This window comes from Crocodylus siamensis, chromosome 4, assembly GCF_052110815.1.
Source record: "Crocodylus siamensis isolate JL-2025a chromosome 4, ASM5211081v1, whole genome shotgun sequence".
NCBI classification, from domain to species: Eukaryota; Metazoa; Chordata; order Crocodylia; family Crocodylidae; genus Crocodylus; species Crocodylus siamensis.
In genome coordinates, this window is record NC_143398.1 from 112715095 (window position 1) to 113797594 (window position 1082500).

At 43.9% G+C, this 1082500-nt stretch overlaps 10 protein-coding genes across 44 annotated transcripts in view; 6 read left to right on the forward strand and 4 right to left on the reverse strand.

Moving 5' to 3' along the window:
• B4GALNT3 (beta-1,4-N-acetyl-galactosaminyltransferase 3) overlaps positions 1–7142 on the forward strand; it is a 120843-nt gene extending 113701 nt beyond the window's left edge. The window contains exons 17-20 of one of the 5 annotated variants that reach the window (XM_090043398.1): positions 40–115; positions 787–940; positions 1380–1506; positions 2539–7142. In XM_090043398.1, coding sequence (XP_089899524.1) covers positions 40–115; positions 787–940; positions 1380–1506; positions 2539–2647 — 466 coding nt within the window. In that variant the 3' untranslated portion in view covers positions 2648–7142. Of the gene's footprint in view, positions 1–39; positions 941–1379; positions 1507–2538 lie in introns of those variants that run through there. The other 4 variants (XM_090043399.1, XR_016441861.1, XM_090043400.1 and 1 more) reach the window with 4 other exon arrangements.
• Positions 7143–12374: 5232 nt separating this feature from the next.
• NINJ2 (ninjurin 2) lies at positions 12375–92903 on the reverse strand. Its single transcript, XM_090041103.1, has 4 exons — positions 92640–92903; positions 19274–19505; positions 15684–15867; positions 12375–12923 (listed from the first exon to the last, which is right to left on the reverse strand). Exons 1-3 carry the CDS (start codon positions 92670–92672, stop codon positions 15701–15703), a joined length of 432 nt encoding a protein of 143 aa, XP_089897229.1. The 5' UTR covers positions 92673–92903; the 3' UTR covers positions 12375–12923; positions 15684–15700.
• A 52130-nt stretch (positions 92904–145033) lies between these two features.
• WNK1 (WNK lysine deficient protein kinase 1) lies at positions 145034–290534 on the forward strand. 9 transcript variants are annotated; one of them, XM_090043411.1, is made up of 32 exons: positions 145034–145858; positions 186495–186667; positions 196199–196419; positions 198378–198535; positions 233176–233264; positions 236402–236621; positions 236806–237142; positions 237993–238180; positions 240439–240696; positions 243001–244227; positions 247514–247591; positions 248976–249125; positions 250222–250695; positions 251752–252033; positions 252675–252763; positions 253394–253556; positions 254230–254346; positions 256576–256749; positions 257407–257452; positions 257607–257747; positions 258179–259626; positions 262594–262677; positions 268339–268425; positions 269304–269373; positions 274197–274270; positions 275173–275822; positions 277479–277681; positions 278436–278630; positions 279924–280016; positions 282576–282617; positions 286722–286909; positions 287570–290534. In XM_090043411.1, exons 1-32 carry the CDS (start codon positions 145166–145168, stop codon positions 287882–287884), a joined length of 8727 nt encoding a protein of 2908 aa, XP_089899537.1. In that variant the 5' UTR covers positions 145034–145165; the 3' UTR covers positions 287885–290534. The 9 variants fall into 9 exon arrangements, with proteins under 9 accessions (XP_089899537.1, XP_089899529.1, XP_089899532.1 ...); XM_090043403.1 differs by lacking the exon at positions 282576–282617 and having other exon boundaries at positions 279924–279995; XM_090043406.1 differs by lacking the exon at positions 282576–282617 and having other exon boundaries at positions 243001–244122; positions 279924–279995.
• Positions 290535–290835: 301 nt separating this feature from the next.
• RAD52 (RAD52 DNA repair protein) lies at positions 290836–319742 on the reverse strand. Of its 6 annotated transcripts, XR_016441865.1 has the most exons (13): positions 319669–319742; positions 310429–310516; positions 309237–309338; positions 307298–307391; positions 305100–305167; positions 304695–304813; positions 304516–304591; positions 296783–296976; positions 295713–295849; positions 294989–295069; positions 294128–294373; positions 293660–293800; positions 290836–293178 (listed from the first exon to the last, which is right to left on the reverse strand). XR_016441865.1 is itself a non-coding variant. In XM_090043414.1 (12 exons), the coding sequence occupies exons 2-12, from the start codon at positions 310513–310515 to the stop codon at positions 293739–293741; spliced, it is 1263 nt and encodes a 420-aa protein (XP_089899540.1). In that variant the 5' UTR covers position 310516; positions 319669–319742; the 3' UTR covers positions 290836–293738. The 6 variants fall into 6 exon arrangements, 2 of the variants coding, with proteins under 2 accessions (XP_089899540.1, XP_089899539.1); XM_090043414.1 differs by having other exon boundaries at positions 290836–293797; XM_090043413.1 differs by having other exon boundaries at positions 290836–293800.
• Positions 319743–319801: 59 nt separating this feature from the next.
• ERC1 (ELKS/RAB6-interacting/CAST family member 1) lies at positions 319802–797996 on the forward strand. Of its 15 annotated transcripts, none has more exons than XM_090043415.1 (21): positions 319802–319939; positions 344642–345473; positions 446883–447299; positions 466573–466647; positions 472131–472286; positions 473875–473958; positions 476713–476880; positions 491288–491455; positions 492000–492026; positions 518539–518676; positions 520494–520634; positions 522202–522342; positions 526233–526268; positions 532475–532668; positions 575865–576000; positions 602108–602239; positions 629119–629279; positions 692864–693008; positions 734292–734393; positions 757693–757881; positions 790931–797996. In XM_090043415.1, exons 2-21 carry the CDS (start codon positions 344805–344807, stop codon positions 791066–791068), a joined length of 3417 nt encoding a protein of 1138 aa, XP_089899541.1. In that variant the 5' UTR covers positions 319802–319939; positions 344642–344804; the 3' UTR covers positions 791069–797996. The 15 variants fall into 15 exon arrangements, with proteins under 15 accessions (XP_089899541.1, XP_089899551.1, XP_089899547.1 ...); XM_090043425.1 differs by lacking the exon at positions 790931–797996 and adding an exon at positions 736067–736132 and having other exon boundaries at positions 757693–757822; XM_090043421.1 differs by lacking the exon at positions 602108–602239.
• A 34713-nt stretch (positions 797997–832709) lies between these two features.
• Positions 832710–918401, forward strand: WNT5B (Wnt family member 5B). Of its 2 annotated transcripts, none has more exons than XM_090043434.1 (5): positions 832710–832844; positions 898642–898796; positions 898887–899134; positions 905077–905369; positions 914553–918401. In XM_090043434.1, the coding sequence occupies exons 1-5, from the start codon at positions 832839–832841 to the stop codon at positions 915009–915011; spliced, it is 1161 nt and encodes a 386-aa protein (XP_089899560.1). In that variant the 5' UTR covers positions 832710–832838; the 3' UTR covers positions 915012–918401. The 2 variants fall into 2 exon arrangements, with proteins under 2 accessions (XP_089899560.1, XP_089899559.1); XM_090043433.1 differs by lacking the exon at positions 832710–832844 and adding an exon at positions 889116–897936.
• Positions 873018–877189, reverse strand: FBXL14 (F-box and leucine rich repeat protein 14). The gene has a single exon (XM_090043432.1). The coding sequence runs from the start codon at positions 876547–876549 to the stop codon at positions 875347–875349; it is 1203 nt and encodes a 400-aa protein (XP_089899558.1). The 5' UTR covers positions 876550–877189; the 3' UTR covers positions 873018–875346.
• Positions 918402–925661: 7260 nt separating the features above from the next.
• ADIPOR2 (adiponectin receptor 2) lies at positions 925662–1001571 on the forward strand. 2 transcript variants are annotated; one of them, XM_090043435.1, is made up of 8 exons: positions 925662–925768; positions 967594–967838; positions 991206–991325; positions 992615–992786; positions 994671–994857; positions 996249–996436; positions 997640–997833; positions 998847–1001571. In XM_090043435.1, the coding sequence occupies exons 2-8, from the start codon at positions 967668–967670 to the stop codon at positions 998976–998978; spliced, it is 1164 nt and encodes a 387-aa protein (XP_089899561.1). In that variant the 5' UTR covers positions 925662–925768; positions 967594–967667; the 3' UTR covers positions 998979–1001571. The 2 variants fall into 2 exon arrangements, with proteins under 2 accessions (XP_089899561.1, XP_089899562.1); XM_090043436.1 differs by lacking the exon at positions 925662–925768 and adding an exon at positions 950838–950912.
• Positions 1001572–1018990: 17419 nt separating this feature from the next.
• Positions 1018991–1082500, reverse strand: part of CACNA2D4 (calcium voltage-gated channel auxiliary subunit alpha2delta 4) — a 182736-nt gene continuing 119226 nt past the window's right edge. The window contains exons 27-35 of the mRNA XM_090041104.1: positions 1047339–1047400; positions 1045892–1045906; positions 1042202–1042246; positions 1040215–1040277; positions 1031337–1031407; positions 1030408–1030483; positions 1029086–1029138; positions 1028056–1028111; positions 1018991–1019112 (exon numbers count right to left, since the gene is read on the reverse strand). Coding sequence (XP_089897230.1) covers positions 1018991–1019112; positions 1028056–1028111; positions 1029086–1029138; positions 1030408–1030483; positions 1031337–1031407; positions 1040215–1040277; positions 1042202–1042246; positions 1045892–1045906; positions 1047339–1047400 — 563 coding nt within the window. The remainder of the gene's footprint in view (positions 1019113–1028055; positions 1028112–1029085; positions 1029139–1030407; positions 1030484–1031336; positions 1031408–1040214; positions 1040278–1042201; positions 1042247–1045891; positions 1045907–1047338; positions 1047401–1082500) is intronic.
• Positions 1054100–1080863, forward strand: LRTM2 (leucine rich repeat transmembrane protein 2). Of its 2 annotated transcripts, XM_090043438.1 has the most exons (5): positions 1054100–1054328; positions 1066737–1066860; positions 1068346–1068505; positions 1073968–1074558; positions 1076836–1080863. In XM_090043438.1, exons 3-5 carry the CDS (start codon positions 1068439–1068441, stop codon positions 1077288–1077290), a joined length of 1113 nt encoding a protein of 370 aa, XP_089899564.1. In that variant the 5' UTR covers positions 1054100–1054328; positions 1066737–1066860; positions 1068346–1068438; the 3' UTR covers positions 1077291–1080863. The 2 variants fall into 2 exon arrangements, with proteins under 2 accessions (XP_089899564.1, XP_089899565.1); XM_090043439.1 differs by lacking the exon at positions 1066737–1066860.

Consider the following 1082500-nt stretch of genomic DNA (forward strand, 5'->3'; position numbering starts at 1 on the left):
GAGTGCCTAATGGACTCCCCCCAATCCCTTTCTTGCCAGCAGTTATCAGTACTTGAAGCTGACAGGGAATTTTGAACGCTCAGCAGGGCTCCAAGCTGGCATAGACCTTGTGAAGGTGAGTGCATGGCAGCTGGGGTGAATGGGGTGGCCAAGGGGCAGTAAGAGCTCTCATCCATGTCCAGATCAGTAGCTCCTTTTAAGCTGAAATTCTTGTCTTCCAGGGAGGTGATGGACCTCACAGAGAAACAGGCCAGCAAATTTTCTATTGACTCTGCCTCTGCAATGTACACCTCTGCTTTTCCTGTAGCACTCAAACTGTGGACCCAATTAGTCAGGACCTCTGGGTCCAGGGTGGTGATAGATATGGGCCTCAAGCTCACTGACTTGAGTCCCTCGATATGGGTCTGCCAGTGTAAAAGGAGTCTTGGCCTGGGTGAAAATTACACACCAAGGCAAGTTAAAATAGCCTGAGCATAAAAAAGGAGCAGACCCCAAGGATGCTGGGTGACTTCAAGTCAGCAATAGCCCTATCTGGGCTGTGGAATAGATCAGCACTGTGGACTTTGCGCATCACTGCACAGTACAGGGCTATGGACTGGCACTAAGTGGACAGTGATACCAATAGGTAGAAGCTGCAAAATCCAAAGGGTTTGCAGTTATCATGGGGTGATCAAGTTGCTGAGTGTCCATAAGAGGGAGGTTCCCCCTTTGGAGTCAGCAGTGGTCCCAGGTTAGTGCCAGTTAGCGTCAGGTCTATATGACAAACTTCTGTGCCATTGCTTCCAGGATCCACACAGTATCATTTTCCTCTGCGATCTCCACATCCACTTCCCAAGAGGGATCATCGACTCTATTCGGAAGCACTGCGTGGAGGGCAAGATGGCCTTTGCACCCATGGTCATGCGGCTGCATTGTGGTGCATCCCCACAGTGGCCTGATGGTAAGAAGGCAGGGTCTGTGGCACACTCCAGGAGAGTACCTTGGTGTTGGGTTTTGCTGTCCCTATGGGCACCAGAAAAACCTTGGGTGTCCTTTGAGTTTTGGATCAGGTCTGATCCCAGGAAGAGATGATTGCCTGGCAGTGGTTTGGCAGGCTAGGGTCCCTGCTTCATTCCTCTCCAACTGATATCCTTGTCTTCCAGGGAGGTGACAAACCCTATAGAGAGGGACAGGGGCCAAGCATGTTTTCTGTTCTCTATGCCACAGGATAGGGATCACCTTTGCTTTTTCTGTAGCACTTGAGCCATGGACCCAATTAATCAGGGTTTCTGAGTTCAGGAGGGTTGTGGCCATGCTCCTCATGCTCACAGACACAAGGGTGCCTTTTCATTCCTGGCTAGGATGCAAACATGCCTGATGCTTTATTGTTTTCTCCACAGGGTACTGGGAGGTGAATGGATTTGGTCTCTTGGGCATATACAAGTCTGACCTGGATAAGATTGGGGGCATGAACACCAAAGAGTTTCGGGATCGCTGGGGAGGAGAGGACTGGGAACTCCTGGACAGGTAGGGCATGATGTGCAGCCGGCTCAGGCCATGGGGTCAGGACAGTAGTCCCATTTGACCTGGATATGGCAGTGACCTGGGGAGGAGAGCAGTGGGAAACAGATGGCACAAAAGAACTCTGTAGTATTCCCAGCAAGGGGGTCATGTGCTCCTGAGCAGTCCCTTGGTGATCAGGCAAGAAGAGTTACTACAACTACACCATCCTGTCATAGTAACCAGTTCAGAAAAGCAGGGAGCTACCTCCAAACTCCTGGCACCTTACAGGCTCTTTCTTGGCATGCAACAGGCAGCCAACAAACATATACAGTTGTTCACAGTGGATTTACTTAACCCTGCTTCCTGTTACTTCACCACCATTGGGGTCTTGATCTCAGCGGAGGCCTTTAGCTTCTCACAAAATACATGTAAGAAATACCCAGTAGGTAACAGTGGGCAAGTCTACAGGAGACACTACATCACCGTAGTGCCAACGGGCACAAACCGTGATGCCGCAGCTATGTCACTGTAGCAACACGCTCCTTCACTATAGTGTATTGCTGTGGCAACATAGCAGCTAAAAATAACCATGCATCACCAGCCTGGCGCAGCACGGGCTGTTACTGCACCATCATTTAGTAGTTTCAAAAGGAAATACTAAATGATGTCGCAGTAACAAAAGCACCATAGGGGCACATGTAGATCTGCCTAATGAGGAGGAATGTCATACAAGGTCCGTGGGACAAAGTTAAGTGTTCCGGAAAGTTTGTGATGCAGGGCATCCCTTTAGGCCAGGCACCTCTGCTGGATGCTGTCCAGACCCTTGGACTTGTCTTGGCAGGTCTTTCCTTTCTTTTTCAGCCTTAGCACTCTCTTAGTGCAAACCCTAAATTACAGAGTGTAAATGGTACATATAGTGCTGCACAGGGGAGCTCCACACTTCATCTCCAGGCGCAGACACTCCTGCCACCCCTTGCCAACCCACTGCCAACCCTTCTTTCTGGCATGTAACTGAGCTAAGCTATACTTGAATGTCCTCCTCTCCCTTCTCCACAGGATTTTGCAGGCTGGCTTGGAAGTAGAACGACTCTCGCTGAGACATTTCTTCCACCGATTTCACTCTAAACGGGGCATGTGGAACCGACGCCAGTTGAAGACACCATAATGTTTGATTGGCCAAGTCTTGCATCCCAACATGCACTTTATCTAGGCCCAGAGCACACATTCTTCCCTTTCAAAGCCTCATACATGACTGCATTTACACAGGTTTGTGGAATAGGCCAGTCAGAGGAATGGGAACTTCTCTTGTGAGTCACCGAGGCTCAAACACAGGATCTGTGTTTGTGTTGGGGGAGCCTAAGACATGCAAAGTACTGATTATCCCTGACACTGAAAGTACCTCTAGACCCCAACTGATGGCACAATGGAAGAGATGCCACACTGCCTGGAGTACTTGTGGGGTTAAAAAAAAAAAAATGGAGAGAAAAAGGGAACAAATCTCAGTTACATGTAAAATGGATTATTTTCAATAATGCAGATGCTGCTTCTGATACTTGAAAAAAAATGACTGACTTCCATGTCTTTGGACAGGGGACCAAAGTAAGTTCTCTGAACTCCATTGTACCTCAATCCCCACATCCCAGCCTGGCAGAGACTACGTGATGAACAGCTGAAAAAAACTTGAAGCTGCCAGTGCTTAGTCCATTTCACCGTCTTTCACTTAAATCAATAGGAAAAACTATACTCAGGTTCAGCAAACCATAGGCTCCATACAGAATGTAAACAGTAGGCAGCATTTGCCTGTGATTGCCTGAAGTTAATGTTAAGAACCAACTGTGTCCTCTGCCTGAAACTGCTGGTGGGGACTTGGAGAGGCCAGGTAAGGCCACTTCTGTTGTAACTGAGAAGCCTTATCTACAGCTGTGGCCCTGGCAGACGAACAAGCTTGTCCCATTGACACCAGAGAACTCCTAACAGGGAAGAAATGGCAATATTTTATTAGTTGAAACAGTGTAATTTTATCAGTGAAAAGAGAAATTGTTCTGACCCTTTTGCTCTGCAGATAACAGCATCTGAGGGTTAATGTCATAAGTTTTGACTTTGCAGTCATGTTCTTTTGTAGCTATGACTTGTGCAGAGAGCAGGTTGGTGTGCCTTAGCAGAAGCACAAGAGCACCTAAGGATTCTGCACATATGGAAGGATGAAGGAAGCTTCATGTAGCTCTGGTACAATGGACCTGCAGCCTGGTGCTTGCTCTGGTGCAGGATTGTGCAAGTCTGTGAACTGCACTGCTAAAAGGATGGCAAGGGTCTATTGTTTCACTGGTAAAAGGACTATGGGTGGGGATGCTGCTCAAACACAATGGAGCCTTGCTTCAACTGAAGTCAATGGCAAGGCCATATTACACAGATTGCTGCTGGCCTCCTACACTGAGGGAAGAGAGCAGCCAGATGGAAAGATTGCTTCTGATTACCTGCAGTTTGTGGGAATCAGTTGACAGAGTAACAGATTTTTAGGACAAATTGCAGGGCTGAGTCGGTGCCTGAATTTTCTGCCTTTCATACAATGGTGATCAAGGTCAGGCATACATTGTGTGCTACCCTTAAGTTACAATTTCATTTGTCCTTAATGAACTCTGTGGCACTGAACAGACTCCCCTGCTGCCATTGTTGCAATCTCCAGCAGCAAACAGTAGACTGATCTTGGCGCACAGGATTTAGGCCTAGGTTGTCAGCTTGTTTTCTGAGCTGACCCCAGTCTCAACTCATTGCTTGACAGGAGCAAGGAAAAGTGTCAGGGGCTGAGCAGAGCACACCATGCAGAGTGGAGCAGTGTAGAGGAACATGCAAGGCTACTGCATTTCTTAATCTATTAAACCTTTATATGAATGTAGCCATTTGGGACTTGTGGAGATGAATCCTCCAGCCCATTCCAAATATCAGCCTCTTGTCAGAAATAAGGTCCTTTATTATATATGGAGGGTGGTGGCAGAGGAAAATAGATGTCTTGCTGTAGAGGTATGAGTTCAAGCCTTGCTCCATATTTGTACCCAAGGCCCTTCTCCAGTCAACCCAGCTGTCAACAGATACCTGGTCTTTTGAGCTGGGAAATTGAAAGTGGCTAACTGTGTCACTCCCTTTGACACTGCTGGCTACAGAAACTGGCAGGCCTTAACCCAACAGTGGGCAATTATTTGGGTTGGTGGGCCACTTAATGACTTTTGGTGACATGTCAAGAGCCATCCCTCCTCCTTTCCTTCCCCCTCCCATCCCCTCTCAGCTGTGACCAGTGCAGAAGCCTGAACCCACCCACAGCTTCAACACAACCCCACTATGGCTGGAGTCCACCTCCCTGCAGCTGTAGCATGTCCCCCCGCCCCTTTTTCTCCCCCTTTCCCACCCCAGTCTGGACCCAGCAGCTACCGGCTGCATCCACAGCTGCTCAGATGCAACCAGCAGCTTCCACGTCAGGGCTCTCGGTGTTGGGGGGGGCAGGGCATGCTACAGCTGTGCGTGGGTTCAGGCTTCTGTGCTGGCCACAGCCCACAGCTGTAGCATGCTCTGCCCCTCTCCCTCCCCTGTACCTAAAGCCCCAACCCAGAAGCTGCCAGCTGCATTTGGGTAGCTGTGGATGTGGCTGGCAGTTACCAGGTCCACACTTGGGGTGGAGCATGCTACAAATGCAAGTGGGTTCATGCTTCTGCTTCCCCATGAGTGGCAGGCCTGGCTGCCCAGCACCATGCAGCTCCCAGAACTGCCGCCTGCCCCAGGGCTGGATCCATTTACTTGGCAGGCACCTGCCTATGGGCCAGGTCCAATCAATTGGCAGGCTGAATCTGGCCTGTGGACCATATTTTGCCCACCCCTGTCTTAATCCAATAGGCCACTGAACTTCGGTGGACCTATGACAATTTCGTGTTTAGAAACTGTGAAAAAAAACATGGAAGTAAGTTTGTGGGCAGATGGGGCCAACAAATGAAACCTCCCTGTTTTCAGTAATGCAACCTAGGGGGAATTTGTACATGTAAAAGGTGCAGCTGGGTGTTTCTGCGTGGAACGTGCTGAGGTTTGCTGTCTGTTGTACCTCAGAACCTGTCCTGTCATGCAGCTTCCCCCAAGGGCTCAAGCCTATATGTTCATAGCATGACACACCTCTAGTTCTTGCATTTCCTCCCTCCAGTGGCAGGGGCTGCAGGCTCCCCAGCTGGTTTGTACTGCCTCTGTAAAGAAATTCCTGTTATATGGCAAATCGGCAACAGAGCTTCTATTCCTAGGAATAGAATACACTATAAATAGTGCTCAGTACTTGTCATAAAGTATCACTATTCCCATTTTATAGTTAGGGAGACTGAAGAGCAAAGAATTTCAGTGACAGCCCTGGGCTCTCAGAATGAGTTGGCAGCAGGGCTGAGTGTAGAAAGTAGGATGCAATTCCCCCTCCATTCATGTCAGTTGTAATATTCCCATTGACTTCAGCAGTGTCAGGATTTCACCGAAGGATTTCTTCTGCTGCCCAATCAAACATGCTCCTTTCTTCGTATCTTTCAAGCCAAATTAGAATTGACAAGACCTTTTACCTCCTCAGGGCTTGCTGATATATAGGAAATGAGCTGTAGTGTGTCAGACCAATTTCCAGAAGGCAGGCATCCACAGCACAGTTGTAGTGTACAGTGCATAGTCCTAATCTTAACTGGTCCACAGGCACTGCCATCATAAACATGACTAATACAAATTAGGACTAGTTGGCAGACTCAGTGGAAAACCATCAGGGAGAATTGTCCATGGAGTCTGATTAGCCTTGCAGCCTTGAAGGTGGTCACATGAGGTCAGGACTGAGTCTGCCAGAGGCTGTGGGTAAAGCCAGGCTGAAATTGGTGTGGAAAAGTGAAGGGTTTAATCCAAAGGGTGCATCCCCTCCTCCAAGACAACTTTTTTTGCCCCAGAAAAAAAAAAAAAAAAATCAAGAGTGAAGCAGGAATTGCTTAAGGCTCAGGCAGGTGTCTGGCTTTTCTACAGTGATGATAGGGTCAGGCATAGTCCTTTCCAGGCCACCAGGAATCCTGAATGGGGGACACTAAATCTGAGATCAATCACTGCTTTGAAACTATCTGGTTGCTGTGAAAGCAGCTAGTATTAGAGCCACTGCTGTGTGGAGTTCTCTGCTAGCATGCAGGAAGCAAGTCTCAGGAAATTACAGTGCCCCAAAGATGGCACAAAGGGCTATGGGGAACCTGGCTTTACCAAAGCAGGGAAGCTGGCTTCTCCCTTCAAAAGTCAATCATGTTTCCATTGTAGGAATTACCAGGAGGCACTGGACCCTTTTCACTCCCTGGGGGATTCTGCGACTGGTTCTTTTGCAGCCCAGCACACGGCCCAGGAGAGAACGGGTTCTGTCCGACTGTGATAATGTGACTGTTCTGTTGCTGTCTTTTTGTGCTTGTCTTGTATGAATGTGTTGTCTTCTCTCATTGCTTGTGAATGTCTGAAAGGTGGTGCAGCCACCAATGCCTTGTATTTAAGTTCTGTACTGTACCTCCGAATTCCATGCCTTACTGGGGCTTTGTGCCTTCAAGAGGATTCCCAGGCCACCCTCTGTTAGGACAGAGGGATCAACTGGCACCCCGCAGGGTTTATAAATACATTTTTTTCTTCCTACAAAAGCTCGCCTCCATCTGCGCATTCCTCAAACACCCGCCAGCCTCACACTGCAGCAACTGATAAGTCACATGTTTCTTCTTGTCTCATCCAAAAGAAGATGCTGTTAATGGAACAGAGATTACTGTCTGCCGCAGACAGCAGGAGGATGGCAATAACCAAGGCATAAGGTGGTAGTTGGGATCAGATTAACATCCCCCCATTCAAACAGTAGGCATAGCAGGTACTAATTTAGGGGGACACAGGATCTAGACATGCAACACATTAATATTGGTGAAACTTACACTGAGTTTGTACGCTGATTACTGTTGTAAGCCAAACCCGGGACCAGACAACCACAGGAAGCTGCTACAGTAAATGCTATGATGGCACCTAGCCACTAAGTGTCAAAAGCACCTGTAATAGCCTATTTGCATTGAGAAAACAGCTATCCTGAATTGAATGAACATACAACCCTTACAGGTTAACTTACATGGGTGTAATTTTGTTCCTCCTTGTTACCAAGGTAATACTACACTGGTTTTCAGTTAGTTACAATGATTTATCACCACATGTGTGCACCCACTCCTTGTTTATACCAGGGTTCTGCTAGTTTAAAGGTGTTGTGCGTCCAAGCCAATAGCCTGTTTTTTCTCTAGGCTTCTCTCATGGAGAATGGGATAGACCTAGAGACAGCATAGATTTCTTACCTCAAGCACCTAGAAGCATAGTAGAGAAGACAAAATGGATAATGAGGAGGATAGACCAATCTCTGTCTCAGCCAGCAGGCACCATCTCATAGAGAAAACTACAAGAAGGAACCCCAAGCTAAGCTCAGCATCTGACAGCTCATAAGCCATAGGTCAGCTCTTCTACAGCAATGGTTTATGGAAAAGTAAAAGCCTGTTTTGTTCTCTCTGGCCCTGTCACCTATGGGAGTATGAGCAGGATGGTACAGAGCCAAGACAATGTAAACAAAGGGAGATGATGACTAAGTTGGAAGATAAAATAAATCTGGAATGACCTCTCCAAGGTGCAAAAGCCTAGGCAGTATATATAGAGACACTGAATTGGCCTACATACCAGTGTACCCCCTCTCAGCCTTGCTAGTTTAATCCAAAGCAAAAGCGGGTGCCAGTACATTTGGAACGAGCTTGGCTGCCAGAACAAAGGAGATTATCCATCTGTCCATCTATTGGGGCTTCACTCCTAGATTGACTGCTGACCAGGGTTAAAGTGTCCAGTCTACCCTATCATGGAGTGGACTTCAGTTCCTCAAATGGTTTGATGGCTTTTGCCCTGCTAGGGGTAAGACTCATACCTCCTCTTAAGATGCTCTTCTGCCCAAAGCCATTGGTACCCTAGAGGTTGCCAGGTTATTTAACTGCTGCCCAGCACTCAACATTAACAGTCACAGATAGTACCATCTACTGGCAATTATGGCAGCAGGCAAACCTGACCTGACCTGTCACTAACGTTATTGTGTGTGTGTGTATACCACAGTCTGGAAACGATCCACATGTCTACTGCTAAGAAATACCCATTGCAGGCCTTTTGCTTAAGAGGAAAAATGCTTAGAGGAATCAGTAAGCAATATCTTATAGGTAGGGACCTAACAAAAATGTGGGTTTGCATTTTTTGCAGAAAATGTGAAACCAAGCATTTGCCATGAAAAACAACAGGTTCCATGATTTTAGCAGGCTTGCTAGAACCCCCTGACTTAACCAGCAAGCAAAGAAAAGGGCAGGAAGCCCTGCAATCTTGGAGCAGTGGGCACAGAGCTACTTTCAGAAGGCAGCAGAGAGGCTGCAAGCAGCTGCACTTAGATCCATGGATCGCTGGCCTGGCCTATGGCTGGCAGTGGGTGCATGCATGGCTTAGGACAGATAGTGGGGAAGGAGCTGGGGCTGCACTGCCCCCAACCGATTGCTTAGTGTCTGCCCCAACATGCAAGGTTGAGTTTGAATGCTTAGGTTGGTGATGGCCCAAAACTGCAGCTGAATTACCTCAATTAAGCCTGGGGAAACCATTAATCCACACTTAATAATGGCTTCCTTGGGTTTAATCAGGGTAATTAAGACATAGTTTTGAGCCATCTGCCAATCATTAGGGAGGGGCGGCACTGCTGGGGCCCCTTGGCCAAACAGGCATGGGGGGACCCCACTGCAATAAGTGCATGAAAATGGCAGCCAGTCCTGTGATTGCTCCATGAAATTGGCTGCCTGCCTCCTCAAGTTGGGAAGACCCCTAACTATAAGGCAAAGTGCTGCAAGGCTGGGAACACAATAAAATTGCTATATTTCCATTGCTTCTCTCATCAAAGTGTCTCCAAGCATAAATGGAGGTAGCCTCTTTGTACTCTTGTCAGGTAGATGTTTTTATCTCCATTTTGCTGGTACAGAAACTGGCCCAGAAGAGTCAAGGGTTTGAACTTAGACTCCTTTGAGTAAATGGGATTTTCACTTGCGAATTAACAAGAGCCAAAGCAATGGTTGGTTAAGGTTGTGGATATGGCCACAGACTGAACCATGAAATGCTGATTCATAGAAAGATTTAAAAGCAAAGGGCTTTCTCATGCATCTTTCCTTTATGTACTTCTCTGTGGTCTAACATGGATTAACAGTTCCTTCTGTGCATCAAATCCCAGCTGGCTTGTGGCACTTACCTGGCTTGTGAAGTGTATTCAGATTCTGCATATCTTTAAACACAAACAGCACAGTGACTTCCAAAGCCCTCGTGCTGCTCTTGATACAGGGAGATTCATAGAAAGATCAACAAGGGGAATGCGAGTCAAGTGTAGTGACAAAGCCAGCTCCCCAGCCGTATCACCAATATCATTTAGCCCTGTCTGCAGAACAATGCCAACATCTCTGATTTAACAAAAATTCATCACCAAACGTTTCTGGGAGATCTGGAATATCAAATATGCAAGTGACTGTCTCTGCTTATAAGTGAATAATAACACTTGTCAAAGCCAAGTCTCCTACAGGCTTAATTACTATGTCAGTATGTCATAGGAGCTCTTTCAAGGAGAATACATGAATATTTTTGTGTCCTTTTTATTCCTTTCTGTTTAGCTATGATGGGAACATTCAAATTCCAGTACTTGTAGGAATTTTCTTTTAATTATCAAATATTTCAGATTTCATCTGTATTGAAATCTGGCCCTGCTTTCCAAGTGAGAAATCAGTGAGAAAAATAAGCAGAAAAACATGTAATTATGTATGAAACCAACAGCCAATTTTTAAAAATCTAGTTTTTGTGTGACAACAGCAGTCCAAGAATTTGCCCTCCACAAAATAATCTGCTGTTTCAGAACAATCTGAAGAAACACGAAGTCAGATTATTGCTTTAAGCCAAAACCTCATTGCAATACAGTAGAGTTCCTAACAGCACTAATACGATGAAAATGTTTTCAAAAATATTCCTGTTACTGATAACACTTAAAATATCAGTGAAACAAAAGTTTAAAACCCAATTCACTCTTCAACATATAAAATATATATTATTATTGTAGTAGGTTTCCCTAACCCCTGCTGCTTAGAAATTAAGAGATCAGCATCAGGGGAGCTGCAGTGCAGTGTAGGCAACTAAGCAGGAGCAGCTGCAGAAAAGTAAGTAGCACAGCAGCAGATACAAAGAGCTGCAGAAAGTTATTCAGGGCAAGATGCCCTGCAGTAAGCCACAGGGGCTGTGCTTGGGCAAGCAGGTAGCTAAGGAACAAATGCAGGACAGCTGGTCAGACTGCAGTAGGAACAGGAGGCCTGGTGGGCTAAACAGGAACACCTAGGTCCATCAGAGGCTAGGAAATGGAGCCCAGTATACTTAACGCCTAGCTCCAGAGTTAGAGTTTTAGTCTGGCCCTGAGCTGCTGTAGAGGAAACTCCTTAGAGCCTAAGCTGCCCAGGTGTGGGGCACAGCCTAGGTATCAAGGGAAGCTGGAAGGAGCTAGTGGGCAGAAGATTGTAGGCTGATGGGACCTGGTGACTCAGGACACTGGTGGTTTGGAGGTAGGGTTGTCAACTCTGTTTGAATCTATTCTAGGAGGTTTTTGGATTGCTAACGTGACTGCATAGGTCAGTTACGGGGTTATGGTGTGTAGACTTCATCAGGAAGGCAAATGCGCATTACTGTTACATTTTAAAAATTCACTGGGTTACTGTATAAATTAGATTCAGCACAATATTTATTTTAATGAATGCCCTATTGCTTATCTCCTGGGTGATTCTGGGTATCTCCTGGAGACTTGTATCTAACTTCTTGAGGCTCCAGGGCAATCCTGGAGGATTGGTAACTCTATCTGGAGGCTTGGGAGAACTCTACAGACTGACACCTGGCTTGGGCAAAGAAGAGAAAAGCTTCTGGGCCTCAGCCTATGTCTGAGGCAGTGGACCTGGGCTGAGGGCTCGGTCACAAGAAAAGGGAAAAGCTGAAACCCCCAAAAGTGGCTGGGGATTGGCTTAAACGGGAAGCACCCCTACAAAAGCATATAGACCCCAGGACTGAGTTTGGGATGGAGAAGCCCAAGGACTATGTCAAAAAGCAAAGCATCAGAGAAGCTACTCCTGGCTCCCAGGGACTGCCTCCTCACTATTGATAGTGTCAAAGGTGTGACAGGGGTGAGACTGGAGGTGAGGGCAGGCATGGAGAGTGTGGCAAGTAGGTCAGACCCCAGGGGGCATCAGGTGCTGGGGGCAGACTTGCAAACTGGTACTGTTTTATAGTTGAATATATTACTTTTTGTACTTGCAGGGCAAACAGATCTATTTTGCTTGCCAGGTGTAGCCAGGTTCACTCTGTGTTTTGCCATCAGCATATTATCCCTAAAGCAGGGCTGTAGAGCTTGCCTGGCTCTGCAGGCTGGACCACATTCCAGTGGATGTTCTGGAGTGGCTAGACTGGGTGCCTTGTGTGACCTGGTCCTGCTCCAGCCACTCCAGGACTGTGCTGTGTGGCCCTGGAGCTGATGCTGTATTTGGCACGGGCCACAGAGTGTCATGTGGCTGCTCCAGGATGTGAGCTGGAGCAGGTGCTGTGTGTGGTGTGTAGGGCCATCTGGCAAGCCTTGCATGCTGCCTAAAGGCTGCTCCGAGATCCATGGTTGGCACTGGGGGGCCCGATCACATGGCTCCATGGGCCATATCTTTGATCCTCCTGCCCTAGAGCACTTCTCAGAGGCCTTTGCAGGGATGTTTGACCATAACTGAAAATGGAAGCAAGTAGAAGTTTCCAACGCTGCAGAAGAATTGTTTTCCAGACAAATAAAAATTAATATTAAAAACTATTTATTTGTCTAAAAACATACAAATATTATTGTTCATATCACCTATTGTAAAGCATGCACACACCTCTTGCTTCCCTCCTAATAAAAAATGCACCCTATGTTTAGGACATTTTGAGTGTCAATTCAGGGATTACATGTTAAACTTGGTGCACACAAGCCAGACAATTTACAGATACTAGGCTTACACGATAAATGATTGAACCTAGAATTCAGTCCTTTTTAGAAAATGAGCAGAATATTAAAAGCAGAGAACTAAAATGAGAGAGAGATGGCATGTGTCCTGTTCTTTGCATAGCCCTCTCCTGAAATATCTCCACAGTTTTCACTAGCTTTGAAACTCTAAGGATGTTTTCAGTCTTGCAAAGCTGTATGTGCATTGTAACAGGGCCTGCATAAAAATGACACGTGTTTAATAATTAAAATACTGGGGGAGTTTTCAGTCACCATTGATATGCAGGGTTCTGCTGAGGCCAGCATAAAATGGAAGATGGGATCCCTCCCTGTTCGTTGCCAGGCAAGCTTCCTGCAAGAAAAACAAAAGATGCAGAGTAAGAGCACGCAGGATTACTTGGCTCTGGAAGAGCTGCATAGACAATTCACAGCAACACCTCAAAGATCCCTTGATCTGCTCTGTGCATGTGTTTGCTTCTCTCAACCCAGCCCTCCCCACCTGGCATAAACGCATGCATTTCATAGTGTCATTCACAGGAGTCCATATGGGTGCACGTGCACCCTGTACGAAAAGGTGCTGTTGACACTGCTGGCAGCATCTGCGGGCACTCAGCGATCATCACTGGCCACCACCAACCCTGCTGGTGGTGTCTGCGGGTGGTCACCGACTACTGGTTGGCACTTGCCCCACCCCTGCTGCCACCAGTGCCAGTGGCATCTAAGGGAGCTCCCAAGTTACTGCCACCATGGTCCTGCCGCTGCCCTTATGTTCCTGCTGCTTCCACCATACTCCCACCACTGCTGTGCCCCCCCAGCTGCCAGAGGCACGTGTCGTTCATGGTGTCATTCCTTGTAGAAATCTCTTTAGTTTATCAACATGGGATTCAGTCCAAAAGACCTACAAGTCTTCTGACATCCAAAGCCAATATCATCTCATTGAGGTCTTGTGGTCTCATTTCAGCCCTCTGCTCTGAATCCAGAACTCCTGCCTCACTCTACACCCCATTCCATTTTTCTGTGGTCTTCCCCACTGGTCACTGGCCCAGCACCCTTGGTGAAGATCAGAGTCATACAACAGAGGCATATGTAGAACCTCAGTTGTATGAACCATTTGGGCTAGGGCCAGACATTCAAAAAGCCTGAGCCTGAATAGATTCGATCTTTGCAGTTTAGTCTAACTTGCAGAGATTGGATTGATTTGCAAGTGGGTAGACATCCGAATTAAGAAATGCTGGCATAGCTTGCGGTGGCTCAGGTGGGGAGCTAGAGCAGCCCTCCCTTCACTTCCATAATGCTCAGCTGTGGAGGAGTATGGCCAGGCTGCAGCAAGACACTATGATTAGGGAGGGGTTTAACCCCCACCCTGGTCTGCATAGTCTCCAGCTGGGGTGTGCCTGGAGGGGGATGGGAAAGCAGCCGTCACCAGGCTTCCCTCCACCCTTCATGGCTCAAGGGGTGGGGAGTGTTGCCAGACCCTGGCCACTGGCTAGCACTCTGAGGCAAAGGGAGGGGGCGAGAGAGTAGGGAGGACTGCTTGCATGCAGTGCATGCAAGTGTTGATGATACTGAGATTTTCAGTCTCCCTCTCCCTGCTTCTTCATATTGTCTGTAGCAAACTGACAGGCACTGCATTCTTTGCAAACCAGGTCACTTCTCACACCTTTCTCTGTCCCCTCTTGAACATTGACAGATTGCGGCCTTTGAAGCAAACCAGCAGGCAGCTTATCAAAACACTAAGCTTATCAACTCATCAAGAAAACAAAAGTCTCTCATTTGTTCAAGCTCTTCTTAAACAGCTTTTTCCAAGGCATTTGTAAGGAACAATGGAGGGATATTACCAGTGACATATTGATTAGTTCCAAAAAGCCCTAAGTGGACACCATTCTATCTGCCTTTGTTCCAGTTAAATTGGAGACATGGACACCTTTCAGCATTAGCTAGCGTGGGGGTAGCACGGCCAGATGCTGGCTGAGGTCCGTGACACTTGCGTCCCTGCTGTGGGAGAGGGGGGATCCCTGTTCTTGAACAGTGAGTAAGGGGAAGGTGGGGAAGGAGGAAGTCAGGCAGACACTGCTGTGCCTGCAGTCCCCCACCCCGTACTTAGCCAGCTGAGCTCTGGCTAGGGAGCACAGCCCAGTCCAGGGCTGAAAAGCATGGTGGGATGCTGGGGGACTCCTATTTAACTGGAACCAGGAAGGGGTCTGGGACAGAAGTTCCATAAACCAGTTTGACCCAAATCAGTTAAGTCTGATACTACATTCAATCAGGTTAATCTTAAACCAATTTCAGCCATTTTGAAACTGGGTTATATGCACTGAACTTGTGTTCTGTTACAGGTTTAAACCAATTCCTGATCACTTAAACTGGTTTATGTGTAACTTCTGTCCCTAGCCTTGGGGACTTGACTTGGTGGCCCTGGAGGCCCCTTCCAATCCTATGTTCCTGTTATCTCTTGCCCAGACTTAAGGAGTTATGCAATGTTCTAATTGGATTCAAGAACACAGCCATTTGAAAACCCAGACTCATTCATGTGATTCATCTAAAAATAAAGGTCAGGGGTCAGATTCTTACAAAGAGGGCTACTGTGTACCAGTGACCACTCTGACAAAGTACTTCTCCCACTGCTTTCCTATCTCCCACCAGATCCCATAGGTTCCCTGACCAGATCCCTCTTCCTGTTGACTGGTTCTTTGTAGCTTAGCCTGTCCCCAGGACCCACCACACCCTCCTTCCCACTGCCTGACTCCTATCCCATAGTCTCTATGAGTATCCACACTAGTATTTGCAATCTGTTGTAGACAGACTACTACTATTCATCACTTGAGGAATCCCACAAATGTGCATTTAGAGCATTCTTGGCTTAGACCAAATCAGAAAATTCCCTTTCCCAAGATGTCCCATTACAGAGCCTAGGCAGCCTCTCTCCACTAAATAATATGCACAGAAGGACTTTCTGTTTTGTATGTCTGCATGCGTGTTAGACTGGCTGCTCCACTGCCCCCACACCCTATTAGCTATGCAGCGATGATTTCCAAAACAACCTTGACTACAACAAGAGGGTACGCTCCCAAAGATGGGTAGCTGGGGAGATTTTATCCCTTCAATGCCTTACTCCATTGCTTTCCAGAATCAGTAAGGCCTCCTGAAATTCCTGGTAGGGTAGAGCCCAGTCTTCTGTACTCCAAAGGCTGTGATGAAGATGTTGAGGATGACTGTGATGAAGATCAGAGCTGTGGCAGTGTTGTTGAGCACATTCAGGCGCAGCTGCTTTGAAACATTATTCAGGTTCATCCGTGCTATGAGATGGGTACAAAGCAGAGAGAATCAAAGCCTTATGGCCCAAATGAACACTGACCTCCAACTGCTGAGTGCACACAGGTCCCTGCCTCTCATTTGCCCGAGGAGTTACTCTTTCAGAATTGAGAGAATGGTCGTATGAATTCTACAGAGGTTGTAGCTCCACTACAATCAACTAAGAGGTCAGAGCAGTGAGAACTAACTAAGGAAGGCCTGGTATTTCCAATGCGCTGAGTACTCACTCTTATTATCAAGCTACAAATTGGTGATTCTCAACCAGGGTGCTGTAGCATCCAGCTCAGAAAGCTGGAAAAAATTCTTCTTTGCAAGTTTTCAGGCACGAATACCCTTCATCAGGCTGAGGAAGCATTTGCAGTTTGTCTGTGCTCTTCCTGGATGAGATGAATAGTAAAGAAGCCAGAGGCTGGTCTGCATGCAAGAAAGCCAGTCAGTGACAATGTAAATAGGAGTCAATGGGTGAGAGACAGGTTGGAGTGGGGGGGAGAGAGGTAGTAACTGTCCAGGTGGCGAAGATATGTACTACACCCCACAACAGAACCATCAGCATTCCTGGATCTTACAGATGCACCTCCACAAATGTAATATATCTTATCCAATGCACCAAATGCCCTGATAGGAAGTTTGTAGGAGAGACCAAACAACAACTGTGCACCCAAATGAATGCACACTGGAAATCTATCAAAGACAAGAATACCCAGTTACCTGTGGGGGCACATTTCTCACAAGGAAACCATTCTCTCTCCAATCTCTCAGTTCTAATCCTCAAAGGGAATTTACAACACCTTTCACAGATCAGCCTATGAACTTTACTTTATCAGTCTACTGGATACAAAAAATCATGGACTGAAAATAGACATTGGATTTATGACACATTATAACCCGCCTAACATCTGACTCCACAGGTACCTTTCCACTATTTACCAACTGCAATCATTCCCCCCTCCTGCTCCCCCCACCCCACAACCTGTCTCTCACCCATTGATTCCTATTTATGTTGTCACAGACTGGCTTTTTTGCATGCATACCAGCCTCTGGTTTCTTTACTATTCATCCCATCCAGGAAGAGCACAGACAAACACAAATGCTTCCTTAGCCTGACAAAGGGTGTTTGTGCCTGAAAGCTTGCAAAGAATATTTTCCAGCTATTTGAGTTGGTTTAATAAAAGATATCAGATTTACCCAAAGAACCTTGTCTGCCTATGTCCTTAGACCAACATGACTGCAACCTAGACCAGGGGTGGGCAATCATTTTGGGCGGAGGGCCACTTACTGAGTTTTGGCAAGCCATCGAGGGCCGCATGACAGGCAGCCAGGGGCAGAAAAATATTAATTTTCTAAATTTTTAAGGGGCCCCGCGGGCCAGATAGAATGGCTTGGCAGGCCTTATCCAGCTTGTGGGCCACATTTTCCACACTCCTTACCTAGACCCTTGCAAAAGAAGAATTACATTATTATTTTTCCCTAGTCAAAAAATGAATGAAGTTGCCTTTTGAAATACTTTGCTGCTGAATTCAGAAAAGTGATGGAGGGGGCCTTGAGTCTCTAAAAATGTTGAGAGTCACTACCCAAAAGACAGACAGAGAGAGAGTTACTGCTGCTTACAGCATAGGCACACTTTATATCAATGTGGCTCACAATACCAAACAGGAGCTGGGCTTGTGTTTAAGAAGGGCTGATAAACACAGATCATTATATTTTCAGCTGAATGGAGGCTCCAGGCTGAGATCCAGACAGCTCTGGAGACTGTAGCCAGCTCTGCAAACCCCAAAGGCAAGATCAGAGTAGGCACAAACAGGACTGGAGAAAACTGAGGAGGGCAGGCAAGGGTAGAGACTGATCAGCCTGCACTCACTGATCTTGCCGTCATGACAGCAAAGAGGTGGTCAGGGCTGCAAAGGTCTGTGCTAAGAACAATTCAGAGAAAAGGCCTCAGGCAGCCTTCCACCAACAGTTCATTACAGCTGAAGAGTGTGTGTGCAGTGGGAGATTCACATGAGAGAGCAACTGATATGTCTCGTTGATAGGTTCCAGCAACTGGTGGGAGCCTTGGACAAGGTGGCTTGACAGCTGGTGTTGAAGGCGTGTAGCAGTTGCTGGATTCCCTATCTCCCCCTTCAAAGAGTACAACAGAGATGGTGCTGGGAAAAGAGGAAGGTGTGTGTGCTGGCAGAACAGGAACTTCCAAGCAAAGAGCCTTAGGCACATGGTTGGGAGAGATGTTAGTGAGAGGCCTCATACCCTGGAGGCTGACATTACCTGTTGTATGTACAGGCATACCTTGTTTTATTGCGCTTCGCAGATATTGCGTTTTTGACAAATTGAAGGTTTGTGGCAACCCTGCATCAAGCAAGTCTATTGGCGCCATTTTTCCAACAGCATTTGCTCACTTCGTGTCTCTGTGTCACATTTTGGTAATTCTCGCAATATTTCAAACTTTTTCATTATTATTATATTTGTTATGGTGATCTGTGATCAGTGATCTTTGTTGTTACTATTGTAATTGTTTTGGAGCACCACGAACCGCACCCATATAAGACGGCAAACTTAATCGATAAATGTTGTGTGTGTTCTGACCGCTCCACCGACCGGCCGTTCCCCCGTCTCTCTCCATCTCCTCGGGCCTCCCTATTCCCTGAGACACAACAATATTGAAATTAGGCCAATTAATAACCCTACAATGGCCTCTAAGTGTTCAAGTGAAAGGAAGAGTCGCACGTCTCTCACTTTAAATCAAAAGCTAGAAATGATTAAGCTTAGTGAGGAAGGCATGTTGAAAGCCGAGATAGGCCAAAAGCTAGGCCTCTTGTGCCAAACACTTAGCCAAGTTGTGAATGCAAAAAGATTATGACTCGCTGAAGGCTCAGATGATGGTTAGCATTTTTTAGCAATAAAGCATTTTTTAATTAAGGTATGTACATTGTTTTTTTAGACATAATGCTATTGCACACTTAATAGACTACAGTATAGTGTAAACATAACTTTTATATGCACTGGGAAACCAAAAAATTCGTGTGATTCGCTTTATTGCGATATTCGCTTTATTGCGGTGGTCTGGAACCGAACTCACAATATCTCCAAGGTATGCCTGTACAGCACATGTACAAGTGTGGGGGCAGTTAAACACAAGGGTGACACAACAGGGATACTGTGTGGGAATATGACAGAAATACAGTTCTCCTTGTTACAGAGATGCCTCTATTGCTCCTTTACACCCCTGTTTTTCACATTAAGTTCATAACTAAGTTCAGTTTAGCTAAGCATTGGGGAAGAAGAAATGCATCTGGTAGAATTTCTATTATGAAGAAAGAATGCTGCCCACTTCTCCTGTCATGACCCTGGTTTCAGCTGACAGCAAAAGCGAACACAGCTCGGAGTCTATCTTACCCATGATGATAAGGAGAATTCCAATCACCACTTGGAAGAACAGAGAGATGCTGATGAGAGCTGTCAGGGTAGCATAATATTGGAATGAAGGGCCCTGCTCCAGCACTGCTTTGAGCTGTGTAACGTTGGCCATGAACAGTGCCACATCCAGCATGCTCTCTGCCACGCTCTTCTTGGTTGCATAGTGGTTGATGTTGATTGGATTGTCCCTTCTTGAGCCAGGATTCCCCCCCTGAATAGAAAGGAGAATGGAATCAGTAGGGTTCCTAAAGAAACACACTGGGCTTTGCCTCACAGTGGGGGGATCCCCCAAAACAGCAGTGACTACGATACAGCCCACGGAGTTGTCATCTGGCTCTCCATGGGTCCAGAAAGTTTGTGGCTGTCTCTTTTCCTGCCAGCACATTTCCAGACCCCTAAGGAGCCCTGTGGGCCAGATGTGGTTCTACGTGCTGACTGGGTCCCTGGATCAGCCACACACCATTGCTTTATAAAGCTTTGGCAGGGGACGTTCAGTGAAACTGAAATCATTAAAAGGCAGCACTATATCACATAATCAATCTGTGGTACTCACTGACACAAAATCAAGAGCATGACAACTTTGGCTTAGAAAAAAATCGGATGCAGTGTTACAACAATGTGGACTAACAAAATTCAAGAGTTTTATTGTTAAATCCTTATTCTTCAGAAAAACCTGAAATTAATAGAGGATGAAGAAGAAGCATTCCCTGTCAACAAGATATTCCAGGAAAGCTAATTGCAAGTTTCTCATGCACCTTCTCTGCTTTTGGGTTGGCTACTGTCAGTGACTGACATTAGACTGGATGAACAATGGGTCTGACCCAGCATGATCATTCCAATGTTCCTATTGAAACAATTTCACCTTCCTCATCTAAAAGGTTAGTTGTTGTTTTTTTGAAATAGACACAGTGAGCCTGCAGGCATGCATGCATATCTCTAGGTGATAGCAGAGTCATTCAGCAACTGTATATACCCTCTGGTATACCGTTTAATAGATGAAGTGTAAGACATAGAGATGCTGGGAACTATAGGTGTTTGGACTAACAGTCCTGCAGTAGGCAAGACATCTGTGGGAGTGGAGCATATAGGGACTGTATAAAGGGAAGCTGTAACTTGCCATGCCTGTCTCATACTCCCCGTTTTGGTGTTTCTACCCACCCAAAGCTAACCATGGTCCTGCAGGCCGACAGTTTGTCCCCCAGCACTAGTCACCTAGACCACCACTGCTTCTCGCCTGCCATGTCTTTGATGGAAATTCTGATCTCGGGGGTTGCTGTTATTCCCAGCTCAGTGGTGTCTTACTAAGGTCACTTGTTAGCACAAGGATCTTGGGGGTTCCACCTCCTCTCCACCACACCTAGTGCCAAGCTGTTGTTACTTTGATGTAGCACAGCTGCTGTGTTGTTACCAGTTGTCGTCCTCATTCAGTCTTGTAGGTCTGTTGTCATCCTCTTGGCCATCTCCACAGCAGGGCTTCCTGGTCTTCACTTCATGTAAGTGCACTGACTCTGCTGAGACAGTGTGTGGGGGCAGCCCCACACGTGGAGGCTGCCACTAACTATCTTCCTCTGGTCCTCCACTCTGGCTGTAGCCTGCCCTTGGCTGCTGGGGACTTCCTTCCTGTCAGACAGGAGCACAGGGCTTTTATGGCTGCCTCACTGCCCCAGCTGGTGAATCGGCACTGGCACATGCTTACAAAGTGCTTCTATGCCAGCGCCAGCTTTTTTTTCTTGGTCCTGTGCCCAGGCTTCTGCTGGCTGTGGTGAGGGATGCCACAGTGTTGTGGGTAAGTCTTGCAGCGTGGTAATCCTGCCACTGCTGCCCTACCCCAGTTCCTTGGGGCTCTCACTGGTGCTGTTGGATCCCCGTATCTCAGGGGTTCCCTTGCCCCCAACACAGAAACATATCTACCTACTCCCATACCCCATCAGCTCCCTTGTCTCCCTGTCTTTTGTCAACCATGCTGACTGAGCCCCTTGACTGTGCTTTGGCCTGTGTGAAGGTTGCCTCAGGTTAGCACAAGAGAGAAGTAGTTGGTAGAGAAGAAACAGCGTTCTTTAATTAGTTCTTCACTGGGGAAACGATGACCTGGTAGCAAATCTAAAGTGAAGGGAACAATCCCTGTCATGAAGGAGGCAGATATATCAACAGGATACCATAACAAAATAACAAAGTTGAATTTAGCTCCAGTTCATAGTATACTGGGCCCCAACTCTGAAGATCTCAGGCTGTCCTCTCACCTGTAGCCCAAACCTTTATTAAGTTAGATAATCAACCTCTTTACCCCAAGCCAACAAATTAGCTATTGTGGAACCATCCCATTTTAAAGTTATTACTATTTATTATTTTAAAGTTATTTTTTCCAGCAGGATCTACTGCTCTTTAAATCCAGGGGAAAGAGCTGAAGTAACTGGTTCACAGTGTTGTTATTCCATTTATCTTAACAGGTAGGTACTATGGTTTCAATGTGGAATAGATCTCTATCAAATTGAGAATCCTATTTTGTAATATGTGCTGACCATGAGATTCAACTTGTCTGAGGGTAGCCTGCTTCACAGTGTCCCAGAGAGTGGCCCTACCTGAAGAAGATGTTTAATACCTCATTGCAGAGCTCCACTAAGAGCCACCATCAAGCAAGTGAAGGTTGTTGACTTCAATAGTCTTTCTGCTCTTCCCATACCACTATGGAACAATGGTTCCCTATATACAGAGCAGGAGCATAAACTAGGTCATCTAGGGCCCAGTGGGGCCCCAGCCCTGGGTGATGATTCAGAGCAGGTGCTGCCCTGAGTGGGAAGGGACTCAGGAGGTCTCAGATACTGTTGTCCAGAGGGGAGAGCAACTGCTTGGAGGCATCCTCTCCACCAAGGAAAGGAGGCAGTCAAGGGTTAAGTACAGACAGTCAAAAAGCCCGAGGCTGAACCAATTCAGTCTTTGCAGGTTAGTCTAAGCAGCATAGATTGAACTGATAAGCAAGTGAACAGACATTCTCTTTTGATTCTGGAAATGTAGCCACATGCTTACAGTGGCCCAGAGCAGAAGCCAGGGGGCACTAGAGCATGCCTCCCTGCTGGGCTGGAGCAGACTGCTTGGGCCAAGGCTAACCTACCCACCCTAGAAGGGGGAGCATGTTGCAGGGGAGGTGCAAAGCATCCTGGGGGGCTATGAGTTAACTTGAATCTGGAAGGGATCTGGGACAGAAGTTCGATAAACCAATTCAACCTAAATCAGTTAAGTCTGATGCTGCATCCATCCAGGTTTATCTTATACTGGTTTCAGCCATTTTGAAAGCCATATATGTGCACTGAATGTCTGTTGTGTTACAGATTTGAACCAGTTTCTGATCACTTTTACTGATTTATGTGTAATTTCTGTCCCTAGCCCAAAGGCTAAGCTGGGAGTGTGTCCTAGTGTCCCACAGCTAAAACAGATTACCCAGACCCAGATGCCTTAGAATGATATAGCAATATGGATCCATGTGCAATAGACTGGAGACTATACAAGGCCAGGTGGAAACAATTGTATATGGTTCCTTTTATGTGGCTTCCTTCTGTTTATTTTTTTTCTCTTCTGCCAGAGGAGGCAGCCCATTGTCCCAGTACAGTAACACTGAACATTTGTAGGTTCCTTTATGTAATGATGAGTTAAGGATGTGAGAACAATGAAGCTAAACAAACAAGACAGTGCTTCTAGCAAACAAAGTGACTGGCACAAGTAGGCTGAGCCATCTGTTCCCAGTCACTTAGACAGAGATAGAAAAGGAATTGGATTTGTTTGAATGAAATCATTTCCTTCTTGAAGCAGGTGCTGAAGCTGGTGCAGCAGCTTGAAGCTGGTGCAGTATTAAAACCTGCTGAGTTTTGTGTGCTTGGAGGAAAAGGGTGATGCAAGCAAATGGGCATCTTCTGCATGGGTGGAGAGCCATGCCAATTCTGGGTTGGTGAGTGGGGCTACACCTTCAGTGGGTGATCTCTCATTGGCTCTGAGTACTCGGAGTCACTGCCAAAAATCTGAAGGGTCCAATCAGTGATCCCTGTCCAAGGCCTATGACATGGGGTTTGGGAATTTTTTGAGCCTTATGTCAATGAAGGGAATTCACTGCAGTGCAATCAAACACCAAAATGATTCTCTGAAAGTAGGTATTGTTCCAGAAGTTGGACTGTTGGATATAATAACAAATAGCAACTACCAATATGGACCCTTCCCAGGGATGCATGAGCTACATTATCCTTCTTTTACAGACAGGGGAACTGAAACACACAGAAGTGTTTCTTTCGGTTGGCTAGCTTGTATAGTTTGATGACTAGCTTGTCATGTTGGAGCTAGAAACCAAGTTTTCTGACTTCCATTCCTGCGTTTTATTTGTTGACTATGACAACATTACATATTAAACAGTGCTCCCTCCACACTCCTTCCAAAACAACATTGTTAGCTTCTGTGCAAAATTGCCTGTGACCTCTGGGAACTGCCCTTTTGTGTAAATGTCACATTGGTGATCACATCATGGTGATACTTTTAAGTGAAGGACAGCATCGGTTGATTGGGTTTTTGCAAAATTTCATTAATGTCTTTAAACAAATAAACCTATTTTCAAGTCGAGATTTAGCGGATTCCATTAATTAAGTCATTAGAAACTAGTGTACTGAATTGTCCAGTTCCAATGACAGTATATGCTCACTGTGGCCACAGGAGGGCACACTGAAGAGCCTTTTTAGGTTGAGTCTTTTAAAAGAACTCCATTGCAAGGAGAGCTAGTAGAAAACTATCCACTGAAATAGTTTTTCAAAGGAAAATGCTTTCTGTTTTATTTTTGTTTTTACTAAACACTTTGTTTGCAAATAGTGTTTGCTTTCTGTAGAAAACCTTGGGGTTTTTTCATCAAAGTGCTTTGGCCAGTATGCTCAGGCTTTTGGTCTCAGCTCAAAAAGGACATAGAAAAAAATTAACAGAAAGATGAGACTTTTTCCTCCCTTTTTCTGACAAAAAATATTTTGTGATGGAATTTTTTTCAGGTCAGTCCTAACTGTATGTCTGTTTGATATGACCCTCTCCTTGGGGAAGGTGAACATGAAAGTCAGGAAGAAAATATGTGACTGAGAAGCCTCTGCTGGCAGAGGGGATGTGTGAGGAGATATTATATTATTGGCTATTCATTCCAAATGAGCCATTAGGGAATACCAAATAAAACAAAGTGAGAGAGACATGCGCACAGGCAACACACACTCTGGAAGGCATAGACACGCTGCATACAGCTTCAGCAGATAAACATCTGCATGGAGACAAACGCACACACAAACCAAGAGATGCAAGTATGCAGAGAGAATGCCGGGCACACATAGCGCTATTTAATATGTCTCCAGCATTTTCTGTCTGGCAACTTAAAATGATCTTGTGAACATTAATTGACCAAGTTTAAAAAAAAACAACCCAAAAAACCTCAGAGTCTTGCAAGGTGGGAAGAGTATCATAATGACTATTTTACAAATCTAACAACTGACGTAGAGACTAACAGCCACACAGTCAACCACTGCCTCTATTTTTAGTCCTGAGTTTAAGGCATTTGGGGTAAGGGGATGTGGATCAGAGTTACTGAGTACTAGCAGTTCCCAAACCCTTTATTTGGAACTAGGGGTGATTGTTTGAACGCTGGCCTGGCTGACATGCCTTCATATAAACAGTCAGTGACAACCCAGTAATCCAAACCAAAAACCTTTGCTTCAGATAACCAGTAAACCATGCATCCCTACTGAGGATATACTTGGCAGTGCACATATGCATGGATAGGTCAGATCACACTTGCATGGCCCAGATGCACAGGCTGAACTTATACAAGGGTGTGTGCACAAAGACAACAACAAGGTGGTTAATAACCAGACTAACTGTGAGCTCCTTGGGAGGGATTGTGTCTTTTTGTACATTGGCAGTGGTTAGCAGATAGTAGTAACAGTAGACCCTGTCAGGGAGGTTATTAGCCAAAGGTAAGCTGACCCTTCTTGGCCCACCTTTTCCTTGATGCCCTTGGGCATCTGTAGGCTATGGCAGCAGTGTTCCCCAGCTGGGGCAGGCCCCAGCACACCCATTCCTGCTTGCCAAACTCTGAAGTAGACCAGTCTGGGGCGCTTGAGAGCGGTCAGGTGGAGCAGTTCGCTGTTTACGTGGACCATCTGTCCTGCTCACTGAGACTCTTGTCCAGAGCCATATACGCTCATTGACTTCAGTACATGTTGGATTAGGCCCAAGATAACTTTATGCCCCCTAACCCTCTTGGACAAAGGCCTCAATTACAGGCTCTCTGAGACATTTTGGAGATCCCACGGAGAGTACAGGTGCAGCCCTGCCAAAGTGTCAGGGAGTATGCTAAGAACCCAAGCCCTTGGAGGAGACTTGAAACAAAAAGCAACTTTCCAGTGGGCTGACAGCAGCCTGAAGGGTTAGAGTCAGCTCTTCCTTAGAGACAGACAGCAAGGCCATGTGTCCAGCAGAGCCTCCCACTGAAATGCCATTCATTTTATTCCCCCCCAACCCAACCTGTGCTCCATCCATCTGTTTTATTTCCTCCCTGCATCCTATCTGACACAGAGATGGAAGCCTCTTTGGGCTTGTCTACGCTGAGGTGGTGGCAAGTCTAGCACGGAAGGGCATGACCCCACCCCACCCACCCACCTTTACAGGTGAGCCCCACACCCAGGAGCATGTCAGGAAGGCAGCTCTGGGCTCTTCCCTCTGCACCTGCTTTAGAGTCTTCAAATTCTGACATGTCTGAGAGTAGCTGCTGGGGACAAGACTAGTGCAGCCTCACTGGCAAACTCCCAGGTCTGTCAGCAAGCCCAGGTTGGGTGTGCGCAAGCCCCTCCGTGTTGGCACCTGCCACCACTGCAGCATGAGCTCCACAACATAGTTTTGCTGGCAGAGCTCTAAGTGTATGCATACCCACAAACCTCCAGTGCAGCTGAAGAAGGGATCCTGTTGTTGCAGGATCAACAACAGGATCCCTTCTTTCCACCAGCACAGCAGTGTCTCTTCAACAAATGATATCAGGCTCTTGCAGCTGCACGGGAGCTGCTAGAAAGCACTTGTGGGGGCACCTACACTTTCTGCCAGAAGCCATGGTCCCTTTAGCACCTGGTGACTCCCAGGCTCCAACCCAGGCCCCAGTGGCACAGCTGCTACAGCAGAGCCACGTGAAGTTGCCAGAAGCTATGCAGGTAGGGATGCAGTCTGGCAGGTCCCTTGTGGCGCCAGCAGGCTCGTAATTGTAACAGAAAGCCAGAGGGCTCCTGTTACTTGAGGACAAAAAAAGGAGCGGGTGGAGCTGGCTACAAGGAGAAGCAGTAGAAGCTAGGAGTGCTTATTACAAAGCTGGTTACTCTGCAATAATCCAGCAGCGCTTGGGAAGCACGCGCCCTGCTGCAGAAGTGAGCAGCAGCAAGCTGCACTGGAGGTTAGTCAGCAAGCCCACTCGGTAAGCACCTCTGGCAGCTCAGGGAGCCACATGACCAAATGGGGCATGGCTTCGAGCTATATGAACCCAGGGCCAGAGCCAGAATAGGCAGCCCAGCCCCAGAGGTGACTGAGGCAAGAGGTCCGGGGCAAGGGGAACACTGGAGCTCTCCGAGCATGCATGGGGGTTATCTTGAGGAAGGCAAACGGGGCACATATACACATGCAGCAAGTCTGCTCTGACGTGTTGGAAATCCAGCACACTGAAGCAGACTTGATTAATCAAACCTGCTAGAGCACATCATTGATGTGCCCAGCGCTGCATCAGGTACAGGAGTATAAGCGCACATCAACATTGAGAAAATGGCAGGCAGTGTGCTTTGAATTAAAACACATTTGATGCGCTTTAGTTCAAAGTGTGCCGCCGCCACTTACTAAGCGCTGAAGCATGCTGTGCCGCTTATACATCTGTATCCGACGCAGTGCTGGGCACTTTCAAGTGGTGCAGCTTGCTAATTAAAAGTGCCCAGCGCTGCGTCAGGAGCACATGTAAAAGTGCCCACAGAGTTGTTGCCTTACAGGAAAATATTGCCTAAGGCAAGAGGAAACCTAGTTATAAAGGCAGGTAGCTATTTTTTATGTTTGGACCCAGAGGGGGCTTAGTTTGTTTGCCAGAAACTGGGTTACAGTTTCAACTGGTGGGTTGGGAGTGGCTGGAAGGGAAGTGAATGGAAGGCACAGTAAGATGCCTGACCGGCACTAGCGGGGTTTAACCCACAATGGAGTGCCAGGAGTATGCCAGTGTCTAGAGTCCTGCAAGGGGCCTTGATTCAGGGCTCAGACTTGAGGGGAAGATCCAAGCCTAGAGAGAGAGAAAGAAAGGCTGAAGCCTTGCTGGGACGGGGGCTGGACAAGGCACAGGGAACTCGGTCCCTAGAGAGGGCAGAGCCAGGATCGGGGGGGTCCTGTGCATGAGAGGTACAGAGACCCAGAGCGAAGGACACCAGGGCCAGGGGCCAGGCAGAGTCAGAGCAGACTCAGTGCCTGAGGCCGGGCAGAAATAGCTCTAGAGGGGCAAGACCAGGGTCCAGATGGAGCCAGAGTATGTTCAGTGCCTGAGGCAGGGTGGAGACAGCCCTAGCGGGGTAAGATGAGAGTCAGTGGCCTAAAGCACAACCTGAGAGGACAAGATTCAGACTGGGACCCAGAAGTCAGGCCCGGCACAGTGGGTCTAGGCCAAGGGAGCCAGCAAAAGAAGAGGTTGAGGCTAGGAAGGCTAGGGCCCTGATGGGTGTAAAGGCTTGAGGTGGCCTGGTATCAGATTGGGGCCAAGTGCCCACTGAAGTCATTAAGGAGTAACTTCTGTGAGGCATGGTATAAGGGGTGGTTGGAGCGGTGTAATTAGCCCTGAAGGCTAACAGGGGCCTGGGAGAACTAGCTGGCATCTAGAGGAACTGGGGGTCACTCTAGGACAAGGGTGGGCAAAATGTGGCCCATGCGGCCCCTAAAAATTTAGAAAATTAATAGTTATCTGCCCCTGACTGCCTGTCATGTGGCCCTCGATGGCTTGCCAAAACTCAGTAAGTGGCCCTCCGCCTGAAATAATTGCCCACCTCTTCTCTAGGACCTATTAAGCAGCCTTCCTTCCAGTCAAACAATTGCATGAAAAGCGTGGCACCCTACAGCTGGAGCAGGGTAAGGTTTTCATGGCCACCAAGTGGGGTGCCACCCCCCCCCCAGGGGCACATTCATGGTTACAATAGTGTAGACAGGTGCCAAGGCTGGGAATGTCCCCTTTATATCACCACAGAGCCTAGCACACTGGAGCCTTACAGCTCCCGGGTGGTGCTGCGATATAAGCAACAAGCTACATTCTCATCCGTTGACATCAATGGAGTCTCCTTAATTTCCACCAGCTGAGAACGGGGCATGATGGTTCTAACTGTGTCCTACCGCACTGCAGATAGCCAGGAACAGGAGGCTGAAATGGAAATTTAACACCACATAAAGATGAAAGATTGGGAGTGAATATCTGGTTATGGCTTGCAGAAAGGAATGCTAGCTGGCTGGAACAGAGAAGAGCTGCCTGGGTGAGTCGTGAAGTAACACAGCTCCACCTGAACTCACGCTCCTCTGCTTGCCCTTGCCCTCCGGCTGACACTGCAATAAGATTCCACTTCCCAGCTGGCTGGGAGCGGGGTGAGCTCACAACTTGCAGATACCTGTGCCTCACACTGAGCATGTGTTCTGCCTCTTTCTCTCTCGCAGCTTGTCTTTTTTATCTTGGTATAAGTTGCTGATCCCCTCCCTTTCCCCACTTCTTGTCATTTTCCTTTCCTTTCCTCTCTCCCTCCCTTGTCCTACTGTTTTGTCATCACCTTCTATCTCTCACCCAGTACTGCACCCTTCCCACATTCTCTCTAACCCTTCCCCTTCCACTGAGTTCTGGCTTCCTGCTGTGTACTCCCTTGTATTGCCTTTCTGCAGCTGCACCTTCTCTCCTTTCTCACGCATAATGGCACTCTGCACTGCTACACAATAATATTCTTGGAGCCATTTTATCTCAGCTGCCTTTCATGGTATCCTGTGTTACAACAGGGCAACATAAATAATGTATCACTCAACTAACCATCCTGTCAAATATATAGCAAAACAGTTATATGTATTTATGATGCTGAATTGCAGCTATCCAGGAATCAACCAACAGGCAGCAGGGCTGAGCTGGATTTAGGAGAAAATTGTCTCTCCCTTATAATTGGATCCCAGGAAGTTGGGATGCTGTGGGGAGGAGGTTTGAGGGACAGTGGTGAGGAGAGTTCATTTCCATGATTCAGGAGGAACTAATAGAGTGGGTGTGAAAGAGCTGCTTGGCACCAACAACTGCAGTCTGCTAATGTGGGATCTTTGTTGGACAGAGGCAGCTGGGGGTGTATGTGGGGAGGTAAACACTTTGAATATGTGGAATTGGGAGGGAACTGAAAAGGATTAGCCAAAACAATTATATCCAAAGCCAGGATGTAGGAGCTGGAGTGTATTCAAGTCACTCCTATTTGGCACCCAGAGCAGATTTATCCCTGTGCTTAAGAAAGCAAGTGGGGACTAAAAACAGTTATCGAGCTTTACAAGAAAAATTAAAGGAAGGTTAGCACAGAAAATGAGTTTATAAAAAATGGAAGAGCAGCCGGGAGGCACAACAGTAACTACTTGCATTGTGCTTACAACGCTAAATATGTTAAGAGGAATAAATCCCCAAGCCTGGATGACTTGCACTGAAAAATATTAAGAAAAGCTGGGCCTGAGCAGCACAGATTGGAGCCAGATCCAAAGGCTGAGTGCATTCTCTTTGGAAACGCCAAATTGCAAAGTCCAGCTTTGAATCTGAACCTTTCCCATATCTCATGGTGTCTAGGTCTGCTGTACAGGGTCTGGGCTATTTTTGATATTGAGAGCATTCTGTGAGCTTCTGGCACCTATGTCACTAGAATAGTGAGGTACACTGAAACGTCCCATCAGACAGGATGTGGCCTTTTAGTCAGGACACCTGAGTTTAGTTTAATCTGTGTCACTTCTTTGCTGGACAGCCTTGAGTATATCAGCTCATCTCTCTGTACCTCAGTTTCCCTGTCAGTAAAAGAAAGTTAATGAAATTTGTCCCCTTTGTGAAGTTCTGAGATGACCACGTAGTACTAGAGAAATACTAAGTGTGTGTGTGTGTGATTATACACACACAGAGTTGAGCAAAGTCCTTGCCGCTGTAAGCTATTAAACACTGACAACAGCAGGAAGAACAGCTTTGCTGCTGACTCTGAAATGCATGAACATCTACTAGTATCCTGGACATGGGTTCTGGAAAGAGATTTTAGCAGTTGTAGAAGAGGGAGGCAAGAAGGTGTAGGTCTGAATGAGGGTTTTGGCAAAGGTAGCTAAGGCCACAAGTATGCACAAGCAGTGCTAGGGAGGGGAGGGAAGGGATGTTGTATATATACTATGAATCTGTTTTAATCGACAGTAATTTCAGATCAAGGTAAAATTCCACAGACAAAAATGGACAGTAGCATTGTGTCAGATGGATAGTAGCATTCAGTGCAAATCATTGTGTTACATTTACTGGAGGTACAGCGTACTGCTGTAGTTTACTACTCCAGCTCAGCCCTGCTGCCCATCAGTTGATTTCTGGGTAGCTTCAATTCAGCATCATAAATACACATAACTGTTTTACTAGCTATTTGACAGGATGGTTATTTGAGTGATACGTTATTTATGTTGCCTCATTGAAACACAGTCACCATGTGACTACTCTAGCACAAGAGGGGATGGGAGGGGGTTCTAGTGCTCTGTGAACCCTATGTCCACATGCTCTGCTGTTCAGCTTCACTCTCTTAGATTTCATAGATTTTTAGGGTCGGAAGGGACCTCAGTAGATCATCGAGTCCGACCCCCTGCTCTGGGCAGGAAAGCACTGGGTCAGATGACCCCAGCTAGGTGCTTGTCCAGTCTCCTCTTAAAGACCTCCAAGGTAGGGGAGAGCACCACCTCCCTTGGAAGCCCATTCCAGATTTTGGCAATCCTCAATGTAAGTAATTTTTTCCTAATGTCTAATCTAAATCTGCTCTCTGTCAGTTTAAGGCCATTGTTCCTAATAACCCCAAGGTGCATCCCTTACTTGCTGCCCCCTGCAATGAATTTGTAGGTGGCCACAAGATCCCTTCTCAGCCTTCTCTTGCAGAGGCTGAAGAGATTCAGGTCCCTCAATCTCTCCTCTTTGGATATTACCTGCAGGCCCCTAACCATACGAGTAGCCCTCCTATGGACCCTCTCAAGGTTATCCACATCCTTCTTGAAGTGCGGTGCCCAGAAGTGGGCGCAGTACTTCAGCTGCGGTCTTACCAATGCCATATAAAGGAGAAGTATCACCTCCTTAGACCGGCTCATGATGCACCTTCCAATGCATGAAAGAGTGCGGTTGGGTTTACTTATCACTTTGTTACACTGATGACGCATGTTCATTTTGGAGTCAACTATGACTCCGAGATCCCTTTCTGCTGCTGTGCTGCTTAGAAAGTCACCTCCCAGTCTGTAGGTGTGTTGGTGATTCTTTCTCCCTAGATGCAGAGCCTTGCACTTATCTTAGTTAAACTACATCCTATTCTGATCTGCCCACTTTTTCAATCCCTCCAAACCCTCCTGAATCCACTCCCTGACCTTCAGTGTGTTTATTTTGCCCCATAATTTGGTGTCGTCTGTGAATTTGGACAGAGTGCTTTTCACGCCTTCCTCCAAGTCACTGATGAAGATATTGAACAGCACTGATCCAAGTGTTGAACTCTGGGGAACGCATTTACCCACGTTTTTCCAGGTCGAAAATGACCTGTCCACCACCATCCGCTGGGTGCGCCCCATAAGCCAATTCTCCACCCACTTGACCGTGTAATAATCTACATCACAACTGCTTAATGTATTTGTAAGAATGGGATACAACACTGTATCAAAGGCCTTTTTAAAATGCAAGTAGATGACATCTACTTCAATTCCTGCAGCTGAGTGTCACAGGAGCACCGAGGTGTCCTGTGCCAGGTAGTGTAACTTGGGGTGGGGATGTGTCACAGGCGCACCAAGGTGTCCTGTGCTATGTAAGTAAAAGTAACAGAGCTGTCAATCAACAGGGCAGTGCAGCTGTGGGTTGCTATGGCAACCAGCTGGTCAGGTGACCGGAAGGGGCCAGGGCCTGGCCCTTTATAACAGTTCAGGCTGGGGCCTAGTAGTAGTTCCCCTCTGGCAGCCGCAGGAGCAGGAGCTCTGCGGCGGAGGCTCAGCAGCAGAGCTTACGCTGGCAGTTTGACCGCTGCAATGATGTGAGGGGAGGGAGAGAACCCCTGAGAAAGGTATTAGTGAGAGCCAGCATGGTGTGTGGTTTATGTCATGAGCCGGTGGGCTTTTGCTTATGTTGCAGCCGCTTGGCTCGTGTTTTGTTATGGTTAGAACCGGAGGACCGGGTGAGGCTGTAGGGGCGTGAGGAGGCCTCACGGGGGCTCCCCAGTAGCTTGGGGGTTCCCGGTGCCCAGCAGGGGCACAGTACGTAGTGCCACTATGGGCACTGCACGAGGAGTGCCAGAAAGGTGCTCGGGGCGCGGCACAGGCCCCAGAGTGGGGCAGTGGGCGCGAGAGGCGCGGCACAGGCCCCAGAGTGGGGCAGTGGGCGCGAGAGGCGCGGCACAGGCCCAGGAAGATTGGAGAGGGGCGCCAGGTGGGTGACAAGCCCGGGGCACCAGGGCAGGACGAGCCCCAGTGGCACCGGAGAGGGCACCGAAGGGCAGGGGACCCAAACAACGTCCAGAGAACAGCTGCGAGGCTTGGGGCATGCTAAAGGGGAGGTAGGAGGCACGCATAGCCCTTAAGGCAGGGGTGCGCAGAGGCACCCCATATGGAGTAGGGGTAGGAACACACGTACCGTTCACCCAGGGATAAAGGCAGCCTCCCATATAAACTTAATTGTCATCAAAGTCGTGGTGGGCGAGAAACCGAGAGTGCTGAATCACCTAGAGTGACGGTAGGGGGTGCTAGGGCCGCACCTAGGCCCCACTCCCTCACACTGAGCAATTTGTGACCTAGCCATAAAAAGAAACAAAGTTAGTCAGGCAGAATCTACCTGCTGTGAAGCCAAGCTGGTTGCCCTTCTGGACTCCCACAAATACGATCCTTACTAATTTTTTTTCAAAGGTTTTCCCAAGGATACAGGTGAGGCTAACCAACCTATAGTTACCTAGATCATCCTTTCTCCCCTTCTTGAAAATAGGGACCACCCTAGCCCTTTCCAGTTCTCTGGGACCCAGCCTGAGTGCCATGAGTGCTTAAACAACCTCGCCAGTGGTTCTATTATGATACTGGCGAAGTCTTTCAGCACCCTTGGTTGAAAATCATCAGGACCTGCTGACTTAAACATCCAGCCCCTCCAAATGCCCCATTCACTAGGTCAGTGGTAACTATTGGAGGATTGGAGTCCCTCTTGTGCCTGTCTTTGGTTCCTTTGGGAGATATGGTTTTATCTGTGTTCAGGAATACAGATGCAAAGAACTCATTTAGGAGCTCAGCATTGTCCCTCCTACTGTTACCAGTTGCCCTAATCTGTCCTGTAGGGGTCCTATGTTACCACGCACCTTCTTTTTGCTCCCTATGTACCTAAAGAAGGACTTTTTGCTGCCTTTAATTTTTGTTGCCAGCCTGAGTTCCGTTTCTGCTTTGGCCTTCCTATCTGATTCCCTGCACGCGCGAGCCAAGCAGGTGTACTCCTCTATGGTGGCTATCCCCTGCTTCCATAGTCTGTATGCCTCTTTTCCCCCCTAGGCTCTCCTGGATTTCCCTGTTCAGCCAAGAGGGTTTCTTGACTCTTTTGCCTTCCTTTATGTGCACTGGGATGGTCCCCTTTTGTGCCTGAAGGATCATTCCCTTAAGGAACGTCCACCTTCCTGGACTCCCATCTCACCAGTGTTCTTGCCCTTCACTGCCTTACGTACTAATCTCCTGAGCTCATTGAAGTTAGCCTTTCTTCTAGCACTTCTGCCCTACTAGTTATCTTTCTCATCTTTCATTTCTTCCAGAACTATGTTTCAAATGATAGGCTTTGGTCTCTGTTACTTAGGGGCCTCTCATTTCTTTAGTCTGTCACTGACATTTGCTGCATCTTTGTCCTTCTAAGTCTAATCTCAACCTCCTGTTCTCCGGGGCTCATGAACTTCCCCAAACGTACTGCTGACCTGTCCTTACCTCAGGCAGAAAGAACGGATTGTACCCTTCTGAATTTTGGCTTATTGCATCACAGCTTCCTCCTTCGACAGCAAAATAGTGTGTATCTTTGGCTTTCACAAGCCAGATGGACTGACTTAAGTGGTCAGTTTACTTTCTGATACAGCTTTGAACAATATATCTCTTAGAGATTTGATTTTTTTTGTTTTTGTTTTTGTCTGTTAGACTGCTAGGCTGGGTATTGAATATGGATGTAAATTAAATTCCAGGATGGTTCAATGGGCAGCTCATAATTAGCAGTGGACAAGGCAGGGAAGTCAGAAATGGGACATCTCTAAGGTCTTCACTGGGCTAACACTGTTCAATGTAATGTTTGACAATAGCAGCAGGAAAGCAGAAAATATCATTAGCCCAAGCAGCTACCTGGATAGTCTTTAGAGGGATTTTTAAACACAGTAGGGGAGGGGCCTAGCAACTGGCTGCTGCATTTTGACAGGAGAAAATTCAGTGATGCACAGCAATGGCTTTTCAAATTCAATTAGTCTTAAAGTCTTCCATTAAACCTGCTTGCTTCAGGGGCTGTCTGTTGCTTGAAAGTCTGCTGTGTCAATTAATGCTCCAACTGTCCTGTCAAGTTTGGAGCTGCTGACCCTTCTGTAACAGACTCTCCACTAAGTCCATGTGAGCACCTCTACACACTCAAGGGCATAACTGTACTATCCTTTTCAGCAGGCCTTGCTTGTTCATTACCTTTATGTTGCTTGGTGTGGGGGCCAGTTCCTTAGTTTAGCTGTTTTTGTTTATTGCCTGACTCAAGCTCCTGCTCCAGCTCTTGGGCTTCTTTGGGCAAGGTGCCCATCTCATTTAGTAACTTAATTTTAGCTCCTTTTTGTCAGGATGAAGAGGAAGAATGTATTTTGTGTTAAGGTTGTGGACTGGCTTGACAAATGTGGATTCAGCTTGGACTGTTGTAGAGTTGCTGTGTGGCCTTAGGCGAGTCTCTGCTCTTCAGCTCCTTATCTGCTGGGGTAATGCTACATTGTCAGGTCCATGCAGCTCCAGAGTCATTTCCCTGGGTAGGGAATTACTTTTTTGGGGGGCTAATAGGGGTTCTGGGCTATGTCAGTGCCTCATAGCACTATATTATTAAAGGGAATTGGCTCCTAATAGTTGTAGTGAACTCTTTGTAAGGCTTAATATTTTGCTTGAACACAGCACTTGACAAATGTAACTAGTATCTCTTTTTTACAGATGAATGGGGATCTAGGTTTTCTGTTTGGCATGGAGGAAAGCAGATAGTCTCCTTTAAAGGAGAAAAATGTGGGGACACAGCGGGTTTCCCCTTGCAGGCAGGCAGAGTTTGAGCCTGCAAGGGGCTGCTTGGGGCTGGGAAGTGCTGGAGGAGGGCAATCAGGCAGAGGGCGCCACATGCATGTGGCAGCCAGGCAGCATGGACTGCAGCTCCCACAACTCCCTGCAACTATGTCTATAGGGGAGTAGATTGAGGCCCCTATGATGAGGAAGGAAGTGAGGCAGGGCTGGGGCCTGTTGCCCAGTCACTGCAGTACATGGGGCTTGGGGCCCCATGTGCAGGATGGAGCCTGGGGCAGTAGGGCTGTGTAGAGCTTTGGTCCCTAATTCAAGTCAGCGGAGGTTCGACCTGATTCAGTGGCTGAATCTCCAAATCTGAATTGAATCAGAGGACCCTTTAATCTCTTTGAATAGAATCGGAACCATCCAAATCAATTTGGAAAGATTCAGAGATTTGGACATAGACACAGCTTTAACTGTTTTTTCTACGTACCTCTGGGTAGTAAGGGCTTGTGAATGCTGGACTGCTTGGAGTGTCCCACAGAAGCATGGGGGGCTCCCCAGCGCGCTTGGCAGCAGACCCGGAAGTGGACCAGAAGCGCTTCCAGGTCCACCAGGGAGCATGTGGGCCCCCCACCCCCAGAACCCTCCCGGCTTAGCATCTGGTGCCTTCTGGGTCTAAGGGGGCACCTGGGGTCCCCCTGCGGCTGACTGCCGAGGCAGGGAGGCATGGGAGGGCCCCCTAGCGCGCTCCCAGGCAGACCTGGAAGTGGACCAGAAATACTTCCGATCTACTTCCAGGTTCACCACCAAGCATGAGGAGGGCCCCCCCACGCTCCTGTGGGATGCTCCATGTGCCCCAGCAGCGCAGCAATCACAAGCCACATCTGCTACCTCAACATATGTAGAAAAATCTTTTAAAGCTGTGTCTTATGTCTGAATCGCTAATTCTGGGAATCAGCATCGAATCTTCAGATTCGGATTCAGCTGAATTGAATCAGGGACAGTTATCCAAATCAACTAATCGAATCACCGTTCCTGATTCAGGCCAAATCCAAATCAAATAGGGCCTGCTTTTCACACCCCTAAGGGGCACCTTGTCTGAGGGCAGCAGGGGACTGGCTCCGCAATGTTGCGTGCACTCCTAGGGAAGGGAGCATTGGGGGGGGGCACATGCCCCCCCGCCAGACATGTGCATGGGGCGGAGGCAGATGTGGGCTTCCCTGCTGCAGGCTCAGGGCTCCCCTCCCTGCTGCCCTACCCCAGGGCCTCTGCAGCCCAACCAACAGGGCCTTGTACACAAGAGCAAAACAGGGCCAGGAGGTTTGGTGCTGCTGCTGCCACTGGGAGCCCCGCACCAGCTGCACCCCCTGCCTGCCCAGAAGCCCTGGGGATGGTGGCATGGAGTTGTGCCCCCTGCTGCTACTGGGTGGGCAGGGCATACCTTGCCATGGTAGCATGGCTGGCATGCGGCTCCTCGCAGCAGTAGCACCAAGGCTCCCAGCTCTGCTCTGCTATTCCTCACTGGGTCCTGCCCACTGGGTCACAAATGCCCCAGTGGGAGGGCAGCAGGGTGGGGATCCCTGAGCCGTCAGCGGGGCAGCCCACATCTGCTCTGCCCCCTGCAGGCTCCACTGTGGCTGTGCCGCCCACAGGGAAGGAGGGAGTCGGGTAGACAGTCACCTCCTGCGGGCGGTGGGCGGCAGCTGGGGCTCAGGCACTGCTGGGTGGGGGTAGGGTGGCCAGCCCTGGCTGTGAACCCATAGCTCTGGCAGCTGGGGGGTCCCCTCTGGCAGGGTTAGGGCAGGGCAGGGAGCTGCAGGTCACAAGTAAGAGGCACCAGCTGGGCTGGGAGAGTGGGGGGATATTGGTTGAAAGTGAGGGGCACTAGTAGGGATGGGAGGATGGGGGCTGTGGGTTGGAAGTAAGGGGCAATGGCATGGGCAGGGTATCAGTTTGTCAGGGTTGCTCAGTGTCACAAAGCAGCAGTGGGGACAGCCACAGCTGGACCCACGTCCTGGTAAGTGAGGGCACAGGTAGAATTCTGGTATTCCATGATAAAAAACCCAAAATCAAATACCAGAATATCCAGGCAACCCTGACTTAACGCTATTTTGCTTAGCACTATTTTGCTATAATGCTCATTTTAAATTGATACCTGATTTCACTTAGCGCTTGGCAGGTTTTGTTATAATGCTCGTGGTTGCCATCTTGGGTCATTAAAAACAATTGCAGTCACCACCTTGGGTTGTCAAATACTTTCAGTTTAGCTTAACGCTCAGTTTTCTGGGAGCCAGTTAAGAGCGCTAAGTGGTGATTGCCTGTATAGGTGTTTAGAATTTATTTTATTATAATGATTGAGGCACTGGTAGATTTCCAAATTGCTTTAAAATTGTAAACATATCAATAAAACATTGTGTTCAATTGATAAATATAATGGTGTTTCATTTTAATTATGGAAAAAAGTGGGTTTGCTTTTTATAAGATAATTTGCTATATTTAAACAGAGAAAACCAGGATTCCTGCGGATGAGGCAAGTGAGAAGTAGAGAGGTTTCATCACCGATTGCAGGTCCCAGGCCATCACAGACTGAGACGCTGCTTGAAACAGAACCCCTTCACCCTGCCTCCAAGTTTCTTGCCATTGCTACTGTAGCCTCTTCAAGTAATGAAATGTAAGTCTGGCTTGTTTTTGTTTCTAATGTTTATTATTTTCTGCAAACACAGCATGAATTAGCTGATAGGTATTACTTCTCTCTTACTCTGGTGTGCATGTCCTGAAGTGTTGATGTGAAAAGCTTTTTAATCAAGTAGTGATGCCTTAGCTTAAATTCAATTTCTTCTTTTTTTATGCCAAAAGCAATTTCATGGGATCATATTGTTTCACTGCTGCAAAGTGGGTCAGTAGAAAACTGGGTTGTATCAAAGCAGGTATTTGGAACAAAACACAGGAAGTTGGTTTGCCCCTTGTGTGAAGACTTGTTTGGAGCTTTGTATTGACTTGTATGCTTCTTGGCAGCAAGTTTATACTTCCCTGAAGCCAATAGGAATTATGCAGGACCAGCCCCCATAATGCTCCAATGTTAGCTGAGTTCTGGGGGAAACTGCAGGCAGGGCCGGCCCACAGTTTTTTGGGGCCCCCTGCAATCTATAGTTTTGGGGCCCCCTGATGCGGAGAAGCCAGGGGCCCCCTGCGGCTGCAGGTTTCACAGGATAGGACAGGCCAGTCCTGACTGCAGGGAGGTAATTCAAATTCGGTCTGAGGTGCCCCAGCCAAGAGCGAGTTACGCTGCACAAGGCTAAGGTGGTGATAATGTTCAGATTTTAGCAGCCCCAGTTCAAACTTGGACTCCATTATGAATGTGGTCTATCATGCACTTAGTAAGAGGTGCATGATAGACCACATTCATAGCCCTGCCCTAAAGAACTTGGAGACTATGTGGACAGTGCTGGCAGGCTGGAGGAAAAACATTATTTATCTGTTTTAAGATGGGGAACTGAAGCACAAAGAGACTAGCCTAGGGTCTCCCAGGAAGTCAGTAGCAGAGCAAAGAATCATACCCCAAATTTGAACTGGGTTCTTCTGGAATATCCAGTTTTCCCTACTTGCCTTGGGCAAGGTAGACTTTCCCCTTTATAGGATAACTATGACTTGCCTTTGACCCTCATCCAGAGTTCAATCTTTTGAGTGCTAGTCCAGTGCCTTCAGCCCCTCCTCTTCAGTTTTCTCTTTTTTTAACCCCCTGTGCCTTTTTTTGAGCTAAGGCATTGCGATGATATTGTCACAACCAAAATACTGAGGCCTGCCCTGGAATCCAGGTGCTAAGTGAATCTATGCTTTTCTGAACCAACCTGGAAAATCCAAGTAGGGCTGCCATATCTCCTTCATCCAAACCCTCCCCAGAAACTGCACTGAAAGTTCCCTACTGTGAAACCCAAGTTACAATAGCCTCTGCATGATGCTTTTATGCTTCACAGACTAAGCTGCCCAGGTCTGTGCTCTGGAGCAACTTTTTGCATACTCTGACAGATTGCGCACCACCAAAATGCACAACCTGAAGTACCACCAGCAAACTTTTGTCATATAAAGTAATTATAAAACTATTAACGTGTTCCACTGGTGGTACCCGTGCCACAGATTGGGAACCGCTGCTCTGGAGGATAGCAGAAATGGGCAAGATGGAACGGAAAGTGACTTTTCATGCTGAAATTGTTCCCAACCCATCCAGACAAAGCAAGAACCCAAACTTCATCACCAAGGAGACCAGAGCTGTGCGGCTGGACTAGCTTTGCCTCCTGCCCAGGGAGTAAGCTCCTTCAGTAAAAAGGAACTGGTGTGTACCCAAGCAGGTCCCCGCCACTAGAGGGCTGTAGAGCACAGGGACCTAGTGACAAAACTTGTCCTTCATCTACTGCAATTAATGAGAAACTTCCAATGGCCTCATAACTTTCCTATCTGTATCTGCCTGTCCATGAGGAAAATATAAGCAAACTCAGATGTGTGGAACCCATGTAAGTTTGGTTAACTGTAGATTTCTAAATGGGAAAAGTTTTGATTTCCAAGGTTTAATGGTGACCTGTGAATAAATTATTTTAAAATTTGGTTTGTACCTTGCTTTAGGAAAGGAAATAAAAGCCATGAAGTTGGATGTAGGATAGTGTGTTTGTTTGTTTCCTGCATGTTTTTTCACATTAGAAATAACAAATCCTCCCCCTGGTTTTGCTCAGGAATTCTCGGAGCATGGGAGTCTGTAGCTCGGCTCATGTTTATGGTGCATGACATGGAAAACATGCCTAGACATGTAGGATATAAACTCTTTTCTCCTCCCCAGAAGCCAACTGTAGGAAACTGAGGGAGCCTAAATGAGACATTGTGCAAATGAGCATTGATGATAAGTGTCGGTTTATGTGTTGGTGTGTTGTCCGTTGTCGAGGGTACTGAATGGTGCTGTAAATCGGCTCCTAGATAAACTAGCTAGAAAAGGAAGGGAAAAGTTTTGCAGGGGCTAGCAGGCCTGCAGCTTTCACCCTGCTGCGCCTTAACACACAGTGTCACCCATGTCACGAGTTTTGCTTGTCTGCAGGTTGAGGTACAGTTTTGTAGTTTTGCTTTTTTGTACTTAGCAGGCTGCATCTTCTACAAATGTATCTAAAACAGAATGAGTACTAGTGGGAAGTGTGTGGCAGTACTCCTAAACTATGCTAGGGGATGCTGGGTTTTGTCCCTCTCTAGTGATTGATCCACAAGAAGTTTGAGTCTGCCTTTCCCAACTTCAGGTAGGTCACTGCAGTGGCATATGTGTACCTGTATAGTAGTTTAAACAAGCTAGCAGAGGTGCACAAAGCACCTCACAGCCTTATTCACCCTGCTAAGAAGTAGGCTAATCTTTTAGTTGCAGGAGTGGAAGCTCATGGTTTTTCAACTCTAGGTCCCAGGTTCAGATTGGACTGTCAGTGCAAGCAGGGTTGTGAAAGCAATCAATCCTATTGAGATCAAGATCACATTCTTAAAAATAAACATTTGTTTCCCATGTTTATGGGGAATGGGGAGAGAGGGTACCACCAAATTTAGATTTGATATTAGCCAACCAGCAAGTGGTGCCAGGTAGTAAATCTCCCATTAATGCTTTGAAAAAGATTATTGCATCATGATTATCCTATGCTATGGCTAATGTGCTAACAGTTCTTCCAGCACATTACCAGTTTAAGTATAAGGAAACATAAAAGGGGTCATTGTTATCTGAATAATATCCTAGTTCTGGAAGATGCAACTGAAGGTCTCTTGTGTAACATGGAAGCTATACTGAGCAGCCTGCACAACTAGGGGATGAGTCTGAGGGGAAAGAGTTCAATGAAACACATTCATTTTTATTTTTCAAGATGGCTGAAGTAACCTATTTAGAATACAAAACTGATAGTGTGAAAATTTACAATATTGCAAAAACCTAAAGCAGCTCTAGAACTAACCCCTGAGAGCCTACCTTTGATTAGTCATTTACTATGCGGTTCATCTTGTACTTGTCTGGTGTACCAAAATGAAACCTAGAACCCTGAATTAAATTGAATCCAGAAGGTTTAAAAAAAATCAGTCAAAGTTACCCGAAAGCCAGTACATTGTAATGTGATGCTTCTGTCTCCTGTTCCATTGCCTGAAGGCGTTGTCACTCAGTGTTCTGCCTGGGAGAGTTATGTAGGTATTTATTTCATATGCCCAAGTATTCTTCATCTTGTTCATGCAGGTGAAATGGGTTCTTACTAAATTTGTGGCTGGCTTGATGAAACGATCTCTGCACTCTTAAATGCTGTTTGCCAAATACCAACTGCCTGCCTCTGACTTGCTCTTCTGTCTTCAAGCCAAGCCCTCAGAGCCTCATAGGCTTGTCTGATCTCAACCTAACAAATGACTAGTTTAGGGCCATGCTGTACCTAGCCCTGGCTTTAGTGTGCGGGAGTCTTTCCCGTCCCACCCCTATCCTGGGATAGGGATTGGAGCCACAAGAGCTGCTCTTTTGCAAGGATCACAAGAACAGCTTCCTTGTGGGAGTTTTCAGGCGTGCCAATTGCACCCAAAAATGGGAGGTGTTAGGTATCACAGCTCTACATTCCCCTTCACTGCTGGACACCAATGAAGACGGCTGAACCTAAAAGCTGGGGGAAGGCTTGAGCCTCAGATACACTCTCTCTGAGGCTCTGCAGAGTAACACGAGCAGTCAGTAGATTATATCTTTTCTGAGAACCTGGCCCAGCCTAAATCTTATTCCTGCAGATATTGCACAGGTGTAAGCAAAAGCAGAACTTCATCCTGTTGCTTAAATTTTGGAAACACCTATTCATCTTGGTCTGAAAATAATGGTCCTATCCAGAATTCAAGCATGACTTTACCCCTAATCCAAGTCTGATGGAAGAAGGAATGCATCCCAGGTACCTCTATCGGGACATACCTCAGAGCTGAGAGATGGGACAGCAAGGAGAGAGGGGACAACCTGTCTAACAGGAACTTTTTAAAGTCTCTGAAAACTGGAAATGTATCTAGGTTTTGGTATTTCAAGTATGAGACGTACCCTGTGGACACCCAAACAGAAACAAATTAATGAATCCAGTCTCCTTGCAGCCTATTGAGAATATTCACAAAGCTGTAGCCCTATCTATTGCAACACCATACAGCATCAAACACATGCTGCGAGCAAGGTCATATGGTGGATATCAGCCTAGTTCTGAGACTGTCTGCAGAGGTCCTCTCTGATCACTCACACATGGCATGTAAGAAGCTTCCTCTGTTGTGTCATCTAGCCTGAAATTCATGTGACAGCAATAAGCAGACCCATGAGAACAGCAGCTGATGCACCTGCAATAATTATTGTTAATTTTGCAACAAAGGAATTGTTAATCTCTTCTAAACATCCAACTAAGAACTGTTTTCTTCAATGCACCTTATGAGGGCTGGAACTTCTGGCAGAACTAGTGGGAAATTCTTATCTATGGCAAGTTAGCTAGAAGGCTCTTTTAAGCAATGCTTTGGCAATGCAACAGGCTGTTAAATGGAAGTCTTATATGAATTCAAGTTTATCTAGCCATGCAGTAGGCACCTGAGCTTAGAAATATGCAATGTGATTCACTCTTCTGATTGTTCAAAGGCCAGTGTAAGCAGTGTTTAAGCAAATATCTTTTGAACACTGAATTGCTTGCTGCAAACTTAAATAAAAGACCCTATCAGACATGGGCCTGAGTTAGTGCCTGACCATACTCCCATTGATTTCCCCATTGCCTGACTTTCCAAAGGAACTGAGCCCCTGCAGCTTTTGACGAGTTTGCACAAATCCCAGTCAACTCAATTTTCCACAGTATTTGTAGAGCTGGAGACAAGATACTTCAGCTTGAGAAACTAATTAAGGAAGAGGCATTTAATTAGCTCAGAGGAATAAATTAATAAAGTAAAAAAAAAAAAACGGTAAATGAGGGCATATTCAAGAGGATGCAACCCCATTAAAGTAATTGAGGTTGTACCTGCTTTGACTCAGCTAGGTTTTGGGAACAGCTTATTTTAAAATGATTATTGCTTAAATCCCATTAAGGAGATTTCTGATCACTGGTTTCTGACAACGATGATGACAATATATTCTTTGGGTCTGGGGGAAGATTGCTCTGTCAGTGCACTATGCAGCTATAGAGAGAAATACACCAAGATCAAATTAGAATCCACATTCATCAGGTCACATATTAGAAACTGTTTGAAATTCAGAGTTTTACTAACAAAGTTTTACTGAAAAGTAAAAAAAAAAAGAACTGAGCTGGATGTCCAGGTTCTTGTTTAAGTTTGTGGCACAGTTATAAAATCATCCCTTTCACCTAGAAAATACAAAATGTTAAGTGATTGCAAGGAAATAAGTACAGTATGGTACAATGTCTTTTTCATAAGGTTGTTCTGCATCTACAATTACAAATTTCCTCCCCTAACAGTAAGTGCTGCCACTATATCTTTAAATGCCAGTACTCTTTTTCTCTCACACTTCAGGGTTTGGCAGGTGATTCAGTTTCCTTGCCTTTACATGATTGGATCTTTTTTAGAGGATGAGAGGTTTTCAGGGAGAGGTACACCTTCAGGGCCTTCTCTTTAGCAAAGAAGTCAGAAAAAAGAATTGTTAGGTTGATTCTCTTCTTCCACAGTTTATATCCCAATGTAACCCTATTGATGCCAGTGGGTTCATTCTTGACAAGAATTGGTGAACAGGAGATATGGTTTCAGGGTTGTGTTTAGGTATACTGGCATTTTAAATAAAAACAAGGAAATCTCTTGTTACATTATTCTAGTAAGAAGCTCTTTCAGATGAGGCATTTCTAGCAGCTTTGCTCCCTCTGCAAAGAATCCGTATTACTGAGGAACTGGGGAATAATTCTTCTGTTTACAGCAAGAGAACAGATTGCATTGCGTAGCTCTTTCTCCACTGTTCTAGAGGTTATAGCACCCAAGCCACCCACCACTTAGCATGTCAGCATGTTCTATAGATTTGGGAAGGTAGTACAGACTGGGTGTGTCTACACAAGATGCATTAATGCACATTAGCCTAATTAATTGCACAGTACAAGCGTGTGTCTACACTTGCATGCCCTTACTGCTCAGTAAAAATGGCTAATCGCAACTAGAGATTGGCTGCTGCCAAAGCCACCGGAGGTGTCTGCAGGCAGTCCACACTCACCATCCCACTTCCCTCCCCACTGCTGACACTACTGCTGGCAAGTGTGGCCAGTCCCTGCTTGCCCCTCGCTGCCAACTACAAATCATGCCCCCCTGAGTTCATGATGTCATCTTCATCGTCCCTGTCGGGGCATAGCCCCACCCATGTGTACATGCCCATGTCATCCACCCGGGACCCCAACTGGAGCCAGGAGGACATTGGGGACCTCGTGGAACTCTGGGGAAGTTTGCTCAGGGTGGCACACAAACGCCCACATTTATGAGGCCCTGTCAGGTGGGATGTGGGAGTGTGGGCCCTCCTGGTTGGTGCAGCAGTGCCACATAAAGATCAAGGTGTTGTGGGCACAGGAGGCAGCTGTGACTGACCATAATCGCAAGACCATGCCCTTTAGGCAGCAGCTGCCAAACGTTTTTGTGACCCAGGATCCAGGCCACAAACCTGTAATTTTCACTAGCAGGGGCAGCCTGCCCAAGCCCCTGCCCCGCCCTGACCACTCTGTTGACACATCACCAGAGGAGAGGCCCTTGGGTGCTCAATGCCCTGCCCTGCCCAGCTCTCCAGCTGCTATATCCACTAGCAGCTCAGGCAGCCTTGGTTGCCTTGGCCGCTGCATAGCCCCAGACCCCACCATGAGGAACGGCCAACCATCTCACTCCTGGCCATCAGCAGCATCAGCTCCTCCCCTGGGGGCACCCTGGCTGAGTACCAGCCAGACTCCATTGCTGATGGGGAGGCCTGAGCCGAGCTGCCAGCCACTCCAGCCCTGGCCACATAGTAAATCCTGCAGTGGGGGGAGAGCCCACCCAGCCCCTGCCCCATTCCCTGATTGGCCCACCTGCACTCCCCTGGCCCTAGTTTTCACCCCTACAGCATGCAGAGTGACAGGACACAGTTCAAAACTTCATTCAGCAGCCTGTCCCCCCACAGCTGGGCAGGCACAGGCCTCTTATACCCCAAGGAAGGTGTTGATGCCAGTGGCAATGTTCTCCTTCGTAGTGGGGGAGGGAGCAAGGACATGCAGTGCCACCACAGGTAGCCCTCCAGGTGGTGGTAGAGGTTGCAGGGTAGCCTGGGCTTGTCCCCTGTGCCATCATAGCTGGAGGAGAGGCCACAGGCCCCAGCAAGGATGCCAGGCCAGGGTCACTGCCACCCAGCACTGGAGCCCTGTGGATGCGTCGGCTGTGCCAGTGGCACATGCAGAATCAGACTCTCCTGCTTCAGTGGCTGAGGAGCAGGAGGCACACACTAAAGCTTGGTGGGGGAGGACAGGGCCCAGGAGAAGAGGTGGCATCAGGAGGATATCACTCAGAGGAGTGCCTGGGAGGATGCACAGGATAGGGTGCAGTGCAAGCACTGGGTCATGCTTGAGCAGTGACTCCAACTCCTTCAGGAGCAGAATGCCATCCGGTCTTTGGCAATGGAGGCCATGGATGATGACCGCTGGATCCTGGACCTCATCCCAGGCCAGGCCATTGCATGCATGCCCCCACTGCCTGGCCCCCTGCCCTGGCCCAGCAGGGCCCCTGGTACCTGCCCACTGCCCTGTAGCAGGCCCTTGTCTGGCCCCGGGAGGAGGTCCTGAGGTGCTTCCTGTCCTCAGGAGCTCCTGACCTGACCCCTACCCTGGATCTACCACCACCCACCTGGGCCTGACCCGGCCCCACTGCTAATCCTGGTGCCACGTGGCCAAAGACCCAGAGGTGCCATGAGTGGCATCACGAGGAAACACTAGCTCTGCTGGGCCTGGACTTGGGCAGCCAGAGTGGGAGCTGCCCGCCCTGCAGGAGCACCAGCTTCCATCACCCTAAGATGAGCCCACCGCAGTCACCGCAACCCCTGGACCTGCAGCAGAACAAGCTGAGGTCGGGGTGCTGGGTGCCTGCCCCCAGGCTTTGCCCCCTAGGTGCCTTCACCCCACAGCTCCCCACTCCGGGACACTAAAAGACTGAGACTGTTGTAAATAGTTTTTACATTGAGAAGAGAGTTTTTTATTGTTGGTGGATGGTGGAAGGGCTCTGTTTGTTGGGGAGGGAGGAAGGAAGGAGGGGGCTGCGTGTGTTGGGGAAGGAGGTAGGAGGGATGGGGGGTAGATGTTGAGAGGAATAAAAATGTCTTGTTTCAACATGTGCCTGGCATGAGAGTAGTGCTGGGGGTGGGCAGGGCAGGTGGGTGTGGGTGGAGAGGGATGGGCATATGTCAGCGTCCTGGCATTCCAGGTGAGACCAAAGCTGGCAAAGCAGGTCAGGGAAGGTGGCCTGGGTCCTGTGAAAGGCATCAACCCACTGCTCATTGTCCCAGTCCTGTTGCAACAGGCGCTGCCACCAGTGCTGGCTGGCACAGTGGGCCTAGAGGTAGTGGGGCTGGAGAGCTAGGAGGGCAATGGTGGACCCAGTGGTGGCCTCCTGGAGCTCCTCATCAGTGTGTCTGGTGGCAGCAGCTACACAGTGGCAGGGGCCCTGGGAGGGCATGCTGCAGGACAGCAGGCAGTAGCTGCCTGTCTGGGAGCCAGGCAGAGTGAAATGGCCATGGGCCAGGTAGCTGTGACTGCGGCAGGCCAGTAGGGCAACCAAGGCAGTCAGCAGGATCGAGGGACCCTGTTCCCCGCTGCCAGAGCCAGGGGCTGAGTTAGCAATAGCTCTGGAACACAAAGGGAGCATGAACAGAGCTGCCACATGCTGCCTCTGTGTGTGCCATGCTGCTCATCTGAGCACTGGAACTGGTTGCCCAGGTAGCACCAAGTGGGGCTATGTTTTAAAGATGACTGCCAAGAGCTGCCAGCCAGGTTTTGGCTTCAAACATGGCCATGTGCTATCAGCTGGGGCCAGAGGCTGGAGCTCCGCCACCACCCACCTCCCCGGTGGCCACAGGGCCACGTGACAGGGCTGGGGGGACCTGGCACTAAATTTAGTGCCAGGACCCTGCATGTGTAAACACCTCCCCAAAATCACTTACTGAGCATTAAGCTAATGCACAGTAAATCGAGTCACAACTAATTGCACATGTAGACATGCCCAGTGTCAGGGAAATAATAAAACCATGATCACTGTACTTCTCTAGTGTTACCCAGGGGAGGTAGAGACATCTCTAAACCTAATAAGATCAGTGGGAACGATGCACCAAAACACTAGGACAAAAGTTTCTGTGGTGCAATGGGTTTGGTACAAAACGGCATGACTGTCACAAATGTCAACTTCTCTGGATGCTCCAGAGACCAAGTACCAGGCTTCTCATTCTCAGACTCTGGGACTCATTTACTGCCCTTAAGAGAAAACAGAAAAGATTACTCCATATATCAGAGCCTGGGTGAAGAGATGCATACCTTATCATTGTCAGAAGAGTCTTTTAGCCAGTATGCTGGCCCCAGGGTTCAGTTTGATCAACCACTTTCCTAAGCCAAACCCACACTGTCATTTTGGATTTTTACTTTCATGGTGCAAAGAAAGACATATATATATATATATATATATATATATATATATATATATAAATATATTTACAAGAATAAACAGGGACACATCTAAAGAAACCTGTCTGATTAGTCAACCTGGGTGTTGACAGGAGATGGAAGGAAATCATTAAAGAAACTGCATCACAGATGTTGTAATTAGCTATGCAGTTGGCACCAAAAAAGGGAGGATTACATGGAGCCTGGGGAATGTAGAGATAATTTTACCTTTCCAAACAGAAGGGCACTAAGCTCTGCATCATTGCCTTGGAAGTAGGTCAAGAGGAAATGATCCTTCAATTCACATTTACCTCATAATTATTTCACAAACAGAAGACTGCACCATCCCCATGCAGGAGAAAGATGCCTCACCAAATAGCCTTTTGCAAGAGTTCCTCCACTTGCAAACACACCGTGTATATATTAACACCATTTCTGACATCAGTGCCAGTTGGCACTGCCTTCAACATGACCCTTTGTCAGTATTTTACCCTTAGCAATCATCCCCACCAAAGCTCAGCCTCTCTCTATGTCACCATTAGCAAGCCAAGTGCACTTGCTCAGCAAAGGTGTGGCCAAACCTCCTTCATCACCTTTCCTAGCGTGACTCAAGCTAAAAAGAAGATCACTACCATTCCCACAATCAAGACCAGTAATCTTTTACTGGCAGAAAAGGAGAAACATTTTGTACCTAGCAGAAACACAAGGATATATATGTTGAGAGGGACTTTTTTTCTTATATATGTGTTTGACTAACTTAAAGATGCTTAGTAGTTCACAAAGCCTTGCTAAGAGTGTTATCAAAGGAGCATAACAATAAATTCAGGCTGGACTAGATGACCTCATGAGGTCCTTTCCAGCCCTACTTTTCTATCATCCATACTAGGCATGGGAAAGAGGATGAAATGAGAGCTAAGTTTTATTGTGTGTAGAGAAATAGAGCTGTAATGTAGCTATTGACTCTTTCTTCTCAGCTTTTCAGTATTTGAGGTAAATGTTATGAAGCAGAAGAGCATACCTTTACATGACATTGAACAACATTCTTTTCTATATAAAAGACATATTTAAAAAATGTGTATAAATTGGCATTGAAAAATAACAAAGCCAACAATATAGTGAATGAACACACAGCTACAGCAGGTGTTCAACTACAGGAAAATGTTGACATTAAATTAAATATGGATGTTCCAACTTGGCAAAGCTGGTGTCATGTAAAAAAAAAGACTCTACAGAATACCACAATGCATTAATAACACATTTTTAATATGTAGCATTAAACTGTCATGTGTACTTTCTGCAAAAAGAGAGAGATTTGAAATAGAGATATTAGGGAGCTAGTTTTAAACCATCTCTACTATGACCAAAACATTTTAAATACGTCTACTGCCCTACAAATTCCAAGTGCACAGAGAATTCCTCCTATTCCCTATTTTCTGCTTTATCTGTACTGAGAATAATTAGCACATCTTCCAGTTCACTTCTCCCTTAAACTCAGTTCTCTGACACAACCTTCTTGCCCTTGTCTACTGCAAAAAAAGCTACATTTGGGCTTTACCAGAACTAGCAAACACTGCCTAAGTCTGGACTCCACTAGGATTTTACATCATAACCTGGCCCCAGAAGTAATTATTTTGCTCATAGTAGCAGTATAACTATGAATAGTTCTGGGATAAACTGGCCAGTTGCTGTTGAAAATCAGAACTGTCCTTTCCCTTCAGATATGGATGTCTGACCTGTACATACCACATCAATATTAACCAGGTCCTTCTCTCCTCTCTTTTCCACATGTCCTTGACTTTCTAATCCACTCATTTCCCCCTTGGCTGCCATTCCTGTTCATTTCCTGGTATAGTATTTTTCTCATGAGCCACAGAGCTATGATAGAACAAAAAGAGACATTTATGTCTTGTCTACCCATGGAGTTATTTCAAAATAATTATTCAGAAATAACTATGCCTGAATAATTCCAGATGTAGATATACTCTTACACCATTATCAGTGTATCTTGTTCTGGCATAAGCACTCTTATTCCAGTCTAAAAATATATGCAACTAGAGTTATGTAGGAATAGCTTTCCCCCCTTAAATTCACATCCTACTTTAATCTGAATTAACTTTTAAGTGAAGACATATCATTTTTCATTACTAGTCACTCTGTGGTCTCTGCTGAGTTTCAGAAGTTTTCTCTAATCATGCCAAAAACATCAAGAGTTTGCTTCACTGTATTCAACAAAGGCAAGCAATTGGCAGAAAGAAATGTATCAGCAAGACAGTAGGTAGCCACATCCATTCTTCATAGATATTTTGTGCAATTTTCTCCTCTGAACAAGATGTTCTGAACTGTAGATGTTCCAGATATGCCAAGTCATAGCCTTAATTTGTTTCCTAATAGAGCCCTTCATCCCACCCTCAACTCACTGGGAGAACCACAGGATTGGTCATCCTCACTAATGATGGACAGGCCTCCAAGGGGTGCAACACTGGCAAGTACATAGCATTCAGATACTTTCTCTGAACATTTTAGGTATATTCTAGCCATTGTTCCAGCAGGCATATCACCATGCACAATGAATATGGAATAATATTGCAAATTGAGCAGAGCTGGCCAATGCATGGATGAAAGACAAGAGTATGCCTAGAAACATTGGGTGCTTACACAAGTGCAGGCAGCCTGTGGGGGTGGCACTCTAACTCATGGCACTTTACATAAAGCATGAGTTAGAGCACCACTGAACCCAACAGACATTTGCTTGATGAATGTGTATGTTGTGGGGGGACAAGCCTGTTTGAATTGGCCCTGGCCAGCAGGAAAAGGTGCTCCAGCAGCCTCCCAGGGGGCTGCCAGACTGCCCCCTGCCCCCACTCCACCCACCAGCTGGTAACTGTCAGCAGCTCATGACAGGGGAGGAGCTCTGTTTCCATCCTGCCCTGTGCACGAGTGTCTTGATGGCAGCAGAGACTGCTGTGCCCAGAGCTGGGGTGCAGGGGGAAATGGAGTCCCCATTCCCCCACCTTGTAGATCCCAGCTGGGTTAGCATAGCCGTGCCCTTGTGACAGGGGGACTCTATTTCCACCCTCCCACATCCTCCACCTCAGTTCTGGGCATGGCAGCCACAAGGCTGCTGTTGTCAAGACCCTCAGGTGGGAGAAGGAATGGAGCCCCCTGTCATGCTGGCCTGGCCCAACTACCCCTGCTGGAGTCTTGGGGGGAGCCAAGCTGGGCCCATGAGATGTGGGGGCTCCATTTCCCGCCCCCCATGTGAGTGTCTTGACAGTGGCAGAGGCTACCGTGCCTGGAGCTGGGGCAAAGGGGGAAATAGAAAAATGCAGGTTAAATGAACATGGTTTGACACAGCTAAATTCAAGACTGAATATCTGAGAATAAAAATGTGGGTCATGTGTAGAGAATGTAGGAAACCATCTTGGAAAGGAGTGACCCTGCAGACAATTTAGTGGCCACAGTGGACAAGCAGCTGACTATGAACTCCCAGTGTGATGCTGCAAGGAGAATATTAACAGAATTCTTTGATTTATATGTCAGGGAGGAAGCAGGAGGTGCAAACTCTACAGAGACTTAATGAGAACAACTCTGAAACACTGCGTGCACTTCTGGGGCATGTGCAGACAAGCATGCACGTACACACGTCCTGCACATGCAGGCATTCCCCGTGCTACTAATTTGCAGCACTGGGGGAAAGGCTGGGAAAGCCTGGTGTCAAAAAATGCTGCACCTAAAGAAATGCAGGCAGCGCATGTGGCAGCAGTGTGTGCCACCCAAAACCAGAGCCAGGCTGGCCAGAGCCACATTCCAGCTGCTGGGCAGGCTCCCTGTTTCAGAATTGCCATGGCTGCAGCCTCCAGGATCCCAGGTAAGGCTTTGAGGGCCAGCCTCCTCTATCCCATCTGGGGCAATGTGCCATGCACCACAGTGCGTATGCACAATGTATTGTGCTACTGCTGTTTGTCCCTGGGGAAACCCATGTTCCTGCTTATGGGGACGTACCCCTGGTGCCCACCTTTGAACAGGAACTGTGAAACACTGGAGAGGTGCAGAAAACAGCCATAAAAATTATGATGGAAGGTCTAGAAAAATGTCTTGCAATTGGAAACTTAAGGAGACCAATCTACTTTGTTCATCACAAAAATTATCAAGATATGATTTGATTATGTCCTATAGGGACCATCAAAGACTAAAGAACCCTAAGTATTAGAGTGCTCTTTAACCTAGGAGAAAAAGGCATAATAAGAGCCAATAGCTGGAAACTAGAACCAAACCAAATTCTTATTATTAATTAGGCATGTACATTTTTTAAAAGGATGATTAACTACTAAACCACATTTAGCAAGGGAAGTGGTGAATTCGCTACTTCTTGAAGTTGCGTCAGTTGACTGGATGACTGAAATTCTAGAAGTTATCCTTTCTGGAAGTTATCCTTTAGTTAAAGACAAATATTTGGGCTCAGTATGAATGTTACTAGGCTACATTCCATTTCCCATGTTATGCACAAGGATAGGCTAAATGATCTCTTTTCTCCCTGTTCGGCACTGGTGAGGCTATATCTGGAGTACCGTGTCCAGTTTTGGGCTCCTCCACTGCAGAAAGGATGTATGCAAATTGAAGGGCAACAAAAATGGTCAGGGGCACATGATTTATGAAGAGAGGCTGAGGGAACTTGGCTTATTTAGTCTGGAGAAGAGAAGACTGGGTGGAAGGGCAGGTGTGGGATTTAATCCCATGATTCAACTACGTGAAGTGGGGGTTGAAAGAGGGTGGATCTAGACTGTTCTCAGTGGTGGCAGATGACAGAACAAGGAGCAATGGTCTCAAGGTCCAGCAAGGAAAATTTAGGTTAGATATTAGGAAAGACTTTCTCACTAGGAGGGTAGTAGAAGCACCCAGAGAGGTGGTGAAATCTCCATCCTTGGAGGTTTTAAGACCTGGCTAGACAAAGCCTTGACTGGGATGAACTATTTGGGGCTGGTCCTGCTTTGAGCAGTGGGTTGGACTAGATGACCTCCTGAGGTCTCTTCTAACCCTAATTTTCTATGATTCTATCTGATGGCTTCTTCTAGCCTTAAAGTCTATGTATCTTTACCTTCTCTTCTATATTCTTGAAAGGTATTGCTGTGTGCTGTAAAGGGGTAGTTGTGCACTGCATCTGAGAATTGGTCACATTTCAGTGGAGTGGAAGATCATCCGTTTTATATTTTGGGAGTGTAATTAGCTAATTAGGTAGTCATTAATTAAGTACTTAGTCTAGCTAACTAATGCAATATGTTACAATGTATTATACAATAGCATAATTTCAGGCTTTCTTTATAACCTTGTGTGGATTGGCCTTTAAAAACAGAGGTCAGAGTTTAAAGGATTTGAAAATCATGCTCACGCAGAGGCTGCACACACATGTTTGTTCATATGATCTAGGAGGATTCTCCTGGGGGGGGGTTTCCTGGTAGAAAAACTTACCCAAAGATCCCTGAATAGACATTTGAATGATGAGCTGCTGCACAGCTGAAGTATCTCTGTGCACACATCTCAGCATGCTCTGCAGGCTCCCCAATCTGCCTGGCAGTGAATGACAGCAGTGCGCAGGGCAACCCTGATTGTGCTGCTGGGAGACACAGCTTGCAAGGCAGTCTGGGTTAGCCAGTCTGGGGACTGTGAAGGGGCTCTCTTCTTGGCTGGAGCAGTAGATTCCAGCCCAAGTTATGTACTGTCCCACAGGACCTGTGCTATGGGCTGGGAGCAAGGCATTCTGGGAAGCTTGAGGACTGTACTGAGACTTCTCTCAGAAGGTACACATATAGAAGTCTGGTCTTCCAGGAAAAACTCTTCCAGGAACTATTTAACTCTGGTTGTTCCCATGGTTTGTTTTTTTTCTGGTACAACCATTTTTGCTCTGGGAGAAAAGTTCTGAATGCACACTCCTGGTTTTTACTGGAAGAGTAGTGACTCTCTCAGTAGAAACTGAATGTCTATATGTGGCCATAAAGGAGACTGGCATATGACAATGGTAAACATAAAATCTCTTCCTACGCTGAAGTTTTATAAAAGTCAGGGAAGCAGTATTGTCCCCATAGCTTCTTTCATTTCCCTCTGTTTGGTAGTAGAGCTTCTGCTTCTCTGGCCTCCACTCATGGCTGGCTACCCACTATTGAAACTGAAAGACAGCACACACATTTCCATATCTCCTCCATTCTCTCCCCAACCCTTTATTTTGCTTTCATAAGCAGCTGAAGATTGTATCTGAAAGGTTAGAGTCAGATAAGTCACAATGTTTGCCCCTCACCAGATACCTTTATCTGCTGGCACTGAAATTTTGTTCAGTTGATTTGCCTCAATTAACAAATCTCAAAGATGTAGAGACCAGTTCAAGAGGATGAAAGAAGACTCATTTTTCCTCAAATGAGTTAAATCCTTTCACAAAGGCTGTGGTGTAGTACCATTGCTACTGCCATCACATAGTAGTCCAGATGGTTTTGGAACTAGGCAATGAATCTTCCTGGTTTCCTACTGTAGCAATCTCAATCATTCTCTACAAGACAGCGCTCAAAAGTGCAGTTCTGGCCAGGTGATGGCCCCTGCTAATGGATTGCCTTGTGCATATTCTGCATTAGATTTAAAATCTCGAATTTACAAATAATCTCTAGCATTGAAAGGACATTTTGCATGTGTACCTGCTGTTTATTAGAACTGTTTTGAGGTTTGTCACTAGTTTGCAATTATCAAAATTCTTCTGATTGCTCATGTCCAGTGTGATACATCTGCAAACTTGTCAAATATTGTTTATATGTTGGGACATAACTGTCTGTAGAACCTGAAATGCATCTGGACAATATGCTGTTATTATCTCTGCGTAAGCATAGTATACCCTACCACATTGGTAGCATAGGTGGCAGAAGGCCGGGGTTAACTGGGCTCAGCCCCCACCAATATGGTGCAGCAGGTAGGGCCATAAGACAGCCCGACTACGGGCTTTGGGCAGCTGCAGCAGGGGTGGGGAGGGGGACGCACACAGCCAGGATCGCAGCCCAGCATGTGGATCACTGGCTGCCCAGCAAGGCAGGAAAGTACCAGTCAATTCTGTGAAGGGGAAGGGGCTTGGGGAGGAGGTGCCAGATCAAGGTTTCCACAGTGAGGGAGGGAGTGGGGCACAGGCCATGGCAGGGGCTGGGGTGAATGGGGCCCTGGCTGGGCTGGGTGGTGAGACAATCGGAGCTTGGGTGGTTTGTCCAGGGGCACAGGGCAGCTTCTGTCACTGTGTGCACCCCAGCAGAGACCTGGGGGGCACGTGCCTCCCCGATCTGTGCATGGGGCAGAGGCAGCTGCCACTGTGCACTGGGCTTTACGCCCCGCTCACTGCAGCTGCCCTAGGAGCAGTGCAAAGCCACATGCCTGCCACTGCTGGGCTGCACTGCACCCCCTGCCTGCCTGGCAGCAGAACGCACGTGGCATTGCAGGACTCTCGAGCCAGTGGGGCACAAAGCCGAGTGTTCAGTGGCAGCTGCCTCTGTCCCACACATAGAGCAGGGGGATACGTGCCCCCTGGGCCTCCGTTGGAGCTGCGCACAGTGGCAGGAGCCCCCCTGTGCCCCTGGATGAGCCGTCTGAGCTCCAACTGTCCCCCAATCTGGCCCAGTCAGGGCCCCATTCACCCCTGCCCCTGCCCCTACCTCTGCCCCATTCCCTCCCTCACCACCGGGGCCTCGATCAGCCACCTCCCCCCATGGCCCTTCCCTCACAGACTTACCTGCTTGGTTGGGTGGCGGGGGCATGTGCATGTGCATGCTTGTTCAACCGCCGAAATATTTTTTTTTTCCCCCCAACCTATGATGGGTAGTGTTCAGCTGCTGAAACATCTACAGGCTTGGAAATGTCACGAAGTGCCATTATGAGAGAGCAGGCTGGTATATTGGGTAGATCCCTCAAAAGCACAGCCCTAAGCTTTATCTTGGGTTAAAAGTTGTTTATAAACAGTTTGGCCTTTGGAGAACAGGTTGGATATTAATTTGCCTTTTTATCGTACCCAGGAATTGCATCAGTTCTGAATATTTATAGGTGGTAGATTTCCAGTTATATCACTGATGTGTTCTTCTAGCTCTGCCTATACTTGCTTTTGTCAATCATATGCCTTAACAACCATAATTGAGCTTCTCCTAGTGTAATTTTTTTTCTATTTTAGTCCATCAATCACCCTTAGACTGAAGTATATATCAACATGGATGTAAGAAATCACTGACTACTTTCTGTAGTCCCTTTGCATTCTAACGACTCTGAACAAGGGCCTACAGACAAATGGAACAGGTGTTCCATTTTTTTACCTGGACAATACTAGTTTTCATGCAGTGATCTTTCAGAAAACCTGAAATTTCCCATGCTTCATTCCTTAAATGAAAAGATTTCAATTTCTTGTGACTACAGAGTGTTTGCTCTGGAAAACTTGCTGCATAGACTAGAATTTGCTCTCTGCTTACCAGGAACAAACAGGCTAGTAGAACACATATTCAGTGTGATTAACAGTGATGGATTCCAGAGTCCAATAACTATAGTTACTATAGATAGCCAAATTTTGCCTGACATTTGGGGTTGAATGAGGAAACCTCCAGAGCTGAAAGTATTATGATCCTGTATAGTATGAGCTAAAGAACCAAACTCCCAAGTCAGCGGTGTGACAACAAACCCCTGTCTTCTGTGGGTCATGCACAAAGGAGGATGAATAATTCATTTGGTAACACAATCCAGCAGAGCTATAGATAGAACAGACGTTCCATTTGGTAACTGATTTTGAGATTTCAGTGTCTGTTTCTAATCCAGTACAGAATGAAATGGGAACATTTCAAAATCCTCTGTGAATGAATTGTTTTCACTTTCAACTTTGTATCAATTATAATAGAAAATAACAAATTCAAACTGAAGAGCTATTTAAAAATGAAAAATCCAAAATTTTCCTGCTGAAAATTGAAAACAGGATTTTTGCCATTGTCCAAACTTTTTTACATTTTTTTCTTAAATTAAATTTTAGTGAAATTTATTTAGACAGACTTGTATTTTCTGAAAGTAAATGATTCCATCATTACAGCTGAGCTTTTCCCCAAGCCCTACTAACCAATATGTTATTTTGCTCAAATTGCATATTAACAACACTTGTTCAGCATTTCATGATTGACTCATTCAGAATGCAAAGCTACTGAAAAAATATCCTTCCTGAGGAATATGCATATGTCACAACTGAGTCAGAAACTGGCAGTAGCAACAACAACACACATTTGAAAACAAGGACTTTTGTCTCTCTCAAAAGTAATTTTCATCTTTACAACATCTTGCTATAAGACTGTCCCCTTCTTTACTTTTAAAATTTGATCAGAGAACAAAAGAACTGCTCTGGGCCATTTATGTAATGAGCACAGGTTGCAAACATATTTGTTGTTGTCTTGCAGCAAAATAGAGATGACAATGGATAAAAGATGCTGAGGTACCATTGCTGTTTGTGAACAATGGCATAGAAGAACAATCAGGAAGTTTAAGCTGCTACCCAGCAACACATTTCAGGAGATATAGTTTGGTAGTTAGAACAGTTTTTCTTTGTGTTTCTAAATGCTTCTGGTTTATTTTATCTTGACAAAGTGTACCCATCAACAAACCTCTGGACATTTAGTTTTAAAAAATTCTGATGCATATGACTAATTAATAATATCATACTACATAAATGTGTAGTCCATAAAATAGTGGATAACTGCTCAGCAATCAACTCCCACTCAGTGAAAAGCTCAAGGAATTAGTACCTCATACTGTGAAGGTGGAACAGCTTGGGCCTTTGTGGACCATTTGAGACTGCAAGTGAGTTAATCAAGGGCTTTCCATCAGCAAGCCCCTGGCACCACCCAAAAGGGTTCAGACCTATGGATTTTTAACAAAACCACATCTGCTGATCTGAATTATCAGGGTGGTAGGTAAAATGAGAAGTGCCCTCATGTTTAAATAGGACATGAACTACACAGAACATTAAAGATCAGAGGGAACAAACACCTTAATATGTATCTAGAAATAAACAGGAAATCAGGGGAGCTATTTGGAACCAGGGACTTGTATACTCTTTACTATGTCTTACAGCAATTGTCCTCAACCTTGTTAGATTCAAGGTACCCCTCAGAAAATGTTACCTCTCTGTTTTGGGGGCTTTTTTTTGACTAATAGAGCAATTTGTCTGTTGCAAAGAACTCAAAGACCACAACAGGTCAGAATATTTTAAACTCTGTGGATTCCTATTTGAAATCTCTGAGTTTATCTTGTGAATTGTGTTTGCACACCTAATGTTATATGGCACCCTGTGGCACCCTTGAAAGATCTCAAGATACGCCAGAGATACGACAGAGAATCACTGTCTTAAAAGATTAAATGTGCAAGCAGTCTCTCCTTCTATACTGTCTGAAACTTTTGAGTAGTTTGCAAGTTCCCAGTGGAAGAACATACAACTGTAATCCATTTGGAAATTGCTGCCACATCTGAGAGAAATGGTTACAGCTCACTAGTCAATCAGAAATGGAAAATTAGTGTTTCTGGCCAAGCATTCTGCCTGAGAATGGTTGCTTTGGGAACAAGAGATAGAAACTGAAAAAAAAAAAACTATTAGCACACTCCAACGCACTTGGCTTCCATTCACTCCTTTATACACATGTCAGTCAGCTGATTCTACACCGAAGGCTTCAGTGCCATTCCTATTCCTATAATGTGCTGCAAGATGGAAGACTTGCTTTGCAGATCTCTTTATGAATGGAGTGTGTCTTAATAACTGAAAAAGATACCACAATGCCATCCTCACTAAATGCTTCCCATTCCTACCACTGCCTTTTTTTCTTTCTTTCCTGCAATTTTTTTTCCTGGACTGTGGACCTGAACTTTTAGCTAACTTTCTCTTCTCCATGTTATTACCACTTGGCCATGAGAAAGCAACAAACATGGAGCACCCCAATCTGAAAACAGAGAGATACTAATTGAGTATTCTCTACACATCCAAAGCGTTCCAGCTGAGCCCATACTATTTAACTACTTGCCTCCAGTGTCCTGATGTGGAAGATCAGTAAGAAGCATGATTGTGGGCCTTATTGTCAGCTAATTATTTATTTATTAGATTTGCCTAAGCTCTGTCCACACTCTGACCCTATGCATGCTGTGCATCTCCTCATGCACTATGCTCTGCCAACACTTCTGGCCTTGCCAAAGGATTTATCTCCTCTTACTCACACATCCACACCTTTTTAATGCTGCCCTAAATTCCTGGCTTACCTCCCCGATTTCAATACAATAAGCCACTAAGCCACTTCACATTCTTTCTCCAAATCTCTCTTAAAAAGTCACATTTCTGGAAGGCGCAGTATTTTTGAAAGAAATCAATCACCTGTAAGGCACCTTTAACAGCATACAGTTAAACCCCAGGGGAGTTTCCTTTATCTAGACACAGCCTAAGTTAGGGACACATTCAGCAAGAAACTGAGTATCATTCATTCCCACAAAAGCAATTAACCTTTCAATAAAGAACAGCAGGCATTCTTCACTTTGGAAGACCAGGTGCTTAGATTGTAAATTCTTGGGAGTAAGAATCTCATCTTCCTGTGCTAGTCCTCAAAGCACTCCATGCACAGCTGTGGTGCTGCTATCATGAAAATACTTAAGCTTAATTACTAACCAACCTCTGGGCTTTGCTGAGCAAAAAACATTACTAAAATAGAATTACTGCTGTGGGCCAGAAGAGAGTCAACAAGATTTAAGTACTGAAGTAGCTGAAAAAAAGTCAATATGGATACCTGATGTGGATTCATAACTCAGAGCTGCTATCAAGCCCCGCCAAGAGTAAAAGGGGTCAAAAAAATCAGAAGACTCCAAATGGTATTGAACGGATTTAATCACATTTTTCTTAGTAGTATTAGCCAAAAAGGGAAGCTCAAAGCAACATTTGCCAAAACTGTCCATGACAGGAAAGAGCATTTTGCAGCTTAAACTGCATTGCTGCTGCTGCCCCAGGCACAGAGCTTCCCAGCTGCACCTCTAGGCCAAGCAGCTGTGCACCTTAGGCAAAGTATCACCTTGCAGTCTCACAGGAGGGAGGCACTGACAAACTCCACTAGAAAGGACCAGGAAAATAAATCAGCAGCTCATAAGGACCCCAAGATACGGTAAGGTGGTCTTTATGTCTCTAAAGTTCCCATTTCAAACCCATTCTGGGACAGACACATGTATTTAGAGGGCAAAATTTTCTAAGATCAGCTGGAAATAACATTTGTTCCTCATCTTTGACCAATTCATGTTGAACTGAGTTTTCTGAACTCCCTGCAGCCATCTCCTCATTATGCAAGCAAAGTCACAGGCCTCAGATACAATGTTGGCCTATGTATAAACTGACCTTACAGTAAACTGCATGAACTGAAAAACAGGTCCCTGTCAGCTATATGTCTGAATCTCAGAGGTGAGATTTCGAGTCCAGGAGTTGTATACAAATGGCAGCTTCCTGACCTGCATAGCCTCTCACGGCATGGTCTCCACCTGTCACAGTAGAGTTATCGCCACGTGGCCATAAGAAAGTAGAGAACATGGAGCATCCCAATCTGACAAGAGAGATATTAATCTGAGTATTCTCTACACATCCAAAGCACCCCAGCCCAAACTATTTAACTACTTGTCTCCAGTGTCCTGAAGTGGAAGCTCAGTAGGAAGCATGATAAGCCATTCAGTACCAACAAAACTGAGGTGCCAGAATTAGGTAATAAATCTGGTGGTGAGGAAGGTAGCACTGACTCCTGCTCCTTTGAGGGGATGTTTGGTTTTCAGGTGGTTTCAGAATGAAGTAAATGACTGACCGTTTGAGGCACTGAATACCAGTCATGCCTCTGTTTTCAAACTATGAATGGGTTTGGCTGCAAGCACTGATGCAAATATCTGAGCTCGGAGGTAATAAATCCCAGTGACGCTCACATAAATAGAAACTTTTAAATCAGAAGTTTAAGAACAGAGAAGATGAAAGGATAATCTCCCTGTTGTTCCTCACTAGCCAGCCAGCTGAGAACCTGGAATATGACTTTGCAGGGATTATAAAGTGATGATTAAACTTCAAGTGGAGATTGCTTGCCTGTTCCTCAAATTCAGTTTCTTTTCCTTGTCTGTAAAGGAAAAAGCTTGCTAAATGAGCTATGGCAAAAGTTTATCAACAGAGAATGGTGGATGGTATATATAATAGTGCTTTGTCATGAATATATCAAAAATAATATGCTGGAATAACTGGTTATCCTTTGGCACAAGCAGTGAGCATGAGACTAGACATGGCACTGATACATTTGCTACTGAGATGACTAACTACAGAGAAAATACAGATCTGTACTTGTATAACTTGGAAGTTCTGCAAAGTGGATGGTAAGTCTAAAGGTTAAAAGCAAAAGGAACAAATGTTCTTTTTTGAAAACCTGTGTTAGGATCCAGAAGGAATTCAGCCACTTAAAGGAAAAAAATGCAGCTAAAGAGCTGTCATCAATATTGTATTGACCCTGGGTTTTCATAAACCACTGTGGAAAATTGTTTTGTATCTGTCTCATCTGGTAAAACCTCTGAGCAAGTTTTTACAACATGCTGAAACCACTCCTGCAGTGCCAGGATTCTTACTATGTAATTATGTTTCCATTAGGGGTGTGTGAAACGGGTCCTGTTCAATTTGGTTTCGGATTTGAACAGTGATTCAATTAGTTGCTTTGGATCACTGTCCCTGATTCAATTCGGCTGAATTCGAATCTGAAGATTCAATGCAGATTCGGAGAATCAGTGATTCGGCCATAGACGCAGCTTTAAATGTTTTTTCTACATACCTTGAGGTACCAGATGTGGCTTGTGAACACTGCGATGCTGGGGCAGATGGAGCATCCCACAGGAGTCTGGTGGGGCTCTCCACATGCTCGATGGCAAATCGATTCGGAGAGATTCAGAAAGATTCAGCGATTCGGACATAGACACAGCTTTAAATGTTTTTTCTACATACCTCTAGGTAGCAGGTGGCTCATGAATGCTGCGATGCTGGGGCGGGTAGAGCATACCATGGGAGCACAGGGGAGTCCCCAGCGTGCTCGGCACCACACCCAGAAGTGGACTGCAAGCACTTCTGGTCCACTTCTGGGTCTGCCAGGGAGTGTGCTGGGGGCCTCCCCGCACTCCCCCAGCTCAGCAATCGGCCACAGGGTCCCCCAAATACCTCCCCCAGACCCAAGAGGCACCAGTTGCCGAGCCAGGGGGAGACAGGGGGCCCCCAGTGTGCGGTGGACCTGGAAGTGGACCGGAAGTGCTTCTGGTCCACTTCCGAGTCTGCTGCTGAGCATGCTGGGGAGCCCCCTGTGCTCCTGTGGGACACTCCATGCACCCCAGCATCGCAGCACTCATGAGCCGCCTGGTACCTTGAGAGGTATAGAAAAAACATTTAAAGCTATCTCTATATCTGAATTGCCAAATCTTTCCGAATCAATTCAGAGAGATTAAAGGGTCTTCTCATTTGACTCGGATTCAGAGATTTGGCCACCGAATCGGGCCAAATCTCCGCTGAAGCTTTGCACAGCCCTAGTTTCTATCATAGATTTTTTCGATTGAATGAGCTATCAATTGTAGACCAATACTAGGGTCACAGAAACAACAAAAAACATATGAGGCTGAAGTTGATTCCTAATTCCCAGTTCCTGGTTCCTTATTCCTGGTTCCTGGTTTCTTTTTCAGACTTAATCTTTATACAATTAAAAGTTGTTAGCAATAAATTACATAAGGTAAAGAGTTGGGATTTCATCTAAAATGTATATTTACTCATTAAAATGTAAAATAATATCATGCATCAAGAACATAGTCCTGAAAACCCCCTAAAATTAGACTAGGATTATGGGGCAAAATCCTTTTCAGGTCACCCCAAACCATATGTCCCTGAAATCAGGGGACTCTCCTGAAGAAGCCTGAGCAGAATCCTGACTGACCCGAAGTTCAGCTTTTACAGTCCAGGCTGCCAACTCAGAGGCCCCAAAGCATGAATAAGAAGGTGGATTTGGGCTGGGATTACAAGTGAACATCCTTTTTGGGTTACCCCAGATCAAACATCTCCACCATTGGTAGACTCTCCCAGAGAAGCCTGGGCAGAGTCCTGCCTGACCCAAAGCTTGGTTTCTGCATGCCAGACAGGCCCCTGGGAAATAAAGAGCTGGGTTTGGGCCGGGATTATGGGTGGAAATCCTTTCTAGGGTCACCACAAAACACACGTCTCTGCTATCCAGGGACTCTACTGAAGAAGTTTGGGCAGAGTCCTGCCTAACCCAAAGCCCAGCTTTTGCATGTCAGGATGCCTATTCAGCCCCAGGCCTTTGTACTAAATACATAACCCTGAATAAGGAGCTGGGTTTGGGCTGGGATTATGGGTGCAAATCCTTTTTGGGTCACCTTAACCCATGTGTCTCTGCCATTGGGAGACTCTTGTGAAAAAGCCTGGGAACAGTGTTTCCCAAGATGAAGCTTGGTTTTCATGTGCCAGCCTGCCAACTAAAAGCCCCTGGACCTGCATGCTATTTACAGTGGTACAAATATGGAGCTGTTTTTAGGATGGGATTATGGGGCAAAACCTACTTCAGTCATGCCAAAACACATGTCACTGTCCCAAACACATGTCACCTTTCCTGAAGAGGTCTGGGCAGGTTCCTGCTTGACCTGAAGCTCATCTCTGAGTGCCAGCCACCCATCTGACACCTACCCTGTAAGGCCTGTAGATGTGGGTGGGATCAAGCAGCAACATGTGCTCATGATTGGGCGGGGGATCAGGAAGCAGCAAGTGTTGGGGGGATCGGGCAACACAGCACACATGAGGGATTGGGAAGCAGTTTGGATTGTAGGCTGGAATACCAGTGCACATGAGGAAGCAGGCAGGGGATCAGGCAGCAGCACACATTAGGATCGGGAAAGACTGGGCAGCAGCAGGGGTGGACAGAAGCATGTGATGGGGTTCAGGCCATAGTGCGAGTTGGGAATCAGGTGGGGAACCTGGTTGGGGAGTCAGTGGTGGGATGTGGATCAGGGACAGGTGACAGAGGTGCAGGCATGGGGGACAAGTGGCAGGAGAGCAAGGTGTAGGGGTCAGGCTGCTTGCCTCCCCTCCCCCCCACAATTGAGGACAGATTTAAAGCAACCCTCCAACAATTAGATTCTATACATGCAAAATTACAGCAAATTATAGACTTATAATATGTTACAATTTTCCACATATGGAATCTACCTGCTTGAGGTGGTCATCCTACATGCAAAGCCATCTCAGATTCAGGTAAATATGGTATTAATTGCAAAAATAAATTATCATTGTTGATGCATAATATTCCATCCAATAGTAGAACATAGAAGATAGATGAAAATAGACAAGAACTGAAAATAACAGTATTAGCACCAGTAGTAGTAGTAGTAGTGGGAATCTATCTGTCTCATAAAACATAGAATTATGCCAAGTGAGACATCAGTTTGTTGAACATAATCCTTGTTTGAAAGATAAAGTGAAGCAGGAGTGATCACTCAAGGGCTTGAATGCCTGGGCAGTGTATATGGAGACATTGAGCTGCCCACACATCAGAGCTCCCCTCTCAGTCTTAATCCAAAGGAAAGGCAGGTGCCAGTACATCTGGAACCAGCTTGGCTGCAGGAGCTGCTGGAGTAAAGGAGATCATCCATTTGTCTGTCTAGTGGGGCTCCACTCCTAGCCTGGCTGCCGACCAGGGTTAAAGAGCTCGGTTTACCCTGTCATGGAGCAGACTTTAGTTTCACAACTTTTTGGTGGCATTTCCTCTGCCAGGGGTAAGACTATTACCCACCCCCACCCCCCCAAGGTGCTCTTCTGCGCAAAGCCACTGGCACCCTAGATACTGCCAGGTTCTTTAACTGCTCCCCAGCCCTCAGTTATAACAGTCGCAGGTAGTTTCATCTTCTGTAAAGGCATTTGTACCCATTTGCACACAGCACCAGGAGCTTTTAAAAGCACCCAGCACTGTCGTGCATGCATTTGTATGCACAGCAAAATGTTTGTCAGCACTGAGAAAATGGCGGCAGCATGCTTTTGAAGTAAAACACATAGAAGGTGTTTTAGCTCAAAAGTGCACCAGCAATTAATTGAGTCTGGTCCAATGCTACCAATCTCCGGCATGTCACAGCTGATATGTGTATAGATGCCCTAAGTTACAGTAGCAGGCAAACCTGACCTGACCTGCATTAGCACTAGTACAGTGTTCTTAATTCCCTGAGAGTGAGGCTTTGTATGCATTTAACTTGGTGCATGTGTTCTTGCAGATGTCCTTATTGTTTCAGAGACATTCCTACAGCAACAACATGGCTTAGTATACTTTCCTTCCTAAGACCTGTGGAGCTTCTTCAGTTCCTGATGTATATCCATATCTAAAATTCAATCATAGTAATTCCAGCTCTCAGCCTCACCAGTATTGTACATTACCACAAATATTTTTTACTTGCAATGAGAAAACCCTTGTTTTAGTGAACTCTGAGAAATTTGTGACTATGTCTGAAGTTCTCTGTTAAATTAATCAGGACTGGTGACATGATTTAACTAGCAACGTTACATTTACTAAAATACAAGAGACCTTAATAAAGGATACAAGAAAGGGATTTGGGGGCCAAGGAAATAGGGTACTACCATCTCTGAGAAGCCAGCAATTGGCATTTGAGAAGGCATGGTTTGGTAATTTGATATAGAGCTAGATATTCATATAGTTTTCTTTCAACTTACTGAATGTCATCACAGCTTCAGCATAATTCTTACATGACCAACTAATGTAATGTCATGTATAGAAAACTCTGGTGGAAAAAAAACAAGGATCAAATGGAGCCTGAAAAGACTTCTTTGAGGGAGTCCCCCAGTAGTGGAGAAGTGCAGTTTGGGGTGACCTGAAAAGGATTTTGTCAGAAATCCCAGCCCAATCTTGCCCTTTAATTTATTTGGTGCTAACTGCATAGCATACAAGCCTGGTGGGTTCTCAGTTACCTGGTTGTCATGAGAAAGCCAAGCTTCAGGTAAGGTATCATCCCACTCAGACTCATTCATGAGAGTCCTCTTGTCAGGAAGATATGTGGTTTGCAGTGACCCAAAGGGGGTTTTGCCCTATAATCCTAGCCTAAAATAAACTCCTTATTTGGCATGATGTACTTAGCATGCAGCCATTGAGGGGTGGGTGTCAAGTGGTAGGCTGGCACTCAAAAACAAAGTTTTGGGTCAAGTAGGGACCTGCCCAGACTTCTTCCATAGAGTCCCCAGGTGGTGGAGAGATGTTTTTTGGGTAACCCAAAAGGATTTCCACCTGTAATCCCAGCCCAAACCCACTTCTTATTTAGGCCTGGGGCCCTGTCCATAGGGAGCCTGGCACACAAAAACCAAGCTTCAGATTGGGCAGGAACCTGTTCAGTTTTCCTCAGGAGAGCCCCCCAGTGGTGGAAACATGTGTTCTGGGTGACCTGAAAAGGATTTCCACTCATAATCCCAGCCCAAACCCATTTTCTTAATTGAGGCTGAGTATTTAGTACAAAGTCCTAATCAGAATCCATCAGTAGGCAGGCCTGGCAGCCAGGCTATGTACTTGATATATGATATTATTTTATATTTTAATTAGTAAATATACATTTCTGATTAAATCCTAACTCTTCAGCTTGGGTAATTCATCACTAACAGCCTTCAACCGTGTAAGGATTAGCTTTGAAAAAGGAACCAGGAACTGGGAATAAGAAGCCAACTTCAGCCTTGTAAACAGCCTTTGGTTCAGATAAACAGGCATTGCCACTTGCACTCACTTTACCTGCTTCTATAGTTGGGCTGTCTGTCTATGGATATGGCTTCAGATTTTCTGATGGCTTTGGGAAGCCTGTCGATCTATGAATCAAGCAAATAGGTAAGATGCAAAGAGACATGCTCAGATAAGGAAATCTTGCCTTTGGCATATCATATAATGAGATGGATACCAGGAAAACCTTTACAGTAGGAAATGGGTCTTGAAAATTGACCACAAAACCTTCCTTTAGATGACTGGACACAGAGCTGTAGAACCTCCTTTAACAGATGAGAGCCAGTAGTGAAAGTCTTTGGCTAGGGACAAACATTACACATAAATTGCTTTAAGTGATCAGAAACTGGTTTAAACCTGTAATAGAACAGATGTTCAGCATACATAAATCAGTTTGAAAATGGCTGAAACCAGTTTGAGATAAACCTGGTTGAATGTAGTATCAGACTTAACTGATTTGGGTCAAACCAGTTTATGCAATATCTGTCCCAGACCCTGGTTTAAATTAAATCAGACTCCCCCAGCATCCCAACGTGTTCTCTGGGCTGGGCGGGGGTCTCTACTCCACAGCAGGGCTGGCCCTTCCCCTCTGCTCCCTGGCTGCAGCTCCGGCAGAGACTACAGTCATCTGCCTGGCTTCCCCCTGCTCCCACTGCCCCCTGCCCCCACCACTCCTTGCTAAGCAGTGATCCCCCACCCACTCTGCCTTACACAGACACCCCTCAGCATTAGCTACCATACCACATGCTGGCTATGGTCCGTGCTGTGGGAGATCAGGTAAAGGGAGACAGGATAGGCTTAGGGCTCTTTGGAGCTAATCAATAAGTAGTTGGTAATGTCCCTCCTTTCTTGGAACAAGTTGTTTAAGAACAGCGTGAACTAATGAGAGATCCTTTTGTTTTGGTGATGGAGTGATAAATGCTATGGAAACCCCTGCTGGCTCCCTCACTGACCAATGAAGGGGGAACCCTTCCCTAATCAGAGCCTTCTGCCAGGGCCTGGCCATGCCTCATCAGCTCAGCAGTGTGGAAGGGAAGGGAGGACTGCTCTAGTGCCCCCCAGCTTCTAGCTTGAGCCACTGCAGGCATATGCCTGCATTTCCTCTGTACAGAGGGGATGCCTGTATGGTTACAAACTGATTCGTCTAGGCAGGTTAGACCAACCTGCAAACATTGAATCAATTCAGGCTCAGGCTTTTTGAATGTCTGTCCCTAGCCCATGAGGTCATCAGTGTATCATCTGGATATTCAATAAATATTTGCAACTCATGACCACAGAGAGGGTCCTTCAAAACTGTCTATAGCAATCTAGGCACCTGAATGCCATCCAGGAAATTAAGCACGTTTTACAAAGAAAGGACTGAGCAGTACCTCTTTCAGGTTTGTGCAAGCTCCTGGGTTCCTGAGTAAACCTTGATTCACATGTCTAAAATACATATGTGCATGAGTCTTCACTCTGTTGAATTTCTCTTGAAAATGTAAGTGTAGATTTCTTCTTTCTTTGTTGCTGTTTATTGTTTCATAGCAGAAATGAGCTCTGCTCCTTAAAGAGTACAGAGCAAAAAACTAATGGAAGCTACACAGTGTCTATACACATGCTTGCAGGTGTGTGTGGGGGGGGGGGGCGCATTTTAATGAGGTTCCTGGACAGGTGCTCTAATTAAAATGGTTCACTGTCACATGTATTAAACCCCTGCACATTTCATAATCGCTGTGGGATGCTTTATCTAAAGCTCATTCAACAAGGTTTATATTAAGCGACCCTGCTAGGTTTGCCAACCCTCCAGGATAGTCCTGGAGTCTCCTGGATGTAAATCTCCAGGAGACTGCCGAAAGTCACCCAGGAAATAAACGATAGGGGCATTCATAAAAATAAATATTAAATGTTGAATACGATTTATTAATAGTAATGTGCATTTGCCTTCCTGACAAAGTTTACACATCGTAATCCATAACTGATATATGCAAACATGCGGGCACATTCACATTGTGTGTCACAGGCATGCTGCCATTCCAGAAACCTCCCAGAATAGATTCAGAGTTGGCAATCCTGGGCACTTATACTAGTGACAGGGGTTTAGTCCTTAGGGTTTTATTCTAGGCCCCCTGAATTGAAACAGCGGGTTTTTAATTGAAAGCCACCATTTCAATTTTTCCATCGTGTTACAGTAAGGAGCCCAATCCTTTTTCTTTTTTCTTGGAGCCAGAGGTTGCCTGCAGCTGAGGGGTGAGCTGCCAGTGCCAACAGGCCAAGCAGCCCCTGAGCTGCAGGGGGCCCCAGTCCTTCCCTCTGCAGCAGTGGTGCCCCATGGGGCCTCCAAGGTGAGCTGCTAGCAAGCCAGGTGCTGCCCCAGCTCAGAGGCAGCACCCAGCCCAATCCGACTGTTTCCCAGCCCACCCAGGGAGCAGCACCAGTGGGCTTCCAGTGGGGGGGCTCAGGGAAGAGTTGGATCAGGCAGCACTTGGCCCACTAGCAGTCTGCCCAGCTAGCCCTGGGGGTCATCGCCACTGTGGAAAGAAGGACTGGGGTCCCCTGCAGCTTAGGAACCACTCAGCCCGCCGGCAGCCTCACTCCCCAGACTCAGGACAGGCTGGCAGACTCTGCTACAAAAAAGAAAAAGGGTCAGGTCCACCACCACTTCTGCCATCAGCAGGCTCCTGCAGCTGGCAGGATGGCTGGGGCCACTCAGGAATGAGCTGGCTTGCCCCTGGGCAGCATAGGAAGGCAGCAGAAGGGCAGCTGGGTTTGCTAGCAGCCAGAGAAGGCAGCGGGGATGTAGCTGGGGCACTGGAAGCCCAGGAGGGCTCAGGAAAGCATTGAATCAGGTCCCTATGAACTGGAGCAGCACCCAGCTAGCTGCTCAGGCTTCCAGTACCTCATGCACTGTCCCTGCTGCCTTCTCCCACCACCAGCAAACCCAGTTGCTTTCTCCCATCTTCCTGCACTGCCCTAGGGGCAAGCCAGTCCATTCCCGGGAGGCCCCAGGCATCCTGCCAGCTGCAGGAGCTCAGTGTAGACAGAAGTGGCAAGAGGCCCAATCCTTTTTTTCTGTGGAGCCTGCCCACCTCTCCCATTGCCAGGAGGTGAGCTGACAGCTGAACCATTTCAATTTGCAACAACAATGAAAACTCATTTTAAACCCCCAAAACATTTGCACATGTACAGTGTGATGCCATTAAGCCACACAAGTGACATTTTGGTCATGTATACATGGTAATGGTGTCATGTATACAAGTGCCCCCTAGCCTCCGTGGCCATTTTGAAATGTGCTGGGCTTAGCACATCTGATGGTGAGATGACGCTGAAGCATTCTAATTAGAATGCAAAGTAATTTGATTAATTGAATCTGCTCTGATGCGTTCTAATTAGAACATGAATGAGCATGTCTCTAGGCACCCTGAATGTTCTAGTCTATTAAAATGCTAAGCAAAAGTAAATGGAAGATAAGTGGCATCCTGCAGATTGAGAGCTAGTGAGTTACCTGGTTGACTTCAGGGTTCTGCTCTTTAGATAAGAAATCCCAGACCTTTCCATTAACACTACAGAATCCGAGTATAGTTACTCAACAAAACAATGAATACGTATAACACCAGCCCCTTCAGCATTTAGAATGCTTCAGATTTTAAAAAGATGGCTTCCTATAAGATGTGAAATTTTCTATCCTAGGGAACAAGGAGACCAAATGTACAACTTTCATTGCCTATATGCAGAAGCCTAGTGCTGAAAAACCTGAATATACGTAAGTGGTTATGGAGGTGTATGTGTGTTCAGATGGAGGCCCTGTTGTGGCTTGTTTAAGACCATGTGTCTACCAGTTCCAAAAGAAGCTAACTCTGCAAAAAACTACTAAGAGATTTTATTAAATGGTGTATTGAATCATTTTGGTTGCTTCTTTCTTGTATATTTTATACGTTTGTTCAGTGAAACTGGCAAGTCCAAGTTATTAGAAAGAAATAGGGATGTATCTGATTGTAAGCAGAGTTATGCTACCCTTGGTCACAGCTGAATGTCCTACCATCATAGTATGTTCAACCTAAAGACACGATTCTGATGAGATGTCATTGGTTTTAATGGTCTCTCTTCAGTCTTTTGTGATGCTGTATAGGTAGAGTTTTAGAAGAAGCCAAGATATTAATATCCTTTTTCCTGCTTTGATAGTTGAATTAAGTTTCTTAATCTAAAGTGGTTATTTTGCTAATTCCTTTTCAAGACTTCAGTAAATCATACTCCAAAAAGTAAGAGAAAATGGGCTGTGATCATCTAAAAGCAATTAAACTGTAAACAAAACTGATACTATAATCTGCACAGTTCTGACTTCTGTTCACTCTAGACTTCAGACCAATAACTCCATGCTATATCCTTAAACTCTGCCATGTCCAGGATGCAATAGAAAATAATTGCTTCTTATTGTGTAGCTTCTTTCATGCCAACTACGTATGGGAGTTTCAAAAGTGCCTCTGAATCGGGTGCACAAGTCACAAAGCTCTTGAGCTTTTCATCAGCTTTTGAGGTCCAAAACATAAGAAGTCAAGTCAGTATTACATGAAAGAAAAAAAACCACAGTGATGTAAGAAAGGATGCTCAAGAGAGAGCAAGAGATAAGGGGTAACAGTCAGAGGGGATTCTACATGGCATTTTATGAGCTGAGAGTAGCAGATGAATGGTAGAAGGTATAATTCATCCAATTTAAACTGCTTTCAATTCATTTAGGACAGGTCTGCACTAAAGAGTTTTGCTGGAATAGCTACGCCATTAGCAATGTGATAAAATCACAGCTAGCAAAACTTCCAGCTTATACCAGCAAAGGAGTCCTTCTGTCTGAATAATTTCTTTTGTTCAGGGACCTAGTTTAACTATCTTGGTAAAGGAACCCCCCCTTATTTAAACTGTGTTTCCACTGGCACCTTTGGTGGTAAAGTCTTTATGGAGTAAGTTAGTTCCCTGACTCATCTCTGTATTTGTAGGCTAGAACAAAGCCTTGGAAGGTTTTGCAAACAGATTGATATGTTGAACTCCATCTTGAAACAGCTGAGAATTCAGCAGAAGGGTTTTACGGATGGTCATGGATCTTTTTTTTTGTGAAAAGAACTGGAGATGCTTTCTTGGGGAAATCAGCTGAGTTGTAAAGTTTGGATCTAAATCTACCCTTCCCAAAAGTTTGTGAGGATGTAGAAGTAGGGTTTCAGCTTGGAGCCATCTCTGCATTCTAGCTTATAGCTTTCATGTGGCTACATGGATATAGCTTTCAAAAATAACTCCCAGAACTGATCCCAAAAAATGTACAATAATGGGTGCAAACAAGTACCCACAAGCCCAGCATATGAACGTGCACATTGAAATCTAGTAGTTGTATTCACAATCTAACATCTCTTTTGTAAAGAGAAAGAAGCCTTTTGTTTGTACATTTACCTGACTCTGTGTATATACACACATTTTACACGTACAGCTTAGGCCTCTGGTCTTATTAAAACTAAAATAAGAAAATAGCCCGTTATATCTTCTCAATCCTATTACAAGGAATGCTCATAAGGTCTTCCAACACCTACTTTTTTCTTGTCTTGTCCTGCCTCCTTTAACACAAGATGGTTAATAATAATAATAATAGTAATAATAATAGATGGATATGCGAACCTACCTTCTAAATTTGGGACTCTCTAAAAGATTCCCTGTGGTTCCATCTCTAGAACTGTCAAGTTTCTAACTCTTTTCTTCCAGAATTTACTATTAATTATTGCTTGTATGAGCCATTTATGATCCATACATGAAGTGCCTTCATCTGTGTAAAGCGGCATTACTACTGCTACCCCAGTGCTCTCAGTGTATGGTATTAGAACCTGATGTCCTGCCAGAAGTAACACCCTCGAAATCTTTCAACAGCTGTCTATGGTATCCTACACTCTTTCTGTGTTGTCCCTGGGAATTCAGTGTTCAAATTAGACAAATATTAGTCCCTTTCCTTTGGTGATGGGAAATGGAGTTAGGGCCCAGTGTTTTGGAGTTTCATCTGGGTTTTTTTTCATTGTCTTTCTGATTGGGTTTTTAAAAGTTTTAACTCCTGCACAAAGTGAGGTCAACTTGCTAACAGTCTTGTGAGTGGAGGAATTGGTTTTGCTAGTGATTTATGTACACTTTGCACTGATATGAATGATGACAGAAGGGGCAAGCTGGTGGAAAATCAAGCCCAATGTCTCGCTTATCTCTGGCTTCCAGAGAGGTTCAGCACTAGGGAAGTGATTCGGGAGGCAGCAGCTATGGCACCATATACCTAGAGATTGGGGAGATGTCAAGCAAACCCTTAGACAGGATTTTATTTTGAAGAGTTCCTCAGTGCGGATGTTGCTCTGCGGGATTTTTTGGATGTGCTGAGTCAGTGAGTATAACAAATGACTGCTTGCTCTGAAGCTGGGGGGAAGTTTGGGCTAAGGGAGCAAATACCTCTGGTCAAAAGGAATGTCAGTTACCCAACAAACTATAATTTAGAGAAGATGCAATTTCTTGCAATCTAGAAAGCAATTAAATTCAGCCTCAAATATAGCTTTTTGACTTCCTGGTGTGGGAGACAAAGGAAGCAGATAGGAACACTAAGAAATTGGCATGCACTTGCTATTGTATCTGGTATCTACTCAGTAGTGTATGTGTAAAGAAGGGACTCTTGGAGGTGAGTATATAAATGCCTCTGATTTCTGGTAGAGTTCAGAATATGAACCCAAATTTTTCAACTGAACCTAGTTCTTATAATGGGTTGAACAAAGTGGTTCAAATAACCCCTTGAATTTGAGATGGGTGGTGCATTAAGAGGGCAAAAAATGGGCAGGCAGGATGGTAGGAAAGCTGAACCTGGAGTATTCGGGGCAGTCTTGGCATTCTAGTATACTCCAGTGGTCTCAATCAATGACCCAGTTCCCAGTATTCTACAGTATATCTAGCTGCTTACACAAGTAATAGAAAATGGTAATAGGAAATATTGTTTGGTTATCCCAGCAGATTGTATCCTGGGAATTCAGTCTAGAAGTTTTCAGAGGTGGTGAGCTTATCTATCAAAGTAATACTGATATGGTGCCTTTCAGTGTTAGGTCATAACGCTCCTTATGGCTAAGGACAGACAGTCAAAAAGACGGAGCCTGAATTCATTCAATCTTTAAAGGTTAGTCTAACCTGCAAATCTTGAGCCAATTTGGAGGTGGATAGACATTCCTTTTTCATTCCAGAAATGCAGGCACATGCCTGCAGTGGCTCAGGCTAGAAACCAGGGGGCACTAGAGCAGCTGTCCCTTTGCTTCACAGTGCTGAGCTGCAGGGGGTAGGGGCGTGGTGACAGGACACTCTGATTAGCCCAGCAGGGAAGTGATAACAGTGTTTGTCACCCCATTAAGAAAACAACAGAGGGGCATTACCAGCTACCTGTTGATTCTGTGGTCTGCTAGTTAATACACAGATACCTCTCAGCAAGACAGAGGGGAGAGGGGAATTCCTGCTTAGCAGGGAGTGGGGAGGGGAAGAGGGAGGGGGAAGAGGGAGGGAGGGGAGAGAAGCAGCCTGCAAGTCTCTGCTGAGTTGCAGCCAGGGAGCAGAGAGGAGAGACCAGACCTGCTGTGGAGCAGAGAGCCAAATCAGCTAACTGTGATACTACATTCAACCAGGTTTATCAGAAACTGGTTTCAGCCATTTTTAAACTTGTTTATGTGCACTGAAGATCTGTTCTGTTACAGGTTTAAACCAGTTTCTGATCACTTAAATCGGTTTAGGTGTAATGTCTGTCCCTAGCCTATAAGTACATGTGTATGCACACACATGTGGTAAATTGGGGGGAAAAACTGAGAGAAGGTATCAGTGGCAGAGTTGGGAGTAGAGCCCAGGGTTCATACCTCTCATATACTTGTTTTAACTCCCAGAAGATATTCCATGCTATTTTGACCAGTCTGTATTTAGCATGCACATTTTTCTTTTAGCATGTCTCTGAGGCATTTAAGATGCTGAGAGGTCCAGGTATAATTATGCTGCACACATCAATAGCAGCCAGCCAGCCTGCATCCTGCTTACCCTTTGGCCAGTGACAAATTCTCATCAGACAGGGAGAAAATAGAACAGTGTACGAGACTAGAAAGGTAATTGCTCTCAGCACAACAATAAGGATGGCTGTATTTCTCTCAACTGCAGACCCACATGATGCACCTCTTTGCTTTTTTATTGTTGCCTGGGATGGAGACACCTTTTGCTGCAGCTGGCCTAGCCACTGAGTCAGCTGCTCCCATAGGAGAGATAATGTCACTGTTTACACATTGTGTGAATGAGGCAACAGGAAGTGCTTTAAATGTCCCTTTCAAATCAATGTTTGTCACACCCAGGCTGCAAACACCTGAATTCACCAACACGCTGGCACAGTTCCTAGCATTCAGGGGCTGCTTCTGTACTGAGAGATTGTAAACCAGTGGCCCATTGGACCGCTTAACTGCAGACCCCACAATGCCATTGTAGCTCAGTGGCTCTGCAGATCCGGCCTTAGGTAAAATGATGCCCTGCACAAACTTATATTTTGCCACCTCCTCCCTTCCTCCCCCTCCAAGTCCCTTTCCCCTCCAGAGTCTCCATCCTGCAGTAGTGCCACTGATTGGGGGGGCCAGGTGCTGCTGCTGTGTGGGAGTGTTTACACATGTTTTTACATGCTCCTAAACTTAATGCACATTAGCCTAATGCACATTAACATGATTTAGGCAAACATATACACATGTGTGCATGAAGGTGCATTAACGCGAGTGTGAACCAACTTAGGACTAAAGTCAGTCCCAAGTCAATGGACACACACCACATTAATGTGCATTAGTGAATCTACATGTTCGCTAATGCAACTTAGCTATTAGTGCATAAATTTATACCTGCTTTATGCAGGTATCAAATTTAGGCTCAAGAAGCCTAAAATTACCATTTTTAAGGTACATTAAGGATGTGCATGTGTAGATGCATGCTCTTAATGTGCCTGAAATTGGGCTAATGTGCCTTATATTGGGTGAATGGACCTTAAATGTGCATGTATAGAGACTCCCTGTGTGTGTGGCATCCCCCTGACCACGGTACCTTGAGTAGTCATCCATGTCACTTACCCCTAAGGCCAGTTCTGTTGCTCTGGATTAGGTTTAAAGGTTTACTGCCAGAGAAAACTCGAGGTCATGGGGAGGGAGGGTTGGTAATTGGTTATACAGCCATTTAGCTTTGCATTATGAGCTAAAAACTAATGTTGTAGCTGCTCTACTGAGACTATAGCTGAAGAGGACAGTTAGCACCAACTGTAATGTGTACACTGTTATCTTAATATCTTTACATAGAGATCTTCAAAGCCAGCAAGATCTAAACTCACTATGTGTGTGCCATGGATGAGCAGAGGTACAATTACAAGTACTGAATGAGCTTGGAGGCTAAACTAACCTCTAGCCTAGTCTTCACTCCACTGTTTTCTCTGTTTGAAAAATTGTGTGAATCTACACTGAAAGCTCCTTTGTGGCAGCAGTTATACTACCTTTCCCAAACAAAAGAAGGTTTCTTCTGTTGTGTGGCAGCCAGAAGAAGATACATGTAGAGTATCTCATTTTTTCTGCTGGTTTTAGATATCTCTTCAGCAGCAGGTTCCTTCTTAAGGTGCACTTTTCATTCGGCTGGAGATCTACTGCAATGGAGCTACACAGCATCACCAGAAGTGTGTGCAGCTTGGCAGTGCCAGCCACTGTCTGGTACTAAGATCCCTGGCTCATAGAAATAGTCTTTCATTCTCAGGCTGTGGCAACAAGTCGGGTAATGTGGGAAATTCTGAGAGTAGAAAATTTCAGCCTCTAGAACTAGTCAACATTTGGATCATACCTGCTTTTTTATTACTTACTAGTGTATTGCCCATCAAGAGTGATGGGGGGTGGGCGGGGACAGAGTGCTGCGGGCCACCACCCTGCGCTGCCACTGCCACCGCCACCGCCACCTCCCAGGAGCAGGGGTGGGGGGAAGTTTGCATGCGGCGGCCGCCAGCTACTGACCCACACTGCCACCGCTCTGTGTCTGGCTGTGTGCCACACCACCTGTTCCCTCCTCCCCCACCCCCGCTCTACGTCCGGCCTTGTGACACCCCCCACTTCCCACATTTGGCCATCTGTCTTTGGGTCTGTCTGTGTGGAGCACTCTGAGGCATTGTTTCAGTAAGCATTGTGATTGGCTGCTGAGACAGCCAATCAGAGTGCTCCAAGAGCATTCGGGACAGACAGATACACAGACAGATGGATGAAGCCCTTTATATATACAGAATTCTTTACATCTGCTGTCTTCTGGCTCTGCAAGTCTTCCCTCTGCTGAGAGAGTGGATATTTGTATTTGGTTGGGTTTAGGACCATCTTTCCTATCTGCCTAGGCCTCTCCCCACAACCCTGGGCTTTTTTCCTCAAACATTTTGTGGTATTCTGAGGTTTGTGGCCGCCTCTTAACTAAGGGTGTTAGCTTTTAATTTCAGGTGTGTCTAGATCTACTTTCCAGGCTTCAAAGAGAGCTCACCCTGTCTCAATTTTTTTTATAATTTGCCCCCCAGAATTAATTATTTTCTGGTCCTGTGGGCACTGCAGGTCTTTTGTTCCAGTAGGTTCCAGCCTTGAATCCTTTTCCAGGATTCAAAGAGATTGCACCCCACAGCATTATCTTTTTCATTCTTTATCCCTTGTACTCAGCTAAGGCCTAGTTTCTGTGACCTGCCTGCCTCATTTGAGGAGGGCTTCCATTGTTCTGCCCACCACCACTCTCTGGATATGAAGATGCCAGCACTTTTCACAAGCACTAAATCCACATTTGCAGTGTTTTTGAAAGGTTGAGCTGCTGAGCCAGCTGAACAGCAGACATCAGAGGAGGGACCTCATTCTGTGAGCGCTTCAGAATCCTTCATAGGTGGAGCCATCATAACAAAGCAAAGGCTGTTTGACAATGCTCATCCAGGAGACTGGAATTTTGTGCATCTCTCACTCAGTTTTTTTCATAACCACATGCTAAAAATAAGGGCTGATTAAGATATCATTGCAGCATCAGCTTCCAAGTATCTAGCACATAAAGATCAAGACAGTTCAAAGCCACTCATACTGAAGGAGGGGAGGAAAAGGGCAGTGGCAGATTAAGCTTTCTTTAAAGCATATTATTACGTGGTTAGATGTCTCTTTTCTATGCAGGGTTCCCAACGGGGTACAGTTCCTGGCAAACATGAGAAAGTTGCAGCTCATGTGCTTATAATTGTTTTGGTTTTCATTGCTAAATAATTCCAGTTGGAGAAGGGCCATGAGTCAATGTATTATGAGGGGAGGTGGTATGTCCATCCATCAATTACCCTTTGAGTATATCTAGACTGAATTCCCAGTGCTGAAATACGTTATATCTGTCCACTCCTACTTGCATGCGTCACACCTGTAAGCAGGTCCGTGAAACTCCTCAGGGGGTGCCCACTCCAATGCCTTCCCAGAGCCATGCTTGACTTGTCTGGCATGGCTGAGGGTGGTCACAATGGGTACACTCAGAGCAGCTTGACTGCCACATTTCTGTATGTGGCTTGTGCAAGCAGGATTGAGCAGGTGAGTGTGGTGTGCTTGAGAAAGGGTATGCTGTAGCCAGACCCTAAGTCTTTGCAATGTGTTCCCTTTTCATGGTTAAGCATGAACTTGGCCACAGTGACAGATACAAAACACCTCTCTGGGCCTACTTTTACTAGGTTTGGTTTCCTAGCTGACTGATAAAATCAAAGGTAGCAAAGGAGCAACGTAGTTGGTTTCATAGAGATATATCCTTTTAATATTTCAACATAAGCTTTTTGAGGTGACTACAGTGGGGATGGATACCAAGATGATTTACTCAAAAAACAGTTTGGGCAGCAGTACCAACAAATGCTGAGCCAGTATTCAAACAAGAGGGCACACTTTGTGGCAGTCTTTTAAGACAATCTTTCACTCTGTGTGGGAGTTAAAACACAGGACTGGGTGCAAAAAGACTTGTCTTGCAGTTCTGGTTTTGTCCCTAACTTCTGTCCCTAACTTCCTGTGTCTTGATTTACTCAGCTATAAAATAGAGAACAAAGACCTCCGATGTCATAAGGGAATTGTTTAGCTAACTCAACTGATGTGAGATAGATAGAAGGTGATATGGAAGTATAAAGTATTGCTGAACTATTGTCTTTGAAGAGAAATTTTTTTTTGATACATGGACACAATAGGCACAGAATGAAAGGTACAATTTTGGCTCCAGTCAAACTAATAGGATTAGTTATTCCTCTCAGATGACTAAAGTCTGTAGTGAGTCTGGGACTTTTCTTTAAAAAAAACCCACTGTTTTTCAGGGATGTGAACAGAAAGGCGGGAAAAAAACCCTCACAATTAAATGGCAGAAAACTCCAACACATCACCTCAAATACAGCTGATGGATTTCCCCAAAATTTCCAAAACGAATTGTCTTTTGGCCTGAGATATATGTATGAGAAACAACAGCCCAGAAGGTTATTTTGAGAAAGGTTGAACATGAGGGGGGAGTTTTTAACTGCTTGAATATAAGAGTTTCAGATAGAAATTCTTTCACAACCCTAATTATAGCATCACCCAACTGAATTATGACAGGGAATATGACTCTCCCAGTATACAAAAAGCTATAATTGCATTCAGTGACATGCACATCTCTTTTAGCATCCAGGAATCTATCCTTTTCCCAGACCATAATGGTTTTAAGGTTAGATTTCTGTATTTCAGTCAAACCTTTCTATTTCCGAATTCTAAACTAGTGGTATCCAAAGTGATACAGGAAGTAACTTCTGTGGGATACAGATAATTTGGGTGTCTCCTTTCTCCCCCAGATATTTTCATAAACATTTGACTGACTAGCCACACTTCTAAAGGTGGATCCAATGGATATCCCAGCCCTCACTTCTTTGTACCAGTAGATTCCTGCACTTGTGTGATAATGTCTCTGTTTGCTGATCAGGTTGTCCACTGCTGGCCCATTTTTTTCAGGTACATGATGTAATAGTAGTTACCTCTTCAGTAATTCTTTCTAAGGATCACAGCACATAACAACTAAAACTTATAAACATTTATAAACATGAACTGAGGCTCAGAACTTCCCTGTGACATGTTATCCCCATTTCACAGATATAGAAAAAAGCGCTGGCTGGTTGAAGCCAGAATTTCCAAACATGGCTGCATGAAGTTACAAATCTAAATTCACAGTGAGCCACCCAAATAAATTATCTGTTTTCTTCAGATGTTCTGAGTATCCTTACCCCCCACTGAAGATGGAGAGAGCAGCACATGAGTGTTCAGCTCCCCTGCCCTTCTGAAAATTGAGTCTTTTATTTAGAGTCCTAAAAGGCAATCTAGGGATATTACTGGATACCTTCCAGTTTGAAAATTCTGGCCTAAATTCACACAATGGGCCTAATTGTTTCATGGCATCTACAAGCATTAATAGCTCCGTAAGGTGAGGCTTTACCCATGTTGAGCCTTAGAACTGTGACTTAACTACCAGATTACCCTTCTGTCTCCTAGGACCAGTAGCTCCTGGGACATATTTAGCTGATTTTTCAGCTGGTGGGACTCAGCTTCAGAAGTAGAAAGAAGGGATTGAGTGGCTTGTTGTCCAACAAACTCCCTTAGGTATTCCTGGAGCCCCATGACTATGATATCTGTGCATCAAAGTTGAGACTTAGGATGGAAGACAAGCACCAACATGGAGACCCACAAAGAAAATTAACTTGATTTTCAGTTACACCAACAGTATAAAGGGTGTTAACATGTAAACAACTACTATAATAGGTATTGATATAACTGTGCTTCCTTTTTAGAGGAAAGAGCATATACATAGAAGAAGTGAAGTTGGGATAAGAGTTTGGTTTTCAGAAGAAGGACTTCAGAAGAAGACGAACCAATGTAGCCCAGTTCCTGCTGGTAGTTGAGGAAATGGTGAGAAAGCTTCAACTGGAGTGAGGAACTAAATGAGTATAGCATCTCAATTCTTAAGAACTAGAAGACCATGGCAGCTGATGAGTTATTCATTTCTTCTGGCATCTGAGGGGAGGCCGGAAAGGCTGATGGAGAACATGCAGTTCAGTTCTGTTCAGGGGACGATGTGGAAGCTGGTGTGATCTGTAGCCCAGTATCTTCTTTCATTTGCAAGGGCCATAAACCTACAAAGACTTCAGCTCTGCAGAAGGCTTTTATTACTCTTGTTTAGTTTATTTTTATTACCAGGTCACGATTCATCATAGTAGCCAGAAGGGCTATTGCACATTGCTGCAGCTGTGCTCAGGGTTTTCTTTTTACATTGAATAAGAACCGTGCTTCTGCCTCACCCAAACTGGCACTGAGTTGTGTGAGCTCACTGTGGCTGGATCAGATAGCTCTGTACGTAAGTCAGGTGGCAGGGGCTGCGTACCAGATTGGCAGTGAGCATGAAGAATCCCTTTGGGGACTACGCTGAGGATGGACAGTCCTGAGCAAGACTGCGTCTCGATTTGGAGAAACCCAGATTTGTTGCATGCCGGCCTCTATAGGGACTTCCCTTGAGGTGGGCACTATGCCCTTGGGCAATCCAAGAGAGCTTACCACCGTGTGCTGACCCCGAGTTGAATGGAATTTCACTGCCCGTGTAGATGTTAAGCAGAAATCCAAGGCTCATTTACTGCCTTTGTTTGGCATTCGGGCTCTCAGCCTTTTAATATCCCTCCCAGTGAGTAGGAGTTCACAGGCCACATGCTCTCTTCTGCCCGCTGTGTGAGGGAGGGGAGCTCCCAAACGGCCAACATTTGCCTCTTGTTTGCCCTCTGCCACGTGCTGAGGTGGAGTCTGAAATTAAACAATACAGAAGCAAAGGCCAGTGACCTATGAAAGCTGCCAAACAAGCCAGGATGGGCTGGAGAGGAGGGGTCAGGGCAGGGCCGGGAGGTGTTTTTGTCCCCATACATGTTTATTCTGCCTGTCAGCTGACCTTGTTTTCCTGAACTGCCCCTTGATCATGGTCTTGGTGCAGCTGTGCTGAGCCGCTACCTCTTTGTGCAGGAAAATGGTGCCACTCTATACAAAGAGCCTCAGCATCCCCGTTCCCCTCTGCAGGGACGGTACACAAGCACCCCCAGCCACAGAGCATCTGTGCTCACTTTCAAGCGCCTGCTACTTGATATGGCACCTCCAAGCTTTTCAGTCCTGCTCCCCATTTACCATCTCCCCCTCTAGCTTTCAAAGTGAAGAAAATCATTTCATTTTTAGAAACGCTTTCTTTCTCCCCATTCTCCTGTGGCTTTTCACACTATGTGCCTCCAAGCATTTCAGAGTCCCCTGGTCCCAGGAAGTGAGTTCTGACTGGTAAATCATGTATTTCCATTTCATTAATCTCATAGGCAGATTTTAGTGTTGATGCCCTGGGATCACTGCTGCCCACAAGCACTGCCTTTCTTCACCAGGGGATGTAAACCATTGTTGCCATCCCTCTGACACAAGGCTCTGGGAGATTCTTCTCCAGAAAGCTTCATGGCTGTCTTCTTTAGTACTTCAGATTGAAGATTCAGGGAGATGACTGTAAATCACCATTGTCTAGTTCTAGACCTCAGTTCATTGTTAAGGTCGTGAGACGGTCCAACCTGTTTGCTCCAGGTTTCAAGGTGGAACAGGAAATCCTGAGAGAGAGCAAATACAGTTTTTGCAGTGTTTTTGTCTGTCAGTGGGAGTAGAGGTTGTTAAGAATAGAATTTGTGGAGGTGGTTATTTGTAGACTGGCCGCGTTCTCAGGTTTGTATGGACATAATGGGAGCAAGATCAATTGGTGTGACAATGTAGAATAGGGACAGGTTCATCTTCTACTTTAGCGTCTCATCTTGTGCTCCATTTTGGTTAAAGCTGGTGAGAAACCTTGCACTAGTCAAGACTGAAAGGGTTCACATAAACTCCTTGGCACAGGGGCTGTCACTGAATGTGTTTGTACCATGCCTAGTGCAATGGGGCCCTGACCTGGTTACAGCCTCTGGGCAGGACTTCAACATAAATGTTTAATAGCTCTCAGGAAAAGTGTTTTAACAAAAGAGGGAGGATCTTCTGAGAGAGTCTGTCATCACAAAAATGTCAGACTGAAGGAAATGGACTTCAGTGGAATCACAGCATGGGTACCTGGAGGCACTCTGACACCGTGTTTGTAGGTGACCTTAGACTCTAAAACCTGTACAGATAGAAAGTAGTTTGCTCATAGTTGGGCCTTTCCACTGTGCCAAGATGCTGCTGCTTATGCAGTAGCCCTTTTTTATAGGCAGTTCAAAGGTTTGAATTCATTACTAGAATAATTTGAGTTCAAAAATCTACAGGATTGGTTTTTTCTGACAGTGCCTTCTTGCATCAGTGATTTATAACACTGGCAAGTGCCCTTCACAGAAACCAGAGAGGAAGTGTACTGTGCCATTTATAGTGAGTGGTTGATATCTTCTGTCAGCACTGGCCTTGCTCTGCAGGGGTTATACTAATTTTACAGCTAGGGGTGGCCATGGATTATTTGACCTGTTGTTTGGCAGCCCAGAAAAACTATAACCTATTATATTCATGCATTGTAGCATTCTTTTGACAAAACACTTTATAAGCTCACTCTCAAAGTCTACACCTTATCTATCACTTGAATTATTAACTGAAGCAGCGTTTTAACAGCCCACAGCAGTTTAAGACAGGAAGTCAAGAAGAATATTGTTACCCAGAAGAAAGTGCATAAACTGCAGACAATAGCATAATTGCCATAGTTGTACTTCAGCCAAAACAGCAGAGCAAACATGCTGAATAAGGTACTCCAGATGAGCAAATTAGAAAAACCCTGTAGACTACAGTAAAGGTGTGCTAACTTCCACTAGCTGAGGGTCCACTGTCTCTACCAAGGAGTGTTGTGGAATCCTTGATACCCACAAATAACCAGACGTCCAGTTGTTTTATCACTAAACATCACTTCCTTCAGTCCTGGGCATTTCCAAGGGTCCTCCAATTTAGCATATCAGAGATATTGTAATTATGGAAGAAACAGCTGAGATGGCTGCAGAGATACACAACAAATAACAGATAAGGCTCATGCAGCACTGTTGGCTTCCATGCAATGTCAGGTTACATAAGGCCTGTTTTTCTCTTGGGCTTAAAGCTGCTTCCTGCAGGACCCGATGTGCTGTGAGGGACCCCATTATGTGTGCCTCCAACTTTGGGCTCAGTAGATTTTAGAATAGTCCAGGGACTTCTCTAATCTCTACCAGTGGCAAATCTTCAGGAAACATAGTGCTGCCGCAACCATATACCCTTCCATTTAAGACACCTCCTTCAGTGAGACTAGGAAACTGGCATAGGAGCCTGATATTCCTGCCTTATAGCAGCCAAGACCTCTCCATCACCAGTGGCTTTATCTCTCGGCTGCCTAGACACAGTCAGCAATAATCTGCCTTTCCTGTTATACTCTGTCTCACAAGAGTTTATCATTGGTAAGACAGCTATGACACTTAGGCTGGATGTTGTTGCAAAAAAACACACATTCTAAAGTGGATGCATGATGATCAGTCTTTTCCCACAGATCTGATCTTGTACCCTAAGGATTATGTGTTTAAGGGCCTGAGCTCTTTTGCACTGAAAGTGGGAGCAGGCATGGCCATACTGATGTTATGCACATGCCTGTTCAAGGACATGCAAACTAAGAGATAAGAGATGAGGGCACACTTAACAGGGTACTGGTGGAGTGAAATAAAGAATCTGGTTCCTAGAGGGGAGCACAGTCTCTGAATATGGTGTGAATACTCATAGATGCTAGGGTTGGAAGGGACCTCGACAGATCATGAAATCCAACCCCCTGCCTGGGCAGGAAAGAGTGCTGGAGTCAGATGATACTGTATTTTTAGATGAGTGCCTGGGGATAGGAATTCTGGTATAGCTTTTATTAGAGTGCTGGAACTTTTTTTCTCATTGTTGTTCCCTGAAGTGAGACTGGGAGCCACTGGGACCAAATCAACTCTTAGTGCAGTGTTGGACAAGCTTTTTAATAGGTGTGCCACAAACTAACTCCACACCCTCTCCAAATGCCACTCTGATCCCCTTCCACTGCCCCATTGGTTGCTTTGCTTTCTGTTTCCTGCTCTGTGCTCCCTGCCCTATCTGCTGCTGTGCTGCCTGTCCCCTCCATGGTCTACCACATGCCGTATACAGAGGCTTCCTGTGTCACTTGGCCACCCCGTCCTAGTGGACAGACTCTAATTTCAGTGCTGCTACAACAGGGATTAATTTGACCCCTAGTCTCCATGTATTCTTTGCTTTCCACAATTCTTGCACTTTGTGGGTCTCCTTCACTGTTGATCCAGTGTTGTCACCATCCAGGAAAAGCAATTTGTGCTAGAAAGGTTTCCATTGTGCCACTCCCTGTCTAAGTCAGCACACTGGCCACACCAGGGAGGGGTAGGAGAAGGCATGTGTAGGAGTAAGGAGAAATATCACAGCAGGATTATGGAACAAAAAATCAAATTAGCACTGACTATCAAAATATCTCCTTCTCTAGTGAACACTCAAGCCTTCTAGCATTAGTGTGACAGGTCAACTGGGGAACAGCATGGATATAGCAAAGCAGGGCTAATTCCAGGTCCCTCCTGCCTGGGGAGGAGACAGTGGACCTTTCCCCTGTGCAGTAATACATTTCACTTCTCTATTTCTACTGACTCAGAAGAGCTTTGTTTTCACTGTGCATGTGCTGCCCAGCCCTTTACCTACTCTGTGACTATTTGCTGTCAGTTCTTATTCCTACATCTCACTGAGTGAGTGACATTCAGTAGTTAGAGCAAGAGTGGAGGGAATCAGGGTCATAACTCTGAGATTGCATTCCTGGCACTGCCACTCGCTACATCAGTTTGTTAGGTAAGTGACTTAACCTCTGTGATTGAGTTTGTCACACTGAAGAAATAAGGATAATTCGTCCTTGCCTAAGGATGTAATGAAGCTTAGTGAAGCATATAGAATCATCAGATGGAAGGGTCATTGTAAATGCAGAGTATCATTATTAAAGTTCAGTATTATAATCATTGCCAAAAACCCAAGTGACATTGTTGAAATCCTCTGGGACAAGAAAACTGCTTGGATTGTGACATTAGATTGTCACATTTCTAGGAAACTGCTGAATGGGGGTAAAGGTCCCTGCAGCACTAGAAAGCACAACTTGGCTGTTGCTGCAGGAGCAGACAAATATGCACTCAAGCAGGGAACTTGTAACCACGCCACAGTCTGAGGACATAAGTTAAAGCCACAAAAACAGAGAAATAAAAGTCTAACCCACTTGAAAGCAAACCCAATACATTCTGTCATCAAACACAGTGTGCAAGTGGGATGCAGGAGAGAGAATTTATAGTTGTACAAGGGACTTTCCATTAACTTTTTGGATGTTTGGGGAAAGTTCCAACCATTAGTTTTATAGCAAAATCTGTTAGTCTGTCTATCTAAAATTATATAACCCAGCTATGGTCAAACTAGCAATTTTGAGTAAACTATAAAGTGAGTTTAACACTTTCTTCGGGCTACAGGTTATTTAAAAAAACACTCCAATTTCCGCATATTCACCAGGAGCAACTGAACAGTTAAGAAAACAAATTTCAACCTTTGGTCTGCTCCCAAACTCTTCACTTTGGCTACTCATCCTTTGTTACTCAGAGCATGTGACCGATTATCCAAACTGCAAGGTAATATTTAGACGTGCACTGATACATTAGTCCATATTGGATTGGCACCAATAAAAGGCAAATTGACATTATCGGCAATCGGCTTTCTTTGGTCAGTATAACCAATAATGTCACTGATAAATGCTGCATGCAGGAGTGCAGCCACAGGACACGTGTGGCCAGGAATGCAGCCTGGCAGCATGGAGAGCAGTGTCCGGCCGGTAAGTCTATGGAAGGGAAGAGGCGTGGGGGAGGGAAGGGACATTGGGGGGGGAGATTGAGACCCCCATGGTGAGGGAGGGACTGGGACAAGGGCATCAGGCACTGCCCAGCTGGGCCAGGGTAGGGTGCAGGGTGGAGCTGTGGGCAGTTCATCTGGGGGCATGGGGGGGGGCTCCTGACATTGCATACACCCCTGGGCAAGGCAGGGGGGCATGTTCCCCCTGATTTGTGCGCAGAGTGAGGGCAGGCTGCAAACTGTGGGCTTGGGGCCAGGGGCCCCAGTGTGGGGTTGGGCTGGGGCTGCAGTCGGGGTGGGCGGTAGTACCACTGGGAGGGGGACCTACTAAGTGGACTGCAGCTGCCCCAAAATTCACCATAGCCACCACTCCCAGCACTGCCATCCCCACCCGCCCTGAGCACAGTCCTGGCCCAGCCCCCCTGCTGGGAAGAGGCTGGTGCAGCCCCTGCCCTAAGCCCGCAGCAGGCAGTCTGCCCTAGCCCCATGCACAAATCCAGGGGGCACATGCCCCCCATGCCTCCCCAAGGGGTGCACACAGTGGCAGGGACCTGCTCCCCCTCCACACCCCTGATGCCCCCTAGATGAGCTGCTCATGGCTCTGTCGTGCACCTGCCCCACCCCTGGCTGGGCAGTGCCTGCCCCTACCCCAGCCCCACTCCCTTCCTCTCCACAGGGGCCTCTATCTGCACCCCCCATGCCCCTTTCCTTCCCCATGGCCCTTCCCTCCATAGACTTACTGGCCAGAAGCTGCTCTCCAAGCTGCCAGGCTGCATATTGGCTATCAGATCAGTGTTGGCTGATATGGCTGGTTAATAATCAGCCATTGATATCGGCCAAAAAATTTTTTATCTGTGCACCCCTAGTAATATTTCTGCTTCCTTCTCTCAATGACAAACTTCCTAAGCAGAACAGCAAGCTAAAAAATGACAAATAATGAACATCAGATACCCTTCTTCAGAAATATCTTGGTTCACCTAAGAATATGAATAACATTTAATTCATGAACATCTTTTGAACCTAAACCCATTCACATAGGTATTCATGATAGCAAAAACAGTTCAGATGGATCAAACTCAATAGCCATTCAGAACTGGAATAGATTTTCATGGAAACTGTGATTTCTAGTTCACTCTAATTCATGTAACCTGTCTCTTCCAGCATATCCATTACTTTATTATCAGAAGCCAGTTCTGAGGCAGAATGTGTTCTTTTGGGGTTTGGGGTTCTGTTTTAATTCCACCCTGAATATCCCCAGTTATCTCAGAACAGAATTTACTTTACTGAATCAGATCAGTGCTCCAGTTAGTCTGGTTTCCTGGCAATAGCAAATGCTTTACAGAGGAAGATGGAACTGGTTTCTGTGGTATGGGGTGGGGAAAAGGGACTGAGTTCTAGCCTGTTTATGCATGTGCTTAGAAGTGAAAATTGAAAAATAAACTCCTCTGAAATACACTGGACAGAGGTTTGGGGGCAGGGGAGAGTGGGAGTGGGAAATAAGTTGTTGTTAGATAAGCAGTTGTCACACCTATGTTGGGACACTTGGCAGATACCCATTTTCTGCACCTGATCCATTCAACAGCACTTCATGAGCCAGAGGACACAATCTTCCTCATTCCCCTACACCACTGGTCAACTGATGCACAGGAGATTTGAAAGTTCCTCTCTTGGCTTGTGTAACTGTAAACATTAGTGCTGGTTATAACATTATCCGGACTCCTGTTTAATGCCAGCTATAATATTTGACTCTATGATCTTCTCCAGGGGAAAGTGAATTCCATAGCCTGTGTACATGCTGAGTGAAGACACATTTCCTTTTATTTGTTCTTTTAACTTTATTAAGTAAGCCCTTGTTCTCATGTTTTGGGACAAGCTTAAAAGATAGGGGACCAATCTCTCCTTATTAGACTCTTTGTATATTTTAAATACCTCTTTTAATTCTCCTTCAGTACAGACTTGAGGGTCAAATTTTTTTTAATTCTCTTGTCAGAGGTAGTCTTGAAACACAGTGAAATGTAACATGAAAATGCTATCAGGGAGGAGGTAGATATTTGCGCACACAATGCTTGCAAAATGGAGACATTTAAAGCACTAAAAATGTGCCTCAGCATTCCTGGTAGCCACCCTAATAGCATGCAGCAGTTCCTTTCAGGTAGAGGATTCACTTAGCAGAAGGATCCCTGGAGTTTTCCAGACTGTGGAGTGTCCACATCAGCAGAAGATTTTGAAGCTGCAGGATAGGCACCTATACTTTGTAAACCAGGCAGGAGCAGCCAGTGGACAGAGAGAACCAAAGGTTCTTTGAAAAGTTCCTTAAATTAAAGAGCACATTTGCTAACCTCCCCTTGCTCTTCTTTTTTTCTCTTTTGTCTCTCACTTCCCTTCTCTTGTTCTATGGCTGTTTCCCCCTGAAGACCCTCTTTTGCCTCAGCTGCATAATCTGTAACACTCTCTTTCTATTCCTGGTACCATTCAGGGCACGTCCTGGTAAAAATCATGCAGGATCCCATGTGCAGATCTAGGATTTTGAAGAAAGATGTGGTGCATCATCACATATAACACAACACATATTTTGCTCCAGGTAAAGAGGAACTAGAAGCTTCACTAATGTGTTAGAGGCCTAGGGCTATATTATTTAATTTAAGATTGAAGCAAAAATAAATATAACTTTATTGGAATGTTCACTAATTTGCTATATCATACATTTTGTATTAAAAGCACAATAAACTAGGTAAAATACACAAAACTGTCATTAGAATTAAATGTACATCTCTTTCAGATACATAAAATAAGATCAAGCCTTTTTTGAGCATTTTGACAGAGCATCCAATACTTCACCAGAAGTTACTTCCACACCTGAGTTAATGTTTACCTGAGTTAATGTTTCCACACCTGTGTTAAGTTTCTAACTCAAGTTAAAAACAGTCTGCAGGGCTGTGAAGTAGGAGCTACATTACTAGGAGCAGCTACAAGACAACTGAATTGCAGAAGAAAGAATAGCTTGATTATGGTAAGACCATTAAAAAAGTAGAGAGGCTGATTAACCCCCGTGGAATGAAGAGTTTAGAAGAATCAGGTAGATTATAATAAACCATGAGTCAAGTGTCTGCCTCAGTGCCACCTGAATAGAAACCTTGTTGCCACTTCCAGTTTGTTTTAAACTTTGGATGAACCAGGAATCAAAGGAGGGGTGCAACTGTACCACTGCATCCACCTGGATCCACCCCTGCAGGAGTGTATGAATATTTGTCTATATTTTGTAAACTCTAGTTTTGCTAACATCCCCCCGAGGTGCCATTAAGAGAATTTCAGGTAAACTGTCTCTCTTGTGGGTGTTTGCAGAGACCTGGCTAGCAACACACTGTATTTTACCTGGTTCAGAAATAAACATGTTAATTTTAATTTTTCTGACCCAAATAATCCCTGTCATCCATCACTCCCACACCACCACTTGGACAGAAAGCTGCCTTAATTGCCCTTTCATTCCCGCTATAGAAGGGTCCAAGGAGCAAAATTCAAATCTGAACACAGAGTTACTCCGGATCCACAAGTGTCTGAAGCTCAGAATTGTTTAATGAAGCAGGGCTTTGACTTGAGATTGTCTCTGGTTTATACTTCTTGTCTGTGTTTTCCCAGCATGGTTTATAGGAACATCTTCACCCCATTTTTCTTGATTTCAGAAAATGCTGCTCCTGTCTTTTTTCTGCTGGAATCAGACCTCCCTAGGAACATCCAGTTGCAGCAGCTGCCAGAGCTATCTTGCATGCTCCTTTCTTTGCTCATTTATTTTCTGAGGTCAGGTGTTCCAGGCCCTGCCCCTGTTTTCAGAATGGGAAGGGAGAAAAGGAGCAGAGGGAGCTTGTTCTTGAGGTTCCCCAGCTGGCGCTGGAGGTTGGGGTGGGTGGATTGGAGTCTCCTCTTTCCCCCCAGGCCCTGGAGGTTGGGGTGGGTGGATTGGAGCCCTAGCAGGGGCTGAAAAAATCCAACTGAATTCCCTCTGCTCCCTTTACCCCCTCCCATTCTAAAAACAGCTCAGAGGCTGGCAGGCAGACACAAATTACAGAAGATGCTAGGTTCTGAAACATCTTCATCTGAAGCCCCATGCAATGATTTTCACCCGATCAGCCATTTTTGAACCAGTCTGCATCCATGCATTTGTGTTTGGTCATAGCTATAGACTATTTTCTGTGGCCAGACTGGGCAAAAATTGTTACTTCTTTCTGTCCCTTTAAGTTCATTCAATGAGCTTTAGTTAAAGAGTCCCAGTGGCCTTTTTTAAACCTGCGGGGGCTTATACACATGATGCTGAAGTGATGCTAGAGTGTTCCAGTTAGAACACGTAGTAGACTTGATTAATTGAGTCTGCTCCAACACATTCTAATTAGAACACATCGGAGCACATGTATAGGCGCACCGGTGTGACCCTGTGACTCTGCCTGCATCAGGACACAGCCTCAGTCATTCATTCTGTGCTCTGCAGAGTCAGGGTTCCTAGTCCCCACTTCTTGTTACCAGACTTTGAAATAGTGGGAATTAGTGCTCTCTATTACAGCTCCATTGATTTCAATAACCAGAAGCTTTGCATTGCAAAGGTGAGTCAAAGAAGAAAAATCTGGACCCAGAAATAAACTTCCCCAAGTCTGGCTCCAGTCAACTCTGAGGATTTGTTTCAGGCCATTATCAAAAAGATGGAGGCCAGCTGAAAAATATGGATCCCAGTTCCAACTTCCCCATATCTGAAAGGGGCTAGGGGCTGTGCTTTGACCAGTCCTAAAAAAAAGGCCACTTGCAAAGAGAAGATCTGAATCTGGACTTCCTTAAATTTGGCATTTCTAATCTGGGGTTTTGATTTCATTCCATTTCTAATGCTTTCTCTTCCCAAACCCTTGAGTAGTTGCCCTTTCCTAGACCACATACCGAGCCTTAAGAAACACGCTCCTTAAAAACATAAACACTAAGAAAGGAACACAGAGGACTGAAAGAGCTTTATCAAGAAGTGTTGTTTCTCTGCAAACTCCTTGTAGGAAATCCTGGCACTCTCACTCTCTCTCACTGTTTGCTATATTTATTTCTCTTCCTCCTCCCAAGATTGGGAGCACTTTCTCTCAAACACAGAAGGGCTTTGTGAGATGGGGAGCGGCTCAAACTTTTCCAGCTTGTTAAATACGCACTGCCTCCTTCTCAGACTTGGACACTGACTGCCCCTGCTATTTCACTCTCCCCACAGAAGTAGTTCCCGCTAGTATGATCTTCCAACCATCTTACCCCCCCTTCCACAATAGGCAGCTAATAAGCCTGTTGATTACAGAGTCCACTCCCCACACTGCAAATTCGATTTTCTTCGCAGGAGAAACATTCATCGGTGAGGTTTTAAAATGAACAGAAGTGAGTGACAGGAGTGGTTGGCATTGCCCCCCCTCTTCCCTCCCACTTCCCCTTCCCTTTGGTATTTTCCCCAAGAGGGACTTACTTGAAGGTTGATGATTTCCCCTTCTGATGCCATCCTTTTGCTCAAAAGGTGTCTTCCTGGGCTCTCTGCAAACTGCACAGTAGCTCTGGACTCTGCAGTCCCAGGGAGTCTTTAATGCTTTCTTTGGATGGGAGAGTACAGCTGCTAGGAACAGACCTGCTATTCATCTGCCTGATGTGGGACGCCCGCCTTGGCATGAGGCATCTGCTTGGGGGCGAAGAAGGGGTGGCACGTAAAATTCTTATTGTCCTTCAGAGGCTGAATGGTCCATGAAACAAATATCTCTCTTCATTTGCTACGATAGTTCTTGTTCATTACATTTCTCTGCTACTTCTCTGGGTCCAGCTGAGCCCTGTGAGATCACCCAGGCTGTGATGAAGCCAGTGTACCATGGGGCTCATGGCACAGATTGTACAGGCTTTCACTGTAGTCCTGATCCACTCTGTAGCCTGTCCAGGACTACTGTATGAGGTTGGTTGGAAACCCTAATGGCTGAAAAGGTAAAGGCTGGAAAAGCATGTCCTTTTACCACTGCTCTACTAAAGCTGTCATTAAGGCTGAGGCAAAATTTAGTCACTTCTGACTTTCCAACCGAACAAACCCCAAACAAAACCTTTAGGGCTAGAATTTGCAATACCTGGTCTGAGCTGAGAAGTTAGAAGAGACCAAAAACAGCCTTACACAGAAATATGCGCAACCAAAATGAATATAGCATGAAAGTAATATGTGCAGGATCCTTTTACAAATGCTGGCTCCAGCTTCATTATCTCCAGATCTATGAAAAGAACAGACATCACTTACAGAAGAAGCTACTGATATACTGGTGTTTCCCAGCAGAATGTTGTCTCACAATAGTATTAGTGATTAGTAGTTTTATGGACAATAATACTAATGCTTAGTAGTTCTACGGCATCATTTAAAAGCAAAGTTGTCCAACCTCTGAGTGGCTGGGGGCTACACGCTGTGTGTGCCTCCCACACTCAGTCTCCCTCACCCCTGTCACACAGACCGCAGCCCCCTGGGCTCCCATGGGTCACCCTGTCCTGCCCCCAGGGGCAGGGCCAGGAAATGGAAGATGGCAGAAGGAGGGGGAACCCAGAGACCCCAGCGGCAGCAGTAGGAATGGTGGTTGGAGTGGCAGCTGGGCACAGCCCACAGGCGGGGTGTTAAACCCTTGCAGGCCAGCACAGCATCGAGTGGTCAACCACCATCATATCCTTGTGAAATAGGCATAATGATCCCATATTAAAGGTGGATAAGCTGAGGCACTACAGCATATGTTAACAGTTGGCTAAGGTTACACAGAATATCTGTTGTAGAGTCAGGAACAGAACACAGATCATTTGATTATCAGGCCTTTGACATACTTGAACAACTTTCTTCTCATGGCATAAATTGGGAAGCAGGAAAAATAGTTTCTGTAGGAAAGGATGGGAAAGGTAGACATCTTCCAAAGCTATTGTAACATATTCTTGGTTCACTTAAAAGATTACTGCTGTTTACATCAATCTAAAGAAGCGACAGGTCACTTAACAATCATTTGGAAAATCCATCTCATACACTTGTATCAGTGAAGTTAGTGACAGTTAACTTGTACTCTTGGAGGGAAGGTCTGGGGTTCACAGTGCAGGCTCCTGAATGCTAATCCATAACAGCAGACTGACATTGCAGCAGCTTCCCATTTGGCATTTTAAATTATATGTAAGAATCTTTTAAAATAAAATATACCATAGCAATTTGTTCTTTACCCAATTGAAACATTCTGACTGGAACCTCTTTCTATATGAATAAGAAATTTCCCTTCAGACATAACTGTTGCAAACACTAATACAGAGAATTACCTGTCCTAAGTTGCTTTTCTTAAAAAAGTCTGTAAAAGTAGGCCACAGCTCAGCTTATTTTATAAGCACAGTATATTAATAGGTAATATATACATATCCAGATATACCCTGTCTTTTCAGCCAAGTCATGAGTTCTGAGGACAGTTCATGTAATGCTTGTTCTTGTGAGCAGGTCTGTGAAAAAAGACCCATGAGTCCTTGCCACAGATTTGCTGTCCTCAGATATCCTCCTACCTGTTTCATGGTAGGCTCAAAATATAATTCTGTGGTATTAAGGGAGGAAGTATCTAACCATTTTTTGTAGAAGACAAATATCAGTACTAATTTCAGTCAAGACCGCAAGATATCTAACAATGCACCTTTTAGATCAATTTCTCGCAGTACTTATCTGAAATTTTTGCCATGCTCTCCAGAGAGATATCTCAAAGAGTAAAATTGTAGACCATGTACTCAGAACAGCTGAAGAAATCAAGCAAAACTTACAGTAACCCTTGTGTCCTTCCAGATACCTAAATCAAACCTGAGTTCCCAATACCCTCTCCCAAGATAGCATGAAAGAGTCTTTCTTCAGGAACATATTATTAGTAATGACTGTATGCAACCTCCCTCGGAGTGTCTGGAGCCAAACACATTAAAATAAAACAACTTCAAACAGCGAAATCTCTTTTAGAGATTATTTTTGTATCTCATATTAATAGCAAAGCTATGAATCTGAAAAAAGCAGACAGATCGCAAAATGGGTTTATTTCCATTTAATTTTCATAACTACTACGGGAGGAAGATGGAATGCCTCAAAGGGAAATTCCAGTGTAACAAAAAATATGCCTTGATTACTAAGAATAAATAGATGTCTCCAGTAATTATTAACTATCATACAAGAATCTGCCATCATCATGGTGTGAAAGAATAGCTTGGGACAGTATTTGCATGCTGGATCAGTTTATAAAAGGAATTATGCCATATAGTTGATGGCGATAGGAGTGACTGGCAGAAGTTTCTTTCCAGTTTCATGTTCCTAATTCAGCAGAAAACAAGAGAATTCTAAAGGCTGTTTTTTTCTGTGGCATACAGAAGGAGAGAGTAAATGTTATATACACCTGAGAACACAAAAGGGAGATGGGTGGCTAACGTATATCTGGAAAGCAAAGGGATGTCACAAGAATGACATGGGAGCTACGTGCCACTTGAGGGCCAAGTTGCATACAGCTCTTGTGGGAGAGGGTGAGAGGACACAAAAAGAATTTTCCTTGTGTTCCTCCCACCTCTCATAGGACCTCAGCTTCTGCTAAAGGGGTATGGAAGAAGGCAGAGCCAAGCCACTGTTGCCTCAGCACCAGATAAGAGAGATTGCTGACTGCAAGGAAGAATTAATGCACACTGTTTTAAGGGTGCTGCAGCAACTACAGTCCCTAAGAGCTCTGACATGCACCATGATACTCCAGGGGGAACCTTAGTTTTGTCCTCCTACTCAAAAGCAGATGAATCCTACCTTAACTCCCCCGCTACAAGAAAAAAATGCTTTTGAGAACCCCTTCCAATCTCTTCCAACCCCTTCCAACCTCTGCAGTCTAACCAGAAACTAAAAGAGGGTGATCATTCTAGGTGCTCAGAACAGATTCTAGGATGATCAGGAAAATAGTCTCCTTTTTTGAGAGGAGACTAGAATAGCTTGCCTTGTTTCACCTGGTGGAATGAAGGCTGGGAGGGGATATGATTGCTCTCTATATATACATCAGGGAAGTAAACACCAGGGAGAGAGAAGACCTATTTAAGCTGAAAGACAGTGTTTGCACAATAACAAATGAGTGTTTCTAACCATGAGAGTAGTACATTTCTGGAATGGCCCTCCAGTAGGCCTCCAGTAGGGGCAGGAAGCCCAGCCAGTTTTAAGATCAAGTTGGATCGATTTATGAAAGGGATTCTAGTTGCCTGCAATAGCAGTGGATTGGAGTCAATGGCACTAGAGATCCTTTCCAAGCATGTGTCTTATGTTCCTATGTTCCATTTGTGAACTTCCTGTGGGTCACGCTTCTGGCTTGATAGCCCATGTTGTAGGGTATATGATAGAAAGGTCAACATTTTTAAAGTGTCGTGACTGAGGAACCTAAGACCTTTTTGCAAAATTAACTTGGAGACTAAGGAACCTAATTCCTCCTGGCATTCAATGAGCTGTACATTTTCAAACATCTAAATCCTGTCTGGCAGGACTGGCTTGGCTTGCGATTGCAATAAGCCTACATAGAGCTGATTGCAGGGGCAGGCAATTATTTTGGGCAGAGGGCCGCTTACTGAGTTTTGGCAAGCCATCAAGGGCTGCATAACAGGCAGCCCAGGGCAGATAAATATTAATTTTCTAAATTTTTTAGGGTCCTGCGGGCGAGATAGAATGGCCTGGCAGGCTGCATCCCGCCCCTGGGCCGCATTTTGCCCGCCCCTGGCTTATTGTAACACTTAGTAATAATATTTTAGAGGCCCCTTCACAGTAGGGGAAAAAAAACCAATGATTTCATTAAGAGATCAAAACCAAAGCTTACCTGAAATTACGGAGTAAGAGGTATTTGAATTCAGTTCTGTTATTGCAAAAAGTCCAACTAGTCCATATTCCCTGAAATATACTGTATCAAAATATGGTCTGCCAGTGAAAAAGATAAAAAAAATATATCAAAAGAATACAGTGCCTCTGGCTGATCACATCCCAAGGGTAGGACAGCTGCATTCTACTCTCTCACTCAGGTGAATAATTTTAACAGACAAAATAACATTAGTTTGCATTCCCTACGCATCTTCCAGGAGCTGATTATTTTACAAATCAACCATTCAAAGACATTAAATACAGAACAGTTAATGGGCAGCACATATTGCAAGGCTCACCCTTCAAACTCCTTCAGTAGAGGCTCTCAACTCAGTTCACAAGCTGGCTAGATGGGAGAAGGAAAATATGAGCCATGTCCTCTGGTGGTATAAATCAGAGTAGGTCCAAATAAGCTTACTGAGCTATACCCATTTACATGAGTTTACAAGAAGAGGGAGAAATACCACTGAAGTTAGATGGAGGGCTCTGATTGTCCCTTGCATGCACTGTGTATAGTTACTCACACTCAAGAAGACAGACTGTAAAATACTAACACCGGTATGAGTTAGTGCAGGGGTGGGCAAAATGTGGTCTGGGGGCTGGATGTGGCCCACCAGGTCATTCTATCTGGCCCACGGGGCCCCTAAAAAATTTAGAAAATTAATATTAATCTACCCTGGGCTGCCTGTCATGCGGCCCTCGATGGCTTGCCGAAACTCAGTAAGTGGCCCTCTGCCCAAAATAATTGCCCGCCCCTGAGTTAGTGGATAATTTTGATTTGATGGCATTTTATGCCCTCTTTTACAGGTGAAAATGACCATGCAGCGTGCAAGGCAATGGAGAAATCCGTTCTGTGTGTTTAGATTGATAGTGGGAGTTTGGGGCCCAGTCTGTAATTACTGCGGGGATCTGGCGCAGAGTGAATTGCCTGTCCTTTAGAGAAAATCACTGCTTCCAAACAGAATGTCAGGATAGATCGGAGACAAGAAAGGGATTCTTTCTGCATCATTCAACTCTTTTAGATTTTGTGGTCAACCATAAACAAACAGACAGTGAGAATAAAGTAAGGATGGGTCAATCTTTGGGAAGTCAAAGGTCATCTCCCAATTAGCAGCTAAAGTCCATGTTCCTGAATGGCTCCTGAAAGTCCCAGGAAAACTTTGCAATCTTGTTTGTTTTAGTGTCTGACTGAAGGATTCAGAGAGGGGAGACTGTGATCATTCTGCAACACTTGATGATCGGTTCTTTGATGATACAAGCTTGTTTATCTTCCCTAGACAACCATTTGTCATGGGAAATGAGAATTAAGACAGTTGATTCCGCATCATCTCCACTCTAAGCTTTCATACCACAGTAATGTCAGAAGAGCATATCACTGAAGAAAGAGGAAGCATAATCAGAATACAGGCAAAATGTCTCCTGTATGGGTTATTTTAAGATATGAGCAAAGAACAGGCATCAGTCCTGATGCATGTAAGAGAAGGGCTCAGAAGCCAGAGCAAGACTGTGTATATTCTACGGCATCTACTCTCAACTCAGTTACCTAGCTGTAGCCTGAAAAATTCCAGGTCTCCACATGCACTGTTCCTTCTTGATCAGTATGGATTCCTACTTGGATTGAGATGGAATATTTGCATACTTAGTTCTGTAGTCTCCACAGGATACAGTCTCCACAAGCTACAGATGTACTGGAAACTGCCTTTGAAGGTTCTCATACAGCTTCCATTTGACAAATACCTTATGGAACATGACAACAGGTTCACTAGTCTATAGGTTCTACAGGCAACCAGTTGTGTGGCTATTGGTTCTCCAGTAGAGGCTGGTAGAAATCAAGGAGGCCAAATAAAGTATTCTAATGGACGACTGAAATTTTTGATTGGCAAAGAATAGATAAGGGCAAAGGAAAGGGTAACTGCAGTCTGCAAGATACAACCTCCTTTCTTAAGCTGACAATAAGGAAATCCAGGACAATTGAGACATTCATCCTGGCCACCCAGGACATGGCTCCCCCTCCCATCCCACCCTGCTCTCTCAAAAAGTTAGTTGGGGTGTAGTGTTGTGCCAAGCAGGCAGCAGTACCTGCTAGGCCTGTGCAAAGTGGCTAGTATTTGCTTCAGATTTGGATTTGGGCAATTCGGGGGACAGTGATTTGATTTGGTTATTCAAATCACTGTCCCAAATTGATTCAGCTGAATCTGATTCAGAGATTTGACAGCAGCCAAATCTCCAAATCAGCCGGGCCAGGCCCATCCCTTGCCCCTCTCCCAGCCCAGCAACAGCTGCCTCGCCCACCCCAGCTCCCAGCACTTGGGGGAGAAAAAGCGGCAGTGTTCACTGGGGCTTTTTTTTTAAGTACCAAGCTGGGGCAGCCATGGGAGGGCTCTGGGAGTGGGCATGGGATGAGGGGACTGGGGGAGATGGTGGGGGTCAGGAGGGCTGGCAGGGGTCCCCCCCATGATCCTCTCCCCCGTCTCCCAGCTCCTACTCCCCTGCCCATAGTACTTACCAGCTTGGAGTGGCTGCAGCTCCCTGCTGGAGGCACTGGGGACTGCCCGAATCATCAAGGCTCTCCAAATCTTTGCTGAAGATTCGGACAGCTTTGAATCGATTTGGACCTTTAAATTGGTCCCTTGATTCTCTTCGGATTCAGAGATTCGGCCACTGAATTGGGCTGAATCTCCTCCGAGTTGAATCACCACTCGAAGCTTCACATAGCCCTGGTACCTGCCTGCCCATCTACAAGGTGTCCTCCACTTCCCCAGCTCCTGGCCAGACTATGCTCTGCACCTCTGTGTTTCCAGGATGCCCACTGTAATTCTCAACAACCATCTGGAAACGCCCTCTGAAATCTAGGACTATCCCAGCTAAATTGGGACATATGGTCACCCTGCTCATTTTCCAAACAAATTGACATTATGGACTCTGACAGGACAAAGTCACCATGCTTTTGCATTAGAAAAGAAGAGAAGGTAAAAAGGCTGGAGAGAAAAGGTTTTCTTAGACTTGAATTAATAAGGCAAAGGCATAGTAAGTAGGGGTGTGCAAAGTGGCCCCTATTTGATTCAGATTTGGCCTGAATCAGGGACAGTAATTCAATTAATTGATTCGGATTACTGTCCCTGATTCAATTTGGCTGAATCCGAATCTGAAGATTCAATGCCGATTTGGAGAATCAGTGATTCGGACATAGAACCAACTTTAAAAGTTTTTTCTACATACCTCAAGGTACCAGCACAACTTGTGAACGCTGCAATGCTGGGGTGCATGGAGCATCCCACAGGAGTGGGGGGGAGGCCCTCCACATGCTCGGCAGCAAACCCAGAAGTGGACTGGAAGTACTTCTGGTCCACTTCCAGATTCTCGGGGGAGCATGCTGCCCCCCTACCCCGGCTCAGTGATTGGCGGCAGGGGGATCCCGGGTGCCCCTCCCCCCCCGACCCAGGAGGCACCAGTTGCTGAGTTGGGGGAGTGCAGTGGAGGGGGACCCAGTGCACCTCCCAGTGCACCTGGAAGTGGACCGGAAGTGCTTCTGGTCCACTTCTAGGTCTGCTGCTGAACACACTGGGGAGCCCCCTACACTCCTGTGGGACCCTCCATGCACACCAGCATTGCAGCATTCATGAGATGCCTGCTACCTAGAGCTATGCAGAAAAAACATTTAAAGTTGTATCTATGTCCGAATTGCTGAATCATTCTGAATGTCTCCAAATCAATTTGGAGGGTTCTGATTTGATTTGGAGAGATTAAAGCGTCCTCTGATTTTTTTTGAATCTGGAGATTTGGCCACCGAATTGGTCTGAATCTCTGAATCTCAAGATTTTTCTGTAGTTAGATATTTGATTATAGTCTCTTATTTACACATCTGCACCAAACCCTGGTACTTTATAGTTACTAGTGATGCAGCTATTAGACATTCATAAAAACCTCTTCAAACATTCAGAAGACCCTCTCCCTCAGTAGAGAGAGGTAGATAATTGTACTAGTCTGAAGTCAGGCAGAAGACAGGGCACAGATGCTCCTTATAGATTAAGTGAATCTGAGATGCATAAGCTTTTGTGAGCAAGAGTACGTTTCATCAGCTGCTTAGGATCTGATGGAATGGGCTCATGAAAGCTTATGCATCTCTGATTCAGTTATTCTGTATGATGCACCTCTACTCTGCCCTCTGCCTTCTTTCTCAGTGATAACTCTGAACCTAAAATGCATTGTCATAGCCATAGTGATAAATTCCTGTCCAGTATATCTGTGCTAAATTCACTGGATTTGTACTACTGGTATGTCTTTGGCCCTGGAAGTATTTCATAACCTGCAGAGATTAAAAACCATTGCCCTGTGTGAGGGCTGGAAACTAATCTCATGCAAGTCCCATTCAGATTCTCACTTTCTCTTCTTCCAGAAGCTCCCTCTGAATTTGTCCTTTGGGAAGTGAACAGGTTGATAACTTCCATGCCTTTCCATTTGAATTCTCTCATTCTGGTGTTGTCAAACACAACTTCTTCCCCCACCTTTGAATCTGTCCCTAGTGGCAGAGCCAGCTATACAAGAAACTTGCACAGCATGATCCAATTTTAGGGAATCCCATCTGCAAATAAGGCTTAGCTGGTTTAGCTGGCATAATTTTGAGTCAGGGTGGGTGCACCTACACGTGCTGTTTGAAGGTGCTTTAGTCTGATTTAAGGTGCATTAAGGCCACACATCTAAATGTGTGCACCCTTAATGCACCTTAAAAATGGTGATTTTAATCTGTTTGAGACTAAATTTGATACCTGTGAAAGCTGTTGTCCAGGAAAGAAGTTGGCTCTGCAGAGGCAAGAGGCAGAAGGTTTTTGTGAGTTTGCAACATTTGAAAGATAACATGCTCTGCTCCAAGGTCCCTGGCATTGCCCAGCCTCAGATTGGAGGGCAGCAGCATGCGGGCACCCAGGGAAAATGGTAAGCTGGCCAGGCAGGCCTAGATTGAAGTGGGTACCACCCAAGCCCCCCATCTCCACTTGCTTCCTGGGGGCCAACTGCAGGCTACCTGCTCCCCCGTCTGCTTTCCAGGGCAGGCCAGGCCAGGCCAAGCTGCTGGCAGCACCTGCTGCCACAGCCTCAGGCCCTGCTGACCCCTGCCTCTGCCCCTGCAAGCCCACCACTGTGCTCTGCTGCCACCCAGCCCCTGGCACCCACGCTTGGGGTGCACGGGGCTCCCAGACAATGGGGGCGAGAGGCTGGCCACAACCCCACCCTCACTGCAGAGGTCCTTTCCAGGGAGACACCCTGTGGCTGCCCCCACCATGCTGCCACTGCAACCCAAGTATGACCCCGCTGCACATGCTGTGGATGGTGCTGTCACAGGAGCACTGAGGTGTCCTGTGCCTTAGATAAGTAAGTAATAGAGCTACCAATCAACAGGGCAGTGCAGCTGCAGGTTGCTATGGCAGCCAGCTGGTCATGTGACCGGAAGGGGGCAGGGCTGGGCCCTTTATAACAGCTCAGGCCTGGGTCCAGGAGTAGTCCCTTCTGGCAGTTGCAGGAGCAAGAGCTGAGCTGAGCTGAGCTGAGCTGAGCTGAGCTGAGCTGAGCTGAGCTGAGCTGAGCTGAGCTGAGCTGAGCTGAGCTGAGCTGAGCTGAGCTGAGCTGAGCTGAGCTGAGCTGAGCTGGTGGTTGCAGCCTTACCTTGCTGACTGGCTGCAATGATGCTAGGGATGAGAACACCCTGAAGAGAGGTAGGGTTGGGAGCCCTAGAGGGGCTTGGAGTTTGCATTATGAGCGGGGAGGCTCTGTGTTGTTTATGTTGTAGCTAGGTGGCTCGGGTTTTGGTTATAGTTACACCGGAGGACCAGGTAAGGCTGTAGGGGCGTGAGGAGGCCTCACGGGGGGCGCCCCAGGAGCTCGGCGGTTCCCGGTGCCCAGTAGGGGCACAGTGCGCAGTGTCACTTTAGGCACAACATGAGGAGTGCTGGAAAGGTGCTCGGGGGTATGGGGTTATAGCCCCAGCCGCGAGGCGCGCCATAGGCCCCAGAAGGGGGCAGCGGGCGCGCGAGGCGCACCATAGGCCTGGGGTGCCAGAGAGAGCACAGGAGGGCAAGGGACCGAACAGCTGTGAGGCTTGGGGCGTGCTAAAGGGGAGGTTGGAGGCACGCGTAGCCCTTAAGGCAGGGGTGCGCAGAGGCACCCCATATGGAGTAGGGGTAGGAACACTCGTACTGTTCACCTGGGGATAAAGGCAGCCTCCCATATAAACTTAATTGTCATCAAAGTCTGGGCGGGCGAGAAACTGAGAGTGCTGAAACACATAGAGTGGCGGTAGGGGGCGCTAGGGAGTTCACGGCTGCTCCTAGGCCCCACTCCCTCACAGGTGCGCGATGGGCTGATTGTGCAGGTGAAGGGCTGCCCCAGCCACTATACCCTACTGCTGCTGATCCTGCTAGTGCCCCAGGCACAGCTGCACTCCTAGATTGGGACCCTGAGCTATGACAGCACAAAGGGCAAACCCAGCCTGCCCCACAATGTCTGCCGCCACATGGAGAGCTACCTGTCACAAATGCTACATGTTCCTGCCCTTGGCCACTGAGGAGATCATCGCCAGGACTGACAAGTTCCTCAGTGCCTGAGAGGCCTGTGCCCACCTAGCTGAGGGAACACGGCCTGCTCAGTAAGGTTCTGACCTGTGTCCTGCCTCCCTGGCATGCTGTGGCGGGAAACCCAGGGGCAGGGGAGTGGGGCCAGGTGAGACAAAGGGCAGGGGCCAGGGACTGGGCCTGGGAGGATCTGCCCTACAGTGCAGGACTGGCAGCTTGGCACAGGACTCCCTGTGCCAGGCAGCGTTCAGCTCCACCTGGTGTCTGCAGCTTGTGGTAGACCAGGGCTGGCACCTGGCCAGGGCCTCCCGCTGGGGAGGAGCTGGTGTTGCTGGCAGCCAGCGGTGGTGTGGCCAGCCACTCTTTGTGGCAGCTGTGGGGCAGGACTGGGCTGAGGCAGCCACTGGCCAGGGCTCCCCAGGCTTCCAGTGGGCTTAGCAGCTGGGGAAGGGTGCTGGGCAAGGTGCTGAAGGTCCATGGCCCCCTCCCCTGGTGACAAGTCACTGGAAATGTTAGGGTGGGGTGTGGGCATGGCTTCCCAGGGTGTCAAAATGTGGGTCAGCTCCTGCATCAAGGCATGATCCTGGGGGGACCACCAGGCTGGCGATTATGGCCAGTGACCCACACCATAGGGTGTTCGAGCATCCAGTGTGGGTGTTGAAATGCCCAACCTGGGCAAACTGCCTCAAGACATCCTCTCCACCCCACAATACCACATATGTGATATGGCTGGCTCAGCAAAGCACTTCATGTGTCAGTAAGTTTGATATCTTGAGAGTGATTATTACCTACCCGGGTCTGCTCTCTGGATGGCAGTGGCAGGGGCCAGGCCAGCTGAGAAGCAGCAGGAGCTGGGCTGGGAGTGATGGTGGCTGCTATATGTGTTCACCATTTAAGTGGGTGCCTAGGACTGATGATGTCCTAGTCACCTACGCCTTGTTAAACTACTTTTGCCCAGTGACATGCTGTATATGGGGCAGGGATGCTGTGCTTCACTGCAGCATTCTCTAGCATGGTTCTTTGATGATATATACATGCTTTCATTGACTACACAGTGAGTTTTGTATCAGCTCTGTGGGGAGATAGCTGCAAGAAGAAAGAATTCTATCAAAAATGGAAACATTAAGAAAGAAAGGGAATTCTTTAAGGAAAGAAAAAATGGAGTTAACTAGAGGTAATGGGGTGAATTTTAAAGGGATACTTTGGCTAAATATAAGCAAATGCTCCTGACAGTAACACCTTCTGGGCTTTGTTGTAATACTTCCCTAGGGAAGCAGAAGGCCTTCCAGAAGCAGAAATCTGGGAAATGTCTGATTTGATTTAAGAGAATGTTAGTAAATATACAGCAGTAACAGAGGGGGGTGGGACTGGAGACTCTAAGCTGTTATTTGTACATACTATGTTTTCTTGCATACAACACACCCTGGATTGGAATATGCACCTAGTTTTTGAAAGGCAGAATGAAGAAAGAAAGATATTTCCTTGTAGTGAGTAGCTGAGTAGCAGCAGCTAGGCAGCCAGCCCAGCTTTTTGCTCTGCTCCCTGTGGAGGTGTAACTTTAGGTTTCATCTAGTAGGTGGCAAAACCTGTTCTTACCATATTTCTCACATATCATACACATTTATATTTCCAGCAGCTTTTTTTTTTTAAGGAAAAAGGTGAGAGTTGTTTTCAAGAAGATATAGTACATTCATAAATTTCTTTGCTCTTTTACTATTAGATGCTAGGGCGAAGACAGAACTCTTAGGAATGAGTTCCAGCATGATAAACTATGATACACTGCTCCTCTGTGCTAGGATTTGTCTGTTTCAAAATAGTGAACTTATACGGATTTAATTTCTGGAGACTTCAAAAAGTTTTGGCAATGCATCTGAGAAACACCAGCCTTTTAAGACTATCTGTTCCAATTAAGCCACCATGTGTTAGAAAAGCTGTGGTTAAGATAGTGCAGAAAGCCAAGACAAAAAATAAAAGGAACAGCTATGTATATCATTTGAAAAGGCTTGATATGAAAGAAATAGTACTTCAAAATTGATCTAGAACTCAATGAAGTCAGCAAAAAGACATTCTTTGGCTTCCAGGGCATTAGGCTTGGGGCCCATAACAATGAAGTAACCAAATGCAAAATATGTGCTTAACCTGCTGACAAACTTCATTTTTTGTGCTGCAAATTGCAAATCAAACTTCTGCCTTATCTGTGTTGACAGGTACCTTGCATTTTGCAGTGCAAACATGAATCCTAATAAAATGGCTCTACTTTTATGCTATCACTTCCACAGCATTTGTAACATTGGTTGAAGAAATGTTATGAAGATCTTAGCAATTAAAGCTTTTTAGTTTAAGAGATGTGCCTTTCAGTGCTAACAACATGGATGCGCCTCTCATAGTAGTTCTCATAATATTTTGGGTTGCATAAACCTTTTAAGCTTGTATATAAAGTGCATCTCTACCCTGCCTTCTGCCTTCTTAAGTTTGTTGTGCTGCTGTGTGCACCACAATGATTCCATGGTATGAATTTTTTAAAAAAGCATCACTTTATGTCACTACAGCCACACTGTAACCTCTCTAACCACCTCAGAGGTATTGCAGAGTTATTGTTCATTTTTAATTTTTTGTCTTTTTCTCCATTTACATTTTTCCTTTCCCTCCTTCTGTTCTCACACTTTCCTCTTTTGCAAACTCTCTAGAAGTTCCCTATGCACCTCCAAAGATCTGTGTACCCAGGTTTGAGAAATATTGGTCTGTAATTGCTGATTTTTTTTAAATTGGGCAATGTGTATTTTCACTGTCCACTGGTTGGCCTTGGCTCTTGAGTATATTTACCACTCTTCAACATAATGGGCATGTCTATGCAATATGCTACGTCACTATAGTGACGAGCTATGTCACCTCAACTCGATACAGCAATGTAGTGTCAGCGGGCATGAACCATGCTGCTAATGCTACTGCATAATAAGTCGTTGCTACTGACAGTAGCATGGAAAAAAACCTGTGCAGCATCAGGACTGTGTAGTAATAACTGTGCAATCAGGTGCATATATAGATGCAGCCAGTGTTTTTGAAACATCAGGTATGCTATTGAGACACAGGAAGACTGCAAAGAACTACCAGAGATTAGAGAGGCTCACTCACTGAAATCAGCCCTTTTTGGCCCAGTGATCCCACTCTCTCACTAGTTTTGCACCTGCCTGACTGGACTTCCCTTAGCAAAATTGTTTCTGACTTACAGTCAGGGAGCTAAGGTCGCAAAACTTACTATATAAGTATTTTTATTACACTAGCATCCTATCAGAATTGGAGCCCTGTAGTGCTTTAAACATTGTGCATCCAGAAGAGAAGCTTAATGCCCATTGGACTAATTCTATCATGCATTAGCGCAGCTGGCAAAAACCATGCTAATGCACAGTAGATTAATCCAGTGAGTATTAAGCATCACACAAAAAGCATTAATCTGTGCTAATACTCAGTATCTTTAGTCCAATGGGCATTAAGGGTCATACACAAAGTGTTCATTTGCACTAATGTCCAGTAGTGCTGATTATGGCGCATTTAGTTGGAACCTGTTATTACAAATACTAAACTTAATGTGCTGTAATTATGGCACATTAATGAACATATAGACATGCCCACACAGAATCAGTCCCTGCCCTGAAAAGCTATCTATGAAACTGATGTGACTCAGAATATGTGACAATGACTGCAAATTCTGTACCAGTTTTTCGTTCCAGTTGCTCTTCTTTTGCATTGTCAATGTCAAAAAATGCCAGTTTCCAGGTTCAGGAGTATTATTGGCTTGGTTCATCTTTCATATGTGGGTAAATAGTCACAAAGTCACTACATTTTTATATCAGTCTGAGATCAGGATCTGTCTTTGGTGTCAAGGGGACTTGATTTGGAGGTCTGTAATATATTCCTATTATCAAGTGGAGGAGCTAGATCTGGACTTCTCCAGAGAACTGGAAGAGGCTGTATGCTCAGGGAACATGGTCATTATGGGTGACTTCAATTACTCACACACCTCATGGGAAAAGCACTCAGCTATATCTGAGTGGTCATGTAGCTTCCTCACTTGCATTGAAGGAGCTCTGTTTGACTCAAGAAGTGCACGGGCCAACCAGGGGAAAGGCACTCCTGTGTTTGGTTTTGGCCAAAAAGGATGATCGGGTGAGTAACCTGAGAATCAAGAGTAATCTAGGCCAGGGGTTGTTACCTGGGGGTATGCATACCCCTTGGGGTACTTTGAATGTTCCAAGGGGGTACATGGGGTGGGTGGGGATGGATCTCTGCCACCCCGCACTGTTGCTCACAGGAACAGGGCGGGGGTGAGGCAAGAGCAGGGCTGCACAGACTGCACTGTTGCCGCTTCGCTGCCCACCAGGTCCCTGCTCTGCATGTGGCTACTTTTCACCCCCCTCTCCCCCTGCACCGCATCCAGCCACTCACCGCCCCCCCCCCCCGGGGTACACCTCTTAAAAACGGAGCTGCAAGGGATACATTTATTTTAAAAGGTTGAAAACCCCTTATCTAGTTGACAGTGACTGTGAGATGATCACTTTCACTATCCATTGTAAGGCAGTGAAATCAGTAGGGTAGAAATCTTAATTTTAGGAAAGCTGACTTCTGTAAACTTAGGAGATTGGTGGATGAGGCCCGGCAGGGCCACGGTCTGTTGGGGAAGGGAGTCCAAGAAGAGTGGTCATTCGTCAAGGTTATGATCCTTGTAGCACAAAGGAGGTCCATTCGTAAAAAAAAGGTAGCAAAAGGGCTGGGAGACGCCCTCCCCTCCCTGCCCCCTGGCTCAATAGGGAGGTCACAGACCTCCTGAAAACAAAAAGAGAAGCCTATAAGAGATGGAAACTGGGATTTACCCTGAAGGAGTACACAGGAATGGGCCACACCTGTAGGGATTGGATTAGAAAAGCAAAGGCAGAAACTGAATACAAACTGGCAACAGAAATCAAAGACAACAAAAAATCCTTCTTTAGATACATAGGAAGCAGGGGAAAAAATAAGGGAAATGTAGGACCTCTGCTGAATGCAATGGGACAGCTGATAATCTATGCTCAAAAGAAAACTGGACTCCTAAATGAATACTTTGCATTAGTATTCCACCAGATTAAGGATATTAACTTGCCTGACAGAAAGCAAGATGGACAAGGTAGGAGTGATCACCCACCTATAATCAGTGAAGATTTTGTGAGGGAATACCTAGAGAGGTTGGATATCTATAAGTCAGCAGGACCTGATGAATTACAATCAAGAGTGCTGAAAGAACTGGCTGATGTCATTGCACAACTGATGGCAAAACTATTTGAGAACTCATGGTGCTTAGGTGAGGTCCCAGAAGACTGGAGGAGGGTCATAATGGCGCCTATCTTCAAGAAATGAAAGAAGAAGGACATAGAGAATTAAAGGCCAATCAGTCTGATCTCAATCCCTGGAAAAATCCTGGAAAAATTTATCAAAGAATCCATCAGTGATAGGCTAACAGAAGGCAATAATCTAAAAGACAGCCAACATGTCTTTGTTGTGGACAGGTCATGCCTGACCAACCTCACCTCCTACAGTCAGGTAACTCACCACCTGGATAAAGGAGATGAGGTCGACATCATATACTTGGATTTCAAAAAGGCCTTTAATTTGGTCTCCCATGATGTCCTTATGGTTAAATTGAGAAATTGCAGCCTCAACAACTTAACAGTCCAGTGGCTGGGAAACTGGCTCTGAGGTCAGACCCAGAGAGTGTTAATAGATGGAACCAAGTTGACAAGGCAAAAGGTGATCAATGGTGTCCCTCAAGGCTCAGTGCTCAGACCAGTGCTTTTTGACATTTTCATCAATGATTTGGATACGGATGTGGAAAGCATACTGGCAAAGTTTGTGGACGACACCAAGTTATGGGGGACTGCCATCATGCTGGAAGACAGACTGAGGATATAGGCTGACCTAGACAGGCTTGTAAAATGGGTGGATCTAAACCTGATGATGTTTAACACCAAGAAATGTAAAGTGCTCCATCTGGGGAAAAATAATCCACAACATACTTACAGGCTTAGTGGTGCTAGACTAACCAGCACCATAACTGAAAGAGACCTGGGGGTCATGATCAACAACAAAATGAACATGAGCCACCAGTGCGAGGCTATAGCTGGCAAAGCGAACAGCACTCTGGCATGCATTAGACAATGCATCACAAGCAAAACTAAGGATATCATCCTGCTGCTCTACTTGGCATTGGTGAGGCTGCAGTTGGAGTACAGCATCCGGTTCTGACTGCAATACTTCAAGAGGGATGTAGAGAAGCTAGAAACAGCCTAAAGGAGGGCCACGCGAATAATTAGAGGTCTGGAGAACAGATCATATGAGGAGAGGTTGAAGGACACGGGACTGTTCAGTCTAGAAAAAAAAAGACACTGTCGACTTTATACAGTTTCACAGAAGTTTTAGGGCTTGGAGGGACCTCGTGAGATCATTGGGTCCAGCTCCTCTGCTCTGGGATGAAAAGATTGCTGCAGTCAAATAACCCCAGCAAGGTGAGAATCCAGTCTCCTTTTGAAGATCTCCAGGGTAGGTGCCTGCACCACCCCACAGGTGGAGGACTTTACACTTCTCAGTGTTGAACAGCATCTGGTTTTGGTCCGCTCATCTAACTAATCAGTCTAGGTCTTCCTGGTTCATCAGGCTACCCTGATGTGCGACTGCACTTCCCCAAAGCTTAGTGTCATCGGTGAACTTTGCCAGTATGCTTTTCACCACCACCTCCAGATCATTGAACCAATGCTTTTCAACATCTTCATCAAGTATTGAACCCTGGGGGACCCCACTGGCTACCTTCCACCAAGTTGACACAGATATATTAGTACTCTCTGAGTCTGACTGCACAGCCAGTTTCCCACCCATTTGGCCGTTGAATTGTTCAGCCCATAGTTCCCTAGTTTACCTGGAGAACGTTTTGGGACACCAAGTCAAAGGCCTTCCTAAAGTCCAAGTAAATGATGTCAACCGCATTTCCCTTATCCAGGGGTGAGTAACTTGGTCGTAGAAGGAGATGAAATTAGTCAGACATGACCTACCTACGACAAAACCATGCTGCCTGTTGTTCAGAATTTTGCTTTCTACTAGTTAATCACATACGGACTCCTTGAGAAATTTTTCAAGGATTTTTCTTGGGATGGAGGTCAGGCTGACCAGCCTATAGTACCCTGGGTCCTCTCTCCTCCCCTTTTTCAATATGTGCACAACATTGGCCGCCGCCTTCACTGAGCCTGTAAGTATGTTGTGGATTATTTCTCCCCAGATGGAGCACTTTACATTTTTCAAGATGGCCACAACATTGGCCTTCTTCTAGTCTTCTGGAGCCTCTCCTGAGTGCCACAAATTCCTAAAGAGGTTTGCCAGTGGTCCTGCAATAGTTCATTTAGCACTCTCAGATGGAGTTCGTCCAGTCCTGCTGATTTATAGATATCCAGCCTCTCTAGCTCTTCTTTCACCAGCTCTACATTGACTGTTGGTAGGTGATCATCCTTACTGTGACTGTTTTTGTGTCATATTTGCATTCAGTAGGCTATCACTCTTAGACTGGTGGAATACAAATGCAAAGTACTCATTCAGGAGTTCAGTTTTGTCCTGGTGTCAGTGATCAGATGTCCAGATGCATTAAGCAGCGGTCCCATGTTTCCACTGGTTTTCCACCTGTTACCTATGTACCTATAGAAGGACTGCTTATTGTCCTTGATTTCAGTTGCTAACCTGAATTTTGTCACTGTCTTTGCTTTTCTAATCTGCACCCTACAGGTGTGGGCCAATCTTACACTGGATCATCAACCTACCCTGATGCATGGGTGCACTTCAACACAGCTTCGTGTCATCAGTGAACTTTGCCAATGTGCTTTTCACCCCCACATCCAGGATCATTGATGAAGATGTTGAAAAGCACTAGTTCAAATACTGAGCCCTGGGGGACCTCACTGGCTACCTTCCACCAGGTCAACATAGAGACGACTGTAGCAGGGTGTGGGGCCTGGGGCAAATCATTCTGTGCAGGATGTGGATGTGGCAGTGATGGTGGGAGGGTTTGGGGGAGGAGGGGTGAGTGGCTGGACACAAAGCTGGCCAGGCTCTTCACAGGGCCCCCCAAAACATGGGGCCTGGGGCAGTCTCCCCAATTTGCCCCCCCCCCCCCAGGGATGGCCCTGGACACAGATCTGTCTATTAGTACTCTTTGGTTCTGACCCCGCAGCCAGTTTCCCACCCATTTGACTGAATTGTTGAGCCCACAGTCCCCTAGTTTTACCTTGAGAGCCTCATGGGACACCAAGTCAAAGGCCTTCCTAAAGTCTAAATAATGATGTTGTCCTCATCTCCCTTATCCAGGTGGTGAGTAACCTGGTCGTAGAAGGAGATGAGGTTAGTCAGACATGACCTACCAGGGACAAAGCCATGCTGGCTATCATTCACCATTTTGCTTCTACTAGCTTATCCTTGAAATTTTTTTCCTGGGATTGAGGTCAAATTGATTGGCCTGTAGTTCCCCGGGCCTTCTCTCCTCCCCTTCTTGAAGATGGGCATAACATTGGCCCTCTTCCAGTCTTTTGGGACTTTTCCTGAGCCCCATGAATTCTCAAAGAGGTTTAACAGCAGTACTTCAATGACTTTGTGTAGTTCGTTCAGCACTCTTGGATGGAGTTTATCCGGTCCTGCTGATTTCTAGAAATCCAGCCTCTCTAGCTCTTCTTTCACCAGCTATACATTAAGTGTTGGTAGGTGATCATCCCTACTGTGACTCTTCTGTGTCACATTTGCATTCAGTAGGCTATAACTTTTAGACGGGTGGAATGCAAATCCGAAGTACTTGTTCAATTCAGTTTTGTCTTTGGTGTCAGTGATCAGATGTCCAGATGCATTGAGCAGTGATCCCGTGTTTCCACTGGCTTTCCGCCTGTTACCTACAAACCTACAGAAGGACTTCTTTATTGTCCTTGATTTAAGTTGCTAACCTGAATTTTGTCACCATCTTTGCTTTTCTAATCTGCCCCCTACAGGTATGGGCCAATCTTATGTAGTTCTCCTTGGGGCCTATTCCTAGCTTCCGTTGTTGGTAAGCCTCCCTTTTCTTTTTCAGAAGATGTGGAACTTCCCTATTGAGCCAAGATGGCCTCCCAGCCCCTATGCCACCTTTTTTGTATACAGGTATGGACAACTTCTGTGCACTGAGGATCATGTCCTTGAGGAATGACCATTTTTTCAACTACACTCTTTCCCTGACATCTATGATCCTGTAGGACATTACTCACTAAAGTCCTTAGCTTATTGAAGTCGGTATTTTTAAAGTCCAGAACTTGTACCTTACTGACAAATTTCCCAGCCCTACAATGGACTGTGAAAGTGACAGTATCATGGTCACTGTCACCCAGGTTACCCTCTATCATCAGATCACTCACCAGGTCGTCCCCCTTGGCAAAAACTAAATCTAGGAGTGCATTTCCTCTGGTTGGCATGTATACTTCCTCAGACAGGTAAAGCTCATCGATACAAGTGAGGAATCTATGTGTGCGATCAGATCTGGCCTAGAGTGCTTCCCCGGAGATGTCTGGGTAGTTAATATTGTCCATGATGACCATATCCCGTGCTCTTGCATCCTCTTCCAGTTCTCTGGAGAATTCTAGATCTAGCTCCTCATTTTAATTTGGAGGTCTGTAGTATATTCCTACAGTTAGGTACCTTTTGCATGCCCCTTCTCCCCAATATCTTGACCCAGAGGGTCTCAAGTTACCCTTCCTTTGTATAACAATTTCAACTTCCAAAGATGTATACTGCTCCTTTACATATAGAGCCACACCTCCACCCTTTTCCCCTGTGCAATCTGTCCTCTGTGGGGTATAGCCCTCTATAGCTACGGTCCAATCATGGATAGAGTCCCACAAGGTCTCTGTTATCCCTATGATATTATAGTCCCTTCTGGAAAGCAGGAGGGTCAGTTCCTCCTGTTTTTTCCCCATGCTCCTGGCATTTGTGCACAGGCATTTGAGCCCTTCACTGGAGGTCCTCGGTTTCCTATCACATTGAGGGAGCTCCATTCCCTCAGCTCATGCTGTAGTGTCTTTTCTGTCTTCTCCTGTTGTAATGGAGGTTTATTTGTTGGCCCCTGGACTTGCTGCACTCATTGTCCTCCCACCCCCTGGCAATCTTAGTTTAAAGCCCTGTCCAGGAGGTCCACCATCCTGGCTGAGAAAAGAGCCTTCCCCTTTGGTGTGAGTTGATTACCATCTCTTCCCAAAAGGCCTCTGACTCTGAAGTGCATGCTGTGGTCAAGGAAGCCAAAACCCTCTTGATAGCACCATTGCTGGAGTGTAGGCAATGCATAGGGGGGCATGTGCCCCCCCTGAGATTGGCCCTCACTGGCCAGGGCATGGGGGCACTGAGAGAAGCAGTGCCTGCCCCCCAAGAAGCGCCAGTGGCACTTCCAGTTTTGCCACTGGCGCTTCTGGCCAGTGATTGGCCGCCGGTGTCCCCCCAGACTCAGGAGCACCTATTGCCTTTGGATCACCTCTTTGATACATCCATCTCCCCTAGGTCCACAGCCTGCGACTAGGAGGATGGAGTAGAATACTACCTACGTCCCCAACCCCTTAAAACCAGCCCCTAGAGCCCTGTAGTCACTCATGACCAATGAGGATTGCTCTGAGCCATGTCACTGATGCCCACATGGATGAGGAACGTGGGGTAGTGGTTGGAGGGCCAGATGAGTTTAGGAATCCTCTCTGCCATGTCCCAGATATAGGTCTCTGGGAGGCAGCAGACCTCATGGGCCAGAGGGTCAGGGTGGCAGATCACTCCCTCTGTCCCTCACAGGAGGGATTCGCCCACCATGACCACCCAGTGTCTCTTCTTAAGGGTGGCAGCTAGCTGCCACCCTCATCCAGTTCTGGCATTTCTGATGATGTCTCTGTTGGTAGTGTGAGAGATGCATACCTGTTGCTCAATTCCAAGGGAGGAGTGCCCCTGGTACTGCATGTCTTGGGACCTGAGACAACAGGAACCTGATCTGACTTTGTGGCAGCCTTTAAATATATAAGGGGTGAACACCAGGGGTTAAGAGAACATCTGTTCACCAAGGCACCCCAGGGGAAGACTGGTAATAATGGTCATAAACAGATAAAAGATTGCTTCAGACAAGGAAGACATAAGTGTGAGAGAGAGAAGGAGCCACCGGGCTCCAAAGCACCTGGGCTAAACAAAGGCTCAGTGGCCCCAGGTCTGCAGCCCCAAGGAGCCCAGGTGCTTCAGGAGGGGAGGGGCAGAGAACTCCAACGCTGGTATAAAGAAGAGCCTGGGACAGGAAAGAGGGAGGAGCGCAGAACTGGAACAAGGAGGAGGAGGAGGAGCGAGCCAACACATACTTCAGGGAACTCTGAAAGTGATGTGGAGTGTTGGTAGGAGACTCTTGCAGAGAGTAAAAACTCCAGCGGGGACTTAGAGCCAAGTTTACTGGCCCTGCGGGGTGCAGAACTGTTTGTTTACCTGCCGGGAGCTGGCAGAGCCCGGGAGTGAGAGTGGTACTATAGTAGCCCTAATAGAGGGGCACTATAGACGTTCGTGGTACCATAATACATGTAAAAGTGGCACAAGCCAATAAGATGGACTCAAGGTGTTAAAAGAAATCGTGGCGACCTCCACAAGAGGCTCTGAGAGAGAGAGAGAGCCACCAAAGAGGGACTGACCACACGAAGGTCAATTTTGGTTTAGATCTTGGCTGCAAACAGCAGGAACAGTGTTGCAGGCCAAGAGAACCTTCTCTGTTTTCTTGTTTTCTTTTTGGTCTTTTGTTGGGAACCGAGGACACGTGGCAGGACCAACTGGATGGTCAAAACCTGGTGGAATGGGCAAGGGAGTAGGGGTGGTGGAGCCTTCAGGAATGCGGGACCCCGTGAGATGATGGTGAGACTACTAATTGGACTACACATGCAGGTAATGAACCAACTCTATTAACATCAAGTCACGGCAGGAGAAACATGGGCATGTAGATCATCAGTTAGAACCAATTGCATCCTACAGGTCTGCAAGTGACCTGAGAATAAGGAAAAACTTCTTTACAGTTTGTGTCCAGAGTCTGGAACAGAATCCCTCCAGAGGTGGCATAGTCAGCTTCCCCGGAGATCTTCAAAACAAGACTGGATGCACAGCTTGACCCTAGCAGTCTTTCCTGCCTTAGAGCAGGGGAGCTGGACCTGATGATCTTGTGATGTCCCTTCCAGCTCCTAACTTGTATGAATCTGTGAATCCCAGGAATACCGAGAGGCATCAGCAGGATTAGACTGATGTTGGATCAGTTAAGCCCTGCAAAGTGCTAAGCACTCAGTTCTCAGTCCAGCAAAGCACTTAAACCTGTGTACATAAGCAGCACCTTTAGCTTCAATGCAAGCCAGATGATCTCTTTGTAGGGTCAGAACTAAAATGTCCCTCACTTTGCATGATTAAGACCAGGTTGTCTGTAACTATATAAAATAATTTGTGCTCTAATCTATGACCTCATCATCAAGATATTTGTTTATTCTAGATGGGGTACCCCAACATGAGGAGTGTGAGAGCCAGTGACTAGCCTTTCTCAAAGTAAGGTTGTAGAGCTAAGGCATGAATTAATGGAAAATAACAACCTGAGGGCATCAACAGCAGTATTCATCTGTGTATCTCAAATCAGAAATGAACTTTCTGACTACAAGGGCAAGTAGTTGTTAAAGCACAGTGTTTCTTTAATTAGTCTTCTGGGATAAGAAATGTTTTGAACTGTTTCTTGTAGCCCTAGGAACCATGCAGGGAACAGCAGCCAACTAAGTACTATGGGGCCACATTTTTCTCATTAGATTCTAGTTCCTCCAAATTTGTCTTGATCTGGCTGAGGTCAGAAGACTTGGAGTAGGCCAAAAGTTTTGGAGTAGGCCAAATCCTGCTCTCCTCTGCACCTGTGATGCTCCATTAACGTTACTAAATGGGAAAAGAATTTGGTCCTCTGTGGGTGCCTCTACACATTCATTAATGCACAATGGTTACTGAGCATTTTAGTACTTGTATAATCAAGTGTTAAATAGGTGCACAGTAACTAGAGTTACTGCACAGTAGTGTCTTTTTAGTGATGCTACTGTGCAGTAGCCTAATAATACCGTGCAATAGTGTATTAGCACTGTCCATGCTGTGATGTGCTACTGAGCAGTATTATTAAGCTACTGCACAGGTAGCATCTTATGTAGACATGCCCTGTATCTCTGTATCCATCTTTCATGGAACCTGAGTGAACAGATGAAAAAAGCTGCTCAGCTGCTGCTGAGTCAGTACCTAGGACAACCGCAGCCATGGCCAGTGCGTGAGAAGTTGAATCAGGGACCTCCTGAGATAAAAGTATGAGCTGCTACAGCTTAAAGCTCACCAGGGGCTGAAGCTGACTCATATCCTCTGCACACTGGTGCAGCAAGGAACCTTGTAACATATATTTGCCACTGAGTTACATCAGCAGAGCTGTTCCTCTATGCATGCATTCTGAGTTGAACTGGAAAAAAATAGCTTACTCTTTTTCTGATGCACTACAAATCATCTATACGCTTCCCTTGACCTGCAGCCAGCAGATGACTGACCTGGCTATTTATGGACTTGTCAATCCATGCTGAAATCTAATGGAACTGGTACAGAGAAAGGAAAGCCTCTGCCCTGTCTGTTTGTAGTGGACCTGCAATAGCCCTCTTTTTTTATAATATACTTGAGTGTTATAAGACCTCAGGAAAAAGCTACTGCCACAGAAAGCTATACACACAAAACTCAGTAGGTGCCACTCTTACTTGTGAGCCAATATTGAACCAATCCCAGCTTGGAGTTTAAGAGAAACCATGTGTTAAAGGATGCCATCTTTCAGTTCAGAGGTAAAACTAAGGTCCCAAGTGTGGCAATTAAAAAAAATCCCATGTCACTTTTTGTAAGAGCAGGGATGTAATATATCCTATCATCCCAATTAAATTCTTGTTGGGTAATTAAATTCTGTCCATCTAAAATTCCATTCTAGCTTCATGGAATATGATGCTTTCCAATTTCTGGCCAAAACTGTTAAATAATAGTACGAACCCCTGCTTAAAATACTGCCTCCCATCCCAGAGGAGGTTAAATTTCAGTGGTGAGTAAAATGATTGTTGTATATATAGTTAGCAATCAGTTGCTTATTTTATTAGGTACTTGGAGGTCTTTGGACGAAAGATACCATATAAATGCCAGTCACTGGCAGGAGCACTTGCAGAACCTTTGAGTGGTGGGCAAAGCAGGAATTTTAGGAGTGCTGAGTATCCATGACTGGTGAGTCACTGGCCTAAAACTAGGTATCCTCAGAATGATCTTTATTCATACTTCTCCGCATTTTCTGTTATTTCTGTAGTTTTCAATTTTTTATTTTCATTCCAAATAAAATTAAAGGGATCTTTAAAATCAGTTGGGCAGGTATATTTCCCCTATACTACCCTGTCATCATGTCTCATCCCTAACTTGAAGGATTTACCTTGCTAGATAAGAAGAAGGCGGGGCAGGGTAGCACTTTAGGGTTCACAAGCAGTGAGGCTGCTCCAATGCACTGTAAGTCCGGCGCATTGGAGTAGATTCGATTAATCAAGTCTGCTGAAGAGGCAATTACTGCACTCTATCAGCCTCCTGCATCTTGTATATCAGTGTCCCCATCCTTCAACATGGTGGCAGGGACATTTTATCTAAAGCTCATTCAACGAGCCATTTTGAAGCACAGGGACGCTGACACATGAGGTGCTCTGGATGCCTTAGAGTGGTTCTTGGAGCTACTCTAATTTTACATTCTAGTTTTGAGTTTGTTGCCCAAGGAATAGCCAAACTACAGCTCACAAGCCATGTGTGGCTCTGGGCAGTTGATATGTGACTCCTGAAAAAAAGAGAAGCAATTAAATAAATACATTTTTCCCCACTGTCTGTTCAGTTATTAGTTTCTATTTTTTTCATTCTTACTTATTATTTATTCTAAAGGGTCATCTAACAGCAAATGAATAAATAGCCAGGGAGCGGTAAGTAGATCACTGGTTCTGGCTCATGTTCATAGCAAGACCTGTGGCTAGAAGGGTTAGAAAATTTAGCCACCCTCACCTTAGTCCATGACTGCTACTGAGTGAGTGTCATTCTTTGAAAGCTGCTAGGTTGACAGCAATGCATTCTCTTTTTATCCAGAGATCACTGATACTGCAAACCTAGGAATGAAAGCTTTCTTCACACTGTCTCTGATCAGATGTTTTAATATTGGGGAATGTCCATATTCCAGGCCTATTAAGTCCTTGAATACTCTGTAGCAAAGGTGCTGATCATGACAGTGTTGTTTGTGATACACCTCTGCGCTAGGACCTGGACCAAGATACCTCCCCACAAATTGTTTCACAGAGATGAATTCTGTTAAACATTAGCATGGTTGGTGCTCTAAAACAGGGGTCAGCAACCTTTTAGAGCAGCAGATCCAGCTGTTGCCACAGGTTGCCAGTCCCTTGTTGCTTTGATCCTTCCCCTGCTCTTTGCCCCATTCTGCTTACCAGGTCCCACTGAAAGCTATTCCAAATACTAGTGTGGAATGGCAAATTTGGCAGCAAAGGCACAGAACAAGAAGCCTGAACTAACCCCTTTAATGTGCCCCTTTTAAATCATCAATTAATGCAGCTCCTTCAAATCGGTGCCCACTGCATCTCCCACACTGAATCAGACCTTTTCAGGCTGGATCCAGCCTGTGGGCAATAGGTTACTGGCCACTGCTCTAAAATATTTGAGATTTAAATTAGTTTAGCTTAGATTAGATACAGAACTATAAAAGACAATTCAGAAAATTCAGTTTGTTTTGGAACAAACAGGGAATTTTTCTTAACACTATCTCTCTGCTAGAAAAAAATAGTTCCCAAAGGAAAAATGTTCTGTTTTTGTTTTCAATTGCCCACTAAAAATTATGAAGTTATTTTTGGATTGAAATGCCTGAACTTTGAACACCAACAAATATGATAATGGAGATATTTTATACAAACACTACATCTTATAAAAATGCTAAGTAAAACAGTGATTGCATTAGACATCTGTGATCCTTCCACAGAAGTAGTCACTCCCTGGGTATTGTAACAGCACAGGCAAGAAAGAAACACAGTTTTTGCTTGGCCAAATGCATAGGAGAAGGGTGGAAACTACCTGTAAGAGATGTTGAATGTCTAATCCAGCTAGCTTGGCAGGCCAGCCATTTTCTAGATCTGAGACGGGCAAAAAGAAAAAAAAATATAGGCATTTAAAGTAATTAAACTTTATCCTGGTCTTGCTTTATTTTTCTAAGTCAATATTAAAATTACTTTTGCAGACTCACTCCTGCACTTTTCTTTGACAACTGGGTTGGAAAATTCTTTGTCACTGCCCCAAGTAAAATGGCTTCCTGTAAAACTGAAATGTTATCCTAATTACCTGAAAATGTAGGTTAGCCTTCAGTGCATCCCTACCCTGGAAGCTTCAAACCCAGCTGCTTTGTCTCACCATTAAAAGCTGCTGGAACTATGCGCTATTCAGTATTGCTGGCTTATAGGATGGAGAGAGAGGGGAAAAGTGGATCACCAGCAACCAAGACAAGGAGGGGACAGTGATTACTTTTAGCTGGAAGCTGCAAAAAGGGACAGTTTCTCTCCCCCACTGCAGTCCTGAGGTGAGAGAAGCATTTTACCTTTCAGCACAAAGGAACCAGAGGTAGAGAGGATTGAAAAGAGTGAGAGATTTCCTATCCAAAAGAAAAAGGAGGGCATAATATCCTACCACTTAGTAGCCAGAAGGATCCTGCTTTCCATGGATACCTCCCTACCTGTGCAGCAGGGAACAAGTCATTTTTTCATAGGAGTGGACTTTGTGGAGCTAGAGAACTGGAGTGTAAAAATGGTTTGCTTTCTTGGAAGTGGAAAAGGAAGGAGATGCTCCCATCATCACTCAGGATTATGACCCTGGTTTATTGTTGTTGTTTATGTATGGATGGATATGTAAGTGTAACTGAGAGGCAAGAATTCTTGTGAGGGATATCTTTTATCACATCAACTGTATGGTTGGGATAGACAGACACAAGCTTTTGGGTATCACAATACTCTTCTCGGGCCTGTGTACTGAGGTGTACCATGCAGCTTTATCAGGCCCTAGCTTCATTGGGCCCTGGCCCCACACAGCTGAATGGGCTCTGGCCAGGTTAGCATTGTTCACCAGATCAGGACCACAGACTGTATCCAGCCTGCAGACCAAACTGGCACCATTCATCCAGGCAGTGAGGTGAAAAGGTTGGGCACCACTGTCCTGGACCATCGTGATAACCTCAATGCTACTAAAAGATGAATGTAACTGAGACACCCTGGGGCCTTCAACCATCCCTGATGCCAAATGATAGATTGATGGTGTACATAGTAGAAAATTTTAGAACTCTAGATATTAGAAAAGGAAAACAGGAACTTAAAAATAGCACTTTTTAAACACATAATTACATTTTACATTTACAAACATAAAAACCATTGAAGTGCAGCCTCTGGCAGGGTAGGGGTCACTTGTGCACAGACTGCACAGAGGGGTAGTAGTAATGTTGGCCTTTGACACAGGGAACAATATTAATCAAATGAGAAAAATGTAGAGTAGACAAGACTTCAGTTTTGAAAGTCCCATTGGAAAGATTCCCCTGTGGTAAGCTGTAAGGGACTGTACGTCAGGGGATACCACAGAAATGCGGAGAACACACTAAGATTGAAACTTCTTTCTCACAACCATGAACACTTTAAAAAAATGTTTCAAGCCTCGTTTATTGTGTTTAACTATGTTGTTTATCTATTTTAAATGTCTTCTTTGTATAAAAGTTTGATTCTCCTTTTACCTCTGTTGGTGTAAATAAATGCTGTTTCACTGGTGTAAAAATCATCAGAGTGCTAATCCTGTATTTTTTGCTTTTCCAGCAGCATAGGCATTTCCTACACCTCCCTCATCCCCCTCCCTTTTTCCAGTCATCTACTCTGTATATTATTTTAAGTACACCAATAACAATATTGATATAAGTACAGAACTGGCTGCTTAAAACAACAGAAACCCACCAGCCAATCTCCTCATTTGTTTGTGTGCTCTGCATGGAACCATTAGTACAATAGTTGACAACAGATAATGAAGAATCCCATAGGGAAGAATCCTGGAATACAGAACTGTTTATACAGCCTGATCCAAAGCCCAGTACAATCAATAGGAGTCTTTCATACTTGGAATTGCAAGGTTATGGGATGGTATCAGTTTTAAGAGAACGTATAATAAGCTAATTGGTCTTAACACATAAAAGGAATTTGCAGCTGGATGGTTATAATGTAGTATTTATTCCCAAAAAAATGTATATTTGGTAAAAGCAAGTTTGCTAAATAGATTTATGGAGGATTATAATACAGAAAGAAAAAAACAATACTTTCTCAGGATCAAATTCTTCTCATAGATATGCACAATATCGCTAACTGATTTTATCAGGAATTTCATATGCACACATGAGACGCAATTTGGCCCTTAAAATGAAAGAACAGCTATGATTAAAATGGCACCACAAGCTCTTTGTGAAATTCTCTGCATTTCAAAGGTTGTCTGAAGAATTACTAGACAATATAGTAAAAGAGATTCAGAAATGCATTTTGAATATTATTTGTCAGAAATAATATGCAGCCCAAATTACAGGGTGAATTTCTGTTGTTGGTTATACTTATGCAGTCTCTGACCTTAGTAGAAGTAGCATGGATTTAAATAAAGGTTGGGACACACAACATGTTAATATCTGTGTAATTTAAATCAGTTTTGTACAATGATGTAAGTTACACCAGTATCTAGAGAAGACAGAGGACTAGTTTTCCTAGGGCACTGATGTCAGGCTGAACCAGATCCAGCCTGGGGAGATGCTTCATCTGACCATCTGGGCTACCAGAGGGCTACTGTAAGTTGGGGGTGGGGCGTATCCAGGGGAGAGTGACGTACTGCAGAATCTTTAGCCAACATGATGATAGGCAGCAGGAATGTGAGTGAGTGTTGTGCAAATACAGCCCCATTTATTCTGCATTCTGCTTTCCCTATTGCCACTGGTCCTGCCACAGCCACCATAATCCTTGACAGACCTCACTATCACCACCCCCTCCCCACCCCCATCAGTCCTGTCACCCCACCATAGCCACAGGTGTCGCTGTCCACACCATTATCTGCACCAGTCCCACTGCCACTGCTGGCCCCAATATCAGGCCTGCGGCCATTGCCAACTTTTGCTGCAATCCAACCCAAAAGGAACTCCACAATCCAGATCCAGTCCAGAGTATGGGTTGAGTTTCATAACCTAGTCCCAGGGTATTTGCCACAATATGTGCTATTACCAAGCCTCACCAGCAGCTAATAGGGGAACAGATAATAGCCTGTTTACATTGTGCAAACTGCCACGCCAGGATAGAAGTGGACATACAACTCCTAATGTAAGTTATACCGGTGTAGTATTATTTTTGTTTTTTCCTAAAGCTGCTTGTGACAAGCTCATGTTCTACTTACTGCTGCACCAGCATCCAAGTGTCAAGTCTAAGGACAAGCTGGCTGGCATCAAGCAGCCAGAGGAAGCCTTGCCGGTTGGTCCGGTGCTTGGCTTAAAAGGCTCCAGGCTTAAAAGAAGCCCAGAAGTTGAACCAGGGGAGAGAGACATGGGAGTACTAGCAGCAGAGTCAAATGCTCTCGCTGTGGCTAGAAGGGATACGGCACATCTGTGCAGGGCCAGCATGCCCAGAGAGGCAGCACCTGCCTGTCTCACTGCTGAAGCATCCAGGGAAGACCTGGACATGCACTATATATCCAGCAGCAAGCTGGGTGCTTTCCCCAGGGCTGAGCACCCCAGGAAGATAGGGAAAGCCCAGATCACTACAGCAACCCCAGGAATTGAACCAGTCATCAGCCTGAGTGTTGCAGCTGATGGGCCAAGTGGCCCAGACCTGACACTGCTTTCCAGCACCTGCAACAACCCCCACAAGAGTATAGAGATCAGCTGGGGAGGGGGGGCAGCCCAGTGGCCACTACCAGACCCTGCCAAGGGGAGGACTCAGCACAGGACCCTGCAGCACCACACATCCAGATGGAGCATCTGCAGACCTAGAGCCTCCCAGCGGGGAATTGGCAGAGCCACGAGTGCCACATGGGTGTGGAAGAACACACCTCACAACGTCACAACAGTTGGTCAGGCAGAATCTGGTCTAAGACATATGCCCATCAAAGGGGCATCCAGGATGTGAGTCTACATGGTGGAAGGGTGCACCCAACATCAACAAACCCCATGTGCTGAGGGAAAACGCTTAGTGTGGTGGACACTGTTGCCCTGGCGACCGCATCACCTGAACTATTTTAGTTGAATTACTGTTGTGTTGTAATTTTCTAGCCTACAGGGCTGCAGCCAGACCTCTTGATATCACCCTCATTACCAGGCCTCAGCACAGGAGGAGTGGGCCCCATCATCACACTGGAACACCATCAAGGCCGATCTGTAGCACCTGATGGAAAAGGGTGGGGTGTAGTGGAGAAGGAGCCCCCCCCAGAAGACATGCCAGCAGAGTCACCTGTGGTCCCAGGGAGACCACTAAACGCCTCCAGAGGTAAAATCCCACTCTACAATAAGTTGTGGCAGGACAGTAGACCTCAGTATAACATAGCCATAAAGGCAAGGTATGCCATTGGTAGTGCGGTGGTTGTAAGCCTGTCGCACAACTCTATACTGGATCCAAGCTACACTGGTGTAGGGTTATTTAAGTTATGTGCCCACTCCATTTTTATACTAGTATAACAACAGATTACACTGGTATAAACATGTTGCACATCCAGGTGCTAAGAGCAGCATTTGACTCAAAGGACATATGTTAGTCTTTTGATAAAAGGGGATAGATTAGCTCATGAACAGCAGTCAAGGAAGTTCCAGAGTTAGTGACCGCTGTTAAAATAAGAGAAGCAGGTACAGTTGCTGTTCTTGGGTGACTGAAAATGAGAAGTTCTTTGGTAGGCTCTGTTTTCCTTTGTTTGGAAGTTCTGAGGGGAGAAAGGAGAGAAATCAGCTGTTTGAGTAACTGCTAATAAAGAATGGATAAGCTTGAGGCAGTTATAGTGGATATAAATTATTAAATCCTTTGAACAGCAAAAAGAGAACTTCCAATTGGAAGTATAAAAGTTACCATATCTACTCAAATATCAGACAGTTCCCACAGTCAACATCAGGAAAAGGCCCCTTGTTTTAAATTTGCATACAAGGAAATTTCATTAAGCACATTGTCTATTTTTAATTGCTCCTAAAAGCAACATATGTTCAATAATGGAAACCAGTTATGAAGTTGATTAAATGCAGCCAACACTGAGCATAACCCCCACGTTAGGATAAATTAGTGTAACTCCTCTAAATAAGATATATGGTAGTACACATTGAGTGCAGTCCCCCTCAGCACTGACTTTTTTCCATGCCATGGTGAGCTACTAATTGAATATATTTTGACTTTCTGTTCACTTCCACAGCTGAGCTGCACCTTTTTTTCTCATTCCCAATCATTCCTGTTTTTTTACCAGCCTTAAATATCTGGCAAACATGACCAAATGGGGCCCCAAACAGTTCACCCTGAATCCTTCTGTCTTCCTTCTCTCAGCCTGTCACATAGGAGTAGCATGACCTTGCCCCCCAGTGAGGTGAACCTGGACCAGGTTGCCTTGCACCTCATCTGTATATCAATTTTTGGAGGATTCCAGGACTCGTGACAAGAACACCCGGTTCCAGTCATGAGTGGGGGGCTAATTACCACATGGATCCTTTGTGTGTGCCTTGGTGGGGAAGGGTGTCTGGAGTACACACGCACTGAGCAGTGCTGAGCTCTGCAGTCATCATGGCTTGAAATGCTGTTGACTCTGCTGAGGTGCAGCCCAGTGAATTATATGCCTTTTGGCTTTGGACTAAGATCATGCATAGTTTGTACTATATACAAATAGGTAGAGAAGTGCTATTTAAAAGTGCATTTAGGGAGTACCTGTGCTAAATCTGGCAGCAATCTCAAAAAAGGTAAAATGCATCAATTCTGTATGAACTAAGTCTATGGGTACTATATGGAAATTACTACAGCTATGTTTATTTCAATGTCAGGTTTTTTTTTCAGATTTGATCATCACTTCCAAGTGCTAAGGGAGAGCATTAAGGATGGGGGGGTGGGGATAGGAGGAGAAGTTGATAAGACAGAAGGCAAAAGGGCCTACCTGATCCCCCATATTTATTTTCTCTGTTGTAGCAGTAGGAGAGGGATAAATTCAAGACAGACCTCCAATAATTAGATTCTATACCTGGAAAATTACGTCAATTTTCCATATATAGTACCTAATTGTTGGGAGGTTGTCTTATAATCAGTGTCATCTTATATTTGAGTAAATACAGTAATTCCTTGAAACCAGATGAACCAGGAAGAATGGCATCATCAGTGTTCTTAAGCAGAGGCGAAGAACTGAATTATCAGGTGTTTAGCAAAGATTAAGGAAAGTAAGAAAGATGCGACAACTGTGAAGTGGCAGAAAAGAACCTTGCATGGTGTCACTCAACTAAACAATAAAGGATGCCCTTGAAAAGGAAATATAAGCCAAAAATAAGCCAAAATGGAAAACAACCCAACCAGTGAACAAGAAATGGCTGAAAGGAAATCACCAAGAAAAAGTAAGAGGCAGGGGGTCCTACTGTTCAATGTACTGTGAACAGATTAGCCTGACATATGTATAAAGATCATAAAAAAGACCCTTCTGAGACCAGGACTCAGATCAAAGATATCATAGACATTCATCTCACTATTTTTATAGTATAAAAGTGGTCTGAATTGCCTTCTAGGATGGAAGGTGATTGGATAGTGATGAAAGTGGTGAATCTCTTATTGATATTTGATTTTTTGTAGAAGTAATATTTATTTCTTGGTAGTCTCCTGGTCACATGAATACTCATGTGCTTGTTAGCTGAAGCACTTTATTGTTCCATAGAGCAGAGTTTGTGATTTGCTGTTGTAGTGGAATTGTAGTCTGCAGTTTTTCCTTAACTGCTGTCGATGTAGAGCCATCATAGTACCTGAAAGACCCAGAAGTAGGATCCATAGGATCAGCACATCAGTAACTCTGAAAAAAGGTAGACGCACAATGTTATCAAATGTGAAATCCAGCTGGTGCCGTGAGGTCATTGCTTGGAAATCTGACAAACACTGTTGCTTCTGAGAGGCTGTTGATACATTAGGGAGAATTATAGTTGCTGCAACATGTTAATATCTCACAGTTCCTTATGAGCTGCAAACTCTTGTATGTAAATTTCCTCAAATAAAAACAGCAAGACAGTAAATGAAGAAGGAGAAGAGAAGAATGGGGCAGAATGGATGGAAATTTAGGATAGTCAGAGCCTCAGCTGGTAGAAATTAGCATAACTCCACTGAAGTCATTTTACATCAGCTGAGGTTTTGGCTCCATGCATCTCAAGCTGGACTAATCATCTGATTATTCAGTTGGAGCAGATAATATGGATAGGGGACAACAGAAAAGGAAATGGAATAGATATCAAAGTAAAGCTTTCAAGAAGCTGTAAGAGTTGTCAAAACCTTAGCAGCATCCCTAAAACTCATTGAAACTATGAGAAGTATTATCTGTCAGATGTCACTATCCCATGTGTGAAGAGAAAACTGGGAGAAGACCCTCCTTGCATTTGAGCTAAAAAAAAAAAAAAAGCAGGTCCCAAAAGGAAAAGACTAATGAGGAAGGTTGGAAAAAAGCACACTGCTAGCTAAAACAGACAGAGACAACCAGCACTTCCCTGCAGACTGAAGTGATACCACCTACCTGGTATCACTATCAACCATTTTTTCTTCAAAAGAAGCCTCTTTGTGGGAATCAGGAGGCACCGTTCTACTGGCTGAAGAACAAGTTTCAGTCCTGAGTCATTGTTCCTTATCTTTTGTCCACATGATAGTTTTCCTCTGTCTTAATTGTCTATGCTCCATCTCTCAGTTCCTCTGTTTCTGCTTTACCTTTTTTTTTAATGGGGAAACTGGAACTGAGTAAAGTGTTCCAGGGGAGGATGCACCCTGATTTATATTGTAGCACTATAGTATTTTCAGTGTTATTTTCCATCCCAGTCCTTGTGTGCCCTAATATTTTTGTTTGCATTTTGAATAACACAGTGTACTATGAATGACTTTCACTGAAATGTCTACAATCAATATGGCTGCAAGAAAAAAGATGCAGAATCAGAACTTGAAGATCACAGTGATCCACATTGCTGGAGGATGTCTGGAACATTTAGTTTATAGCACTGCCTTACCGTATTCTTTTGAACAAAGACTATTGAATAGTTTCCAGAATAGCTGGACATTTGGTATAAGTACTGAATGCCTTTTTCAAACATATGATGAAGCCCACTAGAAGTTATGGTGTTTCACACAAGAAGCAGTGGGTGAAATTATATTGTCTTTTTTTGGTAGGAAATCAAGTTGGATTATCATAATGGCCTTTCCTCCTTCTGGCCTTAAAAACTGTGAATCCTAGAATAAGTAGTCAGTAACACCATGTTTGCTATCACAAACACTAGAATGGAAAACACCACAGAAGTGCACTAACACCCAGAAATGATGGCACAGAGGAACCATGTGGTTTTAATAAGTCAAAAGAGGTAACAATGGAAATCAGAAGGAGATTAAAAATCTTGCTGTTAAAATCATAGAAAATCACCTTGGTCACTGGCAAAGGACATATTGGCTTAGACTGATTATAGCAATCAAAATCCATATAGGGTAAGTTAAGCTAAACAAGGTCTTATTAAAAGGCTGTTCAGACACACTCTGCTCTTGCCAGCTCAACTCAGCCCACATAGCGAGAGTGACCTTAGAGTCTTACAGTCACTTCCTGCGCTTCTCTCAAAGGGACAGGGCACCAGTTATCTAACTGTGCATGATCACAATACATAAGAGGTGCCTTCAGATAAATAATAACTGGAGACACCTGATGACAAGGCCCATCTAATGCATTCCCTGGCTTTGAACTATAACAAAGTAGACCAAGTCTGCTGTGGACCAAGTCCTAATATTCTTGAGACTAGGATGATGTAATGCTGGGAGGTGGGCTGACACTGAGGGGAAATACCCATCTGCCGGCCAGGACTGAAGTCCCTGGGAATGGGGCAGCAGACCTATTTGGTCTACAGAGCTCAGAGGAGTTCAGAGGAGGAAAAAAAAAAGGAGAGGAAACCCCAGCTCTGCACTAATTGACTGCGGCAGGTGTTCAATTAAGCTGGCCATAGCAATTAGTGGGGAGCAGAAAAAAAAATGCTCCATCACTGGAGCCGGGATCAAGGGTACCCAGAAGATAAATGGGGAAGGAGAGGAGGCCCAGAGGTCCTGACCTGTGGGCAGAGAGAGAGCGAAGATGCTCCCAGGATTTTGAGTTTTCTTTATTTTTCTTATCCTTTTTTTATCTGGCCACACCTTCCATCTGCATAAACAGCAGTCAGTTTTGGGTCAGGAAAACCACCATCCTCCCAAATTTAGTTGAATCATCAAAGTCATGGTAGGTGAGATAATGGAGAAGAATTCTGACCCAATTTTGCTGACTGACACCCGCCCTGGTGCAAGCAAGGCAAGTGGATGTCATCGGGATGCAGGGGCCTTTGTCCATATCCTGTAATATCCTAACAACTGTCACAACTAGACCTGACCTGGATGCAAACAGGTTTGTAGAGATGGGTAATGATATAAATTGCTACCTGCTGGCACACATTCTTGGCATGGCCATGGCCACCATTGAAGAAGTTGTACAAGTGCAGCAGAATTATGTGAGTGCTCACAAAAATATCCCTGAAACTGTAAAAGGCTTCCAGAAATTAGTTGGGATTCTCCAGCCATGATACAAATATTGCTCATTTACCTGTTTAATGCCCGTCACAGTAATGCCCCAGTATGTCAACCAGAAAGGCTACTCCTTCATTGTGATGCAAGACTGGGTGGCTCACCACTTCTTTGAAGTTTATAGCAGCTGGCTTGCCAACATGCAAGATGTTTGGATTTCTAAGGGCTCTGTCTTATACGAAAGGATGGTAAGGGACATTTTGACCACCCTAAACAAGAGAAAAACTGGGGTCTCTGCTTATATGGGAATCCTTGGTAACCCACTTGGATTACAATGTACACATTCTTGTTAATGAGCCCTTGCCTGAATTATCCCAGAATTGCTTTGGATAGCAGTCAAGTGCTGCCTGAATGCAACTCTGAGAGCCAAAGCTGAGACAGGAAGTCTTCCCTGTCCCTAATGTTATTTTGGTATATTTTATTTGGCTCAGTATTAGGAAAACAAGATAGAGGTTTTCAATAGGGAAGGGAGTAAGGAGGCAGGAAGGGCTAGTAAATATCACCAGCCAGAAACTCTTAGGATGTCAGAGTCCAGCAGTGCTGCAAGTGTCAACAGCTCAAATATGATACAGGAAGTCCTCTGCCAATACTTTGTTGCTGAAGCAACAAATGGTAAGGAAAATATGAATTAACATCCAGTACCAATGGGCTTGGTTCCATCTTGGGACCCTGTGCTCCAAAGGGTTGCAGCAGCAGAAAGTCTGCAGGTTCTAATTCAGGGACAACCTAGCACAGGGCTGGCCAGGGAAAGTCATGACCAGGCCCCCTAGTGGATATACTTATGCAGAATATCCCATTAGCAGCCTCTATGGCAGGGTCCTCTCCTGGTTGCTATCTCCCAAGAGAATATCTGGGGTTAATTTACCCTTTCTGAAAATCCCGCCCCCCTGCGCCAGCAGGTGTGAATCAGCCCAGTAGCTGCTGTGGGCAACAGATTGAGCAGTAAATTAGCTCATGTTAGTCATCTTCTTTCCAATTACATACAGTATAGTGCATGCTGGTTTCATCATCACGGGATGTGGGTGAGGGCATGGGAACAATTTTCTGACAGTGTAATCATCAATTCTTTGAAAAGATGTCTCTTGTTGATGCTCATCAGAACATTTAAAATAAAAAGCTGTTTTCCCTGGTAGAACAATGGCATCACCGATTTTATAACAAACGTTCAACAAACAAGAATCCAGTCCAGCACATAAACTGGGGCTCAGATGTGGGTGTAGGTGACACTTGTGGAGATGTTCTGTGTCCCAGCAATCAGAATTACATGTGATCTGTTTGAGCAAGTAGTGAAGGGTTCATTGCATATGAATAAGGCAGTCTGGAAGGTGTAAAAGAGAATAAAAGCAAAGTTGTTAGACAGGAAGGTACTTAACCAACACTGGTGGAGGAAATGCTAGGTTACTAGGTTCAGCTATGCTCTCAGCGTTCCTTTCTCATGCCATTGTGAACATTCTCAATGGTCTGACTAACAAACTGAGGCAAATTCATCGCCATTTGCCTGATAGGGATCTCTCATTTTTGTAGTGTCTTACATATTATTAACATTGTGGTGTTTAGTCATGATACTAATAAAAGACAGTGTAGAAGTAGGAAAAAAATAACAGTACAAATAAAAGCAGTTCTAAAGGTTTTGCTTCCTGTGTTCATCTGCAATCTTAGTGTGTAATCCTCCTCCTGTTTTTACCAATTCTCCATATCCTGACAACCATTTTTTGTTCTTCTCTTATTCAAATGCTACTCAGATGCCTTCCTTATCTCCCACTGTAGGAATATTTTATATTTTGGCATGTCTTTCTTCTTTCCAAAGACCTTAAGGTGCCCTGCATGGCAATTCATGGGATGTGGCCATTTGTGGCATGTGGAGACCTCTGCATGGCTACTAACACTTTCTTCCTCTATAGTTAGTTCAGCAGAGTACTGAAGTCATCAAGTTGTAATAGATTCTAAAGAAAAACATTAGGATTTCATTTGGATTCTGTCCAGTCCCAGTCTCTCAGATTTAGAACAAAGCTACCTGCTGGCCGCATCTGCATGAGATGCTGACTGCACAGTATCCAGATACTACTGTGCAGTAGCATCATGTGGCAACAGTGATGCAACGCTATTGCGCAGTAGTCACAAAAAAGATCCAATGTCTATATTTAATCCATGATTTTTTGTATCCAGGAGGTTGATGAAGTGAAGTTCATAGCCTCCTCTCTGAGAAGTGTTTTGTAAGTTTCCTTTGAGGATTAGAACTGACAGATCCAATCTCTCCATTCTAATCCTCAAAGGAAACTTACAAAACACTTCTCAGAGATGAGCCTATGCACTTCACTTCATCAACCTCCTGGATACAAAAAATCATAGACATTGGATTTATGATGCATTATAACCTGCTTGACTTCTGACTCCCCAGGTACCTTTCCACTATTTAACTGCTACATTCAATCCCCTTCTCCCCACCCACCCAGCCTGTCTCTCATCCACTGACTCCTCAGCTTACATCTTCACTGACTGCCTGTCTTGCATGCATACCAACCCATCCTCTGGCTTCTTCACTATTCATTCCATCCAAGAGCACACACCAACTGCAGAGACTTCCTCAGCCTGACGAAGGGTTTTTAAACCCGAAAGCTTGCTAAAAAAAAAAAAATCCAACTATTTAAGTCGGTCTAATAAAAGATATCAGATTCACTCAAAGAACCTGGTCTGGCTATATCCTAATGCCATTCACCTGTAGTGATGGGCTTGCTATTACTGTTAGTACCTGGGCCACATGGGGCAGTTTATACCATTTAGTGTAAAAAGTATGGATATGAACTTTTAATGGACTTCAGTTATATAGGTCTTTTATTTGGATTGTTTTAACTTAGTAGATTTTAAGTGGCCTTTTTGGTGTGTCATCCAAAGCATGTCAAGTATTGGGACATCTACTCCCTCCTTTTGGGAAACAATCCACAGCCAGATACATCTGCAAGAAAGCTCTTTCTGTCAGTCAGCCCACATTTTCCTTTCCGAAATTCATCCCAGTACTCCTAACACTACTTCCCTGCATCACAATAAGTAACTCCTTTCACCGAAGCAAGAAAGAAAATAGAAACTACAAAAGGAAACAAAGATACTGTTGATACACCTGATACTTTTGCAGGTCCTTCTTTTGCCATGTGTAAGGGAAGAAAAGAGAAAATAGTTACTAAAAGCTAACTGGTAGTAGAGGGAAGAAAATTAGGGAATCATGGACAATTTGTGTGATACAAAGAGGTTCTTTGGGGAGTGATATCATATATACTCCATTCAGATCCAGTCTTGCATGAATAGAGCAATTTTACAAGTGTTTGTATTTGGTAATAATAATAGCTAACTTTAAATAGATTGCATGTACTTTTCATATGGCGTACTTTATGATCCCACAAACAAGAATTTAAGAAGTTGTTAATTTGTTTCTTATGTGATGATTTGAAGTTAAAACTAATCATGAATGATGTAGTATTTTTTGTGTTGCATGTTGGTAAGAACAAAGAGGAGGGAGAATGTATCTGACCAGGGTTTCATTTTTAATTTTTGTGAGAAAAGCCAAAATTTGGCTGAGAAATTTTCAGTGCTGGCAAGAAATCTTCTGCAAAAGTTAAGTGCAGAATTTACACAACATCAGTCTGTTATGGTACTTCTGCCTCAGTTTATACCAAACCTAGCTGGTACTGCAAGATTATTTCTTGGAGCACTGCCAGTAGCATTCTTTTCTGGAGGCTATTCAGTACTGCTGCAGAGATTTATGTTGTAAATATATTCCCAACAACACATTTAAATGTAATTTAGCACTAATAAATTAGAGGCCTTAATGTATGTGTGTTTGTGTTTGCTGAAGATTTAACAATTTCACCTCAAAACTACAGCCATCACTATGATCTTGCATTGTAACATGGTAATCAGTCTTCGCAACTAATGTTTGGTTCAGGATTTTTAATATAGTACAAGAGTTTAAAAGTGCTTACACTTTCATGGCATACACTGCTGTTTGTTTTAGTCTCAGCACTTGGAATCATGTAATCACTCAAAGCCTGATCCTGCAAACACTTGCAGTAGTAAGCACTATTCCTGGAAGAAAGTATCTGCAGAATGGTTCCTGATAGTGATAATGCACTCTTGTATACCATGCTCCAGCCATACTTGTAAGGCTACTCAAGAAAAGAGGGAGTGCAGAGAGCCAGCTTCTTATGACTGGGAACTTCAGGCATGAGGAGTCAAAGCACCATCCGTGGTACAAGATACTTCAAAGAAGGTGGAGTCATGCTAGGAAAAATCACCCTGCAATAGTGACTTGTGCCACTCTAGGCGGTTGGACTGTTTTTGTCCTCCTCAAGGAGAGTGTTTTATGGCTATTGTTGCATTAAAGCATACCAGTCATCTTAGGCTGTTAGGTGTGCAAACACCTAAATATAATTCACAAGATAAACCTAGAATTTTCAAATAGGAATCAAATGTCAAAAACTTTCTGGAACCTGTTGTAATCTTTCTGAGTTCTTTGCAGCAGAGGAATTATTCCCCCCCGCCCCCATCACAAAATGGTGAAAGCTAAGAGCTGGCATTTTCTGAGGCCTGTCTTAAGTCTAATAAGGGGTGCCTTGAGTCTAAAAAGGCAGAGAATCATTGGCATAGTGTTTGCCCAGTTGTCCTGAGCAGCAGTTAATAGTTTATGGGAAGAAATAATTGAAGAGAGAGCAGAGGTAATTGCCAGAGAAGTGCTTCTGGAAAGCTTACATATTTTACAGGACATCATTTACAATATAAAGGAGAAGAAGGAAGAGAAAGAGGGTGAGGGAAGACAAGTAATAAGAAAAAAGAAAATTCCTGACAGTGGAGTTGTTAATGGCCTGAGGGGAAATCAAATAAGCAAAATCAAGAGGAGAGGAGGCTGGAAATGAAGGAACAGATGGATTGGAAAGAGGTTACGAGGCTTACAGACCAAATTCAGTGCTTAACATTGGAGCTGGTAAATGAGAAGATTACACTTTTGAAAATAAGGATCCTAACAGAACAGAAAAGAAACAGATGAAGGATAGAATGGACAGAACAGGAGAAATTGTTAATGGTGTGGAGTTGGAGTTGGAAATAGCTTCCCCCATTCAAAGAGAAAGCAGTTGAGATGGAGGAGATGAAGTGGGAAAAGGGCAAGAAAGAATATGAAATAAAGCAAAAAGTTAAAGCGTAGGTCTATAAGACTAAAAAGAAATTTCAGGAGCGTATCAGCATAACCCCCTAAAATGTGTCTTGGACTGCCTTTCCCACACCAGAAGAGAAGGCTGCCTAGCCTGGATCCACCAGTATAAATACAATAAGGCTGAAAAGACAAATACAAGTGTTAGCTATCACTCTCCCCACTGTCTCAAGAGAGTGACAGCCAGCAGAGCTCAGATTCATCCCACCTGCCAGCTAAAAAGCATGACAACTATCAGGGTTCAGCTGTTTTCAATGAATGTGACAAGAGATCTCTACATCAAGGAATGTAATATGGACACTATATACTTCACACCGAGTTATGTCAATAACTAGGGAATACAAGAAAGATCTTGTATTGACCTTGCACTGTTTCAACATTTATTTGCCCTGAAATAGTATCATACAAATGTTTTTTACAAAGTGCTGCAGTTGTGGGAGCATAACAATCATATCCTTCTCCTTCTCCTTGGCATTATTCTTGTCCTTGCCTGACATATAACACCACGCATACAGTTTTTTCCCTCATTTGCTCCAGGGATAATTTTTTGGGGGTGTTTAAAGATTTAAAAATGCAGTGTAGAAAGAGCATTAGCATATTTGTTAAAATTGTTACAGCATATTCCTTTGCATTTATTTTGCTTCAGAGTTAATGACTGTCTTCAGTGGAAATACTTCTGATTTACACAGTTGTGAGGGGAAAGCCAGGTCATATAAACTGATTGTGATGAGGCTGATGTATTAATATGTGGTCATTAAATTTTCCATGTGTGGTCTTTGGCCAGAGGATTGTTTTTATGGAAATGTTGAGATGAATTGGACGACTTGTTCCTGAGATAAGAACTTTAGAAAAAAAAAATACATGTTATTGAAAATATTTCTAAAGATTTTTTTTGTCACATCATATGTAAGAAATGGTTCAGCCTAGAAACTTCACATTTGTTTTATTCAAGAATCCTTGGTGAGACTTCATGCACAGCAGTTGCTTGGAGAGGACAGAATTTAGTTATGGAGTTATTCACTAGCAATTTGCTACGGTCCTAAAATTCTGTCAGAGGGTTGCCAAAAATGTTGAAGCCCTGTCAAGGCTGACATAATTCAGGTGCTATCCCAAGAGCCCAGTGAAGATTGGGAAGTGTGCCAAAGGTTTAGCGTTAATATGCAAACCTGCCTAGATTTCTCCTCCAGGGTTCTTCTTTCCCATGTGGATTTTTATGGCATTCAGGTCTCACAAGAACTCTGGTCGACATAATTCCCTGTGGAATTTTACTTACTTTGCAGAAGAAAGGAGAGCACTGTCAGTGAGTCAACTGCAGTTACTTGATTTTTTGCACCGCCATGGATGCAAATGAGAGCCGTCTGAGAGCTGCTCTAATCTATGCCAAGTGAAAGTGGGCCCTAAAACCACTGTGCAGAGGATTGTTTGCACCAGTATAGTTACACGATATAAATGCACCAGAGCCAAAACATCCTACTGCAAACAGCTGGCAGTAGAACAGCTTACCCTATAAACTGTCAGAATCATGGAAATTATGTCTGGAAGAGACCTCAGGAGGTCATGTAGTCCAATCTCCTGTGCACAGTGGGATCACCCTTGTTTAAACAATTCTAGACAAGCTGCACCGGTTTAAGTCCTTTTTAGTACTGGTGTATTATATTTACAATAAGGGTTTGCTTTGCGGCAAGAGTTGCCACTGTAGATCATCCATCAGCTGGAGAATATGGAGGTACATTATGGTCCAGCCTCTTTTTTCTCCCTGCTCAGACACCCACTCAGTTACACTGTCTGAAAGAATCACACAGACAACGGGGAAACTGATTCCCCCCCTCTGCAGGGGAGAGGAGGAAAATGACTGTACAAAGTTCTGCAAAATATGTGAACTGAACAGTTGTGTTAAGGATTTTACAAAGAGAGAAAGAATGATCCAAGAAGTTCACAGAACATTTATAATGCTGTCTTCAGTCACATGGTTACATATTGCTCTTTCTATTGTGCCCTTGTGTTATTAAAGGCATGATCCTATAAAGTGTCAAGTGCAAGCATGAGGGCCTGAGTCTTTTTTACTCCCACAGCCTTCAGTGGGAATTGAGAGCACCTTCCAGTTGCATAGCTGGGATAGATAACAGAAACAGACTTAGGCTTTCCTTTGGCCATATACTGTACTGCTAAAAAACCTTGGGCTGTTGTTTTTACTGTTCTCTAGGCCTTCTCCTGTTTTGACTGAAGTCAATGGTATCTTTCTCAAATGGATAAAGAAAGGAGCAGGACTGGGTCCTCGATCAGAAGCCGTTGATTTCCAGTAGCTGCAGTTGGAAAATGGCAAATAAGACAAGTTGAAAACTCATAGCAGCACAATACAAGTACAACATCATCTCTTTATGAAATTCTTTTCTTTATCATGCCTCTCTCATCCCTCCTTATTTTTCATCCCATGTCTACTTTAAACCAATGCCCCTGCCTTTGTGCTTGCCTTAGTTGTATCATGAATATGATACAACTGTGAAGTGCAAAGCTCACTCAAGCATGAGGCAAAAAAGAAGACAAAGACGACACCCCAGATATTCACTGTAGGCACAGAAAAATGCAGAGTAAAATGCTGATTCCAGCAAGCATGTGACCTTGTAACAAATGCTATCTAGGACACACGGACACACACACACACACACACACACACACACACACCGGCATGAGTGAGCACGAAGATAAAATATAATACCTGGAACAATCTTCAATTACTGCACAATGTGGGAGTGGCAATGTATTTGGCCCTAGTATCTACCATTATTGTTCAGTAGCTCTGAAGTAGAAAGTTACAACATAATTCAACTGCACTCAGATAAGATTTACACTGTTGTAATTTTTTTTAACTATCCTGTTTTCCTATGGTTTGACCTTTGTTTTCTTGGAAGGACCATGCTTTCTTATACATGATGATATATATACATAATAAATATTTTTAATTACATTTAAATCTCAAGTAGACAGAAATAGGATCAGCAAGAACTCCAGACTAAAAATGGTCACTAATATAAATTAAAATTATATCTTTGCCATTAAAAAACTTTGATTAGCCTCTGGTGCCCTATTGAACCAGGTCTCTGAAAGCAGTGTGCTTCCCCATGCCTGGGATATGCTTGCAAAGAACTTTGATCCGTTCTCCCTTGTTACAAGAGACAAGTTTGAGAGGGGAAAAAGAGAAGACAAAATTAAGCTTCTTTTTGTGTAGGTGAAATGAAGAGAGAGATGACAAAACCTTAAGCTTCAACTTGATCAGCAAGCACATGCTAAACAAGTGTAGAACAGGATAGAAAGTGGTAGTTCATGTATTCTCAAAAAAGCCCACACATTTCTTTAACCAAGAGAAACATTCTGACTGCAATCCCACTCCTCTGAAGCTTTTCAGTTCCAAATTAGTCCTAGTCTTGTCTCTGTCTGGAATTCAGAGCTTGTCTGCACCAGCCCTGTGCCACCTGTTGGAGCACACTGCTGAGACGTGTTCCTTGGCCCACCTACCCCAGGCCATCTTTTCCCTATGTCGCTACAGAATGTGTAGACCCAGAAGGCCAAAAGAGGTTATTTGAGAGGAGGGCTTTAGTTTTAAGCCCTGCCATACTCTTGCTCTTTGGCAGATCATCTGGACCAGAGAAGCTTATAAGGTTTGTGGCTGTCATCCTTCTGAAGGATATTTCTGCTTCTTCAAACTATGCACCCTATGAAAATATCTTGAGGACAGACCAGACTTCAGTAACTTTGTCAGGGCCCTTGAGGATTTCATTAAGGCCATCCACAGACACAGGAAACCTCTCAGAAATTCAAATTAATATTTATAAATGGAACAATCAGCCTTCTAAAACTTCTTAAAAGCACTAATACCTTATTCAGGACAAAGAAATATAAGAAAAGTGAAGAATGTAGGTAGCAATTAAACATGATGTTCTGAAAAAGTCAAACTTTCCAGAAAGTAAAATGCTTGTACTTCCCAGCTAACCTCAAACTGTAAGAAATAAATAAATAAAAGAAATACAGTGCAGAAAATTAGATATGAGAAATGTTAAGGGAGAAAGGGGCTGTTCTGAGGAAGTTGTGGTGGGAAGACTGGGCTAGTTACTGACTTTACTGTGGAACTGCTATCAAAACCTCACAATGAACAGTAAAACCTGGAGATGCTAAGCACTTTTCTTTGCAAAGCTTTTAAATCATGAAATAAAATCACATGCAGCTCAGCTATGGCATTGCCATTTGTACTGCATTAGATATTGCATAAGTGGGAAAAAATAATAACTGTTTGACATTAGGACTGTGTCACGTGGGCAAAACATGAATGCTAATGAAATCTGTGCTATACAAAAACAGAACAAGAAAAGGAGAAAAGGCTTCTGATTCAAGAGTTTTGGTCAACTCTAAAAAAATCACACTTCATTTAGAATTATTTTAAGTCCTATGTTACAAGAAACATTAAGATGAAATATAACCAAAAGAGATTAAAGGGGGAAAAAAATCTCCTGCTTTTATTATTTGCATGTGTCAGCTGTTTGGGCTTACTCAAAGACCACTATAGCCAATGGGAGTCTATTCATCCCATTTAGTTTCCCTAGTATAGTCTAACTTCCTCTTGTTTGTGTGGGAATTTGACACAACAACAGAAGAAGAAAACATTTTTGAAAAATAGGAAAAACGTATTGTTAAGCTACAAAAGCTGGCAAGGGAGCTCAAGGACTGCTGTAGTACCTGAAGCTATTTTTTTTTCTGATTATATTTTAATTTAATAGAGTCCCTTTACTATTGATGTGTTGCTGAGAGGGAATGAGTCATTCCTAAGATATGTGGATATGGTCTGTACTAAGGATTTGATCCTGTACCTTGAAGTCACTGAGAGTTTTACAATTGGACATAGTAGCCCAGAGTCACGGTAGTGCTATGGCTCTGTCATGCTGGCCCCATCCAGACAAAGGTCTTGCAAACTTGGTGAATTTAGCCACCAGTCCCTGTTTGGTGCAGGCAACAATTGTATAATGCCTGATGCCGAGAGTCTGCAGGGCCATAGTCATGATAAATATTGATTGAGAGAGAGCAATCCTTGGGGCCCTGGCAGCCAGGAGCAACTCAAGTCCACCCTTTGAGCTGTATAACCTGATTCCAGAAGAATTCAGAAAAGGTAGTGTTGAGACTCCTCTCCTTCCCCTCAAAGCCTGTACCAGGTAGAATGTGGCTACACCTGAGAATTAAGGAAGATCAACCCCTACCTAGTAGAAACTACTATAAATATTTAAGTCTATATCCTCTATCCAGGATCTCACACAGACAGAGGAGCCAGAATAAGCTGCAGGCTGGAAAATGTCATTGGATGCTCTGGGAAAGGGTCACATGAATAACCTCTGCTACCATATGCTGTCCTCTTAACATCTGGTCAATAGGCAGCAGTAGATACAGCCTTAGAGGAAGCGTGTTTGTGCCAGGGCTAGTGCAAGGTCATGGTCCTGTTAACACTGCTGCTGCAGGAGGGCGAACTCTGGTCACATCTGTTTTGTAACATGAAGTATGTCACTCAGTACTCTAAGAGGCATTTTCTGTCTTTCAAAGCTGTAATTGGTCTAACCTGTGGTGCTAGAGCAGAGCTTCCTATTCCCCAGTGCAGATCAGCCTTGAAAGGTAAATATTTAGACCCTTAATAAATCTACCCATATTCTGCACTTAATTTCTGTTAATGTTTAAAATGAGGGTCTGTGAATATTTTATGGTGATACTTTATGACATTTTGCAGCAACATTGAAAAGTAAATTCCCACTTAACCTAAATACAGTTGGACAGATTAAGACAACAGAAAACTGAACTACAGTGGAAGCAAAAACCCTGAAATGTAAAAATACCCACAGTAGCAGGGCATCTATTATGAAAGAAACACACTCACAAATAATAATAATAAAACCACCCACATAACACAGAAATGCGCAAATCATTCTGCATAGACTTTTCAGAGACAGAAAAGACAAAATCCAGAATTCCTATCTCCAGGTCAGATCCTAAAGCAGGGGCAGGCAATTATTTTCAGAGGGCCGCTTACTGAGTTTCGACAAGCCATCGAGGGCTGCATGACAGGTGGCCTAGGTAAGATTAAAATTAATTTTCTAAGTTTTTAGGGGCCCCGTGGGCCAGATAGAATGGCCTGGCGGGCTGCATCTGGCCCCCGTGCTGCATTTTGCCCACCCCTGTCCTAAAGCTTCTCACCAGACACATCTGGCACAGAGTGCTATTCATACCTCTCAGGAGCAGAAGTGCTAGTGCACAGAGTTAAGAATTTGGGCTCCACTGGAAATCACCATTCTCAGATCACTGCATTTGACTTTAAAGGGACTGCTCATGCGCTTAAGCGTTTGTAGGATCAGATCCTTGCGGGTGGCACCTAATTTGGGTAATGGTCAGCATTTCTGATGAGAGACAGCCCTAGGCCTCCTTGTGGTTAGACAGTGTAAGGCTTAAAATCCTTTGTAAAAGAGCTTTGCTTAATTAAGGATGGAAAAAATATTTAATTACTGTAGGTGAAATTCACTTGTGTGCAGAGAGCCTATACATGCCATACAAACACCACTTAAACCTTATGTTAAGACCCAGGGGCTTGATTTATCTTGGAGTTACTTCAATTGCATGAGCCTGGAGTTATTGGGAAAAGGCTGGGACAAATATGACTCCATGTCTCCTTCTCAGCACGGATCAGAATAATTGAGGTGTGGTTTGGGGGTCTGTATCAAGGGAAAAAAAGGGAGACATGCCTCCCAGGCCTCAGAGCTGTAGCAGAGCCATTTTGTAGCTGCTGATTGGGCTTAATAGCTGGGACAGTGTGCAGCCCAACTGGACCCAGCAGTGAGGAAAAAATGGAGAATCTGCATACGTGCCATAATGGCAGGGGGAGAACAGTGAGTTTGGTGACTGTCCCAGGTGCCGAAGTGCAGGGGAACCAACAAAAGCTGCCCAGCTGGGGTGGGGCGCAGGACAGAGGCACAAGCGGCTCGTTTGGGGGAACATGGGGACAGGAGGAGGGTGGCTCCCATCACTGTGTGCAGTCCCAGGCAAGCATGGCGGTGTGGGGGGTGTTTCCCCTGGATTTGTGTGTGGGGTGAGGGCAGGCTGCCGCTGTGAGCTTTGCCCTGGGGTCCAAACTTATTTGCTACGGCATTGTCTGCATAAAGTCTTCTATATCCCTGGCTGTCTTTCCCACAGGATCCCATGTATAACAATAACTTGGGAACTCCAACAGAGTGGTGTTCACTTCAGGGGTTGCAAATGGTCTGCTCTTCCCAAATTCTTCCCCACCTTTTGCCCAGTGGAGCTGCACTTATTCCATTGCAAAAGAAGGAACACTATACCTGGAGATTTTGGATTTGCCTTCACTGCATCCTTATCTTGAGGTATAACTTTAAGTTTTGCCTGTAGCCTGATTGCTACCCACACACACAGGGTATGCCTATAGAGCAAAATGAAGATATGACTGCAGTACAGGCAGGCTGGCATTCCAATGTTAACTTTACTCTAGCTAGCAATGTTAACAATACCAGTGAAGAACTGCAAGTACAGGCTGGCAAGTAGAGTATGCAACAAGGTCCCTTGAGAGATGTGGTTGCTACCCTATGTTCAAGCCTGTATTACTTCATTTCCACTGGCATTTCCTTCCCTTCTTATTCATGAGGGTACTCCCATTGACTATGATAGGCAGCTCTTATGAGTCAGAACAAAAGTGCTTAGTCGTGATATTAATACAAAAGAGGAAGATGATAAAAATATACCAAATGAATGTTCTGTATCACTGGTTCTGATGCCTTGGAAGTCCCTGATTTGTGTGAGAGTTCCCACCACCTTCTATTGCTGTTCCATTGCATACTCTTCGTTTTCAATAGAACAAGCCAGGTTGTGACTCAAACGGGGCAAGAATAATGATCTTAATGGCAAGATTTGCAAATGCTGGACTTTTTGGAGCTGCAAAATAATGTGGGGCACACATTTGCATAGCAGTCATTTGCACCTACAGTTTATATCACTTCTGTATCTCAGTAGTTGACTGTGTCCGCATGCCCAAGCAAGGAAAACTGAGACAAAAAATATTGTGAGTGTACCACGGCACCCATCGTGATTTGTACCCATGATTTTAAGGAAGCAAAATGGGGCTGAGATCTGGGTGAAAACAGATAGCTGAATGTTTAATTCGTAAACCAAAAATCTCTCATGGAAAGAGGTCACTCAAAACACCACTTTTAAGGGCCTCAGGGCTTTATCCTAAATGTCCAATGGTTGACTTACCTCAGAACTGAAAGCACCTACTTAAATGCTTTGTTGGGCTGGGGCCAGAGAGCAAAGGGCTTTTCAGGACTGAGCCCACAGATTAGATAAATTTACCTGTGTTACATGGGACTCCTCTTTATGAAACTGATTTTATAAACTGTTGCACCCTGTGCTATTAATGCTTAACTGTGGGCCTGACTGGGTTTGTGCAAATTAACAAAACATCACCAATAAGTTTCACTTTTCTTCCAGGTTGGTTTCAGCCAGCTTCACCACTCTCAGAGGCTCAGGCCCCACCTGAAGACTGCACTGCCATAGAACTACTCAGTGCCAGGGCAGGGATAGAAACTGAGGGCTGGTCCCCAGGACTGTGCTGCTCAGGGGTAGATCCAGGGGAATGCACTGGTGCACTTGCACCCTGCTTTGATTCCTGCTCCACCCAAAGTTTCAAGCCAACTGCCTGGCACTGGCAGCAGCATTTCTAGTTAGGCAGTACAGAGGGGAGTCAACTGACTCCATGGCTTATTATAATCTATCTTTCATTTCACTATGTTAATGGTCTGGATATTCCACCAATCAAGCTAGCCTTTGTTCTGCAAGTCCACTGTCTGTTAGCTACTCCAGGTAATGAAGCTCCTATGTCTCAGACATGCAGGTGGTTTTTAACTCATCTTCCAGTGACGTTATGTTTGTTTTTTGCTTCAATCCTACACTGAATAATGCAGCCCTCAGCCTCTAGGATATTGGTAAAGCTTCTAGATTTTGTTTTAAGTGTGGAAAAATAGGTGTTGCTTTCTACGTGATGATGCACCTCATCACTGCACCTTTCTTTTCAAAATTCTAGATCTGTCCATGGCTGTGCTAGCTGCACAAGCTGAAAACATAGAACAAGCAGATTTGGGATTAAATGAAAAAAACAACCCTTTTTGGGGTAGAGGGGGGTAAGGATGTCTTACGCCCCGCTCTGTCACTGGGATGAAGTTAGACAAGTTTTCCAATGCAAGACTTTCTTCCTCAGGTCTGATCACAAGGAGCCGGGCAGCGTCCTGTGTGCGAAAGCTCCTGGGATTTATCCTAAGAACGAAGCGGGCCCAATAAAACATAGTGCCCCGAGATACCCTTGCTTCTGCTGTCAGTCCTAGGCCGTCCGATGACAGCCTTGCTCTTGAACTACCTATTTTTTTCTTACGGGGTGTAGGTTGTACCCGTGTTGGTCTAAGGACATAGGCAGACCAGGTTCTTTGGGTAAATCTGGTATCTTTTATTAGACCAACTCAAACTATTTGAGCTGGTTTAATAAAAGATATCAGATTTACCCAGGGAACCTTGCACTACCTATTTTTTCTTGACATTCATAAAGAAACCCAAGACTATCCATCATTTCCTGCCCTTAGATTCTCTTTTTGGAAAGAACCTCTTCCAGCTTCTTTATCCTCTTGGATTTGCTCATGCCCAACCCGAATCAGGGACTTCTTCAAGTAGGTTTACAGCAAAAAGCAGAGATGGGACTTGCCACAACGGTGCGCTGTGCGAACTGGGCCCCGAGGGCTGTTGCCCGGCCTGCCCCCTCCCCCCCGCATTGTGCGAGAGCCTGGGCCCAGCACGAAGGCGCCGCCGAACTGCGACTCCCGCGCTGCCTTGCACCGGCGCGGTGCACCACGGGAGCCGTAGGCCGGCACTGGGCTCGGGCCGCGGCGGAGCCCAGCCGAGAAAACTCGATCTCCCGGCGAGCCCCGCGGCAGCGGCGCAGGCGCACAGCGGCGAGGGGCGGGTCGCGCGATAAGTGTGTGTCGGTTTCGGGCACCCGTCGCCATTTAGCGCCGAGGGCCGGCAGCAGCCGTAGCTCCTGGGCCCCTCCCCCACCCCGCCCATTGGCGCGCCCGTGAGGGGCCGGGCCGCGCCGCGCCGCACTGCCACTTCCTCGCGGGAGGCCGCGGCCGCCATGGCCGTGTGAGGCGGGCCGGTGTGGGGCCTGCTCCATGTCGGTCGCGCCGCCCGCCGCAGCATGGGCGCCCCCGCTGGGCCCGCGCTCGCCCCGCCGCGCCCCGCGCTAAGCAGCCCGCGGGACCCTCCCCTGTGGCAGCAGCCGCCGCGAGCAGGCGCGGCCTGAGCGCCCCCAGCGCCATGTCGGGGGGCGGCAGCGCGGGCCCCCGCCTGCTGGCGCCGCCGCCGCCGCCCAAGAACGGCTCCAGCTCGGACAGCTCCGTGGGCGAGCGGCTGGAGCAGGCGGGCCCCGGCGGCGGCGCGGGTCTGGGCGGCGGCGCGGGAGAGGAGTACCGGCGCCGCCGCCACACCATGGACAAGGACAGCCGCGGCGCGGTGGCCACCGAGCACCGCTTCTTCCGCCGCAGCGTCATCTGCGACTCCAATGCCACCGCCCTGGAGCTGCCCGGCCTGCAGCCGCCGCCGCCAGCACCCGCCCCGCTGCGCAGCGCCCCGCCGCTCGCCTCCCCGCCCGAGCCCGCCGCCCCGTCGCCCGCCCCGCCGCCGCCGCCCGCCGAGGAGCCGCCCGCCGCCAAGGACCCCGCCGCCGCCGCCCCGCTGCTGCCCAAGGAGGAGCAGGAGGAGGACGAGGCCCGGCTGCCCCCCAGCAGCAGCGCGGGCAGTGCCGCCGCCGCCGCTGCCAGCCGCGAGGCGCAGGAGGACCGCACCCGGCAGCAGGAGGACATCGAGGAGCTGGAGACCAAAGCCGTGGGCATCTCCCCCGACGGCCGCTTCCTCAAGTTCGACATTGAGATTGGAAGGGGCTCGTTCAAAACAGTCTACAAAGGGCTGGACACCGAGACCACGGTGGAAGTCGCGTGGTGTGAGCTGCAGGTAAAACATGACTCGCAGCTGGCAGCGCAGTGGGCTTGTCTTGCCCGCCCGCCCACTAGCTGCCGACAGGGATGCAGATGCAGCCTGTCCTGCCATGCTCACTCCCAGCCACTCCTTGAAAGGAGGGTGCAGCTGCTTCCCTGGGTCTGGCTGCCCCCTCTATTCCCAGGACTCGTTTCCCTTGAGAGACCAGCCTCAGAGAGGGGAACAGCGTTCAGTCTGTGGCAACACTTTTTTTTGTTTTTGTGGGTTGTTTTTTTTAAGGCTTTAAATCTTTGGGAGAATGGGAGGCAACCTGGAAGGCTTAACAAATTCTCTTAGTCTTGGGGAGGCATGGCCAGACTAGAGGGGGGCTCCTAACATGACTGTCTGCATGGATTGCAATCTAGTTCAAGTTTGAATCTGTTTAGGAGAGGGGATGTAACTTGGGAAGAAATGACTGGTGTACGTAAAAGCACGCACATGTGATGAAAGCATCTGCTAGAAGCTGCTATGAAATATCCTAGCAAAATTCAAATAAAGCACTGGTAAATGGCTGTCAAACTAGTTGGTGCAGTGCACTACTATTGTCTTGTAGCTCCAAGTAGGGTCTGTTGCTCTTGCTCAATAAAACAGCTAGTATAAAGCCTCCTATCCGTAGAGCTGTAAAAGATAAAATTCAACTTTTTCAGGTGACTGCCCAGTTAAACTGGTAACTTGCTGTACTTCACAGTTCTTGGATATGGCTTTGCTAAACTGCAGTCCCATGATGTCAGGATCAGCCTGAGCTTCTTGGCGAGTTAGAGCACGTATAACTGAATTAGAGGCAGGTTGCTGTGCAACAAGGTTAATGGGGAGGGAAGAGCTTGGAGTACCAGTTACAAACACCTGACATGTTGATATTCTTGGTAACTTGGAGATGGGAGTCTCTGTGCCGAAGAGTGCCTCCCTTTCAGAAATTAGAAGAGGCAAAAGGAAAAGCCCCAGTAGAAAGTAATCTCTTCTACTAGTGTCTGAGTAGCAAGCTCTGCAGTGCTTGCTGCTCGCAAATTGACTAGCTGTAGTGTGTCATGTGCCAAAACTTATTTATATTTTTTCTGTGAAGAGCAACTATTACTGTCAGACAAACTACTACAAGACTTCGCAGCTCTCATTTGCTTTCTGAAGTGTGCTGTGAATAAAGTTTCTTTTTAGTGTTCTGGCTAATGGCTAGTACCATCAGCACATACTGAGTTTCTCTTAACTTCACAAATCTCCTTCCGCTCTCACCACCAATTTCCCAACTTTATTATACCAATGGTGCCCTTGTCATTGTTCCAGGTTGCATTTAGTGATGTTGCCCAGTTACATTTTAGGATCTACTCAGACCTTCAGTGTTTGCTGTACTGAGAGTGGATTTTAGTCATCCCTCCAAATTAACTTTGATTTGAAATTCTTCTCAATGGTAGAAACTCTGATCTTGCCCTCTTGGATTTATTTTTCCCATTTGTTACTGTTGTTAGCTTTGAAGTAGTGGCTTCTGACTTCAGCAGAAGTTATGATAGGGTGCTGTTTTGAAGACTTTAAGGAACAAAGTAGCCTGCAGAAGTACCAGGTATCTGAAATATATTTCTCTATGGAATTAATTTAGGGACAGAGCATTGAATTTCAGAATTTGACTACAGTACTTCAAAACATAGCAGTTAATAATGGTGGTAGTAATCTTTATTATTATATAGTAATAATCACTTGCTTTGTGTGTGTGTGTGAACTACTATATATAATAATATAGAAGTAGAGATTACTGCTGTCACTAAATTCTGTGTTTTGAAGTATTGTAGCATTCAGCGTAATGTATTTCTGTCTTGGAGTTTTCCTTTGTATATAAAGGAAAACTTTCTGAGAGAGAAACACATTGAGCTAAATGCTGTCACCCAGCTGAATTTCAGGAATGTAATGTAGATTATATTACTCTATCTTTAAGTTTGTTCACTGGAAAAATGCAAGCCTTAGAACATGAATGGAGAATTGCCCTATAGCCATTAGAAATAAGCTCTTAATTTTGAAAAAAAAGGTATCTTTTTCATTTTACAACTTCTATATGTTGGCCCCTTGCTGCTTTTGGTTTTTATTAGAGTGGGATTTGGTAGTCAATGTTCCACCAGCTACATACTTATTTTGTTACTAATTGTAAGGATGTGCATGACTGATCTGTCACTTGCATTGAAATGTTCTTGTACTGGGTTTCCATCAGTAAAATACTACTGTATGGCCTTTTAGGGATGTATAATAAATATGATACTGGGCAACCAGTGTTGCAGTATGGTGACTTAGCAGGTTCTTTGCTGGCCTTGGTTGTATTAGTTTCTCCTGTGAGCATAAATGAGCTAGAATTCTTCTATAGTTGCCCTCTGTTACGACACATACTTCTAGTTTAGTTTGTTTTCCTTCTATGATATGGGATTTTTGAAAATATGTTAATTGGCTTTATGGTTGATACAAATGAGGAGGGGAAGGAATTAAAAGAACTATATCTTAACTTCATTTACAGAAAAAGCTTTGTTTAAATCTTTCACTTATACGTTATATTATAATGTATATAATTAATATTATTTCCTTTAGAGCTCTAACAGTACCAATGCTGTGTAAAGTGGGCTAAAGGGCACTGTAAGCATTGGAGAGCTGTAGAGCATGACTAACTGTCCTTTTCAGCTCAGGATTCTTGTAATCAGTTCTACCATAAATCATCTCTGCACATGATTAGACCTTACCTATATATATGTAAGCCATAGTCAGAAAACTAGTCAGGGGTGTTGGCATGAAATAAGCATTTAGCTTGGTTCTTATAAATGTTGACATTAGTCTTTTTCAATTTAGAAATGTGAGGAGAGGGGGTGAGCTGTGAGGCAAAAAGTGATGTACCTTCTTGAGACGTACCTAAAGCTCTCTAGATATTGTCACAGCCAACTGTCTTGGGTAGATCTTTAATATCAGAGAAGCTTGAAATACTTTCCTGAGAAAAGGCATATACTGTACTGCTAATCTTGTCCAGTTTGTCTGTAGTTCATAACTTGAACACTATAGACAATATTGCAGCAAGGCTTTCATAGGCCTTGTTCCAGGGTTTGGTGCCTTTTGCAGGAAAGTCTTAGAATGGGCTTACCAGTGGGTTAACCATGACTGTTTCTAATTGGATGACATGGCTATCTTTAACTGTCTTCTGGAAACTCGGTAAACAGGACAGATAACATCTACCAAAGCAACTAAATGTCTTGTCTTCCAAAAGCAATGGGGCACATAAGATGCATTTAGGTGAAAGAGATTGCTGTGGTTTCTGTCACCAGTTCTGCTCACTTTCTGAATGTGTGAGATGGTTATTACAGAAAAATAGTCTTCCTGGAGAGAGAGAGAGCCTGACCTATATGAAGAATTTGAAGATTTAACTCGAAAAAGGAAAGGCCCTTTCCAGTTAATGGAGAAAGGAGGACTGGTTGCAGAGACGGTGGTCAGTTGTTTGATGTTTAAGAGGTAGTCAAGCTCATATATGGGCAAATGCTGTGCCACTCATTTTCCCCTTTATTCTTTGGTTCTACTGATCTAAATAATAGTTACATGAATATACTGTATTGCTGATGTACCTGCGTGGCAAAAGTAGATTACGTGGCATCAGTGCAGTATTAGTCTGGTTAATGTGAATTTCCAATAGGGAGTAATCAGTCCTGTCCCTATTAGAGCAGTGTGAATGAGCATTCCAAAAGCAAAACTGGTAAAACAGTATCGTGCAATAGTGGCTCCTGTGAAAGGAAGCTGAAAATGGACTAGTTTAGCCATATTTTTTTTGTGTGTGTGTGTGCTAGTTTTGTTTATAACTTTTAAATTTTGCTTTATTCTGTCCTATGATGTAAAAACCAAGTTCTGGTTACAGGTTACACTGCGCTTGGGTTTACCATTGAATGCATCTAGCCCCTCTTCCTTAGCAGTAAGTGCCTTTTTGCTTTGTTAGCTGTGATATAAAAATGAGTAGGTACAAACTTAATAGCATCGGTGTTCACAGTTAAGCATGAGACTTTTCTCACATGCAGCTTAGCTCAGAAAAAATGAGAAAGCATCCGGTTCTTAGACTTCTACAGCAGGAAGTAGTGAGGTGCAAAATACTTTCATATACCAAAGCTACACTTGCCGAACGTTTTGGTTTTGATGAAACATGTTCAAGGAAACTTCTTATTGAGTGCAAAATGTACCCTTAATCTTTAAACAGGATATGAGGGCATCTCTGGGTATATTGGTGTTGCCCTTGGGTAATTGCTGATCATCCTGTCATGTTAGCTGTCTAACCTTAACTTTATTAATGTAGCTTTAACTTGGAAAATGAAGTCTGTAGACATAAGAACAGAAAACAATTTGAACATAAACATCTCTTCATCCTCATTACACTTAAATACTGGGTGACAGAAATTGAAATAACTCTTAATATCTTGCTTTCTGAGCAGGTTGAAATTGCGAGCATGTCAGGAACTGCGTGGTCAAGACTTAAAGCCAGAAAGGGTCCTGGTATCTGCTGACCATACAGTCAGTTTCAATGCCTGTCCAGGTTGCACATTTAGGGAAGCCTGACTTGAAAAGATGTTGTTAAAATGTAGGTCTGTGCATTTGAATTACAACATACCTATTTACTCTTTGTTTTTCTCTGGTTAGCTGGATCTGGAATAAGTTTTGAAATATTGATTAATTCCTGGTTGTGCCCCTTGTTGGAAAAGTGGAGGCTGTTGCTGTTCAAGATCTGGAAGCATAGTCAGAATTTTCTAGAGGAACATTTTTGTTGCTCTAAAACAGGGGAGCTATTCTGCAGCTATCGAGACTATCTAGAGTTATAATTAATAGGGATGCACTGATAAAGATTTTCTTGGCTGATACTGGTAGCAGATTATTCACTAGGCATATTGGCAGATACTGATCTGATAACAATTCACAGGAGCACAGCCAGGCAGCATGGAGAGCAGTGCCCTGCAGGTAAGTTGTTGGAGGGGAAGAGGTGGGGGGAGACATAGAGGCCCCAATGGTGAGGGACGGAGTAGGGCTGGCCTTGGGGAATGAATGGGACCCCAGGGGGGAGAGTAGACAAAGCTGTGGGCAGTTTGTCCAGGGGATCAGTGTCCCAGCACTTAAAAATGGCGGTGGGGGTGCTTGAATTAAAGCTCATTAAATGAGCTTTAGCTCAAGCACTGCTGCCACCATTTTAAAGAGCTGGGATGCTTTTAACTGGAGTGCAGCTGAGCAGGGCAAGGGAAGAGGTGGGCTGCCTGCTGCAGGTTTGGGGCTTTTCACCCTGCTGCCTTTGCCCCTGGAGCCAGTCATTAGCTGCACTGTCCCCTGCCCATCTGGTGGTGGTGGCAAGCTGTGCCTCCCACTGCTGGATGGGCAGGGGATGCGGTGTGGCCAGTGCATGAATCCCAGGGCCAAGGCTAGGATCTGGAACCAACTTCCAGGCGAAGTGGTGCTGGCTTGTACCCTGGGGGTCTTTTAAGAGGAGGCTAGACTAACACCTTGCCAGGGTCATTTGACCCCAGTACTTTTTCCCGCCATAGCAGGGGGTTGGACTTGGTGATCTGCTCAGGTCTCTTTCGACCCTACCAACTATGAAGGTAGCAGGGCGAAGAGCCTGCTGTGGGCAGCCTGCCTCTGCCCTAGTCCTGCTCAGCTCTCCTCCGGTTAAAAGCATTGCAGTGTTTAAAAATGGTGGTTGCAGCACTTGAGCTTAAGCTCATTTGATGCGTTTTAATTCAAGTGCCCCTACTGCCATTTTAAGTGCCTGTATACTGATTCCTTGGATGAGCTGCCCATGGCTCCATCCCACTTCCTGACTTGGGGTCCCATTCACTGCACTGCCCCTGCCCCATTCTCCCTCACCGTGGGGGCCTCAATCTGTCCCTTCCCCCTCCACAGACTTACCTGCAGGGTGCTGCTCTCCATGCTGCCTGGCTGCATTTCTCAGCTTGTGCGTGCATGCATGCATGTGGCTGCTTGCATGCACGTGGTATCTGGGGCCCCAGGCTGAAAGGCATATTGTATTTATTGGTGAACCGGCCAAAAAAAGCTGGCAGCCCATAATGTTAATCTTCCTTTTGTTGGTGCTGATCCAATATGGCAACAACGTTGGTGCAGCTTTAATAATTTAAATATTTTTTTGGAGGATGTTAAGTCTCAGGCTTAACTTTCTGTTAGTGACTGGGTTGAGATCATCTTACATCTGTTTGAAGGATTTTTGGTGCCACGTCTGGTAGAGCTGTCTATCGGACAAAACCCAAGACCAGATGGACCTTGAATCTGATCTGATGTAGCAGTTCCTATACCTACCTAATAGTATTCTGTATGAATGCATGTCAGAAATAAATCTTAATTTAATTGCCCTCTGAAATGGTGGTAGCCAGTAAAGGTTTTGCAGTTGTGTACAACTGAATATTGAAAATGTTGATAACTTCTTTTAATGGAGGTAATCTACCCTGTCATGTAAATATAAATATTACTTACTTGAGCTTATATGTGCATAACTAATAACTTTTTATGAATGCAGGTGGATAATACAAAGGTGCCTTGAAATGAAAAGTGTGGAACTCAAATTTCTGGTCTTCATTCTTGATCCATTTTTAATGTAGCATTTTATTTTTGACATTTGTAACTTCTTGAGCTTGAAACGGGGGAGGGGGGAGTCTGTAACCACAAATCCATACCCTGGATTGTATAACGTACCACTTCTGATTTTGAGACCTTAGTTGCATTAAGTTTCAACAGATTAGAATTTTTTTTTTTTTTTTTTAAAGATTCTTTCTACTGCTAATTGCATAAAGCAGTTGCCCTGGATAGCTTCTCCATTGCTTGTCCAAGTGGCATGGCAGAGCTAGTTATAGTACTGAATGACTTAAATTGCCTGTAGATGTGAGAACCCATTGAGTGATTGACTGAAGAGTATAGCAGCAGCTGCCTTGCCCTTGAGTGGGCTTTAATTGAAACCGTTAAGGATCTTGACAAATGGGACAGTGATGGCAAAGTAGTAGTCTTCAGAAACATGGAAAATAGTCAGGCTGCTAATTTGCACAATGAAACAAGCAAAAAAAGATGCTTTAAAGCAGAGTCTAACACAAGGGGCAAGGGGCCATGCAGGTCGCACTGTCTGGGGCCTGTGGGGCTTCCCAGGACCTTTGCTGCATGTAGCTCTTGCTGCCCTCACTGTGGGTGACCTCCCCTGCTATTGCCACTGCTGCAGTAGCTGGAGCCTTGAGAATAGTGGTGGAGCAGGAGCCTGTGGGCCACATGTTCAACTGGCAGCCAGCAAGGGATTAACGTGATGCATGTGTAGGGGTTCAGTACCTCTTAGGCAGAAGCATCTCTAGGGGCTTCATGCTTGCTATCCTTGTCCTTGCTTTCACTCCTTTTAAATAGTTTACAAAAAGACCTTCAACAGCAGTTACCACCTATGGCTGTAAGTTGGACCTATGCAATGTATACTCACATCTTTGAAGATGATAGTTTTCAAAACCATAAGCATTTTTAAGCAGGTTTCTTACTCTTATAAAGAGTAGTCCAAAGACATGATTAAAGCTTAGGTTCTAAGTGCCTTCTCTGTTTTTGAATCTTTAGGGTTTGCATTTTTCAACCTGTTAGCAGTCTTTTAGTGCTAGATACTTTTTAAAGATAAATTAATTCTAATGTAATGGCATAACTCCAGCACTTAGTGGTTTTTAAAAAAGCATGGCAAGACTTGCCATAAACTTATAAAGATTTAAGCTTATGGCTCTTTCTCATTCATACTCTGACAGTTTCTTTACTTTGTGTTTAAATGACATACAGAAACTAAAAAGGGGCTTTTCCTGATTTTTATTTTTTATTTTATTTTTTTTCATGACTAAGGCTGAGTGTCTGAATTCTAAGCAGTGACCTCTTGTGTAATGGCTTCATGGCTTTAACATCATTTTCTGGATGAAGCAATGATGTTGTATAACATCATGTGTCCATATGTTTGATATGCAATTCCTCTTCTGACAGGTCAAATATTGCTGCTTAAAACTGACACACTGATGCATTTGCAGTTGAGCATCAGGAATCCTTTATTGGGCAGGACTGACCTTCTCCTGAAGCTATCGGAGTGAATAGGATTTAACCTTTTTGGTTTTGTACTTGCACTGCTGATTTAGGAGCTGGTTGTAATCCTGACTGTTCTGTCTTAGCATCTGTTTCGTGTTCAGCTTGGAAAAGTAATCAGTGCTTCCTTTAGAAGGAAACAGTCTGTGCAGTCCCTAAGAAAGGGGACAGAACTTTTTAAAGTTATGATTGTTTAGTCTGGTTTCACTTCATATTTTAGATCTCAGGTGTCCCTTTGCATTGTTGTCTGTGTACTTAGCCAGAAAGTGGCAAAATTGCAAACTGTATAAATACTTTTATTGTTTGAAGCACATGTGTCTGTTTAAAATGTCTGTGTATTGCTAAGTGATGCATAGACAAAGGTGGCAGGAGGAAATTGTTGGGGGGGGGAGAGGGCACCCTCCGCTGCTTGTTAAGTGGTATTGCAAGTGCCTGATTCATACTATGGCTATCACCTGGGCAACAGCTGTGCAAGCATCTTCACTCTGTCCTATCAGTAGAACTAAAATGTGGTGGAAGAGCTGCCAAGAGATGTACCATGCACATGGAAACGTGCAATCTCAGCATACATCTGTACACTAATTTGATAGGAGTTTGATTTAGAGCTGTTGGACACTACTTCACTTAGGCCAGTGAGCCTTTATCAGACTAAAACTTCTGACAGCTATCAAACTAGGTATCTAGCTTCCTGCTGCAGGATAATTACTATTGACCAGGGTGGGAAAGTTAGGACTGCTTAAGCAACTGATTTAGGGGGAAGAGGTCCTGTCTTGTTCCTGCTTTTGTTAATGTGAGTTAAACTTGCAGCTTCTTAAATTCACTGTACTAGTGGCTGAAGACAGTGGGCTTCAATTATTCAGTATATGATGAGAAAGTGGACAAAAAATAGGGAAATTAGACTCCCTGCTAAGTTAATGTATTATTTTTCTCTCTGCCTCTCAAACATGCATAATAGTAGCATAGGAATATAGGTATTTATGTGCACTAGTACAGTTAAAATGGTCACGCTGATACTATTTGGAATACAAGACTGTAGATGAGACTCTGGTTTTGGGTATTGAGCAGTCTACTGAATTGTATCAGTGTTACATGACTCTTTCTCTGCTGGCCTCTGTCCATATTAGCCTGCTATTTTCTCATCTCCTGTCTTGGTGTAACCATGTGATTGTTTTTGTTATATTGACTCTTGCTGGCAAGCTGCTTATGACCCCAACACATGTATTTTGAACACTATGGAAACGCTTACTATTTCTATCCCGGTGAAGGTTAATAACATACAAATGATATCATCCAAAAATATTGCAGTTAAAGCAGTAAACCAGGTTGGCTTTTAAAAAAAAAAAAAAAAAAAAAAAAAATCTTAAAAATAATATAGGAAATGTTAGCCTAAAGCAACTCCTTTTTTTCTTCTTTTCTGTAGTATTGTCTTCTACACACCATAGCACTTGTACTTGTCTATGTTTTAGAGTGGTCCTTGGAGGGAACTTTCTAAATTAACTGGTTTAATGAGTTATGTGATTTACCACAGTTTTATGCTGTGCTAGAAATTGTTTAAACCAAACACTGAAGAAGTGGTTGATTTGGGTATTTTGGTAGTGTTCCCATTTCATCCCCTTCTTTTTTCTTCCTCCCCCTCACCCCCGCCACTTCCTCTTAGCTCATCTCACATTGCTTTTCAGTAGCATCTCTTATCTGACCTTTTTTTTTAATGGCCATTATGGGATGCATCAGATTTTTAGTATGGCTTTTGCAGTTTTTGGTTCTCAATGGGTAGGTCAAACAGTGCTACTTCTATTTTATTTTCTGGTGAAAAGAAATAGTGGCCAATATTGGGGTGAGATGTTTGGTTTTGGAGTGCAAATGCTTCTAGGACTTGCTTGCATCAAATTTTTGTTTCTTCAGCCATATCCTTAGAAGCTATGATGCTAGTGTAAAAAGGGGTCTGAGTGTCTGTTGACTTAAGTACCATGTTTATGTATATAATGTAGAATCAAAGCTCTTAAAACTGTGGCTGCTGCCTGAAAATTCATCCAAACACCATTACTGTCAATAATGGAACTGTAGCATACCTGGTGGGCCTATTACTTGACCTCCCCACTGCCTGCTCCCCTGCAGCAGTGGGGGGCAGGAATTGAAGATGACCACCCCCCCAGCAATTAGATTCTATACTTTGAAATTCATAACAAATTAAAAATATTTCCTTGTATACAGTATAATTATTGGGGGGTCACCTTAAATTCAGGGCTGTCTTGGATTGGAGTAAATATGGTAATAAATAGCTCTTTTCTGCAACTTGCACAAACCTGTGCAATTCATAGACTGCAGGGACTGGAACAGTAATGGAGTTCAGGACCCTTGACCTGAGCAAGGAGTTCTGAGGGTTGGTAAAGTGGGGGAGAAGCAAACCCTTGGTCCCAGATCTCATGACCTTAAACCTGAAGTAGATTGTGAAACTTAAATTATATTAGTGGATCACAGAACAAAATTCTGCTTATGATTTTTCTCCATGAAATTAACTGTATAATGTGCTTGTGTGTAAATTTGTAGAAGACTTATTCTAGAGGCTTGGGAGTTAACAGTTTAATTTGAATTTTGGGTGTAGTGACTTCCACTTGTTTTGTCTTAGCCACTTAATTTTGCCATACCTCAGTTTCCCAGTTTTATACAATTATCCTTTGGGGTCACTGTAGATTAAATGTCTTAAATTGTGAATGTGAGGAAATGGAAACTACACTCAACTTCTGAACTAGGTGCGGCAACAAGTTTTGTTTTTTTTTTAGTAGGGTTGCACCAATAGACATTTTGGGGGCCAATACTGATGGCCAGTTTTTAAGGAGGCATATCAGCTGCTATCAGTCTGGTTTTTTTTCTGATACTGCTGAGTCCAGCTGTTATGTTGAAAGGGGAGGGGGAGGGAAGGGGCATGGGGAGGTTGATCAGTGCCCCCTGCTGTGGGGGAGGGAGTGGGGCTGGGGTAGGTGCTGCCCAGTCAGGGCGGGACCCTGTGCCCCCAGCTGCTGCATGCCGTTCATCCAGCAGCTCCTGCTGCTGCTCCCGCCACTTACCTGGGAGGGCACAGGGTGGGGGGGAGGCCAGTATAAGTATTGATGTGTTCATCTGCCCCCTGCCTGTGCCCCTTCCCTCCCACTTCCATCACAACAGACTTATTAGCTGCATGCAACTCTCCACATTGCTGGGCTGTGCTCCTCGCTGCTGCTGTGCTGTGCTGTGGCTAGGCTCATGCATGAGCATTTATTGTCCACTTCAGGCCAATTTCCAATATAGCCAATTTTATTTATATTGGTGCCAATCTGATATCAGACTATCAGTGCACCTCCTAGTTTTTAGGCATTATTAATAAGAACATCTGGTCTCCTCCTTTTATCAAAGGCAAAATGTTAGCATATTGTGGAGCTGCATAGTTCATCTTTGGCTGAAGGTAAGACTTACTGGTTGTAGTAATCTATTAAGAGGCTTATTAGAATTGCAAGGAACAGGTCGATCCTGCAACAACATCCATGGGCTGACTTGTGCTTCTTGATTAGGGAACTGTGGAAAGCTTTCTACAAGAATTGAGTTCTTTGAAACCTTTAAAGGTGTCCAGGCAAAAGACCATATAAGTAGCTTGAGATTAAAGTCCTTCAGTTTAACTGCAAATGTAGGAATTTTCATCAACTTTTTGCTTAGGTGGGGAGACTCAGTGCACAAAATGAAACTGCTGCATTCCTGCTCCGCTCCCTCCAGCCCCCCAACATTTAGGACATAGGTGTCATGGAAGAGAGGTTCATGGCTCTTCAAGAATCGGTAGTTCAACACGAATGCCAAAGTGTTACTTGTCAAGTCTTCTACCTAGAATATCTGCAAGTCAGAGTTGCCCTGGGTTGTGCTGTTTTCATACTTCCAAAAATCTAAGTTTAACTTGGTTCCTGAGGCATTTTCCTGTTGAATCTTTTTAAATCCAGTGTTGCTTTTGTTCTGAGCTGCCTTGTGCTTACGGTAGGAAAGTGGACTGTGCACACTAGAACAGCTATTAATTGTGCTGCTGGTAAGCTTCTGTTGTACTTTTAACATCTTTACAAAAAAAAAAAAATTGTCTGGTATCTTTACCTAATGTCTTTTAGCTCTGTTATAAAGCAGTTGTGGCCTTTTTGTAAGAGAAGATGCAATTATTACAGTACTAGACTTCTGAAATGCCTTTCATCTTGATATTATTTCTGTATCTTTCCATCAGCCAGACTTCTGTTACCCATCTCTTTTAATCTTGTTGAATTCCTTTTTTTCTTTATGGAGGTGAAGATATTTCTTTATGGAGGTGGCTCTTCCGTTCTTGATCTGGTCTTGACAATGTCTCTTGCCATCTGTCAGAAGCATGGGAAAAGCTATAAGGGCAGTTTATAATTATAGTGCTGTCTTGCCAAAATCTGGTTGGCTGCTTTCTGCATGTGATCTGCAAAACATCTGTTAGAGCAGTGAATGGTGTCTCTACTAGTCCTGCATGCTTTGTGGAAAAAAAGGAATTCTACAGGTATACTATTCAAAAAAGAAGTGACTACATTTAAAAAGTTTAAAACCTATGAGTAAGAACACTAACATTTGTCTGGTTCCAAACTTCAGCTGGTAAAGCAGTCCAATAGATCAGGGATGGCCAACCTCTAGGATACATGCCACAAATGGGACAGCCAGCACAGCAGCAGATCGGGCAGGGAGCAGAGCAGTAGACTGGGCAGGGGCAAGGGGATCGGAGTGTTACTTTAGGAGAGTATGGGGCTAATCTGTGGCACGCTTGCTGAAATGGTTGCCCCCCACTGTAATAGCCAGTAATATCTGCAGGTGTCTTAAGAATCTGTTTCTCTTATCCTTTTGTCTTCTCCCTTCTCAAATCTCTTTCCAGGAAGGGAAAAATCCATGGACTACACTAGACTACAGCTGAAGGGGTGTCTCATTTCAAATATGCCTTCCGCTGCTTCTCAGATGACCAAAACATAAGTGACAGCTGAGTTTTTCCCTTTGTGTGTGGGGTCAAGGGCAGTCCAGCTCAGCAGTTTCCCTTTCCTCTTCCCTTCCTGAGGGTTCTTTTTTAATGTTTGGAAGTAGCTGTAGATTGTCATTATGAACAGTCATCCTCATGTCATCAAGACTGGATGGAAACATGTCAGTTGTTTCACATTGGAACTATTCAGTCCAACAGCTGTGAGCTTATCAGGTTGGTAACTCTGGTGTCACTTTCAAGGATTGTAGGCATTGCTTTAATAAAAGAAGAATGGGAGGAAATTGTTCCAGAACTATTCTGATGAAGCAGAACTTCAGCAGCTCTTGTTACTGGCAAGACTTGTCGAAACAGATTATTTTGAAGGAGGAGTGAGGTTGAACTTTTTTTGTAAGTGAATTCCTTTTTCTGTAGTCCTTCAGTAAATGTGCTTGTGAGCCTGAGATCCCAACCTCTGCCTCTGGATGATGGAGGATGAGGAGTCCATTGATGGCCATCTCAAGCAGCCACCGGGGTGGTTGTAGAGTTACCTTTAAACTTTTCATTGCCCCTTCAGCAGTACTCTTGCTTTTGGAGTGAGCTTTGCTGTTGTTATTCAATCTAGGTTAAATTGGTATCGGCTGATTACACTTTTTAAGCATATATAGATTCTTTCATCTAAACATAAATAAGCAGGACCCATATCAACAGTAATGATATTCTTAATGAGTTTACTTGCTTAACTGGCAAAATAAAAGTTAACCCCTGCCATTTATGTCAAGTTTTCTGCTGCCACCCAAGTATAAATGAGTCTTAATTTATTCCAGTAGCACTGGGGAAAGGGGATTGAAGTCTGCCAATAGCCATTGGCTATTTTGTTTCAAAATGTGATGTGTTGCATGCACTGTTGAGCGTAATGTGAAACAAAGTGCCATAAAAATTTAAGTACTGAGTAAAAGGTTGAAAAAAACCCTTTAATGGGAGAACAGGCTGGGTCATTAATTTTGTGGAATAGGTTTTTGTGGAGACAACTGTTGTGTATTAGTCATTTCTGACTAGTAGAGGCAGAAGTGATCAGAACTGGAAGCTGAATTCTTGCCTTTCTCAGATTAGTAACATGCTCATCCTAAATTGTTGGGGATCTAATCCTATTCCACTTGAATCAGTTAACTTTTTCCTAATTTGACTAAAAATGGTCTAAATTGTGACTTTTTGATTGGACCCAAAGGGGTGCTCAAAGATTTCTTGACCTACAGACTTTTAAGGTGATCCTTTTTTTTAAAGTGTGCAGTTATTAACCAGCTCCACTCCATTAAGTGTTTCAGCATTCACTGATCTGATTAAAATCAGTGACTGACCTTACAGTAACCATAGTTCAAGATAGCTTTCGATAAGGATTCTGCTTTCTGTGCACATGCACCTCATACAATAGACCAGATCCTTTGGTTGACAGTATATATATTGGGGCCACCAGATAACTGATACAACAATAGATGACTTGCAGGTCTTGAGTTATAGGCTAGTTTAGATATCTAACAAGAATTTAAAGGGACCAGAGCCATGATCCTGAGCTTTAACAGGTGAGCTTTTTGTGATGTGAGAGGACCAGAATGGGGTGCCAACATCCCCTTTTCTTTGGAATGAACTAAGATGCCATTTTAGTGCTTTGAGATCTAGGATAATCCACCTCTTTCTTGAGTAGTAACTTGTGAAAGGAGTCCCTGGAGAGAGAACAGAGGCATGAGTAAGATGTTATTGGAATGCTCTGCAGTTGGTTACCCATTGCTGCGATCTTTCTGATCCATTGGTCCACAGTGATCCTAGTCCAGGCTTCTGGAAGAGGAGAGCTTTCATAAAGGAGAGTAGGACTATCACAGGCCTGAAATCCATACCCGTCTTGCTCAAAAATCAGCTGCTGGAGTCAGTCTAACCTGCTAACTTGCAGTTTGGTGTCCATGGAGAGCAGAAGGGATGAAGATTTACTCCATGTTTTTAAGGCTCAACAGTGCCTGGGTACTTCTTACTCCTTCTATCATGGTTGGGGAAGTAACATGCCATTGTCTTAACTTCTGTATATGGTACCTTGGATTCAGTGACTAAAGGTTTGAATTGGTATGGCTGATCTACAAGGTAGAAATAAGATCTTGATGTTGTAATCTGTATGATAGCTTGGTACTAAATTTACTTTTTGCCCTGAAAGTGACAGATCAGAAAACAGGAGAGATTGTCAGTGGGTTTAATTGGTACTGCAGGTACTTTGCATAGTCTGTACCAGGCAGCCAGCTGGGATCTGTTTTTGCTTTTTCTTAAGTTGTACAGACAGTAGCCAATGTGTTGGCAATGTCCAAAATAACAAGAAACGGTGAGCCTGAGCCATGTCCTTTGTGTCTTGGAAGGCTTTTCTAGGTGTCCTATATAGAATATTTTTGGTGAGAAACTTCATCTTTGAGTCTGCCTGGAAAAAAAAAATGGCAGATGGAATCAAGATCAGAGATGTGCCTGTTATCTGGATAAAATTTTTTGCATGGTTTAAAAGCACCTCACTTTTTAAACCTTGGATCTAGTTTCAAGAGGTGGTGGTTGTTTTGTTTGTTTGTTTTTTTTAGGGGGGGAGGGGTAGAATAAATCTTAATGAAGACTATCCATTTTAAAAACCCAAATGAGCAAGCTAAAAGAGTTCTCTAAGTAGAGAGAACAAAGATACTATTTTGGTAGTGGCAAAATGAGATGCTTGATGTAGCAAGAAGGAATTTGAGAGATTATTGGGTCTTTTTTTTTTGTATATAGGAGTAGGAGGATGTCTTACCTGGGTATAGCCTCAGTGGACTCTGCTGGCCAGAAAGATTGCATCTAGTTTGGGGGAGGGAAGGCAAAACTCATAATTACATCTAACTTTAAACTGTCAAAATGATTAGAAGACTATAATTGCTGCTCACTTTGTGAAACTATCTTCTCCAATTTTTAGTCGGTATCAGTTCTGTTTTTCCTGAAAGGTATATAATGGCTCACTGAATCACCAAGCCTCAAAATCATTATATGTATGTTTTTTTTCCAGAGGAACTTGTACATCTGTTTACATAATGTCACCGCCACTAAGAAAAATTCACTTATCTCTTGCAGTCGGCATGCGTACAACTGTATGTAGCTTCTAACACCAGTCTGTTTGCAAATACAGGAAATAAAGTCTGTTCAGCATTATAAAAATCAGTGTGGCTTCTAACCAGGGCTTTGAAGATTAGTGTGCGTCTTTATTGTTTGGCTCAGAATTGAGGAAGCATTTTTATATGCCAGTTGATATTCTTGTTCAGTACAGTGCTGCATATGGTGAGTGTACTTCTACTCCAAATGACAAAATAGTTGCTCCTCACAAAATATTGCCGTTCACTAGGAGAGTGAGTCCAAAGTAGAGTGCTTTCTTCCTAGTTATGCCTGCTCACCTATTCAAGTTCAGAAATGTAAGAATTAAGGGAAGGCAAATTGGAAGAATGAATGTTCAATTTGCTGAAAGCATAGGACCTAGTAGTCTTAACTTTTTTGGGGGGAAAAAGGTGGTGATAATACCTTACACTGCCATTCCATTGTTAGATTCTGTGCTGCTTGGTTTCTGAGAGCCATTATTTTGAGAGGAGAATACCACCTATTCAGTCCCTAAGAAGCCTTACTAAGCGTGCAGAAATGAACCCTCCCAATGCACAGGAAGACTAGAAATTATGGCAGAAGGCCAGTTTGGCTTAACAGGTAACTCCTTCACAGAGCCAGAATGCAAAAAGGAAGCTTACAAGAAGTGGAAACTTGGACAAACTAATAAGGAGGGGAGTATAAGAGTATTGCTTGGGCCTGCAGGGATGAAATTGGGAAGGCCAAAGCATAGCTGCAGTTGCTGCTGGCAGGGGATATGAAGGGTTTCTATTAAGTAGGTCAGCAGCAAGAGGAAGATCAGGGAAAATGTGGGGTCTCTTACTGAATGGAGAAAGTTAACCTCATGACAGATGATGCAGAAAAGACTGATGTACTCAGTGCCTCTTACCTCAGTCTTTACAGGCAGGGTCAGCTTCCAGACTATTGCACCTGGCAGCACAGCTTGGGGAGGAGGTGAGCAGCTGACAGTGATGAAATAATAGGTTGAGGACTACTTAAAAATTTGGATATGTACAAGTCTATAGGACCAGATGCGACGCACCTGAGAATACAATTGCATCAGCTAACTCCATCAGCAGAGCCACTGGGCATTATCTTTGAGAACTTGTGGCAATTTGAGAGAGGTCCTGGACAGCTGGAAAAAGGGCAAATATATAATGTCTATCTTTTAAAAGGGAAGACGGAAGGTCTGGGAGAACTACATGCTGGTCTCTGAAAAAAATCATGGAGCAGGTCCTCAAGGAATCCATTTCTAGGCACTTGGAGCAGATGATCAGGAACCATCAGCATGGATTCACCGAGGGCAAGTCATGCCTGACAAGCCTGATTATCTTCTGTGACTAGATGACTGACTGGATGCAGGAAAATGAATGGATACCTAGATTTTTAGCAAGGTTTTTGATAGTCTCCCGCAACATTCTTGCAGGCACAGTGAGAAAGTCCACATTGGATGAAAGGACTGTAAAGTGGATCAAAAACTGGAAGGATCATTGGTTTCAATGGCTTGATGTCTAGTTGGCAGCTAGTATCAAGTGGATTGCCCCAGGGGTCAGTCCTGGGACCAGTTTCTGTTCAATGTATTCAACTTTCAGATAGTTGATGGGGTGGAGTGTCTCTGGCAAACTTGTGGATGACATCAAGCTGTGGTGAATAGTAGATACTCTAGTATCTAGGGTAGGTAGGGTCGGCTAGGGTTCAGAGAGACGGAGAAATTGGAGGACTGGACCAAAAGAAGTCTCATGAAGTTCTTTAGGGAGAAATGCCAGTCCTGCACTTAGGATGGAACAATCCCACGCACTTTACAGAAAAGGACGTGAGGATTACAGTGGAGTATGAGCCGACAGTGTACCCTTGTTTTGAAAAGGATTAACAGTATAGTGGGCTGCATTAGTAGGAATATTACAAGCAGATTGAGGGACATGATTCTTCCCCTCTAGTCAGCAGTGACTCTAGAAATCAGTAGTTAAATTTCAAAGATATATGAACCTTTTCCCCTCCCCCCAAACTCAGACATGCTCATTGTGGAGCAAATCTGTCACAGCAGTGCAGCCCTTGGTGGCAGTATGTTGGGCTGGGGCTGCGTGGTGGTGCTTTTGAGGCAGGGCTTCTTGTTTGTTTCTTTCCCTTGCCTCTGGTTGCTTGGGCATTTTGGAGTACTTGGAGCATTTTGGAGTTGCATGACTTGAATGAAGAAGGAGCAAGTCAGACCTGGGGAGAGAAGGTAAGGGTGGGGCAGGAAGAGGTGTAGCCGGGGAAAAAAAGTAGGGCAGGGACCAGATTCATAACTGGAGGGTGGAAGAGAAGGAAACAAATTGGGAATTGGGCAGAGACAGAATGCAATTGACTTGCTAAAAAGAATGGATCGTATTATAGGATGGAGGTTCTCTAGCTTGATATCTGAGATTGGGACTAATCAAGCAAACAGGCAAACTGGGAACATCTGAGGTAGAAAGGTGTGTGGGGTAAGATCTGGGTAGCAACAAAGGGTAGGGGGATGATACCTGATTCTTGCCACTTTCTTTGCCTTTGTGGGTGTGTGTGTGGTGTGTATAGGATGGCAGCCTGCTACTGCTAGTAGCTAGCTTAAATGGTAGTGGCTTGTGTACTGGCTTGAAAGATGGTTGGCCTGCATTCATGCTAATATTCTCCTACAGGATAGAGTTTTGTCTTGCTTTAAAAAAAAAAAAAAAAAGTAGCTTAAAGAACAGAGTTCAAAACTTCTTCAGCCATGCTCTAATGGAGTCCCTCAAGTTGGGGAATCAATGGAATAAAGGTTTTCTTTGCAACTGTGTGTACATTCAGTCTGTGTGTGCATTTATGATGGTCTTCAATTACCATATTTTCTTGCTTGTCAAGTCCTCCAAATAGCATGCACACCTTTGTGTTTTTGAGGAGGCAGAGTAGAGAGAAAAAAGGTGTGGTTTTATGGCTGTATAGAGCAGGAACAGAGCCTGATCTTCAGCTTGCTCACTCTCACTTTTCCTGCTCAGGCAAAGGCTGCAGTTAATGCTTTCATAGCTGAATTATCTGCAGTTTTTGGTTGCTTAACCTACAGTTTCAGCCTTTGGTGCTGATGAAGCTTGGCCTCTATGGTTGGATCTAGGGTTTTGAAAAGAGCTACAAACAGATTGCAGAGCTACAAAACAGCAGGGGAGAGACCAGGAGTAAGCTAATAGCCAAAGAAAGGATAGCTTGATTTTAATGCAACATGTTGATCATTAAAAAGGAAAGGGGGTTGTTAGCACCTAAGAAGTAAAGAGGAAATAGCAGAAATTGAGCATGTTTGAGTTGTGGAGTCGATTTTGATGTCATAGTAGGTAGGGTCGGAAGGGACCTGAGCAGATAATCAAGTCTGACCCCCTACCGTGGCAGGAAAGAGTACTGGGACTCCCCCAATGCCTGCTGGTCCCCTCCTGACTAGTTTGTAAATGACCACTAGATTCTCCCCTCAACCGTCTCTTGTGGAGGCTGAACAGGTTCAGGTCCCTTAGCCTCTCCGCATAGGGCAGACTTGTCTAACATGTGGCCTACAGACTTGTCTAACATGGCGATGCAGCCTGCCAAGGCGCTTTCTGTGGCCTGCGGTGCTGCGATGGGAAACCCCATGTCCCTCCGTCAGCAGCTTCCTAATGGCTGCTGAAGGGCTGGGGAAGGGACAAGTTTTCCACACGCACTGCGTTGGCGCAGCCTGGCCAGGTCCCTTGCGAGGCCAGACCCTTCCCTGGCTGGGGGCAGCACTGGCTGTGGCTGTTGAGTAGCCCTGCCTGCCCTGAAGAGCCGGTGCCTGCCTGGGCAGCCGCAGCTGGTGCCATGGGCTTGGGGCAAATGCAGGACGGAGCCTTCATGTAAGAACTTTGCTGCCGGGTGGCAGAGGAGCAGCTCCACTCACGGGCCCGGGACACGCCTGTCACTGGGGAGGACTCGTGTCCAGGAGTGCCCGTGCCCTGCACAGCTGGAGTGGCTCCACACAGGAAGCCAAGCAGTGGCCGCTGGCACTGTTGGCCTGCGCCTGCCTCCCCACCCGCCTGCTTCTAGCCAGCCCCGCTGCCCTGCCCTGCCTTGCCCTGCCTCAAAACAAGGCAGCGCCTGCTCCCCCGGGCGCTGCAGCTCTCCACATGCAAGGTCCCGAGTCCTGAGGGGGCCACTTCTCGTGCTTCTGAGGACAGGAGGTGGTGTGGGCACACAGCCACTGGGGTAGCGAGGTAGGCAGCAGCGGAGTGGAGGGCACCTTTCCCATACATCCCAGGGAGACGGTGGCTGGGAGGACAAGGAGGAGCCCAGACTGGGACTCCCATGCGTGGCAGCAGCTCTCCCTGCCCTGCTTCATGCCCAGCTGCAGCTGCGCCAGGCTGAGCTGCAGGTCTCTCGCAGCCTCTGGGATGCACTGGGGAGCCCCTGCTCCGTCCTCCCTACCCTCCCACCTGCCCCTTGCAGGGCAGTGAGCAGCGGAGGCTGCAAAGTGCTGCACAGGTGTCTCCTGTGGAGATGCATCCCTCCACCTTTTGATTAGTTTTCACTCTGGCTGATATCTTTTCCACATTTGATCTGTCGACTTGCATTATGCTTCTTTCATTATGCAGAAGTGTTTATTTTAGTCAAGTGTTTGGTATTATTTCATTGTTGCTTTTATATTGTTTTTATTTTGGATTTTAAACCATGTTTCCAGGCCCATTTCATTGACACCAATGAAGTTGCAGGAGGTGACAGAGGTCACGTGACATCACATCCTGATGTGATACCACTTCCTGTGAGGTCTTTGAATATGGCTTGCCAGCCCACTGGGTGATTTTAAAAAGTTCGTGATCTGGCCCCACATTCAAAAAAGTTGGACACCCCTGTCGTAGGGTCTCCCTGCTGCCCCCTGATCATGCGAGTGGCCCTCCTCTGGACCCTCTCCATGTTGTCCACATCCCTCTTGAAGTGCGGCACCTAGAACTGGATGCAGTAATCCAGCTGTGGCCTGACCAGTGCCACATAGAGGAGGGGTATCACCTCCTTGGACCTGCTCGAGATGCATCTGTGGATGCATGACCAGGTGCGGTTGGCCTTCCTGACCGTGTCCCCATACTGTCGGCCCATGTTCATCTTGGCACCAATGATGACTCCAAGATCCTTCTCTGACTTTGCGCCCACGAGAAGGGTGTTCCCCAGTCTGTAGGTATGGTGCTGGTTCTTCCTCCGCAGGTGCATCACCTTGCACTTGTCAGTGTTGGAAACCCATCCGGTTCTCATCTGCCCACCCCTGTAACCTGTTCAGGTTTGATTTGCAGCCTGTTCCTCCCTTCTAGTGTGATTTCCTCAGCGCTGTCTGAATAGAAGTGCTGCCGCCGCCAAGTGGTTAGCTGGAGCAGGAATGCTCCCCAGCATGAAGAGGAGCAGCCAAGACAGTGGCTGCCCCCCTCCCTCCCTCTGCCACTGCTTTGTTAAGAGGGCTGCCTTTTCTGTGGTCCTGCCCCTTTCCACTAATTGGTGATGAGGCAGAGGGCTCCTGGGTGTCCCTTGGCCAATCAGTGGCTGAGGGGGAGGGGACTCGCACCAAAAAATGGTGCCAGGCACCACAAATAGCCCACGACTCTTACATCACCTCTGCTGTTTTGAACATTTAAATTAAAATGGTTTTAACAACTTTTTTTGACCTTGCAGGAAGTGTACTTTTTAAAAAACAATTAAAATTTATTTTTAAGAGAAATATGTTGGATTTAGACCCTCTTGCTTTGAAGAAATGTATCTACTGACCATTAGTCTGTGAGAGCATTTTTTGGAGATCTCTTGGAAAAATATGGTGATGCTTTTATGGCATGGAGTACACTTGTATGGAAAGCTTTGGTAGTTTTATGATTAACTGAATGTGGGACTTTGTTTTGTTTTTTGAAAAATCATTGGCTTCTAGGTGTACTTCATGGTTGTTGGACTAGATTTATGATTTAAGTTCTTGTCAAGCTAGACTGTAGATTTGAAAATACTTTAATATAAAATAGGACCCTTTTTAGGGGAGTAGTTTGGTATTTGTCAGTTGCCAAATAGCAACATGTCCAGTAAAATTAAATTGCATCCAGCAACCCTGATTCTCTTTGGACAAGTTGAGCTGGCAGTTGTTGTTGTTGTTGTTGTTGTTGTTTTTTTGAGTAAATGGAGCCAGATCTAACAAACTGTACCAGAACTGCAAGGGATGACAGATTTCTTGTATTAATTGTCTGACAAACTTCTTTGAAGTCAGTTCACTCCCCTGGGATTGTTACACTGGATCAGACTCCTAGTTGCAGTTGAGTCTCCAGTGGTAGTCAGACTGGGATGCTTCAGGGAAAAGTGGAAGCATCTTGCCATCATACCTCTGCAGTGCTGGTCACTGCTATCATGCTCCCCCTTGTAAAATCCTGACCTTTTCTGATTTCCCCCCCCCCCCCTTTGGAGTATAATAAGGGGAAAAAAGAGTTCTCTACATACTTTCGGAAAAGGAAATGCAAGCAGCAGAAGTATTGTGCAGTCCTGTTGGTAGCATCCTACCTGTTTGTAGCATAAGACTTTAAAAACTAAAAAAAAAAAATTCCAGCCAAACTACCCCAAAAAACCCCAACCTTAGCAAGCTTGTAGGGATCCAAGTAAGCAAAATGCATGGCAAATCAGTATGGAGTAATGTACTTGCCACAGTTACTTTTGCTATAAAATGTGTCTAGAAATGTGCTGTTTTTTTGTTTCTTAGAACTTTTTAACTAAACCTAGCTTAAACATAATTGTGTTCTCTAGTGTAGGTAGAGCTTGGCAGAAAGCATTGGGTGAGCTGAAAAGGAGGAAGCTGTGTACAGGGTGTGATGACCCATTGAATGGAGGCCTTCTGGACCATGACAACCTTAAGGTTGGTTATAGTTTGAGTCTTTACAAAAAATCTCAAACTGTTCTTATTGAAGCTATTGAAATATGAAATGGCAGGAAACCAAGGACAGTGTGTGACTAAAACATTGTAATAAGAAACAGATTTTCCTGTGGGTAACTACGAAGTTGAAAATCACTGATTCATAGGTATTTTCAGCTTTTAACCTCTGAACTTTTTTTAGGTCGTATCTGTGTTTCTGCTTATGCAGGATTTTTTTCACAATAACGTTCTCTGGTTAAATACCAAATGACCCTAGTATTGACTGACAGAATTTGGATTTTATATTGGGGAAATACTTTCTGAACATCCAGCTTAATTTATTATCTTAATTTTGCCTACCTGTCCTCTTCAGATCACTTAAATCATTGCTCCTTTGTGTCTGTTCTTGTATCTACATGGGGCTTTGTCCTATGCAACCACTTCGGTTCTGCCACAAAATATATATACATCAGGACTCTGTGCATCTGTTTGATTTTTATTCAACACCTTTTTACCCAAAATGCTGTAACTTCCTTCAGGCTGTAGAAGGGGTTGTCCCTTTATTGGTTTACTGTAATCAGGAACTTTTTTTTTTTTTTGCCTGGCACTCTGAGCTTGTTTCAGGAGCTCATCTTCACTTCTTCAGTCTTTCTAACTCACTTGGACAAACCACAATCAGAGGAGGCATCAGAATCTTCAGAGCTGGATTGTGTATAATCTGTGAGGCCTGTGCCTATTGTTCTAATGTCAAGTGCCATATAACCCTGAAAATCTGTAACATGTTAAAGGTGGTTTCCCTCTTTCCCCTTAAAGAAATCAAGTTAAGACTAATTTTTGCTTCCCTTTTAAGATGATCTTATACCCTTGAGAGATTTATGGTATTTGCTTATTGCTTTTGTCTGGACCTGCTACTCATGCAGAGTGGAGGTCTAACGAGAAGTATTTTAGTTTAGATTAAAATACTTTGAGCCATTCAGTCTGTGCACACCTGTTATGACAAATAATAGAACACCATAGAAAGGTCCCACAGAGCTAACTTTTGCTCTGTGCTAAAATTGTTGGATGAAGGTATCTTGATTTTTATTTTAATTGTACAGATCAGATAAAGAAGCTAACTGTCTCACTATTTTTTAAGTAGTTTAACCGAGGTGCCTTATGAAGCCTTAAGGTAAAAAAAGTAGCATCTCGAAGTCTTCAACAGCACTTTTAATGCCCTGCCACGGTCCCATAAAGCCATGGGCAGCAGCAGCCTGCAAGGGGCTTTCTCAGCCTGCTGCAGCCACTGGTGCATGGCTGCCTTTGGGGCTGAGGCCGACTTCCCTGCCACAGCCACAGCCCAGTAAAGCCATGGGCAGCAGCAGTGGACAGGGGGCTTTCCTAGCTGCCTGCTGCCCCCCAGAGAATGAGTGAGTTACAGGCACGTTATTGGTTAACTGTTTAACCAATGATATCAGTGGAGTTTGAAGGGGTACTTAATTGGCATTTACATCCCTAGTTTTGGTCATGCCCTAGTACTGATTCTTTTTGGAAAGAAATTGTAACTACAGTTAACATTAGTTTTGAACACAACACTGATACCTCTTGGCAATTGTGTGTCATTGGGTACATCTCCAGGGAATTCAAACTGGTCCCTCGCAGATATGTGCTGTAAGACTGCAGTTATTAGTGGCAGGCATATTTTTGCATTGGAAGAGTAGGACTTCTCCAAAAGTCAAAATCTGGTATGATGAGAGAGTGTAGCTGGCACCTATGAAGAGAGTCATGTTTATTAGGCTTAACTGCTATGAAAAGCTTTGCTGTAATTTGGAAAGAATTCTTAGAATATTTTGGTAACTAAAAAATTAGTCCTTGCATACTTCTGCCCTGTTTCTTCTATCCCTCCCTCTTTCTTTTGTTTCTTTTTTTTCTTTTACCCCTTTATTCTTACTTATTGTAAAGCATATACATAGCTCATATATTTCTGATTTTTGTATCTCAGCTAATGTTTGTGTGTGCAGTTGCATGTGCACACGATCATTAAAAAGGAAAGGAGATGGCTCCAGCTCAGTTTTCCAATCTGCAGTTAACTAACAGGATAGAGGTCCTTGCTGACAAGCAAGGTGCTGCACATCCAGAAAAATAATCGGAAGCATAAAATGGGGGACAACTGACTGGAAGGCTGCACCTATGTAGAAGTATCTAGGCATATTGGTGGATCACAGACTCTCTCTGAGTTTTTCCAAGAAGATGTAGCCACACAAAGCAAATGTGGTTTTGGGATGCATCAGTAGAAGCATTGGGTCCAAGACATGGGATGTGATAGTGCCTCTACTTAGTACTGGTTAGGCCTCATCTAGAGTATTGTATGCACTTCTGGATTCCATCTTTTAAAAAGGACATGTGGAAGATGGGGTCTAGAGGCAGGCAACAAAAATAAAGGGCTTGGAAGGCCAATTTCAGTGAGGAGAGTTTGAAGGAAATGGCCATGTTCAGCTTGTGGAAAAGGGACTTGAGGGAACATGATAGCAATCTTCAGATATTTGAAGGGCTGCCATAAAGAAGGGAAACACCTTTTACTCTCTTGCTGCAGAGAGCAGGATGTGTATTGGTGCCTTGAGGTTGTAGCAAAGTATGTTTAGAGTAGATACCAAGAGAAACTTCTCTCTTAGAGCAATGAGGCAGTGCAATAGACTGCTTAGGGATGTTTTGGATTTGCCCTCAATGGAGGTCTTTGTGAAGAGTTTAGATGAGCATTGGTCAGGTATGATCTGGGATAGGCAACCTCTGGTACACGTGCCAATTAGTGGCGCGTGGAAATATTTTCCTGGGCATGCCAGGAAGCGTGTGAGGAAACTGTTTAAAAAAATAATAAAATTATTTTTAAGTTGCTGCTCTGGACTCTCTGGAGCAGCCACTGGTCTCAGTTTCCCTGGTGTGGCTCCTTTGGTCAGGCCCTTGCAGCTCCACCCTACTTATGCTATGCCCAGCATGAAGGGAGGCTGAGCTGGGTGCCTCCCAAACCTGATATCCTGCCCCAGCCAGGTGGCACTGCTCGTGGGCAGGATGGCTGGGGCCCATCCCCGCAGAGCTGCACAGACTGGGCCCCACCTTGAGTGCTGTTGGGTGCCCCCCTGCCCACCTGCCATGGCTTGAGTCTACAGGGCCCTGGGACAGCCCGTGCTTCCCACCTGGTCCCCGCTGTCTTCTAGCTGCCACCTTCCCAAGGGCCTGGCTGGGCCAGCCTGCCCGTGACACTTTCCTCTGGGCCTGCTTCTGCCTGTGCTGTCTGGACCCTACCCTGAGCACCTGGCCTCAGCTCTGGGTGCCCTGGTGCTGCCCTTGCCCAGGTGGGATGGGGCATCTGTCTGCCTGAGCCCCCCACCCCCCTTAGCCATGGGCCCAGGCTCCCCCTGCACTGGGTGTGTTGGGGAGGCCTGAGCACCCCAGTGTTGGTGACTGCTGCTGGGATGTTGCTGCTTCCCTCCACCAGACACTGCCCCAGACCAGCAGGCCTGAACTACAGCTGGTAGCAGTGGGAGATACGGGAGCGAGGGACAAACCCTCTTTCTCTTTCCTTTTTTCTTCCTTTCTCACTCTTTCTCTCCCCCTGTTTATCTCCTTTTCTTTTTTCTTTCTCTTTCCCTGTTTCCCCACCCTTCTCTCACCCTCTTACCTTTCTCCTCCACAACATGCTTAAGACAGAAGAATACACAACAACAAAGATAGTATATATGAAGTTTATTTATTGTCACTAGGTTTAGAACTTTTAGAAAACCCAGTATTTACTTTTTAAAAAAAGAAGCAACATTTATGGCCATCTTATTCCTCTTACTCCCTGGGATCTCTCTGCCGGTTGGTGCCAAGGGGCAGAATGCCTGTGAAAATGGCTGTGTGCATCATGGGTGAACCATGAAAAACCTGTTGTCTTTCACAATTTTAGATGGGGACCAAACTATATACAATACTAACTTCAAAGTACAACCATCCTAATACAGGTTTCCCTTTATTTATATGGTACATGTGTTCCTGGAGGATGGCGCATAAATTTGAATTCACATAAAGTGAATCCACTTTATAATATAACGAATAGGGATGGGTTCCCATGGTGGGGAGGGAGGGAGGGAGTGAGGCTGGGATTATCCCTGCTGGAGCTGTTGGCAGCTCCAGCAGGTAGAAAAATGGCAGGAACTGTGAGTGGGCATGGGGTAGGGGGCACAGCTCTTGCTGCTACACGTGCCCCAGGAGGGTTTCGGGCTCAGGGGCTGTGCCGGGTTTTTCCTCAGGGCAGTACGTGCCCCCAGATCTGCACACGGGACAACAGCAGGCTGCTGCTGGTGATGGCACCACTTGGTGGGCAGGTTGGGTGGGCTACAATGAATTTTGGGGTGGCAGCACCCCGCACCCATTGCCATTGCCACTGCCACCACCCACCCACTGCGCTGGGAAGAGCCCAGTGCTGTTGCTGGTCCCCACCTTGCTTGCAGGAATAAGGTGGTGGTGCTGGGAGGCAGCACTGCCACCCTAAAACTTGCTGTAAACCACCCCGCCCACCTGCTCACTGAGCACTAGGGCAAGCCCAAGCCCACAGCAGCCTGCTATTGTCCTTTGCTTGAATCCAGGTGCCCACGCCCCCACAGGAAGAGCTCGGCACAGCCCCCTAGCCTGCAGCCCTCCCGGGGGGCTCGTAGCAGCAAGAGCTGCACCTGTTTCTGCTGCTTCTCCCCACTTGCTCCAGTCCCTTTCACTGCCACCTCAGGAGCAATTGATGCTAGTTGCCTGTAGCTGTTGGCCTGTACCATGCCCCAAACCTCTCAGGGTTCTGCTTTTCCCCACTCACCCCAACTGCTGCAGCAGACCTGGGAGCAGCTGATACCACCTGCCTGCACCAAGGCACAGTGCAGGCCAGGGGCTGGTCTTAGTGGGGACAAGTGGAGCCCTGATCGCATAGGAGTGAATTTATCTTGCACATAGGGAATTTTTGGTAGAAAAAGGGTGATCACGTAAGAGCAAATTTGCATATATGAAACCTGCATAAATTGAGGGAAACCTGTAGATGAGAATTCTGTAACTTATTTTTCTTTGTAGCTTCTAAAGGATGTAAGGAACACTTCAGTCTTCAGTTCTTGCAAAAAATAATTCAGGGAATTGAAGGGGGGGAAAAAAGCCCAGGCTTCTAGTTCTGATACTATAAATACCTATGGATATCAAGTCCACTGCTCACTTCAGAGACTGCAGATGGCTCTAGTGCTATGCTTTTGTTCAGAGCTCTGCTTAGCAGCTCATTGAAACTGGCAATCTCGGTTTCATAATCCTGTGGGATTGTCCATCCTAATTTTAGCTTCAGTTTTGGGCTGCTACATGAGAAAATTGAATAGCAGAAGTCTCTGCAGTAATTAATTGCAGAGGAAGACCACCTACCAGAAAGGGCAGAGTCAAAATTATGATTCATAAAGGCGCTCTGCTTTCCCACCCACTGGATCTAGCACTGTGTTTTCCTGGTTACATCCACAGTCTCAGTGCCAGGGTATATACAGTATGGTTCTTGTGCTGCTATGGAAGGGTTAACTGCAGCAGTCTGTACAGCCACTGGAAAGAACCAGGTGGACCACTTTGTGTCCAAGTCACTTAACTTACTGTTTTAGTTACTTAGCAGCTCATAGTATAGTTTGGGTAGTTGGAATAATTTTCCTTTTGATTATCCTGAGATTTAGGTCCTTAGCCTCACAGATATGCGTAGTACCACTGGCACAGGTGGTACTATCTCTTCAAGAAAAGCAGAATAGATGTGTGGGAGGAAGCTGCCTCATCTGAAGTGTGAGCAGCCTCTTTCCTGAGAGGAAGGAAAGAGCAAATAACTTCCTGTCCTTTCTTCTGCTGTCCTAGGGTCTTCACAAAATGTCTCTTGTTAGTGGAAGCATATCTGCTGCAAAGGCTCTCTTGAAACCTAAACCTAGAATCCGATCTCACCAGTTTTTCTAGATGCAGTAACCTGCAGCACGTTTCCTGTGATCTGCAGGTTGCTGATCAACCACAAGTCATCCTTACAGCCTGTACAAATGATTAGCTTTGTCAGGACAGTTTTAGACCACCACAGCCGGGGCTTTACTTGTAAAAGAAATCCCAAAAGACGCAATGAGGGACTCAGTGCAGTTCTTCCTAGGACTTCTAGGTCTCATGCTTTTCCGGCCGATTATTTAATATTTTTGTCTACAAATACGGTTTATACAATGCTGAGAATGGAATAGAAATACTATTCAACAAGGAACAATCGGAAAAGGATAACTAGTCTCCTGTGCCTCCCCCCACACCACCACCCAAGGTGCTTCAGTTGTGTTGAGAGGTTAGACTGATTCCAAGAGGTGTTGTTCAGGGCCCCTCTACACAGTACAGGTATTGCATGATTACCTGGAGATCAGCTACATGTTCCAAGTAGCTGCTATCACATAGTAAAAATCTCCGGCCAGCTATAAAGTTGGACCTCCAAAAATGTGTACTAACTTTAAAGCTCAATAGCAACAAGTTATAGTTTGCATGTGTAGTAACATTTCCTCTGCTGCTGGGAGCCACATCAGCTGACGGGGTTCCCAACCACAGGGGTGCACCTTGTCCAGCAGAAAAAACCCTTGAGCCCTAGGGATGGCTACTGCAGTCACCAGCGTCCAGGGGTTTCATGCCCTTCTGCCCCGCCCCCAAAAACCAAAACCAAACAAAAAAAACCCTAGGGCAGCCATGATTGCCAGAGTCTGGAGGTTTCCCTACACCAAAGGGGTGGGGGGATTGCTTCTGCTGTGATCCTTCAGCCCTGAGGGTTTCTGTATACCTCTAGGGCAGGGGGATTGTCACAGCAGGAATCTTACCAGCCCAGGGGTGCCTGGAGTGCCCCTGTGGCTGGGAGCCTGCTTCTTGCAGGTGCAGGGGGAGCCCAGGATTGGGCTTCCTCTGCAAAAGCCGTAAGGCACAGTGTGATTATAATGCACCATCCCACAGTTGCATCTCCTGCCATGAATGCATTAGATCCCATCATGCCTTTATCTGTTTAAATAAAGCTCAGTTTTAGTCGAGTCTTAAACTTAGTCTTTAACACTCAAGTTTTAAATGACACAGGCTCTTCCAGTCTGTTGGAGATCTTGTTGAGTGGCCACTACAGCACCTGGTAGTCCAAACCCCACATTTCTCTTCTGGAACTCAAGACTGATTTGACTAGAGGCAAGGAAATCTCGACTCCAATGCTCACCATCAGACTTTCCTACTAACAATCCCCTCTAGATAGAAGAACATACAGGTACATGCTGTCAGAGGAAAATCTTATTACCAAGATAAATGATCTCTAAACTGATCAGTGAAAGTTTCATTTCTTCTGTTGGGCTCAGCCACCTAATTTGTGTACTTGAAGCGTCAAGGGTCTTCTGTAGTATATCACAGTTATAGGACTGAGAAATCTTTGTTGCTGGCTCTTCTTACTGGATTAGAGCAGTCATCAGCCTGCTTCCTGTTATCTTGCTACTCAAAGGAAGACAAACGAGAGGGCAGCTAATAATGCACTTGAGTCTACATCCAGCTCTACCAGTCTTGATCAACAGATTTCTCAGAGAACCGCCAGTTCCTCTCCTTTATGCTCAGTATTCAATTCTGAATAAGGGGAAGATTCGTCATCCAAAACCAGAGATGTTATGTCGGGTTGTATGAAGTTTGGTCTGTCAGCTTTTTGTTCAGAATTCAAACAATACTGTTACAGTCCAGAAAGTGGTATTTTGAGTTTGACTAAAGGGGTCATTTTGCAGGTTGGGCAGAAAGTAAATGGTTAACCCAATAAATGAGAGTTCCTAAGATTTTTGGTTGTTTTGCTTTATGAGACTCCAGCTTTAAATAGCTTCTATTTGGTTACTTCTCGCTATAGTGGTTTCTAGTTTTCCTCTGTCTGTTTTGGAGACAAGCCTTTCTTTTGCTTTAGTCTTCATGCACTGTTTTGTTTTTTTGATTGAATGATTGATCTTCCCCTCTACTAGAGAACTGTCTCCAATCTTGGCCTTGAATCTGGTTTGAGTGAAGCTAATAAGTCCACCTTGAGTCCTTTCTCAAATTTCTTGACACTTGTTCATCAGAACATCATTTTTGAATAGCTATTTACTACTTCAGGGAGGTTTTGCTACTCCATGCTGTGATAGTCTGTTTACCTCATTCAGTAATGCAAGAGTCGTTTTGAGACTTCACCTCAGCTTTTTTGGCTGAGTGACTGATGAAACCACATTGCATTGCCCTCCATTGTCTTCCTTGGATTCCATATTCACCCAAGGGAATCCTGATCTTAGACTCTCTAGCTATTTAAAAAAAAAAAAAAAAAAAAAAAAAAAAGACCCTGAACATGGTTAAGTGCTTCAGGGAACCTAATAGATTTTGTTGTCCATTTGGAGTGGGGCAAGGGAGAACTTATTGGTAGGTGCCTTTTTTTACCCACTGTATTAAGAAATGTTGAGCATTGCTGTAGCTTAGAATAAAATCCAAAGAGGTACTGGTTTTCTAAGCATCTTCCACTGGGGTTACAGATGCCTCTCCCTTGCTTAGTTGGCTTCTGAATGAGAAGAGATTTGCCAAATAGCCCCCTTTTGGGGGGGTATTATATTGGTATTATTGGTTTGTACTTTCAGTAATATTTTTCTTTAGGTTTGGTCTTTCTCTCCAGGAGTTTAAGTAGCTAGTCTATTTTTTGTTTTTGGTATTTTTTTTCTCCCAGAACTGCTTGTTAATGGGGCAGCATGACTTGTTGAAGAAGAGCTTATTAGCATGTGGTTTTGTTTTTTGTTTTTTTTTTTTTACTTGCCTTTGTGTTCACACTGTCCACTCATCTTTCCTTTGTCTTGGCTTGTTTCAAGATTCAAGGGCCAGGTACAGACATTATACCAATAAGAGTGTATGTGGTTGGAAACTAATCTATGCCTATAACGGAACAGAAATTTGGCGCGCACAGACTGGTGTTAAAATTAGTGGGACCTGGTGTAAGATTTGCTACCCTCACCAAAGGGTGAATGTGTCTCCTATTTAGGACTGATCTAAACTAGGCTGCTTACAGAAAACTGCGGAACCTAGATTGATTCTGCCTCGGGCTTTTTGAATGTCTGTACCTAGCACAGAGGAAGAACAAATTGAGGCAGTCCAGGAATAAATGTAGACATGGTGTCTTTCTATATAGACTGAGATCTGTCTGGCCTAGTTGATGGGGGGGAGCCTAGAGTTACCCCTCTAGTAGCCACAGCTTTGTACAGTTTCATAGTTTGAAACTAAAGGTGCACAAAATATGGCCTGTCAAGGGATTTTATCTGGCCTCTGGTGTGTCGCATGGGCACAAGAGATAGGTAGCCTGTACTACGGCATGTGAAGCTGGTCCCGCTGCTCCACAGCACTCAGCGGGGCTGGGGTGGTGTGGTGGCTGGACTTCAGTTGTGCCCAGGTAGCCACCCCCCACCTCTGCATGTGTACACATACACGTCCTCCCACCCTCTCCGTAGGGCAGGGGCATGCAGGGAGTGGATTGTGGTTCTGCCCCTAGCCCTATGCTGTTGCCGCCCTGCAACCCTGCCCCATGATCCCGGCTTAACCTGCCCATCTCGCTCTCAAACACTACTCCCCACCCACAGCCCCATCCCCCCCCATAGGGAGGTTTGAATTGTAAGACATGTCAGCATCTCCTCACTGCGCCCCCTGCCCCAAACAACTCACCAAAACTCCCTGTGTAGCCCCTGGGCCCAAATAATTGCCTATAAATACTAGTTTAAAATGTAAGATGGATTCATTGTCATGCAACTTTATGGTAGGTAGGTTTTTTGGTACATCTGCCCCATTCTGTCTTTAGCAAGTAAGTGTTGTTCCTTGCATATGTGCATACAGTACTTGATTTAAGGGTTTAAGCAACCCCCAGTCTCTGAAGATGGAACTGATGGCTGTTGCCATCCTGTAGATTAGTTTGACCATAAGTTGCAGTCTGGCATGCTGAGAACAACTGTTCCTACTTCTTAGTCTAGCAGTGTTCCTCCTAAGGCCTTTTTCAGTAAACATTCCTGCCTGACAGCTTGACTTGTCTTTTATTTACCATCTACTTGAATACTGAACTGGTCAGTTTCTGTGAACTGAAGATAGTACTAGCTTTTTTTTTTTTTCCTCCTTACTTTCCAGATAAAGTAGGGGAGACACCAAGCTGTTCTCCCCAAGGAAATGTACACAAATGTAAATATGCATAAATCTTGGAAACTTATTGTGGTGCTAAGTGCCTGTCTCATAGTTTCCCTGAGATGGGCAGGAAGATGGAGTTAGTTCTGGAAGCTTAAATGTCAAACTGTACTGAGGCAAATGCTTTCTATTAGACATGCAAGTCTGGTTAGTGATTGAGTCTCTGCCCTGCTCTGTTTCACTCTCCAGCTTGTGAAGTTGCACAGCACTTGGTCCTGGAAAGAATTACCTATATTCTGTGTAAATTTGAACAACTCTACTAGCTGTCATAAAAACTTGTCATGCATTGGGATCCCTAGCTGCTGTTCAGCTACTTTTAATTACATTTGAATAAACATAAGACATGAAATTAAATATCTGTGGAAGGAGCTGTCGGAGAGTAGGTTTTTTTTTGTTTTTTTTTGGGCCTACTTGGTTATTAGGCCTACATGGTTATTAAAGTATCCTTTTTTTTTTTTTTTTTTTTCCTGTGAGTCTTTCCCATATCAAACTGTGGAGTTGACATTAAAGAGTAGATGCAATTGTCCTCTGTCTTTGGGCCTCCATTTCTTGGTTCTTAGCTGCAGAGAGATGAATGGTTCTTGACGACAAGCTCAGTGGATTCTTTGTTCGTATGCTTGATAATCTAGTTCTGTGGACACTGCTGCATTTTCTTCCCTGTAGTGCTGAATTTTTTCAGGATGAGAACACTGCAGCCTGCAAAGCCTCTGTGCCATTGACAAACTCTATTTGAATTTGAGCTCTGCCTTGCAAGTGTCTCCCCTAGTGACCCCTCATTAACCTTGTCTGAAAAGCTTGGAAAGTGTTGGTTTTTTTTTTTTTCTTATCAACTCGAGAAATCTACACAGAAGAACAGTTGTCTCTGCAATGTAGCACTTTTTTCTTTTTTTTTTTCCCTCTGCATAATGGGCAAGAAGCAGCAATACCCTCCCCTCAATCTTTTAAATGTCCTTGGGAAGCTTTGCTACAGAGCCTTCTGTGGGAGAATGTTGGCACGGATGGTAAGCTTCCTTTTTAATAAGGTCTGGATTATTTATTACTAAAACACCTAGCTGCCCTTGTCATTAACCAAAATCACATGGCGCTAGGTGCTGTACAAAAGTAGTCCCCGCCTTTAAAGATTTAAGACCTGCCTGTCTGTCCTGTATAAAGGCTGCATGTGTTCATTTTGTAAGGCTTGCTTTCACTTGCTGCACCCCGTATCTGCAGGTGGATAGTACCAAGAGTGTTCTTCCTCTTTAGTGAAGTGTCACTTCTCATTTCTTATTTTTATCAGTGTCTAGTAGAAGTTATGGCTGTTTTCTGTGTCTGGTCCTTTTTTGGGGGCGGGAGAATGTTGCTTTTTGCTGCTTGGATAGTAGATCGGTGTACACAGGAGTAAGGCTTTCAGAAGAGAACCTTGCCATACTAGTTTCTCACTATTACAGTTTTCAGTATAGTGGAATGACCTTTGAATGCAGAAGAGAGAACAGCTCTTCTAAAGGGATTATCCCTGGGAAAATGCTGAACTATCAGATTCTCCCCTGCGGGGGGCCCCCCAAGTTCTTAAACATTAATTCTCAGCTGGAAACTGTTGTAATTCATCTCTCCTGGGGTGGGGGGGCAGGGGGCAGGTTAGCATACTGGAAGTCATCAGCTCTTTGGTAAGAAGTATGGTGTGGTGCAAGTAGATGGTTCATTGTCTACAAGTTAGGATAGGTTAACCATGCAGGATATCAAACAAGCAGTTTTATAGCAGGTATAGTATCTGTGCAGACCTGAATAAATTGGCCAAGTTTAGTATCTCCTGTTAAATTTCTCTTGCCAGAGACCTGCATTCAAGGACAGCATGTTGCTGTAGAGCAGGGGTTTGCAGTGTTTTTGGGCAGTGTCAAAAAACACCTGCAACCTCTACTTGTAAGATGTTGGCGTGCCAGAGGTGGATAGTGGAGGAGCCACGAGGCTGATCCTTGTTGTGGCAGTGCAGCTCCTGCCCCTTTCCCCACAATCCACCCCAAGGTGCGTATGCCAAGCAAAATGCCTTCACGTGCCACACTAGCATGGTTGCCTACCCCTGCTATAGATCTCCAACAGGTGGCTTTGTGGAAAGTAAATATTGCACAAGCGGCTGTTGCATTAACGTTGGATCTGGGGTGTGCGGGTAGTGTGGAAATCCTAGGTAAGAGCTGTGTAGGCTTCGGCTTCATTCAGAACTTGTTTGGTTGGCATTCCAAGCAGACAGAAACTTGCAGGAGTTTGGTCTGTCTGTGTTGGTAGTTTGGTTTGTCAGCCGGGGGTGCTCAGGAAGGCCCTAGCTGGTATGCATGGGCAGGCAGAGACTGAGTGCTGCCATCCACCACCCTGCACTGCTGCCTCCCAGGAGCAGGGCCAGGGCAGGACAAGGCAGCTGCTCCTGTTTGTGGGCTGCGCAGGTGCTACCTGGTTGGCCAGATGCACAGGGGGTGGGGGTGGGGGTGAGGAGCTTGCATGTGATGGCAGCTGCTGCTGCTGCTGCCACCATCCACCACCCCATGCTGCTGCTGCTCTGCATCTGGCCACGTGCGCTCCCCACCCCCCGGCTCTGCGTCCGGCTACCAGGAGTACACTTGTTAAAAAAGGTTGAAAACCTCTGAGGTAGAACATAAAAGGTTAGCAGCACTTTGTGCCAAAAGCTGAAAAATTCAGTGACAGTCTTTCCTTAGTGTATCATTGTACATAAGAGCAGCTTAATAGGGATTGAAAACTTTAATTCAGGAGTCTATGTATTGACTTCCTAAAAATAGGGAAGTGGAACACACTTGACTAAGTGCTTCCTGGATGAGAGCACATGCGCTGTTGTGTCAGTAGGCATATTTACGGATCTTGGTGCAGTAGCTTATCCATAGTGGTGTCTTTACATAAAGTCCTGTCGCTATTTGGAAAGGTGTAGAGTAATGTTGGTTGCATACAACTTACATAGGCAAGCAAAGTAAGAAAAAGAAGAGAGAATAGTGAGGTTGTGCCTGGGTTAAAGGCACCCAGGGTGGATCTTTCAAATGTTTTCCCAAGGTACAGCAGTTCTGATGCAAACAGCTGCCTCTAGCTGAAGAAATTACAATGGTAAATATATAGATACACAGAATCTGCCAAGAAGAAAATTGAATGGTACTGAGCTGAACAATTGTTTCAATTGCTGCCTGTTTCTGTTCCAGGCCCCTGGCACTGCAGAAGTCCAGGTCACGTGCTGGGTAGCCTTGCTTTTTGTTGTTCTGGCTTGTCAAAACAATTTAATGTAGGTGGAAAGGAATGAATGAAATGAACAGAGTGGGTTTGATGCATCTGTTTCAGTTTGTTCTAAAAGCACAGCCCTGTGACTGGGATAGGACACTTGAGTCCTTGGGAGCAGTTATCAATTCAGGAAGAACAATGCTTTCTGTTTTGTGGAAAACTAAAAATATACAGGCTATTGGATGCTTCTAGATTTTTTGGCTTCCTAAAATGGATTTAACTACTTGGCTATGTATGTAGGCAAGGCACACATTGGTTAAGACCAGTGGTTGTCAACCTTCTTAGCCTTAAGACTACTCTTCATAATTCTTTTGTGTTGCAGAGCTCCTCACAAAGGCTGTGTGCTGATTTATGGCTGGGACTTACTTGTGTGTTTTGTGTGTGTGGGTTTTTTTGTTTTCATTTTTCCTGCTACTGTAGTTGGGCTACCTCCCCAAATGACAACTTGAACTAACAAAGCCCCCTTCTGTCTATGTAACTAGAGCTACGGGGGTAGGGGGAAAGAAGGGGTGTCAGCATAGCTGCATTGGTTACTGCAGTGGGGGCCAACTTTTTTTGTCAGGCTTGCTACAAATTGGCCCCACACCCTCCTCAAGTGATTTTTTTTCTAATCCCCTTTCCCCTCCCCAGCTCTGATCTGCTTTCTGACCAATTTGCTGGTCCTCTTCTCTCCTGCTGGGTGCTACAGGTTGACCACCCCTGGGTCTGAGAAGATGATATCCTTAGTTGACAACTGTGCTTGCAAAACTCCACAGTAGAGCCCTGGTTGGAGTTGCAAAGAACATAGGGAAGTCCTTTTAAGCCTCCTAAGAAAGTTCAGACTGCAAGATCAAATTAACATTCAACTCAAAAGCTGATGCAAGTGCCTAAAACATGTTTGCTGCTTTTATACTTCTAGAGCGAAATTGGAAGAGCCATGCAGTCATTCTTGGCGATATTGAACATTATAGCAGATTTATACAAGTTAGCAAAAGATAAATGATAGTAAAATGACAAGCTACCTTTTTATGGCTTAAATTTTAGCACTTCATTTCTTGGTAGGTGATGAGACCAGGATTAAAAACCATGTGCAGTATCTGAATAGATCTTGAATGCTTTCCTTAAACTAGGTTATGGAGAGATGTTTGCTAAGTAGTCAGTTTTGAACTGCATGCACAACTCCAGTACTTAGTACTAGTTACTTTAAAAGTGGATTGAACTTCAGTTTTTACCAGGAACAGTCTTTGTGGTTTTTAAATTAGTGTTTCATCTGGGAATAGTTCAAAATCTTCCAAAACCTGAGGCTGATGTATGGACTTCTTGAAACCAATTAAAGATCTAAATGAATAGAGGATGGTTTAGAGCAGGAGTGCCTACAGAGCCCTGTCACTCAGCCCATGATGCTGCTTCTGGGTCTCAGATCAGCCCCACATGCTGCATGCAGCAGCTGTGCTAGACTGGCCCTACGTGTTGGATCTGAGGTCTTGGGCCCACAGACCAGCTCTGTGTACCAGATACAATATGCATTGCAGATAGCATGCTGCATATGGTGCCTGGAGCCAAAACAAGTGTACATGCTGCATGCAGTGCACAGGGCTGGTGCAGAGTGCATGTTGGATCTGGCATGCAGGGCTGCTCTTTGGGCCTGATCTAATGCGCATACCAGCTTTGTGCACCTCATCTGCCCTGCAGTGGGGTGGGTTTTATACCCCTCATGTAGAGAGATTAGTATGGCTGAGTAATATTGAAAAAACACTTTCTAGAAACGAAAAAGGAGGAATTATTGCCCTGGAAGACGGTGGGGATTTTTTGACAGTATAAAGATACAGGATTTATGAATACTACCTATTCTAGTTAAAAATAAAACCTGCAATTAAGTTAGCTAAACTTAGCTTTCACATGGTGTGAGAGAGCTTGTGAGAAATTGTTTTAATAACTAATGGTCTGTTCACACTATAAAAACGCTTTGTTTCTGAAAAATTTCTTTTCTCTTAACCTGTTTGGTATTGATCAGAACTATGCATGATGCTGATGAGTGAGGTAGTTGTTGTAGGATGACAGAAGCAACTCATTAATATACTGACGCTATTTCTCTCTTCCTCTTCTACCCCCAAGGATGTGCTGCTGACACTAGTAACAAGTGTTCAATCTGGATTATATTAGATCCCCAGCTGCTGTCAGATGATATAGCAGTAGTGTCCAGGAACACATTTTTAACAAATCTCCTAGCCAGAGAGATGCTACTACTTTTCAAATACAGACCTTGCTTTGTCTACCTCTGGGTGGGGCTGACTGAAGTGTGCTTAATGTTGGGCTGTGCTTCAGGCAACTTGGAAATTTAAACTAGGGCAGAATGCAGCGGGCATTGTCTACTAGGAGCATGAGAGCCTGGTGTTCCGACCTGGTTTGGCTGCCGATTGGTGTTTTGATCTGTAAAGCTTTAAATGGCTTGGGACCCTTCTGCTTTCATAGGATAGGATGGGGAGGCAATCTGTTGCTTGCAGATTGACTGGAAAATATGATAGGCTCTCCTAAATGTAAAAAGGAGGGAACTTGGAGTAGCATTTTAAGAACTGTAAGTTCTGGAATGAACACTTATTGCTACATTTAACCCTGCTGGGAAATTCTTTAGTCTGTTGACTTTGCAAGACAGCTATGCACAAGGGCTGTTGCATGGATGCCTTTTGGGCAGAGATCAGGTCTGTGAGGAGGAGGGGCGAGTCAGTCTTAGGAGGTGAGGGGAGGTTGTTGCTTGCTTTGGTTTGCCCTCCTCTTCCCATGACCAGGGCATCTATGAACACTGAATAGTCACTTTTATGAGTATATCCTGCCCCGAATAGTATATGCTCTTTAAAATAAGCCAGAGGTAGGGGTAGGAAGATGAAGACATAGCCAAGTGAGTTGCTCAGGGCCATATTGTAAATTAGTGGTGGAGTCGAGTGAAAGTTCTCTCCTAATTCCTAATCCAGTACTCCTATCTGGTGTCTCCCAACTACTATCATATCAATTCCTGAAAAATATTTTAATTCATATTTGTGCAGTATACCCAAACAGTTGATTGGAAGTAAGAGAATGTTTTAAAAGGACTGACCAGTTTTCAAGGCTAGCTGGGAATCTACAGTTCCAATCTAATACATTAGTCTGAAAAACTTGCTAGTAGCTTCTGGCAAAACCTGAAACTAATATGTTTAACCCTTTCTAGGGATCCAGAGTGCTGTATCATGTAGACAGCTCCAAGTTAGGGTGTATGTATAGTTTTTTTTTTTTTTTTTTGAACGTGCATACTGCTTTCAACATTAAATTAGCCACATGGACATCCATTAATCTAGATTTGGCACAACTAATCTTCAGTAGATAGATGCTGGAGTGCTATGAACACTTAAGCATACAGAATAAGCTGTGTCTGGTAAATAGCTTCTGCTTTTGCCACTGCCCGTATGTGATAGAGATCAAATCCTTCTTGTCTGCTGATTCTTCTTCTCTTTTTCTGCTTTTAGCAGTCTTATTTTTGCGTAATAAACACATTAAGTGTTCTTTTGCAGAGGAGAAACTAATCCCAATTCCCTTATCCTTGTACAAGTTTCAGTCAGGAGTTTGTTTCTGTAGCCAGAAGGAAGAGCAGAGTGAAGCAACTGGCCTCCAAGGTGCTATAAAGAGGCATAAGCTTTCATAAGCAAGACTAAACGGAATTCTAAGACATTTGTAGTGTGGGGGTTTTTTTGTTTTTGTTTTTTGTGAAGATTCCCAATTGCCTTAAAGCAGTTAAGATTCCTATTTCTCATGCAACAGCAGCTGTAAATCCTATTTTATTGGGAGAGTAATAGCTTTGAGTGAATAAGAAGAGTGACACTTTATAGAACAATCAGACTGTAGACTATCAATATGCAGTAAAAGCCTCACTGTATAGAATGTATCTGTATTTAAATAGTGCATGCTGTGACGGGGGCAAGCACCAAGCCCAGTTAGCCTTTGAAAGATGGTTGGGTACTCCCAAATTATTAAGCAAATCCATATGGGTGGACACATGCATCTTGCCTCTATTCTGATAACCTGATTGATAACTTTTTATTTGATATTTTTGGCATGTGGGCTTCCTCTTCTGTTAGTTAGTAACTTTCTTGTAGTTTTTAATGTGTGTAACTTTTTTTCCTTTTCTTCGCTAGGACCGGAAGCTGTCCAAATCGGAGCGGCAGAGGTTTAAAGAGGAAGCTGGGATGCTGAAAGGGCTCCAGCACCCTAATATTGTTCGGTTCTATGATTCCTGGGAGTCTACAGTGAAGGGAAAGAAATGTATTGTTCTTGTGACAGAACTCATGACATCTGGAACCCTGAAAACGTAAGTGAGCTCAGACTAGTGAGGTGTGTGATGATGCTAAGCATAACATCAGAGTATCGAAATGAAATGGAAACTGCTTGCCATATTGACGATATGGGTTAAGACTAATCTTACCACAAGATAAAACAGGGAGGAAACTTTATTGTGCCTGTACATGGGCACAATTGCCTCATAAGTGGGAGGTAGTTTGTGCCTCATTTTCACTGAGGAGCGAGTTACCTTGTGCCTACTTGAGGGTAAAGTGCACACAGGCAGTTATCAGTTCACTATGTAGCTGATGTGCTGTAAAGTCACTTTTCTTCCCTCATGGTAACTTGTTACTGTAGCCTTGCCAAAGAATCCTGTTGCTGGAAGTCAAGGGGCAATAAAGCTTTTAGTGTAAAAGTGAGCAGGGAGTATGCCTTTGGCACCAAAAAAGAGCAGTGGGACAGCCTTTAAGGAAGTGAGTTTGACAAATCATCATCAATCACTTCCTATGAAGCAAATGCAGAAAAACCTTTTAAATTTCAAGGGTAAGAGCACCATGCTTGTTCTGTTTTAAATCTTTTCTTGCTTCAGTCTTGCACTTAAATCCTAGATGTTAGTTTTGTTGCTTTGTCTCGCTAAACAGCAGCTGTTCACATATCAATGCTGCTTGTCCCACTAAAAATAAATAAATAAATAAAAGGCTGATTTCTCTCCTCCCTCTGCCTTTCAAATTGACAGATTTGCAATAAGTTGCTATTTTGAACAATGAAGTTGTTATGGAAAAATCTTGTGATGGATTTAATGTGTGGACAGGTCTCCAACCCTCAGTATCCCACATGAAAGCTGCAGCAACATTTTTAAACTGCGGTGCTGCTGGTGCTTTAACTATCTCCACTGGTGGAGACTACCCAACTGACCCTTGCTCCCATTGGTAGCTTGTGGGCAGCCCCATCAGCTGTTGCTACAATGGCAACAGCTGATCGGATAAGCTTGTAAATAAGCCTGTCTTGCTAGCTGACAAGTTCCCCCATAGGAGAAGGGAGCTGAGGAGGAGCCCCCCTATTTATTCCTTGGCTAAGAATGTACCTTTAATTCAGGTAGTGGGCTATGCATGTGTGCACACCCTATAATGATCTCTCTACCATAAACTTTTGTAGCACTCCAAAAATAACATGTCTAGTAGGTGTGTGCGAAATGGGCCATATTCGGTTCGGATTTGGCCTGAATTGGGGACAGTGATTTTGATTCATTGATTCAGATCACTGTCCCAGATTTTTTCCAATTACGCTGAATCCAATTCTGAAGATTTGATGCTGATTTGGAGAATCAGTGATTTGTCCATAGCCGTGACTTTTTAAATGTTTTTTTTTTTTTTCATACTTTAAGGTACCAGGTGTTGCTTGTGAATGCTGTGATGGTGGGGTGGATGGAGCACAGGGATGCCCCCCATGTGCTTGGCGACGAACCTGGAAGTGGACCAGAAGTACTTATGGTCCACTTCTGGGTCCACTGCCAAGCATACTGGGGGGGCCCCCCTGCACCTCCTCCTGGCTTGGCGATCAGCTGTGGGGGAACCCCAGGTGCACCCTAGATTTGGGAGGCACCAGTTGCTGAGCCGGAAGGGGGCCAGCGTGCTCCCTGGCAGACCTGGAAGTGGACCAAAAGTAGTTTTGATCTACTTCCAGGCCTGCTGCTGAGCTCACTGGGGACCCCACCATGCTCCTGTGGGGTGCTCCATCTGCTCCACCATCTTGGCATTCGCGAGGTGCCTGGTACTTTGACGTATGTAGAAAAAACATTTTTAAAGCTGTGTCTGCTGTCAGATCTTTCTGAATCAATTTGGAGGGTTCTGATTCAATTTGGAGAGATTAAAGGGTCTCCTGACTTAATTTGGATTCGGAGATTTGGCTGCCGAATCTCTGCCAAATCAAATCAACAACTGAAGCTTCACACAGCCCTAATATCTAGGGCCTTAGATAGGAAGGTGTTTTGTACAGTGCCTCATATATTCTGGTCCTGATCCTTGACTGGGGACTTTGTGGTGCCACCATTTTTATATATATAATTCTAGACACTTGCTTTACTTTCAGTAATGCCTTCGTGTCCTCCATTTTTAGCTCTTTGTACTGCTTCAGTTGAAGTGAGAAGCTCTTCAAGCAAGCTCTGTTCCTTGTATGTATTTATTTGTATTTTATGTATAAAAAATACATACAGGGAAGAGTACTTGCAGGAAGAGCTTCTCACTTCAACTGAAGTAGTATGAAGAGCTAAAAATGGAGGACATGACAGCATTACTTGAAGTAAGCAAGTGTCTAGAATTCCAGACTGTCATTTAGCAAAGTGAAATAGAATCAAACGCAAGCTGAAGTTGGCCCAAGGAAATCAACCACGAGAGCCCTCTAGTGCTGAGTAACACATGGAATGAATTGAATTGCCCTGGAATCCAGTACTTTGCAGCCTCCTGATGCAGCCAGGAGTTGAAATGTGGTCAATAAAGATCTAGTTATGACTAGAAATACTTCAGTTAGTATTTCTGGGCAAGAGGCTGATTAAAGAAGAAATTAATTTAAGTCTGGGCATTGCATTTTACCAAATAAATATGTAGCTGGTGGGAGCTGGAAATAAGTCCAGAAGCCAGACAGATAAAATAGTTAGACGAGAGTTTTGTGTGTCAAAGATGAGCAGTGTTTAACTTAATCAGAGAGAATATAGCACACAAGGCATTGGTTTGTTGCTTTTAGGATTTAAATCAAGCCCTAGGATTTGAGTCTTAAGTAATTTAGATGCCTGAATTTAAGCTAAAATGTAGTGGTATGAACAAGATTTCCATGCTCCTGTAGATAAGTGCTTGCCACTTTCAAAAGGAAGGGAAAACAGAGACGTAGAGAAATTAAATATGCTGAAGGAACTGTGTGCATGCTTTTATATGAATGTTACCTAGGTCATTCCATTTGGCTCAAAACTATGGGAATTGCACATCAGATTACCTCCAGTCTTTACTCCATATGACAGTGTCCAGTACCAGAATCTTCAGAGGGGCATAATCTAAGAAACTCTGTAGCAAACCCCATTTGGAAAACCTGTGTGCGGGAAGGTGTTTTCCCTGTAACTCTTTACTACAGGTCATTTTGTGCTTTTTGAAATATGAAGGTATATTTTAACTTCTATCACTAAGAATTATATACAACTTAATTAGAAGTTCCAAAGGCTTCTGACTGGGTTTTTTGTTTGAGACCGCAGTTTGGCTATCATGGATACAGCATTTCCCTTTCATCTACTTGTTGCCTTGAAATGTCATTGACTATTCTTTTGTTCCTGAGGCATGTCTGACTGTCGTTTTAATGTCTTTCAGTATTTTGTGCACTTCTTCCAGGTCTCTCTAAGTATACTGTCTGCTTTCCTGGAAATAATAAGCAGTGTATATTAGCATACCCAGAAATATGAAAAATGCATGTACTACCAATTACTGGCTTTTAATGTGTAATAGTTTAACCTGGAAGTCTCTGGCTTTTGAAGAACTGTTTGAAACTGCTTGAAAACCCTCAGATAAAATCTTGGTCTCACTATTGTATTTTCTAGAAGCAGAATTTTTTGGGCGAAATCTTTTATTGGACAACTGTGTAATTGGGTTAGTCAGACGAGCTTTAAAATTCAAAGTGTTTTTCTTCAGGTCTAAGGAAAGCAAGCACAGTGACTTTTTTTTTTATATTGTATTTGAGAATAATTTATCCATTGCCTAATGGAAAGACTTAGTCAATCCTTATTTAATTCAAATACAGCCTTAAAGTCTTGAGACTTTTTATTGAATTAATTACTTAGTGGTGATGATGCAAATTGATAGCTTCAGCAGCTTTTATTTAAGGAAACTTTTTTTTATTTATAATTGGCTACTTGACAGTCCTCCATCTAATCTTGCTTATCCTTAGCTGTATTTGGTAAACCTTTGTCTCCTGAGGGAGGCTTAAAGATCTTACAGTTTTGTGCTGCCACCTATGGGTGTAGTGTGTTCAATGCCTTCCACATATGAAACCCACTATGGACCTTTATCCTTTTCAGTGCATTTCCTCTGAGTATGGGAAAGTCTCCTTTTATTAGAGGAGAGTATTCAGGTCCTCACAACTTTTTCATACTAAGCAACTATCAGGTAGACAACAGCAACTTTTATATTGGAATCTTGTAGATCAGTGATTGTCAACTGGGGGTACACATACCCCTAGGAGTACTTAAAAAGGTCATAGGGAGTACAGGAGGGCTCCTGCCGCTGGACACACCGTGGCAGAGGCCCAGAGGACATGTGCCCCCCTGATATGTGCACTTGGTGGAGGCAGCTGCCACTGTGCCAAGCTTTGTGCACTGCTGCAGCTGCCCCAGGAGCGGTGCAATGCCATGTGCATCCCGCCACTGGGTGGGCAGGGGGTGCAGCACAGCCTGGTGGTGGCAGGCATATGGTGTCGCACCACTGCCAGGCCAGTTGCAGTGGCACACAAAGCCCAGTGCACAGCAGCAGCTGCCTCCACCCCACATGAAGACTGGGGAGGCATGTGTACCCCTGGGCCTCCGCCATGGTACGCAGAGCAGCAGGAGCCCCCCTGCACCCTTGGACAAGCTGCCTAGGCTCTGATTTTGTCCCATGACCTGGTCCAGCCGGAGCCCCGCTCACTCCAGCCGCTGCTCGTGCCCCACTCCCTCACTGCAGGGGTCTCGATCTGCCCACCCCCTCACAGCCATTTCCCCTTCCCCATGTAATCTAAGAACCTCCGTAGCAAACACTAGTGGGAATCTGTTTACTTGCGGAGGGGTGGATCGTGTGCACGTTGTGCATGCTAAGCCCCCCCCAGATAATTTTAATATAAAGGGGTATGTGAGCTGAAACTAAGACAGAAGGGGTACACTTGTTAAAAAAAGGTTGAAAACCCCTGTTGTAAATTATATTTTGCTACTTCTGTTAAGCACTCATTCTGCTAAGCAACCTGCCCACCTGAATCTTAATATGTATCAGAGTAATTTTTGGCAGCATTTAAAAGGCATAGTTTAGTCAGACTTGTTGGGGGGTTTTTTGTTGTGTTGTGTTGTTTTGTTTTGTTTTGCAAACAAAGTTCTATAAATCTCTGAAATGGAATGGAAGTTTAATGGCAAACATTGCAAGTATTCATCAGTTTTACAGTCTTATGGTTGTGCACAATAGAACGTGAAGAATCTGTTTACTGAGATGGAAAAATGCAAAAATGTAGAAAGCTGAAGTAGAGTTTTTGGCTTTAAGGTACTACTGCCAGTAGAGGACGCTTTCTTAACATGACTTAAAGCAAATACCTTCCTGAGCTGTAAAGCTGGAGCTGTTGCAGCACTTGTTCTCTCCTCTTCAAAGAAAGCTACAGTAATCAGTCTTCACCATTTCAAGGCATATTCCAAAAATTGTTTTAAAAAATAGTAATTCTGCACTTTCGCTGTTAGTTTGAGGTGATTTTGCTACTTTGGGGAGAGTAAACTCCATTTCTGCTGAGACTCACATTGAGCTGAGCAATGAATGAGGAAAATCCCATAGTACATATTCAGTTTTACTGAAAAATAATTTGCCTTAACTAGCAAAAGAAGTTGTGGGTTTTTTAGTTAGGTTTCTGTGTGTGCATGTGTTTTGCTGCTCTGTGCCATGAAAAGATCAATTATAGATTTTTGTGGTAGTTTATAATTTGAAGGATCTTGTGGTGCTTTTCAGGGTGTGTGGCGGGGGGGGTGAGGAGGGGGGTAGGGGCAAACTCTATAGTATTGGGTCTCAAAACTTAACTGAAGGAGAGGGTCCTCATTCTTTTTCCAATATGACCTCTCTCCAAGATGTTGTCCATACTCGCTTCTAAACAGTGGGTCAAAATTGTTTTCCTTTCTTTAGCCGTTCAGCTTTCACTCTAGTAATATTTCATGACCACTAATGATTATTAGAGTGGAATTGAATTGCTAATTTAAATGAGCAAGGTTAGGGGAAGGGGTGAGAGGACTTTTAGGTCCTTTTTATACATAAGAGGATCAAGCCATTTCCCCCTCCTCCCCCTGAAGAATTCAGTGTAAGGACATCTTAGGTATGCATAGTTTGGAAATCTGACTTCCTATTCTGATTGTGCTGCATTTATGGTTGTCTAAGGCTACATCATTTACTGTCAGGGTAGCAGCTTTCTGCTTCATGGTTATTTCTGAGAGAGTTTATAGTTGCTAGCTCTGCATTGTAATGGGATGTTTAGAATAACTTGCTGTTGGGCTCCTTTTTAAATGTTAGTGTGAGCTTTAAGAGTGACATTGTTTTGGAAAAATTATAGCACTGCCACAGGGATGCAGGATGATGGTCTGGGCCCAGGTCCTTAAGGAGTGAAGAGCTGGCAGTATACCAGCATATTTGAGAACCAAGAATGTAATTGGAGATTCCAAATGGAGAACTCAAGTGCCTCTACCATGTGACCCTTAAAACAGGCATGAGAGATGAAAGTGTGTTGTCAGTAGCAAATATCAAGTGGCATTGAAGCGAAAAAATGAGTGGTAGCTGATGTGAACCAGAGCCTTTTTTGTTCCGTCTCCTTCCTGGACTTGCTTTCACTCACTTTTGTCCTTATTTTCCTTCAGGTTTTTGCTCCGTTGCTGTAACTGGCTCCTGATTTTATTTTTGCCGAATTGTTTTGACCACAGGATTATTGCTAGCAGCATATTGTTGTTGTTTGTTGTTTGTTTTTGTTTTTGCTTTTTTTGTGTGTGTGTTTTTTTTAAAGACCTTACTATGATTTTCTAGTTCAAAGAAATGAGGGATTTAATGTCTCAGCTTTATGCTGGGCACTGGCCCAGATAATTTTGTAAAGACTGGCTCTCTTCACAAAGTGGATAGGCAGAAACCACAATTTACATATCTTTTGTATGAGATGGTACTCTCTGCCCAGGGTAGGAGTAATAAATAATACTAATACTCTAAGCTGGTTACAGGGTTTGACACCTCTCCTGTAGGTTCTATGCAACCTTCCTCCACATGTGTAAAGCACATCTCAATATTACTTTATCCAATATACACTCTTAACAGCATGTAGATTTAAAAAAAAACTAAACCAAAACCTTACTCTACCATCCTGGAGAGAGAATGGAAGACCAAGCAAATGCATAACAAAGACTAGGTGATGCTTATTGTGCTACTAGAAAGTAGAGATGCACCAATTTATATTGGATGCATGTTGGATCGGCACTGGTAACAGGAAATCTTAACGTTTATCGGCACTCGGTGTTTTTTGCCTGATTAATGTCACCAGCTGCGCGCATGCGCACAGCATTTTATTGCAGCATGCACATGGCCAGGAATGCAGCCTGACAGCTTGAAGAGCAGTGTCCTGCTGGTACATCTGTTGGTGGGGGAGGGCTGTTGGGGAGTGTAGGGCTCCAGAGGGAAAAGCAGCAGAGCAGAGTGCCCAGAGCATGAGTGGTGCTAGGGGAGGGTTTGGGGGGTATGTAGTCACCCCAAAATTCCGTATAGTCACCCCTTCCAGCACTGCCATTGCTTACCCTGCCCCTGCCTGTTCTGAGTGCAGCCCCAGCCCAGCTCAGCCTTCCCCATTGGGAAGAGGCTGGTGCAGCCCCTGGCTCTGAGTCTGCAGCAGATAGTCTGTCCTCACCCTTCACACACTTTTTTTTGTGGGGGGCGGGGCGGGGTTTACATGCCCCTGGGGCTTCCCTGAGGGTGTGTGCAATGGCAGGAAGCTGTGCCTCCCTTCACGCCCCCTGGACAAGTTACCCATGGCTCTGTCCTGTTCCCAGCTCTGGGGTCCTATTCACTGCCCTGGCTGGGCAGCCTCTGCCCCTGCCCCACTCCCCTCCCTCACTGTGGGGGCCTTGATCTGTCCCTTCTTTCCACACCCCCCTCCCAGAAGAATCTGTGTTTGGTAGAGTAGAAGTGGGCACTGTGCTAGTGCTCTTAGTTGCATCAGAGAGCCAGCCCACTGACAAGTGTAGAAAAAGGTTTCATCTCTGAATCTTGTATTTTGGACTTTTTTTTCTGACCATAAATTTCAAATAGCAATGAGGTAGAAAGAGAATTATTGACATCAGGCTTGCTGATTCAGCACGTGATGTGGCATTGGTTTACCTGGTTCCTCTACACAAATGCTTTTGTAGGGATAGAGGCCTCTTATTTTTCCATCTTCCACACTTGGTATGAGTGCCTATGGTATCTCCTTGAGTTCAAGTGATCGAACCCTGGCTTGCAGTTATCAAGTGATCGCTGAGAGGTTCTATTTGCTTTAAAAACTTTAATGACTAAAATAAAGATAAGCTTGAATTAAACCTTGCATCCCTGGTTGAGCCACTTGGATGAATTTGAGTATTGGAGTGATTGTTATTTTGGCTTTGCAGCTGTCGTCATTGCACTATGCCACAATACTCTTTTCAGAATAATTGATATTTTCTAACCTTTTTTTCTTTGCATACAGGAAAAGATATTGCATATAAGATAAAGAATGTAATCTCCTTCAGTGCTTAAAGATGAAAGATGACTGTTAAATGAGAATGTAGGACATTATGGAAGATGACAGGTTTTGAATCGGTAATTGTAGAGGAAGTTTTTTAGAATTAAGAACAATTTGTAACATAGCAAATCTCACTTTCAGGTCTGCATAAAGCTATGTTATAATGAATTGCTGAGAACTGTGGAGTTGGTATTCCATTTCTTTCCATAACTAATGAACAGTGTATCCTAGGTAACAGTAAATACATATGCCAGCCTGGCTTTCAGGACTATTAAGATGCCTTGGGGCCAGCTTGTTTTAAAGCCATATCCAAGCTTGTACTATACAGGTAGATCAAGCACGACATGAAGTGGAGACTTTAGTTTTGTTTTAATCAGTATTTTTTTTCACTTTCTTTAAAGCACTGCAGGCAGTTGATTAGCCTGGTGTTGGCTGGCAAGACCAGAGCAGGACAGTAGTCCAAAAACAGCATAAAACTTTGAGTCCTACCTATCACAGTCTACTCTTCTTTTTTTTTTTTTCTCTCTCTCCCTATGAAGAGGGCTTGAGAGAGTTGCTTTCTTTTGACTTGTGCATATTTAAAAAATCACTGCTTATTCTCATGGTATACATAGGGCTATGACACTGCCACCACTTCCCCCTCTGGAGACTGATATGCTGTAGTGGAACAGAAGCATGGAGTAGGACTTGGTCTCTCAAATGTAATAAACGGGCTGTAAGGAAATGGTAGTCAATTGGTATTACAGGTTTGATTGTCTATACTAGAGCTGGCCAGCCTGTGGCTTGGGTGGTACAAGTGGTATGTATAGCTCCTATGTGTGGCGCGCAGATCAGGGAAGGGAGTGGCAGCACGGTAACAGGGCAGAGGAGAGCATCAGATCAGGCAGGAAGCAGAAAACAGAGCAGAAAATTGGGGAGGAGAAAGGAATCAGTGGCACTCAGAGGGTTTGGGGCTAATTTGTAGTACACCTGCCAGAAAAGTTGATCCATGCTAATCTATATATACAATTTAGTTGCCAAAGCCTAATGTCTTCTGAAACAACATGCATGATCTTATTTTGCAACTTTTTTCCCTTCTCAGGTATTTGAAAAGGTTTAAAGTGATGAAAATTAAAGTACTAAGAAGCTGGTGCCGTCAGATACTAAAGGGCTTGCAGTTCCTGCACACTCGCACGCCCCCTATTATCCACAGAGACCTAAAATGTGACAACATCTTCATCACCGGCCCCACTGGATCAGTCAAGATAGGAGACCTAGGTCTGGCTACCTTGAAACGAGCTTCCTTTGCCAAGAGTGTGATAGGTAAGCTTTTATTGTTTTGGAGGCTGGCAAGTCCAGTCAATCTACTTGGAAACTTGACCCTTCTAGTAAAATAAAGTACGCATCATATATGTTGTCTGAGCCCCAAAAGTGCAGGTCTTGCTCCTGAATCATGGGCCTTGTTTTACAGGATTAACGGTTTTTATAGGATTGTGTTTGCTTCTAATATGGATATAATCTTTGGTATATTGATTTATTACCTTGCCCCTGAGGTTTTGGTTGAACTCTGTTGATAAAACCACTTTATCAGCTTCATACTAGGGAGTAAATGGAATTAAATTGGAAAATGAGTGGCCCATTTGTGTACTAGATGTATACAAAGGGTTTCGATAACAAATTTATCCTTTGTAACTATTGTACAGTGCTTCTGATGTTATAGCTTAGCACTTTTGGTCATGTATCAGAATCTGTTGGATTGTCACCTGTGACATTGTAAAGCCCCCCTATTTCATTTATGAGCTAATTTTGAGATTTGAGACACATTTTGGATCATCTTAAAGAATTGGTTTTATCAGCTCTGTTCCAACAGTCTGCTGAATACAGTGCAGGCTAATCATTGAACAAAAAAGAGAGCACTTTGCTCCATCTCAATACTACAACTTAATAACATGCAGCAAGCTAGTATTGCTCAAGCCCTGTACCTGCTTTCTCAAAGTTTTTTATTAGAGATAGCCTCTTGCAAATATCTTGCACATTGTCACTAAAATATTTCCTGCTTCCTAACCAGGTTAAAAACAATTATAGAAGTAAAAAAAAAAAAAAAAAAGTATGCAATGGAAATGTGTTTTATATTTCTTTAAACACATCCCCTTTTCCAGACTTCTAATTTGAAAATCATCCCAGTTTTCTTGCTCATAATTATAACCAGTTCACCAAATATTAACTTTTGGATTCTGAGGGAAGAAGAAGGATCAGTGTGGTTAGGCTGATTTGATCCATGGATTGGCTTAAATCTGGCTTGTTTGCAGGAAATAACTCTCGCACCTATAAGTAAAAGAATCTTGCACCTATAGCTTGAAGGAAACCTGATCGTACACTGCAGTTCCTTCATTCAGAGGGGCTGTTGTGATTGAGGCTTCAGGGGCAATGCATCTTCTGCAAATTTATTTAAATGGGACTTGTTAAATCTCACGCTCTGTCTGTAACTCAATCTCTCTGTATTTCTAAGTATTTTTTTGCCTGTAGGATATCCCTCACTATTTCCTGTATCTGCAGTAGGCCTTTAAATATACTGCAGGTGAGAAGGTAAGTATGTGAAGAAAAGGGCTCTGGTGAGTGGCCTTTGCAGAAAATTATATTTATTCATTCCTTACAAAGCTTTTTATCTGTAGTAACTGGGTTTTTCATTGCAAGGCCTTTTCTGAATAGCTGCACTTCAAAAACAAACAAAAAACAGCCTAACCTGTATGAAGTCTTATAGGTCAGAGACTAGCTACGGGCTCTTACCAGTACTACTTTTTTGCAGCAGAGGGCAGTTGGTTGTGTTGAAACACTTCAATATGCCTCCTTTCTAACAGGGAGGAAAGGTAAGTGTCTAACTCTCTCTCCCGAGGTACTAGGTTTGCAGCCTAAGGCTAGTCTTAAGTTTTTGGTTGGTTTTTTTTTTTTTCCCTTCAGTTGTTTCAACTTGATCTTTATCTCCTCAGCCAATTCTTTTAACTGAATTTTTCTGTTTTTGGCCCTTACATTTAGCAGTTTTCACAAAGCGGCAAAAGCATACTGCCACTCACCCTGTTTTCTCCTTATAAAGGCCTTGCAATGGGAGACTCATGGGACATATTGATGCAACAGACTGACTAAGGGTTTCCTCCCTCTTCTTTTTGCCTCCACTTTCTCTTCTCTCACAGGTCTGCCCATCCACTGCCTTCTGCGGTGAGTAACGCCAGCAGCCTCTACTCGCTTTGAGACATTTAGAGTCTGAATCGTTCTTTTAATTTAAGGTACCCCAGAGTTCATGGCTCCCGAGATGTATGAGGAGAAATACGATGAATCCGTTGATGTATATGCTTTTGGAATGTGTATGCTAGAGATGGCCACGTCTGAATATCCTTATTCTGAGTGCCAAAATGCTGCGCAGATCTACCGTCGAGTGACCAGTGTAAGTCTTCCCATACCCCTCTGCTGATTCTAAAGCTGTGCCACAGTTAACAGAGGATTACAAACTGGACGGCATCATACAATGCAAACGTGGGGGGGAAAAAGCAAGCTGACTCTTTTGAGGGGAATATGAAAGTCCGATTTAAGAAAATTTTACAAGTGCTTAAACAGTGCTCAAAGGAAAATTGCCAATGGAATTTAATGCAATATTAAAAATAAAATCTTTTATAGCTCATCTTTGTATTGCATTCTGGCAAAACCAGGTGATGAGGTATTGCTTCAGAGTAATATTCAAAGATTTAAGGATATTTTCTGAAAGAATAGAAATATGTTTTGGTCTTTGAAAGTTAATTTGCTCTTCTCTGAAATGAATGAACTTGGGGTACAGATGCTAGAACCTTCATGGTTTCACTGCCATTCCAGACTATAAATATTTATGAAGTCATTGTAGGTTAATAGTTTACGGCTTCCTATTTTGCTTTTGGCTACTGTGCTGTCAGGTGCACTTTCCATAGTTGTTGAGTGGAAATACCTTAGATAACAACAGCCAAGTAGGTTACTGGATGGAAGGTAGAGTGAAATAGAGTGTTTTAAAAAGGTGGTGGTATTCTGACCAGATGAGGGTGGGTAGGGGGTTTGAATTTCCCTATTATTCAGAAGGGGTGTGAACAGGCTAAGAAAACAGTCTTGGCATAAAAACAGGGTTTTAATGTTGAATAGTTTTTGTTGGGCTTTTAAATGCAACATTATGACCAACTTTGGTCCCCTCATGAAGGTGAGACCACTTCTGCCTTGAAGGGTGTTGTATAGATGTCCTCTGAGTGCTCAGATGAGATGAGGTGGAGGCAATATAAAGAAATACAGCTTTTCACATTATCAGCTGTTCTTGATGGGTATCTCTGGAGAAGACATTAGTTTAAAAAAACAAGGTTTTCTACTCGCATATTATACAACACAGAACTTCCTTCATCTCCAGGTGGAAGTCCAGAAAGTGCCCAGTGCATTCTCTCATTAAACTTTTTATTTGCACTAGCTTTTGATTTGTTGACAGATTAAGTAGCAGTGATATGGGCAGCTTTGGGCAAATACATCAGAACTTGGATCACTTGTAGGTTTGTTCTGCAGGAGGCAGCTGTATAGGACAGTTGAGAAGCTCCAACTTGGTGGAAAAAGCATCAACCATAGAATTAAAAGCCCCAGCTGAACAGCTGCATAGATGTGTCCTCAACTCAGCAACTGACCATGAATTAAGTGGGTTGCAGATAATAAACATATGACTGTTTTTGGTGAACCTGAATCCTAGTCTGTAGCTCATGATACTTCAATCTACAGGGCAGATAATGAGAACTGACTGAAATAGAGGGCAAAAATAATTTTTTTTTCCTGTAGGCTTCATAGAAGTGATGAACATAAGGAATTTGAATACTAGAAAGGGGATGGTTTGAACCAGACTTAGGATTCCTTTCAAGGGGAGCCTGGAGAGACACAGAAGCATGGTTAGGAGGAAGTAGTATATTTAGGTTGGAATTGTTAGCATAAGGGAAGAATTCTTGCTTGTCAGGAATACAAGTGCTGGTCTTATTTATTCTTTTTTCACTTATGGGCAAGATAAATCCTGGATCATCCTAGTTCTTCAGGTTTTTTTTCCAAGGGTTTTTGCCTTGAAAATCAAATCACTTTTGATTTCTGCTTTGTATGAGACTAACCATGGTTAATGGTGATCTCCAGCAGAAAAAGCAAATCAAGTGGAGGAGGACCTCCACAGCTTCAGTCTTGGGCCTTTTGAAGTAGTCGTCTGCTTTAACTATGAAGCCTCTGCGGCTTTAGACGGTACATTAATTGGTTTCAAGACCTGTGGTAAAGTTTGTCTCAAGGGGAAGAAACAAGAAGGGCAGAAACTCTCTTAAAATAATAAACCAAGGCAGTAGCTGATGTGAAGGGGATAAAGAGTTGGGCATAGTGGCGTGGGAACAGTCTTCATCAGGACTCTGATTTGAAAGAAATGAAACTCTAGAACTTCTGCTGGTTATAGGATCTTCTTTTCCGTGGCTTGTGAAATGCTTGAATAGTTTCAATTTCTCATTGCAAATTTAGCAAAAAGCTAGTATTTAGAGATCTGAAGAATTGCCTGAGAGATGCACACAGATACTTTCTCCTTCCAGTTTTTGTGATCAACTTCCTATTGTCTCTTGCCTGCTGGGGAGAAATGTCTAATACTGAATTAGACTGTCTTAGAAAATAAGGAATACTTACTGAAGTATGTTGGTTGCAGAATCTGATGTTAATCCTTTTCTTAGTCCAGCATACTAACAGCCACTTCCTTCTAAGAGGATTGAGTTTAAAAGTACCCTGTAACAAATGCAAATGATCTCTACTAAACCCTGGTTTTGAATTTTTATAATTTCTCCTGAAGGATTGCATAGCTGCTCAACCCTTGGGCTGCTAGTCTTTAAGAGGGTTTCCTGGGGACAACATAACAGCAAAAGTTTGTTCTTGGTTTTTAGTGTGTGTGTGTTTTATTTATTTATTTATTTATTTTTTCCTTTTTAGAATCATAGGAAATTAGGGTTGGATGGGACCTCAGGAGGTCATCTTGTCTAACCCCTACCCCCTGCTCAAAGTGGGACCATCCCCAATTAGATCACTCCAGCCAGGGCTTTGTCAAGCTGGGCCTTAAAAAACCTCCAAGGATGGAGGTTCCACCACCTCCCTAGTAAACTTGTTCTAGTGCTTCACTACCCTTCTAGTGAGAGTTCTTCTTAATATCCAACCTAAACTTCCCTTGTTGCAACTTGAGACCATTGCTCCTTTTTCTGTCATCCATCACCACAGAACAGTCTGGATCTATCCTCTTAGGAACCACCCTTCAGGTAGCTGAAGGTTGCTATCAAATCCTCCCTTAGTCTTCTCTTCTCCAAACTAGATAAGCCCAGTTCCCTCAGCCTCTCAAGTCAAGTGCCCCAGCCCCCTAATTTAGTTACTTTTTTTTGTTGCTCTCTGCTGGGTTCTCTCCAACTTGTCCACATTCTTTTTGTAGTTTGGGGAGGGGGGGAAACTGGTCACAGTACTCGAGATGTGGCGTCAAATGTGCAGAATAATTACTTCCCTTTAATCTGTTGGCAGTGCTCCTGCTCATGCATCCCAGTATGCTGTTAGCCTCCTTGGCACCAAGGGCGCACTGTTGACTTATAGTCATCTTATTGTCCACTGTCACCTACAGGTCCTTTTCTGCAGAGTTGCTGCTTAGCCAGTGGGCCCTCAGTCTGTACTGGTGCATGGGATTGTTCTTTCCTAAGTAGGAGTGCACCAAAAAGATTTTTCTTGGTTGATACTGATAGCCAATTATAAACCAGCCACATTGGCCAATACCAATCTGATAATTGACTTGCAGGAATGCATCTGGGCAGCATGGAAAGTGGCTCCCAGCAGATAAGTCTGTGGAAGGGATGGGGGATGGGGGAGGGGGGGCAGATTGAGGCCCCTATGGTGAGGGAGGGAGTGGAGCTGGTGGTGCTGCTCAGCCAGGGCAGTGCATGGGACGTAGGGCTGGGAGCAGGATGTCCTGGCACTTAAATGACAGCAGAGGCACTTGAACTAAAGCTCCTCAAATGACACCATTCTTAAGTGCAGGGATGCTTTTAGCAGAGCAGAGCTGAGCAGGGTGAGGGTAGATGTGGGCTGCCTGCTGTTCAGTACGCAACTTGCTGCCCCCACTTTTGGGTGGGCAGAGGATGCATGGCTGGTGTGGGACTCCCAGGGTAAAGACAGCAGAGCAGAGCCCCAAGCCTGCAGGGAGCAGCCTGCATCTACCCCATGCACAAATCTGGGGGAGCACATGGCCCCCAATGCCTCCCCTGGGTGGGTGCATGTAGCGGCGGGGAGCTGCCATTTCACAAGCTGCCCACAACTCCATCCCTCTGGTCAAGCTGCCCACAGCTCCATCCCTCTCCACTCACTGGCCCCAGGTTCCATACACTGTCCTGGCTAGGCAGCAGCCTCAGCCCCTGCCCCATTCCCTTCCTCACTGAGGGAGCCTTGATATGCCCTCCCATGTGTCCCCTGCCACAACCCTTCCCCTCCACAGACTTACCTGCAGGGAGCTGCTCTCCATGCTGGTGTGGCTGTGCACATGCATGCAGCGTCCAAGGGCCCCAGCCAGAAGCCACAATTAATTATATTTATTGGTGAACATTATTGGCTACACTGCCCAAAAAAAGCTGATAGTCAATAATGTAAGTTTCCCTTTCTTCGGTGCTGATCTGGTATGCAACTGATATATTCACGCACTTCTAGTTCTAAATTCAGGACTTTGCACTTGTCTTTGTTGAACCTTATGAGATTTCTTTTGGCCCAATCCTCCAATTTGTCTCAGTCACTCTGAATCCTATCCCTACCCTCTAGCATATCTATTTCACCCCCCCAGCTTGGTGTCATCTGCGAACTTGCTGAGGGTGCACATTGTGCCATCTTCCAGGTTGTTGCTGATGATATTGAAGAAAACTGGCCCCAGGACCAACCCCTGGGGGGGCACTCATTTGATACCAGCTGCCAATTAGACAGTGAGCTGTTGATTTACCACTCATTGAGCCTGACTATCCAGCCAGCTTTCTATCTACCTTGCAGTCCATTTATCCAACCCATACTTCCTCAGCTTGCTTGCAAGAATGCTGTGGGAGATGGTATCAAAAGCCTTGCTAAAGTCTAGTATATCCCATTCACTGCTTTCCCTGCATCCACAGAACCTGTTTTCTCTCATAGAAGACAATCAGGCTGGTCAGGCATTACTTGCTCTTGGTGAATCCATGTTGATTGTTCTTAATCACCTTCTCCTCCAAGTGCTTAGAAATAAATTCCTTGAGGACCTGCTCCATGATTTTTTTTTTTTTTTTTTTTTTTTTCCCCAGGGACTGAGGTGAAGTTGACCAGTTTGTAGTTCCCTGGATCCGCCTTCTTCCTTTTCTTTAAAGATGGGCATTATATTTGTCCTTTTCCAATTGTCTTGGACCTCAGAACCACTTAAAGGAAACCTCACTCCTCCTCAGATGTGTCTAGTAGCTTGATTGGCTCACTGCCAGTTGTATCTGGAAGGCTAATTGAGCTCTTGACTCCCCACTTGCAAGTTCAGGAGGGGCTAATTTGCCCTGTCATGGAGCCTGTCCAGACTGAGTTCCTTGAACTGTTTCACATAAGGAATGTAATTCAGGGAAAAGAGACCATCATAAATTCCTTCAGCATGTGGAAAATGTATCTGCTTGCATCTGACACCATTGCAGTAGTTGTACTAAAAAAATGAACTAGCCGCCCTCTTAAGGAATCCCTGCCCCCTGCTTTTTTGTTTCTTTAATAAACAATTCCGTATCATTTAGGTTTTATTGCTTTAACTGTACAAATACTGGTTATATTTTATGCAGGAGTTGTTTCCATGGATTTATTCTTCAGTATAGTTCCAAAAAGGGATTTTTAAATTTTCTTTGTAGACTTGACTACAAAACTTCACTACCAAGACTTGTCTGTGGATACCCAAATCTTGCAAGCCTAGATGCTTTGTATTGGCTTGCTATGAATTTGCCACCTTCTGTGGGGTGATTTGTGTTTTTACTTTCCCACTTGCATAAAGGGTCCTAAGAAAACTATTATGCAGACTCGTTGTAATCATAATGAAGGTGAATCTGATATGCAGACCTGCTAGTGCTTGTCCACTCAATATACTTCTCTGCACGTAAAGGCCTTCCTTGGCGTGGCAAGTTGCTTCAAGTTTTAGACATAGCATAATGCTGTTTGGAGGAGTTTTAGTACCTACAATCTTTGGTCAAGACAGTGCTGCTCAAGTGCGGAATCTGTTATGCTTTATATGCAAAGGAAGGAGGGGAGGAGGCTTGTTTTTTTGTTGTTGTTGTTTTGCCATGTTCCACATAAAGGGGGGGAAGTTCCCTGCTTATGTTAGAATTCTGGCTCATGATCTGAAGTATCCTAGAAAATACTTTTTGGTAAACTTATTCTCTAGCCTAACTTAGCAACTTCTTTAGGGTCCAAGCATTTTCTGCTGAGCTTTTTTTGAGGCCTTTTTGAGGGGTTACAGAAATCCCAATTGGTTCTACACTTGGAAAGCAACTGTTTTGTGGTCTTCCATTTTTGTTACTTTAGCTTTATTCAAGCCTAGCTCTTCAACTGATGTATTTGGATGTGTGTACACATGCAGACACAGTGCACTCGAGCCAGAAATTTTAGCCACCAGGCGTTAGTGTGGAACATGCTGCTATGTAGTTGGCATTCTTATGTACTTGTAAAAAGTTTTCAAATATTTTATTAGTAGTTTAAGTGAAGTACCCCTCAGATTTTACAACAATGTGTTTTTAAAAAAACAAAACAAAAAAACCCAGGGGGTTAAGCCTGGTGATTTATGTATGCAAATAATGGACATTCTTGCTGCTTGTTCTGCCTTGGGGAAGGGCATTTAACAGTCATGTGACCTATCTGTAAGGCATTTTGAAGCTTGTTTTATGATGCAGGTGGGGTATGACCATGAGATGCTTTACCTGAAGGAACATCTGATGCAGCAAGCTCTGTGATCTTCCTTTGTTCACATGGTTCTGTCTTGGAGAGTCCTCCTTTTAAAACAAAAAAACAAAAAAAAACCCAAAAAAACCAACAAATTTTTCAGTGCTGTTTCTGGAGAAATTGCATACATCTGACTTAAAAAGTGTGTATGGAGAGGGGAAGGGGGCAATGGACTCTGAAGAAGGGTCCAAGAAGCCTGCCTCATGGCTTCAGATCTTGCAAACATAAATCATTTTCACTTGATTTTGGATTGCTTTACAGAAGAAACCATGTGGAATGGTGCTGTTTGCCATGATAAAATCGTGGTAACTTTTGAGACCAGCACCATTTCCATTCTCTTGGATATAATTTATTATTGTTCCACCTTCAACAGTATTGTTGAGTTCTTTAACTTCTGCTTATACATCCTTAGACTACATTCCTTCTATCACAGAAGACTTCCAAACTATTTCAGTTCTTCTGATCTTACAGGTAATCTTGGTGCTTTTGTCTTTTGCCTTTGCCCTTCCATACTAGTCTCTTGCGATTGGGTCAGCACCTGGTTACTAATATCTACTGGTGAAAAACTTCATAAGGATTGTAACTTGAAGTAGTTTACATTTTATTGCTTAACTGTGGTCACCTACAATGATGCCAGCAGCAACTAGTAACTAATACTTTTTGCAGACATTTTATCTAAAAAAAAAAAAACCAAAACAAAAAACCCCAACCCAGCACTTTAAACTGTGCCCATTCCTATGCCAAGCCCAGTGCATGACCAGTAGAGACAGTACATTAGTTGGACCCCAGCTCAGCTGACATCTATATAGATTGGGTGCTGTAATGGGTTTTTTGGCCCTTCCATCTAATAGACGATTTGAATTGGCTTTGGATAAAAAAGTGCAAAAAACCTGGCTGAAGCACCTGATCTATGTAGATGCTGCAGAGCTGGGTCAAAGTAATGCGCTGCTGCTTCTAGTAAGGTGCATGGGGTATTTTTGTGTTTTTTAAATGTCTGCAAGCAGCCTCTGTGCAGTTGAACAGAGTTCCAAAATTGCAGTAATTAGACCTCCTTTTATATTCTTCAGGATTTATTTCTCACTTTCCTAAACTCTTACTTAAGATCCTCAATCTCCTTCAATTCTGATCTCTGCAGTCATAGATCCTGACACTGGCTTCAGGATGTGTACACTTAATTAAACCTATGCACATTTTAATTAAACCTTTTTATTAATGGGAATGATACAGACATTAACAGCATGAACATGAGCCTTCAATGTGATGCTGCTGGTAGTAAAGCGAGCAAAACGTTGGCTTGCATCCACAGATGCTTCTCAAGCAGATCCCAGGACATCATTCTCCCGTTGTAGTCAGCCTTGGTGAGGCCACAGCTGGAGTACCGCATCCAGTTTTGGGCCCCACAATTCAAAAAGGTTGTGGAGAAGCTTGAGAAGAGCCATGTGCATGATCAGAGGTCAGGAAAACAGACCTTATGATGAGAGGCTGAGAGCCATGGGGCTCTTTAGCCTGGAAAAGTGCAGGCTCAGGGGTGATCTGATGCCCACCTATAAGTTTCAGGGGTGACCACCAGGATCTGGGGAAATGTTTGTTCACCAGAGCACCCCAAAGGATGACAAGGTTGAACGGTTATAAACCCCTCTATGACCGTTTCAAGCTGGACATGAAGAAGAACTTCTTTACTGTCTGAGCCCCCAAGGTCTGGAATAGCCTGCCATTGGAGGTGGTTCAAGCACCTACACTGAATGCCTTCAAGAGTCATTTTAATGTTTATCTTGCTGGGATCCTATGACCCCAGCTGACTTCCTGCTCCTGGGGCAGGGGGCTGGACTCAATGATCTTCTGAGGTCCCTTCCAGCCCTAACATCTGTGAAATCTATGAAATAGTTACCTTGTTGATTGACTGCTGAGTTTCTTGTAGTCTTTTGGTTAAACCCCTCCCCCACAATTCACCCTGGAAACCCATGGCATATTCTAAGGGGATTTAATATCATGCTCTAGGCATGGTTCGTATGTCTCAGGCTTCAAAAGGAGAAATCGCCTGTTCCTCCATGTTTATTTTGTAGCATTAGTTCTGCTGAAGGTAAAGATATTTTTGTCTTGCATTGCTTCTGCATCTCCAGATGAGGTGGTGGGACCAGAATCTGCCTCCTCAGTCCCAATGGGCTTTCAGGTCTGTCAGCCTTAGCCTTATCCAGAGAGTAGTTTTGGCATTAGGGGCTGCAGTAGCTGGTTCTCTCGCATCTGTACCATCTAGTAACCATTTTACAAATCCTTGTGTCAGTTAACATAATGCTGCCTGCAAATGAAGCCTTATTTGCCAGGACTCTCTTTGGCACAAGCAGGCATTTACTGCCAAGTTTCAGAAATGCAGATGGTTAGGTGTTATAAAATTCAAGCTAAAGGATTTGAAGCTCCCTCCCACTCCTCCCCACCTCTCCACCTACCTCATTAGTCTCCAGGGTTCCTTGTAGTAGCAGCCATGAATGAATGTGCCAGGCAACTTCAGGCTATACCTAAAACAAATGATAAAGATTAGAAAGAACTAGATCTGTTTGAATGCCGGTTGTGTTCCATGGCCTGCTTGCACATAAGAATATCAGATTATCTGGCTTTATTGTCCAGATAATTGTTGACTGGGATTCCCTCTCTAAAACTTCCTGAAGATAAAATTAGCATTACTGAAGATCCTCTTGCAGTAAGACTATGCTATAATCTGCACTTGATTACTTTGGCTGCTTACCTTCTATGTTGTAGTTGTGATCTTCGTTGCTGCTGGCTGTGACAGGAATTTTCTGAGGAGGTCCAAAACCAAGGACTTACTATGTGAAGAACTAAGCCTTTTCTGACCTGCACAAAGAACTCCAAAGCCATACCTTATTCTCTAGAATACCAGTGCCAGAGGAGAGCAACTTTTACTGAGGATCTGATTCACTACAAATACTTCCATCTGCGTAAATAGGTAGACCCTAGTCAAAAGGCATGATAAGCCTACTGAGCACAGATGCACATCATTGACTGCTGTTTTCACACAGTGAGGATTGACGCTTGCTAAATAACTTTTGATGTGTATCCAAGTTGGGAATCTGTTCTCTAAGATTTCCAAGAGGTAGGGTAGGTTTTGTCTCTTTCACAGTACCTGGACATCCAGCTCTTCCAACAATATGATTCTAAGCTTTGTGGTTGGAGATAATTCAGTTCCACTTCTTTCCTCAGCCCCATCTGCCTTCCTTCCCTGGTTTAGTGTAGTTTTACAAGAAAGGTTCCTATTGCAGAAATCTGAGTATTAGTACTACTACTGAGTATTAGATCTGGGAGCTGTAGAGGAAGTTGGACCACAGTATGTGAGGGATAATTGTTTATTTCTGTTTCTTCATCTGCGATGACAGAGGTTAGTCTGAGATGTCCTGGATTTTAAAAAGGCTAAAATCTTACTATATTCAGAAGAAGTAGGGTAGCTTTTATTTGTCCTTTTGTTCCCTTCCTTGGTATGCTTCCTCTTCAACTATAGGATGTGTGTTTTTTATAGATAAGAGTTCACATAAGGCCCTAGAAATTCTTAAGATTTACTCTAAGACTCCCAACTATCTTGGCTGAAAAGGTCTTAAAGGAATTGTGTTTTACTGATCTTTACCAAATGTATGGCAGGGATGGCTGCCCATCTTTTGATCCTTGGGTGTTCAAGCCTTCCCTTTCTTGGGTCATAAGCTTGTCTAGGTCTGGTCAGAGATCAGGTTACAGACTTAGTGTACATTTAGCTCACATTTTATGCAACTAGAGTTTTTTAAAAATGTGTTTTTTGTTTTTGTTTTTAAAACACCCTCTGATAAAATAGTCATAGGAGCTGTCCTTGATTCCTCAAAAGCTACTACTTCTGTACTGCAAGACAGATTTGGAACAGTTCTGCAGAATGTAAACAGTAGAGCCAAGAGTTACTGTGGCTTTCAGGCTTGCCTTGCTAGACATGCTGTTGCAACTTAGTCAAGTATTGTACCTTTTCAAAAGGTGCGTGAACCCTCTGTGTGTGCCAAAAGATCGAGCTATACTTTCACTGATCACATTAATTTAAGATGTCCCAATCAGTGGCTGAGGTGCTCATCTCATAAGTCTAAAGCATTGTGGCATGCTACACACATGGAAACGTACTGCAACTGCAGGAATGTGCTAAATATGGAGCATATTTTCTCCTTAAAGAAAAGCCGCATGTAGCGTAGGTGCTGCCATGTACTGAACAGGCAGGCTGGGGCAAAATTCAGTCTGTAATATTGAGATGATAAATCTGTAGAATCTTTGTATTCACATGGAAGCCATTTCATCTCCTAGGAGAGAGACTTGGTAGTGGAGTCCTTCAGCTGGGCCTCTTATCTGAGTCCATGAATGGCAATTACAAGTAGCAGCAGCATTCATAAAACGTTTTGCAGGTGGGCCTCTGTGGCCGATCTCTTCAACACCTTTCAGAACAAGAACAGCCTAAAGTACAGGTGGATTTTGTGATGGATGAATTTCTTTTCTTCACAGTCAGGAGACTTGTCTTGTTTCCTCAATTCCAGGCATTATTGAAACACGAAGATGGTTGAGCCTCAAAGATATTCCTAGTGCTAACTCAACTAAGACAATGCTTGTATCTTAATGTGAAGCCTGTCTACACAGGTGTCAGCTGCTTCCACTGTTATATGGCTTGTCACAGAAGCAAGGCTATTTAGTTGATTTAAATCTCTATAACTTGCAGCATGGCTCATCGATATCTGAATTCACTTGAGAGTCTAGATGGGATAAGATTAAAATACACTTTATATAACAGGATGAAATCTGACAGCAACTTGTTACTAAATTAAAGATTCTCAATCTGTGCCTAATCCAGCCATCCATCTCTGACCCAGTCTGGAATTCAGCAGGTATTGCAACACCTTTTTTGCTTCTGGTTTTAGTTGTCTAGCCAGTGAGGATTCTACAACATAGCTTCCAGTAAATAAAGCACCATCTCTCTCAAGGCTCTATAACCACCAGTTCTCAGACGTAGGTCACCCATGGGATTTAAGCTTCATCTTTTCTTAGCTTTTTGTTTCTTGATCCTTGTATTGCCTTGTTTATCCACCTTTTGGAGAAAATTGTACTTTCATGACAGTAATACTAGCTAAAAAGAATTTCTGAAATACAGGCCATGATAGTCATTATATACATTTCACAAGGATAAGAGTTCTTTGAGGCTTCATCTTAATCATACCCAAAATCATTATAGATATTCATCTCAATCAAACAGTACTAGCTATTTTCCTAAAATACCCATGCCTAAAGATTAAGAGACTTGTATTATTTTGATAGTCTCAATGCTGTTCTCCAACAGTAGAACAAACCTATTCAAAGTGTATCTTTCTGTTTGAGAAATTTTAAATTCAAAGGGCCAGGGTGTTTCAGCTCAGGATGCCAAATGTTTTACGGTGTGTATAAACAGTGTTTTGGTACTCCCTTTGCTTGCAGATCTCCCGCTTTGAAAGCTGCTGCTCGTTCCACTACAGCACAAATTTAGTTCAGTAGCTTTTCTGAAATATGTTCCAATTATAAACCTCTATAAGGCTGCCACCTGGTTCTTACCAAAACTTTCTTAACATACTTTATTTGAAACGTCTTAATTTGACTGACTTGCTGAAATCTTCTCCAGTCCATGTTACAATAGCTCCAGAGCCTTGTCATACTGGTTGACAAATACTCAAGTCATCTATGATTTCTTGAAGAAAGGAAAACAGTCACCTGAACAATAATCGTTCTCTTAAATGTTTTGTGCACATTTTAACTTTTTCTGTTCATTAATGTTTGAACTTTTAAACCATCAGTTGCAGATAGAACTGAGGAAGGCGTTGCAGCCATTCCACTTTGTGCCTTTGTCTGGAACCAAGATGGTGTGCCAAGCACGTAGTCTGTCTCTGAACATTCAAGGGAATAGATTCTTCCCTCTGCCTCCTCCTTGCTCCCTCATCCATTCCAAGGCTTACGAGTAGGCCTTGTGCAACTAGATAAACTTTTTCCATGGTGTTTCTGGTAGTCACTAGGAGCCTTACTAGTCCACCAGATCTCTCACAAGTGTCAGTTAAAAAACATCTAACTGAGCAGTGTTCAGCAACTTGGCTGAAGAGGCAGTGTCTGGACAAGCATTGTAATATACACCTTTTGTATCTATCGGACTTACTCAGATACCACGTGCATCCTAGCTATCCAAAATTGGGGTGTCTTAAGCAGGAAACTGATCTATTTCCCCCCCCCCCCCAACTGGGGTAGAAGTTTAAAAATGGCTGTCACTTCTCTGGTGCCTTAATGAGCAGGAGGGGTTGAGTTCCTGTGTAAACCTTTGCAGCCAGTGGGTAAGGCTGAGCACGGTAGTTTGCATGTCAGCAGTTGAGCTGGCTTGGAGCAAGTGAGCTGCTGCATGCAGTATGTAACATGCAGGCTTGTTGTCTGGAAATAACACTTGATTCTTTACAGGAACTTTTTAGATAAAGAACTATTTACAGTAAAGAAGTAAGTCTTACTTTTAAGCCTTTGTACGGGTCTGAGGCTTAAACTTGTGGCTGTCCTGCCACAGGAAGAAGCTCCTGCTGGGATACCACACTTCCTGAACACTCATGTAGTTGGTTACAACTCTTGGAAAAATATTTTTCTTCATTCTGCCTTCCAAATGCAAGGTGCGTCTTATTTAGGAGGGTGGGGGTAGTATGTGGGAAAATGCAGCAATTGGAATGTAGGCAGCACCGTCTCCTAAATATGAAGGTGTCTGCAGGGTATTTAGAATGGGATTGACGTTTGTTTTCATGAAAAGTAGTTGAATCATCAGCTTTTTTTAATGCCCCGTCTCTTTCCTCTTGCTTGTTTTTAGGTCTCTTCAAGTTCAGTCTTGAGTCTTTCTCTTCTACTTTTTTCCTTTTCTTTTTAATTCTGCGAAGAGCTTTAAATTAGTAATAATAAACAAAAAAGATGCAACATCAAAAAGCCCCAATCTTATATGGCCCTGAAAGAATTATGGGTAGAAAGCACAAGATCAGAATTTCCTTAGACGTCAGCTTTTTCTGATGCACTTATAAAAATGACAAACTAGTTACTAGGTAGTCTTTTTAAAAAGTAAGCACAATCTCATAGACCAGGGGTCAGCAGTGTTTTTGGGCAGAGTGCCAAACATACACCCATGGCCTCGATCTGTAAGATGTTGGCATGCCAGGGGTGGATGGTGGGGGAGTTGCAAGGGTTCCAATCCTGGGAGCAGTGGAGCCCTGGCCCCTTTCCTGCTGTCTGTCCCAATGTATGTGGACCAAGCAAAATGCCTTTGAGTGTTAAATTCCAGCACCTGTTCTGGGGTTGCCTACCCCTGTCATGGACACATCCAAGAGCTCTTCAGAAGTTTAGAATAACCCTGGAAAAGTAAAAAGATCAGGCAAAATAACGTGGAAATAAAAATGAACTCCACAAATTGCATCTTAATATTTTCCCCATCCACCTAAAAAAAGCTTTAGATGTGTTGTATTCAACCAGCTTGGACACCAAACGACCTGTATGCTGTTCCTAGAGTAATAATATCAAACAATTTTTTTTCTTACATTTTTCAATCATTTTGCAATGTCAGAATTCTCAGAGCATTACTAATAGTGGTAGCAAATTCCTTTGTCAGGTATGAAGGGAAACTTTTTTATAGTTGCTTGTTTAAAGGCGGCACTGTTACTGGGCAGCATAGTGTAGGACTTGTGTTTTAAAATTGTATGCAGAGTTGGCTAAGCAGCCTTTGCTGTTGCATGTCCATTTTGTCTGGTCTGGGTTTACTGTTAGCCGGGGTCTTTTTATCTAAGTGGCTGTACGTGATGGCAAGGCTTTTGTAGTTCATAAAGGTCTCAAGACTGATTATGTAAGACTCAATTTTATAGATAGCCTCTTGAAATGATCAGCCATTACTAACTTGGAATGAAATGCATCTAGTTTTAAAAATATTTTGTGGTCATGTTCTAGGATTTGCTAATGAGCTTACAGATATGGAAGATCTAGTTTCTTCCATGTATTGATACAACATGATGTTGGAAAGGGGCAGCATTGAAATGGGCCATTATCCCAGTTAGTGAGGGGTAATATAGTTCCTTGACTTTTTACTAGCTGTTAAAGGAACTGGATCATTAGGTTAAAATGTTAAAGTGTATCTCTTGTTTTAGGCTTGGTAGCCTCCTCTGAATATAGCTTATACAAGTGAAATAAAGACTTTGTTTCTGCTGCACTCTTGGTGTAAAATTTAAACAAGCTGGTTAATTGAGTCAGCCACCCAAACCATGTTAATTACTTGGTGCAACAGTATTGAGTTAGGCTATTAAGTGTTTATGCACCTTAGTGTAAATAGATAAAATATGGACTGTTAGGCTAACCACTTATACCTGCTGACTATAAACTGTCTTCAAAACAGTTTTTTGAATGGTGACTTTTCTAGACAGCTGGCTGAGTGGAAGAAAAAAGTGACTGTTTGTCTCAAAGTATGATATGCAGCCAATAACCATGCAACTATGTCTTCATTTAGCTTTACTTCCTCTTTGGCAATACCTCACAGTTGAGGATGATTGTCTCCCATGACTGCCTTACCTGTGGGTCCAAACATGGCTGATGAGGCTGATCTAGGATCATTAGACTCTGTTGCAGCTCAGGGATGTTTCCCTGCAGGGTGGGTGGTTTTGGATTCTTGATTCTGTCTGCAACCAGCTGTTTCTACCGTTCCTGCTTGTCTGTCTCATGTTGTTGTCTTAAAGTTTCAAAATACTGAGATCCTTGCAACAGACTCTTCCTCCATTTGGGGTGGTCCTGGTTGATGGTCTCCTATGAATTGATGTTGACGTTGCATCTTTTAAGTTGGCCTTGAGGATGTCTTCTGAAGTGCTTTATATGCTCAAGAGGAGAGCAGAGGCCTTGACTTAGCTAAGAGAATAAACCTTGTTTTGGGAGTCTGGAGTAGGACATCCAGGTGACATGGTCAGCCTAGTAGTGTTGATGTTGGATAATCATCCCCTCGGTGTTCATGGTGTTTGCTTGCAAAAGGATGCTAATATTGGTGTGTCTTCACACTGGATTCAAAGGATCTTTTGCAGGCAGCATTTATGGTACTTCTGCAATGATTTGAAGGGTCTCTTGTAGGTTGTCCATGTTTCAGCTCTGTACAGTAAGGTGGTGATCATGACTGCTTGGTAAACCATGAGTTTGGTTTTGGATCTGATGATACACATTTGAGGTGTTGGATTCCTTTGTCAGTGTCAGCCTTCTGTGAGAGATGGCATCTGAGGTACAAGAAGTACTCTGGTGTTCATGGTGTCCATTATGCCATTGAATGTGTACGAAGGCTTCTGCAGGTACAAAAATAGATACTGACTTGCAGTTATTAGCATGCTTGAGTTGGGGTAAAAGAACTGATGCTTAAAGAAAGCAGCCTGTTACGCAGTTAAAGCAATAACTCAAGTTCTTGTGCTCTTGGGTCAGCTCCCCATATTGCTTTGAATGAGTAAAGAAGATGAAGACCTGAAGAAGGTGTGGGGAGGACCAACCAATAGTGAAAGGAGGCTTAGACTTGTAAAACAAATGATAACATTCTTAAAAGTGAGGTAAAAGAGAAGAAGTTCACAATCAGCTTTTTTTAAGTTGAGTCTGCTCTTGAAGAAACATCTCTAGAAGTGACCTTGTGAGAAATATGTTGACTCCATTTCAAAATTGTCCAGGCTACAAGTCAAAACTGTCTTATCAATGGCAGGTCTACAAACTGGGCTTGGAATCTAAGACTGCGTCCAGATGAGTGTGGACATACGGTATTAAATGCTGCAGACATGTATGTGGCACCACATACTGCATATTTAGCTGTTCTCTGTGCTGCAAAGTAGAAGTGCAGGAGGTTTTTAACTCTGGGAGATCCTAGGGCCAGAAACGCACGAGAACTAAAGCGGAGCGTTGCATGTGGGGACAGTGTGTACTGTCCAAAACTGGAGCCTGGCTGGCTGGAGCTACACTCAGAAGTAGGCCCCCAGGACCTCAGTTAAGGCTGCTGGGGCCAGCTGTGTTGGCTCCAGTTTCCCCTACCCCATCCAGGGTAACCTGCTGCACGCCAGAGGGTGCATGGCACAAGCATTCCATGGGGGCAAGCAGCAGGAAAACAACGTCCAAGCTCTTGTGGACTCGGCCTAAGAGTTGAGATGTATCGTAAGTTGGGAAGAATTCTTCACACGTATGTGATTAAAATGGACCTCTGTACAGAGGAATTCACACTTTTTTGGAATTAGATCCGACCTGAAATGACAAAGACAAGGAGGACAGAATTTGGATTGGATTTCATAAAATCAAAAGGGCTAATATACCACTCAAAACTTTTATCTGAAACTTTCAGTAATAAGGTTCCCCAACTTGTTTAGGCACCCAAATAATATCCAGAATGTTTGAACAGTGTATTTAGCTTCCTCTGAGCTGAATGTGAATTGGGGTGTTCAGTTTCTTTTAAAATCAGGCTATGTTTGATTAAGGAGCCTAACCTTGGATGCTTGTGTTCAGAGACTTTTGGTATCATTAATTCTTCATTCTGTACTCTTATCTGTACAGTAGGGCTGTGCGAAGCTTTGGTCCCTGATTTCAATTTGGCCTGATTTTTTTCAGTGCCTGAATCTCTGAATCCATATTGAATCAGAGGACCCTTCAATCTCTCTGAATTGAATTGGAACCCTCCAAATCAATTTGGTGATTCAGACATAGACACAGCTTTTAAATTTGTTTTTTCTGTGTACCTCGAGGTACCAAGCAGCTTGTGAATGCTGCCATGCTGAGGTGGATGGAGTGTACCACAGAAGCGCAGGAGGTTCCCCAGTGCATTCTGCAGAAGACCCAGAAGTGGACCAGAAGCACTTTTGGTCCACTTCCGGGTCTGTCAGAGAGAGTGCTGTGCCCCCCTCCCTCCCTCCCTCCCGGCCCACACGCACACTCTCCCCCGGCTCAGCAACTGGTGCCTCTTGGGTTTGGGGGGGCACCAGGAGTCCCCCTGCAGCCGATCGATGAGTTGGGAGGGGTGTGGGGGGGGCCTCTTGCGTGCTCCCTGGTGGACCCGGAAGTGGACCAGAAGTTCTTCCGTTCCACTTCCGGGTTCACTGCTGAGCACATGGGGGGGTCCCCCTGTGCTTCTGTGGGATGGTCCGCCTGCCCCAGCATCATAGTATTCATGAGCTGTGCCTGGTACCTTGAGGTATGTAGAAAAATATTTAAAGCTGTGCCTGTGTCCGAATCGCTGATTCTCTAAATCGGTGTAGAACCTTCAGAGTCAGCCAAATTGAATCGCTGTCCCTGAATTGGGCCGAATCCGAATTGAATTGGGCCCGCTTCACACACCCTTACTGTACAGGCTTCCTGGTTTTTCTTTGGGATTGAACTGTGTAACTGTGGGTAATAGTTGGTCCTGCATTTGAATTTACTTTTAGAAAAGAAAGCAGTAGCCAGTGGCTGTTCCAGTACTAATAGAAATAAGACTACGTTATTTCACGGAGTTGCCAAAATGAGCAAGCTGGGTGTTTGAAACATTTTCACATGGTCACCTCTGAGTGTAGCATTGTAGTCTTAAATTTTGCCTTATTTTCCATCTCGAGGGAAAACTACAGGTAGAGTGGTGAGTTCCCCAGAATTTCCAGGCTTGTGGAGGTGAACAGTAGCTTGGGGGAAGAGGGCAACCAAAAGCTTTGATACTGTAAGGATTCTCTAGAATGGTAGCACAGTTGTTACATGATAACCTCTGGTTTTTTTGAGAATTATTTCTAGGATTTAAGTACATGGGCAACTATATGCTAATATTAATTTTCAAAAACATAAGCTACTGAAATGCTTCCAATTGAGTATTTGGGAGGACTTTTCACCTGGATGGGTCTTTTCCCCTCCCATTTGGAGTGTAGGTTATAACCAGGGATCCTGGTTTTCTCTGTTTAAAAATCCCACATTCTCTGATTTTTTTTATTTTTATTTTTTTTTGTTCTGTTTTGTTTTGTGTTTTTTTTTAAAAAAAAAAATCCAAAATTCTCTGACTAAACCCCCAAAATTCTGTGTTTTTCTGCAGTTTAAAGTGAAACACCATGATATAAGTATTAGTTGAACACTATTTTATTGATATTTACAATTTTAGAGCAGTATAGAAGCCTACCAGTGCCTCAGTCATGATGATAAACTACTTTCTAAAGACCTGTATATTTTGGTATTTGATTTCGTGTGTTTTTTATCATGGAAAATCGGAGCTGAGCAGCCCTGATATGCCAGTACCCTGCCTCTCCCCCCCCCAGTGGAGGGGGCCCCCAGCTACCAGGGCTATGGGACCATCCTGTCTCCTCCTTGTTCCATAGGTGCCAGCTGCAGCTGGCCAGCAGTGCCCAGACCCCAGCTGCTACTGCAGCTGGAGCTGAGCACAGAACCCCACCCTTTTGTGAGAAGATGGCTTCTGGCTGCCCACTGTGGGGCTTGGGGTTCCCTGCCCTGCCCTGCTCTTCCCCTCCCCGCCATGGGCCTCCATAGGTCAGCCAGTGGGACCCAACACAAGAGGGCAGAGTGGGGTGAGGAGGCTCAGTAGTGCCGCCCTTGTGGCCAGGACCCCTGCGCTAGCTGCAGCTCCACGGTGATATGCCCCCTGCCTGCCTGTCAGCAGCTGGGAAGGGAGTAGGTGGTTGGGGGGGCAGCGTGGAAGTTGTGCCCTCATGCTATTGCTGGGTGGGCACGGGGTGCCTCGCCATGATGGCACAGCCAGTGCAGATTGCCCAGTAGTGGTGTCACCTGAGCTTCCCCACCCCACCCTGCCCTGCTCTGTGCTCCCACACTCTGCCCTGCTGCTGGGCTGCAGAGGCCCCCTGGGTGAGGGCAGCAGGGCAGAGTCCTGGGCCTGCAGTGGGCAGCCTGCATCCTCCCCCACCCTGTGCATAAATCAGGGCAGGGGTACATGTCTCCCCTTATCCCTCCAACGGATTGCCTCTGGCACTTAACCCTTTCCTGGGAGTACATGCAGCAGTGGGGAACCAGCCCCTCCAGATGAGCCCTGCTCTCGCAGCTGGGCCCTACAGCTGTACATTCTTGCCAGCACCCCTGGTTGCCCCTGCCCCACTCTTCCCTCACTGTGGGGGAGCCTCTGTGATGTTCCTTTAAAGGAAAAAAATTAGTGTTTTTCTGTGGCAAACAGAAAAAATTGGTTCCCTAGTTATAACTGTGGTCTTGCATGAAATCATTATCTCTAATCATAACTTTTAGAGACCCCAAAGAGTGTAAATTTGTCCTTTTAGTTTGGAGGGGAAACTATCCATAGTACATCAAAGTATGTTTTTAATGAGAAGTAAATTCTTTAGTTTTGTATTTTAAGCACATTTCTGGAAAAGTTAGGACGCTTGGAGTTGTTAACCTCTGAACTTTCAGTTGCATTAAAGAGCAAGACCCCAGAGGAAATCAGACAATTGTTTGAGAGGTGGTTACAGTGAAGCTTTTGAATTGCATGGGAGCCTTTCTTTGTCCTGAACACATTTGCTAAAAGCTGTTTGGGGAGGTTGCTGATCTAATCTGCTAGCCAACAGTCTGTAATAGAATTTTGGGCAGTTTGACTCCATTTGGTAAGCTGTATTTTTTTTTTTGGCACTTTCCTGTGGCTTTCTTGAAGATGCTTAAGCCATGTGTTTTTACTGTATAAACTAGTTCTTGAATATGACTTTCCTGTCAGGGTTGCAGCTGTGTGACAGACAGACAGACAATACAGTTTGGAGTCAAGTGTCACTGTCTCCAGAATTTTTTGGAGTATTTTACTCCTAGAATCATCGTAGAATCACAGGGCTGGAAGGGACCCTGAAGGATCATCGGGTCCAGCCCCCTGCATGATCAGGAAAGACATCTGGGATCAGGTGACCTCAGCCAGCTGACCATCTAGCCTTCTCTTGAAGACCTTTAGAGTGGATGATTACACCACACCTGGTGGGAGCTTGTTCCATAGTGTGGACACCCTAGTTGTAAAGAAGTTTTTCTTAATGTTCAGCCTGAAACCATCTTCCAGGAGTTTGTGGCTGTTGTTTCTAGCTTTCCTTCAGGGTGCCCTGGTGAACAGTTGTTCACTGAGCCCCTGATGTATGCCTCCGATATAGTGGTAAGCTGCAATCAGCTCCACTCTCAGCCTTTTCTTTAGGCTGAAGAGTCTGAGATCCCTCAGCCTCTCCTCGTATGGCTTGCCATGCAAGTCCCTGATCATGTGGGTGGCCCTTCTCTGGATTCTTTTGAGCTTTGGCACATCCTTGTTGAAGTGCAGCGCCCAGAACTGGACACAGTACTCCAGCTGCAGCCGCACCAATGTTGAGTAAAGCAGGAGAATCGCTTCTTTTGGATTTACTGGAGATGCATCGATTGCATGCCAGACTAGTGGCTACTGCATCACATTGCCGGCTCGTATTTGTGCTGGGGTCTGTCGTTACCTCCCAGATCACTTTCATCTGTAGTGCTGGTCAGCTTAGCGATGTCCAGCCTGTAGGTGTGGTGGGGGTGCTTCCTTCCCACTTCGCATGCACCACTTTGCTTTTCTCTGTGTTGAACCTCATCTGGTTCTGTTCTGCCCAACATACTAGCCTATCTAGATCTGCTTGTAGGTCTAGGTCACCGAAACCTTACTTTTCTTTAAATCAAGTCCTTAATTCTGTACATTTAAACACTGCGCTGAAACTAATGTCCATCAGTGTCTTCCTGTCCCCTTACTTTGAAACCGTTTTAAAAATTATTCTAAACAACTAGGGTTGTTTTTATGCACAGGCCTGCTTCAGTGAAGCAAAAGCAAAAAAGAGGCATTCAGTTTTTTGATGCCAAACAAGGTTAGATGTATATAAATACAGGGTTACACTGGTCTATTTTTATCCTTGGAATCCATGTAAGAGTGAACACTGGACACCAGTCCGTTTGTCCAAGGGAACAGTAGTTTTCTCTTCCAGACACACATACCGTGTGCACACTGTTGTCCTGTTCCTTCTGAAGAAAGTCCCTTTGGTTGTTCTGGTAATGAACTTTGTAGTGGAGCAAATATAGAAAACTATACCAAAGGCATTTCTGTGCTGTCTCTCAGCCAGGCACTCCCATCACTGTTGCAATATTTCTCTGTTTTGGATTGGGTATACGTTACATAGAACACTAGACAAGGACTCTGTCTTACAAGATGCTATTAGAGGGTACACTATGACTGGTTTGTCTCTATTCAGGTGTAAATGTGTCCTTAGTTGCAGAGAATTCAGATCCTGATTTTACTTGGAAAAATACCAAAAGACTTCTAAAAATTCTCTTTATACAAAGAGTATGTATTAAAGTTTTCCTTTAAAATGTGCAAGAAGGCCTGAAGCAGCTTCTCCTGAAAAAGGGTTTCCAGGACTTGTAGTGTGTTCACACTTTTTTACAATTTTTTTTTTTTTATTCCGCCAAGATGCACCATATTCTTAAGCTGTAGATGTTCCTCAGTTTTCTGATAAATGTATGTTGCTAAATGTTTGTTTAGTTAAGTGGAAGCTTCGAGGGACTTAACAGCTAGCCTAGTGTTTTAATATAACCTATTGCAATACAGCTGTCAATTAAATAACACTTCTGATTAGTCCAAATAGGATTTGTGTTTTTCTATATCAAATCTCAGCTCTTTAAATTTAATGAGGGTCACTCATTCAAGCAGCAGATACTCTCCTTATCTTGGAGTAAATTAGATATGTCACATGCACACACTTGTTTGGATAGCCTTGGATTTTAAAATGAGTCTTATGATGTCGTCTTCTATGACTTCAGTATGAGTAGGGAGAGGTAGTTAGCTGTGTTAATCTGAAGTCAGGCAGGAGGCAGGATAGAGATGCGCTTTGTAGTCTAAATCAGAGATGCATAAGCTTTCCTAAACTCACTTCAGTAAATATGTAGTAGTGACACCTTAAAATTAAGTGACTTTAGATATAATCTTAAATTTTTTTAACATTTATCTTTTTCTTTTGTTCACAAGAGAAATCAATATACTTTATCTAAAGAATGATATGCACAATTGTCTTGCAATGACTGTTTGCAACTAACTACCCTATTGACCCTGTGTGTTAATAATTAGTTGAGTCTTTGAAGGTTAAACAAGAAAGCAGAAAATGGAAGCGGGGTGGGGGGTAGAAATACTGCGTTAGTTTCCATGAGAGAACTATTTTATTGACATGGCTGTCTCTTGAGGCTGGAAGTTCTTCTGTTTCCATTGGTTTAAGGCAAAAGATTTTGCATCTTTCTGGTAGCATTGAAGACCTACTTTGTTTGGAGTAGAATGGATTAGTTTCTCTCTATGCATGAAGAAGGGCATTTGTGCCCAAAGCTTGCAAAGAACAAACGGATATCACATCTACCCCAAGAGCCATGTCTGCCTAGAGTACTAGATGCCATACTAGTGTGAAATTTAAAGTTAGAGAGACAATGAAGTGAACTTCCACCGGTAACAATTTGTGAATCGACATATAAATGCTACTTAGTTTTTGCTTTTTTTTTTTTTTTAACCCCTCCTTTCCCTTCTCTACCTTTTTTGTTCTCTTAATTTACACCTATTTACTTTCACACTGACATCCTGTCACGCTTTTTTAGCTTCTCTCATTCCTTGGAGACTCAGAGCAGCAGAGATTCCCTATGCCTAAAGAAGGGTGATTGCGCCTGAAAGCTTACAAAGAACTTTTTTTCTAACTATTCATTTGGTCTAATTGCATCTACCAAAAAAAAATCTTGCCTGCCTAAAGTTATAAATAGAACTTGCCGGAATGAAAATCAGTATTATACCATCTTTCATGTAGTCTCACTAATGGTCATGTTTGTCATATACTCCAGTTGTGTCTGTTGGGAAATGACGCAATTTGGAATGAGTGATAGTCTGCAGAGTATAGAAACGAATACCTGAAAAAACATAAGAAGCTCTTTCAGTGCAGCTTAATTTGGGTTTTAGGACTGGTATACTGAGCTGGGGATGCAGTCAAACACAAGGTGCATTGGCAAGGTTGTGTGTTTATGGAGATTGGGGGGGCATGTGGAAGAGTTCATAAAACTTTTGAGGCAGAGGCTGAAACACTGACTGTTCTGGTAAATTACAAATTTATGCAAGTTACTAGGAGAAGAAGAAAGGTCAGTCAGTTCTTTTTCTCTGCATGTTAATGTTACGGTTCAAATTTTTTTTTCTAATGGTGATTATTGGAGCTGGATTGGACCAGCATAAGGATAAAGGAGATTTGGAGACAGTCATTGCACATATGAACCTCTGTTTTAAAGCGTTTTCTGCCAGTATCCAGGAAAGAGCATAATGCAAAGGTCTGTTTCTGGAGAGCCCATCAGAGTTCTTTGGCTTATCTTTTTTTTCCTTGCTGATCTGTTGCACTTGTATCCTAAGAAATGGTTTAGTTTTATAGGTTCCTAGATTGGGCAGGTAACTAATAGCAAGTGTAGACTATGTAGTGTATCACAGGGTAAACTAATCTAATTGCCTTGCATAGAGTTGCCTTAGGGGGCCTTTTAGTTGGATGAGGGTTTAGTTGCATGTTTTTTCCATAGGTTCCATTTTAAATTCTTTAATAGTTATAGCAGCCCAGATCTGGCTTAAACTGGCATCTTAACAGCCAAACAAAAGGAAAAAAAATAATTACCTTGTTTGTGTAATTTGACTTTGCAGTCCAGAGGCTAATAGAATCAGTGACCAAGTCCAAATGTTATGTTTGAGAAGATTAAATGGTTACATTAAAATTCCTTTTGGGCCATGTACTTCATGTACTTGAGTAAAGTAGGCACTCTGGTTAGGTACGGGGTTGAGAAGTTGAAACAAATAAAATACGCTGTACAACTTGTACTGTGCCAGGAAAATTAAGCCAGAATTAAAGGAAATAAGCTTATTTAAACAAGAACAGAATCTCATTCCTTGTTTTGATTTCAGAAACAGGTATTGCATTAAGCTCTACCAAAGAAAAAATTTACGTTAGCATGACTTGTCATTGAGGCTGCTTACAGACGTGGGGAAAAAACAAACGGCACTTAACATTCAGGTCAGCATGCCACCCCCACACTGAGCTGAGCACATGCCCAGAAGAGGTATTGTATTAGTTTGACCCAGCTCGCCCAAACATCTGTATAGATCAGTGCTTCAGCAGGTCTTTTGGGTGCTTTTATCTAATAACTGATTGAATCGGCTTTAGGTAAAAATGCCAGAAAGACCTGCTGAAGTGCCTGATCTATACAGATGTTTGGGTGAGCCGGATCAAACTAAGGCAGTGCCTCTTCTAGTAAAGCACTGGTGTCTTTCACATCTGTCAGTGGCCTGAGTTATTCAGTTTCAAGTTGCAGGGTATTGTGACAGCAGGCTGTTTAAAAGTAGCTGATTATTCACTTTTTTTAGTGGCTCATTCATTTCAAGTATATTGTACATAAGCTAGTGTGATGCTACAGTTAGCAGAGCAAACAATATGCTGGCATGCATCGACTGATGCATCTCAAGCAAAACTAAGGAAGTTATTCTCCTGCTCTACTTGGCACTGGTGAGGCTGCAGCTGGGGTACTGTGTCGTTTTGGGCACCACACTTCAAGAAGGATTTGGAGAAGCTTGAGAGAGTCCAGAGGAGAGCCACTCATGATTACAGGCCCAAAGAGCAAGCCATTCAAGAAAAGGCTGACAGATGTGAGGCTGTTCAGTCAAGAAAAGAGACGACTTTGGGGGGATTTGGTGGCAACTTACAAGTATATCAGGGGCAAGGTGAACAACTATTTATCAAAGTGCCCCAGGTGAAAACCAGGAGCCACAGTGCTCAACTCCAGAAAAAGGTTAAAGACTGGACACGAGGAGAAAAACTTCTTCATGGTTTGTAAGACCAGACTCTGTAAGACTCCCAGCAGGTGTGGTGCAGGCACCTACCTGGGAAATCTTCAAAAGCAGACCAGATGCTCACCTTGCTGGGGTTATTTGACCCCAGCAGTCTTTCCTGCCCAGAGTATGGTGAATGGATTTGATGATCTCACAAAGTCCCTTCCAGCCGTAAACTTGTGTGAATCAGGCTGAGGGTCAAGTCAGTGCAACAATATAGTAAATAACGCTTTAAATTGGTTTTCCACTGATTTGTTCATAAAGTAAGCCATTTTAGTGAGCTATCTTAGAATGTGCTACTAGATCTAAATGCAGCAATGTACTTTGTATTTGCATGTATTTGTGGTGCTTTCAGTGAGTAAAGAGTACCAAGAAGAGTTTGATGTGAGGTGGGCTTAATAGCTTCTAAAGTAGTCATTCAGTTGCATGAGACTTACTTTTCACTGACTAATACTTACTTCAGGTCTTAATTTAGTGGTGGTCAGTGAACAACTGAGAATTTTTAAATTCTATCTAGTAGAATTACTGTTAATTTGATACAGTCTCAGGACTCTGAGGAATCTTCATTATAGCTGTTCCAAGATCTTAAACTATATGGATTAATGATGCTGCATTTTAGAATCTTAAGGAACTTGGATATTTATTAATTATCTGTTTCATAATGCCTATCTGAAATTGGGTAACAAATGTTTGAGTCTTGGGGAATGAAGAGAGAAGGGAGTAAAATATTGTGGTTAAATATAGGCATCTTGAGGATTCCAGGGCAATTTGGACAATTCCTTGTTATCTAATCATGTGGTCCCTGATCTTCAGGGAAAAGGAGTGACAGATGTGTTAATTGTTCAGGAAACAATAAATATAATACTCAGGAAAGGACCAGAGTTGCTTATTGAGCTAGAACCATGCTGTAATAGACCTGAGTATGTAGACAGAATGCTTATAGCTCCATGTCTGTTCTGAATAAATTAGTCCCAGTCAACTTTTGGTTTAGGTGTTACACAAAGTATTTAATCTTTTCCTTTCATTTCAGTAGTATTTGATGTTGTGGGAGTTTCGCCAAACTGTTTTGAACTTGGAACTGGCAGCAAAAGTGGGTGGAGAATGGGGAAGGTGGGACTATGCAAGTTAAGATCATTGTTTTGCCAAGCCCTGTTTGTATCCACAGTTGGGGGAAAGAGGAGGAGCAGTAGTACTTGTTGCTTAGCTTTTCCTTGCTATTCAGAGATTTGAGGCAGAGCAAGCAGATAAGTGTCTGGAGTTTTGCAGACTCATGTACAGAACTTGGGGAAGTACAAGTCTTGTCAATCAGGGAACAATGCTCCCTTCTAACTTCTATGTCTGTTTTCCTTCTGCGGTGCGTTAAATCTTCAGCTTAAACTCCCATATTGGAGTTTTCTTATACCTTTTTGTTTCTTTCTGATGCCTATCTTTCCTCCAATGGATATTACAAAGAGAGAGATTTGCCCTGTATTTGTCATAGTTAATTCCCACTGCTGCTGTTGCTCTCACAAGGACTGCGCTAAAGAGGTAAGTTAGAATTTCAAATGTACTCAATAGATGAACATAGGTTGAATAATGGATGTAGTTGTAGATGGGTCAAGACCCTTTACGGATGGAGTCTCCTGAACTTAGTCTGCATTTATGTAAACTGTTCAGTGTGTTAAACAGTTGAAAGCATTACTTTTTTTTAAAGAAGAATTAAGTTCCTTTTTTAAGTAGAGCAAGAATTTGGGAATGTCAAAAATTGAGTCTGAAAACGGAGGTTTTACTTCACTTTGTGCCTAGCATGGAGATGTGATTTGGCTCTGAGTAACAACTCTTGAGTGAGGGTTATGCAGTTGTCCAGCTGCTTTTATGCATTGAAGGTTATGGGACATACAACCTTTAAAACTAATCGTCAAGAATAGTTTTTATTGAAATAATAACTTAGCTAGCCATTCATTTTGCACAGATTATACTTTGCCTTTTTTAGTGGAATGTAGTAGAAGAATTCAGAGAGACTTGAATAGCATTTAGATCCAAACAAAGCAGCCCTCATATGAGACCTCTAGTTTACCTCTTTCTTAATTTGGTCAGACTCATTCAGCACTGAGCGCTTGTACATGCTCTTATGTAACTAGTGATATATTTTTAAAACAGTAAAGGAAGTTGCATACTTCCTGGATGTAAGTGTGGTGGTACAACTAATAAACAATAACTTGTGCTCTAGCGTAAAATTATGTGCAGAGATGCAACACACTGGTTTCAAATGGGCATTCGGCAAGGTGGATTTCATTTAAATTGAATCTTTTTAAAATCATTTTTTCTACAAGAAGTGCATTCTTGTTTTGATATCCTTTATTCATTTAACTTCTTGAAATTTTGCAGTTCTAGAGAAAAGTAAGGGCTTGATTGTGTGTACACAAACTTGCAGAGAGACAATAGGGCTGATGGGTAGGTTTTCAGGTCTGTTGTCTCATCTCCACGTACTGCTGTTAACAAGGATGTTATCTCTGAGAATGATAAATTCTTCCTATGGCTGAAGAATGGTGTTTGTGCCCAAAAGCTTGCAAAGAACAATTTTTCCAACTGTTTATGTAGATGTGATATTTTATTAGACGAACTAAAGAACCCTTGTCTGCCTATCATCTCTGGAGACGCAAATCCACAGTTTGAGAACTGAAGCTAAGCATCACAGAGATGCTTAATGGGATCTTCCAGACTGAGCACTGAGTCCCATTAGGTAGGGTGGTTTTCTTTAATCTTTACTAATCTATAGAGGAGCCTCTGGGGGAATCCCATAAGATTGGGCCCCTAATATAGTCCATGGCCTGATGTGACCTGTTTATAAAGCTTTTCCAAAAAGGTTACATGAATAAATTCTCTCAAACAGTATATAATTAGAAGTTATAATCCCTATTCCATGATGATATCTTTGAGCTTTAACATACCTTAATTTAAAACTGCCTTTATTTTTTTGAAAAGCATCTTAACAAAAAATTAAATAAAGCTTGATTTAAATAAAATATGATTTGATTTTTTTAAATCATTGGGGGGTTTTTTGTTTTTTGTTTTTTGTTTTTTTGTTTGTTTGTTTTTTGTTTTTAATCCACCCTAGCAGTGGATTAATTTTGTTGCACTCTTATTTGGGGACTTTTGAAAGAATGGGGGTCAGTCAGAGAGGCTATATTTGGTATATGTGATTTGTTCAACTGTTGTGAAAGACAGATTTGAAGTCTCCAGTTTGATATTTTTAAGTTTTTAAACAGCTCTTCAACACAGCATATAGATATTTATAAACATAAATGACTTCTGACTCATTAATATTCTACTATACCTCCAGCAACCTTCTGTTTACATACAGGCAGTCCTTGGACTTGCAACACAATTGGTTCCTGAAAACGGCATCTTAAGTCAAAACATTGTAACTCGGAACCAATTTTTTCCCCATACAAAACAATGTTATAAAGGGGGGACAAGTTCCTGAAACAAGGCCTGATACCCTATTTTCACCAAAAATAACTGAGAATTTTGTACTTGATTTTATAAATGAGTAACATAGCTGTTTATGATATAAATACATTAACTGTAGCTATCGTATTGATTTGGAAGGACTTCTTTGAGGTGACTTTGCTGGACTTTTTGAAGGGTTCTTGGCTGGAGTCTTCTCAGGAGTCTTGGCTTCAGGTTTTTCTGGAGCCTTGTCTGCTTTCTTAAAGTGTCCAAGGAAGTTTTGGACAGATATTCTCCAGGGAGATGGGCAACGCAGTGATATTGATTGCTGGTGCCGTGTCACGTCAGATCAAAGTGTTTGTAAAGTTGAAACTGACGTCAGAAAGTTGAAACGGGGTGTCAATTTATAAAAGTTGTAAGTGCAAAACTTTGCAACTCAAAACTTTGTAAGCTGAGGACTGCCTGTATTTTACTCTTCATTCACTTTCTGAGCTGTTCTGAGTAGCTGTTAGAACAGGTTAGACTAGGAGTTGGTAGTCTACAGCCCATGGGCTGGATTTGGCCTACACCAGTGTGGGGAGTCAGCAGAATGCAGCTTGGTTCAGTGCATCCCTCTTTTCTGCCCTGTGCAGTGCTGCTGACTCCCACTCCCCACTCCTTTGAAGTGTGGCCTACCTTACTTCTCTCCATGGCAGGTGCTGCTTACCATCACTACTGAATTCGGCCCTCCCCATTGCCATTGGATGGGTGTTAGCAGTGCGCAACTTCACAGTGCCTAAGCTATTGTGCCTGCTTAAGAGAGTTGCAGAGGGTGGGGGGGGGTGGTCTCCAGTGGTGGTTAGGTGACGTGGGGTGGCTTGCTTCTCTGAAAGGCTGCTGACCTTGGGGTTGCAATGTTTGGAGTGAATAGAATGTTGATTTTGTTTTGGCTGCTTCTTAAGATGAGGTAACTTCTAGTAACCAGGGACTAGCAGTATTTAAAGCGGAACAGTTAAAATGTTGATATCCTCCCAAAAAGACTTCTATATGCCTAGAGCGGATGTCAAGCATACATTGTTCTTCTTAAATCTGCTGTGTGCAAGGACGCTTTACTACAGCTAACAAAAGAACGATATACAAGTGTCGGTATGGGGCAGATCCAGGGGGGTGAAGCAGTGTGGTTGCACCCACTTCTGGACTGCTGTGGGAGCAGCAGCCAGGGAATTTTAAGTCCTTGAAGCAGGTAAGCATCCACCTCTCCCTCCCCTCCACTGCTCAGTGGCACCTCCCCACCCCTCCCTTTCTCCCTTCTCCTAGCTGTTGCTGCCACTGTCCCTGGCTGACCGGGGGGGCGGGGACTGCTCCATAGCCACTCCTTCCCTTCTCCAACCAACTGCTTGAGGAGTTGGGTTCAGCTGGGGATAATGGCAGTGGTGGGTGGGTTCTCTGGCAACCCAGGAGCAGACATGGAGTGGGGAATGCATGTGCCATTGCTGTCCCTGGCCAAGCCTGACTTCTCACAGAGCTGCTCTCTGCAGCTTTGGCTGGAGCAGGGCAGGAGGATCTGGGACAGCCCAAGTGGCTGGCAGGTCTCCCTTCATCCAGGGAGTAAGTAGAGATGTGCAAGGAAGGGAGAAGAAGGGAGGTTCTGCTGAGCAGAGAGAGGAAGGGAAGGGGTAGGGGAGGAAGAGGGGTGGAGTATTCTTACTGCCACTGAGAAGTGGAACTGGTAGCTTCTAAGAAATGCAGTTGGTTTTTCCCTTTTTTTTTCTTCACTGCTGTCTCCTGATGCTTCCTAGCAGGCATGGGGAAGGCTGAGAGGTAGGATCTGCCAAACACATGACACTCTACTGTATAGCATGACTTTTAGTAGCGAAGTATGTTCTGAGTGTCCTTTTCTGTCCCGTGTCGTTCCCCCGGGTAGGATTACTGGGAGATTGTGTGGTTATTCACAACTTGAATGAATTGGTCGGGGCATGCTGGTGTCTCCCTTTTTTGCTCTTCTTCTTGGCCTGAGCAAATAAGAGCAGGGAAGCTCTGGCTGTAGGATAAAAGTAGATCGCATTTTTGTTGCACTCTTATTTGGGGAGTTTAACAAAGATTTTAGTGTAGCTAAAGCAGTGCCCTGAAGAAAGCATCTGAACAGACTATGAGTATTGTATTTAATCCTTCCTGGAATGGGAGAACGGCAGTCTGGGGTCTTCTGGCTGTGGACCTTCTCTTCTTGCCTCTCTGTGCTTTTCAGATCTGATGCCACTGCAAGCATGATGCATGTGATGATGTATCATCAAATGAGGAAATTCTCCTGCTAGTTTCCTTGACCTTATAGTGTAGTCTGGTTTATATTCCTTTTTATAGTATGTATACAGTCTCAGATGAGACATTTCATTGCCACTGTTGTTGGTGCATAAACTGGAGTGGACTGTCGCCATGTTACAGCTCAGGTTTTATTTTACGAGTTCTTTGTGCTAGAACGTAATTTACCCCGTCTGTGAACTTGGTTACAAATCTACACCAGAGACTGTGTAGTCGAAGTAACCATCTTAGATGTGAATCTGAATGCCTGGTCTTAATTTAAGCTGGACCATAATTTAGCCTTGACAAGAGTTGACACTTAAGAAGTAATATGATCACAAACGGGGGGGAAAAAAAACGCACCAGGAATTTGAAGTAGAAGGTAAAGGTTAAAAATTAGCTGCCTTGAGTATCTCTTGCAGCATCGTATAGTGCTGCTTAATGTCCTGCTGGAAGACTTTGCATGCCAGGCTGTTGTATCAAATTCATTCTTACAAACATTGGTCTGTCTTATCGACAGAGGCATTGGCCTCTGAAAGTCTTATGTTCAAAAAAATTTTTAAAAGCATTAAGCTAATGTTTATTATGGGGCTGTACTCCAGGGCTTGCTTTTTTGTTGTAATGTATTGCATTTTTTCAGTTTTTGAATCTTAGTTGCAGGAGGCTGTAAGGAAGAATATAGCTTGGAGCAGGGGTGGGCAAAATATAGCCCATGGGCCAAATCGGGCCTGCCAACTGATTGGATTCAGCCTGTGAGGGAGCGCCTACCAATTGATTTAGATTTGGGCTGCAGCTGCCCCCGCAGTGCTCTGCATGGAGATGAGTCTGTGCTGCACTCCAACCCATACTGTGCTCCAGCCTGCACCACACGCCCCAACCACAGTGTACAGCTTCCAGCAGGGCTGCTTCTAGTGTAGCTGTTGCTCAGCTTTTCTTGCATCCAGTAGCAGCTCTGCCCTCCTGTTCCTGCTGCACCTCTTGAGTTGGGTGGCTCCTGCCCCAATGTGTGGGGCTCTGACTCTAGCTCCTGGCCATCCACCCACTCTGCCTTCCTGGTGCGAGCCACCAAGTAGATGGAAGGCAGCTGGAAGCTGGAGTCGGAGTCCCGTGTGCCAGGGCAAGAACATCCCAGCAGAAGCTTCCTGCTGGCCTAGAGCGGCACAGCAGGAGCAAGAGGAGGAGCTGCTGCTGGAGGTGTGGGGAACGAAGCAGCAGCTACACTGAGATCCTACCAGAAGCTGTGCGCTCTGACCAGGACTGGAGCAGCACGGGGCTGCCCTGGGTGGGGCTCAGCCCCATGCAAAGTGCTATGGGGATAGACATGGACTGCACCACCTGGGTGAGCTCTCCTGGAAAATAGACGGGCAACATTTAGAAGGTCAAAAAAAAAATCCTTCGTTTTGGAATCCGTGCTAAAAATACTCCCTCTCACTTTAAATGGTAGACTGTTGGCTTGAATGCTGTGGTTCAGGGCTCTCCACCTTTGCTTTCTTCCAGCAGCAATCAGCATGCCAGGGCAAGGTGGGGTGTGGGCAGCCACAGCATCACCAGAGGGGAAGTCCTGCCACTGGCCATGGTAGAGAAGCTTCCTGTGGTGGCAAACCTGTGGGTGGAAGCTTCACCACCATGGCTAGAGGCCTCTAGTTTTGGTCATGGTGGTAGTCCTAGCAGCAGTGTTGTGGCTTCCTGTGGCTGCAGTCAGTGCCTCAGCTGCCACAGTGTGTGCAGCCCCAGCAGCCCAAAGGTGACAGTCCTACCATAGACTGGCCAGAGACCCAGATCTAGCTGTGGTGGTGGGGCTTTCTGCAGCAAGAGCTAGGGCAAAAGTCTGCAGGCCAGATCTGGCCTGTGGACTATGTTTAACATGCCTGCCCTTGTTGCTATTAAACATGGGAGAGAAACAGTTAACTGGGACCCAAAATGTTGTAGGTTTGAAGTATGACTTCTGGCTCTGGTCCCTGCCAGCAACTTCAGTGTTGGCTCTTGCTTTTTCTCATTGTCTGTGTTGCAGGCTTAGATGCTTCAGTCATAGAGATACTGAAGGTGGCTGGCACCATAAATTAAAGATTTGCTTACTGAATTTCAGTTCAGTGTGGTTGGCTGCAAAATGAGATTTGAGATTACTGACCATGAATAAACAGGGATGGCTGCTGCCTTTTTCACTTGGTGTACTGCTGTCCTGGGCACCAAGTTGAAATGAAGACTGTATAAAGTGAAACTTATGCCAAAGACAGTTGATAATAGTACATAGTGAAGTTCAGCCCTTCATTGGCTGATTTTATTTTTTGGGGGTTTTTTTGGTGGGATTGGGTTTTTGGGGGGGTTTGGTTCTTCTTTGTTTGGGTTTTTTTTGTTTTTTGGGTTTTTTGTTGGGTATGTGTACGTGTAACAATTTCACAGCCTGCTAATGTTCATGGCCCCTATAGTCTATTGGTATGAGGAGAGTGCATCTTTGACAAGTGATCATACTTAGTTTCTCCTCAGCATTCTATAATATACTGAAAATGGATTGTCCTGTATTGCTGAAGAGCTATTTATATCACACAACAGGACCATTTTTCTGTATCAGCCTTCCTTGTATTTGGAAGGGCAAATGTACAGCAAAGTCTGAATATTCTGCACAGTGAACAAATGAAGTCACCCATCTGGTCAGACACCGTCTAAAAGACAGTTCTTTACTATGCCAAAATTGTTCTGCTTAACCATGTTGGACGCATTATAGGAAATGGCAGCATCTGTTTTAAGTCTGTTTTAGTTCAGCATATAGGAATGCATTATACAGATGCAGGGGCACATAATGCTTGCTTCCTTCTCTATTTTTATGTGCCTGTCTAGGCAACAAATCCTTTTTCTAGGAGTTAAAAGATGTTCTTGGAATAACAGGCTATATTCAGTTAACGTTCTGAAGGAATAGGAACATTGCTGTTTTTGAAAGATAAGTAAAGAATGACTGAATAGTGGGATCATGGGTCAAACTTCTTTGGAACTTGCACTAAGGGAAAATGTGTGTGGATATCTAGAGAACAGTGCGCTTTGGAATTGGATAGCTGAAACATTTACAGTAGTATAGTTGATATTATTTGGTTGGTTTAAAAAAAATAATAGTGGACACATGATGCCTCACCACTAAATTGGGCCAACTTAATTGAATCTGTTGGGGGGGGGGAAATTGCTTCTGAAAGACTTGGTGTAAGTTTTTAAACCAGTTAGTTTAAGCTGTTAAGAGTCCAACCTGACCTAGCTGTATTGCTAAAGGCAAACTGCTTCCTCCTGTACACAACACCAGTAGCAGACTTCAGTAATAGCTGCCTACTGTGTGAGCCACCCTGGGAGAGCTGCTATCCTCCCTCCTCTGGAAACTGGTGCAACTTGCATTAATATATGTAAAATTGATGTTTTCACTGGTATACGTATTTATCTGGCTGGGGCCCTTATGAATGTGCATTACTATATGGGGTTTTAAACTTAATCTCAAGTGTACCTGTTTGTGTATTCTCACTGCTGTGTTTTTTTTTTTATTTTAGGGAGTCAAGCCAGCCAGCTTCGATAAAGTAGCAATTCCTGAAGTGAAGGAGATAATTGAGGGATGCATTCGGCAAAACAAAGGTGAAAGGTATGGTCCTCTTTTTATAGTCTAGAAGCTTGTATTTCAGTACAGACCAAAGTTCTGGAATATCCTGTAAGGCTACAGATTTCCTGTAAGCTATCCTCTTTCGCTGTGAATATTCATGTACAAGACTGGCTTTGATTTCTGGATCTGCCTCATACTTATTGAAAGCATATTTATTGGAAGCGAGCATTTTAAGGACTCTAAGTGACAGTTCTATGAACTTTGCTCTTTTGGTAGGTTCCATTTTAGCACAGTTGTAAAGAAGGCTTTGCAAGGGCTGGCAGTGAAGATGTATGAAGGTACTAAGGATACAGGTCCTGTATATGAGCCAATACATGAGAATTTCCAAATAATATCTTTTGTGTAGTCAATAAAATGGTTAGGGAGTAATCTCTGTGGGTTCCTTGGATCACATACTCAAGTTTCTTCTTACTTTTTTGAGCTCTGATTCGACAGGACTGTTTTTTTTTTTTTCTGTATCTCTGGTGTTCTAGGCATTGCCCCCCTACTTCGTGTTGTCTCCCCCATGTTACCTACACTGAGTAGAACAATGACTTATGAACAATTTCCCCTATATTAGCACAATGCCTCTCAGCATTTAAGTGAAGCTGTTCCAATACTTAGTTCTCTGTTTTCCTTCAACTACTACTAGGAACACAATCTAGTTTCTGCTTAGGTTAGGTATTTTTTTTCCCCATGCGCTAGCCTTGCTGGGTTTTAATGTTTAATACTAAGTTTCTTCCATTAGGCCACTCTCTCTTTAGCCACACGCTGTTTGCTGAAGTGCTGTGCTCCTTGGAGCCCTTCTGTAGACCATCCTTTTTATTCCCCAGCCTCAAAAGGGTGTTGCTTACCCAGAGGCTGGTACTTCTGACTCATGAATCCCATTCTTACTTTGGTAGCTTTTTAAGCTACTCTAGTCCACTAGTCATCTGTACCATACTACTGTCATTGCCTTCAGGTTCACTTCCTGATTCTGATCAGATGATCTGTGGTGTTTGCCCCTTGTTCTCTGCCGACCATAATGTTGTGGCCCATGTTAGCTAAATTGATTCGCAGTTGTAGTCTGACTTGGTCAACTTTTGCACTGGAGAGCAGTGACTCTGCTTCACTGTACCTATAGTTTGACATCATTGTTTACGTTCTGCGGGGATCTAGTGCGGATATGCTTTGCACTGGTGTTTTCCAGGTGGCGGCAGCAGCAGTGACATGAACTGCAGATTCCAGTGTCGTCTTGACTCTGGAAATACCTTAATCCTTTCTATCTTTTCCTTACTCCACACCATCTTTTTGCTGTAACTTCCTCAGAAGAACCACCTCTTGAAGTAACTTCTTCCTCACCTTGTCTTCTGTTGTTTATGTTGCTTTCCCTGTGCTGCATGGTCTTTTCATATGTGCATCTTTGACGTTTGTGTGTGGTGTCCTGTCCTTGCATATCCTTGTTACATTTTCGGACTACATCAGCCTTGTTCTTCTGCATGGATCATTTTGCTCTCCTAACTTAAACTGCTTCAGAGCCATTTTTCACTTTGAACTCTACTCGTAAATTTCCCAGCAGTTGCCCTTGCATTCGCTACTTCTGTAGCTTACATCCAGTTGAAATTCCTCTTTCTTTTGGGCCAGAGGCACATAACAAATGCAACTGTGATGATTATAAGCCTTTAGATTTGAGTTAGTTTTCCTGGGGTGTGTTAATTATCCTGCACCAACCCATTAGTGCTTCTGTAAAGGCTTCTTGCCAGTTCTTCTCCAGGCTCTTCATTGCTTTTGATCGCCAAGCTAGGATGCTTAATTTCAACAGCATTTAACTGGGTGGTCCTCTAAATCTAACTTTACCATCTGTAATTGCCTTTTTCCTTGTTACAACCATTGTTTCAGATTTCTGGCTTAATCTTTATCTCCTGTTCTGCATTTGAGGCTCCATGCATCAAGATAGTATTGTAGTATTTCCATGCTTCCATCAGAAATTATCCCATCAGCCAACATGGCTTTCACTTTCTTGACATAGCCGCCGCCTTTTAGTGGCCTTATGGTCCTTCAAAAGATAAGGCGCCAAGTGCATTACATGCTTTAAACAGTGCTTTATAGAAAACCAAGGGAATAAGTCTTCCCTCACAAAAAAAAAAAAAAAAAGTGTAATATTTTTACGGCTGGTTTCCATTTCCCTTTTTGTGGTGCCATTTTATTGCCTGGAAGTGTGGCAGGGTTGCTATTTGAGATGTGCTTAAGGGTGTAATTAGTCTATTAACTGTAACATATCTGCTAGGGGCCCAAGTCACACAAGCTTTAATTGCATTTAAGCTTTCTAGATCTTCTCATAGGCTGCTTACAGATGTTTAAAAAACAAACAAACTGTGCTTTACCAGAAGAAGCAGCATGTTAGTTTGACCCAGTTCCACTGCATCTGTGTAGATCAGGTGCTTCACCTTTTTTAAAAAACCTAAAGCTGATTCAATCGGCTATTAGATAAGTGCCACAAAAGCCCCACTAAAACACCCAATCTGTATAGACATTGGGCAAACTAGGTCTGACTGTGATGCTGCTTCTGGGCATATGCTGGGCTCAGCACAGCAGCACACTGAGCTTAACGTAAATCATGGGTTTTCTTCTGCTTAACATATGTAAGCAGCCATAAACTTTAGTTGCATCTAGCCATTCTAGTTCTTCCCAGAACTCTTCTCTTGCCACAGTATCATACACTTCACTTATCTACTAAGGGGCAGGTAACATTTCTTATACTCTCAACTCCCAGTGCTGTCCCAATTTATTAGAGTACCTGTCTCTTGTAGTTGCGCTAGTATGCCGTTTATTATTGTAATTCATAGATTTCGTAGACATCAGGGCTGGAAGGGACCTCGGGAGATTAAAGTGAAATACAACTAATAAGAACTTGAGTGGCTATGCAGGTGAATTTTTAAACTGCATGATTCTGGAAAGCTTTGACTTATTTTATTGCACTTTCCAGTTCCCGTTGCTCGAACCTCTTAACATTGAAACTGAAATCTGTTTAATTTTCCTCTATTAGAGCAGGAATTTTATTTGGAATTTATATGGAATGTTGTAAGTGTTTGGAGTTGCCATTATGGAAGGTGGTGATCATATTGAAATCTAATATTATTTCTTTCTCCTGGTTTGCCTAGATATGCTATCAAGGACCTTTTGAACCACGCTTTCTTCCAGGAAGAGACTGGTGTACGGGTAGAACTAGCAGAGGAAGATGATGGAGAGAAAATAGCCATCAAGCTCTGGCTACGCATTGAAGATATCAAGAAACTTAAGGGCAAATATAAGGATAATGAGGCAATAGAGTTTTCATTTGATCTGGAAAGAGATGTCCCAGAGGATGTAGCACAAGAAATGGTAAATACAGTTGTCTTGTTGACTACTTGTCACTGTCCTCAGCTTGCCTGGAGCTAAATTTCAGAGGAGATGGGAAAAGTGAGGATTGCTTGGGAAAGATGTGCTGCTTTTTGAGTATTGCTATAAAAAGCCATGCGTCTTTCATATTATGAATCTTTATGAACACATTCATAACCTCCCTTAGGTGGAATCGGGGTACGTATGTGAAGGGGATCACAAAACAATGGCTAAAGCCATCAAGGACAGAGTATCTCTCATCAAACGAAAGCGAGAACAGCGTCAGTTGGTGCGAGAAGAGGAGGAGAAAAGAAAACAAGAAGAAAATGGTCAGAAACAACAATTAGAACAACAGCTACAGGCAAATGCTGCTCAGGCAGGGGCAAAACATCCACCGTCGCTTACTGGCATCACTTCTATCCCTACTACTTCTGCCTCAGTTTCCACACAAGTAGAGCCTGAGGAACCAGAGGCGGACCAGCACCAACAGCTACAGTATCAACAACCTAGCATATCAGTTCTGTGTAAGTATTGCCTGGTTCTGTGTGGGTTTTTTTGGTGCATGATTTTAGTGCCTCTTTGATTGCTTCTTACTGACTTTGCTTTCAAGGGCAAATTAGGCCATGATGATAATCCTGCCTACAATCACACTTTTAAAACTGTGTCGATTTTTTTCCATTGTATTAGAATATGGTAGTTGATCAAAGTGTATGCATTAATTCACTGGGGAAGAGAAATGAACTAGTACTCACTGTGCAGGCAGTTGAGTTTTAACATCCCTATTCAGTATACACCTTGCTGTACAGGTGTTCATCCCATGGAGGGCTTCTAATATTAGATGTCAGAGCTTTTAAAATTGGAATACGTCTGGGTCTTTCAATATGCCTCTATTGCTGTGGGAGAAGAATCTTACTTTTGCCCTGTCTTAATATTCTTTAAATGTTGCTAGTATGCTGGCAAAATAGAAAGCCAGTTAAGATCTTAACCAAACCCCGGACGTGTTGGAGAACAGAGAGGAAGTTGGGATGTTAGTCGCACCAATGGCATTGTTGCATGCAGATGAGAATGAAGTGGTGGAGGCTCAAAGGTTAGGATTTTCAAAAACGGGTGTCCAAAATTGACTTGTAAATCCATACTTAAACCTGAAAATGGTGTGACTTTAAGAGCTAGGTATTTGGAAATTCAAATTACAGTAAGAAATGATGTGAATTTGACGCTTGTGATATGTAATTGCTTGATATTCAAAGCCTAGCTTTAGACACCTACTTCTGAAAAATCTTGGCTTGAGATGTAAATTCAAGAAGAACCTTAGGAGTTGTAAATCTACAGTGCAAGTTTTAAAAATATAATCTTGTGTTTTTTTAATATTTGCAGCTGATGGGACAGCTGACAGTGGACAGGGTTCATCAGTTTACACTGAATCATGTGTGGGTAGCCAGCACACTGTGTCATATGGCTCACAGCATGAACAGGCTATCCCAACAGCTACGATCCAGGGGTACACACCTTCAGTTTGTCAAGTGCAGTCACAACAGCCTGGAGGCTATCAGCCACCCACAGTGGTAAGCACACACTTGAAATCATGCAGAAGAAAATATGCCTTGCTATGTAGTGCATTTCTCGTTGTGGCATCTCAGTCTGCATTATGTACATTGCACACAATATACAAAGTGCAGACTTCACCGGGAATTAGGTAGGGCATGGTAAAATGCTTCAAGCTATATGCAGACCTAAATGAAGTATTATATTAGTGGACAAAAGAGAAAGTAACTGTTTCTGAGCATGCATGGGTAGGGAAAGAGATGAACTGGTAGAAAGCTTGAATGGCAGCACCCTTGGTACAGGGTTTCTCACTTTTAACTTTATGGACTTAGCTGCATGCAAGGTGGTGGTGGTGTTTTGGCTATACTGAATAGTGAGTGGGAATTCCCACTCGTGAAAAGTCTTTGGAAGAACTTGGAAAGGGTTAGAACATTTTTTTTAGTGAGAGCTACTCTATAATGTGTGATTGCTATGTGTTGTTTATAAGGTTTTGATTACAGATCTTACAGGTAAGAATGTTGAACCATTATAGAATGCTGCATGTGAGAACTCCAGACTGAAGAGATCCCACGCCTGTCTTTCCATTTTGTTTATAGCTTGTGTTGAGTTGCTCATCAGTTGTCATGCATATTCCTTTCCCTGGAAAGTCTGCAATGGGCACAGATACCTTTCCTACTATGTTCATTTGTATTACCCTTTTATTTGGAACCTTGTTTCCTTGGTATATTGTTAAAGCAGTCTTCAGAAACATACTCCCCCTTCCACAGTAGACCTTAAGCTTCTGTTGTGCTATCCTCACTAGCTCCCTTTATTTGCGAAGTCTCTGAGCCAGAAAGATCATCTTAGCTTCAAACAAAGATACTATATTTGGAAAAAGAAAATTGATACCTACATTTGTGAAGTTTATTAAGGAGCTTGAGAAATTCTCTTCTGTGAAGACACTTGCCAGTTTTTTGCTTATAAGCAAATGGCCTCTCCATCCCTTCCAAAGGCACTAAACTAATGCTTGATGAAATGTTTTGTTTTGATTTTATTTTTGTTGGAGTTCCTAAAAACAGCTCATGAATTGCTGTGAATCCATATTTTAGTCTGGGAGCATGTCTTGGATCCTAAACTATTCCACAGTCTTGGCATGGCCAGCTTCCATGTTGAATGACTAGTGACCTTTGAGAGAGGATGAGAGAACAAACATTTAACAGATTCATAGACGTGTTGCTTAATGTATTGCTGGATGGTATTCATGTACCAGGATGATGAGACTGGTATAAGGACCTTCACAGAACACAGTAGTAGAGAAACCATGAGCAGTCTTCTGGATCGGTCAAGTTATTCGTAGGGCAAACTTTGTTAAAATTAATTGCAGATCTTCAGAAAACCGCCCATCTAGTAGACTTCTTGCAAAACATAGGACTCCAGCTCAGTTTCCTTTTGAGGGAAGGTGATGGGCCAGATTACTTCAAGTCTCTAGAAATAGAGAAGTAGATCTTAAGGGTTTTTTGGGCTGTTCTCTAGACTAACACGTCTGTCTTTTTTATGTATTTTAAAGGAGTACAGTTCTTTAGTTTGGTCAGATCCGGATGTTAATGGCTGCTTGATTGTGGCAAAACTACCAAATTTTAACTTTTTTTAAATACAGTTACTAGAAAATGTGTTCTTATTTTAACAGTAGTCTAATACTTTGAAAATAACTACTTTTTTTGCTTTACACTCTATTGTGGATGGTGTGTTCTGAGTTGGCTGAGGAAAGCACTAACTGTTTTCTGTTAGTTTAGTTGTATGATTAGGAAACCAAACTGCTTTCTCAAAAGCTGGGGGGGCAAATGGCACTAAGAACTTTGACATGCATCACTTATTACCACCTCCTCCCTGACCCTAAAGCAGGCATCTATAGCCTCTTATAAGTTTGGAGGGCCTTCCATGGGCTGAATTGTCAGGTACTGGAAACACCACTTCACTGGCTCTGGAGAGCTTTGTGCTTTGAGCAGATACATCTTCTCATCTCTGCTGTGCTCTTTGTGTGCATATACAGGTTGTCTTGTAAAAGCACAAATAGAAATTTCCTTGCTGTTCAGTTTTATCTAAAGCAAACTTGAGTCCTCACAGGTACACACACCTTATTCAGTGCGTGTACTGGCCTTCATTAAGCTCCTTCATATCCTTTTGTACACATAGTAGTCATAGCTGATCATTGTGTGTATCTACCTTTCTATCTCATTAGTTTTGCAGTTTGTTTTCATTTTCAAAATATTCAATTCTTTAATTTTGTTTTCCTCCTTAGCCTCAACGTGGTCGTAGCATGTCAGTTTGTATCCCCCATCTTTCTGCTGTTCCCTTTTTGTCCTGCATCCCTCCCAGTGCTCCTTCCACCCCACCGCCAGCGCTGTCTGCACCTCTTTCTCCTTCCTACCTTCGGACTGCCCCTGAAGAAACCTTTGCAGAAAAGCTTTCTAAAGCCCTGGAGAGTGTCCTGCCCATGCACTCTGCCTCTCCACGCAAGCACCGACGCTCCAGCCTGCCATCCCTCTTTATCAGCCCCGTATGTGTTACCATATGCCTCCTGGCACACTAAGATAAGTTACCATTAAATACATCCTGGGCTTTGGGCGTTTTAAAGAAGAGTAAAGGAGTTGACTTTTAACTTGTGCCCTGTGCTACTGGAGTGCTGATTCCTTCTGTTTGGGAAGCAGTGTGCTTATGTGGGTAACAACTTATTTTTTATTAATATTAGGAGTATTTGATAGCTTAAAGCTTTAGGGAAAGGACCAACAATACCAGTGAAGGTAAAAGGAGAAGCTGCAATCCAGTCCCTGTCTTTTTAAGGTTAGTGAATTGCCTCTCTGCATCTGCTCCTGAGCAGTCAGTGAGATTTGTCAGATCTTGCATACAACTGTTAATGTTGTTACAACAAGCATTAAAATGTGCCTTGTTTGTAGCTGGTTTGTCCAAGGCCTGTTTCATGGGAACAGTGACACTTGTTAATTTCAATGTTATAACAAATCTGACTGTTCACACCAGTGTGACTAGCAAATACCTCTTCAGCTTCCTCCTGTTTGATTTCTAAGGGAAATTGTAACTTAAGCTTTTGTTCATTTCCATATAAATATTCTCTGGGAAGGATGAAACGTTTGACTTTTTGGGTGGTAATAAGGACAGGTGCCAGTCCTCATAGAGTAATTAATTTTGAATCCAACTGGGGGTGGTTAGCCTCAATTTATATATTCTTGGATTTGAGGACTATTTCTGGCTTCTGTCCTATCCAGCAGAACACAATACAACTGTAGATTCTCCCTCTGCCTGAAGAAGAATGTTTGTACCCAAAACCTTGCAAAGAACTATTTTTCCAACTACTTAGTTGGTCTAACAAATATCAGATTGACCCAAAGAACCTTGTTTGCCTATGTCCTTAGACCAACATGGCTGCAACCAACACCCTCAAATCAAAGGGGAAGTTGGAGAGCATGGACTTAGTTTCTAGAACATGAGTTAGTCTTTCTTTCTCGTTCTTTTCCTTATTCACAACACTACAGTATGGGAGTTTGCTGCTGCTTGTCTGGGGGGGGGAACTGGAATGACCTAGTTGATAAAATAAGCACTAACAATTCTAAATGTTATAAAGAAATCAGTTGTTGAGAGAATCTACAAAAGTTTGCTCTGAAAAGGATAATATTGTGCCATGGCTCAATATGCTGCAAATTAAGATAAAATGATCTGCATAATCTACACATTTTTATTTAATACCCTGTTGGATATTCTTGAACAAAATCTTTCTTATTTTGAACTTTGTTGGTTGGGGCAACCTTCTAGATTTTATCTTATGAGTCTAGGATATGGTACGGAAGGTGCGCATACAGTTGCTTCTGTTCTTTCAAGAGCAGTTAAAAATACACATTTAATATCAGTAGAAAAGTATGAGGCACTGCTGTAAATCAGCACAACGTTTCAGTTCACGGTAGTTTTTAATAATTGTGTGACTTCCCAATTTTAGTGTTTGACCTGGAAAAAGGAAAAGGTTGTTTGTTTGCTTGTTTCTTTGGGGGGGAGTTGTGTGGGTTTTTTTGTTTGTCCTTTAATCCATCTGTCTAATGCAGGGGGATGGCTTAGGATGTCACTGTAGCACTGTCATAAACTGTCTGAAGTTTGATATCCAAGTTTAAATGCACAGGAATGGTATAACCAATCCCAGTGAGTGTTGAAAACTAAATGAACACCAAAAGGAAAGAAGTAGTAATAGAAATTGACTGTTGAGGTGATGCAGTATAATGGGCAACTGTATCAGGTGACTTAATCTTGTAGCCCAAAGAACTTTTTTTCTTTTCCTGTAGTCTGCACATGCAGTCACTGGGGCTTCTTAGAGGCCAGCAATACTATACCCTTTTATCCATGACTAACTGAATATAATGACCCCAAAACACCCCTGAACATCTCTTGCTGTTGCTTGTCTTTTTGTGGGCTTGTAAATACAAAACTGTTGCTGTATTCTCACTGCTAGTTCATTCTGATCCTTTCTTAAAGCAGTTCCAAATACTCCTGGACAACTTATGATTGGTATGTCCTGTTTCATTGTTACTGGCAAAACTATCTTCCTTTTTGTGAGTAAGTGGGCGGGACTGGAAAAGCAGCTGCTAGCATAAGCAAATACTTCCATATTCAGCTGTGATCGCCATGGATGTATTTAATGGATATTTACAGCATTCCTAAACCTAAATATGTATGCGTTTGAACATGCACCGAGTTAGGCATTCTATAAGGTTACTACCCAGAGCTGCCTAGTGAGATGTGCATGTTAATGTAATTTCACTTCTAAATGTATGAATTACTTGTCTTGTTCATGTCAATACAGCCTCAGTCCATGGTGCATCCACGTGGGGGAACACCAACGTTCCCAGATTCACAGATATTTTTCCCTACTGTTCATGAACGGCCAGTGTCTTTCTCGCCACCACCTGTTTGCCCGCCAAAGGTGGCAGTTGCTCAGCGGCGCAAGAGCACTTCTTTTTTGGAAGCCCAAACCTGCCACTCCCAGCCCTTGCTGAAGACTGGCCAAAATTTAGCTCCACCAGGTGGTAGTCCAACAAATTGGACCTCAGAGGCAGTAGTTATGCTGGGCACACCTCATAGGGTCACTGGAGAGCCACTGCATGTACAAGTCAATCCAGTGTTTGAGCCTGCTCCAGTGTATAGTGACTGCAGATCTGGTCCAGCACCTCCTGAGGATGCTCACTATAGAATGCATCCAGAAGCAGTGTATTTAGTGGGCATGCACTATCCACCGCAGTTGCAGGAGCACTATGATACAATGGCATATAATTCCCAGGGGACTGAACAGCATTTGAAACAGGTGCCTGAACAGAAGCATATGCAAGGTGGCCTTCCCCAGAGCTCTGCTGTTGACTACCAATCTGGGCAGACATTCGTGGCAAGACCCCTTCAGACCCTAAGACTGGATTCTGGGATGGGCCCTCTTTCACCGTTATCGAGTGCTTCAGCTCCAGTAAGTGCGGATTCCACGCAGATGAAGTTCCACCAGGTTTTTGTTCCACATTCTGCACCTGCTGTGCTAACCCACAGTGGTGATGGGAGAACAAGCTGTGTCTTTGAGTTCCATGTGCACACGCCAAGTTCTGCTCCAGGAGAAGGGGGAGTCTTACCCCAGCGTGTCTACAGGAGCCGTTGTGGCTCCATGGATTTTAATCAGGAGGAGTCCACTCAAAGCATAGGGCTGCATGGTCGTCTTCAGCCTGTGACAGAGGAGCAGTGTAACTACCTTGGTCCTGAGCTAACAGTGCCTAGGGGAGGATCTTTCAGATGGAGCTGGCCAGAAGGAAGCCCAGAATACTCAAGTGACTCATCACAGCTGACTTCATCAGATATTGGCGATTTCCAGTCTCCTCCTCCTGCAGGGCAGTCTTCTACAGCTTTTGCTTCAGACTTCTCATTCCCCATTGTTCAGCTGCCTCAGAAGGTATTGCAAGAGTCGCAGCTCTTCATCTGCTTCCCACAGGGAGCCTCAGCTCAGCAAGCCTTGTCCACCTTGCTTTCATCAGGACCATCTGCACTCTATCCTCAGGTTATAGGAGCAAGCCCTTCCAGAATTTCTCTCCTTTTTTAAGTCATCCTTTACACTAAGGAGAAGGGTTTTTTTTTTTCCTTTCCCCTGCATTTCCCTCACCCTTGTTGTCCTGTCCCATCCCATCCCTGCCTCCCCTCCCTCCTTCCCTCCAACACTCAATCCAAGTTGTTCTAGATCTTGGAGCTGAAAGAGAGATGTGTTTCAATAATAGAAATTTAAAATGATTTTGATACCATACCAGGTCCTGTCTAAGAAATGGTGGAGCATCAACAGTTTCTCAAACTGTCTGGGCAAAAGGCATCTTGGTTAGGGGAGGGCCTTCTGATAAGGGTAACACATAATCAGTGCTGTTTGGGCTGGTCAACTTGGGTTCAAGTTGTTTGAAGTACAGGTTTGACTTTCAAACCTGGAACGTTGGTTGAGTTGCTATAAAAAGGCCTGACTCATTGGTAGGGGTCTGCTTAATTCACAGTTTTTGCAGAAACCATGAAAACAGCATTGCCTGCGATGGTCAATGCAATATTTCTAGGCTATGATTTCCTGTGAAATCAACTTCTTTTAAAAACAAACAAACCAACCCAAACCCACCGTATTATTCATATAATACATTCTTTTAGAATGTCCCAGTGCTTACTGCAATGTAAAGACAGTGTGATCATAGATTTGTGATCAAGGGTTACTGTCTGATAGTGATTTAGACTAAATGAAGGTGCCAGTCAGTGAAGTGAAAATGTTTCAGTGCCATCTTTTAAGAAGTTAAATGCAATGCTACTCTGCCAATTGGAGGCTAGGGGTGGGGCTGCTAGGAAATGCCTGCAGAATCTGTTCTTGTGCCACAACCAAGCTGCAACAATTGTTTTGTCTTCCTGTGAGTTAACTAGTCCCCTGCTTATTGGTAGAAGGAAATACTTGACTGGAGGACCTTGCTTATTTTGGTTGCACAGTAAGAATATCCTTCTTTGAATTTTGTACCATAGCAAAATACGTTGTATACCATGTAGAATAAAAAAAACCCCCTGAAATGCCAGCTGACTTCTTCAGTGTTCAAAATAAATCCTTTTTAGGTTTTGAAGGGATTTTGAGGAGTGGGAAAAATATATTTATACACATCTGGAAATGTATGTGTTGATGGAGAATTATAACAAGTATTAACATTTAACAAAACTAGCCCTTAAACAAAAGCCAGCAGCTTTTGTGATATTCGAGTTAAATAATTCATAAGGTAGCACTTACACAGCTGCAGAATATGGGACTGTTGAAAAATGACTGCATACTTAGATGTACATGTTTAATCAGCATGTACAGGATTTCCCTTTTTGAGTGCCTCTGCAGTATCCCACACTACTGTGTGTACCATCAGTGATATATTTCAACTGTGAGATATTTACATGATGTACATAATTTAAGTCTCACAGCTTTGTATACTTAAAAACCCCCCAAACAAACAACCCCCAAACAAACAAACCCACCAACAACCCCCAAAAAACAGGCCTCTCTAAACAGAATTTTCTGTAATAGAAGAGGAACTTCCTGGAAGTAGGCATCTTCTCCCTTGCTCCCTTCCCTTACCTCTTTGTTGCAGGAATTAAATAAGGTCTCTCTCCAACCTTACCAATTGTATAGGGTCCTAAAAAGCCTTTTGGAATGGGGGATGATACTTTGGGAAGGGAAAAGAGCTTTGCTTTCCTACTAAACTAAAGTAAAATCCGTAAGTAGGTATTTCTTACAACTCAGAACATGAAATGCTGTAGTTCTGATTTTCTTCTTTCCTTCCTTCAGTCTGAGCAGAGAATGTGTGTTGCATGCAGCTTTTACTCATCAGTCTTAATGGTGGTTTCTGCTGTCCAAGAAAACTTGCCGAATGACCGTTCAGCACAAGTCCGGTGAAGTGTTTTGAAACCACTTGGTATTGTAATACTCAGCGGGGCTTTCATTATAATGAACTTCAGTAGGTAGTTTGTTATACATGAAATAGCTGAGTACACATATGGTGGTGAAACACATTACGTATTGGAGCTCTTGATTGATATATTAAAATAGTGCAGGTTTTATAGATCTGCGCTTTAACCCAATGTGGATAGATGGTTAAGCAGCTGGACCTAAAACGTATCATTTAAAATCATAGATAACAAGAAAGAACTTCAGGCCCAATTTAATATTTAGGGAATTTTTCTTGGGGTGGCACTGTGCTTTCCAAAGGGTTCCCTGCCCCCAGTTAAATATTAGGAATGTTTGTAAAAAGTGTTCAGAGAAGAAACATTGCATTGCAATCTTCTGTAGCTTGTGTCCAATCAGTGGGCATCTATTTGTTATTAAATAGAAATTGTGGGGGAAGATTTGCTTTCCCATTTCAATACTTTTAGATACACTTATAAATGTACCTGATGTTCTTTGTAGTCAGGCTTCCCACTGAAGCGACAGAAATATAGGGAAAGCTGCTAGAAGATCATTCTTCTGTCCCCTCCCCCTCTCTACTAGCTTTGTCCCAGTATCTAATAAAGAAATGTAATATTGGAATGGAAAAAGAAATGAATCTGCAGAGGAGCTGATTGCCATAACATTTCCTTAATCTCTTTTACATTCATTTGTAGTGTCATTCATTCATTCTTTTCTTTGCTTATTCATTCAAAATTGTCTGTTTTTAGCTTGGACTCGGTGGATTGGGACCTTCTGTCTCTCTCCAATAGCTGATCCTTTTGATGGTTTCTGAGCTCTCCTGAGAGTCTAGAAATGATCTAGCTTGTATTTTTAGCATGCCTCTCAGTGAGCCCGTAACATGCACGTGCACACGGAGTAGAATTTAATAGTGATCTGGAATTCTGTATATCTTTGGATGGTGCTCAAAGATATAGATTTATTTCCTTTTCCCTGCCTTCCCTCTGCCCCTTGCCACCTGTGTGTACCCATTTGGGGAAGGAGGGCATGTGAAAAATAAAGTTTGTGTTTTTGTTTCCTGGTCTTGATCCTGATCTTGATCCTAAAGAGCTGCTTCTGAAGAATGAAGCTGGTAGGCTGATTTACCTAATGGGCAAAATTTGGGTTGTAAAGGCATTCTGGGGTGTTTTTGTTCTGGAATACTTGGCAAATGGAACTCACTACTTCCCATAGTGCTTTGTTCTGGATTAAAAATTGCTATAATAGAATTAAATTAATAGAGTCATGAAATCTGTGTAGAAACCTGTTCCAGTCAGGCCATCTTGGCTAAAAAGGAATTTTGGTTGCTTGTTGCGGAACTTACAAATTGCAGAGTCTGATTCTGCTTCTATCTGTTTGATTCCTCTAGACGCAGGTGCAAGGCCAGGCAGCTTCTGGTACTTTATCAGGTGGTGTGCCATCCCAGCCTACCCCACTCACTCAGCAGGTAAGAAAAATGGTTCCTAAATCCAAAACTAATACATATTTGATTTTTAAAACTTGCTGGCTGGCTGTTTTTGGTAGTCCTAAATATTTTCAGTGTTGCTTTTTGTTGATTTGACAGGCAGGGAGACGTCTCTGTAGTTTCAGATTGGGCGAGGGGAAAGGGTTCTTGAGTTTATATGGTACGTACCAGTTGGTTTGGACCCAGTCAATTGTGCAACTTCTGTATGGTTTAGTGACTTTTACTGCCTTCATTTTGACTAAAATACATCAATGAAGACCTGTTTTGGATAAACTTTACTTTTTCAGCTCCAAAGGGGTTCTTCTTTTGTTTTAAATAGGCAAAAGGGTACATCTTCTCTACTCCACAGACTCCTTAAAGTTACCATATCTCACTTCTAATATAAGTTTGTTTTAGAAGCTGGAATTTTGAAGTACACATTTTGCTATAGTACATGTGGAAGATGTGGGAGGCAATCTTAATGAGAATGTCTAAGCATGTACACCTTGTAGGTAATGTTTGAAGACTTGGGTCTCTTCCCTTGGGCTCTTTTTTTTTTTTTTTCCAACTATTAAAAGAAATTAGTTATCTTGAGCTTTGGTACAACTATCTTGCAGAAGTGTTTTGTGAATACTGTCTTTGCATGCCTTTTAGGAAAGGCATATAATCTTTCCCTTTTATCTTTTGGAAAGGGAATTCAGACTAACCTAGTGTAAGTAACCTGATTATAATAATTAAGGGATGTGAGTTGGTGCAGACATGAATTACTTTATGGTAGCTCTATCCTTTTCACCATTTTGGTGTTCCAGTTCCTGTTTGTGTAAAATCTAACTCTTCCAAACTTAAGGTTCCACTTGATGTCAGATAAAACAGACTTCAGTCATTTTTTTAAATTTCTTGACTTTCTTTAAAGTTATACTATAGCTATCACAGCTTTTAATGTTAAACAGCCAGACTTGAATCCTACACATTAATACCTGTATGTGCATTGTTTTTTGCTTGGGTTCACAGAAAAGATTCCACTCAGATTGTCAGTTCTCTTGACACCTTAGTGTGCTCTCTTCTGGGTAGCACTATATCTGTCTTTATATACTGCACAGTATTGTTTATTACCTTTGCACTGAAAATCTGTGTACATGCATTAATTTTTGCTGTGACAACCTTGGACTAGGGATCAGTGTTGGTGTTAGTTTAGTACTGATTACTAAAAATGGTCCTCCTGAACAGACTGCAGTTAAATTTTTGAGAGTCTAGTTGCCTGGGGGGGGGGGAGAAGGCGGGGGGCAAGGAGGAGCTGACTGTCATCTTGGGGTGCTTATTGAAAGTGGGGAAACTTGAGAAGCTTTCTCTACAGAAAATATATTTTATCACCTCCTCTCTGCCACAGAGCGCACAGCAGCTACCCGCTTCCCAGCAAACAGGACAGTTTCAGTTGCAGCAGCCACCAGGTTCCAGTGGAGGTGCTCCAACACAGTCTGTTACTCAAACCCAGGCTCCACAGATCATGCCAATGCCTCAGGCACCAGTTGGGTCACAGGTAAACAAGCTTGGTCTTTTTGATGTGAAGGAATACTGTCTTCTGATGGACTTCCCGGCTGTCCCTCTTATGTTCTATCTTCCTTCTGTAATGGTTCAAAGAGTTGCAGGAGGTGACATGTATATCTTTCTTACCAATTTGTCAGGAAATGATGCATGTGTGTAGCTAGAAAAAACATTCTTTGGAACATGTGGCAGAAGTTCAACAATATAGGCTGAGGATCTGTCACAGTGTCTGAAATGTGACTAAGGTACAAGTTCAGAGATTAACCATATACTGTATTATCTCTATTTTGAGAAGTTTTGTTTACCATTATTTTGAAGCCCTGGATGAACTGCACTTCTAGGACAATTTTTTTTTTTTTTATACAGCCATCAGAAACATCAGCTCTTTAGGTGATGAGCCACGTGTACCTTCTCTTTCAGACCTATCTTCTTGCCTACCCAGCCTTTCCTCCCTCCCTCCCTCCCTCCCTCCCTCCTGCCTGCCTTCCTTGCCTAAGATGCTTCTCTTTCTGAATGGTTTTACTGCCAACTGGCTTACATTTCTGTCTTCAATGTGTAAGCCTTAATAATTTTTTAAACTGCTTTTGTTGCCTGTTCATCACCTAAATGCTTTTTCCAGTTATGTTGGTTTGCTTCAATTTATGAGGTATGCCATTCTTTGAATGCTGGCACAGTGACTTTTTAATTCTCATGGCTTCATGCTTATATCCAGAGGAGGTAGATTTCAATGCTTTTTGCTGGGGCTGGTACTTTTCCATAAGGAAAAAAAATTGGCTTCAGGGAGAAATTGAGGAGATCAGAATCTGCTTATATACAAGCAGATATTGTAGCAGTGGTGAGACCTTGCTGGTCCATCATGGAATGTGCATTTGTTGGAAAAGCTCACTTGAAGACCTTCAGGGAAAGTGTTTCAAAATGAGAACTTTGAGACTGTAATCCATTTTCCAGCCACTCTGCCAAGTACACCCTCCACCCCACTCCTGAAAGGTTGTGGTAACTAAAATAATTCTTTCTTTGACTAATGCATAACAATTCTGCTTTCTGCAGCCCTGCTTCCTAAAAAATCTTTCTATTTTTCTTTACCTCCCCAGCTTCCTGTTTCCCAACCAGTACCGATCATCCAAGGCGAGCCTCAGTTACCTGTTGCAGCATCTTCTCTCCCTCAACCATCAGTTGCCCCAAACATCCCAGTTGGTTCTCATTATATCCCTGTGGGACAACCCTTGCCAACTTCCCGGCTCCCCCAGTTCTCAGCGTCTCAGCTGCCCATGGCAGCACCTCATGTATCAGTGGCTCAGCCAGGTTTCCAGTCTCTGCCCATGTCTATGCCAGCTGCCATTAATCAGCCTCTACTCACTCTAGCCACATCTGCTGCAGCAGCTGCTATCCCTGTAGGATCAACTGTTGTCCCTAGCCAGCTCCCTACGCTTCTGCAGCCTGTGGCCCAGCTGCCCAGCCAGGTTCTCCCACAGCTCCTGCAGCCAGCTGTTCAGTCCGTGGGATTGCAGGCCAGCCTTGGACAAGCTGCTGAAGCTTCACTTCCAGCTGGAGATGCTTTGTACCAGGTATTATCGCAAGCCAGAGAGCCCTTTTCCATGTCTTGCCAGTTCCTCTAGGGCACTAAGTCTGAGTGGGTGCTGCAAATATTAGTGGATATCTGAATTCTAGTACAAGTCAATAAGCCACACTTGCACTAAATGACAATTCTGTCATTACAGATGGCATGAGAAGGCTGTAGTTTCGCAAAAGCTTTGTTGAATGGCCAATTATTGTTCTTTTTAATTTATTTTTTTGTTGGCAATGGCATTTGTAAAATGTCAGGAAAAAAGTAGCTGCTCCAAGATACTGCTGTCAGTTAGAGTAAGAAAATGGTAGCGTCTGTGCCAGCGATCTCAACATGGTGCAGTGTCTTGGAAAAAATTGTGCAATTACACCAGTAATTAGCCAGTTTGTTGATCCTAAAATTAACTGAAGTGACAGATGCAAGCCATGAAGTGGAGGGATAGTGGAAAGCACTTTGACAGCTTCTGGTTTAGTCAAATAATGTTATTTTTGTACTTGGTGTGAAAGTGGTAGACTGCATAGCAGAGGAATGTTCACAGTGTGAGCTTCACTGTTTTTAATGTAACGCATGCACAGTGAAATGTGCACAATTCCAGAGTACACAGTGGTAATAAGTACTGCTTGCTTGTATGTAGAAGCATTCTTAATACTCAAATCAGTTCAGGTGATGATAGATGGGTAATAGGGACATTAACTATAAGTTACTGAATATTAATAGCATCAGTTGTGTAACAGTGGGTATTCAGCCTGCAATTTCTTCAGATTTTCCATTTCAAGATTTCATAGATAGCTATGAGGTAAGGTGTAGAAGGTGAGGCTACTTTCCCTGGGAACTCTGAGAGCCTTGGAAAAAATCTTCTGGTTCATACTGCACGGTATCTCTGGAGGTAGGTTTGTAAGGTGGTCTGTGAAGTGCTTGAATAGTGAAGGGCATTAGGTTGGAAGGTGCCTTTGCTGCTTTACTTGCTATGTTTTTTCCCTTTTCTCAGTTGTTTGTTGCTGGTTTCTTAATTTTTGTCTTGAAATGCACTAACTTGGCTCCTTCATTTCTGTCGCAGGGCTTCCCATCTCGGTTGCCGCCACAATACCCAGGAGACTCAAATGTTGCTCCCTCCTCTGCTGTGGCCTCTGTTTGCATCCCTTCTGCAGTACTATCCCCTCCCATACCCACTGATGCATTGGCTCAGCCAGGCTACCTTACAGCAGTGGTTCAGCCTTACGTGGAACAGAATGTTTTAGTTCCTTTGGGTGGTGTAGGAGGACAGGTCCAAGTGCCCCAACCTACAGTGAGTTTAGCACAACAGGTCTCAGCTGCATCCTCACAGCAGGCAGCCTTAGAGGTAAATGCAATCTGTGTTGGGTAAATTTTTAAACTATACATTTCAAGGCATGTGGGTGTATGTGGGGGAAACTAACCCCTTCCATGTTGGTCTTCAGATGGGCATTAACGAATTTAAAATGACTTTTTCTTACAGCAGAATGTCATGCCAGTGTGGGGACCTTGTTGCCACTGGTTGTTCTGTTGGGAAGTGAGTGTGCCTCTCAGAGGCAAAACCTGCTAGCACTTCACTTCTTGCTAATACTTTAGATCCTTTTTGTCTTGTACAAGACACTGCAGTTGATAATCCTTGAGAATCTCTCATTATACCTGTTCCCTGCAGCATTGTTGTTGCTGGGAGAGAGATTTGAATGGTCTTTGTTCTGCATTGGCTTCCCTGTTGCACATTCTGCTAGTAAGACTGGCTGCATGGCAAACTTTGTAGCAGATAGGATGGCTGACCTCACCAGGCACTGAGATTTGCTTTAGAGCTCTTTGTTGGATGCCAAGATTTGAGCCTACTAGATGCTGGTTGTTTAATTGTTTGAAGGGTAGTGCTTTTGGCTTCACGGATTGATTTGAGGGAGAAAAAATGAAATGTGAGTGAGAGCAGTGAGGATACAAGACTCACTGAGTTTCTTGAAAAGTTTTCTCTCTTCACAGGGGGTTTCTCAGGCTTCTGTTCCAGAGTCTCTACCACCAACACAGCAACCTCCTGCACAAACTACTCCATTGACTTCTTCCATGGACAGGCAAGCAGGGATTTTTTTTAAATAACTAAGTTGAATTCAAATGCTTAGATATTGGCTAAGAGAAGGCTTTTTCTTCTAAGGTGGTTATTAAGCATCTGTTCTTTACGTGAGCTGATTATCAAGAGCTTGGAAAATAGAAATTGACATAACTTCTATTTTCCTTTGAAGGCTTTTCTCCAGTGCTGAGAAGCATTATTTTTAAGCAGGGCCTGGGGAGAATGCACAGTTTGTGCAGAGACTTTCTTCTCCTAATCTGTTGTAGTTGCACACAATAGGGTGCTACTCAGTCCTGTTATTACTGAGAGTTTAATTTGGGGGTTGGATATTACAGAGCTTGATGCCTCATCCAGGAAAGTACGCTTAAACTGATTAACTTCAAAAGATATATTTTATGAACGATTACCTTTTTAATGTGTGGTAAAATACTTGTTACTCAAGTGACCATCTAATATAAGGTTTAACCCTCCTCTCCTTCCCTCCATCCCCCTCTTTCTTCAACTAACCAACACTATCCTGAGATGATGACTAATCTCTTGGGGTGAGGGGAGGCAGGGATTAGTTGGTTACAAAATGCTGGGGAGATAGCTTTATATTAATGAAAATTAAATTTATTGCTTTCATTTTTTTTAGTGCCCATTCCGATGTAGCTTCAGGCATGAGTGATGGCAATGAGAATGTTCCAGCATCTAGTGGGAGACACGAAGGGCGGACTACCAAACGGCATTATCGGAAGTCTGTACGCAGCCGCTCTCGCCATGAGAAGACTGCTAGGCCAAAATTGAGAATTCTTAATGTGAGTTAGTGTACTCATTTTAATTGTTGAAAACTGCTTTGGCTAGTCAGCTAAAGATGGTTGGCTTATTCCTATCCCCTTCTGATTTAATTAATCATAAATACTGATCAGCTTCCTATTTGAAATGGTTACTTTTACCCAGCTTTTTTTCTCCTACAGCTTAATGGCACAAAGCATTCTTCCAGTTTTAGAGGTCTTTGTTCTAGAGATCAACTGAGAGGTGTGCAGGGGAGCATTAAGTATATTAGAATATTGAATTAGGAAGTTATGCTAGAAGCTGCTTCCGAATATTTGCTTTGCAAGCCTTGCTCTTAGGTTAGAAATGGGTTAATTTTAAGTCTGGAGTTTAAGAAGTCTCACAATGCTTATTGTGTTACCAGTATATTTTTCTCTAAAATGTTGAGGGTAGACTCTTTTTTTCTTTTCTTCCTTCCGTATAAGCTGTAAGGGTTAAAATCAGCCTTCCATAGAAAGGCGCTAGAAATACAGCATTCATTCAGATTGGTGTGGTTTAGAGTTCCCTATGAGTTTTGGCATTCAGTGCACCTGGTAGCAGGTTAGAAAGTTAATAAAAGAACTGTAGGAGGTAGAGATCCTTTTTATCTTTTAAAAACCAGGGAGGTTGTAGTGTCTTCTGCAGTTCAAGGTGGAAAGCATACTTCTTTTCTTCTAGGTTTCAAACAAAGGTGATCGAGTGGTGGAGTGCCAGCTAGAGACACACAATCGGAAAATGGTTACTTTCAAATTTGACTTAGATGGTGACAACCCTGAGGAAATAGCATCAATTATGGTAAGTCATAATTCGGGTGTAAATGAGGAATTGAACCTTGTTGTTAACCATATTAGTAATGCAAAAACAGTTTTTTGGACCTGCCTTCCTGAACTGCTGACATGGTCATGGTTTCTCTCTGTTACACTCTTTTGTTTCCTGTTCCACTAGTTTTACTAATACCACAAGCAAATTTGTATCTCTTGTGACCTCCATAGTAGATAATAAGTCCAAAGTTAACACGTTGTTATATTCTTCTAAAGATTTGGGTCAGCTTCTGTTTGAGAACTGCTTTCCTCCTCTGAATTTACTTCAGTTCTTACATACTTTGAGGTCTCAGATCTTACTATGTTGTCTTGTGAGCTGACATAAGCTGCAGCCTCCATTTCTTCCATATGTATTTATTTTTCTGTTACTGGGGGAAGTTTCACTCTCTTTCATACCACAGGTATGAATGCTATATGGCTTTTATCTACTTTGTGCATTATCATCAATGGCAGAGGTACCTTAACTGCTCGTTATTAGTGGCTTGGCCTAGGGTAGTCTATATACAGTTGAAATACCACTTCTTAAACTGAGTTTGTGAACAGGACTCCGGGCACAAGTAGATTATCTGCCAGCTACTGAGTCCTCATTTGGACAAATATATATATGCCTTAACTGTTTAAAATTAGTATTGGCATAGGTTAAAGAACCTTGCTCTCCTGCTCACTCACCATGTGAAATATGCATTGACATAACTTTTATCAAATACTTTTAGTACATGTTGTTCATTAATAGGGGTAGTACCTCAAGAAAACACCAACAGTATATATAACACTTCAAAGTAGTCATGCAAACCATGTAAAAGGGGCATCCCAACCAAACCATAGAATGCATTTGTGATTTAGTTAACTATTGTCTGTATCTTCCATATTCACTATATATAAGCAGATGGATATTTATAAAATCACTCCCCCAACAAAACCCTTAACTGTACTGCACATGTTTTCCCTGTAGAGAGAATAAGCATGTGACAGTCTTATTGCCCAACATGGTACTTGGTAAGGATTGGATGATATGGTGATGAGGGTGGAGTGAGAACTTCATAGTGTCCTGTCCATCAGTGCCCCATTTCCCTCCCTCCCTCCCATCTCCTTCCTTGAGATTAATTCTTGGTGTCTTTAACTGGTAATTAAGCATTTTAGATGCTTTTTTAAAATATGTATCTAATTCTTAATGTAAGAAGCTGCAAGAGGAACTAGTTGAGCTGCCAGCTTTCAGTTTAACAGACTGCCCCAAGAAATTAACCTGAGATGCCAACTTCTTTGGATAAATGAGACTTGGGCTAGAAATGAAGTAGATCAGCTGTTCCAGGATGCTAGCAGAGCTAATCTGTTTCAGTGGGTGAAACATTTGTTGCCTACTTCCCCACCTGCTGATTTTGTGGAACAGTGGGTATTATGTTCTTTTGGAGTTTGAGGGGCCCAGTCCTGCATGCCCTGGAAATCCTTGCATGGGATCAAGCCCTGGTAGGGCCTGCCTGGCTTTCCAGTCTTAGAGCTGTGCCCCGGGGAATCCTGGGACACATCTTCACAAGCAGAGAACCTGGACTTTCCTTGCTTAGAGACGCATCTTTGGGAATCTCGGTATAACTCTGTGACACCTACCTCTAGATTCCCCAGGGCACATCTCTAACTGGGGAAAGCCAGGCAGGCATTCTTAGGGCTGGGGAGGGGACCCAGTCCTGCTCAGCAGTTCCTTGGGTGCACAGGATTGGGCCCCCTCAAACACCCGAAGCACCTGCCTGGGGCAGCTGAAGACAATGGGCTACCCTGGCTCTCACACCACAAAGCAAATAGACCCCACTGCTAAATAGCAGCACAGATTACTACCACCTTTTGTTGTGGTCACAAATTTTGGGCATTTATGGAGCAAAAAAGGACATAGATACTTGTTGCTTGGCCTTTGTGCCACTTCCCTCTTTGAGTGATAGTCCAGTGCAAATAATGGAGGGTCAACTCAGAGCAAACCTTGCTATTCTTGTGGGTGCTAGAAAAAGACAATCCCTTTCTGCATAATTTGCGATTAAAGCGGAAGCATCCAGTTAGCTAGATAAGTGGTGCGTTTTGTGAGGAGGGGAGAGGCATATAGGAGTAATTGAAAGATAAGTATGGGTATTTGAATGGCTTGTGACCCATGGCTTTGGGATTTATTAGTGCCTCCTACCTATTTTTATTTATAAGTCACCGGGTCTTGTTTTATCTACAGGTGCAGAATGAATTTATCCTAGCGACAGAGAGAGATTCATTTGTAGAGCAAGTGCGAGAGATCATTGAGAAAGCGGATGAAATGCTTAGTGAGGATGTTGGTGTGGAGCTAGAAGGTGACCAGGGATTGGAAAGTGCACAGGCAAAAGATGACAGCTTCTACCCAGGAACGCAGGTAAGTGGATGAATTGGCTATACTCCTTATGTCCTCTGCTTTGAGTGTGAGTACAGATGCCCAGAAACTGGAATTCCCATTCTGTAGGAAATTCCAAAATTAAAAAACAAAACAAAAATAAAACTGAATAGAGAACTTCATTTAGAAAACTTTGAGACTCTACCTTTCTGACCCTTTTTTTTTTTTTCTAAGGCGTCCCCAGCATCCTGCTAGATGATGAGCTAGAAGCTTTCAAGGTAGTCTACCCACTAGACTGCCAAAAAGCTGGGTAGGCAAGTTGGCAGGAAGCTGTGCAGGTTTTGAAATCCTCCTGGAATATGGAATGTTTATATAAACTTTTGTGTAACTTTGAAATTTGCCACGCTTCCCTGGAACGTTTTGATGAACTTCTTATCAGAACAGAATTCTGATAAAATTATATTCATCAGAAAAATGAATGTTAACTTTGGGATCTGCTAAACAATAATGTGAGAGGAGGATATAAAACACGCTAATGAAGGAATTGTGCTTGTTAACTAGGTACATCTTCACTAACTGGTTACTGTAGTTGGATTTATGGTATTGTATACATTTTATCAAGACAATATTCTTAAATACCTTCTGCTTTTGCTGTGAAGTGCAACCACTTAAAACGTTAATGTTTTTTTGTCTTTGCAGAAATTGGAGGGGGAGTTCAAACAGCCTTCTGTGCCCCAAAGAATAGGTAAACTTTATAATGCTTTTTCAATAGTCTACCAGTCATGGTTTCTGTCTACTGATGGATGAAAGCACATGTGGAGTGCATAGCCTTCATGGTGGGACATGTTGTAGCAAGCAAGATATGGTGCATGTTTAATTACTGAACTTCTTTTATTTAGGTGTTCCCCCTAGCTCCTTCACCCAAGTTGTCCATTCTGCTGGAAGACGATTTATTGTCAGTCCTGTCCCAGAGAGTCGGTTAAAAGAACAGACGTTTTTCACCTCTGGTGTTCCCATAGGAAAGGAAATTCCAGATGTGGGTAAGTTAGCCTGGGCTCTCATTTTGGTGGCTAAATATTCATTCATATGTTCAATTAGTGAGACTCAATTCAAGTGGCCAGTTCCTAAAAACAGAATAAAAACTGAAGTATAAAGACCTGACTGTTCCAGTTAAAAATAAGCGTTTTGGACAGTGCTATCCATGATTTCTTTCTACTCGCTCCCCTTCTTCCCCTACAAAAGCCCAAGATGTTTCCTAATTTTTTGATATGCTAGGCTTTCACAGGGTTCTTAGGGTGCCTTAATCCTAATTTACAATACATACTCTGGTTTTGTAGTCCTAAGTCTTTTCTTTAAAAAAATAAATAAATCATCTTTATCATGCCATACGTAATTCAGTAGTGGGAGATGAGACATACTTTAGAAAACTAATTTAGGTGAACTAACCTCTCTCTCTGTCTCTTTCTTCCAGTTGCTGCCTCTCTATCCCATGGTCCTGGGATGAACCTCTCTCACTCTGCATCATCACTCAGCCTGCAACAAGCCTTTTCTGAGATCAGACATGGTCAAATAACTGAAGGACCGAGCACAGCTCCTCCAGTTTTTAACCAAACTGTACCACCATTTCCACCTGCAATTACTAGCATGGCTGGAGGCCCACAGCCTTCATCGGTGACTCCTTCGGCATCTGTCCCTTCGACCACTGGCATTTCTCTTCCAGTAACTCAGTCTGTTACATTGATTGCAGAACAAGTGACCTCTGGAGTGGCACCGAGCACAGGTCTATCTGATTCTAGTCCTCCACCTCCAGCATCGCAGGCTGGGCAGCAAATAGCTGGAGTGACTTCCAGCATTAGTGCACCTGCTTCTTTTTCAGTAGCTACCACTTCACAGACTACCCAACTGACTGGAGAAATTATCCCTAGCGTCAGCATGCCTGCTTCCTTAGCACAAACGCAGCAGATTTCTGGAGGGTCTGCCCTTGTTGGTCTGCCAGGTGCTGTACCCCCACCTGCAACATCTCTGTCTGTTCAACAGATTGGTAGTAGTCCTGCAGCTCCAGCAGCTCCACAAATGTCTATCCCAGCTGTAGTTCAGAATGTGGTTTCACAGCCTTCTCAGCTGAGTAGCAGTAGCTGTACCCTTAGCCAGGCAGAAACGGTTGTTGTTAGTGCGCCACAACCACAGCCTGAGAGTACACAACTAGTAGATAAGCCACAGCTCTGCAGTGCATCTGGGCTGTCCCTTCCTATCTCTGTACCACTGTCCTCAGCAGTAGTGTCAAGTATGTCCAGTTCCATCACTCAGCCAGCAGTGGCACATCCTTTACTCATCCCATCGGCACTTGTATCAACACCTGTTTTACCCCAAGCAGTAGGTGCAGTCTCGACACCTGTGTTGCCTCAAGTTCCTTTACCTGGCATCCTCCCACAGCCAGTTGCAAACCTACCTGCAGTACAGCAGACTTTGATACACAGTCAGCCTCAACCAGCTCTACTACCCAATCAGCCTCATACTCACTGTCTTGAGGCAGATGTTGACACTCAGCCTAAAGCACCTGGTATTGATGACATAAAGACCCTGGAAGAAAAGCTACGATCTCTCTTCAGTGAACATGGCAATATTGGAGCAACTCATCCATCAGTATCTCTAGAGTCATCACTGGTAATGGAGACTCCACTCATCCCTGGCATACCAACCACAGCTGTTGCACCAACTAAGCCCATGACATCCATCAGCACTTCTCTACCACCTACGAGTTTGCCCCTTGGACCAACTGGTTTAGTGGCAATGACACCAGTAGCCACACCTGGGCAAGTGGGAACCCCAGTCAGCTATGTTTCGGCACAAGGCAGCATTGCAGCAGCACCAGTGAAACCAGGGACTCCTCCCTCAAAACCACCTCTTAGCAGGGTACCGGTAAGCAATGCAGCAGTTTTGTAAACAGCTTCTAGTGTACCTCAGCAGTCTTTCAAAGAAGACTTTTCTTTTGTAGCAAGACCTGAAATCAAAACAAATGTGGCCAGTCTGTGCATTTCTTTGTTTTATTTCAGTTATGATGTATGAAGGAGAGAGAATCTTCTGTTTACCGTATTGCATTTAAATCTTTTCCTATGGAAGCAAATATCAAACTCTATATTATATCTCAGTAAGACTAAATAGGCTAGTTTTGGAGGAGGAATAAATAAACAGGTTTATTAGGAAACAAAAAAACCAGCAGATGGGTGTTTTCAAATCTATTTGACTTTGGAAATCTTTAAAGTAGCAGTCTTATTCCATTCTCTATTTTGGTAGTCAGGCATAATGTATAGGGAGACTGAAGCTTCTCCATAGATGAGCCCTGCCTTCTGTTATAAACCTAGTCTTTAGGTGTGGCATTGTATCCTCCCAAGATCTTAACATCATGTATGTTTTGAGGTCAGTTTTTCCATCTTCCACATGCGTAGATCTGAATAACCAAATTTTGAGACCCTTTTGTGTAGACAACACTTGACAGTCTGCAACATCCGTCCATGGAGGAGGTAGGGGGCAGAATATTTGTACTTGCACCTTACTAGGGAGAGTCCAGGACAGCTTTTTTCCCTCAGGTACAGGTGGGAAATGTGGCATCTCTCCATATGGTGAAGGCACTTTTTTTTATCTTGGTCTCAAGCAAATATAAGACTAGAGAAGGAGCCAAGGAACTTAATACAGGCCATGAAATGAATTCCATTTTATGATATAATGAGGAGGCACCATCATTAAACAATCATTTAGTAGGATCAGGACAGGCAGCTGGACTTCTAGACACAAGTAGACTGCTTTAAAGATTTCCACTACTTCATTTCCATCTGCCAGTGTCAAGAGTTCCTGATATCTGCAGGTTTCCCTGACCTCCGTTGAAGTTGCAGTCTTTTTGCTCCCTCTTACAATCTTTTTTCATCCAGATTTTGTATTCCTGCTCCCTGTCTTAGATTTGCATCTTTGAGGATTTAAAGAATGTATGGGTGTTTCCAAGGACTTCTGTCTTGGGTAGACCTGTGGTTTTTACTGATCTTCCAAGCTCCATCTTGGAGCCTGGTAACAGGGAAGTAAATCAGCCTTGGAGAAAAAATTAAACATAGGTGAAAGGTGGATATAGTAACTTGAGAGACTGTTCATGAAGAGGTTGAATGGCAACAGGTTGTTGCTGTAGTTGTTTGGCTTCCAAGCTTTTTGTGGAACTTTGGACCATGACAGGTATCCATCTCCAGTTAAGGCTGCGGTTATGGATGAGTCTTAAACTGCAAGCAGAAGCTTTGCTAAGCTGGTAGGTGACTGATGTTAAATAACCATAAGTACCTGTACTTGCTTCATTTGTCTTATGGTGGCAATTGGGACCAGGTCCTCATGGTACTAGGAGGCATTAAAACACGAGAAATAACTGCTGTGAAACAGATTAAAAAGTTTTACAAGAATGTTGCACATGTAAGTGTTTGGGGAGAGGAACATAAAAGCAGAAAAATCAGACTAAGTTGAAAAAGCCTAATATCTGAAAGTAAAGTAACAGAAGATGAGAACTGGTAATGTGGTGATGTGGCTGTGATCTGTAGCTATAATTTCAAATGTTTGTGTTTAATTTTATTTGCATCTGAATGATATGTAATATTTTGTTGTGGAAAACTTCTTTGTAAATTTCTTTACCTGTAAATTGTTTACTTATTTTTAAGTTTAATTTTAGGTTAGCGAAGCTTGCCTAGAACTATTTAATGTGTTTTGAAGTTAAATCTTCACATTCCTATTTGAGCTTTGGGGAGAGCAACAGGAGCGTGCCTTCAAAGCATTCAGTGTAGTTTAAGGCATTAGTATCTAACATAATCAGTATGTACTTTGCAGGGGCTTTTAATGCCTTATCTCTCAGTTTGAAGTGTAAGAGAATTTGGGGTTCGCTTATTTGTATGAATGACGTTCTGCCTTATAGACTTCTGGCAGATAGACTGAAGAAACTGTGATGCGACAAGAGACTCTCCATTTTTTTTGTTTGCTGGCCTGCAACAGAGAAGGCTAGTAGCCAGTGTCCCAAAGCTATTGTACCTGCATTCTGAAGTCTGCCAGTTGTGCCCTTGAGGGTTGGACATAAGATGGGGAAAGAGTTAAAAATCCATACAAGGCAATTCAGTTATTTTAGTTGTTCCAGAAGTGGGAGGGATTAAGAACTGACTGGAATGTGCTGCCAGACTCTGCTGTGAGGCTTAGGTGCCTCATTCTACCTTTTCTCAGTCTCTCTAACCCTTTCCATATAACCTGGCTAGATTTCCCTTTACCAAGGTGCATGTCCCAGTCATCTGCCTGGGCTATCAGTGACTGCAGGTTCATGAAGGTGATGGGTTAAAAAAAATGATTCAGGGAGGTAACAAATAATGTATCTGTATGGGTGAAAACTTCCTCATGCATTAGAAATGCCTGTTTTCTTTCTGTAAGAATTGCTTGGAGCGGTTTGCTACATTGCATGTATTCTGCCACTATTAAACAGCAGTGGAATCTGGATATAGAGGTGTCACAAGGAAACTGGGTCCAGTTTGATCCCTTTCTGGGTGGCTTTGCTTAAAGTTCATCTGCCTTTCTATTAGGAATTATAGTAACACTTCTTGTGAACCTTCCATAAAGATGTTAAGGTTCTGGTTCATAACTCAAGTAACTGATTTAAATTGAATTGTGATAGGCTTTTTGTTTCCCTGTGGCACCTCAAAGTAAAAAAGCCAGTAAGTATCCTAGTTGCAGCAAATGTTACCTTTAAAATCCTTGCTTTCTTCCTAGGAAGTCTCCAGAGGGGAACCTTTTCAGGGTGATATGACATATTGTAACATGCTGTCTGATCCTTCTGTTTCCATGTCTGACGGACTCGCGTTTCCTGTTCATTATCCATAGGTGCTACCAGTAGGTCCTGAACTTCCAGCTGGCACTCCATCCAGTGAGCCGCTGCCACCCTTTCCAGGACCTTCACTAACTCAGGTGCTATACAACTTGGCAGACTTTCTATCTTTCAAAGAGCATGTTCCAATTAAACACTTCATTGCATGGTCTTGGCCTTCACTTTCTCCTCTTTCAGCTGTATAACCCCTTTGTATAATTGCAGCATGGACCAGAAGGTTGGAAAGGCTCACCTTTGGGATAACAGACTTTAATTTGAGCTGTAGGACCAGTGAATCAAGCTTAACTTTTGCCATTTTTTGTTTTGAGAGAGCTCTTAAATTAGAAACCAGTGTCTGCACAGAAGTTTGCACCGGGATTTTTTTTGGAGAGCTTTAGGATAGATGCTAGTTTGTCGCACAGCTATGTTTTGAACTATGTCTTCACAACAGTATAGTTGCAAGTACATTAAGCATTGCCTTTCTGAGTTTCTGTTGCCAGTTAAAACTTCTGTAGAGTCCAGCAAATCAAAATAGAATATATTTCTGTAAGACGCTTTCATTGTGCATTCTATCATGTAAGTGCAAAACCTTTTTGAATCCAGGCGACAACTTCTGAAATGGCCTTAAGCCCGAGTCAGTGAAGCTAGCTAAAGCAAAAAACAGGTTTTTTTTTGTTTTCTTTGTTTGTTTTCCAGGGACACGCACTCTTTTGCCAAATACAATTAATTCACTAAGTGCATTTTAAGTAAATGAAAGGAGGCGTTTAAACATAATGCTGCTGAAGTGGGCATCCTAGCTGATAGTAGGATCTAGTAGCAAAATTATAACTCTGGAGGGAAGACTCAATATTGCAGTACAAAACTTTACGCTGCAAATGCAAAATCGCTATCTAGTTTCACATTTTCAGAAAACCCCATGGGTTTTCATAAGCATTGCCAGAGATTCCAGTGTTAGTTTGTACTAGTTTTTATCACAGCTCTTTAAAACATCCAGTGCTGATTTTAAGGGCTGTTGTTCAAGCAGACTTGAGATATGCATTGAGTGAACGTTTGCCACATGGATAGCTGAGAAATTCTTTTTTTGTCTTGTTAACTTGAGTTTGGCTTACTGCCTTAAAGACGCACACCTTGGTGACTGTTGTCACCTCTCTTGTTAAAGTTGAGGGGCACTTCATACAATAGGTTGTGCAACTCTTGAGTACGTTTACAAGCAGTAAAGACCGGCAATAAAATAGAATATTTTCTAGATATGAAGCTATGAAGATGGAGACTTGTGCTGTGTACACGTGTTCAAACGATCTGGAAGAATTTCCCCTGGCTTTTTTTGTTCCTTACCCTGAGATGCCTGAACAGACATGAGAAGGCTGAGCCACTGAAGAGCAGAGAGTTTGCTGTGCTGATGCTGGACAGCCCCTGTGCGCACATTTTGGTGTGCTCTGCAGATTCCCTCAGTCTGTCTAGATAGAGACAGAGGGCAGCAATGCATATGGAAGCCCCGATTTACCTGACCCAGACTGCTCAGGGTCAACCTGTGTTTCTCTGTAGCACAATATGGGATTGTCAAGAGGATGTGTTGTTCCCTGCTCAGCTGAAGCATCAGAGTCTAGTGAATGACACTGGCTCCTATGCCCCAACCCCAGCGAGCAAAGCATTCTGGGATGCTAGAAGACCGCTGTGGCCTCTCTCAGAAGGAAACGCATACGTACACTTTCTCCTGGGAGTGACTTGATCCTGGTTTTTCCTGGGCTATTTTTGTCTTTGGAGTTGCCATTTTTGCTCTGGGAGAAAAATCCTGGACGTCTGTACACTTGTGGCTCTTCCTGGGAGAGCAGGAACTCTCCCAGGAGAAACGGAGTGTATGCACATGGCTGTAATAAGCAACAACTCTAGTGTCAGACAGTTATTTTGTGAAGAAATGCAAGCTCCATTTCTCTTTTGAAGCTGCTGTTCAAGTGTACTTTGCCTGCAGATGTAACCCAATTTTGAGATTTAAACTTGTTGAGGAAATATGGATTCAAGTAGGCATCTGTTAATGCCTCTCAGACCTGCAAAATTATCCTTTTATAGATAAACCTTTACATTTATTATTAAAACTTTTCTAAAAGTATTAACCTTTTTTAGGGATGAAAATTTTCATGTTGTTTTTTTTTTTTTTTTTTTTTTTTGTCCAAAAGGTGAGTTGTTCTGGAGTCCTTATCTAAAAATCCTTTCCCCCATATTTGTTAGACATGAAACTATTTTCTCCTTTTTTAAAAAGATGCAACCCCCCTCTTTTTTTTTTTTATAGCCATTTTGACTGTAACTTTTAGAGCCTTAGTATTATGCTCTCCCCACCCAACTAGATATGCAGAAGAACTGAAAGCGTCAGACTTCTGCTGGGGAAAGTTGTACTCAGAAGGCCTTTTTTGACTCATTGTGGTCCCTTTTTTCAAGTCTGCAGAGGTGCTTATGGCTCACTAGCAGCAAGGATTATGCTAGTTACTTCAGTGTGATGTGAAAGATTTGATTTTTCTAACTGAAGCCATTCAATTCCACAATATGAGTGGTCATAGGAAAAAGTAACGATTAAACTACAAGTTTGTTTGTTTTTTTTCTTTTTTTCAATCTTAATATTAGATACTTTCCTACTCCTGGGTATAGCTAGGATAGTAAAGTGTAGCCATCTTATTGGTCTGAGTCCTCTGGCCTTTCAAAACGGCTACTAGAATGTCTGATGATAAAGGTGGTTTTATGATGGGGAGCAAAGAGATCTCCTCTTGCCTTGTACAAACAGGATTGTATCTTAATCTGTTTTACTAAAACCAGAAGGCTATAATTTAAGATTCAGATGAAACTCTTGGTTCAAGTACCAGGCCCTGCTATGGTTAGTTACCACTTTACAGAGCATGTTAACACACTTATCAAACTCAGCCTTAAAACTAGTTAAGTTGCTTGCCCCTCTCTTCCTGGTTGGGGACGTGTGTGTGTGTGTGTGTGTGGAAATCCACTTCTTTTGGTTAGGAACCTTCTAATTCCCGATCTTTCTCTAATATATTTGACATTTTTTAGCTTCCTCCCTCTGTGATGTGTGCAACAGTGCAGCTAGAGAGAGCAGCCGTTCCCTCTCGGCTTTTGTTTTGCTAGGCTAAACAAGCCAACCTCTTCTAGTCCTAAGAGGCTCTCCATTCCCCTGGCATTTCAAGTAATCTTTCTCTAACTTTTTGTTCTTGAACTTGGATAACTACACTTGTACACAGTATTTTAGAAAAGGCGTTACTAAGGCCTTATGCTATACCGTTATACTAAGTAGTCTTATGTGTATAAGGGCCTTGTTGCATGTTACACTTAGTTATATTAGATTTGTATTAAGCATTTAGTATGACTTAGTTTGCTGAGCGGTCATATGCTAATGTTTGCTACAGTCTAAATATAGAAACACAGATCTTAGTACTGCACTGGAGTGTTGAGTTGGCTTCTGTGGAGTCCCAGGGCTGAGACCTGAAAATTGGATGATTTTGGGGTCTCAGCCCTGGGATGATACAGGAGCCAGTTCAAGACTCCAGTGCAGTCCCAGGGCTAAGACCTGAAAAATCAGTTTTGAGAGAATTCCCCGTAGCCCCTCCCCGCTCCCCTGCATTCTTGTCTAGGTGCAGGGACCCACCTGAGCCAGTGGGAAACTTTTTTGTGCAATCCTGAGGCAGAGACTCAGTCTTATGGGTCCCAGGCTTGGGACTGCCGTATTCGTATTATTGCAGTGGAGCAGTCTTGCATTATAGAATCATAGAAAATGAGGGTTGGAAGGGACCTCAGGAGGTCATCTAGTCTAACCTGCTGCTCAAGGCAGGACCATCCCCATCTGGATCATCCCAGTCGAGGCTTTGTCTAGTTGGGTCTTAAAAACCTCCAAGGATGGAGCTTCTACCACCTCTGTGGGTTACCTGTTCCAGTGCTTTACTACCCTCCTAGTGAGAAAATTCTTCCTAATATCTAACCTAAACTTCCCTTGCTGCAACTTGAGACCATTGCTCCTTGTTCTGTCATCTGCCACCACTGAGAGCAGTCTAGTTTCAACCTCTTTCGAACCCCCCTTCAGGTAGCTGAAGGCTGCTATTAAATCCCCTCTGTCTCCTCTTCTCTAGACTAAAGCCCAGTTCCCTCAGCCTCAACTCATAAGTAATGTCCCCAAGTCCTCTCACCATTGTTGTTGCCCTCTGCTGAACCCTGTCCAATTTGTCCACATCCTGATACTCTTCCTTCAACAAAATTTTACTATGATTCAAGAGCACTCAGCAGCATGTGTCATTCTACTTGAACGCTTGGACTAGTATTTTAAGTGTGATTAACACATCAAGTATAATTTGCAGCAACCCCCTAAGCTATTGGCTGGTCATGAGTGAAGTCAAATATAAGTAAATCTCCACAGGGTTTTGTCATCAGGTTTGTAAGGAATCAGTGTCTTTTTTTTGAATTCCCTGGTTTTTATGTGAGATTAATATGATACTGACAAAGCTGATGAAGATGCCCTTTGAGCCACTGAGTACCTATGCACTCTGGTTTCTTATGAAGGTCATTTTTCTCTTGTAGCAGTGACCTTGGCTCAGAGCATCGGTTTCAGGACTTAATGATCTAGTTTATATGAGAGTGGAAAAGAATAGTGGTGCTGTAACTTGGAGGTGATACCTTTTAAGAGGTTCCATGAAGGTGGAAGTCTCACAGCATCAGTTTTTTCCCCCGCAGCCTTTGTGCCCATCCTGGAGATTCTAGGAAGGGGAATCTCTTGATAATGTTTTTTGTCTTGCATTTACAAACGAGCTGAGCCCTCTTCTTGCCCTTGGAATCTTTCTTTTGGCACGTCCTCCTTAAGTTGACTAAATTTTAGAAGGCTCCACCTTGAGTTGTTTGAAGTCTCAAGACTCCTTCTTGGGGAGGCATTTCCCTCTTTCAAGCAAAATCCTTTTTCATCTACATGGTTTGCTTTGGCTTAATGTTTATTGCTGTTTTCATTATAGATGTTCCTCTTTCTTGAAGGATTTACTTTGAGCTGCTTGCACTCCTGACCAGAATGGTACCTCTAGAAAGACTGAAATGGATAGATTTGTAACTCTGATTCTTTGTGGAAACTTTTGAATGAATTCTTCACCTTTTTTGCATCAACTTGAAGAGGAACCTACTTCTGAAATGGTTTTACTACCCTTCTAGCACCCTTTTTTTACTTGCTTGTTTCTGTAATTCTGTAGTTGACTCCACTGAAGAGCCTTTGCTGAAGTAGGGGTGCTGGTCCAGTCTATAAACTATTGTCAGTACCCCATCAGCCTAAGAAAGCAGCAGGCACAGGCAGCATCAGTTTCTGGTTGCTGCTGCCACTGGTCACAATTGCATGGCTGTGGCAAAAGCAGTCTTTTCTGTGCTGCCACCCTCGCCCCCACACCGCATTCAGATTCATCTGAACCTAAAATTGGTGCCTGAGGTGGTTGCTCCTGTCACCCCACCCTACTTACACCACTGCACTGTCTTTAAGGACTAAAACTGGAAAGCTTGGGAGGCTGTTTGGACTGAGTCCATTAAGAATGTTCAGAGAAATAGCATTACCAGTGAATTGCTCCTTCCTGTTTCTGGTTTCTCTGTATAGCTTAATATGCCACTTGTATACAGTAAATATATACTACAAAACAGCTAGGAAACAAAGGTAGTGGAGGTACTGTAACTTTACGGTCTGTTTATACTACCTCTACTCTGTGGTTGGGACATTGGGCATCTGGTAACTGTTGCTGTTTTTACTTCAGTCCCAGCAGCCACTGGAAGACCTGGATGCTCAGCTAAGAAGAACCCTCAGTCCAGAGACTGTCCCAGTAACATCTGCTCCTGCCTGTGTAAGTATCTTCAGTGTTTGGTGTTTAGTAGTCTTAAAATGATCAGATCTATGCTCTCTTAAATTGTCATTACAGGGTCCGTTTTTCAGGGTGCTTATTGCGGTCACTCTTTGCTTTCAAAATAAAAATACTTTGAAGTTTCAGAAGCTAGTAAATAGCGTGCAGGAGAAAATACTGCGTGGCTTGTCCACAGTGACTCCTGGAGGCTTTTGAAAAGTGTTCTACTCTGGTAAAGATACCCCATTTAAAACAAAAATACTAAACCTGTTCCAGAGGCTTTGAGGATGCAGCAATGCAGAAGACTTGGAATAAAGATTGACCTATGAGCCTCTGATACTGAGGCAACTGGAACTGATAAGTATGTGCAGAATGTGTACCTTAGCTTATATGGAAGAGGAAAGAAACTACCCTTTCTACAAAGGCACTAGGAAATTGTAATACCTAGTCTGAAAGTGTATTGTGGCTGGAGGGTCAGGGACAGGAAAGCTAATTTTTTTTTTTTTTTTTTTTTTTTAATACACCTCTGCATACTTAAAATTGAGTAGGAAGACTCAAGAGATCCTAATCAGTGCTATATAGATAATAGGGGGATGGAGGGGGTGAAATTCAATTTGGTGCTGTGATCTGCTGAGAAGGAGGTTCCATATTCAGGTAAATGGTGTTTCTATAACAAGTAAAACTTCGCTGTGCACAGAAAGAAGAGTTCTACTGGCCACCAGATAGAATTGGTTGTGCAAGAGATTCACTGAGATCACCTGTTACTTTTGCCTGCAGTTGTCCTGAAGGAATTGAGAAAAACATTGATCCTTACCACAATCTGCCTAAAGCATCTTGCAATATCCAAAGGACAGCTAAAAGATTTTTTCTTGTGTTCATAGCCTGTACCAGCAGTTACCGCTCCAGTAACCGTTGTAGCAGCATCTGCACCTACACAGCCCCTAAAAGATGGTAAGAATCCTCTTGTTCTGGTGCTTCCCACCTTATTTCTTTGGAGGAAAGTGAATGGAGTGGCTGGGCATGTTTAAATGTCAAAACCTAACATTGCAGGGTTACTTCCTCTCTTCCCCCAGGAAAGGTACTGGTTTTGATACAGTAGGTGGCCATTTTGTAGTATGGCAGGTGGAGGCAAGGGATTTACTGATGAGTTTAGCTCATACAGGTTTTAAAACTGTTAATGTTAAATTTTTATATTTGTTTACTTGAATCATCATACATTTCTCAGTAAAGTATAATTTCAGAACTTGGAGTGATTGTTTTAATCTTCTGTGCATGCTAATTACTCGACAAGAGTAAAGATTACATTCCTTGTCATGATCTTTGTGTACTGCAAAAAGAGGCGCTCTCTCCTTTTTCAACAGAACCAGGTTATTTCTCCTCTTTTTTTTTTTTTCCCTAAACAGAGAGTGTAAGCCTGATTAAAACAATACTTGGAGAAAAGATTTGCTTCCTGACTATTCAGAGCAGATGTTGGATTTTCAAATCCTGAATCTATCCATCTGCTATTTGTACAATCCTGTAATGGTTCTAGGAAGTGTCAGGTATGTCCATTAGGGCTGTGCGAAACACTATCATTTTGCTTCAACATGTGTTTTGCTGTTACTAAGGGACAGTGTTTCGTTTAATCATTTTAAAGCACTGTCCCGTTTTGTTTCATCAAAACTGTTTTGCTGTTTTGACTTTGACATTTCGCCCATAAGGTATAGTGAAGAATCATGAAAATGCATAAAACGTTGTCATTGGTTGCCTGATCCAGATGCAAATTACAGGGATGGTAACCCCTTATGAGGGCATGAAGCCTGCCAGGTTTCAAGGAGATTTAGATGTAGGGGTTTCTCAAACTGCACCCCAAAGTTTTTTAATGCAAAATTTGCCAGCAGCAGCAGCCTTCTGTCATCTGACACGCAGATCCAGGGGCTCACACCCGCAGGAGGGCTGCAGGGCTGTGCTGGACTCATGGGGGTGCAGGGCCCCCGGGTCTGCACTAGATGACATGAGGTTGCCACTTGGGACCAGTGCTGGGTGCTGCCCGTGTCCAGTGTTGAACTTCATGGAGCTCAGTCTGGCAGCAAGAGACAGAGCGTGGCCCCGGCTCTGCCCACCTCCCGCCTCCAGGCTGTGCTCTGAGCAGCTCTGCAGCCCTATGGTGCTCAGCCTGGTGGTGGGAGGTGGCCAGAGCTGGGGCTGTGCTCTTCCTCCCTCCACTGGGCTGAGCTCCATGGGGCTGGCAGAGCCAATTGGAGTGCAGCCTGGCGGCAGGAGGCATGGGGAGCCAAGGCTGCATTCGCCACCAGGCTGAGCTATGTGGGGTGTGGAGCTGCTCGGAGCACAACCCTGGCTCTCCCCTGCCTCCTACCACCTGGCTGTTTTGAAACTCAAAGCGTTTTGAGCACCTTCATTTCATTTCAAAGCCGTTTCAGTGCTTCTTGTTTCATTTTGATTTTGCTGTTTCGAGCTTGAAATGCATCAAAACAGCTTCAAAACTAAACACTTGGCAATTTCGCACAGCCTTAATATCCATGTCTCTACAAAAATAGTTGATATACCTGGCTAGCTAAGTCTATAAGGTATGGACTTGCAGGAGTGTTGAAGTATCTGTTGCAGGTTCTCTTGTCTAGTTTTAAAGAACCTCAGTTACTCTTTCCACAAGTGAGAGTCGTAATACTGTTAGCTTTATTAATAATGAAATAATTCTCTAGTAGTGCTCAATGACTTTGCCCCATCTATGTTGAACTTTTAAATTTTAGGTCAGCTGAAATCTTTAATACAATGAATTTAAAACTTTTATCATACTCTTGGGCAGCTTTTAGTTGCATGGCTGGAATGTTGTCCTGGCTCTACGCTTCCTTCAGCCGTAGCTGCCTTTAATGGGATTTTTAGCTGTAAAGACAGATGTAAAGCTATGTTGTTGCTTCATGCTTCAAGTAATCTTTCATGGTAATTATGCTGATCTAACAGAACATGGTGTGGTGGGAGGGGATTGCAAGTTGCCAGCCCTGAAGACAGAAAATGAGACTACTGTACTGAACAAAAACAGTAGTCCTGAAATTTGCTTCGTTTAACCTTTGAATCTTTTTGCATTAATAAACTGGCTCCAGCTTTCATGCTGCTTAACACCTTGGTAGTGGAGATTAAATATAAAACTATAAATATATATATCTATAAATACATAAGTATAAATCATATGGAGGGAGAGGGAGAGAGATTTGTAGATTTATGTGTATGTATAGATTTTATCTATCTATTGGGGGGGGGTGCATGCGCACATATATAAAAAAATTATTCTACTCATGTTTGCCCCAGATGCATATTTCCAGGTTTAAAGATTCCATTTTGCTGGCAGGGTCACCAAGGCAGTGGTGCACCTTAGAGTGAGAGACGTTGGCCAAATGAGATGGCATAGGTGTAAATTCTGCTTAGCTGAATACTAAAACTGTTTATTGTTCTGCATAGCAGAGCACTAATTCAGCTAAGCAGAATTTACACTTATGCTGTCTCATTTGCCCGACTTTTCTTGCTCTAGGGTGCACCACTGCCTTGGTGACCCTGCCAGCGAGATGGAATTGTTAAACCTGGAAATATGCATCTGAGGCAAACATAATGAGTAGGATAAACATACTGAAAAAAGTGTGGTCTCAAGCACTGCATAACAAAGATCATTGCAAGATCAGGTGAGGTGCACTGGTATATTGGTCCGTTTCATATTGGCACAGATGAAAGGAAAATTGACATTATTGGCAGTTGGCTTTTTTTTTAGCTGAAGTGGCCAATAATGTTGATGATAAATACTGCATGCATCATGGGTGCAGCCGCAGTATGCATACAGCCAGGAGTGCAGCCCAGCTTGGAGAGCAGCATCCAGCTGGTAAATCTGGGGTGGGGGGGACAGATTGATACCCCCATGGTGAGGGAGGGAGTGGGGTTGGGGTAGGGACAGGCACTGCCTGGGTGGGGTGGGGCACAGGATGGAGCTGTGAGCAACTTGCCTCGGGGAGGTGGGCAGCTCCCGCCACTGCACACACCCCTGGGGGAGTCATGGGCATGTGCCCCCCAGATCTTTGTGGGGGGCGAGGGTGAACTGCCACTGCAGGCTGGGGCCAGGGTGGTGTCAGGCTTTTCCTGGTGGTAGGGGGCTGGGTTGGGGCTGTGCTTGGGGTGGGCAGCGGTGCTGCAAGGGGGGCTATGGGGTGGGCTACAGCCACCCCAAAATTTGTTGTAGCCTCCTCCCACTCCTTCCCAGTGCTGCTACGTGCCCCAAGAGGAGCCCCAGCCCAGGACCTCTGCTGGGAAGAGCCCAGCACCAGCCCCAGCCTGTGCAGAGGCAGCCCATCCTCACCCCACACACAAATCCAAGGGGCATGTGCCCCCCATGCCTCCCCTGGAGGTATGTGCAGCAGTGGGAGCTGCCCCCCCAGATGGAGCCACTTATGGCTCCATTCCACACCCTGCCCTGCCCCAGCTCCACTCCCTCCCTCACTGGGGGCCCCCTTTATGCCTCTTCCCTCCATCTCCCCACTTCCTCCCCACAGACTTACTAGCTGGATGTTGCTCTCCAAGCTGCTGGGCTACATTTTGGCAGTTAAGTAATTAAATATGACTTAGCCTGTGACCCTAATGAGTAGTTGGAGGAAGATTTAATTTCAGTGGAGTGATTTTTTTTTTTTGATTTTTTTTTTTTTGATTTTTTTTTCCAGCACAATTGATTAGTGAGCATCTGAAAATGTATCAAGAATAAATGCAACAATTGGTGGGGAAAAATACAGACATTAAGCATGCTACACCTTTTTTATTTCAGTTTTTAGTTGAAATACTGCTAAAAACTCCCTTTTTATTTCTTTGCTTCAGTCAAATAGGAGATTTAAAACAGCAGTTCTCACTGTTTTGAGTGGTGTTGCGACCTCCTTAAAAGGGTGCCATGGCCCAGTCTCCTGGCAGCCCTCCCCACAGCCCTTCCCACCAGCTTCACAAGAATGGGAGGAACAGGGGAAGGAGTTGAATTAAAAAGCACAGCTTTTGTTCCCAGCAGCTCCTGTGTCAACTGCTGCTGTGCTTCAAGCTGTGCAGTCTGCTGTGGGTGGCAGGTGGATGCAAGGTCATACTCTCTCAGCCCAGCTCGTTCTCTCACTCCTTCCATGCTCCCGTGGAGTTGGTGGGAGGGACTTTAGTTAATGGTGCTCCAAGCATTGACATTCAAGTCCCTAGAGGAGCAGTCACAGCTGAAGAGGCCATGGTAGAGATGGTGGCAGGGCAGGTTTCTACCCCTGCCTCCTTTACATGACATGAGCAGCCACTGTTGCCCCTGTCTGCCTCCTGCAGGGACAGCTGCCTCATTCAGAGGTCTAATGACCCACCCTAACCTTGCCTAATCTGCCCTGCACCATACCAGGGTCTCAGGAGTGCACTGCCCACCCTCCCACGCCATGAAATTCTTTTAAGGGTGCCACAGGGTATGAGGAGGTGAGCGCTGTAAGGGATTAGACCTTAAATGGGATGGTGCTGAGTTCCAAAAAGTCACGGAGGGTGCCTCAAGTTCAACACAGTTGGGAGCCACTGGATTCAAGAAAGGATGCCCTCCAGTAGTGAAGGTCTTACCTAAAGCTGATGGAACGCAGAAACGTTTCCTGTGATCTTGCACCATAGGAAGAACATGAGTACTGGGCTGGGGGCAGTGTCTAGGGTGACTCTATCCTTGCCTATAAGGGCTGGGAAGAGAGAAAGGGATTGCATTTCTTTCTTAACCTGCTCCTCCCTTCTACCTGATCGGTCTGTTTCAGCATCACAGAGCGCAGAGAGCAGTGCTGCGACCACCACTGCAGGGACTGGAGTTCTTAAGATGGGCCGATTTCAGGTAAGAGATGTTACTTTGGAATTGCTTCTGAAATGGGGGAATTGATATAGGACTATAACTCCCTATTAGGGTTGGGCAGTACTAGGCTGAAACCATTTCCTGAGAGGTAGTGCCAGTGTTTAGAGCGCAGAATTCACATCAAGCTTAAGGGTAGAGTTCACAAGCGAGGCTAAGTGTGTAGGTACACACAAGCCGTTTGTCATGAACGATGGGACTTTGCCAAGCATTGCTGATCTGTGGTGATTGCCTGCTGCAAGCTTTTACCTTGCAGGAAATGAAAACAGATGTGGAGTAGCCCCCTTCCGATTTTAATGTCTTTCACTTTATTTACGATAGAGGCTGCATATGGGCCCTTACTGTGGAGCTGCTGATGTGCAGTAGTATCCCATATTCCCCTATCTTCAATAACTTGTTGCTGTGTCTGTGCCCTGAGATCATACTGTGGTTTATTTACTTGATTACGTATTTTTACATTTTGTGACCGTTTAAGCCTTGACATGCATCATGTGTGATGACTGTTTGTTGTCAACCTTATCTTGAACATCAGTTACTTGGTGATGTAACACATCAGTGGTCTCCACTCTTTATTATTTTCCATGTTTTATTGTGAAGGAAACCTCCCAATCACTAATTCTTTCAGGAAGAAGGCATACAGGTGGTCAAAAGCGGAATGATTTAGCTCTGGAAAAAATGAAAAATGTTGTTGTTCTACCTTATATAAAGATAAGCTTGGGGAGATATGGGTCTAGGAAATTGAGATGGTAGCTTGCTTTGCCTTCCTGCAGGGAAATGAATTGCTTTCTCACTTTGACATGCTTCTGACTGGGGAAGGTGAAATGAGAGCCTGCCATTGTTTAGGAGTTGAGACCTCTTTGCTCACTGAGTGTTCCTGTCACTTCCAGGTGTCTGTGGCAACTGATGACATGCTGAAACCTCAAGAAACTAAGCCTGTGCACTTTGAGACAACCTCTTCTGATTCTTCTTTGTCTGGCAGTAGTCCAGAGAGTACTCTGGTGAAGCAGACTTCCAGTCAGCCAGTGGAGACTGTCATTGGCACTTCTGTGGATGTGACAGATGGTGTTCTTGCTCAGCCGGTTTCTGCCACACAGTTGCCATCAGAAGTTGGGCAGCCAACTAAAGTTGGGCGCTTTCAGGTGACGACAACAACAGACCAAGTGGGTCGCTTTTCTGTTTCTAAGACCCAAGATTCGGTCACCTGTGGGGAGAGAGAGCCTCTTTCTGTGGACTTGGAGCAAGTTTCTTCTCCAGGCCTGACTCCAAAGAAAGGTGTACCAGAGTTGATAGAACCAGAGCAGTCTCCGCACGTAAATGGGCCATCGTATGAGCTGGAGGCTGCCTTCCTGAGTGGAGCAGCTAAGGACTTGGATGATGGCTCAGGCAGTCCAGACTCTCTGCAACCAGGGGGTTCCAAGATCAGCCTCCCCATCCAAAGCCTTAGCAACTCATTCAACTCTTCTTACATGAGCAGCGACAACGAGTCAGATATTGAAGATGAAGACTTAAAATCAGAGCTGCGGCGGTTACGGGAAAAGTAAGCTTCTTTTTGATTTGGTCATTAAGTTTGTGGGCATGTTTGAAGTATGTGCAACAACTTCTTAGTCAAGTGACAGAACTGCTTTCATTTAGGAGGGAACAAAAGACACTTTTCCCCTTAAGCATAAACCCCAATGAAAACACACTTTTTTTTTTTCCTGTAGGGTTTTGTTTAAAGTTGTTCTACGGGCTAAAAAAAATAACCTCTTGATACACACCTACAATTCATAGTTTATGCACAAACAAGGAAAAATGGTACCAGGTAAACTGTCTCACATAATACCTTAAATGCAGACTTACAGCTTACTGAAATTTCTGGGATTATGGAGGCTGTTCTTTTCATTTTTATAAGTGGTGCCTAAATCTCTTAAGCTCAGGACCAAGAAAGGAATTGGAAAGGTGGCACTGAGCTTTCTGGTGCCTGGTTCCAAGAATGGAATTCGCAAAACAAGTGAAGTGTCTGTACTTTCAGATGGACATAGCTGGACATATGAATTCTCATCCTGATAAGAGATGCTGAAGGGGTGGCGGTGGGTGGAATGTAGTCTCTCAGGCTTAGTATACTTAAATATACTTGATTTTCCTACTTAGGGTAGGAATTCACAATCTGAAATCCAGACCTAGGTTTAGGTCCCTAAGCTTTCCTAGATGATGGTGCAGGTGATCTGCTTTTTATATAATAGTCTAGTGGTTAGAACACTTGCCCCAGGGTGCGGGGTAGATAACCAAGTTTAATTCCCCCTTAGCCTGAGTGTTTTCAAACCTAGACCTCTTACTTCCTTAGAGTGTTTAAACCACAACTTTTGTCAAGGTTGCATAAAGTGCACTCTTCACCCCTTCTGTCTGAAACTTGGCTACTTTGAATCTTGCAGTATGCAACTGGTAGATAAAATGCATATATGGCCTTGGGAGCATGGGTCAGAACCCAGGAGTCCTTTCCTTCCTTTCCCCTGAGAATACTCTCATCACTGGGCTATGGAGTTAAGTTAATTGCTCTCTTCCTTACCTCTGTGGCTTATTTGGTGAGTTTTGTGATTTGCTCGCTTTGCCTGGGGTTGTACCTTTAGCTACCTACATCCCTTTTAGATTTTTCCCTTAGGGCCATCTAAAACTTACCCTAAGCAGAGAGGGATGGGGAAAAACACCTTAAGAGATCAAGGAAATGTTGAGCTGCTGATTTACCTTTTGCTCATGGGTGTGAGGATTCATTCATGAGTGTCTGCAGAGAACTTGCGTGTAATCTTACAGGAAAAGTGGTGGCTTTGGATCTTGTTCATATCTAACTAGAAACATCTTGGGTGGCATTAAGCCTACTGGGAAATACAGGAGTCTAGTCTCTCCTCTTTCTTGTTACGAGAGTGCTTTTTCCAGCCCTGCAGCATTTATGTAGAAGCGCTAGATGATTATAATTCGTTGTTGGCTATGTAATTGCAGTGCTGAAGGGCAAATGTTACATTGGCACTCAAGACAGTATTAGAGCAAGAACTTCTGACATGAATATCCAATAGCTAATTGTGGCTAAGAATTCCAGTCCTGTTCTTCACCTTTTAATCTATTGCCCAGGGAGAGGGAGGGGCATGGAGGGTGGAGCTTAGGAGGGAGAGAAATTGGCAGGTGTAACTGCAAGCACTTACACGTGTTCATAATTCCTCAGGCACCTTAAAGAGATCCAGGAGCTGCAGAGTCGCCAGAAGCAGGAGATTGAATTGCTTTACACAAAACTGGGAAAGGTTCCCCCTGCAGTGATTATCCCTCCAGCTGCTCCTCTCTCAGGGCGAAGGAGGAGACCTACTAAAGGAAAAGGTAGCAAATCCAGCCGCAGCAGCTCCCAGGGCAATAGGAGCCCCCAGCTGTCAGGTAAGGCTTCCTACAAGGCTCTGAAATAGTATCACATGTAATGAGTTGTTCATGGCATCTTTTGATTCGGTCTTAAATCCTTTTCCAGTGTGTCATGGGACTCTCTTAGTGCTCAAGCTGATGAAGAGGTTGGTTGAGGTGGTGGCTTTATCAGATTTCCCTTTTGAATAGTAGACTCCATTGAGTGATGTTTCTCCTTTGGGGTGGGAGGTGGTATACACTTTCAGCCTTTTCCCATATGTTGCTTCTCTGGCCACTTTGGTTTTTGGGTTAGAAATTGGGTATGTTAAATTGTGTCTTGGAAAATCAATTTTAGAGACGGTTTATTCTGAACAAACTGATTTAGTGGAGGGTAGTCATAGACTGAAGTTCCAGCAGGAAATGTTAAGTGGTGAAAATGTGTTCTACCTAAATATGTGATACTCCAAGTATGTTCTGGTTTCTTTCTTAGCAGCTGCATAAGCCTCTTCATCCTTCAGTCAGCATAAGAGCCTAAATATAGGAATCTTGCCAGAGGCCCTTCCCTTCTGGTTTTCCTGTTCGTCTTTTATTTTCCCAGCTCTTCTCCCTTCTGCGTACCCTTCCAGTGATACTTGCTTTAGTTGCTACAGATATTTCTGTCTGAATCACCCAAGTATACCTAGTTGCAATTGTGATCCTCCTACCTAGCAGAAAGCGTGTGGGCTGCACTGAGGAGACCTCAAACTTTTATAATGTACTCTTGTGTCCTAATTTTTATGATTTCTTTTTGTAGGCAACTTGTCAGCTCAGAGTGCCCCTTCAGTCTTGCCCCCACAGCAGACTCTTCATCCTCCTGGTAGTGCTCCAGAGACTGGGCAGAACAATCTGTTACAGCCCCTTAAACCATCTCCTTCAAGTGAGAACCTCTACTCTGCCTTTACCAGTGATGGTGCCATATCAGTACCAAGCCTTTCTGCGCCAGGCCAAGGTAAGACTTTGGATGAGATTTTAATGCCATGTCTTCCAGCAGCCTCATGGTTCAGGAAGTTCTCAGGCTGGGGACACCCAAGATAAAATAAAGGTCCTAGATAAGGTGTCATTTGTGCTTAGAAATTAATCAAGGTGCATATGTGCACCTATGGGCCACATGTTTGCTGTGTTTTCGGGTAGGGAGAGCTGCAGGTGAGGTAACCAAGGGCTTTATCGCACAACCCTCTGCTCAAAGGCAGTTGCTGAGGGGAGTGTAGAATCAGAGAATACTGTTGGACATGCTCGTTACAGTGGTGCTGAGGCCCACTGAGAATGGGTCTTATTGTGCTAGGCCTTGTGTAATACATGGTTAGACACTTCCAGCCAAAAAGCTTTCAACAGACTAGACGATGAGAGAGAGAGAGGGTCTAACACAAGCAGAGTGCATGATGTGAGCATCTAGATAGCTTCATGATTTTGGGGTGGGAGGGAAGGATTTAGTTAGTTTAGAAGATTGGCAGGGTGGGAAATGGGGAAGAAGAGGATAAGAGGAGAGGTGTAACTTGAACCAGAGATGGAGACTGGGGGAGAGGTTAGACCAAACAGGGAAACTAGATAAAATTTTGCTGCTGGTGCAAAAGTCCCTGCTTTAGTAGCTCCTACCACCTGAGCCCCTGAAATACCATGTTGAAAAACAGGCTGCTTTGTGCAGTTAAGTTGATGTTTTTTATAGAACTGTTCTAGTGATGGGCATATAACTTATGAGCATATACTGGGAGGAGTAATAGCTCTTAAGCTTGTAGCCTCCAAAGTGGGAAATCATATAAGCCATTTTCAAACATTCTCCCTGAAAAGCTAGTTCATTGCAGTGGTCTCAAGCGGGTGGTATCTGGTTGGCACAGAATTTGCATGGGGTAAAATGTAGGCATTGATCATGAGAAAAAAGATGAACAAGTGGAAGAGGAATTTCTCATAAGAATTGTCCCTTGTTAATCTCATCAGGAATATTGGGACTACTGATTGTTGTTAAGTTGCACAATGTCACATGTCACCAAGTGCCATTAACAGGTATGTTGAATTAGACATGGGAGATTTACCAGTTCTTTGCTGTTAAAAATGGTGGTGTAAAGGCTGGAAGGATTGGAGGAAGCCTTTGTATTGTGTTTATATATCACTCACTGCCTCCTGAGGTTTGTTCTTGTGTGCCATGTTAATACATTTCACCCCTCCAACCTCAAGTTGCTAACATCTTGTAGTTGTCTGTCCCTCCTCCTCTCCTTTTTCTGTTCTTCCCTTTCTTGTTTTATCACAGGCTGTGCGAAGTTTAACTGTGCATCTGAGAGGGTGACGTTCAAGCCTGGTGGCAGGAGGACCCGATTTCTGAGTACGCCCTGCTTGGCTCTTTGTGTGTAACACCTTTACTCCTTCCTTGTCTCTTCTTTCTTTTTTTTCCTGCTGCTTGGGTTTGTCTCCTGCAGCCTGTTCTCATCTGCTTCTCTGTATTCCCTCCCATCCCATGGCTTGGCTCAGCTGCTCTTTGTACACCTTAGAAGTTTGGATTCTTGGATTAAGCCCCCTCCTATTTGTAACTGCCCTGTAACAATCACTTACCTTCCGTAAAGTTTGAGGGAGACTTCCCTGTTGTGACTAGTATTCTGTAAGGAATCTGCAGAAAATCAGGATGGATCACAAGGGCATATGGATTCCTGGTGCTTTCATATGACCCGGTTTATGATCTTGCTACAACAAATGCTTGTGGACACACGCATCATTGAGAGAAATCTGGTTCTCTTGAGTGGCAACGAGGGCTTCCTTGACCAGATGGCGGCAGCAGCAGGGATGTCCAGGGTGTGCTCCCTTGTATTCAGACAATTTTTTGTTACTGGTATTTAAATGTGAAATAAAATGACTGCTTCTGCAGTGCATCTCCTCAGTAGGTTGGGTAAAGCTCAGCTTCACATAAACAATGCTGAGCTGTTGGTGTAACCCCAAAACAATGAGCACTGCCCTCTTCAAGTTCATGGAGTTAGCTGGTTGCTAAAAAAAAAAAAAAAAGTATTTAAGGGAATTAAACATGTTTGCAAAGGATCCTTCAGACACTCCCCATATTAGTAGCCAAGGATCTGATGCCTCTTCAGAAAAGGCTACTCTTGCTGGGGGTTGGAAACTAGCTAAATATATTATGTGTGAAGTGAGGAAGGGAAATAAAGGTCTCCCAATGCCTCTCCAACCCCCCAGAATTCTCCACTCCCTTACTTAAGGCTTTTTCAGCTAAGCCTCAAACTTCTGATGTGGTTATCTGGAGTATAGAAATGCATGGGCTGAGGCTGCAAACTTACTGTGCTGCTTCTTGGGGGTGCTACCAGGTCTTCCATGCTTCCTCTCTAGGCTGGACTTGTGAGTGTTGTGACATTCCTTCTTCTGCCCCCTGCCCCTGGAATGACTGCATCTGAGAGCTGGAAGCTCAGTGAAGTTGGCTGCCTTTTGCCACATTTCACACCCGTTCCTCAGATTTGTATCATTTGTCTGTCATTTGTGTCATTTGTCTGCAAAGTAGCAACTTGGCTGTGCCAGGGGATCTGTGTATGAATGAACTCCAATAAAGAAATCAGTGGTTGCAGAACTAGCTTTCTACAGAGACAGCTGCAATGGAACGAGCTAAAACATTCCCCTTTGTTTGGGAGGAGGGAGAGAAGATTCTTTTGTTGGTGTCTTTCCAGACAATAATCACCCTTAGCTGGATTTCCAGTATTGGGACAAAATATGTCTTAAGATGTAACTGACCAGATTATTTTTCTTTCTCTTCTCCAGAATTTCAAACCATGCAGTTTAACAGTGTTGAGCAGGGAGAAGGCTAGTCAGTGTATAACCCATTTGGGTTTCCAAGCTTTATAACTTCTTTTAGTGGAGAAATGTTAAGACTTATAAAACTGGGCCTGGCCCTTTCTTGGGAAGGGGAATATAAAGAACAGCTGGGGTGGGACTCAATCATTTTCTGGAGATTTGACAGAATGGCATTTCTGAGCCGGATGTACTTGCGGTCAAGGTCCTTGCTTGTATAGTAAAACACTGAACTTGTCACAACCTCGGGCCTACTGTGTGAGGCCAACTGTAAAATATCATGTCTAGGGGAGGCTTTGTTTTATGTGGGTTTTTGGGGGTTTTTTTCCTTTCTGTGCCCCTGCCCCTTAAACTTGGGATTGCCAGATGGGGAGGGGTGGGCTGAGGTTCCTTCTGAAAAGTTTGTTGTAGCTGCCCTGTAAAAATGGGTATTGCTTATGAAAGCATGGCTTGGCTTGGCTTGGCTTGGCTTGATGTTTAATTTTTACAGGTTGCTCGCTTCCTGGAATCTTGTACCTTAAATGTTATCATAGGCCATTCTGGGCAGCTGGGGAAAGACACCTAGTATAGAATCAGTAGTGTTGAGGAAACAGTGTAGTGATCAGTAATGATGCTTTAAACTCTAGAGAGAGAGAGGAACAGGCCCAGCAGGGAAATGGCTAGCATGTTCTGTTGACATTTCAGAAAATGGGGAAAGGGAGGAGTGGTTATAGTAAGAGCAAACAAGCTACCAGCCAAATGCTTGGAGGATCTCAGTTTTGGGCAAATGTTACCCATAAGAGACTCTCTTCCCACTTGTTGTCTCCCACGTTTGTCTACCTGTATCTGCCCTATGTGCTTAAACTTGCTAATGTTCTGCACTAGAGCCCAGGGAACTATTGAACAGGCATGCAGAGTCTCTCCTTGTTGGGAGCACTACCAGAGAAATGCTGCCAGAAAGTTATGTAAATATCTAGCTGAGAAAGCAAAAACATGCCACTAGTGGCCCTCAAAAGCATACCTGCAGCACTGCCCTGCTGTGCCCTCTCCTCTCTTTCTCACTGGGCTTTTTGTACTGTTTGCTGATACTAACATTTCTCACTGTTTCTCTTATTTAACAAATTACTCTCTCTTTGTGCTTCAGGGAAGATGGTGAAAAAAGTCTGTCCTTGCAACCAGCTCTGTAGTAATTATCTTATCTGTTACTTCTGATCCTTGACTGCAAAGCTGTTCATGAGTCTTCCTCTGTCATTAGAGCCTAATCTCTCTGATTCTGTCTCCAGCACAGCGCCTGTCTCTGTCATGCTCTCTAATTGTGTTCATTGTGTTTAACATGTTAATAGGGTCCAGCTCCCTGGGCATATTTACAAATGGATGGGTAGGGAATTAAGCTGCTGCTCTAGGCTTGCTGGACGTCACCTTAGTTATGGAGCTGATTGCATAATTCAGTGTTTCACCAGTAGAGCCAGTTGCACACAGTAACATGGTAAGCTTGGTTCTTGTGCAGCTGGCTTGCTCATAATGACTCTGCTTGGGGTTTGTCTTCTGTCACCTGACAATTGGAGAGAGACTTCTCCTTACTGTTTAAGATCTAGAAAGCCATTGAATGACATGCCACCAAAGCAGGAAATGTTTAGCTATATCTAATTTGATTGCTGGTCTTATCTAGGGATGCTCTAAATCTTTTGAGAACAGGTACTCAGGGTTGGCCTTAGGGGGTAGGATGAAATTAGGTTGGGGTCACAGGCTGAAGGGAGAAGCCTCACTTTTGTTTCCAATCCTCCTTATCAGACCAGATATGGGGACTTTTGCTGTGACTGAGCAGGACTGGAGGGATGTTATTTCCATTGAATGCTACATGTTTTTAAGTGCACTCCCTTTCAGACTCTTCTGATGGCCCTTTTTATAGGTTGGGATTGCATCAGGACAGCCAACTAAAATCCAAAATTTCTGAGAATGAGGGGTTTTATTTATTTTGACCACTGTTAAAAATGGGAGTTCTGTAATGTTAGGTTTGACATCTAACAACATGAACCAATCTGTCTCTGTCCCTCTGATGAGCCTGAGACAAGAGCTCCCAAGCAAAAGTTACCCTATAAGCAAGAGAATCAGGATGTTCATATCCCACTGCACTTCTCTAGCTAAGTACAGCTTGATGTCTCTTGACTAACTCTGTTTTTACCTCTTCCTACACTGGCTTGGGCACACTCTCTTTGGATTAGACCAAAGCCCTCAGAGTGTGTGCTGTGTAATTCATGACCAAAACAAAATGTACGCTGTATAGAAATGTTCCCAGCAGCAGGAGGCAGATTATTGGCCATCAGGAAGGGGTTGAGAGGTGCTAGTCCTTGCATGAACCTGTGACTTTTTTTTTTTTTTGAGTACAGTTCTGTTTTGTTTGCCTGTGTACGTACTAACCTTACCCTTTCACTTTTGTGCTGCTACTTTGTCCAATAACTGTGTTTCAGGCCCCTTGTTAATGTCACACGTGCTTGATGTCCTCACTGCTCCATCACCCTATATGATGTTCTTTACTGCCCTGTCTGATGTTATCTGTTACACTGTGTTCTGAACTCCCCCTGCACACTGGTCAGGGAGCCCCTTCATCACCGCTGGCACGAGGCTCCTTGCACCCACACAGTTAGGCAGTGCTGGTGAAGGGCAGCATGATGCCTCTCCTTCCAGCACTGTCTGCTCCAATAGCACCTTGCTCAGTGTCTACAGGAAATGTTCTTTTTCTTTCTTGGTATCCCTTGACAAGAGATCCATTCTCACAGAAAAGCAGAGGCTGCTCTTTCCTAGGTAGAAAGGTTTTGCAGAAATGCTTGGGCACAGAAGTATTGCAGTTGACTAAGCCATAGTCACTGGCTGCAGCTAGTGACTTAAGTGTGTGAAGTGGGCAGTATTTGCTTTGGACTTGGCCTGATTCAGAGGACAGTGATTTGATTCACTGATTCAGATCACTGTCCCAATTCGATTCTGATTCAGAAAATCGGCGATTTGGCCATAGACACAGCTTTATATGTGGTTTTTTTTCCCCATGTCTCTTGAGGTACCAGGTGCCGCTCACGAATGCTGAGATGGTGGGGCAGATGGAGCATCCCAGGGAAGCGTGGGAGGTCCCCTGTGCACTCGGTAGTGGACTGGAAGTAGTTCTGGTCCACTTCTGGGTCTGCCGCCGAGTGCGTGGGGGACCAGCCACTGTGCCCTTCTGGCTCATGATCGGCTGCATGGGGAACCTCAGGTGCCACCCTAGACCCAGGAGGCGCCAGTCACTGGGCAGGGGAGGGGGTCCCCTACACACTTTGCAGCAGACCTGGAAGTGGACCAGAAGTAGTTCTGGTCCACTTCCAGGTCTGCTGCTGAGTGCATGGGGGACTCCCATGAGCTCCCATGGGACACTCCATCTGCCCCACCGTCTCAGTGTTCACGAGCCATGCTTGGTACCTCAAGGTACATAGAAAAAACTTATAAAGCTATGTCTATGGCCAAACCTTTGAATCTCTCCAAATCATATCAAAGGCTTCCAGTTTGATTCGGAGAGACTAAAGGGTTTCCTGATTCAGTTTTGGATTCAGAGATTCGGCTGCCATATTGGGCTGAATCTCCTCCAAATTGAATCCGCAACTGAAGCTTCGCACAACTCTAGTAGTGACTTCTTGGTATCTGGTGTAGTGCAGTAGGGAGCTGATGATGCCTTTGCTGGGGTCTTCGGTGCTCTGGAAATGTTTGCCCTGCTCACATCGAGTTTCCCAGGTGCTGTTTTAGTTCCAGCCTCAAATCCTTGAGGAGACCTTTTAACCCAACTCAAGAGTCAGGTGGCCTACACAAAAGCTTGATTCTACACCGTGGTGAGCATCTTCCATGGACTTCCAGGTGAAGAAAAGTCTGGTGCCAACCAAGGGTTCAGAGACTTAAGATCTGTTCTGGGTTTTCCTTCTGACAAGACATGGGCAATGGATTTTTTGGTGGGGGGAGGAGGGCTGTGATATCTTTTACTGGACCAGCTGCAAGGCTGAAATAAACTTAAACAAGCTTTTGAATGCAGGACATGATGAAAATGCTTTGCATTCGAAAGCTTGTCTAACTTTATTCCAGCCACGCAGTTGGTCCACTAAAAAATACGACCCCCAAAAAATCCTTGCCACTCTCAATTCTTGGACCTTCATGGCTACATCTTCACTCTAGGACTAGAGTGATGTCCTCACCAAGACTACTTGCCCCATTGGTAAATTGAGGATCCCTCCAGTGCTGTTGTGAATCTTTTGTGTGAAGTGCTCAGATCCCTGCAATCATGGTTGTTGCAGAAAAGTTTAAATCTTGAATGCAGCTCTTTTCATTCTGCAGTTGTAAATATGAGGCCCAAGGTGTGGAGGTTGCACGTGACTGAGCTGCTTATCGTCTCCCAAAGAGTTACCTTTTCAAATAACTTTCAGCAAACGCTCTGGCAGAACTGAAAGCAGCCTGTCCACTGGCTCCTAATATTGTAGTGCAGTCAATTCTAGATGGGGAGTGGCACCCCATGTCCATTTTAGGAGCTGTTTTCCTTCCCCTTCAAGCTGCCTTTGCTGTGTACATGTGAAAACATCTTGGATCATGATAACACAGCAACCTTCCAGGAGGTCTCCAAATGAAAGGGCAAGCTTCCTATGAAGTGTACGCTGCCTGCTAAGTGGAGACGGACCCTTGCACATAACCCCCTGGGAACATGAGGCTGGTAGTGCTTGAGTATGACAGCCCTGGCAGTTACTGTTGCTCATCTACATGTGCTTGCTTATAATCTGGGAGGGAACAGCCTTTTCTCCATTCACAGGATGGAGATGGCTGCACTGTAGAGCAGTGAGGCCTGTTTCTCACTGCTGCTTCCCTTGTGCTTTGAGTTGGGTTTGAAGTGTGATGTAACAGTGGCTACTACTACAGTTGTGATGTGCAGTGAGAGGACTTTCGCTGCCATGCATCACATGTCCTGTGACTTAATAGTGAAACCAAATTCCACTAATCTCACTTCCAAAAAAGAAATGTAGGCAGGAGCCATTCCTCTCCTAGACGACTATTACTGCTTGCAGAACTCCTTGGAAAACTCATCTACAAAAACTGTTAATTGAGGCAAATGGCAAAGTGAACCCTTGGAAATCCCACTCCAGTGTGTGCTAGAAATGAAATATAGAATTCACGTGCATGGCTTTTTAACTTGCGTCTTTGTATTTTTTCCACCATTGCCATAACACTTAAATTCCCTGGGAAAACCGAAATCTTAGTGTAAAGCCGCTGTTGTTCCTTTTAATTCCAGGGACCAGCAGCACTAACACAGTTGGGGCTACAGTGAACAACCAGGCACCCCAGTCTCAGCCGCCTGCTATCTCCTCCAGCCGAAAAGGGACCTTCACAGATGACCTGCACAAGTTGGTAGACAATTGGGCCCGTGATGCCATGAACCTGTCTGGCAAGAGAGCTGGCAAAGGACACACCAACTATGAGGTGAGTCTCTTCTCCCCCTGCCTGTTCATGGCCCTCTGTTATACCCTTGAACATTTGGAGCGAGACCTGTTGGTGCTAGCACCAATGCTCACTGAGTGTGTTTTAATATATCTAACTAATGGAGAGTTTCCAAGGAGCCAAACCAAAATGATGCTCTTGTACAGTGATTCTCAACCATTTTCACACCAGGACCCATTAGCATAATTATCAGCTTGGTACCACTGGTGACCCACAGCTCCCTAGTCCTGACCCACACAGTCTCTCCCCACTCTGGCTGCTGCATCCTGTCCCCTCCCTCTCCAGCTTCTGGGGCTGCTCTCACAATTGCCATCCCTCCAGCTGTGTGCCAGTTCCATGCAAGCTGCCAGTGTTGCAGCCTGCAAGGGGAAAGTGCACGATTCCATGGGAGCTCCCTGTGACCCTTTACAGTGTTCTTGCGACCCACTTTTGGGTCACGACCCACGGGTGGAGAAATGCTGCTCTGGTAAAATACTGGCATTTGCTTAAATGTGGCGGTTTCTGCTGCCTCTTCTGTCAGGTACTAAAGAAAGGAGAGTTTTAGGTTGTTGTTTTCCTGCATGAAAGAGAGCAGGGGTGTGGGGTGGTTGCTGTTTCAGCTACATTTTATAATAACCTTTTTGGGACTGAATTTTATTTCAGGGCCCTGGAATGGCAAGAAAGTTCTCGGCACCTGGCCAACTCTGTATATCCATGACATCCTCCCTGGGTGCTACACCCATCCCTGCAGCATCAGCTACCTCTTTAGGTCACTTCACAAAGGCTATGTGCCCACCACAGCAGTACAATTACCCGGCAGCATCCTTTGCAGCTCAATGGAGTGGGACAGGTGGTCCAGCACAGCAGTCCCTCGGCCAGTTCCAGCCTGTAGGTGCTGCCTCTTTGCAAAGCTTCAACATTGGCAGTTTGCAGAAATCTATCAGTAACCCCCCAGGCTCCAACTTGCGGACCACTTAGCCACACCCAGAGACTGAGCTGGGTAGACCCTGGGACAGGGAATGAGGCCTGTATCAATTACTAGTGCTGCAACAAACTAGCTGTTTCTGCCATAGTGGGAATGAGCTTCCCTTGTCCAACCAGTGCTGTCAGCTCTCTGTAAAGAGCCGCAAATCTCAAGGGGGAGGAGGGTGATTGACAACTCTGTGATGGGACAGTGCTTCTGACTAGATGTTCCTGCTCGTGCAGCAAGCGATGAAGATGGATGTCATTCAGTCAAAGAGATCTCGCTGTAAAACTCCGTTCTTGGTTTGAGTCTGAATCCACATGTGCTGGTGGGAGAGTTTAGTCCTAGTTCATGGCTTTAACACAGTTCTCATCTTGACCTGAAGAATTGAGACTAGGAGAGGAGCTGTCCAAATCCCCCTCCTCTTCCTCTTCCTAAACAATCGTCTTTGGCTCCCGAGTGGTGGGGGACACAAATGGACTTGCAGTGCAGCCCATGCTTGAGATAGGTCATTACTGCTTTAAGTAAAAGATATTAACAGCTTCAACAGCAGCATTAGAGCAATTTAAATTGTTTAAAAAAATTTAAAAAGTTCCCAGCGGACATGTACTTACCATCAGTTTTGATGTGGAAACACTGTGATATATAAATGTTGTTGGACAACAGTAGCTTAAAATGAGTGGAATATAGAGGGTTAAAAAAAGTTAAAAAGTAAAAAAAATGTAAAAAAAGCTAGCTATATCCTTATACTTATTGGAGACACTTTAACTTTTTCCTTTGTATTTTCATTGTATTAGATAAATAAATGTGAATGTAAAATTGTATAAATTAATGTACTTGAATACTTGTTTGTTCTCCCAGTATGCTTGCTGGATATTTTAGTGCCTTGGACTTTTATTGCTTCTGCAGTTAGCATCACCTTCCCAGCAGACCCCAGTTGAGAGAGGGCAAGCTAAGAGAAGAATGGATTGTTTGTACCTAGTGACGGGGATACCAAAGGGTCAACAAGTTGGATGTGTTGTTATAGTCATAATGTAACAGTCTAGGGTAGGTGTCGGAGAGGAAGCAGTTGAGGCTGTAGGTTGAAAGAGTTCTGGTGCTGGGGAAGCTGCCCAAATGGACACATTTCAGAATTGATGGTTCAATGCTGGTGTGACTGAGGGCAGGCAGGGGGAGGGACGTAGGCCACGGACAAAACTAACAAATGCTGCCTTGAGACTTAATAGGGCTGGATCAAACTAGAGGGTGGGGAGAATGTGTGTGCGTGTATATATAGGAGAGGTTCAACTTCAGATGTGGTTTGACTCAAGTTACGAAGGGGTGACAAGGTGTGGTAAGCATGTGTGCATGAGGGTGGAGCCATTGGTTTTTGTGGAGTGGGTTATCTGCTGGGACTGCTTTTCTTACCTTTTTTTTTTTTTCTAATCCATTCGTGCCAGGAGTACGCTTTCCCGGTGCGACGTCCATTGCCGGCAATGGATGCACTTGAAACAGCCGGCATCAAGGAGTTCCCTCTGTGTTATGCATGCAGAGGATTTAATTTTGTTCACTCAAAAAAAAATTTCAAGCTGGTACCAGGACCGTAACTAACTGTGCCACCTGAGTATAACTGTACTGTACCTTCTGCTTAGTTCACTCTCTTCCCTTCTTCGTAGTTAAAAATACTGGTTCCCTGTTCAAAGTAATAATACTGCAGCCAACCAGTATTACTCAGTGTAGTGCTGCAACAAGCTGTGAAGGTCAAAGTACTGCTTCCTGGTACTTGAGAGTAGTTCAGTGGCATCCTGGAAGCGTGTGCATCAAAAGTCTTTTTACTTGTCTGAATTTTCTTCTGTGAGTAGTACTTCCCTGGGGGGAGAATTTAATTTGGGGTTTCTGCTTTCTTTCTGTGGATGTTTCACATTTCACCTATAAAGCCCCCAAAGGCACAAGATCTGTTTCCCTTCATCTGGTTTTGATGTTTACATCATCTTTGTTTATCAGCAAAGGTGTAGGCAAACTGAAGAAGTCCTGGTGGATGAAAGATAGTGGCCAGATGACTGGGTTCCAACAGTTCCTCAGATGTTTGTGAGTGGCTTCTTCCTCCTTGTAAGTCCTTTTAACTAACATGCAGGCTCCATAAAACTACAGGAGAAAGAGGGCTCACAGTTGTATGTGTGATGGGAAGAGAAGGAGAAAAGGGGTCCCTGCTGGTCAAGCTAATCAGAAAGCCTCTGCTTTCTACTCTAAATGACTGAGGAGAGGAGGTTCCTGGATACACCAAATATGGGAGTGGAAAAGCATGTCTCTGTATAACAGAGCAGTCACAGGCCTGAAGCAGTAGTGGGAGAAGGGCAACACTTCATGGCAGAAGAACTGATCAACTGAAAGCAGCACATGGTTATTTAATTGATTTAATAAGTTTGAGGTCGGTTTTTCTCTTAATGTTATGCAAGAGCTGGTTTATTTACCATTGATTTCCCTCCTGTGGATGAAATAACTGAAGTCTAGAGGAATAAACTAATGCTACTGAACTGTTAAATTATTTTGCGTTTAATATTACACTTTGAGTATCTTTTTTCCACATAAAATCTGTTTCTGAATTTACAAATGTTTTCTTTACATTATTTAACAATGTACACTGTAAAAAGGCAAAAAAGAAAAATAAACTGAATTCAAACTCTGGGCTTCCCTGGCCGTAGTTAGTTGTATGTTTTGCACTAAATCCAGGCATTGCGCTTCTTGTATGATTGCGCTTTGTGCTGCAATTTGTTACCTTTGTAGAATATTTAATGAAATCATTCAAATAAAACAAACCTGCTTTTGTTGAACTGTGGGTTTTCATTTTCAGCTGGTTCCTACCTCTTGTGTCTCCTTTCTCTGGATAACTATCTGCAGGTGGGCTTTTGTTACCCAGCTCCTGGCTACTTTCCTCAGGAAAGTACCTACTTTAATGAGACCCCAAACTTGTCAAAAGCAGTGGTCAGAAATAAGTTTGACCTTTCAACAAACTACTCTGAAAATAAGCAACAGTAAAAGACAGTTCATAGGTGCTGGGTCAATGACTTTCTGCATCAGTAAGTCTAAAGAGACTTGGCTAACAAGTAAGTCAGGCAACAACACATTTCTGGTGTGGTGTAGGTTGGCTTCAGTATAGTTTTCCTGCTCCAGAGACAGATGGTTGGACAAGGTCTAAATAGTTGGCATTAACCCCAGGGGATTGGCAAACTCCCTTGTCTACTGTAATCTCTGGATCCTAGCTAATTTTTGGAGACTTTGTGCTGCCTCTTAGCAACTGTCAGAGAGGAATCTGTTCCTGATGAGAAGGGGTTGGCAGAAGTCAGTCTTTGGTTGGTTCTGCTTTTCTTTCTGTATCCCAAACCTCTTGCTTGGAAACTAAGCTAGAGGGATGTGTGCCTACAACACTGTGGAGTGGAAACCCTGGTGAAACAGAGCCTAGATGAACTCCATCCCAAATAATTCTTGCTATTGTTAATAAACATAAAGCATCAAGCTTGCTTGGCTGGTCAGGGTCCTTCAAGCAGCTGTAGTTGGAACTAGCAAAGAGCTGTCTGAGAGGAGTAATGTCTTTACTGGGAATGGGGTAAGAGGCATCTTTAGAATTGCAAGGAATCTCCGTGTCTGCTCAAGCCATTCTCTGCCTCAGTGGGATTTACATGTCCTTGAGGCAGTGTGGTAAATGGCCATTTTGGCAATTCTTGGTAGCAGTAGGTCACATGGGCCCCTAGTGTCTTCTGGAGGATGGCAAGTGAGGTGCAGGGTTTTTAAATAGTAACAATTTATTAGATCTCCTTTCTTTAAGAAAGCTTTTGTTGTTCATGCTGCTGTAGGCTGGGATCCTGTAGGACTCCCTCCCTTACTTAGGGTTCTTAAAAGCCCTCCAAAGAGGATGCAAGCTTTGGAGGTGGGCTTTATGATGCACCAAGGTGGGGCATCTCTCCAGTCTTGAACCAATGGTTGTGCATGCACTTGGGTTCCTATGACTACAGCTTTTTTTCCAAAAGTTAACCTTGTGGCTCAATCTTCCATTTTCTTTGTGTGATCCAAACATGCTCTTAACAGCCTTTGCCTTGGCTTAATGTGGGATGCATAAGCACTGACTGTAGTAAGTAATGAGATTTTTTTCTTGACCAGTGTCATAAGCATTCTCTTCCCAGGGATGGGCTGGGAAGCGACAAAGGCAGGCTATACATTGACACCTTAAACAGGAGTGAGCACAAGTAGTCAGCTTCACCTATCCTGTTTTATGAGTAAGGCAATAAAGGCTACTGGCAATTTTATACACAGATGTGCTGGCAAGGAGGCAGCTTCATACAGCCAATGGGGTATTGCGGCCACTTGGGTATATTCAGTTCTACATTTTGCTGCTGGATACTGTAGTATGTGTATGTACACTTGGAGGTGGGGGGGGAAGACCTTTTGAGGGGTGGGGGATCAGTTTTTTTGTTACTGGAGAAACGTGATTCTGCTAACAGGGAAAGAGCATGGTAAAGCTTGCTTTCAATTTTAGTGTTGTGTATCCGACTTACTGTTTAGCTATGAGACAGGACATATGTGTCTTATGATTCACTGTCATTAAGACTAGTCTTGTACTATACTAACACTGCTATTTGGGCAAGTTCCTGCTTTAAGCAGAGCACTTGCCACTCTGGCAGGCGATTTAAAGTTAGGACTGGAGTGGGCACATCTATTTGAGATGCTTAATGTGCACCGACTAATTCTTCTACACGTTAGTGCAGCTGGCAAAAACGGTGCTAATGCACAGATTTAGTCCAGTGTGCATTAAGCCTCACACAATGTTTGTCTACACTAATATGCAGTAGTGCTAATTATGGTACATTTAAGTTAGTACCTGTTATTACAGGTACTAAACAATGCACCACAATTACAGTGCATTAATGAACGTGTAGATATGTTCAGTAACTCCTATTCTTTGCTTCTAACACTTACCCCATTTCTCCTGATTTATGCTTCATCCCACATGTTTAACTAAAAGTGTGTAAACCTCTTGCATCTCCCCTGGTGTTGCAGGCAATGGTGTGATGGATCATTCTCCTCCCTTAAGCTACAACCTGGGAGTAGACAACAAAATACTTGTCGTTTGGCTTCTGTTTAATTTCAGACTTGTCACTAGGTTTATAGCACTAATCTGCTTTGTGCTTCAGGAAGAGGGAGTTGGGTTGTCAGGCTGAGTAGCATTAAACCATGAGAAGTCAGTGTGGTAGAAATCTTCCTTTGTCCAGAGGACCTGCCATGTATTCAAGATAAATGTGTTGTTGACCCACTTGAGCAGCTACAACATTTATTCCTGTTTGCCATAATAAAAAGGGGATAAAAGTTCATATAAAAACAAATTAGTAAAGGAACAGAACAGGTCAATCACATTCCCTGTATAATGGACCTGGCCAAGCAGAATTTTTAATGCAGGGTGGGGTCAAATGATTCCTTCCCCAATTTCACTTCACTAAACACTATTTGCCTTCTCTACAACATGAAACTGCAGAGGAATGACCCCACCCTCACCCTTCACGCATTTCATCCTAGGAACCAGTTTCTTAGAATGGCACAAAGGAATTTAAAATTACAGCTTTTATGACCTGATGATACAAGTCATGACGTGAAGAGCCCTTCCACAGCATCTGAATCTGGAATTGCGGAGACATGCATTTGAAACATTTTTGACCACACAAAAGGGGGTGTCAAGCCCATGACTGTGGGACAGCTTCCTGTCCTGCATTCATAGTTAAGTTTATGCAGCACCAAAGGAAGGGCCTGGTCTGCTTGATTACCTTCCTCATACCACTGAACAGATTGTCTGGAAAAAAACGACGGATTCAGAGGCAAGAAGTTGGGAGCTGCTGTCATTCCTTAGGTGGGTTCCAGTTTCCTTTTCTTCATACCTTGGCTCCTTCTGTAGGGGCTGCAGTCTGCTAAACAGGAAGACAGCTGGTTAGAATTGGACCAATAATTCTTGTGCTTTTCTCCACTGCTAAAATGACCTATTTCAGGTTAAGCAGGAGAAGGAATGGCAGGATAGCAAGGTTCCTTCTTTGGCAAATGTAGAAGAAGTTCTTGCATTGGCTGTAAAAACTTAACTTAAAGCAGCTTGGGTGAGAACAACAATAGGTATGTCTGAGACAAGCTGGTTAGAAGCCTTGTTTGAACAGGATGCTTTTCTGGTCACCTTCCAAGAATTGCACTTCTCTAATCAAGAGCTGCATTATTGACCTTTGCAGATATTACACAGCTCCACCCACCTGCTGCATGCTGGTTGGCACAATGGCTAAAAGTCCTCTGCTCAGCAGACACTTGCCAGGGTGTAGGCCTTGGACACGGTTTGTGATTGCTCATCTTCTGAGGAGTCTTGCTCCGAGTAGTCATATGATGCTGGCCAAGAGGGGTTGCAGGAGCCTGTGGCTGGGCTAGCGTATCTGCCATTTTGTGGCTAGCAGCATCACTGAGACTGGTGGCCTCTAGAGGAATGTCCCAAAGTTCAGGGTCATCTGGAACAATTCAAATAGATATGCCACAATGAGGGAAGAAAGCTGTGACATCACAGGGATAGAAATCTAACACCAGTACAACCCCTTCCCAGACAATGGCAAATGGAGAAGCCAAAACAAAACCTTGGCAGTTTTTACAGCAATAGAAACTAAGTGACCAACATCTGAAAATTAATCTGTTGCTCTGTGTGAGACTAACAGTGGCAGTAAAAAGGGATGGTTAAGCCTGCATCACTCCTCAAGCTCTTGGTAAGGGGTGGGGAGGGAAATACTGGAACACCCAAGATGAGGGGGTGGCTCCCAAAGGTGTTGCTAACCAGAAAGCTAGTTATTCCTGCCACTTCTAGCACCTGTGTGGATAACTGCTGGAAGAATAAGGTCCTCTGAGCAGGAAGGGTCAGAGTGGTACCTGTCCCAGTCAGTGTGGGGGCAACTCATTCCCACACCCTCCATCTTGGTTTTTCTCCAGACTATGACTATTAAGAGCATACGATTCTGCAGCTTGCCACAGCCAAGCCCATGCCCTTGTCCTCTTCTCCCAACACCCTGATATGGCTTGCCTGCCCACCAGAGTCAATGCTGTTTGCCACAGCTCAGCTGCCATGTTTTGCTGACCTGCAAAGAACTCCTCTTCTGCACTTGGTTCCTGTTGTGCTGTTATTGGAGTGCTGTGCTTCACAGGAGGAGCTGGTGGCACTGAGTAGCATGGGTAACAAAGGGGAGAGATTCATGCAAAGAAATGCTCGTGGGTACCTCCACCTCCCACTCCCTTCCTGTTTTAGGAGAAGAAAGTGAATGTGTTCAAGACAAGTAGGAAGGGACTAGCCACCTGACTGCCAATCCCAGCCTCTTATTAGAAATGGGGAGTGGGGGAAAGGAGAAGTAGGATAAGGACAAGTGGACTACCCTGAGGTTTCCTGCACCAGGAATTGAGGGATGCTGCTTTCAGCCATGCTGCCTGACGGTACAAATACCCAAATTTTCCCTATCACGAGACAGTGGCAACTTTTGCCAACAGATGGGGATGTGCCTGTGTTAATGGTAGTGACAGCCAATGGCTGTGTTATAGAACGCTCTAGGCTGATCAGAGCACTGCAGTTTGGCCATGTTGGGTGTGGGCCTCTCTGCCACTTCAGAAAGAACCTATGCTTGTTCAACAGGCAACTAATATCTAGTCTCTTCTTCTTTTGATCTCTCTCTCTCTCTCTCTCCCTCTCCCCTCTAGCTCTCTTCAGTAAGTAAAATAGTGGCAGAGTTAGGAAGCCAAGAAAGGGTCCTGCACAACTACCTCCCCTAAGTGGATGGTGTTGGAGCTGCCAAGTCTCACTATGCATCATACCCTGTTTGCACACTGGAGCAGCTATTGGGATCTGAAGTTTTTTCTCCATCTGCTCCCGGAACTGCTGCTGTAGCTGCTTCTGCCGCAACTTCCGCTGGTAAGTAGCATCACACTCGGTGGCTAAAGAGTCTGTGTTTCTGCTCCCACACAATAAATGCACCGTTAACAATGTGACTTCAGCAGGTTTAAATTATGTACAGTAGGGATGTAAACATCAATGAAAGCAGGGAAAGTAGATTAGTTAGTTTTGCTATGGTGCCTTCTGCACAGAAGTCTTCAGATGCTTTAGAAGCACTGCCTGGTTGCTAACCTCAAAGATTTTGTGATTGTGATGTTACTGTTTCATAAATAAGAAAAAGTTATTGGGGAGGCTAAAACTTGTTCCTGCAGGAGGTCTGTGGGTAGAAACCAAATCCTCTGACCCTGAATCATGAACACAAACCTCATTCTTACCCCATGTCCCACACTCCAGGAGCAGAGGCTGGTTTGAATGCTGCCTGCTGACCACATCAAAGGGTAGGCCAGGCCTCAAACTATTGCAGGCACAGGAAGTGCAGACAAAAATAGACCCAAGTACTTTACTTTTGTACAAGTAAGAGTCTGGGAGCCTCATGATTCTGCTCCCACCCACTGAAGCACTGCAAAGACTCCTTGGTTCTGCCACAAATGGGTAGTACAGTAGGCTCTAGAGACTCCCTTAGGACCAATTGTGTCCTATGAAAACACAATGACGACTCTGGAGGGAAATATGGTGTAACAATCATGGCTGAAATATACAGAGTGAAATACTGCCTGCGTTAAGGAGACAAGATACAGAATACTGCCTGTGGAAAGATCCACCTCGTAGCCATCAAATGACAGAAGGTGAGGTTTACAAAGGGCTGGACTGAATTTCTTTTAAATCTTAGAAGTACAGGGTGAGTGTGTACTGGGACTTGATGGGGGAGGGCAGGAGGGAACAAAGTGTGTATATTTCAATCCAGCACAAAGGAACACCTGAATGTGGTATGAGCACTTATTTTTAGCACGGCATAAATGAAGTACCAGACCTCTTGGGGTAACAGTCCCACCTGGTGCTGTGTGGATGGTCCTGTTCCATTCTGTTCAAGGAAGCTTCTGCCTGATCAGATTTGCAAGAGAGCGCCATCTCACACTGCTGCTGCCCTGCACTCTGCTTCTGCAAACAGCTGTTGTATCTTGCCTTCTCTATTGAGGGCTCAAAGTCTTGCCTTTTAGCTTTGGCCACATCCAACACAGGGAAAATCTAGTAAAAGAATTGGGAGGAAAAAAATCCATTCAGAAATTTTCCTTCCCTTATCAACTTGGGTAAGCACCCATAAGCCTTGTCTACCTGGCGCAGTTACAGCAATTTAATTGTTCTGCTCTGAATGCAGCTGTTTATCTGTAACTAGCTGAGATGCATCCAGCAACTGTGCGAGTCTGAATAAGCAGCTCAGCTATGGTACATAAACCATAGTGTACTGTTCTACATTGGTTATGCTCTATGCTTTTACTTTTAATTTTTTTTGCATATGCCTTCTGGGATGTATACTAAAGCCACAAGAATTCTAGACCTAACAAAGTTCTATGATTCCTCTTGACTTTCATTAATTTTGTTGGTGAAATATTCAAACTGATGTCAGACTGCCTGAAGGAGCTAGCGGGAAATGGTGTAATCATGAGAAGCCTTAATATGAACAGGCTAAGGCACCTCATTTTGAGCTTTGCAGGCTGATGGACTTGGGTCTGTGGTTATATAAGACCTGTTGATGCCATGGCAATAAGGTAAATAGAGGAGGAAGAACAGATGGATTTAGCTGAGCAATTACACTGATAGCCATGTGCCTGGAGCACCTTTATTATGTGGCATGCTGCTTACAGGCTCAGCTGAACAGCACTGACTGGCCTACGAAGGTAACGGGACAAAACCAGGGTAACAGCTCTGGTAGCAGAACTTTAGGATGACACAGGCAGCTTTCCTAGAAACCTGAGAAGAGCAGCTGTAGCAAAATAACAGGTGTGTCCTTAGTAACATGCTTTGCAACACCATCTGGAGGTTTGCCATGCCTCCCAACTGCAATGTATCACTAACTAATACCAATGGTATTGGTCAACTGGCAGGGATGCTATCACAGAGATTTGCAATCCTAGGAGTTCTGCTATGCTAGGCCAAAGCCTGCCAGTGCACAGGAGGTAACTGGTTTGAACAAACAGAATTCACTTAACTGTTCTTTGTCCCCTCTCCACATAAGGTCAAAGACTATGGACTGGAAGAAGTGTGTTATGATGCTGAAAGGCCTGCTAAATTGCTACAGTGGACACCAAGTGTGGTCTGGAAAGGAGACTGCTTCTGAGAATGAGCAAGGGAACTTTAGCACTGCAGAAAATTGTGAATGTTAATGGAATTAAGAGCTGCTCATTTATAAAGGGTAAGCTGTGACTAGAGGGTTTGGGCTTCCTAGATGGCTGGACAAGCTGAAGTGGCAGCTTAACTTCATGCTCACCAAATGCAGAATGTCTATGAAGTCTGCCTGTGGAAGGCTAAAGAGAGCTGTAGTGGATTCAGAGAAGCCTGGACGTTTCTCATTTTTCTGCATCTTGTATGATAGGTGCCTGCTTATTCTGCACAACACCTATGTGTCCAACAAATCCTGAAAGATGGCTGGGCGCAGAAAGTAGAAAGACGCTCAAAATTAGGACAGCTAGAAAAGGCCTCCTGCAATAAAGTCCAAATAGTCAAGTATGCACGATACTACTTCAATGAAAGCAGAGCAGTGCAAGTTTAAAACCAACAGGAGTGAAGTATTACAAGGAGGAATCACAGAATTCCTGAAGGTAATGTATATAAAAGGTTTTCAGTCTCTTGTGGGGGTGGATGCAGTAGGAAGGTTCTGAAATTAGATTCACTGAAATGTGACCTGAAACAGAATCACAGAAAATTAGAGTTGGAAGGGACCTCAGGAGGTCATCCAGTCCAACCACATGCTCTCAAAGCAGCACCATCTCCAACTACAGGGCTTTGTTCCAGCCAGGGCTTTGAGTCAGGCCATAAGGAGATTCTACCACCTCTCTGAGTAACCTGTTCCAGTGCTTCACTGCCCTCCTCGTGAGAGAATCCTTCCTAATATCCAACCTAACCTTCCTAAATAAGCCCAATTCCCTCAGCCTCTCTTCATAAGTCATGTGCCCCAGCCCTACTTGTTGCCCTCTGCTGGACTCTCTCCAACTTGTCCACATCCCTTCTGTAATGGGAGGCCCAAAACTGGATACAATACTGGGGAATAATTACTTCCCCCCAGTCTGCTGGCAACCATGCCCCTAGTAATGCAGCACAGTATGCTAATTGCCTTCTTGGCAACAAGGGCACACTGTTGGCTCATATTCAGCTTACTGTCCACTGCAATCTCTTGCTCCTTTTCTGCAGAGCTGCTGCTTAGCCAGTCAGCCCCCAGCCTGTACTAGTGCATGGGCTTGTCTGTCCTAAGTGCAGGACTTTGTACTTGCCCTTGCTGAACTTCATGAGATTTCTTTTGGCCTAATCCTCTAATTTGTCTAGGTCACTCTGAACCCTAGCCCTACCCTCCAACATATGTACTATACCCCTCAGCCTGGTTTCATCCACGAACTTCCTAAGGGTACACTCCATCCTATCTTCCAGACAGGTATTGAAGATACTAAACAAAACTGGCCCTGGACCAACCCCTGTGGCACTCCACTCACTTGATACCAGCTGCCAACTAGGAAGTGAGCCACTGATCACTACTGTTGAGCCTGACAATCCAGCCAGATTTCTATCCATTTTACAGCCCATTCATTGAACCTATACTTCCTTAATTTGCTTGCAAGACTGCTGTGGGAGACTGTATCAAAAGCCTTACTAAAGTCGAGGTATATCATGTCCATTGCTTTCCCTGCATCCACAGAGCCAGTCATCTTATCATAGAAGGCAATCAGGTTGGTCAGTCATGACTTGCCCTTGGGGAATCCATGCTAATTGTTCCTGATCACTTTCTTCTCCAAGTGCTTAGAATACCCTGGTGATATGTTCTCTATATTCTGCAGGACATTATTGTAGTACTTAACATTTGTAATTAAATGGTCTCTATCATGGCTGTTTGCACAGTCTTCCTTTCTAGGGCCATGCATTCCATTTTGATCACTTGGGAATACTCCAGCAAAGCTTCTCTTCACATCTGCTTTCCTGATCCTATGTTGCAAGACATTAAACATTTCATGTTAGTGTGTTGCATTAACTTTTTTTTTCCTTGTAGAGAGATTTTCAGAGAAGCAGTTAAACTCCTATGAGTGACTGTAGGGGCTAGGAAGACCTGGAAGAAGGGAACTTACATACTTCCCTACTTCTCCCAATTGTCATATTGAAACGTTTCGTTTTCTACTGTGTCCTTTTCCAGAAGGGAAAGCATTTTCCAATTTACCTTCCTATGCCATAGGACCCCTCTACTTTTCTGAAGCTGTGTGCCTAACTTCTTCATTCTTGTATGAAATGGGGGCTATAGAGCACATGCTTGGAGACCTCTCATTAAAAGTGGGTGTGGGGTGTTGGACTCTGCACTTTTGCACACTGCCTTACGCTGAAGGAAGTTATTTGGAAGATCCCCAGGAGGTGGGAGTGCCTGGTTCCAGAGATCATTCAGTAAATGTGGAAGACAAGCAGTGCAAGGATGGTTCCATCTCCAACCTGGTCAAAAACGTAAGGAGAAGGCTGTCTCTTTCGGTTGTGCTGGTGATTTGGTTTTGCCAGGTAATATCTTTGCCTTAACTTTCTTCATTGTTGGAACAGGTTGGCAAAAAGTGTTGAGCAAAATTTAGGGTTCTGCAGTGACTTATACGCCAACTGCATTATAATGCCTTAAAAGTATCTATATATTTTGAAATGCCTCAGAACCATTTAGGGGAATCTCTAAAGTTCTGTAAACACTGAGTGCACTGAGAAGAACGTGGACTAATTTATTTTTAAATGTTCTATATTTGGGCTAAAACAATGACATATATATTGTGTTTTGCCTCTTTAACCCTGTTTTGTAGTAGTAACAAGAAAATACTGTAGGTGCAGGTAAATCGAACAGCTCAAGAAGTAAGCAGTAAGTATAGCTAATGGTTGAGTGATTTCATACTGCGGAGAAACCTCCAAAGAGGTTTGATTCTCCATCAAAGAGACCTTGTCAAGTAAAATGGGTATCCATGGCGGGCTTGGAGCAGAGAGCAAGGAGAAAGCAGATCAGTTATGGAGGAGGGTATAGACATGGATTGTTTGACTGGCAGTTGTCATTTGTGGGATGAGATACTGCAGAAAAAACAAAATGTCTAGCCTGAATACAATAGAGACAATGCTGGGCAGGAAAGGGTTAAATGGTGAGAAGACAGCAGATGCTCCAAACTCTGCCCAGTGCTATATTGCACAGTCTATAACTAGGAAAAGCAGTTTAAGTCTTTAGCTAGATGTACTGTGATGCAATTTGTTATTTTTTTGACACTGCTTCCCATGCAGCAGCGTCAGGTAGGGTGTTGATATAGCAGTCCTCCATAGCGGTTCTCATACTGCTGTCCCCATGGGGTTTTACCCTTGTCTACTGAGACAAAGATGGCAGTTGCCCCAATAATCCTGGTCAATCCAATAGTACATTTAGGATTCAGGTTGCTGTTGGTGGTTTAAGATAGCTATGTTCTTTGCAGTGCTTATTCACATCACTCTTAGCTTTAACAAAATTAGGTCTACTGCTCTTCGTATGGATTAAGATACCTTGAGATGCCTCCACTGGAACTCCTATTCTTTGATTCAGCACTTGGGAGTGTCCCATCAACCTGCTTTGCTATGACAGTGGCCTGCAGATGTCTGTGTTGCCATCATTTTTCTTTAGGTAGGACAGGATGTGCATTTCTCTAAGTACAAGCTCTTTGAAAGAGTCCATGCAGAAACATGTGGCAGGGAGGAACGGCTGCTTGCAATGGGCAGGTTAACTCCTTACTGTTGGTAGGCATCAAGGAGTGCCCCTTTTCTACTGTGAACAGTCATTGCCTTCTTGGGTCCACAGTGATTATAGCTTTTTCCCACATTGGGCACATACTCTAGCCAGTTAAATCCATGCAAGGTCTTCTCTGGCCTGATGGTGCCTGCCAGTATTTAAAACAAAAATAACATCTGGTCCAGATGCTCTCAGAGTAGAGAGCACACAGGGAAAGAGGTCAAATCTGGTGTGAAACAGTTCAGCATGGAATACTAGCTGGAGAACTGCCACCAGCACAGTATATAGGAACTGGTCCACATGAACCTTAATGAAAACTCGCTTAGTGCAAAAGTGGATTTATTTCTGTTCCAAGGAGGATTATTTCCTACAACCTATGGTATCAAATAAATTACTGTAACAACAGTTCTGGTGTGGGTACAGGATACTTCAGCACAAACTAACAAGTGTTAGTACAATAGCAAGGCTTCAAGGGATAGCATCTTGTAGAAGTATTTCTTGTTTTTCTTCTCTATCAGTACCTCTCTAACTGTTCTCAAAGGGCATACGTCTAAGAGAGGATGGCAATGTGCAACTGATACTAGCATTGGACATTTCCCATAGCTAAATGAACTGCAGTTAACCAGGTCAAACAGCCTCCTTTCACTGAAAAGCCCCGAAATAATTTATTGTCAAACCTTTTCAGCAAAAAACAAATCTCACCATTAAACCAGATTAAATAAAATTAGATTAATTAGAAGTAAAATGTAAATGATTCCCATACACCAGACACACTCCAGCCCACACCCATCACTATACCTGGTGATAGATACCTCACACTCACACGTGATAGGCTATTAGATAGGTGGGAATATGAGCATTATGGGTTACAGTAGGTAAGAGTGTCACAAGAAGAGAACTGTGATATTGGATTGTATTAACAAGGGTACTGTATATTAAAAAGGTAAATATTGTTTTTCACTACCTGACCCAGGCTAGCTCAAGTTCTCCAGTCCCACCTGGATTACTACAGTCTAAGAGAGAAACTGGAGAGTGCTCAAAAGACACCAGACAGGCTGAGAGCTAGGCCTGTTTAGCATCTGCTGGAGAAGAGAGAAGACTGCATGCCAAAGGGTATTCATCAAGAGAGCCACGTCCTGTTCTGATGAAGCATTAGGCAGCACTTGACCTCTGGAACAAAAGGGCCTGGAACCAAGATTTGTCTGCACCTTTGGCTTCAATTTCTCCTTCTAATATCATCATGACATGTTTTTAGTTTTAACCATTAAAGTGACCTGTTACTCTAGCTGCCTCTGACCAAATCAGCAAAAGCCAAAGGACCATCAGAACCAGTCAATCTTAAAACAAGCCAGACATGCACAAATTTGGGGATTTGCAGTTTTTACATTTAATTCCCCAGGAAGCTTCAATACTGTATTTCAGTTGCAATGTAGTGCTGAGTAAGTCCATATAAATCAACAGTTCCAAGCCCACTCTCACAATTTCAATATGGCACCTTACGGTTCTTATGGATGCTTTATTCTGTTTCCTATTTTAAGGGAAAGAAAACCCAGGTCTCTATTTCCATATGCAAATTTCTAGTAATCCCTTCAGATTTCTGCAGCAGACTACAAATTCCTGTGGTATCACCAAGCATAAAGAATCTGGAAGGTTTTTACTATAATGAAAATTAATACTACAGTCAGTGTGGTCAACTGCAAAGCTGTGTTGACATTAAATCCAATTCTACTGAGCACCTCTATTTTCAGTGCTCTGTAGACTGTACATTTATATATGGCAACACAATATGGCAAATGATACAACTAGAGCAGGGGTATCAAACTTATCTGGGACCCTGGACCAGATCTGGGTTGCAAGGGTCCTTGCAGACTGGATCCAGCCCAGGACACAAGGGCAGCTGCTGTGGCCACTGTAGCAGCAGCAGTGAGGGGTCCAGAGTTTGTGGTGACAGTGAACCAAACTCACTGCTGATAGCTGTGGCCAGTGGGGCCAAAAGGCCCTGAATTCTGCAGCAGACCATACTGCCCAAGCTTTAAGGGACCCACTGGTAGCCTGTTGGCCAGCTAGAGTGACTTTGCAAACTGGATCCAGCCTGTAGGTCATATGTTTCACACCCCTGAAGTAGAGCTTTTGAATGCTTTGAAAAGGGGAAAAATATTGTGAACGCTACAGTAACCACAGTGGTCTGAGATGCTGAATATATGTGCACCTAGGGTGGTATCTACACTGACTACAAGATTAGGATCTTTTGAATAGCAGTGTCCATCAGGGTTGCATGTACACCCTGCTTCTTCTCATGCACTTAAGTTATAAGGGGTGGATTTGCTATGATTGTGTTTCAGTTGCCTCTCAATTTGAAGCCCATGGTAGGTGAGGACTATGAAAATGAGACTGTGGGTGGGTTGTTGGATCCATGCTGACCACATTATCATTGTTATCATGCAGCGAGCAATTTTTCTTTTCTTTGAATATGCTTTGGGAATCCCAAAGCAGGTGACTGGCAAACAATGCATCTTAGGATAGTGAGAAGGTGTGTCATCTACTTTGGTCAGAGAAAGGAGTGTTGTCCTCCCAAATTTGGTCCTCAATCCAGCAGCTACATATAGAGAACAATTCAGATTATCTAATAAGCACCCAAGGTAGGCTGTGGAATCATCACTGGAGACAGAGCTGAAACCACACAATCAGCTATCAAGGATAGTTTAAGCATAATTGTTTCATTTCCTTTCACTAACTTCACTGGACCAAAGACCAACCAGAGGCTCCTTATAACCTCAGTTATTCTGCTTTTCTTTTCTTCAAAATTCCACCTACCGCACCTGACGAGGAAGTTTATTCACTGCTTGCAGGTAGTCTTTGTCCAGGATGCAGTTCCCAAGCACATTCCCAAAGCACCTATGGGATAAGACAGCACACCATGACTAAGAATTTATCATCTTATTCTTACATCGCCTCCAATGTGTGCAAGTTACAGCATTGCACACTGATACCCACTTACCTGAGTGCCCTCTTCAGTCCATCTGTCACTGCTTCCTTTCTTGCCTTCTCTAGAGACAAGGCCTTAGACTTCAGTCCCTCACTCACTCCATATCCCACATCTTCATGGTATGACCCATCCTATGGCATGAATTAAAAATACTGAATAGGCTCACTTGTAGTCCTACAAACTTATGTCTCTGTGTGCCAATTTTTGCTTTCATGTACAATTGATTATAAGTCTTGACATGTCATGTAGATTCAATAGAGTGGATTGGTATGTTATAGTAGGATTAGCTTTCCAGGAACCCCCAGTAACTTAGTGTATTACAATCTAGTTCCATGCTTATGACTATACTGTCAATCATGGCTCTAAGCAACTATAAGATCAGCAATAGATGCAGCAAATAAAAATTCATCAACTTACCTTAAGTTGAACTTTAACAAATGCACAGACCCCCACGTAGAATCTGCCATTGTTCAGGTCAACAAAATCTGGAAGATTGTTAATACAGTTATCCAAACAGCATGGCACATGGGGTGAAACGTCTGACACATTTAGCTTTGTGGAAAGCAAAAAATTAAAAACTAGTAAAAAGGAACTTATTCATAAAAGTGTGAGGGGCAACACATTTGCAAAACATACAAAGTACCAGGGGCACCCGTTTTAGAGCTGAGAGCTTGGCATTGCAGAGTGTATTTGCTGCTTCTTCAGTGGTGACATACTGTGTAGACATATTCTCCAAAAGTAGAATCTATCTGGACAGTTACTTGAACAATAAATAATTATTTACCCTAGAAGATCAATGGTTCTTCAATATTTATTTTTCATACAGATTCCTTGATCTACTTTTCTTTCTTGCTACTTCAGAGTTTTAACCCCATGTGATTCTGTATTAGTGAAGGGTACACCCTACCCTTTGTCTTCAGGTGGATATCATGGGAAAACCAGATGCAAGTTCAGCCTTGATGGACTTTGGCCAAAAAAAAAAAAAATCCAATTTCCTCTGTTTGGGGTCCACAATAGAATTTGGAGTGCATCTTTGAGTTACTGTTCACATAGCCATTGTTAAGGTAAATAACTGTCCTTCCCCTGGTCTCTTGCTGGGACCTATAAGTTTAAGAAATGTTTGTATCAGTCTGTTTCAACACTACAGTTCCCTGCAGAGAAAGAAAGTAGAAGAGCTGAGGCATTACCTGCACTACAGGCTTCTGCTCCATTTCTATATCTTGCCAATTCCAGCTAAGATGGACTTAACCTGGCATTGTGTTAACCTCCTTAGGTGTAAAAGATCTACTAGTCTGAGGGTGATCTGGCAGCATGCTTCTCAGATCTTTGAAACACAGGGGCACAACTCTGGGCTTCCTGAACAGGTCTTGTTACTGAGGGAGTCGGCACAATCACACTAAGACATCTAGTTTAGGAGCTCCTGAACATAATTCTTGCACCAGACTTAAGAAGATACAATGTCAGTGTTAAAAACTGCTCAATTTGAACCAAGCTGAGTTTCAGTGTAGAATGTGTTGAATGGATCTTAATAGTTTTTTAATAGCATAAAGAATCTGAGATTGCTTCTCTTCTCTACCCTAGAGGGTGAAACTAAGGCACAGACCACACACAATTTGGATGTGGCCCTTCAGACAGGCACTTGAAAGCTTTGTTCAGGGTCATCGTGGTAACAATGCACGGTGCACATAAACTGAAACTTGTCTTTTTACTGGCAACTGCAACAGAAACTAAGAGGTGGGGAGAAATAACTGGACATGAATATGAAATAGAGTTCTGGCCACAGCCTCAAAATAAATGGGTTATGGCCAGTAGATTCATTACCCCTACAGCGAAGCAATAGTACTTCCTAAATATTAAGAAAGCAGTGAAAACTTAACTGAAACAAAACACCACCCTAATTCAACCAAAGGAGAGCAAAGTGAAGAAAGTATGGGGGATGCTTCAGCATACCAACTCACAAAGCTTATAATGATTGGAAAGAACTTGGGGCAATCAGTACTGTCCTCTCCTACTTGACGCCTGGCAGTGAAGAGGCAGTATGTCTAGCACAAACACGTAGCTATGCAAAATGTTCTGAGCTTTTGCACCTGAGCACGGGGATGCATAAAAGTAGCCAAAGACTCTTAGGACAGGATGTTTGTGAAACCAAAGTGCTTATTAGAAAGACTTAAGAGGTGGAGGGGGCAAAAGTTGGTATGTCTGTCTTTTGGGAGAGCAGCTGTAGGCAGACATGTTGCTGAGGTCTACTGGTGGTTGAACAGGCAAAAATTCAGTTGCAACTCCTTTGGGCCTAGTCATCGGCACACAGATGGATGATTTAGGAATAGGATTACTCAAATCTGGGCGTGCAAGTATAAACTTAGGTTTTCTTTATACCAAGACAGGTGCTAAAACACAGACATTCCACCATTACCCCATTCTGCTAGCTCTTCACAACTGTCAAGGAACCGGAAAACTCCATCTGCTGCTTTTACAGAGAGAGTCACATTAGAAGTATGCCTCCCACAGTTTCAAGTAGTCAGATTTTGGAAGGATGAACCACAGTCTATCACTTCACACCTTCAGTGTGAAACAGTGGGAATGCAAATTCTCTAACCCCAAGAGAAGATATTTACCGACATTCTGCTGAGTAACTGAATGAGCCCAGCCGTTGAAGCCAAACATCTCATTGGCCAGACTGACGACCCTGTGACCCTCGATGTAACAAACCTAAAAGAAGAATGAATTCAGAAATTAATGTAACAGTCACAGCTGCCCTGCATGGAGATGCTCTGCTGATTTCAGGTAAGATTCTGATTCCTTGAATGAAAAAGGAAGAGAACAAACCTGCTACTGACAACTAAGATAGATTTAATGGACTCAAAGGGAAAAAAATAAACGGCATCTAGCATTTGTGTGTTGTGAAGCCTTGTGTATTCCATGTACTGAACAATAATGTAACTGATAACTCTCCCATTTAAGAATAAGGAGACTGAAACACTAAGGGACCTCTCCAAAATGTCAAGGACTAAGTGACTAAGGTGCCAGAGGACTGGAAAAGGGCCCATGTGGTCCCCATTTTCAAAAAAAGGAAAGAACCACCCAGGAGATTATAGGCCTGTTAGTCTTGCCTTGGTCCTGGAGAAGCTCTTTGAGAAAATTATCCAGGTTCATATCTGTGAGGGGCAAGCAGGGGAGTATAGGCTTAGGGGCAACCAACGTGGTTCATTAGAGGCAGGTCCTGTCAGACCAACCTGGTGGCCTTCTATGACCAGGTCACCAAATCCTTAAATGCAGGGGTAGCAATGGGCATAGTCTTCCTGGACTTTTGGAAGGCCTTTGACACTGTCTCTCACCCCGTTCTCATTAAGAAACTGGGGGACTGTGGATGGGTCATTTTTGACCTGGAGGGATGTGGGCAGTGGGGTCCCCCAGGGCTCAGTCCTCGGGCCCGCACTGTTCAACATCTTCATCAAGCGACTTGGACGAGGGGGTGAAAAGCACCTTGTTCAAATTAGCAGACAACACTAAGATGTGGGGAGAAGTGGGCAAGCTAGAGGAGAGGGACAGGCTGCAATTGGATCTGGACAGGTTACAGGGGTGGGTGGATGAGAATAAGATGGGATTCAATACTGACAAGTGCAAGGTGATGCACCTAGGGAGGAAGAACCAGCACCATACCTACAGGCTGGGGAACTCCCTTCTCGTCAACACAGAGGCAGAAAAGGATCTTGGAGTCATCAAGTCCAAGATGAATGTGGGCTGTCAATGTGGGGATGCAGTCAGGAAGGCTAACTGCACCCTGTCATGCATCCACAGATGCATCTCAAGCAGGTCCAAGGAGGTGATCCTCCCCCACTATATGACATTGGTCAGGGTGCAGTTGGAGTACTGTGTCCAGTTCTGGGTGCTGCACTTCAGAAGGGATGTGGACAGCATGGAGAGGGTCCAGAGGAGGGCCACTCATGTGATCAGGGGACAGCAGGCCAGGCCCTACGAGGAGAGACTACGAGACCTGAACTTGTTCAGCCTCCGCAAGAGAAGGCTAAGGGGATCTGGTAGCCGTCTATACACTGGCCAAGGGAGACCAGCAGGCCATGGGAGAGTCCCTGTTCCCCCGAGCACTACTGGGAGTAACAAGGAATAACAGCCATAAGCTGATTAAGAGTAGATTCAAGCTAGCTATCAGGAGGCACTACTTCTCAGTCAGGGCAGCTAGGATCTGGAACCAACTTCCCAGGGAAGTTGTGCTCACTCCTACCCTGGGGGTCTTTAAAAGGAGGCTGGATAGACACCTTGCCGGGGTCATTTGACCCCAGCATCCTTTCCTCCCCATGGCAGGAGGTGGGATTTGATGATTTGCTAGGGTCCCTTCCGACCCTGCCGACTATGAAACTATGTCCGAGCTAAAGCTGGAATTTACAATATCATATTCCTGGACTTATTTCTCTAAATGCAATGACTATGGAGGACTAAACACTTTTTGTCCCAAAGTACTTTATAAGCTTTTCAAAGTGGAGAATTTCTCCCCCACTAAAAATTAAATAATGTTGCCATACACACACTCATTCATACCTTCTGTCCTCCTCCAGCCTGCCGGCTGCTGATGTATTCTGGACCAAGTCTTTGACGCAGAGCATTCTGGATGGCCTGGTATTCATCTGCTGTGTACTGGTACTTTAATAGAAACATATCAGAATGTGATAAATTTAGTTTCTTTATTATATTTCCACATTCCCACATAATGCCATTTTTGTTTTGCTGTCTTCCAAGAGAAGGTAAGTAATCCATACTCATGCTTCAGGATGTAATTGGTAGGGAAAAAGCTCAGGGAGGAATTAATTTTGCCCCAGGAGCTGCATGCTGGCATTTTGCCTTACATAAGACAGTCAGTTAGGCGTTACTTCTGCTTACTGCTGAGACAAAAATGTTACTTAAGCTCTATGTCCACTCTGCAAAGAAGCAGGCAGACCTAAATCTGTGAACCCTGAGAGGTTTAACAGCACAAAACCAGAGTTCCTGCTTTTTATTGATACACCAATGCATGGGACATTCTAGCTCCTACATGAGGCTCTCTTCTGCCTAATGAAGGAATGAAATGGGCTTCTCCAAAAGGAGTGCTATCCATTCCTTAGCCAGACAAAATTTGTGTGGTATTTTAAACTGGAGAGATTGAGGGACCCTCATGCTATACTTATTCTTTCTGCCAAAGGAATAATTTTAAATTGTATACTGTTTACTAGAAACTTTAATATGCTAGAAACATTAATAACTTTAACTCTCTTTAATATAGGTTTTAATTCTAATTTATATTTCAATACAGTGTATCATTTAACTTTATTATGTATCAGTGCCATTTCTTTGTCTGGCACCAATACATTATTCTGTAACAGTAGGAAAAAGGGGGAACAGGGCATGTATGTATCCTGTTCATTTGTTGAATACATACAGATGTCATGGGGAAAAGAATTCATCACTTATTGTGAATGATAAACTTAATCTGTATACAATTTGATTTGTTCTAATGGTTGAGGGAAGGCAGCAGTCTTCTCTGAACTGGTAGAGAGAATTCATATAAATAAGTGAGGCTGATGCATACTTCTTGCTCTTTAATTATCAAAATCAAAGGTTTTATCTGTACAGCCCAAATAAAACTAGCTCTGTTAAGGAAGTATGTAGTTTTATTATCACTGGGAGAAAATGTAATGGAAATGAAATTACTACAGGTGGGCTGGAAGATGACTAATCTAGGTGGAGAGTTACTGACCTGTCCAAAGTACACGGTGGAGCTGGCATTGCTGGAATTTCTCTTGCTGACATGGCTTCCACTGCCTGAATCCTGACTTCCAGACATCCTTATAAATGGGGGGTGGGAATAAAAGTTAACATTAGACACAAAGCAATAGAATCCATAACCCCACTGAAGACTTCTACAATGAGGAACAGGAAAGTCCCAGTAGGTAGTGCATTCCCCTCCACATGTGTGGAAGAAAATCCCCTCATTGGGGATGTGCTGAATATCAAATCAATATATGCTATTCATTTCAATTTAAAAACCAAAACACAGCACCAGTAGGAATTCAGATGCAATTTGTTCTTCCTTTTACTGCATCCCAACAGCAAAACAAACCAGTACGTACAATGCAAGATATTGTAGACTAAGTTTTAAGAGAAGTAATTTAAATTTATGCGGGTACTGATAGGTGTTAACGAGAATTCCATAGTCTTTTTTCCATTCGGCAGGGAATCAAGGATACCAGTCTAATCTATCAGTCAGAAACGCAAGACATTTTTCAGACAATGCTTAGAATCCCTCTCCCCCCTGCTATACATACGTAAGAGGTGTTCCTTTAGATAGTTCCAGGTTATCTGGGCATTTGACTTGAATTATTATAACTCCTCTTTTAACTTTGATCCTACCAAAATACATAATATTTGAGGAAGTTGTAGATGCTCTAAGTCTCATTCATTTTGGTTTCATTGTAAAAATGAAACACAAAAAGGAGAATGCATTGTGATGCACAGTGCTACCTAAGGGTTTGTTGCTGTTGGTTCTAGTCAAGGGATCCTGTTATTTTTTAACATATGCAGAGTTCTTCATTTTAGGGCCCTGACTGTTTTCTTTCAATGATGACAACTGAAAATTCTCTCTGAGCTAAAAGAAAAGAAAAATTGACTAGCATGAGATACTATGACAAAATTCCAGGTGTATCTCTAAGGAGAGAGAAGTTCAGCTGAGTTGTGTGAAAAATTTGTTTCTGAGTCACTAGTGTGACAGTGTGCACAAACTAGACATAAGTCAGGAAAGAGTTAATAGGCTTTCGGGGGCTTATCGGTCTTGTCTTGTCATCTTTTTTATTTATAATATTATTAATAGTTTTAAATCACTGAAAATACATTTCTAATACTGCATGGAAATATTTAATTAAAAACAATGGCATGCAGGTATTACATAAGAATCAAAGAGATCAGAAAAGGTGAGATAAGTGTTCTTGCATTGCACAGGATAAGAAATATGAAATTATAAACCAATAGTGCAAAAAAAAAAGAGAAATAAAGCTTTTCTAGATATAACTGAGTACAGCAGCTTGCTCATACAAGTGAAAGAATTAAAAAAAACCCAAAACCCACATCTTGCTATCCTCTCTTAAACCCTTCTCCTCCAAGATTCATATTATATTTGAGATCTGGCAAGCAGTAGTAATAGGATTCAAAAGTTATAGCTAACCCAGAGGCATGAGCTTGATGATTAGTATTCATTTTAGACTAGTGGCATTTATTAATTTTGCCTGACATCACATTGCCTGAAGCTATATTACCCCATTTCACAAATGGAGTGAAGTTGGACACCCCATGGAACACTGAACTGCTATCAAATTTTTGCTGGTAATTCAGCAGATGGCACTCTTTCCCCTGAGTTGGTAGTGAATCAATACCCAGTACGGGGAGATGCAGGTTTTTTTAGCCAAGATAGAAAACTGATGCAGAAGAGCCGAAATGACACAGGTGAATTGTTTAGAGAGGGGACAATCTTTTTATGTGTTTGTACAAGGTTGAGCATGAAGCCTTAGTTTCTCTAGGATAGTGGTTCCCAACTGTTCAAGGCACCTCTAGGAAAATACCAGCTCTTAATTTTTGTTCTTTTTTGACAACAAAGTAACAAATAACAGAGCAATTCTCATCTTTGCATACTATTAAATGGATGATTCCTATTCATGCTCTAAATGGGATCCCATGGTAAGTGAAATCTAAAGCAGAGCAACTTAGCTTTTTTCATTCAAGGGAAAATTGCCCCAACTTATCTTCCAATGGGATATTTGCAGACTTAGGGGCAGCTACTGCAGAGCAGCTAAAACACAGAAAATTCCATAATTGGCATGTAATGTTGACATGTGAACATTAAATGCCAATTATGGGGTCACATGAAATGGTCGGTCTGTAGGTGGAGATGCAACTGACAAAGCTTTGAGAACTTCTGCTTCAGGCATACAAAGACACAATCTAGTTATTTAATAACAAAGTACATAGGTAGGCACCCTTTGGATGAATGTAGCAGGTATATCTAACCAACCCTGTCACTAATTCCCCAGTTTCTAAAAAGAAAAAGAAAAGACATTTTGTAGGGAAAAAAAATGTTAAAAGCAGCATTGTATCTTTTGACCCTTCTACATAATGCGGCCCATTGTTAGTAGTTTAAATTCAAAATGAGATCCTGCTTTTGAGTGAGTTCCAAATAGGGCATGGGAATCAGTTTGTGCATGTCCAGTACTGGGAAACTGCCTAACTCATCAAGCAGCATTAAAAATCCCCTGCATTTTCCAACTATGACATCAACTGTGTTAATCAAATCTATATGCCTCTGCTTCTTTATTGTACTCCTTAACTTGATAGGTGTGGACACTTCAAGGTAATAAAAGCAGAATTTATCATCTAAGGACACTGAAGATCCAATACTTGTTTCACTTGATTATGATAGTTTTCACAGGGAATTTCTTTTCAGTGTAGCTCCATAATGCTCCCAATTCAATTTTATCTCATCATTGTGAAACAAGGCTGCACAAATAAAAGGTTGTGCATTGTGCTTCAAAAACATCAGGACTCGTGCTATCCTGATTTAGTAAAAATTCTATAGCCAACGACACATTTAGATTCTTCATGCCTGCTACTGTAGTAATTTAATACCATAGAAAGTTCTCTTTATAACCTATTTCAATTACTTGTAATTTTTTTTGGAGGGAGAGAAAGTAATTGTTTTGGGAAGACCAAATAGAACATATTTATATTTCTATATTATTCTAAGAGCATTTAGGTATGTAGGCATTCTTATCTATTGTGGCAGTGAGTTCCACAGCCTTTATTCTCTGTTCTGTCTGTTCACAAGTCTCCTGGTAGTGATTCTGTTTCACTGTTCAAAATTAACATCACACTTGTAGGTCGCTATAGTCAAAGATACATATTCACTAAATATGTACATGGAAAATGGCTTTGCCATTCATGATGCTTCCCCCCCTCCAGCATTTCTTTACTATGTAATAAGAAGTTTCTTTAAGACTGGAGCTGTGGTTTGCTGAGCAAAAATATTTTGCATTCTTTCAATAGCTTTCATTCCACAGAGCCCACCCAGAGCAAAATGGTCATACACGTAGGCAAAAAAAGTAACTTATCTGGTACTAGAGATAATTTAGCATACTTTTGCCCAAGACTCCAATTTATCTAAGAAAAGGAAACCAGGGAAATTATGAAGGGTATTTCCTCCTAAAGGATCCCATACCATTTTATAACTCCTTCCCCAGTATAAACAATATATGCAGACTGCTTCATCCAATACTGAAATGCTGCCAACTTTGAAGTCCAAGGTGGCAAGTGTTAAACGAAGCAGTACTGAACAGCAGTTTAAGACAAATGGGGGAAATATAGTATCAAATTAAAAGTACAAAGGGAATTTAAATGCAATGTAACTCTCAATTTGACTATAATTAGTATTTCAGGATAGGATCTGCATCTGTCAGAAAAACAGAAAAGTCGAGAGCTCCAGTTGTTTTCAGTGAGAATAAGTGGTACTTTACATTTCTATAGACCAGGAGTATAAAACTCATCTGGCCCTACAGACGGGAATGAGCTGGTCTGTAGGTTGGATAGGGCCCATGCTTCCCCCTACAGGGGTGATGCAGCATGAGTGCTGTATGTAGCACACGTCCTGAACCAGTCCACATGCTGCTTACAATATTCATGCTGGCTCAAGACCCTGCACTGCATACAGCACATGCTGGCCCCAGCCCTGTGTACAGCATGCAACACCTGGGGCTGATCCAGGTAGCACACTAATCATGGTGGATGGGGCTGGTTTGCCAGATGGGCTTGCGTGCTGTGTGTAGCATATTGGGTTAGGGCCTGCGTATGCTGCATGTGGCACGCTGGTTTGCGACACACAGGCAGCACTGCGGGCTGGATAACATGGCTCTATGGCAGGCCTAATCTTTGACACTCCTGCTGAAGACCATCAGAAGGATGGCTTCTGTCTTGCCTATGATACTCCCTACCACTGTGCCTCCATATGTAGTTGATACTGTACATGGACAGGGATTTCAAACTCACTTTGTGCCCTGGGCCAGAGTTGGACTGTGAAGCTCCTTTGTGGGCCAATCTGGCTTGGGGTATGAAGCAGAGGCAGCAGACCCAGCTCTGCCTGGGGCACACAGTGGCAGCTGGAGTTGCAGCCATGAACCCATTTCCTGTGCTGTAGGGGCAGCTCTGGCCCCTGCACAAGACATTCAGTGATGGCTCCAGCACAGCACGATGGTGAAGCCTGGTAGCTGAGGAGAGAGTGCTGCAGTGGTGGCAATGGGCAAAGCAGACTGCTTTATCCAATACTGCTCATGGCTGCAACTCCAGCTGCCACTGTGTGCCCCAGGCAGAGCTGGGTCTGCTGCCTCTGCTTCATACCCCAAGCCAGATTGGCCCACAAGGAGCTTCACAGTCCAAGTCTGACATTGTATCTGTTCTCATTTACCCTCCTGACACTGACTGCCATGTCCACCAGGGCCCAAAGGCTCTGGATTCTGTGGCAGGCCCTCTCCCCTGGCCAAGCCCCTCAACTTCTGGTTGCTTGCAAAATCCCTCTCACAAGCCATGGGTTTGACACCCCTACACTACAGAAGCTGACCTGAATCAATACCAGCTGCTACATAAGCTATGTTTTTCTTCGAAGATTTCAGTCAAATACTGATCCATTAACACTGTTAATCTTGTAGAAACTGACAGAACCAGAGCAACATGTAGGTAATATTCATACATTTTATACTAAGTGCTTTTGAAGCATCCTTTCTTTCTAGGAACATAGGTAACTCCTCCAATATCTGCTCATAATTTAGGGACAAAATCAGACCTGGTCAACATTCCCACTGACTTAAGTGGAAACAGAAGCTGTGTGAACTCAAAAACAGAATTTGACCATAAGATTTCTCAGACCTGTCAGAATCTCTGTTTACTTGTACTTCCAAGGTGATAACATCCTTCCTATGATATGGGAACTGATAAAAATTAACAGAGAATTTGGCCGATGAAAGTTGTCACAAATATTGCATCTCAGTGTAAAGCTTTTATTCCCTGCTTGTAGCCTGGCTTAGTGGTAAAAAAAACCCAAACCAACATATACTTTGTACTATAGTATCTCCACAATAATAGCATTTCTCTGAACTGTTCATTCACTAACAAAGATTAAGGATTTTATTTCTAGAATAATACAATTGGTATTGAACCATAAAGAAAAGGCTGTTAACCCCATAATGAAAATGGACATCCTCTTACTTCCTACTCAAAGGCCTATGTTTGTAGCAACACAAACTGCATTTATTATGAGGCAGACTTCATCATGACTACATGACTTTTTGTTTTTGTATTCAGTAAGACAGTCTTTCTAAAGAAAGACTAAGCCAGAGAATTAGTGCTTTTCTGATAGTATAGCCACTAAAATTCAAGAAAGCTACAGACTGTGCAAAGTAGTATATTACTTTCACAAACATGGACAATGGTGAACTGCAACGAAGAAACTGGATGGGCAAATGATAGAATACATATGTTGATACGAACAAAAACTTTTAAAGCTGTGTAACATATACATGTATGTACATACAAAACAGACAGTAAATCCAGGCAACCACAGGTATTCATCCATCTATTTAAGAAGGCAAGAGTCATAACCCATTTGCAGAATTAGAATACTTAAGCAAAAGAAGTGAAATTATACAGGCCTAGAGGGGACCTGCTGGGGCTTCAAGTTCAGTCCCTGCATCACCAGCAGTTAAGTCATATAATCTTTTTCATAAATGGTTTAAACTCTATTGTACAACTACTTGGGTTTCTTGTCTGCACTATTCCTGTTGTAAAGTTCTTCCAAAAATCTCACTGCTTTAACAGCTAGGAATATTCTACAAATTTCCAGCCTAAAGTTATGTGGTTAATCTCTATCCATTTGGTTTGTTTTTTTAAGCCATTTGTTCTTTTCTTCTCCTTGGTGACTCTCTCATGTTCTTACATCTAATTACTCTGGTTCCAATACAAATAATATCTTTCTACAACATGATTTAAGCCACATTTTTTATTTTGGCAAAAGTGATGCTATGTTATAAAGGAAACCAAATTTATAATGGAACAAAACCCCTACATTATACAATTCAGTATGGGATCTACAGGGGTTTTATTTTTATAAAATGGGTACACTCTCATTCACCATCTTGAGGGTTTTTTGTTGTTTTTTTAAAACAAGGCCACCGAGCGGGTACTGGAAGTGAAAAACACAGCACATGTAACTGCAGTGGCAATGTAGTTTTGTAGAATGTAATTACCAGAGTAGAATAAACCCAAGACAAAATCTACCACCCACTACTTTTATAATTTAAAATGCTGTGCAATGGCACTTAAGACACAAGTAGTTAAATATTTTTACATCAGATGCCAAAACAGCACTTTCAGCAACAGAACAGGTACAACCCAAATGGAGCAGGGAAATGAGTTTAGTGGTGATTAATACTTCACTCTTTTGAGGTCTAACTTTGCCTCTGTTCCACCCATGCTTAACATTGTCTTTCTATAACTAAGTTATTTAAATGTGAAGTTGGTAGAATACTTTAGTCCTGTGTAAGCCAATGCCCGTTTCTCCCCTTTGAGATCTCCATGATATTAAGAGAAGTAGATACACCTCAGCTTTTCACTCATACTTTGTTTTCCCTGATTTGCTAGAGGATGTGAGGTGTTCTTTGTCAGACTGCATTGTAAAATTTTGTGCACATATTTGCCAGGATATAGACTGGACTAATACACGGTAGTACAGGCAGTCCTCGACTTACAACATTGAGTTACAACGTTTCTAAATTGATACCATTTCAACTTTCTGATGTCAGTTTTGACTTTACAACACTTGATCTGATGTGACACCATGACAGCGAACAAGTTGCTGTGTCACCCATCTCCCTGGAGAACTTCTGTTCAAACTTCCTTGGACACTTTCTTTAAGAAAGCAGAGAAGACTCCAGAAAAACCTGCAGCCAAGACTCCTGAGAAGAACCACCACGAGCCCTTCAAATAGTCCAGCAAAGTCAACTCAAAGAAGTCCTTCCAAATCAATATGATTGCTATTTACAATATAAATACATTAGTGTAGATGAGTAATATAGGTAGAATAGATTGAGTTCAAAGTTCTGGATTATTTTTGGTGAAAACAGGGTATCAGGCTTTGGTTCAGGAACCAATCCCCCATTTATAACATTGTTTCCTATGGGAAAAAGGTTCTGATTTACAATGCTGTTTTCAGGAACCGATTGTGTCGTAAGTCTGAGGATTGCTGGTATGTTGTAGCAACACTACTCTTAGATTGCTAATAACTTCTCCTGAGCATCAGTTGCTTTTTTTTTTTTTTTTTTTTAATTAAAACCAAGTCCCTATTTTTTTTCAATGGTTAAAATGTGAACCAAAGCAGAGACCTCTATATATCAGTCTTTAGAGCAGTGGTGGGCAATTATTTTTGGTGGAGAGCTGCTTAATGAGTTTTGGTGGGCTGTGGAAGACTGCAACCCCTTGACAGGTATCCCACGCCCTGCTTGCCATCTTGGGACCGGAAGTCCCTGAACCCGCTCCCTACCATCCCTGAGCTTTACCCTGGGAAACACCCTCCCTTTGCCCCTGGAAGTACTCCTTTTGGAACTAGATAAAAACAAATCTCATACTAAAAGTCAAACACCTACCGTAACAGTTTCATTTTATTACAAAAAAAATTTGCTGCATTTTTGCCCAGCCCTGTTTAGAGGACCTGCAACAAGAGCTCTAAAAGGTCTAAACTACCTTACTTATCCTCAGTGAGTTATAAGCATCTACAGCAGAGGTGGGCAAAATTAAGTCCATGGGCTAGATCTGGCCCACCAAATGATTTTATCCAGCCCTTGGCTGCTCTTCTGAAGGTGAGCTGTATCTGGCCCATAGCTGCCCTGGGTTTCGGTGTTGTCCTTCTATCTTCCCCATGCCAGCTGCCTACAGAAGCAACTCCTCTCCATGGTGGGTCTGCCTTGTCCTGTCCCCCAGCCCATGCTCCAAAACAGGGAGTGCTGAGCTCCTAGCCAAGCTGCTGGCCAACAAAGTTGAAGCTTAGGTAAGGTTTTCCCCACTGGTGGGGGAGGGGGTGCGGGGGGAATAGGGCCAGCAGGGGCAGGAGCCCAGCAAGTGATCTGGGCTCTGCCAGGCCAGGGCCTGGTATGGGTGTCGGTGCTGCTAACATGCTGCTGTGCCTTGTTCCCGCCCACCGCTTCAGGCTGCACTGCACGGGCACAGCTCCTACCCAACCCCGAGTGCTCAGCACATGGCCCGTGGGCACAGGAGCCGGACCAGCTGCACCATTGTGCACATGAGGGCATAGTACAGCACCAGTCCGGCCGCGTGTTGGGTCCGGGGCAGGGACGGGGTACAGGGACGAGAGAGCCCAGCTTCAACCCAGCCGAGTCCAGATAACTCCCAGCTCCCAGCCCCCTTCTCGCTGTACTCTCTCCCCTGCCCCGGGTCCTCGGCATACAGCCAGGTCAGGTCAGCGCGATCCAGGCCGCCCTGCGCTCCCCTGGGAGCGGCCCTCGCGGAAGCAGACCCGGCGACAGCTCCGCGCCGGCTGGCTGGCCGGCCGGCCCGCCCGCCCAGGAAAGAAGAGGGAAGCCCCAGATGCCGCCGGGATACTGCTGCCCAGGGCGGGAGCCCGTGAGCGACCCCTGTGCCCCGCAGCGCCCAAGGCCTGCGGGCGGGCGGAGGCGGCGCAAGGCGGGAGCCGGGGACCGGCAAGGGCCGGGGGCGCGGCTAGGCACGCGGCGGGAGGTGAGGGTCGCACCGGCTGCCGTTACAGCGCGCACAGCCCCGCCCCGCCCTGACAGAGCTGACGTCACGGTGCTGCCCCACTCCCCCCGCTCTCGGGTACAAGCCGGTACCTGCGCGTGGAGGAGGAAAGAACAACCCAGTCCCTCCAACCGCCCCTCACCCGTACGGCGAGCAAGAAAAGTCAAACTTCCTGCCGGTCTCTGCCGAGTCCAATGGGGAGACTCTGTAAGTTCGGCCGCCGACGCATGCGCAGATGCCGAGTAGGCGGGGACGCGCGGGGTGACGAACGGGGGGGCGGGGCCTGGCGGCGGCTCGCACCGGGGGCGCGGGAGGGGCGGAGGAGCCGCGCGGGCAGCCGGGAGCCGGGTTTGCCTGGTGCTGCTGCCGCCGCCGCCGCCCCGCGCTCCGTCCCGGTGCCTGACAGGCGGCAGGTGAGAGCGGGGCCTACGGGCGGGGGTTGCCCTTGGAGCCGCCGCGCCTCGAGACCCCTCCCCCCCATCTTCTTCTTTTCCTCCGGCCACCCTCCCGGCCGTCCCTGGGGTGGGGGCCGAGTCCCGCCTGGGGCTGCCCCCATCCTGTTCGCCATCGCCCCTCCCGGGGGCCGGCCGGCCGGGCGAGCGGCGGGTGGTAACTGGCTCGCGCGGCCCTTAGGGCCTCCCCCGGGGGTGCCCCGGGGTCGAGAGGAACGGACGCCGCGGCCCAGGCTTTGCCTCAGGCCGCACCCGGCGCTTTGAGACGAGCCACGCGCCTCCGCTCCCGCATCGCCCGGCGGGGTGCGCAGCCTGAAGCCTCCCGGCGAAAGCCCCCGTGGTGCCAGGAGTCCCCTCCTGGCCCGTGGTCCCTCTTCGGGGTGAGGGGTGGAGGAGGCGGCAGCTCCCTGCGGGATGTGTAAGGGACTGTGTGCTGGGAGGAGTTGGTGAAAGGGGGAAGCCTAGAAAAGAGGGTGGTGGGAGGAGAGAAGGAAGAAGTAGGTTATTTGAGACACTTTAGATTTAAACTTAGGGTCTGATTCACAGCCCAGCACAATGACAAAGGTATTGGACAGTTTCCGGCACCCAGCAGGGAGTATTGCCTGCTGTCAGTTAAATTGGCACCCAGTGTGGTTAGTGGGGACAGGGGAAAAGTCAAAATCCAGAAACTTGTCTGTGTTAGGGTTGTAAAGGCAGGTCGGAAAATCATCCATTTTTATCAGTCATGCTTTACTTGAATTCAGCCACTGGTTTCTAAGCCATGATCGCTATTGGTGATGGTGCTGTGCCAAGTGCAATACCATTTTGAACCCGAAAGCTTGCTTAAATTTCCTCCCCACCAGCTATTTAAATTGGTCTAATAAAAGATATCAGATTCAACCAAAGAACCTTGTCTGCTTATACCATCTTACAGGTTTAATTCAACAGCTTAGTTTGGTTCATGGGTTTTCTGCGCTGTTTGATATGATCCAGTCTTTCTCACGTTGATTGGCTAACCTGCATTATGAGCTAATTCACCTAACATGGAGAAGTGATAATAGAGGCTTTGTATAGAGGTACACATGTTGAAGTCCTCTTATGCATGCTGGGGAATTGTACCTATTGCTATGGCAGGCCCAGTTTGTTGCCTGGTATAAATTACAACAATAAGAAATACACTTAACAGGCCTGAGGGTAATGGGTACAAGTGACTTAATACATGGCATCTCTCAGCCTCACTGTCTACTTTGTAACTAAATTTTATACGCCAGTTAACTGCTTAGTAACTGTAACTGCACCCATCTCCTTTGTAACTAGGTGTATTCCCTTTAACTGCTGCAGGAATAGTAGAAGGGGAAGCAGTTGTCAAGGGGCTCCTGTTAGAAGTCTAGAAAATGAGGGAGGCTAGTCGTGCTTGCAGTTGCAGTGCCAGCGCTGTTTTGGGTGATAACATATTGTGGATAAATGCATAAACTTTTTTCAGTTATTATGCTATGCAGTTAAGTACAGTGTGATGTACTTAAAAACCCCCAAATCTTTTACCCAGAACTATTTTGAAGTATCATGTGCTTTTCAGAAAAGTACTGTTTTGGTGAACCATAACCTCTTACTGTGCTCTGCTCACATCAGAACTTTACTTCTTCAATAACTAGTTAGAGGCATAGTTGGCTAAAAACGTAGTTGGTGTTCATGTAGTACATAGTTACTAAATTGTAAATCATAATCAGGGACCACCCCAGTAGTGGGTAGAGAAGTTCTTATAAGCCTGTGGTTCTCAGCCAGGGTGTTGCAGGGTATCATGCAGTATTAGCACCGTTAGGTATACAGACACCTGTTGCATAAATTCCTGCCCAAAAGAACATGCCATCCTTTTAGCCTTCTGTGAAATACGAAACATGATAACCAGAAGGAAATATGACTACATCCTGCTCGCCACCAAACAACTTTGAGGTAAACCAACTGTTCCAACTTTTCTCTGAGCCTAACCTGCATAAAATAAACTATTCCAAAACGGAAATTTTACTACACCTTCAACTCTCCTATGAAATATGAATTTTCATTTTTCCCTAGGAGAACTTTTATAATCTTTCCGTGTATGCCTAAAGAAGGGTGCTTGTGCCTGAAAGCTTGCAAGTAAACAATTTTTTTTTTTTTTTTTTTTTTGCAAAAATTAAGTTGGTCTAATAGATGCCACTTATATCATGAGTTTGGGTTCCTTTTGCCTCTAGACCAATATGGTTACAACCTGGATACAAGACACTTACCAGTGATACACAATATAAACTCCGAGATTTCAAATAGGATTTTTTGACATTATGGATTCCTGATTTTATTTTTGTCTTTCTGAGATTTTTTTGCAACAGAAGAACAGTTCTATTACTTTTTTTTTTTTTTTTTGACTACAGAAGAATAAGTGAAAGCTAAAAGCTGGCATTTTCTCAGGGATGTCTTGAATCTAAAAAGGTTGAAAGCCATAGTTACAAGTCACTAGCTACACAGTTGTATAGATTGGTATCCTTAACTGTGCCATTGCAGCCAACACATCAGATCTTCCCTCTTTCACTTATTCTGTGCAGTGAAACATCTTGCTAATGGTTTTCCTCATGCAACACTCTGAGCCTAAACCATGAAGGTTTTTTTTTTTTCTTTTTTGACTGCAAACTTTACCAGAACACTTACCAAGCTATGTCACTTGGAAATGGTGGATAGATTTAAAATATCAGATTTGTTTTGTTGGATTTACTTTGCTCATAACAGTATGGATACACACCGCTGTCCAGGTAGTCAAACAGAAAAATAGAAATGCTAAACCTGTGGTTCTCGACCTTCTCGACCTTTTTTGTGCCAGGACCCATTTGTAAGCATGGATAGCCAGTCCCTACCCAGTTCTCTTCGCTCCTGACCTGCTGCCCCCTGCCCCTAGGCCCAAGCCCCTCAGTGTGTGGGGTAGGAGGTGAGTGTGTAGGGAGGGGTGTGGGGCATGGAGGGCCCCAAGCAGCCCCTTGCAGGCTGCAACTCTGACAGCATGTAAGGGAAAAGCCAATTTCCCACATTTTTCTTCTTTAAAAGAGAATACATTTTTAAAGTTTGCTTGTGACCCTTTCATATATTCTTAAAGCCCACTTTTGGGTCATGACTCACAGCCTGAGAAACGCTGTACTAAACTTTGCCAGCTGTACTGGAGTGCTTTCAAGCAGGTTTGGTTCTTCTGAAATGCAGACAGGGCACATTTCATCCAGACTGCTAAAAAGTGCTGTATGGTGCTGCAAATAATTTTTGGAAATAGAATGTTTAAGGTCTGGCCTATATTGGAAATCAAATTGTCCATTTACTTGCATAAACTTTGTGCAACTATGGCTAGCACTGTTGGGTAGTATAGTTGGGACTTGATTATGATACAGATTCCATTGGATGGAGCATGTTTTTTGCTCAGAGCAGAGGTATGGTCAACGTTAATAAAAATTGCACTTGCAGTTAGCCACCTGCAGAAATTCATGGGTGATAACAATGGAAGAAGTGAAATTTGGAACTCTGGCATTATTATGCTATTCACAAAATATTTACTTTGTGATTTTTCTGCTGTAATGGGTAATTGTAAGTTCAATTTCCTGTAGACAGACTGACACCATATTATAAATGTTGAAGAAATAATAGTCCTGTTACTTTTCACAGCATCATGCATCTTTATCTCATAATACACAAATGCACATGCTTATAACAGGACAGACAAGGTTCTTTGGGTGAATCTTACAATACGCTTATAAAAGTCCAGGTCTAAAGTTTGGTGAGTAGTAGACAGAATTATTTGAACCAGAGTTAGTTAACACATGTACATTTGTGTCCTTGCATGACATTCATTATCTTTTATTACTGTGTCTGCTTTTCTTTGATTTCTTTTTGAACATGATGATTTTATACATCATTTGTGTTTCACTGGTAGTTGTTCAAAGTGTATGTCCTTATGGACATGTTCTATCTGTTACGCAACACAAGCCCCGACTTTTCCACCCACAACAGTCTTATTTTTAACTAGTGAGTAAGAAGAGAGATACCTCTGGAAAAAGAGTTTGGAAGACAACTAGTTCGAATAAATCTAAATAATTGAATTGAAGAACAAGCTGACAGTAATAAAATAATGTTTTGTGCTTCTCTGAAAGTCTGGGGATTAAACTGAGTACACAAATTTCAGGAAGGTACAAAATCAGGGGGCATTTGGCAGCCATGGAGGGGCTGGGGCAGCAGACGGGGGTCAGGGGGCTGGTGGCGCAGTTAAGAGATATGGGGCCTGGCAGGGGTCCCCCCTCCTGTAGCCCCTGCTCCCTTGCCCCTACTTACCAGCTCCAAATCTGGCTGCATCTCCATGCTGCTGCAGGCAGGGATTGTCCGAATCATCAAAGCTCTCCGAATCTTTTTTGAAGATTTGGAGAGCTTTGAATCGATTTGAACCTTTTTATTGGTCCCCTGATTCCATTTGGATTTGGAGATTCAGCCACTGAATTGGGCTGAATCTCTTCCAAATTGAATCAGCACCCAAAGCTTCGCACAGCCCTAGTACGTATGTAGTATAACAATGAATAGTCTAATTAGAAAAATAGTTTGCTTTAGACAATGGAATTGAGGAAAAGGTAATAAAGGCATTGAATGAACTGTAGAAAGTATGAGGTCCTGGTTCTATTTTTAGAGAGACAGCTAAAATGAATTTTAAAGAATACATGCAAGACTTAATTTAATTTAATTTGGAGAGATGTAAAAGAATAGAGGTTTTTTGTTTCTTTTGTTTTTTTAACTGAGCTTGAGTGTCTCTTCTATGTCATAAGCATCCTATTGTAATGCAATAAAACCAAAAAAAAAAAATCTTTAAAAAGTGTCAGTTGAAGCTTTGTGATTTTGATAACAAAGTAAAGATAGCCTTATGGCTATGTTCTGCTTATACCAGATATTATTCTTAAAGGTAATAGATATCATGACATGGAACATGGATTTTAGGGATGAGTCTGAATTAAGTTTTGACGTGCATTTTTGGAGGCTTACAGATTGTGATATAGTATGCGTTTTTAAAACAGTGCCACTTTTAGTTGCTTTTGTCTCTGTTTAAAATGTGCTTTTTATGTTGATGTATGAAGGCAGTCTGCATGGTCTTTCTATTTTCTGTACTGAAATCTGGTAGAACTACTCTGAGTTCACAGCCTTTCTTCATTCCTCCAAGCAGAATATTTATTAGAGGCGCACTGCTATATTGGTCCATATTGTATCGGAACTGATAAAAGGAAAATTGACATCAGCAATCAGCTTTTTTTTTTTGGCTGATGTGGCTGATAATGTCACTGATAAATGCCAAGTGCATGCACGCAGCTGCAGCAAGTCCAAGTTTCAAAAAACTTTTGGAAAAAATCTCTGTGAGATATTAAAGAAATAAATCAAGCCACATCTCACTTCACTGTATGAGTATGCAGTGAGTCGGGTAAAGCAAGGACATTAAGTCAGGCCTCTTCTTCTCACAAGAACCTGCTTTGTTTGGTCCTGTTTCAAATAGGTGAACTTAAATTTGAGTATTTAAAAAAAACCCATATTTATAAAGGTGGCTAGACATAAAAAGGTGTTGGTGCATAAATGGATATCAAAAGTACTGTACATCTGGCAAAGAGAGATGAGTCTTATGTGAACAGTTGGCGTTTCTAGTTTTTCTCTCACCATTTTGTTCATTATTTATTTTAATTATTTATTGCTGTCAGGACAACAGAGATAACTGTTATTTGTTTTGAATTGGACAAACAAGTACAAATTCCACTTAATACCTTGTTTATATAGGATTCTCAACATAGGCTGGTTTGCAAACACGTCTCAAGATGCAATCCCTTCTCGTTTCTTCTTTTTTTTTTGCATTTATTATTCATTAATTTATTTTAACAAGAGGAACAGTGATCCTTCCTTCATTCTAAGCCAAAACGCATCCAGATCCTAGAATACAGAAATTAAAATGGTTGCACTAAATTCTATAAATACATGCTCTAACATTATAATTATAGTGTTGCACACCAAAAATAGCAGCAATTCACTTGTTTCCTGTTCATTTTGGTTGGGACACCTATAAGTTGTTGTGAATTTTGTTTATTTTCCTGTGCTGTTCCATTGCTATATAGTGAATGTCCATGTATAAGTGTCTGGAGTTTGACTTGAATGAGATTTTATATATTTTTCAACTCGCCTTCCCACTTCTTTCAGTTCAAACATCCAGGGCCCTTTCAGTGCTGTAGCAATGCTATTTCTTAATTAGCCACCAAAAGAGAAAACACTTTTTTTTTTTTAAATAGAAGTTGCACTGGGCATTTGGTAGGCTAGCAAGGTCACCATCAGAATGAAGCTCACTTCCTTGAAGGTTTTTTAAACTGCCATCATGACAACAATTTGAGATTCAAAATAGTCTTGGTGCAACTCCAGAGGTCAACACCAGAGATCTGACTTTTCTGCAAACTGAGCTTGTGGCTTCTGTCTTGCTAGCAGGAGATCACAGAATAGTGCCTCATAGCTACTGTTCCTTTACAGCTGGCTACTCTTGTCTGGCTAGTGATCAAACTATTTGACTGTTGAACAACCATCTGTAATGCTACTGTGAAGCTAAAGTGGTAAATATGTTGCTACCATTTTGTTCAAATTTACCTGTAGTGGTCTCATAATTTGTGTGTATGACCAGATATGCAAAAAATAGCATTTTCCCCCACCCTGTAACATAGCTAGGATTTTTCTCAAAATTTTTAAGACTCCCCCCCCCCCCAGTCAGTGCAAGCAAGTTCTCTTTTATAGTGGTTGGCATCCTTTGTTTCAGTGCTTTGAGGTTTTTCCATACCCAGCTTCTGTTTTTGCAGTTGTTTTTCATTTGTCTTCAGCTTATCTCAGCCCGAGTTCAGTTTGGTCATCAAAGTTGGTATCTCAGACTTGGAGTGTCCTTGCTGCCCGTCTGGCGGGATGGGTGCATTCCTTCTCCTTGTTATCTTATTTGTTCCCTGGGCCTGAAAGGGATTCTTTGGCCATTCATTAATTAGTTTACTAACTGGTAACTTACGTTTGGTGCCTTGTTACTTACATAAACAGTTAAATCTTCTTTTCCCGTCTCTCTTTCATTCTCTCGCCATTCACCCTTTTATACACACTCATACATAAAGGCTATGCAGAGTTCATTCATTTATGTCAAGCAGAAAGATACAAAATGGAGTTGTTACAGGACAGAAGTATCATGGTTACATTTCATTATTATTATACTTTATGTTAACATCAGCTACATTGGTTCAGTTCATGCTACCGTAGTGTGTCATAAATCCAATATCTATATTGAGTCCATGAGTTTCTGTATCTAGGAGGTTGATGAAGTGAAGTTCATAGGCCCGGCTATGAAAAGTAGTTTGTAAATTCAAACAAGCATAGAACCCCACTAACATCATCACCAGAAGCCAACTTCCTACAACCCAAAACACAAAACCTGCCAACATATCTCCAGTACCCCCATAAACTGTGCACAAGAATCTATCAAAGACAAGAATATCCAACTACCTGTGGGGGCACATTTCTCACAAAAAAAACCCACTCGGTCTTCAGTCTCTTGGGCCTGATCCTCAAAGGGAATTTACAAACCACTTTTCACCTGTGAATTTCACTTCATCAGCCTCCTAGATAGTAGGTACCGAAACTCATGGACTCAGTATAGACACTGGATTTATGACACGCTACAACCTGCCGAACATCTGACTCCCCAGGTACCTCTCTACTTTTACCTGCTACATCCCTCTTCCCCCTTACACCAGCCTGTCTCTCTTACCCCTTGACTCCTCCATTTCCATTTTCACTGACTGGTTTTCTTGCCTGCATTGCATGCCAGCCTCTAGCTTCTTTACTATTCCTTCCACCCAGGAACAGCACACACATCAATTACAGGTGCTTCCTCAGTCTGACGAAGGGATTTTCAACCTGAAAGCTGGCATCCCAGGCAGCTAAGCTGAGCTCACCTGGAGCCTCACAACTCCACTGCAACCAGCAAGCCTCAGGCCTGTCAAAGATGTGATGGGTCTGGGCCTTCCTCATTCAGGATGGTGTGCATGCATGTGTTGGCTGGAGGTTATAGCACCTCATACCTGCTTTTCACCAGGGGGATCCTTGGTCCTGGCATTTTCTGGGGCTGCCACACTGCCATCAGTTCCACCAGGCCTCCCAACCCTGGCAGAGTGCAGTTTTAGTGGTCATGCCCAGGACCTAAGGCCGCCTTCTTCCCCATAGCCTCAGGCCATACCTCCAAGTTCGTCCTAGTACAGGAGCTCAACAGGGACATGTTCTTCCCCTGCTGGCTGGTGATGCAGTGAGTGCCTCCTCCAGTTCAGAGAGTAGGGAATTAAGTGCTTTAAAAAAAAAAAAGGGAAATGGGTGTGGATGGGGTGAGGAGGGTGGCATTCACTCCATCTGCAGGTGGAGCTTGAGGAACACCAGCTGCTCTACCAAACTAGGATCCAAGGAGGTGCAGTGGGGTGTTGCAACATCCCCAGCAATGCTGAATGTTCTTTTGTTCAGAACACTGGTCGATGGGCAGGACAGGAGTTCCTGGGCAACCATGCCCAGATTGTTCCACATCTGACTGTGGGTTGCCCAGTAGGCCAAGGGGTCTCAGTCCAGTGGCTCTACATCCTCAGCAACATAGGTAACCACTGAAGCCTCAGTGCTACTGCCCAAAGCTGGAGTCTGTTATGTTTGGACCCCAACATTGAAGCCATGCCCTTGGCACAGGCTGCTGTGGAGGAGACTGGCTGGTGTGAGTGCTGGCATGGGAAAGTAGATCTTCCACGTCCTCTTGCCTCTGCCCTTCTGCCTCTCTGACTGTCAACCAGCACCTCTGTCCAGTGATCAAGGGTTTTGGTGCTGCCAGTGCACATGCTCCTTTTCACCCTTGGGTCACACATGCCCACCAGCATGTGGACCATACTGGACCTCAGTGGATCCAGCCATTTCCTGGTGCCCTCCTTCAGCCGCCTCACCAGTGTCTGCATGTCTGGTGACAGGCTTGCCCCAGCCAGGAACATTGATCCCCTGGCACTTCTCCATTTGGTTCTCAAGTTCTCTCACTATGGGGATCACCTGGCTAAGGAGCACATTGCCAGTGCTGATGGTTTCAGTGGCCTCGAGGAATGGCTTGAGGACCACCAAGATCTGGGGGATAGTATCCCACCCCACTTTATTAAAGGGGCTGCTGATCCCAATCTCCCCAAGCAAGGCCATCTTGTGGGTGGCCTTCTATTGCTCCACTAGCCTTTCCAGCATCAGGTATGTGGAGTTCCACTGAGTCGCCACATCCTGCATGATTTTGTACTGAGGGATGCTCAGCTTTTGCCTATTTCTCCCACAGCATCTTGCCTGCCTCGATGCTGCAGTGGACAGCCTGCCACCTTCCTGCATTTTGAAATCAGCTGGGTGGTGGTAAAGGTGCCATCAGCTGGCAGCTCTGACCCCCTCCAAGGCATCCCTGACAGTGAGGTGGAACTTGTGTACCACACAGCACATGCCAACAAGGTTGGCATCATGGATAGCCTTGACTATATTAGCCTCACTGTTGCTGCCCATGAACCTGCAGGTGAGCTTGGCCTGCCCAGCGAGCCACCCCTGCACCATGTGGTTCATGGCAAGCATGATCTCTCTTGCCATGTGAGACTCATCCAGTACCTCAGCTTGGAGGAGAGCTCATTTACGGCCTGACTGATCACACCAGTGCCCTCTGAGGGAGAGGCAGGTGTGATCTCCACCCTTGCTGCTCCAGATGTTGGAGGTGAAGTGCATGGTTACCTGTGGCCCTGCCTTGAGTAGCTCCTCTCTCAAGTGCTCCCTGCATGCCTCATACAGGGAGGGTACCACCATCCTGCTAAAGGTGGTGTGTATGGGCACTTGGTAGGATGGGGCCATGAGTGCCATGATCTACCTGAACCCTAACTTCCTAACTAAGGAGAAGGACTGGCGTTCCAGAGCAAGCATCTCTCCAATGCTCTGGATGACCTTGCTCGCATTTGAAATGCACCCCCTTCTGTCTGCAGTTTTCTGCCACTGCTCCAGGGTGGCCTGCCTCTGTTTCATGGGGACGGGGGCTTTGGAGCAAGAGGGGGACTTTCCTTTAGGCATGCTCCCCCTGGTTCCAGGCTAAGGAGGAACAAAGGCAAGGGAGTGCTGCTTCCTGAGATGCAGTAGCCTTGCCATGGTGGTGAAGTGTTTCACTTTCTTGCCCTGGCTGATCTACCTTCAGCAGTGCTAGCAGATAGCATACTTGGGAATCATCTGCCACCTCAGCTGTCACCTCAAAATGATCCCACACTACACTATCCCCCTGCTTCTGGGTTGAGGGTGGTGATCCTGCCTTATCCCCCTCCTCAGGAGGCAGAGGTACAATAGGGGAAGCTGAGCCACCTGCCCCCACACTGTCTTCTGAGGTGCCTTCCTGAGAAGGAGACCTGGGTGTAGGGGAACTTTGAGGGATGTGAAGCAAAAACTCAGATTCCCTCTTGGTCCCCAGAACTTCTTTAGCTAGGGCTCCTGGGTCCCCTGGTTCCAGATCCACCTCCTCTGGCACTGGGAGGTTTACACTGGGTGATAAAATTGGGGTGGAGGAGACTGTCATTCTGCTGCTGGGGGCTATTTCTGGTGTTAGGGGAGGTGGTGCAGGTGCAGGGACAGATACTGCTCTCATCTCCTTGCTCCAAATGTCAGCAGAAGACTCATAGTTTCATAGTTTGTAGGGTCAGAAGGGACCTGAGCAGATCATCGAGTACTGGCACCCCATGGCAGGAAAGAGTACTGGGGTCAAATGACCCCAGCAAGGTGTTCACTTAGGCTCCTCTTAAAGACCCCCAGGGTAGGAGCTGGCATCACTTTGCTTGGAATTTTGTTCCATATCCTAGCCACCCTGACTGTGAAATAGCGTCTCCTGATATCTAGCCTGAATCTACCCTCTGCCAGCTTGTGACTGTTATTCCTGGTCACTCCTGGCAGTGCTCGGGGGAACAGGGACTCCCCCAATGCCTGTTGGTCCCCTCTGACTAGTTTGTAACAGGCCACTAGATCCCCCCTCAGCCTTCTCTTGTGGAGGCTGAACAGGTTCAGGTCCCATAGCTTCTCCTCGTAGGGCCTGCCCTGCTGCTCCCCGATCACGTGAGTAGCCCTCCTCTGGACCCTCTCCATGTTGTCCACATCCCTCTTGAGGTGCGGCACCCAGAACTGGACGCAGTACTCCAACTGTGGCCTGACCAGTCCCGCACAGAGGGGGAGGATCACCTCCTTGAATCTGCTTGAGATGCATCTGTAGATGCATGATAAGGTGTGTTTGGCCTTCCTGACTGCATCCCCACACTGCCAGCCCATGTTCATCTTGGCATCAATAATGACTCCAGGATCCTTTTCTACCTCTGTACTGATGAGGAGGGAGTTCCCCAGCCTGTAGGTATGGTGCTGGTTGTTCCTCCCCAGATGCATCACCTTGCACTTGTCAGTGTTGAATCCCATCCTGTTCTCATCCACCCACCCCTGTAACTTGTCTAGGTCTGATTGTAGCCTATTCCTCCCTTCTAGCATGTCCACAGCCCCCCACACCTTAGTGTTATCAGCAAATTTGAACAGGGTGCTTTTTACCCCCTTGTCCAAATCACTGATGAAGATGTTGAACAGTGTGGGCCCGAGGACCGAGCCCTGCAGAACCCCACTGCCCACATCCCTCCAGGTCAAAAATGACCCATCCATCACCACTCTCTGGGTGTGACCCTCCAGCCAGGTGGTGACCCATTTGACTGCGTAGGTGTCGACACCACATTCCCCCAGTTTCTTAATGAGAACGGGGTGAGAGACAGTGTCGAAGGCCTTCCAAAAGTCCAGGAAGACTATGTCCATTGCTACCCCTGCATTTAAGGATTTGGTGACCTGGTCATAGAAGGCCACCAGGTTGGTCTGACAGGACCTGCCTCTAATGAACCCGTGTTGGCTGCTCCTAAGCACAATCTCCCCTGCTGGCCCCTCATGGACATGTGCCAGAATAATTCTCTCAAAAAGCTTGCCCAGGATCAAGGTAAGACTAACTGGCCTATATTCTCCCGGGTCCTCCTTCCTCCGCTTTTTGAAGATGGCAACCACATTGGCCCTCTTCAAGTCCTCTGGCACCACACCAGAGCACCATGAGTGCTCGTAAAGCTGTGCCAGGGGTCCTGCAATGACCTCAGCTAATTCCCTCAGTACTCTAGGGTGGAGATCGTCTGGACCAGCTGATTTGAATACATCCAGTCCCTCCAGAAGTTGCCTAACTAGTTCCTCACTAACCCTTGGCCTAGGTGTGCCTCCCCTGGGTTCTGAGGGGGGCCCAGAGGAGGGGTGGCTGCTCTGGTCCCTGCTCAGGAAAATGGAGGCAAAGAAATTGTTAAATATGTTAGCTTTGTCATCTGGTATGATGACCAGTTTTCCTAGCGTGTCCTGCAAGGGCCCCACGTTACCCGGAACCTTCTCTTTTGCCCCCTATGTATTTAAAAAAGGACTTCTTGTTGTCCTTGATCTGGGAAGCTAGTCCCAGTTCCATCTCCACCTTGGCCTTCCTGACTGCCCCCCTGCATCCCCGAGCAACTGCAGTATAATCCTCCCTGGTGATGGCCCCTCCCTTCCATTGGGTGTACGCCTCCCTTTTAGCTAGGAGATGCTCCCAGATGCTTTTGGTGAGCCATGGGGGCTTTTGCGCCCTCTTGCCCCCTTTGATCCATGTTGGGATTACTTCCCTTTGGGCTTGGAGGATCGTCTCCTTAAGGAGCGACCACTCTCCTTGGACACCTGACTCCCCTCTCCTCCGGGACCTCAGTGCTTCCCCGACTATTCTCCTTAGTGCATTGAAGTCTGTCCTCCTGAAATCTAGGGCTGCTGCCTTGCTGCAGGCCTTTGCCACCTTGCGCTGGATGGTGAATTCCAGCAGGTGATAATTGCTGTCGCCCAGGTGGTCGAGTACCTGCAGCCCCCACACCAGGTTGTCACCGGTGGCCAGCACCAGGCCCAACAAGGCATCTCCCCTGGTGGGGCTGTGCACCTCCTGGGTTAGATGGAGGGCCTGCATTATGGCTAGGAACCTACGTGAGCGGTCAGACCTGGCTGACTGCTCTTCCCAGCAGATGTCTGGAAAGTTCAGGTCACCCATGATGACCATGTCCTTTGACCTAACTACCTCCGTGAGCTGACTTAAGAATTCCTGGTCTAGCTCGTCCCCTTGGTTGGGTGGTCTGTAGTAGACCCCCACTGTTAAATCTCTTTCCCCTTGACTGCCTTGTATTCTAACCCAGAGCACTTCAGTGTGCCCCTCCTCTGACTCTGTGCTACTTAATGAGGATGTGTATTCCTCTTTAATGTAGAGCACCACACCCCCACCTTTCTTCCCTGTCCTATCCCTCCTGTACAGCGTACAGCCCTTGATATTCACCACCCAGTTGTGCGTTGGGTCCCACCATGTTTCAGTGAGCCCCACTATGTCCAGGTTGGTGTCAGCTAGCAGGAGGGTAAGTTCCTCTTGCTTGTTACCGATACTACGAGCATTTGTGTAGAGGCATTTGAGGCCTCCTGAGGATGTGTGCACTGACCCCCTACTTTCAGCGTTACCCTGGCCCCTGTTGCTTACCTGCGAATATGTTCGGCTCGTCGGTGTAGGCTGGGCTGTACTTGTGGGTGTTGCTTAGTTTGGCAGTCCAAGGCTTCCTCCACCCTTGTCTTCCCCTTCCCTCAACGAGCCTAGTTTAAAGCCCGCCGGAGGAGATCCGCCAACCTAGAAGAAAACACATGCTTACCTTTAGGAGAAAGGTGGAGCCCATCCCACCCAAGCATGTCTCTTGTTGTGATGTGCAGGTTGTTGTCAAGGAAACCAAAGCCCGCCTCAAGACACCATTCCCGAAGCCGCCAGCTGGTCTCTGCGATGCATGTCGCATGCCTTCTTCCATGTCCACTCACTAGTAGGACAGAAGAGAAAACCGCCTGTGCACCTATCTCCTTCTGCACACTCCCCCAGAGCGTGGTAGTCTGCCATCAGGTGATCAGGGCTTCTCCTGGCGGCATCATTAGTACCCACATGGATTAGGACCATGGGGTAGTAATTGGTGGGCTGGATCACAGCCTGGATCATGGCTGCAAAGAAAGAGGATGCATCTATGTTTGCGGCGGGGAGACTTGCAGCTGTAGCTCTCCCCCCTACCCCCTCTACCCTCTTTGCCTCCCCTGCCAGAAAACCTTGCACCTTCCTTTCCAGCACGCTTCATATTAATCTTTCCTGTGCTGGAAAACGTGTCTGTGTGTGTGTGTGCAGCTGTAATATCTCTTCTTCTCCTCTGATATATGACTGTCTGGCTTCTGTGTTGTGTTTAATAATATTTTTTCTTCTATGATGTATAGACTTCATAGATTTCATAGACATTAGGGCTGGAAGGGACCTCGGAAGATGAAGTCCAGCCCCCTGCCCCAGGGGCAGGAAGTCAGGAGGGGTCAAAGGATCCTTGCAAGATAAACATCCAAATGTCTCTTAAAGGAGTCCAGAGTAGGTGCTTGCACCATGTCTGGTGGCAGTTTGTTCCAGGCCTTGGGGGTTTGGACAGTAAAGAAGTTCTTCCTTATGTCTAGCCTGAAACGGTCTTGGAGGAGTTTGTGACTGTTTGACCTTGTTATTCTTTGGGGTGCTCTGGTGAACAGGTGTTCCTCCAGATCCTGATGTACACCCCTTATATATATAGGCAGCCACCAGGTCCCCCCTGAGCCTGTGCTTTTCCAGGCTGAAGAGTCCCATGGCTCTCAGCCTCTCATCATAGGGCCTGTTCTCCTGCCCTCTGATCATATGCGTGGCTCTCCTCTGGATTGTCTCAAGCTTCTCCACATCTTTTTAAAATTGTGGATGCAGCACTCTAGCTGCGGCCTCACCAAGGCTGAGTACAGCGGGAAAGTGACATCCTGGGATTGGCTTGTGAAAGATCTGTGGATGCAAGCCAGTGTTTTGCTCTTTTTACGAGCTGCAACATTTAACTGGTGGCTCATATTCATCTTGCAGTCAGTCATGACCCCCAAGTAGCTTTCGGCTGTGGTGCTAGCAAGCATGGCACTGCCGAGCCTATAAGCATGCTGCGGGTTTTTTCCCCCCCCGAGATGGAGTACCTTGCATTTTTTGGTGTTGGATACTATCAGGTTTTCGTCCGCCTATTTTCTGGGCCTGTCTGGGTTGGCCTAGATCACCATCCTGTCCTTAGGTGTGGAAGCTTTACCCCAAAGTTTGGTGTCATCGGTGAACTTGGCCAGTCTGCTTCTGATATCAGTGTCCACATCATTAATAAAGATGTTAAAGAGTATAGACCAAGGGACAGAGCCTTGAGGGACCCCACTGGTCATGGTGCACCATGATGATTTACTTTTGTCGACTGCCACTCTCTGGGTTCAGCCATGGAGCCAATTCCCCAGCCATCAGACTGTGATGCAGCCGAGGCTGCAGGCGGCCAATTTTTCCATGAGATGATCGTGGGACATCAGATCAAAGGCTTTTTTAAAATCAAGATGTATCACATCAATCTCTTCCCCCTTGTCCAGGTGATATGTCACCTAGTCATAGAAGGAGATGAGATTGGTCAGGCCAGACCTACTCACAACAAACCCATGCTGGCTGTCCCTCAGGATGTTGCTATCAGCCAGTCTGTCAAGAATGGTCTCTTTGATAATTTTTTCCAAGATGTTCCCCAGTACGTGTCTGACTTCCTCTGTGTTGTGTTTAGTTTGTATCTGTGTGTAACTATATAATATCTCCTCTTCTTTGTTGTGTATGTGCGTGAGTATGTGTAACGTATGTGCTTTCCTGCACAGTGATGGATCACACTGCCAGGGAAAACACAGCTTTCTTTTTAAAAAGTGAGGTGGGGGGGAACCAAACAAGAACAAATAAGAGGTTTTTGGGGGAGGAGTAAGTTGAAAGAAACAGATTGGATAGGGATAAGTAGAGGGATCCTAGTTAATAAGCTGTATCCAGTCCTTTCCAAGAACAGAAACTAGCAGGAGACTAAGTAGGAAGCCAAGCCAGTCCTCTACCTTTCAGATGTAGTTGCTCAAGTAGAAACAGCTCACAAAAGGCACAGAAAGGGTGCAGACAGAGGCTTATATGCTGTTTCTACATCCCTCCCCCAGAGAGCTGTGATTAGAAGGGGACTTGGGGAAAGATTACAATCACTGGCCAGCTAGAGATGTCAGTCTTCCCCCCGCCCCCCGCTCCTGCTCCCTCTTCTCAGTTTCTGTTTCCCTGAAAGACTGCCTTCTGAATCTCCAAATCTTTTCTGAATCGATTTGTAGGCTCCAAATTCACTTGGGGGGGGGGTGTTCCTTCTGTTTCGATTTGGATTTGGTGATTTGGCCTCCGAATTGGACCGAATCTTCTCCAAATCAAATTGCCAACTGGAGCTTTGAACGCCCCTAATACCTTGGTCGGGGAGGCCCCAAAATCCTTCAGACCAGCCACCACCTCTCTGTTCAATGTCAGGCAAATTTTATTGCTACAAAGTGATAGAAGATAAGAATAATGCAAACAACTCTATATCTACGAGTCCTAGAGCTGTCACGAGAGGGGAAGGTATGTCTGTCCAGTACGTGAGCTTCATCCTAATTTGGTTACTTACTGGTTTCTCCTATTTTGGTCCATCTACCGAAACTGGAAATCCCAGGGGTTCTGCAGTTTGGCACTGTGACCTGCAGAGAGTCCCTTATGGCATGTTGCCTTGGAGGACTTGGGGGGTGGGTCCATGACTCCCTAGTGTGGCCCACAAATATGTGGCCTCTGGCCACTTAAAAGTCGGAAAGGCCTGAATTTAACTAAGATTATTTAAATTAGCCATTTTGGGCCTTTGTATACACCATATTTGTTCCCCTTTCTTGCACTGCAACTGTATGAGCAGGTTTTCTGGACACTTTAGAAGTCTTTCTGGTGCAGTGAACTAAAACTCCTCGGATGTAGTTTAGTTTGGCTCGTTGGGAATTAAAGTGTCACATCCATGGATTTGTTGCGTGCAAACACAAGGGCACTCAAATACATGTAATGAGCCTCTTTGTCCACCAGGTGGTGCTGCGACTTTTTTGTAGTTCACCCTTTCCAATTGCTTTCACTTTTGAATTGCTTTTGCTTTTTTTTCTTATATGGTTTGTTGGCTCCCTGCTTTCACAGCTGTGTGGCAGGGCACAGGCACAGAGTGTGTGGGGTGCCCCAAGCCAGGAGGCAGCACTGGACTATCCCACTCTCCTGCAGCACTGGTCAGGGACCCAGCTTAATTTGTCTGACAACCTAGTGCGTGTAAACACAGATGCGACACTCCAAAATAAACAAGTTTAAATTTTATAAACCTATTTAATTTAATGATTATTAAAACCCAGGGTGTGTACAGGTGCCCTTTAGTCATGATTTAAACAATCAACTAGAAATCTGTGATTTAAATACTCTTCCATTTGTACTTTAGCCATTTTCTGAAGATGCATCCACATTCTCATAATGGTTCTGTCAACCAAAAATTTGTAGTTAAGTCCTTTGTGCTAGACTTGGTGCATCTTTTTGGTACCTGGGAAGGTATACTTTTAACTATATAAATTAAGCAATTATAAGGACTAATATTTTCAGGACTGTATTTTTTCATTATGTTAGGAAAAAGAGGTGAACGATATGTTGTTTATAATTTACTTTTCGCTTCCTACTAAATCTTTCATTATATAGGAAAAATGCAGGCTATATCTCACCCACTGACTCCTCAGTCTATATTTTCACTGACTGCCTGTCTTGTATGCATACCAGCTCAGCCTCTGGCTTTTTCACTTTGCATTCCATCCGGGAAGAGCATGCATCAACTGCTGAAACTTCCTTAGCCTGACGAAGGATTTTTGAACCCAAAAGCTTGCTTAAATATTGTTCTCCAACTATTTAGTTGGTCTAATAAAAGTTATCAGATTCACCCAAAGAACCTTGTCTGCCTATGTCCTTAGACCAACACGGCCACAACCTACACCCTGGTTATATCTCAGTGTTTTTCACAAGGTCTTATGGAATTGGCTTGCTTATCTCTTTACATTTATCTGGAGTTTCTAATTTTTGTCTGTAACATATTTTGTCTTACATTTAGAGTTTTTCAATGCATTTATTTTTTAAAAGAGGAACCTCTAAATGATTTAAGAAAATGTTTAAATAATGACTTTTTTGGTTTGGTTATCAACCCAACCTAGGAGCTGTTTTGGGGTTTTTTTGCAATCCCATAGGCTACTGTAACCAGATTCTCTTTCCTTGGCCCATTCATAACACATGGACTAGTTAGTTATAGAGATACGGGCCTCCTCCAGTCTCTTGATGGGTTGGAGAAAATGGGAGCTGAGAGAATTTACTGCACTTCAGCTTGTTCTTTTGCCTTTATTGGTAGGCTTATAGTAGTTTCTCTTTTGCTACCTCAGGGAAATATTCATGACAGAATACAGGAACCAGATGGGTATGAAACAATAGGTAATACTAATCAGTGTTTTGGTATTGACAAAAAGTTGCCAAATGTTCTATTTCTCTTGTTGGCACCATAATACATGAATCTTTGTTCCTTCCTGGTAATTGCAGATAAATTCAGTAACTGTTGAAATAGTTGTCTGAGTCCTTGGGGCAATTTGACAAACGGTGACTTAGGAGAAAGAGAAGAAATATAAACTAACCCTTTGTTTGAAGTCTAGTTGGACTTTGTAAGGCTATTTAGCTGATCCCAGATGCATCTGTACTGCCAATAAAACAAATCACTTGTAACCATTTCCATAGCATAAATTTTGGTATTTCACGCCCAGGTCCTTATTTACTGGTGTTTCCCAACAAACAGTGAAACAGCTAAAGGGTCCAGAGCAGGTTGCTCTATCAAGCAAAAGTTTCTGAAAAAGTTGCTATGTAGACATGGGTCATTACAGCTTTACCAGTAGCTGTGAGACTGGATACCCCCATTCTGATAATCTTCTTTTGAGATCAAAAAAACATGGTTGCTGAGACTTGGTTTCTAAGTGTATCTTTTGTGTTTTATATCATTACTTGGTTATATTGGCTTGATGTCTGAGATTATTCTTGTATTGTTGGTATAAGTCACCAGGTGAAAGATCTCTCATGTCTCTGAGGCCATACTTGTAGTATATGAAACTAGAGTGATAACGTGGTCTCTAGGAATCGAACAGTCCCGGCAAAATGTGTTTTTGTTTTTAGAAAAAAGGACATAGAAGTAGTCGCTGTCCCAGCCCATTTGTAGAGGGTTGCAGAATTTCATGAGCCAAACTGATGACATAGAGGGAGTTAAGTTAATTAAAGTTCCAATTCTTTAGCCCAGTGATCCTTGGCACTCAACTGCCTTCAGTTGTGATGGATGGCCTAGGAATCTCTTTCCAGTCTTCATTTCTGCTACTCTGCTTTTTTCTTCTATCCTTGATGGTTGTTTCCTTTTTCTCCTGGAATTACCACAGATTTTAAAGTTGGAAATTCAGCTCTGATACAGATTATGGTTATGGTTCTATTTCTCCCTCTTTTGACCCTTTGAATAAGGCATTAAGAAGTGCAGAAGTTCATTCCTTGATTCAAATTGAATAGCTTCATTAAGGTTCAGCTACCAAGAACTGTCCCAGGCTCCTATCATTTCTACTTTTTCTTTGTGAAACTTCAAGTTCCATGATTTCCTTAGACTAACCTATCGAAAGCACCTTGTGAAATATATTAACTAGTTAATTATCTGACTTGCTGTTCCGACTTGATTCTTTATTCCTTTGTCTACCTTCTTGCCAGAGTGGTTAAATTCATATTAGGCAACAGGCAGGCAATTTAGTACCATGTCCGTCTTTCTAAAGTTCTTAATTCATAGGACTGACACATGATGCAGTGGTTGTTCAGTTTACTGGATGACTTTTAGTCAAAAGTTAATATAAAATGTGGGAAGTGTCATCAAAGCGTAGAGAATACTTTGCTAAGATTCCTGCTAAGGTGCTATCCATAGACTTCATTAGTTCTGTTTCTACATCCAGGGTCTAAGACAAATTTTCTTACCCTAATAGTCCTTCTCTCATTGCTGGGATTCCTGGAAAGAAGCTAGAGCTTTCATTCCATTCTTCCAAATACTGCCTACTTACTGCAAATGAGAAAAAGAGTCTCCATATCTTACTCAGTTCTACTTGTGCAGAGGCTTTGCTAGTGAATACATTCAGCATCCACTTCTGCTCCTCTTTGTAGTGTTTCCAGATGGCAGCAAGGTGAAATTCACGTACTTTGGTAGTAACCCTGTTACCAGGGTTTGGAATAGCAACTGAGTACATAGTATGAATTCCATACTTCTGTAGCTTGATAAATCTTTTCTTGACAACATAAGGCACTGAAGCTGATTGTATGCTTGGGTAGGTGCATTTAGTTAATATTTGAAGAGTATCTACAGCCATAAAGGCTAGAAACTTTTTTTTAAACTGAAAACTTAAAATTCTAGAAATATTGAGAGGCTCCCAATCTTCAGGGACTCATTCACTGTTGATTTTGAGTTTATGACAATATAATATGAGGAAGAGATGTAGCGCAGTTCCTTAAGAACTTCTTTGCATGTTAGGTTTTCTCATTTAAAAAATAAAAACAAACTTCCAGTGACTCCCCACAAAGTCTTAACTGAGCACCAGGTTCTGATTAGTTGTTGATATCTATGGTTAAGGTAACTTAATTCCCTTGGGTGACAAGGAGGGTTTGTCTATCTATTAAGCAGTACTGAGAGCTGAATTAGCATGTTCCTTATTTTCGCTTAAGGTGTAAAAGTATAAATCTGTTTGCGTGGTAGATTAGCACATGATTTTAATAAAGAAGATTGTGCGGGACCAGCTGCCTTCAGCTACTTGGGAAGTTACTTTTCTGTCAAGGACATGACATTCATTTTTATTCTCTAAAGAAGCTATTAATAGTTGACAAAATGCTGGCTAAAGCAAAGTTTTTTGAATCTGTATTTAACTGTGCCTTCTGGAGTCATGATTTATATAACAGTCCACCAAAAGATTTTTGTTTTGTTGTGCTGATTTCACATTCATTGTTCAGAAATGTAAGGATTTAGTTGATGCTTTTGTACTTTCCAATTTTGTATTTGTATCAGTGTTGCCATGCTTTTCACTGCATTGGATGTTATATACATTTTTAAGCAACTAAGCTGAGTTCAAGTATTCTGTTAAATTGAAATGCATAGAACAAAATATATAGTACCCTTCAGCTGAATTAAGCTAAACCTAATTAGGGATGCTTAAATTCAGAATTGGTGTGCTACTGGAGTTCAGTGCTATTTCACTCGTAAGCTTTAAATTCTCCCCCCCCACCTCTGTTATTTCAGACAGTCTTTCCTGAGAGTCTTCATGTACACAAGCCATCAGTGAATGCACTTTTGTTTTGGCAATTATGTGTAATCTGTTTTTCGTGCCCAGTGAGGTGGAGTTGCTTTTTCAAACTAATCATTTAGACACTATGAGATTAGTTTGAGGACAATTTTGCTTAAGCTGACTTCCAGTTCATTTCTTCTAAAAGAAAAAATGGTCTGTTTGCCAGTGTTCAAGATCTGGAGTGTAGCATATTGACCATTACAATTAGGCTGACCAAAGCACTGGCAGCTGGCTCACACAGAGGTAGAGAAGCCTTTCCGTGTCCTCTCTCTCCAAAGGCTCCTGTGTAGCCTGTAGTTTACTAAGATCAGCTCTTTTCCAACTGCCTAGATATATTTTGACCACTTTGAGAAAAGATTTAGGTAAGAAAACACTTCAATGTAGATGGAACCAGTCCTAAATTCAGCATTTTAGCAATACTATATTTATCTGCATACCACATGCATATTTCCCTCAAAAATTAGCCCCCTGAAATGGGACGTACAGGTTTCCCTTGATTTATGTGGGTTCTGTATATGCAAATTCACTCCCATGAGATGACCCCTTTTTATACCCCAAATTTGTTATATGTGAGGTAAATTCACTCCTATGCCATCAGGTCCAGGGCTCTGCTTGTCCCCATTCACCCCAGCCCCTGGGCTACACCATGCTGTGGTGCAGGCAGGTGGTGTCAGCTGTTCCTGGGGCCATTGCAGTAGGGGGTGGGGTGAGTGGGGAGAAGTGGAGGCCTGGGGTATGATCAGGTAAATCTGTAGGGGGAGGGGGAGGAGTGTGGTGCAGCCTGTTGGTCGCTCCTTGGGCTGCAGCAGGGAGCAGAGGAAACTGTGGGGGCAGGGCATGGGACGGGACAGGAGTGGGGTACGGCTTTTGCTGCCAAGCGTACCCTGGCAGGGCTGTGGGTTGGGGGGCTGTGCTGGACTCTTCTCTGGGTGTGCATGCCCCTGGATCTGTGTGTGGGAGGAGAAGAGGCTGCCGGCTGGGGCCAACAGTGGCACCGGGCTCTTCCTGGCACTTGGTGGCAGTGCTGGGAGGGCAGGTTGGGGTGGGGGCTATGGCAAATTTTGAGGTGGCAGCAGCCCCCCTCCCATCTCCACAGCCTGTCCTGAGCGCAGTGAAGAACCCAGTGCTGCTGCTGGCTCCAGTCTGCAGCAGAAGCCAGCTTTCCTCCCGCGTACAGATCCTGGGATGCTCACCCCCTGGGAAGAGTGTGGCACAGCCCCCCAGCCACAACCTTCTCGGGGTGCAAATAGCAGCAAGAGCTATGGCCCCTCATTCCACACCCTGCACCCACTCAGTTTCCTCAGCTTTGCTCTCCGCTGCAGCCCCTGGAGACGCTGATGCACCCTTCCCACCGCCCCTTCCCTAGTCCCAGCTTTACTCCTTCCCTCCCTCACTGCATTAGAATGTATCCCTATTTCTTACATTGTAAACTGAGTTCCCTTTATGCAAATTAGATTGATGTGCAGCTTTCTGGGAATGCATGTACTGCATAAATTAAGGGAAACCTATATGTCTTAAGCAGGGAAAGCAATTTCTAAACTGAAATAGAAGCATGGGCATGCTAAAATGGCTGCTGAAGGCTCTGCTTCTCTCCCTTCTCTCTGGGGCTTGCATTCATCTGGGGCAGAGTCCAGTTTCAGCCTCTTGTAGCTGCTGCTGAGTTGATAGCAGCTTTTGGTTTCTGTGCTATGTTTGTTTATATTTCATACATAAAAAAATGGGGCTCTATCTTTTTGTTTCTTTACTCAATTTTTAGTCCTTTTCTTTAACAGCTCATTATGTATATTTTCTTTGTCTTCAGTATTTGTCCCCTCCTTGTGCTCTCTCTACTGTTGTCCCAGTCACTGGCGATGTGTAGGGGGTGCACGCAGGTACACGTGCACCCCTTGATATCAGCAGTGTACCTCCTGGAAGCGCCAACCAGAATCAGAAGTGCATTTCTAGTTTTGCCACTGGTTTGGTGATTGGCTGCTGGGGATCCTCCTCCCCCCCCCCCTTTTGGCAATTGGCTGGCTGGTGCCCCCCCAGACTTGGGAGGCACCAGTCACCCGTGGTCCCAGTATTTTTCTCTGTATTGGATCTTCTGATTCATGTATTTGTTTCTCTACCCATTTTTACTGTCTCTTTCAACACTGTGCTCTTTCTTTTTAATTTTTTCCATCAGTTTTTTTAATTCAATTTACTCACCTCATCATAGACACACACTCATGTGTAGATCTGGACAATTTTGCTAGAGATGCAGCCAGAGGACCACACTTATTGGCAAAAGCTGACATACAAGGGAAAGGATGAGACAGTAGCTAGTGTAAGTGCACAAATGAGACATCAGCTTAATTTCACTCCAGTTTATGTGAAAGGAGAGCTGCTGTGATTCATATCAGAGTGTTCTCCCTGGACTTTATTCAGGGATTCTATTTTTATTAGCCCTGTCTAATGTTTTTGAAAACACTTGAACTTATGATGCATTTTGAAAGGATGAAAGGGCATTCTTTTTTTTTCTTTTTTCCCCTTTGTGCTAAATGGATAGACTTGAGGATATGGAGTAGAGATACATTTACATGAGTAAGTGGGTAGAGATGAGGACAAGACTCTGTCAAGCTTCATATTTGGGTCATTTATAGCATAATAGAGCTATAATACCTGTACCGTTTGCTACTTAGAACTTTGCTGGTAGCAACAGAAATTAGAAGTGCTATGGTCTTGTCAGTTTTGCTGCTGACTACTTAATGTAAATGGCAGCAGTAAAAATAAGACCATTTTAGGAGTGTTAATAGGACTGGAGCTGTCTACCAGTAGACTTAAGAAAACACTGCATTAGTGTACATTATATTTGCAACTATGGGAGGGTTTTCACAACCATTGGGACTGAAGACTCAGAAGCTTAGTGTTCGTACATAGGGAAGAATTTTGTCTACTGGGCAGGTCCTTCATCTTAATTATAAAGTTTAAGCTCCAGGCATAAACTGCAGATGAGGATTGAAGTCTTCTTCGCAAGGGGAAAAAATAATCTGTTCTGGTTCAGGCTATGCCTATAGCAACATAAATGGCAAAGTAGGGAAGGAAGAATAGAGAATAAAAAATTTACCTGAGTTTCAAATTTTCTGGTTTTGAAAACTATTTGTAAATTGCGTTTTTGAGGATGACAACTAGCTGGGAGCATATTAGAGAAATGGAGCACTAATTGAAGGTGTGGGATAAAAACTGATGTATTTTGATAAAATGGATGTTTAATTTGTGTTGCTTTAATTGATACAGATACGAGCTCAAACACTATGAGTACATGACTTCAAACATGGACAACTGGATCTGCAATAAATTGTGATTGGCCTTAAACTGACTTTCAACCACAGCAAAGCCTCACAGGATCTCTCCTTTCTGCTTTACATCTATATAGTCTCCTCACACCACCAGTTCAACCATGTATGGAAGCGCTCGGTCAGTTGGTAAGGTTGAACCAAGCAACCAGAGTCCAGGGCGTTCACCAAGGTTGCCACGATCACCGCGCCTGGGTCATCGTCGAACCAACAGCACTGGTGGGAGCTCTGGAAGCAGTACTGGAGGTGGCAGTGGGAAGACACTTTCCATGGAAAATATTCAATCCTTAAATGCTGCCTATGCCACATCTGGCCCTATGTATCTCAGTGACCATGAGAACGTGGGTGCAGACACCCCTAAAAGTACCATGACTCTCGGTCGATCCGGCGGACGGCTGCCTTACGGTGTGAGAATGACTGCAATGGGTAGCAGCCCTAACATTGCCAGTAGTGGTGTTGCCAGTGATACTATTGCATTTGGAGAGCATCACCTTCCTCCAGTGAGCATGGCATCCACTGTGCCCCACTCACTGCGCCAGGCCAGGGATAATACTATAATGGATCTGCAGACACAGCTCAAAGAGGTATTGCGGGAAAATGATCTGCTGCGCAAGGATGTGGAGGTGAAAGAAAGCAAGCTGAGCTCCTCCATGAACAGCATCAAGACCTTCTGGAGTCCTGAGCTAAAGAAGGAAAGAGCACTAAGAAAAGATGAAGCTTCCAAAATCACTATTTGGAAGGAGCAGTATAGAGTTTTACAGGATGAAAACCAGGTTAGTCGTCTAAGATCTTTATGTGAAGGGGAAAGGGAAAGGAGTTATGTAGTTGGTGGAAGAGAGTGGGGACTTTCATGGGTTTCTGTTTTGCACTGGAAGTTAATATTGGGTTCCACCCCCTGGTTAGACACTGAGAGAAATGTTGGAGATTTTTCCACTTGAAGGGAATAAGTGAGTGCGGTTTTTCAAACCAAAGTGGTGTTTGCTGAAAAAAAGTTATATTGGAATCTGTTTAATTAATTGCTGGCAAAAATAGTCACTGTGGTCTTATTATGTGGTGCACTGAATCCTGACCAGATTCCTGTTGATTTGTACACAGAACGCTTAGGCTAATCCATCATCTGTTAAAGCATACTTAGTCATTGCCAAATGAACATCCCTTGGCCTCCAGCTGGGAAGGCATACTAAATCAGAATTGAATTTGTTCCTGATAATTAGATGGCTTTAGAGGTACTGAACTATGTCCTCCATAGCACCTGTCAAGCCAGCTGATGCTCACAAAGCATTGAATACTCTTCAGCTTTTCTTGGCTCAACAAGACATAGGTGATTAATTATTCCATTGTGCAGAATTATCCTTTATGTTGGCAGTGAGTGCATGCAAGAGCAACATTCTTTAACAGACTATTTTATTCCGTTGTAATTCTTATATAGCAAGCACTCTGAATTTTTGTAGTGAGAAAGTGTACTTTTAGCATTTATCTGGGCAATGTAATTCTCAACCTAGGGTGCGTACAATTTGCACTTGAGATTTTTATAATATAGCTTCATTACAAATGTCAAAAAAGTTCTTTATTATATTCCAGTATGGCATGTAGAATAATTAAAAGTGGCTAAATACTGGTAATAAATGACTGGATTACTAGTGGTCATTACCAACCCCGTGAGAGTGATGTATTTAACCCAATTTTAGTGCATACTAAAAGGTTTCCTGACTCTGAGCATGGGTAGCTGTTTTATTCTTATGTCATGTAATCTAACCAGTTAGTTGGTTTTTTGGGTTTTTTTTTTGTTTTTTAAAGAAGTCAGGTTCCTTTTATTTACTCATCACTTATATTTCCATGGTCCTAATCAATGTAATATTTGCAACATTTTTTACACTAAAGAATATAGTATTATCACTCCTACCATTTCACTGCTGCTGAATTTTAGATTACAAGTAAAGCTGAGGTCAAAGTCTCTTTCTAAAAATATAATTTTAGAAATTCTGATTAAAACCTGCAGATCTAGGGTTTCCTGAACTGATTTTAAACAGTTTCTTCTTGGCTACCTTTGCAGTTACTCTTTGTTCAGGACCGGCTCAGCTCTGTTTGGTAGTGCTCATGGGGCATGTCCACACATGCAGGCATGTGCGCTTGCAGCAGCTCAAATAGAAGCGGTGCAAATTTTAGCTGGGGCTTTTCGCCTCCACGCACATGCCCAGACGTGCACTTTGGTGTGGTGCAAGTTGTGCCACTTGGGCAAAATAACCCTGCCTGGCTCCACCCAGATCTGCAGCCAGGGGGAGCTAGAGTGTGGGGCCAGTATCTGCCCCTCTGGGCCAGCTGCCAATGGGCTGTGGCTGTAGAGCTGGCCTTTGTGCAGCACTACTGCCATGGGTGCCCCTGCCTGGCCATCTGGGCAGCCGGCGCCCAGAAGATATTCCCAGCGCGGTGGCCTGCTTTGAACTGTCAAAACATGTCCTCCTGGCCCCAATTGCCCAGGAGGTCAGCCACCATGACCTGGGTCCAAGGTGCCAGCTCAGAGCAGGCTCCTCTGCTTGGGTCCTGTCACTTGCCCCCTTAGCAGAAATTCTGGTGTTCCCTATTTGAAAACTGAAAAATCCCTCATAAAAAAAAATCCCAAGGTCACTCTGTAAAATACCCCAAATTCCATGTTCCTCCACAGTTGAAACAAAAGACCACTTTAGAGAAACAGAGATCAGTTGGGCAATGTTTTATTGATACATCTACAGTGTTAAAGCAATTTGGAAGCCTACCAGTGCCTATCATAATAAAATGATTTCTAAATATCTATGTTTTGCTGTTTGCCTTGGTTGTCTTACTATAGAACAGTTAGAGCTCCCCTGACTCCTTCACTAACCAGGATGTGGGGACAGCTGCCTCTGCAGCCATAGCTCCTGCCAGCTGGTCTCATCCTATCTGGTAGCTGGGCACACAGGGTGTGTGTTGCAGAGATGTGGGGTTTGCAGGAAGGAGGGTAGGAAGAGGGGTGGGGGGATGTGGGGAGCCATGGGGTGTGTGGGTAGGTGTGGGTGGATTGTGAGGGGACTAAAGGGGGGGCGCTGCTCAGGAGGGGTGGCTTCCCACAGGGAGCTACCCCCCCCCCTCAGGGCCCACATGCCTTGCCCCCACTTGCTACCACAGCCCCCTGGATTGCTGCCCTGCCTGGCCCCATCCCTGCCAGTTCCTGCAGCCCCCTCAATGGATGCCCCACCCAGCCCCAGCCCCTGCTGGCTCCTGCAACCCCCCCCCCAATGTCTGCCCCATCTGGCCCCACCCCCTGCTTGCACCCTTACACCCTCTGATGGCTGTCTCACTTGGCCCCATCCCCTGCTTTCACCCCAGACCCCCAATGGCTCCCCTACCTGGCCCCAGCCTTCTGGCACTTAAAAAAAACAAAAAACAAAAAAAGGGAAAAGGAAAAAAAAAGCCCTGCAGTCACGGGCAGTAGCAGTGGCTGTCAGGGTCACTGGGGCCTCCTGGCAGAGCCCCCTACACAATATGGAGCAGTGGGCTCCAGCCCTGACTGCCTGGTACCTGCACTGCCACTGCCCCATCACGTGGGTGCAGCCGAGGTCAGCAGGGCACTGTGTGGCTCCGCATGTTGTTAGGCAACTAGGGTCTCTCGGGCTGAGCTGTGCTGGGCCCCAGGTGACAGCCACAGCAGCTCCAGCTGCCTGACAGCATGTAGAGCCCTGCCATCCCAGGCCAGGGGGTAGGCTGGGAATGGGGCTAGGTGGGGCAGTGATTCAGGAGGCTTGGGGAGCAGGCGGGGAATGAGGCTAGGTGGGACAGTGATCCGGGGGGCAGGCAGGGGATGAGGCTGGGTGGGGCAGTGATCTGGGGGGGCAGGCAGGCAGGGGATGGGGCCGGGTGGGGCAGTGATCTGGGGGGGCAGGCAGGCAGGGGATGGGGCCGGGTGGGGCAGTGATCTAAGGGGCAGGTGGGGGATGGGGCCAGGTGAGGTAGCAATCTGGGGGGCAGGTGGGGCTGGGGCTGGGTGAGGCAGCACTCTGGGGGGGCTCGAGGAGCAGATGGGGGATGGGATCGACAGGGGTCCCCCATGGGCCCCTTCCTCCAGCCCCTGGCACCCTCTGCTATAGTGGCATAGAGCCCAGGTCCAGCTAACTCTGGCTGGCATGCTGCCTGTCTTGCATGGGCAGTCAACATGCTTCAGCATCAGGGTGAGGGCCAGCCATAAAGACGCTCTGGCTGGCTACCAGAGTGTCTCAGTGGAGGACCTGAGTCTCCAGTTGCCTCAGTGCTCCATGCCCTGCCCTGCTCTTTTTGTCTGGGGTATTTTTTGACCCCTGGATATTCAGGGGTCTAATTTTGCCCTATTGTTGCAAATTTGAAGTGTGGGGAACATTTTTTTGTTCCTGACCATACCTCTTGCAGCATCTCAAACGGCTTTCAGATGCTGCAAGAGGCATGTGCGCACTTATCTGGATGTACCTATGGTGTGTAGACCAGGCTGGAGTGCCCTAGAAGACTAGAGGAATTATTTTAACCTTCTAGTAGACATAACTTTTTTTCTCTCTCAAGCTTCTGTTTTACAAAATACAGCTTTTGAGTCTTTTTTTTATGTTGTGTTTTACGACATAGATAATAGGTTTAACTTGAGAACAAAATCTGTCCATGTTTACCCAAAGTAGAGAGGGATCGTTAACTGTGTTTAGTCTGAAGGAAGGCAGGGCAGGATGGCACCTTATTGACTAACTTATGAATTCTCTAAGGTGCCACCCTGCTTTGCCATCTACATGTGTGCATTTATGCTGAGTAACCACAATTACTGTGCAGTACGGGTGCATGTCTAAAAGTGCATGCCCATACTGCGCAGTAAATACAGTGACTGATGCCAACTTGAGCAAAAATTTGATACTTGCATCAAGCAGGTATCAGATTTATGGCTGATTAGTTACTGCACAGTTCTGCACATGTAGATGCCTTACTGCACAGTAACACTGTGTGTGTAGCCTGATTTGGAGCTAAAATTAGCATTAATGTGCTTTAACACCTGCACGTATAGATGCTAGCCTATTCCCACTTAGTGTGCAGTAAATTTAAGCCAGCATAAATGCACTTATAGACACACCCATAGTGAACCAAACTGTTACAAGTGTGGTTGGCAGACAAGGTTCTTTGGGTAAATCTGATACCTTCCTTTAGACCAACTAAGTTAGTTGGAAAAATTCTTCTTTGCAGGTTTTGGGGTACAAACACTTGAAAGCTTGCAAAGAAGAATTTTTCAACTATTTTAGTTCGTCTAATAAAAAATATCAGTTTTACCCAAAGACCCTTGTCTGCCTATGTCCTTAGACCAACACAGGTACAACCAGTACCCCTGAAATAAGCGTGGTTAAGCACAGGCATGAACAACTATTAGCCTCTGATTTAGTAGGCCAGATTGGACTTGAAATTGTCTCTGCTATAGTTCACACAATTGCATTCAGTTGTCCAGTTAAGCAAATTGGGTGAAGACCTGATTCCTTGTAGTTTAGGAACCTAGAATTTTCTCCAAGCCTTCTTCAGTGGTCAGCATTGTGTTCAGGAAGATATTCAGGATGTTGAGAACTTTGTGATTAAGTCTCAACATACAGTCTCAAAAGTTGCACTAAGTCTGGGTTGACTTTGGTTTGTCCATCTCTGATTGTCTTAAGTGGTTGCCATAGTTAAGATGTGGCAATACCTTGTAGTTCTATTTATATATTCATTCCTTTAGGCAATCTTCACTTTTGGTCTTGGAAGATGGGCATAGGGAGAAGGTGTCACAAAAGAATAAAGCAGTGGCATTGGCACATTTTAAAGTTTTGCATTACATTCTGCTTCCAGATGTGTGATTTCAACTATGAAATCATTCAAGACTTGAATGATTCAGAAACATCCATTCATTTGCAATACTGTAAGCATTTTTTACCCTGGAAATCACCTGAGATTATTTTTTTAATCTTATTTTTCTACTGACTTGAATAACTGTTTAGGGAAAAAAAAAATCAGCGTATTATTTAAGCAGCAGGGCACAACAGAGTTTGTCATACTGGTCCATAGCATTACTCTAATGTGTAATAGTATGCATGAGAACATGCAATTTGTGAAAGTGCAATATCCCAATATGACATAGTTTGTGTATTATTGGATTGATAAATATCAAAGAAGGGAAAGTAAATTAAATAGAAAAAAACCTTATTTTGTAATATTTAATGTTCAGGCAGCTGTAAAGATTGTCTGTTGGTTGAACTGACATACTAGCAAAATGAAACCTGAGTTATCTTTTACACTGTGGTGGGCAAAATGGCGGATCTGGCCGGTAGCTGGACTCCATTTCCCAGCAGCTCCTGCCTGTGTTGCTGCAGCTGGTTTTTTTGGAGACCCCGGGAGGGGTAGGGCTATGACAGTGTGGGGCTGGAATTTCCACAGGAACCATCCCAAGTAGTGGTGGTGGGGAGCTACTCCGGGGCTGAAGCTAGGATTTTGTGGCAGGGATGGTGTGGTCCAGAGCCTGGACAGAGCTATGATCCTCTGCCCACATGCCCTGCTGGAGCAGAGGTGTGATTTCCTGCCTGCACACCCCTGCAGGGTATGCAGGTAGCAGATTGTGGCTCTGCCCTGGCTCAAAATCCCTGATGCAAAATCCTGTCTCCAGCTCTGGAGCAGCTCCCTGCCAAGCCACACATCCTGCCAGTGTTGTTTGGATTGGTCTCTGTGGAAGCCCAGGACTTTGCCCTCCCGTTTTACACTGTTTTCCCAATGGGATAGTATTGTAGAACTCTCAAGATTCTGCTGTCAGAACTGTCAGACTTAAATACTTAAATTTACATTACTTTTCATTGGCATTAAGCAGTGGTAATTCCACCTGAACAAGACAGTTGAGAAAAATGTCTTAAGAAAACCTATTTTTTTTCTTCAAATGCTTGTTACAACATTTGAACATTTTATGAAAATAGAGTACAGGTATATAGATAGCTTCCTTGGTAGCTCAAACCCTTTGGAATGGAACATTCAAGTGGTTTGTTATACTGTGAAAATCATATGTAGCGATTGAAGAATATTGTTTTTCTTTATTCTATTTCCTACCCTTCCCCCATATGCTAATTAAACACTTAAGACTATTGCAGGACTCTGTTCTCAAGGCACCCACTATAATTACCACTGCAGTGTTGGGATTGTGTAACTTTAGTCCAAAAAAGGAAGGGTGCAATTTAATAGTAAGTGAAGCACTGCAATGAGATGTAAAAACTAGGAATGCTAATTAACAGATTATAGTTAGCTAAGAGTATGCCCTAATTAAACTGAATTCATTATGTCCTCTATAGCCTTCTGGAGTTGATCATTTCACCCTTTCTAAAGGAGATCAGTTTAATAGGTTTTACTGTAATTAAACAGATTTTTCTATTTAGACTCTGAACCTGGGGTTTCTCTGAGATTTATGGGGGCACCTGAGTAAAATTATCCCAGTAAAATTGAATTACCTTTGTATTATCTTCCAGACTGCTTGCAGGATTGATTTTAGATGCCAATACTTGTGCTTCAATACATCTTGTTTAATAAAGCACCTGGCCATGGACAAGGCTTAAAACTTATACTGAGTTTAACTAAAGACAGAAGCATCTGGAAACACTAGCTGTATTCATAGAGCCAAAACCTTGGGTGCCCTCTGTCAGGGGAGAGTTCTTAGCTTTTATTTGTTGTTTGACTATGGAAAACTAATGGTGCAATTCTTCTGTTGCAAAGAACTCCGAAACACCACAACAGGTCAGAATACTTTTGACACTATATTCCTATTTGAAATATCTGGGTTTATCTTGTGAATCATGTACGCACCTAATACTGCTAATACTGCACAGCACCCCAAGGCACCCTTAAAAGGATCTTACAGCACTTTCTGGTGCTGTTGCCCTAAACCACTCATTGTCTGAGACCAGTGTTGCTCACTCAACCTTTTTGGCCAGATGAGCAGTACCCAAGCCATCTGTGGGCTGGATATGGCCAGTGGTCCCAATCTGATGCTCAGGGAAGGTGCAGTGGGTGAGGAGGCAACCTGGATCCCTTTTGGGGGACGGAGGGGTGTGGCCTGGCCCCAATCTAGCTGTGGGGAGCTTGGGGTTTGGGAATTTGGCAGGGAAGAGGGTGTTTATGTTATCTGCTATCTTTTCCCTGCTTCCATAATTTCTGATGTGGGGAGCCTGGTGGGCCAGATGCGATGGCTCTGCAGCCAGCATTTGGCTAGCAGGCTGGAGGTTGAGCACCCTGTCAGATCAGTGATTCTCAGCCTTTTTTAGACTTGAGGCACCCCTTGATAGATTCCAGGTACCTCTTGGAATATGCCAGCTTCTAGTTTTCACTCAGTTTTGATTATGGAAAAATAACAGCAAATCATTAGGTAAGCATATTTTTAATGCTATACAATACTATTTAAAATCTCTGAGTTTATCTTGTGAATTGTGTTTGCAATGCTAACATTCCATGGCACCTTCTTCACTAGGGGTGGGCAGCTGTTTGGGCTGGAGGGCTGCTTAGGGCATTCTGGTGAGCTGTCATGGGCTGGGTCAGCAGCACCCCCCACCTCCCCTACAGCAGCTCACCAGCATTTCCTAAGTGGCCCTCCAGCCCAAATAATTGCTTTTTCTTTCTCTCAAAGGGCAAAGAACACTAAAGTTAGGGGAACCTAACTTTCTGTTCCCCCTTTCTTCCTGTACCCCCTCCCCTGCCCTGGGTCCCTGGCATGTGGCTGGGACAGTGCTGCACTATATTTCTGTCCACTGTCTTGGGCCACATGGGCATGGCTGGCATGACTCCTGCCTGACCCAACTGTGCGCCAGGGACTTAGGGTGGAAGGGGGGATGCATGGAGGAAGGGGGGAAACGGAGTGTGGAGCAGGCCCAGCTGAGCCTGGATGACCTGCAGCTCCCAGCCTCCATCTCTCTATACCCACTCCCCTGCCCCGAGTCCCTAGTCACTAAATAAGTTGACTAAGATGCTTTTAGAGACTTCTGAACTCCTTTGCGGTATCTCTGCTTGTTTTTGCTAAGTAGGATACTTGACATTTGCAATATGACAAATAAATAAATACGATTTTTTGTTTAATTTATTTAATTTATGAACCAAAATGTTTTTAGATTGTGATATTAAAGCCTGTGATGGTCACATTATGGAGTTGTGTGTGCTAGAGGCATTCTTTCATAATAAAGTTTTTTATGCCCTGAATGATATCTTAATGAGGAGCTAGGGCTGACAGTAAGAGGTGTTCTGATGTCTGTTATCTTCTTCTGCACCTTACTGTTACTTACCATGTATGTTATGCAGTTCTTCTGAAGATATTTCCCATAGCAGAGAAAATGCAAGAAGGGTTCTTCTGAGGATTTGTCTATTTTGTTGCATCTCAGATTTGTTCATTCTTTTTTTTTTCCCCATGCAGTATTTACCTGTCCCTGACATTGGTGCAAAAATCTTGCTGCTGTTGAGAGTTAATGAGATGAAGAAGGCATTTTTCTTTTGGAACTAATTACTAATTTTATGATAAACCCCAGGTAGACTTGCTACCAATTTGAATCTTCTGTAAAGAAATGTGATCAATCAGTTTGCTCTTTGCTTTGGGATTTGTCTTTAAGGTAATCTTGTTCTTTCACACAAGAATAGAGAATGTTTTTATACAAGTTTTGAGAACACTGCAGTTGCTAGCATCTTCAGAAATGTTTGTTTTCTACTTTATGGTGATCAACAGGCAAATAAATGTTGCCTCATATTCATAGATTTTTAAGGTGAGAAGGTGGGTGATCATCTAGTCTGATCAAGTATATATAGGCCACAGGACTTCCATAAAACAAATTTGTGCTTCAAATTCACTTGTTGTAGTTGAACTGAAAAGTATCTTTTTTGGGGTGGAGGTGGGGAGGGAACGCAATTTTGCTTTAAAGACTTCCAATAGAGAATATACCACAACAATTCCTAGACAGTCCCAATAATTAACACTTCGCTAATAGAAAAATATACCTTATTTCCATAAAATAAATGCCAGTTATGAACTGCTAAACCTTCTTTCTGGTTTCTTTACTGCAAATTCCTTTCTTGAATATGAGATTGTCATGCTTCTTTACCTGGTTATGCAACTACTCAGTGTCTCTGTTCCCAAATATCATTACATATCCATAGATATTTCCTTCCTGTACAACCATGAAATTTCACTTTATACAGGTGAATTTTCTTCTGGCTTCAGGCAGGAAGCATATAGCATGTATTGCAGGTCATAAGCATTGCTTGCTAGCACAATATGTATTAAGAGACTGACTATACGTAAAAGGACAAAGCCTCACAAATTCCTTCTCAAATCCTTCAAGTCCCCCTTATTTACTATTCAGGTTTGTTTATACTGCTGTATCCCAAGCAAATCCAAGACTGAACACTTTTTTTGGAGTGTCTATTTTCCTCCTTTGTTATAAAAGTATGTGCTGCACTTAATTGTTATCACATTATCAGTGCTACCATTCTGTACCTGTGGTTTTCCTGAAGTTCAAGGACCAAACTATACTGTCCTCTTTAGAAATGGACATGCTTTTATTTATATTGCTCTGAGATGGAGAGTAAATTCTGAGGCATTCTGTATAAAATATATTTCCTTTCATTATTCTTCTAGAAATCTTTACAGGGCAGAGTTTCTGAAGCAGTTCAAATTAGGAAATCAGTTCTGCTTTGCTGGAAGTCCAAAATGAATGCTAATACCTACTCAAGTCTAACTAAGCCTTGAATATCAGGGAGGAATTTATGGAGCTAACCGTAGGAACCTGCTTTTGGCAAAGAACTACTTGCCTGAATGCTGATGGGGGTGTTGGAGTACTCTCTCATTATGTCAGTTGAACATATCTTCTTCTAAACCTATTTTAGGGAATATGATTAAAATGTGGGGCTTACCTGGAAATCTCCTTATTGTCAGAGGCCAAGTGAGGAAGAAGTATCTTCAACACTGATGAAAAGTGCAAAACGCTGGCTTGCATCCATAGATGCTTTTCATGCAAATCCCGGGACGCCATTCTCCTGTTGTACTCGGCCTTGGTGAGGCCGCAGCTGGAGTACTGCATCCAGTTTTGGGCTCCGCAATTCAAAAAATATGTGGAGAAGCTTAAGAGGGTGCAGAGGAGAGCCACATGCATAATCAGAGGTCAGGAAAACAGACCTTATGGTGAGATGCTGAGAGCTATAGGGCTCCTCAGCCTGGAAAAGTGCAGGCTCAGGGGTGATCTGGTGACCACCTATAAATTTATCAGGGGTGCTCATCAGGATCTGGGGGAACGTCTATTCACCAGAGCAGCCCAAGGGAAGACAAGGTTGAACGGTCACAAACTCCGCAGCAACCGATTCTGGCTGGACATAAAAAGGAACTTCTTCGCTGTCTGAGCCCCCAAGTTTTGGAATAGACTGCCATCAGAGGTGGTTCAAGCACCCACTTTGAATGCCTTCAAGACATGTTTAGATGCTTATCTTGCTGGGATCCTATGATCCCTGCTGACTTCCTGCCCTTGGGGCAGGGGGCTGGACTCGATAATCCTCTGGGGTCCCTTCCAGCCCAAATGTCTATGAAATCTATGAAAATCCTTTTTGTAATGATACTTAACTGTTCCCAGTAGAGTGAGATAATAATCCCAGTATTACTAAGATAATTATTCTCATTAAAGTTATGGATAATTGGGCAACAGGGTCTGAGATTTCAGTAATGTTTTGGCCTCAAGTTTTTGTTTCCACAATGACTCAAACATGTTAAGAGTTAAAGAATGTTTCTTCTGAAAGAATGCAGGGCTTCTGGAACATATCTTTGGTATATTTTCTTTCTCTAGGCAGCAGCCAAATCGCCGAGTCAGATTCCGCCGAATTGATTTGGGACAGTGATTCAAATCGCCAGATTGAATCACTGTCCTCTGAATTGACTGAATACAAATCTGAAGCAAATACTAACCACTTAGCGCAGGCCTAGCAGGTAGCACTACCCCAATGCACTAGTATTGGGTACCAGGGGGCTGGTATTACTGCCCCCTTCCAGCCTCCCACACCAGGATTGGGATCTGGGGCCTCACACTGCCCCCTCCCAGCACCCTGCATGCTGGGATTGGGCACTGGCCACAGCACCACTCCTGCCTGGGGTGGCATACAGGCCCCAGTGCCACTGGCTCTCCAGCCACCAAATTTCTGGGTCTCTGCGGAGCCTTGTGGGCCAGGTGACACAGGGCCACAGGCTGGATCTTGAGCAATCCTGATTTGGACCTATGCCTTTTATATCTAGATCATGGGAAGTGAAACAGATAAGGTCTTTTAGCATTTTCTCTCTACTCTTTGAGAGAAGAATAATGTTCTGCCAAACTTCCTAATTTAGGAAAAACTGAAAAACTGGATTCAAGAAAAGTGCTGCTTTGCTACTGCTGCTCCTCTGTCAGAGGAAGAGAGGTCAAGAATATCACTGATGATGTGATATGTGAACCATGAAAGGGGAAAAATCTATCCCACAAGTCTGAATATTGTTTCTTTACTCCTTCTTAAAACATCCAAAGGTAAACAAGGAAATGAAAATAGGTACATTTCTCATCCTCCTACTAGCTGCTTATCATCCATTGATACTTGAAATATATTTGATATGATAAATTGATTGAACTAACAGTATTTCAATATAATCAGTTTGTCAAGTTACTTTTTACATTCCGGGAACAAAAATATTAGGAAGTTTTGAATGAAAAGACAAAAGATTTTTTTTTCATACAACTTAGTTTGCTAATTTTGAGTTCTTTTCGGGTTTATGTTACAGGATATAATAAATGAAAGAGCACATTTCATTAAATTAAAACAAGGGAAATTTAGTTTGAATATTAGTAAGAGCTTTCTCACCTTGTAGGTTAGAACCCCAGAGGGGTTGTGAATTCCCCATCCTTGGACATTTAAGAACAGGTTGGATAAACACTTATCTGGAAAGGGTCTGAGTAGAGGGTGGGGTTGGATGACTTCTGGAAGGAGCCCTGTTTCTCTATAATATAAAATAAGCAGCCCTTTCATGTAGAAAGGGCCACATTGGTCACAATTTCAGCTGAAGGTAGAAGCATATCTGGCAATCATAAAGACAGAGGGGTGGCCCTGCCCTTTCATAGTCCACTGGGTATTTTTTCCCTCTTTTTGGCTGTTGTCAGGCTGCTGAAAAGGTTAAATTTGTCTCAATTTCTTATTGAACTTTTCAATTTTTTCTGTTTTACCATGTGAACTGTTTTTTGTGGAAATCTCATTGATATAGAGTCTTGTGAATATCCTGATGCAGGGCATTTGCTCCTTTATGGTTTGCCCTTGTCGTCTTTCTTGCTGTTATTGTATGTAGGAATTGTCTCCCTTCCTAAACCAGGGCTGTCCATCTTCTGAGGAGCCAGGGTCTGCATGCCCTGTGGTCTCATAGGTGGCGCTGTCATGCATTCAGCGGTGGGCACAGGAGTGGGAACCCAGTGGTCCCAGACACAGCTGTAGTTGGAGTGATTGAGGGTGGGGGAGGCTGTGCCCAGGTAAGAGCTCATGGGCTCCATGTGGTCTGCAGGCTGCCAATTGGACTGCCCTGCCTTAAACCATTTCTTCTTTCAGAAAAACGGAGAATGACAGTGGAAAAACAACTTGGCTGCATTCAAGTTAGGTTGAATTGGGGTCAGAGGGGACCTGGGCTAGGGTCAGAAGGGAGAGCAACAAGGGTGAGGTTGTGGGGGGCAAGGATCCATTGGGAGGCTAGTCTGAGGGGGGTAGGAGTCCAGGAGAGCTAGTTGTATTTTTATGAAACCTCACTGACTGTGTAATAGATACTGTGTACTGTTCTGTAATCCTGATTAAAAGAGGGAAAGAAGTGCTTGTAATGAGGGTGGCCAGCAAAGTGCCGGTAGCACAAGCTTGAAAATACTGAAATGCACACTGGTGTTTGGGTTCCACAACTCTAGGTTGCAAGATTTTTTTTTGCCATGAAAGGACTAAAAGAACACTTTGAAAAGCTTAATAGAAATGAAAAAAAGTACAACAGAGGCCAGATGCAATGCTGTCACTGAGTTCTGAGTCACGGGAAGAAAATACAATGGGATTTACTTGTAGGAAAATGAACGACTAATAAACAGCCTGATTATGGTTTACATAACTCCTGAAGTATTAGTGAAAGAGAAGCTCTGTGTATTGATAGTGTGCAAAAAAGAAAAAGAAAAAGCCGACAGCATACTGGAGTGTCACTTGCAGAGTAAGGGAAATGATTCTCCTGCTCTGTTCAGCACTAGTGAGGCCTCACCTGGAGTACTGTGTCCAGTTTTGGGCCCTACACTTCAAGCAGTACACAGACAGTTTGGAAAGAGATTACAGAGACAGTGGTGATGGGCTTTTCTTTGTGGCCATAGGGAACAGGACTAGGAGTAAATTGCCTAAAACTACAGCAAGGGAGATTTGGAGATTAGGATGAACTTTCCTAGTCAAGCGTTGTTGGAACATGCTACTTAGACAAATTAAGGTAAATCCATCCTTGGTAGTTTTCAAATATATATCTGTCCTTGGAAGTTTTCAAGGTACTTGGCTGGGATTAGTCAAGGGTGATCCTGCTAGGTGACTAGATGACTAGTGAGATCCCTTCCAACCCTACTTTCCTATGATTACTGCCAAATACAAACATATGTGTCTTATGCTAGTGATTCTCAGCCATAGTGCCATGAGACCCTTTAAGGGATTCAAGATAAGAAACCAAGGTGCAATGTTCTGTCAGCAAGTAGGCATAAAGATTAATTTGGGATTACTTTCTGTGTGCAAAGATTAGTTGTCCTTTGCTGTCATCTTCTGCAAGTGTCAGAGAATCTGAAAAATGACAGCAGTCTGTCAGTCATAAGAGCATTCCTCATACTGTACTGTATTGTTGTAATCTAGTTTTTCACAAGACTTCAAAGTTATTGTGTCTAGAAATGAGAATCTTTGGAAAATAATAAGTCTCCAATTATTATGGACAGTTTGCTGGCAGCGTATTAAGGGTCAGGTGGACTTGTGGTTGTACGTTGGACACAGTTTTGGGGACTCATTTTCATTTTCCACAGCCAGATTACATAGCTGTGTGCTCTGGACCCAGCCTGTGGAGCCAGAAATTTGGTGGTGGGAAAAGCACTGCTCTTCCTTCCACCAAATTTCTGTCCCTGTGGGCTGGAATCAGCCCATGGACCGCATTTTGACACCCCTGCTTTAAAGGCTTCATTTTGTTACAGTTACCCACCTCAAAGGGCTTTTTGTTAACAACATATATATATTTTATCAAATCTACACTTCAGCAAGCATTATGAAAACTTTTACACTAAGTTGAGTTTTGGTAAGAATTCACTTCACTTGTACAGAGGTTGTCCCCATAAATTGTTTGTGTGGTGGATTTTTAGAGGACGAGAGCTCATTGAAAGAAAACTGTATCTCGACTGTTTAAAATTGTACAGAGCACATTAAAGTATATTTTCAATAAGCATTTATATACTAACGTGCTGAAGCAGGGTTTGGCATCCTGTGGCATAGGCAACCTCTGTCTGTAGTATGCAGCAGACTAGAGAGGGGCAGGCAAAACAGTTAAGGTGAAGGGGCAGAAAGCAGAGCAGCAGATCAGGCAGGGAGTGCAGAGCAGGGAGCAGAAAGAAGAGCAATGGCTTGTGCAGGGGAAGGGGTTTGGAGTAGCATTCAGGGAGGGTGTGGAGTTAATTTGTGGCACATTAAAAAGTTTGTCCCCACTGCACTAAGGAGTAGATGGTCCAAGAACATTTTGAGGTATTTGCACTTACTGTGTACCTGCACATTTATATATAGTTTGAAAGAATGCTGGAGACGGGCCAATGTAATGTCCCTATTTAAAAAAAGCAAAAAGGAGGACCCAGGGAACTACAGACCAGTTAGCTGCACCATCTGGGAAATTACTGGAGCATATCCTAAGAAAGGCTATTTGTGAGCACCTGGAGGAGGAAAAGCTCCTCCAAGCAGCCAGCAAACAGCAAGGCTTTTGACGAGGTCCCACGTGACATTCTCATAACCAAATTGAAGAAATGTGGGCAGCAAGGCCAATTTGGATTGGATATCCAGAAAAAATTCTTCACCGTGAGAGTTGTGAGGCAGCAGAATAGCCTGCTTAGGGAAGTTGTGGGCGCTCTGTCACTAGGGGTGCTCAAGAAGAGGTTGGACAGCCATTGCTCGGGAATGATCTAGGCATAGCTATGCTTATGTAATTTCATGGGTATTTTCCATCCTTCTGTGGGCTTTGTTGGTTGTTACCCCCCTCCCCCCTCTCTTTTCACTTTTCCTGTTAAATGTCAGGGTGTTTTTAAGCCTCCCTCAGAGGCATTGAGTGTTGGTTACAGCCAAAGCTGGGGATTATGACTGGGGTGTGCCAGTGCTCCTGCTGGAACCAGAGCCAGAGGTTCCTGGCTAGAGGGTCTTGCCTGTCTATTTAGGGTCGGTCTGATTGCCGTATCTGGTGTCAGGAAGAAATTTTACCCCATGGTCAGATTGATATAGACCATGGAGTTTTTGCCTTCCTCCCTGTAGTGGGGGGTTTTGCCCTCTAACTGGGATCTCTTGAGCATATATATACAACATTTCACAGAAGCAGAACATTGGCTGTTGTGGTTCCCCCACTTTACCTTTAGCAGGTCAGAGTGTTAATTCTGTGTTGTCAGGGTAGTTTTACATGGAGTTTAGATTATAGATTGTATGGCATGGTTTGGATTGGGATGATTGTGCCTTGGGCAGGGGGTTGGAGTAGATGACCTCTGGAGGTCCCTTCTAGCCCTAGTTCTTTATGATTTCACTACGAAGTACAGATATGCCCACAATGCAAAAAAACTGCAAAAAAAGAAGTCTGAAAAAATGTGAGAAATTAACAATAAAAGCAGCAGCCTTAGAAAAACCATTATGTCACGGTTCAGCCACATACAGCTGATGGAGCCACTGGATCTGGCCAGTGGAGCTGCAGGGCTTTAGATTTCATAGATTTCATAGACATTAGGGCTGGAAGGGACCTTGGGAGATCATCGAGTCCAGCCCCCTGTCCAAAGGGCAGGAAGTCAGCTGGGGTCATAGGATCCCAGCAAGATAAGCATCCAATTTACTCTTGAAGGTGTTCAGTGTAGGTGCTTGAACCACCTCCGATGGCAGACTGTTCCAGACCTTGGGGGCTTGGACAGTAAAGAAATTCTTCCTTATGTCCAGCCTGAAACGGTCTTGCTTTCCGTTTGTGACCGTTCGACCTTGTCATCCCTTGGGGCGCTCTGGTGAACAAATGTTCCCCCAGATCCTGGTGGTCACCCTTGATAAACTTATACGTGGCCATCAGATCACCCCTGAGCCTGCGCTTTTCCAGGCTAAAGAGTCCCATGGCTCTCAGCCTGTCATCGTAAGATCTGTTTTCCTGACCTCTGATCATGTGCATGGCTCTCCTCTGGACTCTCTCAAGCTTCTCCACATCCTTTTTGAATTGTGGAGCCCAAAACTGGATGCAGTACTCCAGCTGTGGCCTCACCAAGGCCGAGTACAAGGGGAGAATGACGTCCCGGGATTTGCTCGAGAAGCATCTATGGATGCAAGCCAGCGTTTTGGTCGCTTTACTAGCCGCAGCATCGCATTGCAGGCTCACGTTCATCTTGTGGTCAATGATGACCCCCAAGTCTCTTTCTTCTGTAGTGCTATCCAACGTAGCACTGGCGAGCCTATAAGGGTGCTGCAGGTTTTTCCTCCCAAGGTGGAGAACCTTGCATTTTTCGGTGTTAAACACCATCAGGTTCTCGTCTGCCCATTTGCTGAGCTTGTCCAGGTCAGCCTGGATCACCCATTTATCTTCTGGCGTGGATGCTTTGCCCCAAAGTTTGGTGTCATCGGCGAACTTGGCCAGTCCACTCCTGACTCCAATGTCCACATCATTAATGAAGATGTAGAACAGGATGGGTCCAAGGACAGAGCCTTGAGGGACCCAACTGGTCACAGGGCACCACGATGAGTGACAGCCATCAATTACAACCCTCTGGGTCCGACCACAGAGCCAGTTTCCCAGCCAGCGGATCGTGGTGGAGCCAAGGCCACAGTTTGGCCAAGAGGTGATCATGGGATACCAGATCAAAAGCTTTTTTGAAGTCAAGATAGATGACATCTATCTCTTCTCCCTCGTCCAGGTGATAGGTCACCTGGTCATAGAAGGAAATGAGATTGGTCAAACAAGACCTACCCGCAACAAACCCGTGCTGGCTATCCCTTAGAATGTTAGCCTGGGCCAGTCCATCAAGGATGGCCTCCTTAATATACTTTTCTAAGATCTTCCCCAGGATAGAAGTCAGGCTAATGGGCCTGTAGTTAGCCGGATCCACTCTCCTCCCTTTCTTGAAGATCGGCACCACATTGGCCTTCTTCCAGTCTTCGGGCACTACACCAGAGCGCTAGGAGTTTTCAAAGATCCGTGCCAGGGGCTGGGCTATGACGCTCGCCAGCTCCTTGAGTACCCTGGGGTGCAGATTGTCAGGGCCGGCTAACTTGAAGGTATCCAGCTTCTCAAGATGTTCCTTCACGAGGTCAGCATTTATGGAGGGTAGGGGATCCCCATCACCCGGTTCTCCCTGTCCCATAGCAGGCATGAGCGTCCCATGGGACTGATGAAAGACTGACGTAAAGTACCTATTTAATAGGTTGGCTTTTTCCTGGGCATCAGTTGTCAGTTACCCCATCTGGTTTAGCAGGGGTCGAACGTTGCCCTTGCTTTTCCTCCAGCTCCCCACATATCTGAAAAAGGACTTTTTGTTGTCCCTTTGCTTGAAGCTAGTTGGAGTTCAGTAGCAGCCTTGGCTTTCCTGGTTTGCTCCCTGCAGGACGGGACTGGGGCTTAACAGTGAGACGCAGTGGCCGGGCCAGGGAGGTGGAAGCTGTGCCCATGCTGTTGCTGCTTCTCTTCTCCATCCCTAAACTGTGGTATGGCACAGCTTCAGTTGGAGGGGAACTGTGACATGGCCAGGCTGGGTGAGATGGGACAGGGAGAAACGGGAGCAATACAGGAACAGCTTCCAGTTCCTCAGTCTTGGCTCAGCTGCGTTACGGGTGGAAGCTGCGCTCACACTGCAGCCAGTATCTCCTCTTTAGACATAGTACACTGAGTGATTCCTGCATGACACAATGAATGCTGAAATTCAATTCAGAGGGAAAGCCAGAAAGTCATAGCTTTAGAATTGGATATCAGTCAGGTTTTACCTGTTGTTCCCTACTGGTAGGGGACATCTCTGACTGAGGAGCTGTCTTAAGATGTCACCATTCTGGAAACATTTTAAAATATTGAAACTTCACTATAACATGACAGCAACAGCTAGAGCAGATGAACTTTGCTACTTATCTCAAGAGGATTGGAGAGAGGACCAGGCCTACATACAGAGATTGCTCTGATCTTATCAGAGTACTAGAAAACTTTACAACAACACTTAGAAGTGATAACAGGAGAGGCTTTTGCCAAGCATCACATAATGCCTTTCTGACACAGTTCTGCCTTTTAAGATATGCAGGAGGCATTTTGGGTCAGAGGAGCTTTTGCAATGACCAATAACAAAAGCCAAGGTCAGCTACTTGACAGAATAGATGTTTACCTTCTACAGCCTGTGTTTAGACACAGATAGGTGTATGTTGTACTGTCAAAAGTGAAAATCATTTGTCAATCTGAAAATGCAAATTATACAGACAAATGATCTATTACCAAACGTGGAAGGCATTTACATGAAAAACATGATATTTTGCAAAATCTTCTAATAATGTTTTGTATTATACTGTCACCCCCTCAAGATCATATCCTATTTATCTCCCCTTCATAATTTTCAAAATGATTTAACCTGCTTATGTTTAATTCAGTGATACATTTGAAACCCTTCTGAAATGACTCCAAGTTTAACAAGTTTATTTCCAAAGAAAGTGAACTATTTTCTTGTGTTTTTAACCTCAGTTTTGTCAAAGGATCCTGTGAAAATATTTAAAAGTCTGTAACCTTTAAATCTCTCCTCAGTTGGTTGTACAATAAGGTTGAAAAGTTGAAAATTCCAATGGACTGGGACAAATTTTTAGACAAAATTGGTTATGTTCTGCTTTACTCAAGATTTGAAGAGTTTTTTAACATGACCTGTACATGAATTCAACACAGAATTTGGCTGAAGATCAACAGGAAAATCGGGGAAAGAGCCGAATGGTAAAAGGAAAAACTATGGCACTGTTGAAGGAAGAGGAAGAGATATTGTGAAACCAGATGAATGCGTTCGAGTCGATCAATGGCATAATGTTGTGTTACAACCTGAAGGATCTGCTAGCTTTAGGCCTTCAGAGAGCTCTCAGTTGGCAAAGAAAGTTGGTATAAAGTGTTATTTCAGAGAGAATCTTATGTCTGAAGGAACTGTGCAACCACAATTTAATGCTTTTAGCAAAAATGTACTGGTTATACACTTGCATAGGAAACCTGAACAGTTACGCTTGTATAGCCAGAAGGGTGAAAATACTCCATGATTTGTTTCTTCAATTTTAATTTTAGCAGCTCAGGCTAGTTTTCAAATAGCAGAAGATGTTTACAATTTAATAATGAAGAAATCTGAACATATCAATGCATGACATATTTAAGAGCAAAGGTTGATCAAATAGAAGTCACACTAACTTTTTTTTAATAAGACTATTTATGTTATTTGTTCTTTACTTTCTATTGAAATTTGACAGTGCTAGAGTGAATGTTTTTACTTAAATTTCTAATTTAGTAAAATATTACATAGCAGCGTTTTCTACTAAAAAGTATAAGCTTAAAATGTTCTAGTGTGGTACAAAAGCAAGCTCAGGGTATCATTAACAGCTTACTGTGAGAACACCACAAATTCAGGTACACAATTCTTCATGCTAATTTGATACTTCATCTTGCTCTTGCATCACTGTAATCAGGCACTGGCAGCAGAAGAATGCTTTCCCCAAAAGTTTAAAACAAAACACAGAAACATAGCAGCCAGCGTTTCATTTCAGTCCTCCATGCTGCCTTCCCTGTGTCCCCCACCCCAGTCCAGAGGCAACAAAACCTGCATATGGTTCATATACGTTCTGTGCTATAAAAAGGAGAGAAACTCTGAGAAGCCCATTCTTCAGCTTCAAAGTAGCACCTTTCTTTAGAGCCCAAGGAAGGGTAATGTGGATAAGGGAAGATGCATAAACACAGCTTCTCTGACAGGGAATGTTTCTATTGCTTGGAATATTTTAGGCCAAGAGTGCTCAACCAGGTCTGGCCCATGGGCCTCCCTATGGGTCCAGAATTTGGTGGCAGGGGAGCAATGGTGTTTAACACAGCCACCATTCCCTCCTCACCAAATTTCTGAGCCCCATGTGCTGGGTTTGGGGCTCTGGCAGGTTGTTGCTGTGTGTCAGAGTTGGGTCTCAGGTGAGCTGTTGCCATGTGTGAGCGGCAGGCTCACAGACTGGATCTGGCTCGCAGACACCTGGCACTGCTCATTTGGTCCTTGGCATGAAGCAATTAGACACTGCTGTTTAAGGTCCTCTGTTGGGCATACACTAAACTGTTAGGCTGAGTCCTAATCCATTGGACCTGATGTGTATTAAAACTCTCGAGTCTGAACAGAGCCTGAGTATTCCCCTGGATTGGGGAGTAGATTTTGTTTAGTACACCTTCCTGAGAGGTAGAAACTGTAGTCCAGCTGTCTGTCTTCTGGGTCAAGTAGTGACCAATCAGTTATCCCTTTGCTTAAACATACCCTCTTCTGTAACTTCACATGGAAGATGTGAGACCTGGTTTACCGTTGAACTGTTCAGGACTAAATGATAAATGCAAGTGCACCCAAAGGCCTTACACAAAGTTTATGAATACACTATTGCTCTTTACTTAATAGCAGGAAAATTGCAGAAATTTAAACCAAAATAAACCTTTTTATTCTCTTGATCATTCTTTGTCCTGTGGTCAGAGACATAACTAGCTATTTTGGCACCTTGGGCACTACAGGGAAGAGGGCAGTGTCAAATGCTGAATAGTGTGGAGATGAATGACAAGTACAAGAGAGTGGGGATGCAGAAAGATGTGAGATGCTGCTGACATCCCTTCCACTTGCCTCTCCATTTGGTATCCACTTGCTCCACCCTGGTAACAGTGTTGGCTACTGTCATATCCCCTGGGGATTCCAATATCCTTCTTTGCAACTCACAAATGATATAACGTATCTTGGTAGTGTTACAACAGGGGCAGGCGATTATTTTGGCTGGAGGGCCATATAATGAGTTTTGGTGAGCTGTCGAGAGCCACAAGGGTAGTCCTACCCTTTGACAGGTACCCTGCCCCCTAGTTGCCATCTTGGGACTGGAAGTCCTGCCCCCAACCCCTGACCTTTGGAAGCACAATACTCCATGTGGGAAGGGGGGGGTTGCCATCTTGGAATTGGAAAAACCCCCAAATCGTATACTAAAAATAAAACATCCACAATAACAATTTTAAAATAATTTTCCCCCCTGATTTGTGTGCATTTGTATCATGTATATAGAGGTGATTGCATAATAGCTTAAAATAAAGTCTTACTCGTATATTGTGGGAGGTGTGGGTCAGTAGGTATAGTGTTTGTGGGGGCAGTCAGTGTGCGTGGATGTGTGTGTGTATGTATGTGGGAGAGGGTATGGATCTGGGTAGGTGGGTATGGGGGGTTTGTGAGGTATGTGGAAGGGGAGTGGCTGGTGGAGTGGGTGTGGCATGTGTGGGGGGGGATGTGGATGTATGAGTGTTGTAGCAGCAATGAGTGAGCAAGGCAGCCCTGAGGTGTGCTGGTGTGTGTGTGTGGGGGGTGCATGTAGGGAGGGTTGTGAGGTTTGTGGGGGAGGGAGTGGATGCAGTGTTTGTGGGGAGTGTGATTGTGTGTGGGGAAGGGTGGGGTGTGTGGGGGAGGCCTTGCGGGTATGGTGGGGTATACATGGGAGCCCCTCTGCATACTCCCATCCCTTGCCCCCCAAACTGGTCAGCACCTGCCCTCACCCCACAAAACCGTGGAGCCTGCCTGCCCTGCAGTGCCACCCTGCCATCACCAACAGCATGCAGCTCCTGCCCCTCTCCATGTCCGCTCTGGACTCACCCTGGCAGGAATGGACCAGCTGGAACCTGAACCATAGCCTCAACCCCAGCCCGCCCTGTGCCTGCTCCAGACCGCCTGCCTACGACACATCCTGGGCATGCAACAGGCCTGGGGCAGCTCCGCGGCTGGACTGCTTTTCTAGGCAGACCAGGCAGCGGCAGCTTTTTCCATCTACTGCTGCTGCTGGCCCCAGCCCTGTGGTACCTGGGGGGGGACTTGTACCGCACAGCCTCAACCTGGCCCACCCCATGCCTGCTCCGAACTCACCTGCTCATGCTAAACAGTTGCAGCAGCACCAGTAGGGCAGAATCTGTTGCTCAGTGCAGGGGGAAAAGTGGCCCCTCCCCCTTGCCGCTGCCCAGCACTTCCTGCTACAGCTGCCTGGAACCTATACCTGGGCTACACTGTGGCTCCTCTGTCCTGCTGTTGCTGCTATGTGGGGCAACCCAGTGGCAACAGTGGCAGAGCTGCAGAGTATATTTTGCCCACCTCTCTGTTAGAATGATAAAGCAAGATATTGAATCTGATGAAGAATATCTTGAAGAATGTTAGACAAATAGACAAGCTTGTCTAATTTTTTCCCCCCAACTATTCAGTTGGTGCAATAAAAGATATCCCTCCCCTACCCCCCACATGCACACAATCCTTGCCTTGCACACAACTTTTCTCTGACATTGGTAATCTAATGGTTGAACTAGTCCTTCCGCCACAAAAGCCTGCCCATCGTTTTCCCCTCTTTGGTTTCTGAGAGATTTGCCCCAGGTTTGCGTTGTGGCTCTGAGTCTGTTTTTGTCCCAATCGCACCATAATTTTTTTAAGCCATTCTTAAGTTTTCTGTTTTTCAAACTCCAGCCTCTTTTCAGATAAACCTGGTAGAAGTGATTTGTTTAGGCTTTAGCTATGCTATTGTTACAAGTGGTTTGCATATCAATAGCACAGCCTGCTGTTCCTGGTCTTCCAAGTGCTAGAAGCCTAGTTAATAAGATGAATATGCATTCAGCAGCATTAATTACTCCAACAATTTCATAACTGTAACATAAAGCAGAACTCAGAAGTGGCACATAGGTTGCCAAAAGTACCACAGTTTCCACAGATGTATATTGTGGTAGAAATAGCCCTACACATTCTAAGAATTCTAAGCTTCAAGGAAAAATAGTTCTGTAAGTGTAAGCTATATAATAATTATACTGGTGTCCTTTAATAGGGATGTAAGTTGTTACTATAAAACTGTTGTCTCTCCACAACTCTAAAGCAATAAAAGTGTAGCACAATCTCTCCAACTTTAACCCTGCTTCCTCCAGGGTCAAAGTTGGGGAGATTTAGCTAACTTTTATTGCTGCATATAACAATTAGATCGTAATAGCTGTTTGTGCACTCCTGAGCCGCAGGTCAACTCCCCTTTTGAAACAACTAAAATGTATGTTTGCCTATCCCCTTTGCTAAGGTAGATAGACAAGCTCTCCAAGTCAAAATTAAGTGGTAAAATATATTACAGAAACTAAAATGTCTCTCGACGTTAGACTGTCTTTAGAAATGTGCTGAAACTATGCTTAGGAGATGGAGTTGCCCTAAATAAATATAAGCTGTATGCCCAGGGAAGGTATCCTAGCATGATAGATGTTTTCTGCTGCTACTTTATCAGAAGCCCTGCCCCCCCTCCCCCCCCCCAAAAAAATATATATACTGGGACATTTTTATCAGAATGAACCCAGGTGATCAGGGTTCTGGAGTAGTTGGCATACCAGGAGAGACTCAAAAGGCTAGGATTTGGAAAGGAGAAGGCTGAGGGGGATATAACAGAGTTCTATAAAAGCATGAAGGGTATGAACAAAGTGAGTAGGAAACTGCTGTTCATCAAGTCCCAGGATACTAGAGCTAGGGGCACCAACTGAAATTAGCGGGAGACAGGTTTAAAATAAACAAGAGGAATTACTTTTTTATGCAGCACATACATAACTTGTGGATATCATTTACCACATGAGATTGTAGAGACAGATAGTATAACCAAGTTAAAAAAGGAGGTAGACAGTGGAGATAGATCCATTAATAGCTGTTAAGTGGTGAGATGGGAACAATAGTCGTTATGTGGAAGATAACGATGGTATTTTTCTTTTTAGCTTCAACTGGTTGCCCTCTTACAAGGCCAGAAGATCCCAATATATACATCCAACCGAATGTACCCTAGTATTCCTAAGAATGTTAAATATGGTCATCTGGGGTACTCAGTGCTTCAAATTGGGGAAATTTTTCCATAGGGAAAAATAGCCTCCGTCTTATAAAGGTCCGTTAAAGCCGCTTAAATCCAAGTAGGTATATTGCTTCAGCACTCTCGTTTAGGTATGAAGATTCTTGGGTGGCATCAGATCAGCCAAGTAAGTAAATACAAATGGTCACATGATGCTAAATGTCCATCTCTGTGTTTTCATGAATGTTATGTGGGAGGCAGTTTTGGAAATTTGGTCATTCTCAACCTGGAAATCCTGTAGCTAAAATGTCTGTTAGGAATTTTGACATCAAGTGACTGGGGAAGTCAAAAGCCAATTATCTTGGGTCCTTGTTGCATGAGGCACTGTGGTAGATCTGTTGCATATTATGTGGCATTAAAGTTAAAATGAGTTCTGAGCAGTCACATGGTAATGTTTACTCTGTAGTCTACATGCGCAACTTGCAGTCTGCTTTTAGAGGCATGGTGAACAGCCATCCCAACATGCCATGATGGATGACTTTTTCTCCCATTTCTGACAATGGCTGAGAACAGCTGAGCATAGACAACAGTGCCGATTGGCTGACCATCTCACTGAGGTGAGGATACAAATTCCAGTCCCTCCCTGGCCTGACAAGGGATCTCCAATCCCTCCTTGACCAACTGTTTCAGGTGCGATCAAATTTCCAAGGGCTTCCTGGAGAGAATGAGTGATGGAAGCAAGCAAATTCTTGCCCTGACCGCTCTAATCCCAAGGCACTCGGTGCTTTGATGGTATGAGTTCCTGGCCCTAGTTAGGCACTGCTTTGAGGATCATGATGCTGCTATGGGCATCATGCCAGTCCACTTGCAGGAAGCACACTGTGATGCTGTGCAGCTCAGGGTGCTGTGGGCCCAGTATTGGATGCCACCTTGTTATTGCTGGGCAATACTTGTAAACTTTGATTGGTTTGAGAAACTTATGCACAGAACCTAGGACAATGAGCAGTAATGGCAGATTTTTTAGATGTCCCATGGCACATTTTATGGACCTTTGTGCTGAGTTGTACCCCCTGTGCCAGCACCAGAATTTTGGGCTCTATCATCCTACGTCCCTTGAGAGGAGGCATGATCCTGGTGACTTGGCAGCTGGAGAACACAGACAGCCTCTGTTCTGTCACCAACCTGTTAGAGCAGACCATGGTGATGACAGCTGTATGTGAAGTGTGTGATGCCATACTTGAGGACCTGGAGTTTCAGTGCATCTGGTTCAGGGACCCTCAGGAGGTCATTGCTGGGTTCACATGTGTGGGTACCCGAACTACATGGGTACCATGGATGGGGCCCACATACCCATTCTGTGCTCCACCTCACCATGCTTCGGATTACATAAATTATATGGGGTTCTTTTCAGTTACACACTAGGCAGTTGTTGATCACCATGGGTGCTTCACTAACATCAATATTGGGTGGTTGGGGTGAGGTAGAGTTTGCCTCTGGCACTCCTACCATGGATTTGGGTGGGCTGACCATTTCCTTCATCATCAGTGACCCAATCTACCCAGTACTCCCCTGGTTCATGAAGTCATACACCAGTTGGTTGGACACTAGGAAGGAGTTTCTCAATTACCAGCTAAGCAGCTATTGTATGGTGGTAGAGTGTGCCTTTGGGCACCAATAGGCATGCTGAAGATTCCTGGGTCCCACCCTGAACTTGGGCTGAGGAACATTTCCAGCTTCTTGGCTGCTGTCTGCAGCTTCCACAACATATGCAAGATGAGCAAGGGAAACCTTCCTGGAAATTGGGCCAGCTCCAGATGAACCAAGGGCAAGGAAAGCCTGTGTAACTTTGCTGAAGTGGGTGCTACGGTGATGTCCTGGTCTGAACCACCACTAAACAGTTCTGATCAGGGAAGCCTTGACCGACTACTTTTTGGGACACTGTTCTGCCTGGCAGGAGGGGGTTCAGGGGACCTCTGAGTGATTGTGAACTCTTTACTTGTTGCACTGTACCTTTTTATTGTGCTTTTCCAAAATATCTTGGTATGCATTTTTTATGCTATCTGTTGGGCTTAATGTCCCCTGTTGTGGGGAGATGGGTAAGGAGGACTATCAGGGAGAGCAAGGAATAGGAGTGCTGGAACACTCATGAGCAAACTGTGGTCCCGCATTGGAAGTTTGTGAGGGCTGGCTAGGAGGGAGAAACAGAGGCATGGACCACTGGGTGGTCATGGTTCTGAGCAAATCAAGTTGAGGCGGAAGCACATGGGACAGATCTAATAACTGTGAAAGCTTTGTTTCTTCAAGTAAACTGTGCAAACTTTGCTAAGTGTACAGTTGTACTAAATGTGCTTTGGAGTAGCTTTGGGTTCACCCAAATCTTATTTATAGGTCTCCTTGCTGGATGGGAGGGTCTCCCTGGGAAGGTTATGATGTGGGCATATTCTCCCCCAGTCTGAGCCAGATGATTCCAAGGCATTGGATAGCCACAGGTGTTTGTTGTGGGAGACTCCATCCTGCGGGGGACTGAGGGGGCAATCTGCCGCCCCAACCCCTTAGCCCGGGAAGTCTGCTGCTTCCCGGGGGCCCGCATCCGAGACATTGCAGAGAGGATCCCACAGCTCCTCTGGCCCACAGACCACTACCCCATGCTCCTTATTCACGTGGGCACCAATGACATGGCTCGGAGCACCGCCAGCCAGGTCATGAGGCGCTACAGGGATTTGGGAGCAGGGCTTAGGCGTCTGGGAGCTCAGGTGGTGTTTTCGTTGATCCTCCCAGTCTCGGGCTATGGACTGAGGAGGGAGAGGAGGATCCACGCAGTGAACCAAAGACTGCGGAGCTGGTGTCATCGGGAAGGCTTTGGCTTCCATGACCACAGCCCACTCTTTGGAGAGAGAGGCAGCGACCTGCTGGGAAGAGATGGCCTCCACCTCTCCCCCATGGGGAGGAGGCTCTTCTCAGCCAGGCTGGCTGATGTGCTCCACCGGGCTTTAAACTAAGCCCGCTGGGGGATGGGGGGACTACTGCCACTGCTGGCCCGCTGAGCAACCCTTGCAGAGCCAGAAGACCAAGGCACTTAAGGGAGCCCACCCCTGCCCCAGCCCTGGCACAATCTGTGGGCAAGGCAAGAGCCCCCAAGGGGACACTTGCCTGCCTGTACCTAATGCCAGGAGCCTGGGCAACAAGCAGGAGGAGCTCATCCTCCTGCTCAGTGCAAAGAATTATGATGTCTTCAGTCCCATGGGACGCCCATGCCTGCTGTGGGACAGGGAGATCCGGGTGATGGGGATCCCCTACCCTCCATAAATGCTGACCTCGTGAAGGAACATCTTGAGAAGCTGGATACCTTCAAGTTAGCCGGCCCTGACAATCTGCACCCCAGGGTACTCAAGGAGCTGGCGAGCATTATAGCCCAGCCCCTGGCACGGATCTTTGAAAACTCCTGGTGCTCTGGTGTAGTGCCCGAAGACTGGAAGAAGGCCAATGTGGTGCCGATTTTCAAGAAAGGGAGGAGAGTGGATCCGACTAACTACAGGCCCATTAGCCTGACTTCTATCCTGGGGAAGATCTTAGAAAAGCTTATTAAGGAGGCCATCCTTGATGGACTGGCCCAGGCTAACATTCTAAGGGATAGCCAGCACGGGTTTGTTGCGGGTAGGTCTTGTTTGACCAATCTCATTTCCTTCTATGACCAGGTGACCTATCACCTGGACGAGGGAGAAGAGATAGATGTCATCTATCTTGACTTCAAAAAAGCTTTTGATCTGGTATCCCATGATCACCTCTTGGCCAAACTGCCCAGTTGTGGCCTTGGCTCCACCACGATCCACTGGCTGGGAAATTGGCTCCGTGGTTGGACCCAGAGGGTTGTAATTGATGGCAGTCACTCATCGTGGTGCCCTGTGACCAGTGGGGTCCCTCAAGGTTCTGTCCTTGGACCCATCCTGTTCAACATCTTCATTAATGATGTGGACATTGAAGTCAGGAGTGGACTGGCCAAGTTCGCTGATGACACCAAACTTTGGGGCAAAGCATCCACGCCAGAAGATAGGCGGGTGATCCAGGCTGACAAGCTCAGCAAATGGGCAGACGAGAACCTGATGGTGTTTAACACCGAAAAATGCAAGGTTCTCCACCTTGGGAGGAAAAACCTGCAGCATCCTTATAAGCTCGGCAGTGCTACGTTGGATAGCACTACAGAAGAAAGAGACTTGGGGGTCATCATTGACCACAAGATGAACATGAGCCTGCAATGCGATGCTGCGGCTATAAAGCGACCAAAATGCTGGCTTGCATCCATAGATGTACTCGGCCTTGGTGAGGCCGCAGCTGGAGTACTGCGTCCAGTTTTGGGCTCCACAATTCAAAAAGGATGTGGAGAAGCTTGAGAGAGTCCAGAGGAGAGCCATGCACATGATCAGAGGTCAGGAAAATAGATCTTACGATGATAGGCTGAGAGCCATGGGACTCTTTAGCCTGGAAAAGCGCAGGCTCAGGGGTGATCTGATGGCCACGTATAAGTTTATTAGGGGTGACCACCAGGATCTGGGGGAATGTTTGTTCACCAGAGCGCTCCAAGGGATGACGAGGTCGAACGGTCACAAACTCCTGCAAGACCGTTTCAGGCTGGACATAAGGAAGAATTTCTTTACTGTCCAAGCCCCCAAGGTCTGGAACAGTCTGTCATCGGAGGTGGTTCAAGCACCTACATTGAACACCTTCAAGAGTAAATTGGATGCTTATCTTGCTGGGATCCTATGATCCCAGTGACTTCCTGCCCTTTGGTCTGGACTCGATGATCTCCCGAGGTCCCTTCCCGCCCTGATGTCTATGAAATCTATAAATCTCCATGGGTGGGTTTGCTAGGGAACTGGATGGGAACAAATAGTGCTGGAGTCCATCCTTTCATCTCATCATTTAAGTTCAGGTACCTTTTTATGGTGCTTTCTCCTCCTCTTTTGGGGTGCAGGCACTAGGGAGAGAGGTGGTATTCCCCATTGTGCCAGGGAAGGGCAGTGCTGTGCCACTCCTGCCATGGTGTTCATCAGACCTGCCACTGAGACCTCCACTCCTTTTTGGCACAAGGGAATGTAAGGCTCTGGCCATCTAGAGCTGGACAATTCCAGGACAGCTGGAGTATAGGGAGGTATGCATACAGTGTGCCTAGCCAGCCTCCCCATGTTCCCACTGATCATCTGGCAACAGTTGCTGGCCAGGGAAAGGTGGGAGGAGGATGAGTAGAAGGTGACCATTCTCCATGCTAGCCTGAACTGGATTACCTCTGTTTAGATGGGGGATGGTAGGCCACTGTAGGCCCCTGCTGCATTGCTGTTTTGATATGGACATACTCCTGAGCAGCAGTAGCCACACTGTCCAGGAAGGACTTGCATGACTCCACAACAGACCAGAAAGGACACATGGGTCTAGGGTGCTGATTCTTAGACCTTCCCTCAGCTCCTCGCACATCCCTGCACCAGTTCCAGAAACAGACAATCCTGAGCTGCAAAAGAATGCTGAAGAGCTCTTAGCAGCTCCTCTGATAGGTCCTGCCAGTGGTTGTAGGCAGCTATGGGGTATCCTCTGAGTGGGAGTACCCTTCATGTTCTTGTGGTAGCATCAGCACTGAAACCTCCTGAGCTCTCATGGGCTAGTGCTAACTTGGAGTGAACATAGTAGAAGCAACCTAGAGTGTTTCCATAGTTAGCAGATAATGTGTGTAGGTTCTGGATTCCCACAGACATGCTCTGCAGGTGTGTAGACAACAGTGCATTGACAGCAGAGCAGACTTTGAAATGTTATAGACTACTTGATATTATGATGGAAAACTTGAGCATCTCGCTCTCTCAGCACACTAGAAGCTATGCTTGCTGCTAAGTTGCTATGCAGTGGCCAGTGACTACTGAGCATATATGATCATGGTATCCATGCAGGATTTTTATGCTGGCCTGTTTACTTTTCTGCTGCTTACTTAAATCACCTTAGTTTGTGAAATTAAAAGTTCTCTGTCCAAGGTGAATCTAAGTGGCAAACACTGTTCTATGCACTTTCTATTTTAAAAATCCTGTGGTATCTTAGCATGGTAGAAAAGAGGTTGCATATCTGTGCTTATCTGAAAATACCCTTTTCTTGAGTAATATGATTCATGGTTCTGGCCCACCCCTGAAACAGATGGATTTTCCAGAATAGAAATTAGAATTGACAACCAAGTATTTGGGTTTGTTGTCAGTAGTGAGAAGGGAATGGAATTTCCCATGCTTTGCAATAGAATAAACTGTTAAGCTTCAAAGGTTATTTAATGCAATCTGTAGTTTAGGAAAGATGAGTTAAATCATTCTGGCTATGGAATTTATCTCCATCAGAAGGAACATTTTGAGACATTCCTCTTCTGTCAGTGACCCAAGGTCTGCTTATTTTACCAAGCTGCAAGCATACTGAGATACCATAGTAACAGATTTCTGGATCACTATTCTAATCTTCAGTGAAGCACAAATTCATCTTCATATTGATAAAATACGTGGCCATAGGAGACGGGACTAGGAGCAATGGATTCAAGCTGCAGCAGAGGAAATTTAGGTTGGAGATTAGGAGGAACTTTCTGACTATGAGGATGGTCAAGCATTGGAACAGAATATATAGAGAAATTGTGGAATCCCATCCTTGGAAATTTTCAAGAACATGTTGGATAGACACTTGGCTGGAATGGTTTAGTCAGGGGCAGGGGACTGGACTTGATGACTTTGTGAAGACCCTTTCAGCACTACTTTCCTGTGATCCTATAAGCAAATATGTGTACATCTATAACACATCACCCTCCCCGAAATAAGAACACTGTAATATGTTGACCGCTCTACTTTTTGCATGTTAAAATCATGGGACTTGTTTTCCAGTTTACTCTGATACATGTTAAAATCTCACTCTTAGGAATCTGTTTTTAAACTCTCATTTGAAAATTCTGCATGTTTTTTTTAAAGTTCCCAGTAACTTTAATGAATTCAAATCTAAATGTCTCATTAACACTGATCAAATTTTGATTTAAACTGGTAAATATTTCATACTTGGGTTTTTAATGAAAATCATAGTTTGGTTTCTGACTCAGTAGATATGTACACAAATTTAAGATTAGCACTAACTTTAGGTGTTTGCAAGATCAGGGCATTAATTTTCAGTATGTTCTTTACACTTATATTAGTTTTGTAACAACAAGATGAGATTATACTAGGATTTATAATTTAAACCATATCAAATTTTATTCTTAAATTAAAGTACAGCACATTTTCAAATTAATCTTGCAAATTATGTTATAGAATCATAGGAAATTAAGGTGGGGGGGGGGTCCTCAGGAGGTCATGTAGTCCAAACCCTTGCTCAAGGCAAGACCATCCCCAACTAGATCATCCCAGCCAAGCCTTTGTCTAGCTGGGTCTTAAAAACCACCAAGGATGAATATTCCACAGCCTCTCTGGGTAATCTGTTCCAGTGCTTCTACTACCCTCCTAGTGAGAAAATTCTTCCTAATATCTAACCGAAACTTCTCTTGCTGCAACTTGAGACCATTACTCCTTGTTCTGTCATCTGCCATGACCGAGAGAATAGCTCTATTCCCTTTGGAACCATCCTTTAGGCAGTTGAAGGCTGCTATCAAATCCCCCTTCAGTCTTCTCTCCTTCAGACTAAGTAAATCCAATTCCCTCAGCTTCCCTTCATATGTCATGTGCCCCAGCTCCCTAACCATGTTTGTTGTCTTTCGCTGGACTCTCCAATTTGTCTATATCCTTTCTGTAGTGAGGGGGTCCAAACCTGGACACAGTATTCCGCATGTGACCTCACCAGTGCTGACTAGAGGGGAATAATCACTTCCCTTGATCTACTGGCAGCACTCCTACTAATGCAGCCCAGTATGCCATTAGCCTTCTTGGCAACAAGGGCATACTTTGGCTCATATTCAGCTTATTGTCCACTGTAACCTCCAGGTCCTTTTCTGCAGAGTTGCTGCCCAGCCAGTCAGCCCCCAGCCTTTACCACTGCATGGGATTATTCTGTCCTAAGTGCAGGACTTTTCACTTGTCCGTATTGAACCTCATGAGATTTCTTTTGGTTCAGTCCTCCAATTTGTTGAGATCTCTCTGAATCTAGCCCTACCCTCCAGCCTGTCTACTATTCCCCCGGCTTGGTGTCATCTGCAAACTTGCTGGTGACTCCATCCCATCTTCTAGGTCATTGATGAAAATATTGATCAAAATTGGCCCCAGGACCAACCCCTGGGCACTCCACTTGATATTGGCTACCAACTACATAGCGAGCCTTTGACTACCCTCTGAGCCCAGTGATCCAGCCAGTTTTCTATCCACCTTACAGACTATTCATCCAACCTGTACTTCCTTAGTTTGCTTATGAGAATGTTGTGGGAGGCCATATCAAAACCTTGCTAAAGTCAAAGTATACTGGTCTCCTTGCATCCACAGAACCAGATGTTTAATCATAGAAGGCAATCAGGTTGTTCAGGTATCATTTGCCCTTGATGAATTCATGCTGACTATTCCTAATCACCACCTTCTCCATCTTCTTAAAATCAGTTTTTAAGAAAGCTTAAGTTATATAAACATAATATTTGAATATTCTGGACTTCATATTGCTGCACCTTTCTTTAAACAGAAAGAGGTGCAAGTAATAGGGGGAAAAATGAGTTAACGTATTTATCTTCATTATTCTATCTCTTCTCAAAGCAGAAGTTTCTGAATCTTATAGTTGCAATTTAGAAGAGGTTCCAAGCTAGCTTTTCTACTCGTGAAAAGCTTTTATTTTTTCTATCTGATACTTGGAATTCATTCAGGGTCAGCCTTTAAAATTGTATGTGATGTACTTTTCCAAGCAGAATCAATTTAATGTACCCATTTAGAGATGATCTTATTCTTCTGTCCAGTTGATGTCTGATGCACATTAAATCTGTAATGTCTCTTCCTTATTTTTGACAGCACCAGAATTGTCATATATATATAATTCAGATCAGATATAGTAATTGTTCAGTTAATTAAGTATTTTATGAATTATTTTGGTCCACATCAGATTTATAAAATGCTCAAAGTCTGAAATGATAGGAAAAAAATAAATTTGTACTCTTCAGTAGTTATCACGTCCATTCAAATTCTGTTTTGTGTATTCTTCAGGTTCTCTGTTTTTCTTTAAAAGGAGATTGATGTACTTGTGCTATGCTTAGTGTAGACAGTAGTATATTCCTGGGTTTCCAGTGCTGGATGCTTATCTTTTATTATTTTTTATTTTATTGCTTTCCTGCGGAAGTACAGGCAGTCCTCGGACTTACAACACAATTGGTTCCTGAAAACCACGTTTTAAGTCAAAACGTAACTTGGAACCCATTTTCTCATAAGAAACAATGTTATAAATGGGAGATTGGTTTCTGAACCAAGGCCCTATACCCTATTTTCACCATAGTACCCCAGAAATTTGTACTTGATCAATTTCATAGATTTCATAGACATTAGGGCTGGGAGGGACCTTGGAAGATCATCGAGTCCAGCCCCCTGCCCAAGGGGCAGGAAATCAGCTGGGGTCATAGGATCCCAGCAAGATAAGCATCCAAATTTCTCATGAAGGCATTCAGTGTAGGTGCATGAACCACCTACATTGCCACCAATGTAGGTGGAAGGCTATTCCAGACCTTGGGGGCTCGGACAGTGAAGGAATTCTTCCTTATGTCCAGCCTAAAATGGTCTTGCAGGAGTTTATAACCATTTGACCTTGTCATCCCTTGGGGCGCTGTGGTGAACAATCATTCCCCCAGATCCTGGTGAACACCCCTGATAAACTCATAGGTGGCCATCAGATCGCCTCTGAGCCTGCGCTTTTTCAGGCTAAAGAGTCCCATAGCTCTCAACCTGTCGTTGTAAGGTCTGTTTTCCTGACCTTTGATCATGCACGTGGCTCTGCTCTGGACTCTCTCAAGCTTTTCCACATCCTTTTTGAATTGTGGAGTCCAAAACTGTCAAGTGCAGGGTGATGCACCTAAGGAGAAAGAACCAGCACCATACCTACAGGCTGGGGAACTCCCTTCTCGTCAGTGCAGAGGCAGAAGAGGATCTTGGAGTCATCACTGATGTCAAGATGAACATGGGCCGGCAGTGTGGGGATGCAGTCAGGAAGGCCAACCACACCTTGTCATGCATCCACAGATGCATCTCGAGCAGGTCCAAGGAGGTGATCCTTCCCCTCTATGTGACACTGGTCAGGCTGCAGTTGGAGTACTGCATCCCATTGTGGGCGCCGCACTTCAGGAGGGATGTGGACAACATGGAGAGGGTCCAGAGGAGGGCCACGTGCATGATCAGGGGGCAGCAGGGCAGGCCCTATGAGGAGAGGCTATGGGACCTGAACCTGTTCAGCCTCCACAAGAGGAGGTTGAGCGGGATCTAGTGGCCTGTTACAAACTAGTCAGAGGGGACCAGCAGGCATTGGGAGAGAGTCCCTGTTTCCCCGAGCACTACCAGGAGTGACTAGAAATAACGGTCACAAGCTGGCAGAGGGTAGATTCAAATTAGACAGCAGGAGGTGCTACTTCACTATCAGGGCGGCTAGGATCTGGAACCAACTTCCAAGAGAAGTGGTGCTGGCTCCTACCTTGAGGGTCTTTAAGACAAGGCTAGACAAAGACCTTGCTGGGGTCGTTTGACCCCAGTACTCTTTCCTGCCATGGCAGGGGGTCGGACTTGATGATCTGCTCAGGTCCCTTCCAACCCTACAAACTATGAAACTATATGAAACTATGAAAACTGGATGCAGTACTCCAGCTGCGGCCTCACCAAGGCAGAGTACAATGGGAGAATGACGTCCTGGGACTTACTTGAGAAGCATCTATGGATGCAAACCAGTGGTTTGCTTGCTTTACTGGCCGCAGCATCACATTGAAGATATAATCACAATTATAGATGAGTAATACAGCTACATTAATGTATTTATATTGTAAATAACAATCATATTGATTTGGAAGGACTTCTTTGAGGTGACGTTGCTGGAGTTTTTGAAAGGTTCTTGGTTGGACTTTTTGAAGGGTTCTTGTTTGGAGTCTTCTCAGGAGTTTTGGCTGCAGGTATTTCTGGAGTCTTGTCTCTTTTCTTAAAGAAAGTGTCCAAGGAAATTTGGACAGTGTTCTCCAGGGAGATGAGTGACGCAGCAAACTTGTTCGCTGGTGTGGCGTTGCCTCGGCTCAAGTGTTGTGAAGTCGAAATTAACGTCATAAAGTTAAAACAGGGTGTCAATTTATAAACGTTGTAACTCAAAATGTTGTAAGTCAAGGACTGTCTGTATACACAAGAGTATTCCTTAAAGTTCAGATTAAAGCATGTCTTCAGACTTGTGACTTGAGTAGATATACATTCTATGTTTAGCTGATTTCACAGTGGAACAAGAGGTAGAATCCATTGCTTACACATTATTCATCGGAAGCTTTTTTCACACTTAATTTTTTTTTCTTTTGAAATGCCCATTGTGTTAGTCAGCAAATACAATTAACTGAGTTCAAGTAATCTTTACTTTTTTCCGTGATCAAACAATTAAACACAAATATCCCGCTAATAACTATAGCAATTGAATGTATTAAATGCTATGAACTTTACACTGGAATTATGGATTGGCTTAAAGTAGGCTTTGCTGTAGTGGTGCACCGATAGAGATTTTTGCAGCTGATACTGATAGACGATTTTTAAGGATGCATATCGACCCATACCAATCCGATTTCTGATACCCAGCCCAGCAGTGTGGAGAGCTGCCTCCAGCTGGTAAGTCTGGTATGGTGGAAGGGGGAGGGAAACGGAGGGAAGGAAAGGTAAGGGACATGCGGGGGGCAGATCAAGGCTCCCACAGTGAGGGAGGCATGGGGCTGGGACAAGAGCTGTCCAGCTGGGGCAAGTGGGGTACGGGGCAATGCCATGGCTTGTCCAGGGGTGCGGGGGAGGGGGGGGGAGGGTGGCTTCCGCTGCTATGCACCTCTTGGCCAGGAGCCACTGGTCTGGTGGCTCCTACCACTCATCCAGGAGGGCATGGGGGTCATGTGCCCCCGGATCTGTGCAGGGCAGGCTGGGGCTAGGGCTGTGCTAAGCTCCATCAGGGCAGGGCTGCATTGTACTGGGAAGGAGCTATGGTGAATTTGTGGCTGCAGCCCACCCCTCCAGAAAGAGTTTGGTGCCCACCCCACGCAAATCTGGTGGCACCCTGCCCTCCTGGACAGCGGCAAGAGCAGTGGTGGGAGCAGCCGGACGAGCAGGCAAGCGCCAGATAAGCTGCTGGACCAGTGGCTCCTGGCTGAGCAGTGTGGAGCAGCAGCAGGAGCCCCCTCCCCACCTTGCACTCCCTGGACAAGCCATGGCACCGTTTCATTACCGCCCCGCCCCAGCTGGGTAGTGCTTGCCCTAGCCCCAGTCCCACTCTTCCCTCACTGCTGGGGCCTTGATCTGCCCCTCCCCATACCCCTTCCTTTCCCTTCCGTTCCCTTCCCTTCCCTTCCACCACACCAGACTTAGCAGTTCTCCACGCTGATGGGCTGTGCACCTTGCTGCCTGTCCTGCACTGTGGCTGCACACATGCATGCGCCATTTATTGGCCAAATTATTGGCCTGATGTGACCGATTTCTGATATAGTAAATTTTCTTTGTATCAGTGCCAATCCAATGTCAAACCAATATATTGGTGCACCTCTACTTTGCTTACTTGAAATAAGTTCATAAGAGTTCTAAAGAGCCCTTGATTTCAGCTGGCATGTGAAGAGTATCGTTTTTCCTTTCTCCCCTACCACAACTTATTAAAGAGTGTATTCAGCTTCATTTTGTCCTAACTTGCTATTAGATGTACTAGTCTGTCCATGGACAGTAGAGGCAGAGCTCAGTCTTTAGGTCTGAAAACCATGGTTGAATGGGGAAGCTATAGTATGCAACTAACCATTAGAATAGGTTGGTATATTTTATAGGTTCCTTCAGTCCATAAATGAGAGGATGAGGGTCTAATGAATTCTTTCTCTGTTGTCTTTTCTTTCTTGACTTAAATCTTGTCAGCTAGTAAATGGTTCCTAAATGACACTTCAAATTCTTACTTGTATACTTTGTGGGAATGTGTCTTAATTGACTGAACTTACACACAAACCATGTCTCTCAAGAATCTCTTTTTGTTGTTCTGTCCTGACCAGAAGGAATCTGTGGCATTTTTCTTGACACTCACTCTCAGGTCCTGAATTCTGATTCAGTGGTTGACATCTTTACTTCTTCCAATAGTCTGCCACAGGCTTTTTTTTTTTGTCTTGGAAATCAAATTCTTGTATTTTCAAAGAACTAGGTATGTTAAAGACAGAAGATAGATATACGTAGCCAGCAAACAGGTTATTTCTGTTTCATCATTTCATTTGCAAAATTAATATGAGCCTGGTCCAAATTAAGTCCATAGATATCTTTTTGTTGACTTCTTTGGGAAATAGATTAGGATCTTATCGAGTAAATTGCAAGATTAGTAGTTAACAAGAAACAACAATTATTTCTGAATTAAACACATTTATATAGTACTAATCCTAAAATTATGAAATAAAATGTGTCAGGAAAAGCAAAACCACATAAAAATTAAATTATAGTCTGTTAGCATACTGTGCCTTATCACGTCCTGAAAATTAGTGTTTTTATTCTTTTGCACTTCAGAACTAGCTAAAGGGATTTTACTATCCTTAAAAAAAAATCGGTTGATTTCTGACAGGGTCCAGGTTTCAAGCATTTCAGCCTTAAAGCGGAATATAATAGAAAGGAGTGTTTATATGTTTAGATAATATTTTGTTGATGGAATGCTAATATTGCAAATAATTTTTTAAAATTGCTATATTTACCTACATCCAAGATGACTTCAGATTTAAGATGATCTCCCCCCAATAATAAGAGCCTATACATTGTCTATACAAAGTTATAAATTTGTTTTAATTTTTCAGGAATAAAGTCTAATTATTGGAAGGTCATCTTGCATTTGTCCCTCCAGCTGCTCTGGGGGTGGGGGGTGATGAGCATTGCTGTTCTGAGGCAGTCAGCAACTGTGGCAGCTCTCACCTGGCTGAGCTCAGTCTGGCCAGGAAGAAGTAGTGTCAGCTACTGGCCAGACCAGGTTGTGGCTGGAGGGACCAGAACCAAAGCAGGGGGTGGGGAGGGTTGCAGTGTGGGGGAATCAAAGGGTAGGGAGACAGGCACAGACATGGGGGGTAGGGGGTAGGGTATAGGATCCCCCCCACACATACATCCTGTATTCCCCCTCATGTTTCCCCCTGCTGCATGCTCCCTTCCCTGCCAAATCAGCTTTCCAGGTCTAAGGCAGAGAGCAGATCAGCTCTGGCTTCAACCCTGAACCTGAGGCGAAAGCTGGAGTTGAGCTGCCACCTGTCCCAGGCTCATACTCATATCTAGGATGAGGGTTTTTTCTCCATGTACTTGTATTGTCACCATAGACTAAATAAATGTAGCATCAGTTTTTGTTGTGCTGATTTTGATTTTTTTTTTTAATAGGAAAATAAGTGTGGGGGAGTGGAGGGCAGAGGAAAGATGGATGTGCATTTGCTAGAAATCTCTGTGGTGTTACTGCACTGGTGAGATACAGTACGTTAAAATCTATATGAAATTAACTTATCAGTTGCTGAACTAAGGACTTAGAATTTAGGAGATGCCAGACTAAAGGCTTCCTATACATTCTTAATTAAACCCCATAGGCATATGAATTTTGATATTCGTTTTTAATTATGTACTTGTATACTATTTTCAGTGGGTCTGTGTCATGTTAAGTTCACAGGATAGATAGAGCTTATTAAATGGATAATTTCTGTATTTTTTGACCCTACTTGATTTGTCTATTGCCCAAAACACCCACAACCTTGACTTGTTGGCATCCCGGTGTGGATGGCAGGGGAGTCGTGAGGGGTCCTGTCCTTGCTGTGGTAGCACAGCCCTGGTCCCTTTCCCATTATCCACCCCATGGTGCGTGTGCCCACCACAGAGCCTGGGCTGCTCACAGCAGTCAGCAGGGAAGCTGCAGGCAGCTGCACCAGGGTCTGCAGAGCCCCAGCCTGGCTTATTGCTGGCAGGTGCTTGCATGCCTCAAGGTGGACAGCAGAGAAGGGACTGGAGCTGCTCTGCCACAACACGGATCGGGCCCTTCACGAATCCCCCGCTGTCCGCTGTGCCTATAGGAGTAGGCAGTAGGGGTGCACCGATAAAGATTTTCTTGGCCGTTACCGATAGCTGATTATATTAACCAGCCATGTTGGCCAATATGATCTGATAACCAATTTGTTTACATGCGACACTGGAGACTGCTGGAGCACAAAAAAAAAAGGTTGATTTATGTCAGTACTTTAAAATGTACTGACATAAACCTTTTTTCTTTGACGTGCTCCAGCAGTCTTCCGCATCACATGCATCAGTGTCCCGGTGCTTAAAAATGGCAGCGGAGTCACGTGAATTAAAGTTAATTGAATGAGCTGTAGTTCAAGCACTGCCACCACCATTTTTAAGTGTGGGGATGCTTTCAAGCGGGGCAGAGCTGAGTGGGGTGAGGGTGGATGCGGGCTGCCTACTGTGGGCTTGGGAATCTCTGCTCTGCTGCCTTTGCCTGGGAGTCCTGCACTGTCCATGTGTCCCCTGCCTGTCTGACAGTGGGAGGCACAACTTGCCACCCTCACTGCTACCGGGTCGGCAGGGGGCACGTGGCCGGCGTGTGACTCCTGGGACAAAGGCAGCAAACCAGAGAGCCCCAAGCCCACAGTGGGCAGCCCGTATCTGTCCCGTGTACAGATCTGAGGGGGCACATGCTCCTCATGCCTCCCCTGGGGGCTGTGCACAGTGGCAAGGAGCTGCCTCCCCACCCCAAAGCCCCTGGATGAGCTACCTGTGGCTCTGAGGAGTGCCCCCAGTCCCTCCCCTGCCTAACTCCCTCCCTCACCATGGGGGCCTTGATCTGTACCCCAACATCCCTTCCCTCTCCCATACTCCTTCTCCTGCATATACTTACCTGCAGGGAGCTGCTCTCCATGCTGCCTGACTGTTTTCCTGGCCATATCCATGTGTGTGGCTGTGCACATGCACACAGCGCCCCCTGTGTCTCAGTCCTGGCAGCTCCAAGTAGGCCCCCTTGCAGGCTAGAAAGCTGCCCTCCTTCAAGGGGAAACCTGCCATTTTCTGAGGGACCCCAGGGATCCAGGGGCCTCTGCCAGAAAGCATAATTACAGCAAAAGCTTTGTTATCTGACATCTGTGGGGAATGAGGGGTGCTGGATAAAAAAATATGCTGGTTAATTGAGAGCCCCGAACAGGAGTCTTTGCCTGTTTGGGCCGCCACTTCTCCCTTCGTGTCCGGGGCGTTGCCGCCCCTCCTGCAGGCCCTGAGGGACAGGGAAGCGGGACCCATGCAGCCTGCCACAGTGGGCACTTCCAGTTTCTCTTTTACCCTACAAGCCGGCTTGCCTGTTAATAGAGCATGCCAGCTTGTAAGGTGCCAGTTAAGGCAGCTTTTACTGTAATTATATTTATCAGAAAACATATCAGGTATAACAGCCAAAAAACGCCAATAGCTGGTAATGTAAATTTCTGTTTTATTGGTGCTGATCTGATATGCAACCAAAATATTGGTGGACTCAAGTAGGCAACCCTCAAGGTGTGCATGCCATGCTCTCTCATGGGTGATGGGGGTTGCCTACTTGTAGTCTACTGCATTATTTTACAATGCACCATCCAAATCATAAATTGAATGCAGATTTGTTTCTTAATTTGTTTCTTCATGTTCCGTCAGTGTATACTGAATGAAAGGGATCCTATATGAAACTGTGAACATGTAATTAGACTCTGTCATAATACACATGCACAAGTGGACAGAATTAATGTTTTATAAGCAACCTTGGTTTTAGTATTTCCTAAATTTGAGTGCTTAGCTCTTCCTCTTGAATGTTTTTTTAATGTGATTTTTTTTTTGGATTTCCTAATGGAAAAAATCACTAAAAATATAACATACGGAGCCATACTGACCCTGCATCAGTGGGGCTGAAAACTTTAGATCCACAGCATAAACTGTCTAGGTATACAAAAGTATTGTACAACACAGGCTTAAAGAGAGAGGTCTTGTTTCCTTCAAAGTTCAGCAGCTAGAACTGTAGTTGTGGCAGCAGAAGCTTGTATGCTTGCACACATGGCTTCTTCTGTTGGTGGCTGTAGCCTTTATTTCTTTTGGCAACATTATACAACCTCTCTTAATGACAGAGGCGGTAGGTGCACATAAACATTCTTTTGTTTCTGGTGGTTTTAGCACCTCCAGCAGCAATACAGTAATTCTGCTGAAGCTCTGGACACCAGCTCGCACTCTACTGGTCAAAATTAAAACTATGGAAGTCCATCCTACCATTTTGGAAACCTTCCTTCCCTGGCAACACCTATATGAGTATGTGCATGTGTGAGCACACATGTGTAAAAGAGAGAGAGTCAGCATATTGATGATGGAAACAGGCTTGCAACCAAGTCCTGTGGCCCTGCCTGTGGCATGTGGGAGGCTTTGGATCTCAGGCTTTGGGGTGAAAGGACTGGTTAATCACAGTTCTGTGGCACAAGGAAAACTGCTGCATTTACAGTGAGAACATGGCAGTGAGAAACAGCAGGTAGTGCTCAGCCCAGCAAAAGACCCTAAGCTAGCATGCCCCTGTGCCCCCAAGTAATTTTTATTACAATATGAGTTGTGAAAAGTCCCCCCCTGAGTGTTTGGGAGATTCCCCTGTGCCACGTGCTGCCTTAAAGAAATTGTACCGTACTCAGTTTTAGGTGGGGGGACCCCACCATAACCCCTTTCTAACTGTGGATACCTCTGAGGAGGGTGTTCGGGAATCTGGGGATGTGACAGTCTGTCTGATGAGGAGGAATGGGAAGTGGATGGGAACCTTGGCCCTGAAACTCCCAGATGCCATCTACTGTTTTATGGCCAGGCCACCCAAAGGGAAGAGCAGTGATTGTGTTCCAGAACGTTTACTGGCCTGGAACTTTTGAAGCATATGAACTTTTGAATCCATTCAGAGGGAAAATCGGTACTAGACTCTGCATTTTATGATAACATTTCTGTGTTCATGTTACAATATGATTGCGCATCTCCATTTCCCTTGACTAACTTATACAGGAGGAAGACTAAGTTAAAGAGTCTGTGAAGTTAGAGTTCCTGGTCTACTAACAGAAGACATGTCCTTCTGCAAGGACTTGAATGGTCTTGTTGACACATCAACAAGGTGGGCATGGGAGACACCCAGTGGTCTTCTGTGGAAGCTGAAGGAGATAAGTTTGACATAGGCATGGCTGTATAAACAACGAGAGTGTCTGCCTGGCAGAAGTGTGTGTGGACAGACACTAGTGGAGCAGTTTTAGGGACCCTGGCTGTGTGGCCTGTGAAGGGACTGCTGAGGGTGCTCAGGGCCATGCAGGTTGGATTGGCTTGGAGGCAGAGGGACTGCTTAACCCTTTGCAGGGGGCAGATAATCTTTAGGTGGGTGGCCTTTGCCTCAGGACATGCTTCTGTTGAAGAGGAGCTCTCTGTTTTGCTGCTTGGAACTTTGGGTTGCACTTGATCTCTCCAATAAGTGATTAAAGTCCCTCTCTCATAAGTTGAATTGGAAGCTAGCTTCTTGAGTCAGGGCCATGGACACCCAGGAAGGTTTGGGGACTAAAAGGCCAGGGTCTCAGAATGGCTTCCCCCCACAGAAGCCATGCCCAGGATTGCTTTAGGAGGCACTCAGAAACCAGACAATGCCACAGAGGTCCCAAGTGAGCACCACCCCCCAGGACTCCATGACAGATGGACAGTAAGGAACTTACGGCCCCTTCTTGATGTTATTTTTGCAATGCTGCAAAATATACAGCACTACAAAAAATAAAGAGCTGTGAGCAGGCCAACATTACAGATACCTGGCTGGAGTGTGACAAATGCATGCTGCCCAGCCAGGAGGTGATAGAAGCAAACTGGGGAGTTGCTTCTTGCACCTGGGACTGCCTGCACATCCTTTAAAATTCAGGTCTTTAAAGAGGCTCAGGGCAGCTTAAAATATGAACCTGATAAATTATTTAAAAAAAGATAAAATATTAATATACAATATAATAGAACAGACTTCCCAGGTAATGCCCCCAGACCTAACCCTTTCTGCTGAAAGTCTGCTTGGATAAAAGGGTCTTACAGTGCTTCGTGAAGATGTCCAAGGTTTGGGCTGACAGACCACAAGGGGGAGGGAGTAGCAGAGCTGAGGAGTGACTATACCAAGAATATCCTCCCACATACTTCTGCCAAGTACAACTGGTGCACAGATGGTATTTGCAGGATGTTGTTCACAGCCCACCCTAGGGATGGTGATGTAACATAAGGGAAGCTGGTCCCTTTGATATGTAATTCCCAGACTGTTTAGGTCCTTAATACGTTAAAACCAGCACCTCTATACTTGTGCTGAGAAAGCTGCTGAAAGCACTGCTGACTAGAGCACTGGAGTAATTTGCTTCTGTCAGCCTACCCCATCAAGGTGGGCTACCACAGTGAGCACCAGGCTTCATGGCAGTCCTCAAAGGCAGCTCATCTAGAGTGCATTGCAGTAGGCTAGAATTATAAAAGCATGGACATTGGTGAAAAAATCTGAATATGAAAGAAAGGGTCATAGCCTTCTCACTACATGGAGTTGATCTTCTAGCCACTGCTGTAATCTGAGCATGGATCCTAGTTTTCCATGATAAATGCCCCCCCCCCCCCCAATTCTCTGATTAAGAAACCCTAACAATCTGCATTTTTCCACAGCGAGCCCCACCTCAACAACACTGATTGGCTGAAGGGCTCTGCCCCTTGCTGCTTATTGGCCAAGAGGGCTGTTGTTCATGTGACTTCATCTCTGATTGATGGAAATGGGCAGGGCAGCATGACAGGCAGCCCTCCCAGCCACTCAGTACAGAGGGAGGAGGAGAAGGGAGGGGGTGCCACTATCTAGGCAGCTTAATTGTGTGCCTGCAGCTTCTCCCCATAGCAGGCTGCTGAGAGAACCTCTGTCTTCCACTGGGGAGCCAGCATTTTATTTTTAATACAGGTTTTTCCGCCCCCCCAGTGATTCTGAAGAGTCTCTGTAAAAATGCAATTTCTGTGTTTGGCTGCATTTTTCCACGGCAAACAGATTTCTAGGTTCCCTCCTGATGAGCATCCAAAAGATACTAACCTGAGCGAGAAAAAGGAGGTTGACCCCTGTCAATGATGGGTGTGCCTATACCCCACAGATCATGAGGTCCGCCAGTTGCTATCACCTTCATCTTGTCTGGACTTAGCTTCAGTTGATTCACTTGTATCCAGCCCCCAGCTCATATCCAGGCACCAAGAGTGCAGGGCCTGAGTCGAATGAAAAGAAGAGAAAGTTGGGTGTCTTTAATGTAATCTAAGATGGCACCTCTCTCCAGCTTTCCATATGATCCTACCCAGTGGCCTCAGGTAAATGCTGATGAAGAGGGTTGACATAGTCCATGCTTATACAGTGCAGGAGTGTGTTTGGAATGCATTAGCTTCAAAACGGATTTTTAGGGGGTGTTGTAGATGGACAACTAAAAGTTCTCCCAGGGTGGGATGCTGTGGCATAAAGAGAATAACGCTGATACTTTTTATGTCAAGGAAATAATGGTATTTTTCTCATTAGAAGTATGTGTTTTGTTTTCCTTCGAACTCTGGAGTCATTCAAAAAGTGGATGCTGCTTACCTTGCTGGGATCATTTGACCCCAGCGGGCTTCCTGCCTCTGACTTGCTGATCTCATGAGGTCCCTTCCAGCTCCTAGTGTCTATGAAATCCATGAAACCATAAATCTTGCAGCTTTTATAATTGAGTCAACATGTAATTGGGTCCTTGACAGTCCTGCCTGTTTTACTCGTAATTTTTTTATGCACGCAATAAAAAAAAAAAATTCACTGCAGTTTCTATTAAAGTATTTTAGTGCATTTAATTTTTCTGTCCTTTTCTTTTCTTGGTTATTTCATTCTTTTGTGGGAGTTTGTAAGGGCAATAGCAGTTCAGCTGGCCTATAGTCAGGAGAAAAAAAATCTGTTTCCCCAAAATTGAACCTGAAAATGTGGGCTCAACTGTATAACAATATGGTACACAGGACAGTACCGAAAAGGGTCTGTTTTCTCTTGGATTTTATGCCCATGTCTACCTCAGGTCTTCCACTAAGGAAATAAGTCCCACTTTAGGTAAGCTAAGCATCTAGTGTGTGGCTCTGTGTCACTCCCCTTCTGACCCCTGAGAGACCACCTGCTACTGCTCCCTCTGCATGGTTGAAGAAAAGAGGGAGTCCATCCATATTACTTCATCCCCCTGGATCTACCCCAATGGTTCCAGTAGAATTTGGATATTCTGTCTTCAATACCATAGCCAAAGTCCAGTCTATCCTGAGAGCTTTTCAATTTTATAAGGCTTTAATGATTTTTCTTATTTCTTTTTTACTTGGTTTGCATACCTTTGCTCTCAAGAGCATGTCTCTAGGGTATGTAAAATGGATCAAAATTAATTTTCCATTTCTAAAATTTTGTTTTGATTTATTTTTAGTTTGATCATATCTCCATTTTTATCTTAATTGGCTTGGTCCAGTTAGCTTTTTAACCACTTTAACTGCACTGTTTAGTAAACCATCTTTTTGCCTTTTTTTTTCTAAGGCAGTACTTTCATCTTCTTGGGTCAAAATGTACTTTTAGGGCACTACTTTCATTTTCTCAGGTTAAATTTTTCTTTTATCCTTCCTTCCTATTGTATGCATGGTCTCCCTGGAATTTTTCATCCCTTGATTTGATTCGGGAGTTTCTTAGCATTTTTTAATATCCTCCAACTAGTTGCCAAGTCTTGTGGGGCAATTATTCTTTTGCATGCCTCCTTTTCTTCTGTAAAGTTTTACTGTAGTTTTCCTGATATCCTTTTTTCTGCTCTTCAATTGTTATCCACTGTCAGATCTTCCATTCTAAGGGTTTTACATTTTTTTGGTAACGAAATCTAGAAGTTTTGATAGATATGTTTCCCTGCACTAGGTCTTCACTTTTCTGTTTCTGCATTGTCATTAACTTCATTTTAAAGATGTCTGTGGCCAGGGTATGATGGTGTCCCCTTTGTGCTATAATTCTCTGTTTGACTTAAAAACAGAAGATGCCACAAATTGGAACAAATAAAAAGGAAGGTCCAAAGGGCGAGATGCTACAGCTTGTGGTAGGACTGAGCACATACGTGTGATAGAGCGAGGGTGTCAAATTCATTCACCTTGTGTGTGGGATCCACCAGACCATGGGCCTTCTCACAAGTTCTCAATTCAGTGATTGTAAAGGAAGAAGGGCAAGTGGCAGCGGTGTTAATTCCCTGGGTTCTGGAGCTGCACTTCACCAGCTGCAGTGACAGGCCCCACAGCCTGAATCTTGACAAAAATCCCTTTTTTATCCCATATAATTGGTGGTTTAAGGCAATTTTTTAAAGTCAGCATAAGTATGCTTGCTTGTTTTCTACTTTATCCTTTGAAGGGTATTGGTTTCTGTATTTTTAGTAAAAAAATATTAAAAGTAATAAACTACAGTATCACTAGTTTTAAGTTGCTATCTTTTGCATAGTTGGAATAGGACTTGCAACTTCATTTAGTGTTGAGTCATGTCTAGAGGTGTTTTGGGGAGGTTACTGAAAAAAAAGAATGTTGTGTTAGGTCTGATAGCCTGTTGCTGATTGGTGAATAATTTTTAGCAGCTGTTAGCACTGTTCTTTCTGTATTGTATTTCTGTGTTCGCTGTAATTTTAGACTTGTTGGTAAAATCCCAGATACTTTTTTGTTGAAGTTATTAGTGACTGAACTGATCAGAATTTGGTTTTTAAAATATAATTTTTGAGGCTTCTTTCATGTCTGTGTCATACTGTATGAACATAAGTAATTTCACTGGGGACCAGGTTATTGCTTTTGACAGAATCAAAGGAATGTGATGGTTTGACCAAGCACACACAAAGGGGCAGAGTTGTGAACTGTATAAACATTAGAAAAAAGTTAAGTCAGGCTATCTCTGGAAGGGCACCTCCATTCCTTGGAAATATGCTGTTGGGGGACATGTTACCAGATTTGACTTCATTTGCTGTTTTTTATCTGTGATGTGTGAAGGAAAACAATGTCAATTGTATGTAAAGATTTCTGGACGCAATTGAAACTTAACTGGCTGCTGAGTGGAACAAAACCTGTCTAACTCTTCTTCCTATCTTTTTTTATGGACTATGTTCCTACAATATTAGTTTCATAGTTGTTAGGGGCTGGAAGATCATCAGGTCCAGCTTCTCTGCACTTGGGCAGGAAAGAATGCTGGGATCAAATGATCCCAGCAAGATGGGCATCAAGACGTTCCTTTCCTTACAGTTGTTTTTAATAATGTAATGGCATTTGATAATTGCTCTGGACTATATTTTTATTAGTATTCTATATATGTATTTTTAGAATGAAAATATGACTCTCGTATGGAAGGGGGGGGGTGTATTTTTATTTCTTCCCCTTCAAGTACTGTTAGGGCTATTTCGCTTTCCTTTAGATATTAAGCTTAGAATTGTTTCTTTCTTCAAAATGTTTCCAGTCTTAATGCTGAGTTAATTTATCCTTTAGAGAATTTCCATATTCCTGTTCTGCATCTGTGTCTCATTGCCTCAAATTAAAAACCTTTGGAGTGGTTGTGGTGGAGCACCATCGGGGCGCTCACCACTTAGTGGGCTGTGGCAGGCAACGGTTGAGCCTGCATGGTAAGCAGCAGGGAGATCTCCCCCAGTAGCCATTTTAAGGGGGCAGGTGTGTGGCAGAGCACCTTTGGTGTCTGCCACTTTAAGACTGAGAGCAGGCAGCTGGCAGGTGTGGGCCAACCCTTATGAGGTGGCCATTTTAGATCCAGGCTTTCAGGGCTGAGGCAGCAGTCTGCTGCAAGCAGCCAAAGAACAACACCTGGCTGAGCTGCTGCTCACAACACCTTGGCGGTAAGGGCAGGAGCAGTGGGGATGGCAGGAGGTTCCTGGTCCTGGGTATGACAGAAAACTGCACCCTGCTGGGGAAGGATGGCCTGGTGGGGCTGCTCATTGTGGGGAGCTCCTCAGAAATACTAGGCCAAGTTGCCTCTCCAGTGAAAGGCAGGTAGGGGCACCTTAAAACCCCAGACCCCATACCCTGGTGCATTACCTGGTAGTAGGGACCGAGAAAGCGAGCCCGTGTGAGAGGGAGTGGGCGAGCTGTGTGAGAAGCTAGGCAAAACCCTTGATTGGTCAATGCTGGGGCCAGGACCAGGATAGTCAAAAGGGCTAGAGTGGCCACCACGAGGGACACCCAGAGCCAGGGGGCTTGGGGTTCTGACTGGCTTTGAGGTGGGCCAGGGCCTGTGTGGCCAAATTTCCCAGAGGCGAGAGGGAAAGAGGTCCAGGGAGCTGACAGCCTTGCACGATGGCAGGGATTGAGTCTGCCTGATTAGGAAGGATCCAGTGGGGTTTGAACACCAGACTTTGGGGCCCAGTGTGGGGCTAAAGCCACATAGTGGATGCCATCTGTGAGGCATGGGACACAAGGGGAGGTTGGAGTTGTGTACAGTGCCCCTGGCATGGGGGCAGTAAAATAGGCAGCCTCTTGCATTTTACAGCAGTCTTTTATAAGTTGTGGCAGGCAATCCTGGGTGGACTCCCCTACTTAGACAGGTGGGCAGGCCAGTGCTGAGGTGGCCCCAAGATTGCCCCCCTGTCAAAGTGATGGTTTTGGGGTTTGGTTTTTTGCTTTTTTGAGGGGGGGACAATTACAACATCTGTTAGGGTAGACTTTGGGTGTGGAATGCTGAGTATGTGAACAGGCGCAGCAAATAATTAACCAGGCTGTAGCTGAGTAAGAGTTAAGATTTCTTCACCTGGGAAATGGAGTGGCATAGCTGTAATGCAATAAGCTATTCTACTGCAACTATTCAAGAATAGCTTCTGGTGCAGACATGGTATTTTGGAATTAAAGTGACTATTCCCAAACAGTTAACCCACTTTTCGTTGGTTGAATTTCCCAGTGTAGCTGAAGCCTTAAAGTATGTTAGTTTTGTGTAGGTTGGATAGTTCTGAAGGTGAGTGTGAAAACCGGCTGATGAAAACCGGAAGAGAGCTTCGAAAGATGTGATAATTAAGGCGAAAGAACTTAAATAAGAAATTAGTTGATACTGGGTTGTGCAGCAGTGAGTACTTTTCTGCATCTTGAAGGTTATCCATACCTTATATATTTATTCATTTTAAAAAGCTGTGGTAATTTTAGACTTTCTTGGCTGATACCTTTTGAGGCATCTCTAAACTTTTGGAGGCATCTGATATGTAACCTGGTTTACTAGGCATGTTAGAGATTATCAGAATTATTTGGATACTACCTATTTGGAATATAGGAGGGAAATGTTGCTAGACGTGGAAGAATTCTTAGGGAGGTCAATACAACTTGTAGACATATTGTAGTAGCAGTGCACCAATATATCAGTTGGCTATCAGATCAGCACCAATAAAAGGAGAAGTGACGTGATCAACTGTCAGCTTTTTTGGCCATTGTAGCCGATAATTATGGCTGCGTGTTTGGAGCACCCTGGTGATCTACACCACTGGTCTGAGCCCACAGCAGACTACGGTTTCTGGTGAGCAGTGGGAGGAGGAGGGGGTGCCAGGGAGCTGTCACAGCTCTGCAACAAAGGGACCATTACCAGCTCCTGCTGCCGCTGCCATGGCAATGATGCATGCGCCTGGGACTGCTATGGAAATGTTGGGCAGTGTGTGGGTGGGGTGAGGCATCGTGTGAGTGACATTCTGCTTTACTGGGTGCCTTTGCAAAAGTGGCTTCTTCCTGGCGGCCACGGGAGCTTGGCTGCGCAGGGCTTGCCAGTGCTGAGGCAGCACCGTGTTCTGGGGCTCAAATGTGCCTGGCGCTGCTGTCTGCATGAGGGTCCACCCTGCCTACCCAGGGATGGCAGCACAAGGTGTGCAGGGAGCAGGACTGTGCTGTGGGTAGGAGCCGTGGGTGAAGGGATGATGTGCATGGGAATAAGGCGGTCGGTCACTGCTTCTTTATTGAGAGCCGGAGCAGGCAGGAGCCGTGTGTGTGTTAAATGCAAAACAAAAAAAGGTTTATTTATGTCAGTAGCTTAAAATGCCTTGCACTATTACTACACATCGGTTATCAGATCGGCATTGGCTGATATGATTGGTTAATCATTGGCTATCAGTATTGGCCAAGAAAATCTTTGTCGGAGCACCCCTACATTGTAGTTCACCATTAACTTATTTGCCCTTACGTCTGACCTCTTTCAGAGTTCTCAGAGAAATATTGCTGTCTGAGGCTGTGTGAAAAATAGAAAAACAGTGAAAAAATTCTTAGCTTATATAAGTCTCAAAACTTACTTTTAAGAATGAGCAATGTGTACGTAGGGTTAAACCTTCTGGGTATTTGCTGTCAAGCTTCTAGAGAAATCAGATCTGTGTGTTTGAAGCTGCTGCTGAGCTTACAGATGCCAGATTCCTCTAGCTACAGCAACTGCTATTAACACCGTTCCAGTGGTTGACTCCACACAACAGCCAAGTCATAGAGCCGTTTTTAAAGGTACAGAATAGATTGATTTGCTAAACTAATTAACCTAGATGTAGAGTGCAAACAGTGCTCTTTTTAATAGCTATATGTAAAATCTTAATTCCATGCCATAAAATGATAGTACGCACATATCTTAATGCAAAATTGTAACCATCAGGCCCCATGCCTTCCAGAAAATTGTTCTTGGGGAAAGTATGAATGATCCAAGAGTGGATGTTTCCCAGTCTTATCATCCTCTGTCAATTTAGAGGAGATCCAGGAACAAAACACACTTGTGGCCTGACATTGAGCACTGAACAGCAAAAGCAGGATTTATGAATGGAAGTGTAGGCAGCTGTTAACTTTATATCATCAGATCTAGATTTCAGAGCAAATGGAGGTAATTCACAATGTCACATTAGATTAGAATTTCTAATAGAATTTGGAATAAATTATATAGCCTGAGTTTGACTAATGGGGGAATTGACCATTTACATTTCATCAAGGACAAATCGAAGCTTTAGCCCAAATGAGACTCTGATGCTGAAACCAAAACCAAAGAAGAAAAAAGAAACTGTTGCAGTAGTCCAAAACAGCAAACAAAATGCAGAGGAATGTCCTTAGACCTGCAATTATCAACCAGGGTGTCACAACACTTTGGGGTGCCCTCACATTTTTTCAAGGTTGCTGTGTGTTAGATGTGCCAACACGATTCACAGCATAAACCCAGAGATTTCAAAGAGGAATCCATAGTGTCAAACACTTTCTGGTCTGGTATGGACTTTGACAAATTGTTTTATTATTTTTCTGTTGTCCAAAAAACAAGTGAAAACAAAGAGCTGGCATTTTCTGAGGGATGCCTTGAATCTATTGAGGGGTTCCTTGAGTCCAAAAAATGTTGATAGCCACTGTCTTAGACGTTCACAATAACAGCAAAATGTAAAGTCTTATGGTTTTGATAATTGTCCTGTTTTCTTAAATAAGTTAAATGAATTTTTTGCTAAACAACATGGGCAGTGATCAGAACCCTCCATCTACTCTCCGGTCTAACTAGGAGACAGAATTGAAGTACTCTAATAGAAACGAGCCTTTTGGAGAAGGACTTCAGTATGGGTCTTGAAAAGAGCCTTCTGGAGCACATGGCTTTTGCCTCACTTCTTGTGATTGCTGTGAGTCTTTTAGTTAATGAGCATCTAATTCATTTGTGTTCTGATTTTTCCAGTGTAAAAGCATTTTCTTAGTTTACCACTAAAGTGTTGGTCTGACAGGTTACCTGCTGGGTCTTCACTTGGCATCTGCAACACCAGATGGTCACCGTGATATTACATTTCAGAATGCCCTTTTGCTAAGATGTTGGTAATCTTCTGAAGACTCTTCTAGTGAGGTAGATTTGTCTCCTTAGATTTGTGCTCCTTCAGCTTCTGATCCTATATTTATTTAAAGTCCTTGAGAATTTTTCCACGGACTTCAAAATGAGCTGAGGCATACTCGTAGTCAGCCGCTATATGTAAGGTAGCCTGTGGTAACATCATAATTTGTATATTTTATATACGTAGGTATGGAAATCACTGTAGCTAGAGTTTTATCAACAGAGAGTCTTAGTGCGAGTGGAAATGGAGCAGTAAGCTGCAAAATCCTGCAGTCAGTCAAGTAGTTAATCTCTCAAAACCAGGTTGACTAAAAGAACCCACAACCATTAATACTAAGTAACTGCTTATAAACAAAGGAATCTCCTGGAGTTCTCTTTGCCAGTTATGCATTTTGGCAAGTCAGAATATTTCTGTGACAGCTATTCCCACAAGGCTTTGTGATGTCGAGACGGTCAGGGAAGTAAGGCTCGCAAGCTCTATTTCAGTTCAGAAAAACATTCTTCAAGTGTGTACCCCTGTTCTAATGGAGGGTCAGAGACTCACTGATTTTTGCAGCACCAAATTTCTGCACATATTACTGATGTTAGACTCCCTAATAATATGGCTAACTTTGATCGTTTATCTGTACAGTGCCCATGAATGGTGTTGGTGGAGCGATTGAGGGACTTCTGGTGGGAGGATAAGGAGATGCAGTAGATGGTAGGGAGAGGAAGCAGTCAGGACAATAACAAACATATTGGATATACTAGCCAATATTGGTATGGAAGTTGAGGTCTTTCTGATCTGTAGTTGCCCCTCAAGGAAATCTTAGCATATATAAGGAAGCAGCAGTGTTTTTGGGTACAGTGCCAAAAACACCTGCAATCTCAACTTGTAAGATGTTGACAGCAGGGGAGCCGCAAGAAGCCCAGTCTTTGTGGCACTGCAGCCCCAGTCCTTTCCCAGCTGTCTGATCCAAGGCGCACATGTACCTGCCAGCAGCAGTGAGCCAGGCTGGGGCTTTGCAAACCCTAGGCAGCCACTTGTAGCCTCCTAGTTGCCTGACACAGGTGGCCCAGGCTCTGAGCAAATCCCTGACACCCGTTACAGATTCTGGGCTGCTCATAGCAGGTGGCGGGGAGGCTGCAAGCAGCTGCACCAGGATCCGTAGAGCCCTGGCCTGGCTAGTTGCCAGTGGCGGGTGAACATGTGCCTGGAGGCAGACAGTGGGGAAGGGGTAGGCCTACACTGCCACAACAAGAATTGGGCCCCTTGTGACTCCCCTACCATCTGCCCCGAGGTATGCGTGCCAAGAAAAATGCCTTCAGATGTCATGCTGTGGCATGTGTGCTGGGGGTTGCCTACCCCGGCATGTAATTTGTCTCCCACTTAAAGAGAACGTGTTGACATTTCTTAATAAGGATATTTTCCCACTTAAAGAAGGGTGGAGGGCAGATTCTGCTCAGGATGAACCTTTGTTTTGCATGTACTTCGAATGCATCTGATGCTTTAAATTGTTCATGGTAGAGTCTAGCTTCACAAAGGAGCCACCTTTAGTTTGTAATATATTAGCAGATGTTATCTTTTAGTTTCTGTATACCCAGCATGTGGCTTTAGTAAACTTAAAAAGAAATTAGCATGCGCAAAGGTTGTTTTTTTCTCCCTTCAATCCATCAAATGGAAAGAGATGATACATTAAATTAGCTCCTATTACCAGTGACACTTGTGATAAACAACTTACAACTCTTTGGTTACACTTGTCTAGTTACTACCTGAAAAAAAATCGCTTACCTCTTAAAAAGCAGGTCAGAAGAAAAAAAAAGAAGATGGGAGCACTGTATGTGCACAATTAGGCCCCTTCTGCATGTTACATTTATGCTGTGATTAACATGTTCAACGCACCATAAAATGGGGAATAGGCCATAAAAAATGTTCCACATATAATGTAGATTGTTTTTAATGCTCATTTGTGTGGTGCCTTAAATATAATATGGCCAGTGACCAACAATCAACTGAGTGTCAGCCCAACAAGGACTTTAAACCCTGTATGGGACAGCACTGCTTGGGCTGCCCAGCACTGGGAGCAAAGGCTCCAAGCTTTTTGCTTCCCTTGTCAAGTCTTTAAACCCTGTGCAGAGTAGCACTGGCTGGGTAGTCTGGTGCAGTGAGCAGAGGCTTCTGGTGGGAGAACAAAGGCTTCCCCCCGCTGGGGACTTTTAAATCTCATGCCAAACAGCTCTCACTGGGTAGCTTGGTATGGGAGGCTCATGGCAGAGTGAAACAAAAACCCCACTCCCAAGGAATTTAAGCCCTGCACTGGGCAGCTCTGGTCAGCTGGGTCTGGGACTGCAGCTGACTATTGGCCCAGTGGGAACCACACTGGGGCTGGTTCCAGACCCCAGTTCTCACTGGACTGACTTGACAGTCGAGGCCCCCAGTGCAGTCCCATGGCCAAGATTACAATCAGCTGATTGTTGGGCACTTGACTTTCAACTTGCAAGTGTGCAGGGTAAGCCAGGGATGGTGCTCCCAGGGTCCTCCTGCACTGGCAAGTATGGCACAACTTGGATCTGGTCCCAAAATTGCATGTCCTGCCATGCATGTGTGGCCTGGCAGGAGGAGCGATTGATGGGATTAGGGATCAAATCTCATCATACCTTTAAATGTCTGTCAGCGGCCTTAGAAACCTAAAATTTTGTCTTAAGCGAAAAGAAAATCTGGTAAAAGCTCTTCTGTAACTTTCTCTAAGTCTTGAAGTTGTATCTTCTCTCTTTGCATTGCTTCCGTTTTGCTCCTCCACCCATATGGGAGTGCATGTATACACTTAACAGGATTCCAACTTTACCATTCTGATTTATGTTTCAGTAAACTGATCATTTTAAACCCACCTTCTCCCCAGTGGGTTAGTTCAGCTTGTTATTTGCTTATCTGGTACGTTTTTGAACTTCAGTAGATATCTTTTGATTTGCTAGAGCTTTATAAACAGTTTGTATGACATCTATTCTTTTCATCTCCTGATTACAGCTTAATAAATGTTTCAATTTTAAAATAGCTTCAGAGGAAGGAAACAGAATCAGAAGTTTGGTATTCTTTAAGCTTTGCTGTTCCAATACGCACTGTAATATGAGTATTTGGACTGCTGTTTTTTTGGGGTTTTTTAAGGCAGCAGTGGGTAATACTATCTTGAAGGTTGCTAACTTTTATATGAGCACACTCTAAAATTAAAGCTTTAGTTTATCAAACAAATCCAAGTGTTTGGTTATGTGCACATGTAAATTCAGAGCAGTATGACTGCATATTTGGTATGTAGAAGTTATATGACTTAGCTAGAAATACTGTGCATCTAAGCAGGACCTGAAACCTGGATCTCTGGTTTTGTTATTTAAGCATAATGCATAATTTATATTTAAAAGGACATTTCAGCTAGTGTTTATGAACAGTTGCTTAAAATGTTTAGTATTAGGCTGCTGCTGTTCCTTATAGTTTGTAGCATGATCTGCATTCAGTTTTTGCAAACTCTCCTAAAAGACACTTTTTGCTAGCTTCCATCATCTTCTGCATTCAGTGTCAGTGGGTCTTTCCTATGTGGAGGTAGGGCAGTGTGGCAATTATTTACTGATGTTGTACTGGACCTTGAGCATACAAACGGCAAAGTCAGGCCTGTTAGCTTGCATAAGAACAGAGACAGTGTCACTTATTGGATGGAGTGGAGGCCTTTCAGGAAGAAGAGGAAGACTCGGTTGTGGAGAAAAAAAATACAAGGATTTTTCAACCCTTTGTCCATATCCCTGTGTGACCGCCGGGTTTCAATTTCTCACCCTTGGGTGGTTCCCCTTCCACAGAGAGATGTTGCTCCCCTCTCGGGATCGCTTTGGGATCGAAGCAACTCTTTCGTCCCAGTCCCCAGCCTTGTTCTCGCCCGCCATGACTTGATGTTTCATTTAGTATCAAGGTCAGTTTGTGGTATGCTCCGCAGCCCAGGATCCCTCGGCGGTCACGTCACGGGGCTCCGCCACCTCTATACCCTGGCCTCACGCCACCTCCCATGAGTTCTTCTACGGGTCCAGGTCTACAGCCGTAGGGTACTATTTTTCTCCCAGCCTGTCCCTGTTGTGGTGCTTCGCTCTATGCTTGGCCCACGGGCCCTCTGGCCTTTCCCTGTTTGACCCTGGACGGGGTCGTTGCACAGGTTCTGGCCTCACCACAGTACACTAGACATCCCCTTCTATAGGGGTACCAACTCGATTCTCCCTTCCCCGACCAGGATACCCCCTGCCCCACAACTTAAATCACAACTACTCAGCCCTCGTTCTGCGGAGCCTTCTAGCTAGACCTCACCAGTCCTTTGAGCCATACTTGACTCCAGCCTTCCTGGTGCCTCCCTCAGTTCACTGTACCGTGACGTAGCGGCGATTCCCCACCCGGTGGCACCCTCTCGGGGTCGTCTCAGGGTTTCTCCCCTGTTGTATTGCTGAGCCTTTGCGGTGTTGCTCTGGCACTTCCCCGGGCTCCCCTGCTGCTGTCCCTCTGGTGCTTCAGCAGGTCCTTCGTGACCACACTTAGTGCACCTTCCTCCTCTGGAGCAGCCTCCCACCAAGCTGCTTGTCTTCGCCCCTCCAGCCCCTCTTCTACCTTCTCCGTCGTTCTGGTTGCTGCTGCTCTCTCTGGCCACGTTGGTGGCTGTTCTTCCCAGGAGCTATCCGCCCCTCCCACCGGTGGAGCCAGTACCTGCTCTCCCATGGGGCCCTCCGCCCCTTCTGCTGCCGCAGCTGCCACTTTTATCCTTGCCGGCCGGCAGTTCCCGATGATGTCACCAGCCAGGCGTACCCGCATAAAAAGGCGGCTGACGCACCACGCGGGTCTTTCCGGCGGCGTTGCGTGCTTGTCATCCCGCTCTGCCGGTAAGTCCCGCTTATTATTTGGCTCCCTGGGACACCCTGATAACAGTAGTCATTAATTAATTGACAGATCTTTCACAGGGGCTTATGTTGTCAAGGACCCTTTTCCTGATTTACAAGGTGTTTTGATTTTTCTGTTCACCTGCTCTGTTAGAACCTGGTCTGGAGATATTGACTGGTTGTTGCTGCCTTATTTTGGCATGTATAAGTTGCTAGCTGCACCTTGGGAATAAGGGAGGTGAATGTGCTCCTAGGGAGAGTTGAAGGTCTAGTACAGTGTGTTCAACCTTTTGGCCCTGTGGATCCAGATGAGTGGACCAGAGCTGAGCTGTGGAACAGAGAATTGGCCCTGGAGCCTGGCACTACCCTCTTCCTCCCCTGTACACTGAGATTGGGCCCTGAGGGCCTGGCACTGTCTCTTCCCCTTCTCTCGTGCTAGGAAATAGGTCTTGGGGTCCTGATGCTCTCCCTGCTGGGCCCTGTACACTGGGATCAGGTGCTGGTTTCAGCATGCAGGCCCAGGACTCCCCATAGGTCCCAAAATTTGGTGGTGAGGCAGCAGTGCTGCTGCTGTCCTGCTGCCAAATTTCCAGACCAGTGGGGAACCCCATGGGCTGAATCTTGCCCATGGGCTAGAAGTTGAGCACCCTGGTCTAGTAGTTTTTTAGGGAAACCTAAGACAAGTTATGTAAAAGAAGCTTAGGTGAAAAGCTTTACATTTTTGTTGCTGGATTGCCAGTAAAGCCAGATCTTGGAAGAAGGGTTAAAGTTGTACAATGTCAGGGTGTAGATCAGTGATTCTCAACCGTGGTGCCATGAGATACTTTTAAAGTTGTTGTGGAATGCTGCGTGCTATTAGCTGTTAGATGTGAAAACACCTACATGATTCAGAAGATAAACCTAGAGATTTCAAATAGGAATCCATAGCAGCAGAAATATTTCTGACCTTTTATGGTCTTTCTTAGTTCTTTGCAGCAGAAGGGATTGCTCTGTTGTTTTTCCATAATCAAAAAATGAATGAAAGCTAAGAGCTGGCATTGTCTGTGTGGTGTCTTGAATCTAAAAAGGTTTAGAACCAGTGGTGTAGATGGTGACTAAGAAGGGTAGGTGTCTTACCTGCTGACGCACCCTCCTGCCATTTCACAAAAGAAAATTCTTTAGTAACTGGGTAAGAGTGATGCATAAAGCGGTTCTTTTCTCTGGAGGCCACCAAAATCACAGACACACACTCATTAGATGGCACAAAAGGTGTATTTGCAAATAGGGTCAGAGTCAAAAACTCAGATTACTCTGAACCCCCCAAGGAATTCTGCAGGCTGTATTTATCTTTTCCCTCCTGGGCACGTGTGCAGAAACAGGAACTCTTACAGCTCACTTCTGTTTCATACAAGCATACATGTGGTTACATCACTACATACATCGCATGTATAGTATAATTAACTACTTAAGTATGCAGGGCGGAGAGGTAAATATGCATCAGCTAATTAAGCATGCTCAGAGACTACTATAGGTCACCAAGAGTTCAAACCCCCCCCCTTTCAAGGACACAGTCAGTTGAATTCCAGCTTCTGTAATCTGTATGAGAAAGGCTAGGGAGAAGCTGGGGGAGAGTCTGCGATTTAGTATAAGAAAAGCTGTGGCAAGGCTGGGAAAGGAAAAAAGTCCTTGGCAGTGTTTCTTTCTTATCGGGTACAAGATGCAAGCTGTGCATTTCTAACAATACTCCATTTCTAACAATATTCCATTTCTAACAAGAATGAGGAGCTTCATTTGTCATATCTAGAGGTTTATTTACCTCAACTCCAAAAATCATTCTTTAATGCTTTGGCTTTCATCTTCTTTCAGTGTGCCATCACCAGCCTGCCCCTAAAATAAGGTTTTTTTTAAGATTCAGAGGATGAAGTACAACTTACAGACCTGATGAATGAGTTTTTAATAAGAGCCAGGAATATTTACTTAGGAATTACTCTTTGTTTGACATATATTTCTGTCCAAAAATTGTGGATTTGGCTTATTCACTCTAAAATCCCAGACACCCTTTTTTTTTTTTTAAAAGACTGGTCAAACTATATATTGGCATCTTCAGGAATTTATAGGAAAAAAATTGTTCCTAATGTGTTTCTTTTCCAATTATGTCCTGTTCAAGTAAAAAATGATTTACCATACATTCAGAGGTGTCCCTCTAGTATAATTTAGATAGGAAAGAGGGGAAAAGTGGTCACCAGGGCTAGGGACAGACATTCAAAATGCCAGAGGGGTCTGGGGCACAAGTTCCATAACCTGGTTTGACCCAAATCAGTTAAGTCTGATACTACATTCAATTAGGTTGATCTTAAACCAGTTTCAACCATTTTGAAACTGGTAAATGTGCACTTGAACTTATGTTCTGTTACAGGTTTAAACCAGTTAAAGTTTATCTTTCTAGGCTAAGGACAGAAGTTATACATAAAGTGGGAATCAATTCTCAGCTGCTCCCTATTTATCATAGGCATCTCAATTGACCCTCAGTGGATTGGAAAAAGTCTGTCTGGAGAAAGATTCTTCTCCCCCTCTTCTAAGCAGCCAGAAAAGAAATATTTTGAAGGATTGTTTGAAAGAATAGTTTGAAAGTTACTAGTATTTTATAATTACGTTTTGCCTTTCTAAAATTTTCTGTTTCAGTTGGAGAATATAATTGTAACTTCTTAAAAGAAACAAAAAGAAATTAGTGTAGCTGCTCATTTGTGGTTCATTGTCAAAGGTATTGTCAGTGAAAACAATCTTATAAACAAAAAAAGGCAAACACCAGTTGCCTAGCAGAGGGTATAATAAGATAAATAATTACAGCAAAAACAAGTGGTTTTTTAGGACAAGTGTGACCCTTAATACTGATTTCATTGTATGTATCTGAGAGGCACAATGTTTGTTCATTTATTATCAGTGATTGCTGGAAAGGAGAAGAGTTTTTTACATAATTGGATTGAAACAGAACAGCTGCTCTTGGTTGAACGAGGCAAGAGATGTAGAATCATCTTTCATTACAGTGGATCTGGAAGACTAGAATATTACTTTATGAATGAGGAGGGGCATTTATAAGTTGATAGAAACAGAAACTTGGTCTTTGGATCACAGAAACGGTTGGCCTGCAGTTGAAGTGATGGTGAATCATTGCTGGTCTTAGTGCTAAGAAGGAGGGGAAAACAAATGCATTGGGCCACCAGCCACTGACAGCAAGGAATGAATCACAAATACTTACATTGTAAGGGAAATGATTCAAATTCAGTGCAAGGGTTAAATTCTTCCAAAAAAAAAAAATCAAATCAGATGTTCCAGTAAAGCTGGCTGATTCATAGGAAAATGATTTTTATGCTTTATGAAGAATTCAGGTGTCATTCAGTCTTATTTCAATCAGTTTTGCCTGAATATTACTATATGTTGTACCATTCATTTATATATATATTTTTAATGGGCTGTTTGATCTCATACAGAGCCATGACACTAACAGCAGACTTAAATCAGTCATAATTACCTTCAGGATAATTGCTAAGGATATTATCATACAAAATAATATTAGAGTCTGTGGTATATTTTTATCTGAATAAATCTTATCAATTTATACTTAGTTTAACACTGTTTTCTTGAAGCATGCGAGAGGTATGAATTTATCTCCATTTTTAAATTAAAAACGCACAAGGCAAAGATATTAATTTAAGCAACTTGCTATAAACTTTGTAACAGGGAAGGAAGTAGAGAAGTGATTTTAGTAGTAGTTTTTAACTGTTTTTGCTCTGAATCAGTTTGTCTTTTTTATTTTTGAAAAAGGTGCCAAAGTGTTTTTTATTGTTTATATTGTACTAGTATTAATGGGCTCTTGCCCCTTTGTGCTGTGTGTTGTCCAGGCATGACAGTTTCAGCCCTAAAACATTTATAATCTATGGCAGTGGTCACCAACCCATCAATCCTGATTGACAGAATGATCCTGGAGTCTCTTTTGGTTGATCCTGGACTGGGAGAGAGCAGGGCATTCATGTATATGCACACCCACCCCCAGAGCCCCAGCAAGTCAATCTGTGGGGCAGAGGAGGGACGGAGGCCAGGTCGAGGCCCCCACAGTGAGCGACTGACTGTGTCACCCAGTCAGAAGCAGGGAGAGGTAAGCGGGACCTGGGTGCTGGCTGGATTGGAGCTCAGAGGGTTCCTCCAGGAACATGGGGGGAGGGAGGGGGCTCCTCCCCATTTCTTCAGGGGCAGAGGCTGCTGCCGCTGCGCCTTGAGCCATGCTGCAGCTGGCCACATGTGGGTGTAGCTCAGCTTAGCCATGGGGACTCACGTCGGGGTGACCCCGGCCCAGCTGGGTCTGGGAAGATCTGGTCAGCCAGGGGCATGTAGGGGGGCTCCCACCACTGGACACAGCCTGGTGGAGGCCCTGGGGATCCATGGCTACCCATCCTGTGTTTGGGATGAGGTAGCTGCTGCTGCAGGCTGCCCACCGTGCCCAGAGCACAGGTGGGGGAGGGGAATGGACCCCCGGGGTGTCCAGTGGCAGGAGCCTCCCCATATACCCGTGTGCATGTGCTATGCAACTCAACATGGTACTTCTATCTGGATTACATACCTAAGTCTCTTCTGACAGAGAAAAAAGCTTGTGCATGCAGTGTGATCACTGTGTCCTGCCCTAGCAGAATGCAGAGGTTAGTGACACTCAAACATTTGAAAAGCAGGAAATAGAAAGTTATGGTATGTGCCAGGATAGTCTTAACTCTGCCTTGGTGAAACTGGCAATAGCCACTGTAAATTATCTTTATACAGCCCATCTACAGTCATTACATTAAGTGTGCCTGAATTGAAACGTGTTGAGAGGTAGCTTCAGCATCTAGCCAGAATCTGTGGTGCAAGGAAAACTGTTGGGGGGTAGGGGTGGTTAGTGAATTTTCTAGTTGTTGGAATGGAGGCGGGGGGAATGTTTGTGTTTAGGAATTAATGATAACTGAAGCAGTTATTGTCATATAGCAGTGGTGGCCAAACCATGGCGTGCCGGCATGTTTCTTGCGGCTTTCCGGGACTTCTCTGCCGAAGCCCTGGCCACTTCTCCCTGAGGTGGCTCTGGGGGACACTGGGCTGCGGCCTTGAGGAGAAGTGGGCAGGGCTTTGGCAGAGAAGCCTCCCCCCTGCCTCCCTGCTCTGCAGCTGCCCTTACCCCATGGCATGCTTCCCAGAGTGGCTCAGATTTTTAACAGTCACTCTTTACAAAGAGGTCAGTAATTACATCTTCTTCCCATTAGTGAAAGTAGGAAACTAAACAATCAGAAGTAAAAGCTATTATTCTACAGACCCTGTGATCTTGTGCTCAATAAATTTCAAGACATGATCACATATCAATATTGTACTTTGAAATAAAACAACTGGCAAGTAACTGTGCTACAAATATATCAGACTGGATGAATAATGGAATAACCTCCTTGGACCAAGGTGATGATAGGTGATACAGAAAATAGTTCAGTACATGCGAGTAATTGTAGATACCTCTCTGCCGTTGCTCTCTGGAGCCCTCTAGAACCATGGGCCCTCTAAATTGTGAGGGGATGTTAAATAAGATAAGAACTGCTTTGCCCTTTTTACCATCACACAGGAGCACAAGGAGACAAAGGGTGCACACCTTGGTCAATTAATTAAAAGTTTCTTGTCTTCTTCTTATGAGGTGTGGTGCATGCACACCTACAACGGGATCCACGCTGATAACATTTCAAAGAACCATAATTACTTACATGTAACTAACTGTTTTCTGTATCACTTATCACTCATCATCTTGGTCCACAGAGGTTATTCTATTATTCATCCAGTCTGATATATTTGTAGCACAGTTACTTGCCAGTTACTTGTTTTATTTCAAAGCACTATGTTGATATGTGCTCGTGTCTTGAAATTTATTGAGTACAAAGTCACAGGATCTGTAGAATAATAGCTTTTACTTCTAATTGTTTAGTTTCTTACTTTTGATAATGGGAAGATGTAATTACTGACCTCTTTGTAAAGAGTGACTGTTAAAGATCTGTCTTTTCAGGAAAGCTTTGAAGCATAAAAAGTGTAATGTCCTACAGAGTCTTCTTTAATTTGAAAATATTAAAACAATTTTGAGTATATAGAGATGAAATCAATACTTTGTTAGACTGCTTGAAAAAAGTCATTGCTTTATGAATAACGGGGGTTTTTTCATTCCTTTTGTGAGAGGCAAGGATCTGAAAGGGCAGGAAGGATACATTGTTTGTGTTTTAAAAGACTTTGTACATTTATCGTTTAGAAATAAGCTTTGAAGTAAATATGGTGAAACTATTTTAACAAATAGGTCTCATGAACCATAGCTCAATACATAAATATTAATGGAAAAATAAAACTTGATTTTCAAAGCTTTTTTAAATGAATCTTCCATTGGTTGTCTTGAATTTAAATAATTCTGTGTCACTGAGGAGTTGTCATTTAAGTGAAATTTTCTGCTCAGAATCCACTGTGCTAACGTAGTTGATGACAGAGGAAATGGTGCCTGTCAGATGAATGATCAGGAGACTGGACTTGTAATGAATTACCCTATTGTAATATTTGAAACTGTGCACATACACAAACATACTGTTTTTGTCACCCCCCAAAAATTCTAAGTCAACTTCTGCATGCAACTATAAAATCATTTTATATTTAACACGGTCACGTTAACCAATCTAGATAGTCTAATAGAGAATGAAACATGAAGTTCTCTAATCTTCCTCATTTACCTCTTGTCCCTTACTATAGATGATAGCTAGCTTATAAGAAGACAGCTTCCTTTTTTAATAATTTATTAAATACTGTGGTTTTAGAAACTGGATCTTGTGGTTTTAAAGGGATTAATTGATTTTTTTTTCTGCTGCTTTGGCACCAGCCAACCCACAGGAGTGTTTCGCTATTGGACACAAAAGAGGTGAGGGTAATGTACAGAGGTGAGGGTAATGTACAGCTGTCTACTCTGCCCTATGCAGAAAGCTGTTAGGAGCTAAACTGAGATGTTCACTTGCCCTGTCACACATGAACCAGTGCAACAGCAGATTTATTTTGCTTATCCATCAAAAAGGGTTTCTGGTCCTAAGAGAGATAGGGTTTTTTCAAGAATAGATTAGCCTTGACGCCAAGATCATCCAAGAATAGCAGACACTATCCTTAAGTGATTTAAGATCCTCTTCATCCCCCTTCCCTCCCTCTAGAAGTTGAAAAGAAAATAAGGGAAGTTACTAAAAATAAGGGAAGCTACTAGACAGTAGGAAGAGGAGGAACCAGTTGAGCTTATGGACAATAATGGTCTCATCTGCGGGATGTGCTAGAACATATTTCATTGGTCAGGTAAATTTGGTAAATTTTCACAAAAAACTGTCAAGTATGGACTAATCTGCTTTAGTATAAAGCAGTTTTAGGATTGGAATGAGGTACTGATGTTTTGAGGTGAAGGGCTTTTGAGAATGACACCAAGTTATGGAGAAGCATGGTTATGCTTGAAGACAGGCTACAGATACAGGCGGATCTAGACAGGCTAGCAAGTTGGGTGAGTCAGAAGCAGATGAAGTTCATCAATGAGAAATGTAAAGTGTTCCACCCCGGGACAAACAACCCCCTACACACCTACAGGCTTGGAGGCACCAAGCTGACCAGCACCACGAACGAAAGGGACCTGGGGGTAATAATAGACCACAGTATGAACATAAGCCACCAGTGTGATGCTGTTACCAGCAGGGCCAACAACACCCTGGCATGCATCAATTGATGCATCTCTAGCAAAACCAAGAAAGTGATTCTTCCACTCTACTCAGCATTGGTGACACCCCAGCTGGAGTACTGCATCCAGTCCTGGGTGCCACACTTGAACAAGGACGTGATACAACTTGAGAGAGTCCAGAGAAGGGCCACCCATATGATTAGAGACTTGCAAGGCAAGCCATATGAGGAAAAGCTGATGGACCTGGGGCTGTTCAACCTGAAAAGGAGAAGTCTGAGAGGGTACCTGGTAGCAGCATACTGCTACACTAGGGGAGTACGTCAGGAGCTTGGTGAACAACTGTTCCCTAGAACACCCATGCAGAAAAGCAGGAGTAATGGCCTCAAACTCCTGGAAGACAATTTCAGGCTTAACATTAGGAAAAACTTCTTCACAGTTGGTGTGTCCAGACTGTGGAAAAGCTTTCTCCAGAAGTGGTGCAATCTCTTACCCTGGAAATCTTCAAGAGGAGAATGTAGAACAAAAAATGACTTAGAAATAATTCAGTCTTATTGAGATCTTTACCTGGCTCAGCACAAAATTAACTTTATTTGGTTTTTTAATCCCTTTAAAATTCATAATCTGCAAACTCATTTTGAATTGAAAATATCTGATTTTTTTTCCCGACCACTTAGCCCGGGAGGTCTACTACTTCCCGGGGACTCACATCTGGGACATAGTGGAGAGGATCCCAAAGATTATCCAGCCCTCCAAACACTACCCTATGCTCCTTATCCATGTGGACACGAATGACACAGCTTGGAGCAATCCCAGCTGGGTCATGAAAGACTACAGGGCTCTGGGAGTGGGGGTTTGGGGCACAAGTGGTCTTTTCCTTGCTCCTCCCAGTTGTGTGTCATGGGCTGAGGGAGAGACGGGTCAAGGTAATCAACCAAAGACTGTGGCACTGGTGTCATCGTGATGGCTTCAGCTTCCGTGATCACAGTCTGCTCTTCAGTGAGAGAGGCAGTGGGCTGCTGGGAAGAGACGGCCTCCACTTCACTGGAGAGGAGGCTCTTCTCAGTGAGACTTGCTGACCTGCTCAGCTGGGCTTTAAACTGAGCCCACCGGAGGGTGGGGGGGACTACTGCTACTGCAAGCCCACTGGGCAGCTTTTGTAAACCCAGCAGGCTAAGGCACTTAAAGGAACCCATGCCTAATCCAGAGTGATCCATAGGGAAGGCAAGGGCCCCCAATGAGATACTTACGTGCCTGTACACCAGTGCCAGGAGCTTAGGGGAAAAACAGGAGGAACTGGTCCTCCAAAAGGGATTATGATCTCATAGAGATAATGGAGACCAGGTGGTACTCCACCTATGACTGGGCCACAGGTATAGACAGCTATACCTTGTACAGGACAGATCATGTGGAAGAAAGGGTCGGGGGGTAGCTCCCTATGTCAAGGAAAGCTACGTGTCCCTGCAATTGACACTGGCACCCAGGGTGGACGATTGGAGACTCTCTGGGTCAAAATCCATGGCGAATAAGGCACAGGGGACACAATGGTGGGAATCTACTATAGACTTCCTAGCCAGGACCAAGAGCTTGACCAGAAACTAGCTGAGGCTGCATGCTCCCTGTGCATGGTTGTCACGGGAGATTTCAACTACCCTGACATCTCATGGGAAGAGCACTCGGCCGCATCCAAATGGTTGCAAAGCTTCCTCATGTGCGTGAATGAGCTGTATGTGACTCAAGAAGTCTATGGACCAATGAGTGGCAAAGTACTGCTCAACCTGGTATTGGCAATGGGAGATGACTGAATCAGCAACCTAATGATCAAAGGGAAGCTGGGAGACAGCAACCATGAGCTGATCACCTTTACCATCCGCCATAAAGCTGGCAAGTCAGTCAGCAAAGCAGAAGTCCTTGACTTCAGGAAGGCTGACTTTGACCAGCTCAGGAGGCTTGTTGGTGAGGCCCCAAGAGACCACGACCCAAAGGGGAGGGGAGTTCAGGAACAGTGGTTGCTCCTGAAGGGAGCAATCCTGGAAGCTCAAGCAATATCTATTCCATCTTGGAGGACAGGCAGCAAAAGGGCACAGCAGCCCCCTTGGCTCTGCAGGGATTTAGTGGACCTCCTGTGTCTAAAAAGAAAGACATATAAAGGATGGAAGGCTGGATCCACCCCAAAGAAGGAGTACTCTGCACTGGTCCGGACCTGTAGGAAGTGAGCCAGGAGAGCCAAGGCTGTGACTGAACTCCAACTGGCTACATGTATAAAGGACAATAAAAAGTCCTTTTTTAGATACATGGGGAGCCGGAGGAAAAGCAAGGGTAACATTGGACCCCTGCTAAATCTTATGGGTCAACTGACAACCAACACCCAGGAAAAAGCCAACCTGCTTAATGGGTATTTTGCATCGGTTTTTCACCAGCCCCAAGGGACGGCCCTCCTCAATACGGTACGGGACAGCCAGGGTGAAGGAGAACTGTTACCCTTTATCAATCAATGCAAGGAACACCTTGAGAGGCTGGACACCTTCAGGTTAGCTGGCCCAGACAGCTTACGCCCCAGGGTACTCAAGGAGCTGACAAGCATCATAGCTCTGCCACTAGCACGGATCTTCAGGAACTCGTGGCACTCAGGTGAAGTGCAAGAAAGGGAGGGAAGTAGATCTGGAGAACTACAGGCCCATCAGCCTGACCTCTATCCCAGGGAAGATCTTGGAAAAAATCATCAAAGAGACCATCCTTGGCAAACTGGCTGAAGGCAACATCCTGAGGGATAGCCAGCACGTGTTTATTGTGGCTAGGTCTTGCCTGACCAATCTCATTTCCTTCTATGAGCAGGTGACCTATCTCCTAGACAAAGGAGAAGAGATTGACATCATATATCTTGATTTAAAAAAAGCTTTCATTCTGGTATCCCATGATCATCTCGTAGAAAAACTGGCCAACTATGGCCTCGGCTACAGTACAGTCCACTGGCTGGGGAATTGGCTCCAGAGTATGGTAGTTGATGGAAGTCAATCATTGTAGTGTGCCATGACCAGTGGGGTCCCCCAAGGCTCCGTCCTTGGGCCTATTCTTTTCAACATCTTCATTAATGATGTGGACATTGGTATCAGAAGTGGGCTGGCCAAATTTGCTGGTGACGCCAAACTTTGAGGTAAAGCGTCCACACCTGAGGACAGGATGGTGATCCAGGCTGACCCTGACAGGCTCAGAAAATGGGCAGATGAAAACTTAATGCCCTTCAACACCGAAAAATGCAAGGTACTCCACCTGGGGAAGAAAAACCCGCAGCATGCTTATAGCAAGCGTAGCACTGCCAAGCCTAGCACCATGGCCAAAAGGGACTGGGGGGTCATGATTGACCACAAGATGAATATGAGCCACCAATGTGATGTTGTAGCCGGCAAAGTAAGCAAAACTCTGGCTTGCATCCATAGCTGCTTCTCTAGCAAATCCCAGGATGTCATCCTCCTGCTGTAGTTGGCCTTGGTGAGGCCACAGCTGGAGTACTGCATCCAGTTCTGGGCTCCACAATTTAAAAAGGATGTGGAGAAACTTGAGAGAATCCAGAGGAGAGCTATGTGCATGATCAGAGGGCAAGAAAACAGGCCTTATGATGAGAGGCTGAGAGCTATGGGACTCTTCAGCCTGGAAAAGAGCAGGCTCGGGGGCACCTGGTGGGTGCCTTCAAGTATATAAGGGGTGTACATCAGGATCTGGGGGAACGCCTGTTCACCAGAGTACCCCATGGGATGACAAGGTCAGATGGTCACAAACTCCTTCAAGACCATTTCAGGCTGGACATAAGGAAGAACTTCTTTACTGTCCGAGCCCACAAGGCCTGGAACAAACTGCCACCCGAGGTGGTGCAAGCACCTACTCTGGACTCCTTTAAGAGTCAATTGGACGTTTATCTTGATGGGATCCTGTGACCCCAGCTGACTTCCTGCCCCTGGGGCAGGGGGCTGGACTCGATGATCTTCCGAGGTCCATTCCAGCCCTAATGTCTATGAAATACACATAATTTTGGAAATGTTTCTCTTGGGTGTGATGTTGTACATTAAAACAATTGATAAATATAAAACTTGAGGGTAACTAGTAAGGAAAAAGGGGGAACGATGGATGAAAAATGTGAGTTAAGTTTGTACAATATTAAAAATGGACTAACGGTATGTTTGAGTAGGGGGGCTAATTTCACTGCTGCTGGGTAGTTCATGAAGTAACTTGTGGGACTTGATGCTGTTACCATTTTGACACCACGGTATAGATTCTTCTCTTTTTTGCTTTTGGTTTGTTTTGTTTCAGTTCATCTGATACATGTACTTTTATATTCTATATTATGATCTTTGCAATGCACTTGAGATTCTTTGTCAGAAAAAGATCTTGCCAAATCTTTATTCGTTTCACATCAGCTTTGCCTTCCTGCCTTTCCCATATAAAAAAATAAAGGTGAACAAAGAAATTGTCTTTAAAGCATATTTTGAAAGTCTGTGCTATGACAAGGAGTTAGGAGAAGCAAATATCATAATATAACTGAAAATGTTAATTGAAACCTTTTTATTAATTATAAAGATTTTATCTCTGGTGTTTCAGCAATCTTGTTTGTCATGGGGTTACCTTGGGAAAGTTGTAGTCTGGGATAACCAGGGATCACATTCAATCTTCTATAGATTGGAAGAGACTTTCTGAATGGCATCTTAAAGTAAATTGGAAAAATTGTAGTCTGTACGTCCTAATATTTTTCAGTGTTCTTAGACATTAGCCCCATGCACTGGAAGGATGCATTGTGGTAAAGAAGTCCATGTTAGAAAGCAAGATGCATTCTTTTCAAGATACAGTTAACAAGTGCTCCTAGCTTCTGCAACCACCTGCCATTCTGAGATTGTATAGGTCTCGAATTTGGAATCTGAATAACTAAATGTGAAGCATACTGCAGCAAATTAAAACCTTGTTAATCACCTCTGCTGTTTCTTTTGATTAATGGGAACAAGTTTATGGTACTTGAAGGCAGTTGATGTGGTTCTTACAAGTCAAAATAAATGTTTGCTTCTTCACTGCAATCAGCAAGCACAACTGGAATATTTAGACCTGGTATCTTATATGACAGATTGCTGTGTACTGCTGTCACAAGACTAATCATCTTGATTTTCAATGGAATCCTTGCAGGACCATAGTTTTTACTTTTCAACCAGTTTGTGTTTTATACCAGGTTCCATGCTGTTTGTATAATGTGTGCACTAATGCCAGTCCCTTCAGCCTTTCTCAGCTCCTTACACTTCATGAATACTTGTACATGTCAGGTTTAATCTCCTATGCAGGGATACAGACTTTTTTGTTTTGCTGAAATGTCAACATATTCGATAACCCATGCTTATTTGCATATTTACTGATTAGACAGCACTCGGAGTTAAGAATAACACGGTTTATAAAGTGTTGGCAAAGCAATGTATATCTGCCTTCAGTTTCTTCTCAAGCGGATTCTAACTCCAGCTGTGGAGGAAGGTTATTAGTCTACACTTCAGCATTCCATTTCTATATGCCCAGGTGACCCCTCTGACTAAATGGCTGATGGCAAAATGGACTTGGAGACTAGCTTTCATGCTAAAGAGCACTCTGAAGCAGAAAACTAATTATTGTCTGTTTTATCCACAGTTTCATCCTTTTTAATCTTTGGAAGCTCTGAATTTGTCTGAATAGAACTTTAATTTATTCAGATCTTCTCAGTTAAGTAATTTGATTGTCAGGAGAAATAAATTTAAAGTAGGTGAACTTATATATAACAGTTATTTAATGCTAATTCCAGGGCATTTCTGGCAGCTGGTGCTCATGTACACAGAAATAAATATATATAAAATAGCAGATTAATGTCAAATACCATCAGAATTGCAGCAGGCCATGTGGGGGTTAGAGATAGTAAGATGAATGACTTTGACAGGGGAATTGCTAGCTTGGTGTAATAGGGCTCAAAGTTTGCTTCAGAGCTATCTCACTCTTCTTCCTTGAAACTAAATTCTAAGACTAGATTCCCAGAGGTGAAATAAAATAGATGCTATTTGCCCTGCTAATCATTATGAAGTGCAGCATGGCAGGTCAAAACAGGAAATCTAGGTTGCAGAATCTTTCCAGTACATGCATACACACACTAAAAAGGAATTTCTCCTACCTTCAGAGATAAAGGCCAGTTGTCTAAATTAGGGTTAGAAGTTATTTTACTAAACTATATTTAAAAAACCCCCCAAAGTCCCTCGTCCCAGCTCTCAAGAACAGTTTGTTTTAGATTAAGTGTACTGAATTCAGAATTTATCCTGAGAATCTCTGAAACCATCCTAGACAAGGTATACCAATATATCCTCTCTACTTATTCCCTGGGAAGATATCTTAAAGGGGTGGTGATTTCTTGCTGAATCTTAAAGCTGCATTGTTGTCATTCTCCAATTATTAAGCTAATGTTGCCAGATGTAAGTGTGACTAAACAGAAATTGTTTTAAACCTGTAACAGGACATAAGTTCAGTGCACATAAACCAGTTTCAAAATGGATGAAACAGGTTTAAAATAAATCTGGTTGAGTGTATCAGAATTAACTGATTTAGGCCAAACCAGTTCATGAAACTTCTGTCCCAGACCCCTTCCTGGTTCATGTTAAATCACAGTCCCCCAACATCCCAGCATTTTGCAACCCTGGACTGGGCTGTGTGGTCTGCTCTAGAGAGTCAGGCTGGCTCCACTCCTTGGCCCCTAGCTGGAGCAGTGAGGGCTGGGTCAGTGGCCTCATTGGCTGTCTTACTGCCCCCCCCCCGGGCAAACCCCTGCTGGGTTAAACTTCCCCTGAGTACAGAGCTGCCCTGCTGGCTTACTTAGTGCTGGCTGCAGTTGTGCACTACAAATCCCAGAGGCACTGAAAGCAGGAAGAAGAAGTGATGAGCAACCCTGCAGAGTCCTGCTGCTGTCAGTCTGAACTGAAAATCCCAGAGATCTTAGGGGCAGCTGGAAGAGGAAGCAAACACACAGCCCATGCTGGCTACATGCCAGCTTTAGCACACCCCTGGGCTTCTGGCTGGAGCCACTGCAGGCATGTGGCTATATTTCCTGAATCAAAAATGAATGTCTGTTCATTGGCTTATTGGTTCAATCTTTGCATCTTAGACTAACCTGCCAAGAGTGAATCAATTTAGCCTTGGGCTTTTTGACTGCCTGTACTTAGCCAGTAGGTTGCCATACATTTACCACCATTTTCATTTCTCCTCTGGCCCTCCAAGTGTCCACAGAGAAGCAAGAGCAGAGCAGTCTAAGATATGACAGCAAACAATAAGGGTTCTCTTTACTCTTTACTTTTTGCTTTTCTCTGGTTCTCGTGGTCCTAAGTCAGTCCAGATTTCATTAGTCAGAATACAAATTTGTATTTTAATACCAAAACTAAATGCAGCTCTCTTCTGGTGGTCAGGAACTCCCTCTAACTAGGGAGAAGATTTTACCCAAAAGAACAGCCTCATAACTATATAGACCTGTTGTAGGCAACTAAGTCCAAGTAGCAATTGCCTCTGCCCCCTTTGGGCATAAAAACTAAAGATAACATCAGGAAACCAAAAGTTATGAAGTCAATCCACATATTATCACAGTCAGTGCTGATATGGGTAGACAGTTGTCACTGGTTATTGTCCAGGATGGGTATACTATTGAGCTGCATAAGTGTGACAGGAACAGCTGTGGTAGCCTCCCGTTCTCAAACAATCTATGGAAATGTCAGGACATAAATGAAATCATACTTCATTTTCAGCTTCTAGCAATACAACCCACTCACCATCCTCCTATCCTATTTCCAGCCTCAGAGAATTGGGAGCAAACCAAACTGAGCTCACTTTGAAACAGCTAAATATGTTCCTAAACAAGGTTTCCTTCACTTTCCTACTTTATTACTGCATATTGTCTATCATACATATTGATGGCATTTTTTTCCCCAGCTTAGCTGATTACCAGTTTTTCTATAATATATTATTTGGGTTTCTTCCTGGATCCTATTAGCATTAATACTAGTGTTAAGGAAGAAGGAAATCCACCTTCATTTTCTTCCCAGACAAGTTTTTTTGGTCAAGGCTGTGAAGAGTCTAAACTGATACCCAGTATTTTTAATGCATGTGGATACCCATACAGCTTTTTCTGTTAAATATCAAAGTCTATTGTTTAGGAGCACTGAAAACTTCAGGAGAAGAGAAAGTGTGTCTCCTGAGATCTGCTAAGTGGCTAGATGATCATCAGTGCAAAAAATAATTAAATTCTACGTGTTGGTCATCCAATGAATAGCATTATTTGCCAGTGATATTTTTGGCAAAAGTTTTGTCCATGTGCCTTAGTGTCTGTAAGAAGATAGAATATTTCTCATTTTGGATTACCATATTTAATAGAGGGTGCTGCTTTCTACCTCAGGCTGCACACTTTGAAAATTCTATTATAGTTGGCCAATAGATCTCAGTATAATAAGAAATTGGAATATTATCTGTGTTTATCTGGTGAATTTTCTTCTTCAAGTAATAAGGTCTGACCATGAAAACGTAATGATCATCTACCATCGAAATATAAATTTAGATGTTTCATTGATGGGAATTTTCTGTGCACTGTGTTAAGAGGAATTTTTGTTTTCCCCTCAAAGGGTATTTAACACAGTGTGTAATTTAGGAAAATACAGTTGAATGGTTCTGGCTGTTGTCTCAAGTGGATGGATGTAGAAAAGGTAAGGAATTTCCCTGCTGCCAGTGACTAACAAGTCTCATTCAGGATCCATTAATAAGCTCAAGGTTCCTTTTTTAATGCATCTGTTACAAATTCTCCTCCTGCTATAAGACAATTTTGAGGTAATAATAATACCTAGTTCTCATATAGTATTTTTGCAATCAATAAAAGTATGGCTTTTTTTAGCATGCTGACAAGTCTCTTAAAATGAGCAGATATCTGAGGGTTTCAGCAGGCAAATTCCAATCCCTGCATACAGGTGCTTGATGTTATAAATCAAATGTCTTTTACATGGCTGTCTTTCATGAGGATATAGCTTTATAGCCAGGGTAATTTGCGAATATCTTGAAGACCTCAGAATGAGACTACAGATGGAAAATAGATTATTAATATCCATATTGTGTATTGAAATTGGGTTTTTGCTTGTTCCTGAACCATTCTCTTGTTGTATACTTTGTACTTCAGTAGTATATCTCTGTGTAGTTAGCAAATCTCTCAGTGGACTACCATGACCTTCATCAGCTAGAATGTGTGATTTCAGAACTCTGTATATACGTTTGACCCAAAATCACAGCTCAACAATGTGTTCTTCCATTCACCAGAAGAGTAGTCCACTGTTCATGCACTCTTCCTACTGTCACTCTCAGGATTTCTGCAGGTAATGCTAGAATATCTGCCATCATCTCCTCTCAGATGATGTGAGGGACACTCATTAAATCAAAAAGAACATGTGACATGAGGAGGGCATAAAGCAGGGGTGGGCAGTTATTTGGGCTGGAGGGCCACTTAAGTTTTGGTGAGCCGTTGAGAGACATACACACTCCATGGCCCAATGCACACTGCCCCCCTGAAGCTGGCACCTGCCACCTGTGTCCACAGCTGGGGGGATGAAGCCTGGCCATGAGCCTCTGCACTGTTCTTCCCCATCATCAGGGCTTCTGGCCCCATCCTCCTCGCAGCTGCCAGGAATCCTGATGTTGGAGTGGGACAAGACAGTGCGGAGGCCCATGGACAGGGGGTGGATGAGCCGCACTTGGGCCCTGGAGGAGGCAGGGAAGAAACAGTCCTGTCTGCCTGCCTGGCACCACGTGGTGGCCAGAGCCAGAGCTGCCAGGGCCTGAGTGTGGCTTGCCCAGGGCCTGCTCAGTGGGGCTCCTTCCACCTGGTATCGCTTGTGGCACCTGGGAGATGCAGTCCAGCCTTGTAGACCCTGGGCAAGCCACACTCAGTCTCTAGCCTCTGCTGGCGGATGGCTTCCAGGGCCTGTGGGCCAGACTGCATCTCCCAGGCTCCACAGGAGACTCTGGATGGAAGCAGCTCCAGCTGTCCAGCTAGTGCTACATGGCAGGCCCTGGGTGAGCCGTGCTTGACCCCCCACCTCTCCTGGTGGGCAACACAGGATGCAGCTCTGGCTCCAGTCTCTGCTGGTGCTGTGCAGTGGAGCTGCTTCCACCCAGAGGCCCCCACAGAGCCTGGGAGATAAAGTCCAGCCCTGCAGGCCCTGGACAGGCTAAACTCCACCTCCCAGGCTGGCGTGTGGTGCTGAGTAGGTGGGCAGGGTTGCCTCTGCCCAGTGTTCTCCACAGCAGCAGCAGAGGCTGGAGCCAGAGCCACTGCTGCCTGCCACCAAAGGCAGAGACCCAAGCATGGCTCACCCAGGGCCTGCCCCATGGTGCCACTGCTGCGCTGCCACCCGGAGGCCAGATAAAAATCAATTGGTGGGACAGATCTGGTCTGTGGGCCATATTTTCCCACTCCTGGCACAGAGTGAAGCCATTCTAGCTTCCTGTCACATCCTTCTCTCTGTGCATGGCTATATGTTTGAGTTTCCAGCTATCTCTCTGAAGATCACTGTTCATAATTTGGCAGCTTTTTGTATAAATAGAATTTTTTTTGTATTTAGCACTTAGTTTTAATAGCACTTTATTAGTCTGTCCTTTGCTTTGTCTTGTATTTCGGGCAAAAAGGGTTTTTTTTTCCATTTATCTCTTAAAAGATACTCTGGCATGGTTTTATTTACATGAGGCTTCAAAGCCTTCCCAACTTGCGAGGCAGCAGTGTTTCTAAATGATGAAGGCACAAGGTTTTTCCTTCTCTGAAGTGAAAATCACATCACAGAAAAATATACCATATGAAGTTTCTTCTGCTGAAGGATCCAGAACATTCAGAGAGTCCCATGTAAAGATGTATGTCATGGAGAGTTACTTGGCTGCCCTGATCCAAGCACCTTTCTCAGATGTGCTCCTGTAGTTATTCAGCCCTTCATTTCTGAAGAAGAGAGGAGGAGAAACCTCCAGAAATAGAGTGCTGGTCCTAGTTTCCATAATTGTCATCTAAAGCCTCTTAAGTTATGCCAATTTTGAGAGTGAGGGGGAGAGGAGGTGGAGAAGGAAAAGAGAGAGGGGGAAGGGGCAGCCTTAGACTCTCTTTAGCATTCATTTGGGCTGTGAGCATTAGGAATCACCATGACCCACTTTCTGCACTCTAAGCTTTGCTGTCTCCATCTCACAGTGTGATTGTTGAGTTGCTAATGCCATCAGAGGAAAGAGTCTGTTCTAATAATATCTGAAACACCCTTGCTAATATCAGTGAAAATTCAACCTAAGAGTACTTGCATAGCTATGATTTTCTCTTTGGACCCAGCATCACTGATTGTTTCTGTCTTGTTTATCCAGCACTTTTTTCTACCCCTTATTTACATGCTTAAGGACTAACCAAGTTCTTGCATGCTATGGCAGGAGGACTTCTGAAAGATTTAATAAGTATCTTTAGCACTGAAAGAATATGTACCTCCCTGGATCCTTCTTTAGGTTTTTGGCAAATCTTATGGGATTGTCTTTGCAGTAACTGGCCTCTTGCTTCCTCTTCCATTTGTAAGTTAAGACAACTTATCTAGTTGTGGTAATAACCAATAGTTGTTGGAGAAAAACTACAAGCCTTAGTGTTTCATAGATTCATAGATTGTTAGGGGCTGGAAGGTACCTCACAGATCATTGGGTCCAGCCCCCTGCACTAGGCACAAAGACAATTGGGGTTAGGTGACCCCAGTGAGGTGACTCCTCTTGAAAACTTCCAGGGTAGGTGACTGCACCACCTCTGAAGGGAGCCTGTTCCACAGTCTGGACACCCTGACTGTGAAGGAGTTTTTCCTAGTATTAAGCCCGAAGGGGCCTTCCAGGAGTGTTGGAACCCCTTAGGGAGGAGCTAGAGAGAATTTTCCATAAATAAAACTTTTTTCATTTGAAATATTCATCAAAAGCAGTCTCAGATCCCATTCGAATCACATAAATGTATCTATTGGTATTCTTTTCTTCCTTATCTCTGTGTGTGTGGTTACAGACTGCATTCTTGGGTATTTCAGAGTCTCCTCTTTTTTTATATTGCCAGAATAGAGTAGGCTGGTCCTGTGTGACTCTTTGTAGCTTATATTAAAAGTACATGAGGGCAAGCTATAGCAGCTTAAGTAAATTTCCAAGTAGTGCTCTCTACGTGTCAGGACTTATTGCCTCCACATTCTGCTGGAACTTGAGGGATGGAAACCAAAGCCCTAAGGTAAGTGGGGAAGTGGGAGACTTGGAGGAAGAGCAAGCAGGAGGGGGCAACAGGTAAGGTGTTCTCATACTTCCAGAGAAATCAAGGCAATCAACTAGTTACCTCAGGTGATCATACACAAATGCACAGAGCCTGGGAAACAAGCAGGAAGAACTTGCACAGTCATGGAACTATGCCGTGATTGGAATAAGAGAGAATTGGTGGGAGCTCGCATGACTGCAGCACTGTCATGGATGGCTACAAAATGTTCAGGAAGGACGGGCAGGGAAGAAGAGGAGGAAGAGTTGCATTTTATGTAAAAGAGCTGTATGTTTGCTCAGAGGTGTAGTATGAAGTTGGAAATAGGTCTGTTGAGAGTCTCTGGGTTAGGGTCAGAGGGGACAGCAACAAGGGCAACGTTGTGGTGGGGGTCTGCTATAGACCACCAGATCAAGAGGAAGTGGTGAATGAGGCTTTCTTCAAACACCTAGTGGAAGTTACCTCATCACAGGCCCTGGTTTTCATGGGGGACTTCAATCACCCTGACGTTGCTGGGAGGGCAATACAGCAGTGCACAGGCGATCCAAGAAGTTGAGTGCCCCAGGGGTCAGTCCTAGGGCCAGTTTTCAATAACTTCATCAGCAACTTGGAAGATGGCACAGAGTGCACCTTCATCAAGTTTGCAGATGAAACCAAGATGGGGGGAGTAGTAGATATGTTGGAGGGTAGGGTAGGATTCAGAGTGACCTAGAAGAATTGGAGGATTGGGCCAAATGGAATTTTATGATGTTCTACAAGGACACGTGCAAAGTCCTGTATGTAAGATGGAACAAACCCATACACCGGTGCAGGCTGGGGGCTGCCTGGCTGGGCAGCAGCTCAGAAACAGAAGAACCTGTGGGTTACAGTGAACAAGAAGTTGAATATGAGCTAGCAGTGTGTGCTTGTTGCTAAGAAGGCTAATGGCATACTGGGCTGCATTGGTAGGTGTGTTGCCAGTAGGTCAAGGGAAGTGATTATTCCCCTCTATTCAGCACTGGTGAGGCCACATCTGGACTACAGTTTTGGCCCCCCAACTACAGAAAGGATATGGACAAATTGGAGAGATTCCAGCAGAGGGTGACAAAAATGGTGAGGTGACTGGGGGACATGACTTATGAGAAATGACTGTGGGAACTGGGCTTATTTAGTGTAGAGAAGAGACTGAGAGGGGACTTATTTAGCAGCCTTCAGCTACCTGAAAGAAGGTTCGAAAGAGGATGGAGCTCTAGAATGTTCTCAACAGTGGCTGATGACAGGACAAGGACTAATGGTCTCGAGTTGCAGCAAGGGAACTTTAGAGTAGATTTTAGGAAGAATTTTCTCACAAGGACAGTAGTAAAACACTGGACCAGGTTACCCAGAGAGGTGGTGGAAGCTCCATCCTTGGGGGTTTTCAAAACCCAGCTAGACAAAGTTTGGCTGAGATGATCTAGTTGGGGCTGGTCCTGCTTTGAGGAGGGGGGTTGGTCTAGATGACCTCCTGAGGTCCTTTCCAACCTGAATTTTCTATGATTCAAGCTACCTCAGTGATCTTCCTGAGGAATGTTTTGGCTGTTTGTATTTGCAGAACAGCAACATAGACCTCAGTATCAACAGCAGACTTCAGAAACAGCAGTCCTATAATCTCCATTCATATAGATGGTGAACATGCACCACTGAAGGACAGAATCACCTTGAGAGGCAGAAATAGTTACTCACCTGTACAGTGAGTTTGCTTTCTTACAGAAATTAAGATGATAAAACTGAGAATAAGTTATATTATAAAGCAACAGTGTAGTTAATTCTTAATTACCATATCATGTTGAGTAGGTGGAGAGCATTGTACAGTAGAAAATAAACCATATCCTTATCTTTTCATTGCCCATCTAGATCCACTAGCTAAATAATCTTGCCTAGTACTGGCCATTTTTATCCTTGTGCCTGTCTCAGAAGAATTCATTGTCATCTTCTATGAACAGAAGAAAACACATACACACACTCTAAATGATAGCTTTCCTCCCTTTCTTCAAATGCTTTAGTATCTGTTCACATTTGTCTTTTTTCCATAGATGTTCTAACCATAGAGAAAAGTCAGATCACAGTTACTTCTGTTCTAAGTCTGCTTTCCAGGTAAAGCAGTTATGTAGCTTCTGAAAGCTGCCAAGGAACTAAACAGTCCTTTGGTTTCCTTTGTTTAGTGAAGGATCCTTTAGTAACTTTATGGTAGATGCTTGGTATTCTGCAGGACCAGATTTCTAAAACAGTAGTGATAAATATGCCTTGAGATAAATGTTTGTATACCTGATGTCCACTATCCAAATCAAAAAGCCTTTTATATGTTGTGCACCAAAACAGCCAAAAATTAAGTTATTGGGGGGGGGAGGGCACGCAGAGGTAAAAATACTGCAGCAATAAATGTTTCCATTAGAGACGTTTTGAGGAGAATTGTTTTTACAGCCATTGCAGGGAAAGGCAAGCTCTGAAAATATTTTTCCTTAATTTAACTTCTTTCTTAGCCATGAGGCACCTGAGTCCTTTAATAATATTTAAGCTCAGAGAAGGGAATTGAAATCTCAGTTTTGCTGTTCCCCCTGCCTACCCTGCTCCTCAAAAATCCAATTCCCCTCATTTAACATTCTTCAAAATGCTTCAGAAAAACATCCTTTTTCCTTTCTGTATTAGAATTTGTGGATTTTTGATTTGGCTTTTGAAAATATTCAAACTTATTCTTAAAAAGAACATCCCCTTTTAAATCTCTTATTCATAATGTCTGCACCTTTCTTGTTAGATAGTTCAGAGGAAACAAATTAATCCTGAAAACATGTGCATGAGGCCTGCATATGAGCATCCTTAGAGGATACAAACCACAAACTTACACATGTATAAAATGATCTCAATGTGAAGTTATAGGCTTAATCTAGGGTAGTATTCAGATGATTTTAAGATTCCCAGACCATCAGGTATTGTTGGATCCAGGAATCTTTTTTCTCTTGTGGAAATGGCTTCCTTTGTAGACTATATTCAGACAGCTGTTGTGAGTTTATTACTCCTTAATTGCTTGTCTGCTAATATGCTTGGGTCAACTATTGCAGTTCTCCTATAGAGAGATTTCATAGATTTCATAGATATCAGGGCTGGAAGGGACCTCAGGAGATTGAGTCCAGCCCCCTGCCCAAAGGGCAGGAAGTCAGCATCCAATTTACTCTTGAAGGTGTTCAATGTAGGTGCTTGAACCACCTCCGCTGGCAGACTGTTCCAGACCTTGGGGGCTCGGACAGTAAAGAAATTCTTCCTTATGTCCAGCCTGAAACGGTCTTGCAGGAGTTTGTGACCGTTCGACCTCGTCATCCCTTGGGGAGCTCTGGTGAACAAACGTTCCCCCAGATCCTGGTGGTCACCCCTGATAAACTTATACGTGGCCATCAGGTCACCCCTGAGCCTACACTTTTCCAGGCTAAAGAGTCCCATGTCTCTTAGCCTATCATCGTAAGATCTGTTTTCCTGACCTCTGATCATGCGTGTGGCTCTCCTCTGGACTCTCTCAAGCTTCTCCACATCCTTTTTGAATTGTGGAGCCCAAAACTGGACACAGTACTCCAGCTGCGGCCTCACCAAGGCCGAGTACAAGGGGAGAATGACATCCCGGGGTTTGCTTGAGAAGCATCTATGGATGCAAGCCAGCGTTTTTGTTGCTTTATTAGCTGCAGCATCGCATTGCAGGCTCATGTTCATCTTGTGGTCAATGATGACCCCCAAGTCTCTTTCTTCTGTAGTGCTATCCAACGTAGCACTGCCGAGCCTATAAGGGTGCTGCAGGTTTTTCCTCCCAAGGTGGAGAACCTTGCATTTTTCGGTGTTAAACACCATCAGGTTCTCGTCCGCCCATTTGCTGAGCTTGTCCAGGTCAGCCTGGATCACCCGCCTATCTTCTGGCATGGATGCTTTGCCCCAAAGTTTGGTGTCATCGGCGAACTTGGCCAGTCCATTCCTGACTACAGTGTCCACATCATTAATGAAGATGTTGAACAGTATGGGTCCAAGGACAGAAACTTGAGGGACCCCACTGGTCACAGGGCACCACGATGAGTGACAGCCATCAATTACAACCCTCTGGGTCCGACCACAGAGACAATTTCCCAGCCAGCGGATCGTGGTGGAGCCAAGGCCACAACTGGCCAGTTTGGCCAAGAGGTGATCATGGGATACCAGATCAAAAGCTTTTTTGAAGTCAAGATATATGACATCAATCTCTTCTCCCTCGTCCAGGTGATAGGTCACCTGGTCATAGAAGGAAATGAGATTGGTCAAACGAGACCTACCCGCAACAAACCCGTGCTGGCTATCCCTTAGAATGTTAGCCTGGGCCAGTCCATCAAGGATGGCCTCCTTAATAAGCTTTTCTAAGATCTTCCCCAGGATAGAAGTCAGGCTAATGGGCCTGTAGTTAGCCGGATCCACTCTCCTCCCTTTCTTGAAGATCGGCACCACTTTGGCCTTCTTCCAGTCTTCGGGCACTACACCAGAGCGCCAGGAGTTTTCAAAGATCCGTGCCAAGGGCTGGGCTCTGACGCTCACCAGCTCCTTGAGTACCCTGGGGCGCAGATTGTCAGGGCCGGCTGACTTGAAGGTATCCAGCTTCTCAAGATGTTCCTTCACGAGGTCAGCGTTTATGGAGGGTAGGGGATCCCCATCACTCGGATCTCCCTGTCCCATAGCAGGCATGGGCGTCCCATGGGACTGATGAAAGACTGACGCAAAGTACCTATTTAATAGGTTGGCTTTTTCCTGGGAGTCAGTTGTCAGTTGCCCCATCTGGTTTAGCAGGGGTCCAACGTTGCCCTTGCTTTTCCTCCGGCTCTCTACATATCTGAAAAAGGTTCTTAAGTCCTTACAAATGATGTAATCTTAAATTCATTTTTGTCCTGAAGTTAAACTGTTCCTGAAATTATGAGTTTATCATTACTTTTGTGACTACTTCTCTAAAGGATCTACATTGTTTAGATATTACCCATCCAAGAACTCATTTGAATAGCACTGAGTTGTTTAGGAATTCACTCTGTTTTATTTGGTGTCTCAAAGAATGTATGGCATCCAAAATGTTAGTTGCTAGGTGGATATTCCACGTCTGTTGTTAGGTGGACAGCATGCTGGGAATCAAGGAGGCTTACAAGAGGATTGCTGTTCTGAAAGGAATAGAAACACTTCAGTAAATGGTCAGTGGTGACTTTGACATTAAAGGTTAAGGTTTCATTAGACAATACATACAACTGCAAAATGGAACACTGTTTGTATATGTATTGCATATAAAAGGTTAAAAGAACATTATAGTTTCAAAGTTATGCATTCAAAATTAGGAAACACGTGCTGTCTTAACTTGGTCCCTTTTTTGCTTATGCTCATTGGTCGAGCCCTGTTTAGAAAATAGAAAGTAATTTACATCATGGGTTTTTCTGTAAATCTTGGATTGGATTTCATGCAAATCTCAGATTAAATTTCAGTAGTCGCTGCCATCCATCACCCTGCGCTGCCTCCTCCTCCCCCACCCCAGCTCTGCATCCTGCCATGTGCACCCTCCCCCATGCTTTGTGTCCAGGCACTGGGGGTACACTTTTATTTAAAAATGTTGAAAACCCCTGATCTATGTCCTAGGCTGCAACATCTGCCATGTCTTCCAAATGAAAGGATGCCATTGGATTGGGTTTTTTTGTAATATCTATTACTATAATATGAGTGCTTCACAGACATTAATGAATTTATCTTTACAAATGCCCCTCTAAGCATGGGGCAACTGAGGCACAGAGAGTTTAAGTCAAAAGTTTCCAGTAAGTTGGGGTGCATGCATTTAGAAAATTAAGATTCATTGTATAGTGCTTATCATGTTTGAAGCAGAACTCTTAACGTTTTTACCCATCAGTGCTGAGCCTTTACATAAATTAGACTCTAGCATAGCAAGTTGGTTACACAGAAAATGAAGGATATGCAATTAGTCACTTTGAACCAAGCTACACAAAACTTTGTGGCAGAGGCAGGGCAGAAGCCAATTCTTCAGGGTATTATTCAAATGAATTAGCCACAACACTGAAGGCAAATCCTAGGGGGGCTGCAGTGGTGCAGTTGTACCACTCCCTAATTTGATTCCTGTTCCACCCCAACTTCAAAACCAATTGCCTGGGAGGGGTGGCAGCATTTCTGTTCAGACAGTGTTGAGTGCGTCTTCTGACTTCATGAATCATTATAATCTGCTTGACTCCTACTAATCTCTCTTCACTCCACAGGTATTAATGATTTATTAGTCTTGATGTTCCACTAATCAAATTACCTTTCTTCATATTATCCTTTCTTCATAATCCCTGTGCCAATTTTGCTCTGTTAGCTATTCTTGGTAATGTGTCTCTTCTGTTTCACAGCCCTGAAAACAATTTTAGTTCTTGCTAGAAGATTCAAGTGTGGTAATATTAACTCAGGTGAAGGAATGACTGACAGTGAAGTATTAGAGATGCTGTCAAGACACTTGAGAAGACTAGGGGTTTTTTTTACAAATCTGAGCAAGAGATGTACACTTGTAACAGTTACAAGATTAATTTTTTTTTTGCTTTTTGCCTAGGTTGTTGTGGGTTTTTTTAACTTAATGTATAATCTAGCAAATGATTGCACATTCCACTAAAATTATATTTGTTTTTGCTTTGATCTTAAATCAAATAATTGTAATGCTAGGCCCCTAGTGTATTAGTAAAGTGTCTAGTTTCTCTTCAGCTAAAGAAATTGAATGTTATGTTACATGTAGGCACCCACCCATGTTGTAATTGCTCAGATTTTGTGGAACTCCTGAAATCAGGTGATCTCCGCAAAGTCTGCGGGGGCAGGGGGACCTTACTAAAAATAAAATGCTGACTCCCCAGTGGGAAGGCATAGTGCCCATGAGGGTGCACATTACAGTGGGGGAGGGAGGGAGGGGAAATTGTGTACATGCAGTACAGCAGGGAATTGGGGTGCGTAGTGGGGTGGGGGGCATGCTTGCTCAGGCAGGCGTCTTATAGCTCATCTATGGCCTCTGCTGGTGCAGTCACCAAGGTGTGTGACCTCCAGGGGCTTAGAAGTTGGACAGCCCCGCTGTAAAATATACAGCTGTAGGCAAATACCCAGGTTGAAAATTTTCATTGCAAATGGTTTTAAAGTTATGCAGGTAAAAATAAGCCTTCCAAATGTGAAGTCTGGGGCAACTGATTGTAGATAATATATTCAGGCATTTCTTATGAAATGAAATGTATAGTTTCCAACAGAGACATAATTTTACCACTTACATTCTGTCACCAGTTCAACATTCCCCCTTCCCCCACACCTACCAGTTGTTACCAGATTTGCCCGCTACTTTGGGGTGTGCTCATTTATTAGGGCTAGGGTCTTGGTAATTCTATCAATGTGCTGCTTGTGTTACTTGTGTTTCTATACGGAGCTGTATCTCTCCCTTCTGCAAGCCCTCACCCCCAATGGAGCTATCTTGCAGGACTCAGTTCAGTGGGGTTGGGTTCCTCCAGTCCCCAAATCAGTCATACACACAAACACACACAGATTAACGTGACACACCTGACCTGGCCGGGTTGATCAGCATGGACAGGCTGACACTCTCATATGCCAAAAATCAGTTCATCAGAGCAACAATAAACTACAGTCAGACACAAGCACACAGTTAAACAGAATACCTCTGAATCCGGCCGGGTGTCCAGATGACACCCTCATGGGCCAGCATTCAGTTCATTAGGGCACGTCTGAGCCAAACTGCGTCAATCAGCCTGTACAAGCTGATCCCCTTATGCGTTTCAAACTCAGCACATCCCAATCTTTTAGTTTTTTTGATGAGCAGACCCCACACTATTTCTGGGCTTCACAGGGATCTTTAGCTTAGGTAAGAGGGGTGTTGCTACAGAGCAAGTGGGGAAAGAGAAGTAAAGAAGGTGAAATATACCCAGTTACCACCAGTTTGACTATAAAAGTTATTTATTGCTAAGTAGATGAAATACATATTGACACTAGTAGTGATAGACATGCAAAGGAAAAACAAACACAAACAGTCACAGTATACCCTGGTTTCACTAAGTATTTGGGGAAACTTAGCTCAAGCTTAACTAATACAGTTCAAGTTCAGGAATCTATGCTTAGAGAGAGAGAAGAGAAAAGAGAGAGAGAGCTGGGATCTCACCAGTCCAAGGCACTTGGGTTGCAAAGCTGACAGGTTAAAGTTTTCAGCACGATCCTTGAAGGGAGATGATCTTCCTCCTGCAGCCTCTCCAGAAGACAGTGAGTGGTGTCAGCACCCCGCCACTGCTGCTGCTTTTTACAGATTTTTATACCCTCAGTTTAGTTTCTTTCAAGCATTGTCAATATTGTAAATCAAATTGTTTTGACATTTTTATGGATAGCAGATATCTCTCTGGTGTTTTTAGAAACAACCTCTCCATTGACAAGGGGTTATCTGAGTGGAACATCCCAGGAACTTGATTGATACTCAGTAAAACACCTACTTGGAGCCAGCTTGACATTTTTATGGATAGCAGATATCTCTCTTGGCGTTTTTAGAAACACCCTTTTAATTGACAAGGGGTTTTTGGATTTTTGCTTGCTGTGAACAAGCCTCAGCTTAGCATGACCTTTTAGATCTTACTATAGTCTTTTAACAGACGTAAGGCACTTATTGGAGTGTTCATAACCTGTTGTGGAGAGGACTTCCACCAGTCGTCTCGGGAAAAGTATGACAACACTTGTGGTCAGGGCTCCAACGGGCTGGACGCTGTGATGAACCCTGTGCCATTGTTCACATGTTGCCCATACCCCCTCTGACTCGGTCTATTGCCTCAGCATTCCCTAACCCACAACCGAGTTTTAGCCAATTAAGTTTACATAGGCCTCCCATAGGGGGACCAGGGAATGTACGGCCCGAGATGCCTATTAAACTTACTTTTGCTTAGAGTTGTGTGTGTGTGGGGGGGGGGGGGGGCGGTCTTTTGTAAATCCAGATTAGAACTAGTCTGATAAATGCTGAGCTGGGTCTAAGGGTCGATTAGCATTTGGAACATAGCTTCCTTATCATGCAGTACTCCCCTGCTTTGTTGATCCCAGAATTTACTGCAGTCTCTGCTTCAGGTTTTCTGTTTAGGTTGGGGGGGGGGGGGGGGTGAGTCTTTGTGAGTCAGATGGTCTGTGTCCTGTATCAGGGTTCCCCCAAGAACATGGAGCTGACAGGTAACACAGTCTCATACCTATTGTCTCCCAATCCCTTTGATTCTCACTGCTGTGCACTTGCATTTTCACAGACCTGCGTTTTGCGTATTGGCTTCTGTTCCACCCACGAGAGCACACAAAACACCAGCAGACTCTCCCTATGTCTGAAGAAAGGTGTTTGTGCCGAAAGCTTGCAAAGAACAATTTTTTCAACTGTTTTTGTTCTGATAAAAGATATCATGTCTACCCGAAGAACCTTGTCTGCTTGTGTCCTTGGACCAGGGGTGGGCAATTATTTTGGGCAGAGGGCCGCTTACTGAGTTTTGGGAAGCCATTGAGGGCCGCATGACAGGCAGCCCAGGGCAGATGAATATTAATTTTCTACATTTTTTTAGGGGTCCTGCGGGCTGGATTGAATGGCCTGGCGGGCCACATCCGGCCCTTGGGCTGCAGTTTGCCCACCCCTGCCTTAGACCAGCACAGCTATAACCAACTGCCCTAATTTGAAATATAAACTTTTTTTGTACTGGGATCTAGCAATGGTTTTTCTTTTTGTTGATGAAACTGATACTTCAATCTCTCCAAGTTTAAATTCATACCTTTATTTTCTTATCTAAAGTTTTGTCATATGCTAATTAGTTTGTGGTATTTTGTGATTTTTTTATATAGGAACACATGTTTTATGCTGCTGTTTACAAAACAAGATGTACTATCATTATGAGACTGAAAAGGTTAATGTAAGTTAAATTCAGTTGACTCAAGTTTTTGCTGATTTTTAGTTATTCCAATTAGGCTGAGGGAAGTTCATCATGCTCCATCAACTAGGAAGTATTCTTACTATCCATTCCCAAGACCTATAGAATAAAGGTCGGCAACCTACGCCTGTGGGCTGAATCCAGCCTGTGGATGTGGGGCTTTGGTGGCATTCACCAGTGGAGCTTCAGTAGTGGTCACTTTCCCCTGCCCCTGTGAAGAGAAGCACTGGCTGCAGGCCAGGCACTGTCCCTGTGCCATGGTGGGGAGAAGCATCAGCTGTAGCAGGGTCCTAGTACCCACATGCCTCTGGCCCAAACTGGGTCGCAATCTTTTTTTTAATGCTTAGAAAAAGAAAAAAAATCACAGAATCAAAATTAGATTTTTGTGTTCTTAGGAGGTCCTTATATTGAGGGGTTTTTTCTTCACCTTATGAGAATTAAGGTATACTTAGAAATTGTAGCTGGGACTGAATGACATGATTCTAAAAATAAAAATAAAAATCCTTTATAATCTCTAACATAGGAAGGTGTTTGCCTTTGTCAGATGGAGTAAATTGGTTAGTAATATTGAAACCAAGTGAATTAACAGAAGTGTATTACAATGCAAACCATGGTAGCTAGACAAATTTTTCAAGAAGCATTTTTACTAGATCTGGCAGCATTCAATTCAAAATTTCTGTTTATCCTGCAGGCTTTGAAATCTTAGGGTAAAATGGTCTACATAGCAATCTTGGTTCCTTTTGGACTGTAAGACTCTTTACTCCTGTCAGTTTATATTTAGGCTTTTAAATTTACTCTTGATGCTTTGCTTCTACAGTTTCTTGCGGATGCGTAGTTGCTGTAGAGAACACCCCTTGAACCAAATGAGTCATTTGTGTGAGTCTGATTCAGCTAACAAATATACTACTGACAATCTTAAGCTTTTTCTCTGCAATATTGCTTTTTCTTCTGATTCTGTTGCTTGAGAGAATCCAGTGTAAGGTTGTTGTTTTTTTTTTAAATACAAGTCAATGTATTTGCTCCCACTTAAATCCTTTTAAAATTACAGTTTTGCTTCAAAGCTAAGCTTAAACACTGTAAAAAATCCTTCCTTATTTCCATACAAACAAGGATTCCAGTGCCTCACAGCCATCTTACTGTGAGCACGCAATGGTTTTGGAGTCAGCTAGTTCTGTTTCATCACAACTCTGCTGGACACCTGACATTAGCCCTTTTGTCAGTTTATTTGCGGGGGCTGCAGCTGAATGTCAGCAGGGACTCCCTTCAGACAGCCAGGCCTTTGCCTCCAGTATGAATTCAGCAGACTTTACTTCCAGATAATGTTGCCAAAATGTTAACTCTTTAAGAGCAAGAAAGAGGTTTCCCTGTTTCCTCTCTTGTTTTGTGTCTGAAATACCAGTATGCCTTTAAAGCCCAGTTTGTCCTAGCTGTTGGAGCAATGATTTCTGCCAAGCTCAAGGCAGTTCATCGTTTTAATAACCTTTGGCGCACAGCTACTGCAGGGAATGCTGAAGGAATCATTTCTGGGAGTGTTCAAGTTTTCATGTGTGCTGAGCTGTTGGCAGGAAAAGCAGATGCATGTTCTTCTGGAGAGTCTGCCAATTTCTGTAACTGCTAAGCATTTGAGAAAGGGAGAACTTGGTGTGGGATCCCTCTGCTGGTTATTCTCATGCCATCAAATACATCATACAGTTATTGCATCTTTAATTTTAAGACACTTTCTGTAACTTTCGGAAGAATTGTTGTCTGTTTTTTTATATAGTTTCCTTTCTCTAAATTTCCTTGTTTTTACTTTATGCTTCCGGAGCGTACTATTGATCATAGAAATGTATGCCAGACTACAAAGAATATGTCATTAGCTCAGGTCTTTCTTAGTACATAGCATTTTGCATTTGGAGAATACCATGCTCATTGAACAGTAGCTGGATAGCATGTTAGCATATATGCATCATGAAGCTGTACAGGATGTGCTATCTTCTCATCATGTAATTGCACTAAAGACACTTAAGTAAAATTTTGATAACATGGTTTTCCATCAGAAATACAGATTTATTAAAAAACAGGATATGTTGTGTAAGAAGACCAGTTTCAAGAAAACTTTATCAGGAAGATTTCTCAAATTTTGCCTAGAGACATGAGACATGTTTCTGGTCAAAACATAAGAAAGGGAAGAGTTAACCAATAGTCCATTAGCCAGTCTTATCAGGTATACTACCATGGGATGTGGAAAACAGTTGAAGTTCCTTCTTGATCTAATTCAGACATGGGTCATAAACCTCAGTCTCCCACAGCCCTAGTGACTACCAGGCTATTGACTGTTCTATGATGGTTCTGTCTCAGTTCCTCCTCTCGAGGCTGTTTCACTTTTGTGTAACTGTACACATTACCACACACCCTAGTGGATGTGCAACTTAAACTGGGATGTAGGAGACCTGCAAGTCCTTGCTCCAATATATATTTTGATTATTTACACAAAAGTAGGTCATCTTTAGCAGAAGGTTTGGGAGACCCTTCCCAGAATACCTTATAACACAATGGTTAGAGAACTCGCTTACAACAAGGTAAGGTGGTAGAGTAGACCTGGGATACTCAGGTTTGTATTCCATCAACCAGGCATTTGGCTATTCTGAAGTGAAGATCTCTCCCGTATGGCATGTGGCAAGACTTAGGCAGCTGTGGAGGGAGTTCACAAATGCAGCATACTAAATAGAGAGCAGCCTAAAATTAGTGAATAAAAACCGGTGAGGGTAGGGATATATTTTAATCCCAGAGTGGGACACTGATTTTACTCTGGTCTTCAGGGAGGGACCTCCCTCCATTTGAGATTCAAAGCCCTAATACTTCTGGAATTAAGCATTTAAAGACCTTTCTTTCAAAATTGGAGTCAAGAGCTAGTGCTTTCTTTCAGAACAGTGGTGGTTCCCTCCTTTTATCCGGTAGCTCACTAGCTAGAGCATTCAAGAAGTAGAAGACCCATACTTCTCTGTCAAGGAATAGTTATATACACATCTACCAGATTACAAGCCTCTCTGGGGTGTAAATCTCTCAATTTCTCTCTTGTTGAAACTGTTCAACTTTGCACAAAATAATTACCGATTATAAATGTTTGTATGTAAATACTAATTGAAGTGGGCACTTGTTAGTGCCAGATTTTCTAATCTCAGGCTAGGTTACAGAGACATGCTTCTGTTTGTTCCTTCCTTTAATCTCACATCCCACAAAGTGAAATAACTTTAATAGGAGAGATTGGGAGCCCACCACCCCAGATTGGCCTATATTCTGATAGTTGTGCCACTGTCTTGAGAACTAGGAAACTTGGATTTAAATCCTTAGAGACAAAGAAGAGGAAGGCATTTTTGAACCCAGGTCTCCTGGGTTAATTTATTGCACATCTTCCTCCTTATATGGAATCTAATTAATGAGATGTGTGCTGAAAGCATCTACTACTGCATTGGTTTATTCAGCCAATACAAGTGCAAAATACCCTTTTTTGTATTTGGGTGGAACTGAGACATAATGTAGGTGATCAGTACTGTCAATATTGAGATGCTTTTAGCCATGTGCAAAAATGAACCTTTAGATCAGGGGTCAGCAAACTACAGTCTGTGGACTGGATCCAGTTCTCAAAGAAGTTGGACGTGGCTTGCAAAGGTCTGGCTCAGTCCAGATTGGCACAAGGAATTAGGTAGAACACAATTGTGTTGAGCTGCTCATCTCTGCTTATCACCCCCAGAGGCCTCCCTGCTGTTCTCTCATGTGTGTTCTTACCCTCACTGCAGAGGGGTAGGGTATCTGCCGCTCTGCAGGGGTGGGGACTCAGAGAATAGTAGTGAACTGATCTTTGTCATCCTGGTGAGAATTGGGCAGCAGTGTCCTGCAGGGGTCGGTGCTTGGTCCAGTTCTTTTCAACATCATTATTAATGATTTGCATGTGGGGGTGAAGAGCTCACTGGCCAAGTTCACAGATGATGCAAAGTTGTGGGGAAAGTGTGATCATGCTTGAAGATAGGCTACATAACCAGTGGACCTAGACAGGCAAGCAAGTTGGATGGATCAGAATCAGATGAAGTTCAACAATGAGAAATGTAAAGTGCTCCACCTCAGGATGAGGAACCCTCAACACACCTACAGGCTTGGCAGCACCAAACTGACTAGCACCACGAATTAAAGGAACCTGGGGGTAATAATAGACAACAGTATGAATTTGAGCTGATAGTGCAATGCTATAGCCAGTAGGGCAAATAATACTCTGGTATGAATCAATTGATGCATCTCCAGTAAAACCAAGGAAGTGATTCTTCTGCTCTACTCAGCACTGGTGAGACCGCAGCTGGAGTACTGTTCAGGGCACCACACTTTAACAAGGACATGGACAAGCTTGAAAGTCCATAGAAGAGCCCACCTGTATGATCAGAGTCGTACATAGCAAGCCATACAAGGAAAGGCTGAGGGATCTGGGACTCTTCAGCCTGCAGAAAAGAAGGCTGAGAGAGGACCTGGTAGCAGTTATACTCCAGTTATACTAGGGGAGTACATCAAGGGCTCAGTGAGCAACTGTTCACCAGGGCACCAGTGGGGAAAACTAGGAGTGATGACCACAAACTCCTGGAAGATCTATTCAGGCTCAACATTAGGAAAAACTTTTTTACCATCAGGGTGTCCATACTGGAATAAGCTCCCTTCAGAGGTGGTGCAGTCACCTGCCCTGGAGATCTTCAAGAGGAGACTACATGGTCACCTTGCTGGGGTCACATGACCCCCAGTTGTATTTCCTGCTTTGTGCAGGGGGCTGGACCTGATGATCTTCCAGAGTCTCTTTCGTACTTATAATCTATGAACCCGCAGCATAAGTGCAGGCAACTTGGGCACTCCTAGGGGAAAGGATTTATAGCCCACAGCAAGGGGCCAGGTTGCAGGCTCTAGCCTACAGCAACAAAAAGTCACCACCGCTGCTTTTGATGCTTAGGGGAATTTGAAGATCTTGAAGATTCCAATTTTGGGCTAAGGGGATGTAGACAGAAATTGGGCACCTAACTCCATTTGTGGATGTAGCCTTGAGTGCTGAAAAGGTCTGTGGCATAAAAAATAGTTTAATTTGTTTTGCTTCTGGATCATGTGAGGCTTCTGCAAACATCTCTCAAGTCAGTTCAGATTCTGGAATGCAGATTAGCTCAGCAGCCAAGATCAGATGAATTTGGAAAATGTTACCTTCTTAGGCAAAGGAATTGTAATGATTGAAAAAAATGCAGGCAGGGGAATGGATGAGAAGCTGTTGGCAAGACTCTTAAGTGTACAAGGGACCTGAGTAGTTCTCTAAAATGGTTACCAGTGCAACACTATTACTTCTTGGTATTGTGCTCCTGTAAATGTGTAAGAGGATTTTTTTTTTCCAGCTTGGTTGGCATGAATGAGTAGACTAGTAGCTTGGCTGGCTGTCTGCCAGCCAGCTCATTCACCTGGCATGCTTACAGCAGCTCTTTCAAGCTTTTAAAGCTTGGAGGTACAGCTCACATTCTTGCCTGGAATGCAGCTTCTGAGAAGTGACACTGATGATTTATGTTCCAAAGGAAGCATGTGGTAAAAAACCTTTGAAATTTCAGTCTATAATGTGTCCAGGGCATAAGTTGTCTTCCATTTGGAAAGTAACTGATTAGGGGGAAATAAAATTTAGATTGCTGTAGACATTGTGGACCATTAGAGGAAATGGCAAGTAAACATGAATTAATGTAAAATATCTGCGTGAAATATCCAGAACTTTCATTACACCATATTTACTTAAATATAAGATGACCCTGAATATAAGATAACCACCCATTAATTAGATTATATATTGAAAATTTATAAATTTGCTATAATTTTCCAGGTATAGAATCTAATTATTGGAGATTTGTCTCGAATTTGTCCCCCTCCCACCACTACAGCAGAGAAAATATATCTGGGGGAGTTAGGTGGCCCCTTTATCTTCAACCACCCAACTTCTTCCCTCTGTAGCCCCATCTACCCCCCTCCCCCACCTTGCTGTGAGACCCTGCTCTCCCTGAGACATGGAAGTCAGGGGCAAATTTGAAAACACTGACTTAGAAATAAACACGCGTATAGTTATTTAATAGGGCTATGCGAGGCTTTGGACCATGTTTCAGATCCGGAGAAGCTTCAGACATTTTGGTGTCTGAAGCAGCAGGTCCAGATCAAAGTGCTGGCTTCATTAGGCTTTCCGAACCGCTTTGGAGCCACCTCAGAGATCTGGCCATAGAGTATAATGGGGAATCAATTAAATATCTATAACTTTGTTGTTGTTTGTCTGATTTAGATGAAACTTGCAGAGGTGGTAGCCTCTGTTGAGAGCATGAAGCCTGCTAGGTTTCAAGAAGATCGGTGCAGGGGTTTCAGGGGGAATTGCACCCCAAATTCTTGAAAGCAAAACTCATGTCATGTCTATGTGTTACACCACAGGGGGGTGAAAACTGCCAGTGTTGTAGCCCCTGGTGAGGCCATAAAGCCTGCCAAGTTTCAAGAAGATAGGAGCTACACCCAGACTCCCTGTGTTCAGCCTTCCATCTTTTATCTGTAACCCCTTTCCACACCTCCCATACCTGCTTCCATGATAAATCCCCCATGTCCGTTAACCTGTCCCTTCCTTTAATTAATTTAAATATATTCTTTGCCCCTTGTATCCCAACTACCTTCAAAACTTCCCTTTAACAAAAGACCCCAACTGTGCATAATGAAGTGGTGGCTTTTCAGCCTACAACCCCGTCCACTGGTTCCCAAAGACCCCTAGCTTCCTCAACAGTCTGCCCCACCAATATTTACAAAATTTCCCTGTCACTCCCTTCCCTCCTTGCCCCTCTCTCACCATAGCTGCCACTGCATGTCCATAAATAAACACCTCTACTTCAGGAAAATCCACCCCCCCCCCGTTCCCTTGCCTTGTATAGTTCTCCGCTTCCTACTCACTCTGTCTTTCTTTCCCAAAAGAAAATGCAAAACTCCCTCTGAATTTCCCTTGCCTGAAGTCAGGATGGTGGATACACCATCCCCATAAATTAACAAGAGGCCTTATATAGTACAAACTATGTATTATAGTAGTCCAAAGCTGAAAGGCTTATTATCATCTGGCTGTGCCCCAGCAGAGTCAACTGAGTTTCAAGCCACGGTGACCCCACAGTTCAGCACTGCTTAGTATGTGTGTACTCCAGATACCTCCCACAAATGATCCCTGTGCTAATTAGCCTCCCACTCATGACTGGAACTGGGTGTTCTTGTCATGAGTCGTGGGATCCTCCAAAAATTTATATGCAAAAAAGGCATCTTGGTCCAGCTCCACCTCATGAAGGGTGGAGGGACACCTATCTTATTCAGATGGTCTGCACTGACTTACCTAGATTCCCACAGTTTCTTGACCTTTTGGCTCAGATCAAGTTTAGCTAGTTGCTGCGCTGCACTGGTCTGTTGCCCAGACTGAGATGGATTTGAATGGCATTGTGTAGTGGAGGGTGCACTCTTGTCCAATGCACTGTGGACAGGACACTCTATGAGAGTATTATAATTAGCTTCCCAGTGGCCAGCTTGTTGTGGGAGGATCTCGGCTATATGCCTGCTTTATGGAAATAGAGGAGTCCTCCCCAGCTTGCTCCTGTAGCTGTTGGCTAAGGGCAAGTGAGACTTGGGGGGCATCAAAACTCCAAGCCTCCAGGCTTGGACCTGCACATAGGATGCCTGTCAATGGATTTGGGAGTATCTAAAGCCCCAAACTGAAGCCCCAGACTGAGGATACTTGCTGGTTGTAGCACCACATATGATGTTTTGAACGATTGGGTTTGCTCCATGGAGAGGATTCGGAACTGATTTGACTAATTTGACCTGGAATACAAAGAATTTTCCAAAAATATAATTGTCTAAATTCCCATCAGTATGTTTGCCTCATACTGACTATATGTTTTATAGTCAGGTTCAGTGCTGGCTGCATTTAGTCAACTTCATAGTTAGTTTCCAGTACTGAGCACATGCTACTTTTGGCAGAAGTTTAATGATGGACATTGTATTTAAAGTGTTCTCCTTGTATGTGATAATAAGATGAGAGGTTTTTTCCCCTCTATGCTGATGTGGGGGATGGGGAGGGGAAACTTATCTTGTATTCAAGTAAATGTGATAATTTAAGTCTTATTTCTGGTGAAATTAAATAGGGACTACTAAGTATTATAAAATTACAAAAAAGGGCATATATACTGTGTAAGTGTGTAGTAACACTCATTGGGTGTGTGGGTTGAGGGAAACCAAGCCCTAGAAGCTTTAAACATCCTCATAAAGGAAGACTGGAATAGTTTATAGCTGTACTGTCTGCCTTCATACATCATTCTCTGTAACACCAGTAGTTGTTAAAATCCCTAAGAATACACTAAATGAATGTATGTGTCTATCAAGTACCAAACATCCCTCCCTATTTATAGCCTTTCCCATAGGAGCTAGAACAGATCATTTCTAGAGGAATCACTCAACTCAACCTAGATTACCTATTTTCTTCATAACAAATATTGCAATGTAATTAACATTCTGGACTATTTGTATAAAAATGAGTCCCCATGTTTGAATAGTTAAGGATTTTTCTTAGGTCATAAACCTCAGGAGTATTGTATTTACTTATGTGCCAAATGCAGTATTTCTTCAAAAATTAGCCTTCCAAAATTGGGGTGAGTGTCTTAAATGGGGAAGCTAATTTTCTGCTCAGAATAGAAGCATGGATGTACTATAAGAGAGCTACTGCTTCTTTTGCTTCCCTTCCTTCCAGCAGTTGCATAGAAGATGGGATGAAGTTGAGCAGGGGCAGATCGAAGTGTTGGGGGGCAGTGGTGTGGTGGCACCCACTTTGATTATTGCTCCACCCAAAGTTTAAAACCAGCTGCCTGGCAGCAGCAGTGGCATTTTTATTCACATAGTGCTGAGGGCATCAAATGACCACATGGCTCATTACAGCAAGAGTGGACAATTATTTCAGCTGGAGGTCCACTTAATGAGTTTTGGTGAGCTGTCCAGTGCTGCAAGGGTAACCCCATCCCTTGACAGGTGCCCTGCCCCCTGGTTGCCATCTTGGGACCTGAAGTCCCTCACCTAACTCCTGGCCTTTGCTAGCTGAAGCCCCTCTCTTTGCCACAGGAGTACTCCTTTTGGGAGGGAGAGGACAGGGGATCTTGAAACCAGGAGAAAAAAATAATTCATATACTAAAAAAAATCGAACATTTACTATTACTTATTTTAATTTGATCTAAAAAAAATTGTGTCTTGATTTATGTGCGTTTCCATAGTGTATCTAGAGGCAATTGCTCAAATACAGTCTTTCTTTTGTATAATGTGTGGGATGGGTATGGTGGGTGTGGCTGTGGAGGGGTGTGGGGTATGTGTTTGGGGTGGGGTATATAGGAAGGGTGTGTGTAGGTATGGTGTGGGGGCTGTGGTTGGGTGTGGGTATATTTGGGGGTATGGTGGGTGGGGTGTGTAGGAGGGTATGGGTATGTGTGGGTATTGTGGGGGGTGGAGGGTGGGAGTGTGTTTGGGGGTATGGTGTGGGGTGGGTATGTTGGAGGTAGGAGGGGGTGGGAGTGTGTGGGGGCTGTGGGGTTATGGTGGGGGTGGGAGGGGGTGTGGGCAGGGGAGAGTCCTCAGAGTCTCTCATGTATGCAGGTCTCTGAAGCTGGATGTGGTGGCAGCAAGTAGGGCCAGCCCTACCTGCCCTCATAGAGCGCAGCTTCCCATGCTCCCACCCCAGTCACACTGCAGGTGATGACAGTGTGCAGGGCCAGCCCCACCTGGTCTAATAGTGCTTCCACCCCCATGAATCCCCAGCTACATGTGGTGCGGGACCAGCTCTACCCAGCTCCATAGTGCACATTTCCCATATTCCAACCCCAGTCCTTGGCTGCAGGTGGCGACAGCATGTGGGGTCAGCCGCACCTGGGCCCATAACATGCAGCTCCTGCCCGAGTCTCTGGTTGCTCATGTCAGTAGCATGTGGGGCCAGCCCCACCCAGCCCCATAGCACGTTGCTCCTGTGCTCCTGCAGTGTGTGGGGCCAGCCTAGCTCAGCCCCATAGCTACTTACAATTCATGTGTGAAAGGGTTAAAACTATGCCTTTGCCTGAACAGGAAAGGATAGAGTGAATAAGCTGAAGATTAAGCTCTGTCCCTGCTCTGTGTGGGGGGTTGGAGAAATCTTTTTTTCCCATCACTCTACCTGCCCCAAAACAAGTGTACATCTTATTATGGAATCTGTGACATATGAGAAAATATAGTATTTTGCCTCCTACACATTATCAAAGTGGAATGGGGTGAAATCTGTTTCAACTAGTGCTTTAATTTTGGCTACCACTAATAACTGAAAATTAATTTCAGACAGGCAGTTTTTCTAGGTACAAACTGACCTGTGAGAGTGTCTTTGCCTTTCCCAAGTGGAAGGAATAAGAAGTATAATTCTGTTGTTATCTCATGACTGGCAGTCAGACCTGTTCTCTGCTGCCTTTCTCCATAGAGGGCCTGCCCTGGTCAGGTTATTTCAACCTGTGCCTTTATTTTATTTTCTACAAAGTGAGAGTAATGCTTACCAAGTCACATGTGTATTATATATGAGTTTGAATTTAGTTATGTTCAAGAAAGCTTTTAAGGTTTTTCTGCTATCATCCAATATTGTCTCGCGTATCCTTGTTTTCCTCTTTGTACTGCATCATTCTTGGGGATAAAGCAGTACAAAATTTATAACCCCTTTTTTATAATTTGATTTTCTCCTTGGCCTACTATGGTTTCTCCCCTTAGTACAGGGATGCTCAAACCCTGGCCACAGAGCCAGGTCATCTGCTCTCAGGTTTCACCACAGGTTTGAAAATTGGGTTGTGGGTGGGTAGTGACAGCATTAATTGCTGGTCTCCTGCTGTTAAATTTTCAGACATATGAGGAGCCCTGCAGGTCAGATGGTGTTGTCCTGTGCATGCTAGATGGGACATGCAGGGCCTAATCCAGGTGCCAATCCCACATGGAATTCGGCCTATGGATTGTCTCCTCACCATTCATCTGGCCCATAGGGCCAAAAGGTTTAGCATCACTGCCATGAAGATGTCAGCACTAGTCATCAGTATACTTTTGTTGCAGAAAAAGCCAACAGCATACTGGGTTATATAAATGGCAGTGTTACTTACAAGTCAAGAGAAGTGATTATTCTGTTCTGTGCACTGGTGAGGCCTCACCTGGAGTAAGGTGTCCAGTTTTGGGCCCCACACTTCCAGAAGAATGTGGATAGTTTGGAAAGGGTCAAGCACAGGGGAACAAAAATGATCAGGAGCCTGGGAGAAGAGATTTATGAGGAAGGACTTAGAGGATTTGATAACAGTCTTGAAATACCTGAAGGGTGATTATAGAGAGGATGGAAATGGATTTTTCTCTGTGTCTGTAGGGGACAGGACTAGGAGCAATGGACTCAAGCTGCAGCAGGGGAAATTTAAACTGGAGATTAGGAGGAACTTTCTGACTGAGGGTAGTCGGGCATTGGAATAGGCTAACCTGAGAAGTTGTGGAATCTCCATGTTTGGGAACTTTCAAAAGCAGGTTAGACAGACACTTGCCTGGGATATTTTAGGCAGGGATGAGCAGGAGGCTGGGCTAGATGACATTATGAGGTCCCTTCCAGCTCTGTTTTCCTATGATTTTATGCTCATTGTTATGCTTTTGCTTAAGAGATGTAAGCCTAGACTACCCCACATAGTTTTGCCAGAGGAATTTTAAGTTTTGCCTGCAAAACTGAGAGTTCTTCCCCACTTTCAGCTTGCCTCTTATTGCAAAATCCGTTTGGTTTTTTTTGTTTTTTTTTTGGGGGGGGGTGGGCAGGATAATGCCAGCTGCTCCCTGACAGCTGGAAAAAGTGTGTGTAGGCACACTCCTACATTTTCCTGGCTGCCACAATCTCTTAAAAAGCTGGTCCCTCACAGAATGCAATGTGCACCTTGCTGGCTCAGTTGTTGTAGTACAGCCCTGTCAATAAGTACATGGTCTGGCAACTTTCCTGTGGCAGCTACTATCTGTCAGCAAAGCTTCTGCCAGCAGAAGGCATGTAATATATCTACACCTTTAGTTAGAAACCAGGAAAGCTTGAGCTAGTCGGTGTGAAAACTCTAGTATTAACAGCTGTGTGTTCCTTGTATGTTTGAGGTCATCAGGTTAGTTGCTGTAGTTCTTTTGACCTCTGATTCAGAAGCTACTTTGACTAAGTACAGACAATCAAAAAGCCTGAGGCTGAATTGATTCACTCTTTGCAGGTTAGTCTAAGCTGCAAAGATCCAACTAATAAGCCAATGAACATGCATTTTGATTCAGGAAATGCAGCCACATGCCTGCAGTGGCTTAAGCCAGAAACTGGGGGGCACTAGAGCACAGCTCTCTGGCATTATAGCTGGCATGGTCTGTGTGTTTGCTTCTTCTTCTTGCTGTTCCTGAGGTCTCTGGGATTTGCAGTACAGACTCACCACAGCCGGACTTTGCAGTGTTGCTCATCACTTCCTCTTCCTGCTTCCAGGTGCCTCTAGGATTTGTAGTCCACAGGTGCAGTCAGCACTAAGTAAGCCAGCAAGGCAGGGGAGCTGGGGAAGGTGAGTCTAACCTTCCTTCCTGGCTCCAGACCCCAGCTGGGGTTTGCTGGGAAGGGGCAGCGAGTCAGCCCTCACTGCTACAGGTAGGGAGCAGAGGGACGGGGCCAGCCGTGCTCTCTGGAGCACACAGAACAGCCCAGTCCAGGGCCGCAAAGCATGCTGGGATGCTGTGATTTAACTTGAACCAGGAAGGGGTCTAGGACAGAAGTTTCATAAACCCTTTTGACCTAAATTGGTTAAATCTAATACTACATTCAGCCAGATTTATCTTAAACCAGTTTCAGCCATTTTGAAACTGGTTTATGTGTACTGAACTTATATTCTGTTACAGGTTTAAACTGGTTTCTGATCACTTAAACTGGTTTATGCGTAACTTCTGTCCCTAGCTTCTGAGGCTAGAAATAGTTGCCAAATGAAGATCAGCTGTGCTGGGATGTGTCCTGGCACAGCTGATTGGCTTCATTGGGCAAAGCAGGACACTTTTAGATCAAGCATTGTCTTGCCCATTGATGCTGCAGGACAATGGGCAGTATGTTCTCCTGAGGCTTGACAGGTCTGGTCTGATGTGCCTCAGGTGTTCTCACACAGGATCGGATCCCTCAAGCCCCAGAAGCACCTTTCCCAGCTCATGGAGGGGTGCCCCGAGGAATTTTGGCATGATTTTCCATAAGCAGAGAAAGCCGGAGTTCCCCACTTACAGAGATATGACCCAGAGATCCCAGGAGCGCATCTCTGCCAGCAGAAAACTCTGATGTACCCTGCTTATGAAAATGGTCCCCAAGATTCCTCCGGGCACCTTCTGTAAGCAGGGAAAGCTTGCCAGGCACTCCTGGGACATGAGGGACCTGATCCTGCATGGAATTTCCTGGAACTCATAGGACAAGGCCCTTCAAGCCCCTGGAACATCTGTCTGAGACAGCTGTAGAGCTGCCTCCACTCTCCTGCCACAAAGCAAATAAGCATCCACCACTAAATAGAGACACAAATTAATACCACCTTTGTCCTGACCACAAATTTTGGGTGTTATTGTCATGACAAAGGACTGGAGTGTCTGTTTGCTTGGCTTTATGCCACCATAACAACTTTTATGGTAGTGCAAAGGCAATGAAAAGTGATCTGTTTCCATCCTTAGAGTAGCGAAGAGTGCATTTATTCTTGCAGTACTCAGATTTTCCCTGGCAGTGTTTTTATGTTCCAAATGCCAACTTACATTACAGGAAGAGGAGTGTGACAAAAAAGTTGTGTTTAAGGGATTTCTAGAGTTAAATAGTCTTTCCTAAGGATAACTTGAGGGAATTGAAATTTGCAGTTGGATAACTTGGTTCTTCCATGAACAGAATTGTCTGCTGTCAGAAATGAATGTTGTGTGGTTGGCCAAGAAGCTTTAAGAACCCCAACCATTTCTACTTTTTCTCTAAGGGAGGGAATTCACTGATTTAGATTTCTATTTTCAGCATATGCAGATGACTATCCAGGCTCTCCAGGATGAGCTTCGGATCCAGCGGGACCTGAACCAGCTTTTCCAGCAAGACAGCAGCAGTAGAACCAGTGAACCCTTTGTGGCAGAGCTAACAGAGGAGAACTTCCAACGGCTCCATGCAGAGCATGAACGCCAGGCCAAGGAACTTTTTCTGCTGCGCAAAACATTAGAAGAGATGGAGTTGCGCATTGAGACTCAGAAGCAGACCTTAAATGCTCGTGATGAGTCTATCAAAAAGCTGCTGGAGATGTTGCAGAGTAAAGGGCTGTCAGCAAAAGCCACAGAGGAGGATCATGAACGGACAAGACGGCTGGCTGAGGCAGAGATGCATGTCCATCATTTGGAGAGCCTGCTGGAACAGAAGGAGAAGGAAAACAGCATGCTGAGGGAGGTGAGTGACCTAGCCATGCATTTGTCTCAAAATATTTCATTCTGTGGGCCCTCTCCTTTCCACTGCTCCTTAGGCTTAATCCTAGTGATTCATATCTTAATGCTCTTTACTTACTTATTTACCCCCCTTTCACCAGTGTGTGGAAGGTATTTTTCATTCTGTTTGTAGGCCACCATTAAAATATGACCCCAAATACTGTATTTGTTCCCTCAGCCAACCAAAGTCAACAAACTTTTTGATTGTTTCTCTGGTTTTCTTTTCCTTCATTTTGTCTAAGGTCTCCTTTGCTCTTCCTCCTCACACAAAGCCCTGGAAGTTCACTATTTCAGAGAATGTAACATTCACTCTACTGTTTTCTTTTATTTTGAAAGCAAGTAACTACCTGTATTTAGGAAAGAGCTGCAGGAAATCTTGGCAGCAATAATGGATGATTGCTCTGCAGTTTCTATGGAAACACTTGCCTTGCTGTGAAGGGTATTTGATCAAACTATTAGCTGCCCTGGATGTGCAGCCAAAAAAAAATTATTTAAAGGTATATTGCAAACAAAATGAAAAACAAATTTAGATTTGCAGTGTATGCTTAGGATTTATCATCCCCAACCAATTATAGGAAAATGTGTACTAGTGATCCTACAAACAGTACTTACCTGTCTTAGAGAAATGCATAAAAATCAGCAGTGGGAGTTGCTCAGTATGCAGCCCGAGTCACTGAATTTCTTGTCAGTGTTAAATGCATTTCTCCTATCACGTAAGTAACACATTTCCAAATTAATTTTATCATTAACTTCTACAATGCTGATGTTTTCCTGTCGACAATATGTATACATGCATTTAGCAAAAGCAAGATTTTTAAAGAAAATAATTAACTTGCATGAATAAGTTACTGGCATACATAATTCGATAGCTGTACATACTTGTAATTAGGTTAATAATTTCCTTATTTGATTTGCATAAGTATATTCAGCGCAAAATTTAGATTTAGATTTTTTACTCCAGACTTTTTTTGAAAATCAGCATGTTTGTGCATTTGCATGTAGAGGATCAAACCTCTTCCTGTGGTAGCCAGGTTATTCACAGAGTTTCTGAGATGGGCATGTTACACTCATCCCAGGGGTGAATACCTCCTTGTTGTGCACTTCCCATAAAGTGTTCATTTGTCTTTGTCTTCCTGTAGCTTGGCTCTAAAGAAGCTAGAATCCATTGCATTTCTGACCCTGCCTTAGGTCATTATTAGTTCTGGAATATCTGGAGTGAACAGAAATCACTTCCACTGAAAGATTTTTCTCTCTTTGTAGCAAATACTGATAAACCCTTTCCCTGCTTCTTGTTTCTATATTTTTATGTCAAAATGGCTTCTGTTTCTTTCTGTTCTGTGAAGAGTATCGGTAGGGGAAAGTCAGCAAGAATATATGATTTTTTTTTTTAAAAAGCCAATGGAACATTTTCTTTTGCAGCAAATCTGTAGGTGCTGGGGATATATTAGAAGGTAAGGAGTTCTTATATAGTCAGGCAGATGGCAATTTTATGACATATTTTTTAATCCCTAACCTGTCTCAAAAAATGAATACTTGTGAAGAGAGAAAGAGAGAGATAAGTGTTTGATTAGTTTTATATGTGATAGAAAAAAGTGCACATTCAACTTGTCAGTTACTGCTTGCTGCAAACCCAGTTCTGAAGCATCACAAGGATCTAGCAAGACATGGAATAATGTATAGCTTTAAACCATTGTCAGGTTTTTGCCTTCTCTACTGTGTAGAATCAAGGTGTCTGGGGAAAAAAAATCTCCTTTTTGGATAAGAAGTCTCAGAAATAAAAATATTTTTGAAAATAAGGAATACTGTAAATGAGTAACTTACAGTTTTGAAGTGCAGTACAGGCTAAGATTTAGAATGGGGTGGGCAACCCCACGGCACGTATGCCAGAGTGTGGCACGTGTGCCTTGGAGCAGTCAGTGAGAGGGGCTGGGGCTGTGCTGTCACAACAAGGATTGGGCCTCTCACGGCTCTTCCACCATCTACCCTGAGGCATGCATGCACCTGCCACCAGCAGCAAGCCAGGCTGCAGCTCCTCAGACTTGGTGCAGCTGCTCATAGCTTCCTCACTGCCTGCTGCAAGCAACCCCGGGCTCCATGATAGGTGGTAGGGGCCTGCCCAGAGCATGGATTGCCTGTGGAGGTTGCAAGCTGCTGCACTGTCTACAGAGCCCTGGCTCAGCTCATTTCTGGCAACGGTTGCATGTGTGCCTCTGGGTTGATGATGGGGAAGGGGTTGGGGCTGTGTTGCCACAACAAAAGTTGGGTCCCTTGTGGCTTCCCCTCTGCCCACCCCAACACGCTAACATCTTCCAAGTTGAGGTTAGGGTGTTTTTGGCACTCTGCCCAAAAATATTGCTGACCCCGATTTAGAAGCTTGCTGAGCTCCAGAAAAGCCAAAGAAGTTACTCTGTGTACTTTAGGAGCTATATTTGTGAATTAGCAATCTACCCCTGCTAGTAGCTGATGAGATGATTTTATACTTATTTAAAATTCGTATTCTGATTTATTTTTTTTTCCCCCCACCTGATTTGGGTAACAGTGCCAAATACTAGGTTATATATTAAATAGAAGTTGTGTGCCTCTGTTTCTGTATATAGATTGAGAAACATCTGTCTGATTGCATTAGATGGTCTCTGTTCTTCTCCCTTAAAAGTGTTATATTTTATAGGATTGGAATTTGTGATAACATTCAAAGTATGTATAGCCTAAATTTTCAAAAGTGACTAGTGATTTTACATAACATCTGTTTTTTAGATGTCCAACAGTGAGATGCTTCGAAGGGAGCCCATTTTCACAAAATGTTGATCCCTTGTCCTTTCTGAAAATAAGGCTCTTCTGTGGTATGTCAAATGAGGTCACCACAAATTGAGGCTTTCAGCATCACTAGTCACTTCTGAAGCAGTAGCTTATTATGTATTTAAATACTACCATTTCAGTATTAAAATAATTTAAAACACTTTACGTGGGGGCTAAATGAAAATTATGTTCTTAAATGGCTTCTGTATATTTCTGCTGATGAGACATGGGTATGCCATATGTTGAACTATGGAAATAATTTCAAAAGCTGTCTTAGTTGGAAGGTGCACAAAAGATTTCATCTGAGGATTGTCATCACCATACTCCATAAAATGAAGCACATCCTCAATACTTCAATTCCAGTGCTGCTTCTGAGAGCAAGTGGAACTCATTTCTGTCCTTCAGCTCTATCATCTTCTCTTATAACTGCTATAATTGGTTTATCTCTGAATGGCCTTTGTACACTGCCACTCTTGGAATGTGTGATGGTATACTTTGGGAAAACAGGAAAGAAAGTCCAGATGATCAGTTTCCATTGAAATATACAGAAGTCTCTGGTTGCTTTAGTCTTTGGTTTTGTACGCTTTTCCTTTTCAACTGGATGTAATTGTCTTTATGATTGGATATTCAAATAGAAACAACTTTACATGGGAAAAAACTGCACTACTGCAAATAGTAGCTTACTGTGTCCAATGGTGTTTTGCATCATTGGGACTATCCCAGTCACTGGTTGCTTTTGGGAAAAATTCCCTATTGTAAAGGAAGCCCACATAAGACTATATAATAATAATAATGTGTGGTTTTGTCTATGTCGCTTCCAGTTGCTTAGATCAGGGGTGGGCAAAATGCAGCCCGTCGGCCACATTCGGCTGATGGAGGGACTTTGCCTGGCCCACGGTGGGTCCCTCAGTCCTGCCTGGCCCAGATGCTATCCAGCCCATGGCATGTCTCACCACCCCCTGGGCATGCAGCAGGGCGGAAGTAGCTCTGCAGCTGAACTGCCATTCTAGGCAGCCCAGGAGGCACTAGTGGTGGCTCTTTCTGGCTGCCACCACCAGCCACATGGTACTGGCAGGGACCCATGCATGCAGCCCTGCCCTGGCTCACCTTGAGCCCACTCCAGACTTGCCCTGGCCAGAGGAGACTAGCTCTGGACCAGCCAGAACTCATGCATACAGCCCTGACCCCAGCTTGCTCCACTCCTGCCTGCTCCAGGCTCACCCATTCATGCTAAGCAGTAGAGGCAGCCGGCCAGAAACTGCTGCTTGCCGTAGGCAAAAATTGGCCCCTCGCTGCTGGGCCCATCTTGCTGTAGCCACTTGGAGCCCAGGCCTGGGCTGCCCTGAGGCTCCTCTGCATTGCCACTGCTGCCGCGCTGGGCAGCCTGGAGGTGATGGTGACAGCAGCACAGTGGAGCCCCAGGGCAGCCCAGGCACAGGCTCTGGGTGGCTTCAGCAAGAAAGGCCTGGCAGTGGTGAAGTGTAGAGGCTTCCTTTCCCCTGTACTGAGCAGCAGCTTCTGCTTGGCCACTGCTCCTGCCCAGTGTCAGTGGGCAGTCTGAAGCAGGCATGGGGCAGGCCAGGGGCAGGGCTGCATGTGCAGGTTCCAGCTTGTCTGCTCCGGCTGGGGTGAGTCTGGGGTGGGTCGGGTTTGGGGCTGGGGCTGTGCACTGGTGGCAGTTGCGGGGAAGAGATGCAAGGCACGCAGGCCCTGGGCTTTTGAGGGGGGTTAAGGGTGGTACTGACTAGCCTGCAGCTGCTCCCCAGAACTGCCAGTGTGGCCTGTGGTCCCAAATAATTGCCTGCCCTTGGCTCAGATACAAGGTCAGATAAACTACCAACAAGTATAGCTAACATTTGATGAAGGTAGTCAAAATCCATATCTTGAGTCTGCTGTTTTGGTGTGACGCAGACATTGTACAGGATTAGTACTGCATTTTTATATGAACTTTTAATGACTGAAGGATTTATAAAAGGGCATCAGCACATAAGCATCAGCCCATAAGCTGTGGAGATTTATTTTATTCAATTAATTCAAATTCTTTCTACCCTTACTTCTTGGTGTTGGGCTCCAAATTGTAAATGATTTCCCAAAAGCAGGGTTTGAGATTTGAAATTTGTGACCGACATGCACAGTTTATTAATGATGTTTTCTTTCTTGTGTAACTTGCTCTATTTATAGAACTTGGAAAACTTTACAAATGAAACGAGTAACATTATTCTGTTTTATAGATGAAAAAACTGAGGTACAGAGAAATGAAATGACTTGCTTATAGGTCCACAGCAGAGGCAGAGGTAGGCCTCAAGTTTCCTCAATTCTAAATCTATACTCTGCTTATTCAGCTTTGTCTCTGGAAAGGAAACAGTAGGTTTAAAGGACAGAATTGCATTTTGGGTGTTCAGACTGGGAAGGGCTATGACCAGTCTTGCCACAGGATACAGTAATCCATGCCTGCAGACAAATGTCATCATAAAAATGCTTGTGGCATCACAAAACCTGAGCAAACAGACCTCTATATCCCTTGTCACACCGCAAACGCCCAAAATTGGGTCCACAACAATTTCTAGTAATAGTTTCGGCTGCCTTTTTGTGGCACATGTCTGTTTACTTATGGCACAAGTCCATGGGTAGGCTAGGGCTGCCTGAGCTCCCCAGCTGCCCACAGTGGGTGCTTTTGGGGCTTCAGGGGCCCAATCCTGCATGACAGTCGCCCCAGATGCTTTGCCCCAACCTGGGGCCTGCATCTGCAGGTACAGAAAGGGAAGCCCATCCGTTTCCCCACTCTGCATTTGCGGACACACACCCTGGGGATTCCTCTGCAGGTGTGGAACAGTTAAGACCAGTTCCCCACTCCACATTGGCAGGGGAATGTCCAGGGTGCATGTCTGCTACTGGGGAGGGGTCCAGTCCTGCAGGGGGATTTCTGAAACGCATGTTTACAAAAGGGGAGAAACCATGGGGGATTCCTGGTAGTATGCATTTTGTGCTGCCATTCCCTGGGATGGGCCATGGTCAGCAAACACCACACTTGCAGACATGCGCCCCAGCAATCCCCCTGTAGGAGATTCCTACACCATGCATATGATGCTGCCACACCCTGACCTAAGTCGCACATCTGCAGGTGTGTGGGGTGCGTTCCCCAGTTTGAGCTGTGCACCTGGGGCCACTGGGGACATGACTTATGAGGAAAGACTGGAGGAACTGGGCTTATTTAGTCTAGAGAAGAGGAGACTGAGAGGGGACTTAATAGCAGTCCTCAGTTACCTGAAGGGGAGGTCTAAAGAGGATGGAGCTAGGCTATTCTCAGTGGTGGCAGATGACAGAACAAGTTGCAACCAGGGAAGTTTAGGTTAGATATTAGGAAGAATTGTCGCACTAGGAGGGCAGCTAAATGCATTGAGCACTTGTGCACCCTTGGCAGTGTTGATGCATGGGACAGTGACGGGTGGCTGGGCCTATGTAGTACAGTGGCTGTTTGCTTTTGCACCTCTTCTACCAATTCAACAGAACGGTCATCCCCTCTCATCAGCTATACTACTGATTGTTGGAACTTGATACTGAACAAACAGGGAAAGTCTTTTGTTAGACTAAAGAATTTTGGGCCTCTAGAAACGATATTTTGTGCAACAGAAAAAACAAATGAGACCAAGATCCTGGGCAAACATACATGCCCTACAAAGAACTCCAGAAATAACCCTGAGTGAAGCAGCAGCTATTTGGAAGCGTGTTATTTTGAAGCACTTACAGTTATGTTCCTATGCTCTGCAGAGCAAGACAGAGGTTTGATTGGTCCTTTGGCATCTCATAATGTTCAGCTCTTACCCTCTCCACTTCATGGGGGAAGTCAGAGAGGGGAGACAGTGTTGCAGACAGTCAGTGAATACTCTCCTGTGGGCTCATGTATCCATGGAGCCTGAGACATCAAGAATCCCTACAATGCCTCTGGTCTCCTGTTTCCAGCAGGAGGGCCTTGGCCATCCTCAGCAATTTATGGAACCTGGGAGCTATTCTTTCCACCCCCTAGCTGGAGAACATACTGTTGCATGTCACCGTAGCTGACTTAAAGATCTCTGTCAGGAAGCTGCATGTCTGTTTGTAGCACAAAGCAATCCAAATTGGAAGTGCTTCAAGCATGCATCTCTATCCAAGGCCCAAGGTATTACCAGTGCTTGAGTGGCACAGGATTGATTAGGTGAGATATGCTCACGTGATCCCAAAATGAGCTACATTCTAACTGTAATTTGTCAAGCTGTCTTGGAATGAAAACTGGAATTCAGTGAAAATACAGAAATGTTATTTCTTTTATTTTTTCATACTTAAATAAAACTACATTAATAAAATCAGTTATTAAAAAATTATAAAATCTGAAAATGTTTTTATGATTGTTCACCCTGGAGTATTGATATTTGCTTTAAAAGATCTTTTTAATATGAGCCACAAATGCTCTGACCACCTGGAAAGCAATGGAAGGAATATTCTTTTCCCTTTGAAAAAATCAGATGAACATGAACATTCACAGATTCTAAGGGCAGAAAAGGCTACTATGTTTCATGACAATGTGGCAGATACAGGTTGAAGAATTTCTTTAGGCAGATAGATTACTATTTGATCCATTTTCAGATGCTATTAGGTTTCTTTGTTCTGGAGGTTTTGGATTGTGGAGAAGCAGAAAAGGGGTCCCTTCAGTAGTTCCTACTAGGAGCTACTATGGTTTAGCTGTGGCTGTCCAGGAATTGTACGAAATGCAAGGGTTTGGTTTTTTTGCAATATCTTTTACTGGACTAACTTTATGGTTGGGAGAGCTGTTGGACAAGCTTTTGGTCACCACTAAATTATTACTTACTACAATATTTGCCCATCTTTCTGTGACAAGCAAGTGTTCTTACGGAGCAATGGATAGGTATGCTAACTGGTGTATTATATGCTAGCAAAAGGTAAACTACCTTTTCTGAATATCAGAGAGACATTTAAGTAATTGTCTTAGTTGGAATTAGATGGTGTGAAGCAGGATGACCTGAGCAATTACAGGTTGGCTAACATGACATCAGTCCTGGGCAAAAGTAATGGAAAAGTTGATACAGGATTTGATCAACGAAGAATTTAGTGATAGAGATATAACTGATACTATTCAGCATCTTTTCAAGAGAAAGGAGTTTTGTAATAAGGCCAACGTGATTCATGTGTTGGTAAAATAACAAGTTTGATTAGGAATTGTGCATCTGTAATACTCTTAGCTTTTTGTCAGGCACTTGACTTCACAGTTTCATAGTTTGTAGGGTCGGAAGGGACCTGAGCAGATCATCGAGTCCGACCCCCTGCCGTGGCAAGAAAGAATACTGGGGTCAAATGACCCGAGCAAGGTGTTCATCTAGCCTCCTCTTAAAGACCCCCAGGGTAGGAGCCAGCACCACTTCTCTTGGATGTTGTGCAACAGTTTGGTTAAGAAATTGATATGATACAATATCAGTAAAGATCATGACAACCACTAGTTGTAGTTAGTTGTAGCTAGTGTCAAAAATTGTCAGTGTGAAATCATCACTGCATGTGGCAGTTTCTAGGTGGGTTATGCCAGGATCATTTTAAAGTTCAATATTGATAGTTTTTTAATGCTTTGGAAAAAGATGCACAAATCATTGCTGATAAAATGTGTAGAATAAGGTAGTCTACCCTACGCTTTACACTACTGTAGCTAAACTGTTGCCAGCCAATTTAAAGCTAGTTCGAGTGTGTGTTTGCACTACTCTGTAACTCACATGTATGCAAGACTGCAGTGTGGGCATAATGCTGAGAGAAGATCTTTCCTTTGCTATTTGCCAGTTCCAGTGGTAGCCTGAGCTGTAGCTGACCGAATTGGAACATCTAGTGGACAAAATATGTATAGCAGTCAAGTATTATATTGCAAACCCCAAGCTAACCTTGCTCTTTTTACAAGAGGTGTGATAGCTTTGTGCTGAAATACAGTGTTATTACAAGGAAGAGAGAAGAACTCCAAGTAGCTTAACCAGTGGTTCTCAAACTTATTTGGGACAAGACACCTTTCCGGGAATAAAACTGTCACCTAAAACCTGATTTGAAACAAATACTGAGCTTGTTGAGTGTTCATGCTGCTGCCTAAAGGCTAACCATTTTGAGGTTGCAGCTCCTAGCTTGAGAAATTCTATTTCAGCTATTTCATAGATGATTGATCTTCTTCCGTCTCAAGTGTGGTAGGATATGGCTTTTCTTTCTTTCCAAGGAAGTTTTACTTCTGTTAAGGTACAGCTCGACTTCAAGTTATTAATGCAGTAACTTAAGAATTAATCCATTATGAATTCTCCAGTGACCAGAAAGGTTTCTGTTGCTTTGTCTGAAGAGGTTTTAGTGGATTATGAGCAGCTGTAAAGGGATGATTCATTTTCATGCATTTTGTAAAATCTCTTATCCTACTTTGTTTTAACCTAAAAAGGGCGAGATTCAGAAATCTTAACTGGAGTAAAAACTGGGGTTTTTTTTCCCTCAATTAACATTGTTCTCTGATACCACTGGATTTCATACCATAACCATTTAACCAGATTAGTTCTGATATGGAGAAGCTATAGGCAACTCAACAATAGCTTAGAAGAAAGAAGCTCTTCCATGATTAGATACTGAGCCAGTATAATACTAAGGATCTGATGAGATGTGAAGCAAAAGTTCTGCTCACTCAGAGTTCTGCTTACTCTTCCCTTGAACTTTTCATAGGAGGGTTTCAGATTCTCTATCTGATTGGCATAGGGAATAGTCAGATTAAAATCAGATAATGGGGGAAGAGGTTTACCGTGGGAGAGCTGATTCATGTTAGTTGTTCATGTACCTATGGTAAGTGAAAGCTAAGTCAGGACAATTTAATCCTGTTTCATTAAGTGGTTATCTGCCCTGGTCTAAGTTTTCACTTACTGTGTGATAATTGCAGGGATGCAAACAGTAACTATTAGGGATGTGCAAAACAAGCTGTATTTGATTCAGATTCGGATTTGGCTTGAATCGGAGACAGTGATTCAATTTGTTGATTCTGATCACTGTCCCGATTCCATTCATCTGAATCCAAATCTGAAGATTCAGTGCTGATTCAGAGAATTAGCAATTCAGCCATAGACACAGCTTTAAATGTTTTTTCTACATACCTCAAGGCTCATGAATGCTGCGATGGTGGGGTGGATGGAGCATCTCACAGGAGCACAGAGGCCCCTGCCCCCCCACCCTCCCACATGCTCAGCGGTGAACCTGGAAGTGGACCAGAAGTACTTTTGGTCTACTTCTGGGCTTTACTGCCAAGTGCGCTGGGGACCCCACCATGCTCCTGTGGGATACTCCATCCGCCCCACCATCTCAGCATTCACAGGTCACCTGGTACCTTGAGGTATGTTGAAAAAACATATAAAGCTATGTCTATGTCTAAATTATTGAATCTTTTAAAGTCTCTCCGAATCGATTTGAGAGTTCTGATTCAATTTGGAGAGATTGAAGAGTCTTGTGATTCGATTTGGATTTGGCGATTCAGCCACCGAATTGGGCCAAATCTCCACTGAATTGAATTGGTGACCAAACCTTTGCACAACCGTAATAGCTATGTATCAGCTGCTCTGCAGTAACCAGCACTGACTCGAATCATTTGTTCGTATCCACAAGTACCTTTCCACTGGCTGCTGGTGGATTGCATAAGAATTATTTTATACAAAAGACCAAACAGAAGTGGTGGAATGTCATGCTTCTCAAAATTTTTCATCTCTTAATCAAATAGGGCTCTCTTTAAAGTGGCTTTTTGCAATTTACTTAGCACATGAAAAATGAATTTTGAGGTCTGGTTTTTCAGGAAAAAAAACAGTGATCACTCATGCCTTGAAGTGGCTAGTAAAAAATGCTTTGTCTAAGCAGAGAGATTTAAAGACTATTACAGCCAGCACAGACGCTTATGATCAGCTAGTCTGTCCTTCTGTAGAACACAAAACACAGGACTTCCCTCAGTTAATTCTTGTTTGGGGGAAAAAAATATTTAAAAAATCTCAAATCAGTTTAAAAATTACCCATTTGGAGAATCTAACACAACTCTTAGTAAATTGTCACCATGTTCATGATAATGTGAGATTAAATGGTATAAATGCTAAAGCCAAAGAAGATTATGATGTTCATTTACTTAAAGAATCTTCCATTTTTATTTCTTTTGTCTGGAGGTGAGATTTGTATAAAAAAATGCAGGAGGATCTCTGAATCTTTTATGTTGTTGGCAGGAGACTGAGAGGCATAAGTATCACCTTAAAGCAGATACTTGTATTCCTTCTGTATATATTTATTTTTTTACCACTTTTCGGTTAACTTGTGTGTTCATTCACTCCACACCAAAGCCTCTTCTTTGGAAGTTCTTTTACTGAAACCTTGTCAGCACTTAGAATTTGCATCCATGGAGCAAACAAACCCTGAATCAGACTGCCTTTATTCCAAAACACATCTTGCTGTGATGTGAGAAAACCAGGTGGACTTGCCACATTCAATTATGTGTTGGTGCAATGTGGTTTAGAGCTCTGCTGCTTTAGCATGTGGGAAACATTCAATTTTTCTGTTGATATGCGAACACGATCTGTGCTTTAACCCACACTACAGCTGCCTATCCTTTAATAAAAAATATTGTCTAATTTTATTATTTCTTCCTGAGTTTCATATACTATTAAAGTAAACTCAGCAGCTTGAGAACAGTGATGTTTTAAACATTTTAATAAATATTCTGCTTGCAGCCTGTACAGTGGCAAAGGGGCAACGTTCTGGACAATGTCAATGACAAACTGCCATACAGCATGCAGAAACATTCACACTGGAAAGAACTGGTTTTAACTATACATGTTATTTCTGTCAAGGGAAGTTTAGAAAGATACAAATAGAGATGAGAATGGGCCTGTGGTGTCCAGCTTATAAAGTTTTCCCAAATTTGGTATTCTAAATTGTGGTTCTTTACAGCAAATAGTACTAAAAAGGAAATACTTATTTAACTGTGAATTGAAATTTTGTTCCCTGAGCTTCATCCTGCCATTTATAAACTGAAATCTTTGAATCTATGCCCGTTACTGTACAATAGGAGAAGGGTTGATTCTTCTCAAGAACTTCCCACTGCTTTATCTGTAGCTATCCCTAAGAGGTGCTCCTATTTGAGTTAAGGAAAGCTTTAAGCAGCTTTTACTATTACAACACCACAGCAACTCTCCCACCAGCTTTACTGCAAAAAGACAGAAGAAAGAAGTTTGTTGCCTGCTTTGCTAGGTATTCCTCTAAGTTAGGGGTGGGCAAAATACAGCCTGCAGGCTGGATCTGGTCTGCCAGGCACTTTCATCCGGTCTGTGGTGCCCACCAACAAATTGTACCTCGTCCAGCCCTTCTGTCCATGAGGGTGGGAGTGAGGTGCCCATGTATACACACACTGGCAAAATTAGTGGTGCACAGATAAAAATTTTTGGGACCAATACCAATAGCTGATTTTTAAGGAGGCATATTGGCCAATACTGGTCTGATTTCTGATGCATAGCCTGGCAGCATGAAGAGCTGTCTCTGGCTGGTAAATCTGTTGTGGTGGAAAGGGAGGGGAAGGGAAGGGGAATGGGGGCAGATCAAGACTGCCCAACCCCAGTCCCACTCCCTCCTGCACCGCGGGGGCCTTGGTCTGCTCCCCGACACCCCTTCCCTTCCCCCTCCCCTTCCACCACAACAGACTTACCAGCTGCATGCAGCTCTCCAAGCTGCTGAGCTGTGCTCCTCACTGCCTATGTGCTGTGCTGTGGCTGTGTGACATGCAGCACTGGCCAGAGCCACACGCCACCTGTTACCAGTGCCTGTGCTAGGCACCAACACCCCGAGCACCCCTGCCTGCTGCTTTGCCATGGGAGGAGTGTGCAGAGGGCTCCCCCCACCCCCTAACCCTCCCTCACTGCACAAACACCACATACTCATACCCTGCCCCCACAACTCTCCAAATATACACACCCCAAACATATCCTATTGCCCCCTCAAACATACAGTCACCCCCCCACACTTTCCCACACAATATAACAGACTAAGAATTTATTTTTGAGTTATTGTGCAATCAACTCCATATACAGTATGCAAACACAAACCATGACAAAAATATTTTTTGTAATAAAATTAAAATACCCTAAAAATTAAATGCCTACTATATGATTTGATTTTTTTTTTTCTGGTTTGAAAATGGTAGCCACCCTTCCCAAAATGAGTATTTCTGGGGGACAGGGGGAGGGACTTCCAGTGGCATAGGTCAGGAGTTAGGAGTGGGACTTCAATCCCAAGGTAGCAACCCAGGGGTAGAGGCAATTGTCAAGGGGTAGGGATACCTATGTGGCCCTTGAAAGCTCACAAAAAGGGTCACAAAATGCTTAGAAGCAGGAGTAGAAGCGGATGTCGTTTTCTTAGACTTTAGCAAGGCCTTCGATATGGTATTGCATCCTATTCTCATAAATAAATTAAGAGGCTGTGACACATGTTTACATGGTCCAGTAGGTGGCAAATTGGCTTAGCAGTTGCACCCAGAGAGTGGTAGTAGACGGGTTGGTATTGACCTGGAAGGATGTGGGTAGTGGGGTCTCACAGGGTTTGGTCCTTGGACCTGTACTCTTCAATATCTTCATCAGTGACTTTGATGTGGGTGTGAAGTGTACTCTGTCCAAGTTTGCGGATGATACTAAATTGTGGGGTGAAGTGCACACTTCAGAGGGTAGGGAACGATTGCAGGCAGACCTGGACAGGTTAGAAAAGTGGGCAGTACACAATAGGATGCAGTTCAACAAGGACAAGTGCAGAGTGCTGGACCTAGGGCGCAAAAATATCCAGCACACGTACCGGCTGGGAAGTGACCCTCTCAGCAGCACAGAAACGGAAAGGGATCTCAGAGTCATAGTGAACTCCAAGATAAACATGAGTCGTCAGTGTGATCAAATCAGCAAAGCTAACCGCACTTTATCATGCATCAGCAGATGCATGACAAATAGATCCAAGGAGGTGATACTTACCCTCTATGCGGCATTGGTCAGGCTGCAGTTGGAGTCCTGTGTCCAGCTTTGGGCACTGTACTTCAAAAAGGATATTGATAGACTTGAGAGGGTCCAGACCAGGGCCACTTGTATGGTTAGGGGCTTACAGGACAAGCCCTGTGAGGAGAGACTGAAGTACCTGGACTTCTTCAGCCTCTGCAAAAGAAGGCTGAGAGGTGATCTTGTGACCACCTACAAATTCATTATGGTGATGCAGCAAGGGATCAGAGATGTTCTGTTTATGAGGGTGCCTCTTGGGGTAGGTAACAGGGAACAATGGTTACAAACTGACAGCAGATTTAGGCTAGATATCAGGAAATACTTCTTCACAGTAAAGGTGGCCAAAATTTGGAATGGGCTTCCAAGGGAGATGGTGCTCTCCTACCTTGGGGAGCTTTAAGAGAAGGCTGGCTAGGCATCTGGCTGGGGTCATCTGACCCCAGCACTCTTTCGTGCCCAGGCAGGGGGTTGGACTCTGTGATCTGTTGAGGTCCCTTCTCACCCTAGCATCTATGACTATGAAAAAGGATTCTTCATGTAATTCCATGAACAAGCAGTCAGGACTCATAGTAAAAGTGATATCTTTTATTAAACCAACTAGATTTTTGCAAAAAAAAAACCCTTTAATTGCAAGCTTTCGGGCATAAACACCCTTCATCAGGCATCAGAGAAAAGATTAAATTGCAATTAAAGACCTTTTTTTTGGTTGCAAAAACCTAGTTGGTCTAATAAAAGGTATCACCTCTACTATGTGTCCGGATTACTTTTTCCTCTAAACCAATATGGCTACAGCCTGGATACCCAATTCCATGAACAAAGAATTCCTAGTTTAAATGTAGTCTTTAGAAAATCAAACATCTTTTGTTTAGGCTTAAGGTATTATTTTTTAAACAAATGGTGTGTGTTTCCATTTTCCTGTTGTTATCTGTTTCATTCACAACATTTCCTTGTAAAAAAGTTTGTTTTCCTTCTAAAAATCCACAAACTAAAGAGTCAGTCAAAAATCTTCCAAATCAACAAACCCTTTTCAGTTACTATATAATTCCACAAATTCAATCATTCCATCAGTTGTTATAAATGTACACTTGCTGGATTAGTAAGGCAACCTCACTAGAACTTCATATCTCTGTCATATTGAAAATGGTGGGGTTTTGTTCCCTTTTTTTCCTTCTAATACAGAACAAACTTCATTATCTGAAGTTTGGCTAGAATGATATAGTTGAACATGGTCCTGCTTTGAACAGGCGGTTGGATGAAATGACTTTGAGGTCCTGTCCAACCCTATTGTTCTATGATTCTATGTCAGTAGAAGATTGGGTAGATTTACAAAATGGAAGTTTAGACAACTGAAAAAGTTTTTCTTTGTTACAAATGTTGGGTACATGACCTGATTTCAGATAAGTTAGGTCAGTGATTCTCAACCAGGATGTGACAGCACCTTTGCGTGCCTTGAGATCCTTTCAAGGCTGCCATGAGGTGCCATGCAACATTAGTACTGCTAGGTGTGCAAACATGATATTTCAAATGGGAATCCATAGTGTTAGAAACAGCCATGACCTGTTGCAGTTTTTCTGAGATCCTTGTAACAGAAGAATTACTCTATTAGTTGAATGAAATCTAAGCGCTGACATTTTCCAAAGGATCCCTTGAGTCTGAGGAGGTTGAGAACCACTGATTTAGGTTATACTTTCCATTGTCTTGTCTCTCTCACACACGCATTAAACATTTAACTAACTTACCTTCCCCAGTGGGACTACAAGTAAATTAAGACTTACAAGTGCCTTCTGTTAGGGAAAGTTGCAACACTGCCTTTTCAATTTTTGTATTCTGGGGTTCGTATTCTTACTCTTTTACTCTGCTCTCCCTGAACTAATTGGTAAAATGATTGCATGCTTCTGAAAATCCTTTCTTAGTGTCCACTCCTATTCTGTTCTCTTGTAAAATTGTTTCCCTAACAGTCACGAGATAGGAACTCCATTAATGATTATTTTATTTTTTTTCTAAAGGTGTATTGTATTGTGTTATAGAGACAGCACAGAAAGCTTTTGCTGACTTCAGTTGCGCTTGCTCAGTGCTTCTGCAAATTAGGCTCCATGATTCAGACAAGAGAAATTGTACCTCTAAAAATGAGGAATGCATGACTAGTGGCTCATTAGAATTTTGATTTGGAAATTGAGTATTCTCTAGGAATTGTGTGGTATAGATTGGGCTACTGCAAAGTTCTCATGTGTGACATTTACCTCGTTTTGTCATAATTTGAAATGTCCTCATGGTTTTCAGAATTTAAAAATATATACATACACAAAATGTCAAAGCAAAGCAAAACCCAAGTCTTTCATCTATTGTGCATTACCAGTTGCCACAGTAGTATTTCTGGTGCTTGAGCTAAAGGATTTTTCTTCTCCTCCTGCTAGTTTATGTATAACCATTTATGTTCCATGAAGTAGCTGTAGAAAGAATTCATAACATGCTGAGAATAGTGTAATATCCATGTCATCCCCATTTTACAGATGGCATTTTCAAGGACAAAGGTATAACAGGTCTTCGCTGAGAGACAATTTAGCTAACCCCTTTGTATTTAAGTGTGATATAATAGAACTGTGTAACCTGAAAGAGTTCAGAAGTGCATGTAAAACTCCTGTTTTTGTCTATTATTGTTATTATTATTAGTTGCTGTATTTTATAGTATTTTACACTGATAATTCATAATACTTAATAACAAAAAATATTGTTTTTCTAGGGATTTTGTTGTCCTGCCCTATGGTACTATTGCCAAAGGGGTGGGTGCCCTCCAGATGCTGTCTTTCTATTTTGTTAAGCAGCAGTGGGACTAAGCATTTTCTTCCTAAGGTACTTAGTGAGATAGATGCTGCCGCATGGGGAGATAGCCTTGGCTTTAGACTCTTTATGGTTTTTGGCATGCTGTCAGAATTAAGCACTAATCACACAGTGCAGAGATGGGATGCAGTTGTTTGGCTTGTAAGTTATCCAAGTCAGAATGGAATAGTATAGGATGGGCAAAATGCATCTCTGTAAATGTAAGGCATTATCTTTGCTAAAAAACAAAACTTTGCTGCAAACGGACTTCTCAAAAAGGGTTGTAAAAAGATTTTATAATGAAAAGTTTTGTGCCTCCTAATGAGCAAGAGTAGTCCGGTAATTCTCTGCAAGATGTCCTGTGTGTATTCTGTCATCTCTCTCTCTGTCACTATAGTTTTGCAGCTTCAGGGAAGGGACTCTTTGCACATTAATGAAGTTTCTAATACACAGTGATAATTACTGAAATAGAAATAATATCTTGTACAATACACGTTTGGTAGAATCTTTTTGGCAGTCCCCTTCTTTCAGCGCATACTCTTTCTTTCTCTCTCTCTCTCTCTCTCTCTCACACTCACTTAATGTTTTAGGAATGGTTGCTTATTTTTCTTTTGTTAAGAGCTGCTGCCTTTTTCCTTTTCCCTGCATTACTTTAGGGGAAAAAAAAGACCATGTGCCAGGAGCAGTTAAGCATGTCAGTTTTATATTTAGGGGAAATTTATATAACTCAAAACAGGATACTTTCCATTAAGGTGTCCACACAAGTGTGAAGAATTCTCCTCAGTGCTATTCCCTTTTTTCATACATTTTTAAATTAGGGAAGTCAGAGAGAAGTAACCATATTTTTAATGCTGAGGTCAGCGAAACCCTGTTCACTTTGTCCCCTATTAAAAATGAACTGGTTGTAAAAAATGGTGACTTTCAACTTCAGAGGGTATTGTTAAAGTTGTAGATTTCAGTCTTTTGTTTTAGACAACTTTTATTAGGTGCCATTCAACAGAGATTTTTGGAATTTAGATTGATATCGTTGTTCAGCTTCTGTCCTCACTGAAACATTGAACATGGGCTTGTTGATTTCATGTCTGGAAGTACCGTGTTTGCCATGCGAGTTTTTCTGGCATAAATTTGAGTTTCGCGTTTTTGCCAGCATTCTCCAAATAAAAAATAATCTAAACTGTAAGTTGGGTTTTGAATATAGCATCTGTTTTCCACTGCATGCATCTTTTTTACTGTTCACAGGACTAAACTTATGTAAACAGGTGCAAAGACTCGAGAGTCAGGGTAGTCTAATCTCTAGTAGTCTAGAGTAGTCTGGGAGGCACATTTTTGACTGCTAGGCTGTATTCTGATAGACTCCCATTGTGGCCTTTGTCAAATCACTTCACCGTTCTGCTTCGCTCTACCCTAACAGCACTACAGTGCTGGTTACCTACCTCAGATTTAATTAATGTTTGCAGTCTTTTGAAAGCAGGGTATGAATCAATCTTGCAAATGTATTTTGTTCATTTATTTAGCAAGAAAGCTTTTAATCAGCAAGTAAAATTTTTCATCACCATCCTTGTGGAAGATGTAGTTGAATACATTTTTTTCTCTGATGTAGTAAATGTTCTTCGTTCTTTCAAGGTTATAAATATCTTCATTAAGTTAATTAAAATCTCATTTTTAATTGTGTGCACAAAGATGCAGTAAACTATAGGATTTCCCAAGGGTTTTGCTGTCTATGTTTCTCTCATTTTATTTAATATTGTAGTGTGTGACACAACAGCGGTACCTACATTTAACACATAACCCTATGGATGATTCATTCTTCAAGATCAGTATAGAGAAAACACACTAGTCAAGATCTGCTTTTCCCCCTAATTGTATTTTTTTATCCTGTAGCAGTTTGGAAAGGGCTTAGAGCAGTTCATCTCTTTGCCATTTTATATTCTATAGGCAGCTCCCTGGAGCATGCTAGCAGAATGACTACATGCCCTTTTCATAGCTACAGAAATATCACACAGGCATTTGTCATCCTCCCCGTGGCATACTGTAAACCTCTGGAGCACCTTAACCATCCCTTCATGTTTTTTCAGCCACCCTTGCAGCCTCCATGGAGACAGGTTTTCATCCCAGGTAACCAAGTTGTTGCTGCTCTGGGGTAGAAAATGTGCGAAAGCAGCTTTATCAGCACAGATGCTCCCAATAGCTTGTTAAACACAGAATAGATTATTGTTGTGGTGTTTTTAAATTAATCCTCCCAAACATATAAAATATTTCTATGCTTCACAAGAACTGAGTTACCTTTAAACATTTGATGACTTGCTCACTGGCCAGGTAGCAGGAATTTTGATTGGCTTCAGTTGTATCAGCTGAACAGTTATTGGTAGGTATTCAAAGATCAGGTTTTCTGTATGTTTGTAAATGAGCTCATGTTCTGTCCAGTAGGCTGTAGCCTGTCATTTCTCTAATATGTGAGATCACACTAAACAAAATTCAGACGATGGCTGCATCAGAAGGCAGAGGTACTATTCTGTTTTATTAGAAGGCTACAATAACTTGGCTTGGTGTTAACTCTTTGCTTGTTTTCTGTTGGTGCAGGAGATACATCGTCGGTTTGAAAATGCTCCGGACTCTGCCAAGACAAAAGCTCTGCAAACTGTTATTGAGATGAAGGTAAGAGATACCATATTGTAAAAAAGAAGATTCTGTTCTCTGGTACAAAGTGAGCAGATGGAATTTGGCACTGAAAATCTGAGATGCTGTATGAGATACAGTGCCTGTTCCAGTATTTTTAATTAAAAAATTCTTGGAGATTTTTCATTGTAGTTTTATTGTGGTGGTTTGTGCCATGACAGATGTCTACTTTGTCTGCCTCTACTGGGTTTTATGGTTTCCAGACAATTAGCCAAGTTTTCGTTACATTCTGAGGATGAGAATGATGAAATAAATGGCTGTCTTAATGATGGTAGTGGACATTCTTTCCTTCTACAGTATTTTCTCTTCCCAGAAAAAGCAGTGGTGGCCACCAAAGGGTTGAGAATTGCCTGTGTAAAGCAATACTGTGCAACACGGAGGTTGGAATAAAAAGAGTTTGAAAACACAACAGTGCTGTTGTTGTTTACGAGCCTTATGCCCGTGTTTGTAGCATAATAATAATAATCATCTCTTGCACAAATCACACACACACACACACACACACACACACACACACACTATGTGTGTTTAACTATAAGCCAGATACAATTTTTGTCAAGAGAAAAGGGTGCTGTGTGTTTCAGTGGAAATGGAGGCTCATGCTTCTTCAGAGAAATGAATGGAAAGCCTGTGTGTTTGATATCTAGACAAATCCATGGATGATGACAAATCCATGGATGATAGAAATATTAATAGCTTTCAAAGAGAACTGTTGGAGATGTTTTCTCTGGCATTGCTAAACCGATACAAGTGAATCAGGGATGGATCACTTTAGATATAGCCAGTGCAACAGTCTCCCTCTATATCAGTGATTCCAACCAGGAGATAATTCTACCTGGAGATTCTTTTGAGGGGGTTGGGGGTGTGCCACACAATGTTTGCACTGTTAGGTGTGTAAACATGATTCACAAGATAAATCCAGAGATTTTAATAGAAATCAATAGTTTCATAGATTTCGTAGATGTTAGGGCTGGAAGGGACCTCGAAGATCATCAAGTCCAGCTTGCTGCCCCAGGGGCAGGAAGTCAGCTGGGGTCATAGGATCCCAGCAAGGTAAGCATCCAGGTGTTTCTTGAATGAGTCCAGAGTAGGTGCCTGCACCACTTCTGGAGGGAGTCTATTCCAGGTCTTGAGGGTTCAAACAGTAAAGAATTTTTTCCTTATGTCCAGCCTAAAACAGTCTTAGAGGAGTTTATTGGTCCTTGTTTTTTCTTGGGGTGCTCTGGTGAACAGACGTTCTCCCAGATCTTGATGTATCCCCTTATATACTTATAAGCAGCCACCAGGTCCCTCCTGAGCCTGTGCTTTTCCAGGCTGAAGAGTCCCATGGCTCTCAGCCTCTTTATAAGGCCTGTCCTCTGATCCTGCCCTCTGATCTTGTGCGTGGCTCTCCTCTGGACTCTCTCAAGCTTCTTGAAATCCTTCTTGAATTGTGGAGCCCAGAATTGGATGCAGTACTCCAGCTGCAGCCTCACCAAGGCTGAGTACAGCAGGAGGATGACATCCTGCGATTTACTTGTGAAACATCTATGGATGCAAGCCAGAGTTTGGTTTGCTTTACCAGCTGCAACATCGCATTGGTGGCTCATGTTCATCTTGTGATCAGTCATGACCCCTAAGTCTCTTTTGGCCATGGTGCTAGCAAGCGTAGCACTGCTGGGCCTATAAGCATGCTGTGGGGTTTTTTTCCCCGAGGTGGAGTACCTTACATTTATCAATATTGAACGTCATCAGGTTTGTATCCGCCCACTTCCTAAGTTTATCCAAGTCAGCCTGGGCCACTAGCCTGTCCTCAGGTGTGGACGCTATGCCCCGAAGTTTAGTGTCATTGGTGAACTTAGCCAACGTGCTTCTGACACCAATGTCCACATCATTGATAGTTGTAGTCTTCCAGAGTTTTTTGCAACAAAAGAACTGGTATATTATTTTTGTATAATAAAAAAAAGAGAGAGAACTAACAACTGGCATTTTCCAGGTCATTCCGAGTAAGTTTCCAAGTCCCGGGGGTGTCTTAGATCTAAAAAGATTGAGAACCACTGCTCTGAACCATCCACTTGTGCCACTGTTGGAGACAGGATTCTGGGTGAGATGGACCATTGGTTTGACCCGGTGTGGCATTTTTTATGTTCTTATGTTCTTACATGTAAGCAAAGAACACAATGTTAGGAGATATTCTAAGTTATGTCATGGCATCAAGTACGACAAGTCTACAGGGAAGTTGTGTGGAGACAAACTGAGTGAATTAAAATGGTCTTTGAAAAAGCAACAATCCATTTTCACACAGGCACATCCTACAAGTAAGTGTTGGAATAGTGATTGTTAGCTGTGTCCTTTTCCAAGAAAGAGCTGCTGTTTCAAAGCCCTTTTGCCGAGGTAGAGTTCTTAAAGAAAGAAATGATGAAGGCTGCAGACATTGTGTGCCCACAGAAGTGACAAACTTATACAAAAAGCAGCCTCTCAGGAAACACAGCAGCCAACAAAATCTGATTTATCAGATAATTTGTACAAGGAAAGGCATGTGCTTCTTTTTTTACTAGCTATTGAAGAAAGCAAAAATGTGAATGATTTTGCACAGCTAGAGTTATGTTTGTTCAGGTTGTCAATCAAGAAATGAATGTGACAGATGGTTTTTTGAAGTTAGTGCCAACTAAAGGAAAGGACCTTTTCAACAGATGACCACAGCTTTGGACAAATTAAATGTGGACTGGAGAAGGGAACTGAATGTTGCAACAGGCAGGACTTGTTCCATGTTGGGAAGTAACACAGGATTTGGGGGAAAACTCGAGAGTAAGGGGCAGAGTATCTAGACTGGGGCGGGCAGTAATTTTGGGCAGAGGGCCGCTTACTGAGTTTCGGCAAGCCATTGAGGTCCGTGTGACAAGCAGCCCGGGGCAGATTAATATTAATTTTCTAAATTTTTTAGGGGCCCCACAGGCCGAATAGAATGACCTGGCGGGCCACATCTGGCCCCCAGGACGCATTTTGCCTACCCCTGATCTAGATCATGAGTTCTGTGTTTTTCATTGAATTCCACATCAGGAAGCTCTCTCTGCCAAAACTCTGGGTATGGCTCACAGGGTTGTTAGCCATTGGAGAAAAGTTACTTTCAGCATGGATTGCTGTATTATGCTGAAGTGCACTCACTGAATTGTAGGGCTGTCTTAAAGTGCTTCCTTAAACAGTGATGCGACATTGAAGTATTTATGAGAAAGAAAGAGAAACCTGCAGCTGAACTTCAAGATGAAGAATTATTACAGGATCTTGCCATCTTGATGAACACATTCAGGCATTATAGTACTCGAAACTCAAAAATGCACGGTCAGAACTAGCTTATGACTGTGTTTTATGCCTTTGAAATGAACCTCTCATTGGGACAAATAGCTCTGTGCAGTGTAGCACACTTTTCCACCTTGAATCCACTGCTACTTACCACTGGGATTGAAGGTGGTAAGGGCCTAGAAAAATATGTGGTCAATATTTCAGGCACGAATTCCAGAACAGGTTCTCTGATTTTTTGGAGCCACGAAGCAGAATTAAGACTTTTCAGCACCCCATTCCCTGTTTGTCCGGAATATGCCCATCAGTAGCTGCAAGTGGAACTCGGAGATCTTCATTGGAACACTACACTGAAAGATAAATTCTCAAAAGTTAGGATTCACAAACCTGGGAGAAAACTATCCAGCAATAAAATCCTTCACATCGAGGGTGTTCTCTATGTTCACAAGAAAATGCACATGCATACGGATCTTCTTATGTATGGACATTAACGATCAAAGCTGTGCTCAAGATGCAGTGAAAACCACTTGAATGTCGCCCTGAAAGTGGCTCTGGCACTGTTGTTAGGACTAAACATACAGGAAATAATTGCAGCCAAGAGGTGCCAGGTGTCCAGGAAGAGTCCTAGCAGTTTGTAAGACATTAATTTGTGCAAAATATTTTTTTGTTTTGCTTTAAATTCACCTTACATTCTCTTCATTTTCTTAATAAGCTCTGTAGCAAATACTTTTTCAAAACAAATTAATTTTTTCACACATTTGGATACTTGTTTGTAACAATTTTTTATACAACCCAAAATTTAAAAAATGGTCTATGTTGAAAACATAGGCTTGTCACAAACATAGACTGAGCTTACTGAGTTAATAACAAATTTGGTGAAAAATTTAGGATGTGACCTGCAAGTACCTGCAAAGCAGAGAATATGACTTGTTCACTAATATGTGTTTAACATCCATGAGTAGAGTGATGGCTGCTTTAGTGGATGCAGTTTGGAAAATGAATAATCATGTACATTATTAAGCATAACATTGTGGGCTCTGTGTACATCAGTTCTCCCTCTTCCTAACACTTGAGAGTTCCATGGAAACAATGCATTGAGCAGTTTGGAAAACTTCCATTTATTCTCTTAAATTGAAAAGAATATGAAATATATTGTTTACCTGTTTGCTTTTTCTAACAATGTAAAAAAGTATCTGAAATCATCTGTGAATGGCTGACTATAGGTTTGCATCCTCTACAGCAGGGGTGTCAAACTCAGCTGGCCCCAAGGGCTGGATGAATGGTGTAGGGCTGGTTCGTGGGCTAGACCAGGCCCATGCCTTTCTCCTCCTGCCCCCCACATGCCTGACCCAGTGTATGTGGAATTTACCCATCTGGGATGCCAGCCCAAGTGGGCTGTGTGGGTGGTGCAGCCCAGGACCTGTCTCCAGGAAGATGCCCGGTTGGTGCAGCCTGTGGTCTGGCCTAAGCAAGTGGTGCAGTTGGTGCAGCCTGAGGCCTAGATTTCAGCAAGTGCTGCAGTCAGCACAGCCCAGGACTGGCCCCAGTGGGCAGCACTGTCTAGAATCCAGCCCTAGTGAACACTGCAGATGGCATGACCTGGGATCAGCCCCAGTGAGTAATGTAACCAGGAATCTGTCCCCAGTGAGCATTGCATGTGGTGCATCCTGGGTCTGGCCCCAGCAAGCACTACATGCCCTTTATGGCCCATATTTTGTTCCCCAACTTGGAACCCTCACTTCATTGACGTTAGTTAAGCACATGTTTCATGTGTTTTTATACTATATCCTTGGATTAGGGTTGATGTGAATCTGCCTTTTCTACAATTAGAGCCAAACGTGTCCCATCATAATATCTGTTGTACATACTCTCTCTGGACTGCAAGCTTATATTTTTCACATGGTTTTACTGCCCTAGCAGTAAATATTTTTGGGCCCTAGCAACATGGTAGTTTAGCCTTAAACTTCTCCTTTGCTTTCAGAAATGAGGTGAAAAAATGTCTGTTTCACAAAATTTATATGCTAGCTTTCAAATAGGTGATGTTTAAGTGGGTGGAGACCAGTTCTTTTAGGATCATTTATTGAAGGGCAGTTCCAGTTCCAGCACACATATGTCTTCTGTTCCTCTCATGGTTAACAAGTCATTTAACATTATGTTGCTTTTTTATCTCATCTTATCCTTTTTAGGACTCAAAAATCTCCTCCATGGAGCGAGGTCTCCGGGATTTGGAAGAGGAGATCCAGATGCTGAAGTCAAATGGAGCTGTGAGCACGGAGGAGCGGGAGGAGGAAATGAAGCAAATGGAGGTGTATCGTAGTCATTCCAAATTCATGAAAAATAAGGTAATGAGAAAAGTGATAGTAATCATGACCTCTCTGACTACTAGGGAAGAGATGGGAAAAGTATTTATACTTAGCTATTCAACCAAGAATGTAGTTGGGACTTGCATATTACCCTAACCACTTGGAAATGGTGCAAAGGTATCTACACTTGGCTTTGAAATGGAATAGCCTCATAATTTTTAAGAGAAACTAGGGAATTGTATGCTCAGTAAGAAGAAGGGCCAAATTCGGCTCACTACTTTGGTTGACTTGGTTGCAATTTTTTGTGCATCTCTGGGCCCTTTATAATCCTTTTGATAGGATTAGGTTAATTTAGTCTAACAGGCTTTTTAAATATACTTTATAGAGGGAAAAAACTATTTCTGTATGAGCTGATGGATCATTATGCTATGATCAAAAGGATTAACATGATTTCAGTGTTGTTTTGAGCATGAGTGCTTAAGTTTCAGTTGTGTTGTCCTTCCAGCAGTGTTGTCACAGGACGGACAGATTCCACTGTAGCAGTGGTGGCTAGATGCTTTACGCATTTGGAGATGTTTGTATGCCGGTGGCATTGGGAAATCCTGGTCCTCAGGCACAGAGGTGGCACAAATAAATTACTGTACTGTGTAGAATGTACAGTTGATGTATACTTTATTTCTACTGGATTCTTTGGAGCTCTCATCACTGCACTGAACTGATTTGTTTTATGCTTATAGTTTTCACTTACTGGAGAGTGTTGAACACAACTGTTGTATCATCTTAAAGAAGAAATATACATTAATAAGACTTAGTAAGACTTGTTAGTAACCTTCCACTCAATCCAGCTTAATGATTTACTCCAAGAAAAACTTTTCTCCTTGCATCCTGTTGAACTATCACTAGAAACTGAATACAAAACCTCCCAATATTAGGAATATGAAAAGACTATTTAAATTGTCTTCTACCTCATGTCTGCTACTAAATTGTCTACTGTTTCATGCCTCACCTTGTTAGCAGTTTGCTTCTCCATCCCCTTCTTTAGGCCTAACGAACACATTCTCCTTTGGTTTATTTCTGTACTGCTTCCGTCCCTTGTGCTCTCTTTTCCTGCTGACACCTTGCTCCCTAACTCTAGTTGATTTAACAGCCTGTTCCCCCTTGTGACTTGTCCAGCTCCAATCCTGATGTATCAGCCATACCCTGCAGTCCTGTCTTGTTTTATAAGTACACAGAATCATCTTTTTAATAAGATATTTTGTTGGCATCAGTAGCTGCCTCAGGATAACTTATCCCTCTAAAGCCAAGGATTTTCTCTTGCTATTTCTGCCTGAATTTTCTATTTGTTTCTTTTTTCAAAATGGTTGTACTATGTGCTCTACAATTGAAATAATAGCTGCAACCACATTTGTAGTGTCAATTTTTGCAAGGATGATAATGAAACTCTTGCCTGAGGACTTGACAATACAGTGACTTTAACCCCCAGAGATCTTGACAGAGAAGGGAATGAGGAACCAATCTTGACCTTACTATTTAGTTTTTAATTAGTTGTAATCACTTTGTTGGCTGAAAGAGGTCGGCTAAAAGATGATAAATGTTGAAATTGAAAAGAATAACAATGTCGTGGCAGGTAGAGCAACTGAAAGAAGAGCTAAGTGCCAAAGAGGCTCAAGGGGAGGAGCTGAAAAAGGGAGCGGCTGGTCTCCAAGCTGAGGTCTCTGCTGTAAGATTTCTCTCTTTGTGTGCAGTGGCCATTTGCTGGGGCTTTGCTAGCTCTATGACTTCCTGGGTAGCTTACGCTTCTCTTAAACTTTGCGTCTTTAGTACTAGAACTAACCAGTCTCCCCTACTGTGCATCTGTCTGTTGTTCACATCCTCTTGGCATCTGTAGCCTCACTGTTTAAAACACACTCTGACTACCCGTATTTGCTCTCTGAGACAAAGATTCTACTTTAGTGACGATTTCACAGATGGGCAGCGTTTCTAAAGTGCTTGGCACCCACCATTAGGCTCAGATTTTCAAACGATGCAATGCTTCATTTAGGGATCAAAATAAACAGCCAGTTTTTTTTTTTTTTTAAAAACATGCTCACCTGTCTTGTAAATGTCTCCATGACTATAACAGTTTAAACTGGTGTGTACTAAGTACTTTTTAAAATTGGCCTTTGGTTAAGTACTTACCAAAGATTTGAGTGCTTTTAAAAATCTGCCCCTGTGTTGTGTTAGCAGTGTATGTTAAAACTTCTTCTTTTTCTAAATACTGCATGTGCTGGGTGATCAGCGTGTGTCACAGAGGAGAAAGATATGAGCACTTAATGCTGCCTTTAACTTTCTGTGGAGCTCTGAACCCTATCATATTCTTTCCCAGAAACCTTGAGCATAGAGGCTTTTTGGGCTTGCAGCTCAGATGTTGTGTTTCTAGATCCAGTGAATTTAAGGTTTTGCCTGGGACTTTTAATAGTTTGTCCTGTCCTTATATATAAGCAAAACACTTTATCTGTTTAAAATATCTGTGATTAAAAAGGTGTAGAATTTCGTTTCAAGATGGATCCGACATGTCTTTTTCTAGTCTATGTGTGGCTTTCTAATGGGAGAAATTTATCTGTCTGTCTAGACAGATAGATTAGATTTAGATATGTAGGGAAAAACGGTACACACACACACTTTTTTTTTTTGGTTTAGAGACTGCATAAAACTGAACTATCCCCAAATTCTGCAGTCACTTGCTTTTTCTTGTGGTGTGCCTAAGGATACTAACATAGCGGTGGGGGTTGGATTAGGAGTTCCAGTGTGAGTAGTTCACAGTAGAAGCATAATTTGGATGCTACAATACACACTTGCATATTGCTCTGCTAAATGAAATGGAACTTTTTTATTGGAAGTTTTTGATAGTAGTAAATAGATTTAAAGTTAGAAATAGACTGTCTCATCTCCAGTCAGAATTAAGTAAATAACATCTGATAATTCGGGAAAGGAAATTCTCTTTATCTCCCCTCCATTTTATCTATTACAAAAGGGTAAAAATCATGTTATGCTGTTTTCAGTTTTTACACATATACACATGCAAAATGTTCCTCCCTTTGCTCGCTCGCTCTCTCTCTCTCTTGCTTGCTCTCTCACATGTCATTTTATAATGGAGTGCAGCAGTGTTTGGTGACATCATTTGGTGCTAGAAAAACTAATATCCTGTGGTAAAGATGTACATAAAAGCAGCGCTTTAGCAGAAAGACATAGGAATTAAACTAATTGACTTTGTTCCTTCCATTCATTACTAATATCACCTTATATTATTACAATTATATTTTATCATTCATGCTGTTTTTTGTGAATGCCACTCATCTTGGCGGGGGGCAGGGGATCTGATTTTGTTTTTCATTATTTCCTTCAACTTTCTGTTGCACATATTTAACATTATGCTAATAGACTTGGGTTGCCAGCACCACAGAGGAAGTTGTTTGCAAGTTGCTTAAAACATTTCTGTATATTTTTGATTTCACAATGAACTATCCATTTTTTGGATCAACCTGTTAATTGCCATTTTTTTGTTGGAAAGTGGGGAGACAAATTCTAAGTTTCTAATCAGACCTATTGTATATGTCCATCTTAAGGCTCAGTGCATTTCTTATTAAGCATGTACACTTGTCGTCAAGTCTGAGTCAGAGTGTCTGAGATGGTGTTTGTGTTTAGATTGTGGTTTAACACCATCTCTAAACATACCTCTGAAATTTTTCATTATTTGTGCATGAATAGGACCACACCTTGGCTGAAACCTATGGAAATGTGACAGACTCCAGTGGACTTTAAAAGTGAACAGTGATCTTCACTACAGGGCAGGTTTCAAACAGATTTTTTGGGAATGAAAAGTGGAAATTTTGGTATCAGTTATTTTATAACATATTCAGATCCACTTCAAGAAATTTCTTTTCCTAGGAGGGGTGAAATTGTAGTTTCACAAAGACTGCGACAATTAAAGGCATGTTTCAATGATATTCTTTGCAGAGATGCAATTGGGATGGTGATGAGGGCAAGAAACCTGAGGGCAGGAAACCTGTCGTAATTGCCCTGGAAAGGCAAACACACCTTCTAAGGAGAGCGCTCTAAAGCATACTAAATATATCTGATTTGTTTAGGTCTACAAGAGGCCTAATATTTGTACATATCAAGTACATGTCTGCTTCATATTCAGTAAAATACTGGCTGTCAGGTAACTAATCATGGCTGGCAATGTGAATGATGGCTGAGGATGGGTTTCACCCATTACTTGTCCGCTCTTCGTTTTTCTGATATCCAGTGTATGATGTGAAACCCAACCTTGTAGATACGTGAAGTCTTTAAAGTTCTGTGGTGACAATCTTTAAAATAGTATCCTTTTCTTTGGTAATTGGATGAATACTAACTTTTCATTGCAGTTTTAAAGGTTAGACTGTTAATTCTCTTTTCTCTTCCTCTTGTTGGGTTTCTCCTTTAGATTGGTCAGGTGAAACAGGAGCTATCACGTAAGGACACAGAGCTGCTGGCTTTACAGACGAAACTGGAGACCCTTACAAACCAATTCTCTGACAGCAAACAGCATATTGAGGTGCTGAAAGAGTCTCTTACAGCAAAAGAGCAGAGAGCAGCCATCCTCCAGACAGAGGTGACACAAGCAATTTTGTACCTGTTAGCTGTTTTGTGGAGAAATATAGTATGGGTTGGGTGACCTATTTCTGTATGGTTTCTTGCTTTGGAAATAGAGTACGTTCAAAATTCTTTTCTCTGAAGAAGCTTGCCGTGCTGAGTGACTCTCAGCTGGGGTGATGCAGCACCCCCTCTTTTTAAGGGTGCCCTACTGCTCCTCCCACCAAGTGGAGCTGCCTCATTGCTCCTCCCTGCCGTGTCCTGCCGGAGTCCCCATGCTCTTGTTTGAACTCTGTGCAGCTCCCAGGCTGCTCACACCTCAATACCCTGTTGCCCTTCTCCTTACAGAGCTGAGCACTGGTGCTTGCAGCTGCTGCTTCTCTTGCCAGCTTCACTCCCTCAGCAGGTACTTTATAGCCCATGGCCAAACCTACCCCAGGAAAGTCCAGAATTCCCTCTTGCATAATGACAGCTCAGCACCAGCCACAACAAAGCTACTTTTGTGCTTCCCTGGCATCTACAGGGCTTGCTGGCACTGAGTCCAACCACCGTCTCCCTTTTGAAGCCAGGGCAATATCCCTGTGCTGGCACGCTGTATCCCTACATCACAAAATGACTGGCATTGAATGAACTAGACAGTGTGGCTCCCCAGACCTGCTATGTCCAAACAAGCCTGCTTTGGTAGGAGGAGCTGGGGACCCTAGTTACCTGAAGTAGTGACTTGGGCTCTCCCCTATGGTTGGTCCCTGGGGCCAGCAGGATGTTCAGTCAAGCAGCAGGAGCCGGAGGAGAGGTGTGTCCTTGCAGAGGAAATTTGAGTCCTCTGGTGATCTGGGAAGCCTGCTTCTCTGGGGGTATGGGTTGTAGGAATTCAATGGGGGGTAGTTTAAGGCACAAAAGGCACTGCCCTGGCCAGTGCCACATACTGAGAGAGCCCTCAGCAGGATGGCAGTGGAGAGTCCCAGGAGCAGGACTCTGCCTTTCATCACTTGAATTGCATGAGGGGGCTGATACCTCCTAAGGGGTAGGTATGCTTAGGGAAAACAAGCACCTCCAGAAGACCCATTTATTTCCACTGCCTACTCATTGTTTTCTAATTTTAGAAATGCAGCTGAAAACTGGGTCTGGGAGGGAGAGAGGGCAGGGAGGGAGAGGGTAAGGCAGGGAAGAAAATCATTCTCAGCAACGATTTAAAGAATAAAAATAAAGCCAAGCTCGACTAGCCTGTCTTGCAGACAAGGACCCTGGTCTTCATAGAGTGAGAGCTCAACACTTCTGAAAAATTAGCTTTAACGTGTCTCAGCTGAACCTTGTAAAAAGTGGAGCACCTAAAACAGCAATTTTCATCTAGGGTGCCCCTGGGACGCATTCCTCCAGGCAAAGGCAGAGGAGTATGTCTCCTTTGCGCAAAGCAAAGGATCGGCTCCCTCTGCCTGCACCCACAGAGGATTCTGCTAGATACAAAAAAATTATGCAATAATGCCTTGAATATGAAAAGGCTGAGAACCATTGCTGTAGTCTGTCTCCTGGGCTGGGGACAGAAGTTAAACATAAACAGGTTTAAGTGATTAGGCACTGGTTTAAACCTGTAACAGAACAGAAGTTCAGTACACTTAAACCACTTTCAAAGTGGCTGAAACTGAGTTAAAATAAACCTGGATGGATGTAGACTTAAATGATTTATGTCAAACCAGTTTATGGAACGTCTGTCCCAGGTCCCCTCCTGGTTCAACTTAACTCACAGTCCTCCAGCATCCCAGGGTGCTGTGCAGCCCCAGGCTGTGCTCTCTGCTCCAACAGAGCAGGGCAGCCTGGCCTCCAGTTGTAAGCGGGGGGGGATTCCCCAGCCCTGGTTCCACCTTGGCCAGGGAGAATCAGCCTGGCTCCCAGCAGGGGTGGAGGGAGTTCAGCTCCACTGTGGGCTTCCCCCCATGCTGGCAGGGAGAGTAAAGACCCCACTGGAGGCTCTACCCCATGCTGGGGAGGGATGGGGAGGGAGAAGGTGGTTGTTTCCCCTCCACCCCCAACTCCCTTCTCAGTCTGCCCACTGGCCAGAGAGGAAGCATGGCCGGGTGATTGTCCTGGCTTGGGTGTGGGGAGTAAAGGCCCCAAGTTGGGCCCCACCCATTCTGCACTAGGCACAGCCTGGCTAGGGGTCCAGAGCCAGGCGGAGGGGTCCGTCTTTCACCCCCATTTCCTCCTCAGCTGGCCTGCCAGCCAGGAGCAGGTGTGGTCAGGTGATTGCGCAGGCTCAGGCTAGGGGAATAAAGTCTCCACTGCAGGCTTCCCTGCAGCCAGGAGCCAGGGCGATCACCTACTATGCCCCCTCCTAGGCCAGAAGATCAGCTGAGGAGGCAGTGGGGGGGAAAAGGGGCCCCCTCACCTGGCTCTGGGCCCTAGGTGGCAGGGGTAGGGGGCCATTTTACCTCCCATTCTCTTCTCAGCCAGCCTGCCAACCAAAGAAGAAATATGGCCAGATGATCGCCCCAGCTCCCAAAAGCAGAGAAGCTCACAGTGGGGGCTTAACTCCCTCTACCTAAGCCAGGAGCTGGGATGATCACCCAGCCATGCCTCCTCTGTGATCAATGGGCCAGCTGAGGAGGGAGTTAGCAGGGAAAAATGGCCCCCACGGTCAGCTTTCCTCGGCCCCCAGCACCAGGCACTGCCCAGGTGGGGGTCCAGAGCCAGGCAGGAGGAGGTACATTCCCCCCCACCACTCCCTCCTCAGCCCAAGCCGGGAGTTGGGGTCATCATTCAGCCACAACCCCTCCTTGGCCAGCAGGTTTACCAGGGAGGGAGTGGTGGGGGGAAAAGGCCTCCGCTGCAAGCTTCTTGCCCCGCAACCCCCTGCACCCAGCATAGTCCAGAGCTGAATGGGGGGGCGGGGGGCCGCATTCTTCCCACACATTCCCCAGCCAGCCAGCTGGCCAAGGAAGGGACAGTGCAGGGTTGGGGGGGGGCCCACAGTCCCTCCTCAGCCAGCCCAGACTGAGGAGGGGGCATGGTTAGGGGGACCACGTCCAGCACGGGGTTGGGGGGAGGTCAAAACATCCAGCTGGGGGCTTTTCCCTCTTCCCCCCTTCCCCAGTGCTGGGGAGACCTCAGCTGGTAGGCTAGTGGCGGGAAGGGTTCCCCCCAGGCCCTCTCCTTAACTGGCTGGAGACTGAAAAGGAAGTGTGGCTGGGGGAATTGCCCATCTCCTGACTCTCTGTGATGACCAGCAGGCTGAGAGGCATGCTCTAGTGCCCCCCACCTCCTGATACGGGGCACTGCAGGGGTCTGGCTGCCTTTCTGGTTTGAAAGGTGAACATCAGTTCATTTTCTGATTGGTTCAATCTAGGCAGTTTATAGAAATCTGCAAAAATTGAAATGATTCAGCCTCTGGCTTTCTGACTGTCTGTACTTAGCCCTAGTGGCTACCTTTCATGTTGCTGGGTCTGAGCTCATTAATTTCTCTTGTTCCCAAAAAGTGAGGTTTTTTGTAGGCAGGAACTTTGATAAGATATGTGCATGCAGCAGTAACATGCCATGAACAATTTGATGTTCTTAGGTGTATGTTAATTAATATTTTTTTCTGGCTGAATTGGATGGGTTTACAACCCTAAATGGAGCAAGTGGAGGAACTAAAGACATACTGGTGGTTGTCACTGAAGTTTCATTACCTCTCTCAGCACATACTGGAACTCTTGTACGACAGCCTGGACTTGCAGCTGAGACGTGAATATTATTTTTCAGACTTTATCTTCCATTCTGAAAATAGTGTTTTCTTAATTTAGGAACTTTGGGACTTGATAACAAAGCCTTGGTAAGCTCTTAGTTTATCTAGAGCAGAAGTATGCACTGAGCTTCATAAGTTTTAATAAGGACCTCAGTTACAATACTACTGGAAATCTTCAAGAATGAACTCAAATACCTGCTGTGTAAAGACAGCATTTAATGGTAGAAATAGACATAGGCTGGTATCTCATTTGTGCTGCCATAAAAAATACATATTTTGAGTCGAATAGACATCTCTGTCCTGCATTGTGCCACAGAAGTGGCACAATAAAAAGTAGTGGCACTTTATTGCAGTGGACATCTATTTGCTTTGCGGTGGGAGAGTTCAGGCAGCCTGGATCTGCCCACATTCTCCAGCTGCTCTTGGGGGGCACCCCAGAAATTTCCATGCAGGATCAGGCCCTTTAAGCTTCAGGAGCACCTGTCCAACTTTCTTCGTTTACACAGACATGCCCTGGGAATCTTCTTTGTAAGCGGGGATCTCCAGAGATGCACCCTAAGTGGTGAGAGCCCTCACAGGTCTCAGTGTAAAGGCACAGGATCCAGGGAATCAAGTGGGTGAAGCAAGAAGGCACAGGACAATGCAGGATCCCAGAGAATTTCAAGCGCTGTGTAGGCACACACTGAGTCAGCATGGGTTTGGGCTTGGAGGCTCAGGATGTTGGGTATTTTCTGGGTCATGCACCTCCATGCTGGGACTTGCACTGACCCTTGCTTACCTCTGTGTGGGTTGGCACATGACCCTGGTTCCATCAAGGAGGCTTGTGGCAATGAGGGATATGGGAAATTCCTGGGCAAGGGGAAAATGTTATCCGTCATCCCACATCAAATCCCTGGCTGATATGGGACAGTGGGCAATGAGTTTCATCCAATAAAGAAGATAAGCTCCAGCAGGACAGGCCGCACCACAGCTTGATCCACTTAGTGTGACTCTGTGTTTTTACCCTCAGTTCAATGTTGTATAAATGTAATGATGGGAAAGATCCAAAAGAGGGCACCCATGTATCAGAAATGGTTTCTCTTATTCATCACAGCAAAAGCAATATCTAAAGGTGTCCTGTGCATAAAGGAAGAGAAGTGAGTTTGGGGATGATAATAATGTAAGCCATTCATAATACACAATATCAGAAGAGAAATTTGTGGACTTTTTTTCTGATTAGGAATGATCTTTTCTTACCGGCGTCTAATAATTTGTCATCTAACCACATGTACAAGAAAAGTTACACAATGAACGTTTGTGGTTGCTGTGTAGTAGCTTTTGCGTTAACTCTTAGCCATGCGAGAGTGACTAGCTGCTTTGATTTTTAAATCAGCCATTTTAATCCAGATTTAATTTAGCATATAATCAATTTTAATCTTATTTGTATTTATACTAATTTGTCAGTTTATTGAGAAGGGATTTAATTTTTCTGGAGTGATGTAACCATTAAAACATGATTTTTTGCAACTACAAATTTGCTAAATTTGGTACTTTTTGTTAACCAGAAAGAGACCATACATCTACAAACATTTGTGTAGCTCCAACTGCACCTTCTCAGATTCTTAATTTTTACATTTTATTATGTTAGAAAATGGTGAATGAGTCATTTTTATATTAAAAAAATAGTTTAGCAAACATATCAAACTACATTTAGATGAAATTTGAAATTCATTGAAATTATTTTAAAACATTTAAAAATATTTTGTTTCCATAATATCATTAGTATAAAAAGGGGGGGAAAGTTACTTTATCAAAACATATCTTGCATTTAAAACTGCAAAATAAAATTTTATTTAGTAAACACTATCTCAGAAGCTTTAGGGGGTGTTGGTTGTAGCTGTGTTGATCTAATGACATAGGCGGGCAAGGTTCTTTGGGTAAATGTGATATCTTGTATTAGACTAACTAAATAGTTGTGTTTTGCAAGCTTTCAGATACAAACATGCTTCTTTAGGTACCCAAAAAGCTTGCAAAGAGCAATTTTACCAGCTATGTAGTTTGTCTCAGAAGTTTTAGGCACTTGTGGATTAAGAAAAGTGCATAGTAGGTTTTCTAAAAGTTCAGATTAGGTATTTAACTCCCACTAAAATCAATGGGAAATAGGTGCCGAAGCAGTGAAATTTCAGAAAAGGTCCTTGTTGGAGTATATTTTAAATATTTTTTAATAATTTGGAGTATATTTTAAAATTATTTTAATTGGCTATAGTAAGATCAGGCTCCTCTAAAATGATTTCAAATATAATTGTTTTCTAAATCATTTTTTTATTCACACTGATTTAGAAGAGTAGTTGAATGAATATTTTTCTGTGTTAGCCAAAAAAGCAACAATAATTTTGCATTTTAGAATGATGATTATATTAAGTTTTCTAACTTGTAATATTTAATTATATAAAGCTTTGGGAATAATTGCCTTAGAGAATACTAAAAGTGGACACCCATATAACATCAGTGTGTAGTGCAAGAACAAATGTGAATCTTCCTCTAAACAAGAAGTGCTTTTCTTTTTTATGGACATTTGGAGAGAGGAGGACTATTATGTTTTCTGTATACTGTTCTGTATACTGTTCTTTAGCTGTTTACATTGTGTGACTAAAGATATTTTTAGTTCATTCAAGATTTTTGGGGCTACTGCATGACGGCTATAGTGACAATGAAAGATGGGCCTAATTTCTATTTTTATGCCTGAGATCTACTGCAGTCTATCTTTTCTGTAGATGAAAAGAGGACTTAAGTCTGAATTCATGTTAGTGAAAGAGAGAGATCAGTAATGAGGAGGAAAGAGGCCAAATACAGCTCTTCTTAGGATTAGAGAGTACTATAGTCTCAATTTTAACATGTACTGTTGTTGGTCCACAAGTTTACTTTGTTACTGTTCAGAAAATTCTGGAGCAGAGATAAGTTAGACTTAGTGAAAGTAAGAGAGTCATTGCCATGTCCTGCTACATAAGCATTAATTTGATAGGGTATCTATTAAACTCAGAAGTGGGAAGTGACTTGTCTTAAAAGTATTTTTAAAAGTATGAACAGTATTTTAGAAATGGATTTAGTTAACTTGGCTGCTTTTTTTAAGGTAGTGAGCAGCCAATGTAGTTTATGGTTCATATGAAAATGAGACAGACTGTCACGATCCATCAGTACCTGAGCACAAACTGCTTTGTAGCCCTAATGGGTAATGCTGCTAACAAATGAAGAAATTTAACTCGTTAACTATAGGAAACTAAATGGAAATGAACTGTTCATCTAAGTGCATTATTTCTAGCTTATGTGTATTAAAGCTAACACTTCATAAAATTTTCATAGGCTAGAAATACTTTAAAATACATTTAGATTAACATTTTGAGGAAAATAGCTTTCTCCTCTGTCTTTCATTCTTCCATTAAAAACATTTAAGTGGAAGGCTGGACACAGGGTACAGGACCTGGTATCCTAGACATTAGACTTGACACCTGCCATATTGAAACCAAAAGGAACAGTGTCCTGTTTGGGAGTTGTTTATGTTGAGGGCTAGTGGGTGGAGAGAATATTGTGGTTACTTTTTCAGTTTGTAAAGGAACCTTTATAAATAGTTCTGTAAATTTACAATCTCTTTGTAAATAAAGCAAAAATAAATCAATATTTGTTTTGGAGTTAAAAGACTCCCTCCATATAACACTTTTATTATGTCCTACTGAGTCCTTTTGCTTGGATCAGTGCTGGCAGGTATGTAGCTTCAAAGCAGGTTAGTTCAATCTATTGAAATATTCTGCTTTATTTTTACACACTGCCCAAGTTGGCATGATTCTGTGACCTGGACCTACTTCATATGGCAAGTGATGAGATTCATATTCAACAGAGAAATGAACCTAATTCCCACAAGATGTATTATTTACATTGAATGTGTTAAATGAGCACTCAGGTCTTCAAGGGTCTTGTCCACATCAAGGTTTTGTAATGTAATTCAGTACTATATTCATGCACTTTTGCAGGAAAATGTGGCTTCTGTGCACATGAAGTACTTTTATAGCATGCAGCAGGAAAGGGTACAAGTCCTCAGGGTTGGTTTCTAGCACAGTTGTTTATGAGAAAATCTTTGTCTAAATTAAAGAACTACAGTGTATAAATTACTGTTGCATCCAGAAGTAGTTGTCAAGCACAGTACTACTGAATCTTGACCTCTCTCTATGCTAGTCAAGGCTTTCTTTAAGAGAATATCTGTTTAATTATGTTTTAGTTGAAAGAGAGCAATTCAGTTTAACAAGACTTCACTTTAGCAGCTGGTTTAAAACATGGTTTCTCATATACCACATTTTGATGTTTCAGTGGGCCTTGTTTCCTGCAGAGTAAAAGAAGTATTTGATATTAGATGCCTAATACAGATCTGTGTCTCCTTCTCTGCATTCCTTAATCATGTTTGGACTCTGTATATTAGTGTAGACAAGCAGAGCTGTCCCTAGGAGTGTATGGGGCCCAGGGCATATCCATCTGTCTGGGGGGGCGTGGCAAAACTAGCAGCATGCAGTGGCCACAGCAGGGTTTGCCTGGCACTGTCTGTGGGGCCCAGGGCAGCCGTCCCACTTACTTTCCCCTAGGGACGGCCCTCTAGACAAGAACACATGATGTTAACCCCTAATGAAGAATGAGTAATACACAGTTTGGGAAATTGCAAAGAGGAATCATTAAATACTGGGTAACTCAGTTTCTCAGTGGGACTCAATTTCTAGTCTAAGACATTGTGGACAGGTCCGTAAACATTATTACAATACATCACTATCACAGAGTTACAGGTCACTACCTAAAGACTGGGTAAAAGTTTTAAAAGCACCAAAATACTTACAAGCCAGAGTCCAAGTAACACACAGGGAGAGTTCTGAAGTACCTAAAACATGTCAGATTATTATATAAGTTTTTCCCAAGATTATAGATTGGTAATATTTTCTAAGTAAAGCCTCTAGCTTGACTAAAGATTCCCAGAGGAAAAAAAACTTTAACAAACTCATTTAAATGTTTTGTCTTTTCATGTGATTATTGGAGTCCTATTCTCTCCCACCAGAAGACATTGTAAACACAGACTTGCAAGCATTAGTTGAACTATATGTATTCCAGTTTGAGCCAAAAGAAATTTCAGAATCTAAGTTCTTGCGTGTTTAGTTTATGATCATACATAGTAGCATACTGAGACATGCAGCCCTGCATTCCATCATGGGAGAGCTTTGTAAGGAAAAACCTAGTAGTTACCCAGAACACATCTTTTCTTATTGGGTATTGGCTTGAACAATAACCAGAAAAAGTTGCAAAAAGTATTAATCTTCAACAGATTGTGTTCTGATGGGCCATTGAGGGGGCACTCTGCAAGGTGGAACATGAACAGCTTGTCTTTTGTGAATAACCCCATGGAGGGGGAAGGGGTTTCAGTTTGGTAATATGGTATTTTTTCTAGTTGATAAGTGTTTCAAGCTCAGCCTCTGGAAGGGCCAGATACCTTTGCATTTTTATTTGTTTTTAATATTTTTGTAATAAACATTTCAAAAAACTAAAAATACACTTAACCAATTACAAAACTGGGAAGGATTGTGAATGTGTTGGAGGATGCAAGTGCAATTCAGAAGGATCTCAACAGATTGGAAAGCTGGGCTAACGCTAAGGATGAAGTTCAGTGAAAACAAATGTAAAATGATACCCCTCTGGAGGGAATAATCAAAAGCACAAACATAAAATGGATGACACTTGGCTGGATAGGAGCACTAGGGAAAAGGACATAGGAGTAGTCTTGGTTAATTACAGACTTAGTATGAGTCTGCAGTGTGATTCAGCCGCACAAAAAGGCGATGTGGTGCAAGCGTTAGGTGCAAGACACAGGAGGTGATAGTGCCTCTCTACTCAGCACTGGTTAGGCCTAATCTAGAGCACTGTGTTCATTTATGGGCTCTATTTTAAAAAGGATGTGGAGAAGTTAGAGAGGCCCCAGAGGCAGGCAGCAGAGATGATCAAAGGCTTGGAAAGCAAGTCATACAAGGTAAGGTTGAAGGGACTAGCCATGAAAGGTGTTTAAGGGGATATGATAGCAGCCTTGAAATAGTTGAAGGGCTGCCATAAAGAAGAGGAGAACTTTTTTGTCTTGCGGCAGAGAGGAGGACATGGACCAAAGGCTTGAAATTGCAGCAAAGTAAGTTTGGACCGGATATCTGGAAAAAAATATTCACTGTGAGAACAGTGGGGCAGTGGAATAGACTGTGTGGGGAAGTTGTGGGCTCTCCATCACTGGATTTAAAACACAGTGCAGCAGTGCATGTGTAGATGCTGGAGGGGCTGGCTGGGACATGAGGCTGCATCAGTGTGGGGGTTTCCTGCTGGCTAGCCCCACACTGAAGCTCCCTTGTGTCCCGGCCAGCTCCTCTGCAACACATTGAACCAGGGGAGCAGCCCTGGGCTGGCAGGCTGACCCCCAGGGTCCCCTGGCAGCCAGGGCTGCTCTGACCCAGCTCCATTTGCTGCACATGAATAAAGTCTGGAGCATATTGCTCCCAAGTTGATTGTTTTCCAGTGTACATTCAAGTGGCATGCCCAGGAGCAATTAACTCCAGAGCAATAAACTCTGGAGTTTATTCATGCACAGTAACAGCGCATGTAGATGCACCCTTTTTGCCTTGCATTGTAGTGGGGGAACAGACATGGCCCTTTACATAGGCTCTCTTGAGCATATATTGGCAATATTTTGTTGGAGAAGGACTTTGGCTGCCATGCTTCACCTGCTTTGCCTGTGGCAGGTTAGGGTCTTATGTCTTCGTTGTGTCAGGGTTCATGGTAGTCTTAATCTGGAGTTTAGATTAGGGATTATATGGGATGGTTTGCATAGGAATGATGCTGTCTCAGGCAGGGGGTGGACTACGTGACCTCTGGAGGTCCCCTCCAGCCTTCCTTCTCTATGGTTCTGTGACGATTGTATATGTTCACATATCTGAGGAAAGTGTGTGATATCCAGCTGAAGAGAAAGCTCTGGAGTCTCTTGTATTTGCTGTGCATGTTTGCAGGAAAGAGAGTTTGTGTATCAAGTTGAAGAGGGATGCTGGTAGCTGATGTCTGAGATACTTGTGTACAATGAGGAAGATGAATAATGGGTGCAGAAAGGTTGGCAAGCACATTCTTGCATAGAGGCCAGTCACAGCCCTATCTCCATGAGTATTTTACAGGCTGTAACACAGACATACAATTAAAGATATGAGTGATGATTACTATGCAAGTAATCATCACTCACCTTGGGTTAAAATAGCACTGCCCAAGGAACAGAAGTCAGGAAAGGGCTAGCAGCACCCGGGTGGTTGTTTGTACAGGCATTTCCATGTGCAGAGAAAGACTTGCACTCACTTTGTTGAAATTGGCATCACCTGGCTGCCACAGACCTTGATTCTTGTCATTATGGGTGGATGCCATCCATAAACTAAGCTGATATGAATAAAGAAATGGAGTCTTCTGCCAGGAGCGGTGTTAGAGTGATGACTATATGTCCTGCCAGCCTTTGAGGAATTTTCCTGAAAATGTTTTCTGTGGTTTTGGAAGCACAGACCTCATGCAAAATAAAAACCAGGGCTTCAATTTATCCCAAGCCATAAGCCAATACAGAATTCAAAGGGAATAATCAATTAGAAAATGGAAGGCCTTCTGTGGGCGAATGTCTGTTTGCAGATACAGTATGTTCACTTAACTGTTTGCATCAGTAGACTTGTGCGCCTGGGATGCCTCAAATGATACACTGAAATTGAGATATGAAGTTAACACAACCATTTGAGGACATGTGGGATTGCTTGTGGGGGAGATTTTTAATTTCCTTTTCAGAATGAATGAAAGTGCCTGTCAAATTTAGGATGGTATGTATCTGATATACAACATCTGATAAATCTGTGCAGGACAAGGACTGGGAGCAAGGAAAAACAGTAATAAAAAAAGTGTTTTAAATCTCAAAGGCCAAGCTTAGTCTGCCAGCAAAATTTACATATAAAAATACATTCTCTTTCTACCTGTATCTCTCTCGACTCCCATTTATCTGGTGCCCATCTCCTTGGTATCCTTGCTCAACATACTCTTTTTCCCTACTCCAAAGCTGGCCTTATAGAATGAAAGAGAGATTAGGAGTGCAAGCTAAATAATATATGCAAGAGAAGGGAGACTAGTAGCAGCAGGAGGTGAACTACTACAGTGCTGCTTGAAAGACTTGGGCTGCTCTTTTCCCCACTGGGGATGGCTTACTGCTCCCTGTAATTGGGATCAGACAAAACAATGAAAGTTTTCCGTTAGAGTTATATACAGCAAATTTTGAGCATTTGAGAAGAGTTTCAAATGTAGAAGAATGAAATAAAAGTGAATTGACTGTGATATGCAAAACCTAAAGCTTCAAATACAGTTAACTTAGGTTGCTTAATTTCTTTCTCCCTTTGGAGTTGTCCAAGTTTTCTTTTCACTTCATGTCTCTGTCAGTCTGAGCTATTCAAAAGTGGCAAAGGATTCAATAAGCACCCTACTTACTCACCGTGACTGATGTCCTGTAATGGATTCAGCTAATAGGAACCAAATCTGATACTGTCAAATAGGATTAACAGCCAAGCTGGCTGGCTTGAGCTTTGCCTGAATGCCAAGTGGATAAGGGTCAGTGGGTTTCTTTTGGTATCCTGAGCAGCCTGGTGTTGTCGGATTTCATATTCCACAATAGCCTTTGAGATTGTTCTTTGCTCTGTGGTGGCCTTTTTCTTCTGACTGAATTTGTATTCAAATAGCTTTGATGCCTTCTCCCACTTTTTTGCATTCTTTTTTGCCTTGTAAGCTCTTTCTAGCTTTCTAGTTCAAGAGAGAAGTAAAGGGGAAAACAGACACTCGTCAATATGTAATTTCCAGGTTCATTTGCAGATGGCACAGAATTCCCTTATTTTGTTTTTGCTTTGACTAACACCGAAATATGTTTATATAAATGAATTGCAGCCAGTTAAGACCTGCCACGTGGCCCTTGTTTGCCTCCATCTTCAGAGGGCTGTTTTATGTTCGCTGTGGTATGCAGCAGTGGTGTCAAACTCATTTGGCTGCATAGGCTGGATGAGTGTCCCTGAACCAGTCTTGCAGGCCAGACCAAGACCAACACCCTGTGAAATGGCCGCAGCATCAGGTCCAGTCCATATGCTGCATGCAGCATGCACTGGCCCCAAGGTTCAATGTGCATGCACCCACAGGGACTGGCACAGGGCCTAAGCAGCCCACAGCATGTAGGCTGGCCCCAGTGCTGCGGGCAGCACAGGGGGTCACTCCAGGGCACAGCCTGGACCCCATATCCCACATGCCACATGGAGTGCACAAGGCTTGGGCCAGGCCAGTCTCACAGGCCAGATCGTACAGCACAATGGACTGGATATGACCTGGGGCCATAAGTTTGACACCCTTAGTATATGGTGATGGAGTCCTAGTGGACTCTACTCATCTGTTGCATTTCAACTGTTGTTTAAGACAGAAATGCTTTTAGCCATCTTCACATAACTAGAAGATTGTTTCCCTTGTCATGTGTAGACCTGCAGAGATTTATGCTTTTATTTCTTCTGGGCTAATACAGTATATTATATCTGTAGATAACTTATCATTCAACAGTATATTAATACTGTTACAAGATGCTTTGGTATAATTCCATGTTAGCTATATTTCAGAAGGAAAGAAAGCTTTCTTAATTTTAAGAGAATCTCTGTTACTCAGCAGAAACTATACAAACACTTCAGATTTATCCTGCATCAAAGCAGACTTAATATAAGACTATGGAGTCAGGTTCATGTCTGGTAAAATTAGAAAACCTGTTCTTGAAGCATGTGGTGAAAGAAATGCTTCATATTACTGAATGCAATGGTAACTTACTGGATTTACTTGGAATTAGTCAAATACTACACTGTCAAATCTCATGGCATCAGGCTGATGAGCATGTACAGAAAATGTTGCTCAATTATGCTGTCTGGGGGCATGTTTTCATAGAGAAGCATTGTTATTGTTTAGGAAAAAAAAGAGAAGAAGAAAAAAGTTACTTCATTATTTTTGTTTGCTATATATTTTTTTTAAATTCCTGTGCTGCTCTGAAGTATTTGATATTGACCACTGTCATTGTTGCAGCATACCAGATGTGATGAACCAAAGGTATATTTCAAGATAGAAAATCCTGTCTCCTGGCTGCTTGTGTTTTTTTTATTGTGTTGATTTCATTAGAAGTGGTTTTCCCAAATATATATTTAGTTGAGCAGTTGGTTGATATTCTAATTTTATTGATTTTATTCTGATATCATAGAACTTTTGAAATTGTTGGTCAGTTTTCCCTACCCTGAAAAAATATTGCTCAAGTTACTGCTTTATAGGGAGCACAGTTCAGTTGTTTTCAGTGAATAGCCTAAGGTGTTTATAAAAGGAGCAGTAGCAATATACAGTTTAGGTGTTAAAGTCTGTGGTTATTTTTGGTGTTTAAACATCAATGTTTATATAGGCAACTGGTCTTGACAAATAATTCTTAAACAGTAACCTCTTTGCTAAAGCTGGTGTATTTCACAATCTTAATGGGAGAGGAGATTAATTACCTGGGGTTATCCGCGGTTTGATGGCACTTACTTTCTAGTGGCATATGTATCTTGTCTAACAGCTTTCTACTTCCCTACTCACCATATTTCTGCATGTGCCAACTCAGGTGGATGCACTCCGGTTACGTCTGGAGGAAAAGGAGACCATGCTGAATAAGAAGACAAAGCAGATTCAGGAGATAGCTGAGGAGAAAGGCACTCAAGCAGGAGAAATCCATGATCTCAAGGATATGCTGGACGTGAAAGAACGCAAGGTCAATGTTCTTCAGAAGAAGGTAAGCTTATGTTCGTACAAGATTCTGTTCTCCTTTCTGACACATCCTTATTCCTGCTTCATTATACCCCAAAGCTTACCAAACATCTTTGCTTGAAATGACATTTTTGAGGTTAGTGGTTGACTCTAGCATAATGGAAAGATTATTAACAATAAACTTGTGATCTTAGTCAAAGTTTTTTGGGGGAAAAAACAAAAAAAAAAAAAGCAAATATGATTCTAAGCCGTTCTATGATCCTTTGTACTGCCTCTTTTTTCTGTTCAGTATTTATAATCACTGAAGTGTGTGTGTGGAGGATGCACCTCCTTGAAAACTCATCTTTTCCCACTCATTGATTGAACAAAGCCACAAGGCTGTGAGGCATCTCAATTTATAACTCTAGAGTGACTTTGCTATCAATATGTGAATGAATAAAATGAAATACAAAAGGAAAAGAGATCAAGTTAATTTATCTATATCTTACGGACATAAAGGTACATAAAAATTTAATATCTAGAACTCTTGTTGCAGATGCTTTCTAAATGTACATATTTATGTTTAACAGAGCTTGTTTTGGAGCTACTGGAAGAAGGTAATCAGGGCTCAGTCCAACCTTATCTGCCTTTGCTTTGCCTTCTTTGGCTAAGGGAATATAAACGCTATCAATAAAATGAGTGGTTTCCTACGTAGTGTCCTTTGACATCCTTGTCATTGCAGGATGAATGCTTATGACTTGCACATGGCATGATTTTAGGTATGTCCTACACACATTTTTAAAAAAAAAGGTGTATGTGTATCACTATGGCTTTAAATTCACTGTACATTTTTTTTTTCTTTGTGGCTGTGCAGAAGCTGATGCTTGGTGCTGGTGTTCAAGATGCTAGGCTTGTAAACATATTGGAGAATTTCACGGAGTTCTTGTACTTAATTTAGTAATTCAGTCTATTGATTCATTTATGCGCTAGTTATCACTCACTTGGGCAACAAAGTTTATTTTAATACGTGGCTATGAACCATGTGAGCTAAGGATAATGTTGAGTTCCATGACAGTTAACCTTGCACAAAATGGGGAATTCAGGAATAGACTAGACACTAAGGTGTTTACAGAAAGCGTGTATTTACTTCTCATAGTTGATTAAAACAAAAATATTTAGACATAACATCCATCTCAAAATCCTTGAAACTCTGGTACACTGTGGAATTTCTCTTAAGCTGTTCTTTTTTATTTTGTTTTTTTTACCTGATGTGTTTAAGCACAGACTCAGCCTGTCAGAACTTCAGGTCACTCTGTTTTTAACATTTTTATTATTCAAATCTGTTTAAGTTTTGAATTTTCTGGCAGCATGATCATTGCTTATATTTTTGTTATTTTCCCCCCCTATGGAACCCTTCTACAGAGAAATGCAGTTTGGGATGTACCTTAAGGGTGTTAGGGATGTATATTTTTCTACATGCTGTAAAATTCAGGATTATTTCTGTGGTAAGACTGTTTCTGCTGTAAGAAGATATTAAGCCCTGTTTTAAATCTTTCTTCACATTCCCATCCAAAATGGTTGAACCTGTTTCCTAATAATGCCGAAAGTTCATCAGCCATGGCTCCCAAACGGATCTCTAATATGAATCCATGTGTGACCTATGGGAATTCATTTTAGCATTGCTCATGAAATTAAAAACAATTTCTGTCTCCCTGTGTCTGTTTTCTCCAACGATTGTCTATTAAAGCTTCTAATGAAAGTTCAATATTTAATAGACATTTTTACAGCCTTTAAAGTTCTGTTGCTGTTAATTTGTTTGTGCTACCTTAACCTAGGGCTTTTTCTCCCTCTCCTTAGCATTTAAACTGGCAGCTTCAGGGAGACTAGATTTTAATCTGTGCATTCTAACTGGATAGACTATGGACTGAAGACCACATAATCCATGATTCTTTTCCATCTCATCATACAGTAGTTTTTTGCTACTAATAGTTCACAATACTTTGATCAATGTGATGTTGGAAACTTGCTGTAGCACTACCAACATGATTTAGAGGGAGTTTGAATCACTTTAATATTATTCTCTGAAGTGAGGATGTTGCATGGAAAGCTGGCTAAATATTCAAGAATATCATCAGCATCATCTGCCCACTGATGGCTTCTGCTGAAGATTTGCCACTCTGACCTATTTCACCTCTTCCTTGACCCCAAAAATGAGAACAGAAATAAACACTTGCTGCACAGAGGGCACTTGAACTAACAGTAAGGGACCATGGCAGAGCACCTGGCCGCTCAGAGGTAGCAACTTTTGTTGGGGAGAGGGAAGATTGCTGTGCAGCCCAGCTGGCCAGCCGGCACAGCTGGGCATGGATAGCAGTGGGGGAAAAGTTCCCAGTGCACAGCCCCCCCTGTTGTTCTGGTTGGCTTTGGGGTGTCGGGTCCGCCTGGGGGAAGGGCTCTTCTTCAACCCTTCCCCACCCCCCATCACAGTAGAGGGGGCCAGATACTATGCTGGCTCCCCACTCCCTGCAACTAACTACAGAGGGTGGGGGGGCGGTGCTGGGCAACCACTTAGAGATGGCCCCACCTCAGCTAGGCTTGGCTGTCCTCAGGAATGCGTAGCAGACTGCAAAGCCTTCTGGCCTCGGCTACTGCAAGCAAATGCTTGCCTCCCTCAACTGAAGGGCAATTGTGGGTCCCATTCACTAGCAATCCAATCTACACATCTTGGAGAAACCTGCATAGGTTGGATCTATTCTTCCTCAGGCTTTTTACTTAGCCATAGTAAGGTTGGAATGATTTATAGTCATGGTAGTCCAGAAAATGTACAAGAAGCAAGGATTTTTTTGTGATGTTTGGGGTGAAATATTCCAAAAAATCCTTGCATCTTGAACAAATACTTGAAATATGAAGGGTATGTAGCACCACAAAAATATAGTGCTATGAGGGCACACAGGCATTATAGCTCCCTGTTTGGAAAGCTATGGAGCCACCTCAGAAGTGCACTCTCTAAGCAAAGAGCAAAATGAGGTTGCTTCTTTGCTCCCCCTAACTCCAGGGAGAAAGGCTGTCTCCAGTTGATGCCATGTGCAGGGGAAAGGCAGCCCACAGGTGCCTGTGGGGAAGATGTTATATGCTTTCCTCACCCCTGTGGGCAAACTGGGGACTGTGTTTGACAGCTGCTGCCCGAGGACCAGATCCAGTCCCAGGGCAACAACAGTGGCTTGACAGCCCCTCAGCCACCCTTGGGTCAGGAAGGGGCATGCTCCCTGCCCCTGCCACTCCTACAAGTGAACCAGGACTTTCCTTGGGTTGCTGTGGGGTGGGAGGCAGATCCTGTAGCTGACTTACAGGAACAGGGGTTTAATTACAAATCTTGCTGCATCAGTCAAGGGTTTGAGGTAATAGGAAAGGAATAGAAAAAAAATCAATACTGTATCATTAAAGTAGTATGCAGTAGCCTCTAGGACTATGGACATGTGGCTATTACCATGAGACTGAAAGGACCAGTAACATGACATCCCTCTGCTTTGGGAGGTGGTTGTGTTTTGTGTCCTAGGGGATTTATGCCTCTCTCTCAGACAGTTCATTGTGCAGTGCAGCTGCCACTTGACAAAATGGCTGTAAGTATTTATCTCTGAACATGGCTTTGTTTTGTGGCAGCTCCCCAGACAGAGCCTGACACAGTTCTATTGTGAATTGAAGAAGGAACTCAGATGCGGCCTGGTTGTGCTGATGTTAGCTGACTAGGCTCCATCCAGAAACAATCCAAATATGCTCTTCCACACTCCTGTCATTAAAGGCTGCCATGCATCTCATTCATAATGAGAGGTGCTTTTCATGCCCTTTACTGCTACAAAGAAACTCAGAAATCAAGATATTTGTCTTCACAAAATAACTGAGAATACTTTTTTGTTGGGAGAGGGAGACGTGGACTATGTTAATAACTAACAGTTTTATCTTAGACAGTAAATATATTGACTAAAAATGCACAGTCATGGAAATTTTTATAACTTAAACAATCCTATTTGTGATAAAATGTTAGAAATAAAAAAAGACGGTAAATGTTTTGTGTATTTCTTCCTCCACTTTATATGAAAGATTTGTTGGGTAAATTCTGTAAGAAACATGCTTTTTTTTTTTCTTTGGAGTGCTGGTCATCAGTTCTTTTTTGCGTGCTTTTCTACAAATATTCCACTCTTGGCTATATTGTAGCCACCATTGTGTCACTGATGTCCTCACACTCCCCTACTTGAGAGTAAAGGGCAAAGAGGTCTTATAGGCCTTCGGGTTCTTTTTACTGCTTGTAACTATGAGACTATGCTTTTTGGCAGTGTTAACTTCCTTTGCGCATTATGCAGTTTAGTTTAACGTAATTATTTAATGTATAGTGTTAATACAGCATTAGTAATTAGAATTAGAGAGCACATTTTAATTTCCTTTTCTTTGTTGGCCTAAATTATATTATACTTTCCATAATTTAGTTAGTGAATTTCTGCTATCTTAGGCACAGGCACACACTCATGCAAGGAACTTGGATCATGGCAGAAGCTAAGTCATCAGGGTTTAAGATCTGTGCTTTGTGTGACACTTGATTGGTCACTCTGCTTGATTGTCTTGGAGAAGGGTGTGTTCCATAATTGTTTCATGTTGTGTTCTTTATCTTAGCAGTCAACTTGGTTCACACAATGTAAGTCCTTTGTCCTGGTAGGAATCAAAGTCAGAAGAGAAATACTTGCTGACTGACTCAATGGTTAGTGTTTCTAGAAGCCTAGTTAGATTCCAGGTCAGTGACAGATTCCAAGTGATATTAAATCTTATAAGTCAGCATCATGCTTGCCTAAGAGCACCTCTGTTAGTCCCTGGACCTGATGTACTTATTCCCAACAGTTGCCAGTAATACTGAGGGTCCTAAAGAAACTGTGGCAGGATGAGGGCATGTGGTCGTGGTAGTCATAATAGCCCCAACATGGACCAGACCATTTTGGCATTTGGATTCAGGAAACGTCCTTTCACAGATCTCTATCACTTCGCTTGTGTTACTCAGCATAGAACAATGGTCAAAACCTTCACTCAGACTCAGCATTCTTGTACTCGACAGTTTGATGCTGACTGCAATGGGCTTCTTTTAAAAGTAACTAGCTGTTCAGCTCCTTTTCCCAAACACTCTACTCTAAAGCAGTGAACTTTTGACCAGACTGTCTTAAAAAGCTAAATGGACACCTCAGCACTAACTTTCCCTCCTGACAACACCAGTTTCAACAATTCAAGATTGTTTGTAAACCTTAAAGCAGTCTGGACTTCATCAGCTCTACATGAGACTATCAGGCAGCAGTACCTGCATATCCCTGTATTCCTCTCTCCCCCCCAGTAACAGAATTCCCCAATTAGAGAGCACCTCATTCCTGGGAAACCTCATCCCAGGGTTGTTTAGCCCTTGAACAGGCGTAGTCTGTTAATGCCTGACAGAGTTAAGGCACAATTTATGTCCACCCAGCAGTTATTCAAGTTGATCTCTTATGAATTGGGCAGGAAAGATTGGCCGCCTCCTGCTGTTGGAGTTCATCCTACAAGGACTGAGGCAACTCCTGCTTTCTGTTCTTTGAACTTTCTCATGTCCAGATATATAGGGTAGCTGCCTGGAAGCTCAATCCATACATCACTAGTTGCTCTTCCCCAATACAAGCTTCTGATCAGACGCCAGTTTTAGTAGGGCTGCCCTGCAATTGCTGTTTAGACAGGACTTGTCATTCCCACTTTCAACAATACAGACATTTGCTTATTAGTAACCATGAATGGAATCAGTTTGAACAGTCACTCAAAGAATCAAGAATGAAGGCTTACTCTACAGTAACTGTGGCACTTGTTAGTTGTAACTTCCCTTTCTACTACTTCAGAGTGTTTCTCCCATGATGTTCTTAAGGAACAAAGGAATGCGCGTGTCCTGCTTTTTATGTTCATAAGTAGAATAGGTGTAAGGCTTCCTAGACTGCAAGCTTAGTTCCAGCATACTTTCCTAAGCAAAAAGAATCCAAGCCAATAATGGAATCTGTATGGCAATGCATCTTGAAAAACATTGTTTTCTGTAAGGTAGGTAACTTTACTCATCACCAGCTAGGATTTTTTAAAAAGTCACTTGGAGAAGAAGCCCAAATAAAAATACTCTATAGATTTTGAAACATTTGACAGAAAAGTTATGAGTGTTTTGTGTGTCTTAAAGACAAGCCTTAGATTTACATTAAGATTTATATTAATACAGTGAAACTCATTTTCTTATGTTCCAGTCAATGCATATTTGTTGCAAGATGTCCAAAAATGGGCAGTTAATGCATTCTGGAACTGCCTAATACAGGCATAAAGACTGCCAGGCAAATTATTTTGCATTTTTTATTGCCTTGCATACTGATGGATTAGAAAAATGGTAAATTATCCGTTTCTCCTTATTTAAGGTGAAAACTCAGAAGAGTTAGTTTTGTAAGTTGCTTTTAGGATGTTCTTGAAATAGTTTCTTAGGCAATTGCTCTTTTGCTTCCTGTATTTCAATTGACTATAGCTGGGTCTTCATTAGTAATGTGTCGGTGAACATGCAGTCAGCTCTCTGTGGGAGTTTGTCACTGGTCAGTGTATATCACCTCACCCAGAATAGGATTCAGAACTGCATTGGAACATCTCTACTTGACATATATGCTTTCTGTGTGATGGCCACAGCAGCACAGGAGCTTTATACTAGGGCTGTGTGAAGCTTTGGTTGCTGATTCGATTTGGAGGAGATTCAGCCCAATTCAGCAGCCAAATCTCTGAATCCAAATTGAATCAGGAGACCCTTTAATCTCTCCGAATCAATTTGCAGCAATTTGATGATTCGGGCATAGACACAGCTTTATATGTTTTTTCTACTTACCTCAAGGTACCAGGCATGGCTCATGAATGCTGAGATAATGGGGCGGATGGAGCATCCTATGGGAGTGTGGGGGAGTTCCCTGCGTGCTTGGCGGCAGTCCCAGAAGTGGACTGGAAGTACTTTTGATCCATTTCTGGGTCTGCTGCCAAGGGTGCGGGAGGACTCCCCGCCACTCCTGTAGGATGCTCCATCTGCCCCATCAACTCAGCGTTCATAAGTCACACCTGTTACCTTGAAGTACGTAGAAAAAACATAAACCTGTGTCTATGGTCAAATCGCTGATTCTCTGAATCAGAATCAAATCTTTGAATTCAGAGTTGGCTGAATCAAATTGGGACTGATCTGAATCAGCAAATTGAATCACTGTCCCCCAAATCATGCCTAATTTGAATCGAATACTGCCCACTTTGCACACCTCTACTTTATACACCTTTTATTTGATGGAGAGGGTTTGAACTGGGCTGATGCCGTACTCATTTTATAAGCCTGCCAAAGCCCACGCAGACTTTTTGCATGCACCTCCACATCACTGTTGTTATAATTGTTCACAGTGCTTCCAAATTAAATGAACTCAAGAATGACCAGAAGTTCTGTTCTGCAGATGAATATGGAAGAGATGGGACTGGCTGTGGAAAAACTCTTTTCCTTAACTGATGGCTGCTCCAGACTTGGTTGCAGAGGCAGTAAAATAATCTACCAAGAGCTGAAGATCTTTCCTAGAGTAGGTCACCAGCACTTAATCATCAGTGTACACAAGTTCCTATATTGTTTTTGTCAATCTTAGACCAAATCTGCAGTCTGGAGAGGTTGAACAACTCTCCTTAAGTTTGAAAGTTAATTTAAATGTCCTCATTAAGGTTTTGGGTTGCCTTGCTGAGGAACCCTGCATTAGAACAACATAAACATGATCTGCTGTGAGATGTATTTTTGTTTGACATCTCTTTCCAAAAAGAAAGGATTGGATATCAACCTTTGCCTTGCCACACACATTATCATGAAATGTGTCTCAAGGCAGAATCTTTCCTGGACAGCTGAGTTTTTCCACAAGGCTCTGATATCCAAGTTGACACACTGTATTATACATTCACATATTTTGATTATAGGGAAAATTGGGTTGATGATTGCTTTCCAATATCAGTAATAGTGTCAGAACTATTTCTTGGGTACATTATAATCCTATGTCAGGGCTTTGTTGGTTATGAGCTAGGGCTAGGAAGAAATTATTTTCCCCTCATGAATGCTACTAGCTTCTAGTTTTTTTATTGTATGGTTTGGGGAGGGGGTTTTGCCTTCCCCTGAGCAATTGGGATGTTGGCCTTAGATAAAACTGCAGGTTTCAACTGAGGTGTCCTCCTGGTACTAGAAACCTGAAGTTCTTGGTTAGAGGATTTTGTTCTTGCTCTGGTTCATACTTATCACCAAATTTTGGTGTTAAGAAAAAACTCTGGGGTTATTTTGCCTTCATGTGTAGTTTTTCCTTCCTAAGAATATATTCTCAAGATCATCTGAGCATACATTAACTAACCACTTCCCTGTTACAGTGCCCTCATTTCCCCAGCTTTTATCTGTGGTACGATATAGAGTTTTTTGGGGTGTTTTGAATACTGTGCCTTGTATTTGCATGCGAGGAATCAAAGTGGTGGTTTTGGGGATTCATTTGGTTAACAAATGCATTCAAATCTAATACATATTCCCAAATTCATCCATTCTTGGAAGCAGAATACACAAATGAATTTTCTGTAAAGGTCCTCCTTTCCCCCAGCTTCTGGCATATGTTCTCAAATGACCCCATAATAGTAGCAATAATTGAATAGTTCACGTGAAACATGTTCACCAGAGTTCATCATTTACAAAAGACCTGCCTGTGTGGCTCCTCCTTTTTCCACTGTATGTTTTTGTTCTTCCACATGTTCTTGATGTATATAATGAAATAGGACAATAGCAGTTTTTTGGGCATGCCCTGAAGTGGGATTAGTAATGTTCCTCCTCTCTAGGACACTCCCCTATGGTTTAGTATGTTTTTGTTTTACTGTAAATTTCTTATTGTTGTAATAAATCTCTGACTTGGAAAATATAATTGAATGTTTGAATCTGAATCTCATTTAGAATCTATGTTAAAATTGTACAACTTTCTGGTTGACTGATTCTCGATGATAACATAGATGGAAGTTTAATTTGCCATCAGCATTCTGTGTTCTCATTCTGTTCCACTATCTAGCATTCTATATTTGGCCTCTTTATTGGTTTTTTGATTTCTTGTCTCATCTATATACGTCCTTCAGTGAACTCAAATTTTCCTTCCTCCAGTCTGTTTTTGGTAGTTTCTCTATCACAGTGAGAGAGGTGATGTAGAGGGGTATAGTACTTGCATATCCAACTTGAAGTATTTAATTAGCTACTTATTTGTAGAGCAATATTCACCTTTTGAATGGTGAGTGCTGTCAAAAAAGTAAGGTAGGAAAAAAGCGATACCATTCCTGTTGCACAGGGCCAAATGTTGATATGGAATCATGTGTTTCCATGATGATAAATACTCTAACACTGTTCTTTGAGTTTCTCCAGATGAATAATATTAATCCCAGCCTAATGGGACTTTTTCCTATGACACTTAAATATGCAGTTTCATTAATTTTATAATGCCATTCTTGGAACATCTTTTGAACATCTCAGTGTCACTGTGCTTTGAACAAAACAGAACATGCAATCTCTGAGCTGCCTATAACTTTTTTCAGGCTTTTCTTTCTGAATTATACTTCCACAAGACAGGTGGATCATCTGCTCTGAGATATTCTGGTCTTCATTTGGAGAACTTGGGAAAGACCAAGTAGAGAGAACAAATTGCATTTCTTGCGTTTTTCCTGCAGTGATCTTTATCCAAAACAAGTCATTTTACATATTTCAGCAGAGCACATATCAGCACTTGATACAAAATGAGTGGATATTCCTCATGTAGCTACTTTTTAGCCTCTACAGGCTATTCTCCATTGGCTTGAATGGGTGCCAGGAATGAAACTTTTGAGGACATGGCCTCTGGGAGCACTTAATAGCATCAGCAGACAGAGGATTTAATATAGCACTGTTCTATGGAATTAGATCAGGATTTTAAATCAAATGACTATAAACCAAAATTAGAATGTAAAATATGTAATATGAATTTTGCTTGTCACTATCTGTGGCACTTTAATGTATATAGATTCATAGACATTAGGGCTGGAAGGGACCTTGAAGATCATCAAGTCCAGCTCCCTGCCCCAAGGGCAGGAAGTCAGCTAGGGTAAAAGGATCCCAGCAAGATAAGCATCCAATCGTTTCTTGAACGAGTCCAGAGTATGTGCTTGCACCACTTCTGGAGGGAGCCTATTCCAGGTCCTGGGGGCTGGGACAGTAACGTTTTTCTTTATGTCCAGCCTGAAACGGTCATGGAGGAGTTTATGACCACTGGTCCTTCTCATCCCTTGGGGCACTTTTGTGATCAGACGTTCCCCCAGATCCTGATGAATGCCTCTTACATACTTATGGGCAGCCACCAGGTCACCCTTGAGCCTGCGCTTTCCTGGCTGAAGAGTCCCATGGCTCTCAGTCTCTCATCATAAGTCCTGTTCTCTTGTCCTCTGATCATGCACATGGCTCTCCTCTGGACTCTCTCAAGCTTTTTGACATCCTTCTTGAAATTTGGAGCCCAGAATTGGATAAAGTACTGCAGCTGAAGCCTCACCAAGGCTGAGTACAGCGGGAGGATGACATCCTGAGATTTACTTGAGAAGCATCTATGATGCAAGCCAGAGTTTTGTTTGCTTTACCAGCTGCGACATCACATTGGTGGCTCATGTTCATCTTGCGGTCAGTCATGACCCCCAAGTCTCTTTCAGCTGTGGTGCTAGCAAGCATAGCACTGCTGAGCCTATAAGCATGCTGCGGGGGGTTTTTTGCCCCCCAAAGTGGAGTATCTTTCATTTTTTGGTATTGAACATTATCAAGTTTATATCCACCTACTTACTAAGTTTATCCTAATCAGCCTGGATCACGAGCCTGTCCTCAGGTGTGGACGCTATGCCCCAAAGTCAAACTTGGCCAGTGCGCTTCTGACACCAATGTTCACATCGTTGATAAAGATGTTAGAGAGAACCAGTTCAGGTACAGAGCCTTGGGGAGCACCACTGGTCATAGAACACCATAATTCGCTATATGAAAACAGAGCAAAAACTGAACATCTAATTTTAACAGTAAACATGGGATATTTTGGCATAGTATTCCAGACAAGCAGAATGCAGAGAAATGCATTCCAAGCAGTTACAACAGCATTTTATTTTAATTTAATTAATAGAATGAGACTGCGGCTCAAATTGGGATGAGCAATTTTTTTTGACAGACAACCAAGTTTGAGTCTACTGACAACTTATCAAGTCAGGTCAATAAATGGTATAAAGTAAGCCTGTTTTCGTAGCATAAAAGCACATGGTCACACAACAAAATGTAGAGGCAAAACAGTTAACAGGAAAGGCAACTACTTTTTTATTTTTGCAAAATTAACCTATGGAATAAACTGCTTCAAGGTATTGTTAAAGCAAAGTTCTTACTAAATACTTAGAAAATGAATTTTTATATGTTCAAGAACATTCCCAGTTGCATAAGATACTATAGGTTCAAATTAAATCTTCATCCTTCAGGATATAAGCCATTTATACACTTTTTCAGGTTCAAGAGAATTGTGCCAGTCCCTATGATTGACCTTTGTCAGAATGAAGTTTGTTTCATAACTAATATTAACCTTTGCTAGGTATTTTACTCATTACTAACTTCTACGTATTCCAAGAAAATGCTATGAAAATTGCTTATGAGGCACTGGGACAAGACTCAGTGGGATTCAGATTAGTGCCCTGAAATTACTGCTTTTCAGTTCATGGCACTGATAAGAATTGAATTCCCTGTGCTGAGATCTCAGCTCTTTTGTGGCAGTGGTTGCAGTATGCCAAAGGCATAGATTCACAGAAGCTTAGGGCTGGAAGAGACAGGGACCTCGAGAGATCATCGAGTCCAGCCCCGCTGCTCTGGGCAGAAAAGACTGCTGGCTCTTTTCTAGCCTGAACAGTCCCATATCTGTCAGCCTTTCCTCATATGGCTTGCTTCAGGTCTCTAATCATATGAGTGGCTCTTCTCTGGACTCTCAAGCTTCTCCACATCCTTCTTGAAGTGTAGCACCCAGAATTGGATGCAGTACTCCAGCTGCGGCCTCACCAATGCCAAGTAGAGCAGGAGTATAATTTCCTTAGTTTTGCTTGTGATGCATCTGTTGATGCACGCCAGCATATTGTTTGCTCTGCTAACTGTAGCATCACACTGGTGGCTTATTCATTTTACGTTCAACTATGACCCCCAGGTTCAACTATGACCCCCAGGTCCCTTTCTGATGTGGTGCTAGCTAATGTAGCACCACTGAACCTGTAAGTTTGTTGCGGATTTTTCCTCTCTAGATGGAGTGCTTTACACTTTATGGTGTTGAACAGCATCTGGTTCTGGTCCTCCCATTTAACTAATCTGCCTAGGTCCACCTGGATCATCAGCCTACCCTGATGCATGGATGCACTTCAACACAGCTTAGTGTCATCAGCAAACTTTGCCAATGTGCTTTTCACCCCCGCATGCAGGATCATTGGTGAAGATGTTAAAAAGCACTGGTTCAAGTACTGAGCTCTGGGGGACCCCACTGAATACCTTCCACCAGGTTGACACAGTCAGAGACGACCATAGCAGGGTGTGGGGCCTGGGGCAAATCAGTCTGTGCAGGACACAGCAATGGTGGTGGGGAGGGTGTGGTGGGGTGGTGGTGAATGGTTGGACATGAAGCTGGCCGGGCTTCATGGGGCCCTCCAAAGCGTGGGGCCTGGGGCAGTCTCCCTGATTTGCCCACCCATCTGACTGTTGAATTGTTGAGCCCACAGTCCCCTAGTTTTACCTTGAGAGCCTCATGGGACACCAAGTCAAAGGCCTTCCTAAAGTCCAAGTAAATGATGTTGACCTCATCTCTCTTATCCAGGTGTTGAGTAACCTGGTTGTTGAAAGAGATGAGGTTAGTCAGACATGACCTGCCCAGGACAAAGCCATGCTGGCTGTTGTTCAGCATTTTGTCTTTACTCGCTTATCGCATATGGATTCCTTGAGAAATTTTTCTTGGGATTGAGGATTTTTCCTGGGATTGAGGTTAGACTGATCAGCCTGTAGTTCCCTGGGCCTTCTCTCCTCCCCTTCTTGAAGATGGGCATAAGATTGGCCCTCTTCCAGTCTTCTAGGACTTTTCCTGAGCACCGCGAATTCTCAAAGAGGTTTGCCAGCGGTCCTGCAATGACTTTGCATAGTTCGTTCAGCACTTTCGGATGGAGTTCGTCCGGTCCTGCTGATTTCTAGATATCCAGCCTCTCTAGCTCTTCTTTCACCAGCTATACATTAAGTGTTGGTAGGTGATCATCCCTACTGTGACTCTTTTGTGTCACATTTGCATTCAGTAGGCTATAACTCTTAGACTGGTGGAATATAGTTGCGAAGTACTCGTTCAGGAGTTCAGTTTTGTCCTTGATGTCAGTGATCAGATGTCCAGATGCATTGAGCAGTTATCCCATGTTCCACTGGTTTTCCACCTGTTACCTACAAACCTATAGAAGGACTTCTTATTGTCCTTGATTTAAGTTGCTAACCTGAATTTTGTCACTGTCTTTGCTTTTCTAATCTGCCCCCTACAGGTATGGACCAATCTTGTGTAGCTCTCCTTGGGGCCTATTCCTAGCTTCCATTGTTGGTAAGCCTCCCTTTTCTTTTTCAGAAGACGTGCAACTTCCCTATTGAGCCAAGATGGCCTCCCAGCCCCTATGCCACCTTTTTTTGTATACAGGTATGGACAACTTCTGTGCACCGAGGATCGTGTCCTTGAGGAATGACCATTATTCAACCACACTCTTTCCCTGACATCTATGATCCTGTAAGACATTACTCACTAAAGCCCTTAGCTTATTGAAGTCAGCTTTTTTAAAGTCCAGAATTTGCACCTTACTGAAAGATTTCCCAGCCCTGTGACAGACAGTAGAAGTGACAGTGTCATGGTCACTGTCATGTAGGTTAGCCCTCTGTCTTCAGATCACTCACCAGATTCTCCCCCTTGGCCAAAACTAAATCTAGAAGGGTATTTTCTCTGGTCAACCCAGATACTTCCTGAGACAGATAGAGCCTGTCGATACAAGTTGGGAATCTATGAGGCTGGTGAGATCTGGCCGAGCGTTCTTCCCAGTAGATGTCTGGGTAGTTAACGTCGCCCATGATGACCATATCCCATACTCTGGCAGCGTCTTCCAGTTCCCTAGAGGATTCCAGATCTAGCTCCTCATCTTGATTCGGAGGTCTGTTATATATTCCTACAGTTAAGTCCCTTTTGCTGTGTTTCCCCCCCTCCCCGGTATCTTCACCCAGAGGATCTCAAGTTGCCCTTCCTTAGTACCAGTTTTGGCTTCCTAGGATGTGTAATGCTCCTTTACATATGGAACTACACCTCCACCCTTTTTCCCTATGCAATCCCTCCTATGCAGGGTGTAGCCGTCTATAGCTACGATCCAGTCGTGGGTAGAGTCCCACCCTGTTATCCCTATGATATTGTAGTCCCTTCTGGAAAGCAGGAGGGCCAGTTCCTCCTGTTCGTTTCCCATGCTCCTGGCATTTGTGTACAGGCAGTTGAGCCCTCCGCTGGAGGTCCTTGGACTCCTGTCACACTGAGGGAGCTCCATTCCCTCAGCTTGTGCTGTAGTGTGCTTTCTGTCTTCTGTTGTAATTGTTGGTTGTTTGTTGGCCCCTGGGCTTGCTCCGCTTGTCATCCCTCTGTCCTCCAGCAATCTCAATTTAAAGCTCTGTCAAGGAGGTCCACCATCGTGGCCAAGAAAAGAGCCTTCCCCTTTAGTGTGAGGTGGATGCCGTCCCTTCCCAGAAGGCCTCGGTCTCTCAAGTGCATGTTGTGGTCAAGGAAGCCAAAGCCCTCCCAATAGCAGCATTGCCAGAGCCTTCGGTTCACCTCTTTGATACATCTGTCTCGCCTAGGCCCACAGCCGGCAACCAGGAGGATGGAGGAGAAAACTACCTGTGCCCCCAACCCCTTAAGCCCAGCCCCCAGAGCTGTGTAATCACTCATGACCTGGCCAGGATTGCTCTGAGCCGTATCATTTATGCCCACAGGGATGAGGAGCATGGGATAGTGGTCGGAGGGCTGGACAAATTTAGGAATCCTCTGTGCCACATCCTAGATATAGGCCCCTGGGAGGCAGCAGACCTCAAGGGCCAGGGGTCGGGACAGCAGATTGCTCCTTCTGTCCCTGTCAGGAGGAAGTTACCCACCACAACCACCCTGTATCTTTACTTAGGGGTGGTAGCTAGCTGCTTCCCCTCATCCAGAGCTGGTGTTTCTGTTGATGCCTCTGCTGGTTGTGTGAGAGGTGTGGACCTGTTGCTTGGTTCCAAGGGAGAATTGACCCTGGTACTGCATGTCCTGGGACCCAAGATGACCGTCTTCCAAGCAGCCTCCGTGTGGGGGCTCAGTGGTGGCCAGGCCTATGCAATACTGACCACGGGACCCAGGGTGGTCACCCCGATTTGTCCCCCCTCGTCCTCCCCCCAGGATGGCCCTGCTAAGGAGCATACCCCACAGTTGGGGGTGACCTTGCTCCCATTCCCAGTTGCTAGCAGCTGTGCTAGGCAGTCCCCGCAGCCCAGAGCCAGGGGCTCCATCTGGGTGGAGGCTGGAACCATAGGTTCCATCTGGGTGGAGGCCTCAGTGGTGCAAAGGAAGGGACCACCACCTGGGGCCAAGGTGCGAAGCCGCAGGGTATGCTGTGTCCCCACCATTGTATAGTAATAGGCTATGCTGCTATCCATGAACTGGCCCGTGAACTGCCTGCAAACTACTTACCCTGTTTGCAGGCTCCCTGGTCTGGCCAGTGTTCTTAGTAGATCCTAGTGAGAAAGAAATGCCTTTCAATGTGAATATACTAAAAATAACACATCTGGTTGATGAAAATCTGTGTTAAATGGTTTTGATAGAAATACTAGTTGGGAAGACTGCAGTTGTGATGATGGAGTGCAGAGAACGTAGTTTTAAAATTCCACAATGAAATTGTCTGGCAATAGAAACCCAGAGTTGAGAGGGGAATATATTTTATTTTCTAAATTCACTTGAGAATGAGAGATATCACATTGGATACATAACTTGGTATCACTCCAGTTGTTTCAGTCTGGTGGTGTAATCAGGTGTCAACAAGTACACATGAACAGAGAGTGATAAGTATGCATAGGAAAGGAGTTCAGGAAGGAAGCAGGGGTGGGGGGGTGGAAGAACCGCCTTCAGGAGGGATTTTGTAAACTTAAGTGAACTGTTTTGCAACTTAGCAGGATTCTGCTTGCAAAGCATCTTCATCTGTGAAGAGATGCAGAGAAGAGAATGGCAGTTGGATCAGTGCCAATTGTCTGTTAGCTGCAAAACCAAAGGCTTGAAATAATCAACTATCTGAAGAGGTTATTAAACTGAACTTTGCTGTAACAGCTCTTCTTCCCCCCTTCTCAAGTTGTGGGAGGCAGTTTTGTGACACAGGCATGAAGGTGAAGTTAGTTTCAAGAATCAGACATGAATTGTATACTTATCTATTTCATCTCTGTGTAATTGCTCAATTTCCTTTTGCTTATACTTCTCTTTGGTCTGTGCAGTAACAGCAATATACAGGTCTATGGCTCATGTTTTGAGAAGAAGGTGCTTTTCTATAGAAATTTCTATCAGAGCTTCTTTTCCTGTCATTTACTTAAAAGTAGGAGTCTACTTAATTACCAGGTCCACGGTTTTCATGGCAACTGCAAAAATTGGCATTGTCTGCAATTGCCAGGAAATATTACTTTGACTGTGATTTCCCATGAAATCAACCTAAAAAACTCCAGCATATTATTCAGATAATATGCTGTTTTAGAATGTCTCAATGCTTACCTCAAATCAAAGACAATGCAACAATCACTACCGCCATAGATCATGTGATTGAGTTACTGTCCACTAGTGACATACTAAGTTAGGGGTTTTCAACCTTTTTTAATGAGTGGCGGATGGATGTGCAGTGGGGGGAAGGGGTTGTGGCACACAGCCAGACACGGAGTGGCGGGGAGGGGTGCGTGGCTGAACATGGAGCAGCAGCATGGAGGTTGTGGATGGCGTGCAGGCTTCCCCTCCAGGTGGCACCTCTGTAGCCTGCAGACGGGCACCGCTGCCCTGGCCCTGCTCCTGGGTGACTGCAGCACTCCGACCCGTCCCACCCATGTGTGCCCCCTAGGGCCTTCCCAAGTATGCCCAGGGGTATGTGTACCCCCGGTTGACAACCCCTGTACTAAGTGAAGATGTCAGTCGGTGAAGTGAAAATGTTTCTATTAATGTTAGGATTTATTAGTATTTCTAAACTTTTTGTAGAACACAACATAAAATAATAAAATATGATTATATATGTTGCAATTCATGTTGAACATAAATCTACATTTACAATATATTTAAATGTAGATTTAAATGTAACATTTAAATATAAGAATATAGGATACAAATTATATGATATATTTTACTTTCTGCAGAATTTGCTATTAAATTATATGGTATGCGTCTCTCCACCAATCAGTGGCAAGGGATAGGGCCATTGGAAGATGCCCCTGAAATCAGCTCTTCATGCTGCGACCAAGCCATGATAATTGCTTTGTCTTTCTGCAAGTTAAGTAATTATAAACTGGGTAGTTAAAAATGCCTAGCTAATTTTGAATAAAGATATTTTATGCTAGTTTTGAAGCAGTTTCAAAAAAAAACCCTGCTTGCAATTTATATAGTATTTTGTTATGCTATCAATTGTTTCATGGAATTTTACCTGAATAGCCAAGCTACAGCAACTGGTTATGTATTGGATTTGGTATATCGCTGCATTCCTGCTTTAAACCTTCCTCCTTCTAGCTACACCCTCAAAATTCTGTCTCTCTCTTTCAAACAGTTACAGAGCCCATGCTGGATAGAGGCATTACAAACCTCCTCCTCTAGTGGGTTTCTCAGTTTCAGTGTAGTTCCAAAGCACTGTGAAGATATCAAATAAGCATTTCCTACAAGGGGTAAAATTTGAGATGATAGTAGTGTCTTGAGAAACAATATTCTTTTATAGCCAGAAAGAGGAAGACCCATCTACTACTTTTTAAAGAACATGAGTGTTAAGCTTAGTAGCCAGGGTTTCTAAAAATACAGTGCTTTCTCAGGTTTTGTTTTTTGGGGAGGGGTTTGGTGGGGGGGGTGTTACAAAAGCTTTGAATGCTTTAATCATGTAGAAGTGATGTTCCTCTGGTTAGAGTTCTCCTCCAGCTTTCATGCTTTCAGACTTCCTGTTTCTGACTTTAAGATAGTGTTTTTCAAGTAACAGTCAGTAACTCCTTAAAAAAGTTAACTTGGTGTTATGACCTACTTTTGCAGGAAGTAGATAAAATTCAAATACAACTTCCCTGCCCTAGACGGAGTTGTTGAGGTAAACTGAACAAACATTTTGTTGTTTTACCAATGACTATTCATAACACTTAACAATTGACCACCTCTATCTCCAGGGGTTGACTTAGTCTGTGGGATTGAGAATAAAGAAAGGAAAGCAGACTGGGTATCTTACACTTAATGGTACCTTCCATTTAGTTAATGCTTTGAAACCCAAAGGATTCCAAATTATGTTATAAACTTAACTGATACATACGCTATACAGGGATCACTTTTGTTTATAATTGAAATGCCAGTACCTCTGGGGTATAACAGTGCTCAGCACCAACAACTTGGGATGTAAAGTAAAAGGAACTATTGAAACTCCAAGGCTAGGGACAGACATTCAAAAAGCTGGATTCTGAATTGATTCAATCGTTGTAGGTTAGTCTAACTTGCATAGATTGAACCAATTTGCAAGTGAATAGACATTCTCTTTTGACTCTGAAAATGCAGGCACATGCCTGCAGTGGCCCAGGCCAGAAGCTGGGAGGTGCTGCAGTGAGCCCTCAGCTGGAGGGAACTAAGCTGAGGGGGATGTAGCTAGGCCCTGGGAGGCCATTGAGTATGATTGGGGAGGGGTTTAAACCCCCACCCTTGCCTACAGTGGCCCCAGCTGGGATCTGCCTGGAGGGTGAAAAGGGAAGCAGCCTCTGTCAGGGTTCCCCAGCACCCCCTATGCCTGCTCACTTGTTGACTGGTGGCAGGAGCGGGGGCAGGGCCAGACCCCCATAGCCTGAGGGAAAGCAGGGGTTTCATCCCCACATTGTGCAGGAGGGGCAGCACAGGCACTAATAGGCTCCACTCATGCACCCAGGGCCGCGCACTGAGGGAGGGCCATGGAGGCCAGACGCCAGTAGCCTGAGGGGAAGTGAGGGATTAATTGCAGACAGCAGCAGCAGAGAGGCACCAACACAGTGCCCCGAGCTGAGTCCTTCAAAGGAGCGGCCAGCTGGCCTCAGGGACGGGGAGGGGAGGAGGGATGTGACCTGGCTGCAGTGTGGGTGGATCTACTCATTGCTACCTCCCGTGGCAGCAGTGTGGCCTGGGCCAGTGCTGCCACATGGGATGGGGTTCAGAGCCCAATGCCTCCAGCCCCACATGGGGGCCATGGTTTGCAGGCAGGCTGCAGCTGCAGCACAGGTCCCTTCCCCACCTTGCAGCAGCAGTGGAATGAACTATCACAGCGGGCACAAGTGAAGCACTTGTCATCTACTTGTGGTAGCATTGGGCACTTGGGATGAGCTTCTGTGGGCCAGGGGCATGGGCAGTAGCAGGGGAGGCAATGAATTGCTTCATCCCAGTCCAGCCTCGTCCCATGGCCCAGGGGCCAAGGCAGTGACTGGCCCATGGCAACCTGCCCGATGTGCCTGGCATCACCATGAGCAGGCAGTGGGTGACAGGTGCCTCATGTCTGCCCACCACAATGGTCCTCCTCTCTGTCACCATTGCAGAGAGAGGGAGGAGAGGGCTGCTACAGGCCATCACTGCCTCTGCTCCTGAGCCGCAGGACCTGGCACTCAGGGTTGGTGTCTATGGCCTAGGGGCATGGGCAGTGGTGGGGGGAGGTAGTGGACTGCCATAGCCCATTCCAGCCCAGCCCTGTGGCGCAGGAGTATAGGCAGTAACTGGCTTGTAGCAGCCTGCCTCACTTTCCTGGTGGCAGTGGCAGCGAGAACCGTCATAGCGGGCAGAGGTGAGGCACCTATCACCCTCTGTCTGCTCATGGAAGTGCTGGGTGCTCAGGGCAGGCTGTTGTGGGTCAGTTGCTGCGTAGGCCATGGGGCTGGGCCAGACCCGGCTGCACTCCTTGGCCATGGGGCCTGGTTGGACCAGGTGGTAGCAGTCCATTGCCTCCCTCTGCCACTGCCCATGCCCCAGTCCGCAGCAGCCTGCCCCAATATCTGGTACTGCTGCAAGCAGAAGGTGGGTGACAGGTGCTTCACCTGCACCCGCTGCAATTATTTGTACCACCACCACTGGGAGAGGAATGGGTGGGGAGTTCCGTTGCAATTGCAGCCTGTCTGTAAAATATTGCCCCAGCGTGGGACTGGAGGCAGGAGGTGCCCCCTGGGGCTGTCACAGCCCAGGCTGCACTGCAGCAGCAGGAGGCAGCAGTGAGTGGGCTCTGTACCTAGCCTTGGCTCTCCCACTCCCTGCAGCTGGGTCACTCCCTGCCCCCTCCCCACAGCCGGCTAGCTCCTCCTTGGAGGGACTTGGCCCAGGCACCGTGTTGGTGCCCCCCTGCCACTGCTGCCTGCAATGGAGGGGGTTTAAACCCCCCCCTTCTTTCCCTTAGGCTACTGGCATCTAGGCCCTGTGGCCCTGGGTGCATGAGCAGAGCCTCTTGGTGCCCACACCATACCCCCTGAGATGGGGGATTAAACCCTTGCTTCCCCATAGGCTTTGGGAAACAGCAAGGGGGCTGAGGTGCTGGGGACACCTGGCAAGAGCTGCCCATCCCTACCTGGCAGCACTCCAGAGCAGGGTTTTCTATCCCCACCCTTTTCTCAGCCAGCCAGACCAGTGATAGTGCTCCGGCTAGGAAGGAGAGGGGCAGGGCCAACCCTGCCTGGCTAGAACAGACAGTCCAGCCCAGGGCTGCACAGCATGCTGGAGGACTCTGATTTAACTTAAACCAGGAAGGAGACAGGGACAGAAGTTGCATAAACTAGTTTGACCCAAATCAGTTAAGACTGATACTATATTCAACCAGGTTTATCTTAAATTAATTTAGGCCGTTTTGAAACTGGCTTATGTGTAAAATATCCAGCGAAAAGACCTGTTAGGTTAGCAGTGTGGTAATCCAAGGGCTTGACCAGCCATTCTACTTCATCATGATTTTGTTCTTTCAAACTGGGTCCTGTTGACAGCTAGTCACCGTTTTGTCCAGGTTAGACTCTAAGCAGCCTGCACTATTAGTAATGAAGAATCTTAAGAGCCTTGAAGTAAAGAGTCTTTGTGAGTTCTGTAAGTGCTGACTGAGGTGCACTCCCAATTCTAATTCCTGGGCTGATATTTTCCTCATGGTTTTGCATATTTTCAGAGGCAGGTGTTAGCAAAAAGTGGTCATGGTGCCCTTCCAACAGAATCCCAAAGGAAGCCTTTTTCTATTTTTACTCTAGTGATTAGAGCCTCCAAACAATCAGTTCTACACAACTGAGAATAAGTCAACCAGGTTGAAATGTGATACTGCCTGACAACAGACAATGTTGATAAAAAGCCAAATAAAATATTTCAAGAAATCTTTCCCAGTGATGGAATAAGTATGTAGAGTAGATGATTCTAGCATCTACCTTTGCAGTCAACGTTAGTTTTTCCCAGCCATTTGTCAGCAATTATCTTTCCCTTGGAAAATACAGATTTACAGTGGGAATAAAGGGGCTGTCGTAATATAATAATGATTATATTTGTTCTCTTTCCAGCCTGAAAATCACGGAGCAGAAGTTTACATTTCTTAGGTTGAGGTCATTTCAGAGGAAGATTGTTGGTTCAGTTAAAAATTGTTGCTGCAAACTCCTGTCAGTTTTTCTCCTGAAGAGTATGGAGAACCAAGCAAATTGTGTTTGCTTGGGAACATGCAGTGTGGAGCATGTTTGAGATACCTAGCCTGGTTTTGCAGGTAATCTGGTTAATTTGGTGCCCAGTTTTTTAATGGGATGAGGAAGCATTTAGCATGTTCAGTCCTTAGGAAGGGAGCATACTACATTGCTTGTGATACAGTAGGTAGAAAGTAGCAGTGAATATTCATTATTTATCAATGTATGGCCAGAGCAAGGAGTATTTTGCACAGACTTTCTTGGGTATGTGCAGCACTGGAGAACCTATACCTTCTGTCTCTGTGTTGAGTCACTTCTGTGTAGGCTTTGGGGAAATTTAAATACAGGTTACTGAATGTCACTGACTATTTCAAAAGGGAAATTTTACTGACATTTCTATACTGAGCATGTGAAATGGGACAGTTTGTTCCCCATAAGCCCATTCTTGTTTTTTCCTTAAATTTTAGTTTAAGGACAAGTTTGTTTTTTATTGTGGACCAGCAATTATTTGATTCTGCAGAAAGTGGATCTGCGTTCTGCACATTTTCTTTGGTTGCTGAGTAGCTTTTGATATGGTTTGAATGCTTCAATATACTTGTTTTAACCAAAGGCATCAGGACCAGCCCAACTAAAGATGCAGAGTTAGACATTCTGTTTAGAAATACAAAGTTTATAGTAAATATTAGGGCTGTGCGAAATTTTGCTGGGTGTTTTTTTTTGACACGAAATGAAAGGCTTCAAAACCACCTCAAAACAAAATGAGGGTACTTGAAACATTTTGAAAGTTTCAAAACATTTCGAGTTTCAAGGCTGGGCTTGCTTGCAGGGAAACAGAAAGTAAAGAGAGGGAGGGAGAAGAGAGGGAAAGGACTGCTCTGATTTTGACATCTGTAGTTGGCCAGTGACTGTCATCCTCCCTGAGATCCCTTCCAATCCCAGTGCTCTGGGGGGGGACGGAAAAACAACTACACACAGACACACACACACACACACACACACACACACACACGTTTTGCCAACAGCTTCAGAACCCTGCACCTATCTCCTTGAAACCTAGCAGGCTTCATCGCCTCAGCAGGGGCTACCTTCTCTGCAGTTTTCAGTCCACTGTGCCTTAACACATGCACAGTCACACATCACGATTTTTGCTCTGAACAGTTTGAGGTGCAGTTTCTCAGAAAGCCCTGCACCTATCTCCTTGAAACTTGGCAGGCTTCATGGCCTCAGCAGGGGCTACCCTCCCTGCTCTTTTCACCCCCCTGTGCCTTCACACTTACAAGTGACATGAGTTTTGCTTGCAAGACTTTGAGGTGTAGTTTCCCATAAGCCCTTACACCTATCTCCTTGAATCTTGACAAGGCTTTGTGGCCTCAGCAAGGGCTACCCTCTCCACTGTTTTCATTTGAATCAGCAAGAAATGGCAAAGTTATAGGCAGTTTAATGATTCCCCATTATAGCCTATGGGCAAAATATCAAAACAGCAAAACAGTTTCAAGAAAATGAAATGGAACAGCAGCTTTGAAATTAAACGAAACTCTAAATGAAACACTGTCCCATCGAAACGGAAGTCAAAATGAAATGGTGCTGTTGCACACAGCCCTACTAAATATGTACCTCAGACACTCTCTGTTTAAATGCAGCTGTAATGAAGGGGAATGAAGTAGTCAAAAAACTATCAGATGGTTCTGGTCACATAAATGTATTCATCTCTTTCAGTTGTGCATAGTCCTGGCCAGCTGGTTAATTCACTTCCATGTTTGGTTGTTTAGGCATGCTTCTCTTGGAGTTACTTTCTCCAAGTAGAAGGTATCTGTGTGCACTGTCTTCTCTGTCCAGCCTGTTGGAGCACTTACTGCCAAGTATTTCCCTTCCAGAAGTAAACAGGAGGCTAAGAATAGTTCTCACATCTTTGTAGTGTATTTTCTTGCTTGACTATCTAAACAGTTGGTCTGTCAAGACAGCTGATGAAACTCTGAAGTCTCATCAAGTCAAAAACAGCCACATATGCTACTGTATGAGATATTACCTGGTTTGGTTTAGAAATAGCTGCACCTGTGTGAGCATGTCAAGAGAGAAACTGTTCTTTCAGAACTGTTAGATTTCTGTTTTGTGGCTGATTCTGTTTAACCCCAAGGTGCCACTAGTGCTACAAGAAGATGAATAAGGACTTAAACATCATACATATTTCAATTTAAAGAAAGGAGAATTTCAAAGATTCTCATGCTTTTATTTTCAACCGGTCACACTCTTGTTACCTGTTATAACTTTGATTTCGTCTCTATTTAATGTGTTAGGCATGATTTATGTTGTTCTTAAATGTATATTGTCAATATAAATATAGAAGTATACTCTTTCAAAAATGCTTTACTTGCCAACTATCTTTCCCTTACTGTTTCAGTTTATAACTGATAGTGTAGACACTGAATGCATTTTTTGTATCTGTTCTGCTATATAGTCTTTGTGCATACCTGTACTATATGCATACATATGCATTTGCAAGCAAATGTAATAGTTTGGAAATACTCAAAGGGGTAACCTGTAAGTAGCCTTGTGTTTTTAATAAAAAACTAGTCTGTATGAGTCTCCCATAATCAGTGCCAACTTCTTGCCTTCCATTTTCAGTAATAAGCCATTCAAGCCCCTTTGACAAAATTAATGGAATTTGAGTCTACCAAGACAGCCCTTTGGGAGATGTCTTGTTAAGCAAATATCTGTGAAACAATTACTAGTTTGCAAGTCTTAAGAAGATGCATACTATACAACATACATACTGTATGTGCATGTTACTGTTTCTCTTTCTTTCATTCCTGCCATATGCCCATTTATGTAGAAAATGTGTCCTTTCTGCAAAGAAACAGAATTAAAAAACAAAATGCAGGATACTTATCCTCTGCAGATTTGATTATATCAGTTGGTTACACTGTTTACAAGCTACCGAAGTTTTCAGTTCCCTGAGACATGCAATTTTGTTTGTGCACAGAACTGGATGTAATTTTGCTAGTGGATCTTGCCATTTGAAGAAAAGGTATTTTCTGAATCGCTACCAATTAAAAATATTCCAACAAATCTATAGAAAATCAGGTCAGTATATCTCAGGTCAAAAGATGTCTCCCCAGCAAGAGATGATCAAAGTCCAACTCTCACCAAGCCACCAGTCCCAGCTGTAAATCCAGATGCCAGTTGTATCTCCTCATCAATACTGAACATATCATCGCTCAGCCAAACCACACAAAATAGAATATCTGGGGTTCATTTACCCACTCCTCTACCAGTGCAATATAGGCCATCACCTGCTGTCTACATTTGTCCCTCTGCTGCCTACCTTGGCCAGGCAGGGAAATTCTTATATAAAAGAGTGAGTGGACACCAATTTGACGTTAAATCTAGAAACAGACAGAGACCCATGGCAGAACTCTTCAAGCTCCTTGGACAGTGCATCACTGAGCTCAGAGTAGCTGTCCTTAAACAGAAAAAAAAAAGAAAGAAACAGATTTAACACGAAATTGCAGAACAAGAAATCATCCACAGGCTGGGTTGTGTTAAGTTTAATCTCAGCAGAGACCACGGATTCTTACCCCCTCACCTGGAATAGCTTTTAACTTCACCTGTTTATACCAGTGTCACTCATGTTAACTAATTTGTTTTTCCCTGTTGACCTTTTCAGCCCACCTGTTGTCTCTTTCATCAGTACCCCTCCCCCTATCCTTTTTCTTTGTATTTAAATTCCTCTCTTTTAAACTGTTTCTTTCTCCAAATCCATTTATAGCATCTGACAAATGAGGGCCTTTGCCTCTGAACCAGTTTGTCTCTAAGGGCACTTATACACATGCAGTGAGGCTGCACTGACACACTGTAATTACAGCGTGTCAGAGCAGATTAGATTAATTGAGTCTGCTTGAGCATGGTAATTACTGCACTCCAGCAAACTCCAGTGTCATGGGTATCAGCGTCCCTGCGCTGAAAAATGACAGTGGGGCCACTTTAACTAAAGCTTGTTGAATGAGCTATAATTAAAGCACCCCTACCGCCTTTTCTCAGTGCAGGGACACTGATACATGGTAAGCTCTGGGTGCTTTAATTAGAGCATCTATCGGAGCTGCTCTGATTAAAGCGCCCTTCACCACCCACCTCCAGTCCCGGAGCATGTGTATAAACTCCCTAAGGTGCCACCCTGCCCTACCTTCTGTCAGAGGCCATACTTTGATTGTCTGCTTTCTCCCTTAATATTGCATGAGGTAAAAAACATTGTATAAATATATTAAGGAACAGGATACTGAGGATAGTGTCCATTTCAAGGAAGTTGCAGAATATCTTCTGCCTGAAGTAAATTTGCATCCAAGTGCCTCCCGTTTGGGTCTAGAAAAAGTGTTTGGTGCACTCAAAGCTTGTCACTAAATTATTCCCACTGACGTCATATTTAATAACAGCAGTGATATTTCCACATGCAGTCAGTTGCTTTGCTGATATTTTCGTTAATATATAACGTAAAGGTTCCTTTTTTATCTGCAGTCTGTTCCACATTTTCCTACCATCTTCCAAGACTGTAGATCAGGGATGTCAAAGACCCAGCCCTTTTGTCATCTGGCCTGTGGGCTCTTGACAGGGCCAGCTGGGCAAGTGGTGGCAGTGCTAATTTCTGCAGCTTCTTCTGCTGCTAATGCCAAATTTCTGAGCCCACCAGCTTCCCCTTGGGATAGATGATACAGCCCTGTGCAACTCATCTAGCCTGTGGGGCTGGATGAATTTTGACACTCTTGCTGTAGATAATTCCCTTCCTTTATTTATACTATTTTGAAAATATTTTTAGGCTATATTTTTTTCTCAGAGCTCTCTTTCCTAGATACTCAAAGCATTACTTCCTGTCTCACCTAATGTGCTTAAATTGTCCTTCAGTTTTAAAAAAAATTCATATATACTAACTACTTTTAGTTGCATGTTTCATCATATTTTGTGATGGACACCCAAAAGCTAAAATCTTGCATGTGGCTTTTTTCTTGTGGCATGTTTTCCTTTGAAATAGAGAGCTGAACCTGCAGAGGTTTGATGTTTTAATATCAGTATATTTCTTTTAGAAATGTATTATAAAGCTTTGTTCACAGTTAAATTCTCTTAAGTCATACTTTTCTTATCTTTCCTTTCTTAAGATTGAAAATCTCCAGGAACAGTTAAGAGACAAGGAGAAACAAATGAGCAGTTTGAAGGATCGAGTAAAATCCCTGCAGGCTGACACCACCAACACTGACACTGCCTTGACTACACTGGAAGAAGCACTTGCAGAGAAAGTGAGTCTGAAGGGCATAAATCCTTTACATCCGAAGTCCCTTAGACTAATCATCTGTGTAAATCCAAACTTTTCCAGCAAAGCCTTGAATTGTACATAATGGATGAAATCTTTTTACAGTGTAGTTGTGTTGTTCATTGTTCTCTGATGATTGTTGCAAGAAGTCAGAGGATGATTTGAGTAGCAGTTATAAGGAAAGACTGACTTCACCAGGGGTCAGCATAGGATATTCTGACAAGCACTGTGCTGCCACTCAGACTCATCTTTTGCTTAAGGACATCGAGTACAGTTCTCAGTGTGTCTGCTAGAAATAGGAGTTTGGGGGAGGAGGTTAAGAGACTTAGGTATAAAGTTCAGGTGTCCATGGTTTTGGACTGCAAGATGCTATTCTATGCATTAGGTCTGTCCTATAACTGTAAAACAGAAAAAGTTGCTCCATATACTCTACCAGCCTAATATAAACTTGCATAGGATCTTGCTTGGGCTGTTTTTATTCTGTCAGTGGTATAACTTTTCCAGTTAGACTGATATATTGTGTATTCTTTTAAAAAATTTTCCTTGTGTGTTTTATAAGGGATTTTAAGTTCCCTATCTAGAATCTATCTTTTTTGTTTCTCAAAATTAAATCAAATGTTGCAATGATATGATAGTCTCCTTTCTTCATGACCTTATTGTCTGACTGCATTTTTCATGGTTGCCCAATTCTGAGGGGATTAGTGACTGAGGGAACTACCATATATATTCTGTTTTGAACACTGGTTCCCTAAATCTGGCTGACTGTGAAGACAAAGCTTTGATATTATGTTTGTCTGATATTAGGGCTTATTTTATATATAGAATGCTCTCACTTTCAAACTTGGTGAATATCTATTGATACTTCATGTAAAGAGATTTTTTTTTTTTGCCTTTTCCCATGCTAGTTTTGCATTCCACAACTTTTACATTACAGGTATTTCTGTTTGAAGAGTTATAGATATATTGCAACAGCTCAAAAAAAGTAGAATTGGAGTAAGTAAAGAAACAATACCTGATGTACCTTGCTGTCAGAGATACAACTGAGGCTGAATTAATTAAATCTTCTTAGGGTAGTCTAAGCTGCATAGATTGAACTGATAAGCAAGTGAACAGACATTCACTTTTGATTCTGGAAAGGCAGCTACATGCCTGCAGTGGCCCTGGCCAGAAGCCAGGGGGCTCTAGAGCACTCTTCCCTGCTAGGCTGGATCAGACAGCTTGGGCCAAGGCTAGCCAGCCCATCCTGCAAAGGGAGGTTTGAGGAACGGTGCAACACATTTGGGAATGCTAAGGGACTGATTTAACTTGGATCTGGAGGGGATCTGGGACAAAAGTTCAATAAAGTGGTTTAACCTAAATCAGTTAAGTCTGATATTACATCCATCCAGGTTTATCATAAACTGATTCTGGCGATTTTGAAAATGGTTTATGTGCCAGTGCACATAACACACAACTTCTGTTGTGCTAACTTTTTTAACTGGTTTCTGATCGCTTATCCTGGTTTTTGTGTAATTTCTGTTCCTAAGGTGGCTAAATAAGGTTATACTATATTAGTGTTGTTAAAAATTCATTGATTGGAGAGGTTGCAGTAACAAGATGCCTAGAACTTATATCTAAAACCAAAGAGGTTTCAAAATATTTTTATCCTTACTGGGGTCTGGTAGGGAGAGATGCAAGAGGAAAATGGCAAAACTGCATATTTTCTCCCCTAAAACTAGTAAGAAGAGATGTGACCCAATGTCATCACAGAAGTAAGCTGACTCAACAAGATTTTCTTCGCTGAGCATTGTGTTCTTTTGACAGGAGCGGACTATTGAGCGCCTGAAAGAGCAACGGGACCGGGATGAGCGAGAAAAACAGGAAGAGATCGACAACTTCAAGAAAGATATTAAGGACCTAAAAGAAAAAGTCAGCCTCTTGCAAGGAGATCTCTCGGAGAAAGAGGTTAATGCCAGAACGAATCTGTCCTATTATTAGACTTGTGAGCGATAGAGAGAGAAAAGAGGGTGTTTTATAGTGATGGTTCTTCAAGAAATTTGTGTACTACATATCTACTGTGTGGTGCATTGCAAACATAAAAGTCTCAGGAAGCTTTGTTATAGCTTAGCATGAGGTTCATTATTTTTTTCGCTGTGGTTTGATCGCTAGCATTGTTGTTGAAGTTGTGAGTTGGTTCCATGGTCATTGGGAACACTTATCTGGGCCACAGTCTGTTTGGAACAGACCTACTGCATATTAGATATGCTGAAGTGAATGAGAGAACGAGGAAAGTTCTGTTGATCTGATTCTCTAAACCTGTGATTCTCAACCAGGGTGTCATAGCACTCTGGGTTGTCTTGAAATCCTTTCAAGGTTGCCATGTTAGCACTGTTAAGTATATAAATGTGATTCACATGATAAATTCAGAGATTTCAAATAGAAAGCCTTAGTGTTAAAACTTTCTGACCTGTTCTGATCTGAGTTCTTTAAACAGAAAAATTGCTGTTATTTCTCCATAATCAGAAAAAACAAGTGAAAACTAAGAGCTCCCATTTTCCAAGGAGGGCCTTGAGTCCAAAGAGGTGAAGAATCACTTCTCTAAAAGTAGTACAGATCAGGGATATGTGATGCAATAGCATCTTCTCAGCTTGTTTTAAGATGTATGCTGCTTTCTTATTGAGTGTCTGGGGGGAAGAAAAGAAGTTGCTTAAACTTGTGGGTGCAGAGGATATATAGACAAAAGATTTGCTATATCCTCTTCAAGTTTAGGTAAACAGTATTTCTATCCTTTCTAGCTCTGAAGAGCCATTTTATTGTAAATAAATAAACTTCTTCCTTATGATGCCTGTAGCCAGGCAGCCAACTTAGCATGTTTATATCAAGATGCACAGACTTCCTACATTCATCTGGGGGTTTTAAACTTCAGTCTGGTTAAATTTAAAAAACGTATTTAACAAAAACAATACAAAAAGATTGTATGTGTGTGCACAAATACTCCCCTCCACACACACACATCTAAAAGTATAACTGCTCAAAGGTGAGTGTGCAAAAGGAGGAGAGAAAAAAGTTGTTAAAAAAAAAAAAAGGGAGAATCCCAATGAATGAAAAATTCAACATTTTGGACAATATTAGAAGTAGCCAGGGGGAGTAAGTTTCAATGGTTAGGGGCCACCATAAGGGGCCACCAGCTTTCTTTGAATGCTTTTAATGTTGTATATGTTTCTTCAATCCTTTTAAAACTTTGCATTTAGACATTATTGCTTCAGTTGCTACAATGCCACTTTATGATAGCCTCAGTAATTGCCAATTTATTCTAAGGAACTTAGATTGGTTCCTGATTTTGAAAACATGAAGCAAACTGTCTTAGATGAGCCCCATGAACGGTGTCCAGTCAGATCTCTTGCTCTGAAATGGGAGCCAGAATACTGAGTTTACAGATGGGAGGAAAGCAACAACAAAAGGAGAAATCTGAAGTCTAGTTACTATGTATGATTATATATCCATTTGCAGTTGTTTTTCTTGCTTGTTTTAGGCTTCCCTGCTGGATCTGAAGGAGCATGCTTCATCCTTGGCTTCCTCAGGTCTGAAGAAAGACTCCAGACTCAAAACATTAGAAATTGCACTGGAGCAGAAAAAAGAGGAATGTTTGAAAATGGAAGCTCAGCTGAAGAAGGTAAAAAGCTAAATATTTTCCTGATGTTACAGGCAGGGTTGTGTAGTGCAGTGTTAGACGTCCTCATCTTTGCAATTCTTTCCTTTTCTACTGTGCACAAAAAATCAAGCATGGTCCTTTTTTTCAACATCAACTGACTACCCTGCTCTTTTATCAGTTGTAGGGGCTGCTGCTAACGCCACATGTAGAGGATAGCTGTATTTTGGAAGTCTTGTATAACTGTTGTTCTGTCTTGTTTGTCTTGTCTTCAGACCAAGCCTAGCACCTTCAGATACTGCATCAATGTATCAGTAATGATTATTTGGGAAATATTTTTAAAGTCATTTAAAATGTGTACTGGTACTTGAGTAAGGGTTTTGCTGTTTATAGACATACACAGCTGCAGTTGAGAAGTTAGAGTTAAAAGGCACTGTTTTTGCAGTAGAACAAAGAGAGTATGTACAAATTAAGTTAAATCTGAAAATAAATTCATGGAAATGAAGTCACTGGGAACATGTTCTGTTGTGGTGTTGTGTTTCCACAGAGGATATTTGTAGCACACGGGTACCACAAGTATCTCATCGGTATGGAAAGAATGAGGAAGATGACTTACCTGTAGCACAGGGCAGTTAGTTAAAAGATAGCTCATTTACATTGCTGTGTTAATATTTCAGTATAATTCCTCTAGGCCTCTGCTTTTGCTGTCCCCATTTTACAAAGTCTATGCTTTGTAGAAAAATCTGTGTAAAAGACCTCAAAAAGTTTAAAAGTGACAGATCATAAGGGCAGATCAGTGGACAAGATTGAATTAAAAGATGGTTAAGCCTATGAACTTCATAAGAAGACATTATAACCTTCCACTTTCTGTTAATGTATACAGTATAATGCTCTTCAACCATTACATCAGAAATCCTTGTTCTCCTAACCTTCTCCTTCTCTACTCCAACTGCCTTCTTTCTGAGACCTCTTGGGTAGTTTCTGATTATGCAGACTACAGAAGTAGTCTCTTAGGTCCTACTGAATACTGAGCAAGGTCTAGAGTGCATTTCCTACAGGAATTTTGTCTTCATACATGGTTCTCTTTTGACTGCTGTGTGATCTTTTTTTTCTTGCACCACTGCATTCCTTTATTGCTGGGAAAAGTATGCATGCCTTTTCTTAATTTGGTATTCCTACTGACTGGCCTATTTCCTTTCTCTCTTAAAGTCCTTAGTGTTTTTTTACCAAAGAAAAGATGCCACTCTAGTGCTTATATCTACTCTCATGTAATTCTAAGCAAATTGTAGTTAGGCTCTGTCCCTGCGAGTGTATGAAATAGTCACTTTATATGAGACTTCCTCAGTTCTTAAGTCCAAGTCACAAACATTTACAAAGATATAGGAAATAGCAATTGTAATTGCTATACAATTGTAATACAGAGGTATAGATATATTGGAATATGTAATTAAAACCTTCTTTTCAGTTGCTCATAACTTTCTAACACTTTCCATGCTGGTAATTTTTTTTACCCTTTTCTCCACCAGCTTGTACTGAGCTTAGTAGTTACTTTGTCCTACACTGCATGAGGATTCTGTATGAAAGAACCTCTCTCCTTTTGGAGCCCCTAAACTTCATAGGACAAGGGATTCTCTTTTTCAGGACAGCCCCTTTGCATAATGGTGTCTCTTTTATAATTTTTCTTTTCCTTGCATACATTTCCAGTCCAAGGTTAGCTTCAAAAAACCAGAAATGTAACATCCTAAAAATTGTGACATTGGCAGAGTACTGAAATTAGGGCAGTCTTATGACTCCAGGTGAAAAAGGATTTAATTCAAGGGTAAGTCTTTGAAAATACCTTTTCTAGTCTCTATACTCTGTGTATTCTATGGAAAAATCAGTGTGGTCACTATAGATTTCCCCCTGTGGTATACAAGGGATCTAACATTATGCTCAAATGGAAAATTCCTAGGCACCTGAAGAACAGCAGTGCGGGAACTTGTTCTTTCTTGCTTATACGGTTTCTATGTGTAGGTGTCTGCTTTTCATGGATACTGGTTATTTCCCTACCAATGACTGTATTTTGTGAAGACCTCTTGAGTAATTGAGTAATTACTGCTTGCCAGTCAGAGAGCAGTGGGTTTCATGATTGTTGTACCCTTATTTTCATAAGAGCTATACAAATCTGTGTATTTTGAACATTTTTCTCCCCCTGCTGTCATTGACTCGTCCAGTTGGAATTGTAAAACTGCCAAACAGCAAGTGCAAAAAGAAGTGGGAGGATAAAAAGTAAGAGATTTTAATTTTTGAAAGGGAGGCACATTTCTCTTCCATTTTTATGTCCAGTGAGCCTACCTTATGGGGTCTCCATTTTTTGTTGTAAAAGCAGTTGAAGGTTAGGGTAGGGGATCAGTCCTATGAGGCTTCTGGTACACAGGTTTCTCTTCAAAAGGTTTTGCTGCAACCCTCATTTTCAAACTTATATATTTTCCTTTTGTGGAGGGATTTTTCAAATGATATATTTTCTCTATAGTTCTTTCTGCTCTGGGATGTTTTCACTCCTAGCTTCTAATTCTAGCCTTTTCCCTCCTATGTGAAACATATTTTTATCTGCTTGGGGAAATATAACAATAACAGAATTGGCAAGTCTTTCTACAGTAGCTCCCAGCATAAGATGACCTCTTTTCCTACAGCCAGCGAAGGAACCAAGAGCCTCTTTTGCCCATATGAAAACAGGCTGCTTGAATCTAGAGGAGAAGAAAATCCAGGAGCACCTGGTAGCAAACATTTCCCTCCAGAGCAGTTCTTACAACTTTAAACCAGAGAAGAATGATAACATAGGCCCTCCAAAGCCAACAGTACTTGAGCATACTCCTGAGAGCCTCTTTTGCTAGGATGTCTTTCCTTCAGCCTAGGAGAAGAAACAAAGATATACTTTCCTGAACTGCTTACTCAAATTTTGGGTTACCTAGTATTTTGAACAATTTAGTCTGACTTGGGTCCCGGTACTTTTCTTGTGAAACTGGAAGACTTAGAAATCTTACAGGTGGACTGGTCAGGAGAATAGTGCCACATTTCATTCACAGCTGGTTAACATTCAGTCTCAAAAGTTTTGTGTTTTTTTAAAGGAAAGCTCTAACACACTCAGCTTAGCCACTTACAGGAAAGAAAAGTTACTAGGGAAACATGATTTCTGCAATTTAATTTTTTATTCAACATTAGTCTTTTATTGTAAGCTAATTTCTGAAACTGCTTACTTCTTTGGTAATTGAGCTAAGTGAGGCATTTATACATGTGCTCGGGGGGGCACTTTAATGAGAGCGGTTCTGAAAGCCGCTCTAATTAAAGTGCCCACAGTGTCATGTGTATTCAGCATCCCACACTTCAAAATGGTGGCGGGACACTTTCAGTGAGCTTTAGTTAAAATTCCCCTGCTGCCAATTTGAAGTGCAGGGACAGTGAATTCACGTGATGTGGAGGCTACTGGAGCACACTAATTAGCACGCTCCAGCAGATTCACATCAGACTCGATTAATCGTGTCTGCTCCAACACTTGCTAATTAGCACATGTTGGAGTAAATCTCCATCATGTGTATAGGTGCCCAAAAGGTCTGGCCAGCCTGTGAAACTATTTGTCATTTGTAAGGCAGATCTAAGACTGAATAGCAAAGTGTTGAGAGCTGGAAAGAAACAAAAAAAAAAAGAAAGTGGTCAGGGCTTGAGCTCTGAACATGCACAAAGTATTGGACGTTTTGTCCTATTTCAAATTTTTTTAATAATAAATCCTATATTAACAATCTGAAGTGGTGTTGTCTTAGTACATAAATGTGTTTACATCTATCTGTAAATTGTTTTTTTGTTACATTGCTATTTTTTCTCACACTGTTTCTTTTCACAATTTCCCCCTCCTTTTCCTATCTCTTTTTCCCCTTTAGCGTCCTGAAGTTTTATTGAGCCATCCATCCAAGCCAGTAAGTGCCTTGGCAAACTGGAAGGCTATTGCCAGCCCCATTTGATTTTGTATGTGTTGCATGTGTACTTACTTATTTTTACATAGTTTATTGACGAGCTATTTTGGGTGTAGTTCTGAACAGGGTGGGTGGGGAGAAGGGAATTTTTAATATGTCTGAACAGCTGGACTTATGATAGCCTTGAGAAATGCGTTTGTATTAATTTTTGCTGCTTTTGCCTAGCTTTACTTTCCGTTGAAACAGCTTGCTATAGTGCAACCCCTTTGTTTCCCTTCATCCCAGTTGCTTGCAGCATTCTGTAGTTTTTTTGTCACCTCCATTATCTGTGCATTGTTAAAGCAAGATAGGAATAGAATTTCCACACAAATGTGACTTCTTGTTTGAAAGCATTCTGGTTAACCACTCGCATCATTGCATTGAAAGATGATGATCGAGTTACAGCAAGGAGGAAAGCTGCTAAAATGCTTGTGCAGCTATTATTCCTAACTAATGTTATTTTTGGTTTAATTCTGGACCTTATCGTGCAAGCTTTTACACTTGTAGTCAGTCAATTCTTTGTAATAAATGCATATGAATCTTTATATTGAAGATTATATCATCCATGATGCTTTGCGTCAGAAATTTTGCTGTGTGTGCACGCACGCATGCACGTACATACATACACTTTCATAGCATTAATTCATAGTTTTAATTATCTTAGAGTGTGGCTACAGAGCAACTCCATTGCTTTTTTTGTTGTGGGGAGGGGGACTCTACTAAAAATACCCCACCTACCTCCTCTCACATGGAGAACACAGGGGAAGAAAGTGTGAAGTAAGGTCCGGAAAGAATAGTAGAGATAAAAGCAGTTTTTAATGAACTGCTTGCTTGGAGCATAAAACCTCGCTCAACGTATTTTTTAAATGTTAACTATGTACAAAAAATAGACATTAAATGTTCTTAGGTGTCCATTGCACAAAGATCAGGCAAATTCATAATCTAATATTTCCCAAAGGAAATAAGATAAATATAATAATTGAAAGGTTAAGCTATTTCACAGTAGACGTAATTTTTTTTCATAAGGAAGGATAGAGCAATGCAAGTAAAATTAAGCAATTTAAAATACTATAAAATTGTAAGAAAAATTTACAGATTGTTATTAATCATGTGATAGAAGGGAGTGAATTAAAACATTTAAGCTTTTGGTTTGAAATGCTGTCTCCTTCACAACAAGAAGTATTAAAGATGTTCAGTACAGGTAAACCAATTTGAAAATGACTGAAACCAGTCTGAGATAAACCTGGTTCAATGTAGTATCAGACTTAAATGATTTGGGTCAAACGAGTTTATACAATGGCTGTCCTGGACCCCTTGCTGGTTTAAATTAAATCAGAGTCCCCCAGCATCCCAGCATGCTCCCTGGGCTGGGTGGGGCTCTGCTCTGCAGCAGGGCTGGTCCCTCCCCCTCTGTTCCCTGTCGAGAGCTCCAGCAGAGACTTCCGCGTGCCTTTTTCCCCCGCCCCCTCACACTCACTGTTAAGCAGGGATCCCTTCCTCCTGTGCCACAGCACAGACTGTAGCCAGCATGTAGTATGCTAGCTAATGCTATGTAAGGCTCCAGCAGAGACTGCAGACACAGCAGGGTCTGCCTGGCTTCCCCCTGCCCTACCTCCCTTGCTGCTCAAATAGGAAATCCCCCCCTCCCTCCCTCCCATCTCCCACACCAGGGATCCCAGCCCCACAGACCCTAGGCATGTGGTATACTAGCTAATGCCAAGAAGTGTCTGTGTGTGTCTCTCTCTAGTTTCACTGGGGCAAGCAGACAGAACAGTGGCTGCTTAGGGCTGTTTGGAGCTAATCAGCACGTCAGCCAGTAACCTGTTTTAGAAGTCTGAAATAATGGAGAGAGGCCATTGTTTTGCTAATTGGGTGATAGACTGTTATCACTATCAGCCCCCAGCTGGCTTGCTTGCCTGTCAGTTTGCTGCAGACAGCATGAGGAAGCAGGGAGGGAGATTGAAAATCTCCATATCATCAACAGATGCATGTACTGCAACCCCCTTACATCCCTCCCTTGCCTCAGAGTGCTAGACTGGGCCTGGGAGCTGACAAGACTCCCACCCCTTGAGTAGCCAGCACAGAAAAGCCTGGGACCATGCAGGCAGACCTCCCTGATGGGAGAGTCCTACTGGGGCCTGGCCACCGCCCCCTCAGCTCAGGTCCCTGCAGAAGGGAAGGGAGGGCTGCTCTAGTGCCCTCCACCTTCTAGCCTGAGCCACTGCAGGCATGTACCTGAATTTCCTCAGTCCAGAGAGAATGCCTGTCTGGTTCAGCCTAACCAGGTTCGACTAACCTGCAAAGATTGAATCAGTTCAGGCTTAGGCTTTTTGAATGTCTGTTCCTAGCCCCAGGGGCGACGTGCAGGTGCACGCAAGTGCATGTACACCCCCTGGGCATGGCAGTGCACCTCCTAGAAAAGGCGCTACCAATACTATTGGCGGTGCCTGCAGGCAGTCACCGCTCACCACCCCACTGCTGACACCGCCGGCGGCATCTGCGGGCGGTCCACGATCCCCGCTGACCGCTAATGCCAGCAGTGACTGTAGATGGTCGCCTCCCCCTCCCAGGCCCATGCGGAGCAGCTGGGTGCAGCACCTGCTGCAGGAACCGGGACCAGCCTCCCCCGCCTGCCCCCCGGGTGAGTCTTGCAGCTCCCAGTGTTATCTTTAGAGGTAGGGCCAGGGTGCAACTGGGACCTGCCTGCCCAAGGAGTGATTCCCATGGCCCCTCCTGCCCTGCCCAGGGTCAGAGCTGGGATCCCTGCATCCCTAGGCAGCAGCTCCAGCCTGCTTCCCCTGGTCCCCATGGAGCTGCTGCCACCCCCTCACTTGTCCTGCTGGAAACCTATGCCTCAGGTAACCAGCACTTTTAGCTTACCAGCACCCCCACTCGTGTACCCAGTAAAATTGAGTGAACTGAGAAGTGGATGTAAATCAGTTAAAACTGAATAACTTCAATAAAAAAATCAGGGAATTTATCAGTTAAAATAGATAAAGCTGAAAATGCGGAACACTATGCCGGGGCCATGCCATCAGGGGCGGGAATAGCGCCAGCCATGGGCACACAGGCCATGCCACTCCCACCACTTCACCATGGGCTTCCTTGGTGCCATTTGCTGCACCACCCCACCCCATGGGGCAGGAGCAGAAAGCAGATTCTCATAGAGGCAGGGAGCCTAAAGACTCCAGTTGCTGCATAAACTGGAAAAATAAGGTGTGCATCAGCCAGGTAGAAGCCCAGGGGCTACACAGTAATCCCTCACATGTTGTATGCAGCTTCTGGGCCACATGTGGAACAATTTTGCCCAATTGCCTTTCAAAAACAGTTCAAGCAGAAGACAAATGTAATGATTCAGCTAATGCAGTAGTTACAATTGCCTAAGACTGTGTCCTGTAATGCTGAGTTGCCAGGGCAGAAAAATAACCATTTCCTATGTTGCCTGCCTTGGCAATAAAAGACAATGCATACATTAAAATAAAAATGTGGGATTTGCCAAATATTGTAGTCAACAAAAATGTGAAAACAGTTTAAATTCTTGAGAGAGCAGTATCTTAACACCTTTGATTTTCCCCTTTGTCACCTGAATTACTGAAGTCAGGGAAGGAAAATGTGCAGAAATTAATCCAGCCTAAGCAAAATGATTTTTCAGTTATTCAAATGGGTTAAGGGGTTTTTGCTTAAATTTACCTCTCCAAAATTCATTATTGAACAAAAATGAAACATGAGTGAGTTTATCCCCAAAGTAATATGTCCAAAAGTTCTGTAAGTGAAAATAGAGGTATAATTATAACTGTTCTACAAGTTTAGCTATGTAGTTTGATACTATGCAAATGTGACAATAAAGCCAAGGTTATGTCAAAGACTAGGAATTACATACTTAAAGGAGAAAACAATTTTGTGGTCTTTATCAATAATATGTTGTACTTCCTTCCATTCATAGACCTCAGCATGTTTTATAACTTTCAGTATCAGACCTGCTTTGGAAGTGAGAGAACCTATGAAAAAAATTATTTTGGATTTGTATTTGAATTTTTTTTTACTCTAAAAATGTTGCTAAAATGAATCCTGTAGTGTTAAATTGGGAAGGTAGCCAATTTAATGTCTTCCAGATCTTGATGCAAGTTTGTGGGAAACCTAAATGCATTAGATTTCTCTTGTAAAATAACATTAGAATTTTAGATACGGTCACATAACACATTGTCAATGTAACCCACAAAATGGGCCACAGTCAGTGAGTAACTTACAGTCCAGGAAATGGTTTCCAGTTTGCACACAATCACATAACATTTTCTTTATGTGAGATGAGAGCATCTGTAATGATGTGTACTGTATACAAACAGCACGGGTTATGAGTCTTTCCCAGTAACATCTGTTGTGTAAGTAGTCATTTAATTCTATAAGAACCAGGCACTCCAGCTTGTTGGTTAATTAAAAAAAAAAAAATTAAAAGGAAATTGATTTCCTCCTTTCAGTAGAGTCTCTTGGGACATTGCCGAAGTGCTTTTATTAATATAGAATAATAGAATTCCAGGAGTCTCTTGATAGAACTCCATTAACTCTTATAGATTATTTGGCATGCTATAGCAACGTAATCCAATTAGCAACCCAGCATCACTTTTTTCCCCAAATTTTCTGATCATCTGATTATATATCTTGGATGACTTTAAAGGATGTAGAAGAGCATTTATTAAGACAAGCATTTTGAGCGATTGGAAATGCAACCAAATTCAATAGGAAAGAATCAGGCTGCCAAGTGAACTGGAACTGCGCACCCTTATGATCTGCTGGTATGGCTGGTTTCCTAGGCCTGGTGCTTTCAGCCATACTGCCCTTTTTGAGACCTACCATTCTCAGGATCTCTATTTCAGGACAGATGCACAAGCAGATTGTCTCAGGGCTGGGGACATGAAACTCCCAAAATTCCTGGCCCCAAGATAAGTCTACCTGGCATGTTGGCCCCAGAACTGGGTGGTGGAAAACTGGCTTCTTCACCGTGGCCTCTCACTGTTCTGTCACAATTGTTGTTGTTTTTGTTCAACATTCGTTGAACCTAAGATGGCTCAAATGTAGTATTTCAGACTCAATGAACTGACATTTTTGAGATAACTTCTTGTTGGAAAACTATAAGCAAAAGCTACACCTCTTGTATTAGTACTATTAGTATATTAAAGTTGGTCTTCCAACAGTAAAAAAATCTATCCTAACATTTATTTTTGCTGTCATTATGTCTGATTACATTTAATGGCAGCACTTGGCATCTTAGTTCTGATGATTTAGATTTACTACACTTTAGAGCAGAATCTTGGCACCTTGTGTATCTCCTGTTCACATAGAGGACATATGTACACAGAGGAGTGAGTTTTTTAAAGCTGCAGCTGCAATTCTCTATCTCATAGGTGTATTTTGGGAAAGGCTGAGATGAGTACAGAATGTGTTTGTCTATTCGTGGTTGGCAAAGAAGCTCCTTGAAAATTACTGCCAACTGAAGCAAGTTTGAGGAACCCTCAAGCTGTTATAATTTACATCAAGGGCTAGTTCTGCAAAATGAGGGCTGGAAGTTCACATGAAGACAACTTTGCTCTCTCCCCCTCTCCTCCATAGCTGTGCTGAGAATTTATCTCTGAGACACCTGGAATTCCAGTCCCCTTGGTTGCTTTATTTGAATGTCTGAATGTATTTCCATTTTATATGTACTTTTATGCTGCTTAGAAACTTTTTGATTCACTCTCAGCTTATATACATTTTTCAGGAGAACAAGATTCAGTTTGAAACAAACTCTTCGCACTTTTCCTCTATACCAGTGGTACCTAATTTATCTGGGTTTGAGGGCTAGATCTAGGACATGGAATCAGTCCCTAGGCTGGATCTGGTGCATTGTGTCAGTTCTGAGCCCCACAGGGAATGCATTTTGGCAGTAATGTGGCAAGTGACAGCTGCGTTAAACCCTGCTCCAGATATGGAGGAATCTGATGGTCTGGATCTGGCCCAGGGAGGCCAAGTGAGTTTGACACCCTGGCTTAGGAGCCCAGTGCTCAGTACACTTATTTCCATTTTAATAAGTGACTTTATTCTTTAGAAGTAGCTCTCTGGGTCCAGAGTCCCCTATGATGGTCATTAAAGATACAATGCATATGTACAAAATGGTTCTTGAACTCTTTTCTTTGCAGGCTCATGAAGCAACACTGGAGGCTAGAGCCAGTCCAGAACTGAATGAGCGATTCCAGCAGTTGGAGAAGGAGGTAGCTCGGTACCGGGAAGAATCCAGCAAAGCTCAAGCTGAAGTAGATCGCCTTCTGGAAATACTGAAGGAGATGGAAAATGAGAAGAATGATAAAGATAAGAAGATAGCAGAATTGGAGAGGTGAGATGGATATGTGGGTGGAAGGGAGCAAAGGGGGTGAAGAAAGTGGAGAACAGTTGTTTGGGGAAAACACTGGGTTTTGCAACTTTGATTCTCAATCTCAGTATTTTAGAAATGTAGAGCTCCTTTGTTACGCTTATCTGCCTGACTCTTCAGACAATGTCTGAATGTCTCCCCTGAGTCTTAAGGGAAAGGAGATGGTAAAAAAGGTGATGAGATCATGGTGTGTTTGGGGAATAAAAATAAATTACATTTAAGCTTCTGGTTTAATAATTCAATAAAATATCTTTGCTCACCACTCCAAACTGGGCAAAGAACCTGCAGCATTAATTGTCCAAGTCCCAGTTACAGATGGTCTTGTTATTTTTCTAGACCTTATTCATGATTTGTTTGAGAAGTTGGGTGGTGTGTGGTGAACCCTTTGGCTTTCTGGATCAGAATTGCTTGTAGTAAATGGCAGGGAAGGCATGAAAACCAGCTTCGCACCTTACTTACTTATCTTCCACTAAAACAAGGCTTATGTTACTTTCTGACACTTAATTTTGCAATGCGCTAATCTCTCTTTTTTAATTTTGGGTAGGGGAGGGTGTAAAAGTATATGTATTTTTTGTTGACTGTGTTATTTACTTTGAAGACTGACTACCCAGGATAAACTAAATGAAACATTAACTTAATTTTCTTGCATGCCTGGGCCATGTCAAGTGCCTTTTGGATGTTAGAATGGCTTCACATCACACTAGCATATCAAAATTTTTAACTGCATTGCATTCAATATTAGAAAAAGTACACAAGATGAGGAAGAGACCTGTCCTTTGTGACGCACTTAAAGCCAAGAATGCAGGACTTGATCTCCTCCTTGATGTTGCCACTTGTTTATTGGCAGAATTTGGCTGGCACTTAAATCTTACAGTTTTCTGAAAGGGCTTGAAAAATGGCTTTCTAAGGACTTGTGCAGATTCTAAATCCATTCAGATCTCTATCTTCTCCTTTCAGTGCATTTCCAGGGTGAATTAACTTGAAGGTATATTTGCTTCCTATCTTCTGTAATTTGTGCCTCTACTTTATGCATTTGTGCTTTTTCTCACAATCCCTTCCTTTGCTGTAGTGCATACTCAGATATAGAAATGACATACATAAAAATGTCTCTGCACCCATTTAAAAAATATTGGTAGTTGATGACACTATGTTGAAACCAGTGAATTCGGATGACTCTGCCTGGGTCAGTCTTTGGATGAACTTCATTCTTGTTGCACTGAAACTGGAATAACATTTTGAAATATTTCCACAGTCTTGTCTGTTCACTTGATCCTTTCCTCTTGTTTTGGCTTGGGTTTTTTCCATAGGCTTTTCTCTTATTTAGCAAGAATATTCCATGCCTGTGGCAGCAGGCAAAGCAGCTGAAATTGAAAAATGTAATCCCCCTTTTCCATCTTTTCTCCTTGCTAAACTACTTAACCCCACCTATAATATGCACTGTATTTAATGGGACATTTGGGCAATGGATATAGAGGCTAGATCTACTTAGTGTGTCCTTGAGGGAGGCAAAGGAAAATAGCAGGTGCAGTTTCATGTCGTATTTGTCTGGATTTTTTTACTTTTCGTAGCATATCTGTGATACCAGTTTGAGAACATAACTGCATTATCTTTTAATGACAGTAACTAAGGGTGGAGGTGTTTTTAACTGATTCATGGTCTTTATTCAAAAGTGCTCTCGGGCTGAAGTAATTTTTGGAATCATATTTTGGAAAAAATTCTTAGAAATATTCAGCCTTCCTTGTAACTTGTTCCCTCAGAAGAGAGGTACAGAAGAAAGAAAATGCCATTATCTGTCACATTTTCTGGACTAATGTTCAAGATTTAGCTCTCAAAAGCCGCAGTCAAGATCAGGACGTTGCTGTGCTACGCACCTTACAGGCACATAAAGGCATGGCTTCTGTCCTCAGGAGTTTATAGTCTGAGAAAAATATGAGAACTTCATAGTTTCATAGTTGGTAGGGTCAGAAGGGACCTGAGCAGATCATCAAGTCCAACCCCCTGCCACAGGCAGGAAAGAATGCTGAAGTCAAATGACCCTGGCTAAGTGATTGTCTAGCCTTGTTTTGAAGACCCCCAGGGTAGAAGCGAGCACCACTTCCCTTGGAAGTTGGTTTCTCTTACACTTTAGTGCAGGGGTACTCAACCTTATAAATGTTGGAAAGTGACTTTTTCAGTAAAGAAATGCAATTCCAGAGAGTTGCAAAATAATCAGGGAGCGATTTTGTATTGTGATGTTTGTTTCCTACTGTTTTTAAACACAAGTTAGTCTTCCCATATTAATAGAAGCATAGTATCACAATGCCTGGATGTCATTCCACAGTCTGCTGCACTGATAATTTTTCAGTAACCTATGACTGTTCAATGCAAGCTGGTCTTATTCTGTGTTTTCTCTCTACTGCTATAAAGTACCAAGTGGCTTTTTATCTATTCATCCTGTCCTCCTCTCTGTTTGGAAGATGAGATGGCATAAAGTAGTTCTCCTTCCTTCTCAAATTCGTGGTGTGGAAGGCTGGGAAATTTGTCCTAAGTAAGCAAGCAAAGAAGAGAACACTACTATGATCAGCATTTAGTGTTCTGCCTAGGACTCTGTAAATCAGGATAAAAAACCAGATTCATGCACTCTCTGAACCCATCTACTGGGTCAAAAGGTCTTTCACCTCCAGAGGCAGAAGCTGAATATCGTTGGTCTCAGACCATGAACTCATCAGTTACTGTGAGCAGTAATTTCAGGTCGAACAGTAATTTAACTGTAGTAGGAAAAAAGCTGAAGGTTTTAGACCCTTATAACAAGGTTTCCTGTAGTATAATTTTAATGTATCCATATTAATTTATGCATGACTTACTGTCCTTGGGTAATGTTGTCCAAACTATTCTTCATTCTCCCCATAGTCACAAAGTTCTCATATTTTCACACATAAGCAGAGATGTGTTTGCTAAGTGTACATGTTGGGTCTGTTTTTTTGTCTTCTGTACTTGTTTAAAACATTTTTACATGCTCAGCTTATATCCATGACAGTATTAGAAAGGCTTCTCTCTAGCTGCAGTCTGGTTTTGATCCATGAAGAACATGTTGGCTGTTTTTTGCTATTCAAGCTCTTCAGTGCAAAGATGACCCTTGGCAGTTAGAAAGACTCAGAACAGTTGGAAATAAGGAAGAGCCAGCCAACTCTATTTGCTGAAGCCAGTCACTACTTTATAGTGGAGAAGAAATGAGCTATATTCATAGCACAGATCTGATAGTGATGAAGATATGAACTTCCAGCAACAGAAGAAGGTCAAAAGTCCTTCCCTGCACTTCCAGCCCCACTGAAAAAGAATATAAGGCAGTTAAACAGCATGCCCTGAGGAGAACGGAAATAAGTAGCAAGACTGTATGAGCAGAGGGAGAGAAGGAAAGGGAAACCAAGAAAAAGAAAAATAGAAGACGGGATAAATTGGAGAGGGAGACAAAATAAAAAACAAAATGGCATCTTTTTATACTTTTCAAAGGGGGGGAACTGCATTAAATCCAGTTTAAAATATGGACATTCTCTCTTTCTTTCTTTCTCTCTCTCTGTCTTGTAGTTCTACAAGGGTGTTACTCAGTTATGATTGGGAGGGTATGGATCCACAAAATACCATATTTACATGAAGTCTATATAATGAAAGAGCTTGAGAAGTGCACTAGAGTCAGCAGCAAACTCAAAGCAGCAGCTCGTTAATTTACAATTTCTTTTGTGGGTAGGTCTTTGTTCCATCCAAAGGGGATGTGGGAGATTGGGCTTGCCTAGCATTTCCTTTGGATGAGCAATTTAATAGGTCCCCTTTGCTTGTGTCGTTGTACAGGGACATGTTTGGCTATTCAGTTGTTTTTACTAACTGCTGGTTTTCTGTATTGCCATCCTCTAATTGCCTCTCTGTGTTCCTGACTTTTCATTTGATATATTTCATTTGTTTTCCCACCCTTCCTTTCCATTTTTGTCTTCCAATGAGTTGTTTTATATGTGTGGGGGTTTTTTGGACTTGCTTTTTTCTTAGAAAGCACGCCTCCCACAAATTGCATCCTCCATACCAGGTGTCAGTCCCTGCACCGCAACACGTTGGGGGGTTTGTGTGGGACTTCCTGGGAAAGTGAGTGTCACGTAAGGCTACTGTTTTTTACTGGGATGGAATGTTACTGCTGGCTGGCTGAATGAATGGATGGCTGCTGCTGCTGTTAGTGTTTGCTGCAATTATGCTTGTTTTTCTTTTTTGGATTGAAACAGAACTAATTATGCCAAATTCCATTCTAACCGTCTTTGTGTTTGTCATGTTGCAGTGGTTATGGGCACAGTCCAAATAGCTTTTGTCATGACTCCTTACATTTGAAACATTGCAAAACCTATTTTTATTTCAACTTTTTCTTTTTACCGTCTCTCACCCTTGGCCCAAAACTCTGCCACCGCATTGGGCCTATACTAAACAGCTCCAGTACTATAAATTCTTTCAAAATTTGAGCTGATAAGTCTGTATTGCCTCATTCCCATGTCTCTTAGTAACAATCAGCATGTGGTAGAAAAGGAAAATTAAAATGGAAGAAGACAAATGAAGAATGGCATTGATCATCACAGCTATTGCAAGGGTTAAAATACCTTTACATTGCAATATTGTGTGGACCACACAGTGTCGATCCTGTGTCAAAGAGAGGTTAATAATTATTCTCTTCCTGTACTCTGTATCTCAGCACAGTAGGTAGTTTCTTTTGAGGTAGCTAAAAGTAAGAGGATTCATTCTCTATGTCCCTACCAACATCATCCTTCATGCACAGAGGCTGTTGTATTTCAGTATGTCCTAAAAGTTCCAGAAAGCCAGTAATTTCACTCAGATTAGAGTCATGTAAATGTCTAACTTGTTCAGGGTCTTAATAAGAATGGAGAGGCTTTCCTCTGAGCACATTCCTGGTAATCTCATCCTTACATACAGTACCTTGAATTACTGAGATTTCATTTTTCTAGCTGGGTAGCTCATTTTATTACCATGTTTGCCTAAATTTTATAGCAGTCTTCTTACAAAAAATTTTGAGTAGAACAGGGATAAGCCATTTTTTCCAGCAGGGTGCCAAAATGACCCAACTTGGGTCTGAGCTGGTAGGCACTAGGACCTGACTGCCTCTGCTGCTTCTCCCTGATGCTCATTTGTGGCACTGCTAAGGGAGAGCTCCCCACTCTCATGAAACCCCCAGAATCTGGCTGCAGTGCAAGCCTGCCAAAAGTTTGGCCTCTAGTGATATAGGTATAGCACATCCTGCATCTGTGCACAGGGTGGAGCTAAATTACTCTCCAGTCCTATGATAAGTCATTCTTCTATCCTAGCAAACACACATGCTTTGCCCCTGTGCCTCTTAGTATTTCCACGTTTCATCTTGGCATATTTTGTAGGAAGTCTCAGCATCATGCATGGTAGGGAGTGGTAAAACTGTGACCATGGGGTTCTCAAGTTTCACATTTAATACAGAAGTTTGGACCTCAGAACTGCACTGCTGACTTCTTTTCCTCACTTTTTCTTATCCTTCTCTGCTGGAATAAATCTACAGTCGCCTTCATGCTGTCTGGGTGACAACACTGAGAGTACAAGAGAAACAATGTTCCAGCTCTCAGAGCTAGTCTAGCAACAGAGAAGTCTGTGGCAGTTAGGAAGAGCTATTTCAAGGATTTTAGCCTTTACAGCTGTGAGCTAAAGAGTGCTTTGTTGGTTGAGGGAGTTGGTACAGGTGCAGTCCAGTCAGCGTGTAAGACCTATCAAGAGATGCAGCATGGTCAGTTCAGATAAAAATATATCAAACTTTAATATATCTCTGTTAAGGCTATGAGTGAAAATTATGGCTTTTCATTAAATTTGGGTGAATTTTCATAGAGAGGACAAAACAAACCTACCAGATATCCAGGCAGTCCCTAGCCAAATTTCAAGCCTTTGCCCAAAAAGCATGGAGTTCCTAGAACAACTCAGTAGTTAAAAGAACTCCATTAACATGGGTAAAACAACCTGTTTTCTCACAATCCTTTTCCTAGCTAAAAGTAGCTAAAACATTTTATGTGACACTTCCCCCCCTCCCCCCAAAAATAAATAAATAAATAAATTACTGCCTGTGGTTGACATCTGTCATGGAAAATGTCATCCTGACTACTAATTTAGCAAAGTTATAAGCAACTGAAAACAGGGACTTGTAATGGCAAGACTTAAGTAAATACCCTCAACTATAATAAATATTAAAGAAGTACTCTTGCACACATCTAATAGAAAATTAAGATTGATCATGTTTTCTGAAGAAGGAAGTGGAAGAAATCTGACTAAGACCTAGTTGCTTCCTTCGTGTTTATTAACATTTGTAAAGACTGGTACATCCTTGGCTCCAAAACATTTAACATTTACTTCTTGAAGTAATTTTTTTCTCATTGTACATATTTATTTTTTTAAGCAAGACAAAGGTAGATTTGAGGCCTCCCCCCCAATGTTTCTTTCCGTTCCTTCATCCTCCTCCTTATATTATCTTTAATCAAAGTGAACGATCAATTACAAAACCCAGGTGGAGTTCTCTAAAGGAGAAGTGTATTCATTTTATACCATGATAGCTACTCTGAAGAGAAAAGAATATGAGGCTTAAATTTTAGAAAGTTATTTGTGTTGTGGAGCCCCTGTACTTTTGGGTACCTAACATTTTACCCCTCTGGAATGACATTGCTGATCTCAGAGTGGCTGTTCTTATACAGTAACACTTTAAGAACTGATTAGAATTGGAAATTATGGAACAAGAAATCATCCAAACACTGGATTGTGTTAAGTACAGTCTAAGACAGAAGTGCTCAACTTTCGGCCCGCGGGGCAAATGAAACTTGCGGAACATTGGCATCTGGCTCACAGGGCTGGAAACTTGCCAGTGGGGGAGCAGTGGCAATTAATACTGCCACCTCTCCTCCTTTGCCAGTGTCCAAGCTCCACACACCGGGTCTGAGCCAGTTCCTTCAGAGCATCTGATAAAGAAGCCTGCTGTTTACAAAAGCTTTGACTATGAATCTCTGATTTAGTTTGTGGCCGCACAGTAGGGGATGCTGCTATGCAGAGCCAGCCATCTCACTGTGCCAGAGCCAACAACCTTGCTTCAGGAGCCTCCCACAGGGTGCCTGCCACCAGCTGTCCTGCTTCCTGGAGAACATCCACAAGCCTGGGGTAATGCTGCCACCACCCAGGCACTGGTCTCTGTTAGGGCTCTGTGCAGCCCCAGGGCACATGGACTCTGCAAGTCTTGGGGTTGCTTTGCCCACTGGTAATATTTCTGGGTTCCTCGTTTAGCCCAGAGCCTCCCAGGATCATCTCAGGTAGGACTGAGGGAACATAGACAGGTCTGCTGGCCAGGCTGGGAGCAAAAAGGCACAACTCTCCCCTCTACAGTGAAACATCCAGGCATGCTGTAACCAAATGCCTTTATTGATCGGGGGGGTGTAGAACAAGGAAGTCAGAATACACTTTGAGCAAACATAATCAATCAGAGTCTTACACAGTCTTGGATGTAATAGTTCTTTTAAAACGCATCTGCCTAGACATAAATCCTAACTCCTAGCTAATTTCCAAGTTTTTACTTACAGAAATTCATCCAGGCAGAAGCCTGGAGGCAGTTTGCTTGTGACTTTTCAAAATGCCTGCTGAAGGAAGAGCGTTTCCCCCTCCCCTCAGGAATTTATCTGACCCGGTCACCTGGCTGACCAATCTGAACCAAATAGAAAGCAAGTGGGACAGAGAGGGGTACATCTGGAATGACACAAGGGAGAGCAGAGAGAGGGGGATTTATTCACATAGTCTACAAAAGGCAAATGGACCCTGCCTTTTACCTAACTTAAGACACTTTAAAGCAGTCTGCCTTTTAGAAGGTAGGTGCTTAGCACCTTTAAAGAAAATGTTGAGCGCTGTACTCTGAACACGGGATTGTATTAAGGTGTCCTTGGTTGTGTGTCTAATATTGCTAATCACTTTTGAAATGTAGGCCAAAGTAAAAGGGCAGAGAAGAGACGTAGATATGGCCAGCAGCTGCAATTGTTTTCATAGAGAATCTGTAAAAAGCCATTATTTTGTGGCAACATCAATTTTCTCTTTCTCTTTCTCGTTCTCTTTCTCTTTCTTGAAAAAGCAATTCCCTGGATTGTGGGTGGTTCTTTCCCATTCGTTTTTGGTTAGCTGCTGTTTATTTCCCTTTCTTTCGCTTTTACTTTGGGGAAGCAGCGAGTGGTGGTGAGGAGATGAGTACTTACTTTTTCTTTTTTTACAGACCAGAGAACAGGGATAGTTCAACCCTCCACTTATCCAGAGGTCAGGCCTGGTGCGCTCAGCTGTTGAATGAGCTGTGTGTGGTGCCCCATCATTGACCCTAGCTTGAGTGAGTGGCACTGATTAGCTCCACATTCAGTCAGCAAGACTGACACTCTTGAGCACTCTGTTGAGACTGTCCCTTTTATTGAATTTGGCAGCAAATTGGGAACTGCGTTTTATCGGCTGTTCCTCAGACAAAGGGCCAGAGGCGTGATCTTGTAAAAACTGGGGGGGCGCGCACACGAGAGAGAGAGAGAGAGAGAGAGAGAGAACTCTAATACAGGAAATTAAAAAGGGGGCTTGATCTTTCTCATGAGTAGTTCAGGGTTAATTATCTGGTATTATTTGAGTCTGTCATTTATAGAGAGAGTAAGAGTTGTTGCCTTTGATGAGGATTATACTTTGGCACTATACCAGTGTTGAGCTTAAATTTTCAGCTATCTCCCAAAGCAACTGCTAGACAATACAATAGACAAAGCATCTATAATTGCATATCAAGAACAGTGGTAAAATGCAAGAAAAAAGAATGCAACTTTATTTACATTGTTTATTTACATTATTAAAACATACAAGTTAAGGGTTTGCATAATGAGGACTGACTCTTAAGTGCTTAATCTGCATCTTATGCAAAGAATTCCAAAAAGACTGCTAGCCAAAATATTGAGGAAGCTGAACATTTCCATATTTACAAGCTGGTGGCTCAGGCATATGAAATCTGTTACCTTCTGCACCAGAGCACCTCTGTTGCAACAATAACAATAAAAAGGGCAGATGTCAAGCACTGCCAACAGAGCACATCAAGAATGAAAGGGAACTATGGCAGTAGCTAGAATGTAAATTAAATAAATGCTAGCCCTGCTCTGCCCAGGACATTTGCAGTGAAGGAACACACATGCTCAGGCACTTGCTCACCAATTTCCCCATGTTCTGCTCAAGTGAAAGGAACAGATCAGTCCTCTGCTTTCTTCCACAAAAATGCAGTTTTATAAAAAGATTCCTTTGTGGGTGCAGCCAGTTGTAACACTTGAACTGTTCCAAAAATGTCACCAGTTGGAAACCATTCCACAACAGTTCTCAGACAGGAGCGTCTGCATGTACACTGCTAAGGGTTCTTAATCCCCAAGAACTCCCTGGCTTTTCTAACCACTTAAGTACTTTGCCTTTTCAGCAATTGCCTAAAGATGTGTGTGCAGGGTAGAACCTGCTGGGCAAGGCTGGCTGCAGGAATGCAGCACAGAGAGCAAGGAACAATTAACAGTTCACAGACTAATTCACTTCATCTTGAGCCCAGAATTGACAGCCATTCTGTTCTATTAAGTGTTCATAGTGCAATGGCTCCCCCCCCCAACCACCCAGCAATCAGCAGGTGTTTACTCTTACAGGCATAAATAACCTTCCCCCACAACCCCACAAGCAGGGGGCTATAAGCTTCACCATAAATCTGGCTACCTCATCACCCTCAGTAAGCCTGGGACACCTGCCCAGGTTCCCTTGCAAGGAAGTGACATGGAAGGTTTCTGCTTTCTCACTCCTGTGGGACTCTGGTTTCTGTAGTCAGTAGATCTTTGGGCAATACTGGGGTTGCATCCCAGAGCAGCCCCATTGCCCTGAATGGGTTTGGGAGCGGGGTGGGTGGGGATGAGAGCAGTGCAGTTTGGGATGCCTGGAGAACTGACTAGGCACTAGGCCTGGAATGTTGTGTTTGCACATAACATTGAGCCAATTCAAGTAGGACTGGCTCAACATGGTATGTGATTTTCCTGGTCTGCTTTTGAAACATTTTAGGAAGTTTAAACTGGACTAAAGTTGTAAATTCATCTAGACTCTTGGGGTTTAAAGTGTATTTAGAATGTTCTGAGTGTTATATCTGCCCACAGTCACTGTGTGGCCAAAAGAAAAGGCACAAATGCCCTTTCTTTCCCAGGACAGCTAGAATGAAGACCATGTCCCCTTTGCTGCGCAGCTGGAGTGAAGGAATCACAAACAGTATTAATATTAATCATAGTACATAATCACCAAAGCTGGAGAGATTGGTGAGAGATTACCCATGGATCCTCTCTACTCAGTCAGAGTTCAAGAACAGTCATTTTATACACTCATCCCCAAGTGTCTGAAATTAAAGAAACAGACGTGTCCCCTCCTCGCTACAGACAGATGGGAGGAATGTGCTCAAGCATGTGGAATAAATTGTGGCCAGATTAAATCATCCTCCTTAATCAGCAGATTTATATTTTTCCCAGGGCTGAAATAGTAAAATGATATGCATCTTATCAAATTTGTTGATATATTACTTTAAAATCTTGTTTAGTCTGGCTATAACTTTGGTATAAGCTGACACAAGCTTTTAAAAGGAATGCAATTCCTTATAAACTAGCATTTAATTTTACAATTGTGTTGTATCTCTCTTTGACTGTTGTGTCAGAGTTACACTTAGGGGGGCTGGGGAGAGAGGCTGCTGCTGGATCTTGTAAGGAATGCTATGAGCGTGTGTTCTTGCTCAAAGGGAACTTGGCTGTATGAAATAGCAAAAATAATTACATTGCTTCATAACTGAACATGTCTTATTATTTATCTGAACCTGCTTGCTTGGGCCTGCTTTATGTGGGAGGATGCTTGCTTCTTTGTGTTGTTTTCTTGGCCAGTTTCACTGATGTAGAGCAAGGAAGAAAGACTGTGCACTGAGATGCTATTGCTGAATCTTCCTTTAGTTTCTTCTGAGCATAGTCCTCAGTGGTTTATGCTGTATAACTTATTTTCAGTACCTAAACAACACCACAGTTCCACAATTCCAAAGAGCCTATAGTTCAAAACTATAGTTCCAATGAACTATAGTTCAAAAACTCAATACTGTATTCACTTCTTATATTGTAGATGTGTATTAAGATGGTCCTAAAGTCCTGTTTCACAATTTTCAGAGTTTAAAGTTTTATAGAAATTGTTAAAAGGGATTCAAAATAATATGCACTTCCTTTGTCTTGGTTAGAAGAGCTTGCTTCTTAAAAAGCTAAGCAGGTAGTGCAATTTTGCTCTGTATGAACCTTGGCAGCTGCTAAATAGCATTATGGAGAAATTGTAGGTAACTTCAACACAGAGTTTCCAAGACTATTCTGTCTCTCTCTCTACCGCCAACTGGAAGAACTTATGCGCTCATGAATTATATACTATAGTCTTGTTTCCACTGAAACAATACCTATTAACCGTAACACAAAAAGTAAGACAATACAACTTGACTGTGGCACACAAAATGTGATATAGCTTCACTACTCAAATCACAATAGACCATTGCAAGCCACATAATCTGTTTCCCAATGGACATTTGTCTTTCCTTTTTATATTTTAATTTTATTTTTAATTAACTTATTAAATATAGGTATTCAGTTAAATTTCTGGAAAGCTGTAGTATGGTTACAGTTTCTACAATTTTCTGTATATATTAACAGAATCTATTGGCGTGCTAATGACCAAATTCAAAATCCTAGTAATTTTTTTCACAGTCTTTTCCTGTAATTCCAATCTACCTACCTTTCAGTTTTACCCCATATAAAAAGATTTCTCTTGCACAGATATTTATATTGGAGAGAATCACAAACCTCAGGTAGTAGTTAATTTGTGCTGAAGGAATGAACGCCATCGTATTTAAACTTTTCTTTGTCCCTCATATTTTTTTATGTCAGATTATATCCCATTTAGGGCTTTTGGTATTGTGAGTGGTCCGGCCCTCAAGGGTTAAAAGGCCAAACTGACCATTTTGAAACCAGGAAGTGTATTTTTCATTCCTATTTTTATTAAACAATAGAATAGAGCATGAAGTTTCAAATCCAAGTAAGACAATTATTCTGAATTTATGGATGTTTCTTGGTTATATCACTCTTATCAGTGAAATTGACATTGGGTATCTGTGGAAAAAAAGTTATTAGCATTTATGATACAGGGAGACAATAATGAACCTGTAGGGCCTCTGTCTGTACGGGGATCTCCAAAATTCCATCTTGATTTTTCCTGTTCAACAATGTTGGAGAAAACTGTCAAAGATGAGCCCGTTTAATCATTATTGTTTTTAGATTGCACCTTATATGGAATTTGTGGTAGGTTAGAATTAAGACAACATCAGAATGGGATAGAGATGCTTTTTTCTTTTTCTTTGGGAAAAAGTTCTAGCATCAAAACTGGGTTTCCTTTCTAGGTTTGATTTGATAAAACCTGAAGCCTTATTCCACTTAATGTTGTCATTTTGACCCTTCCTAACAGACATGTATCATCATCATCAGGGGATATAGTTCTACTTAAATGCATCCTTTTTTAACCACTAAGGAAAAAGTAAAGCCTGGGAGTCTAAGAAGCCTACCAGGGTTCTAAAGCTACCATGTAGTCAAAAACCACATTTTCAGAAATATTAGAAGTATTATTCTTGAAGTTGACATTCTAGTGTGGTACTAGAGATATCGGAAGTTGATTTATTTTTCTTCCAAAAATATTGGTTATACATGAGAGAAATTACTTCAACAGAACTTGCCTCTAGGTGAACTGGTGTAATCTAATTAGGACGCACATTTTGTGAATTGGATGTTTGCAGACCCTTGGTCCTTTGTATCTCTGAAGAATTGTATGTGTCTCTGTGTGTGTATCCATCTTTAACTAATACTGTTACTTGTTTTACCCTGTTTTCTTGAGCAGTGTTATCTTTGGATATTGTTCTCACAAACCCTTTCTCTAACTCTTTCTCTTTCGCATCTCCTTCCTGGATTTGCTGCTTTCTTCAGCCTCACCTCAAGGTCAGTATCCATCTTAAACAAGGGTTTTTATTAGATGTCTGTGTTTTAATTTAACATTGAGATCTAATTAAAGATCAGAAATCATATAACATAATCCGTAAAGCAGAGGACCAAGCGTCTGGTCCATTTTAGGCAACAGGGTGTGGTAGTTTGGCAGGTTAAGGAATCTGTTTTAGAAAAACACAAGAATTGGACTTGATCATCTGACAGAATTCTCTATTTTAAAGCCAGTGTATGTTAAGGGACATCAAAGATTGTAATGCACCAAGGACATGAAATTTGGAAGAAGGAGATGAATTGGTACCAATATCTTCAGGTTATGTGGTTCCAGGAATGGAAAAACTTTATGGAGGCAAAAAAACGACATTAAGACACTTTGTTTTGATTTTCTTGGTTTTCTGTTATTTTGGGAAGGAAAAGCATTGACTAGTGATCATGGTCTCTGATTCATATTAAATGTAAGATCAGTGTATTAATTGAGTGGGCATATTCTGATAAAAGAGTGTGGCTGAGACTTGGCTCTGTGGTGCTGCAGAACCCAATGCAGGGTACTTGGTTCTTGTTGACTAGTCATTCTGGCATAACAAAAACAAAGGGCTGGAAGTTAGCCAGACAGCCTAAAATTACAAATTAGGTAAAACATTTTAAGAGTGTGGATGATTAATAGAGCTGTGCAAAGCTTTAGTCCCCGATTCCATTCAGCGGAGATTTGGCCGGATTTGGTAGTTGAATCTACAAATCTGAATTGAATCAGAGGACTCTTTAATTGCTCCGAATCAGTTTGGAGAGATTCAGACAGATTCGGCGATTTGGACATAGACACAGCTTTAAATGTTTTTTCTACATACCTCTAGGTAGCAGGGGCTCTGAATGCTGTAGTGCTGGGGCAGATGCAGCATTCCACAGAATCACGGGGGGCTCCCCAGCATGCTTGGCAGCAGACCCAGAAGTGGACCAGAAGTAATTCCAGGTCCACTGGGGAGTGTGCTGCCCCCCCCCCGTATCCCCCCTGCTGGGCGACTGGTGTCTCCTGGGCCTGGGGGGGGGGGCACCTGGGCTCCCCCTGCTGCTGATTATCAGGCTGGGGGGTCCCCTGTGTGCTCCTTGGCAGACCCAGAAGTGGACTGGTCTACTTCTGGATTCACTGCCAAGCATGCTGGAAAGCCTCCCATGCTGCTGTGGGATACTCCATCCGCCCCATCACCACAGTGATCACGAGCCACACCTGCTACCTCAGGGTATGTAGAAAAAACTTCTAAGGTTGTGCCTGTTGCCAAAGAGCTGATTCACTGAATCAGCATTGAATTGTCAGATTTGGATTCGGCCAAATCGGGGACAGTGATCCAAATCAACGGTGTGAGGGGATGGGGTGTGTCACCTGACGTGAGTCCCCCTATCCCCGTAACGGCCTCTGGAGAGGAGGGGGGGTACGCGCCTGCCCATTCCCGCTTCCGCCGATCTCGCCTGCCACGACTTGATGTACTATGGGGGTTCACCTGTGCGGGGAAGCTGGCGGTCCGGATGGGGTACCTCGTCTTCAAAGTCCAGGGGTCCTGAGGGCTCCTCCTCCCCTACACCCTCGCCCGCTCCTCCGGGCTTTCGCCTCCGTCAGGAGGGCTCCCTTGTCCGTGTACCAGTCCTGCAGTGGGGTACCGCCCTCACACTGCAGGACCCCTTTAGAAGTCCTTACGGTACCTGGCCCGGCCAGGTGCTGCTAGCTCCGACGGGTCTGGGGTATCCGTACCCCTATTGACAGTCTTTCGAGACCCGGGGGGGGGGGGGGGGGGTGCGAGGCTTACCCCCCTGCCCGCAGGTCTTCTTCCGCGGCCAAACTGCTCGCAGCCGCCGGAGAAGGGTCCCTCCGTCAGAACCTCCCGTTCCAGTCCCCTCCGGCGCGGCTGCCGCCGGCCCCCTTGTTACCGGTTCGTTGTCTCGAGTTGCCGCCGCCTCTGGCTCCACTGCTCCCAGCTCCACTGGCTCCTGCGGTGTGGTTCTGGGCTCTGCAGCTCCCCGCGCCGCCGGCGCCGGCTCCTGCCGCGTGGCTCCCGGCTCCACGGCTCCCGGCTTCGCTGCCGCCTGCTCCTGCCACGTGGCTCCCAGCTCCGCAGCTCCCAGCTCCGCCGCCGCCGGCTCCTGCCGCGTGGCTCCCGGCTCCGCAGCTCCCGGTGCAGGCTCCGGCTGGAGCCTCAGTCCTCCTCTGCTTGGGGTAGGTGGGCTTCTTTTATTCTCCCGGGCCGGTCCTGGTCCGGCCCAGTCCGAGTTCCGGGAAATGCTAAGCCCCCGGCCACGCTTCCGGGTCGGGCCCCGGAAGTTGGGTGGAACTCCGGCGTTCCCCGCCCGACCCTGGCCCCCTGGGGCCTTGACCCCCTCACAAACGGATTGAATCACTGTCCCTGATTCGGGCCAAATCCAAATCTAATGGGGCCCATTTTGCACACCCATAATGATTAACCAACATCCACCCTCTTAAAATGGTAGAAACAAACTACCAGAGGAACCAATGATTGGAAATCTTTAAATCAAGACTGGATACTTTTCTGGACGGTAGGCTTAAGCAAAAACAAGTTAATTTGTTTAAATACAAGAACAACAGGATGAAATTCTATGACCTGTATTGTAAGGAAGGTAAGACTCTTGGCCTCTTTAAAATTTAATCTATTTTGGATCCTTGTCTTTCTTGGCTGGTGAAATCCTGCTGGAAAATACTGATAAAAATTGTCAGAGACTCTTTTGAAGCAAATAGAGATCCTGGTGTTCTCTGTTTTTAAAATCACAAATTCTTTGATTAAGCCCCCTCCCCCCCCCAAAAATTCTTTGATTAAAACCTTAAAATCCATGATTTTTCGTGATTAAGATGAAATGCCACTATATATAGGTATCAGTGGAACACAGTATTTTATTGATACATTTACAACTTTAAAGCAATTTGGAAGCCTACCAGTGCCTCAGTCACCATAATAAAATAATATTCTAAATATTTATAAATAATAAAATTATAATAATATTCTAAATACCTATAAATTCTGGCGTTTGATTTTTGAGTTTTTTATCATGGAAAATTAGAGCGCCCCCTGCCCCCTTCACTTATCAGGGCACAGGTGCAGCCCTGATGCTGAACAGCCCTCATGTACCAGTGCCCTGACAATGCCATTGCCCCTCACTCATGACCTCCTAGCCAGTACTCCTCACTCCCCACCCACAGAGCCCTGCTCCCCTTTCCCCCCTGCTGGTGCCCCTCACTCCCCAACCATGCCCCTGCCTCGCACACAAATCTGGTGGGCATGTGCTCTCCATACCACCTGGGAGTGCATGCAGTGGCAGGCAGCCAGCCCCTCCCCTCTCCTGCCCACCAGATGAGCTGTCCGTGGTTCCATACTATTCTCTGGCTGGGGCCTGCGGCCACACATTCCATCCCTGGGCCCCAAGCCACCCCAGCTGGACAGGAGCTCCAGCCCCAGCCCCACCCAACTCACTCCCTCCTTCACTATGGGGGCCTCTATGTCTCTCAGCCCCCTATACCAGACTTACCTTCAGGGCGCTGCTCTCCAGGCTGTCTGGCAGCCATGTGCATGTGTATTTGCACAAATGCACATGGCGCCCACAGTGATCGCCCTTCTCCAGCTCCCTCTCAGCAGAGAGTTCAGCCTGCAAAGGGACACCCCTCTCCCCCCCTTTCCCATGTTTTTCTCTTTTAAAGGAGAAAATCTGCATTTTACCATGTTTTTCCATGGTGAATGGAAAACCCAGATCTCTGATGATAACTGATGTATGCTCCTGCATAGCAATTCCCCCTCCCTTTTTAAAACAGCTAAAAAGTAGGTTTGTCCATAGCTTTGGTGGCTTTGTTTTGCCAGATCCCTTATATATTTTTAAATATATTTCATTACTTAGCTTATTGTTGTTAATTGCATCATACAAAAAAGTATCTTTCTCTGAATACCATGTTTTAAACTCAAAGCATTTCTGGTAGAAAATAGCTTTAGTTTCCTTTTAGTATTGTGGTTCTTTTCATTTACACCAAAGGGAATGTGTTTTTCTGAAACAGAACTTGATATATGCAAAGCACGTGAGGTGCAAGCCCAGTAAGAATAGTATGCATTTTTAAAGACTTCCAAACTACTCAAGCCACAGTGTGCCTTTTTGTAATCAACATGAAGACCCTAAGTTTTCAGCAAATGGATTGATGGATTGTTCATTAACTCTCTGGTTGATAAAGTCTGCTGTTCAAAGTAGAGCATATTTCTGTAACCTCCACCCTTGGAGTAACTTCTCACTGTTCTAGCTGTAGAGAGAGGCATAATAGTTGACCATCCAGAAAGAGCCATGTTGAACATACTGTGTTACATAAGACATTGGGAACAGTAGAACAAAACCTAATTTTTTTTGTAAAGAAAAACTTAGGTGAATACTAATACCTACGGTTATATTAAATAGTATAAATGTTTATATGGCCCCTGGCAGATATTACACTTAAGACATGATTAACCAATTAATCATGTCTTAAGTAGTAACCTGGCCACACATTAATGCAAGTAATGGTGCAATAAAACAAGGAATAAGCCACAAAGTTATTACAAAAAATAAATGTAATAACTTTGTGGCTGGTTCCCATCACATCTGAAATTGAACATGTGGCCAGGTATCAACTGATTGGGGCTTCCAGCCTCAGGGACTCAGGGACCCCTGAGTCTGGAAGTGGCAGTCATCTGATCATGGTCCCAGGCTTCCTCTGTACCATCCGTATGGTGTGATTGGGATTTGATTCCCCAATCACACCTCCTGCCATGCATGTGTAGCATGGCAGGAGGTATAATAGTTAGAATTGTGAATTAGATCCCATATTGCCTTTTAACTGAATATCTTCCGGGGGCCTAAGAGACAGGCAATTTATATACTTAAGAGCATGAATCAGTCTATGATTAGAAGGAAAGTTGAGGTCAGTACATTTACTTATGTGTATCTCTACTGTCCTAATGGCTTGATTCTGGTGGAGGTCCATGAACAGTACTGCAATACTGTTTTAAGTAATAATAGAACTCTATAGTTAATAGTTCTTAGATTTTTTTCCTATTTAAAATAATCATAAAGGATATTTGCATATTAAATAGCTGGTGGTTGCAGAAAAGTATGTGTCCATGGGAATTCACATATTGAAACTTGTTTCTTCTTTCAGCAAACTCAGATTTGTTAGAAGTTCTGGTTTTATTGATTGAAGATTTTTTTTGTGCAACCCTGAGGACTAGAGACATATTTTTTTACAGATTAGTGAGATTTTGGAGGATAAGATGGTGCCTTTTAAAAAAACAAAGCCCTGCATGCATGCCCTTGCCCGGAGTGTGCAGACTACAGATGGCGGCTCTGGAACAAGCTGCCCCATCCCACATTCATGGCAGCTCTGGAGGAGCCCCCTGTGCTGCTCTGTTGCTGGTCTCCATGGAGACTGGTACAAGCCATGCGGGCAGGGGCGGCTGGGAAATGAAGTCCCCGGCTGACCAGCAGCCCAGAAGTTTTCCATCCCTGCTTTAAAAGCTGGTCCCAGTCAACAATACATTGACTGGTCAAAGACACTGGTGCTTACTCCTGATCCTTCGGCAGTACTTTAACTCACTATTGGAAACTCCAGCTTCAACTCCTGGTGCACCCTGTCCCTGGCTTTGATGTCCACCTCACCTGGAATGCCAGTCTCGACTCCTGGCTTACTCCTGGTCTTGACTCTTGTCTCCCCATGAACCCTGTTTCTGGACTTCACCTGATCACAAGGTGACCTTCCCCAACTGCCCACAGCCCCAGTCCCTGATGCCTTTCAACTCTCAGTAACAGAAACATTATTCTAACCTATCACAAATCTTGGTTTCCCAATCATCTAATACTGTTTTCTTATGACTTCCCCATTGCCTTGTTAATATCAACCTGGTTCTGTGCAGCATTGATGAGTTTCTTTTCTTTTTGTATCATTGTTCTGTTTTTTTAATATATTCACAAAGCTTACAGTTTTCCTTTGGTATTTGAAATGTAGCTTTAGAGGCACATATGCATTCAGGCAATCCCCCGATAGATATATCAACTGTATTCTTTGCATTCCAAATAACTCTATGTGGAAAGATTTAGAAGCAGAGGAGTTTCTTTTAAATTTTTTTGAGAGAAAAATTGGCAAATCACACTGTTTTCTTTTACCATGTTTATACAGAATCTTCGTTTGAATTACAGCATATCTTTTCATTAGCATATCCAAAAGTAAGCAAATTATCTGGAATGGCACCATGAAAAGAAGAATTGAAGTTGTTATCAAACTTCAAGAGCCACTAAAGGTTTTGGTGATCCCTGATGTGTCATATCACAGTTGATCAAAGAAATATAGCTGAAAGGTTATTTTTCATCCTTAGTGAGTAATTTATGTGTATTTAATAAGAAAAATAGGCAGCTTTTTTTCTCTCAAAAACATGTAAGTCTGGTAAGTCAATGTTTGCAGTTGCCAAAGTAATTTAAGGTTAAGAGTAAACAGACTAGCTTCTATAATGTATGTCGACATTGTTAGTTGAGTAAGAAATTATGCTTACAACAACTTTTGATACAAATGCTTGCTCCTGGCAAGTGGCATCTCATCACCAACTGTTTTATCACATAACTGTTTTAGACGTAATAATATCATAATTATTAGGCACACTGTATTAATAAGATTTTGTTTCCTTATCCAATTTAATTTTTTGGGGGGGGGGGGGAGGCAAGTACAGACAGTCAAAAAACCTGACGCTGAATCAATTCAGTTTTTGCAGGTCAATTTAAACTGCAAAGATTAAAGAACCAACTAGATAGACATTTACTTTTGATTCAGGAAATGCAGTCACATACCTGCAGTAGCTCAGGCCAGAAGCCAGAGGGTGCTAGAGCATGGCTCTCTGGCATGTAGCCAGCATGGGCTCTGTGTTTGCTTCCTCTTCCTGCTGCCCTAGAGGTCTCTGGGATTTGCAGTCCAGAATCACAACAACAGGATACTTGCTGTTGGTTGCTCATCACTTTCTCTTCCTGCTACCAGGTGTCTCTTGGATTTGTAGTCCACAGTTGTAGCCAGCACTAAGTTTTTAACAAGGCAGGGCAGCTCTGTACTTGGGGGAAGGGACATTTTAAGCTCCTCCCTGGCCCCAGATCACTGCCAGAATTTGCTGGTGGGGGAGGGAGGGGCAAGCCTTGCCCTCCTCTCCCCTCCCCTCCTACCCCAAACCCTTTTCTGATGGAGCAGACAGCTCAGCCCAGGACTGGAAAACATGCTGGGATGCTGAAGGACTGATTTAACTTGAACCAGGAAGGGGTCTGGGACAGAAGTTTCGTAAACTGGTCTGACCCAAATCAGTTAAGTCTGATACTGTATTCAACCAGGTTTATCTTAAATCAGTTTCAGCCATTTTGAAACTGGTTTATGTGCACTGAACTTCTATTCTGTTACAGGTTTAAACCAGTTTCTGATCTCTTAAACCAGTTTGTGTAACTTCTGCCCCTAGCTTCAATGTTCATGCTTTTTATCAATCTACAAATCCACCCAGCTTGGCATCATCTGCAAATTTGCTAAGATTGCACTGTTAATAAGAGATCAGATCATACTGTAACATTTCAGTCTAGTTTTCACTACCCTCATGGGACCCCTTTTTTGAGCCCATGGCATCTTTCTTCCTAGCGCATTTGTTAATGACATTACTATTGCTGGTTGGTTTCACCTTAGTTGGAGGCCCTTGTGGTTGATTTTCCCTCACCACCCGGTTTTCCATGCAAGTGAAATCCTAATGGCTGATGCCCCATATTACTTACCACTGGGACACAGTATCTATAAGGATTTACTCCAGATTCCTGGTAAAGAGAGAATGGCACCTAAGCTCCTAAATTAATCTTCTGATATTTCTTCTAAATCCCCATGCATTCAGGATGGAATATTTATTCTATCCCCAAATATAAAAGACACTGTCAACTGAATTTCTGTTTACAAAGGATTAAACCAGTTGTCATTTTCCCCTTCATCACGCTGGGACTTGAATCTAGCTTTAATTATTTTTGTTGGTCTGTCCAATAAGGCTGCTTGTATACATGACAGGGGTTTAGTCCCCTAGATTGAAATGATGTGTTTTTAACTGTGATAATTTAAAACCCGCCATTTCAATGCAGGGACTTCCATCACTGTTACAATGAAGGGCCCAATCCTTTTTTTTTTTTTTGGTTGTGCCTGTCCATGTCTTCCATGGCTGGTGGGGAGCTGCCGGTGGGCTGAGTGGCTCCTGAGCTGCAGGAGGTCCCAGTCCTTCCCTCTGCATGGTGGCGCCCCCTGTGGCCACCTGGGTGGGCTGTTAAGGGGTACTGCCACCATGGAGGGAAGGTCCAGGGCCTGTCTGCAGCTTAGGACCCACTGGCACCTCTCCCCCTGCCATGGGAGACGGGCAGGCTCCATGGGGAGGGAAAAAAAGGGTCAAGGCCTTTGTCACTCCCTCCCCTCCACCCTCACCAGAGCCTGCCTGCACAAGCTGCCCCTGGGCTGTGCAGCCCCTGAGCTGCAAGGGCAGGTGAACAATCCTCCCCTCTGGGAGAGGCCCACTGGGGCTCCTGGGCATGGTTCTAGCTGCATGCCACTAGAAGCCCACCAGGCACTGCTCCCCACACAGGCTTGGGAAAGAGTTGGATCCAATGGGTGCTGCCCATGACCTTCGGCAGCACCCATGCAGCTAGCACCCTGCCCAGGGGCCTCTCCCAGAGGGAAGGATTGCACACCCCTGCTCCACAGCTCAGGGGCTTCATGGCTCAGTAGCAGCTTGCAAAAGCAGGCTCTGCTGAAGGAAAAAAAAGTGGCGAAGGGCCTGATCCTCCTCACTCCCCTATGGATCCTGTCTATGTCTCCCATGGCTGAGGGGTGAGCTGCTGGCAGGCTGTGGGGGACCCTAGACCAGGGTCGGGCAATTATTTCGGGTGGAGGGCTGCTTACCCAGTTTTGGCAAGCTGTCGAGAGCTGCGTGGGTAGCCCCCCACTATAACAGGTGCTCTGCACCTTGACAGGTGCCCCGCCCCCTGGTCACCTTCTTGGGACCAATGTCCCAGGGCCAGCACCTGTGGGGCCCAGAGTGGGGCGCAGGCTGGCAGGGGTCTGTGGAACTGGCCTGGGCTGCACCAGCAGGGAGAGGGGGGAGCTGGCCTGGCTCCACAGAGCCCCTGCCAGCTGGGACTCTGCGCTCCTGCCACCTTGCTGTGGGCCCTGCTGACACTGACCCCAGGGCACTGGGGTGAGCCCCATGCTCCTGTTGGCTCCCTGCCCACTCCCTCCCAGTGCCCTCCAAACCTGCTGTATAGGCAGGGGGCAACACACAGCCCCAAACCCATGCTTGCTGGCAAAGAAGCAGCTGGTGCTGAGCATGGGGAAAAGTGGCCCATCACCTGCCCCATGGCTGGTGCTCCCTGCTGCAGCCACTCGCAGCCCACGTGGGGCTGTCTGGAGCAGGCACAGGCAGCCCCATGTGGGCTGCAAGCGGCTACAGCGCAGGGCGCCGGCCACGGGGTGAGCAAGGGGCTGCTTTTCCTTGCGCTCAGCACCAGCTTGTAACCCACCCCCACTGCCAGCCTGGGCCCTGTACTGGCTCCGGGCTCACCCATTGGTGGCATCAGCTGCAGCCCCCCTGCTTGTTGCACCGTGCAGTGTTGGCTGCTGCTGCCCTCCTGGAGCTCGCACTGAGCAGCCCAAAGGTGGCTGCTCATCCCACCAACAGCTTACCTCCCAGCCATGGGAGATGTGGGCAGGCTCCATGGGGAAAGAAAAAAAAAGTTCAGGCTCCTTGCTGCTTATGCCTTCAGCCCACCTCTCCCAGCCGGGTGCGGGGCAAGCTGTCAAAGGCTGCAATGTTACAAATAGCTACATTGCAAACTAAACTACATACAGATGTGGTTTAGTTTACAACATAGGAAACTCATTTGAATCGTAAAAAACCCCCTCAAGTATCCAGCATGATGCAATTAAACCGCAAAAAATGGCCAGTTTTCATCACATGTACAAGTGCCCTAAATCCCAGTCTCAAATATCTGTAGAATACTTTTCTATCCAGAAGGCATTTTTAATATCTGTTACCTCTGCTAGAAAGCCAAATGTCTTGATAGGCTGTCTGCCTGATAACAGTAATAAATGAATAAGGAGTTGTTTGGAGATGTTACCCTACTTTTCTATGTACAGTTATGTTATATTTATGTTGGTTACAATGAATCTCCCTCCCTATTTACCTCCCTAGACTTCCATGGAGACTGTAGTATTGACTGTGGGTCACAGACTGGCTCCATGTGCTGACTCCTTTACACTGCACGTGGTGTGTGGAGTAAGTCTGCTGTGGGCTGCAAATGGCATGGGGGCTGGCACCAGTGTGCATGCTGCATGCAGCACACAGGGCCATTCTGGGGCGTATGAATCATGTGGCACTGGCACCAGATCAGCCCCACACACTGGATCTGGCCTGGTCCAAATCAGGCCCACAGATGCACTTCATGTGCTGGATGCAGTGCACAGAACCTGTCTGATGTGGGCACCATATGTAGTATGCACCCCAGACTGGCCCCATGCACTGTGTACTGTGCAGAACTAGGGTTGAACGCATGTGCTCCATAAGGGGCTGATCTGGGGTGCACACTGCATATGGTGCATGGAGCCATCTAAGGTACATGCTGCACCATGGCACCCATACTAAACCAGTCCAACATGCCAGATCCAGCACGCAGGGCCAGTCCAGCACAGGAGCCACACGTAGTGTGTGCCCTTGACTGGCCCCATGCACTACGTGAAGTACATCAGGCTTGGGCTGGTGCATTCTGCATGTGGTATATGGGCTAGAGCTGATACACATGTTGTACATTGTATATGTCACACCAAACCAGCCCTGCATGCTGAATGCAGCACATGAGGCCATCTGTGGGCCTAATTCCCCATGCACACCAGCCCTGTGCCATCATCTGGTCTGTGGGAATGGAAGAGTTTTGACACCCTTGCTTTAGGCCATTGCTTGCTCTGGGAGCTACCTTATACACAAAAAACTTTTGTGATGTTTCCACAGCAGGACTCAACTCTTCAGAAGTGTAGCAGGTTATCTGTTGCCTATGGAGAGCATGTTAGTAAACAGATTCTTTCCCAATGGTTTAAAACAGGGGTGGGCAAAATATGGCCCATGAAGGGGCTTTGTCCAGCCTGTAGTGGGTTCCCACTAGGGCCAGCAGCTGCTTAGAAAGGCAGTCCAGCATGGAGTTGCTCCTGCCTTGCTGTATGCCCAGGGGGTGGCAGGACGCGTCATGGGCAGGCTGTGCATGTGTCTGTCTCATCCGCTCCTGCTGCTGTCAGTCTGGATCTGCCACAGTGTGGGGCTGGGGTTGCGTGATGTAGGCGGTGGTGGGGAGGCACTGCAGGGTCCACAGGCTCTGGGTTTTTGGGGGGCAGGGGCAGGTGCTGACTGGCTCAGGGGGTCACTTGTGCCACACATGCATCCCCCCATACCCACCCACACCCCCCCACACTTCTTCACAAACACAGCACCCACAAGCCCCCCATACCCACCCACATCCACACATAACCCTATACCCTCCCCCACATATACCCTCAGCCCTCCCAAACCCCATATCCCTCAATACCCCCTTGCCCCTGCAATATACAAGAGTAAGACTTCATTTTGAGCTATTCTACAATCACCTCTATGTACATAATGCAAACATACAAATCAGGACAAAAAAACTTTAAAGAATAAAATTAAAATATGTTACTGTGGATGTTAGATTTTAGTATATAATTTGTTTTGTTTTTTTCTGGTTCCAAGTTGACATACTTCCTTCTGAAAAGGAGTAGTTCTGGAGCAAGGGTAGGGACTTCTGGAGACAAAGGTCATGGGTTAGGGGGTGAGACTTCTTGTACAAAGATGGCAACCAATGGGTGGGGCACGCATCAAGGGGCAGAGCTACCCTTGCAGCCCTTGATAGCTCACCAAAACCTGTGAAGTGGCCCTCCAGCTGAAATGATTGCCTGCCCTTGTTTTAAAAGGTGCATTGAGCAGTATTTCTTTAACCAGAAAATCAGTAACTCTGCTTAAGGACAGATTCCTTTTCTGCATATTTGAAAAGCAGGGATGTGGAATTCTTTTACTATTTCACAAAGAGATTCCCACCCCACCTCTGGTTAATAAGTAACGTTCCCCTTGCCCCCAACCCACTTCCAAAAAGAAACAGGGATTACTGATGGTAACTGTTGATAATCAAGAGTCTTTGATATTTTAAGTTGTCAAATTGATTTCCAGTTTTATTCATCTTTGACAACATTGAATTTCAAATACCATTATGGATGGCTTGTTCCTCAGATCTAGAAGTACTGCTTGTTTGCTGGGTTAACAAGGAATTTAATCTCCATATCTAGTTCTGTATTTTCCCTTTCTCTATCAATAGTCTTCACCTCTATGCTGAAAAGCCTGACTATTTATGGGTATGTGGTTCATTTTCAATAACTGATTTTGAAATTTCTTTCATTTCTGTGTTTTCAGTTGAATCCAAACTTAAATCAGTATGAAGTCCAAGACACAGGTGTTAAGTTTGCTGAGACATTCTGTTTAGCCAGTTAACAACAACAGTTCCGGCTTCTGAATAAGGTTAAATTAGGCAGAACTAACTGGAATAGGTTAATATTGTATCTTTGCATTTTGCACTGCCAAAGAAATAATTGTTCTTGTTCATATGTTTATTCATATGTTCATATGCTTTCTCCTGTTGGTGCATGATTTCCTTCATCAGCATGAGATCAAATTATTTTGGCAAGAAGTATTCTTTGAGGCCATGTCTGGTAGGGGTGCACCGATATATCAGTTGGGTATAGGATTTGCACTGATAAAAGGAGAAATGACTTTATGGGCTTTTTTTGGTCATTGTAGACAATAATTATGGCTGTCTGTCCAGAGCTGCCTGGCAAGTGTAGTCCGGTCCCCACACCTTGCCACTGGCCTGAGCCTACAACAGACTACAGGTCCCAGAAAATAATGGGAAGGGGACAGGGCACTGGAGAGCAGTCACAGGGCACCACGCTCAGCAACAGAGACTGTTACCGGCTCCTGCTGCTGCCATGGCAATGTTGTGCACAGCAGGGGCCTGAGTGCTGGAGCTACCATGGAAATGTTGGGCTGTGTGTGGGCAGGGTAAGGGTAAGGTGCCACATGAGAGACAAGGGGGAAGGGATGGGGGTAGTGGCTGTAGAGCAGAGGTCTGATGCTGTAGGGGTGGCAGGCATCAGGGCAGAGGTCAGGGGGTCCTTCTGGCTGCCATTGCCTCTGGCTCCAGCCCCGTGGTACTGGCCAGGACCTGTGTGCATAGCTCTGACCCCACCCCACCCTGTGCTGACTCCAGATTCAGGTGGGTGGAGTGAACTAGCTCTGGACCAGCTGAAACCCACATGCATAGCTCCCCCCCCCCGCTTACTCTAGACTGCCTGCCCAAGCTGAGCAGTGGCAGCAGCAACCGGGCAGAAGCTGCTGCTCAGTGTGGGAGAAAGGTGGCCCTTCCCCCTCACCACTGCCAGGCCCTTCTTGCTGTAGCTGCCTGGAACCCGCTCCCAGGCTGCTCTGCTGCTTCTTTGCACTGCCAACAGTGCCCCACTGGGCATCCTGGGGGCAATGGCAGTGAAGAGAAGTAGCAGGGCAGCCCAGGCATGGCCTCTGGGCAGCTGTAGCCAGAAGCCCCTGGCAATGGTGAGGGGGAGGGGCTGCTTTTTCCCTGTGCTGAGCAGAAGTTTCTGCCCAGCCGCCACTGCTGCTCAGCTTGGGAAGGCAAGTCTGGAGCAGGCATGGGGCAGCTTGGGGCTGTGCACACAGGTTCCAGCTGGTCCGGAGCTGGTCTTCTTTGCTGGGCCAAGTCTGGAACTGGCACAGGATGGACCAGGTTCAGGGCTGGGCGTGTGGGTACCATGTGCCAGTACCATGGTGCTGAAGCCACTGGTGGTGGCAGGCAGAAGGAGCCACCACCACCACCTGGGCTGTCTAGAAAGGCAGGCAAGCCAGGGACTGTGCACTGTTGGCAGTGGCATGTGGGCTCCAGGCAGCTACAGGGGGTGAAGGGGAAGGAGTGCTGACAGGACTACGGCAGCTCCCTAAAACTACCTATGTGACTTGCAGGCAAAAATAATTCCCCGCCTCTGGTCTAGTTGCCTGATTCCCCCCACCTCCTCCCCTACAACTTGTCCCTCCACTGTTTCCCCTACTGCCTTCTGCCCTACTGTCTCCCCTACCTCCTGCCCCCCTGCCACTGCTTAGTTTCTTCAGCAGCGAGGGGGATGAATTTAAGATGACCTTCCAATAATTGGATTCTATACATGGAAAATTATAACAAACTTATACATTTTCCATATATAGAATGTAATTATTGGGGGGGTCCTTGCTCATTTGTAAATCATTGTTGTTGCTAATTAAACTTCCAGCCATTGAGTTTATAGTACCCACAGACAGCAGTTGAGATGCCATCCACTTGCCATGCCTATTTAGAAGGGATGTAGGAGTTCTCGTCACTGAGGACAGATATTCTTTTTCTCCACTAGAAAATTGTCTTTACTTCATCCTTCTTTCTATCCTGCATGACACTGAAGGCCAGAGCGAGACCCCAGATTCCTCTCTGAACAGGATAAGAGTTAGTGACAGATAAAGAATCAGTATCCTGATATTTTCTTGTGTCCTCTAATATATATCTAGATGTTTATTAGTCCTGGCTGTCCAAGGTGCTCTGGACTACAGGTACAAGCCCCAAAGCTAATTTGTTTTGCTTCCCGCTCTAGGGTTAAATCACCTACCCCTGAAGAGTGAGGAAGAGAGAAACTCCAGGACTCCTACGGTTAAGGAGTCTGGATCCTCTGATATTCTGTGTTAGAGGAGGGACTGAGGAATAATTGAGCCAATTCCACCCTTCATGGCCTTAGGTGTGAAGAATAGGAGGACATCTGATGGAGAAAGGCAGTGCAAACAAGATACAACTGGCAAAGGGAAACTGATCTTTCACACCTAAGGTGCATGATTGTACATCAAGAGATGAATTCAGGCTAATGTCTTATCTCTCAAAGAATCACGTGAACTGTGAACATAATCTCTGCGCCCCTTTAGCTTTTTGTTTGTTTGTTTGTTGTTTTTGTTTTGCAAATACTACTAATATTTTGGAAAATATGTTTAATCAGTTTACATGGTCTGGGCTTGCTGGCTCAGTAGTGCCAGAGACGAAGCATATAAGATCCCCTCCCCGCCCCCCCCGCACCCGAAATACTGGGTCACTGTCACAACTATAGTGGAAATATATAAAGTAAGGAGATTTATATATTCACTAGTAGAAGGCCCATTCTTCACCTGGGTCATTATTTTTTTAACTATAGTGTCTGTTTATTTTCAAAGAACTTAGTACAACATATTTAATATTTAACATGGAGCGACATTTCAAGTGACATCCAAATGAATGATCTTTATTGTAGAACTTCTTTGTAAACAGTGTTTGCAGTGTTTTCTGTTGGCACCAGTATATACAACCCTTTTCAACTACCAACTCTGGAGCAAGCCACATATAACTGTCCATGTGAAAAGCATTGTTCTAGTGAAATAGTCACTAGAAGCCCCAAAAAGGGTCAAGTGAAAAATAATTTTCTTTGGGTAGTGACTTTGGAAGGTTTAGAGTGGCTAGGAGCAGCCATTCTCAAGTTGTAAGTGAACATATAATAATGACAGTTGAACTGAATCCTGAATGGAGCGGTACCAGTTTGTTACCTGAGAAGTGAAGGAATCCCGGTCAATGGTAGCCTCAAAAAGGGTAAAGTGAAAAACAACCTGCCTATAATTTTCCTTGGGTGATATCCAGTGATCTTGGAAGGTTTAGAGTAGATAGAACTAGCCATTCTCAATTATAAGCAAACATACGTACACACACTTCATTTTCTTTATTGTATGCCATATTCTGGACCTAACGTAGTCCACAGCATTACTTTGATACTTTGAATTTGTTTTAAATTGTACTCTGACCAATAATATTTCATATGTAATTTTGCTTAAAAGACAGGTCTTTTACATTGTAATTTTTATTTTAAAAGACTAAGTTTCCACGTTTATAGCATGTATGATTAAGGTAGGGATAAAATTAAAAGTTTGAATGCTGTCATTTAGGAAAAGGGACTGTATTTTAACTTATTTTCTTTTCTGGCCAGTAGGAGTTTAGTTAAAAGCAGACGTGTATGATCTCGGATCACAAAAATACCATCTAAAACCCCAATAAAATATCATTCATGAAAAAAAGATTTAATTGCATTTCAAAAATGCTTTTTTCAGCCAACATGTACAGAATCTTACAGGCCACTTGAGTAGAAAATAGCTGCCTATGTGTGAAGTATTCATAGGGTGGCTGGCTCCTACGGTGGAGTTAGAGGTAAAAAGAATAACACCTCTGGGAGTTCTTCCTGCACCTTTAGGGCCAAATATAACTAACTCAGCATGTAGCAGAGGGAAGGAATCTATGTTGAGGCCTCATCAACCATTTTTAAAATATCATCTTTGGCTTTGCATCTGTTTGCACTGTGAACAAAAGCAAGAAAGAAAACAGCAAAACAAATGTATCTTGGATTACCAACTGGTGTTAAAGCTGGTCTATACATTCTTAGTATTTTTTTCTAGTAAAAGAACGCCCACATAGCTCTTTCTAATAACCAAAGTTCTAGGTTTGCCTTGTTTATTTTTGTATACCTGAAATGGATAGGCCCTCGTCAGTTTTGGGACGCTGCTAATTTCAGCAGAAGCAACAAATTACTAAATTACTAGTTTGGGGTTTTTTTGTTTGTAGCCTATTTACTATCAGCTTCCAAATGTTAAACGTTATTGAAATGCTTCTAGGCAACAGTCTAAACTTTGAAAACTGAAAAGCTAGCTTTATTCTTCAGATTTAAATGCTAAGTCTCTGAACAGATAACTGATCTTTTAACTGGTTGGTTAAGAGAGTTTTCTCATCTGTGTGACGAATACTGAAATGTGCAACATTTGTCTCTATTAGGCCCATGGCATACGTTCATGTAAAGGTGCCATGGGAACTGATCCCCAGTCTCAATAATTGTGCCTTTTGCCATGTCAGGGTAGGAGGTAAGATTTTGGGATCTAAGACCATATCCTAATCATGCCCTTTCCACTTGTCAGTACAAAGAGAGCATGGGATCATGATCCTGGTCTTCTCCTTAGGCAAGCTGAAAGTTAGGTTCCTGCAGCCTGTCATCACCAAGGGTTGTCCCACAACTGGTTCAAGATCCCAGGCTGTTTTTGGGCCAATTAAAGCACCCACAGTCTCACATCTATTCAGCATCCCACGTTTCAAAATGGCAGAAGGGTCACTTTAACTAAAGCTCATTAGTTAAAGCCCCCTGCTGCCATTTTGAAACATGGGGACACTGAATACATATGACGCAGAAGCTGCTGGAGCATGCTAATTAGCATGCTCCAGCAGACTCATAGAAGATTCAATTAATTGAGTCTACTCTGATGAGTGCTATGCATTGGAGTAGAGGTCTATCACGCGTATAGGTGCCCTCAATGGCAATTAATAGCTCCTCACAATAGGTACATCTGTAACATTAAGATTTTGAGATTTTTAATTTCTTTGTGCTTCATGATTGAGTACAAGACTGTTCAACATCTTCAGTAGCGACCTGGATGAGGGTGTGAAGAGCGCCCTGTTCAAGTTCACTGATGACACCAAGCTGTGGGGTAAAGTGAATACACCAGCAGGCAGGGACCGCATCCAGGTAGACCTAGATGGGTCAGAGAAGTGGGCGGATCTGAACAGGATGCAGTTCAGCAAGGACAAGTGCAGAGTGCCGCACCTGGGGAGAGGGAACCAGCATTATGGTTATAGGTTAGGGGCTGACCCTCTCGGCAGCACAGAGGCAGAGAGGGATCTTGGAGTCATGATTGGTTCCAGGATGAATATGAGTCGCCAATGTGACAAAGCAATAGGTAGAGCCAACCTTGCATTTTTCGGTGTTAAACACCATCAGGTTCTCATCTGCCCATTTGCTGAGCCTGTCCAGGTCAGCCTGGATCACCCGCCTGTCTTCAGGTGCGGATGCTTTGCCCAAAGTTTAGTGTCATCAGCGAACTTGTCCAGTCCACCTCTGACTCCAATGTCCACATCATTAATGAAGATGTTGAACAATATGGGTCCAAGGACAGAGCCTTGGGGGACCCCACTGGTCACAGGACACCATGATGAGTGACTGCCATCAATTACTACCCTCTGGGTCCGACCATGTAGCCAATTTCCCAGCCAGTGGATCATAGTGGACCCAAGGCCACAATTGGCCCTTTTTGCCAAGAGATGATCATGGGATTCCAGATCGAAGGCTTTTTTGAAGTCAAGATATATGACATCAATCTCTTCTCCCTTGTCCAGGTGATAGGTCACCTGGTCATAGAAGGAAATGAGATTGGTCAAGCAAGACCTACCTCAGCAAAGCCATGCTGGCTATCCCTTAGGATGTTGGCATCGGCCAGTCCATTAAGGATGGCCTCTTTAATAAACTTTTCTAAGATCTTCCCCAGGATAGAAGTCAGGCTGATGGGCTATAGTTTGCTGGATCCAATTTCCTCCCTTTCTTGAAGATAGGCACCACATTGGCCTTCTTCCAGTCTTTGGGCACTACACCAGAGCGCCAGGAGTTTTCAAAGATCCATGCCAGGGGCTGAGCTATGATGCTCGCCAGCTCCTTGAGTACCCTGGGGTGTAGATTGTCAGGGCCGGCTAACTTGAAGGTATCCAGCCTCTCAAGATGTTTCTTCACGAGATCAGCATTAACAGAGGGCAGGGGATCTCCCTCACTTGGACCTCCCTGTCCCGTAGTAGGCATGGGTGTCCCATGGGACTGATGAAAGACTGATGCAAAGTACCCATTTAATAGGTTGGCTTTTTCCTGGGCATCAGTTGTCAGTTGCCCCATCTGGTTCAGCAGGGGTACAATGTTGCCCTTGCTTTTCCTCTGGTTCCCCACATATCTGAAAAAGAACTTTTTATTGTCCTTGATGCTCGAAGCTAGTTGGAGTTCAGTCGCAGCCTTGGCTTTCCTGGTTTGCTCCCTGCAGGACTGGACCAGAGCAGAATAATCCTCCTTGGAGGTGAATCCTGTCTTCCATCCTTTGTAGGCTTTTCTTTTTAGCCTTAAGAGGTCTGCTAGGTCCCTGGAGAGCCAGGGGGGTTGCTGTACCCTCTTGCTGCCTTTCCTCCAAGATGGAATAGACTTAGCTTGTGCATTGAGGATTGATCACTTGGGAAACAACCACTCTTCTTGAACTCCCCTCTCCCTGGGGTCATGGTCCCTTAGGGCCTGACTGATAAGCCTCCTGATCTTGTCAAAGTCAGGTTTCCTGAAGTCAAGGATTTTCATGTTGCTGACTGATTTGCCAGCTTTATGACAGATGGTAAAGGTAATCAGCTCGTGGTCGCTCTCACCCAGCTTCCCATTGATCATTAGGTCGCCAATTAGGTCATCCCCTAATGCCAGTACCAGGTCAAGCGATGCTTTGCCTCTTGTTGGCCCATAGACTTCTTGAGTCAGAGGTCATCCATGCAAGAGGCTGAGGGACCTGAATCTCTTCAGTCTCCGCAAGAGGAGACTGAGGGGGGATCTTGTGGCTGCCTACAACCTTATCAGGGGCCAGCAGCAGGGACTCAGGGAAAGTGTGTTCACCAGGGCCCCCCTTGGAGTTACCAGGAACAATGGCCACAAGCTGAGGGAGAATAGTTTTAGGTTAGATGTTAGAAGAACTACTTCACTGTAAGGGTGGCCAGAGCCTGGAATAGGCTCGCCATAGAGGTGGTGCTCTCACCTTCCCTGGAAATCTTCAAGAAGAGACTGGATAGGCACCTGGCTGGGGTCTTATGACCCCTCCCACTCCCACTGCTCATTCCTGCCCATGGCAGGGGGTCGGACTCGATGATCTGTCTAGGTCCCTTCCGACTCATTGATTCTATGATTCTAAGACCCTATAAATTTACAGAATTTAGTACAAGCAGCTGGAAAAAAATGTATATCTTCCTGAGCTACAGTGAGATTATATATGGCCAGACTCATTAAAGGTATCAGGATTCCAAGGGACTAGATTAGTTTCTTTAGTCTTCTTGACAGAATAGTTTACCAAGAGAAGTGATGTAGGGATACTGTCTGCCATCCTTTAAGAGAAGAAATAGTAGCGTTCTGTTTATTCCATATTCCAGCAGAAGAGGTAGATTTGAAACAGATCAGGCACTTTCATATACAGTCAAACATAAGACCAAAAACCTTTTGGAGTGTGTCCCCATGAGCACGCATGTGCAGGGGTGTGTGCTCCCTGCAGGACAAATAGCAGCACATATTTGTGCCACTGCTATTTTTCCCCAGGTACACCCTTGCACACACACTCCGGTGCATGGCAAATTGTACCAGGTAATGTATGAGAGGCTGGGGCTAGCCCCAGAACCCTTCCTGGGGATCTGGGGGCCTCTTGGGGCAGCAGCAGTGGTGATCTAGGTGCTTGGAGCCTGGCTGGCAGCCAGAACGTGGCTCTGGCTGGCCAGGCTCCCTTTCTGGTGGTGCACACTGCAGCTACATGCCACACTGCTTTTCTTAGCAGCGTTTTTTGTGACACTGGAATCTCTTTGGGATACACCCTTGTTGCTTCTAGTAAAGTTGAAGCATAGTTTCTGTTGGTATTCAGTTCATCTAACTATATTACCTCCTGGTGGCCTTTCACCAATTGATGTTTGACAGTGTCCTCTCAGCAAGAAAGCCACTTAGTGATAATTTGTTCCCAATCTCAGTCAAAATATTTTGTACCTTATAGTCTGTCCTTAAAGTAGTCTGTTTATAGGCTTCTTTCCAAAAGAGCTTTAAACAATAGGAATTCTTGTGATAAATAAGAATTTCTATTAGGTTTAATTTTTATCCGTTCAATATATCAATCATTCTGCTGTTCTGTTATTATTCCTCCTCTTGATTCTGCTGGATAAAAAGGCTGCAGGTTTAACTAGAGACAGTTCTCTGCAGAGTATATAAGAAAGAGAGTATTGGAGGGTTTCTCAGGGTAGGAGCCTGCAGATAATTCTTCTACTAAGCAGGGAAAGCAAAGGCCCAGTACAGTTGAAGATTAGAATACGATCTGCTTCTGGAATTTGACTTCTGTAACACTGTCAAGTTCTACTTCCTAAATTGTTTTGTAAATTGATTTTCTCTGGCCTTTCTGTTCTACTTACCTTTCCCTTTCTGTACTTGCACTTTGTTGTAAAATCTGGGTTTCTCTGGCTTCAGGAAACCAAGCCTACTGTCCCCACATCTTAAAGTACCTCTGGGACTTCTTTTTGGCATGCATACAAAAGACCAGTTAAATTTTCAGAAGCTGTTAAATCAACACACATTATTTTTGTTGGCATGTCTTATAAATGCCATGGAACAGTGAGGAGCAGTATAACAAAATGATGAGGACCTTTGGGAAGGAGATGTTCACAAGTGGGAGTGTTAATTTACCATATTTACTCAAATATAAGGTGACCCTTACTAGAAGACCCCTCCTCCATATTAATTACATAATAAATGGAAACTATACATTCGTTACAATTTTCCAGGTATAAAATCTAATTAGTGGAGGTTTGCTTTGAATTTGTCCCTCTTGCACTGCTCTAGCAGGGGAAAATAAATGGCGGGGGGGAGGGGGGGGGTTCAGGCCCTTTGCCCCCCTCCCAACTTCTTCCCCCTGCACCTCTTTCCCCCACTCCTTATTGTCAGACCCTGCTCTCCCTGAGCACTTGGAAGCAAGGGGCAAATTTGAAAACACTGACTCTGAAATAAATGTGCCTGTAGTAATTTGCATATAGGCAAATTACTATGGATACCCATAGATTTAGTTAATTCAGAATTGATGTATTTTACCTTTTTTGAAACTGCTGTAAGTTTTAGCACAGGTACTCCATAAACCACTTTAAGCAGCACTTTTGTACCTACTTATATATAGTACAAACTATGCACGATACTTGTCCAAAGTTAAAGGGCTCATGATTTACCATATAGCTCATTGGGCTGGGCCCCAGCAAGACCAACAGCATTTCAAGCCATAGTGAACCCTATAGTTCAGCACTGTTCAGTATGTGTGTGTACTTAGATGCCCCCCACAACTCCCAAAGAATCTATGTGCTATTTAGCCCCCACTCATGATGAACTAGATATTCTTGTCACAAGTGCTGGGATCCTTCAAGTATTAATATGCAGATGAAGCCCAGGGCAACTTGGTCTGGCTTCACCTCATGGAGGGCACAGCCACACTAATCATATGCATAAGGCTGAGAGGGAGGATGACAGAAGGTTTCTGGGTGAACTCTTTGGGGCCCCATTTTGTGATGTTTGCCAGAAATCTTAAGGCTGGGGAAGAAGCAGGAATCACTGGAAATGCACAGTGCAGCTGTGGGGGTAAAGAAGTCTAAATGTATTCAATGTAGTGGCCCACCATGTCTTGAAAAAAGTCTCAGTGCTGAGGGGGACTGAGCACAATGAGCCATACCATATATCATATTCAGATGGGCTGCACTAACTTATCCTAGTGGTAGGTTCATACACAAACACGTGCATGCACACACAGTTCCCATCAGCATGTTGCCCAGTATGGGCCATGTGTTTTATAGTCATGCTCAGTGTTGGCATTAAACTATGCCTTTAATCAACTTCATAGTTGCTTTCCATTGCTGAATGTATTCTGCTTTTAGCATCAGTTTAATGATAGATAGTGTATTTAACAAGGTTTCCTTGTATGTGAATATAAGATGAGGTGCTTTACCCTCACCCTCCTGCCATGCTGAGTGGCGGGGGGCGGCAGGCTCATCTTATATTCAAGTAAATATAGTAATTCACTATCTCTCCATTTGAACAAAGGTGGCTCCTTGACAGAACATTGACTGGTCTTTAGCTATCAGACGTGTGGCTCAAACACAAAGCTAAATTAAGGTGAGAAATGCTACACTGTGGAATAGTCTTTTGAAACCAGCACTGTGATGTGGTGTGGGTTTTTTGTGATTCAATTTTTAAATACCTTTTTTAACTATATATTTGTTTTTGATTAAACTTGTTAAGCTTCTGATAAACTAGGATTTATGGCAATAGCCCAAAAAGGCAACTAAACTCTGCCCTCTCAGGTCAAAGAGGGGGCCATAGAACCCAGAAATCAACAGCTTCCAGTGCAATATATATATATGGGCGAGAGTGAAGGTCATGCCATGTGGCGAGAAGAGTGGCTTCTTAGGTGGAAGCTAAACAGAGACCCAGACAGCACCCACACCCATTGCTTTCAGGAGGAGTTGGTGATCAACACCCATATGAATTTTTCTTGGAAGTGTGGACAGAGAAGAGACTTGAAGAAGTTCAGACAATATCAAAGAAACCTTATACCCAAGAGGCTGCTCAGTGCTCCTCAAGGTTTTAATTGTCTGCTCATAGAGAAAGGAAATCCAACATTATGTCACCATAGCAGTCATCTTGTGCTATGATTTTGTTAACTTGTAAACTTAGCAAGGAAAACAAAGGGCAAGATAGTTGCCTGGGATACCTATAAAGAAAATAAGGTGCTGTAAGAAATGGCGTTAGTGATGCAGCAGGAAGTTGGGCACTTTTTTGTGAGTTAGGGTAGTAAGGGTATAGACTGAAGTCAATATCAGATGATACGGATATGTGTTGCTGTATGATTACATGCTCCTGTAGTGATAGAAGTGTCACCGATTCAACACTATTTCATTCAGGTTTAAAGTTACAGTGAAAGGAGTTAAAAGTTGCATTTGTCCCTAGGCTCAGGTCTCCAGCCTCGTGGAGCAGAAGAGCAGCAGGATGCTGCTGCAAGAGAAGGTGTCATGGCCAAGACTTGGGTCCGCCTTTCCTTCAAACACTGCAATTTTATATGGCATGCAAGAATCCAAAGCCCTTAATTTGGTAGCTGCTGCAGGATCAGGAAGGTCTTAACCCTGCTCTCGGTGGTAACATCTCCTGTCACCTCTGTATCCCATGTAACTGAAAGCTTGAGTCCTATCACACCTCCTTTACTGAGCAGCCAAGGCTTGCATGTCACACACAGTGGCTACCTGTGATGCACGTACTGTGTATTAGCCACCCCTGTTTTATTGCTTTCTGGCACTTGGCCCTAGACTTAAAAAGAGAAACAAAGTAAAATGATTTCTTGTAAATACTCTAAACTAGTGTGGAAGAACACTGCTGTGCTCTTGCTGAGTACAGGGTCTTCAGCAAGGGAGTCTCAGGATTAAGAGGGTCCCATGTTCTTTATCAACTGCAAAAGTTTTATTTTTAAGGCAGCAGCTGAAACGGATACCTTTACCTTGTGATAGACTCAGCTGAGGCACTTCAGATGCCTTCAGTGATGAGTTTGCATGTACCAAATGGCAGTTTCAGGGCCCACACTTCCATGCAACAGAACAAGCAGGGCCTGAAGATGGAGCAGTATTCTGGCATATGCAAGACCTCATGAAGTGGCTGCCTGTAGGCCAGGTGCTGTCTTCAGAGTATCTCAGGGGGGTCTCCTGGAACAGTCTGCTCCCCCTTCACTGGGCATCCCTAGCAAGAGCTCTCTTAATGCGGTTGCCCCCATTCACACCCTCAGGGTCCAGCTGGGCAGTACCCACAGGTGTTGGGTGATTCCATGGGGGAGTGGGTGGAAATGTCCCTGAAGGTTGCCTCTGGGGCAGTGACACCCCATGATGTCCTGGTCTTAGGACTCCGTGTGAGGTAGTAATGTTGAAATCCTAGGTCCAGGTGTAACTGGAGTGGGGGTGGCTGTGGCACTCTGGGTGGAGGGCTCAGTGTGGGCCAGCACTGGGCATGTAGAGCTAGATGAGGGGTGACCTGTTCTATTTCTGGGGGCACCTGTCACAGAGCTTGGCAAGGGGCAGTGATCAGGCCAGTCTCACTCTGCAGTCCCCAGACTTGGAGCTGTTTCCACCCAGCCCCTCTAGTGGCCTTCGTGTGCCACACATAGTTGCCACTCCTGTCCTGCATGCAGTTTAATTTATGTCCAGTAATTAAGTATTTGATACTTTTCTGGTCCAAAGCAAATGCAGCTAGTCTGTCAGGAGTAGCAGCTGCAACAACAGTGGACTGTCCTGTGGGTGGTGGTAACGCTTCACCAATAAAGGTCTAGCTACATGCTCTCTCTCTAACATAGCTAACTGATAGCATGTTGACTACTTACTTTTTTCAGTGTAAGAAGTTTTTCTAGGCAGCTAAATCAAATGAATGGAACTAACTCTTTGTACTGCATATGCATAGAATCTGTGGGTTTTTTCCCCTAGGATTTTAGAGCATTCAATCCTTATGAGAAATATAACCTCTCTGTGTGTGCATGTGTATGTGTATTTTATCTGAAGTCATAAATTCTGTAAGGCAGTGAATGTGTTAGTACTGTGGTAATGCACTATAAATTTACAGTGTTGCATAGAAGATTTTAAAAATATTTTATTGGATTTTAAGCACCTAAGTATGTAGAAAAATATGTTTTGAAAAGAATCTGAATGAGAAAAGATGAATGATAATCAGATTGCCATCTGCATTTTTTTCTGTGTTTAAAGTTGATGTGTTGTCATGGTTACAGACTTGATGCATTTTAAAAGTTACTGTACCTGGTTGCAGCACCACACTTTATTATTGAATGCCTATCAAGACAAGTAAAGAAAAAGTATTTGTTGTCTGACGTTTATAGTGTGTCCACATAGAAAATAGTCATAAAGCTCCACACTGTTGCCAGCTAGAGTGCTGCTCAGACATAGATTCTCTTCCTGGTCATTTTTAAACCTTTACAATTATTTAATTTTTGCAAACATGCTAACGACACAGGCTTTTTAAAAATAGGAGTATTCCTTTACTATAATTATCTGTTGCATGTTCCAATTGGTATGGATTGCGGGGATTTTTGCCTTCGTCTGTAGCAGGGGGCATGTGATACTTCTTTGCGTCCCTCAAGCATATTTTAATAACCCTAGCAGCAGCAGGACAATGGCTGCTGTTGTTTCCCTGCCTTGCTTTAGGATTACTTTAGGTTTCACTTCAGAACTGTGGCTTAGATTTTGTGGTTCAAGGTGCTGGGTATGAAAAAAAAATGGTGGGAAGACTACGCTAAAGATATTCAACATCTCACTGACACCTACAATATGTGCAGTTTTATAGCAGCTAGGGTCAGGAGGGACCTGAACAGATCATATTGCCTGACCCCCTTTCTTCTACAGTCTAAACCATCTACGGTCTGTGCACTTAGGGTCCCCCTTGAGACCTAAGGAGGGAGGAGACCTGATCAAGGAAAGAGGATTCATCAATGCCCGTTGGAAGGAGCATTTTGAAGATCTTCTCAGCTGAGGCTCTGTTGTTGATGAAAGTGCTTTCAGCTCCATCTCACAACACCCGGTCAGAGATGATCTCGGAATCCCTCCAACCTTTGATGAAATGAGGAAATCCATCAAGCAGATGAAGAATGACAAGGTATCTGGAGCAGATGGAATCATTGTGGAAATCTTAAAGCATTGGGGAGAGAAGCTCACATCACAGCTTCATTCCCTCACCTTGAGGATCTGGAATGACGAGGAAATCCCAGACAACCTCATGCGTGCCATGATTGTGACAGTCTTCAAGAAAGGAGACAAGTACAACTAGAAACTACAGAGGGATCACCTTGCTGTCCATCACAGGAAAGATCATTGTGAGAACCTTCCTGAACCATCTCCTTCCACTTGCTGAAGAAGTCATCCCAGAAACTCGGTGTAGGTTTAGGGCATCAAGAGGCACAACTGACATGATCTTCACAGCTCACCAGCTGAAGGAGAAATGCCAGTAATAACATAAGCCTCTCTACATGGCCTTCTTTGACCTTATGAAACTTTCAGTTGTCAGCTGAGAAGTGTTGTGGAGGGTCCTTCTGAAGTACGGATGCCCTCCAAAATTTGTCACCATTCTCTGCCTGCTACACTGTATGTGAACAGTGGTCCTCAGCAATGGATCTATCATAGATCCCTTTGAGGTTAAAATAAGGAGTTAAGCAAGGCTGTGTCATCGCTTTAACATTCTTCTCAGTATTCCTTGCCACAGTGCTACATCTGACCACCAATAAGCTTCCAGTTGGACTGGGGCTAACCTTCCAGATGAATGGTAAGCTGTTTAACATCAGCTGACTCTGAGCCAAAACCAAGACCACCCTGACTTCAGTCACTGAGCTCCAGTACTCTGATGATGCTGTAATGTGTACTCACTCAGAAGCAGACTCACGCAATTGTCTATGTCTTTACCGAGGCATACAATAAAATGGGACTGACACTTAACATTCAGAAGACTAAGGTTCTCCACCAACAAGGTCCTAATGAACAATCCCCAGCTTCTGTAATCCAGAACCATGGTGAGACTCTGGAGAAGATTGAGTATTTTCTATACCTTGGAGGCCATCATTCACAGAAGGCTGACATCAATAAAGAAATCCAACATTGCCTCAAATGTACAAGTGCAGCCTTTGGTCACGTGAAGAAATGGGTGTTCAAAGAGCACAACATCAGATCCAAAACCAAGCTCAAGGTTTATTAAACAGTCATGATCCCCACCTTGCTGTACAGAGCTGAGACATGGCCAACGTGCAGGAGACATCTAAAGTTGTTGCAGAAGTACAGTCAGCATGGCCTGTAGAAGGACCTCTAAATCCAGTGGGAAGACAGATGCATCAATGTTAGCATACTCTTGCAAGCAAAGACCATGAATACTGAGATGGTGATCATATAACATCAACTTCATTTGGGCCAGCCATGTCATCCAGATGTCTAATTCCAGACTCCTGAAGCAGGTTTTATTCTCCCAGCTCAGACAAGGCGTACACTCAAGAGGAGGGCAGATAAAGCATTTCAGGGACATCCTTAAGACCAACTTTAAAAAAAATGCTATCGCCCAGGACCACCCCAAATGGAGGAAGAGTCTGCTGCAGGGATCTCAGTACTTTGAAACCTCATGACAACAACAGGAAATGGAAAAGCATGAGCTGCAGAAACAGCATGTCTCAGAACAAATCAAGAATCCAGCACTACCCACCCGCATGGAAACATATGTTGGCTTCAGTAGACTCTGTGCTTCCCAGATAGGCCTTATCAGCCATCTTCAGACCCACAAATAAGACAATAATGGAAGACAATCATTCTTGACTGTGAGGGCTTGCCAAAGAAGACACTCCTGTACACAATATGTGGGCTAATTTTTTAGCAAGGCTTACTATTTTGGCTTGGGCTCCATGCAACAGGCTCTGTGTCAAAAATCTATTTAATCAGTCTGCTCTTCGAAAGAGATTTTTGGAGTCTGCAGGTACCTATTTTAACCAGTAGTGTGAGTTCATTAATCCTTGTAGTCCAGATTGCTCGAGCAGATTGTGATAACAAGGGATAGTTTTCCAGCTGATAAATCAAGTTATGCAAATATATCAAAATTAATCTATACATCTGCATTTAATGGAATGTAGGAACTGACTCAGTATATCAAAATAAACCCACATGTTGGGTTTATTTTTTTTCATTTGCTATTAAAATTAGCTCTAATTTTGGTGTCTGTTTTACAGTACAAACAAAACTGTAGTTCAGTGTAGTGCCAGGTAAATTGTTTAACCACTGAGCAAGTCTGCTTTCAAAGTAGTCTCTAGTACCAAAATGTGGTATTAGCCCAGAACAGGCTACCAGCTTTATTACTGCATATAAGAAATATCCTGGGTCAGATCAGCTTTTTGGAAAAGGCATTAATTAGTTATGCCAAAGATTCTTTAACATAATTTGCAAAGGATAACCCCTTCCCGATCCCTCAGTGTACCTTCTTTTGTTGAGAAGTCCTACAAGAGATATTTCTGGAGGTCAGCAGCACTGTTCTGTTCTCAGCAATGACTCAAGTCTATGCAGTGCCAAAGAAAATGTACTACCTACAGTTTTCCCGGTCCCACCTAATTCACATAACCTAGAGATGGAATACAAATTCCTTACATGACAACAGAGTTAAAATTGTTTCTGATTTGTTCTAAGTGTATTTCAGAAATGCCTTCAAAAGGCACTCTTCTCCCTCTGTGTGAGCGGGTGTGTGATGCACCAAAGAGGGAAAGGTAGTTTGTGATTCTCTTTTCTAAACGATAAATTAAAGAGCTCTTTATGCTGGTTGTATGATATTTGGGGAGGAGGCTTGTGACTAAAGAATCAGTCTTTTTCTTCCAGAGTCCCAACTCCAGATATAAGTATGGAGAAAATGGCTGAGGAAGCAAAGCTGGCCTATTTTGTTTTGATTGGACCAAAAAGTTTAGATTTAAATTCTCTATAGTCAGGAGACATGGATTAAAGAGTCTGTAATTAGGTTCAATACTCCATGTGTCTTAATGCCCAGAAAGGCCAAACCTTTTCTGCAGGCAATAGTAGTTGCCAGGACCATCAAGAATAATTCACAGACATAAGTGAAAAAGGAAATTACGCACACTTTCTGAAATACTATGATATATCTTTCTTGTCCCCATAAGAGAAGAGGGGGGAAATCCCACAAAATCTAGTAAACAAAGGTTAGGAAGAAAAAGCTTTGCTGCTGGAATTCATATTTGATCCTGTATATTTTAGTTGTATTTCATTTTTTTTAATTCCTCCTTTTTTCCATCTTTACCTTGGATAAAGTATGGTGGTACCCAAGCCAGTATGAGCTGTTTCTTTAGTTTATATGGTCTACCTGTTTATGCAGTCTAGTATGCAACTCACCCTAACTAGTCACCAGCAGTTCAGCAGCTCCTACTAATGTAACAGTTTTAAGTTTTTTTCAATATAGTGATACAGACAGAGATTATTTCAGGAATTTACAGTTGTTTCTCTTAATAGAGGTAAGTAAAATGATCATGTTGACACTTGAGGAAAATTTGTAGACTCCTATAGTATGAATGGGATTGTTTCTGGACTTTCCACCAATTTTAGGCCCAAGGCACCTAAGAATCAAAATCACTGAAAAGTGAATATTCTGAGCTGGGCTGTGAGTGTGTGTTCTTTCTTTTACAGGCAAGTCAAAGACCAAAATAAGAAAGTAGCAAACCTGAAGCACAAAGAACAAGTAGAGAAAAAGAAGAGTGCACAGATGTTAGAAGAGGCCAGGCGGAGGGAGGACAATCTCAATGACAGTTCCCAACAACTTCAGGTAACATGAAAATATATGTTGGAAGGATACAGCTGATACAGTCTTCTTTTGCTTCTCTCTCTGCTTTACCTGCTGCCTGCCTTTTGGACATATTTCATAATAAAAGAAATGTTTTGTGTTTAGCATAACAGTTTTACCCCACAGAACTTAGCTGATACCAACCTCTGACGGCCTATGACCCATGTTCTTCTGCAGCTTTATCAATTTTTTGTAAGTAAAAATATAGGGATTCAGCTGTTCTCTAAAGGGGGCACAAATTATTTTACCATATGGGAATTGAAATTGGTATGTTGATTTCGTCTTAGTTGCTATTTCTAAGAACTTGTCTTTCATTTTTCTGGGACATTTTCACAAAGCTTTGAACCTTATTCTGCTGCCTTTTCTCCATTAAGTGAAGAGTGAGAAGCACACTTACATCGGTATTGCTGTGGCAATAGAATTGTATTGTGGATTACCTGGATGTTCCTGTTTTCTTACCCAGAGCTTCCACTTAGCAATGAATATTACTCATACTCCTCATCAGCTCCAGATATGCTCAAATATATGTCACATATTTCCCTTTACCTATGAAATCACTGTGATCTCACCACCTGTCATGACTGTGTTATCTCTAGCCTCCCCCACAGTGGTATTAGCGAAATAAAAGCATAGGTTTGAAACCAAGTGAAATATTTTTCCATGTGCTGAATTTTGATAAGAGCATCAGAAGTTATGTCAAACAGTAAACAATTAGGTGTTGGCATGTTACTTGCTAAGCTATTACCATGCAAGGACTATAGAGAATAGAGTTGTTCAAACTGTTTTAAATATTTTAATTGCTTTAGTGTAACAAAGTAATTCCAGTTAAAAAAACAAACAAACAAAAACTCCCTTTTTCTTTCCTGGATAACAGAGATACTGTGAAGAAATAGTCTGCCTTTTTAGATTCTTAAATATTTTTATTTTGAACTGTTTATTTTTAACTTTTTTGCTTTACTTGATATAATTGCTTTAATGTTAACCAGATTTTTATTATTGGCAGGTATTTGATATTACTTAACTAATAAAAACTTACGACAGAATTGTAGTATATTACTGGAAGTTAAATTCCCTACTTAAACAGGCAGTTCTTTGCTCTAGTCTGTGGAAACTTGGTGGGATAGTTTCAACCCTTCAAATGGTGTAGAAAGAACCACAGAAACATGTCTGTGTGCAACATTCTTGGCCACACCATCTTGTGGTTTCTCCTTCAGTGCCAGCCTTGTATGCAGTGCACCATTACTGAAAGGGTTAAGTTCCAAGTGCAGAGAATGATTTCATGACTCTAGACTTTTAAAAGCCTGGCATGTTGGATTCTGCAGCAGCTAATGGGGTCTGTGGACACAATGCTACAGAAATCCACAAAGCCTTAATTATGTGACAACTTATGTTCAAACAACACAATTCTTTTTGCATTAGAATGATTTTTTCTCACTTGGTTTCCTTCTTTTTGGCACTACTTCTTTCTGCTTTCCTCCTCTTCTCGTGCAAAGAAACACATGAGGAAAAAGTAGGCTAAAATGTGTTCTTTATTCTAGTTCTAGGCTTTTCATTTACAAGTTAAAATTGATGGCATTTTTGGACAGAAAATGACACTATTCATTGATGATTGGTTTTCTATGCAGAATTTTTTCCTCTGTGAATTCACCACCAAAGTTTACACGCTTGGTAATTATCAGTCAAACACATTTTCATCCCAAGCACTCACATTACTGAGGATTTGTACAGTGTTGGTGAGGACATCAAGAAACACACTTTTGCTCAGAAATCAAGCATCGGGGCAAGGAAAGATGCTTCTTTCTGTCTAAAATTGTCTAAGAATTGTATAGTATCTTTTACAGAGAACTGTGGTCTTACTCATCCTGTAAGCAGTTAGATTAGTCTTCCTTAGTCTTGTTACATAATATTTGTGCAATAGAGAGACCACCAGCAATATTTTTCTAAAAATATTGTAGAAAATGTGAAGTAGCATTGTTCACCTGTTCAGATGTAAAATTAGAATCTTAATATAAGTAACTAGTTAAATCCATGAGCTAGCAATAACTTACCAACTTCCTGTTCTGAGAAAGAAATGTTTCTATTTTACCCCTGTGAGCTCATATTAAGTAAGGTTTTCATAGGTTAAACAGACACCAAAAGTTCACTGAAACCAAGCCATTAGTTATCTGTGTGCCCTCTTCTATTCAGCTCACTGTCACCTAGGATACTATCTTTACATTTGGGTGGGCTTATATTTTAAAGACTCTGCAGGTTCACAGAAGGCTGGAGGGAATGCTTTCTTTCAGGGATGAAAAAAGTCTTTAGCCTCTACTGAAAATATCAGACTAAGGTAAAATATGGAGTGTTTAATGACAAGTGACAGCGCCAATAAAAGCCCCTTCCTTTGGAAGAACTCTCCTCTTGCAGCCTCTCTTTCTCTTTCTCTTAGACTAACATTTTTGTTTTCTGAAAGTAAATTTACCAAATGTTGCATTTTGATTAATTTTCTGGGGAGACCTATCTTTCTTCTGAGTCTGTAAGGGGCATTACATGCTAATTGATTAAAAAATAAAATTAAACCCAGGAGGAAAATAGATACTTTATATACATGCATTGTGGGGTTTCAGTCAGGACACACAAGCACCAATTTCAGATAATTTTGGTCATGCTTAAAAATATGATCTCCACGTTCCTGTGCTGGTCATCTGCAATCCAACCGAATAAACATGCCTCCAAGCATATATTCCACTCCTTCTGTCTCCATCCCTAACAGGCATGTGGTTTCTTTCTTCCTGAGTCCAGTAACAAAGTATTCGTTTATTCAGGGAGCTCGGATGATGGAAATTTGGCATTTTGAGGAGTGGGGGGAGAACCGGGGGAAGAATGAAAACCATAATGTCTCAATTTTAGTGAACTGGATAAATGTATTTCTAAATTTGTCTCTCCCTTCTGGGTTCCCTTAAAACCACAATTCTCCAGAGATTTGTGAGGTTAACGAGTATCTGACCTATAAACAGGATGACAAAATAGCCTGGTAAGCCAGTGTAGAAAAGGACAACATATAAAACTTGTTTCAAGAAACTGACAGATCAGCTACTGACTTATTGAAAAACAACTATAAACACAGGAAATACTATCTTGTCCTGGAAAGATAACATGGTGAAATTTCATGAAATATTAAATAGACATTCATGGGTTAATATCTGAGGGAAGAATGGATATTCTCTTGACCCTGCTGCTCCGGGACTGTGGAAGTTTTCTGATAAAATTAAAAGGACATTGTTGCATTTCAGTCCTCTAGCATTGCACCCATATTGTATTTTACATGCCCAACATCCTCTAAGTAACCGTGGTCACTGCACAGTTATTAGCTTTCATATTACAATAAGGAGTGTGTCTAGACTTTGGAAACTCAAGTGAAGTAAATGATGAGGACAACATAGTTTCTGTTTGAAGTTCCAAAGGAAAGGTGTAAATCATTAGTCATTTGCAATGAAGATTTTGGAGCCATATTTATAGAATCGCTTCCATGCCATTTAACTCAGCTTTAACATTTTCAAAACCTCCTCCAACATAAAAACTAGCCTGCTTGAAACCAGTACTGTAGCCATTTTTATGTTCTAGTACTCAGATTATTCATTTGACTTACTTTTTGAGTATGCTATTATGTAGTTATTTTTTGTCTGATTTAATACAAAAGTTAATTTTGAAGCTATATTGTCAAGAAAATTAAATTCAAGATTTGCTGTAAGCAATACTATGCCTCATTGGTTTCAAAACCCAATTTATTGTTTCTCATAGGCTGCTGACAGAAGTTCAGTTAAAGGCATGATGGGGTCTGCTTCCCAATCCCAGCGGTCATGCCTCCTGTCGTACCACATGTGCGTGGCAGAAGGCGTGATTGTGGGATTGGGGATCAAAACATAATCTTGCTTTGTTGCTGGTGCATCAGTGACTGGGAGGCCAGTCAGCTGATCTAGTGTTCCCAGCCCCAGGAGCACACCAGCCACTTATTCAATTTAAGGTGGAATGGGAAATGACCACAAAAGTATTATACATAACACGCATAATAATGTTGTGGCTTATTCCCTGTTTTATTGCACTATTAATTGCATGAATGTGGCCATATTACTACTCAAGATGTGATAAATTTGTTAAAGTAGCCCCTAAACTGTTCCCTCCCAGGATACACACAGAATAGAACAGGAATGATGAATAAACAGTCCAACTTCATGTTTCTTTTATGCAATTTACATATTGAAATAAGCACAACAGGGGAGGAGAAGTAACATACAGGTTGATATATTCTAAATATGAACTTCTTCAGGAAAAAAAGTTTCCATGCTTCTTATATTTTAATATTTGTCATTGCATAGCACAAAAGGTGGGATGAAGAGAAAAACATAATTTACTGGACTAGTTTGAGAGCAAGAGCATAGTACAGTTGTCTAATATGAAATATCTTTTCATTTGAGGACTATGTTATAGAATTCCAGTTCTTAACAAATTTAATTTCATACACTGGAAACAGAGGAGTCATAAACCTCTGTTTAAAAACAAGTTTCTGCCATTTTCCTTGCAGAGTGAGTGCAGAGTGTAATTTGATTCCAAGAAACATCATAAGAGCTCCAACAGGTCACTTAAGACTAATTGAGAGGTATGTACAGAGGAGGGAACTTTTGAGGTCCACATCTCAAGGCTCCTTATTCACGCAGTTTCCTTGTGGACCTACTGCTGTTTATAGAATTGAAGAACCCCTACTTACCATAAGGAGGTTCACCAGGGTGTTTCTTTATCCCCACTGACCTTTAGGGTTTTTTCTGTGGTTCCGTTACCCGCCCCCCTTATTCCTCCCATCCTCTTTAAGCCTTCCATAAGGAAATTTGATATTCCTCTGCAGGGAGAGAGTGCAAGGTAATTTGGGTGCCTCACTACAGAGACACAGGCTTAACTCTGCTATTTCCTTGTTTTAGAACATTTGAGAGATATGTTGTTTGTTTGTTTTTTTAAGCTAACATTCTTATAAACTGGCAGCATCTTTATCTTTAGTTGTAACAAGCCTTTAAAAAGTCTGAATATTTCTGTTAATGTTTATAGGGTTGCATGTCAAGAAACAAACAAAAATATTACATTTTCGAGGGAAGAATGCTCTGTCAAAATGCTAAAGGAATTTCTCTTTCTTTTATGCACGCAGGTTGGTCAGATATATTATTAAAGACTATAGGTATTGGTTTTCCCTTCCTCCAAAGCATAACAGGCACTGTGGAATGCCAAGATAGATGGCCTTTTTTATTTGATATGACAGTTCTTGTACACAAATGGAATCTGTCATTTCTAGGTGATTGATGTTTATGGCATTAAAAAGGTTATTAAGGGATTACCTCCTCTTTTATTAGATCAGAAGATAGCACCCTATAGAGAAGGCTTGCTACTGTAACCTCTACAGAAGCTTATCCTGAGAACACAGCTAACATTTAGAATGGGGCAGTGGATCCCCTGATAGACACTTTTGCACTTGTTTAATTTTTTTCACTGTGTAGTTTCATTTAGAACAGGTTTGAAAATACACACACACACACACGCACACAGGTGAGACTAAGTCATCTTTGCTTCCTTGTGGCAAACATTAAAAATAATCCATTTGATTCTTGCTTTCCAAATTGTGTAAAAGTACTCTGCAGTTTTGAAAACACTGCTTGCCATATTTACTCCTTGGCAAACTCTTATTTTATACCAGAATTAGGCTGCACTTCAAGTATCACAGTGCTTCCTAATTATACATTGATATTCTGATTGGGAAAAAGCCACTAGGAACCTTGAGATCTTTTAAAAGAGGAAAGAAGGTTCCATGCCTCTTTGCATGGCTTTGTGCTCAGCCAGGGATAGCGTTCTCCAGGACACTACCTCAGGTGTACTCAGCTGCCTACTTGGCAGAGAAGCACATTGGTGCCCTTTATAAGCAAGAGATTAAGAATTGTGAAGACAGCACTGCTGACTGTGTGCCAACAACCTCAGCCACTAGTTACTTTTTTTTTTCCAGATTAGTATCTGAGTTCAAAATCTTTTGCTAAAAACTGTCAGAGAGATTAATGTGACTGTTGACAACATACTGTGGCTCCTGTGAGCGAATCTCCTGAGACTAGAAAGCATTGAGAGCTAGGTTTAAGCAAAACAATAGAATTACATTAAAGGGCAAAACCAGATTTTTTCCATTTCGGTGTTTTGTTTCATGAGCTTGAGACATGGCAATAAATTTGCATTTTCTCTTCCTCTGTTTTTTTCTTTTTTTAAACTTTTTTTTCAGTGTTTTGAATTTTTTCCCTATGGAGACAAAAATGTTCATTTTCCTGCCATGAATTCTAGAATGCCATTACATAAGACAGTGAGTGCTCTGCTTTCTATTTGATGTGACCACTGAGAGGGGAGATAGTGAATAGCTTGCCTAAAGAAGAGTTTGGAATTCATGCTTTTAAACTCTTTCTATTAAACATGTTTTTTTATTTTGAGCTTTTATTTTCTGTAAACAAGTGGATAGATAATTCATTTAAATTTTTTAACGTAATTGATTTGCAAGTGGTAATAAATGAAAGCAATCACATAGCAGCATAAAAATCCTATCTGAAAGGAAAACTACCTGTGGTAGAAATTCCATACTTGAATCAAAAGAATATAGTACTAGGATTGTACTTCCAACCACCTGATCAGGAAGGTAAAGGGGATTATGAAATGCTTAGGGAAATTAGAGAAGCTGCTAAAATGGGAGAAGTAATAATAATGGGAGACTTCAGCTAGCCTCATATAAACTGGATACGCACCTTATCAGAGCAAGATGGAAAGACTGCTTTCTAAAACAATTCATCTTAGAACCACAAGAGGAGAAGCAATTCTAGACCTTATCCTGAATAACACCCAGGACCTGATTCAAGATGTATTTGTGGGTGATCCACTCTGTCATAGCAACTGTAACATAAGCACATTCAATGTTCTAGCGAGGGGGAGTAAGCTAAAAAAGTCCACCATGCCAATATATAATTTTAGGAAGGGAAATAACACAAAAATGAGTAAGATGGTTAGAAAGAAGTTTAAAGGAACAGTCAAAAATGTAAAAAGCCTACAAGCAATTTGGAAGCTGTTTAAAAATACCATGTTAGAAGCCCAGGAAAAATGTATACCACAAATCAAAAACAGTAGCAACTGAATTAATAAAACCCCTGTATGGTTTAATAGAGTTCAGGAGTCCATTCAAGGCAAAAAGGCATTCCTCAAAAAATAGAAGACAAGCCCAAATGAGGAAAACAGGAAAGCCCACAAACTCTGGCAGGTCAAATGTAAAAGTGAAATAGTTTCATAGGAAATAGCGCAGCCCAAAAAAAGAATTTGAAGAGCATCTAGCAAAAGAGCCTAAAATTAATCATACATTTTTAATGCATCAGAATCAGGAAGGCAGGTAGCAAATCAGTGGGACTATTAGATAACCAAGGTGTACAGGTGTACTCAGCGATGATAAAGTAGAGACGCTAAATGAATTATTTGCATCGGTGTTTCCTGCGGAAGATACAGGGGAATTTCTTGTACCAGATCAATACTTTTTAGTAAATTGGTCTGAAGAGTTAGACCACTTTGAAGTGACAAAAGAAGTTGTTTTAGAACAAACTGATAAATACTAATAAGTAACTAGGACCACAAGGCATTCACCTGAGAGTTCTGAAGGAACTCAAAGGTGAAATTGCAGAACTGCTGGAAATAGTATGCATCCTTATCCTTACAAATGGCTTCTGTGCCAGAAGACTAGTGGGTGCCAACATAACATGCATCTCAAACTGCTGGAGAGGAGCCACAGAAAGATCTCACCAAGCTAAATGAGCAGGCACAAAAAATGACAGATGAACTTCAGTATTGACAAGTCAAAGGTCATGCACATGGGGAAAAATAACCTGAACTAAGTAAGTACTCAGTGCACGTTTCTGAACTAGTTGTTACACCTCTGGAAAGAGGTCTTGGAGTCGCAGTGGATGGTTCTCCAAAAATATCAGCTCAGTGTACAGCAGCAACCAAAAAAGCCAATAAAATGTTGGACATAAGAAGGAAATTGAAAACCAAATGGGGAGCACATCATCATGTGGTTATGCAAAACCATAGTGCACCCACATCTTGAACATTGTGTACAGTTCTGGTCCCCACGTCTCAAAAAAGATGTAATAGAATTAGAAAAGGTAGAGATAAGGGCAGCCAAATGATGAGGGGCATGGAGCAGTTGCCATACCAGTAGAGACCCCCAAAAGGTAAAGACTCTTCAGTTTGGGAAGGAGAAGGCTGAGGAAGGATATGATAGGGGTCTATAAAATCATGAAGGCTGTGGACAAAAAGAACAGGGAACTGTTATTCGCCAAGTCCCAGAATACTGGAACTAGTGGGCACCTACTGAAATGAGTGTTTAACAGGTTTAAAATTAACAAGAGAAAGTACTTGTTTATGTGACACTTCACAGTGGCAGATACACCCTTGTGGATTTCAAAATTTTGGGCTAGAGCACAAGAGTTATTGAGTAGGGGTCTCCAGAATTTGCAGTGGAAGTGTGTGATACAGAAGGTTCTTTAATCTTGGAGTTTCCCCTGCAAAATCTGAGAAAAGAATATAATTTGATACCAGGGAAGGAAAATAATTATTTAAGTTTAGAGGCACTGCTGAGACAGGAATGGCTGATGTAAACTGTCCATGAATCAATGTAGGTTGGAAATTAGCAGAAGATTTTTAACTATCAGAGCTGTGTGTCATGGATTTACCCCAGTCAGAGTTACTTCTAGGAGTTCACAGTATGGAACGCATAGATATTCTCCTGAATTAGGTTTACTCTTGTGTTTAGTCTCCAGTTGTAGCTAGTGACACTGCTGTTCAATTCTATTGTTCTCATATCTGTTTTGTTATACTCTTTGATATAAATGTAATTTTGATGCATCTTTCTATTTCAGCCAAGGTCGTGTCAGTATCACAGTAATTAACTTGAGCAGCCCTCAACTGTTCACACTTAGAAAAGTTAATGGCTGAGAATTTTACTTGGGTTGTTTAATGGTGCTCTGTCGGGACATGGCACAGGGAGCCTGGGTCTCACCAGGCAATGATAAAGTAATATTTTAAAAGAAGAGTTAGAAGCTTGACACTTGGCTAGTCAAACTGTCATACAAGAGAGGGACATAGGCGAATCTATATGTTTAAAAGGAATGTAAATTTGTCGCAGGGCTGCATACTGGCTCCCACATTGTTTAACATATACTTCTCATTCCTGCTTCAACACGCATTCTGTAATGTTTGAGAGGGTGATTATCTCAGCACCAGACATGATGGAGGACAGCTTAACATTGCAAGGTTCAGAGCTAAGGCAACGGTGGAGGAAATCATTGCAAGGGACCTGTTGTTTGCAGATGATGCAGCCCTTGTGACTCACAGTGTTGATGCCCATTACCAAGTTCTCAGGCTCATGCAAGATCTTGGGGCTAGCAGTAAGCTTGCACCAAGGCTCTTCAGAACCGGTTCCAGATAATCACCCTAGTTAGTACTCATCTGAATGTTGTTGATCAGCTTTTCTGCCTTGGCTGTACTGTTACCAGCAATGTAAACCTTTATATTGAGCTGACTAGTAGAATCAGCAAAGCAGCCAGGAACTTTAGTCTTTTACAAGTCAGAGCCTAAAATAATAACACATTGTCAACTAAAGTGAAAACTAGGGGTGTGTGAAACAGTCAGTATTTTATTCGAATTTGGCCCAATTTGGGGACAGTGATTTGATTCACTGTCCTAATTCAATTCAGCTGAATCTGAAGATTCGATTCTGATTCGGAGAATCAGTGATTCGGCCATAGATGCAGGTTTATATGTTTTTTATACGTACCTCCAGGTACTAGGCGCAGTTCGTGAATGCTGAGATGGTGGGGCAGATGCAGCATCCCACAAGAGCACAGCGGGGGTTCCCTGCATGCTCAGCAGTGGACCTGGAAGTGGACCAGAAGTATGCTGAGCTGGGGGGGAAGGGGGAAGGGTCTCCCGGACATGGACCCGGAAGTAGACCAGAAGTACTTCTGGTCCACTTCCGCATCCGCTGCTGCTGAGTGCACGGGGGACCCTCCTGTGCTCCCGTAGGATGCTCCATCCGCCCCACTATCTCAGTGTTCGTGAGCCATGCCTGATACCTCAAGGTACATAGAAAAAACATATAAAGCAGTGTCTGTGGCCAAATTGTCAAATCTCTTCAAATAGATTGGAGCAATTAAAGGGTCTCCTGATTCAATTCGGATTCAGAGATTCGGCCGCTGAATCGAGCCGAATCTCCCCCGAATTGAATCGGCGACCAAAGCTTCGCACAGCCCTAGTGAAAATTCGTATTTATAAGACATATGTTTTATCCGCTCTTCTGTGTGGCTCAGAAACAGGGACAACGTACGCTAAACATTCAGAAAACTAAACAGCTTTCATGTCAGATGCCTGCATAAAATTCTTTGAATAAGATGGCAAGACAGGGTAACAAATGTGAAAGTGTTAAATCATGCTGGTATGTCTTCCATGAGAATGTTGATTAGTAAGAAAAGACTCAGATGGGTTGGTCATGTCAAGCAAATGCCAGATCACAGGATCCCAAAGAATGTGCTGTACTCTGAAGCTCATGAAGGGTCTAGAAAGAGAGGCAGACTGCTGCACAGATTTCAGGATGCTTGCAAAGATGACTTATCATCCTTGTCACAGGGGCACTCTGGTGCCCTGTTCCTATGATGAGAGAACTGGTGTTGGTTGCCGTGGCAACCGCAGTGGGTCAGCTGACCAGAAGGGGGCTGGGCCTGGCCTTTATAAACAGCCCAGGCAGAAGCCTGGCCAGCAGTTCCCTTCTGGCAGCCTGAGGAGCCAGAGCCCTGCAGCAGAGTCGAGCATAGCAGCCTGAACACTGAAACAGCTGCACCATGGTATGGGGGGAGAGAACCCTAACGGGGAGATTTTGCAGGAAAGCCGGGTGGGCCTAGATTGTATGTTACAGCCAGGAGACTTATTGTTGTGTTACAGCCAATTGGCTTATGGTTCTGTTTAGTTATGGTTACACCGGAGCACCGGATGAGGCTGTAGGGGTGGAGGAGGCCTCATTAGGAGCTCCCCAGTAAAGTGGGGTGCTCCCAGCGCTGGAGAGGGTGCTGCACTTTGGGGGATGTCCCGGCCCAGAGAGATAGTATCGGGAAAGCTCAGTAGGACTCCACAGTAGTGGAGGCCCCGGTGCCAGCCGGGCACCGTAGTTTAGGGGTGCAATACCCCAACCCTGAGAAGGAGAACAGATGCTTTTGGAGGGACCAGGCACAGCTAAGGCCACCTGAGCCCCAATTGCTAAGAGCACTAGTGTGGGCACCAGCCAGACATCATGTTAAGACCCAGGGGACATACGTGAAGCGAAACCCAGGGTGAGGTGCTGTTATAAAGACGAGCCCAGTGAGGGCGAGTGTGCGGTCAGAAAGCCCGGGGAGGGCGAGTGCACGGAGAGACAAGACCCAGGGGGGGCACCGTCTGTATGCGGAGGAGCCCCAGGAAGGGGCGAGCATATTGAGCGGGCCTATGAGGGGCAGATGTATTGAGCAGGCCCGAGGGCTAACAAGTGGGGCGCCAGTCAGGGCGCAGAGAGCAGAGGGGTGCCGGTTGCGTGACAAGCCTGGGGGCACCAGTCAGGGCGCAGGAAGGAAACTGACCAGACAACGTCCGGTACATTGGCGAGGCTTGGGGTGTGCTACAGGGGAGGTTGGAGGCATGCATAGCCCATAAGGCTGGGGTGCACTTGTCACTCCATATAGAGCAGGGGACAAGATTAACATAGCACCGTGTCCAAGGGGACAGAGGGCAGCCTCCTTTATAAAGTTTAGACAACATCAAAGACGTGGCGAGTGTGAAAAAGGGTGCTGAATCGCCTGCTTGGCATGATAGGGGGCGTTAGGGAGATCACGGCCGCTCCTAGGTCCCCGCGTCATGACAATCCTTTGCAACCCCAGCCATGACTGTTACTGCTGCTTTTCTGTGCTGCTTAGCTGTAGTGTTGCGTGGGTAAGTTAAGTTCCCCACTGCAGTACTCCAGTACAAGTGGAGCCCTGCACTGGTGAGGCTCCTCTCACCCACCAAATGCTGCCAAGGTCCCAGTTCCACAGGCCATATTCAGTTCACAAGCCATAGGTTTCCAATCCCTGTTCTAGGTCATTTTCAAGACATTTGAACTGGTAGTTGTCTCATTTTACCCATGCTTAAAAATCAATTTTAACAGTTCTTTGCCAATATCATGGTCAGATCCATGTTTCTGATTCAGGTTAGGATTCTGAATGTTTAAATCAAAGCAACCGAGCAGGGCAGCAATCTTAATTCTCTCCGTTTTTTCTGAACAATTGTCCCTAATATTTTTAAGACTCTTATAGTTCTTCAAAATCATTTAGTAGTGCCACTGAAAACATAAACATCTTTAAATTCAACATCAAGAACATCAAATGGATACTGGTGGCATTCCTAAATTGTCTGGAAAGGATTACGGGCCCATCTGCAGTTCCATTCAAGTTTTTGAAAAAACTTTGGATCAGATCCCAAGAGAACAATTTTTAACCAAAAAGGCTATCAGAATCCTTTCAGTTATAGATAAACAGGATTTCTCTGTTCTCTGCCAAAGCAACCCAGAGAATATGCTGTCTGTTTGGCCAAAATAATTGCAGCACATCTTTTATGCTTACTATAAGTAACATCTATTTATTTAAACAAAAGAACACCTTTGTCTTACAGGGGTATTAGAATGAACGGTGTGACATTAATAGTATGGTTATTAAATTACTTGCCAGAAGTCTGACAACAGCTTATGTAATAAATGACTGTTTGAGCTAATAAAGATTGACATCAGTATTTTATAATCATTGCTATATGCTAGTGCATGATTATAAAATTTGTACATTTATTTTTAAAATGTATCTTTCACATATCTTCATGTTTTTAACAGTTGAAGTAATTCTGATCTCTGCACTGCCTGGATAAGATATTGAGGGAAGAGAAGATGCATTTTAATGTTTAAAACAAAACATTTCCTTAAGATTAAAATACAGTTCTGGTTTGTATATGAATCCTGTCTTTGCATTGGATGGATTTTGTGTTTTGTTTTTATTTTTCTTGAAATGGACTTCACCGATGTATCTGGCTTCAATATTTCCCAGTAAGCATGAGGGTCATTGGCAATTTACTTTTGACCTGACAAATTATTCTAATGAACTCTTTTTGGGATAGTTAGAGAGCAAGGATGTGTATGATGAAGTTGAGTCAGCAGATTCTTTGCTGTGTAAACATTTCAGTTGTACTGTATTATCATACCACCAGGTATTTTATTTTACATTTAAGTATGAGAGCAGTCACTCAGTTTTGTTTATAAAGGGCCATTTCAGAAGGGCAGTATTGGGTGCAGATAGCATCAAAGGGGCTTGTGGACTTCATTTGGCCCTACAAGTGATCATTTGGGAACCCCTTTATTATAGGAAAGCAAGATGGGAAAGGGAGGATGATTTCTTAGCTATATTTCCATGTCTGTTTCTTCAAGTCCTTTCTTCTTGTTGAATGTTTGGATTGGAAGTAGGCAGAGGAAGATGCATCTTAAAGCTGCTGTGTGATGCATGGGTAGAATGATGATGACAAGACTGACATTAAGAGGCAGAGTTCCAAGGGAGAAGTGAAGTATCAGGGGAGTTGCTTATGGGTTCAAACTTCTTGTTAATATTTTTAAAATGAAGTTACTTACAGCTGCCACTGATTTTGCCCCAATCCCACAGGAGGTTTTGGTTCTGAGTCACACTGCTGATTTTTGCATAATGTAGAGACCTTTTTGTAGTAGCCTTGCCCTGTTTAATCTTCTACAAAAACAAAATTGCAGACTCCTTTTGCCATGACTCACTTCAAAACATTTTAGTGCCTATGTATCCAGCATTGATTGCCGTTAGGCAATGCAGTGAACCAATATGTAGCAATCTGCAACAGCTAAAGTACAGTGGTATCCTGTGTTAGCATCCTGTGTAAACTGCTAAATGGTAAGGAAAGGAAAAGCTGAAAGGACAGATATATCCATAGCATTGGTTTTGCTGTCAGGACCAGATTCCAGAATGTCCAGTTGGGTTCAGTGAGTGTCTGATAATGCTTCATCTTTAACTGACCACAGCCACCATGCAACAGCTACCAGTACCTATCCCCCAACCCTGATACGAATAATGAAACAAAATAATTCTTTTCTCAACTCAATGAAGTCCTGTCATCTGTCCCAAAAGAAAATAAGATAATTCTTCTTGGCAGTTTCAGTGCTCGAGTGGGCAGGGAGTCTGAGTTATAGAAAGGAGCACTTGGAAAGGAACAGATGAGAAAGTCAGTTCAAATGGAATTCTTCTCCTGAACGGGTGTTCAAAACATGGTCTCATCACCAAAGCAACAAATGGAAGACATCATGGATGCATCCCTACTCAAAACAGTGGCACATGATTGACAACATCTTAACTCATGCCTGGGTACATCGCAACATCTGTTTCACCAGAGCTGTGACAGGGCAGACAACTGCTGGGTGGATCATCATTTGATACTTTCTGTCATGTCCATTTATATTACCCCAAAATGATGTAAAGAAAAGAAGCAACCAAAAAGGATGTTCAGTACTGAGTGCTTGGAACACCCTGCTAAAAGCTATCATCTCTAGCACTGTCTCAGTGAGAAACCCTCCAACTTCCCTGATCATCTTAACACCACTGATCAGTGAGAGAGGCTCAAGAAAGCGATCCATGAGGCACTCAAAGAATCTGTGAGGCACACAAAGGCTTCTCCACAAAGAAACATCCAGACTGGTTCAATGAGGATGATAGGGAAATTCAAGCTTTTATTGACAGAAAAAAGGAGAGCCTTCAAAGCTTGGAACATTAAAGCTGAGACCCAGAGGAAAATTCGTAAGTGAAAGAACAGGTGGTGGGAGGACAAAGCAAAATAAATTCAAAAGTTTGACAGCCATGATGTATAGTTTCTTCAGCATAACCAAGCTCTCAGCCAAGCACAGATGAAGCCATCCCTCTGGGGCTTCTGGGAATCACTAATATCTGTCTCCATCACTGTAGGACTTGTTATTGAGGGAAGATGTTTGTGCCTGTCTTCTTTTAATGTGGGGATGCCATTTCACATCAGCAACCACACAGTACTTCAAAGGAAGGAAACCTTAATCTGACAGCCAGGAAAACCGAGGCGACCAGAAGCTTCTATTTTGCTGCAGCCTTCATTGGCCTTTTTAGCCATTGTGAAATAATCTTTCTTTGTCTACCTGCTCTGCCACTGAGGACTTTTATTTTTATTTTTGGGTTGCTGTTAACCTGCAAACCTTGCTCTCAACCTTGCTGCCACAGTTGATCCTACCAGGATTACAAAACTCCAAACAGCATTCCTCTTGAAATCATTAGTAGCACACAAGTCTCTTCACCATTTCCACCATGTCTAGGGGTGTTTGGAATGCCAAGCTTAGACTAACAGAGAAGTTTCAATAGCTGTCACAGGCCAGCTGGGCACTGTGAGTGTATCAATTTTGTCACAGGCCAACCGGGCTGTTAGGTTCAGTTTCGGATTGAGGAGGCAAAGTTGGGAGTGAAGTAAAGGCCAATTTATTATAGCTTACACACACACAACAGTTAACAGAAAGAGAAATGCGATAAGCAGATAACACAGTATTAAAGAGCTAATAGTAAATAACAGATAATAACAACAGACAGCTAGATCAATTCTGTCACAGGCCAACTGGGCACTGTGAGGGTATTAGCCACTGGGCTGTTCAAAACAACAGATAGACAGACATGGGTTGGTAACTTATCAATAGTCCCTCAATGCCAGGTACACGTCAAGTGATTCCAGCGAAGTCGGGCATCCCTGATAGATTCTGTCAGAGGGATTACCAGGAAAGGTCCCTTGATCAGGATCCGATCTTCACTCGCACTGGGAGTCTGGGGTCCGGGCATGGAACAGAAATGACTGTTCTGTTCCCTCCTTCCTGTTGGTTACCTGATGCACGTGCTTTTTATACCTAGTCTTATACTAATCTGTTGGTTTAGAGCCACTCATAATGTTACCCTATGGGATTGAAAGGTGTTAAAATGATCATAAAAGGTTACTACCCAGACTCAGGTTTATCCAGTAAGCAAATTATAATGCAGCATGAAATTGGCATTTCTCTGCCTAAGCCCCAACCCCTTTTAGGTTTCATTCGGATATGCTTTCTTGGGATGTGCTTTCCTGGAATGTGTTGGGTGTGCCAGGCAGCTGGATCCAGTTTTTATTATCAAAGCTGAACCCTGAGCAGAAACCATTAGGTCAGCTTATCTCACATCTACGGCTTTGCCTATGGGGCCCAGTCAGTTCCACAAACAGTTAATTTTATCATTTTGGTTAAATTTATGACAGACAAGTTACATTTGTGGTTTACAAACTTACAAGCTTTATATTAATTAATATTACCTGTTTAGGCAAATACCAAATGCCTCTAAGAAGCACATATTTATTGCTTATTGATCCCTCTGGTTCTGGCAGTCACAAATAGGCCAATAACTAATAGAAAGAGAAATTATCAGTTTCTCAGTCTTTAAACTGTTCTTCCTTTACCCTTTTGCTTCTTTGCATTCTGTTTAACAGTTGCTACAATGATTTTCCTTCCTTTTCTTTCCCTAAGTTTCTAGAGTGCAACAAAATTACCATATGGTTTAATCCAGAGGAGAAGGTGGGAGAATCTAGTATTTTATAATGAACTTGACAATTCAACTAGTATTCATTGGTATTCTTCCTTGTTGCAACCTAGAGCCCTTGCATACTTGAGGTACTATTGATGTAGAGAATAGTTGGTTTATGTATATGGATACCCTTTTAAAAATGATGTCAGGTGATAACACAGAAGATAACATAGAAAAAAATCTGAAGGGGTGAAGGATGAGTGTAGGATGTTCCAGATTTTTATGGGAGATTCCCTGTATATCATTCTGAAAACTGGTTCCACAGTCCTGTAGGCAGCAAAAGAAATACAGATACTTTCCATGGTTTTTGTTGATAATTTATCATATGCTATCAAAATGGTCAATAAATTCCAGGAATGTGAAGAAGAGTGTTCTCTTGAATTTAGCTTTGTTCTCAAGGGGTTTTTATCCTTTTGTTCTCTGAAATAATTCAATTAAATCATGTTAGTTATGGTTAGACAGAACTGTGTATTCAATTACAGTAGTTTTTTCTTGTAGGATTTGCACTTTGCATGTCCTTTGTATTCTCCAATCTGTCTGTATTTTTGCAACAGACATTTAGATGCAGGCATTTTGCTAAAAAGATTACACCTGTGATGTGTATCATTTCACCCCAAAATTGATTTTGACTTTGTTCCAGACATGGTTGCTTTTATATAGGAAACAATTGAATCATAAGGCAATGATTTTGTGAGTGATTTTTATTGCTTTTCTGTGGTATGTTTCTTTTAAATGCACCAATTAGTTCAGCTGATTTCAGACAGTTGAATTGGTTGCATCTGTACTTAGTCTATTAACTTTCGCAGTATTGTGGGCTTTTCGTGATGTTCAACATCTGTTTTGCCTACTGTATAATTAATTCTTGGTGATACCAACATGTTTCTCATCACATGCTCAGCCATGATGTTATACATACAAATTTTACTTTCTGAATGTATGTGGGGGTTTTCTGTGCAGTTCACTGAGGTAGGTGGTCATGAAGATTTTGTTCAGAGTAATACAGTTTCTTGTATGTTTTCTTTCTTGTATTTCATTAACTTCTACTCTTAAAGATTTGTATAACTAAAGTAGTTTTCCCTTAAGTGATTGTACATTGATATCTGGTACAATTATTTCACTTCAGAATACGACTGTTATTCTGGTATTGGATATACCAATTCTCATAACAGTTGGTACTATCAATGCCATTCCTTTTCACTGCAGCTACACTGTTTGCCTTGCACCCAATAATTTATATAGTACTGTACTGGGAAACGTACAAGCATTGCAAAACCATGATCTTCTGATACTTTTTTTTAAATTCATATCTTTTGTTATGGGTCCATTGTCATCTGCAATTCCAATATACACTTCAGAGTCAAGCTACATACACTGCTGCTGCCGAAGCATGTACAGCTTTTTCTTCTACCTCCATCATTTACCCTTTTTCTTCTACCTACATCATTGCCGTTTTCTTCATCTTATGATGATAAAGACAGTGCGAGAGAGACTCATACAGTCATAGGAAATCTCCTGCCTTGGTTAGTCACCGAGGCAGTCTTTTCCTGAGGTAGGTTCTGTGCCAGCTGCTGTTCCAGACATGGATCACTGTTTCCTATACCATGTTTTTAGTTTCTTGTGCATTTTCTGATACAAAAATATGGCTATATTTGAATTATGGGATCCCTATAATCTAAAACTTCTTCTTTTTTACCATAGGTCTCTGTGTCACTTATTCAGGCTATCCCAGATTAAGTAATGTCCTCACTCACTCATGTTGAGGAGCCAAGTGAGGATGATCTACCATGTTCAGCTACCTTACAAAGCACTACAGTTAAATCCCGATGAGGCTGTAGTCCCATCTATCTTATCATCTCTAGATAATTTTAAAGATTTTAAAGGTATCCTTAGGAGGATTGAAGAAATACCTGTTGGAGAGGCATAATAACCCTTCTACAAACTAATTGATGTTCTTTAGTTGTCTTTTACTTGGAGAGTAGCCTCCCCAGAATACTATATTGAACCCACCAAAAAATTGATGGAGGACCTGTAGTATGGCATATCCCAATCCTGGAAAGCAGATAAAAGCACTGTGTCCTTTGCCACTGTGCTATTTTTTTTAAATTCATGCATCTTGAGATTATGAATACAAACAAGAAATTGGGGCAGCAATATAAAACAATACAAAAAGGTTTGTATTTATTTGGTCAAAAATCATACACATGATTTGCAATTTAGAATTACAAATTAGCAGGCCCTGTTGGCCAAATATGATTTCTTGAATTATTTGTTGAGACAAATTTGAGAATGTTGCCAATTTGAAATTTCTGGCCATGGACAGAAAGATACCTAAAGCTTTAAGTTTGAAGTACTTCAGACCAGAGAGAGGTATGAAGTCTCCTGCTGGAGCACTTCAAAATCACTGTGATGGCATGCAGAAGTATGTTCTCCAGCCAGGGGTTATAACAGAGAGTTGCCTGGCCCTGTAGAACATTCCTCCCCACCTCCACAGTAGGTAGACTTCTGTCCACTTGCTGTTTGGAGGGTTTGGGAGGCATTTGGAATACTCCAAATATTACATCTGTCCAAGGCCTGTGATAAATACACTTCTAGTGCATGCTGGACTGGTTAAAGGTGGCATATACTCTCAGCAAACATCAGTTGGACATCCTCCTACATATGTTGCAACTGGTTCTCGTCTCTCGTATTAGTGGAAGACCAGAAATGCATGCAAAGGAATGCCATTGGCACTTTCTTTTCTGATCTAAACTGTAAGTAATGGATGCCTAACTATTGGAATGGGGAGCCATAATAAATCAATATGAGGGCAGAACTTTTGGACAATATATAAATCAATTTGATTTACTTAAACTTAAATTTGATATGTAGAGCTTGCAGAGCGTTCCTGCTGCATCAAAATCAATCAGTCCAAATTATGAAAGACAATATGGCAACTGTATTTTGCATAAATAGGTGAAAAGTGGTGAGATTTCTCCCATATACCAAGAGACAGGAAGGTTATAGAATTTGATATATACAGCATCAAACCTCCTTCTCTTAAGTATACTAGGGCTGCTAAATAGCTTTTTGGACAAACTGAGGAAATGCTTCTACCTCAGTTGTAAGTGGAAGATGAAAAAGGTTTAGTCCTTCACAACATTTTCTAGCACTGGTGCGGTTAAGACCATTTCTATTCCCTATATATTGAAATGGTTATTCTGCCAACTCAGGATGCTACTCCTAATTCCAAACCTGCAGGTAGAACCCAAAGGAAGTATTCTTCACTGAGACCTACAACTCCTCTATCTCATTTTCTGACTGTTGCATAGATGTCAGACTGAGACAAGTCCTGTTGTAGCTCTACAAAACTTACTACATAGTAGAAAAAAATTCTATAGGATGATCTGTTTGACAAAATGGACAAGATTTTCTCTTTATTATCAGCAGAAAATTTAAAATTCCACAGGTCATTAGAGGCACTTTTACATGTGCTCTAGGGGTGGGTGTTTTAATTAGCGTAGCTCTGAGACCCGCTTTAATTAAAGTGCTGCAGAATCTCATGTATCAGCGTCCCCGTACTTTAAGATGGCAGTGGGGGCACTTGAGCTAAAGCTCAATGACAGGCTGTAGTTAAAGCACCTCTGCTGCCCTTTTGAAACACAGGGATGCTGATACCTGAAACCTAGAGGCTGGCTGGAGTGCGGTAATTACAGGCAGTCCTCGATTTACGTTTCAAGTTACAATGTTTCACACTTACAATGTTTATAAATTAACACCCTGTTTCAACTTTACAACATCAGTTTTGACTTTACAATGCTTGATCCAATGCAATGCCACACCAGCAAACAAATTTGCTGCATCGCTCATCTCCCTGGAGAACATCTGTCCAAACTTCCTTGGACACTTTCTTTAACAAAGCAGGCAAGACTCCACAAAAACCTGCAGCCAAGACTCCTGAGAAGACTCCAGCCAAGAACCCTTCAAAAAGTCCAGCAAAGTCACCTCAAGGAAGTTCTTCCAAATCAATATGATTGCTATTTATAATATAAATACACTAATGTAGCTATATTACTCATCTATAATTGATCGAGTACAAAATTCTGGTGTATTTTTGGTGAAAACAGGGTATCAGGCCTTGGTTCAGGAACAATCCCCCATTTATAACATTGTTTCTTATGAGAAAATTAGTTCCAAGTTGCAATGTTTTGAATTAAGACACGGTTTTCAGGAGCCAAGTGTGTCGTAAGTCCGAGGACTGTGCCTGTACCATGATCCAGCATGCTGTAATTAGAGCATGTTGGAGCAGCTGTCATGCTCACGTATAGGCACCCTGGTATTTCTAATATAGGACAGTAGTTTTAAACCTGTGGTCCACAAACCCCTGGGGATCCACAGACTGTCTAAAGGATCTGTGAAAGATGACTATGATCAATCAGAAGTATATGAATACCAACACTTACCATTCAAAGAGGTCTGCATCCCCATTTGAAATGTTTTTGGTGGTCCACAAACGAAAAAAGGTTGAAAATGTCTGTTATACAATATTTACTTACCTTTAAATATCTGGATCCTTCTGTAAGTGCAGTCAAGGTTCACATTGCTGCATTCCTGTTCATCATCTTCTTATAGAGGGACACACATTTTTCCCCAACAGACTGTTGTAAGACATGTGAAGTGTCTTGTTGCCAAAGTGTTGCTACTAGTCAAAGAATCATTTTCTCTATAGGACTTCAGTTTGGTCTTAGCTGCCTAAATTAAGCCTTTTCAGAGACCATGGCAATGTTTTCATTATTACATATGCCCAGGAAAATGCTACTTATATCTTAGTAGTATAAGAGTGATATTATACCTGTGACAGTCCAGAAAGTATATGATGCAGTGATTTCTTACGTGATGTCCTTTATTGGACCAACCGTGTAGCTGGGATAAAATTAGACAAGCTTTCAAATGCAAGACATCTGAAAGCTTGTCTGACTTTATCCCGACTACATTGTTGGTCCAGTAAAAGCTATCACCCTAAGAGATCCTTGCCTCATTTATAGCTCAGTCACATTGGTGAGAAGTTAGTGAAATCCCAGCTTCAAAGGCAGGTCCTGCAGTTTTTCTCTCCAGCTGAAATATCCCTCATGAAACATCCAAAGTTTTTGTTTTTTTAAATTGTTACAAATTTTCATCTGAATTAATAGATTTGTTTGCTTGTTTCATCTGCTCTTCCAAGGATGGTGCTAAGTTAGTATTTTGAAGGTTACAAGGGCACTGGTATTCCACTTGCAAAGGAGTAAGCCTTTCAAATCTATACAAATACTATTTGTAGCAGTACAGAAAGTATGAAAAGGGGAATCTTCCATGTCATAAAAACTATCCAGAAGGATATCAGAATGTGTAGAAGTCTTATAAGGTGGCTAAAATAGTTCTACTTGCTACCATCACAGCTGAATCCACAAGACTTCACGAATCATGGCATCTCTGAAGATTATTTCCATCCTAGATATATGTAAAAAAAACCCACCTGGGTCCTGTAATATATTCAGAAGGAATTGCACTATACAGCTGTAAATGGGATGCTGTTTTTACAAGTACTGTAGTCTAGTCTTTAGGCTCTTAGTCCTGCCCCCATTGCATTGAACCATTGCCTGAAAGTCACCATACATGAAACATGTATGTAGGCAATCTTGCCAAGGAAAAAGAAAAGTGAATTACCTATACAGTAACTTGAGTTCTGAAAGCGGTGTTGTCCATATATGTATTTCATGACCCTCCCTTCCTTCCCCTCTGTTTCAGAGTCCTATATCCATCAGATTTCATGGCAGAGAATAAATTAAATTGGGATAGCCCTCTACTCTTGCTTCTTTTGAAGCAGAGCACAAGAACAATAAGGTAGCTTATGCAGCTACAGTGGATATTGTGGAACAAAAGATTTGGATATCAAATGCAGAAAATATATACACACCACAAGTGATTATGTATATGAGCAATACTTCTCAAAGAACTCCCATTAGTGTTCAGGTTATTGTTCATTTAAGTAAATTACCTTTTTTTAAAATTTTTGTTGCTTTTTGGTGCAAACACTTTTTTTTGTTTTGTATGCTTTTATGAGAGTACATACATGTCTGTAACTAATGCTGGTTAGTAAGATTGACACTATAAAGTGGTTTTTCAGCTTAATTTTAAGAGTAGTGTCTGAAGAGTGTATTCTTATAAATTAGTCATGCATTATGTCCATTTGCAAAATCTGTCAGAGTGCATCAAAATACAAAATGATGTATTATATTCTGTATTTTTGATTTTGTTCCAGCTACCTGTGATGTTGCTATCAACAACAAAATGTGATACATTTTGCCCAGCTACTTTTGCCATTCAGTCTATTACTTCAGTGGGTTAGCCCAATTTTATGGTATACCAGCATCTGAAATATCAGGAAATGTTCTTCTTTCCCATATTTGGTAGCACCCTACATCCCAATCCTTTCATCCAGAAGAATGTATTGTTCTTGCTTCTTGCTCATGTTGTGACATTGTGACAACTATATATAAGTTGCTCCATTATGCGACTTAAATTTCATGTGTGGCTAGGAGAAATTCTTCTTGAGGTGCCCAGGATCAAAATGAAACTAACCCCCCCCCCCAACCTCTGCCCCAAATATCAATATCATTACAAAGGATTGAAATGATTCAGTAAGAAAAAGAGAATTGTACTCAGAAAGTGTTTTTCCCCCAGAGGTTACAATCTAGCCCAAGAAAGTAAAATATTTTATAAGGTTAGAAACCGAAAAGAAAAAAACAATCTAGAGTGGGATCCAGTGCAGGACTTACCCTGCAGTTTACCCTGTCCTTTCTAGAGTCATGCTCCTATCTCAAAATAACAAATGCTATTCTGTGATCTTCAATTTGCTGTCTTTCTTCCACCCTGCTTTTCTTTCTGAAAGGGTGGCCTTGGTGAACATATTACATGTAACTGCTTTACTTGGCAATCAGCTCTACAACTGTTTTATCAACAGTATTGTTTGTGTGGTGCAGAATCTTGAGTTGATAAAAGCTTATGTGCTCACTGTTCAACTCAGGCCATTAATAAGTGCAGAGTATCTCAACCTTTCCTCTTTGAAGGACAACATCTAAATCAATGTTTGACACTTCATAGCTATTATTGACTTAGAAAATAAGACTAGCATTTTTGTTCCTTCTACCTTTCTCATTACCTTGTCTTTGTGATACCTAGGTAAAAACACTCTATAAAAAATAATCATTTTTGTGTTTTTCTGTTTCCTACAAAAGACTTTATAGAATTGGCTGATATGCAAAGGATCTTTCTCAGATTTATTTCAAGCAGTAATTTCTAACTAGACACATCAGTGAGGATTTTCACATGCAAGAATTATTGCACTGTTCCAACCCATTCGGATTTCATCAGTTGGACTGACTTACTCTTGTTACTGTCCTCCAGACAGTACAGCCTAACCACAGAGAAGATTCCAAGGAGGGCGGCCTGTGTTCTGATAAAATGGAGGCAAACAAATAATTATTTTTCAAGTCTGGCACAACTAATGCTCTATTCTGAGATTTTTTGGGGGACTCTCTTCTACCTACCTGTTTGGAAAGGAAGGCTCTGAACAGGCTAATTGAGAGTTCCCAAGTAGTTTTGAGAACAACAAAGGATTTCATCAGCAGGACTCAAATCAATCATTCAGAAGGACTCAAAATGGGGTAAAATTCTACTTCTGCAGCTCAAGTTTTTAACATGAAGATTTCCCTGTTAATTTTTTGAGCATTTCACTCCTTAACAAACTCCCCTTTTCCTGTAAATCCATTTAATGTACATTTTTCTTTGAAAAAGGATCCTCTTTTAGAGTCTGTTAAGTAATATGGCCTGTTCTAGTGGCAGGCCAAGTCCTGTAAGTCTGTCTCACCTGGACAGTATTGTCAAAGGCCTGCGTTGCCCTCTTACAGACAGATATGCACCTGAACTGACTGGTTAGAAATGGCAATCATGAGAAGATCCAGTAGCAATCTGCATTGCTCAGCCCTCCTAGGTAATGCAGCCCAACTCCTACAGGAGAAGAGATATATGAGGATCAGCCTTTTAAACTCCAATGAGTTACATTAGATTAATGGAGAATGCAAAACCCAAGCATTTTCACAGTCAAGACTTATATTAATTATTCTTACATGCTGTGAAGTGTTTTAAAAGGAACAGTTGGAAGATTTCAACATCAGGAACTAAAAGAGCAACAAACGTATATAAATATTGCCAGCACTCCTTCCCTCGTTTCACCTATTTATCAGATAAAAAGTGAAAAATGAGAAACAAGGTGTTTATAGAAAGGAGAAAGACTAACCCTTTTATTAAGACCTATGCTTTGTCATTGCTTTAAGATCATGTTTTACACTGGCAACTCGTGCTGCAAGACAAGAAATGCATAAATATGCCCCCAACCTGCTTGGTTTACTTGAAACTTAAAAAAAAATAAATCAGAGCCTGCCACATGCAAAGAAATATACCCACTAACAGGAAGTGGCTTCTTTTTCGATCCTGTTACTACTACAGATCCAGGGGGGCATGTATTTACTAGTCAGAAATATCTCGGATGAACAGGCTCCCCCATAAAATTACATTTAATTCTTTTCTGTAATTTTGACAAAGTAGTTAATAGATTTTTGTTTCCTTGTGACCTTATAGTTCCCTTCAATAGGACACCTGAGCTTACAACTGTGAAGATATGATTCTTAAGCAGCTCTCAGAGCTGTTAACAGTTTGGATGCTGGATATCCCAACTGCCAAGCTGGACTTCCCAAACTAACTTGTTTTTCCATGCAATAGTATTTGATGAAACACTGACTTGTCTGAAACTGTTGGGAAATCTGCCCTGTTTTTTGTTGGGTTATATATGCTTCAGACAGTGACATTTTCTTTCTGGATATAGCAAATTGCTAAACTGCAATGTTATGTTTTTCTTCTGTCACACCTGCTGGTGAGAATGTGAGTGCATGAGAGAATCCCAAAGCCTGCTACTGTCCCAACACCTCTGGCTATTATGGTCTTATGGAACTTCACGCTAAAATTTTCTTTACAAGCATCCCTCTCTTACCTGTGCTTTCTGATCTGAAAGGACTGTAGTACTCCAGCTGCTGAGGGCAAGCATATCTGTCTTGCTTTTGCTAGCTTTTTCCTCGTTCTCTTATGTGCTTCTTCCTTCTCTTCCTTCAACTCATCTTTCCTTCTCTTTGTGAAGATATTTTGATGTGGAATTGCACCTTGGGAGGGAGAGTGACTGTATAGTTGGCATAACACTTGGTTGGTTAGTGGGCTCTGATTCCATTTCCAAACTAATCCACTTCACCTAGTATCCCATCATTTTCCAGGACAAGCTATGTAAGAAGGATGATCGGATTGAAGAACTGGAAGAGGCACTCAGAGAAAGTGTGCAAATAACTGCAGAACGGGAAATGGTGCTAGCACAAGAGGAGTCAGCCAGGATCAATGCTGAGAAACAGGTCTGCAATCTTATAAAGTCACTGGTATTGCTGGCAAATAACGGATGCAGCCTGACAGGAAATTTCTACTAATTATTCCTTTTTGTTTTATAATACCTTTTCATCTGAGGACCCTAAATTGCTGTTCAGACCTAAGTAATAAGGGTGTGTGAAGCTTCTTGTTTTCTTTGATGTTTTGTTTTTCCATTCCTCACTACTTATCTGCCTGGAAAATGAGTGAGGTGTTTTGTGCTTTTGAAAGGAGCTTCTGTAATATTGCTCTGAGATGTCTATATGTTCTTGAGCATAAACATGCTCATGGACTCCTTTGTGTTTTTCACTGTAGAAAAACAGATCTTTGCCCTAAAGAACTTGGCCACAGAAGATAGCATTTAACTATCTCAGTTATGATCCCTGGCCAGAAATTAATAAGAAACGATAAACTTTCCTTAACCCATGATCCTAATTATTGTAGGGCACTACCAATAAAAATACACAGTACACTTGAAGATCTAGTAGGGGGATGGTCCTGCTTTGAACCGGTGGTTGAACTAGCTGACCTCCTGAGGTCCCTTCCAACCTTAATTTTCTTTGAGTCTATGACTCTATTTATCAAGCAACCCTAGGAATTTGTTGTTGCATATGGGTGGCCATATACATCCTTTGAAGGGTGTCTCAGGGTGTGAGGTGATTAGTGATGTGTGAAGAGATAAGCAGATGGACAAGACAGCCATCACCCACAACCACTGCCCAACCCCTGGGTAAGGAGGTAGGCTCTTTAATACATAAATTAGTTTTAGAAACTGAGTGCCACTCATGTCATAAAAGTTACGGAGGGATGTCTGAAGTCCATTGAGGCATGCTATGAGTCCAAAAAGGTTGAGAACTACTGCTTTATATTGTATTTTATAGACCTTACCTTTGTTCCTTATTTGAACTGAATTTCCAGGTATCATCATCCAGTCAATGATGTTGCAGCAACATTTTTGTCTACCCCTCAACTCTGTATGCACAAAGTTCTATCCAAATGTTTTTAATGAATAAAAACGCACTGGAAGAGGGAATGGGGCTGAGATTTTTGGTCTTTCTTTAATTAACAATGACCTACATTCTCCTAAAGGAAGTAATATCCACTTCTTAAATATCTTTGGATTTGTTCAATTCAAACTCAGTTATCTTATAGAATTCCTGTTCCAAGACTGCTTCCCTTTGGTGATGCTTCTCTTTGAATATTAGGTAGTCCTCCACACTCAGGAGAGTGCCATCTCTCCAACTTCTTTCTAAGAGAAAACATACCTTGAGCAAAACAGGAATTTAAAGTGCATGAAGAATATATATTCACATGTTGATCTGAAGAGACAGGAAAGTATAAAAGAATAATGATATAGCATAGGTCAGCATGATCAGTAGTCTCCCCGACCAACTTTTTTCAGGATGGGTTTTTTATTTGCTTGTGTTTTGGCATGACAAAAAAAAGAACTATTAAAAACAAAGGGCATTTATAGATATGCTGTGGGAGGGTGCATTAATTAGAGAGGCTCCGAGAGCTGCTCTGATCAAACTACCCTGAGTGTCATGTGCATCAGCCTCCCCACACTGAAAAATGGTGACGGGTGTTTTAACTAAAGCTCATTGAACAAGCTTCAGTTAAAGCATCCCCACTGCCATTTTTCAGCAGAGGGATACTAATATATGTGATGCTGGAGTCTGTTCCAATGCATTGTAATTACAATGCGTTGGAGCAGCATCTTTGCATGTGTATAGGCACCCTAAGGTTTTGAAGAAAAATTATGTGTATGGGAAAGGTAATCTTCCAAGTGTGAAGAGCAACACAGGAAAAAGGAGATAGTTGAGAGGGCTTTATAAGGGAGGCAGGGGGCATAGATTGAGTTTAGGGTTTTTTTGGGTTTGGATTGGTTTGGTTTTGTTTTTGGGGGTGTTTTTTTTAAGCCTTCGTGGGCTTTTGCTGATGAACATCCACGAGGCACGGTCAGACTCAGAAGCTGGACAGAAGGAGAGGGAGGTAGATTTGCAAGTCACCCACACAGAGGTGGCAGTTGAGTTCATATTTGTAAATGAGATTAACCAGAAATTAGGAACAGTGAAATGAGAGAAGGGAACCAAGGACAACTCAATACACAGAATGTTGAAAATAGAGGGGATGAGAAGGCTCTTCTGAAGGTCGAAGAGAGACGAGAGCAGTATTTAGAGAGGCAAGTGGGGTCGACAGGTGAATAAAACATATTTGGAATGGAGGAACTAAGACTGTTCATAAGAGTTGTATCATAGAACAGGAATAGAGTGAGCAGACGGTGATAGTGTGAGCTTGGGCTGGGGTTTTGGCTTTGCAGCGGGGGAGGTAGGCAAAAGATTCAAAGCAGGGAAGGAAAGTGAAGCATATAGAGAAGCTGCCACCATATCAATAAAGAGATAAATGAACTGGAAAATGCAGAAGGGCCAAGTGGCTTGGTGGTAGGTGTGCTTAGCTTGATATACAATGCTAAAAGAGCCCAGGTGACAGTCAGAGAAGGGGAACTCAGGAACAGGGAATCAAACCTTAATAAAGAATGAATCAAGTAATATGTCACTTTTGGTGAGTGGAAGAGTAGATCACAGGCTACAGGTTATGCATAATATGAAGATAAAGGCTCAGGGAGGCTAGCAACATGGATGTTCAAGTCACCAAGGGTGAATGAGAGCTTGTGATATAAAGAGTGTTAGGAGTGAAAAAATAGAGAAGGAAGACTGGTGGGTAAGTGCTGTGTGTGTTAAGTGAGACAAGACAAGACTTGTATCCAGTGTTTGCAAGAATAGGGAGGAACAGTTTGGAAGTAGTAGAAAGAGCAGAAGAGAAGTCCAAATCCCCACCACTGCTGATTTGACAGCAGCATCTCATTCCCACAGAGAAAATATACTTGCCAGCTGTGGGGATCATAAGCACTGAAATATTGCTAGCAGACGGTGTAAAGGCAAAGCCAACCCTGAACCTCAGTGATCTGTTGCACTTAGTACCAAGACAACTGTCCTGTCCTATTTTGTCTGACAGTATTTTGCTTCAGTATTAATTAAATACAGTTAGGCAAAGGAGGGATGGCAAAGCACCATTGTTCTGAAGTGGGTAGGGAGATTTCCTGCCAGCTGCTTTTTAATCGTCTCACGTTCCTTCCTTCACTTTAAAAATGTCCTCATTGTTTCACATTCTGTGGAAGTTTATATGAGATTGTGAAAGTCTCTCACTGAAAACTGGGTGTTTTACAAGTCTGGGGCCCACACAAAGAATCTTCACAACTATGGTAATAGAGCTTTAGGTTGGATATGTGTGATATGTGTGTGGATTTAAAATCTTAATGTTGCCCAAACTGGTTATAATTTGCTTTTAACTGCATGCTTTTTCTTTCCCTCTCTTCTGTGTTTGTTGTTTTTTACCATTCTGCTACTCACTGCCTGTCTGAAGCTGTTAAATGAAACAGTGCATGAGGCCAACCATTTTGGCTTTAAATGGTTCAAGGTATGAGGAAACCTCATTTGTGTATACCCTTTCCCTTGACCTTTGCTTTAATACTGTTTTGTAACCCCAATGCTGTCTAGCCCTACCCTCAGCCATCTCTTGTGCTGTGGCCCTCTGCTGTACTTCAGTGTTTTGTATGGATTTCTTTCTAAATGTTCTACAAGTTTTAGGTTCTTTTTTGCTGGAATTATAATCTCCATGAGCTTCTGCGGGACTCCAAAGTTCAGACTTTATACCTAGACAGTATTCCCAGATTAAAAACATTCCCCCATTGGTCCTGTCTCTTGCCATTTGAAAATATGCCAGCAACGACTGCATTGAAGTGCTTGCTAACAAGATTTTGGCAAAATTTCTGTGATTGTAATACAAACACAGATAGCTTTTCTGTTTGAGTACCCCAAGGTACTGATCAGTTGCTCTTTTATCTATGGCCATGTGTGTAGATGACTCCCTATAAAAATTAAGCTTTTGGCACCCCCTATTAGAATAAACCCAGTTCTCCAGTATTTTATATCTCAGTAAGATAGGCATGACTTGTCCCTCTACTGAAAAGATGAGGGCAGTTTTACCAACCTTGGAAAAGCAGCCAATGTTCTTTGACTAAGTGCACTAGATTGTCCTGATCAGAGACCTGTATTTTCACAATTGTATCCAGTGTCACCATTCCTTTATCATTTTTTTTCCTGCTGTGCAGAGAAGGAATCAGTCTCAAGTCCGTCAAAGTCCAGAAGTTAAGAATTAATTCCATCCCTTAGAACAGTACTGGTAGGTTTTTCTAGTCTTCATGAAAAGGATCAGATCTCTGCTACAGAACAAAAGAAAATTTGAAAAATTGGGATATTCTTTCTTGAAAGTGTAGGAATAGCTTTATTGAATTAGTCACACTTGACTAACTCATGAAAGGTATTTGGATCCACAGTTTACCTCAACCTTTTCTGTCTAAGGCAGGGGGCGCAAAATGGCAGATTTGGATGGCAGCCAGACTCCATTTCCCAGCAGCCTCTGCCCACATCGCAGCCAATTTCCATGGAGACCCCAGCAGCGGCAATGCTGTGATAGCATAAGGCCAGGGTTTCCATGGAGCACTGGCAGGGTGTGTGGGTGGCAGGGCAGGGAGCTGCTCTGCAACTAGGGCTGGAATCTTGCAGTGGTGATGACATGGCCCGGAGCTGAGGCAGAGCCATTATCTGCTGCCTGCATGCCCCACACGGGCATGCAGGCAGCGGATCGCAGCTCTGCCCTGGTTCTGGATCAGTGTCACCGCCACAAGATCCCAGCCCCAGAGCAGCTTCCCACCCTGCCATGCACCCAGCCAGTGCTGCTGGGGCCAGTCTCTGGAAACCCTGGCCCCATGCAACTGCTGGGGTCTCCATGGAAACCAGCTGCAGCGATGTGGGCAAGGGCTGCTGGGAAATGGAGCCTGCCACGGGCCCAGTCTGGCTCATGGACCAGACTTTGTCTGCCCCTAGTTTAAGGTAACAAAGAATGAAGATCTGGTCAGAAAAAGTATTTATCTTATAGATACTAATCTCAGTCTTGCACCAGAGGGAACACCAGGGCTTTATTTGCCCAACAAGAGGTCTCCTTCCACCTTCACTGACCTCAGCACAATTAGAAGAGTCCTATTTGAGCAGTCTGCCCCAATTGTTTCTGCAGCTTTGCTACAGTTAACCTGCTCTGCAGTTAACCAGAAAGTTATCGTTTATTTGCAATAACCATTGATTGCAGGGGTAGCTGCTGCCTCATAAAACCAAAACTGTTTAAGTAAATCAATCTTATTTTGGTTTGGTCACCAGCATAGTGTTGATCCCCAGGGGCATTTTGGGAACCAAGAAAAGTTTTTAAAAAAAACTGTACTATCAGAATTAAATATTCAAGAGGATTTGTAATAAGTTTTAATAATGAAATACAGATAAGTTTTATAATTAACCAAGCATTACAGATAAGGCATACAAGAAACTGATTACAATTGATCAAATATAAATGAACCTAAAAATAAACTTAATCTTGGGGGGGGGGAAAATTTAAAATTCTGTGTTAGGAAAAAGGGCTTCTTACCTAGGTTTAAAAACTGAGTTTTAATGAAGCACACTTATTTTGGTTTATCTGCCACTGGTCTATTCAGCAGGAACTGTAGTTCAGGACTGAAGAGAAAAGATTCCAAGGCAAACCTAGATTTTTATATTCAATTGTCTAGCTCACGCTTACTAAATACAACTAGAAAATATGGAAACATTCTTAATAAGTTATATTCTAATAAATATTAATGTGCCTATTTTTATCACCTATTTAAACTATTAAATTATTGTCCTAAACTCAGTCTAACTGGCACAAAACCACTAACGTACTTAAAGCAACTTTTAGCTGGCTTCTTTTGAGCTGTCTTTTTTTCACCTTTTAAATTCTTCTCACGTATGACACTCTTGCCCACTCATTTCCTTTGCCATCTCTTCTCTTACCAAAACTTTGATAACTTGAATACAAGTAAATGTATTCCATTGCCATTAAACAGCTTAGGGTCTACTACAGTCTACAGTAGAAGGGTCTGGGAAGGAGTTACACTTTTTGGAAACAGCCACACCCTCTGTAAGAGATGAAGGTTGGGGTTTGGGAGAGATATTGGTGGAGGAGGGAGGCATATCCCATTGGTCTGAGTCAAGAATGTGGGACTAGGCTGTCCTGTCTGAAACAGAAGCATCATTCTATACAATCTGCAACAGGATTCTTCCTTGCTTCTCGAGGCATAGCAAATACATGGCCACCTAGAAAAATATTAATTATGTGGGCACCAACCCTATAGCTGTATTCACTCAGGCAGACCCTTGGGACCATGCAGACACTCATTGTAGTTGTGGAATCTTCTGCATGAGAATAAGGGTCTGTTAGCAACCCTTTCTAGAACTGGGACTGCAAATGTCATCCTCAGTTGTTTTTTCCTTGTCCTTTCACAGTGTTTTCCTAGATCATAAGGCTTGAATAGGATTGTTGTGATCATCTAGTTTTGATCTCTTGTAAATTGTAGGGGGGGGGTTTCTGGCAGTGAGCTCTTCATCTTGATCAAATTGAATTGTCTGTCACAAACCTAGTAACATGACATTTTCAGCTTTTTTGATTGTGTCGTAGAATTCTAGACAGGGTTGGAAGGGACCTCAAGAGGTCCTTTAGTCCAACCCCCTGCTCAGAGCAGGACCATCCCCTACTAGTTCATCCCAAACAAAGCTTTGTCTAACCAGGTTTTGAAAACCTCCAAGGATGGAGCTTCCACCACCTCTCTGGGTAACCTGTTCCAGTGTTTTACTACCCTCCTAGTGAGAAATTATTCCGAATGTCTAACCTAAACTTCCCTTGCTGCAGCTTGAGACTGTTGCTCCTTGTTCTGGTATCTGCCGCCACTGAAAACAGTCTAGCTCCATCCTCTTTGGAACCCCCCTTCAGGTAGTTAAAGGCTTCTATTTAATCCCTCCTCAGTCTTCTGTTCTCTAGGCTAAGCCCAGTTCCCTCAATCTTTGTTAATAATTAATGTCCCCCAACCCCCTCACCATTTTTGTTGCCCCCCACTGGACTACTTCCAAGTTGTCTAACTCCTTTCTGTAGTGGGGGGCCCAAAACTGAACACAGTACTTCAGATGTGGCCTCACCAGTGCTGAATAGAGGGGAATAATCACTTCCTTTGACCTACCGGCAATACTTCTACCAATGCAGCCCAGTATGCCATTAGCCTTCTTGGCAGCAAGGCCACATTGCTTGCTCATATTCAGCTTATTGTCATCTGTAAGCCCCAGGTCCTTTTCTGCAGAGCTGCTGCTGACAGAAAAGGGAAGCAAGTAAGTCAGAATGCAAAATGCGTATGATGTGTATATATATAAATGTGAGACATATGGGAAATAAACGAGATGAACTGGAAGCTGAAGCCTGTGAAAAGAACTATGATCTGATTTGTATCACAGAGAGTTGGTGGAAGAGCTCTTATGGCTGGAACAACAAAGTTGAGGATTCAGGAGGAAGAAGATAGAGCAGAATGCATTTGGGTGAAAAGGTAAAAGATACAGCACTGATATAATGGGGGGAGGGGGGATTTAGTCTAGACTGCCAAATTATGAAGAAGAGATAAATGAGGCACTCTTCAAGGAGGTGACAAAGTTAACCAAAATCTATGAGATGGTACTGATGGGAGACTTCACTTTTATGGACATCTGCTGGAAGAACAATACAGTCAAGCATAAAATGTTGAGGCAGTTCATAATCCATACGTAGGAAAAATTTCTGTTCCAGAAGGCTGAGGATACAACTAGGGGATCATTTATCTTGGATCTTGTCCTGACTAGGAGTGAAGAATTGGTGGAGGAAGTGATCATAATATGATAGAATTCCAGATCCTGAGATGAGGAAAGCATGAGGTCAGCAGAACTAGGACATTAAATTTAAAGATACGGCTTTAACCTGACTCAAGGAGTTAATAGGTATGGTGCCATGCAAAGACAGACTGAAGGATAAAGACAGACTGAAGGATAAAGCCACCCAAGAGATCTGGAAGCTTCTAAAAGGCATGGTATTGGAAGTCCAATGAGAAACTGTTCTGACACAACGAAGGTATAAGAAGAGTTAGAGACCACTGTGGCTGCACAAAGAGCTTTTAGGTGACAAAAGTTAAAGACAACAAGAAGAGGATCTATCAGCATGTTGGTCAGAAAAGAAAGACTAAATAAGCTGTGGGTCCACTGTCATATAGACAGGGGGAATTCTTACCAGAAAATGTAAAGAAGACAGAGCTACTCACCACCCACTGTACCTGAGTCTTCATAGAAAAATTAACCTACAACTAGAGATCTAATAAACATTATTTGGATAAGGAAGGGAACAAGTACAGGGATGAGATAACAAGAGACAGAGAGCTTTTGATGTGTGTGGATGAATTCAAGTCAGCAAGGCTTGATGAACTTCATCATCATGTGCTGAAAGAACTGGCAGAGATCTCAGAGCCCTTGTCAGTAATATTTATAAAGTCATAGGATATAGGTAAGTTACCAGAGGACTGGAAAAGGACCAACATAGTACCCCCTTAAAAAAATTAAATACTGGTTAGCCTCACCTTGACGCCTGGAAAGCTACTGGAGCATATCCTAAAGAAATCTATTTCCAAGTATCTGAGGGAGAAAAGGCTGATCACAAGAGGCATTTATACACATGCTCTGAGAGTGGGGGAGGGGGTGCTTTAATTACAGGGGCTCCAAGGGCTGCTCTAATTAAAACGCCCACAGCATCACATGCATCAGCATCCCTGGGCTTCAAAATGGAGGTGGGCATACTTTAACTAAAGCTCATCGAACAAGCTTTAGTTAAGTTACACATTAACTAGTTTAAGAGATCAGAAACTGGTTTAAACCTGTAACAGAACAGAAGTTCAGTGCACATAAATCAGTTTCAGAATGGCTGAAACTGGTTTAAGATAAACCTGAATGAATGTAGTATCAGATTTAACTGATTTGGCCAAATCGGTTTATGAAACTTCTGGCCCAGACCCCTTCCTGGTTCAAGTTCAGTAAGAATCCCCCAGCATTTTGCAGCCCTGGGCTCGGCTGTGCTGTCTGCTCCAGAGAGCAGGGCTAGCCCTATCCCTCTGCTCCCTAGCTAGAGCAGTGAGGGCAGGCTCACTGGCCAGCTCACTGGCCCTCCTTGGCAAACCCCTGGGTCTAGAGCCAGGGAGGGGGGGATAAACTTCCCTTCCCCCATGTATGGAGCTGCCCTGCCCTACCCTGCTTACTTAGTGCTGACTGTGACTGTGGACTACAAATCCCAGAGGCATCTGGAATCAGGAAGAGGAAGTGATAAGCAACCTTGCAGAGTCCTGCAGCTGTGGTTCTGCACTACAAATCCCAGAGACCTCTAGGGCAGCAGGAAGAGGAAACAAATACACAGCCCATGCTGGCTACATGCCAGAGAGCTGTGCTGTAGCACCCCTGGCTTCTGGCTTGAGCCACTGCAGGTATGTGGCTGCATTTCCTGAACCAAAAGTGAATGTCTGTTCATTTGTTATTAGTTCAATCTTTGCAGTTTAGCCTAGCCTGCAAAGACTGAAGAAATTCAGCCTCAGGCTTTTTGGCTAGGGACAGACATTCAAAAAGCCTGAGGCTAGAAGCTGGGGGGTGCTAGAGCAGCCCTCCTTTCCCTTCTACAGTGCTGAGCTGAGGGGGACATAGCCAGGTCCCAGCAGGATGGTCTGATTAGAAAGGGATTCCCCTCCCTCCTGATCAGCCCAGCTCAGCAGGCAGTTGATAACAGTATTTATCACCCCTAACTCAGTGTTTATCAGCCCATTAAGAAAACAATGGAAGGACATTACCTGCTACCTGTTGATTCTGCCTTTGACCCATCTGCCACAGCACAGAATGTAGCCAGCATGTGGTCTGCTAGCTAATGCTGAGAGATGTCTGTGTAAGGTAGAGGGGATGGGGGAAATCCCTGCTTAGCAAGGAGTGGGAAAGGGCGGCGGGGACAGGGGGTAGCCAGGCAGATGCCTACAGTCTCCATTGGAGCTGCAGCCAGGAAGCAGAGGGGAGGGGCCAGCCCTGCTGTGGAACAGAGAGCTCTGCTGCACCCAGCCCAGAGAGCATGCTGGGATGTTGGGGGAGTCTGGTTTAACTTAAACCAGCAAGGGGTCTCCAACAGACATTGCATAAACTAGTTTGACCCAAATTAGTTAAGTCTGATACTACATTCAACCAAGTTTATCTCAAACCAGTTTCAGCCTTTTTAAAACTGGTTTATGTTCACTGGCCATCTGTTCTGTTACAGGTTTAAACCAGTTTCTGATCACTTAAGCCTGTAATGTCTATCCCTAGCCTTTGACTGTCTGTACTTAGCCCAGAGGTCTTTAAGGAAGCATGCACAGCTTTCACATAAACATAAACAAAAGGAAGAAAAGTCTTCCTTATGGCCTCTCCTGGCAGCTGCTTCACCTTTGCTGGCCCCAGGCTCAGTGCAGCAATATTTACTGCCATGCTGAAGTGCAGTAGTCACTTTGAGAAGCTGCTGCAGGTGCTTTTTATTTCCCCTGCCTGGCCTATGTGGCCTGGCCTTCTAATGTGCTGGGTGAGCTTCCTTGCTGGAAAGCTCACCATCTCTATCCATAGTAACAGGGTCTGGCCATGTTACATACATGTAAGGGGAATTTTTAAGACTTCCTCAGAAGCATTTGGTGTTGGCTGGAGCCAAGGCTGGGGATTTTGACTGCTCCTCCTCGGACTTAAGCCCTTGCGAGTTCCTGATTAGAGGGTCTTCTCCCTCTGCTCAGGGTCAGACCAGTTGCCAGATTTGGGGTCAGGAATGAATTTTACCCCATGATCAGATTTGTTTGGACTGACTGTGGGGGTTTTTCCCTTCCTCAGGCATGGACCTCTTCCAGAGCTCTCTCAAGCATATTTAACAACCTTTACAACAACAGAATGTTAGCTGCCATGGTTCCCCTGCTTTAACTGTACCAGGTTAAGGTGTTCAATCTTGTATTCTTGTATTATGTCTGGGTTGACTGTGTACTTTTGCTAGAAGGTTAGAAAATGGATTCATATAGGATGGTTTGTATAGGGATTATCTTGCTTCAGGCAGGGGTTTGGACTCAATGGTCTCTAGAAGTCCATTCTAGCCTGACTTTTCTATTATTTTATGGTTTAGCCCAGGCTCAGGGAAGTGCCCAGCACTGGGATCATTTATACCACCTATTAATTTATTCTTCTCACCCCATGAGGTGTCTAACTTAACTTTACTCTCCAGTCAACTCAATTTCCTACTGAAGAGGGCACAGTTGCAAAGGCATAAGTCCATTTTTGAGAATCTGACCTTTGACTTCTTGAGAGGTTCAAATATTTTTTGCTCATGCTGTCCTGAAATTGCTTTCTCCCATTTCTCAGGTTCTCTAGGGATTGACAGGTTTCTACTTATAATGAACTGCAGTTTTTCCTCCAAAATCCTAAAGGATTTTTGGAAGATGGCAACTTAGTCAGCAGGTACATGCCAATGTCAAGCAGAGCTGGGTGCACAGTGCTATACTAATAGGAATGTAAAAATGTCATTAATCCTTAATGCAATAGATAGAAAAAATAATCCTGTACCAACTGTGTTCCCAAGTAAACTACACTGATAGTTAGCTTCAGTGAAAACCACAAAAGATACATGATCAAAATAGAGCAGGGTGACTGTCAAGCCAGTGGTTCTTCCTCCTGTTAACTCATCTAAATTGCATTAAAATTATCCAGTGTAAATGATTTTCTTGGAGAGTGATTATAGAGCCACATCCTCAGATGAAACTCCTCCAAGGATATGAACAAACTCTGCAGGGTTCCATATATATGGTCCATACAACTTGGCCCCTAAATATTTTGACAGCTGTAAAAAACAAAACAAAAACAACAAAAAATGTGTCCAAGATTCTCAACTCATTTAATATAAACCATCCACCTGATCTCAGATATAAATGTTGTTACCATAGATGGGATGGATTCAGACCAGTGACCCGAAGTGAAATGCTGAATCCTTTGCCCTAACCCAGTGATTCTTAACCAGGGTGCTATGAGATCCTTTTAAAAATTTTGCACAACATTAGCACTTTTAGGTTCGCTCACTACACATAATTCAGGAGATAAATCTATGAATTTCAAATTGGAATCTACAGTGTCAAGAACTTTCTGACCTTTTCTGGTCTTACTGAATTCTTTGCAATGAAAGAATTGCCCTGTTATTTTTCTGAAGTCAAAAAATGAGTGAAAGCTATGAGGGGGCGTTTCCCACTTCTATGAATGAAGGTAGTAGCACTAGCAAAATTGCTTATGCATCTTCAGACAACTCACTTGCGACTGATCAACTCAGCTCAGTTCTTACACAGTGTACTGTTATACTACCATTTTATATTAGGGCCACTAAATTTAGAAAAATTGTGGAAGGGTGCCCTGAGTCTAAAAAGATTGAGAATCACTGCTCTAATTAATTACCGTTCTTCTGATCCATCCAGTACTTTGATGTGCTTCTGAGGCTTTTGATTTTCCTTGGCTTAATGAATCAAATATTATGGATTACCATATTTGAGACTGAGCCTTGGTAGTCTTGGTATGAGCATTGTAACAGGGGTCCTTCTCTGGGCCAATTTGCCTTTGGCCTACCCACTTGTTTCTGGGCCAGCCGCCTGAACAGGGCCAACTGCCCGCCTTCTTGTCTGCCATGCCTTGTTGTTAATTAATTAATTATCTTAATTAGGTGGGACGCTGCCCATTTCTTGTCCTGATGCCAGGGGACACTATCTGCAGCTCTGTACCTCCCCTACACCATAGCCCATGCCTCACAGATGACATCCACTGCTGTTACTCTCACCAGCCCCGCTCTGGGCCGCTGAATCCTGCAGTTTGAACCCCACCTGGATGCCTCCACTCAGGTGGCCTACTCCGCCTTCATTCTAGGCTGCCTAGCTCCCTGAGCTGTTCCCCCTTACAGGTTTGGTCCCCCCAGGACCTTTGGCTATACTGGCCCTGGCCTCACCTCCAGGCCAGTCGGAACCCCAGGCACTCAGCTCTCATCCCTCACAGTGGGCCCCTGGCCCTTGGACCCTTCCAGTACTGGCCCCAGCATTGACCAGTCGGGGGATTTCAAGACAGGTTCCAAGTCTAGAGCCCACTCTCTCTCCGGGGTCCACCTTCTGGATCCTACAAGGGGGTTGCCCACCCGGTTGTGGGAGCTGGGGTTATTAAGGCACCCTGTCCTGCCTTTCACCGGGGTGCTAACTGGCTTGGCGTTTCCTGGGGGCTCCCATGCCACTAAGAGCCCCACCAGGCCACCCACTCCTGGCAGGGTGAAGTTTTAGGTCATACCGAGGACCAGGAGCCCCCTAGCCATCCCCTACAGCTCCTCCTTTACCTTCAGCATAATACCAGCAGACTTGCAGCCAGGCAGTGTTGCTGCCTGCCCCACCAGCAGCAAAATACTCTGCTTATATAGGCAGCCCTGAATCTAAAATGTCTGCCACAATCAGACAAGCTGGCTGCTTGGCTTAGGTCTTAAAGTGGCAGGCACAAACAGTGTCCTGCCACAAGCATTTATTTCTGTGCAAATGAGCCACTCCTTTGTAATGTTTGCCAATTTTTAAATCTTAAATTGGGTTGTTATCCCTGATAGTATGCTGGAACAGTGTATTATCTGACTTCATGATGAGACAACCCAGGACAAACCAAACAAGTGGAATTTTTCATCAATTTAGTGGAATTCCACTGCTTCAGAAATCTGACATCTAAGTTGTAAAAGTAGCTATGTGACCGTAACTGAGTATGGCATGACTCACTTCATTCAGATTAGTTTCCTTCAAATATGAAAGCAATGTACCTTAGCACTCTTTAGCTAAGGTGGCAATAGCCCAGTTCTGTTCTGTTGTGTGACCCAGCTACTAATGAGTATCCTTCCACCCCCAAATATTCTTAAATAATATCACGAACCTGATTTTAAAGGGGGAAAAAAACTTCACTATGATTCAAAGAATAACCCAATAAAAGTATTTTAGTACAAGTATCTTCAGCTCACATTGGAATGTACTTTCTAGAGAAAAGAGCGGAAGAATCTAGGCCCTTGTCACTGTGGGGAAAAGGCAGGATGTCCGTAGGAGAGTTCGGGTTGTTTAGATGATTACTGCTTTCTGCTTTAACACACATTAGAGCTTCCTCTATTTAAAAATCCACGTTGCCATTTCCACAATAGGTAAGGAAGTTTGGAATCTGTCCTATGGAATTTTTTATACCAATGCTTTTTCCTCTGCTTTTAGTTTTTATTTAGGCACACTGAGAGAAGTAGATACTTTGTGGCTAATTAAACTATCCAAGTAAAATAAAGTGAATAGAGGTTAGCTTCTTTCCATATAGTGCCAAAGGGCCATGAGTATAACAATATTACTTCTATTATCCAAGGGTAGGATTAAGAAGATATAAAACAATTCTTACTGGTTCCAAACTTTAAATGACAGTATAGTCCTCAGTAGAAAATAGGCAGTTAATATCCCACTTTGTCCTTTCCTCGTTCAGCAGTCTCTTGGGCTGAAAGAAGCCCAAGTTGCAGCTCCATTGACTTTTCAGGAGCATATTTTTCTCACAGAAAACCTGTGTTAATTTATAGGACTTATGGTTCCCACTTATGAAGCATACCTGTCAAATCTTCCTCAAACAACAAAGCAAGACATAAAAGCCAGTTCTTCTCAGGTTTGGCAGCCTTTTAAGAAATTTCTTCTATCAAAAAACTGAGAGTTTCAATCTGTCCTGGGTCAAGCAAGGACAGAGCTTCATTCTTGGAAGATGGCTGGGATGACTCCTTCCAGTGATACTTGCATCTTCCATTCCTGGTCAACAAAGCCCTTGTTTGTGCTCTCTTGAGTGCTACATAGGTCAGGACAAAGAATGGCAAGTATCATCTAGTCTATTTATATTAAGGTCTTTCATTGCTTGGAGATGCTCCTGTCCATGATAGAATAGTTATTTTGTGGTTTGGTTTGGAGGTGGTGGAAATATCTTAAGGAAAGTGCTCATGTCTCAGGAAAAGAAGTGAGTGATCTCTGTTGTTTCCAATAGAATCATAGAAAATTAGGCTTGGAAGGGACCTCAGGAGGTCATCTAGTCCAACCGCCTGCTCAAAGAAGGACCATCCCCAACTAAATCAATTCCTATGAGCCAGGGTTTGGGCAAGCTGGGTCTTAAAAACCTCCTTGGATAGAGATTTCATCACCTCTCTAGATAACCCATTCCAGTGCTTCACCACCCTCCTAGTGAGAGGGTTTTTCCTAATATCCAACCTAAACCTCTCTTGCTACACCTTGAAACCATTGCTACTTGTTCTGTCATCTGTCACCACTGAGAACAGTCTCACTCCATCCTCTTTGAAACCACCCTTCAGGTAGTTAAAGGCTGCTATCAGATCCGTTCCCAGTCTTCTCTTCTGTAGACTAAATAAAAACAGTTCCTTCAGCCTCTCCTCATAAGTCATGTGCCCCAGCCCCCAAACCGTTTTTGTTGCTTTCTGCTGAACTCTTTCCCCAATTTGTCTACATCCTTTCTATAGTGGGGGGCCCAAAACTGGACACAGTACTCCAGATGTGGCCTCACCATTGCAGAATAGAGTGGAATAATTACTTCTTTTCATTTGCTGGCAACGCTCCTATGAATGCAGCCCAGGATGCTGTTAGCCTTCTTCGCAACAAGGGCACACTGCTGACTCATATCCATCTTATTATCCACTGTAACCCCCAGGTCCTTTTCTGCTGGGCTGCTGTTTAGCCAGTCAGTGCATCGGATTCTTATATTCTAAGTGCATGACACTGCACTTCTCCTTTGAACCTCATGAAATTTCTTTTGGGCTAGTCCTCCAGTTTGTCTAGGTCACTCTGAATCCTAGTCCTACCCTTCAGCGTATCTACTACTCTCTGCAGCTTGGTGCCATCTGCAGACTTGCCAAATGTGCATTCTATGCCATCTACCAAGTCACTGATGAAGAGATTAAACAAAAATGGCCCCTGGGGCACTCCACTTGATACCAGCTCCCAACTAGACAGGGAGCCATTGATTACTACCCATTGAGCCCGACAATCCAGCTAGCTTCTATCCATCTTACAGTTGCTCATCTAACCCATACTTCCTCGGCTTGCTTGCAAGAATGCTTTGGGAGGCAGTATCAAAAGCCTTGCTATAGTCCAGGTATGTTACATCCACTTCTTTCCCTGTATCCACAGAACCAGTTCTCATCGTAGAAGGCAATCAGGTTGGTCAGATATGACTCGCTGTTGGTGAATCCATGCTGATTGTTCCTAATCACCTTCTTCTCCTCCAAGTGCTTAGAAATGGATTCTTTGAGGATCTGCTCCATGATTTTTCCAGGAACTGAGGTGAGGCTGACTGGTCTACTAGTTCCCTGGATCCTCCTCCTTCCCTTTCTTAAAGATGGGAACTATATTTGCCCTTTTCCAGTTATCTGGGGCCTCCCCTGATTGCCACGAATTTTCAAAGATAATGACCAGCAGCTCTGCAGTCGCATCAGCCATCTCCCTAAGGACCCTCAGATGCATTGAATCTGGCCCCCTAGACTTGGATAAGTCCAGCTTCTCTAAATAGTCCCTAACCCAGGAGTGGGCAAAATATGGCCCGTGGCATCCCAGGGGATCCTGCCCATCAGTTCCCTGAGAAAGTCAGAGTCTGCTTTTCTGAAGTCCAGGATCTATACTCTGTTGTTCTCCTTCCTTTTGTCAGGATCCTGAACTCAAATCATCTCATGGTCATCTCATGCCCAACTTGCCATCCACTTCTACCTCCCCCACCAATTCTTCCCTGTTTGTGAGCAGTAGGTCAAGAAGAGCACTACCCCTAGTTGGTCTTTCCAACACTTGCACCAGGAAGTTGTCTCCAATGCTCTCCAAAAACTTCCTGGATTGCCTGTGCACTTCTGTATCGCCTTCCCAGCAGATGTCAGGGTAACTGAAGTCCCCCATGAGAACCAGGGCCTACAATCTGGAAATTTCTACTAGTTGTCTGAAGAAAGCCTCATCTACCTCATCCTCCTGGTCTGGTGGTCTATAGTAGACACCCACCATGACATCCTTGTTGCTCTCTTGTAACTTTAGTTTCATACTGGTGCTCTGAGCAGTCATACAGCTTTTTATATACAGTGCCACTCCTCCTCCTCTTCTCCTAAGCCTGTCCTTCCTGAACAGTTTGTACCCATCCATGACAGTGGTCCAGTCATGACAGCTATCCCACCAAGTCTCTGTTATTCCAATTACATCATAGTTCCTCAACTGTGTGAGGACTTGCAATTCTTCCCTGTTTGTTTCCCGGTATAGACTCCTGTGGTGACAAGCCGATTGCCCTACTTTCTCAGGAAGAATGAGGCTTCCCTTGCTACTGCCTCCTGATTCTGCTTCCTTCAGATCCCCTATGTACCCATTGGGCTTCATGTAGCTGTTCCTGAGCGGCAGAATAAGAGTAACTGCTCATGAGCCACTCTCTTGGATAGCTCTCTTGGGTACCTTAGCTCGTCGTGCATCTCCTCCCCAAGGAAGCCCCTGATACTCACCCGCCATGTCTAGCTGTTCTGTTTAAGAGTAGGAGGTTCCCTCTGGGCTGGGACTTGATAGGAAGTATCATCAGCGGATGTTTCTGGGGCTCTACCTCCCCAGACCCCTACACCCTCCCCTACACCTTGGGAGGAAAAACCTGCAGCATCCTTATAGGCTCGGCAGTGCTACGTTGGATAGCACTACAGAAGAAAGAGACTTGGGGGTCATCATTGACCACAAGATGAACATGAGCCTGCAATGCGATGCTGCGGCTAATAAAGCGACCAAAACGCTGGCTTGCATCCATAGATGCTTCTCAAGCAAATCCCGGGACGTCATTCTCCCCTTGTACTCGGCCTTGGTGAGGTCACAGCTGGAGTACTGCGTCCAGTTTTGGGCTCCACAATTCAAAAAGGATGTGGAGAAGCTTGAGAGAGTCCAGAGGAGAGCCACGCGCATGATCAGAGGTCAGGAAAACAGATCTTACGATGACAGGCTGAGAGCCATGGGACTCTTTAGCCTGGAAAAGCATAGGCTCAGGGGTGATCTGATGGCCACCTATAAGTTTATCAAGGGTGACCACCGGTATCTGGAGGAACGTTTGTTCACCAGAGCGCCCCAAGGGATGACTAGGTCGAACGGTCACAAACTCCTGCAAGACCGTTTCAGGCTGGACATAAGGAAGAATTTCTTTACTGTCCAAGCCCCCAAGGTCTGGAACAGTCTGCCATCGGAGGTGGTTCAAGCACCTACGTTGAACACCTTCAAGAGTAAATTGGATGTTTATCTTGGTGGGTTCCTATGACCCCAGCTGACTTCCTGCCCTTTGGGCAGGGGGATAGACTCGATGATCTCCCGAGGTCCCTTCCAGCCCTGATGTCTATGAAATCTATGAAACCTGCCCATGCACCAACCTGGTGGATTCATCTGGATGTTAGTCTGACTGAGCGCATCAAGTACCGGGCCTCATGGTGAGATCCTGATATGGGCTTTTAGTATAGCAATCTGACCACAGTGTTGGGTTGCACACTGTACTGCACTTAAGTCCCTTCCTCTGGGTCTAGCTTAAGGAATCAGTGATACTCCTAGTGGTCCTGCTTATTGTTAGGAACTGCGGGCCTTCTGGCCCCTAGGCTGCCTCATAAGCTTTAAATGTCCTCACTTGGAGTCCTCAAAGGCCCCTGATCCCTTGGCCCCAGCGTGTAGGTTATGGCCTCTCTCCGGCCTCAGGGGTGATGCAAAATACAAAAAAGAAAACTCCAATGAATGCTCCAGGGAGGGAGTGCTCCTTCTCCCTGCTTACACGTCCTGCATGCTGCGTAGAAGTCCATCCCCAGCATCCTTCCCTGCTCAGTCACCAAGTGCCACCCTGCTGTGGGACAGATCCTTCTTCAGGACCCTGTCCTGGGTCCCTGTCCTCTTTGAGACTCCCTATCTTGTCCCAGCATGGAGGCATATCTGGCCATGCTGGCTGGAGCATACAGCTGCCTCCCAGCTGTTGTTCCCCAGCTTCCTCTCACAGCTGGCCTTTATTGGAGGCAGCCGGCATGTCCTGGTGATGTCACTGCCCCATGCTGGTTCCAGCCCCACTAGTAAGCAGCTGTTGAACTGTACAGGTGGTTTCCCTAGCTGCCATCATTCTCCACGCCTGCAGCAGGTAAGTTTTTTTTCTATTTCAGGGCTGGCAGTGTCATTGGTGCCCACATGGAAGAGCAGCGTGCGGTAGTAGTTAGAGGGTCATATGAGTCTTGGTAATCCTTCACTGACATCTCGGATCTGGGGTCCAGGCAAGCAGGAGATCTCCCAGGATAACAGGTCAGGCTGGCAGATGGATCTCCCCATCCCCCGTAGATGGGAGTCTCCAACCACCACCACCCCCTGTTGCTCTTCATGGCAGTGTTCTTGATCCTAGCTTTTTGGGGATTCCTGACCTTGCCTCTACCACCAATGGAATGTCCTGCTCCTCTGTTGCTAGCACTCCATATCTGTTCTCCAGGCAAACCACTGCACATGGGGATGATGACTTCTTGCTGCCAAAAGATATCTGGTTCCCACAAGGATAAGAAAATATAAACATAGTTACTCTTCATTTTTACTTGTATTACCGTTCAGTCTGTTCCTCCCTTTTTCTGTCCAACCTTCCTCTATGTATTTCTTCCTCTCCAAGAATGTAATAAAGGGGAAAGGTAGTCATTTAATTATACTACTGTTTTCTCATATACAACATGCCCATAAATAAAATATGCATCTTGTTTTTAAGAGACAGATGGAGGAAAAAAAAGATCTTTCCTTGAAAATACTGGTAAGTGGCAGTAACTGAGTAGCAGCTGCAGCACCATGAATCTCTGTCTGGGAGGGGAAAGGGGAAATGGTGGATGGAAGTGTCTACAGCCAACAACTAGGGAAACTGCTGTTACCATATTTCCCACTTAATAACACACACTCCAATTTCCAGGAGTTGAATTTTGCAGATAAAGGAGTATGTGTGTGTTGTATGTGAGAAAATATGGGAATATATAAAGTGCTGTGAGTGAGCTAAAGTTGTTTTGCATATAACTTAGCTAATACAACCTAAAAACAAACAAATAAAAGCTTAGGTTACCAATAGTACCACACTCCTTTTCACCAACAGCATAACTTCCTTATACAGTGAAAAACTACCAAATCTTAACTATCCTTTGGAAAGGATTCAAGTTATGCTACCTACATACTTTCATGGTTACAGTAGTGGTGAGATACGGGGTCTGTGGGTTTAGGGAGCGGGCATTATTTGCAGATATAGTTTTTAACTTAATTGCTTTATAGATTTTTCTTTGGGAGTGTTACAAATAGAGTCAACTTAAACAATGCACCTTATGGTGTTCTGCTATATTAATTTTCCAGTTTTTTATATAGAGATTTCAAGTAAGCAATGACTCCTCTCCTGAAGGTTATCCTGTTCCCTGCTGTACATAGGGCTTTACTATAACATTCCTGAGTCAATCCCACACAAAGCAAAGTAAATGTTGAGACTTATATGAAGTGTTGGGAGAAGGATTATGTGTGGGGGTGGGGGTTTATACTGTATATAACTGTAGAAATCTAAATCTTGGGAAAAGGGCAATATTCCCTCAAATGTTTCCTTTACAAGGATTAGTGGGTAGCATAACTTCAGAATAGAAGACACAATGGCTGTTTCCTTCATCATTCTATCTTCAAACACACAGATCGGTATTGGGTTAGACAGGGCTGACAGGCCAAAGATCCTTCCCACATTTTTGGGGCAGAATATGCTAGATTGATGTTTTACAACCACACTACAGCAGTACAGCTTTTGGAAGTTCTGCTTAACAAGGGGTTTTCCTTAGCTTCTATGCTATTTGTAAACTTTATATTTAACAAGTAATGAGTTTGGTGCTTAGCATTGTTTAATTTCTACTTCTAATATATTTTTGTTTACCAAAATAAGTGATAAGCGGACAGTGTTCTGAGTATCTGTCAAAATTCAGAAAATCATTTGCTTGGTTCAGAATAGTTAAGAAATATTTGGGGTATAGTCTCTGATACCACCTGAACCACCCTACTGCTTTCTTAAAGAAACTGTGTCTGTACTGAAACCATAATTCATTTCCTTCTTATTTTGCATAAAGGTTTATTAGCTTGTGATTTAAGTGAACCATCTGGTCCTGCTGGCACTGTACACTGTCAGACCCAATGCTTTTTCCTTGTAATATGTTACTTGAGGCAGTTAAATTACATATTTAAGTATCAAATCTGGCCTGTGCTTTTTCCATGTCCTAACATCTGGTCTTGGAAGGTTTTTTGCAACCCAACCAAGGTCACATGGAGCCAAGATGCTTGTCTTTCTTTTATGGTCGTTTCTTTCCTTTTCCTTTGTCCATCTGCCACAGCCTCTTATTGGTAAAAGCGAATGCAGAAATGCATAGTCCTTTTATGATCTCAGTCAGATGAACACAAACATTTGAAGTTAAAATAACTGAAGACCTGAAAGAATTAGCTAAGCATTCTCTGAGAGAGTGGTAGAATATGAGGAAGATTGGTCTTTTTTTTTTTCCTACTCCTTAGAGACTCGTATTTTTTGTTTGTTTTTATCTTATCCCCAGCTTCTTTTTATGTGCTGGCCTTAATTGAATATATATGGAGTTAGCTTGGAGTTTGGCTTGGAAAATAAAGTTTCTGATGCAGTCACACAACACTAATAGTAAGTGAGTTACTAATACTGGGTGCTGAGTAACTGTATTCTCCCAGGTGCCATCTCTTTTTATCCTGTCTAGAATATTTGACATAAAGATTAAGCAAACATGGCTGTGCTTTTGTCCATAGATGTAGGAAGAAAATATTTTATATTAAACTTTAGTTTCCTAATATAGCTATACTATCCTATAAGTATTCTGTAAACAAGATGCTATTCAGTAGTCTCCCCCATTCATAATTCCACTGGGTTTGAGAGCCGTGGAAGTAGCATTGGCAATTCACTTGAGAAGGAAATCTGTTATGTGATTTTTCAAATGACTTCTCAGATCTTTACTTATATGTTAATAGGCAATACCTAATTATCCTCTGGATGTCAAATTACCCCAGTCCCAGTTCGGGGGTGGGCTGGAAAGACTTACTTTATAACTTCTTTTTTATTAAATGCTTATTTTACTGGAATTCTGAACACTGAATTTCTTTTTAATAAGTATCTCCTATTATGTAACTGGCTCCCTGAAATCAAGAAAAACAAATCATCAGTAGCATTTAAAGTTATTTCAAAATAAGCAAACACGCCAGACACAGAAATAGTACTTACCATTCCTTCCAGCATGCCTACTGTATATTCAACAATCGAAATTGCAGCAAAATTGATGAGTCACCAATACACTAATATTCTTTTTTTGTTTAATTTAAATGACCATAATGAAATGAGCTGTAAGTTTACAGCTCTGTAACTCTGAAATATGGACATATGTATTAAAAATGTATCTATCATGATTTGGCATAGTTTGTCTTTACTCATGAAAAAAACCTCAACATGAGGTAGGTACAGTAACAACTGGTTTTCTCTAGGCAGAATGGGTGATGGTGAGACGGTTCATTAGTGGCCACTTGCATTTCACTTGTCAGAAGCATGATTAAGGGACCCATGCTTCCATGAAAAGTTTAGCAAGAGCATACAATTAAGAGAATTTCTAGATGAAAAACATACACACACAAAAATCAGCAGACTACAGCCCTCAAAGTATTTTATCCTTTCCTGAAGTTTAGATTTTGCCACCCATCAAAAGGAGCCTTGGCCTACATATTAGCTGCTGGCATCAATGTGTCCTGTTAATAACTCGAATTTGTCATGCTGCTGGTTTGGAGGATAGCTGGGACTGGAATTGTGGATGCCAAAACCCTTTCCCCCCTAATTAGGAAAAAGTCTGTTGCCACAAGGATTACATCTTGGCAAGCAGCCAACTGACACAAGCCCTTGTGTTTGTTGCAGTTGGCTGGGCCCTTGTTTAATTGAGGTTACTGTTTGTTAGAAAACAGATGGTTTTAGGGTTGGTGTACCCCCTCCCCCGCCCCAAATTAAAAAGAAACTGTTTACACAGATGTTCTGATCGTGGAACCATTGCGAGAAAGTGGAAGTGACTGATACACTCCACACCTTGGCTTCCCCATTGTGCTTTTACTGCTTTTCCCCTGGCTATCTTCAGTTTTCTTTCTGATTCTTGTTTCTGTGTTTCGCACCAACTTACGAACTTTTTGTTTCAATGGAATCTTTTTTTTCCTTTATTTTTTTATTCCGTTCCATGGAATGTTTCTCTTTCTGGTTTCAAGACACAATATTTGCTGTTTTGCACTCAAAGAATACTGCACCACAGATTGGCAAAGCATGGTTTGGATAGAGAAATGGCAATTTTATTTATACTACCCAGCTTAAAATGAATTTCATTTTTAGTTGCGTGTCATTCAAGGTCTCCTTCATACTCTTGATCTCTGGACAAATTCATTTCTGTATATCTTGAGCTAGGAGCTGTAGTGTTTGTTATTTGGAAATCAGATTTATAACATAATTGTAAAATATTTACAGTGAAAAATGAAACTTTTATTTTTAAAACTATATTGTTTCTTAATTTGATATGGTTGGAAATTGAATGTGGTTTTTGTAGTCAAATATATTAATGTCAATAGATATGTGCTCTTCAGCAGTGGATCTGTTCACCTGTTGTGGTACATAATTTACCCTGTAAAAACATGTAAGTGGAAATTGAGCTTAGTGTAATTTTAAAAATCTATTTTGGGAGTGTGACTGGACAGATGCTGGTCACGTGGCAATAGAGTTTTTTCAGATTTGTTACATACAGGTGATATGGTTTGTACTTTTACCATTAAAGCACATTCTAAAATACTTGTATCATTCTTTGCTGAGATCTGTCTGAATGTTTTTGTATGAAAAACCTAAAGTATCTTTTTACAAGAAGTACCAACCACCTGAGAGTATACCAAAATTATTAACAGTATCTTGTGAATTTTTATTTTTAGGATATGTCTGCATTTGAATGTCTGCTGTTTTTTAATGCTTGTTAGATAATACAATTCTAAATTCTAATCTAGTGTGCACAGTTGTTTCTAGTGTAGCATATGGTGAAACATGAGTGTGAGCAAATGGATAAACATCTGTGTAATGTCTACCCTAAACATGCTAGTTGTGAATCCCAGTATTTCCCACAGTATCAAACATCATTTAAAGCATAAACAATGCTCAACTGCCATCCTTGAATATCCTGGGTTACTCTTTGTACATTTCCTATATTGTCAAGTACTACCTTTTCTCCAGAAGACTGCTCAATGGAAGAATTTTTACATGTTAAACCTTTATGTGTTCCTCCAACTGCTTAGTGGCACACTTGCTATGGCAGGTGTTCTGGCTTCATTCTTAACACATCCAAGATATTTCCATCACCTTTTCTAGATAATTTTAGAGAAAGGAGGTTTCTGTATTCTCTGACATAATACTGCATTTGTCATTAATTAATTCCATTTAATATTTAGCCTTTACTAAACTGTTGCATTTGTGGTAGAGTGCAAAGGCATATGCATTCTACAATAGTGTCAATTACAGGTTTCCCTCACTTTATGCAGGTTCTGTATGTGTGAATTCATTCGATGACCCTTTTTATACCAAAATTACGTTATATGACAGGTAAATGCACTCTTATGTGAACGGTGTAGTGGAAGCGCACAGTCAGCTGCTTTGTGTGGTGCATTGTGGGAGTGACACACATCAAAATACAGTCTCCTGTGTGGATCTGTGCTCTTCACTCATTGTCTGTGACACGTGTCTCTGGAGTTCCCATTCTCATTATGATAGTGCCCTGTGCTTGTGTGTATCAGAAATGTCTTGTAAAAGTAATAGAAATAGGTCTGGGGGTCAGTACAGTCAAGGTTTTGGAACATATCCCTATTGTTACATTGTAAAGTGGGTTCCCTTTACACGAATTTGAGTTATGTGCTGTTTTCCAGGAAGAACATGTACAGCATAAAGCGAGGGAAATGTATATTCAAATACCATATGTCTGAACTGTTCAGTTATTTGACTACAGGACGCACTATCAGTCTGTGGTACAAGTGAGAACAATGGCAACTAAAAGGACTGTTTTATTGATTGGGGGGGAAAAAAAGGGCGAACTTGTTACTATACTTGTTTTAGAGTATGGCACTGGATTATGTTAATTTTATTTATGTTTCTTTAACCAAACAACTTGGGACCAAAACCTGTTTGTGAAATCAAGTAGTTTGGATAATTAATGCCCTACTATATTTATACCTGTGCAGGATTTCCATATGTTAAGGTGAAAATAACATGAATTGTAGATTAAATGGTATATTTTCAGTGACCAAATTATTAGTGTGTTAATTAATACATGTTAATGCATGACCAAAAAGTCAAATGGAGATAAACTTTATATTGTACATGTTACTTCCATATTTACTCAAATAGAAGATGACCCTGACTATAAGATGACTCTCCAGTAATTAGATTCTCTATATGGAAAATGTATACATTTGTTATCACTTTCCAGGTATAGAATCTAATTATTGGAGGTTTGCCCTTTTTTTGTCCCCCTTCCCATGACTACAGTAGGTAAAATAAATCTGAGGGGGTCAGGTAACCCCCTTTCCCCCTGCCTTCCCCCCCCCAACTTCTTCCCCCCACATCCCTTTCCCCCCTTCTTTACTGTGAGGCCCTTCACATGGAAGTGAGGAGCAAATTTGAAAATGCTGACGGTGAAATTAAACACAGCTATAGTAACTTGTATATAGTACCCACATCCAGAATTGATGCGTGTTACCTTTCTTTGAAACGGATACAAGTTTTAGCACAGGTGCTCCATAATAACATTTTTAAACAGCACTTTGGCATCTATTTATATAGAGTGGAAACTACACATGATATTTGTCCAAAGTCAAAAGTCTCATGATTTACTATATAGTTCATTGGGCTGGTCCCCCCCAGGGTCAACAGTATTTCAAGCCATGATGGGTGACCCCACAGCTCAGCATGTGTGTATACTCCAGATACCACCACTACCCCACAAAGGGTCCAGGTGCTAATTAGCTCCCCACTCATGACTGGAACCAGGTGTTCTTGCCATGAGTCCTGGGATCCTCCAGAAACTTATATGCAGATCAGGTCTAATCATATATGACAGGCTGAGAGAGGGGCTGCCAGAGGGCTTTTGGGTGAACTTTTGGGGCCCCATTTGGTGATGTTTGCCAGGCATTTAAGGCTGGTGAAGAAACAGGAATGATTGGAAATAGAAACAAAAGGCACAGCTCAGCTGTGGTAATGGAGAGGAAGTCAAAATGTACACAGTGTAATGACCCACCATGTCTTGAAACATGTCTTGGCGCTGAGGGGGACTGCACTCGGTGGGCATCTAGATGTAGTTTATTCAGATGGGGTGCACTAACCTAATCTCATGATAGGTTCCCATCAGCATGTTTTCCCAGTATGGACTATGTGTTTTATAGCCATGCTTAGTGTTGGCTACTTTTAATCAACTTCATAGTTGGTTTCTGTTATGGAGCACATGCTGCTTTTGGCAGCAGTTTAATGACAAATAATGTATTTAATGTTTCCTTGTATGTAAATGTAAGGCAAGGACCTTTACCCCATGCTGACTGGAGAAAAAAACCCTGTCTTGTATTCAAGTAATACTCTCTATCTCCCTGTCACACACATGCCAGCAGTATAAGGTATTAATGGCACCAATTCATTAGTTATGGTGTCTAGTAATTTTCTGTTCATCATGTCGTACTCTTTTCTTTCCGTCTTCTCCAACTTCCCCATCTTAGGTAGAGGAACTGATGATGGCTATGGAGAAGGTTAAGCAAGAGCTGGAATCTATGAAAGCAAAACTTTCTTCTACTCAGCAGTCGTTGGCTGAGAAGGAAACCCATTTGACCAACCTGCGAGCAGAAAGGAGGAAACATTTGGAGGAAGTCCTGGAGATGAAGTAAGTATTTCTTTCCATTTTAGATCTGTTATTCTAGCATCCTTTCACTTCTCTTTCATTGCTGCTTTTTGGTGAACCAGAAACCATTATTCTGTTTACTTATTGATGGAAAGTTGCATCTCTATATGCTTTCTCAAAACTCTAAAAGAATCATGGACCATGAGCTATGCATATTTAAAAAATGGAATAAATTGAGTATTCTGCATTACTACTTAAATACTAGTTCTTTCCCTCACCCCTCAATCATCCACTTTGTTCACATTGATTGATAAGTATTTGCATTTTATTGGTATCCAAAAGTGCTAAATAAGGGCTTTATTGTGTGGTGTTCTTCCTAGAACATGTGGTCCTGCTTTATACATCATATCATTTTCTTTAAGGCAAAGCACAAATAAGTACAGCAAATAAGAGGAAGGAAGGGAGGGAAAGGTAAAAAATAATAGTAACATAGTAATAATGTCCTGAATGAAAGTGCAGATGTCTTCAGTGCCAGCTGATGATTTTTTCCCTAAATCATGACTGATTTATTAGCATTATTGGAATTAAGTTTGAACTTCTATATCAATCATGTTTTTCTCTCCTACCTATGTACAAGGAGTCTTGAATACAACCAAGCATTGAGGAGGTGGGGTAAGGTGGAGAGTTTGACTTCTGAGACGTAAATACTTCCTAATTTCTGACCATCCATTAAAGAGAAATAGCTATCCTTAGTTTAGGGAGACATGGATCCATTTAGTTGAGTGATGGATAGGACTGCCAGCAGTTCATTAGAAACACTTTCAGTTGTTTAGCCAGCCCTGAAGAGAAGGAACATTTTTATTGGCAGGGCTAGCAGTGGCTCCTCCACTGTGGTTTTGTGAGCCATTATTTATTTATTCAACTTTTCTATGTTAACCTCTTTCCTTTTTGAAAAAAGAAATGATAGAAAAACAGCTGTTACAGAATGGAAAGAGAAGTGGCTCAGGTTTGAAACTCTAAGTTAAGAGTGCAGTGTAAACTGGTTCAAGCTCCCCAGGTTCATACCTAGCTACCTAATACAGTTTCAAGCTCCCCAGCTTCATATCCAGCTATCTAACACAATCTGAGCTAGACCTGGCACAGAGACATTACAAGACTGCAGCCTTAGAAACCACACTTTTTATTTTTAATAAAAATTTTTATTGAGCTATAAATTTGACTGCCTTGAGAGTTGGTGTATTGGGGGATGGGAAGAATAACTCTTAAGTTGATGTGGGAATCCAAAGCAACTTAAGATATATCCCATATCCAATCTCCTGGCAGCATTCTACTGCCAAACTGCTGTTCCAAACCTTCACATTAAAATATATACATCTTATGCAATATATCCTGAAATGTATTTGTAATCAGGTAGCTCAAGCATCTTCAACATAACCACTCTTTTTAAAAATGATGACCTATCTTAACTAGTTAGTTATTGTTAGAAAGTTATTGTGCTGAAATTCAGTCTCAAGACCTAAATATACTGCTAGATCCATTGTGACCTAAGAAGGAAGAAGAGTAGTATAGAAAGGTATTGCTGTCAGCACATAGATGGAAAGGTGGAAAAAGCATTAAATTTGTACATTTAACTAGTTTAATATGTTCTAGGCATATTTTGGCCTTCTTTACAGTTTTGTGAAGCTGATACAGGCATTCAAACTTTAATAAATTGGAAAGCATCCTCCCCATGAACCTCTGTTGTAAACTAGTCTTTGTAGCAGTTTCTCAGTCAGCTAAAGAATACTAGAGGCGCACCAATACATTGATCCGATATCGGATTGGTTCCAATACCTATTGGATTGGTACCAGTAAATGCTCAGGCTGTACACAGCCACAGTGTAGCACTCAGGCAGTGAGGAGCAGAGCTAGCAGCATGGAGAGCTGCCTCCAGCTGGTAAGTCTGGTGTGGTGGAAGGGGAGGGAAGGGGTGTGGGAGGGCAAATCAACTCCCCCAGTGGTGGGGGAGGGGGCAGGGGCACGCACTGCCCAGGCGGGATGGGGGTGGGGAGGCCAGAGCTATGGCTTCGGGGAGGGGGTGGCTCCCACTGCTGATTGAACCCCAGGAGGGTGAGGGGGGCATGTGACCCCTCCATCTGTGTGGGATGGGGCGGGACAAGCTGCAGCTGGGGTGGCGCAGGGCTCTTCTCGGTGGGGGCTGGGCTCAAAGTGAGCACTGGCAGTGCTGACAGGATGCTGCATCCACCCCAAATTTTGCTGGTGCTCCACTCCCAGTGCCACTGGCACCTGGGTGAAGGCAGGGTGTTGAGCCAGGGCTGCACTGAGTGACTGATGATGGCAGCACTGGGGGTGGATGCAGCATCTTCCCAGCACTGCCAGCACCCACTCTGAGCCCAGTCCCCACTGCAAGGAGCCCCATGCAGCCCCAGCTGTAATCTGCCCCACCCCACACAGATCCAGAGAGCACACGCCCCCCCCCCCATACCTGTCTGGGGTGCAAGCAGCTGTGGCCCTCCCTCCCCCCCCACTGCTCCACCTGGGTAGTGCCTTCCCCTGCCCCCTCCCTCACCACAGGGGGCATTGATCTTCCCCTCCCATGTCCCTTCCGTCCTCCCCACCTTCCACCACACCGGACTTACCAGCTGGAGGCAGCTGTGTCAGAAATCAGATCCGTATCGGCTGGTATGCCTCCTTAAAATATCAGCTATTGGTATCAGCCCCCAAAATCTCTATCAGTGCACCCCTAAATTATACCTCACATTTCATAGATTTCATAGACATTAGAGGCTGGAAGGGACCTCATGAGATCATTGGGTCGAGCCCCCCTGCCATAAGCAGGAAGTCAGCTGGGATCAAGTGACACTAGTAAGAAATATATCCACCTGTTTTTTGAAAGAGTCCGGAGTAGGTGCTTACATCACCACTGGAGGGAGTTTGTTCCAGACCCTGGACACTTGCACCATAAAGAACTTTTTTATGTCTAGTCTAAAATGGCTTCCTGGACTTTATGGCCGTTAGACCTTGTTGAAACAAGCACAATCTGTCCTGTTCAACCTTTGTGATTCAGGTTTTTTAAAAGCACCCTCTTCTGCTGTTTTCAAGTGATGCAAGAATTTTTTATTTTAATACTAACGAATTGCCTATGAAGAATGACAGATGAATTTCAAATACAAAGACAAACAGATTTTACTTTTTATATTTATAAAATATATAAAAAAATTAAATAAATGAAATATTACAAAACTTAAATAAAATAGGTTTAACATCTGAAAATACCAATCCCTTCTTGCACTTACTCTTGTCCAGCGGGCTGGAGGCAGACCCACCCATGCTGCTGCCCAGTCACCACCTGCACACCTCTTTGCTGGGCAGGGGCAGGTGAGCTCTGTGCCTCACAACAGCTGCCCGTGTCCCAGGGATTCCTGCGTGCCATCCCTGGGTGCCTCCTTCCCTGCTTGGGACAGGGCAGCTGCTGCTTGCCCACTGCCTTGTGCTTCTGCCCAGCTCCCCCTTTTCTTAGCTGGCCCCTCCCTCTCCCCTCCCCTCTGTGCCGGGCTCACCCCAGGCACCTCCTTCCCTGCTTGGGACAAGGCCACCACTGCTCTCCCACTGCCTCATGCCTCTGCCCAGCTCCCATTTTTTCTCAGCTGGCCCCTCCCCATGACCTCCCTACTGCATCAGGCTCCCAGCACCCTCCCAGGAGGAGCTCAGTAGAAACAGCTGTGTCCCTTAACTTTTTTCCTAATTCTGGAAGTTGGGATCTTCCTGACATGGTCACTATACAAATGCTAAGGTTTAGCAAAGAAATATATCTGAAGACACAGATGTTTTATCTCTTACAAGTTTCAAACTATTTGCATTTAAAGAGTGTTACAGAAAGACAGACACAGAGACGAACTAAGCCCTTTATATGTATAGATCATATTTTGTTCTACTTCAGCTCAAAAATACCTTTGAAAGAATATAGTCAATGTTATATAATAATCCTTCTTGTATCACTCATCCTTAAGTGAAAACTATAGTTGTTTGCCAGTTGCACAAGGATTCAATCAATATTTGTAAATCAGAGTAAAGCACAGCATTTATCATACATATAGATGATATCAAATTTAATTCTGGGCTGTAATAGTGGCAGTCTTCCTAATACAAAGGCTAGGTATGATAGACATTCAATTACAAAAATAAAATGTACTTAGAAGACTGCTACTTAGAGTAGAATATGTGTTTATTTATGGACTGTAGTATGTCTGACTAGGTCACTTCACACTATTGAGGGAATAATTTGGCTATTAAAATAGATATCTATCATAGGTGTGAGCTGCTCCAACAAAGGAATTTCAGTCCCTGAAGAAAATGATGTCTTATAGCTTATCAGAGTCTGGTATTTACCTGTTGTTTAAAATAATCTTTTAATTGTAAAAAATTATAGAAGTTAATAATTATCCCTTAATTTACGTTGCTAAATATTTTCTAATATAAAAAATATTAATTACTTGCTTTGAGGCTTGTTCTCCTTTAGTGTGGGGGACTGGTTAGTTTTGTATTGGTATTGGGGTTTCTTTCTTTTTTATTCCCCCTAGAAGCTCTTACACTTGCATTGTTTGCATCTGGTCTTTTTAAGTTTGGCAGGAAGAAAACTCAGTGTACAGAGGAATCCCTGTTTTTTGTCCCATGAAATTCTACTTGGGCCTAGTTGAGTGTTAAACTGTTGAAAATCACTTGTTTCCCTTCTTTTACTTGTGTTGTCAGCAATATTTTGGAAGCGTGTAAAAATAACTAAGCACAAACATTCTCGGCTGAGGCCAGAATTATCCCACTGTCAAAGCTGCATCCAGAATTCAGCCATAATATTTTGGGGGCTACTAAGAGTGTTCACCAATGTGACAAATGTCTAGCTTATAGAAATGTACCAGCGCCATTAGAGAGCCAAAAATAACTTCTGCACATTGTACTCTTAAAACTAAACATATCCACCAGGGATGTTTTGTGCATGTGTACGTAGGGAAAACAGGGTACTAATGGAAGACTACTCTGCTAATCCTGTTGTAATGACAAAGAGGGTGGAAAGCGAGGATTAATATACATCTGAGGACACTCTTGAACAAATTATTACACATTTTTATGTAATACTTTTGTGGCTGATTTCACTTTCCCCGAACGTGTGGCAGAGATACTGTTTAAGACGCAACTAACAGACTGATCGTGTTGTAAGTGTAACATCTGGTAGGGGCCTTAGAGGCTAACTAGTTGAGAGAGGGACGAGGTTTCTTAGGCAACAGCCTATTTCATCAGTGCCACTCTGCCCTACCTTCTGCCTGACTTCAGACTAACACAGCTATCACTTCTCTGATTATAATCGGGTGATATAAGATATTAGACCTTATTAACTTTTCAAGTAGGTGAGGTGTTCATCTGGTAGCAGGAAGTTCTGCCAGCCATCAAGCACTTGTCAGCTGCTCAAAATCTGCATTCTGATTTAACTTCCATAGAAATGAAAGAACTAGTTTGCTTGCTGTGATGGTTAGTATAGAAATTATTCATTGTGCCTATACATACCATTCCTTCAGAATAATAAAAAAGCGAGATTCCTTAGTGAAGGAGAGATTTCAAGATTTCTGCATGTGTAAATAGTTTGCTAGTAAGCAAACTAGACCGTGGTTAGTTCAACTTCACCATCTGTACCACAGGGCAGTATTTTTCTAACTGGTCACCTACAATGTGTGACTTATTATGACAAGCATAATCCCTCCCCCAATCCAATATATTATACAGGTTACCAGGCACTTAGAGCAATGGAAGCCATTACTGCCCCTGTAGTTATTTTGTTTGATTTTAAAATAAGGCCGAATCCCACAGGGGGCAGTGCATGTCTGTAGAATCTACTGATTTGGGGTAGACTTGACTAAATACATCTGCATGTATGCATCTGTCCTTGCTTTCCCTCCAAGGCTCATATTTCTGACTGAAAAACTCTCCTGAAGGGAGAGCACAGAGTGAAAAAAAACAGGTAAAGGACAGCCACTACTCTTATTTTATCCCCTTTGATTTTCTAGCCTAAATATACATATTTTGGGGGGCAGGCTAAAAATTATTAACTGTTTTGTCAGGTGTCGACACCTGAACTGTAAAATTTTCAATTGCAAGCCTTTGAAAGATGAAAACATGTCCATTTTATATGGCATAAAATTAAAAAATGAGGTCAGATTAGTGGGAGCTGATTATCAAAATGTTGCCAGTCATAGAATGAATGTCACAGAATTGCCTAGAACACAAAGAATATACACAGAATAGTGCTTCTGTTTATATAGATTTACACATCTTCTAGCATTAAGAATTCCTGAAAATTACTTTTGCAACCCAAAAAGCAGTGTTGCACAATGTTCCACTTTCCTCAATTCTTATCAGTGTAGTGAGGCTTGTTTAAAGAAATATTTTTTTGAAAACCACATCTACATTTTATCCTTATGCTTTTGGGTGTTCTGACATTGTCAGCTTCACTGAACTGAGTCTTGAGGAAAAAAAGAACACCTTGTTATGATCTTTCCTATTTTGACAAGTGAGAATTGAAGGCTATTTTGCATTGCTTCCCTGAATTTTCTGTTGTTAGGATGAACCTTCAAGCACCTGTTGTAAGGTGCTCAGTAACAGTGTCATCATCAGAGACAGTCTACGTCATCTTAGAACAAGCAGGATGATGTTTAATTTAACAAAAAGATCTTTTGGTCAAATTGTCGAACTTAATCCAATTTTATTGTAAATTTGTTGTTCGTGTGAATTTGTGTCTCAAACATTTTACAGGAAAGGTGAACTGTGAAGCGATTAAGTGGGGTTTTTAATGGATGAATCATGCATGAGTAAGGCACCCTACATCTGCACAGATAGAAAGAGGGTACTTGTATTAATCACATTGATCTTTAGCATCCAGAAATTGTGCATGTCTTATGCAGATGGTTTGTTTTTACAGTTCACCTTCCTTAAAAAGTTGCAAGGCTTCTTCAGATACTAAAATCCTGGCACTGCAGCTCAGAGTTCCATTCCATCTCACAATAAACACCTCCATATCTCATTATACGTTGAGCTGCATGGTCCCTGAGAACGGCCTTATAGAGAGAATGTACTGTACTATCCAAATGAGCCATGACAGGCTTGGGAGCAAGACCAACTGCTGAAAAATGTACCAGGTGGTGTTAAAGGGGTTTGTTCCAGTCAGTAATTGCTAGGACTGTTAATGTTGTAGGAGGAGCTGGGAAAGGAGGTTCTTTCAGCCGTTAACTTCCTGAGAATGTAGTTACACTGTGCTCTTGTTTCCATACTATACCACTGGAGATTTTTTTTTCCCCCTTCTGGATTTGTTTTCCAGGGGCTGAATTCAGTGTGACTGATCCCTTCAGTAGCTTTTGGACCAAGGTTTCTAGAAAGGCAGCACAAGGAAACCCGACTAATTCTAGTTGCAATGTGAAAAACTGCCGAACCACACTGTTGAGAATCAGGGCTTTGTTATCGCATTTTAATATTGTTAAAAACTACATAAATATTGTAAACTAAGAAAAAGGACCCTGGTTGAGAATCATCTCAACTAGAATGGATGACTGTATTTTAGTCTGGTCTTTACAACTTTGTTGGTCATTTTTCCTTTCATTATATTCTAGCAGGCATGTAGAAATTACCTTGAAAATCAACATCTGCTGAAAAGCATTTGTATATATGCATACAAACCACTGGAATATTGTTTTTCATTGTACCTCAAGGCTTACATATTGCTACGTGAGTGAGTAAATACCCTTCTTCTCTACTACCCTGCTAAATCGTGTGCAGATAAGCTTTAGGGCACATACAAGCACAGGGTAACACTGGGATATCATTAGTGCCCTATCTCTGTCAGAGCAGAGTTGTTTCCTTAAATCTTTGCTTTTGTCAGATCCTGTGCACTGATTACCTAGAAGAAAGAGAGAAATGAATTTATTTCTAGAGATGGTTAGTCTAGTTAGTTTATGCTGATTGCCAAAGAAATGGGTGAAGGGGTAGTTTTATTCTGATTGGCATTGTATAAAATAAGTTGTGAGGTAGACTGAAGTCAGACAAACTTGTCTCCTCCTTGTTATCTCTAAATATTCAACTTTTAGCTCAGAATATTCTTCTCCTATTACACTCTTCTAGTATCTGTAATCAGACAAAAGCACCAGTGATGTATGGAGTAAGGCTTTGTTTGTTCAAGAGTGTCCTCAGATGTATATTAATCCTCGCTTTCCACCCTCTTTGTCATTACAACAGGATTAGCAGAGTAGTCTTCCATTAGTACTCTGTTTTCCCTACGTACACATGCACAAAACATCCCTGGTGGATATGTTTAGTTTTAAGAGTACAATGTGCAGAAGTTATTTTTGGCTCTCTAATGGCGCTGGTACATTTCTATAAGCTAGACATTTGTCACATAGGTGACCACTGTTGCCATCCAGAATTCAGCCATAATATTTTGGGGGCTACTAGGAGTGTTGCTAGGCTAAAGCAAACCAAGCACTTTTGACTTTCTCTTGAAGTCAGAAGAATTGTGAGTTCCTCAGGGTGCTTTTTCCCTTTTTTTTTTTTTTTTATAAATGTGAACTGTAAATACTGGTGTATATAAATCAACTCTGACCGCGCTGCATATTTCATTAAATACAGCCAAACTGTGGGTTAATAAGAGTTCCAAGTGAAAATATTATGGTATCTCATTGCACATATTGTAGATTTAATGTAGTGTGAACAATAGTAGCCTTGAGCCATTGTAAATCCCATCCGGACATCGTCAACATGGCTCAAAATACATGCAGGGAAATCCCAAAGGTTGTATGTGCTCATATGGCCTCTGTGCATATGTAAGTCATTCTTTCATTATTTTTAAAAATAGAAATGTGGCTTTTGGAGGGAGGGGGGAATAAGGAGGAGTCTAATACCATATGATTTTTGGAGCTGATCTGAAATTCCTTTTTCCAGAGCAGTAGGGTCACTTTGGATTAATTGTAGGAATAACCTCTGAGCCAAGTGGCTGGTTCCCTTGGATTTTGAAGGATAAGTTCTGGCAACTTTGACAGCAGGTGGAATGGCTGAAGTGTTGGGGAAATGGGAGAAAACTGCCAAAAAGTTCTTGCTGCCCATTTTTAACAGAAAAAGGCAACATTAGACTGAGTTTTGTTAAAACAAAAAAGTGAATAACCTGCAGGTGTGTGGAATATCTGAAAACTGGTCTCTTAGCTTAGTATTTTGAAGTGAAATGGCTCTATATAAAGGCAGGTGCTGGAGATGAAACCAGATTATCCAGGAATCCTAAGAGAACACATTAGACGCAGTAAAACATCATCCTCCAACATAAATAGACCTTACTGCCTGCAAGATTTGAAACACAGTCCTTTTTAACTGATACATCTAAAGCAAAACTAAGGACTTTATTTTCCCAGTCTATTCGGCATTGATGAGGCCTCAGCTGGAGTACTGCATCCAGTTCTGGGCGCCACACTTCAAGAAGGATGTGGAGAAGCTTGAGAACTTATGAATATATCAGGGGTGAGCATCAGGGGCTAGGCAAACAACTATTCACCAAAGTATGCAAGGGGAAAACCAGGAGTAATGGTCATGAACTCCTAGAAGAAGGGTTCAGACTGGGTATAAGGAAAATGTTCTTCACCGTTCATGTGACCAAACTCTGGAATAGACTCCCAGCAGGGGTGGTGCAAGCACCTACCCTGGAGATCTTCAAGAGGAAACTGGGTGCACACCTTGCTGGGGTTGTTTGAGCCCACCAGTCTTTCCTGCCCAGAGCAGGGGGGCTGGACGCGATGATCTCATGAGGTCCCTTCCAGCCCTAAACTTCTGTGAATCTTCCCCTCCACTCAGTTAAGAAACATTACAATAGAATACAAATTGCAGAAGTAGGGAGACCTGATCTTTCATACTGGCTATTGGTAGAGGCAAGACAACAGATCAACTTTTGGATATAGTGGTACTGCCCCTATATTCCTAAATCTGGGTTTTTGATTAATTCTTGTACTACTATTGAGCTGCAGCTTCCTTTTCCATAAGCCAATATCTGAATATGTCGCTACTTTGTAGTTTACAGATTTATTGTATAGAATCTTTATCTAGACTTCATGTTAAGCCATTTTAGCTTGGTCCCAACAAAACTAGTAAAACTTTTTGAGCCACATAAGTGATAGATTATAAAACCAGAATAGATCACTATGATTTTTTAATCCTAATTCCTTTATATCACAGGCTATAGGACTTCCATGAATTAATTCCAGTTTGAATTAGACTAGAGTATACCTTTTAGAAAAGCATCTGGTCTTGATTTAAAAACTGTTCTGATGGGGTTCTGTTCTGTTCATCTTCTTCCTATTAACGCTAACTTTTGTTTATATAGGGCTTGTCTACACATGCAATTATAGCACCTGAATAAACTATGGAGCTTATTGTTTGAATGTGCACCCAGGAGCATTTTAGTTCAGATCGTTAGGCACAGTACGTGGAACATGGGCAGAGCAGCCCACCCTGTCATGGGGCCCCAGGGGTCGCCTGCCAGTCTGGGGCTCCTCCCCCCTGGGTCAGTGTGCTGCAGAGAGACTGGCTGGGGTATGAGGGAGCATCAGTTCAGGGCTAGCCTTTAAAGTAAATGTAGTTTTCATGAATTTTGTTTTTTTTGTTTTTTTTTGCTGTTTTCAGGATGCCTTCTGTGTCCTTGGGCTAGCACAGGTGTTTTCAACCTTTTTAGGTCATTATACCCTTGGCAGCTGGTCGAGAAGGCAGGAGTCGTCCAGCAGCTGGACAAGTGGGGGGGTCCCTCCAGTGGTTGATTGGTGATGGGGTGGTCTCCCAGGAGCCAGTCAAAGGTAGGGGGGGTCCCCCAGTAGCTGATTGGCGACTGGGGGGAGGGGTCCCTCAGCAGCAGCAGAAGTGCCCACTGCCAAATACTGCCTAAGGCCATCAGAAGTACCACCAGTTGAAAACCCCTGGGCTAGCAGGTGTTTCCTGTAAATTATATCATAAGTGTAGCTATTTAATAATAATATTTATACTTTTAGAGACTTTTATCTGAAAACTCCAGTTCATTTTATATGAATGGTAAATATTAACTTGATTCCACCATGAGGAAACTGAGATCAGAGTGTTGAAGTGACTCATCTTCCTAAAAACCCATAGCAACTCAGTGGTGTCAGGAATTGAGTACAAGGGCCCTAGTCATATTACTCAATCAAGCAGGTACATTGCTATGTGCTTCTAATCCTTGGAGTAATTTCTGACCAAGCTGATATAGTACAGGTGCTCCAGATGGATCATAGAGGTTATATGTCATAGATCATTGGCCCTCTCTTCTTGACTTCAACTATAAATTTTGACTTACTAAAATATTAATTTGGTTTTAAAAATCGTTGCTGGTTTTAGATCTTAAAGTGAACATACTGAACATTATCAGAGAGCATAAGTAAAAACTCCTTGGAGAACTCAGATTTCAAATTACCGTGCACGCTACTACCATATAAGTATCTAAACTAATCTATCTGCAGTTTAATACCCCTATGAACATCATGTCTAAAGGTTATATATAATACAGAAAACACTTTCTGGCTTTCCCTGTTTTTGAAAAACATTTTTTCTATTATCTTTGAGTGTTTCTCACTATGCCATCCTTTTGCTTAATAAAATACTGTATGGCAGAAAGAAGAAAATATGTTAAATAATTGAATGGCGTGGTAGAGCTTGTACAATAAAATCTGAATTCTGGTAATCTGAGCCAAGTTGCAGATTAGACATAATTTATTCTGTTCTAATTGGGCATTGTTCATAGCATCATCTCTGGTGAATGACCTCTGGAACAATTTTATTGTTGACAGTATTTACTCATCTGTCTAAATGACTTGGCTTAGGAATGTATGTCTACGGAAAAGGCCAGATACCTTCATTTCCTTAGGTTTGCTAGATAGTCTGTTTTTTCTTTAAAAAGAATGCACCTCCTGTTTGCTCTTTCTGTTGTTCCTTAGTACTTCATCGAAAATTGGCTTTTCATTACGCTACAGAAAGCAAGAACTTTTATAGCTTATGCTAAAGTGTATAAATTATTATTATAGTTTTATAATAAAATTGTGAGTTTTTATTTCTGTTCTGTATTTCTTTTCTGCAGTTAGTTTTGCAGTGCACCCTTTGTGCCCCCTAGGCTAAGAGGCTTGACTGCAAACCTCAGCCAAGAGAGATGCTTTAGAAAAACAACTAGCATAGGGAGCAGTAGGGTCATGTTGACCCTCTGGCATTGTTGACCGTGGCATTTGCAGATGGTACTTTTGAATGAGTACTCCATGTACAGAGAGAAGTTGGACCATTGCTCACAGAGTGATTCACCATAATATTTTTTTCAGTCCCAATCCACTTATCATGTTGGTCTCAAGGCATTATTCTGGCAACTTTTTGCTATAACTTTCTAACTGATCCACAGTTTGACTCAAAATCTAAGAGGACATTATTTCTGTACTTAAGATCAGTGACCTATGTGTCTGTCCCTGATATGTGATGTTTTTTCAGACTTTGGGGCATTGCTGTTGAGTATTTGGTTTTCCATTTGGTTTCTTCCTGGAGAGGGGATATTTTGTCTTCTTGCCAACTCACCTTCCTTACCAGCCAAAGCCCTCCCTGCCTTTGCCCCTCTAATAGCTTTCCTCTTGATAAGAGTTCCTTTTATTTATACAATGCAGTTTTGTTACCTCTGCCCCCCTCTTTTGGCCACCAAGCAATTTAGATTATGAATTTGGCCCAGTTTTAGAGAGTATATAGAGCTCTTAAACAGATGTTTAAGAAAATTGTGCAGATGAAGACACATGACTTTCTTTTTGTCTTCCCATCCTCATATCGTATTGTAATAGACACTTCTGTGTTATAGTTTCTCCCTATATTGAATGCTAAAATACACAATTTGCTATGCTCACCGCATCCATATTGTAATCAGAGAGTAGCAATATGAATAGTTTGTTTGCTAAGCTGATCTTCAGACTTGCCTCTTTTCTTGACGTGTGTTAGATGCACATTATAGTGAGGGCCTTGGCATAGAAATTGTAGAAAGAAATAAATGTAACCAGTGGGATGTTAATTTAAAATAAAAACAAAATCAATTTTGTGCCTTGTCTTGAAAAATGCGGAGCTGTTTTTGGACTACAATTTCATAGCTTTTGTGTCAAATGAGGCGTGAAACAAATTGGCAAATCTGTAGTGTCCCAGGTACAGTGGTATAGTGTGCTCTCTAATTCCCAGCTCTCAGGATCCCAGCAAAGGTCACAAATTAAAGTCAAAATTAATCAGATCTACAATCAAATAAAATACAATCATTAAGGCTTTCATTGACCACAAAGGAGCAATTGTGTAATTGTGAGTGAGGCACTGGAGAGGGCTCTTTTGTGCTGTAAAGAAAAATCAACAGTAAGGTGTCAAACAGAAAAATGAAACCCCACAGGTGAAAGCTGTCTTTGGAGCCAAAAGAAACCAACATTTTGTGCAGAAATGCAGGCGAACTGTTGGAGAATGAAAAGGGTTTTTGGCGCTGACCTGTAGAATGTGTCAGCATTGCTTTTGGCCCAGACAGAAGGGGCCTGTGGACTGCAGTTACTTTTAATCGAGTAGCTCTGCACTCATGCACACCCACTTCAAGCAGCTTTACAATGCAGCTTCGGTCCAGTGGTCTCAACTGCCATAGCTTTTGCCTCTTTTGCAACATGGAGTGTGGGAATCATACTTTCTCACTGTGGGAAATTGAGAAGTATAGTCAACAGTGTCCAAAAACAGTCTAGCCGACAGCAGACATTTTCATATTTTTTGCATTCTCCTCTTGGGGAGATATGGTGTGCCAAAAGACTCTGTGGTGTATGTGGGGTGCAACTCCATTGCCTTAGGTGTAATTACTTGTATTTATACCAGCATTGAGTTTAATCCAGCATGTCATCTCAGAGACAGATGTGTACTTTCTTATTACAACTCAGACCTCAGAGAAAGAAAGTCCTCCTGTGCATCCTGATTCTAAAACAGAGCCAGTAGGCTTTTAACCACAGTTAACAAAGAAGTAATTTTAGTGGGACAGAAATTTTGTTGGGGTAATGAGCTCCTTGTCACGCCCTGTGATATGAATAGTGAGACAAAGTTGAAGCCTTTTATCTCCCTTCCAATTATATATTTTTACCAACTGATGTAAATATAAGAGTATGGAGTTAACATAACGAGGAACACCGAGCGACGCTTCCTCCGAACTGGTGAGACTTCACAATAAAATATGTGCCTTTGATTGAACAAGTCCACTTGGCTAATCACTGTTCCTTTACTTTTTGTGCAAATATTCATGAGTGAAAAGTGTGTGCATGGCCATTTGTGTTTCTCTGTGGATACGCATGTGTCTACATTATGTATTATCTTTATCTTATAAGCCAGTACAATTAATTCCCTGAAGCTGGCAGGTTTCCACAGGAGGAATGATTTCTGACTGAAGGTGGTATTTACACATATGCAATGCAGGAATATCAATTTATTTAATAACTTTCAGATGATGTTATGCCACATGGAATAAAAGTGTCCAATGTTCTTCCAAAATCACTCCACTTCCTAGTGTTCCCCATGCCAAGTCATTTACTTTTTGAAGCAGTTTTACCTCAGGCAGCAGAGGTGTTGTCTTATACAAATTTTCTTGTCAAGGGATGCCCAATTGGAAAAGACTTTTGGAAACTAACTCCTAGTGACTGGTGATCATAAATTTTCAATCAAGCTCCCAAACACCTCATATTAGAGACCCAGAAAGTGTATTGTGAAAGACTAAAATTCATCTTCATTCAGTGGCTATTTCCCAAAGTAAATTCTCCTTACATGTGACAAGGTCAGTATTTCAAACACAAATTACAATTCTGCACAGTGTGGCCACGATTTCCAAATCTACCCTGAGTAGTAAAAAAAAAATAAAAAGACACGTGTGTCCTGTTTTCTCTTCATTTCTTTCTTCTCACTCTGAAGCTTTCCTTTTCCTTCTCCTTCACTTTCCCCTCTAAAACCGCTCTGCTGCTTTCTTCTCCCACAAGTCTACTTGTACTCCTTGGCTTGTATCAAGTATTTTCTATTAATTTCCATGGGTTTGGATCAGGCCTTATGTTTTTTTGTCTCCCCTCTTCTCAACAGAAAGGTTAATTAAAAAAAACTCCCATAGATTATTTTCTGTTAAATATGCTTTGTATTTAACTTATAGAAGATGCAAAATTAATTAAAATTGCAATAGACCAGAATGAAGCACTTGGGAATCTGGGTAGTATTCATTGAGCCTGCACATCAGAGAAACAGGCTCTGTATATCTATCCTAAATTTATGTTTACTGTGTATTTTTTTATTAAGTACCAGTTTTGCAAGAAGATTAAAACTAATGTGATTTGTAGTTCTGACTTAGATCAGCACTCAGAACATGTTGTATGTGTGGCAAAATGCTGGGCTAGCAGCTCTGGCACCGCTTAGGGGAGCCGTGGGCTTTGCGGAGTTGTGCGAGCACGTGGCTTGTGGGGCGGAATTGAGGTAGCTTTTTAGCCGCCCTCGAGGTTCGCTGAGTTGGCACAAGTAGACGACTTAAAGTAAGTTGTTAGTGTCTCTTAATCTATAGGGTGTCCGTTGGTTCACGAGGTTCCAGAGCCAGCCCTTGCGTTCCAACAGTGGAGCTAGTCCAAAGCTAGGTGCGGCTGCCGGCTCCTTAAGTCCCAGAACTGGTCAACGGCTCATTGAGATGGAATGTTAGTAGTAAAAGTTATTACAGAGTAGATATAGAGTAAAGTAAAAGATTTTATTCACTCACCTGGCCTCACCCTCTTATGAGTAAGAGGGGAGGCCGGTTAGAACGAAGTTGCGGTAAATACAAGTATAGCGAGCGTAGATATGCTGTCTAAGCTATGATGAGAGGCAGTCGAGAAGTGGAGTCTCCGATGTTTCTTCAGTTACAGTATGCTGGATACTAAAGGGGTCTGTTGGTTCACGGGGTTCCAGAGCCAGCAGCTGCCAGCTCCGTAGTCCCAGAACTGGTCAACAGCTCATGAATGGGATATTCTATAGGGTGTCCGTTGGCTCACGAGGTTCCAGAGCCAGCCCTTGTGTTCCAACAGTGGAGCTAGTCCAAAGCTAGGTGCGGCTGCTGGCTCCTTAAGTCTCAGAACTGGTCAACGGCTCATGAATGGGAAATATAAAGCAATACTGTAACGCGGTGAATCGTTGTCAGTTGTCGGATTTCTGAGGCCGTTGTTTCCGCTGGGATACGCCCAGGCGGGGAGGCTGAGAACTGGTCTGCGGGGTGATCAGGCCCACAGAGTTTTCCAGTTGTCGTCTCTGCTGCTTCCTGCTTTTTTGCCTCTTTTATAGATGTTTGTTGGACTGCCTCTATGACACTAACTATAGTATACAGGTAGGATAATTTTCTTTTACATAATTATTTCTAGGCAGATTTTCTACATAAGTTTCATTTCTGCAGAAGTGACACTTTTAGATAAGAAATGAAATTTACAGAATGCGCATGTGTAGCTTAATGCCAGTGGAGAAAAGTACAAAGCGTTCATTTTGATTAACAGTCGACTTCAAGGTTACATAAATGTGAGAGTGCCGCATGGCAGTTATACAGAAAAGGAAAAATAATACAAAGTCTTTGCTAAAAACTATAAGATAGTTACATGCAGAACATGTTGTATGAAGCTGGAGGTTGTCTGTTGTCATGCAAGGGCTGAATTTGGAGAACGACTTTTAAAGCATAAAAATGTTGGTTCATAACAGTTCTAGTAGACTCTATGGGCATTTTTGCACGTGCTACAAGGGTGTAGGGTTGGGGGAGGTGAGGTGTTTTAATTAGTGCGGCCTCAGGAGCTGCTCTAGTTAAAACTCCTGGGGCATTTCCTGTATCGGTGTCCCCACACTTAAAAATGGTGGTGGGGGCACTTTAGCTAAAGCTCATCAAATGAGCTTTAGTTAAAGTGCCCCCACCACCATTTTGAAGCACAGGGATGCTGATACACGAGACACGGAGGCTGGCTAGAGCAGGGGAATTACCACACTCCAGCAGACTCAATAAAGTCTGCTCCAACAGATTGTAATTACAGCGCATCAGAGCAGCCTCCCAGCTCATATATAGGCACCCTATAATTTCTTTTTATCTCTCTCTCAAATCTCATGCTGGCACCTACATAGGATAAATCATGCTTTACTGTTTCAGAGAAACGCTTACCTACTATCTGTTGTTAATTCAGACTCATTCTGATCATATACATTGTTCAGCTAATTTCACTCATCAACAGGTCACAGATAAAATACTGCTGTGCTTTTGTAGCATACCCATGGATATTTTGCTGACTGTTCTCTCTCCAGTGTGCCGTGTGCCATAGACAGTAGTTGCCTGTGCTACTTGTGGTGCACATGCCACAGGTTGGCTACCCCTAAGCTAGCTCAACTTCTGACCCATAGGCAAATTGCAGCCTATAGAGCCATTGCATTAGCCCTACAGGTCTGGCAATTTGGCAGTGGGGGAGCGATGGCCATTAACACAGCCACCCTCCCCCCTGCCAAATCCCCAAAACCCCAATACCTGCACCACCCATCAGAGCCAAGCTATGCTCCACTTCCCCTTTGTGGCCAGGCTGTTCCCTCCTTTCTTCCCTACCCCTCTTCTGTATCGGGACTGGCCAAGCCCCCTTCCCTCCTGTTTGGGCTGAGCCACACTCCCTTCCCCCCCTCCCCCTTTGGCCAGGCCATGTCCCCTTCTTTTTCCAGGGGGCCCAGTCAAGCTCCTTTCCCCTGGAGGGCTACAGAAGAGCCAGCCTGCTGACTGTGTCCATCCCCCCCTCTGCCCCCCCAGCTCTGCATAGCCAAATGGTACCTGCCTAGGTGCCATATTGGGAGCACTGGCTCGATCCAGCCCACAGATGGACCAAACACGGCCAATCCGGCCCTCTGGGCAAAAAGGTTGGGCACCACTGGTTTAGTCTATTGTTATTGAAAAATGCATGTCTTGCACTTGTAGTGAACAAGAACGAACTTACGAATATTCCTAAGAGATTTGTGAAAGCTGGTCATCACCTCTGTTGTAAAGCCACAATTGCAAATCTTCCAGTTCCAAACCACCTGTCTTTAACTAAATGACCATTTGTACTGGCAAACTGCTGGGCAGTCCCACTATACTACCATTGCTTCTTTATTTCAAAGAGAGCAAAATGATTAGGCTTCCACCATCTGCAGTCCCTGTTGTAAACTTGCATTAAATGGAAGCTCACTTAGGGCATGTCTATACCACATCCCAAATATCATATAACCATTGTTAGAGCTACACTGCACTGGGTATGTGCCAGATGACATTTTTGGCATTGGCATGAATAGATGAAAAGTAAGTGGACAGCATGTTTTCATTCCCTAGACCCATCTGATGCAGTGTAATATGCCCTTATACCCTGTTTTGTTTGTTGCCGTTAAACTCTAACGCAACATAAAATTTACAGGAGAGGTAAAGTGAGTTCATGCCACAAGTCCAGTTCATATTGCAGTGGAAATGTAGTCAGGCCTCAGAGAACGTTGTTACATTTTGGGAATTAATTTCTCTCCCCCTACTTCTCCATTCATGAAAACAAGTATTTTCTGACTGAGGCTGAATGATTCACAGTGCTCATAGCTCCTTGCTTAGCTTTGACATTGTGGGATATTTCTGATCATTTTTGGACATTTCTATAACCTTTATTATACTTAAGTTTTAAGTTTTTTGTTTGAAATAAGTGGAAACAGTAATAAGGAAGAGGAGGAGGGGTTCCAGTTAGCCTACGGTCCAGTGTAAGTTGGTGACTCAGTGCTGAATAAGTAGCCAGATTCTCAGGAAGCTGACTAGGAATGCAAAACAGTTTAGAAGGAACATTCCAGGATGAACCTCTAGCCATCAACTTAAGTTTCCACGTGGGATGTATGGATGGCTGATCTTGCTGTGCCCAAGTGTCTGAATAGGGAGCATACTAAGAATGATTTATAGGTTTTAAAGATTCTGCTGATTCTAATGGAAATTCCCATTTTAAAATTCAGAAGAATATATGTGGAAATCAGTAAACTCTTTCGAACCAAGGATACACATTAAGGGTGTAAACTGTACTAGGTGGTGCATTTATTTGCTTACCTTGTTCATCCAGTTGAAAATATTCCTGGAGGAGCAAACTGCATAGGAGAACTTGGTTGCACCAGTAAGACACAGTTCATTTAAAATATCACCTGCACTCTCACAGAAAATTAGAGGACACAAGGACTCAACCTGGTTTCTAATGCAAGTGGAGCCAAAGGTTGATGACACCTTTATTTTTCTTCAAGAAACTATAGATAAAAATAATGCAAAATGCAGTGTTCTCTGTACCTATCGAAATCAATTGAGAGCTCTGGATCTTGATACCTTGTGACTTGTGCTCAATGAAAAGTGTTTTATAGCTGTAACAGTGGGAGGGAGGCATGCCTAATCATCTGTTACTTTGTAATGTGTTAAATTGAACGTCCCCTTTCAGAAAATATTCTGGTTCTTCAAGGCCTTTTATTTTCCCTTTGGTGTCCTTTTTCCACCCTTGCAGGTGCTCTGTTAAAAATTTAATGTACTTCAAGTTCCTCACAGCTCTGAAGTTTACTACATCTGCACCAAAGTAATGGTTACAGTGTTATAGCATTCAGTCGAAGTGCCATGACCAAAATTAATAGCCATTTGACTATCAAAGCATTATTTTAAATTTATTTTGAAGAGATGTTTCTTCAAGTTAAATGCTAGGTTAAAATTAGGTTAGGGCAATTTAAAATAATAAGCATTAAAATAATGCTTTGATAGTCAAGTGAGAATTAACTCTTTACAAAATATCTGAATTATAAGGTAAATTAGTATACACAATATTTCTAATGGCTAGAGACAAAAACTATTTACAAGATTTTGTCAAAATGCAGTTTTAAATAGAGATGTGGTTGGATTGTTCAAGTCTTACAAGGTAGCTAATAAGGGGTTGGATTAAATAGAAAGTACCTCACCAGTTTTGTTATTCTGGATTGACTTGTGTTTAAAAAAAAAAAAAAGAACTGCATATAGAAAATGGGAAAATTGTGGTCTAGACAGGTCCAGCATATATGAAGGTCCATACAAGTTTGTTACAACTACCTGAAAGAGGAAATATGAATATTAACTATTTTCCTCAGATATATAAACCCAGAGATTTCTGAATGCTTCTCCTCATCAGTAGCTACTGCTGAATCCCAAGATACAATTGTTATACTAGTTGCTGGGATTTTCATTTCAGCAAGATCCACTTGTATGCCCATGGGGGATATGACTCCCCTCTTCTTATCACACTTGTGAGGCTTCACACTTCCCCATAAGCTTTTGAATATCCCAACTCTGGCATTCTAACTCATTCTGTACCATATGTATGATTAGACCATTGAAGTTGAAAGGGAACTTCTAACAGACCTACTCAGTCTCCCAGCACTGAGGAAGAACTGATTTCATTTATTCCTAAAACATTCCTAGCAGCTGGCCATTCAACATCTCTAGTGAGGGTGATTCCATAGCATTTTTGACATCTCTCTGCATCATGGAACTGCACTTAAAGTTTTCCCTTATATTTAATCTAAATTAACTCTGCTGCATATTAAATCTATTTCTACTTGGCTGACAATAATAGATCACAGGATATCTGAATGCCTCACAAAATTATGAAGTGAGCACACTAAAAATATTTCTTTTTAAGTTACCAGAGGACTTGGCTTTGTGTTTTGTGATGAAATCTAGTTTTGACTGTCTATGATTTCCTTTTTAGTCTAAGGGTCATCTAGGAATTAATTCCAGGTTCATGGGCCAGTTGGAAAGAAAGTGCTTTCTCCTGAACACACACATCTTGTACTGGAGGCTAATCGTTACATTCTGTCAGAAAAACATAAACTGCCATGGAGGTCTTGGTCATACAAGGGCCAATCACTGGGAAGGCTTTGATGAGGAGGATCATAAATTTTAATTTTAGTTTTGAAGTTGTCTGGAAGTCAGAGACTGGAGCAATGCAGTGATTACTTCTAAGCAATTTGTGTTCCTAAGCAGAAGCATTGCAGTGTTTTAAACCTGTACTAACATTTTTGAAGTTGGTGATTTCCTACCAATATATATAGAAGTACAGGCCTAGAGTTTGTGACTGGATAGATTGCCATGGACAACTCACATCCAACAGGAAGGCACATTATTATATTATGGACAAAATGGTTTTCATAGCCATGATCACTGGAAAACATGTCAGGAGTGAGGAGTTCAAGTGAATACTCAGGCTGTGGGTACTGATGTCAACTGACGGCAGGTGCCCTCAGATTGAGAGTAATGTTTATAAAAAGGCTGGGGGTTTGCTGTATCTTTTTATTTTTTAACAAATGCTTTCCCTCCCTATCAGCATTGTATTAACCTTTCTAAGATGCATGCATCAGCGAGCTGCTTTTCAGCCCGCCACAGATTTCATTCGGATGATTTGATAGCTGGAAGATGGTGCAGTTTATATCTGATGTTAAGTTGATATTCAGGCAAAGTTCTGTATTTTGCATATTTTGGATATTTAGTCTGCTCTTTGTCACAGCTCTTTTGCTGCCTTTCTTCAACCTCATGATTTCATATGGATGTTGAAGAAGGAAAGGATGGATACCTGTGGGATTTCATGGATGAGACTGCTGGGGGGCAGCTGAGCCTCTCTTTAATCTCTGGGTACAATCTTAGAAGCATAATTTAAGACAGCAGTTTACTCCTAATTCCTGCCGTATCTGATCTATGGCCACAGCTGTGCAGCTCTGATAAAACTTACCCACAGATCTATAGTCAACTGTATAAAATGCTACACATAAATATGGATGTGGAGATAGGTTTTGTCTGCGACTGTAATCACCTTTGAACTTTTCTTGATTATGCACCTTGTTATTCCAAATCTCTTGCTTTTGCTTTTTGCTCTCATGCTTGTTTGTCTTTTGCAAAATGCTCCATATATTTCCCATGCAGCTGATTAGGCCTTGCTGATTAGTTGCACCACAAAGAGAGAGGTAGAAGAAATCCTTCAGATACGTTAACTCAGTAAAAGCCACTGGCTTGGAACATTCTGCATGAGACTGAACTTCACATTAAAAGTCTCAGTCATGACTTACCTTTTATTCATGTAGGCAAGGACTAATGATGCATATAAAGAGGGAAATGAAGGAATTGGACTAAGTTACACGAAGTGAAAAAAATGCTTAGAGGGAAGGACTGCTGCTCTTCATTTCCATCCTATAAAATAACCCACCTTTAAATTGCAACCCTGAATAATTATCTCCCCATGCTCCCTAATCCTTTCATCAGCTGCTTTCCTCTTCTCATCAGTCTCCCTCCTTCTACTTCACTCGCCAAATCAAGTGCCCTTGCCAGACTGCTTTTCTCACCCTTAGTGTATCAAAGATGCATTAGTGTTCTTTTTCCATTCTTGAGATGTAGCAGTGAAGTTCCTGAGCAGCATTTCTGGTGCCATTTTGTTGATGTATCTAGTGTCTATCAGTTGTTCCTTGCCCTGAGTGGATTGTTTGGGCTGATTAAAGAGGGTATTTGGATGTCCAGAGTTAAAGAGCATCCATCTGTTCTGGATTTACTGTGCTTCAGAGGAGGCAGAAAGGCCAGGAATTAGTGAGTGGCTTAGTCTTTTTTCACTGTTGGCAGCTGACAGGAACACTGATGAGGTGATAATGAACTAAAAAGTCTGCCCTGTTGGCTGGGTGGGAAGGGGACCGAGACAGTGGGCAAGTTTCACCCTGGTTCTTGCCAAGATTTTCACTTTTTAAAAGAATCCACCTAAAGCAAAGTTAACAGGTATACTTTCCTGGATGAATGTCAGAAATATAACTTATCACCAGCAGCTACTAGAGAAATATATATACTGTGATATTTGCAGTATGGCAGTTCTATAGGGTTCAGTTACCAACTGCAGTCACCAGACAGCCTAATCAGATATAGGTAGTGGTGGAAACAAGCTGGAATGTACAACTGTTTATCAAATAAAAAAATAAAATTTAACTCTTTTCAACATGTCAGATTAATTTCTGCAGAACATACTACTTGAAGTTGATGTTAGTTCTGACTTGTGGCAACTTTGCAAGTAGTCCCTAGTTGTAACATTCAGTCAATTGTATAAGCTTCCAAATTAGAGTTTGCAAACAAAGCATTAAAGGTATTATTTTGTGTCTGCTTTTGTTGTCTTTAGGAGCTGTAAACTGGGTTATTAGTCACTCTTATTTCATCTTAGACTTGCTTCATCTACTGTAATATTGTTACTGTTATTTTTCTATAATCTCAGATCCTTTCAGTTCTAATAGGAATGAGTGATGCACACACAAGCATTTGTAGTATCTATGGGCTCCTGTACACATGCTGGGAGGCTGCTCTGACGTGCTGTAATTACATGTCAGAACAGACTAACTGAGTCTGCTGAAGTGTGATAATTATGGTGCTCCAACAGACTCCAGTGTCACATGTATCAGTGTCCCTGTGCTGAAGAATGGCAGTGGGGCATTTTAAACTAAGGCTCATTCAACAAGCTTTAGTTCAAAGCACCCCACTGCCATTTTTCAGCATGGAGACACTGATACCTGTGACACTCCAGGTGCTTTAACTACTGCAGCTCTTTGAGTGCACTAATTAAAGTGCCCCACTTCCTGGAGCTTGTCTGTAAATGCCCTATGTGCTTCAAAGGAAAAGTGCTAAAAGTCAGAGGAAGAACTCAGGGACACTGTGTATACTCAGAAGAGTTCTAAAGTGAACGTGGTAGAACCAAGGATACTTTTCTTGACACAACTTTCAATGTAAGATTTAATAATGTTCAAGTCTTAATTTATAAAGAGTCTATGGAGACTATCAAAATTAAATCCTTAGTCTGTGGTATTAGGGTTTGTGTGATGTTTAGGAAATAAAAGAGTGTACTGGTCTGGCCAAGAGTCTTTCTTCCCTAGCTCCAAGTGTATGGAAGAAAAATTTATTCTGAGAAACTAAACTTCTTTAACCTTTATTCTTGAAGTTGGGGTTGGGGGTAGAGAAAGGATATGAGCATCAACCCCCCTGTGGCTGGTGTTTCACAAAATAAAATGGCACATTATATTTCCTTCCAAGGCTTGGTCTACACACAGGTTCCTATACCAATTAACTGTTTTAGTTATAGGTACGTTTTTATTTATCTGAATTAAATTGGTAAATACCCTCAGCATGGATGTAATAATATCAGTATAAATTTGGCCTATGCTTATATAATTTATTTCATCAATATAACTTGTTTCCTCTATTTATAGACATGAAGCATGTCAGTTATATCCATATAACTATGTGTACACTAATGGAGTTGTGCTAGTTCAATTATTCTAATACACTTTTCATGTTTAGACAAGCCTAAAAAGGAACGGTGTGTATCTCCATCCTCTTTCCAAAGAGAAATGTTCTTCCCTTTTTCCTTTGTTTTTAATAAATTAACATAGTGCTAATGAAAGATGTCATATTAGCAGCCCTTGTTATTAAAACTGTAATTATCCACAGAATGGATATTAAAGGGTCAATAATAAATGAAAGACTATTGCAACTGCCCAACTAGCTTGCCTCTGCCACAGTTTGGAAGGAATCACCCTTAAAAACGAGAAAAGAAATTCTGCCTTTCTTCTTGTTCAGTCCTCCTTTCAAACTTTTCCATATAAGCGATAAGTCAGTGAGAATTGCTCTGTTGCTGTTATTTGTTTGGGTACTTACCCACGATGAACTGAACTAAAAGTCCCATTTTCTCTCATACACCACGCAAAGAGCCATGTGATGCAAGGACATTTGGTTATTGCCAGATTTGAAAGGGCAATGCAAAAGAAATGATTTCAACCCATATGATTTGCTACTAAAACTAGTCGAAAGCAACATGTCTACAAGACATCAAAGTTTTTTCTTGTTTCCTGAAGCTTGATTTAGAATATTTTTTCATTGTTTCATCATGGAAAAATACAGAATTATTGACATTTCAGATATGTGGCGTCTTCCTTTTTCCACTTTGTCTTCCATTTTATCGGTGAGTGCAGTGATGAAGATGTAAGATGCCTACCTGGGTCATTTAGAATTTTCCTCCTGAAGTAGGTGATTAAAACTGGGATGTTGCCCATCCTTTAAGTTTAGGCATATACCAAAACATTTGATGATGACATTAGTGTGTAGTTTGCAAATATATTAATGTAAAAATGAGCATGTTTGTTTTGTTCAGTCATCCTGTTTTAAGAGAACTGCCATTGATAATTTTTGGGTAAAGCAAGGCTTGAACTGAACTCTACCTGGTAACTCATTACCTGATGATGAGTCCCAAAGAGTGGTATCTGGTATATCTACTCAGCTTTCTTTTTCTCATATTGCTTTCTAAGCTTTGTGGCTCACCTTAGGAAAAAAAAATATTACCAGTAGTGGGTGCAGGTGCTGATACTTGTTGAAGACAGAGTTATTTTTATTCTTCTCTTTCCTAAAAGGCTGCCAGCTTTGCCCTGGAATTTCCAACAAAAAGTTGCATTTAATAAATGCAGTAATGTCAGAATTTCCCCCAGGATCATGTTGGGCACTGGATTCAAACACTGCTACCTTGAACAGGAGTTCTTAGTTTCTCAGCCATTTCATAATTAAATAGTGAGGACATGTAATTTGAAACAAAGAAGCAGTCATGACTCCTCACCCATTTGTGCCTGTTATTGCAATATCTCATTCATAAATCACATCAGTATTTCATGATGTGAGTATTTGCCCTGCAGATGGGAAAATGGCTGTTAAAGTGCATGTGTATACAAAATGACATTGCCATCCCCTTGGTTACCACATTATTTTACGTAATTCTTGTCTCCTTCCTCCACCTCTTCGTGCAAGAGGGTGATAGACAATCAAGCCCAGGAAGCTGGAGCCATGAAAGGAGAAGCCAAAATCCTGTCTCCAAGTTCCTTTCATGCTGTGGCAGGACTTCAAGTTTAAGACACTAAATATTTTGTCCCCTGTCTAATGCACATTTCTCTTTCTTTCAAAGCTCAGTATGTGTACAGCAAACTGGTAGAGTCAGACATGGGAGAGTTTTCTTTTTCTTTTTAAAGAAAAAAATTAAGAAAACCAAATGATTCTTCATTAAGGTATTTGTCAGTGCTTCTTGGAGTTCATATTGATGAATATTGTCAGGATTTCAGAGCCCCTTTATATTAAGCTTCATTTGACATATCTCAAGGAAACCAAAGGGAATGTTTTAAATGTGATTATAGGCTAGAAAATGCCAAGTAATTATCTGCCCAAAATTGTTTGTTTTTTTTCTTTTGCTGCTTTATTTTGTTTGTTTGTTGTGTTTTTGCTGGGTTGTTTTGTTAACTGTGCCTAAGAGGATGGGCTGGTCAGGGATACTGATCTTCCTGAGTAACCATTTTTAGTCTGATTTAGTCCCTTTCTATTACTTAATCAACAGTTTCCCCTTGAAAGATTTAGATTTCCCTCCAAAGCTAAGGTAACTATCTCTAGTATACACATTAATGTAAGGGCATGTTTCCTAGAATGGTGTGATACTGAGAGTGGAAGTTGAAGAGGGAGACTTCAGTACAAGGGACATTTCATCTTGCAAATGCCTATGCATTTTTAAAACTTCCTGAGCTTTTTTGGAGGAGTATATTGAAGTTGCTGATGTTACAGTCAAGTTTCCTCGTATCACTGTTCATTGTAACTGCTGAACTGTACTAAATGTTTCTCTTCTTGTGGGATGGGGCGAAAGAAAATAAGAAAAGCTGTGTGAAAGTAAGAGTAATAATGGAAAGACTTTTCCAAGTTGACTTTTTATAGCTTTCACATAGTATTATAATATAGCTCTTCTTTTACACCTGGGCAATAAAGGAGGATAAGCTTCCCTTTAAGCTTTGGTTAATTCTAAGATTAAGTTTTTGGCTAATTCCACATCTGGATCTTTACTGCTTTCAAAGCTGCCTCTCCATGTGAACATCTAAGCTTACTTTCAAACAGACTGTAAGCTCACTTTTTGGAACAGTTGTTTGGAACTTGTATTCTAACCATTTAACTATGTATATATATTTTAAATATTCTTGTCTACCTTTATGGCATGTTACAATGCTAAAATAGCCTTTATTAATTAAATAATTTATCCCTTTCCAAAGAACAAAAACAAGATCATACCCTTTGTTTGTTGGAATTTTCCTACAGCCTCTGACAGCACTAAGTATACAGTGATGCTTATAAAACTACAGTCACTGCTGAGGCGTCTCATTCTTGAAATGGAGGCCTGAAAAGGTGATTGTGAGGAATTCAACATCATTTAACTGGTCTCTTCTCTGGGGTACTCTTTGGCTTTATGTCATGTCTCCATTACCTAATATGCTACAGATGGCCAAAGCAGGATTTCTTTGGTAATATCTTTTTTTGGCCTAAATATATAGTTGGAAGAGAGAGTGGATAGATTCCATGTGCAAAATGCCCCTCAGATGCAACGGCTGAAGTAGATCACGGTATCACCAGTGATACATACACATAATTTTATACTTCCTCCTCCTATTGCTCTATTACCTATCAGAGCCTGTAGCTGATGGTCCTCTTTGGCTGTCATGCAGCTGGGAGAAATTCAGTTCAGGCAAGGCTGAGGTGATTTTGTAGACAAAAGAAAGCTCTTTTAAAAAATGTTATTGATTTGGGCATATTCTTTAATTCAGGGATTTTAGCCACCATTCAATATGTCTTTTCCTAGTGGTTCTTAGGGTCAGTCCATAGTTTGCCTAGCTGATCCCAGTTCTGTTATTTAGTATTGCTCCAATTGGTTGGATATATGTTTTTTCTCAGTGAATGATGTCTGTTGCTCTCTTGTTTTATATTGTATTTGGCGGGTTGCTTTTTTTGTTGAATTGTTAATTTCTTGGTTTAAATCATGACTGTTTTCTACTTCCATGTCTCCTAGGTGCATTACATTATAAATAAAATAACCTATGTTCTTTTTCTCATCCTCTGTTAATAGATTAACTGTCAGTATAAAGTACAGTCTTTTTCCCACAGGAGAGATGGTTCATTCAGGTATACCAGTCTCTGAGTTTACAGTGTTCAAAAAGTTCCTGTCTATATGCTGCAGATTTTCCACTGACCTGGTCCAGACCATGGAAGCTGCTAATTTTACTGTTATAGCAATCCTTGTTTAAGGGTTTACAACAGTTTAAAGGCCCATTGACAAATGACATGCAGAGTCCAGAGTGTGCTCCCAAATTGTATTAAGGAAACATCCAACAACTGAATAAACAGCAAAAACAAGGGAAACTGCTGAGAGAATAAGGGGGTACAGCAGAGAAGAATGCATTTACAAATATTAACAGTTGCAGGAGATCACCAGCCTAGACAGTGCTAGATAACAACGAGTTGTAGATATCATGGCAAAGAGACATCACTAATCCTTCTGGCCCCTGCTTCCTTCCTTCCACCTCTTCCATGAGAGAGCATGAAAACCTGATCCCTCAATGAAAATTTAGAATAAACTTCTGCTTAGTACATATATAGCACATTTCATCAGAGGACCTCAAACTACTTTACAAACATTAATTAAGCTTCACAATACTGATGTGAAGTAAATGTGTATTATTCAAATATTGCAGATGGGTAAACTGAGGCAAAAAGCAGTTAAGTGATATTACCAGAATCAGTCAGTGGCTAATCACAGAAGGGAATATCTGTGGCATGCTCTGAGCACAGCATAGCTTTGTTGCTTTATATGTGGCTTACATTCATGTTTTATTATAAAATAGTAGCAGGGCTAGGATCTGGACTTGAAACATTTAATGTGTTGGGAACAAAAGGCTATTTCAAGTGCCAGAAGTTCAAAATCAAGCCTTGGGACTACAATAATAGTAGCTCAGCAAATAACAGTTACTATGTCACATGGAAAGATGAAAACTGAGATTAAAGTTTCAGTCCCGTGTTACAAAACAATTGCCAATAGAAACAGTAGAAAAAGTTGTGCGTGAGTTATACTGTAATACAGGATTTTATAGGCAAGTGCTTTAGATTTAGATAATTGCACCCAGGAAAAAGAACAGCCCCCATGCCTCTCAGGCTACAATTAGGGGACTATAACTAGTGCATACTGAGGAAAGATTTTAAAAGGTCAAACTACAAATTTATGTGCCCAGAATAGCCCTGTCAATATAAACAATTTGAAAATGCTCTACTGGTGATAACAGATAACAGGGAAGACAGATTAAGAGGCTAGGCAGTAGGATGGCAGTTTAGTAAGGTAGACTGATAGAGGAAGTCTTTCCAGGCAACAGGAGCTACACAACAGAAGGTTTCTGCACAAGTAGTATTGAAACTGTCAGGACAGAGAGAAAGCTAGTGCCAGAAGTGGAAAGAAGTAAAAGAGAAAATATGGTAGGGAATATACATCCATAGAGGGGCTGAAAACACAGAAGACCACTTTCAGTTGAGCTGAATTGGTGGTCAGTGACTTAGTTTGGGGTAAGTAAGGTGTATGTGTAGGAATGCTTACAGCAGAATTCTGCTCCTTCCAGAGTTCTGGGGATGGGACATAATTAAAAAACATCTTTTGGGGGATGATTGCAGGGCTTTCTCTAAATACTTTAATCTTACCTCGCTTCAGACTTGCCCAACATTGCTGTGTCACCAAAAATCTCCCAGAGTTGTTCAGGTTAAATAGCTGGTTAGAGTTCAGACCATGTAATTTATACCAGTAAATAAACAGTGAGTATCAAAGAAAGGTTGTTTAGGGTTTTTGGGGCAAGTGGCATCAAACAGATTTTTATCCTGTTCAGCCACACAGTAATCCTTGTCCGACTGGAAGTTGTGTATGCTCCAAGTTTATCTATGCTGAGCATCCAATGCTCTTTTGCTATAGCTAGAATCTCCCACTGCGATTTTTCATGTTGCAATATTGTCTTGCTTTACTTAAGGTTTTTTCCATTAATTTCAGGAAATAAGAGCCTGACAAATAATACATGTGAGGAAAGTCTGGTCCCTGGCATGCTGATGTTTGAAGCTAGATTGATTAGAGTTGTTGGTTCTCAGAAATTAAATTAAATCTTATCCTTTTTGATTGGGAATAGTGATGGCTGAGGCCAAAGCCAGTTCCCAAAGTAAGGGGTTAGGGCATTAGCCTTACACTTTCCAAACTGAATGGTTTCCCTTCTGAAGAGACTCTGGAAAATAGCTTAACAATTCCTAAGGGGGCTCAGTTATGAAACTTGAGATGGAGATATTTAAATCCTATGATCTAGGCAGCCAGCAGCAGCGAAATTGGCCATCAGAACTTGTAAAAGTCTCAACCAGTCTCTTTTATTGTCTTGTGACTGAAGCAATGAGACATCTCAGCTTTTGTAGAATGAACTTTTTCCCTGTCATATACTATTTGCTACTATTTGTTTTTAAATAAGAAGTAGTGAGTTTGTTACCTGAAACCTTAAAGGAAGATCTTTTAAGAATGAACATAGGAAGGGTTATCATGGAGATTCCTTACCCTACTAAAGCTTAATAATATGTGCATTAATTCTTAGATGTTACAAAGGCTACTGAATTCACTAGGGCCCACCAGTTGAACATTTGAAACTGGGAACAGTGTTTCAAGTTTGTTTAGGCAATGTTTTTGGCTAGCTAAGATTGACCAGAAGAAGTCATGTACAATTCAGAATTGCCTTTGATGTGTAGGTAAGGTCCAGAATGTCCAGAAAGTAGCACATAAAATGCCACTTGTAACTTCTGTATTCAGTTTGGAGGGACAGCTTGCAGAGACTACAGGTCTCTGCATATAACATGGAGTTTTGATCTGGTAAACCTTCTACCATGCTCAAATTATTCCATAATCCCTGTAGACCACACTGCTACCTAACACAGCTGCTGTTTTATTCAAGTTTAAATGTAATCCTCAGATTCTATATGAGTTGCCAGTGAGTTTACCATCATCTGAAAAAAGAAAAGAAAATTAGGCACCTGTGGTTTACGTAGTGCTCTAATAGTTTTTAAATTCTAGACATGTTGCTTCACCACAGATTTTTGTAGTTTTGTATGATGCTGTTTCAGGCAATTGTTATGTATATGAAACTGTATTATACCAGCTCAACTTTTTTAGCCTCCAGGCACCCTTTCAGAATTTTTCAGAATTTAGGGGCACCTAAACTGAAAACCACTAAGCTAGACTCTAGTTTATGCCCAGTGTTGTGGGTGTAGGGGGGAGATAGGCCCTCATCCTTCTTTGTTCTGCCCTCTCCAAGGCCCTGGTCTATACCTGAGGGGGCAAGCACTGTTCCTCTAGGGACTTAAATACTGGCAAATGGAGCCACAGACACCACCAGAGGCCCCTCCCACCAGCCCCAGGAGTGTTAGAAAAAGGGGGAAAGGACTGTGGATAGCTGGGCTGTTAAATGAAGCCTTCTGAGCCATGGCCACCTACATGTCCACCTACTCTGCAGAACATGGGAACTGATGGGGAATGGAGAGCAGCCACAGGTGCTTCCTGTTTGTGGGACACTGGGATGCCCAGTGCCAGGAATGATAAAAAAAGGTCTCTTATCAGCTGGCACAGGGACCGAAATGCTGCAGCATCCTGGTTAAGAATCACTGCTCTATAAAGTAGAAATCATCTTTGATGCTTTTTCATTGATGACTCCTTTCCTGGACTGAAAGACTATATAAAGGATTGCTTGAAAGAAAGCAACTTTCTAAAAATAAATAGTCAGGATTTAGATTCTTCATAAATATCAGCGAAATTGCTGCATAATCCCATTTCCTTTTTTTATAACTGGGTCCTTGTTTCCTGTTTGGTAATTGAATTATGCATTTCTAGTAGCAGTTCTTACACAGGTTCTTCTCCTCTTACTAGGCAAAGGCCCCCTGTCAGAGTGTTTAGGTTAACCTGATATCTGGCTGCCGACTTGACTACTTTTCAGTCTTCTACTTCTTCTTCTACTTCTTTACTGACATTGGTTCTGTCTTTTTATTGATGCTTGGTTTGCTAGATCACAGCATTCCAAACCCACATTTGTGGTGTTTCAAAGTCCACTTATGACCTTTTTAGAGTAGGGTGGGGACAGCATATGCCATACAATTGCGGTCACTATGGTTTGAAACAAAATGGGTATTTGGCAGTCTAATTCTCAGAAATTAGTCAGTAAAAGAAAGCTTAATCCAGAAAATACATCTGAGGAATAGAAGTTTTCCAATGGGAATTCATAAGAAATGATGTTTTTCTGCTGAGAACTGCAAAGAGCTAACTTTCAAATGTAATTCTGCAGGAAGGTATGGAGAAGACTTCATAGAGTGTTTGCAAATCATGCTGTTTCTTTGCTATTCCTCAATGTAAAATCATTTTCTACTTTGTTTAAAGAAAACAATCAGTTTGCCTCTTCCATCAAGAAAGACCAGCAGCTATTACAGGCTCATTTAACAGCCAAAATACAAGGATTAGATGTGCAATATCAGTTATGGAAAGATAGTAACACTGAACAAAAAACAAAGAAATGGGGTATTTCTCCAGCAAGTATCGTTACTCCCAGTTTGTGATTGAAACATGCATTCTTGATAGAAGGATTGGTGAAACTAATGTTCTCTCAAAATAACAATGGATGTTGACACCTTGTTTATAACAATGTTAGTTGAATAAGAAAAGGTCCTTGCTCTTCCTAGCACGTAAATACTACATTTCTGCAACAGCCTAGTGTTTTCTGCCTTTTCTATACTTGCTGCATTGGCATTTATGAACCTGCCATTATGGTCAACAAGTCCTGTAGAATTTGGGGTTGTACTTTTGTGGTGTGTCAGAATCAGTACTTCTGTGATGTTTGTGAAGTGTCCTTTAAGTGTTTTTAAGATATTTGAGTAGAAATATCTTGGGCAACCAAATGAAGTATTATTTTCTTAATTGGTACTATAGTGAAACTTATGCCACATCAAAATCTCTTTCAGGCATTTAGAGTATTTCTGTGTCAAGAAAACTTTAGTACAGTGGCCTTCCTGTTTCTTCACTGTAAGATCAAAATATTTCTTGGAGGCCAATCTAATATCTTTCCACCAGTAGGTGAATAAGTATTATAATCACTTGCTGACTGAATTGATGACAATCTAAACATCTGATAAAAGTTTCTTTATCATCTGCCTGTGAAATATTCATTTTTGTGGCTATGGCATCAGCCAGGACAGCTGGTACAATCCAAGCCTGTGTGTGTGACTGAGATTACTTTTGGCTAAGGAAAAAAATGTGAGTTTGTCTTGATAGAGAACAGATTATGTCCTACCAGAGTATGTAAAATTAAATCTAGGCTGCATTAGTAGCAGTGTTGCTAGCAGATCAAGAGCAGTAATTATTCCCCTCTATTCTGCATGGGTGAGGCCACCTCTGGAGTACTGTGTCCAGGTTTGGGCCCCCCACTATGGAAAGGATGTGGACAATCTAGAGAGCAGCAGAGGGCAATGAAAATGGTTAGGGGGCTAGAGCTCATATGACATATAAAGACAGGCTGAGGGAACTGGGGTTATTTAGTCTGCAGAAGACAAGACTGAGGGGGGATTCAATACCAGTCTTTAACTACCTGAAGGGTGGTTCCAAAGAGGATTGAGCTAGACTCTTCTCAGTGGTGACAGATAACTGAACAAGGAACAATGATCTCAAGTTGCAACAAGGCAGATTTAGGTTGAATACTGGGAAAATCTTTCTCACTAGGAGGATGGTGAAGCACTGAAACAAGTTACCTAGAGAGGTGGTAGAATTTCCACTTTTGGAGGTTTTTAAGGCCCAGCTTGACAAAGCCCTGGCTGGGATGATATAGTTGGTGGTGGTCCTGTTTTGAGCATGGGGTTGGACTAGATGACCTCCTGAGGTTCCTGTCAACCCTAATATTCTTTAATTCTATGAAATTAAGATTTACATTAAAAAGTTTTATGATCGCAGATATGCCAATCCTTGAGAGCATTGGAATGCCTTTTGCTGATTCCAAGCACCTTTGGTATTATGCCTTTGGAATGCTCAATCACTGAAATATATCCAGTGGTAGAAATGGTAGCTCTGCTTCTCAAAACTCAAACAACACCTTTATGCCACACATTCTTCTCATTCTCAAAATCTTATATTCAGTATGGAAGAATAATCATATTTTTTAACATATCAACCCCATTCCCACCTCCTTGGAGAGATTTCACTTGTGGAACTTGCATATACACTTTTCTCATACCCCCAGCTACGTTCAGAGTGAATAAAAAGGACTGAATTTTGATAAGGGATGATGACTAGTATTGTAACCTTTCAGAGAGTCTTGCATTATTCAGATCAAGGTCTTTGTAGCTACAAAATAGTAAGAGCTTTCCAGAGGATTTCTGGCATGGTATAGTCCAAGAGTGTGGTTCTGTGTCAACCCAGAAAACATCTATATGAGTAGTAAGTCTTTGCTAGCTTGGGGTTGTAGGTTAGAAACAAATGAAAACTTTAGACTGCAATCTGGATGGAGAGACCAGTGACAGAATTGACTGAAGAATATGAAATTTCCTCTTAATCTTGAAGCTGTTTTTCCTGGTTAGGGTTGTGCTTTGTTGGCTGGAGAGGTGTGAGAAGAATTTTTAAGTGCTTTTGCCAATGTTCTTAGAAATTACTAGGAGAAATTGTTAATAAATTAATAACAGAACAACCAAAAAGCCAAAAAAAACCCCAAATCCTTAAACAAACAGCTGATAGCTCAGTTTGATTCTTAAAAGGCAATGCCTGATAGTAAAAAATTTATATCAGGTCATTGGGTTATGTGAATTTTCATTGGTCTGAGTTGCTACTTTTTTTTGTTTAAGCATAGGATTGTCATTTTAATTTTCTACTAAGATAGTTACAAATGTTTTACAAAATGTTCAGTTCCACTCACCACTTGGGTTAAGCCTATGATGGATCTGTTCTTGTATATTGTCAGACAGTTTGTTCAAAGCATCATTAGACCAGATTGGAGAAGTACCATTTCCCCCAAGAGATTGGCATAGCCCTGTGAAGTCATTCAGACTTGTCATATATTAATGTAATTAAGATGTGCTTGCTCCAATGGAAACTTGCTCTGAGCTGAATTTAACTGATTTTTTTTTCATTTAAAGATGTTGGTACATGTCGTGATAGTCAAGAATTATCAATCATTTGCCAAATGTAATATTTATAATTAAAAGGCATCAGTTTTTTAAGAATTGTTTTTTCCTATGTATTTGTAAATGTTTTGAAAAGAGCGTGCACGTGCGTGTGTGTGTGTGTGTGTGTGTGTGTGTGTATAGGAGAGTCGGGATGGGGCTGGGCCCTCATCTGCTCCATGTCAAGCTGGAGTGAATTTTTATATCCAAGTTCCAAACCTCTAAAACGGGTGGGCAAAAGAGGGCTTGTGGTGGATCTTTGCCCATCCCGTCGTGGGTCCCTCAGTCCCCTGGCCCAGGCACAGTCCAGCCATGGTGCATCCTGCCACCCCGTGGGCATGCAGTGGGGCTAAGACAGCTACTTCGGGCTGCTGCAGCCACCAGCCCCAGCCCCAGAGTACCTGCAGGGACCCATGCTGCACAACCCTGCCCCCATGTACCCCATGCCTGCTCCGGGCTCACGCTCCCAGGCTCAGCAGTGGCAGTGCAGGACAGAAGCTGTAGCTCAGCATGGTGAGTGGGGAAAGCGGTCCCTCCCTCTCCTTCTGCCCACTGTTCCTGCTCCAGCCACCTGCAGCCCGCGCTGCGCCGGGCTGCCCTGCGTCTCTACCACTGTCACCACTGCCTCTGGGCTGCCTAGCGGGGCAATGGTGGCAGCACAGAGCACATGCAGGGCAACCTGGTGTGGGCACCAAGTGGCTGCAACAAAAACAGTGAGCAGTGGGAGGGGGAGGAGCCGCTTTTCCCCCTGCGCTGAGCAGCAGCTTCTGTCCCGTGCTGCCGCTGGTGAACCTGGGCAGGTGAGCCCGGAGCAGCTGTGGGGCATGCAGGGTTGGGGCTGTCCAGCATAGGTCCCCACCAGTACCACGGAGCTGGGGTGTAGGGACAGCTGAAAGGAACTGCCTGCCATCTGGGCTGCCTAGAAAGGCAGTTCAGCAGCGGAGCTGCCTCTGTCCTGCTGCGTGTCCAGAGGGTGGCAGGACGCACCATGGTAGTGCCTGGGCCAAGCAGTACACAAGGACCTGCTGCAGGCCGGATTCAACCTTTGGGCCATATTTTGCCCACCCCTGCCATAACCTGCATGGTAGGAAGGTGCAGCTTTGACTGTTGTGAATAGTTAGGAGCAATGCCTTCTGATGGAAAGCACAGTAGGTAAAGGCAATGCACAGGTCTATTGTGTGAATCTGTTTCAGCAAATCCTTGCTAAGGAAGTTTGTGAAGAAATTATACAGTAGTAGAGGAATTCCATCTTCATTGCCTTTCCTAACCATGCTGTGAAGGTAGGAAGTTGTAAGTCCAACTAAATGCACAACTAATACCTTCTGCCATGTTAAGGGTCTGTAAAGAGTTTCTTTAATTGCAAAAGATGGCTGACATCTTACTCTACTATATGCTCCTAATTTCCTTCCTTTTTCCTTGGTGCTGACTTTTCCTACTATTCCTGTCCCATAGCCCTTACTTTTCTGTTTAATGCTTCATGGAAGTAGTTTTATTACTGTTCACATGCTCAGGTGTCAGGGACCTGCATACACTCAGCCTGTTTTTAAAACATACTGTTGATTATTTCATTTTGTGGTTTAAATAGAATCTGTGTGGTCAATATTGTTGGGTATGAGAGTTGTCTCTCTGCATTACAAGCATATATCATACTGGACTGGATGCAAGATCAGCATCAGAAAGGTCCCCAGAACTGTTGTGCCATGCCACTCCACTGAAAAGATGCAATGCCTCTGCAGTGCAGAATGAAGGGTGGGTTGAAAGAGAGTCTTCCTCTCTCTCATTGAAAATTGCCTTAGTGTACGAACGTCTTGCTCTGGTACCAGCAGGGCCATTCACTTCACTAGCAAATTTTGCTAATCTGTTTGGTTCTTCAGCTGCCTTATGTTTAATTATTGATAACAATTCTTTCATTTCCCCAGCTTCATTCTCCTGCAAAGGGCAAGAATTCTCCTTCAAGTGAGGGATTAAGTACTCTCTGGAGAGTTTTAATGAAATAGAAGTTCTGCATCTACAGGGCATCAGTCTTGTTCTGTCCCTCTATCACCCTCCCTAAACCCCTCCCTAAACCCCTCAAACTAGTCAGCCTAACATTGGGTGCTCTGAAATGTTTGCAAAGAAAGCAGCCTTGTTTTGACAGACAGCAATTACAGCACCTGGGCTAAAGGCAGACTTTACAGCTCTTCTGGGAATCCTTTATGAATAGTCACCATGAGCTTGGCACAGCCCTGCGCAAACAAGCTTTGTAATCATATTGAACTCAAAGCCCCCTGTTTCTCTGTGTGCCCCCCCACCAAAATGTGACTGATTAATATGGACTTTCCTCCTCTGCCGACACAAATTCTGAAAAGGTCCTCACAGTCTTTACTAATGTTGCATTTCCTAGGATGAGGGAGAGACTCTAACTCTGCTTAACCAGATTTGTTTGAAGCCTTTTTTATGTGTATACATACACATACCTTATTTAGCTTTGTGACTTTATGCTTCCTTGGGTTTAAATAATTTATTTCACATTTGTGAAGATCCCCTGAAGTATAACTGTGAGGATTGTTGCTGTTCTAATTTTATATGAAACTAAAAATATGACTTAAATAATAATATGAATAAATAGCTTCTGTCTGTGTCTTTTCTGGATGAAGATTGCCTGATCTTCTTTATGATGATGACCGAAGTGTTCATTGCCCATGCAGTGAAAAAAAAATTGGACTCATACTGGTCTTCCATGGTAATTCAGTCATATACTGCTGTTTATAGCTTGCCTAGTTCCTAGTTGCTCAGATGTGATCTGTTTTCCTTTTTGTTACACTATTTGTTTCCATATCCCTCATTTACTTCCAACCCTCACTGTTTTTCATTCATTCCTTATGTCTCCTTATTTGGGGAGGCTTGGGCTATGGTAGCTAAAAGTTCCATGTCAGCCAGTAATCTTTGAAGCCTATATTAGGAAAAAGGAGGGTTTGGGGGTTGGTTTGTTTGTTTTTTTACATACCATGAGATTTGCTAACGCAATATGTTGTAAATTCCTAATAAAGATAGGGCAAATGGTACCTTTAGGTTCACTTTGAGAAGCTGCTACTTGCCAGTAGTATAGTTTTACAATGAGAGCCATCTTGTCTAAAATAAGCAGCTTTTCCCTAGTGTTGACACGGCCATGGAGAATCTTTTGGGCACTAGTATTTGCAGTGTTTTCTGATAAGACCATAATGGATTGGATTTGGTGGCCCATGTATTACTTTTGTGGATTTCTTGCTCTATTTTTAAATGAACTCCTTCAAACTTTATCCAGAGTAAGGCATACAGCACAGAAAATGCAACTTCGCTGTGAAGAAGGGGTCTGTTCCAGGCTGTTATTGCTTTTCTCCCCTCAGCATGACCTCTACTTGGAGCATGCACTGGCCCCTGTCAGCATCTTCATGGGGAAGAGAGGTATTCATACATCTTTGAGCACACTGTTCTCTTTGCAGTGAGACGAGAAGGCGCTGATCTCTGAGGATCACAGTAACGGCTCTGAAGCCACATGAAAGCTGGCAGTGTTAATCCCCTTGGTGTGGCTTGTGGTAAATTTCAGTTACCATGTTACACCAAGGGTAAAGATTTTATAGGACACACTAGTCTTGGGGAAAAAAACATCCACTTGACTTTTGGCTGGAGCCTCAAAAGTATCACCGTGAAAGAACTGGCAAACTTAGAATGCTGCTGACCCTTTTGTGAGATCTTCTGCTAATAACCTCACTATTGTTACACACGTGAGGGTCCACATTGAGCAAGTTATGCTATATATGCAGTCATTCTGAAGTTATTAATTTTCAGCTGCTAGGTTTTAGATATATTAAAGGGAAGACAAGAAAATATTCCTTTTTTTCCCCTCTACTTTTTTCCCAGGCAGAAAATCAGCTTCCCCACTTAACACACCCATGCCTATTTTGGGGGTGCTGATTTTGGGAAAACGGAGGTAGATAAGAAAATACATTAATTACAGCTCCATTCCACCACTTGGACAGTGTAATTGTAGTCTCAGCATTGTCACGTCAACCCCAAGACTCTTGTATAAAAGGAGTGCCACATGATGCTGTAACTTCCCTCCCTGTTGACTACAGTATTCATTCCTGAGCCATGGATACCTAACAAATTTATCTGAACAAAATGTTCATTGATATTAACCAGTAAGTCATTCTTTATCATAGGATGAGCCATAGGTTTAGAAGAAATAAACCATTTTTTTTTGCTCTGGCCAATTTTAGTATTAGGCCAACGTAAGCATCAGATGTCTTGATTTGGGGATTTTATTTCAAACACAGTAGGGAATGCCAAGAATACAACCAGCAAATGCTTAGCCTTTAATTGGGAGGCTACCATGACTCTAGAAAACAAGATGGTTCAGGACCCATAATTTCTTCTCATGTCCAAGGAGTTTGTGTAATTTGAGTGGTTAGGGCAGAAGAGTCCCCTATAATACAAAGTGTTCAGTCCCTTGTTTGTTGGTTCTTTTTCCATAATGACTTTAGAACCCTTTTACTCTGAGAAAAAGATGAGAGTTTTCAGTACTATACTCTGTATTACTACCTGAGTTTATTTTAAGATGTCAGAGCCAAAAGGCAAAGGAAAAAGGCTTGTATGTCAGAGCCCTTTATCACAAATTTGTGATGTCCCTGTTATAGCCCAGACTCCACAGCAGGATCCTTATACCTCAAAATACTCCAGTGAGTATTCCACTAACCTGCTTTTTATTAGAAAAAACAGTGCCTGAGTTAGCCTTGGGGGGAAGTCCTTTGTTTTCTTAAAATTTTGGTACAAAGAGTTTTTGAGACAGAAAAGAACTAAAAACTAAAACGGAAAAGAAAAAGAACACATGGCAAATATTTATTTCTTGGGTAGAGAGCTGGGTCTGGAGGATGGGATTATTGTAATAAGTTTACTCCACAGTCTTGTCACCACAGCAATTTGTTGCAGGACAAGACCATTTCTAAAGCTGATATTTACTGCTAAATGCAACAGGCCTGGGGCAAGTGCAGGCCAGCAGCAAGAGGCAACAGTGAGGCAGGACCTATTGTTTCTTTAAGTGGTTTCAGGGCTGTCCAGGTATCCTGATTTAAAGGCTGCTCCTTGAGACAGGAAATTGTATCTTGTTCTGAGGTTTACTGTAATAAAGTACATAGTCCTGGGGGATGGCACTTCTGGGTCCATGAATCACTTTATGGGCTGGCTGTTTTGACCTCAGCCCTGTGATTTATTCATGCCATACCAGGGCAGGAATGGCAAAAATGTAACCAGCACATGGTCTCCCCCCAGATGAGTCTTTAACTAGGAGTCTGCCATAAATCCATAAAGCAGCTTTGTTCAGGGCCAACCGTTTCACTTGCTTTGCCCAAGAGGTCTCTGCTGTGTACCTGTTAAGGGTTTCAGAGTAGGGGAATCCCTACAGTTCCCAGGTGTTTCCCTGATTCTTTGTACTTGTGTAACCTGTATAGCACCTTGAATTGCTTGTTTGAAAAAGAACAAGCGGTTCTGCAGCCATATTATTCTTAGCAAAAATCAGAGCTCTAGAAAGCCCAGGAATTTTGCAAACATTTTTTAACTGTGGGATTATTACTAATAAAAACTCCATTCTAATGTCTTCCATCTTAGTTACTCAGAGCACTTTTTAAATGTTACTGAATATGCCCTTAAAACACTCCTATTTGCCTGATAAGTAAAATTTTCCCTAATCATCGAAGCACAGTAAATTAAGTGACTTGTACTGGGTCACACTTAAAGTTATGGCAGTAAAGAACAGATCCCCAAACCTTAACAATCATTCTGTATTAACCATTACACTGTGTTCCTGTTGTAATTTGATCAAGTTAGTTTACTCAGGTCAGAGTTGCCAATCCACACTTCTGTAACTCGAACTGTGTCTTTCTTCCTTTGGTTGCCTTTGCTTCTTGGCTTAATGTATAAAAATGTAATGGCAATAAACATTTTTATATTTCTCCCTATTTAATACAAGTTCCTAAAGTCTCAGAAAGCTCTTTCAATTCTCTAGGACCCTTTCCCCTTCTTTTTCCTTACTAGCAGCTGGAACACTTTATCCTTCTTATGTCTAAATTTGATTCTGCTCCACTCTGCTCAAGTCCCTGGTAAACAGTTAATATAGGAGGCGTGAGAGTCCTCCTCCCTGCTGCTGTTTTTTATGATTCAGTCTTAAGAGTTAGGTGACCACATGTTACAAAAGTAGCTTCATTAATGGATTTGCAGTAACTTGAATAAGGCAGGAATAGAATCTCATTGACATACCTACGTCTACTTAGATGGCTAATGGGTGGAATGGAATCTGGCCCCTGCTTCTGTAACCCACCCCTTCTTCTAGAGATGAGAGCCTCTCAATCTTGGTTTTCTGTTCCTTGTGAATCTCTGGGGCTCCCAACCAGTAGAGTCCTCCACACATATTATCATATCGTTTCTACCTCACCATTTTAAACAGCTTAGATAGCTTTGGGATCTCACAGAAAGACTTGTTTGCTTCCAAAATCTACCAAGAAATGTTATTATTATAATGCAAATATTATCCCTAAAGTGTTTCCTTCCCAAATCTATCACTTCTGCCTTAAACGTTTCTTAGTCTCTTTCTAGCAACCAGTTTAAGAAAATATAAACACATCTTCATGTAATGTCGATAGGATTTAACTTTCTTGTAGCTTAGTTGTTACAAGAGCTTAAAATCCACTCACAGTATAGGTACAATCCAAAATATGTTTTTAACAGTGTGATAGCCAATTCAAAGGTAGCTGCAGTGTAACAAGGTTCCCTGGTTTTAGAAGAGTTTTAAATATACATCACGTTACTAAATCACTATATATCCTCTCTCTGTAACACCAAGCTTGTTTCATTTTCTTAAAGGTATCATTCTTCTCAAGTTCAGAAACCTGGATTTTGAGTTTCTCACTTGATATGTATTCAAACAGTTATGCTAAAGCTTTTGACCAGGTGCCTCATTGCATCAGTCTAGCCCTGAGTGCCCAGATAGGCCCCCAGATGCCTGAATCAGATCCTATACAGTCCATGTGCTGGGATTGGGCCCTGGGCCCAGTGCTGCCCTGGCCTGGCACTGCGTACTGAGTTTGGGTACCTAATCTAGCACGCAGGGTGTGGGGCTCCCCATGGGCCTGGAAATTTAACAGCAGGGGAGCAGTGTCATCACTCCCCTGCTGCCACATTTTTGGACCTATGGGAAGCCTCATGGACCAGATGACAACTTCAGGAGCCATATCTGGCCTGTGGGCAAGGGGTAGAGCATCCCTGTACTAGAACATAAGAAATGTCATTTACTAGGTCAGGCTATAGGTCCATCTAGCTCAATATCCTGTTTCACACAGTGTTAGAGCAGGGATGCTGAGGGGGAGGTTGAACAGGGGATGTGCAGAATCTTCTACCCTCTGCTTTTTTCCTGTTGCAGTTTTTAATGTTCAGATGTTTAAGAACTATACCTAGTAAGTATGTACACAGAAATGTTTAACCCAAGAATACGGTCTTCATGGGATTTTCATATGGTTTAAAGTTACAGGGCTTTTATACCATTTCTGACCTAGTTAATGAGTTCATAGACATTTTGTTACTATCAGGAAGATCATCATTGTCTAGTGATTACAGTTAGACTGATGTTTCATACATCTGCAGTACAGTCCAGGATTCACCAAGGATTCACTCTGAGACCTTCAATAAGTCACTTCAGCTTTCTATGCTGTTTCCCACCTAAAAAGATGGTGGTGATACTGCTGGCGTCATAAGATAGTTGAGGCTTCATTAGCATGCTTACAAAATACTTGGAGATTTGTGAATGAAAAGCACAGTAGAAATGAAGTGTATTGTTATAACCAACACTGATCTACTAATGAAAGTCTGTCAGCAATCTGCTTCCATGGTTTAGATCAATCTTGCAGTGCTTGTCTGAAGCAGTATATGCTCTCCCTCCCTACAGCGTGCAATTCCAAGTTCAGTGCAAGAATAATGCAGAACAAAGATCAGATGGTGCTCAAAAATATAATATTACGATCCCAACTTCACACAGCATGCAAATTATTTTAAACTAGACATCTGGAGAATTGTTTATCCTAAAAGCACATCATTGAGTCAGAATCTAGTTGCATTGATAATTCATACAGATCTCCTCTGCATTAAAAGACTTTGAGTTAGATGTACTTGTCACAAAAAAGAATTATCAAAGTAGGCTCCCCAGTGCTGGTCTACCTACCTGCTGTCCAAGTATTTATTTGTCATAAGGAGTTTGCAAAAATAGCCTCATCATAAAGCTCTAGCAAGTTCTTGGATCTGCACTACTACACCTTGTGTGCGCTGACATTTTTTAAGATACTTCCCATGAGTATATCCACCAGTAGAAAAAAGTCAATATGGCAAACTTTTTCAGAAATTTAGAATGGGTTAATAAACTCAACTAGCTAGAAAAGGTTATGAACTTCAATGTGGAAGAAGCTTGAATTTTATTTAAATCAAAATTTCAAAAACGATTTGGAATTTATGTACCAAGCAAAAGGGTGGGGGTGGGGGAGAAACCTTGTAAGGAAAGACTCCAAATCTAAGTGCATAAACAAAACTTTAAAAAAAGTAGTAAGGAGAAGCCAGAGAGCCTGGCCTACAAAGATAAAAAGTAGGATTGATCCTCAAAGAAAGCTACGTTCTGGATGTCAAAAAGTGATAAAGTAAGAACCGAAAGACATGGCAAGTTAGATCTCTCAAAGGGAATTAAAACAAATAGTAAAAGATTCTGTAGCCAGAAAACAGGAGGAGAAGTGAGACCACTTTATAGTAAGAGTAAAGATTTTGTACATGTGGCCCCACAATTAAAGTACCATATTTGCTCAAATACAAGATGAGGTTATTTCCTGATAAGCATGGGTGGGAAAGCCCCTCATCTTACATTTGCATAAAAAGAAACCTCCTTAAATACAGTGTCTATCATTAAACTGCTGCCAAAAGTAGCATGTGCTCAGTAATAGAAACCAATTATGAAGCTGGTTAAATGCACCCAGTACTGAGCATGACTATAAAATACCTGGGCTACATGGGGTAAACATGCTGATGAGAACTTTTTTTGTGTATGTTTGCGTGGCCCTTAAAAGAACAGATGGGCGTTCCCTCTATAGGGAACTGGAATGCAGACTGGAGGTACTATAGTACCTAGTTGTACCAAGAGAGCCAGATCTAGCCCTTACATCCTCCCCTTGCTTTTTTTTTAAAGAAATGTTATATGTTCCAAGCCAAATCAGCCAAAGCACATCCAAATCCATGAGTCAGTCCACAACCATAAGTAGCCCTACAACCGGCAAACATCCCCCCCTCCCCCCACCAAGGCCTTCAGATATTTCTGAAGTCTTTTGGTGGGCATCCTACGTGCAGGCCCAAGCCCAGAGGTTTGGGGTTCAGATAAGCCGAAGCTTTACCTGCCCTCAGCCATAAGACTGCAGGAACAGACTAGGGAAAAGACTTCCATTTCCATAAAACAGGCATTAAACCCCAACACTTCAGCAGGTACTAAACCACACTGAGAAGCTTAAGGAAAACTGCCTTCTTGGACCCAGATACATAGTATTTCCCTCCTCTTTCTACCAAAGAGACCAAGATGTCCATCTGAAAAGAATATACAGTATGTCCCGTTGAGTGCAGTCCCCATCAGCACCAGCTCTTTTTTAAGTCATGGTAAGTCACTATGTTGCATACATTTAGACTTCCTCTTCACTTCCAGAGCTGAGCTGTGCCTTTGTTTTCCATGTCCAATCATTCCTTTTTCTTCACCAGCCTTAAATGTCTGGAAAACATCACCAAACAAAGCCCCAAACACTTCACCCAGAATCCCTCTGTTGCCCCCACTCTCAGCCTGTTGCATATGATTAGTGTGGCTCTGCCCTCTATGAGGTAGAACCAGACCATGTTGCCCTGCACCTCATCTGCATGTAAAGTTTTGGAGCATCCCAGGCATGCTCCAAGGACACCTAGTTCTAGTCATGGGGGGAGGCGCTAATTAGCACATTGATCCTTTGTAGGGATAGGTGGAGTATGCACAAAGACTGACTTTGGGGAGCCCAGCCTAACGGACTATATGGTAAATCCTGAGCCTTTTGCCTTTGGATTAGTATCATGCATAGAGGGTACATCTACACATTCATTAATGTGCTTTTGTTAATGCACATTAAATTTAGTACCCACATTGTGAGGTACTAGAAAAAGGCACATTAGCCTATTTTAATGTGCATTAGCAAAAGTGCACAGGTTCTTATTGTAATGCTTTAATGTACATTAAAAGAATGTAAATTAAAGCACATGTGTAGACATACCCAATTTATACTATATATAAAGTAGATACAAAAGTGCTGCTTAGAAGTATGTTTATGGATTAAGTGTGTTAAAACTTGCAGCAGTTTCAAAAAGGTAAAATGTATCAATTCTGGATGAACTAAGTCTGTAGATGGTGTATGCAAATTACTAAAGGCATGTCTATTTCAAGGTTGTTTTCAAATTTATTTCTCACTTCAACATGCTCGGGGAGAACAAGGTCTTGACAGTAAGGAGTGGAGGAAGGGGCTGTAGTGGGAAGAAGTTGGGGGGGGTCAGTGCTCAAGGGGGCTAGCTGACCCCCAGATTTATTTGCCCTGCTGTAGCAGTGGGAGGGAAACAAATTAAAGGCAAACCTCCAATAATTATATTCTATACTTGGAAAAGTATAACACATTTATAAATTGTCCATATACTTAATATAATTACTGGGGGGTTGTCTCATCATCAGAGCCATCTTATATTCGGGTAAATACAGTAATGCTTTTGCCCTAGTTTTCAGTAAGGATGATGATGTGGGGCAAAGGAGCAAGTGGGAACAGCTAATGGGAATGATTATGTTGAGATGGAAATGATCATATTTGAAGAAAAATCAAAACTCAGAGAGATTAATCTGGCAGACTGCAAGAAGCCAGATAATCTACATTCCAGGATACTGAAGGATTGGCTCATGAGATTGCAAAAGTGGTAGCAGCCAACTGGTATCAGGGAGCTTCCATATGACTGGAGAATAACCAAAGTAGTACCTTTATTTAAGAATGGCTGAGGGAGGTGTTTGGGTGACTACAGACCTGTTAATTGAACCTCAATAATATGCAAGTCTTTTAAACAAATTTCAAAAGCAAAAAAACTAAAGAGAAAATGAGATTAAATGCATCAGGGTTATAACAAAAGTAAATCACATCAGATCAACCTGTTATCTTTCTTTGGGTGTGTCTACAAGAGACAGTTTACTGAGGAGTTGACTAATTAGCTCCTCACTAAAGCATCACCATCTACACATGTACCCCTATTAGGCTGGAGTAAATTAATTAACAGTGCTGTAGGATAGTACTGCCTAACACAACTACTGTCCAATGGCAGAATCATTATTCTGCTGCAACACACATTTAGACAGTGACTAGGGCTGGCTGGGGCACAAGGGTGCTACAGTGCGGGGGCTGCCTGCTGGCTAGCCTCACACTGTAACACCCTTGTGACCCAGGCAGCACATTGAGCTGGATGGGGGAGCAGCTTTGGGGTGGCAGGCTGACTCCCAGGGCCCCCTGCCAGCCAGGGCTACACTGTCCTGCCTCAACATACAATCCTAGTTGCACATGTAAATGCTTTGCCTGGAAGCAATAAATTCTGATGTGAACTGCACAAAAATTTATTGCATCATATTAATATCATGTAGATGCACCCTTTGTTAGGACAACTGATTATTGTAGACCAAAGAAATTCAGTAGATCTAATACATCTGGACTTAAGTAAGATCCTTGATACAGTGCCTCATGAGAAATTGTAATTCAACAGAGGATGGGGTTAGTACAAGAATTGTAGGGTAGAGTAAGACATAGAGTAGAGTAAGCTATGTTGGATTTGGAACTGTCAGACGAGGGCAATTACTGCCCAATTGGAGCTAATCTTATGAAATATGTTCATTCATGATGTTTAACACAAAACATAGGAGTGTGCTGATATTTGTTGATGGCACAAAGCTGGAAGGCATCTTGTATACAAAGAAAGATTGAGTTTTCATACATAAAGAACTCTTTGAGGGCTAATGAGACTAAGTTTCATAGTATAAAAATAAGACTTCTATGGACCGGTAGTATTAGAAGCAGTGGATTGTAGGAAAACTTTGAGGAGGCAAACACAATAGTTTTGTAAGATATACCAGTAGAACTGTCTTAAAGGTGGCCTTTAGGAGCACAGAGATATTGATCTGTTCAGGAGGAGTAAAATGACTCCCTACTTCTCAGAGTCTGTCCACCAGTGTCAATGTAATTCATAATTAATTTCAGGGTTGTTGTGAAGTATAGAAATATGCGGTTCCCCAGTTAATTCACATGGCCAGTTTCTCTCTTAATGTGGACCCTAAAAAGAAGAATTTGAAATTAAGAACCCTTAAATTAAAGCAGAATTATGTCTTATAGCACGTTGTTTGGGTTTTGGGGGTTTTTTTTGGTGAATGGGGTGAGACTGGGGGAAAATGAATGAAATTATACAGATTAGAAATAAATTTTAGAAAACAAAGTAGTACTAAAAATAAGACACATTTTTAACATAATGGATGAATGGCAGTAGTAAGCCTACATAGTAAAGGGATATTTTTCCATCATTTGAAATCTAAAATTAAGGCTGGTGATGGTATAACTTTTGAAAAGACAAACCACACCTCAAACTGAAGTTATCTGCTTTATGCAGTAATTACTGAGCAAGGTTCTATGACCTGCCTTATGCATGTTAGGTGATGATTATAATAGTCCTGTTTGCATTAAAATCTATGCATATACAGCCTTGGAAGTCTCCTAGCTAATGTCATGGCAAATAGACCTGGAATACTGTGGAAATAGAAAAAGCGTAAGTCTCCTAAAATGTGGTGCAGACAACTAAGTAGGCATGAGTTATTTGTTACAGAGAAGGAAAGGTTACGTAAACATCAGGACAGTGACAAAGTGCAGGGATTAGGTGCTTAAAATAGTCAGTAATACTTTAAACCGACAGCTAGATAAATGAAGAATTTCAGTAGCTGGAACTATGGGTAGAGACAACAAGATGACAGCTTTGAAGAAGCCTTTGAATTTGGGAGTCAGGTAATCAGGATTAGGTACAAGTGTACATAGGATTTACATAGGGTTGAAGTAAGAGGCACTTATATAACTTGTTAGACAAGTCTTCTTCCAATGTATGTTGCTTGCATCTAACCTGGGTCATTGATATTATTTTTTCATTCCAACTGGGAGAATACATTTTTCCTGTCTACATTCTGTCCAATTCTTAGTCATTCTAAAATTATTAGAAAATTTAAGTATTATCTGTAATGGTTATTTTGTCCTCCTCCGATTCAACTTTTTGTTATGAAACTTGGATTCATTATTTTTTGTTCTGTGCCAGAGTTTAGTGAGGTTAGTGAAAAATCAAAACTGTGATTTTTCTTCTTTTTTTGCTTTTCAGAGTCTGTTAAATAGAAGCACATTAGCTTTAGGCATCTGACAAGAGTTGGTTAATCTTTTCTTAATAATGAAGAGTGCTGGCATATGGACAGATGCGTATTTCTTTTTAGCATGTCTTCCTGCCACCTCCACCTAAAATGTGATTTGAGATTTATGAATGAAAAGTGCAATATGAGCATGAAATAGTAATAATAGCACTATGGTTACAGGATGGATGAATTAGAGTTGTTTAAGGATGAAAACAAGGGACCAAGAGACAAAATACCTGGAAACTGCTATTGTTTTCTACCACTTGACTTTTCTCTGCTTTCATTTATATAAGTATTACAGAGATGCTAATGAATGCTTGTTAAGTGTGCTGCTCTCTCAGGCGTTAGGGAATATTTTCTGTGTTCTGTTCAAATGCAATGGAAGTTTTTTCTTATGCAAACATTTGAGATTCTTCCAGTTATTGTGAAGGAAAAGTTCCCCCATTAACTCTAAACTATAAAATGTCTTAAGTCCTTAAACATACAGAAACAGTCCACATGGGATAACATTTTAATCCAAGAGCATTGTAAGCAGTACCATTGGTATGAATTGTTTTACCTAACAAACACAATTGTTATTTCCCTTTTTGAACAATTTTACTGAACAAGAAGTTGCTTATTTACTAGTTGTCCAATTATGAGGTATTCATTTAATCAAGTTCCCTTGATCACGTAAGTGTCTGATCTCTTTTCTAAAGGGAGCATATTAACAGGCTTATTCTTATTTGACTGCCTATTTTATGTTTAATTTAAATAGACATTCCTTTTTATGATAAGGCAGGCAGAAAGCCAATGCCATGCCAAAGACTGAGGGATTAGCAGTAGATTGAGAAATCCTTCATTTCTAGTTTAGATTATTTATGGCAATGGCTTATATGAAAGCTGAAAGACCTGACCATTTCTCCTTATTGGAATATGTGGTAGCGGCTTTCAGTCCATTGAAATAATGTGCCACTGTGTTCTGTTGACCCAAAGTGTGAAACAAGACTATGTGGAAATCTGATTGTATCCTAGTAAGAATTAATTAGCAGCAGTGTTTCCAAGTGAGGGAATATAAACAGAACTAGAATCCAAAAAGCCTACTTGATAGGGGTGCACCAATAGAGATTTTTTTGGCCAATACCAATAGCTGATTTTTAACGAGCCATATTGTCTGATACCAATGTAATTGCTGATATGCAGTGGGGAAGCTCGGAACACAGCATCTGGCTGGTAAGTCTGTTGTGAGGGAAGGGGCATGGCAGGGAGCAGATTGAGGCCCCTGTGATGAGGGAGGGAGTAGGGCTGGGGCTGGGGCAGGTGCAGGCACCGCACAGCCAGGCCGGGGCATGCAACAGAGCTGCAAGCAGCTCATCCAGGGGGTACAGGGAGGGGGGGGCAGCTCGTGCTGCTGCACCCACCCCCAGGGGAGGAATACGAGGGTGTGCCCCCTGGATCTGTGCACAGAGCAAGGGCAGACTGCCTGCAGCAGGCTGGGGCCAGGGCAGTGCTGGGCTCTTCCCAGCAGGGGGCTGGGCCAGGCTGCACTTGGGCCCGGTGGTAGCAGTGCTGGGAGGGGGCTACAGGAGGGGCTGCAGCCACTTCAAAATCCACCATAGCCCCCCCAGTCCTCCTCCTCCCAACACTGGCATAGCCTGCACCAAGCACAGCCTGGACCAGCCCACCCTCTGAGAACAGCCTGGCACTGCCCTGACCCCAGTCCACAGCATCAGCCCACCCTTGCCTCGCGTACAGATCTGGGGGTACATGTGCCCCATGCCCTCCAAGGGGAGTGCGTAGGGGCAGAAGCCACTACCCCCTCCCCACTCAGTCCCGCACCCTGCTTCAGCTGGGCAGTGCCTGCCCCAGCCCCACTCCCTCCCTTGCTATGGGGGCTCTGATCTGCCCCCCACTTGCCCCTTCCCCCACAACAGACTTACCAGCCAGGTGCAGCTGCTCTCGATGCTGCCAGACCATGCTTGTGGCCACCTGCATGCTGCGCTACAGCTGTGCAAATGTACATGGCATTTATCGGCCACATTATCGGCCAAGTGAGTCAGCCAAAAAAAGCCAATTACCAATACAGTCAGTTTTCCTTGTATCAATGCCAATCTGATATTGGACCGATGTATCAATGCACTTCTACTTGAGTTACAATATTCCATACCTGTAAAACCAAACTGAAATCTAGAAAGAGATCAAGGGGTGAGACACTGAGAAGTGCAATATAAAAAGTATGCCCATGTTCCTGAATATGTTAAGGACAAAGTTTCTGGAAAACATTTTTTTGTTACCAATGGTTCTATGAGCTATTTGCTTAAAAAGATGGGGAAATTATGGAAGAAAGAGCAATACAAGTAATTGTTTCTTCTTACTAAATTTAACAATCACCAGTTTCAGATTTTTCATGAAGTAGCAGTGATGAGAGAGTCATTACAGCCACCTACACACGTGGAGGAGACTCAATTAATCAAGTCTACTGGAGCATGGTAATAATTACTGTGCTCCAGCAGACTCCAGCATCACATGTATCAGCATCCCAGCACTGAAAAATGGAGGTGGGAATACTTTAACTAAAGCTCATTGAACGAGCTTTAGTTAAAGCACCCTTACAGCCATTTTTCAGTGTGAGGATGTTGATACACATGATGCTGCTGGAGCTTTAATCTGAGAGGCTCTCCAGTTTCTCAGAGCTGCTCTAATTAAAGTGTGCCTTCCCCTCCCAAGCACATGAATAAATGTCCTATGAGACCACAGTATGGTCTCCCGAAAGGAAAAATGTAGGGTTTTTTGGGGTTTTGTCTGGTGATCCTTTGTTGCCTTGCACGTGTTGCCACTGATGTATGGAAGGCTTTGACAAGGATAGTGAAGAGACCTAGATTGAAAAGGTTAGTTTTCTGATTGCACACACCATTTTTGTCTCCATCTCAGCTTCTCTAGGTAAAACAGGCAATTGCATTACTTTCTATATGGGGAAGATTGGACCATGGAATAGAAGTGGGTGGCTAAAACTCTGCTTTGACCAGGCAAAGATGATACTGGTTGAATAAGGCAAACAACCAGGAGAAATGATATGAATGGTATTGTCTTTTGATTCAATGCATGAGTCTGTTGTTTGTGAATTGAGTTTGAGTATAAGGTTTTAATTTGATTCCTAATTGCTATTAGAAGGGCGGGTAGCAGCTATGGTCAAACAGATTTTTTTTCCCTGTAGCAGTAGTTTTCTTGGTTTTTTTCAGATGTAAAACCTGCAATCAGCATACATACTTTGCCACTTCTGGATTTTGTTGCTTCCATGTGCTTTACATGTGGCTGCATCTTAATCTCTACAGAAACCAGATAATCAGCTGATTTGTCAAGCAGGGTGCCATTTCATGAGCATTTTAAACCAATGCTCAGAGGTGTACAGTGACTGCCTGTAGTTTATTGTAGTTAAATGTAGGTTCATTTTAAGATGTTAATTTTGACCAGTAAAGCTCTAATGACTGCACACCTACCCATTTATGAGTCTGCCCTTGCCTCATGATATACTTTTATGGTTAGCAGAAACGTTAGAGCTAAGTTCCATTGATTATAAAAGAGAAGAGGCTGTTGGCAGAGCATTTCCTGTTAGGGCTCTAAACCTTTGTTTTTGTTTCTGCCTAACTTTTTAACCATCAGGTCATACTGCATGGCCTGAAAAGAGCTGAAAGGGTTAAGTTGGAAGTCCAGTGGTAGCATTTTGTTCATGGGCCTTATTCTTAAACTCTTTATGTTACAGGAGAGTACACCCCCTGAGTCAACTGGTGAGTAGATGTGTGTTTACAAGAGTTTGTCAAAGGTACTCAGAGCATTATTGGTGCTGTCTTGTACAGTTGGTACAAATTTCTTCTAATAAATACTCATAACATCTATCAGCTTTATAGTCTCAGCTCTCACATATATTTCTCCCTAAGAAACCTCATGCTGACAGCTTTAGCAAATCCTGCTTGCCCAGCAATTCCTTATATTTCTGTCTAAAATATTGTTGTCACCATTTGGAGGCTATAAAAATACCTGCACAGTACTCCTGCCATGAGGGTATCATGGCTGTGCAAAGCAAGAGGAAGGTATAACAAATAAAATGTATTGAGACTTATGTGCAAGAAATAAGTTGTGCTTAGCATGACAGGAGAATAATGGTTTTGAAGTATATATGGGGGAGGGGTGCTTGTAGAGGCAACCAGAAGTAATGCCAAGGCTCGTGCTTACAATGGCAAATCAGTTACAAAAAGGATTGTGGGCAGGATCAGAGGAAAGTAAGGCTGGAAGGGAACTGATGAGATCCTGCTCAAGATCACCCCTGACTAAACTATGCCAGCCAAGTGTCTGTGTAACTTGCTCTTGAAAAATTCCACAGATGGAGATTCTGCGAATTCCCTAGGTAGCTTGTTCCCATATTCGACCACACTTACAGTGAGAAAGTTCTTCCTAATCTCCATCCTAATTTTCTTCTGCTGCAGTTTGAGGTCATTGACCTTTAATAGAAAAAAAATCAAAGATGCAATCAAAGATTTCTGTAAGACTGGAATTTATAGGTTATGGTATGTTACCAGGAGAGAAAATAGATTTGATCCTTCGGATGAGATCAGAATTGTTGTGATTATGCCAGTTCAGCAGTGATTGTAAAACTTTTGACAGCTAATCTTAAATTTCATTCATGTTATTGCAATATATACATGTTCTACAGATGATGCAAATCTAAGCTTATTAAAAGTAAAATAATTTCCAAAGACTGGAAACCCCACCAGTCCTGCACGGATTGGAACCTGTTATCATTCTGCTTTTACCACTGATACAGTGCCCCAGTACCATAGTCATGAGGAGTGTGCTCTGGAATACAAAATCCTTTTTAGAAATGTACTTTCCAACTCTATTTACCAAAAAGCCTCCTCCCCTTTTTGAGACTTGCCAGGAGAGACCTAGGAAGGAGTGTTTGTAGCTCCCTGAAAACAGAGTTCTGCAGGAGAACAATATTAAAGACATCCTAATTTGTATTGGGATTTGTAGGTCAGAGGGCAAATTTGGCTGGTCTGGTAGTTAAAGCATCGGTGGTGAATTGAATGGATCATTTTTGTCACTTCTTATTGGGGTTCTGCTGCTATCCAGCTCACTATTCAAGGAACACAACATATTAACCATTCAGTGCTGAGGATTACTAAGTAGTTTGGAAGGCTCTTGCTTACATTTTCAAAAGTATGCCGTGGTTCACCAGAGAGAAAAAAAAGGAACAAAAATGGTGATTCTCATACATTGAGGGTGAGCAGCATTTTTTATATTGCAGTTATAGCATTCACATCTACCATAGCGGTGTTTTGCATACTAATAACAGCACATGGCAAGGTAAATCTTTGTGAGCTGTAGTATGTTTCTTGCTTTCTTTTCCAAGTTGGTTAAAAATACTTTCATGAACCTCAAAATGCTTGGGTACTGTAACCACCAAATCCTGAACATCTTCATTAAACGCTAGCATGAGAGGTCTCTTCTGTGCCATATGTTTCTTCTTTAAAGGCCTTTGAATTCCTGTTTATGTCATGTTCCAGCACCCTAAAACTCTCATTCAAAGCCACTGCAGCAGTACCAGCCCAAACTAATGACATCCCTGTTCAACTCCTGAGCATATATATGAGGGACAGTAGCTTCCAGCCAGTTCCAGTTATTTCAATTAATCTTGCTCTGTCATATGTAGAATAGGAAAAACCTTTCCATCTAGTTTGCTTTGCTGATTCTTATCTAGTTCTCTTTTTTCTGCAGTTCAAATTAGTAGTATATATTAGTAGTCTTCTAATTGCACATAGTTAATTACAGATTTTTTTTCCTTTGATTAAAGGAGGTCTTTAAAGTTTTGCCTTACTTCAAAAATCTACAGTGGGAATAAAGCCACATGAGGGATTTGTGTAATACACAATTTGTCCAGTTGTCTGCACAGTTAGACAGACATTGAGTGCCTGGAGGAGATACAGTCTTTAGCACAAAGTGCTCTTTGTTGTGTATTCACTCCAAAGGCACCAGAAGATTGCCACTTGAGGCTACAGGCCTGCTTCATCAGGATCTCTCTGAAAGCATAGGACTTGGCACGAGAAGTTTAGGGTTTTGAACAATACCTACAATAACCGTCGCCAACTTCTACAAACATTTCTACAAAGTAGAAATGTCTCAATTCTGGCCTAAGAACTGACTTCAAAGAGATGTTCCAGTGTGGGATCCTTCAGTTCTTTGAATTCTTCTGTCATAACTGAAGTTCTCAATCATCATCATATTTCCTTGGCACTGGAGGAATGCAACCCTCAGTTTCAGTTAAGCAACTGAACCACCCAGCATACAGTAGATGAGTGAACCTCTTCAGCCCAGCCGTAGAGCACAAAAGAAATGCTGAGCAGTTCTACCCTGGAGCAACCTAAAGCAGATGGGGAAAAAAAAGACCTCCCACAGCCTCCCCTCCAAACAGCTAGTACTTTGGTGAAGTCCCTAGAAAGAAAAGGTAGAACTATTGATAATCTTGAAAAGATACCTAGCACTAATTTTAGAAGTTTGAAATTGAACCTACTAAAAATTGTAGTACTTTAGCAAGCCACAATCACTGTAAGATCTGTTTTTACTGAGGCTCAGCACTGATCTATATAACACTCATTTCTCCAGTGAGCCCCTTTTCTCCATTCCAGCCCTATGTCCAACCCTCTGGAACTGGAGTTTTCATACTTCTGGCACCCTGAGCCATTCTAGTTGTCATTAGGGAAAATCTTAAAATATGCTTGCATCATGATGGTAGCTTACATTGACATACCCAAGCTTGCTTTAAAAAGTTAATTTTTATACTTATTATGTCCTCTGCAATATTATTGTATGAATCCTGGAGTTTTGCCTCAAAGTAGCCACCATAGCTTGCAAAGGGCAGAAATGCAGCAAGGCACCCTCCTTTGATACTACACTAGAGTTACAGCTATGGGAATTATGGCACAGGTTATTCTTGGCTCCAGTTCTGTGAATCAGAAGTGAGGAATATAGACTTAACATTTGAAGAACAAGGTCCGCTTACTACCAAAGCATACTATATTCGAGAGAAACTGCAAATGACCAGTACTGTGGCACACTCTGCAGACTGTCCCAGCCTAGCAGTGGCCAGAAACATAAATTATTATCTATAATGCCTTGTTCCCAAAAGCCAGTTCCTGTTACTTTGTCTTATAGATACTTGTCAGGTTGCTGATTATCATCATAAGCTGGTTTCTCTTTTTCATAAAGCAAGGACGTCGTTTATCCAATGGCTCTGGATCTGAAAAGAGAAAAATGTGCAGTCAGACTCTCTTAGTAAACGAAGCCAAGACTAGCAGAAGCGGTACTTAAATGTATGTGCCATTACCCATCTCCTCCACAAGTGACGAATGCCTGTAGGATAGGTTTGTCTGCAAGACAAACAGTAGGTTTCCCCTCGGGAATAACCCCAAATATCTCCTGTTTCAGAGTAGGGAGGAAAAAAAGCATATTTTCCTCCTGTGCTAGCAGGAAGGACCTTCTCCACATGTTTCTTCAAATACTTCTTACTCATTGGATGATTCTAAATGAAGTGGAGAGACAAGGACTGCACATTTGTGGCCAAGACAACAATGGTATGTCAGCCTGCTTGGGTTATATCCACTGGCCCTCTGTTTCCCTGCTCCTGTCTCAAAATGTGCTCTGTCATGGGACTGATACAGAATCATAGCATCTGGCTACATAGATGTTTATCTGTTAGCCAATACTGACCTTGTTGTTTGGATCTAGGACATCCTCTTAAATCTGAGAAACCTGTCATTGTGCAAGGTTTTTGCCATAAATGGAGAACATTTTCCTTTGGGAAATGGATAAAGGAATATCATCCATTTACTTCCCCTTGAGTACCCAAGGACAAAATAATCCTCTCCTGACAGCCAAATGGCATCCATAAAGTGACTAGTACTGCCAACTTTCTCATCAACAAATCCATTTTCTTACTGGTCTTTCCCCCCAAATTTCACATTAACCTAAGGAGATGAATCTTCTTTCTTTAGATGTATAATGCACTGTAGACTTTTACCTAGAGTCATCTAATACCTTTAGGCAACTAATAACTTGTAATTTGGGGAAAAGTTGTAAGAGAGCCTACTTCACTTCTTAGGTTGTCCAAATATGTTAATGTTGCATATTGAATTATGTTAACTGTAGTCACTGTTTCCATACAAGAAAGGGAACAGGGCATTATTTACTAGGGCTACTGTTACCATAGTATGTTTTAGGCCAGGGGTGGTCAACCTGTGTTGCACATGCCACAAGTAACACGTGGCAGATTCGAGAGGAGATGGGCAACACAGCAGCAGGCAGGGCAGGAAGAAGAATGCAGAGCAGCCAATCAGGTAGGGGAAGGGGATCAGAGTAGCACTTGGGAAGGGTGTGGGGCTCATTTGTGGCATGCCTGCCCATAAAGATTGCCCTCCCCACTAGTGTAACATTTTGTATGCCATGGCCTAAAATAGTCTAAAAAGGAAGAAAGCCTTATACTGCTCTAATTTATTAAAATCCAGTGTAGAATTGTCTTGGGAAACTTATGTACATGTTGTGTTGTACATAGCTAATCTTAGGGTGGTCAAGGTATAAATGGGCTCTTTACCTGCTCCCCTGCTACGTAGTGGTGAACGGCTGTAATAGTAGTCTGTTGTATGCACCTATACCAGTGCTTATCTCTCTGATACAGAGCCTGGTGTATGTCATCCTGGTTTACAAAATCACTGCAAATTACTACATAAATACGTCATTTTTCCGTTGTGAAGATTTGCAGAACAGCGGCTTGGGGTTCAGTTGATATTTTACCAAGCACTACTTCTTGGACTTTAACATCATCTATGAATGCTTGATTTGGGAGAGCAGTTCTACAGTCTTTATTTAGATGAGAACTTCTCTGACTATAGGCACTGACTTCTATTTTTGCTGAGGGGGCCTAAGATGATAGATATATGGAAAGCTTTATGCATTTCAGGTGGCAGCCCTCTTCCTGAGGGAAGCAAGGGCCCTCAGGCCTCCATGTACTTGGCATCTCTGCCAACTTTCAATCAGAGGTAGTGCTGCTTATTAATTGTGCTCATATTTGGGAATCCATGGAGGCCTTCAAAGAAGAAAGAAGTTACCCACCAGTATATTTTAATTGTCTCTGCAGTCACACTGCACCGCCTGTGGCACATAGAGCCCATCTGGTGCAAGTTGGACATATTGAACTCCTTTACCGTAGAAGTTATTTTCCCACTTAGCATATTTTTCCAAGTGGTCAATGGATATTTTTAGAGGGATACCCTTCAGTTATGGAATAAAAATCACACTGGACCAAGGGGTGGGACTTAATATAGCAAGTTCTGGAAATATGCCAAAAATCCTGCAAGAAAAGTGATGGTTTTGAATTCTGATCTCTTTCAAACCCTCTAGAATAGAAACTAGTTCTGTGCATGACAGAAAACTTGTGATCTTAGGTATATATCTATATGTAACATTTGTTTCTCATCCTGTTTGACAACGAGTTATCAAATTTTAAAATGATGCTTGGATGATTACATTATAATTCCCCCTTATAACAGACTTCTGTGCTTCTTAGATATTGGCGTTAACATTATGTCAAAATTGGAGAAAATGCAAAATTGTACTAGTAATTGTGTATTTTAATGTGACTATCGAAGAGTACCAGGGCTAGAAATAGTAACAGATAAGTACAAATGCTTTCAGAACGAATTGATTTTTCTAAGCAGTGGTACTGAACCAACGTTGATTTTGATTTCTGCGTCAATGCTTGCTGGAGTTTTCTTGCAATAAATATCCCATTACTTAAACCATCTGTAAAGATAGTATTCCAAGTAGTGAAGGACCAAAATTCTCAAACAAAAAAGAAAAACCTTATCATTGTGGTCAAGAATATATTTCCCTTTTAAAATAACAATGGTAGACTGCGATTAAAATGCTGAGAACTCATGACATTTATTATTGTAGTGTCCTACAGCAGCCTTGATTTTAGTTTTGCTCACCTTTCACCAATAGATTGCAGACCTCGGACCACTTGTACCATGTAGTTTAAGTCGGAGCACATGAATTCTAGAAGTGTGGTCTTCAGCTATATCATGCATAGCCTAAATACTTGAAGTTTGAGCCAGTACAGAAAAAGCTTCCGTTGTGTATTGGGAGGACATCAAGATAGATTCTGTCTTATCTATAGCACTGTAGTAGAGAGCCCGGTATGTCCCCAGGCAGGGGAAGACCTATATGCTGAAAGTGCCTATGGCAATAGGACAACAGGGCAGAGCCCTGTTTAGGCAGCAAGGACACTACTGCAGCTTAGCTAAAGAAACAGCAGTAGGATGCTTTAGAGGTTGATGGGACACAACTGTGACCAGTTAGGAGAACACATGGCTAGAAAGGAAGTAGCCCAGGGGACATAAGCCTACAGGCCATTTCAGGTATTCCCAGGGCTAAGAGAGCCAGTGAGTGGGGAGGTGACTTAGCAGTGGCATGATGGCCCGGAGAGATGGGCTTTGAGTGGTTGCTTGCATTTCAGATTTAGTTTATACTGGAAATCTGGGTGGTGACTGTAGGGGTGGTAAGGAGGCAACACAGGGATATCTAAGAGGCATGCCAGGCTTTGACCCTTGCCAGGGGCAGAGGCACCAGACAGGGGAAGATAGGCAGGCTGAGGTTAAGAGAGTCAGAGTCTGGGAGTGAGGCACAGGCAGGTCAGAGGCCAAGAGGGCTAGAGCCTGAGCCACAAGAAAGCAACACAAGCAGGCTGTGGCTGGCGAGAGGCTGAGACTGACAGGTCAGGCCAAAGCAAGTGGGCCAGGCTAGAAGTGTACAGCCTGAGTATTCTGTAGGCCAAGGGCCAAAGCCTATATAGGAAGGCAAATTGCAAGAGTAAACACCTGCAGGACATGGGCATGACTATGGGGGAGGCTGGAGGCCACAATGAAGAGCCCTAAGGCTAATTAGGATCAGTAGTGCCATGGATAGTGACTGGCTCAGAGTAGTGCCAGCCAGGCACCAGTAGGCCTGCCTGGACTCAAGAGACACCCACGAAGAACCATGGAGTTTTGGTTAGTGGGCAGAGGGCCATGGGAGGTCAGTTAGGTTGGTTTGACATTAGTGAGAGCACTTCAGGACCCAGGGGAAGCCTCCCAATCTGTCAAAAGAACATGAAGGAATGGATAGTGAGATGAACAGGGATGTTATATACAGGACTGGGACTGTGGGCAGAATTAGGGCAGCCTAGGGGGCATCACAGCTGCCCCAGGGCCTCTCCTGCCACACACACTTGATGAGTTTGACTGAATTGCAAATCTACTTCCTGAAATTGTTGCAACTTAAAAAACTTAAAAAGTTAATGCTGTCTTTAGCTTAAATCTAAAGGTGATTTGAAGGGCTACAAAAACTTCAGAATGCCTTCTTAGTAGTGAAAATCTGCTACTTTTGAAGACCCAGCTTTAAACTCTGTGTTGGATGAGCATATTTAAATGAATTGAAATAAAATATCTGCCTTTTCCTATTAATCTCATTCTTTTGAATCAATTCCTCTCTCAGTCAAAATACCAGTGAAACATCATGCAGCGGTTTTATCCTTGTTGTCCAAGGTAATAAAAGTCTCTTTTGGACTTCTATGTAAAATTTAGGAAAAAGTACATAGGGAGACAAGGGAACGGAAGAAATTTAAACAAAACCTCTGTTGATCCTATCAAGGGACTGGCTGAAATCATGTTTGGTATAAGAAGGATAATGAAATTGCGCATGAATAGATCAGAAGTGGTGTGTCAGAAATTAAGCCTCCTTTATGGACAAAATAATAGTGGGTTGAGGACCCAATAATCCCTTTTTGGCATCCTCAAGAAAGAGACTTCAGTAAAAAAATAATGGTGCCAGGTTGGAGATGTGTGGGCTGGAAGATACAAGCTTTACCATAACGGCTGCCTTCCATATAATTTCCTGGGCCACTGGTACCCATCATGACATTATTGACTTTTCTTAGCCGTATTCTGAAAGACGCTCTAACTTTATTAAGCCAGAGAAAAGGATGCATGTGACATCCTGATCTCCGCCAGCTAGGTTCTCTATATAACATCTGGAATATGAGAATTGGATTCCTGTTGTTATCCTCTCCTTATTCCTTGCCCTCCCCCCACCTTCCTTTTCTCTTTTTGTTTTGTTTATTAAGAATCCAATTTAACCAGCCAACACTGTTTCTTTTATAATGTTACAATGATCCCTTGATTAGAAAGACGATTAAAAGTAATGCCTAATTCTGGTATGAGCAACATTTCAGAATAGCTGATAAGATATTGTGCTGTTCCTGTGTGTCTCAAGCAGCCAGAGGAAAAAATCCTTACATGAGGGACAGAAACTGCATTTTCTATTATTGTTCCTCTTTTGCATCCCATTCTGTGTGTGTTTGTGGAACTAGGAGAAGATTTCCATGAGAATAGTAGCAGCTCCAGCTCACCTCAGCTAACTTTTACTTTTTTTCCTCAAAAAAGAAAGCTATTGCCGCATTTAATGCCATCTAAAAAAAATGTCAGACAATGGGTACCCTTAGGAAAACTGTTTACAATGAAAAGAAAAGGGGATGTTGTTAAAATGAAAGCTTTGCACAATACTTTAGATTTCAAATGTTATATTTTTTTCCTTATTTTTCTTATTTTTTCATAAATGGTTATAAATATGTTTTAATGATAGAATTGATATCAGCATATCTCTGTAATGAAAGCCCTGAACACATGCATGTGTTTCATGTTGTACTGTGGAAGGGTCATGTTTACACGTCAACTCTAAGCCCATTACAACTGAAATTAACAGATTAGCAAAGGGAGCTTTTTTGCAGAAAGGTCAAACTTTAGACTGTGATGGAAATTAATTTCTGTCATTAGTGACCCCTGTCTGCAACTTTAAGTTCAAGTGGAATTTAGAAATAATACAGTATTATATAAATTGCTTTTGCTTGGGACACCTTTGCTCTTAAGGAATATGCTATCTTTAAGATGTCCACAAATGGTTAGGCCCTTTTTTGTATCATCCAGAAACTGGAATCCTTTGGGATAAGTTGATACAGTACTGACTTAGTGGGAAGTGTGACACCTATTGGACAACATCTGGGTTTTCCTTCAAAGCTGTTGCAAATATTGATTTGGCCCAACCCTGCTTAGGTTTGAGTTCAAAGTGGGTGTGTCTACACATTCCATTAATGCACAGCAATAAACTGCAGAGCAATAAGCTTGTTGGTCTGCAGTTTATTGCTCCCAGGAAGCTCCTGGACACACAGTTTGTGCATATGCCTGGCCTGCAGCACATTGAGTTAGGCTGCAGCAGTATTGACTGGAAGGGAGCCCTGGGCAGAAGGGGGTGGGGGTCAGCCTGCCAGCCTGGGGCTGCTCTGACTGGGCTCAATGTACTGTGCAGGGGCTGTCTGGGGCATGAGGGTGCTTCAGTGCCCGGCTAACTAGCAGGCCATCCCTGCACTGAAGCACCCTCATGCCCGAGCCAGCTAGCTCAGCATCTACACATGCACTGCTGTGTGTGAAAAAACTCTGCAGCAGGGTAAGTTGTGTATTTGTAAGTCCTACCCTGCTGCATAGTGTATTAGTTTCATGCACCCTAACAGAGGTGCATGTGTAGATGCCGAGACATTTACTGCACGGTTAGTCAACTGCTTGGTAAACGTCTCATGTAGACGCGCCCAGTAAGAAGCAAAAGTATGATTGCAAGAAAACCAGATAAACAAGAATGCGCCTTAATATTATGTACCTATATTTGATTCATGTTTATTTTGCATATTTCTCAAGCTGGATAGTAGTGTGTGTCTCCCATTCTTCCAGTATGTACAAGATGCTTCCAATATTCAGAGGGCTGTGTGAGAGTTAGATTCACTTGAGAAGAAAGTCAGATAAAGTTAAATTTCTATACTTAATTATCATATACCTGGACCTTGGCATCCTGTATCAGTATTTTAGCTCATGCTGTTTCTACAGTACTATCAGTGATTTTCTCACAGAACAAACCTACCTTTGTCTCAGTCTGTCCATGCAGACAACAGACAAGCTCATCATTATTCTGTGTACTGACAGAGAAGTCACAGTAAGAACTTCCTTGATACCAGAGGGTGCCCTTTTTTTGTCTTGTTAACCACTGTGTTTTTTGCCACAGGCCACTTCAGCACTTTCCTGATAACAAAAAGTGTCTCAATCTTCCTGTTATCCTAATTTGCTTCCAGGAGTACTCTGCCCTATTAAAATGAACTCATATAACTTGGCATGAACCAACTTTCTCTTGAAAGAGCTGTATGAATAGACAACATAATTTAACAAGATTAATATAGAGGTTGTTTTTATTCCAAAATGTATGTGTGTGTTCTTAGAAATAACTTGGGTAATGGGAATCTTCTTTGAACAGCCAGAAGAGCCCAGATGCCCAGATAATACAGTGATGGATAAGACATTTTGAGGCTGCATACAGGAACATATTCAGTGCATTCACTTCCATATGTCACTCTTCTTCTATCCCACCTGACAATGGTCTTGATAATAAAATACACAATTTTACAAGCTGTTTGCACCATTGTCTGACATATGGTAGGTCTTCTAGAAGTGGATACCATCCTGATGATCTGTGTCTATATTTAATCCAGCTCTCTGGCATCAGACTCCCCATCCTCTGCCTTCAATGGCATACCCAACTCATGCACAGAAATTTCCCCTACCTCAGTGGTTTTCAACCTTTTCTCATTTGCAGACATCTCAAATGGAGGTGTAGATGCCTTTGAATTGTAAATGTGTATATTCACATACTTTAGATTGATTATAATCATCTTTTGTGGACCTTAGACATTGTGGACCCCTGGGGGTCTGCAGACTGACCAGAGGTTGAAAATCACTGACCTAAATTGTACAGAACACTCAGGTATTAATCTGCTCTTATTTTTTCCAGACAAGAAGCCCTTCTTGCTGCCATCAGTGAAAAAGATGCCAATATTGCTCTGCTGGAGCTTTCATCCTCTAAGAAGAAAACTCAAGATGAAGTGGCTGCACTAAAACGGGAGAAGGACCGCTTGGTACAGCAGCTCAAGCAGCAGGTAGGTAGGAGTGGGAAAAGAGAGAACAGAACCGCCAGGGTGTTGTTGTGAGCTTAATTACTCCGGTCTTTATACCTTTATAAACTAATAATATGGAGCTTCATTGTGTGTTGAGACAAGCAGCTCCATGAACTAAATTCAGTGATAATAACTGCATGTTGATTTGTTATATGGAAGATCATACTTCAAACTTTAAAATCTGAACATGAGTTTAAAACTCCATGGTAGCATGATGGGGAGGGCATGATCATAGCACAAAGGATTTCTTTGTGCCACTGCACTGGTAGTCACCATGGTATTAAATTAGTAAAAATGCGTTTATGAAAGGGGACACCCTTTGGTGGGTCCGTACTTTGTGCTGTTAGGGAGGAGCTCTGGGAATGAACGTTGCCTCCTGTAAAGTTGAGGACACCCTGCCACCCTTTAAATTGGGTTGTCAGTTCTGAAAGTAACACCACAAGGGAATGCCACATAGCATATGGACAGATGGAACATTTGTATGCTGTAAACACATCTGTAGCACTAAAAGGTCTAGGCAGACAAATACATATGTGCCCTGTAGTGCTACAAAATGTCAGATGTGCAACAAAAATGTTGCTAGATGAAACAGCAGCTTCTCCTTAGCACTACAGGTTACATGTGGACAGTGAACAATAGAGGGACCAGTTATCTGTTGGTCCCCCAGCATCCCACAGTGCTCTGTTTTCTCTATCCAAGAGGGGAGGGAGACAGAGTGGAGTAGCCAGTTAATGAACACTGCCTAGGTACTCAGATGTCATCAGGACAGGAGACTAAAAAGCCCTGTAGGTCTCTGTCTCCTGGCTCTGGTAGAGGGGTAGGGAGCAGAACTGCAGCCCTCAGGAGACTTGGGGTCTACAGCATGCTCACTGATGAGCTCCTCTCTCTGCCCCTATGTGGAGGAGGGGAGCCAAGCTGCAGGACTGAGCAACCCCTCTATCACACCTCCTGGCTAGAGAGTGTGCCGTTGCATGCCTTTGTGGCAACTTTTGTAGTGCTCTGGTGGAAGGGGGATGGGGTGCAGCAGGACGTTACGTCTGTCCAAGCATGTAGCACTACATTTTCTTAGTGCTTCAGAGTGCTGCAGCACTTGTCACACTACAAATGCTATATCTGTCCACAGCCATAGTTGTATGCAATATGAGAGACCTCACACTGATCAGGGGAAGGTTCTTTCTTCTTCCCTTTCTCCTCCATCTACCAAACAAAACAAACAGAACAAGAAAATGAAAAGTTGAGGAACTGAGGAAAAAGATCTGGGACCTATAAAGTCTGTTTAGAAATCTAAAGAAGTCACTTAAGCACCACTGGTCTCTAGTAGGTTTCTCCTCAGTCACTCCCATGCTGTATTTCCCATAACAGCACATACTCCACTGCCAGCTACTTGCATGCCTCCAATGACTGCCATCACCCTGCAAATTTCTGTATGTCAGTTTATCTGTCAGCAAGATGATTTGTTCAGCTACCAGAAGCAGAAATCAGAACCTTTTGCCTAACAGTTCCTGTCAGCCTGTGCCTGCATATTGCTCCCCTCAACCCACTCCTCCGCCCTCCAAAGTCATAAAAGGCCAGAGTGCAAACAACTCTTCTCAGTTCCTTCTAATCACTCTTGGCTAGGAGAGACAACAGTTAGCAGTGTTCTCACTATTGGTAGTTTTCCTGGCTTTTTTCCTACTGAAAATCTTATATAATAATGGCTGGTTATTAGTCATGTTAGACAAAGCACTCTTGATTCTGTTAACTGGTGATTGTAGTAAGGAATAGCAAAGTAAAATGAGCAAAGTAAGAAGACTGTTCAGAGTTCTATCCAGAAACTCTGGATATGTTTGATACTTTGTTGGATTTTCATTTTTTGTTAGAGTATAATTACAGTTGTCTGAGTTACAATAGTTGTAGTATTACAGTTTATTACCATGCTTTGTTTTCAGAAATCTAACACTCTCTCTTTTAAAGTATAAAATATTTTGTAGTTCTCTTTTGTACTTTTGCTTTGCTCCAAAGCCCCACACCCCCTCCCACAAAAAAAGAAATAGCATCCTGCACAGGAAGGTTATTGCACTGCTTCCTCCTTCTCTTGTTTTTCATCTCAGATGTTCTTGCAGCTTGTGTTGCTTTTGGATTTCATGTCTGATGTCTTGCTCACTCACCTTTGGAGTAACAGTCAATCCATTGTGAATGCCCACCCATTCCTTGAAGGTTTGAAGCAGAATTTCTTCAGGTGGAAAACTATTTCCACTTCCTCATATATATTGTAAATCATGTTAGCATTTCCTGCCTTATGGAAGCAATTATGAATGGTGTCAGCTTTAAGAGAGTCCCAAGAATGACTCGGCATGTGAAGAGCACCCAGAAGTGTCATTCCACTGGCAACAGCAACATTTTGTATTTTGTCAATTTCCATGAGTGTTTTGTGACATGATTTTATTTTTTGTATCTGTTCTTCATGTTTTTGATAATGATTTGGTCAAGAGGCTGCATGAATGAGGACATGCTGGCAGGAAAAAAAATAATTGATGTTCTGTAATACAACATTTGGCATATGTGCTGTATAATTATCCAACGATTAAACAATTTCTTAACTTTTCTTGTAAGTTAAAGTTCTCATCCATTTAGCAATTCCATGAAAATTGTGCTTGTATTTCATCATTTTTATTTGTTCTGGTGAATAATCTTGACACTATGGAAGCATCATGGACTGTCTGTTAACCAGAAGTGTTCTTCTTTCATTGCCTGATACACTGCTGGTGACCTGCAATGTAATGTAGCCTTTCTCCTTTCTAGCCCAAAGAGACTGGAAAAAATGCTGAAAGCAAGGGTCTGACTGAAAGAAAAGGCTAGCTTCATCTGTGCTGAAAATATCATCAGCAGAATACTCTTGCAGCAGTTCAGGCAAAACCTATAACACCCATCTTTCTGCCAACATCATTCTGCATCAGCATTCTGCTTTTCACCATTCAACTTTTTCAGCATGATGCAGTATCTTTCCTTCCATCTGCTAAGCCAGTCAACAGTGGGTTTAAAATCATTATGCCAAAATATCATTGGCAAGCTTATTGCCTTCTTGACAAAAGATATGGCTGTTGATTAATACATTATGCTGTTGTGTATATGTGAACCAAAACTGGAGTGTTTCTTCTTACTTTACTGTCTTTCTTCAATTTCTTGCATTTACAGTTGGCGTTGAGGTTCCCAACGTAAGTGGATTCAAGCTTCTCTCTTAACTTTAAAATTCTGCCGAGACAATTGCAAGACAACAGCTTTGCTACTGCTTCTCTTTGATGGCACTTTCCCAATTGCTGGTACTCCTTCAATACAGTTAACCTTTCAGAAAAGCTGATGCCTTTTCACTCTTATTTGTAGTTTCGGTTTTATTTGTAGGTTGATCCCATGAGAGATGATGTGCTCAGCAGCTACCTGCTGTTGCACAGCAACCTAGCTGTGTACATATAAGCCAATATTCATGCACATAAGCAGTGTGAACCAAAGTAGATAGATAGCTGGCAGAAGAAAGGGTTTGTTCACACAGACTCTGCTTGAAGATTTTGATTTTAATATGTGGCTGATTCAGTATGTGCAGCATTTTGGTTTTTGGTTTTGAGTCTTAACATTCAGCTGATTCATTAATTAAAATGCGTTCATGGCCCAAGTGGTCTCTAAGGTGCCTATACAGGTGTGGGGATGCTACTCCAGCCTGCTGTAATTGCAGCATGTCGAAGCATACTTGATTTATCGGGTCTGCTGGAGCATGCTAATTAGCAGTTTTGTCTCATGTATCAAGCTCATTGAACAAGCTTTAGTTAAAGTGCCCATGCAGCCATTTTGAAGTGCAGGGATGCTGATACACAGGACACTGTGGTCACTTTAATTAGAGTAACTCTCAGAGCCACTCTAGTTAAAGTGCCGCCTCACCTCACCCTTGGAGCACATATGAAGATGCCTTAAGATGCCTCTCTGCTTTCTTCCTAGCTTCACACTACTTCTCTCTCTGTCAGGGGCAGGCAATTATTTTGAATGGAGGGCCACTTACCCAGTTTTGGCAGGCTGTTGAGGGCCGCATGGGTAGCCCCACACCTTGACAGGTGCCCCGCCCCCTGGTCACCATCTTGGGACCAACATTCCAATGTCTTGGAACCAATGTCCCAGGACCAGCACTGGTGGGGCCCAAAGTGAGTACCTGCAGTGCAGGGCGCCAGCCATGGGGCGGGTGGGGGGGCCGCTTTTCTCCACACAGGGAAGAAGCCCAGGGAAAAGCTGAGCACGGGGAGGAAGTGGCTCCTCCCATGCCCGGTGCCCCATACTGCAGGCGCTCAAAGCCCACGTGGGGCTGTCCGGAGCGGGCACAAGCAGCCCCACGCAGGCTGTAAGGAGCTTCAGCACATGGCACCAGGCGTGGGCATGGAGGGGCTGTTTCCCCCCCGCGCTCCTTCCTTGCCTGGGGTCCCCCCCCGCCACTTACCTGAGCTTTCCGCCAGGGCAGCCATGTGCTCCCAGCCCAGAAACCCCAGCTGGGGTTTCCGGCTGGGGGGCGAGGCTGGGCAGGCACTGCTGTTGTGGAAGCCCATCAGGCTGGGTCCTACTGCCTTTGTTTCCTGTCATTTTTGACAGGAACCAAGGGCAGAGAAATATTAAGTTTCCAAATTTTTTTAGGGGCCTCATGGGCCAGATAGAATGGTCTTGCAGGCTGGATGCAGCCCACGGGCCATATTTTGCCCACCCCTGCTCTATGTATTCTTAACAATACGTGCCATTTTAAAGACTAGTTGTTGTGTATACACACCTCAGCTGGAAAGGAAACAATACAGTTAGCAAACAGAATCGAGACATCTATCTGAACCTTCCTTCTGTTCTTAGCATACACAGTTGAACCTCCAAGAAAAAAGCAGTGCTTCTGCAAGAAGCACCCTTTGGCTTTTTCTGTGCCTACTTCTTTGTATCTGCCCCCAAACCACTTCGTAGAAAGTTTGATGGTCCTTTTTGGTCTGTTTCCATTCCCTATCCCATCTGGAGGCCATCTGATCTATTTTTGGGGAGCCAGGAACAATAATACAAAAGATCAACAGGTACTCAAAATTATTCAGATTAGATATTCTGTTTGTTTCTGTCTTGTTTTTTCTCTACCCCTCATATCCATGCTCCCCATCTCTTATCAGGCATAGATCTCATGAGGAGATTCTCTTATTTTTCAGAACTACATATCTGTTTCAGATATAAAAAAGTTTCCTGATTTCCTCTCCCCACCCCCAAGCCAAAAAACATTTTGAAAAACAAAATTGGGCATAAATAACCTCTATATTCATTTGTAGCTCAGATTCCTAGCCTCAATAATTCATCGTTTCATAGTTAGTAGCGGAAGGGACCTAAGCAGATCATCAAGTCCAACCCCCTGCCATGGCAGGAAAGAGTACTGGGGTCAAACGACCCCAGCAAGGTGATTGTCTAGCCTTGTCTTAAAGACCCCCAAGGTAGGAGCCAGCACCGCTTCTCTTGGAAGTTGGTTCTAGATCCTAGTCACCCTGACAGTGAAGTAGTGCCTCCTGTTGTCTAATCTGAATCTACCCTCTGCCAGCTTGTGACTGTTATTTCTAGTCACTCCTGGTAGCGCTCGGGGGACCAGGGACTCCCCTAGTGCCTGCTGGTCCCCTCTGACTAGTTTGTAACAGGCCACTAGATCCCGCTCAACCTCCTCTTGTGGAGGCTGAACAGGTTCAGGTCCCGTAGCCTCTCCTCGTAGGGCCTGCCCTGCTGTCCCCTGATCATGCGAGTGGCCCTCCTCTGGACCCTCTCCATGTTATCCCTCTTGAAGTGTGGAACCGAGAACTGGATGCAGTACTCTAGCTGCAGCCTGACCAAAGCCACATAGAGGGGGAGTATCACCTCCTTGGACCTGCTTGAGATGCATCTGTGGATGAATGACAAGGTGCGGTTGGCCTTCCTGACTGCATCCCCACACTGCCAGCCCATGTTCATCTTGGCATCAGTGATGACTCCAAGATCCTTTTCTGCCTCTGTACTGATGAGAGGGGAGTTCCCCAGCCTGTAGGTGTGGTGCTGGTTCTTCCTCCCCAGGTGCATCACCTTGCACTTGTCAGTGTTGGATCCCATCCTATTCTCATCCGCCCACTACTGTAACCTGTCTAGGCCCGATTGTAGCCTATTCCTTCCTTCCAGCATGCCCACATCCCCCCACATCTTAGTGTCATCAGCAAATTTGAACAGGGTGCTTTTTACCCCCTCGTCCAAGTCACTGGTGAAGATGTTGAACAGTGAGGATCCCACTGCCCACATCCTTCCAGGTCGAAAATGACCCATCCACTACCACTCTCCGGGTGCGGCCCTTCAGCCAGTTGGCAACCCATTTGACTGTGTAGGTGTTGACACCACAGTCCCCCATTTTCTTAATGAGAACTGGGTGAGAGACAGTGTCAAAGACCTTCCAAAAGTCCAGGAAGACTATGTCCACTGCTATCCCTGCATCTAAAGATTTGGTGACCTGGTCATAGAAAGCCACCAGGTTGGTCTGACAGGACCTGCCTCTAATGAACCTGTGTTGGTTGCCCCTAAGCATAATCTCCCCTGCTGGCCCCTCATGGACATGTACCAGAATAATTTTCTCAATAATTCCTTCCCTAGTCCCTGGTTTGCAGCTCTCAAGCTCCATCTCACAAATTTTCCTCTATTGATCCATCCTGCTCACAGCAAATCAAATACCATCTGTTGTGGGAATGCACAGATTGCAACACAGAGTTCTCCTCACCATCATGGCAACATTTCCTAAAATGCAAAGCATTTGTGTTTACCCTCTTCTTGACAACTGAAAGACTCGGCATACCCTTGCTCAGCAAGTCTCATGCAACATACAATATAATTTTAAGATGTTTACCATCCTCAGGTTCGGGGTAAACAGGAAGAATCTCCTCTAATGCTAGCAAAGAAAATAGAATTTATAAAGTTACTCTTGATTCCACCACAGTGTCAGCATTTCTCCCATAATTCAAATTTGAGGTTATAACAAAAATTATAAACCTAATACAGAAAAATCCTCAAACAACAACAAGCTCAGGTCTGACAGTTGCAGGGCACAACATTTTCCATCTGCCAGGAGGTGAAAACCTGGAAGAGGTTGTTTAGGAATGTTGTGAATCCCTTTCATTGGAGGTTTTTAGTAGACGGCCAAGTCAGCATTTGCTGGAGACAGTCTAGGTATACTCAGTCCTGCTTTTGTTGAAGGGTTTAGATTAAATGATTTCTTGAAGCCCTTCGATTTTTGTGATTTTTATATAGATGTTCCTTTGAGTGTTCCTTAGCACATACTTTCTTCTCTATATTCATAAAAAACCTGAATATCATATACAGGGGTGTTCCATTCTCAACCCCTTTAACTCATGTTAAAGTGGTGACAGAAACTTCCAAAATGTGTTGGGGAGTTCACATATCATCAGTCTAAAGTCTCTTGTCAAGGGATGAATTTTGCCTACAAATAAATGTCTTGGAACTCAGAGCAGTACATCTGGTGTATGTACTATTTTTACATGTAATCCAAGTCAAGATGATAGAGGTGTTGACAGACAACACCACTGCAGTGTTTTATATATGAGGCAGTGGAAAGCAAGATCATCTCTTCCATCAGGAAGTGGTCCAGCTACAGAATATGTGCTGGAATGTGTATCAAACACTGACTTGTGAATACCCTTGTGGCTTGGCTGAGAAGTTTTTTTTTTTTCAACTTCAAACTGTTTATCAAGAAGTCAGATATTTGGTTATCCAAAAATGGTGTTGCCCAACCATAGACTTGTTTGTCATGAAAATGAACACCAAATGCAACACTGAATGCAGCACAATTTAATAGCAAGTATTTTAAGAAGTCTTAAACAAAATGCTGCAACATTGATATTAACAGCACCAGCTTGTCTACAATTTTGGTTTTCAGACCTCCTGAAACTTTTGCCACAAACTCCAATGACTATACTATAAGTGTTAGGCTTCATCTGCCAAAAAATGAGAAGACCCTTGATCCAGACCCACCATCTCTTCACTTTACAGTTAGAATGCTTTCTGATGAACTACTAAGGGAAAATCTCATTCCAGGGATATCCAGAAAAATCTAGTTAATATTTGAAAGGACCCCACAAGATTGTTTTACAGTGCCAGATGGAAGAGAATTACCATTTGGACAAAGCAGCATCACCCTTCTCCCTTTCTGACAGAGATTTCTTTAATATTGGATTGAGTATTCTTACTAAAATCTGGACTTTCACTGTAGTTTTGTAAGAGTTCACTTAACTGTCTGTCATTCTCTAGTTTGAAATTACAGTTTTTCAGACTGTATAGTGTTTAGGTTTGTAGAGGCATTAGTTTGTCTTCTATCCAGTGAGAGAACATCCTTCCTTGTGGTATCTTAACATTTGTATTCACTGATCTGGTGGTTCCTCGATTTGAAGAATTAGCTTCAGGATCATTATATCATTTTTAATTAAGATATCATTTTAGGTGGCCATTATTTCTGCCAGTTTAGTGCTCGGTGGGAAAAGGTTTCACAGCAGGTATATAACACACCATCTTTTAAATGGATAAGATCTCTCAGACCCCATCCAAGAATCCTATATGAAATATTTTCTGATTTTCATATTAATCAGACTATTCATTCACTGGCTTTGTATCCCAAAATGCATGGTAACATTTCTGGAAGAAAACTGAACTTGTTTGATGTCCTTAGAGCAATCTTTTGTTTACATAAAATTAAACCATTCACAATCACTTCTAAATTATTCATAGCCTATGCCAAAAGAGCCAAAAAGAAAGCTGTTGCTTCACAGAAGTTATCCACAAGGATTTCAGCAGGTATTAGGATGTATTATAAAATAGCTAAACTCAGTCCCCTGAACAATTCAAAATTCACTCTACCAGGGTTCACAGCAGCTTCTTAGGGAATGCCATCATCACTGAAATGTATGTAGCTGCCACCTGCAGTTCAATTCATACATTTACAATGCTGCTACTAGGGAGACGCATCAGAGGTTGAAGCAGTCATGGTAAAGCAATCCTTCATTCACCACTTGGTTAATACTTTGTACCCACCCCTTGGCATAAGTTTGCTGCTTGCGGCTCACCAAGAACGGACTGCACACAGATAATTTCTGAAGGCAAAGCAAGTTAATCATCTTACATTATCTGGTGTTCTTCACAGTGGGTTATCTATATGTGTATTACTGTCCATTATAATTTGTATTCTGTTTGGCAAACAACCAAGGCATTTGGACTTTCCCTGGCTTTTAACATCCTCTGGGTTTGGGAGTGTGAAAGATTGAGGATAGATAAAACCTGGACTGATGAGCACTGACCAAAAGGTTCTGATTTCCTGGTTTAAGGAGCATATGTGCACTAGGAATGGAATCCATGAGGACAGAACCTTTCAAAGAGCACCGGTTACTGTAGGGTGAGTAGTCAACTTTTACCGGTTTACTCATGGTGTGAAGTACTTAGTGTGTTGGGATGAATATTAGGGAAGGAGACAAGCTTTTAAGAAGTAAAACAACACCAGCACAAGATCAAATGGCTACGAACTGCCTACGGACAAATGTTTAGATTGGAAATTAGGGAATTTCTAAATATCAAAAAAGTAACATTTTGAAATGGTTGTTCAAGAAAAGCTGTGGGAGCAAAGAACCTGAATCACTTTAGGGCTGAAATAGAGAAGTTTACAAGAGAGATGGTATGAAAGAGAGGGTTCATAATCAACAATCAGTGTATGTGATATGTGAATTTATGTGTTTGCCATCCCCAAGTTGGGGAGTAGAGGTAGTTCTCTTGGTGGTATGGAAGGTGTCTAGCAATCCCATGTTTCAGGGCTTTTGTTGGTCACCGCTTGTGACCAGGACAAAATCTTTTTCTCCTTGTGAATGATGCTAGCTTCAGGAAGGAGTGGGAGAAGAAAGAGGGAGGGTTTGTCTTCCTCTGAAGACCAAGACCGTTGACCCTGGCTAAGGCTGAGTTGAGGCTCTCGCTCCCTCCAGTTCCCCCTGGTGCAGCACAGCATACTCCGCAGTTCTGGGGTCATGGGGGAGCCTGGGATCTGGGGTGCCTGAGGTGCAATGCAGTGGTGGGGAAGAGGGCTTGGGCAGGGAAGGTGCCCAGGCAGTACAATGGGGTATGCAGTGGGCAGCCTTGGGGACCCATGGGCTCCACTGCTGTGGCTCCTGCTAGTGCAGCCTATGGGTTGTATGGACAGCCCTGCTGTAGGGCTGTGTGAAGTTCGGTCTCTGATTTGATTCAGCAGAGAGTCGGCCCTATTCAGCATCGAATCTTCAGATTTGGATTCGGCTGAATGGAATCGGGGACAATGATCCATTCACTGACCCTGATTTGGGCCAGATCTGAATCCGAAATGGATATGGCCCGTTTCGCACACCCCTACCCTGTTGTATAGTGTTCTTATTGTTTCAGGTATCATACCTTATAGTTGTTCATGGGGATTTAGAATGGCAGTTTCAGAGATTTCTTGGAAAAATAATTGCCTTCAAATGCAGAGGACTGGACTTGACAGCTTAAGCGGCTCCTTCCAACCCTGTACTCCTCTGAAGGGCTCTGGGTGGAGTCTTCCCATAGAAGAAAGCAGTGTTGTGTCTCCAGTGCATTAAGTAGGTATTAATGGATTGGTTTAAGATGCCCTGGTAGAATGCAGATTGTGAAATTCTACGGCCTTTGAGGGAAATCATTTCGTTCTTGACTTCAAAAAAGCCTTCGATCTGGTATCCCATGATCACCTCTTGGCAAAATGGGCCAATTGTGGCCTTGGGTCCACCACGATCCGCTGGCTGGGAGATTGGCTCTGTGGTCGGACCCAGAGGGTGGTAATTGATGGAAGTCGATTGTCATGATGCCCTGTGGTCAGTGGGGTCCCCCAAGGCTCTGTCTTTGGACACATATTGTTCAACACCTTTATTAATGATGTGGGCATTGGAGTCAGAGGTGGACTGGCCAAGTTCACCCATGCTCAGCAGATGGGTGGACAAGAACCTGATGGTGTTTAACACCGAAAAATGCAAGTTCTCCCCCTTGGGAGGAAAAACCTGCAGCATCCTTATAGGCTTGGCAGTGCTTCACTGGCTCGCACTACAGAAGAAAGAGACTTGGGGGTCGTCATTGACCACAAGATGAACATGAGCCTGCAATGCGATGCTGCGGCTAGCAAAGCGACCAAAACACTGGCTTGCATCCATAGATGCTTCTCAAGCAAATCCCGAGACGTCATTCTCCCCTTGTACTCGGCCTTGGTGAGGCCACAGCTGGAGTACTGCATCCAGTTTTGGGCCCTGCAATTCAAAAAGGATATGGAGAAGCTTGAGAGAGTCCAGAGAAGAGCCACGTGCATGATCAGAGGTCAGGAAAACAGACCTTACAACGACAGGCTGAGAGCCTTAAGGCTCTTTAACCTGAAAAAGCGCAGGCTCAGGGGTGATCTGATGGCCACCTATAAGTTTATCAAGGGTGACCACCAGGATCTGGGGGAACGTTTGTTCACCAGAGTGCCCCAAGGGATGACGGGGTCGAATGGTCACAAACTCCTGCAAGACCATTTCAGGCTGGACATAAGGAAGAATTTCTTTACTGTCCAAGCCCCCAAGGTCTGCAACAGCCGGCCATCGGAGGTGGTTCAAGCACCTACACTGAACACCTTCAAGAGTAAATTGGATGCTTATCTTGCTGGGATCCTATGACCTCAGCTGACTTCCTGCCCTTTGGGCGGGGGGCTGGACTCCATGATCTTCCAAGGTCCCTTCCAGCCCTAATGTCTGTGAAATCTATGAAATTTAGTTGCTTTAGTAGCCACTGGTAATATGTAAGCTCATTGGCTTTTTAAGAAAAGAGTATGTCAATTTAAAATTTATGGAAATTTCCAAAAAAATTGAATCCACATACAAGCCCCATGTTACTTCCTAACAAGCAATTCCTGAGTTCTTCATCCCTTCAAGTTTGCAAGGTTTTCCTGTATTTTAAAATACCTCAGTAGACAGCTAGGGATTCATTAAAGCAAAAAGATGCATTGATTCAGAGGGTTTCTGTGGTGATTCTCTCCTTCATCTTTTGCTTTCTTGCTTTCCCACACTGTATCATATTCCCATCCGCTCAAGTTGCAAGTGTGTTACTGTGACAGAGAATGAAGGAGTCCTGCCAAAGACATTTTGGTGCTTTAATTTCTTTAAGTGTGTGTATTAAAGCTTGGATGAAGGAGAGCCATTTTGGAAAGAGGATATGGCATCAATGTTGTTTTAATTTAAAGCCTCTAGGCCCTGCACTGCAGGAATGTGCCTCAGTATAGAGACTATTTCCTAACAAAGCATTCAGCATTGACAAGGCTTTCTAAGAAATGGAGCTGCCTGCTTCAGATTGGTCATCAGCTTCCATGAGGGATTTCCTCCATCACCAGAGGGAAAGGAGGTGAATTGCGGGGTGAGGGTCACCAACTAATGTGGTCCCAATTTACTTGCTCCCAAGGTAGTTTGTCTCCTTGACTAGTTCATGGTGAAACAGTGGTTGGGAGGCTGCTTCAGATGAGGGGGCCAGGGTCGATGCAAAAAACAGAGCTGAAGGTTGTCTAACAAAATCCAGATGTGCTGTGGTGAGTGCCAGCCAGCGTGTTCAGACTGTAAGTCACAGAGAAGCCCTTGCAGTATGTGTTTTGCTAGCACCCACACTGAAATTAATGTAAATCCAGAAAACTTTGAGCTGCTTTAATGTAGTCCATCCTCTAGCCATCTGTCAAAGAACAGTCTGTCTTTCAATCACTCATTTTCTTTGTAGACTAAGGTTTAACAATCAGCACACAATAATTATCACAGCCTAAAGTCCTATTCTGCAGCTGTGAGTTATAAATGGAAGGTGCATAAGAATAGTTGATGGGGGGTGGATGGGGGGTTACCATCTGTGGTCTCGGTGCCTTAAACCTATGAAGCTTCCTAGTATAAGCTGTTTGAAGCAGGTCTGTCACAATGGAGCCCTCATACTTCCACAGTATAAACACTTAATGCTAATGATGTTACCTCCAGTTCTTTCTGATACATGGGATTGAAGCTGATTTAGATTATTACTGATTTGTTTTGTGAATCTTTATATATGTTTGTGATAATATATAAAAGTTTTAAAATAATTCTCCTATCCCATTTAATAGAATCAGCAGTATAGGACTAGCCAACTTATTGGAACAGGCTACCCAGAGAGGCTGTGGAATCTCCTGGATGTTTTTACAAGCAGGTTAGACAGACACTTGACTGAGATGATTTAGTCAGGGAGGGGGATGTCCTGATCAAGGGGCTGAACCAGATGACCACCTGAGGTTCCTTCCAGCCCTCCTTGTCTATGTTTCTAACTCATTACACTGATAATGGGATCTCAAACCTCCTGTATGTGGTAGATCACTGGTTTGAATCCATATTAGGTTGTTGTCCTTTGAGTACATGCTTACACATACATTTACCAAGGATTAAGTGAGTGTGGTCAATGAATTGTCCCTCTGATCCCTAATGTTGTTTTTTCTCTAAGGGTTTAAGGCATATCTGCAAGGGGTGAGAGGTATAGAGAGCATCTGTCTGTGGACAGGTGCAGCAGTGATATAGTATCTTTCATCAGTATTTAATACATTTTTTTAATTAATAAAAGACACAGGTTGTGTTAAATGCTCATACAAAGTATCATCAGTGTCAGGTGCAACTGGTCACTTGCTTAGGTTCACACTTATGCTTCTTTGCCCTGAATAACTATCCAAAGGAAGAGAGCTCACACAGAAATGGGTTTGTGATAGACTTTTGTTCATCTTGCCTCTGACAAGCTCTGCTCTGAAGTGACAAAGAGACAAATAGGCAACCTCCTTCATTGTCTCTTCTTTCTCTGTTTCCTACCAGCAGCAAGGTATATGGCCGTTCATAGTCCTCATCATCAGTGACAGCAGCTGTGGACATTAGGCCTGTGCGAGGCAGTTAGTATTCTCTTCGGATTCAGATTTGCCCGATTCGGGGGACAGCGATTCGATTTGGTGATTTGAATCACTGTCCCGAATTGATTCGGCCGAATCTGATTCGGAGATTTGGCGGCTGAATCTCCGAATCACCCAGGCCACACACAGCAAGGTGAAATGGTGGATCATTGTTTTCTACCCATAGCTCTGGTGCACAGAAATGAACCATTTGTGGAGCACGAACACTATGCTTTAATAATAATCCTTAGCATTTATAGAGTACTTTACATGCCATTGTAGGCATCTGAGTGCTGAAATCCTTTATGCATTGCTTTGTTTTCTTCACGCAAAGCTTTGGCTGACTTTCCTCATAAACTGAGGTACTGCAGAGATTTCATTGTTTCTAAAGTTAATGAGTTTCTTCAGAGTAGGGGGAAGAATGAAGTTTTTAGTCTCTCAAATAACCTCCCCCCTTGAAATATTAGTTTTCCAGGGAAACAGGTAACTATGGAAACCCAGTACTCTGACACCTGACACTCTCCTCCTGCTATGAACTTTTCCAAAGTAAAGTTCCACTGGTTGAAACGTTTCTCTTTGTAACAAGAGACTATAAAACTGGGTCAGAAGAGGCTGACAGGCAAGCAGTTCCCTCACTTACTACAATCAAGCTACATCAGAATTTCCACACTTCTTGCAGGTTTTTAACAATAGCATATCTGAGGAAACCGTACAGACCTTTTAGGGATTGCTGTTAATATCTGCTTTGCCTTGTCTGTCTTAATTTAATATCAGCTCTGGTAATAACAATTACCAGAATAAAATGCTTTTCTAGAATAGCTGATTTTTATGGGGCTTTGTGTTCCCACTAATGGGAGTGTGAATGAATAAAGGCAACTGTCAAATTGTAATTACTGTTAAGTAGCCATTCTTGCTATTAAAAAAAGGTAACATTTAGCTATTATACCGTGTAGGATAGCCAGTAGAGAAGGAGGACTATCAGAGTATAGAAGAACTGGTAAAGTGTCTTCAAAGCTCCAAAAGCCCAACTTTGATTCTGTATAACTGTAGCCCTGTCAGAGGAGGGCACATAGAAGGTAAAGATTATAGAAAGGTTTGTTTGAATTCTGCAGATATGTTGTTGTCACTATCTTTCCTGCATAGGTGTTTATGCATGAAAGTAAAGTGGCTTAGGGAAGTTGGATCCATCTTTTTATTTCAGAGCTCTTGCTCGTGAAAGCTTATACATCTCTGATTCAGGTGGTTTATAAGGTGCATCCCTGCCTTCCACATCACCATAGTGCTTTTTCTACTAAAAGTGAAGCATTGCACAGGGAAATGTAACCTGTGCAGTAAAAAAGCCAGAAGGAGTTAAAGAGAATTTGTGTATGAACATAAGTATCATTTATTGGACAAAACTGAAAGCTCTTTGTGGCCCCCAAATGACTGCTCCAGCCAACGAAAACCACAACATATGCATAAACGATTTTCACTTTCTTTATCAGGAAATCGTCAAAAAAAACATAAAGAATTATGAGAAATATTCTCTCAGGCATCAGCATGGTTTCCCAAGCAATTTAAGACAGTCACAGCCTCATCTGTATCTAGGACAGTGGTTCTCAATATTTTTAGACTCCAGGCACCCCATATCAAAAACTGTTGTATTTATTTACAGAGCTTACCACCTCGAAGAGGGGCTCGGCAGTGGGGGCAGAGGAACAGCCAGGCAGGGATGTCCTGTGGCACCCTGGTTGAGAATAGCTGATCTAGGGCATAGACTTACTGGTGGCATCTATATGTGCAAATAATCTAGGAGCCATTTACTCTAAAGTTCCTGCTCCCTGCAGCCCTGCACTGCGCCCCTGCAGTAGCCAGGGGACAAAATTCCCCCTGGGTGCTAGCCCAAGGGCTGGCAAGGAGCACAGGGCCAGGAGACAGCTGTCTCCTGGCAGGGGCTTGGACATTGCTCCCTGCCTTCAGGAGCTGCCTGCTGCCGGGGTAGGTTCCACCACCAGAGCCCAGGTGGCGACAATTTTCTCCAGCCCTGGCAGCAGGGAGCTCCAGCCTCAGCTCTGCAATCATGGGGCCAGGGCTGGGAGTTCCTTGTCTTATCTTGCAGCCAGAGCTCCATGGTCATGGGACCCGGACTTGGAGATACTTATTTCCCATAGTGAGCCCTGTGGTTGCAGGACCTGGGCTGGGAGATTATTCTTTCCTGGCACTAGTGCTGGGGCTGCGGCGCTGGTGCTGGGAGGTCCTTATCTCCCAACATCAGCTTCACAGTCATGGGGCTGGCACTGGGAGATTCTTTTCTCGCAGAGCTGGCCCTGCAACCACAGACCTGGCAATGGAAGAGAAGGATCTCCCAGCTCACAATTGCAATCAGGGAGAGGGGTTGGGAGCTCCCTGTTGCTGGCAGTGAGACATTGTCCCTGCCCAGGCTGCAGTGGCAGAGCCCGCCCTGGCAGCAGGTAGCTCTTGGGGGTAGGGAGAAATCTCCACCCCTTGCTGCCTGGCTGACTGGGAGCAAATGTACTCCTGGTCGGGCATCTACGCATCCAAAACTGTGCAATAAGTAATCTTGAGTAAATTTGCTACCTGCATTTGCAGCTAGTAAGGGATGTTAAGGGTAACAAGCAGGGTTTCTACAAGTATGTTGGTAGCAAAAAGAGGATCAGGGAAAGCGTGGGTCCGTTACTGAATGTGAGAGGCAACCTTGTGACAGGGGATGCATAAAAGCTGAAGTGCTCAATGCCTTTTTTTGTCTCAGACTTCACAGGCATGGTCAGCTCCTAGACTACTGCACCAGGCAGCACAGTTTGGGGAGGAGGTGAGCATCCAACAGTAGCAAAAGAACAGGTTAGGAACTATTTAGAAAAGCTGGGTATATATAAGTCTGTGGGGTTGGATGGGATGTACCTGAGAGTGCTGAGGGAGTTGGCTGATGAGACTGCAGAGCCACTGGCCATAATCTTTGAAAACTCATGATGATCGGGAGAGGTCCTGGGTGATTGGAGAAGGGCAAACATCGTACCCATATTTAAGAAAGGGAAAAAGGAGGATCCAGGGAACTACAGATCAGTCAGCCTTACCTCAGTCCTTGGACAAACCCTGGAGCAGATCCTTAAGCAATCCATTTCTAAGCACTTGGAGGAGAAGATGATTAGGAACAACTGTCATGCTTTACCAAGGGCAAGTCATTTCTGACAAACTTGATTGCCTTCTATGATATGACTGGCTCTGTGGACACAGGGAGACCAGTGGATGGTGGTATACCTTGATTTTAGCAAGGCTTTTGATACCATCTCCCACAACATTCTTGAGGACAAGTAAAGGAAGTATGAGCGGGATGAACAGACTGAAAGGTGGATAGAAAACTGGCTGGAGCATCAGGCTCACAGGGTAGTAATCAATGGCTTGATGTCTAGTTGGCAGCTGATATCAAATGGAGTGCCCTAGGGGTTGGTCCTGGGGCTGGTTTTGTTCAATGTTTTCATCAGTGACCTGGAAGATGGCATAGAGTGCACCCTCAGCAAGTTTGCAGATGACACCAAGCTGTGGAGAGTAGTAGATATGCTGGAATATAGGGCTATGATTCAGTGTGACCTAGATAGATTGAAGATAGATTGGGCCAAAAGAAATCTCATGAGGTTTGACAAGGACAAGTATAAAGTCCTGCACTTAGGATGGAACAATTCCATGCACTGCTACAGGCTGGGAGCTGACTGGCTGGGCAGCAGTTCTGCAGAAAAGGACCTGGGGATTACAGTGGGCAGTAAGTTGGATATGAGCCAGCAGTGTGCCCTTGTTGCCAAGAAGGCTAACAGCATATTGGGCTGCATTGGTAGGTTTGTTTCCAGTAGGTCAAGGGAAGTGATTATTCCCCTCTATTCAGCACTGCTGAGGCCACATCTGGACTACTGTGTCCAGTTTTGGGCCCCCCCGCTACAGAAAGGATATGGACAACTTGGAGAGAGTCCAGCAGGGGGCAACAAAAATGGTTCAGGGGCTGGGGCACGTGACTTATGAGGAAAGACTGAGGGAACTGGGCTTATTTAGTTTGGAGAAGAAAAGAGTGAGAGGAGATTTAATAGCAGCTGTCAACTACCTGAAGGGAGGTTCGAAAGAGGATAAAGGTAGACTGTTCTCAGTGGTAGCAGATGACAGAACAAGGAGCAGCTGTCTCAAGTTGCAGCAAGGGAGAGTTTAGGTTAGATATTAGAAAGAATTTTCTCACTAGGAGGGTCTTAAAACACTGGTTATTCAAAGAGGTTGTGGAATCTCCATCCTTGGAGGTTTTCAAGACCTGGCTAGACAAAGCTTTGGCTGGGATGATCTAGTTGGGGATTGTCCTGCTCTGAGCAGGGTGTTGGACTAGATGACCTCCAAAGATCTCTTCCACCCCTAATTTTCTATGATTCTGTGATTTGCAGGTAGCACATTTTCTTGCAATTAGAGCCAATTACTGTTCACTAAGCATCTGCATGTGTAGACAGTGACACTTGTTATGCAGTAATTAACTCTGATCTTGAGTAAATCATCTCAGGTAGTAAATACCCATGGTGAAGCATTCTGTTCTGTTCAGATCCTTAGGCCATGACCTAAGGGTCAGGTTATGACCATACAGTAATTCACTGTCTAAAGCAGAGCTGGATCAAGAGTTAAATGTGTTACATTTTACATATGGAAAAGACATTTTTAGATGCTAAACTACGCAGTTTTTGTAGCATGGTTTTAACTCTCCTGATAATAGAGTTGTCATATAAGTGGACAGACAGTGAAGGAAGGCATTGTATTTGTACACTCCTATTCAGGAAGCTATTGGAATAGGAACAGAAGAAAGTTCTGGCTAAAGTCAGTGTACATCCACTAACTGGCTCTTATCAAGTATTGCCAGCTGTCCAGTTTGAGCACTGTGGATTTTGCTGAAGGCCTGTAATCCATGCAGATTATCAATCACAGAGCTGCGTGTTTTGCCAGCCTTTGCTTCTCTGTAATTGTTTGTGTCAAGCAGGGAGCAGTGCCAGGGAGAAAACCTCAGAACCTGACAACAGCTGAGGAGGCACAGAGCACAGAACTATACCATACCCTTGAACACCAGCTTCCCAAAGCCCAGCATAAGAAGCAGTTACTGATTAGAAACAAACTACCCTCACTCATGCTTTCCAGGCTTTTCCTCCCATCACTTTTAGTTCATTAGTTTCCATGGTAACAATATTAAGTGCTGTGTCAGCTGCCTTCTCTGCAGGGGCGGTTCACTTTCCTATGGTATTAACATTTTTCTTGCTGCCTTTCCCTACTTATGTATTTGAGCATTACCCTTCTTCCTTTTATGTTACTGAATAATAGCTCTAGCTCTTCTGCAGTTTAGATCCTAGCTGCACCTGACTTCACATTTCTTTACATATAATCTTGGAGGAATATGCTATTGACTGGCTAAGCTTTAACCAGTTATGTCTGTTGTCTGTACCTGAACAAACGTTCGTATCCACTGCTGCTGTTGCAATGTTGTGACAAACGGTAGCTTACATTAAAGAGGCAGATTCACTAGTTCATTGACGAGCTGAGGTTTAATAAATATGTATGACATGATTTGAGAACTTCAGGCAACAGGCTTTATATAATCATAAAGCAGCATTATTAGCCTTTTTCAGGCTAACTGAAATTTAGCCTGAATTTATAGCTTACTAACAATCACTCTTTGGTTTATAATTTCCCATATTTTCTCTTGACCCAAAGAAAAATGGTTTTGTCCTATTACAGTGGGTTTTTTTCCATTTCCTTATATAAATTAATATTCATCCCCAGCTGTTGCTTAAAATAATAACATTTTATTTCTTCTGAGCTATATATATCTGTATCTGTATCTATAAAAATAAAATTACACAATCCAGTTCCACTTTTATAGCATTTTTCACTCATGTGGATGACAAAGTAAACTTTTACAAAGTTAGATAAGCAGCATCATTCACAGTTGAAAGAAAAAGAAACTGAATATACATCTTGTAGAAGAGCCTTTTTTTAGAACCCATAAGAACTAAGGGTGGAATTGTCTTACCTTTTATACACTGAAATGGCACTTACCGAACTGTATAAATGGTGTTTTGGGGATTTATACAGAGTTTGCAATTTGACTTACCTTCTCTTACAGAGTGGACACGTAAGCATATGCATGTATACTGAGCAGCATGCTTCATAGGCTATGTACTGGCCAGGCAGGTTCACAGCTACATACCTTTGTGCCCCACCCCCGGTGCATACACACACATGCATACGCACATGCGCACCCCCCCCAAGTGTACGTGTATAAGTCAGAGTTGTAGCTGGATAACAGTAGGTATTAGACACGAGAAGAAGAGAGGACAATTCCAAATTTTAGCCCCAAAAGATCCTTCTGAAGCTGAACCACTGTATTTTGCATCTTGTAGGTGGTGGATAAAATAGATGGAGAGCAGTGGGATGTTTCTGACCCCTGGAAGCAAGAGACCAGTTAGAATCTAGGACCTGTTCCTTTTCAGGGCAGAACCATCTCAATGAGCCACATTCTGTTGTCCTCGTGAAAAATCACTGCACTATACATATTTGATCAACAATTGATTGTATTAAACATATGTAAATGCATTAGAGCAGAAGTCTTCAATCTGCGGTTCCTGATCCCAAAAGTCACAACCACTTTTCTTTTTTCTCCTGTTCCAAGGTTGCAGTACTCCCCTTGGAAGTGTAAACCAATGCAGTGAAGTCTGCTGAATTTGCAGACAGGCTTAAACAATAGATCTTAACACTCTGAAGTGCCTCCATTCATTTCCATCAAAAAGTCTATGATTCAGCAGTCAGAGAATTTGACATTTGTCAATCCACCACAGAACACTGTTTTTTGCCATGGAATTTTCCTTTTTGCTGCAGCCAGGAGCCCAACAATATTTGATGTTTTTCTCTCCTGCTGGGATCGGCCTGTAGTTGCTTCTCACTCTCCAGCTTTCCCTATAAGAGAAAGCCAGTTGGATTACAGAGCAGGTTCCCAAAATTGTACAATGGTGAAAAAACAGCTGCAGTCATCCTGTTTTTCTTACATTTTCATTTTTCTTCTGTGAATCTGTGGTGCAGTCTAACTTTTCTTTCTGATGAGTCTAGGAACAAAACATGCAAAATTGTTAGGCATCTACTACGATATTTCAAAGGAGTTGTTGCAGTAGCTGACAAAGGATTCTGATACATTCATGAGGCCTTTAAAATGAAGAAGTGTTGCATAGGTATTTGGAAAGTATTCATCTATTTTTCTTTAAACATGAATTCTTCAAGGAAAAACTTGTAGGATTTACAAAATCATGGCTGCTTTATTAAACAGTCATATGTTAAACTCCAAAGCTCTCTGAGGACTTTGCCTATCATCACTGTGGGTAATAAAAGCCACCAAACCTCATGCAGTTAAGAAAAGGTTGATTTGCTCTGCATCATGGTTTTGTTTCTACTATTCTGGGAATTGCTGCCACCAGGCAAGTTAAAGTTAAAATTACCCACTTCAACAATGTAGTTCACCAATGAATACATAACATGCCTGCACATGTTCAGAAACAGCTGTCTAGAAGAGGACGAAATTGTGTGTTGGGCAGTACAACTGATGAAACTATAGATGCGTCAACTTTTGCCCACCTTTCAACCTTTATCTAACATGATTCTTCTCCACAGAAGATGCCTTCCTCTTTGTTCTCCTTTGACAGGTTGAACCTCAGAGAGATAAATTTTTTAATCTTTCCAACAATCAATTTTTATAACTAATTTGGTTTTGGTTTCACTGTGTTGATATTTGTATTGATAATGCCTGAGCTTTTCCAGGAAAATGCAATTAGTGGCCATAGATCCAAACAGAAAGATAAGATTATTGTTCGGGGGGGTGTAAAGATTTCATAGATTTCATAGACATTAGGACTGGAAGGGACCTCATAAGATCATCGGGTCCAGCCCCCTGCCCAAGGGGCAGGAAGTCAGCTAGGTCAAAGGATCCCAGCAAGATAAGCATCCAGAGTAGGTGCTTGCACCACCTTTTGGGGGGAGTGAGTACCAGGCCTTGGGGGTTTGGTCAGTAAAGATATTTTTCTTTATGTCACGCCTAAAACAGTCTTGCAAGACTTTGTGACCATTGGACCTTATCATCCCCTGGGGTGCTCTGGTAACAGGTGTTCCCCAGATCCTGATGGACACTCCTTATGTACTTATGGGCTGCCACCATGTCACCTCTGAGCCTGCGCTTCTCCAGGCCGAAGAGTCCCATAGCACTCAGCCTCTCTTCATAAGGCCTTTCTCTCGCCCTCTGATCATGTGCATGGCTCTCCTCTGGACTCTTTCAAGCTTCTCCGTCTCCTTCCTAAATCTTGGAGCCCAGAATTGGATGCAGTACTCCAGCTACAGCCTCACCAAGGCCAAGTACAACAGGAGAATGACATCCTGAATCTTGTTTGAGATGCATTGGTAGATGCAAGCCAGAATTCTATTTGCTTTGTCAGCTGTGGTATCACATCGGTGGCTTATATTCATTTTGTGGTCTATCATGACCCTCAAGTCCCTTTTAGTCATGGTTCTAGCAAGCGTAGCATTGCCAAGCCTATAAGTGTGATGTAGGTTTTTATTCCCAAGGTAGAGCACCTTGCATTTATCCATACTGAATGCCGTCAGGTTTTCATTTGCCCACCTTGGAAGCCTATTGAGGTCACCAACCTATCCTCAAGTGTGGGCACTCTTCCCTAAAGTTTGGTATCATCAGCAAACTTGGCCAGTCCGCTTTTGACACCAGTGTCCAGATTGTTTATGAAGACATTAAAGAGTACAGGTCTGAGAATGGAGCCTTGGGGGTCACCAAGTGCCATGCTGATTTGTTCCGTCATCTACCACTCTCTGAGTCCGACCTTGGAGCCAGTTCCCCAGCCATTAGACTGTGGAGTAGTCAAGGCCCCAGTTGCCCAATTTTTCTATGAGGATATCATGGGATACCAGGTCAAAGGCCTTTTAAAGTCCAAATATATAACATCAACCTCTTCCCTTTTGTCCGGGTGATATGTCACCTGGTCATAGAAGGAAATGAGATTGGTCAAGCAAGACCTGCAACAAACCCATGCTGGCTGTCCCTCAGAATGTTGCCTTCTGTTAACCTGTCAAGAATGGGTTTTTTGATAATTTTTTCCAAAATCTTCCCACAGATTGAGGTCAAACTGATTGGCCTGTAGTTTCCCAAGTCTTCTTTCCTCCCTGTCTTGAAGATGGGTACCACGTTGGCCCTCCTCCAAACTTCAGGTTCTTTGCCTGAGCACCACAAGTTCTTGAATATCCTCGCCACTGACTGCACTATGATGTCTGCCATTTCCTTTAGCACTCTTGGGCATGACCTATACAGACCAGCTGATTTTTGAGGGTCCAGCCTCTCAAGATGCCCCTTCACAAGATCCACATCAATGGTGGGCATATATTCATCCTCACCCTGGTCATCCTGCATCATGTTAGGCAGGGTGGTCCCTTTGGGCTGGTGAAAAACTGATGCAAAGTAATCATTAATCAAATTAACTTTTTCCTGGGTGTCGGTAGTCAGCTGCCCTTAGCTGGTTTAGCATGGGTTCAGTGTTGCCTTGTTTTTCTTTAGACTCCCCACATATCTGAAGAAGGATTTTTTTATTGTCATTGATTTGTGTAGCCAGATGGAGTTCAGTTACAGCCTTGGCTTTTCTAGTTCACTCCCTGCAGGTGTGGGCCAGTACAGTTTACTCCTCCTTAGTGGTGTTTCCTGTCTTCCATCCTTTATACACCTCTCTTTTTAGACGTAGGAGATCCATGAGTTTCTTGTTGAGGCAGGGGGGTTGTTGAGCCCTTTTACCACCTTTCCTATGGGTTAGGAATAGACTTTCCTTGTGCTTCTAGGATCACTTCCTTAAGGAGCAACCAGTCATCCTAAACTCCCCTCTCTGTGAAATCATGGCTTCTCAGGGACTCAGGAACAAGTATCCTGAGCTTATGAAAGTCAGCTTTCCTAAAGTCAAGGACTACTGCATTGCTGGCTGACTTGCCAGCTTTGCAATGGATGGTGAAAGTGATCAATTTGTGGTCACTATCACCCAGCTTCCCTTCAATCCTTAGGTCACTGATTAGATCATCCCCTTTAGCCAGTACTAGGTCCAGCAGCGCCTTGCCTCTTGTTGGCCTACAATCTTCTTGAGACAGGTAGAGCACATCCTCACATATAAGGAAGGTTTAACTGATCAGGTTTGGCCAAGTGCTCATCCGATGAGTTGTCCGGGAAGTTTAAGTCTCCCATGACAACCATGCACTGAGAGTGTTCAGCCTCGGCCAGTTCCCTGGTGAATTCCTGGTTTGGAGGTCTGTAGTAGACTCCTACCATTGTATCCCCTTTACTGTTTCCCTCATATTCTAACCCAAAGGGTCTCCAGTCATCCTCCTTGGGTGCCAGTCTCAGCTTGTAGGGATGTGTAACTCTCCTTCACATAAAGAGCTACACCCCTGCCCCTTTTTTCAACACGATCTTTCTGGTACAGGGTATGGCCATTTATACCAGTAGTCCAGTCATAGGAGGAGTCCCACCAGGTCTCCGTGATCGCTATGAGATCGTAGTAATTTTTGTTTAGCAGAAGGACTAGTTTCTCCTGTTTATTCCCCAAACTCCTAGCATTAGTGTACAGGCAGGTAAGTGTGCCATTGGAGGCCCTAGGCTTCCTTGTGCTCATGGAGAAGCTCTGTTTCTGGGCTCAGGTGGAAATGGGTTCCCTTGAGCATCCTAACCTGCTGGTTTTGCAGTTGATGCTTGGTGAGTTTGCTTTGGTTGTTGTCCACCCATCCCCCCGGTGAGCTTCTGCTGCTTGCCTCTGTTGTGTGAAGATGGAGGATTATTTTGTCACCTATAGCCATGGCCTAGAAAGCAGTGGAGAATTGATCCTGGTAGAAATTCTGTTGGTGCTTCCTCCCTTCAGTTGGGAGGCTTAAGATCATACCTCTCTATGTGCCTGCAGGTTGGAAATGCTGAAATTTTACCACTAAAACAGAAGTATAGCAGTATCTGTATTCTGCTGGCCCCGAGTGGATCTCCTGGGATTGAGATACAAGTTCTCAAATCTAGGTATAGTATATCGAAAGAGAGAACTTTTTTCCTCTTTGCCCTAAATGTCATAAATGGGTAGGGAACGATTATTCCCTGAAGTCTTTTCAGCACCCAGGAATGCCTTCAAGAAGTGGACCACAGTTATTCTTGAAATGGACAAGTTTAAAACTTGAACTTCAAAAGGCTTCTCTCTCTGATGTTAGTTGCATGTCCTAACTATTATATAGTCACAAAAACTCAGTTCTAAGGGTGTATTTCATATGTAGGGAAAATGACCTAAATTGCCTAAGTTTTAAGACATTAATAATCTAGAAGAAAGTTCATATCTTAAGTTTCATAAAGTCTGAATCTTCAGATTTATGGTGTAATTCTGATTGAAATTCTGAGGAAGTGTAATGGCCTTGTACTTTCAATCCACTCTGAAGAGTAGTTATTCTGTCAGGGTTTTGTTTCATCAGAATATAATCAGTGACAGGACATAAGGCCATATCCACAAAGATATGCAGGTGCCTACACTCCCATTGATTTAAAAGGCAGCTTAGGAACCTAAATATGTGGTACGTGCCTAACCCATTTGTAGGTCTGGCGTTTTGTCCTTTGCCCTCTTTCTTTCTGCCTGCCACTAATGCACATCTCTTCTAGTGTCTTCATACAGATATTTTTCTGTCAACTAATGCTACATTTCAGGTAAATGTTTGCTTGCAACTTCCTGGGTAAAAGGAACAAACCCATCTGACCTGGTCACATTCTCCGTAAGGTTTAAGTCATGAGTAACATAGATATCTGCCTTACTTTTATGACACAAATACTGCTAAGCTGTTTTTTCTGCTCATTTGGGAGTGTAGAATTTACAGTACTTAATTTCACCATTTGTGCCCCAGTTCAACCAAATTTCTGCCAACCACTGACATTAATGCTGGTAAAAAAAAGAATAGAGGCAATTTAATAACCATTATGAAAACACATATGTATATGTTGTTTAAAATTTGGGTAACTGCGGAGGTTTACTTGCTCTGCAGAAGTAGTAAGTAATGTGCCTTTATTTTTTTAATGCATTTTTCCTTTTAGTTCACCCTTCAAGCCTCTCTTGTACCCTTCAAGCCTCTCTTGTATCTCACAAAGATGCCCATCAGGTTTGAATGAGTTCAGTTTGACTGGTTTAACAGTTTGGGAGATACGGGAAATATGGTCTAAAACCAGTGTCTTATTGTCTAACCGTTCTTTCTTTCTCCTCATTATTTCCACATATTTAAAAATACTTCTTCAAAATGTTGAGAGAGTGCTTTCTTTCCTCCTCTCCACCCTTCACAAGTATCAAACCCAATGGGCATGTCTACATGTGTATTTACGCATGCCAAACTTAATGCACCTTTGCTTAAGGCACATTAAGGTAATTTAGGTGTGCATCTACACATGGACATGCTAATGTGCATTGAGGTGCATTAAATTTAGGCACAAATAGCTAAGTCACATTAGCGCATGTGCAGATGTGCTAATGTGTGCTAACACCGTGTGCATCCATTGATACATACTGCCTTAATGCGCAATAGTGCGTCTACATGTGCACTGATGCGACTTAGCTATTTGCACCTATGCTTTATGCAGGTATCAAATTTAGGCTCAAATAGCCTAAAATCACCATTTTTAAGGCACATTAAGGGAGCACACATGTAGATGTGCACCCTTAACGCACCTTAAATTAGGCTAATGTGCATTAAATGTGCACATGTAGACATGCCAAGTGTCAGCCAGTGTTCCCATTGTCAGCCTGCTGCCTTTTATGTTATTATGGAACTTAAATAAATCTTTTGGCTTTTCTGATCCCTCTCAAGTTCTCCAGCTGTGAATAAATCAGTAAAGGTTTTCTGCCTCTGTTCTTTTGCTCCTTCATCCATACCTCTTCCTCTGCTTCTGTCACGGCTGCCTGATTTGTCACATCATTTAAACAGGCTTACTGACCATGGACTAAAGATATCATTAAGCATAGAACAGCAAAGACATAAAACCGCACGATCAGTCTCGCTTTTCACCTCTTGCTCCAAGAACCTCCTTTTTCTGCGTGGCCTTTACAACTGAGATGTAGGACCACTCTACAATGCCTTTTGTAGAGTGCCTTTTGACCCAGGGCTTTGCACTGATGTGAAAGGGCAATATGTTGTAGCATGAAGAAGAGTATCAGATTTTAAATAATTTAGCAACAGAATCACTAACTGAAATGTAGGTACTTTAGAACATGGGTGGCCAACTTGCGGCACATGTGCCACAAGTGGCAAAGGCAGCTTGTGTGAATGTCACAGCAGATTGGGGCAGGGGGAGGCCACACATTGGCAGGTAGGACAGAGAACAGAAAGCAAAACAGCAGACCATAAGGTGGAAAAATATCAGAGCGGCACAGGTTCTTGCAGGTTGGCACCATCATCCAAATTGTCATGAAGGCTTAATAAGAAAAAAAAATCAGTGCTTGTAAAAAGAAAAAACATTGCTGTGTAGTAATACTCTTTGTTCATGTACCATGTGCCAGGAGCAGTGTAGGAATTCTTCGACTCTGTATACTGTATATGTGCTGCTGTATGTACAGTGATAGGAATTTTGCCTGTGGACTAGACACAGGGGCTGTGTAGATGGACAGGGATTTTAAATCTGTGGACCACCCGCAGGGATGGTGTAAGCAGACAGGAATTTCATGTCTGTGTATTTGTATGTTGCACATGGGGAAGCACTAGCTTTAGCAGATGCCAAACCTAATAATTGGCTGTTCAAAAAATTCCTAATATTAATTTAGTTCAGGTTTAGTAAAACTCCTCCTGCAGTTGTCTAGGAAGAGTCTCTTGTGCTCCTCCCTGAAATAATTATCACAAAGGTTTTTGGTCAGACTGAAGGATGAAAGCAAGTCAGAGAAAGAGACAGAAGATGAAATGATCCTTTTTTTCTTTATACAGCAAACTTTGAAAATTAATCTGCCAGAACTAAATTACAAACACAAGTAATTTTGTGTATTTTGGTTAAATAATGTTGCCGTCTACACTGCTTATATATCATGCAGACACACAGACATGCTCATGAATATTTACAGAACTGGGCTCTGGGCTATTGCAGACAGCCTGTGTCGAGATGACATTGAGCAGCTCACATCACTTTAGAATCTAGGAATTTGTATCTATTCATAACTTTCTTTGCCAAGAACAACTCATGGAGGGGTGGTATACTACTAAAGACTCTTTGAAGCTGCAGGCAAAGACTATTGAAGTGCTGGTTCATATAGCAACAAAAAAGTATGTCTAAAAAAAAGTCTTCTGAGTATGTAGGTGTTGATAGCTTATTGAAACTTGCTGATATCTTTTAAAATACAAAATCCTGATGTTCTTTTCTGGGTGAAAGAAGATTATTAGTTGTTTATTGGTATAGGAACAGTGTTGCAATATATATAGGTTTGAAAATGTTTTAAAAATATTAACTAGTGCTATCACATGTAAAGATCTGCAAGCTAGTCACCTATTCATGGTTGGTTTTAGAGCAGGTGGGTATAACTTGCAAGTAATATTCTGCTGTAGGTTGCAACTTGCTGTGTGATTTCTCTGACAAAAATAGTTTTAAAACTAAAGAAATGGCCTAATACTGGACTTCCATAGTAATTAAAGTTTTAGTTGTCTGTACTAGTGTCTATGTTCTTTCAATGCACATTCCTGTTTTCGTATCTTTCCCACACTGCATCTCAACGTAACAACAATACCCTGGCATCTCTTGGTAATGTAAGGAAAACAAATACATCTTAAGCCTATTTTTAAGACTACACCCAGTCAGAAAATCTAGCTGGAGGAGCATCTGGAGAAGTTGTGAGAGCAGGGGCTGCTACGCTCTGAGAAAAGGGTATAGAGTGGCACCCAGACTGGGAGGTGTGGAGATGGGTGACCCAGACCTCTCACAGACACTAGGGGCACTAAACCCTAAGCTATATATTTCTTCCTCCTCCTACCCCACCTTAAATGGTCTTGAATAGAAGTTGCAGGGGGGAACCAATGGGGAAATCCAGCTACTAGGAACAACTACTGAAGCAGCAAAATTAGGGACCTTAGGCATTCAGAGAACTTTCTTTAGTTTGACTGGATTTTTTGTCTGCCTTGTTCTGATCTGACTAGCTGTTCCAGCCTTTTACCTCCCTTACAGTCTATACGCTTCTGCTTCGCTCCAGACCTGCCTTTCCATGTCTCTTCCTCTGTCCCTTTCACCCTCCTTCCCCTTCCTATCACTTTTGACTTTATCCTCCTAAGTAAGCCCACCCAGTTATGGGGGAACTAACATGTTTGCTTCTGTTACATTGTTCACGCTGCTTGTGCCACATTTCTTCTCCCATGCTGCATCTGGTTAGATCATACACTTTTGTTTATCTCTTTAGATTATAAAACTTTTGAGGGCAAGGGCTGTCTCTTACGTTCAGTGCCTAGGACAGTGGGGCTCCATTCTTGGTTGTCCATGAAGCGTTAATGCTAATAAAGGGTATAGATACACATACAGTTGGACCCTTTTCAAAAGAGCACCAGCTGTAATGTTGTAACTGTTATGTATGGACAAGCTGAGACTGATACAGATGTACCAAAGCCCCTTCAAATTTAATACTGCTTCATCTAGCATTAAAGCTAAAGCATGAATTTGTATCATTCCCAGCTTGTCCACACAGAACAATTGGAATGTAAAAGCTGCTGCCCTTTTGAAACAGCCAAATATATAGTGCGTCCATATCCATAATATATATGATCAGTAGACAGCAACTGTCTTCTAAACCAGCTGGGTGAGTGTTCAACCCACACAAATGAGCAAAAAAGTTCCTGTGAATTAAATAGTGATACATTGGTAACTATTTTATTCAATGTGGGTATTAGTGCAGACTTGTGGATATACTTTCAGCAAAGGTCTGTGATGGCTTTTCACATTTGCAAATGCTACCTACTGTTGGAGTCTGCAGACAGATGAATTGTACCTTTCTACTTCTCTTTGACACTTTAAGCTGTACTTCTCACCTTTCACTCAGTTGGCAAAACACTTCATCATCTGGACACAAATTGCCTTCCATCCCTTTTTTATTAACTAGAGTTCACAAACTCTAAAAAACCCACATTAGGTAAATGAGACTGAAGAAAATTTTTCTCACATGTTAATTATTTTTATGCTAGTTAGATTGTCTTGACGTGTATTTTTGAATCCCTGAATTTAGCAGTTTCTCTTCCTTTCCTAAAGACAAGAATAGTTATGCTATCAGTAGAAGATCTATACCACATATATTTGAACAGTTTGCAGTAGTAAGGGATACAAAAGCCCCAAACCAGCAAAACTTTTCCTGATGAGATGCCATAATCTTGCAGTCATCAGCTTCAGACAGTAACAGAAGCTGCAGTATTTGCATCTCAAATAGTGCACGTTACACGTAACACCAGTTTGTCCAGTATCTTAATGCTACTTGATACAGTTTAAGTAAATTCTACTCTTTATTTTATAAGAAATAGGATTCATCCCTGGAGGGCCATTTTAAATGTAAAAGAAATAATAAAAGAAAAGAATACTTGAAGTTGTAGTTAGCATTATAGTTAATTATAACTATAAGTTATAGTCTTTTAGGATGTGAATTCTTACAAGAACACTGCAGTGAAATCTGTATGTATTCTACGGCTATGGAACGTACCACTGCTAAAAAATTATGCTCTGGACTTTTGCAGGCAAACAAAATTGGTGACAGAAGTTTGAACTTGCCCTTCTAATCTTTAATGGGTTGATTTCTCTGAACCTTAAAGGCAGCATTCTAGAATGTATTGAAAACTGAATATATGAATATATAAAATAAATCGAATATCAGAATAACAATAGAGAAGGCACTGGGTTGCTGGGATGATAACAATAGAAAGGATAATGGCAAAGTCCTGTACTTAGGACAGAACAATCTTATGTACTGGTACAGGCTGGGAGCTGACTGGCTGGGCAGCAGCTCTGCAGAAAAGAAGCTAGGGGTTACAGTGGACAATAAGCTGAATATGAGCCAGCAGTGTGCTCTTGTTGCCAAGAAGGCTAACGGCATACTGGGCTGCATTGGTAGGTGTGTTGCCAGCAGAGGGGGGGAAGTGATTATTCCCCTCTATTCAGTACTGTGTCTGGTTTGGGCCCTCCATGACAGAAAGGATATGGACGAATTGGAGTCCAGTGGAGGGCAACAAAAATGGTTCAGGCCCTGGAGCACATGACTTACGAGGCGAAGCTGAGGGAACTGGGCTTACTGAGAAGTATAATGGTTTCAAGTTGCAGCAAGGGAAGTTTAAGTTACATATTAGGAAAAACTTTCTCTTGGGGTAGTAAAACACTGGAACAGGTAACCCAGAGAGGCTGTGGAATCTCCATCCTTGGAGGTTTTTAAGACCCAACTAAACAAAGCCTTGGCTGGGATGATGTAGTTGGGGATGGCCCTGCTTTGAGCATTACTTGGACTAGATACCTCCTGAGGTCCCTTCCAACCCTAATTTTTCCAACCTTATGATTCTATGGATTGCTTGTTGTTGTTTTCATATTTAAATCAATAACACTTCCATCTACATTATATATTTACATTCAGTTTTTTATGCTGCTTTTCCCAACCAGGGTTCAGGGTGGCTTATAAAATTGGAGAATGATAACAGAGAGCAAAACAACTTAAAAGGGAACATAAACCAGAGTCCCCATAAACAATATTTCAACCTAGCTTTGTTTGGTAAATGCCTGCCCAAATAGGGAGGATTTACATTGCTTCTGAAAGATGTCCAGGCTTCACCTCTGGAGGGAGAAGGGGTTCTAAAGCTGAGGAGGGACTACCAAAAACAGCTTCTCGTATGTTTTTTCCAAGCTTATTTACCACACTAGTAGTATTTGCAGGTAGTTCTTATCTTGGGAATCGGGAATGGCAACAGGACTTCTGTCGTCCTAAAAGATAGGCCTCACAATACTTTTGCACAGCCAGGTTTCATCATCTTGAGGTGGGAATGTGTCTGCTGTATGCTGTTATGCCATACACAAAGTCCTTTTCTGGAGTGATGTGGATGGGATTCCTGGAGTTAACACCTCATTAAGAAACATGGAAAATTCACTTCTGACAGAGGGTTTTTTTCAGGCTATCTAAGCTCAAGATGACATCCCTGTATAAGATAGCAAGCTTTTTTTTTCAGGTAGATTTTTTTTTTTTTTAAACGAAACTCAAGTGTCTGTACCTTATTTCAGTTCTTCTCTAAGGAACTAGAATGAAGGTTGTTTGGTTACCTTTGCCTTCAAGTGTTTTGTGGGTTTATCAGTCTAATCTTGTTTCTCAATCTTCTGTCTTTTGAACTGCATATTTTAACTAATCGCAGTATTCTTTTAAATACCTTCTCATAATACAATTATATATTAACAACTTTAATTTTACCTTCAGGTTTTATTGTACTGCTTCACCTAGTGTTATGAATTTATACACCATATCCAGTGGGGAGGACATATCAGATAAAGAAAAAAAGTGTAATGATGTAATTTAGCTTAAAACAATAAAGGCTAGAGCCAATTTAAATCAATGAGACTTGCCTGCTTTGGGGACATCCTTTAGCAAGGGTGCCTAGTATTACTTCCCTACTGGAAAACTTCACAGTAGATGATCCTCTGTCTTGCAAATAACTTAGAAATGAGAGCAGACTTGTCCTTTCCAACTGTAACTGCAGGACAGGTTCATGAAGTGAGAGACATTGTCAGTCATGTACTTTAAACTAGATTATGAATGAGTTTATATGCTATTTCCGTGAACAGCAATGTAACCAAATATGTGATTCTTATCCTAAATATGAAATGAATAATTTCTTATAATTATTGTCATTTTCAGACTGGTTTCAGTAGATGGATCTCATGGCTTTTTACAGTGTGAAGAATTCAGTATTTATTTAGGCCATCATAACAGAATGCTATGTCTTTTTAATCTTCCTTTAAAGCTTTGAATCACAAGCCACCCAGGTAGTATAAATGAAAGATACAATACTGCAGTAAACATTCTCAGACTCCATCCCTTGTTCAGAGGTCTCAGAAATAAAGCAAAACACCTGCGCAGCCTTTCTTCCTGGAATGCTTAGATGTGGTGTTCAGAAACTGAAGAACCAACATACCCTTCCACCTCTCACAATAGTTAGCAGTGATCAAGACAGCAGTTTCTTTTAGAACAGATGCTAGTAAAAATGCAGCCTTTTATTACTTTAAAGGTGGGACCAGGTTGATTCAGACTCTTGTAAAATAAAAAAAAATATCTGTAAGAGAGGGAAATGCTGATCAGTGGGCACGTCTACACATTTATTAATGAGAAGTAAGCACATTTAGTTTAGTACTTGCTTAATGAAGTACAAACGAAATGAGCAGTAACTACAGTTACTGCACAGTAGCACAGCATGCTTTTTTTTTGTGATGCTTACTGCACTGTAGCCTAATAACACTGCAGTAGCATACTAGCACGTTTTTTGACCAACACGCTACTGCACAGTGTTATTAGGCTACTGCACAGTAAACGTCTCATGTAGACATTTGGTAAATCCTAAACACTGCTTTGGGCAACTCTGAAATGAGCATATGGGAACTGAAAGAACAATGTGCTAACCCATTAAATATGGATGCAGAATTACAGGAAATCCAAAACTTACAATTTGGTTTGGGATAAATTTTGTACCTCAGTCTTTTTCTTTTATTGGATACCACTGTAAACGCAAGGGAGCACACGAAGCACAGGCAGTTCTAGCAGTCTAACCTACTGGTAACTTGGAAGGACTTTCCAATTGGCTTCATCTGAGAATACCAGCCTCTTCATAGTTTGGCCAGCCCATAATAGGATCTCTGCAGGTAATATACCTAAAAGGAAGCAAGGCTCTGAACATACCTAAAAGGAAGCAAGGCTATTTATAATGTCTCTTTTGTAAGATACGTGTCTTCAGGACCTCACATATTGTAAGTGTGACTATATACCTCACCTAAATCAACTTTCTTAGTCCTCTGGAACTCTGCAACAAAATCATGAAAGATAGTTATGCAAGGCCTCACACTTGAATTATCCCTGCAGAAAAATAATTAGTGAGGCAGGGATTAACACGGGCCTTGTGCTCTCCTTCCCCAGAGAATTTCAGTAGGAAGATGCTGGGGGCATTTGCTTAGGACATTGCTTTCTGCATATGGCTTCATCAGAAACAGCATGGTGGGTTTTATATGAGGCCTTTACAAAGATGATTTTTAAAGGTGCTAGCTGGAGAGGCAGGATGGGCTGCCCCTATAAATGAAATTTGAGTTCATAACCATGCCAAGTGTTGCCTGATATTTTGGAAGTTAATAGATTGTACTCTTTAGAGATTGCACAGTACTCTGTGACACAGGTCTTTCTTTCAAACCCATTTTATTAGGCAAGTAAAAGTACAAGAGAAATGAAAGATAACGCACAGTTATACTATTGTTTGACAACACACTTAGCTCCCTTGCAATTGAAGTGGGCTTACCTCATGCTGCTGGGGAGCCTGATGGACTCTTACAGATTCACCAGAGGAAAGTGAGTCCTAGGTACTCTCTCTTATCTCTACCTCTCTACCATTTTTTATGTCCAGGTGGCTCCCTTTGCAGCCCAGCAACATGCATCTGATTGGCCACTGACCTGACATTGCCCAGTAACCCACATCTGGCTGGCTATCAGACAGACACTGTCCAGGAACTATTTACAGAAACCCTAACAACAAACATACAGATTAACTATTTATAGATCCTTGCAAGCTACCGCTGGCAGGCAGCTCAGCCCCTAAATTGGAGTTTCACCAAGTAAAAGGGTCCTCAAGACGTACAAAGTATTTAGGGGAAAAAAAGCTGTGTATGACAGAGATGTGGCTAGGAATTTTGGTGCCCTGGGCCCCAGGAGCTGACTGTCTAAATCAGCACACCGGTACTTACGCCTCACTCTCCCACCCCTAGTTATGCTACTGATCATAGTTTTATAGTTTGTAGGGTCGGAAGGGACCCTACATCTAGTCCGACCCCCTGCCATGGCAGGAAAGAATACTGGAGTCAAATGACCCCAGCAAGGTGTTCATCTAGCCTCCTCTTAAACACCCCCAGGGTAGGAGCCTGCACCACTTCTCTTGGAAGCTGGTTCCAGGCCCTAGCCGCCCTGACTGTGAAGTAGCGCCTCCTGATATCTAACCTAAACCCACCCTCTGCCAGCTTGTGACTGTTATTCCTGGTCACTCCTGGCGGTGCTCGGGGAAACAGCGACTTCCCCAATGCCTGCTGATCCCCCCTGATTAGTTTATAACAGGCCATAAGATCCCCCCTCAGCCTTCACTTTTGGAGGCTAAACAGGTTCAGGTCCCGCAGCCTGTCCTCATAGGGTCTGCCCTGTTGTCCCCTGATCCTACGAGCGGCCCTCCTCTGGACCCTCTCCATGTTGTTGACATCCCTCTTGAAGTGCGGCACCCAGAATTGGACGCAATACTCCAGCTGCGGCCTGACCAGTGCCTCATAGAGGGGGAAGATCACCTCCTTGGACCTGCTCGAGATGCATCTGTGGATACATGCCAAGGTGCGGTTCGCCTTCCTTACTGCCTCTCCACACTGCCGGCCCATGTTCATCTTGGAGTCAATGATGACCCCCAGATCTCTTTCCGCCTCTGTGCTGACAAGAGGGGAGTTCCCCAACCTGTAGGTATGGTGCCGGTTGTTCCTCCCCAGGTGCATCACCTTGCACTTGTCTGTGTTGAAATCCATCCTATTCTCGTCCGCCCACCCTTGTAACCTGTCTAGGTCTGATTGTAGCGTGTTGCATCCTTCCAATGTTCCCATGTCCCCCCACATCTTAGTGTCATCAGCATATTTGAACAGGGTGCTTTTTACCCCCTCATCCAAATCGCTGATGAAGATGTTGAACAGTGCGGGCCTGAAGACCGAGCCCTGCGGAACCCCACTGCCCACGTCCTTCCAGGTTGAGAAGGACCTGTCCGCTACCACCCTCTGGGTGCGACCCTCCAGCCAGTTGGCGACTCATTTGACTGTGATCATGGTACAGTGCAACTTGGTGTTACCTTCCATGTAAACTGTACGCTGAAATGCAGTGGCAGATGCAGAGAAGGTGCAATGCAGCTGCCCTTTGCCAGAGGGTCTGGCCAGAGCATAGGGTGTGAGTGCTGCCACTGCCATTCAACCCCTTCCTTCTTTCCCCTTTTGCTGAATTGAGCTGGAAGGGCAAGGGAGGAAAAGGGTAAATGCTGCTTCTTTCTGCCCCTGGGCTCTGGAGCCACCCAAAAGCAGGAGCTTCAGTAGGAACTGCACTGACCAGACAGTGAGTGAACTCAAGAGTTCACTGCAAATGCTCAGTATAGCTAAAGGGAGTATAGTGAAAGGGAGCAACACACCCCTTGTCTCATTCCTGGATCCCCTACTGCTAAAATGTTTTATACAGTGAAATACAGTGTCAGTGGTTTTCAAATTGACCTGTAAGGTATAGTGATGCCACATCAGTCCACCTTCAGATATAGGGATCATTGCCCAGCACAGGGCTGTTACAAAGTTGACACATAAAGTCTTTCACCAACTAAAATCCAGAGTACTTCTCTCTGTATCCTTATACATATGCTTCCTTTCACTCTTTGTCAAGTACTAATTTAACTGCAACAAAATCTGTAGGTTGGAACCAGAACTGGAGTTTTAGTGAACACAAAAGGTGAGCAGAAACAGATTGCACAGTGATCTGGAGAGTTTAAAGTGTAGGGGTTGGAAATACAGACTAGTAAGGGTGAAGTTCTTGACCAAGATATGATAATTTAGGAAAGCATATTTTAAAAGAAGAGCTTTCACTAAGAAGATATGTTCATCATTAAAGTTAATTTTTATATTTTCTATGTTGAAATGATAGTGAGGGGTGTGTAGGATCTAGATAGGAAGTTTGAAAGGGAGGCATGTTATAGAGAGTATTTTGATTCAAAAAGAGAAGAACTTAGAATCACACACTTAACACAAAATTAAATGGAATAGGCAAAGAAAAAAAGAGGTTTTCATATTGGATTTAGACTAAGAGGGAGAGCTTTTGAGGAAGAAGGACACAGAGAGGCTGTTCATGTACGGTAAAAAGATGCAGATCTAACATACTTGATTAAATTGTTTGAAGGGAGAAAATGGAGGCTGGTGTTAAATTGGAGGCAGGATCTCCTGGTACAGTATAACATGAGACAGACTAATGTAAATTAATGGAGTTTTAATCCAAAAAAACCCCCATGTGTTTATGGTACTGGTGTAATTCCGGAAACAACCTGAGGAAACTTTTTTTGTTAGACCAAATGCATATCCTGTACCCTTCCAGAGCTGATGGTCTATTTGATTCAAATTCTAATACCCCCTTCACATGCAAAAACTGACACGTGAAAATATATCATAGCTGGGAACCACTTTTTCTTAGTGGGAGGTTCTATTTGATCTTGAACATTAAATGAGAATTTCTTCTTTTGGGGGTTTCTCTTTTTTCTTAAGAGATTGGCAGTGAGTAGGAAAGGAATCCGTTACTAGAGAGGCCTTTGGTGTACCAGGCACAACATCTGCAACATCAAAGAAGCATAGCAGTCTGTATTTAAGAGATGTGTTTTGGTCTTTTTTCCAGTCTTAGTTTCCAGCGGCACATGCACGCAGCAAGCACTGCCTAGAGACAAGGTCTGCAGTCCGGCTCTTATGGGCAGTAGTTCTCATTGTTGGTCCCGCAGTTTCTAGCCTGAGACATTCCTCACACCACAGATTTATCTGTGTCGCTCATTTCTTTTCCCACAGGATGTAGTGGTTAAGCCACCGTGTTGTTCATAGATATTTTACAGTGGTGTAAGAATGGTTGTTATAGGATCTTACCAAGGATTAGCTACAGCCCCATAAGGTGAGAGAGGAAGTGATTTCATCATAGCTAGGTGACATAGCAGTTAGGACTGCAGGATGTTGTAGCAGGGAACTGAAGTGGTTCCCCACAATAAAGTAATCAGCCTTTTTTTCGTAACCCCAGCAACAGTAAGCCTATGTTGTAGAAATTTCCATCCTTTTGAGTGTTGTGTAGTCACAGGAGGGGAAATCAGTAATTATATGTGGTAGTTTGCAGACACCGCATTAGAAGTTCCCCAGTTAAGGTTCAGAAGTCCACAGAAGAAGTTTTTGATTTGTTTGACCACCACAGGACTATAAAAATCCCTCTTATTCTGCAGCTGTATCCACAGGAGTAGCAATGGATTTCATCATCTGCTGTTAATCAGGAATGTAATTCTAGTTGCATCTTCCTTGTGTGCAGCTAGCTAAATAAACTGGCATGCTTAAACTTGTTGGCTTGATGTACCACCTATATTCAGGATAAACCCTTCATGTTTCCATTCGACCATTCGCCAGAGGACTTTTGCTTTGGCCAGCCCCCTTAACATGGATCTTTCATTTTGGTTTCTAATAGTATCCCAGCAATAAACTTTGGAGTTTCTAGTTTGTTGTTCTTGTTAAATTTTAAAGATAATTGCATTCAAACTTAGTCTTTCTAGCGGCTGCTGTCTAGACCTTCAAAGAAGTCATAATGTTGATTTTGTGCTATCTTCATGCCAAAGATGTTGATTACCACAAACACCAAGTTATAATGTAACTAAGAACAGCCCAAGGTGAAATTGGGCTGAGGGAAAGAGAACCCATTTTAAAAGGTGAAATGCAGAAAATGAGTGGCCAGATGTATTGTTTTTATATATTTTCCGTCATTACAAGGGTACTACAGGAATTAATTTGGATTGTGGTTTTCAAACAAGTCTAAGGGAGTTAAATACTTAAAATGCATTGTAACAGAATGGAATTTAAATGCCTAATGGCATTAGTTCACTTTGAAAGCCGCAGTTTAAGAATCTGTAAAATTCTCTGAAGACACAAATTTGTGCACTAACTAAGCAGCTGTATTATATTTTCTGTTGAATCACCCTGAAACCACTTGAAACCAAATGAGTGATGTGTACAACATCTTCAATTCCACTTCACAAGTTTTCTGAATGAGAGGTGTTATATTTCCAGTGTTTACCTCTGTACACCCTTCTATTCCTAAGATGGCAGTGAGATAATTTTGTCAAGTGCTACAATGCACTGAAACTTGTCAGCTCACACCATGCAGAGCTTCTCAAGGTTATTGCTTTTACTTTGTGCAGCCCGTGTCCCCTCCCATATTGAAGTTAAAGTTAAATCTCCTCTCCATAAATCATTCTTTCATATATGATTCCCAGTTCATGTAATAATTTTTCTGAAAAAAGTCTTATTTGTTATTATTCTCAAAAATCCAGATCAGAAATTCCAGTGTAATAGAGGAGATTTAAATCTGTACATGTAATAACAAAGAAAGAAATTATTAAAAACCAATCAGTTAAATACAATAAACACAGTAAGCTCAGAGAAAGCTGCCATCTTTCTCATGCCAATCATGAGTGGCATGAGAGCTAATAAAGTCCTGAATAAGTCCCAAGTACTGTCCGATAGAAAAGAACACACAATTTTTCTGGCTGAAGTGAACAAGTAAACTTTTGTATCATTTCCTAATTATAGGGAGTTTTAAGTATAATTTAGTAGTAACCTACTGTTAACCCCGAATTTAAACACTAGAACTTGCCTGTAACAGCCTTTAAAGTCTCTGCTATTCTCACGCAGTCAAATGAAATCTGAATTCTCAACCAGAAGAAGGATCATTAAAATCACAGTTTCCACTGAGAAACCATTCAGCTATGTAGAGTGTGAAACATTAATAGGAATCTCTACAGATAACTTGGAACAGTCATTTAATGAATCTTATTATTTTACTAGTTCTTCAATGATGTAATGATTCACTGCAAGCCCGATGAGTGGCATGAAACAGATACATAGGACAGATGCATGTCTCAGGGTTGGCCCTGTGGACTGGATTAGACCCACACTGCCACTTCTCCCTTCCAAATGCTGAATCCAGTGCCTGTGGTGCTTGCTGTAGCCAGTCGAGAACTACACCATACATAGCACCTGTTCCAGCCAGTCCAGGGCAGATGCCATGTGCAGCATGGGTCCCAAACTGGCTGGAGTGGGTGCTGCAAGTCGCACAGTCTCCAACCAGTTACAGCAAGCAGATCTGTTATGCAGGGGACCGACCCAGAGTCCTTTTCCTACCCCCCACCTTCCCATTTCCCTTCCTTTCCCCTTGCCCACTTGCTGGATCCAGCACTCACTCTAGCCAGTCTGGGGCTGCACTGCATGCAGTGCTTACTTCAAGACCCATCCTGCATATGGCCCCCATTCCAAACTGGTTGTAACAGGCATTGCATGCAACTCCCATCCTGGAGCATGAGCTACATGTGCTGGATCTGGCATACGGAAAGGGATCAGATGATGTGACACCATGGGTTCCATATGTGGTTAATGGTCTGTGTAAAAAAATTCCTTCAAACAGTTTTTAATTCTTTTCCTTTTAATTTACGTAGTTGTATCTTGTTCTTGCAGCACAAAGTCATAATTAGGAATTCCCTACTGATTTCATACAGCTTGTTGTTTTATGAATTTCCATTATCTCCAATTCAACTTATTTATATACTAATACTTCTCACCTTTTAATCTAGGAAGATTTTTGTCTTCTCAGTTCTTTTGACTCATGCACATTTTTCTGTTTTTTGCTTTATCCTCTTTGAAAATTGAATTTGACATTCCAAACTAGGAATGTATTTTTTTTCTAGAGTTTAGGTATATATTATGGCATTCTTAGTATTTTCAGTGTTCGGTTCTCTTCCATATGTTAATATGCCTTCACAGCTTGTTTGCTTTTGATGAAGTCAGCATGTTTAAAAGATGTTTTCACTGAGCTGTCCACTGTGATGTCAGTGCCTTTTTTAAAGGTATTTAAACTGAGGCGTTAGTTTCCATGTGTATGCATGCAGAGTGCAGTTCTCATTAGAGGCATTTTAGAAAATGAAACAGTTACAAAGCAAACTGGGCTACCAAATTAAGCAAACTGCATGTACGCTCCAATTTTCATTATTTTTTATGGTTATATTTAATATGTAGTATGTTGTATCAACAGAAATTACTGTGTTCTTTTCATATTTACAAATTTCATGGAGTTTGGCATATATAACATAGTGTGCAGTGTTTAAAGGTGCCTTTTTGTCTGTTCCCTTTAGCCTTCATGTTTATTTTGGAAGAACAAACTGAGTTTCTTATGCTTTCTTTTTCATAGACTCAGAATCGCATGAAGCTGATGGCAGATAACTATGAGGATGACCACTTCAAATCCTCATCCCATTCCAATCAAACTAACCACAAGCCCTCCCCTGACCAGGTAATATTTCCCTCCTTTTTTCTTCTTAAATGGTTTTTAATTTGACTATTTTGAGCCAACTACAGCTTTTCCTAATGTACCTGCAGTACCTGGGAAGAAAAATCATATTCCTTACTGAACAAAAACGATGGAAATTTTTGCAGCTGTTGCATAGACTTTGTAGCAGATCTTGCTAAAATGCACAGATGTTTACAAGTACTAAACTGGGTGTTGGAGTGGGAGGGGGAAAAGCCAGCAACAATGTTAATATTTTGAATATCTCATAAAATGTAAGGTAAGAATTGTCTCCTAACATATTCAGATTCCAGTAACTTGTCAGCATTTATGTACTTGGAATAGTTGTGTCATTCCTCCTTTAACTCATGAGAAGAATAATTTATTATACTAAATGTCCTGTATTGATTCTCTCCTTAAATAGCAGGGAATTTCGGTCAGGATCAGCTTCCTAATCTCTGGATTCTGTGTGAGCAGTTCCTTTCATTTCCCATGAGGAAATACTGGCTTCTATGCCAAATGAGCACAGACTACTCCCTCAGAAACTCAATGGGCCATGAACTGAAAGAAAATCAATTTGCCACCTCCAAAGCATAGTACAGCTTCATGTGTCATTTGCAAACACAGCCATGGATTTCGTAATTATCAGAGGGATTACCTATCCCTTGAGTAGCTCAGGACATGCCAGCCTAATTACAAATCCATGTTGAAATCTCCCCCTTTTCAGTTTAATTAAAATATTCACAAACTTTAATCACTGCCTGGACTGCTTTGCAGGAAGGAATGCCTTGCACCTTTCTCAGTCCTTTGGTTTGACATAAAAAGGGAAATGATGACCTTCAAAGGAAGCTGCAAAAGACAAGGGTCTTTTAAAAGAGTGGATCATGGTGATGGGAACCAAGAGGAGGATGACCCTGGAAGAAGGAGGGAACAAAAGTATAAATGCACATATATCACCCCAAAATCCTTATCACAGTATCTCCTTTCATATCTATGACAGACTCCTTCTTAAAACACTATGAGAAAAATGTTAAGACAAACATGGATTTCTCAGAAGGATAGAAGTAATGCAAACAGGAATGAGTATCTCATTTCCAAACATCTTTCCAACCTCTCTTCCCACTGGCTTGAGGTTACAAATGAAGAACCCAGTGAATTGAGTGATTTGAGTCCTCCAAGACATTCTTTGAAGATGTCAGCCATATTTTCTTTGTAAGAGGAATATCGCTCTTGCAAGTTAATACAGTGGTTTTCAAACTCATTTTTGAGTGAAAGTTTATCCACCCTTTTACACATTGAAATTCTGTGATGAAACTCAAGACGTTTCCATAATGTATACGAGAATAAACACAATGATGGTTTGAACAGGGCTAAAACAGAAAGGATTGCTAAGAAGAGAAATACATAAAGAAGCTTTTGCAATCATCTCACAGTGGAGGACAGTTTGCCTAAACACATTCTGAGAAATTGAGTAAAACCTAAAAGAGAATTTAAAAAGCTGTTTCCAGTTGTTCAAATTATTGGAAGGTGATATAGCAGAAAACACAGGGAATTGGAGACCGTTCTTTTCTGCTATTAGTATTTTGTACATATGTGTGTGCTTTAAATACTAACCAATTCTTTATTTCATTCCCATGCTGCTCTGGGGCTTTTTCCCATTGTCATCTCTCAACCAATAGGATGAGGAAGAGGGTATTTGGGCATAACCAATCAGATGCTTTAGTACAGCCATTTTGTTCAGAACGGTGAGAATTTACTTTTCTTACCAATTGAAAAGTTTACCACAGTCACTCTCGCATCTTGCTTTTGTGTGGTTTATGAAACCTGGGTGTCTTTTTTTTTCCCCCTTTTTTCATGTGGTCTATGCATGTGGATGTTTTGTATTTAATTTTTGTGGGGAGGGGTTTCATTTCTTATGTGTTTTAAGAATCAAGCACTTGTTTGAAACATTCTGGGGAGAACTTTCCAGGGCATGTAATTGAGTTTATATGCAAAGCAATACCCTGTTTTTTGTGAAAGAAAGCAGGAAATGGGACTGGTACTATTAGCCTTTTGGTGGGAATAAATTTTCACTCAGCCCCTTTACTTTAACAGGGCAGTTTTTGCCGTGGCCAAATCTTTTTTTTTTTTTTTTTTTTTTTTAATTCTGGTCGATAATGCTCAAACATAACAGATCTACCTGTAGATTACCAATTTTATGCATGTGGAGCTGTCCTGCTAAACTTACCTCCAGATGAGTGACCCAAACCACCAGGTAGTCCCAAAATTTAACTCAGAAGAGCTGACTGCTGAAAACAACTGCTCAAACAGGAGACTTTTATAGAAGTAAATAGAAGAAATATAAGTCTCCCACTTATCTCTACACTTCCCCAAGGAACTGCCAGGTACCTATCTGCCACTGTACAGGTCAGCCCCTCCCTTTCAAGTCAATTGATTGGAAACCTAATCCAGCTGGGGCAGTCAAACTTTAATTTCATGCCTTGGGGTTTGAACTGACGAAATCCCTTCTGTGGAACAATGGTAATATAATTAATGCACACTCATGGGCTATCTCACATTCCTTTTGAGTCACTTCTCTTGCAATGCTTGTGTGTTGGTGTATGGTGTTATATTTAAGATAATTATAATATTTCTAAAGCACTTGCTGGAGATTGCCAATATGAAATGAAAGATGAGGTAAGTTGATGGTAAAAAAGAGGAAATCATTATGAAGGTAGGAGTCACTATAATTGATTTTCATCCCAGAACTAAGTAAAAGATTGTTAGCAAACATGGATTAGAAGATCTTTCCTTTTGCCCCCTGTGAACTGCAAGAGGAACAATTCTAAGGCAGTAAGTATACTTCTTCACCTTTAGGGTTGTTGGTTGTAGCTATGTTGTACTCTCTCTATATCTGAAGAAGGGTGTTTGTGCCCAAAAGCTTGCAAAGAACAATTTTTCAAACTATTTAGTTGGCCTAATAAAAGATATTAGGCCTGTATGAAGCTTCGGGGGGGTGATTCAATTCGAGTGGTGATTCAGAGACGATTCAGCCCAATTCAGTGGCCGAATCTCCGAATCCAAATTCAATCAGTGGACCAATTTAAAGGTCTGAATCGATTCAAAGCTCTCTGAATCTTTGGAAGATTCGGAGAGTTTTGATGATTCGGACAGTCCCTGGTAGCTGCAGCAGGCAGCTGCAGCTGGACTCTGAGCTGGTAAGTAGGGAGTGTGGGTGGGGGGGCTGGGGGAGGGGACCATGGGGGGACCCCGACCCCCTGCTTCCCCAGACCCCCCATGGCTGCCCTGCCCACCCCAGCTCCTAGTCCTTTAAAGAAAAGTCCTGGTGCTCACTGGGTGCTGCTGGGCAGGGGAATGATCCCTGCTGCCCCCCACTGCCTCCCATTGCATGGAGGGCTCAACATGAGCCCCCTGACCCCCACCCTTGCTCCCCCAGCCCACCCCATGGATGCCTTGCCCGGGCCAGCTCCAGCCCTGTAAGGAAAAAAAAGAGAAAAGCCCCAGGACTCACTGCTCCTGCAGTGGCCTCGGGGCTTTTGGGAGGGCTGGTGCAGAGCCCCCCAAGTGGTGCATGGAATCAGGGGACGGGGGATCACAGGAGCGGTGAGTGCAGGGCTTTTCTCGGGTTTTTTTTCCCTTAAATGGCTGGAGCTGGCCCAGGCAGGACACCTGTGGGCAGTCTAGGGGAGCAAGTGGGGTTCAGGGGGCTCATGGAAGAACCCCCCATACAGTGGGGGACAGCAGGGATCACCCCCCTGCCCAGCAGCACCTGGTGAGCTGGGGCTTGTTTTTTAACAAGTGCCAGGAGCTGGGCTGGGCAGGGCAGCCATCACCAGGCTGTGGGGGATGGGGCTGGCTGATTCGGAGATTCGACAGCAGTCGAATCAGTGTGGGACAATGATTCGAATCACTGAATTGAATCACTGTTACCCGAATCGGCCGAATCCGAGTCTGAAGCGAATACTAGCTGCTTCGCACAGGCCTAAAAGATACCACCTTCTTGCCCTTTATCACAGACTAGAAATTTGCCAGATTAAGATGGATGTTAGTTTCTTGCCAGTTAAACACAGTACACTATACACTGCTTTCTACCTGACAGGTTTTCTTCAGCCACACACCATGGCAGCAAAAGCATAGAGTGCACACTACAGAATATCCCAGTACAAACTATTTGGTACCTAGGAGCCTCTTTTCTTATGTATCCCAGCAGAATGTGCATGTCAATCACAGACTCTTTATGAAGTGCAGCAGGGAAAAGTGTGGAAGATAGTTGTCCTCTGACCCAGTGATTCCCCAATAAGGTAAAAGTTTTTAGCACTGGGTTCTGTGTCCACTAGTAAAAAAGTGTATATCTATCTCTTTTGTATATCAGAAAGAGAAGGGGTTCAGGCCAGAGGATCCATAGCCTATCTGATTGATTTATTTAAGTGCTAGAATTAATAAATATATTGGGGCCCATAAAAGTAAAAGAGAGCACAGGCATTAGAACCCACCTTTTTTCCCTTTTTTTTGCAACAAGTTACTCTAACTGTGAGCAGGCTTCTACCTTGTCCTCTGGTCAGTACTGAAAACACACTAGATGCCAAAGCACTTACAACATTCAGCTTAAAATGAATACCATGATATTATGACCCTGAAACAAATTACTGATGATAAATTATAACAAATTGGCAATGGTATTGCACACGTTGTCATAGCACAGCTCTGCATCTAAAAGCATCTGGTATATTTGCAGCAACATAGTTTGGTGGCTTGTTTTCAGAAGCTTCAAACTAATAGAAGTGCTTTACCTTAGTTGTTCTGGTTTACAAAATGAATGTGAATATAACCTCTTATCCTGAAATACTGAAGCTTCATTCCCTTGCATCCTGGATTTCTTGTACCGTGTCCTTTCATTCCCCATATGGAGCTCATATTATATTATTTTGGGTATCTTTTTCTCTTATTATTTTGTAAAGAAGATGCTTGTTTTATACTAACACTAGTTGTGTCCCTTTCCTTTTCAAGCATCAAATTATCCCAGACAATCACAATGGAAGAAGCAATGTGGGAGGTGTGCTAACAATGTGCGATACCGTACTTTGGTATATAAGCCAATTGACACTGAGGACATAAAGGAATCCATGCATAAACCACTGAAATATCTAGTTCAATTTTCTGACTTAGATTTTGCTATTCACAATCCTCCCATATTGCCATATCTTCTTCTTCCATTCTAGATACAGATAGAGGTGTGAATGGCATGTTGATCAAAATTCAGAGGAGCTGATGCTACTGAATGGGAATAGTAGATACAAGACTAATAAACTGTGAGGAAGTAAAAGAGAAACAGTGGTTACAGGACACATAGGGAAGAAGCAAGAAATAAGTAACTACATGGGTTAAGAACAGAGGAATAATCAGGAAGACTATCCTACATTGTAGCACTGAGAAGTTGAGAGTTTTGTCCCATTATATAATTACTAAGTATTTTAGTACTAGGTATTACTTTTAACTGTGCATCCTTCTATACAGTGTTCTCCTTCATCTGTGCCATGGCTCTTGGCCTGTAAAATGATTTTGGAATGTAGTAGGTGTCATTATCACATTGCCTTTCTGGACTTCATTCTACAGAAGGATTTTCTGTAAACTTGTTCCAAAAATCTCTGAAATCATTGGTGTGCCTATTAATGAACTAAACGTTTGGTTTTGCTGTGCATGAATTTCAGGAACTGAAATCTGACAGCAGATGTTCTGCTTATAAGAGCAACATCGGAGCATCCAAGAAACTGGGATTGGGCTAGAATATTTGTAAAGAACTGATTTTGTTAAGATGATGGGGGAAAAATTAAGTTCCTGTTACTGACATTACTTTACAGTTAGGGCTGCCAGGCTCTGGAATGGGCTCCCAAGAGAGGTGGTGCTCTCTCCTACCTTGGGAATCTTCAAGAGGAGGCTGAGCAGATATTTGGCTGGGGTGATATGACCGAGGCACCCATTCCTCCCAGGGGCAGGGGGTCCGACCTGATGATCTGTTTAGGTCCCTTCTGACCCTAAGCACTATGAAACTATGTAAGACATTTAGAAAAGCTTCTTAGCTGTAGGTTTGGGTTACACAAAAAATACCTGTATAAAAATAGAAAACAAGGCAGGATCTCTTTAAAAATAGTAAATATTCCAATTGTAACACTATAGGCATAAGTATTGTTGAACAAGATCCTAAGGATTCCATAGAAAATGCCTGTGGTGGAAAGAAGGGTTAACTCATTGTGGAGAATACTTGGAATGAGAACTGAAAAAAGTCAGCCTGGCAACTTTTCATAGACTTCCCTCCAAAAAGTACTAGAAGTTATACCCTGTACCTGCATCAGAAAATCTGTTTTGTGTAGCAAAATATAACTTGTGAATTTAAGAATGGGCTCATCCAAAAAATTCCTACAAGAGCCCTCTAATCTTAAGAATCTGAAATGAAATCTTGAAACTCCAAGGGAAATTAGCCACCTGTGAAGAATGTAGCTCTGAAAAGTGGGATATCTTGATGGATTTGGAACCTGATACTAAATGATTCATATTAGAAATTAAGTAGATGGAAGATGCGATGAAATTATCTAATAAAGAAATAACTTTGTAATCTTTTATGGTGAAAGACTTCTCCAGTGAGAGGTTTCTTTCTGAGTACATCCCAGTAACCCTCACTATTGGTCATTGTGAAAAGGATGATGGAGGATAGGTCACATGTCTATTTTGTGTCTATGAGGAAAATCTATATCTATTAGGATTGAGTGCAACTGTGTTCAGTAAAGAATGAATGATAAGGTCAGTTAAACTACACTGAGGAAAACCCAGTACTTGCAGATATATACAAAACTGAACGGATTACACAGGATCTAGGCTGTGCCTTTGCCTTTCCATAGATTTCACACAGAGCTTCTCAAATCTGAGTGCAATAGGGAAATAAACATAAATGCATTTTTAGTATCTTGATTCTCTTCCCCTTCGCTTCGTAAGTTAGTACAAGTAAAACTGCTAACAGAGGTGGTAAGTCTGACACAGTTTTCCAGAACTTAGGATTTTCCACCAAATTGCACTATCAGATTTCCACAATGACACTTCAAGGAAAAAAACAAGGTAATGAGAGAGTGAAGATGTATTTTAGGTATAATCTAAAATCACACATTTTCTTGTGAAGAAAATGCATGTGGCCTCCCAGTGCTGTCTAGCACAGTTAGCAGCCAAAATTGTATAACTAGTATATAACAATGATAGCCAATGGGCCTTTGTGCATGCTACAAAATTGACCTTTAAAGTGGCTTAAATGACCTTTTGCACTACTTCAGAAGTGTGGCTGTTTACACGGTTGGAGGCATAATGTGCCTTAATGGCGCAGCAGAGTTTACATTGTCGGCAGCATATTGCACATTAAATGACGTTGGGAAGCAGCAAATTTAAACATGTCTGAGGTGCTTTAGTCTGCTACCTTACAGCTGCAGAGGGGAGCACCATGCAGCTCAGGGGCTGTGCAGGCAGCCCATCCAGGCAGGCTCCACTGAAGGAAAAAAAGAAAAGTGGCAAGCCTGATTTTTTTTGTTTTTCTTCCGTGGAGCCTGCTTGAGGGTGGGGGGGGCCCATGCTGCCCTCCACAGCTGTGGTACTGCCCAAGCTAGGTGCCTGCAGAGGCATGCCACCTTGGGGGTGCCGCTGCCATGGAGAGAAGCGCCATCCCCCCCAGCATCTCAGGGACCGCTCGGCCCACTGGCAGCTCACCCTCCCCCACCCCACTGCTGGAGAGGCAGGTAAGGATTGGGCCCGACCCTTGTGTACACACCATGGGGGTTTATTTCATCCTAAATTGAAGCAGTGTTTTTAAAAACTCACTGCTTCAATTCAGGGAGCATTAAACTGAAGCAACTCCCCATGGCATGTACAATCAGCCATAGGATCTAGCCATAGGGGTGGGAAATAATTTCGGGCAGAGGGCTGCTTACTGAGTTTTGGCAAACCATCGAGGGCTACATGACAGGCAGCCAAGGGCAGATAGATATTAATTTTCTTAATTTTTTAGGGGCCCTGTGGGCCAGATAGAATAGCCTGGCAGGCCACATTTGGCCCATGGGCCCAATTTTGCCCACCCCTGCTCTAAAAGTACCTCATCAATTGCTTTAGTACCCTAGGGTACATTCCACCTGGCCCTGCTAACTTGAAAATATCCCACTTTCCAAGAACTCTCAAACCTGATCTTCCACCACTCCAGGCTGTTTGTCTCCTTCCTTATTCTGGCTGCCAACTGAACTTACCATCTGGTAACCGTCCATATTCATGAAAACTGAAGTAAAAAAGTCATTAAATACTTCAGCCTTCTCTACATCATCTGTTACTAGATTGCTTTCTACATCCAGTAAGGGAGCTACACTTTCCTTATTCTTCCTTTTCCTTGTGAAAAACTTGTGGAATCCTTTTTTTTTATTGTCTCTTATAAACCTTGCTAGTCGTATCTCATTTCCCTGAAAGCACTGTAAAATATAAATATCTACACATTGGGATGTTTACAAGGCTATAAATAGCAATTCTCTTCAATTGCTTTAGTGAAGCACACATATCATGAACAACTAGTTTGTGGAGTTTGAATCTGTGGGGATCTCACTCTAGGTGAGTTTGTATAGAAAATCAGGGCATCTTTGTGTGCTAGTTGGATTCCTTCTTACAACCCATGTCAGCAATGTTCTTACCAGTGTTTACCCCACTACCTCTTAAAAATTTACCAGTAGCATAACTAATTAGGCTAACTGTGAATTAGCTAACCAGCGTTAATTCTCTTCAAATGTATTCCTTTTTATTATTTTATTTATTTTGTCATGTGGACATGATTTGGTCCATGGGCTGGATTTTGCCTATCCCTGCTCTGGAACAGCTCTGTCTGTCTGTCTGTCTCTGTCTGTCTGTCTCTCTCTCTGTGCAACAGATACAGTAGATTCCCATTTTGGAATCCACCTCCAGTATGACAATGGCAGGGCAACAAAATCTGAATGAGCCTTAAATATGCAGTTCACTGCTCTGACCCTATTGGGAATGACAGAGGCCTTGATTTCTTCCCTGTCATTTGAAGGAGAAAATCTCAGCTTTCCTGCTCAACTAGGGTCAGAGTGAGAAGAACAAGAGCAACTGGCAAAGGGAGAACAGTCATTATCCCTCATACAGTAGAGGTCCTTTCAGCTTATGAAAAGACAAATCAGACCAAGAGCACAATTAAAAACAAAACCCAAGATCTAAAAAATTCATCATGTTTTGACGAAAGAACCATTAATCAGCATCACTGCAGCCATGAATTGCCAATTACAAGTCCTTATTTGCAAAATTTAGCTAGCTCACTAGGAATAGGATAACAATAACATTCTTCCACAAGATTCCATTGGGGAGTTCAAAATTGATTACAACAGAGCTAGAGCTAGAAAAATACATCATATGAGGAACTAGATATTAGTTCTACTGCAACTACACCACATTTCACACTGATAAGATGGTATGGAGATCTTGATTAGGGACAGAAGTTGCACAGAAACCAGTTTAAGTGATCAGAAACTGGTTTAAACCTGTAACAGAACAGAAGTTTAGTGCACATAAACCAGTTTCAAAATGATCAAAACTAGTTTAAGATAAACCTGGTTGAACATAGTATCAGACTTAACTGATCTGAGTCAAACCGGTTCATGGAACTTCTGTCCCAGACCCCTTCCTATTTCAAGTTAAATCACAGTCCCCCAGCATCTCAGGATGCTTTGCAGCCCTGGGCTGGGCTGTGTTATCTGCTGGAGCAGAGTAGAGTTGGCCCCACCCCTCTGCTCTATAGTCAAAGCAGAGGGCTGGCTGGCTGACAGAGGGGGTGGGGGAGGGAGGGAGAGCAGCCCCTGCCAGACTTTTCCCTGCTGGAGTGGGGGAGGCAGGGGCATTGGACAACAGGCTCAGGCAGAGGAGAAGAAGAGTAATTAAACCCCCCTGCTTCCCCTCTCCCACCAGCACAGGACCCCAGCTGGAGTCTGCCCAGGTTTCCCTCCCTGCTTGCTGCTCAAGCAGTGGGGGTTGTGGCCAGCCAGCGACCCAGGTCCCCCGCTGCTCAGGGACAAAACTGGCAAGGGCTGCTTCCCTCTCTCTCCTCCAGGCACACCCTGGGTGGATGTTTAAGGCCCTCCCAGTCAAACTCAGCAGCCTGCTGGGGCCTGGCCACATGTCGTACCTGCCCCCCCCCCACTCCCCCCCGCTCAGCTTCCCTCCAGCCTTCTGGCCACTGCCAAAGGGAAGAGAAGGCTCACTCTAGCACCCCCTGGCTTCTAGCCTGGGCCACTGCAGGCATGTGGCTGCATTTCCAGAATCAAAAGTGAATGTCTATTCACTTGCTTATTGGTTCAAGCTATGCAATTTAGACTGACCTGCAAAGATTGAATCAATTTAAGCTTGGGCTTTTTGAATGTCTATACTTAAAATGTGTTGGATTTTCATTTGGTTCAATCTAATAATTTAACTCTTTTCTTTCTGTAACCCTACTCCAATCATAATGATTTAAATCCTCCATACCTAGGACATTTCAAGGGCCTTGTTATATTACTATAATAAAACCCCAAAATCTTTTACACTGTCTCCTCATCTTTTTATTCCTATCTCTAATGCTTTGAAGGATCAAGCAGTCTCTCCTCAAACAATTTCAAAATGGCTTGAATAATATATAACAATCTGCTCTTATACAGCCATTCTAACACTTTTCTAACACTTCCTTCCTAAATTTCACTAGAGTGCAAGCTCTCTGAGTCTTCTGCTTCTTTCCATGCCCATATGCAAAATTTGCAGGATAGCTATATGAAGTAACGTTGACCTAATTACATAATCAGATGCCAGATTTCATAGACCAGTGATATAGTCATTGTTTATTTAATGACTTTTCAGTTCTGTCTTCCAGTTGGATTGCTACTTGTCAGTTGCTCACAGTGGAATCCATGCTAACACATACTTGGAGAAGGTAGCTCTCCCAGGAATCTTATACATATGGGTACTTTACCTTATACTTGGGTACGCTACAATATACTACACTATATATATATATATATATATATATATATATATATATATATATATGCGCGCCAGTTCTTTAAGGTGTTGTCGTCCATATTGATTCCACACCATATCTGCTTTTCTGTAGTCGTCATTATCTGAGATTCTGAATCGGTAATGGAACTGAAAGAAAGATACAGTCACCCTGTCCTTTATGCTCAAGTGAGAAGACAGCAAGACATTCCCAAAATAGGTGTGGGTTAATAGATACTCCCATGCCAAAGATTCTGATTTTGTGCTGATGGGACACAGATGTACCCAGAGTATAAAGTAACCTTTCTTTCCAAGCCATATTCCAGGGTTTGCCTTCTCTCAGGAACAATATTGCACCTTCCTTCTCTGCTAGAAGTCTGATGGCTGTGAGAAATTGAAAAATAACTGGGTAGTAACTTGCCCACTAATATATAGGTACCATTGCCATAGCATTGGAATGAATATCAAATGCTATGGTAGTAGTCTTCAGTCACTAAATTAAGATGATACTCATCTCAGTGCCGATAAATGATACTCATCTTAATGCCAATACTCATTATCAGTGCTAGATAATGGTTAATTATCTAACATTTTAAATTGAAGACATCCCCTGTTTACCTTTGTCTCAGTCCATTGTCCACCCTAACATGTAGTCTTTTCACTTGACAAGCCATGAGTCGTTCTTCTAAGCTCTCCTGTTCCATTTTAACATACCCACCCTTGGGATATCACTAATATTTCCCCATTACCCTTCTCTGTTTCCTACATTTTTCATTAACTTGTTTGTAATTCAGAACTAATTTATCCTCTAGATTGTTTTATGTTTGAAGAGTGTGTTCTTTGTCGAAGAAGTTCTTATCAGCCAGAACAAAAGAACTGATCTCAATGTGTTATTCCTCTTCTTCCTGGACTAAGGTTTCCAGATGGAATATTATTATCTGCAATTCTGTGGATGAATTAAATGATCATGATTGAAGTGTAGCTGGATTGTATCACTGTCTTTCTATTACTCTCACAGATCAAAGAGCACAAATAGATGCTTATTTTCTAAAATACTCAAAACAGATGCCTAATTTTGTTTTGTGGATATTTGGACCTTCACTTACAAAAAGGCCTCTACTCATTTTCACCAAATGAGCCTGAGCTCTGCAATACTTTTTTTCTTCTCTGTTTTACAGCTGAACAAGTTCATCTAGTGATGGTGTGGTTTCTGTATCAACTGCAGACTCCAAAGCCAACCTTAAGACATCTCTAGATGTCATAACTGTTGTGGATTGTAGTATTGTTTTATAATCCTATCTTTTTCCTGGTGTTGTGCCATCCAGAGCTCTTAAAGCTGTCATCCTCCTGTCAGAGAGCAAGCAGGCAAGTCCAGGTTTTTTTTGTGAACAATGGTTGGAAACAGATGTCACTTTTCATCACCTTTCTGCTACCGTAAAAAAATTTATAGCAGCACAAAGTAAAATAATATAAATGCCCATACCCTTTGTCATACAAATGCCCAAATTTATGGCTGCAACAAAAGTAGTCATAATTTGTCCTACTTTGTTGCAGCAGATGTCTATTTACTGCCCACACTCTCCAGCCACCCTGGGGAAGCAATCTGAGGGGTTGAAGGTCTCAGTCCTGCATATCCCAGGAATTCCTGCATAGGATTGGGCCCCCCAAACCCCCAGAGATCCTGTCCAGCTTTCCCTGCTTCCAGTGACATGTCCCTTGGGTCTCCAGGGCACATCTTTGCAGATGGAGAAAGGGGAAGTTTCCCATTTCCAGAGATGTGCCCCCAACAATATCCAGAGTGTCTCTCTGGAAGTGGGGAACCCTGCCTTTCCCAGCCCCCAGAGACATGCCCTGGAGATTGCTGGGATGCATCTCTGGGAACAGGGAAAATGTCACCCATTGTCCTACAAAATCAACAGGCAGAACAACAAGTGAGGTGTATTTCACTCAGGGAGGTAGATCAGCTGTGCCAGGACACATCCTGGCACAGATGATGCACTTCATCTGGTAGCATGAGGCACCTATACACATGCCAGACATCTGTTCCAACATGTGCTAATTAGTAAGTAATTAGCACATGGAGCAGACTTGATTAATTAGCATGCTCCAGCAGGCTCTGTTATGTGTACTCAGCATCCCGCATTTCAATATTGCGGTGGGGGTGTTTTAACTAAAGCTTGTCCAATGAGATTTAGTTGAAGCCACCATTTTGAATCACAGTACACTGAATACCCATGACAGAGCGGGCACTTTAGGAGAGCCACTCTAATTAAAGCACCGCCCTCACCCTGGAACATGTATAAGGTTGCCCATCTGTTTCTAGCCAGTGGGTGCATAGTTGGGACCATAAAGAAAAATGGACTTCAGCTCAGACACCCATCTCACATACATAAGACAGATGAAGTCATAGGAATAGCTGTGGCAAGGCTGTGTTCTTTTTAGTCCTGTTAGGATTTAAGTTGTGAGAAAAGGAAATTATAAAGAAAATAAAGTTAGCAATATGAGAGCTGGGTTCATTAATAAGAATAGGAAAGCTGAAACTCATTTCTAGTATTAATGATGAAAATAGGTCTGTGAGAGGAGTGACTAAAATAAGAGCTGATAAGGGAATGTAACCAGTCTAGAAGCTGTGCTTTCCTGGCTGGTACAGGCTATAATTACTGAGTAAGATGCCAGCTTTCATAGTCCTAGCTCTCAGTAGCCTGGGCACAGGCAATCAAAACATTCATCTTTAATATAGCCCATACAGGAGCCATGTTACTTTCATCTATGTAAATACATATCTATTCTGGGGTGATGCATTTAAGTGTATAGCATATCAGAGATAAATCCAAGAGACAAGCAAGTCACATGGTTCCCATATGATTTTGCTTTAAAAGATTCATGTGACAGGTGAAGAACTTTCAGAGCACCATGAAGACCAAATATTAGAGAGAGGAGAGACAGAGATTTATATCACGATTGCAGGAGAGCTATAGTTCATCTGAACAGGAAAAGCACAGATTGTGTTCCCTGGTAGATTACTTAAAGCAAGCTTTCCATTTTCCATCAGCAGTATAACAGACAGCAGAGGGACAAAAGAATGCAGTAACTGATATGAGTAATCAGGCAGGCAGATCGCCAGGGTATATGCAGTGTAATTGCTATGTTTTAAGCAAAGTCTGTACTTGCTACTAGGCCCTATTGTTCCTTGTAATGGGAAGAAATAATAGACAAAATAGCAGAACAGTGAGAAAAACTGATAGTAATGTGGATTGTGATGCATTGTTTCTGGATACACACAGTTACTTAAAGAATCAACTGCTATATAGTTTGCTTGGGTAAAACAAAATGCAGACACCAATGGGCACTCTTATTTCTTCACTGCCCTTATTTTCAGAAAGTCTCTATCTTTTATCAGAGAGAAAGGATACTACAACATAAAATCTAGTGAATTCTGAAGCATTGAAACATTCACTTGCTCCATGCTTACACCTAAGAAATTAAAATGGGGAAACTATTGTTTCAGTCTGTAGTTTCACAGTATAATTTTCAATGAGATTTTTGGGGGTGCCTTTCTTAACATTTATGTTAGCTGTGGGAACACTTTCTTCCCCCACTTTTCTTCTTTGACTATATTCACACTAACTACCTCACAAATACGACTATCTCTTATGAGGTTTTTTTTATGTAGGGTTGTATTATGTTGGCGGTGTTAGTTGCATTAGTTGTTGAAAAGTAGACTACTTGATTTGGAAACTGTCAAGACTTAGGAACTAACAAAATGAACTTCCTCAAACCACACTGACACATTAAACAACTTTAGTATCCCTGCAATCTAAAGGAAAATCAAGGGGAAGCCTGGGGGGTGCCAGCCATTAACATTTTAAAACAAACTGTTCAGAAGAGACCGCCACATTTCTGTTCAGGTGCAGCTGAGGGAATTGACTAACTTCATGGCTTATTACTATCTACCTGATTTCTGCTAATCTCTTCACTTCATAGGTGTTAACAGCCCTTCAATTTCCTCTAATCAACCTGGCCTTTCTTCTACAGTTATCCTGTCTGTTATCTATTCCTAGTAATATTTCTCTGCTCACTTGCCAGCAAGTCCAGTAAAGGTGTGCTGCTGCCTAGGAACCTGTACTTGGGTGGCTTTGGTCCTAGAGGATTTGAATTCACAAGAAATCAGACAGAGAAGTGAGGGGCAGGGCTGATGGCATACTGAGCTGTGCAGTGGTCCAGCAGTCTGAGGCAGGAGGGAGTTGTAAAGGTGAGACAAAGAGGTAGGTTACTGCAGTGACCCTTTTCTGGGCTATTCACTGCAGCCGATGATGAAGATTGGGAATCTGAAACAGTAGTGCAAGCATGGTTGGATTAGAGCAGGTGGTCTCCCCAGGTAGGGGCACTGCCAGTGACTGAAGCAAGTTCTCCTCTTACCACAACTGCTTGTTCCTGTATGTTGAGAGTGGAGGGCAATACTATGTTGAGAGTGGAGGGCTCGGGGCATACTTTGAGCAGGGCAGGAGTGTGTGTGGGGGGGGCAGTTACACCCATGCCCCAACCTTCCCTGCTGTGAGGGTGGGGAAAAATGTTTGGGAGAGGTTTTAAGGAGAAGGGGCTCCCAGGGGCCATGAGGGAATGGTTGGGGGATCATAGGCATGAAAGGGCTTTTGTGGGGATGAGGTCTGTGGGGTAAACTGGTGTGGGGTGAAGAGAAGCTGGGTCTTTATGGGAAGGAGATGTGAGAGGTAGATGGGGTTGGGGAATAAGGGAGTGGTGGGTTCTGTGCAGGTGAAATTGGTGGAGGGAGAGGGTTGGGAGCAAGAGGGATTGTGGGTGAAGGGGTACAGGAGGTAAGGGGCTGCAGTAAGGTGCGAGTTCTCAGAGGGGCAGAGGAAGTCTGTTGGACTTTCAGGGGGATGCTGAAAGCTGAGTGGGGCTGAGGAGTGAGGGAATGAGTCTATGCACGGTACAGTGAATTAATGGGGCAGTGAGGGAGTAGGGTGGGACTCAGTGGGATGTTGGGGGGATAATGGGATCTGAAGGATTTGGGGCATGATGGGGTGCGGCTGAGCAAGGGGCTAGGTGGGGTAACAGAGGACAAAGTGGAGCCAGGGGGCATTGGAGGTGGCAGGAGCAGTACCTAAAGGACATTGAGGAACATTTTGGGGCCATAATGGAGTGTTTGGAAGATTTGTGAGAGGAGTAGTTGCGTTTGTGGCCTGAGTGGAGGATAACAACCGTACCCCACAGCACCAGGTGCTTTCTGCACCCTGGAGCTGTCAAGTAGCCCTCCTCCCCCAACTCAGTTATATTTGTTTAGAACATAAACTGAATAATACAGCCCTAGGCCCCTAACATGTTAGTAAAGCTTCTTGCTTCTTTTTAATTGGAGAAAAATATGTGTTTTGTTATGAGATAATGCACCATACCACCTGCACCCCACTTTTCAAAATCCTAGACCCACCTCTGCTGCAATCATGTGGTTTCCTCCTTCCCTTTTCTCCCTGAAACCTACTTAGTTCTAAACCATTTGCCAGATCCAGGAATTTGGGGGAAAAGAAAAAACCCTAGACAAAAGCAGCATTAGAAGTTGCTATACTCTAATCTCACCTTGCCCTTAGTCACAACATTCTCTGCTTTGCCTCAGTAAGGCAGAAAACTGACCATTTCCAGTCAGTACATTACAGGGGAAGATGAAGGTCCATGTGTATTATGTACAGTGATATTAATCGCATTTGGGGTGTGAGATTCACTGTAAATGTTATTGCTCAGGAAAACAAAAAGTTGTCAATACAGTCAATATTCAGGCTGAGCTGGCTGCGTGCAGACAACTCTTTCAGCTCTGCCAAAGTACTTCATTTGTGAATTATAATACTCCTTGCTGTTTCACTTGTAGCCCCCACCCCCAATTCTGGCAGCATGTCTCAGTTCTGACCGTCAGCAATCTCTGCTTTCTGACCTTGCTTCCTCTCAGAACTCTGCCAATTATTTCTCAATATTCCCTGCTTTTCAGATCCAGAGCCCATATAAGCAGGTACTTCCAGTGGTGCTAAACAGGGTTGTGGTTTTATTTGGACAAATGTCTGTGGAAAGACATTAAACACTCATAATCCTTAGCAGAACAGAGCACTGCAAATCTTTTTGATTCATCCTTCTGGAAGATTTCTCTGTTTCTAAACAGGAAGAGTTGTTGGAGGAAAAACAGCTCTCCTCCTTTTGTCTTTTCCCTGTTTCTTCCAACCTCCCCTTAAGTCTGGATTTTTCCCAAAGTGAAGGGGATAGGTAGTGGAAATCATTAATCACTGGGATTTGTTCATGGTATATAAAAATTCAGAAAGAATCTGCTTTATAAATATGATTTCCTGATTGACTCTGGCAGAAATGAAACCAGAAAAGACAGTTCTGTCATAATAGCCAAGGTATCCTTCAACAAATATGCATGTTTTGTTTTTTTTTGAGAGGAGGAGAGTATATTTTTAAACCCATTTTTTCTTAAATATCAAATCTAAACAAAATTGAAACTTCTTCTGAATTTTTGTAATGCAGCCTTATTGAGGAAAATACCCACATACCTTAATGCAATAGCAAAGAACTGAACTGAGGACAGGTAATGTCTTTTTGAGTGATTTCTCCTGTTTTTATTTAAAATAAGGGAAGGCATCAGTAATAAATTGTTCTGTTCTGGGGAAAGCTTTGCACTTCCCAAGCCAAATTTATGCTTCAGATAGCCCCACTGAATTTTATACTTACACCATTGCTGGATTTGCCTCCTTAAATGGTTGCCAAACAAACTGAGGTCCTCTGAAAAGGGAGCAGATTTAATTCAGCACACACCCACTCCCTACAAATGTTTCCAGACCAGAGCATTTGGTTTCCTAACATGTTTCCAACCCTTGCAACAAGAGAATTGCATTTTACTATAGTCAAGATCCCTTTTTCTAATAATAGAATATCAAATCATCCCCTGGTACTGGCAACAGGGGATGACATGGTAGGGGACCTACAGATCAGTGGTCACCTGGGGGACAGTGACCACCAAATAATAGAATTCATCATAAGGCATAGAGTAGGTAAAGTAACTAGTAGGGTGAAAGTGCTGGACTTTAGGAAGGCTGACTTCAGCGAACTCAGGTGTTTAGTCAATGACACACTGCAGAGTAAGAGATTTGGCGAGATGGGAGCCCAAGAAGGGTGGCTGTGCCTTAGGGAAACGATCCTTCGGGCACAGAGGGAGATGATCCTGATGTAGGGGAAAAGGGGGAAAGGAGCCCAGAGGCTTCCTGGGCTGACCAGAGAAACCCAGAGCAGCCTAAGGACAAAAAGGGGAGCATAAAGGCAGTGGAGACAGGGAGAGATTACTAAAGAGGAGTAAACCTCCTCAGCTTGCAGTTGTAGGGAGGCAGTTAGAAAGGCCAAAGCTACCATGGAGCTAAGGATGGCATCCCAAGTTAAGGATAACAAAAAATTATTTTTCAGGTACATAGGGAGTAAAAGGAAGGCCCACGGTGGAATAGGACAACTACTGAATGGGCAAAAGCAATTGGTGATAGACAGGCTGAACTCCTCAATGAGTTCTTTGCCTCAGTCTTCCTAAACGAGGAGCAAGGCAAGTTTCACAATGGGATTATAGAGAGGCAGCACCTGGGTGCCAGACTACCAAGCGTTGACCCTGAGATGTTGCAGAGTCACTTGGAAGGACTGGATGTGTTTAAGTCAGCAGGCCTGGATGAGCTCCATCCAAGGGTACTGAAGGCACTGGCTGATGTCATGCACAGCCACTGGCAAGAATATTTGAGCACTCATGATGCACAGGCCAGGTCCTGGAGGACTGGAAAAGGGCCAACATACTCCCTATTTTCAAGAAGGGGAGGAAGGAAGATCCAGGCAACTATAGGCCAGTCAGTCTCACCTCCATCCTTGGCAAATTCTTTGAAAAGATTATTAAGGCTCATATATGTGAGAGACCAGCAGGCAAAATTATACTGAGGGGAAACCAGCATGTAAATTATGCCTCACTAATCTGGTCTCTTTTTATGACCAGGTTACAAAACACCCCTCTGGACACAGGAGTAGAGGTAGACATTGTTTACTTAGACTTCAAGAAGGCCTTCAACACGGTATCCCACCCCATACAAGTTAAGAGGCTGTGACTTGGATGATTACACAGTCCAGTGGGTGGCAAATTGGCTAGAGGGTTGTACCCAGACAGTGGTAGTGGATGGGTCGGTATCGACCTGGAAGGGAGTGGGTAGTGGGGTCCCACAGGGCTCAGTCCTTGGACCGATACTCTTCATTGTCTTCATCAGTGACTTGGACAAGGGAGTGAAGTGTACTCTGTCCAAGTTTGCGGATGATACAAAACTGTGAGGAGAAGTGGACACACCAGAAGGCAGGGAATAACTACAGGTAGACCTGGACAGGTTGGACAAATGGGCAGAAAACAATAGAAGGCATAGAGTGGGTAGAGTGGGGAAATGCAAAGTGCTGCACCTAGGCAGGAAAAATGTCCAGCACGCCTACTGCCTAGGAAATGACCTGCTTGGTAGCACAGAAGTGGAAAGGGATCTTGGAGTCCTAGTGGACTCCAAAATGAACTTGAGTCATCAGTGTGACAAAGTTGTCAGAAAAGCTAACTGCACTTTATCATGCATCACAAACAGAACCAAGGAGGTGATACTTCCCCTCTATTGGGCGCTGGTCAGACCGCAGTTGGAATACTGCATGCAGTTTTGGGCACCACACTTCAAGAGGGATGTGGATAACCTGGAGAGGGTCCAGAGAAGGGCCACTCGTATGGTTAAGGGCTTGCAGGCCAAGCCCTACAAGGAGAGACTAGGGCACCTGGACCTCTTCAGCTTCTGCAAGAGAAGGTTGAGAGGCAACCTTGTGGCTGCCTATAAATTCATCATGGGGGCGCAGAAGGGAATTGGTGAGGCCCTACTCAAGGCGCCCCTGGGGGTCACAAGAAATAACCCCCATAAGGTGGCAGAGAGCAGATTTAGACTGGACATTAGGAGGAACTTCTTCACAGTTAGGGTGGCCAAAATCTGGAATGGGCTCCCAAGGGAGGTGGTACTCTCCGCTATCCTTGGAGTCTTCAAAAGGAGATTGAATGGGCATGTGGCTGGGGTCATCTGAACCCAGCACGCTTTCTTGCCTATGCAGGGGGTCGGACTCGAACTATAGGGGTCCCTTCCGACCCTAACATCTATGAATCTGTGAAATCATATATGCATTTATCTTCTCTGAAAATCCAGGAATCAGCCAAGCTCTCCACCCATCTATATGTCTCACCGGCACCCATTTTAGGTCCTTTTGCATCTTAATTGCTTTTTAACAAGCAGCTTTTCCTGTCAAGTAGCTTGGACTGTTAGACATTCAGTGGCCTCAGTCCTGTCTGCCTGGTGCACAGTGATAGGGTTGGGGAGTACATTTTTAGCTGCAGCACCATTGCATCTGTTTGAAGCAAGGTTTGAAAAACTGGGGCTGCAAATTATTTCATGTTTTCATACCTGTGCTAGAAATGGCTGACAGAGTAGGACAGGCTGTTTTCAGGTGGCCAACCTCAGCTTGATTGCATTTGAGCCATGCACCATGTCGGTCTTTTAATTATTTTGGAACTCTTTTTGTGGATAATGTGCTGATCAAACCCAAATAAACTACCAAGAGGAACCATCAAGCAGGAATTAGTCCAGAATCCAGAATAGGAAGCTACATTAGGATGCATTATGAATAGTCACACAGCCTTACTCTTTGGAAAACTCGTATTTTCTTCTCCATTTAGTTTCCTGTTTCTGCTTCTCAGGACAGATAGACAGTGATGTTTTTGACCTCATTTAATTTTTTTTGATCTCCAGAAAATATCCCAATTTCCCTTTCTAACTTTGATTTTTGTCTATTCTTTCCTAATTTAACTTTCCCCAAGTTTGTGACTTGATGGCAGAGTTGAGATAACTTCAATGAATTATTTAATCATGAAACTGAAAGCCCGTTATCTGCACTGTTAGCTCCATCAGTATTTCAGTGTTATCTATAGCATGCCCCAGAAAGACTGCTGAGCTACTGGAGGAATATTTATAACACTTCTGCCAGTAACAAGTATGGATTCAGCAGAGTATGTCGACTTGGCAGTAGCAACACAATTCTATTAGTTGTTTTTGGTTTTCCGTGTTGCACCTCCCACCCAAACACACATAGACAAAAAACATACACACTCTTCCAGGAAACGGTATTTCTGCAATTGAACAACATGCCAGGTTCTGATGAGTGAGTGCTGGTACACATCACATAAAACTATTCTTCATCCTTCAGACATTTATAGACTATCATCATCATATTTGCCACAAAATACATTCCCTTACACTCATACCACCCATTCTCTGGTGCTCACTGTCGCACAGACTCCTACATGTTTTTACATATTCGTGTTTGACATCACTCAGACCAACATCTGAACACCATAGTCTCCATACTTGAGATGCATGAATCTCTCTCTTAATAAAAGAAATAGCCAGACGTTTGGTTAGGTCTGTTCAGCCAGTCAGTACAAATATCATTTTTTATCCATGCTCCACATCTTTCAAGTTTAAGTCAAGCTTTTACCAAAATACAGCCATTAAATAAGTTGACCATTATGTAGCAACAGCAATTCCATAATTAAAGCAACAGTGGCTATTTAATTTTAAGCTATGTTTTTCACCTCTCTAATTTCTGCAAAACTATGCTTGGAACTAAATTTGTTGTGCTCAGTCTTTCCCAAGATAAACGTTTCTGGAAAGTCTCAGGAACTTTGGATAAGTTTTTTTTCAGTCAAATTTGTTTTGAAATACTTTCCCACATTTCTTTATCAGATGGTAATTTCAACATGGTTTGCCTTTATGTCAGACTTGTCAAGCATTTAATGTTTTCACTTCAGCATTGTAGTGACTTGCTTTTTGCTAGATGAAATACATCTTCAACCTTAACTGTGCATTAACCATGTTTTGAGCGTGACGGTATTTTAAGCAGACTCTATTCCGTGTTCTGATGAAAAATATGCCTATGCCTTGAGGGAAGCCAGTTTGTCTAGTATTTCCCTGGAAAGCTCTACAGCTGTGTACAGACACGTGACTGAGCTTATAAAGCCAGTTCTGCTCTCCTTTCCACTTGGCAAGAGCTCTTGCACCCTCTTGAGATAAGGTAGTGGCAGCTCTGCTGTGTGGGAAGCACAGTGCCTTTTGCTAAGTGGCCAGCTCAAATTAGATATGGAAGGAACACAGATAAAAGGGCATTTCCTACTTGACTGGCAGGGTTTAATGGGTCCCAAGTGAGAGAAATGATTGCTCTGTGAACAGTTCTGGAAGCTCTGCTAGTTAAGAGCTTTCACACGGCTCGTATCGCTGATCTCCAAAAAAGGGGAGGGACACCCCTTCCTAACATAAGAAGGGATGTGCCAAAATTACTTCTGTTTTGCAGGGAATTTAGTGCTAGAAGAATCCAGTTCAGCTTCCTTGCATAAATAAAAGCCTCTATAAACACCAGTAAGATAGTTCTACCTTTATCCTTCTACTATTCCTTTATCATAGAGGACCGTAGTTAAGAATGATAGTGATACTGACTTTCAGCTTGAAATCCACACATCCCATCCAATAGAATCAAATATCTGAAAGAGAAAACAAGGCAAACAGGAAGTTTGTTGATTATCTACCAGGAACTAAATCTAAAAGGTGACTTAGGTGCGACAGTGTTGAGCAGTCATGCACCTAAAGTTTAGGTGCCTAGATTTGTCTATGGAACTCACAATTTAGTCATTTAAATTCCCTATTCTTTAAATGGGGAGACTTGGACTGGGCCACCTAGGATTTGGGATTCACAGCTCTCAGCATGTTATGTATGCTAAGCAGAAGGACACAAAAGGCAGCCAACTGGAAGTGTGGAAGAGCTATCTGTCTATCTGGAATCCCACCTGTCTCCCACACTTACTTGTTGAATTCAGGACTGCAGATAGGCACCTGTGTGAAACAGGGATTCAGAGCCTGAAACCCCTGGGATGAAGAGGAGGAAGATCCAACTTTTCACACAGTAGCCTAGAGTACCCAACCTGGAAGTGAAACATAGGTTCTAGGTGGTTGTCAGTCTGAGGGGGTCCAAACACATAATGCAGATTAATGCCTCATGCATCACATGCAACCCGCAGGTTGCCATTTGAACACTCCTGACTTGGGGGTTGATTTTTGACTTCCTAGTTGTTTGGGTCTCAGGGTGTCCCTGACTTTTCTTGTTCTTATTTTAGATAATTCAACCCCTCTTAGAACTTGACCAGAATCGCAGTAAATTGAAGTTATACATTGGACACCTGACAGCCCTCTGCCATGACCGTGACCCCATGATTCTGCGTGGACTCACCCCACCTGCTTCCTACAACCTGGATGATGACCGGGCAGCTTGGGAGAAAGAACTGCAGACGATGACTCAAGAACAGGTGAGTCTGTCCTTAGGTCCTTCATTGGTAGAAGCTTTGAAATATTGACAAGCATCTTGCTGACATATAGCACAGGATTCTGTGAAATGATTCTCTAAAAGCATTAGTAAAACTAGCTAAGATTCATTCCTCAGGTGATGGTGCCAGAATTACCTTTTGACCTTGGCTAGGCATTGTATTTATTTTACACTATTTGTTCAAGGTGAGGGCATATTGTATTTGCACAGTTTTGGGGAATGTAAGCATTGAATAGGGACCATTCTGAATCTTTTCACATGCATATTAATTAAATTTTCATTCTGTAGGCTGGAATATTCCAGGAAAATACCAATCATCACATTTTACCTATTGATGTACAAGCTTTTTATAATTTAACATAATTAGATTAATCTTAAGTATTTCTCAGTGACATATTAAGTTTACTTAACCTCTACAGGGTACAACAAATTTGTTCTTATGAATCAGCATACTCATTTAAGAGTACAGTACATGCTTATATATTCCTGTCGAGACAAATTTTGTTAACACTGGATGCATCTACAGGAGGCTCTCTCTCACCATAACAACAAGCTATGGCGATGTAGCATCAGTGGGCACAAACCATGGTGCCAAAGCTAGATCATGGCAGTGATAAGCTACATCACCATAGCTCATCACTACGACAAGCTAGCATCTAATAATAACAATGCTCATCCTGGACTGCGCGGTACTGGTGGGTACTGCGCAGTCATTTAGTACTTGCTTTAGCAAAACATTTAGTACCAAATGTGCAGTACCAAATGCAGTCAGGTGCAGATGTAGACATGCCTGCTGTTTATACCATTTTTTGTAGTACCAATGGATCTAGATACCTCAGATAAGGCTGTGGCCTATTTTATTAATTACTGTGTTGCATATATGACATGTGCTCTCTGGTAGTGTAGAATTAAGACATTCAACAGAGTTTCTCCAGGAATCTTGGAATATAGAGTTGAGGGGAGGAGATGTTACTAGTGGCTCGTCTGGTGAAGTCACTGCATTATGTTTGGGTCTCTATACAGTATGCTGGACTCTTACTAATTGGTTGTCCTGCAAATATGAAACCAAAAATCATTAAAAATGACTGGCAAGGGTTAGGCTCTCTAGTCCATATTTAAAAATCTGTTTTTTTTTAAAAAGGACACTTTTTAGGTGAGGCTGGGTGGCCAGTGGTTTCAAAAATCAGGGTTTCTGTTTAGGTGCCTAACTGTAGATACCCATTTTTAACCACATTTGCCTAATGCCTTATTTTTTTCTATTTGTGTTATTAAGACACCATAATGGTCCATGTACATCCATATTTTCATTTCTCTCCCATCCTAAAGCAACTTTTAAGGGGCAGTTCAGTATTTGTGAACTTGTCTTTTGATTTTCTTTAACCAGTGATCTGTGATCCCTGCCCAGATATCCTGTTCTTTCTTTTTCCTGACCTGTGCCATCTGCCTGATCTCCTAGTCTGCCTTCTGAACCCCACCTATCTGCTGCTCTACTGCCTCTCCCCTTCCTGATCTGCTGCATGCCACACACAGAGGCTGCCCATGGCGCTCATGCTACAGGTTATCTATCCCTGCTCCAGACTTTCATTCCTGTTGTACTCAGCCCCTTCTTCTGCAGAGAAACCATTTTTCTATGCATATGGGTCAGTATTTGAAAAAGTCCAAGCCAGTGGCTCCATATTAAAGTCTGTTTGGTGTAACAATGTGTTCTGCCACTTTAAGGGTGAGAAAACTCAGGCCAGCCAGTCCTATTTGATTAATAGACCTAGCTAGAAAGGTGTTGCCATAAAGAGACTGAGAGAACTCAGTTGAAAGAGGTGCTGCAGAAGGAAGGTTTCATAGTTTCTAGGGTCAGAAGGGACCTGAGCAGATCATGGAGTCCGACTCCCTGCCACGGCAGGAAAGAGTACTGGGGTCAAATGACCCCAGCAAGGTGTATATCTAGCCTCCTCTTAAAGACCCCCAGGGTGGGAGCCAGCACTACTTCTCTTGGAAGTTGGTTCCAGATCCTAGCTGCCCTGGCCGTGAAGTAGCGCCTCTTGATATCTAGCCTGAATCTACCCTCTGCCAGCTTGTGACCGTTATTCCTGGTCATTCCTGGTAGTGCACAGGGGAACAGGGACTTCCCCAATGCCTGCTGGTTGGTTCCCCACCTATCTGCTGCTCTACTGCCTCTCCCCTTCCTGATCTGAGAGGAAGGGGATATATGCACAATGAGCATATTTTCAGGAGGTAAATTAGGCTGGGGATTTGTAGCTTGTCAGTTGTTCCACGGTAGCTGCTTGTGTACATGTTCTTACTCCATGGCAATCTGTGCAATTTTAGCCTTCTTTCACTGGTTATGCCCAAACCATGGAAGAGGAAGATACAAGGGAAAAGGCTTCTGAGTCTCTGTACCTTGTGCTGGTCAGAATAACAGCTTTTGGATTGCTTTTTACAAGTTATTCTTTTATTTAAAAAGCCATGTCCTGAGGTAAGACCATGAAAAAAACATTTCTGTGATTTTGATCATCCCTGTGCTGGGGGAAAGGGGACAGCATCCCTGCAGATGCTCTCTCAGCAGTAGTTCTTCAATAAGGTATCAGACACATCCCTGAGAAAGACACGTTCCTGGAATCCAGCAAAATGAGCTTGCCCAAGGGCAAACAGTTTTATACAAATCACAGTGCTAATATTCTACATCTAGTGTGACACAGTGTCCATGCTCTAGTACTGTTGTATCCCATGTACATGTTGGAAAAAATATAATGCAGCATTAAACCCAAATTAGTCATTTTCATTTATACAAAGAAACCTTGACAGCACTCCAGCAGATAACGGTGCCTTAAAGTATTTATTTATTCATTCATAGATTTCATAGACATCAGGGCTGGAAAGGACCTCGGGAGATCGAGTCCAGCCCCCCGCCCAAAGGGCAGGAAGTCAGCTGGGGTCATAGGATCCCAGCAAGATAAGCATCCAATTTACTCTTGAAGGTGTTCAGTGTAGGTGCTTGAACCACCTCCGTTGTCAGACTGTTCCAGACCTTGGGGGCTCGGACAGTAAAGAAATTCTTCCTTATGTCCAGCCTGAAACGGTCTTGCAGGAGTTTGTGACCGTTCGACCTCGTCATCCCTTGGGGCGCTCTGATGAACAAACGTTCCCCTAGATCCTGGTGTTCACCCTTGATAAACTTATAGGTGGCCATCAGATCACCCCTGAGCCTGTGCTTTTCCAGGCTAAAGAGTCCCATGGCTCTCAGCCTGTCATCGTAAGATCTGTTTTCCTGACCTCTGATCATGCACGTTGCTCTCCTCTGGACTCTCTCAAGCTTCTCCACATCCTTTTTGAATTGTGGAGCCCAAAACTGGACGCGGTACTCCAGCTGTGGCCTCACTAAGGCCGAGTACAAGGGGAGAATGACATCCTGGGATTTGCTCGAGAAGCATCTATGGATGCAAGCCAGCATTTTGGTTGCTTTACTAGCCCCAGCATCGCATTGCAGGCTCATGTTCATCTTGTGGTCAATGATGACCCCCAAGTCTCTTTCTTCTGTAGTGCTATCCAACATAGCACTGCCGAGCCTATAAGGATGCTGCAGGTTTTTCCTCCCAACGTGGAGAACCTTGCATTTTTCGGTGTTAAACACCATCAGGTTCTCGTCTGCCCATTTGCTGAGCTTGTCCAAGTCAGCCTGGACACCCGCCTATCTTCTGGCGTGGATGCTTTGCCCCAAAGTTTGGTGTCATCAGCGAACTTGTCCAGTCCACCTCTGACTCCAATGTCCACATCATTAATGAAGATGTTGAACAGTATGGGTCCAAGGACAGAGCCTTGAGGGACCCCACTGGTCACAGGGCACCACAATGAGTGACTGCCATCAATTACAACCCTCTGGGTCCGACCACGAAGCCAGTTTCCCAGCCAGCGTATCGTGGTGGAGCCAAGGCCACAACTGGCCAGTTTGGCCAAGAGGTGATCATGGGATACCAGATCAAAAGCTTTTTTGAAGTCAAGATATATGACATCAATCTCTTCTCCCTTGCCCAGGTGATAGGTCACCTGGTCATAGAAGGAAATGAGATTGGTCAAACAAGACCTACCTGCAACAAACCCGTGCTAGCTGTCCCTTAGAATGTTAGCCTGGGCCAGTCCATCAAGGATGGCCTCCTTAATAAACTTTTCTAAGATCTTCCCCAGGATAGAAGTCAGGCTAATGGGCCTGTAGTTAGCCGGATCCACTCTCCTCCCTTTCTTGAAGATCGGCACCACATTGGCCTTCTTCCAGTCTTTGGGCACTACACCAGAGTGCCAGGAGTTTTCAAAGACCAGTTTATATGCTGCCCTTCCTAACAAAGGCTCAGGGCAGTTTATAATAAGAAAACAGAGTAACATAAAACAGGAGAGTGACAAGAGGGGGGTAATAATTGACCACAGAATGAACACGAGCAGCAGTGCGATGCTGTAGCCAGCAGGGCAAATAACAGGGCTATGTGACGCTTCAGTAGCTGCTTCGATTTGGAGGAGATTCAGCCCGATTTAGGGGCCAAATCTCCAAATCCAAAAATTCAATCAGAAGACCAAGTAAAAGCTCTGAATTGATTCAAAGCATCTGAATCTATTCGGAAAAACTTTGGAAAAGATTTGGCTGATTCGGAGATTCGACCATAGACTAAACAGGCAGCTGACAGCTGCCTCCAGCTGGTAAATTTGTTTGGGGGGGGGGGGAAGAGGAGAGGGAAGGGAGGGATTGGGGCTGGGACAAGCTGCCCAGCTGGGGCATAGGGGTGTGTTACTTGGCGGGGGGGGGCAAGGGATGCAGGCATGGCAGTGCTGGGAGCAGGGGGCTCTGCCCTGCTGCTGCTCGCCCAGCTGGGGCAGGGGGGGTGGGATGCAGGCGGGGCTTGCTTCAGGCAGAAGGGGGCAAATGGCAGCAGGGCAGAAACCCTGCTCCCAGCGCTGCCATGCCCACATCCCACAGCCTTGTCCCGCCCCACATCAGCTGGCAAGTGGTGGCAGGGCAGAGCCCCTGCTACTAGCACTGATGCAGGCACAGCAGTGCTGGGAGCAGGGGCTATGCCCTGCTGCCACCCAGAGCGAGGTGCACCTGCATTGCACCCCCCCCCCCCACCATCCAGCTGGGCAAGTGACAGCAAAGCAGTGCCCCCATGGCCCCCCACACCAGGGCAGAGGCATGCACAGCCAGAGGAGCTGCAGGAGAAGCCTCCATGGTTGCCCTGCCCAGCACCATCCCGTACTTGGCCCAGCCTCTGACACTTTAAAAATAAAAGCCCACACTCAACGGCTCTGGAAGCGGGCATTGTGGCATGTGGCAGAGCCCCCCTGCGGAGCATGGGACAGCAGGGATCGCCCCCCACCTGGCACCCATGTGGCAGCTGCCCCATGGCATGGGTGCGGCACAGCTCAGCAGTGCACTGTGCACGGTCTGGGAGCTGGGGCAGCTCCACATGTCAGCCAGAGCCTGGCAGCACTCAGCCCCAGCAGCCCCAGCTCCCAGACCGTGCACAGTGCCTTGCTGAGCCGCACTGCACCCATGCCATGGGGCAGCTGTGGCGCAGGTGCCAGGTGGGGGGACAGTCCCCACTGCCCCCCCCATCCCGCACTGCATGGAGGGGGCAGGGGCTCTGCCAGTGAGTGTGAGGCTTTTTTTTTCTAATTTCTGGGATGCTGGGGCTGGGCAGGGCAGCCATCAGGGCAGGGATGTACCGGGGGGGAAGATATCAAGGGGCAGGGGCTGTGCCACGTGGCCCCAGCGCTCCCACAGCCCCTGCTATAGCTGGTGAGTATGGGGCTTTATTTTATTTTATTTTTTTAAGTGCCCAGAACCTGGGGCTGGGTGGGGGTGGGGGCTGGGCAGGGCAGCCATGGGGACTTCTCCCTTGGCTCCCCCTGCCTAGGGAGAGGCAAGCACAGCTGGTGGAGCCACCTGGCTATGCCTGCCTCTCCCAAGCCGATCCGAATCACCAAATCTTGTCAAATCTTCTGAAGTTCATTCAGCTGAGTCGATGCAGGACAGTGATCTGAATCTCCGTATCAAATCACTGTCCTCTGAATTAGGCAAATCCAAATCGAATAGTTACCTATTTGCACAGGCGTAGCAAATAATACTCTGGCATGCATCAAACGATGCATCTCCAGGAAAATCAAGGAAGTGATTCTTCCATTCTTCTTGGCATTGGTGAGACTGCTGATGGAATACTGCATCCAGTTCTGGGTGCTGCACTTCAACAAGGACGTGGAAAAGCTCGAGAGAGTCCAGAGAAGGGCCACCCATGTGATCAGAAACTTGCATGGCAAGCCATACCAGGCAAGGCTGGGGGACCTGCGACTCTTCAGCCTGAAGAAGAGAAACCTGAGAGGGGACTTGGTAGCAGCTTACCACCGCATCAGTGGAGTACATCAAGGGCCCAGTGAACAACTATTCACTAGGGCACCCTTAAGGAAAACAAGGAGCAATGGTCACGAACTCATGGAAGACTGTTTTGGGCTCAACATTAGGAAAAATTTCTTCACAGCCAGAGTGTCCAGACTGTGGAGTAAGCTCTCTCCAGAGGTGGTGCAATTGCCTACCCTGGAGATCTTCAAGAGGAGACTGGATGGTCACCTTGCTGGGGTTGCTTGAACCCAGTTGTCTTTCCTCCTTGGTTCAGGGGGGCTGGACCCGATGATCTTCTGAGGTCCCTTGCAGCCTTACCATCTGTGAAGAGGACCAAAACAACTTAAAAAGAACAAGAACATCAAGATAACGTAATTACGTGTAATTTTGTTTTAAGGAACCAGAATTTTAACAGTAAATTTAGACTTGAGGTTCTAAAGCTTTGACTTTCATTGGGTGTGGGGACTATAAAAGCTTGTCTCATTAGGAAATCTTTCATTGGGTAATGACATTTTCTATTAAAAAATAGACCATGTAATGAAAAAACTTATCTTCTCATCTCCTCCTTTTCTGTGCATCCACAGTTCAGCTTCTGAAGTCATCTTCCCCTCTCCCAACTCTGACTAGATCACACCCTTCATAATCCCTTCACTGGCAACCTTCTCTCTTATACTACATCATATTCTTGTTTCTCATCCCCACAACCCTCTGCTCCCATTTCTTCGTCTTCACTTCATTAACTCGTTTAATTTTTAATGATGCTTTTGTATAGAATGCATAAACGTGCTGAGCCAAATGTGTGTCTGCCATAAGCAAAAAGATTTTAGATGAGAGAGAAGTTTGGCTCATTTTATTATTCACTGACCTGAGAATAACAATGATAGTTCTATGACTGTTGTTCGTCTTCAAATACATATACACACGGAGTCTGTTATATACGTGTACAGTGGAAGCCATATACTGTTGAAAGGGTGGTTTCTGGACAGTGAGCACCAGCCTGACTTCTACCTAAACATTTTTGCTTTTCTTTTCTTTTGTGATGCTTGAACTTGTTTCCAAGCACTTTCAGCTGAAGTCTAAATTGTGGTCGAAAAAAATGAGACTGCAGCTCACCTACAGAAGTAGGTCTAAGAATTCCAAAAGAAAAACAGACCTCTGAAGATAGATGTGTTTTTAAAAGGACCCGGTGTCTGTCTTCATACCTGTCTTGACACAGTTGTTAGAAATACTCCACAACGTACCATCACTCTTTACATCTGTCTTAACATAACTACCTGACTCATTCTTCTTTTTCTAAAGCAGCTGTTACAAAACGAATCAGCCTTTTTGGCAGTTGGATTATGTGGACAGAAAGTTAAAAACAGGGGTAGAAATAGAATTCTATAGTATGATCCACACTGTCTTCCTCTAATTAAAAGATATGGTCCTCAAACTACATGCAGTGTACTATCTTGAGTCATGTAGTCCCTCAGATTAAAATGAAATATTACATTCTTGGACCTGTAGCATCTTCCAAACCAAAAATTAAAGACAGTTGCCATCTGGTGCAAATGGATAAGGTTTGAATGTCTCTGAAATAAACTGAGTACCATATTTACTCAAATATAAGTCGAGGTTTCCCTCCCCCCAATCAAAAACAAAGGAGCCCATCGTCTTACATCTGCATATAAAGAAACTGCATTAAATGCATTGCTTATCTTTGAGCTACTTAAAACACCATTAACATATCTAGAAAGCTGCCATTTTGAGTACAGAGAAAGAATTCCATCCAAAGTGTTTTTAAGAATGCAGGGTACTAAAAGTTGCATCTCTAAAAAGCTACCATGGAGAAGAAGAGAAAGTCTCATTTTCTCTCCTGTCCCCTCATTGTCTTACGGTATAAATGGTTATAAAAATTGCTTAGGTGAAGCCTGCCTCCTGAGGCTGACGGGGGCACAGTGACTGCCTGTAAGTGGCGGTGGCGGGGGCACGGTAGCGGTGAATGGGAACCACCCACAGATGTCCGTGCTGAACATCAACAGTGACAGCGGGCCGAGTGGGGACCGTCTGCAGGTGGCTGCAGTGGTGTTGGCAGTGGGGGTGGGGGAGGGGACCCCCCCATGGCCAATTGCTGACTGGACACTGAGCCTAGAAGTGCCAGTGGCACTTGGGGGGGTGGGGCACCAGTGCTCCACCTGTCCCCTCCTTCCCATCGCCTAAGCCAAGAGCGTTCACTCTCAGGAGGCACCAGCACTTTCAGGGGGTGCATGTGCACCCCCATGCAGCCCCTGCGCATCACCTATGGACACTTGTTTCAATATCAAAGGATACCAATACAAGCTGGGCATGTCTACAATGAAATTAGTGCGATGAAATAAACTCTGGCATAGTTCGCGCTGAATTTATAGCCATTCTCCCTCCCCCTTCCCTCCTTCCCCACTGGCACAGTGTTTACACGTGGGACTGCAGAACACTGAGCCAAGGCAGCACAGCCCTGGCTGTCAGGGCCCAGGCAGCCCCAGCAGCCACCCTCAAACTGTAGCACCCTCATGCCCTAACCAGCCCCAGTCACTGTCTACATGTGTATTGCACCAAAGTAAATAACTCTGCTGTAGGATGGTATTTGTGTCAGACAGTACTAACATGCAATGGAGTTAATTAGTTTACTCCAGCCTAATAGCTTCACACGTGTAGATGGTGATGCTTTACTGAGGAGCTAATTGGGCAACTCCTCAGTAAGCATCTCTTGTAGATGCCCACCTGTTATGATGCTAGCTGTTACACCTGTATGATTCTATAGCAATATGTAAGTGTAGCCAGCCCCTCCAACCTTGATCCTGCTTTTTTCAGGATCAAAATTAGGGTGTAATTTGTATTACTTCAAGTTTATGCAAATATAACAGATTATAACAGTATTCCTTTTGCCTTTTAAAGTGGATAAAACATGTTTGTCTATACCCTTATTTCCACTTTCCTTGTCCTATGTATTTAGCGTGAAGTTGCTGTTCTGCCTGTGTTTCCCCTGTACGTGCAGTTAATTTCTCAGCAACCCTTGCTATCCTTCCCCCACTTAAGTGGATTTTGTTTTAGGATTTGGGGGTCAAATACAAAGAAGGAATATTTTTCATTTTATAAAGCACTGCATTTATTGAAGTCTTTATTGAAGAGTTTTTATCTTTCTAAACAGCAATTTTTCCTCTGTGCTTAAATGAGTCCAGTGGGAGAAGGGGAGTTAGTTCTCCAGGTTCATAGAACCCCCGGATAGAATAATCATTCATCATCTTGGAATTTTAATGAGTTTTGTGAATTACATCAAATCCAGTGCATTAAATGCAGGCCTGTCCCCTCTAATATGATCTTCTGGAGATAACGTTCCCCCAGCCCCAGTGGGAAAAAAATAATCCTCTTGAATGTTCAATAACACTAACATGATTACAGTGGGCATGTTAAACTGAAAACCAATAATGTTTAAAAACAAGGGAAATATATCCATTGCTTACCTATCAGATTGTTTTGTTTTATGTAAGTAATAACAATTCCATTTTTAATGTTGCTACTTTTTCAGCTTTTCAGTGCAACAGCTTTTGTTGCAAATCTGCCAGTTGCCCTGTGCTTCATCATAGTCAGTGCTCCTATAGTTTTGTCATACCTGCTGGGGAAAGTTGGGACAGGAATGCTTTGAGCTTCTTTGAAACCAGCACTCCTACACACATTCCAGTCATTTCTCCTGGTTGACATGAATAGAACTAGTGCAACAATTTGAGGAACTGAATATGTAAATAGGTGTTGGGAAAATGTCTACTGACCTACTATAGAGGTTCAGGGAGAAAAATGTATGAAAAACATCTTAGTGCATTCTGACATAAATAGCCATGTAGATCCTGAAATGAAAATGTTTCTCAGAAAACAGTGACTACTGTGCAGAATAGAATTTCACTGTGGTGTTGTAAAGCCAACCTTATTTCTAAACATCATTGACCCTTATCAGCAGGTGAAGCTGAAATGCCATATCAGCCTATGCTTTATCAGTAGCCAGTTGCAGTAAAGCTACTGCACTGTTCTAACTTGGACCCTTGCTGCCACTGGGGCAGAAGTTTCCCCACAACATTGTTTTCCATATATTTTATCCTATGACTATTACATGCATGGGGCAGGAGCTCAGTTTCAAAATCACTGCTGGACAGAACACTGGGTATGTCTGACCTGTGCTGTGTGGTTAGAACACAGGCAAGTGAAAGATAACAGATTCAAACTAGCTCTGGAAAAGAAGAACATAGCACCAAAGTCTCCTGTTTTCTGGGAAGGTGTCCTAACCATTCAGCTGTTGGGTTTACAACAGGGAAGGACCCTCTTCCCTCCCCACTTTTTCATAGATTTCATAAGTTTATAGATTTCACAGACATTAGGGCTGGGAGGGACCTTGCAAAATCATTGGGTCCAGCCCCCTGCCCAAGGGGCAGGAAGTCAGCTAGGGTCAGATCATCCCAGCAAGTTAAGCATCCCAGTGTTTCTTAAAGGTATCCAGAGCAGGTGCTTGCACCATTTCTGGGGGGAGTCTATTCCAGACTCTGGAGACTCTGACAGTAAAGAAGTTTTTCCTTATGTCTAGTCTAAAACAGTCTTCCAGCAGTTTGGGGCCATTAGACCTCGTCTTCCCTTGGGATGTGTGGCAGAGTGGGAACTCCCTGACCAGCCACAGTGCTGGTTTTCCCCACCTGCTTCTGGACATGCCATCTACCTGTCTAGTCTGCCATGCCTTGTTGTTCAATAATTAAGGTGTTAATTAGGCAGGAGACTGCCCGTTCTTGCCCCAGGGGCATTATCTGTGACTCCATTCCTCCCCTGCACTGCAGCCCAGCCCTTGCAGATGGCATCCAGATGACACAATGCTCCCGGGCTACAGCCAGACCAAGCTTAGCCTGTGTTGCCAGGCCTCAGACACACACATTCATACTGCTCTCTTCTCACTAGGGCCTCTCACACTCCACCCCCTCTCACAGGGTCTTTTTCATGCATCAACAACTTGTACTGCCTTGCTCCATCTTGGAGTGGGCCCCTTCGGCCATAGGCATTATCTAGTTCATACCTTGGGTGACAAATGTACCGTCTTTTGGGCCTCTCCTGCAACCTTCACCGGGGTAGTGGCCAGCCAATTTCCCAGCCGGGGTCAAGCTTGCTCTGACCCCTCCTGGGGCAACTCTATTTACTCACACACACACACATGCTGGGCTCTCAGCCCTCTGGTTTCCCTCTCACTGTGGCTCCACATCTCCGCCCCTCCTCATTGAGGCTGCCCCCTCATTGGGGCCTGGGGTCACACACACCCACCCCACAGGCTCAGATGGCCACAGCCATGCCTGGCCCTCCCAACTACCTCCAAAGTTAAATGATCTACCTGAAGGTTGGGCTGGGGTTAAGGCACCCCGACCCACCTTTCACCAGGATGGTAACTGGCCTGGTATTTCCTGGGGACTCGTACACCACTGAGAGCCCCACCAGGCCACCCACTCCTAGCAGGGTGCAGTTTTAGGTCATGACCAGGACCAGGAGCCTCCAAACCATGCCCCATAACTCCTGCCCTTACCTCTTGGATGTTGCATTCAGCCTTATAGCCAGGCGATGTTTCTGCCTAGCCTGCCAGCAGTGAGCTGCTTTATCTATATAGGCAACCAGAGATCTAAAATGGCCACCGCAATCAAGCACCTGCTGGTTGCTTGGCTCAGCCCTTAAAGTGGCAGGCACCAACAGTGCCCTACCACAGGATGCCCTGGTCAACAGACATTCTCCCAGTTTCTGATGCACACCCCTTATATACTTACAGGCTGCCACCAAGTCACCCCTGAGCCTTTGCTTCTCCAGGCTGAAGAGTCCCATGTCCCTCAGACTCTCCTCATAAGGCCTGTTCTCCTGACATCTAATCATTCATGTGTCTCTCCTCTGGACTTTCTCAAGCTTTTCCACATCCTTTCCAAAGTGCAGAGCCCAGAATTGGATGCAGTGCTTCAGCTGCAGCCGCACCAAGGCTGAGTAAAGTGGGAGGATAACTCCTTGGGTCTTGCTTGAGATTCGTCGATAGAGTTTTATTCTAGATGACCCCTCAGTAATTAGATTCTATGTATGGAAAATTTATGATCAGTTCATGCCAAGAAACTAGACCCAGTTCTAAACAACAGCTGTTGTGAAATAGCAAGATGTCTAAAGCCAACATCAAAGGATAACCTGTACTTACTGGCTGGCATTGTACCACCTTATATCCAAGGAAAGGTTTCACACCCAAAAATGGATATCATGGCAAGACCCCAGGTATCCATTCTGTGGTCACACAGAAAAAACTAAATGGCTTAAAGTGCAGAAGAGTTTTGTGACCAGTGTTACACCATTGGACATGATGGCTGACAGGGTGCAGCTGAGGTTATGGGAAAAAAAGATTATATGCAATCAGATGCTCTGAAATAGAGGTAGAGCCCCAGGAGGACCTTCCCAGAGGGGCTAATCTAGACTGGCCAATATGGCGATATCTGAATCACTTTCACTAATCAGTCATCCAGGAAGTAGAAACTGCAATGCTGTTTCTTCTTAGGAATGCTGGCACTATTGCAAGGACCTTTGTAAAGGCTCTTAGGGCTAGCAAGAGGCCAATTGGAAGAACTCTGCATTGGAAATGGTTCTCGTCTTCCACTAATCAAGATCATTCTGTGTGTGTGAAGGCATGAGGATGTTGATATGAAACACCTACACACAAACTGGAAGATCAAAAATAAACATAATCAACTCCTTGGGTGAGACCTGTATGAAGGAGGACCTCACTACAGCAATGGAAAGAGCCATCACTTGTGCACAATTCTGGAAAAATATATAATTTATGACAAGGACACAAGAAGTAGTAGTAGTAGTAGTAAACTTCCTTTCCCTGTATAATGAAGACCTTAAATTGGTACCATGATATCTCAGAAATTAAGCTGAATTGGACCTTGGTACCACCAAGATGGGTACAATAAAGGTGATGCAGAAACAACCCTGGTGATTTATTTGGTAAGAAACGTTCTCTTTTTAAATCCATTTCTAGCACCCTTGGGCCCCTGACACAACACACCAGTGGATCCTAAACACCATCTTTGGCTTGCTCTGTCATTCTGTTTGTGGTGCCTACTTTCATTTTCCCTCTCCTATTCCTTTTCAAGTAACCTTTTCACAAGATTGTCCTTCAAAAAGTATCTTCCTTCTTACTTTTAGGGGCCACTGAAGAGATTCCTCTAAAGCAGGGGTGTCCAGCCTTTTTTAAAGTGGGGCCAGATCACGAACTTTTTTTCACTCAGTGGGCTGGCGAGCCATATTCAAAGACCTCACAGGAAGTGGTATCACATCAGGAAGTGATGTCACGTGACTTTTGACACTAATGAAGCTGTAGGAAGTGACAATGAAATGGGTCTGGAAATGTGGTTTAAAATTCAAAATGAAAACAATATAAAAGCAACAATGAAATAATACCAAACACTTGACTAAAATAAACTCTTTCGCTTCTACTCACTTCTCAGTGAATGAAAGAAGCATAATGGAAGTCGACAGATCAAATGTGGAAAAGATATCATCCAGAGTGGAAACTAATCAAAGCAACAAAATATGGGCATTTTTTAGAATAGTCTTCAAGAAAATTTACTTTTATTGAATTAATAACTTGTTAGTGACACATCTTTAACAAGTAGTAACAAGTTGAACACCCAATCCCACACAAAGAGAAACAGAAGCAAACACAATCCAAACACTGGACAGTATTTTTACAAAGATTTTTACCTACTCCAAATTTACGTTGGAGCCCAGATAGTTCATGCTCTATTCTTGAACATATTGTTCAGCCTTAAACAAGCATATAGCACAGTTATCCAGTGAGGTTCATAATTGGGGACATTCTGTTACAACAGGAACTATGCAGGCAAAAAAAAGAAACAGGTGGCAATACAACTGTTGTCAAGTCTCAAGAAAACAACCATGCTCCAATCCGCACTATAAGTATACAAAAACAGTGTAAAAACAAGGTGCACAAGTCTACTCTTATTAACGTTCTGAAAACTACAATGAACACTAATTTCTTTAATGTGATACCTGGAATTGTTTTTGCTTGCACAAGTTATCAATATCTGCTGGCACACTTGATGTGGCAAAGTGCATGATTCAATAGATTTGGGAAAGAGTTCCATGTAACATATTGACCATAAAATGTCAGTGGGTCATGTTCTGCAAAAGCTCTCTCCAAGGCACTGTTATTTTGGATGTCAATTAGTTCCATTTGGAACATGTCAGGAGCATTGGTGGCATCCGTTCCAAATGGATCTGCAAACAGCTTCAACTCATTAGTGTGTTCCCTGAAATCTGCAAATCTTTGTTTGAATTCAGATGGCCGATTGGTGTAAAATACTTGTCATGGTTCACAGTCTCAGCACATCTTGTTAATAGTATTGTGAAATGGGTGACATTCTTTTTATTCAACTGTTTCTGAAACAATTCCAGCTTATGAATGAAGGATTGGATGCGTTCATACAGTCTGTTGACAAATTGATCCTTCCCGTGTAGTCTTATATTTAAAAAAAAAAAAATCAACAAAAATAATCTAGACTATTTATACGTAGGGTGACTATATATCCTAAATTGGCTGAGACAGTCCCAGATTTTATACGCTGTGTTGGTGTCCCAGCCACTGGAGAAAATTTAAGCAAAAGTACCAGATTCATGGGAATCTGAGAGCTGAGGGGTTGGGGCTGTGTGTTTGTGTGTGTACATGCATGCATGTGCATGTGTGTGTGCTTCCAAGCACATGTGTGTTGCAGCAGACAGAGCCAAAACAGCTATTGGGATGTGCTGGGAAGCATGATACTTTTGCCACTGAAGCAAAGGCTGTGGGCTGGGGTGGGAACTGGGGTGCTGGCCAGGCTGGGGATGCTGCATGTGCTTTGTCTGCCCTGCTCTGACTCATGGCTCTGCATCCTGGCTGTATGCTGCTGGGCTAAGTCAAAGTCAGCCACATTGCAGCCCCATGTGGAGAGCCCAGTCTGGCCTGGCCACATCCTGCCCTAAGCGGAGAAGGGAGTATGAGGCTGGGGCTGGCTGCCTCTGCCCAGGCAGGGACTCATGGCCAGGATGCAGCTGCAGGTGTCAGGTTAGGGCCAGGGCCAGAGGTGTAGATTTCATAGTTTTCGTAGACATTAGGGCTGGAAGGGACCTTGGAAGATCATCAACTCCAGCCCTTCACCCGAAGGGCAGGAAGTCAGCTGGGGTCATAGGATCCCAGCAAGATAAGTATCCAATTTGCTCTTGAAGGTGTTCAGTGTAGGTGCTTGAACCACCTCTGATGGCAGGCTGTTCCAGACCTTGGGGGCTCGGACAGTAAAAAAATTCTTCCTTATGTTCAGCCTGAAACGGTCTTGCAGGAGTTTATAACCGTTCAACTTCCCTTGGGGTGCTCTGGTGAACAAACGTTCCTCCAGATACTGGTGGTCACCCCTGATAAACTTATAGGTGGCCGTCAAATCACCCCTGAGCCTGTGCTTTTCCAGGCTAAAGAGCCCCATGGCTCTCAGCCTGTCATCATAAGGTCTGTTTTCCTGACCTCTGATCATGCATGTGGCTCTTCTCTGGACTCTCTCAAGGTTCTCCACATCCTTTTTGAATTGTGGAGCCCAAAACTGGATGCACTACTCCAGCTGCAGCCTCACCAAGGCCGAGTACAAGGGGAGAATGATATCCCGGGATTTGCTCGAGAAGCATCTATGGATGCGAGCCAGCATTTTGGTCGCTTTACTAGCCCCAGCATCGCATTGCAGGCTCATGTTCATCTTGTGGTCAATGATGACCCCCAAGTCTCTTTCTTCTGTAGTGCTATCCAACATAGCACTGCCGAGCCTATAAGGATGCTGCAGGTTTTTCCTCCCAATGTGGAGAACCTTGCATTTTTTGGTGTTAAACACCATCAGGTTCCCGTCCGCCCATTTGCTGAGCCTGTCCAGGTCAGCCTGGATCACCCGCCTGTCTGGTGTGGATGCTTTGCCCCAAAGTTTGGTGTCATCAGCGAACTTGTCCAGTCCACCTCTGACTCCAATGTCCACATCATTAATGAAGATGTTGAACAATATAGCTCCAAGGACAGAGCCTTGGGGGACCGCATAGGGCACCATAATGATTGACTTCCATCAGTTACTACCCTCTGGGTCTGACCACGGAGCCAATTTCCCAGCCAGTGGATCATGGTGGACCGAAGGCCACAATTGGCCCATTTCGCCAAGAGGTGATCATGGGATACCAGGTCGAAGGCTATTTTTGAAGTCAAGATATATGACATCAATCTCTTCTCCCTCGTCCAGGTGATAGGTCACCTGGTCGTAGAAGGAAGTGAGAGATTGGTCAAGCAAGACCTACCTGCATCAAACCCGTACTGGCTATCCCTTAGGGTGTTGGCATTGGCTAGTCCATTAAGGATGGCCTCTTTAATAAACTTTTCTCAGATCTTCCCCGAGATAGAAGTCAGGCTGATGGGCCTATAGTTTGCCGGATCCACTTTTCTCTCTTTCTTGAAGATAGGCACCTCTTTGGCCTTCTTCCAGTCTTCGGGCACTACACCAGAGCGCCAGGAGTTTTCAAAGATCTGTGCCAGAGACTGGGCTATGATGCTTGCCAGCTCCTTGAGTACCCTGGGGTGTAGATTGTCAGGTCCGGCTGATTTGAAGGTATCCAGTCTCTCAAGGTGTTCCTTCACAAGGTCAGCATTAATGGAGGGCAGGGGATCTCCCTCACCCAGACGGTCCTGTCCCATGGTGGGCATGGGAGTCCCATGGGACTGATGAAAGACCAACACAAAGTACCCATTTAATAGGTTGGCTTTTTTCTGGGCGTCAGTTGTCAGTGTGAGTCAGACTGAACACATGCAGAGCCCCCAGCCTGGCCAGCACCCAAGTCTGCAGCCTTGACTGTGGTGAGAGAGAAACTGTGCTCCAGACAGCTGTTCTGGCTCTGCTCACTGCCACACACTTCAGCATGCATGCGTGTGTGTTTATGTGCATGGGTGTGTGCCCTCCCTTATATCTCTCCATCCTGGATGTCCTGGTCTGAGGGACAAATGCAGCCTCTGGGCCAGGCTCCTCCTGCCTCCCACCCAGCCTGGCTCCAGCAACCATGTGCCCCGCAGCCCTTGCCCGGCCCCGAGGCACCCCCAGCTTCACGCAGGAACTTACCCTGTGCCTCCATTTGCCCCGGCCTGGCCCCAAGGTGCCCCTAGCTCCGTGTGGGAACTTACCCTGTGTCTCCATCTGCCCCGGCCTTGCCCAGCCCCGAGGCACCCTCAGCTCCATGCGGGAACTTACCCTGTGCCTCCATCCGCCCTGGCCCAGCCCTGAGGTGCCCCCAGCTCCACGCGGGAACTTACCCCGTGCCTCCGTCCACCACGCATGCGGGCAGGGCATGGGCCATGCTGCAGCTCCCCCGGCCACGTGCTGGGGCAAGGGGCAGAGCCAGAGAAGAAGTTGCATGTGCTGTTCCCAGCTCGTCTAATCAGGCGTGGCTGGGGCAGCCCTGTGCCATGCAGACCGTGGGGCAGTGGCGGCAGGACCCGGCTCACTGATGAGCCTGGCCCTGCAGAGGTAAGCAGCTCCCCTCCCCTCGCTGCTGTCTGGGGCCCGCGGGCCGGCGCTGCCCGCCTTGCCTCGCCTCGCTGCTGCCCTGCCGCCACCACTGCAGATCACAGAGGAGGCACCTCTGGCCAGATAAAATGGCTTGACGGGTCACATGGCGGCCCGTGGGCCATATGTTGGACAAGCCTGCTCTAAAGGAAAGAGGGAAATCGCTGTCTAGCAATTGCTTCTTGGTCCCAGAGGGAAAAGAGGGATGTTAACTCTTTTGGACTTATGAAACCACCAGTTCTTCATTCACAAGTGCAAGGTGAAGATAGTAATACTAACCAGCATAATCCTCTCCCTCTAATCTGGTTACCAGTTCACATTTTTCAGTCTTCAGGATACATTGTTTCATATCAACATCCTCATGCCTTCACACACAGAGAATGTTCTTGATTAGTGGAAGACCAGAACCATTTCCAATGCAGAGTTCTTCCAAATGGTCTCTTGCCAGACCTAAGAGCTTTTACAAAGGTCCTTGCAATACTGCCAGCACTCCTAAGAAGAAACAGCATTGTAGTTTCTACTTCCTGGATGACTGACTAGTGAAGGGTAGATCCATCTGGTAGGTGGCAGAAAATCTCCAAACCATTCTACGTGTTCCCCATCTTAGCTCTGTTTATAGACGCACAGAGCCCCTAAGGTGCTTTAGCCAGACCAAGTCTCTTTGTGAATAATACCCCACGTTTCTGCTCACTGTTGTAGCGGATTTCACCTTAATCAGCAGATTCATCTACCAGTTTTCTTCCCAAAAATCTCCCTCTTCAAAAGGTGAAGCATCTCTCTGTATGCTTGACTTGAGGAGAACCTTATCCTTTTACTTGCACTGAATTAAACCTTTTCAGAAATGTCCTCACTTCTTTGTTTCCATAGTTCCAAGATTGAAAAGTGCAGTAGCTTTTGCCCAATGACTGTACAATTGGACCTCAGACTACATCAGGGTGTACCATGACGTTACTGAGGTGTAACCACCACCAACAATCAGAACTCATTCCACCAGAGCCCAAATGACTTCAGTGACTTGCTTTTAGCATTTGTCTATTCTGTACATTTGCAAGGTAACTCCTTGGGCTGCATATGCATTATTAACAAGTGTTGCACGTTTTGGAGACTTCTAGAACAGAGACTATGTTTGTCAAAGCAGTCCTCCAAGAACCTTGCACTCTTAAGATCACCTTCCAGGTGTACCATGTACTGATGTGGAGTTACCCATGGTGGAATTTGCATATAGAGAAGTACTCAAAGAAGAAAGAGAAATTGCTCCTCAGCCGCTGAAGATCTTCTAAATATATTGGCCATATGCACATTCCATATTTTGCCTACCCTCAGAGTCTTCAGTAGTCCATTGTTAGGAAGAAACTGTGGAACAGGAAGCATACACTGCCCTTTATGAATTTAGTGAGGAGCATGAAGAGCGGTTACACACAGTACAAGTGCTGCTTGCAGGACAAAACAGTTTCTGAGCTTGCAAGTGTGAGTTGCATTTGCACGTAAGAGTGGAATGTGCATATAGTCATCACACCTTGAGGAATTTCAGTTACTGGTAAGTAACTTCTCTGTCTTTAGCAGCACCACCAGGGAGTTATCCAATGAAGATTTTTATCTTGTTTCTTTAAAAACAAAACTATATTCCACTGTACTTGGCACTAGCACTTGCTGCGCTACCGTAATAACTTTGGGAGGAGCTTCTCTTCCCTATTGGCTTATCTCCTCTCTTCCTTTCAGTTTATTATTTCTATTCTTATCAGCTAAATACAGGTGATAACCCCCCCACCTCTGGCAGAAGCATTCTATTGTGCGTAACTTAAAGCACTATCTATTAGAGCAGGACTGAACAGAACACACGTGCTGTACGGTGCGGGAGCTGCCTGCACTGGCCAAGAGCCCACCTGTACTCGCATGCCTCCCAGCGTGCTCTGTGGGCTCCCTGGGCTGCTGAAGATTCCTGAGCATGGCCAAATGGGGAAGCCATCCCTGATTAGCTGCCTGGCAGGGGGGAGCAGTCCCCACCCTGCTGCTTGGCGGGGCAGGGCTGACTTGCACTCAGGCAGAATAAACAAGCTCTGCCTGAGGCTAGAGCACAACCCTGTGCAAAGCTGCCTGACATAGCGGCAGAATACAACTTACCTTAACGCGCAGTGGATGTAGTACAGACATTCAAAAACGCACTCTAACCTAGAGCACTTTGGTCTAGTACCACATTCATTCTAACTTAGAGCACAGTCTACCAGTTTTAAAGCACTCAGAGACCCATGATCGTCTGTTCAGTTACAGCTTTAGAGCACTTTCTGGGCAATTAATGTGTGATAGATGAAATGTCTGTACCTAAACATCTTTATTTTGTTATCACTGTAGGGAAAAGTACTGTGTTTTGAGACACTTAGTCTACTCGTGAACCGTGTATGAAATCCATAATAATTGCAATAATTTGTATGCTTATTTGAAAAGTGTAAACTTTATTTTCAAAAATCAAGGAAGAAAAACAGTCTTCTGACAGACGATGTCTAATCTAAATAGTTTAAGTATATACTAGTACCTGCATCATCAAATTATAGTTTCAGGTTTGGGCAAAGGAGAAAAAACCTGCAATCTACGTCATAATTTTCAAATACTAATAGAAGATACACTGTAAATATTAATAATAAATCAATTCTAGCACATGCACACATGTGGGAGAGAGTTGTTGCCATTAATTTTTAATGACAGTATACAGTGCTAACAAAAATATTTTTAACTTGAGAACAGGGAGGAAGGGAAGTTAAACAGTGTCTTACAAGATATAGTTCAAAATAGTTCTTTTATATAGTTATAAATAAAGAAAAACTGGGAAAGCTTCCCCTATAAAAACAAAAACTTTTTGCATTTGAGTCCATTGTAGGAGAGGTCATTTTCAGAGATGACCAGGGATCTGGGTTTTTCAGTTGCTGTGGGAAAATGCAGATTTTCTCCATTAGTGGAGAAAAATGGAGATTTTTAATTGCAAATAGCAGATTTTTAATTTAAAATAAAAAATGCAGGTTTTAGACAGAGAAAACCAGGATCCCTGGAAATGACCTTCCAGTTGTTTCCACTTCCATTCATAACCTGCATTTTCAGCTCTGACTTTTCTCAAGTATTTTTACTTCTTAAATTCCATGTTATTTGTCTTGATACCGTGCACTTACCTAAGCTGGGCAGGAAAAATAAATCTAACCTGTCTGTCTTTTGAGGCCAAGGCGCTTTGCAGTTGGAGGAAGATAGCTCACTTGTACCTTTTTTTTTTTTTTTGGTAAGGCTTGCTTCTTGAGGGGAAATAAAACCAAGGGTGCCTATACACCTGAAAGTTTTCACCATGTCAAGCATTCTAAAGCTGTCACTTAATACATGTGGACAACTTTAGAATGTTTTTAAAATGGTAGAAGTCACCTTTAGTAAAACTCACTGTATGAGTTTTAAATGTAAGGTGAACTGCAGTAGTGTGTCTCAGCCTACCTAGTTCGCCTTTATTGCATGCGTTTTTAACTGGGTCTTTTCAAAATGGTAATTACTAGTTGCTGCATTGTACAGCATCTGGCACTCCCTGCCTTCTACTCTACAGAACTGCAGCAAGGCATGAAACTCATACCAAACCATGGAAAGTCTATTAAGTTTTAAGGCACTGTACCTAACACGCTTTAAGTAAAGTGCAAAAGTTACGGGCCTTTGGAAATGCCTGCCCTTCATACGTATAGGCACCCTTAAAGTCTTCATGAACTTGGCGTAATCCTTGCTTCTTTTACAGTCTAATGCATCGGTTTTGAATGTCTGCCTCACTCCTCATTTGTGTCATTCAATGTTCATGGAAGAATTCTGTATAATAGCAGTTGTGCAAGGAATGAAAAATTCCATAAAGTGCCTCATTTTCTGCAGTTGCCCATGTGTCACCATTTAACTTCATCACTTGTTTTTTTAAGATCTCTGTTTCCATCTTCTTAATGTATTTTATTACCTTCCTAAAGCTGTCTGAGAGAGCCCAAAGTGGTTTGATCAGAGCTTCAAGGCATGCTGTGATGTTGTATCATGAAGAATCACATCAACCTCATGTGGGCTGCTCTGAAGAGGGCAGGAGTAGACTCAGGGTGCAGCCACACACCCCCTTTCCCTGTAAGGGGCATAGGTAGCGAGCTGTCTGAGCTAACTGGCTTGTCAGTGCTGCTGTTGGGAGCTGCTGCATTGGCACAGGAATGAACACTGTCACCACTCAGCCCTGTTTTCCCCTGCCACTGAAAACAGTGGTGGGCAAGGGAGCAGAGAGCTAAGCAGAAGCAGCATTCACCTCTTGGGCTCTGCCAGCAGCTGTGCTGACAAGCCAGTGAGCTCACTGCATGTGCACCACACAGCCAAAGGAGATTCTGGCCATACCCCTCCTACACCTCCTGGATATGCCCATGGAAGAGGGTATCTTGTTTCTCCAAGGGCATCCTATTCCTTCTCACTCTTCTTACTAGTCATAAGAAGTTTAGATACCCTGTGGCTTGTTCAGTAAATGCACAGTTTATTGAAACTGTTCAGAGAGTCTTCTGGTTATGTTTGTTGCACAACAGACCACTTGGGAGAGGTCTGTGGGCACCCTTTTTATGTAAAGGGAACCACACTTAGGAACAGCTGGGTTCTTTGTTTACTTGGGTTGAGTTTAGTCTGTGTGGAATCAAAATTACCTTTTCTTCTCTCTCATATAAGTTACCCAGATTCTTGTGTACCAGTTCAGATGCAGAAATTGTTCTTTCTCCTAGGGAGGAAAAAAGAAGAGGCAGGTGTAGACTATGACCAATATGACTGATGGTACAGTACAAAGAAGAATACTAAATTAGATAGCCCCTCCTTTCATCCAAGCAGTTCCCTCTTTGTTCTCTTTGACATGCATATCCTGTCCTGTGCAGGTCTGAAGTCCTGGGCCCTACCTACCCTGGGGTTCACTTTCAAAAACTGGCCAGCAACACTGATCAAGCTATACCACACTAGGACTATCCCCATAGTTTCTCTCATAATCTAATTAATTTAAGTAAGTAATAGCAATAAAAAAATCTTTAATTTCAAAAGATTGTTATGGTATCTTTCTCTCCATTCCGAATATATTCAGACCTATCAGCCCAGGCCCTTTCCTTATGATTTTCTATTGCCAGTAATGTGGCATAATAACAACTTACCTGTAGTCACCTCATTTCAGAGTTCTTTTCCAACTTAAGTCTCACTACATCCTTGTGAAACATTTGCCATTATAAAGAAGGGTAAGCTGAGACACAGTAAGATATAGTTATTACTTTGTGGTAACAGACTAAATAGTAGGTAGCATTAGAAACCAGTAGTTCTGACTCCCAGTTTTTGCTCTAGCTTTTAGAAAACTCTCCTTTCCCAAATTCATAAACTATGCTTGCATGAGAGCCTTTTAGGTTTGTCTTGCCTAATGAACTGGACTTGTAGACAAGTGAATTTTCTTTCAATTCTGGGGGTACCTATGATAAGTAGATGGGATTCTGAAGGAAGCATCTGGGACAGATTTACTGGTTACATTAACCTGCAGGTTATATGCTGAGTAAAAACCAGTGTGAATATCAAGCTAGCATCACCACAGCTATAGAATGGCACTCTTAGGGCGCTCCCAGACGAACACATGCGTGCTTCTTACAGCATCCCAAACCAGTTTGAGGTAATACAAGAGGCACGCTGCGAACGAAAAAATGTTCCCTGCACGGCATATTTGGAGTGAAAGCTCAAAATTTGATACCTGGAAAGTCAGATATCAAAAAAAAAAAAAAAAAAGAGGAAAAGGAAAAAAGCCCAGAAGCCAGTCCTCCAGAGAGATGCTCTGGTTTCTGGCCAGAGCATCTCTGTGGTGCTTCAGCTGCCCCAGAATGTTGCCCCAGTAAGGATGTGGCATGACTGGGACACAGGTGCTGTCACAGGTAAGTTAGGGATGTGGAGGTGAGGGGGTATGAGGAGTGGCAAGGGGTGTGGGGGGATGTGCAGTTTGTGGATGGGCTTGAGCAGCGGCTGCCACATGCCTGCCCCCCCACTTGCCCCTGCAGCCCATGGCAGCATGTGCTGCCTGATGCTATGGGCAGGACTTAAAGATGCTCACAAGTCTATATAAGCAGTGCTTACATCATGATTTAAAATCTCAGTTCAGAATTGGAGGGGGCGGGGGGGGGTTCAAACCTATTTTCAAATTCCAGTAGGATTGGGCAAATAAATTTTGCCCAAAAAAGGAGTTATTCTGGAATGGTTAAAATGTTCTGATCCAATATTTTTTAATGAAGTGTTGAGTGTGCTGATTTAAAATGGCATTTTCATTTTTTAAAAATTGACACATTTAAAAACAATTAAAAAAGAGATCACCTAAAAATGTGAAATATTTCATATGCTTGAAAAAAGATATTTCAGGTCAAATTGAAACAAAATTGCTGAGGGGTTTGGTTTTATTTGTTTGTTTCTCCAAAAATAATTTAAAATTCTCTTTTGGGTTGACCAGATTAAGAATACTTTTCCATTTTTCAGTTCTGCTACAGCTCTACTAACATGGGTTAGAAAATGAAAGATTTTATGTAATTGGTTTTCATTATATCTTGAGTACTGCTGTGTATATACCAATTGATTTTGGAGAGATGCTTAAGTGGGAAAGTATTTCTTGTTTCTTGACTGAATAGATAAAGTATTAATAGTTCGATTTAAATCTGATACATTTTATATGTGGAACAGAAAATCCATATCATTAAAGAAATGGACATAGTCAAATAGACCTTTTAAAACTCTGATTTGTGTGATCCTGAACACTAAACACACCTTCCAAGCCTTGTAGAATCCAGATCCTGACATTGTGGTTTACATTAAACCCTTTGAAATATTTTGTGATAGATTTTACCTCTTCACCTCAAGGCCAATATGCACTGTCCATCTACTTCTGGCATGCAGTTTTCTGGCTGCTTACCCACCCCCCTCAGAACTCACGCAGATTAATAATGGGAGAAAACAGGTCATTGAAACTACCTTTCATAAAAACAAACTTAAACACTCTCAGATAAAAGGTGCCTTTCTACAGTAAGGGATACAGTCAGCGTTCCATATACTAGTGCTATAAGCACAGAGTGTATGTACAATTGAGAAGCATCAGGTCAGACACAACAAAGGTTTTCTCACTTGAATACCTGACAGTCTTCAAGCAGCCTCTGAAGTGCAGGGGTGGAGATCTGAGAGAGAATACACTATCCTCCTAGTGATTTATTTGTTTTTCAAGAAGGCAGTAAAATTATACAACAGGAAGCATTCCTGTTCTGAGACCAGGTTGGAGTCAGGGGGAGAGATCTTGAATCTACTGTAGGCATTGACCCCACAGAGATGTAGAGACGTTTCCCATTCTTCTACCTGAACATGAAGTATAAATTAGTGTGCAGCTTTTTGCTGGGGTCCTTATGATTCCTTCTTTTCCCAAGATACCTATATTTTACCAGTCATCACCTACACCCACACATGGTCTTTTCCCCTCTCTTGTCCTTGGGCACTTCCATGAGAAAAGTATGTAATTCTCATCATGCCTGGTCTGAAAAAATAAACAAGAAAGAAGGAGCGCTCATATTCATGAGGTTCTTTCTCACCACAGAGAAAGGGAAATAAGAAAAGTTAGCACGTTGTCCATCTGTACCCAGTACCACAGCTATAGTGCATAGAAACAGAGTCTGGTCCAGGCAAAGTAAACACATTGGGAAATGTTCCCCAAAATTTTGGTACTGACAGTCTTCCAGATTTATCTGGTAATAACAGTGAGGCTTGGAAGCTCTTCACTTCTTAAGGAGCTTGTCTGAATGGAGCTCCTAGCAGAAGTCACTATAAGGGATGGCATAAAAACACTGACTGTAGGAAAGGTAATAACTCAAATATTATATTAATATTATAATGTTAAGTTCATGTAGAAAACAGCCATGCTGTCATCTTGCATCTCCAAAGACCTCTCTGCTGATAACCTAGTATGCAGTACTTCCCTAACTTCCATATTTCAACTGTTGTCTGTGCAGCTGCCTTATAATGGCTTTTTTTTTTAATTTGTCATTGTAAGTGAGGTCCCTGTTGAACCTTACCTTTGGGCAAGTTGAGTGAAGCTATTCTAACCACTCTTCTCCCCTAGCTTGACAACTTCCCATAAGTTCTCGAGTATTCTAGTTGGATTATGATGATTTATTTAGAATTGCATAAGGTGCTAGACTCATAGCTCTGGAAACTGAAATCAGCTGATCAGCCTCAAGATAGATGTGGCAGAGGCAATGTCAGGTGCTAGCTTCTGGGGGTGAGAGGGGAATTCAGCTTCCCTGTTTCCTCTCATTTTAGATGTATTCTCTTGTCTTCAGATGGCATTTGTGTTATGGTGTTCAGCACCCCTGAAGTATTGAACCCCAGTGATAGTATTTCTCCTACTAAGTGACACCTCTGCAGAATCTGTCACCAGTGGCACCAGTTTCTAGGTGTTACGTGGAGGATGTAACTGAGTTCGCGATCCAGCTAGGACAAATCAGGTCCTGATATCCCTGCTACATTCTGAGAAAACGTCTATACTCTAAAAAAAAAAATTGTGCAAGATTCTTACTCCTCGGTCTTAAATTCAAAATGTGAAACTAACTCATTAAACATCCTAAGCTTTTAAACTTTCCTTTGTCTTGGAGGGAGATGTAGTTAAGTAAAGTGTAATCTGGGCCCCCTTCTGGTCATCATGTGCCATTCCCGCCTTCCAGAAGTTTCAGGCAGTTTCTCATTTGCATCGGGCAAAGGAGCCCATAGAAACTCAGTCAACTGTGTGTCGCTGGTTTCCATTGGATTTGCTCTTCACCAGGATCCAGTAATGCCTCATTTGGTATCCTTTTTCATGTTACAGCCCCGGCTTTCAGTCAGGCCCAGTGTAGGCAACCCCAGCTTAACACTGTTTCACTTAGTGCTATTTTGCTATAGCGCTCATTTTAAATTGATACCCGATTTCACTTAGTGCTCGATGAGTTTTATTATAATGCTTGCAGTCACCATCTTGGGTCATCAAAAACAATTGCGGTCGCCATCTTGGGTTGTCAAATACTTTTGGTTTTGCTTAACGCTCGTTTTGGTTAACACTCAGTTTTTCAGGAACCAATTAAGAGCACTAAGCGGGGGTTGCCTGTATGGTGGTTGAAGTTTTAAGTGTTGTGTGTTTTAGCATGCTTCTTGTGGTGTGTATGGGTGGTTTCATTTGTTTGTTTTATTTTGTGTTGTTTTTGCCAGTGTTTCTGCTTTTGCTTTGGTGCCTGTTTTTCCAGTGCTTAGCACTTAGGCACTCAGGTGACCACCACTTTTTTCAGTGCTTTTAGGTTTGTGTTGGCAGAGTGTCACAGCTGAATGCTGAGTTTGCTAAGGCTACTGAGTGACAGTGTTTTCCCTTACATAAGCCTAACAAAAGAGCTATATTACCCAAATGTATGGCATCATTAAGATTGAAGACTTCACCAGTCATTGATCCTTGACATACTCAGACCTCTTCACCTAAAGTTGGTGGTAGTGAGTTCTGGTCAGCTGCTGTCTCCATAAAAGTGGCCCTCCATGTCATCACTGAATGGTGAGACTACTGGACTCACAATAATTAGTTGTTTTGAATCTGGAGATCTCAAATTTAAAATATACTGGCTGTGGATCCGCCTAACCTAGAATGGAGAGCTTATATAAAGGAATTGGACACCCAGGAAAAAATGGGCTTCAGGAACTGCTTTTGCTCATATACATCCTGAAAATAATGGGATTTATTTATAATAGACTTTCAGGGACCCAGTGTCTCAGTCCAATCCTTGTTTAAAAGGGACAGTCGGTCAGAACCCAGCAGAAAATGGATAACCAAGCAGGGTAGCAGTTTGCATGAGGCTTGTGGGAGGCACTGAAGGAATGAGAATGGTGTCTCCCCCACAATATAGTCCCTGGTCCCTTGTTTTTCTTCCAGGGAAGAATCCAAAACCAAAACAAGACTGTCAGTTTGTGACTGACATTCATGAATGTTCTTTGCATAAAAAATGTTAGCTCCATCTCAAGTGAGGACACTACAGATTAATCTGTTTACCATTCACCTGAACAAGAAAGTTGCCAATTATTTTGGGGGCTCCAAGAAAAGATACTTTCTTCAAACATTGTAAAAGATGGCTCCTATACTTTTTTCATTGGCTGCATAGATAGCAAAGTACTACACCATGATAGAGGCATTTTCAGTCATTTTAGTAATACCATACCAGTCCAGTAAGGTTTAGTTTGAGATCAAAGTAGTTCCATCAAGCTAAAATTGAGGCCCAGGTCATCATCTGAAGACCCAGGGAATCATGTTCTGTTCCATCATGGTAGTTTTCTCCGTGATAACTTTAGCCATGACATGATACAGATCCATAGGTATAGTGTCTCTTAGCAGGTGGTCTATATTCTCTTGGCTTCTTGGAAGCCATCTACCAGAAAGACCTAAAATATTTTCAAGTTGAAAAATTGTGTGATTCAGTCAGGCTCTAGTTGGACCTCTTTATTTGAGCAATTCAGTTATTTATTGACTATGTTATCGTTTTGTCTAAGTCCAACTCAGAGATTAATTCCATCAAAGTATGTTTGACAGATACACTGGTCTGTCATAGCCTAAGGTAGACCACTGTCTACATCCCCTGACAAGTATATTCACATAGGGCTTGACACTTTTATGCCCTTTACCATTATAAACCTTCCTGCGGCATGTGATATTTAGTGGTCTTTACAAATTCCCCTTTGAACTTACTTCCTGTGAACTTAAGCTTTTTTAACATGAAAAGATATATTTGCCTGGTCACCAAGGTATCATTTCATTGTGAATAAATTTCAGGCTCTAGTGTTTAATTCTCCCTTTACAAGATTTTACAAGGATGGGATTATCTCTGAACTCGTCTGAATTTCTTCTCCAGTTGGTATTGAAGTTCTGCTTTAATTAGCACATATTTGTCAAGACTTTTTCTACATTCTACATTTTTTATACATTTTTTACTCATTTTAGTGAGGCTACTAAACCGTAGCCTTGATGATAAAAGGACTGTAGAGTCCTACATGCTGCAAACTAAAGTCAGTAGACAGTCTGCTCGGTTTTGCTTATTGTAATACCAGTTCATCTGGCAAGGATTTAGTAAGAGGACTTTGTCTAAGTGGATATCCAGTTATATTTCACATTGTTAAAGATGACTGGTTTGAAGCTGGAAAACCCTTTCAGTGGTCACTCGATTCAAAATCAGGCTGCCACCATAATCTTCTTCATAGATGTTTCTGTCATGGATGTCTACAGATCAGCTGCATTAACTTTTCTGCACATACTTATTTATGAAGTAGTTTTTCTTGAGTTTGCCTTCCAGTGGGAATCTCATTTTGGATTCTGGATGCTTCAAAACTTGTTTCAAAAGTAGAAAAAAACAAGCTCCTATCCTCAGAAAGATTTGCTGTTCAGTCATGAAATATTTTATTTTCCGTTAGCTAACTTTTTCCCCCTTTGGCACAGGTTATGAGTCCATTCTGTTGTGCTTACACTGAGTTTGCCAGGAATCTTAGTAATACATATGTATTCAGATATATAAATATATGACACAGATGGCAGGCATGTTAAGCACAGAGGAGATTATTTACCTTGTAGTTCTGCTTTTCTGAAGATACCATCTTGCAGGATTTTCACTTGCCCACCTACATCCTTATAGTTTTGGAGGATCTCTTTCTTACATCGATAGTCATAATTCTTTTTTTCCTGAGAATGTCATCTTGCACTCGGTTGAAGGAACTGACTTAGATGTTCAGAGGTAGCATTTATGCTCATCAGAAAGCCTGACTAGTGCTTTCCCTGCTAACACTGCCCTCTGGTGGTATTGCACGAAAGAGTCACAGTCCAGGTAAGAATCCTGCAAGGTGACGTCTTCAGAGAAGCAACATTACATAAATTGTTTTTACTTCCGCTCTGGTTAAATACCCTTTGTCCTTCCTCTCCTCTGCCTCCATACTGACACACTTCTGATTGCGTCACCATGAGGTCCTTATTCTGGTATGGATGGCCCATGAAGCCATACACATGCTGTTCTGGGGATTTGCCAGTAGGTGGTACCTTACTGAGTCTTGTCACTGGACTCTGGGTAAGTTAAAAGTTTCAGTAGCCTGAGAAACCTAAGGTTCAAAAAGTAGTTTATGATGCCAATTGTAATAATCAGCTCTGCTTCTTGGTGACTGTGTTGCTTCTTTAAACCCAGCTTGCTGGCTGGACTTCTAACTTTTCCACTGAGTGCACACTTCCACTCAGTAAAGCTGCCAGGCTGTGGCTCGGCTACTGGAACCAAGCAAATTGCATATCCAACAACATGATGTTTCTAAGCCATGCTGGGTTACTTTTAAATTCCCTCCCTCCATCCTTTCTCCCATGAGAGCAGTTACAGAGCCCAGAGCACTCCCTTCCTTCTCCTTTTCCTGCCTCCCCAGCTCATGTCATTCTGAGAGTCAGGATCAAGTTGCTTTTGCATTGTGATTCTTGGCATAAGCCCCTCTCAAAATCATATTACTGTTCTGTGAGTGTAGCAAGGGCTTGAGACAGCCACTAGGAACAAAATACAAAAGAACCCATTAACATTCTGCATGCAAAAGCCAAATAATTTACTGTATACTACTCTGGTTTTATCCACAGAAGCCTGAAGCATTAACTTCTTCAGAATACATTTGCATTTAATCTGTTTTCAAGTTTTAGGGTGTTTGGTTTCATACCTCTTCTTGCAGTAACACTGTAGCAGTCAAATATGCATCGCAAGCACTGCATTGCATTTTTCATTTTACTGTCCCTGTGTAGAAACATACTGTTCCATCTGCTTAGAATTTAAATTGCAGAAATATAGCCCTCCCTACTGCATAGTGTTTTCACTAAGCCAAGCACAGAGTGTTGTTGTCCTAGTAGTCCTAACATGTCTGCTGGTTAAAAATACTTCAATTTTTAGAACTACCAGGATGATCAGTGCCATAGAATACTTAAAAATAAGGCAGAAGGTGGGGTAGGGTGGCATTAGAGACTAACTGGTTCAGAGAGACATGAGCTTTCATTGGAAACCTACTTCATCAGATGCTATGAATGGACAGCTTCAATTTCCTTAAAAAATTAGGTACCGTTGGGTATGAGAGATCATCCATTTAAACCCAGCTGAGTTTGATGTTCTCTCCATATCACACATGTGCACTCCATAATTCCTGTACAAAGTATAATATTAAGTTAGAGAGAACACATCAGTTACTTAAGGGTAATACACCTTATAAAAATGTTGTGCATAGTTATAGTTTAAAAAAAAATAGTGTTGGAAACTCAGGAAATTTAATTAGATACCAGAGTTTTGAAAGTATGGAATTAAGTAGTAAATAAATACATCAACTTCAGAAACACTTGAGAGAACTTCTCCCACCCATAACAAACAGATTGTCCCTATCAGTGGGCGTGTCTACACATGCAATTAATGCACATGAATAAACTCTGGAACTTATTGCTCTGGACTTTATTGCTCCCAGGTGTGCTTTTTGAACATGTACCCGGGACCAAAACACATTCAGCTGGATCAGAGCATCCCTGGCTGGTAGGGGCTCTAGGGAGTCAGCCTGCCAACTTATAAAGTTGGCTTCCCTCCCACTCTGCCCCCTCCCCCCCAGTTCAACATGTCATGGAGGAGCTGGCTAGGGCATGAGGGGGATTCAGCACAGGGCTAGCTAGCAGGCAGCCCTCATACTAAAGCACCCTTGTGCTAGCTGGGGCAGCATTTACGCGTGCTCTGCTGCAGAGTAAAAAACTCTGCAGCAGGATAGTTAACCTACTGCCGAGTTCATTAATTTACTGTGGCCTAACAGGAACACATGTAAACATCCCATGTAGATGTGCCCAGTGGCCACAAAAGTGAGAATTTCTTACACTTCATCATATTGGACTCTGGCCTTTTTTATGACCATACTTAGTTCATAGATAAGGGCATACTTTATCAGTTACTGATTAGACACTGAAAGCTGTCATTCCTAAGTCTTCATTAAGATTCCTTGGGCCACTGACTGCACAAGTGTCATTAAACACAGAGCTAGTTCCTGTATCTGTGCATACAGACCTGCTAAACTTAGGTTGTTAAATAACAGCACATACTTGAAAAGCAGTTTAAAAACTTTGCAGGGAAAGAGTTAATGTTTTGCAAGAGATGTTAACTAACTTTTTCTTCATTTCAATACATATGTGTGCTCCCTAGAGGTATAATTTTGCTTCACAGATTTAATAAATATAAATGTTTTGCGGGTGGGAGCATGTGCTGTGACAAATTTCACCAAAATACAAATTATAGCAGGAATATATTGTTTAAACAAAGTAAGTAAAACTGGGCAAGTCTTTTCCTGTGTGTCATTACCTACTTGCTTTCTTAACAAATCTCTACAGAAACCAAGAATACTGTATAGGCTGCACACTTCAGCTGTGCAAGGGGGTGCTTCATGCTGTCCAACAGGTACCCTTCTAGTTATCAGAAGATGGGTAAACGGGCTTTCACACTGACTTATCTAAATGTGTAAACTAGGCAGAACAAGCTATTCCAGAACAATTTATTTTGCAGTACCTATTCCAGAAATAGCCTTCCATGTTCCAGAATTACCACACTCGCCAAGTGTGCACAGTTTCCACACAGGAAGCATTTCTGGAGTACTACAGAATTGCTTATTCTACAATAGCTACTCTGCTCAATTTCTCCCATGTAAACAGGGGCTCAGGAAAAGTGACCAGAGAAAAATTTAAACCGTAATTTGAGTTCCTAAAATGTTAAACTGCTGTTTGTCCCTTCTCTAAATCTGATGCTCCAGCCCAGGCCTTCCCAAATTATGAACTTTCTAAAATAGGGACTGCCTTGGTCTGATTAGCTCATTCAGTGCCAGGTCTGACAGTGTGTCGGTCACTGTCCAGGACCCTCATTTAGTTCCACTATATAAATAATAAAAATGAACTGATATGTGTTGTTTTGGGGTTTTTTTTGCAGCTTCATGATGAATTAGAAAAGGGCGAGAGGGACAACGCAGAGCTGCAGGAATTTGCTAATGCCATCTTACAACAGATAGCTGATCACTGCCCTGACATCCTGGAGCAAGTCGTCAACGCACTTGAGGAGTCGTCATGACCTCAGCCACTAGCCCCTAGGAGCAACAGAGCTCGTGGCCAAGCCCAGTCAGTCCAAGGAGTCATGTGAAAGGAAAGGAGTGTGAGAGAGACAATGGAATAGGAATTTTTGGTGCACCTTTTACAAAGAAAAAACCTCTATAAACTACATGCTATCTTGGTTCTCCCAGTCTATGACTGCTGAATCCAGTTTGCATTCATCTTCTCACTGCCTTTCTACTTTGGAATCTGTCTCCCAGTTAACTTTCTTCTTTGTATTAAGGCTTTTGGATACATCTAAGCAGAAAATGTCTGAGTCCACTAAGCACAGAAGAGGGCATCCACTGGACACAAGCAGTTCTTTGTGAGGTCATGGAAGGGGGCGTTTGCCTTTTGTTCTTTTGTTGCTGGTTTGTTTCTATGAAAAAGTAAAACCTGAATTTTTTAATGCTAAAACAGAGCATGCTCTACTTATGAGCTGCAGCTGACCTGCATCAGCTGACAAGCTCAGGATTTGCTGCCTGTCTAAATTTCTTATGAAAAGGAGGGAAGTAACACCAGGTAAAGAGAGAGCAAGTCTCTCTGTTTGGTCTTTCCATCCAGCAGCTGTGGGGCAAGATAGGCACGTGGGTGCTTTTTTGTTGGTTAGTCTGTTTACTTAGCCTCACTTCTGTTGTTACTGAACTGGCTCTGATGTGCCAAATGTGGCTTATTTTCAGATTGTTTTCTTTAGCTCTTGGGGTCTTACTTATGCTTTTGCACCATCATGTACCTCGCCTCTGCCACTTGCTTCTTGTTTTCAGAGAGTTCCCTTCCATCAAGCAGGTCAGCCTCCAAACATAGTGTGTACCTTACCCAGTGCTAATGTTTCAGGCAGTGGTTTTGTGAGCTCTAATTGCAAGCAGAGTAGTTCTAGCATTATCTACATAAGAAAGCTGCACCAGTTTGAGTAAAGAGGCGATTTTTAAATCAGTTAAGATAAATGGGTAGAATAGGCTATATGGACACTCTTGCTTTAATATAAATGAATTTCCTTTTGATTTTTCTTAATTTGATTAAGAATCAGTTTAAAGTGAATGGAAGTAAGTCATTCTTAAACTGGACTAAGAAAATTTACTTTGGGGTTTGCACCCATTTAAATGAACTAGTTTACAGTTACACTTTTAATTAAACCACTGCAACTCTATTGCCATCCATCCTTTGCCTTTGCCATCCTCATGATAGCCAATACTGGCAAGAGATATAACCTCTAATAAGTGATCTGTTTGTTATTGCCTTAGCAAATTAGAAACTAGTCCAGTGATAAGGCTCCAAAGGTCCATTCATACCTTTTGCTCTTAGTGTGAAGACATGATTTTGCCCTGGGTGCTATTTGTGTCTTCAGTGTGCTTCTGTTGACACCCACAAGACTGAATTATTTGGCATCCCCCTACAAGATCACTAAAGGAATTATTCTCTGTTGGACTTTTGGCTCTCTAACACTAAATGTTAAGAAAATAGACTTTTTCTCTTCTGTTACATTAAGAGAAAAGGGTACATTAGACATTAATGCAATAGTGCTGAGATTGCGGGCTCTTCAACTGCTTTCCCATCAGGTTTGTTTCAATGGTGAATGCCCTTCCTACTGATGCAGGAAGCTGCTCTACCACCAACTGATCTTTCAGAACCTAGAAATATCAGTTGTTAAGTATCAAAATCCAAGCTTTTGGAGCAGGCTCTCCCCATTCAGAACCCACATTGCAACTCCTGTAACCCAACCCTGAGCTTATATCACTGCCACTTATGCTGCCCAAATCCTACAGTGCCTTTAGGTTTACTCTCTATTTCCTTGTCTTTCACACCTGCAGCACAGCTCCTCTGCCTTTCTTCTACCCATTGTTCCAACTTTTGGGGGGACTGATCCCTCTGCAACTGGCAAACATTTGAGTGAGTCAACATTCACCCTTTGCTTATCTGAAAATTGCACTAAAAGTCCAGGCAAGAAAGGCATCTCACTTGCATTCCTTAAAATGTAATGAGCAGTTCAAAATAAATCCTTTGCAAGTTTGTGAAAGGATCCAGTAGGTCATCCATTGCCAGCAGCAAACCACATCAGGGAATTCAGTATTCTCTCATTGGCATATACAGGGGAACATTTTAATCTGAGGCATCCTTTAGAAGGGGGAACTATGTCAACAACCTTGGTGTTAATTGGTTTAGAAAAAAAAAAGGTCTGCTTCTCAGTTTCCTAATGGGAAGTTCATAGCTTCCTGTCCTTGCTTTGCAAATCAAGAATTATAGCTTTAGTTCTCACTGCAGTTATTGCTTCTGTCTGAGCCTTTTCATCATCGAACAGGAAAAGAGTGGGAACCTGAATGTTTGCAAGGGTGACATACTATGTACCGGAAGGCATATAGACAGTGACTGTATATACCACTGAGCCATGCCTCATACCAGAACCAGCCCTTTGGCCCTATTATTTGAGTCAGCACGTTTTGATAGGAGCCGTAGTTTTGAAATCTTTCTCTTGCTTTTTTTCTTCATTGCCCCTAATTACTCACTGTAGGAATTTAATGCTGCCTGTAAAACCATCATAGCCATCAGCCTAACATCATCCCACCACCACCACTCCCTGACTGTCCCATTAACTTATATGGTCAAATCTCCAGCTGCCCATGTTCCCTGCTGTAAAACAATCCCTTCTCTGTGAGAAACTGTGGAATTTCTCTTATCGATGCTTCAAATGACTCCTGCTCATAAACCTCTTACTGAGATGCTCCTTGATAGCACTTTGACTATAGGGTAGGGGGAAGGGACAGGAATGAGTGGTGGTCATTTGTGGCTATTACAGCAATTCCATGTTTATTGCATGGCCTGTAAATCACAAGAAAGCTCCAATTTTCAATGCTGGGATTTCTGGAACCTTTAACTTAGCTGCTACCATGTGGCTGTGCTTCTGAAAGTGGGTGCAAGGCCTATGTATTGAAAACCAGTTCAGTCCCACTGTTTACACTCAGTGGTGCTCCCACCATGTTCTCTGAAGAGATTTGTGAAGGAGAGCTAATTTGCACACTGCCCATTAGGTCTTCATCTTTGAGCCACCCAGTTGCTGTTCTCTCCAGCTGGATTGTTGTGCCCGTCTACAATTTCTCCAATTACCTATTGTCATCTTCATGTCCACCTACATCTACTACCTTAAACGTTGATTCCCCAGTAAAGTGCTTTCAGGGAGAGAACAAGCTCTGGTTTGGGAACAGCTCTGATCTAACTTGATCTCTGGTAAACCATTGCAGGTAATCTCTATGATCCTACTTAGATAGAGGTCCTATTATGTTGAATATTCATGGGAATGGTCTAATTTAAAGGAAAGGTGACTGACCAGGATTTAAGGCTGAATATGACCTATCTTAACTTTTTTTTTCTTTTATGGAGTGTCACACCACTGGCCTTAAGGTAACTCTTGGACTTAGCTGATATGCAGCCCATCATAAGGTAGCATATCATGTGCCTAGCAGAATGGGTGCATGTGTGTATGGTATTTGGTAGCTCTTTTAACTTGATACCTCCCTGTTCTGCTTCCAGGGAGATCAAGCTACAGTGTCCAGTAAACACAGCTCCAGTACAATGCCATAGTAGTCCTGGCAAATTCATCTGCCCTTGGTGTTTCCCTGCCCTAGAATCTAGTTTCCAAGAATAACACAGAATGTGTGAAGAGGGGTCCTGCAGGATTTTGCTTAGTCTTGCCACATTAACAGAGTTCAGTTTGCTGTGTTATAAAGGTTTTGACTGCTTTCAAGTTCTTTTTTTTCCAGATATCAAAGTGTTCATTTGTAAAGCTGCTGAAAGATTCATAGACAGGAAGAGCTCCCCATAGTTAATATTACCTTAGGGTTTAGATGTAAGTGGAGCTCCCTGAATTTTGTGCCTAGTGTACACCCTGACACTCACTCCACCTGTTCACAATCCCCAAAAATCCAGTTTCTTCTTTTCCTCTGCACCAAACCTCTTCTAAAAACACTAATGAAAAAGGACATGACAGCACTGGAAATATCTTGAGCATAGTGACACTATTTCTAATTAGAGGAAGAGCTGACTGAAGCCCATCCCAGGTAAAACTCTAAGCTTCTGATATTGTCTCTTACATTGGCAAGATCTCCATCTATAAAATGCCAAACCCTCTTTGGAAGAACCAAGCTTCAGCCAAGCCCAGGAGGGTGGTGGGTGATGGTCATGTGATGCAGAAGTGTCTATGTGCTGTTTCCAGTTGTACTACTGGACTAATGTCTGCTCTAAAACATTTTTTGGTACTTGGTGTCTTTCTAAGTATTATGCACAAGGGAGTGCTAATATTATAGATCCCACCTGCCAACACAAACGTCTACCCACATACACGCACACACACCCATATCCACCTTGCTTTCTGAACCCAGTGGTATATTTTTACTTGCCTGTAGTGCTCCCACCCATAGCTGCTGCTAATGTTTACTGTGTTGCAAATTTTTTGTTTCTGCTAATGGGTTAATGAAGCAGGGTCCCCATTCCCATACCCCATCGTCAATCATTGCCAGAAAGGGTTCTTTACAAAGGGTGGTGAATATATGCTGATTCCGATATAAAGCAGAAGTTCCATTCCACAATGTACCTATTCCACAATGACTTTGATGAAATAAAAAGGAAAACAGTACAATCAGGGTGTCTGGGGTTAAAAGAAACCCCTACTCAGTGAGCATCTGCACTGAACCAGAAAGCAAGAGAGATGGGAAACTGAAGGTTGCAGATAAATAACACTGCCCCAGTGAAGCCAGTGGGGTGAAAGGGTCAGACATAGGGCATGCTTGGACTGCCACAACTGACAAGATAAGCTTTCCTCTGCCAATCACTTGCTTTTGTCAATGTCTTGGGAAATCCAAGTGTTGTTTTTTAAAACAATGTTTTTAATTGTTTTTTCCACCTAAGCAGAAGCCGTACACTATGGCAAATCTTTCTGAACAAAATGGCTGTGTCCGCTGACTATTTTTAAAAAAAGAAAGAAAAGAAAGAAAAGAAAAACTGTTTTGAAACTTTTTAGTGTCAAAAGCATAAACACAAGAATCCTGACTTTTTCCAGTGGGTGTGGTGAGTGATGTAACCCTGTCATCGGTATTGTCCCTGACTTTTTCAGGGGTAATTTTTTTCCTGTTTTGTTTTCTGCTTGTTGATATTGTCTGTGTGGTCCTAAGGCTGGGGCAGTTACCAACAATGTGTGTCTGTCATCAGATTTAAAACAAAGATAGTAGTAGAAATGAAAAAAGATGTGTGTTAAAAATATAAAACTAAATGTCATCAAAAGGAATTCAAGTTAGGCAGTAGCAAAGCTCAGAGTCCTCTTCCCAGGTTTGTGAGGAAAAGGATTTGAAGGCTCCTGTTTATCATAAATGGCCTTTAACAGACTACTGAGGGCAGAATAGTTTGGCCTGTTAGGAAATGTTACTGGCCCTATATTGTATGTTCTTTCTCTCCCTTGGTTCTGCATTGTATCTACTAGATTTAGAATATAGAAATGGGGAAGGCAAAAAGTTATCTTAGAAATCAGTCTTTACTAGGAATAGTTACTAGTGTTGGGTGTCCTGTAGACTGTCAATTTTTGGTGCAAGTAGAATTTTCAGACATTGTCTGTTGAATTGCACCTGTAAATTGTGTAGGCGTGTGCAGATGTATACGAGCATTGTCAATTAGCAGTTTACACATGTGCATGCTTACTTTGCAGGTGCCTGTTTTTAAAAAGTGTATTCTTTAAAGTCCAGCATGTGTCGTGTTACATTAAAGGACTTACAGCCCTTTGCTGCTATAGTTCTGTGAGAGACTGGACCATGTAAGAGACACTGTCAATTTGAAACTGCATGTATAGCAAAAAACACATTTCTTTTGATAGTGATGCTTAAATTATTTTAAATTAATATGTTTTGTAAAACCCATCTTATTTTTCACAATGGCATTTGTTTGCTTTTTGCACTTCTTCTAGCTTGGACATTGAAAATCAAGTCAATGTCACCTTTTTCAGGTTCTCAGTGCTTTTTATTTGCTTGAAACAATTTTTTGACTTGGAAATAAAAATTATAAAACCATTTATATTAATATTATGTACTTTTAGATGTTGTAAAAACTTGGTTATCTAGAATCTAAATTATGAGCCAGACTTTTGTAGACACTAACCCTTTAACAGACTTTTCACCAGGCAGACAGCACTCCCAGGACCAGGTCATTCTCAGTGCTAGTGAAGTGTAATGGCTCTTTTGCATTTAAATCCATCAGCCTCAGTAACTGCAAAGAGCCCTGTTTTCTTTGTGGCCTGTACTCTATGACAGACTTGAAGGCAATTAAGTTTGACCTTTATTGATGTTCTTGTTAGTAGATCCTGAGGATGCTGTGTTGGTAAAATAACACAGTTCTGAAGGAGGGTGAGTCAGATGGAACCATAGACAGGGGAATGATTTCTGTGCTGATCTAACATGTTGTTCCACTAAAACAGTATTGCTGTTTACCTCTGATTCACTAAATGAGGAGGGCTGCATGCCAGAGCCTGTTATACCAAATAGTTCATGGAAGTAGCCTGGGGGACTGCCATGAGGAATAAAAATGTGTGGGACAGTTGACACATTCTACAGACTGGGATCCCTCATTTGCTTTGGAAGAGACATGTTGCACTTTAGTGGAGGAGGAGATGAGCTTTGGGTATAGTCTGCCATACTTGAGTTCCTTTTGGAAACAGCAGCAGCAGGAGACATTGATGTCTGTGATGCAAGTGTGCACGCTGCCTTCAACTTGTATGTGTTTTATTGCTGGAGTCATGTTACTGACTGGATAATGAAATTGCAAAGAAAATGTGTTATATTCAATTTTGCCTTGATAATATAAACACGTTGTTCATTTTTTCTTCTTTTTTTATTCACAAACTAAATTCATCAGGAAATTATAAAATTATTTAAAAACTCTGTGCTGTCTCTTCTTTTTCAGTCCCATTATGTCTTATGCAATGTTTTTTCCCCACAGATCTGAAATGTGGAAGACTGGGAGAAACCTGTATATTCTCCACACTGGGAATAAATATACAGCTGGAGATTGAAACGAGTATATGGCAATGCAGAAAAGAATGCCAGAGAGTAGAAAGTAAAAGGACAGTGGTAACATTAATCAAAAGAGAAGGTAGGCAGGTATTTCAGGCAGTAAACTAGGAATACCTCTTCAAACTTGAAACTCAGATAAGATCAGCCAGAAACAATTGAAATGTTTGGATACCACTGCAAGGAGCTTGGGCAATAAATGGAACAATCAGAACGCCTGGAATGGGGCATGAAACCAGATGTTTTATGAGTAACAGGGATGTGGTGGAATGGTACACATGACTAGAATACCGTTACTGAAGAATATAAACTAACTAAGATAGAATAAAGGTGGTGAGACAGCAGTGTACATCAGTGAAGTGGTAGAGCATAAAGAAATAAAGAGCAATGGCACAGACAGAACAGAATCCACTGGGACAAAAATCAGGCTGAGAAGGAACAGTGAAATGGACTCCATAAGGATTTCTCTGGGGATTTGCTATATGCCTCTAGGCTCAGACTTGAGAGAGACTGAGACAGAGAAATCCCCATAAGAATGTGGGAGATAGTATCAACAATAGAAATTGTATGATTGTGGAAGCCTTTAAATTCCCGGTTATAGATTGGATAACAAACACTACCAATAGTAAAGGGACAGTGACACAATTGGATGAGGAAGCTGATAATTTCCTATCAAAAACTGAACCAATGAGAAGTTACTTACTAAGAGCAAATCTAAACTATTTTAGATTTGGTTTTAGTAAGTAGTGAGGGTCTTATAGAAGCACTGTTTTTTAAAAAATGATCTTGATCTAATAATCATGAGCTGATTTAGTTTACAGTAGACGAGACTAGATCTCAGCTAGATTTTTAGATTTCAGAAGGGGAAACTGAAAACTGAGACTAGACCCAGGAACTCAAAGGTTTTAATGCAGAGGAGGTTTCAAATCAAAAGTGCGAATACCATCTGGAGATTGTGTCTCGAGCAAGAGACCAAGCAATTGGTAAAGAAGGGCTACAGATCTGTTCCAATGACCAATCACTTTAAACAAGCTACTGAGAGCAAACAGAGAATTTGCAAAGAAAAGGGTTTGTTCAGCAGGGAGAGCTATCTTTCAGAAGTCATCTATAAAGGAAGAAAGACTGGTTCTTGAGCTACTAGTAGATTTTGCAAAGGCAAAATGAAGAGCAAAACTCTTCAGATTCCTCAGACCAGTGGCAGAACTTCAGCTCGTCTTCCCTGGCTTTTACCTGTGGAATACTAAACGAACATTTAATTTAATTTTGTTTTCTTGAGGTGCCTTATGGCTATGGTATATGTGAAGGGACTCCAGTAGATGGTTTGTAGGACTCCTTGGATACATAGTTACCTCTAAATGTAATAGACTGCACTCAGTGGTCCTGGTCTGTGCTTAAGTCATATAAATAATAAGAGGAGGAGGAGGAAAGAAGTATGGGCTATTGTACACTGGAGATGGGGCGGAGCATAGGGATAATATAATTCAGTAGGAATCATCCTTTTCGGCAGGTGTGTCACAAATTAGCCCTGCACCCTTCCTGAGTGCCACTCTGACCCCTGCTTCTGCCCAATCTGCTGCTCTGCTTTCTGTTCCTTACTTTGTACTTGCTGCTCAGTCTCCTTCCTGCTCTGCCTTCTGCTCCCTGTTATCTGTTGTAGTCCTGCCTGCTCTCCCCAACAATTTGTTGTGTGCCACACACTGAGGATGCATATGCCACTTAGGTTGACCTCCGCTGATCTAGATATAGCTCAAGTACTGAATGAATACTTTGTTTCTGTCCTCAGTAAGGGCAAATACATATATAAGGATTGTGGCAAAGGGAATTAAGATAGAAATTAACACAACTGAGATGGAAGGAAAACTAGGTTTGCTTATTATGAAAATGTGGTGTGGCTGAGATAATCTTTCAATGTTCTGGGCTAGAACTGGCACAATAAATGAATGAATCTATCAATTTGGGAGTAGTACCCAATGACTGACAAAGAGTAAATATAACACTTGCATTCCAAAAAATAAAAAGGTGGCGGGGAGGGGAAGGGAGGCATTGCAGGGGTAGAAAAGAGACCCAAGCAACTGGAAGCCAGTTAGCTTGACCCCAGTGTTATACTGTGTCTTAAAACAGATGCCAAAGCAAGAAAAACCGGGGAGGAAAACAGAAAATGATAAAATACAACATGGTTTTTAAAGAAGCTCGTGTCAACCAAATCTAATACCCTTGTGTACGACAAGGTAACTGACTTCTTAGATTAAAGCTGTGCAGTGGATCAAAATACCTCAGCCTAAGCATGTGGGAAGCATATTGGGCAAACTTTACGGTTGGGAAAGATGTTAGACAAGTTTGCAAGCACAAAGTGGTCTTGTGCCAGACCTGAGGTAGTGCACCCTGTACCCAAAAGCTTGTTTAACATCTCTTCAAATTAGGAAATTGGCCCAGTAAAAGATATCCACAAAAAAAAAGCCTTCCTTGTCACACTTTCCATGGACATGTGATTCTCAACCATGGTGTTGCAAAATCCTTTTAAGGGGGGTGTGAGGTGCCTCACAACTTTAGCACTGTTAGGCAAGCACCTATACATGATTCACAAGATAAACTCAGAGATTTCAAATAAGAATCCATAATTTCAAAAACATTCTGACCTGCTCTGGTCCACCTGAGTTTTTTCTTGCAAAAGGACAATTATTCTTCTTATTCTTCTGTAGTCAAAGAAAACAAATGATATCTAAGATCTGGCATTTTTGAGGGTGCCTTGAGTTTAAAAAAGTTGAGAACTACAACTGTGGGCCGTCACAGTTACAGCACTACTCCAACCCTAGATTTAAGGATAGTATTCAATACTGTGCTTCATGGAAATTTATTAGCTAAGACAGGGTTGTAAACTGTAAGCAGGATACAGAAACTAACTGAAAGGGAGACTACCAGAGATTATGTGAAAAGGGGAGTTAGTTGGAAAGAGATCACTTAGGATGTTCTTGGGAATTGGTCTTGGGACCCATCCTGTTTAATATTTTTATTAGCAACCTTAGTGCAATAACTAGAGCTGGGCTCATTGAAGATGAAGACAGCACAAAGTTGAGAGGTATGGACAGTACAGAGGAAGACTGCTTTGAACATAAAAATTGGGTAGCTTGAAGTGGAATAATAGCAAGGTATAAACTTTAATGGTACAAAATATAAAATCATGCACTTTGAAACTAATATCAGTAATTTTTGCTATAACATCAGGAGGCTTATAGATTGGGTGCAACAGAAGAAAAAAGGTAGATTCATTGGCAGATCGTAGGAGGCCTCCAGTATAGTGCAAAAAAGGATGAAATTACACATTATGTTTAGACCATGCTAAAGGCACTTAAAATGTGAGCACCTGCACATTAAAGCTTATTAACTTGTATTAAGTGCCCTCTGAGCATCTCAAAGTTATGCCACTTCAGGCAAAGGTAAACTCTGGGCCACGTGGACTTCCATCTGTCCACAGATTTAAAACAAGAAATTTGCAGTCCTCCAGCATCCCAGGATGCACCACTCCCATTTCCCTACCATCAAGAGTAGGGATAGAGCCCAGGTGTCCTGGTTTCAAGTCATGTCCCTGCTCACTTGCCTGTTAGTAGAAAGTCAGAACTGTGCAGGCAAGAAACAGTATTAACCCTTAGCATGTGACTGCTCACAGCACTTCTAACTTTAACACAGCTTAATATACAACAGACTTGGTATGGTCTAAGTATAACATGTAACTTCACCCAAAAGCTAATGAAATTTTAGGGTGTATAGTGTATGGTATTTTAACCATTGTGTAATGCATTATTAAGCCCCATGTTTGGGCACACTCCTGGTTAGCTATATTCAGAAAAAAATATTTTAAACTTGAACTGGTGGGGCACATCCGGACAAGCACAGCCGTATGGCATGTGGCACCTCAAACACGTTTGCAACACCACATACAGCAAAGTCTGGTGTTCTCTGCACTGCAGGGATGCGCTGCCTAAGCCCATTTTTTTCCCTGCAGGTTTTTACAACCCTTGGATATCCAGGGTTCCAAAAAAAAGTGGAAAAAGAAACCAGAGCTGCGCATGCTCAGGCAGCATGTGCTGCTGAAACATGGAGCTGGGCCACCCAGCAGCACTGTACTTAGACTCCTGGTGGCCCTGGGTGAACTTTTAGTATCAGGCCCCCCCTTGCCAGAGATAATGATAATTATAATCGGACAACAGGAAAAAATTACTATTTTTGGGCCTCATTTCTGCCTTGGCCCCAGGCGGCTGCCTGGTTCACCCATGCCTTTGTCTGGCCTTCCCACCTGGAGCTGTGCTGCGGCTGCCAGCCAGGCTCCACCTGGCAGGATCGCTGTGGCTGCAGCCTTGAGAGGCCCTCCAAGACCCCAAGTAAGGCTGGTAGGGCCAGCCCAGTACTGGCCCCAACCTCCCTTACTGCCCCTGGGGTAACCTGCCACATGCCAAAGCACATGTGGCCTGAGTATTCCCCGGGGACAAGTAGCAGAAGCACATGGTGCACCACCGCTACTTGTCTCTGGGGAACCAAATGTCCACACACGTCTGGATGCACCCATGTAGTGAGGAGATACAAGGATGATTAGACAAATCAAACGAAGGACGTGTCTACTGAGAGGAGATTAAAATAGTTTTGTTTAGCAAAATAAAGGTTGAGGAGCTATGATTACTTTTTAATTATATTTTCAGAGGTGGAATATTAGAAGGAAAAGATCTGTTTCATTCAAAGGACAATATTCGTCTGAGACAAAAACGTACAAACTGGTCACAGACAAATTTTGACCGGAAATTAGAAAACGTTTTTGAACCGTTAGAGGAATGAGGTTTTGGAAGTTTGAGTGAACAAAATACTGCGGCCAAGGAAGCTGAATTGCTTCAAGGTGGAGCAGTAAGTTTCTGGAAGGGAGGGTTAGGTAACATAGGGATGTTTCTGTACTAATAATCATTGCATGTAATATGAGGCTTTAGTACCTGGAATTATTAGGAAAGGCTTGAAAGGTAACTTGATTATGATGCAAGTTGCTTGCATGAATAGGCAGTGTCTGCCAATCCGGTTCTTCATGGCTCCTACCAGCCACTATGAGTGGATCTAGGATTTTGAATAGTGGGGCTGCAGGTGATGTGGTGCATCATCCCCCAACACAACACACATTTTTTTCCGATTGAAAAGAAAGTAGAAGTTTTTACTAATACACTAGGGGCCTGAGGCTATATTATTCAGTTTAACAAAAACAAATATAACTGAGCTGAAGGGCAGGGGGGAACTGACTGCCAGCTCTAGGAACTTGGTGCTGGAGCAATCATAGCTGTTACTACCAGCCAGACCATAGACAGACCTGCTCCTTCCTCCCTGGCACAAGTACCCCAGCCATTCCACCATGGCCTCAAAGTGCTCCTCACTTTATACATTGCCCCTGCCACCTCAAATGCCCTCTGCCTCCACTCTGTACCTGGTTTTCCCACATTCAGCCCCACCCATTTGTGCCCCAAACTTACTAGACCCCACAATCCCACTCATGCCTCAGTGAGTCCTGCTTGGCCCTGTACAGCCCCTATGAATGCCCACTGCACCCTGTACAGACTAGTCCCCATCACACCCCAGCCCCACTGACACTTCACCATCCCCCTCAAACTCCAGTGATCCCTCCCCTGCCCCTTTGAGCATTCAAACCTCATTGCAACCCCTCACAACCCCTGGGCTGCATCACCCCAAACCCCTCTTGCTCCCTGCCCCTCCTCACACTCCATTTCACCCCCACAGACTCCCACTAGCCCAAACTGCTGCTACCCTTCACACTTCCCCATCCCCATAAGAGCCCAACCTATACCTCTCTACCCCACAGATCCCACTCTCCCTTGGTGTCCATGATCCCCCATCCAACCCCTCATGGCCCCTAAGAGCTTGTTTCCCTCAAAATCCACCCCAGACAATTATCTCTTATCCCTCACAGTCCCCAGGTAGAGGCAGGGCTGTAACAATAGCAACCACAGGCACCAACTTAGGAGCCAGAATTGTCCCTGACCCCTTAGAGTCACACCACGGCAGGAAGAGCAGCCGAGCAGCGTTGCTTTGCAGCAGTAGCCAGGGCACAGACGCCACTCCGCTGCTGCTGTTTTAAGAGCAAGTGCTGCCACGGACAAACCACACATTGGCAATAGCAGCTGCCAGCAGTGACTGGGTAAGATTCCTGTGCCCCCCTCCCAGAACCCAGTCCCCACCTCTTGCTACTGCACCCTACCCCCTCCCCTGGGTTTGCTCAGGGTACAAATCCTGCTTGTTTTATCACTAGGTGAAACCAACCCCTCTCATCCATTCATGCCCAGCTTTACGCCACCCTGGTTGCATTCTTGGTTTGGCCTCCCATATCCTTTATAATCTGCTGCAGTAAACTCAGAAAAGGATCACTACAGTGACTTCTCTCTTTGTTTCACCCTTACAACATCCTCCTGCCTCTGACTGTTGCACCACTACACAGTTTAGCCTGCTTTTAGCCTTACCATCACTTCTCTGTCTCTGATTTCTTTTGAGCGTGAAACCTCTAGGAACAAAGGCACCCAGTACAGGTTCCTAGGTAGCAGCACACCTTTACTGGAGTAAATAACAGACAGAATATTTGTAAAAAAAAGGCTAGCTTAATTAGACAAAGATCCAGGGTTGTTAACACCTATGGAGTTGAGAGATTAGCAGAAATCAAGTAGATAGTAATGAGGCATGAAATCATATGACTTCCTCAACTTCACCTGAATAGAAATGTGGCTGTCCCCTTTGCTGCATTGTTTTAAACGTTCAGTGTTAAATCAAGGGGGGGGAGGGGGGGACTGCATCCCCAACTCCCTTCCTCTCAGATCTGCCTCTGCCAAACACCTGTAAGGACCAAAATAGAACTTTTTTTCCCCCTTGAATTATTTAATACATTTTAGAAGAGCTGTTTGGTTTCAATTTTGTTTTTATTGACTAGTCTGCCTCTGAAACAGTGGACATTTGGTTCCAGTTAGAAGTGGAAAATGGCTAAAGTGTGCTGGTGCTCTTAATGTTGCTGAGAAACCTAATGGAATCTCACTGGTGAGTCTCGTGGTGAGACCACTTGGTCGTGGTCAAACCAAGTTGGGTTTGAGTAAGGAAAAAAAATGTCCCCCAGCTCCGATTGCTGAGAACAGCTGGAGGGTTTCTGCCTTCCCTTAGAACATGGAGTACAGTCCCTTTCTAGCATCATCTGAAGACAGGTTACTTAGTAAGTTCCCTTATTTGCAGAGACCCAAAGCACTGATGAAGCCCTCATCTCTCCAGCTCTTCCTGCGGGGTCTGTTTTCTTGGACACTTTATGAAAGTGGTATGTGGGAAGGGTCAGCGTGGATGTTCTTATGCATCAGGGATGCTCAGCCTCCAGCCCACAGGTCAAATGCAGCCCATGGAGTCATTGCGTCTAGCCCATGGGGCTCCTCACATCAGGAAACTTGACAGCGGGGGAGTGGTGGCAATTCATATGGCCAAAATTCACAAACCCCAAACTGTGGGTTGGAGCCAAATCACATTCCCACCCCACACAACTGGCCATGCCTCCCCCACAGCTGGATCAGGCAGGGCCAGACCACACACCCTATCCCCCATTCCCTGCAGCTGGATCGGCACTCGACCACGCCACCTCCCCCAGAGGGGCCATGTTGGGGATGGGCCACACCACATCTTCCCTTCCCAGGCACTGAATTGGGCCCCTGACTAGATCCAGTCTGTGGACAAACTGGGCACTGCCCATCCAGTCCACTAGCCAAAAAGATTGAGCACTACTGTTTTAGATTCTTTCTCTCCCTCCCTCTTAGTGTTTCCCAAATAATTTGACTTAAGTCAGGGATAGACAACTCTCAGCGTGTGTGCCAAAGTATGGCACACAAAAGCAGGTAACTTGGCGCACATGCCTCGGGGTGGACAATAGGGACAAGTGGCCAGGGTTGTGCTGCCACAAGGATTGGGCTCTCAGAGCTCCCTACCACCCACCCCTGGCAAGCTAACATCTTACAAGTTGAGATTGCAGGAGTTTTTGGCACCCTGTCCAAAAATGTTTCCAGCCCTGCTTAAGTATCACTCTAGAGAGGGACTGAATTCCCTGCATTAAGACAACTTTGGGACTGTGATCTCTGGAGTCGCACATTTTCATGTGCCCTGCAAAGAGTGGCAGGACATCATCCCTAAGATAAAATGCCCAGCAGCACGTCCAATGTGCAGTTAAAGGAGAGTTTTGTCCCCAGTGCATCAGATGTCCCAAAATGCAAGGGGAGATTGCTTGGATTGCATAAATGGCCTTTGCAGCCTGGAAAAAAAGCAGACCGTGGGTACAGGATTGCTCAGACACTATCATTCAAAAAGATGATTTTTTCTGGAATGTATACTTTGTCTAAAGAGAATACAATAGCAACAAGGTCTCAAGCTGCAGCAAGGGATATTTAGGTTGGAGATTAGAAAGACCTTCTGACTGAAGGTGGTCAAGCACTGGAACAGACTATCTAATAAAACTGTAGACACTCCATCCTTGGAAGTCTTCAAGAGCAGGTAAGACAGACACTTGGCTAGGATCGTTTAGTCAGGAATGAACCTTCCTTGAGCAGGGGGTTGGACTAGATGACCTTGTCAGGACCCTTCCAGCCCTACTTTTATATGATCTATGAACAGGCCTAGGTACCTAATGGGAAAGAACATCCATTTAAAATGTGTTTAGTTAGATTCTGCCCAAAGACATGTTCACCCTGAGGAGAATGCCCCTGTGCAACATCGTGAGCCACTGTTTGCTCCTGACAAATTCCTCCCTGAAACAATCTCTCTTCCTTCCCTTTTGTCCACCTACAGAGCAGATTCCCCCATCACAACTCCACCCCCTCTCTTCCCCACCGTTGAGTTTCTTGCTGGATCTACTCCTGCTGCTTTCTATTGATTTCTTGTCTCTTCAAGTGACCCCTGAGATCCTGATTCATTCTTTCCATAACAGTGACTTACATCTGTGGCAGGAAAAGTGCCTGGAAGTTCTGTGCCCTTTGCTAATTGGATTTCAATCACTCGGTTCTCAATCAAACAAATAAAACACACATGGGGTGGAAAAAAGGATACATTAGTATTTGGGGTCTCCGGAGCTTTGCAAGGAAGAGTTCAGCAGTCTTGGTTCTTGGTCTATTTTATGTTCACTTCAGTGTCTTCGGCTGAGAAGAAAATTCACTGTTTCAGTCAAGCCAGAGTATGCCTGGCTCTCATACTGGAGTCCAGATCAGCTGAACGAAGCCATATGCATGTGAATTTAACTAGCTGCTGTACAATGGGGATATCTATCAGTTTGTAAGGAACATAAATGCCATTTTTGAATGGTCCATCCTTTCGAAACCTTAGGATAAATGAAGCTGAGAGCAACAGACCCAATCAGTGGGAGAGCACATCTGCTAACAGGATGGAGCCATTAGCTGCCAGAGTGCACACTGACTCTCTCTACTTGGTATGTTGTGCTGCTGTTCCTCTGCTGTCTGACTCATGTTTTGGATGGCTTGTAACAATAACATTGTTCATGCTACAAAGCAAAGATGCCAAATCCCTTTTGTGTGTTATCAAGTTACATTTTATGTATTGTGCAGTAAAACAATACAAGGGAGCTGAATAAAACTGTCTCTGTTGACTGCCATTATTGTGACACAAAGCAGATGAGGCTGAAGTAAAAAGGAGGGAGACACTTTGGAGTAGCCAACCTAATGATCAAACACTTATGAGTTTAAACATTTTCCTTTCTCTTCTTATAATATATTTCAAAGGTAGGTTATTGGCAAGGTCCCTCTCTCCACACATTGGTCACATACATTTCAATCCTTATATCACCTATTTTTGTGATAGAAATTTTTATTGCCTTTCACTTCTGCTGTGCTACATAAAATAGATACTTACCACCTATATCTTTTCTATCCTGTTATGCAATGAAGCCTCTCCATAATGTAAAACAAATTACAGCAGGGACGACTGGCATGTTTCCTTCCTAAACAAAAGGTTGGCAGCTGAACAGGAACATAAAGGATTGTATGAAGTCCCAGCATTAGCTAGAATCATGTTTAAACATGGATCACAGGGATGCTACTACTGCTTCAATACATTTTCTTAGTCAGTGTAATCCATGTCTTTCCATTTTACAAGCAATCTTTTTCTAGATAGAAATCTATTCTAGCATAGACTGATATGCAGAATGGCATTTTTAGGTTACACCAGCCAAAGAAAGAGGGTTGAAGCCAGTGTTAAAACCCCTGACTGGGAAAAAGGAGTATTTACTTTAAAAAGTTAGTTTTGGCTAACAAATGCCATTTCAGATGGAGTTAAAGATTTTTCATAGGTAGTTTTTAATTTAATGATATTTTTTCCAACACCCCAATAAATTGTTGTCATTGATGGCTCTACAGGTTTGAAACTCTGGATACAGCAACTGGCTTTTACCAGAGCTTAAGAACTGCAAATGTTGAATTTCACTAACTAGAAACAATATATAAGACCAGATCCTAAAGCTAGCTTGCATGAAACAGGGCACACTGATACGTGCAAATGCTCTGGAGTGGGTTTACTGTAGAGTAAACCCACTCCAGGCAGGCATCTATATGTTCAGGAAAGCAGGAGCTGATATGCTGCTCATGGCAGCAGTGTCCTCCCACCCAGCCAGCCCTGCACCATCCTCCTGCAGCGGCCAGGGGGAGCTCTAGGCTCCCCCTAGGTACTAGCCCAGGGACTGGCAAGAAGCAAGGTAGACCTGTCTCCTACTGGGGGCTAGAAGATTGCTTCCTGCCCCCAAGAGCTGTCTGCTGCTGTGGTGGACTCCACCACAGCAGTGTGGGTGGGGACAATGTCCCCTTGCTCCAGCAGCAGGGATCTCACATTGCGGAGCAGGGGATGGGCGATAATTGTTCCCAGCTCTGTGATCATGGAATGGCAGCTGGGAGCTGCTCCCTGCTGCAGGGGCAGGGAGACATTGTCCCTGTCCAGGTTCCAGTAACAGAGTGTGCCCTGGCAGCAGGCAGCATCCAGAGGCAGAGAGCAATTTCTAACCTCCTGCTGTGCAGGAGCACATTTGCTCCCAGTCAGTTGTCTACATGTGCTGTACTGCGCAGTAATTACTCCTGAGTGAACTTGCTACTTGTACTCACAGGTAGCAAAATTTACTCATGATTAGAGCAAATTACTGTGCAGTAAGCATCTGCATGTGTAGACAGCAATGCTTACTGCACAGTAATTTGCTCTAATCTCTCAAGTAGAGCATCCCATGTAGACATGCCCACACTCCATTATTGCAATGGAAGTTCTTTTGCTAGTGTAGTGCTGAGAGAACGGCACCCAAAGATGGGAAATCAAAAGATGGTTGATTTCTTTATATAGTCAGAGAAAGGAAGAGTTCACACAGTAACTCAAAATCCCTCCAAAAGGCTCTCCTAGTTTCAACAAGCCTTTCATTTGCTATCACAGTGCGTCATTTTGAAAAAGCACAAGTTACGGAATTCACATGAACCCACTTCAGTTCCAATCTCAACTTTGTTCTGATCTCAGTTCTGATCTCAACTACGAGATGTCGCCTTGTAGTCCAACGTGTTGAAATGGATCTATGACTCTGTGTATGCCTGTGTGTTTGTAGCCATGCAAATGTGATTATGTACTAAAAGCTTACCTGGAGGTAGCATTTTAAGTTAACAGAATCACACACTTGAAAGTTGGGGAATGGCAAAATCCAAGTTATATGTGCAACCTAAATTTGACTTTGTGGTGTGCATGTATTGTTATATAGTCTTTCCTTTTACACATTTACATACTATTTCTCCAAAGTATCTACTCTTCATTTAGTGCCCAAGATGTATATTTTTATACTTGTGAAAGTTAGTCACTATAAACACAAATATTAGTTTCTTCTTGGACTGTCAATTAATTGCCATTAATGTGTGCGATGAATGCGTTAATTGGTTTTTGTGTTAATTTTTTTTAATGTGTTAATCATGCATGTGGCTTTGGAGCCCATGCCCGGGCTCCACTCTGCCGCAGTCACCACTGCCTCTGGGTTGCCCAGTGGGCCAGCAATACCAGTGCAGAGGACCACAGGGCAGCCCAGGTGCGAGCCCTAAGAGACTGCAGCAGGAAAGGGTGAAGGTACGCGCAGACACAGACACACATAAGCAGCTGCAGCAGGCACACAGCCAGGCACGTGGCCAGGAACACAGCCTGGTGGCATGTAGAGCAGTGCCCAGCAGGTAGATCTGTGGAGGGGAATGGGGCGGCAGATCAAGGCCCCCGTGGTGAGGGAGGGAGTGGGGCAGGGTCTAGGGTGAATGGGACCCTGGGACCAGGGCAGATCATGGGATGGTGCCACGGGAGGCTCATCCAGGGGTACAGGGGAAACAGCTCCCCACCACTGCATGCAGTCCCAGAGGAGGCATAGGGGGCATGTGCACCCTGGATTTGTAGAGGTGGGCTTCCCGCTGGGGGCCGGGGCTGCACTGACCATGTCCTCTGCCCACCCAGTGGCAGGAGGCACAACATGGGGTTGTGCAGCTCCTGAGGCAAAGGCAGCAGGGCTCAGAGTCCCAGCCTGCAGTGGGCAGCCTGCCTTCACCTCATGCACAAATCTGGGGGAGGCACACCCCTCATGCCTCCCTTGGGGGTGCACACAGTGGTGGGGAGCTGTGCCCCCACCCTGCACCTCTGGATGGGCCTTCCATGGCTCTGTGCCATGATCCACCCAGGCCCCCATTCACCCAGCCCCTTCCCCACTCCTCCCTCAGCATGAGAGTCTCAATCTGCACCCCCTTCCCACTCTCCTTGGCCCTCCCCCTCCACAGACTTTCCTGCTAGATGCTCTGTGTCTTTGTGTGTGTCTGCCCCTCATTCCCAAGCCACAGGTCCCCAGTCCTGCTGTTGCTCCTCACTCCTGACCTACAGTACCCCGCCAGGGCATGCGGAAACTCCCCCTCTCCCTGGGCTCTCAACACCCCCCCACACACACACACACCCCAACCATACAAAGTACCTACATAATTTTGCATAATTTTAAGTTTTTCTGCACATAATTTTGAGTTTGTAGTTGTGCGATTAATTGCTGCTAATTTTTTTTTATCACACAACTAATCGTGATCAAATTTTTAAATTGTTTGACAGCCCTGGTTTCTTCCCATCAAGTTATACAAGTATTCTACCCTTCCCTCATGCACACTTTTTACAAAGCTGCTGATAGTCTATTCCAGACCTCTAATCTATGTTCATGATACAAATTCAATGGCCAAGATCCACACAAAGAGCCACAAAGCCAAATCAGAAGGAATCTGAAACTTGGGCTTATGATTCTAAATGCCCAATTCTGCAAACTTTCTCATAATAGTGGTCTCATTGAAATCAATGGTATTGCTCCTGTTCTGGAAGGAATGCTGGAATAGGGATGGATTTATAGGGTCAGCCTCTATCTTTTCCCATATCTCTTTCAACAAGTGTAGGTGGGCTCCAACTAAATCCCTGATCTGATCTCGTGTCTAAACACGCAGCTAGAGCTTGTCTCTAAAATGAACCAGATCCTGAAACCAAAGAAGGCTCAGACTTCAAAGTTCAGGACTGCCTGGAGATGGGGTTTTGGTCTGGTCCACTATAAAGTTAGGTTATCCAGATACAGCGCTACATTTTGCTTCTAACCCTTCTATATTTTCAGCTTTTCTTTGCTTAAGTTAACCGTAAAACTCCCTTTGTTTTCCGGGGATGTGAAACTGGTAAGGGAGACTCTTGCATAATTGTTTTTTTAAGTGTTGAAATTAAATTCCCTTTGGTTTGCTTTATTCCTGAGTCAGACTAGGCATGCAATTTGCTCACATACTCACTTACCTTTCATAGAGGTACATGACCCTTCTATTGAGAACATCTAAGCAGAATGGCTAATGCAATAAACTAGGTGCTCGTAGGCATGCCTCTCCTTCCACCTCCAATCTCTGCTGAGCACCAGCCTGCTCAGTGATTACTGACTAGTGCTGCTGTGATCCCCTCATATCCTGGCATTTCGTACTGCCATGAGTTTTATGAACTTAAGTTCATCCAGATGCTCCTAATGGCCGTGATAATTTAAATCTTCACCTTGAAAATAAGAATCTTGTCTCATCAAGCAGTTGAACATTAGCTTTGTTCTGGCACCACATGCAGGGTCCAGCAGAGACTGCCCAAACCCTGTCAGAGAGAGACAAATACTTAAAAAGAAATCAAATTTGCTTCTAAAATAAAGGGATTAATGTAGCTTTGTTCCTCCTTAGAGGCTAGAAAACCATTTCACTTTCTCAGCAAGGATCTTTTAGGTAACAGATTAATCCTCCCATAGATATTATGTACTATACTGCAAATATGTATACTGTCATGTAGACAGAATAAGGTATTCTGACAGGAGGGTGTATGAGTGTAAAGCACATCATAATTTAAGTTTTCCAGATGTCACATGTGGGTACTTAAAAATGTTGAGGAATTGTAATATACATGAGCATATGATTAAAGACAGAATGCATAGGAGAAGGGTTAGGGATGTTCACGTAGGCTTAACTTTGGTTTATGGTTTTTGAATGATTACCATGCAGCTTCAATATGCTGTTTACACCTTTTTTGCATAGATTACTCTTTTGTGGTGGTGGTTATTTTCATTCAATCATTAAAACATAAGTAAAACAAGCTAAACATTATTTAGGGTATTTGAACCATTGCCACATATGTAATTAGGGGGTTCTTTGTGCTGGTGTCCTTTAAATTAGTGTTTCTTGGCTTCAGCTTTATTTACCCTATTCTAGCTAGGGAGATAATTGTGTAGAATTATTTTCACAGGGAGCCAGGGTCTGGAGAAGCCTGTGAAAATCTGTGGGGCTCTGGGAGTGTGCAAGCCAAGCCAAGACTGTGATGCCAGCACTTTGCAGAATCAGGCCCTTCATGAATCTGAATGAAGCATGAAAATAAAACTGTCAAGTCAGATTATTCTAGTTCAGGCAGATTCTGCTTTGACCGTCATTATGTATGGCCTGACGCAGTATTAAAACTTCTTTTAGACACTTTCAGTTGAGACCAAACACACCAAGATTTTACCAGCCACAATAGTGTCATCTATATTTGTTTCCCTTAAGAAATGTTGTTTTGTAGTCAATGGTTGTGAAAAGGGCCAATGTAAAATTCTGGCTGAAAAATGGTCTGTGATGTATGTTTTGCTGAAAACATCCGGAGCAGGTTTGTTTTATTAAAGTCAATTGTCACTAGACAATGTGAATAGATTACTTGTCCTGCTGGAGCAAAAGAAAGACAGAAAGAAAGAATATTCCTATTGCTGTTTTCTTTCTTGATCTGATATGCGGCAAAAAATATCTAGTGTTATTGAATGGACTTTTCTGTTTCACATTCTGGATGGCTTTGACTTGGAGGGGGAATTTATTTCTTGGATTACCTCGCTTACAGGTAAATTCAATGAAGTTTCTCTTAGCAAAATGTATATGTTCAAGCTCCTTAAACTTTGAGAAAATATATTTGGACAAGATATTCTTTCTTCTCATTTCTAACCTGTACCACTTAGCAATTTGGTTATACAATGAAGTGAATATCAAAGACATTGAGAGGATTGTACAGAAACATTGACTGTGTGGGCTATAATGTTAACTCTAATCTGTCTAACCTGAATTCTTATGTTCTCAGGGACTGTGAGGATTTAAATTGAAGTAGGATAAACTGGAAATCATGTTTATGTCTAGTCATTGACCCAAAAGTCAGTCTCACCATATAGAATTGAGTTGAAATCAATATTTATGATCTGTGACACTTTTGTGAAGATCATCTTTCCATGACTCAGAAAGAAGAGAAAAAGAGAGTATGGAAAGCTATTATCGCTTTCTATGATATTGCAACATTATAATTAATCTCATTAATAATGATTCTCTCTCCAAACTCAGTTGCTGGAATTATTACTACTTAATTGTTATGACCAAGATTTAAAAAAAAACATGTCATGCAGCTCTAATAAGCAGTTTGGACAGACTAGTAGAGTGGGACACAAGAGGCTTAAATTCTGTTTCCATCTCTGCCAACAGATCTTTTTTGTGATCTAAGGTAAGTCACTTTGCTTTTCTGTGTCTCAGTTTTGTCTCTAAAATGGAACTAATACTGTCATCATTGTTAAAGCACTTTAAGATGTACTAACACAAGGCACTGTAAAAAAGCATAAGGACATATTTTTTAATGATTGTGTAATGTTTTCATGTAATATTTCACTTGCTGTTAGGCTCTTATATCTGTATTTAGGCACCTGCCTACGAAGTGTTAAGCACCAGGCAGCATTAAATGGGTGCCATAAACATGGACTTAAAAGTCAAACTTTAGATATTGAAAATTCCCTGGAGTGTGCACATGAAAAATTAATATAATGTTGAGAGAATTTGATTTATTTTCCCCAAAAAGTACTTAAATGTTAGTCATTAACATACACAAGCAAAAAACCAGCATCATTTAAATTAACCTAATCAATTCACATTTCCAAACAAATACAATAATGAATCGTATTGATAACTACAAAACAGTTTCCATATATCTTATCTACTGTTGCCGTTTTATTTAACTTCCAAAGATATAACCAGCTGGTATAATATTCCTTCATAAGTGAAGGAACATTTTAGCTCCATTTTAAATTAATAGAGTTAAGACAATTTATATCTGCTAAGTTCTGGCCTACAAACCTATTCTACCAGTGCATATCCTGACACAATTTTCTAAAATCATAGAATCATAGGAAAGTAGGTCAGGGGAGACTACAAACTATGAAAATACATGCAGTTAAAAGCTTACTGCCTTAGTGAAAATGCATTTATTAGCTCCAGTTCCTTCTGAAGGGTCTTCTTTTATTGGACTGGCAAATGTATCCCATTATTAATTCAAAATACAATAGTTCTTCAGTCTAGTTCAAGACATGAACATCACTCCCAAGTCACTCTGAAATATGAGCAGCAATCCAGATTTCTTAGAAAAATGTAACCAAGTAGTACTTGGAACATGTGAAGATACTTTAAAAGCCAGAGAACTACAGCCATCAGAACAAACTGGTGGAATGAAATTAATTGTAATAAGTTTTTAGAAACCCAACATCTATTTCTTTCATCCTCAATTTTTTATGGAGGGCAAGTGAGGACAAACCACTACCTGGCTTGTGAGGACAGTCACATACCTGCACACCCTAAAAATTCAATGTGCAGATGTGAAAAAGGGGAGTCTGGCCAAAGAGCCTGCTACATCCTCACCTTATTATAGAATGAAAGCATGGTGTCCACGGTGTGGTAGGCAAACACAAAGTTCGTTTATGTGCCTAGAAGCAACCCAAATTAGGGATGTAGTTTCAAGGTAGGGATTTGCCTTTTGGGGTCCTTATTACCTTGATCAGTGGAGAAAGAGCTGATACCTGAGTACAAATGCCAGGAAAATCCTTATTTTCATGAAATAGAAAAGTAACTCAAGCATCCATACAGCATCATAGGTAAAGATGGCATTTGTGATGCACAATCAAAGGCTTCCTTTGTGTGAGGTAACAATATGGAAAAGTACCTCATTTGGAAATCAGTTGTGGATCACTGTAGCAAAGAGAGGTCCTCTGAGGTAACTCTGACCTTGGCTTCTTCTCTTTGTATTTTCACGCAACTCAGCAATGACAAGATTTGAAGAATGTGACGGCAAGTTCCCCCTGCCCTCCTTTTTTGTTTTGTTTTGTTTAGCTTTTGCTTTGTTGTTAGGATACCTTACTTGATACTGAAACATTTCTTATACTCGTCATTATGTGTACAGCTTTTAAGGCAATAGCTAGGCAGGTTCGGACATGATTAATAGCTTATTGTTCTGTAACTGCAAGATACCTTAACAGTCTGCTGTCATGCACTTCGGCATAATTGATCATTTGGCTACAGTCTTAAATGTATGTAAAAATTCAGTAGCATATTAATCAGCAAAAACAAAACAAAAACCCAAACCTGGTTTTACTGCTACAATTCTGGATGTGTGTAAGCACTGCTGAGGCCCACAACAATGCTTCCACCATGAATTAATGTGTTGCTGTCAAGGAAAAAGCCAAAGGGGGGCTGAAGGGAAGAAGAGAGGTAATTAAAAACTAACAAAATAAGAAACCAAGGACCCAGATGCTTAGCTGGGTGGAAATAAATGTGGGTGCAAATACAGTTCTACTGTCTCCAGTAGAGCTATATCTATATCCAGCAGTTAAGGATCTTGTCTAGCAAATATAATGGTGTTGGGATGTACTCTAGAGTGTTAAATGCCACTGGATGGGGAGAATTAAGTTGATAGCCAGGAACAGTGCTCTCATTCCAAATTCATAGCAATTAAATAAAAACAATTTGCATTACTACCTACACTCATGTATGTTTTTAGATGGAACTATATAACATAGTATGTAAAATGTGGTGTATACAAGTCAAATCCTTAAAGGTATTGAGTGCAGTGCTACAAATATTTACAAGATTTGGGTTCTTCAAACTCTGACTCCTGAAGTCATTTGATATTATTACAGGTTGGGTTTTTTTACTTGTCATACCTGAAGAGAAAATACTGTAAATATGACCAGAATGAACTCTAAGGGCTCCAAAACAAATACAGAGACCCCCACCATTTTTTTTAAACTCATGATGGCTTTTTTGTGGAGGAAGCAGACTCATGATTTCTGAGTTTTGTAGATGTGTGCACATGTAATAGGTCTTGTGAAGTCTCTTTTAAATGCATGATAATTTTACCTAGACATTTAACTTGAGACACCTTTGATGGCCTCCAAGGGTGAGTGTTCAGTGCTTTCTGGAAATCAAAAGGGGCTCAGAGGAATAAGCCACTTCCAAAGAACTTGACCCTACACTATATGGGAAACACATAACACGTACATTTATTCTGTAAAGTACTGAAGGACTTCTGCATATTGATCTGCTTCCTATTATCAGAGTCAATTCGATCAATTGAACTACTGGTAATCATTTTATTTTTGTCATTTATTCATTTACAGGTTTTCCCTGTGTAGTCGTATTATCATTCTCTATTACTGAACCCATTCAAAATCATCAGTCAGTCCCTCCAGGTCAATAAATGTACTACTTAGCTCTCCCAGCTCAAATGACTTCAGGAGGAAGTCTGAAGAAGAACCCAAATCTTGTAAATATTTGTAGCACTGCACTCAACACCTGTAAGGATTTGGCTTGAATGCAGTACATTTTACAGAACTACATACTATGTTATATAGCTCCATCTAAAAATAAACATGAGCGTATGTGGTAATGTGAATTCTGAGTGAGAAGCTGAAATGCATGAGGACCCATTGTGCATTTGGCACATCAGTATCCTGTATACAGCCATTGGTCTGGTATGCAGGTATTTTTGCCATATACTACATCAATCTATCCAAGTGTTCAATAAGAAAAATGATCGGAAACCTCTTGCCACATGGATTTCCTCTCCTACCATATCTTGTAGCTGTGATGGGTAATCAGGTTTAGTTTTAATGGGGGGGACGGGGGGCGTTTCTCAGCCTACCATGTATGTTTTGCTGCTGCTATTAGTTTGTGAGAGCACCTGTATATCACATAAACTTTGTATCTTTCTTTAGAAGTCGTAGCATTTACAAAATGTAATTACATTCTTTTTGACTTGCATATAAAGGTGTCACTCTTAATCCAGGGCATAGAATTGTAGGTTTGGAACGGATCTCAAAGGTCATCTTGTCCAACCCCCTGCATGAATACAGGAATAAATCATCCCTGACCACCAGTGCTTAATCAGTCTTTTCTTGAAAATCTCCAGTAAGGGAGTTTTTGTAACTTTCCTGGGCAGTCTGTTCCTCTGCCTCATTGTTTCAGCAGTAAGGAGTCAAAATCTACTTTGCTGCCATTTGAAGCCATTGCTTCACATCCTGACCTCTGCAGCAAGGGGGAAAAGTTGCACATCCCCTTTTTATGGCAGCGTTTCAGATGTTTGAAGACTGCTATAATTTCCCTGTTAATCTCTTTTTCTGCAAGCTTGCCTTCCAACCCCCTTATCATTTTTTGTGACCTGTCTCTGGGCTTTCTCTAGTTTCTCCACATCTTTCTTAAAATGTGAAGCCCAGAACTGTACAAAAATTGTAGATGAGGCCTAACTAGCACCAAGCAAAGTGTCTTGTACCAGTACTACACCAGTTGATGGGATCCAAAGTTGCATTGTTTTTTAACAGTTGCATCACATCACTGACCTTTGTTGAGTCTGATCCACCAGAACCCCAATGTCCTTTCCAGCAATGTTGCCATGCTGCCAATTAGTTTCCATTCTGTATTTGTGCTTTTGATTATTCTTCCCTAAGGGTAGTACCTTGAATTTGTCTGAACTGAATTTTATCCTGTTGTCTCTAGCCCAATTTTACAATTTATCCAGATCCTTCTGAATTCTGCTCTTACTCTCCTCATGTCTTTACAGTCCTTCCCAGTTTTGTGTCATCTACAAATTTGCTCAGGAAGTCCTTATTCTAGCATCCGAGTCACATTAAACAGTACCAAACTGAAGACCAACCCCTATAGAACCCCTTTTTAAATCTCTTACTTCTGACACTGATCCACTTGCAATCAACCCTTGCTTGTGGTTATTGAGCCAATTTTCCATCCACCTTCTAGTAATTTTATCTAACCCACATTTCTCCAGTTTGCTTATGCTTTCTGCAAGTCCATTCAAAGCATCTGACAAAGGAGGCTGTTGCCTATGAAAGCGTATGCCTCTCTAATCCAGACAGTCCCTAAGATGTCACCCTGTCCTGCTTTCTGCCCAGTTTGCTTATGTGAAGGTCATATGGGACTTTTTATTAAAAAGCTTTAATAAAGTCTAAATACACTATGTCCTCTGGATTTGGAAGGGATCCCAAAGGTTAGTCTGTCCAACTGACTACTTTGTAAAAGAGGAAGATCAAGGTGGTTTGGCATACTTATTCTTAACTAATCACTTCTGATCAGTCTTTCTTCCTCTAGATGCTTACAGATTGTTTTTTGTATAATTTGGTCCCCAATAGTAAAGTCAGGCTGACCAATCCTTTATGATCTGGGTCTTCCTTTTTGCCTTTTTTTAAAGCGGGGCCACTATTTTGACCATTTTCCAGTCTTCTGGAACCTCACCTGTCTCTTACACTTTCTAAATATGATTGTCAAGGGCTCCAAGATCTCTTCTGCTAGTTCCTTCAGTATGCTGGGATGAAGTTTGTCAGGCCCTGGTGACTTAATTTAATTCAAACTCATCAAAAGCTTTCTGACACTCTCTTTCATGATCAAGACCCCTTACTTGTCTATATGAAATTTGTTAGCTGTGTGGTATCTATCATTGAGGACAGCTTCAGAGTAGTGACAATGATGAGTGGCTTGATACACAGGTTTTATTGTTTTCAGAATGACTTGCGAGTGGTAAAGCCAAGAGATAACTGTAAGCCTTTGGTTAGTCTCTTCAGTTATTCCTGGGCCTTTGTGGGGCCCAGAAACGATTACAAGAAACTACCTATGTCCTACTAGCACAGAATAACAGGATTATCACCTTACCTAGTGCTTCCTCTTTAAGGCAGCACTGTCCCATGCCCCTCTTGCATATAATTTTTTCTCAACGCTCTTCCTAAACCTTTGTCCACATTGCTGCCCACTAGCCAGCTTTCTCCTGCTATTCATTTCTGCTTGGTGAGATTTCTCCTGTTATACTATCTGCATTCACTTAATCTTATCGCATTAAATTTTGCCCATTTTCTGACCTCTCCAAGCCTTTTTAGATTTATTCCATGGCGTTAGCTGCACCCTCCTAGTTTTATGACATGAGCACTTTTTACTAGTTGAACATCTACCTCATCCCCTGGGTCTCAGATAATATTGTATATGTTGATAATAAACCTGATTTAGAATCATAGAACCATAGAAAGTTAGGTTTGGAAGGGACCTCAGGAAGTTATCTAGTCCAACCCCCTGCTCAAAGTAGGACCGTCCCCAACGAGATCATCCCAACCAAAGCTTTGTGTCAAGACAGGCCTTAAAAACCACCAAGAATGGAGATTCCACCACCTCTTGAGTTAACTTGGTCCAGTGCTTCACCACTCTCCTAGTGAGAGAGTTTTTCCTAATATCCAACCTTGAGACTATTGCTTCTTGTTCTGTCATCTGCAGGAATCCTGGTTTTCTCTGTTTAAAAATAGCAAATTCTCTAAAAAACCCCACCATCCTCACAAATTCTCTGATAAAACCCCCAAAACCCTCAATGAAAATGAAACACCACTACATAAATAGGTATCAGTTGAACACAATGTTTTATTGATATATTTACAATTGTAAAGCAATTTGGAAGCCTATCAGTGTCTCAATCATTATAATAAAATACATTTTGGCATTTGAGCATGGGTTTTTTTACCATGAAAAAATCAGAGCTCCCCCTGCCCCCTTCACTCACCAGGATGCAAGTCCAGGTCCCTTGCTCCCCACCCACATCCCTACAGCCCTGCACCACACCCACAGTGCCTTGCCCCCCCCAAACCTGCCAGAGGGGACTCTCAGCTGCCAGGGCTATGGAGTCAGGGTTCTGGGTCCACAGCTCCCTACCCTCTGCAGCAGCACCCAAGACCCAGCTGCCATCCATAGGAAGCAGCAGCTGCTGCAGCAGAGCAGAGCACGAAGCCTAGCAAGGAACTTCCCCACCATGCCCTGCTCTGCGTTGCCATGCCAGGTCCTGCCCACTGGGCTGTGGCAGCCCCAGGGGAAGGCAGCAGGGCAGGGAGCCTGAACCCACAGTGGGTAGCGTGCCCCTGCCCCCGTCCCTACTCCTCACTCCATGCACAGATCTGGGGGGCATGTGCCCTGCCTGTCCCCCCTGGCAGTGTGCGCAGGAGTGGGGACCCAGCCCCCCTGTCCACCTGCAGCTCCATCCCGCTCCCCACTGGGGCCCTGCAGCTGCGCATTCCAGACCTGGGCCCCGAGCCCCATGCACCCACCCAGCTGGGCAGCAGTAGCTGCTCCAGCCCCAATCCCAACCCCAACCTCAACCCCAACCCAGCCTAATCATTCCCTCCCCACTTCCCTCCCTATGGGGGCTTCAATCCCCACCCCCCAGCTTACCTGTGGGAACTGTTCTCCAGGCTGCCTGGCGGCCATGTACATTTTTCTGTGGGAAATGGAAAACCTGGATCTCTGGTCATCTGCCACCACTGAGAACAGTCTAGGTCCATCCTCTTTGAAACAACCCTTAAGGTAGTTAAAGCCTGCTATCAAATCCCCACTCAGTCTTCTTTTCTCCAAACTAAATAAACCCAGTTCCCTCAGGCTGTCCTCATAAGGACATGGCCCAACCCCCAGACCATTTTTATTGCTCTCTGCTGGATTCTCTCCAACTTGTCCACATCCTTTCTATAGTGGGGGGCCCTAAACTGGACATAGTACTCCAGATATGGCCTCACCAGTGCAATGGGAGTACCATTAGCCTTCTGGCAAAAAGAGTACACTGATGGCTTGTATTCAGCTTATTGTCCACTGTAACCCCCAGGTCCTTTTCTGCAGAACTGCTGTTAAGCCAGTCAGCCCCCAGCCTGTAGTGGTGCATGGGATTTTTCTGTTGTAAGTGCAGGACTTTGCACTTGTCCTTGTTGAACCTCATGAGATTTCCTTTGGTCGAATCCTCCAATTTATCTAAGTCACTCTGAACCCCAGCCCTACCCTCTAGTGTACCTACTATACCCCACAGCTTGGTGTCATCTGCAAACTTGCTGAGGGTATACTCCACCACATCTTCCAGATCATTAATGAAGATATTAAACAAAACTGGCTCCAAGACCAACCCCTGGGACACCCCACTTAATACTGGCTGCCAGCTAGACACTGAGCCATTGATTATTATACTTATTAGCAGGGATCCTGGCTTTCTCTGATAAAATCACAAATTCTATGACAAAAAAAATTGCAAATTCTCTGATAAAACCCCCAAAATCCGTTATTAAAATTAAAAGCCCCCCCACACCTGCTGACACCCCTCACTCACCCCCAATGCCTCCTGCAGCCCTTCTGGTGCCCCTCACTTGCCCCCAAAGCCATCCAAGCCCTGCTGGTGCCTGTCACTGCTCCCACAACAGCCCTCCACCCTATTCGTGCCTCTTGCCCCAACCCACAGCCCCTGGCCCTGCTGGAAGGGGTCCCCAGCTGCCAGGGCTATGGGGCCAGGGACCCAAGGCTGCAGCACCCTGCCCCCAACAGCAGGCAGCTGCAGCAGAAGCAGCATGAAGTTGGCTTCCCCATTGCTCTTCCTGTTCGGGTGGGGGTGGGGCCAGTTCCTGGCATCTGCCAGCCCTGCTGGTGCCCCCAGCCATGACCTGCAACCCCCCCAGCCTTGCCAGAGAGGCCCTCAGCCCCCTGAAGGCCCCACTTACCTCAGGCTCCAGAAGCAAAAAGTAAAGCTGAGCTAAGCAGAGCTGTGGCTGACTAAGAGCCTCAGGCCCTGCCCTTCCCCCTCCAGGCATGGCTGGGGGTTTCCCACCCTGTTTGCAAACAGCTCTTGCAGACTGGAGCTCAACCAGCCTGCAGAGCTGTTTGCAAAAGCAGGGAATCCACGGGTTTCTCTGCTAAAACTGCCCCCTGCAATTGTCCGTGGTTTTCTGTTTTTCCGTGGGAAATGGAAATCCAGGATCCCTGCTTATTAGTTATTATACTTACAGTATAGTAATTCCCAGAGGCCTCAAGTAACTTGGAGACTCATTGTGCTGGAAGCTGTCTGAACATATTTTAGGGCTTGGCCCATGCTCCAAAAATCTTGCATGATAGAGGCAAGGACAAGAGTTAATAAATAAAAAGAAGGAATGGGGGAGGGAGGAAGAGGATCACAGTGATAGAACATATAGGTGCAAGCGCCAGCTCTGTGCAGAGCCTGCAGCAACCTGGCGGATTGATCAATTATTCTTAAATGATATAAATAAATGATAGGGCCCAGACTCTGGCCCCTACTAGACTGCTTGGTATTGCTCAGGGCTTCAAACCAGCTTAACCAACTAGTTGGGAAATCCCCAGTGACAAGGAACCTCCACTTCATATAGAACCTGTGACTATACAAACAGTCTATGGCAGAGCTGACAGAAGAATTAAAATCTCCTGACATTCATCTCTGTGCGTAATCACTATAATTGCTTCCTGCTTAAGGTACACCTCAGGTACAAGCTTCTTGAAGCACATCCTCAGACTGATTGCAATTTGCCCAGCAGATACCTTTTAAGAACCCAGTTAACCACCTCACTCCAAACTGAGTGTGTCCATTTGTGCTAGTCAGCTTTATAACCAACCCAAGTCCTGATGACCCTTCATCAATTTTGTATATTTATTTTATTGCAGTAGGTTAATGCAAAATTGGATCCATGACAAAATGCAGCAAAAGGTGTTTCTTCTTTTAAAAAGTAAATTATAAGAGAACATTTCATTTTTCTGTACCTGCTTAAAAGGAGAGAAGAGAGAAAAAGAAAACGAGAAGGGAACCAAATAAGGAAAATTAGAGTTGAGTGGTAAAGTCAGCGTTTTCTGCCTAGATTTTATAATGTACAGTCTCTTGTTGTTGCTTTTGCTGTTAAAATAATTTGGAAAAGAGCACTCTATGTGCATGTCTTCTCTAAATACAGCTGTGCAGATTGATGAGGTTCCAGGTCCATTTAGCCTATTTCAATGCAGAGGGAGAATTGGGGCTTTTCCATCTCTTATAAATAATTGTTGGCTTCCCATGTGTTCTCATATTAAAGACTTCATTGAACTTTCATCTGCTCACTAGCATCCCACTTCCCCACTAACTAGAATCCCATCAGTCATATTGATGTAATCTTCAATATTACATAGGCAACACCCATGCAGTGACTCTGGAGATGGCAGGAACTTAACAGTTGTAGTATTAACCTCCACCTTTGCTGCTGAAGTAAGGTGCACAGGAAGTCATTGAGGCTAATAATTCAGTAGAATTCAAAAAAAATTAGACATGTAAATAATTAAAAAGAATACTCAGTACTCTCTTAATTAAGGATGACAGATTTTTGGTATTTTTGGAGAGAATATTTAACCCAGATAGTAAAGCCAATCTTTAAGTAGGCAAGATCAGGATGACAGAGTAGATTACCCCACCTTTGCCTGCTGCAGCATTCATAGACCTTCCTTAGAAGCATCAGTGTATAAACAGGATACCGGACCTGTTTGGTATCTTAGGACTTGTCCAATATGGTCAATCCTATCACCCACAATTGTTCTTTGTATACGGAGGAGAAGGACTACTCTGAGTTGTCTTTTCTAGCATATGATGTGGGGGGCACTGTTCAAAGAGAAGCACAAGCATCTCTGTCTCCACACCTCTTTTACACTTAGAGTTTTGACCCCTGGCAAAAAGCTATCTAAATAATTGTACCCCTTAGGGTGCTCAAGATCTTTGTGTGCTGACATCTGAGATGGGCCCAACCCAGCCTGCCAAGTGCTTCTTCCCAAGTATTTGGGCTCAAGCATCAATTGAAGTAAAAAGGGGAGAAAACACTAGCTCATAGTGTATGGACAACTCTTTGCCCATGTCCACCCACCCCTCTGTCGTTGCTCTGCACTGGCCCTGCAGGGCTACCTGGAAAATTCCTAGTCTTGCTTATTGTACTTTGGCTGTCATATGACTTGCAGTTTCCTGTCTGGGTTGGCAGAGAAACAGTCAGTTTTAACCAGCTGAACATTGTCATTGGCATGGAGAGGGCTGTCTCATGACAAAACTCCAGAACTGGATGGCATGAACTTGGTCTGTTCTGCTACTATATGCTGTGTGGGAGGTCAGTGCCCAGAAGCCACCCATCTACAGTCATGACCTCCCTAGCTACCGGGGTTTCTTTTTCATCTTAGCTCTCTTCAGAAGACTTCTAAGGGCCCCATTTTCTAGGAGTTTAGTCATTAACAATGGTGTTTCCCTTTTGTTTAATGATTAAGCAGAGGAGGGGAGACAGAGGGACAGGGTCTGATCCTTTGTCCTCATGGCAATCCCTGAATCAGGGTGGTCAAAAATGCAGCCAAGTGGCCTGTGGAGCCCAAGTGTGCTTCCCGCAGCTGCCCTTTTCCTGTAACTGCTGGATGGGAACAAAGCAGATGGGCCACAGGCCTTACAGCTGGTAAATGTAAACAAGCCATCTCTCAATGAAGACATGAACATGAGCAAATATTATCAGCTGTGCCTTCATCTAGCCCTGACTGTAAAGTGTTACGCAAAATAGCCACAATTCTCTAGCTCCTGGCAGGTGTCCAACCTGAGCTTCAGTAGGAACAACTCAACTCATAAAAATATCTCCCAGATCCTGGGAACCCTCCTAGAAGCAAAGTAGCACATTGCTCACAGGAGGAAAATGAAAAACTTCCATGTCTGGAAACAGTGTTATAAGGATCCAGCTGCAGAGATCTCTTGAAGGTTGCTGAGACCCTTCATGGTCTGTCCCAGTGAAGGCCAGTTGCTATTTGAAAGTGGAAGAGGGAGAGGGGATACAGCTAACATGCATCCAGATGAACTTTGAGCCAATTTAAAATGGTAGGCAAAGTGTACAGTGTATCTGAGACCCAAAATGGCAGGTTCTGCCTGCCCTGTGCAGCCATCTTTCTGCCTCTCCATCTTTACAGCAGTGCCCTCCAGACTCCAGGACAGACATTACCACCTCTGGGTGGTGTTTGGCAAGAAACCTTGTAGAGCTGACAGTAGGGGAGACCATATTTTGTCAATTAGTGTTACATTTTGGTGTGCTACATCTAGCAGTTAGAGCTAGAAAGGATTGCAATTAGCAAATTCATTTGCACACGTTTCCCTAGGGACCAGTGCAGGAATGTTCCCAACAGTATATTCCCCAGTGCTCTGTCCAGTCCTGCTGCAGTGATTCAAGGAACAAAGCGTCCGCTGTGTCTCTGGGGAGACAGCTTAAAAGATATCAACATTAGGAAATGTTTCAGATATTTAGTCTATATTTCCTGTTGTGGGGCACCACAAATTCCCAAGCCGTGAGCATTAAGCCTCAGGAAAACTGGCTGGCTCCCATGTGAATAACAGCTGAGAATAGATGGCTTCCTAGGCATTTGCAGGGGCAGGTAAAGAACACAGGTGTTGGGTCATTCAAGGTTTTAACACCAAGGAGGCAGGTTAGATCAGGTATCTTGTCTGAAGCATGTTCTGCTTTGGCAGGGAGCTGGACTTACCTTTTTCATCCCCCTTTTCTGTAAGTCCCATCTAGGCTTACATCAATGCTGCTGGAAAAATCAGTGTCTTTTTAACTTAACCTGTCTTCTGCTTGGGGTTGTAAGTAAAGAATGAAGTATTTGTCCCAAAATGAGCAGCAAAATATTGACCAGAATCTTTGACTAGGCTGGAGTCTAACTTTGAGGTTGTCCTACCTGCTGGGAAGAAAAGAGATCGGGTGGAAAGGGGACAGTGGATGGGATAGACTCAATATTGATGGTAGGAGCTTGCCAAGAAATAAGAGATTCAGAGTCACAAAAATGCCACTCTGGGCCTTCCTCTTGCTACAGGGAAAAGGCAGCCATGTTGCTTTTACTCTCTGATAAAGTCTGGATCTCCCTTTTTCCAGCATCTTGGAATTTACAGGCTAGTAAATGATATACATTTCTTCCTCCTAAACAGAAGGGCATGTATGCTGAATACTTTTCAGAGGTCTCTTTCTTTTACCACATGTTCTCATTCTGTCATTTTTCTCTTGCTAAAGACAGATTGCTCCGATGCATGGCCTCCTTATCTCTGCTTTGCAGTGGCTGAAGTCAGTCATCTGGTTGAGCTGGCATGCATTCTCTTGGTGGAAGAGAAAGGTAGGTGTGGAAAGATCAAGAATGTTATGGTTTGGGAGAAGAAGACAGAACTGGCAATCTTATACTGTTGGGTTCTTTTAAGTGTTAACTTACCTACTGCAAATAATCAGATGCAGCAGGCTGCTGTGCCAGCTGATACATGAGCTGCTACGTCACTGTCACCATAACTTGTCATCATTACAGTCACATCCCAGACTGTAATCATGGGGTAAAGTCTAATCTAGGCTGTTTGGGCCAATGCTATTTTTTAAACCAAACAGGACTTGGTCTGTGTGTCTCCGTTTTGAGTTTCAGGGGGTGGTAAACTAAGACAAGTTCTTCAGGGAATCTTACAGAAGTGTCAGCTGATGTTCAGTTTATCCTATGTGGCTCCAGTGACTACGTGGCCCTCTTCCCTGCAGGCTGGGAAGTATTTTTAAAGCACAAGAACTAGGATGGTATATCCAGGGGTGTTTTGGAGAAGCATTGTGGTGAGGGATAGAGAAAGCTTTGTAGGGCAATGGGGAGAAAAAGAGATCTCCTCTGCTCTCCTCTTTCAGAAAGAAAAACAGGGACATTTTACAGTAAAGGGCAGAGCAGAAGAAAATAGTATGTATTCTTTGGTCATTCCCCCCCTCTTTCCCCCACCCCACATAAGTCCCTCATTAATTTATCCACATTTTTCTGCTGCCTGACTCCATTTCTCTGCACTCAAATTTACCAGCTTAGTTCACTCCTCTGTTAGCTCCAAACCTCCACAAACCTCCTCATCAGCTCTCTCTAGCCCTGCACTAGGTCAGAACTAGCTCCCTCCCACACTCTTCTTTCCAGGTTAAGAACCTTTCCTCTTTGCATCCAGCCTCCCTCAGCCCTGAATTCTTTCCCAGCCAACACCCTCAGTCTTGAAACGTATACAGTGATCAAGAGTCCAAGTCTTCTATGACAGTCCTGAATTTTTGGGCTGTGTCACAGCCTCCCCAGAGTCCCTCAAGTGCAAGTTCTGTCCCAGCTTTGAAAAATCAGTCTTGCATTTTTAAAAGCCACACACAAAGCTTCTAACTGCAGTTCACTATAACAGCAGTTCTCAATGGTGGGCCATGGAAATACCACATGTGTCACAAAAGCACGTAATGTTGGGGGTGGCCAACCCACTGAAAGTTTTCACAGCACCAGACAGCATTCTGCTGAGATGCTGTTCTACTGTGCATGTACAAATTAGTCCTGCCTCTCAACTAAACTAATTAGCTGGTCTGTAGTACCAAACCAAGGTGGCTTTGCTCCTTCCAGTTCCAAAGGTCTAGAGTGGGCCTTGGGTCTGTGGACTACCCTGGCTACTCAGCACTTGGTTGTTTGGATGTAAGCATCAGTAGCATAACTGAAGTGGGGTGACCAGGTGCTGCCCAGGTGCTGCCTTTGATAAAAGGGGAGCAAAAATAGCTGACTGCACCACTGTGGTCAGCATGGCAGCTAGCACTGCTTCCTGCACTGCTGCTCTCTAGGTTGCAGAACTGCTCTGGTGTGCCCCTGATACTTGTACACAACCCTCCAGGGTCAGAACTCACTTCTGCTGCCAGGATCACACCCTTCCTTATGCTAGCTAGAGCTAAAGCAACAGGAGCAAAGACAGGGAGCAAGAGCATGTAGGGAAGAAGGTGTCAAGAGCCCCATACTCTCTCTGTCTGTCTCCTCTCTCTGCTGTGTAGTGCAGAAACCTGTGTACCTCACCCCAATATTCTGCCTCTGCTGCTAGCCCTATAACAGACGATGCTCCCAGCTCTGTGCCTTCTACTGCTAGTAGAAGGCAAGGTAGATTTGCACCTTATAAACTAATTTATAGTTAGTTTATAAGGCACAAATCCAACTTGCCTTCTACTTCAGACTAATGTGGCTAATTAATTACATCTCTCCTCATGTTCAGCCCCAGAAGTCCCCTGTGGTAGCCAGATGTACTGCAGCCTCCAGAGACTTGAAGCAGCCCCATCCTTACTAGTAATCCTTACTCAGTACATTGGCCTCACTACATAGTTGTGGCATCACTGGTGAAGCATTGGCCCATTAACCCCTAACAACTAGGTGTGCCTGGTTATCCTTAGTTTGGGCTGGGAAGACAGCATAACAAGCTAAGTAGCAACCCAAGTAATGTGGTGCAAATTACAATATCTTGCAGCTGTGAAATGGCCTCCCCTCCAAAGAAAGATTCCTTGGAGCTGGTTCCTGTGTGTGTGAGCGAACAAAATGCCCTGTGTGCTACTATTTGGGGTCTGGAGGCTCAACAGTTAAAGTTCTGCAGACAGAACAACATCCCATCTCATAAAACACATTTACCTCAGGGTGAGAAAAGCTGGCACCCAACACTCACTCCAATGAGTGCAATTTTGAGGCTGCTTTTCCCCTCTAATTAGCTGGTGTTTGCTATAACAGCTATTATGTTTCTAGTTATAAAGTGCTGAGGACAATGGTTCCTTATTTCCTACCAAAAATACTGCCTTGCTATTTATTTCCAGCCGCACCTCTCCTCTCCCAGGCTCACACTGAAAGAAGGTATCGCTAATGACTGCAGTGATAGGAAACACTGGATTATTTGGTCGTAAATTAAGAGGGCCAAAACCTTCAATTATTTTTTACTGGATATCCTGTATTCAGGCATTTACCTGTTACTTTAAAAATGCCCAGATGAATATTTCCACTCTGGACAAGAACACAGGCTCAAAGCTGTTTGAAACCAGCTACTAATGTCTGGGTGTGTGCCTCAAACTATGCTGGCTAAGCCAGACCCTGAGTTTATTTACAGTGGTGTACAGCTAGAGATTTTCCAACGAGTCAACTTAAATCCTGGTATAAATCCACTGTGGTGTAAGTAAGAGTAGACTCTAGTGCACCCCTTCCATCTTTATGCTCGTGTGTGGGCCCTTTCACATCCTGCTGCACTTAGGAGCTGGACCCTTGACACTGGAGGCCTCAAAGCCAACACAAAGCCTGGAATTAGTGTATTGGTGTGCAGATGCCTCTGAATTCAAAGGCTGGGAATTTAATCCTGCTCCTACTGGACAGTTATAGTTTCATAGTTTCATAGTTGGTAGGGTTGGAAGGGGCCTGAGCAGATCATCAAGTCCAATCCCCTGCCATGGGCAGGAAAGAGTGCTGGGGTCAAACAACCCCAGCAAGGTGATTATCTACCTTCCTTTTGAAGACCCCAAGGGTAGGAGTGAGCTCCACTTCCCTTGGAAGTTGGTTTCAAATCCTAGCCGCCCTGACAGTGAAGTAGTGCTTCCTGATGTCCAGCCTGAATCTACTCTCAGTCAATTTATGGCTGTTAATCCTAGTTACTCCTTGTAGTGTTCAGGGAAACAGGGTCTCTCATATTCCCTGCTGGTCCCCCCTAGTAAGTTTATAGATGGCCACCAGTTCCCCTCTCAGCCTTCTCTTGTGGAGGCTGAACAGGTTAAGGTCTCATAGCCTCTCCTTGTAGGGTCTCCCTGCTGCCCCCTGATCATGCGAGTGGCCCTCCTCTGGACCCTCTCCATGTTGTCCACATCCCTCTTGAAGTGTGGCGCCCAGAACTGGACACAATACTCCAGCTGTGGCCTGACCAGTGTCTCATAGAGGGGGAGGATCATCTCCTTTGCCCCACTTGTGATGCATCTGTGGATACACGACAAGGTGCAGTTAGCTCTACTGACCACATCCTTGCATTGGCAGCCCATGTTCATTTTGGAATTGATAATGATTCCAAGATCCTTTTCTGCCTCTGCATTGACGAGAAGGGAGTTCCCCAGCCTGCAGGTATGGTGCTGGTTCTTTCTCCCCAGGTGCATCACCTTGCACTTGTCAGTATTGAAACCCATCCTGTTCTCATCCACCCACCCCTGTGACCTGTCTAGATCTAGTTGCAGCCTGTTCCCTCCCTTCTAACATGCCCACTTCTCCCCACATCTTGGTGTCATCCTCAAACTTGAACAAAGTGCTTTTCAGCCCCTCGTCCAAGTTGCTGATGAAGATGTTGAACAGTGCAGGCCCGAGGACTGAGCCCTGGGGGACCCCACTGCCCACATCCCTCCAGGTCAAAAAAGACCCTCTAGCCAATTTGTGACCCTCAGGGTGTGACCCTCTGGGTGTGGCCCTCTAGCCAATTTGTGACCCATCTGACTGTGTAGGCATCAACACCACAGTTGCCTAATTTTTTGTTGAGAATGGGGTAAGAGGTGTTGAAGGCCTTCCTAAAGTCCAGAAAGACTATATCCACCACAACACCAGGCCACCATGTTGGTTTGACAGGACCTGCCTCTAATGAACTTTATGTGAAGGTCCTCAGCACACAGTGAGCCTGGGGCCAGAGGTTGTTCTCAGTTAGACCTGTGTCTGTCTGGAGATGCTCTGCTAAAGCCAGTGGAGCAACTCCAAAAAGTATAAATGATAAGAGCAGAATATGATCCTGCATGTGAACCTTACAGCCCCTAGTAATGCAAAGCCTGATTATCAGCACTGTTGAGCATGAATCCGTGAGCTGTGAGTCTGATTCTTGGTACTTCCTCCTTTCCTAGAGGCCATGGTATACTCAAATCATCTGCCTCATGTGGTTTGCTCCTTCCTTTCTGCACCTGCTGCCCTGTCTGTATTGTCTACCTAGGGTTTGCCTCATGAAAGGGTGTCTTGCCTTTGTCTTCAGACTCCCCGGCCTCCATGGATAGGCATCAAACATGCGCCAAAGTTCAAGCTCCTGAGCTCAGCGCAAACGTCAGATTGCCAATGTCAAGATTTATACTGTTCTGTCTAGCAAGATCTGCAGGTGTGACCACTAGTGCTGACATATGCTCTCAGCACCCAGTATCTTCTACACCACAGGGCCATATGGCCTGGATTCACAATACCCACCCAGTGGTTCCAGCCTACTGAGTGCTGTTGTCAGGATGTCCACAACCTTCCAGGCTCAGGACGCTTCCCTGCTTCCTGACACCCACCTCTGCTGCTGGGATCACCTGCCCCCCCTACTCTAGCTAGGCTGAAGCAGCAGGGCAGAGACAGTGAGGAAGTATGACTGCAGGGGAGAAGGTGGCGCAAGCCCCTGCTCAGTCTCTGGTCTGCTGTGCAGTGCAGGAGCCCATGTACCTCACCCTATACTCTGCCCGCCCGAGTAGCGGGGTGCTCTGGGCCGAGAGGTCCTGCCCTGGGGGTGCCAGTGCCATGAGGCGCCTGCCAGCCCTGGGAAGTTACTGGGATGCTCAGGGCCGGAGTAACCCTTTCGTGGTGCAGCAAACAAACTCGTGGGCTCCTACTTAATACGGTATATTTATATTCCTGTTTTTCACTCAAGAATTATAACCTGCACAATGAGGCACAAGCGAGCCCCTTCTTCACTTGGGGCCCCAGGCAGGCGCCCATGCGGTAACCCGGCCCTGGAGGGGTGGGGGGAATCCCCTCAGGACCCTGGAGAGCAGAGGGATCCCCTCGTGACCCCTGGCGGGGGGAGGATCCTCTGCGACCCTGGGGAGCGGGGGTGGGGGGAAGCCCCTACTGCCCCCCGAGGTGGGGGCGCTCCCAGGGGTGCCCTGGCGGCCCTGTGGAAGCGGCGCGGCCCCTCCGGGCAGCGCTGTCCCGCCGGCTCGGCGGCGCCTCCGCAGGCAGCGGGCCGGGGCCGGGGCCGGGGCCGGGGCCGGGCCGAGCCGAGCCGGGCCGGGCCGGGCCGGGGGCGGGCGCGGGGGCCGGGTGGGGCGGGGCGGGGCGGGGCGGAGGCGCCGGGAGGCGCCGGGAGGGACCCGCTCGCCGCGCTCCGGCCGTTGCACTCGCCGCCGCCGCCGCCAACTCCGGCCGAAAGTTGCCCCGCGCCGGGCGGGCTCCGGCTCCAGCGTCAGCCCCGCGCCCCCAGCGCCGCGACACCTGCCCCGGGGCCGGGATGCAGGTAGGAGGCGGCGGGTCGGGCCGCTCCCCGCAGGGGCAGGCAAGGGCACGCGTGCCAGCCCTGCCCCCGCACCCCTCCCTCGGGCGCTGCCCTCAGAGAGGCGTGGGGGGCCCGGGGCAGCCCGCCTGCCTGCGCCTGGGCATGTCTCGCCCTCGCCCCGCGCTCTTGCCCGCTCCTTCTCTGGCCCCCAAGCCCCAGGCCAGCCCCACGTGGGCAAGTGGCCCGAGTGGCTCACCTCCACCCGGCTTTGCGGCCCCCTGCGCTTCCCATGCATGGGCACTCGGTCAAGTTCCCCCCCGCGCCCATCCAGGGCCAGAGAGAGCTGGGGCAGACATGGTCGTAACGGGGCACATAGTGGTGGGCCCGCCAACCAGCCATCAACCTGCTCTTCCCTGCCCAGTGGGGCAGGTGCCCCCTCGGCGCATCCGGCATGCGTGCATAGGGGTGCTGGCAGCAGCTTCTCCCTGGTGATCTTCCTGGGCTGGTGCGCTGTCGTGCCCACGTGCACAAAGGCTTGCTTTTTTGCCCACTTCCTTTCAGGCATATGCTCACCATCTAAACTGACTTGCAGGTTGTCAGCTGCACCGTTAGCTGCCTGGCATCCATGGAGGCCAGGGAGTCTGTCCTTGGTCACACACACACACGCAGGTGGCATTTGAAAAGGGGCATGAAATCATGTGCATCTCCTTCGGAAAAGAGAAACGCAGACTCAGGTCTGACTGTAGCTCTGAAAGGTTGAATAAAGTGGCGGGTTGTGAGAGAGAAAGGGAAGAGAGAGTGCTCCCTTTTATAGCACTGCCCTGTCTGTGGGCAGAGTGTTAGGGCTGGGCTGAAGGAATCCCGGTGGCATTTCTTTGCACCAACCTGTGTCAATATGCAGAATAAGTCACTGAGTGTGGCAGGAGCTGGTGTAACTAGTCAGGTCTTTCTCCTTTTAGAGAAATTAGCCAAGTATATGGAGGGAAAAGCATGAGGTCCGGCTGCCAATTCGGAGTCAGAGGCAGAGTTGGACAGGCAAGCTGGCCCCTCTCCATCTGTGGATTTCCTGTGCTCCCAGGCTCCTTTTCTCACTTGTGTTTTTATGCCCAGGAGTGTCAGTGAGAGATTCCTCTCTGCTGGAAAGGAGTTCCCTTCCTGCCTTTTTTTTAGAGCTGTACTCTTTCTTCTTAGCTTTGCACAGTTCCTGCATTCCCCTTTCTTTCTCAGATTGGACTCGTGTGCTGTGTGAATAACTCATGAGAGGACATTTCCGTTCTGAACTCCAATGTAGAGTATGATAGCTGAAAGGATACTACAGTCTCACTTACAGCATTATTGCCAGTTTCAGATATTGAAAAATCTTTGGTTGGGCCCACAAAAACAGCAGACTAGCCTAAAAGTCACAAGAGTTTTTTTAATGGGTTGGTTTGTGCTTTGTAGGTATGCATGCATTTACTTATTTATATTTGCTACTTTAGGGTGCTCTTGAGTCATATTTTGAAACTCGTTTTCTCAAAAGACAGCGAAGAGGTGATGTGATTATGGTGTCTAAGTACTTTCATGAGACTTAATGGTCTCTTTAATTTATCACAGAAAGGCAAAAGGAGGATGTATGGTTGAAAGTAAAAGCTAGACTAACTCAAATGAGGAATGAGTCGTCCGTTTTTTTACAGCAGAGTGGTTAACCATTCGGACAAGCCACCAAGGGAAGTGAAGGATTATCCATCTCTTGATGCCTTTGGATTGAGACAAGATGCCTTTTAGGAAATTATTTGGGTAGAAGTCTACAGCCTCCCTCATATAAGAGGTGAAACTTAGCGAACCAATGGCTCCCTTCTAGCCTTTAGTCTGTAAAGCTTATATGGATTTTTCCATGTAAAGCGAGGAGGGGCAGTGGTGTTGAGGGAAGTAGATTGTCACTGTTTAGCACATATTTCACAAAGTAACTGTTCTCTCAGGTATTTCATGTTCAGGCATTACCTTTTATTCCAGATTGCTTTACATGCTAAAGCTGATGCATGTTACAAACTATATATGTGTCAAGCTCACATCACTCATCTGCAGAAGCAATAAAATGTGGCACGTTTTGAAGGTGCTCATAGCACTGCTATGTTGACTACTGAAGGTCAGGAAGTAAAATAGTCCATATCTGGTTGAAATTGCAAGGAAATTTAAGTTGGGAGAGTATAGTTTTACTGTAGCTGGAATTTGGCTAAAACAGCAAGTATTTGAGTTCTTGCTTTTAGAAAAAGTACCTCAAGCAGCCAAGCTTTTGGTTTTACATCTCATAATCTGAAGGGGCTTAATACCACGTTCGGGTACTGCTTCTGAATTATGAGGTGGGAGGAAGAGCTCCACCTACTGATTTGCCAACATCATTTCCTGGCTCTCCTACCTTCCCTGCAGCAGTCTCCCATCCTAACTTTGTCCTAGTATGCCATAGTCCTTCAGCTGTCTTCAGCCCACACTTTCACACATGCTCTCATGAGTAGCCTTTCCTTCAGGAGAAAACCCTGTACAGGGGGTTAGACAGAAGGTGTAACAGGGAAGAAATGCCCAGTTTGTTAGTCTTTCTACCCCTGCCCATCCCAGGACAATCTCCTGTAGGATGCTGTGGGCTGCAGCTTCTGCCCCCTCTGTGGTTTTGTTGTGGGTGCTCCTGTCAGTACCTGGCAAGAGCGGATGGCTAGGTCTGTGTGTACATGATCCTTGCCACCGCATATGTTTACCTGTCTAAATTTAACTCCCCAGCCACTCTCATCTATCCCAGGCCGACCTGTTCTTTTGCGGCTGAGCTGTGGGTCTGGCTCTTGCAGCAGCATTTCCTGGCTGCTTTGAGTTCGTGGTTTGCTGCCCAATCCTTCTCTCCAGCAGGCGTACATTAGACATGTGTTCTCTCTAGGACTTTAGGAAGCTGCATCTCTCTCTTCCTAGGTTTTATTTTTAAACCTGGTGGTACAAAGAGGAACCTTAACAGCTCTTGGGTTCCCTGGTCCCTTATCTCCAATTGTTTATTGCCTCTGAATAGACCCAATGCAGCAAGTTTCAGAAAACCTCCTGTCTGCCAGTTACAATCCACAGTAGTTTATGCTCGAACTCTGATCGTTCCCAAACAGAGACCAGGCATGCTGAGGGACCCCACGGCACTCCTTAAAGGCACAGTGTCTCTCTTTCAGGTTCAGTGAGAAACCAGAGATGGCTTCGGCAGATATTTCCCACTGTATGCCTCTTTCTCTTTCCACGTTGTTTGGAATTGATTTCCTCTGAGTTCACTGTAGTTTTTAATTTGCTTCAGAAAATCCTTACATACACCTCAGCTTTTGAAAAGCAGGGGAGAGAAGAGTGAAGCTGAGAAGGGGAGGAATTCATGGTTCTCTGTTGGGTTGAACAGCATGAATTTGCTTTAAAATGTTAGTTCAGAGGCTGGCCCAACCCTGTAGGCCTTATTCAGCTGGCCAAAGGCTTCAGGATCAAACTAGTAGTGCCCTACATAACATGGCAGGAGACAGCTGACTGATCTCTGCCTTTCTGGGCATGCCTGGTTGTCATATATTAATACTGTGGTCTACCACATGAGAGAACAGTTTGAATCTTGGCTGGGGCTGTTGCTCTTTGAGCTAACCCGGTGGCCTCGTGGTTAATGCTGTTGTGTTTGAAGTAATGGTAATTAAGGCCAAGGTGAAGAAGTGACTGGTATTTTGGGTGCCTCTGCTTTTGGGCTGTTCAACTGGAGATACTTTAAAAGGCCCTGATGTTCAGAGGGTAGGTGCTCATTGCTTACTGAAAATTAAGCTGTTTTAAGTCGTCTGAAGTTATTTACTCAAAAACACTAGTTGCTTTCAAAAACCTTAGCCTAAGAATCTAGAGCAGCAGTAGAAAACCTGTATTTATTGAAAGACTAATTCAGTTACACAAGCAGGATGAGCAGGGGGAGAAACCAATTCAGATCCTAAACTCAAAAAATGCTGATCATATGACCTTTCAGGATTGACATTCAGTTAGGATCATCTATTTTAGGTTTATCAGTCATCTGTGACCAGACACTCACACATAGCAACTGTGCAGTAGTATGGTAGTTAAAAACTATGCAGTTATTAGGCTAGTACACAGTAAGCATCACAAAATAACTATGTGCCGGCACTACTGTGCAGTAGCTCTAGTTACTGCACATTTAGTTAGTACTTTATTAAGCAAGTGCTAAACTAAATGCGCAGTATGTAAAGCACATAGACAAATGTGCAGATGCGCCCATTGGGGAGGGGACTGGCTATGGAAGATAAGATGTTTGAATCTTTAACAAAGACATCTTTTTCCTAAAGTGATCTAGTGATTATAAGTAAAGAGTGTTTACACATTGGTTTTGGTTTGATTTAAGTAGTCAGAGGAAAAATATCTTCCTCTCTTAATTCCTAAACTTTTAGTTTCTTGCCTGTTGTGATGCCATCCCCAGTTGTTCTCTTTTATAGTATACCTTGAACACGGACAAAATCCAGCTTTTGGGGACTGTTTCGTTTCTGGTTAGCCACACCTTTCAGCCCTCCTTTGTACAATACCTAGAATAGTGAAAAAGAGCACAAGGCCAAATGTATCTCTCTCAGCAGGTTGCTTTTAAGAGCAAATCAGTTGTTTTGTGGCTGTCACATATGATATGCCATGCTCTGAAACCTCGGTTTTCACTAAACATAGAAAGTGGATCACACTGTATATTTTTATTTTAAAGAAGTAGTAAGTCCAGGGGTTCCAGCTACTGTGCCTGGCTGAAGGCTCCAGGCCTGGTGCAATATCACTTTTTTTTGTTTAGGGACATTTTCTTTTTTGTGTCTTTTGTTTGGAAAGATTTGGAATTTACTAACTGGAAATCACCACTGCAGACTCCACACAGCCTTGGGTCTGAAATAAGGCTTTAAGATCCGATATCAAGATGCAGCACATTGTACCATGTAAGCATTCAGGGAATTTCATTATTCCATGCTCTATATCTAAGACTCTTTTATTTGAGCTTTAACACCTGTACTCATATGCATGTTAGTGCCAGTGCCAGATGTATGCATTAACCTTTTCTTTTTCTTTAATGGGATGAATTCCTTTGGTATCAGTTGTGTGTCCCCAGAAAACTGCATTTCTTGATTGGGCTCTGTAATCTTTCAGTATCTTACTAAAGCACTGGAACAAGTTATCCAGAGAGATTGTGGAATCTCCATCTTTGGAGCTCTTTAAGACCTGGGTAGACAAAGCCTTGGCTAGGATGAGATAGTTGGGGAGGGTCCTACTTTGAGCAGGGGATGGGACTAGATGACCTCCCGAGGTCCCTTCTAACCCTTGTTTTCTATGATTATATTCTATAACTCTGACACATGATGATCGTTTCTAGTCCCCAATATGCAAGGAAAAGCTTTTGCACATTAGTGAGCTCATATGAAAACCTGTTAGACTAATCCTGATCTAGTAAAGATAAGGCTTTAGATAACATGGACCATCTGAACCCTATTTTACTTGAGTGGATACAGGTTAATGCTGCTAGCTCCAACCTCAACTACAAAACTCCTAAAATAGAGCTAAAGATGTTACTCTAGATTAGTAGGATCAGAGATTCAGTCTGCAGGCCAGATCTGGCCTACGGAGACCTGGTCCCTTGTGCTGTCCGTGGGTCTGGAGTTGACACATGTTGCATGTGGGGCATGCTGGATCAGCCCTTTGTGTAAGACCCAAGACACATGCCATGCTGAGCACCAGCTGGGACCCACACTGGACATGGTTCCTGCCTCAGCCACTCTGACCACATGTTGTATGCAGCACCTGTGCTGGCTGGTCTGTGGCCATGCTGCATTCACCCCACCCCTGGCTATTCCAGGGCAGGCGCCATGTGCAGCACAGGTCCTTCTTGCAGTAGATCTGGCATATGGAGAGGTGGGGGAGAGGAGGGATGAAGAAATAGGCATGGGCCTAATCCAGCCTACGGGGCCAGCAACACACCACTCAGGCCAGATGAGTTTGATCCCCCCGCCCTAGATAAATACTAGGAAGAATATAGGCTATAATTTAATTTGTATTAGTGAAACCTAATTCTGACCTATGAGTATTCTACCATAGACAAAGGTATAAGAAAATACTTCTAATGAACAAATGGTAAGGTCTTGTTGTCATCTTCTGGTGAGCCTATTTCAAGTCTAATTTGGTGAACTTTGCTCATTATGCTGACAGAAGGGATCCTGCAAAAAGTGAAAAAATGACCATTTATATCAGTGGTTCTCAGCAGGGTGTCAGGGCACTCTGTGCCCTGCCCAGTGCCTGGTGCTCCCTGAGGTCCAACCCATCTGCCACACGGTCTGGCCTTCACCTCACCTACAATCTCTGCCTATCTGCCTTTGATGTTCTTATTAGTTTACTGAGGAGGTAGTCCCTGGAGGCCAGGAGAATTCCCCTGGAGCTCCCACTGTTAGTTCTGTCCTTGAGCTGCTAGGTCCACACTCAGTCCTGAGAGTCCCTGTGTTTCCCTAAAGCAGCACCCCATCAGGCCTCTAAGCACTTGTTGGAGCTTCAGCCATTCTGGTCTTGGACCCCTTCTGGTTGAGCCTGTAGCCCACTGTCAAGGACCTCAACTCTCAGGCCTTGGCCCTAGCCCACCTCTCTTGGCTTGTGCCCAGGCCCAGGCCCAGGCCCTAGCCCTTGCTCAGCTTGCACCCAGGTCTTGGCCCTCTCAGCCCTTTGGCAGGGCTCGACAGCCAGTGCCCAGACACTCTGTTATGTGGTCTCCAATCCACCCCTACAGCCACAACTCAGTCCTCCAGTCAAACACAAACATAAAACACCAGCCTAACCAGTACTAACTCAGATACAAATGCCTCCAGGACATTCAGTCACCCTCTGGACTCCCAATCTCCAGCTAAGTCTACTGAGTGCTCCTTGCCCTGTAGCAGCCCAAATCAGACTGCCTACTCCATGAGCACAGGCTGGGCTTATATGGCCCAAACCTAGCCCCCTTCCAGTCATGTGATCTCATCCTCTGCTCTAATGGCTTAGGTGCTGCTGATTCTGTCATCAGCAGTCTGCTCTTCTGCAGCCCCTGGCTCAGTTCTAGCAGGCAGTCACACCTGCTGCCCCTTTGCCTTCAGGCTCTCTGCAACCTGCTTCTGACTACACTCCCCGCTTCCTAGTAACAGAGGTAGGGGCTCCCTGTTACACAAGATAAACCCAGAGATTTCAAATAGGAATGCATAGTGTTAAAACCATTCTGACCTGTTTGTGTTCTTTACAACAAAGAATTACTCTAGTATGTTTCTGCACTCAAAAAAAAATGAGTGAAATTTAAGCTGGCATTTTCCATGTGATGCCTTGAATCTAGAAAGATTGAGAACCACTGATCTAACTAACGTGCCCTTCATTACCACAAAGCACTCTTCAAGCAAGTCTCTCATTGCCACAAATTCATACTCCACCGTGGAGTTCAGGTACACACACAGTAAGCTTCAGTGTGAGAGGGATCTGATGGATGATTTTTAGGATTCTTTGGACAAAGTTTCCTGCTTAGCAGGCCGCTTCCAGCCCTGTGATCTTAGTACCAGGGAAGGTTATCCCTTTATTTTCCAGACTTTTGAGTTACAGCTACAGGATGAGATCCTTACTCTACCTACAACTCCCTTGTCCTGGGTAAAAAGGATGGAATAACATAAAGAAGCCTTAAAAGCTGTTTCTGGCTGAAAGATGATCCTCTCTAGTACGCACATGATGGAGAACAGCCTCACACATACCTGTCTAGGATGTCCTAGAGCAGGGATGGGCAATTATTTTGGGCAGAGGGCCTCTTACTGAGTTTTGGCAAGCTGTCAAGGGCTACATGGGTAGCCCCACCCCTTGACAGGTCCCTGCCTCCTGGTCGCCATCTTGTGACTGGAAGTCCCGCCCCTACCCCTGACCTTTGCCACCAGAAGTCCCACCCCTTGTCCCCCGGAAGTACTCCTTTCAGCAAGGGATTTTGCCATCTTGGAACCAGAAAAATACCAAATTATATTCTAAAACATGAACATCTAAAACTTCCATTAATTTGATTTCAAAAAATATTTTTGTCATGATTTACATGTGTTTGCATAGTGGAGGTAGAGGTGATTGTATATAATAGCTTAAAATGAAGTCTAACTCTTGTATATTATGGGGGGTATAGGTTTGTGGGGGGCCGTGGGTGTGTGGGAGGGTGTGGGTGTGTCTGTGGGGGGTGGATGGGTTTGGGTGTAGGGTGAGGGAGCATGTGGGCGTGTGTGTGGATATGTGGCCTGTGGGTGGGTATGGGATTTGTGGGGGGCTGTGTGTGGGACAAGTGTGGCTGAGGTGTGTGGGTGCAGGAGTCTGCGTGTATGGCAGTGAGGGGGGTGTGTGGGTACATGTGTATGGTGGGGTGTGCATGTGGAACTCACCCTATGAACAGATACACATACAGTCCCTTCACTGGGCCCCGTGCTCCCTGATCCAGCGATGCAACTGGGAGCTACACGGTACTGGAGCAGTGCTGGGGGAGAAAGGCAGGGAAATGGCTGGGGGTGGCATGGGGCTGGGCTGCTGCATCCTGCTGACGGCTCCCTCTGGGTCCTACAGCCAGGCCCTGTCATCTTAGACAGGCAGCCAGGAACAGATAAATATTTTCTAAATTTTTAGGGGCCCCATGGGCTGGATAGAATGGCCTGGCAGACCAGATCCAGCCCACAGGCCATATTTTGCTCATCCCTGTGCTAGAGAGAGACTAGTGACTGGAGGCCTGAAGCTGCTGGACACAGTGCAATAGAGATTCTGGCTACTGTTGCATCAGTAACATAGACTGCGAGGCTGTCTGCACTAATACCAGTAGTGCTCAGCCTCTGGCCCATGGAACCATGTCATCCAGCCTACAGGGCTCCCCATGGGTCCAGAAATTTGGCAGCAGGGGAGTGGTGGCAGTTAACAGCACCACCACTCCTGCCACCAAATTTCCAAGCCCTGGGACCAGATAACATGGCCCTTCACCTAGGCACAGGGCTGCTAACCTGACCTGGTACATGGAGCTGGACAGCAATGAACTGGTATGTGGGACTTCCCTATGTACCTTTCTGTTTGAGCTCTGGTCTAAGCACCAGATTGGGCCCACAGACCAGATCTGGCCTATGGACTGACCCTGCACCACTCATTTGGCCAGTGGAGTCCAAAGGTTGGGCACCACTGGCTTAGTCCCCCTGGCCTGTCTAAACTATATCTGGACCCTCCTCAGTCCTCTAAACAGCCCAGGATTGGAGGTATGGAAAGGGAAGAAGGACCTCTTCTCACCTTCCCCCTTTGTCTAAGCTACTAGTTCTTACCCAGAGTATCTGCCAAATCACCTGCATTTGCTGCTTTAAAGGTACTGCTCTGTCATTATATCTTTTTAGAATGACTTCCTTTCAAACTATTGTTTTATTGCCTTTAACTTATGCTATGTACAACTTGAATATGCAGGCACATTCAGTGGACAGTGACTGTTCTGCATTGATGTTATGGCCTACATCTCCACAAATAATAATTTAGCTTTTCCACCCAGTGTTTGTCCAACTGGGCAGAGCTATTTGCCTCTTTTATCTACGGTGTTAAACTTACTATTTAAGCCCAACTGGGAGGTTTTTTTGTACCTAAAGTCTTATTTTCCAGCTCTAAAGTTATTTTCTTGTAGGTCTTGAGAAAATGGTCCTACCAAAGCGCTGACTAGGTGCTCTGACTTGGGCCACGTTGCAAAGTCTGCCAAACTCCAGCACAGCTCTGTTGGTTGGGGGCATGAAAAGATCACCCCTAACAGCAAATATAGCTATGCAGGCAGGACCCCAAGTGTGGACTTGTGCTGGCTGAACTTTGACTTCCAGGTAGCTGATGTAACTCTGGCATAAGCTATGTTGTACTTTGGGCTCTTTTGTTAAAGCTATATAATGGTAGCACCCCCATAATGCAGGCAAGCCCTATGCCCTCTTTATTGGGTAGCCCCATCTCATCTCCTTGCTTTGCTTGTGGCTTTAAATGGTGAACTGTTCCTGGTAGCCTTCTTTGTTAGTGTTGTACCCAGCACAATGAACTCCTGATTCCAGTTAGGGTGTTGAAGTTCTACCATTATATATAGTTATATATAGTTTCATAGTTTCATAGTTTGTAGGGTCGGAAGGGACCTGAGCAGATCATCTAGTCCGACCCCCTGCCATGGCAGGAAAGAATACTGGGGTCAAATGACCCCAGCTAGATGTTCATCTAACCTCCTCTTAAACACCCCCAGGGTAGGAGCCTGCACCACTTCTCTTGGAAGCTGGTTCCAGACCCTAGCCGCCCTGACGGTGAAGTAGCGCCTCCTGATATCTAACCTAAACCTACCCTCTGCCAACTTGTGACCGTTATTCTTGGTCACTCCTGGCAGTGCTCGGGGAAACAGTGACTTCCCCAATGCCTGCTGATCCCCCCTCACTAGTTTATAACAGGCCACAAGATCCCCCCTCAGCCTTCTCTTTTGGAGGCTGAACAGGTTCAGGTCCTGCAGCCTGTCCTCATAGGGCCTGCCCTGTTGTCCCCTGATCATACGAGTGGCCCTCCTCTGGACCCTTTCCATGCCGTCGACATCCATCTTGAAGTGCGGCGCCCAGAACTGGATGCAGTACTCCTGCTGCGGCCTGACCAATGCCGCATAGAGGGGAAGGATCACCTCCTTGGACCTGCTCGAGATGCATCTGGGGATGCATGCTAAGGTGTGGTTGGCCTTCCTTACTGCCTCCCCACACTGCCAGCCCATGTTCATCTTGGAGTCAATGATGACCCCCAGACCCTTTTCCGCCTCCATGCTGACAAGAGGGGAGTTCCCTAACCTGTAGGTATGGTGCTGGTTGTTCCTCCCCAGGTGCATCACCTTGCACTTGTCTGTGTTGAAACCCATCCTATTCTCGTCCGCCCACCCTTGTAACCTGTCTAGGTCAGATTGTAGCCTGTTGCATCCTTCCAATGTTCCCACGTCCCCCCACATCTTAGTGTCATCAGCAAATTTGAACAGGGTGCTTTTTACCCCCTCGTCCAAATCACTGATGAAGATGTTGAACAGCGCGGGCCCAAGGACAGAGCCCTGCAGAACCCCACTGCCCCCGTCCTTCCAGGTTGAGAAGGACCCATCTACTACCACCCTCTGGGTGCGGCCCTCCAGCCAGTTGGCGACCCATTTGACTGTGTGGGTGCCTACACCACAGCCCCCCAGTTTCTTAATGAGAACGGGGTGAGAGACAGTGTCAAAAGCCTTCTGGAAGTCCAGGAAGACTATATCCACTGCTACCCCTGCATCTAATGATCTGGTGATCTGATCGTAAAAGGCCACCGGGTTGGTCTGACAGGACCTGCCACTGATGTACCCGTGTTGGTTGCCCCTAAGCATGCAGTCCCCTGCTGGCCCCTCCTGGATGTGTGCCAGCATAATTTTTTCGAACAGCTTGCCTAGGATCGAGGTGAGACTAACCGGCCTATAGTTTCCCGGGTCTTCCTTCCTGCCTTTTTTGAAGATGGTGACCACGTTGGCCCTCTTCCAGCCCTCCGATACCTGTATACATGTATATATGGTAGGGGGAGGTGTATGCACACACACACACACATATATATATATATGGGGAGCATATTTATTATATAATATTAAAATGTTGTGTAGTGCTTCTCAGTGAATCTGGGTAATATTTTATGACCTTGGAGAGACCAATAGCAATATTTTGTTCCTGGATGTTTTTTTGAAGTGTTCTTGAAAATGTTTTGAAATGTTCTTTGAAACCTATTGGCTTCACTTGCCTTATGCTGAAATTCCATATATTTGGCCATTCTCAAACAGCAAAACCAATAAGTATGAAGCTGGTCAAAGCTTTTCAAACTTTATTTTTTTTAACTAGACAGTGGTTTAACCTAAATTGTTCTGCATAAAGTTTCAGTGTCAATGATGATGACTTTTTAATTTCTAGTGTGACATTTCAAAATGAAATTATTTGTTTCCAAGTGACATTTCAACTTGTATCATATTCAAAAGTAAATTTTAACCTGAAACAAAATATTTCAACAAGAATTATTTCAGATCATTTTTTTGTGTACAGTTCTGTTCCAGGATATTAGAAAGTTTAACTTCAGTCAACAATATCCACATTTGGTTTTGACTTTTCCAAATTAAAAAAAGAAAAGTTCCTTATATGAAATAATCTATTTTTCTGACCTTTCATCTTGATTCTGGATGAAAACAAATACTGAAATATTAGAATTTCTCTTAGAGCAGAGTTTCTATTCTCTAACTAGATCTGTAAAACTATGTTCTCATGGTTCTGCTGGCTGCCTATTACAACAATTTGTGTGAGGAAGATTCATAATTCATTGCAGGTTGTATCTGTTGTGTGTCCACATGCTTGGTCTGGAGAGGTGGAAGGAAGTAAATCTTCTTGCTTCATGTTGTGCTTGTAAATAAATATCCAGAATTCTTTCCCAAGGACAGATTTTTCTCCTCATATCTATTTGGCCCTTCTTTCTGCTGCACAGCTTCCTAATTCATGCACCATCCACAAATCATATCTATATGATTCTTACAGTATAGCTATGAACTCTCTCATGAAATCTGGATGTTTTAAACCTCTGACAACTTGTTCAGCTGTTGTCTGTAGTCTTGGCTGCTATCCTGTATCTTTCAGCTACGAAGATTTTTTTTTCCTTCCTCCTTAAACATTTTCATTCCTCCTTTGTCAGGAACCTTTTGTCTTTTTTGTGTCAGGCTCTAGGCCAGTTGTTTCTAAAATATTTTCAGGCTCTCTCCATAATTGCTAACGCTCTCTTCCGAGGCTGTGTTAAAGCATAATAATTCAGACCAACCTGTGAACCAAGCGTCTCTTTCTCTGTTAAATTTTGCTTTGTTTTATTCTCCTCCTCTTCTAAAATGTCATTGATTTCATCTTCATTGCTAAGCTGTTGTGCCTGGAATAAGATAACTGAAAAATCTAGGGACCAGGCACACACACAGTTATATGTGAAATCAATTCATTTGCACAAGCATGAGACATGTTCTTGAAGGAAGAAAGATTATTTCTCACAGAAATGCCCCTGTGTTTTTCTTTGGATGGGCTATTACAGACATTACAACATTGGAACAATGATGAGGTAAGGGGAAATTGCAAATGTTTTTGATAATGTGAGCTACAATTAAAAAAAAAATAACAGGGTAATTGTAATCATACCCATCTATGCATCCTCCCTATGTTGTCTATGAAAAAATAATAGCATTTTAACATTTCAATGTTGAAACATTTGAAGCAAATAGATAGCATGGGTGGAGCTTGAATTTTAAAGTCATATTTGCATTAGAAACCTGGTTCGAAGAGTTGTACTATTCCATTCAGAGATGGGAAACCATAGCTTGTCACGTTTATGTATTCAGTCAAAAGGCACCACCCAGCTCAAATTTTAAATATTATTTACTTATAGCAACCTTCTTGCAGTCAGCCTACAGACTGGGAAGCATTTGCAGAATCTTTCTGCAGAACAGTTTTGATTGCCAGTTAAAGAAAACCAGATATTGATGCTGATGCATAAAAAGAGATGGAAAGAGTCAAATTTAATCAAAATCTGCATTACAAATTATTACTAAACTGTATTGTTTGAGAATCACGAAGCAGGGCATTGTCACCTAGCATTTTCTAATGCCTGATTAACTGTTGGCTTTGTGTTACATGCACCAAAAGCTTCCCTGATGGAAGACCTGCTTTATTTCCCATCCCACCTTAGTCTCTTGCTTTAGGGCTTATTACATGATCAGGGGTCTGTCAGTCAGTTGGCATCACCAGGAGTTAGGAACTTAAAGGTGCAGATTTGTGGATTTAGTTAAGACATAACTGAAAAGTACCTAACCAGGTTAGTCACCTTAGAGATAAATGTAACTTCCTTAGTTGTTTTTGTAAATCCTAATGGACACTTATCTGTGTCTTTAGGGTCATAAATATCTGTAATTCTTGCCCCTAGCCGCTGGCTCACTTTCCTATCTGTGAAATGGGGATCATAACACTTCCCTACCTCATGAGGATATTGCAGGATGAATACATCAACACATCTGAGTACCTGGACACACAATGTATTTACTCTGGAGTAATTGTACTCTTTTATGTACCAGTGTCACTTGCACCAGGAACCAGAGGGGACATGCGTGCTTCCAGGGAGCTGCTTGCAGTAGGTGCTATTTTGGTACTTTGCCACTAGGTGGCAAGGGAGCAGGAGACAGTCTGTTTTACAAACAGCTGCCCTGGAATAGAAGCAGACACATAACAGTTGCACCAGTGCAACTTGCACTTGCACTGGTGTAGCTCTAGTCCTGATTTTTCCTGGAGTAATTCTACACTGACTAAAGTATATTACACTGGGGTAGGGCTGTTAGTCTTGTGTCAGCTCCTTTTCCATACTGGTGTAAATATGCTGTGTCCAACCCACAAGTTGCCCAGCTCTTGTGGTAGTGGGGCCATGATATAAATGCCATAGGTAGGAATATCTTAGTGCTGCTGCCCGCACCCCCCCCACTACTACTTTTTCAAAGCATGGGGGACTGCTGCATATATAAGAAACAATTTGTTATACAGATGAATGTATAGTTGCTGTTTCTCAGAGTCTGCTCATAAATTCTGGATGTATTGGTTGACCAGTAGGTGAAACTTTTTCTCATGGCTTAGTTTCTATGTTTCTTAAAACAAAGCTAAAATAAAAAGCTTCCTATCAAATAACAGATGAAATGGATGATTTGCCCAGTCTCTTTTCTACACTGTGCCCCACACTGCACACTGGAAAGACTACACCAAACTAAATATATTTGCACTCTCCATAAAATACAGAATGAGACACCACATTGTTTGGTGGTGTTTACACAGAAACTAAGGTGGGAGCCACCTCTTATTTTCAGCCATGGGTTGGATGCTTTGGTTAGTCACCTCACCAGGATTTTTGAGTTCAGATCAGCAGCTTGTCCTTGAAGGAGGGAAGCAAACCCTACTTTCTAAATTAAAAAAACAAACTAATTTTACCTACAAAAATAAAAAGGCACAGCTATTTTTTTTTCTTATTCAGCAACCAAATTTATGATTTGAGAGTTGTCTTTGGATAAGTCACCTTAAAATAAAAATTTGGAGCTCACACATGATGGCTGATTGGGTACAGGAGCTGGTGTGGTGCTAGGTATTCTGGGGCAGCCTCCTGACCTATTTTGTCACGGCAGCAGACTCTCTCTGAGAATCTTTGGGTTTCCTGTTGTATCAGAACACAGAAATTCGTAGATGCGAGCAATTCCTGAAGATGGCTAGAGCAGTGATGTAGTTTGTTGGCTAAAGATATTTAAAATGTACACTTCCTAGGCCTGATTCTGATCCCCATTTCTCTGCTTCCTGTCTTGGTCAAGTCCCTGCACTCTTATCTAAAGGTGTATGTTTGTAGACCCTGTTGGCCTACCTTGTCTAGCTTTAACCTCACTAGCTTAAGGAACAATAAAGTGAAGATACAGTGGCATGGGCTCCAGAGTGGGCAAGCCAGCTGGGGATGGTGGATACCATGCTGAAGTTTGCAATACTGCCTGTTCACTGCTTCTATCTGAGTTAGCTCAAGTACACGTGCTGCAGTCCCACTCCAACTGCAGTGCAGAAGTTCCCTTTGTTACTCCTGATTTCCTCTGATGTCAGGGAGAAGGGAAGATTTTTGGGTCTCTGGTGGGAACACGAACAGTGTCTAGAACTGAAACTGTCCAATCTTAGTCTTAATTTATGCTGCTGTGTAAATCAAGAGTGAAACTTCCCTGTTTGTCTTTATAGCCTGAACAGTTGGGTTCCTGGATGCCAGTGCAAGACTAGTAAACATTTGCAGACCTCTTTGCTTTTATAGGGTATGCTTGTGGAGCATCCTATAAAGAGGAGTACTGGTCCTGGGACATTGCTGTAATATACATAAGTACAAACTGAAATGTCCCTGGAAAGGTACACTTGTTGGAGGAGGAAACTGTGAGTTAGGATGCCTGGGTTCTGTTCCTAGCTCTGTGACCTTGGATAAGTCTATGTGCTTCGTTTCCCTTGTCTGCAATGACTGCCTCATAAGGAGGTTGACAATGAATGTTTGTGAGGCACTGTTAAAAGTGCAGAGTATTATCACTATCATCTAGCCCAGGACTGTTTATTCTCTCTCTGGCATAATGGTGTTGTTGAGAGGAAAGGCTGTGATATTTTTCTTTAGCCCTTATCACAGGCTTTGGCTGCCCTGTCCTGCCTTCTCCACTGTTGTTAGGGAGGCTGCAATTAAATCAGGGGTTTATAGCAGACATTATTATACAAGGGCAGCTTTGTATTCCTTTAAATATTGTGCCCTTTATTTCTAAATAATCATGCTTAGAATTTTACACCTCCAGAGTGAACAAAACACTAATTAATCCTCCCAAGTAGGCATTAGCATGCCTGTTTTATAGAGGGAGAACTGAGGCATAGACAAGCCGAGTGACTTGCCCAAGGTCACCCAAGGAATCACTGGCAGAGGCAGCGTCCGATGGCTCCCAGTCCTCTGGTCTAATGTGCTCAGTGTAATGGGCATACACCTGAGGAGTAACATTCACTAGAATAGGAAAAGCAAGACTGTCTCCATGCATGGTATGCCAGCCAGACACTGTTGTAAGGCAAAGAAGTCATGCCAGATGGCTAGCAGAGCCCTCTAGCTCTCTCTCTCCCTCTCCTCTATTAGCATATAATTAAGCACTAGGGAACCAATATTGTCCCCATGGGAAGCAATCCTCATTAATATTATTCAGCTTTGTCCTGGCTGTGTCCATCAACCATTCTGCTATGATGGCAAATTGGAACCTTGGTGCCTGTTCTTTGAACTGTGCCCAGAGCAGCTGCTTTGCTTTGGATTCCAGCAGTGGAATATGAAATTGGCTGCTTCAGTCAGTACATCTGGCACAATGGACACATTATATAAAACCACTGTGTGATAGTGCACTTACATATTAACTTCCATGTCAAGGGGATTCTCTGTCCTGCCAGTTAAGTTGCTGGCATTTAAACTAGTCTGTATGAGGATGATTGCAGGCAGTAGAGATAGATTGTGGGATCTGGGTCTTTAGATCACGTTTTCAGTACATTAATAGTAAGTCATGGGGAGAACCATAGCCTGGGATTTAAAAAAGAGGGAGAGGTAGTTGAACCACAGAGAATCATCTCTTGGGATTCTGACATCCTAAACTAGTGCTTTTCACTACTGGTGGGGGAGATCTTCCCTGGTGAGAGAATAAAGAGCACTGTCAAAGCAAACAGGCGGTATGGGCAGGAAAACTTGACTGATCTATGCCAGGTCTTTCATTCTGATGCCCACTGGCATTATGCATGAAAAGCCTGAGATAGATCCTTGAGCACTACAATACTCACTTCCATTCCTGCAGGGACTTGTCAGTGCCCCAGAGAGTGCCTCAAGTATAGAGGACTGCCTTTTAGGGAGTCCACTTTTGCAACAGTGCTCATTTGAGCTGTTGAAAGCATGAGCATCCATCAGAAAAGGAAGCAGAGAACTGGGACTGAAAAGGCCAGGAATAAATTGAAAAATGAGTGCTGTGGCAATGTAACTGGAGCACAGGTTAACAGACTACTAGAGGCACTACTATACCATTTGTACTGCACTTAGATACTATGATGGTGAGAGAAGGATGTTTCCCGTGTGTGTGTGTGTGTGTCTGTGCGTGCGCGTGCGCATGTGTGAAACATCAAGACAAATAGTTAGAACACACTGCTGTTAATTTTTCCTTGTTCCCCACTCCTCCTACTCTGTCTCCTAAACTAGGTATTCACACATTCATAGATTCATAGATGTAGGGTTGGAAGGAACCTTGCAGATGTTCTAGTCCAGTCCCCTGCTCAAAGCAGGGCCAGTCCCAACTAGATCATCCCAGCCAAAGCTTTGTCTAGCTGGGTCTTGAAAACCTCCAAGGATGGAGATTTCACCACTTCTCTGGGTAACCTGTTCCAGTATTTTACAACCCTTCTAGTGAAAAAAATCTTCCTAGAATCTAACCTAAACTTCCTTTGTTGTGACTTGAGACCATTGCTCCATCTGGCACCACTGAGAACAGTCTAGCTCCATCCTCTTTGGTACTCCCCTTCAGGTAGTTGAAGGCTGCTATTACATCACCCCTCAATCTTCTCTTCTCCAAACTAAAAAAGCCCAGTTGCCTCAGCCTCTCCTCAGAAGTCATGTGCCCCAGCCCTTTAACCATTGTTATGCTGTCCACTGGACTCTCTCCAAGTTGTCCACATCCTTTCTGTAGTGGGGGCCCCAAAACTGAACACAGTACTCCAGATGTGGCCTCACCAGTGCCGAATAGAGGGGAATAATCACTTCGCTTGACCTACTGGAAACACGCATACCAATGCAGTCCAGTATGCCATTAGCTTTCTTCACAACAGTGGCACACTGTTGGCTCATATTCAGTTTATTGTCCACTGTAACCCCAGGTCCTTTTCTGCAGAGCTGCTGCCCAGCCAGTCAGCCCCCAGCCTGTCCCAGTGCATGGGATTGTTCCATCCTAAGTGCAGGACTTTGCATTTGTCCTTGTTTAACCTTGTGCAATTTCTTTTGGCCCAATCCTCCAATTTGCCTAGGTCACTCAAAATCCTAGCCCTGCCCTCCATATGCCCAGCATATCTACTACTCCCCCCAGCCTGGTGTCATCTGCAGACTTGCTGAGAGTGCACTCTATGCCATCCTCCAGGTCACTGATGAAGACATTGAACAAAACTGGCCCCAGGACCAAGCTTGATACATGATACTGGCTGCCAACTAGCCATTGGGCTGTTGACTACTACTCTTCAAGTCCAATGCTCACCAGTTTTCTATCCACCTTACAGTCCATTCATCCAGCCCATACTTCCTTAGCTTGCCTGTGAGAATACTGTGGGAGACCATATCAAAAGCCTTGCTAAAATCAAGGTAGCCTTGCTAAAATCAAGGTACACCACATCCACTGGTCTCCCCACATCCACAGAGCCAGTCTTCTTATCATAGAAGGCAATCAGTTTGGTCAGGCATGACTTACCCTTGGTGAATCATTGCTGACTGTTCTTAATCACCTTTTTCTCCTCCAAGTGCTTAGAAATGGATTCCTTGAGGAACTGTTCCATGATTTTTCCAGGAACTGAGGTGAGGCTGACTAGTCTATAGTTTCCTGGATCCCCCTTTTTCCCTTTCTTAAATATGTACGCTATGTTTGCCCTTTTCTGATCATCTGGGACCACTCCTGATCACCATGAGTTTTCAAAGATGATGGCCAGTGGCTCTGCAGACAGATCAGCCAACTCCCTCAGCACCCTCAATTGCATCCCATCCAGACCCATGGACTTGTACACATCCAGCTTTTCTAAATAGTCCCTAACTTGTTCTTTCACCTCTGAAGGCTTCTCACCTCCTCCCCAAGCTGTGCTGTCTGGTGCGGTATGGAGAGACTGAAAAGATTTTGCATGCATAATTTCAACATAAGCTGAATTCAGAGGGGTACATAAAGAAAGATGTACAAAAATGACTCTCAACCAGTGTACCAAGATGTCTTTGAAGGGTGCTGTGGAGTACTCAAAATATTAACACATAGAGGTGTACAAACACCTATATATGCTTTACAAGATAAACCTAGAGATTTCAAATAGGAATCCAGGGTGTCCAAACTAGGGGTGTGCAAAGTGGGCCCTATTTGATTCGGATTTAGATTCAGCCCGAATCAGGGACAGTGATTCAATTTGTTGATTCGGATCACTGTCCCTGATTCGACTCGGCCGAATCCGAAGATTCGATGCTGATTCGGCGAATCAGTGATTTGGACATAGACACAACTTTAAAAGTTTTTTTCTACATGCCTTGAGGTACCAGCACAGCTTGTGAATGCTGCGATGCTGGGGTGCTTGGAGCATCCCACAGTAGTGTGGGGGGGCAGCAAACCCAGAAGTGCTTGGCAGCAAACTCCACGTGCTCAGCAGCAAACTCAGAAGTGGACCGCCGGTCCGCTTCCAGGTCCACTGGAGAACATGGTGGCCCCTTCCCCCGCCCCAGCTCAGTGATCAGCTGCAGGGAGACCCCAGGTGCCCCCTGAAGACCCAGGAGGCACCAGTCACTAAGCTGGTAATTTTGAATGATACCCAATTAACCTGTGAAATTTAATTCTACTAGCTAGGACTGAGACCAAGAGCTTTAAGTTTATTTTAAAATGAAATAAATTGTGAGCAATCCAAGTCCAGTGGTGACAGCCAGTTAGACAGATGCTTGGCTGGGATAGTTTAGTCAGGGATGATCCTGCCTTGAGCAGGGGGCTGGACTAGATGACTTTGCGAGGTCCCTTCCAACCCTACTTCCCTATGATCCTAAGTCATGAAATGAAGCTCATAGGTTTCATTGTGGGCCAAACCATCTCAACTCTGAGCTTTTACTTTTACTCATGCTTGAAAATAGTGTGTGCTCAGTTCCATTCTGATCTTCTTCATCACTTATATCCAAGTGATGATTGTTCTTGGAAACTGATGTAAAAGGTCTATAACTGCCTTAGGGTTTCCCGAGTCTGTCACTGTTGCAAACAAAGCACAGTTTTAAGTGGCTTAGAACAGCAGCAGATTGAGGAATGGGGCAAAGGGGGTGCAGTGCCATAGTTTGGACTGTGCTGCAGAGGCATAGTGAGCTCTGAATGCACTCCCTGGTCAGCCTGGGTTCCTGCTGAGGCGCTGTGTGAGCTCTGAGCTCACCAGCTGATCTGGGCAGGGTCTGGCCAGATCCCCTACTTTCATGTGGGTCTGGAGCCCAGGGGGTGAGCACTGCTGCTATTTGCCCTTCCTGTTTCTCCCCTCCATTCCCTTCCCCTCCCCTGCCTTTCTTACTGAATTCAGTGAGAGAGGAAAGGAGGGGATGAGCAGCTGTGGCAGAACTCACTTCAGCCCCACACATGCTCCACAACCAAATGAAAGCAGGGGCTCAGATCAGACCCCATGCTGAGAGCTCACATGCAGAACAGCCAATGTGGGGGTGCAACTGTATAGCTGCACCTGCTCTGGATGCGCCCCTGGATCAGAACGGTAGTTCCTTGGTTTTGACAGCTCTGGTCCTTGCCAGTTTTACAGAACAGAGCCTATAATGCACAGTGGACCTTACCCTTCCATCCAGTAGAGGGTGCTGCTGAATCTCCATGCTGGCCACTTCATGACAACTGTTCTGATCTGTCCCTCCCTGCAAATTGCAACATTTGGGGCCAACCTTTTGGTGGTTGCTGAGTTGATAGTGGTCATAGTGTTCTCAAGCCCCAAGCATGCATCAGCCAAATCTGCCTTAAGAAACATGGCACTATAACATTTCAAGGGATGTGCCAGGTTTGCAAGTGGAGAATGTACAGCTCTGTATGTGGAAGTGTGCAGTTGCTTGTGTGGCGGGCTAGCAGGGGGCACTCCTGCGTTGAGCCACCCACCTCACTGCGCCTGCCCACCTTCCAGGCTCGAGTGCCTCCCTTTTGCCAGCTCTTTTAGTTTGGGCACAGTCATTTGGACACACTCATCTGCCATCCTGGCTGTCTACGCTATCCAGTCAACCCAATGTCAAATTAGAAATTGTTTGCTCAAGGGATTTCAGTGACTCTATTCCTCTTCCTAAATTATCCTCTAATACAGCAGGGTATTCAAATCCCACCCTGCCACCACGTGTGGCGGGCCAGCAGGGGGCGCTTCTGCGTTGAGCCACCCACCTTACTACACAGACCACCTTCTAGGCTCTGAGTGTGCTCCAGGAAGGGGGTCAGCTGGATGCGAGGCACCCCTAGGGAGGCACTCGGAGCCTGGAAGGTGGTAGGGCACAGTGAGGTGGGTGGCTCAATGCAGGAGCGCCCCCTGCTGGCCCACCACAGCTTGTACAAATAGTGTGAGCAAAACAGTGTGGAACAGAGAAGTTTCAGATTGCAGGGGCCTGTGCAAACATTATATCTATTTTTAACTCACAGGAGTTTGCAGCGTCTTTATTGTGTATGGAACCTCTGCCTGAGCTGAACCCAAAATCTCAAAACATAGTTCAGTCAAAGGTGGTGAGTTTGATATGGATGTGTATCCAAATCACAAGTTACAATGCAGGATTGTCAGTGGGTCCCAGCAATGCTCAGAAGAATTTCAGACCTTTTCAGAAACCCAGGCTAAAGTCAGCTGAAGTGCTGAATCCTCCGAACCAGGTATGTTTTCTCATTTCAATTTTGGGACCATGTTGTAAATGTCATGCATCTCAAATATTTAGCCCATGCAGCAGTTACAGCATGTGATGGCAGCACTGGGATTTTGGGAAAAGAGAGGGAAGGTTGTTTATCTAATTATAGGTAATTGAGTTTTCAGTGTCAATAATCTGATTAATGTTCCACAACCTTGCAGTAGTTCTTATACCCAGGAATCATGGAGCTTCTCTTTGTTTCAAAGGGGGAAAACTCCTGTCTGGAAGGGGGTGTGAAACAAGATGCTTCTGGATTACTAAAAGGCAGAAAACTTTGCTATTGCCAGTAAAAAGCCTTCCTCCCATAGTGCTGTTCACCCTGCAATATCCAAGCATGTGTCACAAATGCATATGCACTAATGATAATACCTAGCTCTTAGGCTTTCCATCATCAGATCTCAAAACACTTGACCCAGGAGGTCAGTATCATCACCCCCAAGTTATGGATGGAGAAGCTGAAACTTGGGGAGGTGAAGTAATTTGCCCAAAGTCATGCAGCAGATCAGAGGTCAGGGTGGGAAATAGAACCCAGGCCCCTTGAATCCCTGTTCAGTGTTTTATCCAGTAAACTACACTTCCTCTGTTAGGCTCACATCACGTACCTCTGAAGTGGAACATAGGAGCTATTCAGCCGAGAGACAGTTTGGGACGGAAGGTGGGGGGAAAGGTCCCCAACAGAAATTTCAGGAAGAATGTGGCAAGTCAGGAAGAATATGACAAGTTATTGCTCACACTGGCATTTAGCCAAACTAACACTCCTACGCTATAAGAAGTGCATGTTGTCTTTAATGACCACAAGTGTGGTCAGGCTCTCATTTATCTCATCTGAAAGGCAGCATGTCCAGCGGGTCACCATCCGCTAATGTTATGATTGAACCTGGTTCAGTACTGACTCAGAGGAAAGAGTGCCACTGACTAAGTCACCCACATCACTTCCTGCAGCACCCTGGGTTTTCCTTGGAGTACTGACCAGACCCAACACTGCCTAGATGGTGAGATCAGATGAGATCATGATGTGAAGTGGTCTGGCTGCAGTTAAGTATAGAGGCATATTGAAAAAAGCAATGCTCCTAGTAAATGCTGGGAGGTTTTCTGAATGATTGGGTCTTGGGTTACAGATCTCAAAAACAAGAAATCTTCTTTAACTGACCTGGTAATAATAATAGGGTTTTAAAAGTATTTGTTTGGCCAGTGCTGACTACATGCTTACACAGTTAGCCCTGGCCTGGGAAAGATCTAAACCACAATGGCTAAGTATAGAGGTCTCTAAAATATCTTCATATATACAGTGCCTGAATACACAAACACAGCCAGTCTCTCTTCTGCCTACAGAAGCAATATTTTTCCATAAAATTTGTATTGACAGAGGTTTTCCCCTGGAGTTAGGCTTCTCTAATAATATAAAAAGCTTCCAGAATTGTATCCTTCTGCTGAACCCCATTTCAGCCCTCCGTTTGAACCCAATATAAGCAATGTCATCTCTTTCTGAGGAACAAATAAAGCACTTTTCATTCTGCGGTGGAATAGCTCCTGACTGGGGCTTGTTGAAAACACCACACAGGCGGATTGGAATAGGAAGACGACAGAACCAGGACTCCCTGCCCTGCCTTCTGAGCCCAGCAGAATCCATGTATTTGGGTGGGCCCTCATTCTGGGAGTCCTTCCCTGAGCCTTGAAGCATGGAAGAGGGCATATACAAGGGAACCAGAGGAACAATTCACATTCCTCACCTCTGGGGATCCATATGCCACTGTAGAGAAAGCACTTCTGTGTGCGGCATGGAGAATGCCTACTGAGGTAGACTCCCAGTTTGCATGCAGCAGTTTGGAGCCCAGAGGCTTGGCTTTACAGGCAAGTTGGTCCTGTCCTTTTCTGACAGTAGAGAGTGCTGTAGTGAAACTCAGTGGGCCTGTCCCGTGCACACTACCTACAGAACTAGACATAATACAGCCATCATGCCATGACATTTTGTTCCTGAACACTCTCCTGATGAGCAGAGCTTACGGGGCACACCCAGCTGGCTAAGCTGGCTATGTTTCAGGTTGGGAGGGCTGTGCATGTAGACCAACTTCAGGCACATTTGCCACAAGTAGTGTGGGCAGTCTCTGTGTGGCATGTGGCAAATTGGGGAGGGGTCAGGCAGTGTAGTAGCAGATAGAGAAGAAAGCAGAGGAGCAGATTGGGCAGAGGCAGGGGATTGGAGTGGCATTCAGGAAAGGCACAGAGTTTAATTTGGGGTGCACCTTCCAGAAAAGGTGACACTTAGAGTGTCTACAGATTGCGCAGTTTCAATCAGGATTCTCCATTATGGTTCTGGATTACTTATTTACTGGTACAGATCCAGTCCTGGAAACCCCCAGTGAACTTGTTGTCCTTCTTAGAATTGGTCAGCCTCTTTGTATCCTGGTGTCAACTCAGAGCTGAATATGAGAGAGCCCTCAGAGCTCTACCCCAGTCTGTTTGTATATACTGACGTTGATATATTTGAAAAAAAAAAAAGCATTTCTCACTTTGTGTGAAACCCATTCTCCAGGAAAACAGAGCATGAAGCAGTCAGGAACTTCTCCTGGTGCAGAGAATGGGTTTGAGAGCTTTCCCATGTTATGCTAGATCGTTGTTCTGGAGGTCACTTAATACTCTGTAATCCTATGGTGACTTCATTCTAGGGGCTCTCAGTTCTTTAAAAAAGTTCATTAACTTAGCCTCTCAGGCTGTTGTAGGCAAGCAGTATTGTTCTCAATGTAAACTTGAGGACACTGAGGCACAGAGCACTGTAGTGGCTTGCCTAAGATCCTAAGACAGAAATAGAATCTTAATGGACTTATTGTTTCCCAGAGGTGCTGAACACCTGAAGCTCTCACTGATCCCCGTGAGATGTGTGTGCCCATCTCTTCAGATAATCAGGCCATAAGTCTTCTGGTCCCTGTTCTAACCACTAGGTCATCTTGTTGCATACGGTATGCAGGGCACTCAGGTTTGATTTCCTGGGATGCAATGTTATTGCTGTTCTTTACCCTGCCTTTTTATTTACATGAAATTCAATACCTCTATTCAGCTACCCTCTCTGTGAGTGATAAGACTGTGAAATTGTAGTTGTATTGTGAAAAAAATAGTGCCACAGAAAGAAAGAGGCCAGTGTATGGTTTTAAATAAATCCCACAGCACTGCAGCTTCCATTCAGCATGCAGTCCCTATGTAGGACTGAGAAAGGGTTTCCTCTACCATTATTTTCGTGTGGCATTCAGTTAGTGTGGAAGGACTGGCCAGAAACTTGCAAAGTGCAAAGGCCCACAGTGTTAGTATTGGGATGGGCGAATTTTGTGAACTGAGGACCAAAAACAGGCATGATAGGAATTCCTTCCCCTCTGTACTCAGGCAAATCCCCTCTGTTCCCACCCCTGCCTGCTCCCCTCCCATTCCCCTCTTCCCCACCTGCCATTGCTGCTGTCCCAGAGGTGAGAGGACCTTCTGCCCTCCTTTAGCTGGGTTCAGCCTGGGACAATGGTAGCAGCAAGGGGGTGCATTTCTTCTCCCTGCCTGGTCCACTGGGTGTTTCCTACCAGCCTGGGTGCAGGTATGGTGGTGGGGGGAACCCTTCTGCCACCCACTTTCCTGGGTTAAGCCTGGCCCCAACACAGCAAGGCTGGAGTGGCTCTGGAGCTCCCCTCACCCCCAGGACAGTGGGAGGACTGCGGAAGGGAGGAGATGTGCCTCTAAGCAGGGAGAGGAAGGGAAAGTATTCTTACCTGCTTTGGGGATTTAAAAAAGTCTCTGCCTGCTGCTCCAGTGATTCAGTCTGCCTGCCCTGATGGGAGGAGGGGAGGAAGCTGGAAGTGGGGTGTGCAGCATCGGTCACTGCTCCTACATCCCCTGTCTGCAAAATCCTGGATCTGCTTCTGCCCATCTCTCCCACCTGGAGGCCAGAACTACAGGAGGTGTCTGAGATTTTGATCCTGCAAACACCTGAGTGCTTCTTTCAAGGTGCTAAACACTTTCAACTCTCACTGACATCAGTGGGAGCTGAGGGATCAGCCCCTGTGTAGGGAGGACGGAATCACAGTTCCAGTTGGTCTCTAATAGACTATTTCAGCTGAGTAATTGAGCTGTTTGTATGTGAAAGAAATTAAGCAGGAAGGTTTTGGGGGGTTAAACTTCTAAGTGGCCTGGGGCCGTATGCCCTGCAAGCCGCAACAATGGGGGCCACATACCCTGGGGACTGCACTGACAGGCTCCTAGGTAGCCCCCTTCCACTTTCCTCCACCCCCACTGCACTGCACGTGCAGGTGTCAACCCCTCAACACACACACACGAGGGAAGCCCCCACCTTTGCTCCCTGGCCATGGGCTCCCCCACTGCACTGTGCTGCAGGCTGAACTGACCACTCCTTGGCTAGGGACAGACATTACATATAAACCGGTTTAAATGATCAGAAACTAGTTTAAACCTGTAACAGAACAGATGTTCAGTGCACATAAACAAGTTTGATAATGGCAGCAACCAGTTTGAGATAAGCCTGGTTGAATGTAGTATCAGACTTATCTGATTTGGCTCAAACCAGTTTATGCAATGTCTGTTCCAGATCCCTTGCTGGTTTAAGATAAACCAGATTCCCCCAGCATCCCAGCATGCTTTCTGGCTGGGCAGGGTTCTCTGCTGCACAGCAGGGATGGCTCCTCCCTTATGTGCCCTGGCTGCAGGTCCAGCAGAAACTGTAGGCACAGGAGGGTGTGACTGGCTTCTCCCTGTCCTACCCCACCTCATTGCTCAACCAGGAATCCTCTTCTCCCACCCATTTCCTACAGCATGGACCCCAGCCCCACGGACCCAAGGCATGTGGTATGCTAGCTAATGCCAAGAGGTGTCTGTGTGTGTCTCTCTCTAGTTTCACTAGGACAGGCAGACAGGACAGTGACTGCTTAGGGCTTTTTGGAGCTAATCAACAGGTCAGCTGGTAAACTGTTTAAGAAGAGTTTGAACTAATGGAGATAGGCTATTGTTTTGCTGATGGGGTGAAAAACACTGTTATATCAGCACCCTGCTGGCTTGCTTGCCTGTCAGTTTGTTGCAGACAGTATAAAGAAGCAGGGAGGGAGATTGAAAAGCTCCATATTATCAACAGATACATGCACTGCACACTAGGGCTGTGTGAAACACCATCATTTCTTTTTGACATCCATTTTGCCATTTCAAAGGGACATTGTTTCAATTCATTGTTTCGTTTCGTTTCAAAGCACTGTCCCGTTTCATTTCGTCAAAACTGTTTTGCTGTTTCGACTCATTTTGACATTTCACCCATAGGCTATAATGGGGAATCATGAAAATGCCTAAAACATTGTAATTGCTTGCCTGCTTTGGATGCAGATTGCAGGGATGGTCGCCCCTCCTGAGGGCATGAAGCCTGCTGAGTTTCAAGGAGATAGGTGCAGAGGTTTCTCAGAAACTGCACCTCAAAGTTTTGAAAGCAAAATTTGCTGGCAGTAGCACACAGATCCGAAGGCTTGCACCCCTGGGAGGGCTGCAGGGCTGTGCCGGACTCCTCCCAGGGGTGCGGGCCCCTGGATCTGTGCCAGATGACAGGAAGCTGCAGCTGCCACTTGGGACTGGTGCTGGGTGCAGCCTGCTCCCAACACCAGGCTCCATGGAACTCAGCCTGGTGGTGGGAGGTGGAGCGCAGTCGCGGCTCTGCCTGCCTCCCACTGATGGGCTGCACTCTGAGCGGCTCTGCAGCCCCATGGAGCTCAGCCCAGTGTCGGGAGGTGGGCAGAGCCAGGGCTGTGCTCTACCTCCCGCCACCGAGCTGAGCTGCAGGGGCTGTGGAGCTGCTCAGAGCTCAGCCTGGTGGTGGGAGGCGAAGTGCAGCCCCATCTCTGCCCACCTCCTGCTACTGGGCTGAGCTCCATGGGGCTGGCGGAGCTGATTGGACCTCAGCCCGACGGTGGGAGCCAGGCAGAGCCAGCACTCCGCTCCAATCAGCTCTGCTAGCCCCACAGAGTGCAGCCTGGCAGTGAGAGGCGGAGAGAGCCAGGGTTCTCCTTGCTGGGCTGAGCTACGTGGGGCTGCGGAGCCGCTCAGAACACAGCCCTGGCTCTTCCCTGCCTCCCACCACTGATTTGCTTTGGAACCAGTGCTTTGGAGTGCCCTCATTTCGTTTCAAAGCTGTTTCAATGCTTTTTGTTTTGTTTCAATTTTGCTGTTTCGAGCTTGAAATACGTTGAAACAGCTTTGAAACGAAATACTTGCCGAAATTTTGCACAGCCCTACTGTACACCCCCCACCCCACCCCTTGCCTCAGAGTGTTAGCAGGGGTCTGGGGCCTGGCAACACTCCCGCCCCTTGAGTAGCTTGCAGGGAAAAGCTGGGGATGGTGCAGGCAGACCTCCCTAATCAAGTGTCCTGCCAAGGCCTGGCCACACCCCCCCTCCCCAGCTCAGCACTGTGTGAGGGAAGGGAGGGCTGTTTAGTGCCCCATGGCTTCCAGTCTGAACCACTGCAGGCATGTGCCTGAATTTCCTGTCCAGAGAGAATGTCTGTCTGGTTACAAACCAGTTCTGCCTAGCCAGGTTAGACTAACCTGCAAAAATTGAATTAATTCAGGCTCAGGCTTTTTGAATGTCTGTCTCTTGGGGTACAGGCAGATAGTGAAAGCCAGAGGGAGAGAAGGCAAGCCCAGAGCCCTGGCTACTGCTACAGCAGAAGCTGTAAGGGGAGTAGTAGTCTGGCAGGAGCTGGGGAGGGTGCAGTTTCAACCCTCTCGGGCTGCCCTGGTTTAAAGGAAGGCAGCAGGATTAGTGGTTGAAGGTTGATAATTTTCTCCATGGGTGAGGGACCTTTCGTCTGAAGCCTCAAAGTCTTCTCCACACATCCAATGATCCATCTTTGTAACACCGCTGTGACCAAGTGCCCCCCAATCATTGGAGTGCTGCATTAAAATCCTGTTGGCCATAACCATTTGGGAAGTTCACAATAGCTGTAGGATGCATTTATTTTAATTTCATACATAGAAGTCTATCTTTATAATGTAGTGCAGGGTGTGGTGTCTTCACAAGAGATGCCCAGGACAGGAGTTTCAGGGGATGCTGCAGTCCAAACTTAAGATTTCTTGACAGAAGTTTGAGGTTCTGTTTGTTCATTTGAGGAAAGTGGGCCCCAGACTCTCTGGCTGTACTTGCTAATAGAGACTAATGGTCTCCAGCACCCTCCACAGAGAGCAGGTTGCATAGCATCTTCATAGGGGGAACATTCATATAGGGCTGGAGGGTGGTAAGCCTTGCAAAATATTCACCCATTAGGGACCAGTAAAGTGTGGTTTGCCTGTTTATACCTGGTGTCATCCTTTATTAAGAGGAGCAGGTGGAACTAAAGCTGTCTGGTCTTGTAACCCCATGGTTCCAAGAATAATTTATGAAAACATTCAGGCTCAGATTTTCAAAAGTGACTATTGATTCCAGATACCTCTTTTTTTTCAGTACCCAACTGGAGATATTCTAAAAACCTGATTTTCAGGAATGCTGAATTACCCATCTTCTTAAATCCAGGCCCCTTAAAGGTAACTTGGGAACATCATATCAGACCACTAGTCACTTTAGAAATATTTGGCCATTGTCCCTGTTCATCACTAGATTTCAAATATCTTTTTTATAGAAACATCCCTACTTTAGAGATGGAGAAACTGAAGTACAGAGAAATTAAGGGTGAAGGACAGCATTTTAGACTTAACCATATCCTCAGCACGCCTCTTGGCTAGCTACAGGTAGCACTGGGATCAGCATGGTCACTTTAGGCAGCCTCCTGGCAGTGCTCGCTGTTTTGGATTCCAGTCTGAGGTGCCCAGTTCTCTCTAAATACTGGGTACCAAGGTGTGAATTGCAGGGTTTCCTCTGGGGGCCAGGCAACTAAAGGTGAAGAATTTCAGTACTAACTTTTAGGCACCCAAGTCCGTTATTGGATCTAACACTAAGCAACTTGTGCAAAGTCTATGTTTGGAGGAAACAGCCCATCTCTCCTGAGTCTTGGTTTCATGCTCTGTTCAGTGCTTCATGCTGCCTTCTGGTCTCTTTCTTCTGATTCAGCAAGACCCATGAGGCTAGAATTGGCTGGGTCCTGAAAAAGTTTTGACCAAGAAACATTTATTGTCCTGCATCCCTCTGGTGGCAAAGACTTTCTCCTTTAGAGCTGGAGTTTTGGATCTGGTCTTACATGGGTACAGAGATGAGACTGTTGTGGCTGAGATGCGTGGTGGTTTCTGCAGATCCACCTGCAGAGGGCAAGGCGTCTGGCTGAGTCTGTCTGAAAGCGGCACAGAGCAAAAAACAAAGAGAGGGAGGGAGGGTCATAAGTACCCTCCATTCTCTCCTGATAATCCCTTAAAAAATAATTGCAGGCCCAAACCTCTGGCCTCCAGCAAATTTTCCACTCGATTAAAGGCTTTTGTGAGGCTGTGGAAAGGGACACGCAGACTTGCACATTGTAACGGTGCCCGAAACTTCCAGCTGGGATTTTTTCCATCAAAAGGGGATTTTAGTAAAACCATTATAAGGGGCTTAGTCACAGAAAAGCAGTTGAGCTGTGAGACAGGGGTAGATTAGCATTAACATGCTTGTTTTTGGCACTAGGGACAAGGATAGAACTTATACCCAGCCACTCATATGCAACATCCCTCTGTCTGTCTGTCTGTCTGAGTTCCTGGCAGGTGTGTGACAGACATGTCATCTCAGCACACTGGGCACAGTCCTGTGGGTAAACACTGAGATGGAGGAGGGGACTGTATGGCTCAGATGCAAGTTCTACTGCAATGCAGTCCAGGTCAGTAGACTGAAATCCACTGCCATCTCTCCGATCAATGTTTGGCATAGCCAATGTAAAATGAGTGGGTAATAGATGAGTGCATCTTAAAAACACATCATGAATATTGGCACATTACTGGCAATGTCAGGGGCCACCTGACTATGCCTTTTGTCTCTACAGGTGGTCTCTTCAGATCAAAGCTAAAACAGAGTTAGCAGCTGACACTGCTTCCATCAGTGCTGTGTTTCCTGAAAACAGAAATCTTCACTCCCCGAAACTGTCAGGCCGGCACCCAGGACATGATTTCACTTCATGAAAGAAGCATAATGTTGCCTGAAATAAAAGCTGTGGCAAATCCCACTGCTGGTAGCAAAAACCTGGGAATGCCTCTGTAGTAGCAGAGTTTGGTGCCACCAAAGTCAGGAGTACTGATTCTTGCAGAACCTGTTCTTTCAAGTCCTTCCAGATCTGGTTTTAAGGAGTCTAAACAGACAGCAGCTCAGCCCACCAGAAGATGTAGTCTAGAGGCTAGGGCTTAGGACTGGGTGTGAAAGGGAGGTAGGATCCAGTCCTGGTCCTGCCACTGACCTAATTCTGAGTTCTAGTAAACTAGTAGGTGGCACTTCCTGTTAAAAGGGCAGTGTCAGTACAACTGTGTCAGAAACATTAGAGATGGAGAAGACCTATTTTTCCCATTTCATGTGCAAAAAGGACACACCCGTCCCCACTTCTTCAGGCATCCTAATAATTACAAGATGATTGTTAAAAAATAACCATGCAGCAGAGCACAACAAACACCACACACAGCAAAATGAAATGAACGTAAACAGTCATTAAAGCGAAAAGATATACCCCACTCTGTTATCATTCCCATACCTTCAGACCTCTGAAAAAAGCCCAGCAAATGAATTACCCTTTTTTGTCCTGACCTAAGGCTAGGTACAGACATTACACTTCTACGGGTATACATGATCGCAAACAAGTCTATACCCATAACAGAATAGAAGTTTGGCATACAAAACCAGTTTATACTGTAGCATAACAGAAGTTCAGCACACAAAAGTGGTCTATACCTGTAACAGAAGAGAAGTTCAGCACACAAAGATTGGTTTCAAAATGGTTGAACCTGGTCTAAGATTTGCATCCCCCTCTTCCTTCCTCCCCCGCCCCAAGGATGAATGTGTGTTCTGTTCACTACCAAGCTACACTACGTTGCTCACAGAAAACTGTGTAACTTATATCAGTTCTGCCTCGGGCTTTTTGACTGCTGGTACCTCATCTAAGTGTCAAGAGATTTGGACCCCATAGTACTATGGTAAGGAAAATGTTGGATCCAGAATTCATGGGTGCACATAGACAGTACCCAGGTAGTAACTGTCTCATGTCTCTTCCAGAGGGTCTTCAGCTTGGGCTTTTCCATAATTACAGCTTTGGGCTCATGCCACCAAAAGAGAATCGGTCTTATAGGGTGCCTATATACATGCATCGAGGCTTCTCCAATATACTGTAATTACAGCATGTTAAAACACACTCGATTAATCGAGTGCTGTAATTACTGCACTCCAGCAGACTCAAGTGTCATGTATATCAGCAACCCTGCACTAAAAAATGGCAGCAGGGGTGCTTTAAAGATAATTTGACAAGCTTTAGTTAAAGTGCTCCACCGCCATTTTCTGTGCAGGGATGCTAACACACTGTATGCTCCAGGCGCTTTAATTAGAGCAGCTCTTGTAGCCGCTCTAATTAAAGCGCCCCTCCACCCCCGCCACCTAGGGTATGTGTATAAACACTCATAATCAGGAGAATTTAAAGCCATTTAGGGCCTTCTAGGTCATAATCAGTATTGTGTGCAAATCTACAGGCAACTAATAGAGGTCCTTGAACCAGCATTCCCTCTAAGCTGTGCGGCATGTGCAGCCGTGCAAGCATACCTGGCAGTGGGGCATAAGCGCACCTGTTCGGCCACATACACCACACAGTTTAGAGACAACACTGCCTGGAACATGGGAGTCAGATGAGTTCTTGGTAATATACATAGCTTAATAATCAGGCAGCTGCCTTTTGCACCTGCTTTAGTTGCATTTAAGGTGTAGTTCCATATTGGGTCTTGTGTTCACTAGGAAAAAAAGAAGTGTGTTCTTGAGTTAACTAAAGCAAGATAAATTCCTAGTGAAGACACAGTAGTCTGTAGTTTTCTTGCAAGTCATCAGCTCAAGTTAAAGGTAGCAAGGTAAGGAGTCTAGTCTTTAACTCACATGAAAACCTCCAACTGCCTCTGTTCTCTGCTCAGATGGTTTTCCCCACTTCACCATCATTGCCTCAGTCTTTTCTGGATTGAGCTTTAGCCAGCTAGACTTCAGACGTGCTACAGCCTTAAGGAGGTGACCACATTATCTGGGTCAAATGAGATAGAGACAGAGTTGGATATCGGTTGTCTGGAAAAAATACCATCGCCCATGCTGCTTTACTCACCTGTCCAAAAGCTCCACATATGCACTGAATAAAAGGGACAATGGGATAGCACTCTGTATTTCCATCCCTTTGGAAGGTAGAGCAATTGTTCACGGTTAGATGTGCAATTTCTGAGATCACAAAGTGCTGCTGAAGGACAGTGCTTTCCACTTCTTGTTGCATCCATAAGCTACTCAACACCTGCTCCTATCAACAGTATCAGCAAGGACACCTGGTCTTCATCCAGTACCAGGAGATCATTCACCAGTGTTGTCAGTAGATTATCTGGGCAAAAATCTAGTTTGTTCCCTGACTGACGAAGGTCAAGTTGATCTGAAGCTTCAAAATGCTCTGAGTCATCTTGCCACAGCCTTCTCAACAATCTAGAAAACTGAATGGTATGTAACCAGTTTATCAACATCAAGTAGTGGTTTCTTGAGCAAAGGCTAAAATAATGCTTTTTTTCAAAGCAAAGAGAGGCTTTTACTAGTGAAAATAATCCTGGACACAGGAATCCTGAATACTTGAGTATTCCCCACTGATTTTCAACAGAAATGGCTTAGACACAAAGTGCAGGTACACCTCAGAGCGAACCACTCTGAAAATCAAGCAGATAAGACTTAGTATTCAGTCCAAACTACTGTTTTGCCCCATGGATGCAAATAACTTATTCTGAATCTGTTTGGTTTTGTTTTGTCTGGAGGAATTCAGACTAGCCACCAAACTGAGACAGTCTGGATTAACCAGTCTATCAACATCCCAAAACGAATCCGTTGTCTGAGGTTTTGTGGGTGATATGATGAAGGTACCAAAGTATGCACCCTGTCTCCTGTACAGCTATAGCATACAGCTTGCAAAATGTTTATACTACAACTAATCAGCTTTGGCATAAAATGGACACTGATGCTGTGACCATCTTCTTATCTCTTCGCTCATTGCAGGTCATCAGCAAGTGTGGGTGGCCTGTAAGGATGAAGCTGGGGAAAAGAATGTCTGAGCCTACTCAATTAGTGGTGGACCAAAGAGCATTTTACAATCCTCTTAAATTCTTGCTGGAGGTGTCTGTCAAAAGAACAGCATTCTTCTCCTGGAAGTCTCTTGGCTCTGTTAACCTCCTTAAGTGGACCATCAAGACAGGTCCTTTGACTTAACAGGGGAGAGGGGCCTCACCCTCAAATTGCAAAAAATCGCTTTATCAAGTAAATGTAATAGTTACTGATTCCCCTAGACAAACCCACTAAATCAAAAGTGTGCCTGGCTGCATGAACTGAAGTGCTTGCTTCCTGTAGTAATGGATCCGTAATGGTAGCCAGGAAGTCCTGGCTATTGAATATGGATATTGAATTTACTTAGTAATTCACTAGTGAAACTAATACCACAGTCGTGAGAAACTTAATAGGTTCATGCAGGACTTTTGCCAGTAAAGCTTGGAAATCAGTACATTCAAACAAATCATATCTTAACTGCATACCAGGGTTTGCACGCAAGTGGGACACAATCAAGCCAAGTGTGGTGGCAAGTGATGCTTTAGATTCAAATAGTGCCGTTGCCATGTCTGGTTTGGCTCATAATCACTTGAAGACCTGACTGGTGACAACTACACCAAACATCAGCCAGCAGAGCTATTCAAATACATGCCAGTTCAGTGTGCAGTTATGGAAGGCCTTATCCTGTATGAGACTGAACACTTTAAAGCTCTCCAGGTATTTTGTTTTCATTTATCAAAATTAGCGGGACCCTTGTCCGCAGACACCATCCTTCTAAAAAAAAAAGTGTGAGTGAAGCGAAAAGGATTGAAAATAAGCACTGTATCTTGAATTCAAGCTTCCCCAGTCTTCAAAAAAGGCTTTCCTGGCTCATTATGGCAGGGAGCAGGGAACTGGCTCCTGCTCAGCCACGCTCTTATCCTTCATTCCAGGCCTTAGTGTTCCCAGTGCAAAGTATCTTATGGCATCCAAGGGACAGCCAAAAACCTAATAAAAACCTTTGTTGAGTAGGGGTGGTCTGTCTCAGTCATGCTACCCATGAGGGAGTCCTGGTTGGCTGAGAGCAAGCTGTGCTGCAATAAAGGAGGGATGCCTGGATCCTGGCTACTTAATCCAGTAGTCGATCCTCTGGATCATGGTGTAAACGTAAGAGGTCGAATCAGATGCCCGATGATTCCATTTTGTGGCTGACAAGCCCAATTCAAGAGTGTCACAGCTTGTTACAAATTTCACAGATCCGTACGTTGTTTGAGTTGGAGTCCAAGTTTACAGCACTCTGCTTTCTTCTTTCTCACTTTGCTCGTATCCTCTGGATTAAAGCCATTTCATGTTGAGCTGCACCCAGTGCCAGATGTTCCCTCCAGATCAGTGGGGATTCTGCGTGCTCCTCTCAGCTTTCTACACTGGTGTTGAACAACGTCATATAATTTTTGCTCACATTGCAATACTACCCTAAAAGGCAACCTGGCTTAATAACCAAGAATGCTTAACCCATGTTGTGGCAAAGCACAGTTGTTATATCTGATGTTTAAGTTTTCCCTTTTAAATCAATCCCCATGATCTTTTTCTGTTGCTGTTCTCTGAGCCCCATCCAGATTATCAGTACATTGCTGGCATTTCTGTCTGCAAAACTATATAGACAATAGTCTAGGTTAGGTCTCTCCAAAGAGGGATTATTTCTACTTCAGCCATGATATGACACTTGTACCTAACTGTAAGGGGATGCTGCTTTCAGGGCCTGAAACCCCAGCTGCAGGTAGGCAGCAATTCATAGTCTGCCTAGCTAGCTGGAAGGCTGGGAAAAAGCTGCAACTGATGATTAGTAAATGAGGGTGGAGCCAAGAGGGTTAATAGCTCTGGAGGTGAAAGGTGGGAGAGGGAAGGCTGTGGTATTGAGTGAGAAGCATGGAGCCTGGGTTATCTTCTCAGGGATTGAAGAAAGACTGCTGGTTTTGGTTTCTCTGTCAGTCTGTTGTTTTGCATAGTGTTTGTTGCATTTCTGTGGGGACAAGTTTGCTCCATGAAAAGTAAAGTGGCTGGAAACAGAAGTGGTGGGCCTTGAGAAGGAAGCTGGGCAAGTGCCCTGTCTACAACAACCCCTACAGCCTACCCCAGTATGAGGTTAAATTGTGGAAGAGTCCTTGAACAGATGGACAGAAGGGCTGGTCTGTCCTGTCCCCTTCCTTTGTGTCCCAGTACTTTTGTCAAACTACAGGTGACATCTCACTGCAACCTTTGCATGTGAAGAAAGGAGGATCCTGAGGTCCCTGTGGTGCAGGCCCTTCTGCTGGGTTCGGGTTTGGGGCTCACAGGCTGCTGCTACGCGCAGGTGAGCGCTGAGCTGAACAAAGCGGGTGGCTTGCCCAGCGCCTGCGGGTCTCCCTGGCGCAGCGGCGAGAGGGGACAGGCTCTGGTCTGCTCGGGCTGAAGCCTGGGTGGTGCTGCTCCAGGGCTCCTTACACAGCTGAGCAGCCGATCTGTGACAGCTAAAACGACCCTCCCTTCCCCCCGCAGCACTGCAGAGCAGTAGCAGGTCCTGAGCAACCTCAGCTGAGGGGCAGGGTGCTACCGGACAGGGCCTTTTCCTGCCCTGTCCGCCGGCCGCTCCCGCCACCCTGAGCCGCGGGAGCCCCCGAGCGCTCGGGCTGGCCTCACGCCGGGACGGGGGCGGGCGGCTCTGCCCCGGGCTGCTCGGAGCTGAGGCCGAGGCCGGGCGGCGCCGGGCCCCGCTCCCCGCAAGCGGCGGACAAGGCTGCCGCCTGGCGACGCAGCCCGCTCCCTGCACTGCCCGGCCCGGCCCGGCCCCGCCCCGCAGCTCTGAGAGGCGCCCCGGCCAGGCCCGTGCCCGTGGCCGGGGGCAGGGGGCCCGCAGGCTCCCGGCGGCAGCCCCACGCCCCGGGCAGGCGGCGGGAGCCAGGTGGCGCCTCCCCCCTCCCGCCATGTGGCCGGGGCCGGGAGGAGGGGCTGGCGGGAAGAGCCAGCTGGAGGCTGCCGCCGGCAGGAGCAGCTGCAGCAGCTGCCGGGGCTGGGACCGGCTCGGCTCTGGCTGCTTCCTGCAGCTGCCCCCTGAGCCCGCCCCAAGCGGGGGGGTCACAGGGTACGGGGCTGCCACCGCCTTGTCGGGACTTAGGCCCCATCCCAGCCGCGCCTCCCCTCCCTTGGGTCCTCAGTAATGGCGACTGAAGTGAACGGGATTTGTTCGTCTCCTGTTGACTTCAGTGCTCAAAGTTGAGAAGTCACAAAGCCGGCACCCAGGAGACCTGCCTTGTGATTCCCTGCTGCAGCCAGGTGTCCTTCTGTGCAGGTCCCTGACAAGGATTTGGGTATTTCCAGCTGGATAGCAAGTGGAAGGGTTTTCACAGCACCTCAGACAGCAGAGCAACATTTCTTCCTATGTCAACTGAGTCATTTCATGGGGACTCTGCATTGACCCACTTCAGTTCAGGAGCGACCCGCAGGCGACCTTTTCGGTCCCTCTGTCGCCTTGGCAGAATGAGGGGATGATTGGAGACAGGTTACTCTCTTCTCTCACCCCATGAAGGCCTGCCCACTTTTTTTGCAAACCTTTCTGCTTAGGGGCAAAGGTGCATTTCTCCAGCTGAGACCACTCCCAGCAGGGAGATTCATGTCTGGGACCACGAGAGCATTGTCACCCGAGCTTCCCAGAGGGACAGCCACAAGCCAGGTCTTGTCATTTTCTAAGGGAACTATTGGACCTTCTAATAATTCAGGGCTGCAGGAAGGCTCTGCTTTCAGCAAAATTGCAAGAGCTTGAGCTCTCTTTAACTAGCACGCTGGGCCGCTTACCTCTTTTGTGAGAAGTTACAAACAGCATTTTTGCCTCAGAACTTTCCGATTCCTGACTTTAGGATGCAAAGGACCCCCCCCCCCCCCCCACACACACACCCTATAGCTTCTTAGTCAAACATCCCCCCCCTCCCCTCCATGCAAACATTGTCCAAGTTAATATAGAACCATAATGGGGAGAAGCGGTCTATACTGCTGTCTGTTCATTGGGACCCTGTTGCTACAGGCTCTGTTCTAGCGAGCAACGTGCAATTTACCATCCCTGCCTGTGGTTTCAAATGTTACCGTAAATGCCATTGGCATTGGGAACCTGTTTGGGAATTCCTATTGTGTACTGGGGTTCATACATCCTTTTTCTGGTCAAGAAGTGATTGTAAACTTTTTTTTAAAGCAGAAAAGAAAGACCCCACACCACCTTCCAAGCAAAGGAAGATGGATATAGTGTCAGGCTCAATTAGATCCAATTGTGATGGCTTTGCAAGAGGAGAACAATGTAGCTTTTGTGAAGAACCCCCCGCAAAAAAGCTTGGAAGTTTTACAATAATAATAAAAATCCCATGGCATCTAGGTGTGAGCCTCCCTCCCTGAGGTGCAGTGCAACTCTGCCCTCTTCACAGGGAGAAGTTTTTGACTTTGAAGTGAGGCCTCAAGAGATAAGGAGGTGATACGATTATAGCTTCAAACAAAGCATTATGTACACTTCGCTCTGAGTCAAAAATACAGTGAAATGTGCAAGTTGAGCAGCTTACAGCTGAAGGCAGTCATAACCCCTTTGCCAGGGCCACACTGATACCATGGACCTGCAGCCTAACTACCTGAAGTCTAACTTGAGAGGTGTTTGCTCTAGGAGAATAGTTTGGATGGAACAGACTGGAAGTGCTTAAAATGCAAATGTACAGGAACTCCAGACCATCCCCCACCCTCTCCCTCCTCTGCATGAAGGAAAGCAGCTTAAATACAGCCAGGCCTGGAGAGGAATGTTAAAAAGAGGGGAAGAATCACCCTCCTCCTTTCCATAGGGACCCTCACATGGGGAGATTCAGTATGCATGACTGAACAAGCAAGCAAGGACAGCTCCTCTTTTAACTTTCCTGAACAATGGCTTCAGCTTCTTCCACCATTTCACATTCTCTCTACCCCCAACCCCTCCTTTAAAAAAGGAAGGAGGGGGGAGGCGGGGGAGAGAAAGCCCTGCTGCAGGACTTAGAGGGAAAAAAGCTTTGTTTCATGCCCTATAAACACAGCTTAAGCCCAATCTTGAACAACAATAAAAGATCCACATCACAGTAGTCTAAAAAGGGCCCTATCAGGTTAAAAGTCATTCATTAGAGAGAGATTTGGATGGTACAAAGGACACCTTAGATTATTCAAATAGAATTTTTTTTTAAATCCATTTTTTTTCTACTTTGCATTTATCTGTTTCGGCAATGAAAATTGACTAGGCCATTTCACTTTCCCTGGTCATTCATTTCCAGGTTGTCATACTCTAGCAAGAAAGTGCAGTTTTGGGTTATAAACATGGCAGGGAAAGTAAGGGGGACCAATTGCCCTGCATTAAAGAAAAGTCACAGGACAACCACCTTTTGTCTCAAGTTTTTTAAAACTTCCCCTACACCCAAATGTCAAGTTGGATCTATTACATGGTGTGTCAGTTGCTTCATTAACAAAGTGCCAGTTGCAGTCAATCTAACCCCAAACTGAATAGACACCTACAATTTGTAGTTTGACTCTTTCTCTATAGACCTGGAGACTGGTCCTTCCAAAAGGAAGCAATTTTTGCAAACTTCTAATTATGTTGCTCAACATCCTGCACAGGAGGGACCAGACTCTCCATTTCCTTTTACTCATTAGACTTAATCAGTCATTGAGACAAGAAAACAGCCCAAACCCTCTCTAAGCCATGCACCATGTTTCTCAGAAACCAGTAGACAATGTCTTTAAAAAGCAAAGACAACACAGATACAGCTTTTTTTCAAAAACATACTTCATATTTCCTCTTTTATTATATAAATATCAGTTTAACCTTTTACTGTAAGAATATAAAATGTTTTAAGAGGATCTTTGTTATTTTTTATACAAATTCACAAACAGTACAATTAATCCATAGGGGTCTCTGGGTTTGCTTTAACTCCATGGTCTGGCCTGTTACTGTGGAGGATTTGAGGATCTGAACAACAACCGGGTGGGGGTAGGGGGAAAAAAGCCAAGGAATTTTTCATCAAAAATTAATCTTGTATTCTTCCTCTTTAAAATTATAATAATAATAATAATAATTAAAAAAAAATCTAAAGAACCAGCTCCATTTTATTGGCAGAACAGAGATAAGACTGAAGTTCATCTGTCTCCTCCCCTTCACATTACAACCTCAGGGCCTGCTCTGCTCCTCTCTCCATTTAAAAACAGGAAGCCTCACACAGTGACCTTTTTTGTAGGTGATTTGAAAGGGAGGGGGAAAATATTTGCATATATAGGTCTATATATATTTAAGAACTGAACTCGCATTTCACACATTTCTTTTAACAGTAGCCCAATCCTTGGATGGATGCTCATGTGTTACACATGTTTGTGCTAGAAGAGTTTCCAAAAACAAACAAACAAACAAAAAGAAGAAACACAGAAGCACAGTGGGGTCCCCAAGCCCAGCTGGAGAAGGAGTGAGAGGCACAGCCAGAAAGTGAAGGTGGGAGGGAAAGCTTAAAAAAAAAATACAAACCCAAGGGGCATTTTTCCAGTCTAGGCACAAAATGTTTGTCTCAAAATCTCTTTCCTGTAAGAATTCCAGGGCTTTTGAGAAAAAAAGTAACAAATTAAAACGAGGTAGCCAGACATCATATATATATTTATATATATAGAATATATTCAGCAGAAAAAAAATGTACTTAAAAATCCACAAGAACAGCAACTTCAAATGTCTTTAAAAATAAAACCATGTAAGAAAATGAATACTGTAAAGAGAGGAGAATGGATGAGGAAAACTGGGATCAGTTACAGGACATAAGCAAAGGGAATGGTGGGAGAGTAAGAGGCTGTTTTTGTAGCAGTTACTTTTTTTAGGCATTTCAAAATAAAAACAGGTCACAGTATCTCAAATGAAAGCAAAAGTGAAGCTGGAGATTCTTCCTTAAGTCCCCTGGGCAGGTAGGTGCTAGTCACACCTTCTACCCGCACACCCCAGTCTAAAGAGGAATGGATGTGTGGCTGGATATGTCTTTATTCCCACTGCCAAGAAAGAGGAAGAGGGGAGGAAGAGAGAGAATAATGAAAGGGAAGATGTGTGGCTAAGGTGACTCGGGCCTTCCAAAAGCTGGGAGCTCTGAAGAAGATGGGGAAGAAGGAACAGAGTAGAAGGAAACTGGGTTTTCATCCCCAGCGCAGGGAGATGGGGAAAAGAAGGGAGTGTCTTGGCTTTCTCTCCCAGGCTGGCATCGAGGTGCGTCCCCATGCCCCTGGTATAACTTTTCTCTGTTCCTAAAGCACAGAAGAACTGGAATGGTGGGAGATTATCCACCTCCAGTATAGGAGGGGAGACTGGAGCTGGGGACCTGACTGAAGTGAATGGAATGAGTGCATGTGAGGAGGGTGCTTCTGTGGCTGTCTCTAGGTGATTGGGCGGGGGGGGAACAGGCAGAGGTGGAATGGTCTGAGCAGGTGGTCAGTGTCCCTAGGAGAGAAGGAGGGGATAGCTGGACACGGATGGTGGCACTAGTAAGCTTTTTTTTTTCTTTTTCTATTTAGAGGGAGGCAGGGAGAGAAGAGAGGCCTGTTCCCACCTCCATTTCCACCCCCACTTCTGCAAAATGTTTCCAGTCCCCAAAATGTATCTGGACTGGGGATAAATAAGGATGGGGGAGGGGGTCTGTCTTTATCCATCCCTAGTGCACAAGGGGATGGACTCAGGGTAAAGACAGGTATCTCCAGCCCCAGTGCATAAGATTGTGGGCCTCTATCTCCTATGCCAAGGCAGGATGATGAAAAGGGAATGGGGGGGAGGGGAGGGACATGGACACTGCATCCCAAGTAGAAACCCAGGGGCATGGCAGGGCACAGAAGGGACGGGCATCCTCTCTCCTGCCTCCCAGCCAGCGCAGCCACAGGCAGGTGGCATAGGACGAGGGTACTCTCTCCATCCCTCCCTCTGGTGCTGGGGCGGCGAGTAGCATGGCTCTGTGCGTGCCCCTCTCTCTCCTCCATTGCAGCAGTCAGTGAGTCCCTCCAGAGGGGGTGGAGGTCTCGGGTGCCCCCTCGTCTCACCTGACCTTCTCGCTCTCAGTCATTTGCCAGAGTCCCAGGTTAAGCACCTTGAGGCAGGGCAGCTGGGTGATGCGCTCCAGGCCCCGCTTGGTGATGCGGGTGCAGCCATAGAGGTCAATGCCGGTGAGCTGGCTGAGGTGCTCAGCAATGAGCTCCAGGCCCTTGTCGGTGATGCGGACACACTGGCCGATGTTGAGGGTGCGGAGGCCGTGCATCTGGCGCACCATGCGGTTGATGCCCTCGTCGCTGATGTGGCAGGAGCAGAGGGAGAGGGAGCGCAGGCCGTCCAGTCCCTGGGCAATGTAGGCCAGGCTCTGGTCGCCCACCTTGTCGCAGAAGGAGACGTCGAGGCCGGAGAGGCGGAGGCTGCCCATGGCCAGGTGCATGATGCCCGTGTCACTGATGTTGTCACAGGAGCGCAGGTTGAGGCTGCGCAGGTTGCTCATGTGCGACAGGTGCAGCAGCCCGGCGTCCGAGATGCCGCCACAGAAGCTGAGGTTGAGCTGGCGCAGCCGGGCCAGCCCCCGGGCCAGGTGCTTGAGCGACAGGTCACTGAGCTTCTGGCAGTCCTGCAGCGTGAGCTGCTCCAGGCCCAGGCAGCCCTCGGCCGCGCTGCGCGTCATGCCCGCCAGGTGCCCGATGCCCACGTCCGAGAGGTGGCGGCAGGAGCGCAGGTTGAGGCTCTTGAGGCGCTGCAGTCCCCAAGCGATGAGCAGCAGTCCCGTGTTGGTGATGTTGCTGCAGCCGCCCAGCTCCAACACCTCCAGGCCCTTGAGGTACTGGGCGATGCGGCCCAGGCTGCTGTCCGTGATCTGCTTGCACAGGCTCAGGTTGAGCGAGCGCAGGGAGCCGATCTCGGCCACGAAGGCGTGGCCCAGCCCGTTGTCGGTGAGGTTGTAGCAGCCGCTCAGGTTGAGGCTCTCGATGTCGGCCATGCCTTGGATCACGTAGCTCAGGCTGCGGCGCAGCGACAGGATCTGCACCCGCCGGATGCCCCGCGCCGCCAGGCTGGGGAAGAGCGACGGGTTGGCGCGGCGCAGGTGCAGCTTGGCCTCCACGCCCCGCCACACGGAGCGGTGGTAGGCGGCGTCGCGCCACGCCGCGCACACCTGCGCCGCGCGGCCCTTGTCCCGCACCTCCAGGTAGCCGAAGATCATGGCCAGCAGCTCCGGGAACAGGCACGAGATGTGCGTCTCCATCGCCCGGCGCGGCGCGGCGCGGCGCGGCCCGGCCCGGCGGCCGCTCGCCGAGGGAAGCAAGGAAGGAAGGACGGACGGGCCCGGCCCGGCCCGGCCGCGCGGCCTCCACCCGCCTCTACCCCCGCGCCGCGCCGCCGCCCCCGCGCCGCAGCCGCATGGTGCCGGGCCGGGCGCTCCCGCGGCCGCCGCCGCTCCTTTGTCTGCGCCGCTGCTCAGGCCGCGCCGCCCGCGCCCGCCCGCATCCCGCCGCCCCGCGGGGAGCTCGGGCAGGCCGCGCTGCGGGCGCGGAGCGCGGGGGCCGCCGCTGCCGCCGCCCGGGCCCGGCTCGGCACCGCCGCCGCCGCCGCTCGGCTCCTTGCTCCGCGCTCGCCCGGGCCCCCGGCGCCGCGTCCGGGCCGCGCGGGGGGAGGGGGGAGGAGGAGGCGGCGCTGGGCTGGGTCTGGCGGCGGCTGCGGCCTCACTCGGCTCGGCGCTGCGCTGCGCTGCGCGGCTCTCCCCCCCCCGCGCCGCTTGCGCAATGGTACGATCCGGAACACTCCGAGCCGTCGCCCTGGCAACAGCGCGGCCCGTTCCGGGCCTTAACCCCTGCGGCGCCGGCGCCACCGCCGCCTCTGCCTGCGCCTCTGCCTCGCGCGCGCTCCCCGCCAGCGGCCTGGGCTCCCCCGCGCTGCGCCCCCTAGCGGAAGCCCGGCAGCACCCCCAGCAGAGCGCGGCCCGCTCCGCCCGGCCAGGCACTGGGCTCAGGGCTGCAGCGGGGTTTAGCTGGGGGGGGGAGGGGAGTGAGCCACCCACGGGTGTCTCAGTTCTGGGCATGCGTGCTCCTGTTCAGAACACATGTGCCCATTGTGGGGACTCGTGTCCATGTTGTGAGCACATGCCCCCGTTCTGAGCACGTGTCCCCATCGCAGTGCCAGGCCAATGTCGGACTGGGCCTCACCATAGGCCCATGGTGCCATCACTCGGGGGCAGAGAGCAGAGGGTGAAGTAGGGTTAAGCCTAGGGTTTCTTCCACCCTGCCTCTCTCCTTTGCAGCCTCTCTCACTGGAGATGTAGGCCACCAGTAGGCTTGTTTGCTTGGACTCTAGGTGGGCCTGGAGCCCACTGTCTGCAAGAGCTGGCTGTCCAAGGGCTTTTTTGGGCCTGCAGCCTGAGCCACTGGGCAGTTCTCTGAATTCACAAGAGGCAAGGGGTTTTACGGGGGATGTCTTCTGTTGGACCAGCCCTGTTCTCAGGATGATGTTAGACAGGCTCTTCAATGCAAAGCTGCCTTTGGGTCTGTAGTAACTTCGCGGTAACACCCCAGGCGCTCTTCCTTGCACGTAAGGTTTGATTGCGTGTTTGAGGCCTTTCTCCACCCCCACACACACTTTGGCCAAGGGACCCTGGTAGAAGACTCTAATCCAAGCTACACCATTGAAGTTGTTTGGGTTCCTCGCAGATGCAAGGGAGTTGCTGAGTGGATATGATGGCAGGTTCAGGACCTGAGTAGTCTTCATTTTTTTTTCTCGCTGGAAATAGCATTTTTTTAATTCTCACTTCAATGTTAAGATGATGAATAGTTTTTTGTCAAATTAAATAAAGCCCTTCACTCTGATCCACCAAAATGAGACAATATTTGATGTTAAGAGCAAGTGAAAATTGAATTGTAATGGAAGCCCTTGACACTAGCTCTTTCAAGCACACATATTATACACTCTCTAGACCCAGTCTGACAACCTGGGTTTATGCCCAGTAAAGGGAATACAACAACTTTAATGAATAAAGTCTGCAGGATTGAGACATACACATCGGGCCAAATATGAGAGATGCTAAGGCCATGAGATGGTGGGATACAAAGGAGGTATTGGGATGACTAGGATAGTTGCATTACTCATAATTAGCAAAGCTACAAGCATGTTAAATCAGCAATCCTGTATGAGTCTGAGTCCTAATGAAACCTTTATACCATTCAATCTTGTATCCTGTGTGGGCTACACTTCTTTAACCAAAAAGATCTAGCTTAGAAATGTTGTGATATATTTTTAATTACTATTTTTAATCACTCTACCTTGCAAGCTAGAATGGCAGAAAAATAATTAACGCCTTAAACATTACCCAGAATAGTGTACACACACACACACACACACACACACACACACACACACACACACGGTTGTCATGGTTTTAATATCTGCTATGTTATCCCTGGAGGCCCTGAAGTCCCCTTCTCTCCTGACTTGCAGCAAGTATATTTAAGTCCTAGTTGCTTACTGGGCATCAGACCCTGAATCTCTCTCTGGTCCAAAATTGAATCTGATCTTTGTACATTTAATCTTTGATCCATCATGTTTTAGTGGAGAAAGACAGAAAACATTTTTGTAAGAGGCTTTTACTTTATAGTTTATCAATATTCCAGCTCAAGAAAGTCAAAGTGCAGGTAGAACAGTCAAATGCACAGAAAAAAATGCAGTTTATCCCCTTTGATCACACATGACTCCATATTTTCAGAAATAAAGCAGCGTGTGGCATGTTTGCCATGATCTCATGTGGTGGAAATGCTTTGCTATATAGGAGGTGGCCGTCTGAGAGACTGTTCCATCCAGAATCTCTGCTGGCCTCGTGGGCACTCTGACTACTGATCTGTCCCCCTGGAACTGTTTCCGACATCCCAACCCCTCAAACACCTCCCAGCAGCCACTTTCTCGTTTTGAAAGTGCTTGCCACATAAAGGTTTCATTCTCCCTTCCCCACCCCACTCCCGATTACGGTGGTGTTCAGTGCAGGCGGGACAGTTTTTATTGGCACTAGTTCAGGAGGAGCTGTATAGCTAACTTGGGCTTCACCATTCGTGAGTAATTCATGCTATTGTCTATCCCCTATCTTGCATCATTGGGTATAGTTATGATGTCCATGCATCTTTCTGCACTTCTTGTCATAGTGCACCCCTATTTATTTCCCTTGCCTTTTAATTCATAGCACAACATTTCCAGGCATAGCTCAAATTAAATATTTAGGAGATAATGAATATAGAAACCTTTCCTGCAAGTGTTCCCCAGCCACTGAAATGGAAAAATTCAACCCAATCTTATCCACAGGAAATTCCCAGTTGATAGGGGCTCTCTTGCCAATGGGTGGTGGTTGTGATTCCAGGGGAATGATGACTTCTGCCTGTTTAAACAATGATGCCCATGTCTCTTTAACCCTCTTCCTCCTTTTGCTCCCTGCCATCCAGATCTAACCATAATCCAGTTCCTACCCCAATATATTCCATGCCCCATTTAATTCCCTCAAATACTGTCTTTAAACTGGCTCCTTGATAAGCTCCTTCCCTTTTGCTGTGACCCACATCACTGATGATGACAAAGCTGCCCTCATCCTTTCTTCTTTTCTAACACCTGAACTCTCCTTCCTAGTTCCCTTCAATCACTGGGCCCCAAATGCTGTGCTGTCCTGTGCTGAGACCCCACAGGAGTCTGAGAGGATCAGATGGACTCTGCAATATGGATGCTCACATTCATTCAGCAAAAAGAAGTTCCCTTTGAAATTCAGTAGGAGATGGGCACCTCTCTCTTTTGAGTCTTTTGGAAACTCCAGCCTTTATTCCGAAATAAAATCAAACCTGACCAGCACAAAACAACAACCCACACCCATGACTGAATCCTTCGCTTCTTGTGCAAGGCTTGCAGGGCCTCTCATGTGCTGTTGGTGTTGTATGATGGAGCAGTTTTTCAGCTAATGTGCTGTGCCTGCCTTATGTTAACTTGCCAGTCTCTTGAGGGTCTGTCTCTGCATGTTTTATTTGCCAGTGTGAGGCATTTCTCTGAGGTCTGTTCTACACTCAGTTTTCCCCAAATTCTAACTGGTTTGAATTGTAGTACAGACCACACTCCAGATGGCCAGAATCCTACTTAATGAGATATTTTTGGAGCAAGTTTGGACCTGTGTGTGGTGTGGTTCCAAATTATTTTAAAGTTAATTTAGATACACTTTTTTAAAATGAGTGCTTGGGGTAGTTTTCCCATACAGGCTAGACCCATGTGCTCTTCTTTCAGTGTGCTGGCTAGAGCCACAGTTGCCCTGGCTTGTTTCTCACAGGCTAGCAAAGAAAAGGTGCCAGCATGTTTTCTAGAGTAGCAGTGTCTCTTGGAAACCTTTTGCTCCTTTTCTATTTTTAGGTGAGGTTGACCCCATTCACGTTGGAGAGTTTTCCTACTGTTGATGATAAGGCAAGAGAGGCACTACAATGGGAAGGGGAGGGTGATGGGAGGGCTTTTTACCTTTTATTTTTCACATTTTCAGCAGAAATTATTCTTGAAAACACCTCCATAGTACAGAGTGCTAAACAGTATTCTCTATATTACAGTTTCTTGGTCAGAATGAACTAAGTCTGGTCTGCCATTCATCCACCATTACTGGGATGAAGGATATCATTCGATATATGAGGAAATGTAAATGTATATTAAGATTGTGGACCAAGATTTAGATTTAATATCTCAGTGCAAACACCAGCTCTGAATTTGGACCATGGTGGGTTTTGAGGGGAGAAGCAGGGTTGATGTTTTTAGTTTTTCAATTGTTAACCAGTGAGCTTAGAAAAACATAATCATGCCTACAGGAGGGAACATGCTTTCAAGGTTAGAGCGCAGGAGTGCACCAGGAGTTCTGGGTTATATTCCCAACTTTGCTGCTAAATCTCTATGTGACTAGCAGACACCGGGAACGACCTATGTGTGAAGATCTGTGTGAAGAACAAAAATAATATTCTATGAGCCATCTGACTGCTGTGGTAGACATGGTCTATGTGTGCATCTCATCTGCTCCCATGTGACTGGATGCTCTTGTGGCTAAACCAGATAACTGGGAGTGTGGAAACCGGGGCCATGACCACAGGAGGAACTCTTCCTTTCCATGTATGATCACTTTCTTTCCTTGCCTTTCCTGTGAGTGCTCATATATTAACAATTGCAAAGTCTGTGAGAGATGTGAACGAAAAGGTCTGTAGAAGTGCAAGTTATAAAATCCCAAATGGTAACACTCATAATCCATTCAATGATGGCCTTCGTTGGAGTGAAGCTGCATCACTCTTTTTTTCTTAGTACCAAAAAAAGATCAGAGAAGAAAAAATAGTAGATGACATAGCAAGTATTAACAGCCATAGCTTGAAAAGTAAACAAAGTAGTCACATAGCAATCATCTTCACCAGTCACAGACCTTCCTCTATAATGGAAGCCTTGCCAACTTGAACTTAAAAGAGTAACTCCTGTATTTTTAGTAAGCTTAGCATCTGCAGCACTTCTACCCTGAGGGTGATACCTACCATTCTGGCTAGTGGGTTACAGTCACATAGCTAGGAAATGTGACCAGCCTGGGGTGGGCTGTCCTGGCCACTTAGTTCAGAATGAAACACTAAGAGCCAAACTCACTTCTGGCATAACTCCACTGAGTAAAGTGGATTAAGCACAAACCTGTGTAAATGTCCATGTCCCACCCTTGGGGAAGGGACTGTGGGTAAAGCAAACCACTTTTGCATGCTGCCTATACAGCCTTTGTACTGACCAGCAGAAGCTGGGTTGGCAAGATGGTAAGTGAAACTTAAAGCTGCTTCCCTCTGGCTAAAGGGAGTGCAGGCACTTTTACTACCATCTGCTATTTCCCAGGTGAATCGTGCCTGAGTAAATAGGACAAGCCTTGTACAGGGAAGTATAAATCACCTATCTCTGCATTAGCACAAATAGATCTGGCCCACAGTGGGAGGAATGGGTTTGTCTCTGGAAGGGATAAATGTAGCCCTGCAGCATTTAAAATAAGGCATTTTTATATTCTTGGACTATACAGAGTTGTTAGGTTTTAGCTATTAACTTCTCCCTCTCTCCAGCAGAGCCATCACTACATTTCTAGATAGTAAATTACATTCTAAAATTGGTGGCTCACTAGAATTGGACAAAGTTAAGTCTCCTGCCCTGTAAGTATTGGCTCCAAACAAACATCGGAGAGGAAACCTGGAAAACAGGACAGTGCTATTCTGGAAACGTGCTGTGAAAATCCGTGTAACAATTAGAGCTCAGCAAAGAAGAGCAAACACAAATGGAAGGTATATAATACAATGTATAATCTTAAACCCACCATTGAACTTGCATTCACATTGGCTGGAGGAATCTTAGTTTGACACTTTTTTGCTCCAAAAAGAAAAAGTCAGTCCAGACCTTCCTGGTGTTAGATACACCAAACCATCAGAACCTCCACCCTCCACCCATTCATTTCTGACTCTTCCTCTTGCTGTGTCGAGACCCGCCCTAGGGAGAGGTGCTGTTTAGGGACCGCATGCCCTCATACTTCTATTCTGCAGAAACAATGATACCTCCACTTGGGCTATAAAATTCCCGGAAGCGTGCTAGCGTTCCTTGTGCATCAAAATACCTGAAAATCCCTTTGTAATGGTATGTGCATATGTGAGCAGATGAGTGGATGTGGTGAGTCGGGGTGGGAGGTGGTAATGTAAAAGGGTAGAACACCTGACCTGTGTTCTGCATTGGTTTCTCACTTCAGATGATTTCTGTTTTCTCCCTAAATGCAAAATAATCTATTATTTTCAGCAGTGGCATAACTAGGCTGGGGCAAACCTGGGCACTTACTTGCATGGGCCTACCATGCCCCAACTCAGCCAGTCTTCAGCACATTCATTTTGGCTAGGTACAGACATTACACATAAACTGGTTCAAACCTGTAACAGAACAGATGTTCAGTGCATATAAACCAGTTTGAAAATGGCTGAAACTTGTTTGAGATAAACCTAGTTGAATGTAGTATTAGACTTAACTGATTTGGGTCAAATCAGTTTATGCGATATCTGTCCCAGACCCCTTCCTGGTTTAACTTAAACTAGACTTCTCCTGCATCCCAGGTGCTTTGCAGCCCTGGGTGGGGCTCTCAGCTCCAGTGTGCTGGGCTGGCCCCACTCCTCTGCTTCCTGGCTGGAGCTCCAGCAGAGACAGCAGGCACAGCAGCATCTGCCTGGCTTCCCTGTGCCCCCCCCACCGCACTTCCTGCTCAAGCAGGAATCTGCCCCCTCCCCTCTCCCACAGCACAGACTGTAGCCAGCATGTGGTATGCTAGCTAATGCTGAGAGGTATCTGTGTAAAGCAGACAGGACTGTTGGCTTAGGGCTTTTTGGCGCTAATCAAGAGGTAGCTGGTAATGTCCCTCCATTCCTTCCTTGGAAAAAGCTGTTTAAGAAGAGCTTGAACTAATGAGAGAGGCTTTTGTTTTGCTGATGGGTTGATAAATGCTCTGTTATCAACTCCCTGTGTAACTCTCTGCTGGCTCCTTGGCTGGTCAGGAGCAGTGGGGGGGAGGGGATGGGCCCTTCCCTAATCAGAGCGTTCTGCCCACACACCCCCTAAGCTCAGTACAGTGGAAGGGCAGGGAAGGGAGGGCTAGCTCAAGCACCCCTCATCTGCAGGCATGGACCTGCATTTCTTCAATCCAGAGGGGATGTCTAAACAGTTATAAACTGGTTCAGCCTAGGCAGGCTAGACTAACCTGCAAAGATTGAATCAATTCAGGCTCAAACTTTTTGAATGTCTGTCCCTAGCCCATATGACAAGCCATTTTCCTGTGTAGTGAAAGCATCAAGTTCCTTTAGTCTGCACTGCCCCAGATTTCCAAAATGGACATGGGGAAGAATCCAAGTAGAAGTATTTCTTCACCTGCAAAAGGACTGAATTGTGGGAAACAACAGGTCTCTTACTGCTTTACCAACCAAACCTTCCATTTCTTCCTAGCCCTTGTGATTGCTAATGTTCCACACCTACCCAGTAAATTGAGCCTGTTTCATTCTGGAATCTGTGAATCTTCTCAAATAGAAAGTTAAGATTATTCCTTAATGCTTTGAAGCAGAAAACAAGATTCTGAAAGATATTGAAACCTGTGAAAATATTGGTGGAATAAACATGGGTATCAGGATTTGGGAAACAACAAGTGAGTAATAAAAAAATCTTTGTATATCTATTAAACCTTTCATTAAAGAATCTGAGAGCTCTTTACAACTTTTAAACCTCACTATACTCTGGTTAATTAGTTTGGTATTATCACTGTTTTATCTATTTGGAATCTGGGGCACAGAGCACTTAAGGGCCTGGTTTTGATAGCTGATTAGCACCTGCACTATGATTTCATTGACAGCAAGAGGGAAAAAAAAATGGTTCCTGGCTTCTCTGAAAATCAGGCTCAGGTTGTCCCAGACTGAACACACAAAAATTGAGGCTTACAAATTGAGTAGCCATGTCTGAAAACATAAGCCTAAACAACATTTTTAAAGTCCATATGCTGAGTATGTGGCAGGGCCAGGCATCTGGCAAAGATTTCTTAACTCCCTGCTGATGCCTAAGCCAGTGGTTGTCAGAGAGGTGGTACTCTGCCATGGCAGGGTTGGGTGGCCTGGCTCCGCATCAGTCGTTAGGATGGGGATAGGGATTCCACAGCAGAAGTACAGGAAGGGGTTCTGTGACTTTAGGACATTTGAAAACCACTGACCTAAATCACAAAGCCAGTCCCTTGCTCTGTTTCAATAGAGCCAAGAGAGCAGGGGCCTTTGAGATGATCAGTTGGCCACATAGCTGTATTTTCACTAAAGTTCACATTCTTCCATCAAATTCCCACACTGAATATTCCCAACTTCCTATTTTCCTTTAGCTATCCTAGCAAGGCATATCAAATATGCAAATGTTCAAGCACGCACACACATACACATGCTCTCCTTGAAGCACCCCTCAGAGTTTGTCTTGGATGCTTGTTTTACTCTAACTCCTCTGAACCCCAAAGTGACTTTAAACTTTTTTTTTTTTTGGTTAACCTCTGTATGAAACTCTCTCTCCCTCTCCCCCCCCCTCCCCTCCCTGTTTTTTAAGAGCGTGTGGCTTCACTTACACTTTGCCAGATTCCCAAAGACCTGTATACTAGGAGCACCATGTAAATTAAAACCTATTATTACAACACAGAAATGTATTTTCAAACACATTCCGCAGATGTTTTTCTGGAACATAGTCTCAGTTACACACTTGCACATGTTGTTGAATCCTGCAGTGTAATAAATAAGTAGGTTACTGGGATGCACTTGCACAGTGCTAGTTACATAAGGAACTCACCATGGTCTGCAGATGGGGAAATGGAGGCATGGAGAACTTAACTAATTTGCCTAGGATCAGAAAGCAAATCAGTAGCAGAGTTGGGAGTAGAATTTCTGAATGACAAGGTTCTTTGGGTGAATCTGATATCTTTTATTAGACCAACTTAAATAGTTGGGGGAAAAAATTGTAAGCAAGCTTTTGGGTTTAAAAACCCTTTGTCAGGCTGAGGAAGTTTCTGCAGTTGGTGTGTGCTCTTCTTGGATGGAAGAAAAAGGAACGAAAAATGGAGTGAATTTCTGAACGGCCTTTTCTCTTTGATCAGTGGGCGTGTTCCTTCCTGTCTAATGAATCCCTGAGTGCAAACAAAAGGCACCCCGCATGCCAGCTAACTCATACCTGTGTAATATCAAAGGGAGAAAGGACTTTCCATTCTAAAAGCAAGTCTCTGCTTTAAGTTAGGAAACTAGCTATTAGCCACAGTGATCGAGCCACATGTATCAACAAGATTTCTTGTTTCCTCGGGTATACAATCCAGAAGCACTAACTCATTTGTTCCTTCTCCCCTCTCACTTCACCTCTAAACACATATTTTTTTACACAGATTTTCTCTGGATTACATGACCTCACAAAAATGCACATGCAAATCCTCCTGCAAACTGTATGCATGCCTTTCCTCCAGCAAACCACCCCTTTCACCACTTGACACAAATACACTTAATTTCCACCGGACAACCATTTATTTCAGTGGAAGAATATTAACCTGTGTTTCATCAGAAACCCAGACTTCATTCCAGATCAGTACACACTGGATTACATTTTCAGAAGAATGTGGGGTGAGATTTGGAAATATTTAGCATTTGTGGTCTATGCCAGATTATCCAAAGGGCTCAGTTCCCATTTAGACACCTAAACGAAGGCTGAATTTTCAAAAGTGTAACCGGCAGCTTGGCTTGTGCTTGTAACATTTATATCCAAATGTTAGTAGTCACTGGGCGTGTCTACACATACAATTAATGCTATTTGTCTTTACTGTATAGTAAGTTTACTATACAGTAAACTAATTTACTGCACAGTAAACCCCTGCATGTGTAGACAGTGATGCTTTACTGCTCAGTAGATTAGTGTACTGCACACTAAAGTGCCTCATGTAAAGAGAGTCTTCTGAAAACCTGGTAATTTATTTCAACATTTAAAGAGGAGGCAGGTTCTTCTGAGAAAACGGCCCCTGTGGGAGGGTTAAAGAGAGAACTGCATCCCATGTCTGTCACTATGTTTAGATGATAGTTTCAAGTTGTATCAACTGGCTTTGCTGATAGCAAAACAAAATCTCACACAGGTCAATCACAGCTGTGGGAAAAGAGCTGGCTTGCATTCTGGCCTCTGCAACACCAGCAAAACTGTCAGTATAAAACTCAGACTGATGGAAGAAACAGAGAGAGCCAAACTAGTGGTTCTGATCCCAGCGTGCTTTGTAACAAAAGAGCTCTCTGGACATGCAAACTGGATCTGAATGTCACTGAAGAAGGAATCAATCACCAGAGAGAAAAATGCACTGGCATCTTTAGTTGTTTTTCAGATTTAGCTCTGAATTTTCTTTTCTTTCTTTAAGAACAGAATTTCAGGGCCAGATTTTCAAAGAGGGAACTGCCAGGTATTACTGCAAAACCCTTACATGTGCAAAGCAGGTCATTGTATGCAGAGATTCCTTTATGTGTGAATGTATTCATGCCTCTGTAACTACCCTGTTGCATCTTGATGTTGACACATTAAGCTTTAAAGGGCAAGGTCAGTACAAAAAAACAAATGGGTATAAACCAGCCATGAATAAATTTAGGTGGAAGTTAAAAATAGGTTCCTAAACATTAGAGCAGTGAGGTTCTAAAGCAGCCTTCCAACTGGAATAGTGTAGAGGAAAAAACTAGCTTGTTTGAAGACGGCTTGCTTAGTTTGGGAGAGGAATGTGTTGTGTTGTCCTTGATAGCAGGGGGCTGCACTGAATGACCCAGGTGGTCCCATTCAGACCTGCCTTCCTGTTGTTTGGCTTTCTCTGCACAAGAAACTAGTACTGCTTGAAATAAATCGTTTTACAAAATTATTTATTTAAATGGCTACAAGCCCCCAACTATGGATACTCTTAAGGTATTTTAGTTGAAGGGCTGAACTATACATATGCCTGAAGACGAATATTTGTGCCCGAAAGCTTGCATTTTTTCCAATGGTTTAGTTGGTCTAATAAAAGATGTTACATTTACCCAAAGAACCTTGTCTGGACTATACACAAACACTTTGACAAAACTGGAACAGCTCTAATTCACATATCTAGTCATTCTGGTGCAATTTTTTGGGAACTCTTATTTTGGCATAAAGTGCTGCTTCCACTTTGCAATCAACATAATCAAGAGCTAAACAGGCCACTTTTATTTTGAAATAACAGCAAATACCTACTAATCTGCACTGAAATAGTTGAGGGTGAGAATTAAAATGGATCTTGTTATTTTGGTACAAGTTTATGCGTAAACTAGATCTAAAAGTATCTCATATTGATTTGGCTTAAGGTTACTGTTTATTCGCTTAAAATAAATTAGTGACAGTCTTAAACAGAATGGGACACTCCACACAAGGCTGCATCTACATGAGTGGCAGATTGCGCATTTGTTACTGCACAGTACCATCCCCACACAGTTTTTTACAGACACTGCTGTGCAGTAGCAATGAGCTACTGTGCAGTAGCAAGGATCGACTTGTGCAGTAGCGTCACGTTGGGGTTAGTGCTTGCCAATGCTCCTGCACAGTAGCATCTCCTGTAAACGTGCCCGAAGGGATTTAACTGGGTTTTCAACTTCATTAGTTCAATGGAAAGAATGTGTCTTGTGTCAGCCACACCTTATTTTTTTGTGTTCTGGTGTTTTGTGTCAATGTTTTTATTCTACAGCAAGTTTTAAGTATGCTGTGCAAATGGGGGTTTCCTGTGCTTGGGAAACACGGTGCCAGAAAGCAGAAAGTCACAGTAAATGAGATGGTTCATTTGAGGTAACGGTAGCATTAATTCAAGTGTATCTTCCTTTTTACTTTTGGGGCTAATGCTTTTTCTCTGAACAAAAGAATCATTTTGCAGCCAGAGGATTGAAATGGAGGAGGGAGATTTTTATTTTGGTGCAAGTGCAGTGAAGCATTTAAGCACCTGTATATAACTCAAGCATATGTTTTAGCTCTTTGCTGAATTGGGGTGATTTATCCTAGCTTTGCCACAGATTTCCTGGGTGGCCTTAGCCAGGCCTTTAGCCTTTCTGTGCCTGTAAGAGGAAAATGATAATGCTGACTTCATGGGTTTTGGGAGATCTGACTCATAAGGTTTGTGAGCTTTTGCTTCCAGCAGCATTATTATTTTTATTATACTGATTTTTACAGCAGTATCTCTGAAAGCTTTAAAGGGGTAGAGAGGATGAAAGAGAGAAGTTACATTCAATTAGGATTTTTAATGGCTTAATATTTTGCAGGCTCATTAGCATCTGTTGCCATTTGTCAGATATTCACACAGATTCACAGAAGTTTAGGACTGGAAGAGACCTTGTGAGATCATTGGGTCCAACCCCCACACCCTGCTGCTCTGGGCAGGAAAGACTGCTGGGGTCAAATAACCTCAGCAAGGTGTGTATCCATTTCCCTTTGGAAGATCTCCAGGGTAGGTGCTTGCACCAAAACCTGCTGGGAGTCTGTTCCAGATATTGTTCGTAATTGTTTCCATTTTGGGGTCAAACCAATTGCCATATCTGAGATCAGAAGGAATTTTACACCATGGTAAGATTGGTAAAGACTGGGTTTGCCTTCCTCTGTAGCAGGAGGCATGGTCCTCTGCCCAGGGCCTCTTGAAAATATAGTAACATTTTAGAGGAGCAGGACATTGGCTGCCATGGTTCTCCTGCTTTACCTGTGGCAGATTAGGGTGTTAGGTCTATGTTGTGTCATGGTTGAGGGCACTTTACATAAAGTGCAAATTATGTTTGTATGGGATGGTGTGGATAGGAATGATCTAACTTGGGCAGTGGGTTGGACTAGATGATCCCTTCCAGCCCTAATTTTCTATGACTCTGTCTTAAAAAACCTGGGGCTTGGTCCTGTAAGATATTAGAAGGGTTCATTACCATCAGCTCCAACTGACTTCAACTGAAGTTTCACATGCTGAACACCTCCAGGAGTGGCTCACAATACCTTTGGAGGAGCAAGAAAACCTATGTAAGGTCATCTAGCACGTTCCCTTTCTCTGACCTGTTCTTGAATCTCTGCAGAAGAACTTACCATATTTTACTTTCTGCATGTTTATAATGTACAAAACTGTGTCCTTACTCTCTAGCCTCATCTTAAAGGTGACTGATGTATTTATTACCTGATAGAATCTGAGATCACATCTCTGTGTTCAACAGGTCTCCAGCAGAGCAGCGAGTGGTATTTCTTATACTATTGGAGGGATCCTTTAGTGTATATAATCAACTGCTAGAGGCAGAACCTCAGTTCCCATTCTCAGCTGCTGGTAAATGGGGAGGAAATTATGTTCAGCTAGTTTACTCTTTCTCTCAGTTTTTTCCCTCTTTAAAAGGTTAACCTGATCAATCCTCTACCTCAGTTTAACACACATGAAAGGTACCAGGTAGTTGGCCTTAAGGACCGGAATCGTTTGTGTATAGAACACGGATGGCAGCTGGCAGCAGCACTGCAAATTTCCCAGCCCTGTCTTAAACCAGAGGTCAGTCCTGCCTGATGTGATGCGTCTCTTCTCCAGTGTGAGGAGAGCTCTGAAGCCGTCTGAAGAGGGGTTAGTTAGTGGAAATTGGTAGCTTGTGTGACTGGAAACTAGACTGGGACTCTAAATACAAACAGTCAGATGGTAACATTTTACTTTTTAAAATACGTGCATTTAGTAATTTTGTAGGCTACACATGCACATTTTGTGACTGATTCACAATCTTAAATGGTTTATTCATTTTAGTAAATAAGACTAAGTAGTTTTCAGTCTGGGTTTAGAGTGAATATACAGCTCCCCCAAAAATACAGGCATTCTCACAGCAACGGAAATAAGTAAAGTTCAAAGGCTGGGCTGAATGCATCTCATCCATGAGTCCAGCATTCCTAATTCAGGTCTTCTGGACCTATACTTAGCTGGGGTCTCATGGAGGAAACATGAAAGTGGGACTTAAGTCCCCTACAGTCAGAATGGAGGAACGATTGAATGTAAACGGGTTCCAGACTGGTGTACAGTGGTCATACCATCTCTCCCACTCTCAGATCCTGAAGCTGAGGACACAGCCCAGATGCTCTGAGCCCTAGTGGCTCTTAGGTAGTAGGCTGTTCTAGGAAAATGTTGCAATTACAGGAGAACCTTGGCTATTTCAGTTTGAGTCAACAATTTGGGAAGAGAAAAGGTATTTAAAAGCTTCCTATCCACCCAGCCTCCAGGGCTTGGCAAAGGAATAGAGGAACAAACAATCAATCCTGGCCTTCATTGACTTGCTGTGTGACTTTGGGAAAGTTGCTGAATCTCTTTGTGCCTCAGTTTCCACATTTGTAAAAATTATTAAAAAGAGGAGGTGGTAATGGTACTTAGTTGGAGGTAAAATAATTGGAGGTCTAGGTAGAAGTGTTAAGTATTAAGATGACCTTGTATTTTTATCCAGCTTTTCTGACTGCAGTGTTGTTTTTTACTGTGTCTCTTAAAGTTTTCTCTAAAGTTTATGGCACTGGACATGGTCAGTGACTGAATACTGAGCTACACAGACCCTGGCTCTGATCCACTATGGGGATACACTATTGAGCTTGCATCATGGGTCGCATGGGGAGAGTGTTCCTTCTTGGACCACTAGACTTGAGTCCTGCCATAAAATATCCCAGCTTTATCCCAGAGTTGGCTACATTTAGCAGATGAAGTGATGCTGTTGCAGGTGATCTTGATATATGGCTTGTAATATATTGTGATTGAATGGGATTATAGCCAGAAATGTTTACATGCACCTGTATACTTCTATACAGGCATACCTCGTTTTATTGCGCTTCGCTTTATTGTGCTTCGCAGATATTGCGTTTTTTACAAATTGAACGTTTGTGGCAACCCTGCGTCGAGCAAGTCTATCGACGCCATTTTTCCATCGGCGCCATTTTTCCAACAGCATTTGCTCACTTCAAGTCTCTGTGTCACATTTTGGTAATTCTCGCAATATTTCAAACTTTTTCATTATTATTATATTTGTTATGGTGATCTGTGATCTTTGATGTTACTATTGTAATTGTTTTGGGGCGCCACGAACCGCGCCCATATAAGACGGCGAACTTAATCGATAAATGTTGTGTGTGTGTGCTCAACCGACCGGCCGTTCCCCCGTCTCTCTCCATCTCCTCGGGCCTCCCTATTCCCTGAGACACAACAATATTGAAATTAGATCAATTAATAACCCTACAATGGCCTCCAAGTGTTCAAGTGAAAGGAAGAGTCACACATCTCTCACTTTAAATCAAAAGCTAGAAATGATTAAGCTTAGCGAGGAAGGCATGTCGAAAGCCGAGACAGGCCAAAAGCTAGGCCTCTTGCGCCAAACAGTTAGCCAAGTTGTGAATGCAAAGGAAAGGTTCTTGAAGGAAATTAAAAGTGCTACTCCAGTGAACACACGAATGATAAGAAAGCGAAACAGCCTTATTGCTGATATGGAGAAAATTTTAGTGGTCTGGATAGAAGATCAAACCAGCCACAACATTCCCTTAAGCCAAAGCCTAATCCAGAGCAAGGCCCTAACTCTCTTCAATTCTATGAAGGCTGAGAGAGGTGAGGAAGCTGCAGAAGAAAAGTTTGAAGCTAGCAGAGGTTGGTTCATGAGGTTTAAGGAAAGAAGCCGTCTCCATAACATAGAAGTGCAAGGTGAAGCAGCAAGCGCTGATGTAGAAGCTGCAGCAAGTTATCCAGAAGATGTAGCTAAGATAATTGTTTTTTTATACATAATGCTATTGCACACTTAATAGACTACAGTATAGTGTAAACATAACTTTTATATGCACTGGGAAACCAAAAAATTTGTGTGACTCGCTTTATTGCGATATTCGCTTTATTGCGGTGGTCTGGAACCGAACCCGCAATATCTCTGAGGTATGCCTGTACTTTTTCCAGTAAGAAGCTAGCTTACTCAAACAATTATGGCATTTTTAAGTACGCTGGTTAAAAATGGTGTATCCTACCTAGTATCTGGATCTACATGGGCTGCTTTTAACAATATTATTTTTTCACTATATACCTCCATTCTTTGTTTACTTGTGAGACTGAGTAACACAGGCCAGAGGCAGCTCAGTAAAGGAGAAGCAAGGTAGTACGGAAAGAAAATCTAGATATGCCACAGAGGCTGCCTAGTGCTGAGGTGTAGCAGGCACAATATGAGCACCCCTAAAAAATGGAAGTACCAAAAGAAGCAGAAGCAGAAATGTGTGCAGAAGCAGTTTGATAGGAAGACCATCTCCTTTTTGTGGAAATGGACAGATTATATAAAGAAGCAGGGGAATATCATGGCAAGGCAGCCAGGTCTGGAGGATCTGTGTCTGGAGATATTTTCAGGAGATTTTATTACACCCTGATTAAATTCAACCTGGAGCTGGAATAGTGTAGTCAGCTCTGGTAGTGTTTGGCTAATAAAACCTAAAGACAAATAAAACAAAGCATCAGCTTAGATTCAGAAAAATTCACAGGGAAGACTCCACGGTTGCTACAGAGCTATCAGATGAAGAGTATCTATGAGAACAGTTGAAGAGCACAGGCCAGGACAACCAGAGGAATCGACAGCTAGATAGAGTGCTGGGTGGTAGAGATACTGTGGCCTCAAGAAATGAAAAATAAATTAATGAATGCCTACTTGTTCTAACATAAGCTTAGACGAAATAGTGGGAGGGCTAATTTAGACATCAATCCTGAGTCTTCCACCAAAAGAGTGGTAAAAACAAGTGGCTGCTGGAACCTTGTCTACACCAGGGCTCAAGGCACCCTGTGATGCCTCTCATAATGGAAATTCAGAGTTCCTGTGACAGAGATTGAAGCGTTCTGGCTTCAGGTGAGTATATATGCGAGTCTCCTTTCTAGACAATGGATCCCTAAGAATCCCTGCTGGTTCCTGATTTCTTCATGAGAAACTTTATTCATCAGGGGAAAAAAATGTGTCTGTTGCCAGTACTGGGAGGGACAGAGGAGTCATCTAAACCACAGTATGTGCGTGCTCTTGGATACATTGAATAAACCAATAGGAAGAAGCATTACACCAGGGTCATGTTGCGAGAGAGGCTCAGATCTTAAGGGAGGAATGTGTCACCAGTCCCTCCCAGTCTGAAAGAAACTGAACAAAATGCAGGAATGATGCAAATTACAATGGAAAGAGATTTTTTTTTTTCTTTCACCACTGTTTACAACCCATGATAAGGCTATGTGTCACTGTTGGAAGCCCCAAGTGCAAAACAAAGAGGATAAATTTGCATGAGCAATTCTCCTTCTCTAATTGCTCAGGGCAGGAGTTCAACTTTTTTTCATAATGTGTGCTGAATCTTAGCAGATGGACATGGACAGTCCCTGGCCTATCTACAGCCATGGAACTTCCATCTTCCTAATGCAGCAGTAGGAATACTAGGAAAGTAGCGATGGATTTTCTACTGCATTTAATGAAAAAGAATGCAGTTCTCAAACTCTGATGCTTCAAGTTAGTTGCCTGAATCCATATGCATCATCTCTGAAAATCAGGCCCCTTATTTAGGTATCTAAATAGGACTAGAAGTGCCACTGTAAATTATCACAAGTTATTTTTTAAAAGTTTGCAGTAAAGAACCTGAAGACAACTTCAGAAGCAAGAAAGAGAGAGTTTAAAAACATGGTCTAATAGCTTTTTGCAGACCTCCACCCAAGTGGTCTGCATCTCAAAGTTTGGGAGCTGCTGTCAGAGGTCAAGCACTTTATCTGAGACCATAAACACAATCAATAAAGAAGTTATCTTTAGGATCTGAAGGGGGAATCACTTTCACAATTCACATTTTAAGTAAACAGAACTGTTGGGCTACCTACCTCTGTGCAACTGTAATCACAGCAGAATTCACAGCTGCAGGGTTACTTCTTTGGAGCATCTGGTATGGGCCACTGGGTTTTATTTGGTTTTGGTGTTGTTACTGAATTTCTGTTCCAGAATCTGTTAGCCAATATGCTGCTGCGGTGGCCTGTATACAAGTTAAAGAACACTGAATACTGCAAATTTGCTTTTCAATACATTTATTTGTATCTACAGCAGATTTCAATAGGCAGTTACACTGGCAATCTACAGTGAAGCACCAAGCCATACTAAAGCTGATGCAGGGGTCTGAGATCTAAGTGTGCTAGAGTTTCCATTAAAACAACATTGCTAATGTCTGTCTTTATGTATATTTTGAAGGTTTGGGTAGGCTTTTGAATGCTAAATCTGTTAGTTTGTGGGTTAGATTCACTAATAAAGTTTAAAGAAAAGCATTCCAAAAATGAAAGCCAAGCCATATAGTTTTATATAACAAATGCATTACTTTGAAGACAGCTTTATTTTCAGATAACACATTTTAAATGTTATATCATACAACTAGAACAATGCTGCAAAAAGACGTGCAGTTAAAAGTAACAGTGCAAGAGGCTGCAATCTAGTCTATTTAAAGCAGGGTTTCTGTGCATTGATTTGCTAATACTGAGGAAGAAATAATAGGTTTAAATAATTCTGGAAGCTGCTGAATACTTATCTCATATTTCAATTGAAATTTAAAATAGTGTTGTTTTTGCAACGTTTTGTTCTGTCCAAGTTTAAGATGGTTTCATTCTAGTGAAAGCTACTGGATTACAGCAGTACTATAGTTTACAGGACAGGAGCAGAGGCAGCAATACAGTGTTCTCCCTGCTGCCTTGCTTGTGCCTCAGTCAGGAGGCAGAGAGCTCAGTGTCCAGGCCTACTTGATCCTTGTACTTTTGGACAAGAGTGCCAAAAATTGACATGTGTATGTCACAGGCTGGAAGGTGGGATAGGGGTGTGGGGGGAGGGGCAGCCAAATTGTACTCTACAATACCCACTAGGAACTGGTGGCAGAATATTGGGGTGGATGTCTCAGCGTTTTAGCCACTATGGCCATTTCTATGGTTCTGAGCTTCAAAGTGAAGATCACTGCTTTGTTTTCAGATACTGACTATTGGGATGCTGTTAGTGAAACATAGGATATTTCTGTTACTCCTCATCAGCAGCTTTGTTTAAATATTAATAAGTAACCATTAAGAATGCAATAATGAATGCTTTTGACTTGTATCACCTTTCATTCAAAGATCTCAGAGACGCTACAGACTTTAAGGAGCTATGCCTGACAGCTACACTATGTCACAAATTAAGGCCTGGACCTAAAGTCAGAGGAAGTCTGTTAGTTCCATCATTGTGCTTTAGATTTCTGCAGTTTGTATGCCCACAGATACAGAAGTTCACATGCATGTCCTGTCTGTGAGCCTTTGTGAAAATGTATCAGCTATCCCATTCCCACTTGGCCAGTAGGAAGGGTCAGGAGGATGGCTTGTGGGGAGCCCACAGTTCATGCCACTCCCATTCTTCCAGGACGGGGCTCTCCAAGAAGTGTTGGGTTATGATAGAGCTGAGAGTTACTCCTCTCCTGGGATAAGTCTTTTATGTGCTAGAGCAAGGGGGTGCAAAATATGGCCTGCAGGCTGGATCCAGCCTACCAAGTGATTCTGTCCAGCCTGCAGTCAGTCCCTTGGACCCACCTGCCCAGGCATGGATGGCAATCTGGGCAGTGGCATGTGTGGCTAGTTGAGCTACCCCGGGGCATGGAGCTATCAGCTAGTGCAGAGTGCAGCCCACCCTATCCCTACCACAGCTCTTGGGCGTGTTGGGAGCTGTAGTCTGTGGACCCAGGCAGCACGGAGGTGGGGTGGGGGTAGTGTGGTAGCCAGATTTGCCTTCCTGGTGGCCCCCACAGCAACAACCCATTCCAGCTGCCACTGTGACTGTTGCCATTGCTACTGCCAGACCTGGCCCCAGCTCTGCTGCCCATGCATCCCAGCCCATCCACCCTGTACTCACTGAGGACCACTAGACAGAGCAGGTGGGCAGGCAGGGTTTCCATGGAGACTGACCTGGGAAGCCCCGTGGGCAGGGTGCGCTTTGCTGGGTGGATGGGGTAGGGCCACAGGTGAGGAACAGCATCTGGGAATGGGACAGGCAGATGGGGCCAGGATCATAGGATGATGACAGCACAGGGCTGGGGCCCGGGGCAGAGCCACAATCTGCTCCCTGCATGTCCCTGCAACCGATAGGATCAGCTGGTACCTCCCCCAACACTAGACAGCTGTCATGGGGAGCCAAACCTGGGTCAGCACCTTAGGCCCACCCCAACAGCTCACCAATACTCCTTAAGTGGCTCTCAGCCCAAATAATTGTCCACCCCTGAACTAGAGCACAGTGCACATGAAGACTCTTCTTTCTTTCTTTCTTTCTTCACTGCTGTGAAAGGGGAGGGGAAGCTTTCAGTAAGCAGACATTCTCTCCTCCACCAGGGAAGAGGGGTTTCTGAACCTGAAGCTGGCTAGAAACTCTTCTGGCAACATCATACCCCCTCTATGCCGATTCCTCACTTGTCATGGACGAGCCATGCGTCCATGCACATCTTCCTTCCTCCCCAGACTGGAAGAGAGAAACTTTCCAAGCTGTCTATCACCTATAGAAACAGACCCATCCTGTCCCCTTTTCGCCCCTTGTGGCCCCTCCATCACACACAAGGACATGGTAGGAAGAGGGAAGGGATATAAGATGTGAATAATGTAGCCCTGTTTTCTACTAACATGAATCCTGCTGTGCCTGGGCAGTGCATCTCGCCTCCTTTCGAGGTTGCGGGTCACACAAGGCCTTTTTTGTCTTGGGACTAGTTCTGGCGTTTGGCAGCCTCACATCTGCTGACCAGGTGAGACAGGTCCCCAGGTGCAGGTACAGCACATCTGGGCTGTGGAGGAGGCAAACGCCGGTACAAACAAACACAGCAACTGCACTGTAGCGGGCGAGAGGAATTCAATAAAAAATACTTCGGCGGTCTGAACTGCTGAGCGTGGTGATTAATGTTCCCGGTGGTGTTTATGAGAAAGGCAGGTCCTTGCAGAGCTTGGAACAGACACGGTGTGGTCACAACCTGGCAGTCACTGGAGGGGAACTGGGCATTCAGCCTGCTGAGGCCTTGCAACCTCGCTGCAGAACTGCAGCTCCATGGCAGCAAGGTCAGGCCTGAGCAGGTGACGGGGCGGGTGGCTGTAGGGGTGCCGGGAGGCTTTTGCTGGAGAGGTGCCCTGGCTGTGGGAGGCGAGAGGGCGACGGGGGGCAGAGGTTGGGCAGGCCACTGGGACCAGGCACTGGGGTTCGCAGGCCTGGGAGGTGGTGGTGGGTGATGGCAGGGAGGCAGACTGGGGGGCCTGGGGAGGGAGCTGGGAGGGGAGGGGGGGGGCATGTGACTGGCCTTCCTGAGCAAGGATGGGGGAGGCCTTTGGACACCAGGAGCCCTTTGAAGCCCCCTGTGCCTGTACCAGCGCCACACCCCTTCCCTCTATAAAGCCATTAGACTCTCTCTGGTGCCAGCCCTATCTCTGCTGCATCTCTTCCCCCCCGCAGCAGCCGGCCCTCTTGCGCCTGCCTCCAGCCGGGGGGGCCGGGGTAGCGCGGGGTCCTTTGAAGGGGAAAGGCTGTTTGCGGGCTGCCGAGGAGGGCTGCCCATTTCCGAGGGGGCTGTGCATGACAAAGGGCAGGGAGCGGCTTCTCCCTTTGATCTGGGGGGGCCTCCCCTTCCCCTCACACGCCCCCCCAGCAGACCCCGGGCGGGCCGGGGGGCCGGGGCGCGGGCCAATGAGAGGCGGCGGAGGGCGCAGCCGGCAGGTCCCGGGGCCGGGCCGGGCCCGCGCGAGGCTCCCCTGTCGCCGCTGTCGTTGCAGGGAGCCGCGCCTCGGAGCCCGGCGGCAGCGCGACGGCTGGTCCCGGGACGCCGCGGGCGGCAGGGGCGCAGGATGGGCGGCGGGGCGCGCCTGCTGCTGGGCGCCGCCCTGCTGTGCGGGTGCTGCCCGCTCCCGGCCGGCGCCGGCTCCTGGTGGTGAGTGCCCGACGGGGGGCGGAGGGCACCGGGCTCCCCCTCCCCTGGGCTGCGCGCCCCCCGGCCCCGCTGACGGCGCTGCCCCCGCAGGTCGCTGGCGCGGAGCCCGGTGCGGCGGCCCGAGCTGTACATCATGGGCGCGGCGCCGCTGTGCGGGCAGCTGCCGGGGCTGTCGGCGGGGCAGCGCAAGCTGTGCCAGCTCTACCAGGAGCACATGGCCTTCATCGGCGCCGGGGCCCGCCGCGCCATCCAGGAGTGCCAGCACCAGTTCCGCCTGCGCCGCTGGAACTGCAGCACCGGGGACGCCGCCTCCGTCTTCGGCCGCCTCGTCCGCATCGGTGAGCGGGGCCCGGCGGGCGGCGGGACAGACCCACACGCAGCGCCCGCACCTCGCGCCTCCGCCCCGCGGCCGGGACCAGGGCTCTTCCCCGGCAGCACTGCCCCCGTCCCTGCCCCGCATTGCTGACCCCAGCCATGACTCCCCCAGCCAGCACTTCCCCATGCCACCCCACCCCACCCCCCTCTCCCCGAATCGCTGCTCTCCATCCCTCCCCCGACATCACTTCTCCAGCCATTACTTTCCTCCATCCCACCTCACCCCACCTTACTCCCCCATCACTGCCCTTCCTTCATCCCTCCCCCCGCATCACTTCCTCTAGCCATTCCTACCTCACCACATTACTTTCCCATCCATTGCTCCCCCCATCACTACCCCCTATCCCAGCCCACCCCCTCCATTCCTTCCCCTGCATCACTCCCCCAGCCATTACTGCCCCCACAATCACTTCCTCATCCATCACTTCCCCGCAGCCATTACTTCCCCCATTGCTTTCCCCCTGAACCATTACTTTCTCCACCATCGCTAACCCCACCAGCCACCACTTCCCCACATTGCTCCCCCCACCCTGACATTGCTTCCCCAGTCCTGGGAGTCAGGGACCCAAGACTAGGTGCAGAGGGAAACCCGAGGTGCTGCATTTGCCCAGTCTCAGAAGGAGCAGGGTGCCCTGAGGGAGACATCCCTGAAGCAAAGCAAGAAGGCTCCTTGCCCGGATGGGCCAGCAGGCACCCATGCCGGCACAGGTGGAGTGGCAGCAGATTACTGCCCCTTCCCACCTGGTTGGGGTGCTCCTTCCCTGGCCAGGACTCTCTTGGGGCTTCAGAGAAAGCTGGGTGGGTACCTTGCTGGGCTCTTCCAGTCCCAGGGGGAGGAAGGTCCCCACAGGGCGGGCACAGGCGCTGCAGATGGATCGGGAGAGCTGAGAGGAATCCATGCCTCAGGAGAGTGAGTCCTGGAGGGAAAGGTGGCTTTTGAGGAGGATGAGAGAAAAGCCCCCCTTCCCACAGCCCTGCCTGCACCTCTGCTGTTCCCTCAGTTGGATCCAGGGCATGACAATGATGTTGCAACAATGCAGCAAGGGCAGAAAGAGCAGGGGAGCAGCAAACTGGGAAGAGGGATCTGAACTAGATAATGAAGGATGGGTTGAAGGCATGGGAGGTCCTTCCCCTCTTGGAATTTATCCTGTTACTTGAATTAGGTCCAAATTTGGGTTGAGGGAGGAAAAGTGGTGGGTCTGCAGTTAGGTGCCAGGGATAGGTGTAGCTCTTACTGGCAACTGTAGTGGGTGTTTCTGCTTTCAAAGGCTCCAGTACATATAGTAGCATGGGAATGTATCTAGGCCCCGTCTGGTGATAAGGTGTGATGGTTGGTGGTGACATGATTTGTCACTTCTTGGCCTTTTGGCTCAGATCAAGTTTAGCTGCCACTGAAAGGTTAGTTTCTAAGCAAGTGACTTGATCCTGGTCCCTTTGCCTTAGTCCAGTAGGAAGTAGGAAGCAGTTTTCCATTTCGGGTTCGTATTCCCATCCAAATTGAAAACACTGGGGAAGGAAGTTAGATATGTGTTGCCGAAGTCAGCTTTAGGGTGTCATGAATTTGTTGACCAATATTATCTAGTTCAGCAGTTCCCAAACTCTAACAGATTGCACACCACCAATTTAAAACTATACAACCTTAAGTACCACCAGCAAATTTTTGTCATATAAAGTAATTGTAATGAATCTGTTAATGTGTACCGCTGACAGGTTGTCTGAGTACCACTGGTGGTACCCATACCACAGATTGGGAACCTCTGATCTAGTTCTTTGTGAAGAGTTAGTGCACGGGGTGATGAGATTTCTGTTGTTTTTTTCTCCTGAGGCATACGTAGTTTTGTCCTGTCTGGTTTTTCATTTGGGAATCTTTCGGAAGTTCAGATAAACTGTAAAAATATTTTGCTTTTGTTTTATTTTGGAATAGAAAGCAAACCATTTTGATCTCAGAAGTGGCATGTTGGTTGTAAAGTTGGCTTTGTGCTGTGTACTCTCACTTTCATCCTCTAGGGCCCAGGTCAGGACTATGCAGCCTTGTTTCTTTCTGATGTTCGGGTGACTTGAAGGGGATAGAAACCAAATGTATTCTTTTGTAGGGGGGTACCCCCAGTGGTAAAAGGGCATGCCAGTGTGTGGGTAGGGGAAAGCAGAGATAAGTATTGAAGAAGTTATATGCAGAATACAGTGCTCATAAAAATTCTGGGCTGCCTGCTGCAAGTGGGATATAAAAAATCCCAGCCCTGGGCTGAGCTGAATTATGCAGGGAGCTGAACCAGTCTGCTCAAGTCCAAAATCAGGCAAGTGTACAGGTGGTGTGAAACTGCCCTTTCCCTTCACTCTCATATGACAGCTTGGTTTGGCTGCAGGTCAAGAAATCAGGGGTCATAATTTATGGTTAGTCTGCATTCAGTGCGTCTACCTTAGTTTTGTGTATTTTACAGTGGTGAAGCAGTCAGATTTTGTGGAAGAATTTCAAGCACTGAAGCTTGTCTTTTATTCTTCTCAGTGACTGTGTTTCTGTGAGCATTTTTTTTTTAAGTTTTGGTCTAGCCTGGTCTCTGGTTAGTGAGGGACAGAAATTACCCTTCAGAAATTGCTCCTTGTGCTATCACTAGAGAACTCATACATTCCTTTCAACTGCATTTCTTCAGGGGAGGCATAAAGCAGCAGATAATATAGCATCAGAGTTTGCTGCTGGGAGTATATTCTGAGAAGAAACCATATTCTGTCCCCACCCCAGCATAGTTCTGCCTGCCTGGTTGGGCTGTTCCCTGTTACCGAGTCAGCCCTATCATTTCTAGAGTTGGTAGGTTTCATGAAAATATTCTGGGTCTTGATTTGCTTTATCTTTTCCCTTTCCCTTTTCAGCACAGGGTGGGGGGGAAGACTGACACAAGAAGGTAGAAGGAACTGATAAGAAAAAAATCAGAACAGTTCTCAAATTTTTTTGTTCAGTTGGAAACTTTAAATAAAGCAAACACTTTCTATACACAATTTGAAATAGTGTCATTTCCTTTAGAAATTATCAGGTCCAATTACCTTTGCTTTACCCTCCCCACTGAGTTCAGTTCTGTCTCCTCTCTCCTCTTGTTTAATTCCCTTAAATTTGTTTCCCATTTGAGACTAGAAAGGTGCATATACAGCCAGTATTTTCCAAGTATTCCCCATAATCATTGGATCGGTCCCATCCCAGGATCCCCATGGTGGGTTATTCTCCATACTTTCTGTAGTAAGCAGTGACCACTGGAGGGCAGCAGAGCTTCAAAGAGGAGGCACCAGAGCTCCTCCTGTGGACACAGCTATTCTGGCAAAGCTGTAGTTTGTACCATTATAGTAAAAACTTTCCCTATAAGCCAGGGGTGTCACAGATACAGCCTGTGAGCTGGATCCAGCCCAGAGGTCCATCATCTAGCCCCTGGTGCTGCTCGTGGGTCCTGGAGTTGACACAAATGCTGCATGAGGTGTGTGCTGGATTGTCCGGCACGTGGACTGGCCCCAAGCCAATCATCCTGCATGCGGGGCCTGATGAGTTTGACACCCCGACACAAGCAAAGCAAGGCATACCAGTAAAAGAACAGGTTCGCCATTATAAATGCATTGCCACAGTGATATTGGTTAAGGTTCACACCTCTTCAAACCCCACACTTGTCAGCCTTGTTGGAAGAACTCTATAGTGTACAACTTGGCTTCAGTTAGAGCAGTTTGCCTTGAAACTTTTCTCAGTTAGTGTGGTGCCCCTCACAGTCCTGCCTTTGTCTTGGGTCATTAACCACTGGTGATAAGTTGATAATAACAATGGTGCAAAATGTATATGCATTTTGGAACAAGGGGACACCCAAAGCACTGACACAGTCCTATTGAGGGAGCTTACTGACCTCCTTTGTTGCTTATGAAGTCTACCTAGGGTATTATTTATTTATTTATTCAATTTACGTGACACCCTTCCAAACAAAGGCTCAGGATAGCTTACAATAAAAACGGATAACTTACGAAACAGTAGAATATCAAGAGAACAAAACAGCTCAAGAGCTGTGAAAGGGAATTGGAATATAAACAGGGACCCCCTAAACAGTAGTTCAGCTTAGCTTTGTTTGCTAAACACCTGCCCAAACAGGTAGGTCCTACAGTTTTTCTGAAACCTCTGGTGCACGTCAAGAGGGAAGTGAGAGCTGAGGAGTGACTGCTGAGAATGACCTCCCACACATTTTTGCCAAGCAGACTTGGCGCACTGCCAGTACTTGTAGGAGGTTGCGCTTGGCTGGCCTTAGGTTTCACTATGGGGCATAAGGGAGAAGGTTATCCCTTAGGTATGTAGGGTCCAGACCATTGAGGGCCTTATAAATCAAAAACAGCACCTTGAATTGCACCCAGGAAGCTCTTGGGAGCCAGTGCAGCTCTGGAGCACTGGAGTTATGTGGTCAAGGCAACTTTGATCAGCAGGTGAGCTGCCACATTCTGCAGCAGCTGCAGTGAATGTATGATGGTCTTCAAGGCCAGCCCTACATATAGCACAGTGGAGCAGTCTAACCTCAAGGTTACAAAGCCATCGGTGATTGGATGACATTACAATATGATTGAGAGTATTAGGGGTTAATTTGGTACTGGGGCTGGCTCTCGCAACTGTTCATGTTTAAAATACTCATTTAAATGAAGCATCGGTAATAATCATTGTCTAGCATCTGAAGGCTGTTTGTTGGCACGTAAGTAATGGCTTGGAAAGTGTCAGTTCAGTACTTTGGTGTACTGAGTGGTGACAATACAGCATGTAGATGGAGACATCCATACCCCAGCAGGCTGTAATGTCAGCTGGACAGGCAATACGACTCAGATAGAAAGTAGGTCATCTGACAAAGCAAGCGTTGAGTCCCTCCCCTTAATGCTCATATGTTTGTCACTGAAGTCTCTGCTGCATGAGAGAATTTATGGAGACGTTTAACTTGGGCTTTGTCTACACATGAATCTTTATAGCTTATATGAATAAATGGCGTTCCTTGGACTAGTAGAGTACTATAAATATAGTTATATTAGGTGTAAGAGTAGCTTGTTTTGGTTAAGGTTAAAGCAATTTCGCATTTACTTTATTTAAACAAAAATAAGCTGGGTTTTAACTGATATTGTGGTGTCCTTTTAGGGTTTGCACCAGTTTAGCTGAACTCATTTAAAGTCACCTATAGTTAAATGGGAGCAACTTTCTTGGGTAGACAAAGCCCAGTTGCGTGCCTTCTTCACTAGTTCATTCACACCAGATAGGCCAGCAGTTGAATTTTCATAGAGAACAGACTGCCTTCTCCCTTTGTGAGTGTTCCCTCCAGGTTAGAAGCATATTGTTGGTTTGTTGTGGGATGAAGTTTTGGCTACTGCTGTCCACACTGCAGCTGTTTTATGGACCAAGAACCTCAGTCTTCAGGGCTCTCAACAGAGCAAGTGCTATTCTTATACAAATAATAATGACCTTTGATCAGCAGCTCCTATACACACATGCTTCTCATCCTCCCTAAAGCAAGAGATTACACATTTTTTTGTGGGGGGTGGGCAGGTTGCTGCATGTATAATTATTAAGGAACTTACTTCTTGACTAAAGTATGCCAAGGGAATCAGAACTGCTATTGGTACTAAGACTATTGGGGAAGGGTAGTTGGATTCATGGGGTTGGGCACCCTAAATATGAGCAAAATGGAATGTGAACCTGTGCTGTGGGCATCTCCTGTTTGAATTACCCATCTTGTCACAGCCTGTATACCAGGGCAGGATTGTTCCTTATACTCTATAATCCAATGCATGGTTCAGCCCCTCAGCTCACACCATCTTCAACTGCTGTACATGCTGTTCAGTCTCTCCCTGAGAGTGGTTGTATTTGTCAAAGGAGGTTAGTTTTTTGCTGATTTTTTTCATTTTCTCTCCCTCCTAGGTAGTCGAGAGACTGCATTTACTTATGCTGTTAGTGCTGCAGGGGTGGTGAATGCCATCAGTCGTGCTTGCCGTGAAGGAGAGTTGTCCAGCTGTGGCTGCAGTCGGACAGCGCGCCCTAAGGACTTGCCTCGAGACTGGCTGTGGGGTGGCTGTGGCGATAACGTGGAGTATGGCTACCGTTTCGCTAAGGAGTTTGTGGATGCCAAGGAGAGGGAGAAGAACTATGCAAAGGGATCAGAGGAGCAGGCTCGCATGCTCATGAACTTGCAGAACAATGAGGCTGGCCGCAGGGTAAGACAGTTGCTGGCCACTTCCTTTTTTTGGAGCAGAGGCAGATCAGAAATTCATTGTGCGTTCATTATGAATATTAGGTTATGGAGGGACAGTTAGTTATGAGGAACAGTGAGTCAGTTACCCAATGAGGAACCAGAACGTAACCCACTGACGGATTTGGTACAGTTACACCCTGGGGAATTATGCAGTTATGCGCCCATGCAATTTTGCACATAAAAGCATGACTGCGCATAATTGCATAATTTTACATAATTTAACTGTGGCAGACTCTGTGCCTCCACCTCCATGATGTTGATTCACAGAGCCATGTGCCTGGAGAGCTGGTAAGTGGGGAGGGGAGCTCCTGCCTGGGGGTGCATAGGGTTTGTGGATGGGCCTGGGGTAAGGGGTATGGGTGGGTGTGTGGTTTGTGGGTGGGTATGGGCCACTTGCCATTGGGCTAGCATGGCTGGCTTTATTCCTCCATGTGGGTTTCCAGTACTCCAGCAGGAAGCTGCATGTGGAGGCATAGAGTCACTCCATTGGGTCAGGCAGGCTCATGTTTGCCTCCATTTGCGACTTCATGCTGGAATGCTAGAAGTCCACGTGAGGGCATGGAGCCTGCCCAGCCCAGTGGTGTGCAGCTCCCTATTGATGCGCCATCGAGCTGGGCCAGCCAGCTATATGCCTCTGTGTGGGACTTCCTGCACTCCAGCAGGAAGCTGCACAGGGAGGCATGGAACCTGCTCAGCCTGATGGCATGTGGCTCCCTCCTGCAGTGCCACAAGCCTCACATGCTGGCACAGAGCCAGCCTGGTCTGGTGCGAAGGTGCACAGCAATGGGCCAGGGTGACTCCATGCCAGCATGTGCAGGCCCCGGGACTCAGCCAGAGAAGTGTGTTGTCAGGGGCTCTGCTGCTGCAGCCATGAGCACCCTGAGGGCCCACTGCCTGCTGCTGAGCCGCCAGCGGCAGGCATTGTATACCATGGTGGAGGAATGTGTGTGGTGGGGGGCCATACCTACCTACAACCCCCCTTCACACATACACCCCTTCACAACCCCACAACCCCACACCTGCCCACATGCCCCACACCCCTCCACAGCCCCTCCACAAACCCCACACCCCCACACCTGCCCACAGATCCCACATACCCATCCATACCCCCCACATCTTCACAAACCCCTCCACATACACACCCCACACCCACACTTCAGCCATACAAAGTATACCTGCATATATTTCTAACGAAGGTTCAAATGGTGTTATGTTTAGTTAAATTTGTTTAAAAAAAGTAATTCATTTTGAATAACTTTGAATTTTTCTGCACAAAACTGAATTTTTCTGCACCTAATTCCCTGGGGTGCACAGTCATGGCTTCACCATTCCTCTGAGAATCGCACAGGCAAGGTGCAATTTGGCAAGGGGAAGGTATTGTTTGACTGGCAGGTGAGTTTGGGTCAATGAGGTGCTTCAGGCTGTGTCTAAAGCTGTTCATCTGCTAAACTGGCTGACACAGGCACTCAAGGCTAAATCCTCAAAATAAGCTTTGTGCTGCTGTGGCATACTGTGGGATTTCAGCTTCAGTTATTTTCCTTCCCAACACAAAAACCTCACAAGGGTTGCTAAAATAGGAATGTGATGGTAGGGGACAGATCATTCATTCGACACGCTGAATTTGTTTAACTTTTGTCATTCAGTGAATCAGTCAGCTTTAGGGCATAGATGATTATTAGATCTGACTTGTATATCTGGTCATTATACTGCAGCCTGTTACCCCTATATTGAGCCTGGTAACTTGAGTTTAGTTGAAGTTCATCTTACATGAAGTAGTCCAGTTTTGATCTGAGAACATTAAGACACAGAGAATCCACTGGTTTCCTTGATAGTTTGTTCCAGAGTCCTTTAGTATCTGGTATTATCTCTTCATGATGGTACTTATATACTGGACTCAAATTACCTCTCACATTTTCTTTTGACAAACTAAAGGCTTGAACTCTTCATGTTTGTCATTATAATATATTTTTCTAGTCCTTCAACCATTTATGTGCCTCTTTCTGTTCCCACTCCATTCTTTTCTACATATTTAGAAATAGTAGATAGCAGAACTGTATATAGCATTCTAGTAGTAACCTCACTATTGTTGTATACAAAAGTGAAATTATCCCTTTATTCCCATTTACTAACACCTCTTTATATGCCCAGTTGTCCTATTATTCTCTTTTTCCTGGCACTACATTGGGAGCTTGCAAGGAGCTGCTTGTCCACTATTATCTTTCAGGCCTTTTCAGGGTTACCACTTCCCAAGATTAAGTCTACCCTTCTGTAGGTGTGTCTTGCATGTCTTGTTCCCAGATGTGTAACTTGACATTAGGTTGTACTGAAGTGCATTTGTTTGAATGGGCTCAGCTTGTTCCATTTGTCTGCCCTGTGTTCACTGTTATTTATCATTTTTCCAATCCCTGTGTTGTCAACAGTTTCATCAGCAATGATTTTTATACCAACTTCCAGATCATTGATGAAAAAGTTAATCTCTTTGTGACCCAACTAGGAACACTCCATTCAGTGATGCTTTCCCATTGACAACTGCTTTTTCACGTCTGTCAGTTCATTTCTTAGTCCATTTAATATGTCCTCTAGTGAAATTGCAGTGTCAGTCCGTCAATCATGTCAAACAGGATGTAAAAGTCTGAATCTGTTCCATCTATACAGTTATTTTATCAACCAGACTTATAATTTCATAAAAGACTAAACTCAGTTTTCTTTGATGAGAGGCCTGTTTTCTGTAAAACTGTATTGACTGGTATTAATTATATGCCTGCCTTTAAGTCTTTACTAAGTGAATTTTTTGTTAGTTTTCTTTCTTTTATCTAGTACTGATGAATTTATAGGGCACATCTACACAGCCTTCCCTCCTGACCCTGTGGTCTACCATTGACAAAGTAAGCCTGGCCCATTCTTCTTTACTTGAGTGGTCTATTTAAGCAGAGCAGGGCACTTGAAGCAGTCCTGCTGGTATGCCCCTGATTATGATCAAATTCTGTATCTCAGGAGAGATTAAGAGCAGTGCTGAGGGAAGAGATGAACTCAGTTCCTCTCTCAGCTGCATTTGCCAGGCTCTGGCTTACCTGAGAGGAAAGGGGGAGGCTTATTTTGCTAGTGGTGGACCTGGGACCAGGAGGGAAATCATATAGACGTCATAGCAGTATCTAGACCATCCTGCTCTTCCTTTTTGGTATATTAGTACATTATTGCTCTTTTAATTTTCTTGAATGCTCTCTGGAAAATATTATAAAATAAATTAAAAATGGAGCATCAGTTTTTCCAGATCTCCTTAGCCAATTCTTTAAAGACTCCTTAGTGACAATTATCCAGGTGTGATATTCCTAGTAGAAACTTAGAATTCTCTTCACTTTCTAATGGAATGGAAATAACATAATTCTCCTAATTAACTGAGTATCTTATCTTCCTTTTTTCCAACTGTAGAGCAGAAGGATCAGAATTTTAATAGTAATAGTAACTTGTTTACCATTGCTATCAAGTAGTAGGTCTATATGATAGCTAATATTGATTTTGTTTGTAATGTACTTAAAATTTTCCTTCTTCTTGTCTTAGGCTTGCCAGCCATAGGCTTGTCATTGGTGTGCTTAGCTTCCTTAATCAACTTTCTCTCTTTTATAGTGTCCCATATATATTAATTATTATGTATTTTCTCCATTTTCCATTTTTATGTTGCTTTTTTATATGTAATTCCTGCTTGCCTTTGCAACTGAATCAAGAGGGGCTGTTAGAGATATTCTTATCCTTGATTGTAAATGGCATATTTCTGTGGCAGGCATGTAAACTGAAATGAGTTTCAGCATTCCTGTTCACTCCTTTTAGAAGGCCAGTTTTGGGGTAAACCTAGAGTTAGTTGGTAAAAAGCATCAGATTCACAGCCCTGGAATTCACATTTCTTTTCAACTTGGGAGAGGTAGGGGACTTGGATTATAACTATGGTTGCTCTTTAGAGGGATTTAGGTTTCTTCATTAAACAGGCACTGTAAAATGTCATTATTCTCAGTAGAACTCCCAAGGTGCATCTTAAATTAGTATCTAGGGTCACTGTGGGTTGGTCCAACTGCTATAAATGAAAATCTTCTTGAAAATAAGGAGCAAATGCTTTATGTACTTCTTAGTTGTCAAGCCTGCTTCCCTGAGAGGGAAAGACTATTTTGTCTCGTCATCTGGATGAGTATCTGTGTTGCGATCTTAAATAATGCTACATTTTTGATTAAGGCAGAGCTATAGCGTGTTCTAGGAATGTAGTTAAAAACAACTGGATCTTCACCTCAAGACAGAATCATGTATGTTACAACATAGCATCCTGAACTCGTGTTTCACCTGGTTTCTTCGCTTAGCTGAATTTGTAGACAGGGCTTTAAGGATGAGATTTCAGTGTTTGCAGCTAGTAAATAGTCTGAATATAGGCTTTACCAAACAATGTGCTATATCCTCCTTCACTTGGAGTCCTTGAAAGTTATTCTAAAAGATAAGCCATAGATCAACCACATGTTAATTGAACAGGGGCAGGAATCATTGGGTGAAAAATCTGTGGGTCCCTTCTGGTCTTAGAGGAGGATTTTACATCCCAGTGTGACAGTGACCAAATTTGGGTCAGTAGATGTTTCTTGTGGGACTGAATTCCAGTAGTGAAGGGGAACACACCAGTTTCCATAAATCTCTTCCTTGGAACAAATACCTACCGTGATCCTTTTGAATAGAGGTGCTTGGAGAGATTTAGTTATCTGAGATGACCAGATGAAAATACAAAACAAAAACATAACCCTACTAGACAGTTAAAAGCAGGGCCTGTCCCCTAGACAGTGACTCAAGCTGTTCCTCTCAAGTTTGGAAACTATGAAGTTGGAACATGAATAGACAAGAAGGGGAAAAAAATTGCGTGTTTCTGGACCTGGCGTGCTGTGCATCTTACCTCCATGGACTGTTCGTGAAGCATCAGTCAATCTGCCTGCTTATCCTTTGGCTACCGTACTAAGTAGTAGCTTTTTATACTGTACCTATTGCGAATTTTTTACTTAAAAGAGTTTGTTTGAAAGCTGGAACTAACAAGAGACTGTGTCACTCCATATACTTGGAATGAGGAAGAGAGGAATAGGAAAAAGCATTAGAGGTTCCCAGAGCCTGTATATAAAAACCACAGCATGGCTAGCATGGCCATGTGCAGTGCTCATTCCTGGAGCAGATAATGGTCATTAGCAAGTGACTATTGATTTCTACCCCATTCTGATTTTTTTGCTGTTGGTGAGACTCTGCCTTCTGGTTACTAGGCAAGAGCTTACATTGAGGAAGAGGGATTTTGCCCTTCTAATTTCTGGGCAGAGTTTTCCTATGCCCCCATGACCTTTGTTCCTAGATCGGATTTGTGTGAAAGAGAGTTCTTCCAGATCCTGGGCTCTGATGGTGGGAGGGGAATTTTGCCCTTCTCTGGTTCCCAGGAGGAGCTGGGGGAAGTGAAGGGAACACTGTTCTTTTCTGTTTTGGGCACTCCTGACCCCATCACCTCTCCACTCCACTCCCGAGCTTTTGAGTGCTGGCTCCTAGCTTTATTGCCCTTGTTTGTTTATCTTTGACTGTTATCTCAACATGTCCTTTCCTTCCATCTGTCTTTTTTGCCACTTGGTCTCCATTACCCTCTTTTATTTCCCTTCATTCCTTATCTGTCTCTCTGGCTTCAGCAGTCTGTCCCCCTGCACTGTTTACCCACTCAGCATATAGTAAGTCTCAATCATCAGTCACTCCATCCACTGCCAGTTGAGATGGAGAAAGGACCTGACTAATTAACCACACCGGAATGCTCCATTAATTCTCTTCCCCTGGCTTGGGTAAGGGACTTTAATTATTTCCATTAGAGGTATTTTCAGTCTGATTTTGAGCAGGGTAATTGATCAGACTCAGCTGTTAGAGCTTACTTTAATGTCAGGTTATTCTTCACATTGATCCTGGATCAGCCGGTAAAGAGCCCACCAATTTTACCTCAACTCTCCCCATCCCATCAGCTCAGGGAGAGGCTTACAAGGACTAATGCGGGGGGGGAGTAATGCTATATATGTAAGCTGAGCGGCACCATGCTTAACTGTCCTTAAGAGTTAGTGATGAACTGGTAGTATACGCATTCCACATGACCCACAGATGTTTTGAGCATCAGCCACTTAGATCTAAGTCAGAGAAAACTCAGAAGGTCCCATGACATTAACTGAGGGAATCAAGTTGCAGTGTTTTTTGGAAAGGAACAAAGCCCAGGATTAGGGAGAACCATAATACTTTATAAAAACATACTTAAGGGCAAGCAAATAGCTCTGGTTTTGACACAGCAATAACCAAGGAGTCCTAGCATAAGCTTTATAACAAGCTGGCGAATCAGTCAGAATATATTAAGTGTTTGGTGGTCTGGAAATTCAAGTGTAGCTCCATCTTGTAGAATAGAGCAGGGATCCTAAGGTAGCAGCGTGGTTGGTTCCACAGTTATAATCCAGTCCAAGGCGAATCCAGAGGCTTCAGATCAACAGCTGTTACATTGTACTATGAAGGACAGTCACCAATAAATCACAGACAAGAACAGAAAAAAGTCTCTCAGCAATAAGGGCTCAGCCTATTCATTTCTTAGGGTATTGGACTAGGCCCTATAGAATTTACTGTTTAGACTAAAGCGGACTTTCCAGTAGCAGTCCATAGTAGTATGCCTTTGTTGCCTCTTGTATACCTAACAGTCTTAGCAAGAGTAACGTGGTCTGTCTAAGCTAATTCAGAATTTGGTTTCAACTTAGGACCAGGTCCAAAGAAGAATAGCATTTAGGTACCTAAACTTTAAGCAGAAGTTAGACACACAAATCTAAACAAAAATCCCTGGAAACACTGCCTAACCCCTGTGGTGTCTGACAGTCCATTGGAACCTGTGTTGTCACAAAGAAACTTTAAGAGCCATAGTTTTACTGCTGCATATTTTGGGAGACACCAGCCTCGTGGCTAAGTTGACGGCGTTGGTGTCTATCTCCACCTTTGTGGTTAGTGAATGAGGGTCCCTCATATCTGAGGCCCCTGAAGAACACAAATCTGTACACATAATGAGGGCAAGTCCTGGGGTCAGGTCCCTGCTCTAGTGGCTACTTATGCATTTTGCATGGGAATCTTTGGAGTAAATCTATAATAAGTATTGGGAGATTCCAGGACTCCCACATCCCAGAGGAGTGTCCTCCTTACTGGGCAAGAGGGTTGTAAACTCTTCTTGTGCTCTCTCCATCTGGGCCCAGGAGTCTTGCATTCTTTTCTGCACAGGTGCCCAGCTTCAACAAGAGGGGTGGAGAGCACCTTCAGTCTATCTCATAGCCCCGTCAATGGTTATGGTACTTCCTCAGGAAAAGGAAGATGTGGGTTTGAACCCTCTCAGCCTCAGTCGTTTGCTTTCTGAGCAAATTCTCTAATCCAGTCTTTTGCAACCTTTTCTGGGACAGGGCACCACCTCCACCATGTTTTAAGAGCCACCATTGGTGCTGCTTCTCAGCTGGGTTATGTTGCCTGCAGAGAAAAGTGCCCTGTATGCACATGGTCTTTCTGCACTAGGGCTGTAATTAGCCTAAAGCAGGCAGGAACTGCCTCCGGCTGTGCAGCCCTTCCTGGTCTGGCTTGTCCTGCCCTTTGCTTCTCCCAGAAACAGGGGCACACAGGTGGAAGCGTGGGAGGGGTTGGACTGGGGAGGGCTACAGTGGACCCAGCTCCTGCCTGACATCACCTGTATTTCAGTTCATTTTCACGGATTTTTAACTTTTCTTTTAATCTTTCTCCCCCTCCCGTTTCCCCCTCACCCCTGCTATGTAAAGGCAAAAAGAATCATGACTCTTTTCCCTCATGCTATGTGCAAACATCCTACCGAGAGTGACAGCCCTACATTTTCAAGTGATTATTTATTTTTGGCTGTACCACTTGAAAACTCATGAGCCATCTGGGTGCCTGTAGCTCCCACTGACTTCTCAAAATTAGGCCCAAATGATCTCAGGTTAGAATATGAGGCACTGGTTGCTTTTTAAAATGTATGCCGTCTTATGTTGTTAGATAGTCTGAGGAAGCTTGGACTTATTTTAATAAGTGAAATAACTGGACACTAGGTGGTGCAAAGCTTGCAGATAGGGCTTTAGATCTGTGTTAGTCTTACTATCGCTGCACAGACTGATGGCTCATAGAAGAGATGTGAACTGCCCTGGAAGCGTGGATGCTCTGTTTGTATACACCGGGTGCATTCAGACGAGCATGGCCATGTGGTATGTGGTGCCACAAACACGTCTGCAGCCCCACATACAGCAGTCAGGTATTCTCTGAGCTGCAAGGGTGCGCTATCTGTACGTGCACAGCCCTGGGATGACCCCAGGTAAAGCTGCTGGCACCAGCACAGTGCAGGCCTCAGCCTCCCCTACCACTCCTTGGGTAGCTTGCCATGTGTCAAAGCATGTGTGGCACAGGTGTTCCCCGGGGACAAGTATCTGCAGTGCAAGGTGCGCTGCAGATACTTGTCCCTGGGGAACCAAATGTCTGTGCTCATCTGGATGTGGCTATTTGGTATGAATATATTAATTCTTTGTCCTATTTCTCCCATTCCTACTGTGCCTAAAGGAACTGTATTTAGAATGAACAAAACCATGGAACTGGAATAGAGGGAGGGGGCTTGGGTTCACAGGTTCCAGAGGATGTAGATACAATGCTAGAACTGTAGCACCATTATCTTAGGAAATTCTTCTCTTCACCAATTGCTTCTATGGGCTTTGAGAGGAGAGAGGGATGTAATATGCTGGTCCAAGAGGTTGAGGAGCATTTTCACCAGGAGATAGTACATGGAGATCTCTTCCTCCTTGATGCTCCTGTTCTTTACCCAGGCATCTGTCATGAACTACCAATGGAAATGTAGTAGGAGCAGGAGATTGTTTGTGAGGGCTGTGAACACAACTAGAAATGCCAAAAAACCCCAACTATACTAAGGTGGGTAATTTCAATAGGGTAAGGAAGGATTTTGCCTTGGGGAGAAAGAGAGATCAGGAATTGGGGGAGAATTAGGGCAGGTAAGAGAGAGAGAGAGGAACTCTATACAACTGTGCCAGTGACCTGTGCTATAAAAATTAACACATCTATTGTCTGATTGCAATTTTTCCTGCAGGCGGTATACAAGCTAGCAGATGTGGCCTGCAAGTGCCACGGTGTGTCGGGTTCCTGCAGCCTTAAGACCTGCTGGTTGCAACTGGCTGACTTCCGCAAGGTGGGTGACCTGTTGAAAGAGAAATATGACAGTGCAGCTGCCATGAGGATCAGTCGCAAGGGCAAGCTAGAGCTGGTAAACAACCGCTTCAACATGCCTACTCAAGAGGACCTGGTCTATGTTGACCCCAGCCCCGATTACTGCCTGCGCAATGAGACCACTGGCTCACTGGGCACTCAGGGCCGGCTGTGCAACAAGACCTCAGAGGGCATGGATGGTTGTGAGCTGATGTGCTGTGGCCGGGGCTACGACCAGTTCAAGAGTGTCCAGGTAGAGCGCTGCAACTGCAAGTTCCACTGGTGCTGCTATGTCAAGTGTAAACAGTGCCCAAAGATCGTTGACCAGTACGTCTGTAAATGAAAGACCCACCAAAGCAACAAATCTATATTATATAAATCTATAAATATATTTTATATTTGTATAAATAAATCGATGATGATAATTAAAGAAGCTTATTTAAGAGACATTTTGGTTCTGAAATTTCCCAATCAGACTGGTTGTTTCTTTGCTTCTTTGATTCAGCTGGAGAGAAAAACGAGAATTTGCCCTTACGCACATCTTCCCTAGGATATTCCAACTGGGGTGAAGGGGCCAAGGAGTTGCTAACAAAGGAACTCCCAACCCTCCCCCCACCACAATCAAGGGATTCGTTGCCAGAGAGGAGGTGAAGGGAGGGTTCTTTGCTGTCTCATCATGTAAATGTCAACTGTGTATGTGGCTTTGGACATCTGGAGTTACAGCCAGACATAGGGGAGTTTTTAGATATTCTGGTTTCAGCTATTACTCCATTGAATGAACAACATGCAGGGACTTGGAGCCATTTTTTGGTCTCTATAAAGACAGCGCTAGGGCTTTGTCAAACTGGAGGGAAAAGTCACTCAGGTCTCATGTTCAAGACTATGGATTAAAATACAGAGTTCCATTGACAGTGTATGGAATAGAGCAAGGTGGTGAAAGGCCACCTACTCTAGGTGACAAAGGAAGGTATGATCTTCTCTGGGAACTACTGCCTTGCCCAGTCTAAGGGAATCCAGTGTCTTGTTCTTCTGTACCTCTAGGGCAAAAGGGAAATCTGCTAAAGACCTGCCTGGGCTCATATGCCAAGGAGGGTTTTTTCCCCGCTACCAAAGCCAGTTTGTCTTTGTAGAGGAAAACCTATTAAATGGACTGTTTGGGAAAGAAATATGCTTCATGTGTCTATCAGTGAATGGGGTGAGAGAGATGCGCACATGCATACATACCCATGCATATACACACATGCACACATAGACACACACAGTGGGGACCAAACAAAAATGCACCTCAGTCCTCACACTATTGGTATATTTTCCCTTTGAAGTGGACACAGATGGTTACTTTGCCCAGGTCTTTTCATCTGTCTGCCATTTCTGAGCTGTACAGTTTCCCTCTAGCATTAAATGCCCTTCATTGAGGTTTCTGTCCCTTTTGTGCGTGTGTGGGTTTGGATGTTGTGTTTTACTCTGTTTTGCTGCTGTTCCTTTTATAGTTCAGGGGCCAAACTCTTCCCTGGGGTAAACACATTGCAGTCAGTATAGTTATACCAAAGACCAAGATGTCTCCAGTCTGTGGGAAGGATGTTCCATGAGTGAGGTCTTATCCTGTGCTGTCATTTGGTGATAAAGGAGAAAAATAAAATTCAGGACAGAGGTCCATTAGCAAAATCTGTTAATTTCTTGGAATTTTACTAGGCTTAAATTTATATAGATATGTAGAACAAATGTAGTTTCTAGTACAGGACACTTCCTGGGCCTCACACCATCTGTAGAGTTCATTTATAAGCATAGAGCAATCAGAGAAGCCAGTGCCAAAATATAAACATTTATTATTATGCTTCCCCTTTTCTATTGACATTCTGAATTGTTTACTGATAGTTTTTGTGTCCAAAAATTGCCAATAAGTAGAAAAATGCCATCAACCATAAAATTACATTTCAGATTTTACAACTCCTGTTGCTGATGAAACATGGCAACTTTACAAAACCCATCAGAGAAACCTGAAAATTCATATTTCATTTTTAAAGTATTTGAAGGGTCCAGAAATACAAGAGGGAGAACAATGATGCTTGATAATAATTTTTTTTAAATTTACTGATGTTTCTAGTGTTTATCTTGTTTTTTTATCCAACTGTCAATGTATTTGCTGGCATTGCAGAGTGCAATTTGTTGTAATATAAACAATGGCCTAGATTTATTTTATTATGTAAAATACAAGTCAAAGGTATAGTAATTCAAAGGAATGAAAATACTTTTCTATGCATGGAAAAAATGTGAGTATGGTGGCCCAGTCCAACTCCCATTAAACTTCAGTGGGAACTGGACTGAGCCCAAGATCACTTCAGATGTTCAGATGTGAGCTCTTTACTTGGGATACTATACATTTCTTGCTCAGCTATAAAAATCATTCTACCTTGGATATACCTTAATCCCCACCGCCCCCCAAAAAAACCCAACTGCCCCTCCCAAAAAAACCCTTTTCCATCCTGCATGCTCACCCCATGTTCTCCCCCATCCTTACCACCTCAGTGTTTGAAGGGGTCAGACATTTTTATATGGCACCCACAGGCATTATTAATATATCCAGACATGGAGAATGTTTTAATTTTTGGTTCATATCAAAAGACCACACATTTATGGGAGTCTCAGTTCAGATTGTAGTTCTATGTCCCCATAATTAATTTTGTGGAGGTAAAAAATTGTGAGAAGTGATGGCATGGACCTTCCTCCAGTTACAGCATGGGTGATACCCATGAAGAAGCTGGAGTAGTAACAGGCATGTTACCTTTCCATAAAGATGTCAGCAGGCAAAAAGCAGAGGACTGGTCTTCTTAAAACAGTTAATAGCAGGGGAAGCCTTTTGAGAAAGGGAAAGTACTTGGAGGGATTTCCATGAGTTTAAGAGGCCTTCAAACTTTGAATTATTCCCTGGAATGCAAATTTGGAGAGGCTCTGATCATCGAGAATTTTATTTTTTTAAAAACCCTAAAGTTCACAAGGGTGCCTAATAAAAATCTTTGGGCAGTTTCTCAGCTTTCTGGAGAACTGACATTGTTTTGTTTTGTTTTTCCCCCCAAATTAATTAGCTTTCAGCTTTCCCAAAATACAGGCAATCTGGGTCCAGCAATCTGGTTCATCTCATTTCTAGTTAAAGGATAATTTTAGTGAAGCTCGTACATAAAAGAACTTTAAGTTAACAGTCAGAATGTCAATGAGAACACATTCTGAGTGGTTGTAAGTATGCAAAGCGAATGGAAATTGAGTGGCAGATGAACTGCTCTTTTCAAATGACAGGGACAAAGTAGTGAATTTTACATTATGCATTAATAGATAGGAAGTATGGTCCAGAGGCACAGAATGGGGAGTTGAGAGAGATTCCTCGCTCCTCTGATGACCTGCATGACCTTGGACAAGTCACTTTACCCTCTGTGTTTTAGTCTCCTCAAATAAAAAGAGGGTTACGATTTTTACTTTCTCTTGTTATGTCCTTTGAGATATATAGGTGAAAGTGCCATCTAAGAACTAGGACTTATTACTTCTTGTAGACACGCAGGCATACACCATTGTGCTGTAAGAATCACAGCTCTGTCAAAGCTGCACAAAGGGACAGGAATCAATAATAAGGTGGTGTTGCAGATTCAGCAGGAAGTGCTCTGTTTTCTCAGTCTCTGTTAAACAAAAATGTGCACCAGCATGGTGTTGAAGTGCTGTTTTCTGAATAAAATGTGAAACTACAGAGTTGTTCATATATCATTGTTATGCATCTCATGGTACTCTGTAATGTTAAGCAATAGTAAAATGAGTCTGGTTTCTGAGCCAAACCTTTATTTACTTAACTGGTGCTTGCAGTTTCAAATGAAGAACCTAGCCTGAGCTCTTAGGTAGTGTGTTTTTAACAAGCTGCCACATTCCTACCCTGAGGTGTCTGAACTGAATTGAGTGATCCTTGCTATGTAATGTAAGTCTGTAAAACATATTGAGATTAAAGTCATTATATACATGTCTAGTTGCTACAGTCAACAGGCACAACATCAGCTCCTGGAATTAAGAGAATAGGATTTAAATCATTTATCACATTTTAACACTTTAGTAGTCTTTAGGGTATATAATTCATGAATGAGGCCTTAGGAAATCCCTGTTTATTACAATCTGATTCAAGACAGACTTAGAAATAGCTAATCACAAAGGGGAGGAATAGAACCAATGGTAATGAAAACATGCATTTGTGTTTACTTATGGCAGGCTGATGTGACAACTGGGTTTGTGATAAAGTTAAAATGAACTAACCCTTTGATGGCAGAGGGCACTGAGCCAGTCTGCATTGTTCAGTTGTTCCAATTCATATCTGCCCCACTGAAATCCTGCAGTTTTCTGCATATATAAATCTGGTAATGAGGCTTCAGCCTTTTACCATAAGTGAAACAGCTACATTGAGCCCAAACATCTATCACAACTTCGCATTGTCTTTTAGATCTCATCCCACTTCCTGCAGTTCCAACAAAACCAGAATGAAATGGAATTTGTTCAGGGTTATCCTAATATTGAATGAGAATAGCAGTAGGCATATCCAGATGGTCTCTCTCTGCCTCACCAGACCCCAGCTGGGGTGAACATTCATAAGCTCAGGCAACCTCGTGGGAGCAATTTGTAACAATCTGTGGTTGCAGAAATGTAGATAGCATAGAGACTGCAGGAGATGACTTCTACCTACTGGAAGGCAGTACAGGCTATCTGTTATTCTAAAGTGGCTATCACAGGCACAGCTTTGTATAACCACACATGCTTTCTCATTCATGTAATTTCAGGTTACATTTTTTTATGGAAGAGCCTGTGTGACATAGAGTTCCATCACATGGCAAGCTGTAAAGAAATATGCCATATACCCAGAAATACACGTAAGCAGATGTGACATATCCCAGGCAGAGCTGGAGGTAATGGCTCAGCTGGGTAACATCAGGTTTGGTAAGCCTTGATTTCCTGAAACCAGAGATTTGAATATTCTTGCTCAAGGTCACAGTGAACCAGCAACAGTGCTGAAAATAGAACTCCAAACTCCCAGTCATGTGCCCTGTTCACTGGACTACAATCTCCTGCCCATTAAGGTGGAGTGTGTCAAAGATGAAAAAAAATCCATACTGACATCAAAACACGTACCAGGAAAAACAACCAGATCTCAACAATCCTAAACCCAAGAACAAGAATATTTTTAAACATCAATATAACAAAGTATAGAGATCACCTCTCCTGTTCAATCTCTCTGTTGCCAGTCTTTATTCCTCTTCAGATGGCAGTGGATATCTACTGCTCCCATTAGGAGAGCAGTGGAGGGTATAAAAACACACACTGGGATCTTGTGAAGTGGAAGGAGAATAACAGTTGAAGCAGGAGCAGTTCTTTTTTTTCTTCTGGAATGTGGCAGCTTCTTTCATTTCTTGGGTACAAGGGAGAGTCCTTCCAAGTGGAAAGGGGAAGATGAAGCTACAAGCTAGTAAAGAGATGCACTGGTTTTGTAAGTGCAGGGAGGAATGTCTGCAGGGTTATATTACCCTATTTCCAGGGTTGTGTCTTAAGGAGAAACTCATGGCTCAATGGTCACAAATGCCAAAATAAAGAAAAGGTTTTGGAGATTAAACGTATATGAGAAAAACCAGGATGATAAGTCTGTCGAAAAATGGACCAATGTCTTAAGTTGAGGTGGGGAGGGAGAAAAGACTTTTTCTCTCAGCCAAATGGAATTGTGGGAAATACAGAGCCATGAAACTGTGGGAAATATAGCAGCCCCCCCTAGCTCTCCAGGGATCTAGTAGGCCTCCTGAGGCTAAAAAGGCCTACAAAGGATGGAGGATGGGATTTACTTCCAAGGAGGAATATTCTGCACTGGTCCAGTCCTGCAGGGAGCAAACCAGGAAAAAGAAAAGGCTGCAACTGAACTCCAACTAGCTTTTAGCATCAAGGACAATAAAAAGTCCTTTTTCAGATATGTGGTGAGCCAGAGGAAAAGCAAGGGCAACACTGGACTCCTTCTGAACCAGATGGGGCAACTGACAACTGACGTGCAGGAAAAAGCCAACCTATTAAATGGGTACTTTGCGTCGGTCTTTCATCAGTCCCATGGGACACCCATGCCCACCACGGGACAGGGCGGTCCGGGTGAGGGAGATCCCTTGCCCTCCATTAATGCTGACCTTGTGAAGGAACACCTTGAGAAGCTGGATACCTTCAAGTCAGCCGGCCCTGACAGTCTACACCCCAGGGTACTCAAGGAGCTGGCAAGCATCATAGCGCAGCCCCTGGCATGGATCTTTGAAAACTCCTGGCACTCTGGTGTAGTGCCCGAAGACTGGAAGAAGGCCAACGTGGTGCCTATCTTCAAGAAAGGGAGGAAAGTGGATCTGGCTAACTATACACCTATCAGCCTGACTTCTATCCTGGTGAAGATCTTAGAAAAGTTTATGAAAGAGGCCATCCTTAATGGACTGGCAGATGCCAACATCCTGAGGGACAGCCAGCACGAGTTTGTTGCGGGTAGGTCTTGCTTGACCAATCTCATTTCCTTCTACGACCAGGTGACCTATCACCTGGACAAGGGAGAAGAGATTGATGTCATCTATCTTGACTTCAAAAAAGCCATGATCACCTCTTGGTGAAACTGGCCAATTGTGGCCTTGGGTCCATCATGATCCGCTGGCTGGGAAACTGGCTCCGTGTTCGGACCCAGAGGGTAGTAATTGATGGAAGTCTTTCATCATGGTGCCCTGTGACCAGTGGGGTCCCCCAAGGCTCTGTCCTTGGACCCATCCTGTTCAACATCTTCATTAATGATGTGGACATTGGAGTCAGGAGTGGACTGGCCAAGTTTGCCGATGATACCAAACTTTGGGGCAAAGCATCCACGCCAGAAGACAGGCGGGTGATCCAGGCTGACCTGGACGGGCTCAGCAAATGGGCAGACGAGAACCTGATGGTGTTTAACACCGAAAAATGCAAGGTTCTCCACCTTGGGAAGAAAAACCTGCAGCACCCTTATAGGCTCGGCAGTGCTACGCTGGCTAGCACCGTGGAAGAAAGACTTGGGGGTCATTACTGACCACAAGATGAACATGAGCCTGCAATGTGATGCTGTGGCTACTAAAGTGACCAAAACGCTGGCTTGCCATAGATGCTTCTCAAGCAAATCCCTTGACATCATTCTCCCCTTGTACTTGGCTTTGGTGAGGCCACAGCTGGAGTACTGCGTCCAGTTTTGGGCCCCACAATTCAAAAGGGATGTGGAGAAGCTTGAGAGAGTCCAGAGAAGAGCAACGTGCATGATCAGAGGTCAGGAAAACAGACCTTACGACGACAGGCTGAGAGCCATGGGGCTCTTTAGCTTGGAAAAGCGCAGGCTCAGGGGTGATCTGACGGCCACCTACAAGTTTACCAGGGGTGACCACCAGTATCTGGGGGAACATTTGTTCACCAGAGCGCCCCTAGGGATGACAAGGTTGAACAGTTATAAACTCCTGCAAGATCGTTTCAGGCTGGACATAAGGAAGAATTTCTTTACTGTCTGAGCCCCCAAGGTCTGGAACAGCCTGCCATCAGAGGTGGCTCAAGCACCTACATTGAACACCTTCAAGAGCATATTGGATGCTTATCTTGCTGGGATCCTATGACCCCAGCTGACTTCCTGCCCTTTGGGGCGAGGGGCTAGACTCAATGATCTTCCGAGGTCCCTTCCAGCCCTGATGTCTATGAAATCTATGGTGCTAAGATTTGTAAAGCCTCTGCAGCAAGATGTGCTGAGGATCAGGCAGCCTCTTGACATAACAACAGTTGTCGTTTCTTCAGTCTCCCTCTGTTTTAAAAAAGAAAAGAAAATACTCTATTTATTTTAAGCATCAGATGTCTGGGGTGAGTTCAGAATCCTAGTTGGAACGCAGGGAGGAGCTATTTGAAACAGGCCAATTTGTTTGGTTCTGAACCAGATAATACTTTCTGCCTGTTCAGACTTTATCACCAGCTCTAGAGTCTGGATTCTTCAAAGAAAGAAGCATTCAGGGGGCAAGTTTTTTTCCATAACGTTTAAAAATAAACAGGCTTGGCCACCTGTGAACATCAGTCTGAACTACAGCCCATCCATGAGAATGCTTAGAAGGGGAGTCTTTGCATCTAACTGGAACATTAATCTCCTGAGCACTCCCTCGGGGTGGGAGAAAAGTGGGGCATGGTGATATAACACCTACAGGGTGCCCCCCTTGGATATACAGTAACAGGAGCCAAAAGTTCTCTGTTCTTAGTTTCTTATGATAATCAGTCAGCACTGTTACTGTGTTCATTCCAGCTGAACAGCAGGAGGATCTCTGTTAAGCTGTTAGGTGACACACATCTGAGCAATTCATAGCTTCACAAATACACATAAGTCAGTATGTAATAGTACAATACACACAGGTTTTAGAGGTATGTGTGTAAATTACTGAAGTGGGGTTTTTTTGCAGGTTATTTCCTCTTCCTCTTAAACTGGTTCAGGATTGCTGGCCAACATATTTGGGCCATCTATTTCCCTGCCCTTCCCATTTATTTGCAGGAAGGAAACAGTAATTCTGCCAAGCCTGTTTTTCCTCCTTAAGCATGACTTAGACAGGTTTTGCAGGAGGTAAGCTGTGGCACAGCCATGTAAGGATAAATGAAAATTTTGCATATTGGAAACAGAAATTGCAGGCATACTGGGCTTGGTATTACTTAATGTTGCTGCAGCAGATTGGCAATCTCTACCAGATCATGCAGCTCATACATATACCAGTACAGGATTGTTGCTGACAGGATGTTTTGTAGTTTGGGATGACTTTAATTTTAAAAGTCTCAGGCTTTGAAGTTAACCTCATTTTCTCCAGGGCACTACCTCGCTGTCAGAAAGGCTTCCCTGGTATTCAGCATAGTACTTCCCAAAATAATTTCTCTCTCATAATTCAGTTATTTGAAGAGTCGTTGAAGACTTGAAGTGTCTCTATGTTCCTAAATCCATATAGACCAATTTTATGTCTATTAGACCAATTTCTAATGTTTCTTCAAAAGTCCAACTTTCCAAACCACCTGACTAGCTTGACTATTTTAATTTGGATGGCCTCCAGATTAAAACAGTCAAACCAACTGTCTGATTTGAGGGTGTTCAGGTCTGAACTCATGCTTGCAGTGATGTTGCGCTCAGAGGGTGCAATCTCACAGGTGGGAACGCACATTTCCCCAGAGACAAACAGTGGGAGCATAATATATGCTACTGCTGCTTGTCCCCAGGAACTGCCCATGCAGATGCTCTCTGGTGTGCAGCACATTTTCCTGGGTGGCGTAGGGGAGGCTGGGGCCAGCTCCTGGGCTGGACCTGGGGTCCTGAGGGCCTCTGGGGGCTCCAGCCATGGCAATCCAGCTGCACAAAGCCTGGCCAGCAGCTATAGTGTGGCTCCAGCTGGCCAGGTGCCTGTTTTGGCACCACCCTGCTTCTTTAAGGCTCAAAGGGTTTTTCTACACAATTTTTTTTTCAAAGTGGGTTACTGCATTCTCTTGTTCCTAATGTTTCCAGGTTCCTTTCTGGTATGCTTAAATAGAGGCCTGCCCCCCAGTCTAACCCATGAGCAGAAAGTAGTTAGCCAACTTAGTCTGAAGTCAGTCTTACTAAATAAGTTAATAAATATATATTATTTAGTTAGACTATAAAGATTCACCTCTACCCTGGTTAGTCCATCTCTACCCACTCTTGTTCCTAATGTTTCCAGGTTCCTTTCTGGTATGCTTAAATAGAGGCCTGGCCCCCAGTCTAACCCATGAGCAGAGAGTAGTTAGCCAACTTAGTCTGAAGTCAGTCTTACTAAATAAGTTAATAAATATATATTATTTAGTTAGACTATAAAGATTCACCTCTACCCTGGTTAGTCCATCTCTACCCAGTCTACTGTTTCTCTCTGCCCATCTCTCTTTATATTATGATATAAAAGGGTATATCCACCCTGTCTAGTCGATATACATATATAGACTCATAGAAAATTAGGGTTGGAAGAAACCTCAGGTCACATCTAGTCCAAATCTGCTCAAAACAGAGCCATCAAAACTAGATTATCCCAGCCAAAGCTTTGTCTACTCTGGTCTTAAAAACCTCCAAGGGTGGAGATTCCAAGACTTCTCTGGGTAGCCTATTCCAGTGCTCCACTCCCCCCCCCCCCCCAGTTTTGTGGACTCATCTACAACTTGACCCATGGCAGCGATCCTCAACCCTGAGACTGGCGCTGACATATATATACCTATAAATAATGTAGTTAACCAATAAAGATGCATCTTTAGCAGAGGTGGATTAACGCATGGGCCCATGAGGGCAACAGCCACTGCAGGTTGTCTTTGATAGCAGTTTAATCGTGGGTGGGGGGAGCAGCCCTCCAATTTTCTTTTTGCCCAGGGCCCCAATAAATCTTAATCCACCAATGTCTCTACCCCTGTTTATCGATATATCTGTATGTATGTATGTGTGTGTGTGTACATACCTCCTGTGAACCCAACACACATACGCATACGTGTATATACAGACACTTTTGTGAGGGTGATTACCCACCCCTCGTGGGCGTAGCCGTGGCCTCAACACAGCGCGGACTCCCCACACGTCAGGAGCGGAGCGCAACCCAGCATCCTCCTACACCTGGTCAGCCGGCCTTGAGGCGCGCTGAGAGGACACAAAAAGCCCGCGCGCACGTCACGAGCTCCCCATAGCCAATCAGAAGGGGCCGGACGCCACGTGGCTCACAACCGACCGCAGGGAGCGGCGTGACGTCAGCTGCGTCAGCTAAGGAAGGTGAAGGACCGGAAAACGCTCTGGCGGTTCACGCCCACGGCGCACGACACACGCATGCGCACTGCCCCTTGCAGCTCTCGGCGGCCCCGACTACAAGACCCAGCAGCCCCTGGAGCACGGCGCGCAGCGCGCGCCTCCTGACAGACCCGGTCTCTCATTGGCTGCCACGGCCTCGTGCGATGATGACGCTATAGGGCAGGCAGGAGGCAATAAGGGAGGGGGGGCGGGGGCAGGAGCGGTGGCGGCTGCTCCTGCGGCGGCCGGAGGAGTCGGGGCGACGGCGGGGCCAGGTAAGAGGACGTAAGGCACGGCACGTCGCGCGGACCCTCCAGGTAGTGGCTGCGGGGGTCCAGGCGCCCCCCCTCCCTCGCCGCGCCCCAGGGGCCGCGGGTTCGGGGCCGGCTGCCGTCCTCGCTCCTGCAGCGGGACGTAGGAGGCGGGGGGCACGGGCTGGCCCCCTTTGCCTGAGCAGTCGGCCAGGCGCACCTGTCGCGCCAGACATGGCTCTGCGCCGCCCCCCCCCCCTTTAAAAATCCTGCCTGAGCGAGCAGCGCCCGGACCTCTGCTGTCCCCGCTCGGCTGGGCTGGGAGTGGGCTGCGCGGGGCGGGCGAGGTGCCCGCAGAGAGGAGCCCGTGGGGGTGGCACCCCCCAAACCAGCGTTTGACACCCCCAAGGGGCACTGGAAGTGCTCAAAGACGCGGGGGTGAAGAAGGTGGTGTCCACCCCGAGAGGAGCCAGTTGGCAGGGCAGCGAAGAGGGGCTGGAGTGCTGCAGGGCTGGAGCCAGGAGCTGTCCTGCTCAGGGGTTGTGAAGAGGACCCCAGCTTCCCTCACCACCTGGTGGGTCACCCTTCCTTGTGAGCAAAGAGTGGCGAGCCTGTGAAAGGTGTTTACTCCCCTTCATGAGGGAGGCTGGCTGTCTTCCACTCTCCCTCCCTGGTGTGCTGGAGGACCAGTTGCTGTTGGACTTGGATACTTGTGGGCCAAGATCATGCATAGGGACTATCTGAAGTCCTGGACTAAAGAGTTTGGGGTGGAGGAAGTTTGTCTGTAGTATCTGGGGGCAGCCACACATGGTGGCGGCTGCTCCTGCGGTGGCCAGAGGAGATGGGGTGACAGCGGGGCCAGGTAAGGGGATGCGAGGCACGGCAAGTCGCACGGACCTTCTGGGTAGTGGCTGCGGGGGTCCAGGTGCCCCCCCTCCCTTGCTGCGCCCCAGGGGCCGCGGGTTCGGGGCCCGCACGTAGGGCTTGGGCCTGCATGTAGGATGCCTGCCTATTGATTTGGGAATATCTGAAGCCGTAGGGTGAGAAGTCTGGGATGGAAGGTGCTTGCTGTTTGCAGTGCTGTATGTGGTGTTTGGAACGATTGAGTTCTGCCTGCTCAGTCAGTACAGGTTTTGCAATGATCAAGTTTTGCTCCGTTGAATGCAATTTGGAATGGATTTGTCTGATTTGACTTGGAACATGAAATATATTATTAAGAAGAAAAACAAAACTTAAATTCGCATGTCTTGGGGGCTGTTTGACAGCATGTGGCAGGCAGCTCAGGCCTAATATATATTATTATTGTTATACTAGAGAGGAATGAGTCCAGGCCTCCCTGTGACACCTGGCACCACCCCCACCATTGCCTCCTGTCCTTCAGCTCTCCCTTATTATTATAATAATATTATAATATAAATTTACATAATCTATTATAATGTATCACTAGTGCATTATTACATGAGCACTGTACACGTATTGCTACTGTAAATGGACCCTATTAAAGTCTTTTAGCTGACCTGCCAGCTAACAGCTGCTGAGGTGCTGTTTTTTACTAGTATAGTAATGTTCAGAACCATGTTACTAGTTTGGTGTTGGCTGATGACTTGTCCTTGTCTAAACTGCCAGATAGTTTCATAGTTGGTAGGGTTGGAAGGGACCTGAGCAGATCATCGAGTCTGACCCCCTGCCATGGCAGGAAAGAGTACTGGGGTCAACTGACCCCAGCAAGGTGTTCCTCTAGCCTCCTCTTAAAGACCCCTGGGGTAGTAGCCATTACCACTTCTCTTGGAAGTTGGTTCCAGATTCTAGTCGCCCTGACCATGAAGTAGCGTCACCTGATAGCTAGCCTGAATCTACCCTCTGCCAGCTCGTGACCATTATTCCTAGTCACTCCTGGTAGTGCTCAGGGGAACAGAGACTCCCCCAATGCCTACTGGTCCCCTCTGACTAGTTTGTAACAGGCCACTAGATCCCCCCTCAGCCTTCTCTTGTGGAGGCTGAACAGGTTCAGGTCCCGTAGCCTCTCCTCCTAGGGCCTGCCCTGCTGCCCCCTGATCATGCGAGTGGCCCTCCTCTGGACCCTCTCCATGTTGTCCACATCCCTCTTGAAGTGTGGCGCCCAGAACTGGATGCAGTACTCCAGCTGCGGCCTGACCAGTGCCGCATAAAGGGGGAGTATCACCTCCTTGGACCTGCTTGAGATGCATCTGTGGATGCATGACAAAGTATAGTTGGCCTTCCTGACTGTATCCCCACACTGTCGGCCCATGTTCATCTTGGCATCAATAATGACTCCAAGATCCTTTTCTGCCTCTGCGCTATTCTATTAAGTCAAAGTACAGGCCCACCATATACAAGTACTTAGTTTAAGGTGCACTTATAAATAGTTTGGAGTCAGGGCAGGACAAAAAACTACCTCTGGTTTCTATTAGTTATACCTGTACAAAGCTATACAATATGGCATCTCCTTTTACACCAGTTTACACTTTGTATTTACACCAGTGTACACTTGCCTTTCTAGCCCACCCCAAATAAGATAACACTCCCACAGAACTAGCCATTTTGAAGTTTAAGAACATTTGGAGTTGGCATCATTTCCATTGATTACTGCTGGCTTAAGTGACAAAGATAAACTTTGTTTAAAGAAATCAGTGGCTTAAATAATTAGCAATTGGTCAAATGTAGACAAAAAATTGCTGTGTTTGGCCTGATCCCTCGGTAGGCAGATTTGCTAAACAGGTCTTGATCTCAGCTAATGCTGTAAAGGTTAAAAGCTCCACATCCCACAAACAGTCTCTGCTCATCCAGGTTTCCAAGCTGACTTCTGAGTATAGTTGCTCAGTTATTATCTTGTAAAAGGGAGGAATTAATGTTTAGCATGCTCTTAGTTGAGAATGTTAAGGTGAGTTCTTTGTACGCAGTCTGACTTTTGGGAACTGAATCTATCTCATGGCAAATAGATGATACCTCTTAAAATGAAAAATTTCTTATTGTCAAAGTCACTTTTTTCCTTTTCTTTTCTTTTTTTAAGTACACCAGTAACATTTGTTGCTTGCTGGCTAACGATATGCTTATTCTAGGACCACTAGGATGCAGTTGCATGATTGGCAAAATTAGTCTTGTACCTTTTAGACTCATGAGTACTGATTTGAAAAAGAAATACTGGATGTTGTTCAGCTTCTCCTCAGTGCAACTGCACTATGAGTAGTGGTGGTGCTAGCGTAGGCCAGTAACATAAAAACTTACCCAATGTCCAACTTCTTTACAGTGGGTAAAAAGGATGGTGAGTCAAAATGGGCCTCTAGAAGCCTGTATTTGCACAGGTATAGAGCTGCTGTTATACTCTGAAGCAGGGAGCATAATACTTGGCACCATATTGTCATTGTGAGTTCGCATGTGGGGATAAGGATGTGGAGTTTTGGTGATCTTGCTTCTTTCCAGTAGATATGAAACCTACAAAGCATTTCCAACAAAAATATAAAACCTTGGAATATTAATGGCTCTCTTGTTCGCTTTTTTTGTTGTTGTTGTTTGTTTTTTAAAAGGCATTTTAAGCATATATGGTTGTATAACTGTGCCGTCTCTGATGTGAAACAAGCAGATTTGTTTGCATCATGGGAAACCCTTGTTTCTTGTCAAAGAACCTTTGTCAGAAAGCTTTCAGGCTTTGCTTTAAGTAATTGTAATGTAACCAATAAATGAAATGATTAAGTAAAAACAGGATTATAAACAGAAAGACTAATGTTCCAGGTTTGAGAGCCTGGATATGGAGTCCCTAGGTGGCCTTTTTGGTAGTAACACAAGTGTAGGAAGCTGAGGCCATTGCGTAAGGGAATGCAATAGCTTGGTAGTGGTTATGAAAGCTCTTTAGCTGGATGTTTGGTGGAAAACCTGTGTCGCTTTAGTTGCAGGGACTGGCTCTAACTCTTTGACTTCCTGGACCAGGCATGGGTCTTAGCTGAGTTTGGACACTTCATCTTGCAGCAAAATGTGGACAAGTTTGCATCATGCTGGGCTTATTGAGGGGCATTGTGCAAGGGGGCAGACAGATGGCTAGTCCTAAATGTGTAATCCCCTTGAAGTGTGTTGGGGGAGGGAGGTTTCAGTTACTGGTGATACAGATATTTTGTTCCTGATGGGGGGGTCACTCTTGCAATTTTCACCTTTTTTTAACTTTTTTATAATAAAGGCTTTAAAGTTTCTCTTGCATGTAATGATGTTGCCTTGGCAAACAAGACTTATAAATAGGTAAATTTGGAAAAAGGATCAAAGTTAGGTGGCCAAAAAATTGTTAGTTCTTGTCTACCTGTTTTTTTTTGGTTTGTTGGTCCCTCAAATGCCAATTTCAACAAATGTTTGTATTATGCTAGTGAAGTGTGCAGTGTTTTTCCTGACACACTTGGGTCACAAAACTGAGCCACAGAAGAAACTTGCCAAGATAAATACTGACTAGACATGCCACCTGCATGACCTGACATAAAATTAAATGTTCATCTTATCCTGTCAGCATGAACTGGGTTAAGCTCCAAGGTTTACTGTGAGAGCACAGAGCCTGGCAAAAACTTCTTTGTAAATGTAAGTCACTAGTGTGGTGATTCTCAACCAGGGTGCCATGTGGCAAACACAATTCATGAGGTAAACCCAGAGGTTTCAAATAGGATTTTGTAGTATTAACAGAAAATTCTGACCTGCAGTGGTCTTTCTGAGTTCTTTGCGACAGAGGAATTGGTCTCTTTTTTTTTTTTTTCCTTACTGTAGTCAAAAAATAAGAACTAAAACCTGCCACTTTCTGAGGGGTTCCTTGAGTTTAAAAAGGTTGAGAACCACCAATTCTCTTGTGTTGTGAGGTAGCAGTTGGTGTGTGAGGTGCTGTTTCTTTTGACAAATAGTTTCCTCTACTGAGGCTGCTTTTACTTACTATAAGAGGTGATGAATAACTGACTTAATCAGGCAGGCACTGGTAGTATTGAGGACCTCAAAGCTTATGGGGCCACTGTCAACACAATAGTTTTCTCATAACAGGTGTTAAGTCAAAACAGAAATTTAATTTACAAGTCAGTTGTACTTCCTGGTTTTTGAACACACATGTGGTGCTGTTTTGTTTTAGGTTTCCACCACCACGTGGAATGGTATAAAACCTTCACTATTTTTTATTGAATTGTTTGTTCTGAGTTGGGGAGAGATGATGAGGAAAGGAAGAGAGCATTCTCCCTTTCTCCCCATCTAAATCTTAGCTTCTAGATTGCTTGATTTTTCTCTTAAAACTGCTTGAGTAGGAACTGTCTGATATAGGAATGAAATAACTAAGCAGATTAGATGCTGTATGTATGTGGCATTTCCTGTAATAGTTCTTATCTTCTACAGTTTGTGTGTTTAGCTCTTTTGTAACAGAGTGTTCCTCATGAAAGAGAATTGGCCTTCCATTTTTCCAACCAGTCAAGATTCCCCAATGTGCTGAGTTCAAGACTGCTCAAGAAAAAAACATTGAAAATGTTTGTTTGTTTGTGAATCCAGGATGCTGACTGATAATGGGGATCACTTGGTTTTTAAAGCTGTAGATCACTCGCATAAAAATGTCTTTGCGCCGGTAGGTTGGCATGTGTTACATTGGCATAGAGAAATTTACAGTAGTATTCAAATAGTTTTCAGTGGCCATGAAACCTAATGGAGTCCTCTGGGAATGTGCAAGCTGCTGTAACTCTCTATTAGCAAAGTTAATCAAGCCCTGTGAGAATGGAAGGTAGTCAGGAAATGCTAACAAGAGGCAAGGAAGTTTTGAGGCAGCAGGAACAACTAAAGCCAGCTAATGGCTACCTTTACCTAGTGCCAAACAGGAGAGCATATGGTTGAGCTGAAGTAATGGACTGAAAGAAACCGTTTGCTGTATTATGCCATAATCGGAGAGCATGGTATCAATTGATCAATCTTGTATTCCTCAGCCAGAGGAAAAAAAATGTTTTAGATGATGTTGGTAGGTGATTGTGGCTTCATGTTGGCCAGTAAGATTTGGAGATGGAGATGCACGCTTACATTCTAGGAAATCTTGAAGCTATTTGGCGATGTAGAGTTTTTCACGATATTAAAACAGTATTTGAGTGAATTAGTTCATAATCAAATCTATATACCTTTAAAAGGCTATTATTGTGTCTTGGTAACTATTCTAAATGCATTGAAGCATCTTCTGCCACAACCTATTACAGAAAACTCTGCTTCCAATGTTTCCCCTCACTATTTTTCCAGTGAAAAATACTGTATATAAAGCAATGGATATTCACATTTGCATATCCTAATATTGGACTGTGATAAGGATGTCTTGCATAATCTTAGTTTTTTTGCAAGATTTTTTTTTAAATAAGCCAGGCAAAAATCTACTTATCACTTTTACCACATAGAACAACTTGCCCAACCATCTTTTCTCAGTGCAGCCATGCACACCTTTGCCCATGCATACAAGCATGGGTACACTTGCTTGCTTCTGCATATAACAAATTCATGCATGTTCTCTTTTTTTTCCCCACCTCAGAACTGAATTTTGCACTATTCTCCCTTTGCTGACCAGTTAATCAGATTTGTCCTTTAGTGTCTCCTCCAAACTTACCTGTGCTCTGCGTGGACTTGGCACTGACTCTTTACAATGGGCTGAATTGTTTAGCTTTTCCTAGATGGAAAATATTTCACTACTGCTCTATTTAGGACAGAGAATGCTTGAAGGTAAGGCCATTTGTATTACCCGTTGACTCCTCAGATGGGTGTCAGGAGTCTGGTATTTTCTGTTCTCCTTACTGGATCTGTGGGGGAAAGCTGCCTTATTGCTCTGGAGCAGGGTTGGGTAGGTTTTCTTGATGGTGTTTTGTATTTGTTTTTTCTTTTGTTAAAACAACAATATTAGTAGGCTAATGCTGTCATCCAGCTGTTTTATATGTGGATATCTATTTATTGCTGGGATAGAATATTAAAAGAAACCTGTTGTGACCTTGCACTCAGCATGAACAGTAAGCTAGATGTATACGTGCCTGTTGTTATGTTTGTAGGACTATAGCCATTTACATCTGTGGCTTAGGCATAAGATACTTAGGCTTGACACAACTCAATTTTTATTTCTATAATTTTGAGGCCTAAAACAAATGTTTATTTTTAAGTTGTTCTTTTGATTTTATTGATAATACATATATATACCTATATATATAAATTTAAATTTTCAGGATTGCATGAAATTAGGGGTATAGGAGGCGGACAACTTAGTAATGACAGTATATTGTTCAAAGTGCTATAAAATTGCATGTTAAAACATATAAAAGTGAATACCTGCTTTAAATCATTCTGTTCATTCATCAGGAAAGAGCTGGGTGGGCAGGGAGCAGAAGAGGAAGGCAGCAGCAGTCTGGAGCTCTGGGAACATGGAGAGAGACTGTGGCCCTTTAAGGGGTAAGCCCTGACTGGTGGGCACCAGCGGAAGGGTGATCTGGCCCCTTGATGGCCACACCCTTCAACCCCTCCAGGCAGCACAGGGGCAGTGACTGGGCCCTGGGGTAAACCCCATATAACCTGCCCCAAGCATGCTGCTTCTCCCTGTGTTCCCATAGTTTCTGGCCTGGCCCGGCCCAGCCACTGCCCCGTGCTGTCTAGAGGGGCAAGAGACCATCACTGTCAAGGAGGCAGGTCACTCCTCTACCGGTGGCCACCAGGAGGGGCTTGTTCCCTAAAGGAGAGTGGGAAACTGCTTCCCATCCCAGACTGACTGGGAGGCTGCTGCCTCTCCCTATGGTCCCAGAGCCCCTGGCTGGCTCCATCCCTGTGTGACTGGGGCAGGGGCCAAACTCCTGTTAAGCCCCAATCACACAGGCTGGCCCAGGCTCACCAGGAGTTTGGTGTTGGATCCCCGGCTGGGACCTGGGAAGAGTGAGCAACCAGCAGTGCTGGGATCCTAGCTGCCCACAGCCCCACCAACATGGCCCCCAGCTCCTGCAGCAGCAGCCCAAGTTGCTGCCAGAGGAGCATTGCACAGATGGCACAGCCAGAGCTCCCACCTGCAGCACAGCCTCCGCACGTGTGCGTGTGAGATTTCCTTATCCCTATTGCAGATTTATTTTTTATGTCTCCTTTCAATAAATTTTAGTGATTACCGATGGGAATATTTTTCTGTTAATCTGTGAGTGACAAGAGAAATCTATGTGTACGATTAAGCTTGGCAATATTCAGTTTTTTTTAAAAGATACTGTGTGATAATGAGGCACTCCCTTGACTCATTCTATCTTGCATAATTTTGATATTTCTTGCAATCCTGATGTTTTTACGTGAAGGGGCATGTCTTTGTGCTTTGCTGCCTGTACATTAAAGCTTTAGAATAGGGCTTGGGGTAACTTCCAGTAATGTAGACCCACATTGCTTCTTGCTGTCTGCTTTTTGAAAGTAATCCTCCAAATTGTGGATCTTCCTATGAAAATGAATGCAGTCTTCAAAGCTAGGAGACAGGAAGAGGCATGTGCACTTCGTAGGGTAACTCTTTTAGTTTTGTGAATCTAATGACAATAAAGATTAGATTTTGCTAATCTTTAAGGGCAATTAGTTTAAAAAGCAGTGCAAAACATGGGTTAAGCCCAGGGGCAGGCAATTAGTTCGGGCGGAGGGCCACTTACTGAGGTTTGGCAAGCCATTGAGGGCCGCATGATAGGCAGCCAGGGAAGATAAATCTAAATTTTCTACGTTTTTTTTAGGGGCCCCGCAGGTCGGATAGAATGGCCTGGCAGGCTATGTCTTGCCCACCCCGGTCTAGCCACAGCTGTTCTGTTTCGAGAATATTGGCAGGCTTCTATCTGAAAGAAAAAGTTATTCAATAGTTGGAGCAAGGAGGTTGGTAGCGGGTTTAAAACTAAAGGTTTGTCTGAGTGCATTTCTTTACTCTGACCTAGTACCTGATGCTTATTTTTGATAGTTAAGTCTGCTGTGGGGCATCTCACAGTTGGCTGCTTATGAAGCTCATCTGCTTCCTACCTTGGCTGCAGTCTGCAGCATTATATAATACTGTATTTACTCATGTCTAGGATGAGGTTTCTCCCCCCCACCCCAATCAGTGTGGGAGAGAAAAAGCCCTTTATCTTACGCTGGTGTACAAAGGGGCTGCTGTGACCCTGATTGGCCCCAAGTCTGGGGTCAGGGCTGGAGTCAGATCCAGCTGCTTGCCCTCTGCAGCCCCACCCCCATCAGGAGCATCTTGGTTCTTGGCTGGGTTCCCGCCCAAGTAGGGAGCACATGGAAACTCAGTCCCCCTACCAGCCAATCAGCAGTGGTGACACTGCTGCATTGCCTGCCCAACCAATCAGGAGCGCCAACAGCACTGTGGTCTGCAAGGACTGAGCTTTCACATGCTGAGTTCTCGGAGGGAACAGAACCCAGCAGTGTTGGTCAGTGGGGGGGATGGGAGGGAAGGGGCAGAGACTGGGGAGCTGGGGTTGGGGCAGGAAGGCTACAGTGGGAAGAAGTGGAGCTGGGGCACAGGGCAAGGAGGCAATTTGACTGACATATCCCTGCTCTCCCCTGCCACTATTTCCCCTGTTGTAACAGTGGGAGGTGGACAAATTCAGGACAGTCCTCTGATAATTACATTCTATACTCAGAAAATTATAACTAATTTATGGATTTTCCATATATATAATCTAATTATTGGGGAGGCATCTTAAGTTTAAGGTAGACTTAGATGCAAGTAAATATGGTACATAAAGTTACTGTGTTTATGTAAGCAAGGTTCTTATCAGATTTACCCAATCTTTTAGACCAACTCAAATAGTTGGAAAAAATCTTCTTGGCAAGCTTTTGGGCACAAACACCCTTTGTCAGGCTGAGGAAGTATCTGCAGATGGTCTGTGCTCTTCCTGGGTGGAGTGGTAAGCAGCCATTGTGCCTATGCAAGAAAGCCAGTCAGTTAAGATGTATTTATGCAAAGTTTTAATACTCTGTCTTGCTTTCTTGGGTTGGTGGATTTCTAGGCACATTTGAGTGTGAAAGTTGGTGCCCCTACTGGAATATGTTGCTTCCTGATATCATGGGCTGAGAAAGTGCTGACCTGATTTTTAAAGAACAGCGTATTTGCAAGTAATGTATTCATTTGGTTTTATACTTTTGAAATGCATGTTCAGGTCCTTAGTTGTGCACCAGTGTCAGAGGGTTAGGTGAATGGTAAAAATGCCAGGCTGCCTGTGTGCCTGCTTTCCTGCCGTTCTCTGCATGGTTTAGTTTCTAGGTAAACAGCTTGTGTGTAAATGGGACATTATGGTAGAAATAAAAGAGAGAACTTGTTTGGACATCACTTAAGTAATTAAGTGGCAAGGTGCCAGCTACTGGCTTTCAGCCCTCTCTCCCTTGGGTGCATAACAAGCTCTGTGGTTAGCTTCTGAGAAGGGAGTAATGTCCAAAATGAAGAAAACAGGCAAAATAAAGACAGCCAAAGGCCTGTCTTTTAAAGTCTGACCTGCTTCATAATCGGTGTTAAGGGAAAATGCATATTTTACATAAGGAATGTGGAGTCAACATAGTGTCCAAATAGTCAGTCATTGTCTCTGAAAGGCATCTTGGTGTCTGGGAGTTCTGTCAGTTCTTACAAATTTACTGCTGTAGCTCCAGTACTTAATGTTTTCCAAGAGCTTGTGCCATTCCTGCTAATAACATCATGATGACTTCTGAGAGCTTGCTTATTACAAATTAAACCTTTTTATGGGGCGCTTCTCAGGGTGTCTTGTGTGGGGAGAGGAGTTTGAAGTCTTCCTGACATCCTGGTAATTTTTCCTTTTACTCTTTTCCATCATGGTGACTTCTAGTTTGATTCTGCATCTGTCATAATGGGCCCTCTCTCTTCCTTCAGTACTCCTTTGTAAATTGCTCTGCAGAAATGTAGTGTTTGTTATACACCCATTTCTCCCTTCGGATTATTTACGTGTGTTGTGGCAATTGTGCCAGCTCAGAGTGGAAGGTAGAATAATAAAATGTAAACAATTTTTTTAAGTCTAGAAAAGAAACTATAGCCCCAAGATTAAGAATCAGTCAGAGATGAATTGGGATAGCAGAGATATTAAGTATATTGGCTGGCTTTATTTTGTAGCTGTAAAATTCTGTTCTAACTCAGCTTTTATCCCACATTTTGAAGTCAAGAGCTGTGGTATTTCCTTTGTGTCATAAAGGCAAACTCAGAGTTCCAGGTAAAATTGGTTTCTCATGGAGAATGAGAGAGAGCATACATGGGTTAATGACACTTGCTTGAAGGCTGCTGACTGATCCAAGTAATGTATTTTCAGTGCTGTTGAAAACTCCAGGTATATTAATGATCTGGTGGATTCTTTGTGTAGTTTTTGCTTGATGGGAGGGGGGAAGGAGACTATTGGTAAAGCTGGACATTTTTAAACTCCATTCCTTGGAGTCTCAGAACAGCGGAGACTTCCTATGTCTGAAGAAGGGTCATTGTGCCTGAAAGCTTGCAAAGAACTTTTTTCCAACTACTCAGTTGATCTAATATAAGATATCACATCTACCCAAAAACCTTCCCAAATTAGAAAGTATGCCTACGGAATATCTGCTAACAAGGAAAGGATTCATGTGCCCGCACTGGGTATGCTGGGTCTATTTTTCTGTCTTTCTGAACCATGGAATTAATTTCAGAGCGCTAAGGGCAGGACATTATGCTGTTGGTGAAGATGGATGTCTTTGGGAGGTGTGGCTTTTTATAAAATAATTACAGGGCATTGATTACAGAATCTTGCCTTTTTGAAGTTTTGCCTTACTTTTAAGGGGTGTTGCATCTAGTGCGCCTATGTCATGGCATGCAATACAACTTTGACTAAGGAAACTTGCAGGGAATACATTATACTAATAGCTCATTATGAAGGGAATGATAAGGTTAGCAGGGCATTCAGTTGACTCTTTTGCATAGAACAGAGGTTCCCAACCACCAGGCTGCAGTCTGGTATCCAGTCATGAAAGGTTGGCTGCCAGGTCATGGCATGAACCCCCTGCTCTGACCTCTGTCTGTCCACCCGGGTGACCAGCTTCCGCTGTCAGCAGTTGCATGAGGGGTTAAAGCTGGGCAGTGGAGCAGCCCCGGGGGGGAGGTAGTGGACCCTGTGTGCCCCGTCCTGCTCCCATGCCAGTCCACAGTATAAAAAAGGTTGGGAACCACTGGCCTAGAACAATGTTTTTCAACCAGGGTGATTCAGCACCCATGAGATCCTTGTAAGTGCGACATCAGTTTTTAGGTGCGTGAACACCTATGGATGATTCATGGGATAAAGCCAGAGATTTCAAATCCATAGTGTCAGAGATGGATTTGTTTTGGTTTTTCTGAGTGCTTTGTAACAGAAGAATTGCTATTATTTTCCTGTAGTGAAAAATGAGTGAGGGTTTGGCATTTTCCAATGAATTCCTTGAGTCTACTGAAGTTGAGAGCCACTGGTCTAGAACGTGACTGAGTCCAGGCTCATCTGGTGGATGCTATGGAGTAAAGACTATTTACATTAGAATATCACTCACCCCTCTAATGTGACTAGCAACTCCAACTGTGGGCTTGAAGATGCAAAGCTTCTGTGGCCCATATTTCAAGTTTCAAAACAGATTTGATTAGGAATGTGATTTGGTACTAGTCCTAATGGTTTTATATTTATATATGTTTATTTTTGTATCCATATATAGAGATGGATATCATTAGTAATTCTGGGAAAGGGTTTTTCTTTGCAAATAATTCTGCATATTTAAAACATTTTCCCCCCTTTTTAGTAGACTGGTGTGTTGTGATTTGAAGTTACTGTGTAATGAACAAATGCATAGAGTGTGTATTCAGTTTTTAAACTAAATGCTCAGTGTAATGAAACTAATGATAAAGGTCTCACTAACATGAGCACAAACTTCCTGTGATGTTATTTTAGGTTGCATGAGGACATGCCTTACCAATTAAAGATGAACAATATGGAAATAAGATATGAAGGGCGGAATATCTTGCATTTGTTAATGTTTCCATGTAGGTAGCTTGCAAGAAACCTGGGCAACTTGTTCTTGCCTTTTTCAGACTTTAAATTGGTAGCAACCTTAAGCAAATGTAGCTATCACCAGATTAATTTAATGCACTTTGTAGACTTTTAAGATGGGGCTGATGCATTTAATTGGGTACATGAACAAAACCACATCCTAATCGTCATTTCTGCTGAAGCACCTTTATTTTAGCATGTGTTCCAGTAACTTAAGGATAATTTGTACTTAAATCACGTGTGCTACTGGATGCTTATTTCTTGTGTAAACTTTAGTTCATGTGTAAGAACTTGGAAACAGCCTTATATGCAATCATATCATACCCCTTATTTGGGGGTTCAGCCCAGGATGCATTCTAGACTTGCATATCCCTAGCTCGGATCTGAAACTAAAGAAGTAATTTCTCTTTCTGTATAAAAGGACTTAACTTTCTGGGAAAGGCTTGGTTAAGGAAGTGTTTTCTAGATGGTAGTAGCAAACCAACAAAATAGGAATCATGGCTTCTAAGCTTTAAGAGAAGGATGGGTTAGTGGTTAGGATAACAGTATATACAATCCAACTGAAAAGCAGTGTGGCAGAATAATTAGAGTTTGTCATGTCAGAGTCCTAAATTCTGTTATAGGCTGTTCCTGTAGAGGTTGCAAAAGGAGTTCCACTTTAAACTGAATGACATCTCATGCTAGCTTTTCTTGTAAGTTGGTTTTGGTGGCTGATAGTGGAGAATGTAAAAAGTCAGTAAAGTGAGATTTTTTTTTTTTTTTTTCAAAATTTTTTTAAAACTTATTTCTTCAGTTCAAGGAATGTGTTAGGAGGCTGTGGCACCTTGGGATGCCACGAGATCTTTTTAAGGTTGTTTCAAGCTTCAGTTGTAAAACTCTTCAAGCCTAACATGTAGTTGCAAGATTAAACCCAGACTTGTGGTCTCTCTTCAGTTCTTTGTAATAAAAGAATAGTTCTTATAGATTTCATAGATTTTCAGGGTCGGAAGGGACCTATTAGATCATCGAGTCCAACCCCCCTGCCCTGGGCAGGCAAGAGTGCTGGGTCAGATGACCCCAGCCAGGTTTTTGTCCAATCTCCTCTTGAGTATCTCCAGGGTAGGGGACAGCACCACCTGCCATAGAAGTATATTCCATATTTTGGCAACTCTCACTGTAAAGAGTTTTTTCCTGATGTCCAGTCTAAATTTGCTCTCGCTCAGTTTGTGGCCATTGTTTCTAGTTACCTTGATGGGCACCCTGGTAAACATTGTATCCCCTAATTCCTGCCGTCCCCCCCCATAACCTCTCTGCTTTTTCTTGCAGAGGCTGAAGAGATTCAGTTCCCTCAATCAGTCTTCATTGGGTTTATTCTGTAGGCCTTTAACTAGACAGGTGACCCTCCTCTGAACCCTTTCCAGGCTATCTACATCTCTCCTGGAGTGCGGCGCCCAAAACTGGATCCAGTGCTCTAGCTGCAGCCTGACCAGTGCTGCATAGAGGGGAAGTATCACCTCCCTAGACCTGTTCTGTGATGCACCTACTTACTCAAAGAGTGCTGTTAGCCTTACTTATTACCTCATCACATGTTTGTACACTAAAGAAGAGTGAAGCTAAGGTAATTTTCCAGGGGGTTCCTTGAGTCTTAGTAAGTTTAAGAACCACTACTATAGACTGTAGGTGCATTTGGTTGGTGGTAGGAGGTTGGGGTGTTCCTTTCACACTTCAAGTAGTACCTTCACCTCAAGCAGCAGTGTTGCAATATCAACAATATCTATTTGACAGCTTGGGTCAGCACATGTTTAAGTTGTGGAGAAAAGTTAAAAATTGCAACGCAAACACCCATGCATAACTGGCTTTATTGCCTATATTTTGTATCATGTTTAATCTGCATGTAAAACGTGGCAAAATATTGCAAAGGGTTTTAATTTTTTTGCAAAAGGTGTCATAAAAAGGTGAGAGAGTTCAGTGAAGTGCCTAAAATGTCTTTCAGAATGATTCCATTAAGTTGATAGGGGTTTTTTTGGTATTCAGTTTTTACATAGCTTCTTGCCATTCTGATATTTTATGAACATAGGTTTAACATTCATGTTTCACTGAACACTCTTCCTGTATCTTAAGAGTGTTCATCAGTACTAGATTTTAAATATAATCTTGTTTTTCCCCAAATGGGTTGATTTCTAAATAATCTAACAAACAGCTCCCTTCTGAAAAACAAAATGGGGACTAGTAGTAATTGGTACTCTTATAAGTATGAAATCTATTCTTTTTACAGTATTTGATACCTAAAAAGCATAGCTACTTGACATCTTGAGTCTCACTTTTGCTCCAAATTTAGTTTCTTTAGCATACAACCGTTTGTCTGTAGGTTAAACTGTCCAAACAGCTAGACCAGCCTTATTTATCACTGAGGACTTTGCCTTTACTTTAATATTTCATGCAAAACAAGGCAGGTGGGTATAACTTGGCTACATTAGTTATCCGAAGTCTTTAGGGTCAGCAAACAGCCCTGATTACCAAGAGCATGCACCTCAATACTGCCCTGTTGCTACTTTAAAATGCTCCTAAGATCTGCTAAGGGCTGCATTACCTTTTCTTGGTAATGCATTCCTGCATTATCCCTTTCCAAAAGATTTAAAAAGGATACATGGGTCCCATTAAGGGTTCCTGTGCAGCTTCAGATTGTACTTCTTCACTTTCCTCCCATTTATGGCCTACCTCTGGTCACCATGGCAGTGGTTGCTCTTCTGTCTGCCCTACATGTATTCCTCAAATAGCCTATATCAGGAGATGCCAACCTACAGCACATGTTTGCCCCACACAGATGCTGCCCATGCCATTTGTAGCACAACAGACTGAGTAGATGGGCAGCACAAGAACAGATATTGGAGGGAGCTGAAAACAGAGTACCAATCAGGCAGGGAGCACAGGGCAGGGAATGGAAAGCAAAGTAGCCAATTTGGTGGAGGAAGGGGATGGGAGTGTGGCACTCAAGGAGCACATGGACCTAATTTGTGGTATGTCTACAAAAAAGGTTGGCCTCCACTTTTTTTTGTTTTAGGAAGGCAAACACTTTTTTGTCTTAGGAATGTTCTTTTTGCCAGATCATTTAAATGCTTTCTTTCACTGTGAGGGAAGAACTAGTAAATGATCAAATACCCCCAGAGTCCTCTTGAAATATCTTCTATAACATTGCTCCTGTGAGCAGTAGATTAGAACTGTCAGACAGGCGTTAGATGCTGATACATGACTGCAGTGGCATGTCATGCTAATATGAGAAGCAAAACTGCAGCCATCGTTAACTCAGTAACATGGCTACAGGTATTCACCATGGTGCTCTATTTATCCTCTGATGTTGTTGGGTTCCATCTTGTGTTGGATTTGGAATAGCATACTTCTACTTTTAATGGCTGTGTATGTTTCTTCATGCTGATGCTTCATTTTTTCCCCTAAATCTGCAATATGTAACTTATAAAAAGTATAAAACGCTAATTCTATTTAGTAAAGCTAATTAGTTTGATTACTTCTTTGCAGATGATACTGTGGAATTGCCAGAGCTCTGTATAAACAGCAAGAAAACCTTTTTTAAACAGATTGCGTTTAAACTCTGTGTGTGTGTGTGTGTGCGCGCGCGCGTGTGTGTGTGTGTACACCAGGCTTAAACTGGTGATCTAGTTCATCGGTGTCTTTCATCTTGGTGTCTTTTTTTGGTTTCAGTTATCTGTATTGTCTCCATACTCAGTCCTGTGCCTCCAGGCATCCTGTGTCATGTGTTCTATCTAAGTTTGGATTCAAATTACATGTAGTTTAGTATAGCTAGATAGAGACAGTGTGTTCTGAGTACTTTAATTGTGATGTATTTCAGTTTGCATCATAATTTCTGCAAGGATCTGATCTCCATATCTTGTCTAAGCAATAAGATACTTAATGTTTATACCTGTTCTTAGCATGTGCATTTTGTAAATTAAGTTATTTATTGTGATGTAAAGAGTCTTAGCTGGTGTGTTGCTTGGGATTCTGAATATTGAGTCAGACTAGGCAAGGTTTCTGTGCAGCTGTTCTTTCTCAATACTTAATAGCAGCTCTTCCTTAGTGAATTAGAAGAGATGGCTTAATACAAGGCCTGTCCACACTGCTGCTGCTGCTCTGATGCCTGAAGGTCGCACCCGGAGCATGAACACTATGCTCTTCTGCATTCTAGTGGCTTGTAATAGTCTGCTATAAATGCACATTGTAGCGGTATCATCCTTATTTGGATTGCATTTAACCCTGGTTCTTTTTACAGATGAGTAAGTTGAGGCAAAGGGAAGTCGTGTGATTAGATAAATCTCTTAAACTAGAGTAGTGAATCTTAACAAGGATGCCATGGCATTGTGGAATGGTGTGAGATCCTTTTAGGGGTGCTATGAAGTGCCATACAATATTAGTAATGATATGTGTGCAAATGCCTACACACGATTCATAAGATAAATCCAGAAATTTCATAATGGAATCCATAGCCTCAAAAACATTGAGTTCTTTGTAACAGAAAAAGTAATCTGTTTTCCCATAGTCAAAAAACAGTGGTTCTCAACATCTGGACTTGGAATTGGTGTGTTCCAGTAGTTTCATGTGGTCCATCTTAATAATAGTCTCTTTCTGTGCTGCAGTATGATTTTCCCCTTCCCCCTGCCCAACCTCCACCCTAGCAAAATCAGTGTATCAGATTTCAGATTTAATTTCATACATCACTACTGAAATTATTAAGCCATATATATTGCACTGAAAATTTCCCTTGTTTACTAACTAAACGGTGTTAGTTCATCATTCTCTGCTTGCTTGTATTAAATGAAATACAAGCATCTAAAAGAGTAGGAAAATGTAGTTCCCAGCCCTGTACTAGGGGATCAGAATAATAGCTGTCTGAGGGAGAAAAAAAACCCAGCCAGATGCATCTCACTGCAGCTTGAACATTTGAGAAGAAAAAAAATTATTTATGACTTAATGAAAGTACTGTATGAACTAGTAAGGTGCATGCGTAACTGTTTGGATCATTGTGCTCAGCACCTCCTGTCTACTTGGAGGTGGAATCAGGTAGTTTCCCAGGAGTCAGTCCTGGGTCTGTTATTGTTTGAAGTCTTTTGCTAATGATCTGGAGGATGGGATTGAGAGCGAATTTAGAAGATTTTTGTGAATGATATCAAATTGGGTGCAGTTACCGATTCTCTGGAGGGCAGGGCTACAATCCAGAATTACCTGGATGAATGGGAGGAAGAGTTATTTTTGAATTCAGTCTGTTGTGGTTTTTGACGAATGCCAAGTCCTGCATTTAGGATGAAAAAAAATGCATGCATAAATATCAGATCAAGGGAAATGATTCTTCTGCCCTTTGGCACTGGGGAGGCCTAACCTAAAATACTGTGTCCAGTTTTGGGCCCCTTGCTTCAAGAAAGATGTGGACAGTTTGGAAAGAGTTTAGTGGAGAGTGGCAAAGATTATTAAAAACCTGAAAAGCATGACTTAACAAGGAAAGGCTGAAAAGAACTAGGGTTATTTTAGTATGGAGAAGAAGACTGGGGGGATTTGATAAGTCTTCAAATACCTTAAGGGCAATTTTATGAAGGGGATAGAGGATCTTTATTCTCTGTGGCTTTGGGGAACATGGTTAGGAACCATGGCCTCAAAATGAAGCAGGAGAAACTTAGGTAGAGGAACTTTCTGATTTGGAAGATTGGTTAATCATTGGAACAGGCAAACAAGAGAGGTGGACAGGCTAGACAGACTTTTCAGTGATCCTGCCTTAAGCAGGGGTGGCTGGCTAGGCCTGTGCTACATTCTAGCCCTACACTTCTGTGATCCTAAATTGTAAACCCATGTATTTAACAACTTTTAAGGACCTTACGTAGATTGTCTTGATTTGAACAGCTCTTCAGATCACGTGCATAATGTTAATTTAATCTGTTCCCCTGCATATTCTAAATTACTGTACTTACGCAAACCCAAGGTAACTTCAGATTTTAAGATGCCCCTCCCCTCAAATTCTAGACATGGAAAATTTTATAAATGTGTTTATAATTTTCTGTGTCTAATTAATGGAGGATCATCTTAAATATGTCCCTCCCCACCACTGCAGTGAACAGTGGCTGGGAGCTGGGGGGAGCAAGCAGCGGGGAAGTCTGGTGGCTTGCCCCTCCCTTCCACCCCTGCTGCCGCCTCCTATCTCTCTATTGCAGCTGTGGCTGGGGCTGCCTCCAGGCCCAGTCCAGCCATGCAACAGTTATTGCTGGAGCTGCAATAGGGAGATGAGTAGTGGACGGTGGGTGGTGGGGTGTGGGGCAGTGGCTGCAGCTCCAATTCTGACCCTGGCCTTGGTGTTAAAATCAGAGCCACAGGCCCCCTACCCTCCTCCCCAGCCTCCAAGTTTTAGTCGAATCTAAGACAAGGGATTTTTTTTTTTCCCCATTCTGAATGGAGAAGAAAACCTTGTCTACGATTGTGATAAATATGGTAACACCTGCTTCAAAGTCTTGTGAGGTAGCTATGTAGTAACTTATCTACCTCTGCTGTGAAATTCAGTAGCTATTCAATACTGTATAGTGTATCCTATACAGAATTATTCACCTTCTTTAAATGTATCTGGTTGAAGTTGCAAAGGAAATTTAAGCCGATGAAATTTTAATTACTTAAGCTGGAATTTGGCTAGGCTGTATTTGAGTGTTGGAGAAGAGAAGTTTTAAGATGCGACTGTTCTGACGTACTGAGCTTCTCTAGTTAGAGAATAACTCTAAGAAGGATTACATTATTCTGAGAGGGACTCAAAAAATCTGAGAAATCCTGTTGTTTCTTTTTTTTTCCAAGTCTGTGCTCTCAGTTCACTCAGTCTTGTGTGAAACTGTTGAAATCCAAGTTTGTTTCCATGACTCATTACATTTATTCAGTAAACATAAGCGGTTTTTCTTCTAGCTGCCAGGCCTATAACCTTAAATTGCAGTCTGAAACTTTTTTATTCCTTGTTTAGGCATTGCAGCTAGCAATACTCTTCTCTTGGAATAGCAGAGTTTCTAATGAAGGAGCCTTATGGCTAGTTTGCAGGTGATAGGGTTATCTCAGTGGATCAGTTTTTGTTACAGATTGTTTTCTTGAAAATAATCTCCTAAGCAATTACTAGATGTTGCTGGTCTCACAGGAGGAGAAATGCAACTAAAATGTAATGTGTATCTGTTAATATATTCGTTATAATGTATTTGTCAGTGTGGAGACCACTTGTTCTGATAAGCAAATATTCAATGTCTGTTCCCCTGCCCTCCTTGCCTCCCCCCCCCCCCAAAGAAAATCGTGGCAACCCAAAACACCTATTTAGGGAAAAGCTTATGTGGAGAATGGCCTTATATTGGGTTCTCAGTTTAAATATGAGCTTCAATGAATGAATTGTAGAAAATTGGCTCCAGAATTAAAGTAGTCTTACTCAAAACCACTTATGCTAATACATTCTGTTCATATTGGGTGGGTAACTGTTTAGACTCCCACATGGATCTTGGTTGCTTTGGTATAATGTCCTGTCTCCAGGATATGGCAAGGATAGTTTATTCTAAATCCACTTGGGGTGAAAGCTTGAATAAAAAAAAAAAAACATTCTGTCACTAACCATTTGCTCCCAATAGCAGCAGTGGCATGACAGAAGCTGTAACACAAGGCCAAGAATTTAAACTCTGGGATTATAGTAAGAAAATGGATTGTGATTTAGTTTTATTCTGAGTGATGATATGAACTTCTGCAGTTTCACCTAAAACATTTACTGTTTGAAATGTTGCCTTTGACAGTTTCAACAGACATCTTCTGGATTCTGTAACCATCAGACTCCAATATAGTTTAGGTATAGGAACACCTTGCGCTTTATTTTTGCCCTGGTCAGAGCTCTAATTCAGAGGAAACAAAGCCTGGTTAAATGCGTCTTTAAAGGAAGACGGTAGGCGTGACAGTACAGTCAAAACATAGTTACTTCATTGCTACAATAAAAAAATCTTTATGGAGAATTCTGATCTTTAAAACCTGATTCTGGGACTACTGCCTGTCTGTTGTGCCAGTTGTGGGGGGAGGGGAAGGTGGGGTACACATGCAGCAGAGCTTGTCCAGTTGGTGCCTGCCCCTGCAGTGCTCCATTTGCAGCTTTTCCTGGCGTGGCTGCAGCTGGCAGGGCTTGCATTGTCACCAGGAGGCAAGGCGGGGCAGAGAAGCACCCAGCCAGCTGCAGCTGTCCCAAAAGCTGTGCTCTGGCTGAGGACAGTGGGGCTGTTCTGTTCCTCTTAAGCTCCTGCCCCTGCCATGCTGCTCTGGGTAGTAAGCTTCAGCCCGGAGGCTTCTGCCCAGCAAATGGCACTACAGCTCTAGCTCCTGGCTGCCTTCCACCTGCTCCAACTGCCCAGTGCAATGAACAGCCCCCGAGGCTGGGCAAAGCAGGTAGTTGAATGGAAGCTGGAGCCAGATATTGATGTGCTGGGGCAGGAGGTGCCTGGCTGTAGCTCCCCCCACACCCACCTGGAGTAGCGCAGCACAGCACAGCAGGACTGTAGGAGTCACAGCTGGAAGCAAGGGCAGCAGAACAGCCCTGCTGATCTCGGCCAGCTTCCAGTGGAGTTGGTCCTAGTGTGGCTGCATCTGGTTGGGTGCTGTTCCTCCTGTTGTTGCCCTTTTGCGTCCTTCCATGCAGGGGGGGGGGTTTCAGCCAAGCTGCTCCTGCTGCAGGTGAAAGGAGCAAAGGAACGTCCAGCCGGCTGCAGCTGCACTGGGAATAGCGCTGCCAGAAGCTGAGTGCTGGCTGGGGCTGGTGTTGGTGGCATAGTCGTGGGCTGCCCTGGTGGGAGTAAGTGGGACTCGCCCCCATGTGGAGTGCTGCAGGCTGGCTCTAGCCAGTTGGAGGGTCAGCTCTAACTGCATTTTGCCTGCCCCTGATATAGAGCCTCTATTCTAGTTGCATTTGTTTATTCTAAACCACATTTTGCAAGTTCTTTGATAAGCTTTTGTATGTAGACAAGCTCTGGATTTAAAACTAGTATTAGAAAATTCTGCAACAGAGAAAGTAGGGTCCATGTAATCTGCAAAATTTCAATACAAGGACTTTGTTCTGCTGACGTCTTCACAGTGTAATTTTTTGGAATGTCCTCTGAAAGATTATTGTAGTTCTGTAGAACAAAACAGACCTTCTGTGTGACCCAATACCACTTGCGAAGTTGGAATTCCAACTTTGCCTCTAGAATGGGAATTTAGACTTGATACATTGTCTAGTAGTTGGCAAGGACAGGCAACCCATTTTCAAAATGGTGGGTTTTGTAGTCTTCAGTATAGCAAATTTTGCAGCTTTTAAAATAGGTACTCGACTTTTGTTCAGCTTTGGAGAGCACTCAAACCTATAATTATTGGCTTGGGGGTAAGCTTTTCTTGCTGACAGCCTATGACTTCTAATCAGACACCACCATCTGAGTGTTTTTTGGACAGTTCTTTTGATCAGGTTTCTAGGATCCTTAGATTCAAGCATGCTTTCCTCCTCCCTGTCCCCTCCACTATAGAAATCTATTGATTACATTTCTGGTGCAGTCAGGCTTTTACTTGGCTGTATCCGAGCACCTTGATGCTTGGCTTTCATTTTCTGAGACATTCCAACAATTTCAGTCTCGCTTGTTTTTAGCCTTAGTATGCTAAACAGGCAGAGAAGCCTGAAAGAAAAAACCTATTTTTTTGTGAAGCTTTTGTTGAGAGACCGCAGTGATCCTAGGGATCTTTTCTGAGTGCTCACTTAACCTGAGTGCTCAGCTGCAAGTGTTTTATACCCTATTTACATTTGACCCTCTCAGCTAGATTTCCTCATCAAATGGATCTCTGGCGTGCAGGTTTAGTGACTACTTCCTACTTAATACTTTATGGAGGCTCTAGTCCCTTTCTCTTGAATAAGATAACTACATTTGCTATTAGAGAAGCCCTGCAACTTGCAGTTCTGTGGAGAAATAACTGCAAAGGAGCTGAGCTAGTGCAGGTGTATGATTTTTCTCCATTTGGATTTACTCTTCTTTTCAAGTTTATTAGGAGCAAAAGAATAAAAGGAAGATGCTACTGCAAGGGGGGGGGGTCTCGTTAAGTACTTCACAAAATCCTTTAGCCCACCATATCCCTGAAATAGACATAAGATACAAAGTAAAAGAAATGAGTGCCTGACCTCCCTGCTTCTTGCACAAAGCTATGGGGGGGTTTTTTAAATACTTGAGTGTACTAGTCAATATGTTTCTTTGGTATATAGTAGTAATAATAATATAAAAACCCCTCTCAACAACAAACCCACAAGTGCAATGCATTTTCAGTCTAAGAACAAGTTTTCTTATAAGAATGTATTTATTAGTCTGTTAACTCCTTTTTTTTCATAGTTGCTTTTCTGTTCCCCTCAAAACAGCAGTAGGAGAGAGTTGTCATTTTGTGTTCTGGCTTGTGCATTTGAGTTGAGGTAATTAGCCCTGTGGTCTGATGCTAAGCAGAAAACAGAGCAGGTTGGCACCTCATAATTAGGGGTCAGCAACATATGACCAGCGGGCTGGTTCCAGCCTGCAGGACCTTTGTATCTGGTCTGCAGACTTGGGTGGCATTCACAAGCATGGATGCCAGCTGTAGGCTTTCTTCCTGTGCCACTGTAGGGACTAATGCTAGCCTTCAACAGTCATTTTGGCCTGCTGTAGGAAAAGGTTGCCTACCCTTGTTTCAGACTTAATTTGTTCAGTGGCATAAGCTTTTATAGGCAGCAGCCTGCTTTGTCAGGTGTTATGTATTGTACAGAGCAGGGGTACTAATGGCTGAATTATGGAAGCAGCTTTGCCTTATGACTCACAAAGTATGTCAGGTTATTTGCAATAACTTTGCAATACATCTTCTCATGTACCTTACTGTTTTGCAAAGGAGCATATACAGTAAACACTTTAGATATAGTATTATTATACTCAGAATAAAAGCAATGTTAATAGATAGGGCTATTGCTATGCAGAATCCTTTTGGGGTTGTAAGTACCAGGCATGCGACATGGTGCACTTAAGCAAGCAAGTTTTTGAGAATTTCATTTGATTTTAATTTCTTGGGTGTCATTAGCTGCAGAGAATCTTTAATGCATTGAACAGATTAAACTGAATTAAATTGACATAAGTTATTTTGAGTCTACAGTAAATCAGAAACAACAGTCCAAAGGTGTAAAATTTTTTCCACCAAAGTACTTGTTGGTTCTAAAGTTCAGTGAAATATATGTGACAAAACTAACTGTTCCAGAGCTCATTACTTGAGACAATAAAACTTGAAAGAGTAAATGGAGGAGCCCAGAGAGGTTGTGCAATATGAGAGTTTGTGCAAGGAATGAAATGCTTACAGGGAAATAGACAGAAAAAGGTAGCATCCAAAGCAGAGCAAGCTTTCTTTGCCTGCACTACAGCGAGTGTGACAGGTAGGTCCTGAATAAAGCTTAGTTGCGTTGTTTCTCTTTTGATATTTTGATCTAACATAGGCAGGAAGCCTGGTTCTTTGAGTGGTTTATTATCCCAGCTTGTGTTGATCTGAAATTTGTGATATAAGGCTAGTACTGTTAGTAGGGACTTGGCCAATCTGGTATAAAGGTGGCATAGCTTATTCCTTTACAGGAAAGGGAATGTATTCTACTAGCATAGGGAACTTGTAAATGCATTGATATACTAGTATACGTGAGGGGTTGTACTGGCTTCTAGCCATCTTGATAAGAAAAACAAAGCACCCCAACAAGAATATTTGCAGCAGCACAAAACTTATGTAAACTAGACCCTAGCTACTTAGGGTTTGAAATAATATGCAAAACGTTGTTCAGCTGCTTTTTGAATGACTTTTGCTTCTCCCTGGTAACTGCCTTCTCACCCCCTTGGTGCTTTGCCAACTGTGCCAATCCTTAATCTTCTGTTCAAAGTAGCACTCGTTCAGTTTCCTCAGCACAGTTTCCTCAGCACAGTGGAGCAAACTGTTGCCTGCATGACTTTTGAACCATTCTTTTGCGCAATTAGAAACCACAGATGATAGCATGAGTTAATGCTATAATCATTCTGTCTATATATAGATGCCATCACGGAACTGTTAGTGCTTCAGAAGGGGGAGTAGGGAACCAAGATACATTGACACTGAAGGCAGTGGAGCTTTGGTAGGAGAACTGTCACCTAGAGGTACAGTATAAACTCTGCAACTTACTTGCCTTGTTGCTTTTGCTGTAGTTCCCCCTGAACTAGGCAACTTTTTATTAAAGTACTTCAATATTAGAAACTATTTTCAGAACTTCAGCGGGGAGGGTAAAGAGATCCATCCACAGTAAATGTCTTATGTCAATCGGGTACAGTTCATTTTCTAATGCATGTTGCTAGTGTGGATGGGACCTAATGTTCTATACCTAATGGTAGACTGGAAGCTCCCAGCAGTTCTGGAGTGGTAGGCTTTCTTCTCCAGTAGTAATAAAGCAAGATTCCTGTAACTACTAGATTGCAGGTGAACTTTTCGGGCAGGTAGGCACAAGACATTTTACTTGCTTTGCCGTGAATTCTTCTTGTTAGAAGACGGTGAGATAAATGGCTGGTTCCGTGTAGGATTAACTTTTGGGTCCATCTGCTTTGGAACCATCTTTCTTCTCTCCTATTTATGACTCTACTGCTTGTATTTTGCATATAATAGTAATTAGCAGTGCACCAATACATTGGTGCAATATCAGATGGGTACCAGTATAAAGAAATCTGGCTGTATCAGAAATCGGCCCAATGGGGCTGATTTAATTTGGCCAATAAATGTTCATGTGTACATGCAGCCACAGTGCAGCATGCAGGCAGCAAGGACCACAGAGCCCCGCAGCACTGAGAGCTGCCTCCAGCTGGTAAGTCTGTTGTGGTGGAAGCAGGGGGGACAGATCCTGCCCCCCACTGGCAGTGAGGGAGGGGGCAGGGGCAGGTGCTGCCCAGCCAGAGTGGGATGGAGTACTCGGGTGGTGTGTGTGTGGGAGGGGGGGGGTGTAGGTTCCTGCTGCTGCTTGCACCCCAGAAGGGTACAGGGGGGTGGGGCATGTGCCCCTAGATCTGCACGGGGCTGGCAGGCTGGGCTTGGGGTGGGGGCTGCAAAGGCGGCTGCAGCCACCCCAGATTTTAATAGTGAGGCATGGAGCTACAGCCTGGCTGGACCAGCACTAGGCAGAAGTTGCCTCTATGGCCCAGTGGGTGGGACCCAGTGCAGGAGGGGAGTGCTGTGCTGCCATGGCTGCCAAGGTGAGGTGCCCTTTGCCTGTCTGGCAGCAGCAGGAATGAGGGCACAACTCTATGCTGCTGCCAGGAGCCCTGTGCTGCCGTGGGCATCAAGGTGAGATGCTGTGGTGGCATCACAGAATTGTCATCCCCCCCCACACACACACACACACACACACACATTGTTGCCAGGTGTACAGGGAGTGCCTCACCTTGGCAGTCATAGTGATGTGGTGCTCCTGGTGGCAGCAGCACCAAGCTTCTCCGCACCATACTGCCCTCCTATACTGGGTCTTGCCTGCTGGGCTGCAGAGGTGACTTCTGCCCAATGCCAGTCCAGCCAGCCTGCAGTCCCATGCCTCGCTTGGGCACAGAAACCTGGGAGGGGGGAGGGCACATGGCCTCCCATTCCCCCCATGCATTGTCTATGTCCCCCATCCCCCCATAGACTTACCTGCATGGAGCTGCTCTCCATCACACTGCCTGGCTATGTTGCCAACCACTTGCGTGTGTTTGTGCACACATGCACTTGATCCCCTCCCTCTGATCTCCCTCATCCCATTCCCCCCAGCCTTAAGCAGCCTGTGGTTTCCTGGGTTTTTCTCCTCTTAAAGGGGGAAACCCATGATTTTATCTTTTAAAGTGGAAATGGAAAACCTGGATCCCTGCTTGTCACTATTCAGTGTCTTCTCCCAAAACCCAATAACAATTCCTTCCATGCTAAATCTATATTTCCTTCTCACTGCAAAATAGGTGACCAAAGCCTAACTTAAAATCCTGTGAAGGTAAATGCCTGAGCCAGTTAGCATAATTCAAACTAACAGTGATCATAATCAGATAGAAGGTGGGGTAGATTGGCACCTTAATATACCGACTGAATCAGAGATGTATATCATAGCATTTTATAAGCAGAGGACTTATGTCCTCAGATTAAAGGTTATACTGTACATCTCTGATTTAGTTAGTTTACAAGGTGCCTTCTGCCTGACTTCAGACGAACCTGGCTAACTATCTCTCTCTCTTCTAGTCGAGTGCCACCCCTAGAGTGTTCCTGCAAAGCCTTATCCTACTATACTGGTAACACAGCTTTCTTCTGTCTGGATGAAATACAAAAATATGTAAGATAGTGAAAAGGGAAATATGGTTACTCTATCGCTTAATCTAGAAGACTGTTACTAGGACCTCCTCCAGGAAGAGTTTACGAATCTGAAGTGCTGTTCTTGGAACACAGGCCAAGATTCCTGTAGTGTCCTTTCAGGCAAGGCTGAGTTTGTCCAGTGAGGTTGGCTGACTTGCTGGGATAGTCCTAGACTGTCTAGATGCTTAAGTTGGTGGATCTAGGTATTGACCCTTAAAACGTTAATTTGGTGCATTTTCAGTTTCCTTTAAATTAAAATGGGTTTATAGTTTGTGTTACAGTGCTTAAATTTAATGCATTTCACCTTGAATTCTTGACAACAAAGTTATCAGTTGACCTCTCATTCACCTAGAACAGCTCTGTCCTCTAAAGTCTTAGGGCAGACACCAGCAGAAAACCCTCTTATTGTTATAGCTCTTGCTGTGTGGGGAGCTGGTTAAATTGTACTGGCAAATTTTGTTTGTTTGTTTTTTCCTGATTTTAAAAACAGCTACATCTTCAGTAGTGAGAGCTGGCAGTATGGCTATTCCACTGTATTTATACTGGCAAGCCCTCTTACAAATGGGCAAGGCCATAAAAGATGGGTTTGTGACCAATGGAGGTCTGGACTTGCCTACATAAACAAACACCATAGCCATATGCCCTACATGGTTAATGAATAAAAGTAATTATCATCTGTGCCTGTGAGATTTTCTTTGTGAAACTAGTTATCACTAACTGGTTTAGAGATGCTTAAGCTTTTATAGGTAATAACCTACTTCATCAACTGCTGTCATCTATGACGGGGCTGTCCAAGTCTCAACCTGCAAGAGATTAAGTTGCAGCTCCTGGGATCCTATCTGACTTCTGTTTTGTCCCCCTTCCTCTCCCACATTGCTCTGGGTGAAGAAGCAGCCAGGGGCTCCCACTCCCTCATCCTTCACTGTCCAAGGGGGCAGGGAGGTGCAGCCTACAGAGCTGGGGGAGCCCACAGCCCAGAGTGATGCCATAGGATATCCCCTGGCTGGGGAGTTTAGGGGTGAGGTGGGGCATGCAGTGCAGTAGGGACAGCAGTATAGGGGGGATATGACATGTGTGGCTCCAGCTATTCAGAAGCTGAACAGTCTTCATCTATGGTGCTGTCACCCACAAAAGCTTATGCCTCTCTGAATCGTTTAGTCTGTAAGATGCTACCCTACCCTGCCTTCTGCCTAGTTTTGAATTAACATGGATACATACCTCTCTAGTTGTCACTGGTTATTCAAAATACTGTGGACAAGGCAACGTTATTGGTACTGAGCTTTCACCTTAGCCTAGAGCAGTGTTTCCCAAACTTTTGATACGCGGGACACTTCTGGATTAAAACTGATAGCACTTTTCACTCGTACAACCAGGAAGGGGGTGGTTGTGTGAATGCATGGGTGTGCTAGTGTTGTTGCCACCTTTCAGATCAGATAAATGGTGCCAGGTTAGTCTACAGACTGCACCTGGTCCATGACACTAAGTTCCCATTGGCAGTACAATTTGCAATAGTGTTTAGCAGTGTAATAGGGTCTTCTAAAAAGGTGGTGTTTGTAATGTAGACGAGCCTTTGTTTTCCCCCTTTCTTTGGATCTGAATACTCGGAATGTGCTTGATTTATTTCTCTCTGTAGCCTGCTGTGCAAGACCTCAGTTTGCAGAGTCCAGTGGCAGTTCACAGGTTACAAAGGCAGTTCTTTGGCCCCATTGACCCTCTGCAGGAGGCTGTTATCTTTGTTTTGTAGATCTCTCTCTCTCTCTCTCTCTCTCTCTGGGGGAATTAGCTTCTACTAATGAGGAAGAAGAGATGCACTTGTTTTAATCTGTTTCAGGTTGTGAGATACTTTTCAAGTCACCTTTAGCAATTGGGCCCATTTTTTCCCCCATAATATATATATGGATATAGCTATATGGATATGGAGGAAAAAAACCAAACCTGTCTGTTTATCTCTCTTTATCCAGCACCTCCCATTGGAATCTTTTTGTTTTGTTTTGTTTTTCCATATATACTGTGTATATATATATATATTATAATCTAAAGATATTAAATACTTATAATAATCTTTTCTAATTTCATACTTTAAAAGATTTGTGAAGCCTTATTTGCTTGCTCCTTCCCTCCCCTACCACCTCTGGCTTTTCTGGAGAGTGTCTGGAGGCCTTGAAGTTGCAAGAATCTTTTAAATATATTCTTCTTTCTCTTAAATTAGCCTAACTTTTTTCCTTTGTTAAACACCAAAACAATAAAAGAAGGAATTTCTGGACTGCTTCAATTTTTGTGCACTCAGCTTTTTTTACTCCCAAATTTTACTCTCGGATATTATTGTTTCATTAGTTATTCAGTTGCTTGAAATAGCTGATGGAATCCCTGCCAAAATCTTCAATAAGCGGACAGAGGAGCTCACATCACAGCTCCACGCCCTCATCTTAAGCATCTGAAATGATGAAGAAATCCCAGATTGCCTCATGATCATGACAGTCTTCAAGAAAGGAGACGAGTCCAACCGTGGAAATTGGGGATTGCCTTGCTGTCCACCATAGGAAAGATCATAGCAAGGACCCTCCTGAACTGTCTCCTTTCACTTTCTGAAGATCTCCAGGAATCTGAGTGTGAGTTTAGGACATCTGCAGGCACAACTGACATGATCTTTATTGCTTGGCAACTGCCAGAAAATGCCAGGAACCAACATCTCTTTATGGGTACTGACAGACAGAGCAGGGGAAACCCTCCCAAAACAGCACTCTTATGGGGAAAAAGAATTGCTTCAGTTTGCACCATGCTCCCCAGCATCCGTATGGCTCCATGCTTCAGCAAAGCTTTTTTGGCATTTTTATTTAATAACTGATTGAATCGGCTATTAGATAAAAGTGCCAAAAAGCCCCACTGAAGTACATAAGCTATACAGACAGTGGCTGAGCTGGATCAAATTGACATGACTTATCTTTTGAAATTGCTCTGTGCTTGGTGTGGGGGCATACTGAGCTGAAAGTAAAGTGCTGGTGGGTTTTTTCCCCCCCTCGTGTCTAAGTACCCCACATGGCCTTCTTTGACCTCATGAAAGCCTTTGACTCTGTCAGCCAAGAAGTGCAGTAGAAGATCCTTATGTAATATGAGTGCCCACTGAAATTCATTACCATTCTTTGCCTGCTTCGTGGTGGTATGCAAGTGGTGGTTCTCAATAATGGATCAATCCCTTTGAGGTTAGGGTGTCCGTATCATTGCTTCAACTCTCAATATTCCTTACCGCCATGCTACATCTGACCATCAACAAGCTTCCAGTCAGAGTGGAGCTAAACTACCAAATTAATGGTTAGCTGTTTAACCCTGGCAGACTGAGCTAAAATTCCAAAATGAACATGGGCTGTGAATGTGAGGATGCGGTCAGTAAGGCATCATGAGCAGGACCAAGGAGATGATCCTCCCCCTCTGTGCAACACTGGTCAGGCCAATGTTAGAGTACTGCATCCAGTTTTGGGTGTCACACTTTAGGAGAGATGTGGCCAGCATCAAGAGTGTCCAAAGGAGGGCCACTTGCATGATCCAGGGACAGCAGGGCAGACCCTACGAGGAGAGGCTACGGGTCCTGAACCTGTTCAGCCTTTGCAAGAGAAGGCTGAGGGGGGACCTGGTGGCTGTCTATAAACTTACTAGGGGGGAACAGCAGGGAATGGGAGAGACCCTGTTCACCCGAGCACCTCCCAGGGTAACAAGGAATAATGACCGTGAGTTGCTTGACAGTAGGTTCAGGCTGGACATTAGAAGGCACTACTTCACAGTCAGGGCGGCTAGGATCTGGAACCAACTGCCAAGGGAAGTGGTGCTGGTTCCTACCTTGGGGGTCTTTAAGATGAGGCTTCACGTTTACCTAGTTGGGGTCACATGAGCCCAGTATTCTCTCCTGCCCAGGCCAGGGGGTTGGACCTGATGATCTACTTAGGTCCCTTCTGACCCTACGTCTATGAAAATGAAGAACAGCACAACCTCAATCATTGAGCTCTGGTATGCTGATAATGATGTAGTGCAGTGATCATCAGCCAGTTGATCGAGATCAACTGGCTGATTTGTGGGAGCCTCTGACAGTCTATCTCAGTCTGTCAGAGGCTCCACGATCAGGAGCAGCAGGACACACGTGGCTGGGCTGAGCCATGCCACCTGGGCTGGGCTGGGTGAATGGGGTCAGAGTCTGGGAGGCAGGGGCCAGTGGGGTAGGGCGGGGGTGATAGATTCTGGGTGCCCTTTACTTATAAAATGTGATCTTCACTATAAGGTTGAAGACCACTGGTATAGTGTGTGCTCACTCAGAAGCAGACCGTCAGGCAATTGTCAACATGTCTACCAAGGCACGCAAAAAAACAAAAAAAAATGGGACTGGCATTTAACATTTAGAAGGCTAAGGTCCTCCAACAGGCTCTTAATGAGCAGACTCCAGCTCCGATAATTTAGATTCATGGTGAGACTCTAGAGACCAATGAGTATTTGCTGTACCTCAGAAATCAACTCTTGCAGAAGGCTGACATCACCAAAAAATCTGACATCGCCTCAAATGTGCAAGTGAAGCCTTCGGACACCTGAGGAAATGGATGTTCAAAGATCATGACTTCAGATCTGAAACCAAGCTCATGGTTTATCAAGCAGTTGTGATCCTCCCTTACTTTTATGGAGCTGAGACGTGGATATTGTACAAGAAACGCCTCATGTTGCTGGAGAAGTAAGTTTTTTTATTCTCCCAGCTCAGTCAAGGCATACGCTTGAGAGGAGGACAGGAAAAAATGCTTTCAAGGTTACCTTTAAGGCCAACTTGGAAAAATGCAGCTTGGATATCCATTCATGAAAGAGTATTGCTCAGGACTGCCCGAAATAGAGGAAGAGTCTGCTGCAAAGATTTCAGTATTTTGAAACTTCGGTGACAGCAGGAGACATAAAAATGGGAGTGGCAGAAACAGCATGTCGTGGACTGAACAAAAAACCCAGAGCCACCAATTCTGCATGGAAGTGTGTGCCTGAGCTGTAACAGTCTGTTGATAACAGATGGACCTTGTCAGGCATCTTTGGACCCACAGATAAGACAATCATGGAAGACTCATCCTCGACTGTGAGGGATTGCCAATCTTCAATTATTGTTTCCCAGCATAGACAGGACTCTGAATTCAAATATCACCCCAATACAGTAGAAGTTTTGTTTATATCTTTTGGGTTTTCTTTATACATAATGAAGAGAAGAGAGCAAGTCATTCTTTCTAAGTCCCATTAAAAATTAAATAATTTTTATGTTGCTGAGAGGCGTCTCCTGTTGTGTAGGTAAATTTTAGCTTCCTTTAGTACAGCCATTTCTCAACCAGGCCACATTTCCATTTCAACAGAGGTGTGCCAGCAGAAGTTTAGTTGGTATAATTTGTTATTTCCTGGCAAATATAGATGTACTTTAAATATCAGGGGTGGGCAAAATGTAGCCCGGGAGCTGGATGCAGCCTGCCAGGCCATTCTATCTGACCCACGGGGCCCCTAAAAAATTTAGAAAATTAATAGCTATCTGCCCTGGGTTGCCTGTCATGTGGCCCTCGATGGCTTGCCGAAACTCAGTAAGTGGCCCTCTGCCCAAAATAATTGCCTACCCCTGGTAAAGATGCTGCTCTTTCTGGTATAACTACAGCTTTTGTTCGGGGGGATGAAATAAATCATGGGCAGAAGAGGAAACTTTTGAATAAGCTGTGTTCATACTAAGAATGCTTTGGCTACTGCTGCTATGTACAGTAAAGTATTTCCAGTACAGAGCTGGTCCCAGGCTTACAGGTCAGATCTACTCTGTTAGTCAAGGCCTATTCTAAATTTTTTTTGTCCTGGTAGAACTACTTTTGGGGGGTGGGAGTAGTTGCTTGTTACTAAAATTGTACATATGAGCGTAACTGCCTTGAGTGGATGAAGCTATGTTAAACTACAGTCAGTTTGTTCTTTGTCACAGCATAGTGTGAGATTTGGTTCTCAGGATATTGTCTTGGTTAAATTTGTGAACTGTGTTTTGAGAACACTGTTCCATAATGGTTTATAATTTTTAACTGTGACTTTCTCTCTCTTTGTAACTGATGTGCTGCTCTAATATATCCACGTCTTTGTCAAAACGAGTCTAAATTTTGACTAAGTTGCTTTGATTCTAGATGCTGCTCATAGTAGCATGTGGCACACATTGAAGAGGTGTAATAGTGAGCAAACCATTAGGTTTCATAAACACCAGATATTAACTTCTACTGAAAAAATAAGTTCCTTTTTCCCTAGGGGTGCACCAATAGAAATTTTGGGGGCCGATAGCAATAACCAGTATGTAAGGAGGCATATTGGCTGATTTTTTTTCCAATACAGCTGCATCCGACTGGTAAGTCTGTGGAAGGGCAGAGTGGAGGGGAAGGGACATATGGGGGTCAACACCCCCCACAGTGAGGGAGGGGGCAGGGGCAGGTGCTGCCCAGCCGGGGCAGGGTGTGGCAGGTGCGGGACAAAGCCGCAACTTGTGTGGAGGGGGTGGCTCCTGCTGCTGCTTGCACCCAGGGGGAGGGGGGCCTGTGACCTCCAGATCAGGGTGGGGAGGGTGGTGGGCTGCATTGGGTGGTGGGTGAGAGCCAGGGCTGTGTGGGGATCTTCTTGCTGGGGGCTGGGCTTGGAGCAGGTGCCAGCTGCACTGGGGTGGGGTGGGGGTGGGTGCTGCAGCCACCCCATATTTTGTCATAGCCTGGCTCCCAGCGCCACTGCCGTGCACCCGCCTGGCGCAGCCCCTGCTCAATCCCTGCCTCCACCCATGTGCTGGGAAGAGCCAGGGCCATGCAAGGCGAGGTGAGAGGTAGTGGTGTTGGGAGCTGGGCTATGCTGAAATTTGGGGTAGCTCCAGCACCCCTGGTGCAAAGAGCCCCACACAGCCCCAGCTCTAGCCCACTGCTGCAGCCTGTCCTGTGCAGATCTGAGGGGCAACCCCCCTTGCAAACAGTGGTGGGAGTCACCCCCCCCCCCACAAGGCACAGTTTTGTCTCATGCCTGCCCCGCCCCAGCTAGGCAGCACCTGCCCCTGTCCCCTCTATCACTGTGGGGTCAGTTGATCTGCCCCACTCCCCTTCCCCACCCCTCCCCCATCCCCTTCCACCACAATGGACTTAACAGCTGGAGGCAGCTCTCCAAGCTTCTGCCTTTGCTCCTCGCTGCCTGTGTTCTGTGCTGCAGCTGCGTGCAGCATGGGCATTTATCAGCCAAATTATTAGCCCCATTGGGCCAATTTTTCTGATGCAGCAAATTTTCTTTATATTGGTACCAAACTGATATCAGACAGATGTATCAGTACACCTCTATTTTTTCTCCCCAAAATTCCCTCCTCCCCTTCCCCAGCAAAGCAGTGTTCTGTGCAGAATGGGCCTGGGGCTGAAGGCAAGTGTCAGGACCTGGGAGTAGCTGCCATTCTGAACTAAAAATTATGTATGGGTAGATCTGGGATGAAGGGATCTTAAAGGTATTTTAAGCAAGTGGCAATTATTGCCACTTGTAAGCAGAACTTGCTGAAGACGGTGAAAGTAATAGGAAGTCTACCTTGCTCAAGGATAATGACCAGTACCAAGGTTTTGGTTGGGATGAGAACAGAATGTGGGGTTCAGAACTCTTGACTTCTGTATATCTACAGCTCTCATACTTTAAAAAATGTGTGGTTAAATTCCCTTAAGCATGTTTCTTACTTAGGTTCATCTTGGCTTTCAAAGGTTTAATGAGAAAACCCAATGTCCAGTACGTGGTGGACTTTGCAGAAATGTTGTTCAAACAACTTGGGGTTTGGTACTAATTTTAGTTGCTAAGTCAGACTATTTCTTCCTCCCTTACGTGGCCCAGAGGTGTGGATCTGGTGGCAAGGACTAGTTAAGGGGTCCTGAAGAAACGGTATAATTGCATCCTGGTGGCAGGAAGATGCATGTTGGTTTAGACAACTGGCAGCGGCTATTAATGTAGTGTTAAGCATGTTATGTGTGTTCTACAAGTCTACCATGCCATTCAACTGAAAGCAAACTTGGCTATGTGTTAATTTAAACATTTAAAGTCCTTCCTATACTAATCTTTAGCGGTAACCTCCTTCATTACTGTTTTGACTCTAGTTGGTTTTCTAAAGCCTGAATTTAACCGCAGCAGGGGCTCACTGGTTTCTGTCTGTCTGGGTTCTTATACAGTAGCCATTACCATGGTATCTGAATGACTTGGATACCATAGATTTCTCTTGGTGTTTGGCTGTATCTTGGCAACTGATTGCTTGCTTTCCTCCACCCCCTTTCTCCTTGTCATTTCATAAATTGCAGACTGCTGTAAAACTCTGGAAACTCTAAGTTGAGACTTCTGTTCTATTTTAAATCCATGGGGGTTTTTTTTGTTTTTTCTTTTGCTGCTAATCTTAAAGTGCTTCAGCTTTTGGGAGACATTTTAGGGCACTTTGAGACCTGAATCTACCCTGTCCTGGTCTGCCTCTGAAACATGGTTAAGTTTCTTTGTCTCCCCTTCCTGCTCCCTTTCTCCCCTTATTTCCCCTCCTTGGCATGTTAGCTTCTCAAACACTAGCAAGGACCACAGCTTTAATAGAAAGCCTTTTTGCCACTTGTCATATTCATAATTTCATATCTCTCCTGCTTGTGATCACAGATCCCTGTGGCGACTGCCAGTTTATTAATACAGAAAAGTATTTTTAGGAGGGATGTAATTTTTTTTAGCTAATATATATTTATTTTTGTTAAATAAAAGGATTTAAGAACTTAGCAGCAGTGCTTTTGCTCTACCTTTCATCTCTCTTATGTATTCTCTCTGCAGGAAAAGAGCAGAGAGAGCAGGACTACTTAACCAGTATTATACTTATGACAATATTAGGGACTTCTAAATGCAGTTTTTCTGTGAAAAAGCTCTACAAATGCTGATTACATGCCAAGTTTCAAAGTTCAGCTGTGCTCTTATCTATGGCTTACAGTATAAACTATTCTCAACTCAAGGATTTGAAAGGTTTCTTATCTTTGGGGTATAATTTAAACGATTCTCAACTCAAACATCTGTGCAACAGCAAAAAATTAAAAGTTCTCTTTGCTCAAAAATTCAGCCTCAAGGATACCATTCAAAATAGAACAACAGACTAGCAGAAGAAGGAGTAATTGGAACTGTTTTGCAGTTTTAACTTCAGCACTGGCAACTACAGTTGTTAAAGGCAAGTAGACTAATCGGGTAAGATCTATATGGTGTGTTACCAGTGGCGGCAATCTCAGTTTGAGGATTCTCTCTACCATGGCTTGTTGGTGGGTCTTGTAGTGACTTTAGGGTCCAATCCTTGTCACAGATCTGTCCACAGAAGCTGCAGGTCTTTCTGCAGGGGATAGTAGGCTGCAGGCCAGGATTTTTCTACTTTCCTTTCATCTGCCGTCTCCTGCTTCAAGGGGAAGATGCTTTACCTTGAAGCAGGCTGCCACGTGGTTGAAGTTGGGTACTATTTGGAGTTGGTTAGCATCCAGCTTTTCCCAGCTCTTGATGTTAGCATCCATTTTCTTGAGGTATGCCTTCAGTGTATCCTTGTAGTGTTTCCTTTGGCTGCCATGAGCTGTCAGACCACAACTAAGCTAGGAGTAGAGCAGTTGATTTGGGAGTCGAGAATTGGTCAGATGCACACGATGTCCGGTCAAGAGAAGTTGGTGCTTGAGAATCATAGAATCAGTGGACCAGAAGGGACCTGGAAAATCATCAAGTCTGGTCCCTTGCCATAGGCAGGAGGTTAATGAGCTCAAACTAGCTCAACAAAGTTCTTATCCAGCCTCCTTTTTTGAACATCTCCAAGCATGGCGACGGCACCACCTCTGCTGGGAGTGTGTTCCAGGTTCTAGTTACTCTCCAGTTTAAATCTTCCCTCTGTTACTTTGTGTTCATTGGTCCTCCTCCTCCCAAGGGGTGCCTTCCTGAAGAGTTGCTCCCCTGGATCTTGGTGCTCCCCCTGACATACTTGTAGGTGGCTATCAAGTCACCTCTCAGCCTTCTCGTACTCGGTCTGAACAAGCCTGGTTCTTGGAGTCTCTCCTCTTAGGGCCTATCCTCCAGGTCATGTGGGTGGCCCTTTTCTGCACCCTGTTGAGCTTATCCGCATCCTTCTTGAAGTGTGGTGCCCAGAACTGGATACAGTACTCCAGCTGCGGCCTCACCGATGCTGAGTAGAGGGGGAGGAGCACCTCTCTGGATCTGTTGGCAGCACATCAGCTGATGCATGCCAGAGTTCTGTTTGCCCTGCTTGGGTTGAAAGGGACCCCAGGAAATCGAATCTGACCCCCTGCCCTGGGCAGAAAAGATTGCTGAGGTTAAATGACCCCAACCGGGTGCACGTCTGGCCGCCTCTTAAAGACCCCCAAGGTAGGGGAGAGGGTCTTCGTTGTGCTGTTGGCTCATATTCATCCTCTGGTTGATTTTTTTTCCTGTTCAGATGCTGTGCCAACCAGTGGACTACCCCCTATCCTATTGGTATGGTGAAGGTTCTTAACCAGATAAAGGAGCCAGCACTTTTCCCTGTTGAACCTCATCTGATTCTGATCAGTCCATAGAACCGGTCTGTCTAGGTTGTCCTGGATCTTTATCTTTACCCTCTGGTCTGCCCACACTTCCCCAGCACTTGGTATAGTTGGCAAACTTAATCATAGAGCATTCCACCCCTTCACCCACATCCATCAATAAGTTAAAAAGTATGGGTCCAAGCACTGATCCCTGTGGGACAGCACTAGAGGCAGCCTTCCAGGATGAGGCCATCCCATTAATTACAGCTCTGGGACCAGCCTCTAAGCCAGTTATCCACCCACCTCACCGTAGGCCAGTACTCTCCAGTTTAATTCAGAGGATTTCTTGGGAGACTGAGTCAAAGGCCTTACTGAAGTCTAGGTAAATGATGTGTATCTCCATGTCTCTTGTCCAGCTGGTTTGTTACCTGGTTGTAAAAGGGCACCAGGTTTGTGAGACATTAATCTACCGTCCACAAAGCCATACTGGTTGTTTCTTAATACCCTATCAGTTACAAGCTTGTGACTGATGGCCTCCTTAACAATTTTTTTTCAAAAGTTTTTCATAGGACTGAAGTCAGACTGACTAGTCTGTAGTTTGGAGGGTCATGCCTTGTCCCTTTCTTAAATATGGGTACTATGTTGGCCCTCTTCCAGTTGTCTGGGATCACTCCTGATTTCCATGACTTTTCAAACATCTTTCCCAAAGGCCCTGCTATGAGTTCAGCCAGTTCTTTTAGGACTCTTGGATGAAGGTTGTCTGGCCCAGCAGACTTGAAAAGTCCAGTTGTTCTAAGAAGACCCTCACCTAGTCGGGGCTGATTTCATGTTGTCTGTCGACTTGCCCATATTCCCTGGGCCTGTAGACAGGTGCACAGCTCTTGTTAGCTTTCTGGAATACTGATGTGAAGTAACCATTTAGGAGCTCTGCCTTTTCATGTGGATCTACTGTGTGCTGCCTGTCTGTATTCAGTAGAGGTCCCACAGTGGAGCTCAATTTCCCCCCTTCCCCTTTACTCCCCATGTACCTGTAGAAGGACTTTTTGTTGTCCTTAATTTTGGATGCTAGCTTGATCTCCATGCCTACTTCGGCTTTCTGTATCTCATGTCTGCAGACCTTGGTTATATAAGTAAACTCTTCTCTGGTTGCTGATCCTTTTCTTCATTGCCTATATGTGTCCTTATGCGTCCTCTCCCCCCTCCCTTCTTCCCAATGTGATCCTTCCTGTAGAACCTATAGCCAAACCTACATCCACTGCCCAATTGTGCACGTCATCCCACCAGGTCTTTGTCAACCCAATGAGGTCAAATTCCTTGTCTGTTGGAAGGAGAGCCAGTTCTTCCTGTTTGCCCATGCTTCTGCCTTTCTCATAAAGGCACCCGAGTTCTCTTCTGGTTTCTGTCACTATGCAAGTATCTCAGGGTGTTGGTGCTCATCTGGATGTCTGCTAAGTTGATGCCCTCTCCTGGGTCATCTTGAAAAGAGGATTCATGTACAACGGTGGTATGTGGCATGGTTGCAGCCCCTGCCCTAGCAGCCCCGGAAAGAGAGGAGGAGGAGGGAGGGCTTGGGGCATGCTCCCCCCAGGGAAAGCTGGAGCAGCTGGAGGTGCTGGGCTGCGATGTCCCCTGGAGTTGCCTCTGGGAGACGCTTTGGCCAATTTCCGAAGAGCTGCAAGTATCATGCTGGCAAACTACGTGTGGCTTGTGAGCTGTGGTTTGGCCACTGTGGGGTTATGCAGATCTACATGCTACCAGATCTATTACAAGGTGTTCATTAAGGACTACCTGAAGCTTGTGGGAAATGCAGTCAGCTGGCATAAATGTTGAATATTATCCCCGTTTTGTGTGGTGCGTTCTTATTGTTACTTTTTTACTAACCAGTTCTGGTTTTATTGTTCTACTTTTATGTACTATGCTTCATTAGAGTTTTAATTTCTAAAATGGTCTCTTGTCAAGATGCCCAATTTTTAAGTGTTATTAGAAACAATACGGACTATTTGCTACTGTTTTCCTCTCAGCTTTATTTCTAAACTTTCTCGTGTATATTCTGAAAATTCCACCTGGTATAGCACGTGAGAATTGGGAATTAGCTGCTTTGTACAGAGCAGGAGCAGGCAAGGTTTCAATAATCTGGGCGGAGCCAGTTTACATTCATGGTTCTTGTTTACATAAATCTGTTTTCTGCTTAAACCTACTCTCAGGGAGGTGGCAGGCAGAATTCTTAACTTTAAATGGGCCAGATATAATCCTAGCCTAATATCCCTAGTCCTTAAAAACAAGGGATGCTTTTTCTAGGTGAAGCAAGATATACCTTTTTAGGCTTGCTTCTTTTGATGTACTGTACAGAGTATTTTAATCCTGGCATTTCTTAACTCTTGAAAGAGTTCTGATGTTGCAATGTAACTCTTTGAGTGTGTGTGGGTTGGTCATTTTGTTTTGTCTTTTAAGGGAAGTGTTCTAAAATATAATACAGAATGGGTAGTAAATCAGGTATGTGAGATGTGGAATTAAGTATCATCTTAGTATGTTTCATCAGCCACTAAGGTTACAACCCCAATCTAATGATATACTCCTTGTGATAAGTTAAAGCCTATTTGATTATGTCGTTTACTCATGACTAACTACATGTGTGTTAATTGCTCAGCTATTACAGTAGGAGTTTTGTTTTGAACTTCTTACTTAATTTATAAGTTGTCTTCGTGTCCTGTCTCCCCCCCCCCCAAAAACAAACAGACAAAAAAACCCATCAACCCACCCTGCTTATCTTATCTCTAGGTACTTTGACTCTTGTTACCTTGGCTCTGAAGTGCCTAGCATGCAGTTCTTAGTGTAGATGTAGAAGATAAATAAGCCAGTAGATAATACTTCTTGGGTAGGTGAGGTATAGGGTGATGGCTGACCTGAGTCCTCAGTTAACTACCTACCACTTTGCATAACAAAACTAGTACCTTGACTTCAAAGTTTTCAACTTTTTTTCTGCAATACCACGTATGTGCAAATTTCCTTCTGAATGTTTAATAGACATCTGAGAAGACAAAACAGCTCTTCAGAGCCAGGAAGGTAAGGGCTTGCTTCTCTTTGTGGTGGAAGACATGCCACTTAAATCTGTCTATGATAGTCTCTCTTTACTTTGCTATTGGGTGCAGTCCCAATGATGGTAACTAGTGTGGATGTGCTCCCATAACCAACCAGGGCAGCAGGTAGCGGCTTTATGTTATAATATCTATGAGTCAGTTCGTCAGAATAGGTCTAGATATGTGTGTGGGTGGGAAAACAGGTAAGCAAAATGTAGTGAATATGGTTGTTGTCAGTGGAGCAGCCCTAGTGTTGTGTTGTGTTCTAACCTAAGAAATGAATTATAACTTAAATGCTATAACCTCCTATGTGGGTGCCAAAAATGGCCATGTCTCTCCTGGGCAGGGGGAAGGAAGGGGACAGTGAAGTTTCTAGAATGAGCTTGACAAATTGATTTTTATTTTCTAGCTGCACAGATTTAGCTTGAAAACTGTCTCTCTTCTGAAGAGAATAAAAAATTATTTAAAGTTTGTTTTGTTTCATGTGTTGTGAATTGACTGATATGCTGAGGAACTTGTTGACTCATTTGGAAAATAGCACTCCCTTTTAGTCACCTGGTAAAAGACACAAGAGAAGGTGAAATATTACTCATGTAGTTTGTTTGTTTTTTTTAAGGCAGTTAACCTTAAAAACTATTAGTTGTATGAGATGATGACTTCAGTTTCTATTCCGTGTTTATGGATGCTACAGGAGCGTGGGCACAGATGAGGGAAACCTGTTTTCTTCAAGTAGACAGTCTGAGCCATTTGGTAAAGGGCGGCATAGAAATCTAATAACTAAATGAAATAGCTTGTGGTAACACAAACTAAAAACCTTCTCCCCCTGCCAGCCTGTTTCTTTGGAAACCTTTCACCTTTCAGTTACATAAACTCTCTTTGTTTTTCAGAGTCATCACACTGTTGGCAAAACCAGTCCCAAACGAGGAAGCGTAATACTTTTTGAGAAGGCCCCCAGGGTCTCATGAATGAACCAACGGATCTCGATGACACTGGTTCTCCAGAGCCAGTCCTGCGGCTCAGGAAAGGACACATGCCCGACTCATCAGGGCAGTCTGTTTCTGAAGATGACCACGACCACTCTGATCAGAGGCTCCTCTTAGCAGAACCATCTTCATCCTCTGGCCAGGAAAATGTAAGTTGGGTACCTTGAGACTGTGCAGTTCACTATCAAAACTGCTGGACCCTAAGGGCTGTATAATTCTAAATAATGTGAATTAAGAGTCTGCAGTCTAAGTATGCCTTCAGGAAATGGAGGGTCCATCCATAGCCCAACTTGGGTAACATGAGGATCTGGGTTCTACTGCGGCTTGAAACCTACTTAATTTGCAGGAGGTTATCAATTTGAGGATGAGCTACTCATGTGTTTTGCTCTGGCTTGTATTTTAAAGGATACTGCTTCCCCATTCAGCTGAAGATTGTCTATTTGGCTAATTAAAGTGGAGCCCTTTGAAATAAGTCACAGCAAACAGCTGGAGTGCCTCAGTGGCCCTGTGCAACTGTGTGGCTTTTTAAGTCCCCAGTTACTTGAAAACTTTCATCTTCACAGTTGGGCAAGGAACCAAACCAGGCAAAGAATCTGGGTGGTTCTGTACTAAGATCAAGTATATATGTAAACTTGTGAACAGCTAAAGTTATGGGGGCCAAGTCTCAGGCCCCTCACCTGGGGAACTGGGATGGGTCAATATACTCATTCTGTATATTCTGTCTCAGAGACCAATTAGAGTATGAATGGACAGCAGGTGGTGGAGCACCACTGTTATGGTGGGCCAGAGAGGATGTGGGGGGGAGGGCAGGCAAAAGCTGGGGCCAGGTGGAAGCTGGCCTGGCCCCCCCTCCCTGCTCCATGGAGGAAACGATTGGGGGGGGCTGGGGAGTGGCCCTGAACACAAACCATGGGAGGAGAATGGAGTCGGGCCCAAATTGTGGAGGGGCTGCAGGGCTGGGTGCTGAGCTCCGTTCCTGCCGGACCCCTGGGTGAGGGTGGGAGAAGTGGCTTCAGCTTCAAAGCAGCGGGGGCAAGGGTGGGGGGAGTGAGCCTGGCCTTGGGCCTCTGTCCCTGTCGTGCCCCTGACCCCGGCAGGCTGTGGCAGCAACAGCGGAGCAGATGGGCCAGCAGTGCTGGCTCCATCCCCCCCCAGCAGCAAGCCCAGTACTACTGGCTCTGGCCCCCTGTCCCTGCAGGTGGTAATGATGAAGCAGACAGGGGGGCAGCCCAGCCCCCTGTTCCCCCCTGCCCCTCCATGTCATTCTTGATTGGCAGTTGGGTAGTTTATAAACAAGTATCCAAGAACAAATGTACCTTTTGACAGAGAACCAAAAATGGGAGGACAGTCTCTACTCAATTGCCCATCAGAGTTTTTATAACCACTTGGAACCAGGGTGGATGAAATAATGGTCTGGGTGTGAGGGGCAGGCTGAGCTGTGATGCATGTGCTCAGTCCTGCCACCACTGGGCACCTGGAGGGGTGGGGGCAGGCGCAGCGGCCAGACTCCACTTCCTGGAAGCCTCCAGTGACAGTTCCTTCTGGCTGCTGCTGCTAGGGTCTCTGCCACTGCTGGACATGGTCCCGCTATCTTGGCTCACCTACCCTGTACTCATTGCTGGGGTTGCTGGACTGGAGAAGTGGCATCTCCCTGGAAACCAGCTCAGGACCCCTGCAGGCTGGGTGGATGGGATGGGGTGGAGGGTGGGCATGTAGTGGTGTCCAGGAGTGGGATGGGTGACTGGGGCCAGGATCAGGAAGCGGTGACAGCATGGGACTGGGATCTGGGCCTGTGGCACAGCTACAATCCATTCCTGGCATGCATGCCCCTGCCCTCGAAACCACAGGAACGTACGCAGAGCAGATTGCAGCTGTGCCCTGCGCTGTCACCATATCACAATCCTTGCCCTGCCCATCCATCCTGCCTCAGACACCACTCCCTGCCTGCAGCCCCATCTCATCTGCTTAGCCCAGCATGCCCTGCCTGCAGGGGTCCTAGCCGGTCTCCATGGAGACCCTGCCCAGTCCATCCAGGGTCCCCAGTGGTGGGTGCAGGGTGGACAGGCCTCAGGCTGGAAAGGATCAATTGCCCCACTCTCTCCAGCCTGCAACAGCTCAGCAAAATTCTGAAAATGGCCCTCCAGCCAAAATAACTGCCCACCCCTGACTTGGATAGTTGATACTGTATTTATTTGCATACTGCACTCACATGCCCTGAATCAGCCCTCCACAATTGGAGTGCTTGTCTTATGTTAAAGTTGATTTTTCTTTGCTGCAATAGAAATGGGGAGGAATAGAAACATGCTGATGCTGCTGTAATGGCTACCAAAATGGCTGTTGCTTTTCTTGCTCCATTAAGCAGAAGGGGCAGAGTCCTGTGTGTAACCCTCTCAGCTGCTAAGGAATTTGCAGTAGCTATTGGCTAAACACTGTAGTTTGTGCCTGAAACGGCACTTGAGCTAGCGCAGAGCAAGTGAGCTGCTGCACGCAGTCTGTGGCATCTTGATGAGGCTTGTGCAGTAAAAACACCGCTTTATGTATACAAACCTTTTCTATAAGAACTATTACAGTAAGAAGTAGGTTTTGTTACTGCCTTTGCAAGGGACTGGGGCCTAACCTTATTGCCACCTTAGGCAGTTCCTGCTGCCTCACCCAGGCTGTCTCCTGGGATGACACATTTCCTGGACACTGTTCCTAAGGAGGACTTGCCCTGCCATACAGTCTGCCATGACACTGGAAGAACCTTGTCTGCAAAAAATATGCTCTGAAGATTACTGTAATGGTCTGCCTCTTACTTGTGTGTGTTTCATAAATAACATCTAAATGGCTTGTGTAAAAGATCCTTTTAGTTTGAAGCAGGTATATTAGTTAATGTAATTGCCTGCCCCCTAGGTTGCATTTTGGGTGTCAATACCATGTTAACCTGAAACTTACTAAACTTAGTTTAAAACATCCCAGTAATGAGAGGGTTAGAACAGATGCCTCTTATGGAGGATTGCTAAACAAAGTCTCTGTACTCGGAAGATATTTATAGCAGCTGTGTAGGTTAAAGGGCACTTGTGGCCTTCCTTTCCCTTCTGCACTTCTGAATGTTCAGAGCGCCTAGGAAATGGTGCCCTTTGCCACCTCAGTGCCTTCCAGTTGTAGCAGCAGATGAACATGAGCTACTTCTGATTTGGCTACTTCTCTCTGAAAATGTTTGCCCTTAACTTTTCTTCTTGGTGGGGTTAGAGTTCGCTGGTTATCTTCCTAAATTGTTCTAGGTTATGTTAGTTCAGAATTGAGTTCTAACTATTGAAGTAACAGGGGTCTAATAGCTGAAAACCAGTTTTTAAGAGGTGTTCTTTTGCAGCAATCATCTTTTTGCAATCGCACATACCAGGTTATTGATTTGTCTTTGAGGGTCACTTTCTTTCAAGGTGCTCAGTTTGCAGCATGTGCATCCTGTGAGCTTGCAAGGAGTGACAAAATATGCTGCAGAATTTTAATGATCTAAAAAGCTGTAGCAACAGCCTCCTAAGTTGGATCTATCTAATGGGTTAATGTGAGGCTCATTGTCACTTCAGGAAGCTAAGATGAAGAGCACAGTACAAGCGGTCTCATTCTCTACACCACGTTTAGGATCAAAGAGCTGTGTATATTCTTTTACCAGATGATCAGATGTAACCCAGTTTTGGACAGTATAGCTTTTAAATTGGGAGCCAAGCCACAAGAAGAATCATCAGATCATGTTTCGTGAAACCACAAGGCAAGAAGTTACCTATTGGTTGAGCCAGAGAAGATTTGGGGTTGGGGGGGGGGGGAAGCATGAAGTCTCATAAAACACTGAGGTGTAGGGGGAGGGGGAAAAAAAGGGGAAAAAAATTAAAATACAGTGCAGGATTCTCTTCCATTTAGCAATTACAGGAGAATACTAACATGACAGCAATAAGCCAATTCCTCCCCAGAGCAGGGGTTTGGACTCTATCTTAATTTCTATGATTCTGTGAAAACCAAGGAAAATCATTGCACTCTTGGTTTCATGGAACTCTGCACTACAGCTGGGATGAGGGAGTTGGGGAAGGGTCCTGCTTAAATCTGATCTGAGGTCCTTTCGAAACCTTTAATTTTCTATGAGTCTTACTGCAAACATAACGTATAGTTCCAGGAGGACGGAGTAGATTCTGATTGTCAGGCCATAGGCATCTGGCTGGGGTCTTTATGACCCCTGCCACCCCCAGTGCTCCTTCCTGCCCATGGCAGGGGGTCGGACTCGATCTGTCTAGGTCTCTTCCGACTCATTGATTGTATGGATCTTCTCCATTGAAGGAGAAAAACCCAGGAAACTGTGGTTCTCCCCTTTCAGGCTGGCAGAGTACCAGCTTGCTGGGGACAGTGGGTTGCAGTAGGTAGGGAGTGCCACATGCATGTAGCAGCTGGGCAGGGTGGTGGAGCTCCCTCCAGGTAAGTCTCTGGATGCAGGGCTGAGGTGAATACAGGTCAGGGGGCACAGGTCAGCAGGAGGCACAAGGGGGACATGAGAAACACAGCAGGTGGGGGCACAGATCCCCCCCCCCACCCAGTTTCTGCTCTCAGTGGGGTACAGGGCTGCAGCTGGGTGGAACCAGCTCCAGGCAGGAGCCATATCCGTGGCCCAGTAGGACCTGGCGTGGGAGGGAGTTCTGTACTGCTGCCACGGGTGCCAAGGTGAGGCACTCCTTGCCTGCCCAGCAACAACTAACTGGGAGGTACAGCTCTATACCACTGTGCCTCACCATGATGGTGCAGTGCTCCCACTCCTGCTCTGGGTCCCACCGGCTGAGCTGAGGGTGCAGCTGCTGCCCCAGAGCTGGTCCAGCCCAGCTATAGCCCTACACCTTGCTCTGGGTGCAGAAATCTGGGGGACCATGTGTTGCTTGTGCCTCCCCGCCCTCCTTTGTCACACCCTGGGGAGCTGGGTTCAGGGGGCTGTGGGTTGGGAGTGAGGGGCAGCAGCTGCATCAGGGGGCTGTGGGTTGGGAGTGAAGGACAACGGCAGGGTCGCGGCAGGACACCAGCGTATCAGAGCTACTCAGTGCCACAAAGTAGTAGGGGGGCGGACAGCCACAGCTGGACCCCTGTCCTAGTGAGCAAAGGGGGCAGGTAGAGCTCGGATTTTCCATGTTAAAAAAACAAAACAAAACACAATCAGATAGAGGAAGTGCTCAGAATTTTCTGAGGGTTACCTTCTATTTGTAATGTGTGGGGGAGCAGCTGGTTGGTTTTGGGGTGGATTGATTTCTCCTGAAGTTGATAGTCAGTCCAAGCATTACATGTGCTTCACAGAAGCAAGAAAGAGTGACCTGGAGCTCTGTGTTGTGTGCCCACTCAGCTGAAATCCATCAGCATATTCAAGATCAGCAATGGAGGTGTTGGTTATCTTGAATTTGGAACATGAAGAGTTGATGTTAAAGAGTTTTCTGTCCTTGTGATACTGGCTGCTGACTCCAGATGGAAGTATATAAGTAATGAGATATGGAATAGCTGTAATATATATATGGACATGTGCGGGGCAATTGCACATCCTTGCTTGACTCCAGTTCTAATAGGCAAGGAGGGTGTTTCTGAGCCATTGCTAACAACATTTACTGTCATATTGTTGTGAAGAAGTCTGATGATGGTAGCAAATTTCGGCAGGCATCCAGATCTCATTAGGATCTTCCACAGGGCCTCTCTGATAGAATCAAAAGCCTTAATCAGGTCAGTGATGGCCATGTAAAATCTCACTCTTGCTTGTGGCACTTTTTTTCTTGCAGCTGTTTAACAACAAAGAACATATCTGTTGTACCACTGAGTTGTCTGTAACCACACTCGGACTTGGATAGAATTTCCTTAGTGAGGAAAGTGAGTCTATTAAGGAGAAAGCAGGTGAGGATCTTACCAGCTATGGAGAGGAGTACAATACCACAATAATTTGCTGCAGTCCTATATATCTCCTCTCTTAAATATGGTAATGATGCTGGCATGTCATAAATTCATGTTTCCAGATTTTTCCATAATGATGATGCATAGTTGGAGAGAGTTTTTTGTTTGTTTCTTTGTGCTTTTTGTTTTTTCCCACCTTGTTTTATAAATTTCAGCTGGTATTCAGTAGCTTTCAAGGCCTCTTTATAAGTTGGTGGATCTGCAAGTTAGCCCTTTATGGGCTGCTGTGGAATGGCTTTTATGGTAGTGTCTTTGACATTGGGATCAAGGTAGAAGGAGCACTTTCAAGAGTGCTTGAACCAAGCATTGATGATACAGGTGTCTTTTTAAAGAGTATCGTTCCATCCTTGTACCTCAGAGGGACAGCATCTTGTATGCTTGGCCCATAGATAGCTTTAGCTTTGCTGAAGAAACTACATGTGGTGTGACTCTCAGCAGACTTCTGAATCTTTTTGCTTGTCCTCCCACCACTTGTTCTCTCACTCTCAAATTTCCTCTGAGCCTTGGCTTTAATGTGGTGATAAGTGTCTTGTTTCTTTTTGTAGTTGATGTCATTCAAGCTTTGAAATTTTGTTGACAGGAAAAGGGGAGCCTGAATTTCTCTCATTGAACTAGTGCTGATGTTTCTTTGTGGAGAAATGCAAAGAATCTCTAGGTTTCTGTCTTATGTATGCCTTCCTTGGGGCTCTCCCAGAAACAGTGTCAAGAAGATCCAGGAGATCAGCGAGTGTCTCGCTGACGGTAGTGCTGGAGATGGTTACTTTTGGTGGGGTCTTTAAGGTGTTCGATATTGAACCTCTTCCTTGGTTGTTTCTTTTGTTTGCTTTGTTCTGGGGCAATGCACGTGGACATGACAGAGCATCAAATGATGATCTGTCCAGCAGTCATCTGTGCTGGTCATAGCTCTCATGATACAGATGTTGTGATTGTAGTCAATCAGGTGCCAGTATTTTGAGTAGGGGTGCATCCATGATGTCTTCCACTTTGTTGCTTTGGCAGAAGCAGGGAATTTGTGATGATGAAGCCATGTTTCAAACACTTGCTTAGGGGAGGAATTCCATTTGAATTGATATTCCTCACCTGTTCGTTTCCCAGGTGTTTCTTTCCATAACTCGGAGTCCCTGCTCACTCAAGCTTTGAAATTGCCAAGAAGAATTATTTTATTTTCTCTGGGGACTGATGACAGGACTTGGTCTACTTGAAAATACAATTAATTTGTTCTGTCATCTGCATCAAGGGTTGGGGCATGTGCGCTAGTGGCTGTTACATGTTTTCTGTTTGGTGAGTTGACAGAGAATTGTGACATGCTCACTAATGCTAACCGGACAGTCTGGCATCTGAGTAACATTCTTGGTCTTGATAGCAAAGCCAGTGCCATGGATATATATATTTTGCTTTTCCTTTCCAAAAAAAACAACCAATGTAGTCACTCCCATACCCTTGTAAGCTGCTCCTGTCTTGTGCACCTGGTCTCACTAAATGCAGCAATGTCAATAGCAAATTATGTAAGTTCCCTAGTCCTAAGTGCTGTCCTTTGATTCAGTCAGCACAGTTAGGGTTGTCCATCAGAGTGCAGACTTGGAAACTTTGTTACTTGATTTATACCACATATATTCAGTAAGCCACTGGATGTGGTTTTTCCTGTTTAGGTGAAATGAAATGGACTATGTTTAGGGGACCTTTTTCTTGCCCCCTACCCATTTGGGGTGAGCAGAGTGTATCCTACATAGGTCTGCTCAAGTCATAATTTTTGGCTGCAGAATTGCACACCTGTCTCAGTTCCAAGTACAAAATGGCCATTATACAATCATTACCTCCATGTAGGTCCATGACTAGGGACTTCTGGTAGTCTCTAGCACCTGCCAGTCACCAATTGCTGTAGGAATTGCTGTTGAAGGAAGACATCTGCACATGTTGTCTTGGTGTGGGAATGCTCTTGTGCAACAGCAACTGCACAGTACTTTGCAGGAAGGAAACCTTTAAGCCAACGACAAGGAAAACCTAGATAAGCTGAGGTTTCTATTTCACTGCAGCCTTGATCCACCTTTGTAGTTATTGTGAAATAGTCTGTCTTGAACTCTCCATCCACCTACTCCACCATTGCACTTTTATTTTTGTTTTTGAATTGTTTTTAGTTTAGAACTCAGACTAATACCAGTCATACTTTCTTCCTTAAAGCCTACCCTTGCCATCATGTGCCTATAAATTGCGGTCAATTGGCATTAGGCAAAACAGGAAGCTGAAGAGGCCTTGTGTAAACATGCAAGTTGCCCTGGTTTAACTTTTTTTTGTTATTTTTAAACTAGCACAAAGTGAGGGAGGATGCTGCTGCTATGGGGATTCCTGTCTCCACTGGATGCACCTAGAGCTTGGAGCCCTGCTGTCTCCATTCTGGCACCTTCCTACACTTATAGTGCCCAGTGCTGATGCCTGGCCAGCCATCCTTAATTATGCTATTGCTATTCTTGTCTGAAGAAAAGGTGACTTGATTTGCTTACTCAGAGTCTTGGAATTTCTGAGAAATTGGTCTGAAACAAAGGAAAAATCAGTGTAAAATGCTAAGATGTAATAAGAAGACTGTAAACAGGCTTGAAAAAAGAATTCTTATATCTTTTATCTCCCTTTCCTACTCCCCACAAAGTAGGCACTCTTGTATAAAGACACTGTTCTGTTTCTTTTTGTCACCAATTCATCTAACAGCTTGTTGGCTATTGAAATATATTTGCATTTAATCACCATGCCAAAACCTGAGGCAGTTTCTTGACATGGGCAGAATGAACTATCCAGCTTTTTCGTGAGAGGAGTCAGTTCTGTAACTCTCAAGCTTGTTCTTTTTTCAGTTTTGCCCACCTTGCTGAACATTAAAAATTCTCCTTGCTCTGGCTAGGAATAGTCCAGGAATCTTTTGGAAGAAATAAGAATATAACTATGGTGCAAATATAGGTGATTTGTAGCACCTTGAACCCCTGGCCTTTGGATGGCTATCTGCCCTTTTCAAACTTTATCATGGATTGATTCCATTTTTTTTGGTTTGAAGCCTCACTACTTGTAAGTCGTGATTGCTGGTTGGCACTATACCTCCGTGGTGCTGTTCCTCTGGTTGGTGCACATTTGGCAGATTGCTGCAAGGCTAGCAAAAGAAAAATAGTTCATGATCTGTTTCTGACAAGTGTATTTGAAGCTAGAACACTTGGCACTTACATTCCCAGTGATGCTACATTACAGCTGTTCTGATTTGAGTAGCACACCTACTGGGTTGGGGCTAGCAGTCCTTTTTAGTATATGTGTTTCATAAAAATGGCTTGTTTGAAAGGTACAATCTGGTTGTAAAATTTAATAGCTAAATTGGGGCTGATTCAGCAACCAGCTGACTTACTGCACCACAGGCAAGCCTTTCACTTAGCTGAGTGCTGGAGAGTTCTCTTCAAAAATGCTTTCCTCTTTCAGTTCCAAAGAAATAACCTGTCCTGTTGTTCCCTTCCCCCAGCATCCTGAGCTTTCAAAACCTGAAAAAGGAAAGAGAGCTTAATGGAAGTGCTGGGAATGGGAGGCTTGAGGGGAAGGAGCTTGTAGATGGCATCTTTATCATCAACAGCTTTCCTTTTTATTCTCTAAACTCATAGCTGGAAAAAAGACTTTTTAGTAATGTGTTCACATTGCCCTTTCTCCTTAATTGCTTGATTACAGATAGAAGAGGCTTAGCCCTTGCTTACCCATAGCTTTTTATTTATATGGCTCAGTGAAGATGTTTTAAGCAAAAACCATTTACTGCTTCCTGGGGTCTGTCCCTGGATACACATTTGCCTACCTCAGCAGAACTTCACTGGACAAGCAGATTAACTTGCAACTACCTTTTTAACTTCCCAAGCCATTAGCTTGTTACTCCCTCCTGTGTCCAAGTTGCTGCCAGATCATATCATGTCAATTATCTATTTTATTTATTTATTTTTAAGCTTAGTCTCCATCCTTTATAGGAAAAATGCTTGCTGTTGCCAAGGATATGTCTCACTTTCAGTATTGTATTTTTTTCTCACGTGGTGCTGCAAAAGCCTTCCCCCCTGACCCCCAGCTCTTGGATCTTGGTGCTTCTTTTGAATCTGTCTACTAGTTTCCACTCATTCTTGGCTTCAGTTTATTCTACCTAAACTACTGCTCCTGTTTTCTTTCTTGATTCCTTTTACTCAGAGTAACCTTTATTTTTACACACGTGCTTTTTTGTGGTTTTTTTGAGACGGGGCAAGAGGCATGTGTGGGAAAGAAAGAATGTTCCCCATGCTGCACTTTTGCAGCGTGGGGAGTAAATTAGATCCCTGAATATCCAGGGGGCAAAAAAAACCACTCCAAAGAACAGCGAAGCAAGGCACGGTCCCAGACCATGCCTGGAGCCAGCAAGGAGTCAGTCCTCCACAAGAGACACTCTAGTTTCGGCCAGAGCATCTCCTTGCTCCTGCTGCCCCTGGTGCTGTCCATGGTAAGTAGGGGGAGAGGGGGAGGAATTTGAGGGGCGGTAGGAGGATGTGGTGGGGTTTGGGGAGTGGTGGGAGGGATGTCCCTAGGACTGTGGGGGGTGAGGACCTGGCCCAGACCTGTGCAGCTCACTAGTTGGCTTTGCACCGGAACAGGTCGCACAGCTCCAGGAGGTGCGCACAGGAGCCGTGCCTCCTGGAGCCATGTGACCCGCTCCAGTGCAAAGCTGGACTAGCAAGCCACATGGGGCTGGCTCAGGTACTGCCACATGTCACCTCCCCACAAGCACAGTGGGGCAGAGGCAGGACCCAGTGTGGTGCGTGGGGACCCCGTTGTGAGCCAAGCAGGGTCCTGCCGGCCCTGTGACCCATCTGCTGCCTGGCCGGGCTGGGCCCACGGTGGCAGGACTGGGCATGGCACATGTGTGCTGCGCTCAGCCAGGTCCTGCTGCCCTTGGGGCCCCTCTGCTGCCTGCCTGGCCCATTGCCACGGCGGCAGGACCCAGCGCAGTGCACAGGGACTGTGCACCACGCCCAGCTGGGTCCTGCCAGCCCTAGGGGTCAAAAAAAAACCAAACCCCACAAAAAAACATGGAGCAACGCATGCTTGGCTAGTACATGCTGCTGAAAAGTGGAGCTGGCTGCCTAGACCCAGGCTTCACGCAGCAGAATCGCTGTGGCTGCAGTACTGGGAGGCCCCCGGGACCCCAGGTAAGGCTGCTAGGGCCAGCATGGTGCCAGCTTCCCCTACCCCACCTGGGGTAACTTGTCATATGTCAAAGTATGTGTGCCACACGTGTTCCCCAGGGACAAGAAGCAGCGGTGCAAGGTGTGCTGCCACTACATGTCCCTGGGAAACCAAACGTCCACACACTTCTGGACACGTCCATAGTGAGAGAGTTCTTCCTATGTCTAACCTAAATTTCCTCTGCTGCAGTTTGAGGCCATTGTTCCTGGTTTTGTCTTCTGAGGCCACAGAGAATAGTCTGTCCTAGTGATTCTCAACTGGAGTGCTGTGGCAGCTTGGGGTGCCATGGCATCCTGTCCCTGTGTGAGGACATAAATGCTCTCCTCCTCTGTTTGGCTTCCTGTACCTGCCCCAGCTACTCCAGCAGTGCTTGCAGCTACTTTTCTGGAAACTGTTACCACTGGTGCTACCTTCCCCTGCCCTTCCCTGCCTCAAGCAGCCCCCGTGCCAGCCCTACACCATGCTCCCAGCAGCACGCTCTGCTGTGAGTCAGTGGATGCACGGAGTTGTGTTTTTCAGCCTGACTTCCCCCTCCACTCCTTCCATGCTCCCAGAGCTGTAAGGTGGTATTGTTTGGGGCAGTCAGTGTGTGTGTTTGTGTAAGGGCGGCCTCAGCAGTGGGGGTTGCCCTTGACCCCTGAGATACAAACTAGGGGCCGGGAGGGCAGGCAGGCAATGGAGAGAGCATGGCACGGCAGAGTGAAGTTGTGTTTCTGCCTTAAGTGGTACCAGTAGTTTTCACCCTTTTTTAGCCTCAAGGTCCCCATCTTCTTTCTGAATTTAGATCTAGCTCAGTGATTTCCCCAGCTCCCCCTATTAGTTTTGAAGTATGTATTGTTTTGCCTTTTCCTGCTCAGTAGAACTGTGCCTGTTAATCAGGCTTGTCTGTCTTTACCTTCTAAGACTCATTTGATATCAAACTCGTTTCAAAATTTCTTTTGAAAACCATTCCCTTTCCTTAGCTTATGTATGCTGGCCACTCCTACTCTAATAAAAATAGGTCGTGGAGCCCTAGGACTTGGTGGTACAGTTTGACTTGATTTTTAAAAGGTTTTGGATCTAGAGAACCATTGAATTCAGGAAATGCAGAAATTTATGCTGTTAAAGCTAGAAGTACTACTCCTTAAATCACCATATGCTGCTCTTGGTATAGTAGTCATGCCTAATCCTGGCAGCCAAATACATTGGTCCTCTTTTAATATTAAACATCCTGTTTTTTTTGTTTATTTGTTTTAAAGCAACCTTGACTTCAGCATTAAACTGTTTTCTTACCATAGTGCCAGCTGCAGAAGTCTCAGGCATCTGACTTTACAAACACGCATCTATAAAATACAATGTTAAAATGCCACTTTGGTAAAATATGGCCATAGTTTTAATACATGTGATGCTAAAATTTGACCAGGGAAGAACCTGCCTAACATGTTTATAAATAATTCCAATAAAGTATTTATGTGTATACACACCAAGGACTTGTTCAGCTTTTGTAATAGTGGCACAAACAAATATTAAAACCTTGTGTCACTGTTGTAACCTTCATGGCTTCTTATACCTGAACCTATTCATTCAGGCCATGTGTACAGTCCTGAACCTTTTTAGAGGAGCTGTTTATCTTTCTTAATAATAGCAGATAAAGTTCAGCATTAATTTTGTTGTTGTTTTTGCTTTTGTAGAGTTGACGGTGTATCTTAATGTTAAGTAGTGTTAAAGGTTCATGACTATGATGGGAGCTGGACTGGACAAATTGAATTTGGTCTAATAAAAGATACCAGATTTACCCAAAGAACCTTGTGTGCCTATGTCCTTAGACCACCACAGTTACAACCTACACCTCTAATCTTTTTCTTGTGAAAGTTACCTTCCCTTTTTTGGGTGGGTGGGTGAAGGATCTGTTATCATTAGGTGTTTCCCTCTTCCACATCATGTTGGAATGCATGGCTTCCATGACAGCATGTTTTTCTCCCTTTAGTGTTTGTGTATCTGGATTGTCCTTTGTTCCCCTTCTGTACTTCAGGCAGCGATATCTCCCAAAGAAATGCCTCTTACTGTGGCTTTGTCGAACTGACACAATCAAATGCATGTGACTCTTTATAACCTGATGAATGGGCTTTTTATACAGCCCTGAAAACCTGTGCTTGACTCTTTCCTTTTCTACTTTAATCCTTCAGTGACAGGAGGTAAACAAAAGAACCATTTTCTTCACATTTATTCTAGCCGTCACAATCTTTTGTACTATTGAATGATGTTTTCTTTCTTGTGGTTGAGTTGCGCTCTGCATTTGCAAATGTGTGGCATGAAAGTGCCTATGAAATGGAGGAGTATTGCTCTCAAGGATTTGATGTCCTGTGTTGGTGAGGGGAATTCAGAGCACTTGACCACTTTTTGTAAGTGGATGGAAGATTTGCCAGATGTGCAGCTAGACTGCTTCTTAAGGAGGAGGAGGAGTGCTACGATTCCATGATGCAACTTGTTTGTCTTATGAAAAATGTAGTAGTGTCAGTGTCTTGGTGTAAGAGTCTCTTTGGGGCTTAAAGCACAAAGGGTTTGGATAGGGAAGGAAAAAGGAATCTAAATCCTAAAAAAAGTTTTTTGACTAGTTTCAAGGTAAGGAATAGTTTTAGGTAAGACCTCCAGAAAAATTTCTGCTGGAGGTTCTCGCTGCCAGTAACCTTACATTTCATAAACAGCTTTTCCATATGTGTGCATTACAGCAAAACTTAAGACTTAGAATCTCTCATTCCTGCTCAGAGCCTGCAGGAGCCAGGATTGTTTGTGAGTTTTCACTCTGTTCAAACAAACTTAATTTCCAGTCCTACCCTTCACCCTAGCTTTCCAGGATGTCTTGCTCTTAACTTTTTAAATCTCACCTGATTTGCTGCCTCCCTCCTTTTTTTGTTTTAATCGTGAAGTGTTTGGGACATTAAGCTTTATTATTATTTAAAAAATATATGTTTTACAGTGCTTGGCTCGATGGGGCATTAGGTCCTTCCATAATATAAGAGAGTTTTAATCTATGATGATTGCAGGTTTACATCCCAAATCTTTTGAGGCAGCTGGCACACCTTTGAAGTGGAAAGGGAATAGCCTGTGAGCTTGCATGCAGTTCCAAAACTTGAGACTATGCATTGAAGAGGAAGAAAAATAAGTGAACTTCTTAATCTTGACTAGGCAGCATCCCATCCAGATAACTGCCAGAATTGTGTGTTGTTCTTATCTATTGCTCTAAAGGAGGAAAAAAAGATTGGTATTTAGTAGGGAAAGTTTTGAAGTGGTATAGCTGCTTATATAGGTTGGTAAAACTCAGCCTTGGCTGCTCTTTTTCATTTGTTTGGTTTTGTTTTTCCTTGTTTGTTTTCCTTGTGGGGTTGGTTATTTATTTATTTATTTATTTATTTTAAATCTGGAAGCTACTTTACAGTTGGCATGGTGCTTTGTTCTGTGTCCGTCAGGTGGTTTTGTAACTGTCCCATTCTGTGCTTGGGAGGTGGGGATAGTTGTTTATCACTGGTTGATTCAGATGTTTTTCTGTGCAAAAGTATATTCCAAAGCCACATGCCTCTTATTCTCCTGGGGATTGTACCTGTCTTCAGGAGAACATACTGGGTGAAGTGACTTGAGGCAGTATTTCCAAGCTGGTGATGCTAGGAGGAACAAGATGTGGCACTTGTGGGCTGTTCGCATTTTCCCTAAATAAACTTTTAAGATTGCTTAGTTTAGACTATTACTGAACCCTAACATGATGGGATGAGCCAGCTTTCTTTGCAAGTCCAGTGCTAACCAGCCTGCCTTTTCATGCTGTTGCTTTGGGGATTAGCAAATTGACAAAAGCAGTGGAAAAGGGTGTGAGAGACTCTTCAATAGCAGGTGCAATTTTCACAGACCTTTTGGTGTGGAATACATGCAGATACATGCGCTAGGGATCTCCTGTCTCTGTCGGTATTTAACATGGGCAAACAGATCAGTAGCTTATCATGCATGTGCAACGAACAAAACCCTCTTTCAGCTGAAGTCATGAGGGGGGTGGTTCTAATAAAGGGATGTTGACACATTTGCTAAGGCCAAAATCCAACTGACCCTGCAACTGAGTGTCCTAAACAAGTGCTCGAATGTTGGTGCTTATTTCTTTAATGAGTGCCAAGAAGCAATTGCCCTCAACCAGTTTCACAAAACTGCTTCAGAGTTTATATGGGGCGGGGGGGTGTAAGAAGTGACATACTGAAATTCCCGGGGCTGTAGGCATTCAGTACACGCTGGCCAGCAGCCAAGCTGAAAGGGATTTTGGCATGGCACTAACAAAAATCTTTTTTTCTTTTGGGTCCTGTGACAGCTCTTTATTGCAGCACAACCCCAGCACTGGAACATGCATAAAACTGGCTTATTTTGGGGTTGGAGCTTGTCTACATTTGAAAAGTTGTTTAGTTGAACAAAAGGTATAAACTTAAAGTGTGGTAGCTACTTCAGAACAGCACCCTGTGTAGCTGAATCCTGAAGGAAACTTCTTGGAGGAGTTGTTGTTGTTGTTACATGGAAAAAATACTGTTTGTTTATCCCAAAGTACATAAGCTGAAGAACCTCTGAGAAATGTGTAATAAGCTTTAAAAAGGGAACTTGGATTATACTGCTTGCCATCACTTGCCTCATTCCCTGAAAGGCCAGCTGGTAAGAGGTATTGCCAGCATGGGACTTGCTAGAGTCACTCAAAAGAATCTTGGAAAAATAAGGCTGGGAGGGATCTCAGGAGGTCATCTAGGTCAACCACCCCCTGCTCAAGGCAGAACTATTGCTGTCCAAACCATCTCATCCAAGTGTTTCTCTAATTTACTCTTAAGTTTCAAGAGTAGAGAAACCACAGCCTTTCCTGTTCTTAACTGTTCTTAGGCTGAATATTAGGAAATGCTTACTATAAGTGACAGTTTAAGACTCTGACTGCTTGTCCTGTGCCCTGCAGACACAGAACAATTGAAGGATGGTTATAAAGAGAAAGGTAATCACATATTTTAAAGATGATAAAATTTCCTCTTTCAGCCTTTCTTCTCCAGACTAAATGATCCCAGTTCTTCCAATTTTTTTAAATGTATGGTTCCTAGACCTTTCATTTTTGTTACTCTGCTGGATTCTTGCCAGTTCATCTGTATCAGTGGTTCTCTACCTTTTGGACCCAACACCCCTCCATAACTTGTGTGAATTGAGTGGCACTCCATTTCAAAAACTAATTTACATATTACAGTGCTTACCTCCTTGCAGAGGTATAGGCAGTAGAGATCTGGGATTGGCCAAGCAGGGACAAGCCTGAGACCTGCATTTATTTGGCATCCTGGTCTACATCCTTTTTATGTACAGTGCCCAAAACGGGACATCCACCCTTGTGGGTAACACTCCTGTTAATATAACCCAGTGCACGATTGACTTATTTTCTAATACGAGCACACTAACTTTTTTAACTTGCAGTCCATTATAACCTTCGGGTCACTTTCTTCCGTGGTGTAGCCTAGGCAGTCATTCCTCGGTTTGTATTTTTGTTTTTGATTGGTCTGTCTGAAGTGCAAGACTTTAACTTTGGACCATTTTTCAGTTTATCAAACAAAATTCATGTAGGACAAGTTCAATCAAGGTCAACCCTGATTCTGTCCTCCATAATGTCTACAACTCTGCCCAAAGTTATTTACAAATTTGCTAACTATATGGTAGTCATGAGTGGCACTTGTATTTGAGCAAGAAGCTAAGAACATAACATAGTCTTGCAGATAAGGCCACAGTTCGTAGCAGAAGGAAACAAGATTTTAGTGATTCTTACACTGAATTAAAGATCTAATCATCCTGGATAATACAAGTCTACAAAAGTCGTTGTTGCTTACAACATAGAAGACCGAAGACTCTTAGCTTAGCTGCATACTTGTGAAATCCAACCAAACGAATGGAAGGAGACAGCATCCTGAATTCATATGTTTCAAATAACTCAGCTGTCGGTTCCAAAATCAGATCTCTTTTAATACCATATTAGATGCCAGCTCTTCAGATTTGTGTGTCTATACACTGAGCTGCAAAGTGTTGGTTGCAACAAAAACCTTGTTAAACAGCAGCAAGGCCTTGTCAAACAGACATGATAATACCTTTTTTTTTTTTCTTTTTTTTTAAAGTGTCTAAAGGCTAATTGGCCTCTCCAGTTGTCCACAGCAATGCTAGGTATTTTTGGTTGAATGCCCTATAAGTGTACTGATGATTGTTCCAGGTTTAGGATTTAGATGAGCATTTATAGAACTAGTTGTTCACCATAACCTATCTAGGTCAGCACTGATTCTCCAGCTTCACCAATCCCTGCCCCCAAATCTAGGTGTTTGAACATGTATGCAGAAGCTAATAACATGCTAGTCTTGCCCTAGTACATTTAAAGGAACAGTTTCACTCTTGCTGTATCCTCTAGCATCTGCAGTTGGTCTTTGACATGCAGGTAGAACTAATTCTCACATTTTAACACTTGCCTACTCTGAATTTTGTTCTGTGCTTGTTGGGTCTTCACAGTCATGGGAGAAGTGGAAAAATCCTAGAAAAGTTGTAGAGCTGGAAGGGACCTCAGGAGGTCATCTTTTCTAATCTCCTAAAACATGGTAGTCAAGTGTCTGCCTAAGCTGCTTTTAAAAGTTTTCAAAGATGGAGAGTCAACCACTTCTCTGGGTAGCCTGTTCTGACATGTAATCACCCTTTTAGTGAGAGAGTTCTTCTTGATAACCAACCTAAATTACACCTGTTACAACTTCAGACCACTGTTCCTAGTCAAGTCCACTCTTGCTTTAGAGAAAAGGCCATCTCCATTCTCTGTAATTGTCTGAGGTATTTGAAGACTTACCGAGGCTCTCCCTCAGTCTTCTTTGACAGAATAGTCCTATTTCTTTAAGTCTTTCTTCATAAATTGGGTTTCCCAGGCCTCTAATTGTTTTTGTTGCTTTGCACTGGACTGTCACCTGTTCTTCTTGAGGCGTGATACCAAAAACTGGACATTGTACTCTAGGTGAGGCATCATCAGTGCCAAATAGAGTAGAAAGATCACTTCCCTGGATTTGAAAAATGATGTTTCTGTTGATACAATCCAGTGTTATGGGAAGGTCCTAGCTTCCCCATTGGAGAGCTAAGTTGGGGTCCTGATAACAACAGCAGAGTTGAGCAGGCAGCAATATACTCTCTAGTTCTGTACATCATAGACCTTGGCCTTTATCAATTTAGTGTTTCCGGGCAACATGCGATAGAAGTGCATGATTCTTTTTGCTCCTTAGCATATTTGTGGGCTCTGTGTAGTCAGTCTACTGAACAAAAGTGTGAAGTAAATTAAATGGAAAGGCAGAAATTTAGCTTGTTTGTGTGGCATCTAATGATGCCTTGCCTCCACAGGCTTGTTTTGTCAATTCTTGCTATCTCTACCATAAGAAACTTGGCACTACTTTTATTGAATTTTATTGTGCAGAATATTGTAGTGAGAAGTAAGTCTGGGTCTTGAAGAAATATGCATTTACATGTATGGAGGGGAGGGGAGGAAACGTCTATATTTAGGTTTATTACCTGAGGGAGTTAGAAAATTTGTCAGTACAAAAAAACACAGTCTGAAAATTGGCTAAATATTTATATTGTAAATTTGAAATGAAGTTGGATATGATGCATCATATTCACTCAAATAGAAGATGACCCCCCAATAATTAGATTCTATGCCTGGAAAATTATAACAAATTTATAAATTTTCCATATATAGAACCTAATTCTAGGAGGTTTGCTTTGAGTTTGTTTCCATATAGCAGGGAGAACAAATCTGTGGGGGAGGTAGGGCCTTTGCTCTCTGCTTCCCTTCAATGTTTTCCCTTGACAGCACCTTCCTCATCTCCTTACTGTCAAACCCTGCTCTTCCTGAGCACATGAAAGTGAGGAGCAAACTTGAAAACAATTAGCTTGAAATTAAACTTGGCTGTAGCAATTTGCATGTAGTACCTATGTACTTGGTTTATCCAGAATTGATGCATGTTCCCTTTTTTTCTTTGAAACTGCTGCAAGTTTTAATACAGGTATGTCATAAACACACTTGAGCAGCAGTTTGACACCTTCTCATGCAGGAGCACTCAGTTTGTGCTACATGTGCTCTTTACTGTAGAGTTGACAAATTAGCTCTGCAGTAAAGTGTCACTGTCTACACATGCAGCCCTATTAAGGTACAGTAAATTAATTAACTCCATTGTAGGATAGTACTGTCTAGGACAAGTACTATCCTACGGCAGAGTTCAGTGCATGAAAGTGCATGTGTAGATGCTGACTGAGGCTGTTTGGGGAGTGAGGATGCTACAGAGCAGGGGTTGCCAGGAGCTGGCCCCACACTGAAATACCTTCATACCCCAGCCAGCGCTTCTGCAGCATGCTGAGCCATGGCAGTACAGCTCTGGGCTGGCAGCTGACTCACCCCCTGGGTCTTCTGCCAGTTGCGGGCTGCTTCACCCCAGCTCAACATGCTGTGGTCCCAGATACCAGCGCAGCACCTGGGAACAGTAAACTCTGGCACAAACTACACCATAGTTTATTGCTGTGTGCTAATTGCAAGTTGAGATATTAGTTCAAAGCCAAAGGCTTCTGATTTACTGCACAGTTCTTTGGACTGGGCCTCACCAGAGTCCACAGGATTTCAAGCCACAGCTCAGTACTGCTGTGTGTGTGTGTGTGTGTGTGTGTGTGTGTTCTAGATACCAGCACAAAGGAGCCATGTGCTAATTGGCGCCTCCTCCAGGACTGGAACTGAGTGTTCTTGTCACAAGTCCAGGGATGCTCCAAAAATGTATCTGCAGATGAGGCACAGGGCAACCTGGTCTGGCTTCATCTCCTGGAGGGTGGGGCACCACTAATCATGTCCGTCAGGCTGAGAAGGGGCAATAGAGGTTCTGCGTGAGCTGTACACAGTGTTGTCTCACCTTGACTTGGAATAGAGGTGATGGTGAGGGGGACTGTGCTTAATGGGCTTTTCTTATGTCTTATTCAGATGGGCTATGCTAATCTATTCTTGTGGTAGCATGTTTGCCTAATGTGGGCCACGTGTTTTGCAGTCATGGTCAGTCTTGGCTGCATTTAATCAACTTCATAGTTGGTTTCCATCAATGAGCACATGCTGCTTTTGGCAGCAGCTTAATGATAGGCAATGTTTTTAGTGAGATTTCCTTGTATGCTTTTTTTCCCCCTGTGCCAGTTGCGGGGATGGAGAGGTGAAGGAGGGACAGGAACCTCATCTTGTATTCAAGTATACTTCCTATTCCAGCAGTAGATATGGAAAAGTGAAGGCAATTAACATGATGTTTAAATGCACTAAATTGTTTAATGCAGTGGGGGCAAACCTTGTTGGCAGGTGTATCACAAATTAGCTCCACACTGTCCCTGTGTGCCACCCTGATCTGCTTCTTCTGCCCAATCTGCTGTTTCCTGCCCTAACTGTTGCTGTGCTGCCTGTCCTCTCCCCTATCTAGTGCATGTTCCTCACAGGCTGCCCTTGCTATTTGTGACATATGCTGCAAATGACCCACCACTGTTTTAATAAATGGCTTTCAAAATGTAATTGGCAGAGAGATCCTCAAGTGTGAGGGTGTATCAAATATTGTCCTCCAGTGGCTGAATCTCAGCCTGAAGATAATTTTATTAATGATCTAGAAGAAAATACGGGATCATCGCAGGTGAAATTGTCAATGAAAAAACACCAGCTCTTTTATACAGAATGATTTTTAGGTCCTGTTGTAAACTGGATACAATTAAGCAACTTCTCAGTACAGCCAAATGTGAGGAATTTCACAGGATTGAGGACTGTATTCTAGAGAAAAGTGACTGAATTAAGTTAGGGTAGACAGCCAAAAGGAGAGGGTCCCTCAGTGCAGTACTGTAGCTATAACATCCGCTGTACTCCCTGTATAAGCAAGTAGGAGTATGGAATTAATATACTGCTTCATACAGCTTTGGGTGAAGACTGTTGGTACATGGCCTGTCATAAGCTGAAAACTTGTAGAGTTCTGAAAACAGTCTAGAGCTGGAAAATGCTGGATGAATGGGGGTTATGGAGTTTTTTCAATTAGTCTTATCAATGATGTTTAAAAGGCAACAACATGATGTAGAATAACAGGCTGTGCTCCAGTCGGCTCCACCAGCCCCATGAAGCGCAGCGCTGGCTCTGCCTGCCTTCCACCACCAGGCTACACTTTGTGGGGCTGGTGGAGCAGATCAGAGTGCAGCACCAGCTCTGTCTGCCTCCCACCTCCTGAGTTGCGCTCCCATTGGCTCCGCCAGCCCCATGAAGCGCAGCCGGGAGGCAGACAGAGCTGGCACTGCACTCTGCCTCCCGCTGCCAGGCTGAGCTCCATGGGGCTGGCAGAGCTGATTGGAGTGTAGCCTAGTGGCAAGAGGTGGGTAGAGACAGGGCTGCACTCTGCCTCCTGCTGCTGGGCTGAGCTCTATGGAGTCTGGTGCTGGGCACAGGCTGCACCTAGTGCCAGTCCCAGGTGGCAGTGGCAGCCTCCTGTCATCCAGCGCAGATCCAGGGGCCACCCCCCCTTCCCCGGCCCCTGGCAGGAGTCTGGCATAGCCCCACAGCCCTCCCAGGGTTGCGGGTCCCTGGATCTGTGGTCAGATGACAGGAGTCTGCTGCTCCTGCTGCCTGGGGCCAGTGGCAGCATCTGTCTTCCCCAGTGCTGCTGCGGGCTGCGCCCAGCACAGGTCCCAGGCAGCAGCAGTAGCCTCCTGTTATCTGGTGCAGATCCAGGGTCCCACACCCCTGGGAGGAGTCCAGCACAGCCCTGAAACCCTCCCAGGGGTGCGAGCTCCCAAATCTGCATGCCAGATGACAGGAGGTTGCCACTGCCAGGAAATTTTGCTTTCAAGACTTTGAGGCGCAGTTTCTGAAAAACCTCTTCACCTGTCTCCTTGAAACTTGGCAGGCTTCATGCCCTCAGAAGGGGCTATCATTTCTGCAATTTACATCTGAATCAGGCAACAAATGACAACATTTTAGGCATTTTCATGATTCCCCATTATAGCCTATGGGCGAAACGAGTTGAAACAGCGAAACAGTTTTGACGAACCAGAACAGGACAGTTTCAGAACTAAATGAAACAGGGAACCGAAACACTGTCCCTTCAAAATGGCAAAATGGACACCGAAACGAAACAGTGTTTCTCGCGGCCCTGCTGTTCATTACTTCAAGACACAAAATCAAAATTGGATATCAGTAACGCAGTCGCGGATCGTTAGCCTTGGGGCAAGAAATCTCTGTAGCTTTCTTAGTAATGCCTGAAGGACACAAAAGGTTTAGCTTCTTTTGCTTTACCTCCTACTAAGCAGTGAGTGGTGTGAGGGTTATTTTTTGTTTTTTTTTTTCCTTTCTGTCTCTAGACTGTTACCTTGGAAGTAGAGTCCCTGATGGTACAGAGGATTTGTAATAAGCAAACCAGACTCTTAATGACCCGTATCATTATTTTCTGAAATTGGAAAGCCAAAATGTATCTAATTTGCTGTGTGTCTATAATCTCTTCCTAATTATAATGTGACAGAATATTGCTATTGCTGATGCCTTTCTCCTTTTTATGACTGAGAGTACATAGAAGGATATTTTTTACTAATTGAAAGTTCAGACTCCTTGTTTTTCTGCTTGCACTTACCTCTTACCCATGGCCTCTGGGGATCCAGTGTTTCCTGTGACTAATATTTGCATCTTGCCAAGAGCGCTGTCAGACGGTTTGGTTCCTTTCCTTAATGGACCCCTGTTTTCTTCAATACTTGGACTAGTGTCCAGATTCAGGATGGCCGAGGTTCTTATGGGAGCATCTTGAAGTTCAGCAGATGTAAACAGGCCAATACAGTTTTATAGAACAGTCCAGCAGTCATAATTTGCAACTAAACAGCAGAGTGAAAACTAAGTTTACCTAACCTGTACTGATGTCTGAAGCAAAAGACTTGAAACTTCACATGGAGGTTGACTGCAGCTCATATTGGTTTATCCTGGGCTACCAGAATTCCAAACTTTGTGTGGCATGAAGATGGGGACCTAGAGGGACTGAAAGATAGGGTAGGGGACTGGGCTACATAGCCTGATATCTTGTTTTGTGCTTCTAGTGAAATGCACAAATTTATACAATAGCACTGTTTTTCCAGACTCTTGTGCTTGCTTCCTTCACCCTGGGGAACATCTAAAAAAGAATCCAAGTCTGTCTCAAAGATGGGACTTGTATACAATTATTTCTTGTCTCAAACTCCTTGACTTCTCTGTGTGGTACAGTAGAAAGTCTCAGTTTCTAGCTTGTTTGAGCAAAATAGGCTGCCTTTCACTGTCTGTTTCTATATGACTTCTTTTTTTCTTCTTTTAGAGCTGTGAGGATTTCAGTTGCAATGATGAACCACCTCAGGAAGATGAAGGGTTCATGGGCATGTCCCCTCTTTTACAAGCCCACCATGCCATGGAGAAAATGGAGGAATTTGTGTGCAAGGTAATGTGGTTGTTGTGGATCACCTTCTGCCATAAATAAACACAATGTTAAGCATGGGACAATAGGGATGACATGCTAAAGCTGATGGCATGACTGGGGAGCCTCCCTTTTGGGGAACATCTGTGAGCACACACAGAGTAATAGCACTCTGCATCCAGTGTTTCCAGTTCACGGCACTTTCATTTACAAGGTCAGTTTTTTCCAGGCTTCTTTGGAAGCAAACATTTGCAAGTCTATAGTGCCATTTGTTTCCATAGAAGGATAGGGTTAGTCTGCTACCTAAACAGAAGAGTAGTTATGTTATGTAAATAGCACTGGCCTAGACTCACTTCTCTTAAAGCTGTAGGGCCCAGTCTGTGTTAGCCTGATGGACAACCTGGATTTGGGGTTGAGAGGAGAGCTGCCCCTAATAAACCAAACTGTGTTTTATAACAAATCATAACAGACCTGTTTTTAACGGTCCCAAGAAAAACGCATCCTATCCGCCCCCTGTGATGATGCAGAAATTTGCTAACACAAGTATACTAAACACCCTATTTTAATTAACTTTTTCTTCCAGTCCCATGGCAGTTTGATATAATGAGGCTGTACTGGTGGGTGGGTGTTGCTGTTGATTCGACAAATTCCTATTTGTCGCTGTTTGACTCAGGATTGCATATCCCTCCCTACACACCTTCAAGAACCTGTCTGAAAACTTCTTTTGTGCTTTCTCTAGAATGGGATTGTCACAGAATCATGCAGATTCAGTGAGCAGCAGAGCAGAACAGCAAAAATGTAAATAAAAAGCATCTTTTAGGGTTCTTGCCTGAGCTGGCTAAGTGTAAGAATTGTTGCCTTTTCAAAGGAAAATGACAGGACAGCCAGGCTTTTAACATTTTCTACTCTCACTGTCAAGATGGAAATGTGAATCCAGCAGTTTAAAATTTTTCAAAATGACACGATTCTCTTAGTTCCGACAAGCTTCTCTGCCTCATCCTCCCCAGCCAGGCAGGCAGATCCAAGGAATGTGGTATCTGTAGATGGAGCTTCCCACAAAACCCTAATACCCGGTAGGGCTGGCAATAAAACCAACTTTAAGATATGCATCTTGTTCTGTGCTATGCTGAAGTGTAGCTGAAGAGCAGCTACAAGTACAGTTGTTTTCCTTGGGGACCTTCTGCCTGAGTAGGTGCACCTGCAGGAGAGACTACAACAGGGTTAGAAATGGCCAGTTGGCTTCCTGCTTGGGCTGGCAATTCTGGAAAGAGATCACATTACTTGACATTCTATCTACAATCTCTAACTTACAGGTGTGGGAGGGCCGATGGCGAGTCATCCCCCATGATGTTCTGCCTGACTGGCTAAAAGACAATGACTATTTGTTGCATGGACATAGACCACCAATGCCCTCCTTCCGAGCTTGCTTTAAGAGTATCTTCAGAATACACACAGAGACGGGGAACATCTGGACACATCTCCTAGGTATTTCCATCATGCTATGAAGTCTGTAGTTACTGGTCTTTTATTCTGCCTATTGTAAGGGTTGGGGACTTTACTTGCAGATGAGTTTAGACAGGATTATCCTTCCAGTGGTGACATGCTGGATAGGGTTGAAGGCATCATTTGTTAAAAATCTTTCACCAAAGTTTAGGGAAGACAGAGGTTGGGTTTTTTACTTCTTTTTTTCCCTTTTTTGATGCTGCAAACTCACCAATGATAGATACCACCTCGCCTGTCCCTGTGGCCCATACATTTCTGGAAAGTATATTTCTTGCCTTGGGAATTCCCCAACGTTTAATAAACTCCAAACTTTCAAAAAACTTATTAGGGGAAGGATGTCCTATGTTCCCTTTTCCTGCCCCATTTTTCTAATTATACTAATAAAAACCTTTGCAATACTCTTACTGTGTGTGGAGGATTTGGGAACAAAGCATGAATATTTTTAGCATATGCACTTTTGTCTGACAAATGTAGTTGCTTTCCTGTTTGGTTGTAGTTTAAATAATGTTTCTTTTAATGACAGAACAAGGTTTACTTACTTAGTTTACCTGCTTTCCTCAGTATGCACTGTATATCAGAGTAAAGAAACATTTTATGGGAGTGTTAAAATAGTAGCACTTCAGTATCTTTCAAAGAGAAGTGGATGCAGTTGTCAGAACTGCTAGTGCCATTCTGCATTTTGCTGGGAAGATGCACAGCTCTCTCGTCCTCCATTGGAAATTTTTGATGTCTCTACAAGACTTTTTTCCATTCCCTGTCAAACTGGGAGTGAGTGTCTGACTAGAAAATCAAACTTCAGGCTCCCACATATCAATACAAAAAAATGTCCATTTGCTTCACTCAGACTTCATGCAGGTACTGCTCTTTCCCTGCTAGAAACGTCTGAAATATGAGCCTTGCAAAAAGGCAACTTTCCAAGTATCTTTGGGCTGAGTACCCTCCTCCTATCCCCTAGGGCTCCATTATCATGCTGTGGGTAGAAGTTTACTGACCACAAATTTAATCTTTAAATTGGCATTGCAGTGACCATATTCCACCAACCCTCCAGCCGAGCTCTGGAGGACAAAACCAGCATTACGCTCCTCCAGCTGATGAGTGCACAGCTGTATTCTTTGGCAAACCATTTAACCTTCAGAATGTACCACAGCAGCAAATTTTGCAGGATTACTGATCTGTGGAACTAAGTGGGCTGAGCTTGCTTGCAGCAGCTCATAAAAGGTCCTGGATGTACCTGGAACACCAGAAACAACAGTGTTTTCACTTCCAGCTCAAGCTGCTTTCCATTTGCCTGGACACTGGCAGCTAAGCAAATAGGAAAGCTTATTTTTTCAGGGTCTTAAAGGTTAGGGTGGGAGCCTGATCTTTTAAGACTGGGCTATGAAGATGCCTATCAGTTAGTCCTCCTGGTTTAGGGAGATGATAGTTCTGGGTGGTGGTGGGTTTTTTCAAATGAATGTCAGTCTGGGGAATGTGGGAGAATGTTCTAAGAGGGCCAGAATATCTGCTTTCCAAACTCTTCTGTGGAGTGGAGGAAGCAGTGGATGGTATTTCACCTGACATCAAGGCTATCTTACCATTAAATTATCAGCTGCAAAACAGACTTACTATGCTATTGATAGGTACTGAACCATATCCCAGACACCTCTTAAAACAAATGAAAGTAGGGTGTATTTGTAAAGGGTATACAGGCACACATCTGTAACACGTAAGTGGTAGTCAGATACATGGCTGGATCAGAGTTGGTGGAAATGTAGTATTATGATGGTCTCTTTCTTTGACATTTTCCCCCATTTCTTTCAACCTAGCTCCATAAAATACAGCTTTCAAAGTGCATGTGTCTGTGTTCATTTTTTTTCCCTACCTCAGGTTGCGTGTTCTTCCTCTGCCTGGGGATCTTCTACATGTTTCGACCAAACATGTCCTTTGTAGCACCTGTGCAAGAGAAAGTGGTTGTGGGATTGTTCTTCTTGGGAGCCATCCTCTGCCTTTCTTTCTCATGGCTCTTCCACACAGTTTACTGCCATTCAGAAGGTGTATCCCGGCTCTTCTCCAAGTAAGTACTGTAGATGTAGGTTAGGCAGAAAACAGTTGGGTTGACACATGTGACTGGGATTTGAGCTCTGCTATAGGAGCTGCATTTCTAGCAGAGAGACTTTTGGTTAGTGAGGTTGTGTGCAGTTCCCTCCGCCCCAGCATTCCCTAAGAGTACCAAAATTATCAAAACCAGATTTTTCAGCCTTGTGTGAAAGATGGCTGTGAAAAGTGAAATATTTAGGCAGGCTAGATTCTAAATCTTTGGGCATAAAACTGCTCTCTTGAAACAATTTGGAGAAGGGAGGAGGAGCTGCTCTTCTGTGCTGCATAGCACCTATTACATTGTGGGCATGGAGCAGTTACAAGCCTGTAGTGATTTGGATGCAACAAAACCATCCAGATTAATTCTGCTTCAAGTAGAAACCAACCTTTTTGGCAGATGTGCCACAAAGCGTGTGCAGGGCATACCATGTGCAACTGCTATCCCCTTGCCTTACCTGATCTGTTGCTCTGCTTTCTGCTCCCTGCCCTATTTGTTAGTTTCCTGCTGCCTCTGTGATCTTCCACATGCTCCACACAGGCTGCATGTGACTGGCGTGCTATGGATGGCCACCCCTGCACTGTAGGATCGTACACCTGTAGCACTTGGAGTGTAACAGCTGCTGGATATCCCTGAACAGCAGCTCCTCCTCCCTTTCTCCCTCTGAAGCTGCTTCAAGCAGTTACCGATGCTTCTTAACATAGCTTTCTGCCTTTCCATTTTTTCTCAAATTTTGGTTTACCTTGGCTGTTAATCACCAGGCTAGCTTTGTTCTAAAAAGGAGGTATGTTTTTTGCTCCTGCTCTGGCTCAGTGCTAAGAACCGTTTTTGTTTTGAAGTCACCTCAGTTGATGGCAATCAAAAAAAAAAAAAAATCACTTCTTAGGTGGTCAGTCAGTAAAGCCTTTATGGTTTGTCTGTTCCCAGCCACTCCAACGAATCTGGGAGGTTCATATTCTCTCTCTGTAGCATAGCTGGACCAACAAAGTTTTATTAGCAGATGCCTTTTGTGCTTGAGGAAAACTTTCTTGTAAGTCTTTACTCTATTCCTTCTCATCCTCAAAAGAAAAGCTGAAGGGCTCTTAGGTGCACGCTTCATACCTTTTGGTTTGTGGAATACCAGCCATGGAGAACTGCACATACTTGAGTATTCAAAATGGTCTTACTGACTACATGGCTATTCAGTTGAATTCTGCAGTAGGAGGTAGGATCTCCACAGGTGATTCATTCCTTGAACAAGAATTGCTGCAAAGGAAAAACCCTGTTTTGCAAGGGAAAATGGACTCTTAATATAAGCAGTGGAGCACTTGGGTACAATAATTTTGGGGGTTTGTAGTCCTATATCAGATATGTTTTGTCTCCTGTTCTAGGCTGGATTACTCTGGCATAGCACTTCTCATTATGGGCAGTTTTGTTCCATGGCTCTACTATTCCTTCTACTGCAACCCTCAGCCCTGTTTCATCTACTTGATTGTGATTTGCGTCTTGGGCATTGCAGCCATAATAGTTTCTCAGTGGGACATGTTTGCAACCCCTCAGTACCGGGGTGTGCGGGCAGGTAAGAATCTAAGCCATTTTTTTTCTTGACTGTCATCTGTCCTTCTTATTGAACCGTTACAGACCCTGACTGTCAGGAAAGTGCGCACTGCCAAGTTATGTCTGGGAATATGATTAACACCACTCGTGGACACTGCACTTGGTATATTTCCATAAGAGGTGTTGGCTTTGAGTTTGGCCCTCTGGGTACTACATTAAGGGCATCTGAAGGGGTGGGGTGGGGGGAGGGGCAGCAGGCAGGATGGCAGAGATACAAAAGTATTTGCAGCTTTCTCTAATGACATTTATCCTTTTCTGCAAAATATATCTTAGTGAAAGGTCATTCTGAATTTGTATATGCTTCTAGTCCTGAATTTGTATATGCTTCTAGTCTCTGCAGACACTGTAGATAATCCTGAGTGCAGCTGAAAAATTGTCCTGAGAGGTTTTGTATGTTGTTTGCATGTGCCCTTGGTCCTTCTGACTGGGGTGAAGAAGAATGCTGGTGATTAATGCCGCTTTAGTACTCTGAAGTGGTGAGTTGGGGGAGACCTGCAGACTTTGAGGTCAGCGAGATTTCTTACCGGTCAATGTTTCCTATCTGTTAGATGTATAAAGCTGGTGTGTGCTCCTAGGTACTGTTTCTTATGTCTGGGAAAGCTGAGTTATCAAACACAGTAAGGAATTCAACCTTTGAAACAAACCATATGGCAGATGTAACTTCCCATTTTATTATCCACATCTCAGAGTTGTAGAAAACAGTATTATTTCAAACAGCAAAGGTCTGCTCTCAAGTTAGAGAGAGATTAGCCTCAGCTGCTGCTGCTTTGCTCATTCCTGGGATTGCCTGCATGGCGTATTGTACTGGTCACTTCCATTTTCTTGTCACTCTCCACCATGATCTTTCAGTAGCAGAAGAGCCTTTTTTGGGATTTAGGCGCCATCTACAGCCCAGGAGCTTTAATCTGCTTAAAGAATTTTTAACCCTCAAATTGACATATGCATTGCCTGGATGTAGAGACACTAAAGCGAAGTGAGACGCAACCCGTTATATAGTGAGTGGAGCCGCTGATCATTTAACTGCTGTATAAAGGACCTTTGCATATTCATGAACAGTTTGACAACATAAGTTTTGCGTGGGATGTTCTGCTTCAACTTGATTTTGCTGTTCATTGCTGCTTTCCATGACCAAACCTGACACTCCCCCATTTTCCTTGCTTTGTAGGAGTATTTCTGGGTCTGGGTCTTAGTGGCGTCATCCCCACCCTGCACTTTGTCATCTCGGAGGGGCTACTGAAGGCGGCCACAATGGGGCAGATCGGCTGGCTGGCACTAATGGCGTGTCTGTACATTACTGGTGCTGCGCTATATGCTGCTCGCATTCCAGAGAGATTCTTCCCTGGCAAGTGTGATATCTGGGTGAGTCTGGATTCAGAAACTGGCACATCAGCTTGTTATGCTGAGAGCTGGAGTACTTGTTATGCTTTTTTTCCTCCAGCTCTGGCAACTAAAACTGGTGCAAAAGCTGCTCTTTGAGACTTCCTTATCTGGTCAAGATGAGTGTACTAGACTATTGGAAAGCCAACAATGTATTGTTAGTTGAATTCCTTCTTTTGAAGGTATACTCTGGTAGTGTATCATTCCACTAAGGTTCTGACAGGTGCCTGTCACTTCCCCAAGTTTTCCAGGGAGACTGTAAATTGATATTTCACATAACAGCTATCTAAGATCATTGCCTGTACTGGCACTTCTTCCTTCAATACAATACACCGTGTTGTTTCACTGCCTCATGCTTTCCATTCTGCTGTACTCAAATCATGTTCTCCATCACTTGCTTATATCCTAGATTTTGAAGTTACCAAACTTCAGACTTCAATATTAAAAAAGACCCCAATACTTGTTTACTCAACTTCTGCCCAGCTTCCTCTGTGGTAGAGAACAACCAGGACAGTTCTTTTCTGAAAATCAACTGGTGAGATTATGCCCAGGACTAGAAGAGTTCCTGTACCTATCCACTTGTGTAAGGCTGGCCATGTCACTAGGCCCAGCAGGCATTGTATCAATACGAGTCTAAGAAACATTTAAGGCCTTTGTCCTGGGAACTGGAAATGACCTGGTGTGATACTAAAGATGGATGTGACAGAATGGTTTATAGCACATTGGAACACAGTCAGTGCACAGTAGGCAATCCTAGTACTTGTACCTAAGGAGATACTTCCCCTGCTCGCAGCATGTGTGGCTGACGGGGGAGACGGTTGTCTCTTTCTTTCTCTAATTAATGAGATAAGAATGGGTTTTATGAGACTTTGCATAGCTCAGCAAGTTGATAAGATCCTGTTGCTGCCTGCCATTAACATGTGGCTGTGTAGAAAAAGGGGTGGCATTGGAACCCCAAATATTTCTATCTGAATGGTGATGTTTTGTTTCCACAGTTCCACTCCCATCAGTTGTTCCACATCTTTGTAGTGGCTGGAGCCTTTGTGCATTTCCATGGTGTGTCGAACCTTCAAGAGTTCCGCTTCACAGTTGGAGGAGGCTGCACAGAGGAGGAACAGATGCAGTAAAACCCGGCTTCCGTCCAGGGTCAAAACCAAAATGGGACCACGAGTGTGGTTGAAGCTAACTAGCTAGTGAAGTGAATACCTAAGAATCTGAGCTTCGCCTACTTGGGCACGGAAGCTTTGTGGGGATTCTGACTAACAAAGAAATGTATACCTCAAACAATGGAGTGTGAATCAGTTTGAACACCAGGAAATTCTTAAACCCTAACTTTATTCTTGGGATCTACAGATCAAGCTACAGAGGACCCTTTCCAAATCGGCTTCTGTTCAATGCCATATTTATTTGTAGAAGATGGGTGGGACAGCTTAGCATTTTTTCTTTTTAAAATCTAGAATAAGAAGATTTATAGCCTCTTCAAGGGGTGGGGGGTTGATTTTAGATCATGCTCTTTTGGGAGAAAAAAATTGTAAATAAGATTTCTAACTTTGTGTTTAAATAAAAAAAAAATTTATATAAATGTTTTAAACAAATGGGGTTGGGGAGAAAAGGGTTTTGTAGAGAATGCAACTTGCAAGTACCACACACTGTTTCAATTTTGCACAAAACAAGTGCAAGAGGACCAGGTAAAATCCCCAGGAGTGAGACATGTGGGTCCTGCTGACTCTGCCCAGTACATGCCAGCTTCAAGGAAATCTGGGATTCTGGCTGGAATTTGGAGCAGGCTCAGTAATATTTATACAAGGGTTGCAGCAGGCTCAGTAATGTGCACAAAGGTTGGAAAAGATCAGATGCCTACCTTTTAATCAAGCTCTCATTGAAGTCAGTGTTAGTAAATTTAGCTACTCAAGGAACTGGAATACATCTGAGCCCTGTCCAGCTATATGGGACAGTTGTCTTCTATGCTATTTGGCTTCTGTGGGTTTTTTGGATTATGGACTTAAAACCTAATTTGAGGGGTTCTTGCCACGTGAAGCAAAGTGGTATAGGAAAGTGTGTGATACAGTAAACAAATTGACTCCATGGGTGCCTGTCTGTGTGTAAAGGTTTCTGTTGGCTAGCTTTCTGGTGACCATTCATGGATCTGCTCTGGTGGGATTTTTTTTTTTTGTCTGAGTATGTAGGAGTCACACTTGTCAAAGAGTTATCAGCTGTCTGGTTAGTAGACTGTGGGAGCAAAGATATGGAGTGAAGGATGGGCTGCTGCTGGTAAAGGAGCAACACCTTCACATGTGCAGAGCTCCCTGTGCTTGTGGGGTCTTGTGGGCTTTTTAAATCTGCAAGAAACCCTGCTCACTGCCCACTTTCCAGGTCCAGTCACAGTAACAGTCACAGTTCTGGAACTGTTGGCTTTTTTAACTCGAAGAAAAATGAAATGACTTTGGAGCAGACACATGCCAGTCCCTCTGTTAGGGTGGTGTAGCTTGACCTCTGGCCCTCAGTCGGAAGCCAGGGCAGATTGTTGGAGAATCTTCTTAAGTCTTGAGATGAAACGGCCCTTGTAGTTTAAGGGTCAGCTGTTTCATGTAATGAATGTCAAATTGCTGAAAATTCAAAGCAATTACCTCATACTTAGATGAGCTAAATGGCTCCTAAAATGGTGTGGTTCACAAAGCAATAGGAATAGAACACTGTTCAAAATAATGTTTTAAGGGTGAAAGTTCAAATTGGCAAGTGAAAAACTTGGATTGCAGAGATTTGACTAACAAGCATTTCTGGGATCCCAGGATATCAATGCATGTGTTTTTAAGGGGTTATTTTTTCATAATGGGGTTGATTGGAAGTGGGATGCCTTGATTACTTGCACTGTTCCTCAACATTTCCTATAAAAAGGAAGTCAAAATTGAAGACTGGCTATAAAGGAGGTGCTGTATTGGAGCTTGTAGGAAGGGCATGTTCTCAGTAGGATCACCATACTGGCCAACCATAGGACAGGAGGAAACATTTTTGTCATGCATTAGTGTCATGCTGAACTGAAGTAGAGCAGTATTAACTTAATACCTTTCCTGAAAGAGGGCTAATCAGCATGGGAGCCTATAAGAGAGATTCATGGGGCTACCTAGCAGCACGTGTGCTCTGCCACTTGGGAAAGCAGTGGTACATATCAGAATCAGACTTGTTCTGTAAAGCACTTTGGCATACCTCTGTATCAATACCAGCAGAAGTGGCAGGTTCCATCCTGGCTCATCCCATGCTCACTCCCTGAAGGGACATTGTGACCTGGTCCTACACAGCACAGAACTATTACAAAAACACAATAGTCCACCTGCTATTCTTAACCCAGCCAGTCCCTCCCTCTGTCTAAAAAGTTTGTGTGTTCCAATAAAGAACAGCCTAGCTGTGCACTTTTTTTCTGTAGTGCTTGCTGAGAACTCTTCCCAGGTTGGCGCCTGAATGCCTTACTCTCAGCAGTCAGAGGCTTGCTTGCTCTGTGTGCAGGTTATTGCCATAGAATAGTTAGGACTTACAGCTTCTTTCCTTCCCCATTAAATAGTGGCCTTGTTCAGTATTTTCTTTTTTAAATTGCTTACTGTTGGAAGCAATGAAGCACATTCTGGGGTTTTTGATGGTTGGGGCTTGTGGTGATGGTTCCATGTGAGATGGGATCTCATTACTTGCTGTATTCTTAACTTCTGCTAATAAAAGAACCAAATGGAATATTGACTAGGTTTGGCTCTTTATTCCTGCGCTGTACAGAATTGGAAGAGTTGTCCATTTTTCTTTCTTCCCCTCACTTAATGGCTGACTAGCCATTATATTACTGATGGGTCTGCTGGCCAAGAAGCCAAATCAAAGCCTGGAGACATTTCATTAGTGCTTGGAACTAGGCTGGGAGGTAAATGGTAAACACCAGAAAAAGAGGTAAATGCTGGTGAGAGGTCTAATGGATGTTGCTAAAAAGCGGCCCTTCAATCTGTGTGCGATTTAAATAAAGTAAGTACAAATCCAATGTGACTCATTAGATTTCAGTATTGTTTTATTTCTTTAAGCCCCATTGTGAACAAGAACACCAAACTCTTCTGAACGGCAGCTGCCATGCATCTCTGGGATGAGCCTTTGTAAGTGGAGGCTAGAACTAAAATATAGTTTTTACATTTGTTAGTTGTTCCATCTCCATGCCTACGATGTGAACAAAGCAGGACTCTAGAGGGGGGCTGAAACCTCCCACTTAGGGCAGCTTTCATTTAGTTATGACTTTTTGTCAAACTAGCAATTTGGAAATTTATCAGTTGGCGCATTCAGCATTTTCAGAGAATGAGAGTTTGGGAAAAGGCATTGGCTTTTCAATGTATACAAAATAAAATTCCTTTCTTTTTGGAAATGTCTGAAGTCCCAGTACTTTAGCGTTAAGGATTTGGGGCAAATTCTCACAGGGATGAAGAAAGGTGGCTGGGCAGAATGGCTTGTACTGGGAAGCCCAGGGGAAGGGCATGGTTGGGAGTGGGTGGGCAAGGAGAGTTGAGGGGCAGGGACCAAAAGCTAGACACTGGAATCTAGTTGGCTGTGGGGGGGTGGAGAGGGGGCAGCACTTGTCAGATGAGTTTGGCATATTCAAAGATTTAAAAATACTGGGCAGGAAGACTAACTAGAAACTAGCTTGAATGGGGAGGGGGAGGGGGGGGATGGAGGGGATACAAATCTGACCTGATTTGGTTAATTGTACACTTAAGTGAGATCTGTGGACTGAATGAAAGTCCTCTGGGAGAAGTAGTAAGCTTATGTATACTGTATGCACATTTGGCCAAATTAAGGTTGTACAAGTAGCCTTAATTCTGGCACTACTTGACGTAGGAGGTTTTCTCTCCTCCTTGCCCCATGTGTAATGTATTGTGTGGTGAAATCTTGTTTTGACCTTCTTGGACACTGTCCCAAGTTCTGAATTAGTCTCAGACTTTAAGTAGGTTTTGCCTGTGGCTTAGGGCCAGACAAAAAACTCTTAACTGTCTCTAAAACTGGATTGGTCCAGCCAAGTGATTCAGTCAATCATAAATCTGTCTTCATTCCTAGGGGAATGGATGCCTCTCCCTGGTGTCTCAACCTTGCTTAAAATGGCTTGGTTGCTTGTTATAGAGCAAATGACCTTTGGTATCAAGTGGTTAGTCAAATCAGGTTTATTTTTCCTTAGCCACAAGTTTTCTATGATCATTAGATTAGGATTGAGTTCAATGGTAAGCAGTACTTCAGATGAAATACTAGGTTTGCACCATTTTTAATTTAACCGGATGTGAGTTTGTCTAGATGAGAACTTAATGTTATAGATTTGGCTTCTACTGAATCTTATGATTGTCACCTTCAAGTAGCTGCTTCTCTTCCCTTCAAGCCCCTTTCTGGGTACTTAAGATTTTATTGGTCTAGGTAGGCCAGAACATTTGCCACATTAGATAATAGTTATTGCTGGGTTAGGTGTTTTATCAATTATCAAGGTTCAGCCCCTGTTTTTTTTTCTTTTTATATTTTTTTGCAAATGTCTTGCAAATCTGTCTCTAGCTTTAGAATAGTAACTCAAATTATCTGTCTGGTATGGATTTAAAAAAATAACTGGAGCCCTGCTAGAAGTCAAAACTGTAAATCATAATGTCCTGGGGGTTCCAGAATTGATTCTGCTCTCAAACATGCTCAGCATTTTTCATGATGGTGAGTAAAGCAATAAAGGCCAGTCTTTCAGCATGCCAACTCAGACAATTTGTTATATTCCAGAAGAGGCTGTGTGCTTCCATTGGTTTCCCTTGTTTTATGTGGGTTCTGTATGTGTGAATTCACTCTTATGCAATGACCCTTTTTATACCAAAAATACATAATCTGCGAGGTAAATTCACTCTTATGTGATTGGTGTGGTGGAAGCCTACAATCAGCTGCTTTGTGCAGTGCACTGTGGAAGTGACGTGCACCAAAATGTAGTCTCCTGTGTGGATCTGTGCTCCTCGCTCATCTGCGACACGTGTTTCTGAAGTTGCCATCCCCATTATGATAGTGCCCTGTTGAGGTCTTGGAACGTAACCCTATTTCTTACATTGTAAAGTGGGTTCCCTTTATGCAAATTCGAGTTATGCACTGTTTTCCAGCAACACATGTACAGCAGGAAGCTAGGGAAACTTGTATTCCTCCTCTCCCCTGTCCTGCTCCTCCAAAAGAAACGGGTTCTCCTGTGCTCCCATTTACAATTTACAGCCAGAATAGCAAAGATGCAATGTGGCTTATAACATAGATGAGAACTTCATACAGTTATGGAACATGTGAAATTTGAATGTGCCTGGGGTTTTGTATCTATCCTCTGTAGTATCACATGGAGTCTGTTCTACCTAGATCTTCATACTTGGTTAAGGGCAGGGCTGAAGGATTTTTGTTAATGTAACTAAATCACTTCAAACTGGTGCAACCTCCCGATTTTATAGATGTGTAAGCCAGTTTAGGTAAGCTAAATCAGTGTAAGTGTGTCTATATTGTATTTGCCCCAATGCAGTTACATGGATTCTAAGTTAATTTAGTCATCAGGCCATGCTTTCTAATAGAGCAGGCCTGACTCACAGCATGCAAGGGACAGGCAGAAGAACACGTGTTTGGCATGCAGTACAAAGGTGAACAACATAAAGCTGGTTGAGTCAGATGCTTCCCCGTGCTGTCTCCTAAGTGACCTTCAAAACAGTGACATCATTTTTGTAAGCATTACAAAATAAACTTGCGTAATTTTGAGGTTTTGTAAAATCTTCAGGGCTGGAACTGTTTCTCGGTCCCATGCTCCCTTGTTGGCACAGTGATATGCAAGTTAACACATACAAATGGACAATGAAGATCCTGACAAGTCCATGGCTCTATTACTAGTGTCAAATGGTGGTACTATACATGAATGGAGGGCTTCCTCTCCTGTCCCTACTCTTTAAATAAGCCCTGCTGCTGGATCTGCACTATCAGCAGAGCTTAGCAATGCACTTTAACATCTTCATTTGAGTAGGAGAGTAGGATAGTGCGTCCCTGGCTTTAGTAATTTCTGGGCCAGGTCATGGCAGACGTATCCATGGGGAGTTCCACTGATTCATCACGGTCTTTGCTTTGTTGTCAATGCAGGTAGACCAGGGCAGCTCTCAGGGCTTCTCTATTTTCCACCGCCACTTCAAGTTCTTCGTCTTTGTTGAAGCCCTAACAAATTGGAGCCTCACCATTACTGGGTTCTAGCCAACATAGCAGGATATGTGGCAAGTCCCTTTGTCAGGCAGTGTCTTGCTGGGGGAGCTTGAGGATGGGGTGGGGAGGGTGCATTTAACAAGCTTAAACATTTTGTATAAAATGATCTACCCATTCACACACACTTCTCGTTGCCACTTAATTTTTAAAATCTTAGCAACTCCCTCCCTGTAACAGTCCAGAGCATCATATGATCAGCCCAGTTAGAGAAGCTTAAAAAAAAAAAAAAAAGGAAAGCAAAAACTCCATGCACTGTGCTAGGGCCAAGAGGATTTCAAACAGCTATTCCAGGAAAAGATGGGAAACTGCAGAGAAGAAGAAAAGCTGTTTGTGTAGAAAACTAAACTCCTTGGATTCAGGAGAAATTGTGGGGTTTGGGTTTCTTCTCCAGTTTTGAAAAGAGAAGTAATCAAAACCTTTTTATTTAAAAAAAAAATAAAATAAAATAAAATAAATTGGGTTTTTGGTGAAGAGGAGGCCTAGTTCATCCCAAGTGATGGGATTTTTGTTGTCACTCGAAATGGCATGCTAATTTTCCAATGCTAATACAATTCGTGTGGGACTCTGCGAGCAAGCCAGGCTTCCCACCTCAAACTTAACCCCCTCCACAACAAAATTTGAGATCCCTAGTGCACGTCTGCGCACACATTTGGACCCACTTTTGCTGCTTCTCCAAGCAAGGCAAAGATGGTTACAGCTCTGATTTACTGGGTCACATCAGAGTGGCAGCCTAGCGCTTTCAGCTGGAAATGAGCAATGGCTGCTTTTACAGCTACTCAGTTGCTAGTTTGCTGCTTCATCCTCAAGTCTCTGTTTTCTAAGCTGACCTAATTTTTCGCTTGCTCTGCCAGTGCCCTGGGCTGAGGAAGTTGGGCGCTAGAGCAGCTGCTTTTCCTGGGCATTCTTCCTTGGCTCCAGGGCTGGGAGAGAGTGACATCCTTGCCAACTAGCAAGCAAACAACCAGAGCATGGAAACAGCAAATTGCACTCTATCAAAACAAGAGAGCTGTAGGTATGTTGCAACTTCTGGTGGCACCGCTACCTAGTTAACAGCAAATCTTTCACCTTCCAAGATTTAAGAATACCAGGAGAGCTGCAGCCACAGCTCCATTAGGCATTGGGAGGAATTGGCCTTTAGCCACAAACAAGTGTATGGAGTGACAACAGAGGGAGCAGAAGGGCCTGCTTTGTGGGGAATTAGCTCAAGTTGGTGGCGTCAGTGGAAAGAAAGGGCCCGGGTTCTTTTTGTGATCTTATTTGGACTCATTTCTTCTCATTTAAAAAAAAAAAAAAAAAAAGTGAATGCTGCTTAAACAAATCTGACACGCGGCAGCCTCTAGGATCCTTCTTTGGCTCAGCTCCAGCGCTTGCTGTCTCTAACCAGCCTGTCTGGCTCTTTGTGGTGGTTGCCAGCAGGGCTCTGGGAAGCACAGACCCTGCTGGGAGTGGTTTTGAGCGAGAGTGTTTGCTGAGTCTGTGGGGAGTGCCCTTGTGCGGTGCTCTTTAGACTGAACTTGATGCCTGACGCAGGCAGACTTGCTTTCCTCTGCTTGCACATGGTCAACCTGGCTGTCACTGCTTTACCACTGGGTCTATAAATCATGTCCCTTTCCCCAGATGGCAGCAGGGAGTCTTAGACAAAGGAACATCCAGCATGAGCCAAATGGTGCTGTGGGTTATTAATTGAAGCTCAGGGCAGCAGAGCTTTGGTGTGTGGAGGGAATGCTTGTGAAATATTTATAAATGCATCTTATCAAAATGCAGTGTCGCTGTCTAAAAACTCTACAGGAGCTTTCTGCTGTGGAAGCAGATGGCACTGCCTAGAAATGGGGCAGGAGAGAGACCCTTCCCCCTGCACCTCCAGCAGAGGCTGTGGCAGGGGAAACAGATGGAGCTGTCCAGAGGGTCTGGAGGGAGTGGCAGGCAGGAAAGGCAAGGAAGCCGCTACCCTTGCAATTCCCCTCTGCCTCCCGTCTCCCCCTCCAACACTCCTACTGGTGTTTTTCAACACTGGAGAGAGCTAGGCCCCTCTAGAGCAGCAGTGCTCAACCTATAGCCCCTGCAGTGACTGCAGGGGAAGCTTGGGGGGTTATAGCCACCCCAAAATTTGCCTGTGCCACCCCTGCCCAAGCCCCCCACTTCCCTGCGGGCCACCACTGCCCACCCTGCGCAGCTGAGCCTGCCCTGCTCCCACCCACGGAGGTGCAGTGCGCCCAGCCCAGCCTCCGGGGCCTGTGTCCCACCTCCTATATAGCACAGCCCCCCAGTTTTTTGTCTAGCCCACCTCAGCCTCTCCACTGGGAAGAGGCTGGAGCCACCCCTGAGTGACTGGATCTGGCCTGTGGCACAGGATCAATGGCAAGTTGTTCAGCCCAGTACATCTGCTTGCCTGCCCTGCCCTGAGCTGTGCTGATGATCCCCCTTGGCACCTCTCTCTCCTTCCCTCTCCCTTGCCCCCTTTCTCTGACCTTGGCAGCCACCTCCCTCAGCCACTGGAGGGGAGTGGTGGCCCATGGCGTAGCCCTGGCCTGCTCGAAAAGGCTGAACTTCTCCACTCTAGAACATCTCTTCCTGGCTTGCTTGTTTGCCTGCCTGCCTTGCTCAGTGCAAGGCCTACAAAGAGAAAAGCAGGCTTTGGAAAGGGGAAGTTTGTTTCAGATGGTGCAAGAAAGTGCAGACAATAGGGACTCATGGGAAGAGAGTATCACAGAGCAGACAACACTCGCACTGGACTTCAGCTTCATCACTGCTTACATTGCAGCAGCGTCCCGGGAGCTCTCTGTGGTAGGCGCTGTACATTTGACCTGTTAGGCCTTGTCTACACGCTGCTTCGTTTACACAGCCAATGCGAACTTCAGTGTGGAAACTCCTATTTAAGGATGGCTCAGCTTGGTTTAATCAGTATATCGATTTAAACCAAAATGTGTTGCGTTCCCCCAACATTATGTGTTAGTTTGACATTTTGCGTCGGATTAGATCGCAGGAAAAACTTGGTTAGCGTTAGAGCAGCAAGGTAGCGCAATGGCCTGCCCCCGTGGACCTGTAGCATCTTCTTCACTGGCAATTTTCAAGAGGAGGTCAGATCAGAGTGGGGCAGGGATAGTTTAGGAGTCGCATTCCTGTATTCACGTGGGGAGCTGGACCAGATCACTATTAAGGTTCCTTCTAACTCTATGACTACATCATTTTGAAATAACACCTGAAATTATAGTGAAATTCTCTGGAAAAACAGGCCCTCAATCTGCTTTTAACTGACCCAAGGGTGGGATTAGTTTGTGAGCTAATGTTTATTTTTGGAGTAAGAATTGTTTGCAGTAAAGGTTGGTTCAGTTTTTGACCAACTCCAAAGCTGCTCTTTGTAAAAACAGTTGCTGTTATAACTAAGCTGGTTTTAATTTGCACTTTTAGTACTATGATTCAAGTCTGTGTGGGGGTGGGGGATATTTGCGTTTGACTAAAAATGTCCATAATTAAATTAGTTTAAGTCTTGGTTTTCAGTCGGCTCCAATGGAATGGAAACGGGACTCATTTTTTCTGACAAGTGAAGTCCTTGCTAGGAGCTATACCCCATGGATACCAGTGCCTCCGGGACATGGAAGGGAAAGAGCACAAATCACAGGTGAAGTACCTATCAGGTGACAGACCGGGGCTGAGTCAGTCTGTCAGCACTCAGTAGGTGGCTTTCAAAACATCTGAAGGTTTGGGAGAACACCCTCTCTCCTCTTCAGGTTTCCTTCCTCTCAGTATTCTCTTATTCTGACTCTAGCAGAGTCAGTGTCTGGAGGAAAGGAAAGGACTGCTTTATTTCTGGTGTTGTGCTTCATGATCATTTAATAGTTCCCTTCCTCTTCATTTATGCATGTCTCAACCTTAACAGAAGGACATGTAATATTACAGGACAATCCCTTTGATAGCAAGGGCTAAGAATTTGGAAAAAAAACCAAAACAAGGGATGACTTATCTGTTCATGCTACAAAAATCCCCCAAAGAATCAATTTCAAGTTTGCATTAAATCTTCTCAGTTATTAGGAGGATATTTGTGTACTGCATGTATGATCAGCACAGTTTTAAAAAGTTGCCCTCTCCCCAGAGAATTTAGTAAAGTGATATGTGAATTACTTTAGTGTTTTCCCTCCAGCAAGAATAGGCTAAGTGTGAAAACTCTCATGGTTTTTGGTTACATTTTGTACTGCAGGTCCAAAGCTCTTTTGTGTTGGGTACCACGCTACAGTAAGGAAGTGTGCACATTCCATGGAATACCTGATTTACTCACATGCCACACTCACCTTTTTCCCCAAAAATTACCCCAAAAATTGGGTTACGTCTTTAGTGGGAATCTGATTCCCCACCCCCCCGCCCCAGCCCAGCACAAAAGCATGCAGATGCTGCAGGAGGGCTGCTGCTGCTTCTCCTTTTCTTTGCCCCTCCCCTCTATGCAGATGCTGGAGCAGAGTCCAACAGGTGCAGATCCATGGCTGGGGCGTATAGTGGTGCAGTTGTACACAGCTCTGATTGCTGGTCCACCCAAAGCTTAAAATCGGCAGCAGCAGTGACATTTCTAGTCAGGCAGTGCTGATGGAGGCAACTAATTTCATGGCTCATAATCTACCTGATTCCTGCTAAATGCTCTGTTCCACAGGTGTTAACAAGGTGCTTTATTTTAATAGTCTCAGTGTTCCACTGACCAAGCTATCCTTTTTCAGGGATTTTGCTGTCTGTTGTCTACTCCTATTCTCTCTCTCTCTCTCTCTCTCTCTCCCTCTTCTATTTCATAGCCCTGCAAAATGTTTTCTGCTCTTTTCAAAATCCTACATCTGCTCGTGGAGTCGAGTCTTCAGGAGCAGTTTACAGTTTCAGCCAAGAGCTCCTTTCACAGCTGCTGTGAAAGGATTAAAACTCTGGCTTTTGCTAAAACAGGAAAGGGAGAGAGAGTGAGTTTGAGATTAGGTTCTCTCTCCCTGCTGTGTTGACATAACTCTGGACAGCTTTTTTCTTCATTCTGCCGTTGCCAAAACAATATGCATTGCTGTTCAGGGTGAGCTATATCATACAGGGTAGCGTGGAAGAAAGTACAGAGATATCTATGATGAGAGTGAACAATGGGGAGCAGGACAATCCAAGAAGCAGGGAAAGGCAGAGATGTGAAGGACCTTGGATATGAAGGTAAAGTGCTTGAGCCTGGTGGGGTGAAAAGGAGGGCCAGTTTGAGGATCTGAAGAAGGCATTGACATGGCCAGAGGGGTGGACAAGCAAAATCTTCTGTCTGGCCCAGAAGTGGGTGTTGCAGGCATGGTTGCAGTACAGGAGGTTGTTGTACTTAAGACAAGAACCCATTTGAGCACCATGCTTGTCTGAAGAGGATGGCTGATACTGAGTATTCAGGGGCTTTCCCCAACCGGTCTTCTGTGACGTGATCCTCAGGGAGGAGAGTGCACGTTGATGCCGAGAGCTCTCCCTGAGACAGGATTCACTCGGAGCATCCTCAGCCTTGTTGTGCACTGAGCACACTTTGACCCTCCCCTATTTTGAGGGTAACTTAAAACTCCTTAGAGCAGCCCTTAGTGCTAGTGCAGCCTGTGGATGCTCCATGCTTACCCACTGCAGGCTCAATTGAGTCCTATCAGTCTGTAATATTAACAGAAGCAGCCACCACCTACCTCATTTTAGGTGAATTGGGAAATGCCCTAGCTCAGCCAACCCTTGTGCTGTGGGCTCTGCCAGGGGATAATCACCAGTGGATAGAGGGGTTGTGATCAATATTGAATATCACACAGAACAGCTTAAAGATCTATGCAAAATACACTGTATATTGTGTTTTGAGAGACAGTGTCCAGTAATTCATGCAAAAAAAATAAAAAAAGACTCTTTCTTTTCTCTCCCACCCCAAGGTTATTTGTAATGTTCTCTTAGAAAGCAGGAAAGATGTGCCTGCAGCCAAGGACAGCCAGAGCTTCACAGCAGAGTGCTGCTCTCTCCAGCATAGCTGGACACAACAGCAGTAGCACAGCACTGAGCTTGCAGAACAGCACTCTTCTGCAGGGAAAGCAAAAAGGCAGCATAAAACCCACTTTTTAGTGAGTGCCATATATGAAGCGGCTGCCTTCTCAATAGTTATTCTACAGGGCAGAAGAGGGATTTTCTTTTTGCATACACAATCCTTTGGGTCTATCAGAGCAGCTTTCAGATTCTAATAATTTGGAAACAGGCCCATTCTGGAGACCCAAGCTCTGGAGCAATGCGTTTAAATAGAACTACTCAAGCGATACCATTTCCTATGACTGGATCTCATCCCACTTTCGTGCAATATTGGCTATGAGTTGTGTGTCACACGTGGCAAATCTGGCCTCTTAATTTCCCCAACCTGGGGGATTTCATGTTGTACAGAGCTCTGAGAGGTATTTTGTGCTTCTACTCAAGCTGCCTCCCTGCTTTTCTTCTACTCAAGCTGCCCTGCTTTCTTTACCAGCTATGCCTGGTAACCCAGGTTGTTGAAAACCCTTGACTCCAGTGAGCAGTGTGTTCAGGAAATATCATTTCATATCTCACTTGCTCCGAAAGGGCAGTGTGCACCCACTGCAGGGAATGGCTCAAAAAGGCAGGTCACAAAGAGCTCACTTCTTTGCGATAAAATTGGTGAAATCCCCAGGGCATGTGTGTGGTCTCCACTATCATTGGCAAGGGCAGCTAGTGAGGTGCCAGACTTGGTGGAGTCAAAACCTCCCACGTTCCTGGGGTTACTGAAAAAACAAGAAGAGCTCATAAGGGGAAGCAACAATGTCCCCTAGGGCTGAAAGCTCCTTATTGCACAGCCTTTTGGTGTCCAAGGCTCAAGCTGGAAGCTCTTGAGGAAGACGAAGTTTCCAGTGTAAATGCATACAAGAACAACGAGCCTTTTTGTGAGAGTTCAAGGCCACTCTGTGGTGGTTCTCTCATGCCTTGTCCTCACAAGCTGACAGGGAGTTGTAGGCTGGTGTTGGGAAGTGCTGGCCTAGTGATCCCTTCCCTTCCCGCTGCTCCAGCTCTCTCCCTTGAAGAATGTCCTGCATTTTTCCTATGCTTGTGCTAACTGCAAGGATCATGGCAGGAGAAAGGCAGAGGTTGCCAGCAGCAGAAGAAGCAACATCAGTGAGGCTGAGATCTCAGCAGCTCCACCGCAGTCCTGGGCATTCTCCTGAGAATGAACGGGAAGGAGGTAAGACAGGTCAGCAAATCAATTTCTGAGGTCATGAGAGGACAAAAAAAAAGATTTGATGGTGATCTGGGAAGCAATGATGGGGCCAAGGAGGAGGCCAGCAGAAATAAGGGTCACCCTCACTGCAGTGAGAGAGGATGCAAGACTGTCTCTCAGAGCAAAGAGGCAGGGACTGGCAAACAGAACAAGTCTGGTGCATTCAAGCTGGAGACAGCTCCTCCCAGACCTCAGCAGATGTTCAAGCTACTTGTGAGGTAGAAGGCTGGTAAACCACATGTCTTGTAAATTCTGTCATTAGGCGCTCTCAAGCCCACATGTCAGCAGCAGGAATCTCTTCCCCAGCCTCAGAGTTTATTACGATCCTCGGGGGATATCGTAATCCCTGGGCTAAAGCCTGCACTGATGTGCACCCTTGGCAGACCCATTAAGGGCCCTTAGTATGTAGCTGGACCCACACATCAGCTCATCTGTGCAAGGACTGTGCTCCCTGCCTCAATGTGCAGGAGCTGAAGGCAGTTGAAGTGTGAGCTTCTTGGTTTGCATTACATCCACCTTAATAAATTCGTGGCTGGAAACGAGGCCTCTCCCACTTCAGTGCAGGATATCTTTCCCAGCAAGTGTCAGCTGTTTGCTAGTGTTCAGTATCCCCTCCATAGAACTGCAAGTGAGCAACGTGACTACAAATGCTTAGGTGCTTTGACGATCTAGAAGGGGCCTGCACTGTGAAAACACACACACGTGCACTGTACCTCGGAGTGAAATGCGTGGCAAGTGTCTGGGCGCCGTCTCAGCTTCTGGGTGCGCATCCTGTCACACTTCACTGAAGCATTGTGTGTGCTGCTGTTAAGGTCCATAGCAAAGGGAAGAAGAGACAAGGCTACAGGATCTCTAACATGGCCAGAGCAGCTGAGAACAAGACCCAGGAATTCAGCCTGGGAGGAAGGATAATGGCAGAGGGAGGCATGCTTAGAAAGGGCTGACCTCACAGGGGCTAAACTGAAGGAATGGAAGCAAAGGGCTGTGATGGTCTGCCTGAGGCTGGAGAGAGAGAAGCAAAGGCTAAGGAGAAAGTTACAACGCTCAATCGAATTGCTTTGTTTCATGACCAGGCAGGAATGGGCTAAAGAAACGCAAGCTGCCTACCTGTGTGTACAGTGTCAGATGAACCAGACCCACCGTTCTGATTTTTGCACATTCTGTTGTAGACAGAGGAAGGACACTTCTGTGCTTAAGGATCTGGCCAGGGAGCAAGGAGGTGCTTTCCGTTCCTGTCTCTCCACCGTAGGTTCCCTCTATGAGCTTAGGCACATTTTTGTTTCTTGGTTTCCCCAGCTGTAAAGTATAGATAATGTAATTTTTCCCACCTCTCAGGGGCGGTACCGTCATAGTTTCATTGTAGTTTGGGGTCAGAAGGGACCTGAACAGATCATCTAGTCTAACCCCTGCCACTGGCCAGAGCACACGCTGGGATCACATGACCCCAGACAGGTGTTCATCCAACCTTTTTTTGTATTTACCCAAGGTAGGAGCAAGGACCACTTCCCTAGGAAGTTGGTTCCAGATCCTAGCCACCCTAACAGTGAAACAGTGCCTCCTAATCTCTAACGTGAACCTATTTTCCAGCAGCTTCTGGCCATTGTTCCTCATCACCTCAGGTGCTGCTGTGGGGAATGGGGCCCTTCCTACTTGCTGCTGATCTCCCCTAATGAGTTTGTAGGCAGCCACCAAATACCCCCTCAGCCTCCGCTTGCTGAGGCTGAACGGGTTCAGGTCCCTCAATCTCTCCTCATAAGGCCTGCCCTGTTGCCCTTCAACCAAGCAGGTGGCCCTCCTCTGAACCCTCTCAAGGCAGGCCACATCCTTCTTAAAGTGCGGTGCCCAGAACTGGATGCAGTACTCCAATTGTGGCCTGACCAGTGTCGCGTAGAGGGGGAGTATCACCTCTCTGGACTGGCTTGAGATGCATCTTTGGATGCCTGTTAGTGTTTGTAAGCCCCTCTAAGGTCCTCCAGTGGGAGATGCTATATGAAAACCAAACATGGTAGATCTTACTTTGGAAGTGCCCTAATCAGGTTCCCACAGGCTCTTCAATGACCATGAGTGTTTGTAGTTTCTGACCCTGGAATGCCTTACAGTGACATTTCCTAATCACTTGAGTTTGCAAATTGCTGCATTGGCAACCTGCCAGAATGGGTGCTAACCCATGGAGGCCCATCTGCCAAGGGGATCAGACTGGGGGGAAGAGTAAGCAATAGATTCTTTAGAAGGGGTGACAACAGGGAGGAAGGGATTGCATCCTCCTCCAACAAGGTACAGCTCAGCCTTGAGCCCAAGGATATATTTGACTTCTTTTGCTTCCAATAGAACAGGTGGGAAGATACTGCAGTCACAGGCCGCATCCGTAATCAGGAGCAGAAGGTTACTGTTGGCAATCTGCTGCACTACAAACATCCTGCAGTGGCGAGAGAGAGGCAAAAGAAAGAGCACACACATCCCCACCTACCCCATAGCCAGCAGTTAGAAGCTGTGAAAAAGCTGTGGAGACAGAGGATGGAAAGGGCCAGGAACAGTGAGCAAAATGCTAGGGAGGGGGGAAGGGGGAAAGCTGAATGGATATAATCAGTCAGGGGGCCTTGTGTCCTCTGACTCCAAAATGGCTTACGTTTAAACTCCAAAGTAGGAAAGCACGTGCAGGTCTGTATACAGAGGTGACTGATAAGGGGAGGTATGGTGGGGCAGGGTGGGGGGGTGGGGGGCACATATCCCCCCCTGCCCTGACTCAGGACGGGGCAACTTTTTGCTGTGCAGACTGGCGTGTTGCGGGGGGGGTGGGGCACTAAGCTGTGACACAGGAGTACAGGAGCGGATATGGGCTTTTGGCCTGCCCCTGGGCCCACCCACAAATTGTGCCCCCCCATACTTGGGAGGCACCAGTCACCCCAGCTGTATACACATGCATGTGTGCGTGCAAACTCATGACTGCTCACTTGGCAGTTTAAAATGCAAGGCTTTGCTCTGTAATGGCAATGGTTCCCATTTTAGAGCTGTTCCAGAGGCAGTCCAGGTACAAATGTGTTCATGTATGTGTGAGACTGGTTGTGCACAAACAAGTATGTCTGTGGGCGATGCCACAGTGAATGTGCACCACGCTGATGTACTTGAGGTGTGGGCTACAGTGCGGGTGCTAGAGCCGTGTGATTTGTGTTGCAGTGTATCTGTACATGTTCAAAGAGGTGCAGGCATGCCTGTATTACTGCATGCATTTGCACATGCATGGACATGTTAGTGAGTCTGGGATCTGATACATTTATACACCAGTAAGTATGCATCTATCCTGTCACAGGTATGCATGGGTACCTTCAGGAGTATGTGTCTGCTAGTCTCTTTAGCATGCACACACATTTGAGTGGTGCTCTGTATGCAAGCATGTTTGCAGGGGGAGGACTTGTAAGTGTGTGTGCAGGAATGTGCAACAGTATTACTGTTGCGATGGATAGGTGTGTGCACGCAGGCAACAGAGCACTGTGAATGAAAGGTGCCAAATGAAGTGTAATATGTGAGACACTACAAGCTATGAATGTGTGCAAGAGCATGAGTTCATGCATGTGGGATGAAGGTGTGCATTGAAGAGCTGTTCATGTACAGAGAGAGCCATGTGTGCAGGTGTGGGAGATGACAGCCATGTGTGCACTTGTACGTGCAAGCGTATCAGTGCACGTGGCCAAGAATATCTTGGCTATTTGAATATGTGCCCATCGATGCATGGGAGCTTGCAGAGGCGTAAATATAAGGATTCTGAGGTTTCACAGAAGGGACCATCATGAGCACTGAATCTGTCTTCCCACATTACAGGGCCACTGACTTCCCAAATTCATTTTGTTTTGAACTGGAGTATCCTAGGAAAACTTCCCATCCTGATTTGGAAGTTGCCAGTATGGGAGAACCCCTAGTGACACTAAGTAAAGCTGCTGGGTGTTTAGCTGCCTTCCCTGTCATGAGCCTCACTTCTAGTCTGAATTTGCCTAGCCTCAGCTTCTGTCATTGGAAGTTATTGTCAGGCCCCCCTCAGTTCAGCAGCAAATTCAAACAGGGTGAGGACTTTTGAGCTGGATGCTTCTGGATCCCAAGATGGTTCTTGGTTGACATGCACAAGGCTCGTAGCTGTGCTCGCGATCTGAAATGGGATTTGCTTTCCCTCTGGGAGTCCCTGGGCCATGGACCTGTTGCCTGTTTCCCTGCCATGCCCTTGGGAGGACACAGTTCTGACATGCCAGGCTGAAGCACAGGTGAACTATGGCAGTCTGCTGCCCTCTGCTGGGCATTGGAAAGCCCAGTATCTCATGCATTGGCATGGCAAGTAAGTATTAGGACAAGGACTCAAAATATGAATGGGAGGGAGGAGATGCTGTGCAGCAGTGTGTAAGTGGGGGCAAAATAAGTATCTGTCCTTCCAGTTGGCAGCTTCTAGTGTATGTATCGGCTAAGCTGCCCCTTGGACTGTGTATACATGCATGCAAGTATGGGGGAATGAGAGCACACTCTTCTTTTGTGCTCCTGGGCCAGCTGACTGGCCAGTCTTGGGTCCAAAGAGCACACACTGCAAGCTGGATACTACTGCTTCCCCACTGAGTCCAGCAGTGCTGGGGCTGTTGGTGCTGGTTAAGCTGGGGAGAGTGGGGAGCAGGGAAAATGACCCCCATGCACAGTACCTATGGCAAGCTTGCAGTCTAGCCCTACAGGTTTTATTCCTCAGTCTGCACACTTCAGCCCTTTGAGGAGCCAAAAGCCTAGAGTGCCCGTCAGACTGTCTAGTCTGACCTCTGGTATATCAGGCTGTTATGCTTCACTTAGTTGCCCCAGTACTAAGCCCAGTTACTTGTGCTTGCATTTCACTATGGTGAATCTCCCAGAAAGGCATCCAGCTTCAACTGGAAGACCTCAAAAGATAAAGCATCTCTTCTTCCCTTGAGAATACGTTCTAGTGGTAAATCATCATCATTGTTAAAAAATTGTGCTTTGTGTCCAATTTTGAATTTGGTGGACCCAGTAAAATCTCTTTGTGGGCTCAGTCTGGCCTGCAGGCCATACGTTGCCGACCCTGGCCTTAGATAAAATTTCTTCTACTGCTCTTTGCTACTCCTGTCCATGCATCTGAGTTGTCTGGCCACATCACCACCTACTTCTCAGAATACAGTCCTTCATTCTACACATGGCCTGAATCCTTGTTCTCTTAGATGTGTAAACTTGTATTTGGCAGTGCAGAAGCAAATTGTAATTGAGTGAATGGCTCAGTTTACCAGCCAATCCAGATAGCTTTGTATTGCTGTTCTGTCCTCGCTCATATTTACCATGTGGCCAATTTCTGTCATTCTTCTCTTTCATCAGCAACAATTTTATATTTGTTTTCAGATCATTGATATGTCGAAGCATGCTGCACATTTTGGTACTGATCCCTGTGGAATACCCCTAGCAGCATCCCCATTTGATAATGATGTTTGCCTGATGAGAGAGCCATCATTTAGCTGGCTCTTAATCTCTTTATTGGTGCTGTACAGTGATAGATTCTTCATGTCATGCACCTTACAAATCTGTACTACAGCCCTCCAGTAACCTTCACCAACCCCAACTGTAATCTCCTTTAAGATTTAAATCAGATTTGTTTTGACAAGACTGTACTTACTTAAAGCCATGTTAACTGGCATTCATTGTGTTCTTCTCCATTAATTCTGTTCCCTTATTTTGCCCAGGCCTGATATTGCACTCACTAGCCTGTATATACCTAGAATACCAGTTAAATCCATTTATATTCCACACATGGGTTCTGTTTAAGATTAGTTTACACAGGAATTCTTAAAAATGAATGATGGGACTGTTTTAAACATGAATTTTAATATCTTTCTGCAGTGTGTGGATAACAAATATTTCAGCTTTAGGCTACAGCATGGCAACCAGAAAAGCTACGAACGTGCAACTCCCCAGGATAAAGGATAAAAGTCTGTTTAATACCAACCATTCTTTCAGCATTAATGATGTATGGGATTATTTATGGAGCTAGTGTCATTTTTGTCATAGTTGGAGAATAGCCTTTACTCAGCAATGGAAGTTTTTTTCCTGCAGGCCTTTTTATTTCCATTTATGATGGAACTTGGAAACAAAAAAGAATTCTTGTTCTCTACTTTTATGGTTTAAAATTTCTTCTCTTCCCCTTACTTTTTGCTATGGCAACATGGAAGGGGAAAATGGAAAGGGTGGAGAGATGGGGAGGGGAAAGCCAAAAACGGCCAAAAATGTAAACTCTTAAACAGATTTTTTTCTTAAATAAAAAAGAATAAATAAAAATAGTGTTCCTTTCTGAAATCTGTTGAGAAAGGAGGAGTGATATTTTTTGTACTTTTCCCTATCCCTAGTTGCTAATTGAAGATTTGCTTTTTGGGTATTATTTTTAAAACCAAAAGATTGAATGTGATATAATTCTTCATCCATTCTGCCAGTCTTATCAGTTTGCTTCTGCTGGCACACTCTGGGGAGAGCACATCCAAAAGGATTTTATAGCAAGAGCTACCTTGGAAATGTTGGCAAACTGATGCGTATCATGGGACTTCTCAGGCAACCTTCATTCTCTTTCAACAAGGCTCAGGTGCCATCACTGAAGAAGAAATAGGCGTCTGCATGTAAAGTGCTAAATGGAAAGAGGAGGCTTATTCCTTACTTCTGGCAGTCTCCACACTCGATCAGCCCGTTGGTCTCCCTGATGGTGGTGTCATACACAAAGGCAGGGTATTCTGTGTCACATGGCTGCAATGTGTCCTGCTTCTTATGTTTGTGAGCTGTGACAGCAAAAAGAGAAGCAGAAGGGCAAAGGGTCAATGGGCTGAGAGAGGCAGAGCCAAAGAAACAGCTGTAGGGAAAAAAATGTAGAGGGGGGAAAAGGCAAAAATGTTGGCAGTGCAGTGATGCTTGCATCCACTAGGTGGTGCAGAAAACCAGTCTATGGAGGGAAGGGTTTGTGATATTTTATGGTTATAGCCCTTGGTTTTTTTTGGTTTTTTGTTTTGTTTTTTGTTTGCCCACTAGTATTTTATTGCAAGAACTAAAGCCGAGTTAGGCTGATACAAGTCTTTGCTTCTCTTTCCCTTTTGTGGATTCAGTTCAAGGAGTATAAAAGTACCTTATATCAGTAAACCTATTCTCATGCAATAATGCTATTCTTACCTGTATACTGATATTGCTGAGTTTGCAATAGGACCTGGACCTGTTTTACCAAAAACATCACACCCAAGCAGAACACACTGGTACCAAACCTGTGTGCAGACCAGGCCCTAATATCCATGCTTCTATACCAATCCAGGTGAATTCAAATTGGTGAGAGCCAATAAGGAGATGAATGGAAAGTCACTTGAGTAATAGTGCCAAGCTGTAAAATTCAGATCTAGAGTCAGATTCTGGTCTCACAGAAATGTTTTGATCTGAGATTTTGGTTCAATCCATGCTCTAGTTTGGGGCTAGCTGCAAAATTCTGACCTGGAACATAAAGTTGTAAAATCTCCATGTAGTACATTATCTTGCCTGACTAAAGCCAGCACCAGATGCTTCAGAGGACAGTGCAAAAATTTTTGCAAAGTGGCCAAGTATGGAATAAAGTGCCCTGGGTCATTTTTCCTATCTCCAGTCTGGTGGTGGTTGGTAGAAGCAAGAGGGTTTACATCTTTTGTACTTAATGTAACTGCACAAGTTTTCATTATCCATATCAATGATGGTTGCTTTTCTGAATCCTACTGAATTTCAGCAATACCTTTGTGACCTGAGTAAAAACAAAACAAAACAACCAGCATTGAATCCTAGCGAAGGACAGGGCAAAAATCTCTCTGGGATGAGGGAGTGATGCAGGTAGTGTGCGGACTATTGCCTAGAGAAAATGATACATCAAGGAAGCAGGGAGCAGTACAGTCATCAGTCATTGTTTGAAAAACACCTGGCCTGAATCCAAGGTGATGTAAATAGAGTTTGAACTGCTTGTCTTCCTTGCCAGCTCCACCAAGAGAGACACGAGTGTCTTTCAAGGTTGGAAAAAGTCTCTTGCTCCCCTAGGCCAAAAGCCTTGCAGCCTATAGTGGGGCTGTCTGCTGCGGTTACCTGTCTGCTAGATGAGCTATATTGCTGCTCTCAGAGACGAGGCAAGATTTAAAACAACCATCCTCAGTTGAAGTGTGAGGCTCTGTCCCTAGTATGGCAGTACCGGAGCTTTTGTAGTAGTGAACACAGGAAACAATTTTCTAACGAATCCCTGGGTTTAAGAATGCCCAGACTGCTGTCCTGGAACAGACTAGTGCTCTGTCTAAATAAAGTCTTGTGGAGGGGCTGATGCTGAATGTGCTTCAGATGAGGGTTAAAAAAAAATGCATGAACTGTAATGGTTTTATGTTACACTTACTAGGGGGAATTCTTTTCTGACTTTAAATGGTAATACGCTGATACTCTGGACTAGAGTATGCAGTGAACAGGTTTTAATCAGTAAAGTCATCAACTTGGTCTTGAAGATATCTGGAGAGCAGAAACGATTATTAGTCTTATTTGTACTGTTCCAGTCCATTGTGCTGGGCCCTGTATGAGCACAGAGGGCTTAGAACAGGGATGGGAAAGATGGCCCCAACCATAAGAAATTTACTAGTCCGAAGAGATGAGCAAGATGGTGTGTGAGATGGTAAGGATTACTATCTCCATTTTACACATGGAGAAGAGAGACAGAGGGATTCAGTGACTTTCCTAATGGCTCCTAAGATATCTGTAACTAAGCCAGGAACTGAACCAAGATCTGAATCCCAACCTAATGCCTTCAGTGTAAGCCAGTGTAGAATACAATGGGTGCTCTACTTTTCCAGGCTGGCTACAGCAGCAGCTTTGGGGTCATCAGCAGATTGCCCTCATGCTTACCTTTGGACTATCCCAGTACTGTACATGTCACACATGGGGCAGACTCCTTTAATCTTTGCAGGAGTGAAGCTGAGCTGTCAGTGAAGTTCTCTAGCTTATTCCTCCTGAACGAGGTGTGCATATGGTGTGATTTCAGGTTCCTGCCCCATTGCATGGTCAGCCTCAGTTTTCTCTACATGATCCCATGACACTTGTTGCATCAGGATATTAGAATGAATCTGTAGCCAGCTCTGGGCTGCCTGATTTGCTCCTATGCTGGGGCCCACGACCATGCACAACATCATTCTGTAAATGAACTGGCAACCTAAATCCTCCTGCTCCAGGAGCACAGGCCTTTTTCCATTAGCAAGAAACTTTGTTACCTGCTTTATAGGGTTTTTGACACAGAGTTGAATAGTTGTGATACTGCTGAGTACATGGATCTCCTCCAGTGGGCTTTAAAGTAGGCTCGTTGGGGGAAGGGGAAGACGAGGGCAGAGGAAGCCTTGGACTGCCAAACCAAGCAACACCCACAAGTACAGCCAGCCTAGACTGATGAGCGGAACATAAACACAGGGGCAACATTACAATACACATTACACTTCATGCAACAGGGGCCAGGGTAATGCTGAAAGTAGGGGGTCAGTGCACACATCCACAGGAGGCCTCAAATGCCTCTACACAAATGCTCGTAGTACGGAACACAAGCAAGAGGAACTTACCCTCCTGCTAGCTGACACCAACCCCGACGTAGTGGGGCTCACAGAAATGTGGTGGGACCCAATGCAAACAGGGTGGTGAATATCAAGGGCTATAGGCTGTACAGGAGGGATAGGGCAGGGAGGAAAGGTGGGGACGTGGCGCTCTGCCTTAAGGAGGAATACACATCCTCATCACGTAGCAAAGCATCAGAGGAGGGGCACACTGAAGTGCTCTGGGTTAGAATACAAGGCAGTTGAGGGGAAAGAGACTTAACGGTGGGGGTCTACTACAGACCACCCAACCAAGGGGAGGAGCTAGACCAGGAATTCTTAGGTCAGTTCATGGAGGTAGTTAGGTCAAAGGATGTGGTCATCATGGGTGACCTGAACTTTCCAGACATCTGCTGGGAAGAGCAGTCAGCCAGGTCTGACCGCTCACGTAGGTTCCTAGCTGAAATGCAGGCCCTCCATCTAACCCAGGAGGTGCGCAGTCCCACCAGGGGAGACGCCTTGTTGGGCCTGGTGCTGGCCATGGGTGATGACCCGGTGAGGGGGCTGTGGGTGCTTGACCACCTGGGCGACAGCGATTATCACCTGCTGGAATTCACCATCCAGCGCAAGGTGGCAAAGGCCTGCAGCAAGGCAGCAGCCCTAGATTTCAGGAGGGCGGACTTCAATGAGCTAAGGAGAATAGTTGGGGAAGCACTGAGGTCCCGGAGGGGAGGGGAGCCAGGTGTTCAAGAAGAGTGGTCGCTCCTTAAGGAGACGATCCTCCACGCCCAAAGGGAGGTAATCCCAACACGGATCAAAGGGAGCAGGAGGGCGGAAAAGCCCCTATGACTTACCAAAAGCAGCCGGGAACGTCTCCTAGCTAAAAGGGAGGTGTACACCCAATGGAAGGGAGGTATTATCGCCAGGGAGGACTATACTGTGGTTGCTCAGGGATGCGGGGCGGGGGTCAGAAGGCCAAGGTGGAGATGGAACTGGGACTAGCTTCCTGGATTAAGGACAATAAGAAGTCCTTAAATACATAGGGGGCAAAAAGAAGGTACCAGGTAACGTGGGGCCCCTGCAGGACATGCTAGGAAATTTGGTCGTCACACCAGATGAAAAAGCTAACCTATTTAATGATTTCTTTGCCTCCATTTTCCTGAGCAGGAACCGGAACAGCCACCTGGGCCCCCTTTACAGCCACCTGGGCCCCCTTTACACCCCAGGGGAGGCGCACCCAGGCCAAGGGTTAGTGAGGAACTAGTCAGGGAACTTCTGGAGGGACTGGATGTATTCAGATCAGCTGGTCCGGATGATCTCCACCCCAGAGTACTGAGGGAATTGGCTGAGGTCATTGCGGGACCGCTTGCACAGCTTTATGAGCACTTGTGGTGCTCTGGTGTGGTCCCAGAGGACTGGCAAAGGGCCAATGTGGTTGCCATCTTCAAAAAGGGGAGGAAGAAGGATGCAGGAAACTACAGGCCAGTTAGTCTTACCTCAATCCTGGGTAAGCTTTTTGAGAGAATTATCCTGGTGCACATCCATGAGGGGCCAGCAGGGGAGATTATGCTTAGGGGTAACCAACATGGGTTCATTAGAAGCAGGTCCTGTCACACCAACCTGGTGGCCTTCTATGATCAGGTCACCAAATCCTTAGCTGTAGGGGTAGCAATGGACATAGTCTTCCTGGACTTTCAGAAGGCCTTCAACACTGTCTCTCACCTAGTTCTCATTAAGAAACTGGGGGACTGTGGTGTCGACACCCACACAGTCAATTGGGTCGCCGACTTGCTGGAGGGCCGCACCTGGAGAGTGGTAGTGGATGGGTCATTTTTGACCTGGAGGGATGTGGGCAGTGGGGTCCCTCAGGGCTCGGTCCTCGGGCCTGCACTGTTCAACATCTTCATCAGTGACTTGGACGAGGGGGTAAAAAGCACCTTGTTCAAGTTTGCAGACGACACTAAGATGTGGGGAGAAGTGGGTACTCTAGAAAGGAGGAACAGGCTGCAATTGGACCTAGACAGGTTACAGGGGTGGGCGGATGAGAACAGGCTGGGCTTCAACACTGACAAGTGCAAGGTGATGCACCTGGGGAGGAAGAACCAGCACCATTCTCGTCAGTGCAGAGGCAGAAAAGGATCTTGGAATCACTACTGATGCCAAGATGAATGTGGGCCGGCAGTGTGGGGATGCAGTCAGGAAGGCCAACCGCACCTTGTCATGCATCCACAGATGCATCTCGAGCAGGTCCAGGAAGGTGATCCTCCCCCTCTATGCGGCACTGGTCAGGCCGCAGCTGGAGTACTGCTTCCAGTTCTGGGCGCCACACTTCAGGAGGGATGTGGACATCATGGAGAGGGTCCAGAGGAGGGCCACTTGCATGATCAGGGGGCAGCAGGGCAGGCCCTAGGAGGAGAGGCTACGGGATCTGAACCTGTTCAGCCTCCACAAGAGAAGGCTGAGGAGGGATCTAGTGGCCTGTTACAAACTAGTCAGAGGGGATCAGCAGGCATTGGGGGAGTCACTGTTCCCCCGAGCACTACCAGGAGTGACCAGGAATAACGGTCACAAGCTGTCAGAGGGTAGATTCAGGCTAGATATCAGGAGACACTACTTCACGGTCAGGGCGGCTAGGATCTGGAACTAACTTCCAAGAGAAGTGGTGCTGGCTCCTATCCTGGGGGTCTTTAAGAGGAGGCTAGAGGAGATTAGACCCTTCTGGTGAAGGAAGCAATAGTACCAGAATGGACAGTAGCAAGGGACTTGCACCACAAGGGTTTTTGTTTTCGAGCATCTCCAGAATGGATGGCTACATTCTGATGCTGACTAGCTATTACCAGTGGTGATCATATAGGAGGCACAAAGAGTATAGCTGCATAATGATCAGGTAGATTCCAGACTGAGTCTGGAAAAATGATTGGCCTCAAAGCTTGAGGGGCCAGATTACTACCTGTGCCACACCATGATACAGCAGGCATGGAGGGGGAGTTAACTGGATGTTGCCCCCTTACCTTCCTGTGCTGGCAGTGGGTAGGGGTGCAGTGGGGAAAGCAGTGTGAGAGGGTCCATTCCCTAGGAGTGAATAGAGAGTGGGCTCTGATTCTGCAGGCTCTTGAGCTGTACCAGTGGGACATAAGCTACTCTAGCTCTAGGGCCTTGCTGCAGGCCTGCATGTGGGAAAGCACACTGCTTATTGCCCCTGGCTCAGGACTAGTGGCAAAGTGACAGTTTAGCTGTGACAAATGCTTGGAGTTGCACAGCATTATTTTTAGACTCCCTTCTCCGTGCAGAATTGCACTTGAACAGGAGCATAGCTTTTCAAGACAGACTGTGCAGTTCCTTGTACACTATGATGACATTAATAAGATTAAAGCCAATCTGAGAAAGTACAGTACAAGTGATTGCATGAATTCTGCTGATCACTAGAGCTGGAAGTACAAATGGTCCTTGATAAAGAGATTAGTCAAGTTCATTTCCTCCAAATTCAGGACCGGATTCTCCATTATGCCACATTTACTGGTACAACTTCACTAAAGGTGGTGGAGTTACAGTGACACAGAAGTGCTGCAAAGAAGAAGAGACTTGGGCCCTTAGGCCTGGAAACCCTAAGAGAGTCAGTGGAATGGTGCTAATACTGGCTGAAGATCAGACCTTGCTTGGCTTGGAAAGAGAAAATCTAAATCACATTTGACCAGCTCAGGACAACCTGGTGCACCCTGACAATATCAATTCTGTTGCTTTCTGGGCTCATCTGCACACAGGAGCTACAGCTGTTACCTAAAGCTGTGTTTTTAAATTGGGTTAGGGCAGTGCAAACCCCTGCATGGGCATTCCTGAACCAGTTTAAAACTGATTTATGTTGGATTAGTTTGTGCCAATAAATTCACCAACCACAGTGTGTATAGAAAACTTAAGAAAACAGTATTAAGTCTTTCATTTATCCCTTTGCCTTGTAGTTGCAGAAGTATTTGGATGTTCATAGCAAACACATCACATACAATAAATCTGGATTTTCAGAGAATGGTCTGATGGCCACTATGTTGTTTGCCAGAAACTCTGAGAGTCTGGCACTCAGAAATTAATCAACAGTTTAGCTCAGTGAAGTGGCCATTTATCTCAGTTTGGTTAGAGTGTAGTACTAATAACACTAAGGGCGCAGGTTCAATCCCTGGCTGGACAACACGATCTCTTGAGGTCCCTTACTGCTGTATGAAATTCTCTAAGAAGATTAGTCAGAGAAGCTGACAGCAAACTACGTGCTTGCCATAAAAAAGTAAGTTAATTCTATACTGCTAGGCTGCCCTCTGCCCTTTGAGAGACACAAGCTTCTCTGCAATAACTGCTCATATCCACATCATTCTCTGTAGTAAATCCACAATGGGTTGCCCCTCACTGATACAAGTGGGCATGCAGGCAGCGACTGCAGAGCAACTGACATGCTGTCAATTCATGCCTACCTGTCTTGCCAAGATGATGGAACATCCCTGGAAAAAAATCCATAAGCCCATCTTTGCTGTAATGATCAAGATATAAAATGCCCTTTGGAACTAATCTGTTGTGCTGGCGTATATGCATGCCATGCCACTCCCAACTGGAGACGCTTCCTTTCTCTCGCATTCAATTTAGGATTGGCCAAAGATAAAACCAGAAGACTGCTGCTCTTTCCCTGGCTTAAACTGTCTGGCTATATTCTTTGTGGAGCTTCCCTTGCATTGCCATGAGATTTGACTTGCTGTTAATGATGATTTTACTTACAGTGATGGAAGACAGCTTTGGCTGTACAAGTCACATGGCACGTCACATGATGAAGATGGATTCACATGACAGTTTCACCAGATGGCAGCACAGTGAAGGTGTGAAGTCACAGCGGGAGGTCATGGATGGAGGGAGGGGACAATTAAAGAACACACGCAGAGAAGGAAAATGAAAATGAATAGTGGAGGGATTGGAATGATCCTCCTTCAAGACAGCAGTGGTTAAAACAACACATCCATTTAAAATGACCCACAGCTCTGTACAGGGACACAAGCTGCTCCCGTGCCCTCCGCCCCTCCAGTATAGCCACTACTAAGAACATTTTCTTCTGCACTCTTGTTAATTGATTTTTTTAATTGAAAGGGGATTTGTTAATCCAATAGCCCTCCCCCCTGAAAGAAAGAGGCTGCTCTTCACATAGGTCATCACATTTATCTTCATACTACTCTGGACAAAGCTCACTCCTGTGCAGAGGACATGTACAAGTCTCATTGCTACATAATGCCACAACTAATTCCCTATGATAAAAGTTATAAGTGGTATTTAAATGGTTTCTGGTTCTTGTTTTAGCTGTCTGAACAGAGGGAAATGCCACTGCTTAGAAAGAGAGAGGTATTATCTGATGAAGTAGGCTGTTGCCTATGAAACCTTATGCTTCTCTGAACCACTTGAGTTTCTGAGGTGCTACCCTGTTCTGCCGTCTTAGAACAAGGTTGCTTCAGAGCACCAGGAAAATCCAAAACTACTGAAGGCCAATCCCAAAGTTGACGGGGATTTTGCCACTGTCTCCAATAGAAGCGGTATTTAGCTCTCCATGACTGGTGAGGACTTAGTTATTACAATACAACCTCATTCACAGAGATCTTCCTATCTCCTATCCTGAGGCATTGTACTCAGGAGTTGTGCAACATTGTGTTTTATTGTGTTGATGCACAGGTACCTGTAGATAACTTAATAGGAAATGAGAAGCCTTGTGTAGGGTTTTTTAACTTTGCTGTACAATCCAATTGAGTCATATGTTGGCTGTAGAGTTCAACAGGATGGGTCAGAAATGTGTATGAGGGAGATAACTGGTTTTTTTCAGTAGTTTCAAATGATTTTTATTAAATTCTGAGGAGACTCTTTGGTCTTATCCTGACTGTGCTTTGTCAAACACTTCCACAGGGGCCTGAGGGAGTGCCTGCAGCTGGTAGAGTCTGTTTCCCACTGTGCAGAAAGCTTACTAGGACCCAGTTTGAAACCTCAGGAGGGTCTTAAATATGGTAATACTGAGTCCTAGAGATTAAATTCCAATCCCAGTCTATGGAAGGGAGTGGGACAGGGAGTTGTCCTGGCATTGGGCAAAACTCTATAATTCCTTTCCACTGGCAGTAGCTGTAACATTTATGCGCTACGGGGCAGCTGCATACTTACCATCTGCCAAGTTGTCCGAGTGCCAGAAGCTACTCATGTTAAACTCCAAAAGGAATCTGTCAAAAGAGCAAGGAAAGAGGACATTTTACAGTACTCCAGGTGGATTTTCATGTTAGAGAGAGATCTCTCACTGGCCTGGTCGTGGGGCTAAGAAGCACCAGTTCTGAAATGAGCAATATAAATTTTCTGGCACCAGCCAAAACCTGAGACATTCAAACCCTTCCAAGGGGTCCTTCACTGCCTCTGGTTTTGGGCTGCACTATCCACTGAGGAATGGCTAGTTGTGCTTTATTTCACGAGCATGCCATACACAGTTGCTTGCCCAGTGTGAGCTTTAGCTCTGTGGCCTTGAGAGCTGAAAAATGACTCTGTCACCTTGAAAACCATCTGCAGAGCAAGGATTGATTGCTGCGACAGATGCGGGCACCATGCATGCACAGTGACAGCTGCAGACTGTGGTGGTTGAACTACACTCTACTAAAGATGAGCTCAAGTCGTGGAGGCTGAATCTTTTCTAGGGTTCGAGGGTGTCTGGATTCAGTACTTCAGTTGGGGCCCAATGGAAAAATTGGTCTGGGTTGCAACAGACAGACCTAGATATGCATCTGAGCTCCCCCACAATTTGAGGGAAGGCTGAATTCAGTGTGTCTAAGTACCCTACTGCCCTTTACACTCCACTAGCATGTTTACATGACCAGATTAATTCTTCACCTCTTTTGACCGGAATACCTGTTCTCATGTGCTCATTTTCTAGTTGCAGAAAGGGAGGACTGTTTTGTGGGTAAAGGTTCCAAGAAGGGTGATGCAGGTGCTATTTCTGGCTCTATCACAGACTTTGCACTGAGTAACCTTGGGCAAATCATGTAACCACTCCACAACCACAGTTCTCTCTGGTGCTGTGTTCAGGTCACACAGTGATGAATGTCACAGAAATGCCTGGAACTATAGGTCCTGCTAAGGGAGCCTGTACTGGTATATTTCTTAGCTCTCAGCCCTGTTGACCCAGTCCTCCCAAGTCTTTTGTACTCACATGAGGAAATCACTTATCAGCCACTTCAGTGTAGCCAGAAAGGCATAAATGGGCTGGAGAAAAAGGAAAGCAAAAGAGAACATTAAGATCTGGTTACAAAAGTCCCCTTGCCCTGAAGTCCAGTTTCCTCCAGCATCCAATGCTCTGGGAGACAAGCTATGTCAGTCAATAGGAATTTTTCAAAGTGCATCAAAACCCAGACAAATCTCTGCTACTCATCACAGCGCCTTGCCTCCTTCCAGAAAGGGTCAGGAAGCTTATCACAAATGTACCAAGGACTTTGAAGATGTAATTGCTCAGTGATTCCTCTCCAGTCTGGATAATCTTAAGAGCTCAGAACAGGAGGGACATACAGCTAAATGGGCCTGCCTTCTTAGAATGTGTTTATATTCCATTTTTTTGGTACAAGCTGCAGTATTAGCTGCTATTGGTGATGCAGCATCTTAAAATATATCCTTTTTTAAAATGGCACTACATCTCCATGCAACTTTCTTTCCTTTCTCCTACAGACTAACCTAAGAAAAGTCTAGCAGTTTAGTGAAGAGAATTCATTGCATGTCGCTCCGTAGCCAGGTGGCTCTATCCCCCTTCTGCATCATAAACCATGTCCTAGTCAACATTTGTGTAGGCGGTAAACCCGAAGTAAATGAGCAAGCAGAGAAGTGTAGTCTTGGTTGGGAAATAGCGTTATTTTCCCATGAAAAATTCCACTGGTGAATGTTTTGTATGTGATGCATCACTGCAACATTTTTCTGGCTTTTGTTGGGTGAAAACAAAACACATCCTTGCCCCCCCAGCCATTTTTTGTTCCAATTGTTGCAATCAGAACCTAAAATGTTTTAAAAATGTGTATGTTTTCAGTAACTAAAACCATACAACATTTGTCCAGTCACATAAACATTTTCAATAAAACCAAACATGTCTGTCTATCTGGCTTAAAATTATAGACTTTTGAAGCCAAAATATATCTATTTATATAATATAGCCAACTTCTTTTAAAGTTTTCTGATGGAAAAAAAAAATTACTGGTGCTTAAAGCAGTATGCTAAAAAATTTCTTCAGTGCACTAAGTTTTTAAGGCATCAGAGAATTATCCTGACAATAAGCAGGTCCCTGTTTTGAATTAATTAATTAAAATAGGATTATCTAGTTGGCTTTGCATTTGACTTGTACCAACTGATATCAGACTTGAACGTCCCAACATCTGAAAGAAAGCACATGCTTATATCTTAATAGGCATGTGCTGTATGGCATTAATGAAACACTGGACTAGACTACCAGTGAATGTTAATGCAATGGGCTGACTGCAGAGAAATACATACACTCAACAGAGGCCGGGCACCGCTGTGATGTTGGTAGTGGACTTTACACATTGCTTGATAATCATACAGCTGCACCCTATAAAATCAAAATGAAACAAGCACATGGTCAAATATAAGAAATGCAACCACCTGTGAATTCTTTGCCCAAGTGTGAGCTAATCTTTGCCCTAGCTGGGCTATATCCTAGATATGTGTTTTTACATACAAGAACTGCCATACCAGTTAGACAGACAGTCTGCCTAGTTCCTTTCTCTGACCCATGCTGTGTTCTTCAAATCAAGGCAGTTAACTGCAATACTGTCCCACAGAAGGAAGATTCTCCCTAACATCAGATGGCGCTAAGTATATTACCTGGAACATGAGGATTATCATTTTTTTATTTACCTAAGTACCCCTAGATGTTTGTTTTATTTCATTGAGATGTTTAATACTTCTGTGAAGTTCACTGCAGTATTAGTGTGCACAAAAACCAAGATAATGGCAGGGAGGCCACTTTCAACCCAAATGCATTGCCTCCAGAGGGGCAATGCAGCTGATCAATCTGATACGGGCTCTCCTGGTGTAATGAGAATTCTGAAAGGCTTGCACCTCGAAGGAAAGGTACCATGTAATACCTTCAGACATAGGGCCTGAGCAGGAGGTAGTACAGAAGTGGCGCAGTTTGGGATTTGATGTATGCCATGATGTCTTGCAATAGCTGGTGCCCATTAGTATGGGAAGCAAGTAGTGTATGGATACTACTAATGAGCAAGAAAGTCAACGAAGGAATGTTTGCAGGCAGACAGCTACTAGGGAAATAAACTTAGTCCATCTCATGCTTTGCCTCTCTGCTCTGCTTGCCAGGTGCATTATTTTCCTGGGGGTAAAACATTTCATTCACACTTCTCCCACTTCCTGAAAGAAGGATATAAAGGAAAGTTACTACTTACTGGCTAAACATTCCCATGTTTAGCAGTTTTGTCATTACTGAACCATCCACTTCACCAAAAAATTTTCCAGACTGTAATCAGAAAAGATTAACGAGAGAGAGATCATTGGCAACACTTTCAATGCTGCCTACTGTTGCAATTAATGCATTTCTAGATGATGAGGGATCTATTGCCTGGTGAATACTGTTAACAAATAGGAAGGATTTCAATGTGGTACCATTTAGTTCTGCCTTTTTTATCCCTGGCTGAGAGGCATGAGAATTGAGAACTTCATCACAATTTCCAGACGGTCTTTTACTCAGCTCCAAATAACTTGAAACCTTGAGAGGTGCCCCTATGGTACCAGAGAGAGCAGGAGAGAGAAAGCAACAGAGATCTAGACAGATTCATTCATTTGAGACCTGTGATTTCATTTGCTTGTGATTTTTTTTGTAAGCTTGTACTCCTTGGATTTGAAGGGAGAAAAAGCCTGTTCTGCTACAGCTGATAACCCACCTCTGCAAGCTCAGAGGTGGGAGTTGATTCAACCTCTCTGTGGTCCAGAGGGGACAGAGAATGGCAATATAGAAATGTAGGTTGCACAGTTATCTACCTCCAGAGACTCTTTAAACTCAAAGACAATTCTGTTTCCACTTACTGCTAACTGTAGGCAGTCACTGGTGGGTATGTTTAAAATGGTCAGGTTCCATGTCTTTTTTGCTGTCAGCTGTCCTCTGTGTATTGGATACAATGGTAACAAAATACCTAAGTATCTAAACGGTTTCTGGCCAGTTCATTTTTGGAGGGTTAATCTCCCTGTAAGGCTGAATGATTGTATCTTATAAGAGCATTTCTCCAGCATGAGGGAATATGTCCTTCTCCACTGAGAGGCTCTCAGTTATTAAGCAGCTAATAACAGATGAGGATTAATTCTTCATGTCTTTGAGCATGACCATTTCCATTAAGTTCCAAAGGGTCATGTGACATGCATCATCCAACATGAGTAATGTCTAGTTTTGAACTACCTCTCAAGTGTCACTAAGAGCCTACCCTGTTTGGAGGAAATACCAGTACAGACACATGAAGTCAAACTTCACGCAGTCCAGGGAGTCTGAGGAAGCTGCAACTCTTTCACCTCACTGGCTCTTTCAAGCTGATTATAGTGGTTAGAGAGCCATCTGCTTACATTTAACTCCATTCTGTAGTCTTACTAGAAGCCAGAGCAGTGGGATTTAACACAATATAATCTGCAGCTGGCATTGCAAGGTGAAAGGCCTGTTGTTGGACTACAGGTAGAGCCTGCTTCATTTGGGGAGATCAGGCCTTGTTACTTAATTCCTTCAGTGCCTCCTAAGTATGAAGAGACTCAATTCTCATGTGTCTAAATGGGCCTTAGTGCAATTAAGCATAAGGGCTAGGAAGCAAATCCAGGAAAGCAGCACTGAACTGGCCTTGCAGCACAGAACTGAGGATCAGACTGGGCACAGTTTCAGGTGCTGAGTAATAACATGAGAAAACTCCATTCTTAGCACCCCGTGAGATCTTTTGAAGAGTGCCAGTGAGGAGATAAGCAGGCATGAGAAGACAAGTGTAGTTTCAGGCTCCTCCCTGCTTGGCTGCTGCCCTAACCCACTGCCCAGCCCCTTTGCAAGGAGGTAAGCACCTTAATCAATACATTTGTCTTTGAAATGGGGTGCTATTTAATTTAGAAAAGCTATGGAAAAGTGCCTTGAGTCAAATGAGGAGGGTTTTGAATCAAACAAGACTGAGAATGACTGCTATGGGTACTTGCAATTTCAAAGAACCAAAGATTTTGGAGTCATTATGATCCTTTATTCTGACATCCTGCAAAACATTGGCCATGGACTGTAACTATGTAACAGCAGGCCTGGTTTTATGTCTACCTGATGTACACATCATAATCATGCACACACATACAAATGTACTTGCACAGGAAGCCAGCAAAGACATTTATAGGCCACATACTTTATGTGTGTACACCTAGGGTAATTTGTATACACATCTTAGGTGGATGCAAATGTCACAAGCTCATCTGGGAGTATCTGATGTTGAGTCTACAGCCAGATGTTCTGCTGTGTTCTGGAAAACTATTCAGGGTATTAAACAAACTGGCCTTGTTTTTAGACGGAGAAATGGCTTGCTGATAGGTGTTGGAAATATGTTATGGCTATGTTATGACAGGCCTCAGCAAGCAATGTGTGAAGCTTCTGCTAGACTGCAGGCTTGGGGTGGGAATTACCTTTTCCCATATGCCACATGAAAGCCAGCGCCCTGCAATGGAACTGCACAGGCTGTCCTGAGACTTGCACCAACAAGGTATAACTGATACCTGTACCTGCCAAGGGCTCACCAGAAAGAATAGGTCAAGAGATCTGTGTGGACCCTATAACCCTACCTCGTTCAGCCTACTGAGTACCCGTGACCACAAGACTCCCATACCCGCAACATTCAACCAAAGACAGCTGCCCTTCAACCTCTGCTGCAGTCATACTTTGTGACTCGGTGCTTTTCCTGTCTCCCTCCCTCCCACAGCCACTCATGCACCTGTACCACCCTCACAGAATCACTACAGGGAGACAACTGAGGAAGAAGGCAGCATTCGAGAAATACACTCAGCCAGTGAGGGGAGACCAAGATGACAGAACTGAACTGTGAGCTGAGAGCTCAAGAGACTTCCAATGCTTAGTGCTGCCTTAGGCACCAGCCCTAGCTGCAGGTGTGTGTTGGGGGGGGTGTTGGTAAAACCCACATCATGTATCATGGGAGTGATGGGCAAACATCTATAGAAAAAAAATGTTAAATCAAATGAAAAGCAAAACAACGATGCAACCATGGCAGCAGCACTGGTAGCAGCAAGCAGGGAGGGCTGTCACCAATGTGTGTGTGTGTTGGGAGGGGATTGTGTCAGTCCACTGGGGCAACTTTACTTCATGGTTTAACAGCACCAGGAACAGCTTCCTAAACATACTTTACATTACAATACAGTCTAGGCTTTTCTGTTTCTTCTTTCATCCATTCCTAAAACTCAGCACTTAGTTTGTTGGGTCCTCTGTCCCCTCCTTGCTTTTGAATTGTCCTATTAGCCCTTTGCACACTCCTTCAAGGGTTCAGATAGGGAGACTTGTCTCAATTAAGATCTTTCCAGTTCTTCACCAAATACTCTTGCTCCCCACTTCTTAAGAGTCTGAGTCTATACCTTTTGTAGCTTTCAGTTGTCCTCTAGCTCCTGGCTTCCTTTGGGAAGCAGGTTACTAGACAGCCCTGGTTCCCAAGCCATGGATGCCCTCCTTCATGCTTGGACATTTATTCAGTGCCCTCTTGCTATCAGTGCAGGTTGCTCAGTACTTGGATTATGGATGGGGAAATAGCCCCTACATGAGGTGGAGGAAGGGTGAGGAGGTAGCTTCAGAATAAAGCACAGGAAAAAAGCAGAAACCATCTTACAGCACCTGGAGTAGCCATGGCAATTCAGTCCTACCTGCTTATATCACCCCTGTAAGAACACATGCACTTCCCTCTGTTTTTATTGTGCAATGTACCCCAGAAAGCATCACACAATTGGGAAGTTCTGTTGGTTCTAGGCCTAAAGCCAGGTCCTTGGCTACCTGCCTTGGGGCAAATATGGGTGGAATAGGAACCAGGACCCAGCAGTGTTCCTACTGGAGTAGAAACAGTCTGTGCTGCCTGGAGGGGCAGCTGAGGTTTGCAGAGAGCTTCCTCTTGAGATGCACAGTACTACATGACTCACTGGAATCTCCTGCATGGGCTTATTCAGGATCTGATGTGCTTGTACTCATCCTGGGTTGTTTTGCAGGTTGGGCACTGTGGGCAGGATTTTGTTCCTGTCTTTTACATGCACACTGCTCTATCAATTTTAACTGCATTCACTTGCAATATACTGGTACCAGCAGCAGTTACAAAGCATGTAAATGGAATAGCTAGCAAAGATAGGGGTGCAGTGTGGTGACTTGATTGACCTATCCCTTCAAGAGAAGCCAAAACTAGGAATGTCACTGGACTGGTATGAGGCCCCAATGGACGGTGCAGGCTGTAATGCGGTGAGGGGCCACAGCTAGAGACTAGCACTGAGACCAGCCACAGTGGTGAGATGCATCCCATAGAGACCCAGCACCAGCAAGCCGGCCCTCTCCAGAACTTGGGCTGCTGATGTTGTGATGCTACTCCCTGTATATTCTCCCAAGTTCAAGTATCTGCTGCTGTGATAGCCATGGCAAAGGAAACAGATATAGGGAACCCAACTAAGACTCAGTGGGTGCATCTACACAAGACACTTTACTGCACATGAGACTAATCGAATGTGCAGTAAAGTGTCACCATCTACACATGCATGGGATTTACTGTGCAGTAAATTAGCTTAATGTGTCACTTGCTAGTACCAGGAAATACAGGTACTAGTTTAATGCCACACTAGCTACTGCGCAGTGGTCCCATTCAGGGGGCCCACTGGTGCCTGGATAAGCCCTGATGCAGAGCGGGGAGCTGTGCTGGCTTTTGGGGCAGCTGTCTCCCTGCCACAGGGATCAGGACTGTCCCGATCCCCATGTAGCCAGGAGAGTTGTCCTGGCAGCTGGGACTGCTGTATCTCAGCCACATGGAGAAGAACAGGTCCCAACCTCATCCCCATGTGGCCAGAAGAGCCAATCTGGAAGCCGGGACTGCTGCATCCCAGCCACGCGGGATCCCCATGTGGTTGGGAGTGCTGTCCCAGCAGCCAGGTTGGGACCCAATCTCCACATGGCTGGGAGAGCCATCTCCACTTGGCAGGGACACTGCCTGCCAGCCATGTGGGGATCCCATGTGGGGATTGGGATTGGCTCCTGTGCCCCCTGCCAGCCCCAAGGCTGGCACTCAGGGAGCCTGGAGCTCCCCTTGGCTGCTGCAAGCAGGCAGAGCAGAGCAGGAGCAGTCCTGACCTGGGCTGCTCCTGTCAGGTGCAATTTGCTCCTGACAGAGGTGTACACATAGATGTGTGCCCTGGAGTTCTTTAAAGAGCCTTTATTGGCTCCTTTATTCTTTTCATGAAGAAAATTCAGGCTCACTGACTTCACATGTAGACATGCCCAGTAAGATGGAACCGAATGATCCGGGGGGAATAATGTTCCAATCTGCATACAAATGGAGCAACTGGAATAGGAAGAAGTCAGCCAGCAGGGAATTGGGGACTGGGAAGAGAAACAGTGGTGAATTGCTCTCTCTCGGTAATAGCTGGAGAAGACGATTGCTTTGGGGTTTGCCAAAATACCTGATCTCGGAGTCTATGTGCACATATTTATAATTTATCCAAATCCACTGTAATTGCAGGTTTTCACTGGTTAGCTCTGCTAGAGAGTAGTTTTCCATAGCACCCACTTTCTGAAGGGAAATGTGGAGGAAGAACAGCTGGAATATAAGCACCCACAACAGACTTTCTAATGCCAAACAGCCTGCAGGCACCCTTTTGGGCAATTGGCTTCTGCAATGAACTTGTTTTTGTTTGGTTTGTTTTTATAACAATGTGAAGATGAGTGTGAGGAACTGGTTGATTTTTAGTGTGAAAATTAAAAAAAACCCTTAAAACCTAGCAGGAGCGTAGGGACAATGTTACAGAAACAGATCAAATTCCAGAGGGCTGCATCTTACCCTGTATCCCAACTGTGCCGGTAGCTAATAATAGAGGCTTCAGAGGCAGGTACTGTACAAGACATCCCAGAGTTGACTGTTATGGAAAAATCTACCCAAAGAGGAAATTCCTGCCCAACTCCCCTCTTAGTTGGTGCCTGTTTTATCTTCTAAAAGTGTGGAGGGTTATCTTGTATACAATGTTTATTTTTCACTCAACAGTAATCATAGATGGTCTCATCAGGCAGCTTATGTCCATCCTGTTTTGAATTCTATTAAGTTCTTGTCCCCAGTGACATTTTGTGACAATGGGTCCTGTACGTTACCGGTCTCCTAGTTCTTCCTTTTCAGTGCAGTCATTATTTGTATTCCACTACCCAGGTTGTATTTTATTTATTCTCTCTTTAAACTAAACAGTACAAACTTTCTCCATCCCTTCCCACATGGAATTCTCCCTGTGCTTCTCATCATTTCTCCTCTATCTCTGAACTCCCTCTTCTTCTGCTGCATCTTTTAGAAGAGGGAGACCTGAACCGAGAACACTGTTTCAAGTGAAGGCATATCAGTGACTTTTACAATGGTACTATAACAGCTTTGCTGTTGAGTTCTTCCTTGTTCTTTATGCATCCTAACATTTTTGTTTGCTTTTTTGACATGACTGCACACTGCACAGTTGTTTTCCCAGAGATGTTCAAAGTGCTGACAAGGTTTCTTTCATGAGAGGCTACAGTTGAATTAGGACCCAGTAACATGTACGTACAGTTCAAATGATTCCTTCTAAAATGCATTACCTTGTATCTGTCAGTAGTGAGCTTCCTCACTTTTGTCTTGTCTTGTGTTACCTAAAGAGTGCTGTATTATCTGCTGAGTTCACTGTCTTGCTCTTCTCCAATCCCCTTGAAGCATAAGACCCAGTGCACCCTTCTGCTACCCTGAAATTGGATCACTTATTCATATTCTTCTTTTTCTGTCTTTTATCACTTTTGGATCTCTGACAGCAGTTTACTTCTCTTCCCATAATGATACAATTTCCTAAACAGCTGCTTGTGATGGACTTTCTCATGGACTTTTGGAAAGTCCAAATAAATGATATAATTGCTGTTCCCTTAGCTATCATTTTTGCTGACACAAAGAATTCTACAAGAATAGCCACATTTTCCTCTACAGAAGCTGGGCTGCTTTGTCCCAATTGTACAATGTCTGCTTGGGGTTTTAGGATTCTGCTTATCATCGAACCAGTTTACTTTGTAATGAAATAAGGCAGAAGCAATTCCTTGGATCACACCTATTGCCCATGTAAAAGGACAGTTACAATATTTGCAGCTCTTCTGTCCTCTGGCATAATGGTAGAGTTAATTAAGTTTCATACTTTGTTAGCAGCTTAAAAAGTTCTATTCTCTAGCTCCCTTGTATGCTGGCGGGTCCTGGTGACTTGTTGCTTTTCAGTTTATGAGTTTGTTCCAGAAGCACCTTTTATAATACCCAAATCTCTGGTGTGGAGCACAGAGTAGGTGTGTCTCTCTCTGCACACTCTCTTGTGAAGACACACAAAGAAATCAGTTCATGCCAGATATTGTCAGCAGCAACTTCATACACAGTCCCACTTCACTCAGGTGGGCTACTTGTGGATGAAGGAGCTTGTTGTTCAGTACGTGAAACAGGAATAGATGTTTTTTCAGTGTCTTTATTCTCTTTACTTGCTCCCTTTATTCCTTGATAATTCAGTGGATCCACAGATTGTTTTACAGGGCTTGTGCTTCCAATTTACTTAGAGACTTTACTTCTTTATTTTTAACCTTTAGCCTTTTGCCCTTCAGATTTTCCCTTGTCCCCACAAATCTTTGCCTCTCTGTACTCCTTTCTCCTGACTTCACTTGACCTGAATTTTAATCTGCTACAGAATGCCTGTCAGGCTTGAGAACCCAAGCCCTCCTGCTTCCTTTTCAGCCTAGGAGACATGACTGCTGGCTGGGGCCCTCTTAGGTGATGTTTCAGTAGTGTCCATGGAGAGTACACGGTTTTCAATGTCCTTACCTTTGACATAGATTTTTGAGCTAGCTTCTTTTATCATTTTATAAAATCCCCTTTCTAAGGTTGGGTGTCACTGCATCTTCTGGACTCTCCTTCCCCCAAGGATGCTGAACTGAATTATACCATGGCTGCTCTTCTTTGGTGATTAGCTGCTCTAGTCACTTGCTGTTGAAGAAGTCAAGAAATCTCATCCCTGACCCATGTCCCACTGTGATACATGAACTGTCTCTACATGAGGAGATGAAGTTAGCCCATTTATTTTCAACCAGGTTTTCAGGACAAGCAACGAGTCTTTGTTGTGACTTTCTTTTCTTTTTGTAGGAAGAAACCAAGCCACTCTCAGATGGCTGATGCTTTTGAAAGCTTCTTTCAAGTGAGGAAGTGATTGTGGCAGCCTGGGGAAGAGCAACAGGTGCTGCCTGAAGAGAGGAGTCTCTAGCTGCTGCTGCTGCTTTGAAATGTGCACCCTCTTTTTTCCAGGTTTGAAGTTTTGAGGAGTTGGTGAAAAGACATTTGGGTTTGCCCTGCTTATGTACAGTAGATCTGTCTCATGCCTCACCCTCTGCTTACAAACCAAGGGGACAGTGCCCTGTTCCCCTTAGAAACCTGTGCCCTTCATATCTCCGACAGGAAGCTGAGCAAAGCATCCCAGAACCAAAGTAATGTTAATGCTTTGCATTTCCACAGCACCCTCCCATCAGAGGAGCCCAGCACATGTCACAGATACAAATGAATTCATTAACAAATGCTCCCAAGAGCCCTAAAGAAGAGGGAGATATTACTGTCCCCATTTTAAGGATGTGGAACCAGAAGGACTTGGTCAATGCCTTACAGCAAGCCAGTCCCAGAGTTGGGAAGATAACCGAGATGTCCCAGCTCCCAAACCCCTGCGCTTACCCTTTTTCACCTCTGTGATCCACTTGCCTGCTGGGGAGGCTCAGCTGAAGCCTCGCGAGGGGCTCAGCAGCATAGCTAACAGACAGCAAAGCCAGGGCATTGACATCCTGCTGCACAGCTGCTGGCCCTGAACACCCTCCCCACTAGCTCTTTTATGTGATGTACAGAAGGAGGAAAGAGAGCAAGAGGCATCCAAGGGCAGAGGTCCCCAACCCTGTTATAACCCATTTTAAGGTGAGAATGGTGCTGGATCCCCTACTGGGCTGTGCAGAGCCCTGGTCCTGGCATAGCTCTCCTCTCTCCTGAGGCCTGCACCTATTTGCTGACTTACCTCTTTGGATCTTTTGGAAATGAGGATAAACCCATTGTTATCAATGAGGAAGCAGTTCACAATCTGCAGAGATGAGAAGGAACTGTCATTTGAGAGAGGATTTAGCTGTACTTGGTCAGATGCTGTTATTAGCCTGTCATGTGAAGTAGGACACATGGCTCTCATTTCTGGCTCTGCCACTGACTTGCTGCATGACTTTGCCATGCCACTTCCCCTCTCTGCCTCCATTGTGCAGTTCAGCTAGTATGGGAAGGGTCTTCCTCTTACTGCTTCTGGGTATGTGGGATGCTACTATAATAGAAATAATATTTAAGTAGACACTGCACCCCAGAGAGAGACAGCAGTCTTTATCCAGCACTTGCCATCTGCAGAGCTCTGTGCTGTGCAAAGAGTGTTGCATTAACCTCTCAGTGTCCTTGTTACTATTCCTGTTTTACACATGGGGGAAATGGGAGCCCAGAGCTTAAAGGATTCTCCTGATGTCCTGCAGTAATCAAGTCAAGAACAGAACCTAGGGCTCTTGAAAAGCAATCCCACTACTCAAAGCATCAGAGGGCTCTGCCTCTTTCCACCTTTTTTTATAATAGTAAAAGATTCCCTGTTCTCCAGAGACAAAGAATCTGGGGCAAAGGTGGAAGGGCCTGGCCAGCCCCTACAGTATCACAGAAAAGGCCTAGCCATCTTTTATATCCTGCAATGTGCCCAAGTGTCTCAGACCAGGGCTCAGTTCAAGATCTAGAAAAGACCCAAAGTGAGCATGGAAAGAAGATCCTGATCTGAGCCCAACCTCTCAGGAGGATGCTCTCTCTCAAGAACACAAGTGGGTAGGACAGTGTGAGGAATCCCAGGGTGACATGAAAAGGAAAAGCCTAACACACACTCCCCTTTCAAATCCCTCCTTCTGAGTAGTCATTGGAATTGGAGTCAGACTCAGAGCTCAGCATGGATCCTGGCATGCTGGACTCCACATCATCAAAGTAGTCTCAGTTGACCCCAGGTAGATAACACTGTAGTTAGGGAAATACTTTTACTGAAGGCTTAGTTTATCAGCCTGAGCATCCTCCTGGGATGTGTTGAGCACCCTTTGGTTCCCACTGATTTCAAGGGGCACCAAAAGTCACCAAGACCTCAAAGGATGAAATGAGTGCCTGCCATTTCCAAATGAGTTAGCTCTCTGCCTCATATTAGTGTTCTGCATTCTCAGTTTTTATTTAAAAACAAAAACAAATAACAAAAAAACCCCAACCTACTCGGGACGGATGGCAGTACTAGGAGCGGGGGGACCCAATCCCAACCTCAGCACCAGCACCACCCACCCCACCTAGGGTCAGAGCTGGGAGCCTCATAGCCCTGGGTAGCAGTTTCAGTCCTGTGGGCCCATGCTGAGTGCCTGTGTGCAGCTCCCTGCCCCTGGGAGCAGGACTGGGCTGTCCCACCTGCCCCCTGCCCCCCAGCGGGGCTCGGGGCTCACAGCTCCCAATGCTCAGGGTAGGGCCAAAGCCGGAGCCACCAGGATGCAGGTGGGATCCACCCACACTGGAAGCAATTCCCACGGCTTGCCTTGCCCCACCTGGGGTCAGAGCTGGGAGCCCCAGGCAGTGGCTCCAGCCACCATCCCCTGGCCCCCATGTGGCCACTGCCATCCCCTTGCCTCCCACTCTGCATGTCACTACCCTTCCACATCCAGCTGTAAACCTGTACCTCGGGTAACCAGCACAGCAGCACTTATAGCTTACTGGCACTACCTGGTTTTCGGTTCAAATCCCTGTTAATTGGAATGAAAGGGGAATGGCCCATTCCCCACTCATGCTGGTTAACAGCAATTTGAACTGAAAAATGGGTGTAAATCAGTAAAAAAAAAAAAAGAATGACTTAAAGTCAGGGAATTTATCAGTGGAAAAAAGAAAAAGAAAATCAGTAAAAATCGAGACTGGAACACTGCTCATACCCCTTGAGTAGACACTTGGAAGAAATCAGGGAAACTTACATCATCCTGACAGCTCAGTGGACACAGACCATCCAGGCTGCTGCACTGGAAAAGAACAGGAGAAATGATGTGATGATTGTGCCTCATCTTACTGTGCCCCTTGGCAAAAGGTCTACCATATTTTCTTGAATACAATATGTACTTCCCCCCTGAAATTAGCCCTCCTCTCCCCCTGCAAAATGGAGGTGCATGTATTGAGTGGGGAAGCTGATTTGTTTTTCTGCCTAAGATAGAAGCATTCTGCTGTAATCCCTGCTACACAGTGCAGCAGCTCTGCTATTACTCTTCAAGCGGCTAAGGAAGTCAATGGCCCATTGTTCTTCACTTCATGGGTGTTAACAATCATCTCTCCTACTTAATGGTCTTCCACTAATGAAGCTAACCTTTCTTAGGGGAATGTTGCCATCTTCTAGGGCTTTTGGTCTCCTATTTCACAGCTGTTTCCAAAATCATAGGTCTGCCCATACAGATCAGTCTTCAATAGCAGCTGCAGCAGTTCCCAATCTGTGGTATGCGTATCACCAGTGGTACGCAGACAACCTGGCAGTGGTACATGTTAATGGATGTACTATAATTACTTTATATGACAAAAATTTGCTGGTGGTACTTCAGGTCAAACTGAATAATTTCCTGGTGGTGCTTAAGGTTGTATTGTTTTAAATTGGTGGTGTGCAATCTGTCAGAGTTTGGGAATCGCTGAGCTAGGGTTTTATTTAGTTAAGCAGGAAAGGCAGGGTGAATCAGCTGAAGATTAGGCTCTGCCCCTGCGCTCTGCAGCCATAACTCTGAACTTTTTTTTTCTTCACAAGGCTTTTCAAAAACGAGGTGCATATTCTATTTGGGGGTCTGAATACATGAAAAAGTGTTATGAGAGCTGCGTGAAGGTTGATGAGTTAGCTGTGATTTTGAAGCACGTTGTGTATGTATGCCTGCCAAGGAGGCCAATTCATTGTTCTGCTTCCTACCCAGTGTTCAAGACTTTGCAGCAATAATGAGACGTCTCCTTTCCACCAAGTAGTATGAGCCTCTTTCAGCTTCCCTTACCCAGTCTGTAGTATCTTGTTCTTTGACAAAGAACTGCTCTCAGATCAGCTCTCAGATAGCGATAGCCAGTTTAATATAAAACTGGCAGAATCAAGCCTCTGTGGTTGATAACAAAGATTATTGAACACTGAAAAGAAAAATGGCGAGTGTGCTTTGCCAGCTGATAACATTTATTGCACTTTAGTGCTGGATTATTTGCAGACAGCTTTTTTCTAAAGACAGCTAATGATAAAATAGGATGTGAATAGGCTCCAGTAGCCTCAGGCACCATCTATTTGTTTCACTAAGAATTTATGTGTACCAAAGCAGACACATGTGGGGACAGGAGGGGCTAAATGGTGAGTAAAAAAGCCCTTCAAGTGCTCATTGATTTCATAATCGTTTTATGTTTGGAGCGGCTGCCTGTGTCTGTCTCTTTGTGTTAGTCCGTAATTTTTTTTTTCATTGGGCAGTGAGGAGAGAAAGCTGACACAGTGTCACCATTTCTGCAAGAGCTCCCTTTTCTTTAAATTCACAGGATTCAAAGCTGTCAGGTCCTGCCTATTATAAGATACTACAGGCACCCTGTATTGTTTTAAAATAGTAAAAACATTGTGTATAGTTACAAAAACATCCCCCCTTCTTATCTGGCCTTGAACAACAGGAGATGAATCTATCATTCAACCAATTAAAACACCTTAATTGACTGCTAAGTCTCTGGATTTACCTTGTAAACCAATTTCAGGAGACAGCCAAAGACTCCTCATGGCTTTGTAACACTGTATTCTTAACATCATAATGATGTTTCAATGGAAAACTGTTATAATATGATAGTGTAAACATTGCCTAGTCATGATAGGATTGTTCCGTTTTACAGGACAGACACAAAGCAGGTGGCAGCCCTATAATTCATACTGGGATTTGCTCTGATTTGTTTTGTGAGAAATAGGGCCACAATAGCTCCAGAAGTTTCAGGTGAACTGCCAAAATGAAGTTAGGTGAACTAACCCCAGGAATGGGTTTGAGCCAATTATATGGGTGCCTATAGACATGTGGGGGTGCTGCTCTGATGTACTGTAGTTACAACACATCAGAACAGACTCGATTAATTGTTGTGCCTATCTTCAAGAAAGGGAGGAAAGTAGATCCGGCAAACTACAGGCCCATCAGCCTGACCTCTATCCTGGGGAAGGTCTTGGAAAAGATTATCAAAGAGGCTTAACAGACTAGCTGAAGGCAATATCCTGAGGGATACCCAGCATGGGTTTGTTGCAGGTAGGTCTTGCTTGACCAATCTCATTTCCTTTTATGACCAAGTGATTTATCACCTGGACAAGGGGGAAGAGATCGATGTCACATACCTTGACTTTAAAAAAGCCTTCAATCTGGTATCGCACAATCACCTCTTGGCTAAACTGGCTAACTGCAGCCTCGACCTCACCACAATCCGCTGGCTGGGGAACTGGCTCCGCAGTGGGACCCAGAGGATGGTGGTCAACAGGAGCCAATTGTCTTGGTGCACTGTGACCAGTGGGGTCCCTCAAGGCTCTGTCCTAGAGCCTATGCTATTTGACATCTTCATCCAGTGATGTGGACATTGGTGTCAGAAGCAGGCTGGCCACGTTTGCCAATGACACCAAACTCTGGGGTAAAGCATACGCACCAGAGGATAGGAGGGTGATCCAGGCGGACCTTGACAGGCTCATGAAATGGGCGAACGAGAACCTGATGATGCTCAACACTGAAAAATGCAAGGTTCTCCACCTTGGGAGGAAAAATCTGCAGCATGTTTATAGGTTTGGTAGTGCTACGCTGGTTAGCACTACAGATGAAAGGGACTTGGGGGTCATGGTTGACCACAAGATGAACATGAGCCTTCAATGTGATGCTGCGGCTGCTCCATGGGATGCATTCTCCCCTTGTACTCGGCCTTGGTGAGGCTGCAGCTGGAGTACCGCATCCAGTTTTGGGCTCCTCAATTCAAAAAGGATGTGGAGAAGCTTGAGAGGGTGCAGAGGAGAGCCACGTGCATGATCAGAGGTCAGGAAAACACACCTTATAATGAGAGGCTGAGAGCCATGGAGCTCTTCAGTCTGGAAAAGTGCTGCAAACACCTGTACATGATTCACAAGATACACTTGGAGATTTCAGAAAGGCATGCACAAGGCCAAACATATTCTGACCTGTTGTGGTCTTTGAGTTTTTTGCCAGAGAAGACTTGTCCTGTTATTTTTAGTCACAAGATGAGTGAAATTAGATTTTTGAAACAGGGTACCATTACATTCAGAGAAGTGATGGAAGGGCACCTTGGGGTTGAGAGTGACTGGGATAGTGAAACCTGTGCTGCTCTCTACCACTTTAAAGCCTTTTGAATTGCAGTCTCTCCCCAGATATGCACCTGCCTCAGAGCTGCCAGCTGCTCCTGGTCAGGTCTCTGTAATGCTACAACTAAGACTACTTCAATCTTTACCAAAGATGCCTAATTAACTGTGAAGACAGCGACAGTCTCAAACAGGCTTGGAGTGTCTCTGGCTATTACAGACAAGGGCCAGTCTCTACTGCACAGCAGCATACAAACTACATGCAATAATCAAAGCTTGATAGGCAGGCAGGGACACAGCAGGGAATTCTGGGATACCTCTTTACCCTCAGCCGTTGTCTACTTACATCAGTATCATTAGACTTAGAGATGTTCAGTGGGAATGTGGACATTCAGAGAAGCACACCATGCGACAAAGAGATGGAGAGGAGAGAGAAAAACATCCGTTAGTGACTCCTTGTTGCACCACTGCTGAGTTTTATTAAGCCAGGGACAGGCAATTATTTGGGCCTGAAGGCCACATAGGGAGTTTTGGTAAGCTGTCGTGTGTGTGTGTGTGTGTGTGTGTGTGTTCCTAAAATATGACATCCCCAAAAGATACTTTCAACAACTCCATTGGTAAAATCCCAGGACCTTCTTATTAGTCCATGGGATAATTCTGAACTCAAGCTACTATATGCTGGATTAGTAGGGAGGACCAACCTTTTTGGCAGGTATGCCACAAATTACGCCCCATGCCCATCACCAATCTCCTTCCCATGACTCATCTACCACTCTCTTTTCTGCTCCTTGCCCTGTGCTCCCTCCCAAACTGCTGCTCTGCTTTCTGCTCCATACCCTGTGCTTCCTGTCCAATCTGCTCCCATGCTTTCTGCTCCCTACCCTTTCTGCTGCTGTGCTGCCTGGCTTCTCCCTGATCTGTTGTATACCACATACGCAGGCTGCTTGTGCAACTTGTGGCATGTGCGCTACAGCTTGGCCACCCCTATGCTAGACATACCAGCACCACACCTTGGTTTCCAGCCTGCAAAAAAGCCTTCCCTCCACCAAAGCAACAAAAAGATTATTTTTCCCCATTCTCCATATGTTCTCAGTCATAACAACCAGTTTCCTACTGTTGTATCACAAGGGTTTCAATCTGATGGAAGTTCCTTCTCATTGCAGCAGAGAGACATTTCCACTCTGCTTCTTCAACCCTAGTGGACATCTTCCCACAAATATTTTGTCCTATACCTATATCTATACCTTAAGCTTTTGAGAGTGTCTGCTGATGGTCATGAAATGGCACTTGGTTTTCATCTCTCTCAGACTGGGACACTGCAATTCCATTTCCAATTCTCTCAGTATAGGGAAGGTGTCCAAAAGTAGCCCAGACTTATAAATTTATCTTTTTTTAAATTTAGTAGGATTTCATCATCATTAAGATGTTTTCCAAAGGCAGGTAGATTTTGGGCTTCCAATGGCAGCTTTCTATGGTGACTCTGAAAGACTGAATGAGTGCAAACATATTTCCACAATTAAACCTGTCATCTGCAGTGGAATGAATGCCAGACCAGGATTCTGACACCATTAATGCAGCATCCCCAGAACAGACACGCCACTCATGCCACATTAGAGCTGTCAAAGGATTAGCAAAATGTGTAACTTAAAACTAATCTAGTGCATAAATCTGTTTAATACAAATTTTGCAAAAGCTTTTGTTGAAATGGCACCAACACACCAGCACACATAGCCTGAGACCAGCCAAAGGAAGGTCATTAAATTGTATTTATGCATACTTGCTGCCATTCCTACCTGCCGCACTGCCATCCAGAACTTGTGTTGGAGTAATTCTAGCTTAATTTGCACGCCCACAGCTATGGGGAAATAAAAGTAGGGAGGGAGGGAGGGCAGGGTGAGAGAGAGAAAGAGATGCAAGTTAGGAAAGGGGAAAAAAAACAAAACACTTGCATGAAATAACGGGCAAAGATGACACTTGCAACCGGCTTCCAAGTGCAAATGATGAGCTGGCAGGTAAGCACTGAGTCAGACAGTCAAGTGAGAGTCAGAGGTTTAACAGGGTGGAAGAAAGGACGGGTTGGTCGCTGTGTTGCAATACTGACACCTCCCTCCCACTGAACACCACAGAGATGCAAACAGATAAAAAAAAAGCCTTTTATCTTTGGCTATCAGATTATCAGGCCAGAACAGACTTTCTTGGCTTAATCTTTCCCTTGCTCTGTCAGATCCCTAGTGTTGTCTACCAGGTGTGGGGCACATTGCCATAGGAGACAGGGGAGCACTCTCTCTCTTTCTTTCCCTCGTGAATGCTTCCACACTCAAAAGCAGTGATGCAATTGTGCAATCCCTGTGGTGTAATGTGGTAACTTGTCAGTCCATGGAGTCAGCTTACTTGAAGGGTCTTCAGGAAACCCAGCCCCATGCTTGCAGAGAGCAGCAGAGACTGAGTGCTGGTCTCTCATTACATACTCAGGTATCAGCTGGCTATTTTGTGCAATAGGGTTACTTGAGATTTACCTCAGTGTAAGTGGGACATGAATCAGGCTCAGTGATTTCATGATATGTACTGGGATGTGTGGTTGCTTTAAAGTTAGTTCTGTGATTAGATGCTATAATTCAGCTGAGAAGGAATTAAGACCAGAATGTACAATTAGGTATTTTCAAGCTATGTGCACACAGAACCTGGCAGCTGGCATCAGCTGGAATCACAGCCCTGGTGTATCATCTCTGTCTTTAATGCCAGGGCAACAGTTTCCTTCTTTGTCACATCCCTATTGCTGGTCCATCTTACAAAATCCCACTTAACTGGAATGCTTCTACCCAGCTTTTTCTGTCATAAAATAAATCTGACTGGTGTTAACTGGAGAAAGGGATTACTTCTTACAGCTGCCTTCTCCCTAACCCCCAGCACACACAAGCCAGACAAGACAGGATATTCCTTTAAGATGCATCCAATGCTGCTTCTGAAAATATAAAGAAAGAAGGCTGAATTCACCTTGGATGTTGATCCACTGACATTAGCAGGGTTACCCTAGGCATGGATTTGGCGCAGTGTCTGCAAAGAACAGTCTGTGGTCAGTAATACACTGTAAGCTATGTTGTTATGGTTGATTCTGTCTAACTAAAGATTGTCTTGATTTTGCGTGTAGCTCTGAATAAAGTCCACGGCTATCTCTTAAAAGCACCTCAAGTAAGAGTCATTCCCCTTTTCAGAGCGAATCACATCAACAGTAGTGAGCAATGCCCAGGACATGCAGATTTGATAAGACAGAAGGAGTTGGTACCAGTACAACTAACAGTGGAACACAGGGAGTTACTGAACAGCTTGTCTTTTAGCCAGGAGGAAGCTAAATCCTGAAACACCATTCAAAGAGAATTAAACCCTTGGTCATGGATTCTCACTTCACACATGCCCAGAAGACATAGGCAATTACATTCCATAAGAGAGTTACTTGTATCATGAGGCAAGCAAGATTCTTTGGGTAGATGTGATATCTTTTAATAGACCAACTTGAGTAGTTGGAAAAAAGTTCTTAGCAAGCTTTTGGGCCCAGTCGCCCTTCTTCAGGCATAGGAAGTCTCTGCTGCTCTGAGACTCCAAGGAATGAGAGAAGCTAAAAGTGTGGCAGGATGTCAGTGAGAATGTAAATAGGTAGAAAATATAAAGACAAAAAGGTAAAGCAGAGAGGGGAGGGGGAAAAGAGCGGGGAAAAACAAGGGTAAAGGAAGACATTATAGTGATAGAATACAAGGTGGAAAAGAGGCTGTCAGTGAAAAAGAAAATAGTTGGAGATCAGGAAAACAGGAATGAGAGAAACTCAAAGTGTGAGAGGATATTGTGAAAATATAAATGGGTGGAAAGGAGAAACAAAAGGTAAAGCAGGGGAGGGAGGGGAAGAAGGCGGGTGGGGAAAGGCCAAAGGAAAACATTACAGGGCTAATAATACAGGGTAAGGAAGAGGCTCTCAATGAAGAAGGAAATAGTAGGAAGTCAGGGAGACAAAGGGCAGAAAAGTAGGGGAGGGGAGAAAAGGTGGGGGAAAGAAAAATAGGAGGTCAGGTCAGGCAGGTACCTGTTGAATCAGATGTCAGGCAGGTTGTAATGTGTCATAAAACCAAAAGCCACAACCATAAACCCAGAAACTTGTATCATGAAGAATAATAACACTGCAGACTTGCCCTTGTTGGTGTCACTGGGCATAACCCTAGGTAACTCAGAGGGATGGAAGACCATGAGTGTTGATGAAGCCCCTCTGCTCTAGGCCCGGGCGAGCCAGGGCCCCACCTTTGTGAACCTTTGTAACCCTTTCCTTGAACTTTTTGTAACCTCCTGTAATACTGGAAAACAGGATGAGTAGCAGGCAAGCTGAAACTCCCTAAAACTGTTATATGTGGAATGCAAGGACACCACTTAGAGAGAGAAGGGAGGAGGGAAGGGGATGCGGGGGGTGGAAGCCAACTAGTGGAAAACTACTGCAGAACAGGGTATAAAAATACACTGTTGCAGGGCTAGGGGTGCAGGATTTGAGACCATACAGTCTCCCTGCACCTTTCACTTGAGCTCAAATAAACTCTGTCTACTTCTCCCCCCAGTGTGTTTATTGGCGCGACGCACACCGGGCAACGAACCCAATTGTTGCCTCCCTCCCTCGGGCACCTTGTGCTGGCAACACCCTCATGCTTTGTAGCAGCCGAGAGAAAGACAAACCTGTCACTTCGCTCCTTCCTGCACCACCTGGTAGCTAGCTCCTCTACCCACAGAACCTGCCAATACACTTATCCCTTCTGTGAATCCTCCTCTGCATGTTGTCCTGGCCATCCTATCCAGCCTTCTGTCCCTTTCCATGGTGTCCAGTAGCTAGCAGTGTGGAGGCTGTCTCTGGAGGGTCTCCATCCAGGGAAACAGGAGTAGGAAAACCTTCCCTATCCTTGTATCTCCTCTGTTGACTGGAATCACCTGCGATTGCTTATGCAGATAAATTAGTGGTTCTCAGGGTGATTTACAGTAATTGCTTTTGTATTCATGTGGAGCCTGGTTGTTTGAGAAAAAGAGGTAAGGGAGCAGTGCTAATAGAGGTAGTGGCCTGGATGCCCTGAAGACCCACCATGACTGGGGTGGGCAGGTGTGGAAGGAGGCATGCAGAGACAGACTTTCAAAAGTTAAGTTTGATGCTAGATGGGATGAAGGAAAGACTGGAGATAAAAAGTCATTGCATGTCCCAAAGATTTGTGAACAGTGATCTAAGATTCTTTACCCCAGTGGCAGGGCCTGTGTTTGTGGAACAGGAAGATATGGGTGTGACATTAAGAGTGGCCCTAGAGCAGAACACAGCAACCACCAAGGAGGCTTAGATGAGATAATGGATATTTTTACTGAAGTTACACCCCAGGGAATTATGCACAAAAACCCTCAAAATTATGTGCAGAAATACTCAAAACTATGCAATGTTAATTGCTTTTTTTTTTTTTTTTTTTACAAATTAAACTAAATATAACACTTTTTGAACCTTCTTCAGAAATATATGCAAGTACTTGTGTGTGGGGTATGGTTTGGAGGTGTGGGTCTGGGGGAGGGGTTGTGAAGGTATGGTGGGTATGGGGAGGTGTGGGTGTGGGTGTGGGTGTGGGGTTTGTGGGTGGCTGTGGATATGAAACTGGGGTTTGTTGGGGAGTGTGTGGGGTTTGTGGCTAGGTGTGGTCTGCCGCACCACACGCCCCACCCATACACAGCCCCCACCACCACATGGTGCCTCCTGAATGCAGCCCCTGCTGCCACATACCCTGCCCCTGCACACAGCCCCCACCATCACGTCCCCCTCGCCCCCAACATAGCCCACACTGCCACACACCCCTTCCCCCATGCACAGCCTCTGCCACCACATGCCCCATCTCGCACACAGCCCCTGTCACCTATAGCCCTCTCCCCAGCACAGGCTCTGCTGCTGGCAGGCCCTTGGAGTGCTCTTGGCCACAGCAGGCAGAGTCCCCAATGGCACGTGGCTCTGGCAAATCCTGGGGGCTGCACATGGCGGCACGGAGCCAGCCCAGTTTGGCTTGCTGATGGTGCCTCTGGGCCAGACTGGGCTGGCTTCATGCCAGCATGTGGGGCTCACAGCACTGCAGGTAGGAACTACATGCAGCCCCAGGCACTCGGCTGCAGCTGCGCACTGCCCGGGACTCTGCCTGTCCCAGGCAGGGGTGCTCTGTCAGTCTGCCCCTGATTGCTGCTCACCCCCTCTCCTGCAGATGGGAGCTCCCCTTCCCATTCACCAGCTACACCTTGGGGAATTATGGGATATTATGTGAGCTGCACAGTCATACATTTTATGCACAAAGTTATGCGGGTACATAGTTGCATAATTCCCTGGGGTGTATGAAGTGCTAATAACTTGAGGCACTGGAGTCCCTCTGTGACAGCATAAACTATGCAAAGGCAGACAACGCTGTATATGCTAAATATTCAGATGCTGCTTTACCACTGATCAACTATTCAGACATCCCAAACATGTATAACTTTCTATCAGCGGGTATCCCCTATTCATTTCATACAGAACATGCACCTGCAATACACTGCAACTGCTTCCCTGAGAGGCCACTCAGCGTGCAGTTAATATCAGCCCCCTCCACCTGTTCATTCTACCCTTCACCATGTCTATCGTCATTAACTCATCCTCTCTCTTCCTCTGCCTTTTCTGGGATTGTCTCTTTGTTTATCCACATGCCTGTCTCATAAGGAGCTTTCTTCAAGATTTCATTCTCAGTCTACCCCAGAACAAAGAGCAATGAGATTGCATTTGGTAGGCTGCATATCAAGGTGGATCTCACCATGCACAGGCTTTGCTTTTGTGGCAGCTGCCTTGCTGTTTAAATTTTAAAAACCCAATTATTCCTAGGAAACAATAGGTCAGAACAGTGAAGCAGTCTCCCTTTTCTAGTCCCTGTTTCTTGTGGGTGAGGCCAATCTACAATATTTTTTAAAGCAAAATGTAACTAAAAGGAATTGAAAGAGAACAGAGCCTAGTAGAGGCACTAGAGCCTGGTGATGGGGGCTGCTAAAGCAAGTAGTGCTTCTTGAAGGTTTTATCTGATGAGGATTGGGAGCCCAGAAGGGAAATAAGGGGACTATACTCAAGGTGCACTGGAATGACTCTCAGAGACAGTGGGTGCAACTACACAAGACGCTGACTGCACAGTAGCCAAAAAATACTGTGCAGCAGCACGTCACAGCACAGGCAGTGCTAATACGCTAGTGTGCAGTATTAGTAGGCTACTGCACACAACTGTCACCTAAAAGAAGTTCACCAGCGCTACTGCACAGTAACTCTAGTTACTGTGCATTTATTTAGTACTTGTATTAGCAAGTACTAAATAAATGAGTAGTAATGACTATGCCGTTGCATCTCATGTAGATGTGCCCAGAAGGTGGGATTCTGGTCTTGGTCACACCACCATCACTGGAGAGTAACTCCATGGACTTTGCTTGGTATTACTCTGGCCATTACAGTGGCAAACATTAGAGCAGGCTTTGGCTGAGGCTGTACTGCCTAACCAAGCTTGCCCAGCTGCGATGTCTGGGCTGGAGCTCTGTGCCACAGAAGCTCATCTCTAATCCACTCATCTCTCCACATCCCCATTCTGCAAGTTTCTCCAAATGTTTTCTGCATAGACTTTGGGAAGCTAATGCCAGGACAGGCATACTTCTCTGCTATTAAGCACTGGAGCTTTACAATACCCCAGTCTGCCCTGCTGCTCTCAGGCTGCTCAAGGCGACTGCTGTGACGGACCACTCTTTATCCAGCTCTTTGTAAGTGTCTGCTGGATAATAGTCGCTTTAATATGTAACATGTGCTGTCTCCTGCCCCCACCTTGCCCTCAGGGCTCCCCATGAGGAGGGCTTTTTTGTTCCCAGACCCCAGGGCTTCTCCAAGCTGTCCCCCACCTCTACGCCATGCTGTCCTAATCTCCATACAGAAACCAGCTGACACACTTGCCCGCCCCCCCTCTTCTCTCTTTGCCTTTCTCTGTGAGTTCATTGTGATCAGCCTGCATTTCTTCCCTACCACTCCATAACCAGGGGAAAAGGGGAGGCTGCAATCCAGCTCACAGGTGCCTCCCAGCAACCTGCTCCTAATGATTCCCACAGCTCTGCCTCCATGGGGATGAAGAGAGCTGGCCCCTCACCCCACCCGCAATCCCCTGTTCTCCGTTTGCAGGAAGGGGAGAAGGGAGGAGACATGGGGGAGACAGAGAGAGGAGAAAGAAAGAAAGAAAGAGAGAGAAGCAGTTTCTCGGAGATGAGTTGAGAGAAATTTAAATCTTCCAAGCTCCTTCCTCTGCAAATTTGGGCATTTCAGAGTGGAGTCTACCTGCATGCCTGCACAATTCCTTCACACTGTATGTGCGCGTGCTTATATGTGCTTGCCTGTGTGTGTGTGTGTGCTGCTGTCATCACAGATGTACCCCCAGCTGTCACTCTACAGTACTCCGTCTCTCCCTCTCCCTCCCCTTTCTGTCTGTCTCGCTCGCTCTTTCCCTCCCTCTTCCTATTTATTATTGTCAGAGGATTACAACCTCGTTCACATCCTGCCACCTAACCTTTCTTCTTCTCTGCACTTTGGGCAGTGCTAGCACCTGGATACATCGCAAAGGGCTGATGCCAACTAGAGACTGTCAAGCACTCTCCAGGCAGCTGGCAGCTGCCACTGGATTTGCTTTGAGATTTGTAAGGGGGTTTGTGAGAGGAGCAGGAGAGCTCTGAGGAGGGTCCGTCCCAGGCAGAGAACAGTAAGTAGAGGTGTCTCTGTTACATGTTTGTGCCCTGACTATTTGAGCTCTTTCGGTGGGTTTTTGTCCACTGCCATCTTCTGCCTACAGGACTCCTGCTTCCACCGGGGAGAGGTTGGCAGGCACTGACAAAACTGTCTGCGGCAACGTTGTGTTCTTGAAACCTAGTAACAGGAGGCTGCAGGGCACCAGTTTTACTGCCAAGGCAGAGCTGCAGAGCCCACATGGCTCATGGCACTGGTTCTAATCCAATTCAGGTGCAGGGGGCTGGAAGAAGATGCTGCCAGTCATGAATGGCACAGACATCTTCATATACAGCACTGACAGCACGAGTCTGAGTGACCGAGTACTGCTGGTGCTGTGATCCGTATGTCCAGGACAATCCCCATAAAATGCTCGCTATTTTCTCACCCAGAGTGACAGTGAAGGAGTCTGACACTGGTGGTGTCACTAGTCTGCACACCACTGGCTTTAGGGAATATTTCTGGGCTAAGCTGCATTAGATAAAAGTATATAAATGCCAATGTGAACGAGGACAGAAAGCTGATGGAGGTGCTGTCAGAGGACTGGTCCATCCAAAGTTCAGAATTCAGCATATGGGTCTTAATGTTTCCCTTTAGGCTTGCATTTTTTGGGTGCGTCTTTTACCCATAAGGCAGTGCAGGAAAATCCTGTCACAGGACATGAACCCAATGATGCCATGTCACTAGTGGAAGCCAAAAATAGAGCCCAAGTTCCATCAAGTGTCCCTGCAGGCTGAGCCCTGGGATTTCTGCTCCTTTGTGAGGGAAGCATACTGCAGGGAGGTAGACAGAAGGAGAATTACAGCCTTTTCCAGTTTCCCTGCTAAAGGTGGATCTGCCTAAGAGAAAAGGGGTGCCGGGGAGGAGGTCTGGAGGCAAAAGAATATGAAGATTCCTGCCGATGCTGCCTCAAAAAATGTGTGTGCGCCCGTACGCATGCATGTGCACGTGCATGCATGCCTGCATGTGGAGGGAGACACATGCATGGCACACAGTTTCCTGCCACAATGCTTCCATTTCATATTCTGCCTCTTATGGCCACTGCATCTCATTTCAAATAAAAGATGAAAGATCAGACCTAGAGCTGGATGCTGAGCCACACATCTCCCTTGGTTTAGGAATGCTTGGATCTGGGGCTCCAGTTCAGTTCATGACAGAGGCAGACCTGAGCCATGAAACTAGGATCTGGACTTAAGCTTCCTCAAGGATTTGATTTCCTCATTCAGGTCCATCTCCAGTTTGAAGAATGAAGTTAGGAACAGCTAACTTTGCTCCACTCCCTGGGACTATTCAGCCGCTGAAGGATGTGGAGAAAATTTAAGCAGGGCTCGTTTTGATAAGGGCTGGAGCAGATGGTGTCCAGTGTGCTGGGACACAACCCAGAAGAAGGGGGACACTAAAAGGCAGGGTTGCCTTTAAAGCTACCTATGTACTTGTCACAACCGTAACCAAACAAAGGACATTTTTATATGTGTGTGTGGTGGTGGGCAGGGGGCTCTCCCTGAATCTCAGACCATATTTCCCCAGGGCTTTGTCACTAGGGTCCATTTTAGGAGATCAGCTTTTCCTGTGACTGAGCAGTTTCATAGTTTCATAGTTTCATAGTAGCTAGAGTCGGAAGGGACCTAGGTAGATCATCTAGTCCGACCCCCTGCCTTAGCAGGAAAGAGCACTGGGGTCAGATGACCCCGGCAAGGTGCTCATCTAACTTCCTTTTAAAAATCCCCAGGCTAGGAGCCTGCACCACTTCCCCTGGAAGCTGGTTCCAGGCCCTAGCCGCCCTGACTGTGAAGTAGCGCCTCCTAATATCTAATCTAAACTTACCCTCCGCCAGTTTGTGACCGTTATTCCTGGTCACTCCTGGCAGCGCACGGGGGAACAGGGACTCCCCCAATACCTGCTGATCCCCCTGACCAGTTTGTAGCAGGCCACAAGGTCCCCCCTTAACCTTCTCTTGTGGAGGCTAAACAGGTTCAGGTCCTGTAGCCTCTCCTCATAAGGCCTGCCCTGCTGACCCCTGATCATACGAGTGGCCCTCCTCTGAACTCTTTCCATATTGTCCACGTCCCTCTTGAAGTGTGGCGCCCAGAACTGGACGCAGTACTCCAGCTGCGGCTTGACCAGTGCCGCATAGAGGGGGAGGATCACTTCCCTGGACCTGCTTGAGATGCATCTGTGGATGCATGACAGGGTACGGTTGGCCTTCTTGACTGCCTCCCCACACTGCCGGCCCATGTTCATCGTGGAGTCAATGACGACTCCAAGATCCTTTTCCATCTCCGTGCTGGCAAGAGGGGAGTTCCCCAACCTGTAAGTGTGGTGCCGGTTCTTCCTCCCCATGTGCAACACCTTGCACTTATCAGTGTTAAACCCCATCCTATTCTCATCCGCCCACCGTTGCAACCTGTCAAGGTCAGCTTGTAGCCTATTGCACCCTTCTAGTGCACCCACATCCCCCCACATCTTAGTGTCATCAGCAAACTTGAACAGGGTGCTTTCTACCCCGTCATCCAAGTCACTGATGAAGATGTTGAACAGTGCGGGCCCGAGGACCGAGCCCTGCGGAACCCCACTGCCCACATCCTTCCAGGTCGAGAAGAACCCATCCACCACCACCCTCTGGGTGCGGCCCTCCAACCAGTTGGCGACCCATTTGACCGTGTGGGCATCGACACCACAGTCTCCCAGCTTTTTGATGAGGGCAGGGTGAGAGACAGTGTCGAAAGCCTTCCGGAAGTCCAAAAAGACTACATCTACAGCAACCCCTGCGTCTAATGATTTGGTGACCTGATCGTAAAAGGCCACCAGGTTGGTCTGACAAGACCTGCCACTGATGAACCCATGTTGGTTGCCCCTAAGCATGCATTCCCCCGCAAGGCCCTCCTGGATGTGTGCCAGGATAATTTTTTCAAAGAGCTTACCCGAGATTGAGGTAAGACTAACTGGCCTGTAATTTCCCGGGTCCTCTTTTTTTCCCTTTTTGAAGATAGGGACCACATTGGCCCTCTTCCAGTCCTCCGGCACCTCGCCAGAGCACCACGAGTGCTCATAGAGCCGCGCCGGGGGTCCCGCAATGACCTCAGCCAGTTCCTGTAGAACCGTAGGGTGAAGATTGTCCGGACCAGCGGACTTGAACACGTCCAGCCTCTCCAGAAGTACCCTAACTAACTCCTCGCTAACCCCTGGCCCAGGCGTGTCTCTCTCGGGGCCCGAGGGGGGCCCAGCAGGGAGGTGGCTGAACTGGTCCCTACTTAGGAAGACAGAGGCAAAGAAATCGTTAAATATGTTAGCTTTGTCATCTGGCGTGATGACTAAGTTGCCCATCGTGTCCTGCAGGGGCCCCACATTACCCGGTTTTTTTAGTATTTGCTAGTGAACTATTCCAAATAAGTGAAGGGCCTAAGGGAGCAGTCTCCCTGCCAGCCAGCATGCGCTGTGTAAGGGAATATTGTTCACCTGGGGCATTTAAAGGTAAATCCTAGAAGAAAGGATCTTTGGGGGAAGCCCTTTAGCCATTTTCCTGATAATAGACTGCTGTGCTGTCTTTGCTTCCAGCCTCAGTAATGTGCTGCTAGAATATGAACATCTTAGTAGGCTACTTGGGCCTTCAGCCCCTCATTCTGCTTTTCAAACACTTTTTTTGGCATGTTAAATATTCTCTGGACTCTGGAAGACAGAAAAATTGTGGTGAGGAGACCTGCCACCTCCCTGGAGGGGTAAGGAGGGTACATGGGCAAGATGGTACCAAGACTGGACCATTCAGAGAAGACACATGATATTAGCACTAAGCAACTTGGGTATCATAATGGAGGTGGGGAGGGCATCCCTTCAAGAGTGGGATAGACTTAAGGATGAGGGTAGACCCAAAGACCCCAGGGACTGTTCAGTACTGAACCTGTTGCTGGTTCAAAGGAATTAATCACTTACTTCTGCTTGCTAAATTTGGTTACAAGAATCTGATTAAGGTGTTTAAATCCTGGTCAGACACTTTTCCAAGTGCCTGGTGGGCAACAAGCAATACTCCAAGTTTGCCAAGGTGGCTCATTCATCTAGGTGCCTTGTGGGCCCCAGACAATAGCTGGAAGCACTAGACAATGACATGTCTGGGACCTAGGTAGAATAAGGAAGCACTGGATCATGTCTAGATTAGACAGGATAGGGCCTAGTTTGGGTACTGGAAGCTGCCAAGGGCCAGGTGGAAGGTTAATTTACCCAACTACATGGTAGAATAAGCAGCCCAATATGGAGCTCTGGGTTGCTGCAGCTAAAATGCTCCTGGCAAGCAACTGGGATCAAGCAAGCTAACAAGGGGAGCTCTACACAATGCTTCAGTCAGCTGTGTAGACCTACCCTGTGTCACACACCCGAGCCCCCATGTGGCTTTCAGAAATGTTGACTCTAACCTAGTGCTAGCACTAATCCAGGGGATTGCTGATGGGAAGTTGAATCATCTGTTTCTTTGTCACTGCTTCACATCCAGGCCAGTTTGGGAGGAAGTGAAAGTTGCTCCTATATACAGCCTTGCTGGATGTCACATACACAATTACATGTGAAACAGTTGTGATGAAATGATTGAATATGGTGTTTTTTGTAAGACTCTGTCTCATTCACTGCCCATGATGGACAGTGCTCAGGGAAGGCAGCAGCTGCACAATACTTTTATCCTACTGATAAAGGTGTCCCCTTGTATTATTTACTTAGTGCGTGTCACCCAAAGCTTGGCTGCATCACTATTCAGTTCCTTAGTCTTTTCAAGGGTGTTCATTATTGTAGTATCTCAATGCCTCACAAATGGTAACAGATTTCTCCCTCTGTGAGTGAAGAGAGGATTACCATCCCTCTTTATACAAACAGGGAAATGGAGACAAAGAGACTTGGGCTGTACACTGAATCAGTGGTAGGGGCAAGATTAGAAACCCCCTACTTCCCCAACCCTCAGCTATACACTCAGTCCTGGACTAGAAGGGACAGCGATAATAAACAGTTCCCGCTGGCTAGAGTTTCTGCACTTATGTAAATCAGGCCCAAGGATCTCATATTGGACACCCATAAAAGGAGAAAAGCATAATTAGGGGCTGCATGCTGAAATTTTGGTTCAAGGAGCTTGCTCAGCATCATACAGAAAGTCTGTGGCACAGACTGAGTCACAACAAAGTCTGACATTGCAGGCAACTACCTCAACCACTGTACCAGGCTCACTCTTCCTGCTTTGGTGTGTACACGTCTTTTAACTTCTAAAGCCAAAGCAGTTTCACTCCTTACTGAACCCATTTATCCTGTGCACTGGATGAGGCCAGGTCCTGTATAAAAACTAGCATGCAATTATATAATTCAAGACTGCATTATAATGCATACACACAAGGAATTAAAACTGAGGTAGCAGGGATGCCCTAAATGTTAGGGTAATGCAGCTGCCCAAGGAGGCCAAATTAAGGTTGCAGAGGCAACTTTAACTGTGGCATATTCTAACTTCGAAGTCCTTCACTTTGCAACTTAAATGCCAGCCTTCTTATGCAGTTTTTAAATACACAGTGCCCTGGATTGTCTCTTACATGGAAAAAATGGAACACAAATTCTATTACCTACGAACTTACTAACCTCTTGCCCCTGTCACTGGCAGAATTTAAACCTTAACTTCCAGCCTCTCAGCACTACCTGCAATACACAACTGCCTGCACAACAGGGCCATTGTTCTGGGAAGGAGGAGATAAGCATTGGGACTCTAAAGCCATGGGGTTGGTTGGGCTCAGCCCAGCCCAACCCAGCTAACTCTATCTCCTCCAGACTAGGGAAATGGAGAAGTTCTTTCCCATATGGTAGCTATGTGGGTACGTAAGTCTAGTGAAGGGTTGTTAGCTCAAATGTCTTGCCCTGCTCCCAAAGAAATTGTCTGCTTATGGCATTCCCCAGAGCAGGGTTGTTTGTGGCCACTGCTTTTGTGGCAGCATCAGGCCTGGAGTTTCTTTTTTTGGATCATTTGTGCTTGATTATTTTGGCAGGCTGTGAAGGCTGCTGTACCCATTTCTCTTCTGAGGCTAAAGGAAGGGCCTCGGTTTCCAGGGCTGTCAATGCAACAGCTTTCATGTGCATGAAGTTCTCACAAACCGTGAGGGGAAGCAAAGCAAAACACAGCCATTCATTTAGTGCTACATCAGTGGAGTACATCAAGGGCTTGGTGAGCAACTGTTCACCAGGGCACCCGAGGAGAAAACTAGTAGTAATGGCCACAAACTCCTGGAAGACCGTTTTGGGCTCAACATTAGGAAAAATTACTTCACAGTTAGGGTGTTCAGATTGTGGCATAAGCTCCCTCCAGAGGTGGTTCAATCGCCTACCCTGGAAATCTTCAAAAGGAGATTGCATGGTCACTTTGCTGGGGACACCCAGCCCCAGTTGTCTTTTCTGCCAAGTGCAGGTGGCTGGACCTGATGATCTTCCAAGGTCCCTCCCAGCCTTATAATCCACTAATTTATTTCCCAGTCCCTATTGGACTCCAAATGATAGAACTGGGGTACCACAGCCTAGGCCAGCCCAGCTTGGGCTGTGATATATGCACCAGCCAGGCTTGCTGAGCCATAAGTAACGTTCCAAAGCACCAGGTCATCGTGCATCAGTCCTAGTCTGATGATCCCATATCACCCTTCTTGAGTGGCAGGCTGGGATATGCATCCTGAGTCCTCCACATGGTCCTTTAGCAATTGCTCTGAAGAAGTCCCCTTTGGAATCTGCTGGGTGGTGGAGGATTTGGAAGTGGTGGGGAAGTCCGGGGAGACATCAAGCTCATCCAGAAGGTGAAGTACAGAGTATTTGTGACACAGAGCAACTGAGCGAAACAAATCCATGCAACTAACTGATGCAGAAAAAGGAATAAGCAAAATGGTTGTTTTAAGAGTTCAGTGTAGATGTAGTGAAATGCAAGCACAAGGGTCAGCCTTTCCCTGGGATTTTTGCCAGCCACTGTGGGTGCATTGGGTCATAAACCTCCTTAGGATGGAAGTGGAGACGGATCATTACTGCTGGCATCTCATGCTATGCCACATGGTGCTGTGTGACACAAACCATATGTCTCTGAAGCTTTGGTGCTGATATAGAGCTATTCTCAAGACCTCTGAAAGACCTTCCTCTTCTCCTACAGTCTTTCCAACCCCCCTTTTGCCCCCCCCCCCCCACTGGCAAAGCAGCTAATGACTATTCAAGCAGCTGATGCTCTGAGTCTGACTGGCTGGCAGCCAGAAGCACAGCCAATGGCTCTGGGTAGGAACAAGTAGGAACAGAGCTCTCACTGGACAGCTTGTGTGGCAGAAACTTTCCACTGCACCAGGTTCTCTGCTAGGTGGTATGTCTGCTCCCAGGAGTGAATGTGACAGTACCAGTCAAGTGACAATATGGCTTCTCACAGTCTAATATTGAACTAGTGGCTTTGGCTGTTCACAGAATGTGAACAGAGGCAATTAGTTACTGTGTCAATGCAGACCCTATGCCTACAACAGACATGATGGTCCTGCTGCTGTGGGTTATTTTGTGTATGCTGAATCATAAAGGCTTGCAGGCATAAGTTGCTCTGTTCATAAAAGGCACACAGGAGCAAGGAGAATCAGGCAAGAGGGCTAACAATGGACATGCCAGGCCCCATGCAGGATTTAATAGGGACTGGCAGGTGTTGACATGGAAATCCCTTTGTCTGCCTTCAAGCCAAGTAGCGTGCCAGGGAGATTCCCTGACATACTGTCCTGCTGGGGAGATGTCTGGCCTAGTGTTCTAGGAACCCTGTGGCATTGAGGCCAATGCTGGATGCCTAAAGCAAGGTGCCAAAATAGCCAGTCATATCATAATAGTGGCCAGGTTCTCAAGACAGTCGAATACCAGCTGGATCTTCTGCACCTCATATGTGCATTTGGCTCTGTACAGAGACAGAAAGGGGTCCTGAAATGGATAGACAGAGATGCCTGAGGATTTCTTTGTCTCAGCAAGCATAGGGCCACTCTCCCTCTAAGTTCCCTCAGTCTAAATGAGGAGGGGAACCACTCTCTTCCTTGGACCTGGGTCTTTGAGTTTCATCCCTCCATCTCCACTTGGGAACAGCAGTGTCCCCTCCTCCTGTCCTGCTGCAGCTGGCATGCAACACCATCTCAAACTCACCAGGAGGGCTTAATGGGATGAGGGCAGGGCATGCTAAATGCCCGCAGAGTGAGAGGCTTGTGCAGGGTGCACAGAGGGCAAAGGGAGCAGCCCCACTGAGAGCCAAGTGATGCGCTCCCTCTGCCAAGGAACTGAACGAGAGGATTAAAGGCCTGAGCCACTGCTGACCACAGGATTAACCCCTGTAGGAAATTAAAGCTCTAGAGAAGGCTCTTCCCTCCGCAGGCAAGAGAAACTCGGATTTGGATTAGAACTGGCAGGCCTGGTAACAAGCTGCCACCCACATATGACTGTTCCTGGCTGGATCACAGAGAGTGCTATCTCTGGCCTCTAATAGAATCCCCTTCTCTGCCTCACTTTACTATTCATTTTCTTCCAATGGAGCAAGGAGAATAAAAACTCTTCTCTGCACTCAGTGCTGAAGAGGAGGGCGACAGAGAACCTGCTTATGAGACCCACACCCCCACTTCTTCACCAGGTCTCCATCTCAGCTTCCTATCATTCCCTCCCTCAAGAGGACATACGTGTTATCTGTAGTGTTTAATATTACTCTAAAAAATGCTGGCAAAGACACAGGTAGATTGCTCCATGTCAGTGGCTTCCCTTATTCTCCTATTCCTGCCATTCTGGGTCTCCACCATGCACCATATCCAAACTCCTTTGGGACCCTTCTGTCACTCCAAAGTTGGACAATCCCCAGTCTCCCCCACCCTCACTATTCTCACTACTTCCTCAGATGCATTCTGTAATGTAGTTATCTTTGGCCACTCAGGGTCTTTCCTATCCACCTCCACTCCACCTGCTCTATACATTTTCTTTAGGTTCTTTGAGTCTTGAGACTTCTACCATCCTCAGCCTCTCTGATCTCACCGCTGGTGGTGTTGGAAGCTGAGGATAAAAATAACAGCATCTTGCATAAACAAATAGCCTGGGAGTCCAGAGCTCTTGGTTTTATTCCTGGCTCTGCCATGGACTCATGGTGAGACCTTATACAAGTCACTTACCCTATACTTCCAAAGGAGGTCTCTACTCAGGTACCTCAATTTTTTTAGTGCAAAACTTTGATAGGCCCAATACTGCAGAGGTGCTGAGCAGAATTATTTCAGTGGGAGCTGAAGGCACTGAGCACTTCTGGAAACTCTCAGGCTGGGTGCTCATGCCAGACTAGTGAGAAAACTGTCATAACCTGGGCAACTACAATTTGAGACAGCCAAACTTGAAAACATATGCCTACATGTCTCTGTGCCTCACTTTACCGAGGTACAAAGTGGCAAAGCTATTGATCTCTCTCACAGGGATGCTGTAGGTCTAAATTTTACAATTTAACATTTGGACGGCCTCAACTGTTAAGTACCATACAAATGCCAAGTATTGTTAACTCCCGTTGCCCAGAGCAGTGCTTTCCTCAGTCAATAATCATGTTTGCACGTCATAGGACATACTTCAGTTCTGAGCCTGAATTCAACAGGAGGAAGGACCAGAGACTTTCTCTCCTCAGTGTATACTTGGGAACTGAGGGGAGCAACATAATTCATTATTGGCAGCAAGCGACTTGGCAGATTCCACCATTATCATTTCCGTGAGCTCATTCAGTGTAATGTGACATTACTTCTGTTTACAGCTGGTTATTGGAGCTGTAATGCTTAGTTGTGACTGATCAGCCTAAGTCGCATGGTGCTGTTTCTGTTCCTATATTGTTTCTCTGATCTGCTGGTTTCTGGTGTGAATTTAAAACATGCTTTTCCAAGGGTACACAATTTCTACAAGCGAGCTTGTGAGTAACATGAAAGGTTGCAGAAAGCAAGTTCCAGTTTAGATTGTAACTGTAAGCTCCCTGGTGATATGTGAACATACAGGTATCAGGGAGCCTCTGATCTTGGTTGGCCCCTCAGCAAGCTATTTTAGTACAAATAAACCAATCCATCATAAACTGAAAGGGTGCGGCTGCATTGGGAGCAAATATAAATCTGAACATGGTCAATTTTTGCAGCACATGGTCAGGTTTCTTGGGACAGGCACATACACCCATGTCACCCACCCCAACCTGGAAGTGGCAAGCAGGCAGTAATTCCTGCTAGGATTCATCTGCCAATTGTTTAATGTGCTTTCTAATTGCTTTAATCAGACCACATGTTTTCTGCATCTGCCTGCCCCTGTGAAGCCAAACTTGCTCTCTTATGGGTGACAGAGGTAATACAAAAAGACAACTACATACATTAATCATGGGGCATGGGATATCATCTTCTACTCCCCCACAACATGGGTCTTGGGCTATAATAAAATAGGAATCTCAGAAGCAAAAGTCTCCTGGAGGAAGAAAAATAAGATAATCTCCTTAAAGCATCCACCACCCCTCCCATACCCATCTGATTTCCTGATAAAAGCTAAAGCAGTTTAACAGTAGAGAAGGACTTTACAGTCAGCTGTGAAAGGTGGGGCATGGTGTGTGTACTTGTTTGTTAAACTACTGCTGGCATTTCTTGTAGCCTCTGCAACCTCTGCTTCCTTAATACACATCCCCCATACACCCTGCCCATCCCAACAAGACAGGTTGCCTGATCATGGACCTGCAATGTAATGGTTAAGTAATAAACTCTTGTGACTGATTACAGCAAAAGATTCCTGGACTCTTTGCCTGATTATAGGCCAGTTTCTATCATGAGCATGTCACAAGGTCCCCCTGTGCCTCCATATCCCTTTGTATGAAAGGGGGGCAATAGTCTCTATGGTTGTGTTATTGAATGGTGTTTCAGGTGTGCTGGACACCACCAACTCTAAGAGGCCAGTCAGTGGGAGTTGCAGGTGGATGGCACTTGGGGCAAGCCTGTTGTTCATTTATTAAATCCACATTGACAGCAATGAACAGTACTGAAAGTGGGGAGGTAGTGTTGGCTAGGATTGTGGAGTGTTATTAAAACAGCATGTGGAGGTAGCAGGCAGGGGCCTGCAGAGATTCACACCCTCACAGGGTTGCAAAAGGAAAACAGTATCTCCTGCTGTTACTTCTATACCTAGGCACACCTGACAGCAGCTACCAGAGCAGCTCAAGGAAACAGTCAAGTGCTTTAGGATTACATCACAACTCTAGAGACATGGAATCCCCTAAACAGTGAAGGAGTACTTCAGTTCTCAGCCTTTCTAAGCGTCATAACTTGAAGCCAGGCATGAAATAGCTCAGTATCCTGAGCTGGAACTGTAAGCACTGTCCTGTGGTCTAGTGTGTAAAAGGTGATAATATGAAGCTCTCCCTAGCCCTGTACAAACATGGACATATGTCTGCATGTGCATACAAGACACATGAGATAGATATATATATCTATATTTGTGTACTTGCACATATGTATGTACAAATGTACAGATCATATTTACTGAGTGTGTATATGTATGTGTGTGTCCCTGCTCATATACATGCTTATGTCAAAAGTCAAAATGTGCATAAACTGATGTAACTCAGGAGTGGACATACCTATCCTTACATCTTGTGTTCAGACATGGGCACATGAATATACACATGTTTTATATGTTTTTATATAACCATGTGTCACAATATCCATCCCTTCTTGTGCCTGCTGCAGTACAGAGGGAGAATTAAAGCCTGAACAGGTGTTAATCACTATGCCAGTATGCACTGCAAGACGTTTGAAAGGTAGAAAAAAAGCTTATTTATATGTATCTTTTCCTCCCACCCCACATGTATGCCTGAGCCTTGTCACTGTAGAGTGGGAAGGGGAGCCTGTGAGGTACTATAATTTAGTACCTGAAGAGGACTCTCTCAGGGGACTAGGATTAGAAACTCTTACACTGCTCAGGTACTGTAAAGTTACCTTGAACCCTCACTATGGGTTAGTTATTGGGGTGATGATGAGGAAGGACTGCACAGAGGATCCTGTGGGGTGATATTAGTATGTAATGGACTGGAGGGAGGGGGGTCACAAGGCAAGCAGAATTTTTTTAAAGCTCAGCACCCTTGCTTGGAGCAGAGCCAGGCAATACAGATGGGGTGTTATCAAACAACAGCCCAAAGGCAGCAGCACAAGGAACAGAGCTATCTATAACACAGGCAAAGTTAAATGGAGTGCAGGGAGGAAAAGACAGGCAGAGGGTAGCAGACAGTCTCTAATGACTAAGGGAAGGACAGGATCATTCAACAGCAGGATTTGAAACCGATCAACTCTATATCCAGCAGCCGGATAAGTCTCTGTGGCTGTCAGCTTAACTCTGCCATTTGTTCCTGTGGTGTGTGAAGTTAAATAGGACACAGAGAAAGCCTGTTGGCTGGGAGTGAAAGTCAAGGAGGGAGAGAGAAGAGACTGTAATTGGACAGTGCCCAGGGAGTCGGGTGGAAGCACCTACAGGCAGAGCCCTTCCAGGTAAGTGCTCCTGGCTTTCCATTGCTCTTCGTGTTAAGGACAGACAGATGGACTTACTGAGGACAGAGCCTGATGGGGTGAAAACCCCTCTCTGAACCCAGGCAAGCAAACATTGGATAAGAGCAGCTATTTGTACAGGCTCTCCCTTCAGCTTGGGAAGGCAGAAAAGACATGCCAGCACAATTTTAGGGGCGGGGGGAGTGGGCAGTCTTTTTGGTGCTGCTCTTGCTGTTAATGTATCTTTTTGAATTAGCATTTTGATATGATTACCTATAGCAGCCTTGCAAAATGTACCAGTCCATCCACTCATTCTGCTCATTTTTCTTCCCCAGACAGCAATAATTTAAATATCTCTGGGTGTTTTACTCACCCGTCCAAAATAAATTAGCCATGGGGAAGGTGGGGTGGACAAATAGGATTGATAAACATGTGCTGGAAGCGAGTGTCCCAAAGGGTCTAATGTGCATATCTAAACAAAAATGCTATGGAAACTGTCAGAGCCCAGTGGAGGGGCACAGAGTGCAGCACGTTCCTGTGCATCGGTGGGAATTCTTCCATTCCAAGCCCCAGGCCTTGCTGTGGCTGCTGGAAAATAGCCCCTGGCCTCCCCCTGAAAGGGTACACAGAGAAACAGAAGGGTCTGCTGCACTTCCCCCTACCTTCTTCACTCTTTATCCAGAGAGAAGGCACGGTGGGGAGGACTTGTTGTCATAGTCACTTATTGTCAGGGGAGAGTTTATGGTCTTTGGGTTTTTAATTAGGAGGAGCATTTCTTCCTCCTTCTAATTGGGAGGTAATTCTCCCCCTTAATCACACCCTCCCTCCCTTTTTCTCCTATTCTGCTCACTCACTCTTCGGCTCCTGCAGCTGCTGCAGTCTGAAAACCTCAAGCTGATGAGCTGTGTTATTACATCCCTGCTGTAGACATTACATCCATTTTACCTCTAAAGGGAAAGGGAGCATTTGTGAGAGTGGAAGGGAATGTAGCAGCTACCAGGGGATAGACCATCGTGAATCTGCCTGAGGGGCTTCAGTGCAGAGAATGGATATATGGGAGGTGTCAGGCTGAGGTGGGTGAGATGGAATGAGCAGAAGGTTATTGCTCTAGGGGGGTCAGCCTAGCAATTCATATTAACCTCTGGCATAGGACAAAAATATGGTTGATGCATTCACATCAGACAACTTAAACTGATCAAAATCTAAGCAGAGACCTGTTAACTCATCACACAAGTGAACAGAGCCCAATTTTACCATTGTTCCATTCTGAATTAACCTTGATCCTTCGTTTCACTTTGCATCCTTCTAGGTCTCAGTCACACTCTACCCTCCTCCCAAAAGGAACTGATGCCCTCGCCCCGCCCCATTCCCTCCCCCTTCCAAGTCAAAGGCAAAACATTAACTGGGAAGGCAAACCTGAAGTCCATTCCTGTCTCCTCCATTGCCTTGAGGACTGACTACCTGCTTCTGCTGTCCTCTTCCTTTTAGGGTCTGCCAGGCTGAGACTGTTCTTCTGACCTGTGAAGACCTGTGCCAGGCTGCCTGGTTGATGTGAAGACACGCTAGAGAACACTGACCATAATGCTGTTTATGAGTGCTGGCCACTGGTGGAGAAACAGGTTTTCCATGCCATGGCAAGAGGCCTGTTGTAAGTGCTGCTCATTTGAGAGATGGGGTGCTGTGTACAGTATTTCTGCTTCTTAGGGGATTGGGAAGAAATCAGGGTGCTGGTTGTAGGGGTAGGGTGGAGAGCAGCTAGGAACTAAGACATCTAAGCAAGTTCCCAGATCCTCAGGCACTGAGTGACTGGTCAGGCTGGCTGTCTATGGTATATAAAAGAGCTTAAAGTGGTACAACAGCTTAATGGGTGTTTGAATTCCAGTTTCAACAGTCCTGACAGGTGGGGAACAGGGAGAAAGAAACCAGGGCACAACTACTGACAAAAGGCAACACAGGACACTATCAGCTCCAGAACTTGTAAACAGCAACTTTCTCCCTGTGGTGCAGGTTTGATCTGTGTCCGTTGGCAGGAATGCTGGCTATTTGGGAGGAAAGGACCTGTGCCATGCTGAAATGGAGTGGTGATTCTACCATTGCTAGACATGGAAAAAAAAAATCAAAGAAAAATCTATATACCCACATCCTGATTTTTGCCTCCCAGCCACAACTGATAAAATACAACTTCAATTCATCCTTTTTCCTTCTGAAGTGTTCATGCTGGGGCAGCCGCACCAGCATCCTAGACTGTGGCAAACATGCCACTAGGGTGCTCCAAAGCAAGCTGGCTGACACTTCAGGGGTGGCAATCAACACTCTGGGCATCACAGCAGAGGGATGGAGGGCACTTTCAAGAATGTGGACAGGCTAATGAGCATGCAGGCAGCCTTCGCCTAAAATTTGGACCTGGAGCTGCAAGTGCACAAGATTTGAAGGAATTATTCCCTTCTCTGTTGGAGACTTGTCTTTGTAATTCATCCTCGCTCACTAGATTGCTGTGTAAATTATTTATGGGGCAGGCTATTGAGCCCTGACCTAATCTGATATTCCTGGATCAGCTTTCCACCACCTAGCAGGGTCACTGAACACCCAACAAAGTAACATTACCTTTCTCCCAGTGCAAGTGTACACTGCATGCAGACTCTGGGAGTGCAGCACTGCACTTCTCTGTTGGGAAGAAAATTTAAGGTTTTGTCTACCACTTCCCTGCTTTGATTGGCTGTGGTGTTGGGCACTCACTGATGTAATGAGTTTCCAGGCCTCAGCCCACATTCAACACAGAGTCATCCTCAGGGATGACTGCGGCCTCCTGAGTCTGTGGGGGCACAATTTGTGGGCAGGCCCAGGGGCAGGCCACTCCATATCCACTCCTATACTTCTGTGCTGCAGCTTAGTGCCCCCCACCCCCCCAACACACTGCCAACCCACATGGCAACAAAAGTGCCCCACTTTTGGGGGCCAATCTCAGGGGAGGCATGTGCCTCCCCTACCAGTCACCTGTGGCCATCCTTCAAGGACAGGGGAATGAAAGCAGACCTCTTCCTTACTCTGAATACAGTGACACAGACTCCTTGTTTCCAAGAGTTCTGTGGGTGGTCAATACGATGCCTCTCTTCTGGCAAGCCCAGCATTAGTGCAGAGGCCTAGAGTAAATCAAGTAATTCAACCACAGGCAGCTGCTCATTATAATGCTCCTGCCTGCCTGGGCCAGCTCAAATGGTGGAATCCCAGAGCAGATCAATCAGGGGCCACTGGAGGGCAGGTATGTGCAGAGACAAGAACATAGCCTCACCTGTATAGCATTACCTAGTGTGTTCTCACCTTTCCCTCTGTACAAAGAGGCTAAATGTTATCTCATCATCACAGCTGTCAATCTATTATTAATGCTATACTTCTGTCAGGCATCCAGGAAAAGGCAGGGTCACTCAAGTGACTCATGGCTTTCTCCCTTCCTGTCTTTTTCTTGTTCTTTCAAGCCCAGCAAGAGAGTGATGTGTTCTGAGTGGAATTCAATACTATCCAACCAAACAGCACTGCCACTCTACCACAGTATAAGCTACAATCTGCTTTTATGGCAGCTTCAGTGCTCCTGACCCAACCTTGATATATCGAGAAGGCAATGGGTGCTTAGGATAAAGATCTATCTTCTATTTGGCAATGATGAGCTGTAATTAACATTGGGGACAGCCAGTACAACACAGTCTGATAAGGATCTCCTGGGACTAAGTAGACTTGATCCCACTTGACTGAGACAAGAATTTCTGAAGGAATGAGATAAGATAAAGACAAGAAAAGCAAGGACTTCTCTTCAGACTTATCTCATAATCTGGTCCCTTAGAGAGTAAATCTTCCTATGAGTCATATCCTGAAGTTCTTTTTTCAGTCATCACTCAGTCCAAAGTCCAGCAAACTCACACTGGAGTTAATGGTAGTCTGTGAACCAAACGGACACCTGATTAAGGCCACAGGATTTGTGTAAAAATGAAGCACTGTTGATTGGAACCAAGTCAATAAAATGGACCACAAACAGATTAAGCTTTGCGATTACATGAGAGTAAGAGTCTGCACAAGAGTGTGTAGTTTGTAGCTATTCCAGTTCCTACCCCTCCAAAATCCTTGCCTCTATCAACTGCCTTTCCTAGATATTTCCCAGGCACTTTCCAGAAGTCCCTTGGGGTTAGTATAAAACTCTTAGGGTGTTGGTCCCTATACCAAGTAGACAGGATAGGAGAATCCTATTCCAATCCAAGAGAGAGAATGGTGGAATAACCTGCACATTCGTTGAGTTCCATAGTTTTTTATATTGTAGCAGTGACTCTAAAGACACTGAGCAACACGTTCTTCTACAAGGAAAGTGAAGAGAAGAAAGGACTGGACATGAACAAACCTAGGAAGAAGTAGGAATAAATCTACTTTAGTGTTGGTTAGTATGACTGCTTAAATATGACTACAACTCATCTCTCTTGGGATGAGCATTTTCTCATGTTGTGAGTGCTGTAGTGCTGTGTTGTTGCAGAACTGAGGTGCCCATGTTGAAAGCCACACATTCCCTATCTGGATTGAATTCTAGAAATGTTACACAGCTACAAGATCTTTGCCAAATCCTGCAATGGTGGCTCTTTTTTCGTTAATAGGACCAGTTGTGCAGAAGGCAGATGCTATTGAGAAATAACTGTCTGCTGTCAGCCCCTTTTGAGATATATTCAATACCTTCTTCTCTTCCCTCCCCTGTCTAGGCCATGTGTAAACTTTACTTATGAGAAGGTGGGCTCAGCTTCTCATGACTTTGCACTTTTTCTTCTGAGCCCTTCCATGCCCCAGGGAGTTTGTAAGCTGTGCATCACAGTCAGCGTACTGCAAGGTTTGCCAGCTGCTCAGGCTAGCAAAGGTTTTTGTGAGTTGTTGGCTGTGGGCTTCACAGAATCACAGAACATTAGAGTCAGAAGGGACCTCAGGAGGTCATCTAGTCCAACCCTCTGTTCAAAGCAGGAGCAGCAAAAATGATATCATCCCACCCAAGGCTTTATCTAGTTAGGTTTTCAAAACCTTCACAGACGGAGATTCCCCAACCTATCTGGATAGCCTGTTCCAGTGCTTTTCTACCCTCCTCATGAGAAAGTTTTTTTTGATATCTGACCTAAACTTCCCTTGCTGCAGCTTGAGACCATTGTTTCTTGTTCTGTTTGGAACCCCCCTTCAGGTAATTGAAGGCTGCTATTAACTCTCCTCTTACGCTTTTCTTCTCTAGACTAAATAAGCCTAGTTCCCTCAGCCTCTCCTCATGTCATGTGCCCCAGCCCCCTCACCATTTTCACTGCCCTCTGCTGGACTCTCTCCAATTTGCCCGTATCCTTTATGTAGTGGGGACAGGGCAAAGCTGGATGTAGTACTGCAGACGTGTCCTCACCAGTGCCAAACAAAAGGAATAATCACTTTCTGTGATGCCGTCAATGCCCCTACTAATGCAGCCAATATGCCATTAGCCTTCTTCACAACAAGGGCACACTGTTGGCTCATATTTAGCTTATTGTTCACTGTAACTCCCAGGTCCTTTTCTACACAGCTGCTGCTTAGCCAGTCAGTCCCTAGCCTGTATCAGTGCATGGGACTATTCTGTTCTAAGTGCAGGACTTTGCACTTGTCCTTATTGAACCTCATATTTCTTTTGGTCCAATTCTCCAAATTGTAGAGCCCTCTCTGAATCATAGCCATTGACAAATTGGAGGACTAGACCAAAAGAAATCTCATAAGGTTCAATAAGGCCAAATGCAAAGTCCTGCACTTAGGATGGTACAGGCTGGGGACTGACTGGATAGCACTGAGACAGCAAAGCCAAGGGTAGCTATTCCAATGGGCTAGAAACTACCTTCCTGGATCATTCTCTAATATCATTTAACTCACACAGGATGTGTCTACATGCTCATTAATGCACTGTAATTATGGCACATTAAGTTTAATACCTGTAATAAGAGGTACTAACTTAATGGACTGTAATCGGAACTACTGCGTATTAGTACAGATTTGTGCTTTGTGTGATACTTAATGCTCATTGAACTAAATCTATTGCACATTAGTGCATGAGCATGGTTTTTGCCAGCTGTGCTAATGCACAGTAGAATTAGTCCAATGAGCATTAAGTGTCCTGTGTAGACATGCTCACAAAGGCCTTCCCCCCCCGGGCTTGGCCAAAGCTGCAAAGTATGGACCCAAGCTGAACTCACCTAGTTTAGAGGTTGAGTTTAGCCCCTTAGTGAGACTGTGACCACCCACAAAATGCAAATGTTTTCTCATATTCTGTTGTTATATGCTTAGCCAACCCCCTGAATCTTACAAAGTAGGTTCTTTTCCTCACTGGCTAAGGAGATATAGCCCAGTTTCCCCACAGTAGGTGGGGCTGGGCTCAGATGCAGGGTTTAGTCACAAGGCATTATATTCTGCGGGCCCTGGTCTGAGCAAAGAATGGGCTCTGAACTGAGAAAAGATATTTTAAAAGAAAAGGTTTTAATTGAGATGCCCATTTCTGAAAAATGTTTGGTTTTGAAAAATATAATCTTTTATTTTTTAAATAACAGCATCTGATGAAGTTTGCTCAGGCTCATGAAAGCTAATGCAGACAACTCGGATTTACTTAGTCTTTAAGGTGCAATTCTAGCCTGCCTCCTTTTTAAAATATGCCAGCAAAAGGTAAAAAAAAACCTTTCTATTTTGAGAGAGTCCCTCTTTAGCCCATGTTTCCCTTCATGCTCGACTTTACTCTGTTCTAATTGCATAGAGCATTCTGGCATCAGGCAGTGGGAGTCACTGACCTTTCTGCCTAGTGAGACTGTGAGGATGTTTACTTACCCATCTTGCTAGCTCATCAAAACATCAACCAGAGAAATACTAAGAGGAAGTTCATGCTGCCAGTGATCTAGCCAGCAGTACAAGGCTACATCTGAGAGAAGTTCATTTTACTGCAGGGCACTGCTGTGAAGAGTTCCATTGTAATGATGATCATGCTGTAGCCTTAACTGCCTTCAAAAATGGGTAAAGGATTGAAGAGGGATAAACATTGTTCTAACATACTCTCTCTCTTTCTCTTCCTGCCCCTGGCCCCTATCCCTCGTCCACCAGTACTTGGCTGTTGGTTCTCTCTGTGTGCTGCTGAGTCCTTTTTTGCTTGCCCTTCCTCTTGCAAGTGTAACAACAGCAGTCTGGAGGTGGACTGTAGTGGCCTGGGCCTCTCATCCATCCCCTCAGACATTCCTACAAACACCAGGACCTTCCTCTTTCTCAACAACAAACTAAGCACACTGCCAGGACCTGTCTTTTCCAACCTCTCTGCCCTACAGAGGCTGGATCTTTCCAACAACTTCTTGGACCAGCTTCCTCAGACCATCTTCAATGACCTAGGGAACCTCACAGAACTTCAGCTGAGAAACAACAGCATCAGGACCCTGGACAAGGATCTTCTGCAGCACACAGCCCTACTACGCCAGCTGGACCTATCCATCAACGGCCTTGCTCAGATACCTTCAGGCATCTTTGACGACCTCCCCGCTCTCCGCTCACTCTCCCTCAGGTCTAACCGCTTACAAAGCCTGGACAGAGTGACCTTTGAACCATTAGTCAGTCTTCAGCAGCTCCAAGTTGGGGATAATCCTTGGGAATGTGACTGCAACCTGAGAGACTTCAAGCACTGGATGGAATGGTTCTCTTATCGAGGTGGGTGCCATGGGGAATGGGATCCAATTACATGGTTGAAAAGTGACTGGTAGGCTTTGCAGTGGAGGGAGAAAGGTAGACAGAAAAGAAATGCAGATGAGCAGACACATAAGACTTGTCTTGGCTTGACTTCCTTGGCCGAGGTCTAAAATTTAGAAGAGGGACAGTGCTCTGATATACTGTATTATAGTATAGTTATGTTACAATTTAGTAATGTTATCATCAGGGACATCCCTAAGTGGGGGTGAATTGGAGCAATTGCCCTGGGTCCTGAGCTTTGGGGGGCCTCACACAGCCAGGCAGAGCAGCCGCAGCAACTCCGTGCTGCTGCCAGCTTCACGTCTGGCTGCTCAGCACCCCCCTCTGCCACCAAATCTGCTGCCAGCTTCCTTGTGTCCAGAAGTAGGGCTCCACACAGGCTGATTTGCCCCGGGCTTCACACCCTGGTTGGGTCGCCTCTGGCTATCATTATGGTTGACAAGGTGTTAACATTTTAAAAGTCTCTTTTCAGATACAAAGACATTCTCCTACTTCCTCCCAATCCAAAGATGATTTTTTTTTGAAGAGGGAGAACTCAAAAAAGCTTTGGAAATTTAGCACCATGAGAACAAATATATACATTTTATGCTTCAAAATAGTTCTCCAACATACTTCCCTGTGTTAGCATAACTAAAAAGATTGCTGATAAAGCATCAACTCTGCCTTTAGTAAGGCAGATGCTGGAAATGTTTATATGCTTTTAGAGTGTGGTTTAAGGTATCTATTATTGACAAATCCAAGCACTGAAAAATCAGCTGTCAGGTCCCCTCAAAAAGGTGAATTTTGCTTCAATATCAAGGGGTCTAGAATTCATTTTACTTGCCTTGGGATGTTAGACTCTTTACGGTTTACATTTCATGCCTTTTTTTCCTCCAACAAATTAAGTTAGAAACAAAAAAAACCAAACCAATAAAAACTGAGATTTTCTTAGATTTATGTGACTTTAGGAACTGGCACTTCCAAAGAAAAAACATACATTGTAAGAATAGGCAATGAAGAGGGCAATTGACTGTTCTTGCTGGAATCAATGAGAGAAGCAACAGGCCTCAAATTATCAAAATGGCAACAGTCACATTACATCTACTGATTTTGACCACTCTGGGAAGGGGTTATGTGCCTGCATGACTACTAGGCTTCAATGTGAAATATGGTTTATTGTGAGCACAGTCAAACAAATACGTTAGCACCTTTATTCTTTTCTTGCATTTGCTTTTTTCAACCCTCTTTTCTTCATTTTTTCATTCTTTGATGTGAAGGTTACCAGCACACAGAATACATTGGATATTCTTTCTTCCAAAGTAATGGCATTAGCACAGTGAAGTGCTTGGTTTAGCATTTTCACTAAAGGTTATCAAAGTATGGGGGTACAAACAAGTTATTAGATTGGAACATGGGAATGGGAGGTTTAACATGTGTTTCTGATCTAGGCTTTGTCACAGCAAGCCAAAGGGAGAGCTAAGATTTGAGATCAGCAACTCAAACACAGCAGTTGCCATTCTGATAAGTTGAGACTTGCCCCTGTCATTCTGTAGGCCCCAAACTGCAAAATGGGACTAATAATACCTACAGGTGTTAGGCTTATTTAACTCACGCTTTAACATGCTTTAATATCATTGGATGGTAAGTTACAAAGCATCACTATGTACACACTATATGCACTAGAGGCACTAATGTAGCTTTTGGAGTCCTGTGTACATAAGGGAAGATGGTGGCATAGTGTAACCTCTAATAGCAGCAGTTGCAGCCATCTGGCCTCCAGTGACAGAATGCTTCCCAGGCTGGAAGACCAGAACCACATACTCAAGCTATGAATGCAACTTCTAACCAGCCTGAAAGTGAATGGAATAAGGCCATGTCTCCATCCTGCCAACTCTAGAGTATATGAGACCAATGGCCAAGTTGTGACTCCACACACCCCTTTCCCACCCAGGCCTACTGGGAATACAAACTGCTGGATTCTGGCTGCCTCTTGGGGTGTGGAAGGGTTCCCCAGATCCTATCCACACTTCACTGTGTATTCATGCAAAAGGGGTCATATTTTAGCCTCCTAAGTATAGCAAGGCCCAGCTCCAGATACTCAACTGATATAAACAGTTAAACTGATTTACACCAGCTGAAGATCTAGCTCTGTGCATCTAAGTGCTCAAGGATGACACTGTAATAACAAAACTTATTGCACTGAAACTAGCTCTGTTTGGCACCCAGCTGTAAATCACCCCTTCTTCTCTTTTGGGGCAGGAGGGAAGATAGATCAGCTGGCATGTACCCTGCCTAAGGAGCTACGGGGGAAGGATATGCGAATGGTCCCCATGGAGATGTTCAACTATTGTTCTCAGCTGGAGGATGAGAACAGCTCAATTGTGCTGGACAATCCTGGCCCACCGTGCACTAAAGGAAGCCCAACTCCTTCAAAAACCAAATCAGGCCCAGAACCAGAAGTGGAACCCAGTGTTGTATGTCCCCAGAAACAGAGATACCGGCCTGTTAGTGTACGCCGGGCCATTGGCACCGTGATCATAGCTGGGGTTGTGTGTGGCATTGTGTGTATCATGATGGTAGTGGCAGCAGCCTACGGCTGCATTTATGCTTCCCTCATGGCCAAGTATCACCGAGAGCTGAAGAAGAGGCAGCCACTCATGGGCGACACAGAAGGTGAACATGAAGAGCAAAAGCAAATCTCCTCAGTGGCATGAAACTCTTCTTGCAAACCAGGGACAGGAGTGAGCAGGGCACCTGAGTGCAGTGAGGCATGGATCATCTGACAGTACGCCTTCCCAGACAGACTGTGCTGTCACTTCACTCATCAGGCTAGTGCAACTTGTCTCTTGGGTTAGGACACCTGGCTCTAATTTCCATTTCTCTGCATCAGGCCTCTTTGTATCCTTCTACCTTCCTGCTCTCCCAAGTGAAACTGTGATCAGACCTCAAGCTCTTGCCATGCTTTCTGCTTGCACGGAGTACCCCTTGGACAGCTGCTACATGGACAACCAGCACCTTCCAAGAGCCCGTCATCCTGACCTCATCACCTCTGCTTCATTCTCTACTCCCGCCAAAATTCCACATGGCTCTGCAGTACCCTCCCTCCGCAGGCAAGACAAGCAGGCAGCTGTGGGGTACAAATTCCAGATATGATGAGCAAGATGCCAGGGCAAGTGCATACGTCTCACAGTGCATGCTGGCACATCATGGTAATATACTCCCCACCACCTACACATTTAAGGAGAACCTGATGAAGAGTCCACTCAGAGAGAAACAGGGTCAGAGGGAGAGTCCCCTTACCGTGTCCACTGCTGGAAAGAGGCATATACAGCCCCCTAACTCAAGATCTGTGAGTACAGGCTTCATCCATTCCCTGCTAGCAAACACTAAGCCCACACACTGCCAGTCATGCACCTGTGCCTACAGACATCACTGCATGTACACTGACTGCCCACATTTACTTGCTTGCACATATACACAATAATAATGCATAGATTACTTAACAGTGCCTAGGAGTGTTCCTGGCACCTCTGAATCCAGACAAAAGACATGTTCCCCACACCAAGGGGCTCACAGAGAGATTTCAGACATGGCACAGATGGCAGGGGGGGGAAGGGCAGAGTCAGTGCCAGGCAACTTGCAGCATTGCTTTGTGAAGACTCATGCACAGTATGATAAAGACAAAACACGTTTTTGTATCCATGTTATGTTTTTGTAAGGTAACTAGAGATGACTCGGTCCACCAGCATCTAGTAGATGTGGCAGAGGAAGTGGGCCATCAGGAAGGATTTAAACAAGGACCTGCCTGACCAACTCAGGATGCATATTCCATGTGTTGGGACAATGCAGAGAAGAGCAGGGAGGGAGGATGCACACAACAGCTGCCTTGCCTAGCCAAAGGAAGTGGCGTGGGGAAGGGGCACTGTGATTAGTACATAGAGGCTGAGGTATTGAGGGCCATGAGGGGAGGACAGGAAACGTGTACCTCATGTGATAGACAAGGGGAAGCCAGGCAGAGGTTCAAGGAGGTGGGTGATGGGGTCAGCATGCCCCATTGACACAGATGTGTTCACTGCCACAGCTGCACACAGGCACTTATACAACCTGTACAAATACAAGGCTCTCCACACATGTGCAAATATGTACTGATGAACATTTAAGCAAGCACATGCATGTACTCACAGGCACAAGCATGCACAGGCTCTGTCACTTAGGAAAACTCTTCCCAAGCCAGATTTTAGAACCCACAGAGTCTCATTTTTGCTTCAGCTTTTCAAACTGATTTAAAAAAAGCAAAAAGAAGCCAAACATAAGGACTCATTTTATATCATTGGAAGTGGGATAAAATGCTGTCTCCAGGGGAGAGTGCGGATTGCCATGGTAACCTGCTCTAACCCGTCACAGTGGGTATTCCTTCGATAGGAAGATGACACCAGAGGTCATGCAGCCATGATGTTTGCAGATGGTGTGATCTTTCCAGTCATGACATGCTCTGGCAGCTAGCCCAGACTTGCAGGGTATTTCTCCAGTAAACCAGACACAGAGGCCAGCAATCACTGCACCTGGGCATAGCCAGGTCACAGCCCTTCCTTCCTTTTCCTATTGTTTCCTGTGGTTTGCTATCTGTCCCTGGACCTGCTCTTGGATTCCAGTGGAAATAACATCTTCTATGTCAGTTCCTTGTGGCCCCCATCATGCTGTCAAGCAAGAGCACTACCAAGTATTTATATACAGTTTGGAGTGACTGAATTCATTCTACCCAGCCTAGAGCCACCAGATCCAAAGACCTGGAACAACCCCGGACAAGTTCAATTTGATTTCCTTTTCCTGAGGGGATGAAGGAACAGAGGCAAATATTCCCCATGAAGCAGAAAGGAGGTTACCGTGGAGTAGGAAGGAGAGAGGCAGATTAAAGATACACTTCCCCATCCCTTTCTATGTGCTGTGTATGGAAGGGTAAGTGGAAACACTATGGAGGAAATGTGGACTTATTCTCCTCTATGCATTGTGTAACCCTGCCATCACCCCACCCAACCCTCTGCTTCAGCTGTAGCCCACTCTGAGGGGCAGAATTGGTGTGCTACAGTCTTCTCTTGCCAGGAAAAGTGTTACTGCAGCTCCAGATCCTCAGTAAGTCGGGACTAGATTCTGCCCAATGGACCCAACTTCCTGAGGGAACTTACCATGAAACGCACTGGACTCCACAGTCATACTTGAAATGGAACTTGAGTCAGAGCTGTATATTTATAGATCTATATTTTACTTGTAACAAATAATGATCAAGCAATTGCACAAAGCAAATGGGGTATGTGTGAGTGCATGAGTGTGTGTGAATAAAAGGTGGGGTGAGGAGGTTTGGTTAGGAAAAGGGAAAAATCCCCCCTCACTCTCTCCTGCCCTGGACAATTTTTCCTTTTTTGCTGGTAAGTTTTCCATTTCTTATGCTGTGGGTTTGATTGTGACCTTAAACCTCACTTCCTCTTATTTCTCACTGGCATGGCAAACGACTTGGTGAATACTAGACTGGGACTTCCAGGATTAGAAACCACCCAGAAACAGGAGAGGCAGGGAATGGCAGGGGAGAAAATGAGAAGCATTTGAGAAAAGTAAGGGCTGGACACTGCTGGGTCCCAAAGAAATGTAAATACATAGAAAGACAATGGGTGACTGAAAACAAGGACTGGGACTGTGAGCCCTTCTGGGCAACGGGCCCTTATACCCCAGCTAGGGAACAGGTACTTCTATAGTGACCTGCCACACTGGGAACATTGGCTTTGCTGGGATGCAGGTTTCTCCACAGCCATGAGGAACTTCTGGGAAACATGGTCCTCCAACATAGCCAGAAATTAAGCTCATCTCATAGTGGGAAGGGTGTCTAGCCTACTGCATAGCACAGGGCTGTTTGGGTGCTCAGTAAATGGGCTGCTCTCATGTATCTGGGCAGTGGGCTCCACTGCTCTGCAAGCAGGCACAGAATGGCTTCTCTTGGAAAACCTTGCCAGCTTTGTTCCTCCAGTGAAGGCAGGCATACCATCCTCCATGCAGATGGGTGCCTTCAGGAAGAGTGTTTCCGTGCTGCAGCCAGGTCCAACCAGCACCCTCTGGTAATGGGCCCCCCAGGTGTAGCTCCTCCTCCCCCCAGCGGTCTTCCTGCAGGGAGCAGATGGCACATGCAATCTTTTTTCTTTTTCATTAATATTTGAGGGAGAGTGACAAGATTTTCTAAAATGGTTGAACGGAGGTTCCTTTGGCAAGAGACAGAAGATTTTTAAAAGGTATATTATATTTCCGGCTTGTTGTTACAGAAGATAATAAAGAATGTATTTTCCTATGCTCCTTCTTGTTTGCATGAAATCTCTGTTGTGACTCCCCCCAAAAATAGACACTGGAGGGATATAGCCAAAGAAAAAACAATAGGCTTCTGAGGCTGCATGCATACACACACACAAAGTGCTACAGGTACAGGTACAGGTGCTACCCAGACAACAATGTCAGATCATTGCCCCAAAATCTGAAAGGGCCAAATTAATTCCTAATGTAACACTAAGTCAGTGGAGGTACATCAGGGTGGACTTTGGCTCAAAGACATGCCTTTAAGTGAAAGTACATTGTTCAATGAAACATACACTAACAAATAAGCCACAGGCTCCAGGAGCTTCACATTTCTCACTTGACTGAACACCATGGTTGCTTTAAAATGAACAGAAACAGAGCTCAGGTCCTCCCATCTCCCAGTTGCACTGGAGCTTATTCCCTGAGCAACAGGAGTTTCTCCATGAGCTGTGAGCTAGTAAGGTCTAAGACATTCAGCTGAGTAGTTTAAAGTCTATCCTGCAGAAGGCAGTGATACAGATCCACAGTTCATTGCATACCCTTCCAGTTAAGGAAAGCTTATTCTTAAGGACATGAGTTTTTCAGGAGTCCAAATCTCACTCATGTTAGTGTAGCAAACCCATGACATCCTAGGATGTCATAGATGTCATTATGCTAGTCACTGTGGTCAGGGTGAGTCTCCCACTGGGGAGCTAGCATTTTTTTTTTAAATTAAGGGTTTTTTTGTTGGTTTCACGGTTTTTTTTAGGACAATCCTGGATTTCGCAGAGTCTGCAGAATCCACAAAACTCTGGATTAAGTAGGTCCCTACTCAAGGGCAGCTTATTGCATGCCCTTCATTATGTGAGTGCTGTTCATAACATCATAGGGAACTAGGGCTGGAAGGGATGTCCTGAGATCATCTAGTTCAGCCCACTCAGGATCATCCCTGGCTAAATCATCCTAGCCAAGTGTCTGTGTAATCCACTCTTGAAAATTTCTAGAGGTGGAGATTCTGGAACTTCTCTAGGTAGCCTGTTGCAGTACTTGACCACCTTTATAGTCATGAAGTTCTTCCTGTTCTCCAAACTGAATTTCCTCTGCTGCAGCTTGAGGCCATTGCTCCTAGTCCTGATCTCTTTGGCCACAGAGAACAGCTGGGTTAATTTGGACTAGGTGCATAGATCAGAGGACCAGTTTCTGTCTTCTGCTCAGAGGAATGTGAACTCTGAGAACTGGGTTTCTGATGACAGAATATTTATGAACTCAAAATTCCCTCTCTAAGGACATTATATAATATTCACAATCTGATGCCTGGCTTGTGAGGCTGCATATAAAGGGGCCTCTTTGGTCCCTTTCCTGGGCTTACCATGCCAGTGGTAGCTGTGCGGGAGGGGGAGAAAGTAGTTCTCACAGGGCTGCTGCATTTCTCTCGGTACACAAGGGCATTCAGCTTATTGTTTCACAGAACTGCTCCTCAACAGAGCTGTACCAGTGTCTAGTAAAGACCTGGTGCAAGCGTCTTGACTGGGATGGGAATAGCAAGCTAGGAGCAAGCTCTGAAAGCTCCTGAGGCAGTCTACAGTGTGCTGCCCACTTTTCAGAGCTCACC

What these genes read in the sequence shown, in the direction of transcription:
- NINJ2 (XM_090041103.1), bottom strand. Translation starts at nt 92,672, where the DNA reads ATGGCATCAGAAGGGGAAATCATCAACCTTCAA. An exon ending in GGGAAATCATCAACCTTCAA is followed by an intron (nt 19,506 to 92,639) that starts GTAAGTCCCTCT and finishes CTTTCTATTCAG; the next exon opens with GGGGGGAATCCTGGCTCAAG. An exon ending in AATTCTCCTTATCATCATGG is followed by an intron (nt 15,868 to 19,273) that starts GTAAGATAGACT and finishes CCCATCTCATAG; the next exon opens with CACGGATGAACCTGAATAAT.
- WNK1 (XM_090043411.1), top strand. Translation starts at nt 145,166, where the DNA reads ATGTCGGGGGGCGGCAGCGCGGGCCCCCGCCTGCTGGCGCCGCCGCCG. An exon ending in CTTTGCCAAGAGTGTGATAG is followed by an intron (nt 196,420 to 198,377) that starts GTAAGCTTTTAT and finishes TTTTAATTTAAG; the next exon opens with GTACCCCAGAGTTCATGGCT. An exon ending in CTACCCCACTCACTCAGCAG is followed by an intron (nt 247,592 to 248,975) that starts GTAAGAAAAATG and finishes TCTCTGCCACAG; the next exon opens with AGCGCACAGCAGCTACCCGC.
- RAD52 (XM_090043413.1), bottom strand. Translation starts at nt 310,515, where the DNA reads ATGTCTGGAAGTCAGGATTCAGGCAGTGGAAGCCATGTCAGCAAGAGA. An exon ending in AGTTACTCAGCAGAATGTCG is followed by an intron (nt 305,168 to 307,297) that starts GTAAATATCTTC and finishes ACAATCTTCCAG; the next exon opens with ATTTTGTTGACCTGAACAAT. An exon ending in TGCTCCAGTGTGCAAACAGG is followed by an intron (nt 295,070 to 295,712) that starts GTATGATGCATA and finishes CATGCTACTCAG; the next exon opens with TGCCACCAGCTCCTCCTGTG.
- ERC1 (XM_090043415.1), top strand. Translation starts at nt 344,805, where the DNA reads ATGTATGGAAGCGCTCGGTCAGTTGGTAAGGTTGAACCAAGCAACCAG. An exon ending in ACAGTTCCCAACAACTTCAG is followed by an intron (nt 576,001 to 602,107) that starts GTAACATGAAAA and finishes ATCATTTTCCAG; the next exon opens with GACAAGCTATGTAAGAAGGA. An exon ending in TACAGCAGCTCAAGCAGCAG is followed by an intron (nt 693,009 to 734,291) that starts GTAGGTAGGAGT and finishes TCTTTTTCATAG; the next exon opens with ACTCAGAATCGCATGAAGCT.
- FBXL14 (XM_090043432.1), bottom strand. Translation starts at nt 876,549, where the DNA reads ATGGAGACGCACATCTCGTGCCTGTTCCCGGAGCTGCTGGCCATGATC.
- WNT5B (XM_090043433.1), top strand. Translation starts at nt 897,781, where the DNA reads ATGTTCCCGGTGGTGTTTATGAGAAAGGCAGGTCCTTGCAGAGCTTGG. An exon ending in GCCGGCGCCGGCTCCTGGTG is followed by an intron (nt 898,797 to 898,886) that starts GTGAGTGCCCGA and finishes CTGCCCCCGCAG; the next exon opens with GTCGCTGGCGCGGAGCCCGG. An exon ending in ACAATGAGGCTGGCCGCAGG is followed by an intron (nt 905,370 to 914,552) that starts GTAAGACAGTTG and finishes TTTTTCCTGCAG; the next exon opens with GCGGTATACAAGCTAGCAGA.
- ADIPOR2 (XM_090043435.1), top strand. Translation starts at nt 967,668, where the DNA reads ATGAATGAACCAACGGATCTCGATGACACTGGTTCTCCAGAGCCAGTC. An exon ending in GTATCCCGGCTCTTCTCCAA is followed by an intron (nt 994,858 to 996,248) that starts GTAAGTACTGTA and finishes CTCCTGTTCTAG; the next exon opens with GCTGGATTACTCTGGCATAG. An exon ending in GTACCGGGGTGTGCGGGCAG is followed by an intron (nt 996,437 to 997,639) that starts GTAAGAATCTAA and finishes CTTGCTTTGTAG; the next exon opens with GAGTATTTCTGGGTCTGGGT.
- LRTM2 (XM_090043438.1), top strand. Translation starts at nt 1,068,439, where the DNA reads ATGCTGTTTATGAGTGCTGGCCACTGGTGGAGAAACAGGTTTTCCATG. An exon ending in GCCATGGCAAGAGGCCTGTT is followed by an intron (nt 1,068,506 to 1,073,967) that starts GTAAGTGCTGCT and finishes CTCGTCCACCAG; the next exon opens with TACTTGGCTGTTGGTTCTCT. An exon ending in GGAATGGTTCTCTTATCGAG is followed by an intron (nt 1,074,559 to 1,076,835) that starts GTGGGTGCCATG and finishes CTTTTGGGGCAG; the next exon opens with GAGGGAAGATAGATCAGCTG.